Genomic DNA, 1,010,314 nt, shown 5'->3' with positions numbered 1-1,010,314 from the left:
TTTCCCTCTTTGATCTTGGTTTATGCTATGCCCCAATCAGCACGGTCAGCTTAGGAGCAGAGTATTTCCCTTCTATAACCTTTTGGCTATTGCCTTTTGTTTAAAACGCATATCTATGAAGCATTACCCATGTATGCATGTCGGTCTGTTTACATTTGTCATGTTTAAAGTTTTGTTATTCCGCTTTACTCAGGAGGAAGACTGTGACAGAGGCATGTTCACTTGACTGATCACACACACTACGCTTTTAGTTTTTCCATTCTACTTTCCTCCGGGATAGGTAGGGTATAATGAAAGTCTGAGCAGGGTTACTTCCGGCTATGAAAAAAATAGCTGTTGTCGCACAGGCTTTTCTTGTGAAGAACTCATTTTGGTTCAACGTACCCGCTTACAATGGCAGCTAATTAATATACGCTCTCTGAGCTTGACATAATTATGTTTTTCACTATGTTACTTCAACATGGTCATAGTATGCACTATGGGGCAGCATCTCTTAACAGTGATGGCGCTCAGCAATTGTTATCCTTTTTGATACAAACTAATGGAGCTAATATCTTCCAAGTTTTTAAACAATTGGTGTAGTAGTTATTGTTTTTTTTTGTGTTTGTGAAACTATGGATGAATCCATCCGAATATTTTGGGACAATTTGCTATTTCGCACTTATTTTTCAAATCATATGGGGGAGCCCCCATGCTTAAGGCTTATGAGCACTTGATGATCCTCTCTGCTATCGCCTATCATTATAACCCCCTCCCATATACTTTCTCAGTTTCTCGATAATATGTGTTATATTGATTTTTATATATATTACAATGACGTGAATTATATGGGAGCATATTCCCCAAGGACTACATTCGTATGTGGAAACTCATTGAAGTACACTTCTACTACCATTATCAAGTTATTATTAAAGGTATGTTGGAATTTGTTTATAGGCGGTGGTCCAGTATAAGTTAGCTAGTTCTGCCTTATTATGTAAATCAGTCACATACACAGTCCTTTCCATAAGGTTAATTTTTAATACACTAGAGTAGGTTACTTAAACATCCCGGAAAAGCAATATGTTGTAATACTGTGATTGCAATTCTATGTAGGATGAGACATGGAGTGTTTGTGTACTGACCATGGGTGTTTCTGTTTGTTCTTTGATTATTCGTTGTGTTTTATCCTGATATGGTGTCAAATGTCTCAACTATACTTATGCACATGTCCTTTGCCTTTTGATTTTTTAACATTGTTTTGCATTCACTTTATTTGATGGTATAGAGGTCTGTGCTAGTCTTTGCCTGTTTTTAAATGTCACGTGATTTATTCGGTGTTTTCGTTTTTTCGTGTCTCCTTTCAATATTTTATGTGTATCAGTTTGATATTTATCGGAGTATCGGCTATCTATGTTTACATCTGTCCTTTGTATGTTGTCGACAGCACTGCGGAAGTTTCTTGAACGAAACAGAACGAAACACGTTGGCTGGACGTTCTTGATGTAAAAATATATGTTTCAAGAAAGAAAATAAAGGATCGAACTGGATTCTATAAAAATACATCACCTTGAATCTTATTGGAAAGAAGTATATAAACACTTCCCTGGTGCGCCATTACATCCAAAATAACACCTCTGGATAAAATCCATCACAGAGATCTCTCTTGTAGGTGTTCAACTGTTCTGTGTCAACCAACTAAGAAAAGGTGCACTGTCATTCAGGTTTTCTTCGGAGGTGCCAGGCAAGTGGTGTGTATCTCAGCAATCTTGTAGCTCTTAATTGAAGATGAATATTACACTGAAGTGATTAGCACAGCTTCAAATTCTCCATAACATCAGGGATGAGAAAGTAGACTTCAGTTGGAGTCCCAACAGCTAGAAGAAAAACTCAGGATACAAAAGTGTGAAGAAAAATAAGGGAATATATCTATTGTGACATATTCATTTCTTGAAAATTCCCCCTTATACACAATTCAAATAGGGACTGATATCATAGAAAATTACTCTACTTTATATTCGATTGAGAACCTTAGAGAGCAGCCTATGGAACATCCATCTTCTTGGAAAGGGCTGTTTATTAGGCTTATCCCTGTCTCTTGACAGAGGTCCGTGGCCTCTGTTTGTCAAATGAAGACTAAGTTCATGTTTGATATTCTTTGCCCAGTGCGAAATTCCTCGACCCAGCCACCGCCCTTTATGCACAAAACTCCAGTCAGCTTATGGAACACCCCTCCAGCTGACCATTTTGTGCTGTGATTCCAGAGTGATGTAGGTGGGTCTGCCCAACAATGCAAGAAACACTCCCTTCTCTCGAGGGAAATTAGGCTTGCTTGGGTGACGCAGGACTCCTTGGTTAGTTGGGGCTTCTGCTGTCATCATTACACTTGCCCGGTCACTATTTATGTTGCATTTTCAGAACAGCTCTATAATTATGCCCAAATATGGTTTTTAATAGTGCTCCTTCTGACTTAATATGGGCCAGCAAGCCTGTAAGAGTTAAACTTGGGATATTATCACACCCATATTCCTAGGGAGTATTGCATTACCCTTATCCCAGATATACTACTAGATAACATGCAGTCAGTTACTTTTTGCCGTCTTCAGTGCAGACAATGTATTTGTTGGTTAAGAGCCATTATTGGTGAACCTCGAATATCCCTCCTCTACACATGCTATTTTAGAAGATTGTGATATTATTGCTGTCCATACTATATATGTCTAAACAAAATATTACCAATTTATGCTTGCACAGCAAATGGGAGAGATTTTGGCTAACCCATGACAGTGGAAGAAGGAAAGGAATGTTATGGTTCAATTAGGTTGACATATATGTGTACCACACATCAATTAAAATTCTTCAACAGCATCTACATAGTATCACAAAAACTGCATGCATTGACCCTAATACATTTGACATTGTGGAGGACGGCATCCCATATCCCAAAATGTTAGTACACTCCAAAATTCAAATCACCCAGAATTTTCCTCAGGCAATTCCACTCCGGGTTGATCTTGTCCCAAAAGGCAACCTCCTCAATATTAGGCCCTACATTAGTTTAGGAGCGTAGCAACTAACTAACTGGGGGGACATCACTAGCGCACACCGGCTCCAGGAGGGGTCATAGCGCTACACTGCATGCTGCACGCTGCACCAACCTGCCAGACTCAGCCACGCAGCGCCGCTGGGTTCCTGACGCTGTGACTGGACTACAGCTCCCAGCTTGCTCTGCATCATCACCGCTTCCTCTTCCTGTGGAAAGCGCCAGGAGGCACACAAAAGGGAACAGCTCCCACAGAGGAGCGGGGGACATCACTAGCGCACACCGGCTCCAGGAGGGGTCATAGCGCTACACTGCATGCTGCACGCTGCACCAACCTGCCAGACTCAACCACGCAGCGCCGCTGGGTTCCTGACGCTGTGACTGGACTACAGCTCCCAGCTTGCTCTGCATCATCACCGCTTCCTCTTCCTGTGGAAAGCGCCAGGAGGCGCACAAAAGGGAACAGCTTCCTCCGCGTCGCGGACGGCGCCGGGCGGAGCCCGGGCAGAGGGCGGGCCGTCTGTGGCCGTCTGAGGGACGGGACGGGCCACCCCCCTTACGCCCAGGACCGTGGACCTAGATTCAAAATGGGTAAGAGAAAACTACCCTCCCCTACTGTAGGTGGTACACCTAAGGATAAAGCCCCCAGGAAATCTAACAGCATTCTCTCCTTTTTGACCTCGGAGGTGGGGAAGTTGACTACTGAAATCGCAAGAACTGAACGCAAACTGGGGCTAGAATCATCGCTGAATAGCAAAGAGAGTACAAGCCATCCACAATCTGGTATTACATCTGTTCCCCTTGAACCAAAAATCGTTATTGCCCCGCCTAAGGAGGCTGCGTTACCTCCCCACTCCACTACTGCTGATTCTAATGGGGCTACTCCCAAACTCTCTAGCTTAGCTCGAGTATGCAGACCATTAAATATAAAGCAGACAAAAAGACAGTATAAAAAAAGGAACACGCAGAATCACAAGGGAGGAAAGGGCACGGTGGGCTCACTGGAAAAGGCTATCAGAGACATGGTGGAAAAAGTCATCACTGACAAGATAGAGCCCACACTCACAAAAATAGCCTCAGATATCATAGACGTCTTACACCAGTGCGTCGACGGCATCTTAAGGAAATGCGAACGCCTGAATGCATGCCATACAACTGCCGAACCAGCTACTTTTGTTTTTAAAGGTAATATACCGGCGGATCTAGGCACTAAATGTCCTCAACCAAATTTTGGTAGTAAAAGACCAAGGGAAGATTCCCCAGCTGCCAGGAGTGCTGTATACAACTTGCCCTCTGGACCAGCAACTACCACGATAGTCATTCCCAGTTTAACAGGAGTAACAAATAAGCCTGCTACTCCTGTTACTATAGGTCAACAGAACCTACCTAGCCCACCCAAGCCTGTTCGTCAACCTTTTATTAACTTACCTCCCGAGGCTGCTCCTTTTGTAGCTATTTTGGTAAATGTTCCCCCACTTAAGTCAGGTGAACAAGAACATCCGCCCCAATTGTTAGCAAGGACTAAGTCTTGGGCAAATTCGACCTGCTCAGGAGACAATGAAGTTTCCAATGCCATTGTCTCTGTTCGGCGGGTGGGCTGGATTGGGCGAACTAACAAAACTACTGATGGAGATTGCTTGATAATCAACTTCAATAATCCGGGAGAGGCCCGCAGATTACTTTGGGATGCTTCACCCCTAGAGGGTTTAATTGCTGGGCCCCGTGCCGTACCCTTGGGCTTTTTCTATCCTAAACCTAAACCTCACCCTTACTTGAACTTAGGTTATGACCAAGGCAGGGGATTTGATAGGACACCTAGTTTGCCCTCCCATCCTGTTAACACTCGACCAGAACCAGACTATAGCTGGTCCACGATCAATAGGTTGAATAATCATAAGGCAGTCACATACACTCCAATGTCCCTTAATAGCCCTTTAACCCTGCATAATAGATTCACGCCCTTGGCTCAGGCGGTTGAACATAATTGACGCCCAGCCATTAACACCCCTATGCTCAGACAATCTATAGGGAACTGTCCCCCTCAAGGAGTTCCCAGCAGAAAGCCTAAACTCATAAGCTGGAATATAGCCGGCCTTTGCTCAAAAAGGGAGGACAGTGTTTGGCTGAACCTTCTGAACCAACATGACATCATAGCCCTGCAAGAAACTTGGGACCGCAACAACAATTTCTGGGTTCCGGGGTTCACATCCTACTTTGTCCCAGCGACCAGATCTTCCAGTGGAAGGGACAAAGGGGGCCTTATGATCCTGACTACTGTCCAACTGGCGGGAACTGTTAAACAAATAACCACTAACTCCCCCAACTTCTTGTGTCTAGAGATCAGCTTAGCCAATGGTAATAAATACATCCTTATTAATTTTTATAATTCTGTAGTAGATGGACACTCCACTGAGCATCTCTGTTCCCTACAGTCTTTTTTGATTAATTTTAAAGAACGTCAAACCTCTTTGTTGCACATTATAATTATGGGGGATTTTAACACGCATCTCTGTAGGCTTTCCTGCCACATTGAAGACACTGACTGCCCTACCTCAGGCGATTACCAACACTTTGAACACAACCCCAAAGGATTGGCATTAGAAAACCTCCTTGCAAACGTTGACCTCTATGAACCGGGGTTCAATGCCTACAGTGAAAGGGTTATGACATATAGTGCTAGAAACTCCGAATCCATCATTGACTACATTTTTGTCTCCCCTGGATTATTAAGTTGGGTCGTCTTTTATAACGCAGTTGTGGCTGCGTTTAGTGACCACAACCCAGTCATCCTTGAGCTTGCCTGCTCTGCGGGCCTACTCAAGGAGGGAACAACAAAAATGCCCGCGCAGGCTGTGCGGCCCACGGACCAAGGAAGAAGGCTGAAGTGGTCCAAAGTAGTTCCAACTGAGTTTTTTAACACTCTAAGCAGCAAAGCCCGCAATGAATTAGATATCTGCCAAGACAACTCTAAACAGGGGGAGGATGTAATCACCGCCTTTGATACCTTGTGTGCTTTAGTTTCTGATGAACTCACAATTAAACCCAGGAAAAAGACTCGATCGACCAAGGGCTGGTTCAACAAAGCCTGCTCGAAAGCACACACTTGCCTCCTGAATGAACTAAAAAAATCACCTAGGGACAGAAGGGAAGTTGCCAGACTAAGAAAAGAATACTATAATATTATTCATGAACGTAAAGAAGCTCTTAAAAAGGATGCATGGGCCTCACTAATGGAAAAGGCCACCTTAAGAGACAGCACTAGCTTCTGGGCTATTATAAACAATCCCCTGTTTTCTGGAGAAGTGAATGATATCCTAGAGGCCAACATCAGTGAGGAGGATTGGTTAGCTCATTTTAAAATCATCTATGGGAGTGACCAAATATGTGAAACACCTACTATCCTCAAATCTAATCCCCTCAAGCCAGCACTCTCCTTTAATATGGTAGAAGTTGAAAAAGCCATAACCAACACAGTAGGGAAGAAAGCGCCAGGCCCAGATGGCGTCCCAGCCGACATGTTCAAGGCCAACGTCTCCTTTTGGGCAAACATCCTGACCAATGTCTTCAACGCCGCCATGAAACATAGCCTGCCTGTCTCCTGGTCACACGCCACCATCATTCCAATCTTCAAGAAAGGCCAGAGGGGAGACCCGAGGTGCTACCGCCCCATCTCACTTATCGACTCGTCTTTCAAAATCTTGGGGAAAGTGATACTGGCAAGGATCGACGAATGGGCTGCCAGTAATAACATCTTATCAAATGCCCAATACGGGTTTCGTAAGGGAAGAGGGACGGAGGATCAGTGCCTCAACCTACATCTGATCCTAGGCAAATATACAGTGGCATCCAGAGGATCAATCTACCTAGGGTTCATGGACCTGTCCACAGCCTTCGACCTAGTGAATAGGTCCAGGCTGTGGGACATCCTCTTGGAATTGGAGATGGACCCTACCTTGGTTCATTTTCTGGCTGAGGCTCATCGGGACTTAGAAGCGTCCATCAGGATGACACAGGAAGGAGCCTGTACAGCTGGATTCAAGTCTACCAGAGGGGTGCGACAGGGGTGTATCCTCGCCCCAATGTTATTTACACTCTATATTAACCACCTTGAATCCACATTGGAGCTGGCAACACTCGACGTCCCGCGTTTTGGTGGACTGATCACTCCGGTCCTCCTTTACGCGGACGACGCGGTGCTCGTGGCACGTACTCCTCTTGGGCTACAAAGACTATTGACATCCTTCGATGCCTTTATGACCTCCCTTGATTTAAAAATCAATACAGACAAGTCCCATGTTATGGCTGTAGGTGGCAGAAAAAATAAGGACATGAAGACCTTCTACTGTGCTAATACCCCTATTTCCAATGTGAGAACTTTTACCTACCTGGGGGTAGTATACGACGATAAGGGCACGTGGGCACCTCAAATATCTGTCAAAACCAATGCCATGAAAAGAACAGCAGCCGCCATTGTCGGCTTTTCAAAACGTCTGGGAGGTAAGCCCACGGAAGCAATGCTGGCACTCTACAGAGCGAAATCAATCTCAGTAGTAAGATACGGGGCTTCCATCTGGGGTTATTCCAAAAATATAGAATCAATACAGATGGAAGAAAACAGATTCTTACGTATGCTACTAGGATTACCTCAATCTACAGCCACTTTTTCTGTCCATATGGAACTAGGCCAGGGGTATATCAGTGACATCATCAAACAATCCCCTATCTTGCTGTGGTTAAAAACATGGCTGAACTCCAACTTAACTCTGAACCACACAATTATGAGAGACTGCCTACTTCTGGACAATATGAAAAATATCCCGTGGCTAGCATATATTAAAAAAACACTAACTTCCCTGGGCCGCCCAGATCTTTTCCATAAACCAGACTGCATCGTTAAGAATGACCTGGAATGGTTCAAAGTGACTTTTTCTAAAGTGAGAGAAATGGAGCGGGAGAGCTGTGAGCTTGCGAAACCCACTGTGAGGGAGCACTATATTTCCAAAACTACACCGGCCATTGAAACTTATTTAACAGTAGTGTCTATTCCATTACATCGCTGGTTATTAACCAAACTAAGATTTAACCAGATTCACTTGCTGTTAAATGACTCGAAGGCATGGGCCAAGCCAGAGGACTTAGCGGCCTGCAAATGTGATGGTTTTTCTCTGCAGGACACTGCTCATTTTATGTTCTTCTGTGGTATATATGATTTGCCCAGGAAAAAGTATATTGTTCCATTGCTTAAGAACAAGGGGTTCGTCCAAATCAAGCCTGCCCTATTTTACTTAAAAAAGTTAGATTCACCACTATTTATGTTTAGTGTCGCTAACTTCTTGGTAGCTGCTTTCCGTCTTAAAAAACGTTCTGGAAATAGATAACTTATCAGTTTTTGACAATACCCGATGGAATTATTGAACATTTTCTGCATTTTTTAAAATTTTGTAAATATTTTAATTGTTCTATTTTAACAGTGACTGCAATCCGTTGTAACTGTACCCCTTAATTATGTATTTCATGTCTACGTGCTTTTTATGATTCGTTATGAATCGAAATAAAGTCGTTTTGAAGTTGAAGTTGAAGTTGAAACTAACTAACTGGGACCAATCAATCACTGAGTTCTGTATCAGGGAAAAGTGTGAAGGTTTTATTACAAAATTACAGAAATCAAGTGATACAGAATAAATGCAAAAATGCCATGAAGGCTCAACTGCAAAGTTCATGGTCAGGAACCAGAATTATTCCAAGTCCCAAATGAACAGCAAAATCATAAGAAAAAAGGACAGAATTCCTGATAGAGAACAAACGTCATCACAAATCTGTCTCAGTCCCAGAATCAGGGGGTTCTTATTCACAATTCCTGCATAGAAAATAAATAATAGAAAAATGATGTCTCAGCATGGCCTTGGGCAAATCAGAGTATCCAGCATCATCTTAAGGCCTATAACACTATCCCATTTCTAAGAACGCTACAAGCATCTTCGGTGTACGTTATCATAGAAAGTACACCTAATATGCAACATTTTTAAACATTGGGCTATACACCAGTGGAAGAGTGCTAAACCAGCAGCAAAACTACAGTGGAAGGACCTTGGGCATTTGCAACATTAGTAGAAAGTTCCTTCACAATACCTGCACATTTAGGAAAACTACTGTACTATGATAATTTGTTCTTCAATCTGCTGAGCCTGTGGGAAGAGAAGACGCAAAGGGGGACGAAATGGGAGGGGGAAGAGCAGGGGATAAATGACGATGCAGCATTAGCATAGCAGCCATATTACATTAAAATGGAGTTTTCACCAAAATGTGGCCTAACTAAACTACGCTAATAAACACAGTTCTGTACATTATTTTCCATTTGTTTCAGCTGCATTCATGTTAACTTTGTATTAATGTATTTCGATCTATCATTAGAATCCTTATTCATTTGTTTTCCATGAAAATGCTAATTTTCAATACACTTTGACAACTTGATTTGAGAATTCCCAAAAATTTAAGAACTGTGCTCTAAGGGGTTTAATATCTAATCTCTTATTGCTAAGGTTACACTGAATCTCCCCTTCTCCTCCTGAATTCTGCCCATCTTTACACCGCAGTCGAATGTATGCCCCAAACTAGTTTATTCTATACAACCTTGCTAATAATAATGACTAATCATGGTAGCATTACTTATTGATTAAAGTTAATTAGAAACTGAATAATCAGCATTAGGGGAAAAATTATATAGACTTTATTTCATTTTGAGTATTTCATGTGATGTAAACATGGCACAAAGGTATAAAATAAAAAAAAAGGAAATAATACATCTATATAACTAAATAAAAACTATCAATAACAAGCACTAGCAAAGCTAAACTGTCTTGCTTTGCCAACGTTTGCCGCCTGCCACTACTGACTTTGCTAAAGCTTGTTAAATGAGATGTCATTAGCAATGCCAATAGGGGTGGCCAATCATCTTACTTCTAAAATGGCAACCATGTGGTGTGAGACAAAGCGGCGACCATTTTATAAGTAATTTTTTTATAATTCCAAGATGTCAGCCACTATGCGTGATGCCACTTTGTGTCACGCAATATGGCAGCCATCTTGGAAATATAACAAATACACTTTTAAGATGGCAGCTGCTTTCTGTCACAACCTGTTGCCTCCGGTATGTGATTACCATTTTGGAAGTATTAAAAATAAATTTCCAACATGGCAGGCCACCGCTATTGGATTTGCCAATGCGGGTGCTATATTAAAAGCGTATTGCATTGACAAAACTAATAGAAATGCGTCTCAAGAGAGTAATCTTGAAGAATCAGAGCCTTACCGGGACGAGAGGAGCACGTAGCGCCATCGGGCAGAGCCGTGAGGTGAACGGCTGTGTTGTGGGTGGTCCAGGAGCGCCGCTAGCCACCATTGGACTCCAGCCCCCAGCAGCACCAGGGGCGACGCGCCCGTGACGCGTAGGGAGCGCCAGAAGGCGCTGAAAAGGAGACGCCCCCTCTCGCCCCGCGAGTCGCGCGCGGGAGGCGCCCGGGGCTAAGCCCGGGACAAGGGCGGGACAGTCTTAGACAGTCCGAGACTGGCCGTGACTGGACTGGGCCACTCTCTTTGTCTCACAAGTAAGGACAATATAATTATCTATCAATACCTTTCTTCCTGTGTGAATGCAAAGCGGAGTATTTCATTCTCGGTGTATGACCTGTATGTTCTAGTTTCAGTGTCTTGGTCTACTCATTTCTGCTTAAGCCAACACGTAATCTGATACTGTCTGCGATCCTATTGGGCCATTTATATGCCGGTGAAGTAAGAGCCTCTGTTTTCTAATTCTTCTTGCCAATCGGGATAAGCAACAACGCAGTGTTTAACATGCCAAAAAATATGTCAAAAAAACTGCCCCCAGATAACACAAAAACCATAGACAACTATATGGTCCAGGTGGTTGCTAAAATTAATAACGAAAGGAGACAGTCATTGGGTCTAAGTCAGTCTCCCAATTTACAGCTATTAAGCCCAACCCAAAGTCCACAACAGACAGTTTCCACAGCGCTTGATGTCCCTACGGATCTGATAGATATTACGGTTCATTCAAGCCAAAATCATGCTGACCAAAACAGTCCCATGTTGGACGATGTAGTAAATATAGTGCCATCAGATTTAGAAAACAATAATGACTCTGATCATGAGATTACGGCCCACAATTCTGATGATCTTTCATCTCCCGAACAGGAAATTCGACCTGCGAGAACAGGTAGAAAAACCCAGCAAAAACGGACAGGTCTACGCTCGGGAAATAGGAAAAAAAGAGCAACACCCACAGGGAAAAATAAGGTCAAACCCACCGAATATGGAGATGATTACGACCACGATAAAAGCTACAGGGACGATGATCTGCTCCAGAAGATAGCTGACATTATAGACTTTAAAATTAAAACCATAATTAAACCTCTATTTGCTAAGATCGACAATCTAAATGCCGAGGTAAAAAGAGTGAGTGGTCTTCAGTCTAAGGCTGTGGATGGGGTTGACAAGCTAACAACTCTGGTGACAAAACCGGGACATCCAACTGAGAATAATGTGAGAAGTTCCACAGAAAAGGGTAGTGGGTTGACGCTCCCTGTTTGTGCAGCCCAAAATCCAACTAACCCTACCAACCAGTCCCTGGTTACTGACGGTGCACCAGCAATAACAAGAATTCCGCCAATAATATGTCAGGAAACGGACCCCCTCCAATTTTTTGAACAAGCCTCTCCAGTGGTATTAGTGCTGGCTAACGTTCCTCCATCAATGGATGGCCAAACGGAATCGCCAGCATCTTTGTCCAGTAAGGCACTACACTGGCCAACGGGACACATGCAGATGGCCCCAGGAGGCAAGCAACAGCTTGCATGCGAAATTAAGTCAGTGAAAAGGGTCGCTTGGATTGGGAATTGACCGAAAAAGTTTAAAGGAGACTGTGTTATAGTGACTTTCTCTCATCCGGCTGTTCTACCCAATGTCTTAAATCATATTTTCCCCCCACAAAGAAGATCTGTGACTGTTGTCCCCCTCACCCTTAAATTGTTCTATGGGGAACAACAAAATGTAACATTTCCCAAGACTCCGGGACCTGTGTGGGACATTGTGAGAAACAACAGAGGAATAAAGGTTCCACTTAGCGAATGGGGTATGGCCCTAGGAAACAGATATGAAGCTCTATCAGGGCTAAATGATTGTGATTGACTGGGTAGATGTAATTCTGCTTTCCTCACTCCCTCTGGTGATCGAGCAGGGGGAGACTCGATAGACTCGATAGACTCGATAGCCCAGACAAATGTTGAGACAGCCGATACACTGATAAATGTTAGTAACATACAGGCCGATCTGGGCGCTACAAAAGATGATCATCACCCCATTGGCCAATCTGACCACATTGTTGAAAGTGATCAAAATGTAAATTTATCCCCAAATTTGATTGTAAGTGGGAATAATATAAATGAATATGATCTTCCCCAACAACATAGGGAGAGCCAATCTAGCAGTATGAAACCCAATAATGACAATGTGCATGCTCAATTTATTTTAATGTCATGGAATGTTGCAGGTTTAAAAAGTAAAATTCCATCACAGGACTGGTTAACTTTCCTGGACTCGAAGGATATAATCCTTTTCCAGGAAACCTGGCAGCTAGATCCAGAACCTATTCAAGGCTATTTACATTTTTATGTCTCAGCTATACCGAGTTTAAGGGGAAGGTCTAAGGGTGGCCTGGTGACATGGGTCAAACAGAACAGTGAACATTCAGTTATTCAATTGGTTACTAACAGTCCTGATATATTGTTGGTTAAATTACAGCGACCCCATTGTAAGGATCTTTATATCTTTAATATTTACTCGAGGGGTTTACCAGGTGGCAAACCTACTGAGGCGGTTGATCAGCTAGATTCTCTTTTAAAACAATATTGTTTGAACGCTAATGTTATTGTTGGCGGTGATTTTAATTGTTGTTTTGAACCACTTGATAACCAAGATGTAGATCTTACGACAGAAGAGGACTATATCTGGGATATCCCTCAGCTTTCCTTAATACCTATTAAAAAGTGGTCTGAGGCTGCACTACAATTAAAAGTCCTATGTGTAGAGTATGGGTTGCGGGCCACTAACGGAAGAACGGCCTCGGATAAACAGGGTGCCCCTACTTTTACCAATGGCACTTCACATAGTCGCATCGACTATATTTTGATTAATAAAGAGAACTGGGCTAGCGTTGATGATATGTGGATTGAGCCAAGGGTTGAAAGTGACCATGACCCATTAATTTTGACATTTAAATTGTTTGACCTATCGAGAAGGAAATGAACTGAGAGAAAATGTTCAAGTAACTCTCTCAAATGATAATAGATGTATCAGATGGTCAAATTGTGCAACTAATGAGGAAAGCATAATAGCTATGAGGGACTTAACAACTCAGGCCATTAGAGAATTAAGGAAAAAATCCACTATGGACACTCCAACATCCGCCAAGAAACCGCTGGTGTATGCGCGCTTTATAAATAATTTCAAACTCAAACTCGACATCTGAAATAACTATGATCCATGATGAGTTTTTTAATAAATTGAAATCCTTTTTTGTAAAAAAAGTTACTAAAAAGCAGTGTAGGCCAATAAGGAAGGAAGATCAGTGGTACGACAAATCCTGTAGGGTTGCCTATAGGGCCCTATCCGATGCAGTAAAAACAAAAGATAAAAACAAGATAAGGGACGCCCGAGTCACGTATAAAAAAATGCAAACAAGAGCAAAGGGGGACTGGGAGGAAGGCTACTGGAGGGATCTCCTAAAAGCTAGCAAAGAAAGGTCTATGACCTCCTTCTGGAACATTGTTAAATGGGGAAGGGGGGCCAAAAGAGGTGAACCCATGAACTACGTGTCACCAGAAGCGTGGGTTTCCCATTATTTGACCCAGTTTGCTGCTGAGGATAGAGACGAAGAAGAGTGTGTGGCTCCTGTAAACACCACTATGAGCCACCTACGCTTTACTAAAGCCGACGTCCTAAAAACATTAAATAACATACCCAAAGCTAGAGCTCCAGGATTGGATTCTGTCCCTGCAGACTTGTTTATACATGATAAAGACCTATGGGCTACCTATATCCAGCTGCTAGCCAATGGTATCGCGAAGGGCTCGCCCATTCCTGAGACTTGGAAGGGAGCCGAGATAATCCCCATCTTTAAAAAGGGGGCATGCTCGGATCCAGGTAATTATAGGCCTATTACCCTGATCGCATGTATACAAAAAGTATTGGCGAGGCTTTTACTGCAGCGCATCCATGGTTGGATTGACGAACAGGACATATTGTCACCCTTGCAAGCAGGTTTTCGTAGCCACACTAGCACTATTGATCAAGTTTTTAGATTTGTTTTAATATATTGGCGCGTTGTTCTTCTTGGGGGGGGATGCTTTTTGCAGCTTTTGTTGATTTAAAATCTGCATTTGATTTGTTCCTCGCCCCAAGTTGTGGAATACTCTACAAGAACAGGGTATTCCAAATGAAATTTTGTCCTTATTAATTAGAATGCATGAGAATAATTTTGCGCAAGTCCGCTGGAACCAGCAGGGCAGCGTTCCCGATAAATTTCCTATTGAAAAGGGAGTACGCCAAGGATGCGTTTTAGCTCCAACGCTGTTCCCGCTATACATCGACAGGGTGATCAGGTACTTCGAACAACAATCTACAGATGCCCCAAAGTTGGCAGGAAGACTGATCCCCCTGTTGATGTTTGCGGACGATACCCTGCTGATATCTAAGACTCAACAGGGACTTCAGAGGGCCATTGGAGTTTTTGAATCGATTTGTGCAGACCATGGTCTTGTTATTAATACAAGTAAAACAAAATTTATGGTCTTGCACAAACGAAGACACATCAGAGGGAAGGCTATTATGGACGGGGTCCAACTTGAACAGACCCAGGTCTTTAAGTACCTCGGTATTACCCTGTCTTACAACCTAGACTGGAAACAACACACTAACGAGCTAGCTACAAGGCATGCTCAATTGACAGGAGCCCCTATCAAGGAATTATTTTCCTCACATTCTAAACCTATTAGTCCGGTTTTAAAAATTTATAACGCAAAGGTTGGAGCGGCGGATCTATATGGGGCAGAACTTTGGGGGCCTAGTAATCTCACAAAGTTGACGGTAGCACAAAATAAATTTCTCCGCAACATCACTGGCTTACCAATGTCAACCCCTTTGCTACCTCTAAATTATGATCTGGGATTCCACAGCTTCGAGGATATGGCCAGGTATAGATCAGTTGCCTACTGGAGGAGGTTATGGGTAACTCCAGAACTCTCTCAGTACGCCCAAGGCTTCCTTGAGGTTAGAACCCAGGACACAAGACACAAAATAGTATGGATGAGAGAGGTAAAAACTATCTATAGGGCTATGGGATTATCTCAATTGTGGGATGACCCTGTAAATAATGTTTTCCCACCCAAAAAAATACTTCGAGATTTGTATTGGAGCATGATTGAGACTAAGTGCTTTGGAAGTCGTATTGATCGATCTTTTACTAATGACTTCCTAGAACTCAAGCATGCACCGGCCCTAGAATCTTACTGGGATTGGATTACCATCCCAGGTGACCGGAAGAGGTATCACCAATTGAGGGTGGGTACACTACCATTAAATGCCCTAACTGAAAAATTGTATAAGAACCAAACTTCAAGGTGCCCCTTTTGCCCTGATCATAAGGAAAATATTGGACATGTGTTGTTTGCTTGCCCCGAATATAGCGCCCCCAGACGATCATGGCTAAAACCGATCTGTGCCCAGTTGGGCTTAAAATCAGCAAACGAGGCTGCTAGGATCTTCAGAACTGACACCTCCCAGCCTGTTGTTATAGCCATGTCGAAATTCCTCCACTGGATGTGGATAATTCGGGCACGTAAAATGAGCTTGGAGTAACCTTAGGGATAGCCATCATATGCTGCTATTCAAATTTGCACATTGTATTTAGTAAGTGACATACTATGAATACTGCATAAGTAACTGATATATTTTGTATTGATGAATTTTGCTCTTATAACTGTTTTTATAATTGTTTTAATATTATATATTTAAAAATATGTAAATATGTAAATAGGATGAGTTAGGTTGATATATTCTTTTTTAGATTAGACTGAAATGATTAATTGTGGATATTGTATTCTTGTGGGGTGTGGGTGGCAACAAAAACAACTTTTAATTGTAAAATGTCTTTTTATGATTGAAAAAATATCGAATAAAGACTAATTTGAATTTGAATTTTGTGTCTCAAGAGAGTTGTTGGCGGCAGGGGAGGAGTGGCGAGGTAGCGAGAGAGGCAGAAGATGGGTGAGAGGCAGGTATGGGAAAGAGTGGGGCACCAACTCACAGCAGTGTTCAGTGTTGGAGGGAGGCAAATAGCACCACTGTGGCGTGGAGAGAAAAAAGAGAGAGCAAGAGAGGATGGTCAGGAAGTGAGGAAAAGAACACAAATGTGTGCTTAAGCATGGTGGGAGACTGAGAGCGAAAGGAGCAGAATATACTCACAAATGATAATGAAAAAAAAGGAAAAATAGTATGCTGACAGTGAAGGAATACAAACAAAGAATCAAAAACAAGTTTGAAACCTAAATGCGCCAGAGGTAGCACAAACAAAAGTATAGGAAGCAAAGTCATCACATTCGGAAAGGCAAAGTGAAAAACTTAAAGAAGCCATCTGTTAAGCAGAAAAAATGAAGCTTACTATAAGAAGTATACAAGTATTGATTACAATGCTGTCTAGACAGCCAGCAGTAAGACCTCAAAAATCTTAAATTAAAATATCAACGTTACTATGTGCTGAATAGTAAGGCAGGCATTGAATGGAAAAAGAACGAGAAGTACTACACTTGAAAATAATTATTGTTGGACTTGGCCTTTTTTGCAGGGTCATCCCTGAACTTTTTGCCTTCCTCCTGTATTTTGTCTGACCTGTTTTTGTTGGTTTTATGACTCTGGGCACTTTACCACTGCTGATCAGTGCTAAAGTGCATATGCTCTCCCTATTGTAAATTCATGTATGGATTAGTGATTCCATGATTGGCTTGTTTGGTTTACTTGTCAGACCCTAGTACAGTGAACTGAGTGTGCCCAGGGCTTGTAACTCCAAATGCTGCTAGTGGGCTTGCAGCACTGGTTGTGCCACCCACAGAAGCAGCCTGTAAAAGTGTGTCTAAGGCCTGCCATTGCAGAGCCTATGTGCAGTCTAGTACTGCCATGCTGACTGGGCTATTGCACGCAGCACCTAAACCTTTATTTTCTTCATATCAGACCGTCCTATGGTAGGCCCAAGGGCAGGGTGCATTGTAAGTATAATGTAGGACATGCCCTGGTGTGTGTCGCATGTCCTAATAGTGAATTGCAGCCATTTTCGTTTTTCACTATTGAAAGGCTACCTGTTCTTCATAGGCCAGAATGGGCAGTTAGATTATTACATTTTATAACCCTAACTGACTCAGGGAACATGGTAGAAATTCACCCAAAGTTAACCACTCCCAAGTCTACAACTTAGTTGTATAGCCTGGGAGGACAGTGACATCTATTGGTTGGTTCTACGACTGCAGGTTTTGAGGCCTACATTTACTCAAGAAAGACATAGATGCATGTTTCATGGTTATATAATGCTTTATTGAAGCATGTTGTTATAGCTACTAGTAATGGTCATTCCTCAAAGGTTGCAATGCTTTATTAATTATATATAGGGCTCCCTGTTTTATGGTATTTATTTTTTTAACATTTCCGTCTGTATTTATCCATATTTATTTTTAGGCCATTTTATCTGTATTTATCCACATTTATTTAGTGTTTTGTGTAAAAATAAAGTTCTAAACTGTACATTTCCACATTTATTTAACTGACTAACGTGCACTCATACTTTGATGTCTGTTGTGTTTTAGCCATTTAAGCTGCCAAATATTACATACAAATAAATCCACTGGTAAATATTAGTATTATACCACAAATGTATGTGACATGCCAATATTTAAAGAAATGTCATCCTGTTTTTTCATTTCCCATGCTGTCCAGCTGTTAGGCTATAATTGACGAAAGACAGCACAGAAGCTCACTGAAAGAAACATCATTTTCTGTATTTATCCACTTAAAAAAATTAATGCAGACAGAAAATGCAATGCTTTTTTAATTATGACGTGAGCAAAAGAAATATGGTTAATGAAGTCCGTGACAGAATGATGTATTATGACGTGATGCTGGTTTTCAGGTGTGATAACATTGATAATGCCATGATATATTGAAAAGGAGGGGGTACTGTGATTTTTGAGGAAGGACCCTTTAAAGGCCAAGTGCAATGTTATCTATAGAATTCTTATAGCCTGATGTACATTAGTAAATTGCTACGTAGTATTAAGTAGTGTGAGTGTAATTAATGTATTTTTCCTTTTCTAAAGAAAAGCACAGACTTGACAATCATTTATTGTTATTATTGCATGCCAATGAGCGGTGATTACTAGCTCACACCACCTCCACTGAGTAGTGTTTTACTTCTCTGCTTTGCTATCCTGAGAGAATCAAGCGCAGAATTGTGATGTTTGGTTTCCAGTGAAGGTAGGGACGATAGATTCAATACTTATGCAGGTCACACAAACAATGCCCCATTTTCTTACACACTTTAGAGTGTGAAAGCCATTAACCCTTAGATGAGGTTTAGGGTCATTGGCATAAGAGTGGGTTGCATGAGGAAGACACACACGAGGTCCACCCAGATTTTTATGTAGATGTGAAGAAGACAGAGAATAGGGAGAGCCCTGAGGGACTCCGCAGGACACCAAAGCAGTTAAAGATGTAAAATATCCTACTCTCACAACTTGGTGGCAATCCTTTAGGAAGTATTTGAATTGAAGAAAAGATTGGTAGGAGACATGGGCAATAAACTGTGGACATTACAGAAGTAAGCAGTGGCCATAGTTTCAAATGACCAGGTAGGCTCTCTTTGACTTTCTGGATCTGGCTATCATACAATACAGATGAGTGTCAGACCTTTGTACTTAGTAATGTGAAGTTAGAGGATCCTTAAGTGTCTTTCAGGCACATCTCTTCAGGAAACCAGTTCACTGTGTGCAGTGTTGGGCTTGTCACTAAATTATGGCAAACAACTGCTAGTGGGTACTGGAGTCGGTCAAAGTTGGGAGGAGCAGGCCCACAAAGGTAAACAAGCAAACGTGGTCACAAGGAGGATGTGAGAAATGGATTCCACCCTGTTTAATCCTCTAGGATTTTTTGCTTTTGACTACCTGGTTTATGAACTTCTGCCTCAACTCTCACTACCGGAATCGCACTCACCGTAACCTCTGTTATAATTGATTGGGAGCCAATGTTCTTCTAATTTGAGGTTTGATGTATGGGTTGCTATTGAAGAGGCTCTGGGCTCACTGCTCATGAATATGTGAGCACGTGTGTGCACATATGTGCAGGCTTAAAGCGTGAGACCACTGTCTAACTCAAACCGGTATCTGTGCACAAGTAGCCTGTCATCGAGGGCACCCTTCAGGGATTGGTGCTGACCTGAGCTGGCCTTATAATGTGAACCTCAGTCTATTGTTTGAGGTTGTTGTTCTGTAGTGATTATTGTAAAAAAAAACTGGGTTATTAGTTGAATGGGGTGAGAGCCCCACTTAAGTATTAAGCACAATCCTTGTAAGGGTGCATCACAAACGTCACTCAATAAACCTGTGCTTACCTTGACACAAAAGCAGTCAGGCTTATCTATGAAGTAACGTGTATGCATTTATGTTGTACTCAAGCAGTAATAACGTGAAAACATAACAAGAAAAAATCCAAAACAATTCAGAAAAATGAAGTACATTTTAATAACATGACACCAAAATTATAAAAGTCCAATCAGTAAAACTGGAGTAATGAGTTTTTAAAGTTTAAGGTAAAAAGAATAGCGCCTAAAAGATCAAAGTCCAACTGCGGACATCTAGTTGCGCACAACCGGGCAAAGTTTAAAAATAAGGCCAACCAAGATGGGTGTGAGTCAGATACAAAAAGAAGATTTGGCCCAGTCAGTGCTTACCTTCAGACTTAAAACGAAATCTCCATTTGGGAAAGGCTGCAGGTCATGTCTGAGATGGAGGAGGTGTTGTTGACAAAGTTGCAGAGAAGGTTTCTAAAATCTGGCTTAGTCTGTTTTTTAGAAGTCAAAAACCTCCAGTGGGATGAGGCAGGAGTCTGTAGCCAGCGAGAGTTTCACAAGGACAGATATCCCTTGGGTGAATGACTAATGAACAAGATTTTGCTGCTGTGAAGAAGAACATTGCAAAAAACACAGTTGATGGACAGAATGTAGAACAATGTCATACATTCACCTTAGTACAAGGATCTGGGCCTAAATCCATCGTTTGTTTGCACTCCACACCACCCTGGGTTAGACACTGGCTATATGCAAATCAGCTCGGACCCTAGCAGGAGCTACCACAAAGTCAGGCCAACTGGTGATGCCCCTTGGGCAGACAGACAAGCCGGTTTGTCCTGGTCTTTCCTTCGTTCTCAGAGCAGTTTTTAGTCAAAATGTTTCTAAGTCCCAAGTTTTGGATTTCGGTAATTCTGGCACCTTTAGTGCCATCACCAAGGCTCCTGGTTTGGAGGACCACCACATGGGGGGTGGGGTAAGGTCTCACTCAGGCTGGGTCCAGGTGTGGGTTCAAGATGTTTGGAGCCTTTTCTGTCTCTGAGGCTCTGATCAGGATGCCAGCCACTTAGCACTTGGAGTCACTCTTGTAATTCTTGGTTCTAGTGATGAAACCGGACTCAAGCAGCAGGGCAGGCCTCTGAGGGTTCAAGGAAGACTCTAGGCAGCATTATAAAATATTATGAATGCTGCTCCCAGCCAGTACATCAGGTATAGTGAGTCGGGACTTCTCGCAACATCGTAGAAGCGGGCCGCATCAGGAAGCACTTGACGTCTTTATTTGTTTGCACCGGATCTTGACGCATTTCCATCTTTGCAACACTTTCGTTGCCCTGCGTGTCGCATCTTAAGGTACATTGACTCAAATTGTCGCATTTTACGAACGAAAGAGAACTAAGCTAGAACTACCATTTTAAGTACAGTATTGTGAAAGGAGAGAAGGAGTCATGTCAACAGAGTGCTCCAGGGCTGTGCCTTCCCTCCACAATGCTGGCTCCACCTCCTGTGGGGCGTCTGATGTTTCTGCCTTGCACTGTGAAAGGAAGGAAGGAGTCATGTCAGCAGAGTGCTCCAGAACTGGTTTGGACTGGGCAAAGGCCCCTCTGCCCTCAGAGGACAAAGGATTTTGGGGTATAAGTATTGGGACCCTGATCCCAAGAAATCAGATCATTTTTCGACAACAAGAAGAACCCTTTGCTCAGGAGAGGAACAAGAAGAAACTGAGGAGAGACTATCCCTATGCTGAAGTGCTGCTGGGGGGGATTGGCCTGCAGTGGTTGCCTGACTGCCAAAGAAGGAGAAAGGACTTTGTGTGCACTTTATTCAACTTGTGAAGGATCTCCAAGGGCATGAGAGAAGATATTGCCTCCTGCTGAAGTCTCAGGGACAAAAGACTTCCACCCCCAGCTCCCCAAGAGTTCTTTGGAAGTGCCTGCTGCTGTTTTGGGCCTTCTGAGGGACTACGTGTCACAAGGAGCTGGAAGCGAGACTCAAGAGGAAGAAGTGTGTCGCAGCCGCTGCCATCAGATCTCTGAACACGGGTGTTGCCGCTGTAGCTGACGCATTGCACAGCATCGAGTGAAGCGTCTCGCAATGAAGAAGCATGTCGCAGCCGCTGCCGTCGCATCTCTGAACAAGGGTGTCGCCGCTGTAGCTGACGCATTTTACCGCATCGAGAGAAGTGTCTTGCAACGAAGAAGAAGTGTGTCGCCGCCGCAGCCACTGCCGTCGCATATCTGAACAAGGGTGTCGCCGCAGTAGCTGACGCAAGCCCCTCGCATCCACGGAGAAGCGTTCCGCCGTCGGAGCCGCTGTCGTCGCATCACTGAACAAGGGTGTCGCCGCTGCAGCTGTCGCATCGAGCGGAAGCGTCTCACATTGAGGGAGAAGAGTGTCGCTGCCAAAGCCGCTGTCGTCCCATCCCTGAACAAGGGTGTCGCCGCTGCAGCTGACGCATTGAGTCGAGACTTCTCGCAACATAGTAGAATGGGGGAAGATCAATCCAGAGGAAATCACCAAAGCCTTGATAAAATCAGCATACCCCCAAATTAAGAAGTGCTTAGATACACCGATAGAAGATGAGCAACTTCTTAATAACTTTGCCCAAATTATGGAAAAAGCAAAGTCCCTACTTACAGCTAAACATAAAACTGCATCATGCCGACCAAAAGGATGGTTTAACCAAGAATGTACTCAGGCTCACTCAAAACTGAAAGTGGCACTAAACAAAGACGAAAGGGACCCTCATACTATATCCGCCCTAAGAAAGGAATATCTTTCAGCCAGGAAAAAAAGAAAAGCGGAATTAAAGCAAGCCTTATGGGATGAACTCCACGCTAGTGCACAGGAAAAGAATAGTCAGTCTTTTTGGAGAGTAATAAGAACCCCTTTTTTGGCTGATGACACAAACCCAAAAATTGAAGTCGCGATAGACGAGTCAGAATGGGTATCACATTTTTCTAAAATCTTTCAAAAACCATCCTCTGAGGAAGAAAGTGATGAGGAGAATCTAAAAGTTCCGCTCTATCCTATTCAAATAGAATTTGAAATTTCCGAGATCCTCCTGGCCTTGAATTCAAGCAAAAATGGGAAAGCCCCAGGCCCGGATGGAGTCCCAGCGGACCTCTTTAAGTACAACACAGACCTTTGGGCCCCGATCATCACCAGAGTGTGCACGGTAGCAGCAAAGAAAGGAATTTTGGAATCATGGACAAGGTCTGTCATGGTACCGATATTCAAGAAAGGCAACCGCCAGGACCCCGCTTGCTACCGCCCAATATCTTTGTTGGACTCATTGGGAAAGATGGCAGGTAGAGTGATCCTTGAGCGACTTCAGGACTGGGTGGGAGAGAGAGGCATACTGTCTGATCTACAATTTGGCTTTAGAGAGGGCTTTGGAACTGTGGAGCAAGCCCTAAACCTCTCTGTGATCATAGGAAAATACATACACGCCAAAGAAGATAAACTTTACATGGTATACGTGGATTTATCCGGGGCATTTGACTGTGTTTCCCACACCAAATTGTGGTCCCTCCTAGCCCAAATCCTGAATTTTTTAAGGGAAATGTACTCCAAGCCCTCTGCCAGAGTCCGTTTTGGCACAAAGGGAGAGCTGACAACGTCCTTTAGAGTGGAGCGTGGAGTCAGACAAGGATGTGTCCTGGCGCCCTTTCTTTTCTCCCTCTATACTAACAACCTGGAGGTTGAGCTTTTGAAGGGCGCCCTGGACCTCCCACAGGCAAAACAACGCCCGATTCCCGCTCTGCTCTACGCGGACGACGCTGTCCTCCTGGCACGGACCCCTTGTGAACTCCAAAAGATTCTTGACAGGTATTCTCAGTATATGGGTACCCTAGACCTTCACATAAACGTGAAAAAGACTTTTGTGATGACGTCAGGTGCTGGGAGAAAACATCTGAAAAATATTACCCTTAACAACCAAAAAATAGACTCTGCAACCGAATACTGCTATCTGGGAATCCCAATAGACAACAAACTGTCCTGGAAAAAGGCAGTGGAAGCGAGGAAACACTGCTTTAAAAGAGCGATATCGGCATTGGTGACGTTTTCACAAAAACTGGGAAAGCGACCGCCCGTGGAACTCCTAACGATATACAGGGCCAAATGCATACCAACAGCCCTGTTTGGAGCAAGTTTATGGGGTCACACGGACGTCACTTCTTTGCAAGTAGCAGAAAACTACTTTTTAAGGTTTCTTCTGATGGCCCCAAAGCGATCCTCAACCTTTGCCTGCCACGCTGAATTAGGTGTTCCACACATTGAGGATCTTGCAAAAATCCAGCCGCTACTTTTATGGCGCCGGATCTGGTCTTCGGAAAAAAACGACCTCACTAAAACGATTGTGGCAGATGCGATGACATTAGACCATGCCTTGAAAATCAAATGGTTAACCTACATCAGGAACTTCTGCATTGACCTTGGGGCAGAGCAATACTATACAAATCCTGAAAAAATCAGAGAACTTACAAAGAAACAACTAAAAGCATTAGCCCTGGCCCATCTGGAAAACCTAAGAGTACAATCCGAAGTGGGCAAACCGTCTGTTCAACACGCGATAATGGTCCAATCAACTTTTTTAATCCAGCCTTATCTAAAACTTAACATTGGTATCTTTGATCGCTTCTTATTGACAAGATTCAGATTAAACATGTTTCACAGACTGGTAGCCTTTCCAATAGCAAATGTTTGGGACCCGAATCCACCCTTATGTCCCTGTGACGAAAAATCAACACAAACTACTCTCCACACTGTTTTGCTTTGTAAATTCTATCAGGAACATTGCAAGATTTGGCTATTGACTTTATTAAAATTCTGGGGTCTCAGACAATGCCGTCCTGTCATGCTGTGCTTACAGCTTTTGGACACTGAAGCTACTTGCTACCACGTTCTTAATTTCTTGAAGTGTATATATAGACACAGAAAAAATCTCTAAAAGCAATCGCCTCAAATAATGTATCGTCATCTTTAGATGTGAAACCTATTGTTACATGTAATCACTTTGCACTTTTTTTATATGAATTGTCTTACTATGTATTAACATGCTTTTATGGATTTCTAATTTTGAAAATACGAATAAAGATTATTATTATTATCATAGTAGAAGCATGCCGCATCAAGAAGAACTTGACGTCTTCTTTGCACCGGATCTTGCCGCATTTCCAACTTTGCAACACTTTCGTTGCCCTGCGTGTCGCATCTTAAGGTACATTGACTCAAAGTGTCGCATTTTAAGAACTAAAGAGAACTAAGCTAGTACTACCATTTTAAGTACAGTATTGTGGATTATTGTTGTTTGTGGTCCTGTGTTAAGTCTATATAAAGAATGCTTATTTTTTATATAAAACCTGTGTGGTGTCCATCTGTAGTGTTGTCACTTGATTACTGTATGCATTCACAAACGCTTTACACACTGCCTCTGAGATAAGCCTGTCTGCTCGTGCCAAGCTACCAAGGGGGTGAGCAGGGGTTATTTTAGGAGTGTTCCCCCTTACCCTGACTTGAGGCAAGGGTCCCTATTTGTCACAAGTACCTACCTGTGCCAACTAGAAACCCCCAAATCTAACAATTATACATTGAGAGTTATCCAGCAGTGGCTACCTAGTGCCTCATGAAGGGAATCCACATACCAGAATGCATTTATTAAGTATTTTCACTGGCATCAATGAATAAGAGAAGAGTCGTTTCAAAATGCAATTACAAAATTTGATTGATGAAAAATACATTAAAAATAAATGGAGCAGAAATATATTTGTCACGTTTTTGAACAAATATTAGTAATCTGATATATTATTCTTGAACTATATTGTACACTGTCATCCAGGGTGAAGTAATGCAATGTGCAAACAACCTTGCTGTCTCTTTCACATTATATTCATCGGTTGTTGCATTCTGGGATTCCTAACCTGTGTTTTCCTTTTATAGGTATCAATCCTAAGTGCTAACTTGCATAGTGCTACTGGATAAAAACCTGTGAGCAGAGAAAGAAGGCACATGAGACCAATGGCAACCTGGCAGCTCCACATGTTTGGTACAAGTGCCTTTGTAGTTAAGTGAATGTGAATTTCCGATGTCAGCAGCTAATCAAGCCAAACGAGTCCTAGTTGCCACTCTAAAAATCACTCAAAAGCATTATGAAGATTGAATGAAAACATATGTCTTTACCTTTTAAAATGTTCATAAGTGGTCCCATGTCCGACTTGAGTAGATTATGCGGTCCTAGCCTTTCTATCCTTTCTATTACTCGTAGATTTGATCTTATTATGGAAAAATATCTACAAGTGTAAGAAGGCATACAAAAAATTTACCTGGATGAATTGCTTATTGTGTGATGTGCATCTATAGATGTCACTGACACCACCCTGTGCCCACCTACTCCACCTGATCCAGTGTCCCCACTGCACACTAACCAGGGTTTTCTTAAGCATGTCCCTAAATGTTCTCCAAGGCACACAACACAGTACCACATGACGAGTTAGTAAGACAAACATCTCCTACTGACAGTGCATCAGTACCCTCTCTTACACATGAAGTTCCCATAACATTTATGTTTATATTAAACTTGATGGACTCCTAGTCCCAAGGAATCCTTCAAATTCCATATCTTGTGCTCTGTACAAACACTATGTACCCTATGACCTGGAATACTATAAACTGGATTCCCTAACTCATGCTCAAATTGATATCCACCTCAACCACTATACCTGATGTACTGGCTGGTGGCAGCATTCATAATATTTTATAATGCTGCCTAGAGCCTTCCTTGAACCCTCAGAGGCCTGCCCTGCTGCTTGAGTCCTGTTTCATCAGTAGAACCAAGAATTGCAAGAGTGACTCCAAGGGCTAGGTCGCTGGCATCCTGATCAGAGCCTCAGGGACAGAAAAGGATTCAAACATCCTGAACAGCAAAACACACAAGATGATGGACGGAATGTTGCACAATGGCAAAACATTCACCCCCAGTCACAGATCTGGGTTTAATCCGTCGTTATTTTGCTCACCAAGCCACCCCAGTTCAGACATGGCCATATGCAAATCAGCCTTGACCCTGTGCATGATGGGAACAGTCCAGTCCGAACTGCCAAGCCATGTCTTTCCTGGACCGGAATCAAGCATCCTAGGACCGGTTTCTGGCTATCAGCCGTCTTCAGCCAGGATAGCTTGGCTCCAGTGGCCTAGTGAGCACGGGACCCACGTCTGGGCATACCCTTCCCACATAGGGTGAACAGCAAAACACACAAGATGATTGACGGAATGTTGCACAATGGCAAAACATTCACCCCCAGTCATAGATCTGGATTTAATCCATCGTTATTTTGCTCACCAAGCCACCCCAGTTCAGACATGGCCATATGCAAATCAGCCTTGACCCTGTGCCTCATGGGAACAGTCCAGTCCGAACTGCCAAGCCATGTCTTTCCTGGACCGGTTTCTGGCAATCACCCGTCTTCTTGTGTGTTTTGCTGTCCAAACATCTTGAAACCACACCTGGACCCAGCTTGAGTGAGACCTTACCCCACCCCCCATGTGGTGGTCCTCCAAACCTGGAGCCCTGGTGATGGTGCTAAAGGTGCCAAAATTGCCGAAATCCAAAACTTGGGACTTAGAAACATTTTGACTAGAAACTGCTCTGAGAACGAAGGAAAGACCAGTACAAACGTGCTTGTCTGCCTGCCCAAGGGGCATCACCAGTTGGCCTGACTTTGTGGTAGCTCCTGCTATGTTCTGCACAGCAGCAAAATCTTGTTCATCAGTCATTCACCCAGGGATATCTGTGCTTGTGAAACTCTCGCTGGCTACAGACTCCTGCCTCATCCCACTGGAGGTTTTTGACTTCTAAAAAACAGACTAAGCCCGAATTTAGAAACCTTCTCTGCGACTTTGTCAACAACACCTCCTCCATCTCGGACATCGCCTGCGGCCTTTCCCAATGTAGATTTCCTTTTAAGTCTGAAGGTAAGCACTGACTGGGCCAAATCTTCTTTTTGTATCTGACTCACACCCATCACGGTAGGCCTTATTTTTAGACTTTGCCCGGTTGTGCGTAACTAGATGTCCACAGTTGGACTTTGATCTTTAAGGCGCTATTCTTTTTACCTTAAACTTTAAAAACTCATTACTCCAGTTTTACTGATTGGAATTTTATAATTTTGGTGTCATTGTATTAAAATGTACTTAATTTTTCTGCATTGTTTTGGAATTTTTCTTGTGTTATGTTTTCACGTTATTACTGCTTGAGTACAACATAAATGCATACACTTTACCTCACAGATAGGCATGACTGCTTTTGTGTCAATGTATCCAAGGGTTAAGCACAGGTTTATTGAGTGACTTTTGTGGTGCACCCTTACGAGGATTGTGCTTAAAACTTAAGTGGGGCTCTCACCCCATTCAACTTATAACCCAGTTATTTTTTACAGTAATCACTACAGAACAACATACTCACACAATAGACAGAGGTTCACAATATAAGGCCAGCCCTGGTCAGCACCAATCCCTGAAGGGTGCCCTCGATGACTGGCTACTTGTGCACAGATACCGGTTTGAGTTAGACAGTGGTCTAACGCTTTAAGCCTGCACATATGTGCACACACATGTGCTCACATATTCATGAGCAGTGAGCCCAGAGCTTCTTCAATAGCAACCCATACATCAAACCTCAAATTAGAACATTGGCTCCCAATCAATTATAACAGAGGTTACGGTGAGTGCGATTCAGGTAGTGAGAGTTGAGGCAGAAGTTCATAAACCAGGTAGTCAAAAGCAAAAAATCCTAGAGGATTAAACAGGGTGGAATCCATTTCTCACATCCTCCTTGTGACCACGTTTGCTTGTTTACCTTTGTGGGCCTGCTCCTCCCAACTTTGACCGGCTCCAGTACCCACTAGCAGTTGTTTGCCATAATTGAGTGACAAGCCCAACACTGCACACAGTGAACTGTTTTCCTGAAGAGATGTGCCTGAAAGACACTTAAGGATCCTCTAACTTTACATTCCTAAGTACAAAGGTCTGACACTCATCTGTATTGTGTGATAGCCAGATCCAGAAAGTCAAAGACATCCTACCTGGTCATTTGAAACTATGGCCACTGCTTACTTCTGTAATGTCCACAGTTTATTGCCCATGTTTCCTACCAATCTTTTCTTCAATTCAAATACTTCCTAAAGGATTGCCACCAAGTTGTGAGAGTAGGAGATTTTACATCTTTAACTGCTTTGGTGTCCTGCAGAGTCCCTCAGGGCTCTCCCTATTCACTGTCTTCTTCACATCTACGTAAAACTCTGGGTAGACCTCATGTGTGTCTTCCGCATACAATCCACTCTTCTGCCAATGACCCTAAACTTCATCTAAGAGTTAATGGCTTTCACACTCAAAGTGTGTAAGAAAATGGGGCATTGTTTGTGTGACCTACACAAGTATTGAATCTATCGTACCTACCTTCACTGGAAACCAAACATCACAATGCTGCGCTTGATTCTCTCAGGATAGCAGAGCAGTCAAAACACTACTCAGTGGAGGTGGTGTGGGCTAGTAATCACCGCTCATTGGCATGCAATAATAACAATAAATGACTGTCTAGTCTGTGCTTTTCTTTAGAAAAGGAAAAATACATTAATTACACTCACACTACTTAATACTACTTAGCAATTTACTAATGTACATCAGGCTATAGGAATTCTATTGATAACATTGCACTTGGCCCTTAAAGGGTCGTTCCTCAAAAATCACAGTACCCCCTCCTGTTCAATATATCATGGCATTATCAATGTTATCACACTTGAAAACCAGCATCACGTCATAATACATCATTCTGTCACAGACTTCATTAACCATAATTCTTTTGCTCAGGTCATAATTAAAAAAGCATTGTATTTTCTGTCTGCATTAATTTTTTTAAGTGGATAAATACTGAAAATTATGTTTCTTTCAGTGAGCTTGTGTGCTGTCTTTCGTCAATTATACCCTAACAGCTGGACAGCATGGGAAATGAAAAAACAGGATGACATTTCTTTAAATATTGGCATGTCAACATACATTTGTGGTATATTACTAATATTTACCAGTGGATGTATTTGTATGTAATATTTGGCAGCTTAAATGGCTAAAACACAACAGACATCAAAGTATAAGTGCACGTTGATCAGTTTAATAAGTGTGGAAATGTACAGTTTAGAACTTTATTTTTACACAAAACACTAAATAAATATGGTTAAATACATATAAAATGGCCATAAAATAAATATGGATAAATACAGACGGAAATGTTAAAAAATAAATACCATAAAACCAGGAGCCCTATATATAATTAATAAAGCATTGCATCCTTTGAGGAATGACCATTACTAGTAGCTGTAACAACATGCTTATATAACCATGAAACATGCATCTATGTCTTTCTTGAGTAAACGTAGGCCTCAAAACCTGCAGTCGTAGAACCAACCAATCGAAGTCACTGTCATCCCAGGCTATACAACTAAAGTTGTAGACTTGGGAGTGGTTAACTTTGGGTGAGAAAGCCACAGAAATCATCTGTTCTCTGCCCCTGTAAACCTAGGGTCAATAGCTTTGTGAAATGTATTTTGGGTGGTGGTGGGGGGTGGAAGTGCTGCTGCACTCCTGCGGCTCCTCAAATTTTCATTTTTTTTGCTAAACGCATTTTTATTGGTTTTTAACAAAGTACCAGCAAAACAGCAAGATGCCATGATTACAGAAGGATGCATGTACTCAAATTTTTATTTTACAGCTGGTGGAGAACCTGCACTCTTGGGGCCAACACAACAAGGAGAAACTTGGGCCTGACAAAGTCACACATGGTATTGTGGGGTGAATCATCGTGGGACCGTGAATATATAGGGAGCTGCTCTGGCTGTGTCCTTTTGTTGTTGCCACCGCTTGTTTTTTTCCGTGTTTTCTTTATTTTGTTGGGAGTGGCTGCTTCCATCCGGGCACCCTGCATACTTCTTTTCGTTGAGAGCAGCTTGGGAAGCACAACCCAGGCTGCTGATGCTTGCTCTACCTCCAGCCAGCATCCTCATCTGCCGGTGCTGTAGCTGGCAGCATGGTATCTGTTTTGTGGTGGCTGCCTTGTCCCCCCCCCCCCCCCAGACACAGGGACAGGCCGACACCAGCTGAGGGGAGTGCAGTGGCACTCTCCTGGATTCTCTATCCTTGGCTCCCCAGAGATGGGGTCCAAGGCCTTTGTCCCACTCTCCGGTAAGCACAATGGCTCCCCTACCTCTACTGGTTTTGGGGGCCCAGAGATGGGGCCCTGGTCCCCTTTGCTGTTTGCTAGCATGTAATTAACTTGGTCCAGCAGAGTGTCAAAAGGCCTGGGATCTGATCCTGAGATAAGCCAGAGAAATATGACAATTATGGATGGCCCAGAAGGTGTACATATATCTGCATGGGAAGTGCATATTTGATCTTGATGCATAGTTCTCACCCCAGGTTGATATCTCGCTGGACTTAGTAGGCCAAAGGGAAGTGAAACTGCATTCCCCATATGTATATAATAAAGTGCTGCAGAAAAAAACAGTAAACCATACTGACTTTGTTACCTATGAGTGTCCACTAAAATAATATGCCCTACCCTAGGTCAATATGTAACTCTGCAGAGTCCCATCCGTACCAGGCTACCTGTGTGTAGTAACAGGGCTGTGCAAGATGGCAGGCTCACACGCAGCCTTCACATATGTGCACACGTCAGGGGCGTAACACAGTCCCCGGCATCCCCTGTGGTGTGGGGGCCCCTGAGCTTCAGCAGGCCCCCTAAACTCAGTAGTCGGGCCTGAGAGTTCCTGCTTAAATCCGGAGCGGCCCCTCCATGCACCTTGCAGGGGGGTCACCTCAACTTTCGTTACGCCACTGGAACATGTGTAACCAGACAAATGCCCTCCACCTGCTAAAAGCACTTGGCCACCAAGCTGTACATTTGTAACAGTGATTTCATTAGGCTGCATGTATGTATTTCAGTCCCAATGTGTATTGGGATTTCAGTGCACACGAGATTTATTGAGTCAAACAGATAAAAGCACATTTAAAGTATGAAATAAAAGGTGTAAGTTAATCAGTGATTTAATTTTGTTCTTATGTAGTTGTTTCTGACACCCACATGTCTTGCAGCGCTCCATACTGAATATGGCAACTGCTGTTACTAACCCATATTATAGCACTGATTTAAAATATCTCAGAAGGACGAAAGCCCGAGCCGGCGCAGCACATAGTCAAAGCTATAGATGGAGACTTTGCACAATTTTGAACAACAGATACTTAACCCAAAGCTGTGTCATACGTGCTCAGTATATGTACTGCTGTCGGTTTGTATGCTATCCCCATTCCAAAAATTTAGACACACTTTTCAGTATCTCGATTTGTGTGCTTGCTTCGATATCTGGAAGGTTTATGTAACATAGCTCGGGATGCACAAGAACTGGGAATTGATGATCCTATGTAATTGGGGAGGATATAGACTTTGGAACTAGGGAACCAGTCTTGGTGTCGAGGCAACATCCCGTGATTCTGAGCCGAACACTTAATATTCCAGTGCCTGAAAAAATGATAATAATGTGTCCTTGTGTAATGTAACTGGTGCTCATGTAAAGCGCGCAGATACTTTAGGGTCAAGTTCATGCAATATAAAACTGCAAAATAATAAAATATTAGACCACCCCAGCATGCTGTGTCCAATATAATTAACAAAACTTTAAACATGTCCCACATACACATACACTGCTATCATATTTCAAGATTTAAAGTATATGCAATTCTGATGGTAGCAATCTCGTATATCTTTAGTGGTACCTAAAATCTTCTTATTTAGCTTGAACATGTGCAGTGTATGAGAGATGAATATGTACTGCACCAGTAACCATAGCCAAAGGTCTCACACTACAGCTCTTATCATGAGAGGCCCAGTAAATGTTGCAATATTTATCACACCTGATAAATTAGCTTCCAATTACAGCTTCTTGGGGAAGAACATGCAGATTTTGGTGGATGCTGCTTTAAAAGGTACATGTTGCCTTAAATATGGAGCATTTCCCCCAAATAAATATCATCAGGTCTGATCTGCATATATTTAGTACAAAACTTTTAATTGCAATGTGTGTGATAATCCACAATTAGCCAGACCACTCATAGTGAGGGAATTAGTAAGAAATTGTTTGTCAACATTCAATAAATATTGTATTCAGGTGAAATCAGATCATAATTTGAGACACAAACAGTAATTGAAACCAAAGTGCTGATTGTAAATAGTTCAGTATTGCTTTAACAAAGTCATGTAGTGGCAATTCAATAAACTAAGCAGTTGAATACACTCATTTTGATACAACCAAACATTTCAAACCTGTGCTTTCAGTTGGTGGTTTGAGGTGGCGCCCATCGACACTTATTTTTGGTGACAACTTATTTTCCCTCATCAATCTCTGACCTAGTGTAACAGAGAGAAAAACAAACAAGCATTGGGAAAGCCAATTGGTTTCGCCTATGTGAATTCTTCAGATTTTGTAAATGTTTTTTTAGGTGTCTGCTCTAGACGGTTCGCATGTGCTGTCTCGAACAGAGACATGCTGTATCTAACTTGAGGGCTTACAGCCTGTCCATAGACTTTGCATTTGCTGACCCCCATCATCACTCCATTTTTTAGGTCTCGCCTGGTGTTGCAGCGCAAAGCACTTCTCGCTCGGCGAGAGATTTTGTGAGAGAGCATATTTCAGAAGGGGGCTTGAAGCCCCGGCCCTCATTTCCATTGGCTTGCGTCACCGTTTATGCTAAGCAGTGGCATGCCATTGGAAATGGGGTGTTGGGACGGCCCATTTGGACTGGATCGTTTGCTTCACGGCTGTCATGAAGCACTTTCTTATCGAAGTAGGCGTCTTATCTAAACAAGCCGTGATCCAGTCCGGATGGGCCATCCCAAAAGAAGGCAAGCATAACGCGCCCCACCCGTCACTTTACGAAAAGGGGAAAGGGCTGTCTGACCATACTTCGGAGCTCGTCACGCTCTGACGCTGCTCTCTTGGCTGTTTTTTTTATTTTTTTTTATTAACCACTCCCTTTCACTCTTCTAAAATGTTGCTGCTATGCATGATGTCCGTGACAGAGTAAAAAAATATCCTTTTCGCTGATGTTATTTAACTTAAGACTTGTCGAAAATTAAGACAAAGGCAACTTTATCACTTGGAAACACAGGGCAGGTTCGTAGCAGCAGAGAGAGAAGCAGACAAAGCTGGCAGACATCGATCCGAGCTGCACAGTTAGGGCAGGGGGCGCGGGGAGTAAAATAAAAGACTGAGGGAACACTTGTTGCAGTGTTTTAAAATACAACAACAAAACTCTGGCTCCGAAGGCAGAGCATACCGCTTCCCGATTCTTTTACCACTACATGTCCCACCCTCCCATACCCTCTTCCTGTAACCCCACTCCGCAATGTGACTTTGAAAGGAAAATTACTATATCTTTCCTAGCACTTGAGAAATGGCAGGCACTGCCCCTCGACTCTTAAAGACCCCAACTGCATCCACCCTCTTGCGTATCCCTGCAACGCCTCTACGCTTTTTAACACTCCTTTGACACTATTCTACAAGCCCCAGAACTTGGTTATTCACAGCTGTTGATCACCCCCCTCGTGTCCTCTGAATGCCCCTCGACACGCCAGCCTCCTGCTGACGTAGGACATCCCCTGGACCCCTCAGCCCATGAAAGCGGTGGACCTACAACAATATCCACACATCCCCTCAACTCTACTCTACTCCGTCATCCCTGGTAGCCCATCACCCGCCCACATCACACACCGGCACCGTATGAGCCCTATAAGAACTCAGCACTCACTCCTGAGAACCCCCCAGTCCTCCCGCGGACTCCTTGCCCCTAGAGCTCTCAGGTTCCATACTCACCCCCACACACGTCCTCTCTTACCTGCCGCAACGAGAGCTTCAGTCAGGAGAGACAAGTCCACTAGAAATGTTGGCATAGTCCGGATTCATCAACAGCAGCCTTTCGTTGGAGGGTGGGCGAACGGGGGGCACTGCTGTGGAACGGAAGGAGGGCCACAGACAAGGGGGTAAGAAAGGGGGGCAGTGCTGGCTGAGTGGGAGGAAGAGGGAATCCTGATGGCAGAGTGACACAGAGACGTCACACTGAGAGGGGATGCTGTGAGAGTGGCGCAAAGAGTGACAGTCCCAGCAGAGCAGCTCTCTTCAGGTGACCGTGCTGCTGTGCCAGCCCCGCCTGGTATGGGATGTGTGCAGCTCAGCAGAGGATCAGTGCCGAGAGAGAGGGAATGAGGGAGAGGGGAGGGGAAGTGTGCTAAAACTTCTGGGACGCAGGAAACATGTAGAACAACAACTGCAGGTGGAGGGGTCACAACTTCAGCTACGGAGAGAGAAGCGAATGATTCCAGAAAGTGCGTGAGAAGCAATTGGTTCCAGAAAGTGTGTGACAACACCAAGCACAAGTGTGGGAAACAAAAACTCCAGGGGCCGAGAAAGGGGCAATGCATTCTAAGAGGAGTAAAGTCTACATACAATACGTCAGCGGGGTTTACAGAGTTTAACAGACGTACAAACAAGCATTTGCAATGCAATAGGTCTCGCATTTGTGAGAGTTTAAGCTATTGGCATTGTAAATGATAATGCCTTTTATTTATGTTTTTAAAACCAACACATAAATAATGGGCATTGTCATTTACAATGCCAAGAGCTCAAACTGTTTCAAATGCGAGACCTATAGCATTGCAAAAGCTTGTTGTTCTGCCTATCAAGGGCATGCATATGTCATGCTTCTTCTGGTGTATAGCCTTCCCTGAGAGCACTGGCCAACTGCTGTTAAAACATACGCAGCTCCGATTTTCAGCCATTGTTTCAGGACTACTTTGTAGGTCTCGTCTACACAGCGTGCATGCGCTGCATAGGCAAAAAGACCTTCAGCAATGGCTTCGGCTTTTCAGCCAAAAACGTGTACGCATTCCATTGCCTGCCGTGCACAGGTACCGATGAAGTGACGAGATTGATGATCTTTGGGGAGCAGTTGTATATGAGCTTCTACCGATTCCTTTACAGTGCTCTCTGGCCTGCAGCCAAACATGAGGGACGGAGTTTTTTGAACAGAACTTAAGGTAGGTATGGACCCTCAGCCCTTTCACATTTACAGACCTTGTCCAATCGTAAACCTTTAGGTTCCTAGCTGTGACTGGCCCAGATGTCTTTCGAGCATTCCTAATCTTCCTAGAAACCTTTTTTTTGTGGAATACGAATAACTGTAATTTCTTTATTAGGAATATTGCATGCTAAACCAGATCCTTTGGCACTAATCTGTTTATTCAATTAACATGAAAATTAAAGAAGTCACAGTGAGTAAACAAGTATCAGCAGACATGAAGACGGCTGCCCCAATGCCCTTTTAGCGGCTGCGTTACTGTTACCACTCTAAGCCATAGACCCGCGTGGCATCCATCACCCCTCTTCATATGCAAAACTCCCTCCAACGTGCCTTTTCTACTTGACATTAAAGTATTGCTTCTGCCACACTTTTTCATTAAATTCATCGATCTGTATGGATAATTCGGAGGGTTGTCAGACCCCAAACTAAGGGGCAGGCAGGGGCTCCAGGGCCGTAGCCGCAAATGAGGTGGTTTACCTCCACGTCTGTAGTATTGTGGCTCTGCGACTTGAGCCAAGTATAGCCGGTTGAGCGCTTGCTTCCGAGGGCTGGTGATGGCGAGCAGTCCCAGGATTCTCATGGAGGTTAGTGGTGGGGGTACATAAGGTGAGCACTCAACACCACAGCTAGCAGCAGAGTAAAATGCCCGTCCAGCCCAGTGCGGCACTATGTACAGTCTGTAGGGGGCTGGCTCAGCCCTGCGTGTCGCAGGCCAAAAGCTTCTCTGTCGTGACAGCTGCACGAGCCCCGAGGCCAGTGGTGGGCGCTTCTTCGTGGGTGTCTTCAGGGCTGGGGGCCTCGCAACACAGCCCCCACACCCTCGCCCATCCCGCAATGTCGGTTGTGCACACCTGCACTGCACCCCGCACCATGAACACGGCTCATTGTGCTTTTTTGTCACCGCTGGTTTGTACCTGCTGCTGTCTCCTGCCAAATGAGCGCGCATGTGTCTGGGCAGTTCCTAGAGGCAGTCACACCTCACAGGGTGAGGTGGAAAGATGACACCCGAGGGAGGCGGAGGAGGCCTCCACGGGGAGCTCCGAGACTCCTACCTTCACACTCACCCCCAGCACACTGCCTGGCCTGGGCGCGCCGCCGCCGGATAGCGCCAATGACCAGTCAGGTCAACGCGGGGAGCTATAGATAATTATTAGAGTGTTTTACACCTCCAGGAGCCGGGAATAGGAATAGTTTCTAGATGACAGAAACCAAGTCCGCTTCACTGGCTGTGTTCTTGTGTCCTGCTCTCACCCGATTCACCAAAGCATTCAGGGATCTCTGGGAAACATTGCGGTCCGTTAACACCTCACATCTCTCAAATGGATGCGATTTTTAGCAGGCGGTTCATCATAGGTGTCACTTTTTTATTATAACTTTTCTGCCTGATGCACAGCAGTCGCACTTCTCCACAGCATAAGTCAATATCTCTGGCTAAACACTTATAAGGTTCCAAAGGCGAGATCTATTGGTTATGCCAATGCTTGTTTATTTTTGGAACTGGGTGACCTGTCCTGTCCTGTCACGTTAGGAATGTAATGATGTATAAATGACATCATAATCTTAGATGAAATGGAATGTCAAAGCTAGGGGAATGTTCAGGAGGCATTCAAGAGATGCACTGGGATGAATGTGGATACTGACTTACAAGCTCCATTAAAGAGATACCTTTGGATCATATTTACTGTCTCTGGATAATATTTTACAATGGCGACGAGGATGGGATATGAGGCTCATGGATTATGATTTTAAAATTGTTCATAAACCAGGTAAGGAACACAACCCAGCAGATTAGTCATCCATCTACAATAACAGATGTGCAACAGCTAGAGGCAGACGAATACATACACTTTATAGTAAAATCAGCAATGCCAAGAGTTGTGAAAGAAAGTGAACTAATTGAAGAAACGGAGAAAGATAGTACTCTTCAAGATGTGAAGAAGATCATACATGAAAATAAGTGGAGATTGATAACTAAGGGAAGTCAAGTTGAAAGAAATAATAAGAAAAATGATATATTAGCGTTTAAAAACATAAGCTCAGAATTATCTATGACCTCCTCAGGAATATTACTCAGAGGAACGAAAATAATAATTCCGGAGAGTCTTCAACGTCGTGTGATTGATTTGGCTCATGAAAGTCATCGTGGTGTCTCAGCAACAAAGAATTTTCTAAGAGAGAAGTCATGGTTTCCAAGACTGGATAAACAAGTGGAATACATTGTTCAGTCTTGTTATGTCTGCCAATGTACCGTAAAGGAAAAAGGAATTGAAGAGTTACATATGTCAGATCTTCCAAATGCTGTTTGGTCAAATGCGGCAGCGGATTTTTATGGGCCATTATATTCTGGGCATTATTTGTTAGCGGTGGTAGATGAATATTCTCGCTTCCCAATTGTAAAATCAATATCATCTACATCTACTTCAACAGTACTTCCAGTTTTAGATGAAATATTCTCAACATGGGGAATACCTAATATGTTAAAAACAGACAATGGACCACCATTTAGTGGAGAAGATTTTGAAAAATGTATGAACTACTTGGGAATAGTACATAGGAAAATAACTCAAATGTGGCCCAGAGCAGATTTCAGTAAATCAAGCCTTGTGTCAAATTCTAAGAGACTATAGAAATACTCCTCATCCATCAACTGGGAAATGCCCTTCAGAATTAATGTTTGGGCAAACAAGGAGAACTTGATTACTACAATTACCTGTAAATCCTCCAAAAGAGCATGATGAAGTGCTAAAAAAGGATAAAGAGGAAAAGGAAAACATTAAATACTATGCAGAAAAAGGAAAAACATATCAAAATAAAGATTATCAAATTGGTGATCTAGTTTTAGTTAAACCGCAACAAGTAACAAAATCAAAAACTAGATTCCATCCAATGCCTTTAGAAATTACAAAAATGCATGGCACAGCAATGACTGCAGAAAATGATTGAAGAACAATAACAAGAAACAAGTCTTTCTTTAGAAAAGTTGCAGCAAACAGTGAACAAAGAAACATACAGCCAAATGATCAACAAGATGAATGGATACAAAGGAGATCAGAAAGAATTTCAAAATGACCTGAAAGACTAATTGAACAATGTAGATGTATTTTTCTTTAATGTTATTTATTTGAAAAATTATATTATTGAATTATTTTACTTATTTTGGGGGGGGAGATGTTGTGTATGGCTTGTATTGTATTTGGTGGAAGATATTATTATTGTACTGTGTTCCTTTAAGCTCACGTGTTATAGTTGGAATGTAGAATGGATGGTGATGTGTAATGTTCCAGGGCTGGTCAGTTATCACTGGGTCCTGAGGTTGTAACTGTTACTTGGCAATCACCTGCTTCCTATACTTATTATAATACCATTAAAGGTATTTATATTCTATATCGAACTCTGTCTCATCACTACAACGTGGCGATGAGGGAAACTACTAAAGGAACAGCTTCTCTTGGATGGAAGTTCTTATTTATTTTTATTTTTTTTCAATTTCGGCACATGTTGATGTTGTGCCTGGATTTTTAACACCATCGGAGCTTTGTCGGTAATTGGAAGGAGGAACCTTGGTCTGGCTCGTCCTACTTGGTAATGTATTCAACATTACATAAAAGTGGGGGACGTTACCTGTGCTTGGAAGTTGACGGTTGGTGAAGGCTCCGCTGCGGCATTTTTCAAGCCGCATTGGGTTCCTGGAGCGTGCACGGCGCATGGTGGCTGACGCGTTGAATGGAGGAAAGCGTTATAAGGCCAGCGCGCGTGTAGGTGACATCGGAAGTGGAATCATACGCCAGCGTGACCCTGCGTGGAAGCCATTTTTTGAGGAAGTTTTTTTTGTCTCGATCTGGATTACGATCATCGGCGCTGTTAAGTAGAAGTGTTCTGGTGATCTGGAGACAGCTTGCGGAGGATCTGAGGATGGTTTAAATGCTTATTTGGTGAGCGGGAGAGACAGAGTTGTTTTCTTTATTTCCGCTCGAATTGTCTTAAACGTGAGGAAGCAGGTGAGATTGTCAGGTGGTACAGTATTTAAATGTGAACCAAAGAGGAGTATATAAATAAACAGAGGTTAAGAAAAGGAGGAAGGACTTTAAAATAAAAAGAGGAGAAATAGTGTGGAAGCAGTTATACCTGTTGAAGTGACGGAAGGTGTCATATATATTTAAATGGAGCAAGGCGATCGTGGTACTGAGGCACAAGGAGGAAACATGTCTCAGCAACATTTTTCAATAAGTAATCCACAACCTTTCTGGGCCACGGGCTCGCAACCAAGTATCAAATGGGGGGACTGGAAAGAATATTTTGTGAACTATATTGCTGCAATAGATGAGCAGGGCAAGATGAAAGCAGAACAAAAGAAGAGAATTCTCTTGCATTTGTTGGGTCCTATTGGGTTAAAGACGCACTCTAGAATGACTCAAATTGTGGACGCCAGTTTGGATGTTTTTGAAAACACTCTCAAAGACATGGACAGATACTTTGCTCCGAAAGTATGCATTGGGGTTGTGAGACACAAGTTCTTTCAGAGGAAGCAGAACAAGGATGAACTAGTAGATGAATGGCTGGATGACTTAAAAAAGTTAGCCATAGATTGCAAATTTGGAGTCTTACATGACGACTTGATTAGAGACCAGTTGGTGATGCATAATAATAATCCACCCATTCAAGATCGCCTTTGGGTGAATGGAGATGCCCCTTTGGAGGATGTTTTAGCCATAATTAGAAAATCAGAGATGTCTGGTAGATGTGCGTCTGTTATTAAAGAAACTGAGAAGGATAGAGACAAGTCTAGTGGAGCAGTTTTCAAGATACAGGGTGGTGTTAAGAACATGGCACAGCAGAATCGCTTTCAACCTAATCAAGGGAGATGGAACGTTCAAACTTCAAGGAATCTGGGAAGAGATAAAAGACCTGAAGAGAGGAGATGCTATCGTTGCGATAGTAGAGATCATTTGGCATTCAGTAAAGGGTGTCCTGCTTTGAAGAAGAAATGTGGAATATGCGGTCTCGTCGGACATTTTAGTAAAATGTGTCGTAGGAGAACCAATGTGAAATGCATTTGGTATGAGGAGGAGTGGGATGAAGAGGATTTTGATGGGGATGAGAGTTGTGTTAAAAATGTTAGAGGGAATTTTGTGATAAACATTGACGGGAATTCTATGGAGGGGAAACCCATTTGTGAAGTGTCTTTAGGGGGGAGTATGTGTGAGTGTGTATGCAGATTCCGGGTCCCCTTACACGATTGTGAATGAAGAGGTATGGAGAAAGAAGTTTTTTGTGAATAGGATTGGAGATCAATTGAATGTTTCGGACATTAATCCTGTAAGTTATACTGGGGAGAAGATAGAGATGTTGGGATTCAGCTCGCTGACCTTTCTTTTTAAGGGTATATCTATGAGGGGTAAGTTGTATGTAGCTACGGTGGGACCTTCAGTTTTGGGGTGGTTTGACCAGAAAAATTTGAATATAATCTTAGATCCAAACAGTAAAGAGAAGGTGCTTCTTATGGATGAGGGGAGTAAGTTGAGTGAGGTTTTGTGTAAGGAGTTTCCTGCGGTTTTTGGAACGAATCTGGGTGTTTTGAAGGGGTTTGAGCACAGGATTGTTCTTAAGGGCAATGCTGAACCTAAAGTACACAGAGTGAGACCGATTACTTTGTTAATAAGGGATGAGGTTAAGAGTGAGTTGCAAGGATTGCTAAGTAAAGGGGTGATTGAGGAGATAGAGACATCGGAATGGATTTCTCCGGTGGTCGTAGCTCGGAAACCTAATGGTAAGATTCGTCTGTGTATTGATTTACGCCACCTAAATAATAATATTGTGATTGAGAAATTCCCTTTACCTAAAATCAATGAGATGGTATCTACTTTGAGAGGAGCAACTTGGTTTTCGACGATTGACCTTTCTGCGACCTATCATCAGGTGGATTTAGAACCAGAATCAAGAAGCCTTACGGCTTTCATTACACCTTTCGGGTGTTATCATTTTAAGCGTATGCCATTTGGATTGGCATCAGCTGCGGCTGTATTTCAGAGGTTAATGCATAGACTTTTTGGAGAGATGGAGGGAGTTTGTTTTTTCCAGGATGACATTCTGATTGCAGCTGCTACTAAAGATGAGCATGATGTGAAGTTGAGGAAGGTGTGTGATATTTTACAGTCTGCTGGGTTGACGGTGGAGATGTCAAAATGTAAGTTCGGACAGAGAAGTGTGGCGTATTTGGGGCACGTCATAAGTGAAGAGGGAGTTATGCCGAAGCCTGCTTTGGTGGAGTGCATTGTGAAATCACCTGCCCCCACATCGAAAGAAGAAATAAGATCTTTCTTATGAATGGCTGAGTATTGTGCCAAGTTTATCAACAATTTTGCTTCAAAGGTGCACAACATTCGATCTTTGTTGAAAAAGAATGTGAGGTTTGAGTGGTTCAAGGAGTGTGAGAGAGAATTTATACAGATCAAGTATGATTTACAGGCTGTGAATGCACTATCCAGTTTTGACCCTAATTTAGATTGTTTGTTGACAAATGATGCTAGCGATTTGGGTTTGGGCGCTGTGCTTTCACAATATGGGAATGATGGCAAAGAAAAAATATTTTTTGCTTCTAGAGCACTGTCACCAGCTGAGAAAAAGTACCCTATTATAGAACGAGAAGCGTTGGCTTGTGCGTGGGGGTAAGAGCATTTTGGGGCTTTTGTGTGGGGGAAACCAGTGACCATTCGCATGGATCATCATCCGCTAGTGCGTATCCTTTCCAGTGAGGGTACTGCTATGGCGTCTGCCAGGGCGGCAAGGATCTCTATGAGGATGAAGGAGTATGTTTATAAAATGATGTATGTCCCTGGAAGAGATAATGTCGTGGCGGATTGCCTTTCCAGGTTACCGTTGCCTTTGGAAGAGGGCGTTGATGACCCGTGGGGCAGTTTCAGTGTTGCATTAGTACAGGATTCTGGTGCACCTGCTATTGGCAGGAAGGAGTGGGTGGAAGACCAAGGTAAGGATGAGAGTGAAACGAAGGTGTTGAGTTACATTTGTAGGGGTTGGCCTAAGAAGGAGTTTATCACGGACGTATTGTGAGCTTTTTGGGAGGTTCGTATGGAGTTGTCTTTTGACAAAGAGGTGTTGTTGAGGGGTGATAGGATTGTTCCCCCGAGTTCCTAGAGGAGAAGGATTGTGGAATTGTGCCTTGAGGGTCACTTTGGTGTTGTTAGGACTAAGTGTGTGGTGAAAGAATTGTTTTGGTGGCCAGGTGTTGATAAGGATGTCGAAGTGTTTGTTAAAGAGTGTTCAGTTTGTTGTTCGGCAGATAAGACTATGAAAACCTTACAACCTAGGATGAGTGAGGGATTGATCCCTGGTCTTCCATGGGCCACGGTTGCAGTAGACATTTTGGGACCTATTGGGGATTTGAAGGAATATGGTTTGGTTGCTATTGACCTTTTAGTAAATGGCCTATTGTTAAGTTTGTGGAGAGAGTGGACACGCAAACTGTATTAAAATTTCTGGATAAGATTTTTGTGACGGAAGGGATGCCGATGTGTATATTGACTGATAATGGGGTGCAATTTTGATCAAACTTGGCAAAGGAATTTTTTGAGAGATGTGGGGTGAGACATAAGACCACTGCACTTTATAACCCAAGTGGTAACGGAACTGTAGAACAGTTTAACTGGGTGATTAAGGGTGTCATTCAGGCTGCTGTTAACAAACACTTAGACTGGAAAATTCAAGTACATAAGGCTGTGTGGTCTTATAGGATTACTTCACAAAATAAAAATGGATTGTCTCCTTTTATAGTGATGAGAGGAAGGATGCCTAGGAGTAAGTTTAATCCTGGTTGGCTTATGGACGGAGAGGTAAGACAGTGGTCACCAGTTGAGGTGAAGAGGGATTTGGTTTCCTTACATGAAAAAAGTAAAGAGTATTACGACAAGCAGCATGGTGCTAAAGATGTTACTGTTGGTGTTGGAGATTGGGTTCATGTTAAGAAGCTGGTTAGGGTGCCTAAGGGTGAAAGCAGATTTCAGGAACCTGAGCAGGTTACAGAGGTATTTCGCAATGCTGTGAAACTTGATGGTGGAAAGGTTTGGAATCTTAAGAGGATTGCCATGGATCCTTGTCAAGGTAAAGGAGGGAATATTTCTGGTTGTGGTGAGGTCAAGGATTTTGGTTGGGTTGAGGATCATTTTGAAAAGAGCGATGTACAGTCACAGTTGGCTGCTGGGGTTGATGGTAATCAATGTGCTGGGGAAAATGTGGTTTTGGACTCATCTTTAGGTGGTGGTAGCCCTTCTTTTGTTAGGGGGGAGAAGGGTCTGTAGATGATGGTCATGGCCTTTCTCAGGAGGTGGTGGAATCTTGTGGGGTTCCTGGTGTTGGTGGTGGTTCCAAAAGGAAAAGGTGTTTGCCTAAGTTGCTTAATGAGTATGTTATGCAGTTTGTGTAGTCTTTTTTTTTTTTTTGGTCTTTTGTCTGTGTTTGGCTTTGTTGTTGTTTTTTTTAATTGTTCTTATTCCTTTCCTTTACTTTCAAGGGGGCTGGGGGGGGGGGGTGTTGTGTATGGCTTGTATTGTATTTGGTGGAAGATATTATTATTGTACTGTGTTCCTTTAAGCTCACGTGTTATAGTTGGAATGTAGAATGGATGGTGATGTATAATGTGCCAGGGCTGGTCAGTTATCACTGGGTCCTGAGGTTGTAACTGTTACTTGGCACTCACCTGCTTCCTATACTTAGTATAATACCATTAAAGGTATTTATATTCTATATCGGACTCTGTCTCATCACTACAGGAGAATGTAATGATGTATAAATGACATCATAATGTTAGATGAAATGGAATGTCAAAGCTAGGGGAATGTTCAGGAGGCATTCAAGAGATGCACTGGGATGAATGTGGATGCTGACGTACAAGCTCCATTAAAGACATACCTTTGGATCATATTTACTGTCTCTGGATAATATTTTACAAGGAGCACAAGTGACGAGAGGCATTTTAATGTTTTTTAAATAATGCCGCTGCCTGGTTTAACCAGTAGCAGTCACACCGGAAAACAGCAAGTATGTAGCAGTGTTTCTATTCCACTGAAGTAAACATTTTTAAGCCTCACTGTGGGTATCTAGACTTTTTCCTTAACTAAAAAGGAGGGTAAAATTAGTTCGCAACTTCAAAATAGGATCATTTAACAGTTAAGGTGTCTGAAAAAGAATGTTTGGCGAGCGAGAATGCAGAAGTGGTTAAGGTGGAGAACTCTTTCTTGTTGAGTGAAGATCGTTTTAGTAGCTTATCCTATATCATCATCTAGTGGCCAAAATGTGGCACTGAGCACTTAGCATTTTCTGTTTTCTCTTGTTGAAAATCTGTTTGCATGTATCCCAACTGATTCCTAATTTGTAACCAGAACCGATATCTCTGCACACAACTGCATTCTAAATGCATTTTCTAGACTTGCAGTAAATGTCATATCTAATAAGTAAATGCATGCAATTGTGAGGATTTTTTATATGCTAAAAGGCGAATACACTCTATGAGTGGAACATATATATTTTAAGAATACAGGTGTCCAGGGGGCTAGAGTGCATCAGAATCCGATCTTTCAAACACTGTCCTGTTTATCTCTTGATGGTGTTGTGTTGCAGGGGTAATAGTTTCCATGGCGGCTATTTCACCACTGCAAAGTTAATTTACTTCAATTTTAACGTGATTATGTCTTAAACTATAAATATACAGATGTCATATTGTGGATTCTATCATCATTTCAAAATTATGCATATACACTATTTACGCTACTGTTATACGAATGCCCAGCTCCCCCTTAAGCGCGAAATGTAAAACAAAGATTTTGAGTTCTCATGCTGGCTATGCTCTTGATACAATAAAAGCCCCACTGACCTCTGTGTCATATAATCCTGTGGTTAAAAGTAAATCCATCCATCCGTGGAGTAGTGTGGCTCACTGGTTAGAGGCGGCAGGTCTGAGAGCAGAAGTCAGCCTGGGACCAGGGTTCAATTCCCGACGCGGCAGGGTCGTGGACCTTGGTCAGCGGACTCGATAATTCTCGCTTCGGTGCTTACTCTAATCAGGGGTTCCACTCGGCAACTCTGGGCATTAGCTTGCCTAATCTCCACAACGGCCCCACCAATTCCGGGGATGCCTGGCTCCACCTTGGGGACTCCCAGCAAGGGACCATCCCACAGGGAAAGCCAGGACGGGTTCCCCAGAGTTATACAGCGCCGGGACGCCCCGTTGCTGGGGCAGCTGTGCGCTTTACAAGTATACTACATTTACATTTACATTTACATTCCTCCTTGTCATGTTGCTTAAGTTCTCCTTTTGTTGTGGAATGTTTTCTTTTAATCCACATTCTTTTCTAGCTTGGAATCTTATACTGAACCAGCAGGTCAGTTGCTGGGAATTTAGTCCTGTGTAGGTTATTATTATTATTATATTATTATATTTGGGTTTGTAGAGCGCACAGATACCCAGGGGTTTCCCGGCGCTAACAGAGCAAAAAGAAGCAGGGAGACAAAGAAGAGACGAATTAGGCAGAGAAAAGCCAGGTTTTCAGGCCTTTCCTGAATTTCAAATAACAGGTTTCAAATCGCAAAGGGATGGGGAGTGAATTCGAGAGTGATGGCGCCAAATAAGAGAAGGAGCGACCACCAACTCTGGTGCGTTTGAAACGGGGCACGGAGAAAGTGCCAAGAGAGGAGGATCTGAGAGTACGCACTGGACAGTACGGATGAACCAAACTGGAGAGGTAGGGGGGGGAGTTGCCTGTTTTAATCCGGTGCATATAACAGAGGGCTTTGAATTTTGCTCTTGATTCGATGCGCAGCCAGTGAAGGCTGCGCAGGGAAACAGTGGCAGAGGCAGTTCTGGGCAGGTTGCAAAGCAGGCGAGCTGCCATGTTTTGCACCACCTGTAATTTCCGTGTTACCTCCTTGCTAGCCCCAAGGAGGAGCACGTTGCCATAATCTAACCTGGAGGTTACTAAAGCCTGGACCACAGTTCTTTGAGTGTCTGGCGGGAGCATCCATGCTATTTTCCTCAGCCACCGCATGATGTTAGTACAGGTGGCTGAGACTTTCACAACATGCTGCTTCATGGATAATTGGTTGTCAAAAGTGACTCCCAGGTTGCGAGCCTTAGTGGAAGGAACCGGCAGAGGACCCATTTGCTGCGGCCAGTGCTTAGGGCCCCAGAGAGAGGTGTCAGGACCAAATAGAAGGAGTTCGGTTTTGTCACCGTTTAATTTTAATTTATTGGTCTGCATCCAATTGGCAATATTAGTAAGCCCAGATCGAAGAGATGAAGTGAGGGCGTGTTTATTAGAGGAGAGAGAGAAAATAATTTGGGTGTCGTCCGCATATGAAAATATAGAGAGACCAGATTGTTCTGCCAAGGAGGCAAGAGGACTGACATAAATATTAAAGAAAAGGGGGCTTAAGATAGAACCTTGGGGTACACCGTGTGGGGACGGGAGGGCAGTGGAGGCAGAGGTGGGGGAAAAAACCTGAAAAGTGCGTGCGGACAAAAAGCTAGCGATCCAGGCTAGAGCCGTGCCATGGATGCCAGCGGCCTTTAGGGTGGAGAGGAGGATGTCATGGGAGACGGTGTCAAACGCAGCGCTTAAATCCAACAGGATAAGCGCCACCGTCTCCCCTCTGTCCACCTGCTGTCTGATAGCCTCTGTGACACCTAAAAGGGTGGATTCAGTGGAGAATCCCGCCCTAAAGCCAGACTGGGATGGGTGTAGGAATTTCGTGTCCTCAATGTGAGAGGAGAGGCAGAGGTTAATATGTTTTTCTAATACCTTGGACAGGCAAGGGAGTAAAGATATGGGTCGGAAATTAGAAGGGTTATTGGGGTCAGCGTTAGTTTTTTTGAGAAGGGGAACCACCATGGCATGTTTCCAAACTGCAGGAACGGTGGCTTCCGAAAAAGATGCGTTCAGGAGAGCTAAAATGGGTAAAAGAACGGAAGTGTCAAGGGTGCTTAAAATTTGAGGGGGCAGGGCATCAAGTGGGGAGCCAGATTTGATTTTAGCCATAAGTTTAAAAAAAAGTTCTAACGAGATAGGGTCCCATTTGCCAATGGAAGTGTGATGGGCAAGGGTAGAAGTATCCTGGGGGGAGGTGGTGTCAGGGTCTGTACTAGGGGGGTTGTCCAATGCTCGTGGGGAGGCGTCAAAACCGGCATAGATGTGGTCGATTTTCTCCCTGAAAAATTCAGCAAGTGTATTGCATTGATCTGTGTCCAGACAGGGGGCTTTAGGTGAATTAGTTTGTCCAGAAAGTTCTTGGACTGCTCTAAACAAAGCTTTTGGGCGATTTTGAGCTGATAAAATAGAGGTGTTTACATAACTTGCTCTGGCAGTTTTGCACAGGGAGTGATAGTATCGAAGTTCCGTTTTATAAATTTCTTTATCATTGGGGGAATACTCAGATCTCCATCTACGTTCAAGTTTCTTGCATTTAGATTTGGCGCATTTAAGTTGGTCATTAAACCAGGGGGCGGGGGGGTGGGTAAAGTTTAGTTTTCCATTTCGGGCCGGAAGACAGATATCAATGGCTGAAGATAGCCATGTATTAATTAAACTTTCATCTTTGGTAGTGATGTTATTGGGTAGAGAGGGTAGGGTTGTGGCAAGCTGGCGATTCAGTTGTAACAAATTGAGTTTTTTCCAGTTTCTATTCGGTCTAAGGGTCTGGATGTAAACTGGCGGACCGACAATAACACTCGTCAAGATGTTAAATTCGACAATGTAGTGGTCGGACCAGGTAATGGATTTAGAAGGGAGGCAGGTAAGGACATCAAGGTTCGAAAAGATGGGGTCGAGTAGATTACCTGCTTTATGTGTAGGGCCAGTGTTGTGAAGATGAAGATTAAGAGCGGCCAAATCTTGGAGAAGATGAGTACAAATAGGACAAAGTGTATTATTAAAATGAATGTTAAAATCGCCAAGGAGAAGAAAATTCGAAGTTTGCATCAATAGAGGAGCTATATTTTCCGATAAAGAAGATGCCCATGCGCCAGCAGCGCCAGGAGGACGATAGAGTAGAACGCCCGAGAGGGTGTAGTTGGGATTCAATAATAGTTTGAAGCAACCAGCTTCGCAATTAGGTATCACTAAATCCTCCCACTTGCATGAGTAAATCCGTTTGTAAATGATGGCAATGCCACCACCCTCTTTGCCCTGTCTATTGCGGCTCACATAGGTGTAGTTATTAGGGAGAGCTGTGGCAATGTCAGGTCCCGTACAGTCGTTCAGCCAGGTCTCTGTCAAGAACAGGGCTGCCGGACTGTCGGAGACCAAGAGATCAAAAATGTCCCTCTTATGCTTAGGCAGGGACCTGCAATTCAAGCTCATAAAAGTAAAATCGGTAGAGTGATGCGTTGGGGAGGAAATGACTTGACATGGAGAAGGTTTCCCAAATGTGGAACTGGGGATATGGGTTAGTGAGGTTACTGAGGTAAGAGTGAAGGAGCAGACCTGGCAGGATGTGGGGGCGTCCATAGCCCGAAGGCAGGGACAAGTGTTGTTAGTAGGGAGACGGAGAGATCGCAAGGCATGGCTAGAGTAGTAAAGCCTGGGGTTTGTGGGGGGCGGAGCAGGGGGGATGGCCCCTGGTCCCGTCTGGTCGCGGACGGGCGCAGACGGGCTTAACTTAGGCGCAACTTCGGCGCGAAGTCGGCGCCCCCGCTGCGCCCGTCCGCTGCGCCTCCGCCACTCCCCCATATTAAATAGTCAGCTGTAGAGGGTGGCTAGTCCAATCACCTTCCATGTAGCGCTGAGGGCGGAAGTGCCGCTTTCAGGGACTCGCCGCTCTAGGGCACAACCGAGGCGGATCGAGTCCAGGCGGGATGAGGAAACAGACAAGTAATCTCGCAGTCAGATTACATAAAAACACAGTATGCAATTTTTAAAAGTTCAATTTTTAAAAGTATCAGCTTCCTTTACAAACGAAGTAGCGTGGCAGCCTGCGCTGCTTCTCAATCTCTAGATGTGCTCGGTCCCGAATCACGTGACTTAAGTAACCTATGGGGAGCCACGGGGTGAGGGTGGCTAGTCCAATCACCTTCCGTGTAGCGCTGAGGGCGGAAGTGCCGCTTTCAGGGACTCGCCGCTCTAGGGCACAACCGAGGCGGATCGAGTCCAGGCGGGATGAGGAAACAGACAAGTAATCTCGCAGTCAGATTACATAAAAACACAGTATGCAATTTTAAAAGTTCAATTTTTAAAAGTATCAGCTTCCTTTACAAACGAAGTAGCGTGGCAGCCTGCGCTGCTTCTCAATCTCTAGATTGGTTGCGTCCTACCTTGCTCCTGTGCTCTTATTTAATAAACCTCTACTTCTTCTATTTTATAAAGTGTCTTACTTTACACTCCTGCATTCATTCTGTTGTCATATGGGACACAGATGGCTTTGCTTCAAACTATCTTTTCGACGACCAATTTTGTAAATCAGACGTCATTCCTTCTGTTCAATATGCTGGGGAAAATTAAGGGGTGCTTTATCATCTAAATTGCCCTGCGCTTCTTCTCACCCCTCGGATGCATAATTTTGTGAAGCTGAGCCAAATCACTGGTTTTGTCACTTTTTCACTTCACTGTGACTTATGTAAATTACCGGCTGAATTTGTATAATATTTCAATGTATTTTCTGACACATTTTAGATGCGTCTTTTAAATCAGTAAAATTCACTTTTTTTTTTTGTTGTCAAATCTTTTTTATTTCACCCCCAGAACAGGGAGGAGCATTGAGGAGACTAGGACACAGCGTTAAGCCTACAACCCAAGAGGGCCGGCCGCGTTATGGCATGATATTATGAAATACCAGTAAAGATGCTCATTTGAAAAGATTTGTACACAGCGTTTCACCTACAACCCCTCAGGGCCGGTGGCGTCATACTAAGTCAACATGCTCTGTGTAGTCTCCGCCGAAAATGACCCGGTCCCATGAACAACTGGAACCATTAAACCCAAAGGGTTAGAACTATGAGACCAAGAGGGTCCGAACTTTAGTAGAGTGACAGGAAAGAGGACAGCGGAGTAGAGAAGACAGTAGGAGTGAGCATGTAGAGAGGACCAGGAAAGAGAGAAGTCGCAGAACGCCAAGAAGAGGAGCCGTGGGGGGGGGGGAAGTGGTAGGGCTTCGCATCAGTTGGTTGAGCAGCTTGTGTCAGGGACAGTATTCAAGGCCTCACACACCAAAACCTCACGCCAGCAATCTGCCCGGATCAGGGGAAGCCACTGCATCCTCTACTAATCGCAGCGCCCGGAGTTTAGGGGGCATATGACACGCGTGCTCTACTGCGCATAGGTCTTTCACCAGGGGCTGCCACACCGCTTTGAAGCGCACATCGCGGGCCTGCAGCCGGGCTGTGAGAAGTTCCATTGTCATGACATGCCAGAGGCGCACAAACCACGCAGTGATGGGCGGAGCTTCCACTTTTTTCCAGCATAAGGCAATGAGCTGCCTGGCAGCTCCCAGCATTTGAAGCGCCAGCGCCCATTCGCCCTGGGTGAGGGCCTTCAACCCTGCAGGCTTGATACCCAGTAGCAGTGTACAAGTGGCTTCAGGCAGAGGAAACCCCAGTACCCCCCTGATGTGACTTAAGACCTCCTTCCAGAAGATGGTCAACGAGGGGCAAGTCCACCATATATGCAGGAAGTCCCCAGTCTCAGCCCGACACCTCCAACACACGGGGGAGGCGTTCGGAAACATTCTATGCAACCGCTGCGGGGTGTAGTACCACTGAGTCATCATTTTGTATGCATGCTCCTGTTGCGAGACACTACGGTAGATTCGAGGTATGTCACGCCATAGTCTGGACCACTGTGCCGGAGCGATGTCTACACCCGAAATAGAGCGCCAGTGTTGCTGATACTTCTGGGAGGGTGGAGCGGACGGGTGTTGTAAAATCTGATAAATTTTCGAAATCAGACCCTTCGTTTCCGTGAAGGAGCGAGTTAGCCGCTCAAACGGGGTAAAGGCACGCGTGGCCGCCTGATACGTGCCCTCTGTTAGCACCAAGTGTTTCAGTTGGGTGTATTGCAGTCCTGCCGCGGGTGGCACTCGGAACTCCTCCCTGCAGTCCGCAAAAGTCTTGAGGGAGCCTCCACAGAACAGGTCAGTGAGCACCCTACAGTTGCCCTGAGGCCATTTACGGAAAGCCCCAGTCCGATGCGCCGGGGAAAACACGGGTTCCCTTCGATAGGGGTGTGTGGCGACGGAAAGGTCGTGAGGCCCTTACGCACCGCTATCTTGTCCCAGATCTCCAGCACCGTTTTCGTGGGTACCGCCAAGTATGCACTCGAAGATCGCCCCGTCCTAGGCTTCCACGCTAGATCCCAAATGGTGCGCCCGGTCACGGCCCTGTCCATGTGGAGCCATCCCTTTTCGCTCTCCGTCACACCCCACTCCACCACGTACCGAAGGTGGGCAGCCCAATAATACTCCACTAGGTTGAGACAGGCCAGTCCCCCCCGATCCCGAGGCGCCATCAGGAGAGCTTGAGAGAAGCGAGGCCTCTTCCCCCCCAAATGAAGTTGGTTAAATCCCGCTGGAGGCCTCTTATATCATGCAGCGGTATAGGGGTAGGAAGACATTGAAATAAATACTGAATTTTGGGCAGGATGGACATCTTGACGGCGTTGATTCTGCCCAGCCAGGACGGTACAAGCGGTCTCTACCGCCGTAGGTCCTCTAGGACCGATCGCCGACATTCTCTCCAGTTTGCTTGCGTCCAGTCGCCCAGCGAAGGGGTCAACTGCAGGCCCAGGTACCGGATGTGCTGGGTCGACCATCTATAAGGGGACAGCTGCTCTAAGTGGGGGATGTCCGATTGCGGAACAGTGAGGCTAAGTGCCCAGGATTTGCTGTGATTAATTTTCAGGCCAGAAGCACGCTCAAAAAGGAACAGCGCTGCATGCACTGCCGGCAGGGACTCTCGGGGCTGTGTGAGAGCAAGGATAAGGTCGTCTGCAAAGAGCGCTACTTTGTTGTCTTGGCCGCCTTGAGGGACATCATGAATGTTGGGGTCCCGCCGTATCATATCCGCCAATGGCTCTACTGCCAGAGCGAACAGTAGGGGCGACAACGGGCAGCCCTGCCTGGTACCCCTCCCGATATTGATTGGTTCCGTGAGTTGCCAGTTCACCCGTATCCTGGCCCGCGGCGCAAGGTATGGAGCCATGATCCTACTAATCATCTTCGGGCCGAACCCCACCCTGCAGAGTACCGCCCGTAGGAAAGACCAGTCCACCTGATCAAATGCCTTCTCTGCGTCCAGTGAGAGAAGGCAAGCTGGGATCTTCCAGTGATGAGCCTTCCCCACCGGGTGGGCAATCCTGCGGACGTTGTCTGCCCCCTGACGACCCTGGATGAAGCCCACTTGATCAGGGTCGATCAAGCCCGGCATGTGAGGACCCACTCGCTTCGCTATTAATTTGGTGTAGATCTTAAAGTCCATGTTTAGCAGGGCTATCGGGCGTTACGACGCGCACAGTGAGGGATCTTTCCCAGGTTTCAGGATCAGGGCAATTTCCGCTAGTCCCATGTCAGGGGACGGACCCACCTCCTCGGTAAAGGAGTGGAACAAGCGTAAAAGGTAGGGGCCTAACTGCGCGTGATACATGCGATAGAAGGATAGGGGAAGCCCGTCAGGCCCTGGCATTTTCCCCATGGGGAGTTCACGGACCGCTGAAACAATCTCTTCTAGCATAATCGGTTCTTCCAGTGCCTTCGCATGCTGTGGGTGCAGTGTTGCGCCCCCGTAGCCCGGCACTTATCCTTTGCCGCCATAACTCTGGAGCCATCGGGCAGTCGAACATTCGCGATATGTGCTTTCGCAGCTCGGGCCCTCAGCCTCCTCGCCAACAGCTTCCCCACCTTGTCTCCCCCTTCAAAGTACCTTTGTTTCAGTGCCAGGAGGGACTTCCCTGCCTTGTTTGCACGCAGCAACCGGAGCTGCCCTCGAAGATTAGCGAGCTGCTGTCTCGTGTGCCGAGTAGAGTAGCCCTGGTCTTGTAGTTCCGCCGCCTTCAGGTCTCCCGCAAGTTTATCTTCCAGTGCTCGTGCCTCGCGTGCCCTTGCAATTGAGAGGGATGTGATATGCCCCCGTATGGTAGCCTAGAAGGTGTCCCAGACCACCGGAAAGGGTGTTTCAGGAAGGTCATTGTTCTCGAAGTAAGAGACAATGGCCTCCCTAATGCTCTCCACGTCCTCCGCATCCCGAAAGACACTCGGCGGGAGGCACCATCTCCGTTCCCGGGCCGGACAAGCGGCCGGATCCTGCAGCAGCAACTCAACGTGGGCGTGATCGGGGAGGGAGATATCAGACATGTCGACCTCTAAAGTGTTGCGGAGGAGATCACTGGAGGCAAATAGATAATCTATGCAAGAGTAAGATCTATGGACATGCGAGTAGTACGAGTACTCTCTCTTGTCAGGGGAGAAGTAACGGCAGGTGTCAAACAACCCGAAGTCCGCCAGCTGTTGGCGTAGAGCCGCCGACATTGCCCCCGCACCGCTGAAGGAGTTGTCCCTCCGGTCCATCATAGGGTTCCATACCAAGTTAAAATCCCCCCCCCCAGAATGAGCGACGAGTCGTCCTGCGGCACCTGTCCCCCCAGGAGGGCCCGAAGGTAACTGTCCTGTGCCTGAATAGGGGCATAGACATTGCATAGCGTGATGCGACGTCGCCCAATTTCCACCTCCACTCGAAGAAAGCGCCCATCACCACCCCGGTGGGGTCTGCCGCCCCCCCGCCTGATGCCAGTCCTGCACAAGATCGCCACTCCCGCTGTCTTAGTGTCAGCTGCAGCCCAAAACTGAAGCGGGTATTTAGGATGTGCCATGCGCGCAGTATCAGCCTGCAAGAGGTGCGTCTCTTGGAGGAAGATGATGTCAGGGTGCTGCCGCAGAAGATAGTACCACACCTGCTTACGCTTATTAGGCGAGTTAAGGCCCTTTACATTAAGCGTCAAGACCTTCAAGGGGCTAGGAGTATTTACTGCCACATCAGGATCTTACCGCCAACCAGTCGCAATTTCGCAACAGCCATCCCGCACAGCCCATGCGCACCACAGCCATTCACTCGCACCATCCCGCTCCAACCCCACATCCAATGCACCCGCCCCGCACCCCCTAGGGAAGAAAAAGAGGAAAGAGAGTAGAATAGAGGGAAACAAGGAAAGTTAAAGACAGAAAGAGAGAGAAAGAGCAGCCAGAGGTGCCGCTCGTCAAGAACCAACAACTGCGGCCAACAGGGCCTCACAACACTATCCCCGGTACAGAGCATCCTACACTCACAGGTTTGGATGCACTCTGGGATGTAACTCCCTGAGGGACAGTCAATGACGGGTTGTGGCGGTCTCGGAGAGTCTGTATCCAGAGAGCTCCCGCAAGCACCCTGCTCAGCACATCAGGAGCCAGGGCGATATGATAGGAGTCACCAAACTTAGGTATAGGACCCCCCATTACTAGGAAGAAGAGAAATGCAAGCGTTCCGTAGATCAGGGCGTCGGGGAATGCCCGCCACGTTCTTCTTTATCCCCCTCGTGGGTCCGGATATGAGCGATGATGTCCTGCTTGGCCTGTGAGGGCGAGCGCTCAGCGTCAGACGGCGTGCGATGCTGCCTGCGCACTGTAGTCCATGAGGGCTCGGCCGCCTTCCTCTCCCGCCTACGAGACGGAGTCGGGCTCGTCGGCGGGGTCATCTGCAATCGGATGAGTTGTGCCGCTTCCGTGTAAGTTCGTATGACTCTACGCTTGGATTCCCACTGGAATATAAGTGCAAACGGGTGACCCCACTGGTATGCTATGCCCACATTACGCAGCTTTTCGGTCACCGGCCGGAAGGCCCTTCTCCTCTTCAGGGTGTTTGGCGCCAAGTCCTGAAAAATCTGGATTTTGTGGCCCCTGTAACAGAGGTCCGGCTTGTCCCGCGCAGCTCTCCATATCGCCTCTTTTTCAGTGAAGAAGTGGACCCTCGTCAGAATGTCCGGTAGGAGTCCCGGCCTGCCCGTCGGGGAGGGCACTCGGTGCGCCCGGTCAAGAGCCAGTGGGGAAGCCTTCTCGTCCCCCCAGATCTCATGGAGGAGCTGCGTCACGTAGCCCATGATGTCTTCCCCTTCTTCCCCAAGTGGAATTCCCCGTATACGGAGGTTGTTGCGGCAACTCCTGTTCTCCAAGTCTTCCTGCTTCACTTGGAGCTCGATGTTCTGTTCCTCAAGGATCGCCAAGCGCTGCCAGAGGTGCTCCTGGTCTTCCGTGCGTACATCCATTGTCCGCTCCAGCCCGTCAACGCGGTCCCCGAGCTCCGTGACCTCCTTTCGCAACTCCTTAACGCAGGTGTGCACTTCAGTTCACAACGATCCAATCTCCATTTTCAGTTCCGACATGAAGGTGGACATGAACGCCTGAGTGACCGGCGGGGATTCCTTAGCAGTCCGTGACGACCCTTCCCTGGCAGCCGTCGCCCCTGTCTTCCCCCACATCGCTACGACAGTATTGTCATTGGGGGCCGCTGACGACTCAGCCTTGTTCCCTTTGTTGGAGCGTGTCATCGCTAGCGGCAGCTGCTGTCAGCTGGGAGGCTCCCTCGCTCCCCCCGGTGTCACAGAGACCAGACGGGCGCACCGAGGCCTATATATTAGAGGCTGAAGCAAGGGTCCGCTCCCGCACCCGCAAATCCAGCAAGCCCTCTCCTCCACCCCAAGCGCACAAATCCACAGCTCAAAAGCGCTAGCGCTGCTCGCAGAACCCAGGAGGCGCCAGAGCAAAGGGGGAGACCCGGCCAAACGCTACCCCAGCAGGAAAGGTCACCCGCAATGTCCCCGATCAGGGGGGTGCAGGCCCCGATCAGCTCCCACCTATGACCGTAACAGTGGTCTCGCCGCGATGACCCAGCCACTCCTGCAGACACCCCTGCAAGCACTCAACTGACCAACCACCCACTTATAGGACCAGGATGTGACGAAAAGGGGGTGAAGTGTAGTCAATGTCCACATGGCCACTCATCTCTAAAGTCCTCACTCTCAGTCCCCAGGTTTCCACCGGGCAGTCCCACAGTAACAAGGGAAAATGGCGGTCTGCACTGTCCACCGCCTCGTCGCTCCCCGCAGCCCACCTGGAAGCCCGACGCCACCTCAGGCAACGACCCGAGGCAGCATCTCTTCAGAGGCACAGTCCTCCCCGCAACAGGCGTCTGCCGCTCCAGGCCCCTCCACCATCGATCAGGGCCCCCAGAGAGCCGCCCACGCTGAAGGTCGCACAGAAGCCCGCAAGGCAAAGGGCAGCCGCCCCAGGGGATGAGCCCGGCCCGGACCACCACCAGTTATGGCCCAGGTCACCGGCCACCAGCGGATCCCCCGACAGCTCCGCCTCAGTCCGTACGTTATTCCTCACAGCAAGTCCGCCCCTGGCCGGAGTCACAGCCCAGAGAGGAGCGCCTCTCCCACGAGGGCCACCAAGATGTCCAGATATAACCTCCGGGTCGGGCCCCCAGAGAGCCTTATCACCACGGGTTCCGCAGCTCCCTGACGACAGGGACCCCAACTGCACAGACACTGCAGGGCCTCGCAATCGGCCAGGCCAGCGTCCCCAAAGCTCACCTCCGGGTCCCGGGCTCACAAGATGGCGGACTCCAGCTCCCTCGTCGCCCCCAGTAGGCGGCCTCTCTGGTCCAGTGCGGGGGAAGCGCCCCCCGGTGCGTCGCCACAACGGCCTCACCAGCACTGCTCAAGCGCCGTCCCGCTCCACAGAGAGGGGGGGAAAGCCGATCCAGCAGCCACTCCTTCCCAAGCCGGCAAGAGAAAGTCTTTGATCAGGGCGCCCGCAGTCTCGGCCGCCAGCAGCCGCCGTGAACCGCCCCACCGGGACAGTGATCCGCAGGTCCCCGCCGGTGCTCCAACAGGTGCCCGCCTCAACAGTCGGGCCCAGGCACAGCCCCCGCAGGGGGCCGCAGACCCCTCAAGGCCCAGCAGCAGCCAGGGGAGGGCACAGCCCACAGGCGGCAGAAAGTGTTGGGTCCGTCCGCGATCCCAAAAGAGCCCCAGCCGGTGAGCCACCAGAAGGCAGGGAGGGCTAGTTCTTCGCAGGGTCCGCGGCAAGGTCCTCAGCCCGAGCTGTCACCGCCTGGAGCGCGCACCAGCTCCCGGGGGTCCGCCTCTCGCCTCCCATGTATCGGCAGAGCCTCAGAGCACAGGGCTCAAGATGGCGGCCGCACCAGCAGGGCCGCTGCGCCGTTTCTGTTCGGCGACCGCCGTCGCCTCGCGGGGTCACGAACACCTCGTCTCCCGCAGCACTGGACTCCGCAGGACAGCAACACCACCCGGATGGCAGGTAAGGGCCCCGGCTCCGCAGTAATTGCCTATGAAAGCGATGAGCGGCGGGAGCTCCGCCGGAGCACGTCTCACCTCATCGCTGTCTAGGCCACGCCCCCCGTAAAATTCACTTTTAAGGGTTACTGTAATAGTTATTTATATTTTGTATTTTTGCTTCCACTTATTTTTGTACTTTATGAATTTCTGATTAATCTGAAAAACGAAACATTTGAGATGTATATGTTATGATCAACTTAAAAATATCGCTTCAGCTTGGAGCCTCTTATCTGTAACAAAATTCAGTTTCTTAACAGCTGAATGTGTTGGTTGGGTGAATTACATTTATCTATGTTTCAATGGAAGTGGGGGTATTAACTAACACACTACGTCCATATTACTATTCGATATTTGGAAAGTGATGTTATAAATACAGACCAGAGATCCATGATTACAAAAACAAGTGTAACATACACTACACATACATTACATCTACGCACAAGTATAAGCATTAGTCATAAAACTTTTCTATTGAAACGGTTAGAAGTTATGCCTCTAAAAGAAGCAGGTGTGAGTGCATAGGACATTTGTAGATGTTATGCACAGAGTAAAATTCCATACCTTTCTCTTATTTCATACGCTTATATCTACATCTCTCTGAATTATGCCTGTCTTCCACATGCGTATGTAACACAATTATCTAGGCAAAAGGCTGACTTGCATTTAGAAAATCCTTTGTAAATTGAGTCTAAAATCTCTCTAGTTTCACACTTCACATTCTTAATAATTATGTTGCTAAGTGTGACTAGAGTCGAGCATCAACTTTTGTCTTGTACTCAATGTTCTGCAGTGCAACGTCAACCTCTAGTATAGGTGAATATCAGAAAGACATTCACATTGACAAAGCCGATAGCTCAGGCATTGCTGAGACCTACTGGCTTTTCCAATGCTTGTTTTACATATTGCAGCGCAGTTGACCTGCTGTGCAATATATCTCAAAGTTAAAAAATAAAAGCGCCATGTCATGGACAATAGTCAAAACCTAATGCTTTTTTTTACTCACTGTGGCATGGAGGTGTTTTTCTATTTGCTTCCTTCCCCTCGAGCTACTCTCAACATATAACAATCACCTCCCAAAGGCAAAAAATTAGTAGGGTGAAATGTGTCAGTGATTAATAAACATCTTTGAAAGAAGTATCATTTTGTTGACAAAGTTACATTTAAAGTGGCACTGACTATAAAATTATTAACATTTTGTTAGAAGATACTTGTATTAATGACAAGCATTGGCAAAGCCAAGAGGTCTCGGCAGTACCCAAGCTATTTGCCTTGTCAATGTGAATGTCTTTAAATTATGTTGTCTAGCAGAAATCTATTGGCTTTGCCAAGGCTTGTTCATAGTTGACATGGTCTAGAAGAACAAATGTGGACGTGATAGTGAGAAACAGTTGAGGAGCTTTGAAGTGAAGCGAGGATGTGGCGTAATTGCCAGAGCTGCTGAAAGGTGAACTGCGAAACCAGGTTCAAATCTTGGGGTTGGCTGAATAGTTAGTGATTCTGGGCAAATCATTTACACTTCCCCCTGTGTACAACAATTAATGTGTCACTGTTTATTGTAACTGTTGAACTCTTAAAGCGCTCCAATACCATTGACTGGTGTTAGCACCACAGTAAGATTGAGGACAGAACAAGCACTCTAATACCATTGGATTGTGCAAAATAAATAAAATCAGCAGTGACGAGGGAGGAAGTAGTGGGACGGGTCAAGCAGAGAAGCAGAAGGAGAGATGGGAAACCAAGGACGGGAGAGGGCAGGAGGAAGCAATAATGAAGGGAGAAAAAAAGACCTTAATTGAAGCAGGATCAATGACAAAATTGAATGTGTCATTATGGAATGTAATTGGTGAGCAGTTAAAGCGCTCCAATACCAACGGCTCATGTTTGCGCTATGGCAAGATGGAAAACCGAGCGAACGCTCCAATCAGCGGCAGCATCACCCCACTGCACTCCTGGACATTCAAAAAGGAAAAATAAAATGATAATAACGCAGCATCATTATTATTTTATTTTTCCTACTACAGTGCCTCAGTTTGTTATGTGTGGGCGGGACTGGCCTCTGTGATGCTAGAGCACTGCAGGGGGAGTGTGGTATTCAGATAGGTTTCCAAGAAGGCTTTATTCAGGATGAAGAACAGCTTTACATCCACGGCAGGGAACAGCATAAATAGCGAACCACTCCCTTCAGAAACTGCTACCTTCTCACCACATTCTAACATGACCTCACAGGTTCTAAATGACATAGGCATGACATAAGCATGGAATACCACAGGGAGGAATGGTGAGCACTATGTAAATGCGCATATAGGTTTGGCCAGCCGGCTCAGGCCAGCCAAACCGTCATGTGCACTTGGCATGCTCTCCACCCAAGCTGCATTACACACTGGGTGGAGAACATGCCCAGGATCCCCCGGCCTGTGTGAGCGGCGAACCCGGCGCTCAGACCAATCACAATTCTGCAGCGTTGTGATTGGGTTTGGGGAGCCTGGGTGCTTCTTGCTGCCCTGTTGGGACTTCAGACAGGAAGACGATATGATGATTAAGAGGTGGGATGTCGGAGGGGAGGCCGCAGTAGCCAGGTAAGTGTTTTTTCAAATGTTTCCATTCCCCCCCCAACCACTCCCCGCGCATAACTCCCATCCTGTAGCAGCCACTACTGGCTCCAATACCATCGGATTGTGCAAAACAAAATACAGAAGTGTTGTTCCTTTTTAAAAACTTTTTAAGAAATGTGTTTGTTTATGTGCACGTTCATGCATTTTTGTGGTAAGTGTGTATGTGTACAAAGGAGACTATGGCAAAACGGAAGACGCTGAAGCTCTCCAATACCATTGGATTGTACAAAAAAAATAATAAAAGCAATAGCAAAGATGGAGGTAGTGGGGGGATGTGTCTAGCAGGGAAGCAGGAGGGGATGAGTAGATGGGCCAGCAACAATGGGAAAGGGTGGAAAGAGACAACAATGAAGGAGTATAAAAAATACTTTAATTAAAGCAGGATCAGCGATAAAAATTAATGTGTCATTGTGGTGTGTAACTGGTGAGGAGTTAAAGCGCTCCATTGCTATTGGCTTGTGTTCATGTTATGGCAAAATGGAGGATGAAGCGAGCGCTCCAATACCATCGGATCATGCATAAAATAAATAAACAAGTGCTATTTGTGTTTTAACAACTTTTTAAGAAATTCATTTGTTTACACTCATGCATTTTAGTGGTACATGTGTATGTGCACAAGAAAGACGGCCTGAAAATACAAATACTCTTATAGAGCACTTAAAAACATAGACCAAATCGCTGCACAAACCGAGAGCAGTGCAAGGAAACATGTACTTGGTCCATGCGCTATGGAAGGGCCAAACACAATACAAGGGCATGATTCCCGCATCATAGAAAATGAGAGTGACGCTGATGTTTACGAATGGTAGGAGATGAGGTGCCTGTAAGCTCATAGGTAGAACACAACACGTCTCTTTGAAACAGAGCATGTAGCCAAGCAGCCAATGCGCTGTGTAGCTGAGACCTAAAAACAAAGGATTGCACAAAGGCAAAACCTGCTGTCTTTGCCAATGCTTGTTGTGTTTGAAAAAGGGGAGATTAAGTGATTTATATGTATTCAGAAACTGTGGAGCGGACGCTTGGGAGATGACATGGTGTCCTTTCGGGAGAGGATGTGGCGTAAGGGTCAGAGCTTCGACTATGGAGCTGGTAAACGGTTCGAGCTTGGCATTGGTTTAACAATCTTGATTTTGGGCAATAACTTAATCTCGCTGTGCCTATTGACTCCTTGTGTAAAGTAACTGGTGCTAATGAAAGTGCACCAATACCTTTGGGTGGTGTTAGCGCTATATTAAACTGCACCAAATAAGTAACTGTTGCTAAAGTAAAGCGCTTCAGTACCTTCTGGTGGTGTTGGCGCCATATAAAACTGAACAAAAAATGGTAACTAATGCTAATGTAAAACGCTCAAATACCTTCAGGTGGTGTTGGTGTTATGTAAAATGGCACAAGAAAAGTAACTGGTGCTTATGTAAAGCTCTCTCATACCTCCAGGTGGTGTTGGAGCAGCATAAAACTGCACAAGAAACATGGAAAAAAAACAGTCGGTTGAGAATAGTGGGCAAGCAGCGACGGGCGGGAGGTGGACGGGCAACCAACACTAGATTTGTGCAGCCACCGGGAGATTAAGTGATTTGCCCATAATCACAAAATGTGGAACTAAGTCTGAGGCTATGGAGAATATGTGGCGTTCTCTTGTGAAAGGATGCAACGTAAGGACCACAGCTGCCGGGAAACCGGGTTTGAGTTTCGGTGTTGGCTTAACATCCTTGACTCTGGACAAATCTCTTAATCTCCCTGTGCATACAAAAATTAATATGTCCTTGTGTAAAGTAACTGGTGCTAATGTAAAGCATACCAAAAACTTTCGGGTGGTGTATAGCGCTGTGAAAAACTGGAAACAAAAAAGTAAGTGGTCCTTATGTAAAGTGCTCTAATACCTTTGTGTAATGTTGGCACTACATAAGACTGCACACAAAAAAACAAATGTGAAAAGCAGAGTCAGGGAGGAGGGCATCTGTGGGAAGAGGGGGTTTGTGAAACAGGTGTTCAGCACGGGCAAGCAGCGACAGGCAGGAGGTTGATGGGCAATCAACAGCAAATGCAGGCTGCCAGTGGGAGGTTAAGTGATTTGCCTAAGGTTACAGTGTCCTCGTGAAAAGTAACTGTTGATAACGTTAAGGGCTCCAATACCTTCGGGTGGTGTTGGCACTATATAAAATTGCAAAAAAAGATAACTAGTGCTATTGTAAATCGCTCCAATACCTTTGTGTGGTGTTGGCACTATATAAAACTGCACAAAACAAATGTGGAAAACAGATTTGGGGGAGGAGGGGATCTGTGCAACAAAGTTTACCTATGCAAGCAGCAACCAACAGGAAGTGGACGGGCATCTAACAGCAAATGTGGGCTGCCACGGGTAGATTAAGTGATTTGGCTCTAATCACAAAATGTGGAACTGAGGCCGACATTAGGGAGACAATGTGGCATCCTCTTGAGAGAGGATGTGTTGTAAGGGGCAGAGCTGACGACTGTGGAGCTGGGAAACCTGGGTTGAGTTTCGGCGTTGGCTTAACATCCTTGATTTTGGGCAAATCACTTTAATTTTCCAGTGCCTGAAATTTTTTATGTATTGTGTAAAGGAACTGGTGCTAATGTAAACAGCGCTAACAGCTTCGGGTGCTGCAGTCGCCAAACATGCTTAATCACAAAGAAAAAGGTAGTGCCATAAAAGGAGGAGGAAAATGTACTTAGTCCAAGATCCACTGATACGAATAGACACAAAAAGAAAAATGAACGCAACAGGATATAGCAGGCTGCAACCAAGGCTTTAAGTGGGATGAAAAAACTAGGGGGTCTCTCAAAGGGGCGCGGCCGATGTAATTAAGGACGTGGCTTAAAAACTCAAGCTAAAAATCTGTGCTTAGCATGGTGTGCTGCCCGACTTGTATTTTGCTGTTTGTGTCATTGCATCCAGATATATGATACAAGAAGTAACATTACACCTATGACAAGCCAGGACTATTGGCTTTGTCAGTGGTTGTTAGTTGCATAAGATAAATGAGCAGCAATTATGGCTTGTTGAATATATTATAGAAAAAGCTCCCACTTAAAGCCCTGGTGACATCACAACGATGTTGCTGCTCCTGCATTTCAAAAAGAGAAGGGAAATCCAGAGAGAAAATTACTCTCTTTAAAGGATTTCCCTTCCCCTACAACGCTCACCTGGCATGAGGTCATACCATAACTTCTCCACTAGTGAGAAGTGAGCAGTGAGAGCATGCACATATCGATGTGCCTGCTGTCACTGCAGTCTATAAACAAGCATTTCCAATGCAATAGGTCTCACATTAATTAAGTATGAGCTATTGGCATTGCTAAATATTGCAACACCAATTGCAACAAAAGTCTATAAATTGTAGGCCAAAAAAAATTGTATTTATTTTCTTAGCAATGGTGGCATGCTGCGCTTTAGATGAATATGTTTAGTAAAGTGCGCCATACTGCGATTGCTACAATAGTTAATTGTGGATGCGTTAACAATTGATGTGTGCACTGAAGGCTGGTGGTGTGTGTGCCTGTAGAAATTGTGCACTGATGGCTAGTGGTGTGTGTGCCTGTTGGAAGTGATTGTGTGTGTGTGGTTGTGTGTGTGTGGTTGTATGTGTGGTTGTGTGTGTGGTAGTGTTTGTGTGGTTGTGGTAGTGTGTGTGTGTGGTTGTAGTTGTGTGTCTGGTTGTGTGTCTGGTTGTGTGTTTGTGGTTGTGTATGTGGTTGTGTGTGTTGTGTTGTGTTCGTGGTTGTGTGTGTGGTTGTGTGTGTGCTTGTGGTTTTGTGGGAATAGGGAGAGATGAGCGAAATATTAGAAGAGGGAGTGACGGAGAGCACGTCTACAGTTAGTTTCAAATAGACCAGCTGTAAACTGACTGCTCAGCTGCCCATATTTTGCTCGAAAGTACATTGGAATAGACAAATGTTCTGGTGGTTCAAGATATAAAACACAAAAAGTTATGTTTTTATAAGAACCAAGTCCACTCTTCCAGGGCAGAGGCATGTCATTTGTGGATTCACCGTGAGTGGTGGGGGGCCTGGACGGACATTTGTTGGAGAGCTGTCCTGCGTGGTACCAGCATTTTGTCTCCTACGTACAATCCTGGCAAGCCTTTTCAAGCTGTGCATGCATGCATGCAATGGCAGGGTATAATGTAAACAAGCGGTGCCATGCTCAAACATAGCATGGACCCCTTGCATAAAAAAGTTATGCGCATGGCGGCTGCAAGGGATTTAAAAACAAACAAAGCACGGACCCCGCAATATCAACCCTCTGAAGCACGATATGGCAGGCTGGAAGTACTTGGCAGCCTATAATAATGTACATGATTGGAAAAAAAAGAAAGTTTACCGACTAGAATTCTCTGAATTTCCAGTGAGTCACAAAGGCAGGCGATCGTCATCACAGCACAGTCCTGCAAAGCTGGCAACTGATTTCTTGTTGTCTTCCGCGGAAAATACGGGCAAGCCTTTTCCAGGTGTGCATGCATGCATGCAATGGTAGGGTGTAATGTAAACAATGCTCAAACACAGCACGGACCCCATGCATAAAAAAGTTATGCGCATGGCGGCCGCAAAGGATTTAAATACGAAAAACAGGAACGCGGTTGCCGTGATAAAAAATAAAGCGCGCGCCCGTTTTTTAAATATGAATGCGTGTGGCAATATCAACCCTCTGAAGCGTATGGCAGGCTGGAAGTGCTTGGCAGCCTATAATAATGTACATGACTGCAAAAATAAAAAGTTTACCGACTAGAATGCACTGAACTTCCAGCGGCTCACAAAGGCAGGTGATCGTCATCACAGTACGGTCCTGCAAAGCTGCCAACTGATCCCTTGCGCATGCGTGGATAAACAAGCTTTTACTACAAAAAAAAGCTCTCGACATTGCTGTGGCGGGGAGCGGCTTCCTATGAAGTCTAATGCCGAGGGTCAGACAAATGGTGTGGGATGTGGCTGGCAATGGTGTGGGTGTGTGATGTGCGATGTGCTCGCGCCTGGCTCACATGAACTGTACCCGATCCGCAGCAGTTTGGGTAGACTTTAGAAAGCATTACTAGAATCTCGACAAGCAAGCATTGCTTTAATGCTGTAGGTCGAGACCTAAAAAAAACGGACTGCAAGGCACAAACCAGAGCCCGATAGCGACCCGTTTTGAGTCCCCTGTAAAAAAAAACACTTAAAGCCCTTGCTGCAACCAACAGAAAGGAAGGAAAACAGAGTAACAAACAAATGGAAAATAAGTGCAGGCTCTAAGACTCTTTTAAGATTTATTTTTTTAATTCAAAAGACTTCTCAAGCGCTGTGCAGGCAAAACCTAAAAAAGGGGAAACAAGGAAGAAGAGAAAGATAGAAAAGAACAAGAGGCAAAGAGATGAAAAACACCCTTAGTGTGAGATAAAGGAAAAGGAGTGTCTGGTGGTGTATGAAAGAGGTGCAGTCCAGACTGGGCACACGTTTGCATACTGTCTGGACTCTCAACATGCAATATCACTGGCAGCAGCTTTTGAGCAAATCTTTGTGCCACAAAACGTATTGATTTAGAAATCAAGCACAGTTTTATGCCCAAAAGGAATAATTCTAGAATTCAGGCAAATATCATAAAACAGCGAGTGTAGTGCACGTCTTGGATTACAGCTTGATTCCTCCATTTGTTTCAACATTGAAATTAGAAAATGCCCTACAGATGTGTGTGGGTAGGCATAACCAACCGGAAATACTAAGATTCAAATACACGTACAATAACTGCTGGCAGCAAGTCGTTGTATTTTTAAGCTTGCCTTCCTGGCAAGTTGAATTACTTGCCATTGAAATACCCGCAGTTTTTACCACCAGCAAGGAAATCAAGAACCAACGCCCTCTTTAGCACGAACAACCACCCCGTGTGCTCAATCAAAATGGATACGTCGAAACTCCTGCTGCAGTTGCGGAAAAGGCACGCGCCGTAACGTGAGCATAACGAACTTCGCTGTGCGGGAAATGACGCGGCGCACGCGCGCAGAGGAGAGCGCGGCCATTGGGAGGCTTCTTGTGCGGCCGGCCTGCACGTGGCGGCTGTGACGTCTCTGAGGGTTGTCAAAGCTCTACCGGAGACTTCAAGTCTGAGGTAGGGACCGACACGTTTGTGAGAGCTTGCTGTGGGAAAGTTGAGCGGACTCTAGTTACAACCGTGAGTGGGTTTCCTTATTGTCTTCATTATAAACGATTTTTAGGCGGGACATTGGGGAATGGAGCGAAAGACACAGTCAGCTTGTGTCTGTGGGACCGGTGTTCTCTAAATAGTACTGGTCATGCTCTTTGAATAGACTATGACTTTCAAGACATCAAGAGTATTTAATTTATTTTTTAAAAGACCAAGTATTGCATAATTAATTCTAACAGGCACCGACAAAGCCAGTAGGTCTGGTTTGCAAAATGTGGATGTTTTAATGGCTATATGCTGCAATAGAAGTCAATGGGGAAAAAACATTCTCCTTATTTGTTTCTCAATATCTCCCACTTTCCTGTTCCAGAATGGTGACATGTATGCTACATTTTTTCCCTATAGTTTCAGGGGTGGCTTCTTTGTTATGGGGGAAGAGCATCGCCCCACTAAGTGGCAGCATAGTTAAACATAGGAATTATAAAATGATAATAAACCAATTTTATTGTCATTTTATTTTTCTTCTTACCTGCAGGCGAGCTGCGTCATAGTGCGGGGCCATGCACTCTGTGTGCAACAGTGGGAAGGAGGAGTGATAGGCACAACTAAGTGTGCATGACTGTTTGGCTGGCCGTCTTAAGACAGCCAAACCATCATGCGCACTTAGCATTTCTGTACCCGGCTGTGTTGTACAGCTGGGTGGAGAAAAGCCACAGGCTCCCAGTCTGAGCTCTGAACCAGGGTGCTCAGACCAATACCAGCGCTGTTCTCAGGCTCGGAATAATTTCCCAGCATGAGAGGAGCGTCAGGAATTGCCATCTGGGAACCTGCGAAGTGTGACCAGCACAGGACCGGACCAGGATTGGCAGAGGAGCAATCCGGCTTCCACAGTGGCAGGTAGTTAAAGTTTTAGATTTTCTTGTGTGTGTTTATTATTTCCCCTCTCCTGCCCCACTACTTCGGATCCTGAGCAACCGACACTGCAGTTGTTCACTCAAATCCATCCCTGAATAGTGCCACAGGTCTTGTGTTAGACGCAACACAAATAGCAGCCTATTGTTAAGCAGTCATGTTCAATCTTTGTGTGCAGTGCTGAGCATTGCTCCTTTATTTCTCTAGCTTTTTTGGTTGCCTCCTGGCCAGTTTTTACCTGCATGACCAGTTTTTTATTGTCCCACCAGTACAACAGTTTGGAAAAATTACCTAGAGCTGGTGTTTTTTACCCGTACCAGTACATACTTAAAATGGTAATTATAAGTAGAAAACACTTTAAAGTGCGTTTGAGAACGTCCTTAACCGCATGCGCGCTAGCGGGTTTTCCCGCTGCGCGCTGCGATTTTGAAAATCGCGCGTTACGTGACAAAGCCAGCTCGTCATGCGCGTAGCGTAGGTAACGCCCATGACGAGCTGGCTTTGTCATGCGCGTGGAAGGGGTTATTGACCGCTGACTGTAAATCACGTGTGATGCTAAGGACAAATAACACACATCTGAACAACATCATCACTTCACCTTTTATTCTTACCCCGATATACGTCACCTATATTAAACGTCAATTTTTAGATAAAAGAGGTAATTTTTGCACCACCACATGGATCCCACCAGTACTTTCCCTCAGAAGGAGGCAGTACTCACCTAGGTAAGCGAGTACCTACATGCAAAACCCAATGAAGATGCCGCCCAATAAGACACCAAAGTGGTATTTACTTACACCACCAGTGGGAATGATTGGTTGAGGGTTTCGGTTCAACACTTGAGACACAGCAGGGATGTGGAATTCCTATAGCCTGACTCCTGGGAGATATTGTTTGGGGTCAAGGGCATTCAAGTGTATTTTGTCCTTGGGACAAGTAGGCCCAACCCCCTACAGCACAAACCCTTTGGCTGCCAGTTTACAGCATAACTTTATAGATCAGGAAAGGGCAATGTCTGCAGTTAAGGTAATATGTGTGTCCATGTGTTAAATGCTGTTCAAGCTTGTATTTATGGTTCATTAATGCAAAGTCTTTATTATTAGGGTGAGCACTAAAAGTAAACGCTGTAAGCTCGGCCTGCACTACTGACGGTGGTTTCAGTATAAATGTGTATACACTTTTTCAAAGTTTAGTAATATGAGGCTATGTATAATGCTCCCAAATGCTCTCTAATTATATGCAAATATTTGCGAAGCTTCAAAGCAAGAGTGATGATTCTTTGCTTTCAAAATAAAATGTTTTAAAAAAATGCAAGTAGGAAAAAAAACATTTTGCTACTGTAAGATTTTAGGTACCATATCTTTGCAGCATCATTTAGCAACATGTTGATGTATGCTTGTATTTCCCAAAAAATATTCATAATGGAAAATCAGTGTAACCAGTTTAAATACGATTACCGGAAACAAAAATAAACAAGCATTGGCAAAGCCAGTAGGTCTGAAATTGGTGGTTAGCCTTTTGGTTTTGTCAATGCGTGACTTGTTCAGGCATGGTTTTTGTAAAACCGTATCCGTGTGGGAGCTGCTGGGCCCTCACCATTCTAACAAGCATTGGCAAAAGCAAAAATTGTTTTTGGACTCAAAAAGCACACATTGCCACAGCAGTTCCGGGCACTGAAAAAAACTACTTTGTGTGCCAATATGCTCCTTGTCAAAGAGCAGAATACTGTCACTGACAGTGAAGCCATCTGATAGACGGAGAGAAAAAGAGAGCGAGAGAGACAGAATTTTATTAAACACAATAGGTCATGGTTAACGCCAGGCCTAATTAGAAGCCCAATTATTAACGAAAGTCTCAAAAGTGCATCCATGGTACATATCCTTGCATTAAGTGCATATATACAGTGTCCATGAATTCACAAGAATTTACAGAAGTAGGCCAAGAAATAGTACTCCTAGAAATTATTTGTGAACTGCATTTTAGCATGAGCACATGTGCATGTACATGTGTAGATTGGCTCATGTGAAAATCTTAATGTTTCAAGTTCACTTTTCCTCTAACCACTTTTTTCCCAACCCTGGAAGAAATGTTACGTCTGCGACTGTTGGGAGTAAATTTCCAACCTTTTTCAGTACGGGAAAAGATTAGAAAAGAGTTGGTGCAAACCCAACACGCACGTTAGTAGGTTTGCACAGACTCAAAACGGCATTCCAACCCTTGAACTATTTCTTACCAATACCTTCAGCCCAGTATGTAGACCTGCAGAAACATGGCAGCATAAGGGAATTGCTAGTATGCAACCCTACTATGGTACGAGCCCTGGCATAATTAGAGAGGTTATATCAGAACTCTTATATAATGAGATTGCTGCCGTAATTTGTCGCCGCATTACATGGCACAAAAGGGACAAGTGGATTTTGTTACAGGGCAAGTAGATTTATGAAGCAACCTGCCCCATGGACAAGTAGATATTTTATTAAAATTCTACACCCCTGCACAGACTCCTGAAAACCACTCTCCTTTGAATACGGACGTTGCAATTGTGGAAGCTGAGGGAACCCTTCACACACTTCTACCTCCTCTCTTTGATTTTGTTGTTGTAATTTTAAGTCAACAAAGAAAGGCAAAGTTAAACATGAGACATTACATTTCTCTTTAAGTATCACGTCTGGGCCTTTGCAGAATCTTAAAACATGAACAAATGTGAGCTCGTAATTTTCAGTGGGAAAGTTGGCAACTCTAGTGAGACTACCAGTGAGAGATGCTGTTGCTTGGCACCTCCCATTGTCGAGATGACATATCTCATGGTAAGGGGATGGGCATTGTATTGCCTGGTATTGTGTTTTTAAGCCTTTAAGAAATATCGTAGCTTGTCTTCTGAAAGTGAAACTGTGTCATGTGGTGGGGTGTCCTGTGATTATGATGACGTTTTGGAATGTAGGTGTGGAAAGTTATGGTTGAATAAGGAGGTTGTGTGTGAGAGAGGAGGTGTTAGCAAGTCTGGAATAAAGGGTTTGGGGCTTTGCAAGGAGTCTGTTCCTACTTAATACTGACAACAAGGATTACACCCCTCATTCCACCAACAAGGTAAAACCTTCTCAGGCTTTGAGCGGCCTCAAGTATTGGTCTGACTTAATCCAAGGGTGGCTGCAAGTAGGCTACAAGGATAGTACTTGCAAAGGCTGCATATCTATTAATTTTCAGTCCAATAAGAGTAAGGTTCAAGCTGGAATCAAGTTGCAATACGATGAGAAGCAGAGTGCGAAGGATTTGGAAGTGTGTGTGTGCGCTGTTGTTGGTGTAACATTGCCATATTGTTCAATTTATTAAGGTGATCCCAAATTTAGTGCACCAGAAAATATATTATTATACTAGTTAAAGACTATTGGGAGGAAAGTGAAATAGTATAAAAGAGAGAACCAGCTATTATGACATACGAGCCACACTCGCAGGGATTTCATTTGGAATTCTGTTTGTGTTTGACCCTAATGTAAGAGGCCTCCAACCTTTTTGTTAGTGAGAACTACTTCTGATGAGTGAAAATCATTGTGAGCTAATACTCAGATTAGGGGCTCTGTGACAGGGCTGTTGTGTGTCAAGGAGAGCATGGTCTGTGGAGATGGATGAGCATGTATTTGTATGAATGGGATTTATGTGTATGGTGGACTGACAGAGTGTGTTGCAGGTATTTGTGGTACAAGATATACCTTTCACCATATGTGACACCTTTACATATATAACACAAACATGCCATTTTTAAAAATGCGAAACATTTAAAGTGTAGAAACATTTTCCTTAATATGGAACATTCTGCACCTTAAATTTCTCCCACTTAAAAAATAACAATTTTTCAGTTATAAATATGTGGTGTTTGCCAGCCACAGTGAGCAAGATGCCTGTTATATTAACCCTTAATTTAAAAATTCTCCCATTTGAAAGCAGTAAGAAACATTTTGTTCTTGCTCCAATATTGAGTTAACATCAACACTTATTTAAGAGTTAAATACATCAGTCCTTCATTTCTTCACCTCTGTGCTGCACCGTCGGTCATAAAGCAAAGTCAAGCACTAATCATTATCTGACCCTCTTCCTTAACTTTAAAAGAAAAATGCAACATGAAGATAAAATAATCTTTAATGACCCAGCCTTTTCTTTAAATGTACTCAAGACTGCAAGCTACACTGAAGGTGTCAGGGAGGTCCAAGTAGCTCACGATCGACTGGTGGAAACACCTGCAGTAATGCATTTGGGGGAGTTACTTAGTGTTGTTTTCATGAGGCATGTCTTTTGTTTTGTAAGGTGGTATGTGTTGTGTCTATAATGATAAGTCAATAAGGCGTGTGGTATCATGCCTTATGAGAAGAAGACAAAAAGGTCAAAGCGGTCTTCAAGACATGCGAACAACGAACAGAACCAAATCCAAAGGGAGGAATCGACGCCGCTCCCAAATGAAGAGACACCTCACTCAGCGCGGACTTCTCCTGCGAGTGAGCCAATCAATGATAACCAGGAAACAAATAGAATAGAAGGTATCAACCATTCCTTACCTCTCTCTGGTACAACTCAAGAGACACCTAGAACATCACCCACAAATGCATTCTTAACATCACAAAATATAGACAACACATCCCTCATCGCAATCAGAATCGGCACTGACATCCATACCGAGGATCAAAAGAAAAGGATTTCGGCTAAAAGAACTGTTCAGAAACAAAGAATAGCAAAATGCAAATTGCGAACAGAAAGCCTACTCATCCCTAAGAGATCACTCCAAAATCAGAAAGAGATCAAAGAGCTTCAGAAACTAATTGGCAACATGGCACAAGACACACTTAGTACTCGACAAGCGATGGAAAAAATACTGGAAATGACGGTAAGCACCCACTCCAAGGTCACACATATCCAAAATCTGGTACACTCCTCACAAAGAAAGAGCAACAAGACAGCCATGCCACTATCAAATAGACACAACCGACCAATTAGGACGAATTCCTGGTCGAAGGAGGAGACCCTTGCCCTACTCCGATCATATGAACCATCGAACCACAAGAAAGGGGAGATAATCAAAACAGTACCGATCGATCACAATAGAACATCCAGACAGAATGAAAGAAAACCCAACCTCAATAACTTACAACAAGTTCAGCTAACAGCCGAATCGAAAAATCTGAACCCCAGTAACTCAGGGAAACCTATGATATGCCTTCTACTCAACTGTCGCTCTGCAACCAAACACGCATCAGACATAGCAGACCTCATCATCAACAAGGAAATTGATTTGGCAATCCTTACAGAAACGTGGCTATCGGAGTAATCATCTCCAACCATGGATCTCCTAGTACCTCCTCAGTACAACATTGTAAGACTAGATAGAATAAAGAAGATAGGAGGAGGTTTAGCCTGCATTCACCGATCGGATATTGAGATCAACCAAATACAATCCGACCCACTAGAATCTTGTGAATACCTAAGTCTTAATATAAGATCAGCAGGCAATCAGAGATGCAACCTGCATGCGCTTTACCACCCATCAGGAGAGAACACCAAGTTCACTGATCAGTTAATGGAGATCATAATGGCCAACTCTAACACCGACGCCAATAACATTTTCCTAGGCGATTTCAACTTACACTGGGATGACTGCAATGACAAATTAGTCAACACGCTCAAAGATTTCCTCTCGGAGCTAAACCTCACTCAAGCATGCACGCAACCTACACACTCTAAAGGAGCAACGTTAGACTGGATAATTTCAAGAAACAAAGACACATCAATCCTCTCAATTGACCCGTGTGACTGGTCCGATCATCATGCCATAACATTTTTGATACCCACATTGAAAAAGAGCAAGACCTCGCAACCCGTCAAGCTCAAAAAATGGATTAGAGACACAAAAGAGGAGAATATTGAGCTACTAATAGATTGCTGTGAGAGAGACCAAAAGCTTCCTAGCAACCTGCAGAATGTAAATGATCTAACAGATCACTACACAACATCAGTTTCGAAAATTGTCAACAACACCATGCCATTAAAAATGAAAAGAGTCTCAGAGAAGATAACAAATCCATGGTTTAATGGGTCACTGAACGAGGAAAGGCGAAAACTGAGAAAAGCTGAAAGAAAATGGAGACAACACCCATCATCCCCCGAGCTGAAATCCCTCAGAAAAATTAGAAACCAATATAACAAAAAGATCATCAATTCCAAAAAGGAATTTATAAGATCTGAACTTGATAATGCCAAAAACAGACCAAGGAAATTATTCGAAATCTTAAAGCAACAATCAAATAAACTAGCAAAATCTGCCCAAGAGAACACGAAAACTCTACTAAGCTGCGAAGAATTCTCGTCATTTATCACGGAGAAGGCCAACTCGCTTGAGAAAGAGCTTAAAAGCGCTGCGGATAATCTACCCACCCAACCAGTATCTACGATCGACACCAGCTTGAAAACAGATTGTAACAAGATCAAAAACAAGGCACACTGGGATAGCTTCAAATTATATGACCATAATACCGTCGCTAAAACGCTCTCGGATATCAAACCTAATAACCACTATCACGACCCTCTACCCGCGAAATGCGTAAAAGAAATCAGCCATATTGTGGTTCCAATCTGGACTAAAATTATAAATGCATCGCTTTCACAAGGGATCCTCCCAGACTGCCTAAAAACAGGACAAGTCGTCCCCATAATCAAAAAAACGACAGCGGATGCAACAGATCCGAATATTGTTCGCCCAGTGACCAACATACCTTTATTTGCCAAACTAATTGAGAAATGCGTGCAAGGACAACTGAGCCAACACATCACCAACTTCTACCTACTAGACGATTACCAATCAGGATTCAGAGCAGGACATAGCACGGAAACAGCGATCCTCCATATTATTGACGACGCACTACAGGCCCTAGATCAAAATCGAGCATGCCTACTGATTCTCCTGGACCTATCTTCCGCATTTGACACTGTAAACCACAAAGCATTACTGTCCAGGCTACAGGACAGGATGGGAATATCTGGTAATGTGCTGAAATGGTTCGAATCATTCCTGCGAAACAGAACACAGAGATTCCTGGTCAACCAATCACTCTCACCATCATGCCCTAACTCAATCGGAGTCCCTCAAGGATCGACATTATCCCCAGACCTGTTTAACTTGTATGTCGAACCTCTTACAGAAATTCTCCGTAACTCACAGATATCTTATCACATGTACGCGGATGACACGCAAATATACATAAAGATCTCGTCCCTGGAAGACATTGAACTAATGAATGAGACGTTAAAAATGACATTGCAATGGTTAACAACCAATCATCTGAAGCTGAATGCTCACAAAACTGAGTTCCTATTAATTGCACCTCCAAGGAGCCATACGGAAATGAAGGAATGGACCAAGCTGGTGACAGCGTTAAACTGCACCCCTCCCTAGTCAACTCAGCGAATTCGCTGGGAATCACATTAGATGAGAACCTCGACATGCAAGCCCACATTAAATCAATGGCTAAAAGTGCCAGTTTCCACTTGAACTACATAAGAAAACTGAAACCATTCATCTAAGAGGCGGATCTTAAACTGGCAGTCCAATCCTTAGTTATCTCAAGGATTGAGTATGGATGCACCACTTTAGCCGGTCTACCAAAAACGTCTATAGCACCACTAAAAGCATGTCTCAACGCAGCGGCAAGACTTATCACTGGATCGAGGAAATTCGACCATATCTCTCCTCACCTGAAAGCATTAAACTGGCTACCCTATGAAGCCAGAATTCCACTAAAAATAGCGTGTATCACCCATAAAGCGCTCCACTACAACACACCAAGATACCTAGCCGGGAAAATTGAACTATCAGGAGGAAACAGACCAGCCAGGAGTGCCAAGGAGCCGCTGTTGCGGCCAAACATTTTCCGGAAGAAAAAAAACGTACGACCGAGCGTTCTCGGGAGCAGCCCCCAGAATCTGGAATGCACTCCCTCCTAACATTAGAAAGATTCAAAATACAGCTACATTTAAGAGGGAAGTGAAAAGCATCTTGATGAGTAAATACCTTACATAGTGAAGACTGCTGAGCACAGATAGGATCTTGTTGCCCTGATACAGAGCATCTACGTCGCTAGAAGGGAAAGACGCCGACTTGAACCAAGACTAATATTGTATGATGACTCGGGACAGGAGTCACTCCTTGGGACCTAGTTGTATCCTTACTGCTACCTCATGCTAATATGAATATTTACATTTATATACTCACCGCCCGAATGCCTTATAATTACCTAACTCTTATTTGTTTGCTTTTAAATCGTCTTCTATATTTGCTATCCTTTAACCTATCTCATAATGTAAACGCTCATGTTATGTATATATATATAGATACTCTCCTCCTAAAGCCATATAATTATCTACCTCATATCTGTTTGCTCTTAAATGTTACTATATATGTTAATCTTTAACCTACCAGTTATTGTAAAGCGCTCTGATACCCACGGGTCATGTTCGCGCTATACAAAACACTATAATAAATAAATAAATAAATAAATTGGAACTGTACCTTGTGGTGGAATGTTTAGTTATTGTAATATGTGTTGGCATGTATCCATGGAAAGTTATGGTTTCAATAGGGATTTAAGCATGTGGGACAGTAGCAGTTGCGAGTACGGAACAAATTTTTTTAGGACTTCACAAAGTGTCTATTTCTTCATAATACTGTGTCAGACTTGCTGAGTCACTAAACATCCGTGGAGCGGACTAACCCAGTATGTTTATATCAGTGCTTAATTAGTAAAATATTAAGTCCAGGTGCTCAAATGTTTTTAGGGGGGCACACCCACTTTCCCAAAATCCACCCACTTCCTCCATTGGCTCCACACACATCCTCAACTGGCACTGCTAAAAGCCAGATGTAATATCACAGTACAGATAGGTGCATGTAGTGCTCTGATGCAGTAAGTAACACTTCACAATACTTGAAACACTTTTACCAAGTGGGACCCTAAAGCACATGGGGGACCGTTTATCCACATGAACAGTTATCACGTGGAACTTAATCCTTCCACTGGGAACTTTACCACACTGGCATTTGTCAGCTTTCCACACACGTGTTTCTGAAACGACCTTTACTGAAGGGATTAATCACATGGCTGTTGGCCCTGCGGGACTTTGATCATACACACCATGTAGCATCCATACATTTTTCGGAGTAAAACCAGACTTCACATATTCAAAACAGGAAAGGGTCAGCAAAATTATTTACAATAATATTTGCCAGCTTCTGTATTACAATATTGAAAACATACCTCACTATCCCTGAATATTAGATGAAAACACATTTATAATTTGGACGAGTGTGCTTGGGCCCCTGTCTGTAACTTGGCTGAGGAGGGCATGAAAGAGCTGAAACTGGATCATAAAATCCAAACCTGTTCGAAACAGGGTCTCCCAAAATTAATTTGGCCCAGTTACCGCAAAATCATTATAATGTTCATGATCTGTCCTTCCTAAAACTCAAGCCTTCTCCCGTCATCTGTATAAGTATTAAGTGTGAGTTTCAAGTTGAATGCAGCTGGGAGGCTCTGTGTTTTGTCCAACACGTTCAAACATTCACTTTTTTCATTTAGGTAACCTGGACGTTATAAAACTGAAGCTCCTTGCAACCATGGACCTGTGCTAAAATACTTGTCTATTAAACTGATTAAATAGATTAAATGCTGAGGAATGTAACGTCACAAATGAATACAATTTTGACATTAAAATCCACAAGTCATTAAAAAGAAATATGTACTCCCTTTTACAAATCAGTGGTAGGTCGTGGCCACATACTGATTAAATGCAAGAAAGAGTTATGGCAATCAGAGCATTCTTAAAAAGTATGCAAACGGTAAAAATGTTTCCAATGGCTGTATGTTGTGGGAAGAAGTGTCATTCTCGTTTTAGCTTAATTGGTGTGATAATATCTTAATTTTTAGGTACGCCTGGGTTGATAGCAATATCAACTAGGGAGAGGATTGGGCCTAACAGCCAGCGCTGCCGACCTTTGTGCTGGGGAACCAGGTGCAAGTCTTTGTGTCACCTCAATATCCTGTGTTTCAGGGCAAATCACTTAATCTCCCCACGCCTAACAAAAAATGAATGCGTCCTTATGTAAACGTAACTTTCAGGTCGAGTTTGCACTATATAAACATGCAAAACAAAACAATATCCTCCTCCCCATTCTCCTGTACTGATCACGGCTGCAGCAGAACATGAAAGAAACTGTTGATGAAAAGCATGACCAGTTTTCGCACGGATTGCAGCGTTGGTACAGAAGGACGCTGTGCTGCAAGACTAAAAAGATTTCTAGCTGACGCAACAAGAATTTTCAATTCTATTAAGGACACGGAGGCAAGGATTATGCTTCTCTTTGCTTTACTGCAAAACACAGTAGCTAATAAACAACTTTAAAACTCAGCATACCCCGGAAGTACAACCCCCTCCATAGTATGCACCAATCACTATCAGTCCAATAGAATATATATCTCATAATGCACATATCACTTCCTCTTTCTTTGCTTCAAACTTTTAACACAGTCCACAAACTTGACCGTTGAACACTGGACCACAGATTTCTTCATCGCCGTGAATCCAAACTTGAGTTCCATCTCCAGAAACAGAGACGATGGCACAATGCCATATGCTTGCTTGATCTGCCCCCTTCTGAACAACTTTATCCAGCTCGTTCAGGTTTGCTTGCCTTGATCTCCTATAAAGAGAATAGTAGTCGTAACATACCATTCATGACCTGTATGCGTTTCATAACCATCATGACATTCACTAGTTAACATCTTCATATGTTCAATATCAAACGGGTGGGAGAAAAAACAAATGATCACCATGAATTATACATGAAACATTTAATAAATTCTGCAATGAACAATCTATTACATAGAATACCATCATTATGTTACCTGGGTGGGATAATCCTCGCCTCCGTGTCCTTAATAGAATAGAAAATTCTTGTCGCGTCAGTTAGAATTTTTTTTATTCTTTGTCAGTCCACGGAGGCTCAGATTATGCTAGTTTAGAGTTGCTCCATAACCGTTGAAGCCACACCCACAATCGGTTTATGATAAAATGTCTTAAATGTTGAGTCAGAGGACCAGTCTGCTGCAGTCATAATATCTTGTAAACGAGAGCCTGAATAAAAGGCCTTGGAAGCCATTGCTCCTCTAAGCAAGTGAACGCCAAACATGGCAGTATCAACACCTGCAAGTCTCAATAACCAAGTAACCCACCTGGCCAAAGTCGCTGCAGTGACTGGGTGGAAAGGTCTCTGAAGTGAAATTAACAATTGCCCTGCAATGTCATTCCTGAACTCTTTAGTACAATCCTCATAACAGTTTTGTTTTCACAACAGATTTTATTGATTGATTAGGCAAGGGATAATCACAGTGTTCCACAATCAGGAAGGCACTGTCAAGTGGCAAAGCACAGTTCAATATACGTACAATCCAATCAAGTGAAAGAGAAAAGGAAAAAGAAATGGGAAAAGAACCCCCCCCCCCCCACCACCCCCAGCCACCCCAACTACCCAGTGTCCCATCTACCCACCCTTTATCCCACCCTAACCCAATGCACGTGATCACAACAGCTCCAACAATTGATCACATTACAGCAATCATCGAGTGTCACTCAAGGCCTGGAGGTCCTCTACTGTAGGCAAATCATCGTCCGGGGCAGCCGGAGGCTCCAGAGTCAAATCCCTGTAGTCTGCCCACCGTTTCCAGATTTTAAAGTGTTTCCGTGGGCACCCCCTGGCCTCGAACACGGGTCGTTCCAATCCCATATAGTAGTCAAGACCTGCCTTCCAGGCCCCGAGTGGCGGAGCCCGGTCACTCTTCCATGCCCTCGCCAGGTCCCACTTAGCCACCACTAGACCCAACAGTAGAAGGTGACGTTTGTAAATGTTTCCGCCCACGTTCTCCAATACATGGAGAAGACCCAACCGGGGAGACCGGGGGAGATCCCACCCCAGCACTTCCGACAGACAGCTCCAAACCCCGTGCCAGAACCGGGTCAGACCAACACATGACCACACCGTGTGCAACAGCGTACCTCTCTCAGTCCCACAACGCAGGCACTCTGGGGATGCAATCAGGCCCGCCCTATACAGTCTCTCCCGGGTATAGTACGCCCTATGTAGGTATTTAAACTGGATCAGTCGGAGACGTACTGCAATTGCCGCCCCACGTGGTGACTCCAAGGCCTCCCTCCAGTCGTCCTCATCTAAGGGACCAACATCTTTTTCCCAGGAGTCCTTGAGCGGGAGCAAAGAGGCGGCGCAATGAGTGACCAGGGTTTGATAAATTCGGGACACCTTCTTGTCACCCAGGTCTCCCATAAAGATTTTAGCTTCCACTGGACTGAATTCCGGCAGTCGTTCGAGTCCAACCAGGCTCGGAGCAAGCGCGTGGCGGAATTGTAGGTATTTAAAGAATTGGGATTTAGGCATGTGAAATTCCAAGCTAAGGTCCTGAAAGGATTTAAGCGTAGTCCCAGTTAGTACATGTCCAAGGGAAGAGATTCCAATGGAGTCCCAGCCCCCAAATCCCGGCAACGAGGACAAGGCGGGAAGTAGTCCGTTCTTCCACAATGGGGTCTCCGCCGTCAATTTACCCCACCATCCCATACGGCGCAGCGCCTGGCGCCATATCACGAAGACCACCTGCGTGGCCCGAGGCAATTCTTTCCGCAGCCTGGCCGAGTATAGTAGTGTGTGAAGCGTGTTGTCGCCCATCAGTGAGCGCTCGATGGCATATGCAGGGTCCCCCCTATCGCCGTACCACCACTCGTTAAGAACTAATAGGTGGGAGGCTTGATAGTAAGATAAGAGGTCCGATGTGGCCAGCCCTCCACAGTAAGTGGACAGGAAGCATGTCCGCAGCGCCACCCCGACCCACTAGAATCTTGTGAATACCTAAGTCTTAATATAAGATCAGCAGGCAATCAGAGATGCAACCTGCATGCGCTTTACCACCCATCAGGAGAGAACACCAAGTTCACTGATCAGTTAATGGAGATCATAATGGCCAACTCTAACACCGACGCCAATAACATTTTCCTAGGCGATTTCAACTTACACTGGGATGACTGCAATGACAAATTAGTCAACACGCTCAAAGATTTCCTCTCGGAGCTAAACCTCACTCAAGCATGCACGCAACCTACACACTCTAAAGGAGCAACGTTAGACTGGATAATTTCAAGAAACAAAGACACATCAATCCTCTCAATTGACCCGTGTGACTGGTCCGATCATCATGCCATAACATTTTTGATACCCACATTGAAAAAGAGCAAGACCTCGCAACCCGTCAAGCTCAAAAAATGGATTAGAGACACAAAAGAGGAGAATATTGAGCTACTAATAGATTGCTGTGAGAGAGACCAAAAGCTTCCTAGCAACCTGCAGAATGTAAATGATCTAACAGATCACTACACAACATCAGTTTCGAAAATTGTCAACAACACCATGCCATTAAAAATGAAAAGAGTCTCAGAGAAGATAACAAATCCATGGTTTAATGGGTCACTGAACGAGGAAAGGCGAAAACTGAGAAAAGCTGAAAGAAAATGGAGACAACACCCATCATCCCCCGAGCTGAAATCCCTCAGAAAAATTAGAAACCAATATAACAAAAAGATCATCAATTCCAAAAAGGAATTTATAAGATCTGAACTTGATAATGCCAAAAACAGACCAAGGAAATTATTCGAAATCTTAAAGCAACAATCAAATAAACTAGCAAAATCTGCCCAAGAGAACACGAAAACTCTACTAAGCTGCGAAGAATTCTCGTCATTTATCACGGAGAAGGCCAACTCGCTTGAGAAAGAGCTTAAAAGCGCTGCGGATAATCTACCCACCCAACCAGTATCTACGATCGACACCAGCTTGAAAACAGATTGTAACAAGATCAAAAACAAGGCACACTGGGATAGCTTCAAATTATATGACCATAATACCGTCGCTAAAACGCTCTCGGATATCAAACCTAATAACCACTATCACGACCCTCTACCCGCGAAATGCGTAAAAGAAATCAGCCATATTGTGGTTCCAATCTGGACTAAAATTATAAATGCATCGCTTTCACAAGGGATCCTCCCAGACTGCCTAAAAACAGGACAAGTCGTCCCCATAATCAAAAAAACGACAGCGGATGCAACAGATCCGAATATTGTTCGCCCAGTGACCAACATACCTTTATTTGCCAAACTAATTGAGAAATGCGTGCAAGGACAACTGAGCCAACACATCACCAACTTCTACCTACTAGACGATTACCAATCAGGATTCAGAGCAGGACATAGCACGGAAACAGCGATCCTCCATATTATTGACGACGCACTACAGGCCCTAGATCAAAATCGAGCATGCCTACTGATTCTCCTGGACCTATCTTCCGCATTTGACACTGTAAACCACAAAGCATTACTGTCCAGGCTACAGGACAGGATGGGAATATCTGGTAATGTGCTGAAATGGTTCGAATCATTCCTGCGAAACAGAACACAGAGATTCCTGGTCAACCAATCACTCTCACCATCATGCCCTAACTCAATCGGAGTCCCTCAAGGATCGACATTATCCCCAGACCTGTTTAACTTGTATGTCGAACCTCTTACAGAAATTCTCCGTAACTCACAGATATCTTATCACATGTACGCGGATGACACGCAAATATACATAAAGATCTCGTCCCTGGAAGACATTGAACTAATGAATGAGACGTTAAAAATGACATTGCAATGGTTAACAACCAATCATCTGAAGCTGAATGCTCACAAAACTGAGTTCCTATTAATTGCACCTCCAAGGAGCCATACGGAAATGAAGGAATGGACCAAGCTGGTGACAGCGTTAAACTGCACCCCTCCCTAGTCAACTCAGCGAATTCGCTGGGAATCACATTAGATGAGAACCTCGACATGCAAGCCCACATTAAATCAATGGCTAAAAGTGCCAGTTTCCACTTGAACTACATAAGAAAACTGAAACCATTCATCTAAGAGGCGGACCTTAAACTGGCAGTCCAATCCTTAGTTATCTCAAGGATTGAGTATGGATGCACCACTTTAGCCGGTCTACCAAAAACGTCTATAGCACCACTAAAAGCATGTCTCAACGCAGCGGCAAGACTTATCACTGGATCGAGGAAATTCGACCATATCTCTCCTCACCTGAAAGCATTAAACTGGCTACCCTATGAAGCCAGAATTCCACTAAAAATAGCGTGTATCACCCATAAAGCGCTCCACTACAACACACCAAGATACCTAGCCGGGAAAATTGAACTATCAGGAGGAAACAGACCAGCCAGGAGTGCCAAGGAGCCGCTGTTGCGGCCAAACATTTTCCGGAAGAAAAAAAACGTACGACCGAGCGTTCTCGGGAGCAGCCCCCAGAATCTGGAATGCACTCCCTCCTAACATTAGAAAGATTCAAAATACAGCTACATTTAAGAGGGAAGTGAAAAGCATCTTGATGAGTAAATACCTTACATAGTGAAGACTGCTGAGCACAGATAGGATCTTGTTGCCCTGATACAGAGCATCTACGTCGCTAGAAGGGAAAGACGCCGACTTGAACCAAGACTAATATTGTATGATGACTCGGGACAGGAGTCACTCCTTGGGACCTAGTTGTATCCTTACTGCTACCTCATGCTAATATGAATATTTACATTTATATACTCACCGCCCGAATGCCTTATAATTACCTAACTCTTATTTGTTTGCTTTTAAATCGTCTTCTATATTTGCTATCCTTTAACCTATCTCATAATGTAAACGCTCATGTTATGTATATATATATAGATACTCTCCTCCTAAAGCCATATAATTATCTACCTCATATCTGTTTGCTCTTAAATGCTACTATATATGTTAATCTTTAACCTACCAGTTATTGTAAAGCGCTCTGATACCCACGGGTCATGTTCGCGCTATACAAAACACTATAATAAATAAATAAATAAATAAATTGGAACTGTACCTTGTGGTGGAATGTTTAGTTATTGTAATATGTGTTGGCATGTATCCATGGAAAGTTATGGTTTCAATAGGGATTTAAGCATGTGGGACAGTAGCAGTTGCGAGTACGGAACAAATTTTTTTAGGACTTCACAAAGTGTCTATTTCTTCATAATACTGTGTCAGACTTGCTGAGTCACTAAACATCCGTGGAGCGGACTAACCCAGTATGTTTATATCAGTGCTTAATTAGTAAAATATTAAGTCCAGGTGCTCAAATGTTTTTAGGGGGGCACACCCACTTTCCCAAAATCCACCCACTTCCTCCATTGGCTCCACACACATCCTCAACTGGCACTGCTAAAAGCCAGATGTAATATCACAGTACAGATAGGTGCATGTAGTGCTCTGATGCAGTAAGTAACACTTCACAATACTTGAAACACTTTTACCAAGTGGGACCCTAAAGCACATGGGGGACCGTTTATCCACATGAACAGTTATCACGTGGAACTTAATCCTTCCACTGGGAACTTTACCACACTGGCATTTGTCAGCTTTCCACACACGTGTTTCTGAAACGACCTTTACTGAAGGGATTAATCACATGGCTGTTGGCCCTGCGGGACTTTGATCATACACACCATGTAGCATCCATACATTTTTCGGAGTGAAACCAGACTTCACATATTCAAAACAGGAAAGGGTCAGCAAAATTATTTACAATAATATTTGCCAGCTTCTGTATTACAATATTGAAAACATACCTCACTATCCCTGAATATTAGATGAAAACACATTTATAATTTGGACGAGTGTGCTTGGGCCCCTGTCTGTAACTTGGCTGAGGAGGGCATGAAAGAGCTGAAACTGGATCATAAAATCCAAACCTGTTCGAAACAGGGTCTCCCAAAATTAATTTGGCCCAGTTACCGCAAAATCATTATAATGTTCATGATCTGTCCTTCCTAAAACTCAAGCCTTCTCCCGTCATCTGTATAAGTATTAAGTGTGAGTTTCAAGTTGAATGCAGCTGGGAGGCTCTGTGTTTTGTCCAACACGTTCAAACATTCACTTTTTTCATTTAGGTAACCTGGACGTTATAAAACTGAAGCTCCTTGCAACCATGGACCTGTGCTAAAATACTTGTCTATTAAACTGATTAAATAGATTAAATGCTGAGGAATGTAACGTCACAAATGAATACAATTTTGACATTAAAATCCACAAGTCATTAAAAAGAAATATGCACTCCCTTTTACAAATCAGTGGTAGGTCGTGGCCACATACTGATTAAATGCAAGAAAGAGTTATGGCAATCAGAGCATTCTTAAAAAGTATGCAAACGGTAAAAATGTTTCCAATGGCTGTATGTTGTGGGAAGAAGTGTCATTCTCGTTTTAGCTTAATTGGTGTGATAATATCTTAATTTTTAGGTACGCCTGGGTTGATAGCAATATCAACTAGGGAGAGGATTGGGCCTAACAGCCAGCGCTGCCGACCTTTGTGCTGGGGAACCAGGTGCAAGTCTTTGTGTCACCTCAATATCCTGTGTTTCAGGGCAAATCACTTAATCTCCCCACGCCTAACAAAAAATGAATGCGTCCTTATGTAAACGTAACTTTCAGGTCGAGTTTGCACTATATAAACATGCAAAACAAAACAATATCCTCCTCCCCATTCTCCTGTACTGATCACGGCTGCAGCAGAACATGAAAGAAACTGTTGATGAAAAGCATGACCAGTTTTCGCACGGATTGCAGCGTTGGTACAGAAGGACGCTGTGCTGCAAGACTAAAAAGATTTCTAGCTGACGCAACAAGAATTTTCAATTCTATTAAGGACACGGAGGCAAGGATTATGCTTCTCTTTGCTTTACTGCAAAACACAGTAGCTAATAAACAACTTTAAAACTCAGCATACCCCGGAAGTACAACCCCCTCCATAGTATGCACCAATCACTATCAGTCCAATAGAATATATATCTCATAATGCACATATCACTTCCTCTTTCTTTGCTTCAAACTTTTAACACAGTCCACAAACTTGACCGTTGAACACTGGACCACAGATTTCTTCATCGCCGTGAATCCAAACTTGAGTTCCATCTCCAGAAACAGAGACGATGGCACAATGCCATATGCTTGCTTGATCTGCCCCCTTCTGAACAACTTTATCCAGCTCGTTCAGGTTTGCTTGCCTTGATCTCCTATAAAGAGAATAGTAGTCGTAACATACCATTCATGACCTGTATGCGTTTCATAACCATCATGACATTCACTAGTTAACATCTTCATATGTTCAATATCAAACGGGTGGGAGAAAAAACAAATGATCACCATGAATTATACATGAAACATTTAATAAATTCTGCAATGAACAATCTATTACATAGAATACCATCATTATGTTACCTGGGTGGGATAATCCTCGCCTCCGTGTCCTTAATAGAATAGAAAATTCTTGTCGCGTCAGTTAGAATTTTTTTTATTCTTTGTCAGTCCACGGAGGCTCAGATTATGCTAGTTTAGAGTTGCTCCATAACCGTTGAAGCCACACCCACAATCGGTTTATGATAAAATGTCTTAAATGTTGAGTCAGAGGACCAGTCTGCTGCAGTCATAATATCTTGTAAACGAGAGCCTGAATAAAAGGCCTTGGAAGCCATTGCTCCTCTAAGCAAGTGAACGCCAAACATGGCAGTATCAACACCTGCAAGTCTCAATAACCAAGTAACCCACCTGGCCAAAGTCGCTGCAGTGACTGGGTGGAAAGGTCTCTGAAGTGAAATTAACAATTGCCCTGCAATGTCATTCCTGAACTCTTTAGTACAATCCTCATAACAGTTTTGTTTTCACAACAGATTTTATTGATTGATTAGGCAAGGGATAATCACAGTGTTCCACAATCAGGAAGGCACTGTCAAGTGGCAAAGCACAGTTCAATATACGTACAATCCAATCAAGTGAAAGAGAAAAGGAAAAAGAAATGGGAAAAGAACCCCCCCCCCCCCACCACCCCCAGCCACCCCAACTACCCAGTGTCCCATCTACCCACCCTTTATCCCACCCTAACCCAATGCACGTGATCACAACAGCTCCAACAATTGATCACATTACAGCAATCATCGAGTGTCACTCAAGGCCTGGAGGTCCTCTACTGTAGGCAAATCATCGTCCGGGGCAGCCGGAGGCTCCAGAGTCAAATCCCTGTAGTCTGCCCACCGTTTCCAGATTTTAAAGTGTTTCCGTGGGCACCCCCTGGCCTCGAACACGGGTCGTTCCAATCCCATATAGTAGTCAAGACCTGCCTTCCAGGCCCCGAGTGGCGGAGCCCGGTCACTCTTCCATGCCCTCGCCAGGTCCCACTTAGCCACCACTAGACCCAACAGTAGAAGGTGACGTTTGTAAATGTTTCCGCCCACGTTCTCCAATACATGGAGAAGACCCAACCGGGGAGACCGGGGGAGATCCCACCCCAGCACTTCCGACAGACAGCTCCAAACCCCGTGCCAGAACCGGGTCAGACCAACACATGACCACACCGTGTGCAACAGCGTACCTCTCTCAGTCCCACAACGCAGGCACTCTGGGGATGCAATCAGGCCCGCCCTATACAGTCTCTCCCGGGTATAGTACGCCCTATGTAGGTATTTAAACTGGATCAGTCGGAGACGTACTGCAATTGCCGCCCCACGTGGTGACTCCAAGGCCTCCCTCCAATCGTCCTCATCTAAGGGACCAACATCTTTTTCCCAGGAGTCCTTGAGCGGGAGCAAAGAGGCGGCGCAATGAGTGACCAGGGTTTGATAAATTCGGGACACCTTCTTGTCACCCAGGTCTCCCATAAAGATTTTAGCTTCCACTGGACTGAATTCCGGCAGTCGTTCGAGTCCAACCAGGCTCGGAGCAAGCGCGTGGCGGAATTGTAGGTATTTAAAGAATTGGGATTTAGGCATGTGAAATTCCAAGCTAAGGTCCTGAAAGGATTTAAGCGTAGTCCCAGTTAGTACATGTCCAAGGGAAGAGATTCCAATGGAGTCCCAGCCCCCAAATCCCGGCAACGAGGACAAGGCGGGAAGTAGTCCGTTCTTCCACAATGGGGTCTCCGCCGTCAATTTACCCCACCATCCCATACGGCGCAGCGCCTGGCGCCATATCACGAAGACCACCTGCGTGGCCCGAGGCAATTCTTTCCGCAGCCTGGCCGAGTATAGTAGTGTGTGAAGCGTGTTGTCGCCCATCAGTGAGCGCTCGATGGCATATGCAGGGTCCCCCCTATCGCCGTACCACCACTCGTTAAGAACTAATAGGTGGGAGGCTTGATAGTAAGATAAGAGGTCCGATGTGGCCAGCCCTCCACAGTAAGTGGACAGGAAGCATGTCCGCAGCGCCACCCTGGCGGCGCCCCCGGCCCACAGAAAGCGGCCCAGCACTGAGTTGACCCGACGGAACCACCGTGGATCTATCTGATATGGGTGGTTCTGTAGCTGGTACAGCATGCGCGGGAGTGCAACCATTTTGAAGATTGCAGATCTTCCAAAGATCGTGAGAGGCATCCGGGACCACGTCTTGATGTCTGCCTGAACCTTCTCCCATACCGGCAGTACGTTGCGCTCCCATGCTATGTCAGGGGATTCGGACAGGAAGACTCCCAGGTATAGCAGTCCTCCAGCTGCCACCTGTAAGGCCGACGCCCAGGGGCAGACACCGGAACCCCCGCCCAGCACCCAAAGGGTGGACTTACGTGGATTGAGGAAGAGCCCCGACACCTCGCCGAATATGCGCATAATCTCCAGTATACGGGGGCCGGACCGGTTGAGATCTGTAAGAAAGAAGAGGACATCATCCGCATAGAGCGCAATTCTATCGGAGAGTCCCCCATCCCACACAAAGCCGTGAAGCTGTGCATCAATGCGCACCCAAGAAGCCAGGGGCTCCATGGCCAACGCAAAGAGATAGTGGGCACCCTTGCCGGGTCCCCCGACCTATCGAGAATCTCTCCGAGATGGCCCCGGACACCCGCACGGAAGCAGTTAAATCAGTGTACAGTAGTTTGACATAGGAGGTAAACACCGGGCCCAGGTTAAGGCGCGGTAGGAGGGCGAACAGGTAGGTCCAGCTGACCGAGTCAAACGCTCTATCTATGTCCGCTAGCAATAAGGCAGCCCGCTCCCCAGAGGCCCCCATGGCGTCAATGGCTGTCTGCGCTCGCCTGATGTTGTGCCGTGTCGCCCTGTGCGGCATGAAGCCCGCTTGGTCCGGGTGTACCAGGTCGGCCACGTATGGGACGAGGCGGTTAGCCAGGGCCTTTGCCAGTAGTTTAGCCTCAAAGTTGAGTAGGGATATGGGGCGATACGAGTCGTGTCGGTCCGCGGGCCTACCGGGCTTCTGAAAGACCACAACCTCGGCGTGGCGCCAGTCTGCTGGCATGCAACCCCGTTCCCTCGCCAACTCCAGCGCCACCCTATAATGGGATCCTAATTGAAGATGAAACTTTTTATAAAATTCACACGGAAAGCCACTTGGACCGGGCGCCTTCCCAGGGTTAAGCTGCCCCAAGGTTTCTCCTAGCTCCTCCGCTGTGAGGGGAAGGTCCAGGGATGTCCTTGTGTCATCAGAAACAGCCCGGGGGGGCAGATCCGCTTTAAACCTGTCAATCGCATCAGCCGGGAGGCAATCCCGTTGTGCATATAGGTCTGCGTAGTAACGGGCAAAACTCGCCGCCAGCACGGCTGGGTCTGTAATAGAAACTCCCTCTGCGTCCGTGAGTCCCGGTAGTGTAATTGGTTGCATGACGTGCTGACACAGCCTATGTTTTTACGAAAAAGGGGGAGTGTGGCCCATTCGGACATGAGTGGGGTACGGGCCCATATACTTTATAAGAAAACAGAGGAACCCACACTCAAAATCTTTCACACCATTCTGATTCGGGATGAAGAAGATAAACAAAACTTAATATGCTTATCTCGGCAATTAGTTGTGCCGTTTTATTCAACAATTCTTATCAAAAATAGAAAGCAATTTGTGTCAAGAGAAGTCTCACTGTCTTGAACTTACTAACCAAAAACATACAATTGAACAACTAAATCAAAAAAATACGTGAATGAACAAACATATGAAGAAACATACAAGACTTAAATCAAGAACTGCATAAATGCACAAAAATTCGACAAAAACAAGCATTTAAATTGTGCAGAACATGTGACTAATACGTATTACAAAAATAAGTGCAAAGGGAATATTCATGACATTATCATACGATATTCAACAGTATTTGACCAAAATGAAGCCTTTTTAATGTGCTTCCATGAAACAACACAACCTCTCGGTAGAATTGTTACAAGGCGTAATGTTCCCAACAGTCTTAACTATTTATAAACTAGCTAGGATTTAATCCTGCACGCCTACGCGTTTCGAGTTTGGGAGGGTTCTTCTCAAACTCTCTTCAGGGCCAAATGTATTCCATTCCCCATGTGTTGACCTATTAATAAAAACACAAGAATTGAAGGTACTTGTTACTGAATGCTCCCCTCAACCTGCTCAGCCTTTCTCATGTGTACAATGTAAAAAGACGTACCTCTGGGGGTGTGAGGTAATTCAATTCGTCCAGAAAACTCTTGTGGTTCAATACGGTCTTGTGCAATGATCTAAAAAGATTGTGGAATTTTATGAAGCTTGTGGAGCTATGTATACATTTTCATTTAAAATTAACTATGAGACCTGCGTGCCGTTCATACCTGGTTAGAAGGTGAAAGGAGGACCAAGTACGGCTGTAATTCTCATAAAATGGAGATGTCCGTTTTGAGCCTGGTGCGCTGTAAGCAAAGTTAGCGCATTACTTATTTTTAATGAGGTTGACAATTAAACTATCCAGTGAAATTGTGCGTATAAAGGTCATGACTTACTGTCTGCGCACCCAATTTTCAAGATTCAGGTGTATCTCCGACCGCAGTGGAGTCGATTGTTTATTTAGGTCCCTTCTGAGTTGTTTCACAACTTCCGCGCTTCTGTTTAAACAAAACGCGGGTATTAATTAGAAAACACGAGCGTGTTGCAGCGGGAAAAGCGCGCGCTGGCTGTTTGAAGAAACACCGCGGCGGTGCTGCTTTAGTTAAATTAAACCGGCTAACATTTTCAAAATGATCATATAGCCAGATTTAACAAGCGAGAAAGCAAGCGCTGTGAGGACCAATTTGGCTGCTTGCCTCGCTGATGGCGATTTGACATACCTGTCAATTCAGCAACATTTCCTACTTCCTCATTCCATCACACAAAGTGGATGCGGGTCAGTTCTCTCAGGAACATGAAGGGGCCCACCTCTGCTGGTTTAGCCAATCAGAGGAGAATAGGTTTTGCGGTGCCTTAGTGGTGCATTGTGGGACATGTAGTGAACCTCGCTAGAGGGCCAATTTATGTCGCTCACAATTATCATAGCATTCTCGGACTCGGAATCAGATCTGCTGTGGTGCTCGATTTAAAGCCTTGATAGCTCACTCATTGAGTTGAGACCGTTGTTTATGGTATCAAACCGCATTATTAGATATGCCTCTTTACGCAACAATGCCTGCTCAATGTTAGGCGATTTATGTTGTGGATCCATTCCAGCCAGAACGGTCCACTTAAAGTCAGTCTCTTTGTGGTTTGCGTTAGCAAAGTGCTCGACCATTGGTGCATTTTGTACCCTTTTCTTGAGCCGTGAGCGATGTTGGGTTATCCGGACATTCACCTGTTGGCATGTTTTGCCTATATACAATTTATTGCAAGTGCACAAGATACCGTAGATCACATTTTTACTTTTACAGTTTGTGTGTAAACTGTGTCTCCATTTTATGCCATTGTGGTAAAATTCATCTCCTTCTACAACACTAGCGCAGGCCACACAAGTACCACATTTGTGGTGGCCTGGGTTGGGTTTGAGGTTCCATTTGGAAATTAGGTCACTTTTGGGTTTCTGTATGAAACTGTCAGCTCTTATGATTTGTTGGCCAACACTCAAATTTTTCTTCAAGGCGAAAATAGGCTTTTGTAGAGGGAAACCTAGTCCTTCCAACAAATGCCAATTGCGCAGGATAATCTGGCGAAACTTGTTTGTGTGTGTTCCATACGTGGTGACACATACGAGTTTGTCCAATTCTTTCTTAGTTTTTATTTTAAGAAGTTCTTCTCTAGGTGTAAAGCGTGCTCGTTTTTTAGAATGTTTCAAAAGTTTTTTGGGGTAACCTCTTTTGCTTAGTTCATCACAAAAGGTGTCTGCATGTGTATTGAACCCTTCAAGGTCAGAGCAATTGCGCCTGATCCTGAGTAGCTGCCCATACGGGAGGTTATCCTTCAAACATTGAGGGTGGGCACTCTTGTAGTGTAGAATGGTATTTTTATCCGTGGTCTTCTTAAACAAAGTGGTGGTAAACTTACCCCCTGCTGTGCCAACAGCAACATCGAGGAATGTCATTCTTTGATTGCTACAATCAATGGAAAATTTGATGTCAGGGTGTCTCAAATTTAGCCATTCATGAAAAGCCATGAGTTCGGTCTGGCTCCCCTGCCACAGGAGCCAGACATCATCAATGTAGCGCAACCATTGCTTGATGTTTGGACCATAGGGATTATCATTGTGAATGAATTTTTCTTCGTACTGTGACATGTACAGCACCGCCATCTCTGGAGCATAGGGACAACCCATGGCTGTCCCCTTGATTTGGACAAAGAACTCGTTTTCAAATTTGAAATAATTGTTTTTGAGTGTGATTTGAGCCAAGGCCAAAATAAAAGCAGTTGGAACTCTGTGTGGCCGTTCACGTTGTTCAAGATAAATTTCCATAACCTCAAGAGCCTCATCTTGGGGAATTTGAGTGTACAGTGAGGTAACATCTAATGTTACCATCAACTGCGTCTCAGAGTCAAACGTCATTTCTTGGAGTTTATTAATGAAGTCGATGGTATCCCGTAGGTACGATTTGACTCCTTCCAAGAACGGTTTTAAGAAAAAATCGATGTATTTTGAAGCCGGCTCAAGGGCTGAATCACAGCCAGAGACTATAGGCCTACCAGGGGGTGTTGTACTATTTTTGTGTATCTTCGGAAGGAAGTAGAGAACAGGTGTTCTCGGTGACTTTTTATTTAGAAATTCATATTCTTTTGGACCCAAAAAGCCATTCTCCAATGCCTCTTTGGTGATACAGGAAATTTTGTTTTGAATTTCTCTCACCGGGTCATCTTTGACCGATCGGTACCATTCCGAATTGTCGACATGTGTCCTGCCTTCCGCAAGATACATTGTGCGCGGCCAAACCACCACTGCACCACCCTTGTCGGCCTGCTTGATAATTATCGAAGGGTCAGATTTCAGATCTTTTATGGCTTTAAGCTGACCCTTACTGATATTGTGGCTGATGAACGGTTTTTCCTTTTCTAATTTTGTGAGTGCTGACAAGACTGCTTGCTCGTACGCATACACTTGTTTGGGAATATTAGTAGTGGGCAAAAACTTGGATTTTACTCGAAGGCCAGTAGTTTCACTGCTTGTTGCAGCTTCTACACCGGCAAAGTATGTTTTTAGTCTGATTTTCATACAAAAATCCAATGCCTCAAGCTTGAGTTTGGTAAAATCAGTACGTCGTTTAGGGACGAATTTGAGACCTAAGTTGAGGATAGTATTCTCGTCCTGAGTGAGGGTTTTATTTGAAAGATTCACTATTGTAGATACATCTAGTTGTTGTAGTATCTGTTTCTTGTCCGCATTTCCCATGGTGTTTGTTTGAAGCGGACGTTTTGTTGTCCGCCCTTTCCTAAAAAAGGTTGGTTAGTGCCCTTCTTATTTTGCTGACCCTGGTTGGAATCAGGAGACGATCCAGAAGATGAAGCAGATGAGAAAGTGGTAAATCTCGTTCTTGATCTACCCTGGTACGAGTTTAGAGCTCTCTTTGAGTCAATAGTGGTATAGTAGTCTTCCTTCAAAAAGGGATACACTTGCTCTATTTTAAATGACTTAGAGTCTTTCTCGAACTGGGCAGTTTTAGTGTTAATAGTTATATCTTTAAAGGTCTGGATTTCCTTTTCGATCTTATCAAGTACATTTTTAGCCTCTACTTCAGTTTTGTTATCTGCAATTGCTTTTAGTAATTCAGCAATTTCCTTTTCTTCCTCACTACAGAGGCGTTGAGCGGTCTCAATTGTGTGGACCATAAGGTCGCGACTGCACTTCGTATTGATGTAACTGAAGCCCTTCTTATATTCCGGATCTTCCACAAAGATCACGGGTATATTTTTCACTTGCAAACCCCAAGGTATTGTGCCAGCCCGCAAATGTTGTAGAAGGAAATGGCCATGCAATTCTGTCCTTATGTGCTTTTTTTGGAGACGAGTTAACCTGTCTGCCTCATTTTGATGTTTAGCAGTGGTACTTAGAGAAATACCTGAGAAGGGATTAGAAGCAATCAAATTCTGTATATGGTTTTCAGTGAAAGACAATGTTTCCTTTTCTGACATGCTTTAACAAGGAAGGTTGTTCCTTGTGGTGGATATGCTCAATTTAGTGATGTTCGGGAGACAATAATTGTCTCAGTCCTGACTCGCTCGGGTAAAAACCCGCTCTAAACTTTTACAAAAAAGGGGGAGTGTGGCCCATTCGGACATGAGTGGGGTACGGGCCCATATACTTTATAAGAAAACAGAGGAACCCACACTCAAAATCTTTCACACCATTCTGATTCGGGATGAAGAAGATAAACAAAACTTAACCACTGCTAAACATCAAAATGAGGCAGACAGGTTAACTCGTCTCCAAAAAAAGCACATAAGGACAGAATTGCATGGCCATTTCCTTCTACAACATTTGCGGGCTGGCACAATACCTTGGGGTTTGCAAGTGAAAAATATACCCGTGATCTTTGTGGAAGATCCGGAATATAAGAAGGGCTTCAGTTACATCAATACGAAGTGCAGTCGCGACCTTATGGTCCACACAATTGAGACCGCTCAACGCCTCTGTAGTGAGGAAGAAAAGGAAATTGCTGAATTACTAAAAGCAATTGCAGATAACAAAACTGAAGTAGAGGCTAAAAATGTACTTGATAAGATCGAAAAGGAAATCCAGACCTTTAAAGATATAACTATTAACACTAAAACTGCCCAGTTCGAGAAAGACTCTAAGTCATTTAAAATAGAGCAAGTGTATCCCTTTTTGAAGGAAGACTACTATACCACTATTGACTCAAAGAGAGCTCTAAACTCGTACCAGGGTAGATCAAGAACGAGATTTACCACTTTCTCATCTGCTTCATCTTCTGGATCGTCTCCTGATTCCAACCAGGGTCAGCAAAATAAGAAGGGCACTAACCAACCTTTTTTAGGAAAGGGCGGACAACAAAACGTCCGCTTCAAACAAACACCATGGGAAATGCGGACAAGAAACAGATACTACAACAACTAGATGTATCTACAATAGTGAATCTTTCAAATAAAACCCTCACTCAGGACGAGAATACTATCCTCAACTTAGGTCTCAAATTCGTCCCTAAACGACGTACTGATTTTACCAAACTCAAGCTTGAGGCATTGGATTTTTGTATGAAAATCAGACTAAAAACATACTTTGCCGGTGTAGAAGCTGCAACAAGCAGTGAAACTACTGGCCTTCGAGTAAAATCCAAGTTTTTGCCCACTACTAATATTCCCAAACAAGTGTATGCGTACGAGCAAGCAGTCTTGTCAGCACTCACAAAATTAGAAAAGGAAAAACCGTTCATCAGCCACAATATCAGTAAGGGTCAGCTTAAAGCCATAAAAGATCTGAAATCTGACCCTTCGATAATTATCAAGCAGGCCGACAAGGGTGGTGCAGTGGTGGTTTGGCCGCGCACAATGTATCTTGCGGAAGGCAGGACACATGTCGACAATTCGGAATGGTACCGATCGGTCAAAGATGACCCGGTGAGAGAAATTCAAAACAAAATTTCCTGTATCACCAAAGAGGCATTGGAGAATGGCTTTTTGGGTCCAAAAGAATATGAATTTCTAAATAAAAAGTCACCGAGAACACCTGTTCTCTACTTCCTTCCGAAGATACACAAAAATAGTACAACACCCCCTGGTAGGCCTATAGTCTCTGGCTGTGATTCAGCCCTTGAGCCGGCTTCAAAATACATCGATTTTTTCTTAAAACCGTTCTTGGAAGGAGTCAAATCGTACCTACGGGATACCATCGACTTCATTAATAAACTCCAAGAAATGACGTTTGACTCTGAGACGCAGTTGATGGTAACATTAGATGTTACCTCACTGTACACTCAAATTCCCCAAGATGAGGCTCTTGAGGTTATGGAAATTTATCTTGAACAACGTGAACGGCCACACAGAGTTCCAACTGCTTTTATTTTGGCCTTGGCTCAAATCACACTCAAAAACAATTATTTCAAATTTGAAAACGAGTTCTTTGTCCAAATCAAGGGGACAGCCATGGGTTGTCCCTATGCTCCAGAGATGGCGGTGCTGTACATGTCACAGTACGAAGAAAAATTCATTCACAATGATAATCCCTATGGTCCAAACATCAAGCAATGGTTGCGCTACATTGATGATGTCTGGCTCCTGTGGCAGGGGAGCCAGACCGAACTCATGGCTTTTCATGAATGGCTAAATTTGAGACACCCTGACATCAAATTTTCCATTGATTGTAGCAATCAAAGAATGACATTCCTCGATGTTGCTGTTGGCACAGCAGGGGGTAAGTTTACCACCACTTTGTTTAAGAAGACCACGGATAAAAATACCATTCTACACTACAAGAGTGCCCACCCTCAATGTTTGAAGGATAACCTCCCGTATGGGCAGCTACTCAGGATCAGGCGCAATTGCTCTGACCTTGAAGGGTTCAATACACATGCAGACACCTTTTGTGATGAACTAAGCAAAAGAGGTTACCCCAAAAAACTTTTGAAACATTCTAAAAAACGAGCACGCTTTACACCTAGAGAAGAACTTCTTAAAATAAAAACTAAGAAAGAATTGGACAAACTCGTATGTGTCACCACGTATGGAACACACACAAACAAGTTTCGCCAGATTATCCTGCGCAATTGGCATTTGTTGGAAGGACTAGGTTTCCCTCTACAAAAGCCTATTTTCGCCTTGAAGAAAAATTTGAGTGTTGGCCAACAAATCATAAGAGCTGACAGTTTCATACAGAAACCCAAAAGTGACCTAATTTCCAAATGGAACCTCAAACCCATCACAGGCCACCACAAATGTGGTACTTGTGTGGCCTGCGCTAGTGTTGTAGAAGGAGATGAATTTTACCACAATGGCATAAAATGGAGACACAGTTTACACACAAACTGTAAAAGTAAAAATGTGATCTACGGTATCTTGTGCACTTGCAATAAATTGTATATAGGCAAAACATGCCAACAGGTGAATGTCCGGATAACCCAACATCGCTCACGGCTCAAGAAAAGGGTACAAAATGCACCAATGGTCGAGCACTTTGCTAACGCAAACCACAAAGAGACTGACTTTAAGTGGACCGTTCTGGCTGGAATGGATCCACAACATAAATCGCCTAACATTGAGCAGGCATTGTTGCGTAAAGAGGCATATCTAATAATGCGGTTTGATACCATAAACAACGGTCTCAACTCAATGAGTGAGCTATCAAGGCTTTAAATCGAGCACCACAGCAGATCTGATTCCGAGTCCGAGAATGCTATGATAATTGTGAGCGACATAAATTGGCCCTCTAGCGAGGTTCACTACATGTCCCACAATGCACCACTAAGGCACCGCAAAACCTATTCTCCTCTGATTGGCTAAACCAGCAGAGGTGGGCCCCTTCATGTTCCTGAGAGAACTGACCCGCATCCACTTTGTGTGATGGAATGAGGAAGTAGGAAATGTTGCTGAATTGACAGGTATGTCAAATCGCCATCAGCGAGGCAAGCAGCCAAATTGGTCCTCACAGCGCTTGCTTTCTCGCTTGTTAAATCTGGCTATATGATCATTTTGAAAATGTTAGCCGGTTTAATTTAACTAAAGCAGCACCGCCGCGGTGTTTCTTCAAACAGCCAGCGCGCGCTTTTCCCGCTGCAACACGCTCGTGTTTTCTAATTAATACCCGCGTTTTGTTTAAACAGAAGCGCGGAAGTTGTGAAACAACTCAGAAGGGACCTAAATAAACAATCGACTCCACTGCGGTCGGAGATACACCTGAATCTTGAAAATTGGGTGCGCAGACAGTAAGTCATGACCTTTATACGCACAATTTCACTGGATAGTTTAATTGTCAACCTCATTAAAAATAAGTAATGCGCTAACTTTGCTTACAGCGCACCAGGCTCAAAACGGACATCTCCATTTTATGAGAATTACAGCCGTACTTGGTCCTCCTTTCACCTTCTAACCAGGTATGAACGGCACGCAGGTCTCATAGTTAATTTTAAATGAAAATGTATACATAGCTCCACAAGCTTCATAAAATTCCACAATCTTTTTAGATCATTGCACAAGACCGTATTGAACCACAAGAGTTTTCTGGACGAATTGAATTACCTCACACCCCCAGAGGTACGTCTTTTTACATTGTACACATGAGAAAGGCTGAGCAGGTTGAGGGGAGCATTCAGTAACAAGTACCTTCAATTCTTGTGTTTTTATTAATAGGTCAACACATGGGGAATGGAATACATTTGGCCCTGAAGAGAGTTTGAGAAGAACCCTCCCAAACTCGAAACGCGTAGGCGTGCAGGATTAAATCCTAGCTAGTTTATAAATAGTTAAGACTGTTGGGAACATTACGCCTTGTAACAATTCTACCGAGAGGTTGTGTTGTTTCATGGAAGCACATTAAAAAGGCTTCATTTTGGTCAAATACTGTTGAATATCGTATGATAATGTCATGAATATTCCCTTTGCACTTATTTTTGTAATACGTATTAGTCACATGTTCCGCACAATTTAAATGCTTGTTTTTGTCGAATTTTTGTGCATTTATGCAGTTCTTGATTTAAGTCTTGTATGTTTCTTCATATGTTTGTTCATTCACGTATTTTTTTGATTTAGTTGTTCAATTGTATGTTTTTGGTTAGTAAGTTCAAGACAGTGAGACTTCTCTTGACACAAATTGCTTTCTATTTTTGATAAGAATTGTTGAATAAAACGGCACAACTAATTGCCGAGATAAGCATATTAAGTTTTGTTTATCTTCTTCATCCCGAATCAGAATGGTGTGAAAGATTTTGAGTGTGGGTTCCTCTGTTTTCTTATAAAGACACAGCCTATGTAGCACGGTACAGGACTTATCACCCCACTAATACACCCTGCTCCGCGTGTCCAACCATGCCTGCCGCGCCTCGTCCATCAAAATAGATGCGTAGGACTGTTGTGCCTGCAGGAGCAACCGAACCGCCATCCCGTCCCCCTCCCTCCGACATCGCTGTTCCAGGTGTTCGACCTGCGCTGCCGCCGCAACGATAGCCTCCCGACGACGACGACGGGCGGCTGCGCACCATGCCATATCCACACCCCGCAGTGTAGGCTTCATGGCCTCCCAGACCGACGCTGCATCGACGTCCTCGACCAAGTTCTCCTGCCAGTAATGGGCGATCGCGCCGCGCATGTGTTGAACATAATCTGCCTGTTGAAGAGGCCACGAGGACATTCTCCACCGGAACGGCTGACGCTTCCTACGTAACTCCACCTGTACCGCGACAGGAGAATGGTCAGACAGTCCCCGAGGCAGAATTTTGGCTTCTCTCACTCTGTCAAGGAAAGCTCCCGGCATAAAGACATAATCTAGTCGAGAAAAGGAACCATGTACGGCAGACACATACGTATATTCTCTCACCGCGGCATGCATATGTCTCCAGACATCCACCCAGCCCAGGCCTTCAACCGCCGCACTCAGTCTGGTAGGGACAGCCGCCACCACTGCGCCCTGCAGCCGCTTACGATCCAAGCAGACATCCATAACATCATTCCAGTCGCCGCCCAGCACAGCCAGGGAGTCCGGGATGCCCGCCCACACCTCAAACAGCCGTTCAGCCAGGGACCACTGCAGCGGGGGGGGGAGCATACACACTCCCAAACACTACCAGTTCAGCACCAATCATACCCTTAATAAAGACGTAGCGGCCCTGCGGGTCCAGCCATTGTTGCTCATGAGTGTAGGCCAGTCTGCGGTGAACTAGAATGGCAACCCCCCTCGAACCCCTGGAGAACCCGGCATGAAACACCTGTTGGTAACCAAATCTCTGCAGGCTTAGCACCTTCGTACCCTTCATGTGCGTCTCTTGCAACAACAAGACATCGGCAGCCTCCCGCTTACCCCATCGCAAGACCGCTCTCCTCTTAATTTTGTCCAGCATCCCCCTGACATTCCAGCTTAATATTCTCATTGACTCCCTAGGGAGTCCCGAAGACGGTAAATCAACCATAGTCAAGGTGGAAATGGTCCCAAGGACCCCAGCGCCCAGTCCAGACACTCCACTCAAGTAACGGTACAGCATTAGTAATCACATGCAAACCCCCCTGGCCACCCCAACACCCCCCCCAACACCCCCTCCCCAACATACCAACCCCCGGAACCCACCCCCCACCCCTACGCTCCACGGAACTCTGAAGCATCTGTCGCGGCATGGGGAGCCTCAGGCCCAAAACAGAGCGCCCAAGGCCAACCATACCAACGGATCCCAACTATTCCCTCTAACGATGAACCACCCCCTCAGGGCCACCCCCCACCCGTGGGGATTAGGCAGCCTGGTAAGACCAGCACCCCGAACCCACCACACCACCCCCCATCAACATCAGCCTATGACACCATGGCAGTTCGGCGGCATTGTCACAGGCCAGGGCAGGCCCGGCCAAAATCCGTGGCGTGCCACAGCACTATGCGCTCAATGAACAGATGACCAGGTATTCACAACCCATCCTCGAGTCGTCCCCTCGTAGTCCTCAAAAGCCGGAGAAGCACTCACGCACAAGAGTTCAATTTTCTTTTCCAGACTGGTCAGTGTCAAGTTGTGTCTCATCCGGCTGGCCATTGCGAGTGAAGGACCTTTTCCGAGACCTGGACTTCCTAAGTCGCTTACTCTTGGTAGCGACTGTGAGGATCCGCGCGACGGGCCGGATCCCAAGCCCGGCTGGGCGTGTGGCCGGAACCTGACTGTCTCATCCGTCCACCTGAACACCTCCTCCGGGGAATCGAAGAAGTGAGTTTTCGACTGGAAGATGACCCGGAGACGGGCCGGATAGAGCAAGGAGTACTGTATCTTCAAGCCGCGCAGCTTAGCCTTCGCATCCATGAAGGAGTGGCGCTGCTGCTGTACGAGTCTAGTATAGTCAGGGAAGATCATAATTTTGTGGCTTTCAAACAGAAGCGTCTCCTTGGCTCTAGCTTCCCGTAAGATGACGTCCCTGTCGTGGAAGTTCAGCAAACGGGCTATGACTGGACGAGGATGCTCTCCAGCCGGCGGTTTTTGCGTCAGGGCTCTGTGGGCGCGTTCAATCACGAAGCATCGCGACAGGGCGTCCGGGGGGAGCCAGCTCTCCAGCCATTGTGTCAAGAAGCTATCCATGTGGCCCTTCTCGCAATCCTCCGGAAAGCCCACAAAGCGCAGGTTGTTTCTGCGCGCCCGCCCTTCCGCGTCCTCCACTCGGAGCGCCAAGCCCTTTTGGATTTTTTCCATGGCCGCCACCTTTTGTTTCAGTGTCCCCACATCGCCCTCCACTCCAGTGATTCTAGTTTCGGCCTCTGTAATGCGGGCCACAGCATTGCGAAGATCCTGCCACAATAGAGTGACATCAGCCCCCACCGCTCCTATTTTAGCGTCCAGCATGTCCCGAGACTGTGTAATCGCCGCCATCAATGCCGCGTTGTCGGGCCCCGCACCTTGGCCGCTCCCGGAGGCACCAGACCCTCCACTAGGCCCGGTAAACTTGTCTATGGGTCCCTGCTTAGCGGGCCCGTTTCCACCACCGCCCCTGGTCATGGCTGGGTTATTCAAAGAGGGCAGTCCAGCTTCAGCAACCAGCAGGTCTCCCTTCGGGCAGCAACAGGACAAGTTGGATAGTGCCTCAGCCCCAGAGAATGATAATCCACCGGGGGATTCCTCCACCAATAATCGGTTCACACCGGGCCCCAGTTCAGGTCCAATGGCGCAACCAGGGGGCCGCCGCAGTCTCACCCGGTGCCACTATGCAGCCGACAGTGTTCTGGTGCTAGGTAGGTCCCTCCCAAGTGTCCACTTCAGGTGCCAGGGGTCCACCACCACATCGATCAGCACCCCAGAACGGCCGGGCAGCCCAGGCCTTGACACACACTATTAGGAGGCAATGTAGTTCGGGACCCAGGCACCAGGCTCCTTCAGCTCCGGGGCAAGTCCCGACCGGAGGCGGCAAACCACATCCAGGGCTCCTCAACAGGGGGGGGGGGTTCTCAGCACACCCCAACTCCTACCCCACTCCGTCCGCCAGGTCTAGCAACCAACCCCGCTGGGCCGCGTGTACTCACTGCTCGCTCCATGTCGCAGCTGCCATTGTCTCACAGTACCTCCAGGGGGGTCCGAACAGCACTCCGGCAGGGTCCACAGTCGGCAACTGGGCAGGAGGCACAGCTAGAATGTCGGCGTCACCCCGGGCTGACCAGCGGGCCGCCCAGGTCGCTGTTCAGGCCTGCTCCGAGTCCCGCCCCTCGCGGTCGGGGGGGTACGAAAATCCAGGCCCGGTCTCGAGGCCCACGCTCAGGTCCCCGCTGTCTCTCCGCACTCCACCGTGCACCAGGCCACTCAGGAGGCGGGGGAAATGCAACGGGGTCTCCGACCTCCACTCCGGCACCAATTCGGCCAAGCCAGGCGACACCAAGGATCGCCGACAGCGGTCTTCTCCAGGGACGCCCGTCCCGGTCTCCGCCAAAATCGAGGCCCCGGCTTCGTACGTCTGGACTAGGCCCAGGGGGCTGCGGCTGTGCGTGCTGCTACAGGCGGCGCAGGAGCCTCGTCCGGCACACCGATGGGTTCCCCACACCTTCCGCCACCTGTCTGGGTCGGTGTGTCACCTCATGGGTCCGGGAGCCAGGATAAATGCTGCGGATTAATGCTGGGTCGGTGGGAGCTCTAACAAGCTACGTCCACCATCTTCGCCCGCTAGGCCACGCCCCCATCCTCATAACATTTTAAACATTGAACCAAACATAACTTTGTATGATGAGGAAAAGCAGGGTATGAAATACATCTAGAATTTGTCTTTGTCGTTTTGGAAATCGTGAAAGAGACTCCTGAAGGAGTAAATACTCTACCTGCTATATCCAAGGCTCGCACATCCGAGACTCGTCTGCGAGACACCAGACATATTAGCATTGTAAGTTTTGCCGATAATTGTTTACGTGATATTCCTTCATTGGCTGGCCAAGTTTTAAGAAAACATAAAACAACGTTAACATACCATAAAACAGAGTACTTGGGTTTCGGGGGGGGGGGGGGGGAGGTTAACCAATCGGATACCGCTCACCACTTTACACACCAGGGGATGTTCCCCCACTGGTTTACCATCCACATGTGGATGACCCGCCGAAATCGCAGAACGAAAGTTGTTCACTGTGCGATATGCCATTCCTGAACTGGCGAGTTCCGAAAGGAAATTAACTATGAGATGGACACCGGATCCCAAGGGATCTGTTTGCCGTTCAGCACACCAACTAACCCATCTACTCCAAGCTGACTCATATCGTTTGTGCGTAGCAGGTGCCCATGATTGTGATAAGAAAAACAGGGTCTCCTGTGAAACTACAGGCACTTGCCATCGTCGCCTGAAAGTCTCCCCGCCATGTGAGATAAGTGGCCCTGCATTACCAGTGGGCGAGGCAACCTCAGAGGGTCCTCCAGAGTCTCCGGAAACGACTGTAGTTGAACAGGAAGTGCGCACGACAAAGCTAGTGCCACCAGAAACGCATATAGAATGTTCGTCGTCCATGACTGAAGAAATGCGTCCGACCTGATCGCCAGAGAATCTGTACGCCAACTGTAGAACCGAGGAAGTTGTGCGTTGAGGCTGGACACAAAAAGATCCACTGAACATGGACCCTATTTGTTGTTCAACTGTTGGAATACCCTGGGATGCAGCCTCCAATCGCTGGCATCCCTCAGAAAACGGAAGTTCCAATCCGCTATCATGTTGGAAGATCCCGGAATGTATTCCGCCATTAATGAGATATGATGGTTCAGGCAATAATGCCAAAAGTCCTTGGCTATCTCTACCAGAAGACGAGATCTCTTACCCCCCCCCAGATGATTGATGTGTCGTACTGCTGACACATTGTCCATCCGCAGTAGAATACAACAACTCGCTTGTTGCGGGGAGAGTGTCCGAATCGCAAAAGAACCCGCAAGAAGTTCCAGGCAATTGATATGGAGTTCCAGTACCTCCGGGGACCCCCGACGCCCAGTCTCCACTAATCCGCAGCGGGCTCCCCAGCCCCATTTGCTGGCTTCTTATTCTATGACTATCTCCGGACTGGCTGCGAAAATGGCTTTGCCATTCCAAGCATCCAGGTGTTTCAGCCACCAAGTCATCTCGGTCCGTGCCTCGCTGGAGATCGAGATCTGCTCTGCATAACTCAGACCCTTGCATAAGTGTAGAATCTTCAAACACTGAAGCGCCCTGTAATGCAAGGGTCCCGGGAATATTGTCTGTATTGATGCGGCCAGAAGCCCCACAAATCTGGCCAATGTCCTCAAGGATATAGTTGGAGAGGCAAATGCTCTACTCAACTCCTTCTTGATAGCTACTCTCTTCCTCAATGGTAATAGTAACTGTGCTGCACCCGAGTCCACCTGAAACCCCAAGAATTCCATTGACTGCGTTGGAGTCAGAATGGACTTCTGCGCGTTGATGACAAACCCCAATTCTTGTAAGAGTTGGACCATCCAGCTCAGATGAAGAAGAACCGTGTCCATATTCTGAGCCATAATCAGAATATTATCCAAATAAACTATGAATCTTACTCCTCGTTCCCTGAGGTACTGAACCACGGGCTTTAGTAACTTGGTGAAACACCGAGGGGCGGACAAAAGGCCAAAGGGCATGGCCGAAAATTCGAGCCACTTGTCTCTTCATTGGAATTGAAGGAACCTCCTGTGAGGAGGAAAAATAGGCACCGCCAGGTACGCGTCATTCAAATCCAGACGCACCGTCCAATCCTTTTCCAACAGGATGTCCCTCAATAAATGTATACCTTCCATTTTGAAATGGCGATACACTACCCAGGAATTGAATTCCCTCAGATTGAGCACCAGTCTGAAACCTTTGTCCTTTTTGGGCACTAGAAAGATGGTACTTACAAACCCTAGCGGATGAGGAATCGTGTGCACGATTGCCCCCTTTTCCAACAATGATTGAACCTCGTCGTCCATGAAAGACATCTCTGCATGGGAAAAATGTAGGGGAGGAGGAATACGAACCTGATGGGGTGAGGCATAGAACTCTATCTGAAAACCTGTTACCGTCTGAAGGATCCAAGGATCCTGTTTGAGAGTCTCCCACATATGGTGGAACAAAGCAATCCGACCTCCCACCTTGGTGTCTCCAGTGTGCAATAAGCGTACCTGAATAAGAGGTGTCTCCGGAGGAACTATACTGTCCACTGTAACCTCTATGTTGTCGCCCTCTGTCACCGCGATTGCGGGAGGGGTAGAACTTTGAACGCTGGCCACCACCTCTACTACGTTGCTCGAAACCTCGAGAGGTCTGGTTAGATCCACGGCCGGTTGCTCGACCCCTGAAGCGCCCGGCCCTGTTAAAAAGGCCAGTATGAAAAACTTTTTGGATGTTCGCTTGAGCCTTATCTAGGGTCGAGAATGTGTTCACATATTTCCCCATCTCCTTCACAAACTTTTCCCCGAACAGCATGCCATTAGCAAGTGTGCCCGGTTCCGTATTTGCCATTTCCGGAAGTTGTGGATCAATGCGCACAAGGAAAGACTGTCTCTGTTCTGCCGACAGGGCGCAGTTCGCGTTCCCTAGGAAACACATAGCTCGTTGCGCCCACTCCAAAACCTTCGTGGGGTCCAATGGAGTATTGGACTCTTTAGCAGTGACCGCGGCATCCAAGATCTTAGTCAGGGGTCTGGTCACGTCAAGGAGTTTATCCTGACAACCCCTCCATGCTCGATCGAGCCCCTTCTTGGGATCCTTCGCAAAATGTTTCATAAAAGTGTCCATGTTCGGATCTATTTCTGGGGTGTCCGCCACTTTTCCCATTAGAGATGATCTGGGACATTCTGAACGCAGGGTGGCGCTGACTTCCTTCTTGAAACCTCTCCGGAGATTGTCCTGCACATAGTGTGCCACCTCGAAACAGGGAACCCACTCAGTGGATCTTGGATGTATAATGTTTCTGGGGTCAAACAAGAGGTTCTTATTGACCGGTTTGTCTTCGACATTGTGGGATTTGTGTTTCCGCTCCTTTACCTTCTGTGAGGCCTGCGACTCCTGGTCTGAGTCAGAAGTGTCAGGCGCGGCAGCAGAGGACTCATCAGTCTCCTCTGTCTGCGTCCCGGGCGCCTTACGCGCCTTGGAAGAACTCACACTACCATGGTCGTGCAACACATTGCGGGCCTTTCTAACAAGGACCTCAGCTGAGGTCTCCCCTTGCGCAGCACCAAACTTACGTTTGCCATAATTCTTTAATGGCTTGGTAAAATGCTGTAACGCCTTAATTAACGCCCTGTTTACCGAGCCTTGGACGTGGGTATCCAGGGCTTGAACCAACTGCTCCTCCATATGGTGCTCTTCAGGCTCATCATATTCTGCGTACTCATTCAACTCCACCCACCGATCTTCCTCCTTGGCGTAGTACGCCATCGAGCTACAGGAGATCTGAAGGAGCTTTATGGGGGGAGAAAGCCAGGGGTGTTCTTGTCTGCACAGGCACTGATGAAACTGTCCCTATATTATCACAAGATGCCAGAATTTGAAAATTAGCAATAATAATAATCCATTCGCGTGGAGGGAGCCACCCCTAATCTCCTCTAAGGCAATGCCCTGCTCCGGTAACTGCTCTGGTCAGCGTTCTTATGGGACCGGGGATAGAACAGTCAGAATTGCTCGCTGATGCGTGAAGAGCAGATCGCTAACGCTGGAATCGGCTCTTCGCGCATGCGCAAGGCGTGGGGCTGAAAAGAGGACCGTTCCCCGTAATAGCGCGCAAAGCGCGTCCCGCTCCACAAACACTTGCCCACAGAGAGACCGAGCGCGCAAAACACCTAAGTTACCGCCAAAACACCAAGCTGCCAAATAACCACATCACCTAGTGACAGAAACCACAAATTGCACAAGTGGTGGGAATCGGCATCGCGACAACGCGGGTCTACAGAAAAATCTGTATCTGCGCCACACTCCGTTAATTAACCCTTGACAATTACATAGCATAAAACAAGTACATCCAACTTCGGAAATTCGATTGAAAGGAAAAGTACTTATCTCGCTGCTGCAGCAGCAAAGAAAGAAGAAGTGATATGTGCATTACGAGATATATATATATTCTATTGGACTGATAGTGATTGGTGCATACTATGGAGGGGGTTGTACTTCTGGTGTATGCTGAGTTTTAAAGTTGTTTATTGGCTGCTGTGTTTTGCAGTAAAGCAAAGAGAAGCATAATCTGAGCCTCCGTGGACTGACATGGAATTCAGAAAGCCCTGAACTCCGGGATTCACAGAGTGAAAGTGAAACTTCTCGACGTTCTACACAAACATCTTTCTATGGACAGAGACGTCACGTCATCGAGTGATCCTCGCCCTCTCTCTGCTGCAGGCATGAACGATATTGCCCACTATATGTCCCGGGCCGTTATAAAGCATAGCCGGGCAGTGACAAAAAACAATCTCCGGTGGGGTGGCCGATCTCATCACGTGGGACAATGATGGCCAATTGGTAGTATCCTACTGCACATCGCAGATGCAGACTGCGCATGACACAATCTAGTTTCACACCCTAGATTGTGCCTGGACCTGGTTGGTACACTCTCTGGAACTACCAGGCAGATATGAAATCGAACCAGGACAGGTAGGTACATTTATTTTTATTAATTACTGGGCCCATCGTACAAGGGGGCAAAATTCAATAGCCCCTTCCCTGTTAAATAAGTGCTGGTGCTTAGCACCGGCACAAATGAAGCACTGGTTTATATTCACTGGGATTGGCTGTCCCCCTGGAGATTTGTTAATGGCATTCAGAGCCTTAAGTTGCCTTAGAGCTGAGACAAACCCCTGTATTCATTGCGGAGCCCAGTGCGGCCCAGATTTTTTTAATTTTCTTGTGAGGGATAGAGCAGAGCCAGTGCTGAGTTCCTATTGTCTCAGGAGGCTGAAATAAATATGGACTCATAGATGCCCATTCATGGGTAATACAGTTCTATATTATTAGTGAGTCGCCCTCAGCAGAGCTGCCCTGTCAGCACTTGCACAATGTGGTGCTAGCTGGAACGCCAGTGTTACTGGGCTGTTGTCTAAGCTTTATTAGACCGGGGACACTGATTGACACTGTCAATCAGCACTCCAGACACACGACATTCCATACAGTCCTGACTGGAGCTGGGTGGCTGGTATCCAGTATGAACCAGTTGTCTTGGTGCCAGGTAGTGGGCACTCATGGTTTCCGGTGAACTGCAAACACATGCAATATTGTCTAGGGGAGCTTATTTTCTGGAAGCCTACACTTGTGTACTCACAAATTCAGGGTTGTGGCATTCATGTAGCTTGACATCTGAGGCATGTTGATTTTTTTCACATGTAAGAACATGTCTGTTTTGTCAGAAGAATATGATAGGCAATTCATTGCACTTAGTGAGGGCAGACCTGTGGTAATCTGGTGCTCACAGCCAATTAGGCAGACAGAAGAAAAATATCCCATCGCAATTGAAATAGTGTTGAGCCTTGAGCACTAGATCCTTTATTTCCATCTTAATTTCAATGTCACAGCCACGCGTCCTGCATGATGCGCTGTGTTATGTCCTGCGAGACACATTCTAGTGTCTCGACAGGCATAGAGTTGATAGCCACTCCCCTATGGGAGTGGGCACACTTGCACCCCACACGCATCCCTCACAGGCGTCACAAGTGACGTGAGCCTGTTAATAAAAGGGCCCAAGTGCATGTGCTCGTGGCCAGTTGAATAACCATAGCCACCTTGTCTGTGTCAGTCCTTGGTGGCATGTGGACCTAGGGCCCACAACACCACACGCTGCACAGTCAAGAACACGGAAGTGTCGGAAAAGGTCGAGGAAGGAGACGTGGTCTAGTGTTCCTCACGCTGCATTCGTCAGTGCTCCTCGGCTGTAGCAGAATAAAAGCTGAACCTGAGACTAAAACGCTTCCTGCAACCTAGCACACATTTATATTTGTGCCGCGCAAGTGTTTCCGACTTGATTTTCTGGCAGCCTCCTCCTGACTGAGTCTTCCAATGGATTCTGCAAGACTCATACGTCTTTTTTTTTATATCTGCTCCACGTGTTTTTGGCTTCTTATCTTTAACCCTTTCCATGCTGAGGACAAAGCTAGTTAGTCCTCCCCATGGTAGCTGTGTGCTGAGGAGTGAACAGTTCTGTCCTCTGCACACAACCAGGAAATCCCTATGCTGCCGAGCCAGCGTGGCAATGGTTAATAAATAGCCTGCGGCTCCGGGCGTAGTCCAGTTATGGTCTGGCCACTAAAGTAACACTGCCTCCAGACCCTTATGGAATAAGTGTATAGGCACAGCCCTGGACATTCAGCCCTGCCAAGTATCACTCATCAGTCATCTGACTACCACATTTCAGTGTGGTGATCCGCATCACCGCACTGAAATGCAGAGTCACGCATTTTTAGCACCTCCTCAGCTGCGAAGTGGAGTGCTCTATTTAGCACTACTGTGTGACTGACTTGGCAAACTAGTGGCAGTGCATTAATCCACACAGGCTTGGGGGGGGGGGCAGCTAAGGTGACTCTGGCTATAATGTTACTTATGCACCTTGGCATTCAGCACTGACATCACGAGAGTCAGTCTGAATTTCCCCAATGGTTACTACTGCGTCAAGTCCACGGATTGAGACTTGAGTCACAAAGACACGCCTATAGATGAGTCAGATGACCTGCAGTGCAAGAGCATTGCAAACGGAACCGCACAGCCAGTTTCTCCTGCGCCTGCCTGGTCTCACTGCTTTGAGCCACGTGGCTTCAGGTGTGAATTATCTGGGTTTGTTAAGTATCATTTTAGGACCCTAGTGTAATTTTCCCGATTCATGCCCATATATAGGTATAAATCACCCTATCCTTATATAGGCATAGAAATCATAACCATATTTAGACTTGGCCCATGCAGTCCAAATACGGCATGGCTACTTCCACTAGTTCCGAAAATCCACAACGATTTCTTGGAAAAACTAGCCTTCAGCAGTCAGGGACTTCCCCTTGCTTGAATATTGATTTATCCAAGAACTCATGGAGTTTTCTAAGAACTGCGAGTCTTTAGTGACGTTATTATGTCCAACCTTACGTCAAACTCGGCACCTTCAACGTATAAATATGCCCACACTTGCCATAGCAAACACACAGTGGTTTGGAGCAGTTCGACTATCTACTTGCCCGACGCAGCTCGCTACAGCAAGTGCCGAAGGAAGCCAACCCACCAGCAGCCGCACTGAGAGAGACGCTGTCTTTTCTCCTGCTGAGAAATCCAGCTCCAGTGTTTCCAAGCTACCCTTGTGGGTTGCTGGGAAATCAAGTCCTGAGAGAGAGATACCAGACCTCTTCATTCTAAAACCAAGGTACGGAGCAGATTAGACCCTAAGAGAAATCTTGGATAGATTCTTGGCAAAAATACTAAAATCCTTGCTACACCACACCTACTTCTTTCCTCGTACTAGACCTAGGTAAGGTACATTGGGGTAGGCCTATTTTAGAAGCACCAGTGGAGTACGTTTTAGTCTTTTATTTATTTATGTATGTATCCAGAACACCTCAGCACGACTCATCCTGGACATCCCCCGCCGCAGCCACATCTCCGGACACCTGAGAGATCTGCACTGGCTCCCGGTCAACAAGAGAATCACCTTCCGGCTCCTCACCCACGCACACAAAGCCCTACACAACCAAGGCCCAGGATACCTCAACAGCCGCCTCAACTTCTACGCTCCCAAACGCCAGCTTCGATCGACCAGCCACGCCCTCGCCGCCGTCCCCCGCATCCGAAGAGCCACCACAGGAGGAAGGTCCTTCTCCTACCTGGCCGCCAAGACTTGGAACTCCCTCCCGGCCCACCTCCGCCTGACCCAAGACCACCTCGCCTTCAGGAAGCAGCTCAAGACCTGGCTGTTCGAGCGGTAGCGGACCCCCTCCCCCCAGCGCCTTGAGACCCTCCGGGTGAGTAGTGCGCTATATAAATGCTTTGATTGATTGATTGATTGATCTTATGGCTTAGAAACCATACCATGCTATTACAGTATTATTTTGTAATACTCTTTTGACTGTACGCACTTTACTTCATGACAAGTATTGCGATTGTGTCAGTTCATTTCTTTTGCATGAGAAAGATGACTGTTCAATAAATACCCTTTTATTGAAAACGCCCGTCTCTCTATTTCTCTGCACCTCTGGTGAAACAAAGCATGCACGATTTACTGAGTGAAATAGTTTTCTATTGTTTCCGCGACTCTAGAGATATATTTTAGATTCTTGAGAAACAAAGTTGTCATGTTTATGCGGTTGTCAGAAACCAATCGCTTCTTGTGAATTCGAGAAAGTTTCTAGTGACCTCTGAGTTAGCTGGAACACACACAATTAAGTCTAGTATATTCGATAGAGACCTAGTCGACTTAAGTCCTACGTCAATTCTATAGTATATGCTTTTCCAATGCGCAGAGCCTATTGAGAATATAGGAACAACACTACAGGTTCCTGTTTAGGTTGTGTGATTACAAGAATCACAAAGGAGGCAGGTGCAGCCAAATGCTGTCCCAGTTACAGCTCCTCCCTGAACCCCGGCATTGCGCCATTAGCCTCCTCTTCTTACCCTGTCCGCCCGAACAGCATGAGGTGCACCTAATGCCGCTACCCGCAGTCAAAACGCCAGGGGCGGAGGCCTGCATATGCATCCCGAGGTAGCAGGCGCCTTTGGATCATGACAGTCATTGCCCTCCTCGTCCATTTGTGGAAAACCAGAGCCCAGCCACTAGCCGGAGCTAGTTGTGGCAGGCAGTCTGACTCTAGAAACCCCGAAGCTGCTGAGACACAGTCAGTCCCGGGAGGCCCTGGAGGGTGCAGGTGGCAGTACCATGATACGTAGCACCGACCTGGCCTGCATGGACAGAGTCGGACCCTGGAGAAAGGTCTAGAGAGGACAGCGGGATTGTAATCGAGGGACTGCCTACCAGGTACATACACTGGCCTAAACCATGTGCGAACGGCGCACAGAGTGTCATTAGCTGTTTGAACTTCGCTTTCCAGTCAGCTAAGCCAGAAATCTGACTGCAATAAGATTTACGATTAATCTTTGCAAAGTTTTTGGGTAGCAAAAGAGTTGTCAGCAGGCCAGACAGGTCTGAACTTCACCCTTACCAGTGAAGCCATCCAGTCATGTACGTTTTTTCAAAGTCTGGAGAAGAGGCCCTGATTGCAACCCTTACATGTCCCATGGGAGAGTGTTATCAACCAAGAGTCTCGGGGTCGGTGAAGGACAAACCAGAACACAAAAAGACTATTACACCTTCGATTACTTTCAAGTACAGGTTTATTATGTTTGCTGTAAAGAAAGATAGAGGAAAGAAAACAATAAAGATCCGCTACTTCGCAGTAGTTCCACAGTCTTAAGTACGAGAAAGCGTAAAGGAAAAGGTTATGGTAACGATACCCATTAGCAGCCAGCTCCGCGCTCAATGTCACGGTCCAACCATCCTCCGCATGAATACCGGTCCCGGTATTCCCCAACGGAGGGCACTGTGCTGAGTAACGGCCGAAAATGCTGTTCGAGTGCTGCTGCTAATGCGTCCTGGCAGCGTGATTCAGGCACTGCGTATCTTGATACCCTTTGCAGCGTGTGTGCACAGGAATGCCTAGCCGGACCGTGATGAAGGGCAGGTAAAAAGGGAGCAGCCGCTCGACCTTTGTAAACCCCTAGCTGCCGCGAACAGGCTCAATCGGTGTCAGGCGGAGACGTGGCACACACCTCCGTGGTGTGCGTCTCCACAGTGAGTACTGCACAATGTGTAAGGCAGAGACGCGGCAAACACCTCCGTGGTGTGCGTCTCTACCACAAGAACAAAAGCCACGGAGTGAAAGGCAGAGACGCGGCAAACACCTCCGTGGTGTGCGTCTCTGCCGTGAGTGTAATTACAAACACTCAGTATCGGTAACTAGCAATACGGGAAAGGAGGGTGGTGAAGAGAGCAGTCTCTTACCTCCGTCAGGATGAAAGACTCTGGAAACACAACAACGTCAGCCTACAGGGGGCTCGGGTCCAAAGGAACAGGAAACAAGAAGGCCGGCGGGGATCAGAATATCCGACGCCTTCCCTCGACCGTCAACTCGTTTTATGGGCGTTTCTTCTACGCGCTACACGCTAGGCATGCTGGTACCTGTAGTCTTTGTGTGTCAGCCGCTCCAGGCGCTCTCGTGGCATCCTCGCGCTGCTCTTGACGAGCGACAGAGGAGTGGGGAAGGAGCGGGGGTTTTCCTGATGGTACAGCCTCCTCCCCTCAACTCCCACCCCTGGGGCCAGCACAAGATGGATGCCTCCTGTGAAACAACAATACTAGCCGAGGCGCATGTACCCCAGCTGCCGGTTCCCATGACTGTTCCTCCGGCCCGTACCCTTTCCAAGCCACCAGGTACCATAGTTTGCCTCCCCTCCACTTGGAATCCCTTATGCCGGCCACTTCGTACTCCACATCGGAATTCACTGCCACAGGAGCTGGCTGCGCACGTACACGCGTAGTCGAGGGTTTCAGCAGGGAAACGTGGAACACTGGATGGATACGCATCAGTTTAGGCAAATTCAGTTTCACGTTCACAGGACTGATGCACTTGGATATACGATATGGGCCCATGTATTTCGGGTGAAACACGCTTTGCTTACGAAACCGCATATTCCTGGTTTATACCCAAACGTAATCGCCCACCCTATACAAGGGCCCAGGCCTTCTTCTCCTGTCAGTCGAGACTTTGTACGTCGCCTTGGCAGCTTCCAAGCACTTCAGAGAATTCAGGAGTGTTTCCTTGATGTGGGAGACTCTCCTGGTGGTTTCAGGCACTCTACGGTCCTTAATGGGATGTAGAAACGGTAGGAACCTGGGGTGATGACCATAGTTGCAGTAGAAAGGGGATGCCTTGGTGGAGCTATGCGTGGCATTGTTATATGCTATCTCCGCAATCCATAAGAGATCCACCCATTCCTCCTTTCCTTGATCAACAAAACAACGTAAGTACTGTTTGAGGGACTGGTTCAGGCGTTCCGTCTGGCCGTCCGTCTGGGGATGGTAGCTCATTGACATGGCCGACGTGACATGCAATGCTGAACACCAAGTCCTCCAGAACTGGGCCGTGAACTGCGAACCCCTGTCCGACACAATCAGGCTGGGCAATCCGTGGAGCCTCACCACATTCCTCAGCAACAACACTGCCAGTTGGCCAGCGGAGGGCACCTGCTTGCATGCTATGAAGTGTCCCATCTTTGTGAGGTAGTCGACCACCACCAGGATCGCTGTACATCCCTGATCCACTGGCAACCCAACGACGAAATCCAAGGATATGTTCTCCCATGGCCGACAGGGGGTAGGAAGGGGCCGAAGCAGACCCTGTGGACGCCCACGATCTGTCCTCATAGTGGCACAGGTCGTACATGCCGCCACCCAATTCTGAACATCCGTTCTCATGGATGGCCACCAGAACTACCGACCCAAACTGGCCACTGTCTTTTCGATCCCTAGATGGCAGGCACAGGGCGAACTGTGACACCACGTAAAGGCCTGCTTCCAAAGATGAGACGTTGGCAGTAGTAAACGACGACCGAGGACTGGAATCCCGTCCTTAACCTGCCACTTCTGGTAACACTGGAGCCAGTTCCTCCAGGAGAAGGAGCGTATCCCGTTCTGGATACCCTTGAGGAAAGCATCCGGCTGTATCACCCCCAACACTGCGTCCGGATGGATAATGGAATGTACCGGTGCGGGCGTCTGCGCTGAAACAGAGGACTGACTGGATAAAGCGTCTGCCTTCCTATTTTCCGTGCCAGGCCGATAAGTGATGTGGAAGTGGAAGCCAGAGAAAAAGAGCATCCACCTCAGTTGCCGAGGCGAGAGGTGTCTAGCCGCCGTCATGAATTGCAAGTTACGGTGGTCCGTGAATACCGAAACCACATGTCTGGCTCCCATTAAAAGGTGTCTCCACTCCGTGAATGCATCCTTGATAGCTAGAAGCTCTTTCTCCGTGATATGGTAGGGCCCGATTCACAGAACTAACTTAAGACAAAATCCTAAATTTACTACTTTTGGTATTCACAGAAGTTAGGATTTTGTCTTAAGTTTGTCTTAAGACAGACTTAAGACAGAATCCTAACTTAAGTCTGTCTTAAGTCTGTCTTAAGACAAACTTAAGACAAAATCCTAACTTCTGTGAATACCAAAAGTAGTAAGTTTAGGATTTTATCTTAAGTTAGTTCTGTGAATCGGGCCCGTAGTTCCGTTCTGCGTCGTTCAACTTCTTGGACATGAAGGCCACGGGATGCAAGACGCCTGTCAGGCGGTGTCGCTGCGATAGAATGGCCCCTATAGCAACCTCCGAGGCATCCGCCTCCACCACGTAAGGCAGTTCCGAGTTGGGATGAGCCAGTACAGGGGCCGTAACGAACGCTTTCTTCAATGCCACAAAGGCTGCCTGTGCTTCAGGATTCCACACTAACGTCTGGGATTTCCGCAACAGCTGGGTGATGGGGGCCACGAGTCCAGAGAAGCCATCTATGAAACGCCGATAAAAATTGGCAAACCCGATGAAACACTGTATGTCCTTCACACCTTGTGGGGTGGGCCAATCTTCTACCGCCCTGACCTTGCGCTCGACCATTTCCTGACCATCCGGACTGAGCATCACCCCGAGAAACTCAACGGACGTGACATGAAAGTCACACTTGCTGAGCTTGCAGAAGAGCATGTTTTCTCGGAGTTTCCTGAGCACCGTCGTGTTGCACGTGTTCCTTCTCTGTGTCGGAGTAGATGAGGATATCGTCTATGTAAACAACCTCGTATACGTCCAGGACATCCTGAAACACCTTGTTTAGGAAATACTGGAAGGCCGCAGGGGCGTTGCAGAGCCCGAACGGCATGACGAGGTATTCGAACAGACCGAACCTGGTCTTGAAGGCCGTCTTCCACTCGTCGCCGCTCCTCATGCGCACAAGATGGTATGCCCCCTTTAGGTCAAGCTTCGTATAGATACAGGCTTTCTTTACCTGCTCCAGCAGGACGCTTATGAGTGGCAAGGGGTACCGGTTTTTGACGGTGATCGCGTTTAGAGCCCTGAAGTCCACACAAGCCCCCAACTCCCCATTGGCCCTAGGGATGAAGAAGAGGGGCGACGCTGCCGGGGACTTGGATGGTCTGATGAAGCCCAGACCCAGAAGTTTATCGAGGTATGAACGTAGATGAATGTTCTCAGGCTCTGTTAAAGCGTATAGCCTACCACTGGGTATGCATGCACCGGGAACCAGGTCGATTTGACAATCATACATCCTGTGCTGAGGGAGCACCTCGGCCCGTACATCGTCGAACACGTCCTGGAATCCATGGTATACTCCAGGAAGGGTAACCGCTTTCTCAGCCGCCGTGGCTACTGTGTGAAACACATCTTGGGTGTTGGTGACCGGTTTCACCCCGCAATGTTGGAGACAGTGCGAAGATGACATCCGTATCTCATGAGTCACCCAGTTGACAGAGGGGTTGTGCTTATGGAGCCAAGGTAGACCCAAAATGATCCCATACTGGGGTGCTCGTATGACGCTGAAGTCAATCACCCCTTCGTGACGTTCCCCGTACTTCACGGGGACTTCCCCTGTGTGGTGTCCTAAAGGGCCTGAATCAGCCTTCTCCCATCCACCGCGTACACATCCTCCGGGAACTCCTTAGGAATGAGTGCAATGCCCAATCTCTGCACCTTGTTTTGATTCATGAAGAAACCGGTAGCCCCTGAGTCGACCATGGCCACCACAGGAATCCATTGCGTACGGATCCCTACGTATACTGTGATAAACAAATGTTGTTGCCGTACCTGGTCTAGGTGTGACAAGGAAGGGATGCATGTGCGACTCCGAGAGGCCCCTTCACTGTTCTTGGAGTCCGTTAGTTTTCCGCCTGCACGTCCACAGCTGCCGTCACAGTTCTGTTGGCTCGAAAGCGACTGGTCTTCGGCTTGGCTGGACACTCACGGACGTAATGCCACTTCTTCCCGCAATACAAACAAAGGCCTTGTTTGCGGCGGGATTCTTTTTCCGAAGAGGTCAGGCTGGCTCGGATGGCTCCAATATCTATTGGTTCCGCTTTTGCAGAGGTGCTGGTTTCTGGGGTTCCCGTCGACACGTATGATGGCAAGAGCTTTCCCTTTCTCTTATGTTCACCTTTGCATCAACTCTCCACCAGTGCAGCATCACCCCTGGACTAGCGCAGCACCAATTCAGCATCTCTGATCAGCACTTCACACCACCTGAGCACCAGCACAGCACCACCAGAGCACCACAAAACATTACTCATCACTAACGGCTTCACTCAGCACCAAGTCAGTATCACTCAGCATCACCTCCATACTAGCACACCACCATATCAGCACCACTCTGCACCACCTCAGTATCATTCAACGTCACCTCCGCACCAGCACACCACCACTTCAGCATCACTCAGCACCACCTCAGCCTGTTCTCGGAATCTGGCATCTGTTGATTCTCCCCAGTGTTGTCCGCTGCTCGTGTTGTAATTCAGGTACTGTTTCTTAACATCCACCCTCCCATTGTTTATATTTCTCTCCACATAACAATTATTTTTTACAACAAGCATTAGAGCAGACAGGAAGGTGTTGCCATCATTGGAAGGAAAATAAAACTAGATGACATTTTTTATGTTAATTCTGTTTTTTAATAGGGTCATTCATTTGTACATAATGTCTTCTTTACTTCTTTGTTATGTATATATATATACATATATACAGTAACAAAAAAAGTATAAACACTTTTTATTATAACTTTTTAACATTATGCACAGCAGCCGTGCTGCTTTACAACATAGCTTAAAAACATTGGCAAAGTCAATAGCTCAGGCTAAACACTTATAAGGTCCCAAAGGCGAGCCCTATGGCCTATGCCAATGCTGGTTAACATTTATGTTACCCCAGTTGTGTATTTAATTCGAGTATTTGGGCATCATTTCATGATGAATGCAGATGATACATTGCTGATTATACAAATAAGTGGGGATTGGAATTAGAACAGCTTCACATTTAAAGAGTGTCTCTCTGCCAAATAGGTACAAACGAGTGCACTGAAATTAAACTCAGACTAGAAAGAGTTTCTAGCTTTGGGCCCAAAGAAATAAACTTGGTCAGACAGCTGGAGGCACAAGGAACTTGACTCTCCCACTAGTGGAATTCTTTTCCACTTCGTGTGTGAGGGATGTCTTCAAGGAAGACAAGTTTTAAGCCGTGCGGTTCTTTCCACCTCATGATGTCGCTAACTGATCCCCATCTGGTTTGTCTTTGGTGTCTCAAGCGCGAGCACAACTCGAAGTCGTGCTCAGACTGCCCGGCCATGGCACCTAAGAACTTGAGGGAGCGGGCGATGAATCACTTTGTGGCCCGGCAGTTGACACCGTCCATCAAGACTGCAGAGGTCCCGGTCCCTCTCGAAGAAGAGGAGGTCGCGGGAACGCTCTCAGAGCCTTAAGTCCTCTTCATCCCACTCGAGGTCCTCTGGACAATTGGGGAAGAGGCATAAGAAAAAGAAGAAGTCCAAGCAGGCTTCATCTTTGCTGTGACGGGCGTCCGTCATCGAGAGACGTAAGGAGCACCGACGCTCTAGGCATGGTTCCGCAGAGTCACAGCCTGTCGAATTTGCGTTACCCACCCTTTCCATGAGCCAAAGTGACTCCAGCTCGAATTAAAGAGTTTTTTTACAAGGCCATGCGCTGTGTATTTGAGTGCAACAACAACGCTGGTGAGCCCCCGGGCCCTGCGAGGTCGGAAAGGGCCTCATCTGGTTCTACACCTTTGGCTTCAGCCACGGTGCTGGTGGAGCCTCAGGGATCCAATCCCAGTTCCAGGTTGACGCCGGTCGTGCCATCGCGACCTTCCCTGACGTCAGACCCGAAGTTGGTGCTGCCGGTGCCCTTCGGCAGCATTAGCCCCCTGCTCATCCCTGATGACACAGAGCCGGAACGACGTCACTCTACGCCGATTTCGACACCAAATTAACCCAGAGGGCCTATGTTGTCTCCTCAGCACTTTGAGGATGTGCTAGGCTCAGGAGAGGAATGGGAGGGGTCTTTGGCCCCACTGGAAAACCAGGAAGAGAACATGGACTAGTATGGGGAACTTGAGGAGGCCAGTGGACTGGACACCTCCCCAGATTCTGGCATGCTCTCTCCGCCAACTGTGGCTATGGAGGAGGGGGCTTCCTATGCCATGGTGTTAAGGATGGCAGCTGAGGTCCTTGGACTAAAGCTACCTTCAGTGCAGGTCAGTACTAATCTACTGACCGAGGTGCTTCAACTGGGGGCTTATACATCCAAACCCCATTTGTCCTTCAGCAAAGTACTTACAGACATCCTCATAGGCACGTGGTCTAATCCTGGCTCAGGAGCTCCTGTGAATAGGACAATTGCATTCCTCCATTGCCCAGCTCCAGGCGGCCGTAAGCTCCTCAGCCAACACTCCACCCCAGAAAGTTTGGTGGTGCAGGCTTCAACGTCCCAAGGCGCGTTCCCTTCTGCCCCTCCGGATTGGGAATCCAAGAGGTTGGAATCATTTGGGAAGGAGTTATTTTCTTCCTCCAGCCTGGCATTGTGGTCGGTTTCACCCATTCTCTTTAGGAGATGGTTGTACAAGTGCTGCCACAGGTTCCAGATGAGGCCTGTGCTGTGCTATCCCAAGGGGTGAAGGATGGGAGACAAAATTTACCATACAATGTGGTTTAGACACAACGAATGCGCTGCGTAGGTCAATTTCAATGACAGTGGCATTGAAACACCACACCTGGCTCCGCCCATCTGGTTTCTCAGGGGATGTCCAGGTTCATCTGATGGACATGCCCTTTGATGGATCCCACCTTTTTGGGGAAAAAGCAGACTCGTCCCTGGTCAGGTTCAAGGTCTCTCGAGCTACAGCCAGATCCTTTGGCTCCTCGTGGCCAGTCTTCCTTTCTCCCCTTTTGTGGTAACGAAAGGGGTTTCTAGCCACGTCAGCCTTATGCCAGCCACCGTCCTACACAGACTGCCCAAGCCATGTCAGGACGTGGACGCGGTGCATTCAGAACCAGGAATGGAGGCCAGAAGTGTCGGCCAAACAGCCCCCGGCAGCCGCAGCCTCCAAGCACTCCTAGGCTGATTCTAAAGGACCACACTACTCCAGTTGGTTGGAGAATTCATCATTATCTCCCCCACTGGAGATCCATAACATCGGACAAGTGGGTTTTGCAGAATGTCCAGGAGGGCTATTCTCTGCCTTTCATTCTTTTCCTCCTCTCATTCTGCCAAAGCAGAAGCGGATGATGGAGGATCATTTAAAATTGTTCAAAGAGGAAGTTGCAGCTTTCTTGGCCAAGGGAGCTACAGTAAGGGTTCTGGTTTCAGAAGTAGGCAATGGCTGTTATTTCCACTACTTTCTGATTCCATAGAATAACAAGGGGTTACAGCCTATTCTAGATCTTCGGCCCGTCATCCTTTTCCTCAAGAAGGAGAAATTCAAGATGCTCACTCTGGCTCAGGTCTTATCTGCCCTAGACCAAAGAGACTGGATGGTGTCGTTGGACCTGAAGGATGCGTACTTTCATTTACCCATCCAGCTGGGCCACAGGCATTACCAGCGGTTCAAGGTAGGCCGCAAGCACTTTCAGTTTTCTGTGCTTCCCTTCAGCCTTACCCGTGCCCCTCAAGTGTTCATCAAGGCGATGGCGGTGGTCGCAGCTCATCTGCACAGGTTAGGGTTGTCAGTCTTCCCCTACCTCGATGACTGGCTGTTGAAGTTGTCCTTGCCCCAGGCAGTCCTCTCCCACCTTCAGCCTATGACGAACATCCTGCATTCGCTGGGGTTCTCTATAAACACCTGACTCCTTCTCAGATGCTCCCTTTTATCGGGGCAGTTCTGGACACAGTGCCGCTTCGGGCCTATCCTCCCGAGCAGCGAGTCCAGGATATTCAGGCTATGATTCCAATGTTTCAGCCTCTATCCTGAATTTCGGTGAGACTGACTCTGAGGCTGTTGGGCCCCATGGCCTCCTGCATCCTTTTGGCGAAGCAGGCGAGGTGGCATATGTGGGCTCTGCAGTGGGACCTGAAGTTGCAGTGGGCACAGCATTGGAGAAATCCCACCGACATGGTCCAAATCTTGGAAGGAACTGTGAGAGATCTGCAGTGGTGGTTGATGATCCGCGATAGGGTCAATGGCCGACCCATTTCTCTTCCCCAACCAGATCTCACAGTCATGACAGATGTATTACTCCTGGGAAGGGGTGGCCATTTGGGAGAGGTGGAGATAAGGGGACACTGGTCTCCGGCAGACATGGGGCTCCACATACATTTATTGGAGCTCCTGGCAATTCAATTGGCATTGAAGGCATTTCTTCCCTTCGTCAAGGGGAAGCTGGTGCAGGTGTTCACAGACCACACCACCGCCTTGTTGTACTGCAACAAGCAGGACGGGGTTGTGGACCCTTTGTCGAGAGGCTCTGCGTCTCTGGACATGGCTGGAACAGCAAAGGCATAACCCTATTGGTTCAACACCTGGCAGATTCTCTCCTAAGAGAATGCGCAGTGTCAGCAGTACTGTGTGCCGGAGTTTCGAAGGTGGCTACTGGTCGGTGGCGCCTTACGCCGTGAGTGGAGCTCAGGTCTTCTATACACCTTTCCCCCATACTGCTCCTGCCCAGGGTTCTGAAGAAGATCAGGACCAACCATGCCCAAGTCATCCTTGTGGCTTCGAATTGGGCAAGAAGAGTCTGGTAGCCAGAGCTTCTGAGAATGAGCATTGATCCTCTGATCAGTCTCCCCCTTCGGAAGGAACTTCTGTCGCAGCAACAGGGGAGGGTTCTCCACTCGAACCTGTCTACTCTGTGCCTCCATGCATGGATGTTGAGCGGCGACAGTTGATAGCATTTGACCTTCCTCCCAAAGTCTGTAATGTTATTCTGGCAGCCAGGTGTTCCAACTCTAAAATGTTGCACGCATGCCGTTGGCAAAAATAACATATTATACTGTACACAGAGAAATGGTCCTCTTTCTGCTTCTCTTTCTGCTGTCCTTTTGTTCATGCTGACCTTTGTCCAGCAGGGCTCTGCTTTGGGTACTCTCAAGGGTTACCTTTCTGCTCTGTCTGTGGCTGCCAGACCAACCTTCTCTCCTCAAATCTCCCATTGTGCATAGATTTCTAAAATGGCTGGCTAATTGTTTCCACCTACGCCCTTTGTCTTGCCACAGTGGGACCTTAATTTGGTCCCCACCTATCTGATGTACGCCCCTTTTGAACCTTTACACAAATGTCCCCTTCGGCTGTTGACCATCAAAACAGCCTTCTTGGTGTCGAGTACATCGGCCCGGAGGGTGAGTGAGCTGCAGGCGTTATCTTGCCTGCCGTCTTGTCTCATGTCCTCTCTGGACAAAGTTGTGCTTCACACATGGGCATCCTTTTTACCGAAAGTTGTGACCTCTTTCCACCTGTATCAGTCCATCAAGTTGACCATCTTCTTTGATCCTGGGCATCCCTCCAAGGAAGAGGAGCCTCCCCAGTGTCTGGTCCCAAAAAGAGTGTTGTTGTTCTACTTTGACCACACTAAAGAGTTCTGGGTGGACGACCAACTCTTCGTGGGGATTGTGGGAGGAAAGAAGGGAAAGGCAGTGCAGAAAAGGACCATTTCTCCCTGGGTCGTTCTCTGCACCAAGATCTGCTACGGCCTGGTGAAGAAGCAGCCCCCTGAGGGATTAAGGGCCCATTCCACAAGGGAAAAGGCTGTGACTACGGCCTTGGCTCAGGGTGTCCACGTGAAAGACATCTGTCAGGCAGCAACGTGGGCATCTTTGCACACATTTGCAAAACACTATTGCTTAGAAGGTCAGGTCCGCAGGAACGGGCATTTTGCTCGCTCGGTCCAGCAGGACGTCCTAGTATAGGATATTGGTCCACAACCCACAGCCAAGATGGTACGGCTTGAGTATCTAATTCAAAGATAGGGAATCTGCAGCTAGAAGTCTCTATCAGATGAACAAGTTACTTAAGTTCAGTAACGCATCATCTGAAAGAGACTATTAGTTATGGATTCCTTACCTTGGAATTACCCCCAGGCGTCATACTGGATCCAGAGAAATTTTCTTCAGCAGTACCCCTGCGCATCGGTAGGTGGTGTCGGTCGACTCCGCATTCGTCGTTGGCGTCTTGATCGCCGGATTGACGTTGCAGTATCTACTTAGACGCCTCCCCTGTGCACTGATGTCAGTTCTTTCTTTTTCTGCGCCTGCCAGCGCAGATTCGGAGAGTGTGTACCCGTAGTCTTTTTTGACTAGAGTTTTTAAAACTTTTTGTTGACTTCTTTTTTCGAGTCGTTCGACTCCTGGTGCAAGGGATGTCACATTGACGGACTGGCTTCATACCTTGTGACTCCTGTCACGGACCCACATCTTGTGTATCTCCCAGTGTTTGGAGCATGACCACAACCCAGAGTCGTGCTCCGACTGCCGGGCCATGAACCCGAAGCCTCTGCAGGAGCGGTCCTGAAAGCTTCTCAAGGTCCGGCACTCAGCTCCGTGCCGCTCAAGGTCCCGGTCGAGAGTGAGGTCGCAGGACCGGTTGCGAAGTCACCACCCTCACTCCACTTCGAAGTCTTCGTGTAAGTCGAAGCACAAGAAGAAGAAGGCGAAGAAGCACGATCGCTCTTCGCCTTCTCCCCGTCTGTCGGCCGACGTGACTTGGGATGCGGAAGGTAGTCGTCCGGCTGTGCCCGTGGAGCCTGTTGGGTCAGCTCTGAGTCTCCCTACCTTCCCCAGGAGCCAGGGCGACCCCTACTCAACTTCGTAGCTTTTACGAAGCCCTCCACTCCATCTTTGAGCAGCCTGACTCCACAGGCGTGCCTTCGGGCCCCGTGGACTCAGCTGGGGGTTCCAGGCCTTTGATGCCAGTGGCTCCAGCACCGCAGGGCTCCCAATGATCCAGGCCTGGATCCGGATCGGCGCTAGTCAACCTTATGACACCTCCTCCGGCGCCAAATCCATTTGCAACACCTCTGCCCCTTCCGACGCTGGTTGTGTTTCCAGCCGGCGTCCACCTTGGCCTCTCCCTCGACATAGACACGGAGCCAGACCGCCATCAACCTACGCCCGTACCGATGCCGACTGGTACTTTTGTACCTCTGTTCTATCGTGGCGTTCCTTATCACCCTGAGTGGCAGCCAGAGGAGGTTGAGGAGGACTAGGAGGGGGTCTATTGACCCTCTAGCAGACTGGAGAGAGGAACTGGGTAAGGCCAGTGGTATGGATACATCCCCAGACCTTGTTATGTTTTCTCCCCCTACCATGGCTAAGGGAGGAGGGAGCCTCCTACACTGTGGTGTTGCATAGGGCAGCTGAGGCCTTGGTCCTTGAGATACCTACCTTGGCAGTCAGGACTAACCCCCTGACAGAGGTGCTTCAACCAGCAGCAGCCTCTTCAGAGTCCCTGCGCCGTTCAATGAGGCCCTCACAGACATCCTTCTGGGCACCTGGTCCAAGCCTAGCACAGTGGCTCCTGTGGATAGGATGATTGCCCGACACCACTGCCTGGGCCTGGGCAACCCCACTTTCCTCTCCCAACACCCTACCCCTGAGAGCTTGGTGGTCCAAGCCTCAACGTCCACAGGTGCATTCCCTACTGCTCCCCCAGATAGGGAATCCCAGAAGCTGGATCATTTTTGGAAGAAGATGTTTTCTTCCACCAGTTTAGGACTGCGGTCGGTAAGCACCGCATGTCTCATGGGCTGTTACACCCACTCTGTGTGGGACACGGTTGCGCAGGTGGTGCCACAGTGCCCGGAGGAGGCCCGGGCCGTACTCTTCTGTGCGGTCACTGAAGGGAGGGACACAGCAAAGTTCGCCATTCGCTGTGGACTGGACAACGCCGACTCGCTAGGCAGGACAATTTCAACGTCGTAGCCCTGAGACGCTACGCCTGGCTGAGGTCCACTGGCTTCTTGAGCGATTTCCAATCGACTCTTTTTGACATGTCCTTTGATGGTAGTCACTTGTTTGGTGACAAGTTAGACAATGCGCTTGAGCGCTTCAAGGATTCTAGGGCCTGCGCAGTCTGCTTTCGCCCCTTTTGCGGCTATTGAAGGGATGCCCCACCGCGTTCTGCCCAGAGCCACAGGCCCGCACAAGCTGTTCAGCCTCTGCGGGGCCGGGGATGTGGGACCCACCGCCGTGGGTTTGGGGGCTAGCAGGTGGGCCAGTCCACCAGTGCCCCCTCTGAAGCTACCTCCAAACTTTCCTAGTCCGACCTTTCAGGGCCACCAGTTGTCAGTGGGCGGCAGGATCCGCCATCACTTACCCCACTAGCACAACATCACTTCGGACAGCTGGGTTTTGCAGATAGTCCAGAGGGGCTACTCCCTCACCTTCGAGACTACCCCTCCCTCCATGCCACCAGCACTCATCGCATGTTGGAGGATCACTTGGCCCTTCTCCGTCAGGAAGTTGCGGCTTTCTTGGACAAGGAAGCCATTGAGCGAGTCCCGGTGCCGGAAGTAGGTAGTGGCTGCTACACCCACTACTTTCTGGTGCCCAAGAAGGATAAAATCCTGGGTCCTATCTTAGACTTCAGGGATGTCAACCGCTTCTTCCCGATGGAAAAGTTCAAAATGTTGACATTGGCTCAGGTCCTGTCTGCTCTCTACCATGGAGACTGGATGGTAGCGTTGGACTTGCAGGACGCTTATTTCCATATCCCCGTCCTGCCTTCCCACAGGTGTTACTTATGGTTCAAGGTAGACCACAAGCATTTTCAGTTTACCGTGCTCCCCTATGGCCTTACCAGCTCCCCTCAGGTGTTCATAAAAGTGATGGCGGTGGTCGCAGCTCATCTGTGCAGATCAGGGGTTTCAGTCTTCCCTTAATTCAACGACTGGTGGTTGAAGGCAAACTCGCCCCAGGCTGTCGTTGCCCACCTCCAGACTACGGCAGACCTCCTGCATTCGCTGGGATTCACAGTCAATGTGCCAAAGTCGCACCTGAACCCCTCAGAAGCTCCTTTTCATAGGAGCGGTTATGAACACAGCGCAGTTTCAGGCCTATCCTCCCGAACAGCGAGTCCGGGATATTCGGGCTATGATACTGATGTTCCAGACTCTATCCCAGATTTCAGTGAGAATTACCCTAAGGCTGCTGGGCCTCATAGCCTCCTGCATCCTGCTGGTGGATCATGCCAGGTGGCATATGCGGGCACTGCAGTGGGACCAGAAGTTCCAGTGGGAGCAGCATCAGGGGAATCTGTCTGATGATGTCCAGATCTCGGCGGGGACTGCACACCAGTTGAAGTGGTGGCTCACGAAACAGGATTGGGTCAACGGCAGATCCCTCTCCTTTCCCCAACCAGATTTCACAGTAGTGACAGATGCGCCACACATTGGATGGGGCGGCCACATGGGAGAGGCGGAGATCAGAGGCCTCTGGTCTCCGGCAGAGTCTGGGCTCCACATCAACCTTCTGGAGCTTCGGGCGATTCGTCTAGCACTGAAGGCCTTCCTTCACTCAAAGGAAGAGTAGTGCAGGTGTTCACAGACAACACTTCCGCCATGTGGTATTGTAACAAAAAGGGCGTAGTGGGGTCTTTGACACTCTTTTAGGAGGCCCTTCATCTCTGGAAGTGGCTGGAACATCACAACATGTCCTTGGTGGTTCAACACCTGGCAGGTTCTCTGAACGCCAGGGTGGACAAACTCTGCCGCCGGTGCTTGATGGATTACCAATGGCGCCTTCACTCGGAGGTGGTGCAAGGTCTCTTTCAGCTGTGAGGAGAACCTTGGTTAGATCTATTTGCCACCGAAGAGAATGCGCAATGTCAGCAGTTCTGAGCGTTGGAATTTTCCAGGCGTCACTCGCTAGGCGACGCTTTTCTTTGTGAGCGGAGTTGCGGTCTTCTATACTCCGTTTCGCCTATACCACTTCTGCCCAGAGTGCTGAAGAAGATCAAGCACAACTGGGCCCAAGTCATTCTTGTTGATCCGGACTGGGCATGAAGAATCTGGTATCCTAAGCTCTTGAACATGGCCATCGATCCTCCGATTAGACAGCCCCATTGGGAGGATCTTCTGTCACAGCAGCAGGGGATGGTCCTTTACCCGAACCTATCCAGCCTCCAACTCCTTGCATGGAGATTGAGCGGCAACAGTTGACAGCCTTCGACCTTCCTCTTGAAGTCTGTAATGCTATTTTGGCAGCCAGGCGTCCCTTCACTAAAACAGTATGCGCCTATAGATGCAACAAATTTGTGGCATAGTGCGCAGAAAAGGCTGTGGATCACCTCTCTGCCCCCCTTTCTGAGGTTCTCCTGTTCCTGCTTTCTATGTCCCAGCAGGGCTCTGCTCTGGGCACTCTCAAGGGCTATCTTTTGGCCATTTCGGCCTTTCTTCGCCTTCCTGATCAGCCTTCTCTTTTCAAGTCCCCTGTTGTAAGTCGTTTCCTTAAGGGCATTACTCATCTGTTTCTTCCTATTCCTTTCGTAATGCCCCAGTGGGACTTGAATCTTGTTCTGACTTACCTTATGTGCACTCATTTTGATCCCCTACATAATTGTCCTCTCAGACTCCTGACCCTAAAAACTGGCTTTTTGGTTGCCATCACCTCTGCTCGCAGGGTGAGTGAGCTTCAGGCTCTTTCTTCTAAACCTCTTTTCCTGGCTGTTCATCCGGGCAAGGTTGTCCTTCGAAATAGAGCTTCTTCTCTTCCTAAAGTGGCAACTTATTTCCACATAGGACAGACCATCACTTTGCCTACCTTCTTCCGGCCCCCGCATCCTTTTAAAGAGGAGGAGAGGTTCCAACGTCTGGATCCAATACGTGCTAATTAATTTTATCTGGACCGCACAAAACAATTCCGGGTGTATGATCAGCTCTTTGTTGGCTATGGGGGCGCCAAGAAAGGTCGGGCCGTGCAAAAATGAACCATCGCTCGATGGGTTGTTCTTTGCATTAAAATGTGTTATTCCTTGGCAAAAAAGGAAGCTCCAGTAGGGTTGCTTGCTCATTCCTATAAATAAAAATAAAGTGGGGGCCAAGTAATCAATAACCTGGGCACAAGCATGCACAGCATAAACGATATACTTCAATTGCATCAAAAATGAACCAGATTTAACTTGACTTTTCTGATAGTATTTAATCCCATACTATTTTCTTCCTCCAAAAATCGTCAACCAAATAATATACAATTCATTATGCATGTCACTTTTTGAATCATGACATGTATTTAACAATTCGATTTCCAAATTATGAATGCTTGAGAATCTTTGCCCAATGCATTTCGGGATGAAAAAGTCCCTTCATCAGGGGAAATACCTGTCGAAAAAAATATATATACATAATATCAACTTCAAGCGCTTATATGTTGTCAAGTTACACAGCTGTACTAATGTTCAGTCAGAGAGTTATCAAGTCACCTTCATAGTGAGTCCAGTTCCATAGCTACACTTCTATACTCGTTAATCAAACTACACAGTCCCTTCGTCAGGGGCAATACCTGTCGAAACAAAATATCTATACATAATATCAACTTCAAGCGCTTATATGTTGTCAAGTTACACAGCTGTACTAATGTTCAGTCAGAGAGTTATCAAGTCACCCTCATAGTGAGTCCAGTTCCATAGCTACACTTCTATACTCGTTAATCAAACTACACAGTCTATATTCCAAAAATCTTCCATCACTGTACCCCAGGTGCCAACCACCTATTTAAACTCAAAGTGCACTCACGTATGTGTGTTCATCAAGCAGCCTGAATGTTAAAAGACCACCGAGTCGGTCGTGCTCTGCCTGTATATGCAAAATGAGACATCTTGGTCACATACCTAAATTATGCGATCACATGGTATTTATGCCTCTCGTCACCATGTTAAGGAAATCATACCTGTGAGCTTTCAGGATCGTGAAAAAATCTCCTCACGTATCTAAGACATTATCGTGACGTCAGTCACCAACATGAAAACGACGGTTACCCGCGCCAAAAAGTCGTGGAACGTAGTGACCTCCAAGCTATGATGTATAGCACCTCTCGTATCTGTAACAATACAGACACCTCAGTTACCAAGACAAACGACAAAAGATAACGGAGCTTCCCCAATGTTATCTCTCGCTGCACCTTGCCTAACAAACTCAATGCGGGTCTGCCACTTCTCCGTCACAGTGATTCCGCCTAACACCTTCTTGCGTTAAACAAAATATACAGCAGACTGCGTGTTATCGCGAGACAATTCTTCAACAGAAAAGCCGCCGCCATCTTAGAATGTCCAATATCCAATGCACAAAGTATGTAAATACCTCTACATACCCGACGTACCTTGTATACAACACCACCTAAAAAACACAGTCCATAATCCCTCTGTAAAATAGTCACGTCACATTGTGTTTTCATAATGTGATATCAGACCCCAACTTGAGTTACAACATTCTTTTTACTCCTGCTTCATGTGCACTATCAGTATTTATGGTGTATGTGTTTCTTTTTACATGAAGCATGACATCTCAAAATTGTCATTGAGACCTATTGGTGCCAGTGAATTACATTTTTTTATCCAATAGGCTTCCCTTTGTAAAAGTCTCTTGGCATTGTCAATGCCCTCCTGCTTCAGTGTTTGCTCTATAATCTGAAATTTTTGTTGTGCTATGCTGTGTTGATGTTCTTCTCAATGTCTTGCGACACTTGAGTTCTGATTTGTAATTCTTATGGTGCTTTTATGTCCGGATAGTCGGGTTTTTATCTTCCTTTCTGGTTTCCCTAAATATAGTAGTCTGCAGGGCCATTTAATACTGTACACTACATTAGAGGAATTGCGGTCTGTAGAGTGAGTCAATTTAATCCGTTCTCCTGTCAAAGGATGGGTGAGTATGTCTCCTGGTATAACATTATTGCAATGGATGCAATTATAGCATTTAGTGGTACCACTAAACTTGGTTGGTTTTTTGGGTTTGTCTTTTGATAAAATTTCTTTCAAGTTCTTCCCTCGTGTAACGCAAATAATGGTTTGTTGCGGAATAATCCTTGGAACTCTTCTTCTTCTTCTAGCAGTTCCCATCGTTTGAATATAATCCTTTTACTCTGACTTGATACAGTGGAATATTTAGATATGAACACAATCTTATTTCCTTCTTGCTTAGTTTGTTTAGTCAGTAGATTCTCCCATGTCCTTGACAAAGTTTTTTTTTTATTTTCCGATAACAATTCAGTCGGGTATCCTCTGTCCATGTAGTTTTTTCTTGTGTGTAGATGGTTTCTTTGAAAATCGGTGTTTCTGAAGTTATTCACCTTGTTCTAAGAAATTGTGAATATGGAAGATTTCTCACTAGTGATGACGGGTGAAAACTTTGAAACAGCAGTGCGCTGTTGCGATCTGTGGGTTTTTTAAATAGCCGTGTGCATATTTGATTCTCATTCATCTCGATCCAAACATCCAGAAACGCCAGTCCACTTTTTTTGACTGTGTGGGTAAATTGGAATCTTGTGTCTTGCTCATTTAATAATCTTATGTTCTCCAGTAAAGTCAGCAACTGTACCCCTCTCTCTGTGGCAAGGTGCAAACAATGAGGACAACTGTAGCAGCCAGGTTCAGCCAACACTCATGTCCTACACATATAGAATTGACAATAGAACTTCATAAAATGGCTCCACAAGAAAGGTTTACGTGTAGGCATGCAGCCAACTTTGAGACCTACGAGAACTTTTAGGGTGCCTTCCTGAAGATGTGTTTGGGTGAGACCAGACCGGACTCAATAATGCTTTCCTCCATACCACCTTCCATGACTACCCCCCCTCCCCACCCCTTCATCTCACAGTCATCACCCTATGCAAGCTCCAAAGAAGATGCCCTCTTGGCATAGAGACCTCTATGCCCAATTTCATTCCCAAAACCCCCCTCGCTTCCTCTGCATGCCTAAGTATCTCTGAGTGTAGCCTACTCTAAGCCATATACCTGTCTACCATACTCTATCATTGTATCTCTGCAAATTGCCAACACCTCACTTTAGCGATCTCAACCTCTCCCTCTTTGAAGCCATACCTCTGCAATCAAATAACTAATACCCCTAGACTCTTTAGTCATCTCACTAACCATTTGCATGACTTCACACTAATAATCACACATACCTCCTTAATTCAATTCAATTTCTTGAGAACACAAGAATAATACCAATAAACAATAATCAACAATAGTCAAGAGCCACTGGTTTAACCACTAACCTTGGGTTCTGCATTAGTGCTACAAGCCATAAGTGTTTCATCACCTTGTGAATGGTACTAAATGCTATAGCAGTGCAATTCCAATAAATACATTCTGCATTGCTTTAACTAGAAGCAAATATTTGGAAGCAATGTGGCTGGTGTGACTCTTAATTTCAAGTTTAGCGAATGTTTATTTTTAGATTGATAATGGAGAAGAAGCTTCCCTCAGAGTAAAGGTTTGCAAGAATTGTAACAAAGCAAAACAAGCCTTGACAAAGCCACAAGACTGGCATACCGCCATACAAACCTAGAGATCGCTGACCAAGTTTTAAGGAAAAAACTATTTTCTCATCGAAGACATATTGACTGGAATAGAGATAAAAATGTTAATGATAATAACATTTTAATTATATTGCATCTTCATATGATTCCAAGAAGTCAATGCCATTCTTTCATTTTAATAAAACACCTCTTCAATAGAATACACTTCTTCAATAGTTGTTCGTAATTTGCCGGAAAAGGTCAGTAACGTCAGAGGTAACGTTAAAACCTAAATACACAGTAGTCAATATTTCTCTTGTGTCTGCCTTGACAATTGCCCTGTTAAAGACTACTTGAGTATTATTACCAAGTAAGAGAAGCCCTGCTGTGCCTACTATTGCACCTTGTGCCTACTATTACACTTTATCCTAATTTTTTACGTGCGGAGACCCCACACTTGGAAAGATACTATTCGTAAATCCCTTTGTGAATAGCAAACAATCGTAAACTTACACAAAATTGTAAACTTACTTTAGTGAATCAGCCCTTTCTCATGTTTTAACAATAAATACTCTTCCAATTGCTTCACGTATTCTTATGAGATCCCTTGATTTATGTTTTGACTTAGCCCCTTTCTCTCTATATTTATCAGGTATGCTATTTTGCATTAAAATATGTTTTTGGTGGATATCATTCTTTAATTAATTGTTTTTCTATAGAACCCAAGTTCTTTTGATTTCTTGTAATACGTTCTCAGCTATCTGTTTAGTATTCTCTCCCTGCTGGGCATTCTTCTTCTCTGAATATTGAAGGGTGACTCCTCTTGCTTCTATCGTAAAAGTATCCTAAACAACAGGCAGAGCTGCAAATCCAGGAGTTAGTTGCGAAAACCCCGAAGCCACTGACTGTTTATTCAGAATCTAGCAAAAGTCAGTTGTCCACCTACTCTCACTGTTGTTACTTTTCCATAAACCTCAGCTGTAATTTAGGAGGCTATAATCTAAGATTATATTGGAAACATAACAATGTCTATAAGCCCCATAATGTCCTTGAAGCATAAGAATATATTAACTTGCAAGTGTTTTCTGTGCAGATAGAAGTAGGTGTAGCCATCATTGTCCACATTTAAAAAGGCTAACTATCAAAATGTTGATAGATCTACATAAGCAATATCATTGATGCCATAAGGTTCCTCATAGGACCAACCACTCCCTTTTTACTGACATCTATTTACCGGACAATTAAAATATTCCCCAGATAATAATGAGCCCTTTCAAGTTGCCAGTTTAAAGCTACTTTTGTTACGATCCTGAGACACACATCGATGGATAGCCGCGGCGGTGGTGAAGATTTGCATCCTCCGTCACTGGCACCAACCCTCATGTCCTACACAAACGGAATTGACTATGAACTTTGTAAAGTGGCTCTACATGAAAGGTTTACATATAGGCATGCAGCCAAATCAGAGACCTATGATAGGGTTTAGGGAGCCTTCCTGAAGATGTAAAAGGGTGGGACCAGACCGGACTGAATAATACTTTCCTCCTTTCATGACTGGGGACCACCTTGCCTAGCTGGGTGGTCTGTGGACCACAGACACTTTAATCCATGCTCTGTACTTGGTATTTTGAATGCCTTACTACATGTGTATAGGTCTGTGTGTATTTTAGCCTGACAGGCCTCTTATCATTCTCCCTGTTACGTTTGAATGCTGTGTACAGCCAGACTGCCTTCCTCGTCTCACTTCCATGGAAATGTACAGAAATGGAATTGGCGAACAGAAGCCTCCTCAGCTCAGTTGCCATGCCAATGCTCTTGTTGCTGCATATAAATTAGAGACTCTTCCAGCCCTTAACTCAGCACATTTGTGGTCTTGCTTTGACATTGTGGGTTGACGTCTGTTGATTATTGTATTGTTCTAGCCAAATAACAATACATTGAAGTTGGAAAAAAGGGGATGCAAAGAAAAAAAAGATAAAGCAGGAGTGTTATAAATTGCCACTACTGTCCAGTTAAAAGTATAGCAGCACTTCTAAGAAGTAGTTGCACTCTCCCATTAGACAGATATAGTTGTCCTACTAGGAAAGATTGGCACCATTAAAAAGATTGCTTTCATATGGACACATTATGATACTGTGGACTCATCAAGAGTTGGGTAGATATGGATATGGTGTTTATCACAGCCAGCAAATCCTGATACCACATGACAACTCACTATCTGGTTTTTACCTCTCAATTTATGTGCTCTGAACGAGCATCTTCATATGAAAACTGTAATTTTACTTTGACCACTTTGGCACCGATGACGTGCTATATTCATGTTGTTTTAGAATGTGAAATTGCTGAGTCTAAAGTAAGTATAGGTTCTGTAGTAGGGGATCTCTGTGTATAGTCATAATCTAGTGAATAGTCCCGCCCATGTGCGTGGACCCCGGCAATCAAAAATAATCTCTTAAGTTGTCAAAAAAAATTGCAGAACTGCAAAGACACTTAAGAGAAAATTTAAAGACAAATAATGCAGCCTATATCCACAGGCTACACTGTCCAGTACTTCAACTAGAAATTCCACCAAAAATCCACAAACAGCAAAGCCTGTCCAGATTTCCCTTGCCTTTACTGCAAAACCCCTCAGAAATGATAGAGAGGAAGGCCTGGACAAACAAGCCCCATAGGCTGCCATTATGTGGCTTAAACAGGATACTGTGCCTTTAAGGAAACCTTCTAGAACCTTCTCCCAGTATCCCAGAATGCATAGCAGGTCCCACTGACTTCAGTTCTTTTTTCCGGCTCCTGCTTACAGGACCCTGGCATTGAGCTCTCCCTTGTTTCAAGGGTTTATTGCATGTTTTGGCACTTTTGTATTCTAAAAGTGTTGCAGTTTACTCTCTTGGTTTTCTCTTCTCTTCTGTGTGCTGCTTCAGGTGTTTTAGGGCTCTAAAATGCCTGGACTCTTTGTGAAGTGTCCAGCATGTGAGAGGAAGAAGGCCAGAGGTGATCCACATGATGTCTGCATCGTCTGCCTCCCTGAAGATCATGTCCCTGAGGAGTGTGTCATCTGCCAGCAGTTTACAACTCGCACTCTGAAGGAAAGGGCGAAGATCAGGCTGTCTGGCCTTGAGGAGAGGCGCCTGCAGGCTGCAGGTGGGTCTGGGCAGTCAGGGAAGGTTCCCTCTGCCTCTGCTGAGGCCTCTGGGGGGCTCCCCAGAGGCAGGAAGCCCAGCAAGCGATCCCGGTCTCCGTCGACGTCGATAGCGTCGACGACGACGTCGAGAGGGATGACGGCGGTGTGCTCCCCTTCTCCCCGGGGCTCCGGGTCGAGACATCGGGACGACTCGACGTCGAAGCCACCGCTGACGAAGCCACCGTCGACGCCGTCTTCGTCGTCGACGTCGAGGGCTTCATACCGACGTCATGGACGGAGCAGGCATCGGCGCTCGCCGTCGAGGCGACACCGCCGGTCGACGTCGAGGGGATCCTCGACGTCGAGAGCATCCAGACGACGGCGGCGACGCTCGTCGTCGAGGGAGGACCGTTCGACGTCGCGGAGGAAGAGGTCGACGTCGCGGAGGAAGAGGTCGACGTCGAGGAGGAAGAGGTCGACGTCGAGGGGTCGGCGTTCGACGTCGAGGGATCGGCGTTCGACGCCGAGGAAGAAGAGGTCGACGTCGCTGAGGCGGCGTTCGACGCCGGAGTCAAGGAAACGTCCTTTGACGCCGGAAAAGCGACGCTCGACGTCGAGCAGGCGGAGGTCGACGTCTGGAAGTCGGTCAGGATCTCCAAAGCGTCGCAAGAGGGATTCTAGTCCCAGGAGTCACACTGCTTCCAGTGGGGGACGCAAGAGGAAGCGGTCTCCGGCTGAAGGGGCGGGCTCTCAGCCCTCTTCGCCTAAAGGATCACAGGGCACGGTGTACTCTGCGGTGTACACCCCTTCTCGGCCTCGGTCGACGCATACACCTGTTCCTAAGGCGGTCACTCCTCCTCCTCTGCCAAAAGAGGATCCTCCGCCACTGCCTCCACTTCCAGCGGACGACCCGCCGCCACCGGTCCCTCCGCGTGGGCCGGCACCGCAGCCGAAGGTTCCTCCGCCGAGGTCCACTTCGCTGCCGTTTTTGCCTGTACCTCCTAAGGGGACCCCTAAACCTGCACCCAAGGAGGCTCCGAAGAGGACCCCTCCACGGAAACCGGTGGGGCGGCCACGGACTGGCAGGTCTCGCTCTCGCTCTGGGAGGCGGGACAGGTCGCGACGCAGATCATCCACGCGGTCGAGACGCCGCCATAGGAGGCGCGAGTCTCGCTCCCGCACGGGCTCCTCTGGCTCCAGGGAGCGTTCTCCTACCCTGTCGGGATCACCGGATACGAGGGTGTCCCCAATTGATGACCTGGTGGCGTTCCAGGATGTCCTCTTGAGGGGCGCTGCGAAGCTGGGCATACCCCTGACGGTGCCCACGCCGAAGACGTCGGTGATCTTTGAGACGTTGCACCACAAACACTCGTCTCGCCCTCTCCTGCCTCTGGTACCGGGCCTGGAGGAACCAGCTATGGACCTTTTCCTCACCCCAGCGGTGACAAAGGCGGCGCCCTCTAGGTTGCTGAGGAAGTACCGGGCCCCGGATTCGGATCCGGCTTTTCTGAGAGCGGAACCCCCTCCGGACTCCGTCATTGTGACGGCGGCACGCAAACAACATGCCTCCGCTCCGTCATCCACGGTACCCCCGGATAAGGAGTCCAGGTGGATGGATTCGGCAGGGAGAAAGGTCTGTGGAACTGCCGCCACCTCCATGAAGGCTGCAAGTGCCACGGCGCTGTTGGGTCGGTACGCCCGCTCCCTCTGGGACTCCCTTGAGCGTTTTGCGGAGCACTTGCCTCGTGAACAGCGTGAGGATTTTCAGGAAGTGCTGAGTGAAGGGATGCTGGTGGCCAACCAGATCATCAGTGCGGCAGCGGACTCTTCCCTGTTGGCTGCTCATGGGTTTTGCCATGGGGTCAACCAGAGGCGTCACGCCTGGCTCCGTCTTACGTCCCTGAAACCGGACGCACAGCAGAGGGTGGCTAACCTACCGTTCTCCGGCAAGTCTCTTTTTGGGCAGCATGCGGACGACGAGATGGCCCGCATGAAAGCGGAGGCCGAGACGCTCACGGCGGTGGGCCTCGAGAAGCCTAAGGAGACGAAGAAGCCGTACCGCTCTTTCCAACGGCGGTCCGGTGGACAAGGCCGTGGACGTGGCCAGGCTTCGGGACCTTCGCAACAGCAACAACAGTTCCGTAAGCCGTTCCAGACGCGCCAGAGGGGCAGGGGAGGCCAGCAGTCGGCTCCAGCGCCCAAGGGCCAGGCTGGGTCTAGGCCCTAGGAACTTACTTCCCCCGGATCCGTTACCCACTCCGGTAGGGGGAAGCATCCAATTTTTTCTGGCAGAGTGGAGAAAAATTACTCAGGACAAGTGGGTGCTGAATATTGTTTGCAATGGATACAGTCTTCGGTTCACCAGCCCGCCTCCATCGATTCCTCCGGTCAGCTCGCGGTTTCAGCTGCTAGAGCTCCAGGTGGAGGCCGATACCCTGTTAAGGAAAAGGGCGATAGAAGACGTGCCTCTGTCCCAGAGAGGAAGAGGCCTGTACTCCCGGTTCTTCCTGGTTCGCAAGAAGGACAAGAACGAGTTCAGGCCCATTCTGGACTTGCGACAGGCAAACAAGTGGATTCGCAGGGAAAAGTTCCGCATGCTGTCGTTGCATCAGATTTATCCTCAGTTGCAACGAGGGGACTGGCTCTGTGCCATAGACCTACAGGATGCATACTTCCATGTGCCCATTGCGCGCAAACACAGGAAGTTCCTGCGGTTCCAAGTCGGCACCAATCATTATCAATACACAGTACTCCCATTCTGACTGAAGTCTGCGCCGAGAACATTCTCGAAGTGCATGGCGGTGGTGGCGGCGCACCTGCGGAAAAACAAGGTGTTTGTCTACCCGTACCTGGACGATTGGTTGATCAAGGCATCCTCCTTCTCGGAAGCGCGAGCACACTTCCAGAAGACGTGCGTTCTCTTGGACAAGCTGGGGTTGCACATCAACATGGCCAAGTCGGTCCCGACTCCGGTCCAATGCATACAGTACTTGGGAGCCTCCATCGATACGCTGTCAGCAAGCATGTCTCCTTCGGAAGAGCGACGATTATCTCTCCTTCGGAAGGCTCAGGCTCTTATGTCGACTCCATCTACAACAGTGAGGACGGTGTCTTCTCTACTGGGTTCGATGGCCTCTTGTATCTTCCTGACGCCGCACGCACGACTGCACATGAGACCGCTGCAGGAGTGCTTGGAGGACCAGTGGGATCAGAGGAAAGGATCCTGGGACGACAGGATACGACTGTCTCTGCATGCTCTTCAGTCTTTGAAGTGGTGGTGTTCGGCGGAGAATCTCCTCAGAGGGGTTCCTTTTCACAAGGACATTCCCACGCAGACTGTCGTGACGGATGCTTCTCTCCTGGGATGGGGAGCGCACTCCTGGACTCTGCAGATTCAGGGAACGTGGTCTCCGGTGGAGGCCACTTATCACATCAACTTCCTGGAACTCAGAGCTGTTCACTTGGCACTGAAGGCTTTTCTTCCGTCCTTCCAGACCAGCTCCCTGCTTGTGCAAACGGACAACACTACCACGATGTACTACCTCAACAAGCAGGGGGGCTCGAGATCTCGCACTCTGTCACAGGAGGCGCAGACGATCTGGCACTGGCTCCTGGCCAGAGGACTGACGGTGACGGCTACCCATCTGCCAGGTGTGCAGAATGTTCAGGCGGACGAACTCAGCAGACTCGTTCAGGAAAACCACGAATGGGTCATAAACGACGAAGTGCTGGGAGAAGTCTTCGCAAGGTGGGGAACTCCGGACGTAGATCTGTTCGCCACCGCCGAAAACAGCAAATGCCGAGACTTCGCCTCCAGGTACTACCAGCCGGGGTCGCTGGGGAATGCGCTATGGATCAGCTGGTCGAACAGCTTTCTGTACGCTTTTCCACCCATTCCCCTGATTCCGGCGGTACTCATCAAGCTGGCCCGGTCCAGGGCTCGGATGATTCTCATTGCCCCGGAGTGGCCCAGGCAGTGGTGGTTCACGGACCTGCTTCACCGATCTCTCCTTCCTCATATTCGGTTGCCGTGCAGGCCGGACCTTCTCACGAAGTTCGGGGGGCGGATGTTACACCCCAGCCTCTCGTCTTTGAGTTTGGCGGCATGGCTCCTGAGATAGTGCAGTATGGACATCTGAATCTGCCAGAGGATTGCATGGACATACTGAAGGAGTCTAAGAGGCCTTCCACTAGGACTTCATATGCTTACAAGTGGAAGAGGTTTTGTATCTGGTGCCAGTCTAGGAACCATGACCCTACAACCTGCAAGGAAGATGTCATCCTTCCTTACCTTTTACATTTGGCGCAGTCTGGCCTTAATGTTCATTCCATTAGGGTTCATCTTGCTGCATTGACTGCCTACAGGAAATGCCCTTCACAGACTTCTTTTTTCCAGATCCCTGTGATCAAAGACTTTCTGGAAGGATTGAAGAAGGTGTTCCCTCCTGTCAGGCTTCCCTCGCCTTCATGGGAATTGAATGTGGTGCTGTCCAGATTGATGAAGGAGCCTTTTGAACCCATTCACAAGGCTTCGTTGCAGCACCTGTCCTGGAAGGCGGCGTTCCTCGTGGCCATTACATCGGCCCGCAGGGTGAGTGAAATTCAGGCGTTGTGTTGTACTGAACCTTATACTGTCTTTCATGCTGCTAAGGTTGTGATGCGTACTCACCCTAAATTTCTTCCCAAGGTTATTTCTGATTTTCATGTCAACCAGACCATAACTTTGCCTACGTTTTTTCAGAATCCTTCCTCTCCGGCGGAACGATCTTTACATTCCCTGGATGTTAGGAGGGTGTTGAAATTTTATCTGGATAAGACCAAAGATATTCGTAGGTCAGACCAATTGTTTGTCAATTATGGATCAGTCAGGACGGGTCTTGCTACCTCTAAGCAGTCCATTTCTAGGTGGATTGTGTCCTGCATTCAATTGTGTTACCAAAAAGCTAATAAGACCTTAGGAGGTAAGCCTAAGGCTCATTCCACCAGGGGCAAAGCTGCCACGACAGCCTTGCTCCGTAATGTGCCGATTGCAGAAATCTGCAAGGCCGCCACTTGGAAGTCGGTTCATACCTTTGCTAAGCATTACTGCCTGGACTCTGATGCCAGGGCAGACGCTCAGGTTGGGCAGGCTTCGCTGCGGAATTGGTTCGCACAGTAGTGGCGTCATGTTCTTTCTCCACCGCCGCTTTGGTGTGGGGATGGGCTTGCCATTCTATTCACTAGATTATGACTATACACAGAGATCCCCTACTACAGAAGGAGTAGTTTCTGTTCTGTAACTCCAGTTCTGTAGTAGGGGTATCTCTGTTATAGTCATAAGCGCCCGCCCTCCTCCCCGGTGGAGAATTGTTCATGTAATTAATGCTACAGGTCTGGCGTTTGACGCCTTCAAAAAGAACTGAAGTCAGTGGGACCTGCTATGCATTCTGGGATACTGGGAGAAGGTTCTAGAAGGTTTCCTTAAAGGCACAGTATCCTGTTTAAGCCACATAATGGCAGCCTATGGGGCTTGTTTGTCCAGGCCTTCCTCTCTATCATTTCTGAGGGGTTTTGCAGTAAAGGCAAGGGAAATCTGGACAGGCTTTGCTGTTTGTGGATTTTTGGTGGAATTTCTAGTTGAAGTACTGGACAGTGTAGCCTGTGGATATAGGCTGCATTATTTGTCTTTAAATTTTCTCTTAAGTGTCTTTGCAGTTCTGCAATTTTTTTTGACAACTTAAGAGATTATTTTTGATTGCCGGGGTCCACGCACATGGGCGGGACTATTCACTAGATTATGACTATAACAGAGATACCCCTACTACAGAACTGGAGTTACAGAACAGAAACTACTCCTTCTTTCTCAAAGGATCTCCATTGATACTCAAAAGCATTAAATAGTTCCACCCACGTTTAGGAATCCCAGAGCACATTTTCATGATATGTTTTCTTAAGTGTGGATGTTTACATTTCTTCTGCAAGGCCTGTAGAAACACTTATGACAATAATATTGTGCAGCCTATAAGTAAGAATGTAATGGGCAATTTCTTCAGAAGCCCTGAAATTCAAACAAGAACTGGAATCATTAGGCCTAACAATTCTGATGGATACATCTGCCAGTGGATTCCTCCCATTGTGAATATACCCTGCGCAAGCAGCCATTCAGAAAATTTTTGTAGCTCTCCATGCCGACGAGGACGGCGTCGTAGAACCTTGGCTCCGCTCGCGACTCCGCTGACGTCACTGGAGCCATAAAGGAGCCTCCTTGGCGTGATGATGTCAGTTCCCTTTTTTTCGCGCCGTCGACTCTCTAGGACTCTCCGTAGTTACGCTTGAATACTTTGTGTTTCTGGCTGTATTTCTGTGTTTCTTCTTGTTTCCCTTGAAGATGTCATTGAGGAAATCCGGGTTCAAGCCCTGCAGGGAGTGTGGTGGACATATGTCCATTACTGATCCGCACGAGGACTGTGCTTGGTGCTTATCATCAGACCACGATGTCGATGGATATCCATGCTGCAGGAAAATGAATCCGAAGGCGCTCAAGAAGAGAGAAGCGAAGCTTTTCATGGCTAAAATTAGAAAAGAAAAGAAGAGAGGTAGGACTTTTTGGGAAGACGGAGGATGCTGCCTTAGAGATATTTAAAGACAGCAAGGAAACAGCTAAATCTCTTGGCTTACAAGCTCAACCTAGAGGCTCAGTTTTTAGAAAAAACAGAGGATTTGGGAGGTCGTCCTTTCGGACATATAGCCAACCTCGGCAGCAGCAACAGCAAAATACTCTATACAAATCCAATAGAGGTAAAAACAGGCGTCGTCCACGAGGCCGTCAACCCTCCTCCTCCTCTTCCTCTACCTCCCCTCCTATTACCGCAGCAAAGCAGCCCTAGATTCTCCATTCCGGATCATGTTGGTCCTGTGGGGGGTCAGCCTACTCATTTTCTGCAGGATTGGGAATCAGTCACAACGGACCTTTGGGTTCTCAATCTTGTAGAGAATGGGTATGCCCTTCCGTTTTTGGGAATTCCCTCCGAATTACCCCCCTTGCCAAGGTTCTTGTTCAGAAGAACACCTTCTTCTCCTACCGGAGGAAGTCCTAACATTGTTAAAAAAAGGTGCGATAGAGGTGGTTCCAGAGCAGGAAAGGGTCAGGGATGCTACTCCCGGTATTTCCTGATACCCAAGTAGGATGGCAGGTTACGTTCAATCCTGGATCTCAGGATCTTGAACCTTTTTCTGAAGCAAGAGAAGTTCAAGATGCTCACCCTTGTGCAAGTTCTTCAGGCGCTGCAACAGGAGGACTGGATGGTGTTGATCGACTTGCTGGACGCGTATTTTCATATACCGATTCTGAAGTCGCACAGGAAGTATCTCCGTTTCACAACACTATCAGTTTGCGGTTCTCCCGTTTGGACTTACTACTGCACCTCGAGTCTTCACCAAGGGGATGGCAGTCCATCTCAGAAGATCGGAGATTGCAGTTTTACCCTATCTGGACGACTGGCTTCTCAAAGCAGAGTCTCCAGAGAAGGTGCTTCATCATCTGCAGGTAACAACCCACCCGTTGTACAAATTTGGTTTTTCAATAAATGTGCCCAAGTCTCACCTGGTGCCCTCTTAGCGCAACCTGTTTATAGGGGCGGTACTGGACATTACTGTCTGTCGAGCATTCCCTCCACCTCAAATGATTCCCGACATCAGGAAATGATCCTTTTTTTTTTACAATTGAGCAGTCGTTCCAGTCCTGAAGGTCCTTCGTCTGCTCGGTCTCTTTGCTTCCTGCATTCTGTTGGTCAACCATGCACGCTGGCACATGAGGGCGCTCCATTGGTGCCTCCGCAGGCAGTGGTATCAGCACAACGGAGATCTCAGGGAGTCTGTGAGGATCTCCAGAGAAGCTGCAGCGGATCTGTCTTGGTGGGGCGTGGAGGGCAATCTGTCTCAGCGAAAGCCCTTCCATCTTCCTCCATCGGTGGCCACAGTGATAACGGATGCATCCACCTTAGGGTGGGGTGCTCATCTGGGGGACCTGGAGATCAAGGGTCTTTGGTCTCCAGCGGAAAGTTTGCTTCATATCAACCTTCTAGAGTTGCGGGCGATACGTTTGGCACTCAAGGCCTTTCTCCCTTCCCTTCGCGGTCAGTCGGTTCAAGTCCTGACGAACAACACGACCGCAATGTGGTATGTCAACAAGCAGGGAGGAGTGGGGTCGCATTGTCTTTGCAGAGAGGCTCTGCGCCTGTGGTCCTGGGTTCAGGACCATCAGATTTGTCGGATGGCAAATCATCTTGCCGGAGTTCTGAACATGCGTGCTGACAGTCTCAGTCGGCAGTGCTCAGCCAACCATGAGTGGAGGCTTCATCCGGAGGTGGTTCGTCACGTCTTTCGGACGTGGGGAACTCCTCGGGTGGACCTCTTTGCCACTCACAAGAATGCTCACTGCCCGTCATTCTGCAGTCTCCAGTTTCCGATGCAGGGGGCTTTGGGGGACTCGTTTCAGTTGAGTTGGGACAGACAACTCCTTTACGCGTTTCCTCCCATACCCTTGATTCCTCGGGTTCTGAGGAAGATTCGCCAAGTCATATTGATCGCCCCGGATTGGCCAAGAAGGGTGTGGTACACAGATCTTCTCCACCTCTCCTCGTGCCCTCCACTCCGTCTCCCTCTCATGGCAGACCTCCTCCCGCAGTCGTAGGGGCAGGTTCTACACCCCCACCTCCAGAGCTTACACCTTCATGCCTGCAGATTTAACGGGGCAATCTGAATTCTTTCTCTCTCCAGCCTGACGTGGTGGATGTTATTCTTTCGGCCAGGCGGCTTTCCACCAAGTTTATTTATTCATATAGGTGGTCCAAATTTGTCTCATGGTGTGGAGAGAAGTCTATTGACCACTTAAGGGCTTGTTTATCCATTATTTTTCAGTTTTCTCTTTCTTTAGCCCAGCAGGCTTTGCCGTAACTACTGGTAAAGGCTATTTATCAGCCTTATCGGCGTTCCTTTGTTTACCGGATCAGCCGTCCTTATTTAAAGCGCCCATTGTGTTACGATTCATTAAGGGCCTGACCAACAAATTTCCGCCCACTCCATTTATTGTGCCTCAATGGGACTTAAATCTTGTCTTAACCTACTTGATGGGTTCTCCATTTGAGCCCTTGCACAAGTGTCCCCTGAGACTGTTATCTTTTAAGACAGTATTTCTAGGTTGATATTACCTCGACAAGGAGGGTAAGTGAGCTTCAAGTTCTGAGTTCCAAGCCCCCATTCTTGGCCATTCATGCTGAAAGAATGGTACTCAGGACCGGGCTGCTTTTCTGCCTAAGGTGGTAATTCCCTTCCATCTGGGGCAGTCCATTACCCTTCCTACCTTCTATTCTCCCCCTCACCCTTCCAAGGAGGAGGAGCAGCTTCACCGCCTGGACCCTAAGAGGTCGGTGAGTTTTTACCTCGATAGGACTAAAGACTACTGTGTGGATGACCAGCTCTTCGTGGGCTTCGCTGGCTGCAGGAAAGGCAGAGCGGTGCACAAGTGCACCCTTTCAACATGGATAATCCTGTGCATCAAGATTTGTTACTCTTTGGCCGGTAAGGAACCTCCAGAGGCTACTAGAGCTCACTCTACTAGAGCAAAGTCTTCAACATCTGCTTTGTCTAGAGGTGTTCCTGTAGAGGACATTTGTAGAGCGGCAACTTGGGCCTCCCTCCACACTTTCGCGAAGCATTACTGCTTAGATTCCAAAGGGAGGAGGGATGGTCACTTTGCGCGTTCTGTCCTCCAAGATTTTCTGGTATAGAGGGGTGGACACCCTCCTCCGGGAGTGGGGACTGATGTGGGACTCTATTCACAAGGTGAGGAATCCACTGGCAGATGTATCCATCAGAAGAACAAGTTACTTATCTTCTGTAACGCTTTTTCTGGTGGATACAGTATCTGCCTGTGGATTCCTCACTGGCCCATCCGCCTCCCCGTTGTCCACCCTTATATACCTACAATGTTGATTATGTCTTCTTTACTTTCAATGAGAGTGTTTCACTATAATGTTTTCACACTGTGTGTGTAGTTTGAATACTGTGTACCATGTATACTGTATGTATTTATGTCGGTCCGTCCGTGTGCCTCATGGGCACGGAAAAAAGGGCGGAACTGACATCATCACGCCGACGAGGCTACTTTATGGCTCCAGTGATGTCAGCGGAGTCGCGAGCGGAGCCAAGGTTCTACGACGTCGTCCTCGTCGGCGTGGAGAGCTACAAAAAAATCCCGAATGGCTGCTGGCGCAGGGGATATTCACAAGGTGAGGAATCCACAGGCAGATACTGTATCCACCAGAAAAAGCGTTACCGAAGGTAAGTAACTTGTTCTTCTGAATGGAAACAAAGGGCAATAGACCAGCTGTCATTATGTTTTTGGGCTGTAAAAGGCAATCATCAATAGACTATATCTTCGTCAGCAAGGAATACCTCCACACGGTCAACGCCTTACAGTTCCGCTCCTGCCCGGAGAGTGACCATCTTTCGCAGGAGTTGAATATAAACATCCACCTGCACCAGTCAAGTAAGTGGTGCAGAACCAACACAAAACAAATCATGGATGCTGTATACAAATGTGAAAATAACACAGGGACCTTGAGCGAGCGACATATTGTAAACAAATGGGTAAATTTAGGAAACATTCTATTAAAAAGGTTCCCAGCAAAACCAGTAAGCCAGAGGAATTCATGAACAAGGATGAACCGTGGTATAACACACAGCTGTGTGACGAGAAAATAAAAATCGCAAGAGAGGTGAGGACTCTTACTGCGTCAGCAAGATGAGGTACAACAAAGGACAAGAGTAAAATTACAGCAATGAGGAAAAATATATAAAAGTATGTAGGGAGGCAAGAAAGGCACATAAGGAAAATCTTTGGGGCAAACTACTCTGGGCAAGCAAACTACTAAATAGCATGGAATTTTGAGGGATATAAACAACCTAACAAAAGGACAGAGACAGCAGCAAAACACAGGAATAAGCGAGGAAACATGGAAACAACATGTCCACAAATTATTTATCAATCCCCAAAACAACAAGAATGCGAAGGAGATTAAGGTACAGGAAGTTGTTCAAAAGGGAAGGAATAGAGAAACAATTTTCATATCCCAATTACAGGAAAGCATGAAATTGGTAGGAGATTCATTAGATTGAAGTACCTATGGACCCAAGGTGCCAGACGATGCAAAACAAATAAAAAGAATTATAAGAAAACTAAAAGTGGAAGGAGCAGCAGGGCCAACTGGCCTCCCAAACGCACTATTCAAGCAAGCACCAGACTATTGGGCCGACTATTTCACGCCTCTTTTCAATCACATTTACAGTTAGAATAAGATACCAACTCTTGGAAAAGGAACATATTCCAACCAATATACCAAAATGTAAGCCACACCCAAGCAGAAAATTATAGGCTGATAGCCTTGATCGAAGTATAGGCAAAACTATATGCATCCTGCATCCTACTATACCTCCTAGCATGGTTGGAGGAGAAATGCGTAATTCCGAAATTTCAAACAGAATTCAGGCATGGCATTGGAACAATAACAAACCTGCCAGCTCTGGCTATTTTATCAGAAAAAGCCACAAGAAGAAAATCTCAACTGTTTGCATGTTTTATTGATCTAAAATCAGCGTTCGATAGAGTTCCATGAGACCGACTCTGGGAAAATTTGAAAGCATGGGAGCTACCACAAAAATTACTCGACGCCATTATAACTCTACAAAACGACACATGGGCTCGGGTAAAACTCAGAGATGGCAGCAAAGTCTCAGCCAAGATAAATACCAATCATGTCTGTGTACTGGCACCAAGCTTATTGATCTGTAACTTGTAGACCAAAACAGTTACCTGTCAAAAGCCAAGAGCCTCCCACCCAACCTGGCAAATGAGTCAATCTCATACCTCCAATACGCAGGCGATATACTGGTTTTGAGCCAAAGCCTGATCGGTCTGCAAAGAGTCATAAATTACTTGCCAAATTACCTTGATCTGCAAGGGTTGGAACTGAACAGGAAGAAAACAGATATGGTGTGCCTAGTGGGCACTCAGTTCAGTAAATTTAAATGGAAAGTAAAAGGCAAACAAGTAGCAGCGACAGGCTCATACAAATACTTGGGTGTAATGATGGGGCGACGTATGTCATTGACGGATCATACAAAGGAAATGAGAGCTTGAGCCAAATCATACATTTTTGCATTCAAATTGCTGATAAAGAAATTGACCTTCCCCTCCTACAGCCACCTGTTGAAAGTGATGGCAGCACATATATTACCTACTATGACATATGGCTAGGAAATATGGCGTGGCAAGGAGATTGAAATACTGAACAAGCTCCAGACCAAGGTGTACAAGGCAGTTTTTGGTCTCTCTAAGCTGCATCCCCAGCACAGATCTGTCTAGAATTCGAACTTCATAACCAAAGACATCAAAAAATGAACACTTTTGTAAAATGATGTTGGAAAATCCGATCCTCAGAACTCAGATCACTGAATAACTTATGATGGGCAGAAATCAAGGCAGAGGTGGACCAAAAACAATCCAACTCATGGGTCGAACATCTAGGAATACCCTTAGAGTAATTAGGTGTCAAAGAGGCATGGGATGGCAAGGTGGATAGGGCAACATTTACTAGGGCTTGTAACGCTACCTGAAAGAAATTGTCCCTTCTGGAAGGTAAAAGAAATCCTGGCCAAACGACAACATGCATGGACAGTAATAATCTCCTAGACACACTTGAAGCCGCAAGGCTACTTACCAGCTCACTTTCACCTAGAGATAAAAATGAATTTTACTCAGTACCGATTAGGAGCACATGACTCGAAAGATTTGCTACCAACATGGAAAGGCAAAAACCAAACCGCAAACACTGCCTTCTATGTGGATACTGTAAACAATCCATAAGACATTTGATGTGTGTATGCCCCACAGTCAAGGACTTAGGATGGGCACTCTTTAAACTAATCGTTTATGAACTTAACATCCGCACCTGTTACCAAGCCGTAAGCCGCTGGATGGAGGGCACTTCCGACATATTGATTTGCAGAGGGGTAAACATTTTCTTACGAATAAGTAACCTTCTTCGAAATGCAGATCCATAACAGTGATAGGGCCACACAAAGGGGCAGGTTTTTTTTTACAAACTTTAACGGAAAGAATTGATCAGAAATGAGTGCTTAATATTCATGTTAAATAATACAGATGCCAATATAAATTATTTTATGAAAAACACAATTACCTTTTAACTTTTGTAAATAGAACATTTTATAAAGTGACACTGCAGGAAGTTTTCCAGACATACTCTGAGGGGAAGGGAGACAATTTGCCTCCATTGTACAGGGGAGCAAAGCAGGCAGGAGGCGCAATCAGAAGGTGGGACATCAATAGACTGAGGAGAGGGTCATTCCTCTACCAGGTCTCATCCACCTTCCTCTGGGGACTCCAGAAATGGGAGATCCAAAAAGAGAAGCACACCTCAAAAACAACATCATTCCAGGTCTACGTCGAGAGCATCGACGTCAAGACAAGATTCCATACCTACATGTTCACTGTTGAGGGCTGAGTCGAAGAGGAGGAGAAAGTCCGGCGTTGAGACGTAGAAGGTCGACTTTGAGGCACAGAAAAAGTTCAACGTCGAGGCATAGAGGAAAGTTGACGCTGAGATGTAGGAGAATGTCAACGTCTAGGATCGTGTAGAAGTCAAGACATGTGGAAAAGTCCAAAAAGTCAATGCAAGGATGTATACTATCATCCATGTACTCTTGGTATTCCACGGTGTATTCTCCATCATTGCCTATAGTGCTGCTAGATTTTCCTACTCCTCTGCCTCCATCTCCACCTTCACCACCACCACCACCACCTCCTCCACCTCCTCCTCTGGCACCTCTTCCACTTGCGGTGCCAATACCTCTTCCACAACCACAGCATGTGGAAGCCCTTCCCAGAAGCCTCTACCTTCTTTGCAATAATGGCATTCCAGATCGCCCGCATTGTCCTCACCACTCTGGGCATAGCCACAGGCCCCGGTGTTCCTCATCACGCCCATCCTTATACGCTCACATCATCACCATGTGTCCAGGTCGTGAACAAGGTCAAAACATTGTTTGACCTATTATTCTTCCTCTTCTCCTCCCAGCTCAAGCAGATACCAACACTGTCTGATTCTCCTCAGCCGAGGATCTCCCAAGTGGATGATATCAACACCTTCCTGGAGGTCCTGGTGAGAGGTTCTTCAAAATTAAATATACCAATGCCTGCTCTTGCACCATCTACATTGGTCATTTTCATGATGCTTAACTACAGATGAGCGTCTAGGTCTCTCCTGCTGTTGGTTCTGGGCCTGTTAGTACCAGCAATGTACCTATTCCTTACACCGGCCTCAGCCAAATCCACTCCATTGAGACTGCAAAACAAGTACAGTCCTCCAGAGCCAGGCCCACTGTTTCTCTGCTAAGATCCTACCCCTGATTCTGTGGTCATCCTGGTGGCAAAGAAACAGCATTTCACCTTTCCTTATTCTTCTGTGCCACCAGACAAGGAGAGTGAAAAGTTGGACTTAGTGGGGCACAGGGTTTGCGGTATAGCTGCCACCATGAAGGAGCAAGTGCGTCAGCTCTCCTGAGTAGATGTGACAGAGCCTTGTGGTAGTCTTTACAAAAATTTGCAGACAACTTCCATAGAGATAAAAGAGATGAATTCCATGAAGTGATCAAGAGTGCATTATAGTCTCCAACCAAATCATTAGTGCTGCTGCTGATTCATCATTGCTATCAGCCCTCGAATATTGCCACGGGAGGCCTTGAGAAGGCATTCATGGCTCTGCCTTACAGACCCAAGCACAAATCCCAGAAACAAATTCTTAATCTTCCATTCTCAGGATCAACACTATTCGGCAGTCATACGGATGACAAAATGACCCAGATAAAGTCTGAAATGGAGACCCTGAAGGCAGTAGATCTTGAAAAGCAGAAAGAACACTGAAGGCACACCTACAAATGTTATCAACTACGATTTTACCGACAGAGGTTCAAGCCCCTCTCTGGTACCAAGGTCATCAACAAAACCAATCGCTTAGACCTTATTAGTGCTTCCGTTTGGCTTCAAATCAGCCCCAGAACTTTCTCAAGGTGTATGGCAGTAGTAGGTGCACACCTCAGAAAGCTCTGAGTTTTCGTCTATTCATATCTAGATGGCTGGCTCATCAAGGCGTGAGCACCTCAAGTAGCCCAACTACATTACCAGTTGACTAGCAATCTTATTCAATCATTATGTCTACATATCAATCACACCAAGTCAAACTCGACTCCTGTCCAAACATGGCACTACTTGAGAGCCTCCATCAACACCATTCAAGCAAGAGTGTGTCCTTTTGAGGAGGGACTGTTATCAATTGATCTGAAGTGTCACTCTTTTATGAAAGTCTCTCACCCCACAGTGAGAACAGTGTCATCTCTTTTCTGCTTGATGGCTTTATGTATCCTTCTGACTCTAAATACCCTCCTCCACATGTGACTTCTCCAAGATAGTATCAAAGAAGAGTGGGACCAACTTACAGGCATTTGGAAGGTGATATCACCCTCCCCTCAATGCGGTCTTTGAAATGGTGGTGCTCTCTGACAAATTTGCTTCAAGGGATGCCACTTCATCAGTATGTCCGTTCCCAGACCATAGTAAAAGATGCCTAGCTGTTAGGATGGGGAGCGCACATAGATCACTTTCAAATCTAGGGAACATGGTCTCCTAGAGAGATGGCTTATCACATCAATCTCCTTGAGCTACGGCTTTTCTCCCATCCTTCAAGATGCAATACCTGCTTGTTCAGACTGACAACATGACAAAACGGTACTACCTCATGTACTACCTTTGTCTCACAAAGCCCAGACATTTTGGCTGATAACCAGAGACCTGCAGATCACTGTCACTCACCTACCATGTGTTCAAAATGTTCAAGCAGACTCCCTAAGCAGAGTCTTTCTAGAAAACCACAAATGGGTCCCTTACGATGACGTTGTGCAAAACATTTTCAGAATGTAGGGCATTCTGCAGATCGACTTATTAACCACAGCCAAAAACACAAATATCCAGGCTTTGCCTCAAGTTACTTCTAACCAGGGACACTGGGTAATACCCTATTTATCAATAGGTCCAGGACATTTCTCTACGCTTTTCCTTTGGTTCCCTGGATCCAGTCAGTCCCTTGGATGCTAATGACAAGGGTACCTCGTCATGGAGTTTCCATTGATTTCAATGGAAATTACATTGAAATCCTCGATGAGGACTAGCATCCAAGTGGTTAAACTATCTTACTTGAGGGCCAGAGTGATCTTGATTGATCCGGCATGGCCATGTCAATGGTGGTTTACAGACCTTCTCCACTGATCAGAGCGTCCACAACTCAAGCTGCTGTGGAGGCTACAACGGATGACCCTAAACCTATGGCATGGACTGATCACTCATTAATAACCCTCTCCATTCCGAATAACTCCCCTCCTAAGAAAAAATCACCCACCTCCTGTTTAAAAAGACCCTGGCATAAACTCCGACAAGGTGACCTTGCGGCCAGCTTGGGGCAACCTACCCTGGAGAACACAGACGACATAGAAAAATCTTACGCGTCGTTCCAGGATTGGATCACCAAGGGGCTGGACACTATCATACCAGCCAAGTGGACAAAAGGACGTAGTACTCCTTCCAACCATTGGTTTGACGATAGTCTGAAAAAAATGAGGAAAGCCTGCAAGAAAATGGAACGGCAATGGAGGAAGGAATATAAGCAGAATGATAAAATCTTATACTTGGCTTCGCTGAAATCATACCACAAGGCAATTCGGTCAGCCCGTGCTGCCTTCTACGCCTTTGAAATAAAATCCAGTTCAAACCCCACGAAAACTATCTTCCAAATTGTGCAAAAAATACACAACGGAGCCAAACCGGCCACTCATATCACCTCCACGCAACAATGTGAAGAACTAGCTACCTTCTTCACGGACAAGGTGAAGAAAATTTACAACACCTTCACCCAGGACATCCCAGGAGACGTCGATTCTCCTAACGCCACCTTCGGAGACGCCAGGCTCACTCGCCTACCCGCCATCTCCAGTGAAGAACTTACTAAACTTTGTAGGAAGGTGAAGTCGGGTGCTCCAACAGACCCAATGAGACCTAGTCACTTTCTAGGAGCCTTGGAATTCTTCCTCCCACCCCTAACCGTGATTCTGAATCTATCATTTGCTACGGCCACGGTGCCCATCTGCTGGAAACAGGCCTGGGTAACTCCGATTATAAAAAAACCCTCCCTAGACCCCGCTAAACCAGAGAATTACCGGCCTGTCTCACTGTTACCTTGGGTCGCTAAATTAGCGGAAACCCACGCGAATAAAATACTCAGTGAGTATATGGCGAAAAATAATATCCTGGACCCCTCCCAACATGGCTTCAGGCCGGGCCATAGTACGGAATCCGCGCTCCTTACCTCCACTGAGAGCCTGCGGGAAATCATGGACACCGGTAAAAGTGCCGCGCTGATACTGCTCGATCTTAGCGCGGCCTTTGACACGGTGTCACATGCCATTCTGCTAAAACGCCTGGAAAATATAGGAATCGTGGACTCGGCGCTCCAATGGTTTCGGTCATTCTTAACCAGTAGATCATTCAGGGTATCTGCCCCCCCGTTTATCTCCAAACCCCAAGACATAGGACAAGGTGTCCCACAGGGCTCGGCTCTCAGTCCCTCCCTGTTTAATCTATATATGCAACCTTTGGCGGAGGTTGCTAAAACATGGGGCCTCACAATGGTGTCGTATGCTGACGACACTCAGTTGGTCATCAGCCTTAGTGAGGCCCCCTCCCCGGAGGCCACCAACTTCAGGGATGGACTGTCTGCTGTAGCCAAGTGGATGACAGCAAATTGCCTCCAACTGAACGGTGGCAAAACCGAGGTACTGATATTGGGAAAAAACAGCAACAACTGGAACGATCTATGGTGGCCTCAGTCCCTGGGCCCAGCACCCCCTCCAAAAAACTTAGTAAAAAATCTAGGGGTATGGCTGGACTCAACCCTGAGCTTCCAAGCGCACACAAAAAAAGTCGCCGCAACCTGCATTGGACTACTGAGAAGCCTATACCCCATCCTAGGCTACTTCGACTCCAAGACACGACAACTCATAGTACAGTCTACTATCTTGTCAAGACTGGACTATGCGAGCGTCCTGTTGCTGGGAGCTAATAAAGCTGAGATAAAAAGATTCCGAAGAATCCAGAACTCGGCGGCTAGAGCGATAGTAGGCCTTCCAAGAAGGTGCTCAGTAAGAGCGACTATGTACAGACTTCACTGGCTGCCCATAGAAGCCCGTATCCAGTTCAAGGCCCTCTTATTTGCCTTTAAAATCTTGAAGAATGAAGGCCCAGAGCTTCTCCGTCCTCTGCTGACCCCCTATAAACCCAAACGGAACCTCCGGTCTATGGGGCAACATCTAGCTCTGATACCCCAGACGAAATTCTGTCGCATCGGAGGTCGCTCTTTCAAACTTCTGGGGGCCAAGCTGTGGAACTCCCTCCCTCTCCACATCCGCTGCATGGATGATCTGCTAGCCTTCCGAAGAGCGATTAAAACCCATCTATTTCCCGCCCCGTAGGTCCCTCTCTCGCATCCAGTAGATTGTGTTACGGTTCTAGCGCCGGGACGCCCCGTCGCTGGGGCAGCTGTTGCGCTCTACAAAACAGGTAACATAACATAACATAACTAGATCTTCTCACGAAATTCTGAAGCCAGGTGGCTCACCCCAATCCGTTTTCTTTGAGTTTGGCAGCATGGCTCCTGAGAATGCATGAACAATCTCAAGGAGGCTAAATGACCTTCAGCAAATTCAGCTTATTCATTCAAATAGTAGAGATTGTGCATCTGGTGTTCTAACAAGAACATGAATCCAACGACCTGCTGAGAAGATGTGATTCTTCCGTACTTACTTCATTTGGCCAGATCTGGCTTACAATTTTCTTCCCTAAAGTTCATTTGGTGGCAGAAACTGCATACCGAAAATGTCCCTCACAAACCTCTTTTTTCAAAATTCCCATCATCAAAGATTTTTTAGAAGGGTTGAGAAAGGTTTTTCCTCCCATAAGGCGCCAATCACCTTCCTGAGAGCATAATATAGTCCTCTCACGCCTAATACAGGGCACATTTTGAGCCCATTCACAAATCTTCCTTGCAGCATCTCTCTTGGAAACCTTCTTTACTCAGAGCGATCACATCTGCATGTCGAGTTAGCAAAATGTAGGCGTTCTCATGAACCATACATCGTATCTCATTCCGGTAAGGTAGTTATGAGGACTCATTCAAAATTCCTATGTAAGTTATTTCGGACCTTCACGTAAATCAGACCATTTCCTTGCCTACTTTCTTCCAGCACCCTTCCACACCTGCTGAAAGGACTCTCCATTCTCTAGACTTTAGGCGAGTCAAAGTTTTATCTGGACAAGACAAAAGATATCTGAAAGCCAGACCAGTTGTTTGGTCCAGGTCTAAAAATGGAAAAACAGTTCATATCCTGATGGATAGTATCTTGCATTCTGTAATGCTATCAAAAGACAGATAAGGTGTTGCCTGGTAGACCTAAAGCACACTCCACTAGCAGAAAATCAGCTACAGCTGCTTTAATAAGAAATATCCCTATTGTTGAAATCTTTAAAACAGCTAAGTCGATGTTTACCAAACATTATTGTTTGGATTCAGATGCTAGAACAGATGCTCAAGTAGGACAGTATTACCTGAGAAGGTTTATTGCTTGATTTGGTGGATTGATCGTTCCTCTGTCTTTTCCACTGCTCTTGATTGGGATGGGCTTGCTACTCTATTCAGTGCTTATGGCTATCAATGGAGATCCCATGAGCGAGAAGGAGTGGTTTCTTACCTGTAATCCCAGTTCTCCTTCAGGGGAATCTCCATTGAATTCATAAGGAACCCTTCCACCTCCCCCATGGAGATGACAGAGGCAATTATTAGACCTGATACTTCCGCATTTCATCAAAAAGAACTGAAACAACTGCCAACTCTGAGGCATCCTTGGATACTGGTGGTCTCTGGGCCCTTAAAGGCACATACAGTATTTTTGCTTTCACCTAATGGCAGCCTATAGGACTATACTGTCCTCTTTTCATTCACCTTACTCCCTTTAAAACAGGTTTGTGAAGGGGATATATATAAGGAAAAGAGTATCAAAGGCCAAATCTGCCAGACAAACTGGCAACATTTCTTTCCTGATGCGTTTCGGCTGTCCTGCGCAGCCTTGTTCACAGGTGAACCACATCAAAATGCACATAATTGGAAGGCCTTAAATCCTTATTGACACGTGACCTTGTATGCTGATATGTAAGTATACATATAGGGATTCATTATCCTATTTTAAATGTAATATTAATGACATTGGCCATTATAGCCTTATGAGCTGCACAATGTTCTTGTCTTAAGTGCCTCTACAGGCCTTCCTGAAGAAAGGCGAACATCCACACTTAAGAAGACATATTATGAAAATGCGCTCCGGGATCTCTGCACGTTGGCGGGACTGTTCACTGCTTATAACTTCAATGGAGATTCCCCTGAGAGGGAATTGGAATTACAGGTAAGAAACCATTCCTTTGGTATAAGGAGAATTCATTAAGACTTTTAATAGAGAACTAGTCCCAAATAGACATACTGACATACAGGAGCAGCATTGCAGAGAAAAAAAGCATCTGTAATTAATATAGAATCTGTTGAGAACTGGGCGGAATATTTATCCTATATTGGTCCGGTGGTCATATTTAGCATCAACTTCTATGTTTCTTTTCAGTAATGTCTGTTTGTACTTTGGTTTTCATTTAGAATAACAACACATTGGAATTTTGGACGGTGTTTAAACAAGAAGATTTTGCCATGAAACGTTTAGAAGATAGTAACTTTTATCTGGACAAAGTGTGGTTTCAGTGTGAGGATGAAGCATGCCTAAAATGGAGGTTGATGTCAAAAGAGGTTGCTGCATGTGTTGACCATAGTAAACCATGGTACTGCTACATGAATACTGACCCATGGTTTAATAAGTGTTCTGCCCCAGAACAGTATTGTCCAGATGATTGCCAATTTACGAAAAGTGGATTGAAGATTATCTATTCAAAACTTCCTGTGGGAAGTCTGGTGTTGGTGAAGATCGTTACTTGGCCAAGGTAAGAAATTCTCTTTCAAGTCTGTTTTAGAAAAAGTTAAGTATTGAGAACCAAACAAGAAAAAACGGATCTTGATTTTCTCTGTACAGCTTCTTAAATCTACCCTGTGGAAAAAGCTGTGATTCAATTCATAGTGAGCAATTCAAAATTATTTAATCCAAACAGAATTCAATATTTACGTGCTGTTCAAAAAGAAACATCTATGTCATGCATGCAGCAATCCAAATATATCTAGGTAACATTTGCTTACCCAAATTACCCATGAAAGATGTATCTTGTGAATGTGCGGAAGTTCAAGGATATGCAATGCACATAATATTTGTGTCTTCTGAGCAGTAGACTTTAGGGGCATGTTCAAAAGTTTGGAAATGCCCTTGTATACTTTTCTGAATGCCATGTCCTATGACCCCAAAATGGTCTATTACAGCAGTAGGACTCCTAAGGCCCAATAGGAAACTGTAAGCTTTTCAGAGAAAATGAGAACTGACAGGTGTCTGTCACTCTTATCTTACAGAATTATGTTCTGGTAAGTAGAAGTGTTAGGAGTCAGACGACAAGCCTGGGAATCACTTATCTGCAGGTGGTATGTATTGAGCCTCTCTACTACATCCTGACATCAGCATGCACACATAATAGTTGGTACTTTACACAATATGATCATTTCTTAAACACTATTCATCCACAAAATCATGTTCATTCAAATGATTGCTCATATTATAAATAACCTGGTAGTTATAATACAAAGTGGTGCAAAGGTTAAATGAACCCAAATCATATTTCATCACTGTTGCAAAGTCATCCTGTGCCCTGGGCACCGCCCAACATTTTGCTGACTGATACTGGTGGTAACTGACTCTGACTGACCCTGGGCTCTGCCTGACCAGGCCCAGGGCCAGTGCTATGCTGAAAGAGACACATTAGAATACAGTTAAAACACCTACATACACTAGGGTACACTATGGTATGGTGCGGTACCTCTGTGATTGGCATGCCCTACCCTATAGGTCCCTAGTATATAATAGGGCAGGGGGATTGAAACTACCTAGAAGTCCCTACTACCCTAGGGAATGGCAGTTTAGAGGCCAGTAGCTCTTTTCGCACTTGCATGTGTGCACTGCGTAAGCTTGAGGTCAGTTTAAAAGCAGCCCTGGTTGCCAGGACTGCTTAAAAAAAAGAAAATTGTGCCCAAACTCAACTTTGGGGTTTGAAACCCTTAAAATTGATAACCTACAATGTTTTGGCATATTAGGAACCCCCAGGGTCTCCCCTGGGTGTCCCAGGGGTAGGCGATCAGATATGTATAAGGTACACCCTTTTAAAATGAGTTTTATATGCCCTGGGTTAGGTGAATTTTTACATTTCATTCCCCACATTGTGGTAAAGTGCTGCTCAAATTCGACTTTGATGCTAAGAGCACTGTGGAGGGAGAATCTGCAATATTTCTACAGATTCAGAACCCCTAAAGTCTCCCCTAGTTGCACATGAGGTGGGGTTCCTGTAGATATAAGACACATACTTATAACATATGTTTTTGTAAGTCCTGGTGCTGGAAAAAAGGCCCAAGTCATTGTTCCCATTGCAAATCCGCTGTTACATAGGTTAACATGGTAGGAAGTTATTGATTAATAACTCTTGATAGGAGAGGGCTAGAAATGCCATTCAAAGACTTCCCAGAATGGTAATAATAAATCCAACAATATCATATTGTTGAATTTCTCCTAAAGTGTACATACAAGAAGTAATAAGACTTTCTTGTTTGTAAGTACAAATTCAGCCTTCCAATGGTATGCCCTGATTGATCAGAGTTAAGTGGATTAGCCAGGCTCCCTTGAAGAGGTGATAAAGAGCCCCTGGGGTTAACCTGCTCTGCTGGCAGGGCAGTGTGCTGTTCCATAGGAATGCCAGGCCAGGGGGAGGAGTCGTAAACTATGTTCTTCAAAGAGGAGAGCAGAGAACAGTGTAATTTACAACTCTGAGTTTTCCACCTTAGGCAGATGGTAGGATAAAGGAAGGTATGAACAGATGCAGGGGGAGAGTCTAAGTAAATTAGCCATCCTAAGGATGTGTTTAGCCAGCTCTTACCTCCTTGCTGGAAAATCAGCCATTATGAATTTGGAAGATTTGATGCACTCTGGGACAAAATAATGCCACACTCTACAGGATGTGGTCATATATTGGAGGAGTTACCCTGCTCCCATTGGTCAAAATTGACTTCCTGCTTGACCCAGAGAACTTGGAATAAGTATCTGAGAGGGGCAGAGCCCTCCAGATCTGCTGCTTGAAACGTACTGAAGCAAGAAGTGCCCTGTTGAAAAGTTTTGCTGTGCAAAGATTTCTAAGGCTTGACCTCTGAAGACAGCACCATCTGAAACTAAAGCCCTGTGGATTATCTTGCTAAAAAAGAACCAAAGAGTGAGCTCCCTGAAAGCTACTGGTTAAAAGAGCTCATCTGGAACATCACCAACTAAATCTACACCTTGGAGAACTACCATTGGATTGTACCAGTGGATTGTGGGAACTGAAGTCCTCAATTTTCAAGGACCATCTTGGAGCTTCCAGACCCTTGGAGTGTGTTTGAGACACTTTGGGACCCCTTGAGGAACTTCAGGAAGAAGTTCAAGAAGTTTGGAGAACTTTGGGGCAACTTTGGAAAAAAACTCCATAGAGGGACCGGCTCAACCTGGTCAGCCAGGCCGCCTGCCTTCAACTGCGAGCCGGCCAAGCCAACCAGGTTCATCCCGCTAAAAGTTCCATCAATCCAACTTCCAGAGTTTGACCGGGACTAGAAGAAAACTGAAGCCGGCGAACCCTCACCGGATCCGGACTGGCTGGGAGCTCTGAGGGCCCTCGCGAAGAAAAGCTCCAGAAAAGTTTCTAAGTGCGAAGGTAGAAACTGAGACTGGGACCTGCCGCGAGCTGTAGCCGCTCAGGGCGCCATAGCGCCCGGCCTGAAACTTTGACTTTGGCCCAGTCTATCGCGAGTAGGTATCACAATATGGTGCTATAATCTTCTAAGTGCTATATTTTGCTAAATCTTTAAAAATTAATATCTCCGGTTCCCTACATTGGATTTTGTCGACTTGGTGTCATTTTAACCTCATGCGCGCGGCGGTTTTTCCCGCTGCGCGCTGAAGTTTTAAAAACCCCGCGGTTGATGACGAGCTCAGCTCGTCATGAGCACACGGCAGGTAAAACTCATGACGAGCTGAGCTCGTCATCAGCCTCGAAGGGATTAAAGATCCAAATATTTCCTGTTATTATAAATTGGTATTGGATTTTTATTATGCGTTGTGTCTTAATTATTTACTGAATTGGTGTTTTTAAATCCTTTACATACCTGCCTTTGAAGTTAAGCCTGCCTGTTTGCAGCCAAGCTACCAAGGGTTGAGCATGGGAATAATTTTCTAAGACTTGTGCTGAGTCCTACCATGTGTTAGTGGCCTTATTGCCAGTGGCAGACTTACCTTTGCCCCTGCCAATAACCCACTTTCCAACAATCACACATCTCTATCCTATTATTCTGAAACCTACCAAAATATAACCAGCCGCCTAAATTATTTTCAAGAGTGCTGCAGGGCTCATTGCTCAGCGGTGCGTTGTTTTATATATATATAATATATATCGATATGTCAATATATATATATATGTATATATGGTCCCCTCTTATCTCATTGATCTCCTCTTTTGGAATTGAAACAACTTTGTATGCTGACGATACACAGCTTATCCTGAATAAAACGTCCATTAGCTCTGAGATGGATTTTAAACAGTGTCTAACTGAGGTCATACGGTGGATGCAAACTAACCACCTAAAATGCAACACCGATAAGACAGAAAGCATGCTTTTAGGCAAGGACAACACATTTGACCGTAAGTTATGTTGGCCCAATTTTGCCCCCCTCCGCCTAATAATGTGGCGGTAGTAAAAATCCTGGGCGTGAAAGTTGATTCATCCTTATCATTCTGCCCACAAGCTTTGGCAGTTGCGGGAATGTGTTAATGAAATAAAATCACTAAAAGAAATATTTGACTACCCTCCTCTTTCAGCAAGAAAAACAATGGCATTCACATTGGTTACGTCCAGATTGGACTATTGTAATATTCTATATGCAGGTACCACCAACTAACCCTTCACAAACTACAAGTAGTACAACACGCAGCCACTTGGCTATTGCTAAATCTGCCACGTCGTTCATCAGCCTCAGCAGCCCTTAAAACCCTCCATTGCCTTCAAATACACAAGAGAGTCCTGTTTAAAATCATTTTCCTCAACTTCAGAGCCTATAGAGCCGTAGGACCAAAGTAACTAACTGCTAGACACTCATTACACTACCTTTCAGATTCTGAGATCGTCATTTGCTAACCTTCCTAAACCTCCAACATTTAGGCTTAAGACTAAAGGAGGCCGATCCTTTGCTTTCTTAGGGACTAAGGCCTGGAATCATCTTCCCATTCAGTTGAGACACGTTGAATCTGAATCCCTTTTCAGGAAAACTACTGAAGAGTTGGCTCTTCATGGACTGTGACTCTTTGTGTCATTCACTAATTCAGGAACTCTACTGAAGGCCTTGTCCTGTTGTTATTATTTCTCGCTTCTTTTCACTAACTTTCATGACCTCTAATTTTCCTCTTTCCCCTAGCACCAGGATGCTCTCCTGGGAGTGATAGGTGCACTGTATACATGATGGATTCATTCATTCATTATAGTATGCCAAGTCACTTAAAGCCTCCTTGTTTAGCTTACTGCACAATCAGGGCTGAAGGTGGAATGCCATATTTCAGTATTCCCTCCAGTAAATGGTGAGTGTGTCCTACCCCCACAATAATACTGGTATCTTGTATACCTTCTATGTATAGTGTTATATGGAGCTACGACAGGCCGGCTCACAATGATTTCCTACATCATTACACAGGATATTTGAACAATGCTCCAGTTTCACAATATATGCGAATGCTCACTGTTATTATCTCCCTACTTTCAACAAGACAGAGCACCCAGTGTCATCTTATCCTTGTAGTCATATCTAAGTTACATCATTCATAAGCAGCACGTGCACCCAACAGTGAAACCTTTTCTTCTCTGAGTGTGTGAAGCGTAAGAAGAAATATTGAAATCCAAGCACACATTTTATTAGTGGCACAAAACAAATTAGCCTACCTTCAAGTCCCTGTATTTGCACCATGCACTTCATTTATTTCACACAAACAGTGAGAATATTACAATACAACCAAGCCTGCATTGTACATAACATTAAACATTGAAAATACATATAGAAACCTTACTTCACACATTGAAGTTGCTGCCTTGCATATCACAGAAATTAGAATATTTCTGAGTAATGAAGGAGTAGCTGCTTTACCTCAGGTCGAATGGATCTTTGTTTTTAGGTAACGCTTTGATGGCTTTCTGGTAATGGAGGATTATGCCAGAGACTATCCATATATTTAAGGATTGTTTTGAAGTGGCAATTCATATCTGTAAAAGACATAGTTATCAAATAATTGTTTGGACTTTCTCAAGTCCTAAGTCTTGTCCAGATAAATATTTAACACCCTCCTCACATCGAATGAGGATTATGAAGGTAATGGGGCCAGTACACAAAATGTACAACATCTCAACGTACATAGGACGGAGGGGTGTAGATGTGGCACTACTTCAGGAGACACCCCTGACAGCAGGGAAAGCTGCACACTTAAATCATGATGGCGGCAACAGATCCTTCCCACCAGTTTCACCTCTTTTGCCAAGGGCGCACTGGTTTGGGTTAAGCCTGGAGTTCCATTTGGACCCATTTGTGTTCATATCCATGCAGGTGGGCATTACGCCCTAATACAGAGTAGGCTGAAAGGGGTGCCAATTATTACAGGCAGTAGATATGCTCAGAAGTGGGCTAAATACAGGGAGAGACTTCTCTTCTCTCCCTGGACCCAGTGACACCTCTGGTACTGGATGTGGATTATAACTGTGTCACTGATGTTTACCTAGACCGAGCTGCGCCTTCATTAGGAGATTCCCCGATGGTTAAACTTGCAATGGACTTCAAGAAGTGGATAAGTCACTGGGGGATGTCTGGAGGATGAGATACAGAGCCACAGGAAATACTTGTTTTACTTGCCTGTGCATTAATTTCACATCTACTTGGATACGATATTGGGCTCTGTGGGTGGTAAATAACATCATAGCACAATAGCAGTATTTGGTACATACTCTCTTGGAGCATAACCCACTAACTTATGAAGCTCACATGGGGGGGGTTCGACAGACCTTCATCCCGATGTGGAGGCTTTCGATCTCACATCCTAATGAGCCAGAGTTTAGGAACACCCTGGGAAACAGGATACAGGAATATTTTCAATTTACCCACCACAGAACACGATAACACTGAATGGGACGCCTTTAAAGTGGTGGTGAGGAGTTTCTGAAATAGGTCAAGGTAATGAGGTACAAAAGACTTTGGAGAACGATCTGCTCAGAACAAAAATGACTGTTCACCTTCTGCGAGCTGGAACGGGATCCCTCTGAGACACCAGCAATGAGCCCCAGATTACAGAAGGAGAGAGAAAAATATGCAGCAATATCAAACCGAGTCAGAACCATGAACATTCACACATGACCCATGCGTAGGGGGGTAGAGCAGGCAGGTTGGTGCCTTGGCTGATACAGTCCTCAGACAGGTCCCATCCTACCTCCCAAATTATACACGACATGGGTAATGTAATATTTTCCCAGCACAAAATCCACAATGTGTTGATTTGGGACACTGGACATCATCAGGGTTCCCTGCACACACTATGTTATTCGACTAAATGGGAAGGGATTGGAGGCCCCAGATATGAGTTGTACTACTTGTGTTCACAATTGCAATGAGTGGCCATAGGCTGACTGTGTTTGGTCTAGCTGAGATTGGGGTGGTGGGTGCTCCAGAGACTCAGCTAAAGTTCATGCAACGACCTAAAGTCATTCATATAGCAATTCTCTGCCAGAAGTCAGTGACCAAATAACACAACATCATCAACTGTATGCCCCATCATTCCTATTAGTAGGGCTACCCATCCCAAGAGGGGCTTCCTGATGGAAGGACATTGACCCGGCTGGCATAGAGACTATCTGAAAAAGACTGTAGTTATAAATTCCTTACCTTTAGCATTACCCCCAGGCATCAAACTGGATCCGGAGAATTTTTTCGTAGCAGTACCCCTGCACGTCAATATCGTCAGTATACTCTGCGTCCATCATCGGCATTGTGGTCACCGGGATGATGTTGCGGTGTCTACTTAGATGCTGCCCCTGCATGCTGACATCAGTTCTTTCTTTTTCCTCGCCAGACAGTGCAGATCCGGAGAGAGCCTCCCCTTTAGTCATTTTTTTACTAAAATTTTTCTACTTTTGTCAACATCTTTTTTGAGTCTTCGACTCCTGCTGCACGAGGGATGTCCCATCGTCTGACTGACTTTAAGCCCTGTGACTCCTGTCACAAGCTGATGTCAGTCACCGATCCGCACCTCGTGTACCTCTGGTGCCTGGAGTACTACCTCGACCCAAAGTCATACTCTGACTGCCGGGCCATGAATCCGAAGCATTTGCGGGAGCGGTCCCGAAAGCTCTTGCAGTCCATTTATGTTGTTTGAGGTCCCGGTTGAAAGGAAGGTCGTGAGACCGTTCACGGAGTCACCACCACTCGTCCTCGAAGTCTTCGCACTCCTCAGGTAAGTCAAATTACAAAAAGAGAGAAGAAGCATCGTCACTCTTCGCCTTCTCCCCATCCGTCAGCCGCAGCGACGCGGGATCCGGAGTGTCACCATTCTCCAGCTCCATCTTCAGGGCCTGCTCCTGGACGGTGCAGAACCTGTGGGATGTGGTGTATTGTTCTCCTGGTGGCCTCTTGGAATATCTCTGCTACTGATGACACTCCGAAACTTAGCCTCTTGTATCTGAATAGGCCAAGATGTGTCGAGAATGTTGTGATGTATCTAGACCTTTCATGCAACTCTAGTTGATGGTATCCTTTGTTGAGGTCCAGTTTTGAAAATTGTGCAGTTCACATTTAGCTTCGTTAAGTGTGAGGTTCGCGTCTACCAGTGCTTGACAGACCTGAATCAGCGCTTTGTTGTGTTCAGCTGTCGTTGCTCCGTATACGAGGATGTCGTCACTGTAGTTCAGAACCTGTGGGATGTGGTGTATTGTTCTCCTGATGGCCTCTTGGAATATCTCTGCTGCTGATGACACTCCGAAACTTAGCCTCTTGTATCTGAATAGGCCAAGATGTGTCGAGAATGTTGTGATGTATCTAGACCTTTCATGCAACTCTAGTTGATGGTATCCTTTGTTGAGGTCCAGTTTTGAAAATATCTTTGCTCCGTTGAGGGACGTGATCATGTCACTGATGTGTGGTCCAGGATGTCTCTCTCTTTCGATGGCCGTATTGGGCGCTCTCATGTCTACACACAGACGAACTTGGCTCGTTTCTCCTTTCTTTGGGACTACCACGACCGGGGAGACCCACGGGGTCGGCCCTTCCGTTCTCTCGATGATGTCTGCTTCTAGCAGGTCGCTGAGTTCCTTCTCCACGGCTTCTTGTAGATGAAATGGGATTTTTCGGTGGTGTTGCGCCACCGGCGTGACTTGGTCATCTATATGTGGCTTTATTTGACAGTTCTTCAGTTTTCCTAGGCCTTGGAACAGCTTTGGGAATTTTCGGATGAGTGATGGTTTGTCAGTGACTCTGAATAGGATATCTACCAGTTTCAGACGTTCGGCAGTTGCCAGGCTCAGGAGGCAGTCAGCTTCGGGCCCTTCAATGACATGGATGTATGCTGGTATTGTCTGACCTTCATATGAAAGGTCAGTTTCGAACTTTCCCAGGCATGTCAGTGGCTCTTCAGCCATCCACGTGTACACCTGCACATGGGCCTCCATTAGTTCGGGCTGAGGACTCATCCAGTGATATTCAGCGGCTGGCAGATAGTTTAGCGTTGCCCCACTATCGAGCACAAACTGCGTGGGGTGAGAGCCAATGTTGATATCCAGGCGCGGGTATTCCTTTAGTTGGTCAAGGTCTGCCACTCGATTGAGGTATTCTTTTCGAGGAACGGGTGATGGGGATTGAGATCCTCTTGAGGATGATCGCCGAGACTGACATATCCTGCAGGAGCGGTCGCTTGATCGTGATGACCCAGAAGATGAGTCACGTTTGGCTTCGACAGCCCTGACATGATGGCGACTGTCCGGGTATCGTCGGTGGTTTCCCTTGTGATCACTCTTCGGCACTGCCCCGCACATACTTTCAAAATGGTTGTCTCTCCCACATTTCCGGCATTGCTCACCCAGCGCTGGGCATGTATCGGAGTGTGGATAGTCGTAGCCGCATCGGGAACATTTGGTGTGCTTGTCCGAGCGTCCTTTCGTGTATCTCGTGTCTTTGTGCCCTTTGTGGGACTGGTGGTGGTGTTTCTTAAACCTGGACGAGCGATCACGTGGCGGAGACCGCCTATGTTCGTGCCGAGATTGCATCCTGAAGGCTTGTTCCGGTCTCTCGCTTTTCCCGCTTTCCATGCTTTTTGCGTAGTCGTCAGCTTGCTCCTCTACTCTCGTCATGTCCACGATTTGTGCTAGTGTGTAGCTTTTCTCCAGCAGCTTACGTCTCAATGGTTCGGAGAGGCAGCCCTCTATGACTCTTAGTCGCAGAGCGTCTTCCTTCGAAAACTTGTCAAACTCGCAGTGTTTCGCTAGGCGGTTCAGACGAGTCACGAACTCCTCCATTCGTTCACCTCTCTCTTGCACAGCTCTGTTGAGGGTGTATCGCTCGTAGTCGACGTTCTTTTTGTGTAGGAATTTACCGTCCAGGGCTTCCCGTGCTTTTGTTTAAGAATCCAGCGATTCTTCTGGCAGTTCTTTCAGGACCCGGCCTCCGTCCCTGCCAATCAGGTTCCTGAGGAAAAGTAGTTGTCCTTCCTCGTCAGTTATCTTGGATGCTTTTATGAAGTCGTCAAAGTCTTCAATCCATTCTTGCCACCGCAGGCTCATGCTCCTGCCAGATTCGATAATGAGTGGTTCAGGGCGCCGCAGGAGAGATGCTCTCGACATGCTCTCGGGGGCAGTGTCGGCCATTGTTTGCTCGTAGTGCCTGACGTCTGTTTCAGTCCGTGTACACTCTCTTGTCCGGTCTCGTTGCACTCACCCGTGCTTGTTTGGTATCTTTGTTGCACTCGCCAGTGCTTGTTTATTGTCTGCGTTGCACTCGCCAGTGCTTGTGTGTTTTCTTCGGTGCACTCGCCAGTGCTTGTTTTTTTCTCTCGTTGCACTCGCCAGTGCTTGTTTGTTTTCTTTGTTGCACTTGCCAGTGCTTGTTTATTGTTTGCGTTGCACTCACCAGTGCTTGTTGATTTTCTTCGTTGCACTCGCCAGTGCTTGTTTTTTTCTTCTTCGTTGCACTCGCCAGTGCTTGTTTGTTTTCTTCGGTGCACTCACCAGTGCTTGTTCGTTACTGTAGGGCCTTTGCCTGACCTCAAAATGGCCGCCGGGAATCCCTCGCAGGGGATTGGTCGAGACTGCCTGACTTCAAGATGGCCGCCGGGAATCTCGTTTTTGGCGGGATTTCGGCCGATCTCATTCAATTTGCTGCCGGGAGTCTCGTTTTTGCTCGCTGGGTCGGCGTCTTCACTCACCGGGACCGGGGATCCGCCGGGGACGCCACAGGTAACAGTCTTCTGTCCTTTTCACCGCCGAGGTGGGCACTCGGTGGGGGGTGATCTTGCCACGCTTCCGCCGCCGAGGTGGGCACTCGGTAGGCGCTCCGCCGCCGAGGTGGGCACTCGGTAGGCGCACTCTGGAGTCTCCTGTGCCGCCGAGGTGGGCACTCGGTAGGCGCTTCTCTGGTCCGCTTTCGCCGCCGAGGTGGGCACTCGGTAGGCGCTCCGCCGCCGAGGTGGGCACTCGGTAGGCGCTCCTCTGGTCCGCTTTCGCCGCCGAGGTGGGCACTCGGTAGGCGCTCCGCCGCCGAGGTGGGCACTCGGTAGGCGCTCCTAGTCTGCCGTCGCCGCCGAGGTGGGCACTCGGTAGGCGCTCCTAGTCCGCCGTCGCCGCCGAGGTGGGCACTCGGTGGGCCTTTCACTGCAGTGCACTGTCGCTGCAGTGGCCATGCACACGCGCAGGCTGCGTTTACCCTCGTCGCCAGTTGTAGAGTCTTTGGTGACTCAAGAACCACGCGGACAATTGATTCAATAAGGAGCTTCTTTATTCATGACCTACAGGCTTCGTGGTCAGCAGTGAACTGCCCTTTCTTCCCCCAGCTCCTCCCTTTCCTCCCGCCCTCGGCCTTCCCTCGGGCTGGTCCTAGTGCCTGACCAGTGTGGTCACTGGGCACTGTCCATTAACGACATTACAGACGGCTCAGTGCTTCCCTCCCTTTTCCAGAGCTGGAGTGTCCCCTGCCCAGCTTCAAGCATTTATGGGCAGCTGACTCCACAGGTGCACCTCCGGGCCCCACAGAATCGGCTGGGGTCCTTGGGCCTTCAATGCCGGCAGCTTCGGAGCCAGAGGGCCCTGAGGATCCAGGCCTGAACCCAGATTGGCATCGGTCAACCTCAGGGTACCTTCCCCAGTACCGATTCCAGTGAAGATGCCCCCGATGCTGGTTGTTCCCCCAACCAACTTTGATCCCAGCATTACCCACGACTTGGACCCGTTGCTGGACCAATGTCGCCCGACGTTGGCACTGGCACCGGAGGGTACTTTTGTACCGCTGTTCATCCCTGGTGTTCCCTATCGCCCTGAGTGGCAGCCAGAGGAGGGTGAGGAAGACTGGGAGGGGTCTATTGACCCTTTAGTTGACTAACTTGAAGAGCCGGACTGGCGAGTGGAGTAGGGGGATGCCAGTGGTTTAGATACCTCCCCAGACCATGGCATGCTCTCACCCCCTACCAAGGCTACGGAAGAGGGAGCTTTATACGCAGTGTTGTTGTGTAGGGCGGCTGAAGCTTTGGGGATCGAACTTCCTACAGTGTCAGTCAGGACTAACCTCCTGACAGAGGTGCTTGAGATGGCAGCGGCCTCTTTGGAGCCCCTGCTGCCTTTTAATGATGCCCTTACCTGACATCCTTCTGGGCACTTTGTTCAAGCCCAGCACAGGGGCTCCTGTGGACAGGATGATTGCCCAACTGCTCCCCCATATAGGGAATCCAAGAAGCTGGACCACCTTGAGAAGAAGATGTCTTCTTCTGCCAGGTTCAGGCTGCGGTCGATGAACACTGCATGCCTCTTTCGGCGTTATACCCATATAGTGTGGTATACGGTTGCGCAAGTGCTGCCACAGTGCCCGGAGGAGGCGCGGGCTGTTCTCACCCACGCAGTTGCTAAGGATTGAGACACAGCGAAGTTCACCATCGGTGTGGGCTGGATATCGCCAACTCTCTGGGCAGAACGGTTTCCACGTCTGTAGCCTTGAGGCGCTACACCTAGTTGAGGATGTCTGTTTTTTGGGGGGATGTCCAATCGACCCTTTTGGACATGCCCTTTGATGTCTGTCGCCTGTTCGGCCTGTTCAGTGGCAAGGCAGACTCAGTGTCCGAGTGCTTCAAGGATTATGGCCAGATCCTTGGGCCTCGCGGCAACCTGTTGCCCCACACAGTAGTATGCCTTTTGCACCTTTCGTGGCTACAGAAGGGGTGCCCCACCACTTTCCACCCAATCAAGCAACAGGGCCACGCAGGCTACCCAGTCTATGCGTGTCCACAGACGTGGTACTCAGCGACGCGGGTCTGGGGGCAAGCGGGCGGGCCACTCCACCCATACCGCCCCTGTAGCAGCCTCCAAACCTTCCTAGTCCGACCTTTCAGGGCCACCAGAGGCCAGTGGGTGGCAGGATTTGCCATCACCCCCCTCACTAGCAAAACATCACATCGGACAGGTGGGTTTGCAGATAGTCCGAAGGGGCTACTCCCTCCCCTTTGAGACTATCCCTCCCTCTATGCCACCACCATTCCGTAATATGTCAGAGGATCACTTGGCCCTTCTCCGCCAGGAAGTTACGGCTCTCTTGGCCAAGGAAGCTATCAAACAGGTCCCTGTGCCAGAAGTAGGTCATGGTTGCTTTTCCCACTACTATCTGGTACCCAAGAAGGACAGAGGCCTGCATCCTACCTTAGACCTCAGGGCCCTCAACCACTTCCTCCGGAAGGAGAAGATCAAGTTGCTCATGTTGGCTCAGGCTCTATCTGCCCTCGATCCCGGAGACTGGATGGTAGCGTAGGAATTGCTGGATGCCTATTTCCACATTGCCGTCCTGCCAGCCTACAGGCATTACCTACGGTTTGCGGTAGGCCATGAGCATTTTCAGTGTACCATGCTCCGCTTTGGCTTTACCAGCGCCCCTCGGGTGGTCACAAGAGTGATGGCGGTGGTTGCAGCTCATCTGCGCAGATCAGGGATTCCAGTCTTCGACGACTGGCTGTTGAAAGCGGGCTCGCTCCAGGCTGCGTCTCCCATCTCCAGATTACGGCGGACCTCCTGCACTCACTGTGGTTCACTATCAACGTGCTGAAGTCACACCAGATTCCCTCTCAGAAGCTCCTTTTCAATGGAGCAGTGCTGGATACAGCGCAGTTTCGGGCTTTTCCTCCCAAACAACGAGTCCGGGATATTCGGGCTATGATACCTATGGTTCAGCCTCTATCCCGGATTTAGGTGAGAATGACCCTGAGGTTTATGGGCCTCATGGCCTCCTGCATCCTTCTGGGGGATCATGCCAGATGGCATGTGCAGGCTCTGCAGTGGGACCTGAACTTCCAGTGCGCGCAACATCAGGGGAATCTTTCCGATGTAGTCCAGATTTCGGAGGGGACTGCACATCAGATGCAATGGTGGCTCATGAACCAGGATTGCGTCAACGCCAGATTCCCCAACCAGAGTTTACAGTGGTGACAGATGGGCCACTCCTGGGATGGGGCAGCCACATGGGCAAGGTGTAGATCAGGTGTCTCTAGTCTCCGGCAGAGTCCGGGCTCCACATCAACCTCCTGGAGCTTCGAGGGATCCGTTTTGCACTGAAGGCATTCCTTCCTTCTCTCAAGGGAAGAGTGATGCAGGTGTTCACAGACAACACTTCCGCCATGTGGTGCTGCAACAAACAGCCCAAACCTTCACCTGGGCAGGTGAAGGTCTGCAAGGCCGCACGAGGGGGCTGTGAGCTTGAGCCCCTAGTGAAGGGGCAGATGATGTTGTCCAGATGAGGAGAGCGAGTAATCACGTCCGTGATAGGGAGAAATAAAGGGCCACACGCAGCACGATGTCTGCATAGGAGGCCAGAAGCAGGGGGGTCATCAGGGCATGTCCCTGGTGGTCCAACACCTGACAGGACTAATGAACTCAGCCGCCGGTGCAGAATGGATCACGAATGGTATCTTCACTCGGAGGTGGTGCAAGGTCTCTTTTAGCATTGGGGAGAGCGTTGGTTAGATCTGTTCTCCACGGAAGAGAATGTGTAATGTCAGCAGTTCTGCGCGTTGGAGTTTCTAAGTTGGCACTCGCTCGGCAACGCTTTTCATCGCGAGTGGAGTTGCGGCCTACTGTACTCCTTTCCACCTGTACCACTTCTACCCAAAGTGCTGAAGTATATCATGCAAGACCGGACCCAAGATATTCTTGTGGCTCTGGACTGGGCACGTAGAGTCTAGTACCCCCAGCTCTTGAGCATGGCCATCGATCCTTCAATCAGACTGCCTCTTTTGGATGATCTTCTGTCGCAGCAGCAGGTGATGGTCCTCCACTGGAACCTGTCTAGCCTCCACCTCCTTGCGTGGAGATTGAGTGGCGACAGCTTTCTTTTTTCCACCCGAAGTCTGTAATGTCATCTTGGCAGCCAGGCTTCCCTCCAGTAAAATGGTATACGCCTGTAGATGGAACAAATTTGTGGCATGGTACACAGCAAAGGCCGTGCACCATGCCTCTTCATTCTCTCTTTGGCCCAGCGCGGCTCTGCTCTGAGCACCCTTAAAGGCTATCTTTCGGCCATTTTGGCTTTCCTTTGCTATCCTGATCAGCCTTCTCTTTTCAAGTCCCCTATTTTAAATAGATTTCTGGAGGACATTACACATCTCTTTCCTCCTTCTCCTTTCGTAATGCCCCAATGGGACTTGAATCTTGTCTTATGTGTGCTCCCTTCAAGCCACTACATAATTGTCCTCTTTGTCTTCTTACTTTAAAGACTGCTTTTCTGCTTGCCAACACCGCTTCCTGCAGGGTGAGTGAGCTTCAGGCTCTATCCTCCAAGCCTCCCTTTCTTGCTGTTCATCCGGACAAAGTGGTCCTACGCACTAGGCCCTCTTTTCTGCCTAAGGTGGTTACCTCTTTCCACAAAAGTCAGACCATCACATTGCCCACCTTCTTCCCGCATCCGCACCCTTCTAAAGAGGAGGGGAGACTTCACCGATTGGACACAAAATGTGTGCTGTCCTTCTACCTTGACTGCACTAAAGATTTCCAGGTGGACGATCAACTGTTCGTGGGTTATGTGGGCGCCAAGAAAGGACAGGCCGAACTCAAAAGTACCATCTTGTGACGTGGGGGACCCGGATGAGGGGCCCCCTGGTATGCCTATTAATGTGTCTGCCCTTTTTATCCAGCATACAGAGGCATGGAGTACAGCTGATGAATTACGACGACGGTCCGATGCGGAGGAGCGACTGGCGTACACCTTTAAGGGGGCGGATCTAGAATGGCGGCACGCCCTTCCCGAAGAGGTAAAACCCATCCCAGAATCAAGCCAGGTGTGCGAGACACCCGGAGGCGGAGTAGGAGACTGGTGGCGTGAGTGGAGAGACAGCGGAGCGGAGTGGACGGAGGAGGAAGACGAACGGAGGGCGGAGGAAAGACTAAGAACGGAGGAAGAGGAGGACGGAGAGAGCAGCACGGAGGCGGAGGTAGCAGAGGAACATCGGAGGACCTACGAGGGCATACCAGCGCAACCTCGGAGGAAGACGGGGAGAGAAGCAGAGGCGGACCGGAGCTACGACGAGACTCCAGGGGAAAAGGCGACGACCGGACCGGTGGACAACGCTGAGGGCGGCTACCGCAAGAAGCAAGAAGGCTCTGTGGGACGCGCATCGCCCAGCCACACTAACACGGAAGTGTGGCTCGACCAGGTACGGTCCAAGTTTACAGGGTGGGCAGGCATCAGGCGAGGGAAGCCCCCTTAATGCACGATCCTCCTCTACACACCCTTGTTGTGTTTACTGAGCACAAGGGATCACGTCACAGAGCAGGAGAAGTAGCGAGCACGTGTGTTTTCCTCACCCCCTACCCTCACACGAAGTATATCACAGAACCCAAGTACTGAGACTTCTTCTCTTTTCTTTTTCACATACCGGCACGTCGAGGACTACGAGACGGCGGGACTACGACCTACAACTCCCAGGAGGCATTGGGATCGACGCTCCGGAGGGGGAAGAACCACGACGGAGGAGGCTGAACAACCCCTACCCTTTTACCGGGTGCCTGTACAAAAACGCAGGCTGTATCAAATAAAAAAACCTGCTCTACCTCGACAACCCGTGTGTGTGAATCTATTCGAGACCCCCCCTGAAGCCCCACAAGTGGTGGAGAATGCGGGCACTCAGCCAGAAGTAGACATCGAGGACACAACGATGGACGCGATCCTGCAAGCCCTCGTGAAGGGCCAAGAACAATTGGCATGGGCGGTTGAGCAGCAACTCGCCGCCGCCCAAATGGACAGAGACACGTTCCGGAGCACTGTAGTACAGAAACTGGAAGGAATGAGAGGTACCAGTGACCCAGCCAGTCTCCCCTTCCGTGAGACCCGGCCCACCCCTACACCCGCAGGTATATCCCTACAGAAATACGTAAGCGGGGAGGACCCAGACGCCTTCCTAACGAATTTTGAAAGGGTGGCTCTGGCCTGTGGTTGGCCTTTAGACAAGTGGCCCTTTTTCCTCGCCCCGTTATTGACCGGAGAGGCACAGGCAGCCTACCAGGTAGCCAACAGTGGAGGCACCACACCATATGCCCAGATCAAGACGATAATCCTAGATCACCTAGGCTTAGATTCGGAAGCATATAGGGTGCGGTTCCGTAAGGAGAGGGGACAAGCAGGCGACAACCCCAAAACATTATTCTTCAGACTAAAAACCGCAGCCGATAAATGGCTGACCCCATCCCTGTGCTCCAAAGAACAAATTATGGATAAAATATACCTGGAGCAATACCTGGAAGCCCTTCCCTATGGTACACAGCGGTGGCTTCGCCAACATTCCAACTTGTCTACAGCCCAGGCCATGGAGATGGCAACCACATATGCCAGAGCACAACCTCGTCTTCACAACGCCGAACCAGACAGACCCGCTAAAGGACCAGCCAAACCCGAACGCCGAGTAAGGGCTCCACCTGGACCCCTCCCTCCCCCTCCTCGAACATCGACTGCCGAACCTACTCCATATCGAGGTCCGCAGTGCTTCGACTGTGGACAGTGGGGCCACATTGCTCGTCTATGCCCCCATAAACGGAACCAGGACAAACCGATGGACGTCAACTATCTACCCAAGACGGTGCTGTATTCAGCGGAATTGGGCGGCTCTTTTCACGTGAGTGTTACGGTCAATGGGGTGGTGGTCAGGGCCCTCCTGGATTCCGGGTGTAAGCAGTCCGTCATACAGGCGGATTATGTGACTCCCCATCAACTTCTCCCCGAGACCAGTGTGTTCATAAAATGCGTACACGGGGATGTAAAGGAATATCCGATAGCACGCCTCCCCATCGGGTTGGAGGGTATGGAAACGATGTTCGTAAAGGTGGGTGTGATGGACGCCTTGCCGGAAACACTGATCCTGGGTACCGACAATCCCAATTTCCTGAACCTGTTCAGAGCCCGTTTAAGCCAGGACAGCAGCAAGGAGGGAGGGGTGACGAACCTTTTGTCTACGGGTCCCTGGGAAGGTGATAGGTCGTTTCACTTCGCCCAAGCAAACGACGACACCCTCCTCAACGCTTGGGAACAAGCCCATGTCGGACTAACCAACCCTTCCCTCTCGTACCCCCGTTTCCTGATCAAGGATGATCTACTATACCGACAGGCCTCTCGAGACGAGCCAACACAACTGTTGGTGCCCGTCTGTTTTCGTGAACAGATAATGTACTATGCGCATACACACCTGTTGGCTGGACATATAGGGAGCGAGAAAACGACCCAAAATGTACTCAGGAATTTCTACTGGCCTGGCATCTATAGCGACATAAAAAAACACTGCCAGACCTGTGATCTGTGCCAAAAGGCGAATACCCAGAGACCACAGGCTGTACCGTTGCAACCCCTTCCGGTCATCGGAACCCCGTTTGAGAGGGTGGGTATGGACCTGATAGGACCATTAACAACCACAAAAAAAGGTTACAGGTACGCTCTCGTAATTGTGGACTACGCCACCAGATTCCCCGAGGCGTTTCCCCTGAAAACCCCCACCTCCAGGAACATAGCCGACAAATTCCTTGAGCTGTTTTCTCGAGTGGGGTTCCCTAAAGAGATCCTCACGGACCAAGGGACCCCGTTTATGTCCAAAGTCATGCAGGAAGTGTGCCAGCTGTTAGGTTTACACCAGATAAAGACTTCCGTGTACCACCCGCAAACAGACGGGTTGGTAGAACGGTATAACCGGACCCTAAAGACGGTCATAAAGAAAATGGTGGAGGTGAATCACACCGACTGGGATTCCTTGTTACCACTTGCCCTTTATGTGATCAGGGGCCAAAGACAAAGTAGTCTGGGGTGCTCGTCTTTCGAGATGCTCTATGGGAGACAACCCAGGAGCCTGTTGGACATGACGAAGGAGATGTGGGAGACAGAACGTGGAGGAGAGACTAGAGCTCTGCTCGAATACAGCACGGACCTAAGAAATAAACTGGGGAAAATCCGGGAACTCGCTTTCACTCATTTGGCAGAAAGCCAGAAACAACAACAGAAACACTATAACAGAGGAAAAAAATGGAGAACACTGAACGTTGGAGAATGGGCCCTGGTACTACTGCCGTCGACGACCAAAAAGTTCCACACCGAATGGCAGGGTCCCTATGAAGTTATCGATAAGATAGGCAAGACGACCTACCGACTGCGCCTCACAGCAAGGAAGTCCCAGATTTTCCACATTAATCTGCTGAAAAAATGGCTAGGGACAACACCAGTGGTAGCACACCTAGTGAAAACCCCCAAATCGGTCTCTTCAACCACTATTGATGATTTGGTTGTCAACGAGGAGCTGTTGAAAGACGAGCAGAAGGGTCTCCGAAAAGTGCTGCAGAAAAACGCACATGTCTTCTCCGACCTTCCCGGAAAAACAAGCCTGGCCGAACACAGGATCGACACGCCTCCGGGGACCATCGTAAAGCAGCGTCCATACCGGATCCCGGCGGCCAAAAGGGAAGCCATATCCAAAGAGGTGGCAGAAATGCTCCGGTTAGGCGTGATACGACCCTCCAGGAGCGAGTGGTCATCACCCATCGTTATGGTGCCCAAACCGGACGGCAGTAGCCGTTTTTGTATGGACTTCCGAGCTTTGAACGAAGTGTCAGCTTTCGATTCATACCCGATCCCCAGGATCGATGAACTCATTGAGAAACTAGGCAAAGCGAAATATATAAGCACGCTGGACCTGACCAAGGGCTATTGGCAGGTGCCCCTTCGGGAAGAGGACAGGAAAAAAACGGCCTTCGCCACATCGGAGGGACTGTTCGAATTTACAGTACTGCCCTTTGGACTGCACGGAGCCCCCGCCACCTTTCAGAGGCTCATGAACACGGTCCTACGGGGCCACCATCAATACTGCTCAGCTTATCTAGACGACATTATAATATTCAGTCCCTCTTGGGACGCACACCTACAGCATCTCGAGGTGGTTCTACAACTGCTTGCCTCCGCAGGCCTACACGTAAACTCCAAGAAATCCAGAGTGGGGTACCATAAGGTCAAGTACTTAGGTTACCTTCTGGGCCATGGGGTCATAGAGCCGCAGATCGAGAAGGTGAGGGCCATCGCCGACACCCCTTTCCCCAGAACCCTGAAGGATATGCGCGCCTTTTTGGGCCTAGTGGGCTATTACAGGCGGTTCATACCTACGTTCTCAGAGGTGGCGGCCCCCCTGACCGATACTCTCAGAAAAACGAGGACCGGCCCGGACTTCCACAACCCTACGCCAGCCATGTGGAAGGCGTTCCAAACACTGAAGAAGGCTATCACCACCGGGCCCATCCTGACATCTCCGGACTTCAACAAGACCTTCGTCCTGCATACGGACGCGTCTGACTTCGGCATTGGGGCTGTGTTGTCCCAGGACGCAGATGAGGGGGGCCTTCGGCCCGTCCTCTACATCAGCCGGAAATTATTTCCCCGGGAGGTTAAATATCCTACTATAGAGAAGGAGTGCCTCGCCATCAGGTGGGCGGTGGACAAGCTACGCTACTACTTGGAGGGGCGCTCATTCCTACTCTACACGGACCATGCCCCTCTGTTGTGGATGGCGAGGAACATTTCGAACAACCCCCGTGTCATGCGGTGGTTTTTGGCATTGCAGCCCTTCCGGTTCCAGGTCCGGCACCAGAAGGGGTCCGAGAACATCAACGCGGACTTTCTGTCTCGATACCCTCTCCCCGATCGGGAGAATCCTGGGGGGGAGGTGTGTGACGTGGGGGACCCGGATGAGGGGCCCCCTGGTATGCCTATTAATGTGTCTGCCCTTTTTATCCAGCATACAGAGGCATGGAGTACAGCTGATGAATTACGACGACGGTCCGATGCGGAGGAGCGACTGGCGTACACCTTTAAGGGGGCGGATCTAGAATGGCGGCACGCCCTTCCCGAAGAGGTAAAACCCATCCCAGAATCAAGCCAGGTGTGCGAGACACCCGGAGGCGGAGTAGGAGACTGGTGGCGTGAGTGGAGAGACAGCGGAGCGGAGTGGACGGAGGAGGAAGACGAACGGAGGGCGGAGGAAAGACTAAGAACGGAGGAAGAGGAGGACGGAGAGAGCAGCACGGAGGCGGAGGTAGCAGAGGAACATCGGAGGACCTACGAGGGCATACCAGCGCAACCTCGGAGGAAGACGGGGAGAGAAGCAGAGGCGGACCGGAGCTACGACGAGACTCCAGGGGAAAAGGCGACGACCGGACCGGTGGACAACGCTGAGGGCGGCTACCGCAAGAAGCAAGAAGGCTCTGTGGGACGCGCATCGCCCAGCCACACTAACACGGAAGTGTGGCTCGACCAGGTACGGTCCAAGTTTACAGGGTGGGCAGGCATCAGGCGAGGGAAGCCCCCTTAATGCACAATCCTCCTCTACACACCCTTGTTGTGTTTACTGAGCACAAGGGATCACGTCACAGAGCAGGAGAAGTAGCGAGCACGTGTGTTTTCCTCACCCCCTACCCTCACACGAAGTATATCACAGAACCCAAGTACTGAGACTTCTTCTCTTTTCTTTTTCACATACCGGCACGTCGAGGACTACGAGACGGCGGGACTACGACCTACAACTCCCAGGAGGCATTGGGATCGACGCTCCGGAGGGGGAAGAACCACGACGGAGGAGGCTGAACAACCCCTACCCTTTTACCGGGTGCCTGTACAAAAACGCAGGCTGTATCAAATAAAAAAACCTGCTCTACCTCGACAACCCGTGTGTGTGAATCTATTCGAGACCCCCCCTGAAGCCCCACACATCTCTAGATGGATTATCCTATGCATCAAAACGTTACATTCTTTGGCGAAAAAGGAATCTCCAATAGGACTGCTCGCCCACTCCATCAGGGCAACTGCAGCCACTACTGCTTTGGGACGTGGAGTTCCGTGCATTGACATCTGCCAGGCAGCCACATGGGCATCACTGCACACGTTCACAAAACATTACTGCCTGGACAGCCAAGTCTGGAGAGACAGCTTTTTTGGCTGTTCTGTTCTCTAGGACTCCGTGATGTGAACTTAGTTCGCAGACCCTACTCTGGGGTTGGCATTGCTTGGGTATCTATTCTAAAGATAAGGAATCTATAACTACTGTCTCTTTCAGATGAACAAGTTACTTACCTTCGGTAACGATGTATCTTTAAGAGACATATGTAGTTATAGATTCCTTACCGCCCCAATCATCTTACTCGTTCTGCGAACTGACTTCTAGGGATAGGGACTCCCCTACAGGGCCCTAGTTATGTACACCAGTGGTCAATGTCTTGCATGGCTCTGCGCTTATGGCGTGGAAAGTTATGTTAAAACTGACGCCAGCGTGCAGGGGCAGCATGTAAGTAGACACCGCAACGTCATTACCGAAGGTAAGTAACTTGTTCTTTAGCGACTGTTACTCTGATTGTAGCCTCTGAGGCCTCGCTGCCATGACCAAAAAAAGCTCTCACAAGTTTCTGCAAGTACTGCTGATATTCAGCAATGGACATAACTTGGTCTCTTCGCTGTACAAATCGGAGGAGAAGGTGACGAATGGATTAAGAACTTTGCAGACTAAGTGGGAGGATGCGATTGGCAGGGAGTTTTAAGGGAAGGAATGGGAATAGGCATTAGAACATGTTCACACAGTTTCAAGGAATACCTGTTACCAATATATGCAGTTGAATTACTTGCTCAACATGTACCTTAACACCCACAGCTTAAATATACTGTTACTCGCTGACACCATGAGATGCCCTCGCTGCAACCAACTGAATGCAGGAATCATACACATGGTGTGGAACTGCCTGGTGCTGGCTTCATTTTGGGAACAGGAATGCATGTTTAAGTAGTAGGGCACTGTTTTCAGTGGAAATATGTGTGTTGGGTGTGTACATCAGAAAAAAACTAAAGGAAAGCTGGTAACAGATTCCTGAAGGTCTTGGCCTTTATCCTTGCCGCAGCAACATTGCCATGCATTATTGATTCCCTCAAAGGACCACCTCATATTATGTGGAAAAAGGAGGTTGAAAAGTGGCCAACAGCGAAGTAAGCCACTTTGCATGCTGAATATCAGCAAGGTATGCGCCAAACACTGCTAGCAGATCTCTGGATGGAAGTGGGGTCAGCCTTTCTTAAACCCGGAGACCGAAGCCAGAGGAGCAAAAATGAGATGCATTATGATGTGGGGTTCCCTCTATCCCTTCATAATTGATATACCATCATTTTCCATGTGATGTTGTTGACTACACTTGGTGCAAAGATTTGTACAATTAAGGGAGGTTTATTTGCAGCTGAGACAAGAGATTTGGAAGTGACATTGCTGTGGCATTTGATGAGCTGGGATGATGCACCAAAGTTACTGTTTCTCTTTCAGGGGATCCTCATCAATAGTCATAAGCATTAGAATATTCCCGCCCATGCGCGGGACCCCGGAAACACTATATTATATGTGCCCCACATATATATACTCCTATATATATATATATATATATATATATATATATATATATATATGACGCTCCAAATCCTCCCAAACTCGTGAAAGAATGTCACAGCACTCGAGGGTGGAGGGTTTCAACACGCTAGATTTTATTTAGCAAGGGGGTGCACACAGACGCGTTTCGGCGTTCTGCCTTCGTCAGTGTGTGATGCACTGTGTTTACTCCCGACATGTTTTTAAACTTACAAAGTCACTTCCACATTCACATAGGCATGGACATAGAAAGGGGATTTACACCATACATACAATGGCGGCGGACATCATGCAGTGTTTGTTTTAAATAACGTTAATCCACAAGAGACATGTTAAAGCCCACAAATGGGCAGCAGCCATATTACGTGCATGGTATTTAACTTATAAACATCCAAAAATGGACTCAAAAAACATCCGGCCGTGGATCGGCTAATGTCCCCTTATAAAATAAATAGTCACATGCATTAAATCAATTTCTGAGACTTCTAATTCTACAACATTACAGTAGAAGTTACTCAGTGTGGGGTTCCTATAATAAGATGCCTCGCGCATCGCATATATATATAAAAACATGCAATAGCAGCCAAATCACATCAGAGCTGAAATATGCTGTGAAGAATTTCCACCATACATAAATAATATGCATTAGAAACATGAGAAACAACACCAAAGATTGTTTAGAAGCTGTTTTAATGCTTAGGCAGCAGTAGAAATTCTTATAACTCACTGAGAGCATAGAAAGCTCCCAGGCTGCATTGCAAACACACAGTCTAAAAAGACTGAAAAGCTAACCTGTAGCTGTATACAAAAAACTGACACCGTGCCTTTAAGGCACCCATGACCCCGGTATCCCATCATGCCTCAGTGGTGACAGTTAGGTCAGTTGTTCTTTCCGGCTCCTTCAGGAAGGATCCTGGTAACACAGCTCCACTAATTTCTGTTTTCTGACAGAAAATTACTTCATTTTGAACAACTTTTTCTACTTACTTTGATATTTTACAACTAGTCAAGTAAGAAACTGTCTTTTTAAGTCAGTTTAGTGAGCATTTTCAGCTGAGAATGCCTTCACTTTTTGACAAATGTCCTTCTTGTGGCAACAAGAAAGCAAAATCAGACAACCACGACGTTTGTATCCTGTGTCTGCCTGAAGAACATGATCCAGGCACCTGTCCTCACTGCGAGCACCTGTCAGGAAGAACTCTCAAAGACAGGGAGAGAATTCGCATCTATGGCCTGGCTCACAGGTCATCCAGAGGAAGGTCTCTGGTGAAGAAGGGTTCCAAGAAGGATAGAACATCTTCAAAAGAGAAGTCTTCACACCCTTCAGCTTCAGGCTGAGGAAAGAGCCACCGGTGGGTCATTTGTCTTCAAAACTACCGTCGACGGCGGGCTCGCCGTCGAAAAGAAGAACAGGTACGTCGACGACATCGAAGGATCCAGCTCCGTCGTCGAAATCCCCTCCGCCGTCGTCAACCGGGCGACGATCGGCGTCGAGAAATGTGACTCCGCCGCCGTCAAGTCGGCGTCGAGATCCAAGGCCCCTCCGCCGTCGTCAACCCGGCGACGATCGGCGTCGAGGGAGGTCACTCCTCTGCCGTCGTTATCCAGGCGACGACCTGCGACGAGAAGTGTGACTCCTCCGCCGTCGTCTAAGAAACGACGTTCGGCGTCGAGGACCAAGACCCTTCCGCCGTCGACAGAAAAACGTCGATCGGCGTCGAGGATGCAGTCTCCGTCGACGTTTCGTCGGCGCTCGGCGTCGAGGGTGACCAATACCCCTCCGCCGTCGTCGCACAGACATTCGACGTCGAGAGAGAGGGCTCCGTCGACGGCAGGTCATCGCCGTTCAACGTCGAGAGAGAGGGCTCCGTCGACGGCAGGTCATCGCCGTTCGACGTCGAGAGAGAGGGCTCCGTCGACGGCTGGTCATCGCCGTTCGACGTCGAGAGACCATAGATCCTCGCATCGATCGCCGTCGAGGCATTCGAGGTCGAGATTATTGGACCCGCCAACTCCCCAGAGGCATTCGGCGTTGAGAGAAAAACGTACGACGCCAGAACGCTCGACGCCGAGACATTCAGAAAGGGCTCGATCGTCTTCAAGAAGCTCTGTGATCATGGTTACGGAGTCAGCTTCTTGTCATTCTACTTCACAGTCTTCTGGCTCCTCAACAACATCCTCAAGGTCCAGAAGTCCTGTCCTCAGATCTCCTGTGCGTCAGCCAGATCCTTCGGCTGCGGAGGTCAGACTGTCACCCAGATGGTACAAGTCATTGGACCATTGGCGAGATTCAGGGGTTACCAAACGTATGCACGAGTATGTCAGTCCGCAACACAGATCTCCGCTCCAGAGACAGGTGGATGAAGTGGACAGGCGTAGTCCTCCCAGGCGCCAAGCAGACAAATCACCTGTGAGAAGACCAACCAGATCTCGCTCTCCCAGAAGGGAAAATCCGGTTAGATCCCGATCTCCCAGAAGAGAAGATCCTGTCAGATCTCGCTCACCCAGGGGAGAAGATCCGGTCAGATCTCGCTCTCCTAGAAGGGAAGAGCATACAAGAAGATCACGTGAGAGGAGGCACGGTGCTCACCGTAGACGTCGAAGAACTCCGTCTACTTAATCTACCTCTTCTACCAGGTCTTCCAAGAGGAATTACTCTCCCACACTGACGGAGAGCCCTACTTCTAGATCCTCTCCAGTGGATGACATCGGCACTTATCTAGATGTCCTGCAAAGAGGAGCTCAGAAGCTGAGCATTGAAATGTATGTCCACCAGGTTACTACGACAGTAATTTTTGAAACTTTGCACAAAAAATCTATCTCTCGCCCACTGCTACCTTTAGTCCCGGGGATTATGGATCCTGTCAAGGACGTTTTTCTAACTCCAGCAGCCATCAGAGCGGTGCCAGCCCGCATACAGAAGAAATAAAATCTGACCCTCCAGCAGACTCTGTTACAGTGGCAGCGGCGAGGAAGACGCATGCAGTTGCTGCTTCCTCTTCAGTCCCACCAGATAAGGACAGCAAATCGCAGGACTCGTGGGGTCGCAAAGTTTGCAATTCAGCTGCCTCCACGCTGAAGGTCTCCAGTGCAGCCGTGCTGTTGGGCAGATACGATAGGGCCTTATGGGACTCCATGGAAAGGTTCAAGTCCAAGCTGCCAAAGGAGGACCAGAAGGATTTCGAAGAAACAATGACAAGGATGTCTGGTGGCGAACCAGTTGATAAGCACAGCAGCGGACGGTGCAGTGCTTGCGGCACATTCCTACTCTCATGGGGTTTGTGCCAGGAGGTCAGCTTGGTTGCGTCTCACAGGGCTGAAGCCGAATGCTCAGCATCGCATCCTTAATCTTCCTTTTTCGGGTTCCTTTCTCTTCGGAGAACATGCTGACGAAGAGATGACTCATATGAAGACAGAGCTGTATACGGCAAAAGCAGTGGGTTTGGAGAAGAAAAAAGAATTCAAATGCCGTTTTAAGACCAGCAGGGGGAGAGGGGCTCAACAGAGGGTTCAAACCCCTCAGTGGTCCCAAAATAAGAACCAGGGAAAACCCCAGTTTCAAGGCAAATCCAACAGGGGTAGAGGAGGTCACCAGCAGTCCTCTACCATCACGAGAGGAGGAAAGGCCTGAGCAGTGGCTTCCTCTGGCGCCGTTGCCCACTCCAGTGGGAGGAAGTGCTTCACAACACCTGGCAGAGTGGGTCAGCATCACAAAGGATCAGTGGGTGCTGAATATACTGCGCAATGGATACATGCTGCGTTTCCGTGCGTTTCCAAAGAATATTCCTCCAAAGAACTCCTGTCCTCACCAGCTAAGCTTGCTCAGAAGGGAGGTGAAAGTTCTGCTACAAAAAAGAGCCATAGAGGAAGTTCCTCACTCTCAAAGAGGAAAGGGAGTCTACTCCAGATATTTTCTTGATCCCAAATAAGATCAGGAGGACAAGTTCAGACCCATACTCGATCTGCGTCTCCTAAACAAAGTCATTGTCAGAGAAAAGTTCCGCATGTTAGCTCTTCACCAAATATGCCCACATCTTCAAGACGGAGATTGGATGTGTTCGGTGGATCTGCAAGATGCATACTTTCACACTCCGATTGCACTGCGGCATCGCAAGTACTTGAGGTTTGTCGTAGGAAGCAAACACTACCAGTACAAGGTGCTACCCTTCGGACTCAAGTCCGCACCACGAGTCTTCACCAAATGCATGGCAGTGGTGGCGGCTTTTCTTCACAAAAAGGGGCTCTTCATCTACCCATACCTGGACGACTGGCTCTTAAAGGGCCCTTCTCCGGTACAGGTAACACACGATCTGCAACTTTGCCTACACCAGTTGCACAAGCTCGGTCTCCATGTAAATCTGGAGAAGTCAGTCCAACGGCCGACACAGTCAATCCACTACCTAGGCTCCGTTCTGGACACAAAATTAGGAAAAGCGTTTCCTTCGGAGGAGAGACTTTTTTCCATGAGGCAGAAGTGTGGGATTCTGTTAGAGTCTCGGCTTCCAACAGTCCAGCAGGTAGCCTCCCTGCTGGGTTCCATGGCGTCCTGCATTTTTCTCATTCCGAACGCCAGACTGAGAATGCGGCCTCTACAACAGGCTCTCGAAGACCAGTGGGATCAGGCGACAGGGCGTTGGGAAGATCGTATCACTCTTTCCCAAGCAGCGAAGGATGCCATCAAATGGTGGACTCGGACGAGGAATGTGCTGGTGGGAGTGCCTTTTCACCAACCACTACCAACCCAGTCTATAGTGACAGATGCCTCTCTACAAGGCTGGGGAGCGCACATGGGTCCCCTACAGATTCAGGGTCAGTGGTCTGCGCAGGAGCGGACATACCACATAAACATGCTGGAACTCAGAGCGGTGTTTCTAGCTCTCAAAGCTTTTCTTCCAGCGATCGAGTCCAACTCAATCTTAGTTCAGACAGACAACACAACCACCATGTTCTATCTGAACAAACAAGGAGGCACGCGGTCACGCACTCTCTCCCGGGAGGCTCAAACCATCTGGCACTGGCTTCTCTCTCGAAACCTTTCAGTGGTGGCGGTGCACCTTCCAGGCGAGTTAAACATCAAAGCAGACGCACTCAGCAGGCACTTAGAAGATCAGCCAGACTGGGTGCTAAACGACGAAGTGGTAGAAGGGCTTTTTCGTTGTTGGGGTCGTCCAGCCATAGACGTGTTTGTGGACGAAGAAAATGCAAAATGCCACGCCTTCGCGTCCAGATTCCACCGGCCAGGGACGCAGGGGAATGCTCTCCTGATGGATTGGTCGGGAACGTTTGCTTATGCATTTCCTCCCCTAGCTCTGATTCCGAAAGTAGTTTCCAAGCTCCTCAGGTCGGACATGGGGAAGTGGTAGAAGAGCTTTTTCGATGTTGGGGTCGTCCAGCCATAGACGTGTTTGTGGACGAAGAAAATGCAAAATGCCACGCCTTTGCGTCCAGATTCCACCGGCCAGGGACGCAGGGGAATGCTCTCCTGATGGATTGGTCGGGAACGTTTGCTTACGCATTTCCTCCCCTAGCTCTGATTCCGAAAGTAGTTTCCAAGCTCCTCAGGTCGGACATGGGGATGATCTTAATAGCTCCGGATTGGCCACCGCAGTGGTGGTACCCGGACCTTCTGCATCTGTCTGTGTGTCTACACAGACGACTTCCTCGCAGACCGGACCTGTTGAGCAAGATGAACGGGAGGATACTGCATCCCAACCTCTCATCACTGAACCTGACAGCATGGCACCTGAGGTCCTGCAATATGGACATCTGAATCTGCCTCCTGAATGTATGCGCATTTTAAAGGAGGCTAAGAGACCTTCCACGAGAGCATCTTATGCGTTCAAGTGGAAAAGGTTCTACATATGGTGTAGGGATCATCACCTAGATCCGACTAAAGGGCAGGAGGAGGTAATCCTGCCATACCTCCTTTCCTTGGCAGCTTCTGGTTTGAAATATGCTTCCATTAGAGTGCATTTGTCAGCCATAGTAGCGTACAGGAAATCACCTAATCAGATTTCTTTCTTTCACTTTCCGGTGGTTAAGGACTTCCTTCAGGGGTTGAAAAAAGTGTATCCCCCTGTGCGAAATCCTTCTCCTCCTTGGGAATTGAACTTGGTTCTATCCAGGTTAATGTCACCTCCTTTTGAGCCCATCCACATGGCCTCTTTGCAACATCTCTCTTGGAAAGCGGCTTTTTTGGTGGCAATTACCTCAGCGCGCAGAGTAAGCGAGATACAAGCGCTCTGTGCGAAGGAACCATATACTGTTTTCCACCACAATAGAGTAGTCCTGAGGGCTCATCCATCTTTCTTGCCTAAGGTGGTTCCTGATTTTCATATAAATCAGTCCATTTCCCTCCCTTCGTTTTTTCCAAATCCTACGACCCCAGCTGAGTGGTCACTGCACTCCTTGGATCTTAAGAGAGTGCTCAAGTTCTATTTGGAAAAGACTAAAGGGATCAAGAAAATGGATCAGCTATTTGTGAACTATGGTTCAATGAGAATGCGCTTTCCAGCGGCCAAGAGGTCTATCTCCAGATGTATTGTCTCTTGCATTAAATTGGCCTATCAGCTTGCAGGCAAGCCTTTATTGGTGTCACCCAAAGCGCATTCTACTGGAGTGAAAGCGGCCACAGTCGCTTTCTTGCATGACATTACAATGTCAGAAATATGCAAGGCTGCAACCTGGAAATCAGTTCATACCTTTATGAGGCATTACTGTCTCGAATCTGATTCCAGGGCCGATACTCAAGTAGGGCAAGCCTCCTTGAGAAATCTGTTTGGGTAGCCTATAGCCTGCTCAGGCTTGTTGATGAGATTACTGTCTTGTCATTCCTTTTCCCAGCATCGAAGAGGAGAGGCTCGCTATTCTATTCTAATGCTTATGACTATTGATGAGGATCCCCTGGAAGAGAAGGATTAGTTACTTACCTGTAATCCTAGTTCTCTTCCAGGGGTATCCTCATCAAAGTCATAAGCAACCCTCCCGCCTCCCCGGGCAAAGGATATTCTTTAATAAGGAGATATTGTTAACCTATTTTGTTACTTGGTTTTTTCAGTCTCCGAAAAGAACAACTGACCTAACTGTCACCCCTGAGTCATGATGGGATACCGGGGGTCATGGGTGCCTTAAAGGCACGGTGTCAGTTTTTTGTATACAGCTACAGGTTAGCTTTTCAGTCTTTTTAGACTGTGTGTTTGCAATGCAGCCTGGGAGCTTTCTATGCTCTCAGTGAGTTATAAGAATTTCTACAGCTGCCTAAGCATTAAAACAGTTTCTAAACAATCTTTGGTGTTGTTTCCCATGTTTCTAATGCATATTATTCATGTATGGTGGAAATTCTTCACAGCATATTTCAGCTCTGATGTGATTTGGCTGCTATTGCATGTTTTTCTATATGTATATATATATATATATATATATATATATATATATATATATATATATATATTACCTACTGGCGGTCGCCAGTAGGTATATATAGTTAGGATTTTTTCTCTATGGGATTTTTGAAAATTCTATGTCTAATAACTTTGGCGTTTGTGGACGGAATTGGCTGAAATTTTCAGGAAAATGGCACATTTTGTTTCTGAGCAGCCCTTGAAAATTTGGGGGGGGGGTTCGTCAAGGGGGGGCCGAGAAAAAAGGGGGGTCCCAAAACGTGTTTTTAACATTGAGTTTTCCATAGGGCGGTTGGCCTCACTTTTAGCCCGAACGGCTGAATGAATTTGCACGAAACTTGGCAAAATTGTAGGGACTGGTAGCCCGATGTGCCTTTGCTAGGTCTCAATATATGTGCTCCAGTGGATGTTGAGAAATTAACGTTCAAAAAAAGATATATATCTGTAACAGCGGACCGGGCAGCGCTCCGGTTCGCAGACTTTTCGCGGTACGGAGCTTTGTGAAGCGAAGCTGATTGGTTCTCCGGCGTCTGTGAACATTCCAAAAAGTCCGTAGCGGCCGCCATCTTGTCTCTCGGTAGGATCGAGAGACACGAGGAGGCCAAAGCGAAGGGGCAAATGACCATAAGGGGGCATAGTAGATCCTCGCTGACCCCCTAGGTTTGATGTGGAGGTTTTAAAAGGGCCCCGCGGGGCAAAAAAAATAAATAATAATAATAATCGAACGGCTGAATGGATTTGCACGAAACTTGGTAAAATATTAGGGACTGGTAGCCCGATGTGCCTTTGCTAGGTCTCAATATATGTGCTCCAGTGGATTTTGAGAAATTAACGTTCAAAAAAAGATATATATCTGTAACAGCGGACCGGGCAGCGCTCCGGTTCGCGGACTTTTCGCGGTACGGAGCTTTGTGAAGCGAAGCTGATTGGTTCTCCGGCGTCTGTGAACATTCCAAACAGTCCGTAGCGGCCGCCATCTTGTCTCTCGGTAGGATCGAGAGACAAGAGGAGGCCAAAGCGAAGGGGCAAATGACCATAAGGGGGCATAGTAGATCCTCGCTGACCCCCTAGGTTTGATGTGGAGGTTTTAAAAGGGCCCCGCGGGGCAAAAAAAATAAATAATAATAATAATCGAACGGCTGAATGGATTTGCACGAAACTTGGTAAAATATTAGGGACTGGTAGCCCGATGTGCCTTTGCTAGGTCTCAATATATGTGCTCCAGTGGATTTTGAGAAATTAACGTTCAAAAAAAGATATATATCTGTAACAGCGCTCCGCTTCGCGTAACGGAGGTTTGCGAAGCTGATTGGTTCTCCGGCGTCTGTAAACATTGCAAACAGTCCGTAGCGGCCGCCATCTTGTCTCTCGGTAGGATCGAGAGACAAGAGGAGGCCAAAGCGAAGGGGCAAATGACCATAAGGGGGCATAGTAGATCCTCCTTGACCTCTTAGGTTTGATGTGGAGGTTTTAAAAGGGCCCCGCGGGGCAAAAAAAATAAATAATAATAATAATCGAACGGCTGAATGGATTTGCACGAAACTTGGCAAAATTGTAGGGACTGGTAGCTCGATGTGCCTTTGCTAGGTCTCAATATATGTGCTTCAGTGGATTTTGAGAAATGAACGTTCAAAAACAAGATATATATCTGTAACAGCGCTCCGCGGAGATAAAATTATATCTGTATTACCTAGCTGTTGCTAACACCAGTTAGCGACGGCTAGTAGGAGATAGCGACCATCTTGGGCCCCACTTTGCATGTGAGTGATATTTATAACTAATGACATGCAAAGTGGGCATGCCAAGATGTTAGCGACTGGAAACAGTCGCTAACATCGCTATCTCCTATTATCAACTTTTGGAAATATTCGCGATAAGTGCGAATATCTCCAAAAGCTAGCACCTGCCCTGAGCAGTTCTTAGCCATGTTATCCAATGGGAGGTGGATAACATGGCTAAGAGCATTAGCTCGGTAATGCATGAATATCGCTGAGTTTTCAGCGATATTAATGCATTGCGGTCGTTTTTTATCGTATTTGCGATAAACCTTGATAATAGCAAGGTTTATCTGCGATAATTTCTGACGATGCTTAGCGGTAAAAAAATCTTTGCTAAGCATCGTTAGGGATAAATATCGCTTAACTTTGGTAATATGCCCCAACGTCTGTTAACGTTCGATTCGAAGGAAATCAGGAAGTGTTGAAAAACATTGTCTGCGCCATCTTGTCTTTTTTCAAATGCCACACTTTTGTCGCGCACGGCAGTCATTTTAGATGCCTTGACCAGACCCACTCTGTGCACGCTGTCGATCCTTAGCATGGCTCCCCACCCTCGCAAGCATCTCCCCCAGGCAGTGGTCACCCCCGCTCTCTGTCTTATGCATGGGTAATAAATCTCCCCCCATCTGCGCTGCTCTTCCCTGAGAATCACACCCTGTGCCCGCCCGACACCTCCCTTTCGCCCTATTCACTACCGCACCCTCTGACACTCCTTTTCCTCTGTGTCCGATTGTCCAGGCCGGTCCTAGGGTATCAGCTAGCCCTGCAGATGTAGTTTATGGCCCCAGCTGTAAAGAATCACCCCTCTTCAAAGGAGTTATAGTAGATCAAGGCCCACACTCGATGAGATCCGTCACAGCAGACGCGTTCCTATTATCTGAAAACCATCCTGTATTGTGATTGGGGAGGGGACCGAGCCTGAAGCGGAAGATTCCAGGGATGACTCTTTGTACATCAAAGTTTTTACAATTATGTGTCACATTAAAAATATATAGCACTCCGACAAAGTAGTAAGATTATAAAACTTTAATAACTTATAAATATATACAAGAAAACAAAAACAGTAATAACATATAAACATTTTTAGGGAAAAACAACGAAGTAGCGGTCGGCTGTGCGAATAGTCCCAACGCAGCACAACGTCCAGATTTCTGGCGTGGGGCGTCGCGGGGGGTGGGTCATCAGTAGCAAACTGTTGTGCGAATAGTTCCAAGGCAGCAGAACGATGGCACCAAGGTGATGTCCAGTAAGTTGCCGCACTGGTTTTGGTATCCTACAATGCTGCTCCGAATAACGGCGTGGGGCGCCCCGGGGGAGGCGGCGTGAACGGGCCTCTCCAGGTGGAGTCTCATCTGTTGTAGTGGGGCGCCCCTTTACCGTTTCAGTTGCCATTCCGTCCGTTTTTGGTCCACTGTGTCAAAAGCCGCAATTCAGCTGAGTTGCGCCCACTCTTGCGGTGCAGAGATAGGCGGCTGTCACAGGACTCTCAAAATGGCGGCAGGCTGTTTCCTTTTTGGGCCTGGTCCACTGAAATGGCCCTGGGACACCTTGGAAATCGGACGCTTGTCTGCTAGGTCTTGGACCCCATTCTCGAAAGCGTCCCCTCCGCCTTGAGGATTCATCAAAAGTTTTGGGGGCCCCCGACTCCTGTAGGCTTCTGGTGGGGAGCGGCTGCCATGATTGCTCGCGGAATGACCACGACGGAGCTACGAGATGGTGGTGCTCTCATGCTGACGCCAGCTTCAGTCTGAAACATCCAGAAACAAGGTGGGGCTTTCATCGTTTGGGAAAAAAAAAAAGTTTTCATCCAATGAAAAGTGTTGTTTTTAGGTCATATGATCAAGCCTTCCATCATTAGGAAACCAAAAGTAAAATGAACCAATGAAAAGTTTTATAAACAAGTCACATGACCTGTTATGCGGCATAGGGTATAAAATGCGGAGAAAATACGTTGGCACATGAGGCGGCGTCAGTAGCGGACCGATGTGCGAATAGGCCGAAGGCAACACAACGCGCCAAGATCCGGATGGCACCGAGGTGGTGTCCAGCAAGTTGCAGCACTGGTGTGGCCATCCTACAATGCTGAAAGTCGGCGTGGGGCGCCCCGTTGGCCTGTGAGTTTGCGTCAGTAGCGGACCGATGTGCGAATAGGCCGAAGGCAGCACAACGCGCCAAGATCCGGATGGCACCGAGGTGGTGTCTAGTAAGTTGACGCACTGGTGTGGCCATCCTACAATGTTGAAAGTCGGCGTGGGGCGCCCCGTTGGCCTGTGAGATGGCGTCAGTAGCGGACCGATGTGCGAATGGGGCCAAAGGCAGCGCAACAATATTTTCGGAATAGAAGACACCACAAGGCGCTGAGATGCCAAGATCCGGATGGCACCGAGGTGGTGTCTAGCAAGTTGTGGCACTGGTGTGGCCATCCTACAATGGTAAAAGTCGGCGTGGGGCGCCCTGTTGGCCTGTGAGATGGTGTCAGTAGCGGACTGATGTGCGAATGGGGCCAAAGGCAGCGCAACAATATTTTCTGACTGACACCACAAGGCGCTGAGATGCCAAGATCCGGATGGCACCGAGGTGATGTCTAGCAAGTTGCTGTACTGGTGTGGCCATCCTACAATGGTAAAAGTCGGCGTGGGGCGCCCTGTTGGCCTGTGAGATGGTGTCAGTTGCGGACCGATGTGCGAATGGGGCCAAAGGCAGCGCAACAATATTTTCTGTATGGAAGATACCACTAGGTGTTGAGATGCCAAGATCCGGATGGCACCGAGGTGATGTCTAGCAAGTTGCTGTACTGGTGTGGTCATCCTACAATGCTGAAACTCGGCGTGGGGCGCCCCATTAGCCTGTGAGATGGCGTCAGTAGCGGACCGATGTGTGAATAGGCCGGAACCAGCACAAGGCGCCAAGATCCGGATGTCACCGTGGTGGTTTCATAGTTGAGAGGCACTTCATCTGCAGTGGGGCGCCGAGATCCGGATGGCACCGAGGTGATGTCTAGCAAGTTGCTGTACTGGTGTGGTCATCCTACAATGCTGAAACTCGGCGTGGGGCGCCCCATTAGCCTGTGAGATGGCGTCAGTAGCGGACCGATGTGCGAATAGGCCGAAGGCAGCACAACGCGCCAAGATCCGGATGTCACCGTGGTGGTTTCATAGTTGAGAGGCACTTCATCTGCAGTGGGGCGCCGAGATCCGGATGGCACCGAGGTGATGTCTAGCAAGTTGCTGTACTGGTGTGGTCATCCTACAATGCTGAAACTCGGCGTGGGGCGCCCCATTAGCCTGTGAGATGGCGTCAGTAGCGGACCGATGTGCGAATAGGCCGAAGGCAGCACAACGCGCCAAGATCCGGATGTCACCGTGGTGGTTTCATAGTTGAGAGGCACTTCATCTGCAGTGGGGCGCCGAGATCCGGATGGCACCGAGGTGATGTCTAGCAAGTTGCTGTACTGGTGTGGTCATCCTACAATGCTGAAACTCGGCGTGGGGCGCCCCATTAGCCTGTGAGATGGCGTCAGTAGCGGACCGATGTGCGAATAGGCCGAAGGCAGCACAACGCGCCAAGATCCGGATGGCACCGAGGTGGTGTCTAGTAAGGTGCACTGGTGTGGCCATCCTACAATGTTGAAAGTCGGCGTGGGGCGCCCCGTTGGCCTGTGAGATGGCGTCAGTAGCGGACCGATGTGCGAATGGGGCCAAAGGCAGCGCAACAATGTTTTCTGAATAAAAGACACCACAAGGCGCTGAGATGCCAAGATCCGGATGGCACCGAGGTGGTGTCTAGCAAGTTGTGGCACTGGTGTGGCCATCCTACAATGGTAAAAGTCGGCGTGGGGCGCCCTGTTGGCCTGTGAGATGGTGTCAGTAGCGGACCGATGTGCGAATGGGGCCAAAGGCAGCGCAACAATATTTTCCGAATAGAAGACACCACTAGGCGTTGAGATGCCAAAATCCGGATGGCACCGAGGTGGTGTCTAGCAAGTTGCTGTACTGGTGTGGTCATCCTACAATGCTGAAACTCGGCGTGGGGCGCCCCATTAGCCTGTGAGATGGCGTCAGTAGCGGACCGATGTGCGAATGCGGCCAAAGGCAGCGCAACAATATTTTCTGAAGAGAAGACACCAAAAGGCGCTGAGATTCGGTTACCACCGAGGTGATGTCTAGCAAGTTGCCGCACTGGTGTGGCCATCCTACAATACTGCTCCGAATAACGGCGTGGGGTGCCCGAAGGGGGGGGCGGCGTGAACGGGCCTTCCTAGGTGGAGGCTCGTCTGCTGTAGTGGGGCGCCCCTTTACCGTTTCAGTTGCCATTCAGCTGAGTTTCGGCTGCTCTTGATGCTACAGCGACAGGCGGCTGCAACAGGACTCTCAAAATGGCGGCCTGTTCTTTGGATTTGGGCCTGGTCCACTAAAATGGCCCTGGGACACCTTAGAACTCGGACGCTCGTTTTTTTTTTCCTTTCCTGTACATGCAAAAAAAGGTAAATGCCCGGTACGTTACACGCTTCATCTGCCACGATGAACTCTCCAGAGGAACCGAAAAAAAATATAGTTATGGTAACTATACCATGCATCGTCATATGGAGAGGTGGCACCAATTAATTATAGTGCTGCATAAAAGAGAGATTTGGAGGAGAACCCCTGACCTGCTAGTACATTCATCAAAGAAGTGGCACTGACAGCATCAGAGGCAAGGGAAACGGTCCCAAATATTTAGAAGAACTTTGGAAAGATTAAAATGACATGTTTAGATTGTGGCAAATTAATTTCATGTGGACAGATGAGTGTTACTCTAATAAATACAGCATATGAACATCATCATAGTCGATGGTTGGTAGAGACATTTTGACTATATCCTGGACCTGCCCGTCCTCGCCCAAAATGGCGCCGGAATAAATGGGACTCGTAACTCCTTGTTGTGTACTGGTTGCAGAACCTTGAAATCACGAGATACGTATGCAGTTTTGAAGCACATGGCAGGCGGGGACGAGAATTGATTGAATATTTCGACATCCCTATTGATATTAAGTTCTGATGTGTTATTGATTACTGTACTATTGAAAGTTCGAATTAACGTCACCCATGGTACTTGCCCGCAAATGTATATCTAGATAATTTTATTGTAACTGGCCCTGTCGTATTTTAATTATAAAATGTACGTCCACCGATTCCGTAACTGTTAGACACCTTAGTTCTTGCAACCTAATGGCCCGCCCGTTACGTTCCTCTACAGTGTAAATGTCTACTCATCATATACGATTACAGTTTGCTCCGTGGCCGGCCCACGTGGTTATAGGCTCGTATTTGTATAATGAAATTTTCACAATAAAGGTTTTTAAAAGAAAACATGGTAGTAGTATATACATTGGTAAAGTTTTTAATAATAGTCACTGTTTTAGAATCATTAAAAGGCAAGTGAAATAAAGCAGACCAATTACATGAAGGGTAAAAGGTATAATACGAAGGAACGCAGTAAAGATAAATGGTCAAGGGCTGTTGTGTTTTCTATTCCTGCAACATAAAGTGATCGATAAGAATCTCATATTCAGGCGTATCGGCGACTAAGACAGCAGGTCGACCCTCTTTTGCTCAACGGCTCCGTCATGGGACGAAGAAACGCTCTTTTTCTCGAAAAAAGAATATATTTTACTTGCAGGACAGTTGTAAATTTTCCGGGAAAGTACATTAGGCTGGAACATTATAACATATATTTAAGAAAAAATAATGTTCGGAAGTAATAAAAAGCGTAATTTTTAGGTCATATGACCAAGCCTTTCATCATTAGAATAAGAAAAGTAAAATGAACCAATGAAAAGTTTTATTAACAAGTCACATGACTTGTTATGCTGCGCGCCCCGGATGACTTCCGGATGCGCTAACGCGGCGCGTCATATGACGCATTACGCGACAACGCAGGTCCAGAATATAGTCAAAATGTCTCCACCAACCAGCGGTCGGAACACAACCCCTTTCAGCAGGCTAAATAGTTCTGTTAAATGACAACAGAAGGGACAGGCAACAAGAACCATTAGTCAAAGAGGGGAGGGCTAGTTCTTCTCTACCGGGTTACATTGGGGCGCTACCGGAACTGATCGAATTGGTAGTCTACAGTGTTTCTGGATGTTTCAGACTGAAGCTGGGGTTAGCATGAGAGCAGCACCATTTCGTAGCTCCGTCGTGGCCATTCCGCAACCAATCATGGCAGCCGCTCTTTATCGTTATTTTGGGCGGGGTGGGTGGCGGAGCCGAGCTGTTTTGCAGCCATCATTGTGTGGAGTTCAGTTCATTTCACTAGTTTTGTATTTGTCATGAGGGGTTGTTCCTAATGTTTCTATTTTAGCGAGGTCAAAAAGAGATCCCATTAGTGGCCTACTGATTTTGCTCGATTCCTTTTCTTTTTTTTTTACACGATTTTTCGTTATCTGCAAAGACTAAACAGAGTATTGCGACTCTGTGTTTGTTTGTAAATAGAGAATGAACCAAAGAGAACCAATTCTAAAACAGTAAATACTTGGATAACAATCAATCAAATGGAGAGAGAAGCAGGCACGACGTATTACAACGGGGGCAAAGGCCTGCGTTAACTACCCTTCACTATGTGCAAAGAGAGAGTACTCCTAATAGAAATGAGGGGGGGGGCACCATTCAAAGCAGATCAGTGTGCATAAACACGAAAATGTTTTCACTTACCACGTACTTGACATTCGACAGCTTATGATATTTGCTATTAAAAAACCATTGAAATTCACTGAAAAAACCATAGGTTATAGACCATATATAGTTAGGAATTAGCATTTACAAAACCTTGAAAATTCACTGAAAAAACCATAGGTTATAGACCATATATAGTTAGGAATTAGCATTTAAAAAACCTTATTTTACTCACACAAACCATTGAAATTCCATATATAGTTAGTTGCACTAACTATATATCGCGCACCCGCAATCCACTGCTGATGATGTCACATATTACATCATTCATGACATGGTCAGTGACATCACTGATGACATCACTGATGACATCTCAAATGACATCACTGATGACATCACTGATGACATCTCATTTGACATCAATGACCACATCACTGATGATATCATTCATGTGACAATACAATGCATCTCCTCACATTTTAATATAACCTCTGTTTCACCCAGTGTTAAATACAGAGTATAATTTTTGAAACCATTGACACACCAATACTAGTTACTACATACGTACTCACTGATTCCTACGTCTACACACACATTCACTCATTCACCCATACAATCATTCATACATACAATCACTCATCTTTACAACACTATCATATGCACTCATACACCTATACAGACACTCACACTCTGCCACTCATCCATGGAGTTACTCACACACCTAGTCAGTCCTGTAAAGAATCAATCACACTTCCATTTTCTTGTCTATACAGTTAAACATAGAGCACCTTACATTTTCAAACATATACTAACACATACTTACTTTCTTATACAATCATTGATACAAGTACACATTGATCTGCACAGAGTCACACACCTCCCAGCCAGCCACACACACACTCAGTCTCCCATACAAATACTTGGACAATCAATCAATAACCCATATAGTTAATCATATAGCTACTGATCAACACATGCAGCAGTTTACAGAACAACAGACATAATGATGCACAAATTAAGACAGTTTAGTCACTAACCCATGCACTCAGTGAGACACATTTAATCACTCACTCATACATTCAGTCATGCACCTACTAAATCCTTCGTCCAGACAGTTATACATCTACTTATTCTTCAATATGTAAAACATATTTAAACTTTACAGAAACACACAGTCACTGGATGATGTCATCAGTGATGTCATCAGTGATGTCATTTGAGATGTCATCAGTGATGTCATCAGTGATGTCACTGACCATGTCATGAATGATGTAATATGTGACATCATCAGCAGTGGATTGCGGGTGCGCGATATATAGTTAGTGCAACTAACTATATATGGAATTTCAATGGTTTTGTGTGAGTAAAATAAGGTTTTTTAAATGCTAATTCCTAACTATATATGGTCTATAACCTATGGTTTTTTCAGTGAATATATATATATATATATGAGTATATATATGTGGGGCACATATAATATAGTGTTTCCGGGGTCCCGCGCATGGGCGGGAATATTCTAATGCTTATGACTTTGATGAGGATACCCCTGGAAGAGAACTAGGATTACAGGTAAGTAACTAATCCTTATTGTTTACTGTTAGCAACGACTGACAGCTGGATTGGGCAAAACGTTAAAGATGTGTATGGGAGGAAAGAAACTAGAATATTTGAGCATATTCATGTTTTTTCTCCATGTAATATATGCTATCAATAAAAAGTTTAATAAAACATTTTTTGTAAATCATGCATTTTTTTTCTTGTTAATTTAAAAATGACTGTATTTTTTTCAGTCAGATATGTTTTTTTCTTAAAAAGAGTTTTGGGGTTATTTTATATTTTAATCTTAATTTTGTTTACAACTCTTGATCTTATAAGATTGTCAAACATATTTTGTAAAATTGCTTACAAATCAAACCAGACATATATTAATTTAATTTTAATAATTGGTATGTGCCAAAATTCACTCTATACATACAAATGAAACTTATATTGTTGAATGTCATGAAAATGTTTTTTTTAATAATAGCATATACATAAAGACATTGTTTTCGCAGTCATGAATATTTATATTTTTTATTTTAAACAATCTACAAATATTTTACGAAAAAATTACAAAGTGTTTGCATCCTAAAACTTTTTTAAAACAATTAAAAAAAAAGTTACACTTTCATAAAAGATGCAGATTATGTATACGTTTATACAATGTGTTCATCAATTGTGGTAAGTCCAAAAAACAGAGTGCACATTTTTCAAAAGGTGTTACATTCTGACATTATGTTCTGGGGTCATATAATGATCCTCTGAACTCAATTATAGATTACATGTAAAATATTTGTCAACAATATATTAGGATTAATGTGCAAAAATTAATGTCTAATACATGATTACTTTTTAAACTATGCACCATAACTTAATTTGTAGTAGGATTTCAAGGAAGGCGTAATCTTTGCTCTACAGGCCTTTTTTTCCGCTACCTCTGCAACTGGGGCTCTTGACTCCTTCACAGAGATCTGCTTTTTCCTCCATCTCCTCCCCCCTCCTCTTTTTTTGACCCACAGGTGGCCTAGGCCTGTTAACGCAGCTCCTACTATTTTGGGGTGATGGCTGTGGTTGGATGCTTCAGGGATAGAAGGGAACTGTGTGGCCCTTGTACGAAGTGTGTACCTGCACATCTTCCCTGTCGATGGATGACGTCTTGTCTGTTGTCTTTTGCTTCTCTCTATAAAATGCCAGCCTCTCTCCCCTCCTGTCTCCTCCCCCCTTGTAGGGCGCACCCTAAAGCCTCCACATCAACCCCGGGAGGTGACTGTTGCCAAATATAAACAGGAGAGGTTGAGGATAAATACACATGCAGGCCATCAGCTTTATACCCCCTCTGAACCGTCTTACCGCCTTTTATTGATCCACTTCTGACCTCGGCCCTTGCCTTAGCCCTTGCCGCCCTACCTCCTACCTCAGGGGCTTCACTCCCTGGCTTGCGGTCCCAGGTTTGCTCCACGTGGTCCGTTCTGCTGTCTCTTGTGCTGGCTCTGCCTCTGGGGGCCCGGATCCTGCAGTTCACTGCACGGCAGCGACGCCACTCCCGAGCCACACCTTCCCACCGCGGGACTCGGAGCGGATCCTGGAGTGCGCTGAGCTCTAATGGGTCCGGAGCCATCGCATAGCCGTATTGGGGGGGGGGAGGACAGGTATTATGGGGGAGAGGGGGAGCAAGAGACGGGGTGTGGGGAGTGAAGGAGGCCCTCAGGAAGCCTCCGGTATCACATTACACGGGAACTTGACCCGCTGCCGCTTAGCTGACGGCCGCCATGTTCCCCAGCCTAACCATCGATCCTAGCCATGCCAGCCTCAACATCAGCTTCAATCTTAGCTTTTACTAGGGCAGGCGCGCCTAGCTTAGTAAAAGACACTATGGAGATAAGTCAGCTTCAAGAAACATTGGAAGTAACCCCCCCCACCCCCCCCCCCCACCCCTCTCTTCCTCCCAAGCTCCTCCACATTACCTGAGGGGACTGCAGAGGAATCCAGTAGCTCGTAGGTTGAACCCGGGGATGACTGAGGCAAAGTTACGGGCCCGGAGGCAGCTGGATGAGGCTCGTCAGGAATATAGGATGAGGCTAGACCAGAAATGCAAAGCACCATTTTTGCAAAATCAATGCAAAACTTTGAGTATGGGGAAAAATCAGGTGCACTCCTAGCTTGGAAGGCTAGAGTGGATCGGTCTAGAAATCATATAAATGAATTAATAATAAATGAGAATGAAGATACATCTAATAAACCTGAGAATATGCAAGCCTGTTTACTCACCTTATTCTCTGAGCTATATAAGGAAGATGTTTTCCCCAACCATGAGGCCATTAAAATTTGGCTAAGGGAAAAATTATTACCTACTTTAACACCATACAGCTGCGAACTGTCTGACGCCCCAACAACTAGAGATGAAATTCGCTTAACCCTTGGAAAAAGTAAGAGGAATAAGGCAGCAGGCACGGATGCGCTTCCGAATGAAGTGTATAATCTCCTTATAGGGGAGTTAGTCCCGATAATGGAAACTCTGTTCAACTCGATCTACCAATTAGGGGGCCAAGTCCCTAGATTCTGGAAAGTCCCTAGATCCTGGAAAGAGGCAACTATTGTGCTTATCCTGAAACCCGCTAAAGATCCCTCTAGAGCACACTCTTACAGACCGATTTCCTTGCTGAATGCAGATTATAAGATCTTCATGAGCATTTTGGCAGGGAGATTATCTAAGATTATACCACAATTGGTCCATCCAGATCAGAAGGGATTTATCCCCAAAATATATATACAATAACAGACCCAACAACTCATAGGCACATTAGATCTAGCATCTAAACGAGTCGAGTCCTTGGCCATGGTAGCTCTGGACGTGGCCAAGGCATTTGACAGAGTGTGTTGGTCATATCTGTGGGAAGTACTGAGAACAATGGGTTTTGGGTCTATATTCTTGCACACATTAAAAAAATGCTACGAGGGTGCCTCAGTCAGGATATTGTTAAACGGGTTCTTGACATCTAGTTTTAATATACTGAGAGGAACAAGACAGGGATGTCCCCTTTTCTCCCTTACTGTTTGATCTATATATAGAGCCATTGGCTCAGGTGATAGGATTAGACACCTCAATAATTCCTTTTAAATCTCAGCATTATAGCAGCAAGGTCGCTCTATACACGGACAACCTGCTGTTATACACTGCAAACCCGTAGCGGCAATACCAAGGGCTGAACAGCTACTAGAGGAGTCTGGATCTTTATCAGGATATTCAGTTAATACATCTAAAACTGAGGTGATGTGCTGGAAAATACAGGATTGGGAGAGGATGTCAGCCAGGATTTTAAGTATCTGGGTATCATTATTGTTAAAGAAATAGATAAGATCCCACAGATTAATGTAAAAAGGGTTTCAAAAGACATAAATCGACTGTTAGCAAGGTGGAAAAACCTCCCCTGAACCATCTATGGAAGGGTTAACCTAAATAAAGTGGTTATACTCCCCAAGCTAACCTATTTGTTTAAGGCCATCCCCCTCGGTTTTCCTAAGTTAGACATCAGCAAAATCTAGGGGAAGATGGTAAGTTTTATATGGGCCTATAAGGGTGTGAGGCTGGCATGGAAAAAGCTAAGACAAAGGTTTATTAAAGGAGGTCTGGTTCTTCCCGATATCAACTGGTACTGTGCTGTTTTTCTGTTTAAAAACATTTCCATGTTGCTTGGTAAGGCTGATGACTCAACCTGGGGGAGACTCCTGGGCGAAATGGTGAGGCAGGGGGGTGGGGATGGATTTTTGTATACATTTGTGGCCCCTAGGTTTTTCAAAAAGGTGCATTTAAAAATACTGAAGTCTGCCCTCTATCTATGGTACAAGGTTAGGAGTAGGTGGGGCCTAGGGTATTTTTTTTTTAAACATATTTTATTGATTTTTAAGTACCATATACATTCATATATATCGGTCATATTAGGTTAAAAATCCAATAGGCCCACAAACATTATTGTTTCGACCCCCGCCAGAGCTCTTGGGTAACAATGACTGACTGGTATTCTCAAAAAACCTCCCTCATAATCCCCCCCCCACTCCCCCCTCCCAAAACTGTGGTCACATCCCATATGCAGCAGTGTCATCAATACATGTACACCCCAATATCATCTTATCCAATTCGGTAAGGTATAACACAACTATATCATTTTCTATATGTAATAAGGTACGGACCATTGGTATGAGCGTCCCTACAGGCATGGATACAGTCTAAGCTGACATATCTATCTCTGCGGATTTGAGCTCTTCCAACATGGTTCCCCATTCCAGTGCTATTGGTATCCTTCGGAGCCCGCGCGCCTCTTCTCTACACAGCGCTGCGCCCTCTGCATTGCCCCATTTTAACATTTCCGTATGCCAGGTGTGTACCTCCGGAGGTTTACTAGACTTCCAACGCATCGTGATATTCCTAACAGCCAGAAGTAACGCCAGATCCAAGAATCATTATTGTACCTTGTGTTTTGACCTGTGCTTGTGTAGTCCTAGCTGACATTCCTCTACAGTATCTCGTACCGTAAGCTGAGCCGCCACTCCTGCAATTTCTCTTATCCTGACCCAGTAGTTTATTAGTTTAGTACATGTCCACAACATATGCATGAGTCCCACCCCCTCCATGTGACATCTAGAACAAGAGTGTTGTGTCCGTGGGAACATTTTGTCCAGCTTCTCTGGGGTCAGGTATGCACGGTGTTGAACCATGGTTTGAATGAATTTGAACCGCGAGTTCCGGGACACCTTCCTGGGGTGTTCCAGGATCACTGCCCATTCTTTATCCGACAGTTCCCGGCCTATCTCCTCCACCCAGGTCTCACGCAGGGTGTCTAAGGGTAGCCTAGAATGTGTGCTGATCCCATGGTAAATCCAGCGGATCAAATGTCTTCCTCCTCCCATGTAGTACACCATCTTTACCAACTCATTTTGGTCTGGTTCCTGGCCCTGTGGTGCCCAATGTTTCTTAACATATTGTAGCAATGCTGCATGTAACATAAATAAGTCATGTGGTGCACCCGTTTCATGGACAAACGCGTCATGGTTCAGCAGGACCCCATGACCGAAAAGATCCGCCACTGTAGCAACGCCAGCCTTTGTCCAGGGTGTTATCCTGCGTTTAGTGAGTGTACCAACGTTGAGCGGGATGCCCATCAATGGAATGTTGCTCGCATATGTTGAGGTCGCCTTAGTATACTTTAGGGCCGCCTTCCAGCACTTAAGCGCGGTATCTAAAAATGGAGGCAGATCTCTAGGTAACTTTTGTCTGGGTAGTAAAAGAGCGTGCAGTGTACCGTTACTGACGTCTGTATCAGTGTATCCTATCTCATGTAGATTACGCCCCGCCACCCAGTACGACAACCATTGCAACTGGCAAGCGTAATAATATGCCCGGAGATCCGGTATCCCTAGCCCTCCCTTACTAGTTCCTACCTGCAGTTTCCTCAGGCTAATACGTCGACGCCCCGTGCCCCATATTAGTTCCACAAGCATCGTGTTTAGTGTTCTGAAAGTGGATAGTGGCACCATGATAGGCAAATTCGCAAAGTAATAGAGCAAGCGTGGCAATACGACCATCTTTGTTATTGCAACTCGGCCCATAATGGATAAGGGCAGCGAGGTCCAAAAAGCGACACTGGATCGTAGGGAACGTACCGTTCTGTCAAGATTACCCTCCAGCATATCGACTTGGGTTCTATATATTTGAATGCCTAAGTATTTAAATGTAGTTGGAGCGACTTGCAGGGCTGTGTCCCCAAACTCCACTTCCACAGCTTCATCGTTGTTCACAAAGAAGAAAGCATGCGACTTGGTAATAATAACTGCCAGACCGGACATGGTCTCAAAGCGCCTTAGCAGGTCGTAAATTGGTACTAAGGGTTGGCGTAGGTCACGAAGATAAACAATTATGCCGTCTGCATATGCCGAGAAGAGGTGTATGGTGTGTCTGAGTGGTATTCCCATATGTGGGAATGTCTGTCTCATTGCTATCGCCAGGGGTTATAGAGCCAGTATAAAAATCAGGGGCGACAGCGGGCAGCCCTGTCTCGCCCCCCTGCGTACCAAATATTCACTCGAGACGTGTCTGCTCATTCTTGCCCTCGCCGTCGGAGCAGTGTACAGCACCCGGAGCCATTTCATGAATCACTCAGGTATCCCAAACCGTGGTAATGCCCTGAGCATATATTCCCAGTGCAGCAAATCGAATGCTTGCTTCAGGTCTAGGGAGAGACAACCTGCGTGTGGAAAGTGCTCCGACATCAAATGATGCAGCTTCCTAATATTTAGGGAAGTGCTGGCAGGAACCCCGTCTGGTCCACGTGTATCAAGCGTGAGAGGAATGGTTGCAACCTGTTAGCGAGCACCTTACTTAGTATTTTATACTCTGTGGGAAGCAGTGATAGTGGGCGGTAATTAGCCATGTCCATGGGGTCTCTGCCTGGCTTCGGTAGTGATACTACCAGTGCCTGAGCAGTGGTGAGGGGAAGTTCACCCGCATCCCACACTGCCTTATACAATTCAACTAGCTTGGGCACCAACGAAGTCGCTTCATAGCAGTCCTGATTTCATGTGGGGTGATGGGCCCTGTCAGGTCTTTCTGCGCTGGGGGCGGCAGCGTTGGACACAGCAATGTGGATAAAAAAGCATCTACTTGTTCCGTGGGCACTCCCTCAGGCGCACTGTATAATGAAGCATAGTATGTCTTGAAGACCTCATTAATCTCGCCTTGCGTACAGACTCTTGTGCCATCTTCCTGTCTGATTTCAGTAACCATATTTGTGGGAGGGGCATCTCGTAGTAATCTGGCTAGTAAGGTACCTGCCTTATCTGCTTCTACATGTGTTATTCGAGTGTATTCCTGATAGTCTATATTTCTAAGGGATTCCAACAGGTCTGCATGTTTAATCCTCATTTCTTGGAGCGCCTCTGTGTGTGTGTCGTCATGCGCCATCAACTGTTCTAACCTCCCCATTTGCGCTTCAGTGTCCACCAGAGAGGTGAGGAGCTCTTGTCATGCCCCGACCGTCATACTAATCGCCCTGCCTCTTAATACTGCCTTAAACGCATCCCATTCTATTAACCTGTTTGTCGCCGTGTTGCTATTTTCAGTAAAATATCGGTCGATTGTGTGCAGGACATCTGCACGAAACACCGAATCTTCCAATAATTGCGGCCAAAGTCGCCATGTAGGAACCGGTGTGGGTATCCTACCCCATGTAATAGTTATCTCCAGTGGATTATGGTCGGAGAATGTCTTGGGTAAGTACGTAGTGTGAAGTACCTGTACTGCGATATCATGTGAGCAAAGGATCCTATCTATTCTGGTATGTAGTGTATGAACCGCCGAGTAAAATGAGTATTCCCGGTGGTTTCGGTGACGCATCCTCCACACATCACAGAGCCTCCACCCCATCACCCAGCGCTCCAGAGCCTCAGCCTGCTTGAAGACCCCCGCACCACGTAGTGGCGGGTGCGATCTATCTAAGGATACATCTAAAATCGCATTATAATCCACTCCCAGTATCCAAGCACATGTATCCCATCCTGTCAATGCTCCGCTTAATAAATCCCAGTACTTTCCCTGATCAAAATTAGGGGCATACACAGAGCCCAGTACCACCATTTGTCCATCCAGTGATCCCCTTACAAAAACTTATCTGCCTTCCTTATCTATTTTTTGATCATGTGCAACAAAGGGCACCCCATGTCTGACCCATATCGTGGATCCCCGAGCGTAACCTGAGTAAGAGGTGGAGAAAACCTGCCCCCTCCATTTCTTCCTAAGTTTCACTATTTCGCTGTTTACCATGTGTATTTCCTGTATACATGCTATCTGTACTTTGCGGCGCAGCAAATATGCGTGTATCCTATGTCTCTTGTGGGAGGTGCCCATACCCCGTATATTCCAGGTAATTATGGTATAGTTACCTAACTTATTCATCGTGATAAACTTAACCTCTCGCGGGGTGTAAACAGGGTACATGGAGGAGGGAATTCAACGCCAGCTGCATCATAAATGTGACCATCCCTCCCCCCAACAACCCCAATAAAAAATTGCAAAACTAGTGCCTTCGCCATGTGGGGGGCGGCGCTTGCACCTCGCATGCGTCCGTGTAGTGCCTTCACCTAACACTCTAGAGCTACAACGGCACCCGGGTCCAACAGTAGTTATCTGCAAAGACTATCTGCACAGTAATGTCTCATTATCAGCAGTGTACACTGGTTGCATATCGCAAACAAAGGCACAAGGTATACCTGCGTGGGTGCATCAACCAAATAAGTCCGATATTAGTTGCGGTGTAGTTGAGGGGAACAGGGCCACACTGCCTTCAGAATCCGATCCATGTGATGTCTCCTCCTCTGTAGAAGATTTCGTTTCAGTACCAACGCGTGGGGCATTCGTGAAGGTCGCTGTTGCTATAATTGCTTGTTGTTTAGATTGTTGTTGCAGCTTGCATGTTATTTCTCCTATGTCGATCTTTCCTACGGCTCAAGGGAACAGATTGTTGAGGTCGTCTCTCAGAGTCCCCACGAGTGGTGGCGTCCGCAGCGCTAGTCAGTTCCATCACCTCAACCCAGTCTTCCACTTCTCCAGGACTCTCAAAGAAATAGGACTTCTGTTCATGTAGTATCTTTAAACGGGCTGGGAATAACAGGGCATATTGAACATTCAGATCCCGCAATCGACGTTTCACTGGCATAAAGGAGGAGCGCTGCCGTTGCACCGTCACTGTATAGTCCGGGTATAGTGAGATCCTCGTGTTCTCAAAGGTAACTGGCCCTGCCTCTCTAGCCTTCTGTAATAATGTATCCCGGTCTCTGAAATTTAAAAGTTTCACTATAAGGTGCCTCGGGGGGGGGGGGGGGGCACCAGGTTTCGGCCGTCCAGTTGGTATACGATGTGCCCGTTCTATACAATACTGCGAAGAGAGTCCTTCTAGCGTCACATGGTCTCTGAACCACTGTTCCATGTATCCAGTTGCATCGGACCCCTCACTTTTCTCCGGCAAGCCGATCACTCGAATGTTATTGCGCCTTGCTCTCCCTTCCGCATCCTCCAACCGGTCCATTAAGGCAGCTACTTGCGTCTGCAGGAGTTTCACTTCGGTAGCAGTCTGCTTCTGTTGTGGGAGCACCTCTGCCAAAGTCGACGTGTGTTCTTTCACCGTGTCTGCTACTTTTGTATGGTCCGCCCTCAGTAATTTCAGTCCCGTGGTCAAAGATCCTATCTGAGATTCGATGGCCTTCCTGGAGTCTCTTACTTCCTGCAGGATGAGGTCCAACTTGTCCAGTTGTGCAGGCACCATCGTGGGAGGGACTCAATTGGACCCCGGCGCATTAACCACACTGCCCTGTGTGTCTCGTGATGGATCTGAGCCAATCTGACCCTGCTGTTTCGTCGTAGTGCGCCCCATGGTTCTTGGTATAGTGCAGTACTCGGGCGTAGTCGGTCAGCTTCTCTGGGTCTATGAGTAGCGGCACGTGCTCGGGCCACCGCGGGGTGCATAGGCGAGCTACAGTCTCTGAGTAAGGAGCAGCGCCGTCACCAGCCACAGGTAGAAACACAGTTAGGGGCCGGGCAAGCAGCTTCTCCGTGAGGCAATGGGAGGAACCACACGGTTCATACGGGTCTCACCCGTCCTGCGGGTCTACTCAGCTTATTCCCACTCCGCCCGTCGTGTAAGCGAGGGGGGGGGGCCCGAGTGGGAGGGGAGACCTTCAAGTGTCCATACAGCGGGGGGAGAAGGGGGAGTCCTCCCAGGTTGTCCTCTAGATGTGCGTCCTTACCCGTCCGGGCAGCATCCGATAGGGCTGTGGTAGGCCGGATTGAGCACCCCACCAGGCAGATTCACACCTCTGGGCCCAGGTCTTCCCTCTGCACGCTATAGGAGTCTCTGTACCTTCTCAGTGTGGCAAGCCTTCAGCAGTTTGAGCTCCTGTTTGCCGTTTCCCCCGCCAAACATTACGTAACTCCGCCCCCTCCGCTGTAGCCGCACAGCCCCGTGCGGGCCTCACGTAGATGTACCGCCCATGTGCAGCTGCCTCAGTGTTCTCCGCACAATGATGAGCCCCGCACCGCTGTGGCCGTCGCTCTCGCCAGTGTACTCCGTGCCTCACCGTTGGTGATAGCGGAAGCACCCCGGCGTCTTTCCTTGTTGATCAGGGCAGCCTCACTCCGTCCAAGGGCCTACGCGGTCGAGCAGCCCTGCCGGACGGCCGAGAGCGCTCCCGGCCGGGAGCCCAGCAATCCACTGCTTGGTGCACATTCCGATTATTGCAGTGCGGTCATAGGTACCTCCGCCGCTAAAGCCTGCTATTTGGGACCCCCTGCAGCACGGCAACCAGGTAGTTCAGGATGTTTAAGGGGCCCGGGTCCGGAACTCACTTAAAGTGCGTCCGCCATGCTCAGTGGCGGACGCACTGTTTGGGATTCTCCAGGGACCCCGTTATGCCTGAATGACAGCCTCAGTATACCAATTAGAAAGGCAGGCATTGTGAAATGGTCAGACCTGATTTAATCGGAAGGTGTTCACCCATGGGAGGTCCTAAGAGCAAAGATAGGGAATGATTTCTCCAGTTTTAAATATATCCAATGAACCTCTTGGTTCAGGTCCGAAAAAGAAAGAAACTGGTGGTGACTGGGAGCTGGAGCTTTCTCTGCAAGATGTTAACCTTAAAAATAAGGAGAAATCCAAGTGGTATGAGAAGCTCCTGGAGGCAGATGAGAAAGAGTGCCCACCGCAACACTCAGTTTGGAATGGGGCCCCCCTTGACTGTGATATAGAGGCAGTGTGGGAATATTCCCTGAGGTTCCTATATAAATTTGTGAAACCACTATAACTTAATTTGTTTTACTCTTATTAATACATCACCCCAGATAATAAGAAAATTATCTTGCAGGCCATGGCCAGCAAAGTGTGCCAGCTGCGGGTCCATCTTCTCCACAACATACACTGCCACAAGAGGTGGGAGGACGTTCGGCGTCAGACTCTTCTCACTGCACTACGAAAACCTGTAAGATTGTCCCATTAGAGAAGCATGTACGGTGCTCCCTCACCCCAATGTTGCTCCATGTTCCAGAAGTGGCCTGGCTAGGAACCTGAAGCAAAAAAGATGTCAATTGTATGTTTCACTTTAAAAAAAAAAAGTTGGGTTAACCTAATATTTTTATTTGACATGTAGCCAATAACTTAGCAGCAGCTAAGTAAGTATAACATTGTCTTACATTTATACTTAGATTTTTATTCTTCTGAGATTGAAGATTTAGATACTGTATGTAAAAATTAAAAAAAATCTGATTGTGTTGCCAATGCTACTCATGATTTAACAAATGAATTATTTTGTACATAATCCAAAATTATTGCTTTTAATTTACGTTCAAATAAATTTTTTCATATTCAAACATAATTTGGTTTATTTTTTAACAAAGAATTTCACAATGTATACTGTAGTGAATTTGAGACCTGTGACTTAATTTTTTTTCCAAATAGCCTGAAAGTAAAGAATTACAAACAATTCTAACATTGTTGAAATGTAAAAAACAAGATTATGGGTTTTGCCTAATTCAATCCGCACATCGATTGTTGTCATTTTCAAAGCTAGACCAATCAATATTATCAGCAACTCAGGCCTGGGTGCTCTACAAGGTGTGTGACACCTACCCACCAAAGTGTCAATCTGTCCGCGGATTCAGATGAATCCTAGTCACAAAATTGAATACATAACACCTGAGCACACATTCTCATTATTTCTATGATCCAATATGTTTGTGTTACTCTCCAATCAATACCGCAGTGTCTCTACGACCTAAAGTCCAGAGTTCGTATTATCCCAAAGAAAGATGCAATGGTCCAGTCACAATCTTCTGTTAGATGAAAGCTTTTAATTTCAAGTTAACAATGAATAGCACCACAGCAGCCGACGCGCGTTTCGCCCACAGGGCTTTTTCAAGGCTTTATTGACTTTCTTAGGAACCCAAATTTGATAACTCGGGAAAAGGGAGCCCGTCCTTCTTTCAGATTAGTGATGGCCCGGATGTTCGCAATTGTAATCTCGAGCAAGTTGGAAGTAGTGACGCCATGTGATATTCCTTAGAAATGTCTTGTAGACGGAAAAATATCAAATTCTTTGGCGTCATGTGATCGTTTGTATCCAGGCAGTAAAAGTGGTTCAATGTATTAAACCATGGCGCATAGTTAAAGGATCATGATACATCCCTACGCCTTGAGGCAATCACTCAGAGATGGTTACGGCAACTATCCCTTTGATGGAATCTCTTGTGTGTTCCATGCAGACTGTACTTCCAACTTGCTCGAGATTACAATTGCGAACATCCGGGCCATCACTAATCTGAAAGAAGGACGGGCTCCCCTTTCCCGAGTTATCAAATTTGGGTTCCTAAGAAAGTACTCTGGACTATAGGTCGTAGAGACACTGCGGTATTGATTGGAGAGTAACACAAACATATTGGATCATAGAAATAATGAGAATGTGTGCTCAGGTATTATGTATTCAATTGTTGAAATGTAAGCCACATAATTTGTTGTCTTAGTTATTGCATGGTAGATATGTTTGACATTACGCAACATCAACATTTTTTGGCTACAGATATATTTGTGTAATTTTAAAACAATACTCATTGAATGCCTAAATATTGTTATGTATGAAAGAGATTTTCCTCCTATTTTATTTTAGGTGTTAAGCAAATAATTGACTCATATCTACATGCTGTGTATCTTAATCAACAGACTAAAAAATCAGCAAAATCCAAACACAATGCTTTATTGTGGTAATTAATCTATTTTATACAATTTCGAGAATTGATATGCATATTTCTATTTTTAGATAAGTCAAAGTAGGGAGAAAATGTGTCCTCAAAGGGAGCAAATGTATGTACTCTATTGTCTTTTGTATAACTAAAAGATTATTTATAATACAAAATAATTCATACAAAGGAATGCCAAATATGGCATTTATGTATCTTAAATTGGATTTACTTCCTGTTTCATACATATTTGGATTGTGTTTCATCCATTATTCTAATTAGTTTTCTAGTTTTTTGTATGTTAAATATTAAAAAAAAAATCATTTAAATAACTGGAACGTTGTGATAACATTATTTTGATTCAATATTTTACAAGTGTTTTCCATATTTAATGTAATTTGAAGTTTTTTTAGATAGTCATATTTTTACATAATAAATGAGAAATACATTTTGATGTGTATGTTCTCTTGTATAGTTATCATCATGTATAAAAAAGCTGCAGTAATTGTTATTACATTAATCAAATTGCATGATTTAATTTTATATTGTTTGTTTTTTAATAAAACATTGCCATTTTGGTGAATATAGTACATCAATTGTTTTCTTATTTGTACTTACTACATCACATATGTGACAGATACCCTGTTCACCTTATTCCAAGTCCATTGCGTGGCACTTGTCATTAGGTTAAATGAATATCCATCATGTTTTTGGCAGATAACCCCTCAACCAAAATTTTCGGCAGTCCTTTGTATTGTTCATTCAATTTTTACATATTCACAACCTTTAATGTTGATGTGATGTCTGTAACGTAATCATATTATTTGTAACACCGAAAGATAAAATGCATTGTGTATTTATGAATAAGTTATACCTTAGTTTAATATGTTTCTATGTAAATATTATTTGTGTAATAATAACTGTGATTTGACCATTGTTGACATACTGTTGGCTACATGTACAATTTCAAGTACCAAAAATTTAGGTAAAACATATTTACAGTGTGGCAACATCAATATGTTTCCTGAAAGCATACTGATCTAAGAACAACAAATCAATGCCATTTACAATTTACAACATCATTTTGAATCGATCATTATAGACATTTGTATGACGTGTTCGGAAATACAAATTCTATATTTAGTATGTAAAATCAATAATAATTTAATGTTGTTGGTGTTTGTTTTCATCATGTATTTAACCTTAATATAACGTTTTAGAAGAATTCACATGATGAGGGATGCATAATTTAAAACATCTAACACAAATCTAGAAAAAATGTCTCCAGAAATCTATTTTTTTATGTTAACTTAATCCCTCTTTCCAGGATGTATTTTCTTTATTTAACGAACGTTTTGTATAACAGAGTTACTATAATTGCTTTATAAATATGCCATTCATGTACACATAGGTGTATTTTCAGAAGCTTCTGGAGCAAGGGAACGAGACAGTGCCAGTGCATTTGAGTATGAAGAGGAGAGTCACTGGGATTTTGAGACAGCTGCCACTGTTATGGAATGCCTGAAGCGGCTACTTCAGATTTAGAAGCCTCCAACACAGACCAGTCCCTTGTGGTGACAGATCAACCCACTCAGCATGTACTGTTGATTCGTGCATCTGCCACCACCAGTACTTCCATTTCCACCCTCAGCCTTTGTCAACAGTAATAAGGCCAGTCTCAGTCCATAGCCAATCAGGAGTCTCATTTGGCCCACACACCCTTCTTTCACCTGCCCCAATGCCAATTGCTTCAGGTTTTGAAACTACTCTTTTTTCCGCAGACTCCAATGTTAAATGTCACCACAGATGTTGGACACATACTTACCCAAGTGATCAGAATCCTGAATGGCATTTACTCTGCAATGTATGTGTTTCAGATTGCTTTTGTTTCCTAGGAGCCTCTTCCGACCCCAATGCTTCCACTACATCTCCACCCATTCCTCCTTCTACCCGTCTTTCCTCCCATGAACCCAGTCTAGTACCTTTCCTTAGCCAAACACCTGACTCCATTCAAACTCTCACCCCATTCTCACACTCCTATGACAATACTAAGACTATACACACCACAACAATCTCACATTCCACACCTTAAATGAAGAAGCACTTGGGTGCACACAAACACACATGCTCATAATATATAGAGTTGTAGGCATTCAGCCAAATAGATGTACACACACATATATTCCCAATTCCACCCATGTACCTAAATCTACTGATTCCTCTAATTCCACCCCTGCTGCTCTCCACATACCCCAAAACTCTCTCCTGTACTAAAATCTATTTGTACCCCTAAACCCTTCCCTGATTCTATCTCTTGCCGTACCCAAACATATCGAGAATACCTAAATCTATCCAATCCCCTCAGCCCTCACCTGATATTACTTCTTCCCATACACTAAAACCTCCCAATGTTCCCAAATCTGCCACACACCTAAACTCTCACTCTTACCATCCACTTGAACACACACAGACTCAGACATCCACACATGTACTTAAGGAACAAAGCAACATACATCCACTCATACATCCAAGCCTGCATAGCCACATACATGCTCACAAACAGATACACACACAAACACGGAAACACCAAGGGACACAAAACTACTCCTATCATCCAGAAAACTTAACAGCCTCTACCACAAACATCCACAGATACAATAAAAACAGCATACCCACACACATCCACCCATGCAAGCAATCAATCACACAAACAGCCACATTGTCACGAGGACGGGATCCCTGTCCTGGACGGACGGGGCTTACCTTCTAACTTCTGTCCGTTTCCGCCCCGTCCGCAGGATCCCCTTGATGTGGCGTGGAGCAGGTTCGAGCTGCCTTCGCTGCCTCCGCTGTGGACCCTCCCTTCTCTGACGTCAGGGGGGAGTCCCCTGACGCTTCCACCGGTCAGCCTATCCGGTGCGTCCTCGTCATCGCCGACGGCCCTATCAGCAGAGCCGGAGGAGAATAAGGAAGTGCTGGAGATGTCCACAGACGCGGTACCTGACGGGAAGACGCCGACCCGCGAGGAGAACGCCGACGCCGAGGGAAACGGACGGAGAGAAGAACCAACGCCGGTTTCACAGAAGGAGAGACGCGACAAGCCAGGAGGCCCACGGACCCACGAGCCGCCCTGCCACACTTCCAGGGGAGAAGTGTGGCTAGCCAAGGTACGAGGGCGTCTACAGGGCTTGTTCACTGCACGGGGTGGAACAGGGTAGGACGAGGGTGGCCACGGAGCCCCGCACGCACATGCTCCTAGCGACGCTGAACACAAGGTGGTGGAACCTGGTGATCCCTCACTTCCCCCTTCCCCCCTCTCATACTTGTCCCCTGGCCACGTCACTAACGAGGCTCTCCTGTGTCTCTTTTCTCCCTGGTTGTATCCGGAGCCGTGAAACCCCGAGGAAAGGGAAGACGGGACCCTGCTGTGCATCTTCCCACGTCAAGACGCCTCAAGAGACAGGAGGAACCCTTTGAGTAGACCGAGTCTTTGCCCCCGGGCAAGCCCCTTCTATTACCAATAAAGACCTTGTTTGAACTGCACATTCTGGTTGAGTCCTTCCTTCCCCGGCCCCTCCATCACACACATATACACCACAAGACTTGCATGTAGCACCACACACTCAACCAGCACATACCTCCCTGATACCGCTACCCCATACCACTCCACCTACCGATTCCATTCCAACTACCTTCCTAGCTGACACTTGACCTACCTCCAGAAAAAATTCTGCTGAGTTCCTAAGCGCATAACATCTAAGTGCCCGAATCACATCTACTTCAGTGGAAAAACCATGACCTTGAAAAGAATAATGTTGGAGAACATAAGGATGCATGACTAATGGCTGGAGCAATTCGCTATCAACCCTCAAAACTGTGATAAGACACTATGCTTTGGATTAAACATTAGGGGCCATATGTAGGTAGCCAAATACCGGTCGGTAATGGAGAAATTCTGTAAATTTACCGATTCAAAAATACCGAATCGGATAATACCGATTCGGAAATTAAATTCGGCAAATAAGAAACGTTAAAATCGATAAAAGAGATGTAGGAAAATTCTTGAATTAAGAAATCCATGAAATTTGGTATTTAAGAGTCGGTAATTACCATGGACTGAAAGCAGGTGGTAATCAGGTGCATGCCATAAAACAGGCCCCAAAATGCAACAGTGTGATCAGAATGGCAGCTTTCTATGTGATAGCAAGGCGGCTACGGCTACAGGCAGCAGGAGTGAGGATCTGGAGACGGGAGGAGCAAGTCTACAGACAGCGGATCACACTCTTCCAACTTACTGAGGCAGAGATCCATGAAAGGTACAGGCTACACCCCAACACCATCCTGGACTTGATAGTTTCTGTCTGATGTTTGTTGTCTGATTCATAAATGTCTAAATGGACAAGGGCCCGCCTACCTTGAAAATAAATTTGTCCCCTATATCCCAACTCGATCGCTCAGGTCCAGCAGCAATCTTCTTTTAGTGGTCCCCCGTGCCAAAAAAGCCAGACATGGGAGTAAAGCACTGTCGATCACAGGACCCACTTTATGGAACAAACTCCCTCTGTCTCTGAGACAATGTAAAGAGCATCTTTCATTCAGGAAACACCTGAAAACCGTACTGTTCAGAAATGAGATCTAGCTTCCATTCATTCACACCTCTGGTTCGACCGGCTCCAAAAGCGCAGAGATACTCCACTAGGAGTCGATTCAAGCGCTATACAAACCAGCAAATAAATAAATAAATAAAATAGGGGACCTGCACCTACTCCTGGAGCACCCAACACCAAGGGTGCACGCCATACCACCACATGTGCAGGTGCTCTGTAGCCTACACCTACTTGCATCTGGCAGTTACCAGGGGGTGATAGCTGCGGTAGGTAGGGTGTCCCAGAGCTGCCTGTCCCGTTTCTTCAGGAGGTTCCTGGAGGCCATGATGCAGAGAATGCATCATTACATCATCTTCCCTGACACACATGCGGAACTGCTGAAGACCAAGACTGACTTTTACCAAACGGCACAGTTCCCACATGTCATCGGCTGTATTGATGGCACACACATTCCAATCTGCCCACCTACAGCCACTGAGTACATCTACAGGAACAGAAAGTCCACCCACTCCATAAATGTGCAGGTAATCTGTGATGCTGCCAACATAATCACAGACATCGTGGCCAAATTCCCTGGAAGCACCGACGACTCCTACATCTTCCAGAACAGTGGGATCTACACACCCCTGGCAGCGGGGGAATTCGGAGAAGGATACCTGCTAGGTAAAACACTGTGACACACCCTGATAGATACTGCAGATGTAGGTGTTGTTGTGCATGTGATTAATGGCTCTCTCTTTTCCACATAGGCGATAGCGCATATGCCGTCCGCTCATTCATCCTCACTCCCTACCTGAACCCATCAACCCCAAGTGAGAGACGATACAACGTGGCACACAAATCTACACGCAATGTTGTGGAGCGCACCTTTGGGCTGGTAAAAAGCAGGTTCCTCTGTCTCCACAAAAGCGGAGTACTCACCCCATATCTGCTGTGAAATCATTGCAACTTGTGCAATGCTGCACAACCTTGCCACTAGGAAAGGAACAGCAGTAGAATTAACAGATATTGAGGATGATGATGATGAATGTGCACTGCCTGAGCCCAACACAGCAGGAGTGGCGCCAGCAACAGATGGGAGACAAAGACGGGCAGAGATCACACGCAACTATTTCTAAGCAAGTACGGAGATACAGCCAGTTGTTGTATGTACACGACGTAGTTTTAACATCTTGGCACTACGCCAGTACACAAAGGCCCAAATGTGCCAGTCCAATTGTTGCCATCCATTAGGGAAGTCCTGGGTTACTTCACCCATTCCAGTTCAGGGAGTGTGGGCAGCATCAGTGTCTGCGGGCATGCCCACCGGTGCCGGATGCCATTGGCTGGCTGTCCTCACTGGCTGTGTGGGCAGTGCCAGCACCATGCCGTCTGCTGCTCCTCTGGGTGTCAGTAACAGGGGGGTCATGCTGCTCCTACTGGTCGTCTTCTCGCTCTCCCCCACATCCAGAGCACCAGTATTTGCCGACTGAGCAGTCAGCAGCACCTGAACCGCACTTGTCACCCTCACAAGGCCCCTGGAGACATCACTGCTGCAGTGTGCTAGTCCCTCCTGCATGTTGACGCAGCGCCTGCAGAGCAGGGAAGTGGCAGTGGCTAGGCGTTCACTGCCCTTGTGTGTTGTTCAGACCTCTCCCTCTCCCTGCGCCTTGTTGCCTTGTCCTTGTCCAGCTTGCTGCACAGCAGATGCACTGACTGGGACATGTCCCGCATGCCCGCAGCCATCTCTCTCATTCCCTCCGCCATTGAGCTGATGCCCTTATCAATGTTTTGTACATTTTCATTTAGGTGCTTCATCTGTCGTTGGACCGATTGGGTGGCTTTCCACTGCATGCGCTGCACCTTTACCATACTTGCCTCCAGGCCGGAGAAGACACCAGGACCCTCGCCATGTTGGCGTGGACTGCTGTCCTTGGCCCTGCGGCGTCTGGCACCTGTGTGGGCCCCCTCGGCGGTGGACTGCTGACGAGCATTGCTGTCCTCAACTGCCATGGTTGATGTGTCACCCCCCACCATGTCTTCTGCGCAAGACTCCATTTCCCGGAGTGTGCCCACAACATGCCTCCTGGTTCTTTGCACTGCAGGTGTTGTTGCAGCCGGTGACGCTATCGGTTGTGGTGAGGACCGGTGTGGTGGTGAGGCCAGCAGCTATGGTGAGGCCAGCAGTTGTGGTGAGGCCAGCAGCTGTGGTGTGGCCAGCAGTTGTGGGGAGGCCAGCAGCTGTGGTGACGCTGGCAGGTGTTGCGTGGCTGGCAGTGTTGGTGATGCCGCTGTTGCTTGTGTGGTGTGCCCTGCACTGGTACTTGCCTCCTGTGTGTCTTCCCTCCGGTGTGCACTACCTTCCTTGTCCTTGGGACGCCTGCGAAATGTCTCGCCTGTGGACAGAAAATCATACATTAGCTCTGTGGTCCTGCAGCCCTGCTTATACAATTAAATTCTCATCTCTGAAACACTGTCGTAATTGCCTCAGCTTGCTCATCACTGATGTGTGTCGCATGCCTTGTTATTTGGTGTGTTGTCTGACATGGTAGGTGTTTCACTGACTACATCTCCCATAATGCATTGCTGGTGTATACTAAACCCTGTACTGGAGTGGGGTTCACACTACCACATTGGGGAAGGGGGAGGGGAAGGGGTGGGGGTGATTGCTGTGCATGCTTCTTACTTTTTTTGGTGGCAGCTCGGGCTGAGCTGTCTGCATCCCCAAACCCACAGACGCTGTCTGGCACTATGGTGGACTCCACCAGCTCCTCAAGCTCAGTCAGGGCAGGTGCCCTGTTGCTCCCTCCTCCTGTCTGGCTCACTTGTTTCTGGAGCTCAGCCATTTTTCTCTTTGTCATGCTCCATAGGTCATACCCCCTCTTCTTGAGGTCGTCGATGTCCCGTGGGGTCACTCCAATGGCATTCACCTTGGTTTGTATAGCCAGCCAAATCTTCCTTTTGGCAGATTCTGCCACCTGCAGGGACTGCTTGCCAAACAACTTGTGGTGTTCCTTCACTACCTCCTCCACAAGGACCTGCAGCTCCATGGTGCTGAATTTCACCTTCCTCTTTCTCTCCGCTCCTTTCCTTTCAGTGTCCTTGCTTGACATCATGCAGTTTTCCTGTAGTAAGTATGCCAGTGTCTCAAGGGCTCTGCTCTGCTCTCCCAGCCTCTCCAGCAGCTTCAGATTGAGTGCACCTGCATGGGTGTGGCCACTTCCTGGTTGGGACGTTCGGTGGTTGCACCGATTGGCTGATTCCTTAATTGTTTCTTTTTTTGAATTGCTGATTCGGTATTTACCGAATCGGATTTTACAGATTAGGATTTTACCGATTCGGTTTTTACCGATCGGTGTTGGGGATTCGGTATTTATTTACCGAATTATACCGATTCGGTAAATGTTACCGAATTTTTACCTACATCCCAAATACCGAATTCTTATTACCGATTCGGTAGAATTCGGTAATAATCAGTATTTAAGATTCGGTATTTGGGATTTACCTACATATGGCCCCAAGTACTTTACTAAATAATTTTTATTTGTAACCCAGAGAATGATTTTTGACTCACTTTTTATTATCTTGAACTAAAAATGATTTTGTGTTTACATTTTTTCTTCCTTTTATAATTTAATATTCTCTATTATTGGATCTTTCAAAGATTCACATGCTTGAATCTTCCCCATCGTCATAGTGAGCGATCCATGGTATTTAAAATAAGCAGCACTGTTTAAGTACATTAAAAAACATAGAGAAAGCAAGTGACATTGTTAAACTATTTACATTGTTTTAATAGACCCAAACTTGCATCCAATCAGAGGCAAGACCCTGGACCACTTCTTCCCTGCAGAGCCAGCATACCTCAGATTTCTAACCACACATTGTGTGTGAGGGAGTCTGCCGGAGCTGTGGTCAGTTGTTACAGTTGAAGAACTTTTTGCCCTTTTTTCCCCTAAAGGAGGATAACTTTGGACTGCTACAGCTCTAAGGTATTGGGTTTTAGATTCAGTATGTCAGTGGAATCTAAGAAACGGCTGTTCAGTCCATGCAGGTCTTGTGGAAAGGCAAGATTTTCTGAGGATCCACACAAGGAGTGCATGTTCTGTTTGCGTCCTAACCATATTCCAAAGGATTGTAAACACTGCCTAACCTTTTCTGCCAAAACTCTTAAGGACAGGAAAGCCAGGCCACTACTTTGGCTCCAGAAGAAAAACACCAGATCAGAATCCTTTTTGGATGAGGAGGTGGGTCAAGTCTCTATCCACCTGAACAAACATTAGGACTCTTCCTTTTCTGTAAAAGACCCTAAAAACTGAAGGTTGTTGAAAAATCATCAAGATCTGAAATACTGGCCTCTAAAGACTCCTCTTTGGGCGCTCATCAGAAGAAATCGTCCACTTCATTTTCTTCTGTGCCTGTCACTCCTCAGAAAAATGCTCTGTCATCGAAAATGAGACAGTTGACAGACCCGTCGTCCAAAACAGTGGCTCAGACGAGAACTTTGTCAATGGCTATCCCCATTACAAAAGTGATGACTGTCACTCCGACCACGACAACAACAGCAGTGTCAATGAAAGACATGATGACGATGATCATTCCGTCAATGACGGTTTTAAAATCACCATAGCCTAAACCAGTGACAGTGACTGTCACTATTAGGAAGAAGATCTCTTCATCAATGGTTTTGTCGACAAACCCATGAAAGAGACACAAAAAAGCACAATTTTTGCTGAGAATGTCTCTGCTCCGCTTAGACCAGAACTGACATTGCCCAACAAGGAGAAATCAGGTGACGAAAGGCTTTTCGATTCACCTTACAGCCCTTCACAATTAAGGGTAAACTTTCAGGACATGGATGATGAGGACGATCCTAACAAGGACAGTTCTAGTTACACTGAAGGGGACTATTTATTCACAGCTTGCCAACAACCATATCCCATCGGCATGACTATTTCCAGGAGCCCTATCCTTACAAAGAGTCCTCTGAAGAACCTCAAGGCTCAAGGGAAGATACCATTGCATTGCCCATCTCTTTGGTCACTGATCTAAGGGGCATGCTAAATGATTATTATACGTGTTTTCCTGAAAAACATGCGCCAGTCCTTCTCACTCCAAGTTGCATGGAGGCACCTTTGCCTATAAGTCCTGCGCCTGTTCATATGTAAGAGGTCAGATCTGTACTTCCTATCATCACCATCAGAGATGATTATATTGACAGCGATTCAGATGATCAGCCTGATGAATGAGAATTACTTCAAGACCCAAATACCTTAGGTTGGGAGTGGGCTGAATATGTCGCTCCATCATCACCTTCACTTTTCCCAGCAAGTTCTCTTCCTGAGGATAGTAGAGGATTTTAGGAATTACTGGAACGTGCTTCCAAGAGATACGATCTGCCTCTCCCAATCAAGCAAACAGAATGACTTCTGTACGATTTTAAGGACTCTGCAAGGAAATTTGTAAAATCTATACCCATTGTCAGTTAATAATAGGAAGAAGGCTTAAAGTTATTGAACAATCTTTCTTCAGTCACTGCTGTGGTCCTTTAGATGGCCAAAACATATAAGGCCTCTGTATCTTCACCAGCCTGCTTGATAGGGCATTCATGTACAGAATAATTGGTTATGTGAGTGGCACAGTGATGCTCCAGACATCCTTCTGCGCCTTCTTCAGTTCCACCAGATAAGGAATGCATAAGGCTCAACAACACATGCACATGCTTTGCTGCAATGGCAGCCACCTCCATCAGAGCGTCAAATGCATTGGCCATTCTGGGTCGCTACGACCGCCAAATGTGGTCTGATCTTGCATTTTTCCTCGATTACCTTCCAGACGACACGAAGAAAGAGGCAAAAGAAATTCTGCAAGAGGGTACCAGGGTCTTGTCTGAGATTATTGATATGGCTATGGACATATCATCCACTGCTTTTAAACAGATGGTGAGCATGGCAGTTTTGCGTAGACGAGGCTGGTTAAAGGCCACCTCTTTCCGCCGTAATGTCCAAGCCAAGATTTTGGATATGTCCTTTGATGGGGAGAACTTATTCAGCAAACACGTGGATGACTCAAATATAGGAAGAAAGTTAGTGTTTACCACTCCAATTCCGTTCTGCCCAGATGTCTTGTAATAACCCCAGAGAAATATTTAAAATTACTACTAAAAATCTACAACCCACCTCCATCCAAACAACCAACTGAAAGATGTGATTCCTTGGCATCCTTCTTTAATTAAAACATTCTGGATATCTGCCAATGCTTTGAAAAGGACAATGGAAGTTTTAATGCTATCCCGCCAACAATTATAGTGATAGGTGTCCCTCCATCCTTTTCCAACTCTCTCCCCTTTCCTTGGAGAAGCTGACTGTTCTATTCAGTAAAATTAAATCAAGATTCCCCCTTGACTCGGCTACCCCCATGATCATTGCTCTAAAGCATGAAACTATCCTCCTTATTCTGCTCAAAATGGTTAATCTGTCTGTGGAAACGGGGTTTGTACCCCAGTCCTGGAAGCAAGTGATGGTTAAAGCCATCTTGAACAAGCTCAACCCTGACCCTGCCTGTTTGGGAAACTTCTGCCGTATTTTACTCTTACCATTTTGTAGTAAGGTGGTTTAAAAACATGTCAATAGATGTCTTTCTGGCTTCTTGGAGGCCAACTCTTTCTTGCACCAAACACAAACTGGCTTCTGTCCCAGACATAACACCACGACTGCCGTTTTTCGCAGTGGTGGAAGAGGCCAAAAAGAGATTGGATTTAGGGTGAATGGTGGCCATTGTACTCCTAGACCTCAGTGCGGCCTTCGACACTGTTGACCATCCCACACTTCTGCACAGGGTTGGTAAGGCTGGTAGTACAGGGAAAGCCTTGGACTGGGTTTGGTCTTTTCTAAACTGGTGAACATTTCAGGTTTTTGACAAGCGCTGTACTACAAGTATCCGGGCTGTCACCTGTAGGGTCCTGCACGGGTACTCACTCAGCCTCACATTATTTAACATTTACCTACAGCCATTGGAGGACATTGTAGCACTTCTCGGGATGTCCATTGGACCTTACTTCGATGACACCCAGGTGGTGTTTTCACGTACGCCTGGTTCTGATCCACTCTCAGTCAAGCTTGGATCCTGCTGGGAACAAATAGCCAGCTGGATGAATTAATCCCATCTCAAGCTTAATGGAGCCAAAACTGAATCAATGATAGTTGGAAATTTGTCCCCAGCCAATAGGATTGGACTGGGCAACTCACCTAGGTTCCCCCTACAAATAAGTCAACTATAAAAATTCTGGGAATGTGGATTGATGACACTTGTGTGCTGCTGGCACTGCACAAGATCATGCTCCTGTTCTTGTAGCCTGTGAGGCAGGTGGTAGTCCTGGCACTAACTCTCTCTCGCATGGACTGCAGTAATTTCCTGTACCTGGGCTCTCCCAAGGCTGCCATCCAGCAACTGCAAGTGGTACAAAATGCAGCTTCACATATGTTAGTGGGTATTCCCAGGAACAATTCAGCCCGGTATGGGGTTGAGGTAACTACATTGGCTCCTAATTGCTCAAAGAATTTAATTCATATCCCTGTACATTGCCCTGGGAAAGGCCTGGCCATCCTTCAACAGCTTGTCACCCACAATGCCCCCAATATGACCTACTGCTTGTCCAACCTGCATCTAGTCACCTTTCCTGGAGTTAAAAGAGCCAGAAAAGGAGGGTGCTTCTTTCGGTTCAAAGCTGCTAAGATCTGGAATTCTGATGGATAATTTTGCCTATGGATTCCTCGCCTTTTGAATTATCCTAATGCGCAGCATTCCATGGAAACTTTTCTCCTCAGCTCAACCACTTCGTCGAGGACATCACAATTGAACACCTCCACAAGCAACTCTGCGTGATGTCATTGGAGCCACAAGCAGACCTCATCGGCATGCTGCCGTCAGTTCCCTTTTTTCTGCGCCATTGACGCGTAACATTTTTCTACCAGGCTCTCCATTCTTTTTTTTTTTTTGGGAAAACCTTTATTTATGCAAAAAGTGTACACAGCTATTCAGCCGAACATCCCGGAGGCACGGCAGCACAATAGAAGCACAAACTTTTCGGCACACACGGATCATAGTACTGGATACATGAGGTTTAATTTATGTTTTAAAATCAGGATAGGTTCGAATATGACGAATGAAATTCACATATGAAGTAAAGAAACAGGAAAGAAAGGGGGAGGGATCAGGCGCCAAATTTTAGAACATAATCATCGAATGAGCGGGTCAAATAAGCGAGACCAACACTGTAAACAAAATCAATTAAACGAGCGAATCAATATAAGCATGCATACCGTCACTATGTTCACCAGGCAAGCGCCCGCCCATTGATGTCGATGACACAGTAAATGTAGAGGCACGGGTTACGACATATCCATGAGATTCCAAAAAATTAACCAGATTCACTGATCCCAATCCCAGAAAATAGAGAAAGTAAAAGGAAAGCCAGAAAAACGAGAAGAAAAAAGGCCATAGAAACAAAGAACGGAAAAATAATAAAACCCCTCCCCCCAAACCCCCACCCTGCACCCCTGCAGATGGCTACGGCCTACCCCCCCTAGCAGCGTGCCTGTCGCCCAGTGTCCAAAACCCGAAATATAGTAAGAATATAGAGTTATTAAGAAAGGAAAAGAAAAGAAAAGTAGAGGAGGAGAAGAATATCACACATGCCCCCGTTCTCACTACCCCCCGTCTGAAACACACAACCCTAGTCTTGAATCCAACCAACACTCAATAAAGTTATAAACAATATCACACAGGGAAGACGTCTGACACCGTCCCACCTCCCGCTATCAATAAAATGGCGGATCCCTCGTCCTTCACACACCCCTTAAATCAAAACCAGGCCAACAGTCTCACCCTTGACCCCTGCGATTTTTCGTACGGAGTCTATCAAACGGTACCATCACAACTCCAGGAGAAACCAAAGTCCTAGGCAGTTCATGAACCGGTATTATGAGTCCGAACAAACTCCCCAGTCCTCCGCAGTCATCCGCCGCCAGGACACTCGCCTTCGTCAGCCAAATGTTCGAGTATCCCGATCTCCATCGCCATGAAAGAACCACTCGGGCGAAAAACGAGATCAGCATCCGTCGATTCTTGTTATCAGTAGTCCCAGGGAGGGGCAGTTCCGTGAACACCACATTAGACGGTTGCGTCGATATTGGCGGGCATTTCTCCAGATCAACAAGTCCGCTAGCACTCTGTGGTCCGGGCAATGGTGTCGAGGCTTTGTCATAAGTGGGGTCTCGATCATCCGGTTCCGCGGGTAGCGTGGGAAAAACTGCTAGCCCAAAGTCTCCAGACAGTTCAGGGTCCGTACACGATCGTTCAGTTACGATGTTGCCAGCGATCGTATTGTAGAAAATGGCATCCGTGTATGATTGAAGCTCCCCAATGGCGGCCATTACGGTTCTCAAGGACGGCTCGCTGTTACCCCGCACCGCCTCCACTTGCTCGATTCCAGCCATCTGTGTGTCCCTCGGAGTACACAGTTCCTCCGGGGACAGAAACGTGAGCAGGGCAGGCGGGGACTGAAGGTGCATTTTCAAGCAGTGATAGGGCATCTCGGGCGGGGGCTCCAACCCAGCGTGGGCGCCAGCCGCCGGGACAGGGACCCCCGACCTCACAGCCACTTACAGGATATATACACCTCCGCAGTGTGTACCGAACCGAAGACACTCCACCAAACTAGGGACAGGATACACTTCAAGTCAAGCGACCGGACCCTGTCTTGGTCCCACGGCCGTTGTTGTTGAACTGTAACCCGGCAGGGCCAGTACTCGAGGTCCCGGCTCACAGGAGAAGTTAGGCCGAGATCCTCCACACGACAAAACTCCGTCAGTCAGGGTGGTAAAGTTCTCGGGACCACAGCGCCAGTTTCAGTAATAGTTGATCCGTACGGGGGTCGGGCGTGAAATCAGGAGTTCTGGCAGGATCATCAAACAACAGACGGAGGTCGGCGGAGCCGGGAGCTTATGCGGCCATCTTTGTTCGCTGCTTGGCTCCTCCGGCTCTCCATTCTTTGGAGTTTCTTTGTTGCTGTTGTCCTGACTTTGTAGCCGTCAAAGATGACTACTCTGAGGAAGTCTGGCGTGAGGCCATGCAGAGAATCTTGGGCCAAATGTCTATCACTGACCCCCAATACGACCGTTTGTGGTGCCTCTCTTCGGATCATGATGTTTGGACATGCACTTCGTGCAAACGCATGAATTCGAAGGCCCTGTAGGAGAGAGAGGATAAATTATTCATGGCCAAGGCCAAAAAGCAGAAGAGGAGTCTCAGGAGGTCATCTACCCGATCAAAGTCACCAACTGCTCATACTTCCAGGTCTTCTAAGAAGCACAAGAAGTGGTTGTCAGCGTTGACATGTTTCAGCCGGCAAAATTAATACCCCGGCATGTTCTACATGGCGCAGGGATAGACAAACTATGTCGGGCAACAGCTGACCTTAAAAATAAGTGTGATAACAGGGAGCTATTCTCACTCCCCCGCCAGTTCGAGTTTAAATATTTTATAAGCTTGGTTCCTCTCCCTGATATCAGTTTTACATCACTTTCTCGGCACATTTTTCTCACCTGTGATCTTACACTGTATGTTGTATTATCTTCCCCCTCCCTATTGCTCTACCTCCAGCGTTTGGTTTGTGCGGAGGTGTGATGCAGCTCTATGATGAAGCATGACACAGCTTGCTGTGTGTGAGGGCAGTTTTACTAATTTCGTGTATTTCCCCTACACTCATCCACCTTCACGTAGCGTTATTATCCCTCTTCTATTTGTGAGATAAAATCCTTTGTACAGGTCTTACAGGGGAAAGGGCAGAGGTCATAGGCTGGGTGCTGTCGACAGTAAGTCTCCTCCTCCTCCTCCGCCTCTCCAGCCATTGTCGCAGGTAAGCAGCTCTAGCTCTGCCATCCTAGAGCATGTTTGTCCTGTGGGAGGACGGGTGTCCCATTTTGTACAACATTGGAGGTCTGTTACTACAGACATCTGGGTTTTGAACATCGTAGAGAATGGGTATGCCCTATCCTTCTGGGAGTTCCCCCCTCCTTTTCCTCCCTGTCAGGGCTTTTGTTCGGAAGAGCATCTTCTGCTTTTCCAGCAGGAGGTTCTCTCATTGCTGCAAAAGGGTTCAATTGAGGTGGTTCCAGATTAGGAAAGTGGTCAGCGGTGCTCGTTTATTCTTTTCTGATTGTGATAGACCGTGGGGTTGTAGGCAACAATGCACTGTATTTTCATGCTATGTGTTCTGCTAACAAAAACTGATTTAATTCTAAAAAATGAGAGAAAGGCAACACAGATATTCTGACTGATAATCAATCAATCAATCATATCATTTGTAAAGCGCACTACTCACCCGTGAGGGTCTCAAGGCGCTGGGGTGGGGAATGCTGCTACTGCTCGAAAAGCCAGGTCTTGAGGAGTTTTCTGAAGGTCAGCAGGTCTTGGGTCTGCCGTAGGAGGATGGGGAGAGTGTTCCAGGTCTTGGCGGCGAGGTAGGAGAACGTTCTGCCGGCGGAGGTTGCTCTTCAGAAGCGAGGGCGAGGTCGGCGGAGCGGAGCTGGCGGGTGGGGGTGTAGAAGCTGAGTCGTTTGTTAAGGTACGTTGATCCGGTGTTGTGGAGTGCCTTGTGTGCGTGGGTGATGAGCTTGAAGGTTATCCTCTTGTTGACCAGGAGCCAGTGCAGGTCTCTCAGGTGGGGTGTGATGTGGCTGCGGCGAGGGATGTAGAGGATCAGGCGTGCAGAGGCGTTCTGGATGCGTTGGAGCCGTCTCAGGAGTTTGGCTACATTGAGGGCGTTTCCGTAGTCCAACCTGCTGCTGACGAGGGCCTGGGTGACTGTTCTTCTCGTTTCAGTGGGGATCCACTTGTAGATCCTGCGGAGCATGCGGAGGGTGTTAAAGCAGGAGGAGGAGACGGCGTTGACCTGTTTAGTCATGGAGAGGGTGGAGTCGAGGATGACCCCTAGGTTGCTTGCGTGGTCGGTGGGTGTTGGAGTGGTTCCCAGTGCGGTCAGCCACCAGGAGTCGTCCCAGGCCAAAGGGTTGGATCCGAGGATGAGGACCTCTGTCTTGTCCGAGTTCAGATTTAGTCGGCTGTTCCTCATCCATTCAGCAACGGCCTTCATTCCTTCGTGAAGGTTGGTTTTGGCGGTGTGGGGGTCCTTGTTGAGGGAGAGGATCAGCTGGGTGTCATCGGCATAGGAGACGGTGTTGAGGTCGTGCCGACGGGCGACCTGGGCGAGCGGTGCCATGTAGATGTTAAACAGAGTTGGGCTGAGGGATGAGCCCTGGGGTACACCGCAGATGATCTCAGAGGCTTCGGAGCGGAAGGGGTGAAGGCGGACGCTCTGTGTTCTGCCGGACAGGAAGGAGGTGAACCAGTCCAGGGCCTTCTCTTGGATCCCGGCATTGTAGAGGCGTGTTCGTAGTGTGTGGTGGCAGACCGAGTCGGCGGCTGACAGGTCCAGGAGGATGAGGGCCGCCGTTTCTCCGTTGTCCGCAGGGTCCTGATGTCATCGGTGGCGGCGATGAGGGTAGTCTCGGTGCTGTGGTAGCTGCGGAACCTGGACTGGGAAGGGTCCAGGATGTTGTTCTTCTCGAGGTAGCGGGTCAGTTGTTCGTTGACGGTCTTCTCGATGACCTTTGCCGGAAACAGGAGTAGGGAGATGGGCCGGAAGTTCTTGAGGTCCTTTGGGTCCGCCTTGGGTTTCTTGAGTAAGGCGTTGATCTTGGCGTGCTTTCAGCTCTCCGGGAAGGTTGCTATCTCGAAGGAGGTATTGATGACTTTTTGGAGAAGGGGTGCGATGGATATGCTGGCTTTGTTGAAGATGTGGTGTGGGCATGGGACTGACGGAGATCCGGAGTGGATGGTGTTCATGATCTTGATGGTGTTGTCGTCGTTGATGTTGGTCCAGGAGAGCAGGCGGTTGGTGCGGATGGTGGTCGTGGGGGTGGAGGTCTCAGTGGTTGACGGGGCGGTTGTGACGTTGATGCTGTTGTGGATGTCTGCGATCTTGCGGTGGAAGAAGGTGGCCAGCGAGTCGCACAGGTCTTGCGAGGGTGGGACGTCATTGGTGTTGAAGCTGCAGTTGGAGAGTTCCTTCACGATGTTGAAGAGCTCTTTGCTGTTGTACGCGTTGTTGTCTAGGCGGTCTTTGAAGGAGGCCCTTTTGGCAGATCTAATGAGGTGTCTGCGGGTGGCGTTCTTGTGGGCTGTGCGGCTGTCCGGTGTTTGTTCAGGGAGCCAGATCTTCTCCAGCTTTCGGCAGGTTTTCTTGGAGGCCCGGAGGTCTCCAGTGAACCAGTATTTGCCGACTGAGCAGTCAGCAGCACCTGAACCGCACTTGTCACCCTCACAAGGCCCCTGGAGACATCACTGCTGCAGTGTGCTAGTCCCTCCTGCATGTTGACGCAGCGCCTGCAGAGCAGGGAAGTGGCAGTGGCTAGGCGGTTCACTGCCCTTGTGTGTTGTTCAGACCTCTCCCTCTCCCTGCGCCTTGTTGCCTTGTCCTCGTCCAGCTTGCTGCACAGCAGATGCACTGACTGGGACATGTCCCGCATGCCCGCAGCCATCTCTCTCATTCCCTCCGCCATTGAGCTGATGCCCTTATCAATGTTTTGTACATTTTCATTTAGGTGCTTCATCTGTCGTTGGACCGATTGGGTGGCCTTCCACTGCATGCGCTGCACCTTTACCATACTTGCCTCCAGGCCGGAGAAGACACCAGGACCCCCGCCATTTTGGCGTGGACTGCTGTCCTTGGCCCAGCGGCGTCTGGCACCTGTGTGGGCCCCCTCGGCGGTGGACTGTTGACGAGCATTGCTGTCCTCAACTGCCATGGTTGATGTGTCACCCCCACCATGTCTTCTGCGGAAGACTCCATTTCCCGGAGTGTGCCCACAACATGCCTCCTGGTTCTTTGCACTGCAGGTGTTGTTGCAGCCGGTGACGCTATCGGTTGTGGTGAGGACAGGTGTGGTGGTGAGGCCAGCAGCTGTGGTGAGGCCAGCAGTTGTGGTGAGGCCAGCAGCTGTGGTGAGGCCAGCAGTTGTGGGGAGGCCAGCAGCTGTGGTGACGCTGGCAGGTGTTGCGTGGCTGGCAGTGTTGGTGATGCCGCTGTTGCTTGTGTGGTGTGCCCTGCACTGGTACTTGCCTCCTGTGTGTCTTCCCTCCGGTGTGCACTACCTTCCTTGTCCTTGGGACGCATGCGAAATGTCTCGCCTGTGGACAGAAAATCATACATTAGCTCTGTGGTCCTGCAGCCCTGCTTACACAATTAAATTCTCATCTCTGAAACACTGTCGTAATTGCCTCAGCTTGCTCATCACTGATGTGTGTCGCATGCCTTGTTATTTGGTGTGTTGTCTGACATGGTAGGTGTTTCACTGACTACATCTCCCATAATGCATTGCTGGTGTGTACTAAACCCTGTACTGGAGTGGGGTTCACACTACCACATTGGGGAAGGGGGAGGGGAAGGGGTTGGGGTGATTGCTGTGCATGCTTCTTACTTTTTTTGGTGGCAGCTCGGGCTGAGCTGTCTGCATCCCCAAACCCACAGACGCTGTCTGGCACTATGGTGGACTCCACCAGCTCCTCAAGCTCAGTCAGGGCAGGTGCCCTGTTGCTCCCTCCTCCTGTCTGGCTCACTTGTTTCTGGAGCTCAGCCATTTTTCTCTTTGTCATGCTCCATAGGTCATACCCCCTCTTCTTGAGGTCGTCGATGTCCCGTGGGGTCACTCCAATGGCATTCACCTTGGTTTGTATAGCCAGCCAAATCTTCCTTTTGGCAGATTCTGCCACCTGCAGGGACTGCTTGCCAAACAACTTGTGGTGTTCCTTCACTACCTCCTCCACAAGGACCTGCAGCTCCATGGTGCTGAATTTCACCTTCCTCTTTCTCTCCGCTCCTTTCCTTTCAGTGTCCTTGCTTGACATCATGCAGTTTTCCTGTAGTAAGTATGCCAGTGTCTCAAGGGCTCTGCTCTGCTCTCCCAGCCTCTCCAGCAGCTTCAGATTGAGTGCACCTGCATGGGTGTGGCCACTTCCTGGTTGGGACGTTCGGTGGTTGCACCGATTGGCTGATTCCTTAATTGTTTCTTTTTTTGAATTGCTGATTCGGTATTTACCGAATCGGATTTTACAGATTAGGATTTTACCGATTCGTTTTTTACCGATCGGTGTTGGGGATTCGGTATTTATTTACCGAATTATACCGATTCGGTAAATGTTACCGAATTTTTACCTACATCCCAAATACCGAATTCTTATTACCGATTCGGTAGAATTCGGTAATAATCAGTATTTAAGATTCGGTATTTGGGATTTACCTACATATGGCCCCAAGTACTTTACTAAATAATTTTTATTTGTAACCCAGAGAATGATTTTTGACTCACTTTTTATTATCTTGAACTAAAAATGATTTTGTGTTTAAATTTTTTCTTCCTTTTATAATTTAATATTCTCTATTATTGGATCTTTCAAAGATTCACATGCTTGAATCTTCCCCATCGTCATAGTGAGCGATCCTTGGTATTTAAAATAAGCAGCACTGTTTAAGTACATTAAAAAACATAGAGAAAGCAAGTGACATTGTTAAACTATTTACATTGTTTTAATAGACCCAAACTTGCATCCAATCAGAGGCAAGACCCTGGACCACTTCTTCCCTGCAGAGCCAGCGTACCTCAGATTTCTAACCACACATTGTGTGTGAGGGAGTCTGCCGGAGCTGTGGTCAGTTGTTACAGTTGAAGAACTTTTTGCCCTTTTTTCCCCTAAAGGAGGATAACTTTGGACTGCTACAGCTCTAAGGTATTGGGTTTTAGATTCAGTATGTCAGTGGAATCTAAGAAACGGCTGTTCAGTCCATGCAGGTCTTGTGGAAAGGCAAGATTTTCTGAGGATCCACACAAGGAGTGCATGTTCTGTTTGCGTCCTAACCATATTCCTGTAGTGTAGCTCCTATTTTCCCAATAGGCTCTGCGCATTGGAATAGTACCTACAGCAGTAAAGGCCTAGACCAGACGTTAACTAGGTCTACTACTGTCGATACTAGACTTAATTTTTGGGTTTGCCAGCTAAGCTCAGAGTTCGCTAGAAACTTTCTCGAATGTTCAAGGAAGGATTAACTCCCCTGATTAGACAAGAAGGGATTTAGTTTCTGACAACCATAGAACATGACAACTTTGCTCTCCCCTAATCAAGAGTCAATCTCAAGAGTCGTGTGAGCACAAGGCAATTATTTTACTCAGTCAGTACGTGCATTCTTAGTCTCATCAGAATGTAGAGAAAAGGAAGAGACGGGCGTGTTCAATAAAAAGGTGTTATTTATTGATCAGTCTCTTTTCTCGTACAAGAGAAATGGATCGATATTATTGCAATACTTATAGTTAAGTAAAGTGCATACATTAAAAGCAATAGTATAAAATAATACTGTAAAAACATTGATATGGTTTCTGAGCCATATGATGTTTTAAAATGATTAAAATATATTTACATACACATATACATTTGACTAAACGTACTCAACTGGTGTTTCTAAATACGCCTACCCCGTGTACCTGACCTAAGTCTAATGCGTGGGCGGGAATAGAAAGTTACAGTTTAAGTTAAGTTTGTTTTTGCCAAGTGAATAACTAAAGAATTCTCTGTGAGGGGTTATTCAGTTCTGTACCTGGAATTTAGGATGGATGAGGAATGGTATCTCTTTCTCTGCTCTCGATATTCCAGGCTGCCTGCGAGGGCTACCCGGAAGCGCCGGTGCTGGGTCTCTCGGCTTGAGATAGCAGCGCGTCTCTCAGCGCGTCAGGAAGGCGGGGCTGCTGCCAGCGGGGTCTGCTTCTGCTCTCGGCTTCGGCAAGTATGGCTGCTCCGTCTTGTCACCACGCGTGTGTTTGCATAGGGCAAGGTCGGCAATATTTATACCTTAAAGGTGCCGGGATTGACGTAAGGATGGACATAGGTACGTCAATAAAGATGTCATACGACTTGCTCGTTAGCACATTCTTTACTAAAGTTCTCTGTGAAATCAAAACAATGGCCGCACGGATTATCCAGGTTGTCATAGGTTTGATTTGTTATGAGAACGTCGTATGCCTTATCAGGGGCTGGAGGAATGTCGCTTGTCTAATTAGATCTCAAGCGTTATGACCTAATCAGATAACACGTTCCTGTGCCGTAGTGTGACTGCGTCAGATAACGGTATCTGCATCATGGGGGATTTCTTGCCTCATGGGCTGACTGTTAGTTAACTTGATAGTTAGTTTAACCAGAATAGGGTCAGGAATAGGGGGATCGATTCAGAACCTATAGAAATACACGACACCCACTCCACGCTAACTATGGTCATATCTACTAATCTATGCATAGTATAACATAGTACAACATACTATAGAGTATAGTGTATACCTTACCACCCCAAAATACATAAATGCATTTCGAAATTTTCAAATATACTGAAAAATTGCAGTCATATATATTGTTTGCACTTAAGCTATGAATTAAATGCAAAAGTAAACACGCATTTTTATGCATTATTGCTTTTTGGTATATGAGTAGTACACATGAAATGGCTCTTAATATAGCTATACAGAAAGGAAAGTCGAGACCATTTCATCACATAATAAAATATTTGTGAACATACCAGCGGGCAGCTAAAGTCTATATAAAGTATCTAAAAATAGAAATCTTAGTTCTCTAGGAATAGTTTCTTACTTTAAGCAGAAGATCAGTGTCCCGGGAAAAAAAAATATATAGAAAAATATTTTAAGGGGCTTGCTGAAAAAGTTGCTGTCCGTGAACTGGATTGTAATTGTTCATGTGACTTTATTTTTAAAAGTTGAAGGCCGAATTCAGGGAACGCCGTGTGCGAGTTTACTCAAAAGTCTCTATTTCTGTTCCGGAGAGAACATCATATCATTCAGGCTTTCGAAAAAACTGTCAACAGCTTCATGGGAAAGTTCCACTAAGTTGGAAATAGGTGTAACCATGCATTCATGCGCTTGATTGTCTGCATTGACATTCTGATTTGCATTGCTGACAGAAGGTCGTACCTGTTCGATGCTGCTTTCATCTTGAACTTCACTACCCTTCAATCGCAGTGGTGAAGATTCCAGGAATGCCGTCATCAGGATTGGCAGCCTTTGAGGGCAGCACAAAGCGTGAACCTTGGTAGGAACCAACAGTGTATCTGCATCCACCGGCGCATCCGATTGTAGCGTCAGACAGGTGTCTAACACGCATTCTTCTCCGCATAGCAGACACCTTAGTACAGGTAAAACACACCCTTGCCACATTGGTCGAAATGATAGAAACCAAGTCATGTTTAGGTCTCTAAGCCGGGAGAGTCCCAGGATTTTTGATATCCGGTCCCGGTATCCAATGGCTAGGATCGTATCTTCCATTGTCGCGAGAGTTTGATCTGTGACATGGGTTGCCATAACGAAAAATAAGGACTAGGAATAGGATTCCTGCAATTAGTCCCAGGATCAGGGGAAGTCCGCCAAAAATCGAATGGACGAAATCTGGAAAAATACCCAGTATGGCTTTGAATGGTGTTAATGCCATCGAAAATACTGTCTTAAATACCTTTGAGACCCCAGTGGTATCAGAAATATTTAAGATTTCGCTCAGGATTTCCGCGAAATGTACGGGGGAATTGGTTGATAATAATGTATGTATCTCTGCAGTCGTCCTTGCGACTTGTAGATCATACGTTTCTTTTGATGACGTGAGCCTTGTAGGCGTCTGAAGAAGCACTGTTTTCATTCTGCTTAAAGTGTCTATTCGAATAGAAGTAATTTTCAAACTGGGCCATGCCCTCGCCTCCCTGTCTGGAAAGGAGCTGGGGAACAAAGCACGTCCACAGCACTTGACCTTCGCCGTCGTAGTGACGAGATAAGGAGTCCCGGGCATAAGACTACAACATCTGCGGTCTACAATAAGAATGTAACTCCCATTATAGAGTCTTTGAAAGAATGGTTCTATTTCAGTTGCAGGTGCGCCTTGCTGGTGACATGAAAGGTTGTATGAATTCCCTTCACAGGCTCCGTGCAAACTAATACCGTTACACAGAAGCGTGCCGCTTAGTGACATAGCACAATTGTTGCCACTAAGAAACACTTTCTGTCCTTTATTACTGACACATGCATGTGAATAGGGCAGGTTCCAAGTTGTTTTAAGGCACCCCTTTCCCAATTTCTCGTACATGCCAGCCTGTATATATTTTTGGCAGTATTGAAACCTGAAGGTTGAGATTGGAATATTTATGATTCCGTGGATTATCCATTCACTGACAGGTCGTTCTGACATTGTCAATGGTAATCTTTCTAGTTTTTCAATGCTCAAGATTGTATAATCAGCACCCTTCTGCGCCATACCGATTTGTCTATCAGTAAGGTTAAAGATTTGGAATAGTGACGTTGTGTTGATTAAACGCCAAGGCACATAGCCTGAACGCAGATTTTGTAACGTCCAGCCAAGCTGTACAATAGAACGCAATTGTGACTGACCATGTTGTAATAACAGTAAGTCTTGCGATAATATATCGATTGCTGAAGACACAATGCTGTTCAATGAAAATATTCTGGAGGACAGAGTCATTAACCCATTGTCCACTACAGAAAGTGATTTTTCCAAATTAATACGGTCAATTTCCCGTATTCTTTCTGCTGTTTCAATTTGAGTAACCTTCCAGGCCTCATTGTATGCTGCATATACAGAGGCTGCTATGAAACGCTTTTGACGCTGTTTGCGTGGTCCCAGTATGAAATCACGCAAGTCAGCACCATCAGTAAGTAAAGTTAGGTGTTGCTTAATTTCAGGCAGTGTGGAAGTTTGTAGCCATTGAAGGCATAATTTGCCCACACTGTAGGTTGTTATTATCCCTGGGTGATGTCTTTGGGGATATCTAGGGTCTGGCCTGGTCATTTTGAAAAGCCTGTGTTTTATTCAGGAATCTATCTTGACAGTTATTTGTATCTGTGGGCCAGATCAACCATTGTTTCCAATCAGGATGTGTTCTGTTTTGGTTAAGTATATGGTTTATGTCTATTTCTTCATCTGTTTCAGAGCTATTGCTAAACATTGTTGGCTTTGGAATAGACGGGTTATTTAAATCTTTGATTTTGGCTAAGCCAAGACAGGTGGTTTGTTGAACAGTGTCATTTAAAAATATCATTTGTTCTGGGATCATGCAGGCTCTAAACAAAGCTTCTAAACCCTGTACTTGCCATTCTTTTGTACCCCAAACACTTTTCAAATCAACATTTTTGTCCCAATAATCAAATCCAAAAGTATTCATTTGTTCAAAGAATGAGTCTGAATAAATTAATTTTGTGTTGGTTATCATGGTTTTCATCCCTGTCTTGTTTGACAATTTATAATAAAATGTTTCAGCATTACTAGTGTTAAAACCTTGAAAGTATGAATATTTGTCATAAACGGTTCTAGTGCTCCCTTTTGGAGGTGTAGCACAATGTTCCCATTGATTATAATTTAAAACATTTCTTGGTTGTGCAGATTTATGCAAAAAACTGTTACCATAATGGTTATAGCAATACATACTATCATAATTTGTAGAACCTTGCAAATAATCATGTTTTGTAAATTTAGCAGACATTACTAAGTCAGACATCATATTGTTTATACTTTCAAAGTCCCAATCATCAGCAAATGAGTTTGGTTTTGCAAAGTCACTCAAGGAGATCTTGATTTGGTGTGGATATTTCAGGATCTCGACCGGACCATAAATTTCATAGTCAGTGTTGTCCCAGGCTACCCCACCAGGTATTGGAATTGCTGTGAAGTTGGCTGAAGAAAGTTCTGAAGAAAGTTCTCTTTTCTCGACGTGTGAAGATGTGTGTGGTTTGAGGACCAAGTTGATGTTCTGACTTGCTGTGTCCATTTTAGCATATTTTCCCTCAATGAAGCGTCCCAAAGTAAATACCATGATGAGCCAAAGTATGAGGATAAATGCACCAAAACCCACCCAAAATTCAATCCATGGAGAAACCAGATATGTTTCTTTCAGTTGTTTCAAAAGTTCCTTAGCTTTGTCTTTAAAGGATTTTGATGATGGCTGTGTCTTTTGTTCGCTGAAACCTTCAGAGGAATCATCGAAGTTGATGAAGTAACCAGATGCAGTTCTGTCAATTGTTCCAATTGGTTCAGGATTTTTGTTTCTTGCATTTTCACTTGGAACTTCATTGTAGATTGGTGTGTCTCTGCTAAATGTTTTTATTTGGGTTTTCAGAGGTCTTAGTTCTATTGCATTGTTGCATAGTCCTTGTTGTTCTTCTGTAGGCGTTTCGAATGTGATGAGCCTCTTTGATAGGACCTCTGTACTGGTAGCAAACCTTGGTGTTCTGCTACTTATTGGGAGTCCACTTGGCCTACCGTTTGTTATCGGCCACATGTTGTGGTTTTACCAGGTCGATGGATACAACTCGGTTCTCCTTTTTTCCAGCAAGTGGCGGTAGTACAACTGATCTTGTCCCGTTGACAGACAAGACAGGAACTGCTTTTCTGTAAGAAGGCCCAAATTCCTTCTTTACCGCGATCTTCTCCCTGACTAGATCCCCGACTTTTGGAATCCAGACAGGTCTTGCTGGGACAGGTGGTGATTCTTCAGTGGTTGTTGGCTGTTGTTTCAACTGTATGTTGCTCAGGTCTTTTCTTGTTTTGTTTAAGTCCTGCAAAATAGCCAAACGGTCTTTGACATCAAAGGTTTTTTCTATTACCACTGAAGTCTGACTATCAAGGTCAGAGATCAACATCCTAGTTCCGAATAATAATTCGTACGGACTGAATCCCTTCAGAGAATTTCTTGGCAAGTTATTTAGACTACGTTAAACACTTATTAGATGTTTGACCCACCCAGCTCCCGAACCTAATATCCTTTCTATTATAGATTGCTTTCTGCCTTGGTTTTTTCTTTACACCATCCCATACCCTCAGGAAGGAAGTGAGAAGATTCCCGCTGGGCTGTGCTCATTTGGCCATGTTTCCCCCCCAGGCTGGTTTGCCTGAGTGAAAGAAATGGTCGAACGTAGCATGCTCTTAGCGTATATGCCATTTAGACTCGCAAATCTTGTATAACAGTCCGGACGTCAGCCGAGTGCTGGTGATCTACATTATAAGTGGAAACTAGCCTGTATATGTTAATCGCAAGCCATTCTTTTTGCTGGTAATATTATCTGCCTTGATTCGACGAGGTATTAAACTGCTTCTCTCCCCTCTGCGATCTCTGTTGCAGTTTGGGCAGTTTTTTACAAACATGGTGTAGTGCAGGCTCATGCCTGGCCACCAGTACCGTGATTGTAATTCTTCCAGAGAATCTTTTAATTTAAGGTGTCTGAGACCCTCGCCTATGTGTGCGTCTGCGATTAACAAGCTTCTCCTGTCCATGTTTGGAATCACTCTATCCCCCACTCCAGGGATTCGAGCAAAAGGGACGGAGTTTGCATCGATTATGTATGTATAATTGAGTGGATAGTTGATCGGTAACGCTGAGCAGTCGCCTTTTGATGACGTTTTCACCGCCAGCATTGTTTCACCGTCAATGTATTTTAATGTACGCTTTTTTCGATCTACGGGAGCCAATTTAGTGGCTGCCGCTGCGGCTGTTTCAGCCAATGAATTCCCTACAACGTGAACGCCATCACGTTGATGACTCAGTGAGTGAGTCACGTGAGTCTTTGGTAGTTCTTTTTTCAAAAGAGCTACTTGTTCCCAGAGCAGTCTCTGCTTTATTGGTGCATCTGTGTCATCTTTGTAACCGTTCTGAATCCATGTCTGCAAATCCTTGTTATATGCTTTGACGCAGTAATATGAATCTGACACTATAAGTGTCGGGAATTCGCGATCCGCATTATCTAGCACCATTTTCAAAGCTATTATTTCAGTTTGTAGTTCTGAATTAGTTTCTACTGAGTGTGATTTTGTTAATAGAGGTTTTAATATACCTCCGCGCCACACTTCTTTTGTAATCTCACATGTGGGGTTGTATGCATGTTCTCCCCAAACGGAGGGTTGAGCATGTCCGTCTGTATAGATTACACAGGCGTAATGTCGTAGAGGCAGAATGTCGATTGGCAGAGGATACGTCTTTTCATATTTTAGATTTTTTAATTCTTCTAGTTCTGGATCAAAGTAGTAGTATACTTTGTCCGTTGTGATTGAATTCACCCATTGTATCCATTCCGGATTCAATGTTGTTGTTGGTAAATTACACGGTGTTGTTAGTGCCTCAAAGGCTGATTCTGCTGTTCTGACTGTGATATGTCTACCGTCAGCTATGTCTTTTTCTCTAGCTATTGCGGTTTGAACTGCACGAATGATTTTTCCTGTATTACTGAATTTCTGTTCAGCTTCTGTGTACAAGTGTGATTTGAATGCAATTGGTACCTTTTCTCCCTCATTAGAGGTCAGGTATGTGAATCCGCATCTCCCTGGGATGACTCGGATCACAAGGTTGCGTGTATTATCACGGGTTTCTAATTTTGTTTTAATTAGCATGTCTGTTTGTAAGGATCTCAAAATTTCTGTGTGTGTTTGAGTCCAACTGGATCTTTTAAAGTCTGGTTTAATTAGATCGTAAAGGGGTTTCACCCTTTCTGCTTAATTTGCAATGTATGTTCTTCCGAAATTTAGGAAGCCTAAAATTGACTGTAGGTTTTTTAGTGTTTTAGGAGCTTGGATTACGGCACATTTCTCTAGGAAATTGTCTGCCAGGCTTTTACCTTCACTTGATAGCTCATATCCTAAGAATAGGACCGTCAGATGGGCAATTCTGGATTTTTTGAAGTTGAATTTGTAACCCTCTGCAGCGAACCCAAGTATTATGGTGTTCACTCTTTTCAAGTGAGTCTCCAAGTCATCATCTGTTAAGTAAATGTCATCGACATAAGATAATGCTTCATCATCATATAGTTGTAGTAATTCTGTTACTCTCGCTGAGAATACCCCCGGGCTGTTCTTGTACCCCTGGGCTAACCGACAGAATTGTTTTTGAGTGCCATTTACTGAGAATGCAGTTAAAGATCTGCTCTCTGGTGCTATGTTTTGACAAAAGAATCCATTGGAGATGTCCAAGGTTGTTTTGTATTTTTTGCGCACTATGTTATTCATTAGTGCAGCACTGTGTGAGTTTTGCACTGCAAAGGTTTTGCAACATGTGTTAAGGTGTCGGTAATCCAAAACTAGACGGTACGAATTGTCTGGTTTGGAGACCGGAAACAAAGGATTGTTCATTTGTGAGGTGCAAGTTTCAATCACCCCCTGGTATTCTAGCTGGTCTAGTATTTCATTTACCTGTTTTTTAGCTTCTTGCTTAATTGGGTACTGCCTTTGTGCAGTTGGTTGTGATTTTAACTGGATTTTGTGAGGAGGAGAATCCTCATCCCATCCTACATGATTTTTATATAAAGCAGGTGCTAAGGCCACTGCCCACTTTCTAGCAAGTGTGTATTTTTTATGAATCGGTATTTGATTCGAGAAGGCAGGCATAATTACTTCTTCGCCATGAGGGCACTCCCTGACAAACTCTGGTGGCCAGTCTTTTTCAGCTAGAAGGATGTCATAGCCCTTGGATAGGTTATCCCAAAATAGTCCCCTTATTTTCCTAGTCTTATCTCCCTCTAGACGTAATGTTATCTCGTATATCTTGTGGGGCTTGCTAACTCTGGTATCTGCAGTTTCCACTTGAAGGTATTCATTCGTGTCCACTGTCTCCAGATGATTCATAAGGACTTTGCGAGCTATGCTCACCTCTGCTGCGCTGTCTAGCATTGTCTGAGCCCACTCTCCGTTTTTCAGTTGTGTCCTCAGTATTCTCGGCATTGTTAACTACCTTGATACTGGCTACCTTCTTTTTTGGAAATTGTAATTTCTTTTTTAGCTGAGCAGGTTCCTTGTCTTTGGACTTGGCGTGCTCTTCTCTTTGTTCTGATCGTCCTCTTCTTTCCGATTTCTGCGAGGAATTCTGAAAAGATTGAGAGGGACGTGTATCAATGTCTTGATATCTATCAGGTTTTTTAATATTATCCCTATTTCTAAGGTTATATCTATTCCCAGAGGGGTCACTCTGGGGTGACCTTTGTCTCGGGTTTGGAGATTTCTCTCTTCGCCTAGGCGACCTTCCTCTGGACTGGAATTTCTTTTCTTTAGGATTGGATTGTTTGTTTCCATCCCAGTTCTTTTTTGGTGAATTATTATTATTGTTAAAAAACATTTTTTCTGGACTTGTAGTCAGTTGCGGTTTTACTGGTATTCCACCTAGACTATCTCTGCCTAGTTCTTCATAGGATTTTTCTATGATTCTGGCAATTTCAGCTGGTTGGTCTGCTATATCTGTCTCTTTTAACCTCTGGCGGATCGCCACGTTCGCTGCTTCACCTTTTATGTTGGCTAGTAATATAGCCGAGACCTGCTTGAAGTCTTTCAGTAATTTCATACCAAGAGTTAAAGCAGGTTCTGGACCGTATTCATCTTGAATTTGTTTAAGCACATCTGGTATTACCGAAATGGATGGAACACCGTGCGTTTTTGTGTAGATGGAAGCAAAGACTGTACCCCAAGTGTCACAGTCCTCAATGTGTGGTGCGATTCCCATTGGGAGACATATAGTCAGAATCCTGTGTTTTTCCAGCGGGGTGGTGTCAGGAAACACCGCCTCTATTTGGGTAATTTTCTGTGCCAACCAGAATGGTATTTGTTCCCGTTTAGCTGGAACCTTACCTAGGCAGGATTGGATGTTCTGTGGTGTAATTTTATTTGTGTTCCCCTGGTGTGGGGTCAGTTGTGGTAGTTTAATCGCTGGCTGAATTGTTGAAGTCCGCATTACATACTGAACTAATTGTCTATGAATTTTTAGTAATTGTTTCAGCTGTGTTAATAATTCAGCTGCAGGCATCCTATCGATGTCTGGATGTGGTGTGTATCCGGCTAGGACCGGCCACGTTGCTCCTGGTCTTCCTAAAGGACCGAGCCTTGTAATGTGATTGTTATGTATTAGGGCGCCATCAAATAAGAGCAAATGCTCTTGGAATTTGAGTGGTACTTCCACCTCCTCGAAAGGAGTGTAAATGTCAGGAGGTTCCTCTACTTTGTAATAGTGGAAGTACTTTGTTACAGCATTTGCTGCTGGAAAATGTATCCATGTATAGTATACCTCTGTCTGCCGATATTCGTGTGCCTCAATTACGAATATGACTGTGCCACCTCTAGGTGTCAGTCCATTTTCTATAAGTTTTAAGGTTATAGATCTCCTTTTGGCGACCTGGATGAGTATTATATCCGGGTCTGCTGTTTGCATGGTAGCATCAGCATCTGCTATTTCAGTAGCTAATCTAATTGCCTCTCTTTCATCATCACTCTCTGCCATTTTACAGACAGGATGGTATTATGTTTGTTTGCAGATCAGGTTTCTTATGGAAACAGAGATTAGATGCACAATATTCTGGAACTGTTTTATCCTTCAACGTTGACTTGACCAAAAACCATACATAGGAGTTCCCTCCTGCGAGGTTTTGGAGGATATAACCTTTCACCCACTCCAGACGTCTTTGGAGTATTTGGGAAAAGGGGTCTGAGTGAGAAAGCACGACTGAGTTACTCTAAATGTCTTACGTTAGTTTTATCGCCCTTTCCAAACGCGTTGGGCGCCATGTAGTGTAGCTCCTATTTTCCCAATAGGCTCTGCGCATTGGAATAGTACCTACAGCAGTAAAGGCCTAGACCAGACGTTAACTAGGTCTACTACTGTCGATACTAGACTTAATTTTTGGGTTTGCCAGCTAAGCTCAGAGTTCGCTAGAAACTTTCTCGAATGTTCAAGGAAGGATTAACTCCCCTGATTAGACAAGAAGGGATTTAGTTTCTGACAACCATAGAACATGACAACTTTGCTCTCCCCTAATCAAGAGTCAATCTCAAGAGTCGTGTGAGCACAAGGCAATTATTTTACTCAGTCAGTACGTGCATTCTTAGTCTCATCAGAATGTAGAGAAAAGGAAGAGACGGGCGTGTTCAATAAAAAGGTGTTATTTATTGATCAGTCTCTTTTCTCGTACAAGAGAAATGGATCGATATTATTGCAATACTTATAGTTAAGTAAAGTGCATACATTAAAAGCAATAGTATAAAATAATACTGTAAAAACATTGATATGGTTTCTGAGCCATATGATGTTTTAAAATGATTAAAATATATTTACATACACATATACATTTGACTAAACGTACTCAACTGGTGTTTCTAAATACGCCTACCCCGTGTACCTGACCTAAGTCTAATGCGTGGGCGGGAATAGAAAGTTACAGTTTAAGTTAAGTTTGTTTTTGCCAAGTGAATAACTAAAGAATTCTCTGTGAGGGGTTATTCAGTTCTGTACCTGGAATTTAGGATGGATGAGGAATGGTATCTCTTTCTCTGCTCTCGATATTCCAGGCTGCCTGCGAGGGCTACCCGGAAGCGCCGGTGCTGGGTCTCTCGGCTTGAGATAGTAGCGCGTCTCTCAGCGCGTCAGGAAGGCGGGGCTGCTGCCAGCGGGGTCTGCTTTTGCTCTCGGCTTCGGCAAGTATGGCTGCTCCGTCTTGTCACCACGCGTGTGTTTGCATAGGGCAAGGTCGGCAATATTTATACCTTAAAGGTGCCGGGATTGACGTAAGGATGGACATAGGTACGTCAATAAAGATGTCATACGACTTGCTCGTTAGCACATTCTTTACTAAAGTTCTCTGTGAAATCAAAACAATGGCCGCACGGATTATCCAGGTTGTCATAGGTTTGATTTGTTATGAGAACGTCGTATGCCTTATCAGGGGCTGGAGGAATGTCGCTTGTCTAATTAGATCTCAAGCGTTATGACCTAATCAGATAACACGTTCCTGTGCCGTAGTGTGACTGCGTCAGATAACGGTATCTGCATCATGGGGGATTTCTTGCCTCATGGGCTGACTGTTAGTTAACTTGATAGTTAGTTTAACCAGAATAGGGTCAGGAATAGGGGGATCGATTCAGAACCTATAGAAATACACGACATTCCAAAGGATTGTAAACACTGCCTAACCTTTTCTGCCAAAACTCTTAAGGACAGGAAAGCCAGGCCACTACTTTGGCTCCAGAAGAAAAACACCAGATCAGAATCCTTTTTGGATGAGGAGGTGGGTCAAGTCTCTATCCACCTGAACAAACATTAGGACTCTTCCTTTTCTGTAAAAGACCCTAAAAACTGAAGGTTGTTGAAAAATCATCAAGATCTGAAATACTGGCCTCTAAAGACTCCTCTTTGGGCGCTCATCAGAAGAAATCGTCCACTTCATTTTCTTCTGTGCCTGTCACTCCTCAGAAAAATGCTCTGTCATCGAAAATGAGACAGTTGACAGACCCGTCGTCCAAAACAGTGGCTCAGACGAGAACTTTGTCAATGGCTATCCCCATTACAAAAGTGATGACTGTCACTCCGACCACGACAACAACAGCAGTGTCAATGTAAGACATGATGACGATGATCATTCCGTCAATGACGGTTTTAAAATCACCATAGCCTAAACCAGTGACAGTGACTGTCACTATTAGGAAGAAGATCTCTTCATCAATGGTTTTGTCGACAAACCCATGAAAGAGACACAAAAAAGCACAATTTTTGCTGAGAATGTCTCTGCTCCGCTTAGACCAGAACTGACATTGCCCAACAAGGAGAAATCAGGTGACGAAAGGCTTTTCGATTCACCTTACAGCCCTTCACAATTAAGGGTGAACTTTCAGGACATGGATGATGAGGACGATCCTAACAAGGACAGTTCTAGTTACACTGAAGGGGACTATTTATTCACAGCTTGCCAACAACCATATCCCATCGGCATGACTATTTCCAGGAGCCCTATCCTTACAAAGAGTCCTCTGAAGAACCTCAAGGCTCAAGGGAAGATACCATTGCATTGCCCATCTCTTTGGTCACTGATCTAAGGGGCATGCTAAATGATTATTATACGTGTTTTCCTGAAAAACATGCGCCAGTCCTTCTCACTCCAAGTTGCATGGAGGCACCTTTGCCTATAAGTCCTGCGCCTGTTCATATGTAAGAGGTCAGATCTGTACTTCCTATCATCACCATCAGAGATGATTATATTGACAGCGATTCAGATGATCAGCCTGATGAATGAGAATTACTTCAAGACCCAAATACCTTGGGTTGGGAGTGGGCTGAATATGTCGCTCCATCATCACCTTCACTTTTCCCAGCAAGTTCTCTTCCTGAGGATAGTAGAGGATTTTAGGAATTACTGGAACGTGCTTCCAAGAGATACGATCTGCCTCTCCCAATCAAGCAAACAGAATGACTTCTGTACGATTTTAAGGACTCTGCAAGGAAATTTGTAAAATCTATACCCATTGTCAGTTATTAATAGGAAGAAGGCTTAAAGTTATTGAACAATCTTTCTTCAGTCACTGCTGTGGTCCTTTAGATGGCCAAAACATATAAGGCCTCTGTATCTTCACCAGCCTGCTTGATAGGGCATTCATGTACAGATTAATTGGTTATGTGAGTGGCACAGTGATGCTCCAGACATCCTTCTGCGCCTTCTTCAGTTCCACCAGATAAGGAATGCATAAGGCTCAACAACACATGCACATGCTTTGCTGCAATGGCAGCCACCTCCATCAGAGCGTCAAATGCATTGGCCATTCTGGGTCGCTACGACCGCCAAATGTGGTCTGATCTTGCATTTTTCCTCGATTACCTTCCAGACGACACGAAGAAAGAGGCAAAAGAAATTCTGCAAGAGGGTACCAGGGTCTTGTCTGAGATTATTGATATGGCTATGGACATATCATCCACTGCTTTTAAACAGATGGTGAGCATGGCAGTTTTACGTAGACGAGGCTGGTTAAAGGCCACCTCTTTCCGCCGTAATGTCCAAGCCAAGATTTTGGATATGTCCTTTGATGGGGAGAACTTATTCAGCAAACACGTGGATGACTCAAATATAGGAAGAAAGTTAGTGTTTACCACTCCAATTCCGTTCTGCCCAGATGTCTTGTAATAACCCCAGAGAAATATTTAAAATTACTACTAAAAATCTACAACCCAGCTCCATCCAAACAACCAACTGAAAGATGTGATTCCTTGGCATCCTTCTTTAATTAAAACATTCTGGATATCTGCCAATGCTTTGAAAAGGACGATGGAAGTGTTAATGCTATCCCGCCAACAATTATAGTGATAGGTGTCCCTCCATCCTTTTCCAACTCTCTCCCCTTTCCTTGGAGAAGCTGACTGTTCTATTCAGTAAAATTAAATCAAGATTCCCCCTTGACTCGGCTACCCCCATGATCATTGCTCTAAAGCATGAAACTATCCTCCTTATTCTGCTCAAAATGGTTAATCTGTCTGTGGAAACGGGGTTTGTACCCCAGTCCTGGAAGCAAGTGATGGTTAAAGCCATCTTGAACAAGCTCAACCCTGACCCTGCCTGTTTGGGAAACTTCTGCCGTATTTTACTCTTACCATCTTGTAGTAAGGTGGTTTAAAAACATGTCAATAGATGTCTTTCTGGCTTCTTGGAGGCCAACTCTTTCTTGCACCAAACACAAACTGGCTTCTGTCCCAGACATAACACCACGACTGCCGTTTTTCGCAGTGGTGGAAGAGGCCAAAAAGAGATTGGATTTAGGGTGAATGGTGGCCATTGTACTCCTAGACCTCAGTGCGGCCTTCGACACTGTTGACCATCCCACACTTCTGCACAGGGTTGGTAAGGCTGGTAGTACAGGGAAAGCCTTGGACTGGGTTTGTTCTTTTCTAAACTGGTGAACATTTCAGGTTTTTGACAAGCGCTGTACTACTAGTATCCGGGCTGTCACCTGCAGGGTCCTGCACGGGTACTCACTCAGCCTCACATTATTTAACATTTACCTACAGCCATTGGAGGACATTGTAGCACTTCTCGGGATGTCCATTGGCACCTACTTCGATGACACCCAGGTGGTGTTTTCACGTACGCCTGGTTCTGATCCACTCTCAGTCAAGCTTGGATCCTGCTGGGAACAAATAGCCAGCTGGATGAATTAATCCCATCTCAAGCTTAATGGAGCCAAAACTGAATCAATGATAGTTGGAAATATGTCCCCAGCCAATAGGATTGGACTGGGCAACTCACCTAGGTTCCCCCTACAAATAAGTCAACTATAAAAATTCTGGGAATGTGGATTGATGACACTTGTGTGCTGCTGGTACTGCACAAGATCATGCTCCTGTAGCCTGTGAGGCAGGTGGTAGTCCTGGCACTAACTCTCTCTCGCATGGACTACAGTAATTTCCTGTACCTGGGCTCCCCCAAGGCTGCCATCCAGCAACTGCAAGTGGTACAAAATGCAGCTTCACATATGTTAGTGGGTATTCCCAGGAACAATTCAGCCCGGTATGGGGTTGAGGTAACTACATTGGCTCCTAATTGCTCAAAGAATTTAATTCATATCCCTGTGCATTGCCCTGGGAAAGGCCTGGCCATCCTTCAACAGCTTGTCACCCACAATGCCCCCAATATGACCTACTGCTTGTCCAACCCGCATCTGGTCACCTTTCCTGGAGTTAAAAGAGCCAGAAAAGGAGGGTGCTTCTTTCGGTTCAAAGCTGCTAAGATCTGGAATTCTGATGGATAATTTTGCCTATGGATTCCTCGCCTTTTGAATTATCCTAATGCGCAGCATTCCATGGAAACTTTTCTCCTCAGCTCAACCACTTCGTCGAGGACATCACAATTGAACACCTCCACAAGCAACTCTGCGTGATGTCATTGGAGCCACAAGCAGACCACATCGGCATGCTGCCGTCAGTTCCCTTTTTTCTGCGCCATTGACGCGTAACATTTTTCTACCAGGCTCTCCATTCTTTGGAGTTTCTTTGTTGCTGTTGTCCTGACTTTGTAGCCGTCAAAGATGACTACTCTGAGGAAGTCTGGCGTGAGGCCATGCAGAGAATCTTGGGCCAAATGCCTATCACTGACCCCCAATACGACTGTTTGTGGTGCCTCTCTTCGGATCATGATGTTTGGACATGCACTTCGTGCAAACGCATGAATTCGAAGGCCCTGTAGGAGAGAGAGGATAAATTATTCATGGCCAAGGCCAAAAAGCAGAAGAGGAGTCTCAGGAGGTCATCTGCCCGATCAAAGTCACCAACTGCTCATACTTCCAGGTCTTCTAAGAAGCACAAGAAGTGGTTGTCAGCGTTGACATGTTTCAGCCGGCAAAATTAATACCCCGGCATGTTCTACATGGCGCAGGGATAGACAAACTATGTCGGGCAACAGCTGACCTTAAAAATAAGTGTGATAACAGGAAGCTATTCTCACTCCCCCGCCAGTTCGAGTTTAAATATTTTATAAGCTTGGTTCCTCTCCAAGAGCGAGGGGCTCCACTACTTTTTCAACCGAGCACTGACTCGGAAAGGTGACATCCCCTTCACTTCTCGATTTAAAGGAGGTAGGGTGAGCACCTAGGGATTACAGTGTTGAGAATCCTGAGGAAAGCCGGGGTATTAATTTTGCCTGGCTGAAACATGTCGACGCTTTTGCAGAGTGGGGGGTTGGCGTCTCATAAGCTCCCCAACACAGCATCCACATTTTTCGTTCTAAATCAGGGTACCTAACATTAAAATTATGACAAAGACTCCCTGATATCAGTTTTACATCACTTTCTCGGCACATTTTTCTCACCTGTGATCTTACACTGTATGTTGTATTGTCTTCCCCCTCCCTATTGCTCTACCTCCAGCGTTTGGTTTGTGCGGAGGTGTGATAGCAGCTCTATGATGAAGCATGACACAGCTTGCTGTGTGTGAGGGCAGTTTTACTAATTTTGTGTATTTCCCCTACACTCATCCACCTTCACGTAGCGTTATTATCCCTCTTCTATTTGTGAGATAAAGTCCTTTGTACAGGTCTTACAGGGGAAAGGGCAGAGGTCATAGGCTGGGTGCTGTCGACAGTAAGTCTCCTCCTCCTCCTCCGCCTCTCCAGCCATTGTCGCAGGTAAGCAGCTCTACCTCTGCCATCCTAGAGCATGCTTGTCCTGTGGGAGGACGGGTGTCCCATTTTGTACAACATTGGAGGTCTGTTACTACAGACATCTGGGTTTTGAACATCGTAGAGAATGGGTATGCCCTATCCTTCTGGGAGTTCCCCCTCCTTTTCCTCCCTGTCAGGGCTTTTGTTCGGAAGAGCATCTTCTGCTTTTCTAGCAGGAGGTTCTCTCATTGCTGCAAAAGGGTTCAATTGAGGTGGTTCCAGATTAGGAAAGTGGTCAGCGGTGCTCGTTTATTCTTTTCTGATTGTGATAGACCGTGGGGTTGTAGGCAACAATGCGCTGTATTTTCATGCTATGTGTTCTGCTAACAAAAACTGATTTAATTCTAAAAAATGAGAGAAAGGCAACACAGATATTCTGACTGATAATCAATCAATCATATCATTTGTAAAGCGCACTACTCACCCGTGAGGGTCTCAAGGCGCTGGGGTGGGGAATGCTGCTACTGCTCGAAAAGCCAGGTCTTGAGGAGTTTTCTGAAGGTCAGCAGGTCTTGGGTCTGCCGTAGGAGGATGGGGAGAGTGTTCCAGGTCTTGGCGGCGAGGTAGGAGAACGTTCTGCCGGCGGAGGTTTCTCTTCAGAAGCGAGGGCGAGGTCGGCGGAGCGGAGCTGGCGGGTGGGGGTGTAGAAGCTGAGTCGTTTGGTAAGGTACGTTGATCCGGTGTTGTGGAGTGCCTTGTGTGCGTGGGTGATGAGCTTGAAGGTTATCCTCTTGTTGACCAGGAGCCAGTGCAGGTCTCTCAGGTGGGGTGTGATGTGGCTGCGGCGAGGGATGTAGAGGATCAGGCGTGCAGAGGCGTTCTGGATGCGTTGGAGCCGTCTCAGGAGTTTGGCTGAGGCTCCTACATTGAGGGCGTTTCCGTAGTCCAACCTGCTGCTGACGAGGGCCTGGGTGACTGTTCTTCTCGTTTCAGTGGGGATCCACTTATAGATCCTGCGGAGCATGCGGAGGGTGTTAAAGCAGGAGGAGGAGACGGCGTTGACCTGTTTAGTCATGGAGAGGGTGGAGTCGAGGATGACCCCTAGGTTGCTTGCGTGGTCGGTGGGTGTTGGAGTGGTTCCCAGTGGGGTCAGCCACCAGGAGTCGTCCCAGGCCAAAGGGTTGGATCCGAGGATGAGGACCTCTGTCTTGTCCGAGTTCAGATTTAGTCGGCTGTTCCTCATCCATTCAGCAACGGCCTTCATTCCTTCGTGAAGGTTGGTTTTGGCGGTGTGGGGGTCCTTGTTGAGGGAGAGGATCAGCTGGGTGTCATCGGCATAGGAGACGGTGTTGAGGTCGTGCCGACGGGCGACCTGGGCGAGCGGGGCCATGTAGATGTTAAACAGAGTTGGGCTGAGGGATGAGCCCTGGGGTACACCGCAGATGATCTCAGAGGCTTCGGAGCGGAAAGGGTGAAGGCGGACGCTCTGTGTTCTGCCGGACAGGAAGGAGGTGGTCCAGTCCAGGGCCTTCTCTTGGATCCCGGCATTGTAGAGGCGTGTTCGTAGTGTGTGGTGGCAGACCGAGTCGGCGGCTGACAGGTCCAGGAGGATCAGGGCCGCCGTTTCTCCGTTGTCCGCAGGGTCCTGATGTCATCGGTGGCGGCGATGAGGGTAGTCTCGGTGCTGTGGTAGCTGCGGAACCTGGACTGGGAAGGGTCCAGGATGTTGTTCTTCTCGAGGTAGCGGGTCAGTTGTTCGTTGACGGTCTTCTCGATGACCTTTGCCGGAAACGGGAGTAGTGAGATGGGCCGGAAGTTCTTGAGGTCCTTTGGGTCCGCCTTGGGTTTCTTGAGTAAGGCGTTGATCTTGGCGTGCTTTCAGCTCTCCGGGAAGGTTGCTATCTCGAAGGAGGTATTGATGACATTCTGGAGAAGGGGTGCGATGGATATGCTGGCTTTGTTGAAGATGTGGTGTGGGCATGGGTCTGACGGAGATCCGGAGTGGATGGTGTTCATGATCTTGATGGTGTTGTCGTCGTTGATGTTGGTCCAGGAGAGCAGGCGGTTGGTGCGGATGGTGGTCGTGGGGGTGGAGGTCTCAGTGGTTGACGGGGCGGTTGTGATGTTGATGCTGTTGTGGATGTCTGCGATCTTGCGGTGGAAGAAGGTGGCCAGCGAGTCGCACAGGTCTTGCGAGGGTGGGACGTCATTGGTGTTGAAGCTGCGGTTGGAGAGTTCCTTCACGATGTTGAAGAGCTCTTTGCTGTTGTGCGCGTTGTTGTCTAGGCGGTCTTTGAAGGAGGCCCTTTTGGCAGATCTAATGAGGTGTCTGCGGGTGGCGTTCTTGTGGGCTGTGCGGCTGTCCGGTGTTTGTTCAGGGAGCCAGATCTTCTCCAGCTTTCGGCAGGTTTTCTTGGAGGCCCCGGAGGTCTTCAGTGAACCAGCTGGCTTTCTTGTTGGTGTGACTGTTGGAGGGTTTCTTGATTGGGGCGAGGGTGTTGGCACAGTTGTTGATCCACTGTCTGAGGTTGCGGGTGGTGGTGTGGGGGTCGGTGGGGTCGGCGGGTGGGCTCTGGGCGAGGATGTTGGTTAGCTGGTCTTCGGTGACTTTGCTCCAGCAGCGGCAGGGCATCTGTTGGGTGCGGTGGTGCGTGGTGGGTTTCTTGAAGGTGAAGTGGATGCAGCGATGGTCAGTCCAGTGGAGTTCGGTGGTGTGGTTGAAGGAGACGTGGGGGCTTGTGAAGAAGATGGGGTCAAGCGTGTGACCGGCGGAGTGGGTGGGTGTTGTGACGAGCTGTCTGAGTGCGAGGTTGGCTAGGTTGGCGATCAGGGTGGTGGAGTTGGTATTGTTGTTGTTCTCGAGGTGGAAGTTCAGGTCCCCGAGGAGGATGTAGTCCATGGAGGCGAGGGCGTGTGTGTTGACGAAGTCGGCGATGGAGTCGCTGACTGTGATCGGGGTCCGGGAGGTCTGTAGATGAGGGTTCCTCTGAGGTGGTGTTGGGGTCGGTGTGGATCTGGAAGTGCAGGTGTTCGGCGGTGCTGAGGGTGTCGTCGGTGTTGGTCGAGACTCTGCAAGTGTTCCTGTGGACGATGGCGATTCCTCCTCCTGCTCCATTGGTGCGGTCCCTGCGGGTGATCATGTAGCCTTCCGGGACGGCTATGGCTATGTCGGGTGCCGAGACGGGGTTCAGCCAAGTCTCCGTCAGGGAGGCGACGTCTGGGGAGGTTGAGTCGAGTAGGTCCCAGAGTTCAGTGGCGTGTTTGCGGGCGGAGCGGGTGTTGAGAAGGATGCATCTGAGGTGGTTGGGTTCTTTCCTGGTCGGCAGCATGGTGGGGCGGATGCTTGTGAATCTGCAGTTCCAGCAGGTGAAAGCTCCGTGGGTGTGCTTCGGGGCGGCCAGGAAGCAGGTGTGTGATCGTCCGGTGTTGAGTGCGTGGAGGGTTCTGGCATCGTAGCGGTGTCGGGCGTCGTGGCATTCGCAGTGTCCAGGGGTCCTGGCACTGGGCGCGTTCCAGGTGCGGACGGGCACAGATCGGCTTGCCTTAGGGGCGCCAGCGCCGCGGCCGCTGCGCTGCCTCCATATGAGGGGATGTGGGAGGGAGGAGCAGCTGGGAGGCGGGGCGGCGAATGGGATTGCAGGGGGGTGGGGGCAGGGCTGCAGGGACGCAGCGGCAGGAAAAACGGGCAGGGCCGCGGGAGAACTGGGCACAGGAAGGACAGGGCTCAAAAAATTCCCTCGACCGCTCGCATTGGCGAGCTAAATTTAATGAGAGCCAGCTGTTTTTTGGTCCTACTCGCCCTTTCTGGCGAGTAGGAAGACAAACTAACTTTTGTCCCATGTCTCTGAAAACGGTGCAAATGTAACAAATTAACAAGATTTGAAGGCATTTTTATTGCTCACAAAGTGAATGAGCAATAAAGATGCTTTTAAATCTTGTTATCTTGTCACATTTGCTCCGCTTTCAGAGACAGAGGTCAAGTAGGTTGCAGTTAGGTCGAGGAGATTTTTCAAGGCACTAGACCTGCAGAACTAGTACCATTTTTTGGATTTTTCGAGCCCTGAAGGAAAAACAAGTTTAGGCAAGAAAACAAGTTAGGCACAGGGGAATAAAAATAAGTCTTGGCAAGAAAGCAAGTTTAGGCACAGGGGAATTAAAACAAGTCTGGGCAAGAAAGCAAGTACAGGCACAGGGGAATAAAGACAACTCTGAGCAAGAAAGCAAGTTAGGTACAGGGGATAAATACAAGATTAGGCATAAACAATGCAGGCAGAGCCGTGCAGCAGCGTGGGGAGCGACCTGCCTGCGAGCGGGGTCAGAGGTCACTCATACTGATACTTCTTCCTGCAGATTCCTCACCTGTAGAACAAAGACCAGGCATCAGACTGGATCAGGAAACTTGAAAGCCATGAGGTTGCTGGTAGAGGGTGTTGGACTCAGTCGATGCCGGAAGTGACGTCAGGCGACTCCACCAAGGACATAAAGCACCCCCCTCCGGCGCATCAACATCACTTCCCTTTATCCCACACCTTTGACGCCGATCCACAGCTTCACTCTGAGGACATTTTTCTCACCAAATGCCCCCCCCTAAAAAGTCTGGGTTTAAACACTGTAGGGACTGTGAGAGGCAGATGTTCATTACAGACACTCATGAGGTCTGTCTGTGGTGCTTAGAATCTGACCATGACTCGAAGGGCTGCTCATTGTGCCTCAGTATGCAACACAAGGCCATCAAAAAGTGGTTGGCCAAGCTTTTCATATCCTGTGCGATGGATGAACACTGATGCCAAAAACATACCCAGAACCGTTTCCAATCGACCAGGAAGTAAAAGAAGCTTTCTAAATTTAAGTTGTTTCATCACTCTCTGTCTCCCACAGGTCTTTCATCCTCAGAACCTTGATGCCCTTGGATCATCTGTGCAGCTCTGCTCCTCCATAGATCCAGATTAGTACAGACCCCACACCCAGGCACATGCGTTGATTCTACTCCTGATGCAGACTCCGGCCTTTACTAAGTTGCTGGCGCCAGAACTGGACCCGGCAGTATTCCTCCTTCTATGTATGCCATCTTCACAAAATCCTCGATGCCGTCGAGTGCACCTTTGGGCCAGATGGCCCTCTTCATCTGCCGTCGGTATTAGTGCTTGCAACCCATTGCTTTGACCCAACTCTCTGCTTCTTGGTTCCACAACCGGTGCCATGGACAGTGTCTCCACCACCGTCACCTCCACCACCACTTTCACCTCCTCCAACTCCAGACATGATGTTGTAGGAAACACAGCCCTACCTCAAACCTAGGATTCACTCTTAAAGGGAGGTCCTGAGGCTGCTTGAAGAGACACCTCCATTAACTTTTTGTGACAGATTCTAACTGTGTTGAGCATTTCACCGGTGCTGAACCTGTTCAGGATCCCCTTGCTTTTAGGGCCTGTCTTCAGCCAATGGGCTAGACATATCACTGGAGCTGCCTATGGACTTCCCCTCTGGACCACCATTGCCAGAGGTTGTGTCTTCGCACAAGGTCATGCTCAGCGCCACAGAGGTGTTGAACTTGCACTTGCCAACAACAGAGGCCAACGTCTTCACTGAGGTTCTCTTGCACTAATCGACCTCTTCAGAACTAATGAAGGTTTTACTAGAACAGACTATGGTGGCTTGGAAGAAGCCTTTCTCTGCTCCCGCAATAACTCGGCTTGTAGCCCTCAGTTATCTGTCTGCACCCGGGGACCTGGGATTTTCTTTCCACGCACCCTTGTCCAGAGAGTTTGGTTATCCAGGCAACCTGTTCGGGAACCCAATTGGGCAGTGCCTTTCCTACAGCCGCTGCTGACAGGGAGTCAAAACAATTGGAAGCTTTTCTGCGGGGAGTATGGCCTTGAATTTAACTGCCAACTGCTTCCTCGACAGCTACAAGCAAGCATTGTGGGACATGGCTCAGATGATTCTTCCGCATGTTGCCACCAACATGAAAGGGCATTTTCATTAGTTCATACCCATGACCGGGCAGAATACCTCCTATTATAATAGTAAGCCTGGATTGGACAACACAAACTCCTATACAGGGGCTAAGAGTATCTCAGTGACAATGCATCGCTAAACTTGGCTCAGGATGATCAATTTCTCATCCAGTGCCCAGGCTAACCTGTTGAAATGCCCCTTAAACAGCGTGCGCTTGTTCAGAGATGAGGCCAACTCAGCCCAGGAGCAGTTTAAGGCCTATAACTAGGTCTTTAGGCCTTCAGATGACATTGAACAAGGACTTCTTGTCTTTTTGCTGCTTTCGTGGTTTTGGACAAGGCTCCTCCTTTCGTTCCTGGCAGTACACACCAGCGCTCCAGCAGCAGAATCCACTCAAACATCAGTACAGAGGCAGTGGTAGAGGTAAAGACCATGAATCCGCCTTGCAACCCTCGTCCCTCGTCCTCTTCCTAGTCTTCCTCCCCTTATGACCCAGGAAAGCAGGCGTAGTTTTCTTCCCAAAGTGCACACAGACCATTCTTCTGGCCTGGATGGCCATTACTTTGGACCAGTGTGCCCTTCAAATTGTAGAAAAGGGCCACCCCGTTCCCTTCCTTTAGGCTCGCCCGCCATCCCACCTCTTCCCTCCTCTCCATCTTCAGACCATTTGGCCATCCTACAGCAAGAGGTGGTAGCTCTCATCCTCAAGGGAGCTGTGAAGTTAGTGCCAGAGAGGGAAAAGGTTTCCTGAATTCCTCTAGTCAAACACACATGTTGGCATATGAGGGCTCTGCATTGGTGCCTCCGCAGGCAGAAGTACCAGACTGGGAGAAACCTGACGGACTCCATTGTGATCTCCCTCAGCGCTTCAGAGTAAGTGGCTATGAAAACCTGTGGAAAGGTGACCTGTGGAAAAGTAACTATCTCATTCGCTGAAGTTAGAGTGGACATAATGTCAATGTCAATGTCAAATGTTTTTATATAGCGCACTTATCACCAAAAGGTCTCAAGGCGCTTTGCAGAAGAAAGGCATTAACCTACCAGGGTGAAGCACATACACAGAAACTTATTGGGGAAAGAGCCACGTTTTTAAGCCCCTTCGAAACTCCAAATGGTTGGAGAGGGACAGAAGATGTGTAGGTAGCTTATTCCATAGTTGGGGAGCCACATATGAGAAGGATCGGCGTCCATTCCTGGACGTCCGTACTCTAGGCTGAAACAGCAGAAACTTAGAGCTAGAGCAAAGTGCTCTGGTCGGGTTATACCAGGCTAGTTTTTTTGTTAGATAGGAGGGGCCGATGCCGTGAAGAAGTTTATGGGTTAAACTCAAAATTTTAAAATGGCATCTTTGGCTCACAGGGAGCCAGTGTAGTTTTTTAAGGATAGGTTTGGAGGGAGACCTGGGAGGCAAACCCAACACTAGCCTTGCCGCCGCGTTCTGAATAGTTTGTAGTTTGGTTAGTAGGTTCTCATTAATGGAGGCAAACATGGCATTTCCATAATCGAGCCTACTAAAAATCAGTCCCTGGACCAGGGTGTTTCTGGCTTCAATTGGGAGGCAATTAAAAATTTTGCGCAGTTGTCGAAGAATACCAAAACAGGTCCCGGCAACCTGGTTGACATGAACCTTCATTGAAAGATCCCGGTCAAGCATGATCCCTAGATCTCTTGCAGCTTCTTTAGGCTCCGGGCAAGGCCCTAGATCAGCGGGCCACCAGTCCTGCGACCAAAAAGTCGTGGCTTTCCCAAATAGTAGGATTTCAGTCTTACTGCAATTGAGGTGAAGCTTATTATCACTCATCCAGTTTTTAATATGGGTCAGACATTGTTTAAAACGGACACAGGTTTCATGGGAGTTAGATCTGCAGGTAATAAGTACCTGCGTATCGTCTGCATAAGACACGGTGGAGAAGCCATAAGATTTTATTATATGGGCTAAAGGACAGAGATAAACATTAAATAAAAGGGGACTGAGAATGGACCCCTGTGGGACCCCTACAGAAAGAGGAATAGTGGCAGATGTGTGGAAGTTCATCCTGATGTGAGAGTGGCGATCCTTGAGGTAATCCACGAACCAGGCCAAAGCATTGCCTCTGACACCAACCTCCCACAGCCGATGTTTCAAAATGCTGTGGGAGATGGGTGTCAAAGGCAGCAGAAAGATCCAATAGTACCAACATTGCCGATTCGCCCCTGTCCAATGAAAGTCGGATGTTATCCACTATTTCCATTACTGCGGTTTCCGTCCCATGAGCGGCACGGAAGCCAGATTGTGACGGGTCAAGGAGTGCATGCATTTCAATGTACGAAGATACCCGTTTGTTTACCAGAAATTCAAGAACCTTACCAAAGTAAGGTAATAGAGAAATTGGTCTGTAGTTGGACACGATGGATGGGTCGCTATTCGGCTTTTTAAGTATTGGCCTGATTTGCGCCAATTTCCAGCTGCTAGGGAAGGAGGCACTCTCAAAGGAGGCATTAAAAATACTGGTCAAAACATCGGCCAGCAAAGGAAAGAGATCACCGCACTTACGGGGGAGCAAAGGGTCATTAGGAGATCCTGACTTCATTTTCTTGAGTGCCACTAGCACTTCAGCAGGGGAAGTGGGCTCCAATTCTGTCATGGACGGAGAGTCCATGATTCCAGGGGCGGGCTCAGAATTACAAAAAGCCTCCACGCCTGCAGCCACACTTAACGGTGAGGAGGGGAATGAGGAGTATATTGCCTGAATCTTATTGTGAAAATAGAAAGCCAGTGAACTCACCCAATCTGGCGAGGGGGCGAATTCAGATTGCTCGACCTGCGGTGCGGTAAATTCCTTAACTATTTTGTACAGTTCTTTACTAGATTGGGAGGCCTTATTTATTCTTTGAGAAATATAAAGAGATTTCGCTGCTTTTATGTGTTTCATATAATCAGAATGAATAATGAGTTGGATACAGTGCACAATATCTGTCTCCTCATAAACACTTTTTAGCTACTGTTAGTTTCAGTGTGTACTGTGTTTCTTGACATGATGAGAGGGAATAAAGGATACCAACACTGGGAACAGTTATAATTAAGTAATTTTTTAATTCACCAGAGAATTGCCCATGATAAAACATTAGCAATATTGTGAAACTATAAAGTGTACACTACAAAATGAAGGTTGTTTTTTAAACTCAGACGATGCTATCAGGTACAAACACATAATGTAGAAATAACTGTTGTGCTGGGATCCAAGTGTATTTCTGATACCTAATGAAACCTGTGTGCTAAGGGAAAAATAATGTGCGCAAATGATAATTGTGACGGTTTTGTATCTTTTTGTCCCAGTGACTGCTGATGGTAGCACAGGAGTGAGGGCAATTTCTGCTCAATACGAAAATAGGTGTAAATTGAGTTTGGACCACATCACCAATCCTGTTTGAATTTCAGTGACCCCTTAAGTCCCACAGTTACTGACTTCATGCAATTGATTTTTATTGCACTCACAACGATTCAAGGTGCAGTTCCTCTATGTGAGAGTAAAACCAGTAAATTAGTAATTGCAGAATAAGTGCTCAGCAACTACCCTTACTCACCAACACTGGTTGATTGTTCAGTTTTGTCTGTTTGCATTTGGGGTTTGCTAAGTAGTTTTGAACATAGGATATACCTCTGTATCCATGATAAAATCATTATTTTCCTAAAACAAAACTGGTGAAAATAAAAATTGTGCTTCTGAAATCACAAACTGAAGATGTGTTAATATGTGGGTTACTAAAACAAGTAGAAAAGTTAATTTAATAACTTTGATTTGTGGTTAAAAGCATTTGCTTCAAATTAAATTTCTTTCTTATCTTGAAAGATGGCCCGGTATACTTTGCCCTGATCCAAGTACTGGAAAATATGTGCGTTATGACTCTGATGGAGACGTTGAAAGATACCATGTAGAATTCCTGGGTAAACCCCATACAAGATTCTGGGCATCAGTAAAACATGTTAAGTTATATCAGGCAACGTTTCAGGTAGGTTTTTTGTTTTTTAAAAATAGTTGAATACAAGTTTATGCATTCCTTCTTCAGAAACTACATTTTATCTTTCTTTAGGACTCTTATCATGACAGCAATTCGCAATTTGTTTAATGGTGTGGACCACCAGGCCCATCCAACCTAGCAATTTCATGCCGACTTTTCAAACATATTTTTTATTAGGTTTTGTTACACAAAGTACATCATATGACAAAAGCTAAAAAGTCACCCCTCGCAGGGGGCCTCTAGATTCAATGAGACTGTAAGTGGCTAATTTCATGCCGATTTTTAACATGCATGATCCTATACTGTATCCAGTATGCCCTTTCATACCTTAAATTGAAATTTCCCTTGTCATTCTGACCCTTTTGAATTTTTTACTGTGTTCATCTGTAAGAAGCTGGATTATTATTTGGGGTAGACAACTACCTACTTCAAAGAATAATCAAAACCCTTATTAGGGTGAAGCCTGCAAGTCACTAAATTAACGTGACCTCAACCCCCTGGGAGATATGGCACAGAGCTGAGATGCTTATTTAAGGGCAATGTATAAAATGTGCAGTATCAAAACAGTAATGAAGTCAAAATGCAAAACAATAAAAAATACCAAACCGATTGGGAAATAAATGAGTGGAATTTGTTTAATAAACAAAATGCCACAAAATGACGAACATCCAATATGGGAAACTGAAGCGGGATTTTTTTTTTGAAAATAAAAATACAACCATGCCCCCTCGCCATGGGAGTTATCTCCCATAGCTAAGTGTGGGCATTTTGCAGTTTTCACTGCTCCTACTGCCAGGGTTTTACTGGTGGTGGCGGGCAGTGGAAACTGACCTGTATGTCCGCCTATTTACTTCGATGGACGGACATACAGACCACCCTCTGAAGGTCCTTACTCCGTCGGGTAATTGGAGGCTTGTAACCACGGAGGAGATGGAATAGTCTCCACCGTTGTTATACCAAAGTCCTCCCGCATTTAGAGCTGGTGGACGGACCATTATGTTGGTGTAAAGGATACTCTGTCGCTTTTGCGATGGAGTACCCTTTCCACTAACTTATAAATTAGGCCCATAGGCTTTTAAGTCTCGATCCACTACAGGAGTACACTCCTACAGTTCAGAAGGGCATCAGGGAAGGCACTTAGAGGCTCACAGGTTGTTAAGCAGAGGCCAACAGCAGAGCTCAGTCCAGGTTCAGTTGCTAGCAGTCAGCTGTTTCCTTTCAGGAAAATGCCTCTTGCAGCTTGTGTTCCTGTCATCACCCAGGAAGTCAGCCAAGTGACCTTTACAGGCCATTTCTTTTTTCTGGGTAAAAGAGGGAGCAGGGCCAGGCCTTCATGGGTTATCTCATGTCATAGACAGCAGGTTCAGTCCTCTTTTCTACAGGCCAAGAAAGTGTTCTTGAGGGTGCCTGGAGTTCCCACATTTATGCTTGGCACGCGCTGGTGATGAGAGTGCCTCCTGGTCCCACCATAACTAATGGGGTAAACATTCCTGGGACAAACCCCACAAACTTTGTCATTAACACATGTTTGCCTTACTGCAAGCAGGACCAAAAGTCTATTTTCCAGGGCATTTTCAAAATAGCGAAAGTCTTTTCCACACTAAATATGGACTCTGAGCGATGAGGATGTGTGTGGGGAGTGTGCTATGGTAATCCTAGTGTGCTCCCACATGTAAGGCGAAAATACAGTTTGACGCACTGTACTCCCACCAAACCCTAAGATAGAACTCTGGTAGGAAAAAAGTAAGGTCCTCAACCAATCAAACAGACAATCCACAACAGTTGTCTTTACATTCTGTTCTTTCCCTTTCAAGTGCATCCCAAGTGTTGAATGTGTTTTAATGGAACTGTCGGGCAGGATTTGACACTACTGTCAAAAGAATACCAGCTGCTCCCACACTGAATTTTCTGTGGAGTTTAGAGGAGTCATCTCTGTCCATTCAGGTAAGCCTGTTGTTTGATTCTGGGAGAAATTTCATCCCTAAGTCAGTCCTATTCAAGGCTAATCGTTTGCTGGACTGCTGCTGGAGAGCTAATGCAAACTAGCCTCCATGAACTTCAGACAGGAAAACTGTAATTTTGCAAAAATTACTTATCATTTAAGAGATCTCCATTGATAGTCATAATCAGTCAACAGTCCTGCCCACGTGCCTAGATCCACGAGAACGTTTTCACAATAAGTGTAGATGTCTGCCTTTATTCAGGAAGGGCTGAAAAGTCATTTAAGAGACTTATATTATGCAGCCTATAGGAACAGGCTACAATAGCCTAATTGTTCATCTTGTACTTTAAAAAAGAGCCTGGGGAATTATATATGGATATAATTTCATTATGGTTTTGTAAAACAGCATAAATATCGTTCACAAACACTTTTTTGATAGAGTATAGAGATGAAGGGAAACAGGACAGTGTAGCCCCATAGGCTTTCATTGAGTTAAAAATAGAGACCATGCCTTTAGCAACCAAGAGATCACCAGTATCTTTTTTTAGACTATGCGTTTATAAGGATATGTAGGTATCATGAATCCCTTTGTTCACTCCACTGGGGAGGAGAGAGGGTTGCTTATGACTTCAATGTGGATTCCCCTACGAGAGAGCTGTAGTTACAGGTAAGAAACTATAACTTCTCTCGTAGGAAATCTCCATTGATAATCATATTCACTGAATAGAGTTACAAGCCCATCCTTACATAGAGCGGTGGAGAAAATAGAGGAATGAGTAAGGTAGTCATTTAAGCAAATAGATTTCTGAAAGAGCTTGTCCTACCTGAGCATCTACTCTGGCATCCGAGTCTAGGCAGTAGTGTTTCGTAACTGTGCGAACAGATCTTCACGTGGCTGCTTTGCATATATCCACTATAAGGATATTCCTAATTAATGCAATGGTACCCCCTTTACCTCTTGTGGAATGTGCTTGTGGTCTAGCCTTATTAGGTTTTTGATCGCACAAAACGATACAGGAAACGATCCAATGGGAAATGGATTATTTGGAACTGACTAACCATGTACGGACCGGACCATAGTTGATAAATAATTGGCTTGTCAATCTCTGGGAGTGAAGGGGGAAGAAAGGACAGTAGGGCAGCCCCCCGCTCAATATACTGTCAACAAAAGAGCCCTACCTAGTCCTGAAACATCAATATACTGACACTGTGGCTAAGGGTCCAATATAATTGTTGGTACCCTCGGTGTATTGCTCACCGCTGTTACACAGGTCAAGATGTTACATTCACACAAAGCAACATGTATGCACAGGTCACCCCACACAGTGTACAGAAAAAGTGTGAGAGAACAGAGAGAGTGCCTCACGGACGTAACACCCGAGGGGGTTCCCGGCTGGCAATTGCCGGTATACCCTCTTCTCATCATTGGTCACTCTCTCTGTGTGAAAAAACATACACAACCAAATGTAGCTGTGCAAAAGTGAGAATAGAAAGAAATAGACAGACAGTGTACACATATAAATACTACTGTAACCCGAGGTGTGTAGAAATAAACCTGGGACCCCCAACAAAAGAAAAACAGAGGTAAAACCGGTGAAGTTTTGCTCGCTGTCTGTATTTTATTCCGGTGCTGCAAAACTTCCCATAAAAAATGGTTAACTATGTACCATCATTATCTGCTTAGAATGGACCGACATGTTTCATTGCTCCTGTGTCAGCAATTCCATCAGGGTGAAAAATGGGGTCTCTATTCTCAGTCTTCACTTCAACAATCAAGGACCTGTGCAAACATAAAAACTAAAGCGCAGCAGTGATACAAATGTGCCTTTGGCATGGAACATGAACGACACACTCACACCATACATTGACTGAGTTCACGAGCGTTCATTACCTTGTGCTTGCCCAGTCTTCATGTACCGGCAAGCATCCAGGACTCCGTGTCACGTGATCACGTGTCTGTCACTGACTCTACCAATTTCGAGCCACCTGTATGGGAATCAGCCACATATTACTGTTTGTTTCCCCGCTTATATTAATAAAAACCTTATGGATGTGTATTTCGCTGGCGTAATACAGGAATTGTATCCCGCATTCCGCCCTGCGTGTTATGTCAAGATTCAGTCGAGTGGCTCAGGTAATGTCGTTTCCTAACCAGCACCTCCGGTTACAGTAGTATTTATATGTGTACACTGTCTGTCTATTTCTTTCTATTCTCACTTGTGCACAGCTACATTTGGTTGTGTATGTTTTTCACACAGAGAGAGTAACCAATGATGAGAAGAGGGTATACCGGCAATTGCTAGGCGGGAACCCCCTCGGGTGTTACGTCCGTGAGGCACTCTCTCTGTTCTCTCACACTTTTTCTGTACACTGTGTGGGGTGACCTGTGCATACATGTTGCTTTGTGTGAATGTAACATCTTGAGATTCTATCAATGTGAGTGGTGACTAATTTTATATGATATTGTATATTCTCTAAATTTGTGAAAACACTAGAATGTGAAGATTAGGCCTCTCTGAGGGTGGCAGAGTGAGGGCACTGTGTGTTTTTAAAAGACCCCTCACACACTATGAATCCCATAGTGTCATTCTCCCATCATTGGGGTCTTCCCGTCCCTCTATGGGGCGGGGCGTGCTTCAACCTACGAGTGACGCGGGAGCACTTAAATTAGTTGACAATAGGCTATGTGATGTGATGAGGATAGTGGTATGTGTTAGGGAGTGTAGGGACCTATTTACGTGAATGGTGGTGTAAAAAAAGGGTAAAACTTCCCTGGCTAGTCGAAAAAATTAATTTTAATGGCTTCGCAGGCTGGGAACATTAAAAAGGGGGTTAGTAAGTAGAACTACAAGTGTGGTCTACTTTGTCGACATGACATGTTTCATAGGCAGACCCCTCCTGCCTACTCATCAGGACCTCTGTTGATCCCTACAAAAAAACTCAACTCCGTGGATGTGAGCTGCTGAAGGGTATGGAATAAAGCCAGATTAGGCATGCGGTCACTAACCAGTCAACTAATCACCCTAAGACGCAGGCTCATGAGGTCATATCAACAAGCTTCAAATAGACCATATTAGGTCATTTTTCATGGAAATTTTTTCATGATAATGCCTCACTAAGGGCCAACTCAAGCCCAGAGGCTAAACCTAGCAGCTGATTTTTGCTGTTAAGTTTTAGGACCATAGGCATTTAACATTTAGTTTAGAATTGAGTTTTTTTGTAGGAATCAACAGAGGTCCTGATGAGTAGGCAGGAGGGGTCTGCCTATGAAACATGTCATGTCGACAAAGTAGACCACACTTGTAATTCTACTTACTAACCTCCTTTTTAATGTTCCCAGCCTGCGAAGCCATTAAAATTAATTTTTTCGACTAGCCAGGGAATTTGTACCCTTTTTTTACACCACCATTCACGTAAATAGGTCCCTACACTCCCTAACACATACCACTATCCTCATCACATCACATAGCCTATTGTCAACTAATTTAAGTGCTCCCGCGTCACTCGTAGGTTGAAGCACGCCCCGCCCCGTAGAGGGACGGGAAGACCCCAATGATGGGAGAATGACACTATGGGATTCATAGTGTGTGAGGGGTCTTTTAAAAACACACAGTGCCCTCACTCTGCCACCCGCAGAGAGGCCTAATCTTCACATTGTAGTGTTTTCACAAGTTTAGAGAATATACAATATCATATAAAATTAGTCACCACTCACATTGATAGAATCCCATTGTTTACAAGTCTAGTTCAGGAGGGTGATTCTATCATCTCCTCTACACTTCCCCAATTGATTTTTTTGAATGTAACATCTTGACCTGTGGAACAGCGGTGAGCGATACACCGAGGGTACCAACAATTATATTGGACCCTTAGCCACAGTGTCAGTATATTGATGTTTTAGGATTAGGTAGGGCTATTTTGTTGACAAAATAATTGGCTCGACCTGCTGATGTCAAGCGTCTTATCTAGATATAACTTCAAGTGCCTCAGGATCCCCGCACATGGGTGGGACTATTCAGTGATAATGACTTCAATGGAGATTACCCTACTGTGGAAAAGTAAATTTTGCCATGTTCTGTGTCCCTACGCCTCATCCATCATATGTTATGTGTGCATGACCAATATGCATATGTTATTCCCCATGTCCGATTAATGACGCAATTATAGTTGTGTCCACCTCTAGTATGCCAGTTTCCAGTCCTCGTGAATACTACGAATATCAGGCCTATGTAAAGTTATGTTGCCCCGTTTCCCAGTGTGCACGTTATTCCATTATAAAGTCCCCGTTTCTAGGCCTCAACAGGGCCCGGACCCTAGATTCAGCTCCTGTCTCCTGAGCCTCGCTAAGGAGCGATACAGCCCCCACCTGTATCCTCGACCTTTCACTTACTTCCTGCCTCGCAGTGCCCGGTGCAGCCTGGCTCTGCCTCTGAGTCTGCCAAAAGTATGTTATAGTTCCAGCTATCAGTTCAGTCCTCCTTCTCTGCATTCCTAAGCTACTGAACTACATCAATAGTTTCCGTCATTGTCTAGCCTTCTCGTCTCCATGTTAAGAGAAATACTGTATTTAATGGTCATTTCATATTCTTCATCACGCACTACATGTAGAATAAATGCATGGTCCAGTCTTAGAATCAAGTTAGCTTTTCCCCTCATGACTTCTAGTTTATATCAACATGTTCCCTAAACATCAGATACTAGATAGGGTTTAGGTACATGTCGCTCCGACCCTCCAGACTTTAGTCTCTGCTCCTAGCACAGAGTTCATAGCCCCCAGCTTCTCCTAGTAACACGTCATTGCCAGTTTACGCGCACCACCAGGTTAGAGGTCCCGGCTCCTTAGGTAGCCCCCTCCTATGTTTCCGCCCATTCATGACATATTCTGTTACGTTTGCATCACATGTCTATGTATACTCCCAGTTACACCTACTTTTACTCTTATCTTTCGCGACTGCTACGCGTCACGCCTTCTGCTCCACCCACTGCTACGCCTACTGCAATGTAATGCTATGTGTTTGCGCTATGTATAAATGCTCTTGTATTGTTATTAGAAGTTAGCGCGCTCATCCCAGACCCAGCCCCGGCAGCTGCCGGGCCACTCTAGCCCTGCCATTTTGTTCCTATGCAGGTTGTCCTGTCCCTGTCCTTATGCTGTAATAAACCTGCAAAACTCCTACTACCTCGAATCTTGACTCTTATTTATTGAGCTATCTGTTATGATATATGCCTAGTCAAAAATAGGGTATTATTTATTTATTTACCACATAATGGCGCCCGAATAGGGACTTGCCCTTTCCCCACGCGTCGGTGAAGCCACGCCGACCCCCTGACCCTCTGCAGCCGTGACGGAACCATACCGTGCACCGGCAGATATTTCTGCTTCAAGTATCCCTCAGGCCCCCGGAGGAGACGGAGGAGACGGTCCAGCATCCGAACGAGACGGTGGAGGAACGCGGCGAGTCCCGACCAGAGCCCAAGCCGAGAGTCCAAGGTCCGAGGTATCCGGAGGCCCACCCGTAACTGAAGTCCGAAGTTCGTCGTCATCAGTCCAGTCCGATCCGAGGCCTTCCGTTCCGTGCTGCCCGGTGAGTACCATTGCTGGGGTAGTATCTAGACAGGACCAATCTAAATTGACTCCTGGTCCGTGGGTTGGTGGTACCCAGACTCACAAACGAAGTGTTCACCTAGGTGGATACGGGTCTTGACGCGTTCCTTTATGGGACCGGTATGTTCCGTACTGTTACAGCAGTGTATCCAGTAATTCTAGTCTGTTCCGTTCTCGAGAAAATTCTTGTATTTCTGCTCTCAGTATTCCAGGTAATATTCTGTTCGAACTGTTATTTATAATGTTCTTCATGTATTTTAATGTTGTGGTATGAGTGTGACGTGATTTCGTGTTTATTGTGTATTTTATTGTGTCCAGATTACAGTTCAGTCATGCCTATATTTTCCAAGTTACGTCAGTTAAAAACTAGAAAGGGTTTATTAGAAGAAGCAGTTCCTGTTCCGCCTAGGGACAGTCCAGGTCATTTTATGTATCAGAAACATGGCATAAGCGCCATATTGTATCTAGATTTATGGGTAGAGTACACCAAACAGTTAGAAGAAAAGTATAGATGGCCCGTATCGGGTACATGGGATGCCGAATGTATCATGCGAGTAGAAGAAGCATTATGGAAAAAGAAAGCCAGACAGTCACAGAAAGATGCCATCGAGTTATGGCGTAAAGAAGCGCATAGGAGAACCGAAAAGGAAGTCAGAAAGTCAGAGTTAAGTAGAGAATCCCAAGAAAGAGCCCAAGAAAGAGAATTAATCGAGATAGGTGAACAAGTCAAAGCCGAACAGTCAGACAGACAGAGGCATGCCCTTATTAAGGGTATGTATCCTCTTCTTGCCGAGGGCTTGCCAGAAGCGACCCCAGAGGCATCCAGTAATTTCCCGCCACCATTAGTTCCGACCAAGCTACGTCACAAACAGACCGCAGCTGATATTTTTATTTCGTCCTATTTGGACGACACAGTCCCAGAATATGCAAATCCTGTTCGCACTCCGCCAGTCCCTGTAAATCAGGCACTTCCCGCTCTTCCAGACACCGGAGTACCTGCTACGGTACCCCCGGTCCAGCCAGCATTTCAACTTCCCGCTCCGCCACGAAGAATGTCCGTAGACGACTCCAGTCTAGGGGCCGCAGGAGGAGGTCCTCCTCAAACCCCGCCGCCACACAAGCGTTTAACGTTAGCCGAATTACATGCACAAGCGTCACAGCGTACGCCTAGATATCAATCTGTTGCAGAAATAAGAAAATCCCTTGCCGAATGTTGTTATGATCCAGTCCCAGGCGAGGATAATATGGTTTTATATTCATTCCGCGTAAGAAAGGTGACCGAGTATCTAGTCACCTTACCGAATATGAAAGAAGATCTAGACAGAATATATCGTTTCATCCGTACAGGGGGTGATCCAGAAAGTATTCACGAGGCCATGTCTCAAAGGAAAGCCGAGATCCAGCTCATGATATTAAAGTTTCTGATTAATTGTCTAATAAGAGAACAAGATTACCCGTCTAAAGATCCCGCCGAAATGAAAATCCTGACAAGGTGGAGTGATAATATAGCCGAGGGTAAGCACAAGACCATTAGTGCTATGGAGAGTATGTACAAGAAAATCCGCAAAGAAATAATAAAGATACACGAACAACGTAAAGCAGCACAAGTAAGCGAGAAAGAAAGTGTCTCTGATCCTGAAGAGGAAGAGAACGAGAATCCCGCCAGAATAGCGTATGTAGGAAAATCTAGATTTCCAGATCGCCATTTACGCCTAGAACACAAGTCTATTTTCCGTCATCCAGCACCAGAACAAGGTTCCTTAGAACAAGTATTTCAAGCTACCGATCACATTCTGAAATCACGAGTCGGTTATAGTGAGTTAAGTACCATGCATGAACAAGAACTAGCCCGATCAGCAGTCCGATGGATTACTGATTCTACCACTTTTCCAGACGAAATAGTGGCACAAATGTTTCTGAAATTGCCTCCAGCCGAGCAACGACTGGTGGGTATGTATATGATTCAGCACCTCATTACTCTGTATGAGGGTCAACATTCTGATCCAGGCCCGTTACATGATATCTTGAACGAGTTACTCCAGTATAGATGGAGAGGTCTAGGTACCGATTTAATTAGTGTCATTCTAGAACAGCGTCACAAATATAGAACATTCTTGAACCCGCATTTTGTTCATGTCTCACCTCCAGAAAGTAAACCGTTTTACATAGACAGACAGAATCCGTTACGAGAAGTCCACCCAGTTAGAGGAACGGGTGGCGAAATGCAACGAGTGTTTGTATACACTCCAATCACAAAGATGGAACTCCTTGAAATGAAGAAATTAATTCCCTGTCATGACAAAGATCCAGCAGGGTTCCATAGAGAATTAAAAGACATGCTCCGTATGGGAGAATACACTTACCCAGATATCATTAAAATGTTAAAGGTTCTGCTACCCGCAGGGGTGTATGAAAAGCTAAAGGAAAAAGAATGGGAGGTGGGAGAGAAAAAGATAGATTGGGCAGCTCTAGAAGCTGAAGACAAGATACGTGTACCAGGTACCGGTCTTGGAGAGAAATGTAAAGAATTACCAGAATTATTGATTCAAGTTTTACCCAGATTATTGACAACGAGAAAAGAAGACTGGGATGCAATCTCAGCCTGTAAACAGAAACAAGAAGAAGATATTAGTGATTTTTATTCTAGGTTTGAAAAATGTTTCAGTATCAACAGTGGTCTCAAGACAAGTAGTGAGTCATACCCTCACCTTTTCGTTACCAAATTAGTCGAGAATTCAAGCCCACCAATTAAAAATCGAGTTTTGAAAGTCGAAAGCACCTGGCAAGCAAATACTCCGTCCCAGATGCTCCAGATGCTCCAGTACCACCAGAATAGAATCAGGGAAGAGCAAGAACACGAGAGAAAACGTATGAAAGACACGAAAATGAAAGTACTAGTTGCACAATCTGTTCCTCAAGACAGTCAGAAGAGGGGTCCGAATCAAGCCAGTCATCCTGCAGCTCCCGTTAAAGGGAACTGCAATTATTGTAAACAGCCAGGTCATTTTATAAACGAGTGTGCAGTTCTGAAACACAACATAGCTACTGGTAAGACTAAAGAAAGACCACGTCCGCCTAGACAAGAACAAGTTTCACAGATTCCCCAGTCACAGAATGCACCACAGACAGTTACAGTACCGCAGCCTATTGCTGCAACACAGCATGTTACATCGCAGATGTACCAGTATGCACAGTCCGAGTATCCAGAGTATCAGCCATATTCATGAAACAGCCTAGAGAGGGAGGTAGGCTTGCCTCTCATCGAGATACCTGTAGATCAAGAAGGTCCCTATGTTCACAGTCAAGTATTAGGGAAAGACAGAAAGTTTTTGATTGATACAGGGGCAAGTAGGACCACAATTAGTCATGCCGAAGTTCCAGGGGCTCCGCTCTCAGGCTCAAGAAATGTTTCCCTTGGATTTTCAGGAAAACCGATCGTTAATGAGATTTCAAAACCAGTCACTCTAGAAGTAGGTCCATTGTCCCGCACTACTGATCTGTTACTTACTAAGTCCTGTCCAGAAAATCTATTAGGCATTAAAACTCTGAAAGAATTAGGTGCAGTTATTTGCTGCTCCCCAGAGGGAATACGTCTGTTCCTACGTGACTTTAAGGGTCACTATGTATTACGAGATTTTGATTCCAGACTGTCTAATGTTCCGCAGCATTTATGGGCGCAAGGTCCAACTGATGTAGGTTACATGCAAATCACACCCCATCGTGTGACTCTCAAGCCAGGTGTAGTGTTACCACGAATCAGGCAGTACAGACTGCCACCTGAGGCTGTAGCAGCCTTATCCAAAATTATAGACGAGCTCATGGCTCAAGGAGTAGTTGTAGAAACTGACTCCAATATATGTAATTCTCCGATCATTCCAGTCATGAAACGTACTGATCCAAATGCACCCCCAGTATATCGATTAGTGATTGACTTACGAGAACTTAATAAATGTATTATTCCTCAGTACCCAGTTGTCCCAGATATTTCTTCCCTGTTAACTGCTATTGATTCCGAAGCCATGTTCTTCACTGTCATAGACCTCAAGAACGCATTTTTTAGTGTTCCCATTCATCCAGACAGCCAGTTTCTTTTCGGATTTTGTTTAAATGGAAGGAGCTATATGTTTACACGCGCTCCTCAAGGTTTCACAGAAAGCCCTAGTATTTACAATCAAGCACTCAAGAGACAACTAGACAATATTCACATGCCAACTGACACTGCCCTGCTCCAGTATGTCGATGATCTACTGATCACAGCCCGCTCTGAACGTGACTGCGAGCGAGCGTCACTTACAGTTCTGTATTTCCTAGCCGAGATGGGGCACAAGGTGTCCCCTTCGAAGCTTCAATTCTGTGTCCAGCAAGTGGTCTACTTAGGACACTTACTGTCCAAGAGGGGTAGGCAGTTGACACCCGACCGTATCCAGTTGATAGCGAGTCTTCCCCAGCCCAGAACCCAGAAGGAGGTACGTGCTTTTATCGGCCTTACTTCTTATTGTAGACAATGGATTCCCCAGTATGCATTTCTAGCCAAGCCACTGATACAGTTAACGACACAGGAGGCAGCCGTATCGACTGTCCTCCCTTGGACATCTGACCATACACTTAGTTTCAACGAGTTAAAGAAAGCTTTATGCCAAGCACCAGTTCTAGCTACACCGAACTACAGTAAGCCTTTTACACTTTTCGTTACTGAACGCGAAGGTACAGCATTATCTGTTCTCACACAAGATCAAGCAGGACAATACAAGCCTTGTGCTTATTTTTCTAGCACACTAGATCCAGTCGCCCAGGCGTTGCCTGCATGCCTCAAGTCAGTTGCAGCCACAGCACTAGCTATCAGACAAAGTGATTCCATAGTTTTAGGACACTCCCTGACAGTACAAGTCCCACACTCCGTGGAAGTTCTTTTAAACCGAACACAAACACAGCACTTGACAATTGCACGTTTAACAGGTTATGAATTGACACTGTTTCAGCCACACATAGAAATCAGACGCTGCAACGTTCTGAATCCTGCTACACTGTTACCATCAGTTAGTTCAAATTCCGACACACATGATTGCGTGGAAGTAGTTAACATTACGACAAAGCCAAGACAAGACCTGACAGACATTCCGTTACCAGACCCCGACCTGACACTTTATGTGGATGGTTCATGTATGAGAACTAGTACAGGAGAACTAGTCGCCGCGTATGCAGTGACTACTGACACTGAAGTTATTAAGACACACCGTATTGACACTCTGTCCGCTCAAGCAGCAGAGCTAGTCGCTCTGACACAAGCCTGTACACACGCCAAGAACCTGAAAGTTAATGTTTACACAGATTCACGTTACGCATTCGGAGTTGTACACGACTTTGGAGTCCTCTGGCAAGAGAGAGGTTTCATGACTTCTCATGGAACCAAGATTCAGCATGGTTTCCTTATTCAAGCCCTGTTAGATGCCATACATTTACCGACATCTATCGCTATCATGAAATGCAAAGCACATACGAAAGTTACTGACATTATTTCCCAAGGTAATGATCTAGCAGATCGCACAGCCAAGCTTACAGCACAGACTCCAGACATTTCAGTTAACAAGACACACACTCCAGATCCGACTACATGTATGACAGTTAAGGACCCTACACAAGATGTCATAGATATCCAGTTACATGCTACTCCCGATGAAATCAAGAAATGGTCTGAACAAGGAGGGGTCCAGACAGATCAAGGATGGTTAACGAAGGGTAGAGCCACATGGTTTCTCCCCGACTCTATGGTTCAAGTCATTATTAATACCGCACATAGTCCAGCACATTTAGGAGAAAAAGCAATGTTAGACAGTATCCAGAACATTTGGTTCAACAAGCATTTACGAGCTGCAGCCAAGCAGAAAGTCCGTACCTGTATGATATGTTGTCAGTTTAATCCAGGTAAAAGTGTCCCGGTGGAACAAGGTGGTTTCCAGCCTCCTGACCACCCTTTTGAGGTCCTCCAGATGGATTATATTCAGATGGAGCGATGTCGAGGTTTCAAGTATGTCCTTGTAGTTGTATGCGCTTTGTCCAGGTGGACAGAAGCATATCCAGTCCCAGATTACACAGCCGCGACCACTGCCAAGCAGTTGGTTCGTGAATTCTTCCCTCGATACGGACTCCCTAGAGTCGTATATTCTGATAACGGTCAGCCATTCTCATCCGAACTCATGAAGCACGTTTCCCTGTTGTTAGGGTACCAGTGGAGGTTCCATTGTGTACGCCATCCTGAAGCAGCCGGTCTAGTCGAGAGACATAATCAGACTCTGAAAATCCGCATTGCCAAAGTTTGTAAAGAAAAAGGTGTGGACTGGCTAGTAGCTCTGCCAGTCGCTTTATTTTATATGCGCATGGTCGCACATTCCAGATCAGGTCTGTCCCCGTATGAGGTCGTTTTCGGCCGCCCCCCTAACATGTGGGGTACTCCTAGACCCCGAAGTATTACTGATGTTTCATGTAATATGCTGACAGATTACCTAGCTTCCTTGATGTCTGCCCTCAACTCATGTCGTTCACAGGTTGCCGCCGCATTTCCAGACAATACCGAGGTGGCACCGCATGAAATCGTTCCAGGTTCGCTGGTGATGATCCGAAATTTTGACAGATCAAGTCCGCTGGAACCACGTTGGAAGGAGCCACGTCAGGTCCTCTTGACCACCCGTACTGCCGTCAAGCTGGAAGGCAGGAAGGGGTGGATACATCTTTCTCATGTAAAACTTTTCAATGGATTGAAACCCGTTTCTAAAAACATTTCCAAGGATTCCCAGGATTTTAAGGACTGCCGAAACATTGTTCTAAAGGACTGTCCCGCAAAAGACATTGACACAACCCCTTCCCTGTTAGAGAAAACTCCGCAACAGGAGTATAAGCACAAGCTCCGGTCTAGTAAAATAAGTCAGTCAGTTTGATTGTATAAGTCCTCCCCTAGGTGAAACGGTTAGGCTGTTTCTGACATGTATAAAATAGACCCCCATAGTGAGAGAGTCAGTCACAATTCAATTCAATGTATCGTTTTTCTAAGTTTCATATTATTTCTCAGCATAATGATTTCTTGCACCAGCTATGCATTCTTCCTGTATTTTCCAGTTCCTCATGTAAATATGTCTGCTAGTGTTACAGTAGAGCACACGTTTAGTGATCTGCCTCCTCACGAATATTCATACCGCCTCGCTATGCGTAACAACACATTTATCCGTATGTTACATTACTCACACCAGACCAGCAATGCTACTAATTGTTGGGTGTGTGGTCGACTCCCCCCTTTCCAGACACCGAAGGGAGTTCTGCCACTTTTTCCTTATCCTTTTTCACATAATGGTTCATGTGGAGCATGGTCCACGTTAACGTCATCCTCAACAGATATGTCTTTTCTTAACAGTACATGTTTCCCAGACAAGCAAGGTCTTCCCCACAGAACAGGGTTAGATCTAGAAAATGAAGTGTATAATTTAGGTAATTATTCTTCGAATTTCATGGTCCTGAATGTTCAGTCTGATACTACTCCAGACTCACCTGCTATTTCAGTATTACCAGTCAAAGGCGAATTATGTGTCCGACATAAGGGTTCTGTACACGTAGGACATAGTGAATGTACTACTATTATCCAGTATAGTGACAGTGGGAAATCTATTTTTAAAGCTTCACGTCATTCTTATTTTGTTTGTGGTCAAACCGCATATGTTCGTCTGCCCCTCGATTGGGAGGGAACCTGTTACATTGCCTTCCTACTGCCACCTGTTTTTCTAGCCCCACCTGACTACCATAGGAATTCCTTCCTAGTACATACTAGACACAAGAGAAACCTCCCGATTGTCGATTATACTGAAACTGCCGCAGAGCAATTCATTGATATAGATAAAGGTGTGTTCCCTTATTTAGGCACAGTTGTAAATAGTAAGCTAATCCGTAGGTTAACAAGAACCCTTGAAGCAGTAGTAGATGAGACTGCCTCCGCTCTAGGTAATTTAACTGAAGAGCAATCCTTTATGAGAATTGTCGTTTTACAGAATCGTCTCGTCCTTGACGTCATACTGGCCGATAGGGGCGGGGCCTGTAGAGTCCTCGGATCTAGTTGTTGCATTTTCATTCCAAATAACGCGCCGTCTGTTTATTCAGCTATAACCAGACTTCATAAAATTGCCCATCTGTTACACCAAGATCCAGGCACCTGGACATGGTCCGGTTGGTTCTGGAATATGATTTCCGCATGGGGATGGAAAGTCCTGTCCTTTCTAGGTATAGCAGTAGCGATCATATTCAGCTGCTGTCTCTGTATACAATGTGGCCCTGCGATTTGCGGCATTTGTGCTACCTCTTGTACTCCTAGTCCCAAGCCCCGTTCTAAATCTCGTTCCAAGACAATTCGAGATGAACAAATGGTACTGTATGAAATGATAGACGGTATCATGAAAATTGATGTTTCCTGATGGAAACGTAGTGACAAGGAGGGAATGTGGAAAAGTAAATTTTGCCATGTTCTGTGTCCCTACGCCTCATCCATCATATGTTATGTGTGCATGACCAATATGCATATGTTATTCCCCATGTCCGATTAATGACGCAATTATAGTTGTGTCCACCTCTAGTATGCCAGTTTCCAGTCCTCGTGAATACTACGAATATCAGGCCTATGTAAAGTTATGTTGCCACGTTTCCCAGTGTGCACGTTATTCCATTATAAAGTCCCCGTTTCTAGGCCTCAACAGGGCCCGGACCCTAGATTCAGCTCCTGTCTCCTGAGCCTCGCTAAGGAGCGATACAGCCCCCACCTGTATCCTCGACCTTTCACTTACTTCCTGCCTCGCAGTGCCCGGTGCAGCCTGGCTCTGCCTCTGAGTCTGCCAAAAGTATGTTATAGTTCCAGCTATCAGTTCAGTCCTCCTTCTCTGCATTCCTAAGCTACTGAACTACATCAATAGTTTCCGTCATTGTCTAGCCTTCTCGTCTCCATGTTAAGAGAAATACTGTATTTAATGGTCATTTCATATTCTTCATCACGCACTACATGTAGAATAAATGCATGGTCCAGTCTTAGAATCAAGTTAGCTTTTCCCCTCATGACTTCTAGTTTATATCAACATGTTCCCTAAACATCAGATACTAGATAGGGTTTAGGTACATGTCGCTCCGACCCTCCAGACTTTAGTCTCTGCTCCTAGCACAGAGTTCATAGCCCCCAGCTTCTCCTAGTAACACGTCATTGCCAGTTTACGCGCACCACCAGGTTAGAGGTCCCGGCTCCTTAGGTAGCCCCCTCCTATGTTTCCGCCCATTCATGACATATTCTGTTACGTTTGCATCACATGTCTATGTATACTCCCAGTTACACCTACTTTTACTCTTATCTTTCGCGACTGCTACGCGTCACGCCTTCTGCTCCACCCACTGCTACGCCTACTGCAATGTAATGCTATGTGTTTGCGCTATGTATAAATGCTCTTGTATTGTTATTAGAAGTTAGCGCGCTCATCCCAGACCCAGCCCCGGCAGCTGCCGGGCCACTCTAGCCCTGCCATTTTGTTCCTATGCAGGTTGTCCTGTCCCTGTCCTTATGCTGTAATAAACCTGCAAAACTCCTACTACCTCGAATCTTGACTCTTATTTATTGAGCTATCTGTTATGATATATGCCTAGTCAAAAATAGGGTATTATTTATTTATTTACCACACTACGAGAGAACTGTAGTTACAGGGAAGAACCGGAACCTAAGAATACAACCTCAGTGGGTTTCTTTGTAGACCCTCACATGCTCTATTAGTGTCATGTTCATCATTGGGTCTCATCCTGGTGCCTATATGGAAGGATGGGTTCAAATGATTTTTAGGGAGCACTTGTGATATTTATTCAACTGGGTCTGATGATAAGAATGAAGATATCTAAAGGACACCCCGGCATCCCTTCAATATTGGGTGCTTTGGTATGGTTAGAACAGTACATGTGTATTCAAGTGTCCTAAATCCAGATGTCCATCAACATGTTAAAGCCCTCATGGTATTGCCTTCTCAGCTTCAGTGACTATTTCTCAGAATGATTGCGTAAACTGTTTCAAAATGTCCCATTCATTTAGTTCCTAGCTTTTTGCTCATTTCATACTTGTTTTAATAAGTCTAGTTATACCACCCATGAGGGTGTACCATGTATAGTAGTATAGATGTACATAAATATGTTTTGCCTGCTGTTGCAGTTGTGTAGAAGTGGCACTGTCCTAAGAGGAAGACACATTGTCAGAATTCTTTGCTTGTCTTGGGGTGTTGTGTGAAGACAGACCGCTTCCAACTAGTTTGTCTTGTGAGCAATCCAAAATGGACACTTTGCTCACAATAGTGTTTATTGTCTGTGGATTGATTGCCTTTATGGCCACCTATGCCTGTGGTGCATGTCCTGATAGTAATTGGAGGTCGTCTATTATATGAAATACGTATTGTTTGAGGCTCCTGTATAAGTACACTGTCTGATTTAATACACCAACTACTTACCTAACCTATATGGCTCCTGGCTTAGGAAAAAGTGTATACCCAACCAATAGGGGCCAGGTGCGCACATCATTACTATGGGGACCCAGTTTGACATTTGATGTCTGTGTGTGGTAAATGACCATCAAACTAATTTTTGTGTTTTTGGTAGGTTAAAAGAACCTCCAACTCATGATCTGCTTGGTATGGCAGGAAAGATGCAGCTTCAAATGTGTGTAAATGCACAGAATCGCCATTTATAGTGTTGAACTCCACTCATGAGAAAAACTTTTCAAAGGCATATGCAGTATGTAGAGGTACAACAAAGATTATTGCACCCCATGCATCATAGACTCTTCTCTCTTTGAAATGTTAAGAAACTGCTGCCCTATAATGTACTCCTCTCACAAAAGGAGCTGCCATTTTCAGTGAAAATATCCAATAAACATGAGATCCAAAAAGCAGATACCACGGAATGTGAAATAACCTTTTAAGAGTCAATTCTGACAAACCTACAGAAAACTGAGGTTTCCTATTTACCTTGAGGGTAGATACCAGTATTACAAAGGACGTATCCGTATGTATGTACTAAATGTTTTCTGTGTGTGCAATCAAAACTACTAGATCATTTAAATAATCTGAGCATGGGTTAATTGGGCAGCAATACCGGTGGGAGACCCTAGAGGCAAGGGGGTCAGTTTTCTAAACCTGTAGTGTAACAATATGAATTAGAAATCCAGTTGGACTTTGAACCATACATAACCAACCTAGCAGTACTCAACAGAAAGTGTATTCTGGTCACAACCAATCCCAATGGATGAGTTCAGGGACCAAGTGAATCTCCAAATCAAATTTTGTAAATGAATAACACACTCAAAATAGCATAGCACTAGGGAACAGGGAATGAACTTTAAAATGTTCATTCCTAAAACCTAAGTGTAGTACGTAAAATATAAACAATAACATCACAGAATGAGAAAATAAATGGAGCACTGCATGACATAGCCAAAGAAAACAATATGAACATTTTTTAGATGGTTAGCAAGTCCTAAGCATCCTAACCTTTATCACTATGTGTAAGGGCAATGCTAAATGTTAGCAGCAAGAACATTGCAAACCTTTAAGTCGTATGATGGATCATACAGCGTACCTTCTCTCGACAAAAGTAGCTGTTTAGCTATTCTCTGTCATAGCTCTATCCTGGAAATGATAAACAGTGCAAGGCTCAAGGTCACTTCTCTGTTCTGCTCCCAGACCAACCCCTGACTGAGGCTGGATGTTGCTGCAAACTGGTTTACCTCTGGCTTGATAGTTCTAGTGTAAAACCTGTCTAATTAGCAGTAATATGCCAGGCTTTTTATAGTATTCGATCGAAGATTTTATCTTATATTTATAAAATAAAATAATACTTGGAGACATTACAGTATCAACAAGACTAAACAAATATAGTGATGAATGTATCATCTCAATTTACATAAAATGCTCCTATAATTAAAACAATAACATATGTAATCTTCTACTTTGAGTGTCAGTGATGTTTGGGCACTACCACCAAAAATACAAACATGTCAGCCTAGACAGGAGGCAGACCTGATACACTTCTGCACATATCTAAAAATTCCCGATTTCTGATAAAAACAGATAAAAGAATATGCAAGCCGGCGCATATAAAATGTCCTACTTTCAAATACCATAAATCTTGTGTGGGAAGCTGACTCTGTATGTAGTATACCAACATGAGGTACAGTGTGCACAGAGTCCAGTGAAACCCCAATGGTAGGCAGAGGTTAAAGTAGATAGTACCTTACTCTCTATGTGTGGTAGTGTGGGCGAGCAGTGAGGCTTTATCAGAGGGTAGTGTTAAGCATTTGTTGTACACAAGAAATGATGTCACATGCTCAAAGACTGAACTCAGACCAATTTGTTTGTATACAAAATATTAATTAGTTATTTTATACTTGAACCAAGCCAAGCATGGTGCATGTTAGTGAAATAATACTTTGCAAAATCCTATGCAGTGATTTACCGTTGAATGCAGGGTTCAAATGCAGTTGGTTGAATTACAGGTAAGTCAACAGTTCGAAATTACTTTTCAGTTGCTTTACAGATTACTATGCATGTTACTTTTTAAGTTACTTTTTAGATTACCTTTGCTACTCAGTCTAATATGCCTAGATATCTGAGACATTTCTTAGACAAAAGGTAAGAAATTCACTTTTAGTACATTTGTAGTTTTTCAATGTTTCATACAAACCAACTCCACACTTAGAAGAATTTTCACTGAAAAACAGTCAATGCAATCCTATGGAAGGAGATTAAGTAAGCGGTTTGAACATTAGTACTTATTTGTGGTAGTTGGTATTCTGGGGTTAGGGCCATGGTTCACCCAGGGTCCAGGATGCACTCTCAGAAAACCCTCAGTTGCACTAGGGTGGCTGGGTGCAGAGTGCTGAGGCTCAATGTTTTCCAAAGTGATAGGGGGCCTCCGGTTTGTGGCTGCTTACGAGCGGGCCACAAGGTTGTGGGAGCAACGCTCCTGTTGTTAGGCTCAGGGCAAAGTGGTATCCGAGTTAGCACCCAATGTGTACCTGCAGCGGCACAGGGACGACTGGGTGCAGGGTGCTGTTTTTGCTGTTGGTGCCCTGTTGTTTTCAATGGAAGTTGCCGGTTTTGGATTTTGGCTGCTGGCTCGGTCCAGGAAGACGTCCTGGAGGAACCAACAGCTGAGCAGGTAGGTTGGAGGGCTGGGGGATGTAGGTGCACCTCGGGTTTCTCTTCTCAAGGGGGCAGGGCGGATGGATGCAGGGGTGTCTTTTGAGACCTTACTGAGCCACTCGCTGTTGGGAGGGGTCTTCGTGTAGAGGGTGCAGGCAACGTCGGGGAGTCCTGGAGGTGTCAACCCACGGTGGACTCGAACTCTGGAGTGCTGGGGGACCTTGCTGGGACTGGTAGGCCACAACGAGATTAGGGCCGTAGGCCTCTGGTGCAGTGGTGATCCCAGGGTCGGTTTTCTTTGTCCTCAACAGGCTCAGAGTCTATCTTGGGAGTTTCTTTTGAACAGAGCTGCTGTTCACATAAAATCCAGTGTTTGTTGAAGGCAGTTAGTTCTGGAGGTTCTGGAAGTTGCTGGCTGCAGGACAAGGCGACCTCTGGAGCAGGATCTCTGGAAACTGCAGACAGGACTGTAGAGCTGGTGCTAAGTCAGTTCTTCTTTGCAGTCTCTTCTGCTGGGTGTCTTCTTTCGTCCTTCTTCATAGGTTGCGGGAACCTGTCTTCCTGGTTCAGGGCTGCCCCCTAAATACTGTATTCAGGGGGCATTTTAGGGGTCTCCGGGTTACTAGCCAATGGGCTACTGACCTTAGAGTGACTACACCCTTGGTGTGGTCACCCCACATGGGGGAGTGGGCACAATCCCTAATACTGATTGGAGAGTGCCTGCCAACTGCAAGATGGCGGGCAGTGAAGAGTAGGCTTCACCTCGCCTCCCCCACCTGAGGGGTGGGGTTGACAGAGGTGGGCACACCTTCTGGGCTGTGCTAATTTTTCCCACCTGTCTTCCTGTCGAAAAGGAGATGCTCCTAATAGCAGGAGAGGCTGTGGGTCACGTTACAAAGGCAGCAAGGCCTTTGGAGCTCCCCTGCCACAGATGGCTCTTCCTGGCCTCGGTAGGTGTGACTACCTCTGCCCAGGAAAGGCTTTGTTTCTGGGCTCATGAAGTGAAGGCTCCCACCCCAAGGGTCCAGCAACATGTCTTGTGGTGGCAGGCTGGTGTACCAGTCAGGGAACCCACCAGAGGCTGGTCGCTTTTCAGGGGGCATGTCTAAAAATACCTCTGAGTGCACTTTTCATTAAATCCCGGGCTGGCATCAGTGTGGGTTTAATGTGTTGAGAAGTACCAAACTACCCAGTTTTCAGTAAAGCCATTATGGTGCTGAGGAGTTCGTAATGACACACTGTCAGCACCATATACTCTTAATGGCATTACTGCACTTACAATGTCTAAGAATTGGTCTAGACACTGTAGGGGTACAGGGCTCATTCACCTGTACCTTATCCACTGGTATAGTACACCAAGCTAGAAGGGTGGCTGACCTATGCCAGGGCAGTGGGTTGTAGGCATGGCACACAGGGATGTGTGCCATGTTGACTCTTTACTTTGGCGTGCACCAAAACACACAGCCTGCAATGACAGTGTATGTGTGTGTGTGTGTAAACGTACAAGGCTTCTAAGGGTGACACAATAAGTGCTGAACCCTTAGAGGCCTTCCCTGGCCACAGTGCCCTTGGTACCTATGGTACGTTTTACAAGGGACTGACATGTGGCCAGAGAGGTGCCAATATGGGGTACAAGTTACCGTTTTGGGAAAGAACACAGGCCCTGGGAATCTGATAGGCAGGGAACCTGGGCACATCAAGTCAAAGTGCATCCGTAGTCTGGCAAAAAGTGTGTGTGTGTGAGATTGAAACCCAGCTTCCTACACGCCGCATTGTGGGTTGCAAGACCCAAATCGGAGTGTCTTATTAATATTTAAAAGGATGGTTTTTACCTTTCCAAAGGGGTTATTTTGACAGGTTGCAGTGCATGTTGTGCACTGTTAAAGTCAGGCTACATTGGTAGGCCTAAGGCCATGTTTGTCCTGTTACTATAGTGGATGGCATCAGGGGCGGCCTTAGGCATGTGCAAGCTGTGCACCTGCACTGGGCCACCAACCCCCAGGGGCTGCCACACCAATATATATCCTTAATATAACAATCATCTGAGGATGGATACTTATTTACGTGGTGGCCCCTGGCAGGGATTTGGCGGCCTCCGGCTCTGTTCCACTTCCAAACAACCTGACCCCAGTCCCCCTCCCCTCTTCACTGGCCTCCGCGCCTGCGTTCCTCCTCTTAAGGGGCCCCCTACCTTCGCTCCCTGCCCAGGGCCGCCATGAGCCTAGAGGCGTCCCTGATGGCATACTAGGGACTTACAGGCCAGTTAAATGCACCACTTAGGGGTATGCCAATTCAACCATGTTTAAAGAGGGAGCACAAGTTTACCTGTGGTTAGAAGGGCTAAAGAGCACAAAGTTCTAAAGCCAGTAAAACTATAGGGTCTAGCAAATAGGTGAAAATGCTGAGGTGACGATGTATAAAAGGTGGATTTCCTACATCATCTCAATAATATGTATTGAATGACTGGCTATACATTCACTATACATTTCATGAGAAATGTATTCTAATGTTACTCTTGAGCATTCTCTATTGCTCTTTAATATGTGACTTCTTGTTCTATGAGTATTCATAAACATAATGCATTATTATTTTAGGTTTAAATCTTTTTATTGATATGAAGGAACACAAGAGAAAGGTGCATAATAAAAGAGCCACGCAGGGCTCGACAGGTTCAAATGTAAATGCAAGAAGATATGTGACTTCGATATAGGAAAAACTCCATCCCCCTACCCACCCAAACAAAAGGAAAAAAGGGCAAATAATTAAAAAATTAAAAAGGGGGGGAAAAAACACTCTTCACCCTCTCGGAGCTCTCTAGCTCTACACAGCGTAATCTGGGCCAGTGCGTTCTTGGTGGAGCTAACATGAGTCATGCATGGGAGTCTGGAGTAGTAACGTTCAATAGGCGTAGATAATTGGGGCAGTACAGTTACCTAAATTCTGGGGCTAGAAGAACTAAAAATGATTGCCAGAGTTTGCCAAAGGAAGAGCCCTTGCCAGCCAGGGTGAGGGAGATTTTTTCCATACCCAACAAGTGCCAGAGGCGCTGATACTACCCCGTATGTGTGGGGACCTGGGCAGTTTTCCAGTGTATGAGTATGTTCTGTGCAGCAGTACCAAGAGCAATGGCTATTTGTTTCCCCCTTCGGGATTTCAGAGGGTAGGGGATTGGGTTGGGCACTCCCAGCAGGACGTATGCGGGGAACCGGGGGAGTTCCGTGTCCAAGTGTTTGTCAATCTCATCAAGTACATGTATCCAGTAGGGTTGGATGTGTGGGCAGTCCCATAAGAGGTGAACCAAAGAGCCATACTGTCTGCAGCCCCTCCAACAGTCAGAGCTATGGGTGGGGTCAACCTGGAGCAATCTCTCTGGTATGTAGTACCAGTGGTATACGAGTTTGGTGAAGGTTTCAGTCAGGCCTACGTGCGTTGCTGTGTGGCGGGCCCTATAACAAGCTCTGTCCCATTCCCGGGAGCTAAGGTCACATCCAAGAACCCTCTCCCATCTTGCCCGTCCAGCGTGGTAAGTGTGAGTGTATCTGGATAAAAGCATTTTGTAGAGATCGGAGATCAGTTTCTTATCAGAGGGTCGTGTGATGAGTCATCGCTCATAGTGTGTAAGAAGCATCCGATTGTCGGGATGTAAGGCCCAATGTTGGACCTGTAGGTAGTGCATGCGTTCCGCTTCCGGAAGGCCATGGTCGGCCCAAATTTGTGAAAAGGAAATAATGTCACCTTTGTGGAACAATTGGCCTAGACAAGCGACAACCCGCCTCTCTCCACTGTGTGAAGGCCTGAGGGCCAACGCCGGGTCCAAAATCTAGGTGATCCAAAAAGGAGGTGAGTGGGGAAGGGAATGTGGTAAGGGCGTGCCGTATATTGACCCGGTCCCAAACCTTAAGGATGGAGCTTGTTACATGAGAAGCGTATAGGTTCAGCGGGCGATTAGGTTTGAGCATGAAGGGGATCTTCATTAGAGACGTACCCGCGACGGCACGGTCCTAAAAAAGCAAATGTTTCTCCGATTCTGCTCTACTCCATTCAACCAGGTACCGGAGTTGGGTGGCATTGTAATAGAGTGTTAGGTCTGGAACTCCGAGACCTCCCTCATGCGGTGGAAGGAAGCTCACCAGCCGCTTCATTCTCAGCTTGCGCCCCTGCCAGATGAAGGAGGAAAGGTCAGACTGGATCCTTTGCAACCGTCCGATGGGGGGTGGGAGGATGGGAGGGGCAGGGTTTGGAAAAGATACAAAATCTTGGGCAGAATGGTAATTTTGATGGCTGCGATGCGCCCCAGCCATGATATTGAATGTCGTTTCTATTTCAGCAACGCAGCCCGTATGTGTGTCTGCAGGAGGGAATAATTAATGTGTCGCATAGTTTGTAGGGTCGGGACAACTGTATACCAAGGTAAGGAACCGACTCGTCGGACCAGTGCAGTGGATAACGGACTTGAAGGTACGCCAAGACGGCCTGTGGTAAAAATAAACCGAGCACCACAGATTTCGTCAGATTGATCTTAAAACCGGAGACCTTCCTAAAGGTCTCTAGTTCTTCTAAGAAGCTCCCCAGGGCAGTCGCAGGATGTGTGAAAGTGGCCAGCACATCGTCCGTGTAAAGGCTTACCGTATGGGTGTCCCCACCAAAGCAAATACCAGTGATCTGGGGATGGTCTCGGACCCTCTGAGCAAAAGGCTCCATGTAGAGAGCAAAGAGCAGGGGTGACAGAGGGCACCCATGTCTAGTGCCCCTAATGATAGGGAACGGTGCTGAGGTGTGGCCATTCACTCGAACTGTAGCATTGGGGAAACACTAGCAATTCAAAATGTGCGTTCGCATCTTCTCTCGGATACCTGCTCATATCAGTGTCTGCACAAGGTATGGCCAGTAGACACGGTCGAAGGCTTTTTCCGCATCCACCGTCAACAGCATGTATTCTCCGGGAATGCAGGAGGCCTTTTCGATCAGGTGTGCGACTCGTTTGGTGTTATCGCTCATCTGACGCTGCAGTATAAAACCAGCCTGATCAGGGTCCACTAATCCCTGCATATGAGGGCTTAGGCGGGCGGCCAGGATCCCAGTATACAGTTTCAAGCCAATGTTTAAGAGCGAAATAGGCCGGAAGGACCCCCATAACGGTTTATCCTTCCCCGGCTTTGTAATAACAACTACTGCTGTCTCTAACATGGATGCAGGGATTGCGCCCGGTTCGGGGAATGAGTTAAAAAGCGGAGTAAGGAGAGGAGACAGCGTAGTGCAAAATTGCTTATAAAAGGCTGCAGTTAACCATCGGGGCCAGGCGATGACCCAATTTCAAGCGGGCTATAGCAGCTATGACCTTCTTGACCCTGATCTGCCTCTCTATGTGGGCCGCCTGGTCAGGCATTAAACTAGGAAGATGAGCTTGTGCCAGGTAAGAGTCAATGGCCGGTGCCTCCAAGAGCTGCTCAGCGTAAAGCTGTGCGTAAAATTCCCGGAATGTCTTGGCAATGACCCAGTGATCTGTGTAGAGCGCTCCTGAGGAACCCCAGACCTCCCGGACTCCATCTCGTTGTCGGGCCTCCTGTAACTTGTGCGCGAGTAATCGCCCACACTTGTCCCCTGCCACATAGAAAGAATGTTGCAAGCGTATTGCCGCGTATTCTGCTTTATCCCTATCCAGGGCCGTCACTTGCATTCTGGCTGCCTTTAACTGTCTCCACGCACGCGGGGCCCTAGTGCGGTGGTGCATCAACTCCAACTCCCGCACCCTAAGGGTCAATTCCTCTCTCTTTCTCTGGCGCTCTTCATTGTCATTCGTAGATTTGGCTATCACTTTGCCTCTTATCACCGCTTTGAGGGCCGCCCATCTAGTGGAAAGGACTGTATCTGAGTTATCGTTATGTAGCAAGAAATCGTCTATAGTCTGTTGTATGCGTGTGACCGTGTCTTGGCGGTGTAAAAGAGTGTCTTTAAATCGCCAGTGTCTAGCCGGGGGGTGCGCCTGTGGAAGGCCAAAGTGAGTACCACAGGGGAGTGATCGGAAAGGGACGCCGCAAGTATGTCAGCTGAAAGCGCAATATCCAAGATGGGTTTGGTACCCAGAAAATAGTCTAGTCTGGCGTATGTTTTATGTGCATTGGAGTAAAAGGAAAAGTCCCTCTTGACAGGGTGGAAATGTCGCCAGAGGTCCGTAAGGCCAAGGTCGTGTAAGTTGGCATGTCCGGTCGGAGAAAGGGAACTGACTTGGCCTGTGCATTGTGCAGAGCAGTCTGTGAGATTATCAAAAACTAAAATTGAGGTCCCCCCCAATCAGTATCTGACGATCCTGTGTGGCCATTGCTTCCATCAGAGCTTCACCTAGGAAGCATTCCTGGCCGTCGTTGGGTGCGTAAATGGAGCCCACTGTGAATGTATATCCCGCTGCAATGAATTGGTATTTGAGGAGCCTGCCTCGTATTGAAACCCCCTTTTGCGCCACTCGTCCCTAAAAGTTTTTCGAAACCAAAATGGCTACCCAAACTCTCTTTGCAGGTCTGGAAGAGTAAAATTGAGTTGGAAAGGAGTGGGACCGGAGCCTGTGACAGTCTTTGGCAAGGAGATGAGTTTCTTGAAGCAGACAGATATCCGCCCGTACCCTCAAGATAAGAGAGGAGTGCCCTCCGCTTGATCGGGTTAAGACCCCTCACATTGAGAGTGAGGATTTTAATGGAGGGAGGTGTAATTCAGACCGGGGGGTGTTAACGCCACAAGGGGTCCCTGCATGGTCAGGACTCTGGCACAGCCACATGCATTCCTCATATAACAGCAACCTATAGGTTAGTAGGTGAAAGTGTCCTATGAGCCATGGGAAGCCCCAAGCTGGAAAGACGAGAAAGAGTGCGAAGGATGCAAGGAGGAAAAAAAAAAAACGCCCAAAAAGGAAAGGAATAAAAGAGAAAAAAAAACAATTAGCGCAACGGGCGATGAAAATGGTACAATATTCAAACATTGTCCGTCATCCAGGGATGAACAGAGAGAAAGTCCATCGGGTGATCGCGTGGCTAATGTCAGCTCATCCCTCGTCCCTCCTCCACCCTAGGCATAAAGAAAGGATACATCAATATAACCAAGAGTAATCAGTCAATTGATGCTTTGGCCAATGCCTCCAGAGCCGCCTGCTGCTCCATCTTGATCTCTGTGGGATCCGGCCGGTGGGCCCTTCGACGCCGCCTCTGCTTTCTCCACTGAGGTCTTTCATCTCTGGACCCTTGGTCTGAGCGAGCTCCCTCGTCTGCGTCTTCTGGGATCCCGAGGAGTTGACTAGCTTCTGACAGAGAGCAAAGCTGGAATAGTTTGCCATCGTGCTGGAACACTAGGCGGAACGGGTGCCCCTAGGTGTAGGGGATGTTGCGCTGTCTGAGGACTTCGGTGATGGGCCGGAAGGATCTGTGCTTCTGGAGGGTAATCGGAGCAAGGTCCTGGTCCTGATTGAACAATTCCCGGTCGTAGGCAAATATGTTCCCGGCTTCCTCATTAGAGCCCACACCTCAGATTCTAATGTTATGGCGCCGGGAACGATTTTCCAGGCCCTCCAAATGAGACTGCACATCTACTTGTTGCTCGTGAATACGGAGGACCTCCTGTTGCAAAGCCACCATCTCAGTGTCGCTAGAGTCACTTTTGTCTTCCAGGGTCACCATCCTCTCCCCTATGTCATCCACATCCTTGCGGACGTCTCTAAGTTCCGCGGTTAAGTCACGCTTGACTGTTTAGAGGTCCTCGCGCAGGGCGTCAAACAAAGACTCCAAGAAGCCGCGTGTCACAGGAGCATCGGACGAGGCCGCACTCTGCGATGATAGACTCAAACGCTCCTAGTCACCAGACCCCCCACTTTGTGCCTTGGCAAACAGGTCCTTCAGTGCGTTTTTCTCCCTGGTGGCAGACTTGTCCTTCCGACCCCTGGCCGAGGCCATGGTCGGGGTCCACTCCCACCCAGCTGTGGTCACCCCCGGAGAGGTGGAGCAAGGTCCAAATAGTGTTGGAGCCGGCGGGGGAGGGGCCAGGTGGGCAAGTACGTCTCTTCAATAAACCGGCCTGAGGGCTGATAGTTGTGATGGCCCGGTGGTTCCAGGAACCTACCGGGACGATTGTTAGGCGACTTTGTGAGGGAGTCCAATGCCCCTATAAGTGTGGTTAGGCGGAGGCGTAGTGGGTGAGCAAGGAGGCGGGTAGGCTGCCTCAGAGAGGGTACCGGGCCCAAGATGTGGGAGAAGGGAGACAATGTTCAAATGAGCCAGGGCCCCGGACCCACAACGTCGACCCCGGGCAGGGCCGCACACCTCAAGGAGCTCTCTGCAGGCGGGAGACCCCGGTATCAGCCGCAGGAACTGACCTTAGGTGCGCTGAAGTCTCGAAGGTAGGCGTCAGGCAGTCGTTAGGCCCAGGTTGGTCCAGGAACCGCCCGGGGGCAGCACAGCGCACCCTTGCATTATTATTTTAAAGTGATTGTTCTTGATATGAATGGAAATGTACCTTTAATATTCTCTCTGTTCCTCGGTCTGACAATGTACACCTGTGTCTTCATAGTACTTGGTTGCATTTGCTTAGCCTGCTTCTCTTTGCTTGTGAGTCTGACGCTGTCATTCTTTACATGAAGCCTTCAATACAGCCTTCACACTTATATTTACAGCAGCCAATTCATTTCTTGTTTTCATTGATGTAATTAAATATGGTACTCATTGAGAGGGGGAGCCAGCTAGATTGTGAAGCATCCACTAATCTTTGGAACTACGATCAGTGCCAGCCTGTTTCCATTTATGGGTGCCAGAAAGCAGTCCCGGCCTTCAATCCTCCAGGCCACATTAATCTCCACTCCCCCTAAGTTCTTGCCTGGTAGGCAATACTCGGGCGCCGTCACCTGTCCCTCTCGGTCTTTCGAGTGCCTGCAGGGGTTCCATGCCGCTCAGCTAGCTGACTCACCACTGCTCTGCCGCGCACAGGTTCAGGACTCTTGCAGGAATGTGGAAGTCCGAGAGCTCGTAGTCCGAGTGCACGCCTGAGCAGGCTGCTCTGCAGCTGCCTCCGGGCCGGTCCCCCACTACCAAAGGCCTCTCCGTTACTTTCGGGCACTTATTGAATGCGGCAGCACCTCTTACCAACAGTACGGCGGCATCTCAGTGAGAGTTCGCAGCAGGCTTCCCGCTCCACTCTTCCAGCTCAGCTGCTCTGCTTTCTCAGCCTCCGGTTAGATGTGTTGATTGCTAGCGCAGTCAGAGGGGTCCACAGGTGGCGCTGCCCGAAGTGCGTCACTATAGTTTTTCTGGCATTTGACCGCACTGCTGAGGGTCGCGAGAGGCATTTCAGGAAGCGCTCTGTGTCCTCAATGTATTCCACCCTCGTGAGATCAGCTATGCCCAGATTCTTGCAAGGATTTTGAAGGATAATTGGTGGTGATCAGGAGAGTTACCCTTGATTGCGGCCATCTTTGAGTCAGGCAAGCTCCACCCCAACTACTACCAGGCATTGTTACCTTGGTCCTAGCTGTGCAAGCTGGCTCCATTAGTTTCTTTTGTTTTTTATGTTATCTCCTTTGATTTCATATGTTTGCGTATTTGGAATACCATATGACATACTATTTTTCGATTGTTATTAAAATCTCAGTAAAGAATTGTGCAAAAGAAAAAAAATAGGAGTGAGGCAAAAGCTTTGGGGGAACACCACCCAAATGCTGACTGGTCTAAAAAGTATGTACATGCAAATAGGGCTCTAGTGTTAACTTCCCAATTCTCCGGACAGCAATATGAACCTACCCTGTGTCAGTTTAGTGTCCAAGAACCCTGAAAGGGAATGACTTGTGAAGCATAGCTACCCATCTAGATCCACAAGAATACCTGGCATGAAATTCTCTTGAGTAGTGATATCTACCTAGTAAGTACAGTAAGTGCCAAGAAGGTGGACCTCTTGAGGAACAAATTCCACTGGAGAGTGTCTCCTAGACTATTGCAACATGCCCTCCTCTTAAACCTGGAATTGGTGTGGATATGACCCATTGCATTCATATCCTCAGGTGACAGTGTGAGATCTAACTCCTGGTCCGTGTGTTCATATGGTGTAAGCTCCGTTTCACATTAGAAGATAACATAAAAACGGAGTTACAATTCCCCCAAGTCCCACCCTCCCTATACTTCCAGGAGAGCACAGGACCCACGTCTGGGCATACCTTCCCCACTGTATTCAAGCTAGCCTGGCTGATGAGGGGTGTTACCCCGAAACTGGTCCCAGTAGGCTTGTTTCCGGTCCAGGCAAGACCTGGCTTGGCAGTTCAGGCTGGACTGTTCCCATGAGGAACAGGATTAAGCCTGATATGCATATGGCTGGGTCTGAACTGGGGTGGCAAAGTGAGCTATAGAACGATGATGGATTCAACCCAGATCCATGACTGGGGGCGAGTGTCCAAAAAGTTTAGCTCTCCGTTCATCATCTCCTTGTGTTTGCTAATTATTTTGTCAAGTCTCTTGTTATTTCGCTCTTGTTTCTTCCACTTGGATCTGGGAGGTCATGTTTCAGATGAAGGTCATCTGTTTGTGAATGGGTTGGCTGGCAGGTCCTCTCCTTATCCCATTTCTTCACTATGACCAGATATAACAATTTGTATTCCAACTATCTGAAAGAAACACGTAGTGATAGATTCCTTACCTTAGAATTACCCCCAGGTGTCAGACTGGTTCCGGAAAGTTTTCGTCAGCAGTATCCCTGTGCGTCAGTAGGCGTCGTCGTGCGGCTCCGCGTGCTTCGTTGGCGCCGGGATGACGTTGCTGGAGCTACTTAGACCCGCCCACACGCGCTGATGTCAGTTCTTTCTTTTTCCGTGCCAGCAAGCGAAGATCCGGGAGGAGCAAGTACCCCTAGTCACTTTTTGACTATATTTTTCGTGGCCTTTTGTCTCCTCTCTTTCGAGTCGATCGACTCCTGGGGCCCGATTCACAGAACTAACTTAAGACAAACTCCTAAACTTACTACCATTTTGGTATTCACAGAAGGCACTTACTCATTTTGGTATTCACAGAAGGCACTTACTCATTTCGGTGTTCACAGAAGTTAGGAGTCCTAACTTTAGGACTCCTAAATGCCTTCTGTGACTACCGAAAGTCTTAAAGTTAGGATTTTTCTCAGTTTAGGAGTAGTAAAGTTAGGACTCCTAACTTTAGGACTCCTAAATGCCTTCTGTGAATACCGAAAGTCTTAAAGTTAGAATTTTTCTCCGTTTAGGAGTAGTAAAGTTAGGACTCCTAACTTTAGGACTCCTAAATACCTCTGTGAATACCGAAAGTCTCAAAGTTAGGATGTTTCTCAGTTTAGGAGTAGTAAAGTTAGGACTCCTAACTTTAGGACTCCTAAACTGAGAAAAATCCTAACTTTTAGACTTTCGGTATTCACAGAAGGCATTTAGGAGTCCTAAAGTTAGGAGTCCTAACTTTACTACTCCTAAACTGAGAAAAATCCTAAGCTGGCAGATGAAAACAGCTTCTTGCCAATTTGCTCCAGCTTCTTGGATTCCCTATCCGGAGGTACGGAAGGGAACGCGCTCTGGGAAGCAGAGGCTTGGACAACCAAGCTGATGAGTCCTAAAGTTAGGAGTCCTAACTTTACTACTGCCTCCCAAAGTTTGTGATGTTATCTTGGCAGCCAGACGTCCCTCCACTAAAACGGTATACGCCTGCAGGTGGAATACATTTGCGGCATGGTGCACAGCAAAGGCTGTGCATCCCCTTTCTGCCCCTCTTTCAGATGTTCTTCTATTTCTCCTTTCTTTGGCCCAGCAAGGCTCTGCTCTGGGCACCGTCAAGGGCTATCTCTCGGCCATTTCAACCTTTTTACGGCTTCCAGATCAGCCTTCCCTTTTCAAGTCCCCTGTTGTAAATCGATTCCTAAAAGGCATTACTCATCTTTTCCTCCTGTTCCTTTCCTAATGTCTCAGTGGGACTTGAACCTCGTTCTGACCTATCTGATGTGTGCTCCCATTGAGCCACTTCACAACTGTCCTCTTCATCTTCACACTTTAAAGACTGCTTTCCTGGTTGCCATCACCTCTGCCAAAACCTCCTTTTCTCTCTGTCCATCTGGACAAAGTTGTTCTAAGGACTTGTCCATCTTTTCTGCCAAAGGTTGTCTCTGCCTTTCACGTCGGACAGACCATCACTTTGCCCACCTTCTTTCCGCCTGCACATCCCTCCAAAGAGGTAGAGAGGCTCCACCGTCTGGACCCAAAACGTGTGATCTCATTCTACCTCAAACGCACACAACAGTTCCGGGTGGTTACGTAGGTGCCAAGAAAGGTCGGGCCGTGCACAAGCGGACCATCTCTCGATGGGTCATTCTGTGCATTAAGGCTTGTTATTCTTTGGCTAAAAAAGAGCCTCCGGTGGGGCTACGCACCCATTTTACCAGGGCGACAGCAGCCACTACCTCTTTGGGACGGGGAGTCCCCTTGCATGAGATCTGTCGGGCAGCTACGTGGGCATTGCTGCACACATTTAACAAGCATTACTGCCTGGACAGCCAAGTCTGGAGAGACGGCTTCTTTGGCCGTTCTGTTCTCCAGGACTTTCTGGTGTGATCTTGGTTCGCAGACCCACCACCAGGGTTGGTATTGCTGGGGTATCTATTCTAAGGTAAGGAATCTATCACTACGTGTTTCTTTCAGATGCACAAGTTACTTACCTTCGTAAGAAACATTAGTACTGATAGATTCCTTACCGCCCCACCCATCCTTCCCGTTCTGCTAACTGATTTCTAGGGTTATGGTCATACCTTTCAAGGCCCTAGTTTCTTGGCACCAGTGGTCAGTTTCTTGCATGGCTCTGCTTTCCTGGCGCGTAAATATGTGTACAGAACTGACGTCAGCGCGCGTGGGCGCATCTAAGTAGCTCCAGCGACGTCATCCCGGAGCCAACAACGCTAATGACACAAGCGGAGCCGCATGACGACCCCTACCAACTCGCAGGGGTACTGCTGATTAAAACGTTCCGGATTCAGTCTGATGCCTGGGGGTAATTCTAAGGTAAGGAGTGTTCGAGGCATGTGGGCTGCTAAATTCATATCTTAGCATTAGATCGCCGCCTAGTGTTGGGTCCGGATGATCGCACATTGTTGTCCTGGAAGAGTCTTCGAAGTATCCTGAGATAGGTGGCTCCTCCCCTGGACTACAGTGCGCATGGGCATCGGCTCCATCCCCAGATTGTTTTTTTCCGCCATTGGGTTCGGATGCGGTCTCGACGTCTCTCTGTCGGAACCGAGAAAAACTAACTTTTTAAGGCCAAAAGGCCTTCTTTTCATAGCGTCGGTATTGTTTGTGTGCGGTCTCGAGTTCTTCCGTCTCTTGGAGTCGGAATCAGCGGAGTGCTTACACTCTTCGGACATCGGGGCCTTCTCATCGCGACACGACTGCAACTTTACAGCATGGAGCAGAGTCCGTTTCAGCTCTGTCCGCTCTGTGGGTCCAAATACCCACATATAGACCTGCACCCGGTCTGTAACAAATGCCTTTCGCCAGACCATGACGACGGCAACTGCAGGGCCTGCGCAAGGTTCAGGTCCAAGAAAACGCTCAAGATTCGGCGCGCGGTGCGCCTTGAAGCCAGACAAGCGGCCCCAGATCCAGAAAACATCTTCGGCGACCAAGAAGACGAGGACCAGAGCCATCATCTTCAAATCTCCCCGCCCGAGACGGAGGTCGAGGCAGATCCGGAACACGACGACGGAGTCGGGGGTCAAGGCCTTGAATACGTCGAAGAGGTAGGGGACGTCGAAGAGGTTTATGGGGCCGCGGAAGATAGCTCAGGGGACGAGCTATGCCCCGAAGGTTACGAAGATCGAGATCGGGTCACGGGATCGCCTGTCGGCCTTACCCTAGACCCCGTACCGCAAGCCACGGCCCCGCCTTCCGGCCCGGCCACGGACAAACTTGCTGGGCAAGCCGTATCGAAACCGAAACCGAAACCAACGGTATCGACTACACCTAAAATGGCCGAGCCAAAATCGAAACCGAAACTTATGGATTCGAGCACACCTAAGATCGCGGCCGTACCACCAAAAACGACCAAACCCGCTGCTTCATCGACTCCGTCGACCTCCGGTCCACAGAAGTCGAAGAAATCTGTTGATTCCACTGTGTCAAAATCAGCGACAGAGGAGGGATCCTCTAAAAAGGGTGGTCGGCACGGGTCAAACGCTGCGGCGCCGTCAAAGCCCGCAAAAGCCAGCGAAACAGCGCCGCTTCCGACTGGGACTCCGTTAGTCGGACGCGTGGTGGAGACGGAGCCGACAAAGTCACACGGATCGAAGGCTGGTACATCTGCGCATCGGTCCAAGGACTCTGGATCGGCGGCTGCGGCATCATCGTCCAAGACTCAGAAGGGCCACCAGGACGTCGGATCCGAAAGCAAGGTCAAGGCCTCCTCGTCGGCGCCAACGGCCACTGTAAGTGACACGTCCCCCATCGCCTCTTCACTCCAGAGACTCAGGGAGAAGGCCTCTGCTACGTCGGCTCCGATGCCTTCGCCACAGAAGCCGATGGACATCCCGGTGAAGCCTGCGGGTAAACTTCTCTTCCTTCTGCCGCCAAAAGAGGCGCCGAAGGCCTTTTCAACGAAATCGACGCCAAAGAAGTCGGATTCTTCAACGGCAGGGGCACTTTCAGGTCAGGTACTCGACTCAGAAGAGGATTCGGAGCGTTTTATCGACGCAGACACGGGCAAATTGACCCTTTACAAGAGGAGGATCACTTCACAGCCAGTGGACTCCTATGTCATCCCCCTCAAGAAGAAAAAGCTTCCTCAGGACGCTTCAGGCCTCATGGAACCTATCCAGCCTCCCCCAAGAAGGAGCCCTACTCCTTCCCCAGAACAATCTGAGGGAGAGGGATATAATGAAGATGACCAGTACACTTTCCCCATCAATGAACCAGATTCACAGCCGGATTTATATGATGACATTGGTGACCAAGGCACCCAGGATGTGGGGCAAGACCCACAGCCTGACCCACAGCCTTTCAGTGCACGTGCATCACCAACTGAAGATTCTGCAGGTTTTCATGCACTCCTTGAAAGGGCAGCTGCTAATCATGATGTGGACATGCATGCTGACCCAGTAGAAGAAGACTTTCTATTTGACACTTTTTCAGTCTCTGAAAGGACAGTAAAAACACTGCCTATGCTCAAAGGGGTCCTCAAACATGCTGCGGACATCTTTAAAGAACCTACCAGAGCGAGAGTGGTCAATCCACGTATCGAAAAAAAGTACAGACCAGCACCTGCAGACCCTGCATACATTCGGGGACAGTTGCCGCTTGACTCCCTGGTGGTCGCAAATGCCCGCAAACGGGCCAACTCCCAAACAACGGGTGAAGCTCCTCCCCCGGATAAGGAGTCCAAAGTGCTAGAGGCAGGAGGCAAAAGAGTAGCTGCACAGGCTGCCAACTTTTGGCGTATTGCAAATACACAGGCGCTCTTGGCACGCTATGATAGGGCGCATTACGACACCCTAGAGCGGGTTTTAGAACACCTGCCTTCGCAGTTTCAAGAGGGCACCAAACTGCTTATAGAAGAGGGAAAACTGATCTCCAACGCAGCCATCAAGTGTGCACTCGATGCCGCAGACACAGCAGCTAGGGCCATTAACACTAGCGTCATGCTGAGACGACAGGCGTGGCTCCGCATATCGGGGTTTAAACCTGACATACAAACAACAATACTTAATCAGCCAGTCAATCCTGATAGACTGTTTGGTCCAGATGTTGACACCACCCTTGAAAAGATTAAAAAAGACACCGAAACTGCTAAGTCTATGGGGGCCCTACAATCACAACAGTTTCGGGGCAATAATTTTCGTCGCTCAGGTGCACGTGGAGTCACCAGAGGACAGATGGGTCAACAGTCACAATTCTCTAGAGGTGGAGCACAATCCAGAACAAGGGGGGTTACCGAGGAAACAGCACCAGAGGACGCGGCAGAGGGAACAACAACTCCCGCTCCTCTGCCCCAAGCAAACAGTGACTTTCTGTCACTGCCCCCCGACCACTTGACACCTGTCGGGGGGAGACTACAGCAGTTCCTGCCAGTCTGGACAAACATCACCACAGACAGGTGGGTGCGACAACTTGTACAGTACGGTTATTGTCTAGAGTTAAAATCCACTCCACCCAACATTCCACCAAGGCACCGGCCTATGTCCGCAGAGCACTTGCACTTATTGCAGCAGGAAGTAGTGGTGATGCTGCAAAAAGGCGCAATCGAGCTAGTGCCAGTAGAGGAGGAGGGCACAGGGGTATATTCCCTGTACTTCCTTATTCCAAAGAAGGACGGATCTCTCAGACCCATTCTAGATCTACGTCCCCTCAACCTGTATATACTGTCAGAACATTTCCATATGCTCACACTGCAACAGATTCTTCCCTTGTTAAACCAAGGGGACTTCTTAGCAACCTTAGACCTCAAGGATGCTTATTTCCACATACCACTACACCCGTCCCACAGAAAATACCTCAGGTTCACTATCCAAGGCAGGCATTATCAGTTCAAGGTCCTACCCTTCGGAGTGTCCACAGCCCCAAGAGTGTTTACCAAGTGTCTGGCGACAGTAGCAGCGCACCTCAGGAGGCAAAACATCCATGTCTACCCCTACCTGGACGACTGGCTCGTTCAAGCCAAGTCGGAACAACAGTGCGCTGCGGACATGTCGACTACCATTCACCTCCTTCACGATCTGGGTTTCTCGTTGAACTACCCAAAGTCGCATCTTCAGCCGGCACATGTCCGGCAATTACTAGGTGCGACAATCAATACCCTGACGGCCAGGGCTCAACCAAACCAAGTCAGGATAGACAGCATACAGTCTCTAATCCAGAAGTTCAGACCACAACACTCACTTCCAGCGAGAGTGTTCATGCAGTTGATAGGCATGATGGCCTCCTGCATCTTCATAGTCCCTCACGCACGGTTACATATGCGCCCGCTCCAGGAGTGCTTAGCAAATCAGTGGACACAGGCTCAAGGACAATTAACAGACCTAGTGTTGGTTACCAGTCGGGCATACGACTCTCTGCATTGGTGGACTCCACACAACCTTTGCAAGGGCCGACTGTTCCAGGAGCCAGTGCCACAGATTATCCTGACAACGGACGCATCTCTCCAGGGATGGGGAGCTCATCTGCTCACTTACACAGTGCAGGGACTATGGACGACGCAGCAACAAAAGATGCACATCAACTATCTGGAACTGATGGCAATCTTCATGGCGCTCAAGTCCTTCATTGTACATCTGTGCAACAAGGTAGTGTTAGTCCGGACGGACAACATGACCGCGATGTACTACATTCAAAAGCAGGGGGGCACCCACTCGCCACAGCTGTCTCATCTGGCTCAGGGCATGTGGCGGTGGGCCATTCAGAGGAACATCTTCCTCATGGCAGAACACCTCCCGGGCAAGGACAATCAGATGGCGGATCTGCTCAGCAGATACAGCCATCAAATGCACGAGTGGGAGTTACACCCATCTGTACTCCACCCGTACTTCCAGCAGTGGGGTCATCCGGAGATAGACCTGTTTGCGACAAAAGAAAACGCAAAATGCCAACACTTTGCCGCCAGGTTCCCTCACCCACAGTCGCAGGGGAATGCGATATGGATGAACTGGTCAGGCAAATTTGCGTACGCTTTTCCGCCAGCCCCTCTGATACCGCTGGTGGCAAGAAAGCTAAGGCAGCACGCGATGACTCTCATCCTGGTTGCTCCAACGTGGGCGCGCCAAGCATGGTACACCACGTTCCTCGAACTCTCGGTGGTGCCGCATCAAAGACTGCGCCTCACGCCCAGACTTTTGACGCAGAACCATGGAGAAATTCAGCATCCAGATCCGCAACAGCTCAACCTGGCGATCTGGCTCCTGAAGTCCTAGAGTTTGGATACCTTAACCTACCTCCAGAATGCATGAACATCATCAAGGAGGCAAGGAAGCCAACTACCAGAGCATGCTATGCTGCAAAATGGAAGCGTTTTGTCATTTACTGTACAGCCAATGACATCAACCCGCTACATGCATCTATCCCTAACATCATTTGCTATCTGCTACATCTATACAAGTGCAATCTAGCGTTCACTTCTATTCGGATACATCTATCCGCCATCGCAGCTTATCTTCAGAATAGGCAGCACCTCTCTGTCTTCAGGGTGCCTGCCATTAAAGCTTTCCTTGAAGGTCTGAAACGAGTCATTCCCCCAAGAACACCGCCAGCTCCGGTGTGGAACCTCAATGTGGTCCTCACCAGACTGATGGGACCACCATTTGAGCCACTGCACTCGTGTGAACTCCAGTTCCTAACGTGGAAAGTGGCTTTCCTAATTGCTATTACGTCACTGAGGCGTGTTAGTGAGCTACAAGCGCTCACAATCCAAGAGCCATTCATTCAGATTCATCCAAATAGGGTAGTGCTACGTACTAACCCCAAATTCCTTCCGAAGGTGGTGTCACAGTTTCATCTCAACCAAACTATTGACTTGCCGGCATTCTTCCAAAACCCACAAACGGTGGCGGAAAGAATGCTCCATACGTTAGACGTACGGAGGGCGTTGATGTACTACATAGACAGGACACAACACTTTAGGAAAACAAAACAACTTTTTGTTGCCTTCTCACCACAACACAAAGGCAACCCTATTTCCAAAGCAGGAATAGCCAGGTGGATTGTTAAGTGCATCCAAATCTGTTATCAAAAGGCCAAGCGCACTTTAACAATACCCCCAAGGGCGCACTCCACACGCAAATTGGGGGCATCCATGGCTTTCCTAGGGAACATTCCTTTAGAGGACATTTGCAGAGCAGCCACGTGGGTTACACCACATACCTTTACAAAACACTACTGTGTTGATGTGCATTCCAAGCAGCAAGCTGCTGTAGGACAGGCTGTTCTCAAGACACTTTTTCAGGTTTCTGCAGCTGGCACGGGCAACCGCCGCTGATGGAGGGACTGCTATGTATTCTATGCTAAGATATGAATTTAGCAGCCCACATGCCTCGAACTGAATATGCTACTTACCAGTATGCATCTGTTCTTGGCATGTAGGGCTGCTAACATTCATATCGCCCACCCTCCTCCCCGGTGCCTGTCGCAGCTGCAGATATACTCTATTGTATTCAATCATTAGCATGGACATCCTTTACACTTTTCACTCCATCTTCTGCCACAATGGCGAAAAACAATCTGGGGATGGAGCCGATGCCCATGCGCACTGTAGTCCAGGGGAGGAGCCACCTATCTCAGGATACTTCGAAGACTCTTCCAGGACAACAATGTGCGATCATCCGGACCCAACACTAGGCGGCGATCTAATGCTAAGATATGAATGTTAGCAGCCCTACATGCCAAGAACAGATGCATACTGGTAAGTAGCATATTCACTATCACTACTAATGTGTTTTACACAAATATTGTTACCGAAGGTAAGTAACTTGTGCATATGGCATATAGTTTCTGTTTTACACCCTGAAATATTTTCTGTTGCTGCTAAACTTATTTGATGTAGACACAGAAGAGCGTTATCTTCTAGGATTCAAAGTTTGTGTCTCCCTTACGTCGGGCCAGATAGGGAATGTAATCCCGGTCAACATAGTTTACCAATTTTAACTCAGGGCAGGATGTTGGGCGGGTAGGGCTTCCACATGAGGGTACACTGTACCACAACTTAGGTATATAGGGCCAGATGTTCCACCCCATTTTTCATGTGCAAACGGGTTAGTGACCCGCTTGTGTATGCAAAAATTAAGTGGGCCATGTACCAACCCTATTTAGCAAGTCGTAGTTTATTCGCAACCCGCTAAACAGGATTTGCGACTCGCAGTTATGAAGGGGCGTTCCAAGGGCGTCCCTTCCTAATTTTGACTTGCTACCCTATTTAAGAATGTTTTGCGACCACCATTGCAGTTACAATACACTCGCAATTACCACCCTCTTTAGGAGGGTGGTAATACACTCGCAAATGGGAAGGGGTCCCCAGGGGACCCCTTCCACATTGCAAGTGCAGGTAAAAATATTTTTATGGGGCAGGCAGTAGTCCCAGGGACCACTACCTACCCTTGAAGAATGAAACAAAAATGTTTCATGTTCTTTTTTTAAATGCAGCCCATTTTAATTTAAGGAAAACAGGCTGCATTAAAAAAACTGCTTTATTGAAAAGCAGTCCCAGACATGGCAGTCTGCTGAGCCCAGTAGGCCACCATACCTGGGAGGGCCAGCCATTCCTAATGGGGTCGCAAATTGAGAGTGCCTCATGAATATTGATGAGGCATGCAATTTGCGACCCCATTGGGAATCACAGTGTTGCTGACAATGTTGTACATGGCATTTAGCGACTCACAAATTGCGACTCAATATTGAGCGCAATTTACGAGTAGCTAAATGCCCCAGTCATACATCTGTCCCGTAGTTCTGCTTTGGGTCGCTATGATTCAAACCAAGTCTGTAGAACATATTCAGGTTTGGTACCCTCTTCCCCCTCTGGGATTCCCACCTACTTGTATGCTGTTTCGTCTTCATGCCATTCAGTGTTCTTCACACCTGTCAGTGCTTTGATTCATCTTGTATGCAGCCCATCGTGGTGCACAAGGTCGTAAGTGCATCTTCCTCTTCAGCTAGCCTCTCTTTTCCAAAGTCCTTTTTTCATTCACATGTCAGAGCACCATCAGTTGAACAGCAACTTCTCCAATCTTACTTTCCAGTGTCACTCTGGACACCTGGATTGATTTCCTGAAGGATAGTATCTGTTGCTATGTCTGTTTCCATTGATCCGCATTTTGCTTCTGTAAAACGTGGAGTATGGCATTAGCGATTTCAACTAGGTTTCATACATATATCCATTTTGGTCTGTTGTCATGCATTTTCTGACTAGTGCTTCCCCATTGTGTGGTTCACCCGAACAGGGTCCTTGGGCCTCTTTATTGTCCAAGGATGGTGAATGTGCCCTGCTCCATGTTCTGCAGTGAGGTTTTAGGTGCAAAGCAATGGTGATTATTCACAGCTGTTTCCCCTATAGATCCATGCTATTATCTCCTGTATGCTGTCTTGGGTCTTTTGCAGTGAGTGGGCACCCAACCACATCCTCATCCACTCCAAGGGTACTCCCATGTTCTATTGAGAGCTGCCACTGCTGACACAACAATGGGGCCCTCAGTACACTCATGTCCCCGATGGGACCAGATCCTATTGTCTTCTGTGGCATCTCCAGTTCAGTTTATTTCATGCTCAGGGTATTCTCATGGGATAGTGTGTCACAGGAAGTACCCTAATTCACCCTTTCCACCTTTTCTATCTGGTGCCTCTCCTTGGATGTGAGAACTCACACCCAAACTACAGGCAGTACCTGGACCACTGCAAGTGTGGTCCCCCAGCTTTTCTTTCCCACCTAGTTCCTCTGTGTGGCTCCTCTCTCAGCGAAGACTAAGTCACAGCTGCACCATCTCATCTCTTCCTTGGGTTCAGCCTCCAGGCGGATTTCCATTCGAGAGTCTCTACAGAGATCCAACACTGCCAACTGGTGGGACCACAGGTGCCTCAAGACCAATCATATTCGGCCTCTCTCCTCTGTAAAGGAGGTATCTTGCACATGTCGCCTCCTTACAGCCTGATTTTGACTACAGCCTGCCATGCGCTCCAAGGCCCAAGCGTGCATCCCTTTGGCAAGCACAAGCAGCCCCACTGGCTGCCCTCTCATTCCCTTCTGCACTCTTAACTATTTGTCTCCACTGCCTGAATGTCAGTGTGGTACATTGATTGGTGTAGCATCATGCAGGACACATGGGCCATGGGCCAGGAGCTCATATCATAGCTTTAACAAATTAAAACACATTGTTGTGTACTTGGCAGTGTAAGGCTAGGGCCAAGTTGCTACTTAGGATTGTTGGGTACAAGTAGCCCCTGTTGTTGATGTACATGTCATTATCTGAACCAACATCTCTTTTTAATGTCTGAGTGTCAAGCATGACTTTAACGCTTCACACTCCAAAGAGAAGTAATCCAAACTCTTCATCGAAAAGTTCACATTGAAGGACTATTTCTACAGATAAGTTGTCTAAAAGGAACAATATAAAGAGAAATCTCACCACAAATAAACACAAGAAACATCACAAACAATTATCCTTTTGTGCAAGGAATTGTTTCTTTTCCAGTAACAGTTTTGAAAGTTAGTGGTGCCATTACGCAACTACTACCTCAAAAGTTAGTACTGATTCTGGAGCTGTTGTGCATGGAATTTCCATAGTCAACTGCTTTTTCACAGTAAGGTGGCAATTCTCCTGATCTTCTGCTCTGCACTTTGTCCCTCTAGAACATCTTCTGTCCAGAAGGATCCTTTGTGTCCTTGACTGAACGTCTGTCAGCAGCCTCTGCATCAATGCCGGTCATCAATGATTGGAGCTGCCCTAGGCCACTTTGGTATGGGGGGTCACCCTATGTTGCTGCTAAGAAAGACTCACTGGTTGCCATGGCACTGGCACCAAAGTCAACTTCTGCTAAAGACAGCACTACATATTTGTGCGTGGTCCACTTGCTCAGGACAAGAAAGGTCCTAAAATGTGACATTGGAAAGGGTGTCACAGTTGCTTTGAAAAAGTCGATCTTTGGATATGGGTGGCTACCACATTTGGGTCTTGGGTCAAGTTTCCATCTGGAAGCCTACCAATTCCATACATTTTGAAAACTAGACTGAAGGTAATTCAGACTGGGGTGGCTTGCGTGGATCCCACCACATTTTTTTACCCTGAATGCCCTTCAAATGTCATACATACATAATTTTCCCATATGTGTGTGTTTTAAAGCTGCTAAATTCATGGGGTACAGCAATAGCCCTGCCTCGCAGTGTTTCCACATGTTTTCCTTCTGAAAAAAACAGCACACTACATGTGTGTGGGAGGTGATCGGCTTGATCAAGAAATGCCCAAAAACACACAATCAAAAGGGCAACCTACATGATTTAAAAATATCAGTTTTTGGTAGGGTGGATAACTGCTGCATTTGAGCCTGGGGTTGGCCAGCACTTAAGGAAACATAGCCTTAGATATGTCTGAAAACTAGAGAACTTGGGAGATCGGAGACCGGAGTAGAGTGGATCCCACAACATTTTATACCCAAAATCTACTGCAAATTTCAAACTTTGGATGAACCAATTTCCTTACATTCCTATGACAGAAAGCAGCAAAATTTACAGGCACCCACAAGACTCCTACCTCCCAGTGGTTCAATACCACTTATCCCAATAAAAAATGGTACCCCCACACAAATGGGTGGCCATATCCTGGAACAGGAAAGGTCCAACACCACAACCATGTACAGGACAACAAAAAGTATTTCTAAAGGTTTGCTTTTGGGAAGTGGGATAGCTTCCATTTAGGCCAATATTTTGCTAAAATCTTGGACAATCTACCAACCCTGCGTTTCTCTGGAAATGCATTTTCCAGGGTAGTGTGAGGTATGAAGACCCCTCTACCTTCCTACCCATAATCACCTACAAACATCATAGTGTCGATAAAAACTATTTTTTCTTCTTTTTCTTCATATTCATGCGATAGAAAACTTCACAACTTCTGGCCAATGACAAAAGTCTTACCATCCATCATCCCCTAACAAACTGTATGTTACCAGAATCTGTACACCAGGAGCCATTACATGGGGAATCTGGCAAATTTTAAGACTTTTAGTTTGCAGGTTAGTTCATTTTTACATAATCAGAGTTACCTAATTTTAACTTTAGAGAATATATATATATATATATATATATACTAGCAGCCCGCCCCGACGTTGTCTGGGGGCAATGAGGCTTTAGGGCCAACCGCCCGCCCAGGCCCCCGCCCGCCCCGGCCCCCGCCCGCCCCGACATTGTCCATGCATGCCCATGCACGGACACGGACCAGATGGACCTGTACGCACATATGGCATCTACGTCCTTGCATTGTTTCTTATTGCTTTTTTTCTGCTGCTGCACAGCTTCGGGAAAAAGCATTTCTGTTTGCCCACGCTGCACAGCACTATTAGCTTTGCTAATGCTGTTTTGTTTTTGTATTCAGGGACGGACACGGACCAGATGTAAGCAGGGCCAACCGCCCGCCCCCCTCTGGCCCCCCTCCGGCCCCCTCCCGCCCCGACTCCCTCCCGCCCGACATTTTCCATTTCCCTTTGCCTTACCTGATCCGCCGCTCCTCCCCGCGCTCCTCACTTCACCGTCGCTCCATGTCCGCCGCTCCTCCTCGTCATCACGCACGTCGCGGCCAGCGCTACGTCGCGGCCGGCGCTACTTTCAGGGGACTACTTTTTTTAAAAAAAATTTATTTTTAAATTTACGTTTAATTTTTATTTTTTATAGCCTATGTCCATCTGCACACCCTGACAATTTCAACGATGTATCGGGTGTGTGGATTGGCGCTGTGGTTCCCGAGTTTACCTGGCTCAAAGGTTTGTGTTCTCTCTTTATAATAGTAGTATAGATATAGATATAGATAGATATAGATATCTATACTACTATGTAAAGCTGCACTAAACAGACACGAATGTACTAGTGCCGATGTTCACCCCTCTTGCCTCTTTCTGCACCTCTGTTCTTTCTTTCTGCATTTCTTTTGTTTCTTTCTACACCTCTCTTGCTTCTTTCTGTATCCCTCTTGTCTCTTTGTATACCTCTCTTGCCTCATTCTGTACCTCTCTTGCCTTTTCTACAGTTCTCTTTCCTCTTTCTGTACTTCTTTTGCTTCGTTCTGCACACCCTGGCCTGCCTGTGCACCCCTCTAGCCTCTTTCTGCACCTCTGTTCCTTCTTTCTGCACTTCTTTTGTTTCTTTCTGCACCTCTCTTTCTTCTTTCTGTACCCCCTTGCCTGCTTCTGCACTCCTCTTGCCTCTTTCTGCACCACTGTTCATTCTTTCTGCACTTCTGTTTTTTTTCTGCACTTTTCTTCTTTCTGCATCCCTTTTGTCTCTTTCTGCTTCTCTGTTCCTTCTTTCTGCACTTCTTTTGTTTCTTTCTGCAGCTCTCTTGCTTCTTTCTGCACCTGTTGCCTCTTTCTTTACCCGTCTTTCCGCCCCCCTGTTGCCTCTTCCTGCACATCTCTTGTTTCTTTGTGCACCCCTCTTCCCTCTTTTCACACCTGTCTTGCCTCTTTCTGCACCTCTGTTGCTTTTTTCTGCAATTCTCTTGCTTCTTTTTGCACCTCTCTTGCTTCTTTCTGCACCACTCGTGCTTCTTTCTGCACCCTTCTTCTCTCTTTCTGCACCTCTCTTGCCTCATTGCGTGTTTTCCCAATTTTCAATAAGATTAAGTCAAAAAACCCTAAACTTCAACAACCCGATGAAATAATTAACATCTTAGAGAGTTCAGTTGTGGGGGAGGACTCATCAGTGAGTAAGGGAATTGTAAAAATGGCCGTAGGAGGAAAAAGAAGATGAAAAACCGCCGTTTCCCGAAACGTAAGCAGAGAAAACTGCGGTTCCAACCCGCAAATGAAAAGGAAAACACGTACATATCTCCCGCTGATGAGAAGAATACAACGCCTGTGGTGCGACCCAAAATATATGAGAGTCTAAATCATGTGCAGGAACTTGTTCGTCACCCGAATAGTTCAATTCTTACGTTGAACACCACTCTGAATAAAGACGGGGAGGATGAAGGCAGGATAAGTAGGGGCCCTAACAGGCATTGTAACACAGGAATCAAAGTGGCCAGTATAAAAAGCTCCGTAATAACCCCGAATGTAGAATCAAGAGGTGCTGCACATGAATCAACTGGTCCTGTTTTGTCATCAGTGAATCCTGAACTAAGTAACAGTGGGGGAGATAGTCGGAGAATGACTATGGCTGTTATAATAATAAAGGGGGGAATCTAAATGATGATCTTCCTAGAGGCCTGCAAGATATTAATATAACTAGGTATTCTGGCATAGGTGCTGGGCAAGTGAATAAGGCTTTAATTTGTATTCCTCTCTTCGATGCTGAGTCAATGACATTGAATAGAAGTGCCCTTCTTAGAATTATATCTGAAATAGATGATCTAAAGTTAATTACCAGTAAAGACATTGAACTGGTACACTTAGATTGGAGGTACAAACCATATGTAACTAAAGCCACTTTTACATCGGGGGTAGTGTCATCACTCGTCTTAGCAAATGTTGACGGCTTTAGAAAAAGAGGAATAGATGTTCTTATTAGTGCTGTTCCTCATGGTGCACCGCCCAAAAGCCTAGAAATACCTTATCATTGGCAAGGGAAGGGACTCACTGAGTATGAGGTTGAAAATACACATACAAAATTTGAGGACATGGAAATAACAGTAGGAAGGGAATCGGGCGTAAGAGAAATTAAGTTTTCAGCTCCCGAGGTTCAAGAGGTCCTTAGAATAGAAGGAAGAGATGAGGTGTCAAAATGGAGTTGGATCGCAAGTACTTTGAATGGGGCAAAAACAATTAATACAAAACCCATAGAGCGGGGGTAGCCAACTGGGAAACATTGTATCGTGGAATATGGCGGGGCTAGGAAAAGCGAATCACAAGCTTAATTCCTTAGTAGATCTAGACCCCAAGATAATTTGTCTTCAAGAGACGTGGGCAAGGGAAGAGTTCAAGTTAGAGAACTACTATGTGTACTGTAGTGCAGCAAAAAAATGTATAAAGGGGCATGCAAGTGGAGGTTTGGCCATTTTGCTAAGTTGTGATATAGCATGGGACCCCGTGATATATATACACCCTTCAAATTGCTGTATCTGCGCAAAGTTAAAAATAGAAAAAGATAACTTGGGACACGCAACGTTTCTGTTCTTGGTAAACGTGTACATACCACCAGGGAAGGCGTCTAACCTATTGGTTGATTTCATTTGCACTTTTGTGCAAAGCTTATGTAATAATGAAGAAAGAGCATGTATAATGATGGTAGGGGACTTTAACGCTAAGATAAGTAACAGCACGAGGAAACGTTGAGGCAAGATGGCGGCCGTGATACAGGCTGTGTAAGCAGCTCCGCTCCTCGCTCCGAATTCCTCTGGAGTGGAAACCGCTTTGATGCTTGTTTTCTGAGAGTTTACAGCGGTCATTGCGTTTCTGTTACTGAGGCTAATATCGCGCCTACCTGAAACGCTGTGTTTATATCTGCTGCGGTGGCTCCGGTGGCGTCCGGCAACCCTCCGTGGCTGCTGCTCCTGGCTCCAATCCGTATTAGCTGAACGGCGTTCTGGCTGGCCGAGCGGGGCGAGGCGGGAGTTCGATTTCGCTGGAGTGGCAATCCACAGCGGTGATGTTGGCGGTATTATGCAGGAGACGAAGGTGAAGCCGTCGTGTCTTCATTGGATCTAGAGAGATCGAGAAAGACTGAAAGGAGTGTGCTCCAGTCATCTGAGTGACGGGTATCACCTCCCGGTGCACGCAACCCGAATGTTAATTGATTTGTTCCTTGCTCGACGGCGCGCCCCGCTCTGGCGTTTTCCCGTGCTCCAGCTCTGGTTTCAGAGCAAAGTGATTCAGAGTAGTGTGGTTCGTGGTCGCGGGGGTGTCCCGCAAAAGGATAATGCCACCTAAAAACCCAACTCAGACCAACACTCGTAAAAACAAAGCAAAGGGAGCCACAGGTGAAAATACTGATAGCGCTGGAAGTGCTGACATCGCCGAAAACAGTAAAGGAAATCCCCCAGATGCAGGTGCGAACTCTTCCGACAAAGTTAATAATGTAGCAGATAATACTGCCTGCGCTGCTAATGGGGTTAACGGTGTTCAGAAGGCAAATAAAACTTCTTTAAAATCTGGTGCATCGATACCGGCATGTATTTCAAAGCAAGGTTCCCTTACCCTTACGCTTCCAGTGCTGTTTGAGAAGCAATCAGCAAGGAAAAAAAACGAAACTATTCAATCTAGAGGGGGTGTAACTGATGCTGGCCTGTTAATACCGATCTCAGAGCGCAGGACAAGGGGCACTACACTCAACGGACCCCCCAGGGGGCCAGAAGAGGATACTTTGAGAAGTATTGATCTGGATGGAGCAAATCAAGAATTAAGCATGCCGCAAGCGTCTGGTATTATTTGTCCCACCTCTGAACCTGAATATTCTGGATCTCTAGAAGCGGTCGAAAACTTTTACTCTTTATCTGACCCTTCTTCTGATGAAAGTACGAATATCAGTAAGGACTGGGCGGAGTGTAGTAATGAAAGTAGTTCTATTGAAGTGGAAGTGGCGCTTAATTCTAATCCAAACTCGCCGAATATAAGTGCCTCCACGGTGAGGAGGCGTAGAAAAAGGTGCTCCCAGCGTGCTGCTTCTAAGGATTTTGAATCCCATACCGAGGGTCGGCCGAAAGAGGGATTACCTACGGATAAATTCCAGGATGGAGATGTGATGGATAACGGCTCAGAGGCCATAGCCCACGAGAATGATACTACAAACCCTATAATCACCAATGAGATTACTTTAACTACTATATACAATACTATGATGAACCACCGCGCTGAAAGTAAAGCAGAGAATCAGCGTACTCAGGCCACTTGTTCTAAGGTTAAGAATGCAGTCCGACGAGCCTTAAAACTTTGTGTTGAAACTGCCGATAGAGTGACAGAAACCGAGGCAAGGATCTCATCTTTGGAAGATGAGACTATAGCACAGAAACAAGTACTCGAGAATATCAAAGCCCATAAGGATGATCTAACGTATAAGCTGTCAGCCTTGGAGAATCAGGCCCGTAGAAACAATCTATGTTTTCTTGGTATACCCGAAAAAAAGGAAGGGCTTGATACAAGAAAGTTTATAATTGAGTTATTAAATGAAGCTTTTCCCGACCTAACATCCTGGGACTGGTCTAAAGAAGTGCAAAGCGCACATAGATTTCCATTCACCATAAGAAAACAACGCCAGGGGTCAGAAGAGTATTCTAGGGCTATTTTGGTCTGTTTCAATAATTTTCTTGGTAGGGAAGAAATTTACTCGTTAGCCAGACCCGATTGAAAAGTTGAAGCCAAAAATTGTGAGTTCTTTGTTAGACCTGATTTTTGTCAGGCTACAATGTCCCAACGTTGGCACCTGCGCCAGCTTATTCCAGATTTCCAGAAGAAAGGGGCCACTGTTTTCCTGCAAAATCCTGCCAAACTGAAAATTGTGTTTAAAGGGGAGACCACATTTTTTCTATCAGAAATTAAAGCGAAGGAATACTTAGACTCTTTATGAAATCGCTGTAAAGAATAAGAATGTCAAAAGTATTGAACAGATGTATTTCGATTAGATATTGCTTTCCTTTTTGTGACATGGTTTTCCTCCAGGGGTCTTCAGGGGTGGGGGGACACGGCACTCCATACTCATCGGGAACTGGATGTTCCTGAGCCTCATTTGTTGGGGAGTGTGGGGGTTTGGTTTTTGTTGGGTGGAGGGTGGGCAGGGTTGGGTTGGTGGTGGGGGTGTAAGGCAGTGGTAGTTGCTAGGGGCACATGCAGCAAGATGGCTCATCTTTTTTCCTGGCTTCTTTGGCTTTTTTGTACAACTTTAAGAAAACGGAAGGTACGACTTGTTAAGTTTAGATCTGAATGTTCGCTAAAATGGTTAGAAAGATTAAGCTAGGCACACTGAATGCCAATAGCCTCAATGACCCAATAAAATAGGGGTTTTACGTAGATTTATTCAGCTACTATGTGTGGATATTTTGTGCATCCAAGATACCCACATCTCATGGGACAAAAGGAATACATTGAAGAATCTGGGTCTTGAGGTCTTAGTAACCTCTAAGCAAACTGGTGTTAAAAGAGGAATAGCAATATGCATGAAACAAGGGACCGGGAAATGTCTCAGATCACTAGCGGATAAATGGGGAAGGTGGGGGCTGGCAGAAGTAGTTGCTGATGGTAACAAATTTACTGTTTGTTGTTTATATGGGCCTAATTTGGGTGACAATGAGGTTTTTAACACGGTCAATTTAGAATTAGCGTCCTGGTGCCAGCCAGTAATCTTTTGCGGTGATTTAAATATTCATGTTGAATCTAATTGTGACATCAGAACCACTGGGAATTATAGAGGCCGTAAGAGCAGGACCTATAGAGCCTTAAGGGACCTGGTATTAACTAACGGATTGTATGATGTTTGGAACAAATTACAACCCAGTGATCCCGGTTATACTTTTTTTTCGATCCCGCACAATACGTTTGTTCAATTAGATTATTTTTTTATCTCCTTTTCGCTTCTGGAAAACGTTGAAATTGAAGTATTACCTCAGCTGGTCTCAGATCATAATCCAGTCATATTGCAATTACTGCTACCCTCTAATCGCTGTAACATTCGTAATCAGTGGTCATTTCAAAGAAGCCTTTTGTCTGATGAAAATTATCTCCGTCATATGGCCGAAATTATTAAAGATTTTTTTGAGCACAATAACAATACAGCTTCAATTCAAGTCGTGGGGAAACTATTAGTTACTCTAACTTTCAGCGTAAGAAGACACTGGTAGACTTCAAGAATAAACTCGAAAGAATAAGGATTTTAGAAATAAATCTGGCTGCCAGTATCCAAATTGGGCAAAATGCCGAAGAGGCTCAAAGACTTCTAACTATCGAAAGAGCCGTGTTATACTCTCATATAGCAGATCAGGTTGCTGCTAAATATAAACAATACAAAACGGAGTGTTATGAATTCAACGAGCAAACAGGGAGAATTTTAGCTCAAAAGTTAAGGCAAAAGGCCACTTCTAATGAGATAACAAAAAATACAGATATGACAGGAGGAATTCAAGATTCTAAAGCGGGTATATTGAAGGCATTTACAGGGGTGTGGAATTTAATAAAATATCTACTTGTCCATGGGGCAGGTTGCTTCATAAATCTACTTGTCCTGTAACAAAATCCTCCACATGTCCCTTTGGTTCCATGTAGTGCAGCGACAAATTATGGCATTATATAAGAGCTCTGATATAGTCTCTCTTGATTATGCCAGGGCTCCTACCATAGTAGTGTTTGAATACTTGCAGTCCCCTTATGTTGCCACGTTTCTGCAGGTCTGCATACTGGGGCTGAAGGTAGTGGTAAGCAATAGTTCCAGGGTTAGAAAGCCCTTTTGAGTCTGTGCAAACATACTGACGTGCATGTTTTAAGGGGTTTCAACAACTCTTCTCTAATCTTTTCCCATACTGACAAATGTTGGAAATTTACTCCTGACAATGACAGATGTAAACCTTCTTCCAGAGTTGGGATAAAAGTGGTTGGATGGAAAGTGAACTTCAAACACTTAGATTTTCACAGGAGCAAATCTACACATGCATATTTGCTCATGCTAAAATGCAGTTCACAAATACTTTCTAGGAGTACTATTTCTTGACCTACTTTTGTACATTTTTGGGAATTCACGAAAGCCATATAGCAGCACTTAATGCAAGGACATATACCATGGGTGCCCTTTTGAGACTTTCTTTAATAATTGGGCCCCTAATTTGGTCTGGTGTTGACCATGACCTTTTGCGTTTATTAAAAGTCTGTCTCTCTCTCTCTCTGTATTGGCTGGCTTCACTGTGAGTGACAGCATTCTGCTCTTTCAGATGGAGCATATCGGCACACAAAGTAATTTTGTTCAGTGCGAGTAACTACTATGGCAGTGTGTGCTTTTTGAGACTAAAAACAATTTTTGCTTTTGCCAATGTTTGTTATAATGGTGACGGCCCGGCAGCTCCTACACCGATAAAGTTTTACAAAAACCATGCCAAAACAAGTCGCACATTGACAAAACTAAAAAGCTGTCCACCAATTTCAGACCTATTGGCTTTGCCAATGCTTGTTTATTTTCGTTTCCCATAATCTTATTGGAACTGTTTACACTAATTCTCCATTATGAATATTTTTGGGAAATACTAGCATGCATCAAAAACATGTTACTAAATGATACTGCAAAGAAATGGCACCAGATATTTTACAGTTGTTTAGCGAAATGTTTTTTTCCTGCTTCCATTTGTTTAATGAACATTTTATTTTGAAAGGAAAGTGTCATTAATCTTGCTTTCAAGCTTCTTCAGATATTTGCATCAAATCAGAGAGCATTCTGGGAGGATTATACATAGCCTAATGTTGCTAAACCTTAAAAACGTGTGTGCACGTTTTTATACAGGAAGCACTGTCAGTAGTGCAGTTAGTGCTTACAAGATTTACTTTGAAAGCTCACCCTAATAATAAAGGTTTTCAATTCATGAACGATAAATACAAGTTTGAACAGCATAAACATATGGACCAAAACTGCAGACTGTGCCCTCCCCTGATCCATAATATGGCACTGCAAACTGGCAGCTAAAGGGTTTGCGCTGCAGAGGAGGGCCTACTTGTCCCAAGGACAAAATACACATGAAAACTTGTTGCCCTTGACCCCAAACAATATGTCCTGGGCGTCGGGCTATAGGAATTCCACATCCCTGCATTTAGCGACTTCTATAAGTTATTATACAACAAGTCAAGTAACGAAATCCACAGAGCCAAAGATCCATCGGATTATTTGAGGAATATCGATAATATGTAATTGACGGAAGGAGATATAGCTATCTTAGCAGCGCCTATAAGTTGGGAAGAGATCGAATTAGCAATCCTTAGTCTAGCTCCTAGGAAAGCAATGGGGACAGATCAAATCCCGTTAGAATTTTATCGTAGCTTTAGAAACATCCTTAAACCTGTATTACTCAAGATATTTCACCAAGCTTTTTTAGGTCACCCACCCGCCTCATGGTCTTTGGCTACTATTGTGGTATTCAAAAAGAAAGGGAAAGATGCTAATGAACTAGGGTCATACCGACCGATTTCACTTATCACATCAGATAGTAAGATTTTCTCTAAAATATTAGCCATTAGACTAAATGCTATAATGCCTGTCCTGGTCACAAAGATTCAGCATGGCTTCATTAAGAATAGGGATACCACTGATCATTTCAGACGTATTATTACCTTGCTGAACTGGGCACAGGCCACGGGATCCCCAGTCGGCGTTGTCCTGTTGGGCGCCGAAAAAGCCTTTGACAGGGTCGACTGGGGATTCTTGTGTTCTGTCTTGGCCTGGAAGGGGTTCTCTGCAGAATATATTACGGCCATTCAAGCGCTATATTCTTATCCTAAGGCTGTAATTTGTGTGGGACCCGAAGTCTCTAGTCCCTTTCCGATCACTAGGGGGACAAGACAGGGTTGTCCCTGTTCCCCTCTTTTGTTCGCGTTATACATCGAACCATACTTGAATAGACTTAGAAATGAAGATGGAATTCCTTCTGTCATATTACATCAGGTAGAACACAAAATTCTTGCATACGCTGACGATGTCGCGATTGTCACTTCTGATGTAACCTTATCATTACCCAAGATTGTTGAACTTGCTCAGGAATTCGGCGAGTTATCGGGATATAAACTGAACATTTCAAAGACCCAGGTCATTCACTCGTCCGTAGGAAGACCAGAAGGAGGTGTATATGCACCTACCGCCTCATATCTCGGGGTTACAATTACCGCTAAAGTTGAAGACATTGTCAGCCTTAATTCTGATCCTCTATTACTTTCCACTAATAGGACACTTGAGAGATTGAATAATTTGCATCTATCTCTCTGTGGCCGTACCAATGTAATTAAAATGATTATTTTTCCAAAATTTCTTTACTTATTTCGCTCTATTCCTCTCTTGTTTTCTTTGCTTTTTTTTAGTAAACTGGACCGAATTATTTCTAGATTTATATGGAGCTATCAGAGAACTAGACGATCTTTGAAGTGGTGTATTTTACCAAGACTAAGGGGCGGCTTGGGAATTCCGAGTTTTCGATTATATTACTGGGCAGCCACATTGAGACTAATGGGTATTTTAATGTTCCAAGATTTGAGCGTAGATGAAGCGACACAGCCATAAATCTATGAAATGTTGCTTGGGGCAGAAGCTCGACAATGTTTTTTTAGGATCTTAGAACCGAGTTATTATAAAAAAACTAAATTTAAAAAAATGGTCTCGGCGATACAGATATGGAAACAAATTAATAAAAGATTTCATCTTTTGTCTAATCTGAATTACTATACGCCCCTCCTAAAGAATCCTTTACTGCCTGGGATTTTTAGTGATTCGGTCATGCATAGATGGAATGGTCTTAACATCTGTCTTCTAGGTTCTATGTATCAAGATAAGCGATTAGCATCATTTACCGAGCTTCAGAAGAAATTTGGTCTTAATAGAGGGTACTTCTTTAAATTTTTACAGATTCGTAGTTTTTTAGAGTCAAAGAATTTATTAAGTACAGGTACAATATATCAAATGATGGTAAGCAGAATACAAGATAATCTAGATGTTTATATAGACAAATGGCAAAGAAGTCTGGGTATAGAGAATGTGGATATTGTCAGGTCGCTAGAAGTGGGCAGTAAGGTCATATTTAATGGATCATTCAAAAGTCAACGTTTCATGTCTACCTTTGATTTATACTATACACCTTCAAAATTGTCAAAATGGAATGCTCAGAAGGGTACCATTGTAGCCGCTGTGGTCTCTCAGCTACGGACTCGATCCACATGTTTTTTCAGTGTCCAAGACTAACTCAATTAGTATCTAAAATACAAGATTTTCTAAATTTGATCGTGGAATCAACCGTTGTTTTATCACCAGAATTAGTCATTCTCGGAATTCAAACTGATCAGATTGGGAATAGAACTTTAGAAGAAGAAGGTTTTCTATTTCTGGCTATGTCTGTGTATCGATTCTGTATAACCTCGCGGTGGCTGGATGCAGATCCGCGGTTGTTTCATCAATGGCAATTTAAACTGCTTAGTACTTATTGTCTAGAAAAGGCTGTGTACAAACTTAAGGGCCGGAAAAGAAAGTTATTTGGCCAAAAATGATGGTCACCGATTGAAAATTGAATCTAAACTATAATGTTTCTGACTCAACATTATGTTAATCTCTCAAAAAGAGAAAACACGGTGTGCAAGTTGAATGGGGCGAAATAAGAGGACATTCGGCCAAAAACTTTGGTCACCCATTAGTAACTGGATTTAATTTGTTTCTTTTGTGTTATAATCTGCCAGCTGAATATATTGTAATTTTTTGTAAATATTAGTGTTTATTCTTCTTGATGAACTATTTTATTTTATTTTTTTGGATCTGTATGTACTGTGCAACTTTCCACTGCCATAAAATCAATAAAGAAATTAAAAAAAAAAATGATAAGTAACAGCACTATCTCGTCTTTCTCCAATTTGGATTTGGAGGAGGTTTGGTCTATTCCAGAGTCAGTACTCCCGGCCAATTTAAAATCTGATAAACGTGGCCTTTCCCTCTTGCAAAATCTTAGGAATCTTGACCTCGTATTATTAAACGGCAGATTCCCAGAGGACTCACCTGCAGCCTTCACCTTTCATGGGACATATGGCCACTCCCTACTTGATTATATGGCAGTATCTTTTCAATTGTTTGGGGCGTGTTCACAGTTTAAGGTGCTCCCCACTAAGATGAGTGACCATAACATTCTGGCGGTAAACTTAGTTATAAACATTGAGAAGCCTGAACTCTGGAACCAGAGGAACGAAAATGTAACTTATTCTCGAAACAATGGTCGTACTTGTTGGTCATATAAGTCACTTCCAAACTTTCAGTGGGTATTTAAGAATATCGCGTTTAGTTTAAATCGGGAGAGCCCGGTTGAGAGATATGAAAGAGTTTTGACTGCTATTAGAAAATTAAGAAGAAAGAAGCAAGGTATAAGAGGCGCTCCCATAGTAATAATTTCCTGCGAAATTAAAAAACTTAATAAGGAGATAAATGGGCTGATTAGATCCCAATTTAGAGATCCTAGTTCACTAAAAGGAAAATAGCAGCTGATCGTAGGGCCGCCGAAGATGAAAAATGGGTTAACCTATGGGAAGTGGCTCTATCGGGGGATACTAGAAAGTATTGGGCATTGATAGCCAAATATTGTGATGGTAGAGAAAAATCACAACCCATGCTGATCCCAGAAACCAAATGGTTTATTTATATATCCCAACTGTATGCCCCCAATCAACTAGGTGATGAGTTTGAAGGGGTTAATAATACCTCAGTTTTGGTGGGTGATGTAGAAGCACCATCAGGGAGGGAAATTGAAGGATACATTAAGGGGGCAAGATACTCAAGGGCAATGGGGCCGGATGATGTCCCTGTAGCCATAATAAAACAGGACTGTGGTGATTGGGCAAAATTATTACATCCTTTGTTTGTTCATTGTTATAACATCGGGGACATCCCTTACTCCTGGAAGGAAAGTATAATAGTCCCATTATATAAGAAGGGTCCAAAAAACTCTCCGGCAAGTTTTAGGCAAATTTCCCTTTTAGATGCAACGGGGAAACTGTTTGCAAAAAGTATCCTTGGCCACTTGCAAGAGTGGGTATTCGGAAATAATTTAATCCTCCTAGAACAATCAGGATTCCGGAAGAATAGTGGCACTCTAGATAACATTTCTGTTCTGCAAACTCTAATCGATAAATATCCCGTGGGTCGGAGGATACCGTTGTATACAGCATTTATTGATTTCTCCACAGCGTTCAACAGGGTAGATCGGGGGACGCTGTGGAGGAAATTGGTCACTATGGGGATCCTAGGGAACCTTTTAAGATTAATATTTGCTCTCCACTCGGCGACATGGACTCATGTTTTGTTAGGGGGAACTCAAGGCCTCTCAAAGAAAATATTCACTCACAACGGGTTGAAGCAGGGATGCCTGCTGGCCCCTTTACTCTTCTCAATCTACATAAATGACCTACCGAGTCGGATAGGGGAGAGTAAAGGGGACCCACCTCAAGTGGGTAACCTAAAAATAAGTTGTTTGTTGTATGCAGATGACGCAATAGTAATGGACTTAACCCCAATTGGGTTACAGAGACGACTGACGGAATTGGTTAGGTACACTGAGGAATACTTTTTAAAAATAAATATTTCAAAGAGTAAAGTGGTGATTTTTCGTTACAATGGTTGTAAGGTTAGAACAAATTTGAAATGGTTTTTGGGAGATGAAAAAATGGAAGTAGTAAAATTTTACCCTTACTTAGGAATTTTTTTACAAAGAGGTGTTCTGCTACTAGACATATGGACCACTGCAAAAGTAAAGCTATCTCACAAGCATCTGCAATTAATCACCTGTACTTGCAATGCGGGAAAAGACATTTTTCGCATACTATTGCAGTTTATAAAATAAAGATCCCTCCGACTTTGAATTATGCAAGCGAAACAATAGATGAGTGTGAGTGGGCAAAGTTCGAGAAAGTGGAAGGAAAGATCTGGCGCCAAATATGTAATTTGAGTTATGCTGCGCCAATTGCGGCACTCAGGCTCGAATTTGGCCTTCTCTCAACTTATGTGTTATCAATGGCTGCTTGCTTAAGGTGGTGTAATGCTCTGATAAATGGACATGACAACTTACCAAGGGTAGCATTGCACAGGGAAATTTTTGTAAACATGTTGTGGAAAAGTGCTATTTTTAGAAATTATTTAAAGGCTTTAAGCATTTTTGGGTTAGATTTCGAAGGGGCAGCAGTTTTAGATAAAACAGTATTAAAGCACATAATTAAAAAAACGATATATGTGATTTCACGTGAAAGAGATCTGAAATTATGCCACTTGAATGGAAGGATGGACTGCATTGCGGGGAGCTCTATTGTTTAAAATCCTCAGCCGTACATTCTATGGAACCTGAATCATGGAGTTCGTAGAGTGATTCTGTTATTAAGAATGAACTTACTTCCTTTGAGAATTGTAACAGGATCCTGGGAGGGTATCCCCAAAAATGAAAGATATTGTCATTTATGTAATAGCGGTATACAAGATCTGAATCCTGTTCTGATTGTGTGCTCAGCACTCTACTCAATACGACCAAATACTTAAGGCATGGTTTTTTACAGTATAACATCTCAACAGCAGAACAGGCCCGTCATTTTCTTCTGGCCCACCATCCGAACTGATGTGTTTTAAAATTTTTCGTTTTTTTAAAGATTTTTTTTTTTTAAATAATGGGTTAAGGTGACCCGCAGGTTTTTAATAGTATTATGTGAAACTATACATACAGCAGCAAAATAATCGCAAAGAGTATTCTTTACTTGCGTATGACATGTTAGTTGCCTTAAGTAGTTAACATTCCCCTGTTAGACCAACCATATTGTTGTTAGGGGAGGTTGGAAAACATCCTTCAAAGAATTGCACAGAGCACTGGCACTTTCTTCCTCTTTTTTGATAAATGAATTTCCACGTGCATCTTTTGAGATCCATCGCTGCTAGTCATTTATTTTAATTCTCGATTAAAAAATGCCTTGAAGAGAATATCTCATGTATTAGCACTTTTTCAAGCACTTTATAAAAATGATTCGCCTCTAGTATTATAGTCTTTCATAAAATCGTATTGAGTACTAGCACGCCCGTATGACATATATTTTACCCCGTGCTTTTCCTTAGATATATACCTGCTAATTAGTTATTGGTAAAACATGTCCTGGAAGAGGGTATTTAACGCATTAGCACTTTATTTAATGCATTAGCACTTTATTAAAATATTTGCTGCTAATACTATTTCATGATCATCTCCCTAAAATAAGCTTTTAACTGTTTTTGTTTATTGATATTTGTATATTGGATGACAACCGTATATTATTTCATCTGTGTGCCTTCTAAACGTAGTTTAATGTGTGAACCCAGGGCGATAGCTAATAGTGTGTTCTAACTGAAAAATGACTGTTATTGGCCGCAAGCGCACCCCTTTTGAATTATGTCGACAATTGTAGTGACAAGACTAATGAAGAAAAGAGATTTTACACTTTTAAGTGGATGTATTTTAGCAAAATTGAAGTTGTAATTTTTGAGTTTTACATATTGACTTGTATGTAATGATGTTTTATTTTGGATCTTATGCGGAATTCCCCGAAATTCCAAATCATAATAAAATAAACTGAAGCACCTCTCTTGCCTCTTTCCGCACCTCTGTTCCTTCTTTATGCACTTCTTTTGTTTCTTTCTGTACCTCTCTTGCTTTTTTCTGCACCCCCTCCTCCAACTTTCTCCAACCCTGTTCACTTTTTTGCATCTCTGTTGCTTCTTTCTGCACTTCTCTTGCCCCTTTCTCCACCGCTCATCCCTCTTTCTGCACCTCTGTTGCTTCTTTCTGCATTTCTCTTGCTTCTTTCTGAACCTCTGTCCCTTCTTTCTGCACCCCTCTTCCCTCTTTCTATACCCCTCTTGCCTTTTTCTTTACCTCTGTCCCTTCTTTCTGGACTCTTTTGTATCTTTCTGCAACTCTCTTGCTTCTTTCTGTAGCCCTCTTGCCTCCTTCCCCTCCCTCTTCCCTCGTTCTGCACCTCTGTTGCTTTTTTCTGCACTTCTCTTGCTTTTTTCTGCACCCCTTGTGCCTCTTTCTGCACCCTCTTGTCTCTTTCTGCACTCCTCTTGCCTCTTTCTGTACATCTGTTCCTTATTTCTGCACTTCTTTTGTTTTTTTCTATACCTCTCTTGCTTTTCTCTGCTTCCCTCGTGCCTCTTTCTCACCCCCTTCCCTCTTTCTGCATTACTGTTGCTTTTTTCTACACTTTTCTTGCCTCTTTCTGCACCCCTCTTCCTTCTTTCTGCACCTCTGCTGCTTCTTTCTGCTCTGCTTTTGCTGCTTTCTGTACTCCTTGTGCCTGTTTCTTCACCCCTTTTCCCTTTTTTCAGCACCTCTCTTGCCTGTTTCTGCACCCCTGGCCTCTTTCTGCACCCCTGTTCCCTCTTTCTGCACCTCTCTTGCCTGTTTCTGTAACTTTCTTGCCTCTTTCAGCAGTTATATTTCCTGTTTCTGCACCTCTCTTGCCTCTTTCTGCCCCTCTCTTGCCTCTTTCTGCACTTCCCTTGTCTCTTTCTGTACTTCTCTTGCCTCTTTCTGCACTTCTCTTGCCTCTTTCTGCACATTTTTACTCTTTCTGCATCATTCTTTTTTATATACTTCTCTTGCTTCTTTCTGTACTTCTCTTGGCTGTTTTTATTCAGAAATGGGAAGTGCAAGCTGTTACGTTTAAAGGTCTGCGTGCCCTCGTGACTGAGGTATATGTCTACTTGTACATGTATTCTCACATGTGTTATGGATCCGAAGATGGTAGCTTAAAAAGTGGGTAGCTTCTCTTATAGGTGGTCAAATCTTGTTAGTTCTGCTTTGGCATTCAGTTGCACAGGCAGCCATGTGGTATGTATATATGTGTTATAGCGCCCCTCAAATGTACTATTGATTATGCATGTGCCCTGCATTAGGAGCAGAAAGAAATACATGCACCTTCTTGTACACAAATATACAGAGTATGCTGTTTGAAACGCAGATATTCAAGTTTTTGTATGTTTATTTTAATGTAACATGTCACTGGGTAAAAGCAGAGACATGCATGCATACCTTCACAGACATGGTCATACTTATTACATTGATATGGTCAGGATTGCTGTTTTATGTTTGTTATGCCTAACAGTCTGAATAGTTGATGAATAGTGCACCTGCAGGGGAAAAGTGAAGTTTAAGACATCTTGGGTGAGTGATTAGTGATTAGGCTACTTTGTATGAGTCTTTGGAAAGGTACAGCCGAAGTAGGCCTCTTTCTGCACCTCTGTTGCTTCTTTCTGCACTTCTCTTGCTTCTTTCTTTGCCTTTCTTCCTCTTTCTGCACAAGTCCTACCTATGTAGGTATATTAGGAAATTAGCATTTAAAAATCCTTTTCTATATGTCAATAGGGCTGCAGGGAGTGCAGCAGACCCCACGCAACATTAAACAAGCATTTGCAATGCAATAGGTCTCACATTAGGAATGTTTGAGTTATTTGTCCTGTCCATGACAAATTTGTTATTTATGTGTTATTTTTGAAAATTGTGAAATTAATAGCTTTGTCATTTACAATGCTAATACTTTTATTTTTTGACAATGTGACACCTATAGCATTTTTAATGCAACATGTTTTGTATTTACGTGACTTAGAAGTATTGATTTTACAAATAATGTTTTTAAAAAAAAATAATTAATACTTAAATAAAAGTTATTGTAATTTATAATGGCAATAGCTTAAACGTTTGTAAATAACTTTTGTGAAGATTATGTTCAGTGTATTTTATCGTGACTAAAATATAAGAACAGAAGTGAAAGATCAACTTTTTTTGTGACATTTGTAATAAAGCTTGAAACATTGAGCTAAATTAATAACTGTTTTACGAAAAGAAAATGGGGGAATCACTTGTTCTCCTCTTACAAGCGTACCATTGTCATCTGTATGTTCAGCTCTCACCTCACACAATGGTCGAATGGATTACTTAATATTACACTTGTTAGGCCATTCACTATTAATATACCTCAACACTTCTTGAAAACAGTTATCATTTCTGCACTGAGTTCCACTCAACCACTTTGAAAGCAGGCACACCGCCGTCATGCACGAATGCGACATAGAACTCATTTCATATTTCATCCTCGCATTCTTCCAAATGAATAGGCATTCTGAAAGGAAGTCGACCATAACATTATCCTTGCCAGGAACATATAATCCGGTACAAGGGCAGCAAACGTCCTCCTATCCCTGGTTCCTCCACTAAATGCCCCACTCTCCAGCAACCCAGCATCTTCTAACAGCATTCTAATCATTACATGTACTACGTTCTACATTCTACAATCCAATTACAACACCAGTGTGCTAAACTCGAGGAGTAGAATTACATGTCAAGAGGTTAAGATGGTGTTGCGGAAATTGGATGGCTCACCATGGCTTGGATTGAAAAGCTATATGAAGTGCTCTATCTGCATGTTTGATGTAAACTTTTATGCCGGTTTGTCAACTGTTATATTACTGTATAAGAAGGTAAAACTAAATAAAATGTTCATTATAAAACAAATAGTTGGAAAACATAGCATAAAAATACCTTTCTACTGAAGTCCAGGCTGCTAAAGATATACTCATGAATTATTTTAAAATGGCAATTGAAGGCAACGATCAGAGAGTTGCCCACATTGTAGACTTAATAGGAATTAATGAGAGGAAATATTTGAAGGTTTTTGTGCGCTCTACGAGGGAATTGGGCTTTTTGACAAACAGCAAAAGATGTGTGTGCGGCAAAGATTTGTGAAGAACATTTTAAGGCTAATTTCAAACTGCGGTAAAGAGTGTGCAACACAAAATGAAACAGGTGTTGCTTACTGTATTCTTTATAAGCAGTTCTAGTATGGACATGTGAATACGTATTCAGAGGAAACAGTCTAAAAAATACTTTTATTTCTAGGATATACTGACTTTTCATATGCGAATTGTTTTGCATACTGGAAAGGGCAAACCTCCATTTAAAAATTGGTATGTTTTAATAAGAATAACTTGTTGAGTCCACCATCTCCAACCCCAGAGATGACACAAACAGGAAGCAGGCACAGAGTGGGTGCGTTTCCTTACCATGATGCACGTTGTGCGGGTGCTTCTCTGCTGCAGGGAAGTGGCGGACGCAGAACACCATACACGTGTGTATGAGGAGGAGCAGGAGGGGCACAGGACAGCTCCTGGACAGGGATCCCAACCTCATCTCTCCTGTCAACTGATGGATGCAGTGCAACAGGTCCGCACCGCAGTGATCACTTCCCAACCCAGGAAGCAGCTCAGTGACGCCAGGCGTCACGTGACGTGAAATCAGGCTAGCGAATGCGCAGTGTAACTCTACCCAGCGTCTGTTCCACCCCGCCCCTCCCGAGACAGAAGTCTGTTTGAGCGCTTCTGTCCGCCTGAAGATGGGAGTATGGTCAGAGAGCCGAGACTGCGAAGAGACAGTAAAGGTGTTCGGTGAAAAGCGTTGGTAGGCATTGTGAAACGGGGACGGTGCTGATGAAGATAGACCTGCAATGGTGAGGAGTCATGGTGCCACTGTGGGGGATTGAGACACCTTTCAATTCAAATTGCCTCTCGTTTGGAGCCCGCCACTTAATTACATAGTTACACACATTCTACTGTAAATCTTCCGGTCCCCAGCTCAGAAAAGTGTTTTAAAATACAGCAGTCTGAACGAAAACGTAGTTTGTATTCAGCGTTCTCACCCAGATGATCCCACTATATACTCGAGGCGAAAAGACTACAAAAACGAGCCCTAAAAAGAGTATAGCAGACCCGGTGAGGGGGGGCGTTGGGGCACATTGACCGTGCCCGCCCCCCCAGGGACGGAAGCCCTGCGTGTGCCCGGTGAGCGGGGTTGGGAGTGTGTGTGTGCGCGTTTGTGTGTGTATGTAAGCGGCGGGCGGTGGGGGGGCGCTTGTATGTGCCTGCGTGTGTTGTACCTGTGTGTGTGCCTGCCTGTGTGTACGTGTGCCTGTGTGGCGTGTGTGCAGGGGCTGGCTGTGTGCACACGGGAATGTGAGGCACGAGAGGGGCACGGCGCCGTGCGACCATGAGGTCAAATCTGCGCTCGTGCACCCTCTCGTGTCTACATTTCCATATTACGGGCCACAATAGGTCTTTCGCTGACGCTCGACCTAAAAAACTGAAAGTCTCCTGGGTCATTGAATCTATCACGCATGGGGAACTTACCATATTGTTCAAAAATACTCCGCGCTGGAGCTCTGTGCTCTTTAGCTGGGATGCAAGACCAACTTGTAATTGTTTTTATAACTGTATTTTGCGGGCGGAAAAACGTTAAATGAAAGACTCAAAGGCATGTTGATTTTACTTAAAAGAATACATGTCTCTAATTTTTTCTTTCAGAATTTTTTAGCCCACCAAAATGCAATTATAAAAACTGTGTTAAAAGAAAACTCACAGTGATGTTGATTTCTTTTTTATTAAAATGTATTAAGCATTTTTTATAAGATTCACTATTATTAAACATTGCCTTGTGTAAATTGCTGAAATATATATTTGATTACACATCTTGGTGATTCTTGGAGAAAGATGATAGAGCTACTTTACATACACTGATATGCTCACCCCTTGATAAAGCAAATACGGCCCCTTTTTATATTTTGTGTTTTGACTCTTTAACAAAAAAAATAAGTCTGCCTGAGTGCAGCCAGGATCTGTGAGACCAACCACATGGTGTGCATGCCAGAAGGCCGTGCGCTGTGTGGGTTTACTTGCCTGGTAGGGTTTGGACACAGGGACTGCGGCCACGATGTGGAGTTGGCAAGGAGTTGGAAGTAGGGCTTGGCCACAGGCCAGACATTGGGGCCAACCCTGAGCACAGCAAATGCTGTGCTCGCCATGGGGTTGGTTTTATGTATGATGGTACCTATGCCCTGTCTCGGAACATCAACAAGCAACAACAACAAAAAAAAACGATTTAAAGAGCCCTTGGAGGACATTCTGGGACACTCCTTCAGGGAGCAGTGACTAATAAATTAGCAGCTCCTGCTGCTCATTTGTTATTCATTTTTGTATTTTGGGTGCCCACCGGACACACTTTTTAAAATAATAATTGGGGAGGGGGCATGAAGCTCCATTCCCAAGCCTTTACAGGCCCCCAGACTCCATTCTCCCGGGCTTTACTAATTTATTAGGAGGAGGAGGACACGTGACCCCCTTCCCTGAGGGCCCAAGGTATCCCACCCCTAGGCCTCTTTTCCTTTTTAAGGTGAGAGGGGTGCACAGCCTTCCTATCTGATCCACTATGGGCCCGATCATCTCATCTTCCAGGGCCTAACATCGGTGCTCGATGCTCACCTGGGACACTCACAATAAACAGCGTTGGGGGCCACAATGGGATTCCCTGGACCACTGCACCTCCTCTGGGTTCCTGCACGCAGGGGGAGCCAGCATTGCTTCCACCTGGTGTGAGTAGGTATTTTTCACTGCTGCCCCTAGATGGGAGCATTCTCAGTTTCCCTGTCCACAAGAAGGCTGACAGGGTAACAAATGTCTGCTCCACCCAGGGGAGCATTAGTGCAACTTCTGCCAGGAGAGAATGCTCTCGCAGGCAGGGAAACAGTGTCCTTGGGGTGGTCTACCTGGGTCACAGTGAGTGAGCCGGCCTGACGGGGAGGGGTCTCCAGGGCCTTTCAAGTCTCAGGGAGAGGGGCTATGGGCCCCTCTTGTTTTGATTATTTTGATGGGCCCTGGGGTTGGAGTCCCTGGGGCCATAAGTGGATCAGGGAGGAGGGCCCTGCAGCCCCCTCCTCTTCAATTATTGTACCAGACACCATGGGTTGTATTTGGCTCAGGCAGGGGGGACCCCTCCCCTTTGCAGAAATTTGTGGGATCCGGTGGATGTGGTCCCCAGGGCCGAAAGTAGCTCAATAAGAGGTGGCCCACACTTGCCCCCTTCCCATATTATGCTATATATTGAAAGTAAAAAAAGAAAAGATGGTGGTCGCCATTTTTTTTTGCTGCGATCTCGTGGGAGTACCAGAGGATCGTGGCACTTTGTTTTTTTAAAGTAGGCACTTATAGGCAGGGTATCCTACCCCTTTATAGTATTTATTTGATATATTTTAGGACAGGAGACTACATCCCCGCTGTCCTGTAATGGCTGGCCAACATTTTTGCACATGTTGAGGCCAGACAATCAGAAAACTCGCTCCAGCAGGACCCTCATTCCCCAGGAGTGAGACGGCCCATGGGAAAAAAGGCCCCCTAGGCCAATCAAAAGGCTCTATTTTTTTAGGTGTGTTTGCGATCCTCCTGCAGACCCGTCCAGATATACAAATACTTTTAAACCTTAATTTCTCAAAAACTACTGAACGGATTTTCACAAAATCACAAAAAGCAGGCTTTCTGAACTAAGATCTAGGTTCCTGCCACATTGAAGTGTATTTCAGTTTAGCAGTTTTTGTCATAGTGTTGTCTAAAAAAGTCCATGGGAAATGCATGGATATATTGCGTTTGGGGTCCCCTTTTTCCTCTAAAAAACATTGCTCTCGGGGATGGGGTCCTAATGGCCAGGCCCCTCGAGGTGGCTGTATGGGGAGTGTTAGCTGCAGGGCCTGGCCAATGGCAATGTGCGGCAGGGGTTGTATTTATGTATGGTAATTAAGTATTACTTTACATTAAAACAAAAAACTAAAAATGGACTGAAAAAACAATGGTGAAAGTAACATTGTAGTTAGGTGTGATTATATATATATCTATACTACTATTATAAAGAGAGAACTGGGAACCTTTGAGGCGGGTAAACTCCAGAACTACACCACCAATCACGACACCCAATACAGAGTTGGAAAGGGGAGTTCCAGGAGATGGCCATAGGCTATACATCTGGACACCATATACATTACAAAGTGCAAACAACATTAGGGGTAAAGTAGTTCCCTGTGGGCGTTGTTCTGCTGTTAGGGAGTAGCATGGGCGTGTAAAAGTAAACTTGTGGGCGGAAACAACTCATGGGCTGCAGAAACAACTCATGGGCTGCAGCTACAAGCACACTCAAAAGCACTACGACTTCAGGCACAAACATTGCAAAAGCACTCACTTTAAGCACTCGGCGGTTTATCAATACAAAAAAAGGCATGTCACTTACATGGACAGTGACTTTACATTCATCCGACTTCAGGCACAAAGATTGCAAAAGCACTCACATTGCAAAAGCACTCGGCGGTTTATCAATACAAAGAAAGGCATGCCACTTCATGGACAGTGACTTAAGTCGAGGATACATTCATGCCGCGTTATTAAAGAGCCCGTGAATGCCATAAACAAAGGGGCGCGGCAAAAAGTACAAGAGGCGCGGCACACGCACGCTGTCATAAGGGGCGTGTAAACTCAAAGAGGGCTGCAATTTAAAAGCACTCCGCCTTCACGCACAAAGAGCACTCGGCGTTTTCAGGGCGCGTCAAATACAATAAATGCCATGCCACTTACATTTATTTATTTTATTTATTTTATTTAAAATTTTATATAACGCACAGTTACCCTAGGGCATCCCAGCGCTTGTCCAGATACCACCAATTAACCCCCGGCAAATTCCGTGCGATCAAGCGGGAAACAGATAAGTTTTGAGGCTTTTACGAAACCGCAAAGTGCAGGTCTCGGGGCGTAACTTTAAAGGGAGCGCATTCCACAGCATCGCTGTGTTAACCGAAAATCTTCTCCCACCAGTACGGACCCTATTTACTCTGGGGATTTGGAGCAGATATTTCTGACCGGAGCACAGCGCTCTATTCGCTTTATAAGGCACCGCTAATTTCTTCAGTATGGGAGGGCCCTTCCCCTGAAGGATTTTGTGGGCTGTGCATAGAGCCTTAAATTTGATCCTTTCCCGTACCGGGAGCCAATGCAGTGCCTTTAAGGCCGGTTTAGCTGACTGCATCCTCGGCACGCCCATAAGCAGCCTTGCAGCAGCATTTTGGACCTGTTGGAGTTTATTGAATGTTGCTTCAGGGGCCCCCAGAAAAATAGCATTGCTATAATCTAGTCTCGATGTGATCAGCCCCTGAATGAGCAACTTCCTTGATGGCAGAGGAAGAAGAGGCAGGACTTTGCGGGCTGATCGAAGAAGGCCAAAGCAGACTCCTGCCGTTTTTTTCGCCTGGGTCCTAAACGACAGGTCTTGCTCTAGCCAGACCCCTAGGCTTTTGATTTCCTTTTTGGGACTCGGGAACTCTCCCATGCAGCTAGGCCAGCTAGTCAAAGGAAGTGAGGGGGTCTTGTTCCCTAATAGCATTATCTCTGTCTTCGAACCATTCAGCTTAAGAGCTGACTCGCCCATCCAAGTGTGAACTTCCGACAGACAGGAGTGCAGTAACTCGGGGTTCTCCACCAGTTGGGACAAGGCGACCACCAACTGCGTGTCATCCACATAACTGACGATTTTGATGTCAAATGGGGCCACCACGTCCTCCAGGGGGGCCATATATACGTTAAACAACGTGGGGCTGAGGGAAGAGCCGTGTGGTACCCCACACTGGAGGGGGATAGATGTTGACCGATCACTCCCTTCCCAAACCTGGTATGTCCGGCCGCTGAGAAATGACCTAAGCCACTTCAAAGCGACCCCTGACACACCAACATCGGACAGTCGCTGGATCAGCACCTGGTGGTTTACAGTGTCAAAAGCCGCACTGAGATCCAGGAGGATCACTGCCACTGACCCTCCTGAATCCAGAATGCTTCTGGCTTCATCAACGACTGCCAGAAGAGCGGTGTCAGTGCCCTGGCCTGGCCGAAATCCAGTTTGAGAGTCTCGCAGCAGGCTATTTGCCTACAGGAAGCCTGACAGTTGTTGGTTTGCCAACCTTTCAGCAATTTTGCAGAGTCCCGGCAGCAGGGAAATGGGCCTAAAGTTTGCCAAGTCCGAAGAATCCAGATTTGGCTTCTTTAATAGCGCCTTTACCACTGCTGTTTTCCAGCTCGGTGGCACCACACCATGGGCAAAGGATGCGTTCATTAGGTCGGTGACAGGGACCGCAATAGCAGTTGCTACCTGTTTAAGGAACTTCATGGGGACCGGATCCCTAGGGGAGCCACTTTTCAAGGTGCCTAACACCTTGAGAACTTCGGCCACTGATACTGGGCCAAAAGTATCTAAGTGGATAAGTGCTCCACTTGGCTGTTTTACTATATTCCTTTTATGCCCGGACTGAAATAGCAGGGGCTGGGGTAGGGCGCTTAATATCTTCTCTATTTTCAAGTGGAAGTAGTTTGCCAGCTCCTTACACTTTTCACCAGGGTTGTCATATGTTACCAAGGGCTCAGGAACTTTAAGAAGTTCCTTTACCACTCTAAAGGTCTCCCTGGAAGAGTTGGAGGCAGATCTTATTCGCTCCTCAAAAAATTGGGTTTTCGCACACCGAAGAGCGGATTTATAGCCCCTCATTGCAGAGTGATATTCCTCCCGACTGGCTACCTCCCATTCCTTTCTCCAGATCCTCTCCAATTTCTTACATCCCTTCTTAAGGGATCGTAACTCGGGAGTGTACCAAGGAGCAGAGCCAATTCTTTTCTCTCTCTTTGGCACTCTCTTTGTCGGGAGAATGGCACCATGGGACGTGGTCAGCCACTGATCGAAATTTGCATCTCCTTTTACCGGATCCGGTTCAGGGGAAGGGCACGTACAGTCCAGTTTAGAAATCCAATCATTGACCGATAGCCTGGACCATGCTCTATCCACCATATAGGCCTGATGGCCAGGCGTGGGCAATGAGTCCGTGTGCCAAATTGCCGGGATCAAAAAGTGGTCTGACCACGGGAGGGGATACACAGGGCTGGCCATAAGGCACGGAATGTTAGAGAAGATAGGATCAAGTAAATGTCCCTTATCATGCGTGGCTCCCGCGTTAATTAAGGACAACTCGAAGGCTTTCAAGTCGCACTGCAGATCTCGAGCTACTGGATCAGCTGGATCATTAAAATGGAGATTAAAGTCTCCCAAGACTATAAAATTAGTCGTAGAGGAGGCCAGGGTAGTGATAGTTTCCATTAAAGAGCTGATAAAATTACCCATACAGCCCGGCGGACGATAAATCACTATGCCTGACACCGATACTGTGGGGGATATCCGCAGGGCGAACTGGCAGCTCTCACAGTCCGACACTAAGCCATTCTGAGCCCTACATACATAAGTCTCTCTGTATAGAATGGCAATGCCGCCCCCTCGCCCCACAGGTCTATCCAAATGGTATATAAGAAAACCTGGGGGGAGAGCTTGCACTATATCAGCTTCAGAGCTGGACGTAATCCAAGTTTCCGTCAGGAACAGGATATCTAAGTCCAACTCCTGTATAAGGAGCTTAATTTCTAGTGCATGTCTCGGGAGAGATCTACAATTCAGCAGACCTAACGACAGAGCATTCTTAGTTTTGTCCGGATAAATGAGCTGACACCACCTGCAGCCAGATATCAAATTAGATCCTTTCTGGACATGATTACAGGAGGCGCTTTTTGGAAGGTACAGTGCCATAAGGTCCTCCCGAGAGTATGTCATCCTTACTGCAGGAATTTTAGACAGGATTCCTGGCCCTATGCCCGCCTGGGCCCGGACGGGCACAGATGGGCTGGACTCTGGCGTGACTCCGGCGTCATTCCGGCGCTCCCGCTGTGCGTCACCGCTGCGCGTTTCCATTACTGGTTTATGTAGCGGTCACTGAGTCTGCCTGGGACACTGAAGCGCTACCCAGCATGGCGCCCGTAGAGTGTCCCAGCCTCTCCCAAGAAGGCTGCCAAAACGGCGATTTCGGCGGAATGCTGCCCTAGGGACCCGCTCAAACGGCGGTGTACAAACAATTATAGTGCAGGTAAGCGCTACAGTTTTAAAAACAGGGGCTAAGGAAATGAGGCAATGAAATAATAATTAGACAAAACAGGAATATTAAAAATGAAGCACTCGCTTCCAACTCTGTCGCGCAATGCGCACGAAATAGCTGCTAGGTGCTAGTGACGATCTTACAGGCACAGAATGTGATCTTACATGCGCTGTCATTTCGCTCGCCGATACATTCATTATCACAGGGCCCATAATTGACATAATGAAAGGGGCGCGACAAAGGGCGTGGCAACAACTAAAACAGGCAGAGAACCATTGGTCACACATAAGGGGCGGGGAACACCTCTTCCCTACGCGTTCCTTGTCAGTCGGGAGAATGTAAAACAAGCATTTACAATGCAACGGTTTCGCCTTTGGAGAAGTTAGAGCTATTGGCATTGTAAATGACAAAATTTGTATGTATGTGTTGGTTTTGAAAACAGATAAATAAATGGCATTGTCTTTTACATTGCCAATAGCTTAATCTCTCGCAAATGTGAGAACTATTGTACCCTACGGACGAGCTCAGCAGACAGCAATTACTACCACCCACACACACACCCAGAGCCAGCCACACACACCCAGAGCCAGCCACACACACCCAGAGCCAGCCACACACACAACCAGAGCAGTCACACACACACACACACACACACACACACTGGAGCAGTCACACACACACACACACACACACACACACACTGGAGCAGTCACACACACACACACACTGGAGCAGTCACATACACACACACTCTGGAGCAGTCACACACACACACACACACACTGGAGCAGTCACACACACACACACACACACACACCCAGGAGCAGTCACACACACACACTGGAGCAGTCACACACACACTGGAGCAGTCACATACAAACACACCCTGGAGCAGTCACACACACACACACCCAGGAGCAGTCACACACACACACACACACACACTGGAGCAGTCACATACACACACACACACACACCCAGGAGCAGTCACACACACACACAAGTGAGCAGTGTGAGCAGCGATATGATGTGCCTGATGCCACTACAGTCTGGCAAAAAACCGGACTGCCTGTGCCAGGGCACAAAACTGAGCCTGATAAGGACCCGTTTCAAGGCCCCCTTAAAAAAAACTGCCGGTGCTCAGCACCGGTGAGACCCGGCCCACCTAAAGCCATGTGAAAGGACTTTTTCACACGCGACATTCATGCCCCAAATCTGTGGTGTTCATCTGCAGTACGAGCTGAGCACAAATATTATATAATTTCTAGTTTGAAAATCCGGTGGTACTCACCGCGAGGATTGGACGTTGCCTCACAGCTGCCTCTGATGCAGGCGTTGGACGGTGCCCGCGTCTTCCAGGCGCAGAGCAGCCGCCGCGGCTTCGGTTCCTCGAGCTGAGGTGGCTGGAGAGTTCACTCTATTTCTTAAACGGGCTCCGCCTGCTTCCCTTCGGCTCCCACCCTGCCTGCGCGCTGATAACCCGGCCTTGGCGCAAGAGTCAATATGCGTGTCAGATAGGCGGGCCATTAGGGAGAGAAGCGCCTGGTGTGCAGTGGGCGTTGGTGCCAGCTGCTGTTGGGGAACGGTGTGGCACTTCGTGACATGTAGATAGATACTGGTCCGACTCTGGCCATGGCTCGGAGGCTCCTTTCCTGGTTAGTGCGCGTTAGTGTCCGGACTCTTTCTTGGCGTCGCTTGGGTTTTGCTCAGTGTTCCACAAGGGACGTCACCCCTCCTACAGATTAGGCACTGGGGTACTCTCCGCCCCCTCTGTCTCTCGCAGTCACGGAGGTCAGCATAGGGTGTCCACTGTGCTGCCCTGCCTTAGTGGGACCGACCACGCGCCTTTGGCAGAGGGTGATTCTGACCCAGAGATTGGTGAACTCCAACCGTACACTCGCCCACCTGAGTGACGAACGGTGACCTTTGTGTTCATTCGACAGGCCCTTCTAACTTTGCAGTATTGGTGCCCTACTTTAGATCAAGTCCTTGCTTATTGTTACTGTGAGCAAGTGGCGACCATTAGGCACCCCTTTCAGACAGCCCTCCGCCCCCCTCCCCCGTCCCCACCTCACTCTTTCTCAGCGTTGTGGCGAACTTTGGGAATCAGGGAGCGGAGCGCTTGGCAGCTGGTGGCACAGCGCACGCGCTTCCACCCCTGGCGGAAACGGTTTATAACAGGATTAATTTGTCAGGCAGTGTGTGCAGGGCTGCTTTAAACTTTGCCATGCAAAATCTGGAGCTAGTTTATAGCTATAGTTTTCTTTAAAAAGCAAGCGTATGCCAGGACCTAATAAATACAGGGATTAAAAAGACAGGATAATGCCCCAGTTCTTTGTTGGCAAGGTTGGAAGTCCACTAAAAATACTTCTGGGGCGGTTTCTAGGACTTCAGGCCAGTCTTAGGCCTTCTGGGTGCTTCATAGCGCTTCTGTGCGCTCTAAACGGGAGAAATCGCGGCACCCTACCACATCTCACGCATCTCGCGTGAGTCGCGTACCTACGGCCCTACCAACTCCCACGCATCACGCGTGAGTACGGGTACGCGACGTACTGAAGGAACGAAGCGTACTGTTCAGAGGGGTACGCAGCGTATCTTGCAAGGCGCACAGTCCACCCAATGTGAAGTGTACAGTTCAGGTGAGTACGCAGCGGACCTTACAATTAATCTGCAGGTGGGAGGAAACAGAACGCCCAGTACGTGGAGTACAATTCTAAAAGCGCTCAGTTGATTTAACGCTTTTTGGGCAATGCGAGGCGTACTCTGGCCACCAGCACTACGGAGCGCCCTCGGCTACTCAAGCAACGCGCAGCTCGATCACTCATCTGAGTTTGAGCCACTCTATTGCCACAGCCTCGAGGCAAGGAATGCACATCTATCATCCTAACTCAGAAACTCGGGATAATTATAAACATGGAGAGTTTTGCTAACCCACCCAGGTGATGAGCGATTAAACAAGCACTCACCCGAGGCGGCGGTAGAAGAGCTGGGGGGCGTGTTTTTCGTGCTCTCCCCTTCCCATTGGCTGGAAGATAAAATTCCAGCCAATGGGAAGAGGAGAGGGCGGAACTTAAAAAAAGAGTCAGAAACGCCCACGATTCGCGTTCTGACCGGGAAAGAGTGATGGACAACCGTGTCTTCCAATGGCTAGCCTCCATTTATGGAGCTAGCCAATGGAAGACAAGGCGGGACCAAAGCCCATATGTAGAGACATAAGATTTCGGCTCCGCCCACCCACTGCTCACGCAGTGGGACGGTAGCCGAAACCTAAAAAGGGGGGCGGCTTAAACCAATCACGCTACATTGCACACATTTCACACAGTACTTGCAACTATAAATATGCAAAACCTTCTCCGATTTGTCTAACGAGCACCTACGTAATAGGTGGCTAGCAGAGGGAAACGAGACACACAACCATCGAACGCTAGGAAAACACTCGCATTGCATTTATTTTGCGCTCTGCCACTCTCTAATCGCATTGACATTCACTAGACTTACTTACTGAGTGCGCACATTACTTACTAATTACAAAGAAAGGCTTGCTCACAGTGCCACTGTCTACAATTGCTGCGCAAGATAAAACGGACTTTCAGCCTTTGAAATACATAAAACATTCACACGGGGCTGCCAGAAGAAAAGACATCACGCATTCTTTAACTCTTTTTATACTTTGACTCAGACAGTGCTGTATGCCAATTCACACCGCTTTCAGCTATCGCACTCTTTTATCAACACAATCTTGAACTTTCATCTACACTATTGCCCTTTTAAAGTACCAGACAACACTAAAACAATACCTGCCATAACTCAAACAGAGTTTGACACGGTTTACTACTTCCCAAATAGGGGGTGAGCTCTAAACCAAATAGCCATTTCAGTAAGGCTAATTTACCTTTCACAGTCAGGGATGCTGTATACTAATTAACAAAGCTTTGTCTAGCACACACTTCTCTTGCCTTTATCCACTCAAATATTCACACATTTAAGGACCTAAGGACCTTTAAGTCGGCTGTGCAAATAAACTGTATACTAATTAACAAAGCTTTGTCTAGCACACACTTCTCTTGCCTTTACCCACTCAAATATTCACACATTTAAGGACCAATAACTCGGCTGTGCAAAAAAAACATCTACATGGTAGCAGAACAACTAGGGGAGTAATAAAGGAGCACGAGTTTAAAACAAAAAATGTAATTTGAAAGGAGACCCTCACAATACTGTGCTGCGAACAGACACAGTAATACCTTTCACACATTCAAATCTTTCATTACAATTGCAAAACATTTACAAAAACAAACAGCACAAATTCAGAAACACGGGACAACATAAACATTAAAGGACATAAAAAGCACTGCAATTAAACATTAAACTTAGCTGCACTATCATTACACTTTTCTTTGCTTTCACAATCTATACTACTATAATAAAGGAAGAACTTTCAGCCTTTCAGGCGGGTAAAATCGGGAACCACTGCGCCAATCCACACACCCGATACACCGTTGGAATCGTCAGGGTGTGTAGATGGTTATAGGCTATATAAATTTTAAAAAAAAACGTTATTTAAAAAATGTACAGTAAAAAAAAAAGTAGTCCCTCCGAAGTAGCGCCGGCCGTGACGTGCCTGCTCACGTCAGGAGCGCGGGGAGGAGCGGCGTCCAGGAGCGCGACGAGGACCGGTGGACATGGCGCGGGGGAGGAGCGGTGACATGAGGAGCAGCGGACAGGCCAGCGGCGGTGCAAGCAGCGGACACAGCGGACAGGCCAGCGGCGGTGCGAGCAGCGGACAGGCGGGAGGAGCGGCGGCTCAGGTAAGGGGACCCATGTCGGGGCGGTCGGGGCAGGCGGGGGTCGGGGCAGGCGGGGGACGGGCCGGGCGGGGGCCCGGGCTGCTGCACAATGTCGGGGCGGGGCGGGGGTTGGGGAAGCCTGTTGCACCCGGACAAGGTCGGGACGGGCTGCTAGTATATATATATATATATATATAATATATATATATCCCAGTCATCCATCCAACTCCAAGGAGAAAGTGGCACGTACTCATAGTCGGAAAGTATAAGGCTAATTTATTTTTTTCAGGTCTCCCACGACCCCCCAAAGATAGATGGCGCCATAAAATCCAAACTATATATAGCCCTCTCCTCTAGTACAGGCACTAATAGACCTAGAGAACAGACTACATGGGTTAATCCAAGTCTGAACAAAACCTTCAAGACATCTTAAAAAGGTCAAGTGCATAGTGCAACACATCAAATAAATTAAATGACAGCATAATGCAAAGTTACCCTATTTTAACAGTAGAGACGTTGGAGTACGTTCTCAGCCTGGGGAAAAAAAGCATATAAGAATAACATTCCTAAGTGAATTCGAAATTAATAATGGTACGACACCAAAGCTCTCAAAAGCGTGCAGCCCAACCAATTTCTCTTCAAAATAAAACATACTTTAAAAAAAACGTGCTCTTTGATTCTTTCATAGAAATCGGAAACCCACATTGTTGCCACATTAAGAAAAAGAAACACATTTCTTAAAAAAGCAAATGCTCCGAGCAAAACGGGACATTGATTTGATTACAGTTTATATACACCTTCTGGAACACATTAAGGAGATAACAGTCTTGTGAGTAATCCACGGGGCTCAGCTTGCACCAACTGAGTGCACTTACGACCTGCATATCAGCCTCCGGACAGTCTCTACAAACTGATAGAACCACAAGATCCAGAATCCCCTTCTCCGGAATTGTTAATTCAAAATCCGTGCATTAATTGCTGCAACAGTTCCGAGTATTAAAAGAACCTGTAACCTAGTCTGTGTCTGAATAATGTTCCATTATAAGGCTGCAACCTTAATGTCTAAAAGGAAATGTGGGCCAAAGTTTTCCGACTTCATGTGAAAAGAACACGCTGATATGATGAAGTAATGGACCCACATGAGGGGCCGGAGAAGACCAAAATAAATAAAATTCGATATGCCAAACCGACCTCACCGCTTAGCTGTCAGCATCCACGGTGCCCAGTCACCAGAGTGCCACGGTATCTTGGGAAAGGCATTTCTTGACGCAGGGTTCAAAAAGTGCGAGCTGGCAGTTAAAGAACCGCCCCGCTTCGCCCTCCGAGGCCCCACGACAGTCATCCTCAATCCACTTCCCGGTGCGTTCCCTGGGGGCTCTGCTGCATATATATATATCTATACTACTATTATAAAGAGAGAACCCCAACCTTTGAGCCGGGTAATCTCAAAAAGTACAGCACCAATCACTACACCCAATACACCATTGGAAAGGGGAGATGTAGCTGAAGGACATAGGCTATAGATGTGGACACCATATACATTAAAAAAGGCAAAACGACCAAAGTGGTAAAGTAGTCCCTTGTGGGCGTTAGCGTGGGCGTGGGCGTGTCAAAGGTGGGCGTGTCAAAGAAAAGATGTGGGCGTTTAGAGGGGCATGGCCCAAAGTACAAACAATAAACATATGCCAAACGATTTCACTGATTTCACTGTTTTCACTGTGAAAGGCACACACTTCACCACACACTTCAATGTGCATAGCGCACATGCGATTTCACTGATTTCACTGTGCAAGGCACACACTTAACTGTGCATACCGCGCATTTCCAAATCTATCAACAAAGCGCACATTGATACATTATTCACGCCTTCGTGGGATAACATCAAACAAGGGCCGCGCCTTCACAAATAATACACTGTCACAGTGGGCACGCTTCAACAATGCCTATCACTCGCCTGAACATTTGCGCATTCGTCTGCGTTACCCTTCAAACATTAACGCCTTCGTGGGAAGACATCCAAAAAGGGGCACGCCTTCCATAATAATACAGTGTCACAGGGGGCAGGCTTACAAAAAAGCACGCCTATCATTCGCACTTTGTAAACATCGACGTTGCTTCGCAGAGCCCACCAATCACGACACACAATGATTAACACACACACGAGTTGCGCTAATAAATATAACAAATCATTAACCATTGGACAAACAACAACGTTGTCACAGGGGGATGAACGGAAACAGAAGAGACGCACATTTCTTACTCGAGAAAGCCAATCGACGGAACATTCACGAGACTTTGCTCACAAGAATCTGACTACTTACGTTGCGGGGAAAATGTAAGACTTGCACAAACATTTCCGATTTTCAAACACTCAGCGTTATCAGTGGAACACTGCCAGGACTTGCGCCGATAATATTAAAAAAAATAAGACAGATTATTCAAGGGATCAAAAAGGGAAACAAGGAAATACCCTTTCACAAACAAGATACTTGCTTCAAAACCAACACTCTGCGTTATCAGTGGAACACTGCCAGTACTTGGGCCGATAATAACAAAAAAACATCTGCAACATTATTAAAGGGATCTGAAAGGTGAACAAGGAAAAACACTTTCACAAAAAAACACTTGCTGGACTTGCTTAGCAAATGAGGACATTTGGGAAACTACAACATTCGTACAGGGGGGAACACTCTCAACAAGGACAGCAAACTAAATTAGGTGTGGCTCAATGAAAATCTGCAGCTGAATTAAACACACATTACTACGCAGACAAAAAGTAAAGGCAACACTGAACATCGGCACTAGTACATTCGTGTCTGTTTAGTGCAGCTTTACATAGTAGTATAGATATCTATATCTATCTATATCTATATCTATACTACTATTATAAAGAGAGAACACAAACCTTTGAGCCAGGTAAACTCGGGAACCACAGCGCCAATCCACACACCCGATACATCGTTGAAATTGTCAGGGTGTGCAGATGGACATAGGCTATAAAAAATAAAAATTAAACGTAAATTTAAAAATTAAACTTTTTAAAAAAAAGTAGTCCCCTGAAAGTAGCGCTGGCCGCGACGTAGTGCTGGCCGCGACGTGCGTGATGACGAGGAGGAGCGGCCGACATGGAGCGGCGGTGAAGTGAGGAGCGCGGGGAGGAGCGGCGGATCAGGTAAGGCAAAAGGAAATGGAAAATGTCGGGGCGGGAGGGAGTCGGGGCCGGAGGGGGGCCGGAGGGGGGTTGGCGGTTGGCCCTGCTTACATCTGGTCCGTGTCCGTCCCTGAATACAAAAACAAAACAGCATTAGCAAAGCTAATAGTGCTGTGCAGCGTGGGCAAACAGAAATGCTTTTTCCTGAAGCTGTGCAGCAGCAGAAAAAAAGCAATAAGAAACAATGCAAGGACGTAGATGCGCATATGTGCGTACAGGTCCATCTGGCCATGCACAGACAATGTCGGGGTGGGCGGGGGCCTGGGCGGGTGGTTGGCCCTAAAGCCTCATTGCCCCCGGACAACGTCGGGGCGGGCTGCTAGTATATATATATATATATATATATATCGTAGCGCAATTATTCCAAAAGAATGATGGCACTCCACTCAGGGAATTTTCAAGATTTTATTTCATCAACTGTGATCGCCTACGCGTTTCGAACTAAGCGTTCTTGATCACGGCAAATATTCAGACAATTGGTCCTTTTTCCATTTCACATTATATACACATATGACATGCATTGCATTCTGGGATTAGTAGTCAAATTTGAATCATTCAACTAACTTTATCCATATATTATTTGGATAATACGCTTTAACTTTGCGTTTGATTTCGCGCTGTTCATTCTGATCATGTTGCGTTGATAGCGGCGAGTTTAACATTTTAATCATGATTGTCCGCATTATTAATATGACTTCATTACAGCAATCGTTATTAATAAATAAGTTGGTTGCCATTCGGTGTTTGATAGAATCCGCAGAAAGTCTCCAGTGTCTTTTATGAAAGATGTCAAGGTTGGAACAATTGGAGCAATAAAGTTATCAACATAAGTTGATACATTTTCTTACAAGCTTCCACAACTTGAGATTATTGGTCTCCCCGGCGGTTTATTTAAAGTCTTATGTACTTTCGGAAGAAAGTATATGGTGGGTGTTATAGGATTGTCCACCATTAGGAATCTTCTTTCCTGTTCTGTTATTAGGCCTGCTTTTTTCCAAACTTCCAGTTTGTTTCTCAAGTCCAGTGTCTACTCTTTGGTGGGATTCTTTTAGAGGACAGTGTAGTTTGTTGTGTCTCCAAGTTGTCTCATCGCCTCGTCTATATAATCCTGTTTTTCTAGGATGACGATGTTTCCACCCTTGTCGGCAGGCTTGATCTCGATAGTATTATTTGACTTGAGTGATTGTATTGCCAGTCGTTCTTTTTTACTTAGGTTTACAGGTCTGCCCTGATTGACATTTTTCATTTTGTCTAGTTCCCCTAGTACCAGGTCTTGGAAAATATCTATTTTATTGCCCGGATATAGTGTAGGGCAAAATTTAGACTTGGCCTTGAATGGTGTGTTAGGTCTTTTGTCCATTTCTACGTCCATTTCTTGTAAGACTTGTGTGTTGCCAAGTTGTGTGCTTGAGGTTTCATTTGCCAGTTCATAAGCAGTTCGTAATTGTGGTATTTCTGTCATTTGAAACTGGACTTGATCTCCCGTTCTGTCTTCCTCTATGATTGCTGTTCCTTTTGGTTTGGGATATTTCTTTTTTTTAATTTAAGTTTCCGTATATATTTTTACAGATCAATTTTGGTATCAATGGTGTCCTGATGGATTTCTGGGCAGAAAGATAGTCCTTTGTTGAGGCGATCTAAGGGCTTACCAACACGCACACTAAACAATCAGACACAAATTGCACGTGAGATAAGGGCACTTAGCCCTAAAACCAAAACAATAATATAATGTAATGAAGTCATATTAATAATGCGGACAATCATGATTAAAATGTTAAACTCGCTGCTATCAACGCAACATGATCAGAATGAACAGCGCGAAATCAAACGCAAAGTTAAAGCGTATTATCCAAATAATATATGGATAAAGGTAGTTGAATGATTCAAATTTGACTACTAATCCCAGAATGCAATGCATGTCATATGTGTATATAATGTAAAATGGAAAAGGGACCAATTGTCTGAATATTTGCCGTGATCAAGAACGCTTAGTTCGAAACGCGTAGGCGATCACAGTTGATGAAATAAAATCTTGAAAATTCCCTGAGTGGAGTGCCATCATTCTTTTGGAATAATTACGCTACGATTATTGACGGGATACTGTCTTGATCCCGACGATGGCACCAGCACTATAGTGCTCCCCCTGCGACAAGACAAGTTGCGAGGAGATATATATATATATATATATTACCTACTGGCGATAGTCAGTAGGCATATATAGTTAGGATTGTTTTCCATAGGGAAATCGCAACATTCTATTGGGAATAACTTTGGCGCCGGTTGAGGAATCTTCCTGAAATTTGAAATCTTTTGTCCCACATCATGCTGGCTTTCAGTGGCAACATCCCTTCCACCCCTTACCTCCTCCTTTTTTCCAACCCACTCAGCAGTGGCAACAACCTCCTCAGCCACTACTTACTAACCAGCAATGGCAACAGCCATGGCAGGATCCGTCTCCATCTCTGTCTTCCAACCCTTCCTATACACAGTTTGCCCACCCAAATAGGTTCTGCGTCCTGGATGAGGTTGATTGACTTTCCCCTAAGGGAGGATTAGATGCTAACCTCCCTAGTGTCAACATCAGTATGAAGGATCCTGTGCCGGAGACATCTTTCTCTATTAATTTAGAGGTGTTATCACCCACATCAATTAGAGGCAGCGGTGATTCATGTAACCACCAAGGCACTGTGATCCAAGATGGGAAATTAGCACAGGGCAAGTTAAAGATCCTTAGCTGGAACCTTGCCGGGATTTCAAGGAAGTTAGGTCTTCCAGAGTGGAATGCCCTGGTCGATGCCCATACAATCTGTATATTTCAAGAGACATGGGCCATTGAACCATTACATCGGGTGGGGTTTGTCACTATTTTCACTCCAGCAGTAAAATCCAAGCTAGGGAAGGGGCGGCCATCGGGGGGGCTTATTATTTGGATAAGTATCCTCCTAAATTGTAGGATAATTACCAAGAAGCCAAGGTCCCCGGATATTCTTGGTGTCTCACTATTGGGCCTACGGGGAAGTATGATTCTTGACCTTTATAATGTATATATTAGGGGAACTAAAAATGGGTGTATTTCACCTACAATGCTGGAGCTCGAGGCACAGTTAGGAGAGCAGAGTGGACCTGGGCATATCCTAGTAGCAGGGGATTTTAATTGTACATATGAACCACTTCCCCTAGAAGGAGTACCAGATCTAGGAGAGGAGGACAGTAGATGGGGGATTCCTGCCCTCTCTATTCCACCCATCAAACGCTGGACTCGCAGTGCAATCCACCTAAACGCACTCACATTGGAGTTTGGCTTGAGAGCTGTTAACGGTCGCACTCGATCGGACCTGCAGGGTGCTCCGACATTTAACAGAGTTGGCCAATGCACACGGATCGACTATATTTTGCTGGACAGGGGCTTCTGGAGCCATGTTGATGATATGGTTATCACCAATACCGTAGAGAGTGACCACAACCCACTCTCTCTATCTTTAAAAAATCCTTGGCCCACCGAAGTATTGCCAGTCCCTTTGAGCCGCCAACAAGGGATTACTGTTGCCACTTGTGGTAGACGCCTAAAGTGGAGTAAGATCATGTGTAATGTCGACAAACTATCAGCAATAGATGAAGTAGCTAAGGTCATGCAAGCCGAAATTGGCTCGATTGACCTAACTATAGCAGCAGACATGGTTACCGCTATATTTGAAACTGCTGTAAAAACTATAGGGGACCTTTTTTGGGTCCAACTGCCCCCAGGGAAACACAATTTGTTACTAAAAGTTAAAGGCAAACACGATTGGTATTCGGCAACGTGCAGGAAGGCCAAATCCCGCCTAATAGAGGCAGTTAAAGGGAAGTCCCCTCCACTAATCCAAATTGCTAGAAGAGACCATAAAAAGGCCTTGCAGGTTGCTAAAAGGGAGTGGGAGGATGCCTACTGGCTAACCCTTAAGGAAGCCAGTTTGAAAAAAGATCCTAAATCCTTTTGGGACGCCATAAGGGCACGAAATAGACCGGATTCCGATCTCATAACCTGCAATATTTCGGGGCAGGTATGGGAGGCCCATTTTTCTAAACTTTATTCCTGCTATAATGATTTGAATGGGAGAGGGTTTGTCCAATCCTCCCCTTATATTAATTATATTCTTCTCCCCAGTGATCCTGAATTCACACAGAAGGAAGTAGAATATGCTATTAACTCTATCATTCCACAGAAAGCTGCAGGACCTGATGGCATCCCGGGGGACCTGTTAAAATCTGATGTTGCTACTTGGGGCAAATTAATTCACTCCCTCCTTCTCGCTATTTGTAGGGGTGCCCCCATTCCTGCGTCATGGAAGGGGGCAGAGGTAGTTCCATCCATAAGAAAGGCCCAAGGGATGATCCGTCCAATTATAGGCCGATCAGCTTGCTTGATGCAAGCCAAAAAGTCGTTGGTAAAGTTATTCTACTCAGGATACTTAACTGGGTAGACGAAAACAAAGTACTTACCGACTTCCAGGCCGGTTTTAGAGTAGGCACTGGTACGATAGAGCAGGCCTTCAGGCTTATGATGATCTATTGGAAGGTGGTAGTGATAGGCAAGGGCAGTCTTTATCTCGCCTTTATCGACCTAAAGACTGCCTTTGACCTTGTCCCCCGGGATTTGTTATGGAGGGTCCTGGCTAATATGGGGCTTCCACAGTATCTACTATCCCTACTAGTTAGGCTCCATCAGGACAGCTTTGCCCAAATTAGGTGGGGTTCTGGAGGGGAGAAAACGGGCTGTATTCCGGTCGAGAGAGGGGTCCGCCAGGGATGTGTTCTGGCTCCCACCCTTTTCTCCTTGTATATCAATGGGGTGGTTGAGCATCTACTGAAATTTCCATCTGATGAACCATCCCTGGCGGGGGTTCGAGTACCGACCCTTCTCTTTGCGGACGACACGCTCTTAATCTCCAAAACACCTATGGGACTACAGAAACTCTTGGATAATTTCCAATCCTTTTGTACTGATCGGGGACTGGTTATAAACACCAACAAAACAAAATACCTTGTTCTTAACCCCCCGAAACAGCAAGTGCGTCCCCCTATCTTAAACACTGAGACCCTGGAAAGGGTGAAAGTATTTGACTATTTAGGGATACGCATCTCAGACAAAATGGATTGGACTCCTCATCTAGATAAGATGCTGCTAAATCATAAAAGGATCACAGGCGCCCTATTGAGGGAGCAACGTTCCAGTTCGTTGAAACCAATAGGAACAGTCCTAGAGATTTATGCCGCCAAGGGTGTCAGCTCTGCACTCTATGGAGCTGAACTCTGGGGCTTTGCATCTTCAGTAGCTATCCAAAAATCTGAGAATAATTTCTGTAGACAAATAATGTCCCTTCCTCGAAGTACCCCACTTTTACCTTTATTTATGGACCTTGGCTGTACCCAGATTGGCGAAATTGCGAAATTTCGCCCTCTTTTGTTATGGGCCCGCATTTGGCGGGTAGAGGAACTTAGTGCCTACGCCAGAGGCCTGGAAGAAATAATGGCGTCACCACATTGGGCTAGAGTCAAATGGCTAACAGACATGAAATCCTTACTGTTGAACTTGGGCCTTTTGGACTCTTGGTCAAGTAGAACTTCTCCACCAAAACAAGTACTCAAAAATCTTTATCGGGATTGGATCTGCTCCCAAAGGCATTCTAGCACATCCATTGGCAGGCTTACTGAGGATTTCCTGAAGTTTAAAGACATTCCCATGCAAGAACCCTATTTAGATATAATCGGGAAACCGTTTGCCCGGTCTTTGTATTTTAAATTCAGAACGGGTACCTTGCCATTGAACACTTTTACCAAAACATGGAATTCCTGTCAAAACAAAACCGACCTGTGTCCTTCATGTTTAGCCCATCCAGAGACATTGGCCCACTTCTTATTCGTCTGTAGCGAATATGCCAACCAAGAAGGGTTTGGCTGAAGAATCTGTGCCGGCAACTGGGAACCAGGAGCCACGATGTGGCAATCAGGATTCTTGTTTCGGACAGTTATGTACCCTATGTCTGTGCCCTAGCCAAATTTTTATTCTGGGCTTGGGCCATCCGAGCCAGAAAGCTTAAAAACCTTGTTTAATTCCTTCTTAAACTATATTAATTTTAGCAAATGTTACACTTGTCGTTATTAACTGGATATGTCTTACTAATTTTATCATTATTAATTCTTTTTAAACTTGCTTTTATGATAATGAAATTTTATCGAAATAAAGCTTTTTGACTTGACTTGAAATTTTCCTTAACTTTGCCTCGTGGCGCTCCGCTCCTTCCCTGAAAGTTTGGGGGGGATTCGTCAAGCGGGGGCCGAGATACAGGGGGGGTCCCAAAACGTGTTTTCCCCATGTTAATTTCCATAGGGCGGTTGGACTCACTTTTAGCCCGAACGGCTGAATGGTTTTCCACCAAACTTGGCAAAATGTGCCTTTGCTATGTCTCAAGATATGTGCTCCAGTGGTTTTTACGAAAATTAACTTTGAAAAAATATATATTGGGCTACATTGGGCTATATATATGTTAGAGCCCAAATGTAGCCCAATGTAGCCCAATGTAGCCCAAAGATGGCCACCAGAAACAAAAAAAACAAATGTAGCCCAAATATCAGCCAGATGTAGCCCAACTATAGCCCAATGACAGAATGTCCCAGAGTGTTCTAAAGAACAACTAGAGCGCTAACAGTCTTACTTATGACAAAAGTATGGCACACCTGAAGTCATCTTGATTGGAATAAAGTGTTAACACTTAAAACATTTAATTTGCCAAGGAACAAAATGAGGGGGTTCATTTTGCCATAGAAATTATGATTAGTGCTGAAGAAAGAAAAATTAGGGCACATTTTGAGTGACTTCTCAAATCCTCTTATATTTCATTAAAAAAATTCTGATATGCAGTCTCCCAAGATGGCCACCAGAGACAAAAGAGCCCAAATGTAGCCCAAATATCAGCCAGATGTAGCCCAACTATAGCCCAATGACAGAATGTCCCAGAGTGTTCTAAAGAACAACTAGAACGCTAACAGTCTTACTTATGACAAAAGTATGGCACACCTGAAGTCATCTTGATTGGAATAAAGTGGTAACACTTTATACATTTAATTTGAAAAGGAACAAAATGAGGGGTTTCATTTTGCCATAGAAATTTTATATATATATATATTCACTGAAAAAACCATAGGTTACACACCAGTTATAGTTAGGAATTAGCATTTAAAAAACCTTTGAAATTCACTGAAAAAACCATAGGTTTCACACCAGTTATAGTTAGCTGGAAATTTTACTCTCATAAAACCATTGAAATTCCCACGTTATAGTTAGTTGGACTCACTATAACTTGCACGTCTGCAATGCACTGTTGATGACGTCACATATTACATCACTCATGCATATATTTAAATATTTAAACATTACTCGCTAATATATGTATTCACTAAGATACACTTAATAAGCCAGTTAACCAATCAATTTTTTTTTTTTAAAAACACTGAAAAAACCATAGGTTTCAGGCCTTATATAGTTAGGAATTAGCATTTAAAAAACCTTTGAAATTCACTGAAAAAACCATAGGTTTCAGGCCTTATATAGTTAGGAATCAGCCTTTAAAAAACCTTTGAAATTCACTGATAAAACCATAGGTTTCAGGAGTTATATAGTTAGGAATTCGTTTTTAAAAAACCTTTGAAATTCACTCAAAAAACTATAAGTTTTAGTGGTGTTATAGTTAGCTGGACATTTTACTCATACAAAACCAATGAAATTGCTCCTATATAGTTAGTTGTACTAACTATATTTCGCGCACCCGCAATCCACTGCTGATGATGTCACATATTAGATCATTCATGACATGGTCAGTGACATCACTGATGACATCTCAAATGACATCACTGATGACATCATTGATGACATCATCCACGTGACAATCACATACACCTTTTCATACACTATTACAATTTTTCATCACTGTTTGTAAAATACAGAGTATCATATTTAAATCCATTGTCACAGCAATACAAGTATCTAAAAATCCACTCAGTGATTCATAGATGTACACACATCTAATCACTTACCTATGGATTCACTCATACATGCTGTCAATGAACAATAGAACACTATCAAAAATACTTATACATCTATATCGACATTAAACAACAGCACGCATCCTATTCACATATGAAGTCATCCTACTCACTTATGCAAACAATGGATCATACTTACATATTTACTTAGCAAAACACTTATACAAACACCACTTCTTCTATTCATTTAGATAGTAAGTCATACTTAGTGAATTATAAAATCATTATTACAAGTATACAGTTATCCATACAGTCACTCACACAATCATTGTGTCTTATGTATACCTATTTATATACAACAACTGACACATACACTGCCTTTTATTTTTCTAGTTTGTTGGACCTGTACCTTTGAGAAATATATTTGCTCATCACCACACCCATAAAGAGATTCCCTCACCCAAACTGTTAGAACATGTAGTTTTAACTTCATATATCTACTGAATCATCTATTCACACATCTTTGGACAGTCACACCCCCCCCTCCCACCGAACCAGACACACTTTCACACTACCATACAAATACTCAGTTAACTGATCAATAACTAATATAGACTTTCACATAGCTAGTAACCAACTGTAGAATCAGTTTACACAACAACTGACAAAGTGATACAGATATTCACACAGTTTAGTCACTATCCACTATATTTAGTGAGACATTATAAATTGGTCAAGTAAACAGTCAATTACACTGCTACTAAATCCTCCATCCAAATATTTATTTATATATATCCACTCATTCGTCAATGTAAATTGCTATACATATAATGCATATTTAAATAACGAAGCAAACCACATTCACTGGATGATGTCGTCAGTGATGTCATCAGTGATGTCATTTGAGATGTCCTTAGTGATGTCACTGACCATGTCATGAATGATCTAATATGTGACATCATCAGCAGTGGATTGCGGGTGCGCGAAATATAGTTAGTACAACTAACTATATAGGAGCAATTTCATTGGTTTTGTATGAGTAAAATGTCCAGCTAACTATAACACCACTAAAACTTATAGTTTTTTGAGTGAATTTCAAAGGTTTTTTAAAAACGAATTTCTAACTATATAACTCCTGAAACCTATGTTTTTTTCAGTGAATTATATATATATATATATATATATATATATATATATATATGTCTTTTTTTTTTAACCTTAAAAATTTACTGAGAAAAATCAAAGGTTGAAGTAACGCTATAATTAGGTGAATATGTCATTGATACCATTGATGTTTTGAACTAAAAACCCACAGACATTCAACAGTTATAGTTAGCAGTGCTAACTATAACTTCCTCCTCTGCAATTAACTCTTCACGACCTCACATATGACATCACTCATTACATATTCTATGACATCATTTATGATATTACTGATGACATCTCAAATGATATCACTGATGGATATAGACTGAGAGGCTACAGTACATACAGGAGCAACTTCCTCTTCCTCCCCTGAAGACACCTCCCTTGGGTTTGTCCAGCCTTGATCATTTGGACTTGGATTTTAGAGGGAAAGCATCACTATCTCTCTTTGTGTATAATCTTAATTTTGGGGGGAAAATGAAGTAAATTCAATGCAGCACTTTGGCAAATGTTTGTTGTTTGAGGGAGGACGTGCACCAGTATTTTATTTTTATTTTGTATCTTTGTTGGTGGGTGAGTTGGAGTTTGGACTGGAATAAGATGTGAGCATGCAGAGGTAACTTTTTGATGAGGAAAAGTTCGCACTTTTTAGATGGTGGAGTCTAGGGCTGACTATACACTTCACATTTTTCTTGTGTGGGTTTTGTGAAATTTTTACTGATGCATTTAGCCTTTTACTATTATGTTTACTGTTTGAGTCCTAATCTGCCCTGTACTAGGCCTTCAGTGTATTTTTGATGTACTGTTCGAATTCTTACAGCTGCTGTGATATAGTTTTTTTAAATAACCTTTAGGGGATTACTGTATGGCCTTGGAATAAATAGTGAATGAGCTAGCTTCCACTATTTTGTGCAGCCAGTGTGTGCTTCAATCCCGTTATGCCACTTTTAAAGGCCATTTACTAGAAAACATTGTCAAAAAAGTCCAGTGACATTTTTGTTCATTTATTTCCTTTTTTCTGATATATTATTTGTGCTTGTGGCTGATTGTGGTACATTGTTGTTTTTTATATTTCTTTAACTTCTGCCTGCTTTTCCCTGCCATTCATAGAGTTCCCCAAAGCCCTGATTGGGGCTCCAGCAATCATTTAATTTATTTGTTGTTCTTTTTGACGGCTTCCCCAGGCTCTCCAAGAGTCTCCATGGTGCCTGGTGAGGCACTAGAAATTATTTAATTTATTTTATTTTCTACTACCTTCCCCTACATCCCATAGAGTCCCCTTTGGCCCTGATGAGGCATCAGCATTTGTTTAAAGTTTTGCCTACTTCTCATAGAGTTCTCATGGGTCCTGGTAAGACACCAGCAATTATTTAATGCATTGATTACATTCCCCCCATGCCTCCTTTAGAGGCCCCATGGCTCTGGAGGAACACAAGGTTGCCTTTTCTGTATAATGTTGTCATTTGAAAAACATTTTATGAATTTAAATGTTTTGGGTACACTATTTTTAAGCATTTGAGATGATGATGATTTCACTTGTGTTACATTTTCTAGATTCCACATTTCACGTATTTTTTTGTTGCTTTGCCTCAGGCGCATAAGATGTCACAAAAGATGCCAATATGGAGAGAAGTCTGTAATGAATTAGCTAACACTTACACCATGTCCTCCTGTGTGGAGTGATTCCGCTTTTAGTGCTGAGTGTCAACTGCTGGTGCTAAGACGATGACCCCAAGGAAGGAGGTTCCTGCCAAGAAAGTGGCCAGTGCGGAGGAAAAGAAGTTGGTTACTACCACTAATCTCCCATCCCTTTTCAAGAAGTGTGATACAGTTGCTGTACCCTCCTCTTGGCAGAAAGAGGGTGAGAGGATCATTCCTGCATCATCTCACGACCACAGACTGAGGCCATGTCTGTCAGCATTGCAGTGACTGGTGTTATGGAAAGCAGTGGATCTGAAATGGAATTATCTCAGCCACCATTTGAATCATGACAGGAATGTCAACAACAGGAGCTGCAGTAAGCAACAGATCTTCCAGAAGCAGCATCATAACAGAAGGTTGAGGTTTATCCTTCACACAGAAAAATGCTGTTGGCACACAGTTTCTAAAGCAGTAGCCAAGACTGGCACCTTCTACCTCAAAACATCAACAACAATAACTGCTTCAAATTTATTGACTATTGAGGAAAATGGGTAACACAATAAACCCTTGGAGGCTTCGGTGATAGGAACTAGTATAAGGTAATGGTGCCCACAAGGGATTTTTTTAATACAGAGTTATTAGATAGTTCAAAATAAACAATGAGAGCCCTTATTATTGTCCTCCTACAAATGAATTACAAAATAAATTCTAACAATTCTAAATGAACTTATCTAAAAAAGACAAAGCAAGGGACAAAAAAATGCAAATACAGAAGCGGGTGTATGGTTTTGCCTAGTGGACATCATTACTTTATACTATCAAATTCATTGACAGCCTTTTCAATGGTTTGGTTCCATTCAGCAGGACTTAGGTCAAGTGCAGAGGCACCAATTCAGAAATGACAATTGACAATTCAGAAGATAGTCCAAAGCTGTCTGAATGACCCAACAGATGTCTACCTGGATCAAGTCCCTTTGATCTATTGCTATGGGAAAAGAGCACAGTGACCAAAAGCTAAGAAGGTAGGTACTAAATTATCTTGCATGTCTGGCAGCCAACGTTTCTTTTGAACATATTTTCAGTGGAGCTAGTGCAGTTTCATAAACGAAAGGACCGGTCTCTTGCCTCAGAACATGGAGAGATTGATGATGATTAAAATGAACAAACATATCATATCAAAGGATAACACTTCTCTTGAAACAACTGAAGATGATAAGGGTAATTGATCTGACATCCCAGTTTGGACAGGTGGCTTCTTGAGTTTCAGGATGAACTCTACTTTCCACACCAATTCAACAGAATTTAAATATAGGAGGACCATTTAAATAATGAATATATATATATATATATATATATATATATATATATATATATATCCAAAACACTGTTGCTTCTGCTGACCCGTTGAAAAGTGGCGTACACTCCGGCGAAGCAGCCGGAAACTCTAGTATCCCATAATCATGTCAACGTACAGTACGCTCTCAGGAACCACAAACCATCCAGAAGTAAGTTTAAATCTTCAGTTTAATCACACAACGCGTTTCGGCGACTTGCCTTGATCACGTGTGATGAAAGTGTGTGAGTGAGTGTGCCATTATGAATAAAGTTACACAATCAAATGTGAGGTAGGACTACATACAATACACATTATACACAAGTGCAAAATGGTGTCGGCCATCTTGTAACGATGTTATCAACCTGAATAACGTAAGTAATGCAATATACAATAAATCAAAAGTATATACGTTAGGTTAATAAAGCATTGTACCTGGAGGAGTGTTAAAAACTTACTCCACATCGAGCCTACTGACGAGTCAGTGCCATAAGGTTTCTTCTATGCGGATGAGACACACGACACCACCAGATTAATACTCACTTTTAATGCGGAATCTGCAAGGGTTAAAAAAGTTGTTGCCAAAAATTGGCAGATTTTGAAACATGACAACATCATAGGTAGCCAGGTTCAAGAAAGACCTAGTATAACTTACAGACGTAATCGCAACATCAGGGATCTGGTTACTAGAAATGATGTTACTATATACAAAGACAACAATGAACACGGTCTGCAGGGCTTTTTCCCTTGCAGCCATTGTAAAGCCTGCAGTAACAGTACCTTTAAGAGTGATCTGGAATACAATGGGGTTAGGAGAAAAATAACACAATTTCTCACATGTAGTGCCAGTTATGTTGTGTACATTATTGAATGTCCTTGTCACCTGTGGTATATAGGTAGCACCAAATGCAGTGCGAAAAAAAGAGTTCTAGAACACCGCAGGGCAATAACCAACCAGGACCCCAAATACCCGGTGGCACGCCACTTTAGAGAACATCATTTCTCTGATGCTAATTTGCTGAGCTATATGCTCATTGAACAAGTACAAGGGAGTCCGAGGGGTGGGGACAGACTACTTTCCCTCAGACAACACGAATCCAGACATATCATTAATTTTCAGAGTAAATATCCGGGTGGCCTTAACTGGGATGAAGAGCTAGCCGTACACTTGAGGGATAATACATAGGGATCTGTGTATCCTCTGGTGTACATGTCACCCGTATTTGGATTTGATGTATATTGATTGCCTTGAACATGATTTTGCTATGTTTTCTATTTGCTTCTAAGTACATGTCTGCATGTGTGCTTGTATTTTTAATTGACTCTTATATATGTTTTTTGTGTATTTTACTACAGGTGTACAGGCAGGGTCTTCTAGTAAGAATGGATTCTACATTTTGGGGCACCTTTCCCTGTTTCTGGCACTTGATCCTGCTCTATTTTCTAGTCACTTAGATTCACGGTCAGTTAATCTTTTTGACTTTTGACACAAAATCTTTATGGTCGGGACGATGCATGTGTCGGCAAAACCAAGGTCATGAATTGTCTCACAGGCAGTTTTCATCTATGGGACCTTTTCTATGAGGAATTCTTGGAGGTCTGAATTGCCTATGTTTTGGTGGCCAAAATTGGTCCTGTGTACACGAACAGGAGGTTTTCCTGGTACATACCGTTTATATGTTTTTCTATAATTCCAGGACGAATTTTTAAAAAAAACTGACATGAGTAACACAGACATTGGTGTGACGTAGGATGCCATTGTATGACACTTGTCTAGAACATGGGAAAGGAATTTCATATATCTACATGTAATGATGTCACACAGGTTTGATGTTACCTTGGACACTATGTCAATGACTTTTTGTTCTATGGTTATTTTAACGCATAGAAGAAACCTTATGGCACTGACTCGTCAGTAGGCTCGATGTGGAGTACGTTTTTAACACTCCTCCAGGTACAATGCTTTATTAACCTAACGTATATACTTTTGATTTATTGTATATTGCATTACTTACGGTATTCAGGTTGATAACATCGTTACAAGATGGCCGACACCATTTTGCACTTGTGTATAATGTGTATTGTATGTAGTCCTACCTCACTTTTGATTGTGTAACTTTATTCATAATGGCACACTCACTCACACACTTTCATCACACGTGATCAAGGCAAGTCGCCTAAACGCGTTGTGTGATTAAACTGAAGATTTAAACTTACTTCTGGATGGTTTGTGGTTCCTGAGAGCGTACTGTACGTTGACATGATTATGGGATATATATATATATATCTATATATATATATATAGATATATATATATATATATGTTCAAAGAGTTCAAAACCAAAGGTCAGGTCCACAATCTCCGGGACGCCACCACAGCATATCTATACTACTATTATAAAGGAAGAACTTTGAACTTTTGAGGCGGGTAAACTCGGGAACCACAGCGCCAATCCACACACCCGATACATCGTTGTAATCGTCAGGGTGTGCAGATGGACATAGGCTATATAAAGTTAAAAAATATACGTTATTTAAAAAATGTAGCAATAGAAAAGTAGTCCCGTGGAAGAAGCGCGGCTGCGACCAGCGTGCTGACGTCAGGAGCGCGGGGAGGAGCGGCGTCCAGGAGCGCGAGGAGGAGCGGCGGACATGGCGCGGGGAGGAGCAGCGGACCAAGCGGGGAGGAGCGGCGGACAGGCGGTGAGGAGCGGCGGACAGGCGGGGAGGAGCGGTGACCAGCAACGAGGAGCGGCGGAGCTGTGAACTGTGGAGCGTAGGGGAGGAGCGGCGGCTGAGGTAAGGCTCCGGGGGCAATGTCGGGCCAGGCGGGGGTCGGGGCAGGCGGGGGACGGGGCGGGCGGGGGCCCTGAACACTCATGGTGGGGGGCGAGCGGGGGCCGGGGCGGACGGGGGCCCTGAACACTCATTTCGGGACGGGCTGCTATGTCGGGGCGGGCGGGGGTCAGGGAAGCCTGATTGCTCCCGGACAAGGTCAGGGCGGGCTGCTAGTATATACATATATGTGTGTGTGTACATATGTGTATATGTAATTATATATATATATGTATATATATATATATATATATATATATATATATATACATATATATACATATATATACATATATTATATTTTTAACCTTCATGTACTTCTTCTGTGTCTCCATCCCTCTCGGGGCTTTTGGGGAGCAGTAGAACCTGCTATGTCATCCGCCTCACTCAGGAGATAAACGCCGCGTACCTGGAATCTTGGTGCTTCAAGGATGTTTTATTTAATCATCCATAAGATTTCTCAGTGGACCCAACCCATTTCACCTGGCAGAACCTGGAAATCATGGAGTCAGGGGACCTCAATATGAGTGAGGAACCGGTGGTATGTCTTGATGAATAGATGTAAGCAACTGTTTAATTATTCCCTCAACTAATTACATTAGAAGTCACCAAGAAAGGAAGTATACTGAGGGACTGAGGTTCCCCCCTTTTAAGGAATATGAGGATTTTTGTTATTTCTTTACACAGTCGCAAAATTCAGCACAAATAGAAAGGGCATAAAGCGTGGAGAAAAAAAAGTATTTCTCTTTGTTAAGCCACATTAACGCCTTCTTTTGAATGGTAACACTTCGGTGATGCTAGGGGCTTGTAAATATACCCCCTTGTCCCTTTCGATCTCGGCTTGGGTGGCACTCTGCTAATCCTATGCTCAAAAACTTTGATAGAAAAGCAGACATTTGAGCTGAGCAAATTCAGAGTGTTGCTGATGTTGTAGGGTGTTCTGTACAGGAGCTGCTGTCCACCTAAACTTCTCTGCTTCTTTTTTGCATATTGTAAGGATATTGTTTTGGCTTGTACTGTACTCTATGTCTGCACAAAATTAAACATCTCTGAGGAGCTGTAATTATAGCGAAACACTTGTTAGGGGTTGCTTTTATCAATTTCTGGTTGTCTTGGATGGTATTTTACCAATCCAAAGCTGTAATACTTTGCATGGAGTAGTAAAAGGCTTTTATCATTTTACACCTCGGCGTGGATGGCACTGTGCTAATCCTATGCTTAATAACTTATAGAAAAGCGGACATTTGAGGTGTCACTGGTGTTGTAGGGTGCTCTATACAGGAGCTGCTCTCCATCTAAACTTGGGAACTACCCAGAGTTCTCTGCTTCTTTTGTGCAGCACTCTATATATATATATTATTTATTTATTAGGGGTGGGCGGTGAACTCCACACCGCCAGTGAAGTTCGTTGAGTTTTGCCCAATCCATGCTCTGAGGCTGGCTGAGCAGTGAGAGCTGAAAAAGACTAATTCAACCTCCAAGTGAACCGATGAAGTTGACACAAGCAAATGGTGACAGTCTGCTGTTATAGAAAGCCTCAGTTTCTCAAAAAGAAATTAAAGAACAATAAAATGTCTCCCATTCCTATCCTTTGTTTCATTTCTTTTTGCTGGTCTGCCGTGAGAGTTCAAAAGTCTGTCCTATATTGTGTATGACTATGTTAGAAGACAAACAGATAGATAATTGAAGACCACACTCAGAACAGGTAGCTTACTTGCACAAATTAGTGTTACCAAATAAATGAGTCATGTTGTGGTGAGTTGGAGAGTCCAAGAATGTACACTAGATAATGTAATGTTTGTGTCAGGGATCTAGAAAGATTGGAACAATCTGTTCTCTCATAGGGGATTTCTATTTATAGTCATAAGTACTGAATAGTTCCTCCCACCAGCGGGGACTCCGGATCACTTTTTCACAATTTATCTTCTTAAGTGTAGATGTTCGCCTTTTTTCTGGAAGGCCTGCAAAGTCCTTTAAGAAAGGAAAATATTATGCAGTCTACAAGACTAGGCTACAATGACTTAATTTTTTCTTCTTGTACTTAACAAATGGAGCAGGATAATTATATACAAGTATAATTTCATGATGTTTTAAAATAACCCTTTTTTGATATAGCATACAGATGAAAGAAAGCAGGACAGAGTCGTCTTATAGACTGTGAGATAAAAATAGAGGCTGTGCCTTCAAGAACCCAGGGATCATCAGTATGCCATCAAGGTGAGCCGTTGGCAGTTGCTTCAGTTCTTTTTTCCGGCTCCTGCTGAAGGGACGTTGGAGCATTTAGCTCGGCCAATTTGTGGCTTTTTTCTTCGAACATTTCAGATGAATCTTCTTCAAAACCATTTCACTCCATGTTTTTTGGTCTCTCCCTGGCTTTTTCTGTTATTTTCCTGACAGAAATAGATGTATTTTGTCAGAAAAATGCCCTCTGTTTGTCAAATGCCCAGCCTGTGGAAGAAAAAAAGACCCTATGAGGTGTGCATCATCTGCTTCCCAGAAAATCATTTTCCTGAATCTTGTGGTCACTGCAGGAACTTTTCAAGACACACCCTGAAGGACAGGGAGAAAATTTGCCTCTGTGCTACAGAGGAGCAAAGTAAACAACAGATGCAGTTTGAAGGTGGGACCTCAGGGTGAGTAGAGGGTCATTCCTCTACCAAGGCTCTCTAATCTATCTTTGGAAGGCGTGCCATGAAAAAAAAGGCAGAAAAACACCATTGGTGCCAGTCGTCGGCGGGAGGATTGACGTCAAGGAGAGGTACAACGCCGACCTGTTTGCCATCAATTTCGACATTGAGGCAACACCACAGATCAGCGTCGAGGCAAGATGTATCAATGTCGATGATAACACCGTGGATGCGCAGGCCCCATTCGACATCGAGGGGACCATCAACTACGAGGCTTCCACAACAGTCGCCGTCGAGATCCAGATTAGTGTCAGCAAAGATCGGCGTCGAGGTCCATACTGATGCCACAGCGCTGTCGATGATCACTGTCGAGAAGCAGGTAGACATTGAGAACCCTTTTGACATCAAGAACCCTTTCCACAGGAGACAAGAAAGAAGAGGAGACTTATTTATTCTTCTCAAGATTCGGAGTACTCAAGAACATACTTCTCTTCTTCAAGGAAGCAATGGGAAATCCTACCCGGAGTGAATACCGGCGTTACTGCAGAGCCTTGCCTGGGCGGGTGCCCCGATTTGCATCTTGGTGATCGAAAGGCCCCTGGAACACCGGGAGCAGAACAGCGAGTGAAGGCTGCTGTGAGGTGTGAGTCGCTTGCCCTGGGGAAGTGAGGCACGCAGGCGGCATCTGCGGGGCTTTTGGTGCGGGACTGGCTGGGAGATTGTGCTGCGGCCCCTGACCCTAGCTTAGAATACTGCCTTGGATGAAGGGTCGGGCGGAGTGGAGTCCCGTCCGGCGCTGGTTCGAAGCAGTGGCTTGAGGGAGAGGATCGGCAGCACTGACCACAGGGGGAGGCCCTCAGAGGATCTGGGACTGGCACTGCGGTCAGGGTTCACCCAGACGGACATGGCTCCTTTATCAGTGGAGCGCTGTGAAGGGGTGGGGCTCGTGAGCAGTGTGGTGTCTATTTTCTTCACATAGGGTCAGACTTTTGGGGAGGCCCGCGGCGAAAGAGTCGGTGACCTAGGCGGAGGCCCCACGAGAAGAACTTTTGGGAGACTGATGACTCTGAAGGGCACCGCGCCCCCCGGCGATAAAATGAGCAACAGCAGCCAGAAAGATGGCGGCTGCGAAGAGTATGGTGACGATGATGTACCCCACTGTACGCTGCAGCGGGTGTTGGAGAGCTCCTTGCTGGTGATCCGGTGCTCTGTGGGCCCCTGGCTAGAGTCACGCTGTTCCTGGACTATACTTTGGAGGTGCAGAGGAAGCGAGCCTCCTATGTGGCAGTTAAGAAAGCACTACGAGACGAGGGCCTCCAGTATTCCCTGATGTTCCCAGCCCGCTTGCGTATTATTCTAGATGGGAATATATAAAGTTCCAGGAGGAATAAGTCTAACATCCAAGATTAAAAAGAAGGACTTTAATAGTACAAGGCACAGTACTTCCAGTTGGAGATCTCCAGGCAGAGTGCCCAAAGAAGAGTCAGGAATAACAGTTCTACATAGAATGCATTAACTCAGCAGCAGGTGCTACACTTAAAAGTATACAAGGTGTTAAAAGGGAAAGGTAAAAAAGAATGCATTAATTAAAAGGGAAAGGTACAAAAATGAATATATATATATAAATAACAATGCAACAGAATCCGCACTATGTTGACTCTCCTATGGATGCATGGGATTGGCTAGAGACATACAGAGCAGAGACACCGTGAGGGGAGAACCCTGGAGAGGCGCAGAGGCGAGCCACAAACCGAACATCATGCCAGAACCGTCATCCCCATAGCAGAACCCAGAGGAAACCCACGCTGTCTCAGACTGGACAGGAGCGAGCAGAGGCTTTGCAAGCGGTGGTAGCACTGGCGCAAGATCGGACTGCTGTATTGGAAGAAGACGCTTGCTCTACTAGAGACTCCGTGGGCAATGACTTGGACACGACTAATGGTAGCGGCGAACGGATGTCCGAGGTGACGCCGCAGATGGCATTATTTGAATGAGGGTGGTTAACCAGAGTAGACAGAGTATCCAGAACACCACTTATGCTCCTATGGACTTGTGAATGCCCCGGACTGTCCTGTTTATGATCAGGCTGGTGTGTAATTGTTAGAGAAGCCCCACGCCAACCGCGGTCCCCAGAGCCTTTGTAGTTGACAGAGGAATTAGTGTGACTTTTCTTATGGTTTGGATGGGTACTAGTTTAAAGGTAGCTGTTCTGGGGAGGGGGAGTTGGGGTTGTTTGTTAGTCTTAGGGTTGGTTAGAGCCAGGCATTTCACTAGGGCAGTTTTCATCGCAGATTTCCCAAAGCTGTTAGGATGGGTACCGCCAACAACTTGAAGTGTATATCATGGAATGTACAGGGAATGCACTCTATGTGGCGTAGACATAAAATACATGCATATTTAGTCCGCAGGGGGGTTCAGATTGCGCTGTTGCAAGAACCCCATTTAAAGGCCTTACAACGGAGCTAGCGTGGCCAGGTGTTTTATACTGCCTATTCCACGTACGCTAGGGGAGCATTGGTTTGGGTGCGGGCGGGTGTGCCCGTTCAGTGCAGAGAAAGTCTTATAGACCCGGAGGGCAGATACGTAGTGGTTCTTGGGAAACTAGATGGTCAGAACATAGCCTTGGGGAGCATATATGCTCCCAACATGGAACAGCCTGCCTTTTTTTCGCAGTTGTCAGGGAAACTAGCACCCTATATCACTGGGTCAGTATTGCTTGGTGGGGACTTTAATTGTATATCAGACGTGAACTTGGACCGCTCGCACCCCCTCTTCCTACTGCACCCATCCACAGAATAGCGGAGGCGAGGCGGCATTGGCAGAGCCGCTGGGGGCTGGTGGACACTTGGAGGGCTCAACATCCTGCGGAGCTGTATTATTCTGTTTTCTCAGCACTGCACAATCTCCACGTGCGCTTAGATGCATTTTCATGCTCTCTGGATGTGCATGTAGATGCATTTTTATGCTCTCCGGATGTGCATGCAGTAGTACAAGGCAGCGAGTACCTTGCTAGGACATTGTCAGATCATAATCCCTTATTACTCTGGATGCAATGGAAGCGTGTACATACCAAGATTCCTACTTGGTGATTACGCCCGGAAGCCTTGGAAGACCAGGTGATTCGTGACACAGTGGGCACTTCCATAACTCAATACTCCAGGGAAAATGAGGGCACAGCCTCCACATTATTAGAAGAATGGGAGGCTTTTAAAACGGTGATCCGGGGTTGCTGTATCGCTGAGGCGGTGGGGGTATGCAGGGTGCTGCTAGCGGATATAGAAGAATTGGAACACCACCTTTGGGAGGTGGAGAGAGATTGTCCTGTGAAGCCGGACAAACAGGGGGAGCTTGTGGAAGCAAAGGAGGCGGTAGCGGCACAAATAGAGCGATTGCGCTGTTTCAATTATAAAACTTATATCATGCATGCACACACCGAGGGAGACAAATCAGGGGCTCCCCTCGCTTGGCTGGCAAACCCGTCGCGCAGAGGCTGAATGATTCTGGAGATCCGGGACCACCGGGCGGGCCCTTACTATACTCAACAGGGTTTAAATGAGTTGTTTTTCGACTACTACAAGGAATTGTATAAGAGCAAGACGACCCAGACTGAGGGGGCCTTGACAGCTGCGGTGCGTCCATTGGGATTGTAGGGGCGTAGCCCCACTAAGCCTGGACGCACCGTGGCAAGAGCACACAGCACACTAAAAATATTTTTGTCAAATTGGCATGCACAATAATAAGCGCCGCAGCGCTTCAATCCGGGACACATCCAATTGAATCCGGAGTGCGCAGGGGCAGGGAGTGGAGTTGGCTGGTCTGCTGCAGCTTGAGTGACAATCTGCAGCAGGTCAGGAGCAGTATTGCGCATGAGGAGTTTTGGGCTGTAACTAGCACGAGCATGCGCGTAAGTAACCTGACTGAAGTTCCCCTTAGAGAAGGACCGAAGGGGGTGCTGCTTTAGCCATGCCGCAGCAGCCCCCGGGGTTTCAAAGGCCCCAGGGTGAGTAGTCAGTATGCCCCCCTAGCCAATCCTGGCGCTGTATGCAGCACCAGGATTGGCTGGTCCACCGCGCAGAAGGGCAGGCAATCCATTATTGGATGCCGCGCGTGGGTGGTGGCACACTGCCTCAGCTGTACTGCATATGGCCAATCACTGTGTGACTTCAGTATGTGAAGCCATGCAGTGATTGGCCATTCGGGACGCGCGCGCGCTGTGACGTTTTCAGTAGTTTAGTTTCTACTTTTTAGTGTAGGGCCACATGCGCGTAGGCAGCAGCAGACGTCCGACTTCACTCCCGGCCCGGCCGCCTCGTCACCGTCATACGCTGTGCCTGTTTCTGCCCTTCTCGTCCTTCTCGTGTCGATGATCGGGCAATACCACACAGATAACAGAACTATTGAAGAATAGAATAGTAGGTGATGCTCTATAATTCGTAATAATGGGCAATGGGCAAACTTGATAAAAACTAGACTACATATTCTCTCTATAACTCCAATCTTGACTCTGAGTATATGTGAACAGATGTGAAAAAATTACTTTTAAAACAGCCACCGGTATGCTGCGCTTGCGCTGTTGTGTTGTAATGTACTGCTTTTGTTAGTGTTACACGCACCCTGTTCCTGGAATCCTGGCATCAGCCTTAGATCCTGTCCTGTCGGAACCTATACACTCCCCTCAGACAGTGCAGACCCCACAAACCCAATACCTGCAAGTGCGAAGCATATTTTCTGTTCCCAAAACCAAAAAGTAGAAACACCACACGGCAAAAAACTAGCACAGTTTCGAAGTGATTCCTATCCTAATCATCTTTGTACACTGAAACAGTACTCGTCGTAGTTTGAAACTGAATTTTATTCCTCCACCGGTCAGTGAATGACCTACCTGTCGCACCGTTGTGTGCGACACTTCATAATAGGCGGCTAGGCCTGGCCTCGCGGCCCTCGGCGCGCGAGCACAAAAGGCCACGTCATTCTTGTCCCCACTCCTTGGCTGATCCGGCCAGGCCTGATGTGACCTCCGAGGCCTGGCAGGATGGATCCGCCTCGCTCTGCCCGCGGTGGGACGGAGGGGTGGGAGAGGCGGCTGGTTCTGTTGCATCTGGTTGGCTGTGCCACAGGGATTTAACGAGCCTGTCACTCTGGGACCAGACACAGGCCTGCCAAGAGCTTTTCATTGCACATGTTGTTTGTGACTCTTATTGAAAGACATGTCTTTTAATGCCTCAAATCTGGGAGGGGAAGGCTTTCCAGCGCTTTTCAGTGGGAGTTCTTATAAGGTCGTGCTATAATTTATTCAGCTGTTAAAATATCTCACAAGCGTCCTCTGTTACTTGTTCTCTTGTGTTTTTTATACAGCTCTACACCTCATCGGCAGATTAAAAAGAAAATAATTTAGATAAAGAAGACGCTAAAAGCATAAAAAAGGCGTAGCTTACTTTCATTTGCACCCCCATGGTAGACTTAAACCCCTCTCAGAACTATTTTAACGTATTCATTTATACATATTTCTATTTGAATATTCACAGTTGTTTATGTTAATCTTTAATTTAAAAAACCCATTGCTTTTGTGACCTAGATATTACTAATTACGTTTTGAAGGCTTGCTTCCAAAATAGATGGCAAAAACTAAATGTTATGTTATGTTAAAAATACTTTTATAGCGCACTTACACCTAGCGGTTTCATGGCGCTGTGAGCCCAGGGTAGACAAACATTTCAGCAGTGTAGCAAATTTAAAAAAGAAAGTGATTATCCATGGGCTTGACGGATCAGTAGAGTTTTCAGAAGGGATCTGAAGTGAGGGTAAGAAGAGGTAAGTCTCAGTTCCAAGGGTAGTGCATTCCAAAAAGAAGGGGTGAGAAAAGAAAATCTGAGACCGCCATGTTTTTTGCGGTTGAAGGTGGGAGTAATAAGTAGGGCCAAGTGTGAAGAACGAAGGTTACGCAAAGGAAAATATCGCTGAAGAAGAGAAGAAATGAATACAGGACCAAGGCCGGCCAGGGCTTTGAAAATAATGCAGCCAAGTTTAAATTCGCTGCGATTGGCCACTGGAAGCCAATGAAGGGCTTTAAGCAGGGGGCGGACATGAAGGTGTCTGGGCTGATGGAAGATTAGTCTCGCGGCCTGAATCTGTACCAGCTGTAAGCGATTTAGCTGGTACGCCGGAATGCCAACATAAAGTGCGTTGGCATAATCAATCCTGGAGATTACAAGGGCCAACAGAGCCAGAGTCAAGGCCTCCGTGGTTAAAAATAGGGAGATCTTACGGATCTTCCGAAGATGAAGGTAACAAGAAGATACCACGGCACTGGTCTGGGGCTTCATTGAGAGGTCCTTGCTGATATTGACTCCTAAACTTTTTGCTGAGCTGACAGGGCGGAGGGGGGGGGGGGTTGAGCCAAGGCCGGAAGGCCAAAAATTTGAGTTCCAGGGATTGGAGGTACCTCCGACCAAGACCAGCTCGGTCTTGTCGGGGTTAAGTTTTAACTGATTGTCCTGCATCCAGTTACTAATAAAACACAAGGTAGACTTAAAATTATATATTGATTGGTCGGAGGAGTCAATGTCAAAGACAAGCTGGATGTCATCAGCGTAGTTAAAAGCAATGACATTGCAACCCCGTAAAGAACGGATGAGGGGCATCAGATATAAATTTAAAAGGAGGGGAGAAAGGGAGGAACCCTGGGGGACGCCACATGTCAGCTCAACTTTGTCCGCTGAGTAGTTGGAAAGGCGAACAGCCTGATGGCGGTTGCTAAGGAACGAGCGGATCCACTCAAGGGCCGGCCCCCGGATGCCGGCGTCTCCGACACGGCCGACCAAAATATCATGATCGACCGTGTCGAAGGCAGCCGACAGATCTAGAAGCACCAAGGCCTGGCTGATTCCAAGGTCCGCTCCTCTCCTCAGCTCCTCCATTACTGAGAGGATAACTGACTCAGTCGAATGGGCCGGCCTAAAGCCAGCCTGTTGCGGGTCAAGGAACTGGGTATGTTCGATAAACGAGCTCAGGAAGTTGGTGACATTGGCCTCCAGCACTTTACTTAGGTAGGGGAGCAGGGAAATAGGACGAAAGATGCTCATTAAAGAAGGGTCCGCAGTGGGCTTTTTCAAGATGGGTACCACTTCGGCTGTTTTGAAGGAGTCAGGGACCAGGCCAAGCCGAAGGGTATATTAAGAAGTGCCAGGGGGGTTTGGGACAGATAGTAAAAGCCTCCCGTAAAATATGGGGGGGGCAGCAGTCTGTGGGAGAGCCGGAACACACCTTTTTTAACAAGGCAAAGAATTCCTCCTCAGATATCAGGGGTTTCTGGGCCACTGTATGACAGTTTCTGGTAGCAGATGAAGTGGCAGATATAGATGTGGAAGATGGGGTGCAAGAGGAAATGCTATTTTTAATTTTCGCAATTTTTTCCACAAAAAAAGAGTTAAGAGAGTCGCAAAGTGCTTGAGAGGGGGTGGGTTTAATAGTCACTCTATCGGGGTGTGAGAGCTCTTCCACTATGGAGAAAATATCTTTTGCCTTAGTGGCGGAGTCGGTAATCTTATTAGAGAAGTACAAAATGTTTGCCTGGAGAATAGAGTGCTTATAATCTTTAAGCTGGGCCATAAATAACAATTTTTACTCTGGGGCATAATTGTGCCTCCAGCTACGTCTGGCCTGCCTAAGTGTAAGTTTTTTTTACTTTTAACTAAAGACAACCCAATAATGGCATCTACAGTGTGGGGCTTCGTGATGACATATCTATAACATAGATCCACGTGACGTGGTGTGTCTATTTCTGACACCCGACCCGAGGGTCAGGCTCGTATTGTAACTTGTTTTTTGAAGTGTTTTGTATGGAAGTACTGACTATAGGCGAGCAAATAAAGAAGAGGTTTATGTGCGGGCACTGTATATGCTGAGATTGTAGTAGATACTAAATAGAGAGAAAAAGAAAGAATATATTTTCATACTGCCTGAAGAAATAAGCCATGTTTTGGGCTCAAGGGTAGAGAGCACCTCAAGGTGAGGCAGAGCTTTTCGTGACTCGTCCTCCACCGACACAGACACATGAATGAATGAGGTTGAGATGATGCTTATTGGATCTTCACATGGAAGGCCTCCATCACTGCCTTTCACTGCCCCTTCCTCTGCTGTGTCCTAGTGATGGGCCAGAAGAAGTCTCACACACTGTCCCATTTGTGGCCCCTCAGCAGCTGATGAAAAGCTGCTCAAAGGGAAAGGGAGGAACAACAAGGAGTACAGGGTCCAAGATCTTTTTTGTGTGTGGAGTTTTATATAGCACAAACTCGACCCGATGTTTGCCCTTCTCATCTGCCTCTATCTATTTTGCCCCCAGCATGTGATTTTGATAACTGTGCCATTAAATGTCTTGCCTGGTTTCATGTGATTTCTGGCAATCTGGCGAGCAGCTGATGAGATGCGAATGATCCCGGAAGAAGAAAGGGGGGGAATAAATGTTTTAGTGAGACCGTCTGAAGGGCGAGTTCTGCAGGCCTTGCTATGCAACACTGTGTGCTTTATGTCCCAGGGATGTGTGTTTGTGTGTGTGAGCGTGTGTGTGTGGGGGGGTGTCTGTGTGAGTGTGTGTGTGTGGATTGATGTGTGGGTGTGAGTCTGTATGTATGTGCGTGTCTCTGTGGGTGGGGGTGTGTTTGTGTAGCTCTGACAAACTTTCTCTCTGTCTCTTCCAGGGCTGGTCTCTCCTTCTATCCCTATAGGACAATGACGTTCAACTGATCATCATGTTTTTCTTATTCCCAACTGCTGTGCAACTTCTTCTACTCTTAGAGCTGAGATTTTCATGAAAGTCTTATAGTCTGAATTCAGCAGCGTAATAGGACGGAATGTATGAAGCTCTATGGTTATACTGAATAAGCAGCTACCTATGTTATGGCATCTATTAATGTAATAACTGCACTTTCACAATTGCTTTATTAACCTTCCTGCTTTCTCAAATTTGCTTGAAAATACACGATTTTTCTTCTCTTTTTTTCAAAATGTTCTCGGGGGGAGAAACCCCCGAACCCACCTTATGGTGGTTCGGGGTACGTTCGCTGCGCTCGCTCGCTAAGGTGCAGTATGCAAATCAGTTTACGCCTCACCACTTTCAAATGTCACCAGCCGCCCCTGGGCCTTGAGTAGGTTTACACGTGAACTCAAACTCATGTGCCTGGATGATGAACAGGCGGATTTGTTAGGACAAAATATTGAGATTGGAAAAGTGAGAGCAGCTGTTAAACATATGGCACGTATTAAGACTCCACGGACGGATGGCCTCCCGATAGAGTTTTATCTAACCTACGTTGAGCAGCTAGCACCTCGATTGGTAGCGTTATATAACGATGGGAAGTATATAGGCCTGCTTCTGGTGTCAACAGAGAGGCAGTTATCATCCCTCTCCTTAAACCTGGTAAGCCAGTATGGGACCGATCTGCATATCGCCCGTTATCCATGCTCAATACAGATTATAAAATACTGAGCCGTGTATTGGTCACTCGACTCCTGCTTTTCATGTTGACCATCATACATCCGGATCATGCTGGATTTATTCCCACTTGGAATACGGCCCTAAATATTCGGCGCCTAATGCAGGTCTTAGAAGCAGACTCTTATCCGAAAGACACAGCCACTATGTTTGCTGTTGATATAGAAAAAGCCTTTGACAACCTGGAATGGCCTTTTCTCCAGTATTAGGGGTGTCTTTCATAGATTCACATGCTTGAATATTCCCCGTCGTCGAAGTGGGAGTCCCACGGTAAATAAAATAGCAATAATGCTAATAAATATATATATATATATATATACATATAGTATCATATAAGTAATAAAACAGATAAAATATGTACTGAAAAACCTTTACAAAGGTTACCACATAGAAATGCATTAGAGAGAAAAAAACTCATTTGTAACATATCAGTGTCATTATGTTAGTCCAAACTGCAGCCAATCAGGCTCAAGTACCCTCTAGAACCTTCTCCTCAGAAGCTCAAGCCCTCAGATTTTCTACCGCACGTCGTGTGAAGGGAGTCTCCCTGAGCTCTGCTCAGTTCTTTTCTACATTTCTACTCTTCACAGGTTTTTGTTTTACACAAAGATGTCAAGTAAGAAGTCTTTATTTAGACCTTGTTCCTCCTGTGGGAAATTGCGTTTATTTGAGAAGGACCCTCATGACAAATGTATTTACTGCCTGTATCCTGCTCACAAAGCGGTTGATTGTAGGTTCTGTAGAACTTTCAATCCTAAAACCCTTAAGGACAGGGAGGGTCGCCTTCTACTTTGGCTTAAGCGCCTTCAAGATAAGGAGGACGTTGTTTCTGATGCAGAAAGCCTTCAGTCAGTTCCTTCTTCTATGGCTTCTAAGCGTGGCAGTGTTCAGGAGTTACCATCTCCTTTCCTGAAGAAAAGAAAGCTGGCTTTAACTGTGGCTGCAGTGCCACCTACTACTACTGTGCCTGTTATCACTACGCCCACGAGACCTGGCTCTCAGGCGCCTTTTCCAGCTTCTATTAAAGTGGTTACACTTTTAACAGCGCGGTCGTCGACGGGCTCGTCGACGACCACTCCAACGACGAGATTGGCTGCTGTGGCTTCGTCTACGACCACAGTCACGACGACGTCGGCATCATCATCGTCGACGAGAGTCTCGACGACGGCTTGCACGTCGACGAACGCCTCTGTCTCTTCAATCCCGTCGACGATCCCCATTTTATCGTCGACGAAGAAGCCATCGTCGACGAAGAAACCATCGTCGTCATTACCTTCGTCGACGAAGCTCCCGTCGACGACACAGCTACCGTCGACGACGACGAAGATTCCGTCGACGAAGATTTCGTCGACGCAAGCGCCGTCGACGAAGGCGCCGTCGACGAAGGCGCCGTCGACGTCTAAAATGCTGTCAACTACATCGTCGACGAAGATTCCGTCGACGAAGATTCCGTCGACGAAGATTCCGTCGACGCAGGCGCCGTCGACGAAGGCGCCGTCGACGTCTAAAATGCTGTCAACTACATCGTCGACGAAAACATCGTTGACGAGCTCGTCGACGAGCACATCAGCTACAGTAGTGCCTAAGCCTTCTAGGTCTACGGTGACGCCTACAGACTCATCGTCTACGACGACTGCTTCCAAATCGTCATCGTCTACGCAGGGATCTGCGTTGACAGAAACTTCTGGTTCTTCATCCTACGCCAACGTGCCTTTAGTGCCCTTGGACACTTCAGTTTCTGCAGTACAGTCCTCATTCAATATGGAGGAAGATTCTGCTTTCCATCTACAATCCCCTGCTCCACAACCACCACTTCAGTTGTTTGTCTCAGACCATGAGACTGAGTCTGTTCCGGATGACACTGGGTATGGGGACGCCCAGAGTCCATCAGATTTGATAATTAAATGCCAAGACACTACTTCGGAGGAAGAAGAAGAAGATGAGCAGGTAGATCAGCACGAGGACCAATGCGTGCAATTTCCGATGACGTCTATTCCAATGACGCTTTTCTCTAACCTCCAACACATGTTGGACGATTACAATAGACGCTTTCCACCTACCCCCCAGGGTACTCCGGTTCATGAATCTGCTGAGGTACCAGTTTCGTCTCAACCTCTACAATCACCACCTAGACCGTCGATACATTTGAGCACTCCTCTATCTCCTAATCCACAGATGGACACTGACTCAGAACCAGAGAGAGAGGAAGGCGAGGTTTATCCAGATACGGATGGTGAGCAAGATCCTTATATGGCGGAATTCGATGATTATCGAGTTCAAACACCCTCGCCACAACAGGGCACTTCAGGTGATTCACCTCCTGTGGACATCGCTAGTTTTCATAAGCTTATGGACAAAGCGGCGGACCGCTTCAAGTTGACAAGGGTCCAGCGAGACGAAGAATGTTTCCTGTATGATTTTAAGAATCAGCCTTATAAGCAGGTACATACCATACCAATTATAGAATTTATCTGGAAGGAAGGGCAAAAGATTATGAAGGCTCCTAACTCTTTGCCTGCCCAAATACCTAGGTTGGAGAAGAAGTACAAGGCTCCAACAGGCTCGCCTGTTTGTCTGCTATCTCATCCAAAGCCAGACTCTGTGGTGACTCAGGCAGCACAACGTCGTGCGCGCAATCCTGCAGCGCCTGTCACTTCCCCTCCCGATAGAGAGGGTCGACGATTGGATGCAATCGGAAAGAAGTTTTCATCCATGGCATCAACCTCAGCTCGTGCTGCGAATGCTCTCGCAATTTTGGGTCGTTTCGACCGACAAATGTGGTCAGACATGTCCATCTTCCTTGCACAGCTTCCAGAGTCATCCAAAGCAGAAGCGCTCCAGGTCCTTCAGGATGGACAAAGAGCTTCGGAGGAGATTATAGACTGTGCTGTGGATATTGCAAATACTGCATTCCGTATCCTTGCCAGTGCTGCGGCGCTCCGACGCCAGGGATGGTTAAAATCTACATCTTTCAGGCAGGAGGTTCAGTCAAAGATCATTGACATGCCGTATGATGGCCAATCTTTGTTCGGTTCCCAAATCGATGCGTCTTTGGAAGCCATAAAGAAGGATACCGACACGGCAAAATCGCTTGGATCCTTACAATTTAAAAAACAGCCCTTTCGTGCAGCACGGGGACGGGGCACCTCGTCCACTTTTTCCCGAGGAGGACAGTCACAGTACCGCCAGTACAATCAGGGGAACCAACGGTACTCAAATCAGCAGTCTTCTCGTCAACAACAATCCAGACCCTATAGAGGAAAGTCCAATTATAGAGGTGCCAACAACGCCAACAAACGGCAATGACTTGCCAGTTCAGCAGGATGTTGGAGGTCGAATCTCGCAATTTTACTCTCAGTGGTCTCAAATAACATCGGACCAATGGGTGTTGGACATTGTGCGCAAGGGTCACGCCTTGGAATTCACAGAGTTTCCTCCTCCATTTCCACCTTCGGGTCCGCCACCTCCCCACCTGGAAGAACTGCATCATCAAGTTCTACTTTTATTAACAAAGGGTGCAGTCGAAGTGGTTCCTGTATCTCAGCGGGGGAAAGGCTTCTATTCGAGGTTCTTCCTCATTCTAAAGAAGACGGGGGAGTGGCGTCCCATTATGGATTTGAGGTATCTCAATCTATTCCTGAAACAACAGTCCTTCCGGATGTTAACGTTGTCAGAAGTCTTGCGGCTTCTCTGCAGCGGCGATTTTTTAACGACAATAGACCTGCAAGACGCCTATTTTCATGTACCAATTATTCCTCAGCATCGGAAATACTTGAGGTTCACAGTGGGACACAATCACTATCAGTTCAAAGTCCTTCCTTTTGGCCTCAGATCAGCTCCTCGTGTGTTCACGAAGGTTCTGGCCCCGGTCATGGCTTATCTGCGTCTTCAAGGAGTCCAAATATTTCCTTACCTGGACGATTGTCTTTTAAAGTCCCAATCCGCAAGCCAGCTGCATCACGACACACGTCTGTGCCTCACCCTATTCAATTCTCTAGGGTTGACCATCAATGTAAAGAAGTCACATTTCACTCCTCTGCGAAACAGGACATTCCTCGGAGCTGTTATAGACACGGACGTGTCAAAAGCGTTCATCTCCGCCGAGCGGAGACAGAGGATACTTCATCTGGTCTCCACCATCAGATCAAAAAAGTCAGTTTCAGTGCGAATGTTAAAATCATTTCTGGGAATGGCATCATCTTGTATCGCACTGATCCCGAATTGCAGGTTACGTACCCGTCCCATTCAGGAGGAATTGGACCTACAATGGCGACAGGTGTCGGGGTCGTTCAACGACCAAGTGACAGTCACATCTTGTATGAAGACCAGTCTGCTCTGGTGGGAGCAACGAACCAATCTGATCCAAGGGGCCTCTTTCCTTGCCCAGCCTCCAGATCTAACATTGACCACGGATGCGTCCATGGACGGATGGGGAGCCCATCTCATGGAACTTTCCATCAAAGGCAAATGGACAGCGACTCAGAAGACCTGGCATATCAACAGGCTAGAATTACTGGCAATCTTCCTAGCGCTAAAGGCTTTCTTACCAGTGGTGCGCGGAGAATCGGTGCTGGTCCAAACAGACAACACCACCAGCATGCACTACATGAACAAACAGGGAGGCACAAAATCTCAGCCCCTGTCTCGTCTTGCCCAAAAGATTTGGGAATGGGCACTTCGTCATCACATTTGTTTGACAGCAGTCCATCTGCCGGGAGCGTCAAACATACTGGCAGATTCCCTAAGCAGGTCTGCGTCATCCACTCACGAATGGGAGTTACACCAGCCGACTCTGGACCTCGTGTTCCACCAATGGGGTCATCCCAAGATGGACCTCTTTGCAACTCCAGTGAATCGGAAGTGCCAGACTTTCGCCAGTTGGCATCCACATCCGGAATCCAGCGGCAATGCCCTACTCATGGATTGGACCGGCCTATTTGCTTATGCGTTTCCACCACTCCCATTGGTGCCAAGAACGTTGTGGAAGATGCGCAGACAACCCTGCCGCTTGATTTTAATCGCCCCACGTTGGCCCAGACAGGCGTGGTTTTCAGAACTCCTTCTAATGTCCCAATGCACACCCATTCGTCTCCATCCACGTCCGGATCTTCTGACAATGGACAATGGACAAGTTTGTCACCCAGACCCATCAACACTTCAATTGTGGGCATGGAACCTGAATTCATTGAATTTGCCTCTTTAAATATACCTCAAGACTGTAGAGACATTCTAGCGTCGGCTAGAGCTCCATCAACCATCAAGACATATAGGTTGAAGTGGAAACGTTTCTGTCATTGGTGCGCAGCATCCAACGTACACCCTATCAGTTCCACTCCAGACCAACTGTTACCGTTCTTTTTAAGTCTTGCTCAGTCTGGTCTTTCACATGCCACATTGAGAGTCTTTTTGGCGGCTATCTCACGCTACCGTCATGATGGATCTACGTCTCTCTGTTCTTCCAGAATCATCCGACAATTCTTTAAAGGACTTTTCCGGAAGTTCCCTCCGTTAAGGCGCCCTCCTCCAGCGTGGCACCTCAACGTGGTGTTATCCCAACTTATGAAACCTCCATTTGAGCCAATTCATCGCTCACACCTCAAGTTTCTGACCTGGAAAGTGGCTTTACTTTTGGCTTTGACTTCGTCTCGTCGCGTAAGTGACTTGCACGCTTTCACAATCAAACCTCCATATTTACAGTTCAAACCAGATGGAGTATCACTTCGTACCAATCCTTCTTTTCTTCCAAAAGTACCTACTGACTTCCATTTGAACGAGCCAGTGTTCTTAAAGACTTTTTTCCCGGATCCTAAATCCCCTGCGGAACAGCGACTACATTCTTTAGACATCAAACGTTGTCTAAAATTCTACCTTTCAAGAACAGCTCCTTTCCGTAAATCCAATCAGCTATTTATAGCATATGGACTACTGCGCAAAGGACACTCAGTGACTAAACAAACAATAACACGATGGCTCTCTTCAGCCATATCATTTTGCCATCAGCAGGCTGGCAGGCCTTTACCTACTCCAGTGAGGGCACATTCTACGAGAGCGATGGCGTCGTCCATCGCATTGTTTGCCGGAGTGCCTCTACACCAGATTTGTCGTGCTGCGACATGGTCCAGCAGGCACACATTTACCAGACATTATTGTTTGGAAGCTGTCAACGAAGCGGATACCGCAGTGGGGCAAGCAGTGCTTCGTCATCTTTTCAAATAAGGTGAGCCTCTTTCCCTCCTCCATTCTTGAGATTGCCTTGCTTTTATGCTATATATTGTTTCTTCAATGCTTTGGAAATATTGCAATCTCAGCTCTAGGAGGTTACTGCTATCTATTCTATTCAAGCATGTGAATCTATGAAAGACACCCCTAATACTGGAGAAGAACAATTGTTACTTACCTGTAAACAGGTGGTTCTCCAGTATTGGTGTCTTTCATAGATTCACATGCGACCCGCCCATCCTCCCCTCAGAGGCTCTGTTCTCCTCATGCGCTATTATTACTAGTGCTACGAAAATCTGAGGGCTTGAGCTTCTGAGGAGAAGGTTCTAGAGGGTACTTGAGCCTGATTGGCTGCAGTTTGGACTAACATAATGACACTGATATGTTACAAATGAGTTTTTTTCTCTCTAATGCATTTCTATGTGGTAACCTTTGTAAAGGTTTTTCAGTACATATTTTATCTGTTTTATTACTTATATGATACTATATGTATATATATATATATATATATTTATTAGCATTATTGCTATTTTATTTACCGTGGGACTCCCACTTCGACGACGGGGAATATTCAAGCATGTGAATCTATGAAAGACACCAATACTGGAGAACCACCTGTTTACAGGTAAGTAACAATTGTTCATCTGTTCCACGTCATGGCTAAATTTGGACTGAGAGACAAATTTATAGAATGGACGGCTTTACTTTACAGATGCTCTACCGCAAGGTTTAGGACGGGTAGATCAATATCTGATGCCTGTGACGTGAGCCACGGCATGAGACAGGGTAGCCCGCTATCCCTACTCCTGTTTGCACTGGCCATGGAGCCACGGGCGGCTAAGGGCAGGACGGGGCAATATAACAAGGCCCTACAAGCGCTTGGACAGATTCACCACATAGCCCTATATGCCGACGACTTGCTAATGTTTTTGGTAGACACCGGGCAAGCGCTTATAGAGGCGAAGATATTATTGCATGAGCTGGGCGTGGTGGCTGGCCTTAGAGTAAATTGGGCAAAGTCTTGTTTGTTACCCACTGTTGGAGACAAAGACGGACCACAGGATATAGCAGGAGTTCAGTGGAAATACCGATGTCTCCCGTATTTGGGGGTAAAGATATACCACATACAAGCGGATATGTTGGAGGGCAATGTTGACAGGGCAGTGAGAGGCTTGGCGGGCAGCTTTGAGTTCTAGGGGACACTTCCACCCCAGGCTACCATATTAATTTGGGACCCTGCCGGTCTGGATTCCAGCGCAAATTTTTAAACAGCTTGGGTCCATGGTCACAGGATTCTTGTGGGGCGCCGGTAGACAAAGGGTGGCAGCGGCGGTATTGATGTATCCAAGGTCAGAGGGGGGAAGGGGCAGTTCCTGATTTTGAAACCTATTACATAGCAGCTCAGCTGTAATGGCTCATGCAAAGTGTGGCAGCGCGGATGCGTGGGTCAGAGGAGCGAAGAGATAGAGCCCCGGCATTGAGATTACTTTCTCAAAATCATACTACACCTTCCTGTCCATGCTGGTGGCCTTCCTGGGGACATTAAAACGGCGAGGCAGTGCTGGAAACTGAGCCTTAAACGGGCAAGAATTGCGGTGCCCGATGCTCCTTATACACCACTCTCTATGTGTGAGGCACAGCCCACGGCGGTACATGGCGGGAATTGGTAGACTGGGGTGAGAAAGGGTTGGATACCATAGGGGATCTTTATGAGGATGGTCACATGCTCCCTTTTCACGACTTATAGGAGCGTTTTGACTTACGAGGAGGTGAATTTTTGCTACATGCGGCGCTTACCGCAGCTATCCTTGGAAACTGGAAGGAGGGTCTGACTGAACCGACAACCTCATTGGGATGCCAATATATAGTAACAGCTGCAGAAAAGTTTAAGGCGGTTACGTGCCTATACAGGCGCATCTCGCAAGAGAAGCTGTTACCCCTGAATGTTCTTAAGCGCAAATGGGAGGCCAAAGTGGGGGGACGAGATACCGGACAAAGCCTGGGCTGAGATAATTGAAAGAGCATGGATGGGCACCAGGAATACCCGTTTTCAATTGGTACACTTTTATATATTGCACAGAGCTTATCTCACCCCAGACAAAATTAAAACACTGATTCGGATGCCTGTCCACGCTGCTGGGGGGGGTGGAGGGAGGGGGCCGGGGGAGCAGACTTCCATCACATGTTCTGGGGCTGTTCACAACTGGACAATTATTGGACCGAGGTAGTGGCCTTGCTGAACGCCATAACTAATAGAGAGCTGGAACTGGCGATGGGGCCCTGTATGCTGCATTGGTTGTCACATACGGCTAAAAACAAGATCACTAGCAAGGTCCTAGATATGGGTTTATTGGTGGCCAAAAGGGAGATCACAATGCATTGGAAAGCGCAGGGGGGCCCCAACATAGCAAAATGGAAGAAGGGATTCATCAAATGGGCGGAATGCGATGGGATTACGAGGTTGCAATTGGCAAACAGAACGAGTAGTGAAAAGGCATTAGAAGCGGCTAAAGCATGGGAAGTGTTAGTGGGTCTGTTAAAGAACCCAGACACTGATTGCAATGAAGACAGTGAGATTGCTGTATCAGTGTTAGGAAATTGAGATACTAGCACCCAGGCGTAGCAGAATTGACACCTCTGGCACTAGCATGATGCATGAGCTCACAGTAGAGGCGCACAACCAGCTTCACTGTCAGTCCTGGTTTGTTGAGGAAACCCACGTATCACACATGAATACTGAGTACATTATGCAGAGTTAGAAGTGACATGCCTGGTAAGGATGGGATGGGCGTGGGGGGGCGAGGGAGTTGAGTTAGAGTAGTAAAGATTTGAAGTTGTATTGACACTGTCACCCTGAGAAGGTACTAGCTAGCGGGGACTGTTCTTATTATTTCTTCACCTTAACTTACATAGTGAGAGGGTGGGCTACTGATACGTAGTGTAGACTACAATTTGTAGGGCCCTACAATGTATAATTGTGATATCTACCCGGATTGGAAGAATTATGTAAAGAAATGTGACACAATGTAAGTTTGTGCTGATACGGAAAACTCAATAAAGTTTGTTTACAAAAAAAGACACACCCTTTTGCTCGCACTCTTGTACTTGTCCACAATAAGATCTGACAGACACACAAAACAGTTTAAAATATTTATTTTAACTAACGTGCCCTAACATGCAGTATACATGCCAGGAAGCAGGAAAATGCATACTACAAATACAGTCAGTATAGCAGCTAGTCCATAAATCATGAAGGGAGATGTCATCATGGAAAGACAATAGAGCCTAACCTCCCACCCCTTGCTATGAAGTTGTATTATATATTAGAAGATCTCTGGGCTTTGTCAGCTGACCCCATACCTCAGACTACGGATGGTTGATCTACATCATAGGTGCTGTCTCGCTCTTCTCCCTGGAAAGATCCCTCTCCAAGTGTATGCTACCTATTCGTGTATCCCACTAAAAACCAAAGTACGTTGTCCAAACAACAGCTGCATCTGGTTGTTTTGTTTTAGGGCCAAGGCCTCACCAGAACAAAATAAGGGGCATTGTTGCTCGACCTTGAACATAATGTTCAGTCTGAATCCCTGGACCATGCAGAGAGTAAACAAAGTGGTAAGTTCTAATGTAAAAACAGCCATCGAAATCATTGCAAAAAATAAAGACATGTAACGTGCGCAAAGCAGCAGGTAAGCTGCAGCGAGCTCATGCTAAGTTAGTGAAGATGACAATGTCCCTATGGGCCATGTGACACCCTCCCCTTCGCCAGGTCGGTAGCACCATGCCAAAACTGAGGTTAGCAGAGGCAAAGCGCCACAGTGATGTCCAAATTGGAATCCTTGCAGACTCCAATTGTTTTTTGTGCTTTTCTTTTTCTTTCAAGTTGAAAAAACAGCTATTAAGGTATCCATTTGAAGTAAATCTTCAGAGTCTGAAATGTTGCGAAAAAAGTGGAATGCCATAAACTCCGGAACTTTGTCTGTCTCTTCCATAGTGAAAAGATATGCCATCAAGTTGAGTAGATCAAACAAGCACACATGCTCCTCATATCCAGAGGCCATTAGGAGCATTGTTAACTTTGATGAAACTCCGATCCAAGAGGTGATGTGCTGGAGCACAGGTACTCAAGCCTGCTGCTGGGCCAATTAAAGTACCACACACCATGCTCCTACCCATGGGCCATTCCTGGTCATGGGCCTTCAACGGACCCAATAACAGTTCGTAATACAGTGCAGTGTGTGTTGTATTGGAGAGGCAGACATCCAGGGCCCATTGAAAAAGGCATCAGAGACAGTGGAACACAGGTTGCATGCAGGTAAAGTAGGCATAACGGAAGGTCAGGCAGTAGCCGATGTCAATAGTTGTCAATGGGATAGCACCAAAAAGATGGCGCATACGCTCATGGACACCCGCAACTGGACTGGGTTTGGCAGCTCCACAAATCATGCAGCCATTGTGTAGCAACAGTAGGAGTATAAGCATTCCGCAAAATTAATTGGAGCACCAGTGGAAACCATCCGAAGTCGCTGGAATAAATAGAATGAATAAAAGCTGGTATTGCTCCAAAAATAGTCTGCAATGAGTTGACAAGGCCGGATCCCACAACTTTAAAAAAAAGTGGGCAAGGCCCTCTGTATCAGACGCATTAAATATTTGGTGTGTTAACTCTCCAAAATGGAGTGGGAGATTCGTGTTTAACAGTGAATGAAGTCTCGCCACCTGCAATTCGTAGGTCTTTCTAGCTGATGTGAGAGCCACTTCTTGTTGAAACAATAGCGCTTTGAGTCTGCTTAGCTTATTGAAATCTGTTTTCAAATTTGGAATGGAAGGCCAAAGCGAACCATCTAAGATCTTATGCGGGGTTGAAACAGGACATTGCTGCAAGATGTAACACGTGGGAAACAGTTACTATATACCCGATGCCTGCCTGCAAGCCACAGCAGTCGTGGTTATTTAGAATAAGATAACTGCTGTTGGAAAGCAAAGTTGGTGCGGCAATAATAGCTGGGACAGGGGTACCTATTTAAAAAAAACGTTACCAGCTCCGTGAAGCGTAACTTGTTTACAAACTAGGGAATGTCCTCCAGTGGAATCGAAATCCTCCACTGTAATGAAAACCTCCTTATCTGCACGTTGACATCTAAGGGCCAAAGGCAACAACTATAATTCATGAATATAGCTATTGCCGAGGGACTCATATATACCAGCAGGATAGTGTTTCATGCGGGCCGTAAAATGAAACAGTGAGATAGGCAGTGACATAACCCCATGGATTAACCACACAGCTGAATCAGTCTCTGCTACGGAAAAAGGTAACTGTTCTAATTGTTCAATGTGTAACAATGTGTAGGTCACATCTTTCATAGACATTAATTTCTGTTTATCAGTCAAATTAAATGGCAAGAACAGTGCTGAAGCATTCAAGTAATCTCATGGTACTTTTCCACTTTTGAAAGTTTGCAAGGTCCAAGCAAATTGCATTACAGAATGTAACTGATTCTGACCATGATACAAAACAGACACCTCACTTTGAACAATATCAATAACTGATGATACAATATTATCCAAAGTATATATTCGGGAAGACAGTGTATTAATGCTGTAAACAACTACTGCAAGAACTTTTTCTAAATTTGCTTGGTCAATTTGGTGCAGGCGCACCACAGTTTCTATCTGCGATAGCTTCCAAAATTCATCATATGCTGAATAAATAAAACGCTTTGTTTGAGAGAACTTCAGACCTAAAAGAAAATCGGCAAGATCCATGTCTCCAGACAAAAGGGAAAGATGCTGTTTCATGGATAACAATGTTGAATTTTCCAAGCATTGTTGACATAATTTACCCACAGAATATGTGGTAACTGTATGGGAATGTGGGAAACGAGGATCAGGTCTGCTTTGTGTTAAACCTTTTGCAGTATTCAAAAAGCGTAATTGACATGCTGTCACAAAGGGCCGGTAGACAATAAGGCTATAGAAGATGAAACAGACGTGTTACCGCCTTATATTTCTCTATTCCCCTCCTTACAGCCCACATCTGTCCCCAATGATCCTGAGCTCGGATGTACTCTCAAGACAACTGAAAGCAAAAACAGCCTCCTAAAGAATGACAATGAGGACAGTATAAAAACATCACAGGGAGACACAGAGGAGGACAACGACCCTTTAAGAAATTCCTGGTAAGTAGACGTAGCCGCACACGTCCCTGCAAAAGCCGTAATAGACTTAATCCTCGGACGCAGTTGGGAGAGGAGTTTCTAAGCTGATCCCACGCCGGGAGAAGAATCGACAGCAGTCTATCTCAGCATGAGACCAGAAGAAGAGAAAATTGAAAAGGAACAAGAAGTGTCCCACCGCTTCCCAGGAGGGACGTGGCTTTCGCAGGTGTGTGGCCGCTTTCTCAGTATGTTTAAATAACATTGTGGAAAGCGAGACACAAGGAAAAGTCTGCGCTGTGGAGAAACAGGAGGGGGGAGGGAGCGGGTGAAACGTTCAAGATGCCTAGAAAAGAAAGGAGGGAATTAAAGAGATCACTGGTGGAGGTTTTTGGATGAAAGAGAAGGGTGTAATCTCTTCACTCCCTACCCCACTAATTAAGTCGACCTCGAGAAGGAATAGACCACTGATTTGAGACACGTTTTGTTCCCCAAGGGGCGGTGGTGATGAACGAAGTAACAAAGCATTCCTGAAGTCTGGAAATGAAGAAGAGGAGGGAAACGTTTATCAGAGCTGACGTTTAAATAAGGCAAATTATAGAGAAGTCTAAAAGGAGAAATCTGGTTTCTGCTATGTCCTTTATTCCACATCGCCAAGTACAAGTTCTGTTGTGACGCATGCGTTTGAAGTCGTTGGCCACAATAACCATTCTCAGTTTTGGAATAGTTTAGTGTGCTATTCTGAAACATGACAGTTAAGTCCTTAATTGTGTAATTTGTATGTGTTTGTCATGCGTCATATGCAGTTGGCAACGTAAAAGACGGAACATTTTGATTTTTAGTTGTTTCTAGACCAAAACAAGTAGTCTGTTGAACCGTCATATTTAAAAAAATAAGTTGAGACAGTGTCAGACATGCGTGACGTAATGATTCAGTGCCCTGCAATTGCCAAGTTTTGGTACCCCAAATGGACTTCAAATCAATTGTTTCCTTTCAGTAATCATAACTTTTCCCCGCCAAATCAGTTATGAAGGACAACGAGTGAATTAACTTAGAGTGGGTCAACATAAATTTGGATGGGCTGAGTACCCCCAGTTTGTAATAGTAGTACACCGGGTCAGAAAGATTATAACCAGTAAAATACATACATTTGTTGTGTTGGGTTCTTGAGCTCCCCTGTAAAGGGGTTGGGCAATGATCCTATTGGGTGTAATTAATAAATGGCCTCTGAGCATTGGATTTGTGCAAGAAATGATGGCCATAATGTTGATAACAGAATACATCGGCATAATTTGCAGAATTTAAATACAAATCTTCAGTGTCAAAAGCAGTATAATATTTCAAATCTGAGAACAAGGAATGGACAGAATGAACATCCTAGTCATCAGAGTGTATACCAGGCAAAACCACATCTAGAGAGATGTGAAATACGTATGGTATGCTTAAAGTTTCTGTTGAGCCATGGATATCGTTTGATACTTTATCCCAGACAATGCCATCAACCACTGGGAATGCTGAAATATTAACAAGGGCTTGATCTCGTTTCATGATATGAGATGAAGTGTGAGGGGCCAAAACTCCGTCAACCATGTACACAGCAGAGCGTTCAGGTAAGTAATAGCCATTAATCAAGAGAAAGATCACCGTCACATACCCAAGCCACATGAAAAGAAATATCATCATCAGCACCATCCAGTCATATGTCCAGGGCGGAACCAGGTAAGTCCTCTTGAACCAGGAGATGAAAAGACTGGTACATGTAGTGGGTTCTTCCACAGACGATGATGAGGAAGATGTATGAGAAGAAAAACTGTTACAGTCCATGTAGTAAGCACTGAACCCCAACTGGACAACAGGGGTTGTTCTTCCTTGGAAAGTGAATGAATTGTACTTTCAGGAATGTCAATTATAAATTCAAATTGGGGAGAATCATATTCATTATCCGCAGTTGTAGGTGTAGACAGTAAAACAGTCAACAAATCAGTTGAAGATTCCATCTCCCCCTCGAGTTGTTGGGGAGTATTCGAAGAAAAAGAAGCCATCGGATTCAGTAAAACATCCCAGCGTGGAATGCTTGCGCGCCTACTATTCAGAATCGGCCATATGATGTAGCTTGACATGTTTCATGTATCGCTCGCCTTGTTCTAAACGCCCCGGCCAGAACCCCCTCAAAACCCCTTCTAAAAAAACTCCACTGGCTTACCATAAAACAGAGAGTGCTGTTTAAAATTTGCTGCACTATCCATAAGTGCCTGTCTGGTAGTGGCCCGGAGGTCTTAACAGGGAAATTTACTCCATATATTCCCGTAAGAACTCTGAGATCTGGAGACCATGAACTACTATGTGTCCCCAGATTCTGGAAAACACGACAAGGTGGTAGAGCTCTGTCAGTGGCCGGCCCGAAACTCTGGAACGAACTCCCCTTGGAAATCAGAGCCTGCAGGGAACATCTTCCCTTCAGGAAAAAACTAAAAACTTTTTTATTCAACTATTGACACTTGTAGTAGGTTATGTAGACATGACAGGGCCATTTGCTTTCTGATGTTGCCAATGGCGCGGAGATACTCCCCAGGGAGTCGATTCCCAGCGCGGTATAAGCTTGCAAATAAATAAAATAAATAAATAAATTACAACCAGGCAGTTGAGACAGAATCACAGTATGGGTTCCTTTCAAACCAAGGACTCTGACTGGTGCACGGGGATGCACCTTTGCTTGTTTGCCTGACGAAATACCTGCAATCCGTCACTGAGGAAGAGCGGAATTTGGGGTCAAGGATCACCAGCAGTGCCCGCACGGCCGACTGCAGTCCCGCTAACGGTCTCCTCCCGCCGCCGCAGCTCACCAACACCCGAGCGCGACCGCAGTGGGGGGGAGACCATAAGGAGGACTACATTATCCAGGAGCCTTAGCGGCCGGAAGCCGCGAATACCGGCGCCAGGAGGCGCATAAATTACAGCGAAGCCCCGGTGGAGCGAGGGATGCACCTTTGCTTGTTTGCCTGACGAAATACCTGCAATCCGTCACTGAGGAAGAGCGGAATTTGGGGTCAAGGATCACCAGCAGTGCCCGCACGGCCGACTGCAGTCCCGCTAACGGTCTCCTCCCGCCGCCGCAGCTCACCAACACCCGAGCGCGGCCGCAGTGGGGGGGAGACCATAAGGAGGACTACATTATCCAGGAGCCTTAGCGGCCGGAAGCCGCGAATACCGGCGCCAGGAGGCGCATAAATTACAGCGAAGCCCCGGTGGAGCGGGGGATGCACCTTTGCTTGTTTGCCTGACGAAATACCTGCAATCCGTCACTGAGGAAGAGCGGAATTTGGGGTCAAGGATCACCAGCAGTGCCCGCACGGCCGACTGCAGTCCGCTAACGGTCTCCTCCCGCCGCCGCAGCTCACCAACACCCGAGCGCGGCCGCAGTGGGGGGGAGACCATAAGGAGGACTACATTATCCAGAAGCCTTAGCGGCCGGAAGCCGCGAATACCGGCGCCAGGAGGCGCATAAATTACAGCGAAGCCCCCGCGTCGCGGGAGCGTGCGGGGCGGCGCCGGGCTAAGCCCGGGACAAGGGCGGGGCCGTCTGCGGCCGTCCGAGGCCGGAGGAGGCCGGGCTGGGCCCAAAATTCTGGCCTATTTGCTGTCCCCTATATGGATTTTGGATTGGTAGGCACCTTCAATTTTTCTAGTCTCTTACTCTGACTGTTATTTAAGTGCCTGAATATTGGATTATTGTTTCTGATCGGTCACAATCATGCCTAGTGAAACTAGAAGTAAGGCTGCTGCGGGTGGGGCCAAGTTGATTGGGACCCTTGACGATTTTATTGTCCGCACAAACACATTGATAGATCAGGGAATAGTCCTAATGGAGAGGAGGGTGTCCCAGGATCTGGCGTTCGCGAAGAGGTCCTCTATGGGCCACATTGCGCAGGCACGTACTCCAGGAAGTGCCGCGGCCCAGACTACTTCTGAGCTGACTCTTGTTGAGGTCCACAATAATATGATTACTCAACCCGAGCTCCGGGACTCTTTTCCAATAGATTCTCAGCAACTGGCACCTTCTGGAAATATTTTGATTTCCCCACAAATAGATACCCAGGCAGAAAAGTCGAATATTGATTTACAAGGGACAAGGGAGGGAGCAATCCCAAAAAAAAGGCATACTAAACAAATTCCCAATCATAAAAAGACAACTGTGACACCTGTACATAGAATAGGACCTGTACAAAGTAAAGAGCGATTAAGTGGAATTTCTGGAGAGGTCCCTAGGGAAGGAGTAGTTGGTCCACTAATTATGCCTATGACCATCATGGACTCTACCCTAGATGACACCCTGGCGGATATATTTAATAACAGTTCGTCATCAAATGGCACTGTTGCTAATTTAGACAGGGAAGATCTTAATAAAGAGAGGGAAGACCCCTTTATAATAACACTAAAAAACTTAATTAAAGCCCTGTTGTGCCCTTTGGAAATTAAGCTCCAGGCTATGGAATTACAACTAAAAGCCATGCACACGGATATAACAGCCCTCCGCTCGACCACAACTAAAAATCCCATACAGCCAACCCTTCCTCAAAATAATTTACCAATAACAACAACAACTATAGCAGAAGTTACTAATCCCGCCTCAAAAGCACCTGCACTAAAACCGTGTACTCCAGTGATTAGTAAAAATGTAATCAAATCTACTCCAGCTGTAGAGGTAAATAAAAATAAATCAGTTATTCCAACCAATATTGTCGAAAAACCCATCCAAGATAGACATGAGAAACGTAGAGTGATTGATTTACCACCAGACGCCTGCCCATACGTAGTCATTCTAACGGGAGTCCCAGAATTAGCTACCCAAGTAAAAGAATCATTCTGGGCACTCAAAAATAAAGTGTTTCACTGGCTGAACTCCAATCACCCCCTCCCACCTAACGTGAATAGTAATTTAAAAATGGTGGAACGCGCCCCTTGGGTGGGGAAAAGTACAAAAAGACTACAAGGGGACTGTGTGGTGATAACCTTCGACAACCCGAGATCAGTGGAATATATTTGTGAAAGGTCTAAGAGTCATAATGGGGCAACAATTGTGGCAAGGCCGCTCTCTTTCTTTTACATGCCTGTGCAGCATATGGATAATAGATGGAGCTGGATGAGGGGCTCTAACTTTGCACAGGGAGGATGGGGTAACAAAACACGACATGACTCAGTTCGTAATGCTTGGGGGGAAGAGGTAAATGATGGCTGGTCTATAGTTAAACGAAGGAGAGGGGGAACAAACTATCCAGACCAATACCGACATAATGAATGGAGGGACTTCCAACAAGCTCCGTTCCCTATTCCCTGTTTCAATCGATTTAGCAACTTGGAGGCTGTAGATTGACAGTCAGACATCCAGGCAGTAGAATCCCCCATGTTTTTACCCACCCTAAGTAACCCATTGGATAGCCCCGGGCTGATTCTTCCACTTGCTGTGAGCCCAAGGCAGGAAACTGGAAAGAACTTAATACCTGCAAATGATGTTTTAAATGTGGCCAATATCTTGGGAAATGAGGTTGAAAATTCCAATGAAATGGACATCAGAAGTGTTGAAAGTATGCACCGGAAAAAAGATACATGTTCCTTAATGTTCTGGAATGTGGCAGGACTTAAAACGAAAATTACCAATCCGGATTGGGAGGGTGTGATAAAAGACATAGAAATTATGGCTCTCCAGGAAACATGGGCCACTGACCAGATACATTTGAATGGTTATAGAACGTTCTGTACGCCAGCAATTGGGGCTAGACACGGGAGACCAAAGGGTGGTCTGATAACGTACCTGTCGAATAGCTTAGTATATGAGAGGGTACGCTTTTATTCTAAGTGTGAGTTCTACCATAAATTAGCAATAGACACTAAAACTGGATTGCGTTTTGTAATTATAAATTTTTATAATAATATTCCAGTTAATATTTCACGTGACATTCTGAAAATGTTAGCGATCGATTTGCAGTGTGAGTCTGACAGCAATGGAAAGGAGGTAATGATTTTGTGGGGGGGTGATTTTAACTGTCCACTATGCACAAAAGGTTCTAAAGGAATTTGTGGTATAATGTTGGAGCAGGATGTTAATTTACCACATTTTAAACACACAGAGACCGGGGATCTGCTGAACGAATTATTATTTGATCATGATCTGGGATTTGCTAATGAATTAACTGAGCAGTCAATACCCTTTCAAGCAACTTTTATTGGGAGGGGAGCATCCACCACGATAGACTTTAGCCTTTGTTCCAATGGTTATGGTCATAAACTAGCTAGTTATAAAATAATGGATGCACCACTCAGTGACCACCTACCGCAAAAAATTGAGATTGAGAACCTTTTCTTGGCCTCCTATAATGAGCAAATACAGGTTGTCCCAGATATTATATTAGGTAGACAGAATGGGTACACCCTCAAGTGGAGCAAGGTGGTACCTGAAGACTTTCTTAAAAAATTGCTAATTAGCTGCCCCGAAAATTTTTAGATCTGTCTAGATGAGGAATCCGATAGTGAAAGTATATTAGTTAATTTTAATATTATTGCTTCCACTATCAAAGAGAACCTACTTTTAGTATTAAAAAATGGTTTAACGAAGGGTACAAGATGGTTTGATAGAACCTGTACTAAGGCTCTAACAGATCTTAAACATGCATTACATAAGGACCCACGTGATGCTATAGAGATAAGAACCCTAAGGAAGGGTTATAATGAGGCCCTAAAAAACAGAAGAGATGCTATTAAAAAAGGTGTATGGGAAGAACTTTGCACAGCCTCACAAACAAGGGATGCATCCGCCTTCTGGAGGGTGGTAAACGCCCCCCTACCATACGAAAATACCAAAGCTCGGTTGGAAATTGCGATTAATGAGGATAATTGGGTCACGCATTTTTCCACCTTGTATATGTCAGTAGATAAGATAGGAAATACTGAGTTAAACAGAGAAGGCGAATCAGTTGAGGAGGAAAGTGAACTCAAGGTAACATTACCAGAGATTGTTGAAAGCCTGGGAGCTACTAAGGGCGGAAAAGCGGCGGGCCCAGATGGTATCCCGGCAGACTTGTACAAGTCAAATATCGAATTATGGGGCCCGATACTTGTACAACTTTTTAATGCAGCTCTTGTAAGGGGACTGAACCCTTCCTGGTTCACATCAATTATTGTACCCATCTACAAGAAGGGAAATAGACAAGACTGTGCCTGTTATAGGCCAATTTCCCTTCTGGATTCGTCAATAAAGATCCTTGGTAGAGTGATTTTAGTTAAACTGCAAAACTGGGCGGAGGAGGCGGGGGTAATTAGTGATTTACAATTTGGATTTCAAAAGGGCATAGGAACAATAGAGCAAGGATTAAATTTGTTTCTGATTCAGCAGAAACATATTGTGATAAAAAGGGAGCGCCTATATTGTGCATTTGTTGATCTCACATCAGCTTTCGATTGTGTGTCCCATAGTAAATTATGGGACGTGATGTCACAATTGGGCGTGGAAAAGCCGATAATCCAATTCTTAAGGGACCTATATGCAGGAGCATCAGCTGTTGTACGTTTTGGCAAGAGGGGGGAATGCACCAGATCTTTTGGAATAGGGCGTGGAGTGCGCCAGGGGTGTGTACTGGCGCCCTTCCTATTCCTTATTTATATAAATGGTCTGGAAAAGTGCCTGCTGCAAGAGTGTGGGGATATGCCTAAGATCGGAAAGAGATTCATCCCCACACTCTTGTATGCAGATGATGCTGTTTTGATGGCACGTACCCCCATTGCCCTACAAAAAATGTTAACATCCTTTAATCAGTTTATGCTTGACCTTAATTTAAAAATAAACTGTAGTAAGACTTTTTCAATGAACTGTGGCACGCGCACCAAAAAACAAATGAAAACAATGTACATAAATAATGCCCCCTTAGAAAGAACATCTACCTTCCCATATCTTGGAATTTTGTTCCACGAAACTGGTACGTGGTCAAGTGCGGTGAAGGTACGAACGCTCCTGTTCTCTAAGACAATCATGGCATTAAAACGTTTTACACGTAAATTGAGAATGAAACCAATCAGGGAAATTTTAACTGCGTACAATGCAACGTGTGTATCTGTGGCACTGTATGGAGCTGGCCTCTGGGGTTATACTAATATAAAGTCACTTCAGATAGTCGAAAATAAATTTTTAAGGAACATTCTATCACTTCCGGAGAGTACAGCGAACTCTATATGCCATGATGAGTTGGGGTTGCCCTATATTACGGACACAATTAGAGTACAACCCATCTTACTATGGCACAGAGTATGGACAGTGAATGAATGTGTATTAAACCGAGCCATAATACAGGATGTCTTAAAAATGGGGAGAGCAAATGTCGTTGAATGGCTAAATTACATCAAAACGTTTCTTAATGAAATAGACCGTTCACATTATTACAATGATCCGCCTTCTATGGCACACATCCCCAGAAAAGAACTGAAGACACTATGTATGGAATTCCTCAGAAATAAAAGACAGCTTGATGAATCGAATAAAAATACTGTCACTTCTCATCAATTAATTTTAACAAGTGACAGATTACAGCCATACTTAAGTTTATATATGCGTAATTTTGCCAGATTACTTTTGACACGTTTTAGAGTTAACATTGTTTTTAGACTATTTACTTTCCCTGTAATGAATTCATGGTCCAAAGAACTTCCTCTATGCCCCTGTGATGAAATATCTAGGCAATCCAATATACATGTTCTATTTTTTTGTAAATTCTATACACTGCCTCGTAGAAAATTGATTGTTCCCATTTTAAAGGAAATGAATGTGAACAGGTGTCGCCTAGCGTATTTAGAACTGCAAAAAATGGACAATGTTTTTACTGTGGCTTCGTTAATTGAGTATTTTAAACAGGTTTTTAAATTTAGGAAGTCGCTTCGCTTGAACGAACTGTAATAGTGTAAATACTATGTATTGTTTTAATATCCTCCTACATTGATGTAATACTGAGAACTGTAAATGAAATATGACTGCTGTTGCTTTTATGGTTATATCTTTTTTTAGCCGAATAAAGTACTTTTTGACTTTGACTTTGACTGGTGCACGGTATGATGGACAACATTTTTTTTGTTCTCCACTTTCTCACGCACCAGATCTCCAACTTTAGGAAGCCAGCCAGAAACAGGAATCAGCACCGCTGCACCCATGTAGGAGGGTGAATGGGCTGTTGCTTGTGAATCCTGTAACATAGCACAATGATTATCTACATCAAAGGGTGCGGCGGCGGCCACAACGTCTAGACCATCAAAGTCTGACACAAACATTTGAATACCAAAAAGCATTTCACATGGGGTCCGCCGACCCAGAGATCTTCTAAGGAGAATATTAAGTGCACGTTGGACTCCATAAAGATGAGTCAGCCAGCCCATTTCAGTACCTAATACTCTTGCTGTTAAAGATTGCTTTATGTCACGGTTCATCAGCACCACAACAGAATTGCTCACAGGCCAATATGGAGACGAAATTTGCACCTGCACCCCCAGAGACTTCATCGCATCATGGTAAGCCTTAGAGGCAAAAGCTGTACCTTGGTCAGAATGGAAGGTGTCACATGAAAATGTCACAACAAAGATACACAAATCCTTGATAACAGTTGGAGCATCAGCACTGCGTTGCGGCCAAACCCAAAGGAATCTAGTACATGAATCTACTGCAACTAAGATATACTTAAACGCAGTATCAGATGTTAAAGGACCGCAGTGATCAAGATAAATACAATCAAAGGGTTTATTTGAAATGTAAAGATGAGTGTGGGGTGGACGTGAAACTGTTGAAGGCTTAATCTGTTGACAAATGTCACAGGAAACAACATATTTAGGCACCTGTTTGTACAAACCACGCCACCTAAAACGTTGATGTAAAAGGGAAATAGTCACCGACACTCCGGCATGTGCAGAAGCAATCGCTTCATGTTTAGCAACAATTAAAGAAAATCTGCGGTCCTCATTGGGAATCAGCCGATCCCCAACGGATGGTATAGTCACAAATGGAAGTTGATCAGACGACAAGTGGTATGTATAACATGAAGGGAAATCTTGGGAAACTCTGGTCCCTCCTTCGTTGCAGCTATAGCCGCTCAAATATCATCATATATTTTAGTCATAGACCTAGTGACTGCTGCTACTCAACAAGTGGCTACTGCAGATTTGGCTGCCTCATCAGCCAGCGAATTACCAACAGTGTGTGCTCCGACATGTTGATCGCCCAAAGTATGAATAACATGTGCAAGTGGCAAACATTCTCTAATTAATAGCGGCCACTCGAACCCAAAGCGTTTTATGTTTAATTGCACTACCTTTAGAATCACGAAAATCATTTTGTGTCCAAAAGGATAAATAGTCATTGAAGGATTGTACACAGTAAAAAGAATCGCACACAATAAGTTTAGGAACCTAAGCAACTGCGAACCCAAGCGCTAACACCAAAGCATGTAGCTCCACCAATTGAGCTGTGCAATCACCAAGAGACTGTGTGTGTACCAAGCAGGATATAAAATCCCTTTCAACAATCTTTCCTGCCACAATCGCGCAGGCTGCAGAATAGGCATGCTTAGAACCCACTGCAAGCTGCGCTGATCCATCAGTGTAAATAACTAATTTGTACTGATCAAGTGGGAGTAATGATAAAGGTGGAGGAGGAACATATTCATATTGTAAAAACTCCTGTGTTTGCAAAGAAGGGTCAAAGATAAAGGGGAGCGGCAACAAGAGCTTGAAACAACAACAGAGCAGCCATGCTTGAAACATACACTAAACCACCATCAGATAGACTAGTTTGTTTGACCACTTACAGTCACCTGTCAGACACGTTCAAGAGGGTGATCGAGAAAAATTGGCAGAACCTGAAAGCAGGGAATAGGACACTTCCCAAACCCCCCTTTGCTTTCAAAATAAGTAAAAACATAAGAGATATAGTGGTACAAACGAGACCACGGACACCCACTAAGAAACCCACATTACAACTCCAGTGGTCTCTGCCCTCAGTAACAGGACACTTTCCTTGTGGCTCATGTGAAGTGTGTCCATACACATGACCTACATGGGAGATAGATGTAGGCTTACAAACTCCCCAGACACTGAACAAACCCACAAACTGCAACATGGAGGGAGTCACCTATCTCTTGAAGTGTCCTTGCAACCTAATGTATGTAGCAAAACACACAAGATGATGGACGGAATGTTGCACAATGGCAAAAAATTCACCCCCAGTCACAGATCTGGGTTTAATCCATCGTTATTTTGCTCACCAAGCCACCCCAGTTCAGACATGGCCATATGCAAATCAGTCTTGACCCAGTGCCTCATGGGAACAGTCCAGACCGAACTGCCAAGCCATGTCTTTCCTGTACCGGAATCAAGCATCCTAGGACCGGTTTCTGGCCATCAGCCATCATCAGCCAGGGTAGCTTGACTCCAGTGGCGTAGTGATCACAGGACCCACATCTGGGCATACCCTTCCCACATAGGGTGAACTGCAAAACACACAAGATGATGGACGGAATGTTGCACAATGGCAAAACATTCACCCCCAGTCACAGATCTGGGTTTAATCCATCGTTATTTTGCTCACCAAGACACCCCAATTAAGCCATGGCCATATGCAAATCAGTCTTCACCATCCTGAGCAGAGATGCACCTGAATGGCTGCCCCCACAGGTGGACACCAACAACTGTTGTGTACCCCACAGTTTTTTTAACCTCCCAACAGGCGCGATGAACGTCTCCCTCTTGCCCTGGGGGTTGGATCACACATTGCCACAACCACTCAGACAAAAGGCCATGAGACCCAGAGACGATGCTTTGCAGGCCCGTCATCAACGGTAGGACTACAGGTCCCATAATTCCTGGAGCGACGCTACTGGTATGTACGTCCACAACATATTAATAACGATGCACACCTGACATCTCTGAGGGTTGTGTGCACCAGGAATACGAGGTAAGCTACTATTCTCTACACCGGGTATATCACTAGTAGCTTTGGCCCCCGTAGATGAGCTGTGGACTAACCACACCCCCATCAAAGGCTCTGCGCTTATCAGGCAATGGGTTTTGATAATGGTACATGTTACCCCTGATCGCTTGACCTTCTTTTTTCCTGCCACACAAGCCCGGTGAGATGGGTTGTCGTGCTCTCACAAGGACACTGCCAGTACAAACAGTAGACCACTGTTTTGCCTCCACACTCTCCCCTGCTTGTCTTCCCCCCTCCACATTGGTGTTCTAAGACGAGGAGCAGTAGCCACACACGTTAACCTCTACCTCTTGTTCTCTGCTGCACCCGCCATACACGCATGTGATATGACGCGGGGCCTTATAGTCAGGCAGGCTGCGCTTCACGACTATAAGCACACCGCCGTCACATACAGCAGTGTCCCTGCTGTACTTTGCTTCACCTGCTGTGTTCCTCGGGACAGGTTTGGCATTGAGTACTTTTGCACATTGATTGCTCCCATTAGGGAGAAGGACAGGCATACATCCTGAACTGGGTCTGACTGGGTGATGATGCATTAGACAGCGCTACCGTCCGGTGTTCTTGGGAGTGACAAGAACTGCTAGGCATGCACGTACCCCTAGAGGTGGGGGTCTAAATGCACACTGGCTATAGAAAGAGAAACGCATGACAGAGAAGCCATAGCACATTATTGAGACTCAATACTAAATCATGTCCCCTACAAGGGAGGAAACAGCAATGCTCATTTTTCGGTACAAAATGTATGTACTAAGTCTACATATTACTAGACACTATGCTCTATGCTCCTTTCAGCTGGGCACCACGAGATGGTACAACAGCACGGAGAGCGAGCTTGAAATATCGCACCATAGGTAAGCATGATTATACATAGTCTAATAGAGTACACGATGTGTAATGTTTCACAACAATTGAACAGGGTTACACTGTAATAACACTGTCATTTTTTCACAGTAAACAAATCCCTCTGAAGGGAAGAGTGTCTTTGAACAACTCACCGCCCAGTTCCAGTGCTGGCCAGTATATTTTCTTTCTTCTTTTTTGATCACATATGTAGAGTGACTATTTAGTTTAGGTACTGACGAATGCCTCCGGATCTCTTTAAGGGACCAAGAAATGGCAGAAACATGTTGACCTTGAACTAGGTTTTTTTTCTGTTGAATCCCAATCCCTCTTGCTTTTTAATCATGTCCTTTTGACCACCTAATAAAAATTCAGTGGATCCAGAGACATTTTTAAATCACTCAATCTGTTTCTCTGCACTCTGCCCCTCACTCATCTGTATTCTCTTACGCTCATTTTTTGAGAAAACACCTCAGCTCCTCTCCTCGGGGAGTCGTAGCCCACACCACGGTGTGAGGAGGGAACCCATATGGTGACGCATGTCACTTACCGGTGAGTGAGGGTTCTTGTCCTAATGGGAATTTCTCCCTCCTTTTCCCTGTACATACATAGATTCTATTCTTCTCCCTTGTTTTATTTTTGTTCTCCTCTTGTTTACTTGCAGCCATACAGACTTTTGTGTCTTTAGGAATTCTCTAGAGGGATCAGTACCCTCTGGCTTTCACAGATCCCCTTTGATCCCAAGTGTGTTTATGTCAAAGGTAATGTTGACATCAGCCGACATCAAAGAACTAGCCCATTGTATCAAATATGGATGCAAGGCTTTGGAATTTGGGACACTAGCCATCGTAACTGCTTTCTAAAGCAGGTACCGACGAAACCTAAAAATGGTTTTACCCTGATCCAAAGAGCGTTCCTTAAGAATCACCATCTGGATAGCGGTCAAAATCTTTTCTGTAGAGGAGAAATGCATCCCAGCAGTAGTATACAAATGTGATTTGTAAGCAATGGAAACCGTGTCACCTTCATTGAAAGTCAAGTAGGTAAAACCTAATGCTCCTCGTACAATCTTTATGACTAAATTTGTAGAATTGTGTTATGTTAACAAGAAGTTGGTCACGAGCAGATCAGACTGCAGAGACCGAGGAATTGCTGTATGTTCCGGAAGCTAAGTAGAAGACGAAAAAGAAGGATGTATGAAAGAGTAAAGTAGTTTTATACGCTTGGCATAATCTGGAATATTTGCCCTCCCAAAATTAAAAAAGCCCAGCAAAGATTGTAATTTTTTTAAGAGTAGATGGAGGTTGCAATTGAGTACATTTCTCGAGAAAGTGGGGTGCCAGCCCCCTACCTTCATTGTTAAGTTCGCAACCCAAAAAAAGTACAGCCAAGAAGGCGATATGTCACTTAGCAAAATTGAGTTTGTAACCAAAGTTAGCAAAATGTGTGATAATGCGGTGTACTCGCAAGAGTTCCAGTTTTAATTCTTCATCCGTCAAGTATATGTCATCGACGTACGAGATGGCATCAGGGTCGATCTCATGCAAAAGGGACAACAATGCCTACCGCAAACACACCAGGGCTATTCTTATATCCCATAGGCAATCTTGCATATTGCCGCTGATTGCCAAATGCACTGAATGCGGTCATATCACGGCTCTCAGGAGCCAAAGAGTGACTGAAAAATTCATTGGAAATATCCATGGTGGTTTTGTATTTTTTGCACATTATGTTATTCACTAACACAGAGCAAAAGGGCCAGATGTACAACCTAGAATAGCATGCACAAACGGGTTTGTGACCCGTTTGCGCATGCAATTTCAGTCTGGGCCATGTACAATTCCTAAATATTTAGGAACTGTGAGTCGCTATTAGGAAGGGGGGTTCCCTTCCTAATAGCAACCCCAAAGCAATGTATGAATGTTTTGTGACTGCAGTTGCGGTCGCGAAATACTTGCAAATTACCACCTTCAAGTAGGACCCTTCCCCTTTGCAAATGTATGCACAATTATTTTCTAAGGGCAGGCAGTGATCCAACGCTAGAGACAATGCCCACTTCGAGGCATTAGCCAATTTATCATCATGAGAAACGTATTGTCAAAAACTCGGAAGAATAAAACAAAAAGGGGAGGCAAATCAACCTCTGCCAACAAAATATCATAAGCCTATCCGGGGGAGTAACTCGAGTATCAGCTGTCTCTGCTGTAATAAAAGTGTCCTTTGCTTTCGACTCCGGATGCTGGTGGAGTGTCTGCCGCACTATAGTGACCTCCGCTGCGCTGTTGAGGAGGGTTACCGCCCAACTCCAGTCGAGGAGCAGGGTTGTCACCATCTGAGGCATACTGTGCAGTCAAAGCAGCAACTTTTTTCTTCTGAAATTCGTGTTGATATTGAAGTGGTTCCCTCTGCTTGACTTTTACATCAAACTGGCACTGCGGGTCACATCTTGCTTGCACAGACTCACCTTCTCTGCAATCCTGACGCCCTCCTCCGGCGAATTGCTGATCCGACAATTCCTGAAAGAAAGGCGGAAAACGAGGATCAGGTGTATTAATTTTCGAGTGGTCATGCAATCATATCTAAGTTCAGAAGCGTCCGGTGGGGGCGAACCTGCACCTGAACCAGGCTTCTGTTGTTGCTGCCGCTGATATCTGTTCCAAGCCTTTTTAGGAAAGACTGGACAACCCTCCTTACCAGGTGGGGGTTTAATTGGTAGTTGACTAAACAGCCGAAGACCTAAGCTATTTAGATCCAAAGATGTATATACATCCGCTATGATAATCGACAACTGTTGCTGCCGATCCACGTCCGCCACTGCCGCTAGGCGTTAATGTACTTGTAAGCAAACTGCTTCACCTTTAACGTGAGTCCCAGGCTCTCCACACCACTGGAGTCAAGCTATCCAGGCTGATGAAGGCTGATAGCCAGAAACCGGTCCTTGGATGCTTGATTCCGGTCTGGGAAAGACATGGCTTGGTAGTTCGGACTGGACTGTTCCCATGAGGCACAGGGTCAGAGCTGATTTGCATATAGCCAGTGTCTAACCCAGGGTGGTGTGGAATGCGAAAAAATGATGGATTTAGGCCCAAATCCTTGTACTGGGGTGAATGTATGACATTGTTCTACATTCTGTCCATCAACTGTGTTTTTTGCAATTTTCACCCCGAGTGGGCTGGGTATGCTCAGACGTGAGTCCTAGGCTCTCCACACCACTGGAGTCAAGCTATCCAGGCTGATGAAGGCTGATAGCCAGAAACCGGTCCTTGGATGCTTGATTCCGGTCTGGGAAAGACATGGCTTGGTAGTTCGGACTGGACTGTTCCCATGAGGCACAGGGTCAGAGCTGATTTGCATATAGCCAGTGTCTAACCCAGGGTGGTGTGGAGTGCAAACAAATGATGGATTTAGGCCCAGATCCTTGTACTGGGGTGAATGTATGACATTGTTCTACATTCTGTCCATCAACTGTGTTTTTTGCAATTTTCACCTTTAATATTGGCCAGAATCATATCGGAGACAATAGGGAACATTCCTACTAACTTCATCTTTAAATCCAGGGCTGGACCAGCCCCATTATAATCTTGTACCTTCTTTGGAACGCTCGGTAGAACGCTCATGGAGTAAACACGTCCCCCAGGTGGGGCAGTCGGCTAAAGTGGGAATCAGACCACTCGGTAAACTCAGAGTGAGGATCTTGTATTTTTCTACAACGAGTAGTATGTGGAAACACAGCCTCAAGCTGCTCAAATTTTTGTGCAAGGCAAAATGGCAAGTCATACTTGTTTTGAGGATGTTTACCCATCACTGAGTTAATCATGAGGGGACTAATGACAAGACCACCACCATGTCCTTGTGGCTGAGGAACAGCTCCAGCTGGATCCACTGGAATAGCACATGACATATATTAGTTAACACTCCTGTGTATGCGAATCAATGTTGTATGTAGCTGACATAGCTCTGCTTGTGTAACATGAAGATAGTTTGGATGTGGTGTAAAACCAGCCAAAACTGGCCATATGGCACCATCGATAGATAAGGGGCTCATTCAAACAGCGTTAACAGGGTGAGGAAGGGCACCATTAATCCAAATGGTGTGCTCCCAGGCTGTCAGCGGAACATCAAGTAATGCAAATGGACGATAAGCCACCGGAACAGCAGTTCTCGTATTTTCATGAAACATTATCATTCCCGTCCACCGCGGGGAATGTGACCCAATAATAAAAGACTTTGAAGCGAAAAGCCGGTTCCGCTTCGACAACAAAAATAAAGTCAGCCCCTGTATTGGGGACTCCATGTTGAGTCAAAAAAGCTGTAACCGCTGCGTGTGTTATGTGCCGCAATAGCGATCTGTTGTGCCATATTAGAAATGGGATTAAGAAACCTAAAAAACTTCAAGCTCGAAAAACCTATAAATATAAAACCGTAGGAGGTTAAGCCCCTCCACCACAGACATCTCCGGAAACCGCTGAGAGGGTATTGTGGAGAAGCACAAGCACTACCTATGGGTCCCATGAATAAGTACCATACCAAACGTTGGTGGCGCCATGTTGCAGGGATTTTGATCCAAAACAGAACTATGTGCAGGATTATAGGACCTTGTTGTATAAGGACTGAGTCATCTTACTACCTTAGTACCCATAAACCCAGGACCGACTAGCTACGTGGACCCCACAACATGCTAGGAAGATCTCATCCTTCCATACTTACTCCATTTGGCAAAATCTAGCTTGCAATACATCTTCTATAAAGGTTCTCCTGGCAGCTCTTATTGCCTACCGAAAATGTTTTTCCAAAAATCTTCTTTCAAAATCCCAGTAATCAAGGATTTTCTAGGAGGGTTGAAGAAGGCTTTCCCTCCTTTTAGGTGTCCTTCACTGCCCTTGTAACTTAATATTGTCCTTTCACTGTGTTGCAGGGATTTGGCCCAAAAATGGAACTATGCGTGTGCAGGATTATAGGACCTTTGTATATAGGGACTGAGTCATCCTACCACCTTAGTGCCTATAAGCCCAAGACCAATTAGCTATAGTGTCTCACTTGCTTTCCTACTCACTCAGAGAACCAAACGATTATATACCTCAGAACACAATACTCTCAGATCGCTCAGGAATCACGGTAACAAGACACACCATTTTGCTTGCACTCTTGTACTTGTCTACAATAAGATCTGACAGAGACACGAAACAGTTTAAAATATTTATTTTACCTAATGTGCCCTAACATGCTGTATACGTGCCACAACAAGCAGGTAAATGCATAGTACAAATACAGTCCGCATAGCAGCTAGTCCATAAATAATGAAGAGAGATGTCATCATGGAAAGACAATGGAACCTAACCTCCCTCCCCTTGCTAAGAAGTAGTATTATATATTAGAGCTCTGTGCTTTGTCAGCAGACCCCAAACCTTTATTTATTTATTTATTATTTGAGCTTTTAAAGCGCGACAGCTACCCGAAAGGGTTTCCCGGCGCTAAGATAATCAGCTAGTGGAAGATAGAAGAGACCATTAAGTTATTGATCAAAAAGCCAGGTCTTGACAGCTTTACGAAAGTGAGTGTAACAGTCCTTTGACCGAATATCCAGAGGGAGGGAGTTCCATAACCTGGGCCCCAGATAGGTAAAGGAGCGACCGCCCATTCTGGAGAGTTTGACATTAGGCACAGAAAAGAGAATTTGGGAAGAGGAGCGAAGGGAACGGGTAGGAGAGTAGCACTTCACCAAGGTCTGCAAGTACCTAGGTGCCACCTTATTCCTAATCTTATGCATGTAGCTAAGCGCCTTAAACTTCACTCGGTTTTCCACTTTCAGCCAGTGAAGGTCACGTAGGCAAATAGATATGTGATCAGTTTTATGGCAGCCACTGAGAAGGCGCGCCGCGGCATTTTGCACAAGTTGCAGGCGTCGAGTGACTGCCTTGGCCACCCCCAGGTAGAGTATGTTGCCATAATCCAACCGGGAGGTGACCAAGGCATTAACTACAGATCTCTGGGCAGCATCCACAAGAACTTTTTGAGCCAGCGTATGATGGTAAAACATGTGGATGACACCTTATTAGCCTGACCCTGCATTGTCAGACCGCTGTCGATGATGACACCCAGGTTACGCACCTGCTCCGCAGGAGAAGGAAGCGGGCCTAACTCTGCAGGCCAGTGTCTGGGAGACCAGAGATCTGGTTTGTGCCCGAGGACGAGGACCTCCGTCTTCCCCCCATTCAGTTCAAGAAGATTGTGGTTCATCCACTTGGCGATTTCCCCAAGTCCAAACTGAAGGAGAGAGGTGGAGCCTTGTCAGATTTAGTAAGGGAAAAGGCAACCTGTGAATCGTCGGCATACGTGAACAAAGTAAGTCCGATGCTGTCTGCTATGTGGGCCAGAGGGGTAACATAAAGATTGAAAAGTAAAGGACTAAGAATGGAACCTTGGGGGACACCGTGAGGCTGGGAATAAATATTAGAGGTGGCTGAGTGAGAGAAAATTTGGAAAGTGCGGTCAGAGAGGAAGGAAGCCAGCCAGCCAGCCAAGGGCTGATCCTTCAATACCCATGGTGGATAGAGAGTCAAGGAGAATTTTATGTGAGATGGTGTCGAACGCCGCGCTGAGGTCAAGTAATATCAGCGCGGCCGTCTCACCTCTGTCAAGCAGGGACCGAAGATTCTCCGTGACGCCCAGGAGTGTTGTTTCCGTAGAGAAACCTGGCCGAAAACCTGATTGCGAAGGATGCAATAAGTTATTTGTGGTCACAAACTGGGTGAGGTGGTGATGAATGTGTCGCTCTAGAACCTTAGAAAAGGCAGGCAACAATGAAATAGGGCGATAGTTTGAAAGAATCTCAGGGTCTGCAGTAGGCTTTTTCAGCAGCGGCGTGATCATGGCGTGTTTCTAACTGGCTGGGACGGTAGCAGTCTTGAGGGAGAGGTTCAGAGTGGAACAAATCGCAGACAGTTGCGGGGGATCAAGTGACCGGAGTACAGCGATGGGTAAGGGGTCGGAAGGGGAACCAGATTTTATTTTACACAGAATTTCAAGAAGACCATCAGGCTGTAAATCGGGCCAGGTTAGTAGCGGACCAATAATGGAAGCCAAGTGTCGGTTAGCCACTGTTGCATATGTGGAAGAAACCACATGGTTGTTATGGCTTTTTTGAGTGGAAATATCCTGATGGATCTTGTCCACTTTGCTAGTAAAAAACTGGGCAATTTCGTCACACTTATGGCTCGACAAAGGGGGAGCTTCTGCTGTAGTTAGGGAGCCAGCAAGGTTTTTCACCAGGCCAAATAATACTTTCGAATTGTCGATAGCGTCAGTTATGGTTTTGGTGACAAAGTTGGCCCTGGTCAGGGCACAGGCTTTATGATAGGTTTTCAGGGCATTTTTGTAGGCGAGTGCTGCAGGCTGGGAGTAGTCTCTACGCCAAATGCTTTCGAGCTTTTTGCAGTAAGATTTGTCCACTTTTAACGCCTCCGTATACCAAGGGGCTGGAGTCTTGTGGAGTGCATCGTTCTTGAAAGAAGCAGGGAGGCAGATGTCGATGGCATTTTTAAGCCAGGAGTCCATCAATATAGCTGCGGTTTCGGCGTCAACTGACGCAAGCAATTCTGCGGGAAGGTGAGTGGCTAATACGTTATTTAGCGAGAAAATGTCCAACTTTTTCCATGCCCTCTTGCTTACCGCATGGGTATTTCTGTGTAGAGCTAAGACGTTCATAGGTGTGACCCTAAAACTAACTAGATAGTGGTCAGACCAGAGAACGGGCAAAGCCGGGTGACATTGTAAGTGTGATAAATTGGAAAAGATAGGATCTAAAAGGTGACCACCTTTGTGCGTCGGACCGTGATTGTGGAGAATAATGTTCATTACCTTAAGATCGGCAATCAAACTTCTGGTCGAGGAGTTGTTGGAGTCCTCCAGATGAATATTAAAGTCACCCACGACTAGCAAAGTACTGGAGTTTGTGAGGATAGAAGAAATGAGTTCCGACAGATGGGTAACCCAGTCATTGGCTGGGCCCAAAGGGCGGTAGATTAGAAGGCCCGTCAGTGAAGTTTTAGGATGGAGGGCAAGTTTGAAGGACGCAGCTTCACAGTTATTTAAGGCGGTGTGATCCAAATGGCATTGATACACATTTTTAAAAATTATAGCAATGCCCCCGCCAACTTTCGCCACCCTATCGCACCTAACAATGGCATAGTTCGCAGGAAGTGCTTCCGCGATGTCTGGTCCAGAGCCATCGTGGAACCAAGACTCAGTGACAAAAAGAGCGTCAGGTTGCTCCTCGTTTAGGAGATCAAAGATCTCCCGTCTGTGCTTAGGTACCTTAGCATACAGATGGTAGATCTACATCATAGGTGCTGCCTTGCTCCTCTCCCTGGAAAGCTCCATATACAAGTGTGTGCGACCTATTTGTGTATCCCACCAAAATCCAAAGTAGGTTGTCCAAACATCTGTATGTTTTGTCTAAGGGCTAAGGCCTGGCCAGAACAAAATGACAAGGGCATTGTTTTTCGACCTTGCACATAATGTTCAGCCTGAATGCCAGGAACATGCACAGCGATGAGTTCTCACTTGAAAACAGCCATAAAAATCATTGCAAAAAATAAAGACATGTAGTAACATGTGCAAAGCAGCAGGCAACCTGCAGGGTGCTCATGCAGATGGCCGCCTGGTAGGAGCTCTGCCTCAGAGCTCCTGGGTTGGTGATCACCAAATTTGGTCTTTATTCCCGAAAAACCCTGCCATCCACCTCTCGCGCAGCACGCCTCTGGAATACCGCAAACTGCGATCACGGAGGAACAAGGTTCTGGTTTCTGGACTTAACAGCGCCGAAGAATCTAGGGAGAAGATTTCCGCACCCCGATGCCGTCCATCTTGACCGACGCATGAGGAGACACCGCGGCGCCCTGTTGGAAAGCGGGTCCTCGATTTGCCTTGCCTAGGGGTCATCCAGCGAATCCGTAATCGGGCTCGTGGTGTCCAGGTGAAGAGCCGACCTTGCATGTTTGCACCACCCCCTGCCGGAGTCGATGCCGAGGCTGAGCCCGCTTCTCCCACTGATGCGGAGCCCGCCTTTCCGCCCGCATCCGATACCAGAGTTGAGGCCGGTGCTGCGGTTGACATCCACTACTGTCCTCGTTTCTCTGCCCGCATGTGTTTGAGCCTGACCGCAGCCCCCCTTTGAAGCCGGCGATGAGCCGCCTTTCCACCTGCTTGCAATGCCAGCGCTGAGCCGGCCCTCCACCCAACGGTGACCCGAATCGGAAGTCCACTATCTGTGGCCGGTGGTGAGCCCGCCAATGACGCGTCTAATCACCGGAGCAGAATGCGGTGGTTGAGCCCGCCCCTGCCCGCCGCTGATTTCATGTGTTGATGTCATGAGCCCGCATGTGTCTAAGCCTGTCCTCAGCCCGCCTCTGATGCCGGTGCTTAGCTGCTTTTCCACCTGCTCTCAATGCCGGCGCTCAGCCGGCTTGCCGCCGACCGGTGTTGCCGAATTGAAGTCCACTATCTGCTGCTGAGCCCCCCTCCCACCTTCAGATGACGCAGTCTAACACCAGAGTTGAATGCAGTGTTCAGCCCGCCCGACTGAAAAGCCTGCTTGCCTGCTTGTGTGTCTTATCAGCTGACTGCCTGCCTCTCCTAACTAACGGTGAGCGTAGCTGATGCCGGATACCATCAACCGGTGAGCTCCTTGCCGTCTGCTTTATTTTTACTCGGGTAGACTTAACCATCTGTGAAACGCTACTTTATCCCTAGTCTGAAATTGTTTGCGACTGCCATTTTAATCAATTTTTATAATGATGCAATCATTGTGAGGTTTGATTGATGATGTCCTCACTTGCCCGAGTCATAGCGAGTGAAAGGGGACTGATCCTCACCTGCCTCATACATAGTAAATGAAAGAGGACTGCTCCGTTGATTCCACAGCAACAGACAGGGGACTAAGCAGAACGCACGTATAACAACAGAGAGAGGACTAAGCCAGAAATCTTCTACAACAACTGAGAGAGGACTTCTACAGTGGTCATCTGGGCATGGGCATTATTCTACAGCTTCTTTTGCCTACTGCTCTGGAAACCCCCTTGCGCCACTCTTAGCTAGTATAAATGGACTGACCTCACCTGCCCTGCATTTTGCTTTTCGCTATCATCTAAGGCAGGCCATCTTGACGCGGTAGGACTTTCCGTAAGCAAACCTTGATTGTAGGGCAGACCTGCGGACTCATATCACCTAGTAAACCGACCACTGGTGCTGCAAAATTTTTTTTTACCTTCCCCAGAATGGCTGAGCCTGGCCTGACCCCCACGGGACCCAACTATTACACCATTACCTACGCTATTAATCTCTCCAAATCAGCCTCCAAAACCCTTAAACACTCCAACCTGAAAAGTCATCCTGATATCTGACCATCGTCTCTGCATAAACCAGGGCACTGTCATCAACGTTTTTGAACAAAGCAAAGGTGCACCACCCATAAATTATATCAGCGAAAGCAAATTAATTTGTCCATGACCAAAGAATAAAGAAGTATTTTAGAAGTCTTAGGTATCGTGGAGCACCTAAAATTATTGAAGAGCTATTGCTGTTTCATTCCGCAGCGATGTCCGCACCATCATGCCCGCACTCTGTCTGGTTTCGAGATGCCTTGGGGATTAATATCCGACAAGCATATCTGTTTGGGGACGCCCGCTCCGTATTTAATAATTTTAGGTGCTCCATGATACCTACAATAATAGGCTCATATCGCACTTAAAAGGAATCCCCCTAGGAGCGCTACAGGACGTTTTCGAATTCATTGTTTGAAAGACTGCCCTTGACGGGGAACGACGTCCAGTAAGAAATCACACGCTCTACCCTGGATGGGCTTGATCCTACCCTACTATTATGCCCTGAAGAAGTCCTGTAAATGGACGAAACACGTCAGCTGTCCGTTGTGTTGAACGCTGTGTTTTTCCTGGAATAAAAGTAAAGGAAAAAGAAAAGAAAAAAGAAACATTGAAAACTTCTTTATTTTTTGGTCATGGACAAATTGATTTGCTTTTGCTGATATAATTTCTGGGTGGTGCACCTTTGCTTTGTTCAAAAATGATTATTGTCCTGGCTGGGAATTAGTACTGAGGCGGTGGGTACCGAACAGTGTGCACACAGCTCCCACCTGAAATAGTGGGTAAATCACCAATAGAGTAGAAAAATCGGGTTAGATGCTGCTAGATAAGAGGTTCCACTGTCAGTACTTCTTTTTCAATTGACACTGTCATCAACGACCTCATCTTCCATTCCAGGAAAACATCCCTGTGGCGCAATGCCTTCTCGATCCTCCTTAAAGTCCAAGAAACAAGGGACATCCCTCTCGGAAAAAAACTCACAATCACTCCTGCAAATCTACGTGCAAACCTTACCATCACCTTATACAACAGCGGCACTATCCTGATTCAAGGGCCTCCCAAAAACCTCATCAAATTTGCGGACCTCTTCACCCTCCTTAAAAAACATGTTCACAACCCATCTCAGTAAACTCTCCCGCTGCTCCACCTCGCACCCACTTCGCCAAGTATACCTGGCCTCTCACCAACCACTCCTGCCAGTGACCTCGCCTTTGGGCGACCCGGCCCTGTTACCCATGCATGCCATCCACTGCGCCCCCCTACCACCGCCCTTCCCCCACGACTCACCTCTCATGTCAACCCAGCCCCGCCATCACGCTTCCAGCACACACCAGTAGCGTCCCTAAACCCTTAACCGCCTGCTACCGGCCTACTGTAACCCCCGCTAGGGTTCACAACACCGATATGGAAACTCCTAATATGGCCCAGAACTCTGGTCGAGTTAGCCCCTCCACTAGGTTGCAATTTCCATCAGACGAAATCGCTCCCACCCTCTTGGCCCACTGCCCACAAGACCTCCCCTCACTTAGGGATGCGGATCGACCTAGCCCCCCTCACTCCAATCCAATAGCTCGCCTGCTACCAGCCCACAACCCGCCTGAACCAACCACTAGGCTACCTGAACATACCATCAGAACCGCTCTCTGGCATCTGGCCCCTGGCCTACCAGAACATATCTCTCTTAGAGATATTGATATTCTCCACCGTAGATCCTCCGAGTTAACACGGAGCATCCAAAAATCGATTCTGGACCTAAAGCACCTCCTTCACACCACTGAACTCTCCTTCTCTAAATTATGGCTCTCACAGAATGCAACTCACATCCACCTCACAAAGCCCCTCCTTCAACCTCTACCACTATCCCAGAGATACTTGCGCCCATGCAAGCAACCCTGCCACCTCTCTAAGGAGGAAATTCTTGCTCTCTTCCACACCTACAAACCCTCCCCTGGCATGATTATTCCCTCAGAACTCAAGGAGGAAGAAGTGGCTGACCTCCTCAGTAGCTACAACTCTGCCTTGACAACCCCATGCCCCTTAGACCTGAAGGGGGAACACCCTATCTGCATGGTTGCAACCAACCCTTACAGATCTGTTACCCGCCACATCAGAGGGGTGGTGAATAGTAACCTAGCTAAAGTGCCCACCTCTGCTTCTACTTTCGACACTCACTCCTACCCCTCCCTAGCCGGCCTCCTAATAAACTGCCGGTCAGCTGTAAAGCATGCATCTGATGTTGCCGACCTCATCCTTAGTCATAAATCGGACCTTCCGATCTTGACTGAATCTTGGCTCAAGGATTCCTCATCGCCCTACCTTAACCTATTAGTCCCACCCAACTATAACATCGTAAGGAAGGACAGGTACTCAAAGAAAAAAGGGGGTGGCATTGCCTGTAACTACCGGTCCAACCTCTTCGTTACGGAACTGCCGGTGGACCCCACGGACTCCTGCGAATACCTCGCACTCGCCATCTCCAACAACACCTCACAGCTGTGCAAACTTCACATCTTTTACCACACCCCTGGCAAGAACGACACCTTTATGGACCTCCTCATGGAAATCATTACAGCCAAGGTGTCCCCTAACTCTAACGACATTTTCTTTGGCAACTTTAACTGACACTAGAACGATCCCAAGAACCCTCCGGTCAATGTAATCAGAGACCTCTTGGCCGATCAAGCCCTTACCCAAGCCTGCTCCCTCCCTACTCATTCAAAAGGTGCCATCCTTGACTGGATCATTGCTAAGGATTCAGCGGTCACACTTATCTCCATTGATCCTTGCGATTGGTCTGATCACCACGCCATCACTTTCTTTCTGCCCAACCCCCACAAATCATGGACACCCCAACCCGTGATTCCCAAACGATGGGTTAGGGACACCAAGAACTTCGACCATGAGAAACTGGCAGCACGCACCGCTAAAACTGAAAAGAACCCAGATCAAAGACAGAAATCCCTGGTTCAGCGTAGCCCTCAACAAGGAGATGAGATCCCTGCGACAGTCTGAACGAATCTGGAAACCACACCCAACTGCAGCACATCTAAAACTCCTTAGACAGGCCAGAAATGGCTACAATAGGAAAATCCTCAACACTAAAACAGAATTCTTCATAACTGAACTGGAGAACGCCAAAAATCGACCTCGCAAGCTGTTCGACTTGGTCAAACACCAATCCAACAAACTAGCGAAAACTGCCAAAGAAACACCTAAACCCTTAATTTCAAGCGAGGAATTCTCTTCTTTATTCTGTGACAAAATCTCTGCCCTAGGAAAGGAACTTAAATCCACAACCCGCCACCAAAATCAAAATCAGCCAGCTCCACCTCTTCTCTCTGCATTGTCCTCCCAAACCTCACCCAAAAACCTAGCGCACTCGTCCGAATTTAAAATCTATGGCAATCACTCTAGCTCGAGAATTTTTGCCTCCTTAAAACCGAACAATCACTTTAATGATCTTCTCCCCTCTAGCTGCCGCCTCCAAGGCTATCATCCCTTCCTGGACCTCAATAATCAACACCTCCCTCCTACAGGGCTCAATTCTTGATTCGCTCAAGGCTGGCCAAGTTGTCCCCATCCTAAAAAAACCCACGCGGGACATTGCCTACGCTGAGAACTATAGACCCATAACCAACATCCCACTCCTTGCAAAAGTGCTGGAAAAATGTGTGCAACAGCAGCTAAGCCTGCACATCAACAACTTTCACCTGCCAGATGACTTTCAATCAGGTTTCAGACCCGGACACAGCACAGAAACCACCCTCCTCCACATTGTGGATGACACCCTCCACTAGACCTTGGCAAAACCTGTCTCCTAATCCTTCTAGACCTTTCCTCCGCCTTTGATACGGTTAACTACGAAATTCTCCTAGAACGCCACAAACTCAGGATGGGGTTGGATTGCACCGTCCTTGAATGGTTTAGATCCTTCCTCCAAAACCGGTCTCAGAGAGTCCTCATCAACGGTGATATATCCTCGCCCTCTTCGGTCTCTGTTGGAGTCCCCCAAGGATCAACCCTCTTCAACCTTTACCTTGAAACTCTCACCGAGGTGCTTCGTGCCGCCAACATCTCCTACCTTATGTACGCTGACGATACACAGGTCTACATAAAAATGTCCTCCCTTGAGGACATTTTCTCCCTAAAGGAGGCCCTGAAGCTGACAGTCCATTGGCTCACCGCCAACCAGCTTAAACTCAATGCAAACAAAACGGAATTCCTTTTGATCACCCCACCCAAACCTAAACCAGACATCCAGGAATGGATCAAGGCCATCACTGGACTAAACTGTCCTCCTGCCATTGTTGACTCGGTGAAATCCCTGGGAATAACCCTTGACGGCAGCCTGAATATGCATGGCCATATAAACTCTAAAACGGCTAGATTCCACCTGACCTACCTAAGAAATCTAAAACCCTTCCTCGATGTGTCTGACCTTAAAACGGCAACCCAGGCCCTAGTCATTTCCAGACTTGAATATGGATGCTCTACTCTTGCAGGGCTACCCAAGAACTCTCTGGCCCCATTGAAAGCCTGCTTGAACACCGCTGCCAGACTCATAACGGGTTAAAAAAAATTTGACCATATCTCTCCCCAACTCAAAGATCTGAACTGGCTTCCCCTGGAGGCCAGAATACAATTTAAACTGGCCTGCATTACTCACAAAGCTCTATACTCTAATTCACCTACATTTCCCGCACAAAAACGTGTGATATCCGGACATGCCTGAAACTCCAGATCTGCCAAAAACCTGCTGCTGCAGCCAGCATGCTTCCGGAAGAAAAAAAACATACAGTCGGGCCTTCTCTGGGGCCGCTCCAAGAATCTGGAACTCTCGACCACCCTCCATCAGAAGACTTCCGTCCTTGGCACACTTTAAGAAGGAGACTAAAACTTTCTTAATGGGAAAATACCTCATCTAATGATTACTTTACAATCACCTCATAGACTTATTCTGCCCTCCACCTCTGCATTATCCACGGCCTCCACGGATGATACATTTTTCTGCACTCCTGGGCATCCCCCCAAGATCTGAGACTGCGTGCCTTCTTCTATATTATAACTACCTGCTTTCATTTTTATTCCACATGTAGCTTGGACCTTAGACGGCGTGTACCTCCTGTATGAGGTAGCCTTCTTGTATTGTATTTTTTATCTACCTGCTTTAATTATCTCCCTCATGTAGTTTGGACTTTACACTGCGTGCTCCTCCTGTATAATGTATCCCTATCTCTCCCAATCTGATCCCTCCCATCCTTATGTTTTGTATTCCGTCCCCAAAAATCCTGTAAAGCGCTCTGATACGCTCACGGGTCTGGTTCACGCTCTATAAAACTATTAAATAAATAAATAAATCATGCAAATTAGTGAAGACGACAATGTCCCTATGGGCCACGTGACAACTGCTCATGTAGGACCCTTTTTAGCCCCTACATAAGGCATCTCTATACCATCTTTCATGGAAAACTGCTTTTCTTGTGATGGTCACATCAGCCCGCTTAACAAGATCCAAACTCTATGCTCTCATGAACCATATGCTATTTTTCTCTCCAGCAAAGTGGTTATGAGAACTCAACAGAAATTTTCTCCCTAAAGTTATTTTAGATTTTCATGTTAATCAGACCATATCATTATTAACATTATTTCAGAATGCTTCTACTTCAGCTGAAAGATCTCTTCATTCTCTAGTTGTGTGAATGTAGAATGTGATATCCACAGATCAAACCAATTGTTTATCAACTATTGTCCGGTCTGTAAGAGATTAGCCACTTCTAAGCAATACATTGCCTGATGGAAAGGTTCCTGTATTTAATTGCGCTGTCAGAAAGCTAGCAAGACACTTTCTGCTAAACCAGAAGCGCACTTCACTAGAGGCAAAGCGACTACTGCTGCTTTATTGAAGAATATCCCTGTACATGATATTTGCAAAGCAGCCACGTGGAGATCTGTTCATACATTTACCAAGCATTACTGCCTCACTCTGATGCTCGAGCAGACACTCAAGTACAACAGGCCTCCCTTAGAAATGTATTTGCTTAAAGGGCTACCTTATTGAGCTCTGTCTTCTCCACCACTCTAAGTAGGGAGGCTATTAAGTGCTTATGACTATAAATGGAAATCCCCTACAAGAGAAGGAACCGTTTTTTACCTGTAACTCCAGTTGTTCCTTTGAGGAATTTCCATTATAGTCATAAGCAACCCTCCCTCCTCGATGGAGTGGACAAAAGTAACCATGGATCTTATAAATCATCCCGCATCACTTCAAAAAGAACTAAATCAACTGCCACCAGCTCAGCATGAATGATACTGGGTTATCTATTTTTAACCTATATAATGACAACCTGTTGGGCTACTCTTTCCTGCTTTCTTTCATCTCTATGCTACATCAAAAGAGGGATATTTGTGAAAAAGATTTTTCCTGTTATAATAAAACATGAAATTATACACATATATAATTCTCCTCATCCCTTATCAGTACAAGATGAAGAATTGGGCCATTGTAGACTAGTCCTATAGGCTGCATAATATGTTTCTTACTTAAACGCATGCAGGCTTTTCCATCAAACTCAGCCAATCCCTCTCTTTCACAGGAGGCCTGATTTACCATCCTCCCGGCAATACTTCCAAATTCCTTGACTCCCTCAGCGACGCCCTAGGACTCTTCCTTCTCCGTTACCCTCACTTTACTCTTTTAGGAGATTTTAACCTGCACCTGGAGTCCTCATCTGACTCACAAACTCACAGTTTCTCACAGATACTAGATATTTTCAATCTACAACAAACTGTCACTTTACCTACCCATTCTTTAGGACACACTCTTGATGGTGTCTGTACTAACCTGCTTGCCCTCTCTACTCTACCCCCCTTCCTCAGATATGGACGGATCACAGCCTGGTCCCATTCCACATCACTAATTGTCACTCTCAAACTGCCAAAAAAAACAATCCCCACTGTGACTACTCTGTAAACTGGAAAACCGTCCAGGAAAACCTCACTAGTAACCCCATTTCTCACTCCCTGCTTCCCGCTCTATCCGGCGACATCGAAAGGGATGCAGACCTTTTTCATAAGTGGGTCACACAAGAAATTAAAACCCGGACCCCCACAATTCGCCCCGGCAGAACCCACAAGAAATCAAATAATGCCCCTTGGTTCACTCCTGACCTAGCTACCTCTCACCTGCTATGCAGGAAAGCTGAGCGTAAATGGCGGCGTTCCTACAACACTGACGACCGTCTAGCCTATATACTTTTGAGGAAAAACTATCTCTCCAACATCAAATCGGCCAAGAGAACCTATTACGTAAATGCTATCAAAGAAGCTAGCCAGAAACAAAAAACCCTGTTTTCCATTGTAAAAACCTTCACTCAGCCAAAAGCCCTCCAACCTGAAATTCCCCATTCTCAAGATCTGTGCGATAAAATCTCTGAGTACTTTGATGACAAAATTGCCTCCATACAAAGAAATTTCCCCCCTTCCCCTTCCCCCCATGGGCTCCCTAGTCCTGTGCAACTTGAATCCTCAGGTGGCAGTCTCAAAAGCTTCACTCCTGTCACTTTGGCCCAGACCAGAGAAGCTATTCTATCTTGCAAATCCGGTTCCCCGTCCGATCCCTGTCCCCCCAAGATCCTCCACCAAATCATAGATGTCGTCAACCCTATCATCAACAACATAGTCAATCTGTCACTCAGTTCCGGATCTGTCCCTCACATCTGGAAAAAGGGTGTCGTCAAACCACTTATGAAGAAGGCCAACAAATCCCCTACGGACCTAACCAATCTCCGTCCCATCACTCTTCTTCCGACCCTGGGAAAAATTACTGAACAGTTAGTTTACAAAGAGCTCAAATCCTACCTAGATATCCACAATATACTCCATCCACAACAATCTGGTTTCCGTCCTAAACATTCAACGGAAACAGCTCTGATTGAACTAACTGAAACAATCAAAACGCTGCAAGACCAGAGGAAGAGAGCCATTCTTATACTCCTCGACCTCACAGCAGCGTTTGATACCATATCCCACTCTATCCTGATTAACAGATTGCTAGGTATAGGGATCTCAGACTCTGCCATATCATGGATAAAGTCATTCCTCAGCGACAGGTCCCAGACCGTCGCCCTTGGCCCTTGGCCCTTTTTATCTAGGGAAAAAAAGGTCACCTCTGGAGTGCCACAAGGGTCCATCCTCAGTCCCCTTCTTTTTAATGTGTACCTCATCCCTCTTCTAGCATTGATTGAATCATTCGGCATACCTGTCACCTCGTATGCCGATGATACCCAGCTGATCGTACCCCTAGAAAACAATTCTAACACAGCTGACCTCAATCTCAAGAACTGCCTCACTGCAGTCTTCCAGTGGATGGACACTAACCACCTCCGTTGCAACTCTAGCAAAACAGAGATCCTCCCCATTGGGAAGAACACCTTCTTTTGCCCAGCCCTCTGGTGGCCGGATAACTCTGTTGCCCCTCCCCAGACCGTCTCCACGGCTAGAAACCTAGGCGTCTTATTTGACTCAGACTTATCGTTCGATCAACACGCCAATAATGTCGCCGGGAGATGCTTTGGGATCATTAAATCTCTTAGGAAATTTTTTGACTTCCTCCCTCTGGAGGCGAGAAAAACGGTAACAGTAGCCCTCATAATCTCCCGCATCGACTACTGCAACGGTCTCCTGGCCGGGACTAAAAAATCCACTCAGACCAAACTCCAAAGCGTCCTTCACACGGCCGCCCGCCTGGTTCTCAAACTGCCCCGCAATCTCTGCAGCCCTTAAAACCCTACACTGGCTACCCCTTCATAAGAGAATTCTCTTCAAAATTCTTACTGTTGCCTTTCGGGCGTTCTACAATACCGGCCCTAAATACTTAACCAGACGCTTCCCTCACTATCATCCGACTCGTTCTCTTCGTTCTGCCCAAGACAATCTCATGACCTCGGCCAGGTTCAACTTGAAGTTAAAAGGTGGTAAAACTTTAAGCTACCTGGCCATCAAGGCCTGGAACAGCATGCCCAGTCATTTGAGAAAACAGACTTCAGAAAAGCCCTTCAGAAAACTTCTTAAAACGTGGATCTTTAACCTCCCCGACGACTGGACCAGAGCTGCCATCTAGCCTTCTTCTTACCTCCTGAGGCTGGGTTTCAAGGATCCTTAGCGCCATGATGCTCCCTCCGGAGCGAACGCCGCGCTCTATAAATACCCCCTCAAATATCAAAATATCAAAGGCTAGCAGTTTTCCCGCTGTGCGCTGCGTTTTTCAAAAACCCGCGGTTCATGACGAGCTGAGCTCGTCATGAGCGTACGAGAGGCGTAACTCATGACGAGCTCAGCTCGTCATGAGCGTCGAAGGGGTTAAGTGACTCTGCAGGCCTTCCTAAAGGAAGGCAAACTTCTGCACTTAAGAAGATATATTTTGAAAATATTCTATGGGGTCCCTTCACGTGGGCAGGACTATTCAGTGCTCATGACTATAATGGGAATTCCCCTATGAGATAATCGGAGTTACAGACTTTTCAGTGAAGACACTAGGTGGCTGGTCAAACCTAGAAAAATCCTAAAAATGTTACTAGACCTGCAGGTCTAGTGAGTTAAATAGCCTACTTGACCTAATTATAATTAATTTTTTCATTTTATCTGTATTTATCCACATTTATTTTTGTCACAAGCAAAAGAAGATGCTGCAGCTAGTATTTTTTCTTATTTATGCGAGAGAGGGGCTATGGAGAGATTGTAAGAACTTCACGCACTTAGAAAGTTACCAAATGAAACTGAAAACACTGAAAGTTAGAACATTCTATTTCAAACAAAAAGTGTGCATTTAATGACAGAATTCCAGGGAACTTTAAGCAAGTAAGTACCGTGTTCGAAGAGGTAGGGATGGGGGAGGCAGCCTCTCTTTTGGCAATGTTTGACATTTTTGTTATTGGACTGGCATCAAACTGTGTTACAAAATCTCTCTTGGAAGTTACCTGCTGCAACCCGTTCTAATCCTTCATGATGCAAAGAGCAAGCGCAGCGTTATTGAGGAAGATTAGAATAGGAATAAAGAAAGTCATGAAAGCAAATGGCAAATTACTTCTGCAAAGGCAACATTAAAGGAAGGATGAACAATATGTATATCCTGAGCTAACACCAATAAATAGATATAAAGAAGCAATTGGCAAGTCATATATATTCTTCTCTTCTTCTTTTTATTGTTGTTTTTTTGCAGTGAATCTTCTCAAAAAACTCTAGCCGTGCCAACGCGTGTTTCGTCCTTGGTGGTATTGGACCACATACTTCTTCAGGCCTAAGCTAAGTTCCAAATGTCTCTCTTGTTACCCATAAAATGCTGTGCTTGTCTTTATATTTTCAATCTTTCAATCACTCAAGAGTATGTGTCTCCCAGCTCCGTAACACTGCAATTTTAAATAAGAGTCCAAACTCCATGTATAAGGAGCGATCATGAGTTGCACCGAAGGACGGAGTATCGTCTCATACGGGAATAGAGAACTGGCGTCTAAAGGAAGGAGACTGCGATCCACACATCTCGCTGAGAAGGGATAGTTGTACAGAAACAGCTGGCATTACACATGGAAACAGTTAACAAAAAATATAAAGGAAGGAAGAAAGAATTTCATGTTTTCTTGAAACGGGATCACAATCATGCGTGTACACTAGCGGTATGTCATTTTTTTTAAATTCCTCAACGCCTACCACCTGCAACCGAGCACGCCGCTACCATCTAACAGGTCTCTGCCTTGCGCCAATGATTGCCATTCACAGGCTATCTTATTGGCACTGACCCCAGCAGGCCCCGTCAGATGAGGCATAAAGCTTTCTATCAGGGAGCCGTCCTGCTAATGCACATATCTGAAAGAAACAGGTTAGTATTAGATTCCTTACCTTAGAATAACCCCAGGTATCAGACTGGATCCGGAAATTTTTGCGTAGCAGTACCCTTGCGCGTCGGTAGGCGTCGTCTGCCGTGATGACGTCGTCGCAGTACTTAGAGGCCGCCTCGGCGCGCTGACGTAAGTTCCTCTTTTTTCCGCGCCAGCGGCGCAGATCCGGAAAAAAGGGTACCTTAGTCATTTTTTTACTAAACTTTTTACGATCCCTTTTGATCATTTTTCGAGTCTGCGACTCCGAACGGTGCCGGTAGGGATGCCAGCTTTTAAACCCTGTGAGGATTGCGACCGACTGATGTCGGTCACCGACCCTCACCGCCGGTGCCTCCACTGTCTCGGCGTCGACCACGACGACAAGACCTGCTCCGACTGCCGGGCCCTGACTTCGAAAGCTAGGTGGGAGCGGTACTGCAAGCGGCTCGAGCTCCGGCAGTCGGCCCCACGCCGCGAGAGGTCCCGGTCCGGACGGAGGTCGAGGGACGGTCGTGGGGTTGGAGCCATCATAGCTCCGGGAGTCGACATCACTCCTCAGGTTCGAAGTCGTCAGGTAAGCACAAGAATTCAAAGAGACGTCATTGCTATTCCGACTCCCCCCGACGCTCGCGCGACGCGGCCGGGGCTTCAGGTGACACCGTCCACGCGGCTCCGTCGGAGTCGCGGGCATCACAACCTGCCCCATACCCTCTGGTCCCTGGGCAGCATGCGACGCCGGAGGAGATCGAGCGCTTCCTCATGGCCATGAGGTCCCTCACTCCTCCGGCGGGCTCCGCTGCGCCTCTGGGCCCAGGCAAAAACCACAGGTGATGGACAGAATGCATAACAATGTCATACATTCACCCCATTACAGAGATCTGGGCCTAAATCCATCGTTTTTTTGCTCACCATGCCTTTCCAGTTTGAACCCAGCTATATGCAAATCAGTCTTGACCCTGTGCCCCATGGGAACAGCCCAGCCCGAACTGCCAAGCCAGGTCCTCCCTGGACTGGAAACAATCATCCAAGGACCGGTTTCGGGCTTTCAGCCCTCATCAGCCTGGATAGCTTGATTCCAGTGGCATGGAGAGCACGGGACTCACGTCTGAGCATACCCGTCCCACTCGGGGTGACAAAAGCAAAAACAACAGGTGATGGACAGAATGCAGAACAATGTCATACATTCACCCCAGTACAGAGCTCTGGGCCTAAATCCATCGTTTTTTTGCTCACCATGCCTTTCCAGTTTGAACCCAGCTATATGCAAATCAGTCTTGACCCTGTGCCCCATGGGAACAGTCCAGCCCGAACTGCCAAGCCAGGTCCTCCCTGGACTGGAAACAAGCATCCAAGGACCGATTTCGGGCTTTCAGACCTCGTCAGCCTGGATAGCTTGATTCCAGTGGCATGGAGAGCACGGGACTCACGTCTGAGCATACCCGTCCCACTCGGGGTGACAAAAGCAAAAACAACAGGTGATGGACAGAATGCAGAACAATGTCATACATTCACCCCAGTACAGAGATCTGGGCCTAAATCCATCGTTTTTTTGCTCACCATGCCTTTCCAGTTTGAACCCAGCTATATGCAAATAAGTCTTGACCCTGTGCCCCTTGGGAACAGTCCAGCCCGAACTGCCAAGCCAGGTCCTCCCTGGACTGGAAACAAGCATCCAAGGACCGGTTTCGGGCTTTCAGCCCTCATCAGCCAGGATAGCTTGATTCCAGTGGCATGGAGGGCACGGGACTCACGTCTGAGCATACCCGTCCCACTCGGGGTGACAAAAGCAAAAACAACAGGTGATGGACAGAATGCAGAACAATGTCATACATTCAATGAAAGTGTGTCCTCATGTAACGTAACTGGTGCTATGTAAAGCGCTCTGATAACTGATTCGGTTCGGTTCTAGTTCGCGCTATATAAAACTCTGCAAACAAAAAAAAAACCCTAGTACAGAGATCTGGGCTCCGGGCCCAGCGGACCCGTCTGGAGGCCCTAGCGGGTCGGGCGCTTTGGCCCCGACGCCGGCGGGTGCTTCGGCCCCGACGTCGCCGGCGCCTTCGGGCCCGGCGCCGCAGGGCCCCGCTGGATCCGCTTCTGGACCCGGGTAGTCGCCGGTTGACCTGACGACCTCACCGGCGCCGGTCCCTCAGGTGTCACCTCTGGCGCCGTCTTCGGGCGGTGCCGTCCCCGATGCCTCCCTCGATCCGGTTCTGGCGCCGGAGCGGCGCCGCTGGGCACCGCTCTTGACGCCGCTTGGGGAGTTTTACTTCAATGAACTGGCCCCATCATTTGACAACCCTGATTATCAGGAGATGGGTGATGAGGAGTGTTGGGAGCGGTCTGAGGACCCTCTGACACGGGAGTGTCAGTCCCAGGAGGACTGGACAGGTGGACTTGGGGATGCCAGTGGTCTGGACACCTCACCAGACACTGGTTTTGTCTCACCTCCTACCGTGGCTACGGAGGAGGGGGCAACCTTCAGTGTGGTGTTGACGCGGGTGGCCAAGGCCTTGGGCCTTGAGCTCCCCATCGCGGCCGTGAGGACTAACCTCCTCACTGAGGTGCTTAAACCGCAGTCAAGCTCGGCTGAGCCTCTGCTGCCGTTTAATGAGGCCTTGACTGATGTTCTTCTGGGCACTTGGTCCAGGCCCACTACAGGTCCGGCTGTAGATAAGAACGTGGCCAGATGCCACCGCCTGGCCCCGGGCGACCCTTGTTTCCTGTTCACCCACCCCACCCCCGAGAGCCTGGTCATCCAGGCTTCAAATTCCCAGACCGCATTCCCGACGGCTCCCCCCGATCGGGAATCCAAGAGGTATGAGCAATAGGGCAAGAAGGTATTCTCCTCCCTGAGTCTGGGACTGCGGTCTTCCAATACCGCATGCCTCTTGGGCCGCTACACCCACTCCCTGTGGGACATGGTCGCGGACGTGCTGCCAGAATGCCCGATGGAGGTACGGGCTAAACTCGGCGAGGCCCTTGTGGAAGGCCGGGATGCGGCACGGTATTTCATCCGGTGTGGGCTGGATACCACAGACTCACTGGGCAGGGCGATGGCAACGACGGTGGCAATTCGTCACCACGCCTGGTTGAGGTCCGCCAACTTCTCGGCCGATGTCCAGAATACACTCATGGACATGCCGTTTGATGGCCGTTGCCTTTTTGGCGACAAGGCAGACCATGCGCTTGAGCGCTTTAAGGACTACAGGGCTACGGCCAGGTCCTTGGGCCTCTCGGCCCTGCGCCAGCAAATGGGTGCCTTTCGCTCCTTTCGTGGCCAAGGAAGGGGCGCCCCCACACGTGCTGCCAGCCACGCACTGCAGACTAACATCCAACGCGGTGGCGGCCGTGGAAACCGCCGTGGCGGCGGTCGGGGACAACGGCGAGGCCAGTCCACACCTTCCCCCGCAGCATCCGCCATCGAAACCTTCCTAGTCCGTGCTTTCAGGCCCATGTGACGCCAGTAGGGGGCAGGGTTCGCCATCACCTCCTCCACTGTCACATCGGACAGGTGGGTGCTGCAAATCGTCCGAAGGGGCTACTCCCTCCCCTTCGAGGCGACCCCTCCAGCCATGCCACCACAATACCACCGCGTATCGGGGGATCATTTGCGACTTCTGCAGGAGGAAGTTTCGGCCCTCTTGGCCAAGGGGGCCATCAAGCGCGTTCATGGGCCAGAAGTAGGGTGTGGGTGCTACTCCCACTACTTTCTGTTACCCAAGAAGGGAAAAGGGGGCCTACGCCCTATCTTGGATCTACGGGACGTCAACGGCTTCCTCTGGAAGGAGAAGTTCAAAATGCTGACACTGGCTCAGGTTTTAGCTGCCCTGGATCCAGGAGACTGGATGGTAGCGTTGGACTTGCAGGACGCTTATTTCCACATCCCCGTCCTGCCGGCCCACCGGCGCTACCTGCGATTCACAGTTGGCCACGAGCACTTTTAGTTTACCGTGCTCTCCTTCGGCCTTACCAGCGCCCTACGGGTGTTCACGAAGGTGATGGCGGTGGTCGCAGCTCATCTGCGCAGGTTAGGGGTTTCAGTCTTCCCCTACCTCGACGACTGGTTGTTAAAGGCGGGCTCGCTCCAGACAGTTGTCAGCCAACTCCAGACGACGGCAGACCCCTTGCACCAGCTGGGGTTTTCCATCAATGTGCCGAAGTCACACCTGTACCCTTCTCAGAAGCTCCTCTTTATCGTAGCGGTTCTCGACTCGGCGCAGTTTCAGGTTTATCCTGCCGAACAGCGGGTTAGGGATATTCAGGCTCTGATTCCACTCTTTCAGCCTCTATCCCGGGTCTCGGTCAGGTTGACGCTGCGGCTACAGGGGCTGATGGCCTCCTGCATCCTTCTGGTGCATCACGCCCGGTGGCGGCTGGGGGCTCTGCAGTGGGACCTGAAGTTTCAGTGGGCCCAGCATCAGGGCAACCTGTCCGACCATGTCCTGATCTCGGAGGGCACTGCGAGACAGCTGCAGTGGTGGCTCACGGACCGCGATTGGGTCAGCCGCAGATCCCTCTCCCTTCCCCAACCGGAGCACGTGGTGGTGACGGACGCGTCCCTCCAGGGCTGGGGAGGCCACATGGGAGAGGCGGAGATCAGAGGCCTCTGATCTCCGGCAGAGTCCCGGCTCCACATCAATCTTTTGGAGCTGCGGGTGATTTGTCTAGCACTGAAGGCGTTCCTCCCCTCTGTCCGGGGGAGTGTAGTGCACGTGTTCATGGACAACACCACCGCCATGTGGTACTGCAACAAACAGGGCGGGGTGGGGTCGTGGACCCTATGCCAGGAGGCTCTGCATCTCTGTCAGTGGCTGGAACATCAGGGCGTGACCCTGGTGGTTCAATACCTGGCAGGTTCTCTGAACGCAAGGGCGGACAAACTCAGCCGTCGGTGCATGATGGATCACGAATGGCGCGTGAACTCGGACGTGCCGCAAAGCCTCTTTCAGCAGTGGGGAGAGCCTTGGTTAGATCTATTCGCCACAGAAGAGAATGCGCAATGTCATCAGTTCTGCGCGTTGGAATTTCCAAGGCGGCACTCGCTCGGAGACGCCTTTCGGCGCAAGTGGAGTTGCGGTCTGTTATACGCCTTTCCACCTATACCACTTCTGTCCAGAGTGCTGAAGAAGATTAAACGCGACCGGGCCCAAGTCATCCTTGTGGCTCCAGACTGGGCACGAAGGTACTGGTATCCCGAGCTACTCAGTATGTCAGTCGATCCCCCGGTTCGTCTGCCTCTTCAGGAGGACCTTCTGTCGCAGCAGCAGGGGACGGTCCTCCACCCAAACCTGTCCAGTCTCCACCTCCATGCTTGGAGATTGAACGGCGACAGTTGAGGCCATTTGACTTGCCTCCTGAAGTCTGTACTGTTATTCTGGCAGCCAGGCGTCCCTCCACAAAGTCGGTATACGCCTGTAGGTGGAACAAATTTGTGGCATGGTGCACAAAGAAAGGCTGTGGATCCTCTCTCTACCCCTCTTTCTGTGGTTCTTTTCTTTCTTTCTCTTGCCCAGCAGGGCTCTGCTCTGGGCACTATCAAGGGCTACCTTTCTGATCTTGCAGCCTTTCTAAGGCTGCCTGATCAACCTTCTTTGTTCAAGTCCCCCATTGTATCTCGTTTTCTGAAGGGCATCACGCACATGTTCCCTCCTGTTCCGTTTGTGATGCCTCAGTGGGACTTGAACCTTGTCCTTACCTTTCTGATGTGTGCTCCCTTTGAGCCACTTCACAACTGTCCTCTCCGCCTTCTTACCCTGAAGGCTGCTTTCCTGGTTGCCATCACCTCTGCCAGGAGAGTGAGTGAGCTCCAGGCTCTTTCGTCCAAACCCCCTTTTCTTTCTGTCCATCCGGACAAGGTTGTGTTGCGGACTAGACCCTCTTTTCTGCCCAAGGTTGTCACGGCCTTCCATATCTGGCAGTCTATCACCTTGCCCACCTTCTTTCTGCCACCGCATCCCTCAAAAGAGGAAGAGCGGCTCCACCGTCTGGACACAAAACGTGCGATTTCATTCTATCTACATCGCACACGCCAGTTCCGGGTGGCTGACCAACTCTTTGTTGGTTACGTGGGCGCTAAGAAGGGGCGGGCGGTGCACAAGAGGACCATCTCTCGGTGGGTCGTCTTGTGTATCAAGGCTTGTTACTCCTTGGTGAAAAAAGGAGCCTCCTGTTGGGCTGAGGGCCCATTCCACTCGGGCCACGGCGGCTACTACTGCCCTGGGCCTGGGAGTCCCCTTGCAGGACATCTGTCAGGCAGCTACGTGGGCCTCGCTGCACACGTTCGCAAGACACTACTGCCTGGACAGCCAAGTCCGGAGGGACGGCTTCTTTGGCCGTTCCGTCCTCCAGGACTTTCTGGTGTGATAATTGGTTTGCAGACCCACCACCGGGGTTGGTATTGCTGGGGTATCTATTCTAAGGTAAGGAATCTAATACTAACCTGTTTCTTTCAGATGAACAAGTTACTTACCTTCGGTAACGATATATCTGTAAGAAACAGTAGTTAGTATTACATTCCTTACCGCCCCACCCATCCTCCCCGTTCTGCGAACCGATATCTAGGGTTAAGGTCATCCCCTTTCAGGGCCCTAGTTTCAATGGCACCAGTGTTGGTTTTTAAAATGGCTCTGCGTTTCTGGCGCGGAAAAGCTGTGTGTAAGAACAGACGCCAGCGCGCGGAGGCGGCGTCTAAGTACTCCGACGACATCATCACGGCGCCCACAACGCCGACGATGGATGCGGAGCCGCAGACGACTCCTACCGATGCGCAAGGTGTGGAAAATGACAATGTATATGTACATAAGCGGCGTTCATTTGTGTTCACCATACCCCTCGCTGTAAGCAGAACGAATACCGCGAAGCATTGATCGCATCATCCCGCCAGCATAGGCCCATGCACGCACGTACACGACAGCCATTTAAGGCACCAAGGCCTCTCTGCCCGTTTGTTAAATCCCCAGCACGTCCCCCCCCCCATGAATACCCCCGCTCTCTCATGCATAGGCCATAAAACCCTCTCCCTCTGCGCGACCCTGCTCTAAAAGTGACACCCCTGCCTGACCGACACCCCCTGCATTCCTCCCAGGAACACCCTTCCCCTCTTCTGATGACCCCCCCCCGGCTACACCTGGCCTCTCGACCCGGTCCCAAGTCATAAAGCAAAGCCTCATGGATGTACCCCCCCCCGGCCCCGCATAGCAAAACGTGAATCACCAACCGAAGTGCCCGATCTTATCGCCTGCCCAAACCTTAGATCTGACCACCCCCTCTGGCCCTCGTGTCCTGTTGGAATGTCCGGCTGCAAGATTACAATCACTTGTTGCATTTGGGAGGGGAAACGGCATCCGAGCGATAGGTATGGGAATAGGCCTGAAGCTGGGATTCCAAACGTGCCTTTTCGTACTTCAAAGTGTCTTTATTGCAATAAGGAATGTTTGTGCATCATAAACCTGTGTATAAAAGACGGAGCCTCAGAGAAACTTGTTAGAGCACCTCTTGAAGACATTGTGCGCGTGTCCGAAATGACAGGCTCTCCTCATGAGAAATAAAAATCTGTTCGTGCATTCCCGCTTCCAGCGCCCGTCTCTTCATTTGGTAACTGCCCAAAATGGGAACTAAGAGGCGTCTTGTGCCAGCAGCCTGGGCATCGGTTGTAGTTTGGGCTGTTTTTCCTCAATTGGCGTCCCAACGCGGGGCCCATCAGCGACATAAGGTCCGGTAAGAGAGGTCCAGACGATGGGGTGAACATCTGAACGATTGGAGTATACCTGCCTTGAGAGGGCCCTCGTCCGGCTGCCGATTGAATGAACTTCACCGATTCCGAACGGACCTCTCTCAAGCGACCTACTGTCCTGACTGGGATCCCACAGGAATGCTGCGGTAAAAACATGGAGTAAGAGAACGATCGGGCGCTGGAAAGGGAAGGCGAAGAACTGTCCACACGGTCCGGTCCGGGTAAGGTTAAGTAGGACGTCTTTACGTCTGATTGATAGGATGGCTTTATCCATCTGATTGATTGATTGTTTATATTGGAATCGGTATTTAAATACTGGTATTGTTCATTGATTGGTTCATTTAGCCTTGGTTGCTACTTGAAGTATTGGTTCTCTTTGAGACATTCTCTGTTTGCAAACAGCGACGAATAGGAACGTTCCTCTCTCTTTGCAAATAGTGAAGGATAGGTAATGCGGACTTTTGTCCCCCGTTGTAATCCGTCATGCCTATTTTTCTCCCCACTGATTGATTGGTTACTCTGTTGCTCTTTGAGACATTCGCTGTCTACAAACGGGGAAGAATAGGAATATTCTGTCTCCCTTTGCAGATAGTGAAGGGTAGGTAATGCAGACTTTTGTCCCCCATTGTAATCCGTCATGCCTATGTTTCTCCCCACTGATTGTTTGTTATCGATTTTTATCGATTATCGCTCTTTTGAGATATTCCCTGTCTACAAACAGAGAAGAATAGGAATATTCTGTCTCCCTTTGCAGATAGCGAAGGATAGGTAATGCGGACTTTTGTCCCCCGTTGTAATCCGTCATGCCTGTTTTTCTCCCCACTGATTGATTGATTGTCTGGACATTTATTGTTCAAGGAATAGTTCTTTTGAGGTATTCTCTGTTTGCAAATAACGTGGAATAGAAATATTCTGTCTCCCTTTGCAGATAGCGAAGGATAGGTAATGCGGACCTTTGTCCCCCGTTGTAATCTGTCATGCCTATCTACTCCCCACTGATTGGTAAACTAGTTCCACCCGGACCATTTATTAGAGGTAGATCATCTGGCTCAACCGGAGGGCGCCCCTAATAAAAAGGACATATGTAAAATACAAAGTAATCACCGTATCCTGTTAACAGAAACTTTAGCACGAAACACACTAGAAAAGGAAGGAAAAAGAAATCGAGCAAAATCAGTAGGCCACTGATGAGTTTTTTTGACTTCGCTAGAAACAAGAAACGTTAGAAATAGCCCGCAATAAGAAACATGAAAGTGGTGAGAGAAGCCAAGCTTGACATCACGGCAGCCACGAGGTAGCTAGGCTCCGCCGCCCCTCACTGCTCCAAACATGTCTGTCCCACCGCCCGCCACGCCCAATAACGGTAACATAAGATAGATACAAGTCAGCAGATACCTACCCCCATTCCGGAAGCTCCCGAAGTGCAACAGGTCCACGGTTACGCCCATCCGGAAGACGAGGCCTCGACACGTGCAGGGCGGGGCCCGGCTGGCCGCCATCGGCCGGAGAGGTTGTGGGGTGGATGGCCCGGAATGTACTGGTCCTCCCATCCTCTTCTGGCGCCTTGCAGGCCACGGGGGGGGGATGTCTTGCTTATGCCTCCGACCCCCCCCCTCTTTTATCGCCTGGTCCGGCCATCACGAATGTCAGCGCCAGGAGACGGCGTGGGGTGCACTGGGAGGGAGAGGCGGCGCAGACGAGCCTCTCCTACCTCCCCAGGTGGAGGCCCCTCAGCTGCACCCCCAACGCTCCACTCACCCGACAAGGGTTCGTCCACTCTTGCGGTGCAGCAACGCTCCACTCACCCAGCGGGGTCTCGTCCACTGTTGCGATACAACGGCGCTTCGCCCGAACCAGCTGAGTTCCTCCCACTCTTGGGACACAGCGCTGCACCCCTGCGCCTCACTCACCAAGATGAGTTGCGTCCGCTCCTGCGGTACAGTCACCCAGCTGAGTTGCGCCCACCCCTCTTGCGGTGCAACGCCACGCCCGACAGGCTGGAGTCCGTCTGCTCTTGCGATCCAGCGACTGCCGGTTGCCGCGGAACTCATAAAATGGCGGTCGACTCTGCAGGATTGGGCCTGGCGTGCAAAGATGGCCTGGTCGCTTGTCAGCTAGAAAATGAGTCCCCCGTCCAGAAGCGTTCTCCTCCGCTTTGAAGATTCTACGAGAACTGCAGGGGCCCCCGACCCCCGCAGGCCCCCCGATGGGGAATGACTGCCATGATTGCCCGCGGAACGACCAAGACGTAGCCACGAGACGTTGGCGCTCTCATGCTGGCGCCAGCCTCAGTTTGAATGACCAAAATCCTGCAGACTACCAATTTGATCAGTTCCGGTGGAACACCAGTATGACCCGGTAGGAAAGATTGTTGCCTCCCTCCCCCCTTCGACTGATGGTTCATATCGCCGGTCCCTTCTGTTGCCCTTTTACGAAACTTTTGGACTGCCGAAAGAGGCTCTGGTCCAACCACGAGTTGGTGGAGACATTTTGACTATACTTGGACCTGCCTGACCTCACCCAAAATGGCGCCGGTACAAATGAAACTCGCAACTCCCTGTTGTGTTCCGGTTGCTCAGCCTTGATATCATGAGATATTTATGCAGTTTTTGAAGCGCATGGCTGGAGGGGATGAGTACTGATTGAACATTCGGACAATGAATTGATATTAAGTTCTGACGCGTCATTGATTACCGTATTATTGAAAGTTCGAATTTTCGACACTTATGGTACTTGCCCACAATGAATTTTCGATATGATTTTATTGCACTTGTCGCACCTTTATGAAATCAACGACCACCGACTCCGTTACGTTTTCCTCAAATAAATATCCCCTCATGTACAGTTCCAGTCTGCTCCGTGGCCGGCCCACGTGGTTGTAGGCCCGTATTTGTGCGCCAACATTTTTAAATAAAGTTTTTTTTTTGAAAAGCAAACATAGTTGTAGCGCTTAGATTGGTAAGTTTCGAATAAATGGCCACTGTTTCCGATATAAGTAAAATACAGGTAAAATGAAGCAACTCGATTACTTAAAGGTTAAAAAGCAAAGTACACAGAAATATTGAAAATGCGAATGGTCCAGGTTTGTTGTGTGTGTTTTTTCTTTTTTCTTTTTGTGCAACGTAAAGCAATCGATAAAGGTCCCGGTATTTAGCCTTTACTTTATATGCCATGTGTATCAGGGAAGTTGTTTCAGATGCCCCTAAGCCACTCCGAAGGAATGCCACCTAGCCCCTCTAGTTTCCGTGCCTGATGAACAAAAACGACCCTGTACCACTGTAGACCATCCCTCCTCCTCGAAGGAGAGCACGAGTTCACCCCCCCACTTTAAACTGACTGCCCTTTGTTTTGACCCTTCCCTACACACGATCCGTAATACCACACTTGGGCGATCTATGCAATACACAGTCCATCAATGATTATCTCTCCCGCACTACCGGTCCCTCTGGGCCTAAACGCCGAGATGAAAGGGACTGCATCCCGCGGAGATAGGTCGAGTATGTGGTAAGTAAAAGCCTTTTCGGGTTTATGCGCGCTGATGTGTTTTAAAACGCTGCCCCCACCCCTTCTTTTTCCCTTCTTTCTGCAGGTCACATCGGAACGTCGACTAAAGTATGAAGAAGACCTAAGCAACACGCCATGGTTCCGCGTGAAAAAAAATTGTATATTATCTATGGGGACTGCCCCTGAGAACGTGACGAATTTGTGTGATATGAATGCACGCGTGTATGCCCTGATGTGTATAGCTCGACTGAATACACGTTGCACACGTTTGGATTGATAAGAGAAATGTTTTATGTATGACTTAAGTGATGATCGAACGGCCGATGGAATGGGGAAAAGGGGTCTGAACATGGTGCCTATACACGACGAACAAACAAAGATATAGCACTCCCTTACTTAGAAACGACTGTCTCTCTCTCTGAACCCAGCGACTGGAAGGGTGGCATGAAGCAGAAACTTGGCGGGTTATTGCAGTATGACAAAATATGACTCCAACCGGCACCCCAAATAATGCAACCAAGAATGACGTGCACCCACGAGTAAATTGACACGGTAACTAAATAGGGAAAGGTTCAGGAATATTCCGGGGTGAGGTTTACCCAAGTACCCTCCTCCTGGAAGACTAGGAATATTGTCAATGTTTAAGATTTACCACCTCCTTGCACCCTCATAGACATGAAACTCAAAGCTGCCCCATTGTTCTCCCGACTGACACCCTCCGTTGCCTCAGCCTGTCTACCCATTCGCTAAAAATGATTCGAAGATCCCCCGTGAGTATTAACCCGACCAGGTTAGTTCCCGAACAATTGACAAAGGTGTAAGTATTTGCAACCGAGGCCACCAGCAAAGGCAGCCAGATGAATTAAGTAGGATACTAAGGATGCGCAGCATGCAGGAAGAAATCTTTTTGGCCAAGTACTGTTCTATATTTTGTCTTGGATTTTTGTATATAATGCATGTACTATTCCCCCCCCGCCTGAATTCATGTGTACGTAATGTATGGATCTACGTCGTCCCTCAGCCTGTGTTTCTATATAACTTGACCCCTGCTGTTCTGTGTTGTGTGCGCACTAAATGGCCTATTATTGTACACATTTCTCTCTCTCTCTTTCTCTCTCTCTCCATGTCGTACGTGTACCGAATAGTTCGTTTAAAATGCGGACGACTCTCTCTCTGAGGGTCCCCCTGTTCCCTCTTCCTTTGTGTGGTAACGTTGTGCCCCTAAACTAAAACAATTGTAATTTGCCATATTACTACCTCTCCTTTCTGTAAAATGATGGAACTTGAATTGGCTAAGAAGGAAAGGACAGGTAAGACGACTGATGTCCCCTAATCTGGCCCTTTTTTTTTATAGGGGGACTATATGTCAGTGGCCTTCTGTTCTCAGTTCGTTAGAAACACCATCCCCAATGCCCAGATTGCCCCACCCCTCTGCACCCAAGTACGGATGTCCAAAGCGTCCTCGTTTCTCCCGATTGACCCCAGCTCCATATCCCGAAGTATAACTGATGACTCTGATTAACCGTTGCTCCCCGAGAAAAGAATGTTTAGCCTCTGTCCCTCTCTCATGATGATAGAAGACTGCCAGGGCTCGGGTTAGAAAGACGAGTCTCTACCGAAGGATCCGATTTCGAGTTTGATGGAATACGCAGTTGATAGGAGTCTGACTTCTCTCCATATACGTCATGAATGAACGCCAAATAGACTTAGTACAAACTCATTAGAAATGCCCGCATACATACTCCATAGTGATAACTTCTGACCATGACCGATGAACGTATCCCCAAGTAATTAAGATTGGGGGCGGAATTGAAATGTATAAATGTCTTCTCCTGACAGTTCTCTAAAGCTTGTTTTGTACCCATTCAAAGATACACAATCACCGGAGGAGAGGGGCCGGACGTGACTCACAGCCTGGCCGCAGATCATGAAGCACATGTGACCTCGACCAAAGGTGGAGCCGCAGAGCAACGAGACGCGGGACGAGGCACCACTCTCAAACACGGAAAATGAAAGGATGGAGGGCTGCCTTGAAGCCCTCTGCTTGCTGACCCACGCGTTCCAGAAGTCCCCGCCCCTTTGAGCCCGATTGATGGGCCTGCCTGCTCGTTATCCTTTGCTCCCTTGGTTTGTCTCAAAGATCTGATCCCACTCCGCCCTCTCTTCCCTCGATTATCCGACAACCCCCCCCCCCCTTTTTTTCACATGGATTTTGACTCAGAGAAGAAGAACAGCATTTAGGTAGAATAGGGTTTGCCACGGAAGGAGAAAGAAATGCAGGTGCCCAGCATGAGGCACCCTTAAAAAGATTAGTTAGGAAACAGGACTGTGGTCTAACAGCAGAGGACAGATCGCACCCTGCGACGTGTAAGGATGGATCTGAGCTGGACCTATAGCTCCACCGCCGGTGCTCAACAGCGCCAACGGAAGAAAACGAACTACTAGAGCCTACCAGTGATGGCTCGCTGCTAAAAAGACACTGTGGCGAAGACCCCCCCCCCTTTTCTGAACTTTCTACCCCCCCCCTGACTAATTGCTTGTATTGAACTGAATTCCTCCCTCAACCACTTTGTATTACTTTCAAAATGTTTCATCGGTCACTTTTAACTGTACATTGATACCGCCGGAGAGAGAGTCAGAACATGGTTCCATAATGTGTCGGAACATTTCCTTGATTGACTCCGACTGAGTAGTATACCGATCTCTAGACTCGTATATATAACACGACAAATGTAAATTCATATGTATTGCACCTCGTCTATCGCATCGACTGCACATGCTTATATGCAATCCGCCAGTATTGACAAACGCTATTTTATTGACCACACATGGCTATATGTACACCCCGTCAGTTATGATAAACACGGAAATGAACTAACTTATGTTAAAAAGTGGCGACTGTGGAAAATGACAATGTATATGTACATAAGCGGCGTTCATTTGTGTTCACCATACCCCTCGCTGTAAGCAGAACGAATACCGCGAAGCATTGATCGCATCATCCCGCCAGCATAGGCCCATGCACGCGCGTACACGACAGCCATTTTAGGCACCAAGGCCTCTCTGCCCGTTTGTTAAATCCCCAGCACGTCCCCCCCCGTTGAACACCCCCGCTCTCTCATGCATAGGCCATAAAACCCTCTCCCTCTGCGCGACCCTGCTCTAAAAGTGACACCCCTGCCTGACCGACACCCCCTGCATTCCTCCCAGGAACACCCTTCCCCTTTTCTGATGACCCCCCCCCCCGGCTACACCTGGCCTCTCGACCCGGTCCCAAGTCATAAAACAAAGCCTAATGGATGTACCCCCCCCTGGCCCCGCATAGCAAAACGTGATACACCAACCGAAGTGCCCGATCTTATCGCCTGCCCAAACCTTAGATCTGACCACCCCCTCTGGCCCTCGTGTCCTGTTGGAATGTCCGGCTGCAAGATTACAATCACTTGTTACATTTGGGTGGGGAAACGACATCCGAGCGACAGGTATGGCAATAGGCCTGAAGCTGGGATTCCAAACGTGCCTTTTTGTACTTCAAAGTGTCTTTATTGCAATAAGGAATGTTTGTGCATCATAAACCTGTGTATAAAAGACGGAGCCTCAGAGAAACTTGTTAGAGCACCTCTTGAAGACATTGAGCGCGTGTCCGAAATGACAGGCTCTCCTCATGAGAAATAAAAATCTGTTCGTGCATTCCCGCTTCCAGCGCCCGTCTCTCCACCTCCATGCTTGGAGATTGAACGGCGACAGTTGAGGCCATTTGACTTGCCTCCTGAAGTCTGTACTGTTATTCCGACAACCCCCCCCCCCTTTTTTCACATGGATTTTGACTCAGAGAAGAAGAACAGCATTTAGGTAGAATAGGGTTTGCCACGGAAGGAGAAAGAAATGCAGGTGCCCAGCATGAGGCACCCTTTAAAAGATTAGTTAGGAAACAGGACTGTGGTCTAACAGCAGAGGACAGATCGCACCCTGCGACGTGTAAGGATGGATCCGAGCTGGACCTATAGCTCCACCGCCGGTGCTCAACAGCGCCAACGGAAGAAAACGAACTACTAGAGCCTACCAGTGATGGCTCACTGCTAAAAAGACACTGTGGCGAAGACCCCCCCCCCCCTTTTCTGAACTTTCTACCCCCCCCTGACTAATTGCTTGTATTGAACTGAATTCCTCCCTCAACCACTTTGTATTACTTTCAAAATGTTTAATCGGTCACTTTTAACTGTACATTGATACCGCCGGAGAGAGAGTCAGAACATGGTTCCATAATGTGTCGGAACATTTCCTTGATTGACTCCGACTGAGTAGTATACCGATCTCTAGACTCGTATATATAACACGACAAATGTAAATTCATATGTATTGCACCTCGTCTATCGCATCGACTGCACATGGTTATATGCAATCCGCCAGTATTGACAAACGCTATTTTATTGACCACACATGGCTATATGTACACCCCGTCAGTTATGATAAACACGGAAATGAACTAACTTATGTTAAAAAGCGGCGACTGTGAAAAATGACAATGTATATGTACATAAGCGGCGTTCATTTGTGTTCACCATACCCCTCGCTGTAAGCAGAACGAATACCGCGAAGCATTGATCGCATCATCCCGCCAGCATAGGCCCATGCACGCACGTACACGACAGCCATTTTAGGCACCAAGGCCTCTCTGCCCGTTTGTTAAATCCCCAGCACGTCCCCCCCCCGTTGAACACCCCCGCTCTCTCATGCATAGGCCATAAAACCCTGTCCCTCTGCGCGACCCTGCTCTAAAAGTGACACCCCTGCCTGACCGACACCCCCTGCATTCCTCCCAGGAACACCCTTCCCCTCTTCTGATGACCCCCCCCCGGCTACACCTGGCCTCTCGACCTTGTCCCAAGTCATAAAACAAAGCCTCATGGATGTACCCCCCCAGGCCCCGCATAGCAAAACGTGATACACCAACCGAAGTGCCCGATCTTATCGCCTGCCCAAACCTTAGATCTGACCACCCCCTCTGGCCCTCGTGTCCTGTTGGAATGTCCGGCTGCAAGATTACAATCACTTGTTACATTTGGGAGGGGAAACGACATCCGAGCGACAGGTATGGGAATAGGCCTGAAGCTGGGATTCCAAACGTGCCTTTTCGTACTTCAAAGTGTCTTTATTGCAATAAGGAATGTTTGTGCATCATAAACCTGTGTATAAAAGACGGAGCCTCAGAGAAACTTGTTAGAGCACCTCTTGAAGACATTGTGCGCGTGTCCGAAATGACAGGCTCTCCTCATGAGAAATAAAAATCTGTTCGTGCATTCCCGCTTCCAGCGCCCGTCTCTCCACCTCCATGCTTGGAGATTGAACGGCGACAGTTGAGGCCATTTGACTTGCCTCCTGAAGTCTGTACTGTTATTCTGGCAGCCAGGCGTCCCTCCACAAAGTCGGTATACGCCTGTAGGTGGAACAAATTTGTGGCATGGTGCACAAAGAAAGGCTGTGGATCCTCTCTCTTCCCCTCTTTCTGAGGTTCTTTTCCTTCTTTCTCTTGCCCAGCAGGGCTCTGCTCTGGGCACTATCAAGGGCTACCTTTTTGATCTTTCAGCCTTTCTAAGGCTGCCTGATCAACCTTCTTTGTTCAAGTCCCCAATTGTATCTCGTTTTCTGAAGGGCATCACGCACATGTTCCCTCCTGTTCCGTTTGTGATGCCTCAGTGGGACTTGAACCTTGTCCTTACCTTTCTGATGTGTGCTCCCTTTGAGCCACTTCACAACTGTCCTCTCCGCCTTCTTACCCTGAAGGCTGCTTTCCTGGTTGCCATCACCTCTGCCAGGAGAGTGAGTGAGCTCCAGGCTCTTTCGTCCAAACCCCCTTTTCTTTCTGTCCATCCGGACAAGGTTGTGTTGCGGACTAGACCCTCTTTCCTGCCCAAGGTTGTCACGGCCTTCCATATCTGGCAGTCTATCACCTTGCCCACCTTCTTTCCACCACCGCATCCCTCAAAAGAGGAAGAGCGGCTCCACCGTCTGGACCCAAAACGTGCGATTTCATTCTATCTAGATCGCACACGCCAGTTCCGGGTGGCTGACCAACTCTTTGTTGGTTACGTGGGCGCTAAGAAGGGCCGGGCGGTGCACAAGAGGACCATTTCTCGGTGGGTCGTCTTGTGTACAAGGCTTGTTACTCCTTGGTGAAAAAAGGAGCCTCCTGTTGGGCTGAGGGCCCATTCCACTCGGGCCACGGCGGCTACTACTGCCCTGGGCCTGGGAGTCCCCTTGCAGGACATCTGTCAGGCAGCTACGTGGGCCTCGCTGCACACGTTCGCAAGACACTACTGCCTGGACAGCCAAGTCCGGAGGGACAGCTTCTTTGGCCGTTCCGTCCTCCAGGACTTTCTGGTGTGATTATTGGTTTGCAGATCCACCACCGGGGTTGGTATTGCTGGGGTATCTATTCTAAGGTAAGGAATCTAATACTAACCTGTTTCTTTCAGATGAACAAGTTACTTACCTTCGGTAACGATATATCAGTAAGAAACAGTAGTTAGTATTACATTCCTTACCGCCCCAACCATCCTCCCCGTTCTGCGAACCGATATCTAGGGTTAAGGTCATCCCCTTTCAGGGCCCTAGTTTCAATGGCACCAGTGTTGGTTTTTAACATGGCTCTGCGTTTCTGGCGCGGAAAAGCTGTGTGTAAGAACAGACGCCAGCGCGCGGAGGCGGCGTCTAAGTACTCCGACGACATCATCACGGCGCCCACAACGCCGACGACGGACGCGGAGCCGCAGACGACTCCTACCGATGCGCAAGGGTACTGCTACGCAAAAATTTCCAGATCCAGTCTGACGCCTGGGGTTATTCTAAGGTAAGGAATCTAATACTAACTACTGTTTCTTACAGATATATTGTTACCGAAGGTAAGTAACTTGTTCATTAACACCTCGTCCTCGCCAATTAGGCATCCTATGATGGACACAGTGTTGTTTAAAACCTTGAGTACTCGCACTTCTTACTGCGACCCCTCCCCCTTAATGTGTCACACCTACTGCCATCTGCTGCCTTGTGTGACTTAACAGTTCTCTTAAATGGGCCGTAGTGGTGAAGATTACTAAGAGGGGCTGCCGATGTAAACCTGGGCAGGAGTGGGGCTGCGGTGCACAGTTTATCAGTATTTTCCCGTTTTTAACTTATAAATACAGACAGTGGAAAATTGTTTTCCGTCTGTATTTATATGTAAAATTCCGTTTAAACGAAAAACCGGGAGCCTTAATTATAATTCTCTTGACCCATAAACTGGTTTCAAATTACATGATTCTGGATAAGTATTTTAATTCACCAAGACACCTATTTCTTCTTTATCACATATGAGAGCACCTACAAATACTCGAGTTCAGCATGTCTGCTGTACAGAAAACTCTTTTGTTTGATTTATAGACTAAACATTTGCTCCATGTATAATTCAAATCTAGCCACTTATAGGATACACATAACCACTGTATTGCCCCAGTTCATTAATTGCATTCTTATCAGTACATGGGCAGGAATGTTCTCAAATCATGTTTAAAAAATGTTTACTAAATACATAACTAAAGCATAAAGTAGCAGCACACTGTAATTTGCAATCAGCAGATTTTACATTGAAAGGACCCCAGAATTTCCCACTGATGTGGTTTTAAAACTATATACTGTACAATGTATTGGAATTGAGTTTCTGCAAATATTTGTCATTTGCATATCACCAAGTAAAATATTCTGATTTGTTTTGCTTCTATGCTAATCTTTGTTTGCATCACACTTCAGAATTACAAAAAAAGTTCTTTCATAATTCCTGATACATTTTAAAATACCTGTACTATTCATTTACAACCTGTTTAAATGTTGTGTTAGAAAAAAACTGATATTTTTGAGTCTTTTGTTTCACAATTGTTGTCGGATAACTCACTTAACTAAAAGTACTAACTATTTTAAGAGGAAAAAAAGTAAACACATTTTCTAGGAACAGACAAGCAACGATTAGTAAAAAGACAAACGGACATTTGACCTCTGCCCTTGAACAGACAGCAAGTGTGTCAAGGCAAAAACAAGATTTAAAGGCGTCTTTATTGCTCATTCACTTTTTGAATGACCAGAACACCTGTTCCTTCCAGCTTAAGTAAACTCGCCAGCTTGAACGAAAATAGCTCGACCTGAAAAAATCTCACTCGCCATTGCGAGTGGTCGGGTGGAATTTTTTTTAGATAACAATGGATTTGGCTAGTCCACAACCATCTGGTTGACTCTTTGAACACCAGGGCAAATAGCCTGAGTCAGTGTAATTCTTCACCTTAGCTTTGCCATGCTTTCTGCCTTTCCTTTGTGTAGGAGAGTAGGACCTGCTTACTATGGTTACCCCCACTTTTTGCTGGAGATTCACCGTTTTTCTACTTTAGTCTGTCTGGGGCCCTGCTATCCAGGACCCCACCCTAGCTGCTTCCTCTCTAAATTGATTGCATGTACTATAGGTACACTCCAGTTTGGTTACTGGGGTACCCTTGTGAGTCCCTAGTATATGGTACACTAGGTCCTCAGGTTCGAAGTCGTCAGGTAAGCACAAGAAGTCGAAGAGACGTCATTGCTCTTCCGACTCCCCCCGACGCTCGCGCGACGCGGCCGGGGCTTCAGGTGACACCGTCCACGCGGCTCCGTCGGAGTCGCGGGCATCGCAACCTGCCCCATACCCTCTGGTCCCTGGGAAGCATGCGACGCCGGAGGAGATCGAGCGCTTCCTCATGGCCATGAGGTCCCTCACTCCTCCGGCGGGCTCCGCTGCGCCTCTGGGCCCAGGCAAAAACCACAGGTGATGGACAGAATGCATATCAATGTCATACATTCACCCCATTACAGAGATCTGGGCCTAAATCCATCGTTTTTTTGCTCACCATGCCTTTCCAGTTTGAACCCAGCTATATGCAAATCAGTCTTGACCCTGTGCCCCATGGGAACAGTCCAGCCCGAACTGCCAAGCCAGGTCCTCCCTGGACTGGAAACAAGCATCCAAGGACCGGTTTCGGGCTTTCAGACCTCGTCAGCCTGGATAGCTTGATTCCAGTGGCATGGAGAGCACGGGACTCACGTCTGAGCATACCCGTCCCACTCGGGGTGACAAAAGCAAAAACAACAGGTGATGGACAGAATGCAGAACAATGTCATACATTCACCCCAGTACAGAGATCTGGGCCTAAATCCATCTTTTTTTTGCTCACCATGACTTTCCAGTTTGAACCCAGCTATATGCAAATAAGTCTTGACCCTGTGCCCCATGGGAACAGTCCAGCCCGAACTGCCAAGCCAGGTCCTCCCTGGACTGGAAACAAGCATCCAAGGACCGGTTTCGGGCTTTCAGCCCTCATCAGCCTGGATAGCTTGATTCCAGTGGCATGGAGAGCACGGGAATCCCGTCTGAGCATACCCGTCCCACTCGGGGTGACAAAAGCAAAAACAACAAGTGATGGACAGAATGCAGAACAATGCCATACATTCACCCCAGTACAGAGATCTGGGCCTAAATCCATCGTTTTTTTTGCTCACCATGCCTTTCCAGTTTGAACCCAGCTATATGCAAATCAGTCTTGACCCTGTGCCCCATGGGAACAGTCCAGCCCGAACTGCCAAGCCAGGTCCTCCCTGGACTGGAAACAAGCATCCAAGGACTGGTTTCGGGCTTTCAGCCCTCATCAGCCTGGATAGCTTGATTCCAGTGGCATGGAGAGCACGGGACTCACGTCTGAGCATACCCGTCCCACTCGGGGTGACAAAAGCAAAAACAACAGGTGGCGGACAGAATGCAGAACAATGTCATACATTCACCCCAGTACAGAGATCTGGGCCTAAATCCATCGTTTTTTTGCTCACCATGCCTTTCCAGTTTGAACCCAGCTATATGCAAATCAGTCTTGACCCTGTGCCCCATGGGAATAGTCCAGCCCGAACTGCCAAGCCAGGTCCTCCCTGGACTGGAAACCAGCATCCAAGGACCGGTTTCGTGCTTTCAGCCCTCATCAGCCTGGATAGCTTGATTCCAGTGGCATGGAGAGCACGGGACTCACGTCTGAGCATACCCGTCCCACTCGGGGTGACAAAAGCAAAAACAACAGGTGATGGACAGAATGCAGAACAATGTCATACATTCAATGAAAGTGTGTCCTCATGTAACGTAACTGGTGCTATGTAAAGCGCTCTGATAACTGATTCGGTTCGGTTCTAGTTCGCGCTATATAAAACTCTGCAAAAAAAAAACCAAAAAAAAAACCCTAGTACAGAGATCTGGGCTCCGGGCCCAGTGGACCCGTCTGGGGGCCCTAGCGGGTCGGGCGCTTTGGCCCCGACGTCGCCGGCGCCTTCGGGCCCGGCGCCGCAGGGCCCCGCTGGATCCGCTTCTGGACCGGGGTAGTCGCCGGTTGACCTGACGACCTCACCGGCGCCGGTCCCTCAGGTGTCACCTCTGGCGCCGTCTTCGGGCGGCGCCGTCCCCGATGCCTCCCTCGATCCGGTTCCGGCGCCGGAGCGGCGCCGCTGGGCACCGCTCTCGACGCCGCTTGGGGAGTTTTACTTCAATGAACTGGCCCCATCATTTGACAACCCTGATTATCAGGAGATGGGTGATGAGGAGTGTTGGGAGCGGTCTGAGGACCCTCTGACACGGGAGTGTCAGTCCCAGGAGGACTGGACAGGTGGACTTGGGGATGCCAGTGGTCTGGACACCTCACCAGACACTGGTTTTGTCTCACCTCCTACCGTGGCTACGGAGGAGGGGGCAACCTTCAGTGTGGTGTTGACGCGGGTGGCCAAGGCCTTGGGCCTTGAGCTCCCCATCGCGGCCGTGAGGACTAACCTCCTCACTGAGGTGCTTAAACCGCAGTCAAGCTCGGCTGAGCCTCTGCTGCCGTTTAATGAGGCCTTGACTGATGTTCTTCTGGGCACTTGGTCCAGGCCCGCTACAGGTCCGGCTGTAGATAAGAACGTGGCCAGATGCCACCGCCTGGCCCCGGGCGACCCTTGTTTCCTGTTCACCCACCCCACCCCCGAGAGCCTGGTCATCCAGGCTTCAAATTCCCAGACCGCATTCCCGACGGCTCCCCCCGATCGGGAATCCAAGAGGTATGAGCAATACGGCAAGAAGGTATTCTCCTCCCTGAGTCTGGGACTGCGGTCTTCCAATACCGCATGCCTCTTGGGCCGCTACACCCACTCCCTGTGGGACATGGTCGCGGTCGTGCTGCCAGAATGCCCGATGGAGGTACGGGCTAAACTCGGCGAGGCCCTTGTGGAAGGCCGGGATGCGGCACGGTATTCCATCCGGTGTGGGCTGGATACCATCGACTCACTGGGCAGGGCGATGGCAACGACGGTGGCAATTCGTCACCATGCCTGGTTGAGGTCCGCCAACTTCTCGGCCGATGTCCAGAATACACTCATGGACATGCCGTTTGATGGCCGTTGCCTTTTTGGCGACAAGGCAGACCATGCGCTTGAGCGCTTTAAGGACTCCAGGGCTACGGCCAGGTCCTTGGGCCTCTTGGCCCTGCGCCAGCAAATGGGTGCCTTTCGCTCCTTTCGTGGCCAAGGAAGGGGCGCCCCCACACGTGCTGCCAGCCACGCACTGCAGACTAACATCCAACGCGGTGGCGGCCGTGGAAACTGCCGTGGCGGTGGTCGGGGACAACGGCGAGGCCAGTCCACACCTTCCCCCGCAGCATCCGCCATCGAAACCTTCCTAGTCCGTGCTTTCAGGCCCATGTGACGCCAGTAGGGGGCAGGGTTCGCCATCACCTCCTCCACTGGCGCACTGTCACATCGGACAGGTGGGTGCTGCAAATCGTCCGAAGGGGCTACTCCCTCCCCTTCGAGGCTACCCCTCCAGCCATGCCACCGCAATACCACCGCGTATCGGGGGATCATTTGCGACTTCTGCAGGAGGAAGTTTCGGCCCTCTTGACCAAGGGTGCCATCAAGCGCGTTCATGGGCCAGAAGTAGGGTGTGGGTGCTACTCCCACTACTATCTGTTACCCAAGAAGGGAAAAGGGGGCCTACGCCCTATCTTGGATCTACGGGATGTCAACGGCTTCCTCTGGAAGGGGAAGTTCAAAATGCTGACACTGGCTCAGGTTTTAGCTGCCCTGGATCCAGGAGACTGGATGGTAGCGTTGGACTTGCAGGACGCTTATTTCCACATCCCCGTCCTGCCGGCCCACCGGCGCTACCTGCGGTTCACGGTTGGCCACGAGCACTTTCAGTTTACCGTGCTCTCCTTCGGCCTTACAAGCGCCCTACGGGTGTTCACGAAGGTGATGGCGGTGGTCGCAGCTCATCTGCGCAGGTTAGGGGTTTCAGTCTTCCCCTACCTCGACGACTGGTTGTTAAAGGCGGGCTCGCTCCAGACAGTTGTCAGCCAACTCCAGACGACGGCAGACCCCTTGCACCAGCTGGGGTTTTCCATCAATGTTCCGAAGTCACACCTGTACCCTTCTCAGAAGCTCCTCTTTATCGGAGCGGTTCTCGACTCGGCGCAGTTTCGGGTTTATCCTGCCGAACAGCGGGTTAGGGATATTCAGGCTCTGATTCCACTCTTTCAGCCTCTATCCCGGGTCTCGGTCAGGTTGACGCTGCGGCTACAGAGGCTGATGGCCTCCTGCATCCTTCTGGTGCATCACGCCCGGTGGCGGATGCGGGCTCTGCAGTGGGAAGTTTCAGTGGGCCCAGCATCAGGGCAACCTGTCCGACCATGTCCTGATCTCGGAGGGCACTGCGAGACAGCTGCAGTGGTGGCTCACGGACCGCGATTGGGTCAGCTGCAGATCCCTCTCCCTTCCCCAACCGGAGCGCGTGGTGGTGACGGACGCGTCCCTCCAGGGCTGGGGAGGCCACATGGGAGAGGCGGAGATCAGAGGCCTCTGATCTCAGGCAGAGTCCCGGCTCCATATCAACCTTTTGGAGCTGCGGGCGATTCGTCTAGCACTGAAGGCATTCCTCCCCTCTGTCCGGGGGAGTGTAGTGCACGTGTTCACGGACAACACCACCGCCATGTGGTACTGCAACAAACAGGGCGGGGTGGGGTCGTGGACCCTATGCTAGGAGGCTCTGCGTCTCTGTCAGTGGCTGGAACATCAGGGCGTGACCCTGGTGGTTCAATACCTGGCAGGTTCTCTGAACGCAAGGGCGGACAAACTCAGCCGTCGGTGCATGATGGATCACGAATGGCGTGTGAACTCGGACGTGGCGCAAAGCCTCTTTCAGCAGTGGGGAGAGCCTTGGTTAGATCTATTCGCCACAGAAGAGAATGCGCAATGTCATCAGTTCTGCGCGTTGGAATTTCCAAGGCGACTCTCGCTCGGAGACGCCTTTCGGCGCAAGTGGAGTTGCGGTCTGTTATACGCCTTTCCACCTATACCACTTCTGCCCAGAGTGCTGAAGAAGATTAAATGCGACCGGGCCCAAGTCATCCTTGTGGCTCCGGACTGGGCACGAAGGTACTGGTATCCCGAGCTACTCAGTATGTCAGTCGATCCCCCGGTTCGTCTGCCTCTTCAGGAGGACCTTCTGTCGCAGCAGCAGGGGACGGTCCTCCACCCAAACCTGTCCAGTCTCCACCTCCATGCTTGGAGATTGAACGGCGACAGTTGAGGCCATTTGACTTGCCTCCTAAAGTCGGTACTGTTATTCTGGCAGCCAAGCGTCCCTCCACAAAGTCGGTATACGCCTGTAGGTGGAACACATTTGTGGCATGGTGCACAAAGAAAGGCTGTGGATCCTCTCTCTTCCCCTCTTTCTGAGGTTCTTTTCCTTCTTTCTCTTGCCCAGCAGGGCTCTGCTCTGGGCACTATCAAGGGCTACCTTTTTGATCTTTCAGCCTTTCTAAGGCTGCCTGATCAACCTTCTTTGTTCAAGTCCCCAATTGTATCTCGTTTTCTGAAGGGCATCACGCACATGTTCCCTCCTGTTCCGTTTGTGATGCCTCAGTGGGACTTGAACCTTGTCCTTACCTTTCTGATGTGTGCTCCCTTTGAGCCACTTCACAACTGTCCTCTCCGCCTTCTTACCCTGAAGGCTGCTTTCCTGGTTGCCATCACCTCTGCCAGGAGAGTGAGTGAGCTCCAGGCTCTTTCGTCCAAACCCCCTTTTCTTTCTGTCCATCCGGACAAGGTTGTGTTGCGGACTAGACCCTCTTTCCTGCCCAAGGTTGTCACGGCCTTCCATATCTGGCAGTCTATCACCTTGCCCACCTTCTTTCCGCCACCGCATCCCTCAAAAGAGGAAGAGCGGCTCCACCGTCTGGACCCAAAACGTGCGATTTCATTCTATCTAGATCGCACACGCCAGTTCCGGGTGGCTGACCAACTCTTTGTTGGTTACGTGGGCGCTAAGAAGGGCCGGGCGGTGCACAAGAGGACCATTTCTCGGTGGGTCGTCTTGTGTACAAGGCTTGTTACTCCTTGGTGAAAAAAGGAGCCTCCTGTTGGGCTGAGGGCCCATTCCACTCGGGCCACGGCGGCTACTACTGCCCTGGGCCTGGGAGTCCCCTTGCAGGACATCTGTCAGGCAGCTACGTGGGCCTCGCTGCACACGTTCGCAAGACACTACTGCCTGGACAGCCAAGTCCGGAGGGACGGCTTCTTTGGCCGTTCCGTCCTCCAGGACTTTCTGGTGTGATTATTGGTTTGCAGATCCACCACCGGGGTTGGTATTGCTGGGGTATCTATTCTAAGGTAAGGAATCTAATACTAACCTGTTTCTTTCAGATGAACAAGTTACTTACCTTCGGTAACGATATATCAGTAAGAAACAGTAGTTAGTATTACATTCCTTACCGCCCCAACCATCCTCCCCGTTCTGCGAACCGATATCTAGGGTTAAGGTCATCCCCTTTCAGGGCCCTAGTTTCAATGGCACCAGTGTTGGTTTTTAACATGGCTCTGCGTTTCTGGCGCGGAAAAGCTGTGTGTAAGAACAGACGCCAGCGCGCGGAGGCGGCGTCTAAGTACTCCGACGACATCATCACGGCGCCCACAACGCCGACGACGGACGCGGAGCCGCAGACGACTCCTACCGATGCGCAAGGGTACTGCTACGCAAAAATTTCCAGATCCAGTCTGACGCCTGGGGTTATTCTAAGGTAAGGAATCTAATACTAACTACTGTTTCTTACAGATATATTGTTACCGAAGGTAAGTAACTTGTTCATTAACACCTCGTCCTCGCCAATTAGGCATCCTATGATGGACACAGTGTTGTTTAAAACCTTGAGTACTCGCACTTCTTACTGCGACCCCTCCCCCTTAATGTGTCACACCTACTGCTATCTGCTGCCTTGTGTGACTTAACAGTTCTCTTAAATGGGCCGTAGTGGTGTAGATTACTAAGAGGGGCTGCCGATGTAAACCTGGGCAGGAGTGGGGCTGCGGCGCACAGTTTATTAGTATTTTCCCGTTTTTAACTTATAAATACAGACAGTGGAAAATTGTTTTCCGTCTGTATTTATATGTAAAATTCCGTTTAAAAGGAAAACCGGGAGCCTTAATTATAATGCTCTTGACCCATAAACTGGTTTCAAATGACATGATTCTGGATAAGTATTTTAATTCACTGAGACACCTATTTCTTCTTTATCACATATGAGAGCACCTACAAATGCTCGAGTTCAGCATGTCTGCTGTACAGAAAACTCTTTTGTTTGATTTAATAGACTAAACATTTGCTCCATGTATAATTCAAATCTGGCCACTTATAGGATACACATAACCACTGTATTGCCCCAGTTCATTAATTGCATTCTTATCAGTACATGGGCAGGAATGTTCTCAAATCATGTTTAAAAAATGTTTACTAAATACATAACTAAAGCATAAAGTAGCAGCACACTGTAATTTGCAATCAGCAGATTTTACATTGAAAGGACCCCAGAATTTCCCACTGATGTGGTTTTAAAACTATATACTGTACAATGTATTGGAATTGAGTTTCTGCAAATATTTGTCATTTGCATATCACCAAGTAAAATATTCTGATTTGTTTTGCTTCTATGCTAATCTTTGTTTGCATCACACTTCAGAATTACAAAAAAAGTTCTTTCATAATTCCTGATACATTTTAAAATACCTGTACTATTCATTTACAACCTGTTTAAATGTTGTGTTAGAAAAAAACTGATATTTTTGAGTCTTTTGTTTCACAATTGTTGTCGGATAACTCACTTAACTAAAAGTACTAACTATATTAAGAGGAAAAAAAGTAAACACATTTTCTAGGAACAGACAAGCAACAATTAGTAAAAAGACAAACTGACATTTGACCTCTGCCCTTGAACAGACAGCAAGTGTGTCAAGGCAAAAACAAGATTTAAAGGCGTCTTTATTGCTCATTCACTTTTTGAATGACCAGAACACCTGTTCCTTCCAGCTTAAGTAAACTCGCCAGCTTGAACGAAAATAGCTCGACCTGAAAAAATCTCACTCGCCATTGCGAGTGGTCGGGTGGATTTTTTTTAGATAACAATGGATTTGGCTAGTCCACAACCATCTGGTTGACTCTTTGAACACCAGGGCAAATAGCCTGAGTCAGTGTAATTCTTCACCTTAGCTTTGCCATGCTTTCTGCCTTTCCTTTGTGTAGGAGAGTAGGACCTGCTTACTATGGTTACCCCACTTTTTGCTGGTGATTCACCGTTTTTCGACTTTAGTCTGTCTGGGGCCCTGCTATCCAGGACCCCACCCTAGCTGCTTCCTCTCTAAATTGATTGCATGTACTATAGGTACACTCCAGTTTGGTTACTGGGGTACCCTTGTGAGTCCCTAGTATATGGTACACTAGGTACTAACGGCATAGGTACCCCAGAGGCCTACCAGGGGTTGCAGCATGTATTATGCCACCCCTAGGAAACCTTACAAAATGACACCACAGGACTGCTACTGCACCCCTTACTAAGATATAGGTTACCTATATCTACCTTAAATTACTGCACATAGAAACCTATCAGTCACCCCTATGACAGGCCATATCAATCTTGAAGGGAGGGTGCTTGGTTTCATGTGAGAGGGTGCCCATGCATGAGCAGGGCCCCTCTGCAGCCTTCGGAATCTATTCTCTGGGGCTGTTCTGTGATGCAGCCAGACCATATACTCTTAAGTGCATTATAACCCCGTAAATGCTAACTTTGGAATGGCTGCATGGAAACATATCGTGTTGGTGTCAAACACCTTGGAACCCTACCCACCCCACCAGTCCTGGTGGCAGGGGTAGAATTCCACCCTTCTAGAGGGAGAGACATGTACACACCGGTCTACCCAGTAACAAGTTTGAAGATCCCTGGCATCACAAAATGGATGCTGCAGCGACAGACACGAGTCTGGCCTCCTGCTGCTGACCGAAACTCCGGCAGGGGAGGCTGGACAATAGGTTTCCTGTCACAGGGAGGTGTAAACACCTCCCAGACAGGCTTTGATGTATTGGGGCTGGGTGGGTGCACTCTGAGAGTGCTTTGAAGTCGTCACTGGGGGCACATGTGGTGTCCCTGTGCATAGCCCAGTTCAAACCGGTTGCAGGGGCTACCAGCCCCTGCTCTAGCGCGAAACTGGACAAAGGAAATGGGTGTACCCACCCCTCTTTCCAGACCCTCCCATAGGTGGGTCCCCAGAATATGTCCAACCCCTTTCTTAGGTTTAAGTAAGGAACCCCTGGCAACAGATTACACCTGAACGAAACTCTGAAACTCAATCCTGGAACTTCAACGCTCTACTAGAGACTAGAGGATGGAAGAATATCCCTTGGGGTCAAGGAGTGACTCCCCTGCTTGGCAGGGACCAACGAAGCATCTTGCCGGTCTGCATTTCAGAAGTACCCGCCGGACTCCAAAGTATTCACAACTCAGGAAGAGACCCGCAGCCCTCGTGAGTGACATGGAACCAGAACCCCTGGACACCGTGCACATTTGCAAGTGCATTGACTTCTCGACGTCTCTTGAAGTTGTGCTGTGGGTTACTTATAGCCCAAGCCCCGAGCACCTTTTGCACCAAAGATTGTGGGCCTACACTCCACGAGTGTTCCGTGAGCCCGCTTCTTGAATTTCCGCTCGAGGCCCCTTCGCGATCCCTGGTCCGTCGACTGGTGGGTCCCTGCGAAGGCAACTCTGATTTTCCTTGGGCTTCCCTGGTTGCTCCAGACGTGCCCTCACTCCCCACCGCGTGGTGAGTCTCTCAGACCTTGCTGGTCCACACCCAAGCATTTCTTTGATTCCTGCGTGGGTTGCTTTTGCCAATGCTTGTTGGGTCCAATCCGGGCACCGGCACCGCAGCACTCGACATTCTTCATGGGACAGCTCGATTCCAGGTCCTGGTCATCGTCGATGTCTCCTGGTCCTCATGGCTGAAGAGTCAAGCTTCACCTCTTTCACCTGAAATCACCCGACATCGGTGGGCATTCGACTATCGTGCTCCTGGTCACTGGCAAGTGACCCAGACTCTCTCCCCTCTGCTTTCAGGTTATTCTCTTCTTCGATCGAGGCTTGGATCACACCGGGCACTTTCACTTGGATGGCAGCAGCACTTTGCAGCAGAACGCCATTGAAAACTATGACGATTCCCGACACCAAAAGACACCTATGCACCCAGCTTCCCTGGGGGAGGTAACTCGAGTACTCCGGTGCTCCCGTGGGTGTTGGCCCAAGACAACATTGAGTCGAAAGGGGTTTGCTCAAAGTCCTCTCCTAAGTGCCCTTAATCTTTAAATTTTCAACCGGGACTTTCCCCATAGTAGCTAACGGTGATTCGCTGCTGTGTTCTCACAATGCACGCGTCCCCCGTGGATCCTCTGTGTCACTACCTTGGGTGGTTCCTTGAGGGCCAAGTCATTCTACAGGTTCTAGGCCTTGTGTCTAGTCAAGTGGTGGTTCTTATACCACTCTCTTAATATATGGTTTGGTACGCCCCTAGGGCTCAATGTATATTGTGCTAATTTACTATGTGATATTAAGTGTAACTTATGTGTTTTGACCTCTAGTCTCATAAAGAGACTAGTAGGGTGTGTTTAGAATAAATACACATATTTTATATATATATACCTGGTGTGGTTCTCCTTTCATTTAGTCATTCGAGGGATTATAGACTGGTAAAACAACTGCTTTACATTCCTTCAAGACTTAGCCTGAAGGCTGCTCTCCATAGCTACCACTAGGATAACTTTCAATAAAGGTTGTCTTTAACATATCACCTCTAAGGAGTTGTTTGGACTGCTGCAGGGTGCCCACTTTAACTAGTGGACAGCATATTCCAGGCCAACTTCTCACACTTTCTAACACCAGAATACCTTGGTAGGGTAACAGTGCGATCAAAATGTGTCTTTCATTCATTTGTCCATTATCTCATTCATTGCAAGATTAGATTTAAGACCTCTTCAGCAAAGCATGGAGGATAAGCCAGCTGGAAGGCTGCTCACAGGATAGGCTCATACTCGGAAATGCTGTAATTTCTACCAGTGTTGTCTTTGAAACAGTCTGATAAAGGAATAAATGAATTAATGGAAATATTTATGGAGTGCAGAGCTACTCCTAGGAAGGTACCATCGCTAAGAGACAAATGGAAATTGCAGACCAGGTCCATTATTCTGATGATAAAACAGGATTTCAGTAGCTTACAAAAGTGCAGTTCATTATTGATTGTGATATGATTGAACGGAAACTGTTTCCAGGCTTGGGCCACCAAGAAAGAATAAAAGAAAAGCCACATTTTTTTATGGGTCTGACTTTCGGGATCACTGCTAGAAGCGTATCTATAATGTTCCAATCGGTGCTCGTTTAAGTATTAAACATGGTCTGAATAAACGGGAAAGGGGCGTCCAGTCAGAAGCTCTTTCGACTGGACGTTCTACAGGAAGGATTGTCGAAGTTACTTGAATGATTGAGGTCAGAACAAGTGCTCCAATGCCTTCGGATTGTGCAAAAAATATTGCAGCAATGATGAGGGAGGTAGTGGGGGACAAGTCAAGCAAGAAAGCAGGAGGGGATGGAGGGATGGACAAGCAACGACAAGGAAAAATACATAATTGAGTCAGGATCATTGACAACAAGCATTTGCAATACAATAGGTCTCGCATTAGGAAAGTGTGAGCTATTGGTATTGTAAATGACAATTTTTTTTAATATGTGTTGGCTTTTAAAATATATAAATTAATAGCATTGTTATTCACAAAGCCAATAGCTTACACTTTCCTAATGCGAGTCCTATTGGCTATGGCAATGCTTGTTGGTAGCAAGCAAGGACAGTGCTGTTGTGGTGCTGACTGATGATGTGGTTGGGCTGAGTGATGTGGTGGTGTCCCAGAGTGATGTGGTGGTGTCCCCGAGTGATGTAGTGGTGTCCCCGAGTGATTTGGTTGTGTCCCCGAGTGATGTGGTGGTGTCCCCGAGTGATGTGGTGGTGTTCCCATGGTGGTGTCCCCGAGTGATGTGGTGGTGTACCCGAGTGATGTGGTGGTGTGCCCGAGTAATTTGGTGGTGTCCCCGAGTGACGTGGTGGTGTCCCCGAGGGATGTGGTGGTGTTCCCAGAGTGAAGTGGTGGTGTCCCCAGAGTGATGTGGTGGTGTCCCCGAGTAATATGGTGGTGTCCCCGAGTGATGTGGTGGTGTGTCCGAGTAATTTGGTGGTGTCCCAGAGTGACGTGGTGGTGTCCCTGAGTGATGTGGTGGTGTTCCCATGGTGGTGTCCCCGAGTGATGTGGTGGTGTCCCCGAGTGATGTGGTGGTGTGCCCGAGTGATTTGTTGGTGTCCCCGAGTGATGTGGTAGTGTCCCCGAGTGATGTGGTGGTGCCCCTGAGTGATGTGGTGGTGTCCCTGAGTGATGTGGTGGTGTTCCTGAGTGTTGGAGGGTGGAGTTGGAGGGTGGAGTTGGAAGTTGGAGTTGGGGGGTGGAGTTGGAGGGTGGAGTTGGAGGGTTGAGTTTGAGTTGGAGGGTTGAGTTTGAGTTGGAGGGTGGAGTTGGAGTTGGAGGGTGGAGTTGGAGGGTGGAGTTGGAGTTGGAGGATGGAGTTAGAGTTGGAGGGTGGAGTTGGAGGGCTGAGTTGGAGGGTGGAGTTGGAGTTGGAGGGTGGAGTTGGAGGTTGGAGTTGGAGGGTGGAGTTGAAGTTGGAGGGTGGAGGTGGAGTTGGAGGGTGGAGTTGGAGGGTGGAGTTGGAGTTGAAGGGTGGAGTTGGAGGGTGGAGCTGGAGTTGGAGGGTGGAGTTGGAGGTGGAGTTGGAGTTGGAGGGTGGAGTTGGAGGGTGGAGTTGGAGGGTAGAGTTGGAGGGTGGAGTTGGAAGTTGGAGGGTGGAGTTGGAGGGTGGAGTTGGAGTTGGAGGGTGGAGTTGGAGGGTGGATTTGGAGGGTTAAGTTGGAGTTGGAGGGTAGAGTTGGAGTTGGAGGGTGGAGTTGGAGTTGGAGGGTGTGTAGAAAGTAAAACGACAAATGTGAACATTGCCTGCGCCATCTTGTTTAGCGAGGGCCTTTACGTGCGCGTAAGCGGCAACCATTTTGGACATCACAGCCATTTCTTACTCTGCTGGTCACCTGTGTGTCACCCCGGCCTCGCTATCATCCCCCAGCGCTCTGACTAAAACTGAACCAATGTACTGGTGTTGTAAAACCTTGTCATCATGACAAAGCCCCGGAGTCACTTCCCGCACCAAACCTGTTTGTCCTTTCATCCTCCATGCACAGACAAGCCCCCCTATTATAACCTCCTTCCCTGCACCTGGCTAACTCAATCTGGTCCCAGGCACTAACCGACCCCTGCGGACATAGTTTATTACCCCCCACACGGCAGAGCTTGTTTCACCAACAAAGGGGCCTGATTTAATCAAAGACACGAACCCTTAGATCTGACCGATCCCACATACTTTTAGATCCTGTCGGAATGTCCAGCTGCGAGATAGCGACCATCTGTTAGATCTGGGAGGGGGGAAGATTGCTGCTAGGTATGTGTGGGAACTAGCCAAAGGCGGGGATTCCAAAGATGTCTAACTATGCAATAAACTGATGCAAATGTGTATAAAAGGCCGAACCACAGAGATGCAGTTAGAGCACTCCTGACGATATCCCGGTGTCTGATGTGATGTTTTCTCCTCCGGAGCAATAAACCTGTTTCTTGCCTTCCAGTTGCCAGCGCCTGCCTCGTTATTTTGATAGATAATCGTAAGGTGAATTAAAGGTGTTTTGCGCCGGGCGGCATTGGTGGTCTTAGGAGATTCGCTGCTTTTCATCAATTGGCGCACCAACGTCGGGGCCCATCAGCGACATGTGGGTCCGGTAGAGAAGTCCTAACGACGGAGTGAATATCTAAATGATTGGGGTTAACCTGCCTAAAAGAGACCCTCGTCTGGCTGCTGATCAACTGAACTTCACCGGTTCCGAACGGACCTCTCTCGAGTGAACTGCGGTCCTGACTGGAACCTTACAGGAACGCCACACTGATTGTTGGAGTAAGAGGACAAACGGGCCCTGGAAGGGGAAGACAAAGAACTGTCCATACGGTCCGGGTAAGGTCGTGTAAAATCGACTTTTACTTCTTCTTTGATTGATTGATTGTTTGAATAGTTTGATCGAATACTAGTATTCCCCCTTTCGAAGTTATTTGAGACATTCTCTGCTTACAAACAACAGAGCATAGGAATATTATCTCTCTCTCTTTGCAGACAGCGAAGGACAGGTAGTGCGGGCTTTTTGCCTATATTGTTTGTTTGAGATATTTATTTTGACCATTAATACGTCATGCCTGTCTTCTCTAGATTGTTTGGTAATTGTTTTGGACCGGACCCTTTATTAGAGGTCAGTTATCCGGCACCGCCGGAAGGCACCCCTAATAAGGACATGTATGTAAAATATGGATTAGCCACTGTAGCTTATAGTGAACTGTGGCATAAATACACTAGGATGGACCGGGAAAATCAGTGGCCACTGACGGGATCTTTCGACCCCGATAAAATAGAAGCGCTAGAAATAGCTCTTCGCAAAAAGAAAACTACGCCAGCCATGCTTGACAGTTTTGGTTTGTGGAAGAAAGTAGCAACCCATCGAAAGAAAAGAAACGAAGCTAGACTAGATAAGGAGATGCGAAATCAGCACACCAAGCTTGTAAAAAATTAGAAGAAAACATAAACGAAAGAGAAACTGATAGAAAGGAACAAGAGTCAAAGATTTCAGGTCAATACCCTGTTAGAACGCCCTCGACTCTTTACCCCGAGTTACCAACTAAACAAAAAGTAGATGATGATTTGTTATTAGGTCCTCCGATCATCTACATGGCACCTCCTTATGCCCCCACTCATCCTGTAGTACAACGTCAGGAACCCCAAAGCATAATCGAAGGCAGCACCATTGCCTTGGTCCCCATAGCCTCTGCTCCAATCGAGTCTCTTGCGCCTAATGCCTCGTCAAAAGACGCGCCAGTAGGAGCTGAATCAAAAGAGAAAGGATTACTGAGGATCCCACGATTAAGTAAAAACAAACAAGCAGGTATCGATAAAATAGGTAAAACGCTCGTAGATAGGAAAGAGACCGAAGAGTATATAACCGACATATGCAACTCCTATGTCGAAAACCACAAGCGACACTTCATTGTACGTCTTTGTTATCATACTCTCACTGCTTACGAAGAAAAGTACAAGGATGTAGGGCCCGAACGACTGATGGCTCTCTATAGGAAGGTAGATATGGGAGATGAAAATGACTGTGATGTGACGGAACTCTTCTCGTACACACTAGAGGTATTCCGCCATCTCATAGAACAAGGACGAGCAGTTAAGGATAAAACGTCTATAATGACAGGGCCCCCGATAGAAAAACCGGATAACATGATGCCAATAAAAGAAGCTGCCCCCTATTGGGTCCGCCCTAGAGGACAAGGGAATAATAATAATATAAACCACCAGGATGCCAAAGGAAGGGTGGTCTACAATTGGGTATACCAGCCATGGGACAGACAGGACATTCTAACGTTCCGTAAATCTTTGCCGGATTTACCTAAGAATCCCACCGCGTTTTACACAGAATTAGGCACCGCTCTGGGATTAACTATCATGACACTCGCCGATATCGACTTATTGTTTGGGCTATGTCTGCCAGCAGATGTGTGCAAACAAATTAGGAAAATAGATCATACGGAGCTGCTCGGCCATACCTGGGAGCAACTCGGTGTTTTAGATAAACAGCAAAACCCTGGACAGAAACCGGTAAAAGCTATATTAGACCGAACCAACGTCCCTCCCTGCTAATGTCACATCTGCTGAAAAAAAGAATTTGAGAGCAATCCTGAAAAAAATACGCCCCAACGGGGCACCTGGACCAAATGGCCTGCCGGGCTCTCTCTTCAGAGAGGATATCGACTTTTGGGCCGAGAGCCTGAGCCAGCTGTACGCGGAGTGCAGACTTGTGATGGACGTCCCAGACTCCTGGAGGGGATCCCTGCTACACCCAATCCATAAAAAAGGGGCAAGCACTGACCCTAAGAACTATCGAATGATTGCCCTACTGGATGTAGAAGGCAAGGCATATGCAAGCTCTCTCCTTACAGAACTAGCACATTGGGCAACCAAGGAAAACTTGCTCCCCTTCTGCCAAACAGGGTTCCGTCCGGGCGGCTCAACCATAGACAACATCATAGTCCTCTCATACATCATACAACAATCAATGGCCCAGGGCGCCCAGCCTCTTTTTGCCTGCTTTATTGACTATACAGCAGCATTTGATGGTGTTGACCGGAACATCCTATGGAGTAAATTGGCGGGTTGGAATATCTGCCCGAAACTTCTACAAGCCATCAGATCGCTGTATACCTAGACATGAGTAGGAGTCAAACTTTTGAGCCAATCAGCCACGGAAAAAATTGGCACAGATCACGGGCTAAAGCAGGGGTGTGTCCTTGCCCCGCTCCTTTTTAACTTATATACAGCTGATTTGGGCAAAGCACTTAAGGGAGCAAATTTGGTGACTCCAAGGATCGGGGGAACCAGACTCCAATTGATGCATTATGCCGATGACCTGGTCCTATTGGACCACACCAAAGTCGGTCTCCAAAAAGGGTTAACCGCACTAGCAGACTATAACGCCAAAAACAAAGTGGTGGCAAACCAAGCAAAATCCAAAATACTGACTTTTGGCCGATATCCAAAAAAGAAACTAACAAAATGGAGACTGGGATCGCTCACGTTATCTACCACTCAAGCATATAACTATTTTGGAGTATGGCTTAGTGAAACCGGCCGGCCTCACGCTCATCGACTCAAGCTCATGCAGAAAGCCAAAACGGTAACTTATGCAATTTGCAAACTAAACGCAACCTTGGAAAGCCCGACCACCACGGCCATCCAACGGGTCTTGAAAGCAAAACTATTACCCTCCGTCAATTACGGCATACAGGCGTTCCCAGGAAAACTGTGGCAAGACCTTGAAAAGATCAACTGCGCAGCCTATAAAAAGTTATTTTGTCTTCCATCTTGCACAAGGAATACTCTAATACGCCTTGAATTTAACCTAACCTGACAATACCTGGAAGAATTGGCAAGCATGGCAAAATATTTCTATTTAACGACTACAGCTCCAGAGTATTCGATGAAGCAAGTAATAAACAATATATTCACAAAGTCTGACAATCCCTGGTCAGCCAGCCTGACTCTAGCCAAAGAGCACCTGGAACTAGCAATAGAAAACTGGGATCCTAACATAATAAAATACACAAACATCAAAGCAGTTATGAGAAAGCAAGTAAGAACCTGCTCACGAAAACTGGATATTGAAGCCTTGACGATCAGAGGCTTCCATGAATCTCAAAGCTCGCCGCACATTTTAAATGGGCTAAAACCACATTTGGTACAGTCAGTGGGCAGGCACGCCCTTCAAAGGATTCTGGCTGCAAGACTGCATGTGCTCCCCTTAAAACAGCTATACCCTTCCGTTAAAGCTGGCCCAGAGATCATGGAATGTCGCCTCTGTCATTACAAGCGTGAAACTTTATCTCACATTCTATTATGCTGCCCTGCCCTCCTGTCAGCTCGTAGAATCCATCTAAGACCCATCCTTCTCCAAATAGGAGTACGGACGGCAAAAGAGGCTGTTCTCCAATTATACCTGTTGGACACTGTGAAGCATATGGCTAATTTTGCCAAATACATCTATCACGCGCGAACAGCTCTAACGGACAAGACAACCACGGTTGTAACTTACTTTTAATGGGTTGAATCTTCCAAGTAGCACTCGCTACTCAAATATATATTACCTACCTAAATTTTATACATTTTTTCCCCCCCTTTTTGCATTGTTTATATATTTTCAAATAGGAAAACCCCAGCTTAAGAATACAGAGCTTCAGTTTTTTTAATGGAATATGAAATTGTCCTAAATATGTGCTTCTTTGTACAGATTGCTAAGATTTTAATTAATTAAGCAATAAAAAATTACCTTACCTTACCTATATTAGACCTCCCCGACAAGATAGTGCAGAAATTAAAAACTATGATCCCGAAGAAAAAGATCGACTGGTATATTGTAACCGCATGCCGCCAGAAACCACAAGAGGATGTCTCGGAGTATTTCTCCAGATTCGAAACAGTGTTCTCCCATTACAGCGGACAAGACATGTCCACCGCAACCGGACACCACTTGTTTGTGCAGAATTATGTCAAGGGACTGTTACCGGAAGTATCGCAAAAACTACAGACCAGCGAAAGAAGCTGGGCAGCCTCTAAACCAGTGGCCATCCTCCAGATGGCCCAGTACTACGAACACCAGAAAAATGAAATTGAAAGGGCTACAGAAAAGAAGAAGAAAGACTTGAAGGTAAGGGTAATGATAGCGCAGCTTCAAGGGGTGAACATAGGAAGGGAACAATATAAGGGAGGATACCAAAAGAATACCCCTAGGGCACCGCCGCCCAGAAGTAGTTCATCGACGCCATATACAGGACGTCAAGACTTAGGACAGGTTCAATGCGCGTTTTGTAATGAGTACGGACACTAGAAATCCCAATGCCCGCTTCTGCTAGGAATCGGTAGGGGCAGAGGGGCGAGGGAAATAGTAAGCGGACAGAAAGGAAGAGGACGTGGGAGAGGGTACGCGAATGAAGCTAGCGAGGAAAGGCCAGGAAGAGCGAACACATTTGATCGTCCCAGACAGAATCAGTACCAACAATCAGATTACGACAACACGTACGACTTTGCATAGGACAGCCAAGGGCAAGGGAGGGATCCAGTCGAGCTCTATGTTGATCAGCAAGGCCCTTATGTTACCGCAAAGGTCCTGGGCACAGAGTCGCCATTTTTGGTAGACACAGGAGCAACACGTAGTGCACTATCCAAACGACTGATTCCAAGGGCACCCTTGTCTGGCTCACATGTAACTTCAATAGGATTTGACGGTATGCCCTCCAGCAACCCTTTGTCCAGACCGATCCCTTTCAATCTTGAAAACAATATTATCGATACGACATTCCTTCTCTCCTCCAACACCCCAGATGCCATTATGGGCCTCGTTCTGTTGAAGCATTTTCGTGCAATTATCAGATGTTCACCGGACGGGGTACGGGTCATCTTATATGAAAATCACCAACACCCGAGAGATAATCCTTCCCAACACATGTATCCCATTTCTGAGACAGACACATCCCTATTAGACACTTTACCATAACATCTGTGGGCTAGAGCCGATTCAGACGTAGGACGAATTATGATTGACCCAGTACACATGACAATACGACAAGACGCAACCTTACCGAAAGTCCCGCAGTACAAGATATCGCCGGAGGGCGAGAAAGCACTGGCAGAAATCATCCACTCACTGGTAGAGGCAGGGGTGGTAGAAGAGGTTGTGAGCAATGTTTGTAACAGTCTTATTTTGCCGATCATAAAGAGACAAGGAGAGGGAGATGGGAAAGCCTACCGCTTTATCATCGACCTTCGAGAGATAAACAAAATTGTAGTGCCACAGTACCCAGTAGTTTCTGACATCACCACCACCCTGACCCTAATTCCGTCTACTGCTACCACTTTCACCGTTATAGATCTCAAAAATGCCTTCTTCTCCATACCTATTCACCAAGACAGCCGCTACCTTTTCGGATTTACCCTAAGATCCCGCTCATATAGATTTTGTCGAGCACCCCAAAGGTACACAGAGAGCCCGAGCATCTATAGCCAGGCGCTCAAAACACAGTTGGATGCCGTACAATTGCCAGACGGGGTGGCGTTGATACAATATGTAGACGATATCCTTCTAGCGGCAGACACCACTCCACTAGCTGTCACAGCCACCATCCAACTCCTACACTTCCTTGCAGAAAATGGTCACAAAGTTTCCCGAAAGAAATTGCAGTTCTGTAAACCACAGGTAACATATTTAGGTCACCTCGAATGAAGGGAGGAAACTCACACCCGACAGGATCCAGACAATTCTAGACACTCCCGTTCCCAAGAATCAGAAGCAAGTCCACTCTTTGATAGGCCTCACCTCATTCTGTCGACAGTGATTGCCGAACTTTTGCCTCATTGTCAAACCCCTTCTTTCCCTCCTAGCCAAAGACATCCCCTCACCTCTCCCCTGGACACCCGATTGCCAGTCAGCATTCAACGAATTATGAGATGCCCTTTGCTCGGCACCTGTTCTAGGAACCCCAGACTACTCCAAACCATTCTTTCTCTAAACACATGAAAGGGAGGGATGTGCATTGTCCGTCTTAACACAGTCAATCGGTCACAAACACCGCCCATGTGCATATTTCTCTGCCACCCTCGACCCAGTAGCTAGAGCGCTGCCAGCGTGCTAGCGCACTGTGGCGGCTGCAGCAGTATCCATATGCCAGAGCGAAGGAATAGTGCTCTCCAACCCAATCACTGTGTTAGTACCCCATGCAGTCGACACACTACTGAACCAGACCAAAACCCAACACTTGACTAGCACCCGACTGACAGGATACAGGTTGACCCTGCTGGCACCACACATCAATCTGAGGCGATGTACCACTCTCAATCCAGCCACACTGCTACAACTACCCGAAAATGACCCTAGTGTGACTCCACTACACGATTGTGTGACACTCACTGACGAACAAACAAAAAGTAGAGTGGATCTCAGAGACACTGCCTTTTCAGAACCAGATGGGGAATTATGGGTAGACGGTTCGTGCATCGAACTCCCCGACGGTACCACCTCAGCCGCATATGCTATCACCACAGCCCGAACCATCCTAGAAACAGCCCGCATTGCCCAACGATCCGCCCAGGCAGCAGAACTCATTGCCCTTACGCGAGCGTGCATTTTAGCAGCTGGCACGACAGTAAACATCTACACTGACAGCCAATACGCCTTCGGGGTGGTTCACCATTTTGGGCTCCTGTAGAGAGAAAGAGGGTTCCCGGCCTCACAGGGCACACCCATCCTACATGGATATCTAGTCTCCGCCTTGACAGAAGCAGTCCTCCGCCCCAAGCAGCTAGCAGTGATTAAATGCCAAGCACATAAAAAAGTGACTGATCTCATTGGACAGGGAAATGCACTAGCCAACATTACTGCCCGAGCCACAGCCAAAGACAGAACCACCACACGAATGTACGTGACCAAGTCACAAGCTGAACAATGGACTGACGCTAGAACAACTGTAAGGGACATACAAACGACAGGCACACAAAACGAACTAACCGAGTGGGCTCAGGTGAGACTAAAAGACGAGGAAGGCTGCTGGAGGACAAAAGACGGAAACAAATGGCTGCTACCTAATGCCTAGCTGATCCCCATATTGACCATGGCAAATTTACTGGCACACATAGGATCTGCCTCCATGACCGAACTAATCACCAGAGTATGGCACAATGGCAAGATAACGGAATCGGCAAAATGCCTAGTACAACAATGCATAGTATGCCTACAACACAACCCAGGGAAAGGGACCGTAGTACCACGGGGAGGGTTTGAAGTCCCTGACCACCCTTTTGAAGTCCTCCAAATGGATTACATCCAACTAGAGAGGTGCCATGGTCTAAAATATGTTCTAGTGATTGTGTGCGCCTTTAGCAAATGGGTGGAGGAATATTCCCCACCCGCGACACCGCCTCAGCTACTGCGAAGGTATTACTGAAGGAGTTCATCCCCCGTTACGGCCTTTGTCGAATTTTGTGGAGCGACACTGGCCCCCATTTCATAGCAGAGGTCATACAGAAAATACTGACGGGGTTGGGGGTAAAGCAAAAGTTCCATGCCGTTTTCCACCCCCAGTCAGCGGGCCTGGTAGAAAGACACAACCCCACACTAAAATTTAAGCTAGCGAAGATAGTCGCCACGACCGGGTTGAAATGGCCCGATGCCCTCCCACTGGCATTACTACCAATGCGTTCCACCCCAACCAAACACCGACTGACCCCAACTGAAGTAGTCTTCGGCAGGCCTATGAACATTTGGACGCCACCGAAACCAACCTCCATTAATGATGTCCCAGACATACTAATGTCCCATTATTTGTACAAATTGACGAACGAACTAACACTTATCCACCAACAGGTGCAGCAAGCCATACCGGACGTATCCAGGGGCCCGGGACATGATATCAAGCCTGGAGATTTCGTGCTGACAAGAAATTTTCAGAGGACGAAGAGTCTGGAACCCAGGTGGACGGGCCCCTGGCAAGTCTTGATCACCACCCGAACTGCCCTTCGAGTTAAGGAAAAAAGAAACTGGCTGCACGCTCACCATTGTAAGAAAGTATCCCCATCTCTGACAACCTACGAAGAAGTGGACGCACAAGAAGAACTGCTGACCAAAGATCGACCGGCCCTGAGTTGCTACCCCAAAACAGAGACACTTGAACTGGAAGAGTTTCCCGACCCCACTTTACCATCTAAGGAAGGGTACAACTTGTGATCGACGAAAGGAGGGCGCTCCAACGAGCAGGCCACTAACTGAGTCAAAGGTCTCGGATCAGTAGCTAAAATCTACAAATGCTACCAGAAAAAGCGCTAGACAAAAGTATGTGGTCCTGCCAGTCGTTGAGCCCCTTGAAGATGATGGAAGAACCCGGACGTCCGAAGAACAGCCGCAAAACCTCCAAAATTGACAAATTGCACAGCACAAAGACAATCGCACTTGTAGCAGCATCTCTCACCTGTCTCTTGCTAATGATCACAGCCTAGATCGTTGAAGAGAGTGCTCCCGCTTACAGGACAATGTCACCCACCATGCAACCCACCACCAAGAAAGAACACTATCTGGTGTCACTATCACCACGTCTCCGAGAACGACGCAAAGAATACTGGAATAATTCTTTCGTACAGCTATTGCACCAACACAATCTTGCCGCAAATGCCACCAACTGTTGGGTCTGTGGGTTGCTACCTCATGCCACTGAACATTCCATTACCTTCATCCCTTCGCCCTTTTCTGTTCATGGATCATGCCTCGCCTGGTTAATTGCTCCTGCAAGAGAGCTACAGAGGCAATGCCACCTCTAATGAAACAATCCAACAGTTCTATAATGAATTCTGGCTGAACAAAACAGGAAAAACGACTGCTCCCTTTTGTCCTCACACTTCCAATGTGACTTTTCCAATGAACATTCCCTCCAAAGAGCGAGTAGAAATGCAAGTGTTCAACAACCCAGCTAGACCAACCTTTGCCTATCTGAAGAAAAGAACTGCCGCAACTCTGACAGTGGCCCTTTCGGTGGTAAACGTCTCAGGTCTTGTCTGCATTGATCGTGGGTCACAGCACATGTCAAATAACCAGAACCCTGAACGCTGCCGACCCCCCTACATTTGTTGCATCACCCAACATGTACTTCATCTGTGGTACCAAAGCCTACATCTGGCTCCCAAAAGGCTGGGGGGGCACGTGCTACGTCGCCTTTGTTCTACCTCCAACCTACACAGCACCTGCAGACCACCACAGAGAGAGGCGTTCCAAAGACACAGACCAAGCGTACTCTGCCGCATCACAATTCCTCGATGCAGCAAAAGGACTCGTCCCGCTATGGGGTCCGATGGCAAACAGCCGAGCCATCAGGCACCTATCTCAAGCAGTTGAAACAGCCTTGAACGTCACAGCTGGCATCCTTACCAACAACACTGCTGAGCTCCAGGCGGTCGGCCTGGTGTCTTTACAGAACCGCATTGTTCTAGATGTGGTACTAGCGGACCGTGGAGGAGCATGCCGCATCATCGGTGCCAGTTGCTGTACTTATGTCCCTGACAACTCACCTTCCGTTTTTAAAGCAATTGAACATCTCCACAGGCTGGCGTCGGAAATCCATCAGGAATCAGAGACTTGGACGCTTGGAAGCTGGTTTTAGGTACTTTGAAACACTGGGTCTGGAAAATGATAATGATCCTCTTGGTTCCAATATTGATAATATGTAGTTGTTGTTTGGGGATACATTGTATACCACTTTTGCGTTCTCTTTGCTGAACTGCTTGCACCCTAAGACTATGGACACTAAGCTCACGAAGATGAGAGTAATGAACGATAAAGAGATACAGGACATTATGGACATTGAAATAGACTAGCAAGCTGGCTAAATTATGTTCAAAGGGAGGCCAGTAGAAAGTAAAACGACAAATGTGAACATTGCCTGCGCCATCTTGTTTAGCGAGGGCCTTTATGTGCGCGTAAGCGGCAACCATTTTGGACATCACAGCCATTTCGTACTCTGCTGGTCACCTGTGTGACACCCCGGCCTCGCTATCATCCCCCAGCGCTCTGACTAAAACTGAACCAATGTATTGGGGTTGTAAAACCTTGTCATCATGACAAAGCCCCGGAGTCACTTCCCGCACCAAACCTGTTTGTCCTTTCATCCTCCATGCAGAGGCAAGCCCCCCTTTTATAACCTCCTTCCCTGCACCTGGCTAACTCAATCCGGTCCCAAACACTAACCGACCCCTGCGGACATAGTTTATTACCCCCCACACGGCAGAGCTTGTTTCACCAACAAAGGGGCCTGATTTAATCAAAGACACGAACCTTTCAATCTGACCGATCCCAGGTACTTTTAGATCCTGTCGGAATGTCCAGCTGCGAGATAGCGATCATCTGTTAGATCTGGGAGGGGGGAAGATTGCTGCTAGGTATGTGTGGGAACTAGCCAAAGGCGGAGATTCCAAAGATGTTTAACCATGCAATAAACTGATGCAAATGTGTATAAAAGGCCAAACCACAGAGATGCAGTTAGAGCACCTCCTGACGATATCCCGGTGTCTGATGTGATGTGTTCTCCTCCGGAGCAATAAACCTGTTTCTTGCCTTCCAGTTAACAGCGCCTGCCTCGTTATTTTGATAGATAATCGTAAGGTGAATTAAAGATGTTTTGCGCCAGGCGGCATTGGTGGTCTTAGGAGATTCGCTGCTTTTCATCAGGTGGAGTTGGAGTTGGAGGGTGGAGTTGGAGTTGGAGGGTGGAGTTGGAGGGTGAAATTGGAGTTGGAGGGTGGAGTTGGAGGGTGGAGTTGGAGGGTGGAGTTGGAGTTGGAGGGTGGAGTTGGAGTTGGAGGTTGGAGTTGGAGTTGGGGGGTGGAGGGTGGAATTGGAGGGTGGAGGGTGGAGTTGGATGGGGGAGTTGGAGTTGGAGGGTGGAGTTGGAGTTGGAGGGTGGAGTTGGAGGAGCATGCATAGCGGGCCCCAAACCGCTCGCTATCGCCTACAAGCTGTCGCTAACAGTAGTTAGCGACAACTTGCTAATAGGGCGATAGAATTATCGCCGCTTAGCGGCCGAAAACGGCAACTGAAGTGCAACTTAAGCATAGCATATGTATGCTGCACTTTTTATGCTTTAAAATATGCATGTCGTCAATGCACTGGAATAAAAGCGAAATATTTTGTAAGTGTAGATGTAACATATATTTCAAAATCTTATTTTCAAAAGTATCTTTTCTTGTCAAAATGCAAAGGTGTTAATGAGTGTTTTGATATGAATTTAAAAACATATTGGGTATGTGACAAGTATACAGAGGGATATAATTAATTAAGCCATCCTTTCGATCTGTTTAAGAGATTCCTGCTATTTTGATCAAATTGCAACAGTGGCTTCACAAAGAAAACGTTAAAAGTTCTTTTAGTTTTCACTTTTTTATATCTTGTAGCCAAAAGAGTGGAAAAGAAACAAAGAGTGGTACCATGGTGCATGCGAGGAGGCAAAAGAAATCTACACCTTGTCCTGTGACCAAAGGATCAACTTGTGTGAACCAGTATATTGCATTAAAAGTAATTATACCTTTTTTGCTGTTCTTGAATACATTATCAATGAAGCAATTATCTTGTGAAAATTATGGATAGCTATTGAATATATGCAAACCTAGTTATCAGGCATCATGTATGAGAGATTATATGTGGAGCGCATATAATAGCATGATATTATATACCAGGTCACACATGATGGTGTGAGATTTTAATTTATGGAGTTGTTTCTTGGCAGGTAGTTAAATGAAAATATAATTTAGAATATGGAGAGCATCAGACATATCAATGGGGTACCTGTTAACGTTGTGTAGCATTAACCAGAAGATTGCAGATGCCACCAGTTAGACAGTTACCAATTAGTGACCAGACCTATCGCACCAGTTTTCAGGTGTCCCAATCTATAGCACAGTGAGCTGTGGTGTATTCTGTATTCTGTTTTAGGAAAAGCAAAGTGGCCTGCACCTCTGCCGTCAGGATTTCACCCCACAAATCAAGGTGCAAAATGTGTGAGGAATATATGACATAGGAATCCGCAAAAATAGATAACCTTTTCCAAGCAAGAATGACAGCTTTTATGGTTAGTAGCAATTTATTTACTTAACATAAGCTAGAGATGCATGTTGATCTCGTATGTGATTGCTCACAATGGGGCCTATTAGGATGGCGGACGGACTTGCGTCCGTCCGCCACCCCCGAGGTGGAGGGACCGTCCGCAAGGGCAGCGGCGTTCCCTCCATGCCAATTAGGATGTGACCGCCACCCTGGCGGTCACATCCTGTATCTTTAACATTGCGGCGGGTGCTGGTTCAAGCAGCACCCGCCGCAATGTTAAAAATACATGCATTGCATTTGCATGCACAAAGCGGCAGGCACCGCGCGGTGCCTGCCGCTTTGTGCATGCAAATGCAGGGGGGTACCATAGGTAACCCCCATGTGCACCCCCCCTTCACCCTGGGGGCCCGCAAGTGCCCCCCAGAAGCAAAGTTACATATGCTTTTCCACGGTGGAAAAACCGCCGCGGAAAAGCATGTTTACATATGCTTCCTAATTTGGCTGGCGGTGTCCTGCAGACACCGCCACCAAATAGCAGGCTACACCCTGTGGATCAGCGGCGGACGGACCTGCCGTCCGCCGCTGATTCTACCGCCATTCTGATCTGGCGGGTGGTGTTTACAGGGACCGCAGCGGTGAATCCGCATCCTCCGGGCCGGTGGTGGCTTTAACCGGCCCGGAGGATGCGGATTCACCGCCATCCTAATCGATCCCAATGATTCCAACACAATACTTGGAGAAGTTAAGGAGGCAGGAGAGAAACACATTTAGTAGAAAAGAAAATTAATAATTGGTCAGAAAAAGGCAAAACCTGCAGTTACCGGGTGCACAAGCTCCTATATGGCATCCCTCATCCTGAACAGAAGGAAGGATAAAAACCAAGGTAAAAAAGTGTTGTCTACTATTGGCATTTCTCAGCCAAGAAATCTACATTAATAGCACAGAATAGCTGTGCCACCATAGGAAATATGTTTATAAAACACAGGGAAGCAAATTTGTAAATAAGAGGAAAAGCAATGTCTATACATATGCTTCACATTTTGAAAATTGTAATGCAAAACACATGCAAAAAGCAATTAAAAAAATTAAAAGCAGGTAAAAGGGTGAATCAACATAGCTGCGTAATCATTCTCCTGCTTCGGTTTTTAAAATAAAAAAATTAAAAGGAAACACCAAATGAATGCAGTATAATAGAAATGGAAACAACCAAAATCATTTTAAGGTTACCTATTCCGCCAAGTGGATGTTTGCTATAGAACACAATTAATGCCTCAGTTCACATCAGATCTTATACATGGCTTTCGATTTCCAATTTTGAAATTTAATTAGCTAAAAGGTAATTTTTAATATCTTTCCTGCAACCTAGAATTGTTATTATCCTTATTATCTAGGGGCAGTGATTTCCAGGTCTGTGGGCCAACTACAGAGAATCTGTAATCTCCCCTTCACAAGGTTTTAATTCTTAGAATGTGGAGACGGTATAGGCTGCTTGACCATAGGGAGGCTTGTTTATGAACTTAATGAAGATACCCTTAGTGGAGAACTGGTGTAGCAGGTAAGTACCTTTTTCTTCTCTGTCAATCGATCTGAATTACTATTCATAAGCATTTAGAATGATAGCAAGCTCTTCACTTCACCTTACGGTGAGCTAACCATAAGCAATAGAAGCTTTTAGGCTTGCACGTTGGTGACAACAAGCACAAGACATTTTATACTAATTTTAACATTAGAGTTTGCAGTAATTTTGAGTGCTAATTATCTCTTGCTTAGTTATTGCGCTCTCTTTTACGACTAGATAACATTTAATAATAAAATGGATCACGAACCCGGACACTGAACTGGCAGAATAGATTGCACATGTTATGCCCCATTTTCCCCACAAAATAACAATTGTGGTGCAAAACCTCTGCAAAAGTCAGGTGCACACTTTAATCATGCTGTGGAGACTTTGCCTTAGATTTGGGACCTAACCTCTTAATCAGATCAATTCCCGCTCCTTTATCTTGCCCTTTCAGATTCCTTAAAATCTGTCCTAGCATTTAGATTCTAGAAGGTATTGCAATTTAAGAAATCAACTTTCTGTTCAATAGCTGTGACCAAACACCTGAGGGAGGCCTTAGATGCTGGGCGAACATCGGCACTGATAATCTTAGACCTTAGCGCCGTGTTGCAACATCTGGAGGAGGCTGGCATTGAGGGTCCGGCCTTAGGCTGGTTTGCCTCTTTTCTAGCTGAAAGAACGTTCCAGGTGTCGGCCCCCCCTTTACATCTCCCTGATACACACTATTAAACAAGGGCTTCCACAGGGCTCAGCATTGAGCCCAACGCTATTCAATATTTATGTCCAACCTCTAGCAGCGGTAGCCAAGAGCAGAGGACTAACGGTGGTATCCTATGCTGACGATACCCACCTGGCAGTGGCACTATCTAATGACTCCACGCAGAACGCTCCTAGGTTCAGGAGAAATCTAACAGCTATTGCAGAGTGGATGACTGCCAACTGTCTCCAGCTAAATGCTAGCAAATCAGAGATGTTGCTAGTGGGGAGAGATACTAGGTTGTGGAGTGAGACTTGGTGGCTTCTGACTGGGTTGTGCACCCGCCCCTCGACAGGTGGTCAAAAACAAGGGAGTATGGGTCGATTCTGCCCTTAATTTCCAGGCCCAAATTAAAAAAGTAGCTGGGACCTGTTTTGGACTCCTACGTGGGCTCAAAGCACTGCTGGGCTTTTTTAATCCCACAGTTTGCCAAGTCATCATTCAGGCCTCCATTCGATCTAGGCTGGACTATGCTAGTTCGCTTTACCTGGGGACTAATAAGGCTGAAATCCTATGTCTGCAAAGGGCTCAAAATGCTGCTTCCAGAACCCTAATTGGCCTTCCAAGAACCTGCCCCACAACCATCGCCATCTGCAGACTTCATTGGCTGCCAGTGGCGAAACGCATTTGAGATTAAGTCACTCTGCATTGCCCTCAAAATCATGAATTCCTTATCCCCAGATATCCCTTCGAACCTGCTCTCACCCTACACACCCACTCGCCATTTGCGGACTTTGGGCCAGTATCTGGCGGTTGTTCCTCGGGTGAGGAAAGAGTTTCGCAGGTGGACGCTCTTTCCACGCCCTGGCTGCAAAACTGGAACTCTCTCCTGGTTCACATTCGTGGTATCAACAACCTCACCTTGTATTGTAAAACTATTAAAACTCATCTTTTTCCTACTCTATAGGCCTTGCTTCTCTCTTTTCAGTCTCCTATTATCATCTGCTACAATTAGTGCTGGGACGCCCCTTTGCTGGGGCAGCTGTGCACTCTACAAAACCTATAACATAACATAACATAACATTAAAAAAAACTATTTCATTTAAGGGCCAATTTGTGTTTCAACCTTTGAGAAAGTTTTAAATGGATAGGAGCATGTTCACAATGCACTGTTCTATTCCAGGGGGTACTCATGAATAGTCCTAAGCACTGAATAGTCCCGCCCTTCCATGAGGACTCCAGAGCATATATAACAAGCATTGGCATAGCCAATAGGTCTCGCCTTTGGGATCTTATAAGTGTTTAGCCATGCAACAGTTGATGTTGTTGCACCAAGGATATTGTGCTGCTTAACTAATTACTTATAAGGTCCCAAAGGCGAGACCTATTGGCTATGTCAATGCTTGTTTTATGGTGGCATAGCTGGGCGGCATAGCTGGGCTTTGAAGGCAGTGGTTGGCTGCAGTATTATAATAAGAACTGTGCCAGTCCCGCTTAAGTTGGCAGGTTCCAAGTTTTTTGAGGTGCATGGAGAACTGCAGAGCGTTTGTTTTTTGGCTTAGTTCTGGTGGGTTTAATTAAAATAAGTTAATGGAGCGGGTCTCGTGAGGAGGGAATGTTGCAGCCAGAGAGCTGACAAAGATTTTTGAGGCCACTTCAGGATTAAATTTACTCTATGCTCAGATCGTCATGAGCTGATTGACTGAAGGACTGAGGTGAGCCCGGGAGACAGATGGAGAAGTTAATTTGACAATTAGGTCACCTCAACAGTAGAACAGCTTCAACAGCTATACTTTTGGGGTGAGCGAATAACATGTCAAGAATGCAGCCCGTTCCGTTAATGGTTGTCAAAACTAAGTTGCAAAAGCTAAAAGATGAATAATCATTGAGCATGTCAGCACCAGAGGCTGATTCAATAATTTAGTTTTTTTAATAAAGACTGATCCCACGCCTGGCCAGGGATGATAGGATGAAGTTTCTGCTTATGGTGGGCTGGGGATCACACATTAGGATTAACACACTTGAGAGGGAAGGGTGTAGGGCGCGTAGCAAACATTAGTGTTGCAGCAGTGTTTGACCTCAAAGAGCTCTGTACAAAATGCCAAGTAGACTAACCTGGTGAGGGTTCATGGGTGAGTCACACGCCACCTGCACGTTATTGGCTCAGGTGGACTTGCTTCAGGTGTGGCTTCGAGGCACGAGTCTAACGCCCACATCTTTTCTATGGAATCGCCACAATCCGGCACATATGTCCGACCGGAGTGACCTCAGGTATCCGGGGACGAAGCACAGAAGCAGAAACGATAACCAAGATTTGCTCATAATTTTAGACAACCCCCTTCCCTCAAGAAGTGATACTAAGGTAAAAAGCAAATTACAAAAGCAGGAATAGCGCTGCATGATGGAAGAGTGGAAGAGATAAAAAGAGACCCAATTGTAAAGAAATAACAAGCGCGCGCCTCGCGAGGCAGAAGGGGGAGGCGTGCGCGCCTCGCGCGGCAGCAGGGGGAGGAGGCGGGCTGCGCGATTCACTTGCGGGAGCGATAATTGCTACCATATGGCGGCGCTCGCTTCCGCAAGTGAATCGCCAGACGAGCACGCGTTGCCATTGAAGGCAATGGAACGCGTGCACATGTTTGGCTGAAAAGCCGAAGCGATAGCAATAGGTCATTTTGCCTATGCACGCATGTGCGCTGCGTAGGCGAGACCTAAAATACACATATGTATATATGTATATTAATGCATGTTTAACCAAATCTAAGGACTAGTCCTGTGAAAACATACATCAATATATATATATATGTATATATAAATATATATATACACACACACACACACACACATACACATATAAATATATACACACACATATATGCAGCCTAAACCACGAAAATAGGCAAAAAAGTGCCAATATTGCATTGTATTTTTTCATTTAAAATAAAACATATCTATGCAACATTTCCATGACACAGAGAAATGTACTCTTGACTTGTTTGAAAATAGCCTTTATTTTAAAGGAAAATGGCACGGTAATAGCAGGCAGTTATCCAGAGGCTGCATATAGAACACATATCAAAAACTGGTGATGTGCTTTAAGATCTCCATGACCTCCAGGCACCCATCATGGCCATCAGGTGACAGTTAGGACAGTTCTTTTTTCTGAATCCTTATGTGAAGATCTTGGAGCATTGAGCTCATCAGTTATTGACTTTCTGTCATTAATTGATATTTTGATGTTGAATTTTTTGACTTCACTTGATGTTTTCACTCCTTCTGCCAGTGTCACCAGTGGACAACATCATTACATTCAACAAGTTTCTATGTAGGCGGGCTGCAAAACTAAACATCGAGATGCCGTCTACGACCACTTCGGCGTCAGTCATCTTTGAAACCCTCCATCACAGGTCATCCACTCGACCTCTGCTTCCCTTGGTACTAGGACTACTGGAACCAGCTCTTAATACTTTTCTCACTCCTGCGTCAATAGGATCAGCACCACCGCGCATAGTCAAAAGTAACAGAGCCTAGACCAGGATCCACTGTTCCTGAGGTTCGACCCTCCACCGGACTCTGTCAGTGGCAGGAGCATGAAAAGTGTACACAGGGGCGTCCTCCTCCACAGTCCCACCCGACAAAGACAGCAAGTCAATGGACTCTCTTGGGAAAAGAATGTGTAGCACTTTGGCCTTCTATATGAAGATCGCTAGCACCTCGGCACTCCTGGGAAGATATGACCAATTACGGTGGTACTCCCTCTCAAGGTTCATGGACAAACTGCCAAAAGAGACCAGCAGGAGTTCCAAGAGATCCTATAAGAACGAGGACTTGTAGTGAACCAGATTATAAATGCAGCAGCCGAAGCATCAGATCTAGAGGGATGTACGACATTACAACGCATGCTTTTACCACGCATGCTTTTACATCGCGAGTTTTACAACGCATACCATTACAACGCATAGTGCTTTGGGGCGCTGGATAGTGAATAGTTTAATTTACTATTCCAACTCCAGTCCCTGTGGATAGTAGGGAAGTGGGCGTGTGCTGGAGGCGTGACAAACGCTGGGGGCATGTGGTACGTTCCGCCCTTCATGCCATGTCTCATATCGGGTGCTGTGGGCGTGTGCTGGGGGCGTGGGCATGTGCGGGGCGCGGGATTACGGAAAAAAAAGCGAGCGTTTTGCCCAATATTTCATTGTTTTTTCTTCCCAGGTTCTGAACATTCTTGCTCCGGGTGTCCACCCTGCTCCCTTTAAATACCCCTGCACCCCATAATCATAACCCACCCTTACTCCTTAAAATACCCCAACACCCTTAAACACTAACCCATCTTAACCCTATAAATATATCCTGTACCCCAAAACCCAAACCTATCCCTAAATCCTAAAAATACCCCTGTACCCCAAAACCCAAACCTAGCCCTGAACTTTTAAAATACCCCTGTACCCCAAAACCCAAACCTACCCCATAACCCTACAAATACCCCTATACCCCAAAACCCAAACCTAGCCCTGAACCCTAAAAATACCCCTGTACCCCAAAACCCATACCTATCCCTAAACCCTAAAACTACCCCTGTACCCCATAACCCAAAACTATATCTTAACCCTTAAAATACCCAAACACCCCAAAACATATACCTCACTACCCCAAAACATATACCCCTATACACATACTTACCTTATCAAAACATTTTAAAAAAACATGCTTTTACCATTCATGCATTTACAACGAATTTCGTTGTAAACGTATGCGTGGTAAAAGCATATAAAATGTAATGGCATTGCGGAGTCATGGTACTTTTGTAATGAAAGTATGTGGAGTGATGGTATGCGGAAAGAAAGTTGCGGAATAATGGGTGTTTACCTTCCCCGGTAAGTACATTGGTGGCACGGCGGCCCACATCTCCAGCAACATACTCATATTTTTTCACCACCGATTTGAAAAATGCACAGGTCTCTCTCACTGATGGCCAGCACCAACATACACTTTTAGACAGACCTCCCGCCACAAGTTCTAGAATTGCGAACTTTAGAGCTGGGGAGCTACGTTCGAATCTCGGCATCAGCTCAACATTCTGTGATTCCAGGCAAATCGCTTTGTCTCCCCGTGCCTACCACAAATTAATGTGTTCTTCTGTAATGTAAATTGTGCTCATGCCATGTTGTCGAGTTCGCGCTATATAATATTGCAAGGAAAAATAAAGTAGGGAAACTCGAGTTCACACACTACTGAACGCGCACTCTTAAGTGCATCAGCAGTGCACTGTGAATCGGAGCATTTCACAGGCCTGTCACAGATAAGAAATGCTATCAAAATGAAATCCTACAAAACAATATACCACTGGCCGGCAACAATTCATACCCGGACAACGTCGGGACGGGCTGCTAGTATATATATATTTCAGCAGCAAAAGTCTCCTCCCGGAGTGCTGGGACCCGAGGAGTGTGGCGTGCATGCACACCGGCGGAGTACCAGCAATTAAATCCCAAACATCCTAGAATCAGCACACTCTCAGGCAAAAAGGATCCATTTTCATAAGTAATCACCGAGTGTTTATTCCACAACACGTTTCGATTTCTTACAAAACCTTGCAAAAAACAGTGATTGAAATAATCATAGTGAACACAAACAAAGGACATGATCAAAATAGCGGGAGACATGTTGGAATGGTAGATATCATAATACATGTGGAAAACAATGCAAAACAATGCAAAAATATATACATATCAAAGGTCAAATTCACTACTGTATGTGTAAATGGTCACAGGCTGCTAACTAGTGCATCGATATATATAATGCCCAAATACGGCGGCCCATGTCGTGTGTGAAAAACATTGCACAAATATATACAAGGTCACGGTCACTAATGTATGTACAAATGGTCATAGGCTGCTAAGTAGTGCATCAGTGCGTACACCGCCAAAATACGGCGGCCCATATCTCCTTAGACATAGTGTGCGGGTGCGTCGTCAAAACCGTGCCAGCTTTATTGGTCTCCCCAATCACGGACACATACACGGGGAAAACGAGCAGGGAAACCCTGTGTATGCAACACCACTGTGTTGATTCCGGGCAAGTGCCCTGGAGTGACACGGACGTAAGGAGTAGTTTCTGTCCTGTAACTCCTGTTCTGTAGTAGGGGTATCTCTGTTATAGTCATAATATAGTGAATAGTCCCGCTCATGAGCGTGGACCCCGTAGCAATCGAAAATAATCTCTTAAGTTGTCTAAAAATGCAGTCCTGCACAGACACTCAAGAGAGAATTTAAAGACAAATAATGCCGCCTATATCCACAGGCTACACTGTCCAGTACTTCAACTAGACATTCCACCAAAACCACAAACAGCACAGCCTGCCAAGTTTTCATCATAGAGAAAAAACTTCCCCTTTTTCCAACAAAGCCTCTGGAATGATAGAGAGGAGGGGGAGGACAGACAAGCCCCATGAGCTTCCATTATGTAGCTCAAAAAGGGATACTGTGCCTTTAGGAATAATTACTAGAACTTTCTCAGTATCCCAGAATGCCCTGCAGGTCCCATTTACTTTCAGTTCTTTTTGAAGGCGTATAACGCTAGACCTGTAGCATTCCGAACATGAACATCTTTCTCCACCGGGGAGGAGGGCGGGCGCTTATGACTATAACAGAGATACCCCTACTACACAACTGGAGTTACAGGACAGAAACTACTCCTTCTGTAGTAGGGGATCTCTGTGTATAGTCATAATCTAGTGAATAGAATGGCAAGCCCATCCCACACCAAGCGGCAGTGGAGAAAAAGAAGTACAACACCACTACTGTGCGAACAGATTTCGCAGCGAAGCCTGCCCAACCTGAGCGTCTGCCCTGGAATCAGTGTCCAGACAGTAATGCTTAGCAAAGGTATGGACCGACTTCCAAGTGGCCTGCCTGCAGATTTCTGCAATGGGAACATTACGTAACAAAGCAGTCGTGGCAGCTTTGCCCCTGGTGGAATGAGCCTTAGGTTTACCCCCTAAGGTCTTATTAGCGTTTTGATAACACAATTGTATACAGGACACAATCTACCTCAAAATGGACTGTTTTGAGGTGGCAAGACCTGTCCTGACTGACTCATAATTGATAAACAATTGGTCTGACCTACAAATATCCTTGGTTTTTATCCAGATAAAATTTCAACACCCTCCTGACATCCAGGGAATGTAGAGACCTTTCCGCTGAAGAGGAAGGATTCTGAAAAAACATAGGTAAAGTTATGGTCTGGTTAACATGGAAATCAGAAATAACCTTAGGAAGAAATTTAGGGTGAGTACGCATAACAACCTTAGCAGCATAAAATACAGTATAAGGTTCTTGGCAACACAACGCCTGAATTTCACTCACCCTGTGGGCCGATGTAATGGCCACAAGGAACAGGTGCTGCAACGAAGCCTTATGAATAGGTTCAAAAGGTTACTTCATCAATCTTGACAGCACCACATTCAATTCCCATGAAGGCGAGGGAAGCCGGACAGGAGGAAACACTTTCTTCAAGCCTTCCAAAAAATCCTTGATCACAGGGATCTGGAAGAAGGAGGTCTGTGAAGGGCATTTCCTGTAGGCAGTCAGCGCAGCGAGATGAACCTTAATGGAATGAAAATTAAGGCCAGACTGCGCCAAATGTAAAAGGTACGGAAGGATGACATCTTCCTTACACGTCGTTGCATCATAGTTCTTGGACTTGCACCAGATGCAAAATCTCCTCCACTTGTACGCATAAGAAGTCCTAGTGGAGGGTCTCTTGGCTTCCTTCAGTATGCCCATACAATCTGCAGGGAGATTCAAATGGCCATATTGCACTATCTCAAGAGCCATGCCGCCAAACTCAAAGGCGAGAGATTGGGGTGCACCTTCAGCCCCCCGAACTTCGTGAGAAGGTCCTGCCGGCACGGCAGCCGAATGTGAGGAAGGAGAGACCGGTGAAGCAGGTCCGTGAACCACCACTGCCTGGGCCATTCCGGGGCAATCAGGATCATCCGCGCCCTGGACTGGGCCAGCTTGATGAGCACTGCCGGAATCAGGGGAATGGCTGGAAAAGAGTACAGAAAGCTGTTCGACCAGTTGATCCATAACGCATTCCCCAGCGTTCCCTGCGGGTAGTACCTGGATGCGAAGCCTCTGCATTTGCTGTTTTTGGCGGTGGCGAACAGATCCACGTCTGGAGTGCCCCACCTGGCGAAGATGTCTCTGAGTACTTCGTCGTTTATGACCCATTCGTGGTTTTCCTGGATCAGTCTGCTCAGTGCGTCCGCCTGAACATTTTGCACACCTGGTAGATGAGTAGCCGTTATCGTCAGTCCTCTGGCAAGAAGCCAGTGCCAGATCGCCTGCGTCTCCTGCGACAGGGTGTGCGATCTCGAGCCCCCTTGCTTGTTGAGGTAATACATCGTGGTCGTATTGTCCGTCTGTACAAGCAGAGAGTTGGTCTGGAAGGACAGATGAAAGGCCTTCAGCGCCAAGTGAAGAGCTCTGAGTTCCAGAAAATTGATGTGATACGTGGACTCCATCTGGGACCACGTTCTCTGGATCTGTAACTCCCCGGAATGCGCTCCCCAGCCGTGGAGAGAAGCATCCGTCACGATAGTCTGAGTGGGAATGTCCTTGTGGAAGGGAACCCCCTTGAGGAGATTCTCTGCTGAACACCACCATTTCAGAGACTGTAGAGCATGCAGAGATAGTCGTATCTTGTCGTCCCAGTTTCCTCTCCTCTGGTCCCACTGATCCTCCAGACACTCCTGCAGCAGTCTCATGTGTAGCCGTGCGTGTGGCGTGAGGAAGATATAGGAGGCCATGGACCCCAGTAGAGAAGACACCATCCTCACTGTCGTAGATGGAGCGGTCATAAGAGCCTGAGCCTTCTGAAGGAGTGATAAACGTCTTTCCTCAGAAGGAGACACGCCTGCTGACAGCGTATTGATGGAGGCTCCCAAGTACTGTAGGCATTGGACCGGAGTCGGGACAGACTTGGACATGTAGATGTGCAACTCCAGCTTGTTCAAGAGAACGGACGTCTTCTGGAAGTGCCCTTGAGCTTCCGAGAAGGAGGATACCTTGATCAACCAATCGTCCAGGTACGGGTAGACAAACACCTTGTTCTTTCTCAGGTGTGCCGCCACCACTGCCATGCATTTGGAAATGGTCCTGGGCGCAGACTTCAGCCCGAACGGCAACACTGTGTATTGATAGTGATTGGCGCCGAGTTGGAATCGTGGGAACTTCCGGTGTTTCTGTGCAATGGGCACGTGGAAGTATGCATCCTGTAGGTCTATCGCGCACAGCCAGTCTCCCCTTTGCAGTTGAGGTTAAATCTGGTGCAAAGACAGCATGCAAAATTTTTCGCTGCGAATCCACTTGTTTGCTTGTCCCAAATCCAGAATAGGCCTGAACTCGTTCTTGTCCTTTTTGCGGACCAGAAAGAACCGTGAGTACAGACCTCTTCCCCTTTGAGACAGAGGGACGTCTTCTACCGCCCTTTTCCTTAACAGGGTATCGGCCTCCGCCTGGAGCCCGCGCAGCTGAAACTGCGAGTAAACCAGTGGAATTGCTAGAGGCGGGCTGGTGAACCGAAGACTGTATCCATTGCAAACAATATTCAGCACCCACTTGTCCTGAGTAATTTTTCTCGACTCTGCCAGAAAATATTGAACGCTTCCCTCCACCGGAGTGTGTAACGGATGACAGGGAAGTAATCGCTCAGGGCCTCGACCCGACCGGGCCTTTGGTCGCGGTGGCAGACTGCTGACCACCCCTGCCCCTCTGACGTTTCTGGAAGGGCTTCCTCTGGAACTGCTGCTGCAGTTGTCCAGACTGTTGACCTCTCCCTCTGCCCTGTGCCCCGGACCGTCTCTGGAACGGGCGGTAGCTCTTCTTCTGGTCCTTGGGCTTCTCCAATCCTACAGCCGTCAGAGTCTCAGCCTCCGCCTTCATGCGGGCCATCTCATCCTCGGCGTGTTTCCCGAATAGGGTCTCGCCCGAGAAGGGCAGGTTGGCCCCCCTCTGCTGGCTTCAGGCTTCAGTGACATCAGTCTGAGCCAAGAGCGGCGCCTCTGATTAACTCCATGGCAGTACCCGTGGGCTGCCAAGAGCGACGAGTCTGCAGCTGCGCTGATCAGCTGGTTCGACACCAGCAATCCCTCATTCAGGATCTCCATAAAATCCTCCTTCTTTTCTCAAGGGAGGCGGCCGGCGAACTGTTGGAGGGACTCCCAAAGCGCCCGATCATAGCGCCCCAACAGCGCAGATGCACTGGCAGCCTTCATGGAGGTAGCGGCTGTCCCGCACACCTTCCTGCCTTCCGAGTCCAACCAGCGACTTGTCCGGAGGCTCATTTGAGGACGGGGTGGTGGCGTGTTGCTTCCTTGCCGCCGTCACAATTACGGAATCCGGAGTTTGATCCAATCGGAGGAAAGCCGGGTCCGCATCAGGTGCCTTGTACTTCTTTTGCAGCCTAGAGGGGGCTGCTTTCACCACCGCCGGAGTGAGGAAGAGCTTCATGGCGGGCTCCACTAATCCAGGCACTAAGGGCAACAGAGGCCTAGATAGGTGGTTCTTGTGGAGAGTCTCAAATATTATGGAGGTCGTAGGCGTGGGCACAGTCAGTTGGATGCCCAGCTTGCTCGCACCCCTCAACAAGACTTCCTGAAAGGAGACCACGTCGTCCACAGGGAATACCCTCGTCCGAGGGGATTCTGATAGAGTCGGCGAATAATCCCTTGCGCTGGACGAACCCGTGCTGTACCTAGACCGACCCTTCCTATGGTGTCGTCTGGATCTCGTCGATGAACTCCTTGATCTCCCTCTCCGTCCAGAGCGAGATCTAGGTCTTCTAGGCTTTGGGTGTTCCGCGGGTGCTTGCGGCGGAGCCTGCGGTGGTCGTCTGACTGGGGACCTCGGCCGAGGTGCCCCCTTAGGCGGCGTAGGGAGGTGCATCAGTGAGACCGACCTCGGTGGCGCATGTGGAGGAACAGGAGGAGGTGGTGGCGGAGGAGTGCGCGGCGGCGGCTCCTTAGGCAGTGGAGGAGAAGGAGTAGTAGACTTCGGCTTGGGGGGCGAGTACACCACAGAGTACGTCGTTCCCGGTGACTCCCTCATCTTTTTCCTTGGCGTAGGCGATCGAGAGGCAGCGCCCCCTGTCGGTGACCGACGTTGCCGTCGTGCCACGGAGGATCCGGAAGAATTCCTGACTCCAGAACGCCTCCTGGAGAATGATCTCTTCCTCTTAGGCGCCGAGCGCCTCTTCGGCGTCGAAGAACGCCTCCTCGACGCCGACGAGTCGACGACCTATGCCTCGACGACGGGCTTCGCCGCCTCGACGCTGATGATCTGCGCCTTGACGTCGAACGTGTCCTTCTCGACGCCGACCGCTGAGTCGACGTCGAGGGCGAAAGGCGGTGTCGCCTCGATGGCGATCGCCGAGTCGACGTCGAGGGCAAACGGCGATGTTGCCTCGACGGCGAGCGCCGACGCCGTCTGGAATCCTTACGACGTCGAAGTGTCGATGATGACGACGCCGATGATGATGATGACGTCTTCGGCGGTGACCTCGACGGCGGTCTCGTCAGTACCCTCGACGCGGAACGTCAACGTCGCCCCGACCCAGAGCCCTGGGGAGACGGGGAGCAGATCGCCGTCATGCCTCTTGACGCCGTCGTCGATGGTATCGAATTCGACGGAGAACGGCGATGCTTTCTGGCCTTCTTGACTCTGGGGAGCCCCCCAGAGGCCTCAGCATGGGCAGAGGAAGTAGATCCAGCCTGCCCAGACCCACCTTGACTCTGCAGCCTTCTTTCTTCCAGTCCTTGGAGCCTGATCTTCTTTCTGTCTCTCAGGGTCCTGGAGGAGAAGGCCTGGCAAATCTTACACTTCTCAGGTAAATGAGTGGAAGGGAGGCACAGGATACACACAGGGTGTGGGTCCGACTTGGCCTTCTTCTTGGAGCACTCCGGGCATTTATCAAACAATGCTCGCATTTATCAAACAATGCTGGCAGTTTTGACAAAAAAGGGGTGCTCAGAATACTAGAAGAGGAAGAGGGCACTAAAACACGTCGAGTGTAAACACTCACACACTTTAAAAGTGCAAAAATTCTTATAACAAACCCAAAAAAGGAAGAGCTCAATGCTCCAGGGTCCTGCTAGCAGGAGCCGGAAAAAAGAACTGAAAGTAAATGGGACCTGCAGGGCATTCTGGGATACTGAGAAAGTTCTAGAAAGTTTTCTTAAAGGCACGGTATCCCTTTTTGAGCCACATAATGGCAGCCTATGGGGCTTGTCTGTCCTCCTCCTCCTCTCTAGCATTCCAGAGGCTTTGTTGGTAAAAGGGGAAGTTTTTTCTCTATGATGAAAACTTGGCAGGCTGTACTGTTTGTGGTTTTGGTGAAATGTCTAGTTGAAGTACTGGACAGTGTAGCCTGTGGATATAGGCTGCGTTATTTGTCTTTAAATTCTCTCTTAATTGTCTGTGCAGGACTGCATTTTATAGACAATTTAAGAGATTATTTTTGATTGCTCCGGGGTCCATGCTCATGAGCGGGACTATTCACTAGATTATGACTATACAGAGAGATCCCCTACTACAGAAACGCGGTAACAACAGCATACCAGTGGACAGCTATCTGATGCAGCCACAGGACGGCAAGCCGGACGGACATCCCGTTGCGAATAAAAAGTGTCTCAGCAGGCCCGGGGGAATACCCGTCCTCCCAACGTGATCATCGGCAAGTGCTTAATGAACAAGGCTAAGAATGATTGTCAGTACAGTGGTGTCACTATCATATACAGCTAAACACGGCCAGTGCCTGTGGTCACCTGTTGTGCTGTCTACACCATAAATGCAATCACATGTCTCAAGTGTCCTCACGGCGTCAACCATGGGCATGTTCCACAAAATACACATGTCTCTGAAAGTTTGCAAGTTGAATGACAGTGAAAATGTGCTCACGGGGAAAAGGGTAGGAGGCCCGTGCAGGTGAGTACAGGTGAGTGGCCCCCTTCCTTTCCTCCTGTAAAACAAAACAGAAAAAGGATTCAAAACATGACCATGTCAGTTTAAAGACTGAACTATAAAATGAACATTTCATTATATGGCATGATATTTACTGTTATTATGTGAGGAGTGGAGTAAGAGAGCAACTAGAGAAGACAGACGTGGCTACCCCCAAAGTTCTATCACAATGTTCTCCATTCAGCAGCTCGTTTCATTTTTGGGGCCAAAAGAAGCGACCACATCACTCCCATGCTATCCACCCTCCGCTGGCTTCCCATCGAGGCTAGAGCTATCTACAAGACTGCCTGCATCACCCACAAAGCCTTGCACTCCTCCTCCCCGCGCTACCTGGCGAATAAGCTGAAACTCTCTGGAGGCTCTAGACCATCACGAAATGCGGAAAATCTACTGCTTGAACCTCCCACTTTCAAGAAGGAAAGATCGATGGCCCAATCCTTTTCCGGCGGTGCAGTGAGAATCTGGAACTCACTTCCGCCTCAGCTCCGGACCACCACCTCCTCCCAGGCCTTCAAATCTGACCTCAAAGTTCTCCTCCTTCAAAGACACTTCCAAATGTAATCCTTGCCCTCTCTATTATCTGAAGAATACCCTTCCATTTAGTTAGTCTACTAACTTGACTATGGAAGTGTTTTCCCAGTGTGTTCATGTGGTCTGAGAGTTCGCCATTTTTTGCAGTATTATCCTTCTACCCATGTTTTGTACTCGTGTGTAACATGCACCCGTCACTTTCTCTTGTAACACACTGTTTTCTACCTCTTACATTTGGTTGTTTTCGATACCTGCACAAGTGCCACCAGTGCCTACGTAACGTTTGTTCTTGTGCTTGAGTGTCCTCCTTATATTGCAGTATTATACCTTTATGTTTATCTTGTACGCTTTTGTAACCGGCACACGTCACTTTTTCCTCCTGTAATGCACCGTTTGCTACCTCTTGTATTTTGTTGGCTCACGATTGTCACTTTTGTAATGCACCGTTTGCTACCTCGTGTATTTTGTTGGCTCACGATTGTCACTTTTGTAATGCACCGTTTGCTACCTCTTGTATTTTGTTGGCACACGATTGTCATTTACCTCTTGTATTTTGCTGGCTCACAATTGTCAATTTTGCTTCATTTAATGTAACGCTTGCTTTTGTATTTTGTTCACAAGGAATTTTCTCATGTATCAGTTCTGTTTCTATTGTAAAGCGCTCTGACACCTGCGGGTAAAGTCCGCGCTATATAAAAATGCATGAATAAATAAATAATAAATAAATAAACAGCAGGAATGCCAGAATAATAGGGTCAGAATCCATCAAACTTCCTGAGGGAAACCCCTATTTCTCTTCCAGGTGCACTGCTAGCTCCTCATCTTGATGAAGCCTACCCGGACTTTTGGCTTGAAAGTCAATGTATTTCGACTCCCTCTGTCTCAGAGTACGCACCCTGTTGCCCCCCTTGGGTTGCAGTCTATTTGTTCCAGAATGAAGAGGATAGCAGTTCCCTCCAGGTTGTTGACATGAGATTCTAGGTTCAGCTTATCGTTAAAGTTGACCCCCAGGTTTTTTGTTCTGAAAAAAAAAAAGTTGACCCCCAGGTTTCGCACAGTCCCCACGGGTACCAGAGGCACCTCCGTGGGAATAGGCCAGAAGTTGGTAGGAAGAGCTGGTGGCACTCTAATCACTCCACAGTGCAGAATTTCAGTGTTATCATTATTAAATTGCAGGGAGTTGTCTCTCAACCAGTTTACCATTTCCCGCATACAGGAATGGAAATTTTCCAGAGCACCATCATGTTCCCCTTCCAAGGACAAAATCAGCTGGGTGTCATCAGCGTAATTCACCAACCTAGTGATAAATGAATTGATGATGCCTATCAGCGGCCGCATATAGGCATTGAATAATATATGGCTGATTGAGGACCCACGAGGTACTCCATGATGATTGATGTCAACAAAGTCTGATTGGAAAGGCGGGAGGGCCACTGTCTGTTGGCCAGATATGACTTAACCCATCTCAAGGCCACCCCTACCACCCCCATTTCTTCCATCCTAGCAAGGAGGATCGCATGATTCACCGTATCGAAAGCGGCAGACAGGTCTAGCAAGATTAGAATAGCTGATTGTCCCCTGTCTGCACGAGTTCGGAGATCGTCCAGGACGGTTATCAGAGCAGTTTCCATCCCATGACCTGGGCGGAACCCAAATTGCTCGTCCTCCAACTTGTTATTAGCCTCCAGGAATTGGGAAAGCGACCTGCTTACCAGGCGCCCCACTATCTTCACTGGGTATGTTATACATACAGTAGTGAATTTGACCTTTGATATGTATATATTTTTGCATTGTTTTCCACACGTATTATGATATCTACCTTTCCAGTATGTCTGCCCCTATTTTGATCATGTCCTTTGTTTGTGTTCACTATGATTATTTCAATCACTGTTTATTGCCTTGCACGTTTCACGTGAACAAGGTTTCGTAAGAAATCGAAACGGGTTGTGGAATAAACACTTGGTGATCACTTATGAAAACGGATCCTTTTTGCCTGGGAGCACGCTGATTCTTGAATTTTTGGGTATATATATATATATATATATGCAGTGCGTGCATACGCCCACTGGGGCGGGGTTATGGGTGCAGTATTTCAGCTGTTCCTGTGCGACTGCCGGCCACCTCCCTTTGCCGATCAGCCCGTGAACAAGAGCAGTGTTATGCTTGAAACGCGTTGGGCCATTCAAGAAACTGAGAGTGTGACTGTTACCCTGCCTTGCTACAGCCCTTCATTAAAAGGCATTCAACTCATCGCTGTGTGGCGTCTTCACTTTTGTGGCAATGTTTAATGGATTTGAGCGGCCGGCCTGGTCGCGAAGACGCTCTGCTGTTGTCAGACAGATCCTGAGTTTGCACTCGCGAACTCCCTGGAGCGGTGAGAGCCACGTGAAAGGACTTTGCAACATGGCATTGCGGGTGTTGGCAGCCACCCTCTAACCCACATGGGTAATACAAAGGCTTTTATTTGAGAGAGGTGAGAAGGCACCAACTGTGGCAATACCTTGCAGGAACTTCAAGCACCAGCATGCAGTGCGTGCATACGCCCACTGGGGCGGGGTTATGGGTGCAATATTTCAGCTGTTCCTGTGCGACTGCCGGCCACCTCCCTTTGCCGATCAGCCCGTGAACAAGAGCAGTGTTATGCTTGAAACGCGTTGGGCCATTCAAGAAACTGAGAGTGTGACTGTTACCCTGCCTTGCTACAGCCCTTCATTAAAAGGCATTCAACTCATCGCTGTGTGGCGTCTTCACTTTTGTGGCAATGTTTAATGGATTTGAGCGGCCGGCCTGGTCGCGAAGACGCTATGCTGTTGTCAGACAGATCCTGAGTTTGCACTCGCGAACTCCCTGGAGCGGTGAGAGCCACGTGAAAGGACTTTGCAACATGGCATTGCGGGTGTTGGCAGCCACCCTCTAACCCACATGGGTAATACAAAGGCTTTTATTTGAGAGAGGTGAGAAGGCACCAACTGTGGCAATACCTTGCAGGAACTTCAAGCACCAGCATGCAGTGCGTGCATACGCCCACTGGGGCGGGGTTATGGGTGCAGTATTTCAGCTGTTCCTGTGCGACTGCCGGCCACCTCCCTTTGCCGATCAGCCCGTGAACAAGAGCAGTGTTACGCTTGAAACGCGTTGGGCCATTCAAGAAACTGAGAGTGTGACTGTTACCCTGCCTTGCTACAGCCCTTCATTAAAACGCATTCAACTCATCGCTGTGTGGCGTCTTCACTTTTGTGGCAATGTTTAATGGATTTGAGCGGCCGGCCTGGTCCCGAAGACGCTCTGCTGTTGTCAGACAGATCCTGAGTTTGCACTCGCGAACTCCCTGGAGCGGTGAGAGCCACGCGAAAGGACTTTGCAACATGGCATTGCGGGTGTTGGCAGCCACCCTCTAACCCACATGGGTAATACAAAGGCTTTTATTTGAGAGAGGTGAGAAGGCACCAACTGTGGCAATACCTTGCAGGAACTTCAAGCACCAGCATGCAGTGCGTGCATACGCCCACTGGGGCGGGGTTATGGGTGCAGTATTTCAGCTGTTCCTGTGCGACTGCCGGCCACCTCCCTTTGCCGATCAGCCCGTGAACAAGAGCAGTGTTATGCTTGAAACGCGTTGGGCCATTCAAGAAACTGAGAGTGTGACTGTTACCCTGCCTTTCTACAGCCCTTCATTAAAAGGCATTCAACTCATCGCTGTGTGGCGTCTTCACTTTTGTGGCAATGTTTAATGGATTTGAGCGGCCGGCCTGGTCGCGAAGACGCTCTGCTGTTGTCAGACAGATCCTGAGTTTGCACTCGCGAACTCCCTGGAGCGGTGAGAGCCACGTGAAAGGACTTTGCAACATGGCATTGCGGGTGTTGGCAGCCACCCTCTAACCCACATGGGGAATACAAAGGCTTTTATTTGAGAGAGGTGAGAAGGCACCAACTGTGGCAATACCTTGCAGGAACTTCAAGCACCAGTATGCAGTGCGTGCATACGCCCACTGGGGCGGGGTTATGGGTGCAGTATTTCAGCTGTTCCTGTGCGACTGCCGGCCACCTCCCTTTGCCGATCAGCCCGTGAACAAGTGCAGTGTTATGCTTGAAACGTGTTGGGCCATTCAAGAAACTGAGAGTGTGACTGTTACCCTGCCTTGCTATAGCCCTTCATTAAAAGGCATTCAACTCATCGCTGTGTGGCGTCTTCACTTTTGTGGCAATGTTTACTGGATTTGAGCGGCCGGCCTGGTCGCGAAGACGCTCTGCTGTTGTCAGACAGATCCTGAGTTTGCACTCGCGAACTCCCTGGAGCGGTGAGAGCCACGTGAAAGGACTTTGCAACATGGCATTGCGGGTGTTGGCAGCCACCCTCTAACCCACATGGGTAATACAAAGGCTTTTATTTGAGAGAGGTGAGAAGGCACCAACTGTGGCAATACCTTGCAGGAACTTCAAGTACCAGCATGCAGTGCGTGCATACGCCCACTGGGGCGGGGTTATGGGTGCAGTATTTCAGCTGTTCCTGTGCGACTGCCGGCCACCTCCCTTTGCCGATCAGCCCGTGAACAAGAGCAGTGTTATGCTTGAAACGCGTTGGGCCATTCAAGAAACTGAGAGTGTGACTGTTACCCTGCCTTGCTACAGCCCTTAATTAAAAGGCATTCAACTCATCGCTGTATGGCGTCTTCACTTTTGTGGCAATGTTTAATGGATTTGAGCGGCCGACCTGGTCGCGAAGACGCTCTGCTGTTGTCAGACAGATCCTGAGTTTGCACTCGCGAACTCCCTGGAGCGGTGAGAGCCACGTGAAAGGACTTTGAAACATGGCATTGCGGGTGTTGGCAGCCACCCTCTAACCCACATGGGTAATACAAAGGCTTTTATTTGAGAGAGGTGAGAAGGCACCAACTGTGGCAATACCTTGCAGGAACTTCAAGCACCAGCATGCAGTGCGTGCATACGCCCACTGGGGCGCGGTTATGGGTGCAGTATTTCAGCTGTTCCTGTGCGACTGCCGGCCACCTCCCTTTGCCGATCAGCCCGTGAACAAGAGCAGTGTTATGCTTGAAACGCGTTGGGCCATTCAAGAAACTGAGAGTGTGACTGTTACCCTGCCTTGCTACAGCCCTTCATTAAAAGGCATTCAACTCATCGCTGTGTGGCGTCTTCACTTTTGTGGCAATGTTTAATGGATTTGAGCGGCCGGCCTGGTCGCAAAGACGCTCTGCTGTTGTCAGACAGATCCTGAGTTTGCACTCGCGAACTCCCTGGAGCGGTGAGAGCCACGTGAAAGGACTTTGCAACATGGCATTGCGGGTGTTGGCAGCCACCCTCTAACCCACATGGGTAATACAAAGGCTTTTATTTGAGAGAGGTGAGAAGGCACCAACTGTGGCAATACCTTGCAGGAACTTCAAGCACCAGCATGCAGTGCGTGCATACGCCCACTGGGGCGCGGTTATGGGTGCAGTATTTCAGCTGTTCCTGTGCGACTGCCGGCCACCTCCCTTTGCCGATCAGCCCGTGAACAAGAGCAGTGTTATGCTTGAAACGCGTTGGGCCATTCAAGAAACTGAGAGTGTGACTGTTACCCTGCCTTGCTACAGCCCTTCATTAAAAGGCATTCAACTCATCGCTGTGTGGCGTCTTCACTTTTGTGGCAATGTTTAATGGATTTGAGCGGCCGGCCTGGTCGCGAAGACGCTCTGCTGTTGTCAGACAGATCCTGAGTTTGCACTCGCGAACTCCCTGGAGCGGTGAGAGCCACGTGAAAGGACTTTGCAACATGGCATTGCGGGTGTTGGCAGCCACCCTCTAACCCACATGGGTAATACAAAGGCTTTTATTTGAGAGAGGTGAGAAGGCACCAACTGTGGCAATACCTTGCAGGAACTTCAAGCACCAGCATGCAGTGCGTGCATACGCCCACTGGGGCGGGGTTATGGGTGCAGTATTTCAGCTGTTCCTGTGCGACTGCCGGCCACCTCCCTTTGCCGATCAGCCCGTGAACAAGAGCAGTGTTATGCTTGAAACGCGTTGGGCCATTCAAGAAACTGAGAGTGTGACTGTTACCCTGCCTTGCTACAGCCCTTCATTAAAAGGCATTCAACTCATCGCTGTGTGGCGTCTTCACTTTTGTGGCAATGTTTAATGGATATATATATATATATATATATATATATATATATATATATATATATATATATATATATATATATATATATATATATATAATCAATTCCTCCTTCCTCCCGGTCAAAGAAATCAAAGGACACAGCAGGGCATTCTGAGGCTGCAATTTATTGGATTAAAAGCATAACCGGTTTCGACGTGTGCCTTCGTCAGATGCTAACGTCCAAAGTGCGTGCTCACCATTTCACGTTGTTTAATGGGCTCCTCCTCCTTGTGCTTTAGGAGCCTCACCTGCACTGAATTTGTCCTGCTAGCGCCAATGACGGGGACTACCAGTCCCACAATGCAGCATGTAGGCAATCCAATGCTCTGGCAATTCGCCAAGATGTTTATGCAATGTCCGCCTCTGGTTCCCTTCTTTCTGCCACAACCTTCCCAGGGGCACAGGTAGGAAACGCGAGTATAGTGACCGCGTTTCACCCAGCAGTCTTGGCCCGATGTGCTACAGCGGCTCATCGGCACCTGGTAAGTAATCATGGCGGGTCACGGATACTCCAACACCTTGGCTTAACTTCAGCAATCTTTCCATGTCTCCGTTACCGCTTGTCACGAAAGGGTGCTTTGTACGCCCCACGGGTAGAGCGTTAATCTATAAAATCAATTCCTCCTTCCTCCCGGTCAAAGAAATCAAAGGACATAGCAGGGCATTCTGAGGCTGCAATTTATTGGATTAAAAGCATAACCGGTTTCGGCATGTGCCTTCGTCAGATGCTAACGTCCAAAGTGCGTGCTCACCATTTCACGTTGTTTAATGGGCTCCTCCTCCTAGTGGTTTAGGAGCCTCACCTGCACTGAATTTGTCCTGCTAGTGCCAATGACGGGGACTACCAGTCCCACAATGCAGCATGTAGGCAATCCAATGCTCTGGCAAGTCGCCACGATGTTTATGCAATGTCCGCCTCTGGTTCCCTTCTTTCTGCCACAACCTTCCCAGGGGCACAGGTAGGAAACGCGTATGTATATATCCCAAACCGAATCCTGTCCGCCCGAGCACTGGGACGGTAGAAGCCAGGCAAGGACCTCGTGCTTGCTCCTTATTTAATCAACGACCTCCACAAGGATCTTCGTGGTAAGCTGTAAAAGTTTTTTATTCAAATATTGGCATAAAGATAACAGGGACCAGTGCTCTCCATGACGCATTTCGCTCCACATGGGAGCTTGATGCGTCCATTCGTTATGACGTATTTAAAGTGCATTGCAGTGAAAAAACGTGCACACAAACCATAAAAACTAAATTAAATGTTGATAGAAAATGACAAGACTGTTTGACGATAAGGAAAAGAAATATTCATTACAATATGTCGCGTATTAAATCAGAAAGCCAGATCCAACTGTGTTCCAAAATAAATACTCAAATACATTAATATTGAACGAATTACGCAGAGTGCTCAAAATAAATAGCGACAGCAACAAATTGGAAACATCATTTGGCAATTATTGAAACAATTCATCTAATATCTGCTAAATGCAAACAATAGTGCCAATCTTTCCAAATGTGCAGCAGTTAAACTCAGCAATGTCTGAAAATGATATATCATAATGTATAGGTTTTCAACAGTGATATTTAAACGCATTAGATTGAGTAATTCAAATACTGGGCATGTAGTAGAACTTTAGCATAAAAGTGCCTCCATTATAATTCATTCTTCAATTGCTATTGGACAGATAAAAAACATCATTTCACATTCCACAGGTGCAGTTGAACAGATCTATTCACACTTTAATAGTACGGAACTCCCAGCTATACTAGATAAAGTGCAAGTGCAATATTGACAATTAAAGTGCAAGTGCTCAATTGACAATTAAGTGCAAGTGCATTATTAGCAAGAGGTCTACTTTCTGAATGGAGTCTGACGCTTAAGTTACCAAGGAGCAATACGTGTATATTAAGAAAGCTGAAACTACACAAATATCGCTATAAAGACTCCAAAGTTAATAGCAACTGTCAGACCAAATATATATGAGGCTAGATTAAAAACCACATGTCAAACAGTTGTGTCAATGTCGTAAAATAAAGTGCAACCAAACAGTGCAAAGTGCAATCCTAAAAAATTGGATAGCAGCAGAAGACAACTATATCTCAATATGCTTAGGCCTAAGCAATTTTTATCTATCTTCGCAAGTCATTTCATCACATTCTAGGACACAATTGAACAGAACTAGAGAAACAGAACAATAATGACATAGCACTAAATAAACAATATATTGAACAGTATATTGTCAAACTCTCTTTTGGATGAACACCGAAAATACCTAATTACAGAAAACTATGTAAATTTACGTTCATGTTCAATCCATTAGGTACTCGAGTGTCAAGGGCTAAAATAAAATGGGATTCCTTTTGGCGGAGTAACTTGTCACGGGTTCCTTCCCATGGTGGCGATCCGCCTGACAGAAATCCCCGCCTGCCACCCTTTCCCCCCGCCACATTACAATGGCGGGGGGGACCGCAGCGGAGGCAAACACCGTCCGCAACTTTTCCGCCCCGATCGCCTTGCGGCCGGGGCGGAAAAGGGTTCATATGGTGGCGGTCTATCCGACACCGCCAGCCATGTTTGGATGCGTGCAAATAGGTGCCTTTCCGCGGCGGCGATGCCGCCATGGAAAGGCAGGCGGTCTTTGCTTTGGGGGGCCCCTGCGAGCCCCCCTGGTGAAGGCCGAGGTGGGGGTGCACAGGGGGGGTACCCCCCTTCATTTGCATGTACGAAGCGGCAGGCACCTCGCGGTGCCTGCCGCTTTGTATATGCAAATGCGAAAAGCCATTTTTAGCATTGTGGCGGGCGGTGCAGAGTGCATATATACATAAACAGATAATCTACACAAAAATATTGATGTCAAAGATATAGAAGTAAGAAATATCGACTTAAAAAAATTACATCACTTAAATAAAATTAATTAAATAATATTAATATTATTAACAAAATAAATTAAATGTAATATATATTTTAACTAATTATATAACTAATAATCTTAATTTAATAAATATAAACACAAAAAAGTGTACATATACATATATTTAATTAATACATTTTATTAACTATTATCTTTATTTAATTTATAAACTTTCAAAATTATATAAAAATAAAATATACACATTTAAATAATTTAAAATTAAAAAAATATTCTATATTTAATTAACACATTAAACTATAAAAAAACATTAATTTAATAACAAAATAAACAATAGTAGTGAAAACGTTGGATAGCGAGGGGGTAAAAATTACTATTTCCCACTCCAGTGAGTGCAGCAATAGGGAAAGCGTTGGATAGCATAGGGGTAAAAATTACTATACCCACTTCGGTGAGTGCAACAGTAGAGAAAGCGCTGGATAGCGGAGGAGTAAAAATTACTATTGCCATTCCAGTGAGTGCAACAGTAGGGAAAGCGCTGGATCCCATAACAATAAAAAACAAAACCATCAACATTTTTATTAAATTTAATTTCCCATATTAACATAATTAATACATACATTTAAATATATTATAATTAACAAAGATAATAAAAAATCATTAATTACACATTAATTAACACTATAATATCCACAACACACACCTAAAATTAATTACACAATTAAATGTAATAATTACTAACTAATTAATGGGAATTAAAATATAAATATGTATTAATTCATCAATAAAAAATTAATTACTTACCACCTTTCACACCACTTACACATATAAACACCATAACACACAATTACAATTAATAATTACTGATTAATTAATGAAAATTAATGTAAACATATTTAATAATTAATCAATAAGAAATTACTTACCTGCCACCCTTCACACCATTTACACATATAAACACCACAACACACACCTAAAATTAATTAAATAAGTAACATAATCTATTAACACATTAATTATTCAATTAATGTTATATAATTTAATTACTTCCCACTCTATTCCCCTATAAACCCACAACCTGCTACAGAACTAAAAACACAAAATTAAACTTAAAATAAATGAATAACTAGTAAAATTTTAAAACATATAATAAAATGACAAACAATTCTCATTAAAAACACTAAAATACGGATGTATGACATTACAACGCATGCTTTTACATTGCATGCCTTTACAACGCTGTTTTTACAACGCATGCCTTTACAATGCATAGTGCTTTTGGGCGCTGGATAGTGAATAGTTTAATTTACTATTCCAACTCCAGTCCCCGTGGATAGAAGGGAAGGTGTTGGATAGTACATTAAACCTATTCCCTATCCTAGAGCGCCCCCCAGCGCAATGCGTTGTAATAGTTTGCGTTGTAAAAGTTGCGTTGTAAAGGCACTGCGTGGTAAAAGTTGTGTTGTAAAGGATGTTTACCCTAAAATACATCCCATTATTAATGCTTCAATATTTTTGTCAACTATATTTTTTGTAAACGATATTTAAAACGTAGATGTTTTTTAAATCGATATTACTTACCTGTCAGTCGATATTCTTTTCCACAATATTTTTGTTGTTGATATTTCTTCCCCACAATATGTTTGCAGGGATATTTATGTCCCTCAATATTTATGCCTCGATATTCCTGCTGTGCTCCTACTGATCATATGGCATTGCCTCATTAGATCTGATTGTCATGTAGTCGCTGTATTTTATATGTACCAAACATCTTCACTCAATACCATTGAGAATGTATATAGACCCTGATGAAAATTTGAGATATTTGTGTGTATATAATGTAGAATTGGAATTGATAGGATCTTTAAGTTTAGAGCTTCTTTTTTATTGTTTTAGTAATAATACAGCTTCAGCAGATTTAATCCCCTTATATGTACACACCAGGTCCTTCATTCCTACTGTGTGGCGGAGGGAAATTATCTCACAGGGTGGTACTGGATACCAGATTCACTAGGACTTTAAAGGTTTTGTAATGCTATTATCCCAGCATACTGCTAGAAGACTCAGATAGAGTGGATCTGCTCAGACCTATGAAACTGCTCTTACAGTCATTGCCTGCTACTGTGTCTATAGTTCTCATTTCTCCATGCTTGCGCAGAATCCCTGCAACACATTTTTCCAAGATAAAATATAAGGAGACATGCATATAAAAATGAACATTTGCTATCATGTTTTGTATTAAAACTATTAATATCGAAGTGGATGCACACAATGATACATGGGCGCATAAAAATGAAATCGAATCGCTGTTGTCGAAATCACCAGAGATGACCTCTCCATCAGCCCAGAGTCTAAAATACATGGTCAGGCAGGCCCTGCGACGTAGGCCTGAGGCAACTGATTCACAAACTACAAGTGGGGTGGCATGTAACCAGCAGAACAAACGGGCGAACAAGAAAAACCCAGATTAGCCCAACAGATAAGCAGCAACACCACAATCTTCTGAGGAGATTGGCCCCAATAAAGCGCACATGGATGGAAGGGTGCGCGCTCCCAAAACAGCATAAAGTTAGATGCCACATAAAGTGGAACACTCAGACAATCAGGACACAACACACACAGCACATGAAGTGATCACATGCTCCCCATTCCCGACATCTGGACACGTTACACACTGGTCCTCATTGTGTACACGCAAGGTCGAGACCCGCCTGCATTTGGATCAGGTGGGAATAATTTATGGATCCATGACTAGGCCCACATTCCTCGCCCCAAAAAATGTATATTAAGGCCCTCAACATGATTGTACTTTGTCTCAGTCCTTAGACCCATTTTTGTATGCTGTACTCCCAGACACAGTGTTTAATGAAACCAGCTATTCCAGTTTTGCCAAACGCCTCTTGTCTTTGTTTTTTAACAAAATTGTATTCAATATATTTGGCTGAAAACACCACCATCTTGCCTTTACAAAAATGTATATATATATATATATATATATCACCTGGTGTTCTCTCCCGGTTTTGAAAGAGAAAGGGAGACGCACACGGTATTCAAATTGCAGGCAGCATTTTTATTCAGCAGTGTAGAGGCACCTGACGCGTTTCATTTTAACTTAAAAACTTCTTCAGAGGTGTTGCCTCAGTCCTTGTGAGTGTTGAAATGGGCTTCAGGTGATGTTATACACATTTATGCCGCGCCTCTGGTGGACGCCTATGGCGGTTTGCTGGGCATTATGGTCCCTGAAGTCCCATTGATTTTCACAGTTTAGTCACTCACATTTGCTGCACATAGAGATTGTTTTCCTCAGTTCATATATATATATAAGAAAAATGTACATTAGTAATAATAATAATAATAATAATTAGTAATAATCTGTGTGCATGCAGTGACAGTGCCAGTATGAACCGCCACCTTTAACAATTCCAGAAGCTGCCCCAGTCTTCCCAGAACGCAGTAGGGGAGCTTTTTTTGACTCACTGACTCACTGAAACAGAGTGCAATGTTCTAGAAGTTTATTTGTATTTACTTGATTTTTTTGATACATTCCATAGTTTTTCTGCATTTCTTGTAAGTTCCACTTTTTCTAGGTTTTTCTCTCCTTCTTTTGAGCCAGCATACCTCCTTGACAGGTATCATTCTTGTAACTCTGCTTCCTTGTTAGAAGAAATCCTCCCCCTTATAGGTGTTAGACAACCCAGATATCTGGCCGCAAAATGGGTGGAAGCGGGGTATGTTAAAATTTTTGATTTTATACGGGATGGTAACTGGGTGTCCATAGTAGATATGCCCCAATCATTGATCAATGATTTTATTCTAATGAACTCTTATGGCACTTTATTTAAATATTTTTCTGAAACAAGTGTCATCTCCTCTTTGGTTCAAAATCAGTTGGTGGAGGATGTTTTAGTTAAGGTATCAGACAGGAAGCCTGGTGCCTGGAAGAAATATTTGACCTCTGTAAGGGGGGTGGATGTTGAATCTAAAGCTTTAAGGAAATGGTCAGAGCAGGAAAATTGTGAAATCTCCCCCCATATTTGGACCACTATGAACAGGCTAAATTTTAGCTCTTTAAGAGGGGCAAACTTGCGCAGGATGTTATTTTTTAGTAAATGGCTGCTGTATCGAACCCCAGTTGCCCTCGCAAAGATGTACCCCAATCAGTCTTATTCCGATGTTTGAATTATCCTGTTGCCAATTGGTCACATATCATTCTCTGCTGTCCAAAGATTAATGTGTATTTGGTAGAGGTATTTGTGTATCTCGAAAAGGAATGTAATTTACAGTTGGAAGTAAATGACAGGTTAATTTTATTTGGCTTTGACCCGGATCTCCCTTTTGTAGATTCATTGACTAGCTTTTTGTACATAGCTATGGCAAATGGTAGGTCACTGGTTCTGCAAAATTGGCGTTCCGACTCAATTCGGTCAGTCTTAGAATGGGGGCAGAAGATGAGAAGGGTGAAGAAAAGTGAATATACCTTTACAGCAAGAAATGGGGGACTTAAGAAATGTAATAAAACATGGGGTTCGAGCTTTGATTAAAGCAGAGGGAGTGGCTACAGTTGCTTGTTATATGGTGGAGGGGGGTATGAGATTTTAGATCGCGTTAAATGTCTATTTATCTATTTATTGGGTGAATGTTTACAGGGGGGCTTTTCATTGGGATATTTGTATATTTGTACCTGGCTAACTCTTTTGTATGAAATGTATAACAAGTCCGTGATCTGGGATAGTGACTCGTTAGCGATTCATTTTGTTAAAATAGATTTTCATTGTTTGCTTTTTTGCTATGATATAATGCTGCAATATGTAAATGTTCATGTTTGACAAACCTTGGCTTCAATAAAAAAATGTAAATATATATAAAAAAAAAGGTATCATTCTTATGTGGGGAACTGTCCTAGAAAGAGGAGCATGATGGTTATGTCATCTGTCTCTTGGCCTCTCACTCTTTCAAATTTTGCAAAATATGAAGATGTCAAATAAGAGACTCAGGAATAGAGTTCACTTCAGGCTTCCGCAGGGAGACAGTCATTCTAACTTGTGGGCCACCAAGTCCAACCAGAGCAATGGAGACATCACCCTCCTCTTCTGCCCCGGTGTGACCAGCTTTTAACCCCTGGTGGGGAATTTAGCCCATTCCTTTTGTCACCAACATTTGTGCTCCTGTTGGATGTTGAGACATTTAAAGTTGAGGCATTCTCATTCAGCATCAAAGCATTGAAGTTTTCATGTACCATACATTTGACATCAATAAGTTATTTAATGTTGAGGTCAGCGTTGGTATCGGGGACTTCTGAGTCAACTAGGGGACCGCCTATAATCCCTTCAAAACTGGGAACACATATAGTAACATCGATTAAGAAGGTCCTGTTCTTGATCTCCATCATTAATGAACCACCTTCGTCAGTTTCAACTCCCTGCATATGAATTCCCGTCTCAGTCAGTGTTAAGGAATAATTCACAACAATCCAGGACATGAAGAAGGTTCACCTGCTTAGGGTACAGCATAGCTTCTATCATTGCCAAGCCCATGACACCGGTGTTAGCTCCACCTGCCTCATCAAGTCTGTCTCACTCTCCTTCTCCAGTATTAGGGGTGTCTTTCATAGATTCACATGCTTGAATATTCCCCGTCGTCGAAGTGGGAGTCCCACGGTAAATAAAATAGCAATAATGCTAAATATATATATGTATATATAAACATAATACAAGAAAAAGAAAGGAAATACAACTGAAATCCTCTAAAAACGATTCCTACATAGGAATGCAAGGCAAAGAGAAAAAACCATTTGTAACACATTAGTGTCATTATGTTAGTCCAAACTGCAGCCAATCAGGCGCCAGCACCCTCTAGAACCTTCTCCTCAGAAGTTCAAGCCCTCAGATTTTCTACCGCACGTCGTGTGAAGGGAGTCTCCCTGAGCTCTGCTCAGTTTTCATCTCTATTCTTCTAGTTCCAGAAATTTCTTCAACATGTCAAGTAAGAAGTCTTTATTCAGACCCTGCTCTTCTTGTGGGAAGCTGCGCCTTTTTGAAAAGGACCCCCACCAGAAGTGTATTTATTGTTTATACCCGGATCATGAGGCTGGCAGCTGCAAGTTTTGTAGAACCTTTTCTACCACAACTCTGAAGGACAGGGAAGGCCGTCTTCTCCTTTGGCTGCAGCGTCTTAAGGACAAGGACTCTGTACTGTCCGACGAAGAAAGTTTACATTCTGGTTTCTCTTCAGCAGCCTCTAAGCATGGTAGTGTTCAGGAGGTTCCTTCTCCTTTCCTCAAGAAGCCTAAATTAGCCTTGTCTGTGGCTCCTGTGGTGTCTTTTGCCACTCCTACCACCTCTACGCCCACGAGACCTGGCTCTCAGGCGTCTTTGGCTGCCTCTCGAGGTGTTTTCACACCTCTCAAAGTCCCGCCGTTGACGGGAGCGTCGACGAGCGCTCCGACGACGAGAACAGCTTTGCCTGCATTTTCGACGATGAACGATGACTACAACTTCAGTATTCTCATCGTCGACAACGGTTTCGTCGACAGCCTCGACGTCGACGAGGGTTTCGTTGCCGTCTAAACCTGTCCCGTCGACGATTCCCATCTCGTCGACGAAGAAGAGAGAATCCTCGTCGACGAAAGACCCGAAGACATCGTCGTCGGCGGCGAAGACAGGTCCGTCGACGAAGACTCCGTCTACGGAGTCAATACCAGCATCGACGATGACGATGACCCCGTCGACGACGACCCAGTCGACGACTGCATCTTTAGTGGATCGCCCGTCGACAGTGATACCGTCGACGACCCCGTCGACGACCACTCCGTCGACGAAGAATCTTCAAAATTACCATTGACAATACCTAAATCAGCCTCGTCGACGTTAACGGCGACGGCTCCGTCGACGGCGGCACCGATTTCATTTGCATCTTTGCCCTTAGTGCCATTGAAGACCGCTAAATCTTCACATCCTCGCACTACAGTACCCTGCCAACAGATCTCTGATCCAGAGCCTCAACCACCTTCTCCGATGTTCGCAACTACATCGGAGCATGACACAGATTCGGAGCATGAAGAGGACACATTTGGGGCAGCACATAGTCCCTCTGATTTGATAATTAAATGTCAGGACACAGACTCTGATGATGGCAATGACCCAGACTTTCAACAAGAGGAGCAGTTCACTCAAGCTCCTGTGGCCACCATTCCTTTGACCTTAATTTAAAATCTCCAACATATGCTGGACGATTATAACCGCCGTTTTCCTGCGGCACCGCAGACAACACCAGCGCAATCTCCCGCTCCTGTGGCACTACCTCCACCTTCATTGCCGCCTATCGTACCACCTGCACCTTCTCAGGTTCATAGATCAATTAGCATCCATACCACTGCATACCCGCAGGATGCGGATGATGAGGAGGCGAACGCAGAACGTGAGGACGGTGAAGTCCCAGACAACACGGATGATGAGGCAGGCGACCAGGATATGGCCGAATGGGATGATTACCGGGCGCAGACGCCCTCTCCTCAACCTGGTACCTCGAGTGAGTCTCCACCAGTAGATATCGCCAGTTTCCATCTTTTAATGGATAAAGCGGCTCAGTGTTTCAAACTTCCACGATCATAACGCGAGGAGGATTGTTTTCTTTATGACTTTAAAGACAAACCTTTTAAGCAGGTACACACAATCCCTATTATTGATTTGGTTTGGAAAGAGGGCATTAAACTAATGAATGCTCCAAACTCCTTACCTGCTCAGATTCCGCGCCTTGAGAAGAAGTACAAGGCCCCAACTGGTTCTCCAGCGTGCCTGATTTCTCATCCCAAGCCGGACTCTGTCGTGACTCAGGCCGCACAGCGTAGAGCACGGAATCCAGCGTCCCAAATCACAGCCCCTCCGGATAGAGAGGGTCGACGCTTGGATGCAATTGGCCGCAAGTTCTCAACCATGGCCTCCACATCTGTCCGAGCAGCCAATGCCTTAGCCATCTTGGGACGTTATGACCGGCAGATGTGGTCAGACATTGCAGATTACATAGCACTCATACCTGATGCTTCCAAGGCTGACGCACAACAAATTCTCGGCGATGGTCAAAGGGCATCGGAAGAAATCATCGATTGTGCAGTCGATATTGCTAACACAGGTTTCTGCCTCCTGGCAAGTGCGGCTGCACTCCGACGACAAGGCTGGCTGAAGTCCACCTCCTTCCGGCAGGAAGTCCAAGCCAGAATACTGGATATGCTATATGATGGGGAATCATTATTCGGATCCCATATCGATGATGCCCTTGAGTCCATCAAGAAGGACACCGATACGGCGAAGTCCTTGGGCACGCTACAATTTCGTAAGCAGTCCTTTCGAGGTGCGCACGGACGCGGCACTTCTTCCAACTTTCGAGGTGGGCAGCAATACCGTTCCTAGAATCAGAGCGGCCAACGTTACACGCCCAATCAGCAGTCTCGTCAACAACCCTCCAAATCATACAGAGGAAATTCGTCCTATCGTGGCGCCAATCAGAAACACCAATGACTTTTGCCACTCTCAAAGTGTTGGAGGACGAATCTCTCTGTTTTATTCCCAGTGGTCCTCGATCACCTCGGACCGCTGGGTTTTGGACATTGTCAAACGGGGTCATACCCTGGAGTTCACAGAGATTCCTCCTTGCACCCCACCTCGTGGCCCACCTCCTCCACATCTCGAAGAGCTTTACCATCAGGTCCGTCTTCTTGTGTTAAAAGGGGCAGTCGAAGTGGTCCAGAAACATCAAAGAGGGTAGGGTTCTTACTCTCAATTCTTCCTCATACTCAAGAAGAACGGAGATTGGCGACCCATTCTGGATTTGAGGGATCTCAACCAGTTCCTAAAGTCTCAATCATTCCGTATGCTGACACTACTGGAAGTCCTGCGTCTTCTATCTAGCGAGGATTTTATGACCACCATAGATCTTCAAGACACGTACTTTCACGTTCCAATAATCGAACAACATCGCCAGTACCTGCGTTTTAAAGTGGGACCAATGCATTTTCAGTTCAAAGTTCTACCCTTCGGACTGCGTTCAGCTCCTCGTGTGTTCACGAAGGTACTGGCCCCAGTGGTGGCTCACCTGCGTCTACAAGGAGTTCAAATCTTTCCCTATTTAGACGATTGCCTTCTCAAGTCTCAATGCCACCATCAGCTGGGTCGGGACACGCACCTTTGCCAGCAGGTGTTTCAGTCTCTGGGGTTGACCATCAACGTCGAAAAGTCACAGTTTGCACCTCTGCAGACCAGATCCTTCCTGGGAGCGATCCTAGACACGCAGCTCTCAAAAGCGTTCGTCTCAAACGAGCGGCGTCTGAAGATACTTCGTCTGGTCTCACTCATTCGACGAAAACAGTCCGTTTCTGTTTGGATGTTAAAGTCATCCTTGGGAATGGCTTCGTCTTGTATCGCACTGATCCCAAATTGCAGGTTGCGCACCCGTCCTATTCAGGAAGAACTGGACTTACAGTGGCGTCAGGTCTCCGGGTCCTTCAACGACCTAGTTGCCGTCACAGCCCGCATGAAAATGAGCCTGTTTTGGTGGGCGCAGCCCGCAAATCTGGAAATGGGTGTGTCTTTCCTCGATCATGCTCCAGACCTTACGCTGACGACGGACGCCTCCTTAGAGGGGTGGGGCGCTCATATCCAGGGCCTCTCCATCAAGGGAAAGTGGTCGCCGACGCAGCGCACGTGGCATATAAACAGGCTAGAATTGATGGCGATCTTTCTAGCGCTCAAGTCCTTCCTCCCAGTTGTTCACTGGGAGTCAGTGCTAATCCAAACAGACAACACCACCAGTATGCACTACGTGAACAAGCAGGGAGGGACCAGGTCTCCACTTCTGTCCCGCTTGGCCCAGTCAATCTGGGATTGGGCTCTTCGCCATCACATCACCTTGACAGCTGTCCACCTTCCGGGCGTGTCCAACCTCCTGGCGGACTCTTTGAGCAGGTCCACTTCCTCACCACACGGATGGGAACTGCACCAACCGACTCTGGATCTTGTATTCCGCCAATGGGGTCACCCAGATCTCGATCTCTTTGCAACACCGGAGAATCGGAAATGCCCGTCTTATGCAAGTTGGCATCCCCACCCAGGGTCCTGCGGGAATGCACTTTTGATCAACTGGTGCGATCTATTCGCTTACGCTTTTCCGCCGCTCCCATTGATACAGTGGGTACTGTGGAAGATGCGGAGGCAGCCCTGCCACATCCTGTTGATCGCACCTCGTTGGCCCAGACAGGCATGGTTTTCAGTACTGCTTCTGATGTCCCAGTGCGAGCCCATTCCTCTACGTCCTCGTCCAGACCTACTAACTATGGACAAGGGCCTAGTGTGTCATCCAGATCCCTCAACCCTTCAATTGTGGGCATGGAACCTGAGCACCTTGAGTTCGCTGACTTGAACATATCCCAGGAGTGCAGAGACATCCTAGCTCATGCCAGAGCTCCGTCTACCATCAAGACTTACAAACTTAAATGGAAGCGTTTCTGTCATTGGTGCGCTACAGCCAATATCCATCCCATCCATTCCACTGCTGAGCAGCTCCTTCCATTCTTTTTAAGCCTCGCTCAGTCAGGACTCTCTCATGCTACACTGAGAGTTTTCTTAGCTGCAATATCTTGTTTCTGACATGATGGCTCTTCATCCCTCTCTTCATCACGAATTATACGTCAATTCTTCAAAGGGCTCTTCCGCAGGTTTCCACCTGTGCGTTGCCCTCCGCCAGCTTGGCACCTCAATGTTGTATTATCTCAACTTATGAAGTCACCATTTGAGCCTATCCATAAGGCCGATATCATATTCATCACCTGGAAGGTTGCACTTCTTCTGGCTTTGACCTCATCTCGTCGCGTGAGAGACCTTCACGCTTTCACTGTCAAACCGCCTTATCTACAGTTCAAACCTACCGGAGTGGCACTTCGTACCAACCCCTTTTTCCTACCTAAAGTACCTACGGATTTTCATTTGAATGAGCCTGTGTTCCTCAGGACTTTCTTTCCGGACCCAAAATCTCCGGTGGAGCAGCACTTACATTCTTTGGACATCAAGCGATGTCTTAAATTTCACATTGCAAGAACTGCTCCCTTCCGCAAGTCCGACCAACTGTTCATTGCCTACGGACGACTGCGCAGGGGACATCCAGTTTCCAAGCCGACTATTGCCCGGTGGCTTTCCTCAGCCATTGCCTTCTGCCACCAACAAGCGGGCAAACCATTGCAGTCTTCAGTGAGGGCTCATTCTACGAGGGCGATGTCTTCATCCACCGCCTTGTTTGCTGGTGTGCCACTTCATCAGATCTGCCGTGCAGCGACATGGTCCAGCAGGCACACCTTCACCAAACATTACTGTTTGGCTGCCATCAATGAAGCGGATACCGCAGTGGGACAGGCAGTGCTTTGCCATCTTTTTCAGTAAGGTGAGCCTCTGTTCCCTCCTCCTTATTGTTTCCTGTGATTGCTTTGATGTGTATATGACTGTATTATTATTATTATTATAGTACTGTCTTGATTTCTTCTTCATATGCCTAGCAATCTCAGTTCTAGGAGGTTACTGCTTTCTATTCTATTCAAGCATGTGAATCTATGAAAGACACCCCTAATACTGGAGAAGAACAATTGTTACTTACCTGTAAACAGGTGGTTCTCCAGTATTGGTGTCTTTCATAGATTCACATGCGACACACCCTCCTCCCCTCAGAGGCTCTCTTCTCCTCATACACTCTTGGTTACTTTGTGCTACGAAAATCTGAGGGCTTGAGCTTCTGAGGAGAAGGTTCTAGAGGGTGTTGGCGCCTGATTGGCTGCAGTTTGGACTAACATAATGACACTAATGTGTTACAAATGTTTTTTTCTCTTTGCCTTGCCTTCCTATGTAGGAATCGTTTTTAGAGAATTTCAGTTGTATTTCCTTTCTTTTTCTTGTATTATGTTTATATATACATATATATATTTAGCATTATTGCTATTTTATTTACCGTGGGACTCCCACTTCGACGATGGGGAATAGTCAAGCATGTGAATCTATGAAAGACACCAATACTGGAGAACCACCTGTTTACAGGTAAGTAACAATTGTTCTTCTCCACCTCAAACTATGATGGATATGTGAAACAGACTTACCTGAGGAAGAGGCAGAGGACTCTCGTGGGTAGCAGGCCACATCACTACCACATCAACCTTCAAAAGAAAACAAGGAAAAAGCATTATACAACGAAAATGTACACAAAACCAAAAACCTAGAAAGAGGACAAGAGAGAGAACACGCAAGAGAAATAAAAAACTTAGCATTCACAAATGCATGTGTTTTTAGAACCAGGATACAGACATCATGAGGTGAGGCTCTGGAGCAGAAGAAACAAAATGCTGGCAGGAGGAGAACACAACAAAAAGACTTTGACCACAACCCAGAGAAAAGCCATTCGAGAGACACTAAACAGAGACTGGTTGTTTCAGCGCTTACCCAAGATGAGGATTTCCAGTGGGAAAAATCACCCCCTCAAGTACCAGGCCCTAACAGGACCTGTGAGAGGCTTGTGGCTTCCTAGGTAGGTCTCTGATTGGTAACTTTGACTAATTGTTCCCTCACTCCTACCCAGTCCAATTAATTGTTTTCTTGTGAGGTTGTGATTGAAGGAGCCTGCAAAGTGATGGAGTAAAATAAAAAGAAAAGTAGGGCAAGAGTGACCGAAAAGAAGGCCCTAATTTACACCAGGAGCATTTTCTTGCTTCAGCTTCCAGATTTTATTCTGCGTGGGGTCAGCTGTAGAACATTTCTTTTTTTATAACATTCTGGTCCTTTATTTCTTGAGGAATACATTGCCCCCTGATTTACAGAACACCGTAAATCGATTTGTTGATTGCTTGCATGGATTTGATAGAGAAGACCTCAAAGATATCCTAAAAGAAGGCATGGTGACTTCAGATGTGACAATCATTGCAACCAATGCCTATACTTATCTGCCTGCTGTGACATACTACACATACTACCCGAGTTGACTTCTCAGGCAGAAAAGAAGATTCTTGATTGCCAATTCCCTGAGTTCTTTCTATTAGGTTCTCATGCCAACCTTGAGATACAAGACATGAAAGAATAATTTAAGACAATGAAATCTGTCAGCCCAGAAAAAAGAAATTATTTCCTAACTTACAGTTTAAGGCATTTAGTTGGGGACAACACAACTCCCATATTTGCTTTTGGAGAATTCATTCAGAAAAACAGGCATATAAGAAACAATTCTTTCAAGTACAAAAAAGTAGAGTTAAGTGCTCCCAGCAGCTTTTTTTCTCTCTGCCTTCTTTGTCCAGCATTTCCAACGATTTCACCCTATTTCAGATGGTATACATGACACTCTCCTGCGCCTTCCACTCCTTCAAAGAAGATTACATGTTTCCATGTCAAGCATATGACCCTGGAGGTCCAGATTCTAATCAGGAATGCCATAGAAAAGGTTCCCAGACTGCAGAAGTGAAAGAGTATGTTCTCCTGTTACTTGTCAGAGTATGGAGCAAAGCCTGGACTATCACGCACAATTTATAGGTAAAAAAAAAACATTGAAATGTTAGCTCGCCATTTAATTTTCTGGCGTATTTACCAGTCAAATTGAATGGCGTCAATACTTGTACAAGATGCATACTTCCACGATTTGTGCACTCACAAGAAAGCCCTGAGATTTTAGATAAGAATCTCGTAATATTAATACAGAGTGCAACCTTTCAGCTCGAAAGGTTTTTCCAGTTACCCTGTGTTGATTGCAGAAGCTTTAAAAATATAGGATGTGTTAGTCTAAATGTACACAGACAACTAGCACATATCGGTCCATTCCGCAGTGCATCTACAGCAAGATACAAAGATAATTTTGGACGTTCTCTCAGGTTTGGGCCTACGGATCAACTCAAAGTATATTTTTCAAGGAGTTCAAGTAATACAGTGTCTCGGAGGCACAAAAGACACAAATCTAGCAAAACTCCTTTCCGTGAAAATATAGTCATCCACACATGCAAAGATTTTCTCTCTTAAGGGCAGTCTCGGTTATACCTGTCAGACAATTTTCATCTCTTCTGGGTGTCATGGCATTGTGTGTTATAGCTGCTGATACTAAGATACATATGCAATTTCTATAGGAGTGCCTAGAACATTAGTGGGTACAGGAGACTTGGGTAGAAGATACAGCTATCCAGTAATGTCAAGCAATCCCTCTCTGGTGGTACATAGCTTTCAGGGGAAATGATGTATCCTCACGGCTAGAGCGGTCGACCTTGAAGCGGAAGGACCAGGTTCGAGTCTCGGCAATAACTCTCAGCATCCTGTGCCAAACAAAAAATGCATGCGTACTTATGTAACGAAACTGGTGCTCATGTAAAGCGCGGAGATACCTGATATCTTCAGGTCTAGTGTTTGCTATATAAAACTCTAAAAAAAAAAAAGCATGCTCCAAGGATTTCCTCTCCAGAAACCATCTGTAACATCAGTAATAATAGATGCCTCTATGGAATCCTGAGAGCACTCATGGAAGATCTGTAAGCCAAGGGCAAATGGTCTTCAAAGGAAACATTGTACAACATCTGTATACTAGAATTGAGGGTGGATTCAGTTGCTCTGAAATGTTATCCTCTGGTTATCTGAGCAACAACTATCTTTCTACAGGCAAGCAATACAATGTTATTATTTAAAAGGACACATATGCAGAGTTTATTGACACTAACTAAAACACAGTACAACTGTAGTGTAGTTCCTATATTCCCAATAGGCTCTGCGCATTGGAATAACATAAACGATAGTTTAGACGTAGGACTGAGGTCGACTAGGTCTCTATTGAATATGTTAGACTTAATTATGAATGCCAGCTAGCTCAGAGGTCACTAGAAACTTTCTCGAGTAAACAAGAAGGTGTTAACTTTCCTGAATAGACAAGAAGGGATTAGTTTCTGACAACCGCATAAACATGACAACTTTGCTCCCTCCAGAATAAGGAGTATATCTCCAGAGTCGCGGAAACAATAGATAGCTATTTTACTCAGTCAATCGTGCATGCTTAGTTTCACCAGAAGTGCAGAGAAACAGAGAGACGTGCGTTTTCAATAAAAGAGGTTATTTATTGAACAGTCTTCTTTCTCATGCAAGAGAAGTGAGTTGCCACAATTGCAATACTTATCATGAAGTAAAGTGCGTACAGTAAAAGGAGTATTACAAAGTAATACTGTAAAAACATGGTATGGTTTCTGAGCCATATGGTGTTTAAAATGGTTTAAAATACATACAATGATAAAATCATAACTAAACGTATTCAACTGGTGCTTCTAAGATACGCCTACCCCGGTGTACCTAACCTAAGCCTAGTACAGGGAAGGAGTAAGTGAACTACAGTTCAAGTTAAGATAGTTTTGCCAAGAATCTGAATCAAGAATTCTCTAAGGGTCTAATCAGCTCCATACCTTGTTTATAGAATGAAGGAGGTCTTGTATCTCGTTCTCAGGACTTGATCTCCCAGCAACCCGCAAGGGTGACCGGAAACACTGGAGCTGGATTTCTCGGCAGGAGAAAAGACAGCGTCTCTCTCAGTGCGTCAATGGGAGGGTCGGCTTCCTTCGGCACTTGCCACAGCAGGGCTTCGGGCAAGTAGATAACTGATCTGCTCCAAACCACCGTGTGTTTTGCTAGGGCAGATGCTGGTATATTTATACCTGGAAGGTGCCGAGTTTGACTTAAGGGTGGACATAAGACGACACTAAGAACTCGCAGTTCTTTCAGGACTCCAGGAGTTCTAGGACAAATCAATGCAGAAGAAGGGGGAATTCCCGGGCTGCTAGAGGCTTGGTTTGCTTAAGAACACGTTGTACTTTCTAGGAGTCTATGGGAGTAGCCTTGCTGTATTTGGACTGCATTGGCTATGACTAAATATGGATATGATTCTTATGCCTTTATAAAGATGTTATTTGTTATAACCACATAAGGGCGTACATCGGGAATATTTAAATAGGGTCCTAGATACGTTTACAACACAACTAACAGTAGGTAAATTACTTAAAATAACCAGGTGGAAAAAGACTAACCCTAGCCATTAAACAGTCAAGTTTTCATGCACTTTTTGTGCTCGGAGAGAAAATGGGGAGTTCAAAAAATTGCCTTCGGCAATTGTAAAACTTTTCTCTCCATAGGTGACAGTACAAGATCTAGGAACAGTGAAAAGATTTTGTTAGGATTAATGTAATGCAGGCATAGAGTGATAAATTTGACATTGAGGGTTAACAAAGTGGGACTCCTGTGATAGACTGCTTTGTGAACATAGTCATGGCCTTAAAACTTAATTTTAGCATGAATTGGCAACCGGTGAAGAGACCTCAGAACTGGTTCAGGCATGGTATATTAGTGATAATGAATTCTGCTGTGTTATGTGCCAATTGCAGATTCTGTAGATATTTGCCAACTTCAGATACATGGAGTTAGCATAATTGAATCTAGATTATTGCAGGAATGTTTAAGCTTTTTCAGTATAAGCAAGAATCCTTTTTTAGAACATTCAGACAGTAAAAACAGGTAATAGCCACATTGGACACCTGGGGGCCCTGGGTCAATTTGGTGTCAAATACAATTTCTTGATGATTCTGAACTACCTGATAGGGAGGAGGAGGTGGACCTAAAGGCTGTGTCCAGACTTTCAGAGACCAGTCGCTGGATGGAGATGTATCAGAAGAATTTTGATCTTTGATGGATTGGCTTTGAGAAAATTGACCGACATCCATCAGCGGACTACAGAAAGGCAATTCCTCATTAAAACTGAAGTTTGAAAACGAGTATTACTCCCCAAAGAGCAAGGAATAGTGAAGACGAGTTGAGTATTGTGAATGGACACGTAGACGCATGCATCACAGCGGTAAAACAGCAAGATGTCTCACATATACAAAAAAAACAGAAAATATGACAATATAGAACCCTACCAAACTCTGTTGGTTAGTTGAAAAAGCCGGTAACAGGGAAATGGGTCGGTAGTTGGAAGGCAAATCCGGGTCTACATTTGCCTTCTTCAAAAGGGGGAGCACCATATCATGCTTCTACTCTGATGGGACTATTGCTTCCTTTAAGGAGGCATTTAGAAGGTTCATGATTACCAGCAATGATGATGGCTCAAGCTGTTTAAGCATGGAGAGAGGGCGAGGATACCTGGGGGAGCCTGATTTGACACTATGGGATACATTTTCCTCCATGTAAGCATTTGTATTCTCCAGGTCCATGCATGGATCAGTATGGTGGGGTGTCTGTCGGATATCACCAGGAAGTTTTCCATACACACAGACAAAAACGTACACATTCTAAGGGCCAGATGTATCAAGAATTGCCTTTGCGAATCTCAAATAGCGAATTTGACCAATTCGCTATTTAAGAATCGCAAAATGCAATGTATGTAGGATTTGCAAAAAAAAATGTGAATCCTACATATTCCTTAATAGCGTATCGCAAATTGCAATTCGCTTTTAAGGAATACCTACCCATTAATACCTATGGGCCTAGATGCCCATAGGAATGAATAGAATTGCATCCGCAATTTCAAGGGTGCCAAAAGGACACCCTGTTGCACCCCTGAAATATGCATATGTGCACATGTAGTGCAAATACATACTCTAAGGGCATGTATGTGCGCCACATGCAACTTAGGAAAATGCTACAAAGTGCATTTTTAAAGGAAATTGCAAATTACCACCAACTAGAAGTTGGTGCTAATTTGCGATTCTTTAAAGCCAGGTCGCATTTTTTCTTGCTTCCTGCATTGCATTTACGGAATTGCAAATTGTGAATCCCTAAAAAGAAAATTGGGGAAACCTGAGTCAACACTTCCAACAAATCCGAATAATCCCAAGGAACTCGGTTCAAGTATAAACGATCAAGAAAACACAAATAATACAGAGGCCTCACCCCTTACAGTAATGGAACCATCAAATTTACCCACAACTCAACCGCCAAACAAAAATGAACAAGTCAAGGTCCCTGCTGCCTCACCTTCCCTAATTACTGCCCTCCAGCTACCACAACAGTCACAAAGACTGGCACAGCCTGGACTACCTCAAGCACTTCAAATGAAAAAACCTTCACCAACGGACCCAGTTAATCTTGTAACCATCGACGGAACTCCAGCAAAGAAAAGATTATGTTCACATCAACCTAAGATTTACACAAAGTTCGCCTTTCTTAAAGACCCTGGAACAGCTATATTCTCTATGACTGGGAACATTAGAGGTCTTCAATCTCCGCTTTTAAAAGACGAGCATGACTCCAGCCGCACGAACAGCAGTCAAGTAGGCTTACCCACCCCAGTGGAAATTCTGCGTCAACCCACTCTTGAGATAGCGACTGTCATCCCCATACCAACTTCGCCGAAAGCAAGAAGAGCAGCAGCATCCACCTTTCAGGTAGAACACGAATCAACCTCCTCCAATACTTGGGAACTGACGTCCGCTAGTAAAGCCTCCAAAAAAGACTGGAGCATACCAACTGAGGCCAAGTCTCCAAATATAGTGGCCGACCCACATCCAGTTCAGCAGAGTGAGACCCACCCTAGCAAGATCAACCCCCGTCACCTTGGTAAACAAGACGCGACAATGGAAATCAAGGCTTTGATACACAAGGAGGACGAAAGGGAAGATCCACCACTGCCCCAATTAGTTAGCAGTTCTTCAAACCCAACAAAAGAAATTAGAGACATTCGAGCAAAACCATCATCAGTAATTGAAGAGCAACAACGCGGTATCAAACTACCGCCAATGCTAAACACCTCACCGGCTCCATCCAAGTCACACCAGTTAATCCTCAGTAGCACCACCGAACAAATAACGGCGACCAATAAGCCTGCAGTGCAAGGGGCCACCCAGGGCGGCACTTTACTATCGAACAATGATTCCCTGCCCACAAAAAACTTTCCAGACAATGACAATGACATGTCCTCTATAGCAGCACAGGAGTGGGAAGAACTAGTGGCTACCTATAACTGTCACCCATCTGAATGGAAGCCCACTGCCGACGCCTTACCAAGTTCCGAGAGAAGTTACAGCCCAGGAAAAACAGTTCCCGAATCAATTTGGGTGACAATCTTAAACACACTGCAACACTCGGCTACAGCCCTGGAACTCCAATCTCAAAAAATGGACATACAGCTTTGTGTTTTGCAGACAATGGCTGACTCAATCTCAGGAATTGACTGGAAAATCTCGGAACTAAATGGCCTCATAAGGAGGGGTCAAGATGCCGTCCTCGCGGCCCAACCAACTTTATCACAACCACTACCTTGTGACTCAATTTTAGATAAACTATCATCCTTACCTACGATGTTGGGGGCATTGATAAGTGACCTAAAATCAGCAGCTCTACCAGCCCAAACCTCGCAAACTTCCGATCCACCCTCAGATGTCCCAACGACACCAACGGGCTTATTGATTGAGCACCCAATCGAGCAGAGGTCAGATATCATTGCATCCTCAACCGAAACATTACCATCCAGACCATTGGCATCTGAGCTAACCATCACGACTGCTACTACAGTCACACCTTTCTCAACAAACGCTCAGGAATCTTCTAAGTCTCGGAGAAAGAACAAAAGGAAAGGAAGGAATCGGGCTCCAAGAAGCTCAAGTAAGAAGATAGTAATATACTCTAACTCCTCCCCTTTAGTAGCAACTGTCACTGGGTCTCTGACAGCCAATGAAGTACAATCCCCTCAGTATAAGGCTTCTGAAACTGCATCACCAGCATCCCCATCGGCACACTCAAAATTGACAAGTATTGTTACTAAGAAACCTGCACAAAAAAAACTCAAGCAGAAAACTTTACAATTCACAAAAACTCAAGTGGCACAAAACTCTATTAACCTGGAACCACCATCATCTGAACTTGCACCAATACGAGGAAGAGTGGATACCGCCACGGCTAACAATACTGAGTCCTCTCTACATTTGACACATATACCGGCTAGTACCACCCGGAACCCGCAGATACCCACCAATCAACGCGAGCAGTTAAATGCCTTAGTCACAGCAGACCGTAGCAACCCTTCTCTGCCAATTCAACAGGGTGTCAAGAGACCACCACCGGACCCAATCAAACTACAGTTTTTGAACAGTCCAACGTCAATCCTTTTCATTCCGGAATACACATCCCGTGGCAGAAGTGATATATTGAATAGGGGAAACATACTAAGGCTCATGCATTTAATAACAAACCTATCAAATATCAGTTCATCTGATCTTTTGGAAATAGAGTTCCAGTCAAACACCGAACCTCATCGCCCAGACATTACAAAAGCAACTTGGCACTCACTTGAGACAGCACTTAAAATCATGGAAGAAATATCGACGTTTCAGCTATGGGGGATAGAGCTGAGACTCGAAGAAAGACCTCGCTATCCTACTCCTTTTCTTCCTCTAGCCAGACCCCCAGCACAAAAAAGCACTATCTCAATACTAAAAGGAGCGAGAAGCAGCTCGCCTGGGCCGTGCCCCCGAGACTTAAAAAACCCCAACTCTGAACAAAATCAAAAGCTTAGCAGCTGTTCATCACGTAAAACTGGTCACAATTGGAACTCAATTCAACGCACATTCGCAAGTTCTACTGTCAACAACTGACAGAAAGGGAAAGAACTCACCAACCCATCAGAAGGATATATGGACATTAGAATTTGCTCCTGGAACATCAACGGTTTGGCGAGCAAAAGAAATGATCCCGAGTTTCTAGAATACCTGACTACATTTGATCTTATCCTGCTCCAGGAGACTTGGGAAGAAAAAGCATTCGAGCTCCAAGGGTTCACGTCCTGCTGTATTCCAGCAAATAAAAACTCAACCTATGGCCGAAGATCAGGCGGTCTGATGCTTTTCGCATCAATATCGACAATAGGCGAAATCGTGGCAATGGACCTACATATTCCTCCCCCAAGCGTCATTCAGGTGGCAAAGATCCCACTTTGGCTAAAGAAGCAGCCCCAAGCTGTAACTATAATTAATACATACATTCATCCCAAAGACAAACAAAAAGGTGCGAAAGATCTAGCCAAACTGGTGAAAAAAATAATGGAAGAAAGCGTGTCTGACTCATTCATCTTGACAGGGGACTTCAATATGCTTCTAATTAATAAAGAGCAACTTAGCGACCTTACCCGGGACCTGAACGCAGCATGGGGCGTGCCGACACAAGGCCATATAAAACACAAGAATCCAACGAAGCACTCAAAAATCTTACTTCGACATTTGGAACAACTTAAGTTAAGGGCCCTGAACGGCCGCTACCCTGGGGATGATCCACCAGTTGCCACCTTTCATGCGAATAAACAATCCTCCCATCTTGACTACATGTTCACATCTCTAAACATGCTTTGTCGGGTAAAGTCCTTTAGAATAGGTACGAGCGACCTCAGTGATCACTTGCCACAAGAGGCAATAATAAAAACTACTTCCCACCTGGGAACCGAAACCTTTATAGGCCTCGACACAGACATTGTCCCAAATTTAAGGCGGCTTCGCTGTAACGCCGGGAACATTGATTCAATTAGCTCCATGGCAAAAAACCTCTTCTCCCAAGCCACCAGCTATGCATCCAAGGCACCGGATGTCTGGGACATCTTCGTTAAAACCATTAGGGAGAAAATGGTAAGAAAGGTTCCCAGCAATTCACGTCATCAACAGTTGCCCCTTCGTGGGATTCAATCATGTCCAGAAATGAAACTACAAAAAAGACTAGTAAATCAATTACTGAGACAGTTGCGAAAGGATCCAACAAATCATAGCTTGCAAACTGCCCTACGGGAAGCTAAAACAAAGCTGAAACGGACAAAATGGGGCAACCAGAAGCGAAGGAACGAAGAACTATGGGTGAAGCTAGTTCACGAGGGGAAGCAGAAGAACAGCTCCAGATTCTGGCAAATGGTTAAAAGAATACAGAATCCTGACCTCCCTGGTCAAAACTCGCACATAACTGAAGAAGTATGGTCGAAATACCTACTGACGCATTTCAACAACGATGGGACTATAGACAAGGCTATTACAAACAAACCTTCCTTAAAAACCACAAAGCATAACAAAAAAGAAAACCTCAACCATTATACCCCCACAAATCACCTTGTAAGGGGTGTGTGCATCGCCATGAATCCACCAAAAATCGATAAACCAAAAACGGAAAAAAACTCAACAAAGGCATTTGAGTCAGGGCCAAAGCCAATTCTCCCATCAGACATCCAACGACAAATATCAAGGGGGAGACCAACCGGTGCTACTGGGCCAAACGGCTTACCACCTATGCTCTACAAATCAGATGTCGAATTTTGGAGCGCATCTTTAGCACCAGTGTTCAATAGCATCAGACTCTCACAGACCCTTCCTGAGTCCTGGCACGGTTCAATTATCAGCCCAATACATAAACAAGGTAGCAAGAGGCTTCCAAACAACTATCGCCTTATTGCTCTCCTAGATGTGGAGGCAAAATATTTTGCTGGCCTTATCTTGGAGGAGCTAACATCATGGGCAACTGAAAATTCCATCATGCCAATCAACCAAACGGGCTTCTGCAAAGGCCAAGGGACCACAACCAATCTAATGGCACTATCACTGCTGATGGAAGCAGCAAAAGAAACTAAGTCATCTCTATTCTTTTAATTTATTGACTAAACTGCTGCATTCGACCACGTGGACCGAAACAAACTTTGGCTGAAACTGGACAATTTGGGAATACCCAAATACCTATTAGACGTCCTAATACTGCTCCACTCAAACACCTGGATCAAAATCAAACTTGGGGCTGGAACACACCTTTCAAAACCCATAAGGACAACAAAAGGAATGAAACAGGGATGTCTACTTGCACCAATCCTATTTAATCTTTTTCTAGCCGATCTACCTGGGCAACTAGACAAATGTTCCAACCATGCACCGAAATTAGGGAAAATTACCCTCTCAAACCTGCTATATGCGGATGACCTGCTGTTGATAAGTCGGACTCCAATGGGCCTCCAACACCTTTTGAACACAACCCATGCCATTTCAGTAAAAAATGCACTACAAATAAACTTCAATAAATCAAAGGTGATGGCTGTGAATTACAGGAAAAAAAAGAACCCTTGCTGGTACTTGAATGGCGAAAAGCTCGACCAGGTCACCACATATAAGTACCTGGGAGTAATCCTGGACTCAAATAATACCTCTAGGGCACAGTTCAAGTCCTTGCGAGGGAAGGCTACAATGACCTATTTGGCTCTAAAATCATTGAAGGTCAAACAACCTGACCTTACACTTAAACCTCTTCTCGAAATATTGTGTGCCAAATTAAAACCGACTCTCACTTACGGGAGTGAATCACACCACGGTAAGGATGCGGCGTTGCTGGACACACTCATTGCCAACTCATACAGGGCTATTTTTAATCTTCCCAAATACGTCTCCCCGGCTCAGATTCGACTAGAATTCAGTATCTTGAAACAAACTCTAGAGCGGCGCAGCGTGTATGCAACAAATTGGCATAAAATTCGCAATGCAGATGCTGGATCTTTATGTGCAAACCTATGGGAAGAACTACTTCGGCACCGCAACCTCGCTCCGAGAGAGTACCTATACGAATAGGCCTGATTGATACCTGGGAAACATCAATAGATCTCTTGTCTTTTAAAAAAGTAGCCAAAAAATCAGCTAGCATCATCTCAGCGATAGAAGACAAGAAAGACCTAGCAAACAGAGCACACGGATGGCTAACGGTGGGTGACTATGAAAAACTGCGACCACAAGCGTACTTCAGCATCGGCATGAAAATAAATGTTAAAGAAAAATTCTTAAAATTACGCCTCGGGGTAATTCCCATACTGCCACATCTTCCACCTTGGGAGAGAAACAACCTTTCACAACAGTGTCGCATGTGCAAAACCGGCAAGGAGGACATACTTCATGTGATTTGCATCTGCCCTAGCGTAAAGGACTTGAGGTACAATCTCTTACGTCCTTTTTTTAACCTTCGGACCTCTAGACAGGCAGCCAAACTGTGCTTCTCTACTAGCGACATCAAATTGAACTGTCAAGTTGTGAAGTTCTTTGACCTAATAAGAAAGAGACTTAACCATGCTAGATGAACTTTTTAAATCCCTCGAGGGTAACCATAAAACTGTTAATAACACTGTAATTTTATGCATCCTATTTTTGTTATGTTTAAGTAACAATAAGTATGGACGTTTTACAATTTTGTAAAGATTTTCATTAATCACATACAAATAAAATATTTACTTACTTACTTACTTAGAATCCCTAAATCCATTTGCAAAATAGGTAATCGCAAAAAATGCGATTACCTATTTTGCGAATGCCTTTTGGGATGATACATCCCAAAAGGCTTTTTCCCGTTCGCAAACGGGCCGATTCTGAGAATCGGCCCATTTGCGAAAGGCAAAACGCTTGATACATCTGGCCCTAAGTCAGGTAACTATAGAGGAAAAGATACAATGATTCCTGAAATGCATTTGAATATCACTGTAGACCAAGTATGTAAACTAATCTGAAAACAGAGAGAAGATGAAGCCCCAAGCCCAAACGGAATTCCATTTGCCCTTTATAAAGATAATCCTACTGTCTGGGCAGAGTACCCGACAAGAGTTTTTAATAAAGCAGTTCAATCATTATCAATACCTGAGTCATGGAAATATTCTGTAATATCACCTGTCTACTAACTGTGGGTGGTGAACTTCGCTCCACCAGCGGAGTTTGCAGAGTTTTGTCAACTTCGAGCTCTGCTGGGAGAGCGGAGTTCTGCAAAAAACTTCAACCCCGCCGATTGACGAATCTTGCCCCCACCCCAACAAACACCCTGTAATTCTGAGCAAATGACTTCATATCTCTATTCCTAAGGCAAATTATATGAGCTCATGTAAAACGTCCCAATATATTTGGGTCCAGTTCGTGGAATATTAGGCTAAAAAAAATTGAGAAGCCCTTAACAGATCTTAATTTTGATAATTCTACCCTCACTCCACCAGAGGATATGTGACGCTCATGAACCATCCAGCCTGTGTTTGTAGTCCAGTAGTGACTAGATATCCCTCTCTGGGCAGAACCTTTCCCTTCCACCTTAACACTGCCCCCCTTCCTGACCCACCAGAGGTTACATAACCCTTACTATCTACAAAAGTGGTGACTGTGCACATCCCTTCAATTATTGTTTAATTACATTACAAGATAAAGACGCTAAACTCTTTGCAGGAATTCTACTGAAAGAGCTATCAAAATGGGCAACTGAGAAGCAGATAACTACGCCAAATCAATCGGGTTTTATGCAAGGGCTGGGTACAACTACTAATATTCTAGTACTTTAAATACTAATTGACATATAGAAAGCAACAATTATATTTTTGCTTTGTAGAATTTAAATCCACCTTTGATTGTGTACATCGATAAACCCTTTGGAAAAAAGTTGGGAAAACAAGGAATACCAGCCAGTCTTCTAAAGCAATTCAATCACAATACTCCAACACCTGGATTGGAGTTTGAATAGGTGATGGTTCATACCTATCAAGAAAAATTGATACTTCCTCTGGTCTAAAACAATGGTCTGTTCTCGCATCATACTTATTTAACCTGTTTTTATTGGATCTAACACACACCCTGGACAACTAGAACCCTTATCCCCCTAAGTTAATAGAAAGATATGTATCAAATTTACTATACGCAGATGACATTATTTTACTAAGCCAAAAAGATAGGGTTACAACGCCTTACAAACAGAATATTAAATTACTCTTTGACAAATGGCATGGTAATAAACGAGGCCATGACTAAAGTAATGGACGTCAATAATATGATACATTCAAAATGGTATCTCTAAAACTGTCAACTGGAGCAAGTAAACACCTACAGGTACCTTGGGGTACTATCTGACAATAAGGGCTCATTTCAGCAACACAAGATGGACCTGCAAAGGAGAGGTGACACCTTATTGACAGCATTTCTAGTTATATTCTGCTCTTAACCCCTTCCATGCTCATGACAAGCTCAGCTCGTCATGAAGTACATCTCTTGTACACTCATGACGAGCTGAGCTCGTCATGAACTGTGGGTTTTTGAATTTTCCAGCGCACAGCGGGAAAATGCACCGCATGGATGCGGTTAAAGGTAATAAATGCTATAATATTGCCACGTATAACATATCGTAGTGAGGCATTTTGTGAAATGGATTCTATAACCATAAACAATGCTATCACTAAAACAATTAAGTTTCTTTTCTGTCTTCCCTGTAACGCATTACCAGCCCAAATTAGGTTAGAATTTGGGTTACCTAATCAGCTTCTTGCAAGGAAGGTCAATACATAAAGGTATGGAAAATAATAAAAACAAACACCTCAAACCCAATGTGTCAATCGCTTTCACAAGAAATCAAAGTTTTGGAAGTACTTACAAACAACTTTTGACGAGTACTCAGCGCACTCCATTTGGGACATGTCTATAACGGCGGAGTCTTTAAAAAAGATCATTAACAGAATAACAAAACCATTGTCAATGCTGAAGGACAAAGAATCCCTTGCAAAAATAGTGCAGCATGGATGAACCTGAACAAATACAACATTTCCAAATCAAAAACCTATCTAGAAACACCTTGGTCTACAAAATTAAAAAACATTTTTATCAAAGCACGATTTGGGCATCTCAAGCAATGCCATGGCTCGCACAACAATACCCATGTCCTGCCGATTATGCAAAAAAGGAGAAGAAAACATCATCCATTTAGTTTGTATATGTCCAGACCTTATGAAAGAAAGAAGGAGACTACTTAAGAGTCATTTTAACATACACGGCGTTCGATCCTGCAGACAGGCACTTATAAGATGTTTTAAATCAATAGATATAGTTCTGAACTGTGCGTTTGCTAAATGTATGTTACTGGCAAAAAATGAACTTAGACTCCTGTGAATAGACCCCAGTAAACCCTATAAAATGAACATGTAGAATTATCCCTAAAGAGGGTTCAGGTATGCATAATAGTGAATTTGCACAATATGACCAGTACCAGGAAGAGATGCTCTTTTTCAGATACCAGTATTGGTAAGAAGGAAGTTAGATTCTTGTAATTATTTTTTAACAGAGATAAATTGTGATGATTACCTTAGTATTTTAATGAGGAATTGTAGATTTGTAAATATAATAATATGTTTACGTACTTGAATGTATTGTTTTTAATATAAATCTGTTTTATTATATGTGATTTTTCATAAGTATACATTTAATGATTTTAAATAATCAAACAATAAATGTACTTACTTAATCACCTAGACATTCTCTCTCCCTCTTTTTTTTTAAAGTCTTCAGAAATGTTGGTTACTTTACAAAATATTGTGTTTCTCTCACTTAGTAACCACCAATCTGCAGTCATCTACCTTACCACTGCCCCTTTAGCACCTCTCATGCTCCATGTCATATAATGTATTTAGAAATTATATGCTAGCGCAATTGTTGGAAAGTCTGAAGCTCACCCCTCCCTCCCTCAATCTTATCGACTAAGCTACACCCCTGATTGTTGTGCTAGTTTCTGCCCTAAACGGCCTCTGGGGTTGAAATCAAAAGCCTCTTTAAAATCTACAAAGCAGATTTTGTTGAAATGGCTGTGTCCATAAGGGTAGATAGTGTCAAGTGATTGACTTCAGTTCTGATCTCTTCTCTAAAACCAGTTTAGTATGGGAGGACAATCTAATGTTTATCTGCCTATTTCATCAAATACTTAAAGTATTTATAGGCTCATCTAAAAGCAAGAAAAGTTAGTCATTTTCTGGATTTGCGACTTGCCCCCTTTAAAGACAAGGTGATGTATTGCCCCCACCTAGAACAGGAAATCCCTCCATCACAGGACCTATGTATTCAAATAGCCGATTTCTTTGACAACAAAATTCTTGATTTAAAGAAAGACTTTGCGAAAACACTCCCCCAACCTAAAAAAGTCCAGACCTTAGGAACAAAAAAGGAACTCACATGTTTTAAGTAGATTAACTTAGAACAATCTAGGAAAGCCATCCTCTCCTGTAAATCGGGCTCGCCTTTCGATCCATGTCCTCCAAAAATGCTACATGCGCTGGTGGACACTATAAATCCCATCATCAATCAGATTAATTAAGGCCACCTTTAGGCAAGTAAAAATCCCGGATATTTGGAAAACCGCTGTGAAGCCACTTCAAAAAAAGAAACTCTCGGATCCCACCACCCTTTCCAACCTTAGGGCCCATTTCATTGTTGCCATGTTTGAGTAAAATTGCAGAGAAACTAGTTAACATCTTACTCAATGACTTCATGCAAGAAACTAACATCTTACATCCTAAGGAATATGGTTTCAGACCTGGCCATTCAAAAGAATCAGTACTACTCCAAACCACTGAGACCTTAAAGCTTGCCTTGGATCAGGGTAAGAATGCGGTACTGGTTCTGTTGGACTTGTCAGCGACGTTTGACACGGTCTCTCATGACATCCTGAGAGACAGCTCGCACACAGTGGAATCACGACTAATGCATTGGCTTGGATCACATCTTTTTTTAGAAAACAGTCATCAGATTGTAACATTGGGAAGTTACAAATCGGGAGAAAAATAGCTGTCATCAGGGGTTCTTCAGGGCTCGTCCTTGAGCCCAACCCTTTTTAATCTCTATATAGCACCACTTCTTTTTCTGATGGATACTTATGATGTTGAATCCATTGCTTATGCAGATGACACTCAACTGATCCTCACCCTTGATAAAAACTCTACAGTGGCGGAAGAAAGATTTCACCACTATTTAACAGCAGTGATGGATTGGATGAAACTGAATCATCTTAAATGTAGCAGCTCTAAAGCAGAGATTATGCTGTTTGGCAAGTCCAACGTATTTATGCCTAACCAGTGGTGGCGGTCAAATTCGGCTCCACCTCCTAACATAGTAGACACAGTGAGAAATCTGGGAATACATTTTGATCACAAATTGGCCTTTCACAAGCAAGCTCTTGCTGTGGCAGGCACCTGTTTTCAAATAATAAAAATTCTCTGAAAATTCTTTGATCTACTCCCGGTGCCTGCTAAGACAAAGGTTGCGGCAGCCTTAATTTTATCTTGCCTGGACTACTGTAATAGTCTATATGCAGGAACCAAAAAAACAGTCCTGAAAAGACTACAGGTAATCCAGGCTGCTGCAGCAAGGTTGGTACTCTAACTGCCCAGAGACTCCTCCTCAGCAACAGCACTAAAAACCCTCCACTGGCTGCCTGTCCATAAGAGGATTCTTTTCAAAGTTCTGACCATTACCTATAAAACTACAAAAAAAAACGGGCCAGAATACCTAAATTCCAGAACCAAGTCATATGCCGCGCAACGTACTCTACGGTCATCTTCAGAGAATCTTTTTACAGTCCCCAATTTCAAACTAAAAACTAGAGGTGGAAAGACAATGGCGGTCCTAGGGACCAAAGCCTGGAACTCCCTGCCAACACAACTTAGACACACACAAACTGAACTTATTTTTAGGAAGTCCCTAAAAACCTGGATCTTTGCTATCCCAGATAATACTGTGTGGTCTCTTATCTGAGCTCTGCCATATAGTTCTTCTCCCCTCAGGTGTTCTTCCTCCGCTAAAGCACCAAGATACTCCTTGGAGAGAACGTTGCGCTATATAAAACTACACATTCATTCACCAAGAGTTAGGAATTTGTTGGTTTTCTACACTGTAGTTGAATAGAGGGGTTAATACATCTGGGTTAGCTTTGAAAAAGGGTTGGTGCCGCTCATTCGATCCTGGAGCACCTATGTGCCTTCCTAATGACCTCAAATGTTCTATTTTTATTACAGATTGTTTCATCTTCGGTATATGCTGTTTGAGTGACCAAATTATTTTCCTGTATGCCAGTATGATAATTTTCTGCCTTGTCGTCTCCCATGTCATTTATAATCAAGAAATTCACCTGTTCATGCTCTGGGAAGTTCGCATTGTTTGATGCATGCTTCCCAAATCGTGGTTATTTGCTATGCCCCAGAACATTTTTAGGTTCCTGGCTATGCTGGGATGAAGCATTCTAATCCAGAAATAATTTTCTTTGCAATCTAACCCCGAAAATAACATTTTCTCTGCAGACCATGCTTCCCAGATCTGCTTTTTATGCTCTTTTCTTAATGTTTTGTTTTCTAAGCATAAGCTAGCATCCCTCGGTGAACAGTTCAAGAGTCCTAGCTTCCTATTGGGTTACTTCTTTGTTGATTTTAATTCTTCTTGAGTAAACCAGCTGGATTATGTTTTTTTCTTGTAGCCAGAGGACAAGCTCGCTACAATGTAATCATTGACCAATCTTTCAGTTGCTGTCTCCCAACTTTTTGTCCAGCAGGCCAAACTTTCAGCTTGGCTGCTGAGAAGTTTTTGGCTGGTTTCTAAAATGCCATCAGCAAACCCACCTTTACACTTGCCATCAGCAATCCGACCGATACACTTCCATCTTTTTAGATTGTGGGTATTTATTATATCTCATGAGAATGTTGTTTTTTCCATGTGTGCTTCCTTTGCTATCTAGATCCAGATGCTTTTGGGCTCTGGTCTATCCTAAACACATATATACATCTAACTAATGAGAGACTAAGTAGTGTATAATTAATACAGATTTCATTGAAATGTGTGTACCAGCTGGCAGCTTGTCCTCTTTGATCCTGCCGCATAAAACCCATAGACCTCCTTGGCTGCATATGCTTAAAGTTTTTTCGCCTAATAGAGGTTTTTTTAAGGTACGGCTTCTGTTGTTCTTGAATATTCCACTGATCATCCTGTAACCTATCAATTCATCTTCATGATGGGGGTGAAATAAGTTCATATTGAATTCACCAGTGAGCAGTATGGGGGCTCTAATGTTACTTTGAACTAAAGTTAAGATTACATCCTTAACTTTGGGATGATCCAGCGCGTTTCCACTGTACAGGGACTGATGATGTAGATGTTTACTTTGACCAGTGCTCCCTGGTAGACCTGTGACCAGTTTTCCAATTTTATTACTACGGGCCATGGTTCAACTAAGTCAATTATTTGCCTGATTCCCTGTTGGACCCCTTCATACACCTCAAGATTTATCTATGTTCCCCGTGTTGACAATTGATCACTTATAATTCTGCCCGTAAGGTTTTCTCTAATGGGATTTTTAGAAGTGAAAAGGGACCGTTAGTCGATTGTTTAAATGTTCAAATCACAGTGCCTATATGCATCTTGCCTGTACAGTGTGATCTTGATTCACCACTTTCTGAAAGTCTTTCTTTCATAAAAAAAATGGCTACATGATCTGCCCTAACCACTTTGTAAAAGGTGGCTCATTTATTAGCTTACCCTAGGTGTGTGTGTGTGTGTGTGGGGCGGGGGGGGGAGCGGACTCTATCGGTTCTTGGTCCACATTTGCCAGATGTGCGAGAGGAGGAAACTACTCAACAACTTCAGAATGTTGCCCTTATTAAATAATCGTGTGGGCCTTTGGAGATCTATTCAGGGTAGAATAGGAGTTTGTTATGCTGGGAATATAACGGCTCTCCTAGCTTGTTTTTAGGAGTACTTGAACTCGATCTGTGATCCTCATGCTTTCCTAATAAATCGTCCTTTTTTACCAGCGTTTTAAAGAATCCCAATGATGTGCCCATTTAATGCAATTACATGGTCCCGGGGAGTTGTGGGGGTTTTGGACCGTTGGAAACGTGATGATAATTTTTCCTACATACATCTAGAAGACGATGTGCCATAGTCTTGCCCACAGCCATGGACAGAACAGGTTGCCTAAACTAACCATCTGCACTGGCATAATCTGAGCCCGCACTGTGTTCCACTGCTAGTCAACTCCTTGTAGGCGAATGCACACACTCAACAGTTTAGGGTTTTCTCTCCTAATCGGCATCAATTACCATGTCGTACTGTGTTTAAAAACAGAATACAAAGGAGTTTTTGCAATTAAAATGCGATATGGGATCCTCTTACATAACAGGTGTAAAGGCACCCTTTAGTAAGTATGCAACGATGCTTACTGTTTCAGTCAGAAATTTAGGATGTTTTCCTAACTGCATCTAAAAGATAACCTAAAAGCTGTTTTATGCAGGGAACTGCAGCTAGCCGTAGGGTGAAACTGGTCCAAAGCTGTGGACTGCCGTGAAGGGGAATAAATGGGTGGGCTTGGAGTACACAGAAAAATCACTCCACGAATGGCAAAAACCAGAAACGGGGTGCGAAGGAAAAATGAAGGTGAGAGAGCTCAAATTGAGCGGGTTACCGTAGGTGTGGAAGGTCTACAGTTTTATCTGTTACCCAGTATGGTAGAGCTCACCGAGATTGTTGAAGGGAAAGGGATAAAGGAGGGTGCGATTGGAATAATGCCGGAAATGAGTTTTGAAGCTACATATCAAGTATGGGGTATGATGTGGGAGGAATGGCATATAGAGGAGGTGTGGCAGATGTCTTCTATACAACATTCACAGTAGGTAGGACCTTTTCAGCATTCAGCGTAATGCTCCTTAACTGCTGTATATATGATGACAGTACTGTCTCTGTTTCACCTAGAAAGGTCATACAAGGTTATGTTCCTCCTCAATGTTGCCAAACTGTTCAGCTCACTGGGATGATGGATTTGACAAATCAAGACAAAGAAGAGACACATATGGATCACTCTTGTATGATCAGAGCCTCACGATGAACCTCTGCTTGTCTTAGTCTGGTGGCTTGGGCGGTTGTTGCCATGAGTGAGTGTAACACGTTTTCCAAGGATCCCACCACTGCCTACCACAAAGAGCTATTAGATGCCAGTTGTAATCTACCTTGCATTCCACTCAGAAAACGTTATCAGTACCCTTTTCAAAGTGCAAGGGCACCTGGGCCATTCCCATTCTCATATCATCAATGACAGGCTTCTGTGGCTGCCTGCGGCTTGGTCAAATGCACCCTTCTAATTTTTCAGCATTTTATGTTCAAATTTGTGCCACTTCATAAAAATGTTTTGTAACTTGATTATTTGTTGAAACTGTAATGTTTAGGTGTTGTCCATTTACCACGTGTGGTTTTCTCTGGATATTGCCTTGCTGCCATTGCCAAGAAATCAAGAGTAAACTCAGGCTGGTGATTGTGCACACAAACATTCTTACTTCACGGGGTTTAGAATATTATGTCTTTGTTGGGGTCTCAGGTACAGCTTACACCCCTTTTCCTCTATTTCAACAATACAGTCTCCTACAGTTTGACAATTATGGGTCTGTTTGCACAGACTTCGCTTCTTCTAAGCAGTATGCAGTAAGATCGAAAGTTTCGTTTATTTATGTTGCCTAAATACCACTGTGTTTTTACCGTAATGACCTAAAGCTAACTGCAAAATAGACAAGGCAGTTCTTACCTGGAATGACTGATACCTTAGTGTTGAAAGGCCACTAACTGCATATTATTCCATGGTTTTCTAGGAGGCATAATTGCTTTATTTCTAACTCTAAAACAGAGACATTTTTGGCTCAAGCCTTTCTGTGCTACCTGTTTTAAGATTTAACATTTTGTGTACCTCATTCCGCTTCTGGTCTTCCACCACCGAGGTCAAGGAAAAATCCTGCTTCTGTATTCTACTGTTAATGTCTATCATAGAAATTAAAATATAGAGAAGAAAAAGTCATCTGCAATTTTAGCTCTCCATATTGGAGTTATTCTGCGTATTCATAGCATCTCTTTCCTCCTCCTTGAACTTCGCTCACGCTTTGGTGTGGGTCCTTGTATATAATTGTCAGCTAAGTGCATACGAATACTAGTGATATTAGACACCCTGTCTTCCAGGATATGAATTGTTCAGCAGATGATCGTATATATTTTACTATTTTATGAATGCAGATAAAATAACCACAACGAGAAATAAAATCACAAGTTAATTGTCTTCCCCTCAGCCCAATACATAATGAAAGTACAATATAAGAGGCAGTGCCCAGTTTTGATAAATTAAGTTCCTCCAGCACATTTAAATCTGGAAGACCACGGGTACGAACTATGATAAAAGTAATGTATGAAACAAAAAGTGTATGTTCTTTAATTAATCTATAAGTAATCAATTAGGAATAATGTTCTTTGTGTAAATGTTTTTGTTCACAGCTTTGAAAAAGCACACTTGTACTTTTAAAATAAAGAGGAACCAGGTATGTACCATCATTTATCGATACACATGAAACATGATTAGCAATTTTTTTTGAAAACATAAAAGTAACAAATTAGTCATTATGTCAAACGTTTAAGCACGATTTACATCCTTGATTTTGTTTCGGATAACCTGTTACGGAAAATCTAAATAAAGCTGAAATTATTTACGTAATTCGAAATAAATTATTTATTTGTTTATAGTTGATTTTTTTTAATTGCACAGGAAGTAGCACACATACTAACGAGAAATAAATATTTGAAAAGCTAGCAGTATAATTTTATCTTTTTAGATGTGGGTAAGTTTGGGAAATTTTACCCTGTTGATAAGGGGTGGATGGTGAACTCCGCTCTGCCAACAGTATTCACTGACTTTTGCTACTTTGCGCTCCGCTTGGAGCGTGGAGTTAAAAAAAAAAAACTTCAGCATAGCAGAGCTTACCAGCGCCTACAGCTTCTAGTCTATTTGCAAAGGGCTGAAGTTGGGTGCGGGAGAGATAGTGATGGGGTGCATTCAGCGGACTTTATTTCCTTCATCTGTTTCCTTTCCTCACACAGTTCCGCTGGAAAGCATTGATCAAAGCCCCCACCACCCCTAACTTCTTCCTCTCATCGCAGCCTCCTCTGTTCTCATGTAAACCGCTGGGTCCGTCATCCTCTAGTAGCCAACTAGAGCGAGGGAGATGCTGAGCACTCTTGAAGTTAGCCAAACAACCTCTGCCTGGAGACCTATTTTGCTTTTGTGCTTCCTAAAAAAAAGCTGCTAATTGGCTTCTGATAGGAGTTTTGAAAATAAGCTGCACATTCTGTGCAGGGTGTGTGTGTTAGGGGACTCTTAATAGGCTATGATCAACTGGCTCCTCTTGTCCCATGGAGGGGGAGGTTAGAGCTGCAGGTGTACAGGGTCCAGCAGGGCAGTCCTCGAGCAAATTTAGAAGGGAGCTGCACACCCACTGACAGCAGGACAGGCCACGCCATCCCTCTGAACTCTACAAACTCTCACTTTTCTCCTATCCCTCACCTGACCCCCTATTAAGAACCTTCCGCTCCTCCAAGGACACACACTCTGGTTTAATTGAATTTCAGACCGACCGCAGGCCGGTTCAGCAGCAGTTTCAAAGGCCAGCACAATGTCCACCCACATCCAATGGTGTGCAAATAGAGGCGGACCTCCAGAAATGTACGTCACAGTCACACAAGTGTTCACCTCAGCTAATGGCTTGTGGGAGAGGATGGGTCTGTTTGCAGGAAGAGGTGTGCCCTCGGGCTCGTGCACACAGATGGGACCCTCTGCTACCTAGGCTGTGCTGTCTGTCAGAGCATACAGCACTCTGGCAGCCTGTTCATCAATGGGAGCAGGCACTGACCAGGGCTGCTGGGGTTAAAGGAGGCTAGGCGATGAGGCTGGGGCTTGGCATGCACTGCAACAGAGTCACAAGGCCAGAGGAGTAAGGGAAGCATACAGGAAGGAAGAAGCGGACAGTGCTGAGATCATGTTTAAATTAACTCTTAACCTTTCTCTCGACATGGTACTTTTTTGTTGATGTTAATTCAATATTTTCGTACCTGATGTATTTATGTCCTTTGCAGGAGCGGCTAGGTCTGTGCACAGAGCAGCTCCGCCTGTGAGCGGAACTCTGTTGAGTAGAGCAGAGTTTTGAGGGTGCTTTGCAAACTCCACCCAGCCCTACTGTTGAACTGATTTTTAGGTCGAGCTTTCGAGACCTGTTGTATCTTCTTTGTGGACTTAAAGCCAGCCCACTGCATTTCATTTGTTTGCTTCAGTGTACTTTAAAAATCATTGCTTGCTAGTGGTCAGTCCGCCCTCTTTGCCTCTCCTTTTTTTCTTTCTTTCCTCCCACGGAGCAGGGACCAAGTACCGTATCTTTTCTTTTTAGTTATCTATATTTTAGTTTGAGGTACTATTTTTTCATTTATTTGCTGCTCGTGTTACACGGTTGGTGTGTGTTTAGCTTCGGCGACCGTATCTTCCCCTTCTTTACCCTGTTCTTGCTCCCATCCTTCTTGCACCTGTTGCTCCTTTGCTTGTCTGTATTCCTGTCAGCCCTCTTTTTGTCAGCAATAAAACGCACCCTTGATGAGGCTAGTTTTTAATTCTAGGCACATCATTGTAGAGTGTGGCTGGAAAGGCAGAAGCCACATTAAAGCTCTGCTTATTTTGCACAATAGGGTCCAAGAGGACCTTGAGCTGAACCAGAGCCTTAAGTGGATCACCCACCTCTAGCCCTTGATCTCACCACTATGAATACTGGTAGGTGGCTCTACCACCAGTGCACACATGCAAAATTAATAGAGCGCCATCATAAGAAACTTGTAGTCTCAGCTGGACACCAGAGGACAGGAGAGATCATTCATGCTAAAACATGCGATGACATGTTAGCCATGTGAGGTATGCTGTTGCTACTGAAGCCAATTAGATTGCTCCTCTAAAGGGAACTCTATGCATTTGTATTTCCGAGGCCTCACAGCCAATGAACATCTAGAAAATGTCGGATTCACCAATCACCAGACACATTACAGTCTCCCATGCTCCACTTTAGGGAACCACTGTGACCTCTACAGCCAATCTGATGGCAAGTCTTCCCCCAACTAATCCAAGTCAACAGTTCCACACATCTAATAGAACATGTTTTGACCTAGCTGATTGGTTATTGACTCTTTGTTTCTAAAAACACTGGTCTTTTTTTTACCACATTCACGGCACTGAAGCGTCCATTAAGGGAGTATTGCCATTCAGCAGATTGGAATAATGATGGCCATTCGGTGTCATTATTGTTAGGTCTATGTCTGAAAATGGACTGTGTGAGGAAATGCTGTGCAAGTCGTCATCCTGTGTCATAGGGCAGAAGGCCAATGCTAGCTTGTCACTGACTATTGGAAAGCACACCCTACATGTGTATAGAAGTTGATTTTATTCTTTTGGCTTTTTTACAACATTTGTTTCCAGTACGATAAGAGTGGCAGGCAGAAGGCTGAGCTTTAGTACCTTCCATTGAATGTATGCAGACATAAACCATTCACCTCCTGCTATTTCTTTGAGCAACTGTTCAGGTGAACAGGTTAATACTGGCACTGTGTTGCTTGAAACCTACTGCAGATAGCAAATGTATATGCTGTTGTAATTCAGTAAATATCCCGTCTTGTTCAGTTGATGCACTGGTTCTATCCTTGACTGGTACCTGCCACAAGATCATAGTTGTCCATGGTTTTAATAACTAGAATTCAATCTCAGCTCAGCCAATATGTTTTCGGTGTTGGAGAAGTTGGTGGGTTCCGATCAGCCTCCTCTGAGGGACAAGAATATTCCTACAGGACTGTAGCCAATGAACCAGGCACTACAGAGGTGTTTTGCACAGGGGGTCCAGTATAACAATAAGTAGTCATTTGGCATCCCTTGTGATTCTTTTCTTTAAATGTATCTGTTGCTCATGTACACATGATACCGCCGAGCCATCATCCATATTTCTTATGGGTGCTGAGGACGCCACTAGTTAGATAGAAAATATGGTATTAAAACTTTAGGACATAAGACCAAAGTATCTACCACATCACTGCTCAGAAACATGTCTCAGAAGATCTAAGCTGTTGCCATTTACTCATCACTCACAGAAATCTTCAACTTATTTGCACCTAGCATTTCCTGCATCCAGTTTCACAGTTTGCCGTATACTCACACACAGACATAGTTGGTTTGTAAGAAAAATTTTATTCATGAATTTTTCACAATATAACTGAGTGGTCATACACAGAATCCTTCAAGATGATATCCATCAACTTATTTCTATTATGGACATTTGAGTCCTGAAAACATTTCACAATTAGATATACTTTACATTTCAATTGCACAGCAGCAAGCCCAGCGTCAAACACGATTATGGTTGTCACTAGCACCAACGTTTACATGCTACTGCTACTGTCAGACCCACCATCCTGCTCCCTGCCAGTCCCCGTTGGATTTAACAATTCCCTACATAACTCTCTCCAGATTACAGTGTACTCCTCTAGCTTTTCATCCCTGCAACAGGCTTTCATATCCAGTTCCTCCGCCAGGGACCACTCTCCCACATCCCTCATCCAACTCACGAACGAATGAGCCCGCTCACCCATCCAGCAAACTGCCACCCTCTGTTTGGCCAACACCAATTTTAGCTGTAATAACTTATTGGCCATTTTCCTTTTCTTGCGTTGAGGTACCAGCCCCAGGAGACACTGTTCTGGCATAACCTCTAGTAAGATTCCCACCCCTTCACGGAGTCTTACTACTGCAGTAACCCAATACCGGTGGACTTCTGGGCATTCCCATGCCAGGTGCATCAACCCTGAATTGGCCTTGTGACATCTAGGGCATTCATGTGACCGGGTGGCGTCCATACGGTGGAGCCTCACAGCGGTCATATACACCCGCTGTAAAAAGTTATAGTGCAGTAGCTTAAGCCAGTCATTACAAGACATCATATGTGCTAGTATACATACCCTCACCCTTAACTTCTCCTGCAACGGCACCTGCAGGTCCTCATTCCAGGCGTCCCATGCCCTATGGGCTAGAAACCCCGAATCCACCCTCATAGCCTTATACAATAATGACACCAGTCTACGCCCACCGCCACACGTTAGCAATATGTCTAGACTCTCAGTGGTCCGGGACATGTCAGTATAAGTGGGCCATGTGACTTTGGCCAGCTCCACCAGGCCTGCATATTGAAGATATTGCCCCTGCCCCAAGCCAAACCCTTCGCATGCATGCTCAAAGGTAAGGAAGGTGTCATTCACGAACAAGTCCACCGAAACCATGCAGACACCCTCCCTCCAAGCCTGGAAAGACATGAGCTCCACCATCCTTCGCACTGGAACTAAGCGCCAAATGGGCAATTCCGGGTGAAAAGGAGCCCGGCCGAACACTCGTTCCACAGCTTTCTGCCACAGAAAGGCCATTTACCTAACAACATATGGTAGTTCTGCACTCACCCCAGTACCCTCCATCAAAATTACAGGTAGGTTCTCAGGTTGCACCCGACCACCAAGTAAGCGCTTTTCCCAATTTTTACCCTCATCCAACCATTGCACCGCATGTTTAAGGTGCACCGCATAATAATAGAAATCATACCTAGGTACCCCTAGCTCCCCTCTTCATACCGCTTCCAAAGCACCTGCAGCACTAGTCTACAGCGCTTCCCCGCCCAAAACAGGGTTACCAAGAGGAAGTTCAGCTGTCGAAACACCTTCGCAAGAATCGGGCCCAATGCAATCTGCAGGACATACAAACATCTCAGCAGCATCACCATCTTTGCCACAGCTATTCTACACAATTGGAACAGTGGCAGCATATTCAAAAAAGTCCAGGGAGCGCCTCAGTGACTCAACTACTCTGGTCATATTCAGCCCATATACGGCCCAGGATAAAACCGCACTGGTCCTCCTGAACTAGGTAGCCCATGTGCGGTCTCAGCTGTTTGGCCAGCACTTTGCATAGACATTTAACGTCTGTGTTGATCATTGTCAATGGTCGGTATCCCGCCGGGCCCTGAACATCCCCACCCAGCTTCATACAAATTTCACCCTCGGGCATTGTAGGGGCAATATTCCACTATCAAAGTACTCAATAAATGTCTGCAACAGTGGCTGAACCAACTTTGCTGAGTATGCCTGGTAATACTCGATGGGCATATCATCGCCCCCTGGAGCCTTGGCCCTAAGGATGTCTGCTATTGCCGTTGCCAACTCCTCATCAGTATTCTGCAGATCCAGCTCCGCCCTAACTTCTTCAGACAGCTTCCTCAGCTGGAAACCCCCCAAGAAAGGAATATAAAGGTCAGCTCTGACCGAGGCTTCAGTCTTGCACACTTTCTACAGGTGTTGCAGAAACAACTCCAGCACATCATCCCAAGTATAGACCAGCTCACCCGACTGGCTGTGGAGGCTAGTAATCAGTGGGGGGGCATGTTCCTCATGCAATATCCAGGCCAGTAATTGGTCGGATTTGTTTCCCTCCGCATGAAGCCGCTGTTGATACTTAGTAAGCGTATACTTGTCCAGCCTATCCCACATATCAGCAACCTGCTCACGTAGTGCACGCTCTCGCCCCTGGGTATCACCTTGCCCCTGCGGCTCTGACTGGAGCTCTGCCAGCGATTCCTCCCTATCCCGCTGCTCGGACTGCAATTGCTTCTGAACGCCATACGTCAATCCCATTGCCGCTCCACGGACCACCGCCTCCATTGCGTCCCCCTCATTGGCTCTATTACTTGCAATGCCCCAATTAAGAGACATGTACTGTGTCAGCGCGTTCAAAATTGCCTCTATCCCAACCTTATCTTCCAGGATATCAACGGGTAACCACCAGCCACGGGGGCCCTGCTCCCTGGCTGCCCACTGAACCGAACAGCACAATGGTGCATGATCAGACAGAAAACATGCCAAATGAGTAATATCCTCTGCCATAAACGCGGGGTACTCCGTCGCTAGCACCCTGTCTAACCGGCACTGCGTACTATGAGTGAGTGTGAAACATGTAAATATTTTCTCAGTCATATGGTGTCCAAACATTCTGGAAGCACAGGTCACTCATTAGCCTCTGCAATTGATTGGTCATACACGGCTTGGTACTCCTTCTGGGCGGACATCTGTCCAGCTCAGGGTCCAGCACACAGTTAAAGTCTCCTAACCACAGCATTGGGATGTCCAAGTCTGCGGTGATCAAATCCTGCAGGGCCATAAAAAAGTTTGGTTCATCAATATTGGGGGCATAAGTATTTAGTATGCTAACGTCTCTACCATCCAACTTGCCCCTTAATAACACATAGCAACCCTCTACGTCTGCTTCAGCATACTGTAGCTTAAAGGGCGCACCGGGTGCCACCCAAATCAGCACCTCCCTAGCATAAGTAGAGTACGACGAGTGAAACACCTGACCCCTCCATTTTTTCTCCAGACATACAGCCCCAGCATCAACCAGATGCGTCTCTTGCAGGCATGCAAACGTTATGTTATGTCGCTTAAGGAATGAGAGGACTCTATGTCGTTTAGTGCAGGTGACCAACCCCCTAACATTCCAACAAGTAACTTTACCTCGTGCGCCACAGGCATTCACTCGTTCACACTGACTGGCCATGCGCCAGGACTCATCACTCTCCTGCAATGACACACTCTTATTCGTAACACAACATATGTTCACACAGCAACAAGTAATCAAACAATCCCCCCCACCCATGGACAATACTCGATTAACATTGCAGACAATTCTGCCCACCCACCGCTTGTGGTAGGACGTACACAGCATCCCACTAAGCCCAACAGGGACAACAAAAAAGTCTTGTCCCGAGTCCGCCCGCCCTCCACTGATCTATAAGCCCACTGCCATTTCGGGGTACATACCCCTCATAAGTACATAAGCTGGGAAATGTCCCATCCCGAGTCCATTCAAGCCTGCAAGTGTCTCAGTTCTCCACCCCCGCACCCAGGCTACCCTCCATCTCCCTCAGCATCAGACAAAATTATACCGTGTTACCATAATTCTATGGAGTAGGCCTAGTGCAGTGAGCAACAATTGGGCCCTGTATTAAATTTTTATCATTTTCTCCCCCTCGGAACATCTTCCAACAAGGTCTCGGACAGAGTGTCTATTGTGAATTGTAGAATCTGATCCTGTGCATCAGGATCAGCGGAAGCAGCTCCCTGAGAGTCAATGTTCACAGTATATTCCTCGAGGAGATTCAACTGCAGCTTTCCATCATCGCCCACCATTATCCTCCGCTGCAATATTTCCGGAGCACTCTGCAACTCCCCTCGATTCTGCTGTTGCCGGTGGGCTCTGTCCGGACGCGTACCTCATTGTCGCTTCTGACCCCTCACCTCTCCAGGTGGCAGCCCATCACCATGGATCTCAAGCCACTCTCAGACATCCTCCGGGAAATAAAAGAATTACGCTTTACCCCCTGAGATCACCTTCAGCTTAGCAGGATACAGGAGCATATATTGCATGTTCAGGTCCCGAAGCTTGTGCTTCGCTCCTAGGAAGGATTTTCGGAGGTCCTGAACTTGCTTAGTGGAATCAGGGTAGATAGCCACCTTATTATTTTCATACTGGAGGTTCTGGTGTCCCTAGTCGCCCTCAGGATGCAGTCTCTATCCCGATAGTTGAGAACTTCAGCTATGATAGCTCGGGGCTGTGCCCCCGGAGGCGGGGTGGGGGTACGAGGGCCCTATGCGCTCTCTCTATCACAAACATGTCCAACAGTCCCTCGGGCACAGCAGGGTGCGAATCCAGCGCTCCAGGAACTGCTCAGATGCTCCTTGTTTCGCTCTCTCCGGTATGCCCAGCACTCAGATATCACTGCACCTCGCCCTCCCCTCCGCCTCTTCGGCACGACTCTCCAAGGTCTTTGTGGCCACGGGCATCTGCGCCACTTGCTGCTTTAGGGTTAACACCTCACCTTTCAGTTCTGCTATATCCACCTCAGCACTAGTGACTTTGTCAGCCACCTTATCGAGATCCACGTGTAGTAGGTTCACATCCACAGAGACAGTGTCTATTCTGTCCTCAAGCGCCTTCCTAGAGCCCTGAATGGCTGCCATAAGTTCCGTCCTTTCCGCCCCTCTAGTATGCCTGGTCAGCTGCTGGGGGGGTGCCTAGGGGTAGTATTCTGCGTGATGGTGTTAGGTTCTTCTGGGCTTTTTCTTTGCCCTTTGCGATCTCCGTCGCGTGCTTGCAGTGCAGTCACCTGTGCAAGCTGCTGGCCAAAAGTCCTCCCCTGCGAGAGTTCACTATTAAGCCAGGCCAGTAGGTATATAAAAGCATAGGGACCCGCCCAACGGACAAATATCCCTGATACAGCAGGATGGCAAACACTGCTCGTCCATTCCACGGCAGCAATTCAAGGGCTGCAGCCAAACCTGCATCAGAAGGCCCAGACGCACAACAACCCCAGGCCAGCAGGGCTGCAGAAGGGAATCCCCAGGGGCACTGCAGCAGGACCGGTGTGACAAGATGCAGGGCCACAGCCCCCGCAGTGTGACTGTGCCCAGGTTGCAACTCCGGGAGGGGGGTAGGCCATGAGCAGTGACACACACCACCACCAGCACCCTGACCAGGCCTGCAGCGGACCGCTCTGCTCCTCAGGCCCCGGCCGGGGGAGAAGTGCCCACCTCAGGCCCACTCACCAGAGTCTGCTGGGTGATCAGGCTTCCACACGCTGCTCCGCCGCCAAGCAGTCCCCGACGCCGATGTATGGCAGCGCGTCCCAGAAGCTCTCCCCACACCCGGCCTGGGGTCCGTGACAGGCCGTCCCACCAGCAGGCATCTCCGGTGGGTCACACGGTCTGCAGCACGATCACCGCCCTCCACGCCCAGGCGTCCGTCAGCAAAAAAAAACCAGGGCAGCAACCTGCCACCCGATGGTAGCCCAGGAATCAAAGGCGCAGGGAGGGGGCACCACAGCCGAGATTCCACTCCACTGAAGTCCGGAGAGCCTCGATGAAGTCCGGGTCCCAGAAGGGCGTTGTCTGTAGGCTCGATCAGGACTACACACTTTCTCGCTCCACGCGAAACGGTCTCGCAGGTAACCCCAAGTCAATCCCATGGACTCCATGGATCACCAGTGATCGTTTCCCGCTTAGGGCGTCAGGTTTCAAGCCGGGCAATGAGGGGAAATGCAGGATTTTCGGGAGGACGGACGAAGAGCTGGGGAGGATCACGTCCTGTCGCCCATGTTGCTTGGCCACGCCTCCCACACACAGACATAGTTATGATTTTCTATTTAAAAGCAGAATATGTTTGAACTGAAACCTACTGAATTAATGTACCTCCTCCATTTCCATTAAATCAACAAGATTAGATTTGGACCAGTCTTTCAGACCATCCAGTGAATGCAGCATTTATTTCTCAAAATATTATCTCTCCTACATTTCATTCTACTGCTCCCAAAATTATATTTGTTCTTGTTCTCTCAATTTCGAGCACCAGCCACTTTGTCTCCCTCTCCATAGGAGTCAAGTGTTAATGATTAGTCAAGTATAAGGGTTTGTAGTTAGTTATGTGAGTTTTATTTGGTGCCATGCAATTTGAAATATTCTTCTCATGCACATTATTGTGCAGGTTCAATTTGTGATAATAATTTCATGTATTTGAGTTAATTATGCTTTTCACTATTAATTAGTAACTTTTTCATGCCTGTGGATAGTAGATTCCCATGCTCATTATAGTTATGCATAGGGATGATACATTTTCTTGCCATTGTGCACAGTTTTTCACACAGTTATTTTTAGGATAGAATTAGTTATAGAGTGGCAATTTGCCTGAGGAATACATGGGGCCTTCTAATGGCAGCCGCTGTCCATGCAGGTGACAACCGTGGTGCGGTGCAGCAGGGTAAGGGGGGATTTCGAGTGACAATGCCTACGGAAAAATAAATAAATAATACATTTTCCCTCTGCATCGTCCCTCGAAATCACCCCTTACCCGACCCCACCGCTGTTACCTGAACAGACCGCAGCTGTCTAATGGATACTCCTACTTTCGGATTCCTCACCTATGAAACAAGCCCCAAGCATCAGACTGGATCCAGAAACTTCAGAGCTCTTTAGCTGCACGTAGCAGGTGTTTGTCTCAGTCGGCGCTGTAAGTGATGTCAGGTAACGTCAACAAGACCATAATGTGCCTGTTGTAGTGCAACAATGCCAGTTCCCTTTTCGGTGCCTGCGATGTGGATCTGGGGTTCCACTCCCAGAGATTTCCTCCCAAATTGTCATTTAAGAGCAGTACCAAGTCTCCTCCCAAGAAATCAGGGTTAAACCCTGTAGAGGTTGTGAGGGACAGATGTTCATTACAGACCCCCATTCACTCTGGTTCCTGGGGTTGGATCATGACTGCATGGCTTGTTCTTCATTCCTTGGGATGCTCCCAAGGGCCATCAAAGAGCAAGAGGCAAGCTCTTCATGGCGAGGATCAGAGAGGCCCAACAATGTCACAATTGTTCAAGGCTCCATCCCAGATCTACTTCATAATCTTTGACTGTTAAGAAAAAGAAAACCACAGAAAGGCAAAGAAACACTCCAGAGGTAAGGCCCCACATTGCTTTTTTGTATCCAACAGGACTTTCGTCTTCGGAGCCAGAGTTTGTTGACTTGACACTGGTGGACATGCCTCCAGGCAGTCCTGTTCCTCAATTGGGCTTGGTTCTAGAGCGGCCTTCATCCCTCCCATAGCCCTTGGTGCCGGCATCTCTACTGCATGAGACTAAGCAGAGTTTTCAACTGCTGTCTGACAGCGTTTGGGGCCCAGCGGCTCCTCTTTGACTCCCCATGTATTACCTGTCCATCTAATGCCCTTCGGCACTGCTCATCAGGTCCAGTGCCCTCACCACACTTTTTCGACCTAGAACTTTGATGCACAATACCTCAATTGATGGCGTGGACGGCTCTGCCCCTGCCTCCACCACCACTGCACCTCCACCTCTGAGGAGATTTCCTTCAGTAGGCACCTAGACCTAGCTTGCCATTTGTCAGTGGCCTCCAGTTCCTGCTTATTCCAGCCTGATCCTGTTGCTGCATTTTGACCAAGTGACACCACCACTGCCCGGGTTTTCCCACCCATTTGTTTCCTAATCACCATTCTTCCCACCAACAGAAGCCCCTCTTACACCAAGACCTAGTTAATGCAGGCCGCAGCATGACTTTACAGTGGACGGGTGCAGCGGGTGCTCTGCTGGTGTGCGAAGGCGCTACAAAGGCAAGCCTGTCTGCACCTGCCTGCACCTTGACTGCTCCACGCAGCAAGGAGAAAATTCCTCCTGTACCATGGATTCTTCCAATTTTAATCAACTACATAATACTTTCTTCATCTGCAGGCGAAATTCCTTCACTTATTTTGTTTTATTCATTTGATTTAACAGTAGTGACTACAATACAGGGGATATGTTGGGCTCGATCACAATCTTTGCCAGCACTGCAGTGGCAATGGCTTGGTGGTTTGTGCTCCCACACTGATGAGAAAATTGAGCTGATGAAAAAAGAAGCTGAGACCCTGAAAGCAGTGGACTTAGACAAAAAGAAAAAGTTCTATTGTTCCCAGTACCATCACAGGGACTTTAGATTTCAGGCCAGACAGAGGGTTCTATCACCTCAAAGGTCCTATCCTCAATCCCAAAGTCATCAAGAGCAACATCAAAAACAACAACAACAGTTCCATCCTATGAATAATTGGTGAAGAAGTAATTTGCAACAATAGCACACACAAAACCGATACTCTTCCAAATTATGAGCAATATCAAAACTCCCTCTGTTCTGTTTCCTACGCCAGTGGGAGGAAGTGTTTCACATCACCTAACAGATTGGAGAACCACCAACAAGTGGGTCATGCAGATTATCCAGATGCCTATACGATCCAGTTCAACTATCCTCCACCTTCAATACCTCCAAAGTTGGTACCAGTACATCAATTGCTGCAATTAAAAACCGAGGTACAATCTCTACTCCAAGAGCTAGGTCCTTCATCTCGAAAAGGCATAAAGGTATCTATTTAAGATATGTTTTGGTACCCAACAAAAGCAAACAAATGGAGTTCAGGCATATACTCGACCTAAGACAGGCAAAATATGTATCAGATATATCCACAATTAATGAAAGGAGACTGAATGATTTGTATGGATCTTCAATGTGCATACTTCCACTTACCCATAGCGAATAAGTATTATGATTGGCAGTTGGAAAAGCCGATTATCAGTATACAGTCCTTCCATTCGACGCAAGTCAGTCCGTACCAAGAACATTCTCCAAATGCATGAGGGTGATCGCAGCTCGCCTTCGGAGGAAGAGTTACATTTTCCTCTATCTAGATGAATGGTTGATAAAGGCACCTTCTTATCTTCAAGCACAGTTGGATTTCAACAAAATGGCACAACTCTCGACAAAGCTGGGCTTGCATATCAACCATGAGAAGTCGATTTCTTCACCCTGGCAACTTCTTGATTATCTTGGAGCCACTCTGGATACTATAAAAGGAGAAGTGTATCATTTTGACATGTCCGTAAATTAAAAAAGTATGAAAAACACTATTCTAAACTACTAACCTTTTTGATGTAAAATATTATATATTGGGAACTGTTACGTATTAAGAGAAATTGCACAAGGGAGTGCGATTTCCAGGTGGCAGAGAGCATGGAGAGATTCCAGGATCAGAGGGTATTCGATTGAAGTCCTAACAGTGGCAAAAAAGAAGGTAGAGGTCAAATCCAGATTGGATCTGGTAAATGATAATCAAACTGCCAAATCATGAAAAGAGAGACCTAATGTCAAATCCCCTAAAGATTTTAGAATGATCACGAACTACTCAAGCCACCCTAGTGATATTAGGAACGTGCTACGAAGAAATTGGCGCATCCTCAAATCAGACCCGATTTTAAGGGAAGATCTACCAGGATCACCCCTGTTATCATTTAGGAAGGCACGTTCGTTGAAAGATCTTCTGGTACAGAGTCACTGTCCGAAAGAGAATAGACAATCCGTTTTTGATAAAGTGACAGGTTTTTTCCCTTGTGGAAAATGCAACGCTTGTAAAAACAGTCTTGTTGTATGATGTACCTGGTCTTGAGGCACCCAAGAAAATCGGGAAGTTCATGAATTTTAATACCAGCCACACAGTGTACTGTTTAGTATGTCTGTGTGGTTTGAGGTATATTGGAAGTACAATACACCCCATGAAGGACCAGATCCTAGAACACCTTAGTGCAGAGGTCTTCAAACTTTTTTAGGTTGAGCCCTCCCAGCTGAATTTATTTAGATGTACAAAAGGGGGTGGTGATGGACGGAGCATCCGAATCAATCAAACACTCACACCCAGTCAAAAGATCTGGGTTGAATCCATCACCGTTCTTTAGCCCACTCTGCCACCCCAGTTCAGACATGGCTATATGCAAATTAGTCTGACCCTGTGCCTCATGGGAACAGTCCAGCCCGAACTGCCAAGCCATGTCTTCCCTGGACCGGAAACAAGCTTCCGAGGACCGGTTTCTGGCATTCCAGCCGTCTTCAGCCCGGCTTGCTTGAATCCAGTGGCAAAGTGAGCAAGGGACTCACGTCTGAGCATACCCTGCCACACTTATGGCGGCCAAAAGCGGTACAAAAGGGGGTGGTGATGGACGGAGCATCTGAATCAATCAAACACTCACACCCAGTCAAAAGATCTGGGTTGAATCCATCACCGTTCTTTAGCCCACTCTGTCACCCCAGTTCAGACATGGATATATGCAAATCAGTCTGACCCTGTGCCTCATGGGAACAGTCCAGCCCGAACTGCCAAGCCATGTCTTCCCTGGACCGGAAACAAGCTTCCGAGGACCAGTTTCTGGCATTCCAGCCGGCTTCATCCCGGCTTGCTTGAATCCAGTGGCAAAGTGAGCAAGAGACTCACGTCTGAGCATACCCTGCCACACTTATGGCGGCCAAAAGCGGTACAAAAGGGGGTGGTGATGGACGGAGCATCTGGAATGCCAGAAAACGGTCCTCGGAAGCTTGTTTCCGGTCCAGGGAAGACATGGCTTGGCAGTTCGGGCTGGACTGTTCCCATGAGGCACAGGGTCAGACTGATTTGCATATAGCCATGTCTGAACTGGGGTGGCAGAGTGGGCTAAAGAACGGTGATGGATTAAACCCAGATCTTTTGACTGGGTGTGAGTGTTTGATTGATTCAGATGCTCCGTCCATCACCACCCCCTTTTGTACCCAATTTATTTAGATGTCGGGCCCCCCCACCACTTGACAAAAAATTCTGGAACCTGGTATTCTACATAATCGACCGTCATCCGCATTTCCCAGTCCGTATCTGGCTAATAATGTTAAACACAGTAAGAGTGTTTAGAAAACTGCAGGTTTGCGAGTTGGTGCGGTAAAATGACAGAGGCTTACTACACAGTCCAAAACTACATTTCTCAAGATAAAATGTGTGCAAATTGTTACAGGTTCTCCACTTAATTCTTGCAAAGCCTCCTCAAAGAAACTTCTGTGGTCAATAAAATGAGTACCGTTCAAAGACCATGCTCTCCACTGAGAAGCACTGTCCAATGGCATTAAGAAAAAACAATTACAACTCTGGCCATCCTAAGCAGCACTGCCCCATTCTCACCTCCCAGAAAAAACTCCCCATTCCTGCACCTCCCATCCTATCACAGCTTCTCTTCCCATGAAAAAAAGCAGTTGACTCCCTCTGCCAGGCATTGAGGTGAGCAGTTTAATTGATACACAGGTTGTAGCAGGTGTCTTCCCTAGCAGAGATGTTTTAAGACATAGGCAATGTGGGCTCTGGCCCTCTGGCCCAGGGCTCCAGCCTTTAAAAGGTTTGCAGTTACTATTCCTACTACAATCTAAACCGACTTGGAGAAAGTGTTAGACACTAAAGGGGTGACATTTACTATTCCCTTTTCAATCTAAACCAAATTAGGGAAAGTGTTGGGCACCAAAAGGTTTGCGTTTTCTATTCCTAATCCAATTTAAACCGACTAGGAGAAAGTGCTGGACACTAAAGGAGTGATATTTACTATTCCCGCTCCAATCTAAACCAACTTGATGAAGGTGTTGACACTAAAGGTGTAAAATGTAATATTGTCACTTCAATCTAAACCAACTTGAAGGAGGTGTTGGACACTGAAGGTGTGACATTTACTATTCCCACTCCAATCTAAACCAACTTAAAGAAGGTTGTGTACACTAAAAGGATGACAATTCCTATTCCCACTCCAATATAAACCAACTTGAAGAATATGTTAGTCACTATAGGGATGAAAGTTACTATTCCCACCACAATTAAACCAACGTATGGAAACTTCTGAACACTAAATGGTATAAGATTTAATATTGCAGCTCCAATATAAACCCACTTGAAGAAGGTGTTGGACACTAAAGGGGTGACATGTTCTCCAAAATAAACCAACTTAAAGAAAGTTGTGTGTACACTAAAGGGATGACATTTCCTATTGCCACACCAATCTAAACCAACTCGAAGATGTTGGACATTAAAGGGGAGACATTAACTATTCCCACTCAAATTTAAACCAAGTTGGAAACAATTCTGGACACAAAAGGGGTGACATTTACTATTCCAACTTTAATCAAAACCAACTTGAAAAAGTGCTGGACTCTAAAGGGGTGGCATTAACTAGTCACACTCCAATATAAACCAATTTGGGGAAGGTGATGGACACTCAAATCAAATCAAACTATTAGGACATCAGTTACTATTCACATTTCAATCTAAACCAACCCAAGGAATGTGTTGGACACAAAAGGGGTGACATTAACTATTCACACTCCAATCTAAACAAACTTAGAGAAAGTGTTGGACATTAAAGGGGAGACATTTACTATTCACACTCCAATTTAAACCAACTCAAGGAATATGTTGGACACTAAAGGGGAAGCATTTACTATTCACACTCAAATCTCAACCAATTTGAGGAAAGTGTTTCACGCTAAAGGGGTGACATTTACTATTCCCACTCCAATATAAACCAACTCAAGGAAAGCGTTGGACACTAAAGGGGTCACATTTACTCTTCCCCCTCAATACTAAACCAACTTGTGAAAAATGTTAGACACTAAAGAGTAACATTTACTATTCTCACTCCAATCTATACAAATTTGAGAAAGGATCATGGACACTTAAATCTTCAAATAATATTATTCCAATTCACATCAAATTTATGTATTATAAATATTTTAAATTAACATTTTAAAATGCTAAAATACTACTACACATTTTGACATGTCTGTAAATTAAAAAAGTATGAAAACACACTATTCTAAACTACTAACCTTTTTGATGTAAAATGTTATATATGGGGAACTGTTACGTATTAAGAGAAATTGCACAAGGGAGTGCGATTTCCAGGTGGCAGAGAGCATGGAGAGATTCCAGGATCAGAAGGTATTCGATTGAAGTCCTAACAGTGGCGAAAAAGAAGGTAGAGGTCAAATCCAGATTAGATCTGGTAAATGATAATCAAACTGCCAAATCATGAAAAGAGAGACCTAATGTCAAAGGCCCAGATTCACAGAACTAACTTAAGACAAAATCCTAAACTTACTACTTTTGGTATTCACAGAAGTTAGGATTGTGTCTTAAGTTTGTCTTAAGACAGACTTAAGACAGACTTAAGACAAAATCCTAACTTAAGTCTGTCTTAAGTCTGTCTTAAGACAAACTTAAGACAAAATCCTAACTTCTGTGAATACCAAAAGTAGTAAGTTTAGGATTTTGTCTTAAGTTAGTTCTGTGAATCGGGCCCAAAGCCCCTAAAGATTTTAGAATGATCACGAACTACTCAAGCCACCCTAGTGATATTAGGAATGTGCTACGAAGAAATTGGCGAATCCTCAAATCAGACCCGATTTTAAGGGAAGATCTGCCAGGATCACCCCTGTTATTATTTAGGATGGCACGTTCGTTGAAAGATCTTCTAGTACAGAGTCACTGTCCGAAAGAGAATAGACAATCCGTTTTTGATAAAGTGACAGGTTTTTTCCCTTGTGGAAAATGCACCGCTTGTAAAAACAGCCATAAAGTCTTGTTGTATAATGTACCTGGTCTTGAGGCACCCAAGATAATCGGGAAGTTCATGAATTTTAATACCAGCCACACAGTGTACTGTTTAGTATGTCTGTGTGGTTTGAGGTATATTGGAAGTACAATACACCCCATGAAGGAACAGATCCTAGAACACCTTAGGGCAGAGGTCTTCAAACTTTTTTAGGTTGAGCCCCCCCAACTGAATTTATTTAGATGTCGGGCCCCCTTCACCACTTGAAAAAAAAATTCTGGAACCTGGTATTCTACATAATCGACCGTCATCCGCATTTCCCAGTCCGTATCTGGCTAATAATGTTAAACATAGTAAGAGTGTTTAGAAAACTGCAGGTTTGCGAGTTGGTGCGGTAAAATGACAGAGGCTTACTACACAGTCCAAAACTACATTTTTCAAGATAAAATGTGTGCAAATTGTTACATGTTCTCCACTTATTTCTTGCAAAGCCTCCTCAAAGAAACTTCTGTGGTCAATAAAATGAGTACCGTTCAAAGACCATGCTCTCCACTGAGAAGCACTGTCCAATGGCATTAAGAAAAAACAATTACAACTCTGGCCATCTTAAGCAGCACTGCCCCATTCTCACCTCCCAGAAAAAACTCCCCATTCCTGCACTGCCCATCCTATCACAGCTTCTCTTTCCATGAAAAAAAGTGGTTGACTCCCTCTGCCAGGCATTGAGGTAAGCAGTTTATTTGATACATAGGTTGTAGCAGGTGTCTTCCCTAGCAGAGACGTTTTAAGACATAGGCAACGCGGGCTCTGGCCCAGGGCCCCAGCCTTTAAGGTGGACCCCTGATAGAGCCAGCTCTGTTCTGGAGAGTATTAGCCTGACTATCTTGAATCATTCTTAAACAGATTGTTTTAAATAGCAATTTCCTTTAATTCATTTTTACTGTGGTGATGTGTGAGAGTCGACTAAAGTCATTTTGCAGACAAATGTGTTTACGTTTCATGCAACACCCATAAAAAAAGTTTATTTTAGAACAAAACAGCACTGCACACACAAGAAATGGGAGGGTGTCACAGAGATTATTTGCAGTAATATTAATGAGCTGCCGCTGTGTTACAATATTGAATACACACGTCACTATCCCTGAATATGAAATGTCAACACATTTAGAATTTGGACCAGTGTGCCAGTGCACGGTCAGTGACCCGACCGAAGAGGGCATGAAAGAGCTGAAACTGGATCATAAATTCAAAGCTGTTCTGAATATGCCCCCCCCAAAATCCTTAAGATGTCCTTGTTCCCTGGACCTGGGAGTGAGACAGGTATCTTCTTTGGGACAATGGTAGTGGCCAGGATTTCTGGGATCAGGTGAAGCAGGTCGCTTCTCTGGGGTAGTGATTGGTACAAGTTCATCCCTGGGATAGACTTTGAGGCTGAAGGCTTTCTCCTTCACAGCCGATGAAAAGGAACTTCCTACTTCTGTAGTGCTCTAGACCCTGCATTTTTATCATAATGCTAGTGATTTGCTTCTGAAGGGTGCAAGTGTGAAAATATAACAATAGGCCAAAGGATACCCAGTGTCTGGGATGTGTGACCTACGGGGTTAATGTCCCAGCTGCTGTGTCTAAAAATGTCAGGTCTATACCACATGTAGAAGGGTGCCCTGGGGGGTAAATTTTAGTATGTTGCTGTATTTATGGGTGCTCTGGCGCAAGATGCCAAGACTGTCCCAGGAGTGTGAAGATTGGAGAAAGGGGCTGTATTTGGAGGTGCCTCTCTGAAAAGGACAACCCTGCACCATATCTAGGTGAGGGACTAGGATGCTGAGGTTAGAGCAGGGTGCTAAACCTGAAGATGCAAAGCCTCTGCCTATCGTGCAATGGATGTTGTAGGGGGCTTTAATTAGGGTGTTTTATGCCTGAGGGTGCCAGGCTTAAATCAAAACTGCCCAGTGAAGTAACCGAACGTTTACTGGCAGGGGGTTATAAAACTCCCAAATAAATAAACAATAGAACTAAAGAAAGAGGCAGACATTAAGTTAGACAGTCAAAAATAGGATACAGGTATGCGATGTTCACTATGCTGTGAAACCGAAAGTGAACATACTACTTTCAGGCAAGCAGATGCCCTATGAAGAAGGACTGTCTGTTCGCTTTCTCTTCAGATCTGACTTACCTGTTGGTGATTTTAAAATGCTCAGAGGCATAACCCTTCACAGCGAGGCAGCACGCAGGGCAAACAGCAGGAGTGAAGAAGTGCCACGCTACCAAAAGGTAGTAGTATGCAGGAGCTTTGTGCACGCAAATTTCGCAGCACTTCCTGCCATCTATGGTGCTGTCCACTTCATTGGTGGCTCGTCAGTGGTGACATTCCTATGTGCTAATCGGCTCCTGTTCTCTATTTCAAAACCCCCATTTGAAATGGGTGAAGAAAAGGCGCGCAATGCCCATTGGACTTGGGCCTCTCTCCCCCTCCTGCGTCTGTGGGTGGCAGCCCGGGATGAGACCGCTTCGCAGGCGCACACACAGCCGCACCCGAGTACTTCACAGGTCTTTTAAAGACCTTGCTTGTTAATGAGGCGTTGATGGTCTTCACCTCTTCTTAGGGCCCCTGGAGCTCCACTCTGCCTCTCCGCCGTGGGAAACAATGAAAGGTGAAATGTTATGGGGGAGTGCGCGCCCCCCTGAGATGGTGTTGCGCCCCCCAGGGGGGCGCCCCCCACAGATTGAATAACTCTGCCTTAGGACCATCGCCACCAAACATGTCTGTTTGTACCTACACCCAAATAAAATCTGGGTGAATTGCTCCCGCAAGTGCTGGTGTTTCTTGTACCCCGCAATTTGAAGAAAAAAAATATATATATATACACACACACACACACACATATATATATATGTATAAATATATATATATATCCCAAAAAAATCCGTTTCACCTAGCCGTCGCTCCGCACATCTCGGGTGCCTCCCAACGCGGTGGTGTGCCGCGTATACTTTGAAAACACAGTCCGCTGAAATCAGGTCAGCTAACAAACAGGAGCACGCTGTAAATCCATTTTCAATGTGTTTATTCCATAAATGAAAATCCCCCTTCCAGCATTTGACAGACGCGTTTCGCCGCTCTGGCTTTGTCAAGGTCAATGACTTTGATAAAGTTTCACCATTATAAAGTGCACGTGCAAGTTAAAAATCCTAGTGAACATGAAAGAAGGCTACTGAATGTCTCAATACATGATTACTGTGTCGGCCATCTTAACATGTAGCACATTGAATGTTTTGGAACCATGTCTGATGCATAAATACTTTGCAAAAACCTGTGGAGTGGCAAGGAGAGTAAGAAATCTCAAAGTGTAATGGTTAAAATGAGTAAAAACGTTCCATTATGTCAAGCCTCCATATGTTATCAAGAAAATTATAAATGAGATTTTTCACATTTTGAATAACAATGCATAGTTCTGACTCATATATATATTTTCAGAGAAACCACGGGTTTAAGGAAATTATTCTTATTATGCCCTGAATGGGCACACGACGAAATGTGGAAGGTGGAAATCTTTCATTCTCATGGTGTTCATACAACATATATTTTTCCACCATTTCTACGGAAACGTATAGCGTGAGCAGCCTCTTCAAAAGATTACATAAAATATACAAAATCCCTCTATTTGAATAAATAAATAAAAGGAAAAATGAAGGGAAAAACAAACAGTTCCTTGGGTTTCTAAGAATATATGTACAAATGAACTCTTGTAACTCCAGAAGTTTTTACCCCAGCGTCAAAAGCATCTACCTTTACTTTTCAATCTTTCTTGGCATTGTTACTCTAGATGTGACCACAGTTCCTCATCATTGTTAAGACCCTGAGGTGACGTGGTGTTTAATTCGATAATATATCGGGATTCTAGGGCACGTAGTTTCCTTATCCTGTCCACTCCTCTTTCACTTTTTTGCAATTGGTCTAAACAATAGAAAGATAAAAGGTCTCGGTTACTGTGATGGCATTCTTCATAGTGGCGTGCCACTGGGTAGACTTTATCTCTCTTTGCTATTGCCCGCATATGTTCAAGCACCCGTTTCTTAGTTGCATTAATGGTGCTCCCAATATACTTCATTTTGCAGGGGCATTCCAGACAATATATAGTATACTCTGAATTACAATTAAGTAATTTATTGATGTCTCTTGTGGTCTTACCTTTTTTGCCTGGTATCTCATAGGATGTTTTTTTATGACTGTATTTGCACGCCTTGCATTTCATGCATGGAAAGAGCCCCTTTACCGCTTCTTTTCTTTTGGTGGTAACCTCAAAGTGCCTCGAGACCAATAGGTCTCTGATGGATTTGGGCCTCCTGTATGTTATTAGTGGTCTTGTGGAGATGTGATTCTTTAGTATGTTATCGGTCTTAAGAATATGCCAATTCTTGCGAAACATCTGTACAATTTTAGCTGACTGTAGATTGAAACGTGTAATCATCCGCACAGGATCTGGTGTGTCGGAGCTAGAAGTTCTTTTGGTAGATTTTGCTATCAACAGATCTTTTCTTTGAATTACTTTAACTTTCTTAGCAGCAGTCTCTAGAGAATTATCTGAGTAGCCCCTTGCTCTGAAACGTGTGCATGTTTCTTCCTTAGCTACGTTATAATCCTGCTCTGATGAACAGTTTCGCTTCATGCGCAGAAGTTCCCCGTATGGGAAATTGTGAATCATACTTCTTGGGTGGAAACTTCTGGCATGAAGCAAAGCGTTCCCGGCGGTTGGCTTTCTATACAGTCGTGTTACAATTTCAGAACCTTTGATGTAAACCTCCAGGTCAAGATAAAAGACCTGAGTGTTGCTTATCTGGCCACTGAATTTAAGATTGAGATTATTAGTGTTGAGGAAGGATATCAATTCCTCAGCCGCAGAGTGAGGCCCCCTTCATATGATGAAAAGGTCATCAATGTACCGGGTCCAAAACTCTACCTATCCCATCAATTTTCGGGGGTGTCCCGCCAGGCTACGTGCTCCTCCCATTAGCCAACGAAAAGATTTGCATAGCTGGGGGCGAAGCACGTGCCCATCTGTTGCCTATTCAGCTGATCTGAAAACAGAAAAATGTTGTTCTCTAAGCAAAAGGTTAATATCTGCACAAGCATTTCATTGTGTTTCTGAAACTTCAAAGGACGTTTATCAAGGAAGGATTTCACAGCTGTTATACCTTGGTCATGTCTTATACAGGTATTCAAACTCGTGATGTCAAGAGTAATAAGAAGCATTCCAGATTCCCATTCGACACCCTCCAGTTGCTTTAAGAAATCTTGCGTATCCCCAATATATGATTTAAGACTTTTTACCCAAGGAGCAAAGAAAAGATCCAAATATTGGGAGCAGTTTTCCAAAAGGCTATTTATAGATGCTACAATTGGTCTGCCTGGGGGCCATATGGATTTTTATGAACCTTGGGGAGATGGTAAAACGTAGGTAAGGTGGGATATTCACATAATAAGAAATTAAGTTCATCAATGTCCAACATCCCCTCGTCTTTCCATTCGCAAAGGTTCTGATGGAAAGTCTCTACACATTTTGAATATTCATTTTTGCTGGTGGGTTCATAGCATTCGCGGTCCTTCAACTGATTGAGAGCTTCTTTAACATATTGGTCTTTTGGAAAGATCACGATATTTCCCCCATTGTCTGAAGGTTTTATCACAATCGAGTCGTCCTGTTTGAGACCTTGAATTGCTTGCCATTGTTTGGCTGAGATGTTAAAATGTCTCTTCTCATTTTTGTTCAATATTTGTCGGGATTCCCTCTGCCTCAATTTCTTTTCCCGATCCCCACCTCTCTCACTGACGGCTACCATTTCCAACGCATAGAACAGTGCTTTCCAATCGCCTCCATGGTTTGCTTCCATGTGTTTCACAACCGACAAATATTGAACTTTAGAACTCTGACCCCTTGGGGTCTCAATCAAAGTGAGGAGCTTTATGTACATCTTTAAGAAATAGCTTACTTCATCCTGTTTTTTAAAAAAGGAAAAAAAAAATTGGTATGGAAATGGGCAGTTTATATGTGTGTTTAATGGGGTGCTTTATTTTCTGTTTTTTTCTGTTGGCTGATATAGAATGGTTACACATAAAAGAACACAGGTTCCGGAAGACTTTAAACAAATCCTCTATCAAAAGTAAATGATAAAATTCATTCATAAACACACTACATATAATGGGTTTTGTGAGTGATAATACAGTTTCGATTAAAATAGAAGATAGTTCCATTGCCCACTGGAGGGCCAAAATGAATTAATTTCCACAAAGGACAATTGTACAAACTGTTATCTAAACAAAATCCCAATGGATTGGCTCAGCCCACTGGAGGGCGGGATCAGTGGACGATATAACTAGTGTGTTGTATTCAGCAACTGCCGAAGTGCAGATGCACGATCAACACGCGTATTTGAACAAACATTGGATCCAACGACAAGCTATTCCCTCTCTTCACCGAGCAGGGGAATTCCTTGGAAACAACTTAGTACCAGGGTATAAAATGAACCTTTGTTCTATTTAAAGCCAAACAACTTGGAGAGAAAAAGTTAACTTTAATTAAAGTTAGGAATAAAAATCACATACTCACTGCCTTTGCCTACATATACCAGAATACACTGCTGTATTAACGTAAGACTGACATCACGAGTCACATGGTGCATTGAAAACATTCTTATGGGTGAATTCAAACCTGTTTGTTGTAACCGTGAGCAAGTTATCAGGGGATAACGAAACTCGTCGTTTTTTGTGACCTGGGAGCAGTTGTTTTTTGATGGAATAAAGAATGAATTGGGAATACGTTAGTTCCTGCGAGTGCGTTTTCATTTTTTCTCACCCTGAGGAAGTTGTTGATAAATATATATATATATATATATATATATATATATATATATATATATATATATATATATATGAACAAACTCCTCTCACCCATGTTCCGGCGAAGAAATATTTATGCCTGATTAAATTAAATTTTCATCAAAAACTGCAACCGTAGTGGCTTGTTTCTTCCCCGGAACGTGGGTGAGAGGAGTTTGTTCAATAATTGGTGGAGTGACATCTGCACGACTCGACTATATATACATATATTTTAATTTCCTACCATTAATATACTTTAAAAATACAATTTCATGAATTTAAAATAAAAGTATCAATACAGATTTAATGAAATATATATTTTTTAATTTTAGAATGAATATGCATTTTTAAATCATCAAAATACTATGTAATTGTTTTTTACAATTATTTAAAATTTTATAAACGTATTTTTCTATTTTTTATTTAAGCATCAGAAAAAAGCAAATAAACTACTTATCTATAAAGTTTTATATAGAGCGAACAAGATCCCGAAGGATATCAGAGCGCTTTACATTTGGAAGGAAGGACATAAATACAATATCTACATCAAGTAGGAGTACAAACAGGAATGATCGCAGATTACAAGACAATTGGAACATGCAGGGTTATAATAAACAGGTGTAAATGGGCAACGAAGGGGGTCACAGTATGTGGTGAAGAAGAGCAGTATCAAATGATGATAGTACGGACAATGTCATTGAGCAGGTGAGCCTAGCCCAATTGCGGTAAGAGTTTATTCGTAAGGAATCTTTTGACTTCCAATTTGAACACCGTCGTTGTGGAGATTCTGCGTACTTCCGGTTGTAGAGAGTTCCATATCTTTGGGGCAGCGCCAGAGAAGGCTCAGTGATAAGTTCTCTTTTTGCAAAGGATGAGTGGTTTCAAGAAGAAAGTAGTGGCGCTTCTTGAGGCTCTGAGTGTACAGATTTAAGGCAACCAAAATGTAGACCATTTGATACTCCTGCATATGTAATAATTGTCAGAAAGAACCAAACACAACAATCAATTTATCAAAAATACAATAATATAAACGCTTGGCTCCGGGGGCCCTTCCTCCCCGCACGTCTATCCTGAAGATAATCCTGAGCGAGATTTGCTGATCTGAAGTTGTTGAAGGGAAGTGATTACTTACCGTCTGTTTCTGGGGCTCCACCGTGCAGTAGATCCGAAGAACTGTCCCCGTCTGCCTGCCGGCCTTTGTGGCGCTGAAGCCGGGGCCTCGAGTGCAGAGGTTGCCCGGCAGTGATCGTAGTGTTGGCGGCCCTGGTCGGGATGAGAAGCCGGTCAGTGTGGAGCCTGTGAGCCGCGAGCCGGGAGAGTTGGTACCAACCCACTCCCAATAGTGGGTTGCCCTGTGAACCCGAGATATTGCCGAGCCGGAGAGAGCCCATGTTGCCCGGTTCCCCTTGGGTGAGATGCCCGGCCATGTTAATAGCCCCGTCCGGGAACCAGCGGGTGGCTCCCGGCGAGCTGCGGGGAGCACGTCCGGCCTTTTGGTGACTCTCCTTTCTGCAGCAAGCGCCGACTGTCGAGGTCTAGCCGTGGGACCTGCTGACTCTAGTGGTCGGACGGGGCTCGGAGGTGGAGGGGAAGTGAAGGAGAACGAGATGGCTGAAATGGCGGATGGCGCCTCGGAGTGCACCCCTCCCTGGGACAGAGAAACTGCTGTACTTGAGACCCCCGGAGTTCGGCTACGTGGGAAAATGCTTACGCGTAGCCACGTAATGGCTGCACTGACAACCTTGCGGACTGCTCTGCTCCGGGGAGCCCGGGACTTGGAAGGAAGGATCGTCGCCATTGCTGACCCGCCATTTTGTAGCGGAGTGGTTTGCTTCCGAGTCGGTGCTGATGCGTCTCCCTCTGCCGCAGTGTCATGTTCCCCGGATGGGTCTACAGTCTTGGCGGCGCGAATAGATTTGGTTCCTGAGCTTATTGTCGTCACACCTGTTCCGCAAGTGGTTGTCTCATCGGGGCCTTTTTCTGACTAGCAAGTGGAGAAGCTACATCGCTCCATGGTACATGAGGCCCGGACTGTGCTGCGGTGCTTCCCACATCCTGTGCTTTCCTTTCCGTGTTTGGCGGACCTGTTTTTGGACTTGGAACTGTTGGTGGTTTGGGTGTTGTTGCATTCCGGCCTCCGCCATGCTTCGTCAGTTGTCTCTCGGTGGCTAGGACCATGTTGGGCGGCGGCGCTACCTGGTCTGCCTGGAACGATTGAACCTTTTGTATCGAATTGTCTCCCGACTGCAAAGCTGTTTAACATTGCTACTATTGACAGAAGTGGCCAGGGGTGACCTCGCTTGGGACTTGGAGGGACTTCTTGCTGGTTAATGGTGATTCAAGGGCACGTTTAGTGGGGCTGTAATTGATTGCATTTTATGTGCTTGCTGATAGTTGTACTTTTCCATTGCTTCTGTTTATACGATTTTAGTATGCGGGGGCGGGAGGGACTGGGCAACCGAATCGCCGGCCCTTCTCCTCACATTTTTTCTTCTTTTTCTCTTTTCTTCTCTATATTTCGGGTCTCTTACTTAGGGCGACAGGCACGCTGCTGGGGGGGTAGGCCGTAGCCTTTTGCAGGGGTGCAGGGTGGGGGGCTGGGGGATGGGTTTGTTTTCTGCTTCCCTTTTTTTGTTTCTATGGCCCTTTGTCCTTTCCTTTTTCGATGTCGTCGTCTTCATGTCTCCCATAGTACATTCCCTTTAGGGGTGGGGCTCGCATGCCGTGCTTGGTACGTTACTTAGCATTTATCCTGACTTTGGTACTCTTCTCCTTTCCCATTCAATCTATGTTCATCATCGGCGTGAAAATGTGTTTTAACTGACTGTGTTGGGAGCGGGAATGACAATACGATATCGATTTAATTTTTGGTTATTTAAAAATGAACCGTTTCTAATCCTTGTTATCACGTACTATCTTGATTCTCTGCTGTATCCTGGATGTGGCTTTGTTTTTTGATCACCGGATTGATGTGATACTTCTTACTTAATTTCTGCTCGATTTAAATAGCGGCCGGCCACACTGGTTGTAGGCCCGTGTTTGTACTTTCATGCTAATGGAAATAAAGGTTCTTTAAAAAAAACAAAAAAAAAACAAACAATACAATAGGTTAACATTTATTTTTTGAACCATGAAAGAAAATGTATATTGAGTCATTCATTCACTTTCATATCCATCATACAAACTCACAACCATACTGAAGACAGATTAAAAACATTGTTATAATGATAACACATTATCATGAATTAATTATTCAGTACAAAATTTGCAAAACACTATCAGAAAAGTGGCACAAATTCAATTGATTGGTGGAATTCTACGCGCGTTTCGGCACTGCCAAAGTGCCTTCGTCAGGAAGACGGCCACGTTATGATGCAGATGAAGGGACTAAACTAGGTTTAGTTTCCAGACAAGCCTGCAAACAGAAGGAACCCCATATCCGGAGGCTCTGATTTGATTCACCATTATCTGTGAAACCAGCAATTAGAATTATATTTAGTCCCTTCATCTGCATCATAATGTAACTAAGATCACTATATACTTCTTTCAGCGCAGAAAGAATAGAATGTGACATCCAGTTATCGACAGACATTACTAATCCTTTTTGCCTGTCCAGACGATGCATGTCCATTTGACAATTAGTATACTCTTATTGAAATCACATCAGGATATCTTTCAGTATTTTGCGGCATAAACTGATGTCCCATCGTCATTTGTGTTTGAGATTATCTACAAAATATCGTATTGTCCTTATTCGACTGTGCATCATCATATGTCTACTATCTAAATTAAAAATTCATCAATTGCATTCACTGTGGCCGTCTTCCTGACGAAGGCACTTTGGCAGTGCCGAAACGCGCGCAGAATTCCACCAGTCAATTAAGTTTGTGCCAGTGTTTTGCAAATTTTGTGCTGAATAATCAATTCATGATAATGTGTTATCATTATAACAATGTTTTTAATCTGTTTTCAGTATGGTTGTGAGTTTGTATGATATATATGAAAGTGAATGAATGACTCAATATACATTTTCTTTCATGGTTCAATTCAATTCAATTCAATTCAAGGATAAATTTATTCGATAACAGGTATCTTAAAAGCAATAACATACATACAATCATCAAGAAAACTACGAGTTATCAGATAAGCAACAATTAAAAGAAGATATGCGATCGGTAAATACAATGAATTCATATTTCCAGAAGATAGTAGGGGCAAACTATTTATAAATGAAGACTTGAAACAACAATAAAATTAATTCAATTCCATCTAGTATTTATAATGGTATATAAAGTGACAGTGCAATAAAAATAAACAGACCAATTGGCAACAGGATAATAAAAATACAAGGACTTGATAGTTCATTAAAGTGTCCCACGTAGGGATTTAAATCTTACTATCCAAGAGCGGCCAAGGTACTTGGCCACGCCACAGGCAAAGATGGTCCTTGCGTCCAATTTCAGAATGTGCAAGGCAACACTGTGTTCATGGGTAACCAATTGGCTACAAATCGGTTTGAGCCATCTTGTTCTAACCTTTTTATAAGCGGGACAAGCAAACATGAGATGGGCCACACTTTCAGTTGGTGCCTTACAGCAGGGGCAGTCCGCTGTTGTCTGATGTGGGGCGCTCCACTTTACAATTAGCTCTCGTACCGGGAGTGAGCCTACCCTAAACTGAATATAAAGTGCCCTGTCTCGTGGCATCTGGATGAACTCTAAATAAGGTTCTAAAAGTATGCGCTGCTTGTGAAGATAAAATTCTTCTTGGACCTGCGGAACGTCAACGGCTTCCTCCGGAAGGAGAAATTCAAGATGCTGACCGTGGCTCAGGTCTTAGCTGCCCTGGTCCCGGGAGACTGGTTGGTAGCGTTGGACTTGCAGTACGCTTATTTTCACATCCCCGTCCTGCCGGCCCACCGGCGTTACCTGCGGTTCACGGTAGGCCACGAGCACTTTCAGTTTACCGTGCTCCACTTCGGCCTTACCAGTGCCCCTCGGGTGTTCACAAAAGTGATGGCGGTGGTCGCAGCTCATCTGCACAGATTAGGGGTGTCAGTCTTCCCCTATCTCGGCGACTGGTTGTTGAAGGCGGGCTCACCCCAGACAGTCATCAGCCACCTCCAGACTACATCCGACCTCCTGGACCTGCTGGGGTTCTCCATCAATGTGCCGAAGTGATTGATTGATTGATTTGAGTCTTGTATAGCGCAACTTTGCCCAAAGGCGTCAAGGCGCTGGAGATGGAAAGAAACAAGCTGAGTGTGAAGAAGGGGAAGAAAATCGACTAGCGGTAGGCTTCCCTGAAGAGCCAGGTCTTCAAGGCCTTCCGGAACTGAAGATGAGAGGGTTGACCCCTAAGTTCCATGTGGAGGGCATTCCACATCCTTGGAACAAGGGAGAAAAAAGCCCTCCTGCCCCATCTTGCCATCAGAGTTCTGGGGACAGCAAGAAGGTTTTAGTTTGCTGAACGAAGGTCCCTATCGGGGACATAGAAGGACACAAGGGAACTGATGTCTTCTGCCCCAAGCCCATGAAGGGCGCGATGGGTGAGGCACAGGGCCTTAAAGTCAATCCTGGCTTGCATGGGGAGCCAGTGCAGAGTTTTCCTAATGGTTGAGCCTGATGAACGCCTAGGAGCTCAACAACGAACCTTGCGGCCGCGTTTTGCACAATTTGGAGACGCTGGACAAGTTGTTTTGTAATTCCCAAATAAAGTACATTGCAATAGTCCAGGCGGGAGGCTATGAGGGCTACCGTGACCTGTTTACGGGCTTCGATCGACAGGTAATGTACGATTTTCCTCAGGATTCGCAAAACCCCACAGCAGGTTGAGGCCGTTCTGCTGACCTGCTTATCGAAGGAAAGCGAGGAGTCAAAGATGACGCCCAAGTTCCGAGCTGACTGAGTGGGTGTGGGGCAAACACCGAGAGCAGAGGGCCACCAGTCCGCAGACCAGGTCTCCTGCTTTCCTCCGAAGATGATCACCTCCGTTTTCTCCCCGTTAAGTTTGAGGTAATTTCTTACCATCCACTCCGCGACTTCATACAAGCTTTAAAATTCAGGGCAGTGATGTCAGCGGTATGTGAGATGGAGACTATGATCTGGGTGTCGTCAGCGTAGGATACGACCTCCAGACCAAAGGATCTGACAAGCCTGGCCAAAGGTGTTACATATATATTGAAGAGTGTGGGGCTCAGGGACGAACCCTGGGGAACTCCACACTGCACAGGCTTGACTGGGGAGAGGTGGTCGCCCAACTTGACCCTCTGTTCGCGCTGAGTCAGAAGATGTTAGAAGGCTGAGCGCCGGTCCGTCCACACCTATCTCCCCCAGACGCCCAGCCAAAATGGCAGGGGACAGAGTGTCGAATGTGGCTGTAAGGTCGAGCAGGACCAGCAGGGTAGCCTGGCCACTGTCGACCTTAGCACGTATGTTATTGGAGACAACTGTCAGGGCGGACTCGGTGCTATGGGCTTTACGGAAACCGTGTTGGGACGGGTCAAGAAGGCTGGCATGATCTAAAAAGGCGCTCAGATGGGTATTTACGTGGGTTTTCAGTATTTTCGCAGGGGCAGGGAGCAGGGAGATTGGGCGAAAATTCTTAAGAATGCCAGGGTCTAACGTGGGTTTCTTAAGGAGGGGCTTAACGATGGCCAATTTCCAAGGCTTCAGGTAAACTCCCTCAAGGATTGCCTGATTGATCACCTCTAGAAAGGGAGGAAGTAGGACATCCCGGCATTCCTTAAAACTTTTAAGAGGACAGGGGTCAAGAGGAGATCCTGACTTCAGGTTGTCTAGATGCAAATTAAATTGTTCTGAGGTAAGCAGGGGGAAGTTAGTAAGATAGTCACCCTGTGGTATAACGGAGGTGGCAGCTGGTGAAAGAGTCTCCAGGTCAGGGGGGGCCCTAGGTCATGATTAAGGGCTTCTAGGCCCGAGTAGATGTCCGTGATTTTCTCATGGAAATAGGTGGAAATTTGATCACAAAGGTCCTGTGAGGCCTCAATGGGGTCAGGAGATTGAAGGGCACACAGAGAATCCACAATTTTAAATAGCTCCAGAGGGGAGCTAAGGGAGGCGGTGATCTTGGTGAAATGGGATTTCTTTTCTACCAGCACCGCAGCTTTATACTCCTTGAGCAGTCTCTTGTGGATGTCTTTTTGAAGGGGGTCAAGATGGAGTCTCCAGAGCCTCTCCTGCTTTCTGCAGCTCTGCCTGAGCACTCTAAGAGTGTCAGAGAACCAGGGTGCTGTGGGGCGTTTCCTAGCAGCATAGTGCTGCTTCAGCAGGGCCAGAGTATCAACGGCTTTAGAAATAGAATTGTGGAGGGCAAGGGCCCCTAGTAGGAAGGGGCATAGGACTAGACAGAAAAGGGGCCAGCGTTGTTTATCCCCCGAAAGTTTATCTTTAATTCCCATCTGCTAGAGTCTCCCTGCGCAGCATTGGGAAGGGGGGAGGAAAAGTCAAAAGGGACGGCTAGATGATCTGACCAAGACAGGGGAAGGGGGGTCCCTATCCTTATTCTAGGGTCATTGGAAAAAACCCCATCCAACATGTGTCCTGCGGAGTGGGTAGGCCCTATCACTGTCTGTATTAGCCCACAAGAAGTCATGGAGTCCAACAGGTGGGTAGTGTCTCTGGAGGTACCATCTTCCAGATGAAAATTAAAATCCCCTAGGATAGTTAAATTAGGCCTATCCATGTAGGGTTCCAGCACTTGTGATAGGTCATAGCTAAAACTAGACCTGGGGCCCGGTGGTCTGTAAATCAGGATGCCCGCAGAGGAAATAGTAGGGACGGGGCTAAGGACAAAGTACATGGCCTGGAAAGAAACTACAGGGAGATGTTCGATATGGCATTTTATCGAAGTTCTGTGAAGTATTCCTAATCCCCCCCCTCTCCGGACCTGCCTATCCATTCTGGCCAGGGAATATCCCTCGGGAATGGCATTTAAAAGTTCCGGCCCAGAGCATTCGGAGGCCCAGGTCTCAGTAACAAATGCCCATGCGGGGTTTCTTTCCGAGATAAAGTCCCTAAAAGCAAAGTTATTTTTAACTAGGGACCTAGCATTAATAAGGAACCCAGCCTCAATGATCGGCAGGAGGGGCTCAGTTTTTTCAGCCCTAAAGCGTTTATGACGGGGCGTAAGGCGAGGCAAGGTGGTAATTTTCTCAAAGCAGTGGCACAAGGGAGTATCTAGAAGCAATTCCGGGGTGAGCATATGGTGACAGCTCTTAGCGGGGGGTGTGAGTGCAGTTAGCGTCTGTGAGTCGTAATAGAAGCTAACCTGGCCCTGGTTGATTAGTCAAACAGCCGTCCCGGCCCCCAGCGCCTCCATGGCGCTGTCCGGCACAGGTCCGGCACGTACGCTGGTCGCGTCCGCTGCGCGGAGACAAGTCCATCCCCTTTTATGCGCAGCTAGAGCGTGTCAGAGCGCTTGCACCCACCCAATATGGCCGCAATGAATCTTCGCCTGCCCGGGACCGAAATACTCAGCGTCAACACTCTGCTGAGAGTGGCGCAGGTAGCGAGGAGATGGGGAAAGGTGGTAGCAGGTTAAAAGCTTATTATATCAAGCCAAAGTTACAAGTGTTAAAAACAAGAGAGTAGCGACACAGCAACCTCCCGGCTTCCGCCTCAGGAGGGAAATAATCACACAGCAGAGCACACACAGAAGTCACACCTGTGTCCATCTCTGAAGCTCCTCTTCATCGGAGCGGTTCTAGACTCGGCGCAGTTTCGGGTTTATCATCCCGAACAGCGGGTTCGGGATATTCAGGCTCTGATTCCTATCTTTCAGCCTTTATCCCGAGTCTCGGTCAGATTGAAGCTGCGGCTTCTGGGGCTAATGGCTTCCGGCATCCTTCTGGTGCATCACGCTAGGTGGCGGATGCGGGCTCTGCAGTGGGACCTGAAGTTTCAGTGGGCCCAGCATCAGGGCAACTTGTCCGACCATGTCTTGATCTCGGAGGGCACTGCAAGACAGTTGCAGTGGTGGCTCACGGACCGCGATTGGGTCAGCGGCAGATCCCTCTCCCTACCCCAACCGTAGCACGTAGTTGTGACAGAGGCGTCCCTCCTGGGCTTGGGGGGCCACATGGGAGAGGCGAATATCAGATGCCTCTGGTCTCCGGCGGAGCCCCGGCTCCACATCAACCTTCTGGAGCTGCAGGCGATCCGGCTTACACTGAAAGCATTCCTCCCCTCTGTCCGGGGGAGTGTAGTCCAGGTGTTCACGGACAACACCACCGCCATGTGGTACTCCAACAAACAGGGCCAGGCGGGGTCGTGGACCCTGTGCCAGGAGGCTCGGCGCCTCTGGCAGTGGCTGGAACATCAGGGCGTGACCTTGGTGGTTCAACACCTTGCAAGTTCCCTGAACGCTAGGGCGGACGAACTCAGCCGTCGGTGCATGATGGATCACGAATGGCGTCTGAACTCGGACGTGGCGCAAGGTCTCTTTCAGCAATGGGGAGAGCCTTGGTTAGATCTATTCGCCACAGAAGAGAATGCGCAATGTCATCAGTTCTGCGCGTTGGAATTTCCAAGGCGGAACTTGCTCGGAGACGCCTTTCCACCTATACCACTTCTGCCCAGAGTGCCGAAGAAGATCAGACGTGACCAGGCCCAAGTCATCCTTGTGGCTCCGGACTGGGCACGAAGATACTGGTATCCCGAGCTACTCAGCATGTCAGTGAATCCCCTGATTCGTCTGCCTCTTCAGGAGGACCTTCTGTCGCAGCAGCAGGGGACGGTCCTCCACCTGAACCTGTCCAGCTTCCACCTCCATGCATGGAGATTGAGCGGTGGCAGTTGAGGCTATTTGACTTGCCTCCTGAAGTCTGTGATGTGATTCTGGCAGCCAGGCTTCCCTCCACACAATCAGGGCCGGACTGGGAACTGAAAGCAGCCCTGGCAAATTTTAGCAGACCAGCCCCTGTGTGGCGCGTAGCGAGCGAGCGCAGCGAGCGAGCCCGACCGCAAGTAGGGGGGTTTGGGGGGGTTCTCCCCCCGAGAAAATTTTGGAAAACGACAGACCAAAATGGTGAATTTTACAGCACTTTTTTCATTATATATTCAATTGTATCAACTTTCAAAGCACAGTAAATAGTAGATGATTACCTTATAGAGCACCAGGTTACCCACCAAGTCATATGTACCCATAGACATTCTTTCAGAGAGCACCAAAAATAGACACAAGTAGTGAATCAGAGAGAACAAAGTAAAAGTGAGACCAGCCCCCCACATGGTGTGTAGTGAGCAAGCGCAGTGAGCAACCACTACTAGGGGGAGTTTAGGGGGTTGAACTTGTCCCCCCCCAAGAAAATTTGAGACACAGAAAGGCCAAAACAAAGCATTTTCCATTACATATTAGATTATATTACCTTTTAAAGCATAGTAAATTGTCACTCATGTTGTCACACATGAGCACACAGGTCACTGACTGATGCCAGAATACTGTGGAAATGTCACACATAAGCACCAAGGCACTGACCCAGGCCTGGTCACACCACCAGGCCAGTAAGCATGCAAACATCACACATAAGCACCCAGGCCAGTAAGCATGGCAATGTCACACATGAGCCACCAGCTCCAGGTCACTGAGGCCAGAAACTATGGAAATAGCACACATAATTAAGCACCCAGGCCAGAAAGCATGGAAACGTCACACATAAGCACCCAGGCTGATAGAAGGCATGGAAATGTCTCAAATGGCACCCTGGCCAGAAAGCATGAACAATTAACACAAAGGCCCTGGCCTTGACATGACACATCTTTAAATAGCCTACTTAAGTGGGTGGCACAATAAGTGTTGCAGGCCTACTAGCAGCATTTAATGTACAGTCCCTGGGTACATGTAGAACCACATTTCTAGGGACTTACAAGTAAATTAAAATTGCCAATTCGGTGTAAGCCAATTTTACCATGTTTGAAAGGAAAGAGCGCAAGCACTTTAGCACTGGTTAGTGGTGGTAAAGTGCACTGAGCCCTAAGAGCCAACAAAAATTGCCTTTTTGATGTAATGAGAGGCCAACAGGCACTTATCTGACCTTGTCTCAGCAGTCAGTATGAACAATATGTATCTAAAAAATCATTTTGCATGTGCTAATGGCGCTGGGACTTTTTCTGTAGCTAGACCTAAACAAGAGTGCTTTAATTGTGCAGGGACTACCAGGTACTTGCTGCCTGCACTTTAATTATGAAGGAATAGTACAGGCACTTCTCTGCACTGCCCCCAATTCTTTTAATGGAAGAGTATCAGCATATCTCATCAGCAAACAGGCAGTCTGAGACGAGGAGTACCTACGGTTCTATATTTCCATTTTGAGCACTAGTATAAACTCTCCCTTTGATGCAAGCTACTTTGGATGTTGCAATATTTTAAGGCATTCCCTTCAACCAACCTCACCTCATCACACTAAGGGTGTGAGTTTGCTTGTACACTGACTCACTGGAGAAACTTCTCACCACATGATGCATGGAAGGGACCTCGGTTACTATAGACGGGCGATAACCACTAACTTGCAACAGCGCATCCCTCCTTGTCTCTGTGCAGTTTAGGACACTCCTTACCCAATGATCCTTCCTCATTTCTTATCCACGATATCTAACACCCACCCTCTGCAGAGCCACATCCCTCTTCAAACCAGCAAGTCTAGCGTTACCTACATCATGTTATGCAAACTTATTAGCACATTCACAGGGAAGCCACATGGTGTGGGGTTGTTCCCCTTAGCAACAGCAACTCATTGGTCCTGTGGGGGTTGAAGCCGGCAGTCTGATGGTGGGGAGCTTGCTCATGGTTCTGCAACGGAGCATCCGCACACAACAGCAGAGCACAGCTTGGACTGGGCTAACTGTAGGGCAAAAGTGCACCATCGGCCGAGGGGCATGACTTTCCACCACCATGCCATCCGCCAACGGAATGCACATTTGCTTTAGGTCCAGGCGTGGCGTACACACGCCAACGACTCTTCTCATTACTTCTGTAAGATTGACCGCATCGACATCAGTGACACAAAACTGGACTATAAGGCCACCACCCCCTTTAGACTGAGATTGTTGAAAGAGCAGAGGGACACGGGATACAGACGCTAGTACCATGGGCTCGTAATGGCCATACACAAGCTCAGACTTCCAGACTGCTCCGTGGTCCTTTGAGTACTTGGTGTATGATATAGTAAGTCTGGTCAGTCGATCCCTAGGAGACAGGTGTAGGTTCAAAGTTGGCTCATTTATTGTCCAGTATTCATTTTCTGTTCCCAGTGTTTCCTTGTGACTGTTTGTAGGGATCTTCCTCGGTGTGGGACAGTGGAAGTCAGTGGATTGCATTTATTTATTTATTTATGCATTTCAACCCTCGGGAACAACTTTTATGGATCTCCTTGAAAACGAGGGAGGTCCTAAATAATGGGGTGGTACACAAACAGTCAATATGGCACCATAGACTAAAAGCAGAGGGCTGCCTGTAAAGATCGGCGAGGAGCTAAGGATTTACACACTTGAAGGAAACATTGTTCAGTTGGAAGGCTATGATACAGGTTGTGTGAAAAATAATCACAAGTAGTGGCACCCGGTGGTACAAAATACATGTGCCAATGTTACAATCTTACCTATAGGTGTAAAAATCACCCTACAGGCTTCTGAAGAGGAACAGACAGGTAGAAGGTTACACAACGGTGCTAAATAGCTGCTATAATGATTTAACAGTTGAAGTCAAGCATCTGGCGTCCCTTGTTAAATGCTGGTACCACAGTCTGTGGAGCACATGTGAGGCGCTGGGAGGATTAAGTCATACCGTGCAATAAGCAGAGTGGATCTGCTTGTGTGCAGGGCCGGGCAGTAGTCTCTGGTGAGGTCTCAAGTTAATCGTAGCGTGTCCAGATAGAGAGGGTGCCAGGATTTTGAAGGCAATTGTTGGTCCCAGAATGGGACGCCGGGGCTAGACGAGGCCTAAGATTTGCTGCAGAGGCACGAGACCGGGGCACAAGGGTCAGTTCGGGCCCAGGCCCATACAAAGTAGTACGTGCGAGGTGCAGGGATATCCACACGTCTGTGCTCGGAGTCTGAACCAGGGGCAGTTGCGGTATGCGGGGCAATGCTCCAACTGGCATGAAAGACTAGAGGGCAGCCCAGAGCAGCTTGACCTGACATGCACCTGCAAGCAGCACACCCAATAATGGCTCATTGAGGCCCAACAAGATTGTGAGAGATCCGGGGGCCAGCTCGGCCCTATGTCTCTCAACCAGTGAAACGACCAGAGACGCCAAACACATCTGGAGCACCACTCTGCTCCACTCACCCAACTCTCCCAGCAGTAAGAGTCCCACACTCACAGGTGGACATGCACGCATCATGGAAACAGGTACATGGGGCAAACGTTGAACCTTCGACTTCGAGCAAATAAACTTCCTGTGTGACAATTATGAAAAGGAAAGAGCAAAGGTAAACGTTGTAATTTATTGTTTTTGTGAAGGGAGGAAGCTCTAAACATCCTTTGAAAGACTATGACGTAGATAATGCTTGATGCTGAATGTATAATCTATCTTGCCTTGGAAAGCATAAGGGCTCGATAGACATAAGGGCGGCTAGAAAAGTAGTCCAAATAACGTTGCTTCTTGGAATCGTTAAACTTTTCACCGGGGGAACATCCAGAAAATCAAATTCTACATCTCCAGCCTTCTGTTTCTCAGGATTTCACCATATGAAACGCATTTAGGTTCCAATGAATCTTGCTGATATGTTCCTTCTGAACTGCATAAACAGCCTGGTTTGAAAATGATTTCCCATCGGCGTCCTGAATCAGAAATCACGCGACAGTCCCAACTTTGCCTCGAGCTGCATGGAGCGCTACAGCAACGGGACAGAGAACAGAGCTTATTTCTTTAGCTTTCTTTGATGACAAGTGAAGGACAAGTGCCATTCTTAGAAATTATATATTTATATATTGCGCTGAGTAATTTTCCATGTAAATTGAATAACTTTTAATTGGTGAGGTCCAGCCATTCAGTATTGTTTCCTCTTATAAGCATGACACCGGAGCCAGCATGTTATAGAAACGTGTTAAAAACAAATTCACCTGGCAGGATATTTTGTAGAAAATGTCAATAGATGTGTGCTCGCTCCGAGGCCAGTCATATAATATTGGTTTGTACAATGTGTTTCAGCACTCCAGTGCCAGTATCACGCTTTTTAAAAATGGAGCCTGTTGTTGAGTCTGCTCACGGGGGCCCCTTTTGTTATTTTGTTAGCCTATGGTGGTGCAGCATCATTTTCCTTTCTGTCATAAATCCAGGTGGCAACTTGTTGAGGGTGAGCAAATGTTTTTCAGCCCAATATCTATTGAAATTCCTTGAATACAGAACTATTGGCTGATAAAAAAGATTTTTTTCCGAATGTCATAGACAATTCCTGTGGGGTAAGGGGGATGTTAACACAAATGTCACTAATCCAGTCTTTTTTTTACAGTAAAGTGAATCCTTCATCATTGTTCGCAGTCCACCAAAGTGTTTCGGCAATAAAGTCTGCTAAAAATAGAATGTCCGAGTCCTTGATGTACCACAAGCAGTAGCGTAGCAATTGCCTCGCGGGCTCGAAAGCAAGGAATGGCCCCAGCCAGCAGCTGCCACCAAGTGATTAGAAAAATACAGCCATCTTTGGGGTGCAGAGAAAACATACGATTCTACATCGCCACCTACAGTCCCAGCCCTGCACAATACAACCTCCCACTGACCCACTTCAATTCGACACACCACCTACTGATCCAGCCAGCACAATACCACCTCCTGCTGACCGACTCCAATTCCACACACCACCTACTGAACCAGCCCCGCACAATACCACCTCCCGCTGACCGACTCCAATTCCACAGCACCACCTACTATCCCAGCCCTGCACAATTCCATCTCCCGCTGACCCAATCCACCCAATTCTAAACTGAAATGTTTCATTATGAAACTGTGCAAGACAACTATTTAGGCACTGGCCAGTAAGCACATGCCTAAAAGATGTTATTACTAAAAACCCATCTGTAATGAGAATCCTCTTCAAAGGCCACTGAGGAGAGTGGGTGTGTGAGGGCCCTTCCGGGTCCAAGGCATTCCTGTGCATGCTGGTACTTGTATTAGCGTTTATCCTAGTCTGACATCGGGTCTACAAGTCCCAGAATGCAGAGGGAAATATGGCCCTGTACTATGCATGTGACAAGTAGGCTTTAAATGTCCCCTTACAAAATCCCATGGTGCTGGATTCTGAGATAGCTTGCCAGCAGTTTGAGGTGACTATTTTCTCCTTTGTCGTTGATGTTTATTGTCTAGCGACAACCCTCACTGCATCGTTCACACTCTCATGAGGCATTATTCACTGTCTCTTTGATTCGCTCATATGGCGGGACTTTGTCCACCATCATTCTCCTGCTCTTTTGGTCACTATTGTTCTTCTTGCTGGCAGTCATGATTCGTTTCTATTCTGAAGGCATCGCCCTTCCTTTTGTGTGTCATAGCAAAAAGTGCCATTCTAAGGTTGTCAAAAACTGTTAATTAATGAATAGCTGATATTCAAATGTCATTAGTTAAAATCGCCAAGAATGCATCCAAACGATCGTTGGCTCAGACGGCCATGTTGCTATTCGACAAAGTGGCCGCCACATCTGCATCACAGGGTATTAGGAAAGCTTATGTCACATTAGTCTAGCTGTCCTGCAGGACTATTCTCTTCTATAGTGTGGGATATGACATTACAGAAATAGTCTAAATGTCAATACTTCATACTATATAATGATATATGAAAAATAATCCACTGTTTAGCTTTCTTTTGTGCCTAAACTGTTTCCTTGAAATGATGAGGTGAATTACATATCCTTCCATTCAGGGTCTGGCTCACAAACTTTTTGTGTAACAAAGAGGTATTTGGGTGCGCCAAAAAGCTTTTTCCACACTTAAGTCCAAATCCCTAGTCATGAAGTTTGGTTTTTTAAATTGGACGGCATAATGCACCCACGATGGTAAGAAATCCAACTAGCCTGGTGCATTTTTCAGTCCATGGCAAGGCAGACGGAGGCAGTCATAACCAGGAGTAATAGACTCCTCTCACGCCTGAATCCTGGTGCCACTGCTCCTGCTGCACTCATGAAAGCTGTGGCCTTGCATACATTAATACCAAGGCCCTGATTACAAGTCTGACAGACAGATATTCCCTGGAGCATTATCACTCTGTCTTTTCATAACTGGCCAGGTTTTCCAGTTCTCAGATGTCTTGGGTGCGGGAAAAGGAGACCTGATGAAAATCCAGCAGGTAAAATCACACGGCCCGGGGCCTCAGACTGTAGGCGGCCCCGGTTTCACCCTCTCCTACGTCACAGTGAGCACTTCCACCCCCCTCCCACGCCTCTCTCTTCCACTGCCTATAGCTTTGCTTACAACCTTCATTTTCGGCCCTTATGTTTTTTTAAATTTTTCTTTTAGAAGTGCATTTCACTTGCGCAGTATTTACTTGCACCCTTCCTGCTCATTTCAGCTCCCATTTAGCTATCTGAGACAAAAGGAAAGGAAGTGGCATCACGTCAGTTTCATGCTACTGCTCATGCTCTGTTACAAGCAAGCTTTTTTGATCTTGCACACATTTAGTGGTGTGATGCAGCCTTGTCCGCTGCTGCCTGTAGCTCTGTTGCTTGTGTGTTTTGCAATCAGGCATAATGGGTACATAATACAACTGCACGCTTTGAGAGTGAAACAGTGGCATAAGGAGTCACATGGATATAATCAGTGCTTTAAATGGGCCGGTACTCGCCTGTACTGAGTACCGGCACTTCTTCATTTTCTCCCCTTGAGTACCGGCACTTTGTTCTAGAAGATAGAGAGTACCGGTACTCATGGGGATCTGACTTTATCCGAGGCAGCGCGCTCCCTTTATCCCTCAAGTTATACTACGGCAGCACCTTTCAAGCACTGCACGGAATCAATCAATGGAGCTCGTCACCAGGACCCAGCGTGAGCTGCTTTGTAAATCAGAGCAGGGGTCTGTCTGCGGAGTCATTTGCTTATCCAAAGATCTTTCACAGTGGGCGCTAAGAGGGGGCTGTAAAATCTAATGGGTGGCGGTGGGAGGCACTATTCAGGACATAACAAAAGAACGTATGGGAAAGCTTTTACAGTCGCCACGCATCTGAATTGCTTTCTTGCACACTTCCACTTCCACACTCGCTGATTCCTATTTCATCGACCTTGGACAGACCTTAAGACCAATCAAAAATTTGGAGATTGGCACCTGGTTCCCCAGTACAGACGTTGTCAGCTCTGGCCCTAACTCTGGTTTACAAATGTTCCAGAAGAGACTTATTTATTTTATGCGTTTTTATATAGCGCGGACTTTACCCGAAGGTGTCAGAGCGCTTCACAATAGGAACAGTAATGATACATGCGGAGAAAATTACAAGTGAACAAATTACAAAAGCAAACGTTAAGTTACATGAGGCAAAAGTGACAATTGTGAGCAAACAAAATACAAGAGGTAGCAATCGGTACATTACAGGAGGAGAAAGTGATATGTGTGCAGGTTACAAAAGCATACAAAGTACAAGTAGAGGTATAATACTGCAATAAATGGCAGACACTCCAGCACAAGAACAAACGTTACATGAAGCAATGGTGGCACTTGCGCAAGTATCTAAAGCAAACAAAATGCAAGAGGTAGCAAACAGTATGTTACAAAAGAAAAGTAACGTGTTCATGTTACAAAAGAGTACCAGTACTGGACAGATGGCTCAGTGGGCTGTAGGCCACGGGTTCGATTTAAGGCAGGCTGAAGCAGCATGTAATCCTTAGGCGGTTGATAAAATGCATGCAGATTTCGTGCATACAACCTTGGCACGGTCAAAAAGCTAACCCCGCCCCTTGTTCCCCCTTAGCCCGGCCCTAAACTCCGCCCACTGCTCCTTTTGGTGAGTACCTGCACTTATTTTTTTCCATTTAAAGCACTGCATATAATGAAAGAGAAAAGGCCAGCCTTGAACAGCAGATATTTTGCAGCATGCACATACAAGCTACTCCAACCCATAGGCATATAGCTTAAAATGCATGCACCCACAACAGAAGTAAAATATTACAAGCTGCAATTAAAAAAAGCATTTGCAAAGTAATAGGTCTCGCATTACTGAAAGTTTCAGCTATTGGCATTGCAATTAATAATGGTGCACCAATAGCTCAACGTTTCAGCAATGCAAGACCTACTGCATTGCATATGCTTGTTTATTTAAACAATTATTTTTTGTGTGTAATATCATCCTGTGGGAGGCTTAGCCCAGTTAAAAAAAAACGTCTCCCAGGAACTGTTAAAGTGATGTGTGCTACAGTCACGAGAAACGTTATGCTTGAGTAAGAAAAGGCAGAGATGTCTTACGAGAATTATGTAGAGAAGCCTTGCCTCTCTTATAGTTTTCACGCAAGATACTGTCCAAGCAAATTTTGTCTAATAAGCATAATTCCACTCTTTTTAATGAACATTATGCGCCCTTTACACTGGGAAAGCTCCATAGGAACTGCTCTCAACCCTCATTCTAGGGAGTTTTGATAGGCCAATGACCCGGGGTTAAATAAAATTGATGTCTCTCAAAGACAGCCTTCAAAATGACTACATAGCAGCAAGAGACAGGTGGGGTGGATGTAGTGCATTTTTCTTGTTAAGTTTAAGAGGGGGTGTTATTCGAGTCTCGTGAAGGCTTGACTGGGGGAGTTAGGTGAGCCACAAGCACGCAAGGGAAGTGACAGGGGTTTTTCGGTGCTAAGGAAGGTCGCATGCCCCTGTCCCCGTCCACACCCAGCTTGCACGGCCCTGAGAGGCGCAACTTACTTTGTGAGGGGCCGGGCTGGTGTGCTTCTAAGGCTGCTGAGGAGCAACTCCAGTTTCCGCCGCCGGTCAGGACCCTCAAGTGTTTGACGGAGATAAATACCCATGGCATGGCACAGAACTCTGTTACGGCGCCGCTCACATGATTAATCACGCTGGTGCGCGCGTAGGGTAAAAAGCGCGGTGGCTGTGTTGGGGAGCTCAGAAAGACGTGCGATTGCGCAAGGTTTAATTGTTGCAACTTGCAAGTGCGCATGCGTGGTGAAATACGCATACGCCTAATGCGTGAAACTTGGCAAGACTGTGTATTTCTGGTTTTGGATCCATTTCACCCAGAAGCAAAAACAACGAAAGGAGAAAAGAGAAGGTAATGCCTGGCTGTTCGTAATTACTCATGACTGTCTTTCTGACTCATGCAGGGATCGGTTCCAAACGGCCAAATCGGCCCCAGCAATAGAACCGGCCCCCTCTCACAAAACCGGCCCCCACCCCCCTCCAGCCGACCGGGGGATTGCCCGGTGCCCGGACTTACCAGTCCGGGCCTGCACACAATCGGTATACGCCTGCAGGTGAAACAAATTTGTGGCATGGTGCACAGCAAAGGCTGTGGATTCTCTCTCTGCCCCTCTTTCTGAGGTTCTCCTCTCCCTTCTTTCTCTTGCCCAGCAGGGCTCTGCTCTGGGCACTATCAAGGGCTACCTCTCTGCCATTTCTGCCTTTCTAAGGCTACCTGATCAGCCCTCTTTGTTCAAGTCCCCAGTTGTAAATAGGTTCTTGAAGGGCATCACTCATATGTTTCCACCTGTTCCTTTTGTGATGCCCCAGTGGGATTTGAACCTTGTTCTGACTTATCTGATGTGTGCTCCCTTCGAGCCACTTCATAACTGTCCTCTTCGTCTTCTCACTCTTATGACTGCATTACTGGTTGCCATCACCTCTGCCAGGAGAGTGAGTGAGCTCCAGGCTCTTTCTTCACATCCTCCTTTCCTTTCTGTCCATCCGGACAAAGTTGCGTTGCGGACGCGACCCTCTTTCCTGCCCAAGGTAGTCACAGCCTTCCACATCGGGCAGTCCATCACCTTGCCCACTTTCTTTCTTCCTCCGCATCCCTCGAAAGAGGAAGAGAGGCTCCACCGTCTGGACCCAAAACGTGCGCTCTCATACTATCTGGATCGCACATGCCAGTTCCGGGTGGATGACCAACTCTTTGTTGATTACGTGGGCGCTAAGAAAGGACGGGCAGTGCACAAGCAAACCATTTCTCGTGGGTCGTCTTGTGCATCAAGGCATGCTATTCTTTGGCTAAAAGGAGCCTCCTGTTGGGCTGAGGGCCCATTCCACTCGTGCCACGGCGGCTACTACTGTCCTGGATCTGGGAGTCCCCTTGCGGGACATCTGTCAAGCAGCTATGTGGGCCTCGCTGCACACGTTTGCTAGACATAACTGCCTGGACAGCGAAGTCCGGAGAGATGGCTTCTTTGGCCGTTCCGTTCTCCAGGACTTTCTGGTGTGATCATTGGTTCGCAGACCCACCACCGGGGTTGGTATTGCTGGGGTATCTATTCTAAGGTAAGGAATCTAATACTAACCTGTTTCTTTCAGATGCACAAGTTACTTACCTTCGGTAACGATATATCTGTAAGAAACAGTAGTTAGTATTAGATTCCTTAGCGCCCCACCCATCCTCCCCGTTCTGCGAACCGATATCTAGGTTTAAGGTCATCCCCTTCAGGGCCCTAGTTTCATGGCACCAGTGTTGGTTTTTATCGTGGCTCTGCGTTTCTGGCACGGCAAAGCTGTGTATAAGAACTGACATCAGCGCGTGAGGGCGGCGTCTAAGTACTGCGGCGACGTCATCCCGACGCCGGACGCGGAGCCGCAGACGATGCCAACCGACGCGCAGAGGTACTGCTACACAAAAATGTCCGGATCCAGACTGACGCCTTGGGATATTCCAAGGTAAGGAATCTAATACTAACTACTGTTTCTTACAGATATATCGTTACCGAAGGTAAGTAACTTGTGCTTTTGTATTATTGGAGACATTCTTAGGATACGCAATGCTCTATGAGTTGGGGCCATATTTCATGTGTGCAGTGTTGAGGGGTTTTTGGGGGTAAATTGTTAGAGACATTTAGTGTTTGGTTACAGCTGAAGTCCATGATGGGGAGAAGTAAGGGAGTGCTTAGAAGGCTTGACTGGGCATAGTGTAGGAGTGACGATGAGCAGTGAGCAATATGTTTGGATATGGTTAGGTTGAATAGAAGGTGTTATATCGCTCCTCGCAATATTCTATTTGGGTGTGCCCATTCAGGCTGCGCAATCATGGAGGTGAGTAGTAAGCTCTCCCCGCATATGTGATGGTTTTGGCTTATCCTGCGCAGCGTGGGCTGTTGTTAATAAATAGTTGTGCGCGTGCGCTCAGCGTCAGATCCCGCACACATGAGCAGCCGTGAACAAACCCACTGTGTCTCGCCTCATTCATTGCGGCCTATGCCACGTGGTCCTGGCCACTATCACTGCATTTTGCAGAGCGATATCACCCTGGGTCTGGGCATAATCATTTACACACTCAGACATAACAGAAGGCTAGACAGGGCATTGTGGAGGTATGGCATTGTACAGTTATCAATACGATTGGCAAAATTGAGAAAGTCGCATATATGCCAGTCGACTGAGAGTAGAGTAGTTATCAGCAGCAGTTTCTTGATGAGGGTGTTGGGGCTCTGACCACTCACCTATTTCACAATCCCATTATCATTTTTACATAAATGTAATTCTGACAGTCGGTAGGCACATGTAAAGTAATGATAAATGCTTTGCTGCCGCTGGCTCGGTCGCAGTTAAGGCCAGGCAGCTAGGCATTTTCTGAAGTTCCAGTGCGCGGGGACAAGTCACGAATGATGCAATGACATTGGGCTTACCATTTTACAGCCCTTCATTTTCATATTAGTGGGTGTGTGTTTCAGGCTAGCAAGCAGCAGCACAGTAGATTGACGATCATTGCTGAGAGAAGCCCAGCGTCAGGCTTCATGTCACTCGTGTCAGACTCACAAGGTTACTTTTTCCCCCTCGTCACAAGGTGCGGAAACAATACGAGCGCATGTAACGTCTGGATTGAAGTGAAGCAGCTCAAATATAACTCTGAGGGGCATATTATCAAGCCCAATTTCGCCACTTTAGTGGCCGTGTTCGGCCGAAAAGCGGCGATTTAATGATTGCTCTATTATCAAAGACACACTAACGCGTGTTTCCTTGAGTTAGCAGCCGTCTTGTCTCCACTTTGCATGTCAGCGATATAGATCGCTAATGACATGTAAAGAGGGCGTTCCTCCCTAAACCTACATGGAAACAGTCGCAGACACAACTACTCACTATTTACAATGCGGCCCGGACCTGCAACGCGATAAAAAAAAGTTGCGCTAAGCGGGGTTATCGCAGGATTTTAACACCTGTGTTATTCATGACTTAACCATCATTTGCATGGGAGGTTAGCAACGATATAGCTGCCCTTATGAAGTCCAGATATATTTAACGGACGAAACACGAGTTGGCAAACAAGGAGTTGTGATGTCATGGAATTAGTTAGATGACAGACTGCAACTCCGAAAAGAAAGCCTGATGTCTGAATAAAAGACACTAGATGCCTTAACACATTGATACTTTTCTTGATTTTGAGTGCTTGGAGATATCTTGAACAAGTTGAGGAGAAATTTTCGTACGTCTCCAATTGAGGAAGATTTGGTGGCTCTCCCTCCTCCTTAGCACCAACCAGAATATTTGTGAAATTGACTACGGACTTTTTGACTGTACCAGTATTGAGTGTGCGCCGCTTACCCAGCCATCATCTGTACAGTGTATACTTTACAGCACATGGCCAGCAGCCCTTACCCCAGCTGCCGGCATCCTCATCTTGGCAGTGGCACGGGAGCCTCAGCAATGTCTGGAGCCCCCGGCTCAATGGGCGACAGCAGCAGAAACAGAGGGTCTAACACCAATGCAGACACCCGCTGCGTCGCAGGTCCTGTGCCCAGGGACTTCGACGATGCCTGGAGCCCACTCAACTCTGTGGCTGCAGCTCAAAGACTGCCCATCCGGCACTCTGGCAGCTGGCCTATCAGGGCGATGGGAGTCATGAGCACTGGGGATGCTCCCCTGGATCCAGCGATCATTGCCAATCCCACCATCACTGAAGGAATGTACCGCCGGGTAGGTCGTCTCCTGGGTTGAGTTGGAGGATCACTGCCGACAGCCATCTGGGGCCTCCTGCACTGTATCCTCGCTCAGTCCAGCAATCAGCACAAATCTCAGAGCGCCATCATCTATCACCCGGTAGGTTTGAAAACTTCAATTATTCAGCTCTCCTCACACATTCAGTAATCCAGAACACAGAATCTTACTGTATTTGTTACTCAAAACCAGACTAGGATGGAGGATAGCTAGGCTAAATTGGGGATGTACAAGCGATGTTTATTCCTTGCCTGGAGATTCCTAGGAGGGCTCCTCTCCATCGGCAGCCATTTTATGAATCTCCCATTATGTACTCTGCATCAAAATCTGCTACTTCTCTTCCAGGGGATCCTCATCAATAGTCATAAGCACTGAATATTCCCGCCCATGTGCGGGACCCCGGAAACAATATAAAAATATATATGTATAAAACACATATATCTCGCTCCACATATATGTATGTACATATATCATTTTTCTCACATCAATGCAGCCCCAAAACTGAGGCTAAACAATGCAAACACATATACATGAACTGCAATTAGTAAGGAATCAAAAAACACATTAGGTCAAAAAATCCTTGAACTTTGTGTTTTAATGAGTCAAACCACTCATAAATCCTGAAAATTGCTTATAAATAGACATTGTTAGCCCTCAGGCTGCATTGTAAAACAATATCATAGAAAATGAAACCATTTTCACAATAACTGGCACCGTGCCTTTAAGGCAGCCATGACCCCAGGCTTCCCATCATGCCTCAGGGGTGACAGTTAGGTCAGTTGTTCTTTCCGGCTCCTTCAGTCAGGACCCTGGTGAAACAGCTCCTTTTCTTTTTGACTTTCTGTCAAAAAATATTCAGCTTTTACTAGAATTTTTTACTTCACTCGACGTCTTTTAGACATAGAGTGCTGTTTGAACACTTTTTGTGCTTAAAAAAGGTATTTTTCCTGTCAAAGATGCCTTCTCTCTTCAACAACTGTCCTTCATGTGGAAGGAAAAAGGCAAAGACTGACTCTCATTCAGTCTGTATCCTGTGCCTACCAGACTCTCATTCCTCTAAAACCTGTGAACACTGCCAGGTTTTATCTTCCAGGACTCTTAAGGATCGAGAGAGGATTAGAGCTTATGGGCTTTCTGAGAGAGGAAGATCTCCCAAGAAGCAGAAAAGTCGGAAGACGCGGTCGACGTCGAGAGGAGCCCCGACTGGTTCACATTCGACGTCGGGATCGGCGTTGGAGAAGCAGTCGACGGCGACGAAGAAGATGTCTTCAGCGTCTACATGGAAGGTACCTCCGCTTCAGTCAGCGTCGAGGGACAGGTCGCCGTCGAAGCGGAAGAGCTCGACGGCGAGCCGTGTGACGTCGAAACAGCATCGTCATGCTGTGACGTCGAGGCATTCTCCGTCGACGTCGGTCCATCGATGTTCGACGTCGAGCCATCCTCGGTCGACGACTAGCCATGGTCGTTCGACGTCGAGGGAGCCTCTGTCGACACATCATCGGTCGACGTCGATGCAGCCAACGTCGACGCCTGGACGAGAGCGTTCGACGTCGGAGCGGCATTTGGAGTCGAGGCACGCCCAGTCGCCATCAAGTCAACGGCGATCGGCGTCGAAACAGCCTCCATCGACGTCGAACAGACAGCCTTCAACGTCGAAGGACAGCCATTGCCACCCGAGGTCGACGGAGAAATCACGGTCGACGTCGAAGGAGCGTCTTCCTGCTCGGCGCTCGGCGTCGATACAACCACCGTCGAGGGATCAACAAAGATCCAGGGAGAGAAGTTCTTCGCAAACAAAGAACGTTACTCCTACAAAATTAAAGGAGGTGGTTCGGGACAAGGGAAGTGACTTGTTAGTCCAGACTCATGCCCTAGAGCCACAGTTGGGTTCTCCAGGTTCAGCATCGGCTGCGGAGGGGGAACAATCTCCAGTGCAGGATCCCCCCGCCAAGAGACGGAGACTTGCAGAAGAAAGATCTCGCTCAAGGTCTCCCTCTGGATCTCTGGTGAGTCTTTCCTCATCATCCTCATCATCTCGGAGTGGCAGATCCTCGGATGGACGGGGCGGCGCATCTAATAGGGGGAGGTCCGAATCCCCTGCAAGATCGCAACAGGATCGAACGGAACGACCTCAACGGTCGCGTACACCTGAGAAGGATCCCATCCACAAGTCTCCTTCTGTTCATCTTTCCCCAAGGTGGAATAGACCTCTTCACCACTGGGCAAAGGACAAGGAGACGGCGGAGAGCCTAAAGCGATATCGAGACCAACCTCTTCGCAGAGAAAGGTCTCGTTCTAAACACTCAAGCAAGAGACATTCTCGTCACAGAGAGAGATCTCGTTCCAAGACGCGTTCTAGCAGAAGAACTAGGTCCAGGAGGACAAGTAGTTCTTCAAGTTCGTCGAGAACACGATCTCACAGGGATTACTCCCCGACTCTTACTAACAGTCCACGCTCAAGAGTGTCTCCAACTGAGGATATTTTCTCGTTCCAAGATATCTTGGGCAGGGGAGCCCTGAAACTGGGAGTACCGATGACAGCTCCACAAGTCAAGACGACTGTCATATTCGAAACCCTGCAACATAGATCAGCACCCAAACCGTTGTTGCCGTTGGTTCCGGGTATAATGGAACATGTGAATGAAGTCTTCCTCACTCCGGCAACGGTGAAGTCCGTTCCAGCGAGGATTCTCAAAAAGTATCGTCCTCCGGAAGAGGATCCTCTGTTCCTCAAAGCTGATCCCCCGCCAGATTCAGTGATCATTACGGCGGCAAGAAAATCCAATGCGGTGGCTTCCTCATCCACGGTACCTCCGGATAAGGATAGCAAGGTGCAGGACTCATGGGGGAGAAGGGTGTGTAACACCTCAGCCTCTTTCCTCAAGGTTTCTAACGCGGAAGCCCTGCTCGGCAGGTATGACAGGTCTCTGTGGGACTCACTTCAGAGATTTACCGCAAAGCTCCCTGAAGAAGACAGAAAGGACTTTGAGGAGGTTCTGATGGAGGGCAGTCAAGTCTCCAACCAGATTATAGGATCGGCAGCAGATGGGGCAACTCTGGCGGCACATGGCTATGTGCACGGAGTTACAGCAAGGAGAACATCTTGGTTACGCCTCACAGCATTAAAACCGGAGGCTCAAGCAAGAATCCTGAACCTTCCTTTTTCAGGCACATCTCTCTTTGGAGCAAGTGCGGATGAGGAAATGCAGCGGATGAAGACCGAGTTGGACACTCTCAAAGCGGTGGGACTCGAGAAGAAAAAGGAATTTAAGAAGAAATTCCGTTCGAACAACAAGGGTTATTCGAAGCAGAGGGTTCAAACCCCTCAATGGCAGAAAGGCCAGAACCAGCAGGGCCAGCAAAAGACACAGTACAAAGGCAAGGGCAATTCCAAGGGAAATGGAAATCAGCGCCAAGGCAACAACTTCAATAAAGCGCAGCAGAAGCAATGAGTCTTCACTTCCCCCAGCGCCGTTACCCACTCCAGTGGGGGGAAGCATTGCGCATCACAGGACAGAGTGGCAGGCCATCACCAAAGATCAATGGGTGTTGTCTACGCTGCAGAATGGGTACTGTCTTCGTTTCCATCGTCTACCTCCGCACGTTTCCCCGATGTCAACATCAAGTCACCAGCTACAAAGGTTAAAAGCAGAAGTAGCTACACTCCTCGAGAAAGAAGCCATCGAGAGAGTTCCGGTGTCCCAAAGGGGGAAAGGAGTGTACTCGAGGTATTTTCTGGTCAGAAAAAAGGGCCAGAAGGAAGAATACAGGCCCATTCTGGACTTGAGAACACTCAATCTGCATGTACGAAAAGAAAAGTTTCGCATGCTGGCGCTTCATCAGATATATCCACATCTCAGGCAGGGGGACTGGATGTGTTCGATGGACCTTCAAGATGCGTACTTCCATATTCCAATACGGCAAGATCACAGAAGATTCCTTCGGTTCCGGGTGGGGACCTCTCACTACCAGTTCAAAGTCCTCCCGTTTGGGTTGAAGTCGGCTCCCAGAGTGTTCACCAAGTGTGTCGCAGTGGTGGCGGCAGCTCTACGCCGCAGGGGAGTCTTCGTATACCCATACTTAGACGATTGGCTGTTGAAAGGTCCAACTCCAGGCAATGTAAGGAATCAATTCAAGACATGCATAGAACTTTGTCAACGTCTAGGTCTACATGTCAATTTCAACAAGTCTGTATCACAACCAACTCAGAGGATCCACTTCCTAGGAGCTCTGCTAGACTCCGAAGTAGGAAAAGTGTTTCCTTCAGAGGAGAGACAGTTTTCGATAGCCCTCAAGTGCCAACAAGTTCTTCTCCACAGGTCCCAGAAGGTGCGGAAGATAGCCTCGCTCTTGGGGTCGATGGCTTCCTGCATCTTCCTAGTGCCGAACGCCAGACTTCGGATGCGTCCTCTTCAGCAGGATCTGGAGGACAAATGGGACCAACACTCAGATCAGTGGGACGATCGGATCACTTTGTCGGAGGTTGCTCAATCTTCCCTCCAGTGGTGGACAAAGAGACAGAACATGCAGATGGGGGTTCTCTTCCATCAACCGCCTCCAACACAAACGATCATCACAGATGCATCATTGCAAGGATGGGGAGCGCACATGGGACCCCTACAAGTGCAGGGTCTGTGGTCTCCCAAGGAAAGCACTTATCATATCAACTTGCTGGAGTTGAGAGCGGTTCACCTGGCTCTCAAAGCGTTCCTTCCCTCGCTTCAGGAGAAAATGATTCTAGTACAGACGGACAACACCACCACGATGTACTATTTAAACAAGCAGGGAGGAACACGCTCAAGGACTCTGTCTCTGGAAGCGCAGCGCATCTGGCATTGGCTTCTAGCTCGCAAGTTGTCTGTTCAGGCAGTCCACCTCCCAGGAGAGCAGAACGTGAGGGCGGACGCTCTAAGTCGGCACTTCGAAGACAGAGAAGACTGGGTTCTCAACGACGAAGTGCTAGACGACATTTTCCAGTCTTGGGGTCGTCCTTCAATAGATCTCTTCGCAGACGACGAAAACACCAAATGCCCAAGCTTCGCCTCCAGGTTCTATCGACCAGGAACGAGAGGGAATGCTCTGTTAATGGACTGGTCGGGGCAGTTTGTGTACGCCTTCCCACCCCTTCCGCTGATCCCGAAGGTGGTGAGCAAGCTGAACCACTCGTGCACAACGATGATCCTGATTGCCCCAGACTGGCCGAGACAATGGTGGTACACAGACCTACTTCACCTATCAGTGTCTCCTCACAAGAGGCTTCCATGCAGGCAGGACCTGTTGTCGAAGATGAACGGGAGGATTCACCATCCCAACCTTCCGTCACTGAACTTGGCAGCTTGGCTCCTGAGGTCATACAGTACGGCCATCTAGGGCTGCCACAGGACTGCATGGCCATTCTGAAAGAAGCACGACGCCCTTCCACTAGACATTCGTATGCATGCAAGTGGAAGAGATTCTATATGTGGTGCATGCAGAATGGTCACAATCCGGTAAAAAGTCAGGAAGAAGCAGTTCTCCCATACTTGTTGTACCTGACTAAAGCAGGTTTGAAGTTTAACTCCATTAAGGTGCATTTAGCCGCTATTACAGCTTATAGGCGATCACCTTCACAAACTTCTTTTTTTCAGCTTCCTGCAGTAAAAGATTTCCTACAGGGTCTAAAGAAAGTGTACCCTCCTGTTCGGCCTCCTGCTCCGCCTTGGGAGCTGAACCTAGTCCTATCAAAATTGATGGGTTCACCTTTTGAGCCTATTCATAAAGCTTCTTTACAGCATATTTCCTGGAAAGCGGCTTTTTTGATAGCGATTACGTCAGCCCGTAGGGTGAGCGAAATTCAGGCCCTATGCACTAAAGAACCGTATACGGTTTTTCATCTGAACAGAGTGGTGCTTAGAACGCATCCTTCTTTCCTGCCTAAAGTGGTATCAGATTTTCATGTCAATCAGTCTATCTCTTTACCCACTTTCTTTCCTAATCCCTCTACTCCAGCTGAGAGGGCATTACACTCTCTGGACCTGACAAGGGTTTTAAAGTTCTATCTGGACAGGTCCAAGTCTATTCGACATTCTGATCAATTGTTTGTTAACTACGGTTCGATCAGGACTGGTCATGCAGCCTCGAAACGTTCTATCTCCAGGTGGATCGTTTCGTGTATCAAGCTTGCTTACCAATTGGCACAGAAGACTTTAGGGGGTTCCCCTAAGGCGCATTCTACTAGAGGTAGAGCAGCCACGGCGGCTTACCTGCAGGATGTGCCCATGTCTGAGATTTGTAAAGCGGCGACCTGGAGGTCTGTCCATACATTTACCAGACATTACTGTCTAGATTCTGACACGAGAGCAGATACCCAGGTGGGCCAGGCCTCCCTGAGGAATCTGTTTAACAGCTAGAATTTCTTTTGGCTGTTATGATTGGTTGGGTCATGTACTTCTCATTTACCTGCAGGTGGTTGATGGGCTTGCTATTCTATTCAGTGCTTATGATTATTGATGAGGATCCCCTGGAAGAGAAGGATAAGTTACTTACCTGTAATCCTAGTTCTCTTCCAGGGGTATCCTCATCAAAGTCATAAGCAACCCACCCGCCTCCCCAGGTAAATGAGATTTGGTACTGTTTTGTTTTCAATCTTGTGGTTGAGCCCTGTCTTCAGGGTTATGCAAAGAACAACTGACCTAACTGTCACCCCTGAGGCATGATGGGAAGCCTGGGGTCATGGCTGCCTTAAAGGCACGGTGCCAGTTATTGTGAAAATGGTTTCATTTTCTATGATATTGTTTTACAATGCAGCCTGAGGGCTAACAATGTCTATTTATAAGCAATTTTCAGGATTTATGAGTGGTTTGACTCATTAAAACACAAAGTTCAAGGATTTTTTGACCTAATGTGTTTTTTGATTCCTTACTAATTGCAGTTCATGTATATGTGTTTGCATTGTTTAGCCTCAGTTTTGGGGCTGCATTGATGTGAGAAAAATGATATATGTACATACATATATGTGGAGCGAGATATATGTGTTTTATACATATATATTTTTATATTGTTTCCGGGGTCCCGCACATGGGCGGGAATATTCAGTGCTTATGACTTTGATGAGGATACCCCTGGAAGAGAACTAGGATTACAGGTAAGTAACTTATCCATACTGGCCAAGAAGCCACTCCTTGATGGCTTGTGGCTCACTCCACCAGAGCAAAAGCTGCGACCCCTGCGCTAGCTCACAGAGTCCCAGTCCTGGACATGTCAGCCAGCCATGTGGGCATTGCTGCACATGTTTGACAAACACTACTATCTTGACAGTCAGGTCTGGTGTGATTGGCTTTTCTTCCATTCTGTCCTCCAGGTCCATAGTTTCACAGACCTTCCTCCTGGAAATTATTGCTTGGGCATCTATTCCAAGGTAAGGAATCTGTAGCTAGAAGTCTCTATCAGATGTTATTTACCTTTGGTAACACCTTATCTGTTAAAGCATCCAATCCATCTGCAGTGCAATCTCCGTAAATTGCACTGGCTGCCCATAAATAAAAGATGTCAATTTAAAGCCATGACATTGGCATACAGGGCTATGCAGGGTTTAGGCCCGGCTTATCTTAAAACCTGCTTACACCCCTATCACAACGCCAGATCGCTGCGCTCAAATTCCCAGCTTCTCCTAGTCACTCCTAGGTTTAAGAGAACCCGAAAGGGAGGGAAAACTTTTGAAGTTTGCGCCTCTCAGCAATGGAATAAGCTCCCTTTATCCCTCCAAGCCTGTCAATCTGAATCTCTACTCCGCAAGGCCCTCAAAACCCATCTTTTTGATCTATAATCTGTTTCATGTGCCCACTGCTTTCAGATTCATCAGCGCCGGGACGCCCCGTTGGGGCAGCTGCGCGCTTTACAAAATACATAAATAAATAAATAAATAAATAACCACAGATTCTTTACTGACCCTCCCATTCTCGCTGTTCTGTGAGCTGTAATTTCCGTTTTCAGAGATCCAATACCTTAGTGTGGCTTCATGCTTTTGGCGCAGAAAATAGTCATGAAATTGAGGTCAGCACGCTGGGGTTGTGCCTCTCGAGGCACCGGGCATATCATACTCGCACTGACGATGCCCATAACACTGAAGTGGAGCCAGTCGATGCCACCTACTGGCACTCAAGGGGACTGCTCCAAAAAAATGGCTGGATCCAGTCCGATGCCTGGGGAATATTCTTAGAATAGGAATCTGCAACTAGGTAAAGCCTTGACCTGATAAGGGTGTACCAAAGGTAAGTAGCTTGTTCTTCTTGATGAAACAGGGTTAAATTCTGCTGATGGGGTGAGGAGTAGTACTTTAGCACCTCACTTCTATCCATCTGCTATTCGGATGAAAGCCTGTATGTTGTTCAAATAGCAATATGTTTTCTTCCAGGATGTTGGTGTAAGGGACAAAGTTGCCCTTTCTATTAGTTTTTTCTGAAATTGATCTTTAGTTGTTAGGGTCAGTTGGAACTTGTTTATTCTGCTTGACTAGTGGTTGTGTATAAGATGTCTTGGTGTTCTACAGGAAATTTGTCACTGGTTCAAGAGTGGTCGATTAATTTCATTTAGAAGCGCAATCGAAGTTGATACTAGTAGTTTCTTGAACATTTGTGAGGTGCCAAGGGTATTATGATGAGCTGGTAGGGCCACTGGCTTTTAAAAAGTAGCTAAATTTATGAAGAGCCAGTTGCTGAAAGGAAGATAAAGCCTTTCTCTTGGAATGAAGAACAATTTTTTTCTGTTGGATACCTCTACCTGCGGATTCCTCATCTTTTGAACATCCCATGTGTCAGCGTGGAATGGAAACTTTTCAACAGCTCTCCCACACTGTTAAGGATGCTGGCTCCAACATGGCTCTACTCACTACTCTGCATGATCTCACTGGAGCCATAAGCATCCCCGTCGGCGTGATGATGCCAGTTCCCATTTTTCTGTGCCTTTGACGAGTAATGAGTTTTTAAAACTCTTTCTAAGGAATTGTCATTTTTCTACATTTTCCTCATTAGAAATCCACTAGGTGCGGTTGTTTGCAGAATGTCACCATTTGGAAATCCAGACCCAACCCTTGCAAAGACCGTGATGGTCAGATGTTATTACTGACCCGCTTGACATTTGTCTTTGGTGCATACGATCAGACCATGATGTTGTCATCTGTTCCAGCTGTCAGAAGTTGAATCCAAAGACTAAGCGCGGGCGCAAAATCCGTTCTGTTTGCGGAATTTGCGGATTTTTGGCAATTTCGTGGTCCGCGAATCCCGCGAATTTGCCCAAAAATTCGCAAGCTGGCGGATTTTTTTGCTTGGTCGCGCTTGAAAAATACAATATCGCTTGCGCGGCGTTGACTTACCATGATTCTGTGTTCGCCGAGTTGTTTTTCTCCCGGATTGCGTGTGCTGCACCATTTTGGATCTTGCTGCGTGATCGCACGAGAGTTTTTCGACCGCGATTACGTCATCGCGGCCCGCCATCTTGCACTGCGAGAGTTTGACAACGCGAGTACGTCATAAGGGCCCGCGATCACGCATCGCGGGAGTAAACAATTGCGAACACGTAGATGCGGCGCGCAGCTGACTTACGGCAGGAGATTTGAACAGCTCGCTTTCCCGAATTTGCAAAAATTGCAATTCTGCACAAATAATCCACAGCAGGCAGCATACACCTTCTGAAATGATGATTTTGATCAGAATGACTCCTCAGATTGACATTTGGCTGCACTTTTTGGTGCAAGGAGTCCATTTTTGGGGGGGTGGGAGGAAGGAAGTGCCCCAGAGTCTCCAACTTCCTGTTCCTGTCCTTCCTGTTCCTGTCCAGCAGGCTCCTCCCAGGGCTTTGTCCATGTCCTGGTCACTTTTGATTTGGATCTGGAGCTGGAAGGATTACTTTTTGTGGCTGCTGCTGGATATTTGTATTTGAGGACTTTTTGGACTTTGGAGTTTGGATCACTTTTGGATTTGAGATTTTACAAGTAAGTTGGTGTTGTTTGTTTGGGGCATTGGAGTTGCTGCAACTACAATTTAAAAATTTTTTCACAACTTTAAAAAAAATGTATTGTGGGTAGCCATAGTATCCAGTAGGCCCAGGGTTAGTCATGGGTGCACGATACAACTGTTTCTGTGAGTTTTTTTAACTTAAACCTCATTTATGTCATGGAATTTTAGCTCACTGTTATATGTGGATTTTTTATTTTTTATTTTGGGGTGCCTGTAAAGCCTCACTAGCCAGTAGGCCCAGGGGTAGTGAGTGGTGCATGGACCAAGTCTTTCTGTGGGGTGTCTTTTCGACTTTTTGGGTGCTGTTGGGGCCTGACCATGTGGGTGGGGGCCATTTTGAGGCCTGGTCCAGGCAGGGCCTGGCCATGTGGTGGGGGACTAGGGGCCATTTTGAAGCCAGGCAGTGTACTCAGGCCTGCACCCAGTTTGCCTTGCTTTCAGCCATTATGCCCAGGAGCACTCAGTGGTCCATGGACCTAGTCTTTCTGTGGGGTGTCTTGAATTTAAACATCATTGAGGGCATGGATGGCATTGGATTGTGGTGATTTTTGTGTGTTTTTCGACTTTTTGGGTGCTGTTGGGGCCTGACCATGTGGGTGGGGGCCATTTTGAGGCCTGGTCCAGGCAGGGCCTGGCCATGTGGTGGGGGTCAAGGGGCCATTCTGAAGCCAGGCAGTGTGCTCAGGCCTGCACCCAGTTTGCCTTGCTTTCAACAATTATGCACAGGAGTACTCAGTGGTCCATGGACCTAGTCTTTCTGTGGGGTGTCTTCAATTTAAACATCATTGAGGGCATGGATGGCATTGGATTGTGGTGGCTTGTGTGTGTTTTTCGACTTTTTGGGGTGTTTAACTGATGTTCCTCTGGCTTACTTTGCTTTTAGGTGCACAAAAGAACCACCAGTGCCAGGAAGAAGTCCTGCAGCGGTGTGTGCAGCACAACGTCACGTAACGTCACGTGTGGCCACAGACAACTCTGCAACTCGTGCAACTGCGGCCTGCTGTTCTGACATCTGAAGAAGATGGGCCCAAAGAAAGGTGGCCGTAGCTCCTCTACAAAGAAAGTTGCCAGTGCCACTGCCAGTAAGAAGGAGCAGAAGAAGCAAGTGGTGCCACTTACCAAGGAGACTGGTGTCCCCACAGACACTTTTTTCGGGAAAAGAACACAACGCCTGCAACAGCGGGGTCCGCCGGGGACGAAGATGGGAGCAGCACCTCCACTTCATTAGGTTCAGTGCCACCACGCAAGGTTAGGTCCAAGCCCATGAGTGCTGCAGAGGCAGCCACTGTCATTGCTCAATCACCATCGACCAGTGATGTAGGCTCATCGCAAGAAAGTAGCACCCAATCAACGCAGGGTGTAACTCAGCTGACAAGTGTTCAACAACCACAGCCGCAACGACAACCACAGGTGCAACTAATACAAGAGCAAGTACATGGGCAAGGAGAGGCGCAAGTACATGCGCAAGGAGAGGCGCAAGTACATGCGCAAGGAGAGGCAAAAGTACATGCGTAAGGAGAGGCGCAAGTAGAGGCGCAAGTAGAGGCGCAAGGAGAGGCGCATGGAGCGGCACATGGAGAGGCGCAACTAGAGGCGCATGGGGCGGCACAACTGCCCACAATGCTTGTTCCTCAGAAGTAGGGGCACATCAGGAAATCTAGATTCAAGCGGAGGTATCATCCGAGGAAGCCACTCCTCCTGAGGATGATCCATTGTCTTCCAGATCCCCAGCAATGAAAAGGTCAAGGAGGGCTTCTACAAGTTCTTCTTCAAGCCCCATTCCTTCTGATGATCTTGATGTTGATTGGAACCCACCAATGGAGTCTGAGAGGGAGGCACGCCATGAGCCGACAAAGGTAGCTAAGCCTAAAAGTAAGGTTCCCGCAAGGCTTTCAAATATGGGTGATGAAGACGACGAGCAAGAAGTGGTGTATGCTGCTGATGAACAGTCTGACGACGACCCAGTCATCACAGTCGTCACTCCAGCCACAGCGGGCATGCAGCAAGATATTTTGACCCTATCCCGAAATGCTGCTGAGCGGGATGTGGGTGGCGTGGCACTGGTACCACCACCAACGCAGTTAACTACTACACCAACACGACCTACAGCTTCCATATTTTCTCATCAGAACAAGGGCCGACAGGGACCTCCATCCAGCTAGACCTCCATTACCTCAAGTAGTAGTGCTGTAAGTGCACAACAGAGTCGAATTCAGCCACGCCCATCCTCCACTTCATCTGGCATTGAAACTGAAAGTAGCACCTCCACCACCAGCAGACACTTCCAGTCCCCAGTTTGGGACTTCTTTAGTGTTAGCCAAAAGGCGGAAAACATGGTCGTTTGTTCGATTTGTAAAAGTTTAGTTAGTCGGGGTAAGCTTGGTACCAACTATGGTACCGGAGGCCAGAGAGGTCATCTCCAAAAACACCGCACTATCATTTGGGAGGCGTACCTAAGGAAGATCCAGGGAGCCAAAAGTACAACAAATCCAAATGTATCCATTCATATTGCATCTGATGATGACAAGGGGCTGATCATGCAGGGGGAAGTGAAGAAGCAACAGACATTTTTTCTGGAACACCCAGTACCCCTGGCAGCAGAACTGCAGTGGTAGCGCCCACACCCTCTACCCCTGCAACATGTATCAGGCACACTAAGAGTCTGGGAGAGACACCAATGCAAAAAAGTACATCAATGAGCCTAACTGGTTTGAAGAAGTCTGCATCATCATCATCAGGTAAAACGGCCCAGCCCACCATTAGAAGCATGTTTTGGTCTAATGCGCCATTTGAACGCAACCACCCAATGGCACGTCTGTATAACGCAAAGCTGGCTAAAATGCTAGCGCTGGACCTTCTCCCTTTTTCTTTCGTGGAAGGGGTGGGTTTTCTAGAATTTGTGGCAACAGTATGCCCTAAATGGAAGGTTCCTAGCCGGTCCTATTTTGCCAGAGTTGCTGTTCCAGCACTACATCAAGATGTGCTGGAGGTGATTGGCGCAGCTATTCAGAAGAGTGCTGTTCACACTATCCACCTGACAACAGACATGTGGACCAGTTACCAAGCCCTTGATTACATGTGCATCACTGCACACTGGGTCTCTTTTGCAGGGGTTAAAGACAAGTTAAAAGCAGGTGTTGACACGGACACAGTTTTTCAAGCTACTCGGAAACATGGAACCATAGCCATGTTTGCCATGGAGAAATCTCATACTGCACCTAACCTTTTGGAGGAGTTTGACAGGAAGGTCTATGAATGGCTGCATCCAAGAAACCGCATGATTGGTTATGTTTCCATGGATAATGGCAGTAATATAGTTAAGGCCATGCATCAAGGTGGCTATTTCAGAGTGCCGTGTTTGGCGCACAGTATTAATATTGTTGTGCAAGATTTCTTGAAAAAAGAAATCACAGTCAGCAAGTTACTGACCACCTGCCGAAGAATCTGCACACATTTCAGACATTCTTTTAAGGCCCGGAAGAAGCTGAGGAGCATGCAACATGAACGTAGACTGCCAGTCAAAGGACTCATCCAGGAGGTGGCAACACGTTGGAACTCAACTTTCTACATGCTTGAGCGTCTGTCTGAGTAGTGGGGGGTAATCAATGAGTATGTCTATGAACTGAGCTCTACTATGACATGAGGCTAGAGTTGGAGGAATGGAAGCTAGTTGCAAGCCTGACAGACATGCTTCGTCCTTTTGAGGTCTTCACGCGTGAAGTCAGCAGGGAGGACTGTTCTTTGGGCAAAGCTATCCCATTGTTGCGCATGCTAGAGCACCAACTGAAGGTGGTGTCTTCAACGTTCCGAGATGATGCTAAAAAGCAAGACACATATCAGTTGGCGGAGAGGTTAATAACCCGCCTAGTTGCCAATCAAAGGCTTAAAAACATACATACAGAACAACATCACATTTGTGCCACTATTCTGGATCCACGGTACAAAAAGGCAGTGGCCAGCAAAGCATTCATTCCTTTTGATGAAGCAGATGTTTCAAAGTACAAACATTGCCTAGCTCCGTCAGCCACTCCGTTCGAAAAAGAGCGGCAGAAAATTGAAGGAGCCGGCAGAAGTACTACTGAATCAGCAGGCCATCCGGCGTCAAGTTCCACTTCTGAATCTGTGGCCGAAGGGAGTCACTATCCCTCACAGCCGTTAATGACACCAGCAACCATATCATCATCCTCACCTGCACCAGGCCCAGCCATAATATTGTCGGAAGCGGATTGGCTAACTCATCAAGGGTTTGCTCGTTCCAGTGATGCAAAGGCCACAGATGGTACGCAAAGTGGAGCAGCCCTGGAGAACCTTGAGTCGATGGTGCAGGCCTATCTGGATGACCCAAGAGAGGTCTTTGTTAATCAGAAACCATTGCTGTATTGGTATGGGAAAAGGCCTCTATGGCGACTGATCACCAACCTGGCTCTAAATTATTTGTCTTGCCCACTCGCAAGCGTGTCTTCTGAACGTGTTTTCAGTGCTGCTGGTGCCATTGTAACTTCAAAAAGGACTCGCCTCTCGCCCAAAAATGTAGAGAGGTTAACACTGATCAAGATTAATCAGCAATTCATACCACCAGATTACAAAATACGTGAATACACGCAGGAAGAAGGGGACACCGACTTAGGTGACGAAAGTTCTTCTCTGTTAGCTGACCTACTCCTGTCTCAATTCATAGAGTTTGAGGACGAGCTCTACTTCCCTGACACCGAGGCCTGAAAATGACTTCCTTTTTTTTCGTCCTTATTCACTTTTATTCCTGTGTGTCTTTCTTTGTTTTGTAACTTTTACCACAACAAAACTCTAATCACCTAATCACAACAAGTCCATCAGCAGCACTGTCTTCATCTTATTTCCTTATTGATTTGAAGGTGCCGCAGTCTGCATTCCTGAGGTTCACAAGTTCACAACTCAATCATGCTCCTCTATCCTCCTCCTCCAGACTCCCCCTATCCATTTCCCTCAAGGCAGATGGCTGGATTACGCAGAATATAGAAACTTTGTCTTCGTAGACGAGTCACCTCAAGTGGGACTGGAATTACTGACTACATTGTTGCTGATTGCTGACAGTTACTTCTAAAATTGACAGGAGAGGCTACCCTGTGGGCCCTCACTTTAAGAAGAAGATGCGGACAAAAAGTGGAACAGGTAATGAATAATGAGAAGAAGATGGCATGCAGTGGATAGCAATGGCTGTCTGGCTCTGATGGGAGCAATTGCTGTTTGTTTGTTGTGCATGAAATGAATCATATGTCTTCTGTTATTATTTAATCTTTTACACACTAAATGTAACTCAAGTCTACTTTGCTGTGTTTTTACCTTGTTTAATTCAAATTGTACTCCAACTGCAGGGGCCACTACGTTGCATTTTCCAATATGCAAAATGTCCTTGGACTTACTGTTTGCCAATATACCATGATGATTGTCTTGATTAAATAATATATATTTTTTCTTTACAGTCACTCACTGGGATGGATGGATCATCAGCGTCGGTTTACGGAAAAACTATGGCCAATATTTGAGTGGCAAACAGGTAAACCAGTCTACAACAACTACTACAGCAGAACTACATGTCTGTCTAGCCGTGGTATGGAGTGGTTGAGGCAGTGTAGTGTTGTTATGCCAGGCAGAGTCCAGACAGCAGTTCATGTAAAATTGGGGCTATGTGGCTTGCTGCATATAATTAGATATGCTTTGTCTGTCTGTGACAAAGAGCCTAGGTATACTACATCAGGTTGCTTCACTAAGAGGTGCCTGCCTTGACCTAGATACGACCGTCTGCATGGCCCTGCCGCAAGCATGGGCCAAAAATCCGTTCTGCTCGCGAAATTTGCTGTTTTTCGACGGCAAATTCGCAATCCGCAAATCTCGTGAAATTGATGAAAATTCGCAAATTCTTGAGCGTAACGGATTTTTGGCCCATGCTTGCGGCAGGGCCATGCAGGCGGTCGTATCTAGGTTTTAGGGTTCAGTGCGGTTTACATGGGTTTTTGGGTTTAATTCGGTAGGGTTTCCGCAGAGTCTAGGGCTCAGGGCCCGATGCAGACTCATTCATAATGATGTTGGCAAGGTTTTAGGGGGGTTTGGCGTTTTTTGGTCCAGAATTGGCAGAATTTTGGCCTTTTTTGGTGTTTTGCGGGCGCGTGTGTTTGGGTGAAAACTAGTCGTACACCTTCCAGTAGATCGATTTTGTTCTGCCTTGCTGAGATTCTTGGAAATCGCTGCAACAAGTGTCCTGGTAAGTTTCAAGAGGATCGAAGTAGTGGAAGTGCTGCAAATAGCACTTTTTGTCAAGGCGCGATTTGCCATGTTTTGGGGATAGCAGTATTGCATGTTTTTGGGGGGCTGTTTGGGGGGGTTCTAGATGTTTGGGAGTGGGTTAATAGGTCTGGGAGCACTGCTGGGAAGGTCTAATTTTGATTGCAAGTGGTTTGAAGAAAATCCATGGCGGAAAAGGGGGGTCTGGGCCTAGTTGCAGGCAGCGTTTTGGCACGATTTTAAGTTAGGCCCAGCAGTATTGCATGTTTTTGGGGGGCTGTTTGGGGGGTTCTAGATTTTTGGGGGTGGGTTGAGGGGTCTGGGAGCACTGCTGGGAAGGTCTAATTTTGATTGCAAGTGGTTTGAAGAAAATCCATGGTGGAAAAGGGGGGTTTGGGCCTAGTTGCAGACAGCGTTTTGGCACGATTTAAACTGAGGCCTAGCAGTATTGCATGTTTTTGGGGGGCTGCTTGGGGGTGTTCTACATTTTTGGGGGTGGGTTGAGGGGTCTGGGAGCACAGCTGGGAAGGTCTAATTTTGATTGCAAGTGGTTTGCAGAAAATCCATGGAGGAAACGTTTTTTTTTTTTAGCTGTATTGCATGTTTTTGGGGGGCTGCTTGGGGGGGTTCTGGATTTTTGCGGGTGGGTTGAGGGGTCTGGGAGCACTGCTGGGAAGGTCTAATTCTGATTGCAAATGGTTTGAAGAAAATCCATGGTGGAAAAGGGGTGTTTGGGCCTAGCTGCAGACAGCATTTTGGCACGATTGTAAGTTAGGCCTAGCAGTATTGCATGTTTTTGGGGGGCTGTTTGGGGGGTTCTAGATGTTTGGGAGTGGTTTTATGGGTCTGGGAGCACTGCTGTGAAGGTCTAATTTTGATCGTACTGTTTCTAATGCTACGCTCAGGCCACTCAATGTTTCATTTCCTTTTTTTTCATATGCTGCTACTGCCAGTGTGTACCACTACTACTACCAGCACAACGATGATATTTCAACAATCCAGGATTCAAGTCAACGCCCAACCTTAATCGCCATTTGCCATGCAGCCAGCCTGTGCCTAGACCTACTCTCAAATACGAATCACAGGTAAGATAAGCATTTTGGGGAGGTAGAATAATGGGCTAGGACTCGGAGGAGAGGAGAGACTGACAGTGTCACAGTAGTAATAGTAGGGCAATTGAATTCACTAACTCTGTTAGTGGCACTTTTGTACATGTTTGGACGTTTAGATAATTCATGCTGGTAAGTTTGAAGAAAGCAAACGTACAGTAACCCCCACCCACCACCACACAAAATAATATGAACGCGTATACTATGTTTAAGTATGTAAAATAAATGAATATATTTCCCCTAACAAAAATAAACTAACCCAACTCACACCCCTCCCTAACCACAACCAATGTCCAAATGTCCTTCAAGTCCCTTTCTCCAACGCCCAATTCCCACCCCTGAACAGTCTTTAAAAAAGGGGCAAGAGAAAGTCACTTCCTCCGGCGGTGTCCTCCTGTGGACAGGTCCCGCACCTCTTTGCGGAGGTCCCGGAGCTGGCACTGTTGCTTCTCTGCCAATCGCTCCAGGTAGTCCACTCGCTTTCGGAGGCGGCGCAGACATGCCATCCAGGCTCTGGGGGGGGCAGCTGTTGTTCTTGCTGCTGTGCGGCGGCGGCGGGAGGCTGTAGGGCCACGGCGCTGTTTCGCTGGGGGCTGCTGGTCTGGTGGACCCGGGGCACTGGAGGAGGATGCAGTAGTTGCCGTCTCCTCCTGCTCCCGAGCCCACAGCTGCCGATATTCGACGCAAATGGCCTCCAGCTTACGTGCCCTGGCCCGGACAGCCATCTCCTTGCGGGTGAGCTTTTTTGGAGCATCTATATGAAGAAAGAAAGAAAAATACTGTAGCCAATAGTCTTTAACATTAAGTCAAAATAATTCATCAGAAAGTTGTCTCACAGTAACACTAGCAACTTGCAAGCACAGTATAACATTTTGGCATGTATCTTTCTGCAGTCTTTGTAGGCCTGTGACATTAGTGGGAGTTTCAGGAATTCTACTAGCAGCACTATGGACTCACTACTACATAGTCAAAGACTACACCAGTCTTCTTCTTTTTTTCTCTTGTTTTGCAAAAGAAATTACTTGTACGTGAACTTGTGGTAGCCGGCATAATGCCAGCTCACTCAGCTTGCACCCACGAAAAACAGACACAAGCCATGATGACACAGACTCGCATTACTATAAGCAGTATATGCAGGTTGGGATAGGGAGCTCTTACATTTCTATAGGGGTGGCACTGGGCTACTGCTCAATGTAATTTATATTTCGCACTGCCCCCCAGGCCTTGACTACTACAAAAGGAAAATGAAGATTAATCATTTCTGATCATATATCCTGCCGAACACATGATCTTTGCTTGTATGATGGATGACTTTAGGTGCTTTGTTTTCGATAGATTGAGTGAACAACAGCAATAGTCCACCCATGACACAGCTGAAAGAAAGTTATTAACATAGGGAGTGAATGTGGTACCCATAATTGCCGGAGGAAGGAACTTGACTTGATATAATGTCAACTATACAATACATACACAATATATGCTGTGCTTGCAAAGTAAACTACTGTACTGTTAGTCAAGGGAGTATTTAAATTTTATGAACAATCACAACTTCTAGTATTTGAATTTCCTCAGCTTTGCTACTCTGGCACGGACATGCTGTTCAAAGTAACACTGTTCATCCGAAGAGCGTCTGCTCTACTACATAAACCCTGCTATCTATGAGGAAGAAGAAGATACCATCCAGGCTTCCAAAGTAAACGTCTATCATTCTTCTTAATGTCTCAACTTGTACCAAGTTTACTTTTTCTCAACAACCAACTAACACCCTTTTCATTTTATTTGGTAAACCACCGTCTTGACTTACATTTGAGGTTGACCCAAATGATATATTGCAATGCACACCACACATGCATTTTCTGATTCACCCACACAGGCAGTCATCTTTTCTTTCTCCTCCAACCATCCTAGCTTCAAGCAGCCATGCATCTGATTCCTTCCTATCAGCCATCTCTGCCTGCATTCAAAAACACGTATAATTCTTTACAGTCATAAATGTTACGACTCGCTCGTCCTTCCTTTCACCCTTCTTTCCCTTTTCGTTCTTCACATCCCTCAGGATGATCTGATATGACTTGCCTTCACGATAAAAGTTTCCCAGCTGAGTTGAAGTCAAATAGAGGGGGCCATTGCTTACCCGAGAACTACCGCCGGTAATGCTATTACTAAGTCAAGGTTGACGGTGTTCTCCGTGATTGGCAAAAATGTAGTTCTAAATTAGTAACTGTTCTTAACAGTACAGTGTACTTGTACTAGTGTACTGTCTACTGTACAGTACATCATACACTCCTTTGCGAGCCTACTCTAAAATGTCAATAAGTAAGGAGTATAATAACTTACCACCGTCCGCCGCTGCTGAGCCATCCCCCTCAGCTCCTCCTGGTGGCACTTGTGGCGCCGCCGCATCCGCCCCTGGAGTGGACCCCTCCGCGCTGTTGGCTCCGGCACTGGTGGTGGGCAGTGCCGCATCCGATGTTGTGACGCCTAGAAAAAACATGTCATATTTTTAGATGCCATACATCACCCCCTATTTCGTCTCGTAATGGAAGAGAAAATGTTAATAGTACATATACAATTTTTAATTATTGGGACTGAAGAAAAGTCACGGTTTTGGGGAGGGTGTTAACTTATATGCTTAGCCATAACATGCAACACTTTTTGGCACAACTGATGAATGCTTGCTTTTTAACGTCCAACATTTTTCTAATTACAGACAGAACCAACTATTCCTCATCACCACCAGGAGGACTTGAAGTTCCAACAAGGTGAGGGCTCCGAGTCCCGCACAGTTACTTCTGACTGAGGTATGTGGAAAGTTGAACTGCACCTATCATCAACAATGTCCTGTTTCTCTTGTCCATACTTCTGTATGTGCAGAATAGTCCCTGAAACACTAGCGGTATGGTATGTGCTACTATCAAATCAAAAAGCCAACTACTAGCTTATTCTTGGTTGACATTGACATTTTGTTGTTGGAAATTGTCAAAGCACTAACATTAATAAGACTGGAATACACAGCAAGGGCAACCCAGAGGACAGCACTCAGGGCCTCTAGAGCTATTGCTGGATCAGAGTTTTGTTTTACCCCGTTTGCCCACTGGGCAAGCTTAGCTACCTACACAGACCGACTCATAGTAATAATAAATAGTAGTAGCACAGAGAGTGATGGTAGAGAGGCAGGATAAGAATGTAGAAACAGTCTACAAGAAGATCAAGGACTATTTTGTAACAAATAGAATTAGGAAACAGTTTGGAATGAATAGGAGCTATAAAAGTGTAGTGTAGTTCCTATTATCCCAATAGGCTCTGCGCATTGGAATAATATCTTCAGTAGTATAGACCTAGGGCAGAGGTTAACTAGGTCTTTTACCGACGATATTAGACTTAAAGTTTTGTGTTTGCCAGCTAGCTCAGAGTTCACTAGAAACGTTCTCGAATAGGCAAGGAGGAGTTTAACCTCCCTGGATATACAAGAAGGGATTTAGTTTCTGACAACCATAGAACATGACAACTTTGCTCTCCCCTAATCAAGAGTGTATCTCTAGAGTCGTGTGAAAACAAAAGACAACTTATTTTACTCAGTCAGTTCAGTGCATTCTTAGTTTCACCAGATTGTAGAGAAAAGGAAGAGACGGGCCTGTTCAATAAAAGATGTTATTTATTGATCAGTCTCTTTTCTCGTACAAGAGAAATGGATCGCTATTATTGCAATACTTATAGTTAAGTAAAGTGCATACAGTAAAAACAGAATTATAAAATAATACTGTAAAAGCATTGATATGGTTTCTGAGCCATATGATACTTTAAAATGGATAAAATAGATACATACATATATACATTGACTAATCGTACTCAACTGGTGCTTCTAACCACGCCTACCCCAGTGTACCTGACCTAAGCCTAATACGTGGGCGGGAGTAGATAAGTAGCAGTTTAAGTTAAGTTTGTTTTGCCAAGGGACTGACTCAAGAATTCTCTGCAAGGGGTTATTCAGTTCTGTACCTGGGATCTAGAAGGATGGAGGGCTGGTATCTCTTATCCCAGGTCTTGATATTCCAGCTGCCTGCGAGGGCGGCTTGGAAGCGCCGGAGCTGGATTTCTCGGCAGGAGAAAAGTCAGCATCTCCTTTCTCAGCGCGTCAGAAAGGCGGGGCAGCGTCTGTGGGCTTCGCTCTCAGCTGGGCTCCTCGGCACGTCTCGCTGCTCCAATCTTGTCACCACCGCGTGTGTTTGCTTAAGGCAATGTCGGTAATATTTATACCTGAAAGGTGCCGAGATTGACGTAAGGATGGACATAAATACGTCAATAAGGATGTCATACGAACGGGTTCGTTCGCACATTCTTTACTGAAGTTCTCGATGAAATCAAAACAATGGCTGCGGGGATTTTCCCAGGTCGCTGTAGGTTTGATTTGTTTTGAGAACTCCGTATGCCTATCAGGGGGCTGGAGGAATATCGCTTGCCTAATTAGATGGCATGCGTTATGACTTAATCAGATAACGCGCTTCTGTGCCGTGGTGTGGCTTAATCAGATAACAGGTTTTTGCGCCGTTAGATGGCTGCTAGTTAATTTATTAACCAAACCAGGGTCAGGAATAGGGGGATCGATACAGTACCCATAGGAATACATCACACCCACTCCACGTAGACTATGTCCATATTTACAAATCTAGGCATAGTAAAAAACTAGTAGTGCATGTGTATACCGTACCACCCCAAAATACATTCATATGCATTCTGAAAACTGGAAATATGAAATATACGAAAGATAATTATATGTACTATATGCACTCAAGCAGTATATTAATGCTAAATCTATAACGCATATTTTAAACTCAGCATGAATAAAATGCGAAAACTACACATGAAATGGCTCTTAATACAGAAGAAAAGTGCGAGACCATTTCATCACAACATAAAATTTGTAAGAACATGCTAGAGGGTAGCAAATGTCTCTAGAGTACCTAAAATAGAAATTCAGTTCTCTAAGAATAGTTTTTACTTTAAGCAGAAGATAAGTGTCCCAAAAATTGTAAATATTTTTGGATTGGGGAAAAAGGTTCCCGCTGTCTGGAAAAACTGATGAGAAAAAATTCCCATATCGCTTTTTAAAAGTTGAAGGCCAAATTCAGGATGTAGGGAACTCCATGTGCTAGCTTGCTCAAAGTCATTCCTTCTGCTCTGGTGAAAACATCATATCATTCAGACTGTTGAAAAAACTGTCAACAGCTTCTTGCGAAAGTTCCACTAACTCGGAAAAAGTTGTTACCATGCATTCATGAGCATGATTGCCTCCATTGATGTTTTGATCAGCATAGCTGACTGAAGGTCGTACCTGATCGATGCTGCTTTCATCTCGTACTTCACTACCCCTCAATCGCAGTGGTGAAGTCTCCACGAATTCCGTCATCAGGATAGGTAGCCGCTGGGGACAGCACAATGTATGAGCCGTTACCGGACCCAACAAGGTTTCTGCGTCCATTGGCGCATCCGATTGTAGTGTCAGACAGGTGTCCAACACTCATTCTTCGCCACATAGCAAGCACCTTAATACAGGCATAACACAACGTTGCCACATCGGTCTAAATGAAAGAAACCAAGTCATGTTCAAGTCCCGAAGCCGTGCTAGTCCAAGGACTTTAGTTATGCGGTCCCGGTAGCCAATGGCTAGGATCGTTTCTTCCCTTGTCGCAGGTGTTTTGTCTGTGACATGGTTTGCCATAGCTAAATAACAGGATCAAAAATAGGATGCCTGCCACTAGTCCCAAAAGGAGAGGAAGTCCGCCAAAAATGGAATGGACAAAGTCTGGAAAAATACCCAGGATGGCTTTGAATGGTGTTAAAGCTCCTGAAAACACTGTCTTAAATACACTTGAGACACCACTGGTATCAGAAATATTTAAGATTTCGTTCAGTATTTCTGCGAAATGTATGGGGGAATTAGTTGATAACAATGAATGAATCTCTGCCGTTGTCCTTGCAACTTGGAGATCATACGTTTCTTTAGATGACGTTAGCCTGGTCGGCGTCTGTAGGAGCACTGTCTTCATTCTGCTTAAAGTATCAATTTGAATAGAAGCAATTTTCAAGTTGGGCCATAACCTTGCCTCCCTGTCTGGAGAATCGTTCGGGAACAATACTCGTTCACAGCACATGACCTTCCTAGTCACGGTTATGAGATAAGGTTTTCCGGGCAGCAAACTACAACATCTGCGATCTACTATTAGAATGTAACTCCCGTTTGAGAGCCTCCTAAAGAATGGTTCTATTTGTGTTGCAGGTGTGCCTAGCTGGTAACATGAAAGGTTATTTGAAGTCCCTTCACAGGCTCCATGCAAACTAATACCCTGACACAGAAGTGTACCGCTTAGTGACCTCGCACAATTATTGCCACTAAGAAACACACTCTGGCCTTTATTACTGACACATGCGTGTGTATAGGGCAAGTTCCATGTTGACTTAATGTACCCTTTACCCAACCTTTCATACTGGCCTGCCTGTATATATTTTTGGCAGTATTGAAACTGGAAAGTAGTTATCGGAATATTTATTATCCCATGTATTATCCATTCAATGACAGGTCGTTCTGACATTGTCAATTGTAATCTCTCAAGTTTTTCAATGCTCAGAATTGTATAGTCAGCACACTTCTGTGCCAAACTGATTTGTTTATCAGTAAAGTTAAAGATGTTAAATAATGACGTTGTGTTGATTAAACGCCAAGGCACATAGCCTGAACGCAGATTTTGTAACATCCAGCCAAGCTGTACAATAGAACGCAATTGGGACTGACCGTGTTGTAACAACAGTAAGTCTTGCGATATTATATCGATTGCTGAAGACACAATGCTGTCCAGAGAGTATATTCTGGAGGACAGAGTCATTAACCCATTGTCCACCACAGAAAGTGATTTTTCCAAATTAATACGGTCAATTTCCCGTATTTTCTCTGCTGTCTCAATTTGAGCTTCTTTCCAGGCTTCGTTATAAGCTGCATATATAGAGGCCGCTATGAAACGTTTTTGACGCTGTTTGCGTGGTCCCATAATGAAATCACGCAAGTCAGCACCTTCTGTAAGTAAAGTTAGGTGTTGCTTAATTTCTGCCAGTGTGGATGTTTGGAGCCATTGAAGGCAGAGCTTGCCCACACTGTAGGTGGTTACTATCCCTGGATGTTGTCTTTGGGAATATCTAGGGTCTGGCCTGGTCAATGTGAACCCCTGTATTTTGTTCAGGAATCTCTCTTGACAGTTATTTGTATCTGTGGGCCAGATCAACCATTTTTTCCATTCAGGATGTGTTCTGTTTTGGTTTAATATATGGTTCACGTCTATCTCAACATCTATAGAGCTATTACTGTTCACAGTTGGCTTTGGAATAGACGGTTTGTTTAAATCTTTGATTTTGGCTAAGCCAAGACAGGTAGTTTGTTGAATAGTGTCATTCAAAAATATAATTTGTTCTGGGATCATGCAGGCTCTAAACAATGATTCTATACCTTGTACTTGCCAATCTCTTGTACCCCAAACAGTTTTTGCTTCAATATTATTGTTCCAGAAATCAAAACCAAATGTATTCATTTGCTCAAAAAATGAATCTGAATATATCAATTTTGTGTTTGTAAGCATGGTCTTCATACCTGTCTTATTTGACAATTTGAAATAAAATGTTTCTGCTTTACTTGTGTTAAACCCTGAAAAGTATGAATATTTATCATAAAATGTTTTCGAGCTACCTTTTGGAGGAGTAGCACAATGTTCCCATTGGTTATAATTTAAAACATTTCTAGGTTGTGCAGATTTATGTAGATAATGGTTACCATAGTGGTTGTAGCAGAACATCTGATCATAATTAGACGAACCCTGCAAATAATCATGTTCTGTAAATTTAGCAGACATCACTAGGTCAGACATCATATCATTAATACTTTCAAAGTCCCAATCATCAGCAAATGTGCTTGGTTTAACAAAGTCACTCAATGAGATCTTGAATTGGTGTGGATACTTCAGGATTACAACCGGACCATAGATTTCATAATCAGTATTGTCCCATGCTACACCGCCTGGTATAGGATTGGCTGTTAAGTTCACTGAAGAAAGTTCTCTTTTCTCGACGTGTGAAGATGTGTGTGGTTTAAGGACCAAGTTGATTTTCTGGCTTGCTGTGTCCATTGTTGCATATGTTCCCTCAATGAAATGTCCCAAGCATAGTACCATGATGAGCCAAAGTATGAGGATAAATGCACCTAAGGCCACCCAAAATTCAATCCATGGAGAAATCAGATAGGTTTCTTTCAGTTGTTGTAAAAGTTCCTTAGCTTTATCTTTAAAAGTGTTTGTTGATGGCTGTTTCTTAGATTCACTCAGATCTTCAGATGAATCATTGAAGTTGATGAAGTAGCCGGATGCTGTTCTGTCAATTGTTCCAATTGCTTCTGGATTACTTTTTGTTCTAGAAGTTTCCTTTGTTTCATCAGCATAGTCATATGTTACTTCACTGTAGGTTGGTGTGTCTCGACTAAATGTTTTTATTTGGGTTTTTAGAGGTTTAAGTTCCATTGCTTTATTGCATAGTCCTTGTTGATGTTCTGTAGGCATTTCAAATGTGATGAACCTCTGGATTTGTAGCAAACATTGGTGTTCTACTACTTCTTGGGAGTCCACTTGGCCTACTGTTTGTTATCGGCCACATGATTGTGGTTTTACCAGGTCGATGGATACAACTCTGTTCTCCTTTTTACCAGCAAGGGGCGGTAGTATTACTGATCTTGTCCCGTTGACAGACAAGACAGGAACTGCTTTTCTGTAAGAAGGCCCAAATTCCTTCTTTACCGCGATCTTCTCTCTGACTAGATCCCCGACTTTTGGAATCCAGACAGGCCTTGCTGGGACAGATGGTTTCTCTTCAGTGGTTGTTGGCTGCTGTTTCAACTTTATGTTGCTCAGGTCTTTCCTTGTTTCATTTAAGTCCTGTAAAATAGCCAAACGATCTTTGATATCAAAGCATTTATCTATAACCACTGAAGTCTGACTATCAAGATCTTGGATCATCATTCTAGTCCCGAACAATAGTTCGTACGGACTGAATCCTTTCAGAGAATTTCTTGGCAGGTTATTTAGACTACGTTGGACACTTATTAAATGTTTGACCCACCCAGCTCCCGAACCTAATACCTTTTCCATTATAGATAGCTTTATGCCTTGGTTTTTTCTTTACACCATCCCGTATCCCTCAGGAAGGAAGTGAGAAGAGTCCCGCTATGCAATGCTCATTTGGCCATGCTTTCCCATAAGCTGGAGGGCTAAAGGGAAAATATTAGTCAAAACGTAGCATGCTCCTAGCGTATATGCCATTATAGACTCGCAAATCTTTTTATAACAGTCCAGACGTCAGCCGAGCGCTGGGGTCTACATTATAAGTGAAAATTAGTCTTTTTATGTTAATATGACGCTTTTTTTTTCATGATGGGTACTTTCTTATTGTTGTTGTTTATCTGGAGCGAAATGCCATGGCAATAGTCCTCCTCGCTCGCCACTGCGATCTTTGTTACAGCCTGGGCAGTTTTTTGCAAAAATGTGATGATGTAGACTCATGCCTGGCCACCAGTACACTGATTGTAATTCTTCTAGGGAATCTTTTAGCTTGAGGTGTCTAAGACCCTCACCCATATGTGCGTCTGCGATTAACAAGCTTCTCCTGTCCATGTTTGGAATTACTCTCTCCCCCACTCCAGGGATTCGAGCAAAAGGAACGGAGTTTGCATCGATTATGTATGTATAGTTGAGTGGGTAATTGATCGGTAGCGCTGAGCAGTCGCCTTTTGATGACGTTCTTACCGCCAGCACTGTTTCACCGTCAATGTATTTTACTGTACGCTTTTTTGTAGCTACGGAAGCCGATTTAGTTGCAACCGCTGTGGCTGTCTCAGCCAATGAATTCCCTGCTACGTGAACGCCATCACGCCGATGACTCACTGAATGTATCACGTGAGTTTTTGGTAGTTCTTTCTTTAAAAGAACTACTTGTTCCCAAAACGTTTTCTGCTTTATTGTGGCACCTGTGTCATCTTTGTAACCATTCTGAATCCATTTCTGCAAATCGTTATTGTATGATTTGACGCAGTAATGCGAATCGCACACTATAAGTGTCGGGAATTCGCGATCAGCATTATCTAGCGCCATTTTTAACGCTATAATTTCAGTTTGTTCTTCTGAATTATTCTCCACTGAGTGTGTTTTTGTCAATAGAGGTCTTAATTTACCTCCGCGCCACACTTCTTTTGTAACTTCACATGTGAGGTTGTATGCTTGTTCTTCCCAAACTGAGGGTTGAGCATATCCGTCTGTATAGATTACACAGGCGTACTGTCGTAAGGGCAGAATGTCGATTGGCAGAGGGCATGTTTTTTCATAATGTAGATATTTTAATTCTTTCAATTCTGGATCAAAATAGTAGTATACTTTCTCTGTAGTAATTGAATTTACCCATTGTATCCACTCTGGATTCAATGCTGTGGTTGGTAAATTACATGGGGTTGTTAATGCCTCAAAGGCTGATTCTGCTGTTCTGACCGCGATACGTCTACCGTCAGCTTTTTCTTTTTCTCTTGCTATAGCCGTTTGAACTGCATGAACAATGTTTTCTTTAATACTGAACTTTTTTTCAGCTTCTGTGTACAAGTGTGATTTGTATGCAATTGGTACCTTTTCTCCCTCATAGGAGGTCAGGTATGTGAATCTGCATCTTCTTGGGATGACTCGAATCACAAGGTTGCGTGTGTTATCACGTGTTTGTAATTTTGTTTTAACTAACATGTCTGTTTGTAAAGATCTCAAAATGTCTGTGTGTTTTTGAGTCCAGTTGATTCTTTTAAAATCTGGTTTTATTAGATCATAGAGAGGTTTAACTCTCTCTGCATAATTTATAATGTAAGTTCTTCCGAAATTCAGGAAGCCTAGAATTGATTGCAAGTTTTTTAATGTTTTAGGTGCTTGGATTACAGCACATTTCTCTAGAAAATTGTCAGCCAGGCTTTTGCCTTCACTTGATAGTTCATATCCTAAAAACAGGACAGTTAGATGGGCAATTCTTGACTTTTTAAAGTTGAATTTGTAACCCTCTGCTGCGAACCCAAGTATTATGGTGTTCACTCGCTTCAAGTGAGTATCCAAGTCATCATCTGTTAGATAGATGTCGTCGACATAAGATAATGCCTCGTCATCATATGTTTGTAGTAACTCTGTTACTCTCGCTGAGAATAACCCTGGGCTGTTCTTGTGCCCCTGGGATAAACGACAGAAATTTTTTTGCGAGCCATTTATTGAGAACGCCGTCAAATATCTGCTCTCTGGTGCTATATTTTGACAAAAGAATCCATTAGAGATGTCTAATGTTGTTTTGTATTTTTTGCGCACTATGTTATTCATTAGTGCAGCACTATGCGAGTTTTGTACTACAAAGGTTTTGCAACATGAGTTAAGATGTCTGTAATCCAAAACAAGACGATATGAATTGTCTGGCTTGGAGACAGGAAACAAAGGGTTGTTCATTTGTGAGGTGCAAGTTTCACTCACCCCCTGGTATTCAAGTTGATCTAGGATCTCTTTTACCTGTTTTTTGGCTTCTTGCTTAATCGGGTACTGCCTCTGTGCAGTAGGTTGTGATTTTAACTGGATTTTGTGAGGAGGAGAGTCCTCATCCCATCCCACATGATTTTTATATAAGGCAGGGGCTTGAGCTACTGCCCACTTTCTTGCAAGTGTATATTTTTTATGAATTGGAATATGATTTGAGAAGGCAGGCATAATTATTTCTTCGCCATGGGGGCACTCCCTGACAAACTCGGGTGGCCAGTCTCGTTCAGCTAGAAGGATGTCATAGCCCTTGGAGACATTATCCCAAAATAGACCCCTTATTTTTCTAGTCTTATCCCCCTCTATACGCAATGTTATTTCATATATTTTATGAGGTTTGCTAACTCTGGTATCTGCAGTTTTCACTTGAATATATTCATTCGTGTCCACTGTCTCCAGATGATTCATAAGGACTTTACGAGCTATGCTCACTTCTGCTGCGCTGTCTAGCATTGTCTGAGCCCATTCTCCGTTTTTCAGCTGTGTCCTCAGTATTCTCGGCATGATTGATTACTTTAATACTGGCTACCTTCTTCTTTGGAAACTGTAATTTTTTATTTGGATGAGCAGGTTCCTTGTCTTTGGACTTGACGTGCTCTTCCCTGTGTTCTGATCGTCCTCTTCTTTCCGATTTCTGCGAGGAAGTCTGAAAAGATTGAGAGGGACGTGTATCAATATCTTGATATCTATCAGGTTTCTCTATATTATCCCTATTTCTAAGGTTGTATTTTTTCACAGAGGGCTCCCTTTGGGGAGACTTGCGTCTTTGGTCCGGAGATCTTTCTCTCCGCCGAGGAGACCTTCCTCTGGACTGGAATCTTTTTTCTTTAGGATTGGATTATTTATTTCCATCCCAGCTCTTCTTTTGAGTGTTTAGATTATTTTTAATAAATACCTTTTCAGGACTATCAATTAGTTGGGGTTTCACCGGTATTTCACCCAAACTATCTCTTCCTAGTTCTTCATAGGAATTTTCTATGATTCTGGCAATTTCAGTTGGTTGGTCTGCTATATTTGTCTCTTTCAACCTCTGGCGGATCGCCACATTTGCTGCTTCTCCTTTTATGTTGGCTAATAATATTGCCGAGACCTGCTTGAAGTCTTTTAGTAGTTTCATACCAAGAGTTAAAGCAGGTTCTGGACCGTATTCATTTTGAATCTGTTTTAGCACATCTGGTATTACTGACATGGATGGAACTCCATGTGTTTTTGTGTAAATGGAAGCAAAGACTGTACCCCAAGTGTCACAGTCCTCCACATGTGGTGCGATTCCCATTGGAAGACAGATAGTCAAAATCCTGTGTTTCTCAACAGGGGTGGTATCTGGAAACACCGCCTCTATTTGAGTGATTTTTTGTACTAGCCAGAAAGGAATTTGTTCCCGTTTTGCGGGTACTTTACCTAGACAGGACTGTATGTTCTGTGGTGTAATTTTATTTGTGTTCCCCTGATGAGGGGTCAGCTGTGGAATTTTAATTGCTGGTTGGACTGTTGAAGTCCGCATTACATATTGGACTAATTGTCAATGTATTTTTATTAATTGTTTTAGCTGTGCTAAAAGGTCTGCTGCAGGCATTTCTTCAATGTCTGGATGTGGTGTGTATCCGGCTAGGACCGGCCACGTCGCTCCTGGACTACCTAGTGGACCGAGCCTGGTGATGTGATTATTATGTTTTAGGGCGCCATTAAACAAGAGCAGGTTCTCTTGGAATTTGAGTGGTATTTCCACCTCCTCGAAAGGAGTGTACTCATTAGGAGGTTCCTCTATTTTGTAATAGTGGAAGTCCTTTGTTACAGCGTTTGCTGCTGGAAAGTTTATCCATGAATAGAATACCTCTGTCTGCCGATATTCGTGTGCCTCAATTACGAATATGACTGTACCACCTCTTGGTGTCAGTCCATTTTCTATAAGTTTTAAGGTTATAGATTTTCTTATGTTGACCGGCATGAGTATTATATCCGGGTCATTTTCCTGCAGAGTATTATCAGCTGCTAGTAGTTCAGCTGCTATTCTGACTGTCTCTCTTTCTACTTCACTGTCTGACATTTTACTGTTAGAAAGGTTATTTTGTTTATTTGCAGATCAGGTTTCTATGGAAACAAAGATTAGATGCACAATATTTTGGAACAGTGTATCCTTCAACGTTGAATAAACCAAGAATTATACATAGGAGTCTCCTCCTGCGAGGTTTGGCGGATATGACCTTTCACCCACTCCAGACGTCTTTGGAGTATTATGGGAAAAAAGGGGCTCTGTGTGAAAAAGCACGACTGAGTTACTCTAATGTCTTGCGTTAGTTTTATCGCCTATCCAATAGGCTCTGCGCATTGGAATAATATCTTCAGTAGTATAGACCTAGGACAGAGGTTGACTAGGTCTTTTACCGACGATATTAGACTTAAAGTTTTGTGTTTGCCAGCTAGCTCAGAGTTCACTAGAAACTTTCTCGAATAGGAAAGGAGGAGTTTAACCTCCCTGGATAGACAAGAAGGGATTTAGTTTCTGACAACCATAGAACATGACAACTTTGCTCTCCCCTAATCAAGAGTGTATCTCTAGAGTCGTGTGAAAACAAAAGACAACTTATTTTACTCAGTCAGTTCAGTGCATTCTTAGTTTCACCAGATTGTAGAGAAAAGGAGTGTTCAATAAAAGATGTTATTTATTGATCAGTCTCTTTTCTCGTACAAGAGAAATGGATCGCTATTATTGCAATACTTATAGTTAAGTAAAGTGCATACAGTAAAAACAGAATTATAAAATAATACTGTAAAAGCATTGATATGGTTTCTGAGCCATATGATACTTTAAAATGGATAAAATAGATACATACATATATACATTGACTAATCGTACTCAACTGGTGCTTCTAACCACGCCTACCCCAGTGTACCTGACCTAAGCCTAATACGTGGGCGGGAGTAGATAAGTAGCAGTTTAAGTTAAGTTTGTTTTGCCAAGGGACTGACTCAAGAATTCTCTGCAAGGGGTTATTCAGTTCTGTACCTGGGATCTAGAAGGCTGGAGGGCTGGTATCTCTTATCCCAGGTCTTGATATTCCAGCTGCCTGCGAGGGCGGCTTGGAAGCGCCGGAGCTGGATTTCTCGGCAGGAGAAAAGTCAGCGTCTCCTTTCTCAGCGCGTCAGAAATGCGGGGCAGCGTCTGTGGGCTTCGCTCTCAGCTGGGCTCCTCGGCATGTCTCGCTGCTCCAATCTTGTCACCACCGCGTGTGTTTGCTTAAGGCAATGTCGGTAATATTTATACCTGAAAGGTGCCGAGATTGACGTAAGGATGGACATAAATACGTCAATAAGGATGTCATACGAACGGGTTCGTTCGCACATTCTTTACTGAAGTTCTCGATGAAATCAAAACAATGGCTGCGGGGATTTTCCCAGGTCGCTGTAGGTTTGATTTGTTTTGAGAACTCCGTATGCCTATCAGGGGGCTGGAGGAATATCGCTTGCCTAATTAGATGGCATGCGTTATGACTTAATCAGATAACGCGCTTCTGTGCCGTGGTGTGGCTTAATCAGATAACGGGTTTTTGCGCCGTTAGATGGCTGCTAGTTAATTTATTAACCAAACCAGGGTCAGAAATAGGGGGATCGATACAGTACCCATAGGAATACATCACAAAAGTCAGGGAAGTATAATTATATTAACAACAGAACAACTTACTGGGGCCAGCAGAAGAGCCTGCAGAGGACCGTTCCTGCCCACTTTGTTCCGCCGGAGTCTCAGTAGTCTTCTTGCCCCTGGGAGGTGCTGATGATCATGAAATAAACACAAACATGGATGATTTTTTTTTTAAATATTTGATTTCTTTGACCACAATTTAAAATTATCTTGGGGAAACTAATTACCAACAATTGCACTACATATATTGACCTATCTGATCTGGTCAACTAGGAGGATAATATTACAGTATTGCTGGATTCTACTTGGAAAGTTATGTAAATCACTAACTAAACCAACAACAAAAAGGTTCTACTACGACTGCCAGCACTCGGCAGCACGCGACCTGACAGACACAGTCCGTCATCATGATTGCAGACCACTAAAAAATGTCCTACTACTAATAACAAGTCATAATATACTCAACCTATCAATCCAACACTATCTCTTCTTCTTAGTGGCAGCAGGATTACAAAGGAAGGACTAGACTTGAGTCTATAGTCTCTCTAGCATTACGCAGTTCTGTAAAGTACTACACTCATACATATTCAGGCCAAATGAGCACAAAGTTGCAAACAAGTAAGCATAGTAGCAACGCCACTGAGAAGGCGAGCACCTGCAATCGCCAAAGCTATTTAAACATTATTTTACCTGCAATGTAATCGAATCTGCAGCATTCTTGCTCTTCAGGAAAAACATATATTAGCAATATAACACAGAGCAGAAGAAAACAAAGTAGTAATTAAATAGCCTCTCACCAAGGCCAGGGATCTCCACGCCTAGCAGGTGGACCAGGTCCTGCTCCCGGTCAAGTACGTCTGCCCACCGGTGCGTCGCTTGGTCATAGGTGCGCCGGACACCCGACTCCCTACGCATGGCCCGGCACACCTTATCCCACAGCTGGAGACGCTCCCGGAGGCCATACCCTTGACCGGGCCTGCCCCCTGCTGCCACGGTCTTCGGGAGGTGGCGCTGAACATAAAATATGAGTGCGGCCACCTCCACCGCGCTGATAACCTCCCTGGCCACTACATCCTCCCCACTCAATCGCCCGCAAGGGAGCCGGGTACGGGGTGCGGGACCTTTCCCCTTGCTCTTCCCGGCTCCCTTTGCCATGGAAAAAAAAAATAGGAAAGAATAGGGAAAGAGTAAAGAAAAGAAAAGAGTTTAAAAATGTAGCTTGAAAGTAACCAAAAGTAGAAAAAAACCAAAATATAGATGTAGAAAAAGTGAGGGATAGATAATAAGTAAAAAAGATCCAAAAAAGTTCAAAGAAGCAAAGGTTTGCAAAGATTAGGGGAGGATTGAAAAAGCATGCCCAGAACCATAGCAATGAATGAAAAACAAGATGGCTGCGCCCATTGAGGACCGCGTGGGTAAGTTCACTCGCTATTTCCCCCACGAGCACGCAAAACACGTAATAGCGCCACGCGCACAACGCAAGCTTGCAAATAGCGCCCGGAAACGGAAATAGGCAACGCGGACAAGATGTACGCGCCCATGTACGACCGCATGGGTAACATCGCGGTCGATGCGCTGCAAGCGGCCCGCGAACACGCAAAAAGCCCCGCGAACACGCAAAAAAAATCCGCAAATTTGCACGAATTCCCAGATTATGCGGAACGCAAATTTGCTTTCGCACAAATTCTCGTACCGCGAATTCGCAAATTTCGCCCATACTTACCAAAGACCCTGAAGGGAAGAGAAGCCAAAATGTACTTGTGCAGGGTGAGAGATGAGAATAGAGGTTGTCATAAATCTCAGCCAAGATCCAGGTTGCCTCATTCCTTGAATTCGGCAGTTAAGAAGCGTAAGAAGAAGCAACGTCATGAGTCTTGAGGTTGATCATCAAAAGATAAGTCACCAAGGTGAGTCTCTCCAAAACCTAACTTAAAAGAAGACCATCGAGATCACCTCTGGCCCAGCAACACACATCACCTTCAATGCTGGCAGCTCTTCTGACTCTAGGACTTGTGGTGCCGAACACAGCCCCGTCTTTAGATACAGTTTCTTGACACCAACAGGAAAAAGTTTATGAAATCTTTCCAACTCCAGGTACGGATCCCAGTCAGTTCTGAACGCTATGATCAGTTCTTTAATAGGGCTATGGTCTCATATGGTGCCCCTGTGGGCCCATGGGCCCCCTAGCTTTCCCCGGGGAAACTTCTGGGCACCTTACCAGCTGCTGCTTTTTAACACCTACGAGTCTCATGACGAGCTCAGCTCGTCATGAGCCATGGTGCTCGTGTGCTCATGACGAGCTGAGCTTGTCATGAACGTTAGAATCCTCGCATGCTGGGCAAATCCCCCTGCTGTGCGAGCGTTCTAAAGAAATGGGTGTGGTCGTGACGAGCTCAGCTCGTCATGAGCACACGACCACCGTGGCTCATGATGAGGTGAGCTCTTCATGAGCACGGGGGCGCTGTGTGTGCCCCCCCGCCCCCCAGCACGGCAGGGGAATTTTCCCAGCTGCGATGGGGTTATGCCATTCCTGCCGATAATAGAATTACATGTGACAACCCCGGCACCAATGGAGTTTTTCCCAGAAGAGGACACTGTCTTTGTTGTTTATTTCTTCCTCAGGGGTTATACCGGTGCCACAATCAACACCACCAGCACTGGTTACATCTGCCCTGAGATCTCATATTTCGACTCCGGTGTCATTATTGAAGTATCAGGCACGGTTACCGAGGTCACCAACGTCACTAATGCCAGAGGTGATGACTCTGGCACCTCAAGCTTCTCAAATGCCACTTCTTCCGGGTCTTTTCTCTGTGGTGCCCAAACAGATGTCCAGGCGAGAAGCTCAAATACTGATAGAGGAAGAGCAGTTTTTCTTCAAGGAGCAAAATCACCAAGATGAAGAAGGAGATTCCAATGACCAGCTTTCAATGGACCAGGACTTTCAAGGATTGAAAGACACTAGAGGTTTGGATACGTCCTCAGAACAGGAATTGCTTTCTCCAAAGGGTATTCCATCTCCAGAAGTCACAACATATCAATCAATCATCATTAAAAGTGAAGAAATGTTGGATATTCCGCTCCCTACTTTGGAGCTGAAATCAAATATTCTGGCTGAGCTGCTCCACACTTCTTCCCAATCCCCTGAGCCTTTATTCCCTTTTAGTGGGTTTCGACACAACCAATTTTTGGATATTTAGCAAACAATTAGGACAGTCACAGCTTTTTCAGGACTGATAGCTAGACACTATAAACCAGACCCTAATGATACACTCTTTTTATCGTCAAATCCTTAACCAGAAAGTTTGGCTGTGCAAGCATCATGCTCTTCGAAGCTGACCCCAGGTGTATTTCCCATTTACCTGCGGATGGAGTCCAAGAAAATGGAGCAGTCAGCTAAAAAGATGTTCTCTTCTTGTAAAATAGCTCTTACGTCTGCCAGTGCTACCGGTACCAGGGTAAGTGCTTAAATGCCTTTCTAAATTCAGACCAGGCTATTTTCAAGGATATACAGAATAGCCTTAAGAAAAAAATTTTTGATGGGTCTCGCCTGTTTGGAGATAAGGCAGATTCTGCCTCGGAATCCTTCAGTTTCAAGCAAGTGATTATAGGCAATTCAAGTAATTCACAAATGGGGGTGGGGTCGCACACTACTCACACACCGGCGGTGTCGCCCCTAAGGACTCTGGTCAATGTAGTAAAGTGTTCGCAATGCATCATCTTTCGATCTTCTGCTATCTTCGCTGTCTTCGCCATCCCTGGACACGTGTTTCGGGGTATTACCCCTCATCAGCAGGGATAGGCCGTGTACTGGGGTTGCCGATGGCTGCCAATATCTGCCAGGTATAGTACCACTCAGGCGCGTAGGTGCGGGATCCCAGGATTGTCAGCCAGCTGCTCAAGGGAGCTTTAAAGTTACAAATGGGGGTGTGGTCGCACACTACTCACACACCGGCGGTGTCGCCCCTAAGGACTCTGGTCAATGTAGTAAAGTGTTCGCGATGCATCATCTTTTGATCTTCTGCTATCTTCGCTGTCTTCGCCATCCCTGGACACGTGTTTCGGGGTATTACCCCTCATCAGCAGGGATAGGCCGTGTACTGGGGTTGCCGATGGCTGCCAATATCTGCCAGGTATAGTACCACTCGGGCACGTAGGTGCGGGATCCCAGGCTCGTCAGCCAGCTGCTCAAGGGAGCTTTAAAGTTACAAATGGGGGTGGGGTCGCACACTACTCACACACCGGCGGTGTCGCCCCTAAGGACTCTGGTCAATGTAGTGAAGTGTTCGCGATGCATCATCTTTCGATCTTCTGCTATCTTCGCTGTCTTCGCCATCCCTGGACACGTGTTTCAGGGTATTACCCCTCATCAGCAGGGATAGGCCGTGTACTGGGGTTGCCGATGGCTGCCAATATCTGCCAGGTATAGTACCACTCAGGCGCGTAGGTGCGGGATCCCAGGCTCGTCAGCCAGCTGCTCAAGGGAGCTTTAAAGTTACAAATGGGGGTGGGGTCGCACACTATTCACACACCGGCGGTGTCGCCCCTAAGGACTCTGGTCAATGTAGTAAAGTGTTCGCGATGCATCATCTTTCGATCTTCTGCTATCTTCGCTGTCTTCGCCATCCCTGGACACGTGTTTCGGGGTATTACCCCTCATCAGCAGGGATAGGCCGTGTACTGGGGTTGCCGATGGCTGCCAATATCTGCCAGGTATAGTACCACTCAGGCGCGTAGGTGCGGGATCCCAGGCTCGTCAGCCAGCTGCTCAAGGGAGCTTTAAAGTTACAAATGGGGGTGGGGTCGCACACTACTCACACACCGGCGGTGTCGCCCCTAAGGACTCTGGTCAATGTAGTAAAGTGTTCGCGATGCATCATCTTTCGATCTTCTGCTATCTTCGCTGTCTTCGCCATCCCTGGACACGTGTTTCGGGGTATTACCCCTCATCAGCAGGGATAGGCCGTGTACTGGGGTTGCCGATGGCTGCCAATATCTGCCAGGTATAGTACCACTCAGGCGCGTAGGTGCGGGATCCCAGGCTCGTCAGCCAGCTGCTCAAGGGAGCTTTAAAGTTACAAATGGGGGTGGGGTCGCACACTACTCACACACCGGCGGTGTCGCCCCAAAGGACTCTGGTCAATGTAGTAAAGTGTTTGCGATGCATCATCTTTCGATCTTCTGCTATCTTCGCTGTCTTCGCCATCCCTGGACACCTGTTTCGGGGTATTACCCCTCATCAGCAGGGATAGGCCGTGTACTGGGGTTGCCGATGGCTGCCAATATCTGCCAGGTATAGTACCACTCAGGCGCGTAGGTGCGGGATCCCAGGCTCGTCAGCCAGCTGCTCAAGGGAGCTTTAAAGTTACAAATGGGGGTGGGGTCGCACACTACTCACACACCGGTGGTGTCGCCCCTAAGGACTCTGGTCAATGTAGTAAAGTGTTCGCGATGCATCATCTTTCGATCTTCTGCTATCTTCGCTGTCTTCGCCATCCCTGGACACGTGTTTCGGGGTATTACCCCTCATCAGCAGGGATAGGCCGTGTAGTGGGGTTGCCGATGGCTGCCAATATCTGCCAGGTATAGTACCACTCAGGCGCGTAGGTGCGGGATCCCAGGCTCGTCAGCCAGCTGCTCAAGGGAGCTTTAAAGTTACAAATGGGGGTGGGGTCGCACACTACTCACACACCGGCGGTGTCGCCCCTAAGGACTCTGGTCAATGTAGTAAAGTGTTCGCGATGCATCATCTTTCGATCTTCTGCTATCTTCGCTGTCTTCGCCATCCCTGGACACGTGTTTCGGGGTATTACCCCTCATCAGCAGGGATAGACCGTGTACTGGGGTTGCCGATGGCTGCCAATATCTGCCAGGTATAGTACCACTCAGGCGCGTAGGTGCGGGATCCCAGGCTCGTCAGCCAGCTGCTCAAGGGAGCTTTAAAGTTACAAATGGGGGTGGGGTCGCACACTACTCACACACCGGCGGTGTCGCCCCTAAGGACTCTGGTCAATGTAGTAAAGTGTTCGCGATGCATCATCTTTCGATCTTCTGCTATCTTCGCTGTCTTCGCCATCCCTGGACACGTGTTTCGGGGTATTACCCCTCATCAGCAGGGATAGGCCGTGTACTGGGGTTGCCGATGGCTGCCAATATCTGCCAGGTATAGTACCACTCAGGCGCGTAGGTGCGGGATCCCAGGCTCGTCAGCCAGCTGCTCAAGGGAGCTTTAAAGTTACAAATGGGGGTGGGGTCGCACACTACTCACACACCGGCGGTGTCGCCCTTAAGGACTCTGGTCAATGTAGGAAAGTGTTCGCGATGCATCATCTTTCGATCTTCTGCTATCTTCGCTGTCTTCGCCATCCCTGGACACGTGTTTCGGGGTATTACCCCTCATCAGCAGGGATAGGCCGTGTACTGGGGTTGCCAATGGCTGCCAATATCTGCCAGGTATAGTACCACTCAGGCGCGTAGGTGCGGGATCCCAGGCTCGTCAGCCAGCTGCTCAAGGGAGATTTAAAGTTACAAATGGGGGTGGGGTCGCACACTACTGACACACCGGCGGTGTCGCCCCTAAGGACTCTGGTCAATGTAGTAAAGTGTTCGCGATGCATCATCTTTCGATCTTCTGCTATCTTCGCTGTCTTCGCCATCCCTGGACATGTGTTTCGGGGTATTACCCCTCATCAGCAGGGATAGGCCGTGTACTGGGGTTGCCGATGGCTGCCAATATCTGCCAGGTATAGTACCACTCAGGCGCTTAGGTGCGGGATCCCAGGCTCGTCAGCCAGCTGCTCAAGGAAGCTTTAAAGTTACAAATGGGGGTGGGGTCGCACACTACTCACACACCAGCGGTGTCGCCCCTAAGGACTCTGGTCAATGTAGTAAAGTGTTCGCGATGCATCATCTTTCGATCTTCTGCTATCTTCGCTGTCTTCGCCATCCCTGGACACGTGTTTCGGGGTATTACCCCTCATCAGCAGGGATAGGCCGTGTACTGGGGTTGCCGATGGCTGCCAATATCTGCCAGGTATAGTACCACTCAGGCGCGTAGGTGCGGGATCCCAGGCTCGTCAGCCAGCTGCTCAAGGGAGCTTTAAAGTTACAAATGGGGGTGGGGTCGCACACTACTCACACACCGGCGGTGTCGCCCCTAAGGACTCTGGTCAATGTAGTAAAGTGTTCGCGATGCATCATCTTTCGATCTTCTGCTATCTTCGCTGTCTTCGCCATCCCTGGACACGTGTTTGTAAATTCAAGTAATTCATTTGTTGGATGCCAAAAACAGCAACAACCGTAGTCATCTAATCCCCTCTATAGGAACTACAGAGGGCATGATAAATGTAGACGGTCTACTCTTACCCTCCCTCTCACTTGCTCCTCATCCTCTTCCTCCTCTGCTAACAACATAGGAAAGCGGTCCTAGTTTTCACATCTTAGAGCATGCTTTACTGGTGGTACGACGGTTCTCCTGATTTCTACATAAGTGGAGGCCCATCAAATCAGACGATTGGGTGTTAAGTATTGTGGAAAAGTAGTATATTCCACCCTTCCCAGAATTTCCTCCACCCTTTCCACCCTAACCACATTCTCCTGCCACAGAGAATCTTTGGCTCCTCCAACAGGAGTTCCATTCCCTACTCCTAAAGTGTGCAGTGAAGTTGGTTTCCAGAGCAGGAACGAAATCAGGGATGCTACTCACAATATTTCCTGATTCCCAAGAAGGACAGTTGTTGACGTCCTATCCTTGAGCTCAGGATTTTGAGACAGTTTCTAAAAAGCTGACCCAAGCTCATGTTCTTCTTGCACTGTAGATGGAATGGGATATTTTTCTGTAGTAACGTATGCTTGTTGTTAGAATGTTGCTGGTGCAGAACATTGCAGCTTGGATGTTCTGTACGAGCATTCTAGTTTAGACAGTTGGCTGTCCTGTTTGGGAGCTGTCGCTGCTCTGCTCTGATAGCCCAGCCTTGATGTGGATTAAACAAGAACTTTAACTCACCTGGTCTTCATCGTTATTTACCACATCTTGTTTGGTGACGACGGCTGGGCCATCCACACAAACCCACGTCTTCACCAGCCGCTGCGAGTAAGGGCTGAAGCTTTCGTTCACGAGTCGCTCCACGAAGAAATATGAGTTTGAGCCAGCCTAAGGTCACGTCTGACTCTTCCGGACGCAGTGCGGTGTCAAAAGAAATATCGAGAGCGGAGCGAGTTTTGAGAAAAACAGGTCAGTCCATCTGGAACGCACATCCAAAGTGTGCGTTCCAGCAACAATGTTTTCTACGCGTGTTTGACATCAAACGCGTAGTGACGCAGGCATCTGCGTTCCAGCTCTGAAACGCACAGTAGACTTCTTTGTGACTACATCATAGTGCCTTCCATCTCTGACATTCTTCGCGGTAATTCTTCATTCTCGAAGGCAGCTGACTCCACGTCATAATGAGAGCGGCACTTTGAGTATTTTTGATGTGCTTTCACTATTCAGGGGCATTCAGCTTAATTTAAGAACCTAAAAGTCATCGCTGATGCCCGCAGCATATTTATATTCAAATCTACTTACACAGCTACATAGACATCGCTGATGCACACAGCATAATTATAAAAAAAAAGAGGAGTTCTAACAGAACACACTACTGGCTAGTCTTCGCTGTTGTACACAGCTCTTCGCTTATATGCAAGCAGTTTCACCACTGCCTCTTTTTTTAGAGACACCTGGTGATCCACCCATCAAATGGAGGCCGTGGTATGATGGTTTTGAGACTTACCTTGGTGCGATCGGAGCAATGAGGTTCAGGGCAGAAAGAAGAAAATACTTACTGTTACACTCCTTCGGTTTTGTGGGTAGAGCTATTTTGAAACATCTTCCCACTCCACCTGTTGAAGAAAATCCACTTGATGAATACCAGGAAACATTAAAATAAATTACAAACCAGATTTTACGTACAACCCAGCATAGTTGTGCTCCGTCACAAGTTATTTTTGCGAACATAAAACACGGGGGAAGATGTTGATGGTTACATTACTGCCTTCAGAAGACTTATATCGGAATGCCAGTTTGAGAATTTTGCTGACCAACTTGTTCTGGATCAGTTCATTAGTCATTGCTCAGACAAAACGATCAAACAGAAACTACTTTCTATGGGTAATCCCACCCTTGAGGAGACCATCAAGGTGGCAAAAAGTATTGAGACATCACAATTGTTGCCTAAAGAGTTAGAGGGAAAAAACGCGAGACAGTCTCTGCTTTTAAAGTAAAGGACACTAAGACTGTGGATAACAAAATGTCTGGTAGACAAAATGTTTGAGAAAAACAAAAATGCTTTTTTTTCTTTTCAAGGAGCAACATTTGCTTCAGATGTGGATATAAACCATATGCTGCTAGCACTAAGTGCCCGGCAAGATGTGTTACTTGTAAATTCTGTAATAAGTTGGGTCACTTTGCAAAGGTATGTCAGACTGGTAGAAGCAGTATACATTCAAAACCTACTTCAGTAAAATGTGTTATTGATGAAACTACACTTGAAGATGAAGAAGAAACTGTTACCAAAGACTTGAGTAACATGGTAGTTGTTGTACGTGATGATGGAGTTATTGTAGGCAATCCAGAAATGTGTGTAGATCCATATGTAGATATTTTAGTTGGAGATCGAGTGTTGAGACTTCTTGTTGACTCCGGCGCTCGTATCTCCATGGTCACATTGGATTTGTTTCAAGCTACTTGGCCCAACAGATCCCTGTTACCCCCAGATCGCAAAGCTGTGTCGTACGAGGGACGTGAAATGGATCTGTCAGGGTATATTGAAGATGTCATGGAATGCAAGGGGAGGAGGATTGCTGGGAAGCTTTATGTAGCTCACAAGCGATTGAACATCTTGGGTTGGTTCCACCAAGGTTTATTTGGTATGATACTCAGACCAGGGACCAAAGATCAAGTTCTTGCTATAAGGGACCATCCTGATCTTGAAGCTTTAATCAACACATTTCCTCATGTCTTCTCTGGAGAACTAGGGAAGATTAAGGATTTTCAGCACAAAATTGGTGTGAAGGATAATGCGTGTCCTATAAAGCATAAGCTGAGAAACGTTCCTTTCAGTGTCAGGCAAGACCTTTGAAAGGAACTTGAGTCTTTGTGTGCTAAAGGTATAATTGAGCCAGTTGAATCTTCTTTATGGTTATCCCCTTTAGTAGTTGCACGGAAACAGAATGGTGAACTCAGGGTTTGTGTTGACCTCCGATGCCTGAACAAAGAAATATGGGTGGACTCCCACCCTCTTCCTAAAATTATTTGAATCATTGTCTGGTTTGAAAGATGCAAAAATGTTTACAAAACTGGATTTAGCGTCTGCCTACCACCAGGTAGAATTAGCATCAGAATTAAGACCCCTTACTGCATTTGTTTCCCCTTTTGGCACATTCCAATATGTGAGAAGGCCGTTTGGACTTGCCTCAGCGGCATCAGTTTTCCAGCGTCTCATGCCCAAAATTCTTAAGGGGATTGATGGGTTGTCTGTTTTCCAAGACGATGTACTTGTATTTGCTCCCAATAGAGCACACATGATGTCATCCTGGAAGAAGTACTGTCAAGATTTCAAGCAAATAGTGTTGTATTGTGCAGAGACAAATGTGTTTTTATGGCAAAAGAAGTTGAATACTTAGGCCATTTAGTGAATGAGAATGGGATCCTTCCTAAGTCTTGTCTGGTTGACTACATAGTTAAATCTAAGGCTCCTTCTGATAAAGCTGCCTTGAAGTCCTTTCTTGGGCTATGTGAATTTTATTCACGTTTCATTCAAGATTTTGCAAGCAAGTTAAGGCCATTGTCACAAATGTTGATGAAAGGTGTTGTGTTTGATTGGAGCAGAGAGTGCCATAGTGTGTTCGAATGGGTGAAACAACAACTGGTGTCACCAATGGTTCTTAAACACTATGACCCTTCTCTTACCTGTACTCTCACAGTCGATGCCAGCAACGTCGGATTGGGACCAGTTCGCTCTCAGAAGAAGGGAGGAGAGATCAGGACCATTGGATTTGCCTCCAGGGTTTTTTCTTCCTCAGAAATGAAGTACTCTGTTATAGAGAAAGAACTGTTGGAGTGCTGGTGGGCTGTGATGAAGTTCAGGAACTTCATGTGCGGAAGGAGGTTCTGCCTTCAAACTGACCACAAGCCCTTGGTTTTTATTCTTAGCGGGAAGAATGTCAGGAGTTTCACTCCCAGGATTGGACGGTTGTCGTCCAAGCTTCTTCAGTTTTAATTCTCTACAGAATACATTCCAGGTTGCAACAATGGGTGTGCAGATTTTCTTTCCCTTTCCTCTGACATTGTGGAGGCTGAAACAGACATAGAGGAAAAGGACAAGGAAGAATTTATTGTTTCAGCAGTTGATCTTCCTCAGCTGTGTGCAATTTCAGAAGAAGAATGGCGCAAGGCTCTTAGTTCTGATGTTTCTTTGACTCAGGTCGTGGAATTTGTTAAGAAAGGTTGGCCTAAAGAGAGGAATTTGTCTTTTGATTTTAAAACATTTCTGCAAGTAGCAGATGAACTTACCATTGAAGATGGATTGTTGCTTAGGGGTGACGAGCTTATTCCTCCCCTCACTCTAAGGGCGGCTTTAGTCAGACATGCTGATGAGGGACACCTTGGTGCCACATTGACAAAAAAAGGGTGCGTTTGTCGTTTTTGTGGCCTTCCATGGATTGTATGGTTGATGAGTTTGTTAAAATGTGTGTAGTTTGTTCCAGCTGTGATAAAGCTGCTAAGTTGCTCACTCCCCCTCTTTCTCCTATAGAATTGCCTTCTGCACCATGGATAAAGTCGGAGTTAGATATTGTGGGGCCTTTCCATGCTCTTGATTCTTCATCGAAATTTGCTTTGGTCCTCATGGATTATTACTCTAAGTGGCCTGAGATCAAGTTTATTAGGGAAGTGAATGCTAGATCAGCAGTAGAATTTCCTAATGATGTATTCTTAAAGGAATGTTTCCCTGAATTTCTTGTTACAGACAATGGGATCCAGTTTGTTTCTTCAGAGTTTGAGAGTTTTCTTCATTCTTGTGGTATCAAACATCTCCGAAGTGCACTTTACCATCCTCAGACTAATGGCCTAGTTGAACGAATTAACAGGGTGCTTGGCATATGTATACAGTAGGCTCTAGCTAACAAATGTGTTGCTGCTAATTCTGTGAGGAGTATTCTTTGGTTCTACCACACCACCCCTCACTCAACCACTGGTGTGTCACCTTTTGAGTTGCTACGTGGTCGCAGGACTTCTACGACCTTTTGTCCTGCTTAGTTGAGTAAGTGGATCAAAGGTAAACAATGGACTGATGAGAGTGTCAGACAACAAGTAAGTCTGGCTCCGAATAAACAAAAATCTTACTATGATTCCAAGAAGAGTACTAATGATGTTGAATTAAAATCAGGTGATTATGTTTGTGTGAAGAAACCTGTTCATGTAAAGAAAGGCTCTCCCAAATTCAGTTCACCGATCAGAGTTGCAGATGTGAGAGGGAACTCTGTTAAGCTCATCAATGGGCAGTGGTGGAATAAATCCCTATTGGTGAAGAGCACTATTCTTTGCACTCCTTCTGGAGATGAAACTGGTGAGTATAGATTGTGCGGGCAAACTTGTCTCCAGGCCTTGTGCTTGTCCTGAGTTGAGTTTAGATTGTGCGGGGCAACTTGCTCTGAGGCGCAGTTCTCGTTACAGAAGCATTCCTCATCGGTATAGAACTTAATCTTCTGTATATGCTTTCTGTATTGTTTTCTTTTCTTCTTCTTTCTTTCTTTCTTTCTTTCTTTCTTTCTTTCTTTCTTTCTTTCTTTCTTTCTTTTTGAATTGTTTTCTTTTCTTTTTCTTGCTTTCTTTCTTTGGGTTCCTTTCATCTTCTCCATCATCCTTCTGTTCTTTTTCCAGCTTATTATACTGGCTTTCATTTTTAAATTTAGAACTTGTTTAAGGAAAGACCCATGTAGTAACGTATGCTTGTTGTTAGAATGTTGCTGGTGCCGAACATTACAGCCTGGATGTTTTGTACCAGCATTCTATTTTAGACAGTTGGCTGTCCTGTTTGGGAGCTTTCGCTGCTCTGCGCTGATGGCCCAACCTTGATGTGGATTAAACAAGAACTTTAACTTACCTGGTCTTCATCGTTATTTGCCACATTTTCTTATTGCCATCACTTGTGCAAGATGAGTTAGTGAACTTCAAGCCTTGAGTGTAAAACCTCCTTTCACCACATTCTTTCCTGATCCATAGTTGCCTTCCTGACGAAAGTTGTCACTCCCTTCTACTTTGGTCAGGCCATCACCCTTTCCACATTCTACCCTTCTACCCATCCAACCAAGGAGGAGGTAAGATTTCATCGATTAGACCCCAAAAGAGCCATCAGTTTGTATGTGGACAGGACATAAGAATTTATACTGGATGACCGGCTCCTTTGTGGGGTACATTGGAAAAATGAAAGGAAAGGCAGTACACTGCATCAAAATCTGCTATGGCATGGCACAGAAGTAACCACCTGAAGGTATCCATCCTCACTGTAGTAGAGTGTAGGAAAATGGGTTTCTGTTGTAGTAACTTCCCCACTTTTTGCCAGACTACTGATGCACTTTGAATTGATGTGCCCTGTGTCCCTGCCAACCAGGTTCCTAGGGCCTGTGTTCTTTCCCCAAAACTAACCCAATTGGCATCTCTAGCCACAGGTCAGCCCCTGGTAAATATTACCAAAGGTACCCAGGGCGCTGTGACCAGGAAAGACCTCTAAGGGCTGCAGCAATTATTGTCCCACCCTTAGAGGCCTTGCACCTTTACACACACACACACACTGCCTTTGCAGGCTGCATGTTTTGGTGCCGAACAAAGTGAAGAGTCGACCACAATGCCCTGGCATAGATCAGTCACCCCTATAGCTGGGTGCCCTATACCAGTGGTGAGGGTACGGTTGCATGAGCCCTGTACCTCTACAGTGTCTAAGTGCAGTGCTTCCATTAGGAGTATATGGTGCTGGGAGCTTGTCATTAGGAACTCCACAGCACCATAATGGCTACACTGAAAACTGAGAAGTTTGGTATCAAACTTCTCAGCACATTAAACCCACACTGATGCCAGTGTGGGATTTAATGAAAAATGCACATGGAGGGCATCTTAGAGATGCCCCCTGACTGGTACACACTAGCCTGTCACCAAGAGTCATGTTTCTGGCCCTTTAGGCCTGGCAGCCTTTGTAATGCAACCCCCAGCCTCTCCTGTTCCTGAGGCCCCTTTCTGTCTTTCCTCCTTTTCGGCAGGGAGACAGGCGGGAACAATTAGCCATCCCAGAAGGTGTGCCCACCTCTGCCAACCCCACCCTTGAGGTGGGGGAGGCGAGGTGAAGCCCACTTTTCAGTGCCCACCATCTTGCAGATGGCAGGCACCCCCCAAATAGGATTAGGTCAGTAGCCCATTGGCCACTGACCTCGAGACCCCTAAATACAGTATTTAGGTTGCAGCCCTGAACTAAGAAGGCTGATTCCCGCAAACCTAAGAAGAAAAGGGATGAAAAGACGCCCAGCAGAGGAGACTTCAGAGAACAACTGACTTGGCCCCAGCCCTACTGGCCCCTCTACAGTTTTCAGAGATCCTGCTTCAAAAATCGTCTTGTCCTGCATCCAACAACCTCCAGAATCCCTGGGAGGACTGACTGCCTTCAACAAAGACCGGATCTCCTGTGAACAGCAGCCCTGTTCAGAAGAAACACCAAAGAAAGACTCCGAGCCTGCTGAGGAAAAAGAAACCCGACGCCTGGAACCACCACTGCACCCGTCGCCTACGGCCCGAGTTCGAGTGGCCCAATGGTCCCAGCAAGGTCACCCGGTGCTCCAGAGTCCAAGTCCACTGTGGGATGACCCCTCCAGGGCTCCACGACGTCGCCTACAGCCTCTGCAAGGAACCCCCCCACCGCGAGTGGCCCGGTAAGGTGAAATCTGACCTCAAAAGACACCCCTGCATCCAGCCGCTCTTCGCCCTGGAGAAGAGAACACGAGGTGCACCTACGTCCCGAGCCCTCCAACTTACCTGCGCAGCTGTTGGTTCCTCGTGGAAGTCTTCCTGGACAGAGCCTGCAACTGAAAATCAAAACTGAAAATCCGCATTGAAAACAACAGGGCACTCGACTCCAAACCAGCACCCTGCTCCCAGCTGCCCCTACGCTGCTGTGGGTGCACTTTTTGTGCTAAACAGGATCCCCTTTTTCCCTGAAACAGACACCAGGAGCTTGGCTCCCACAGCCTTGTGACCTGCTTGCCTGCAGCCACCAACCGGAGGCCTCCTATCCCTCATTGGATAACATTGGGCCTCAGCACTCTGCACCCGCCGCCCTAGTGCAGCTGAGGGTGTAACTAGAGTACATCCTTAACCCTGGAGGACCCCTGAGTCTACTCCCAAAATCTCAACTCCCACTACCAAATACTTACCTCAAAACCGATAACACTATTTTCCTCCATAGGATAACATTGACTGTTTTTCTTGGAAAAGTTTCTCAGTGTGTAGTTGGAAAACCTAAAGAAATTCTTTGAAATTGTACTATTTAACCAAAACGATTTTACTTACCTGTTTACAGGGAATGTCCCAGAGTAGTATCCAGGTACACTACTCTGAGTAAGGAAAGTAATCTAAAAAGTAACTTACCTCATATTTTACTGAAAAAGCCCATGCATGTCTATGTACTGTATTTAGAAAGTATTGCATTTCTCTGCAACCATACTGTAAGTCAAAACAACGTGCATATACAATTACAATTGGACTGTTTACAAACTGCATTACTACTGTAAAGTATTTATTTCTTACCTGTGCCAGACTTGCTTGGTTCTAGAAAATAAAATAACTAAAGAATAATTTGTATACAAAAACAATTGGTCTGAAGTTCAGTCTTTGAGTGAGTGAATTCATTTGCTGACTGAATGGGTACAACAGATGTTTAACACTGTCCTCTGCTACTGCCTTACTGCTCGACTACACCACCACAAATAGATAGTCAGGTGCTATCTAACTTTGCTTCTACCTACCTTTGGGGTTCCACTCACCACGGTGCACACTATAACTCACTTGGGTATAGTATATACAGAGCCAGCTTCCTACATGGAGGTACATACTTTATCTCAGCCTTATATAGAGGGGTCCCTGTAGCAGATATGTGTAAAGCGGATGTATGACATCACAATGCATACTTTCACAACGCATGCCATTACGACGCAACTTTTACAACGCATACCATTACAACGCATAGTGCTTTGGGGCGCCAGATAGTGAATAGTTTAATTTACTATTCCAACTCCAGTCCCCGTGGATAGTAGGGAAGGTGTTGGATAGTAAATTAAACCTATTCCCTATCCTAGAGCGCCCCCCAGCGCAATGCGTTGTAATGGTATGCGTTGTAAAAGTTGCGTCGTAATGGCACTGCGTAGTAAAAGTTGCGTTGTAAAGGTTGTCTCCCGTGTAAAGCAGCACCTTGAGCCTCCCTTCACACTTTTGCAAAAAATTATTATTTGGATTCCAAAATGAGGAGGGATGGTCACTTTGATCGTTCTGTTTTGCATGATTTTTTGATATAGACAGACATGCACCCACCTCCTGTTGTGGGACTGCTTAGGGATTCTATTCAAAAGGTCAGAATCAGCAGGTAGATGTATTCATCAGAAGAGCAAGTTATGTGCCTTCAGTAATAGTTGTTTTGTTGGATCCAGTTTCTACCCGTGGACACCTCATCGACTCACCACCTCCGAATTGCATGACTTTATATACTAAAGTAGCCTGCTTATGTATATTTAGTAGATATTTGTATGTTTAAGGCTTTTATTTTAATAAAAACTACAATTAAAATGTGGATGTTAGTTCCATTCGCTCTACTTGAAGGCATGTAAAAATTAATGGAAAATGATGCCAGCACACCAGCAGGGAAGCTTTCTGCCTCCAATGACCTCACGTGCTAACATGTGCACAGCTGTGTTGGAGCTGGGAGGGCTATCAAAACATTTCTGTTCCAAGCTGGTGCATGGGATATTCAAAAGGTGAGGAATCCGCAGGTAGATACTGTATCCATCGTAAAAAGTTTTATCGACGGTAAGTAACTTGATTGTTTAGTAAATATTGGCCTGATGTTTTTATGGCAATCAAGTCATCTGCCATTACGTAACAGAATTGACAGAAATCATGTGATTGAAGCATTAACATAGAGGTGCATTCAGATTGTGAAATTAGTGATATTCCTTTGTGAGCATAGCATCATGTTGGGCAGCGAACACTTTTGGTTTTATGATGGATGATGTATAAATCCTCTTGGGTATTTGGATACGTATTTTGTCATGATTTTTTGTACTGTTGGCATTGAAGGGTGTTGATTTGAGGTTTTTGTTTTCTATTTCATACAACGTGTCTTCAGTTTCCTTGTATAAGTTTTCAAGAGGAGTTTTCTGTCCAAAGGTGTGTTAATCCAGCCGTAAACATTTTTACAGAGTATACATACCACCATTATACTAGTGCGAAGTGTGTTTTGTTTATTCTCGAGCATTGATCATGCATTGATCAGCATGCAGATTAGGTGCAGGTATGTGTGGTGCAGAGGGCTTGGTGGGTATGGGAGGAGCCTGAGTAGGTTTTAAGTTAAATGTAGTTGTGGTGACATAGTTCTGCATTTGATGTTAAAATGACCCTAGCAGAGTTGAACCATACTGCTTTTATACTATGTTTTATCTTGCTGTTTCTATATCAAAGTACAAGATGTTGAATAAAAATGTATTTAAAAAGATATAGTTGTACCAGGAGGTGGTGAAGGTACTTGGTTTATTAGATGTCTTGTGTGTTGTGTCAGATGACTTTGGGCCTCATTTGTATGTTGGCAGAATGTATACTTTGTCGGAACCACAACGGAATATATATAACACCAACATGAAGATCCACCCACCCGCATTAAATGCAAGTGGACCTCCCTCACCGACTTAGCCAAACCTCTCTGACGGAGTAAGGGCCGTTGGGGAAATGGCTACATGTCCGCCCATCCAATCAGGATGGGATGACATTCAGCCATTTTTTGGGACTGTCCATCATTGCCAGGTAAACCCTGGTGGTGAGGAACAGTACAAATCCAATAATGACTCTTTCCTTCATGGCTTGGGATATAACTCCCATAGCGAGGGGAGCATTACTTTTCTATTTTCTTGTAGAAATAAGTTTTTTTCCCGTTTTGAGATTTTCTTTCTGAAAATAAAAATAAAAATACAGTTTGGTGCAGGGTTGTATCCTGCTGAAACAGCCCTGCACCAAACCAGAAATTGCACCAAACCAGAAATTGCACCAAACCAGAAATTTCATTGACAGTAACCCTCGTGATTCCTGATAGCTTGACCGCCCAGATATAAATGACGCCCTTTGTGTCAGCTTGCGAAGGCAGGGGTGACCAATTCCAGAAATGATACCTAGCGAGGTAAATACCAGGGTATTCAAAGTATAGCTAGGAACACAGAATTGTGTAGGACAGGAGATGACTGTAAGCAGGGACAAGAACAGGGACGGGATGTACTGGTATATGATAAGAGGTCTTTTAGTAGCTTAGGGAATGTCATTTAAACTGGCATGAGCAGATTGCTCTTAACAATAGTTATACAGCGAAGGCATAGTTGGGCCTGCAGTTAAAGAGACTGCTGTACTCAAAGCTAGGTAGACAGACACTGGCAGCAACACTGAGACAAGTAAGACTTCAGCGTACCTGGAAGCAACAACAGACGTCTTTACCTTACCTGCTCAAAATGGAAACTATGCCATAGGACAATGGTACACAACTCAACATCGAAGAACTCAAAACGTTGAATTTGAAATGGAACGAAAAACAAGAGTGGAAAGTATAGCCAGAATGCAGGACAGAAAAGGCCGTGAAGAGATAGGGCTAAAACCAAGATGATGAATTATGAACAGGGATTCAGAAATCAACAACAGGAATACTGGGATCAAGAGCAAACTGTACCCAATGGGCACTGGCACAAGTTATGCCCTGAAGGGTTCAGAACAAGGAATTCAAGAATGTACCAAAAAGGCACTGGAGTAAGTCATGCCCTGCTGGTAAATGGGAACTTGAACTAGGATTCAGTACAGGGGCGGAACTGTAAATCGGAACAAGGAGGCAAAGGGAACAACTGCCCACTCAGCAGATAACATGGCCAGAAGCCCAACAGGAAAAACACAGACTTCTGGATATCAGTGTAAAAAGGAAAGGCAAAAACAAGCTGAGATTGGAGCAAGGGAAAAAACATTTAAAGCCCAAGTCTGTAATAGGCAGCCACAATAAATCAGGGCACTGCAGAAAGCAGCAGCAGAAAATAGGATTTTTCTCAGATTTTCAAATGTTTTCCAATGAAGGCAAATATAGTAGAACGTAGGAGCTCCCAGTAACAGCAGATGAAAGACAAACTCTGAAAGCAGAAGTCAGCCTTAAACCCCTCCTCCCAGCCCACAGTCACTCAGTGTAGTTAGAAGTCAGAACCGGTGTGAGCTTATTGTAGCACAATGGGGGTGAGAGACGTTAAAGTCCCTCCTCCAGCTCTCCGTCTTAAGGAGTACCCCGAAGTTCCCGGAAGCAACCAATGGGCAGACTGAAATTCTGGAGAGAAACAAGGATCCAATTGTGTTTCAGGACAGGGAAGGAATTCATGAAAGGGAGTACATGTACATGCTGAAAACTCTAAGACAGAGATCCAATATAGCAGCTCTCATGCTAAGTTAAAGCACACCAGTACCACAATACATTAGTTGATAAATAAACCTTGGAATGGAATCTGAAGTGGACCTGATTTCCAAGAGGATTTGTAAAGTCTGTGAATGAGCTTTGAAGTGCAGAACAGGTCCCAAACTACTGCTCATAGTAGAAACAGGCTCACAGAAGGTACTCAAGTTGTGCCACTTGATGGTAGGATAGAAGGATTCTGACACTTTGTGTGTGATGAGGGTGCTGAAGTTGTATGTGGGCAGTGTTGTCGGAGTTCTCATTGTCTTCTTCAAGCGACTTAGAAGACATTAATATGTATATTTGTAAGCTGTTGTGACAGAGTGTGCATACCACCTAAATATTAGTCGGGCCCTAAGTGTCAAAGTAAAACCTTCAACTGGGTTGCATCTTGTTGGTCCAATGCTCGATCGTGGTCAGCCTCAATTCAAACTCAGGTCCCAGTCTTCCGCGACTAGTTGACTGCAGTTGAAAACCGTAATGTTTTTTTGCGCTATTTTCATTTAAAACTTTATAAACTCACATCTTCACTTCCCCTTATTCGAGTTTTGTTGTTGTGGTGTCATTTTGTTCAAAAATGTATTGTCTATTGTTATAGATTGGAGTGGGATTTTCATTATGATTTTTCTTTTACATTTTAACTGGTCTTGTACTTTTAAATGCTTTACATATTTTCTGAAGTCATGCTTGTCTGCTCTATGCCATACCTACCAGGGGTTGAGCTGAGATTTAAATTACTGAAAACTTTGCTGCAAGATAGAGCTATTATTACTTGGGGTGAACTCTCATCCAACCCAATTGATAATCCCCTTTCTCTCAGTCAGATACTGCCAAACAATGTATTTGAGATATTCTCTTACAAATGAGCAAGAATAGCAGGAATCAGAAACATATCTGTCATACTGCTCAGTTGGATATACTTCCTGGTCCATTGCCAAGGGGCTATGCACCTCTGGAGTTTGCTGGAATGTCAAGCCAAATCTCTGATTGTGAATCACCTGACAGAATCTTTGAATGCCAGGGCAGACATTCTCAACCGTTAGCGCCTGGCAGGTCATGAAAGGCGATTCCATTCCAAGCTGATTGCGGGCATCTTCCAACAATCGCAGAAGTTGGATCTTTTTGCTATCTTTTAGAACACACACTGTCAAAATCTTTCCACTATAACTGTCACTAGGAATGGCATTCTGGCCAAAGTTATCACAGGACTTGTGAACGTCCTCCCTCCGTTCCTCCTACTGTCCCAAGTTCTGGAGAAGATCAGAAAAAACAGGGCCCAAGTCATCCTACCAGCTCTGGATTGAGACAGAATGGTATGGTACCCAGAGCTTCTGAGCATGATTGTCTGTCCCCCGATCAAGTGATCACTTGAGAATCTGCTATCACAACAGCAGGACATGGTCCTGCACCAGAACCTGCTGATCTACACCTCCATGCATGGAGATTGAGCTGTGTCAGTTGAATACATTTGCTCTATCAATGGAGGTTGTGGATGTCTGTCTATGCAGTCTATATACGCCAGGCAATGGGATAAATTTGTCGCCTGTTTTGGAGTCCACAAAAAAGGCCCTTCCATGCCAAACCGTCAAATGTTTTATTGTTTGTTTTGTCTTTAGCCCAGCAAGGCCTTGCAGGGGTCACTATTAAAGGTTTATTGTCAGCACTTTTGACCTTTTTGACAGACCACCCATCCGTGTTTAAGTCACTTGTGATGTGCTTTCTTAAAGGTTTAGCACAGATATTCCCTCCAAGTTCATTTGTGATGCCATAGTGGGACCTTACTTTGGTCTTGATGTTTCCCAAAAGTACGACCTTTCAGCCAGGGCACAGCTGCTTGTTGTTTTTCCTGACTTTAAAGACTGTCCTCCACATTGCAATTATGTCAGCTCATCGCATGAGTGAACTCCAAGCTGTATCAGGTCAATTGCCCTAGACTACCTATTTTATGGGGGAATTGGTGTTAAAGACGTGGGTGCTCTCTTTGCAGAATGTCATGCTGCCTTTCCACATTGGGCAAACCATCACTCTCCCAGGGTTAACATCCTTTACAACGCAACTTTTACCACGCAGTGCTTTTACATCGCAACTTTTACAACGCAAACCCAAATATCCCTGTAGGAATATTGCCCAGCTAGACTCCTCCAGGTCTGTCTTTTCACCAGACAGTGGCACCGGCAGATCTTATCGTTCCACATCAGTGCTGAGAGCCATCACAGGAACCAGTCCAGAGGCACAAGAGTCAGGTGGAAGCAAGCTCTGCACTTGGGGCTAGGCATCTGGAGCCCCTGAGGAACAATTTGGATGGCCATTGTCTTCACAGTGATCCCCAGCGGGGATCCCCTAAGGCATATATCAGAAAGGGAGAAAAAGTGTGCAGGACCATATCGTTGATCGCTCTCCTCATTTGAACCATAGGTCCTATATCTGTGGCCCCAGCAGCTTTGATCTCAATGCATCACATGAATGGCAGATTAATGCGACATCCCCCCACAGCGACTCATAACAATACAAATTCTAGTAGACTAACCCACATGGGGAAATATAGGGACTCGGCTGCTTCATAGGACCAGTCCCAGCATGCGGGGGAGCCTAAGATATCACAATAAAACAGCTTGACAATAATCCTGTACAGAAGCGGTAACTGTTTATGACGGTCCAAGTGAGTGACCAGAGTATTTCCCCTGAAGCAAACTATTGCAGTATTCTTTGAGGTGGATCACGATGTAATAAACTCCATATCTCTGACAACTTCCATTACTTGTGCAGGACTATATCTGGAGATAAACAATTAAGAGAAGACACACCCTGAGCACACCACAAGGAAGCACATGAGTGTGATGAAGCCCACTCCTTGCTTGCAGAGCCACATTTGGCGACTCTGAAGGAAATAATTGTTGTACTGTGCCTTTAGTCTTTCTTCACTTACTACCCTGTGTGTCATGTCATTATGTGGAATGTTATGCTCGGACTATGTGGGAGTTCTAATTCAGTTGAGGGATATCCTGCTGTACTGTGCTTCGTTGGCATGGGGTTCCTCTTACTAATAAACTTGGAACAAGTCTATCTAGTTTCTGCTGCCTTCTTGGATAGATGAACATACAACAATTTTGGCGACAGGAAGGGATCTACTATGCTCGTTTTGCCTCTTCCAAAATCCTGCTTATGCACACTACTGCCTACTCGAATTACTGACTGAAGGAACCCTGTGCCTGGCGTTTCTCTACTTCATACATGGTGCGGTATTGTATTTTGTATTGTAATTGCATTTATACAGCGCTTACTGCCCATGACGAGGCGTCGAATTGCTTTTTCGACGAGTAGCACGCTACTCCGGGACACATAGAGGATTAGTGTTGAATTAGTATAGTGAAACATGCAAGTACATTTTAAGTGGTGGATAGGTTAGTCAGTTATTTAGATTTGGAATGATAGCAGAAGGATAGAGGAGGAAAAAGGTTTGTATTTATATAGTGCTTGTTACCCCTGATGGGGTGTTGACGCACGCTATTCAGGAAGCCCATAAAGGATTAGTGGTGAATTAATATGGTGAAGTATTAAGTAATTTCAGTGGTGGATATTAGTCAGTTATTTAGAGTGAGTAGGATAGTGGAGGGATAAAAGGGCAAGAAAGGTTTGCATCCATATAGCACTTGTTACCCCTGCTGGGTGTTGAAGCGCTTTTCTGGCGAGTAGCACGCCACTCCGGAACCCATAAAGGATTAGTGTTAAAAATTAGTATAGTAAAATATGAATTAATTTGAGTGGTGGATATGTTATTCAGTTATTTGGGTAGAGAAGGGTAGGTGGCGGGATAGAAGAGGGAAAGAGGTTTGTATTTATATAGCGCTTGTTACCACTGATGGGGTTTTGAAGCGCAAGTAGCACGCTACTCTGGAACCCATCAGGATTAGTGTTGCATTAGTATAGTGAAACATGAAAGTAATTATAGTGGTGGATATGTTAGTCAGTTATTTGGATTGAGAAGGGTTGGGGAGGGGTAGAAAAGGGAAAAGGTTTGCCTTTATATAGCGCTTGTAACCGTGATGATAGAATGGTAGGACTTTGATTCATTTTATTCCCATCGTGCTGCCCTGCCCCAAAGTTTTGTAAAGTGAAGAAGACATTTTCTTTTGTTTGGTAGGCATCGTTGGTCGTTTAAACCTGACCGACCACTGCCTCACTCATCCGCTGCCAATATTCCAGTTCACGTGCAAACTCTCTCGAGCGCTCTTCACCTCGCACTCATCTCTTTTGTTACAGTCTGCCACTGCTGCCTTTCCTCGCGCACCACCTGTCAACATTCCAATGCATGTGCATTTTCTCTAGTGCTTCCTATATTCCTGCCGCTCCGTTATATATTTAAAGGCCTTCGAGCGCTGCCACGCTCTAAAAAATCATCGTACCTTCACACAGCAGTTTTCTACCTCTGTTTCTGCTGCCCATAGTGTTAATTCGAACAAATTTCAACCATAGACTTGGTTTCTACTGCAACACTGCCATCTTGTGACTTTACCACCCTGTTATTCTCTTTTCACCAGCCATACTACAGAAACAATTTATTTCCTTTTTATTTTTATTTTTTTTGCACCTCCTCTTCATCATACTAAGGCTGCTCACTTCGCTGTTGCCAGTGCATATCCTTATTTTTTTTTAAAATGAGCATCAACCAATCTGTTGTGGTTCCTTCCCCCCTTCCTTTTTGAGGTTACATGGAGATCCTCCCATTGAATGGGAAGACTGGATTGAAACTTTTGAAAATTACGTTGTGGCTCTAGGGGGCTCAAATTTTTCGTCTGTCAGAAAGAAAAGCTCTTCTAATAGGATGTCTAGGCGCTGAAGGGCAAAATGTTTTTAAATACTTACCGCAGGTTTATGAAGACAATGGAGACGTCATGGAGGATGTTTACAAAGAAGCAAAACTACGTTTACATAAGCGTTTCGCAAAAACCCTTAACATTGAAATGCAATATCACAAATTCTATACCCAACCCCAGAAGCCCAATTAATCTATCGATGAATTTGTGACAAGACTCAGAGAGTTGGCCATCAAATGCAAATTTGGCCCGATGACAGAAGAACTCATACGTGACCAGTTAATTGTGCAATGCTGCAAAAAAAAAATCCAAGAGCGTTTATGGGCAGCTGCCGATCCCTCGTTGTAGGAAGCCATTAAATTAGCAAAGGTAGTGGAGGAATCTCAAAAATGCATGAAAAAAATGCAACAAATGGGCAATAGGGAGCAAGTTGAAGTTTCCAAAGTAGACAGTGATGCCAGCTCGATTAATTTTGTAAAGAAGAAGCTTACTACTCCTTCAAGTGTCCGCAATTCTTCATCTGGATCCTTTGTACCTTCTCAAGCCAGATGCAGCACTCTGTTCTGTTCCATTGTGGCAGCAACTCACACCTTGTCAATTCCAACTCGTGTTTCGCACTGGGCCAGGTCTGTCGCCTGTGTGGTAAAAGAGGACATCTCGCCCTCATGTGTAAGACTGTCTCCAACAAACCTAAAGTTGCTGTTGTCAATTAGTCAGAAGAACTCTTTCAACATAAAGTAATGGTGGTGGACTCAGATTCTACTCTTCAATGTGCAGATACTGAAGACTTCAAGAGACACACTCGTCCTAAAGCTGACTTTCTTATTGATGGAAAGTTTGTGACTCTGATGGTTGACTCGGGGTCTTTATACACCATCATTGCCAAAGACTTGTTTGAAACTGTATGGCCGTCCAGAACATTGAATAATACGAATGTTATACTGAAAGGTTATCAAGGGGCCAACATAGGTGTTATAGGCTACATTGAGGCTAATATCTCCTTCCGGGAACGTCATACTAAGGGGAAGATTTTTGTTGCTACTGAGGGTCCTCCCATTTTGGGTGATCTCATCAGTATGATTTACATATTGTGGTCAACCCTAGGGCTGATGAGCAAGTGATGGTTGTGTGTGAAGATGATGTCAACTGTGTACTGGAGTAATTTGCTGTAGTTTTTGACAACAAACTGGGTATGGCTAAAGACTAGATCCACAAGATCATTTAAAAAAAGGATGTCATTCCTGTTAGGCCCACTTTTAGGAAAATTTCCATTGCCATTAGGGGGGAGGTGAAGAAACGTATTGATCAAATGGTTGCAAATGGAGTCATTGAACCTGTCAAATCCACTTAATGGTTATCCCCAGCTGTGATCACCAAGAAGGCTGATGGGTCTTTAAGGTTCTGTGAGGACTTGCGCAGCCTCAATCAGAATGTTGTTATGGACCGTTTTCCCCTTCCAAATATTACAGAGCTAGTTTTCCTCTTGTCTGATCGGAATTTCTTCTCAAAACTCAACCTCAGGAGTGCACACCACCAGGTCATGTTGCACCGTTACTCTAAACACCTCACTGCCTTTGTCTCTGCCGAGGGCGTCTTTCAATTCAATAGATTGCCCTTTGGCTTGTCATCCGCAGCCAGCATGTTCCAAAGGCTCATCTCCAAAGTCCTGGTGGGTGTTAACAACGTTATTTTCTTCCAGGACGATATCTTGATTTTCAATGACACCATTGAGTCACACAATGAAACTTTGCAAATGGTCCTGCGCAGGTTACTGGAAGCTGGTCTTACTGTGCGCAGAGAAAAATGCAAATCTTTGGTCACTGAAGTGGAATATCTGGGCTAACGCATTTCCAGTGAAGGTGTCAGGCCAAAATTCAACCTCGTAAGTGCCGTTGTGAATGCGCAAACACCCATTGACAAAGACATGTTTCGCTCCTTTATGGGTATGGTCGAGTACTACTCGAAATTTGTTAAGGACTTTGCTACAATATCTGAACCTTTACATGTTTTACTTAGAAAAGGGCAGAAATTTGAGTGGGGTGTATCTCAAGAAGATGCATATTGCACCATTAGGAGTCAGATTTCTAATGCTAACATTTTGGTTCCTTTCCACTGCAACCTGCAAACCATACTCACCGTCGATTCCAGTTCTGTCGGATTGGGTGCTGTACTTTCTCAAATGCATGCAGGTATCGATAAGACTGTAGCCTTTGCTTCCCGTTCTCTCTCTTCCACCGAGAGAAAGTATTCTGTAATTGAGCGGGAGGCGTTGGCGGCAGTCTGGGCCACTTCCCACTTTCGCTCTTTCATTTGGGGATCCGGAGTCATCTTGAGGACCGATCATAATCCTCTTTTAAAATTGTTTGCACCTTGTGGTTACAACAATTGCTCTGCCCGCCTTGCCAGGTTGGCTGTTAAGTTACAGGAGTGTGATTTTTTTGATTGAGTATGTACCTGGTTGGAAAAACAAGGTTGCAGATTGCCTATCGAGACTGCCAGATAAAATGTGTGATGATGGTGGGGTTCCTACAGAAGAGGTAGTTGCGAGTATTGAAGAAATTCTGTCTGTGGCACATAGTGCCATTTCTAAATGGGAGTGGCTGGATGCTTCTGCCAAGGACTTTGAACTCTTTGCCCTTCACAAAACGATTAAGCTGCATATCGCCATTAGTTTTTAAAACGCCCGTTTTTGTCTAAATAATTTAGTTTGAGTTTACCTTATCCCCTGTTTTTAACCCATCTACTTGCACTATAATTTGTGGAAAACCCACCGCTCTTTGCGGGTCCTCCTTGCCTTCCTGATTCCGGCGGCCATATTGGGGGTAAGCGGGACGCCATTCGTCGCACGGTCTAGTCGTCACAAGGACGCTAGACCTCCTACAAAAGGCGGACAAACTAGGTGCTCAGTCTTGTTCATTTGAAGGGGCATTGGCAGTAGTGAGAACGCGCTGTACTAGTTTAAAGCGTGCTGCGCTTTAGTGCGAATTACAAGCTGCATATATCGCCATTAGTTTTTAAAACGTCCGTTTTTGTCTAAATAATTTAGTTTGAGTTTACCTTATCCCCTGTTTTTAACCCAGCTACTTGCACTATAATTTGTGGAAAACCCACCGCTCTTTGCGGGTCCTCCTTGCCTTCCTGATTCCGGCGGCCATATTGGGGGTAAGCGGGACGCCATTCGTCGCACGGTCTAGTCGTCACAAGGACGCTAGACCTCCTACAAAAGGCGGACAAACTAGGTGCTCAGTCTTGTTCATTTGAAGGGGCATTGGCAGTAGTGAGAACGCGCTGCACTAGTTTAAAGCGTGCTGCGCTTTAGTGCGAATTACAAGCTGCATATCGCCATTAGTTTTTAAAACGCCCGTTTTTGTCTAAATAATTTAGTTTGAGTTTACCTTATCCCCTGTTTTGAACCCATCTACTTGCACAATAATTTGTGGAAAACCCACCGCTCTTTGCGGGTCCTCCTTGCCTTCCTGATTCCGGCGGCCATATTGGGGGTAAGCGGGACGCCATTCGTCGCACGGTCTAGTCGTCACAAGGACGCTAGACCTCCTACAAAAAGCGGCCATGCAAACGCGCAGCGGGTACGCGCAGCGGGTCCGCTGTCATTCCGCCGGAGTTACGCCAGAGTTCAGCCCGTCTGTGCCCGTCCGGGCCAAGACGGGCTTAGGGCTAGACACGCTGGCACTTCTCCCTAAGGTCGGGATTACATATACTAGTAATGACCTTATATTACTACGACCCTCGAAAGATGGTTCCTGCAATTATATTCATAAAGGAGATAAACCTTTCTTGAGTTGCAGACAATGTATGAAGGGCCAGAGAGCTAAGGGAAATAAGGCCCGATTAATGGCTCTGCTGAATTGTAGGTCCCTTCCTAGCCATTCTATTGAAATTAACTCCCTCGTACAAGATCATGGGCTGGATATTCTGTTCTTAACAGAAACCTGGATCACGACGAGTTCGGGACCAGATATGGTGCAAGCACTCCCCCCCGGCTATCTAATATACCATCTAGATAGGCCTATTGGACGGGGAGGTGGTATCGCCATCATCTATAGGGACACGCTTGTCTGCAGAGCCCAGGACGGCGGGGTTTGCGATTGTGAGAGCTGTCAATTTTCACTAAGGATGTCATCTACGACCTCCATATCAGGTCTCCCAGTGTACCGCCCACCGGGATGTGGGGGCAATTTTGTCAGCTCGTTTATGGAAACCGTTACGCTCCTGGCATCGTCAACTGCTAACTTTGTGACACTTGGAGATTTCAATCTCCATCTAGACGATCCTGCTGACACACTCGCTGTTGACTTGCAGTGTGATCTGAAAGCTTTTGATATGAGGCTAATCAATTCAGGGGCCACGCAATGTAAGGGTCATCTACTCGACCCAGTGTTCTCGAATATGACCCGTATCAAGGCCCTGACTCCCTTGCCTTTACCGTGGTCAGACCATTTTTTGGTTCCTTTCAATTGGCAGTATGATCTAACGGATGTAGCCACTCCTAGGATCTATTCGGTCGACAGGGCCTGGTCCAGGTTACCGATAGATCGCTGGGCTGCTAATCTTGAGGCTACCTGTCCTCGCCCGGTGTTAGATCCATTAATTGCAGATGTGAACCTGGAAAGTTGGCTGACCAGGTCCCTGGACGCCATTCTCCCTAAAAAGAGAATGCCGAAGAGGGAGAAGAGAGTGGGTTCAGCCCCTTGGTACACCCAGGCACTAAGAACTCTTAGGAAAGGCTGCAAGAAGCTGGAGCGGATTTGGAGAAAGGATTGGGGAGAGGCAACCCGGAAAGAGTATCGTACGGCAATTAGAGGATATAAAGCCGCTCTCCGGGACGCCAAAGCTAAGTTCTTTGAGGAGAGAATTGGCAATTCGGTTAACTCCTCTAGAGAGTCCTTCAAAGTTTTTAGAGACCTCTTACAAATCCCCCAACCGCCAGTGAACCATGAAAGTCCCCGAGAGAAATGTAAGGAACTGGCCTACTATTTCCATATGAAAGTTGAAAACATCGTAAGTTCCTTACCACGACCAGCTCAGGAATTAGATTCAGGTAAACAGCGGGGTGCTGTGGAAATCGAGCTTGAAGCCTTTGGACCAGTGACCACTGACGAAGACCTCAAGGTGTTAGGGGCCATCAAGAGTGGCTCGCCTAGTGATCCTGTCCCGATGAAATATCTCAAACAGATAGCAACTACCATCGCCGCCCCAGTAACCGATCTTATCAACTTATCTTTTGCGCAGGGGGTGGTGCCACCCAGCTGGAAAAAAGCGGTAGTAAAGGCCCTTCTGAAAAAACCTGGTCTGGATCCATCTGACCTGGCTAACTTCAGACCGATTTCTCTGCTGCCCGGGCTCGGTAAGATCGCGGAGAGACTGGTGAATAGGCGATTGTCACATTTCCTGGAGTCCAATGGCTTATTGCGGAATTCCCAAACGGGATTCAGGCCGGGCCAAGGCACTGACACCGCCCTGCTGGCAGTCGTAGAAGAAGCAAGGAGCATTTTGGATTCAGGAGGATCGGTGGCAGTGATCATCCTGTACCTCAGTGCGGCTTTTGACACCGTAAACCATCAGGTGTTGCTCCAGCGGCTGTCAGAGGTAGGCCTGACAGGGAAGGCTTTGAAGTGGCTCGCGTCATTTCTGAACCATCGAACCTACCAAGTCTGGGAAGGTAGTGCACAATCAGCCTCTATCCCCCTCCAGTGTGGTGTGCCTCAGGGCTCCTCCCTGAGCCCCACATTGTTTAACGTCTATATGGCCCCGCTGGAGGATGTGGTGGCACCATTTGGTATTAAAACTATCAGCTACGCTGATGATACCCAGTTGGTGGTGGCCCTTTCCCAATTGGTAAATCAGCCGGACCTACTTCACTCCTGTCTGTCCAAGGTGCACACATGGATGTGCAACTCAGCATTAAAACTGAACGGCTCTAAAACGGAGATGATGCTGCTTGGACATTGGGGGCTTTCCCTACCGCCAGGCAGCTGGCCTAGTTGTCTTGGTGATCCCCCAAGCCCCAAAAAGGAGATCAAAAGTCTGGGGGTGTGGCTGGAGCAAGACCTGTCTTTCAAGACCCATGCCAAAAAAAACGCTGGAGTCTGCTTTGGTCTGCTCCGGTCAGCCCGTAAGATCTTGCCCCTCCTTCCTCCGGTTTCCAGGAAACTTCTTATCCAGGGATTGATTGTTTCGAGGCTGGACTACAGCAACGCGATTTTTTTGGGCGCTCCGGAAGCAACGCTCAATAAACTCCAAAAAGTGCAGAATGCAGCAGCAAGGCTGCTGATGAATATTCCAAGGAGACAGTCAGCAAAACCGGCACTAAGAGCGCTTCACTGGCTCCCGGTACGGGAGAGGATACAATTTAAATCCCTCTGTACGGCCCATAAAATCCTTCGGGGGAAGGGACCTCCTATCTTGTGCAATATGGTGTTCCCCTACAAGGCTACGAGAGCCTTGCGCTCGGATCACAAATGTCTGCTACAAGCGGTCAGAGTGAAAAGAGCCCGGACGGGTGGTAGAAGATTCTCTGTTAACGCAGCCAATTTATGGAATGCGCTGCCTTTGAACATACGTGCAGAGTCTTGTACTTTTCGGTTCCGGAGGCTACTTAAGACCCACCTGTTCCCCGCTTAATGCTGCTTTTTTCTAGTCTTACCCTCCTGATTTATGAACAAGCGCTGGGATTCCCAAGGGTAACCGCGCGCTATACAAAATTCCAAATAATAATTAACTAAGGTGTATTGAGGGAGAGTGTTTATCCTTACAACGTCAGACCTTATTGTAAAATTGTAGAAGAGCTCTCTGTAAATTCTGATGGCATCATTCTTAGAGGTGAGCGCTTCATTCCTCCTGTCATTTTGAGGTCCAGACTCATTACCTTGGCGCATGAGGGTCACATGGGCCAAACATTTACATCCAAGAGGGTCAAGGAACATTTTTGGTGGCCCAGAATGGAATCTGATATCAAAGATTGGGTTGAGAAATGCCTTCCTTGCATAAACTCTGAGAAAAAGTTGAAATTGGGGGGAAGAGTTGCCAAGGATTTCCCTTTTCACATGGCTGAATCCGATTCTGTTTGTGAAAAGCTCAGCCTGGATTTCATCGGTCCATTCTCATTCCTCTCTGAAAATGAACGCTTTGCAGCTGTCATGTTTGATGCCAGGTCACGTTGGTTTGAAGTCATTTTTATGAGGAACATCAGCTCCAGATCCACCATTGCCATGTTGGAAGACATTTTTAGAAGAGAGGGTGTCCCTCTTAAACTTGTTACTGACAATGGCACACAACTCACTTCTTCTGACATCCAGTCCTTTTTAAGTCACGTTGATGTTAAACACATATGCACTTCCTTGTACAACCCACAAAGTAACGGCCAGGTTGAGAGGATAAACAGGTTATTTAGGGCACCATGGAGCTTGCCTTCAGAGCTGGGCAGAATGTGCAGAGTGCAGTTAAAGACATGCTCCGGGCGTATCGCACCACACCCAATGCAGCCACCAGTAAGACTCCCTTTGAGATGATGAGAGGTAGGGTGCCCTCCTCCAAACTGTGTCCTTTTTGGATGTGGAAAGATGAGAATTTTGGTACTCCCAAAGATACTGTTGTACCTTCAGTTCAGTTTTCTTCAAGGTTGGTGACTTAGTGTCAAGTCAAAATCACTTTAATCGATTAATTAAAATCATAAAAGTTCATCAAACATATTACATTTCAGTTACAAATGGGAGACCAACTATTGTTAAAAAACAAATGTAATAAAAACACTCTTAACTTAATATTTAAAAACAGTTTCAAAACATGATAATCATGTAAAAAACAGTACATGGCTTCTTATATTCTTCCTCCTAGCAGCTGCCACCAAAAATGTTGCGATGTTAAAAGTAACCCATGGGGTATCCAGTAGCTGTAAATACATTATTGCTGGTTTCACTTGAAGGAACCCTTTGCCTTGTAAAAGTGGAAGGATAAACTTTTTTTCTAGGCTCAGAATAAAACTCACAAAACAATATAAATGGGCAGTGTTTTGGGTGGAGCTGTGGTCGCACTCACAAGGAGCTCCCTCCTCAGGTTTGATCCATCCATGAAGGTTCCCCAGAGTATAGTGAATCAGGTTAAAGCGGAACCTTATTAGTAACCAGCGATGAAACGGCTTGGTTACCAACTTTAGGTAGGGTTCTATAGTGGGAGATGTGATTAAAAGAAAATGAGCCCTAACAGTAGATTTTTTCAGCTCCACAGTCTCACGATCCTGGGCCATAAGTGACAGGAAATTAATTTTTACCCAACTGACATCGCCTTTAGTGATCAGTTCTGGATAAAAATATATTTCAGGCCGCCCTAGTTTAGAAAGCGTATCTTTTATATAGGTGAGCCAGGGTATAGCAGATGCTCTATCTAGGAGCATAAAATCTTTTAAGATCAGGCGATTCATACTGAGTTCAGGGTTCAACCATGTTTTGATCCAACAAGTTAAAGGAGCCAAGCTTAACAGATCAGAGATATATCCCATCCCCAGCTCTTGATGCACAGCAAAGGTGGATGACGATTGGGGGATAGAAAGGAGGGATCGGAAGAATTTGTTCTCGACCTGCTGAATCCCCTCAACATTCTTATACCCCCATAAGGCAGCACCATACGCCGCAACTGTAATACATTTAGCCTTGTAGATTGTTAGGACTGCCTCACAAGGCTTGCCACCCAAACGCCGCGTAAAGCTTAGAATGGCAGATGCGGACCTGCTTAGGCTGTTTCTTTTGGCTAAAAGTTGGGCGGCCCACGAACCTCTATCGTCAAGCAGGACCCCCAAGTAAGTAAAAGCCTTAACTCTGGTGACTGCTGACCCCTTACAATAGAAGGTTCTAGCTTTGTCTTTCCTAGGTCCCATCGTTAAAACATGGGATTTGGCTATGTTAACAACTAGGTCCAAGGAACTCATGTAATCACCAAAGGAATTCAAGAGTCTTTGCAGGCCTAGTGGGGTACGTGCTAGTAAAACGGCATAGGAGGACCGGGATGGCTTGGCCTCCTACACGCGGAGTATCCAGAGTAGCTTCCCCTAGGGTTTTATCGATATTATTAATATATAAGGTAAAAAGCAGGGGGGCCAGGATGCACCCCATGCGAACTCCTCTACCCAATTTAAAAGGGCATGTACAGGTACCATCGTGAGAGACTCTCACTGCCGCATACAGATCCTGGTGCAGATCAGCTAAGAAGTGCACCAAACGCGGGTCTAACCCCATATCCAGGAGGATGATCCACAGCCTCGATCTGTTGACCAGATCGAAAGCAGAGGATAGGTCCATAAATCCTAGATACAATGAGCCCTTTGTAGCCAAGGTGTACTTACTTATCAATAAATACAGGTTTAAACACTGGTCCATAGTGCCTCTGCCAGCTCTAAACCCATATTGAAATTCAGACAGGATCCCCTGCTCGGTCACCCAGTCTGAGACCTTGTCCAGGATTACTTTTCCAAGAATTTTTACGGCAGAATCAATTAAAGAGATGGGTCTGTAACACCTGGGGTTGTTTCTTTGCCCTTTTTTAAAAACTGGATTAATGATCGCTTTGGACCAAGAATTCGGAAACCCCTGGGTAACACTGGCATTAAATACATTATTAAGGATTTTGGTCCACAGTACAATGTTACTCTTATAAAAATCTACCGGGACCCCATCAGGTCTAGGGGCTTTTTTGCAAGTGGAATCTTTTATCGCCTTCTCAACATCCTGAACATTAAAGACCAGGACGGGCATAGGGGGGGTACAGGGGAGGACTCTAAAGGTTTCAGCCCCATGTTTGCTGGCGTATATTCCTTCAAAGTGGGCCGCCCACTCACCCTCCGGGATGATGATATCTAAAGCCCCATTGTCATCCCCCGTAAACAACGGGGTGTTAACAATGGACCAGAACTTGGAGCTGTCTTTAAGGACCTCTTGCGTGGATAAGGCATCCCAAGCTGCCCTTTTTACTTCATTTTTCCTAGTGTTGATAGCTAACTTATATTCTTTTCTGAGGCTTGCAATGTATGTTTGATCCCTTGGTACCGATTTCAGGGAGTTGATCAGTTTTTGGTGGGCCCTAGTACAATTATGGTCGAACCATCTTTTTATTGGCCTTGGTTTAGTTGTCTTGGGGGTGGTGAGGTCTGAAGCAAACTGGGAGCAGATGGTTTCAAAGGCTGCGATGATGTCCCTACCCATTACATCAGGGACTGAGCATTTGTTAATCTCTGCCTTAAGTTTGAGGTTTATGCTCTCGTGGAAGTGTTCTGGAACTATTTTTGCCCATTTTAATTTCCTCTCTTGAGCTTTGGGGACCACAGCAGTAGGTCCAATCAGGGTGGATTTGATGGCATCATGGCAGAAACACTTAACCAATGCTAGAATTACTGGATTGGGGTCACTAAAGGAGGAACGGGTTGCATTATACCTTTGGGTGATCCCTAAAAGGGCACGGGATATAAAGATGTAATCAATAACTGTTTCGCAGCCTCTGACTTCAAAAGTTGCCACCCGTTCACCGTTATCAAAAAAGCCGGGCTCATAAAGGTCTGCTTGTAAAAGAAGTTCTTCCAGTGCCTCACCCCCTGCCGTGTGTTCAAAATGAGGTAAAACAGAGTGGGGGGGGACGTTAGGGTCACTTATCCGGCAGTTATTATTGCATAAATGAATGTTAAAATCTCCCATGAGTATGATATGGCAAAAAGTGATTTGCTGTTCTTTATATGCAGTTAAAAACTGTGTCAGATAACGCAAGTGTTCGTTCGGGAATTCAGTTTCATTGGAGTTATAAAAATTGATTATCAACGTCTTCGATTGATTCTCGGGGGTAAACTCGATTATTTGGCAGTTTTGGGAAGGAGTTTCAATTGGTTTAACCTGGGCCCTAAGTTTAACTGATATCAATAACATCAAACCCCCCTTGGCTCTCCCTGCTATCGATGGTCGGGCGGGCTTGAAATAAGATCTAAAGCCATCCACCCACAAACTACAGTCCGTGTCCCAGGTTTCTTGAAGGGCTATGATCTCATTGGAACAAATAGACTTCAGCCAATTTACGTCGTCCCTTTTTGCCCGTAGCCCTGCAATATTCCAGCTCATTACCCTTAAGTTGCCCCTCTCCCCTATAGAGGTGATGGGAGCCTCAGCCTGGGTGCAGAGGTTGGTATGGGCTAGACAATCAGTTTAATCAAGCTGTGTCAAGGGCGTGAACCTATTGGCAAGAGGGATGGTGCTATTGATAATGATAGACTTGGGTGGGTATGGCTGGAGCGAGGATCCAACAGTACTCCAGGTGGAATGGGCAGCCCTAATAGAGGAGTTGTGCGTGGACCAGACTCTGTTCCCAGCCAGCTGTTCCTGGCAGCGACTCCTTGCTGTTGTTATGATAGGGGGGGCGGGGGGTAAAAGAAACCTAAAGGTAAGGCTCGATTACCACCGGGATCCCCATTTAACTCTGAGGCATCCCACAGCATGCGTGATGATGCATGGGGGTAGCTGAAGTTTACCACTACACAATCCCCTCTAACTTTCTTTCGAGTCCCACCAATCCAACCCACCCGTCTGGCCATTAGTATGAAGGGTGAGATTTCGGAGTCTCCCGAGCAATTACGATCGCTCCAGTCTCTGGTTAGTGATAATAATGCATCGGTTGACTCCACCTCCCCTCTTGCCAAAGGGGGAACTCTAACTAGAATTGCCACAAGCGGGGCTGACGCAGGGGGGAGGTTTAGGGGGGGTTTATTAGGACTGTAGCTCCAGTTCTGTGAGCGCCTAGGGTCCTCAAGTGGTTTAGATGGAGGGGCAGTGGAATCAGCATTAGGCTGTCTTTTTTCTAACTGCGCCTGCATCCCTTCTTGAGAACATGTTGGTTCATGGCTAATGGTATCCTCAGATGATATGGGCATCCCCCTCCCTGCGGACATATGATTTTCCCTAGATCTCCCAATTGGCCCTACCCCGGGATTTGGGACGTCACAAATTGTGACGGCTGGTTGTATGGTACCTGGAATGTAATTGTGCCGAGATAAAAAGGAATTAATACGTTCACATTTAGCCAATAAATCCACCACACAGGAGTTCAATGTATCGATAATATCCTTGGCAACATCCGTTAGGGCCTTCTCCAGACGGCTGTTGAAGACCTCCTCTACCATGTCCCGAACAGTGGACTGAATTTGGTTAATTAATACAGAGTCACAGGGCAAAGTGTTGCACTTGGTCATCTTATCCCTTCTGCCTATCTTCTTTGTGGTTATCTTTGTCTCCTTTTTATTGGGCTTGTCCTTTTTTGCTGCATCTGTGCCCGGCTGAGCAAGAAGGATATTATCCTCTGCTGAAACAGCGACTTGTGTTTGCAAAGTACAAGATGGATTGTTAACCAATATGGTGGGTTCCAGGGGGACAGGATTTCTCAGGAGAGGGAGCGGTGAGCCGGATAAGTTGACAACATGTTGGTCAAGACCAAGTTCCTTTTCCGCTATGGCAATTTCAGACGATAAAACACCCACAGCAGACGTTAAGTAGGATATAATTGAGGGAGACTTTCTGCGTACCTTAGCGTTCACTTGCTCCTGCTCACGTGAGCGGTATAATTTGCACTTACCCATTTCTCCTTATCGTAACGACAAAAGGGGGTGGCCCAGCCCGGCCTCTGATGGCCACAGACGGCCCGCCCTTTGCCCGGGCTTCGCCCGCGCGCGTCCCGCGAGGCGGGAGACTCTCCGTGATCTTATGGCGCCAGCAGGCGCAGCGGGAGCGTCACGGGAGTGCCGGGGCAGCTGGGGGATGTAGTCCCTGGGCCCCTGTGCCGCGTTTCGTGAAAGTGATGGCCGTTTTCCTCACGGCGGGACGCTGGAAGCAGGAGATAGCCGTTGCCCCCACGGCAGACCAACACACAATGTCAGTGGTGCAGGTGAGCCGATTCTGTTTGGGAAAAGCTCAGCCTGGATTTCATCGTCCATTCTCATTCCTCTCTGAAAATGAACGCTTTGCAGCTGTCATGGTTGATGCCAGGTCACATTGGTTTGAAGTCATTTTTATGAGGAACATCAGCTCCAGATCCACCATAGCCATGTTGGAAGAAATTTTTAGAAGGGAGGGTGTCCCTCTTAAACTTGTTACTGACAATGGCACACAACTCACTTCTTCTGACATCCAGTCCTTTTTAAGTCACGTTGATGTTAAACACATATGCACTTCCTTGTACAACCCACAAAGTAACGGCCAGGTTGAGAGGATAAACAGGTTAGTTAGGGCACCATGGAGCTTGCCTTCAGAGCTGGGCAAAATGTGCAGAGTGCAGTTAAAGACATGCTCTGGGCGTATCGCACCACACTCAAAGCAGCCACCAGTAAGACTCCCTTTGAGATGATGAGAGGTAGGGTGCCCTCCTCCAAACTGTGTCCTTTTTGGATGTGGAAAGATGAGAATTTTGGTACTCCCAAAGATACTGTTGTACCTTCAGTTCAGTTTTCTTCAAGGTTGGTGACTTAGTGAAAGTGACACCAGGTGGTTTTAAAAGTGGCCTTTCTAAATTTCGTCGCCCCTTTAAGGTTATTCATGTTGACCACAACTGGTTGAAGTTAGACAATATGTTTTTCACCCTTTTGTACTACTATTGCAAATGACAAATGTAATGATAAATGCACTCTATTGCCTTTGGACAGACCAAGGAGAAGCATGGGAACAGCTGGGTCTCCCAAATGGCTCAATGATTCTGTAACTCATTGATTTATTGTTTCACTCTGTCTTTTTTTTTTCTGTTCACAGAGTGTTCATATGTTTGCCTTACCATTCATTTATTCTCTCTGTTCCCTTTCTATGTCCTGTGCGGGAACCTCGTGTTTTACTTTCTCTGTCTGAAAGGAGGGGAGGGGTGTTGTACTGTGCCTCTAGTCTTTCTTCACTTACTACACTGTGTGTCATGTCATTATGTGGAATGTTATGCTCGGACTTCGTGGGAGTTCTAATTCAGTTGGGGGAGAACCTGCTGTACTGTGCTTCATTGGCATGGGGTTCCTCTTACTAATAAACTTGGAACAAGTCTATCCAGTTTCTTCTGCCTTCTTGGATGGGTGAGCATACAACAGTAATAAATTGGACACCATAACAGGAACTATCCCTCCTACTAAAGAAATACTGGTACAAAAATCGATACAGTTGTTCTGGACCTAGGTCTTGGGGACAAACAAAGAAAGATGGCTGAAAGAATAAGTAAAGCTGAAATGTTCCTCACCAAAATGAAACCAGCCACCCAAACCATACAGAAACAAGTGCAAGACTTGAAAGCTAAAGTCCACTGCATTGAGTACAAGTGAGATGATTGAAAAGGCAATTCATAGAAGAACAGCATGAGGGTAGTAAGTCTCTCTGAAAAAAATGAAAGTTTGTGTATGGGCTCATACCTGGTTCAAATAAATTGTAGCTTACAAAACATATTTTATTTTTTGCCCTGGACTGAGCTTACACTGTCTCCCAGGAAAGCCATCAGACCTTATCCCCCCTAATACAAAAACCATCCCCATCAAAGTCAGTAGTGGCAAAGCTGTTTATACTACCGGGCATTGGATGACATTCTGCAACAGGCTCGACTAGAAGGTCATTTTACCCTGGATAACAATAAAGTCATGTTGTATCCACAGAGCTTCATTAACAGAGAGAGGGAAATGGAGGCTGAGGTACATGGGAGTCAAGTTTGCCCTACTTTTTCCAGTACACTTAAAGTGATGACATATGGTAGCGCACCCTTTTTCAATGTTTCACAGTAAGTATGGTACTGGACTGAGCAACAATCATCATGTGGAAATGCTAGCTTTACTTGGCCCAACCTCAAAGGCAAAAATGTTGGAGAAAAGAATCTGACAGATGGGCCTGACTCGATTTTAGACTCAATGGGAAGGAGACCAAGCAATGGAGGATTCTGGCAATGCTGATAAACGTATAAGTGAGACCTGGTATATGTTTGAAGGGACGGCTACACTAGGTCTATGTTGTCCCCTTACTCACAGATAATACTTGCCCCGAACCAGCCACAGACTTGTTTGGTAATGTGACCGGGTGTTTATGTTTGGGTGGATAGTTGTTGCCCTACAGCCAAGAGGGAGAAAGGTTGTTGATGTTTCAGGTTTTTGTCATTTTTATTTGTCAAAATGATCTTTAATCGGACTGCACACAGCAGATAATATATCAGTACATTTTGTAGTATACAGCACAGTCTGCAGGAAATGTATATGGAACATGTTGTTGGGCGGAATGGGTGTTGATGCCATACGGAGCTCCTGCTTCCAGAATGTTCGAGGACAAAGAGATAATCACAAGAATGTGTAGTGAAGATAGTTGTAATAAGAAGCAGGAGACGTCAATCCTTCTTGTTCTGTGTTTATTAGCCACAGCCTCAGCAGCCAACAGGTAACTGACAAATATGGAATCCTGTACCACCAACACACATTTTAACATTCTACATTCCAGAGAGGTAATGCTGGAATGCAGGAGACATTCGATCACAACAATATCTCCCTTTCTTTACTATAAACAAAAAGCAGAAACATTTAACAGTGAAACATGTTAAAAGTGTGGGAAGAAATACTTAACATTCACAGCAGTGAAATATGAAAGAAAACAAATTGAAAGAGAAAAAGTGGAACCAGTCACAACTAGTATACTAAAGGAAAAAGCAAGGACATAATAGAAAACATCGCAATACGAAAAAGTTACATGAAAAAGAAGATAAAGCTCAATCACGAAACCTTAGAGGCGTAACAATATTTCTACTACTGTTCCTTTGTTCAGAAACATGAACAGGATTGGAGGAATGACTCGACTCAGAAACATCAAAAGAAGAAGATGGAGCCGGCAAAACAAGAGGATGCATTGACAAATTAACTGGAGAAGGAAGATCACGAGGATGCACCTCTCGAGGATGCACCTTCACAACTCTTCCTTTATTCCATCATTCATTCCTGCTCGTTCTCACTGCATTCCTGGTCACAACTTCAATTCTGACTGGAGGTTTGAATTTCAACATGCCTTTTGGAACATGATTAGGGTCTTTAACACAGACCCAATCACCCACACGGAAAACCCTTTCTGTAGATTTGACCCTATGTATTGTATCATAGTGACTTTTCATTTTAGCTTGACATTTTTCAACACTAGGTCTTACAATTTTGTCCACACTTAACATGTGCTCACCCTTGGTCGGACACTCCCGCAACCAAGCAGGACATAACCTGGAGGCAGGAGGGCGTCCCCGCAGGATTTCACACAGTGAAAGACCAGAAACAGCATTAGGACATGACCTGTGAGACCACAACATTTCCTCAACAGCCTTACACAATTCAATCTTGTTTTGAACAGCTCACTGTATACACTCCACTAGAGTATGGTTCATTTTTTCTACTAGGCCTTTGTCTTGTGGATGATATAAAGCAACACATTTAATCGCTAGGATGCCTGGCTTCACCTTGGGGGTGCCCAGTAGGGGGCATCTAACAGGGAAAGCCAGGAAGGGTTCCACAGCTGTATACAGCGCCAGGATGCCTGAAGGGTGATAGTGCGCTTTACAAGTATACATACATTTACACATTTACATTTAATGGCATTAGTGTCCAGAAAACCTTTAATTTCTTTAGAGACAAACTGGACGCCATTGTCGTAAACAATCTCTTTTGGGTAACCTTCTCTCAAAAACAAATTGCAACTTGATAACCCCAGAAGTGTTAAGTTCTTCTACAAATGTAACTTCCCACCATTTACTGTAGTAATCAACAACAACAATAGCAAATGTAAACTTGCGTGGTAGAACACTAAAATGTCCAATGAAATCAATGGACAGTTTGAACCACACAGACTTAGGCAAGCTGCCAGGTTGGAGTGGAACCGCTTCAGTTTTGCACCCTTTATCACTAGTGGCACAAATGACACATGCTTGGATGCTAGCAATGATAGCAGAGTCCATCCCAGGCAACCAATAACTGTTTCTCTTTTAGTTATGGTCTGGCCTAAGTGTCTCTCATGCCCCTCCATAATAATTCTGTCTCTCAAACAAACAGGTGAAATAAATGTATCCCCCATACCAACATCCTATTTTCTTCAATTGACAACTCATCTGAGCCCTTAAAATAAGCTTGTAAAGCCTAAGGTAGTGCCTTTTCTTTAGGCCACCCATTCATCATATATTTCCTTACATTCTCCAGTTCAACATCTTTTAGAGATTCAGAATTCCACTCTTGTTCAGTGAAAGTGGTGTTGTGACAGACATCAACACTTACAATAAGACATTCTTCATCAATTTCATCAGTATTCTCAGGATAGTCTGTAAAGATTAAAGGTGAACAAGACAAATAATCCGCCCTAATGTTCATACCACCAGGAATATGTGCAACAGTCAAATTGTATTGTAACAGTTTGGAGCTTAATATTGCTATCCTTGGTGTGTGATCCTTAATAACAGAACCACTTAAGGTACTTACTAAAGGTTTATGGTCAGTCTTGAGGATGAATTTTCTCCCCCATATAAAAAATTTAAACCGTTCAACTGCCCAATACAAAACATACCAAAAAATGTGGAGCACATACATAGAAAATACATACTAAAGCACATAACATTAATATAAACATTCATATTATTAGCAACTGTATTTTTGCAAATGATATTACTAACTTCGATATTAACAAAAACAATATTTCTTACGATCAGGTCGATATTCTGGTCACTGATATTCTTGATGTTGATATTCTGTTCCTCCGATATTTACAACTCGATATTTCTGTAGGTCGAAAAAAAACCTCAATATTATGTCTGTGCACCCGACTAGCTATAGTGTCTCACTTGCCCTCCTACTCACTCATAGAAGAACAAGTGATTAGAAACACCCAGAAAACAACACTGCCAACGCTCTCAAGAATCGCATTTGCTGGACACACCCTTTTGCTCTCACACTCATGCTAGTCCACAATAAGATCTGACAGAGACTTGAAAAAAGTTTAAAATGTTTATTTTAACTGTTGTGCTCTAGTATGCAGTATACGTGCCACAACAAGTAAGAAAAACACAAATAGGTCAGCATAGTAAGTAGTCCATAAATCATAAAAGGAGCTGGCATTATACAAGACAGGGTAGCCTAACCCCCTCCCCTTCTACAGAAGCAAAGTGATTATATATAAGAAGATCTCTGGGTTTTTGCTACAGACCCAGTACCTTAGCATGCACAGTTGAAAGTTCTATCTCTTCCCTGAAAAGATCCCTCTCCAAGTGTCTTACCTATTTGTACATACCTATATGGCAGAAGTACGTGTTCCAAAACAACAACTGCATTTGTATGTTTTGTCTGGGTGCTGAGGCCTGACCAGAACAAAATAACAAGGGCATTGTTGTTCAACCTTGTCTATGATGTGCAAACTAAATCCCAGGAAAGAACAGAACACAAAAACAACTGCAGGTTCTGTGTGAAAGTACAGTGTGGCACAAAGAAAAATACGTTTGTATAGTACCTTGTGAAATGCAGAGAACAGTCTGCAATCTACTCATGCTAACATAGGGAAAACCACAATGGGTCTGCACGGGACATATGACAACTCTAGTTTAAATGTTTCTAAAGGAAGGAATCCAATGCACAATAGTTTGTATGCTCGGCAATCTCCGCGTTGGCGAAAATATTTAGGGCCTGATTACGATCTTGGCAGACAAGGTTACTCCATCACAAATGTGATGGATATCCCGACAGCCAAACTATAATTCCATTATATCCTAAGGAACTGTTAATTTGGTGGATGGGATATCCGTCACATTTGTGATGGAGTGTCCCATCCGACACGATTGTAATCAGGCCCTTAGTCACTGTTCTCCCCATTGTTGAAAGACACCCTGTGCCACCTTGGGGTGTATACTCCATTGGTAATTTGCCAGGTACCACCGACTTAGCTTGTCCACCCTAGTGTTCAATGATCCCACCAGGTGGTTCACAATCAGGGAAATGTCCTGATGTTCCAAACACCTCCACTGGCATAGAACCTCCTGGCACAGGACCCCACTCTGCCTTGCTTGGTGTAGTACCCCATGGTGTTGTCTGAAATGATGGACTTTAGGAAGGCCTTCAATAAGAGGTGAATAGCCTACAACTCCAACAGATTGGCATTTCATTTTCTGTCTGCCCAGAGACCTGTGATCTCCACATCTACAAAATAGCCTCCAAAACCCTGCAGAGATTCAGCCGTCACCACGTCAGCTGTGGATGAGGAAGGTAGAGGGGGTCTTCCATAGGTCAGATTGCGGGCCACAACTGCAGATTTTGTGCAGTTTCCTCAGTACTGGGCCCTCTGATATTTTAGAACCTGCATATGCCACCTGGTGATGTGGACAAGCTGGATGCATGAGGCCAACATGGCAAGAAGTCTTGGAGCTACTTTCACTGAGATCCAGAACCAGGGCTGAAACACTGAGGTCACAGCACGAATGTCCTGGGCTCGCTGCAATGGAGGGAAGTCCCTGGACTGCACTGTGTGCAAGATAACTACAAACAAAAGATGCCTCTGAGAAAGGGTCCTGTGTGACTTTGGCTCGCTGATGGACAACCACTATGATATCAGGAGATTTGCCATCACCTAAAGGTGGTCTACTACTGCTTGTGACGAGCCAAATTCGTGAACACCAGAAAATCACTGATAAGGCCGAAGGGGGGCAAAACAAACTAAAAATGCTCCTGGCTGACCCTGAACTGCAGGTAACATCTGTGGTACTGCAAGACAGGCACAGGGAAGTATGACTATTTTAGGTTCCAGGCTGCCATCCAGCTACCTGGATCCAGAGCAGATATAACCTTGGCCAATGTGAGCATTTTAAATGTGTCCATCGACAGGAAGTGTGAAGATGTAAAATAGGTGTAAAGCCTCTGTCCTTCTTCTGCACCAGGAAATAGCAGGAGTCAGAACACATTCCTATTTCTCATAACTGCACCTCTCGGTGGCCCCTTTACACAGTAGAGCTGACACCTCTTGCAGTAATATGGATAGGTGCTTCTCTGAAAGCCGCTTTGTTGTATGAGGATGCTGTGGTGTGTTGGATAGAAATGAAAGGGCGAAGCCCTGCTAAGTGAGCTGTAGGGTCCATCTTATTAGTATGGTAAACTGCACCATGGGAATAAAGGTCATATCCTGCTTCCTACAGGGTAGTTGTGTGCCACCAATGGCAACCTAAAATGGTTGGGGGTGATGCCTCAGGGGAGGGAGGCTGAGACAATTGGTGCCCTTGGTGACCTACAAGTTGCCTGCCTGGTCTCTATCGCCAGCTACGGAAGTGACAAAGTGACTGCAGCTGGGGTATGGGAACTAGTGTTTCCCATATGCCGTACCTCTAGTGTAGCCTCAGAAGGCTTAAATTGATGAGGAAATTGTCTAGCAGTGTCAAAAGGCACAAATAATACACTTTGGCCCAGCATTCCTTGAAGCACTGCAGGCCACAATCAGCATTCTTTCCACAAAGGCTGGATCCATGAAAAGGCATTTTTTATAAGGGATGCCTGTACATCTCCTGAACAACCTGTGGATTGCATCCACATGTGGAAATGAAGCATTGACCTACCTTGATTACAACAGCAAATTAAGCACTCTCTTTCATTGGCGGCCCAGGGGGGAAATCAACTCTGCCTTTCATCATCATAATGTGAGGTAAATCACACCCATCATCTCCACTGTCACATCTGAGTGATTGCGAAATCTGGTCTGAATCAGAACTAAAAAGCTGCTGGACCTTTTGATGGTGCCTCTGTGGAAGTGTATTGTCTGTATCACGTTGTACAGGAACTGGTTGCGAGACCTTGGTTGGTGTCCAGACAGATTTGGCTTAGGGGCAGATCCTAGAGTCAGCAGTGGATCCACCTCTGGCGCCAGTGACTCTGGGACCAGCTTTGATGAAAAAGGGACCAGCGCTGGTCTTGGATCTCGAACGATAGTCTCACTGGAGTCTGTGCGGAACCTGAGGCAGGTTCCATGGGCTCAGATGGTGCAGAGGATGGATTTCCTAACATAAAAATAGTGTGAATGATGCCTAAGAAGTAATCAAATGAATCAAATGGTTTATTTAACCATCTTCTTAAAAAATGAATATATGCAGTTTTTTTTTCTTTTCTCAAAACATATATATATACAAAACAGATACATACATACATATATATTCATACACAACCAATATATTAAATACTAACACAAATATATACACACAATATATTTACAAAATTGACAGACTAACATATATTTTGGACCTTTATATGTCTTCGCCCTTATTTTTCAACTGAAGGATGCTTCCAAGCCATGTACTACAAAAGACATTCCTTACAAACAGGAGATCACCATAAACTAACAGGAGCCAATGAGGTATATTATTTAAACCTCTATTATTTATGCACTCCTTTTAATTTTCCTTTTGCAAAATCATAATTTTTTGATGGTGCCTTCAACAAAAGTGTCGATGCGTTTCAGCCCTATAATTTCCGGGCCTCATCAGGACTTAGGGCTTTCAGAGGTCCGCCGTAATGTATTATATCACTTGGCTCTCCAAGCAGCGGGTATATATGTATTTCTAGCTTCCAATTGTCAACACAGCCTGCACGTTTAAAAACTGGGACTGCTTCTCTTCTTATTTTCCTTAATGTATGGGGCTCTACAATACTTCCACCGTTATCCCTTATCTCCGCGTTATTGCTTCGCGTCTGTATCAGTCGCCATTACGCTCCACCAACGAGGATGGATTTTCCAGCAGTAGCCTGCAGATCCTTGGACCCCAGGGGCATGCAAGTGGGAGCCAGAAGAGTGACAAAAATATTCAGGATGGCCTCCTTAAAGTCCTCACCCTGCTTCAGTGTCACATATGGCCCAGGAAACTTGGGGCACATTGGGATTGATAGTGGGGATCGGCTGCTCAGTCAGAGATCAGGAGCAAGATCGAGTGGCACCTTGATGCTTTATGATGATTCTCTTTGGATAGAAATCTGCGGGATGCGATTGAGTCCCATTTTACCTTTTGAGTTTCCTCTTTGACTTGGACTTTGATTTACTGAATGACTTTGATTGCTAAGAAGACATGCTGCGGGGTTGGTCCATGCCCTTGACTTAGAGCAGGACGTACAAAAAGTCCCTTACTTCACCTGATGGTCTGCAACGTGTAGCTTCTCTTCAGGTCCCAGATCACATGTGCGTGCATAAGGACACATTAATCGCAAGACTTAGAGCCTGAGCCCAAACACCAAAGGCACACCTCATGATGGTTTGTCACCGTCACCTGCTTCTGATAGTCACAGCATGGTTTGAACCCTGTAGTTTTAGGTGAAGACATTGTTCCCTTTCAAACTGGAATTCAATTTTGCAAAATTCATCAACTGACATACAAGGGAGTGGAGCTCCAGATCCACGTTCAAAAATGCAGAAAGAAAGCAACTAATGTCAGTACTCAGGGGAGGTGGTTATGATTGGCTCCACTCTGTCACATCTTGTTTGGAACAAAGCCCACATGAAGCTGCATGGTCCCACCTAGCAGTGCACCGGAGGACTGTTGTGGAATCTTCCAGTTCCAGCCTCATGCCTCGAGAATTTACTAAAGGTGAGAATTTTGGGCCTGATTCACAAGGGTAAATTAATACTTTTGTGTAAGTTTCAGATTGTTTTCTATTCACAAAGGGATTTATGAGTAGTATCTTTACGAGTGCAGAGTCTCCGCACACAAAAAGATAGGACAGTCCTATCCTAGAATGAGAACACAAGGTGGAATTCCACCATCTACAATTCTGAGTGTCTTCAGGCCCAGAATTATTGGTTTCCCAGACTCCAGACCTAATTTTTCCAGGTCAGAAGACACCGGACTTTGTCACATGCTGTATGGGCTGTGAGTACTATCACACCTCAGCCCCCATTCGACACATGCAGCAGCAAGGACAGAGCAGACAGTGCTCCCCCTAGACTGGGTCAAGTCTGCCTTGATCCCTCAACCCCCACATCCTGCCTCCTAATACAATAACCCTCCTGCTGAGATTTTTCATCTGCTCAAAACTCATAATTGCCAGGTTTTGGTGCATGGATACCAGCTGGAATATGGGATTCTCTTTATCAAAATCAACAACTTTATAAACAGGGCCTAAACGTTATGTCCAATTTCACATGAATCTAACAATCTCTCTCGTTCCTCAGACCCTAATATCTCTGACAGAATGTGATCTGGCATAAATATGCATGTTTTAAATATTGTTTTCAAATATATAACCAAAATGGAGTTAGCAATAGAAAATCTACCCCATGTAACAGATGTTTAATATTACAGGTAAGTGAATTTTCCTTACTACATTTTCTAAACTTCATACATGTCCTGATCTACTAAAGGATTAGTACAATTTAATGTAAACTTTTAAGGCCTTTTCTACAGAGAACCAGATTGTCTCTCGAAGCACTGTAAGTGCACCCTTTATGAACCATTGCCTTTGTTAAGAAGATTTGCTGTATCAAGAGTATGGTCCATTATACTGTGTTACAATTAAGCACCCGTTCCCTTTACATTTACTTTTAACTGTAATAGTACTCAGTAAGGAAAACTCACCAACACTTTTAAAATGAATGCTCCGATGATCTTTAAGAGATGCATTCTATGTTCCCCTTTTTAATGCATGAAATACATTTTTTGCTGACAATGTACATGTTGACAAATATTTTGAGTTAAGTAGATGCTAAATACTTACTATATAATACATACATATGTATCTTACATTTATCAGGTGAACTTTAGCAAAAGGAAAAGTGAAAAGAAAAGCATATCAGAAGTTCATGATGTCAAAAGGTGAATATATGAAATAACTAAAGTATATTTCCTGTGTGGTTTTATAGTAAGCATTTGTACTGAAAATAAAAAAAGTCTTATATGTCGTTTTACAAATTCCTTAAAATCTACTTCTCATCTTTGTTTTAGTTAGAGGTTAATAAGAGACATAGGTATATAAAATATATTAGGAAAACTAAGTTGCTAACATTATCCAGTAGTTGTCATTGCTATGCAGACGTTTTATGTACAAGGTAATGCAGTGTTTCTCATTCTGTAAGCAGCATAATTTAGGAATGGCCACTTCCCATTAGTTCCTTTTTTGTTAAAATTTCATTAACATTTCCTGATAAGTTTAATAACAAACTACATAGCAGCCTTGCGTCATGTGGAGACTTCAGACTGAAATCCTGCTGCCCATTTCACGGTGTTTGTTCAGTCTTAAGATGGTTCCACTTTCCATAGTAGCACTAAACTGACAACTACAAAATGGCAGATCACTAATTCTGCAGTCACGTGCTCACTAGGTCACTGTCATGCCTGGCAAGAATTGCTGGTGAATGATGCCCAAATCAGCCATGAGTCTTTGACATGCTCTGACCTTATGTAGTACAGTCAGGAGATTTCTAATTTCTAGGTTTTGGCTACACACAACTTTAACTGTCTGTAGGCAGACACATTGTTTCCAGGACACAACATTTACTTAAAGTGTGGCTTTGGTCAACCCCATGGCCGTGATTGGATGGGTATAAAGCAGGAATATCGACGGGATAATATCGACTAGCATAAATATCGAGGTAAGAATATCGACTGTAAAAAATATCGTTGTAGTAAATATCGTTGTTGTAAATATCGTTTTTGTAGAATGACAAAAATATCGTCAAAATAAAATATCGTTGAATAGAATATCGTTTAGAGAAATATCGTTGAATATAATATCGACAAAATAATTGAATGTGTAATATAAGTGTAGAAAAATTTGTTTTATGTTTAAATATTATTAATTAAATGTTTATTTTTATTATTATAGGGATAAAAATGTATTTTTTTTTAATATTAGTAAATATTTTAGGAGCGGGTTATTGGTATTATAGGGGATAAGGGTGGGTAGTAATTTAAAAAAGTAGTGTAAATAATATGTACATAATGGTAAAAAATTAGAAAAATGTAAAAGAAAAAATTTTTCAATGGCGAAATTTTACATTTAATTTAAATTACTGAATTATTGATTGAATTGTTTTTTTTAAAGATTTAATAGCGGGTTGTTGGTGATATAGGGGATAAGGGTGGGTAGTATTTTAAAATATGTTTAATAAAATTTAAATTAAATTAAAATAAATTATAAATTGAAATACGAAAATGTATTTAATTTATTTGAAATTGAATGTATTATATAATAATTTGGTAATTAAGTGTTATTTTTTTTATATAGTGTTTAATAAAAAAATTCTATAAATAATACGAAATTAGAAATTTCAATATTTAAATTTCAAAATTGAAATTTGAAATTTAAAATTTTTAATTTCAAATTTGAAATTTGAAATTTTACATTTATTTTTTAAATTATATTATTATAAGTCAAGTGTGTAATATTTGATGTTTGTGTATTTGTTATAATATATGCTAAGAATGAGTCAAAATACAAATATACAAAGTTTGGGTTACATTTTTAAAAATGTTAAAACTTTTTTAAAATTGTTAAAAAATTTAGATTTTTGAAACTTTAAATTTTGGGTTAAAAAATTTGGTATTGTTATGTTCTAAATAAAATATTGTGTGATTGTAATTTAATAGTCTATTTTGTAGTATGATAGATAAGAGTGGTTATTAATATATATAGTGATGTTTATGTGTTATAATATCACAAATATTATTGTTTCCTGTCCAGCACTTTACTTGACTTATGTAGGATTGGAGTTAAAATTGTGATTTATTTTTGCTTACTGTTAAGTATTTTCTATGTGTTATGTTTTATATTTTATATTTTATAAAAAAATAAATTAATTTTTTTTTTTTATATTTTACAATTATTATGATATATAATTTTGCTATATTTTTTTAATAATAAACAAATATGATTATTTTGTACATTTTTACATATATATCACAAGTGTCAACATTTATTAAGTACAATGGTAATATAGTTTTGGACACTTTTTTTATTCATACTTTTCAGTTGTTGATGCAAACATTTTCATATTTTTTAATACACTTTTTTCAAATATTTGTTTACATTCTACATTGCAATTTTTATCATATATACATTGTTATATTACATTAATTAGTATATTAAATTTTAAATTTTTAAATTAAAATTTAATATGTTAATTAATTTACATGTAATTGTATTTTTCTACAGTATGTACATAAAATTGTGTTCAGTGTTATACATATAAAAAAAATTAACAATCAAAAACATATTTTTAATATACTATAATTATTTAATATATAATTATATTAAAAATATTAATGTATATTTTACATTAATCAAAAGGTTCTTTACAAACAATAATACATTTATTACAATACATGGAAAAAATAATGCTATTCATCTCTATTTTTGTTTAAATTATGGGGATTTAGTCCTATTTTAGTTTTTATTGTGCTGCCATTTTAATTTTTGAACTTCACTTTTTTGTCTATCTACATCGTTGTTTGGGTCAATTCAGAAAACGGAACCTCGCGGTTGGGAGCTGCTTCGTGTTGGTGAATGTAAGTTTATTTTACATTATTTTTAACTACTTTTTAAGACATTATAGAGTTAGTTGTATTGTGTAAGTGTTGGTATGTGTTGTACTTTACAGTTTATGTGAAAAATACGTGTTATTTAAGGTCTTTATTGATAACGTACTTTGTAAGATATTTATTATGAAATTAAGGTTTATGTATTGTGTAAATGAATTAATTTAGGTGTTTTCCTATGTTTTATATGTTATGTTTAGGCTTAGTGGCTTTCGTATTTATTGTGGGTGAGTTTTGTTTGTATTTATTTACAGGTGTTCGTTTTGGTGAGCTGAGGGATTTTATCGCGTAATTTTGGTTAAATACAGCTAAATGTTTAACTACATTTCTTGATTTTTCGGGGTTTTGGAGCGTTTTTATCGTCATTATTTTTCTCGTTTTTTATGGTTCCGTTCTCGAGAGGATTGCTACGTGGGACCCTTATAAAACAGTTGTTTTTTTCCATTTTGTGGGGATTTTTTTAAACCATGTGGATTTATTTATGTTCTATTCGTCTTGAAACCATCTTTTTGGAACACATTCTACAGCTGCACAACACTTAAGTTATTATATTTTAGATTGGGGTGGATTGAGCTATATTGTGCAATTTTGTTTAATGTCGTTTTATTATGTCTTGTAATAATAGATTACATTTATTTTTACATGACATAATGTAACTACATTAAATAAAAAGGTTTGTTTTATTTATTGTTTGAAATGTTTTTATGTGTTGCTTGTTAAAGGATAGATTTTGCTATTAGTTCTAAGTATTCAATACCTTCAATACTTGGGTACATTCTGACTTTTTGCTGTAGGTATTCGTACATATTTAATGTTTGTTTACTTAGTTTAGGGCCGATTTTAGATAGAGATTGCTCTATTCTTAGTTCTTGGTAGCTTTGCTCTTTTTTGATGCTTTGGATTAGTTTATGAAGTGTGGGTTGTGTTCTTCCTATTGTGGCTTGGAAGGCATTATGCCATCCTTCGACCGCGTTGTTGGTTTTGGCTTTCTGTGCCATAGTACTAGCATACACATTCCACCATGGAATTTGGAATTTAGGTTGTCTGCGGTGGCCCGAACGATGTAATCTTCCCACCCAGGTATCTTCAAAATAGTCTAAGAAGGGAGTTAATTTTGTCTCATTGGTGCGGTAGAAAGGGCTGTCAAGTAGTAAATTGTAATAGTTAGCAACTTCTGTTGTTGGTACAAATGCCAATGCTATTAACTTTTTAATCTGATAAGCAAAGTTACTGTTTGTTGAATATTCAATGCTTAAAGTAGATTTTTGTAAGTGTCTCCATATACTTTGGTTGTAGTGATAATAACACCCTTGTATTGATGTGTGAGGATATATTTTAAGTATAGCTTGAATCATGGCTATTTCAAAGTCTATTATTATTCTTTGTGGATAGTAATTATCAGTAAATTCTTTGATAGTTGTTAAAATTTCTATGTAGGTAGCATTTGTTTTATTTGGCAGCAGTGTATAAATTAAAGAGATATTTGTTTCTTGGTACTCACCATGGATGGTGTAAAGTTGATAGAAAGGTTTGGGACATACTTTAAAAGTTCCGTCCATCATCCAGGTTTCACACGATTTTAGTTTTTGCAAATTGCTATTTGTTGCAAAAAGTAAAATTCTTTTATCATGACTGTGGTTATCATACATTAAGAATTTATCTTCATTGTGTGTAATAGTATATTCAGGATAAATTATAATGTCTTGAAAAGTTTTAGGTGCTGGTGGAGTTGGATCAGAAGCTCGTTTTGTTTTTGCAATTAATCTTTTCAAGTTGAGTATTGAAGGTAACTGTCCTGTGACATGTTCTGGCACCTTGCTTAAAACATTTTTCAAAATAGTGGTGCTTGTTTCTTGTGAGCCTGTACTAGCTTCTCTCAATGTCTCTAGTGCTTCTCTTACTTCGACTTCTGTTACATTGGGTGGGTGGTTATGCTCATGTACATTTACAACATTGTTATCAACAGTCTGTGCTCTACCATAGCATGCAGTTGAGTAATATTTACTACATTTCCAATACGTTTTATTCCCTTTTATTCTTTCTTGGGTGTAGGTGTAACCCATGTAGCTCAGCATTATTTTCCCTTTTTGAGAAGTAATAAAAGTAGCTCCTGTTGCCATGTCTAAGGTAGATCTGTGAAGACATATATTTTTTTTTAGTAAAAGTGATAAACATTTCTTGACATGTGTACGTTAAAAGGAAAAAGTGCAAAAACTTACTTCCAATGTTGTTTTCCTGCTAATTATATGTTTTCTGTTCTTATATGTAGATTTTCACTCTTTAATGTTCTGTAGTTGTGGTAAAGAATAATACAAAAAAATGATTTCGTTTTATAGTTGTTTGTTTTTACTTTCTGATTATTAATAGACACAGTGGGTATACTTACTTAATGTAGTAGAAGATGTTGTTAGTTTAGTTGTAGATTGGTAGATGAATTTTCTATAATCTGTAAAAGAAATTTAAATTGTGTTATTTATTGTATTAGGATCTATTAGTAGGTAATAACATATCAAGTCTTTAGCAAGTTTACTTTGTGACTTTTTAAATTTATTTAAAAGCTTTCTAAGTACACATGGATAAGGCAGTTCATAATTTCATTTAATTATTATCTTGTGGTAGTTGTTGATAGGATGTTGTAGTTATATTTAAACAAATAAAAAGACCATCTTTTTAGTTTAGGGAGTTTAGCTAGTTATCGACAGGTTTGTATGATTAATGAAATGGGACTTCACTTACTTGATTTTTAGTATGCTGTGTTGTAGTCGTTGTAGTAGGTGTGTATTCTCTTGTTTTCAGCAAAGTAACCGTTTTCATCCAAGTTTGGCCAAAAAATGGTAAATTAAGTTAAGTCTGTAATTGTCTTTATAGTAGTGAGTTAATTAATTGTTATATTTGATTGGTTCAATTACATATATTTTAAATTCATTGGCTGAGAACATTAGTTTGAATTTGAAAGCCGTTAATTTGTAAAGAATTTGTAGCATCAATAATTGTTTTCGATTTTAATTACAAAATGTATTATATGTGTTTTATTTTAATGGTAAATATTTATTACAATGTTAAAATTAGTGAAATGTTATTTAAAGTAATCCGATAAGAGTGTATGATAGTGTTTGGTAATGTTTATATTGGTTTACCACCTTTACAACTTAACTTTTACAACGCTAAAACCATTACAACGTATGTATTTACAACGCATGTTTTTACAACGTAGGTACCTTTACAACGCATACCATTACAACGTAAGTATTTGTAAGTATATAATTATATTTAAAATGTAATATGTTTGGTTTTTTTTAAGGGGTATATTTAGGGTTCAGGGTCAGTTTAGCGTTTTTGGGTGAAGGGGTATTTTTAGTGTTCAGGGTTAGTTTTAATTTTTTGGGTAAAGGGGTATTTTTGGTGTTCAGGGTCAGTTTTTAGTTTTTGGGTAAAGGGGTATTTTTAGTGTTCAGGGTCAGTTTTCAGTTTTTGGGTAAAGGGGTATTTTTAGGGTTCAGGGTCAGTTTTAATTTTTTGGGTAAAGGGGTATTTTTGGTGTTCAGGGTCAGTTTTCAGTTTTTGGGTAAAGGGGTATTTTTAGTGTTCAGGGTCAGTTTTCAGTTTTTGGGTAAAGGGGTATTTTTAGGGTTCAGGGTCAGTTTTCAGTTTTTGGGTAAAGGGGTATTTTTAGGCTTCAGGGTCAGTTTTCAGTTTTTGGGTAAAGGGGTATTTTTAGGGTTCAGGGTCAGTTTTCAGTTTTTGGGTAAAGAGGTATTTTTAGGGTTCAGGGTCAGTTTTCAGTTTTTGGGTAAAGGGCTATTTTTAGGGTTCAGGGTCAGTTTTCAGTTTTTGGGTAAAGGGGTATTTTTAGGGTTCAGGGTCAGTTTTGAGTTTTTGGGGTACAGGGGTACAGGATAGAAAATAATAAAATTATATATAAATAAAAATAAAAAATGATATGAATTTATATTAAATTAATTTACAATTTATTTATTTCAATTAATTTATATTAACAAAATTAATATATACTTACCAATACTTACGTTGTAATGGTATGCGATGTAAAGGTACCTGCGTTGTAAAAACATGCGTTGTAAATTCATGCGTTGTATTAGTATTTGTGTTGTAAAAATTTCGTTGCAAAGGTATGCGTTGTAAAAGTATGCGTTGTAACGTCATACATCCTTTATATTACTAATGTATCTTTTTATTATTATATATAAATAAAACATACATAGTGTATATACATATATGTTAGAAAAGCTTATTTTAATTTTTATTTATTATGAAAAAGTGAATAATAGAAAGGTAATGTGTATATAAGGTTATAAAGAAAATGGCGATATTTTTTGTATATTAATATAAGTAGAAAGGTAGTCGATATTTGTGTAGTCGATATTAGTGTAGAAGGTAATGTTATTTTAAAGATAGTCGATAATGTAGTAGTCGATATTTATGTAGTCGATATAATTGTTAACGATATTAGAGTAGTCGATAAAAAAATATCGATATTTGTGTAATTTCTTGTTTAAGTATATGGTGACGATATTTTTGTAGACGATGTATTTGTGGCGATATTTTTGTAGGTCGATGTTTTTGTAATCGATATTTCATCATGGAACCGATTGGATGGCTTTGTTGCTGTGACTCAGTTGTCTGTTCTTGGTTCTGTGGCTTTCCACCCTGTTCATGTGCTTCTTGCACACAGGAGCATTTTGGTCTTATAGTGTTCTGATTGCTTGAGTTGTATCCTTCCACTGCTGATGTCAGGGAACTATTCTTCCGTTTGCCCTTTTTGATGTCATTTAACATTCAGCACTCCAAGGGAGGGCATGGCTCTTTCTCTTTCCTATCTCTGCATCTTGTTGCTAGCTCCCACAACTCCCATAACTCCCTGTTTCCCCATTGCATCAACTTCTCATCCCTCTATCCAATGTCTTTTACTTTCTTCGCTTCCACCACCTTCCTTGTCACTCGCTACTCTTAATCCCTATCTCCTCATCTCCATACTCAGTCACCTCCTCATCTCCTACTCAGGCTCAGATTTGCTAAGATTTTGCTTCGGGTTTCATCACTCTTTTAGCACAGCCTGACGCAAAGTCTATTTTGGGAATCACAACGCCATGTGAAGCCTAATTTGTGTGTCTTTAAGTGACTTTGTAAATACATTTAAATGTAACATCAGGCTGTGCACAACACTGCCTCGCTTTACCTTGTGTCAGGTTGGTGTTACATAGGTTGAGCATGGGTGTTCCCTTGCTTTCACCTATGTGTTTTGATGCATATTCAAATTTACAAACACTTGGAAACATGGGTTTGCGTCAACATAGTGGGCCTACCCGAGGCTTGTGGAATGAGGAGAAATATCTTTATTTATCTTTGTTTTTACCCATTAGCGTGTGTTCTACCTTTTGCAGCAAAATGCAAAGAGAAAAGAACCTCACAAAAACTGCACAAAAATTATCCTGATTACCAAAGGCACCCGTGCAGCATAACACAAAGGTGTCTGTGATAGCTTTTGGCAGCCACAAGTGTGCCAGTACCAGGAGAGAGCAGAAATGCACAATATCCTTTCAAATATGGCAGAGTTCTGCTCTCTTCCCTTCACACAATGCAGATCGCCAATTTCTCTTGCTGCCAGAATCAGCCTGGGTTGTAGGGCAATCTGAAAGAGCCTATTATGTAATGCCTATTTGTATTTCGCACTGATCACCCAGGTAGGTAGGATGCAAACTCTTAAGTTGAAGTTACTCTAAGAGTCAGGTTTTCAACTTCTTGCGGAACTCAAGAAGTGATGAGGAGGCTTTGGGGGAAATTTGAGATAAGGCGTGATACCTGGTTCTTTTTTTGTGTATACGGGATACACGTACTAATGAGAGCCCTGCTGATTCGATGTGTCTAGAGAGGTGGTGGAAGTGTGTGGCTATTGAGGTAGGCAGGGCTTATACTGTGTCATGCTTTGTATGTGTTTGTGACTAGTTTGAACTGAGTGTACTTGTGTTTAGAGAGGCAGTAAAATTCTTTGAAGTGTGGAGAGATGTGGGTGTGGTGGGGTAAGTTGAGGACGAGTCTTGCAGCAGTGTTTTTGGATGGTATGAAGCCTGTTCAGGAGCTGTTTCTTGATTCCTGTGTACAGTGCATTGTTGTAGTCGAGTCTGTTGGTTATCAGGGACTGTGTCACTGTTTTTCTGGTGTTCACTAGTAGCCACTTGAAGATGGGCTGGTCTCACAGATCAGTGTGTAGGTTGGTTTTTCTGTGGGCTTGTTTCATGGTCTGGTGGGCTGTTTTTTACTGTCGATAGCCTTGATGTTACCACAAGCATTCCCTGCATAAAGTGCAAATGTATGCAGTCTCCCATATCTGCAAAACACTTATACCGATTTTCTTTACACATTTAAACAGCCCTGATTTGCAAAGGTGGACCACTTTCTTAATTATCTGATTCGTTAATAGGAGGCTTTTTTTTATTTGTTGCCTGGGCCTATTTTCTACCCTTTTTAGGTCTCGCCTACCGATGCCGCGTCATGCCCTGCTCGCTTAAGCGAGACTTATTGTTGCCGACTCGCTTAGCGAAGTGGGACAGGAAAGGTGTGCGAGCTTGTAAACATATTGGAGACAATGGCTGTGACCGCACGCTTTTGGAGACATGTGCTGTGAACGCTCGCTTTTGGAGACATGAGCTGTGAGCGTGTACGGTAGCGTTAGCAGCGTCTTTTCTCACTCTCCCCCACGCTTTCACTTTTCGTGAGCGAGCGCGCCTGGACAGCCCATGTGCACGCTCACGGCATCTTGTGATGTTTAGTCTGAGAACTGTTTGAAGTTGTGCGGTTGTGTTCCTTTTACAGAAGTGTGTTGTCGTTGGCATATTAAGAATACATTTTATTTTAAAATGCAGCTCGCCAGAGCGCTCAAGCCTCAATAGGCTGGACTCTGGGCCAGAGTGACTTCCTAACAGAGGAGAGGTATCTGTTGTAATACACAGCATGTTCCGCCCCCTCCCCTTTATACAGTCTTCGCGACTCTAGCATTGTTGACCCATGGGCCATTTCCCGAACCCGTACACTGGGAGCCTCTGGTCTCCACACTGCCCGCAGCTTTGTAGTCGTTCAAGCCCTTACTTAACCCTTACGTTTCTGCAAACTGAAATGTGCCCTCTAGGGTAGATCTCCAGTAACGAGGTGCGACACACATGCAAAGGAATTATTCTTTCAACAAATTAAGCAAGCACGTCAAATTCACTCGCTCCACCCTACAATTTCTATTGCCTCAAAGCAGGGGTGTTGCAGGTTTTCCCATGCAACAACAGTGCCAAGAGCTGCTTTGCTGATGGGTGTTGTCTCTGGCCTGTGGCGGCAGAGTGATTTACGCAAGCCTCTCTTGTCTTCGACGGCGGAAGAAACAGGAAGACGGCCTCTGGACACAATAAAACCCCATTTTACTGCGCTTCATCTGGGCTGATCCTCGTTAAAATGCTTTCGCGTTACACTAGAGCTTTAGGTGCTCCACGGAAGGGGTCGTCTCGAGCTATGAGTGTTTACAGGTATTTGAACTGCAGCAACTCTCTGAACTGCCGGGGCCACCTGCAAGGGACGGGACTCTGACATTTGGCACAAAACTGGTTCATCCCTTTCAGGCTAATTAGTACTTGCCTGACAATGATCCAGCATTATTGGATAACCAGTTATGCTTAGCAAGATGGTTCTGATTCTCGCATCGTAATTGGAGATGGCTCGTCTTCTCAGTCTTATTGCTTTCCAGTTTTCGGCTTTTAAACAGGCAGTGTTCTGTTTTCAATGTAATGTTGTCAACGAGAGGTGAATTGTTGTTGCTACATATGTATGGGTGTAGTGGCCTTCTGTGATGCAGCAGGGTTTGAAGACCTTGGTGGCGTAGCCAGTTTAATTCTTTCAAGGTGGGAGTGACGTGGTTACACATTTTTAGGTCTATGAGATGAACTGCAGCGCATACGATGCCTTTCAATAGAGCAAGTATGGTGTTAAGAGATGGTAGAGCAGAGAGTTGCCACCGTCCAGGTATAAAACGTTTTGACTATTGTTGTGAAGTTCGTTTGAGGGAGGAAAGGTTTCCCTTTGCGAGGGGGAGTAGACTCCTTGTTCTTTTGGATTTCTTGACAATGTGTATTTTGAAGGAGAGGGTGCGGTTGGGATTTTATGGAAGTCTTATGAAAGTTGGGGGGGCAGAGGGTGAAGCCCCTGCAGGTTCATTTTAGAGAGCCGGGTTTGAATTTTTCATGCTGTTGAATGATGAACACAAGGAATTCTGTCTTGGTTTGCGTCGGCAGCATATTTATTTATTTATGACATTTATTGAGCGCACGGCTACCCCCCCCGGGGGTGTCCCGGCGCTGAGGACTGCAAACGGGAGGAACCCAGAATTTAGCAGCTGGAAAATAGAAAAGTCTTCAGTTTGCCCCTGATTTGTAATTTAGTGTCAATAAGACGAAGACTGATAGGTAGGGAAATCCAAAGTTTAGATACCACCACCGCAAATGCTCTACCACCCTTTCTTGCTAGGCGGAATCTGGGAGGGAGCAGGAGACGGAGGTGGTTAGATCTAAGCACATGACGATTGGACTATCTTCAGCCTGTGTTTTTCGGTATCTGTGGCCTTTTCCATTCAGAGCCATGAAGACAAGTACAAGGGCCTTAAATTTGATGCGCGCAGTGATAGGGAGCCAGTGAAGCTTCCCTTGATAAGGTGAAATGGAATGCCGGTAGGGGACCTTACAAATCAGCCTGGCTGCAGCGTTTTGCACGATCTGCAGTCTGTGGAGGAGGTAGGCTGGAAGTCCTACATACAGACTGTTAGCGTAGTCTAAGTGTGAGGTAACAAGGGCATGCGTCACTGTCTTCAGTGATTCAGTGAGGAGAAAGGGGGAGATCTTTCTTATCATGTGAAGTTTGCCAAAGCAAGCAGAGGTAACTTTCAGGATCTGGGTGTTATAGGATAGTTCGCTATCAATTTGGACACCGAGATTGCGTGCCACATTAACCGGGGAAGGTGGAGGATTCAGTTCCGCAGGCCACCAGGTGGCGGGTAACAAGGGGGTCGCTTGATTAAAGAACAACACCTCCGTTTTATCGGTGTTGAGTTTTAGCGTGTTCAGAGTCATCCAAGCTACGATATTGGATAGGCAAGTTTTAAAATTTTCTAATCCAAGAGGCGAGTGGTCTCTGAAGGAAAAAAAAATGAGCTGAGTATCATCAGCGTAAGAGACCATTCTAACCCCAAAAGTCTCTATCACCTTTGCCAGGGGTGCGAGATAAACATTAAAAAAAGAGGACTAAGAGCAGAACCTTGTGGCACGCCACAGCCGAGCGGTCCGTCAAGAAGGAGGTAATTCAGGCCAGCGGGGTATCACAGATCCCCAACTCTAGGAGCCTGTCCAGCAGAATGGAGTGGGAGACCGTGTCGAAAGCTGAGGACAGGTCGAGGAGCACAAGCATGGCTACCTCTCCCCTGTCCACGCTCTCCCGCACGGTCTCCGTGACCTCCAATAATGCTGTCTCAGTGCTATACCCGGTCCTGAATCCGGAGTGTGAGTCGTGTAGAAGTTCATTCGACTCTAAATAGTCGGAAAGTTGTTCTTGAACAATTTTTTCCAGGATTTTAGCTGGTTTGGGGAGCAAAGATATTGGGCGATAGTTGCTGAACACAGCTGGATCGGACTCAGGTTTTTTCAGGAGGGGGATGAGAATGGCCTGTTTCCATGTCTCCGGGAACTGACCCGCTAAGAGGGAGGCGTTCCATAGCGTAGCCATAGGCTGTATATCAAGTGTAAATGTTGTGGATGCTGCTAGTTTTTTTTTTGCAGTGTATAATGTTTTAAAATGAAGTCCCTCTGCCTTTTAAAGGCACTTTGAGTGGTGCTTTTATTCAGGTAAGTGCTCTGTATTTTCTTATTTTACACTGAAAAGAACTTAAGTGCAAGACTACCCGTAATGAGCTGTATTTATTTTTATCACCAGGATTTTCCATCAGGTTTGATTAGTGTATATAATATATTGTGTTTTTTTTAGTTTTAAAAGCGTTAATATATGAATATATTTTATACTGCAACGTTGTAGAGCCATTGCTTAAAGCCACTGACATATGAGGAATTGGGATTGGCATGATGTACCTTCCTGTATCACAGCAGGCTCCCAGGGTTTGCTGGGAATGACTTGCTTTAATGTGCTAATTTGCCTAGACCACCAAGAGCCTCAGAAAACTTACCATGAAGGAAATGCTGTTTAGTATATTACCAGCAGCCTAGAACCTTTAGCGTTGCCTCCCTAGCAGTTTCTACCAGTCTTCATAGGTCGAGTGGGTGCAACCGGACATAGACCCATTGCTTCCTGTGCATTACAGATTCGAAATGCTCTTTGATGATGAGGTACAAACATACTAGGTTACCTCTTGTCTTTTGTAGCAGGGATATATCCTAGAAATGTCTACCAAACGCATCACTTGGACGGAATGGGCTAATGTCACAAGGTTAGTCTTCTTCAGCAATAGCATCCATCAACTTTAAACAAACAGTTGCAATGCAATATGTCTCGCATTTACGCGAGTTTGAGCTATTGACTTTGCAAATAACAATGCCTTTTATATTTGTTTTCATTTTAAAAACATAAATAAAAGGCATTGTCATTTACAATGCCAATAGCTTTAACTCATGTAATGCTAGACCTATTGCATTGCAAATGCTTGTTTCACGTTGCTTGCTGCGCTGCATTGCGTGGAAGTTTAGTAAATATGATCCTCTGTATCTTCCCCACATTATGGCAGGCCCCTTTAGGTATTGGAAGATAATATGGATGTTTTAGTACTACATAATCAGCTTTTAATGTGTATCGGTATACCTTGAGCACCCTCTTGTGACTTGGCTCAGTATAGTCTCACGTATTCATCACACTAAAACGTACGCAGTAATTAACATTTCATTATAAACCCGACAAATCAATAACACTAGCACATGATGTTTACATTCTGTGGCCATAATGCCATACAGTGCCCTTGGAAACACTGAGAGGTGTCTAGAAGCTCCAGATCGAATTGTACTGGGCGCAGTGGGCCCAGTCACTCAGTAATGCACTCCAGGGTGCATGATGATGTTAATGGAAGCTGCTGCTTATACGGCTTGTGCTATAATCATGAATCAGGAACACACTGTTAGCTGTTAGCACTGAAGTAAAGCTGAAAGGGAATCTCTTAATTTCCAGTTCCATGTCACTGACGTATGTATAAATGCAATACACTTGGGGCAGCACAAGTTGATTGAGTTTCATCTAGAAGTTAGCTCACTTTTAGAGTGCTCCCTGTGGATATGAAGGGTCTCAGGCCCCTACTAGGAAACCTATTTGGGTACTTCTTGGGCCCTTATACATAACTGCCAAGTTTCAGATTGCTCATGTGTGACATTGAATTAAATGTGACTTATAAAGCTCATTTCTACTCCATGGAGTGTGCCGGCGCTGAGCCTTTCAGTCATCCACAAGGTGCAGTCAGATTATCTAATCTTGTTGGAAGAGCTAGGTCTTCAACCTTTTCTTCAACAGAGCGGTAACAGCTGTGAGTGTAGCTCAAAAGAGAGTTTGTTCTAAGCTACTGGTCTGAGGTAGGAGAAAGTTTGTCCACCCATTGTCATGCAGTAAATCTTAGGAATACTAACAAGAAGTGTGTAGGTTGACCGCAAGTTTCTGAAGGGGGCATATAAACTGATTCTGACCTTAAGATAAACGGGACCAGAATGGTGCAGTGCTCTGTCAACCTAGACTAACGTTTTGAAGATAATTCTCTACTTTTTCGGAAGACACTATAGGGCCCGCTAGTGCAGGGACACGTGATCTTGGTGCCAGACAAAGGAGAATGTGGGCTGTCGTATTCCGGACCACTTGTCGCTTGTTAAGCAGATAGTCCAGGAGTCTCAGATATAGGGCATTTCCATAATCTAGCCTAGATATTGTAGGTGCCTGGATGACCACCTTTCTTGCAGACAAAGAAAGAAAATATAAAAACTTTTTTAATGTCCGCAGAAGCCCAAAACATGCCCAAATCACAGACATAACAGCAGCACTGTGCCTATTCCCGGAACAGTACCATACTTGTGTATCTGCATCACTAAACACAGCCAACAGTCATTGGATTTTGTGGTGGTTGTTGGCCACAGTTTTATTATTCATGACATACGTCATATTTGTACAACTCCCCCGGACACCTTCTTGGGGCCGGGGTTATAAATCATTATCATACATTATTGCAAATTGGGTATCACTCAGTGTTATCTGGACATCATAAATCAGGGGTCATAAATCCTGGTCTTGGTGAACCATGCCACCCGTTACCAGGAAGCCAATCCTCTCTGGACGGTGACAGCCCCTGTGGTGGGCCGTGCAGGTCCGACAGGGGTACTAATTTCATATCTAGGTATATGAAATCTCTGTGGAAGGAGTGCAGTGTAACCTATAAGTTCACCACGCCTTACCACCCCCAGGGTAACGGTCTGGTTGAGAGATGTAACCGGAACAGCAGAGGGACTGTTGCCAGGTATTGGGTCAGTTCGCCTCCCTGACTCCAGGAGTCACCCATTGGTGCATCCATGATGTCGACACTGGAGACAGTCTGTCTGTAAAACAAGAATTGTATAGAGTAGCTGATAAGGTAAGGGCCAGCATCAAGGAGGAGGTTTCCAAGATGCTGGTGCTAGGGGTGATTGAGCCATCCACATCCAGCAGCCCCCGGGCTAGCCCAGTGGTCCTTGTGTCAAAAGCTGCTGCACCAAGTGCCACCCCAGAACTCCTGTTCTGTGTGGATTACCGTGGGCTCAATGCGATCACCAAGACTGACGCTCACCCCATCCCCAAAGCTGATGACCTCGTTGATGGGCTGGGAGCTGCCCGGTACCTAAGTACATTTGACTTGACATCTGGGTACTGGCAGATTGCCTTGACCAAGGGGGCCATAGTAAGGTCAGCGTTCTCAACAACAGAGGGGCACTACCAGTTCAGAGTTATGCCCTTTGGGTTGAAGAACTCCCCTGCCACCTTCCAAAGACTGGTTAACCAGGTGCTGAGTGGGCTGGAGGAATTCAGTGCCGCCTACCTGGACGACATTGCTGTGTTCAGCTCCAGTTGGGAGGAACATTTGTGACACCTCTGTGAAGTGTTGAAGGCATTGCAGAGAGCAGGCCTGACTATCGAGGGAAGTAAGTGTCAGATAGGGAAGAGATCTGTGGTGTACTTAGGACACCAGGTAGGAAGCGGCCAGGTGGCGCCTCTACAAGCAAAAATTTATACCATTCTGGCTTGGGAACCCCTCAAGACCCAGACAGGAGTGAGGGCCTTTTTAGGACTCATTGGGTATTACAGACAGTTTGTGAAGGGTTATGGCACCATTGTTGCACCCTTGACAGAACAGACGTCAAAGAAACAGCCCAAGAAGGTGATCTGGACTGATGCCTGCCAGACCGCTGTTGATGCCCTGAAAACTACCATGTTTGTGCTCAAGGCGCCTGATTTCTCCAAAGAATTTGTGGTGCAGACAGATGCTTCCTAGCATGGTGTGGGAGCAGTACTCTCACAATTGAATGACGAGGGCTTTGACCAACCTGTAGCTTTCATTAGCAGGAGGCTACTTCCCAGGGAACAGAGGTGGGTGCAATTGAGAGGAAAGCTTTTACTGTGGTCTGGGCGCTGAAAAAGCTGAGGCCTTACTTGTTTGGGACTCACTTCCTGGTTCAGACCGACCAAAGGTCCCTCAGATGGTTGATGCAAATGAGGGGTGAGAACCCAAAACTGTTGAGGTGGTCCATCTCTCTACTGGGAATGGATTTCACTGTGGAACACCGCCCTGGAACAGAAAACACCAATGCTGATGGTCTTTCCAGATTTTTCCGCCTTAGTTATGAGAACTCCCATGAGGGTGGGTAGTTCCCCCCACTTTTTGACTGGAGGGGACACGTGTTAGACCTGGCATTTCTTGGCGTGATTACCTCTGACTTTCTGCCTCTGCCTCCTCTATTTTTGGTGCTCTGATGGATTTTGATTTACTGACTTAGATGCTTTGGGCACTTTGACACCTCTGATCAGTGTCAAAGTGCAAGTGCTCCTTGTGTAAAGTGTAAAGGGCATTGGTTGTCCAAGATTGGTATGTTTGTCTTACTAGTAAAGTCCCTAGTAAAGTGCACTATCCGTGCCAGGTCCGGTAATGCAAATGCTACTAGTGGGCCTGCAGCACTAATTGTGCCACCCACACAAGTAGCCTTAAAGAGAGAACTCAGGCCTGCCACTGCAGTGCCTGCGCGCAGTTTGTTAAACTGCCATGTTGTCCTGACAAGTGCACCCACTTGCCAGGACTTAACCTTCCCTTTCTATGCACATCAGACACCCTTATGGTAGGTCCAAGGTAACCCCTGGGCAGGGAGCAGTGTATTTGAAAGGTAGGACATGTTCTGAGGTGTGTGCCATGTCCTAACAGTGAAATACTCTCCATTTTGTTTTTCACTGTTGAAAGGCGATCTTGCCCGTAGGACAGAATGGGGAGGATGTGTAATTTGTTCCCAGCCTATCTTCCCAAAGGCTAAAGATGGAGAGGTGAAGTTTAGTGTGCCTGAACTCACAATTCAATAACACATCTTTTTGTGAAGGTGTTTTTTGCATTGTGTGTTTAGAAACCACTCTTTTAGAAGTGGCTGGTTTTTGTGCTCTAACATTTCTGTGTGTCTCTGCCTGGTTGTGGATTCACTGTCTGGATCCTAAAGTGATAGGATCTGGGGAATGTCTTGACCCAGGGGAGGAGGTGAGACACCAACAGGCTGACCTGCATCTGGAGTGTAGGGGGGAGGAGTAGCCCCTGGAGGTGAAGAGGCCTGAGTTGCAGCCATAAAACAATGGCTCCATCTCCTGCAGAGTGATTAAGGACCCAGACCCCCACTATCAAAGGAATAAGGTGTCACTGGCAGGGAGACATCCAGAACTGGTTTTGGATGACAAGGAGAGGCTAAGGGACTTTGCTGTGTGCTGTGTCCCCCTGCTTGAAAGAACTTTGCTGTGTGCTGTGTCCTTAAGTAACTTGTCCCCAAGGGCCCGAGGAGAGCTGGATCCCTGTTGTGGAAAACTCAGGAACACAAATGTTTCCAGGAGTGACTCAGCGACGCTGTGTGCATGTGCTTTTTGTAGCCTGAGACCCTCGTAAGAATTGCCCTGTGATCGTGGGCACCTGGAGTCCAAGCAAGTCTCAGCGACGCTGTGTGCGTGTGCTTCGTGCAGGCTGAGCCCTTCGTGAAAATTGTCCTGTGATCATGTGCACCTGAAGCCCAAGTGAGTCTCAGCAACGCTGTGTGCGTGTGCTTTGTGCAGCTTGAGACCTTCATGAGGTTCGCCCTGTTATCGTGTGCACCTGGAGTCCAAGTGAGTCTCAGTGACGCTGTGTGCGTGTGTTTTGTGCAGCCTGAGACCTTCGTGAGGATTGCCCTGTTATCGTGCACACCCGGAGTCCAAGTGAGTCTCAGCAACGCTGTGTGCATGTGCTTTGTGCAGCCTGAGACCTTTGTGAGGATTGCCCTGTGATTGTGCACACTCGAGGCTCAAGGGAGTCTCAGCGACGCTTTTTGCGTGTGCCCTGTTGCAGCATGAGATCTTCATTATCACCAGTGCCTGGAATCCACAAAGTTGCATCAGAGGCCTAAGTTGCGAGAACAGGAGAAGAGAGCGAGGTCGCAACCCCCAGGTAACATGTGCCAGTGCCTGGGGCGGGGTGCGGGCTCGGAGAGAGATGCTCTCGGCCTCTCCCATTCTTGCAGCGCGAGCCTCTGCTTCCGCTCGTATCGCAGCCCGTACTTGCCTAGGAGGGGCAGTACTGGGGCTGGAGCTGAGAGCTGCACTTTGGTTTACACCATACCCGTATTGGGGGCATATGTTGGTGGAAGCTGACTGAAAGTCAGTACAAGTGGCAGAGAGACCATCTAAAGCACCATGAGCAGTGCTGGAGTGTATTATGCATTGCATTATTTCTGCATTATGAACTACCTGATTATTGCATTACACATTGCAGTATTTCTGTATTACAAACTGCCTGATTAGTGTATTATGCATTGCATTATTTCTGCATTATGAACTACCTGATTGTTGCATTATGCATTGCCCTATTTCTGTATTACGAACTACCTGATTAGTGTATTATGCATTGCATTATTTCTGCATTACAAAGTACCTAATTAGTGTATAACGCAGTGCATTATTTCTGCATGACAGACTACCTGATTGTTGCAAACGCATTGCATTATTTCTGCATTATGGGTTGCATGATTGTTGCATTACCCATTGCATTATTTCTGCATAACAAACTGCCTGATTGCTGCGTTACGCATTGCATTATTTTGGCATTACGAACTGCTTAATTGTTGCATAACGAACTGCATTATTTTTACATTGGGAAGTGCCTGATTCGTTCATTATGAACTGCATAGCATTGCATTAGGGCTGCATTGGATCATCTAGAATTGCTCATAAATATCGCCAGAACCTACAAGGGCTGTATGACCTAATAACGGGCCAGGAGAAATATTACAAATATGCATATGTTGGATTTATATTGTGTGGTATCATCAAATATCTTTTTATATAAACATATACTTGTTTTTATGAAACTCGTATGGAGTCCTTTTGTGGTGTCATCATTGGGTTACTGAGAGCATGGTTGCAAATACTTTACACACTTGCCTTGAAGATAAGCCTGGCTGCTTGTGCCAAGCTACCGAGGGGGTGAGCAGGTGTTATTCCTTTTTTCTGATGTTGAAACAAGGGTCTCTATTTGGCCTAGGGTACCTACCTCAGCCAACTAGAGACCCCCAGTTCTAACACCAATTAAACCGGGCATCGGCAGAGGACAGCCATTTCCGGTCCCACCAGGTCACGTGGCTCACGCCACCTCTGGTGAAGGACTCAGCAAGGATCGGAGCGATACAAAGCTGCGGGTTGAGCCTTGTATACAGTATGTGAGAGGTGAGGTGGCGGCCACAATGCAAGAAGAGCCTGTGGGGTCAGAGCGGACATTTGGCAGTGCCCCTGGGATGAGATCGGGACTGGGCCCCGTGGCTGTGTGAAATACTGTGAGGGCCTGGGATGCCGCTGTGCAGGAGAGGAGCAGCGGTGAAGTCCACAACTGAGGACACCACAAGGTCAATCTGCTCAATGAAGAGCAGTGGTGAGTGGTGAAAATATGACGGTATACTTGGTAATACATTTGGCTGGTGACGTTACAAGTACGTCAGTTAGTACATGCTATGTAACTCCCCCTGCTAGCGGAACTCCATGTAGTGCTGCAGAGGGGACTTTTCACTTCACGGAGTTCCACTTAGTGTGGCTACGTGGACTCCACCCAGGCTTAGTTTTTACATGGGAAGTCAGCAAAGAGGACGGTATGATGAGCCAAACAATCCCGTTGTTGCATCTGCCACTGGACCAGTTAAAGAAATTGTCGCAAAGGTTTTGCCGTGTGAATGAAGAAGCATATGAGTTGGTTCAGAGATTAATCCGTTGCTTGGCTGTTAAGATACGTTTGCAAAGAGAGATTGTGTCTTCCAAAGAGTAGATCTGTACCACAAGATTTAATCCACTATGCAAAAAATACTGGACACTTTTATTCCTTTTTCAGAAGGGGATGTTTCACAATACAAGACTAGAAGAAGAATGGCTGAAAGTTACAGTGGTGGGCAGAAGTTCTAGTGTGCAGCCTGCAACCTCCAGAGAGGGCAGTGATGTTGTATCACAGCAGCCAACACCAGCAGCAACACCAGCAACAGAAGAATCAGATCCATCCTCTGCAATTGTTTGGTTTCAAGTGGCGGGGCTTAAGTCAAAGGCAGGGGCAGAGGCAACAGAAGTAGAGCAAGTATCTGATAGAGACTACTAGCCGCAGATTCCTTAACATAGAATTATCCCCAGACGTAAGACTGGATACGGAAAATTTTCTTTGTCACAGCAGCTCTGCCACCCTGATGTCATCCACGGGCGTGACGTCAGCAAGGTCACATAAGCCCCACCCCGAAACGCCAACGTCAGTTTTTTCTCTTTTCCGCGTGCAACGCAGATCCTGATCGTGTCCTGGCATGTTTTCAGGCCTTCTTTTTCACGCTTTGCCTTGAACAGTGTGCGAATGTCTTCGGGCTTCAAGACTTGTACCTCTTGGGCACGTCAGGTGTCGGTGACGGACCCTCACCCGATTTGTATTTGGTGTTTGGGAGAGCACCATGACTCGACGGACTGCGAAGCCTGTCAGCACCTCAAACCGAAGTCACGATGGGAGCGCCGGATGAAATTGCAGTCGGCCCGCTTGTCCAGGTCGGTGTCCTCCCAACATCAGTCCCCTACCTCGGAAGCCAGGAGCCGCCAATTCCGACTGCGACATCACCCTTCGCCATGGCTCCAAGGGTGTTGCTTGCTGACTGATAGGTCCTGCAGCTTGTCTCCAAGGCCCTGTCCTCGTTCAGCGGAGGGCGCGGGTTCCCCTCGGGACGTGTGCCCTCGCCTGTTTCCATCCTACCCGCTGTTTTCTGGTGTCGGGCAACTAGGGCGCAAATGACAGCCTACACTGTGGTTCTGCAGGCTTCTTTGGCCCCTCCTCCACCTCCTGAGACGTCTGCAGATCCCTTGCCTTGCTCTGGGCCTTCTGCAGAGTTGCTGGTGGATTTGGCCCTGGAGCTAAAGGGTTCGTCTTCAGGTTGTAGAAGGGTGGTGTGGTCGAGTTGCAGGCCTTCGGGGCTCCCCTCTTCGACACACGGCATCCCTGCCTCGTCGCAAATCCATACGGGGCTCCCTGTGGCATCGCAGGAGGTCGCCGGGACTCAGGACTTGACCCCGAGTTCCCCTCGGCCCTCTGTGCGGGCGGCTGCCTCACCAGAGGCTGAGCCGGTGCTGTTTCAGTGCTGAAGGCTTTCTTCCGTGGCCCTGGCGGTGCTGCGGGTGGAGGCCGGGGCCTGGAGTGCTTTCACGAGTCCCTCTCGGTCCTCTACGTGGGCTGCTGCCCCATGTAAGGTCGAGCCTTAGCCGAACCGGCTCCAACTTCGCCCCATTCTCCTAGGGAGCACTTGGTGGTGGGGGTCGACTCAGCACCGCCAATGTCCACTCCGGCGCTGATCGACGTTGAGCCGGTGCCTGTGGCGGTTCCACAGCGATGTGCCGGCGTCGGGTCCTGGATTCGTCTTCAGATGTTCCTTCCTCTCCGGAGGTTTGTCATCTCCTGGTCTCTTCCTCCTCGGAGACAGGACACCGCATCATTGCTTTTTCACTGGTGTCTTCGAGGGAGGCCTCCTCACTGTCCCCACATCCTCAATCCTCGGATTCTCTTTTCCGCAGGTCGCGGTTGGTTCCTCCATCGGCTTCTCCGCCTTCCCCGGGGGTCCCTCAGGTTCCCCAATCGTCTGTGGATCTCCCACCATTCAGGGGCTGGCCACTTCCCCCTCTAGCAGGACTTGGGGATGGACGGCTCAGTTTGCAGCTGTTGCCCAGGGAGGAATTGCTTTCCCCCGCTGCGCCCTACGGAGGCCAGTGTTACCTTTGTTCGGGCTATTTCCACGGCCATTTTGCGAATGGTTGATCCCGTCACCCGATTCCCTAAGGATAATCTCTTGGAAGTTCTCCACCAAGGCTCTGGTGGACGGGAGCTGTTCCTTCCTTTTGAAGCTTCGCTCCACAAGTCTCTTCTGGGGGCTTGGGGGTGTCCTGCCAAGGGTGATCCCGTGCCTCAGCCGCTCCTGCATCGCCACTGTCCTGCTCCGAACAACCCAGTCTGCCTTTCCTTCCACCCTTCTACTCAGGGCTCTCTTCGGCGGACTGCTTTTCCGTCCTTGCCTGTGGTGTTGTTTCCTCCGTCTCGGGAGGCCCAGTGGTTGGATTCATGGGGGCGTAACATCTTCGCTTCATCCAGTGCTGCTTTGCGGGTGCTCAACACTCGTTGTGTGTTCCCCAGGGCTACCTCCAGCCTTGAGGGTGCCTGCGTTGATCTACGACACCATGTGTTGGATGGTCGAGAGTTGGCCTTGTTTATTCTCTGTGCGGCCTTGGATGTTGCTGATGCTCTTGGCCGTGCTATGGCCAGTTCTGTGGCTCTTCGTCACCATGCTTGGCTGCGGGCTGCTGTTTTTCCTGAAAATACTAGGGAGCATCTAGTTGACCTGCCCTTTGATGGGGTCCTTTTGTTTAACACTCATGCGGACTCCTTTATTCAGCGTCTCCTTGCGGGGCTCCGTCCTCTTCCCCCCCTCCCCCTCCGTAGGCTGGTTGTTGTTCCTCCTTGGCTTGATGGGAGGCGTTTTCCCACCTGCTTCCTGGAATATGGTGTTTGGAGTGGTCAGTTTGTATGTTCTGTGTGGTTTGACTTGCCTTCGGGTTCCCTTGGTTGGCCCCTCTCTTCTGTTGGCTGCTTGTTCAGCCGTTTTGGCAAGTGTGTATTTTTTGGCTGATTACTAAGCCATCTGTGGTTCCTACCGCAGGTATTATGTTCTTGTTCTCTGATGCAGGATTTTTTCCCTAAGAGTGGTTCCCATATTTTCTTTGGGATGTGTCATACTCTAAGTGGGGTACTTGTAGCTATTGCATAGCTCTGCCCTATGCTGGGAGGTTGTGGACTCCCTTTTGCGGGTTCCTCGCCTTTCCTGGCGTCGCTGTATACCGCTGGTGCGGTTTATTTAATCTGTCTGGGCGTAGCTTGCGCTGCTCCAGGTTTTTGTCATTCTCAGTGTCCGCTGCATCTCTGGACCAGCTTTGGCATGCCATCTGTGGCATTGTGCTGTTGTTTTTCCGCTTTTTTTGGTCCGGCGTTTCGTCCTGGTCCTCTGCCTGGTGTTCCAGGGGGGATAGGTTTTCCTGGTATTTTCCTGTGTTCTGATTGATGGCTTTAATCCGTCCTACGTCTTTCTCCTCTTGTGGCTTGTCCCACTTCTTTTTGTGGGTCGGTTTATGTCTGGAACGGTCTCCCTTTAGGGGTTGTTCTGAATTTCCCTGGCCCTTGCCTTTGTCTTGCGCTCGGCTTGGTCTGGGCGCTCGGTTTCATGGTACTTGCCAGCTGTCGGCTGCTCACGTCTGCTCTTTCTGGTCCACAGCCGGGGACTCTGGTGTGTGCCCTTGTGCTCCTGCGTCTTGTTCTGCTAGAGCTTTGCAAGACTACGTCTTTCTTCTCACGCCTGCCTTTCTTGGCTGTGGTGCAGTGCCTGCCTTGTCCGCTGACTCGAGGCTGAGGCCGGTTCAGCTGTCCTCTTCACTGTGTGCTCTCCTGTGGAGGGTTTTGCCTCCATTTCTCCCTCTTCTCCTTGGAGTTTAGGGTGATTCTTTTCTTTCTCTGTAGTCCTTTGCTGTTGTCTGTCCCTCCGGGGCTTTCTGGCGGATGTCCCTGGTAACTTGGATGGGCTTGGGGTATCCTTGCCTCCCTTCGCCTTGTCCTTGCTTCCTTGGTGGGGGCTGGGCCACCCTTCTTGTCCCCATTACACTTCCCCTGCTGGGGCCCTGTGTTTCTTCCTGCTGAGAGGATCTCTCGCAGGCTCTCCTCCCTTCAGGGTATGGCTAGGGTATCTATTTTACGTTAAGGAATCTGCGGCTAGTAGTCTCTATCAAATGTACGAGTTACTTACCTTCGGTAACGATGTATCTGGTAGAGACGATTCTAGCCGCAGATTCCTTCATGACCCACCCTTCCTCCCCATTTTGCGAGGACCTTCGGCTTTGTCTTCTGCACTCGCCTGCCTCCGGGTGGTTTTGTTTTCTGCGAGTGCCCTCTTTCACTTCCTCCCTAGTGGGATGCTCGTTCTGTTTCTTTGATCCACTCCTTACTTTCTGGTGATTGGTTGGTCGGTTCATGGGTACTTCTGCATCCCTGCTTCCTGGTCTTCCAGTGTGGGGCCTAATCATGCTCTTCTCCCTTTTTCATTGCTTGAAATTTCTGACTCCTCTGCAGTCCTCTGAGTTTAGGTCTCTTGGCTGTGCCTCGACCCTTAGCCCTTTTACAGGGAATGCGCCTCTCCTTGCTGGTGTTGTCTTGGTGTGAATTGTTGTTAGTCTTCTGTTCTGGCCTTGTTGTCCCTCACTGTTTATCGACTGGGGTTGCAGACCCCTTTCGTCTGCTGTGACGTTTTTCACATGCTTTTCTGTCCTCAGGGAGGATGTTGTATTTACTTGCAGGGTTGCTTCGCAGTAGCTGTGCTTTGCTCTTCCCTTCTATGACTTTCGGTGTCACAGTGCCTTGCACTCTCCCAGATGGTGCCCGTTCCTCACCATTCGTTTCTTCCCTTTCTGTTTATCTGTTTTTATCGCACACTGTTCCCATATTATCACAGTTTTTGTTTGTGACGGCTCTGCCTTGTGACGCATAAAAGTTCTTCAAAGAAAACTGACGCTGGCGTGCCAGGGTGGGGCGTATATGACCATGCTGGCATCACACCCGCGGGGACGACATCAGGGCGGAGTCACGTGGTACCCCCTCGCCCCCCCACCCCCCAGCGGGCAGAGATGCTGTGGCAAAGAAAAATTTCCGGATCCAGTCTTACGCCTGGGGATAATTTTACGTTAAGGAATCTGCGGCTAGAATCGTCTCTACCAGATACATCATTACCGAAGGTAAGTAACTCGTACAGCAGCACCAATGGCCATTCAGAGGATGGTTCAAGACTTTCTGGATGACCCAATAGTGTTGTACCTTGATTAAATCCCAATAGCCTATTGGCATGGAAAGATGCACCAATGGCGAGAGGTCAGAAGGCTAACAATAAAGTATATGGCTTGTCCAATAGTCTGTGTGTCTGCTGAGCATGTCTTCAGTGAGGCTGGAACAGCTGCCACAGTGAGAGGACCAGTCTCTCGCCTTAAAATGTTTAGAGATTGACCATGATTAAAATGAACCTACACTTCATACCTCAAGATTACACTGTTCTTGAAACAGTACAGAAAGAAGAGGAGGGTGATTGGTCAACTAAAGTGTGTTGCCCTTCACATACTGCCCTAAAATTAGAGACAGGTTAACCCCTTCGATACTCATGACGGAATGGTTCCGTCATGAGCATCGGTGCCCCTGTTCTCATGAAGGAACCATTCCATCATTAGGCCAGGGTCACGCAGCAGAGGGATTTCTATTATTCCCCTGTGACTTTGTAGCTCCCAAGGCCCCCTCCATGGTTTCTGTGCCATGACGATCAGCGTGCACGTCACGCTGTCGTCATTGAACAGAAACCAAAACTGATATGAGCCTTTAGGCTTATTTCAGCTTCACTTTCAATGTGCTCAGGGGGCTATCTCAGCTCCCCGTGCATGTAGAAAGACGGGAGAGGTATTAGCCCCCAATCTGCCCTGCCGGGGGGCAAACAGCCCACTAGACTCCAGAGATTTTTTGGGGGCAAATTTGAATTAGGGTGGGGGATCCCAAAACGGGCATGCCCATGCTCCCGCCCCCTCCCCTGCAAAAATACCAGCCTTCCTGTCCCCTGGGGGCAGATGGGGCAGTAGCCCCCAATCTCCCCTCAGGAGGGCAAAAAGCCCACTAGATGCCAGGGATTTTTTTGGGCAAATTTGAATTAGGGTGGGGGCATTGGTATGCCCGTTTTGGGTAGCCCTCTCCCTAATTCAAATTTGCCCAAAAAACTCCCTGGCATCTAGTGGACTTTCTGCCCCCCCCCCCATGTGGGGCAGATGGGTCATTAGCCCCCAATCTGCCCAGCCGAGGGGCAAAAAGCCCACTAGACACCAGGGATTATTTTTGGGCAGATTTGAATTAGGGTGGGGGTTGCCCAAAACGGTCATGCCCATTCCCCCAACCCCTCCACGCAAAGAATTACAGCCTTCCTGCCCTCCCTGGGGGACAGATGGGGCAGTAGCCCCAATCTGCCCCCGGAAGGCAAAAAGCGCACTAGATGCCAGGGATTATATGGGTAAATTTGAATTAGGGTGGGGGCTGCTCAAAACGGCCATGTTAATGCCCCCACCCCCCATCAGCAACAATTATAGCCTTTCTGCCCCCCTGGGGGGAGATGGGGGCAGTTGCAAAGTGCCTAGCTGTAGATTTTGAACCCGAGCTCTGCCGGCACCTAGGGAGACCTAGCAAACCTATACATTTTTTAAAACTAGACACCCAGGGGAATCTAGGATGGGGTGTCTTGACTGGCTCTCACCAGGTTCTGTTACCCAGAATCCCTTGCAAACCTAAAAATTTGTTTTAAAAAGCACTTTTTTCTCACAATTTTGTGGTGGAAAGTTCTGGAATCTGCGTGGATCCAGCAATTTCCACTCACCCTGCGTTTCCAAAATCATCTGTGAAAAATTGTATCTCACTTGCGTGGGTAGGCCTAGTGCCCGCGACAGCCAAGGGCCCAAAACCTATTGAGGCGACAACAAAATTACCTATCACAAAACAACCTGGTTTTGCAAAGGGGGTCCCATGAGTTTTTGGCCCCAGGCTTGGTGGCCATCTAGGGAAACCTACCAAACTCACACACTGCTGAAAACTAGACACCGGGGGAAGTCCAGCGAGGTATGGCTTGCGTGTGTCCCACAACGTTTCCTACCCAGAATCCCCTGCAAACATCAAATTTAGCTGAAAAAAATCACTTTTTTCTCAAATTTCTGTGTGGGAAAGTTCTGGAATCTACATGGATCCACATATTTCCTCCCACCCAGCATTTCCCTAGGTCTCCCGATAAAAATGATACCTCACTCACGTGGGTAGGTCAAGTACCCGCGATAGGCAAGGGCCCAAGGCCTATTGAGGCAACATCAAAATGACCTATCACAAAACAACCTGGTTTTGCAAGGGGGGTCACCTGGGTTTTTGTCCCCGAGCTCGTTGGCCATCTTGGAAAACTACCAAACCCAAACATTTCTGAAACTAGTCACCCGGGGGAGTCCAGCGAGGTATGGCTTGCGTGGGTCCCCCAACTTTTTCCTACCCAGAATCCCCTGCAAACCTCAAAATTAGCTGAAAAAATCACTTTTTCCATAAATGTTTCCATGGGATCATCGTGCGGGCACAAATGTCCTACTACCCTGCATTCCCCTTGTTCTCCTGAGTACAATACCTCACTTGTCTGGGTGGGCCAAAGGCCTGTGGCTAGGAAGAGCCCAAAACATAGGGATTTAGAGTACAGCACCGAGAATTCTAAGCGCTACATTTTTAAAAAAATACGTTTTTAGCCAGTTTTGCCTTGCACAAAGCGAGGTATCATTTTACTCGGGAGAACAAGGGGAACGCTGGATGGTAGGACATTTGTGCCAGCACAGTGATTCCATACAAAAATATGTTGAAAATTTGTTTTTTTCAGCTAAATTTCAGGTTTGCAGGGGATTCTGGGTAGGAAAATGTTGGGGGATCCACTCCATACCTCATTGGTCTCCCCAGGATGTCTAGTTTTCAGACGCGTGTGGATTTGGTAGGTTTCCCTAGATGGCAGCGAGGCCGGGGCCAAAAAACCAGGTGCCCACCCCCCAAACCTGGTAGGTTTGTTATATGTAATTCTGAAGTCTCCACACTACGATTTGGTCCATATCCTGTTCAGCCACTTTGCCTACCCACACAAGTGAGGTACCATTTTTATCGGGAGACCAGGGGGGGCGCTGGGTAGAAGGAAATGTGTCTATCCACAGAGATTCCAGAACTTTTACATACAGAAATTTGAGGGAAAAAAATATTTTTTCAGCTAAATTTGAGGTTTGCAGGGGATTCTGGGTAGGAAAATGGTGGGGGACCCACGCAAGCCATACCTTGCTGGACTCCCCCGGGTGTCTACTTTTCAGAAATGTGTGGGTTTGGAAGTTTCCCAAGATGGCCGCTGAGCCCGGGGCCAAAAACCCAGGTGACCCCCCCTTGCAAATCCAGGTTGTTTTGTGATAGGTAATTTTGATGTCTCCTCAATAAGTTTTGGGCCCTTGCCTGTCGCGGGGGGTCCTATGAGTTTTTGGCCTAGGGCTTGGCAGCCATCTAGGGAAACCTACCAAACCCACATATTTCTGGAAACTAGACACCCGGGGGAGTTCAGTGAGGTATGGCTTGCGTCGGGTCCCCATCATTCTCCTACCCAGAATCCCCTGCAAACCTCAAATGTATCCCCACAATTTAGTTTTTTCTCAAATTTCTGTGTGGGAAAGTTCTGGAATCTGCGTGGATTCACAAATTTCCTCCCACGCAGCGATCCCCCAGGTCTTTCGATAAAAATGGTACCTCACTTGTGTGGGTGGGTCAAGGACCTGAGACAGGCAAGAGCCCAAAACCTATTGAGGCGACATCAAAATTACCTATCACCAGTGGCCGCTGGTGAAATTTGAAAGTGGTGGAGCTGGGAAATGTGTGGGGGTGTAGCATCGGGGTTCACTTTAACGGGATACATAATTTTTGGGAGGCCTGTCACCATTTCCAATGCTAATTTTTTTTTAACAAACAATGAGATAAAATGATGCATTTTCCTGCACACTTTAAAATAAAAGGAACAAAAAGCAATAGTACCTTGGAAAGTTCCTGGCTTTGTAGGTAAGCCAGACGTCTTTCTTAAGGAATGTGTGCAGCGGGCAAGACGTTTCGTGATAGGTTTCTCAGTGGGAGAGACCTCGAACTTGGATGCCAGTTACCACACCTGTTTAAAGGATCTGATTGGCCAATGGCAAGGAGACAGAGATGCAGAGTGAGGGATGAGCATCTTATTGAACTAAACAGCAAAATGTGGTCCAAGAGTCACCCCCTCCAGAGTAATTGCATTCTTGGGTTGATGTTGCAAACACTCCTAGCATCCCTAATTGCCGCTCTTCTGGATCCAGCCTTGCCCCCACAAAGCTGAAAAGAAATACTTCATGCACCAATCCAAGTAATTCACTACTGAGGCACATTCTGGGCTCTGCTTTATGTGCACAGCAACATGCTTTAAGTGATACCAGAACCCCCTCACAAAGGCCACACAGCACTTGTTGTGCACTTCTGTCTGTTCATACGTTAACTTGATCAACATTGTCCAAATATAAATATACAAAAATCGATGTCGGCAAGATTATATGAAGATCACACACTCTTCACAGTCATTCATTGGACTGGATGATTTCACCCAAAAAGCTGCTGTTTAGCAAGTTTTCCAAAATGAACAGACTTTAATTTATAATGAAAATACAGAATACGGTTTCAAGCATTGCTGTCAAATCACAGAAAGTTAAAACATCTCTCAAAGATGTTCAATCTATTGATGGACAAAGATTTTAAAACAAAATAAAGCAGTTTCCAGTACATGGTTGACAGATCTTTAAAAAACATCATGCAGGCCATGACAGAGCTTGAAGAAGTTCAGAAAAGTGCAACAAAAAATGTATGTTCAGGAACACATTAGAAGTAAAATCAAATTAACAAATGCTGAGGCCAGGACTGCAGACTGGCACACGTAATCACTGCTGCTGATTTATGACCACTAACAAGTGTTATCTTCCTACCGGCCCCCCTTCCCCACCAAGCAGAGGGTTTACACCTCACAGCACAAGCTCAATTTCTTCCACAGACCTGGAAAGAAATCTCGCAGCAAGTTAAGGCTCTGGTTTATGTACATAGCAGCAACATGCTGCCAGTTACACCAATACACTCCAGAGTCCACACAAAAGCCACACGGCGCTCCTGCACTTCTTTCAGTCTGTTTATGTCACTAACATGATTAACAGTGACAGTGCCCAAACACAAACAGACGAAAATTGATGTGCCCAGATCTTATAAACATCACACACTCACAACACATTCATTGGATTCGATGTTTTCACCAAAAAACTGTTGTTGCCTGATTAGTTTTCCAAAAATTCTTTTAAAAAAGATGATCATGCTTTTACTCATTAATGCAAAGATATTTTGTATTATAAAAGAAAGCCAGTGCAAGCAGCAGCAATCTATAGAGCACAACTATGTAGCCACATGAACATTAATCATTTTGAGAAAGTCGACAATTTGCTTTACTTCCTCTTGTATGCTGTGGGGAGACTTCCGATTGGAACGCGCAATCACTGTGGCTGTTTTATGGCCCAGTGATAAACTCTGATATCTGCCCTCTGATACCCCTCACCTCCCATTCTCCCACAAGCAGATGAGTTAGTACTTCCTCCAACAGTGCTGAAAACTTTAAAACTTTAAAAATAAGAACTGGGGGGGAGGAGCCAAGATGGCGATCGGAACAGTCGCATGAACGCATCGCTCTGAGGTCCCTTCCTCCCCGCTCGCCTATCCTGTCAATAATCCTGACCGAGGCTTCGTGATTTCTGTTGTGGGAGAAAAACGCTCACTTACCGTCTGATTTTGGGGCTCCGTCGTGCCGGGACTCCTGAGATCTGCCCCGGTCTGCTTGCTGGCCTTCCCGGCCCCGGCGCCGGGGCCTCGAGTGCAGTGCCCGCCCGGCGGTGTTCGGAGTGTTGGCAGCCCTGTTTCGGAAGAGAAGCCGGTTGATGTGAGCCTGGGAGCTGCGAGCCGGGAGAGATGGAATGGACCCGCTCCCAATAGTGGGTTGTCCCGTATACCCAAGCGCTGGTGAGCCGGAGAGGGGCCGTGTTGCCCGGTCCCCCTTGGGTTGACGCCCCCTCATGTTGATGGTCCCGTCTGGGAGCCGGCGCTTGGCTCCCGGAGGGCTGCGGGGAGCACGTCCGGCCTTCTGGTGACTCTCCTTTCCGTGCCGGGTGCCGACCGCCGCTGATCGACTGTGGGACCCGCTGTCTCTGGCGGTCGGACGTGACTCGGAGATGGAGGGGACGGTGGCAGAGAACGATGTTGTTAAGATGGCGGACGACCACCTGAATTGCATCCCTCCTGGAGACGGAGACGTTGCTGCATTTGAAACTTCCGGCCCTCGGCTGCATGAGTCGGTGTTTACACGTAGTCATGTACTTGCTGCACTGGTCCACCTGCGGACTGCTCTGCTTCTGAACTCCCGAGACTTGGAGGTGCGGATTGCTGCCGTTGTCGGTCCGCCATTTTGTGGTATGGTGGCTTCCCTCCGAGTTGCTACCATCGCATCTCCTCCGGTTGTTGTACCGGGATCCCCGGATGATTCTACGATTTCGAGGGTGCAAATGGACCGGGCACCTGTGCTGCACTGCCTTCCTTATCCTGTGCCTTCCTCTCCAGGCTTGGCAGACCTGCTTTTGGACCTGGCCTCCTTGATGTTCGGCGTATGGTTGCACTCAGATGGCCGCCATGTATCGTTGGCTGCTTCTTGGTTGCCGGGACAATGTTGTGTGAAGGTGCCACCTGACTTGCCTGGCTGGTGTGGATTTTTTCTGTCGGACTGTCTCTTGACTACAAGGCCGTTTAGCAGTTCTACTATTCACAGGAGTGGCCAGGGGTGATCTCGCTTGGATCCTGGCGGGACTTCTTCCTAGTGGATGGCGACTTTGGGACCCATTTTGTAAGACGGCTGCTGTTTTCATCCTGTGCAATGGCTCTCTGTGTTTTCTCTGGCCTCGGTCTTTATGCTTTTGGCTGCGGGGATGGAGGGGTCCGGGTGTTAGCTCCTCTCCTCATTCTTATTCTTATTCTTTTTCTTTTTCGTTTCCTTCCTTTCTTTATTCCTTTTTTCGGGTGACTCTGGGGCGACAGGCACGCTGTTAGTGGGGTAGGCCATAGCCATTACGGTGATGTAGGGTGGTGGGTGATGGGGGGGTTTGTTATTTTAGTTTGTTTTGTTCTATGGTCCCTTTTTTTCTCCTTTTTCTCTAAGGGGTTGGCTGTGTCTCTTCTTTCTTTTTCCGTGCTTCATCTATCCGGCGTCCGCACATGCTTTTCTTTATGGTCTACAGTGGGTGGGCTCATTACACAACATCTCGTTAACTGCATGTTATTGTTTGACCCCTACTCCTGGCCTGCCTTCGGCGGGCATTGGGTGTATTTGGCCCCGTCACTCCTGATTGCTTTCTGCTTGTACGGAGGGGCATACCTCTCCCGTCTCTTTGGTCTGACTGAGTTGTGTGACGCCTTTGTTGATATAGCCGCTGCCCCCTCTCCCTATTATAAAAATTATAAAAATGTAACCTCTTTTATCCTAGCGCTTTCTTGTGTTGCGATCACGTCTTCTGATTATGTTGTGCCTCTTCCTTGTATCGTGCACACCTAAACTGCTATGTTTTGATATCCTGCTTTTGCGGCCGGCCCCTGTGGTTGTAGGCCCGCGCGTGTATTGCTCTGATTGCTTAATAAAGGTTTTCAAAAAAAAAAAAAAATAAGAACTGGGGGGCATATTATCATGGGCCATATCGCCGCTTTAGCTGGACATTTTCCCGCTAAAGCAGCGATATTTCATCGCCCTATTAACAAGCTGTCGCTAACAGTAACAGATTATCGCTAGAAACCAACGCCTTCTAAAAAGTTGACTTACCTGTATAGTCAATGGGGGGTGGATTATTAGATTAATCCCCCATTGGCGTTAATGCGAGAATATCGTTGGATTTCCAGCGATATTCTCGCATTTCGCCGCTATCGCCGGATATTTTATCTCATTGGAGATAAACGTTGCTAACAGCACGTTATCCCTGAGATTATATCCGGCGATAGCAAGTGATAAAAAAATTTGCTCTAAGCACATTTAGCGATAAATATCGCTATTTGTTGCTAATAGGCCCCTAAATTCGCTGCTGCTGGTGGTACTGCTGAGCAGAGTCCGGACTTCGATTTAACTTTACGGAGTTACTGTCAGAGCATTATGCTTTGTTACTGACTGTGATAATGTGATCATGTATTTATTTGCAAATGCGTCAACCGCTTATCTTTTTTTACGCACCTACCTTCACTTGGTGCCTGGTCCACTGACCGATTTGGGGCTGCAGCAAACCATCTAACCTGCCTCTAGGTAATGCAGACGCACACCAGCAGTGCCTAAACTTTGAATGCTGCAGCTGCTCCTGACTGCCATTGCCAGTTAAGCACAGACACTGGAGCTGCCAATGGCGTTCACACCGTCCTGCAATTAACAGGAGCGCGGGAAGAAGACACCTCGAGTCAACTCAGTATGTCTTCAGAAATACTGATGACAAACTGCGCAGACTCGATTTCTTTGCTTTTGGCCTGTCTGCAGCCTCGATCCCACTTTCCCAACTCATCACAGCGAGGGAACCACCCTCCTGTGACGAGTTGGGAAAGGGTGGGGGTGACCATCTTCTCCATTCCTTGACTGACGGGAAGCCCCTGGTGCTACAGGGCTTCAACCTGAAGTGCCCGGGGCAAAGTTTACCCACACGTCATCAGAGGGTGGAGACTGGTCCTCGAGGCTATGTCTTTGCCGAGCTCATGACCTCACAGGCCTCAGGGCTGTGAGCTCATCAGCCTGGCAAATACTATAGACTCAGCAGGGCTCGCCCACAGGCAGCATTAGGGAATGCACCGGGTCTATGTAAGCAACGCTTGCTGTGACACAAGACTTATCAGGGCGACAGCAATAAAAACAAGAGGTATGTGTACATTTTTCAAAATAAAAAAATGGAAAAGTGTAAAGAATACCTTTATCTAATGGTTGACCTTGGAGGTGAAAGTAACGATGTAGAGCCCCGACGCACTAACGCAAAAACCGCCACTGCCTATCACAATCCAACCTGGTTTTGCATGGGGGGTCCCAAGAGTTTTTGGCGCGGGGCTCTACAGCTATTTAGGGAAACCTACCAAACCCACACATTTCTGGAAACTAGACACCCGGGGGAGACCAGCAAGGTATGGCTTGCGTGGGTCTCCCATCATTCTCCTACCCAGAATCCCCTGTAAATCTCAAATTTTGCTGAAAAATTCACTTTTTTCTCAAATTTCTGTGTGGGAAAGTTCTGGAATCTGCGTGGATCCACACATTTCTTCCCACCCAGCGTTCCCCCAGGGTCTCCCAATAAAAATGGTACCAACTTATGTGGGTAGGCATAGCGGCTGCAAGAGGAAATGGCCCAAATCATACTGTGGAGACTTAAAAATTACCTATAGCAGAACTACCTGGTTTGGGGGGGCGGGGGGCACCTGAGATTTTGGGCCGGCTCGGCACCCATCTCGGGAAAGTACCAAACCCAAACATTTTTGAAAACTAGAGTCCAATGAGGTATGGCTGGCGTGGATCCCCCAACGTTTTCCTACCCAGAATGCCATGCAAACCTCAAATTTAGGTGAAAAAAACACATTTCCCACATATTTTTGTGTTGAATCACTGTGCCGGCACAAATGTCCAACCCCACAGCGTTCCCCTTAGTTTCTCGAGTAAAATGATACCTCATTTGTGTGGGTGTCCAAAGCAGAATTGGCTAACACCTTATTTTAAAAAAATGTAGCGCTTAGAATTTTCTGTGCTATACTCTAAATCCCTATGTTTTGGACTGTTCCTAGCCACAGACCTTTGGCCACCCACACAAGTGAGGTATCATTTTACTTGGGAGAACAAGAGGAACGCTGGGTGGTAGGACATTTGTGCCGGCACGAAAATATGTGGAAAATTAGTTTTTTTCAGCTAAATTTGAGGTTTGCATGGCATTCTGGGTAGGAGAATGATGGGGGACCCACGCAAGCCATACCTAGCTGGACTCCCCTGGGTGACTAGTTTCCAGAAATGTGTGGGTTTGGTAGGTCTCCCTAGATGGCTGCTGAGCCCCTGGCCAAAAACTCTTGGGACCCCCATGCAAAACCAGGTTGGTTTGTGATAGGTAATTTTGATGTCGCCTCAATAGGTTTTGGGCACTTGCCTGTCCCGGGTCCTTGACCCACCCACACAAGTGAGGTACCGTTTTTATCGGGAGACCTGGGGGAAAGCTGGGTGGGAGGAAATTTGTGGATCCAAACAGATTCCAGAACGTTCCCATACAGAAATTTAGGGAAAAAGTTAATTTTTGGGTGACATTTGAGGTTTGCAGGGTATTCTTGGTAGAAGAATGATGGGGTACCCACGCATGCCATACGTTGGTGGACTTCCCAGGGTGTCTAGTTCCCAGAAATGTGTGGGTTTGGTAGGTTTCCCTAGATGACTGCCGAGCCCCGGGCCAAAAACTCATGGGTCCCCCCATGCAAAACGAGGTTCGTTTGTGATAGGTAATTTTGATGTTGCCTCAATAGGTTTTGAGCACTTGCCTGTCACGGGTCCTTGACCCACCCACGCAAGTGAGGTACCATTTTTATCGGGATACCTGGGGGAACGCTGGGTGGGAGGACATTTGTGGATCCATGTAGATTCCAGAACTTTCCAGCACAGAAATGTGGGGAAAATGTTTTTGTTTTACAATTGTTTAGGTTTGCAAGGGATTCTGGGTAACAGAACCTGGTGGAAGGCAGTCAAGTCACCCCATCCCTTAGACAGCGAGCTCCGCTGCCCGCACCGTTAATCCTGTTGAAATCCTGCCTGCTCCCGCTCGCACAGGCTCGTGAACGGCACGATGATACACCGGATGGTCTGGGGCATACTTGACGGCAACTCCGGTGTTGTGGCGTGATCGAGAACCCGTCCTAGGCTCCTCCCTGCCTGGGCTGTGGCGGAGTCGGGCTGCGCCCGGAGGTGCTGGAGATCGGCTCCGGCTACCGCAGTTAATTGAGGCCGTGGCTGTGCGGGCCTGGACGATTGCCAGTCGGGACTGCGGGGGACGACACATTACCCGCGCTGACGGAGATGGGGTAAGCGCGCTATTCCGGCCACAGCTGCTATGCTTCAGGACTCCCTCGTTGCGAGCCCGCACGACTATATCCTGTTTATCTCCTGCTGGTGTGGACCGGTGAAGAAGGGGGCCGCCATATTGGCTGGGCACAGCACTACCGTCCGTGTCGACATTGGACCATATTTGTGAACCCTGCTTCTTCAGTGGTTAGTGCAGCAAAGGTTGCCGATTTTGCATGTGCCTGGAGGGTTCACCGCTGTAACAGCCTTCTGTGTCTCACAGCGCCACTTCTGCCTGCGCCTCGCACGAGGCATCAGAGACTGCACGGTTTGTGCACATTCATGTGGGCTATGGCGGCTTGCCCTTACTTATTGATGATAGTGACGACCCCTGCCTAGTGGATCTACCAAGGCTCATCTATCAGCTACACTTGACAGGGCTTCTGTTGCCGTTTTGTGTGAGGAGCTGCACCCTGAGAGACTGATACTGGCCCAGAAACATATGATGAAGCCCACGGGTCGGGACCTCTTTGTTGCTCTCGGCTCCCTCCATGCTGCCTGGGTGGGAGGAGTCAGAGTGCTTGGACTAAAACTGGACGCCATTGTTGCCCCTCCGACGGGTGGGAGTCACGTTCATCCTGTGATTGTAAGCGCAGCTCGCGGCACTGCGCCAACGTTCGGATCCACTGTTGCACGCCTAGAGATGATCAATTATGGGGCTCCATCAGGTGTGGTGTATAAGTCCCGCACAGCCGATCACATGAGTGGCGCAGGGGGGCATGCAACTACACCTCGGGCGGACCACTTCCACGGAACACTGACTTTGCCCATTCGACTTGCCCCGCCTGTGCCCCCGGCTGACGTGGCCTTCGACTCTTTGTTGCCCTGGCGGCGTCGTGATCTGGAAGGCTGGCTTGGTACTTTGTTGCTGAACTCGGACAATCGTTGGTTGTGTCTTGATGGTTCCCTGCTGCAGATCTTTCGCATGGTGTTGGCGTTGCCTTGCTTTCCTGTTAACTCTGATCATTGGACATTGTACGGTGGGGCGACTGTTCGGTGGTCACGCGCCAACGGGCGTGTTAAAGCGGGGCAGGGTTGAATTTTTCCGTGTGATGTGGGGCGGATTCTTCGGCCAGCTACTGATGGGGAGATGCTTTACTGCTGTGTCTTTCTAATGCCGCTTACGTGTATCAGTTCGTGGACCTGCGTGTACTAGATTTGTGTTGCCTTGTGCGAGCGGGGCGGGGGAAGTTGCATTCTCCTCCGTCTTTTCCCTTCCTTGGGGTGTAGTTTAGGGGGCGACAGACACGCTGCTAGTGGGGTTGGGTCGTAGCCATCGGCAGAGGTGTAGAGTGGGGGGGGTTTATTTTTTATTTTTCTTTGTTATTTTCTATGACCTTCTATTCCCTTTTCCTCTCTTCACAAGCGCTGTGGCGTTCTCTCCTGCTTCTTTTCTTTCTTTCTTTTCTTCCCTCGCTTGGGGTTTTTAGTCTGGACGGGTGGTTGTTTCTTTTCTCTTTCTTCTAAATCTCGGGTTCATACAGCGGGCGACAGGCACACTGCTGAGGGGGAGGCCGTAGCCGGAGGCAGGGGTGCAGGGTGGGGGGTTTTCTCTGTCTTTTCTTTTTCTCTTTTTCAGTTACTAGGGCCTCTTTCTCTCTCTTGCTTTGCTTGGGCTTCTTTTTTGTTCTTCTTTTCTTCTTTTTGGGATTCCGAGTAGTAGGTAGTTCATCGGATGTTTTTATGTTTCAGGCCAGTAGGGGGGAGGTTATCATCGTGTCTCGTTTTTGGTTCAGCGGGCGTGTGCTGCATTGGAGGGCGTGATGTGCGGTTTGTTGCCTATCCTGTTTAGTGCGCGTTAATGTCTTCGCCCTGCCTGCGGCGGTCCCAAATGTGTATATCCTGAATTGCGATGTTCCCTCTCTCTGGTGCTGCTGGATTGTATGATGTCAGATCCTGCTCTATCTCTGAACCCCTTAAAAAAAATGAAAACATAACCTCTTTTATCCTGGTGCCGTTATGGTACAACAGTATCCTGGGTATCGATGTGGACTTTGGGAGGCGGGTGGTATGTGTATTGATTTTTTTGACTTGCATTGCCCGTCTCTGTGATATTGACCGGATGTGGTTTTTGTTAACATGTAATTGTGTCCACCTTATTTACAATAAAGGTTTAAAAAAAAAAAAAAAAAAAAAGTCACCCCATCCTTGATTCCCATGTGTGTCTAGTTTTCAAAAATGTATAGGTTTGATAGGTTTCCCTATGTGCTGGCAGAGCTATGGTTCAGAAACTACTGCTAGGCACTTTGTCAAAAAGGGTAATTTTTCACTGCGAAAATTGAGGTGTGTCCACGTTGCGTTTTGCGCTGTTTCCTGTCGCAGGCACTAGGCCGACCCAGACAAGTGAGGTACCATTTTTCTCAGAAGACTTTGGGGAACATGGGGTGTGTGGAAATTTGTGGATCCATGCAGATTCCAGAACTTTCCAGCACAGAAATGTGGGGAAAAAGTGTTTTTGTTGGACAATTTTTTAGGTTTGCAAGGGATTCCTGGTAACAGAATCTGGTGGGAGGCAGTCAAGTCCCCCATCCTGGATTCCCCTGGGTGTCTAGATTGAAAAAATGAATAGGTTTGCTAGGATTCCCTAGGTGCCGGCAGAGCTATGGTTCAAAAACTACAGCAAGGCACTTTGCCAAAAAAGGGTCATTTTTCACTGCAAAATTGAGGTGTGTCCATATTGCGTTTTGCACCGTTTCCTGCCGCAGGCACTAGGCCGACCCACACAAGTAAGGTACCATTTTTCATGGAAGACTTTGGGGAACGCTGTGTGGGTAGAAATGTGTGGATCCACGAAGATTCCAGAATTTTCCACCACAGAAATGTGGGGAAAATGTGTATTTTTTGATAATTTTTTAGGTTTGCAAGGGATTCTGGTTAACAGAACCTCATGGGAGGCAGTCAAATCATCCCATCTTCGATTCCCCTGGGTGTCTAGTTTTCAAAAATATATAGGTTTTCTAGGTTTCCCTAGGTGCCGGCAGAGCTAGGGTTCTAAAACTACAGCTAGGCACTTTGCCAAAAAAGGGTAATTTTTCACTGTGAAATTGGGGATTGTCCACGTTGCGTTTTGCGCCGTTTCCTGTCATGGACACTAGGCCTACCCACACAAGTGAGGTACCATTTTTCTTGGAAGGCTTTGGGGAACGTCGGGTGGGTGGAAATTTGTGGATCCATGCAGATTCCAGAACTTTCCACCACAGAATTGTGGGGGAAACGTGTTTTTATTGACAATTTGTTAGGTTTGCAAGGGATTCTGGGTATCCAAACCTGGTGAGAACCAGTCAAGTCACCCCATCCTGGATTTCCCTGGGTGTCTAGTTTTGAAAAATGTATAGGTTTGCTAGGTTTCCCGAGGTATGGTTCAAAAACTACAGCTAGGCACTTTGCCAAAAAAGGGTCATTTTTCACTGTGAAATTGGGGTGTGTTCACGTTGCGTTTTGCGCCGTTTCCTGTCGCGGGCACTACGTCTACCCACACACGTGATGTACCATTTTTCCCGGAAGACTTTGGGGAATGCGGGGTGGGTAGAAATTTGTGGATCCATGCAGATTCCAGAACTTTCCACCACAGAAATGTGGTGAAAATGTGTTTTTTTAATAATTGTTTAGATGTGCATGGGATTCTGGTTAACGGAACTTCATGGGAGGCAGTCAAGTCATCCCATCCTCTATTTGCCGGGGTGTCTAGTTTTCAAAAATATATAGGTGCCGGCAGAGCTAGTGTTCAAAAACTACAGCTAGGCATTTTGCCAAAAAAGGGTAATTTTTCACTGTGAAATTGGGGTGTGTCCATATTGCGTTTTGCGCCGTTTCCTATCGCGGGCACTAGGCCTACCACACAAGTGAGGTACCATTTTTCTCAGAAGACTTTTGGTAATGCAGGGTAGGTGGAAATTTGTGGATCGATGCAGATTCCAGAACTTTCCACCACAGAAATGTGGGGAAAAAGATTTTTTTAAACAATTTTTTATGTTTGCAAGGGATTCTGGGTAACAGAACCTGGTGGGAACAATTCAAGTCACCCCATCCTGGATTCCCCTGGGAGTCTAGTTTATAAAAATGTATAGGTTTGCTAGGCTTCCCTGGTGCCGGCAGAGCTAGGGTTTGAAAACTTCAGTTAGGCACTTTGCCAAAAAAGGGTAATTTTTCACTGTGAAATTGGGGTGTGTCCACATTGGGTTTTGCGCAGTTTCCTGTCGTGAGCACTAGGCCTACCCACGCAAGTGACGTATCATTTTTCTTGGAAGACTTTGGGGGACACGGAGTGGGTGGAAATTTGTGGATCCACGCACATTCCAGAACTTTCCACCACAGAAATGTGAGGAAAATGTGTTTAGTTTGACCACATTTTAGGTTTACATGGTGTTCTGGGTAACAGAACCTAGTGAGAGGCAGTCAAGTCACCCCATCCTGGATTTTCCTGGGTGTTTTGTTTTCAAAAATGTATTGGTTTGCTAGGTTTCCCTAGGTGCCGGCAGAGCTAGGGTTAAAAAACTACTGACTTTCACTGTGAAAATGTGGTGTGTTCATGTTGGGTTTTAAACCATTTCCTGTTGTGGACACTATCAGCCTGATTCATGAAGCGAAATAGCGCCCGCAATGGCTGCGAAAAAGCAATTGCGGGTGCAAAACACGGAAACGGCATTCAAGTACGAAATAGCAAATTCGCAAAAAAATAATAGCGATTTAAATAGCGATTACGCTATAATAGTCGCAGACTCCGGGTAGTCGAGCATTAGCGATACGGAAATAGCGACCAACCACGGAATCTGCGAAATGAATAGCGAAACGCAATATTGTCTCAATCGGCATTCATGAAATAAATACATTAGCGAAAAAGCGCTAATTCGCACGTTTGCGCGGCGCAATTTAAGGACAACTCAAAGCAGGTGGTAACCATAAAAGCCATGAATAAGTAAAATTTGAAAAACTGTTGGCCAATCACCAACAGGTCCAGGCCTGACCAATCACACATAAGGACATTCAGCAGCAGCATTAGGCGTTCCACAATGCCTGGGATGTACATGGTGGTGAGGCGGCGAAGGCTACAGCGAGCAGCACGGAGGAGACGCATGAGGCAGGCAAGGATTTACCGGCAGCGGGTCACCTTGCTGGGCCAAACCAGAGAACAGATTTATGCTAAATACAGGCTGAATGGGGAAATGATCACCTGGCTGATACAAGAACTCGACCCCATCATGCAGCACCCAACAAGGCGAAACAATTCTGTGCCCACACATGTGCAGGTATTGTGCAGCCTGCACCTCCTGGCCTCCGGCAGTTTCCAGGGCATAGTAGCCGCTGCTGGGGGGATATCCCAGCCCACCACGTCACGCTGCCTCCACACTTTTGTTGACGCCATGCTCAGCCAGCTCCACGGGCACATCACATTTCCCACGAGCCAACAGGAATTGGACCTGACAAAACTACAATTTTATAATGTCGCCCATTTTCCCCATGTCCTCGGCTGCATAGACTGTACCCACGTCGCCATCTGCCCACCAGCTGCCACGGAGTATATGTACCGCAACAGGAAGTCCTACCACTCCCTCAACATACAGATGGTCTGCAATGCCAAGACCATCATCACTGACATTGTGGCCCAGTACTCAGGGAGTACCCATGACTCCTTTTATCTTCAGGCACAGCGGACTCCACACACGACTGATCAGGGGAGAGTTTGGGGAAGGACACCTACTTGGTAAGTACACTTTGTCGACAATGTCACATTGCTATGAAGTAACTGCGCTGCACAGGCAATCAACATCTGCTACTCTCATTCAGGTGACAGTGGCTACGCCCTACGGGAATACCTCCTGACCCCTTACCTCAACCCTGCCACACCTCAGCAACGGCGCTACAATGTTGCGCACATCCGGACAAGGAACTGTATAGAAAGGACATTTGGCCTGCTCAAGAGCAGGTTCCGTATACTGCACAAGACAGGTGGGGCCATGTATTACAGTCCTGCAGCGTGCTGCCGCATTGTGGCTGTCTGTGCAATGCTTCATAACATTGCAACCAAGCGCCGGATACCTGTTGACATCTCAGGCAGTGAATCTGAGGGGGACGACCGGCCACCAGCACATGCGCACCATGCACGCGGGGAGAACCCAGCTGAAGGCCACAGACGTCGCAACCACATCACAGCTAACAATTTCTAGCCCACCCCCTTCCCCCACCCCACATATCACAATTGCATGCAAAATGTAATGATTACACAAGGCTAATGTGTGCAGTAAAATAAATGTATTTGTTTCATTCACAAGAAAAAGGTTATGGTTTCAACTATTTACAAATTACAGTATTCCTGCATACTGCATGTGAAGGTTCATGGCAGGCTTAGCGTCAGCCTGCGCCAGTGTCCCTCACACAGTGTCATTGGCGCCTCCGGCGCGTAATGCCCAGGCGCCGTTGAGGCTCATCCTCATCCTGGGCAGCTGTACCAGGCGTAGCCCTGGTGCTGCGCCTAGGTGGCGGGACCTGCGTGGCAGAGTGGCTGCTCACGCTGGAGGCACCCTCACTAGCATCGTCTCCCCCTACAATGGCCGGTAGCACAGGTGTATGAAGTGCCGTCACGGCGGTGGTCAGGTGCTCCAGCACCCTAGTGATGTCCTCGCAGCACTGGACCAGTTGGTGCTGCTGGGTGAGGGAGCGCCGCAACAGCTGGGTGGTGGCATTTGCTGCCACATAATTTGACCTACTATAGGCCGACAGCCGGCTCATCAGCTGGTGGTGGCGCCTGCTTGCAACACTGCGGTGTTTGAAGAGCGCAGCTGTGTTCTCCTCCATGGCCCTCGTCATGCGGTCCATGGCCGCCGTCATGCGGTCCATCCGCTCTCCAACTCCCGCCACATTGCGGCCAATTTTATGCAGCTGGAGCTGGATGGCTCCTTGCTGCTGCGACTGGCGCTGGTGGATTCGGAGCATGCGCCGCTCCACGCTCATGCAGGCATGGAGATGCCCATTGCCCCTCCTGCTGTTCGGCCGCTGTGTTTCGGATGTGGCTGGCCCAGATCTGGTTGCACGAGCTGCAGGTGTTGTAGCAGCTGGTGTTGCTGGTGCGGCAGGAACTTGAGGCACATTGGTGGGGTGCCTGGCTCTGGCAGCCGGTTGGCCGGCAGATGTGGGAGCACGTACGGTGGGGGGCCTGGCCTTGGCAGCTGGTTGGCCGGAAGATGTAGGAGCAGGTACGGTGGGGGGCCTGGCTGCTGGTGTTGGTGCAGCGGCAGATGCAGGAGCAGGTACGGTGGGGGGCCTGGCTGCTGGTGTTGGTGCAGCGGCAGGGGCTGGTGGCTGGGTTTCGGGTACTGATTCCTCCTCCTGGGCCTCCTCATCAATCAGCAGCCTCTCGCTGTCACTGCTATCATCGCCACCTGTGAGGGTAAGTGGATACTCATTAGGTGCATGTGACTGTCAGACGTGCAGATGTTACATGCATGCTGGGTGTCATTCCCTGGATGGCTGTGGATTTGCGCACTTTGGAACCTTTCTGGCCGCATTGTGGTACTACTACATTGTGGACATACTACATCTCCCACAATGCTTCAGGGCATTTCCTGATGCACAACATAGGCATGACTAAGGGCCAATGAGTGAGCCTATTTGGTCAGGGACGGTCATAGGGGACAGGGTCGCAGTCGCATGCCACTTACCTTGGGTGTCTTGGGTGGGGCGGGAGGAGTCCAGAGGGGTCACGCCAACACACGCCTCCCTCTCCAAGGTGTTCTCAACCTGGTCCTCCAGGGGTGTGTTGGGTGGGACAGTCGGTCCGCCACCTCCAGTGCCCGATGCCTCACCAAGGCGCTCCGCCACCCTCTCCTTGGCACGCCCTTGGAGGTCGTACCAGCGCTTCTTCAGCTCCTCCAACGACCTGTCCGCCACGCCCACCGAGTTTACGCTGGAGGCTATCCCCAGCCAGATCCTCCGCTTGTCCTGCTCTGGGACCTTTCTGGAGTTGGTACCAAACAGCCTGTCGTGGTTGGCCACCACCCCTTCAATCAGGTTCTCCAGCTCCTGCTCGGAGAACTTGAGCTTGCGCTTTCGTCCAGCGCTGTTGCTGGGGCCAGGGACAGGTTCCTCGGACATGGCGGTCGCTATTTCTGCCGTTTCTGGAGTCGCTAACGGTGCTTTAGCGTCTGCTTTCCGTCGTGCACACTCGAAGGATAGCGTCACTGTGGTGTTTGGGGGTGGGAACTGGCTGCTTCCTGGTTGTGATGTCATCACGGTGCTCGGAATGCGTCTTCCCGTTTTCCCGATCGCGCGAGAATGCGACTCGCATTCCCGATCGCACGGGATTGCGAGTCGCAATCCCGTGCGATCGGGATTGCGAGTCGCAATCCCGATCGCAGGTAGCCGGGAATAGCGATTTTTCTGCGTTTTTTGTAGGTCGCTAACGCCTTTAGCGCCCGCGTGCGAGTCGCTATTTTTTCCCCGAAAAGTACATGAATGCCGTTTTGCGTTTCCTCAATAGCGAGTCGCTATTAATCGCTATTAGGGACACGCAAAACGGCCCGTACATGAATCAGGCTGATAGCCTACCCACTTAAGTGAGGTACTTTTTTATCCGAAGACTTAGGGTAATTTAGATTTGTAAAGCAACTGTTATTACCTATTGACTTTTGATGCATTTCTGCCTTTCAAATGAAAGACAATGTGTAAAAAAGAAGTAATTCTGAAAAATGATCGATAATTCTCATGCTAGTATGAGTTTTCCCAATTTCGGAAATGTGCAAATATCTACTGTTTCTAAACTCTATAGTTTGTTCCCATTTCAGAAATACATAGGTGTCTTTCATACCGATTTTTCCATGTACACATTTACCCAGATTATTTGCTATATACCTGGTACATAATAAAAATCCATTGCAAGTCGCTGATCAGTTTTTGTCTCTGGGTTAGTCGGGTTCTTGGTGAACCTACAAGTCCTATATATCCCCACAACCAAGAAGGTCCAGCGGATGTAACAATATATTGCTTTTATAGAGGTGCTATAATGAGAAGAAGTTACATGTAAAAACATTGACACAAAAGGCTGTTTTTTCCAATTGTTCCTATATTTAACTGTTAGTTTCTATACAGAAACCTTGAAGGATCTACACACATGACCCCTTGCTGAATTCAGAATTTTGTCTACTTTACCAAAATATATAGCTTTCCTGGATCCATTATTGCTTTCATACCCATTTCTACCATTAACTGGAAGGAGGTTGAAAGCACAAAAAATAGCAACAATAGGCAATGTCCCAGAAAAATGCTAAAACTGTGTAAAACAATTTGGTATTCTGACAAAAGTCTGCTTGTCCCTGAAAGCTAGGAAGATAGTGATTGCAGCACAACAACTCCTTTTTTGATACAATTTTCAGGGGAAAACCCAGACGCTTTCATTTGCAGACCTTTTTTCCAATGTTTCCCCAAAAAAACAAAATTTAGCTGTATTTTGGATAATTTATGGGACCCCTCCAGGGAAATCCACAAACCCTGGGTACCTTTAGAATCCCCATGATGTTGGAAGAAAAGGACGCAAATATGGCGTGGATACCTTATGTGGTCAACAAGGTACAGGGGCCTAAGCAAAGGGGTTAAGACGCTGCTCAGTTGTTGCCAAATCCCTGTGAAAATCAAATTGAATATCAGACATGATATTATTATCCTGTACCCATGTATCCATCCTGGACAATAACAAATGTAAAGTTGTGGCACAATAATAAGAAGGATTGTTTCTTGCTCTTAAAAAAATGGGGGCGATCATTGCCTCTTTCCAGGAGCACAGGAGCAGGCCAGTTATTATTGCACAAAACAGATTCCTCAATAGAGGCACCCATAGGTCCACGTTAACTTTAAAAATATAATCTAGGACCACATCTGGTCCAGGAGTTTTCCTGAAAGTGCACTTGTTAATGGCATCAATTACTGCACTGAGGCAGATTGACTGGCTAAAGAGACGGGCGTATGCCATATCCATGTCGAAAACCTCACCCTCCTTCCAGTAGTGAGTTTCCAGCAGTACTGTCGAATACTGTTCTAAAAGGCTCCTCCCAACTATCAGCACTAATGTGACAGACTTGTTTGGGTTCCTAATAATTCAAGAAAAAAGACCTACTGAAAAGCTCCTACTGTGTCTTCCATTCCCTTCAGCTATCAGAAATGCTGCTGCAGAAATGCTGATCAGAACATCCTAATACTTGTGTCTAGTTTCATCCATCCTCCCTTACAAAGCTGTATATAGCCCTGCCGAGATCTCCTCACATCAACAATAGACCAGGGAGAGGCTTTCAAAGCTTTTATCAGGGATTTGTGGGTTGCTGAGCCTGACTTTTCAAACCATCTGCACGTATCAGAATCATTTGGTCACTTGTTAAGTACCAGAATGCCCGCAGTACTCATACACAGGGAGGTAAAGCCTTCTGTGATAATACTTACGTCCTCATTGGGTGACAAGCAGGCTCCAAAAGCAGGGGTGTTTCCTGCAATCAGTTTGTTCAGAAAGCAATGTACATCTACACGGTACCAACTGGTGCACATAACTATCCTACTTGAAAAGTTGATGGATCTCTTTGGGGAAAAGTAAAGTGGAGAGGTGTGGTGCAGTGGCCAGGGCAGCTGACTTTGGAGCACAGGGTTCATGGTTTGATCCCCGGCTCCGGCAGCAGCTCAGCCCAGCTCCTTGTGAGTCTGGGCAATAGCTCACTTAATTTCCACGAGGCCCTTCCGCCTTGAGACCCGTAAGGGTGAGTAGTTTGCGCTTTACAAATACAGATTTACATTTTTTACATTTTATATCACATAATCAAGTCAAGATTGATGACCAGACACAAGGGTTTGTGATCACTCAAACAATAGGCATTTACTTTTAAATCCCCCAACATGTGATTCAAACCCCTAGATATATGGATAACATTCATGATGCTAGAAGAACCATGGCCTTTGTAGGTAGGTATTGGCTGGATAGAAGAACAATCAATTTCTTGTGCCATCGTCAAATCATTTTTAGGAGTAACTTGTTGAGAACATTCCTGTATGGGGCATGATTTAAATGTAAAAATCCTCCTGGGTCAAATCTATCAGACTACAAATTCTTTGATCCTTGAATTTACAAGACATGATATTGAAATCCCCAAACCAAATAATAAAAATGTGCAAGCCAAATTCCTCTATAAACTTAGTAAAATAAAATCATCAAGTTACTCTACGACCTCTGTGTGTCTGTCATCAAGAATGTTTTAATAACAATATATACAAAATAACAGGAACATACAAAAGTGCAACATTTGATACCACAAAGCACTTCTAATGACTTCCAGCTGTGCACTAATTATCTTCACTGAAAAAAACACAACCAACCCTCCTTTGGCTCTCATCAGCTGCTGACTGTAATGTGAGATTGCAGAAGAATGTAAATCCATCAATTGGAAAATTTCAAAGCATCCATTTTTTCTGACAGTACACTATATCGTAATCTGACATTTAATTTAATAAGTCTGTATTAGATAATTTTGATCATGATTGGGCAATATTCCAGGAAAGAATGTTGATGCCCCTGAGATCACCTTCTCCCATCATCTGATTTCGAGATAGACAGATGGGACAGACTCTAACACAATAACATACACTGGGGGACACACTTCGACAGAAAAGCATACAATGTGCATGCAATAGAAAGTTGCTCCATAGGAGAATCATATGGTAATTGAGCTGCCCCCTACTGTAATGAGTCCAAGTGGTACCCCCTTAGCTCCATGCCCTCAGATGCCTCATATGTCTCAAAACATCTCAGCCATTGTAACACTAGAACAGTAGTGTGCTCGGTATCTTGATCTGTTGCTGACCCCGCTAAGCTAGTGGCAAGCTTCACAAGGGTAGAGTCAAAAGCATCCAAATGATCATTTAGCAGTTAGAGGCTCTCAGCCAAAAACAATTTACATTTGGCACAGGTAATATCAGTTTGAGCAAACATGTCAGAGTAGGGGACTCATCCTCATTTAGTGAAGGCGGAAGGTAATGGAGCTTCCTTGCTCAGAGAGGTTTTTTTATCATTTGAGAGCAGGCTCCGAGTTAGAAGCAGTAGAAGCTGTGGACCATGGCATTGAATGAGAGGTTAACCGCAGAGAGGGGCCCAATATAGATTTGGAACAAAAATTGGAATCATGTAAATCACATTGTTAAGTTTCCACTGGTGCCAGGTTAGGAACACCAGGAGCAGTGGGTAGGACCTGGACAGTAATAGATGATTCCTGCGTCAATGGTAAGTATCTGTCTGCTATTTCAATCTTCAAGATTACCCCACTGCTCAATTAAGAAAGCCATCAATAGTTGTTGAGTGTCTTGAGTCATTAGAGTGCCTCCCTGAACCTTCCTCTTCACCCTGTTACCCGTAAAGGAGAAAAGAAAGGAAAGGAAGAAAAATCAACCCTGCCCAACCAGCTGTAATGGGGCATAGCGGGCCCCCTCTTATTCTGTACCACTCAATGGTGCCTGATAGCACCTGAACTGTTCCCGCCTACACCGCCAAGGTCACCAGAACCACTAACAAAATCCCCAGTTTCGCTTCACTCCGACTCCCCACTCTGCTCCCATAAGCAGCAGGGATACCAGTTATTGTAAGCTTACTATAAATGTGCCCGTCCCAAACAAACGTGTATCACATGTGTATCACAAGGGTATCACATATGTGTTCACTATGCATCAAACATTCACACATGGGGGCTTCCAGGAGACAGGAGACAATCATGTGCAACATCTAGAAAACACGAGTTGAAAGGAAAGTCTGAGATACCAGATACCTCTCCTTTGGGATTACTCACCTCTACCATAGCCTCCATCCTCAGGTTTTCTGATTCCTCCACTGAAGATACTGCAGACAGTAATTATTGTGAGGACTTTTGCTCTCCCAAAGTCACACAGAGTCTCATCACATTTTTCCAGTGGGCCACAAAATCAGGGGAGGCTCATAGTAAAGTGCGTATCAGGGGACAGTGCTTTAAAAGCTCGGGGAGAAGGCTCCTTCAGGCACAAGCAGCCATGACTCACCACACGGCCCTGCTGCACTCCCATAACCACCCTATTCCCCCCATGCAGGAAAGAACACAGTTGAAGTGCAGTGCAGCCAGTCACTGGTTTCTGGCCTTCAGGCTCCAACCCCTTAGAGTGGACTCACTATTTCTACTAAGGCAGCCCCACCTAACCCTTCTGAGTGTCCTCGGCTCCAGTAAAATACCTGGTGTGATATTCCTAGTTTCTCTTGCACCTCAGTGTTCCTCATCGGCTGAGGCTGCAGCTTCACCTTTCAGGGTCAGCTCCTTTGAGACCTGTGGGTGGGCATGAGCAGGGGAGGGGCATATACTTGTCCTTGACTTTCGCTTGGCTGTTAAGATATGTTTGCAAAGAGAGATTGTCCTTCAAAGAGTAGATCTGTAGCACAATATTTAATCTACGGTACACAAAATACTAGCCACTTTCACTTCTTTTTCAGAAAGGGATGATTCATGGTACAAGACTTGGATTGTTGAGCAAGAGAGAGACCCAGAAGAAGAATGGATATAAGTCTGAGTGGGGGCAGAATGTCTGGTATGTAGCCTACAACCTCCCGAGAGGGCAGTGCCTTTGTCTCACATCAGACAACACCAACAACAGAAGAATCAGACCAAACCTCTGCAATTGTTTGGTTTCAAGTGGCAGGGCTTACGCCAAATGCAGAGGCATAGGCAACAAAGATACGGCAAGTTGCAGCACAAATGGCCATTCAGAGGATGGGTCAAGACTTTCTAGATGACCCCAAAGAGGTGTACCTGGATCAAATCTCAATAGTCTATTGGAATGGGAAGATGCACAAATGGCCAGAGCTCATCAGGCTAGCAATAACGTATCTGGCTTGTCCAATAGGCAGTGTGTCTGCTGAGCACGTGTTCAGTGCAGCTGAAGCAGTTGTCATAGTGAGAAGGACCAGTCTCTTGCTTCAAAATGTTGAGATTGACCATGATTAAAATGAACCACTCTTCAAACCTCAAGATTGCACTGTTCTTGAAACAACACAGGTGGAGGAGGAGGGGGGGTGATTGGTCAACTCAAGTGTGTTGGCTGGCCTTCACATTCTTCCTAAAATCAGAGATAGGTTAAGACACGGCTCAGTCATCCCCAAATCCCTCTGAAAGCCAAACTGAGTATCAGAAATGATATTATTATCCTCTACCCATTTCTCCAACCTGGACAATAAAACATGGCCCAATATTTTAATTGAGATGACACGTAATGATATAGGACGATAACAAGGATTGTTTTTCTCTCTCTTTATAACAATGGGGGTGATGATTGCCTCTTTCCAGGAGCACAGGAGAAGGCCAGTTATATTTGCACAAAACAGATTTGTCAATACAGGCCCCCATAGGTCCACTTTAACTTTAAAAATAACATCTGGGACCCCATCTGGTCCAGGAGATTTCCTGGAAGCACACTTGTTATTGGCATCAATTACTGCACTGAGGCTAATTGACTATCTGAAGACATGGACAGATGAGATATCCACAGTTAGCAGTAGCAATGTGAAATACTGTTCTAAAATGTTTCTCCCACCTATCCACACTATTGTGACAGAATTGTTTGGGTTACTCATAATTTGAGAAAGAAAATACTATAATACTCCTACTGCCTCTTGCATTTCCTGCTGCTATCAGAAATGCTGGTGCAGAAATGCTGATCAACATATCCTAATCCTTGTATCTAATTTCCTCCTTCCTTGATTCCAAAGCTGTGTGTAACCCTGCCGGGCTCTCCTCACATCAACAGCAGACCAGGGGGAGGCTTTCAAACCTTTTATCAGGGATTTGCGAGCTGCTGAGCATGACTTATTAAACCATCTGCAAATATCAGAATAATTTGGTCACTTGTTAGGTACCAGAATGCCCGCAGTACTCATACACAGTGAGGAAAAGCCTTCCATGATGATACTTGCTTCCTCATTGGGCGACAAGTAGGCTCCAAAAGCAGGGGCATTGTCTGCAATTAGTTTGCTCAGAATGCAATGTGCATCTATACGGTCCCAACTGATGCATACAACTATCCTACTTGAAAAGATTAGGCTCTACTCGGAGAAAGGTCATATGACATAATCAAGTCAAGATTGATGACCAGACACAATGGATTGTGATCACTCAAACAATGAGCAATTACCTTTAAATCTTCAAACATGCAAATCAAATCTCCTGATATAAGGATAAAATAGATTAGGGTAGGAGAATCATGGCCTTTGTATGTAGGGATTGGCTGGATAGCAGAACAATCAATATTTTGTGCCATTATCAAATTATTTTTAGGAATAACTTATTGAGAACATCCCTGTATGAGGCATGATTAAAATGTAAAAATCCTCCTGGGTCAAATCTGTCGGACTACAAAACCTTTGATCCCTGAATTTGCAAGACATGATATTGAAATCCCCAAACCAAATATTACCAAAATTGTGAGCCGAATTCCTCAATAAACTTAGTTAAAACATTATCAAGTTGCTCTATGACCTCTGTGTGTTTGTGATAAAAAAAGTTATAACAATAATGAATAAAAAAATCACCATAGCTGGAACATACAAAGTGCAACATTTGATACCAATGTGCTTCTAATGACTTCCAGCTTTGCACTAATTATCTTCACTGAAATAAACACTACCAACCCTCCTTTGGCTCTCACCTGCTGGTGACAAATGTAGGATTGCAGAACACTGTAAACCCATCAATTGGAACATTTCCAAGCATCCACGTTTCCAGACAGCACACTATATTGTAATTCTGAAATAAAATTTTACTAGTCTGTATTAAATAACTTTGATCAAGCACCGTCTATATTCCAGGATGGAAGTTTGATGCCACTGAGATCACCTTCCCCCTTTGTATAAGATATGGGTAGCATTGGTTTAAAAAACATGCAGAACCGTCAGATAAACTGTTCCCCTCAATGCCTCATAGGTGGTAACATAACCTATTTTACAGTTCTCAAGTCATTCAATATCTGCACTATCCTCCCAAGGAGTAAATCAATTTGCAGTTGGGTCATTAAAGTGAGGGGCCCTGGGTGCCCTTATTAAGGTTTCTGTAACAGAAGACAGATCCTCATATTTATAAAAGTAACCTAAGGGATGAGCATGAATTCGCCACAACAATGAAGTGAGGTAATTCAAATAACACAGCAAATCTTTCACAGTTGCTGTTGTTCCTAAAGTTAATCACAACGTAGTTACAGTTCTTTTTGTTTGGCCATTTCTCACCACTCCCATCCTTCTCACCAAAATGATCTCACCAAATAAGTCCTCATAGCGACCTACATTAGAATGTATCCAATTCACAGCCTTATACTTTAGGTTCTTTTCTTCTGTTTTTGAGATAGAAAGGGACAGACTCCAACACAGTACCATATAGTGCGGGTACAAACTCTAACACAATAACATACAGATTTCATTAGATTGGAAGTTGCAGTACTGTATTGTGCCCAAACTCCTGAAGAGAACCATTAGGTAATTGAGCTGCCCCCTACTGTAATGATTCCAGGTGGTACCCCCTTAGGTCCACGCCCTCAGATGCCTCATATACCTCGAAATGTCTGAGCCATTGGAACACTAGAACAGTAATGTGCTTAGTATATTGATCTGTTGCTGAACTAAACCTTTTGTCTTACAGCTGATATTGTAAGAGTAACCTGTTTTCAATGTTGCACTCTTTTTTCTTCTTTTTTCAGCTGTTTTCTCAGTTTCTCAGTTATTTCTAAGTACTAGTAGGCAGCACTTTACTTCACTTTAATGTAATATTCACTTTTTTCAGCAATCAAATAGTGAATTACCAGGTTTATGAACTAGAAGAAGAGACATACATCCTCTCAAAAGAAAACATGGGTATTTATAAGAATGTATTTTCTTTCATAAAATACTTAACCTCATTATTTTTATTCGGTCTAATTTACATACTAGTATGTGCAGTTGAGGTAGACCGTTGACAAGATTATTACATACATTGTACATATTGTTATGAAGAAATCTTAACAGTGAAATAATTTTACAGTGAAAAAAGTAAATATGATGTTTGCCATGCCCAGTGCTCACCCAGGCACAGCACTGCCAGCAATCTGGGTTTGCTTGTGTTCTTGTTCAAAGTGGACTTGACTTGGCATTCCAAGCTGAATTGTTCCTGTTTCCGCAGGGCAAAGTCTGAATTGCATACGGCTCACTCCTTTCTGAGGTGGCATGGGAGGATAAAAAAAAACTATGGACTGGAATGCAAGTTATTTCCCGAGGCTGAGATTAATGTCGAATCAAGGTGAAATCTGCCTAACTAGTTGTGGAAACACCAATTAAATGTAACAGTAACTTCAAAAACATCCATATCTCACTTCTCATCACCAAGAACCAACTCAGTTGCTGAGAGTGGACATACCCTTTTTTAGCTTTAGTTCCTATCTCATTGAAACTGGGGCTGCAGTGATCAGCCTTAAGCACCTCACCATCCTGATACACAGAAAACAGAAGGCCTCTATTGACCATTATTTCTCCAGGTTTCCGGCCAGCTTCCTCCCCACAGGCCTCACTGTCAGTCGTCTAATACAAACAATAAAGACCCATAACGAGTTTGATGGTGCGGTGGTGGGACTGCCCCCCGCCACACCACCAAACCCATGTGCAGACCGCCTGCCCTATTATGACTTTTTAAGTCAATGGCAAGCTTTTCCTTTGGCGTTCCCACAGTGGTGCAGATATTGCCAAGCATTTAGGTGCCTCTGGACCACCAGGGTGGTAATGGGGCGGCTGCAAGACTGCCACCAGTGCGCCACCGCGTGTCTGGCGGTCCTCGGACTGCCAGACTCATAATAGGCCCCTAAGTCTTTCTTTAGCTAACAAGAAACATGACAACTCATCTGCAAGAAAGCAGCCGACTGGCAAGTTAAAAATTAAGGGTTTTTGAAACTTGCAGAGTATTACTCCGTAGTTCCATAAAGACTCGGCGAGCGGCTGAATTTCGGCACGTCATGTTGCTCTGCTGGATTTTAGCACAATATACACTATCTATTATCTTTCTCAAGATGTCTTTCTGTATCATTGGTGCGGCTCTGACGGACAGCTTCATATAAATGGGGTCAGCCGGCACTGTCTTCATTGCCTTCAGAGACAGCTCCGGTGCGAAGCCCCGGCATCACAACCCGGACCCAGACACTGTTTCACTCAGGGCACTTCCACCGATTCTTCACCTCCGTAACGTGCTCTTGCAGCCGCCAGGATCGATGGTCCACACATGGAACTAGCCAGGCAGGATGTGCGCCACGCACCGCTCAGTCCCGATCCCGCAGCTGCAATTAAGGATTTTCACAGGAACTTGCGGCTCCAATGCACGCTGGGTCACCTCGAAACATTGGGATCCAACCTTAGGATGTAACAGCGCTGGATGGGTGGATTTTGAATGTATTAATGTCGCCCGGCCGGCGTAGCTGCACTAATGGGCGCCCATTTTGCTTCTGGCTCTCTAGTGCACCCATAAATGGTACAGTATAGTTTGTATAATAAGTCACGTCCTAAAAGGTTTACAGGACTGGAATCACACACCACAAACTGGTGCCTTTCTTCAAAGGACCTTATTTTAATAGGAACTGCTTTTATTACAGGGTTGGTCATTTGTTAATTAGCAACTCCTATAACTTAGATTATTTTTCCAGAGATTGGTAGGTTTGAAACTTCTGCTGTTCTAAAAATGGAACGGGCAGCGCCTGTGTCGGTGCTGAGACTAACTACTGAGTACAAAGTATCGACTTACAAAAATATCTAGTAAAAAATATTGTGGCATGGAAATATCATCAGCAAGAATATCGCTGTAAAGAATATCTGTTTTAAGGTAAGTAATATTGATTTATAATCTATCCAAATTTTAAATATAGTTTACAACAAATATAGTTGGTTTTAATTTTGTTGTTTAATTATTGTTACGTATTTTGGTATATATTTTTAATGTATATGATCTAATGTGTTTGTATAATTATTGTTTATGTTTTTTAATGTATTTGTACATTTTTAGAAGGTATTACATTTTATTTAGGTAATTTTTGTTATGGTTAGTATCGTAGCTGGTTGTGGGTTTTTAAGGGGACAGGGTGGGAAGTAATTTAGTTATAATAAATTAGTGATGAATTTTTAATTAATATTATTTTTTTAATTATTAATTAATCATGTTAATAGTGAAATAAAAATAATAAACGTTTATGTGTGTGTTGTTCAGTGTATAGGGTGGAAAGTACTTTCATTTGATTAAGCATGTTAATAGTGTATATAATATTTTTTTATTAAAATGTTATTGGTGGGTTGGGTTTATAAGGCTAGAGGGCGGGAAGTAATTCAATTTTCAATTAATGAATAATTACTTGTTAAGTAATATTAATTATTTATTTGCTAATTAACTATTTTAATTGTGTAAAAACGTTTTGTAATTTTAGGTATGGGTTCTGGAGTTTATTGGGGCACAGGGTGGGAAGTAAATTAATTTTAAGTCATTTATATTTATATTTGCATTTAATAATAATTATTCAATTTATTTTAATTGTGTAATACATGTTTTTTAACTAAAATTGTATGTGTGGGTTTGGGCTTTGTTGGGGTATATGGTTGGAAGTAAATGTATTTATAATTAGGTTATAATTAAATTTGTAATTGATAATTATTACATTTAAAATCTATTATGTTAATTGTGTAATTAATTGTTTATTACATTTTAGTAGTGTATTGTATATGTTGTGGGAACATATTGCGTAACGTATTATTATTTGGTAATTAGTTTGTTGAGAAATATTTTTGTTAATAGTGTAAATTATTATTGTTAAATATGTTTTTATATGAAATACATTTGTTTTTTTAGTAAAATACTTATATTTTAAATTGTATTTTATTTTTGCAATTATTTTATTGTTTTATAGAGAATTTGTTTCTTAAGTAGTATTAATTGCAGTGTGAATATTTTTTTTTTTTTTTTTTTTTTTTTTAAACCTTTATTGAAGAACAGGTATAAGTACAAGCGCTGGCCAACAACCACAGGGGCCGGCCGCAAAGTCAGGAGAGGCAATAAACATAGCAATGTACACGACAGAATGAGCACAGGATGGATGCAACAAACATAACATCGCCAGCGCCAGGATAAAGAGGTTTCATTTTACATTATATAAAGGAGGCAGTAACCACATCTACCAGCGCGTCATGCAGCATATACCGAAAGAGAAAACGGGGGGGGCGGGAGGGAACAGCCCCCCACGCAAGCCGATGATATAGTAGGGCAGAGCCCAAAAATCACACACGCCCATATCAGGTACAAAATAGACAGAGAATACCAACAAACAAATAAAGTGGACGCCATACGTAACAGCCCACCCGCCCCGAAAAGGGAAAAAGTGCAGACGCTAATGAGACTAAGGAGTAAACACCAAGGGACGCAGCCCACCCCCTGAGAAAGACAAAAAGGGACCATAGAAGAAAACAAACTAAAACAACAAACACCCCTCCCACCCTACATCACTGTAATGGCTACGGTCTACCCCACTAACAGCGTGCCTGTCGCCCAGATTTACCCGAAATATAGAAAAAGGAAACAACAACAAGAAGAGAGGAAAATAAGAAAGGGAGAAAGAGAAAAGGAAAGCAAGGAAAAAGGAAAAATTATAAAAGTGCAAAAATAGGTCCCATAGAAACTAACAAAAATGAAATATAACCCCCCACCCTACACACATGCAGAGGCTATGGTCTACCCCCCCCCCTAGCAGCGTGCCTGTCGCCCCATAAACCCGAAATGCAGCAAGAAAAGAAGACGGAAGAAAGGAGAAGAGAAAACTAGTGAAGCGTAGAAAAAAGGAAAAAAAAAGAAGATAAGAAATGAGAATTTTCACACAGGAATAGAGGGAGGAAGAAAAGGACAAGCTGATCTATCACTCCCAAAAGAAGGATGCGGGGAGGAGCCCACACAAAAATAGATCTCCCGGACCCCAAGCCGCCCGCAACCCCTACGCATTGCGAAACAAATGGTCAGCGCCATGCAGAAGCGGAGGAAGAATTCCGATGAAGCAAGCGGAGCAAGCCAGGAACAAGCCCAACCCAGGCCCCGCCCGCCCATGCACCCAACACACTAAAAGACCTAGCCCTGGCCCGATCTAAGATGTCCTCCTGCGCCCGCCCCCCCCGGGAAGCCAGCAACCGCGAAGAGAAGGGGAGAGCCCACCCCCCCCAAGAACAAAGAAACAAAATGGCCACACTCGGCAATAGTGAAGAGTCCAAGGACTAAGTAAAATTTGCCAGTCCCGGCCAGAGTCAACACGTAAATGGAGCAGAATGTCAAAATCCTCAACACCACACATTGTGGGAGATAACGATGTCCCCAAGAGATAGGCACAGTCGGACAGGATAGGCAAATACTGAAGCAGCGGTCCCTGGAACCCAGTGGGCGAGGTTGCTTTCCGTGTTGGGGAGAGAGACAATGTATCAGTGCACAGGCGGGAACAATGTGGCTCGTTCCCCATGAACCGGCGAAGCTGCTGATCAATTCCACACGTCTCCGGCAACAATGTCTCACAGACCGGGGACCGCGGAGGCAGTGTAGCAGAGCAGGGAGAGAGGACGGGCAGAGTGTAGTCCAAATCAGCCAGGCAGCTATCAACTTTCCCCTCCAGCAGCCGCAAGCACGTTTGCCAGGCACCCCGCAGTCTAGTCAGAGCCAGGAAAACAGAGGTGAGAGTAGCTTGAGAGTGTAGCTCCATTACCTCCGTAATATAAGACGCGTCAGTCAAATCAGCTCCCCAACGAGGAGCAAGCCGGGGATTTCGAGCAGGAGCCAGGGCGCCATCCGCCATTGCCTCAAAGGAACCGGTCGTCATGCTCCCACCGTCAAAGCAAACAGTGATTCCAGGCAGAGCCGGCGCCAGGAGAAAATGAACCGCTCCCTCGGGACCGGACAGGTCCGCAGTCGCAGGCTGCACACCGTGGGGGGGGGGGGCCCTCTCCGATCGGCACAGGAGAGGCGAGGCAGTGAGGGAGTAATGGCCGCCGAGGCGCCCCCGGCAGAAGGGAGACAATGGATGGCGATCCCGCAGCTTTTAACAGGGGGAAGGAGCAAGTCAGGCTTACAATCGGCCAGCAGTTCCAATCACCCGATCGCCATCGGAGAGACCGGTTAACCAGTCGGTCAGCCCAGGATGACGGCGCCGCTACGAGGTAATTGGTTCCTGTAGCCACGGCAATCACAGGCGGCGCTGTGTGGAACAGGTCCCGGGACCAGGGCTGGGGTCGTCCCCTTCGTGGATCTCGACGTTTCTCAGGGTGCCGGGCAGGCAGAAACTCCGGAGGGACACCTCCGGAATCAGGAAATCACCCCCGACACTACGCCGGTACTCAGGTACAGGATAAGAAGCAGGATTATGGCGCGGGATACAAGGGCTCGAGGAGCCGGGAGATTACACGTCCGTCTCCGCGGCCATCTTGGCTCCTTCGTGCAGTGTGAATATTAACTTTTTTCTTTCCGCAGTCCAACAGTTTCCCTACTGTTGCACTGCCTGGAATGGAAATTGTACCCCTCCGCAATCGAACAGTTTCCTTACTGTTGCACTCATTCATTCAAATCTTTATTCCATCTCTGTACAAACAGATCGTAAAAGCACAATTTCATCAAATAGTCAGTCATTAAAACAGATCACATAAAAACAAGAAAGCGTTTAAAAAACGTATTAAACTTTTTAGGTACCTCATTAAAACCAAAATCACATATATGATTTGATCCGTAAATACTAAAATTAAACAAAATTCAGAGCAGCAAGCCCGTCACCCTTCTATTTCTCCAACAAGCCCACAGAAAAGATGCTACCATAAAATAAAAGTGGGGGTTAGGAAGAGCTTTTAAAAAATGCACTGCTACTCTGCATTGTATGAAGTTTTGACACCTTAAGATTGGGAGGAGGAACCTTTCTCTTTCAGTATGATAGAACTTGCAAAACAGTGCCAGTTGTAAATCGGACTGTTGCACTCATTGGAGTGGGAATAGAACATTTTACCCCTCTCCAATCTAACACTTTCCCTACTGTTGCACTAATTTGAATGGGAATGGTCAATTTTACCCCTCCGCAATTCAACACTTTCCCTACTGTTGCAGTGACTGGAGTGGAAATAGAAAATGTTACCACTCTGCAATCTAAGACTTTCCCTACTGTTGCACTCATTGGAGTGGGAATAGTCAATTTTACCCCTCCGCAATCCAACACTTTCCCTACTGTTCTACTCACTCTAGTGGGACTTGTAAATTGTACACCTCCTAAGTCCGACACTTTCTCTACTTTTTATAAGGTGTAGTGGGACTAATGCATGCATTGATTAAAAAAGAATTTTAGTTTTGTTTATATTGTTTTAATTTTTTTTAATATGTTTTGGTTATTTAAAACTATAATTATAATTATTAATGTTTTTAAGATCGTATTTGTTTTAAGTAAATTCAATTTTTTTATTTTGTTTAGTTTTTTATTTGTAATTAAAATGGTTTGTTTATTAAATATGTTATGTTATTAAATACATGTACATACATTTATTTTTTATATATTACATTTAAGAAAGTTTTCAAATATAATATAAATTAAAAATATCAATGTAATAACGTTTTAAAATGTCATTATTGTATATAAAAAATATGTATTACTATATCATTTTATATATTTTGAAAATGTGTTTTTTGTTAGAAATGGGGGTCTCTAGTTGGCAATGGCTGGTGCCACTGGCCAAATAGGGACCCTTCTTCCTAAGTCAGGGCAAGAGGGCCACCCCCTTTGATAACCCCTGCTCATCCCTGTGGTAACGTAGCATGAGCAGTTAGGCCTATCTCAGAGGCAGTGTGTGAAGCGTTTATGACCACGTAATAATAAGGCAGTAATGACACCACAAAAGGACACAACTCAGGTAAGTATTGAAAAATAATAGCTTTATGTAACAGTTTAACTCAAAACTCTCAAAGCGTATCAAGTACTACAATTCACGTCAACCCGTAGGGACTCAAACAGAAAGACAATAACGTATGCACCAAAGTGTGACACTGACAAGGGTCAGGGCCAGGGCCTACACGACCAGTTGCACACCAGATACCTGTCGTCGAAAGGGGACACAGCAAGCAGCTTCTCGAAGAATCAGAAACGGTGACAGGCGGACTCCCAGTGACCAAAAGTGTTGGGGGCTGAGGTCCGCAGCGTGCACCCACAATGATTCGGGCACTCGGGGACAGGAGGGTGCTCAGCGGCAGCACCACAAGGCTGTGGCGGCCTAGGCTAGTGATGGCGCTGACTCTTGTCGTACAGCTCCGTGGTGGGCGCACAGTGGCAGCAGCTCTTTCTTAGCTGTGACTTCCCACGAAATGATAGCAACAATCTTCAACAAGGGTGAGCCAGGTGCGGGCCCACAGCGGTAGCAGCTCTCACTCAGCTGCGGCGGCCCACAGGACAAATCCCAAGAATGCAAAGTTGCAAAAGGTGCAGGCGCTCAGTGGCCACAGCTCTCTCTTGTCTGCGGCGGCCCACAGGACAATTCACGATGGTGCAAAGTAGCAAAGGGTGTGGGCACTCAGCGGCTACAGCTCTCTCTTGGCTGCGGCGGTCCACGGGACAAATCATGATGATGCAAAGGGTGTGGGCACTCAGCGGCTACAGCTCTCTCTTGGCTCCGGTGGCCCACGGGGCAAATCACAATGAGGCAAAGTAGCTAAGGGTGTGGGCACCCAGCGGCTACAGCTCTCTCTTGGCTGCGGCGGCCCACAGGGCAAATCAGGATGATGCAAAATAGCAAAGGTGTGGGCACTCAACGGCTGCAGCTCTCTCTTAGCTGCGGCGGCCCACGGGGCAAATCACGATGAGGCAAAGTAGCGAAAGGTGTTGCCACTCAGTGGCTACAGCTCTCTCTTAGCTGCGGCGGCCCACACGACAGAGGATGGTCTTGGCCAAGCTAGCACCAGTGTGGATGCACAGCGGCTGCAGCTCTCTCTTAGCTGCAGCGATCCACACAGGTTCAGCGAAAGGTTTGAAGGTGCAGATTCCGGTGGGACTCAGTGGCAGCGGCCTACACGGATCCAGCGGAAGAGTTGAAGGTGCAGATTTAGGCAGGCGCTCAGCGGCGGCAGCTCTCTCTTAGCTGCAGTGGCCCACACAGTTTTAGCAAAAGGTTCAAAGGTTCAGAGTTAGGCGGGCTCCCAGCGGTGGCAGCCCTCTCTTAGCTGCAGTGGCCCACACAGGTTTAGCAAAAGATTCAAAGGTTCAGAGTTAGGCGGGCTCTCAGCTGCGGCAGCTCTCTCTTAGCTGCAGTGGCCCACACAGGTGTAGCAAAAGATTCAAAGGTTCAGAGTTAGGCGGGCTCTCAGCGGCGGCAGCTCTCTCTTAGCTGCAGCGGCCCACACAGGTTTGGCAAAAGATTCAAAGGTTCGCAGTCCATGGTCCTCACAGTAGAACTAGAGGCTCCGGATTACTGGACGGAGGCCTCACCTGCAAGTAGAAATCCTCGCACAGGAATTCCGACGGCTGACGGGGTGATGTCTAATGTCCCTGAAACTTCTGCAAATGGCGCTCTCGATTATAGGCCCTCAGGTAGTTTCTTCGGCAAGCTTGGTGAAAGTTTCAAAGTCCTTTACTCTGTTCGCTCAAACAGAGTTTCGTCTTGACATTCAGAAGGAACTCAATTGAACAAAGTTCCAGCGCAGCATTTTATACCTAAAAAGTCTTTGTTCTCTAAGGTCGCAAATCACTGACTTCAGTCAGAACCAGTTCGGTGGGGTCGGGGAGCACTTGGTTTATAAGGTGACATCCTGCCCTTTCAGAACGAGGGGGTCTGCTATCAGACACCCAGTGGGAGATGGAGCCATCATTCACCTTGCCAGGCACGGCCCTGCTCGGATCAAAGAGTCACTCCTTCCCACTCTCTGTATACCGATCACTCTCTCCAGCCAGGTCTGACCCATCTGACCCTGCTGCTCCAAAATGAGACAGCCAACACTCATACTAGCAACAACCCGCAGTAAAGCTTTAGGCCAGAAATTACTTCATTTTCAGGAAAGGCATTTCAAAACATGTGATATATAAATGGTCCTTACTAAAAGGTGGCCCTCAATGTCCTGAGCATATACATATCAAACTCGAAGTTCCTATCGGGTTCCTTGAGTTGGATAGAGTGATAGAAAATAATCCTTACCGAACAGGCTACACGGATGTAGGCATTATGGTTATCCTTATTCACATAGTCATTTATATACAGGGAGCAAACAGTCATTTATATACAGGGAGCCTTCGCACTGTGGCGTTGATTAGCAGTGGCACGGCGCCCAGAACATCTACATACAGCCAACATGCAAGACAGGAAGAGTAGAGGGTAAGGGAGACCCACGCCAATGATGCCAGGTCTAACACGCGTCCCCTCCACCTGAAATGTGGGGAGAACTAACCATCACCTTGGGATTTCTCGTCACTAAGGCGAAAAAATCTGGACAGACCATCAGCATTGGCGTGTTCGGTACCAGGGCGGTGCTCCACCGTGAAATCCATAAAAACATTACTGCTATTGGGGAAAAAAATTAAACATGTAAATTAATACATTATATAGGAGTGCTTTTGTCTAAAATATTAAGTCGCACTTTTGTATGAAGTCAGCTACAACCCTTTGACTCCTTCTGATGCGTACTGAAGTCTCACTGCTCGCCTTTTGTGGAAACGGCACTTTGTTCATGATGTATTCACGATCTCCAACAAAGAAGTCTCATATAGGGTGCCGAGTCTTGATATCTCTATGGCTAACGACATACTCATGCTCCCATCATCATCATCGCAGGTTCTTCACCCGCTCAGTGTTTCGGGCACCACTAACTCAGTGACCAAAGAGGCCACGCATGTAGTAGTGGGCCCCTTGTTCGGTGCTTTGGGAACAACTCTAAAATGGCGTACAACACGTGCGCTCCATCTTTTTTATAGGGAGGGTCACGTGTGTAGTGAGGAATGTGCTGGATGGGTGTGGTGTGGGTGTATACCAGCCATGAGGGAGTGTGTGTGCCAATCTGACAACTAGAGCTGCAACTAAGAAATCACTACAACGGAAATGTGGGCCATATACTGTTGTTGTGTTTTCCTGGTAGCGTAAGAGTGGCTTTCTTTTTTCTATGTGACGTTACGACAGCCACGGCCCGTGGAGGGAGATGCGTTGGGGCAGGCAGGCGGGCGGGGGAGGGGCAGGGTAGGGGGTGATAAACAACAGAATCTGGATGATTGCAGGTAAGTAAACAATTAAATTAATAAAACGAATTTCGTAGCGCGCCCAGCATCGCAAAATGCTGGGCCCGCTGCCCCTCCCCTGCCCCGTCTGCCTGTCCCACCGCAAATCCCTCCACAGGCCGCGGCTACGTTACGATAGAGTCACCATGTATGTAGCCTATTTTGTGACGCATTTTATTGTACCATGTGTTTGAAAAACTAGTTGTGGTAAGGTGCTTTTAAATTAAACTGTTTACTCTGCTTACGAGTTTGTTGAGTGTAGAAGTATATATTTTTTTTCTTCGAATTTCTATTCTATCATAATTGTGCTGACTTTTCTGCTTTAGCGTGCAGTACTATATTATTTTATAAAATATATAACTGTTGAAATCATGTTTGAAAGCTGCTCTCTGTGACGAATAGCAATGCCGGCTCCCGCAGGAAGTGGGGAGCCGGCTGGAACCGTGGAGGCCTTGGGGCTGTTCCCACGGTCCGCAATGTTAGATGTGAGCCCTGGGGGATGGGGTCCTCGAGGATTATAGAAAATTAGTGATAAAGGCTATTTTTTTCATGGTAGATTTATCGTACGCGTACCAAGCACGTATGGACGACATACCGCTGGAAGATTGGAAGTCGTCCCATAAGCGTACCTAAGCAAGAAAAATAAAAATAATTTTAGATATTTATGAAGTGTATTTGTTTATGTGTTGTGTGGCTCTAAAAAGAGCCCTTGTGTTTATTGGGAGATTTTAGTACCTACAAGTAAGTACCGATGCAGAGTCTTAAGTTTATGAGGAAAACTCTGTTCCCGTCATCTGTAAAATGTGCACCATCTCTCCTATAGATGCCATGGATATTGAAACGCAGATTGTTGTTGTAAATGGACCCCATTCTATAGTCTCGGAGAAAAGCAGAAACAGATTTATTTACGTTTCCTAGCTTTTTCAATCTGTTGACAAATAGTGGTTGGACCAGTTCCATTTATGCCTTTGGCATATATTAGAATAGGCAAAGGCAGTTTGGGGGAAAAGTACCATTAATTCTCTAAAGGTGTCCATCATAAGCATTTCCAGACCTACCCCAGTCAAAGTGCCTAGGTCATGGCCACCACAGTGCACAATTATGAGGTATGGGTGTTGGAGATGTAAAAAGGATTTCACCAATGGCATCAATTGGTGCCACTTTAATCCTCTCTGTCCAATCCATATAATGTCTACATTTGGTAAACCTAGGTCTTTGTGAATTCTTTTTTGTTGTGCGTACCTTTGGCTCCAGAAAATGTAGCTGTGTCCCACAATCCACACTGTAAGCATTTTGAAGAGAGGTCTGGATGCACTCTGATGGTCTCTGTAAATGAAATGGCAGTTTGAAAAGTAAGATTTTTCTAAAATGGTGGACAACATGCAGTTTTGATAAAAGAAAAGAAATGATTCGTTGTTTGACAACATTCTACAGAAAACTAGGATGCATGTTTCTGTTTTTAAAAGCCTTATTTTTATTGGTTAAGAAAAACTGACAGAAAAGAACGTTACATAAGATAAGCTGGTATATTGTCAAGTCAAGCATACTTACTGTTTTAAATTGCAACAATGGATGATGAAGTTTTCACCTGTGTGCTCAGTTAGGCGTTCCCTGAAGGGTTTTTATGGTAACTGGAAGATTGTGGAATGGGGGATGGGTTGAAAGTTTTGTCAGTTGGAAAGGGTGCAAAAGTTCAAGCAATATAAAAGTGTGTTTCCTTTTAATTTAATGTGGGAATAAATGTGATTTTTTATTTATTTGTATATGTGTGTAGATTGAGTGTGGAGATTGATTGGAAAAGTTTGCTATTTGCTATAGGACTTCCTGATCCCGTAGGACTGCTGAGGTGGATTTACAATGATCCCCAAGGTCAAAATCTTGCATGGCCTTTTCTGAGCCTTTGATGACCGTTGGGAGCACCATCTCCGAAGGCCAGCTCCTGTAGTGTTACAGGGTGCCTATCCCTGGGACACTGCTGTTTGCTATGGTTGGGCGAGAGTCTGAGAGAGCAGTATGAAAGCTGGTTTCTCTGACAAAAAGCAATGCTGACTCCCGAAGAACGCAGGGAGCCGGCTGGGACCGTGGGTGTTTTGGGGCTCCCCCCATGGTCTTGAATGTTATATTTGAGCCCCAGTGGATGGGGTCCCCGGAGATTGTAAACATTTTTTTTTTATGGTATATTTAGTGTGCGCGTACAGTGCGAATTCTGAAAGTTGTTCCATAAGCATACGTAAGCAAGAAAAATCAATTAAAAATAATATTTTACAGATATCTATCAAGTTTATGTGTTTATATCTTGGTTGCTTGCAATGAGACCGTTTCGCTTTATTGGTACTTATAAGTAAGTGCTTATGCATAGTCTAAATTTGTTGAGGAGCAGTGTTTTATGCAGTGCTGACCTTTTGACCTCTGTTGACAGTTGACTTTTGCATGATTTGTTGGGGGTAGGGTGGAAAGTTATGTCAGTTGGAAAGGTTTGGAATGTTAAACCAATAGAAATGTGTGTTTCGTTTTAAATTAATGTGTAAATGATTTTAATTGGTTATTTATATGTATGTATGTGTAAAATGAGAGGGAAAATGTTCCATTTCATGGTTCTGCTGGAAACACTGAACTAGAGAGATTCTGTTTAAGAATATCCACTGTGTGAGTGGTATTCTTCTTAACCCCTTCGGCACTCATGACGAGCTCAGCTCGTCATGAGCGTAACCTGCCCTACGCTGATGACGAGCAACACGGGTTTTTGAGAATCGCAGCGCACAGCGGGAAAACCGCTAGCGCGCATGCGGTTAATCTACAAATCAATTTGAAAGGTGAGTTGTTAAGGTGTATGGGAATGTATGCGGTGCATCTTTGTACATTAAGGAATTATGGGGTATATTATCAAGACAGGCGATAAAATTATCGCCGCTTTATCGGCAGAAAACTGCTGATAAAGCGGCGATAATGTTATCGCCTGTCTTGATAATATGCCCCTATATTCGTCCGTTGTTAAACGTTTTATAGTAGTAAATGTGTTTTGCTATAATGCATGCTGTTATGTTTTTTTGTTTAATATCACTTTGTGCGTCTGTGTACATTAAGGGATTATGGGCCATATTATCAATAAAGGGCGATACATTATCGCCGCTTTTATCGGCAGGAAACTGCCGGTAAAGCGGTGATAATGGGCTTGATAATATGCCCTTTTGAATTCCCATAGAAGCCCAGGTTATGGTGTTATGATAGCGTATGGCATTTCTTGATAATATGGCACTGGCGGGCATATTATCAAGGACCGGTGTTAAAATTATCGCCGTTTTATCGGCATGAAACTGACGATAAAACAGCGACAATGGGCTTGATAATACGCCCTTGTTAATTCTCATAGAAGCCCATGTTAAAACCAGAACATGGGCTTCTATGGGAATTAACAGGGTGTATTATTAAGCCCATTATCGCCGTTTTATCGGCAGTTTCCTGCCGATAAAACGGCGATAATTTTAACACCGGTCCTTGATAATATGCCCCTATGGGGCATATCATCAAGCCTGGGCGTTAAAATTATTGGCAGGAAACTGCCGATAAAGTTGCGATAATGGGCTTTATAATATGCTCTATGGAATTCCAATCGAAGCTCATGTTAGATGTCTTTCACATCTAACATGAGCTTCGATTGGAATTCCATAGAGCATATTATCAAGCCCATTATCGCCACTTTAGCGGCAGTTTCCTGCCGATAAAGTGGCGATAATTGTATCGCCCAGGCTTGATAATATGCCCCCATATTTGCCCCTTTTTGCATATTTTCTACACTCTCTTGTCATACTCCCTCCTCTTTTGTCTTACTCCTTCCTCTCTCATTATACTATCTTCTTTTTCTTATATTCTGCTCTCTTTTTATACTTTTTTTTCATACTTGCTCCTCTTTTTGCATATTTGTGCTACTGTTTATATTGTCTCTTGTCTTTATATTCACCACTGTCGTCATAGTTGTTACTGTCTTCTCGTAGTACTCCCTCTCTGCTTATACGGTCAGTCTTCCTTTATATTTGTCTTTTCTCCACATTTTTGTCTGTGTGTCTTTTACATCCCTTCGTCTTTCTTCATATATACTCTTCTGTTGTTATATTCTATGTTTCTCCTTATTCTTGCTGTTCTTTGCAGGTACTCCCTATTGTTTTCTCATACTTTTCTTTTTCTTCTAATGCTCTTGTGTCTGTTCTCACATTTCTTCTCTCTTTTCTTATACTTTGCACTCTCTACTAATATTCTCGTATTTTCTTATTGTCACATTCCTCTCCTCATTTTACCCCCTGTTGTTATACTCCCCCCTGTTTTCATATTCTCCTCTCTCTTCTCTTACTTCTCCATGAGTCCTCTTACTACTAAGTTTTTCTTATATTCCCTTTTGTAGTATATTCCTTCGCTCTGTGTTCATATTTTCTTCATATTTCTTTTCTATTTTCATTTTCTGTCCTCTCTGTTTATACTTTCTAAATCTGTTCATATTGTTTGCTCACATCTCTTACTCCTCACTGTATACACTCTGCAGCACTTTCCTCATATTCTCCGTCTTTTCATACTGACCTCTCTCTTTATATTTGTTTGTCTTGTCATACTTCTGCCTCTTTCGTCATACACTTTTCACTCTTTATAATCCTCCATCTGTTTATACTCCTTCTTTTCACCTCAGACTGTATCCTCTATTCTTGTTTACCCCTTTTTTCCTTTTGCTCCACTTTTCGTCACATTCTTCGTGCTTTCTTCTGGTACTCTTCTCTCTGTCCTTATACAAACTGTCCTTTGCTAGTATTCCTTTTTTGTTCTTATAGTTGCGCATCTTTTCACATATTCTTTCTATTTTTCTTTGCAGTCTCTCTCTTCTTATAGTGCCCCCTCTGTCCCCTTACTCTCTTTTTTTCTTCTTATACTCTTTCTTCTCCTCATATTTCCATCTTTCTCTTCATACTCTCCCTTACCTTTTCATACTTTCCAGTTTATTCATACTTCCTTTATTCCGTTATATTGCAGTGTCTGTTTATACTCCCCTTTTTCGTTATATTTTCCCTTGTTTCATACTCCTTCCTCTCTTGTTGTAAGTCCTTTTATTTTTATAGTCCCACGTTTGTCCTCATAATCCTCCCTCTGTTTTTGTGAGTGATATAATAGAATATTTGATATATTTATTTTTGTGATGTTATATATATGTTTTTATCGATACTGAAAAAACTGTATGATGCCTACTAAATTTCAAAGGCGGAAACAACGAAAGAAAGGTGTTTATTTGAAGAGAAGTCATCAACAAGATTTACATGAAGAACAATGTGTTAATCAAAAAGAAAAAAAGTCCTGGTAAGACAAGGAACACTTTTCTTGAGGAAAATATTAAAGACTTGGGGGCCCAATATGATGTCGGGCGGATTGCCCCCGCCAGGCTGGCGGTAGCCACCGCCAGCCTGGCGGGGGCAATCCGCCCGACATCCACACTTGTTCCCCCCCTGCCATATTAGCATGGCGGGGGGACCTCGGCGGACGGAAAGACCGTCTGCCGCTTTTCCGCCCCAGTCGCCTTGTGGCCGGGGCGGAAAAGGAATAATATGGTGGCAGTGTCTATCAGACACCGCCAGCCATATTATGATGGGTGTTCTTAGGTGCCTCTCCGCGGCGGCGATGCTGCCATGGAAAGGCATGCGGTCTTCACTCTGAGAGTGAAGTATAGGTGGGGGGTGCACACGGGGGTACCTGTGGTACCCCCCTTCATTTGCATTAACAAAGCGGCAGGCACCGCAAATGCTGATATGCATTTTTAGCATTGTGGAGGGCGGAGCAGAGAGCACCGCCCGCCACAATGCTAAAAATGCAGGATGTGCCTGCCACTGTGGTGGGCACATCCTAATACCCCCCACGGGACCCCCGCCCTTATGGCGGGTGGTCCCGAATTCCGATAGGATGGCGGGCGGACAAGGTCCGCCCGTCATCCTAATGACCCCCTAAGAGTTGTGTGCACAAACAGAAAAATGGTATTAGTGTATCTGCAACGAAAAAGAAAAAGAAGAATAAAGAGAACAATCATGGAAAATCGAGTGCAGAGAAAACTGTGTATAGTAAAAGGAGGAAAAACCAATTAATGGAAATTAGGAAAAAAATCTTATATAATAGAGTTGTGTCAAATTTAATTAAAGAAATTAACGGATGTAAGAAAAAAACTGTATTTTATAAGAAGAAGAAAGGTATAGAAAATGTAGTTGAGAAAGCTTTGGAATTGAAAAGAAAATTGTTCATTTTAGTAATCAATAGAATTAGATCACTAGATAAGCCAATCCATTTAATGAAGGCCAAAAGTAAGTTTGAGAAGAGTAATTAACAGAAGTAATTTTTGTGAGTTTTTTTGGGTGAATGGAAACATAGTTCAAGTTCTGAGCCTTTTTTTAATGAAGAAAGTTATCTTCAGAGTAATGATTTGTTGCATGCAGTTGACACTAGTGTTCGTGCTTATGAGGTTAGAAATGGTTGTCCTATTGAGAAAGAGAAAATTGTTCCTAGAAATGCAGAAGAGGTGTCAGCTGATGAAGTTTTAGGGAGACATCCTACAGCTCCAGTGTACACTTGGAATTGTAGTAGTATTTGCAGTGTGCGGCAAGAATCTATTGATTTTTTACGCAATTTCTTACATAACTATACTAAGAAAAGTGTTAAACAAAAGATTAAGATGTTGCAAGGACTAGACCCTTGCAGAGTGAGAGAAAATACTGGTTTGCAAGGTCATTCTCTAGCTTGTCTTTCTAAAAAAGTATGTTGAAGTGTTATTCACCATTTCAGGATGTTAGCAGTACATCATTCTGAAATGAGAAAATTAGTGAGAACATTGAATTATGCAAAAAGTCCAGCACTAATGTTAAATAAGTTGAACAGTGCTCTTTTGCTTGGATCTGTATCAGATGTAACAAATGTTTGTGATGAAATTCAGGTCAGTTACTTTGGTCCTCAGGAAGACAGTGCAGAAACTGAGACATTAATAGAAGAAAATGTGGAAGAAAATGTAGAACGTTGCAGTGTAGAAAATTTTGAGCAAGAAATTACAAAGTTTAAGGTGATTTCAGGTGAAAGGCCAAATTATTCTTGTATCTGTGGTCGACAAACTCATTATAAAAATCAGACCAGGACTGTTGATTTGTATTTAAAAAGTGAAAAGGAAAATGATAATGAGTGGAAGGATTTTGCAACTTATTTGTTGGTTGAGAATTGTTTTGATTTGGGTTCTAATCAGCGTAATTGTAAATATTGTTATACCAAATTAGATGAGAACAAAATGCCTGCTAGAGCTGTGCATAATAATCTTGAGTTGGTAAATATTCCTTCTGAACTGATGGATTTAAATACCTATGAGTGTATTCTTATTCAATGTGCCCATCCATTTCAGGCTATTGTTCGTATGGAGCCTAAGACAGGAAAATTGCCTCCTTCAGATTTATAGAGAGGATTAAATGGAAGAGTTGTATATTTGCCTCTACATTTAAAGAAAAATATTGAAACTATTGGTGTAGAAAATGTAGAGGATGAACCTTTAGTTATTCTTGTTAATGGTGTTCCTACTAAGAGTAAGAACATCTGGCAAGAATTAGTGGATGTTAGGAAAGTGAAAAAGGCAACGTTGTATCTGGTAAAAAATAATCAATATTACAAAAATGTGTATGTGGGAGAAGAAGAAATAACTGTACAAGAAGATAGTGACTTGCCATCTGGACAAATTGAAAAAGTGGATGTGTCCAGAACTGAAATAATCTACGAACATTACAGTTCATATGCAGTGTTCATACACTGCATTCCAAAGAAATGATGGGGAATGCTATAGAGTTATTCCAAATGAAAGAAGCAAAAGGAAGTCCCATTAGTTTATGGGAAAAAAGCTTGGAAGCTCGTTGTTTCCCTCAGTTGTTTCCCACAGGAAAAGGAGGACGATATGATGAACGACCTGTGCAGATTCCTGCATCTGAATACCGGACATCAAGATTATATGCAGAAGATCCAAGATTTCGACAATGTATTCCGTATTTGTTTCATCTTTTTTTATAGTGATTTGTCTGGACTTTCTTATGCAGTAAACTATATATTGAAAACAGGTGTACATCTGCAAAATGTTTCGGCAAAGGAATTTATGGATAAAGTATAGCAGAAAGATAATGTTTTGGAATCTCAGCCGATTAATCTGATGGCATGTCAGCGTGGTACTAATGAGTACTGGTACCGTCGTCATGGAGAACTCAAATGTATGCTAAGGAACTTAGGAACTCCTATATGGTTCCTTACTCTAAGCTGTGCTGAATATGCTTGGGATGATTTACTTCATTCTCCAGTATTGAATCTTTCATAGATTCGCATGCTTGTATCTTCCCCGTCGTCATTTTGGGAGTCTCACGGTAACAGAATGACCAAAGCAGTATCATAGAGATGAAAGAACTGCATAGAAAACCCCAATAGAGACTGAAATATTTGGTAACCAGACCTCCTTATTGTTTGGTCCGAAACTCAGCCAATCAGTAGCAAGCCCTGATATCACACTCTCCAGCAGAACTCTCCTACCTCAGATTTCCAACCGCCTTCATGTGAGAAAGGAGTCTCCCTGAGCTTTGCTCAGTTTGTTCCTGTGTGAACTTTTGACCTTTTTCAACTGCTGAATTTCTTCTGGTATTGTGATCTATATTATACCTTATAATGGCTGAAATCGCTAAGAAGAGGCTTTTCAGGCCTTGCAGATGCTGTGGGAAAGCCAGGCTCTTTTCAGAAGATCCTCACAAGGACTGCTTATACTGCCTTCACCCCAAGCATATAGCAAAAGACTGCAAGCACTGCAGAACCTTTTCTGCTAAGACTTTAATTGATCGTGAGGCACGTCTTCTGTTGTGGCTTCAGAAGAAGAAGGCCACCTCAGATTCTGATTCAGAGGAGGAATCCACTAGCCAAGCTTCCAAGAAGAGGAAATCTTCCACTTCAGAAGATTCTGTGTATCCTAAAAAGCCGAAAACCAAGGGAAAAGAGGCTTCTTCTCTCCCTCAAACTCCTCTGAAAAAGTCCTCTGGTCATAGGGCGGTGTCTTCTGCCCCCTCATCCAGTGCTGTGGTGTCCCAGTCTGTTGTTCCTGTCAAAACGTCGACGACAACATCGTCGATGACGGCCATCTCGACCAGGACGGCAGCATCGACAGGTACCAAGTCTGTTGCGTCGATGACGACGACTCCGTCGACAGGAAAAGCTTCATCTCCGACGACGAGACGAACAACGACGTCAACGACGACAACGACACCGTCGACGGTAGCGTCGTCAGCCATCCCGTCGACGACATTGTCGACGATTATTCAAATTCCGACGACAAGCTCGTCGACGAGAGCCTGACCAAGGCTTTTAAATCGCCGAAGTCAAGGACCATGATCTCTATCAGATCTTTTCACTCGTCGACAGGCCCGTCGACGATAAGGAAATCTCCCGAGTTTACATCATGGACGAAGATATCTCCACTTCCTCCATAAAACTTACTGGAAATGCAGGAATCGGACAATGAGGAATCTTCGGGAGTGGCATATAGTCCCTCCCAACTACAAATCAAGAGTCAGGACACGGATGAGGAGGAAGTTTACTCCTTTAAAGATGCTACTCAGACTAAGTCCACAAGATACAAATCTTTTCAGGAACCTTGTGACTACGAGGAGGAAGAGGAAGAACAGCAACCTGAAAGAAGGGAAGAATCTATATCAATGCCTGCATCGCTGGTAACGGACTTACGACTTATGATTAATGATTACTACCGTCGCTTCCCTAAGGCTCATACCCCTAATCCGCCGGCTCCAGTAGTTCAGCCTCCAGCACCAGTAAAACAGTCTTTAGCTGCAGTGCAAAGAGTGCGTTCTCCACCGATAGTCACAATAAGAGATGACTTGGCCGACAATGATGGAGATGATCAACCAGAAGAGGGTGAGCTTATTCAGGACGCTCCGGCTGGAGTAGAATGGGATGAGTACATTTTACCAACAACCCCTTCTCCATCTCCTTCACCAGCGAACTCGCCTCCTCAAGACATTGGAGGGTTTCATGATATAATTGAAAAGGCTGCTAAGATTTGAACTTCAAAAGATTTGCAGTAATGGCAGCTTCTACCATCAAGGCGGCAAATGCTTTGGCTCTCCTTAGCCGTTACAACAGGCAGATGTGGTCCGATATAGCGTCACTATTGGCTCATCTACCAGATGATAAAAAAAGAAGAAGCAGTGGCTATTCTACAGGATGGATTAAGAGCGGCCTCGGAATCCATTGATACCACCATGGCTATATCTTCGATGGCTTTTCGCCAGATGGCGGGAGCAGTGTCGCGTAGACGGCAAGGTTGGCTGAAAGCTACCTCTTTTCGGCCTGAGGTTCAGGCCAAAATAGTCGACATGCCCTTTGATGGGGAAAATCTTTTCGGGAAACACATAGACGATGCACTCCAGGGCATTAAGGCAGGCACGGTGCGGGCGCTGGGGTCCCTTCAGCAGGGAAGGTTTCAATCCTTTTGGAGAAGAGGAGCTAGAGGTCAATTTGGTCAAAGGTCATCATATCAGTCGAACAGATACCAGCCTTACAACCAGCAAAATTACCAACAATATCAGTCTAACCAGCAATATCGCTCCTCAAATTCCTCTTTTCAACAATAGTCTAGAGGAAAAACCTTTGCTCGAGGCAGGGGACAGCAATCTAATAGACGCAATGACTTTCCCATGGCGCCCTCCAACTGGTGTATACCCGACAACGACCATTATCTGTCTCTCTTCTCGAAGCATTGGATGTCAATAACATCAGACAAATGGGTATTGGGTGTAATACACAAGGGACATACCCTAGAGTTTGTTCAAATTCCACCTCATCACCTCCCAGTGTTCAGACAGCAACAACACCTTTCAGCCCTAAGAGCGGAAGTTCTATCGCTTATTCAGAAGGGAGCTATAGAGGAAGTCCCTTTTCAACAGAGAGGAAAAGGATTTTATTCGTACTTTTTTCTGATAAAGAAAAAACAGACTTCAAAATGGACAGGTATTGGACCTAAGGGATTTGAATCAGTACATCAAGAACATCCCCTTCCGTATGCTTTCACTGCAGGAGATCCTCTGCTCATACGACAGAAAGATTACATGGCATCTCTGGATCTTATGGATGCATATTTCCATGTTCCAATTCATCGGAAACACAGAACGTATCTGCGTTTTGTAGTGGAGGGGCGCCACTTTCAGTTCAAGGTGTTACCCTTCGGCCTAAAATCGGCACCACGGGTCTTTACAAAATGCATGGCCCCAGTCGCAGCTCATCTACAATTGCAGGGGCATCAAATGTTCCCCTACCTGAACGACTGGCTTGTAAAGGGTCCATCTTACATGAAAACTCAGATCTCATTAAACAACTGCATGGATCTCTTTAAACGTCTGGGTCTGCGTATCAACCTGGAAAAATCTTCAATAGTGCCCTCTCAATCGCTCCAATTTCTAGGGGCTTTCATTTGCACAAAGGAAGCAAAATCATAACCGTCGGAGGAGCGGATTCGGAAAATAATAAATCTGGCCTCAACCCTGCAGTCAAAAAAGTACACTTCAGTAAGAATATGCAAATCCTTGTTGGGAATTATGTCTTCCGGTATCCCACTGGTTCCAAACTGCCGTCTACAGATGAGGCCTTTACAGGAACTACTAGACGATCAGTGGATTCAGTCTCAAAGGTCATTCGAGGATTGGATCATCATTTCTCCTCCAATGAAGAAAGCTCTGTCATGGTGGAAGCTACGAGAGAACCTGGTACAAGGCTTAACTTTCGAACCCCGATGTCATCGTTATGGAATGACGTCAGATGCTTCACTACAAGGTTGGGGGGTGCATCTTCAAGAGCTAGAAATCCAAGGTCACTGGTCCGAGCAGGAGGCATGTTTGCACATCAACATGCTGGAACTGAAAGCGGTGTTCCTGGGCCTAAAAGATTTCCTTCCCAGAATATGCGGTTCTACAGTACTGATAAAAACCAACAGTACAACGACGATGTTCTACCTTCTAAAACAGGGAGGGACAAGATCAAAACCACTCTCGTCCCAAGCTCAAAAGACCTGGAGATGGCTCATACGTAACAATATATCTATTCAGGTTCAACACATCCAGGGAATACACAACACAAAAGCAGATGTTCTGAGCTGTGGTACTGAAATTATGGAGCCGTGTCATAAACATCGTCGTATCATGACGATTTTGGTATCAGCAGACCGAGAATGATGAGTATACTATATACAAGTATTTTCGTCATGTTCGAGTGACGAGATCACCTTTAAATCAGAGATTCCGTCCTGAACCCTCGGGTTCCATTTTATGTACGGCAGCCATTTTGTGATTGCCCTCACATAGGCCGATGACTAAGGCCAAAACGAGTCTTAGGTACACATACACCGTTGCTGACTTCTGTGTGACCTGGGCAAGCTGACTCCACTGCCCGAAGCCAAACCTGTTCGGCCAGCTTCTTTCCCAGTGGCCGCTCGAGATTAGAATCAAGGCACAGCATACCATAAACCGTTCATTGCACACAACTATGTCTAATCTTATGCACACCTGTCTCTGTTCTTTACTTTATGGCTTGCTTTACGAGGAGGAGGTGCCCGTTTTTATTAGGGGTCCGTCGATATCTGATGAAAAATGTTGGGCCTTGCCGGGTAATTGATTGTGGGCTGGAAAAACTGAAAATGGGCTTGTCATCATGAATCTGCTTTTTCTTTGTCGTGAAAATATGTGAATGGTCAACTGTAAATAAGGAACGTTTGCCTGAAGCGTAATATTTTGTATAAAAAGGGTTGACTGGCTTTGTAAGATTGAGCAGTCTCCTGAGAATATACACTGTGTTGTACTTCTAGGATACCTGTTACTGGCTGCAGCCAATAAATTTGATCTTTGAAGTCACCAAGAAGACTCTGCGTTTCTGTAGTCTGAGACAGGAGAACTCGAAGTCTTTGGGTGTGTCCCCTGGCACCGCTGGGTTCTAAAAACCCAGTACTTCACTTGGCGCCCAACGTGGGGCGATTTCAGCTGTACCGGTCCAAGTCAGAGGTTCATGAGGAGCTTCGTGTGAAATTCTGGAGGAAGGCCAACCACTTCATCGACCCCTGTATGTCGTCGTGGTCCGAAAGTCTTTGCTGCGAGGTTCCCTGCTTTCCGACGGCTACGAAGGACTGCTGCCCTGACTATCGCCCTGTCTTGGACCCTTTGATGATTTGTAGAGCAAGACGATAGACGAGACTTCTGGTGACGTCATCGATACCTCAGTTAAGTATGAGTGGAGCGTCTCCCAGTCCTTAGTTTGGTTCTTAGTTTTGGATATCCCATGGGATCTTTGATTTGTTAGGATCTTTGATTTGGAACTTGCAAGTACCAAAGCCGAGGGACTCGTGTATTCACGAGACTATCGTATTCGATAATCCTCTGAAGTTTGAAGCTAGACTAGTGAGCGACGATGCCTGGTCTTAGCAGACTTGGAAATTTGTTTTGTCTTGGTTGTAATAGGGATTCCCGATTGGAGGACTCGTGTCCGGTTCCTCCGATTGGAACTCCAACCTATGAGCCCTACGTGAAGCATGGAGTGGGCCCTATCACGTATAATGAAATATGGGTTAGGTACACAAGGAAAGACGGTGTCCTAAAGTGGCCCCAATATGGTAGTTTTGACACCGAAGTTCTGGACAATCTAGAGGTTAAGCTCTTTAAGAAGAAAGCCCGGCCGGCGATGTTTGACCCTTTCCGCCTATGGCCAAAGGAAGCCAAACAGAAGGAAATTAAATTAGCAAAGAGAAATAAGAGAGAAAAGGGTATCTCGATAATGCAAGCTGCTATGCAGTATAAAGATAATGAAGAAGAACAGACGAGTGAGCAGTTGCACAGGCAACGTAAAATGGTAATTGATAATTGTTATCCAGTTTTGCCACCTCTCCAGCAAGACGCAGCAAAAGAACTTGAGAAAGACCCTTTAATGTCACATTTGTTGAGTTCGCCACCCCCATATGCGCAGAGTGCTACAGCACCTCCGCAAACTTTAGTTGTGCAACCCCCGGTTGTTTTGCCTCAGGTTCTTCCACAGCCGCCAGCTCCTCTTCAGTTGGCTCCTTCTCTTCTGGTGCAGACTCCTCAAGGGCCGCCAACCATACCTGCTCCACCTGTGCCTCTTACGACTTTGCCTACTGTATTGACTATTCCTCCCAATATTCCCTCTGATACTGCCTCTGCGTCTGCCTCACCTCATTCTGATTTTCCTCCTGTTCTTTTGTCGACTTCTCCTTCTGTTCGACAGAGAATGACTGACACTGTTACTAATCTTTTTTCTCCTTTCTTTGGGTCATTAACTGCGACCCCCGTTTCAGAGCGTAAACAGTTACGTAGCCAACTGCCTGATTCTAGAGAGAAGGAAACATTGGAATATTTAGCACATAAATGGATTACCGACCCCACAAGATATGAGTTGGAGTCTGTTATGGATGTCTTCCGTCAATGGGAAGCACCAAAGCAGAGATATGTCTTTGATCAAATGTGTGTTTTCCTTTGTGAAGAATTGGAGGATAATGATCTGGAATCCAATCCGCCTGAGTTGTGCCGTGTACGGTTCGAGTTTGCAAAAGGCACGGTTGTGGGTTCCGATGTTGAGAAAGCAGTTGCGACGTTGTTGTCGTTTAGGAATGAGGATCCTTCTCAGTCACTATTTGAACCTGACTCCTCTGTTAGGAAAAAAGTGGGACAGTACCCAATGAGAGAAGTACCTCCGGTATGGAAAGATGCCGTTCCGGCTGATGTCGTTAATCAAGTTGATGCTGTACCAGCACATTTTCAACGTGTTTGGGTACATGTTCCAGGGAAGAGATCTGAAGTCTTGGTTCTTAAGCAGACTTTACCTGACCCCCGTAAAAATCCTGCAGGGTATTACAAGGAGGTATCACAGACTGCAGATTCATGCATCATGAATCTAGCCGATATAGACATGTTATTTGGGAATGTTGTTCCGCAGCCTTTGTGGGGTTTGATCCGCCATACAGATCATGGGCAAGAGTTAGGTGACTCATGGGCAAATATTAGTGCTGTAAATGATAGACAAGTTGGTGGTGCTAAACCCGAGCCTTTAGTAGCAGACCTGCCTGGTAGGATCATTACTTACATGAAGACTTTAATGCCTGCGATGCGTGTGAATTGGGATAAATTGTCTGCGTGTAAGCAGAAGAAAGATGAAACTGTGTCTGATTTCTTCACTAGCTTTGAAGAGACGTTTATCGACCACAGTGGTCAAGATATGAGTACAGAAGGTGGTCAACGGTTGTTTGTTGACAAGTTTGTGCACAATTTGCTTCACGAGCTGTGTAAGAAATTGAAAGATTCAGAGAGTTCTTGGGCCGTTTCTTCTTCAGCACAGATATTGGCTACTGCACAGTACTACGAAAATAGGGATAAAGATGAGAAGGATAGAGCAGACAAGACGACTAAAGAGTTGAAGACGAAAGTGCTTTTACAGCAAGCGTATCCGCCCCGTAATAATCAGCGTGATTATCAGCAACCTCAGCAGTTTCAGAGAAACTCGCAAAGGTTCGAGCCTTCTCAACCACGTTTTCCTGTAGGGCCTAATCAGTGTGCATATTGCAAAGACGAGGGTCATTTTAAAGGTAGCTGCCCTGCTTTGTTGCAACGTATGAATGGTGTTTCTAGCGCAAGAGGTCGAGGCATTTCACAAGCACCTAGAGGTAGAGGACGTGAAAATTTCCCCCAGAACGCGCGTCCCTTTCCTCCTCAAAATTCAATGAATAGTTTTGATCAGCAGAATAACGCGTCTTTTAGGATGACTCAGTACTATGCTGATGACTACTATGCAGAAGATGAGGATATGGAAGGTAATGATTGCTAGGACAGCCATAGACAAAGAGAGGGAGTTGTTTCAGTTCCAGTAGATCAGAGTGGACCTTATGTTGAGGTGATTACATCAGGTGTGTCAGAGGCTTTTCTGTTGGAAACTGGTGCTACAAAGAGTTCTATTATGCACTCTAAACTCCCTGGCTCACCTTTGTCTGGCGAAACGAATGTTTCAGTAGGTTTTTCTGGCGCCCTGGTTAGGAACCCGATTTCCAGTCCTATGTCCCTTTCTGTTGGACCTTGTGAATTCGAAGCACCCCTTATTCTGACGACAGGTTGTGGTGAGAACTTGTTGGGATTGGATCTGTTGAAAAGATTGTATGCGACGTTGTATTGCTCTCCTTCGGGAGTACAACTTACACTGGGTAGGAAAGTAGTCTCCCCGATGTATTTGTCGAAGGATAAACTTCCGACAGAATTGTCGTGTCTTCCTGACATTCTTTGGGCTACTGGTCCCAACGATGTGGTGTCTTGGAAATACCGCCATATGTTGTGACATTGAAAGCCAATGTTAAAATGCCACGCATTCCCCAGTACAAGATCTCTAGTGAAGGTGAAAAGGCGTTGCTACCGATCATTTATGATCTGATTGAAAAAGATGTAATTGAAGAAACTAGAGGTAACGTTTGCAATAGTCCTGTTCTGCCTGTTTTGAAACGTACTGACCCTTCTCAGCTACGTTTACAGGTTTGTGATTGATCTTAGAGAGGTGAATAAAATCGTTGTGCCACAATTTCCAGTTGTTCCTGATATCACTGCTTTATTGACTATGATTCCAGCTTCCGCGACTTGGTTCTCAGTGATTGACTTAAAGAATGCTTTCTTCAGCATCTCGATTGCCGAGGAGAGCAGGGATATTTTTGGCTTCTGCTAAGGAGGCCGAAGCTTACGGTTCAAACGCGCTCCCCAAGGCTACTGTGAAAGTCGATCGATATATAGTCAGGCTTTAAAAACACAGCTTGATACGATTGTTTTACCTGATGGCGCTACCCTTATTCAGTACGTCGACGATTTGCTAGTTGCTGCAGATACTGAGGAGATTTGTAAAGAAGCCACCTTGTCGTTGTTGCGTCATTTGTCTGATTTACATCACAAAGTGTCTCTTTCAAAATTGCAATATTGTCGACAAGAAGTGACCTACTTAGGTCATCTCTTATCGAAGGAGGGAAGGAAACTGACCCCAGAAAGAATTCAGACAATTGCAAAATTGATTGTGCCAATGACACAGAGAGAAGTGCGTGGTTTCTTGGGAATTACATCCTATTGCAGACAATGGATACCGAATTTTTCTTTGCTGGCCAAACCTTTGGTAGCATTGACCTGTAAAGATACCCTGAATCCCCTTCCGTGGTCTGAAGATTGTCAGAAAAGTTTTTCAGAATTGCGTGATGCATTATGTTCGGCTCCTGTGTTGGGTACCCCCGACTACTGTAAGCCCTTTACACTGTATGTCCACGAGAAAGAAGGATGTGCATTGTCAGTGCTGACACAGTCTTTTTGGGGACAAGCAGCGTCCATGCGCGTATTTTTTGTCGACTTTGGATCCGGTAGCTAGAGCGTTGCTGAGTTGCTTGAGAGCCACAGCGGCAGCAGCTGTTTCTATTCGACAGTCTGCTGGTTCGGTGATGAATAATACGCTAGTGGTAATGGTTCCACATGCAGTGGATACCTTGTTAAACAGAACCAAGACACAGCACTTAACTAGTGCTTGATTGTCAGGTTACGAGTTGACACTGTTAGCAAGTCATGTGCATATAAAGAGATGCAACACGTTGGATCCAGCTACTTTGTTGCCGGTTGTAGCAGAGACAGATGTTTCTAAACAGCATGATTGCCTTTTTAGGACAGAAGAAGAAACAAAAGGGAGAATAGATCTTAAGGACACTCCTCTTGTGAAGTGCGATGGTACCTTATGGGTGGATGGTTCTTGCTTCAAGCTTCCGAATGGTGATACGACTGCGGCATATGCTGTTACGACTCTGCACACGATTGTTGAAGCTGCGCGTATCCCACATAATTCAGCTCAAGCAGCAGAGTTGATTGCACTTACAAGAGCGTGTGTGTTATCGAAAGGAATGAAAGTGGCCATATATACCGACAGCCAGTATGCGTTTGGTGTGGCCCATAGTTTTGGACGATTGTGGAAAGAACGTGGGTTTCTGACTTCGCATGGAGCCAAGATTCAGCATGGTCAGTTGGTGAATGAGCTTCTTGAGTCACTTACTTTGCCGTTGCAAGTTGCGAATGTGAAATGTAGTGCACACAAGAAGGTTACTGATGATGTTGGTTGTGGCAATGCATTTGCTGACGAAGTCGCAAAAGAACCAGCCGAGTCGAATGTATGTTGCGGGCCCTGCAAGATGGGTTGGTGACTTTGGAATGTGTGAAGATACGATAGAGAGTGTGAAGTCTATTCAAGCTGAAGCTACAGAGAGAGAGTTGAGTGTGTGGAGAGAGAGTACGGGTAAATTGGATGCAAATGGTTGTTGGGTTGAATTGTCAGAGCATCAGCGATGGTTGTTACCCGATGCGTACGTGCTTGCAGTGGTTACGATGGCACATGGAATGGCTCATATCAGTGTGAAAGGGATTTGTAAGTTGTCGGCTCCAGTATGGCAAAATGCTGGAATTCCTAAGTGTGCAGGGAATATGGTCAAGAATTGCATGGTGTGTCTGAAATACAATCCTGGTAGGGGAACCCCAACTCCAGCTGGTCATTTTGCTCCTCCAACGTACCCGTTCGAGGTTTTGCAGCTAGATTTCATCCACATGGAGAGGTGCAACAACTTGAAATACGTACTCGTTGTTGTTTGTGCCTTCTCACGAGGGGTAGAAGCATATCCCCTGAAAGATAACACTGCCTTATCCACAGCTAAAGCCCTTGTCAAAGAGTTTTTCCCTAGGTTCTGTTTGCCGAGAATGGTCTGGAGTGATAATGGGAGTGAATTTGTGGGTCAAGTGATGAAGAAAGTATGTGAAGGGCTAGGAATCCGCCAAAAATTTCACGCTGCAAATCACCCCCAATCAGCTGGATTAGTAGAGTGCTATAATGTCACATTAAAACTGAAACTGGCCAAGATACAAGCGAGCTCTGGTCTTAAATGGCCCGATGCTTTACCATTAGCACTTCTATCGACAAGAATGACTGTGCATTCGCGAGTGGGACTTAGTCCATACGAGATTGTGTTCGGCCGCCCGGCCAACATATGGGGAGTGCCAAGGCCGACAAAATTCAGTGAAATTGAACACCCTGTACTGCTTGATTACTTGTATGATTTGACGGCTAAATTGCGTGTTTTACACCAACAGGTTCACGATACTTTGCCTCAGGTGTCTGAAGATCCAGGACACACTATCAATCCTGGCTCGTGGGTCCTAGTTAAAAATTTCAAGCGGACGAAGAATGATCAGCCCCGTTGGAGCGGCCCCTACCTAGTCCTTTTATCAACGAGATCAGCAGTGCAAGTGGAAGGAAAAAAGAACTGGATCCACGGCGTACATTGTAAGAGGGTCCCTTTGCCTCTGCCGTACGACCGGTTGGTCCAGGAGGGTATTGCTGACTCTGAGACTGAGACTGTGCCTCGTTTTCTGCCTTTCAGCGATGCACGTGTAAAAGGAACAAATTCTGAACGTGAAAGTGACAATCTTTTGCAAGAAGCTGTGCCACCGTCTATTCGAATGGACACTACAGAGCCTGAACTTTTGTTGCAAGACCAGACATTACCTGGAAAAAGCTGTTATAATCTGAGGCCTAGAACTATGGACAAATAAAATTCTTTTCTTTGCTATTTTTGAAAGTGCAGCTCTCTCATCTGAGAAACTTTTTGATTTTTTGTTTTTCGAACCGCCATCCAGGTTCAGCTGTAGGGTCTCGGTTGCCGAAGTCTTTGGAGTGCAGCCGAAGACGTTAGGTCGACGGTTCTGGTTGGTCTAAGGGAGTTGCCCTGGACTGACAGAAGCATTCCTTAGCATAGAACACCCTACCACCGCGAGCAGCAATTAGAGAGGATGGAGTTTTTCGAGATGGAGAGACCTGCCAAAGAGATGAACTTTAAAGCCAAAATAGTGTATAATGATGACCAAGAAACGTTTTTTGATGTTATGCATTTTCATGTTGCTTAGTGTAATGGCGTTTTTAATAGGATATGTTTTATTCTCTTTTCGAGTAACATTTGCACCCACTGTACAGCCCATGCCTTCTTCTACTATCTCCTCACATTCTTTTCACCCTCTGCCTGAACACGAGTCTGTTAGAAGATTAGAATTTGCCAATAACGCCTTCGTTCAACTTTTACACCAACACCAATTAGTAGTGAACACGACTAACTGCTGGGTGTGTGGTCTTATGCCGCATACAACAGATAAAGGTATTCCTTATCTAGTCCTACCATTCAGTCATAATGGTTCTGTGTGGGCATACAGAACAATGTTCATTTATGCCCGTGAAGTCCACCCCTTACGTTCTGTGAAAGATAATCCGAAGAATAGTGCTCTGGTTAAGGGTATATGATTAGAGGAGCTATCTCTTATGAGACTATCCCGAGAGATGAGACACTAGCATATATTGGATGGAACGTAACCGGATATGGAGTTACTCTGGGTGAGAGCCAGCAAAAAGATCCTCCCCGATTTGGGTCGTACCCCATCAGGGTCGTCTATGTCTGCAAGGTAATGGCAAGAATCCCAGAGCTCAGCTAGGGAAGAGTATTTGCAATGAAACATATGTCTTTGCGTCCCAGACTTCCCCTTCGTTCCTGGCAGCTAAGGGTACCTATTTCATCTGTCATGATAGAGCATACACATGGTTGCCCCCTGACTTCTCGGGCACATGTTTCGTTCCTGCTGCCATCCACCTACACAGCTGCGGCAGATTACCACAAGACAAGGGTAGTTAGAGGTGTCTTCAGCAAGGAAGACACTGCCGGACAAGAATTGGGAGATTTCTTGAAGGGTTTTCTGCCGTTTTGGGGACCTATGGTTAACAGCAGGAACATAAGGCAATTGACACGAGTGGTTGAGTCCACCGTAGTTGAAACTGCCGGTGCCCTTAGTAACTTGACTGCTGAGCTCCAGTCGGATCGTCTTATGACTCTTCAGAACAGAGTTGCGTTAGATGTCATACTTGCAGACCGAGGTGGGGTATGTAAAGTGATCCAATCAAGTTGCTGTGTTTTCATTCCAGATAACGCTCCGACAGTGTACCAGGCCATTTCCAAACTGCATAAGATCTCTGAATCTATTCATGTGGATAAAGGAGATTGGTCGCTGATGGGATGGTTCTGGGAACTGTTATCCGCCTGGGGATGGAAGATTCTAATGGTCATTGGGATGATCTTAGCCATCCTTTTCCTGTTCTGTCTCTGCGTACAATGTGCTCCTACTATATGTGGCCTCTGTGCTACATCGTGTGTAAAGAAACCTGTATCAAGGGACGAGCTAAGTAATAGGATGATGCTACAGCAACATCTCAATGAATTCATGAATATAGACCTGGACTCAGATTAGCGTGAGTGTAGGTTAATTGCCTATGTAAGGGCAAAAGGAGGGTTTGTGGTACTGAAATTCTGGAGCCGTGTCATAAACATCGTCGTATCATGACGATTTAGGTATCAGCAGACCGAGAATGATGAGTATACTATATACAAGTATTTTCGTCATGTTCGAGTGACGAGATCACCTTTAAATCAGAGATTCCGTCCTGAACCCTCGGGTTCCATTTTATGTACGGCAGCCATTTTGTGATTGCCCTCACATAGGCCGATGACTAAGGCCAAAACGAGTCTTAGGTACACGTACACCGTTGCTGACTTCTGTGTGACCTGGGCAAGCTGACTCCACTGCCCGAAGCCAAACCTGTTCGGCCAGCTTCTTTCCCAGTGGCCGCTCGAGATTAGAATCAAGGCACAGCATACCATAAACCCTTCATTGCACACAAATATGTCTAATCTTATGCACACCTGTCTCTGTTCTTTACTTTATGGCTTGCTTTATGAGGAGGAGGTGCCCGTTTTTATTAGGGGTCCGTCGATATCTGATGAAAAATGTTGGGCCTTGCCGCGTAATTGATTGTGGGCTGGACAAACTGAAAATGGGCTTGTCATCATGAATCTGCTTTTTCTTTGTCGTGAAAATATGTGAATGGTCAACTGTACTGTGACCAGTTCGCCAGCAGATATCCACAGATGGGATCCTTAGGAAATGCGCTGCATTTGAAATGGACGGGAATGTTCGCCTACGCGTTTCCTCCATTTCCCCTGATTGCAAGAGTGCTTCGCAAAATGAGGTCGGAGCCATGCCATGTGATTGTAATAGCTCCTGCTTGGCCGAGGCAAGCATGGTTTTCAGAGCTTCTCCAACTTTCTGTGTGCAACAGAATACAGTTTCCGATAACTCAGGACCTGATCTCCATGAACAAAGGACAAATTTTCCACCCAAATTTGATGTCGCTGCACTTATCAGCATGGAACCTCACGAGTATGAGTTCAAATCTCTAAACATTCCTCATGATTGTAGGAACATTTTGTCTCAATCTCGAGCAGTCTCCACAAATAAAACATATGTGGCAAAATGGAAAAGGTTCTGTCAATGGTGCGCATCTCAGGAGCTTCATACGTTAACAGTTTCTCCAGTGCAAATCTAGCCATATCTTCTTTACTTATCAAAAGCCGGTCTTTCACATGCGTCATTGAAGGTGCACTTAGCGGCAATTTCAAGATATAGAAGAGTTCCAAATCAACCTTCTCTCTGGTCGCATAGAGTGATCAAGGAATTCATCAAAGGTCTCTTCAGGGCGTTCCCTCCGATTCAACGCCCTCCGATCCCCTGGCACCTTAATACAGTACTATCTCAACTTATGAAGCCTCCTTTTGAGCCAATACATAAGAGCAGACCTGCAATTCATTTCTTGGAAGACAGCATTGCTCTTGGCCCTCACATCTGCAAGAAGGGTAAGCAAAATACAGGCCTTCTCAATAACAGAACCCTTTCTTCAGTTTCGTCAAGACTACGTGATTTTAAGGACAAACCCTAAATTCATTCCTAAAGGCCCCACAATATTTCATCTCAATGAACCGGTAATATTACCTACTTTCTTTGGAAATCCTTCAACAGATGCAGAGAGGGCTCTACACTCACTAGACATAAAGAGATGTTGAAAATTCTATATCAACAGGACAAAACCTTTCAGAAAGTATAACCAACTGTTTATACATTTTGAGGGACAGAGAAAAGGACTGCCTTTATCAAGATCACGTATTTCAAGATGGATTACATCGGCTATTGTCAAATGTCATGAAAAAGCCGGGAATTCACTGCGCTTCAAGGTATAAGCGCATTCCACTAGAAAAATGGCAACTTCAATGGCATTATTTGCAGGAGTGTCGCTGCCAGACATTTGCAGAGCAGCAACCTGGAAGAGCGTCCACTCTGTCTGGATACTGCGTGGAAGGAGGATACGGCAGTGGGACAAGCCGTTCTACGGCGTCTATTCCAATAAGGTACCCCTTTTTTTCTATTCAACTATTTTCTAGGTATGCAAATGTGTATATATTCATATGTCTACAAGGGACTAATTTCAAGAATAAACAGACTGATGACAATGTTTATTTTATGCTCTAACTTTAAATGCTGTTATATGTGATTATCCAGTGATGGTGAATGGTGTCAAATGGTTATGACATCACGAAATTTAGGTGCAGATCCAGAATACAAAGGTTCCATCTTGGAAACGCTTTGATTTTTGGGTACTACTTGCTACTCTGATATAAGCATGTGAATCTATGAAAGATTCAATACTGGAAAAGAAACTAGTTACTTACCTGTACACTATAGTTCTCCAGTATTATCTTTCATAGATTCACATGCGCCCGCCCACCTCCCCGTTTCTCAGGTAGAACCTTTTACCTCTGAGTATATCCATATCTCTCACTTGGGGTCGGAAATCTGAGGTAGGAGAGTTATGCTGGGAAGTGTGATGTCAGGGCTTGCTACTGATTGGCTGAGTTTTGGACCAAACAATAAGGAGGTCTGGTTGCCAAATATTTCAGTCTCTATGGGGTTTTCTGTGCAGTTCTTTCATCTCTATGATACTGTTTTGGTCATTCTGTTACCGTGAGACTCCCACCATGACGACGGGGAAGATACAAGCATGTGAATCTATGAAAGATAATACTGGAGAACTATAGTGTACAGGTAAGTAACTAGTTTCATTTCTTTGAGAGGCAAATCCAAATATACTAAATATTGAATACAAGACACCCGGAGAATTGTGCTCTTTGGATCCACTTAATATATGCAGGTATTTCAATCATAGATTCGAAGCTATGATGTCTTTTATCACCAATAAAAAAAATCCTCCTCTTGGAGAGGTTCTGGATTTCTTTTGGAGAAAGGAGTATCAAGCGAGAGGTGCTCCTCACATACATATGCTATTATGGATCAAAGATGTTCCCAAATTTGGAACAGACTCAGATGATACTGTGTTGTCTTTTATTGAAGAATATGCTACATGTGATGTACCCAAAAGTACACAAGATAAGGACTTAAGACAACAAGTCTTACGATTGCAAAGCCATCGTTGTGGGAAATACTGTTGTCGAAAGTACAAATCTAAGGACAAATTCTACAGCAAATGCCGCTTTGGATTTCCACGTCCAGTAATATTGAAAGGAAGAGTGAACAGTTTTATGTCATCTTTGCGACTTACTATCACAAGAAAGTCTCCAAAAAATACCTACAACTTAAGAAGAAATGAAGAGTCAAAATACATAAATGACTATAACCTAGTCATTTTGTCCATGTGGAATGCTAATATGGATATTCAATATGTTGCAGACAATTCCATTGCTGTTGCTCGATATGTAACATCGTACATAACAAAGTCAGAAAAGACGGAATTGAAGGAAATGTGGGAAGAGAGTTCCCAATAGAAGAGTCTAAGTAAGAAATTTTACAGTTACAGTTTGAAGATGTTATCTCATCGAGAAATTGGAGCGTATGAATGCTCCGATCGCTTATCATCTGCAAGTCTATACTCCAAATCTAGAAGAATCATTTGGGTGAGTCTAGGTCTTGCTGCAACACGAAACCGAGTACTTAAATCTGTACAAGAAATTGAATATTTAGCTGAAAGAGCCAGAAAGTACAGATATTGTGAAAACAAATATGTTGGATACATATTATCCAAATAGAAGTCATCATCTTGAGAACATTTGTCTCTATGAAGTGCTGCAAAACTATATTTTTAAACAGAATATTACAGAAAACATCAATAATGGTATATATGCTGTGATTGGTTCTGAAGGATGTCTGGTGAAAGAAAGAAAAGGACATTTGATTAATCACTGTAAACTGAGTTGCGAAACACCTGACGAAAAGGAATTTGACTATTTAGCTCTTTTGCAACTTTTCATGCCATGGCGTTCAGAATTGGAATTACTTGGAGATTTTGAGAGCTATGAAGATTCCTTCAATGCAACTAAAGATACTATAGAATGTCCTGTTTTTGCTAATTATGTGAAAATGTTGAACGATGAAATTGAGCAAGAAGCTACAATTGCAGCTGAGATTGCTAGAGAATGTTCTCAAGACAGTCAAACTTCTGCTCCGTTGAGTCAGGACCCACTAGGAGAACCAATTGCTCCAAATGAAGCAGCAACTGCTATGGAAGAAGTGGAAACAGCAATGTATCAAGCTCAAGAAGATGTAACAAACTTAGGAAACTTGGAAGAACAACTAAATCTTGAGCAGAAAGAAATATATGAGCAAGTGAGAGAACAGATTCAGCATGAATTACTTCATGAGAAGAAAGAGTGCTCTTGCTCATCATTTGAACCTAACCGTATGTATGTGAGTGGACAAGCTGGAACCGGGAAAAAGTTTTTTAATTAAAGTAATCACAAGTTTTCTACAGAAAACAACTGAGTCACATTTGTCTTGTGTTGTCACTGCTCCAACTGGATTAGCAGCCCACAATATTAAAGGAATTACTTTACATGGTTTATTAATGCTACCAATAGAGCATGGAAACAAATTAGAATGCCACAAGCTATCTGGAGAAGCTTCTTGCGAAGTTTCAAGAGTGTTGAGGAAAATGAAACTTCTCATTATTGATGAGGTAAGCATGGTATCAAACTTAATGCTTACCTTTATGCATTTAAGAATGCAGCAAATTCTTAAAACAGAGTATGACGTATTATTCGGAGGAAAACACGTCATAGTTTTTGGAGATCTTCTACAACTTACTCCTGTAAAAGGACAACCAGTGTTTAAAACACTGGTGCATGAAGATACTAGAAAGTCTTTGGGGAGCATTGGAAATGTAAACATTTGGTCATATTTTCAGTATAAGGAACTTATTACAAATATGCGACAGGCAAATGATGCTGATTATGGAACTATTCTTCAAGATATAAGAATTGGAAAAATGACCGAACATGGCAGACAAGCTTTACAGAGACGATTACTTTCCAATTTGTTTCCAAATGAAAATATTGTCCCAGAGAAATATATAGATGAGAATTGCAGAAAACAATCTGTAATCTGCTTAATACCAACACTGCGTGAATGTTCTATATTCAATGAAGAAATGTTAAATTTGGAAAATGAAGAAATTATAAAATTGGAAGCAATTGATAAAATAGAACATGAAGTAATCACTATTATTTTGAGTTATTATTATTTTTTATTTATTGCGTGATTTAAAAAACCATTGCAAATACAAAACTTTAAAAAAAATTAAAAAAAAATGTCAAGATTTCATTTAAAATGTCATAATTCGTAAAAACAAGCGATAACATCATAAAACCAGTAGGGGTAGCAATAACAGGTGAAGCTTATGTAACATTATGCCAATGGGAAATCGCATGCTGTCGGCGCCTCACTGAGTTTTTTAACAGCACGCTCCATGAATTTAACTAGGGCACCGTTTAATTTAGTGTTCCTAGGATCAAGGACTGCTGCTCTACAGCTTCTGATCATTTTTATGTTCCAAAGAGGCTTGAGCAGGCCCCGTCTCTCGGTCAGCAGTTTTGGGCACAAGAAGACAATGTGTGTAATGTCTTCTTTATGGTTCCTACACAGTCGGCACAGGTCACGACCGAACTCTCTTTTCCATTTTGGCCAATGAGTCAGCAAGTTGATAACTCCCAGTCTCAACTTTAAGAAACTTAATTTGGTTCGTACACTAAAAGATATGGTAAGGTACGGCTGTGGGATTAGCAGGGCATAGGATTGAAGGGTCATCCACCCATGACTTCTTTTTGCTAGTGTAGCTTTATCTTCCAAAGTTGATAAATGTTTGGTACTAATTTTCGCTAGCCTTTTGAATTCCATTTGACTAGCGTGCAAGTTCCAGAGGTCATTTAGGCATAGGGTTGTTAGACCTTTTGACCAGTAATCGTGTCCTGCTCGCCATGAGTTATTGTCAATACTGGCCCACAGGTCGTGCCCTAGACTTCCCTCCTTTGATAGCCTCAATTTGTGACAGCACACTAGAAAGTACATCGCTCTAGCCAGTGGTTGCTTGCAGATGCCTAGTTCCAACCTAATTTGTGCCCGTGATGTATGGGTTGGTAATTTAAACACAGATCTATAGATCTTAGAAATAATTGTGTCCAGTTGGCAACTGTCCAATCCTTTTAGAGTTTCACTACCGTAGGTTAGGGTGGGATAATTTTTGCCTGAGCGGCCTGTAGTGTAGGTGCAAGAGTTGGGCCTTGCATCTTCTTTTTAATTAATCGAATTGCAAACGCAAGTGCCGCACTATTCCTTTTTTGTTCTTCAAGGTGGGATTTGTATTTTTCATTATTGTTAAAAGTGACTCCGAGGTACCTCTGGCAGTTTGATTCGGCGATGGTTTCATTATTCAAGGTCCAGCACTGTTTCTTAGCTTTCCTTGGATGAATTGCTAGGATTTTCGTCTTCCTGTTGTTAATTTGAAGTTCGTTATTGTTTGAATATTCCAAGATAGCATCCAGGAGCCTTTGCATTCCGATCTTTGTTTTAGTTAGTAGGACCACGTCATCAGCGTATAGTAGATTTGTCAACAAAAGACCAGATAGCTTGGGAGCATGGGAATTGACCTTATTGAGGACTTCGGGCAGGTCGGCTAGAAGTAGATTAAAAAGTGTCGGGGCCTAGACGCAGCCCTGTTTGAGGCCTCTTTTCGTCAGAATAGGGCGGGATAGTCTTGAGCCATCCCCGATCTTAATCTTGACCCATGTGTCCGGGTGTAAAAGTTGTATGGCTCTTAGGAGGTCCGCTGGAATATTAAGTCTAGCCAACTTCTGCCAAAGTTTACTTCTGTTAGCGTTATCGAAGGCCGCTTGAAAGTCAATGAATCCCATATAAAGTGGGCAAGAACAGAACTTCGCTTGGTCAATCAGGCAAGAGAGGGTCATAAGATTGACGGAGGTCCCAGTGTTTTTTCTGAAGCCTGTTTGGTTCGGAGGAATTATCGAGTTGTCATCCGCCCATGCCCTAAGTGCGTTAAGCAACACTTCCGCAAAATACTTTGCTTCATTGTCAATGAGTGCAATGAGGCGATAGCTCCCTGGGGATTTTTTATCCCCTCCTTTGAAGATCGGTGCGAGGATTGATCCACGCCAGGAGGGCGGTATGATGTTATTTTGCAGGCTTGAAGTGAAAAGGGTGCTTAGGTTTGCAGCCCAAAAGGTTGCGTCTTCCTTGAATAAAGCTTGAGGAATTCCGCCTGGGCCAGGAGCACCATCCTTCCGTCCCTTTTTTATCATTTTTTCTATTTCGTCCTTCTGAACTATTATGGAATTAACCCTGCTTTTAGTCAATACTTGCTCTTTTGTTAGTGCCGTTTTGTGATCTGCATAGGGAGATTCCTTTATTGGGGAGTTTACAGTATTTAGAAGTGATGCCCGGACACTCTCTTTTCGTGTTGCTTTGGCCGAGGAGGGTGGACTTAGGTGGGTAATCGCTTCATGATCGTTGAAGTGAGAATAGAGAAAGTCGACCCACTCTGTCTCAAGTATGCACGAGGAGGCGACTTTAGGTGCGTGCCCAGATACGCTATTGATTGTTCGCCAGAACCTAGCAGAATTGTGTGTTTTGATGTCATACTGCAGTTTGGACCAGAAAGAGTTCCATTGGCGTATTCGTAGCTCACGTTTCGCTTTCTTATGATGGCTTCGGGCCTCTCTCAATTTTGTTAATTTAATGGGGTCCATTGGGTCAGTTTTTAAGGCCCGCCATGCCCGATTCATAGTTCTTGTTGCTGATTGTATCTCTGGATATTATTTTGAGTTAAAAGTTGAAGAGGAAATTGGATTCTTTAGAGAAATTGATAAGTAAAACTGCTGGTTTAGAAAAGAATTTGTATGCATGTGTAAACTGTAGGGTAATTTTACGACGTAATTTGAATGTGGAAAAAGGTTTAGTAAATGGAGCAATGGGTAAAATTGTTGATTTTGTTAATTATGTTAATAGAGATGGGATTGAATTTTTGAAAATCAAATTTGATGAAATTGCTGAAGTGCAACAACTTAGTCGTTGTCCAGCTCGATTTTTGCTTGTAAAAGATTTGTATGTCTGCAGAAAACAGTTTCCTATTTTTTTGACATATGCGGTGACAATTCATAAATCTCAAGGTTTACGTGTAGATAGTGCTTTAGTGAATATTGGAAGTACCGTGTTTAAAGAAGGTTTGGCATATGTTGCTTTGTCTCGAGTCAGAACTTTATCTGGATTGTACTTGATTGATTTTGATGAGACAAAGGTTAGTGCATTTGCAAATTGTGTGAAAGAGTATAATAGGTTAAGAAGAGAATATGCACCCAATTAAGGTCAATATCCAGTATTTGAAAAGCGTGTGGTAGGTAGAAGAAGAAGATTTGAGAATATTTGTAGTAAAACTGTAGAGAAAGAAAAAAAACAAGATGAAGTTGCGCCTGCTAGCAAAAAGAGAAAGGACAGTGTTGAAGAGAATGTTGGTTATCGGTTTGAAAATAGTTGTGGTCTCAACTGCTATGCTAATGTAGTTGTTAATGTTGTTTTTCTCTTGAAAGTTTGCAAAAGCAAATTGTTGAAAATCGGGACAAAAGATTCTGTTCATTGTTGTATTCTGTTTATGAGAAATGTAGTAGTGATAAAAGTAAAATACAAAGTGTTTCTGATATTCGAAATGTTTTGGACATATGTTCTGGTTCTACTAAATTTACGCAGAATATTCAGCAAGATTGTCAGGAATTTTTAATGTTTATGCTTGGTGCACTGGAAGATGAAGGTATAGATATCGAAAACCTTTTTGACCTTTCTTATAAATGGCAACATGACTGTCAAAATTGTTTGTTTACATGTAGCACTAACATAGACACTGAAAGATTCATACATTTGACTTTACCTGACTGTGAATCAGTGTCTTTTAACAATCTAATTAGAGGAGCAAGTCAAAACATGGAGTGTAGCCAATGTAAATCAGAAATGTCATCAACATTACTTATACAAACATATGGACAGTACGTTATTTTAATGCTGCAACATTGTAGAGGTGATGGAAGAACATTGGAAACTTTAATAAAAAATGTTGTAGGTCAATGTTCAATATCCGGAAGAACTTTTGTAGCTGTTGCGATTATTTTTCATGATGGACCTTCTACCACATCTGGACATTACATTGTTTATTTAAAATGTCTGAAAGGTTGTCTGTAAAGGCGCTTATTTTGTTTTGATTGTCAATTTTTACAACTCATTTGATAGAGCGACCCCGACCAGTAATCTGACAGCTTTACAATCCTTTTTAGCAGACTATAGGGAGCAGTCTGAAATTGAAAACTACATCATACTATTGGGGGACTTTAATACCCACAAATGCCCAGATAAATGCCCGTCCAATGATCCCTTTGCCCCCATTGAACAGGTCGACTCACATTTTGAGCACACGGAGCAGGGGATCTTATTGGAATACATTTTAGCTGATAATGGCCTAATGTTACCTATGGGGGATGAGATGAATATACCAACCTTTAAGGGAAATGGTGGTGGGTCAACTATTGATTTTATTTTTACAAGTTTAACCTTAGGGAACAACCTGGTAGATTATTTTCCTGTCTGGTCCCATTTTAGTGACCACAACCCCGTTTTCTTGCGTGTTGGAGGTATTTTCATTAGATCGGGGATGCAGATGAACATGGTTGATAAACATGAAATTCGGGCAACAGATCAGGAACGGAGAATTAAATGGTGCAAAATCATCCCTGAGGATTTTTTGGACAACCTCTTAAGTAGTAGGGGGGTGGATTTGCATACATGTATGGACAAGGAAGCAGGGGACAGCGAGGTAGTAGAAGCATTCCATAAGGTCTGCCAGCAGATATCGTCTGACTTAACGCCCCCCCGGAAAAGCGAAAGAAGGGACAGTTGGCTGGTTCAATCATAATTGCTCAGTAGCCAACCGCAAACTGAAGGATGCATTAAAATGTAAGCCTGTTGACAGAAAATGTGTGGCGCTTTTAAGGAAAGCTTATAAAGTATCAGTTGAACAGAGGAGGCGGGAAATCAGGGAAGACGCTTGGGCAGAACTGACCTCCATTGATGTTATAAAAAATAGTGCTAAATTTTGGACAGTGATAAATCAACCCTACTTTGCAGACTCGAGTAATAATGTTTTAGACTGTGGGATACAGGAGGATAAGTGGTTTTCACATTTTAAGTCAGTCTATGAACATGTGTCTGCAGGGGTCGACAATTTACCCATAGGGGTTACTCATCAATATACTTTAGTAGTAACTGAGGCTGAGGTTACAGAAGCCATCTGTAAAATGACAAGCAACAAGGCCCCTGGCCCCGATGGCATTCCAGCCGATCTATTTAAGTCTAATATTGCAATATGGTCGAAAGTGCTTTCTAATGTTTTTAATAGAATTTCAAAAACTGGCATCCCAACAACTTGGTCACAGTCGGTAATTGTACCCATCTTCAAAAAAGGGAATAGGGGTGAGCCCAGTAATTACCGCCCAATTTCCCTTATAGATTCTACGGTGAAGGTGCTGGGCAGAGTGGTTCTGTGTAAATTATCGGATTGGCTTGAGGACACAAACTCTCTGTCACCTTTACAGTACGGGTTCCGAAAGGGGCGCAGTACTATTGATAAGTGCCTCAACCTACAATTATTGATAGGGAAGTATACTCTAGTGAAGCAAGGCAGCCTGTACATAGCGTTCATGGACCTGTCCTCGGCCTTTGACCGGGTTAACAGGTCCAAGCTATGGGAACTGCTTTTAAAGATGGGCCTTGACGAAAATATTGTACACTTTTTAGCCGATCTTCATAGGGACCTCACAGCCACGGTTAGATATGACCGTAAGGGGAACTGTACAGGGAAAATAGGTATAACTAATGGGGTCAGACAAGGCTGCATTTTAGCTCCCTTATTATTTACACTATATATTAATGAGCTAGCTAGTGTTTTGGGTACAGCCTGTAAGGATATCCCCAAGGCGGGTAAGTTTATTATACGCGGATGACGCGTACACCAGTAGGGTTACAAAATCTGCTAAATGCTTTTTATGAGTTTATGTCCTCTTTGGATCTCAGCGTTAATTACACTAAATCCCATGTCATGGCTGTGGGCACAAAGGGTGAGCATAGGAAGCTCGTGTCACTCCACTGTAATGGGAATAAGTTAACTAGGGTAGCTAGATTCCCATACCTTGGGGTTGTTTTTGACGAAAGTTCCACCTGGCTTCCTCAATTATCTGAGAAAAGAAATGCGTTTGCACGGTCCACCTCTGCTGTTTTGGGTTTTTCCCGCAAACTGGGGGTAAAGCTGTTACAAGCGGTGTTAAAAGTCTATGACGCAAAATGTGTGTCCATAGCTATGTATGGCGCAGATTTATGGGGTTTTAAGAACGCTAAGTTGTTGCAGGTTGCAGAGGACAAATTTTTAAAGTCTATTTTATCCGTACCACAATCGACCCCAGGTTTTATAATTCACCAAGAATGTGGGGTGGGATACTTAGAAGATCGGATTGCTTTAGCGCCCCTTTTAAAGTGGATTATGGTCTGGCTGAATTCAGAAGTGGATGTGAATCATGAGATCCTGGCGGATTGTCTTAAATTAGAACATTGGCAGTCTATACCGTGGTTAAGCTATGTTAGAAAGGTTGCAGTCTTACTAGGGAGGCCAGAATTTTTTTGGGAACCATTTAAACTGGTTAAAGGAGATATAAACTGGGTTAAGTCAGCCTTTAAACGGCTCAGAGAGATGGATCGAGAGGGCCTTGAACTGAGTAAGCCTACTGTGAGAGCCCATCAGTTAATTGTAACATCAGACAATGACCTAGAATTATATCTGAAGACTGTTAATAATGCAAATCACAGATTTTTATTAACCAAGTTTAGATTCAATAAAATTCATCTACTAATCTCACGGCGCCCCTGTTGGACTAAGGCCTCAGATCTGAAACTATGCACTTACGATGGTTTCTCTATAATGGATACTGCCCACTTCATGTTCTTTTGTGGCGTTTTTAAGGATATCCGGAAAAAATTCATTATACCCATCTTGAAGGATAAAGGGTTCAAACAAGTGAACCCTGCTTTATTATACCTCCAACTGTTGTCCAATACGTGGGAGATTTTTAATGTTGCAACTTTTTTAAATATAGCTATGAGACTGAGGAAAAAATTAGTTAGTCTTAGATAATATTTGTTTTATAGTGTATATCTTTGTAATTTTTTAATTGAGACTAAATGTGTAAAAACTCTTTCATGAAATTGTTGCTTAAATTGATTTGTTTGTGTCATATCTTTTTCCTTAGTCATTGTGCTGTCGTGTTAGTTAGCCATATTGCACTCGAATGTTCTTCCCCCTTTCTTTTTGGGACCCATGTATACTTTTGTGGTTTTTGTTATGAACCGAATAAAGTATTTTGACTGACTGACTGACATTGTTTATTTAAAATGTCTGAAAGGTTGGATACATTGTAATGATAGTCAATTAGTTTTTAAGCAACATTTGCCCAAAGAGTTACCAATTTCTTACCTAATATTTTTAAAGGCAAAATTTTAAGATCAAAATTTGCCCTTTCAGGATTACTGCTGTTAAGGTAGATTAGTCTGGTGTTGTAGAGTATTTTGTAAGTGAGGGTGAGGAGCTTGAAGGTGATCCTTTTGTTGATATTGAGGCAGTGTAGGTGTATCAGGTGGTGGGTGATGTGGCTGCAGCAGGGGACATTGATGATCACTCAGGTGGAGGTCTTTTGGATCTGTTGTAGTTGTTGTAGGTGTTTGGCTGGAATTCCTGTGTAGAGTCTTTTACCCCAGTGTAGTCTGCTGTTGATGAGGGCCTGTGTCACTGTTCTTCTTCTTTTGGTTAGGATCCACTTGTAAATGTTATGGAGCATGTGGAGGGTGTTATAGCAGTAGAGGAGATGGTGTAGACTTGGTTACACATGGCGAGGGAGGAGTTGAGGTTGAATCCTAGGTTGTGGACATGGTCGGTAGGTGTTGGTACTGTTCACAGTGTAGTCAGGTAGCAGGAGTCGTCCGAGGCTGAGGGGGTGGGTCTGAGGATGAGTACCTTCATCTTGTGCAAATTCTTGTTTAGAGTGCTGCTCTTTATGTAGCTGGTGACGTCCTTCATTGTGTTGTTGACGTTGCTTTTGGTGGTATGTGGCTTCTTGGTGAGGAAGAGGATGAGCTGGGTGTTGTTTGTGTGGGAGATGTTGTTGAAGTTGTGATGGTGGGCTACTTGTGTGAGGGTGGCCATGTAGATGTTGAACAGCGTCGGGCTGACGGATGAGTCCTGGGGGACCCGTAGATGATGTCGGTGGTTTTGGATCAGAAGGCTGGGAGGCGGTCGCTCAGGATTACTATTGAACAACTTCCAAACAAAGGATTTGATGCATACTATTTGGCCGTGAGGAAAAGTATGTGAAACCATTAAGGACTTTTTGGTGTGTATTTTGTCAGCATATATTTGTAAGTAACATTATTTACAGTGTATGAAAATTAATCATAATGTTTTGTTATTTTATGATTGTTTGAGATGTGTCATAATTACATAAGAAATTGCTCTTAGAAAAAAACATTTTAGATTGTTATTGAGAATGTTGAATGTTTTTTAAGATAATCTTATTGATTGTCTATTTTTTGCCCGCTGTTATGTGATGAGTACTATTGAACTCACTGTTTCTAGTGAAATTCTATATATTCTGAGAACAGCAAAAAAGGCAAATGAAATGCTTTACAAATTATTTTGTGTTGTAAAATATATATTGTAACTGTATTTTTTTGTGTCTTCCACAGGTGGTAATTTTATAATATATATATTTTTTTATTATTTATTATGCTTACGGTAAGTACAAGTAACTGTTAAAAATAGTTGATGGAATGTGCTTCAACCGAGGTGAAGTAACAAAATATGTATGGAGAACGTAACTGTGTAAAGATGGTTTGTATCTTTTAAAGACATTTAAAAAAATGATATACTGAGTGTACCTGTCAGAACCCCTAATCAGTGGATACAATAATGACTTATCTAAACCCTAGCTGGCGCAGGAGAGATAAAGAATCTGCAAGGAAACAAACTTGGAGTGCTTTAGTGCAACAGAGGAATTCTAATATGGCTGCCTTGAGGAAAGACGCGGTGGCGATCTAGTCATTTACCACACACTTGTGGGGAATCATTGGTGAGGTGCGCGCTCACTAACGAGTGCGCACTTCACCGAAGACGTTCCAGTGTTCAGACTTGTTTTCAGTTGCTCCTTAGACATTCCTGAAGAGAAAGTGCAAATATTTCTGAGAGAGTTAAAGAACGTTGTATGACAAGTTAGTGAGTAAGTAAACTTACCTGACAATATTGAATGTATTTTCTCTAACTTAAAACAAGAAATGATAAAATTTGTGTTACGCAAGGTCTTTAGGGAAAAGAACACATTGAGTAAGGAATAACAGAAAGACTTTTCAATTAAGAAGGAACATTAGTGAAAAACACAAGATATTCAAGGATTGACAGAATAGATAACAAGCAACTGCATAAACAAAGGTTGGTAGAAGAACACAAGGAAATTAATAATATAAAAATTAGACAATAAACTGAGAGGCATAAGTTAATGAATGTTATGTAATTATAGTTTATCAGCAGTGAGAAAAATAAAGAACCGCAAACTACAAGGTTGCAGATAAACAGTAGAGGAGAGGGTAGTTCGAAAGAACAAGGGGTAGGTAATTAGTAGCGTTACACTAAATTATAGATAAGGAAGAGAGATAGAGTAGGGTAGGTTATTAAATAATGTTCTTTGTTAGTTTCTGTTATGTAACCATGTCAAGGGATTGTCTGTGTATAAAATAAGACAGTCAGAGAGAAGGTGACAAGGAGGAAATTCAGAGGTCGCGAGCCAGTGTCTTCTTCGTTTATTATTTTTTCCCATCCCCCTTCCCTTGTGCTTTTTTTTAGAGATTAGATTCAAAAGTTTGGTCTCTGGAGGATCCTCGAGGGGGAGTTGGAAACTAGCGTCATCTGTTCCTGTGCAAGTATCTGGTAAGAGTTTCTGGGCTTACTGTTCCTGACAGTACTAGTGTTCTATACCTGTTGCTGTGAGTATTTTCGAGTTATATAAGGAATTACTACTTTCTAATTTTGTTAAAAGTTGAGTATTAGATAGGTGTTAAAGGATTGATGTGTGTGAAAAGACATGAAGTATTCAAAAAGTAGTGTGATAATGGTACCTAAATATACACAGATACACAGTGTTATTCTGAACAACTAATAGTATCTCTTGCATTTTACTAAAACACATTTACTATTTTGGAATAGGTAAGGTGAATAGACATATTCCACATTTTTTAGTACTGCATTTTACTGTAAGAGCCTGAGTCTTTTCCTATAGTCATAAGGAGTGACTGGTTTCAAAATGTAAGAAAACTTAAGAACAGGATATCCTTATAAGTAATTATATGTATATAACTTTATAAAGGAGTAAAACTCTACTAATGGAATGTTATTAGACAATGGTATTTATATAATATTTGTTTTAGGCCAAAGTAGTTGAAAACGCTAGTTTTGTATCATGTATTAAGAAAACTAATAAAATTAACTGTTTATATTTTTATACAAGGAGCTACAACATAAGAGAAAAATTATGGAAAGAGAACATATCCATACTGAGGAGGTTTTGGAAATTATCTTGAGTGTAATTGAAGAACTAATAGTATCTGTCACAGGCAATGAGAGTGAAGAAGGGGAAATTACTGCTGCAGACATGAACTATGATTTCGAAGACGAAAGCTTTGATGTAGATTTTCTGGAAGTCTTAAATCATGTTTAAATGTTAGAGGAAATGAATTCCGAAACTGCTAACGAGGGAATTGATATGTATGAAATACCTGATGAACTTGTTTTAGAAGCTCTGTTAAATTATGAGATGTTCGAAGAATAAATGTATTGTTTAAAAATAATAAAGGTTGGAGCACTATCTACTAATGTATTCATTGTTCTAAAAGTGAAGGATTTATAGGTTCAGTTATACATTCTATAAATTTTTGTATTGATTTAAAATATGCAAAGTGGGTCTGAGGGCATGGATTGCTTAAAATCCCTATGGACTATACACGCAGTCTTCTATGCACCTGTAAACTTGTGTTTTATACCTTCAATTCCCCAGTCTGTATCCTTAGACTTCCACCAAACACTCTGACACTGCTGTTTCAGTATTGTAGTGAGCAAGTCAGAAGTATGTTCTTTTCCATTGTACTGTGGTAAAACTGAAGCTGTAATAAATTTAGTGAGGAACTTTCTTTGCAGAACTGTAATCATCCACTCACTATCTAGATACTCATGGATTAAAACAGGCCTTAGGCCATAGACTGGTTGAAACTTCTATAGACTGTGCATGCAGTGTTCTATGCACCAGCAAACTTATCTTTTATACCTTCAATTCCCCAGTGTGTATCCTTACACTTCCAGCAAACACTATCTTACTACTGTTTCAGTATTATAGTGAACCATATAGCAGTATGTGTGTATCTATACACTGTTGTAAAAGTAAAGCTGCTATGCATTTAGCCACACTCTCTGCTTGCGGAATTGTAATCATTCAGTCAGTACCTAAGTACTCTTGGTGCAAAATGGGTTTTAGGGCATGGACTGCTTGAATCTCCTATAGTCTATGCATGCACTGTTCTATGCACCTGAAAATTTACCTTTTACATGTTCAATTCCCCAGTCTTTATCCTTACACTTGCACGAAACACTCTGTCAATCCTGTTATAGTTTTGTAGAGACTCATTAATCAGTGTGTAGTAATCCTTTCACTACATTCAAACAGTAATTAGCAGATATAGAATAAGTGGTACATTCCCAGAGATATGCCAGTTATTGTGCACTGTGACATCACCACCATGGATGCACTGTATTTACAATGCGGTGTATTATTGGGCAAAAACGGCACAAATATGTGATGTATTTGTGTTCTGAATGTGGCGCATTGCTTGACTTGCGTTGCAAGCGCAAAGCAGCTCCAGCAATGCTCTTGGGGCCCTATGCTTACAATGCTGTGTCAATCCTTACACCTGTTTCAAGCAGATGCAGGGTTTTGATGCAGCATAAGCGTAAAAGTGACTGAATGAAATCCTATAGATTTCACCGAGTCACTTTTAGAAGGTGTTCCTGCACTAGAACCGCTCCTCCCCCCCCCCCCCACCCTCTGCGCAGGAGAGCATCCTTCTGGCGCAGGGTTTTACAATGTGATGCACCTTCCATATGCATGTCATTGTGACTACCAAACACTATGGCACTTCTTTTGCAATACCGGTGCATCACGAAAGTGACGCAACAGATGTGTAAAAGAGGCACAAGGGCTTTGTAAATCCTTTCCTAACACGTACAAATTCACCTAGGCAGTTTTACCAGCCGTGCAAATTGAAGCATAGATTTGTAAGATATTTAGATGGATATGTTACATTCAAGTGCTTCGGAAGTACTACACTGTACTATAAATACCTTATAGATTTATGCTGTAGTACTTCCTTATATTTCTGCAGTTTCACATTCACCATACAGTAGTAATGTATTCATTCATTAATTTAAGAACTACATATTCATTCTGACAAACTTTTACACACTAACATAGAAATATAGTTCTTTGTTTAACCAGTGAAGGTAGTTGTAAAAAGAACTGTTTTTTTGTGTTTATATATATATATATATATAAATATTCACTGAAATAACCATAGGTTTCACCCACGTTATAGTTAGGAATTAGCATTTAAAAAACCTTAGCAATTCACTGAAAAAACCATAGGTTTCAGCCACGTTATAGTTAGGAATTAGCATTTAAAAAACCTTACAAATTCACTGAAAAAACCATAGGTTTCAGACATGTTATAGTTAGCTGGACATTTCACTCATACAACACCTTTGAAATTCCCCCGTTATAGTTAGTTCAGCTAACTATAACTCACGTGGCCGCAATGCACTGCTGATGACGTCACATATAACATCACTCATGACATGGTCAGTGACATCACTCATGACATCACTGAGGACATCTCAAATGACATCACTGATGACATCACTGATGACAATGCCCATGCAATCTTGAGTGTTGGTGTTCGAGGCCATCCTCCACCCGCAGGTTTTACCTGCGCCTCATCCCTGGTGGTCCAGTCGTCCTCTGTCTCCTTTCTCTCGCTTTGCTTTTCCTCTCCTTTTTCACTCGTTTTTTCCCTCGTTTCTATCTTCCCTTTTCACTCTCCTGTGTGTCTCCTCCTTTTTCACTCCTTTTTCTCTCATTTCAAGCTCCCCCTTCACTCTCCTTCTGTGTCTTTACTCCGTTTTTCACTCATTTTTCACCCTCATCTCAATCTCCCCCTTGCACTCTCCTCTGTGTCCTCTGGGTCTCTCCTCCACTCTGCGTGCACTTATGCTGCCTTATTGGCACTTTCCCCCTATCTTTTTGACCTTTTCTCTGCCTTTTTCTACCTGTTATTTCCCCGTCGCTGCTGTCTCTGCGGCCCGTCCCCCCCAGCCGGACCAGCTCCCCTCCCCGCTCCCGCCTTCCAGCTCTCCAGCCCTCCCCGACACCTACTTAATGGCAGCCCCTGCATGGACAGGCGAGAAAGACCAGTGACTCATTGTCAGTGAAATTGCTCACCGTCCCTCGCAGCTCCACCTTTAAGTGAGGCCTTCCCCCGAGCCCCTGCACTCTTGAGTGTTGGTGTTCGAGGCCCTCCTCCACCCGCAGATTCTACCTGCGCCTCATCCCTGGTGGTCCAGTGGACCTCTGTCTCCTTTCTCTTGCTCTGCTTTTTCTCTCCTTTTTCTATCTCTCCCTTTCACTCTCCTTCTATCTCTCTCCTCCTTTTTCCCTCGTTATTTTCCCTCATTTCAAGCTCTCCCTTCACTCTCCTTCTGTGTCTTTCCTCTGTCTTTCACTCATTTTTCACCCTCATCTCAATCTCCCCCTTGCACTCTCCTCTGTGTCCTCTGTATCTTTCCTCCACTCTGCGTGCACTTTTGCTCCCTTATTGGCACTTTCCCCTCTCATTTAGACCTTTTTCTCAGCCTTTTTCCACCCATTTTCTTCCCCGCCACTGCTGTCCCCTTGGCCCCTCCCCCCAGCAAGACCAGCGTGACCGGCCCAACCCAGCTCCCCTCCCCGCCTCCCAGCTGTCCAGCCCTCCCCGACCCCTACTTAATGGCGGGCGCGCACAACATTGGACTCCGTCAGATCGTGACCGAACCCGCGCACTCAGCAGGACACACCCTCGACCCCCTCTTCACGACAGGAAATTGCATCACCTTCAGCCACACCACCGAACTTCCATGGATTGACCATCAATGCGTCCACTTCACCTTTAGAACACCCACCATCCACATACACCAGCACCTGCTCCCACAAAGAAATTGGACCAGAATCACCAACGACCAGCTAACCTCATCATTCAGTAACTCCACCCCTACCGTCGCGGAAAACCCCAACGCCGCAGCCCAAACCCTGCACAAATGGATCACCGACAGCACCAACACCATAGCCCCCCTCAAGAAAAACAACAACACAAACGCCAAGAAAGCTAGATGGTTTACCACCGAACTTCAAGAGTCCAGACGCACCTGCCGCTGCCTTGAAAAGGACTGGAAGAACACCAAATCTACAGAAGTCCACAACTACTTCAGAGCCGCCACCAAAGTCCACCACCAACTCATCAGAAAAATGAGGAAAAAAGCAATCGAAGATAGAATCTCTACCCTCGCACACAACAGCAAAGAACTCTTCAACATCGTAAAGGAGTTCGCCCAACCTTACAGCGAGACCACCGACATCCCACCCTCACAAGACCTCTGTGACAAACTAAGCACCTTTGTCCACCACAAAATCAAGAGCATCTACGACAACTTTGATGAAGACAACCAACACACTGAACCCTCACCAACCACCCCCGACACCAAGAAGCCAACGATGGACAACTGGGCAGCCCTCACCACCGAAGACAGACTTAAGATGATGAACTCAATCCACTCCAGGGCCCCCACAGACCCCTGCCCCCACCACTTTTTCAACAAAGCCGCTGACACCATCGCACCTATGCTCTGCCACACTATCAACCATTCCCTGGCAACAGCATCGTTCCCAGATGGCTGGAAACATGCTGAGATCAACCCCCGCGGATCCCACCGACCTAGAAAAACTACAGACCATTTCCCTGCACCCCTTCCCAGTGAAAGTCATCGAGAAAGCCATCAACAGCCAACTCGCCACATTCATCGAAGAGCACAACATCCTCGACTCCTCCCAATCCGGCTTCAGAAAAAAACACAGCATGGAAACCGCCCTCCTCGCCGCAACTAATGACATCCACACCCTACTGGACAATGGAGAAACAGCAGCCTTCATCCTCCTCGACCTCTCAGCGACATTCGACGCAGTCTCTCACTGCACCCTAATACACAGACTCCACGACGCAGGGATTCAAGACAAGGCCCTCGACAGGATTCGCTCCCTCCAATCCGGCAGAATGCAGGGGGTCAGACTCCCCCCTTTCCTCTCGGACCATACACCAACCACCTGCAGAGTCCCCCAGGGCTCATCCCTGAGCCCTACGCTCTTCAACATCTACATGGCTCCATTCGCCCCCATCGTCAGAACCTACGGACTCAACATTCATTGTGTCATACGGAGACGACACCCAACTCATCCGCTCCCTATCCAACGAACCCTACACCGTCAGACACAATTTTCGAGAAGGCATGGAAACCTTCGCCAAATGGATGAAAAACAGCTGCCTTCAACTAAACACCAACAAAACAGAAGTACTCATCATGGGTCCACACCCCTATGCCTGGAACGACACCTGGTGGCCTCTCACCCTCGGAAGTCCGCCCAACCCCACGGATCATGCACGCAACCTGGGAATCATCCTGGACGCCTAACTCAAAATGGACCACCAGAGCAACGCCGTCTCATCCTCCTGCTTCCACACCCTCTGCCTCCTACGCAAGACCTTCAAATGGATTCCCCTCGAACACAGAAAGACTCTCACTTATGCCCTGCTCACCAGCAGACTCGACTACGGCAACGTAGTCTACGCCGGAATAAATAAAAACCACACGCAAGCTACAGAACATCCACAATGCCACTCGAAACTGGTCCTCAACCTGCCAAGACAATGCCACATCTTCCAGCATCTGCACACACTCCACTGACTCCCCATCAAAGCTAAAGTCACCTTCAAGATGCTCACCCATGCTCACAAGGCCCTCCACGACACCGAACCAGCATACCTGAACAGCCAACTCCAATTCCACGCACCCCAAAGGACCCTATGATCAGCCCAGATCTCCTACACCGTTGTCCCCCGCACCAGAAAGACCAGATCAGGTGGCCGCTCCTTCTACTTCCTCCCGGCCAAGGCCTGGAACGCCCTCCCTCTCCACCTCAGACAGACAACACCTCTCCCCATCTTCACAAGAAACCTCACAACCTGGCTCTTCGACAGACCCCCCTCCTTGATGGACTGGAAACTGCAAAAACCCCCTCCCACAGCGCCTTGAGACCCTCACGTGTGAGAGGTAGCGCTTAACAAACATGTGATTTATCAAGTGAATTTATAATGTCTCTATGTAGTAATTATTTCCGATCTTTTTCACACGAATGCTGGTCAAATAGTCCAATTTTGGTTGATAGTTCAAGTTCAAGTTCAGGAATTTGTATAGCGCACTACTCACCCAGAGGGTCTCAAGGCGCTTGAGGGAGGGTGGGTGCATTACTTATCGAAAAGCCAGGTTTTTAGCTGTTTTCTGAAGGAGAGGTGGTTCTGTGTAAGGCGGAGGTGAGCAGGGAGAGAATTCCACGTTTTGGCCGCTAAGTAGGAGAAGGATCTTCCACCCATGGTGGATCTATGGATGCGCGGGATTGCGGCGAGGGCTTGACTGGATGATCGTAGTTGTCGGGCGGGTGTGTAGAAGGACAGTCGTGAGTTGAGGCATTCGGGTCCTAGGTCGTAGAGGGCTTTGTGTGCGTGGGTGAGGAGACGGAACGATATTCTCTTGTTGACGGGGAGCCAGTGGAGGTCTTTCAGGTGACCGGAAATGTGAGCTTGACGGGGGATGTCCAATATGAGTCTGGCTGAGGCGTTTTGGATGCGTTGAAGTTTTTTCTGTAGTTTGTCTGTTGTTCCAGCGTAGAGGGTATTTCCATAATCCAGTCGGCTAGTGACCAGTGCATGGGTGACTGTCTTTCTTGTTTCGGTGGGGATCCAACTGAAGATTTTTTTGAGCATGCGTAGGATGTTGAAGCATGAAGATGAGACGGACGGCGTTAACTTGTCTGGTCATCGAGAGGGAGGAGTCTAGGATGAAGCCTAGGTTACGTGCGTGATCTGTAGGTATGGGTGCTGTACCCAGGGCCGGTGGCCACCATGAGTTGTCCCAGGCAGAGGGGGATGATCCTAAGATGAGGACTTCTGTTTTGTCCGAGTTTAGTTTTAAACGGCTGTTTTTCATCCATTCGGCTACTTCTTTCATTCCTTCCTGTAGATTGGTTTTGGCGGTGTTTGGGTTTTTGGTGATGGAGAGGATCAGCTGGGTGTCGTCTGCGTAGGAGATGATGTTGAGGTTGTGTTGTCGCGCGATGGATGCAAGGGGACTCATGTAAACGTTGAAGAGTGTGGGACTGAGTGATGATCCTTGTGGTACGCCGCAGATGACTTCGGTGGCCACTGATTTGAATGGGGAAAGGCGGACTCTCTGGGTTCTTCCGGTGAGGAACGAGATTATCCAGTCCAAAGCTTTTCCTTGTATTCCGACGTTGTTGAGGCGTTGTATGAGGGTGCTATGACAGACTGTGTCGAAGGCGGCGGAGAGGTCAAGTAGGATGAGGGCAACTGTTTCTCCGTTGTCCAGTAGCGTTCGGATGTCGTCTGTAGCAGCGATGAGGGCGGTTTCGGTGCTGTGTTTGGCTCGGAAGCCAGACTGTGAGGGGTCGAGGGATTTGTTGGATTCGAGGAAGGTGGCGAGCTGGCTGTTGACGGCTTTCCCAATGACTTTGGCAGGGAATGGGAGGAGAGAGATGGGGCGGTAGTTCTTAAGTTCAGGGGGGTCTGCTGTGGGTTTCTTCAGGAGGGCGCTGAGTTTGGCGTGTTTCCAGCTTTCCGGGAAGGTAGCGGAGTTGAGGGAACAATTGATGACATCGCGGAGATGTGGTGCGATGATGGAGTCTGCTTTGTTGAAGATGTGGTGGGGACATGGGTCGGTTGGTGAACCTGAGTGGATGGAGTTCATCAGGCGGATGGTGTCTTCCGTAGTGATTGGGTTCCAGGCGCAGAGGTTGTGAGAGTGTTGTTTTGGGTCAGGGGTGAGTGAAGTGGTCTATTCTTCGGACTGGTTTTCAAAGCTGTTGTGTATGTCGGCGATTTTGTTGTGGAAGAAAGAGGATAAGGAGTCGCAGAGGGCTTGGGAGGGAGTGATGTTGTTGGTGTCGGCGGTGGGGTTGGTAAATTCTTTGACGATGTTGAATAGTTCCTTGCTGTTGTGGGCGTTGTTGTCTAGTCGATCCTTGAAGCATGATTTTTTGGTGGATCGGATCAATTGGTGGTGTTTGCGGGTGGTGTTCTTGAAGGTGGTCAGGTTGTCAGTGGTTGGGTCTTTTCTCCAGGTTTTCTCGAGGGTACGACATAACTTTTTGGATTTTTTAAGGTCATCGTTGAACCAGGGGGCCTTTTTGCTACCTTGTTTGATTTGATGGTTTTTCAGGGGTGCTAATTCGTCAGCGCTGTGGGTGATCCATTGTGTGAGTTTGGTGGCAGCTTGGTTTGGGTCCGATGATATGGCAGGAAGGCTTTGGTTAAGCGATGTGAAGAGTTGGTCAGTGGTAATTTTATTCCAGTTTCTTCGAGGAATAGGTTGTGGGTCGTGGACTTTTTGTAGTTGAATTGAACGCAGCTGTGGTCCGTCCATTGGAGAGCTGTGGTGTGATCGAAGGAGATGTGTTTGCTGGAGGTGAAGATAGGGTAGAGCGTGTGTCCGGCTAGGTGGGTGGGGGTGTCAACAAGTTGTTTGAGTCCGAGATTTGCCATGTTGTCCAGAAGGGTGGTGGTGTTGCTGTCGTTTTTCTTTTCCAGGTGGAAGTTGAGGTCTCCCAGTAGAATGTAATTCTCAGATGTGAGGGCATGTGGGCTGATGAAGTCAGTGATGACTTCGTTGAATTGTGTGCGGGTTCCTGGCGGTCTGTAGATGAGGGTGCCTCTAAGTGTGGTCCTGGGGTCGGTGTGGATTTGGAAGTGAAGGTGTTCGGCGGTCGCGAGGTTATCGTCTGAGCTGGTCGTAATTCGGATGGTGTTCTTATGGACGATGGCGATACCTCCTCCTGTTTGGTTGGTGCGGTCTTTTCAGATGATCTTGTAGGCGCCCGGGATGGCTATGGCGATGTCGGGCGCTGATGAGGCGTTCATCCAGGTTTCTGTGAGGAAGGCGACGTCCGGCGATGTAGTGTCGAGTAAGTCCCAGAGTTCAGTGGCGTGTCTGTGGACCGAGCGTGTGTTCAGCAGGATGCACTTCAGGTGGTTAGAGTCAGAGATATTTTTGGGGGAAGTGGATTTGGTGTGGGTCCTGATGTGGTAAATAAATAAATAATACCTCTCTTTTTGAATGCATAAATGAATAACAGATAGCTCAATAAAATAAGAGTCAAGATTCGAGGTAGTAGGAGTTTGCAGGTTTATTACAGCATAAAGGACAGGAACAGGACAACCTGCACAGGAATAGGATGGCAGCGCTGCCTGGGGCAGAATCGGGACAAGGAGTGTGTCTTTTCAATAACAGTGCACGATCATATATACATAACGCAAACACATAGCATTACATTGCAATAGGCGTAGCAGTGGGTGTGGTCAATAGCAGTCGCGAAAGATAAGGGTGAAAGTAGGTGTAACAGAGGCATATACATAGACATGTGATGCAAACGTAACAGAATATGTCATGAATGGGGCGGAAACATGGAGGGGGCTACCTAAGGAGCCGGGACCTCTGACCTAATGGTGCGCGCAAACTGGCGATGACGTGTTACTAGGAGAAGCTGGGGGCTTCGAACTCTGTGCTAGGAGCAGAGACTGAAGTCTGGAGAGTCAGGGCGACATGTACCTAAGCAGTATCTAGTATCTGATGTTTAGAGAACATGTTGATATGAACTAAGAGTCAGGAGGGGAGAGGCTAACGGACTCTAAGACTGGAGCATGCATTATTCTATATGTAGTGCGTGATGAAGAATATTAAATGACCATTAAAATGCAGTATTTCTCTAACGTGGAGACGTAAAGGCTAGACAATGACGGAAACTATTGATGCGATTCAGTAGCTTTAGGAATGCAGAGAAGGAGGACTGAACTGATAACTGGAATCATAACATACTCTTGGCAGACTCAGAGGCAGAGCCAGGCTGAGCCGGGCACTGCGAGGCAGGAAGTAAGTGAAGGGTCGAGGATACAGGTGGGGGCTGTATCGCTCCTCAGTGAGGCTTCAGGAGACAGGAGACAGGAGCTGAATCTGGTGTCCAGGCCCTTCTGAGGCCTAGAAACGGGGACTTTACAATGGAATAACGTGCACACTGAGAAACGTGGCAACGTAACTTCACATGGGCCTGATATTCGTAGTATTCACGAGAACTGGAAACTGACATACTAGAGGTGGACACAACTGTAATTGCGTCTTTAATCGAACATAGGGAATACATATGCATATTAATCATGCACAGATAACATATGATGGATGACGCGTAGGGACACAGAACATGACAAAATTTACTTTTCCACATTCCCTCCTTGTCACTACGTTTCCATCAGGAAACATCAATATTCATGATACCATCTATCATTTCATACAGTATCATTTGCTCGTCTCGAATTATCCTGGAACGGGATTTAGAACGGGGCTTGGGACTAGGAATACAAGAGGTAGCACAAATGCCGCAAATCGCAGGGCCACATTGTATACAGAGGCAGCAGCTGAATATGATCGCTACTGCAATACCTAGAAAGGACAAGACTTTCCATCCCCAAGCGGAAACTATGTTCCAGAACCAACCGGACCACGTCCAGGTGCCTGGATCTTGGTGTAACAGATGGGCAATTTTATGGAGTCTGGTTATAGCTGAATAAACAGACGGCGCGTTATTTGGAATGAAAATGCAGCAACTAGATCCGATGACTCTACAGGCCCCGCCCCTATCGGCCAATATGACGTCAAGGACGAGACGATTCTGTAAAACGACAAATCTCATAGCAGATTGCTCTTCGGTTAAGTTACCTAGAGCAGAGGCAGTCTCATTGACTACAGCTTCAAGGGTTCTGGTTAACCTACGGATTAGCTTACTGTTCTGGATAGGTCCTATAAAGAAGAAGAAACCTCTATTGAAATCTGTATACTGTTCTAGAGCAGTTTCAGTATAATCGACAATGGGGGACTCCCTTCTATGTCTAAGGTGTACTAGATGTGTATTTCTATGATAATCAGATGGGGCTAGGAAAACTGGTGGCAGTAAGAAGGCAATGTAACAGGTTCCCTCCCAATCGAGGGGCAGACGAACATATGCGGTTTGACCACAAATAAAATAAGAATGGCGTGAAGCTTTGAAAATAGATTTCTCACTGTCACTATATTTGACAATAGTAGTACAATCACTATGTCCTACATGTACGGAACCATTATTTCTAACACATAATTCGCCTTTGACTGGTAGTACTGAAATAGCAGGTAAGTCTGGAGTGGAATCAGACTGAACATTTAGGACCATAAAATTCGAAGAATAATTACCTAAATTGTAAACTTCGTTTTCTAGATCTAACCCTGTTCTGTGGGGAAGACCTTGCTTGTCTGGAAAACATGTACTGTTAAGAAAAGACATATCTGTTGAGGATGACGTTAACGTGGACCATGCTCCACACGAACCATTATGTGAAAATGGATAAGGAAAGAGTGGCAGAACTCCCTTCGGTGTCTGGAAAGGGGGGAGTCGACCACACACCCAACAATTAGTGGCATTGCTGGTCTGGTGTGAATAATGTAACATGCGGATGAAAGAATTATTACGCATAGCGAGGCGGTAAGAGAGTTCATGAGGAGGTAGATCACTAAACGTGTGCTCTACTGTAGCATTGGAAGACTTATTTACATGAGAAACTGGAAAATACAGGTAAAATGCATAACTGGTGCAGGAAATCATAATACTGAGAAATAATATGAAACATAGAAAAACGATACATCGAATTGAGTTTTGACTAACTCTCTCACTATGGGGGTCTATTTTATACATGTCAGAAACAGTCTAACCGTTTCACCTAGGGGAGGACTTAGACAATCAAACTGGCTGACTTATTTTACTAGACCTTAACTTGAGTTTATATTCCTGTTGCGGAGTTTTCTCTAACAGGGAAGGTTCAGTATCATTGTTCTTTGCGGGACAGTCCTTAAGAATAGTACTTTGGCAGTCCTTTGAATCCTGGGAAATGTTCTTTAAGACTGGCTTCAATCCATAAAACTTCTTTATATGCGAAAGATGCACCCAGCCTTTGCGTCCCTCCAACTTCACGGCTGTACGGGTGGCCAGGAGGACCTGTCGGGGCTCCTTCCAGCGAGGCTCCAGTGGACTTGAGCGGTCGAAATTACGCACTAGGACCATGGATCCTGGAACGATTTCATGCGGTGCCACCTCGGTATTGTCTGGAAATGCGGCGGCAACCTGTGAACGACAAGAGTTGAGGGCAGACATCAAGGAAGCTAGGTAATCTGTCAGCATATTACTTGAAACATCGGTAATACTTCGGGGTCTAGGTGTACCCCACATATTTGGGGGGCGGCCGAATACGACCTCATACGGGGACAGACCTGATCTGGAATGTGCGACCATGCGCATGTAGAACAGAGCAACTGGCAGAGCTACTAGCCAGTCTACACCTTTCTCTTGACAAACTTTTGCGATACGGATTTTCAAAGTCTGGTTATGTCTCTCTACGAGACCGGCTGCTTCAGGATGGCGTACACAATGGAACTTCCACTGGTACCCTAACAAAAGGGACACATGTTTCATGAGTTCAGATGAGAATGGCTGGCCGTTGTCAGAATATACGACTCTAGGGAGTCCGTAACGGGGGAAGAACTCACGAACCAACTGCTTGGCAGTGGTCGCGGCTGTGTAATCTGGGACTGGATATGCCTCCGTCCACCTGGACAAAGCGCATACAACTACAAGGACATACTTGAAACCTCGACATCGCTCCATCTGAATGTAATCCATCTGGAGGACTTCAAAAGGGTGGTCAGGGGGCTGGAATCCACCTTGTTCCACCGGGACACTTTTACCTGGATTAAACTGGCAACATATCATACAGGTACGGACTTTCTGCTTGGCTGCAGCTCGTAAATGCTTGTTGAACCAAATATTCTGGATACTGTCTAACATAGCTTTTTCTCCTAAATGTGCTGGACTATGTGCGGTATTAACAATGACTTGAACCATAGAGTCGGGGAGAAACCATGTGGCTCTACCCTTTGTTACCCATCCCTGACCTGTCTGGACCCCTCCTTGTTCAGACCATTTCTTGATTTCATCGGGAGTAGCATGTAACTGGATATCTATGACATCTTGAGTAGGGTCTTTAACTGTCATACATGTAGTCGGATCTGGAATGTGTGTCGGTGTCTTATTTACTGGAATGTCTGGTGTCTGAGCTGTAAGCTTGGCTGTGCGATCTGCTAGATCATTACCCTGGGAAATAATGTCAGTAACTTTCGTATGTGCTTTGCATTTCATGATAGCAATAGATGTCGGTAAATGTATTGCATCTAACAGAGCCTGAATGAGGAGACCATGCTGAATCTTGGTTCCATGAGAAGTCATGAAACCTCTCTCCTGCCAGAGCACTCCGAAGTCGTGTACAACTCCAAATGCGTAACGTGAATCCGTGTAAACATTAACTTTCAGGTTCTTGGCGTGTATGCAGGCTTGTGTCAGAGCAACTAGCTCTGCTGCTTGAGCAGACAGGGTGTCAATACGGTGGGTTTCAATAACTTCAGTGTCAGTAGTCACTGCATACGCGGCCACTAGTTCTCCTGTATTAGTTCTCATGCATGAACCATCCACATAAAGTGTCAGGTCGGGATCTGGTAATGGAATATCTGTCAGATCTTGTCTTGGCTTGGTCATGATATTAACTATTTCCACACAGTCGTGTGTGGCAGAATTCGAAATAACTGATGGTAATAGTGTAGCAGGATTTAAAACGTTGCAGCGTCTGATTTCTATGTGTGGCTGGAACAGTGTCAATTCATAACCTGTTAAACGTGCAATTGTCAAGTGCTGAGTTTGTGTTCGGTTTAAAAGAACTTCCACGGAGTGTGGAACTTGTACTGTCAGGGAATGTCCTAAGACTATGGAATCACTTTGTCTGATAGCTAGTGCTGTGGCTGCAACTGACTTGAGGCATGCAGGCAGAGCCTGGGCTACAGGATCTAATGTGCTCGAAAAATAAGCACAGGGCTTGTATTGTCCTGCTTGATCTTGTGTGAGAACAGATAATGCTGTACCTTCGCGTTCTGTGACGAAAAGTGTAAAAGGCTTACTGTAGTTCGGTGTTGCTAGAACTGGAGCTTGACATAGGGCTTTCTTTAACTCATTGAAACTAAGTGTATGTTCAGATGTCCAAGGGAGGACAGTCGATACGGCTGCCTCCTGTGTCGTTAACTGTATCAGTGGCTTGGCTAGAAATGCATACTGAGGAATCCATTGTCTGCAATAAGAAGTAAGGCCGATAAAAGCACGTACCTCCTTCTGGGTCTTGGGCTGGGGAAGACTCGCTATTAACTGGATACGGTCTGGTGTCAACTGCCTACCCCTCTTGGACAGTAAGTGTCCTAAGTAGACCACTTGCTGGACACAGAATTGAAGCTTCGAAGGGGACACCTTGTGTCCCATCTCGGCAAGGAAATACAAGACTGTAAGTGATGCTCGCTCGCAAGCACATTCAGAACGGGCTGTGATCAGTAGATCATCGACATACTGGAGCAGGGCAGTGTCAGTTGGCATGTGAATGTTGTCTAGTTGTCTCTTGAGTGCTTGACTGTAAATACTAGGACTTTCTGTGAAACCTTGAGGAGCGCGTGTGAACATATAGCTCCTTCCATTTAAACAAAATCCGAAAAGGAACTGGCTGTCTGGATGAATGGGGACACTAAAAAATGCGTTCTTGAGGTCTATGACTGTAAAAAATGAGGCTTCGGAATCAATGGCTGTCAACAGGGAAGAGATATCTGGGACAACTGGATACTGCGGAATAATACATTTATTAAGTTCTCGGAGATCAATCACTAATCGATATACTGGGGGTGCATTTGGATCAGTACGTTTCATGACTGGAATGATCGGAGAATTACATACATTAGAGTCAGTTTCTACAACTACTCCTTGAGCCATGAGCTCGTCAATAATTTTGGATAAGGCTGCTACCGCCTCAGGTGGCAATCTGTACTGTCTGATTCGTGGCAGGACTACACCTGGCTTGAGAGTCACACGATGGGGTGTGATTTGCATAAAGCCGACATCAGTTGGACCTTGCGCCCATAGATGCTGCGGAACATTAGACAATCTGGGATCAAAATCTCGTAATACATAGTGACCCTTGAAGTCACGTAGGAACAATCGTATTCCCTCTGGGGAACAGCATATAACTGCACCTAACTCTTTCAGTGTTTTAATGCCTAACAGATTCTCTGGACATGACTTAGTAAGTAACAGATCAGTAGTGCGGGACAATGGACCTACTTCTAGAGTAACTGGCTTTGATATCTCATTTACGATAGGTTTTCCTGAAAATCCAAGGGAAACATTTCTAGAGCCTGAGAGCGGAGCCCCTGGAACTTCGGCGTGACTGATGGTGGTCCTACTTGCCCCTGTATCAATCAAAAACTTTCTGTCTTTCCCTAATACTTGACTATGAACATAGGGACCTTCTTGATCTACAGGTATCTCGATGAGAGGCAAGCCTACCTCCCTCTCTAGGCTGTTTCATGAATATGGCTGATACTCTGGATACTCAGACTGTGCATACTGGTACATCTGCTGTGTAACATGCTGCGTTGCAGCGATAGGCTGCGGTGCTGTAACTGTCTGTGGTGCATTCTGTGGCTGAGAAGTCTGTGAAACTTGTTCTTGTCTAGGCGGACGTGGTCTTTCTTTAGTCTTACCGGTAGCTATGTTGTGTTTCAGAACTGCACACTCGTTTATAAAATGACCTGGCTGTTTACAATAATTGCAGTTTCCTTTAACGGGAGCTGCAGGATGGCTGGCTTGATTCGGACCCCTCTTCTGACTGTCTTGAGGAACGGATTGTGCAACTAGTACTTTCATTTTCGTGTCTTTCATACGTTTCCTTTCGTGTTCTTGTTCTTCTCTGATTCTATTCTGGTGATATTGAAGCATCTGTAACATTTGGGACGGGGTATTAGCTTGCCAGGTACTTTCGACTTTCAAAACTCGGTTTTTAATTTGCGGACTTGAATTCTCGACTAATTTAGTAACAAAAAGATGAGGGTATGACTCACTACTTGTCTTGAGGCCACTGTTTATGGTAAAACATTTCTCAAATCTGGAATAATAATCACTAATATCTTCGTCTTGTTTCTGTTTACAGGCTGAGATTGCATCCCAGTCTTCTTTTCTAGTTGTCAATAACCTAGGCAAAACTTGTATTAACAATTCTGGTAATTCTTTACATTTATCTCCAAGACCGGTACCTTGTACTCGTGCCTTGTCTTCAGCTTCTAGAACTGCCCAATCGATCTTTTTCTCTCCCACCTCCCATTCTTTTTCCTTGAGTTTCTCATATACCCCTGCGGGCAACAAGACTTTTAACATTTTAATAATATCTGGATACGTGTATTCTCCCATACGGAGCATGTCTTTTAATTCTCGGTGGAACCCTGCTGGATCTTTATCATGACAGGGAATTAATTTTTTCATCTCTAAGAGTTCCATCTTTGTGATCGGGGTGTAAACAAACACTCGTTGCATTTCACCACCGTCTGTCTTAACTGGATGTACTTCTCGTAACGGATTCTGTCTGTCTATGTAAAAGGGTTTACTTTCTGGGGGTGAGACATGAACAAAATGCGGGTTCAAAAACGTTCTGTATTTGTGGCGCTGTTCTAGAATGACACTAATTAAATCGGTACCTAAACCTTTCCATTTATACTGGAGTAACTCGTTCAGGACATCGTGTAACGGACCTGGATCAGAATGTTGACCCTCATACAATGTAATGAGGTGCTGGATCATATACATACCCGCCAGTCGTTGCTCGGCTGGGGGCATTTTCAGAAACATTTGTGCCACTATTTCGTCTGGAAAAGTGTTAGAATCAGTAATCCATCGGACTGCTGATCGGACCAGTTCTTGTTCATGCATAGTACTTAACTCACTATAACCGATTCGTGATTTCAGAATGTGATCGGTAGCTTGAAATACTTGTTCTAGAGAACCTTGTTCTGGTGCTGGATGGTGAAAAATTGACTTGTGTTCTAGGCGCAAATGGCGATCTGGAAATCTAGATTTTCCTACATACGCTATTCTGTCGGGATTCTCGTCCTCTACCTCTTCAGTATCAGAGTTACTTTCTTTCTCGCTTACTTGTGCTGCTTTACGTTGTTCGTGTATCCTTATTATTTCTTTACGAATCTTCTTATACATACTCTCTATACTACTGATGGTTCTGTGCTTACCCTCGGCTATATTATCACTCCACTTTGTCAGGGTTCTCATTTCGGCTTGATCTTTGGTCGGATAATCTTGTTCTCGTATTAGACAATTAATCAGGAACTTTAATAGCATGAGCTGGACTTCAGCTTTTCTTTGGCACATGACATCACTAATACTTTCTGGATCATTCCCGGTACGGATGAAACGATATATTCTGTCTAGATCTTCTTTCATATCTGGTAGGGTGACTAGATACTCGGTCACCTTTCTTACGCGTAATGAATATAAAACCATACTATCCTCGCCTGGGACTGGATCATAGCCACATTCATTAAGGGCTTTTCTTATTTCTGCAACAGACTGATGCCTGGGCGTACGCTGTGATGCTTGTGCATGTAATTCGGCTAACGTTAAACGCTTGTGTGGCGGCGGGGTTTGAGGAGTACCTCCCCCTGCGGCCCCTAAACTAGAGTCGTCTACTGATGCTCTTCGTCCTGGCAGAGTGGGAAATGGAAATGCAGGCTGGACTTGTATGGCGGGCTGGACCGGGGGTACCGTAACAGGTACTCCGGTGTCTGGAGGAGCGGGAAGTGCCTGATTTACAGGGACTGGCGGAGCAGGATTTGCATATTCTGGGACTGTGTCGTCCAAATAGGACGAAATGAAAATATCAGCTGCGGTCGGTTTGTGACGTAGCTTGGTCGGAACTAATGGTGGCGGGAAATTACTGGATGCCTCCGGGGTCGCTTTTTGGCAAGCCCTCGGCAAGAAGAGGATACATACCCTTAATAAGAGCATGCCTCTGTCTGTCTGACTGTTCAGTTTTAACTCGTTCACCAATCTCGATTAGTTCCCTTTCCTGGGCTCGTTCCAAGGATTCTCTACTTAATTCTGACTTTCTGATTTCTTTTTCGGTTCTTCTATGAGATTCTTTGCGCCATAACTCGATGGCATCTTTCTGTGACTGTCTGGCTTTCTTTTTCCATAATGCTTCTTCTACTCTCATGATGCACTCGGCATCCCATGTACCCGATACGGGCCATCTATACTTTTCTTCTAACTGTTTGGTATACTCTACCCATAAATCTAGATATAGTATGGCACTTATGCCATGCTTCTGATACATAAAATGACCTGGACTGTCCCTAGGAGGGACAGGAACTGCTGCTTCTAGCAGACTTTTTCTGGTTTTTAACTGACTCAGTTTTGAAAAGAGTGGCATGACTGAACTATAATCTGGACACAATACAATACACAATGAACACGAGAATCACTTCGCACTCATACCACGACATTAAAATACATGAATAACATTCAGAATAACAGTTCGAACAGAATACTACCTGGAATACGGAAAACAGAATACATGAATTTTCTCGAGAACAGAACTGACTGGAACAGAAACTAGATGCACTGCTGAAACAGTACGAAACTTACCGGTCTCATACAGAGACACGTCAGGACCCGCATCCACCGAAGTGGACACTTCGTTTGTGGGTCTGTGTACCACCAACCCACGGACCAGAGTCAATTAGATTGACCCTGTCTAGATACTACCCCAGCAACGGTACTCACCGGGCAGCAAGAACGGAAGGCCTCGGACTGGACTGGACTGCTTCGACGCCGGACGGACGAACTTCGGACTTCTGTTACGGGTGGGCCTCCGGATACCTCGGACCTTGGACTCTCGGCTTAGGCTCTGGATGCTGGACCGCCTCCTCCGTCTCCTCCGTGGGCCTGAGGGATACTTGAAGCAGAAATATCTGCACGTGCACGGTATGGTTCCGTCACGGCTGCAGAGGGTCAGGGGGCCGGCGTGGCTTCACCGGCGCGTGGGGAAAGGGCAAGTCCCTATTCGGGCGCCATTATGTGGTAAATAAATAAATAATACCTCTCTTTTTGAATGCATAAATGAATAACAGATAGCTCAATAAAATAAGAGTCAAGATTCGAGGTAGTAGGAGTTTGCAGGTTTATTACAGCATAAAGGACAGGAACAGGACAACCTGCACAGGAATAGGATGGCAGCGCTGCCTGGGGCAGAATCGGGACAAGGAGTGTGTCTTTTCAATAACAGTGCACGATCATATATACATAACGCAAACACATAGCATTACATTGCAATAGGCGTAGCAGTGGGTGTGGTCAATAGCAGTCGCGAAAGATAAGGGTGAAAGTAGGTGTAACAGAGGCGTATACATAGACATGTGATGCAAACGTAACAGAATATGTCATGAATGGGGCGGAAACATGGAGGGGGCTACCTAAGGAGCCGGGACCTCTGACCTAATGGTGCGCGCAAACTGGCGATGACGTGTTACTAGGAGAAGCTGGGGGCTTCGAACTCTGTGCTAGGAGCAGAGACTGAAGTCTGGAGAGTCAGGGCGACATGTACCTAAGCAGTATCTAGTATCTGATGTTTAGAGAACATGTTGATATGAACTAAGAGTCAGGAGGGGAGAGGCTAACGGACTCTAAGACTGGAGCATGCATTATTCTATATGTAGTGCGTGATGAAGAATATTAAATGACCATTAAAATGCAGTATTTCTCTAACGTGGAGACGTAAAGGCTAGACAATGACGGAAACTATTGATGCGATTCAGTAGCTTTAGGAATGCAGAGAAGGAGGACTGAACTGATAACTGGAATCATAACATACTCTTGGCAGACTCAGAGGCAGAGCCAGGCTGAGCCGGGCACTGCGAGGCAGGAAGTAAGTGAAGGGTCGAGGATACAGGTGGGGGCTGTATCGCTCCTCAGTGAGGCTTCAGGAGACAGGAGACAGGAGCTGAATCTGGTGTCCAGGCCCTTCTGAGGCCTAGAAACGGGGACTTTACAATGGAATAACGTGCACACTGAGAAACGTGGCAACGTAACTTCACATGGGCCTGATATTCGTAGTATTCACGAGAACTGGAAACTGACATACTAGAGGTGGACACAACTGTAATTGCGTCTTTAATCGAACATAGGGAATACATATGCATATTAATCATGCACAGATAACATATGATGGATGACGCGTAGGGACACAGAACATGACAAAATTTACTTTTCCACATTCCCTCCTTGTCACTACGTTTCCATCAGGAAACATCAATATTCATGATACCATCTATCATTTCATACAGTATCATTTGCTCGTCTCGAATTATCCTGGAACGGGATTTAGAACGGGGCTTGGGACTAGGAATACAAGAGGTAGCACAAATGCCGCAAATCGCAGGGCCACATTGTATACAGAGGCAGCAGCTGAATATGATCGCTACTGCAATACCTAGAAAGGACAAGACTTTCCATCCCCAAGCGGAAACTATGTTCCAGAACCAACCGGACCACGTCCAGGTGCCTGGATCTTGGTGTAACAGATGGGCAATTTTATGGAGTCTGGTTATAGCTGAATAAACAGACGGCGCGTTATTTGGAATGAAAATGCAGCAACTAGATCCGATGACTCTACAGGCCCCGCCCCTATCGGCCAATATGACGTCAAGGACGAGACGATTCTGTAAAACGACAAATCTCATAGCAGATTGCTCTTCGGTTAAGTTACCTAGAGCAGAGGCAGTCTCATTGACTACAGCTTCAAGGGTTCTGGTTAACCTACGGATTAGCTTACTGTTCTGGATAGGTCCTATAAAGAAGAAGAAACCTCTATTGAAATCTGTATACTGTTCTAGAGCAGTTTCAGTATAATCGACAATGGGGGACTCCCTTCTATGTCTAAGGTGTACTAGATGTGTATTTCTATGATAATCAGATGGGGCTAGGAAAACTGGTGGCAGTAAGAAGGCAATGTAACAGGTTCCCTCCCAATCGAGGGGCAGACGAACATATGCGGTTTGACCACAAATAAAATAAGAATGGCGTGAAGCTTTGAAAATAGATTTCCCACTGTCACTATATTTGACAATAGTAGTACAATCACTATGTCCTACATGTACGGAACCATTATTTCTAACACATAATTCGCCTTTGACTGGTAGTACTGAAATAGCAGGTAAGTCTGGAGTGGAATCAGACTGAACATTTAGGACCATAAAATTCGAAGAATAATTACCTAAATTGTAAACTTCGTTTTCTAGATCTAACCCTGTTCTGTGGGGAAGACCTTGCTTGTCTGGAAAACATGTACTGTTAAGAAAAGACATATCTGTTGAGGATGACGTTAACGTGGACCATGCTCCACACGAACCATTATGTGAAAATGGATAAGGAAAGAGTGGCAGAACTCCCTTCGGTGTCTGGAAAGGGGGGAGTCGACCACACACCCAACAATTAGTGGCATTGCTGGTCTGGTGTGAATAATGTAACATGCGGATGAAAGAATTATTACGCATAGCGAGGCGGTAAGAGAGTTCATGAGGAGGTAGATCACTAAACGTGTGCTCTACTGTAGCATTGGAAGACTTATTTACATGAGAAACTGGAAAATACAGGTAAAATGCATAACTGGTGCAGGAAATCATAATACTGAGAAATAATATGAAACATAGAAAAACGATACATCGAATTGAGTTTTGACTAACTCTCTCACTATGGGGGTCTATTTTATACATGTCAGAAACAGTCTAACCGTTTCACCTAGGGGAGGACTTAGACAATCAAACTGGCTGACTTATTTTACTAGACCTTAACTTGAGTTTATATTCCTGTTGCGGAGTTTTCTCTAACAGGGAAGGTTCAGTATCATTGTTCTTTGCGGGACAGTCCTTAAGAATAGTACTTTGGCAGTCCTTTGAATCCTGGGAAATGTTCTTTAAGACTGGCTTCAATCCATAAAACTTCTTTATATGCGAAAGATGCACCCAGCCTTTGCGTCCCTCCAACTTCACGGCTGTACGGGTGGCCAGGAGGACCTGTCGGGGCTCCTTCCAGCGAGGCTCCAGTGGACTTGAGCGGTCGAAATTACGCACTAGGACCATGGATCCTGGAACGATTTCATGCGGTGCCATCTCGGTATTGTCTGGAAATGCGGCGGCAACCTGTGAACGACAAGAGTTGAGGGCAGACATCAAGGAAGCTAGGTAATCTGTCAGAATATTACTTGAAACATCGGTAATACTTCGGGGTCTAGGTGTACCCCACATATTTGGGGGGCGGCCGAATACGACCTCATACGGGGACAGACCTGATCTGGAATGTGCGACCATGCGCATGTAGAACAGAGCAACTGGCAGAGCTACTAGCCAGTCTACACCTTTCTCTTGACAAACTTTTGCGATACGGATTTTCAAAGTCTGGTTATGTCTCTCTACGAGACCGGCTGCTTCAGGATGGCGTACACAATGGAACTTCCACTGGTACCCTAACAAAAGGGACACATGTTTCATGAGTTCAGATGAGAATGGCTGGCCGTTGTCAGAATATACGACTCTAGGGAGTCCGTAACGGGGGAAGAACTCACGAACCAACTGCTTGGCAGTGGTCGCGGCTGTGTAATCTGGGACTGGATATGCCTCCGTCCACCTGGACAAAGCGCATACAACTACAAGGACATACTTGAAACCTCGACATCGCTCCATCTGAATGTAATCCATCTGGAGGACTTCAAAAGGGTGGTCAGGGGGCTGGAATCCACCTTGTTCCACCGGGACACTTTTACCTGGATTAAACTGGCAACATATCATACAGGTACGGACTTTCTGCTTGGCTGCAGCTCGTAAATGCTTGTTGAACCAAATATTCTGGATACTGTCTAACATAGCTTTTTCTCCTAAATGTGCTGGACTATGTGCGGTATTAACAATGACTTGAACCATAGAGTCGGCTCGTGGCTCTACCCTTTGTTACCCATCCCTGACCTGTCTGGACCCCTCCTTGTTCAGACCATTTCTTGATTTCATCGGGAGTAGCATGTAACTGGATATCTATGACATCTTGAGTAGGGTCTTTAACTGTCATACATGTAGTCGGATCTGGAATGTGTGTCGGTGTCTTATTTACTGGAATGTCTGGTGTCTGAGCTGTAAGCTTGGCTGTGCGATCTGCTAGATCATTACCCTGGGAAATAATGTCAGTAACTTTCGTATGTGCTTTGCATTTCATGATAGCAATAGATGTCGGTAAATGTATTGCATCTAACAGAGCCTGAATGAGGAGACCATGCTGAATCTTGGTTCCATGAGAAGTCATGAAACCTCTCTCCTGCCAGAGCACTCCGAAGTCGTGTACAACTCCAAATGCGTAACGTGAATCCGTGTAAACATTAACTTTCAGGTTCTTGGCGTGTATGCAGGCTTGTGTCAGAGCAACTAGCTCTGCTGCTTGAGCAGACAGGGTGTCAATACGGTGGGTTTCAATAACTTCAGTGTCAGTAGTCACTGCATACGCGGCCACTAGTTCTCCTGTATTAGTTCTCATGCATGAACCATCCACATAAAGTGTCAGGTCGGGATCTGGTAATGGAATATCTGTCAGATCTTGTCTTGGCTTGGTCATGATATTAACTATTTCCACACAGTCGTGTGTGGCAGAATTCGAAATAACTGATGGTAATAGTGTAGCAGGATTTAAAACGTTGCAGCGTCTGATTTCTATGTGTGGCTGGAACAGTGTCAATTCATAACCTGTTAAACGTGCAATTGTCAAGTGCTGAGTTTGTGTTCGGTTTAAAAGAACTTCCACGGAGTGTGGAACTTGTACTGTCAGGGAATGTCCTAAGACTATGGAATCACTTTGTCTGATAGCTAGTGCTGTGGCTGCAACTGACTTGAGGCATGCAGGCAGAGCCTGGGCTACAGGATCTAATGTGCTCGAAAAATAAGCACAGGGCTTGTATTGTCCTGCTTGATCTTGTGTGAGAACAGATAATGCTGTACCTTCGCGTTCTGTGACGAAAAGTGTAAAAGGCTTACTGTAGTTCGGTGTTGCTAGAACTGGAGCTTGACATAGGGCTTTCTTTAACTCATTGAAACTAAGTGTATGTTCAGATGTCCAAGGGAGGACAGTCGATACGGCTGCCTCCTGTGTCGTTAACTGTATCAGTGGCTTGGCTAGAAATGCATACTGAGGAATCCATTGTCTGCAATAAGAAGTAAGGCCGATAAAAGCACGTACCTCCTTCTGGGGCTTGGGCTGGGGAAGACTCGCTATTAACTGGATACGGTCTGGTGTCAACTGCCTACCCCTCTTGGACAGTAAGTGTCCTAAGTAGACCACTTGCTGGACACAGAATTGAAGCTTCGAAGGGGACACCTTGTGTCCCATCTCGGCAAGGAAATACAAGACTGTAAGTGATGCTCGCTCGCAAGCACATTCAGAACGGGCTGTGATCAGTAGATCATCGACATACTGGAGCAGGGCAGTGTCAGTTGGCATGTGAATGTTGTCTAGTTGTCTCTTGAGTGCTTGACTGTAAATACTAGGACTTTCTGTGAAACCTTGAGGAGCGCGTGTGAACATATAGCTCCTTCCATTTAAACAAAATCCGAAAAGGAACTGGCTGTCTGGATGAATGGGGACACTAAAAAATGCGTTCTTGAGGTCTATGACTGTAAAAAATGAGGCTTCGGAATCAATGGCTGTCAACAGGGAAGAGATATCTGGGACAACTGGATACTGCGGAATAATACATTTATTAAGTTCTCGGAGATCAATCACTAATCGATATACTGGGGGTGCATTTGGATCAGTACGTTTCATGACTGGAATGATCGGAGAATTACATACATTGGAGTCAGTTTCTACAACTACTCCTTGAGCCATGAGCTCGTCAATAATTTTGGATAAGGCTGCTACCGCCTCAGGTGGCAATCTGTACTGTCTGATTCGTGGCAGGACTACACCTGGCTTGAGAGTCACACGATGGGGTGTGATTTGCATAAAGCCGACATCAGTTGGACCTTGCGCCCATAGATGCTGCGGAACATTAGACAATCTGGGATCAAAATCTCGTAATACATAGTGACCCTTGAAGTTACGTAGGAACAATCGTATTCCCTCTGGGGAACAGCATATAACTGCACCTAACTCTTTCAGTGTTTTAATGCCTAACAGATTCTCTGGACATGACTTAGTAAGTAACAGATCAGTAGTGCGGGACAATGGACCTACTTCTAGAGTAACTGGCTTTGATATCTCATTTACGATAGGTTTTCCTGAAAATCCAAGGGAAACATTTCTAGAGCCTGAGAGCGGAGCCCCTGGAACTTCGGCGTGACTGATGGTGGTCCTACTTGCCCCTGTATCAATCAAAAACTTTCTGTCTTTCCCTAATACTTGACTATGAACATAGGGACCTTCTTGATCTACAGGTATCTCGATGAGAGGCAAGCCTACCTCCCTCTCTAGGCTGTTTCATGAATATGGCTGATACTCTGGATACTCAGACTGTGCATACTGGTACATCTGCTGTGTAACATGCTGCGTTGCAGCGATAGGCTGCGGTGCTGTAACTGTCTGTGGTGCATTCTGTGGCTGAGAAGTCTGTGAAACTTGTTCTTGTCTAGGCGGACGTGGTCTTTCTTTAGTCTTACCGGTAGCTATGTTGTGTTTCAGAACTGCACACTCGTTTATAAAATGACCTGGCTGTTTACAATAATTGCAGTTTCCTTTAACGGGAGCTGCAGGATGGCTGGCTTGATTCGGACCCCTCTTCTGACTGTCTTGAGGAACGGATTGTGCAACTAGTACTTTCATTTTCGTGTCTTTCATACGTTTCCTTTCGTGTTCTTGTTCTTCTCTGATTCTATTCTGGTGATATTGAAGCATCTGTAACATTTGGGACGGGGTATTAGCTTGCCAGGTACTTTCGACTTTCAAAACTCGGTTTTTAATTTGCGGACTTGAATTCTCGACTAATTTAGTAACAAAAAGATGAGGGTATGACTCACTACTTGTCTTGAGGCCACTGTTTATGGTAAAACATTTCTCAAATCTGGAATAATAATCACTAATATCTTCGTCTTGTTTCTGTTTACAGGCTGAGATTGCATCCCAGTCTTCTTTTCTAGTTGTCAATAACCTAGGCAAAACTTGTATTAACAATTCTGGTAATTCTTTACATTTATCTCCAAGACCGGTACCTTGTACTCGTGCCTTGTCTTCAGCTTCTAGAACTGCCCAATCGATCTTTTTCTCTCCCACCTCCCATTCTTTTTCCTTGAGTTTCTCATATACCCCTGCGGGCAACAAGACTTTTAACATTTTAATAATATCTGGATACGTGTATTCTCCCATACGGAGCATGTCTTTTAATTCTCGGTGGAACCCTGCTGGATCTTTATCATGACAGGGAATTAATTTTTTCATCTCTAAGAGTTCCATCTTTGTGATCGGGGTGTAAACAAACACTCGTTGCATTTCACCACCGTCTGTCTTAACTGGATGTACTTCTCGTAACGGATTCTGTCTGTCTATGTAAAAGGGTTTACTTTCTGGGGGTGAGACATGAACAAAATGCGGGTTCAAAAACGTTCTGTATTTGTGGCGCTGTTCTAGAATGACACTAATTAAATCGGTACCTAAACCTTTCCATTTATACTGGAGTAACTCGTTCAGGACATCGTGTAACGGACCTGGATCAGAATGTTGACCCTCATACAATGTAATGAGGTGCTGGATCATATACATACCCGCCAGTCGTTGCTCGGCTGGGGGCATTTTCAGAAACATTTGTGCCACTATTTCGTCTGGAAAAGTGGTAGAATCAGTAATCCATCGGACTGCTGATCGGACCAGTTCTTGTTCATGCATAGTACTTAACTCACTATAACCGATTCGTGATTTCAGAATGTGATCGGTAGCTTGAAATACTTGTTCTAGAGAACCTTGTTCTGGTGCTGGATGGTGAAAAATTGACTTGTGTTCTAGGCGCAAATGGCGATCTGGAAATCTAGATTTTCCTACATACGCTATTCTGTCGGGATTCTCGTCCTCTACCTCTTCAGTATCAGAGTTACTTTCTTTCTCGCTTACTTGTGCTGCTTTACGTTGTTCGTGTATCCTTATTATTTCTTTACGAATCTTCTTATACATACTCTCTATACTACTGATGGTTCTGTGCTTACCCTCGGCTATATTATCACTCCACTTTGTCAGGGTTCTCATTTCGGCTTGATCTTTGGTCGGATAATCTTGTTCTCGTATTAGACAATTAATCAGGAACTTTAATAGCATGAGCTGGACTTCAGCTTTTCTTTGGCACATGACATCACTAATACTTTCTGGATCATTCCCGGTACGGATGAAACGATATATTCTGTCTAGATCTTCTTTCATATCTGGTAGGGTGACTAGATACTCGGTCACCTTTCTTACGCGTAATGAATATAAAACCATACTATCCTCGCCTGGGACTGGATCATAGCCACATTCATTAAGGGCTTTTCTTATTTCTGCAACAGACTGATGCCTGGGCGTACGCTGTGATGCTTGTGCATGTAATTCGGCTAACGTTAAACGCTTGTGTGGCGGCGGGGTTTGAGGAGTACCTCCCCCTGCGGCCCCTAAACTAGAGTCGTCTACTGATGCTCTTCGTCCTGGCAGAGTGGGAAATGGAAATGCAGGCTGGACTTGTATGGCGGGCTGGACCGGGGGTACCGTAACAGGTACTCCGGTGTCTGGAGGAGCGGGAAGTGCCTGATTTACAGGGACTGGCGGAGCAGGATTTGCATATTCTGGGACTGTGTCGTCCAAATAGGACGAAATGAAAATATCAGCTGCGGTCGGTTTGTGACGTAGCTTGGTCGGAACTAATGGTGGCGGGAAATTACTGGATGCCTCCGGGGTCGCTTTTTGGCAAGCCCTCGGCAAGAAGAGGATACATACCCTTAATAAGAGCATGCCTCTGTCTGTCTGACTGTTCAGTTTTAACTCGTTCACCAATCTCGATTTGTTCCCTTTCCTGGGCTCGTTCCAAGGATTCTCTACTTAATTCTGACTTTCTGATTTCTTTTTCGGTTCTTCTATGAGATTCTTTGCGCCATAACTCGATGGCATCTTTCTGTGACTGTCTGGCTTTCTTTTTCCATAATGCTTCTTCTACTCTCATGATGCACTCGGCATCCCATGTACCCGATACGGGCCATCTATACTTTTCTTCTAACTGTTTGGTATACTCTACCCATAAATCTAGATATAGTATGGCACTTATGCCATGCTTCTGATACATAAAATGACCTGGACTGTCCCTAGGAGGGACAGGAACTGCTGCTTCTAGCAGACTTTTTCTGGTTTTTAACTGACTCAGTTTTGAAAAGAGTGGCATGACTGAACTATAATCTGGACACAATACAATACACAATGAACACGAGAATCACTTCGCACTCATACCACGACATTAAAATACACGAATAACATTCAGAATAACAGTTCGAACAGAATACTACCTGGAATACGGAAAACAGAATACATGAATTTTCTCGAGAACAGAACTGACTGGAACAGAAACTAGATGCACTGCTGAAACAGTACGAAACTTACCGGTCTCATACAGAGACACGTCAGGACCCGCATCCACCGAAGTGGACACTTCGTTTGTGGGTCTGTGTACCACCAACCCACGGACCAGAGTCAATTAGATTGACCCTGTCTAGATACTACCCCAGCAACGGTACTCACCGGGCAGCAAGAACGGAAGGCCTCGGACTGGACTGGACTGCTTCGACGCCGGACGGACGAACTTCGGACTTCTGTTACGGGTGGGCCTCCGGATACCTCGGACCTTGGACTCTCGGCTTGGGCTCTGGTCGGGACTCGCCGCGTTCCTCCACCGCCTCGTCTGGATGCTGGACCGCCTCCTCCGTCTCCTCCGTGGGCCTGAGGGATACTTGAAGCAGAAATATCTGCACGTGCACGGTATGGTTCCGTCACGGCTGCAGAGGGTCAGGGGGCTGGCGTGGCTTCACCGGCGCGTGGGGAAAGGGCAAGTCCCTATTCGGGCGCCATTATGTGGTAAATAAATAAATAATACCTCTCTTTTTGAATGCATAAATGAATAACAGATAGCTCAATAAAATAAGAGTCAAGATTCGAGGTAGTAGGAGTTTGCAGGTTTATTACAGCATAAAGGACAGGAACAGGACAACCTGCACAGGAATAGGATGGCAGCGCTGCCTGGGGCAGAATCGGGACAAGGAGTGTGTCTTTTCAATAACAGTGCACGATCATATATACATAACGCAAACACATAGCATTACATTGCAATAGGCGTAGCAGTGGGTGTGGTCAATAGCAGTCGCGAAAGATAAGGGTGAAAGTAGGTGTAACAGAGGCGTATACATAGACATGTGATGCAAACGTAACAGAATATGTCATGAATGGGGCGGAAACATGGAGGGGGCTACCTAAGGAGCCGGGACCTCTGACCTAATGGTGCGCGCAAACTGGCGATGACGTGTTACTAGGAGAAGCTGGGGGCTTCGAACTCTGTGCTAGGAGCAGAGACTGAAGTCTGGAGAGTCAGGGCGACATGTACCTAAGCAGTATCTAGTATCTGATGTTTGGAGAACATGTTGATATGAACTAAGAGTCAGGAGGGGAGAGGCTAACGGACTCTAAGACTGGAGCATGCATTATTCTATATGTAGTGCGTGATGAAGAATATTAAATGACCATTAAAATGCAGTATTTCTCTAACGTGGAGACGTAAAGGCTAGACAATGACGGAAACTATTGATGCGATTCAGTAGCTTTAGGAATGCAGAGAAGGAGGACTGAACTGATAACTGGAATCATAACATACTCTTGGCAGACTCAGAGGCAGAGCCAGGCTGAGCCGGGCACTGCGAGGCAGGAAGTAAGTGAAGGGTCGAGGATACAGGTGGGGGCTGTATCGCTCCTCAGTGAGGCTTCAGGAGACAGGAGACAGGAGCTGAATCTGGTGTCCAGGCCCTTCTGAGGCCTAGAAACGGGGACTTTACAATGGAATAACGTGCACACTGAGAAACATGGCAACGTAACTTCACATGGGCCTGATATTCGTAGTATTCACGAGAACTGGAAACTGACATACTAGAGGTGGACACAACTGTAATTGCGTCTTTAATCGAACATAGGGAATACATATGCATATTAATCATGCACAGATAACATATGATGGATGACGCGTAGGGACACAGAACATGACAAAATTTACTTTTTCACACTGATGCAGGTGAACTTGCAGGAGTGGCAGGCGAACGGTCCATGGGTGAGTCCTGGGGTAGCTTTGTAGCATTGAGGTGTGCGACCGGGGTCGAGGGCGAAGAGGCTACCGGCATCATGTGTTATGCGGGAGGGGATGGGTTTGCGGGGGCCAGGGGGTCTGGCGCTGGGCGCGGTCCAGGCGCGGACGGGCGTAGACGGGCTTACCTTTGGCGCACCTTCGGCGCGCATAGGGCGCGACCGCTGTGCGTGAACGCTGTGCGCAAAAGCATCTGTCATATGCGGATAGTGGTGGGGGAGGGGCGAGGGAGGATCAGCTGGGAGGCGGGATCGGGGCGGAGAGGACGGGCTCCGAGGCACAACAACAACAAAATGGCATCAAAAGTGAAACTGGGAACAGGATGGGGCACACCGAGTAATTGATGACTTTAAACACTCTGAGAAGTAAGCGCTACAGATATCGATGTACAAACGCTGCTAATTAGGGTCAAAGCTACACAGCGACCGTACAACTGGGCCTGCGCATAAGAATCTAAACAGTGCTTAAGTCTGGAAATCGTTAATATTAATTAAAACACTCGATAATGCTTCTAGCAGTCAAGCGCTATGACAAGCAGCAGCTAGCAGACACAACAACTGGGCTTGCGCATATGAATCAGAACAGTGCTAAAATCTGGGAAGCGCTATTAATAATTAAAAACACTCGAATGATGCTTCTAGCACTCCAACGCTATGATAAGCAGCAGCTAGCAGACACGAGTAGCACAGAGCAAAGCAGCGAGTGCAGCCAACGATACCACTGGAGCAGGGAGCGTGGGGAGCGACCGCTTCTGAGAGCGTCAGGACGGTCACCATTGATCCAACAATTAAGTCAATTATCTTAATCATATCCAGAGCTATGTCAATTTAAGCCTGAGCCAGCATGTTGTTCGCGGAGTCCTGTTGATTCTCCAGGGCTATAGTTGTCTTACATTTGGCTAAAAAATATAAAATAAAAGAATAGGAAGGAATGAAAAGAAAAGAACCAACAATTTAATTTCAGTATTTGTGAAATCTCTTTATATCTGTTTTTTAAACCACATGCAATTCCCCTACCAAGTAACTAAAAACACATATATATAAAATATTATCCAGTTGTTGAGTGTTATTACTAGCAAAGGTTCTAACAGGATCTGCTGCTGAACATTTGCAATAACAGCTCTTTCACATTAAGGGCCTCATTATAATGTCGGGTGGTGCAGTCTCGCGACCGACCGACTTCCGGTTGGCAGTCCTGACACTGCTATAACAATGCGACCCCACCCCATGGTGCGGTTACATACTCCCATTTCTCTATGGGAGCTTGTGCTGTGACTGTAACCCGGCCTGCAGCACAAGCTCCCATAAAGAAATGTGAGTTTCTGATTAACAGGGGGGCACCAAAGCTGCCTCCTCGGCCTCCAACCGGAGGATGCAGAGAAAAGGGATGTAGAATTCAATGAAGTTGAACAAAAAGTCAGTGAATTCCGCAACTTCGCTCCATCTGACTCCAAATTAATAAAACAGAGACCTCATATACGTTTGGTAAAATAACAAGTATCACTGTCTTTACATACTAAAATGCATAGTCATTTCACAAAAGTGAAAATGAAACTTTAGCAAACAGTGACAGAGGTGATGATTTTGGGATCCTCCCTAACCTAGGGAGAGAACCAAGCAGATGGCTTGAAAACAACGAGCACATCTTGTTGAACAATTCGGTGGTGTTCCCATCCTCCTAGGACCACCCCAAGCACAGTTATGGGCAAAAATACAATCCCAACCAAAGGCCCTGCAAAGCATTATGGGACGAGATTAGCAGTGGGCAGTGAATATTATAGTATCCAATATCAAAATAATTCTACAAAGAGCTGCAGTTCAACTAGTCGTTACTAGGTGTCCCTCACGAGTCAAATGCAAAAGATTTGAAATGATTACATAAAGCTGCAGTTCCTCTTGTCGTTACTAGGTGTCCCTCACAAGTCAAATGCAAAAGCATTGAAACCCTTTCATGAAGCTTTAATTCCACTAGTCGTTACTAGGTGTACCTCATGAGTCAAATGCAAAAGCATTTGACTTGAGGGACAACTAGCAACGACTTGTTGAACTGCAGCTCTTTGTAGAATGTATACTGTTAGCTCTCAGCTCAGCCCCAGAGCTTCTGCCCCTTGAGGAATCTTTTGATATTGGATACTATATTATTCACTGCCCACTGCGACTCTTGTCCCATAATGCTTTGCAGGGCCTTTGGTTGGGATTGTATTTTTGCCCATAACTGTGCATGTGGTAGTCCTAAGAGGATGGGACCACCACTGAATTATTCAGCATGATATGCTCTTTGTGTTCAAGGCATCTGCTTGGTACTCCCCCTAAGTTAGGGGGGACCCCAAAATCATCATCTCTCTCATTGCTTGATATTTATCATTTTCAAAGTTCACTTTTGTGAATTGGTTATATGCTTTATAGCATTTGTGGGTGCAGTTTAGTAGCTGACTCAGAAAAGTTTTTGCCTGAATTCTGTATTTTTAATGGAATGCGTAGTTAACAAATCTCCGCAAACTGTGCTAGTGGAGAGGAGTTCATTGCCCAGGGTTAGAAAAGGGGGTCCTGCTAGGGGTCCCCAGAGTCGTTTTCCGACAGTCTTTCCACATTGGAAAGACCGACATGGTAAGCATGTGGGAAACCGACATCGTAATGCCGAAGCGTCTTTAAGGGATTACGTGCTGGTTCTGACTGGCCGACGGGCTTGAAAGCCAGCTGGAATGACCGGCCGGTTTCACTTCCAACCACCTTCATTGTAATACGGCAGTTGAAGGTGAAACCTATGATGTCAGTTGGAAAGTGTCCGACCAAAGGTCGGAGACTTTCTGGCCGACATCATAATAGGGCCATGAAGATTACCAATAAAAGCAGTGTGCAGACCTTCATTAATCATTATCTCACATTTTTTGTGTATTACTACAGCATCCACAGTATTTTGCTTAGGAATAATAATACTTCAAACTATTACCAGAAAAACATATTCAAGCAAATAATGATTAGACATCATGATGATCCCAAAATAACTTGCATTTAACTAAATAATCATAATGATATTATATAGATAGTTTTTCTCATTTCATTTCATTAAATCAATTAAATCATTAAAATGCAACAATCTTAATCTTTTCTATTCAAATTTCCAATTTCTTTTGTTATATTACAAAATATTAATTTTCATAATCATTATTTACCACTAATTAATAATGCAGGGTAATCTAGATATCGCCTTCAGTTCTTCACTGAGAGGCGCTATTTCCTTTTCATAAAGTTGTAAATATGTATAGCTTATACGTTCTATTTATAGCTTACTGTTACATAAAATAAGCACATACACACTTCATATTTGTGTCTTATGAGTTCTCTATTCAATTACACACCTTTTATCCAAAGCCTGGTAGTTGATAACTCACATAAGCTCCATAAATTGGCGTTCATTTAATTTCTACAGAACACATCAAAGATAATAAAAAATAAAAATCATTAAATTATACTAGACAATCTTAGGGGCTCATTACGATGGCGGGTGGACATGAGTCACCCGCCATCGTTGCGATGTGTGGGACTGCCCGCCAGTCATGTGGCAGTCCCACCACTGCAATTACAATGCGTCCACCAGCATAGCGGGCGCATTCCGGGCATTTAACATTGCGGACAGTGCTGCTGGCTGCAGCACCGTACGCATTGTTAAAATGTGATGCTGTGCATTTACCTGCACTACCTGGCAGGCACCACGCGGTGCCCGCCTGGCAATGCAGGGAGGTACCATGGGTACTCCGCAGTGCAGCAACACCTCACCCGAAAACAAGAAGGGCCTGCAACGGGCCCCCAAACCCAATCCCTGCCAGCCTTTCCATGGGGGTTTCTCCTCCATGGAAAGGCTGGCTGAGGCTAGCATTGTGATCTGGCGGACGGTGCCTGCTAGGCACGGTCACCATTCACATGCATTTGTCTGCTCCGCCAGGCAATCATGACGATTGCCTGGCGGAAGCGTGGCGGGCGGTGTTTGCGCCCGCGATGATTGCGGAACCATTTCCCCCACCGTCATGATGAGGCAGGGGGAAATTGCCAGTTGGATGGCGGAGGGCCTGCCACCGCACGGCTAGCGGTGGCGAGCCTTTCGCCATCCTATTTGGCCCCTTAGTTCTTTAACTTCTTATTTACTATTAGTGCTAGGCTACAGAATTCTTACCCATTTTCATAATATTATTATGCGTACAAATGGTCTTCCATTTCATCATCTGAAGTGAAGTATGTTCCAATCCTCAATCATGTTTTAACCTTCTCCATGAAATAACAACAGAAAGAAGATAAAAAGGAGTAAACAAATAAGCCATTAACTACCTTTCCCAATTATCATTGAATTCAATTCTACTCCATGGATCACACTCACTACATTAACTAACCCATCGCATTCAATGATATTTCATGATACACCAGTTTAATTATCACCTCCTATTCTGGCTCCTGGTTGTCATCCGACCCACCTTCAATTCAGTCCAATAATCACCTCATTCCAAGTCAGTGTAACTGGTAAATATCTACATGTCCAGTTCAAAACATATAAAATTCAAAATCAGTAGAATAGAGGGGACATCATCAATTGTTTCCATCCATCCCCATATCACTAATATCTAAATGTATCTATTGCTCCCCAACTCTTAGAAACCAACCACTAATTTCCTTTGGTACAATAATCACATCATTCACCTTGAGAAACATCCTAGCATCATGTTAAATGCAAACTGCTTCCTTATCAGTCTTACCTCCTAATGCAAGGTTCACTTTATGCTCACAGTTCATTATAACAGCTCATTCAAGTACCTCCTCTTAGAGTTTCCATGGTTTCAATGATGTTCCTTGTCCCTTCCATTTCAATTTCCCACTGCGCAGGCATTTCAAAAGTACTGTGATCTATTTCAAAATCAACATTCAGTGGCCCTCCACTAATAGATTTGCTCCACTACCAGTATATTTATATTATTCAGATATTGTTTTTCAAAAGGATCTAAACACTATTCAAATCATACATAGCTAAATATTTTTAAAAATAACATTATAAATCTGAATCATATTATGTATGACTACCGCATAGTTACCCTGAACCCTTAATCCGTTATACCAAATTCCTGTCATCTAGCCAAATTACCGTATCATATCAGCCACAAAGGTATAACATTACTATACCTTATTATGGGAATCAAGCATCATGGTGTAAAAAGTGTATTAACGATTAATTAAACGGAATGATTTAATCAATGTGAAGATAAAAATGGAAAAAACATTCTCTCCAAACTACAGTTTTCAAGATTTATTAGCACCAATGATATCAGTCAGTCAGATATTCTTTATTTCGGCATAAGCCATAAAAGAAGCAGCAAGAATGAAACATTTTTCCAGATATTTAAAAACGTTAAAACCCCAAACTTTCATTATATACAGAAGTAACAATAAATTATTTAAAAATCATTCAATTTTTAAAATTTTTGTCCTTGCCCACCACATACGAAACAAAAACCTGGAAACCGCAATTACAATGTGCAAGTCCGTATTCATTTTTAAAAGTCTGTAGACTTCCTTGCAGTGCCCAGAGCCCAAGTTCTTACACAGGTTAATGAGTTCTTTCTGATGTAATTTGCTGTATACTCGGCAAAAAAAGAGCACATGCAAGTCAGTCTCTTCCTTGGCTGGGCAAGCAGGGCAGCCCAGGTCCCGCCCGGGTACCCACTGATTGGTGTATGCGTTGAGCGGGAGACAGCCATGGCGAAATTGTAAATAAAGTTTCCTGGCCAGGGTTGGATAAATAACGTCAAGCACAGACTCCAGCATAAATGGACATTTCACATCTAGGAATATAGATAGCCTGGAACCAGCCCTGGAATTGAGATACAATTTGTCCGTTTGAACATCACAGTACCTCTTTATCAAGACCTTCCTACTAATAGTTACACAGGCTAATCTGGGATTCTCCCACAAATCAAAAAATCCTAGAGCAGTCAACCAATTTTTAACATACATAAGCCATGGAAACTTACTATTCCCCGAAATGCTAAGTATCTCCTCAAGCTCACTTCTATATACAGCAAGTTCAGGGGTGGCTCATATCCTTCACCAAAAAAGAAGTGGCCTACAGTATTGCACTTCTCACCTGTGTTTTGTAAATCTCTAAGACAGGGCTCATAGGTTTGTGATGGGTATCCCTGAAGGCTTTGGCCAGAACCCCCAAGGTTTGGGTTAGTTTAAGATTTGCCTTTGTAACCTGGGAGCCCCAGGACATTTTTTCATTTAGGGTGACCCCCAGGTACTCAAATTCGCTAACCCTCTCTAGGGGTGAGCCATTCAGGTGGGGGCCGGGATAAAGCGACTTCTTGGGGTTGAAAACCAGAAATATTTGGTTTTCTGTACATTTATATCCAACCCCCTATTCTTATAAAAGAGTGAAAATCCATCCATTATTCTCTGTAGCCCCATAGGGGACTGTTAGACCTGTCTGCTTCTGAGAGTCCCCTCACACTATGATTTATTTTGTTCCCCCGTGCCTCCTAAAATTTGTCGCTTTTTCTTTGTCTACCAGGACCTTTTTGTGTGTTGTCCCATGGGGCTAGATGCTCTTTGATGCCCAGTTGCTCATCAAGTTCCTGGCACCTATGTACAAGGCGCCTGACGGAACCAGTGGCATAACCAACTGGGGATGTCAACCCTAAAATGGTGGACACCATTGTCCCCTATGAGAGTGACTCCCATTGGAGCCCCTCTGACCTCTGACCCTTTGAAGGTTTTGGCGCACTTTGTGTAACCTGCAAACCTGACAGGAATCCCCTCAGGAGTTACAAGTACACAAAATGGATGCCTTAGGAAGCCCAGTACGGTGGCTCCTAATGACCAAAAAGATACCTTGAAAGGGCCATGTCATTGACATAGCCAGGGAAGGTTCTAGAACCTTCTGGCTCGTGCTGGCATCCCAGGGCACGGGCTATAAAAGGCCCAGTCCCTGGCGGCCATAAAGAGAATGATCAAAGAACACCAGAAGAAGAGGACTTGACCCCAGATTGACACCTGCCCTGTTAACCCCCTGAGGCAGCTGATAGCGCAGGCAGAAGAGCAGCAGAGGTTGCTGGCGTGGACCCTGACTGGCGTTCCAGTCAGAAGCGTGAGCAGTGACCTCTAGCCTTCAGCGCCTGGTCAGCGAGTGCCCAATTGCCCCTCAGAGACTTTGGCCATAGTTAGAGCCTCCCCGCCCCCCAGTGGTGAGATCGCAACTGCAACTCTTAAAAGTACCACCTTCAACTTAAGTGCCTTCTGGCGGGTGTTCGGACGTCTCCGAACCCACCGCCGTCGACGCGCTGTTTGTGGATAGAAGGTGAGGTGCTGCGCTGGGGCGGGGAAAGGCTGGCCTTCATTGGGGCGAGATTACTGTCTCTGCCCTGCCCGAGTGACTTGGTAGCTGGTGTGTGGGCGGGAAACCCCCGTGAGTGAGCTCGGAGGGAGGATCTCGGAGCCCCTGGAACCCCCCTTCGCCCTTGGGAGAAGTGCCATACTGACTGGAGCGCTTACCGGCGCCGCCGAAGTGAGGTGGGCCGTCTCTACCCCTGAAGTTGCCGCGTTGTTGTGGAACTGTGATGCGGTCTCATTTTGAACTGTGCGCGCAGGTGTTTTGGCCCCTCCGGCAGCCCGTTCGACGGTCCCAAGACTCGTGACCTGGAGCCGCCTTCGGAAACCCCGCCTGCGCTGACAGAAGCGCACAGACTCCTCCGGCAGCAGTAGCATTGAACTGGCTGGCCGTGGAGTGTAATTGCCGTAGTCATTTTATGCCTTTATCTTCCAGATATACGCACAATGAGTTGTGAGTGCAACTAAGGGATTATCACGCGTATCTTGTGCCAGAGAGCCCGAACCCGTGAACACTTCAAAAACTGTAAGAGCACGCATTCCGCATTGAATGACAAACGTAATGTGTTTACCCTGAAAGTGATTAATTGGTGGCAGCGATACCAGAATGACCCTGTGATATTTATGTGAAACGATCAGTAACTAACCTGCTAGGAAACTGTCCAGTCATTGCTGATATTTATTCCAGTCATTGCTGATATTTATTCCAGTCATTGCTGATATTTATTCCAGTCATTGCTGATATTTATTCCAGTCATTGCTGATATTTATTCCAGTCATTGCTGATATTTATTCCAGCCATTGCTGATATTTATTCCAGTCATTGCTGATATTTATTCCAGTCATTGCTGATATTTATTCTAATGTATTGAATCCTGATATTTATCCAGTATATTTATTTATTAGAGTCCAACTATTTATTCCTGAGAAACCAGTACACAGCTAATACAACCCATGTAAGAAATGTGAATGTGATTACCTAAGTGAACTTCCTTCAAACCCAGAGAACTTTTACATAAACGAAACGTATTTTTCTATAACAGTGGTGTGGTGTCCTTCTTTTTGTGTGGTGTGCAGGGAGTTATTATTTGGTCATAGCCGGCTTAACACAACAGCCTTCTACCGCCTTGTCACTCAAGCCAAGCTACCCCCCTTTGTGCTGGGCTTGCCTATCGCAGGTCCAACATAAAATTGGTGCTCAGCGGGTGGGATTGCGAGCCGTGCTTGTTTTGAACCACATAATAATTCAGTGTGCATCACAGGTACACACCCCGAGTTTTCTCCTAGCAGCCCTCAAATTCAACGTTTTGCTTTTTCCAAATTCTTTCCTGGAGGTGGGTGGAAGTGACCCTCAAAGTTCTTATCCTGGTCACCTACTTCGGGGTGGTGGTCCACACTTTTCACTGACAAGATGGAATTCGAAATGTCAGAGCTGGAGACCTATACTGTGGCCCAGCTCAAGGATTTCTGTCAGGAGAGGGGAGTGTTTGTCAGGCGAGGGGCCAAAAGAGAGGAGCTCCGTACTAGTCTGCGAGCATGGGTGGAAGCACACACGGAGGGAACGGTGGAAGAAGAGGAATCGGACAGAGGTACTGTCATTGATAGGACTGCGGAATGTCCCCCAGGGGTGGGTGAGATGTCAATCAGCCCCAAGGCAACCTCGCGGGAGGGCAGCAGTGTGTCATCGAGAGGGTTGTCAGAAACCGAGTTAGCTGACAGGAGAGAGGAAAGACTGTTAAGGTGGGAAATAGCAAAAATGAAGTTGGAAGAACGGAGGGAGGGGAGGAGGTTGGAACATGAGTCCAAGCTGGAGATGGAAAGGAAAAGGATGGAACACGAGTTCAAGCTACGAGAACTCGAGTTCCAGGCCTCTAACATCACTCCGAAGGGTGTCGAGTCAAAGGAATTTGCCAGGGAGCCCAGGCCCCATTTACCCAAGGACGTAGTCGCCAGTTATACCGCTGGAGACGACATAGCCAAGTGGCTGGCAGCCTATGAGGTCTCCTTAAGAGCCCATGGGATCCATGAGAAGCATTGGGGTGGTGGATTATACCGGTACATGCCTCCGACAGGTAGGGATGCCCTATTGGCCCTAGACCAGGAGGAACAGGTTAATTACCCCACCATGAAGGTGGCGCTCATCAGGAAGTTTGGGTTGACCCCCGAGAAATACCGGCAAAGGTTTAGGGGCAGCCACAAGCTGAGCTCACAAAATTGGGTTGACTTCCTGGATTTTGCCAAGAAAGCCCTGGAAGGGTGGGTCCAAGGTAGTGAGGTGGAGGACTATCAAGGGTTGTATGACTTAATCCTCAAGGAGCATCTACTCGAGAAATGTCTTCCCGAGCTGAGGCAACACCTGGTAGACAGCAAACTTACTTGCCCCCGTAAGCTTGCTGAGGAGGCGGACATTTGGGCGAGTAGCCGAGTGTCCACGAAGGGGACTGGAGGAGACTCTCAGAAGTCCGGACAGGGCGCTCCCCGGAGGAAAAAGGGGGGAGATAATAAGAAAGAGTTCTCCAAAGGTCCCCAAAATAACTTTAAGGGGAAAAACACCTTTTCCAACTCTAAGGCTAACCCGCAGAAGAACCCTAACCCTGGCCAGAGTCAGCAACCAAGGGTTGTCCATTGCTTTGAGTGCGGTGGTATTGGACATTACAAAGGAGACCCGAAATGCCCAAAGAGACCACCCCCTCCCACTGGAGGAAAGGCCCCGGGAGTCGCTAGTGTAGCGCTCGGGTAGGAGATGTCCTTAAGTAAGGGAAGGGAGTGGGCGGGAGTCACCTTAGTGTCCCTGGGTGATCGGGAGATGGTTCCAAAGATCCAGGTGCCCGCGAATACTACCAAGTATGGGCAGTGGATCACCATCAATGGCCATAGAGGGGAAGCTCTGAGAGATACAGGAGCCAGTATGACTATGGTAAGGAGTCATCTGGTGTCCTCGGAGCAGGTGATGCCAGGCGTACTTCATCCAGCCGCAATGGCTGACGGCAGAATGGGTCACTATCCTGTGGCCGAGGTTCCCTTTGAGTGGGGAGGGGTTGCAGGTCCACTTCGAGTCGCCGTAAGCCCCGCCGTGCCAGTCGATTGTTTGCTGGGCAATGATATGGAGCACAATGCTTGGAAGGAGGTGGAATACCGGACTCATTCTGAGATGCTGGGTACACCTGATTGGGCCTGTGTGAGTACCAGGTCGGCGACTGCTCGAGAGGAGAAGTCGCAGGGGTCGGAGTCTTGAACAATGGCCCGCCCCGTAGCTGCTGATGAGGGAGCATGTTGAGGACAGGAGGAGCCTGCCTCGACGTCCGTGCCCCGTGAGGCGGATAGGTCACCTGCGGAGGTGGACCTGGAGTCCACGGAGGAGGACATGGTTCCGTTGGAGAACTTACCTATCCCCGCTGATTGGCGAGTGGAGGGAGGTCCGGCCAGGGAGGAACTGAGCAAGGGACAAAGGGAATGTCCCTCCCTCGAGGGTCTGAGGCAACAGGCTGAAGCCCAAGCAGCGGGTAACGAGTCTGGGAACTATCATGTTTACTGGGAGGATGGCCTTCTCTACAGTGAACCCAGGGCGCCAGTGCACGGATTGTCACGGGCCCTGGTAGTCCCACAGTGTTACCGAGCCTTCCTGTTAGAGTTGGCTCATGAGATTCCCTTGGCAGGACACTTGGGTCAGGACAAGACCTTTGCCAGGCTTGTCCCCCACTTTTATTGGCCTCGAATGAGGGTGGCGTCCGACGCATACTGTCTGTCGTGTGTGTCATGCCAAGCCAGTGGGAAAACAGGGATGAAGCTGAAAGCTCCCCTGGAACCACTTCCCGTCGTTGGCACCCCCTTTGAAAGGGTGGGCATCGACATTGCTGGGCCCCTAGATCCACCGACAACCTCCGGTCACAGGTTTATCCTGGTACTGGTGGATCATGCCACAAGATATCCAGAGGCAATTCCTCTGAGAACCATCACTGCACCGGTGGTGGCAAAGGCCCTGATGGGGATCTTTACCCGAGTGGGTTTCCCCAAAGCTGCACCACCTGGCACCACGCCAGAATTGCGATTCTGCGTGGACTATCGAGGACTCAATTCGGTCACGAAGACCGATGCTCATCCGATCCCTTGGGCGGATGAACTAATTGACCGGTTGGGAGCTGCCCAATATCTGAGTACCATTGACCTCACAGCAGGGTACTGGCAGATTCCCATGACTGATGGAGCAAAGGAAAGGTCAGCCTTCTCCACACCTGATGGACACTACCAGTTCTGTGTGATGCCCTTTGGGCTCAAGAACTGTAGTGTAGTTCCTATCATCCCAATAGGCTCTGCGCATTGGAATAATACCCACAGCAGTAAAGGCCTAGGCCAGACGTTAACTAGGTCTACTACTGTCGATACTAGACTTAAAGTTTTGGGTTTGCCAGCTTAGCTCAGAGTTCACTAGAAACTTTCTCGAATGTTCAGGAAAGAATTAACTCCCCTGATTAGACAAGAAGGGATTTAGTTTCTGACAACCATAGAACATGACAACTTTGCTCTCCCCTAATCAAGAGTAAATCTCGAGAGTCGTGTGAACAAAAGGCAAATTATTTTACTCAGTCAGTACGTGCATTCTTAGTCTCATCAGAATGTAGAGAAAAGGAAGAGACGGGCGTGTTCAATAAAAAGGTGTTATTTATTGATCAGTCTCTTTTCTCATACAAGAGAAATGGATCGATATTATTGCAATACTTATAGCTAAGTAAAGTGCATACATTAAAAGCAATAGTATAAAATAATACTGTAAAAACATTGATATGGTTTCTAAGCCATAAGATGTTTTAAAATGAATAAAATATATTACATACACATATACATTTGACTAAACGTACTCAACTGGTGTTTCTAAATACGCCTACCCCGTGTACCTGACCTAAGTCTAATACGAGGGCGGGAATAGAAAGTTACAGTTTAAGTTAAGTTTGTTTTTGCCAAGTGAATAACTTAAGAATTCTCTGTGAGGGGTTATTCAGTTCTGTACCTGGAAGTTAGGATGAATGAGGAATGGTATCTCTCTCTCTGGTCTCGATATTCCAGGCTGCCTGCGAGGGCTACCCAGAAACGCCGGGGCTGGATTTCTCGGCAGGAGAAAGCAGCGCGTCTCTCAGCGCGTCAGGAAGGCGGGGCTGCTGCCAGCGGGGTCTGCTCTGCTCTTGGCTTCGGCAAGTATGGCTGCTCCGTCTCGTCACCACGCGTGTGTTTGCATAGGGCAAGATCGGTAATATTTATACTTTTAAGGTGCCGAGATTGACGTAAGGATGGACATAGATACGTCAATAAAGATGTCATACGACTTGCTCGTTAGCACATTCTTTTACTAAAGTTCTCGGTGAAATCAAAACAATGGCCGCAGGGTTTTGCCCAGGTTGTCATAGGTTTGATTTGTTATGAGAACTCCGTATGCCTTATCAGGGACTGGAGGAATATCGCTTGTCTAATTAGATCGCAAGCTTTATGACCTAATCAGATAACACGTTCCTGTGCCGTAGTGTGACTGCGTCAGATAACGGTATCTGCATCATGGGGATTTTCTGCCTCATGGGCTGACTGCTAGTTAACTTGTTGGTTTGTTTAACTAGAATAGGGTCAGGAATAGGGGGATCGATTCAGGACCTATAGGAATACATGACAGAACGCTCCTGCAACATTCCAGCGACTGGTGAACACGATCCTCACTGGGAAGGAATCCTTCTCTTCTGCTTACCTGGACGACATTGCCGTCTTCAGTAGCAGGTGGGAGGATCACTTGCAGCACCTGCAAGACGTTCTCCAGGCCCTGGAACAAGCTGGTCTGACGATCAAGGCCAGCAAGTGTCAGATTGGGCAGGGGTCGGTGGTGTACTTAGGTCACTTGGTGGGCCGGGGAACGGTGCAACCCCTTCAGGCAAAGATTGAGGCAATCGTGGCCTGGGAACCCCCCAAGACCCAGACTGAGGTCCGAGCCTTCCTGGGCCTCACAGGTTACTACAGACGGTTCGTGAAGGGGTATGGCACTATCTTGGCTCCCCTTACTGAACTCACGGCCAAGAAGCAACCCAGGAGAGTCATCTGGACCGAGGCTTGCCAACGAGCCTTCGACACCCTGAAACAAGCATTGTGCAACGCTCCAATTTTGAAGGCTCCAGATTTCTCAAAGGAATTCATTGTCCAGACAGACGCATCCGACATTGGCATTGGGGCGGTGCTATCGCAACTCAATGAAGAGGGTCTGGATCAACCCGTGGTCTTCCTGTCACGGAGACTACTTCCTGGGAACAGAGATGGAGTACCATTGAGTGGGAAGCCTTTGCGGTGGTCTGGGCACTGAAGAAGCTGCGACCATACCTGTTTGGTTCGCACTTCCTGGTTCAGACAGACCACCGACCCCTTCGTTGGCTCATGCAGATGAAGGGGGAAAACCCAAAACTGTTGAGGTGGTCTATCTCCCTACAGGGAATGGCCTTTCGGGTAGAACATCGGCCCGGAGCTGACCATGCCAATGCAGACGGTCTCTCCAGGTATTTCCGCCTTAGTGTTGAGAACTCCCAAGGGGTTGGGTAGCTCTCCCCACTTTCAGCTGGGGGGGACGCGTGTTAGACCTGTCTGCTTCTGAGAGTCCCCTCACACTATGATTTATTTTGTTCCCCCGTGCCTCCTAAAATTTGTCGTTTTTTCTTTGTCTACCAGGACCTTTTTGTGTGTTGTCCCATGGGGCTAGATGCTCTTTGATGCCCAGTTGCTCACCAAGTTCCTGGCACCTATGTACAAGGCGCCTGACGGAACCAGTGGCATAACCAACTGGGGTTGTCAACCCTAAAATGGTGGACACCATTGTCCCCTATGAGAGTGACTCCCATTGGAGCCTCTCTGACCTCTGACCCTTTGAAGGTTTTGGCGCACTTTGTGTAACCTGCAAACCTGACAGGAATCCCCTCAGGAGTTACAAGTACACAAAATGGCTGCCTTAGGAAGCCCAGTACGGTGGCTCCTAATGACCAAAAAGATACCTTGAAAGGGCCATGTCATTGACATAGCCAGGGAAGGTTCTAGAACCTTCTGGCTCGTGCTGGCATCCCAGGGCACGGGCTATAAAAGGCCCAGTCTCTGGCGGCCATAAAAAGAATGATCAAAGAACACCAGAAGAAGAGGACTTGACCCCAGATTGACACCTGCCCTGTTAACCCCCTGAGGCAGCTGATAGCGCAGGCAGAAAAGCAGCAGAGGTTGCTGGCGTGGAGCCTGACTGGCGTTCCAGTCAGAAGCGTGAGCAGTGACCTCTAGCCTTCAGCGCCTGGTCAGTGAGTGCCCAATTGCCCCTCAGAGACTGTGGCCATAGTTAGAGCCTCCCCGCCCCCCAGTGGTGAGATCGCAACTGCAACTCTTAAAAGTACCACCTTCAACTTAAGTGCCTCCTGGCGGGCGTTCGGACGTCTCCGAACCCACCGCCGTCGACGCGCTGTTTGTGGATAGAAGGTGAGGTGCTGCGCTGGGGCGGGGAAAGGCTGGCCTTCATTGGGGCGAGATTACTGTCTCTGCCCTGCCCGAGTGACTTGGGAGCTGGTGTGTGGGCGGGAACCCCCCCGTGAGTGAGCTCGGAGGGAGGATCGCGGAGCCCCTGGAACCCCCCTTCGCCCTTGGGAGAAGTGCCATACTGACTGGAGCGCTTACCGGCGCCGCCGAAGTGAGGTGGGCCGTCTCTACCCCTGAAGTTGCCGCGTTGTTGTGGAACTGTGATGCGGTCTCATTTTGAACTGTGCGCGCAGGTGTTTTGGCCCCTCCGGCAGCCCGTTTGGCGGTCCCAAGACTCGTGAACTGGAGCCGCCTTCGGAAACCCCGCCTGCGCTAACAGAAGCGCACAGACTCCTCCGGCAGCAGTAGCATTGAACCGGCTGGCCGCGGAGTGTAATTGCCGTAGTCATTTTATGCCTTTATCTTCCAGATATACGCACAATGAGTTGTGAGTGCAACTAAGGGATTATCACGCGTATCTTGTGCCAGAGAGCCCGAACCCGTGAACACTTCAAAAACTGTAAGAGCACGCATTCCGCATTGAATGACAAACGTAATGTGTTTACCCTGAAAGTGATTAATTGGTGGCAGCGATACCAGAATGACCCTGTGATATTTATGTGAAACGATCAGTAACTAACCTGCTAGGAAACTGTCCAGTCATTGCTGATATTTATTCCAGTCATTGCTGATATTTATTCCAGTCATTGCTGATATTTATTCCAGTCATTGCTGATATTTATTCCAGTCATTGCTGATATTTATTCCAGTCATTGCTGATATTTATTCCAGTCATTGCTGATATTTATTCCAGCCATTGCTGATATTTATTCCAGTCATTGCTGATATTTATTCCAGTCATTGCTGATATTTATTCTAATGTATTGAATCCTGATATTTATCCAGTATATTTATTTATTAGAGTCCAACTATTTATTCCTGAGAAACCAGTACACAGCTAATCAAACCCATGTAAGAAATGTGAATGTGATTACCTAAGTGAACTTCCTTCAAACCCAGAGAACTTTTACATAAACGAAACGTATTTTTCTATAACAGTGGTGTGGTGTCCTTCTTTTTGTGTGGTGTGCAGGGAGTTATTATTTGGTCATAGCCGGCTTAACACAACAGCCTTCTACCGCCTTGTCACTCAAGCCAAGCTACCCCCCTTTGTGCTGGGCTTGCCTATCGCAGGTCCAACAGGGACCAACACAGGAGTAGCGTGTCATCAGCGAACATCAACGCTGGCACACAGCCCCGAGCCAGCTTCGGGGCATCGATGTTCTTACATTGGCTCAGGGCGTGTACCAGACCGTTGATGTAGATGCAAAATAAGGTGGGGGCCAAAACGCACCCCTGTCTACCTCCCCTATTTACCGAGATTGGAGCGGTGAGATCCCCTCAATTGGAGCGATAAGATCCCCTAATAATATCAAACATAGTCACCGTACAGCCACCTCAAACCCTAAATCCTCACAGATACAAATATCCTAGTTTTCAAGCCAAATTACCATATCGAACCATACCTATTGCTGGGAAAATGCCTTCTTACAAAGGTCAACATATTATTGTATAAGAAATTTGATTACATTGATTCCAAAGAATCTTCAAATCAATTGCAAGAGGGCATTAACATATTTTTTCTCGTAAGCAGCAAGATTTACAAGACAGGTGGCTTACATCATGATCATAATTTCTTCATGAATTTCAATATATTTAAATGTATTTTCTATACATCACAAGTCCCTATTCTAATGCATTCAAGTCAAATGGGTTTGCTCGTAGGGATAGGTTAATCATTCTAATTTAGATTCCCACTTACATTTGAATCATTCTTTATTAAGAAACTGATAATTCCACAATCATGAGCAGCAAACAGCTGTAATATGTTCAGTGTAGACAAATTGTATTCTAATGTTAGACAATTTTATTGGATACTGTAGAATAACCATGATTCCACCTTGGTCTTTTAATAATCCAACTGCTAATATCATTCATATCTCCTCTTTCCTTATTTATATAAATCTCCAAGCAATATCTTATAAAACTGTATTTCCACATCAGAAATTATCACATAAAGGACAACTTGATTCCACTTCATGAAACATTACTGGCCTTTAATATTTCCAATATTGGAAATGACCCCTTACAGTTTCTCTTAATAGTACAGTTCCAAACTAACAATTATCAAAGACACGTATGCATTCCATGTTCTATAGCATTAAGTTTTAAATACCAACAGTACAGTATAATTAGTACCTTGTAATACTTAAATTCAGTGTATTTCAGGATTCAGATTCAAAATTACTTCTGCACTGCCTTCTTCAGACATGCCAACACTACCCTGCCTAAAAAATCCCTCATCACTTAAGAGTTGTGTGAAGTTTGTCTTCAATATTAAGATCTCTTTTTCACTGTTCTTAGAGCATACATCCACCAAATTTCCATCAACCTCAATGTATGTTCATGATCACACTCTCTTCAATTATTTTGAACTTGTTCTACGCCCAGAAAGTACATTTTTGCAACATCACCTGGTCTGTGATCTCTATTGAAGTGTAATGCCACAGGATATCTATTGTCATGATTCCTTATGGCAATAATATGCTCTTTACATCTCTCTTTCAAAGGGCATTTAGTTTACCCAATATATTTTTTGCCACAAATACACATGATCATGCATATACAATAATATATATCACAATTTATAGTTTGTTTAATAGTTAACTCCTTTTGGCTATCTACACTCCAAAACGATTTGTTCTGATCTTTGGTGAAGATACAGCACACACTTGCCACATCTAAGACATCCTAATGATTTGGAGCTCATCCACTTTACTGATTTATTCTTATGATATCTCACTGTATCACCCAGGCTAAGGGTGATCCTCAGTGTTTCTATTCTTCTATATGTAATTGTTGGTTTGGATGGTAACATTTCACATAAATCTTCGCTAAGAGTATCTTCCAGTGTTTGTTGAGAGCACTATACTTCTTTCCATATTTTTCCACTCCACTCTCTGCACAAAATTTGGTAATGAATCTCACCTGTTAGTGTCCCACATTCATTTCCCGTTTCTACTTGTTCTTAAGTAGAAGTTTAGGTCTATTATTTTCTGCCACCTTACTAATAGATTTCGGTAGTATCTCCATCTGATAACCACCATTCAATAGTTGCTCAATCATATCTTGTTCTTCCTTTTTATACTCATCTATTTTACTACAATTTATTTTATGTCTCAACAATTCCTCATAGGGGTTTTTCTGTTTTTGTGCCATAGGATGTCCAGACTGAAAGTGCCAAATTCTATTACTAGCTGTCTCTGTTCTGTAGGAAAAAGGCAATAGCTTGCCATCTCTCCCAAATCAATGAAAATCTAAGTACTGTATACTCTCCCTGTGATATTCTAATGTCAACTTTACATTTACATCATTGGAATTTCGAAATTTATGGTATTTTATCAATTTTATCAAGGATTCCTCAGATCCATTCCAAATCTTAAATCTATCCCCGATAAATATATGTAAATATATATTATTGAAAAAATCTCTTGGGAGATGAAACGTGTCCGACCATTGTTGCCCAATAAAGGATTGCACATATCATACACCCTAGAGTGCCTGCCTGTTTCGGGTGACAGAAAAACGTAATTTGTATGTATGCAACAATGCCTAGAATATCAGTGGAATCAGCTATTGGACCACTGGGAAATTAGACTGACCCTCTCATATGATGCAATTCAATCTCTCCCATGGTGGAAACAACAAAATAAATTACTGGTAGGAATACCATTTCATTAGTATCTCTTAGCTCAAACATTGATTGCAGATGCCTCTCTCCAGTGATGCAAGGGATTTGGTCAGAGAAGAAAAGACTTATCATTATCAAATCTATCTTCTGGAGTTGAGAGCTGTTCATCTGTCCCTGAAATCCTTTCTTCCATCAATAACAACAAACTCCTTTCTTGTTCAGGACCGCAATACAACTACAATACATTACCTGAACAAGCATGGAGGATGTCGCTCTTGACTCATATCTTGCAAAGCTCAATCCATTTGCTCCAATTGAAAAACGGGGTGGGCGAGGAAAACCTTGCACCCTGTGACGGGCACCCCATGGTGCCTGCCACACTGTGCATGGTTGGGTAGGGGAGTCCCTTGGGTACTCCCACAGGCCCCATCAGGAGGCCTGCGGGTGAATGGGATCCTGCTACAGGCCCCCAAGTCCGATTCCCATAGCTGTTTTGTCTCAGCCAAACCGATTCGGAACGGCTGTCCAAATCGGTCATCGTACTCCATCGTTGGGAAACCAACTCCATTGGCCTGTACGATTCGGCTCCAAATGACTCGGGCTGCCTAAATCCCATTCAGCCCAGACATCTTCCTTGCATCGTAATCGGTCGTCTGGAAAGGTGATGGATTCAGATTCAGATTCGCAGAATCCGAATCCCGTTCTGAGCCATTCCTGACGGCACCGTAATTGACCCCTTAGGCGGGTATTTCAGGAAAATCACGACTGGGTTCTAAACAACGAGGTCTCAACCTCGGTGCGCATGATGGAATGGTTCCATCATTCACATCGGTGGGCATGACGGAATGGTTCCATCATGTACCATAGTGCTCGTGTGCAGGGGACTGAACCATTCCGTCCTCTGCATACAAGCACCACATCCAGAGGGATTTCCTTTTTTTTCTGCCATCAGGCTCTGGGGAAGAGCTTCCTCAACCTCCAAAGGCATTTTTTTCAGTTTAAGGACGATCGGCGCACATAAGAGCCAACGTCATTACACTTGAAGTGAAAATTAAATGAGCCGGTCGACTCATTTCACTTTCACTGCCTACATGCACATGGGGCTATCTCAGCCCCGAGCATGTAGGCAGAAGAGATAGGTATCATTGGAAAGGGTAGAACCGCCTAGTCGTTCCGTGCTTGGGGATCGCCTAAGGAGGGCGATCCCACTCAGGGATCCAACCACTAGATTCCGGGATTGGGGAAGGGGTTTTGCTCCAGCCAGTAGACCCCAATGTGCCCCCCCAAGCGGGCAAAGAGCACACTAGACACCAGGGATTTTTGTTTTTTGAATACTTATAGGTGGGGGCTTCCCTAAATGGGCATTATAATGTCCCCACCCTTCCCAAAAATTGCCACCGCCCCACCCCCCTGACCCCCCTTCCCCCGGGTGTAGATTGGAGCAATAGCCCCCCCCCACCCCTTAGGGGGCAGAAAGCCCACTAGGCACCAGGGATTATTGTTGTTTTTTTTTTTAAAGAAGGATGGGAGCTGCACCCAATAGGCATGTTAATGCATCCACCACCCAAAAAAATAAAAAGGACAGTCTTTTGGCACCCACAGGGGTAATTGTTGTTACCCCTGATCAACAGGCACCAGGGATTTTTGTTTTGTTTTTTACAAGAGAGGGATGAGGGCTGCCCACCATGGGCATGTTAATGCCCCCACCCCTCCAGACCCTAATATTAACAGTCTTCCTGCCCTCCCCCCGCCCCTCCCCCCCGGGATTATTGTTTTTTATACTAAAGAGGGATAAAAAGGACAGTCTTTCAGCTTCCTGCGGGGGTACATATGGGGGTTATTACCACTGATCTGCCACCCTGGGGGACGGAAAGCCCACTAGACACCATGGATTTGTTATATTATTTTTTTATAATAGAGGGGTGGGGTCTGCCAAGAATGGGCGTGCCAATGCCTCCACCCCTCCATGAAAAATGGACACAGTATTTCTGCCTCCTTGGGGGAATATAACAGCAATATCCCCCAACCTGTCTCCCCCAAGGGGTCAGAAAGCCCACTAGGCACCAGGGGCAAATTTTTTCCTTGTGTAGGGATGGGGGTTGCCTTGAAGGGGTATGCCGATAACCCCACCCCTTCCCATAAAAAATGGGCACAGATTTTCAACCCTCCCGGGCGACAGATTGTAGTTATTACACCCGATTGAAGGCCTGAAAGGTACCAGGGATATATTTATGGGCATGTAATGGAGCAGCCTCATAGTTAAGGGTCGGTCCCCTTTTTTTAGGCACACATTTTGGCTATTTCTGCTACCCATGGGGGCAAATCAGTGATACTTTTAGGCACATCTGCATCCAAGCAGGGCAGAAAACCACTATGTAATGACTCGAGAAGAACAACAGTGTTAATAGATAAAGTCTTTATTACGGCTCCCACAGGCACGTCTTAACATGGCAGGTACAGCATAAGAATACTGCTTCACGCAACCAACTGTAACTGTCCCGCGCGTCATAACGGACGGCACGAGACACACTCTATGGGCTCGCGCGAGGCAGGCTAGGCCACTACATATCTCCTTTCCTTAACACAAGGAGAGACAGAGGAGAGGGAGAGAGAGAGAGAGAAAGAAAGAATACAAAAGAAGAAGATAAGAAAGAAAGAAAGAAAGAAACTGAGAAAAGGTCACAGTGAAGAAGGGGAACTTATTGTCGGTATCTAACAGGAATTCTGACTGCCCTGGTACTCCTCCTGACAGTAGAGGGACGAGGAGGAGAACTCTGAGCACTGAGATCACCATGAGAGATGCTATGGGAAACATCTCTTCCAGAAGAGGAACTCTTAGTGTCATTTAGAACATTTTTAACTTTCACCACCTTGTTAACATTCCACCAGTCTTTTCCTTTGACACGGACAGCACTACCACACACTTTATCCACCACAACGGTTTCCCCAAACTTAGAATCACCTTTTTTTACAAAACCTTGTTTCTTAACCCTGACACAGTCACCCACTGCAAACTCTCTGTTTTTAACCCGCTTCCTTTCATCAAAGTACTCTTTTTGTTTGGACTGGACTTTAGCACACCTGTTCCTTACTTTTTCATCCATTTCTTGAGGAGTGGAATTTGATTTAAACCACTTAGACATCCAAGCAGGTCTAAATTCTGTACATGGTTTCCTACCTCTCAAAAGTTCGAAAGGAGACACTCCTGTTGAAGAATGGGGGGTGGTCCTATAGAACCACAACATCGTCCTGACACATTGGGGATCCGCCTTGTTGTGTTCTATGGCCCATTTGACACAGTCACCTATAACTCTATTAAGTCTCTCCTTCAAACCATTAGTTTGTGGATGGTAGAGAGAACTCCTGTGATGAGCGATGACAGATTCTTTAAGAAACTCTTCAACCTCAGCTGATACAAATTGCACTCCATTATCAGAAATAATGGATTGGGGAAACCCTTCTCTCATGAATATTTCTTTCATGAAGTCAATGATTTCTCTGGAGTCAACCTTAGATACGAACTTGGCTTCCGGCCACTTTGTATAATAGTCCACCATAACAATTGCAAATTTGCATTGTTTTTTTTTTTTAAACTGTTTTTATTGATTTTATAAACACAAACAACTTGCAAGGAACAAGGAACAGGAGAAGACATCATTACAAATAACGTTGCACGGTATGGTGTGTGAGCGGGAAAGGTCAACCATTGAGCAGAAGGGTTATTAAAATAAAGAGTCTCATGTGGGGGAGCAGAGGAGCACAAAATAGTCTAGTGCACAGTAGTAAGTGGAGGAACCAACGGGTTATGGGGACACAGGTTCAATATCCGGTTCTGGGAGAGGGGGGGTACATATATCACCACAGTAAGAGTTCCATTGAGTCCATATCTTCCCCCATTTACGGGGCGTACCACGAGAAATATACACAGTTTTTTCCCTGAACATGCACCAATCCATATTTTGTTTCCAATTCCGAATCCCGGGTGGTCCCGGAGCACCCCACAGTTGCGCAATATCTCTCTTGGCTATCATGTTGCCCAAGGTCACCCATCGAAGCTGCGACACATTATAGTCGTTCGGTTCCCACACATTCAGCAAACATCTCCTAGCCTCCGGCATCGACCGCACACCCGTAACCTCACTCATCACCTCATGCACACGGGTCCAGAATCGCACTATCTCAGGGCATTCCCAAATGATATGCAGAAATGTGCCCAGGAGACCGCAGCCACGCCGGCACAAACCATCCACAGAAAAGCCCATGTGTATCAAGCGGGGACCAGTCACGTACACTCTATGTAGGATTTTAAGCTGAACAAATCTAAGGCGTGCCGGGATAGCCACCTCTTTAGGGGAGGAGATCGCCGCTTGCCAATCCTCGTCGTCAAGCTCCAGCCCATCGCTAGTCCAGACCTCTCTAAGACGAAGCAGGAGATCGGATCTGGAGTTGATGAGTTTTTTATAAATAAGCGAAATAGTACTATCAGGAACATGTCCGCCCAGTACCCTATGCTCAAGCGGGGACGCTTCCGGTATCTCAACTCCCGGAGGGAAGACCGAGAGTACCGCGTGACGGACCTGCGCATAGCGAAAAGATTCGCGATTGCCCAAAGCGTACTCGGCCTTCAATTCCTCAAACATTTTAATCCTCCCTTTGGTCCAAACATCATCCACCCTACTGATGCCTATCAAGTCCCACCTGTCAAACCCCTTCGATTGCCAGAGAGATCCAAGTCTATCAGATGCATACAATGGGGTGGCACGAGTCTATTTATCAGACCACCCAAGCGCCATGGAGGCATGTCTCCACACTTGGACAGCCGTCCTAGTGGGGCCCGTTACATTATGAGGGGTGAGCCTGGAGTAAAGGGCTCTATTATAGTCACCCCCTGGCAATAGCCACTTATCCATCTCGAAAGCTGGGTTCGGTGAAGGGCCGTACATACAGTGATTTATCGCCCCCAATTGAGACGCCCAATAATAGCGACGGATATCAGGTAAGGCAATTCCCCCGTCATACCACGGGAGCGTCAGTTTAGCAATGGCGATTCGGGATCTACCTCCCCACACTAATTGTCTTTGCAGGGTTTCAATCTCACGGAAATATTTGGCCGGGACTATGTCAAGTGTGTTCTGCAACGCATAGAGGAAACGGGGCAGCGACATCATCTTGAACAATGCCGCTCTACCCAGGGGAGAGAGAGGGAGTTTCCACCAAGCAACAACATCTGCCGAAGGCGCTGTAGAGGGGGCAACAAGTTCCGGTCAAACCGCAGTTCAGGCTTCAGAGTGATAAAAATGCCTAGGTATCGAAATCCATCACGCGCAATCGCTATGGGGCACCCACTGGGCAAAAGAGGAGTGTCTCCCGACAGGACGTATATACAGGACTTCGACCAATTAATGACAAGACCCGAATTTTTACGAAAGGACGTCAAGACATCAAACAGTACAATGAGGGATTTACGGGGAGATGCGAGATACAGCAGAATATCATCTGCGTAGAGAGATACACGGTCTTCAAACTCCGAATTCCATTTAATGCCCTTCAGGGACGGTTCCCACCGCAACCAAGCCGCCAGTGGTTCCAAGGCAAGAGCAAACAACAAAGGGGACAGAGGACAGCCCTGTCGCGTTCCCCTGCCCAATGCAAAGGGAGCAGAGACCCGACCATTTACCACCACCTGAGCGATGGGATCGGTGTAAAGCAACCTGACCCACCGAACGAAGTCCGGACCAAAACCAAACTTTGCAAGAACCGCCCACAAAGATGGCCATTCTATAGTATCAAACGCCATCGTAGCGTCCAAGGACGCCAAGATGGCGGGCTCACGTAGCGTCTCGGCTCGCGCCAAGACGCCGTGCAACCTTCGGAGATTAAGTGCCGTGTTGCGGTGCGGTATAAAGCCGGACTGATCAGGGTGAACAAGGTCCCCAATGACAGTCGCCAAACGCGTCGCCAGCAGTTTGGCCAGGATTTTAGGCTCAGCATTAATCAACGAAATGGGTCTAAAAGAGGCACAGCGATCCCGAGGCTTTCCATCCTTGTGGATGACGACTATAGAAGCCAGTCTCTGGTCCGGCGGGAGGGAGCCCACCTCCAAAGACTCGAGAAACATCGAGCGTAGGTGCGGGGCCAGCGTGTCCGGACGCAGTTTATAGAGCTCAATAGGGAGTCCATTAGGGCCCGATGCCTTACCGGATCGGACCGAACGAATAGCAGCGGCGATCTCCTCCACACTAGGCGGCGCATCTAGAGCATCCCTATCAATGTCAGACAATCGGGGAAGTGCGATATCCCGCAATAGCAAGTGGGAATCTTGCTCAGACCGATCAAACACCGGGGAATACACCTCGCAGAAGTAGTCAGCAAAGCATGTAACCACATCAGCAGGGTCAGTATAACACTCACCATTCTCCGCAACAATCACAGGGACGACTCGACTTGCGTTCTCCCTCTTATCCAGCCAAGCAAGCAGCTTCCCAGCTTTATCACCCACATCATACAGGCGGCCCTGCTGGTCCCTTCCCATTTCCTTAGCTGCGTCCGTAACCAAAGCCCTGTATTCATATTGTTTCAGCTCCAACAAGTGTAGCCCCTCAGCGGTGACCCCAGAATCCAAGTTCCCCTCCAAAGCCGCGACCTCTCCCTCGAGGCGAACCACCTCAGCACGGTTAGCCCGCTTCACGCCACCAATCAACGAGAGGGCCTGGCCACGAATGACAGTTTTGTAAGCCTCCCAGATCAAACTTGGAGAGGAAACAGAGCGCACATTCTCAGCAAAATAACAATCATGCGTTTTGACTAGCTCAGCCCTGACCCCGGGATCCCGCAAGTACCAGGGGTTAATCGGAGCCACACGGCCCGCTGAATCCTGCCGTGCATCAACCACCAGCCAAAGCGGAGAGTGATCTGAGATACCCCTCGCTAGGTGTTTAACTTCCCGTATGATGGAGGCATGGGCAGAAGGCAGTAGGATATGATCCAACCTCGAGAGACTACCATGAGCACCAGAATGAAAAGTATATTGCGACTGCCCCGGGTGGAGCAAACGCCAACAGTCAGTTAGCCCCAGCGTCTCCAGAAAATCGCTCAACCAAGTCTGGGCCTTAGGCAGTTCCCGGGGAGGGTGACGGTCACACATCCCCGAGACCACCGCATTAAAATCACCCCCAACCAGAAGCAGACCCTCGGGGAGACCCAGGATAAGTCCACTCAAATCAGCGAATGTGGTGGCTTGGAGGCCCGGGGGCACGTATACGGAAATCAGGATAACAACCTTCCCTTCCCAACGCCCAACAATGGCGGCGTATCGTCCCTTATCATCCAGTATGACATCATCAATGGCCAAGGGGAGGGAGGTCCGAACCAAAATGCCCGCCCCTCTGGATCCCGAAGTGAAACCCGAGTGCGCCACAAGGCGATAACCACGCCTGTTCAGAGCATAGCACTTGTTGCCGAGCAAATGTGTCTCCTGCAGTAAGACAACATCAGGAGACAAACGTTTCAGCAGTTGCAATACCACCCTCCTCTTAATCCCATCCCCCAACCCATTTACGTTCCAACACAGCACCCGAAGTCCCCTACCCCCCATCCCCGAAGTCAATCCCCCCCGCCCCACACCCGAGGCAACGTCAAAAAACAGGAGTTTGTCTGTCCTTCGCCTTGCAAATAACAATAAAATTCAAACCAACATCCCCGTGTCCCCAACAATACCCAAACAACCTCACCCCGCACCCCTGCTGAAGACCAAAAAGCCCCATAAGCTTGCAGTGTGCCTGTCGCCCAACCACCCAACTAGTCTACGAAAAGAAAACCCAGGAGGAGAAAGGACCTGCCCACCCCCCACCCGCCCCCATATGGACTAATACTTGCAGACATTAATGTCCCGGCATTAGCACAAATCAAAGTCAACTGTAAAGGAACGGGGGCCGAAGATGATATCTACTCCTGCTCCAGAAGGCCACCCTCCGCTCGATCCGATTTGCCAGAGTCCTCAGAACGTTCATGATCCGTAGGCAGCGAGTCAAGCCAGTCACTCACGACCCCAGGATGGTCAAAGAAAAAAGTGCGATCATTATGCACCACCCGCAGACGGGCCGGGAAGAGCATGGCATACTTCATAGATCTTTCCCTGAGTCTCTTCTTGACACCTTGAAACCCCAGCCTCTGTTTCTGGACCTGTTGTGTAAAGTCTGGATAGAAGCTGACTGTAGAGTTCTCAAAGGCAATGGGACCTGATTGTCTCGAAGCCTGCAGGATAGCGTCTCTGTCCCGGAAATTGAAGATTCTCGCAATGAAGGGACGTGGGTTAGCACCCACTTTAGGCTTGCCACCAGGGACCCTTTGTGCACGCTCGACAGTGAAAAGTTTACTGAGACCCTTGGGTGCCAAGTGATTCAGCACCAGGTCTTCCACCAATAAGTCCGTCGAGGCAGCAGTCGATGATTCCGGGACCCCAATTAGGCGAATATTGTTGCGCCTGGCACGGCTTTCAAAATCCTCCAGACGCCCAGAGAAATAATCGTTAGCTTTCCGCAAGTTCCCGACTTCGGCTTGTAAGTCGGAGACATCAGTGATTAGGCTAGAGGTCTTGAGATCCAGGGACTTGACCTTTTCGTTCGTCTTCGCCAGGTCCGTCCTGATCAAATTGACGTCGATCGAAACAGTATCCAGTTTGAGAGTCAAGGCCTCATATTGTTGTCCCAAAGAAGCCTTCATTTCGGAAATGGCACCCATGACATCCCGCAGCGAGAGCTCTTCTTCAATCGATGAGTCCTCCGGAATAGTCGTCGAGGGTTTAGATGCTGCACCCGGCGATCCTTTAGTAAGGGTGTACCGGTCCATGATGTTCGTTTGCAAAGCACTACCTCGAACGCCCGTTTTGGTCTTGCGTCTCTCACTCTCCGGCTTGGTGGCCATCTTAGATCCCGGACCCTTAAGGGTCGCCTGTTGTCGGGTGAAAATGGTTACCGCGGTAGCATGAGCAGGACCAAGAGGGATGAAGTCGGTGCCAGTCTCAGAACTGGAAGCCACTATAGATCGGCATCAGAAACGGAGAGACCAAAAAGCAAAAGCACTTCGGGCTTGCCGCGCAGCTGGCAAAGTCAAGCTGGTCTCTGGACAGGAATCGAAACCGAAAGTGACTGCCAAGCCCAGGCGAATCCAGCAATCCGTTGTTGTTCACTTACTGGACGGCCGGCCAAGACAGGATAGCCCGGGGTGTCACCATGGAGCAGGCCCGAAAATGTGGCGATCCGTAGCTCTGGACCCCGAGGTCCAAATAAAGTTCAGACAACAGATAAAGAATCAGCACATCTTCGCCTAGAAACACCCGTCGTCCAAAACAGGATAAAGTACAGGACAGTCGGTGGAGGCGGTGAGGGTCTGGGAGCCCTGTGCTCACGCGACCATTTTGGGCGCGCGCGAAGCTCCTCCCCCAAATTTGCATTGTTGAGGTAGACTATGGAAGGGTCCCAGCACATCTATGCCAAGTTTTTCCCACGGACCCCCAGGAAGGGGAATGGGCGTGAGAGGGGATCTGACTGTGCGAAGACATTTGTCACTAGAAGAGCAAACTATGCATTCCTGAACCATTGCATCAATGTCTCTATCCATTTGTGGCCACCAAAACTACTCTCTTACTCTACGCTTGATAAGTGTGGCTCCCAGATGCCCCTCATGAGCTTTGGCTAGAAGAGTGAATCTGATGTTCCCGGGAGGAACAAGTTTCTCTAGCCTGAATACCAGACCATCTTCAATCGAAAGCTCTTCGCTCACTTTCACATAGGGTTGTAAAGCCACTTCCACATTCCTTTCCCTTGGCCACCCTAGGGTAATATACTTCTTCACCTCTCTTAAAACATCATCGCTAGCTAGAGCCTCCCTGCAACTTTCCTGTCCCACTCATTGTCAGTGAAATTGCTCTCCCACCCTCGCAGCTCCACCATTAAGTGAGGTGCCCCTGCCCCTGCACTCTTGAGTGTTGGTGATCGAGGTCCTCCTCCACCCGCAGGTTTCCCTGCGCCTCATCACTGGTGGTCCAGTGGACCTCTGTCTCCTTTCTTTCTTTCTGCTCCTTCACTCGTTTTTCTCCCCTTTCTATCTTTCACCTTTTTGCACCTCTGCTCTTTTGCGCCTTATTTCTGCCCATTTCCCTTTCTCTCCCTCTGCTCCTTCACTCGTTTTCACTCGTTTTTTTCCCCTTTCTATCTTTCACCTTTCTGCACCTCTGCTCTTTTGTGCCTTATTTCTGCCCATTTTCCCTTTCTCTACCTCTGCTCCTTCACTCGTCTTCACTTGTTTTTTTTTACCCTTTCTATCTTTCACCTTTCTGCTCTTTTCTGCATCTCTGCTCTTTTGTGCCTTATTTCTGCTTATTTTCCCTGTTTTCTTTATCCCTTCTTTCCTCCCTTTACCTTTCCCCGCCGCTGCTGCCCCCGCGGCCCCTGCCCCCAGCACGACCGGCCCAATCCAGCTCCCCTCCCCGCTCCCGCCTCCCAGCTGTCCAGCCCTCCCCGACCCCTACTTAATGGCGGCCACTGCGGGACAGGCGAGCAAGACCACTGACTCATTGTCAGTGAAATTGCTCTCCCACCCTCGCAGCTCCACCATTAAGTGAGGTGCCCCTGCCCCTGCACTCTTGAGTGTTGGTGATCGAGGCCCTCCTCCACCCGCAGGTTTCCCTGCGCCTCATCCCTGGTGGTCCAGTGGACCTCTGTCTCCTTTCTTTCTTTCTGCTCCTTCACTCGTTTTTCTCCCCTTTCTATCTTTCACCTTTCTGCACCTCTGCTCTTTTGCGCCTTATTTCTGCCCATTTCCCGTTCTCTCCCTCTAGTCCTTCACTCGTTTTCACTCGGTTTTTTCCCCTTTCTATCTTTCACCTTTCTGCACCTCTGCTCTTTTGTGCCTTATTTCTGCCCATTTTCCCTTTCTCTCCCTCTGCTCCTTCACTCGTCTTCACTCATTTTTTGTTACCCTTTCTATCTTTCACCTTTCTGCTCTTTTCTGCATCTCTGCTCTTTTGTGCTTTATTTCTGCTTATTTTCCCTTTTTTCTTTATCCCTTCTTTCCTCCCTTTACCTTTCCCCGCCGCTGCTGCCCCCGCGGCCCCCCCCCCCCAGCACGACCGGCCCAATCCAGCTCCCCTCCCCGCTCCCGCCTCCCCGACCCCTACTTAATGGCGGCCACTGCGCAGCCGCTGCGCGGCCGCGGGCTGCGGGCGCGCCGCTGGTGCACCGAAGGCGTGTCAAAGGCAAGCACGTCTGCGCCCGTCTGCAACCCGTCCGCGACCAGCACCAGGAACTCTGGACCTCCGCCCCGCCAACGCTACGACCCAGCAGAACTCCACGCACTCAACCCAGGCTGCAACAACAACTGCAAGCTAGCATCACCAGCCGACACCCATGGACCCTTCAGCTGTCACCGCTGCCGGCACACCTGCAGCACCGCCAAGAACACGGATCCAGCACAACCCGCCCACAAGAACACAACCGAACCGAAGACCCTGCAATGCATCCTCCTCAACGTCCGATCCCTCCACAAACATGCCACAGAAATCTGGGACCTCCTCGACAGCACAACCCCAGACGTAGCATTCTTCACCGAAACCTGGACCAACACCACCTCGGGACCGGACATCGCCATCGCCATCCCCCAAGGATACAAGATCTCCAGGAAGGACCGCCCCATCCACCCAGGAGGAGGAATCGCCATCGTCCACAAATCCAGCCTCCGCCTGAGCACACTCCCTGACGAGTCCACAGAACTGATGGAACACCTTCACTTCAAGATACTGGCCAGCCCCACCGCCGCCCTCCGAGGAACCCTCCTCTACCGACCCCCTGGACCCCGCGGACCCTTCGCCAACTTCATCACGGACATTATCTCCCCGCAGGCCATCGCATCCACCAACTACACCCTACTGGGAGACCTCAACTTCCACCTCGACAATCAACTGGACCCCAACACCACATCCCTCCTGGACAACCTCCACAACATTGGACTCCGCCAGATCGTGACCGAGCCCACGCACTCAGCAGGACACACCCTCGACCCCCTCTTCACTACAGGAAACTCCATCACCTTCAGCCAAACCACCGAACTCCCATGGACCGACCATCGTTGCGTCCACTTCACCTTCAGAACACCCACCATCCACAGACACCAGCACCTGCTTCCACAAAGAAACTGGACCAAAATCACCGATGACCAGCTCACCTCCTCACTCAACAACTCCACCCCAACCATCACGGAAAACGACGACCCCAACACCGCAGCCCGAACCCTGCATAGATGGATCTCGGACAGCACCAACACCATAGCCCCCCTTAAGAAAAACAACAATACCCGTGCCAAGAAAGCCAGATGGTTTACCACCGAACTTCGAGAGTCCAGGCGCACATGCCGCCGCCTCGAAAAGGCCTGGAGAAATACCAAATCCACAGAAGCCCACAACAACTTCAGAGCCGCCACCAACGCCCACCATCAACTCATCAGAGAAACGAGGGAAAAAGCGATTGAAGACAGAATCTCCACCCACGCACACAACAGCAAGGAACTCTTCAGCATCATCAAGGAGTTCGCCCAACCCACCAGCGAGTCTACCGACATCCCTCCCTCACAAGACCTCTGCGACAAACTCAGCATCTTTTTCCACCACAAAATCAAGAGCATCTACGACAACTTCGACGAAGACAACCAACACACTGAACCCTCACCAACCACCCCCGACACCCGGAAACCAGCGATTGATGACTGGACAGCCCTCACCACCGAAGACACACTGAAGACAATGAAGTCAATCCACTCAGGGGCCCCCACGGACCCCTGCCCCCACCACATCTTCAACAGAGCCGCCAACACCGTCGCACCCATGCTCCGCCAAACCATCAACCGCTCCCTGGCGACCGCCTCATTCCCCGACGACTGGAAACACGCCGAGGTCAACCCCCTCCTAAAGAAACCCTCAGCGGACCCCACCGACCTCAAAAACTACAGACCAATCTCCCTGCTCCCGTTCCCAGCGAAAGTCATCGAGAAAGCCATCAACAGCCAACTCGCCACATTCATTGAAGAACACAACATCCTCGACTCCTCCCAATCCAGCTTCAGAAAAAACCACAGTACGGAAACCGCCCTCCTCGCCGCAACAGACGACATCCGCACCTTACTGGACAAAGGAGAAACAGTAGCCCTCATCCTCCTCGACCTATCAACGGCGTTCGACACAGTCTCCCACCGCACCCTAATACGCAGACTCTACGATGCAGGAATCCAGGACAAGGCCCTCGACTGGATCTGCTCCTTCCTCTCCAGCAGGACGCAGCGGGTCAGACTCCCCCCTTTCCTCTCGGACCCCATACCTATCACCTGCGGAGTCCCCCAGGGCTCCTCCCTCAGCCCGACGCTCTTCAACGTCTACATGGCTCCACTTGCCCCCATCGTCAGAACCTACGGACTCAACATCGTGTCATATGCAGACGACACCCAGCTCATCCTCTCCCTATCCAACGAGCCCAACACCGCCAGACGCAACTTTCGAGAAGGCATGGACGCTGTCGCCAAATGGATGAAAAACAGCTGCCTACAACTAAACACCAACAAAACAGAAGTACTCATCATGGGCCCAAACCCCGACGCCTGGTGGCCCACCGCCCTCGGAAACCCGCCAACCCCCACAGACCACGCACGCAACCTGGGAATCATCCTGGACTCCGAGCTCAAAATGGACCGCCAGATCAACTCTGTCTCATCTTCCTGCTTCCACACCCTCCGCCTCCTTCGTAAGACCTTCAAATGGATCCCCCTCGAACACCGAAAGACAGTCACTCACGCCCTGGTCACCAGCAGACTCGACTACGGCAACGCACTCTACGCCGGAATAAACAAAAACCTCATCCGCAAGCTACAGAACATCCAGAACGCCGCCGCAAGACTGGTCCTCAACCTGCCAAAACACTGCCACTTCTCCCAGCACCTGCGCACACTCCACTGGCTCCCCGTCGAGGCGAGAATCACCTTTAAGATGCTCACCCACGCACACAAGGCCCTCCACGGCACCGGACCAGCACACCTGAACAGCCGACTCAAATTCCACGCACCCCAAAGGACCCTACGATCAGCCCAGCTTTCCTACGCTGTGGTCCCCCGCACCAGAAAGACCAGATCGGGAGGCCGCTCCTTCTCCTTCCTCGCAACCAAAGCATGGAACGCCCTTCCGCTCCACCTCAGACAGACAACATCGCTCCCCATCTTCGCAAGAAACCTTAAAACCTGGCTCTTCGACAGACCCCCTCCTTGATGGAATGGAACCTGCACCCCCCCAACCCCCCCCCACCCCTAGCGCCTTGAGACCCTTACGGGTGAGTAGTCGCGCTTTAACAAACTCCTGATTGATTGATTGATTACATACATTAGTCAATTCCACACTTGCTATGATATAATCCTCCTTTTCGTCATAACAACAGTCATCATTACATTGCATGTCCTGACAGGTGGTTGCGGGCAAACGTGACAATGCATCGGCCCTCACATTTTCCCCTCCAGCTATGTGTACTACTTCAAAGTTGAATTGTAAGAGTTTTGATGCAAGGCGTGCAATGCGTGGAGTAGCACTGCGGCTGTTGGTATTTCCTAAAATAGCAACCAACGGTTTGTGGTCCGTTTGAAGTGTAAACTTACGCCCCCACAGATAATTTTTGACTTTCTCAATGCCCCACCAGCATGCTAGTAGCTCCTTCTCGATAACAGAGTAATGAGACTCTGCTTCTCTGAGTACCCTGGATGCAAATCCTACAGTGTGTTCACTTTGACCAACCATCTGTGTCAGGACCGCCCCATAAGGCATATCTACTAGCATCCACAGTCAGAGTACATGGGACATCCTGACCAAAAGGTTTCAAGGCCTTGACTGTACTCCGTTGTTCCTTAATCCATTGGAAGGCGGTTTTGCATTCGTCATCTCACACAAATTCACTTTTGTCCTGTAGCAATTTCGATATGGGACGTATCTTTGTGGCATAGTCTCGAATAAAGCGGGCATAAAATTCAGTAAGACCTAGAAGGGATTTTACACCAGCTTTGTCTTTAGGTGCAGAAGTATCAACAATGGCTTGAACCAAGCTCGGCTTGGGTGTGACTCCTTCACTTGAGATGGTGTGACCCAGATATTCTACCTTATCTTTTGAGAACACACACTTGTCCCTTTTTAGGACCACACCATATTCTTGGAAAATGGACAAAATTTTGCTTAGCACCATGTCATGTTCCTGTTGATCTTTAGTGTACAGCAGAACGTCATCTTGGAATATGGCCAATTTTTTTTATTCACTTCAGCAGATTGACCATAATTCTCTGAAAGACAGAAGCTGCCGAAGCCAGGCCGAAAGGCATACGACAAAATTGGAATAGCCCTGATGGAGAGTTAAACGCGGTGAAATGGCGTGATTCCTTGTCATGTTCGATTTGATGATATGCCGAGGCCAAATCTAGTTTGGTGAAGATCTTGGCACCAGCAACTACACCCAACATTTCCGAAATATTCGGTAGAGGATGCGAATCCACCCAAATCACCTTGTTAAGATTGCGCAGGTCAATGCAGATTCTAAGTTCGTTGTTTTTCTTCCGAGCTACCACCAAAGCTGAAGACCAATCCGACGACTCGATGGGTTCGATAACTCCTCTTTTCTGCATGGACAACAGTTCTTTTTCCAAGTCTTCTCTTATGCTGAAGGGAATACTTCTTATTTTGTGTTTAACAGGCTCTGCATCACTCCTTATCTTAATTTTGTGCTTGAATCCTTTGATTTTCCCCAATTCACAAGAAAATACTCTTGGGTATTTATTGAGTAATTCTTCCACATGTGATTGATCTCGAACAACCAATATTTGTTCCTTTGCTCCTGGACAAAGCATCATGCTGAACAAACCTTGATGGAACCATCCTAATATGTCTAAGCCATGCACGGCCACATATATTTTTCCATATATGTGCCTGTTTTTGAAGATCAGGATGTCTTCAAAGTATCCCAGAAGTTCTATGCTCCTCCCTTCATAGGATACAGGCTCACGGTCTGGCGGCTGCTGGCGGCTGCAGGGGTCTATTTCCCCATTTCTCCCTGAATAATGATTCATTGATCATTGTGATCCTTGCTCCAGAGTCTACCAGAAGCCTCAAATTCTTTTCACCTACACCGATGATTGCGTAGGGATCTACACAGTCATTAGGATCACCACTTTTTACGTTTCCTTCATTGACCACTAAAACCATGTCTTTAAGTTCATTGAGAGTTTCATCACTGTCACTACCACTGGCATCCATTACGCATGCAACTTTTTGTCTGCCAGACCTTATCGAAATGCCCTAGTTTTCCACATTTGCGACAAGTAGCGTTCCTCGCCGGATATGGTCTTCCACTTTTTGCATGAGAGGGATATCCACACCTGAAGCAGATGTCAGTCCTTTTGAAAATATTATTCTGTTGATAATCTTTCTTTTTTTCAAGATTTTTCAAGCGCACAGGGATGACCACCTCAGCATTTTTACACTCCAACTCCTTGATAGAAGATTGTGAAGTTTCAATGCTCTTTGCTATACGGATGGATTCATCCAGGGATGGATTTTCCAAGGACAACAACTTTTGTCTTATGGTTTTATCGAGGCATTTACCTATGAACTGGTCACGTATTAATTTTTCACTGAAGTTTTCGAACTCACACTCTGCCACCATCTTCCTCAAGGCAGTAATATACGTGTCAAATTGAAGGATAGGAAGGCGTGGTGCACAGCGTGTGTAGGAAAAATTGAATCTTTAACCTTCTTGATTTGATTTCAGCGTGATTTTTCAATTGATTTTTGGGTGCTCCAATAGGTGGTGTAACCGGCCATTTACACCAAATTGAATAACATCATGTGCGAACATTGGCATATGGACGCATCCCTATATGTGGGCACTCTCTTCAGGTTCGGTCAAAAAATAACAGACTCCTCTTTAATTTGTCACTAAGTTCTTAGTTGCTTTTAATATTCATTTTACTTTCAATCTCATGTTTTCAATTCCATTGGTCAAATCATTTTCAAATCATATTCATTATTTCAATATACGTGTCAACATCTTCCTCTGTTTTCTGCGCTCTTTTAAAGAACTTATGTCTTGATACTACGACACTGGGTTGTTTGTCTTATCTCACTTTCAATTCCCTCACAGTGTCTTGGTATTCATCCGTTTCTTCTCCTCCCTCACCTACCACATCAGGTAAATGTTTGAGAGTTTCCCTTCCTTCAAACCCCAGAGAGTGAAGTAGTAAGAACCTTTTTCTTTCTGCCCTGAATCCATGTGCTGCAATTGCACCCAAATAATTTTCAAACGCATCAAACCATTTCCTCCAAGGTACTGGTGGTTCACCTGGTGTATCCAGAAAAGGAGGTGGAGGATGGATGGACTGCATCATGTTTTTTTTTTATTCTTAAGCTGGTGGGAATAAAATAAAAGAGAAATTTGCAGTGGGTGGTTCTCTTTAGCCCTTATTTCCCATTGACCAACTGTGCATAGTCAAAAGTCAGCTCCTTTAATTTTTACAAGAGCACTAATATTAATCTGGGCTGGAAAGGTTCTTATGTTTCCCGCGCGCAATTATCCAGGAAATTCACAAATGGAATTATTTATTATATTTTCCTACTTAAGACGTGCTGTGTTTATTTTTTATTTTCCTTGCCAAGATGTAGTTTGATTTGTGCCCCAGAGGTGTCTTCGTAGGATAGACCTTTCACCCCCGGCACTCGGCACAGTCCATGGACTAATACTGGTAGATTCCCCTTTAAGAACTGGGAGGGAAGTTGTTGCCGTGCGGGCCCCTGAGAGGGTCGACGATGAAGGCGGGGCAAATCGCCTAAGATACACGCCCACCGCAGCGCGTCCCTCGACTCCTCACCTCAGCCTCTTCATAACACGGCAGCAAACCAACGGGGCAAAAGACTCCAGACGCGAGCAGCTGCCGTTCGCCTCTCAGTTCAGCAATGTCGTAGCTGACCACCCAGCAGTTCGCCCCATTCCTTCTTCGATGTTCCGCTCCGATCAGACTCGAAGTCAGCTTCTTCCATCGATGTTACTAAGGTAATTTTTACCTTCGATTGTGGGTTCTCCGTGGGAGCCATCCTCGTCGCCAATTTCGAGTGTAATGACTCGAGAAGAACAACAGTGTTGATAGATAAAGTCTTTATTACGGCTCCCACAGGGACGTCTTAACATGGCAGGTACAGCATAAGAATACTGCTTCACGCAACCAACTGTAACTGTCCCGCGCGTCATAACGGACGGCACAAGACACACTCTATGGGCCTCGCGCCCTGGGCACGAGGCAGGCTAGGCCACTACACACTAGATAGTGCCCAAAATCATGCCCCTTCAAGGCAGTCCCCACCCCAATTGCATTAGTTTCATTTTCCAGTGGTCCAAGAGGAAACTAATGTGGTATCCATGCAAGCCACACCTCCTTGGACTCCCCTGGGTGTCCTGATTTCAGAATTGTCTGGACTTGGTAGGTTCTCTAGATGCCCACCAAGCCCAGGACCAAAAATGGAGGTCCCCACCTTGCAAAACCATGTTGTTTTCTAATAGATGATTTTGATGTCTCTATGGTACATTTTGGGCCCTTCCCTTTCACAGGTACTTGACCCACGCACACAAGTGAGGTAGCATTTTTTTCAGCAGAGCTTGAGGAATGCTGGGTGGTAGTAAAATTGTAATAGCCTGGTGATCACACAATGTTTTTTCTTTAAGCTAAATTTGATGTTTGTAGGGGATTCTTGGTAGAAAAACGTTGGGAGATGTATGCAAGCCATACCTCCTTGGACTCACCAAGGTGTCTAGTTTTCAGAAATGTCTGGGTTTGGTAGGTTTCCCTAAATGCCCGCTGAGCCAGGGTCCAAAAACTCAGGTGTCTCCCTTGCAAAAGCACGTCTTTTCTGTGATTGATTATGCTTGGTGGGTGGAAGTTTGTGGCTCCCAACAGATTCTAGAACGTTACATCACAGAAATGTGAAGAAATTGTGTTTGTTTTGACAATGTTTAAGGTTTGCAAGGGGATCCAGGTAACAGAACCATGTGAAAGCCAAACAGTTCACCCCATCTTGGATTCCCCTGAGTGTTTAGTTTTAAAAAATGTACAGGTTTACTAGGTTTCCATAGGTGCTGGTTGAACTAGGGTCCAAAATTCACAGCTAGGCACATTACCAAAAAAGGTTCCGTTTTCACTGGAAAAATGTGATATGTCCGCTCTGCTTTTTGGGTTGTTTCCTGTAACGGACACTAGGCCTACACACACAAGTGAAGTTCCATTTTTATCGGAAAATGTGGGGGAATGCTGGGTGCATTGACGTTTGTGGCTCCCTGCAGATCCCAGAACATTCCATCACAGAATTGTGATGAAAATATATTGTTTTGGACAAAGTTTGTGGTTTGCACAGGATTCTTGGGATTAGAACCTGGTGAGAGCCATACATGTCACCCCATCTTGGACTCCCCAGGGAATGTAGTTTTCAAAACTGTACAGGCTTGCTAGTTTTCCCTGAGTGTCGGCTGAGCTAGAGACCCAAATCCACAGCTAGGCACCATGCAAAAAAAGGGTCAATGCTTACTGGGAAAATGTGATGTGTCCACGTTGAGTGTTGGGACGTTTCCTGTCTCGAGCACTAGGCCTACCCTCACAAGGGAAGTACTATTTTCAGCAGAAAACTTGGGGGAATGCTGATTGGGTGGAAGTTTGTGGCTTTCCAAAGATTCAAGAACTTTGCATCACAGAAATGTGAAGCGAATGTGTTTTTTTTCGTGACAAAGTTTGAGGTTTGCAACAGATTCCTAGTAACAGAACCTGGTGAGAGCCACACAAGTCACTCCATCTTGAATTCCCCTGGGTGTATAGTTGCAAAATATGTACAGGTTTGCTAGGTTTTCCTAGGTGCCGGCTGAGCTAGGGTCCAAAATCCACAGCCAGGCACATCGCAAAAAAGGAGTCCGTTTTCACTGGAAAAATGTGATGTGTCCACACTGCATTTTGGGTCATTTCCTGTCGCGGGCACAAGGCCTACCCACACAAGTGAGGTACCATTTTTATTGGGAAAGTTAGGGAAATGTTGAGTGGGTGGAAGTTTGTGGCTCAGCGAAGATTTCAGAACTTTCCATCACAGAAATGTAAGGAAAATGTATTTATTGGACAATGTTTGAAGGTTGCAAGGGATTCTGGATAATCAGAACCTGGTGAGAGCCACACAAGTCACCCCTTTCTGGATTTCCATGAGTGTCTAATTTAAAAAAATGTATAGTTTGGCTAGGTTTCCCTAGCTGCCGGCAGAGCTAGAGTGTAAAATCCACAGCTAGGCACATTGCGAAAAATGGATTCGTTTTCACTGGAAAAATGTATTGTGTCCATGATGCGTTTTGGACCTTTTCCTATTGCAGGCACTAGGCCTACCCTCACAAGTGAGGTACCATTCTTATTGGGCGACTTAAAGGAAAACATAGAATAGTAGAACAACTGGTATTTCCAATTGACTTTGTATGCATTTCTGCCTTCCAAATGTAAGGCAATGTTTAGAAAAGAAGTCATTTTGAAAAATGCCCTATAATTCACATGCTAGTTTGGGTACCCACAAATTCAGATATGTGCAAAAAACCACTGCTTCTAAACTCCATATTTTGTTCCCATTTTGGAAATACATAGGTTTCTTTGAGACCTATTTTTCATTCTTTATATTTTGTCAGATGAATTGCTGTATAACCGGGACACAATGAAATACCATTGCAATAGCGCAGCTCAGTTATTGGCTCTGGGTACCTCTGGTTCTTGGTGAACCTGTAAGTCCTACATAACCCTGCAACCGGAAGAGTCTATCAGTCATAACCCTATATTGCTATAAAAAATAAGCCATACTTAACAGAAGTTACAGGTGAAGACGTAGGCACAAATGGATTCTTTTTCAACTAAATTTTAATATTTTTTTTATGTCAACTGTTAGTTTCAATAGGAAAATATGGAAGGATCTACACAAATGACCACTGGCTGAATTCAGAATTGTGTCTATGTTTCAGAAATGTATAGCTTTCCAGGATTCAATATTTGTTTCATACCAATTTCTACCACTAACTGGAAGGAGGTTGTAACCACCAAAAATTTTTAAAATAGGCTATGTCACAGTAAAAAGCCAAAACCGTGTCAAAAATGTTGTTTTCCTGGCAAACGTCAGACTATTCCTGAAAGCTGGAAAGATGGTGATTTTATCACCGCAAACTAAGTTGATACCATTTGTAGGGGAAAAACAGCTGCTTTCTTCTTCAGCACTTTTTCCCATTTTCCCCCCAAAATACCAAAATGTTGTTGTATTCTGGCTAATTTCTCAGTCCCCTCGAGGGAATCAACAAACCCTGGGTACCTTTAGAATTCTCAGGATGTTGGAAGAAAAGGGCACAAATTTGGCTTGGATACCCTTATGTAGACAAAATGTTACATGGGACTAAGCGCGAACTATGCCAAATAGCCAAAAAAGGGTTAGCACTGGTGGAGGGAGGCCTAGCAGTGAAGTGGTTAAAAGACATTTGCCAAGACTGGGGCTATCTTCAAATAGATTCGCTTGTGGACGAAAACAAAAAATGCTGAGCCTACGCATCCACATCTTCCAACCTGGTTCAAACGGGAATGACATTTTGATAAACTGGTCAGGGAAATTTCTCTAAGCATTTCCCCCAATTACTCTCCTACCAATGGTACTCCTCAAATTTCACAAGTCCAAACAAGGATGATAATGATAGCAACAGAATGGCCTCATCAATGGTGGTTCGCAGTTTTTTTTTAACCTTTCATATCAACCACACAAGTGATTGTCACGCAGCCAGGATCTCCTGTACAAGTTCAGGGGACAAATACTACACCCTTACCTTCCATCACTGAACTTGAAGGCTTGGCTCCTGAACTCCTCCAATATGGTCATTTAGGCCTTTCAGAAGACTGCATGGACACATTACGAGAGGCCACAATACCTAACATAAGAAAAACATATGCCTTTAAGTGGAGGATGTTTTGCTTGTGGTGCATCCAAAACAGACACACCCCATCCTTATGTCAGGAAGAAGTGGTTATACACTATCTTTTTCATTTGACAAGGTCTGGTTTACATTTTTCTTTTATTAAAGGGCATCTTAGAAAGGTTTAAAAAGGTATTCACTTCATTCAAGGCACAGTTTCCTCCTTGGGAACTTAACATTGTTCTCTCCAAATGGATGGTATCCCGTATTTGAGCCCATTAAAAAACCTCTTTACAACATCATACCTGGAAAGCAATTTTCTTAGTAGCCATTAAATCAGCAAGAAGAGTGAATGAAATTCAAGCGTTGTGTTCTATAGAACCATACACAGTATTTCAGGGTAATAGAGTTGTGATGAGAACTCATCCCAGTTTTCTTCCCAAGGTGGTTTCAGAATTTCATATTAATCAAACCACCTAATTTCCTACCTTTTTTTCTTAATCCATCAACCCCAGCTGAAAAGTCTTTCACTTTCTCTGTGTTAAGAGAATTCTAAAATTCTATCTACACAAAACCAAAGATATAAGAAAATAAGGTTGTCTCTTTATTAATTATGACCCAGTAAGAGCAGGCTTCCCATCATCAAAACAAACCAGCTCTAGATGGATAGTTTCCTGTATACTTATGTCATACCAACTAGCTAACAAGCCCTTACCTGGTGGACCTAAAACACATTCCACAAGGAGAAATGTTGCAACTACAGGTCTTCTTAGAAATGTTACCATTTCAGAAATATGTAAAGCTGCTATGTGGCGATCTGTTCATACCTTTACTATACACTATTGTCTAGATTAAGACAATAAAGCAGTTACTCAAGTAGAACAGGTTTCTTTGAGAAACTTTGCGGGTGATAGTTGCAGTTGTTTCTATTTCATGTCCACTTCTTGTGGGATTGTCCTGCTATGCCATTCAGTGCTCATGAGTATTGATGAGGATCCCCTGGAAGAGAACGAGAGGTTACTCACCTGTAATCCTCGTCCTCTTCCAGAGGAATCCTCGTCAAAGTCATAAGCTACCCTCCCACCTCCCTTGACAGGAATTATTGCAGCTTTCAACCACTTCTTCACCCAGGATTCCTAATTTCCATAAAAATTACCTGACCTGTCAGCTGTGAGGCATGATGGAATATAGGGGTGCTGTGAGGTTCTAGAAAGGCAAAGTGCCAGATTCTCCTACTTTCCTTTAAATGGCAACCTGTTGGCTAACAATGTCTCATATTCCCTTACCCTTATCTTCTAAACAAAAGGGTTTGTGAAAGATTTTCTATGGGCATTTTTTTTAGCGACTCATATCTATATAATTAGTTTATTTTTAAAATTAAAATTCTATGTAATATGGAATTTTCTTTAGCCTGCAGACATATACTAGGTACAAAGTTTGTTACACCTACATGAACATTTTAAAGAAGTGCTCCTGGATCCCAGCACGTGGACGGTACTATTCAGTGCTTATGACTTTGATTAGTATTTCCCTGGAAAAGAACTAGGATTACTGGGGAGTAACTTTTCTTGCTATTTTAATCAACTGCTACTAGTGCATATATATATATATATCTATATATATATATCTATATATATATCTATATATAGATATATATATATATATATGAGACCTACTGTATATATATATGTATGTATATATATATATATATATATATATATATATATATATATATATATATATATATATATATGAGACCTACTGGCGGTTGCCAGTAGGTAGTTATAGAATGGACCTAATTTCCATAGGAAAAGAGCTTTTTCATTTGTCAATAACTTAGGCGTCGTTCGACGAATCTTCCCTAAATTTTCAAAATGAGTTTGCCTCTCACTTCAGCGGCTGTCATGAACGTTTCCAGATGACCTGTCACGCGGGTGCTGAGAAAAAAGGGGGTCCAAAAAGGCAGCCTCCCCATGTTTATATCCAAAGGAACTTTAGACATGGCTACATCCCGAACTGCTGAATGGATTTCACAAAATTTGCCAGAAAGTTAGATGTTGGTTCAGGGAAGTGCCTGTTTTTGATTTGGTGTATATCCGTTCAGTAGTTGCGGACTTATTAAAATACATTTCCAATTGTGCATATACAGGGATGTGGAGGCTCCATGACCCTTCCTGATCTTGTGCTGAGACCTGATTGGGTGCCAACACTTCAAACCAGGAAGTGTTGGCAGCAATCTTGGGACTCGGCTTCAGCCGAGTCTCAGAAACAATGATAAAAAAGAAAAGGGGGCACGGTATAAATACCCTGGCCCCCTAAGCCTCTTGGGTGGGGTCCCAAAAGGACCCCAAAGGGCCAAAAATGAGTTAACAAAAAAAAAAGAATTTGTCAGGAGTTGCTCTGGATCCATGGCTCCTGACAAAAAAAAACCCAGAAGCGCTTCTGTAATCTTGAGCCTCTGGTTGGGCCAGGTACTGGGGGCATGCACAATAAATGGAGGAAGGGGTGCACTGGGCCCCCTCCTAGGGCTTATAAAGCCCCGGGGACCACCACCTTCCCAGGGCACTATTTTTATGCATGGGTTGCCTGCTCAGCAACCCGTGCCCTGGGGATTGCCACCTCCTCAGGGCAAACCTGTAATTAATACAAGGGGGCTGCGTGGCTTCCCCACTGCCCCAGGGACTGCCACCTCTCTAGGGATAAGTCGAAGAATGGAGGGGGCCTGCTCCTACTTTATCCAGGGGTGCCCACCTAGGGACATAGGGCTAGATGTAGGTAATTCCCATTTACAGACTCTTAAATACCGAATTTTACCGATTCGGTATTTAAGAGTCTGTAAATGGGAAGGGGGCAGATGTAGGTAATTCCGAAATCAGGAATACCGAATCTGTAAGATTCGGTATTTACAGATTCGCTAAATACCGAATCGGTATTGCCCATTGATTCCTATGGGCCTTGAAGCCCATAGGAATCAATGGGCAATACCGATTCGGTATTTACCGAATCGGTAAATACCGAATCCTGCAAGGGTGCAGGGGGTGTCACTTTGACACCCTTTAGCACCCCAAGTACAGGCTTGTGTGACATGTGGCACACATACATGCCCTAAGGGCATGTCTGTGTGTCACATTGCACAGGTGTGCATGCACAGATGTGCATGCACACCAAATTCGGTATTTTACCACACAATAGGATTGTGTGGTAAAATACCGACTCTTAAGGGCCTGTGGCACTGTAAACTGTGATACCTACATTTGGAATTACAGAATCGGTATATTTACCGATTCGGTAATTTACCGAATCGGTAATTTTACCGAATCGGTAAATATAACGATTCTGTAATTTTCAGCCCCCTACATCTGAAAACCCTAATACCGGTCGGAAAAAATGTTCTTGCTTGCTGGAAGTGGAATAGAATTGCTTTCACACAGAGGGAGCTGCCTTCCAGCAGCTCCTTGTGTGAAAGCAATGCCAGCTCACGCAGGATGCGGGGAGCCAGCAGGGACCGCACGGGCATTCAGGCTCCCCTGCGGTCTCAAACAAAAGCCACTGACTGCCTTGGTTAGGACCAGGGCACCAAGAATGGATGCTAGGTCCCCAGCGGTGGGGTCACTGGGGCCAAAGTGGGCATTAGGAGAGGGCCACATGCCTCCCTTCACCATTTCTAAATGGCTGGCCACCGGGAAATGGGGTCACCAGGGCCAAAATCAACCCGGGAGGGGGGCTACAAAGCCCACTTCCCCAATCCTGTGTATACTAAATAAAAGGCCTGGCCTCAGGGGATAGGGTCACTGGGACCACAATTTGGTTGGGAGGCTGCATGGGCCCCCCTCCCTTAATTAAAAATAGACACATTTTTAAAAAGGCCGGGGGTTGGGTAATCCGGGGCCAAAATCAGCCCAGGGAAGGGTGACCATGCAGGCTCCCTCCCCTAGTAAAATTAATGATTTTTGGCAAAATGTCAGCATGGCAAGTTGCAAAGGCCCTGCCCCCTTTCATCACCAATCTGCAAACGTGACTCCTGGCATACTACTGGTTGGTGGATGAAGTCCCCTTAGCTCCTGAGGATCCTTGGGTCCAAGAACCCCTCCTGTTGCCTTCAGTAATTCCCGCACAGCTGGTTTGCTGATAAGTCCTTGGATACCACGCCCCTTTCTCCACTATTCCGCAAACATGCCTCCTGGTGAACTGCTGGGTAGGGATGAAGTCCCCTTGGATTCTGTGGGTATTTGGAGGCCAAGAATCCTTCCTGTTAATTCTAGTAAGTCCTACATAGTGCGATTACTGAGAGCTGGTCAGAGGCACGCCTACTGGCTGGGGGATGAAGTCCTCTTGGATGCTGAGAGTCCTTGGGGGCCAAGATGCCCCCTGTTGTCTCCAGTAAGTCTGACACAGCGGGGTTTCTGAGAGCTGTTCAGAGGCCCGCCCCCTTTCTTCACCACTCTGCAAACATGACTACTAGTTAAAAAAACATATAAATTCACTTAAAAATAACAAAGGTTACAGGTATCTTATAGTTAGGAAATAGAATTTAAAAAAATCTTAGAACTTCACCAAAGTTACAGGGAGAATATAGTTAGGCTCAGATTTCACTCATACAAAGCAAATAAATTCAACAGTTATACTTACCTGAGCTAACTATAACGGGAAACATCCTTTACAACGAAACTTTTACAATGCAGTGCTTTTACAACGCAGGTTTTACAACGAAAACCATTACAACGCATTGCGCTGGGGGGCGCTCTAGGATAGGAAATAGATTTAATTTACTATCCAACACCTTCCCTAGTGTCCACGGGGACTGGAGTTGGAATAGTAAATTAAACTATTCACTATCCAGCACCCCAAAGCGCTATGCGTTGTAAAGGTTTGCGTTGTAATACTTGCGTTGTAACAGCATGCGTGGTAAAAGCATGCGTTGTAACATCATACATCCAACTATAACTTATGTCCCATCAATGCAATGCTTATGACCTCACATATTACATCACTGATGACATGTTCAGTGTCATCACTGATGACATCACTGAGAACATCTCAATGACATCACTGATGACATCACCCACAGAACTACTCAAACACACTCTCACACCTCATACAACCTTTTGTACACCTACTCATACACCCACACAACCAGTCACATACTCATTGATAGACACATACAAATACTCATACATCCACTTACACATCCATAGAGCCACTCACACACCCAATCACTCACTCATACAGGCACACACACAAACACTCACACAACCAAACAGCTACTTATACAACTAGTAACTCACCCATATAACCACTCGCACAGCCAAACACTCATCCATACAGCTACTACACACCCACTTATCCACCTATACAGTCTCTCACACACTCCCCCACACAGCCTCTAAACAGCCACCGACTCACCCATATAACCAATCACACTCATATAAAGCACCCACACACCACTTATATATCCATTCACACTTCGATACAAGTACTAATACATCTGCTCACTCACCCATACAGCCAGTCACACAGACACATACTCTCCAATACAGCCACTCACACACCAACTCACTTAACCGAACTCCTTCTCAAAGAACCACTCACTCACCCATACAGATCACTTATACACCCAGTCATTCACTCTTACAGCCATTGAGACACCCACTCACTCACCCATACAGTCACTCACACACCCACTTACCCACCCACACAGCCACTGGCACAACCACTCATTCACCAATACAGCCACTCACAGAGCCACTCACTCACCCACACAGCTACACACATATCCACTTATACTTTAATGAATGTTTTCATTTTTTCAAATATATGCATTTTAAGTACCCTAAAAACACTTACATTTCAAATCTCTACCCACACTTGAATCCTAAAAATATTTTAAACCCCAAAACGCTTCTGACCTTTGAACTCTAAAAATCACTTCATCCAAAAATCATTATCCATCCCCTAAACATTTTTACTGGCTTTACACTGCCCATTTCTGAAGCCTAAAAAACATTCTCCAAATCACTACCCATCAATAAATTCCACCTCTAAACCCTAAATATTCCATTATGCAACAGATTACTACTCATTCCTGAACCCCAAATAACAATAACTACTCCCTCCTCACTACCCACTTCTGAACCCCCAAAAAACCCTTATCCCACAAAACTATCCACCCTTGAACCGTAAAAAGATGTGATTAAATCAAAAAGGAGAAATACATGTAATCAATTATATATTTGGTATTATTATACATGAAGTACATTCCATCATGTTCCTACTCATTAAAGTACTATTTCCTTTAGGTTTACATCTATATTAATAATATTAATTTATTTTACCTAAATTGTTATTCATTCTAATTTATTATGTATTTAACATTATTAGACAGAAAACATGTTTTATTAAAAAACTATGAATTCAATTAGTATTTCCTTTCATCGTAACTTTAAATTAGAATCTTTCTTAATATGTATGAATATATTATCTACGTGAGTGTGTGCATACATACACACACATGCATAAATTAGATTATGAATATTTAAATTCTTTAAAAAAAACTACCTGCAAAGTAAAGTACTACTGTAATGACTCCCGATGTAATGTCCACAATGTAATGACTCCTGATGTAATGCTACTGAAGTAAATGTAGCATAGTGCCTTTGTGCCATTATTCAAGTTTTTGCAGAAAATAGAGGAGACAAAACCATATTGGGTCTTATTCTATATTCATTGTAGTCTTCAGTTAATTTTGATGTCCATGAATTTATCCATTCTTGTGCTTTCTCTGCTGAAAACAAATCTTTACTTTCCAGAGCTTTAGGATATCTGCTGCATTTACCTATAGCTACAAAACCATGGCATGCAGTATCTACTGATTTCATAACTGATCTTCTGACTTCGGCCGATAACTTTTTTAAATGGCTCATTCTTCTCTACTATCAACATTGCCTTCATCTTAAGCGATGACCCAGTGTTTTTGGCAGATATTTTTGACCTTCATCATTTGCCATAAACTTTAATTCACGATAAAGGAACCAATATCTAGCGTTCCTTTGGCAGGCTCTTTATAAAGGTCTAGGAATTGATCAAACTCTTTCTTTGGGTTACCACACTCAGACCAATAGACAAACACTGTAAACCAATCTGAACAGTTTTTCTTCATTCCAGTAATTGTTCAATGCCTCTTACCTACCATTAGCTGAATTTATTTATAATTAGAATCTTAGGGCTACCAAATGTTCACCCTTTTATTGTTTACATGGTTTTCAGCCAATGGTTTTTCTTTCTTCGCTTTGTGTTGATCATTTAAATTTAATGGTACTGATTATGTGAAGCATTTATAGGAACAAAGACTACCCACCTGTGACAGTCTTCATCATTCAAAGGCCAGGATAAAAGAATATGCTGATAGGTCAAGATTAATGTTTTCCTATTGTGTTCCTGTAATGAAATTCTGGTTATCTTCTCACTTTCTTCCTATTCAAACTTTACCAGTGTCATTTCAACCACAATATTTTTGTCAATTTCTCATTACTCATCAGACCAGACCTATGGCTTTTTGCTTTAAGTTATGATCTACTAGGAAAGTCATCCTGCTTTTTTATGTTTCACAGTTGAACCCTTATGTCTCTGATTGTAAACATAATTTACCGCCTGAATGAGCCGCCACCCATTATGGTACAAAGTCAACCTGAAGCTGAGGCTCTAGATATCTGAGATTCCCAAATCTTCTGAGATTGTCTTACTTTTTTCATACATTGGAAAGACTATGTGTACAGTTCAGCATCATAATGATAAACCCAGAGCCTCCTAAGGAGGGGTATACTCTTACCTCTAAAGACAGAACTTATGGAGAGCCTCTTAGTTCTGGAGAGGCACAATGCATGATGTGCATAAAGGATTGTCTACCTGCTTCATCCAGGACCACAGGCTGGCCCTGGGATGCTTGCAGTATCCCTGAAAGTTTTCTGCTGGGAGCAGCTTCTCAGTGCACTGTTCAATATGCTGGATTGAGAGTTCTAAGAAAGAGTATGATGGTATGGAGGAACTTAGGAAAATGTGCAAAGTATTTAGTAACTTTTTTAAAGTTATTTTTTCTGTATATTTATCAAAAATACAACTTTACCATTAAATTGGATTTTTAATAATTTCTATAAACATTTGTTGAGTCATCTCTGTAGCTTGTTCCTGGCTTTAGTTTCAGTGGAAGAGGGAGCTTCTCAGAAGGAGTTTGGAGTGATTGGGTAGGAAGGGACTGCTCATTACCTTAAATACAACCCTCAGTGTGACACAATCTCCATCTAAGGATAGAAACATTTTACCATGTTGGATTCTACTGAAAATGTGTGCTATGGGATAGTTTGCAGAGAGGCAGACAGGATGTGCTCGAAAACTGGGAAGGCTTCCCCATGGGAACATTTTGCCCATTGGTCAGAGAGTGTCCAGGAGTCTCCCACACCTGCTGGTTGGTGAATTGAATAAACATAGCACCTCAGTCCCAGCTCCTCAAAACATTTTCTGGACCTGTGCCAGAAGAGAAGAGGACTGGACCTTCTCTTTTTAACCTGTGAGGAGACCTGGAGAGCTGGACCTGCTCCCACTTGTACCCAGGTCAAAGAAGTGGATTCCAAGGGTAAGTTTGCTGACCTCTGTGGCTACATTGTAGTGCTAGAGGCACTCTTGTGGTTGTTTGACACCCTATGATGACCTTTGACTACCATTATTTTAACTGACTTTGGTGTGTTATTTCATCCAAACATGGATGTACGACAGTCCTGCATATGCCTTGCTTCTCTTTCTTGTAATCTTGCTGTTTTTTAGGGGGAGCTGTCATGGAGTAGACAGCCTTGCCAAGAATAGAACGTGTGGGTTATGTATTTGAAAGCGTGAAAGGGAGAGAGGGTTGTGGAATGTACTTTTTGGTCGAAGTGCAGTGTTGTGGGCAGTGATGCACACATATGCTCGGTGTTGTACTTTGAGAGATGAAGTGTGTGAATCTATAAGCAGTTTTGCATTGTGTTGTACATTGATGAGAATTATGAAGTTCTTACTATTGGCTTTGACATGGCCTCATGTCGTCCTTTTTTCCTGTCTTTGCCTTGCTTCAGCTTTTCTGCATGCACAGCAGCGCTTGCAAGTTGCTTGTGCTATTCATGGTCAAGGTCTTTTTGTTTTTGTGATGGATTGCTTATGTACTCTGAAAACCTTTGTGAGCTTCGTCAAGATAGAGGCTTGAGCATGCGAGATTTGGAGAAGGGGACATGAGAACTCCTTCCTGCCATGGGAATGCTTGCTTGGAACCTGGCCAGTTCTGGTAAGATTCCTCTGGCCCCGGGGGAGGTCTTTCTCAAACCTTCTAGTGTGTTTAAAGCTGAGGGTTGCTGACTCAGAAACCAGGATTTTGGAATCCGAACGAGGATGGACATGTCTATTTTGGGACAACATTGTTGCTGAGCTCTGAACCCCTGCTGTGAATCCCCCGGTCAGAAGTGGGCTAAGATGCAGTGTTTTTGCACCAGGTGAAGTGTTGAGTTTTGATTATTGCCATTGTGATGTGAGCCAGTGGCTGTGATCATTTGATGTGTTGTCTTTGTGATGTGTGAGTGAGTGTGCTTTCTTTGGGATGTGTGAGTGAGTCAAGGTGCACCTCTAAAGTTCTGATTTGATCTATTCAGTGTATATATCTTTCTGATCTTTTGCAGGACGTCCAGTATATTTGCTTGAGTATTATCTCATATTATTTGCCACTTTTTTATTCATCAGTATTATTCATGCATTATATTTACCAAGTGTGTTATTATTGCTTGCATATAAACATATATATCTAAGCAATCGCAATGGAGCGTACACCGCTAGCCCCTCCTCCGGATCGCCCCTCGGGAATCTGGTACATGGAGTTCTTGAGTGGTTCACCCATGTGGGTGCAAGTAGGTACTTGTAAAACTGATGATCTCTAGACCCGATACATGTCCCAGGTTTTTGGATATCGCCCGAGACATGGCTCGGGTTTCGGGATAACTTCCCTCATGAGTAGAGAAAATAGTTAGGGGTGGAAGAGAAGGCCGCCAAACAACCGTCAATGGCCTCGATGCCCGAACTGGCACGCAGGTGCGTCGTCCAGGAGCCCGTCGGCTCAAAGCTCAAGGGAGCCAATTTGGGGGGAGGAGCCTAGCTCGCGACCGTGATGGCCGCGCTTTAGCTCGGCTCCGTTCGCCCGCCTGTGTTTTCACATTTATCCTGTTGTTATCCTGCCCCGGGAAGCCCCTTTTGCTGTGTGCTGGTGCTACAACGCTCTGCAGGCACTTACCTCTTGCTCCGGTTGTCCTGGCTGCTGTGGTTCCGGCGCAGTGCCTCCCCGATTGTCTTGGGGAGTGGAGGGCGGACTGGCCTGGATCTTCTTCCCGGCTCCCGGGCCGGACAGAGCCTGCGGATCTCCCCTTCGGGGCGCTGTGGAGGTGGTCGGAAGGCCGTTGTTCGTGTGGGCCGGAGGTCCTTCCTGGCCGCATCCCGTTGGAGGGAGACCCATGTTGGAGGCGCTGCCTTCCGTTGTCGGAGCTCCTTGTGTGTCCGGCTTGCTCTCCCTTTGTTCTCCGGTCCGGCCATTTTGATTTTACCGCCCGGGCTCGGAGAACGGGACCGGCGGCGTTGGGCGGCCGGCGCACCCCTTTCTTCTGGTGGCCCTCCTTCCTGCCTGGGGTGCTCTGTTGCCGGTCGGCGGGACTTCACTTGCCTTGCTGCCGCCCCGGCGGAGTTTGTCGACCGAGCGGCCTTGTTGGACTCTCAAAATGGCGACCGGCCCCGGGTGTCCTGGCCGGGCCTGGGCGAGCGCTGGGGGCCCGCCGCATGACCCGGGTGCCGACACTGTAAAGGTTTTTCTACACTTAATGAGATCCTGGACGCCTTGCTCTCCTGGCGACTCTGTACAACCGCGCCTGTTATGGCTTCGGAGGTGATTCCTCACGACGGGCCTCTGGGGCCCCCACGGCTGACTGCGACTTCGCCGCCGCGGGGTGCGGCTGGAATTATCCTGGCGGGATTGGCTCCGGTCACGACCGCGTCTGCGGATGTGTGGGACTTCATGGCGCCTCCTCCTCCTGCGCTCTCTCCTTTTTCTCGGGCCCGGGAGCTGGATTTTGTTTGGCCGGACCTTCATGACTCTCCCGCTTCCTTTCGGCCGCCGCTGCCCGGCGATGTCTCCTGTTCTGGCCCAGATGGGTCGGTTTCTCTGGACATATCCTTGGACTTGTGCCTGCATCGTTTGCTCCACTTAGTGACTTTCCTGGATCTTCCGTGTCTCATTTCCCGTTCCTTTTCTGGACTGCCGTCGGATCTTCCTGCTGTCTGTCTCCTGTTCTTCGTGGCCTGGTCCTCGCTGGATCGGGCAGTTTCCACTTTGGACAAACAAGGACAGGGCTGATGTATGCTGGAGTCTGTGTGCGGTAGTCTTGCACTGATTTGGAGGGTCGACATGTCCCGGTATGGTTATGTATGACTGGCTAGTGCTCCTGGACTTTACCTGATGATTTTTGGCTTCCCGGGTACCTGGTTCTTCATTCAGGCGGGTGATGGGGTACGTTTACTTCTGTCTCCCGGCCCTCCCCCGTATATGTGTGTGTGTGTGTCTCCCATCCCCTGTTCCCTTCCCTCCCTTCCCATTTTTGTCTTTTGATTCCGACTTCACTTTGCTCCGCTATATTTCGGGTTCTATTTAGGGCGACAGGCACGCTGCCGGGGGGTAGGCCGTAGCCTTCTGCAGGGGTGCAGGGTGGGCTTTCGGGGTGGGTTGGGGGGGTCTGTCTGCATTGGGGGGTCTTTTTCCTCCCTTATGTTCCCTTTTTTGTTCTATGGCTCTTGTGTGTTCACTTTTTCGGGACTCCGTTTCCTCCTGTGTCCCCCTGGGGAGTTTCTGTGACTTTTGTAATCCGGTGGGTGTCTGATTGTGGCTCGCTGGGTTATTCGGTATCGTTTTTTGATACGTTGCTGGCCGGCTTCTATTATCCTGTTTTATCTCCTGGGGGTGCATGGTTTGGTGGGAGTCCCTTCTTTTATCCCTTTTTCTCTCTCCCCTTTTTCCTCCTTTATGAGGGTCCTTTTATTTCTGTCGGGGTGCGTTTCGTATTGTTTTTACACTGCGGGCCCTTTGATCATGCCTCCTCACTTTGGGTGGGGGCGGTGATGGATGGGCGCGGTTTGATTATTGCCATTCTCGTTTCCTTATATTCCGATTTTGTTTCTATTTTGGATAGCGATGTTTGTATGGCTTCTTTTTCATTCTGTGTTCCTAAGATGGCGGCTTGCCGCGGCCCCTCCTCCCTGGTTGTTTCCTACACGGCCCGTTGTTCTTCTGTACCCCGCCCCGCATTAGAAAATTAACCTTTTATTATCCTGTTCTTTCTGATTGCTCGATGTCTTTTATTGTTTTACCTATGCTCCTGATCGTATCCTGTAAAGAACTTATTTTCGGTTATCATGTTTTCTACCATGTGGTGGCCAGCCCTGGTGGGTTGTAGGCCCGTATTTGTGAGCTTCGTTGTACAATAAAGGTTTTAAAAAAAAAAAAAAAAAAAAGGGAGCCAATTTGTATAAGCAATCGCAATGGAGCGCACACCGCTAGCCCCTCCTCCGGATCGCCCCTCGGGAATCTGGTACATGGAGTTCTTGAGTGGTTCACCCATGTGGGTGCAAGTAGGTACTTGTAAAACTGATGATCTCTAGACCCAATACATGTCCCAGGTTTTTGGATATCGCCCGAGACATGGCTCGGGTTTCGGGATAACTTCCCTCATCAGTAGAGAAAATAGTTAGGGGTGGAAGAGAAGGCCGCCAAACAACCGTCAATGGCCTCGATGCCCGAACTGGCACGCAGGTGCGTCGTCCAGGAGCCCGTCGGCTCAAAGCTCAAGGGAGCCAATTTGTATAAGCAATCGCAATGGAGCGCACACCGCTAGCCCCTCCTCCGGATTGCCCCTCGGGAATCTGGTACATGGAGTTCTTGAGTGGTTCACCCATGTGGGTGCAAGTAGGTACTTGTAAAACTGATGATCTCTAGACCCGATACATGTCCCAGGTTTTTGGATATCGCCCGAGACATGGCTCGGGTTTCGGGATAACTTCCCTCATCAGTAGAGAAAATAGTTAGGGGTGGAAGAGAAGGCCGCCAAACAACCGTCAATGGCCTCGATGCCCGAACTGGCACGCAGGTGCGTCGTCCAGGAGCCCGACGGCTCAAAGCTTAAGGGAGCCAATTTGTATAAGCAATCGCAATGGAGCGCACACCGCTAGCCCCTCCTCCGGATCGCCCCTCGGGAATCTGGTACATGGAGTTCTTGAGTGGTTCACCCATGTGGGTGCAAGTAGGTACTTGTAAAAGTGATGATCTCTAGACCCAATACATGTCCCAGGTTTTTGGATATCGCCCGAGACATGGCTCGGGTTTCGGGATAACTTCCCTCATCAGTAGAGAAAATAGTTAGGGGTGGAAGAGAAGGCCGCCAAACAACCGTCAATGGCCTCGATGCCCGAACTGGCACGCAGGTGCGTCGTCCAGGAGCCCGACGGCTCAAAGCTTAAGGGAGCCAATTTGTATAAGCAATCGCAATGGAGCGCACACCGCTAGCCCCTCCTCCGGATCGCCCCTCGGGAATCTGGTACATGGAGTCCTTGAGTGGTTCACCCATGTGGGTGCAAGTAGGTACTTGTAAAACTGATGATCTCTAGACCCGATGCATGTCCCAGGTTTTTGGATATCGCCCGAGACATGGCTCGGGTTTCGGGATAACTTCCCTCATCAGTAGAGAAAATAGTTAGGGGTGGAAGAGAAGGCCGCCAAACAACCGTCAATGGCCTCGATGCCCGAACTGGCACGCAGGTGCGTCGTCCAGGAGCCCGACGGCTCAAAGCTTAAGGGAGCCAATTTGTATAAGCAATCGCAATGGAGCGCACACCGCTAGCCCCTCCTCCGGATCGCCCCTCGGGAATCTGGTACATGGAGTCCTTGAGTGGTTCACCCATGTGGGTGCAAGTAGGTACTTGTAAAACTGATGATCTCTAGACCCGATACATGTCCCAGGTTTTTGGATATCGCCCGAGACAAGGCTCGGGTTTCGGGATAACTTCCCTCATCAGTAGAGAAAATAGTTAGGGGTGGAAGAGAAGGCCGCCAAACAACCGTCAATGGCCTCGATGCCCGAACTGGCACGCAGGTGCGTCGTCCAGGAGCCCGTCGGCTCAAAGCTCAAGGGAGCCAATTTGTATAAGCAATCGCAATGGAGCGCACACCGCTAGCCCCTCCTCCGGATCGCCCCTCGGGAATCTGGTACATGGAGTTCTTGAGTGGTTCACCCATGTGGGTGCAAGTAGGTACTTGTAAAACTGATGATCTCTAGACCCGATACATGTCCCAGGTTTTTGGATATCGCCCGAGACATGGCTCGGGTTTCGGGATAACTTCCCTCATCAGTAGAGAAAATAGTTAGGGGTGGAAGAGAAGGCCGCCAAACAACCGTCAATGGCCTCGATGCCCGAACTGGCACGCAGGTGCGTCGTCCAGGAGCCCGTCGGCTCAAAGCTCAAGGGAGCCAATTTGTATAAGCAATCGCAATGGAGCGCACACCGCTAGCCCCTCCTCCGGATCGCCCCTCGGGAATCTGGTACATGGAGTTCTTGAGTGGTTCACCCATGTGGGTGCAAGTAGGTACTTGTAAAACTGATGATCTCTAGACCCGATACATGTCCCAGGTTTTTGGATATCGCCCGAGACATGGCTCGGGTTTCGGGATAACTTCCCTCATCAGTAGAGAAAATAGTTAGGGGTGGAAGAGAAGGCCGCCAAACAACCGTCAATGGCCTCGATGCCCGAACTGGCACGCAGGTGCGTCGTCCATGAGCCCGTCGGCTCAAAGCTCAAGGGAGCCAATTTGTATAGGCAATCGCAATGGAGCGCACACCGCTAGCCCCTCCTCCGGATCGCCCCTCGGGAATCTGGTACATGGAGTTCTTGAGTGGTTCACCCATGTGGGTGCAAGTAGGTACTTGTAAAACTGATGATCTCTAGACCCGATACATGTCCCAGGTTTTTGGATATCGCCCGAGACATGGCTCGGGTTTCGGGATAACTTCCCTCATCAGTAGAGAAAATAGTTAGGGGTGGAAGAGAAGGCCGCCAAACAACCGTCAATGTCCTCGATGCCCGAACTGGCACGCAGGTGCGTCGTCCAGGAGCCCGTCGGCTCAAAGCTCAAGGGAGCCAATTTGTATAAGCAATCGCAATGGAGCGCACACCGCTAGCCCCTTCTCCGGATCGCCCCTCGGGAATCTGGTACATGGAGTTCTTGAGTGGTTCACCCATGGGGGTGCAAGTAGGTACTTGTAAAACTGATGATCTCTAGACCCGATACATGTCCCAGGTTTTTGGATATCGCCCGAGACATGGCTCGGGTTTCGGGATAACTTCCCTCATCAGTAGAGAAAATAGTTAGGGGTGGAAGAGAAGGCCGCCAAACAACCGTCAATGGCCTCGATGCCCGAACTGGCACGCAGGTGCGTCGTCCAGGAGCCCGTCGGCTCAAAGCTCAAGGGAGCCAATTTGTATAAGCAATCGCAATGGAGCGCACACCGCTAGCCCCTCCTCCGGATCGCCCCTCGGGAATCTGGTACATGGAGTTCTTGAGTGGTTCACCCATGTGGGTGCAAGTAGGTACTTGTAAAACTGATGATCTCTAGACCCGATACATGTCCCAGGTTTTTGGATATCGCCCGAGACATGGCTCGGGTTTCGGGATAACTTCCCTCATCAGTAGAGAAAATAGTTAGGGGTGGAAGAGAAGGCCGCCAAACAACCGTCAATGGCCTCGATGCCCGAACTGGCACGCAGGTGCGTCGTCCAGGAGCCCGTCGGCTCAAAGCTCAAGGGAGCCAATTTGTATAAGCAATCGCAATGGAGCGCACACCGCTAGCCCCTCCTCCGGATCGCCCCTCGGGAATTTGGTACATGGAGTTCTTGAGTGGTTCACCCATGTGGGTGCAAGTAGGTACTTGTAAAACTGATGATCTCTAGACCCGATACATGTCCCAGGTTTTTGGATATCGCCCGAGACATGGCTCGGGTTTCGGGATAACTTCCCTCATCAGTAGAGAAAATAGTTAGGGGTGGAAGAGAAGGCCGCCAAACAACCGTCAATGGCCTCGATGCCCGAACTGGCACGCAGGTGCGTCGTCCATGAGCCCGTCGGCTCAAAGCTCAAGGGAGCCAATTTGTATAGGCAATCGCAATGGAGCGCACACCGCTAGCCCCTCCTCCGGATCGCCCCTCGGGAATCTGGTACATGGAGTTCTTGAGTGGTTCACCCATGTGGGTGCAAGTAGGTACTTGTAAAACTGATGATCTCTAGACCCGATACATGTCCCAGGTTTTTGGATATCGCCCGAGACATGGCTCGGGTTTCGGGATAACTTCCCTCATCAGTAGAGAAAATAGTTAGGGGTGGAAGAGAAGGCCGCCAAACAACCGTCAATGACCTCGATGCCCGAACTGGCACGCAGGTGCGTCGTCCAGAAGCCCGTCGGCTCAAAGCTCAAGGGAGCCAATTTGTATAAGCAATCGCAATGGAGCGCACACCGCTAGCCCCTCCTCCGGATCGCCCCTCGGGAATCTGGTACATGGAGTTCTTGAGTGGTTCACCCATGTGGGTGCAAGTAGGTACTTGTAAAACTGATGATCTCTAGACCCGATACATGTCCCAGGTTTTTGGATATCGCCCGAGACATGGCTCGGGTTTCGGGATAACTTCCCTCATCAGTAGAGAAAATAGTTAGGGGTGGAAGAGAAGGCCGCCAAACAACCGTCAATGGCCTCGATGCCCGAACTGGCACGCAGGTGCGTCGTCCAGGAGCCCGTCGGCTCAAAGCTCAAGGGAGCCAATTTGTATAAGCAATCGCAATGGAGCGCACACCGCTAGCCCCTCCTCCGGATCGCCCCTCGGGAATCTGGTACATGGAGTTCTTGAGTGGTTCACCCATGGGGGTGCAAGTAGGTACTTGTAAAACTGATGATCTCTAGACCCGATACATGTCCCAGGTTTTTGGATATCGCCCGAGACATGGCTCGGGTTTTGGGATAACTTCCCTCATCAGTAGAGAAAATAGTTAGGGGTGGAAGAGAAGGCCGCCAAACAACCGTCAATGGCCTCGATGCCCGAACTGGCACGCAGGTGCGTCGTCCAGGAGCCCGTCGGCTCAAAGCTCAAGGGAGCCAATTTGTATAAGCAATCGCAATGGAGCGCACACCGCTAGCCCCTCCTCCGGATCGCCCCTCGGGAATCTGGTACATGGAGTTCTTGAGTGGTTCACCCATGTGGGTGCAAGTAGGTACTTGTAAAACTGATGATCTCTAGACCCGATACATGTCCCAGGTTTTTGGATATCGCCCGAGACATGGCTCGGGTTTCGGGATAACTTCCCTCATCAGGAGAGAAAATAGTTAGGGGTGGAAGAGAAGGCCGCCAAACAACCGTCAATGGCCTCGATGCCCAAACTGGCACGCAGGTGCGTCGTCCAGGAGCCCGTCGGCTCAAAGCTCAAGGGAGCCAATTTGTATAAGCAATCGCAATGAAGCACACACCGCTAGCCCCTCCTCCGGATCGCCCCTCGGGAATCTGGTACATGGAGTTCTTGCGTGGTTCACCCATGTGGGTGCAAGTAGGTACTTGTAAAACTGATGATCTCTAGACCCGATACATGTCCCAGGTTTTTGGATATCGCCCGAGACATGGCTCGGGTTTCGGGATAACTTCCCTCATCAGTAGAGAAAATAGTTAGGGGTGGAAGAGAAGGCCGCCAAACAACCGTCAATGGCCTCTGGGAAAGCCTTTAGGTTAGAGAGCATTGTGTAAAATAAAACCCCAAGCCTTATTCTAAGAGAGAGAGAGTCCTTGCATTTTGTAAAATAAAACCCTATTCTGAAGGTGCTGCGTTAAAGTCTTTGCTGTGCCGGGTGCTGGGCTACCATGTGGAAGATTCTGTATTATCTGATAGGCGCAAACAAAACATCTTGGCGTAGTCAGCAGGATACGAAAGAAAATTAAAAGGGGAAAATGCTCTAAAAAAAATGCCTATGTTTTCAGTTGCAGAGTCCCAGATGACAATTGAGTTATTTGAAGAGGGAAAACAACTTGGTATTTCAGACAGAAACAGCGGTGTCATTGTGAATGCTTTGTTTAGCATATATCAAAAATGTGAACATTTAGAAAAAGAATGTAGTGAGCTGAGATGAGAGTTGGCTGACGCTCAGTTTGAAAACAAGTCTTTCAAAAAAGAGTCAAACATGTACCAAGCTCTGAAAGCCGTTTGTTTTGACCAGCTATTCTGATAGCCAGGTTGAGTCATATGTGAAACATGTGAACTTAGAGATATTGCCAGTTAATCTCCTGGCCTCACAGAAGGTCTTAATTAATTCTTTTGAGGACGTTCCTCAGCCAGAAATGAATTTGAACTGAGAAAATGTGAATGTGCAGGAACATAAACAGACCAATTTCTTAGAATTAGTGATCGTTGGTTGCAGGTATAAATTAGACATGTCAGTGAATGATGAATCTTGCTCTACATGGAAAAACTTTATTTTGAATAAAGAAATGCAGCAATGTGCTTTTGAATCTGCACAACAGACTGTGCAGAATGTTTTTTGTATGCTTTTAAAGTTGTGGACTGACTTTTTGTTTAATGCTAGACAAATACAGATGTTTTTGTGCTTTTGCGCATTGAAAGACACTGGGCAGAAGACAATAAGACATAATGCGATATATCAATGGGATGAAGCAACGGGTATTAAGTGGTATATACAGACAGTTTTGCATGAACAGTTTGTGCAGGTCCCAATAGAAAGTCCAGGGGTTGAGTTTGAGACACAGGATTCCCCAGTAAAGTGGCAGATTGTACTGCAAAGCGCAGTTACTGTGCATGACAGAACATTTAATTCCCTTACAGATGAAAAGGCTAAAATCTTGGAGACAGAGGTGGTGACACACGATTTAGATTTGGTGTGCATGTCTAAATACAAGCACCTAGGAAAGGAAGACCATAAAACAGGTGGGCAGAGAATGAAGGGATACATATCTCCCTAGAACTGTGATTCTTATGTGTCAGTATGCACAAGCCAGACCAGTCACACAGAAGGTGGGTAACGAGTTGAAGAAAGGAATTTTACCAGAGCAGACAGAGCAGATGGATTGCCTTGGGCTGCTGCCAATTTATAAAGGGAGCACGTATTCAGAAGTGAGTGGAAAATTAGTCGGGAAGGAGACTGCCCCAGCCCTTCTTACTGTGCAGGGAAAAAGAGAGTTTCATCCTAATACCAAGAATTCAGAGGCTAACGTGTGGGTAGAATTCTTAGATAATTCCCCAGAGCCAGCAGAGAACCGTGCCGACAGGAATGATAATATTGTGCCTTCAAACTCAAAACAGAAAAGGAAAACATACACTTTTTGAAAAATGTTTTCTGCAAGAAGAGTGATGCTTGTTTCTTTTCCAGGTTATCATACTGCGACGTTTTGGTGTGCCTGATGTCTCAGTCCATGTTTGTGTACCCGTGTGGGTGGGATCCCCCCTCCATCCCCAACCCTGGAGTGATCACCGAATGGTGCAAACTGTGGCTGAACAAACCAGACAATCGTACCAAGCCAAGAACAATTAACTGATTTTATAAACATGAAGTACAATGAACACAGTTATAATAATTTTAAATGCAAGAAGGCTGTGTGTCTTTCAAATAGAAGGACATTATTTGTTCTGCAGATGCTAGTTACTTTGAAGAGAAAGAAAATTGTGCAATTGAACTTGGTTTTTCACTTTCGAGTTGATGTTGCCTTTATTTTGAAGCACAAAATATATAATTATCGCTGCTTCAAAATTAGAGGTTCCAGTATTAGCCATATGAGACATTAGGAGCATTACTGAGTTCATATGCTTGATTCTATTAGCATAATTTATTTTGTGTATCCATCAAACATTTATTCTTACTGAGTATCCAGATATGCACAAGCTATTTCTACATGTTTTGAAATGATTATTTCATGCTTTTATGATTTCACTGTTTTAATGTGTGTTTCAATTATACATGTGCTTTCAGTAAGAAATGCAGTTCTTCAATCATAGTTGTGGTTTCAGTTAAGAAATGCAGTTCTTGAATCATAGTTGTGGTTTCAGTTAAAAATTGCAGTTTTTCAGTCACATTTGTGCCTTCAGTTAAGAAGTTCAGTTTTTGATATATGTAGGTGATGATAGTCAAAGGTTATGGGGTGGAATGTAGTGCAGTGGCGTAACGAAACTTGAGGGGGGCCTGCGACTCTCCATACTGCAGGGGCTGCGGGGCTTTTGTTACGCCACTGTTACCAATACAGCCGTTATAAGTAACCTTGGATGGTGGAGTTAGTTGTTGGGCACACTCTGACTGCAGGTTATCATAGGTGGGGGTCTATCCACTAAAGGGTTCCTGCCATCAGTACGCCAGGGAAGTTTGCCCTAATTTAGGTGGGTTTCCTGCTGCTGACTTCTAACATGATATACAACATCGGGCCCACTCATCGTTCAGTTTGGCCAAAAGTGCATCCACTCCTCTTTCTCTTTCACACCTCCTTCCTCCCTCTTGCTTTCTATCTCTTCCTTTCCATTGTTTCTGAGCATCCTATCTTTTCTTCATTCTCATCCCAGCATTTTTCTTTCTATTCTCTGTCACTTTTATCTCCAACCTTTCCTCTCCCATCCTTTGGAAATCATTCCACTAAGCTTTTCCTATCTCATGTGCAGTATTTCTCTACCTTTCTCTGCTATTTTTATGCTCTCTGCTTTGTATTTCCTTACTCCATTTTTTCACCCTCTCCATTCCCTACCTCTCTTTTTTCTTTTCCTCTTTTGTACCCCACCCTCTCTTCCTTATCAGCTTTCCAGCTGACCTTGTCCTAATATCACCTTGCGATTTCTTTTCTGCATACTTTCTCACTGTACCCCTTGATTAGCGCTTCCAGTGCATTCTTGTCTATCACAATGCTCTTCGTCAATCCTGTACAGACCGTATTGCCCTTCTTTTTCCTCCTCATACTCTCCCAGAACCCCTACCCTAAAAGGTTGTATTTATTTACTCCAGAGTCTTCACTGGTGTCTCTTAAGAGGCCAGATTGTGCCAGTTCCCCTGTGCTATTTGTCCTGGCTCACACACATTGCCACACACATTAAAGTGTCCAACTACCTTTTGTAGCAAATCAGTGTTTTTTTATTAAAATTTTGAATCTCTCTCTCTCTCCATCTACATACACACACGCACACATATACAAAAAGGCCACTGCTGCCTTTCAATTTTGCTAATTCGTTGGTGTCCACACTCTGATAATATATTGTAAAGACTAGGCAGGGCTAAGGTTTTTAACACATGCATCTGTTGTTTACCATTCTTGGAGAGATGTACTTAAACAATCCATTGTTGTATTTCCTGGATGCTAACAACTCACTCTTGTTTCGTTTTCAACTTCCACGCCACTACCTCACAAATCCATTTACTGATAAGCACCACTATTGATCAAGAACAAAATCCCCCCCCAAAATAAGCTGTGTTCCAACCCCACACCACCTTCCCAATAACTCACTTTAACCCCTTGTGTGCTCAGGACAGCCCCCGGCCGTCCTATGTCACGGTGGGTGTGTGCTCAAGACGGCCAGGGGCCATCCGAACGTCGCCAATTCCCGAGTGTGGCGCAAATTCCCAGCCTGTGCGGTAGAATTAATTAGTGGGCGGAGTTCGGACGGCCCCCAACATGCCTACCGTGACGTAGGGCAGCCGGGGGCAATCCTGACTACACAAGGGGTTACGTCCCCTAATTCAATCCCCGCACCGCGGTGGAATTAGCACCGCAGGGAAGGGGTTAAAATACTCCGCAGACGGCTGATCCATTTAATGTTTGACAACAGCCCTTGAAACAGATTTCCTATAGAGCATCACAACCCATCCAACCTGCTACGGTTCAGAGAACAACTCAAGGATCTCCCACCAACACCCAACCTACCAACATGTGATGCAGCTAATCAAGACTCACTAGTTTCCCCAACTCCTGACATATTGATCATCAGCCAAAAGCTAAGACCGAACTCTTATTCCAACCTACTGTCCTGCAGACATACTATAAGGTACCCTTTTCGGATTTTTGCTGTTCCTACCGGACTCCACGCTGCACACTGCGACCTGGTGTGCCTCTGCTGGGCGGAGGCGGCTTCTGTGACGACTCGCCGGACCCGCTTCGCGGGTCCCTCAGCGCGTCTGTGTTGGAGGAGGCTGTCTGCTGCGGGCGACTGTTGGGAGGAGCGCGGGAGTGGCGGTTGGACCAGCGGGGCTGCGAGCTGCTAGGCAGGGACTCCAGTGTCCAGGAGCCCATGCGCGCCCAACCAGCAACACCTGGGCTGCTCTCCCCGCTGGCCACGCCCCCCTGCCTATCAGCCAACGACTAAAGGGGACCAGTGTACTTAGGTCCACGGAGCTTCCGCTACGCGGGAGCGTGCGGGAGCGCGCCGGGAGAAGCCCGGGACAAGGGCGGGACCGTCTGTGGCCGTCCGGGGCCGCTGGAGGCCGGGCTGGGCCATTCCGCTGACATTTGCATACATCTATTAGTCAGCAGCTAAGTGGGTTCCCAACGTTCCAATATGCCGGACCACCCCAATGGTTCAGTCCTGAGGTCTCCAACGGCCGATGCTGGCCAATCTGTGGTCGGTCCTTTGGATAAGTTTTTCAATCGCCCCGCCAACCCTATTGATAAAGAGCTATCGCTGTCTGAGAGGCGCGCAGAGCGCAGACTATCAATTGAACTGTTAAAGAACTCGGGGGACAAGCGCTCTGGCCAAATTTATCCCGCTTTAGTAACACCATTGTCCTCACTCCAACTACCTGACTTCTGCAATCTGGGTCATGATGCAAGTATGAATGGGGCCAACCAGGGTAGTGTGGGTGATTTGATCGTCCCCCGTGCAAGTGCAAGTCCCACCACAACCCCAACCCCCCTAACTGTGGTGTGTGCTCCACTGACCAACTCAAAACCGGGTCTTAAAAGGAAAAGTAACAATACATCTAGGAAAAGCCTTCCCCCTAAACCACCCCATAAACTCAGGAAAGTCAATAAAAGTATGTATCCTAGCAAGGCAGCTACTGTAGAGAGTCGAGGGGGTGAACCTACGCAAGAGGGGGCAATTACACCTTCTGGCAAAACAGATCCTAGTCCACCCACCTCTATAGATACAGGGACGGTAACAGTTGACACACAGCCGTGGCTGACTAGCTTGCTTCCCGAAGTAGAACGGATATTACGGTCCCTATTGCTTCCATTAGAGGAACGCATTATCAAGCTTACTGACCGCCTAAACCACTTCGAGCAGGCTACACTTGACAATTTCTTCTCGACTAAGGCATTAATAAAAACACAGTCAAGGCAGGATGGCAATAGCAACTGCAAGACCATTGCCGAAGCCCCACCACATGCTAAGGGACAAAGGGAACATCCCAACTCTCCCCTGTCTGTAAAAACTAGCAGTGGAGCGGCAAAGAGACCCCCGAAGTCGCTTAATTCGGCACCACCAGGGACTGTCACAAATGCCCCCATTATTGTATTAACTGGCCAATCTGTTGTGCAACAGCCGATGCCTAGCACTAATCGGTTGGGTATTGCAGAGGGAGGAGGAGCGGAGGGCACCAAAAAGGGTATTGCTGTATCACCTGCCCCTGGAATCGGAAATCAGTCAACAACAAACAAATCGATACCCCGCCCTGCCCCCCCTGTCCCCAGACCGCCCCTACCACCCTTGAAAAAGCCCCCACACAAGAAACCCCCTATGAACCTCACCCCTGACTCCTTCCCCTATGTAGCAGTCTTGATAAATGTCCCACCATTTCCACCGGGACAGAGAGAATCCTTCCAGATGCTTAAAAACAAAGCCATGCACTGGTTAAGGGTGAATCGGCCGCTACCTGGGGAAGTTGATGGACTCATTCTGGGAGTGAGGCGAATAGATTGGATAGGTTCCACCATTAAAAACCTGGGGGGGGACTGTATTCTGATCAATTTTCAAGACCCAAGGGTGGTGGGGTGGATAACGAGACAGGGCTGGTGCACGGGCAAGGGAGGTATTGGCATTGTTGACCTTACATTTTTCTACCCACGCCCCTCTAGTGTTTTAACCTCCTTGATCGATGAGGTGAATGGCCCAGGAAATTGCCCGTGGCCAGGGATAGCAGGCCATTCCTCACAGAATCTTATTTACCCTACCATCCCGCTCACCTCTGTTGTGGGCGGGTGGAACGATTTAGGGAAGGGGCGGTGACAATCCCTTGATTGCCAGGTTAATAATAGGAGCCCAATACCCAACAGAGTGACTGGTACCCCTAACTGCGGAAATTTAAATTCTTTTGTAGAATCCATCTCGCCGCCCGCTTCTAGGGAGCATATGGTACTAGGTGGCATAAGGGAACTAGGGATAGTGCCGATTCCGACTGAGCCCACGAACGCCTGTCCCTTGGTGGGAGTTATAGATCTGGTTAATACCATCGAGGCCGGTAGCATCCCGACTGTGACGGGTCCACTTATCAGGGTTCTCAGTTGGAATGTGGCCGGGCTGGATAGGAAACTGCCAATGCCTGATTGGAACGCCTTGGTGGAGGACTACTCCATATGTCTGTTCCAGGAAACATGGTGTAGGGAGCCTTCTCATAAGGCGGGATATTCGTCCCACCATATACCAGCGGTACAAACTGAGTGTGGTCGTGGCCGTCCTTCGGGAGGCCTCCTTGTATGGGTAGCTACCTCACTCAATTGTAGGGTGGTCGAGCACGATACTCAATGTCCCGACCTTCTTAATATCACACTAAAAAATCCTAAGGGCCAGGTTATCCTTAATATATTTAACATCTATGCCCGAGGTGTAAAGGGAGGCAGAGAATCCCCCATTATAGCACGGTTGGAAGCCTTGCTTCGATCCTCGCCATACAAGCACTGCACCCTGGTGGGTGGTGATTTTAATTGTACTTTTGAGCCCCTTGGCCTTGAAGTTCTAGAGGATCAAGAGGTTGTTGATAATAGGTGGGGCATACCGGCTCTAGAGCTTAGACCAATTAAGAAATGGTCGGAAGTGGCGCTCCAGGTCAACTCTATAACATCTGAGTTTGACCTGAGGGCACTCAATGGTAGGACCAACTCTGACAAAAAGGGAGCTCATACCTATAATAGGCCTGCGCACTCCTCCAGAATAGATTATCTTTTTCTCCATATCCATTTATGGACTCTCGTTAAGGATATGGTCATTATACCCACCGTAGAAAGTGACCATAATCTCCTTTCACTCACCTTGTCCAACAGGTGCTTAGATGATTCTGGCAGGAAAAATCTGTGCTCCTCAGTCCCGGATATGTCAGTAGTTTCGAATTGCGGTCGTCGGCTAAAATGGGCCAAGTTGTTACTTTCACCTGAGAAACTATTTTCCATATCACAGATCCTAGCGGCAGCTGTAGGTAACCTTGATCCTCTGGGGAGCGGGGTGGGGGATGTATCTGCAAGATTTTGTACATTAACCCTGGCTCTTAGTGATATTTTTACTGTCCCAAGTAGCACCAAGGGAAAGAGACCAGGTTCTTGGGCCAGACAAGGCTGGTTTAACTGCACGTGCAGAGAGGCGAAGACTCTGCTGGTTGATGCAGTTAAATCTAAATCCCAAATAAGGATTAGGGAGGCCAGAAGGTCATATTTACTTTGCCAAAAAGTCGCAAAGAGGGAGTGGGAAGACAACTTCTGGCAGGAACTCCTGACGGCTAGTCGCGGTAGAGATGCGAGAAGTTTTTGGAATTTGGTGGGTAGTAGGAAGCGTCCTGATGACACCTTGAGGACGTGTACTATTACAGCCAAGGCATGGTTTGATCACTTTTCGGGTCTTTACTGTGCTATTGAAGGCCCACTTAACGACCAATTCATTCTCCCCTCCTATCCTATGGATAGAGATATGGTTCTTTTTTCAGCCCAAGAAATTACGAATTTAATTAAAACCCTTACTCCACTAAAAGCAGCAGGTCCGGATGGGCTACCAGGGGATCTTCTTCGTGCATATCCAGGGGACTGGGGGGTGTTGATCTCCGCTCTCCTCAATGCCATCATGGAGGGAGGGTCGGTTCCAGAGTCCTGGAAAGGGGCCGAGGTAGTCCCAATATTTAAAAAGGGAAATCGAGATCTACCGGGAAACTATAGGCCCATAAGCCTGATAGACTCGATCCAGAAGGTGGCGGGAAAAGCAATTTTGGGCAGGATCCTCTCTTGGGTAGACGAAAACTATATACTATCCGAGATGCAGGCCGGGTTCCGCACAGGCACAGGAACAATTGAACAAGTCTTCAGACTCCTGTTACTGTATTGGAAGGTGGTGGTACTGGGCAAGGGCAGCCTTTATCTGGCCTTTATAGACCTAAAGACTGCCTTTGACCTTGTCCCCCGGCAGGAACTCTGGAGGGTGCTGTACGGCCTTGGGATGCCCCCTTACATCGTGGACCTCCTAATGAAATTGCACAAAGCTAACTATGCCCAGGTTAGATGGGGCTTGAATGGGGAGAAGACTGACAAGATCAAGGTAGAGAGGGGTGTACGGCAGGGCTGCGTCCTAGCACCCACCCTCTTCTCGCTTTATGTGAATGGGGTGGTTGATTACTTGCTTGAAGACCCAGCAGACGCCCCCACACTCTGTAATGTTAAGATTCCAACTTTGTTGTTTGCTGACGACACCCTTCTCATCTCGAAAACTCCCCAGGGCCTCCAAAAACTCTTGAACCGGTTCCAGGATTTTTGTGTAATGAGAGGTCTCGTCATAAATGTACAAAAAACTAAATATTTAGTCATGAATCCCCCCAGAAAACTGGGGTGCCCCCCTATCCTGAATTCGATCCCGCTGGAAAAAGTTGCAGAATTCGACTATTTGGGAATTCGGCTGAGCGACAGTATGAGTTGGGTACCCCATACCACCAAAATGACACTGGTTCACAAAAGGGTGGGGGGAGCCTTGCTTAAGGAGTACAGCACATCATCGAAACATTGCGTATCACCAATCATTGATATATACAAGGCTAGAGCGGTACCGGCATCGCTATATGGAGCAGAGTTATGGGGTTTGGGCTGCATGGAGTCTTTGTCCAAAGCAGAGAACAAATTTATTAAAGATTTAATGGCAGTCCCGATGAGCACCCCGACTGTACCGATGCTTATGGACGCAGGTTGTAAACCAATTAAAGACCTGGCCCGCCTTCGGCCCCTCCTACTGTGGGCCCGACTATGGAGAGTCCCGGAACTAAAATCCTATGCAGACGGGCTGGCAGAGATAATGCATTCGGTTGGCTGGTCAAAGATTAAGTGGCTCAGGGACATTAAATACCTGCTCGGGGAACTAGGTCTGGACAACTGCTGGCTTACTCATTCAGCTCCCCCAAAGGAGATCCTGAAAAAAATATACTGGGGTTGGGTGTCCACAAAACTCATGAGCAACCAACACCACTGCAATTCCACCGCAGTATATTTAAGGACTAAAGATGTCACTGCCTTTGAACCCTTTCTGGACATTATCACCATCCCAATGGACCGGGCTCTGTACATCAAGTTCAGACTAGGAACTTTACCCCTAGCTGACCTCCTTTCCAGATGGAACTCGCAAAAGCAGGTATCACGCTTCTGTGCCCTCTGTTCTGACTGTTGCGAAACTGTGGCGCACTTTCTCCTTGATTGTCCAGATTATGCGCGCCCAAGATCTTTTTGGCTTAAACCGCTTTGTAATGAGATGGGTATCCGCAAGCATTCTGAGGCTCTACGCATTTTACTGACTAACACTGCCCCCCCTATTGTCTGTGCTGTGTCTAAATTTTTTAAATGGGCCTGGTTGATACGTCTTAAAAGACTGTCTTTATCGATTTAATACTTTTTAAAAAAATTACCTATTTATTCTGTTTTTACCATTGATGTTATGTACAGTCTATGAGTTTCTGATATGTCGTTTTTTTATATATTTCTGTGTAATGCTTTTATGATATACGCATATCGAAATAAAGCTATCAATCAATCAATCACTATAAGGTGTCTTTCCCAAATTTCTCTAAATCGATAAAGACAAAGACAACCAGTCACAAACATAACTTTTTACACTGTGCAGCTTTGTCTTCCAGGGTGTCTGAGAGACTAACAGACAGACAGACACATGTTCACTGTAGAGTGAGTCTCAGCACTTCTCTTGTCAATTGACAGAGACAAGGCATTTGATCCAGTGCACTGGCCTTCTTCTGAGGGAAATACTGGATAAGGCGGGTCTGGGTACACGAGTCAAAACATGGAAATTGTGCAACAATTCTAGCCCCGCAGCTTGGAAACTGAGCTGGATTTTCACTTCATCCAAAAGAAATGGACCTCCACAAAATGCACACCTCCTCATTCTGTGCCTCGGGAAAAGAAGAAATGCTTACGATTACACACTATTGGTACCAAACCCCAGCCAAAAGGGGAAATGTAAAATCAACAGTCCTAATGGCTGTTAATGCAACTTCGGACACCCAAACACACTGACGCATCTCCACTGGCTCTGTCCCAAACTCAGGCGCTACTGGTAGGCCGTGCTGAAAGATATCAATGAAATGTTTGCAACAGCTATATCCTGTCTTTCTAGCTATGTCCTACTGAGACTCCCCAATACCGACACAACCTCTACACTCTAACAAGGGGAAGGCAATGATAATGGCTTTGGCTTTGTGTGGGGCTAAACATGTCATCAAAGCCAAATAAGGCACAGACACATTGTTGTCTCACTTTGACTGGCTGCATAAACTGTGGGACCTTACAGGGATGGAAATGCTTACTGCTTCCCTGCAGAACAAGTTGCTACACTTTGACAAAATGAGGGGCCCAGTCATTTAATCTCTGACACAGGTCTTTTGGGGATTTACTAGTCCTCTTTACTTATGAGTACACCAGCTTACGGGATGAGGGGATGCCTGATCAGCAAGACGAAGACTGAATGCAGTGGGTATGATGCACTAAAAGACCCAGCCTGCTGACACTGAATATGTTACTAAAGAGCTAACTCTGGTGAGAGAGGCTATGCTCCCTTGGTGATATTTTATCCGTCCCCTCCCACCTTTGCCAGTCCCCCCTGGTATTCTCCCTTCCTTGCTGTCTATCTACTTCTTCTGTTCTCCCACGGTTCCTCCTAATCAGCCTGTGGGTTTAGGTAAGAGTATTTGTTCCTGGATAAATTAATAAAAAGATCTGAACCATAAAAGATTAATGGGTCTGCAAAATATTAAAATTTTAACATTGTTAATATAATATTCCATCAACATGAGTAAAATTCAAACTAGTGTACGTCAATAAGAAGCACTATTTACAAGGAGAATAAAGCGAATTAAAATGTTTTAGGGAAAAAGCCAAGACCTTATTATATCAAGCAGAATAGAGTATGCCACCAAATACTTAGATATTTTATAAACAAAGATATTCTAATTGCGCCATGACTGAAGAAAAGTTCAATTACTTTGATTAGTGTGATGGTAAATATGAGCCTTAAATGTAAAATCATCAGTGCATTAAGAGTTATCCGCTTGGGAAGTTTAATCCCTGACACACAGTTGGGTTCTAATTAAGGAATATGCAGTAGTGGTCCATGAGCCTTAATGAATGAACCTCGATCCCGCTGTGCAGTCTGAGAAGGTAGCACTGTTGGGGGATGCAACAGTTGCTGATCAGACCAGTGTGAGCTATTTACACTTATCTAGAGGGCTTCAAACTCTGTGCTCACAATCCAGCACGTCACACATGCACTGAACACTGACAACCAACTCATGTAAAGGGAATACTCATTAATTAATTAATTCATTCATTCAGTCTTTATTTCGAACAATTTGTTCATAAAAGACAATAAATTGCAAATTTCATAAAAAACAAGGGCTCCAATAATTACAATCTGTACAAAACATGAATAGATAATCACATTTACAAAACAGAACAAAACAAGCAGGTTAAGTGTCTGAAAAGTGTGCAGTACGACCAATCTAACATTGGATACATTATTTAAAAACTTTTTATATTAAAAAAGATTTCAGTTAAGAGACTGGACCCGAGCATGCTTGTACCAGCTAACAAATATTGAAAAATACAATGCCAATGTGGAGAAATGCTAAGTAGAAGACTATGCTTAGAAAGGAAAATATCACTGTTGCAGTCTACTTGCTATCAATCTGTCGTCAAATTCTCCACATCCATCCTAAAAACTTTGCTAGGGCAATCTCGATTACCACCTGAGTGCTTGTCTTTAATATTCGCAGTGCGGTTGCACTCAGACTAGTACCCATATTAATACAAATCGGTTTGAGCCATTTGGTTCGCGGAGAGCTATATGCTGGACAAACAAACAATATGTGTGGAATTGTTTCATCCTCTGTCGGTAAAGGGAATACTGTTCTCCTCTCCCTCTGGTGTTTCCTTTATCTAATTTTCTTCCTGTGTGTCTCCTTTAACCATTGTTTCAGAGGATTTCACCTTCTGCATTATTTGTCGCTCTTTTGCAAAGTCTTAATACTTTTCAGAAGCCTTCTCCCTTTTCCCTTTGTCTTTCACTGGCTCTCTCTTTTACCTTTTCACTTTCTTTGTGGGTTTTCCGTACTCGTCCACCCATTTTCCTATTTGGGATCTTTTTACCCTTCATTTATAGAGCTCTTTCTTTTTCTTTTTCAACATTTTTTATCACATCTCTCTGAGCTTTTCCCTTTGTCTTTTACTGGCTCTCTCTTTTACCTTTTCACTCTCCTTGTGGGTTCCCGGTCTCTTACACCCATTTTCCTATTTGGTATCTTTTTACCCTAGATTTGTGGAACTCTTTCTTTCTTTTTCTTTTTCAACATTTTTTATCACCTCTCTCTGGGCTTGTTTCTTTCACCCTTTTTTTCTCTCTGGGGCCCATACTATTTCTCCCTGAGGACCTACTTCATCCATATTCGCCCCATCTCTCGATCTATTTGAAGGGATTTCTTTCACTCTCTCCTAGGTTGTTTAACATTACCTTTCTCTCTTTGCTCATCCTCTCTTTATCTACCCCCTGACACCGGTCCACACAACACAAGCTATCATATCTGGCTTCTTTAATTTTCTCTGCACAACATATTTTGATGATATTCAGCAGAAAAAGAACGTATTGTTTTTCAGTGATTGTTACAAAACTAAAAGTTCATGTGCTCTCTCTTATGGCTTGGCTGCCTTTCTCCCTCATTCTCAAGGGTGCCTCGTTTTCTCTTGTAGGTCTCTTTCACTCTTTATGTGACTCTCTGGGTTTCTCAGGCTCCTTTTATACTTTCTCTTTGGGGCTTTCTTTTACCTTTTGATCTTATATTCTTTCATACGCCAGATCTTCTATTCCTAAATGCAAATTAATACATTTTCCATAGCTCTAATCCTGTTTTCTTTCTCACATGCACACATTTGTGCTCTTTAAAGATTACTTTTTTCCTCTCTGTTTATATATTTACATGCCTCGGTGTGCTTTCAGGTTTCTCAGATTTGTGGTCTTATATTTTGTTGTTACTCTCAAACACTGTAAACTTATTTCACTCTCCTTTGGTCTGAAGAACTCTCTGATAACCCTCTTAACCCCAAGACACCTCTTATAATAAAGTGTTTCTTTGTTCTGCCTTTCTACAGCCTCAAAGGCATTACTGTACACATTTACCAACCTCAAAAATATGAACCTAAAACTTGGCCTAGTTGAGATTCAAATTCATGAATAACAGATCAAAAAACATGTCTTCTCTTTTGATCTCACTGTATCTTCTCTCTCACTTTCTCCCTCTCTCAAAGTCTTCTTCTTCTCTTCTTAGTTCTCTCACCCTCTCTCTCTCTATGCCTCACTTACTCTCATTCTTTCCATTTATTTCCTTCTCATTATCTTGCTCCTCTTCTGTTTTACATGCTGTTTGCCTCCCTCTGTCGTTAATCACCCCTGCTGCTCTGCCTCTCCTGCCACCTAATTTTTTCTCTGGCTCGTCGCATTTGTTACCCCTCATATTGTTACACTTCTCAATCACAGATTTCTCTTCTCTCATTTTCTTGCTCTGACTGACCCACTCTCAGCTCTAATTTCATCTTCCACTCTGTCCCTTATATTTCTCTCTGAGAGTTCAGACTTATTTATGTGTAGACGCCTCACTTTGCACTTGAGAATGAAACTATGAAATAAGGTTAGAATCCCATACCGGAGTAATATGTTGAATAACTCCAAGGGCTGCATCACCTCATGGATAGGCAGCATTCTGATATAACACCAGTTCGCGATGCAGTTTTCCTGTTCGGGGATGCTGTTTGAGTGCTCGGGGGAAATATCTCACGAATGTGTCCATGCAGTCGCCAGTTGGCGCAGCCATCTTGTTTCACTTGTCCCGCCCGCTTGCAATGCGTGTGTCCTGTTCGGAACCGCAGGTGACCGATGGCACATCCGAATGACGTGTTTGCGATCGCACACTCTCGCGTGATAGCGCTGCCAGCTACCAAAATCCTGTGGCGCATGCGAACGGATAAGAAAACTCGTCGGCAAATTCAGGGATCCTGGAAAGTTGCTACCATGTGCGCAAACATGCATTTTGAAAGCACAAACAAGGGAAAAATTCTGCTACAATGTGGATCGCAGAATTTACGCCAATTCCGCTATTTCCACGGAACGCGGAATTGCCAAAATTCCGCAAATTCTGCGAGCAGAGCGGAATTTATCGCTCAGGCCTACTCTTCTCACAGGGTAGCCCAGACCCGCCTCTTCCCACCAGACCTCATTGTGTGAGCTTCTCGGGGAGCAGGCTTCCTTCCACAGTAGTGGAGTGGTCTCTTGGCTGCAGCTCTTTGTATCTGCTCTGAAACTTTCCCTTCTGCAAGGTGTTTGACAATGCTGGATCTGAAATCTAGCCCCTGCCTGTTCCAGAAGGCAACCCCACCCCACTATTGTTCCATGCTGATGGGAAGCACTCTCCTACTCCACACAAGTGCTTTTGATCTTCAAGGCCCCAGGAAGTGAACTTGTGTTTGCCTACTGTGTCTGCCCTTCTTGATTTTGTCTGTTTGCTCCTCCTTTTTGCCTCATACTTTTTCTTTGGTGGTGGTCTGAGAGAGACTTAGGAGACCCCCAGCAAAAAACCATGATTAAAAAAATGCAAATTTCTGAAACTGGACCCAGAGCACTAGAGCGCATGTGAAGAAGAGTGATCGAAGGTCCTACCTTTCAGCAGAGTTCTCAAAGTTCCCAGGCCCATGCATGAATAGCTCTCAGTGCTTTACATTCTGGGAATTGTGTCCTGATTTTAGAATGGGACAACTGGACTGCAATTCACAGAATGCAAAGCAAACACCCCCAAAACTATTAAGATTCTGTGATTGGATATCGACTGGTGGCCCACTCTGGGTTTACTTCTGGTTCCAGGGGGGCTGGTATTCTTATCCGGTCCTCTCTCCCTCTTGAAGTTGATGACGTTAGGATTGATGACAGGGGGCGCTACGCGGCGCTCACTGGTAGATGGGAGGGGAAGACATTATCCATACTCTCTGCGTATGTCCCCCCGGGTCTACAGACCTCGACCTACGCTGATCTCAGCAGGGTCATTTTGGAGCTTCCTGAGGGCCTTCTGATCCTGGGTGGGGATTTTAATTCAGTTGTCTCCGGCACTTCTGATCGTTATCCTCCCAGGGATTTGCCCAGGGCCCACATGTAGCTGAATGATTTGCTTGAAACCTTTGGGCTGGTAGACGGCTGGAGATTACTGCACCCCACACAACTACAGCACGCTTTCCACTCTGGGGTACATGGTAGTGTTTCAAGACTGGATTACTTCTTAATGCCAGCGGTCCAGTCCTCCTCCATCAGAGAGATTCGTCATCTCCCTAGGGGTATTTCCGATCATTCCCCCTTGTGGCTTCGCTATGAGGTCGGGGCGGGCAGTGAGGGTAGGGTCGCTCCTATCAACCCCTGGTATTTCCAGAACCCTAAAACCCGCTCCGAACTTGTGAAAGCTATTGACAAGTATTATGACGAAAATGTGGGGTCTGTTTCTTCTGCTGTTTCGTTGTGGGAGGCTTTCAAGACTGTTGTGCGTGGGCAGTCCCTTTCCCTGATTGCTGCCGCTAGGAGGGCTTCCAACATGGAGGTTGTGCGATTGGAGTCTAAGATAACTGTGCTTGAAGACGATCTCCAGACAGGCGTCTCCAGTGCGAAGTTGCATTCCCTTGCCTTGAAACAAGCTGATTACAGGGCTCTTGTGACTGATGCTGCGAGAATGATGTACAGGGAGCAGCAGGGCAGGTTGTATGACGTGGGAGACAAGGCGGGTAAATTGCTAGCGTTATTGGACAAGAAAGAGAGAGTGAATCGTGTTGTTCCTGTGATTGAACGGCCTGATGGAGAATGTGTTGTGGATCCAGCTGGGATCGTTCAGTGTTTCGTGGACCACTTTAGGACTGTGTACACCTCAGTTTGTGGTAGGGATGAGGAGGACTCTCGTTTGTTGCTGCGAGATATCGCTCTGCCTAGCCTTTCTGACACTGACAGGGACCTCATGGATGCTCCGCTCACGGTTGATGAGGTTGCTGTTGCTATACGTTCCCTCCGATCTGGTAAGGCGATGGGCCCCAATGGTTTGGCCATTGAATTGTACAAGCTGCGGCCCGACAAAATGGCGCCCTACTTGAAGGACATGTTCCTAGAGGCCTTGGAGTCTGGCTCCCTCCCCGCAGACCAACGACTCGCTACCATTGTAGTCATCCGTAAGGAGGGTAAGCCACGGGATCGTTGTACCTCGTACAGACCTATCTCTTTACTCAATGCCGAACCCAAAATCTTGGCTAAATTATTGGCTAATCGCTTGGTCACTGTGGTCGGGGACTTGATCCATCCAGATCAGTCCGGTTTTATCCCGCATCGCAATACCGCTCTGAATCTTCGCAGACTCCATGGTGTTCTGGCGAGAGCTGAGACGCTCACTGAACCGGCCATTTTGGCTTCCCTTGACGCTACCATGGCATTCGACACCATCGAGTGGCCTTACCTTTGGGCGGCCCTCTCGAAGTTCGGGTTTGGGCCGGTGTTCATAGCCTGGGTGAAACTCCTTTACGAGTTGCCCCTGGCTCAGGTGGTGGTCAATGGGAAAGTGTCCTGCGTCTTCACGCTTGGGCGTGGTACCCGGCAGGGCTGTCCGCTGTCTCCATTGCTCTTCGCTCTTGCCCTGGAGCCTCTGGCGGAGTGGCTCCGTTGGGAGCCTTCCATGCGAGGTATCCGGTGGACTCCCGACTTTGAGGATCGAGTCTCGCTTTATGCGGATGACAACCTCCTTTATCTCACCTCTCCTCAGAAGTCCCTGAATGTACTTTTCGATGTTCTTACCTCCTTTGGGAAGAACTTGGGTCTCGATATTAATTGGGCTAAATCCTGCGTCTACGTTTTGGCTGGAGAACTCCCTCCACTGCCTCGTAGATTTCCGATTCAAGTGACTGAGACTGGGTTTAAGTACTTGGGGATCTACGTTTCCTTGGACCCTTCTATGCGGTATGAGCGTAATCTGCTACCCCCCCTTCAACGGCTCAAGCTGGATGTTGGGCGCTGGCGTAGGTTGCCCTTATCGCCCCTCGGTAGAGCGGCGCTTTTTAAGATGATGTCGCTGCCTCGATTTTTTATACGCACTTCAGAATTCCTTTGACCCGATTGCCTCGGGCTATTTTCGTGAAGTGGAAAGCCTGCAGAGACAACTGGTCTGGGATGGGCGTGCCAGTATCGCTCTTTCCAAACTCACGCTTCCGTGGTATGATGGCGGTATCGCCCTCCCAGACATCAGGCGTTATTATTGGGCGTCTCAGCTGAGTGCTATTAACCACGCAACCTACGCCCCGGGCCCTGCACCGGCTTTTTCCATGGATAAATTTCTTTTGCCAGGGGGGACCTTCAACAGAGCATTGTACTCCGAGGGACTCCATGGAACACTGACTGGTCCCACTAAAATTGCTGTGAGGGTGTGGCGTGATGCGAATGCGGCATTGGGTTGGCGTGGCAGATTTACTCGGGCTACCCCTTTGTATGATTCTGAATGTTTGGGACATTTGTGGAGAACGAAAGGCTTTGATAAATGGGACATGATTGGTATAAGTAGAGTGGGTGATCTGTGGTCGAAGGGTGCCATCAAGTCATTTGACGTGTTGAAAGTGGAGTACGACCTTCATGATACGGAATTCTTCAGGTATGCCCAGGTCCGTCACGCTCTGTTGTCCGTGTTTGCTGCGGGTGATGAGATTCCTGAATCCTCCCCTCTGGAGGACCGCATTCTGGATGGTCATGTACCTGACAGCACGATCTCCTTGATTTATAAGAAACTTATTAACAATAGAGCTAACTCGCAAGGATGGGAAGCTGCAGGATGATCTGCTTGCCTGGAGAGTGTTGTGCATGGAGGGGCTGGCAGAGGATGATTCGGATGCCACCAGCGCTGACTTATTTACTCCCACTGATCCGGAGTCTGACTGTGCTGGGGAGGGGGCAGATGTGGGGAGCTTGGATCCAGTGTAAAGACCCTCCATAGCCACGCCGGTATTCCTTGATATGTATGCTTGTACATAGCTGTGATCCCCATATGTCCATACTACATTACAATGTCTATGCCTTAGATGGGCCCCACATATATGACCTACTTCCTTCGACTCTGTACTATTGATGCCTTTGTTTTGGGGGTTTTGGTTATTGTTAAAATGTTACATAAAATGAGAATTCAGAATAAGAAAATTAGCGAATGTACTACTAGTTTCGTATCCTTAGAGCACAAATGCAATTTTCCCTTCCTCATTACGTGCTTTGCTCCTACGCCGCCCAGCCTCCGGGATTTGGCCCTACTTGGCTGTGTATTATCCTTGCAACAGCATGTTATCATCCCTTACGTATAAGCGGTCTTGATGACCATGTACCTTGTGCCTACTTTATGCTTTCGCAATAAAAACATATTTTATAAAAAAAAACAATAGAGCTAACTTGCTGGTGCGCCTTAGGGCCTTGTGGAGTGCTGACGGACTGGAACTGGATGATGAGGACTGGCAATCTGCTTTGTCCTCGCCCAAGGAAGTTGCTATTCCCGCTCGCCTGAGGTTCGTTCAGCTTAAGGTACTCCATCGAGTATATGTTACTGGGCCGTGTCTGGTACGGATGGGCTATTCTTTGGATGGGCTGTGTAAGCGTGATGTGGAATGTCTGGCACCTTTCTCCATATATTGTGGGAATGCCCGGAGGTGGTTGAATTTTGGTCCGGAATACATGTTGTGATGGAGAATGTCACGGGTGTGTCGCTATTGCCCGAGGCCAGACGTTGTCTGTTGAATGTTTGGGAGCCTAACGACTACAGCACAGCACAGGTTACATGGGCGACCCTTGGAAATATGGTTGCGAAAAGGGACATTGCTCAGCTTTGGGGATCGCATAGGCTTCCCACTGTATCTAAATGGAAGGAGAACATGAACTGGTGCATGTTTCGGGAAAAGACGGTGTACCTTTCCCGGGGCCGGCCCAGGAAATGGCGTAGGATCTGGTCCCAATGGAAAACTTATCGTGGGAATATATGTACCCCCCCCACATGATGTAAACTCTGACGTTTCTACGTCCCCCTAATTGGCGTTCAGCTTTCCCATATTGCCAATAACTCTTTGCTTGTCTCCTTGTCCGCCCCTTTCACCCCATGCTCATCATTTGCACTATATGTACCTAACACTGGAGCTTTGCCTGCATGGACCCATGATCGTATATCAATGTACTTGTGCCTTGTGAGTTTTGTTCTTTTTGTTGTATATTTGTTTGTCTCAATAAAAATAAAAAAATAAAAAAAATAAAAATAAAAAAAAAGATTCTGTGATTGCACTCCCATGGATTTTAGCTGGAGAATGAATAATAGGGAGCTTTCTTTTGGCATCTTCTGTGCTGAATATAGTTGCACTGTCGCAAACAGCAGACACAGTCGTAGTATAGTCAGTCTGTCATCGGTTCCGGAGACAGTAAAATACTCAGTCATTTTGAATGCAGTAAATATGAATAATGTGTCTGCGGTTATCAAACAGTGTCAGTGTTTTATGTTCAATCAATGAAGACTCTGGTCAGTGTGGTGTTGTCTTGTAGTATAGGCATGGCATGGTGAGGTGTAGGCCCCGGATAAAGATAATGCAGACATAGAGGTGCGGTAGTTGTCAAAACCACGAGGCAGGTCCCCCGGGTCTCTTTATTGCTTTGACCCCTGCCGGCACCAACCATCGCCTGCAGAGAGGACGGTCTACATCTCAAACATCCCTGACAGTTCCCTGTAGGTGGAAAAGACCACCAACATAAACACAGAAGACCCCAATATATGGGTGATAAAACAGATACAGGTGCTTCAGACGAGAAGACCTTGCAGCACGTGGTGTGGAGTAGGTTTGGTTGTGTGGGAAGTTTCTGTATTACTGATTGGGCCCTGATGTTTATTGACCCCCCCCCGGTGTCAATCAGCGCCTAGACCTGGTGTCCTGCAACCAGCACGCTGCATCTCGGGATACGTCTTCGGGGACATCCTTCTGGCTGCATGGCATGTATCACATGGACGGCTCCATCTACTTCGTCATCATCCATGTCCCCCTCTTTCTCTGTGATTTGGGAGGCACTCAGGGCATTGACGGGCTTGTTCCTCTGTCCCTTTCGTCCAGTGGAACTGCAAGCTTTTGCAAAATGGAGCACTTCTTCCCCTGGGCAGGACATGGTCCTTGATGCGAGAAGCATCCATTACATCAGTAGCATGTCCTGGGGGTGGGTTGTGTTTAGCTCAACACCTTCTTCTCAAAACTTCCAGGCAGAAAGGCGTTGACCTTCAATAGAATCCTGTAGATGTAACAATTGTTGCCTTTGCATTCTGCCCTTCTTTCTACATGCCTAGCCTGCCTGATATTCTGTTTTTTGTTGTTCAAATCTATTCTTGGGTCACATTTTATCAAAATGTTACCGTGTTTTAACAACGATCTATTTTAAGTTGCTACAAATGTCAAAAATGAAATGCATGTTTGTAAAGGTTTTAAATAACTATACAATAAACTCAACTCGACAGGTTCTGTCTTTACCTGGCTTTGCAATGTCACTTCCATGTGTGCAGCTCGCACCTTAGGCAGTTCTTTTGACCTTTCCATCATTAGCATATCCGCCATGGACTTGGAGGACATGTTGCCTGAACCTTGCAGAGGCACATCCTTGAATATATTGCACCCGCATTTCAATATTCTCATCTGACAACATGCACATGCTGGCTAGAAAATTTGAGGCGAGCATAGAAACCCTCCACAGATTCTTCAGGGAGCTGCCTTACCTGACGCAGTAGGAAGTGTTCGTAATCAGGGTTGGCCAGAGGCTCGAAGTGAGCAGTCAGTGTCTTCTTCAGAGTGTTATATGTGTTCAGAGGTCATGCCTTCACAACGAATTTTCCAAGCTTGTGGCGGACCGCACCTTCAAGATGCAAGAGCATAGCGTGCTGATGGTCAACTTTCAATGCCACAGCTGCAAAATATCTCTCGAGGCATTCAAGCCAGTCCTGCTTGAGCAGGTGGTGGCCCATCAATTAGGAATGGTTCAATGGGAGGCACAGTAGACATGATGATTGTAGGTCACTGTTATTACCTTGCTGGGAGTGATGTGTAGACTTTACTCACTGACCCTGGGCGGTAACTGATGGGTTGAGATAGAGGCCACTACTGCTGATCTATATAAGGCGTACCAGGAGCAGGAGGTGAGTTCAGGTCAGCCGCATGCCTCCTTGACTCTGGAATACTGCTGGAGAGATGATTGAGGGGGGTGGTGGCCCAGTTTAATGTCCCTTTTTTTAATTTGTTTTGATGACCACTTGCATAAAGTGAGTGTTCAGTGACTTATAATACACATTGCTTCTCCTCCAGAATTTTGGTGTGCAGCTATTCCCAGTGATAGAGGAATATCTCTGTGTTTTCCTTTTTTTTGTGTTTGTAATTTACAAAGGACTTTAAATTCCTGGAGGACTTACTTGGATGGGAACACGTGGTTACCGTAGGCCAGCCTCAATTCAGGCAGGCCGGGGCAAAGCATGCACACAGCGGGGAGGGACTCCTCCAAAGGGCAGCTGGTGTGGATGTCGGGCTCGCAGAGGGTCAGAGAGAGGTTTGTGTGCCATTCAGTGAATGGCAGACACGCCCTCCAGTAGACAGAGAGGCCAGGACGGGTGCAGCGATGCAGGGAAGCCACCTGCATTGGCATCCGGATGCAGGCAGCACAGACTTAGCGGTACAAAAGGGGGTGCTGATGGACAGAGCATCCGAACCAATCAAACACTCATACCCAGTCAAAAGATCTGGGTTTAATCCATCACTGTTCTTTAGCCCACTCTGCCCCCCCAGTTCAGACATGGACATATGCAATTCAGTCTGACCCTGTGCCTCATGGGAACAGTTCAGCCCAAACTGCCAAGCCATGCCTTCTCTGGACCGGAAACAAGCTTCCTAGGACCGGTTTCTGGCATTTCAGCTGTCTTCAGCCAGGCTTGCTTGAATCCAGTGGCAAAGTGAGCAAGGGACTCACGTCTGAGCATACCCTGCCAACTTATGGCGAACAAAGCGGTACAAAAGGGGGTGGTGATGGACGGAGCATCCGAACCAATCAAACACTCAAACCCAGTCAAAAGATCTGGGTTTAATCCATCACTGTTCTTTAGCCCACTCTGCCCCCCCAGTTCAGACATGGACATATGCAAATCAGTCTGACCCTGCACAGACTTAAGCCTCACCTGCTGCGACTGAACGTGGCGGTCCTGTCAGAGTTTCACTGCAGCAGTGAGTAGGAGGAGGGCAGCCAGACACAGAGAAGAGCAAGTGGGAGGCCAATCATGGGACCCCGAGGACAGCAGCAAACCCAGGTGGGGGCGCAGACGTGCACCAGGGCTCGTCTGCCTTCATCGCCAGTTCTTGTGTTGTCTGGTGGCATAGGCTTGGTGAGGTGTAGGCCAGGGGTGTAACAAACACCCCCACAGCCCCCGCAGTGTGGGGGTCCCACAGGCTTCAGTATCAGTAGGTGAATTGGGCCCCCTCAGCTCATCGGTAGAGAGCTGTGTGTCTCACTCTCTTGCTCTAAAGCTGCTGCAGTGTGCAGCCTGCTCTGAGCTCCTTGCACTGATGACCTAGGACTGAAGAGAAACAAAGTAACAAGTTACATTGTTTCTCTTCAGTCAGACCCCAGCCGGAACAAGGATGAGGTGGGGTTCCCAGAGAGAGCATTCCCCACAGGAGGAGGCAGCTGTTTGACAGCACAAGATGGTACAAAAGCTTTCACGTACTTGGGTTATCATTCTTCTGTTTTTTTCTTTGTACTTCCATCCTCCATTCTTTTTCTCCTCCTCTCACAGCATCTCAAACTTGCTGCTGTTCTACATTGATTTGTATATGAATCTGGACAGTGGCTGTAAGGAATACAGAGACCCTTCGCTGCGGTTTGCCAAAGAAATGTGTTGTGTTTTTTATTTATTCATCATCCAAACAACTGATAGCAAAGGGGCAAAAGACATGTGTACTCTGTAAATATCCTTTAGATTATCGTGATTTTCGTCCTGCTTGCATGTTGACATATGGTGACATTTGCCCCATGCAAGGTGAAAAAATTTAAAAGCATAAGCAAATTCATTTACGTGGGCGTTATGCTAGCAAAAAGGATGGCCACGGCGAAGAAAGCTTCAGAAGCCCTCTCCACAGAAGTATTGCTCATGGATGTAAAGAAATGGGCGAACGCTGAACATTACACGCTATTCAAAATACCAAAAGGGGTGGACACACCGCCTGAGACACTCTCCTGCAAGTAAAAACTGAGAAATGCCTGCTTGAAAGATCGGTAAATTTGAGAATGCAGTTGAATTCTTCTGAAGATGACAATACAATAGTTACTGGAAAAACATAATACACCACAGATTGGAACCCAGCCTGACAACCATATATCAAAGATAGTCAGGCCATCCCGACACAGAATCGATGATTAATCACAAATAAATAGGAGAGGATGGGGAGAGGATGTGGCCTAAGGGCTAGAGCGGTCGACCTCAAATCTGGGGAACCGGGTTTGAGTCTCTGCAACAACGCTCAACATCCTGAGTAAATCACTTACTCTCCCAGTGCCTAACAAAAATGAATGTGTCCTTATTTAAACGAAACTGGTGCTCATGTAAAGTGCTCTGATACCCGATGCCTTCGGGTTAAGTTCGGGCTATATAAAACTTTGAAGAAAAAAAGAAAAGAAGTACTGACTGGGGCAGGAGAAGGTTTGCAGTTCCAGTTGCAGGACTCTGCTGGAACGCATTGGAAGATACAAAATCAGGGGCACAGCTATCGGTGGTGCAGCCAGTGTAGTGGCACTGGGGCTCAGGAGCGAGGAGGGGGGCATCTTGCCTGTGTAGACAGCATTTATTTTACTGGTTGGCTCCTCAGATATGTGTTTTCCTCGTATCTTCCCTGCACCAACCTCTCTGTTTCCACTCGCTAGAGAGAAAGAAACTGGAAGAGTAGGTAGACAATAAACAGACCGGCCGCAGATAGGCATCAGAGATGATCAGTGGTTTAATTTGTAGATTATTTCTGAGAGGCTGTATCGTTATGGTGCTCTGGCTGCTTGTCAGTAGTTGTGATGCTTTAAAAGTGAGTGGCGCAGCATCAGCCATCCATTGTCAGAGCAGTTCATAATCAAGACACCTTAGAGGAGGGGCCGGGAAGGCAGGGTAAGCACTTTCGGCACATGCAATGCTTTCAGCTCGTCACATACCACCTGGGCCCGGTACTACAGTCTTTTTTGGGGCCCCTCTTCCAATGATCTCCCTCCTCGGATGCCCTCACTACCATCTGGCATAGGTGCCCCTTATCTCTTCATAGTCCCTCTCACATACATTTCATTTGTTTTAAAGCACTGTTAAACACTGGTTTTACTAATCCACTCATCTAGCCTAATAAAATATAGATCTGTTGTTTGCAGCAGGCATATTAACCCTCTGTGCTACTTTATGGCAAGTCAAAATTGCCAGTGACTGGACAAAACTCCAATCTCTTTCGCTCTAGCAGGAACATTAATCACAAGAGTTATCTTGACATTTCTATTGCTGCCCGGAAGCTAGATGCCCAAGGAACTCTGCAGCAGGCGTTTTTAAATCGTAAGAAGCTGCCAAGCACAGCGCCCCTGCCTAAGTACAGTGCCCCTCTCTAGGTCAGCACCTAGAGCGGCCGCACCACTTGCACTGCGCTAAAGCTGGCCCTGCTCACCACTCCCAAGCTCATTTGCTATATGCATATTTTCACCTAAAAGCTAGGTGAACTTATAGAAATGAACCAGTAGTGTAAAGTTGAAATAAACACATCTATGGAAGACAAAGTGATTTTCCAGGGTGAACGAAGGCGAGTGCTTCAGTTCTTGTTCTCAAAACTTAGAGACTTACTTGGCATTAAACTAAAGTTTGTTTTCTGTACATACGGTCTCTCCTGGGGGGCAAAGTTTTTTCCATTTTTGGGGAATGTCAGGAGGTCACAAACACAATGTTATAAATGTGCTTAGACTCACAGCAGTCCATTTAGGGACAGCACTTGTGTTGGAGAAAGGTTCCTTGGCCCGAGCTCCATGGTAAACACTGCAGAGGACCCAAGAACACAAAGCGCCGGCCAGTGCATATTTGAATTAAGGGGCACAAATGCTGCAATTTGTATTTTTCAGATGGCATTATGTTGTTAAAACCTATACGCAGTGTTATATTAGAATGCTGCCTATCCATGAAATGATTCATGAAAGGGGGTGGTGATGGACAGAGCATCTGAATTAAGCAGAACACTCATACCCAGTCAAAAGATCAGGGCTTGATCCATCACCGTTTTTTAACTCACTGCACCATCCCAGTTCAGAACCTGGCTATATGCAAATTAGTCTGTCCCTGGCCCAGTGCACCATGAAATGATGCAGCCCTTGGAGTTATTTAACATATTACTCCGGTATGGGATTCTAACCTTATTTCATAGTTTCATTCTCAAGTGCAAAGTGACGTGTCTACACATAAAGGAGTCTGAACTCTCCGAGAAAAATATAAGGGACAGAGTGGAAGATGAAATTAGAGCTGCGAGTGTATCCGTCAGAGCAAGAAAATGAGAGAAGAGAAACCTGTGACTGAGAAGTGTAACAATATGAGAGGAAACAAATGTGACGAGCCAGAGAAAAAATTGGGAAACAACCTTTACAACGCAGTCATTACATCGCACTACACTTACAACGCAGTCATTACATCGCAACATCCTTACAACGCATGTCACTACAACGCATGTCACTACAACGCAGGCATTTCAACGCATAGCATTACAATGCATACCATTACAACGCATAGTGCTCCTACAGGGAGTTAGAATCGTAATTTTTACCCCTACACTATCCAAAACTTACCCCACTGTTTGCACACCCTGGAGTTAGAATACTTACCTTAAATGCAATGTAATGGTATGCGTTGTAATGGTATGTGTTGTTAAAGTATTATGCAATGTAATGGAATGCGTTGTAAAGGATGTTGCAATGTAAAAACCACGTTGCAAAGGCATGCTTTGTAAATGTACATCCGCAAAAAATTAGGTGGCATGAGAAACAGAGCATAGGGGGGTGAAGTACGAGAGAGGGAGGCAAACAGAAAGTAAAACAGAGGGGGAGCAAGATAATGAGAAGGAGATCAATGGAAATAATGAGAGTAAGTGAGGCAGAGAGAAAGAGAGATGAAGGGTGAGAGAACCAAGGAGAGAAGAAGAAGACTTTGAGAGAGGGAGAAAGTGAGAGGGAAGATACAGCAAGATCAAAAGAGAAGACATGTTTTGTGATCTGTTGTTCATGAATTTGAATCTCAACAAGACCAAGTTTAAGTTTCAGATTTTTTAGGTTGGTAAGTTTGTACAGTAATGCCGTTGAGACTGTAGAAATACAGAACAAAGAAACACCTAATTATAAAAGGTGCCTTGAGGTGAAGAGGGTTATCAGAGAGTTCCGCAGACCAAAGGAGAGTGAAATAAGTTTACAGTGTTTGAGGGTAACAACAAAATATAAGACCAGAAATCTGAGAAACCTGAAAGCACCTCGAGATGTGAATATATAAACAGAGAGGAAAAAAGTAATCTTTAAAAAGCACAAATGTGTGCATGTGAGAAAGAAAACAGGATTCGAGCTATGGAAAATGTATTAATTTGCACTTAGGAAAAGAAAATCTAGCGTATGAAAGAATATAAGATCAAAAGGTGAAGGACAGCGCCCCAAAGAGAAAGTATAAAAGGAGCCTGAGAAACCCAGAGAGTCAATTTCAATTTATAAACTTTATTCGGTTCTTAAAAAGACACCATAAAAGCACAAATACAACGTTCACAAATTAAAACAATGTTTTTTAAAAAAATATTTAGTCTAAAAGATATAAATGTTTAAGATTTTATATACTTAATGGGAGGAACAGGATAATTTTAGTGAATTTAAATGTTCAATGCAATTTTTTAAGGGACAATGTCTCTGGTGGTCCTCAGTCTTGTTGCGATCCGAATGAAATTTATCGTGCAGAATAAAGTATAAGCGTCCTCTGCTTCCATTAGGAATCTCAACGCCCGTTTCGCTTGCTTAAATCTTTGCTCCTTCAAAATACCCACCAGGAACTTACGTCTTGGTATCGCGTAGAGTGGGCACAGTAGGACAAAATGAAGGGTATCCTGCGGAGATCTATGATCGCAGCCGCAGGTACCCTTCTCCTCCACTGTGCGAGTAAATCCAGATGGTACTGCAAGGATGTGATGTAGCATATTGATTCTAAATCGGGTTATGAGGTAGCGATCCTGCGCATTGTGCATGACCCTTAGATAAGGTTCCATACCTTGCTTCGGGGTAAGGTTGTTGTAAGCGAGGTTGGTAGCTTTGAGCCTCTCTTTTTCTGCCCTTGTCGATTTCAGCTGTGCGAGCAAAAGTTTTTTGATCGAGGTTTTGCACTCCGGAGTTAAAGAGTCGGGGGCTAAAAAATATTCAGAGCAACCGATCTCTGTTAGCGAATCTTTAACAAATTTCAGCCAGGGGATTGCATAGCCCTTGTCTCTTTTGAGGCAATCCTCGATAATTTGTCTAGTTAGGGCCGCCTCTGGGTTGGTCCATACCTTCACCCAAGCCAGAAGGGGTTTAATTTTAATTTTATCCTCCAGGAAGAGTTCTCCCAGCTCTTCGTGTATAATGTGGGCCGCGACACTCTGTGGGACTTTTAGTATTCTTCGTAGGAATTTATTTTCTTCCGTCTGGAGTGGCTGGATTTTTTTCCCCAAAAAGCCCCACACTTCCGCTCCATAGCTTACTTTTGCACAGCAAATGGATCTGTATAAGGTCATGATTTGTTCCGGGGACCATTTCCCTAGTCTCTTCCCGAACCCCATAATTGCTCCTACTGCGGCCGCCAGTTTGGTCGAGTGTTTCTCAATCAGGGGTTTAAACGATAAGTCGTGGTCGAATAATACCCCCAGATATGTGAAGGACTTGACCTGGTCTATTTTGTGTGTCCCGATGTTATAAGAAAAAGATCCTTTTGTAGGTTTCCCTGATGTCATGATAAAGGACTTTTCCAGGTTTGTTGCCAGGTCCAGTTTGTCCATAAATTTAACGAACCCATCGATTAATCTTTGTAGACCCAGAGGTGTTCTCGAGAGCAAAACCGCGTCATCGGCATAAAGTAGTACAGGTACTGCTCGATGACCGATTTGGGGTGAGTCAACTTTAAGTTTAAGAAGGTCCTGTTCCAATGCGTTGATATAAATGGAGAAAAGAAATGGGGCGAGGATACACCCCTGTCTTACTCCGCTATTGCAACTAAAGGAATCGGTCTTTTTTCCTTCCTGACTGTATCTCACGCATGCTGAGGTGTTACGGTGTAAATTTTGTAAGGTATCAACTAGTGAGTGGTCCACGCCTAGATCCATTAGCATGGCCCAGAGTTTTTTCCTGTTTACGCGGTCGAAAGCCGCGGAGAGGTCCATGAACCCCATATGTATCGACCCCCTCCCGGCGATGGTATATTTTGCGATCAGGAGATATAGATTTAGGCATTGGTCGGTGGTGGATCTGCCTTTCCTGAAGCCGTATTGGGTTTCAGATAGGATTTGGTGCTCCTCTGCCCAATCTTGCAATCTTGATAGGATGACCCGACCCAAGACCTTTGCTGTCACATCAATGAGTGAGATGGGTCGATAGCATTGGGGGTCGTCCCGGTTGCCTTTTTTGTAAATAGGGACTATGGTCGCCGTTGACCAGGACTGGGGGAGGCCTACCTCCGCTGCCTCATTTAACACCCTCGTAAGTAACGGGGCCCATAGCTCTGGTTTGCTTAGGAATAAGTCTGGTGGTATTCCGTCCGGGCCCGGCGCCTTGTTTTTACTTAGTCCGGTTATTCCCAATTCAACCTCCTTTAAGGTGAAATTTGGTTTAGTTGGCTGATGGACCTTCAGAAACTCCTCTTGGGGTGTATGATTTGAATGGATTGTACAGGCTGTGGAAGTGTTTCTGCCATTGCTCCGGTAAGATGGTATTCAAAATTTTTGGGGCACTTTGGTCCTGAAAACATGGGGCATTGATCACTTTCCAAAAGGCAGTAGCGTCCTTTCTCTCTGCGGCGTCCCTTAAATCTACCCAGGCCTGGTTTTGTATACTCTGTTTTCGTGCCTTCACGGCTTTTTTGTATTCGGCTCTGTTCCTTATCACCTTTATTTTGTCCCTTGGTAGGGCATGTAGGCTGTCCTTAAGGTTTTTCAGCGCCTTTGTGCATTTAGAGTCGAACCAGCGGGGATTTGAAGAGATGTTATTATTCCCTCCCTTGGTTCGAAGGGAATTATTTACTACCTGCGCGATTTCTTCAAATGCTTTCACCACCGCACCTCCAATTACGCAGGGGTCGAGACATTTGTCGATCGGTACTGAGGCGTCACATAGCAGTTTTTTATAGAAACAGTTCCCATCAATTTTGGCCCATTTGATTCTTCTACCCTGGTCTACCACTCTTTCCAATGCGACCTTTCCCTTAGCCGCTGTGAAGAGGAATCCTTCCATTTTGATGATCACCGGATTGTGATCGCTGAAGCTACTAGCCTCTATGAGGTGTGTGCTGATAAATCTTTTTAGATAGACAGAGACTAGTACAAAGTCAATATAAGAATAGCAGCCTCTGCCTTTGAATGTCGGGGTAAGTTCTCCTCTCTCATTTAAGGTGGCAAGATCCATGGTGTGGGCGAGATTGTTCCTTTTCATTAATCTCTCAAGGTCCCAGCCCTCTGATGAATGGGTGAAGTGTGGGCCTTTCATGATTGTACAATTTGACCAGACATTATTGGCAGGTAACAGATTTTCACAGAGGTGACAATTAAAATCTCCCATTAAAATTAAATTCATGGGTTCTGGTGTCTTGGATGTTCATGGGTTCTGGTGTCTTGGATATTCATGGGTTCTGGTGTCTTGGATTATGAAATAAGTTTACAGTGTTTGAGAGTAACAACAAAATATAAGACCACAAATCTGAGAAACCTGAAAGCACACCGAGGCATGTAAATATATAAACAGAGAGGAAAAAAGTAATCTTTAAAGAGCACAAATGTGTGCATGTGAGAAAGAAAACAGGATTAGAGCTATGGAAAATGTATTAATTTGCATTTAGGAATAGAAGATCTGGCGTATGAAAGAATATAAGATCAAAAGGTAAAAGAAAGCCCCAAAGAGAAAGTATAAAAGGAGCCTGAGAAACCCAGAGAGTCACATAAAGAGTGAAAGAGATCCACAAGAGCAAATGAGGCACCCTTGAGAATGAGGGAGAAAGGCAGCTAAGCCATAAGAGAGAGCATATGAACTTTTAATTTAGTAAGGATCACTGAAAAACAATGCGTTCTCTTTCTGTTGAACATCAACAAAATATGTTGTGCAGAGAAAATTAAAGAAGCCAGAGATGATAGATTGTGTTGTGTGGACCGGTGTCAAGGGATAGATTAAGAGAGGGTGAGCAAAGATAGAAAGGTAATGTTAGACAACCTAGGAGAGAGTGAAAGAAATCCCTCAAATAGATCAAGAGATGGGGCGAATATTGATAAAGTTGGGCCTCAGGGAGCAATAGTATGGGCCCCAGCGAGACAAAAAGGGTGAAAGAAACAAGCCCAGAGAGAGGTGATGATAATTTTTGAAAAAGAGAAAGAAAGAAAGAGTTCCATAAATGTAGGGTAAAAAGATCCCAAATAGGAAAATCGGTGGAAGAGACCGGGAACCCACAAAGAGAGTGAAAAGGTAAAAGTGAGAGCCAGTAATAGACAAAGGGAAAAGCCCAGCGAGAGGTGATAAAACATGCTGAAAAAAAGACAGAAAGAAAGAGCTCCATAAATGTAGGGTAAAAAGGTGCCAAAAAGGAAAGTGGGTGGAAGAGTATAGAAAACCCACAAATAATGCAGAAGGAGAAATCCACTGAAACAATGGGTAAAGGAGACACACAGGAAGGAAATTAGATAAAGGAAACACCAGAGGGAGAGGAGAACAGTATTCCCTTTACATGAGTTGGTTGTCAGTGTTCAGTGCATGTGTAACATGCTTGATTGTGAGCACAGAGTTTGAAGCCCTCTAGATAGGTGTAAATAGCTCACACTGGTCTGATCAGCAGCTGTTGCATCCCCCAACAGTGCTACCTTCTCAGACTGCACAGAAGGATCGAGGTTAATTCATTAAGGCTCATGGACCACTACTGCATACTCCTTAATTAAAATCCATATGTGTGTCAGGGATTAAACTTCCCAAGCTGATATCTCCTAATGCATTGATGATTTTACAGTAAAGTCTCATATTTACCATCACACTAATCCACATGAATGTGCTTTTCTTCAGTCATGGTGCAATTAGAATATCTTTGTTTATAAAATATCTAAGTATTTGGTGGGATACTCTATTCTGCTTGATATAATGAGGTCTTGGCTTTTTCCCTAAAACGTTTTAATGCGCTTTATTCTCCTTGTAAATAGTGCTTCTTATTGACGTATAGTAGTTTAAATTGTACTGTGTTAATGGAATATTATATTAGCATTAAATATTTTGCAGACCCATTGATCTTTTATGGTTGAGATCTTTTTAATAATTTATCCAGGAACAAATACTCTTACCTAAATCCAAAGGCCGATTAGGTAGAACCGTGGGACAACAGAAGAAGTAGATAGACGGCAAGAAAGGGAGGATACCAGGGGGGACTGGGAAAGGTGGGAGGGGACGGATAAAACATCAGGGGTTGTCACCAAGTGAGCATAGCCTCTCTCACCTCTCTCACCAGAATTAGCTCTTTAGTAATGTATTCAGTGTGAGCAGGCTGGGTCTTTTAGTGCATCGTACCCACTGCTGTCAGTCTTCGTCTTGCTGATCAGGCATGCCCCTCATCCAGTTAGCTGGTGTACTCATAAGTAAAGAGGACTACTAAGTTCCCAAAAGTCCTGTGTCAGAGCTTGGATGAATGAGCCCCTCATTTTGTCAAGTGTAGTAACTTGTTCTGCAGGGAAGCAGTAAGCTTTTCCATCCCTGTAAGGTCCCACAGTTTATGCAGCCATCCAAAGTGAGATGACAATGTGCCTGTGCCCCATTTGGCTTTGATGACATGTTTAAAACCAAAGTCATTATCATTGCCCTCACTTTGTTAGAGTTTAGAGGGTGTGTCTGCATTGGGGAGTCTCAGTAGGTCATAGCAGAAAGACAGGGTATATCTGTTGCAAACATTTAATTGATATCTTTCAGCAAGGCCTACCAGTAGCGTTTGAGTTTGGGACAGAGCCAGTGAAGATGAATCAGTGTGCATTAACAGCCATTAGGACTGTTGAGTTTACATTTCACCTTTTGGCTGGGGTGTAGTACCAATAGTGTGTAATCGTAAGCATTGCTTCTTTTCCCGAGGCATAGAATGAGGTGTGCATTTTGTGGAGGATGTCAGTACATTTCTTTTGGATGAAGTGAAGTCCAGCTCAGCTTCCGAGCTGCTGGGCTAGAATAATTGCACAATTCCCATGTTTTGACTTGTGTACCCAGACCCACCTTATCTAGTATTTTCCACAGTAAAAGGCCTGTGCACTTGATCAAATGCCTTTTCTCTGTCAATTGACAAGAGAAGTGCTGAGACTCACTCTACAGTGAACATGTGTCTGTCTCTCAGTCTCTCAGACACCCTGGAAGAGAAAGCTGCACAGTGTAAAAAGTAATGTTTGTGACTGGTGGTCTTTGTCTTTATCGATTTAGATACATTTGGGGAAGACACCTTATATTGTTTCTGCAGGACAGTAGGCTGGAGCAAGAGGTCTGTCTTAGTTTTTGGCTGATGATCAATAAGTCAGGAGTTAGGGAAACTAGTGAGTCTTGATTAGTGGCATCACATGTTGGTAGGTTGGGTGTTGGGAGATCCTTGAGTTGTTCGCTGAACAGTAGCAGGTTGGGTGAGTAGTGATGCTCTATAGGAAGTCTGTTTCAAGGGCTGTTGTCAAACAGTAAATGGATCAGCCCTCTGTGGAGTATTTTTAAGTGAGTTATTGGGAAGACGGTGTGGGGTTAGAACACAGCTTATTTTTTGGGGTGATTTTGTCCTTCATCGATAGTGGTGCTTTCAGTATATGGCTTTGTGAGGTAGTGGCGTGGAAGTTGAAAAAGAAGCAAGAGCGAATTGTTAGCATCCAGGAAATACAATGGATTGTTTAAGTACATCTCTCCAGGAATGGTAACCGACAGATGCATGTGTTAAAAACCTTAGCCCTGCCTAGTCTTTACAAATTATTATCAGCTGCGACCCATGACCCCATCAGGTAGGTCGCTACCCCTCTGCACAGCACTGCCTGTGTCTCCCTGTCCCAGGCTGCCGCTGCTGAGGAAGTTTGAGGCCCTCCACCACCCGCAGGCTACCACCTGCGCCTCATCCCTGGTGGCCAGTGGTAGGCCGTAGGTAGGTTTATTCATCCGCAGCTTTATTACTTTTATTGTATTGCCTGTATTTTCATTGTTGTGTCTGTGACTGCTGTTCTCTGTCTTCCCCCGCTGCCTGTACGTGGTCCATGCCCCTTTTTCTTTCCTCTTTCCCCGTGCTCTCTCTGCCCGGTCTTTCCATCAGTACCCCTCACTGCCCCCGTGTCTCCGCCCGGTTTTCCATTCTGTTCCCCTCGCTGCCCCCTTGTCTCTGCCCGGTTTTCCCTTCTGTTCCCCTCGCTGCCCCCGTGCCTCTCTGCCCGTTCTGCCTTCTGTTCTTAGCTGCCACTGTATTTCTGTATTCTGTATTTTGCCTCTGTGCCACTCGTTTTCCCCTCGTTTTTGTGTCCCTTTTCCTTCTGTTCCACTCGTTTTTTGTGCCCATATGCCTTCTGTGTTACTCGTTTTTCCCCTCATTTTTGTGCCCCATTTGCCTTCTGTTACACTCGTTTTTTGTGCCCTTCTGCCCTCTGTGCCACTCGTTATTTCCTCGTTTCTGTGCCCCTTTTGCCTTCTGTTCCACTCGTTTATTGTGCCCTCCTGGCTTCTGTGCCACTCGTTTTTCCCTTGTTTTTGTGACCCTTTTTCCTTCTGTTACCTTCGTTGACCCTCACCGCCCTCGCCGCTGCGACCCCGCCCCCTGACAGCCCACTGCCCATTCGCTGCCCCCACCTCCCGCTTCCCAACTGCTCCTCCCTCCCACCTCCCCATACATGCCGGCCGAGGTGCGCCTAAGGCAAGCCCGTCTGCGCCTGTCTGTGCCTGGACCGCGTCCAGCACCAGAACCCCTGGCCCCCGCACCCGCAACGACGACCGCCGCCACTACGACGCCAGCACTCTGCACGCTCTCAACTCCGGACGGAGCCACACCTGCTCAACGCCGCCCCGAAACGCACACCGGGCCCCTTCACCTGCCGGAACTGCAGCTACACCAGCCTCAGAGCCGACGAACCACCCGCCAAGAAAGACCCCAACCACCTCCGATGCATACTACTGAACACCCACTCCGCTTGCAAGCATGCCGTCGAGCTCTGGGACCTGCTCGACACAACATCTCCGGATGTCACCTTCCTGACAGAGACCTGGTTTAACAACTCCTCCGCACCCGACATCGCCATAGCCATCCCAGACAGCTCCAAGATCACCCGCAGAGACCGCAACAACGGAGTCAGAGGAGGAATCGCCATCATCCACAAGAACAGCATCAGGGTCTCGACTAGCACCAACGACGCGCTCAGCACCGCTGAACACATGCATTTCCAGATCCACACAGACCCTTCCTCCACCCTCAGAGGCACCCTCGCCTACTGCCCCCCCGGGCCCCGCCCCCAGTTCAGTGACTCCATCGCTGACTTGATCAGCACGCACACCCTGACCTCCACCAACTACATCCTCCTCAGAGACCTGAACTTTCAACTTGAGAACAACGACGACAACAACTCCACAACCCTGATCGATAACCTCGCCAACCTCGGACTGAAGCAACTCGTCACAACACCCACCCACTCCGCCGGCCACACGCTTGACCCCGTCATCTCCTCAAGCCCGCACGTCTCCGTCAGCCACACCACCGAACTCCTCTGGACCGACCACCGCTGCATCCACTTCGCTTTCCAGAAGCCCACTGCACACCAACAGATCCCCCGCCGCTGCTGGAGTAAAATCACCGAAGACCAACTACACGCAAACCTCGCTCTCAGCCCACCCACCGAGCCCTACAACACCGACGACGCTGCCCACAGCCTCTTACGCTGGATCGAGGACTGTGCCAACACCTTCGCCCCACTGAGACACCAGCAAGAGGGCCAGCTGGTTCACCCCAGAACTCCTAGCCTCCAAGCAAGCCTGCCGGAAACTAGAGAAGAAATGGCACCGTGAACACACTCCGGACAGCCACGCAGCACACAAGGACGCCATCCGCAACCACCACCACCTCATCAGGGCAGCCAAGAGGACCTCCTTCAAAGACCGCCTCAACAACAACGGACACAATAGCAAGGAACTCTTCAACATCGTGAAGGAGCTCTCCAACGCCAGCTCCAACACCAACGACATCCCGCCGTCACAAGCCCTGTGCGACTCCCTCCACGACAGCTTCAACACCCAGACAGCCGCAACAGACAGCAACACAACAGACCCTCCACTCACCATCGACCACGACCCCCTGCTAGCCTGGGCCAGCGTGAGCATCGATGACACCATCAAGACCATGCGCACAATCCACTCCGACTCTTCGTCAGACCCATTCCCGCACCACGTCTTCAACAGAGCAAGCAGCTCCATCGCACCCCACCTGCACAACATCATCAATCTCTCCCTTGAGACCACGACCTTCCCAGAGATCTGGAAACACGCCGAGATCAATGCCCTACTCAGAAAACCTAAGGCAGACCCAAAAGACCTCAAGAACATCCGGCCCATCTCTCTGCCCACCTTCCCGGCCAAGGTTATCGAGAAAACCGTCAACAGACAGCTAACCCGATACCTCAAAGAAAACAGAATCCTGGAACTGTCCCAGTCAGAGTTCCGCAGCAGCCACAGCACAGAGACTGCCCTCATCGCCGCCAACGATGACATCAGGACCCTGCTGGACAGCGGCGAGACTGCAGCACTCATCCTCCTAAGCCTCTCGGGCACCTTCGACACCGTCTGCCACCGCACACTTCGCGCACGCCTCCACGCCGCAGGGATCCGAGTCAAGGCTCTGGATCGGACCACCTCCTTCCTCTCCGGCAGAACCCAGAGCGTCTGCCTCCCCCATTCCGTTCCAAAGCCTCCGAGATCATCTGCAGCATACCCCAGGGATCCTCCCTCAGCCCGACGCTGTTCAACATTTACATGGCCCCGCTCGCACACGTAGCCAGACAGCACGACCTCAACATAATCACCTACGCTGACGACACTCAGCTGATCCTCTCCTTCACCAACGACTCCGTCACTGCCGAAGCCAACATCCACGAAGGAATGAAGGCCAACTGAAGGAAGACCAGCCGCCTGAAGCTGAACTCGGACATGACGGAGGTCCTCATCCTCGGCTCCAACCCTTCAGCCTGGGTCGACTCCTGGTGGCCGACGGCACTGGGGGTATCCCAACACCCACCGACCACACACGCAACCTGGGAATCATCCTCGACTCAATGCTCTCAATGACCAAGGAAGTCAACGCCGTCTCCTTCTCATGCTTCAACACCCTCCGCATGCTCCGCAAGATCTACAGACGGATCCCGACAGATACAAGAAAGACAGTCACCCAGGCCCTTGCCAGCAGCAGACTCGACTACGGAACCGCCCTCTATGCGGGAGCCCCGACCGAGCTCATCAAATGACTACAACACATTCAAAACACCTCGGCACGACTGATCCTCAACATACCACGCCACAGCCACATCACCCCCCACCTGATGAACCTGCACTGGCTCCTCGTCAACAAGAGGATATCCTTCAAGCTCCTCACCCACACACACAAGGCACTCCACAAGACCGGCCCAGCCTACCTCAACAGACGGCTCTCCTTCTACATCCCCAACCACCAGCTATGTTCCGCCGACCTCTCACTCGCCACCGTCCCATGCATCCAAAGAACAACCACCGGTGGGAGATCCTTCTCCCACCGCGCCACCAAGACATGGAACACCCTTCCACTGAGCCTACGAAGGACCCAAGACCTGCTGAGCTTCAGCAGGATACTCAAGACCTGGCTGTTCGATCAGTAGCGCCCCCCCCCGCGCCTTGAGACCCCTGCGGGTATGTAGTGCGCTTTACAAAGATTGATTGAGTGTGAACATCAACGAATTAGCAAAATTGAAAGGCAGCAGGCAGAGATTCCAAGACCAGGTTTACTAATGTCACAGCTGATGGAAAATGTTGCTAAATGTACTATGACCACAAGAAAAGTGTACATCCTCTTTAAGCCCATGTGCTGGCATAAATGATGCACCTCATGCATTATACTCTTTTTTACCTTTTCATATGTTGGAATATGCCTGTGGCGGTTTGGGAGTTTTGTCAATGTGGATGTCTCTGTATATGAGGTATTGACCTGCTGAGAGCTTTTTTTGTTTGTATAAGAGTCTACAACAACATTTCTATGTCACTGTACAGAAAACAACAAGAATGCTGTATGAGTGATAAGGGAAGTGAAGGGGTTTGAACAAAGCTATTATACATGGTCCAAAACAAAAAGTGCTTGTGGTGGGTCAGAGGTAAGGATGTATCCCCCCACTCCAGCAAAATCCTCTCGTCCGTCAGTGGCCTTTTTGTATGTGTGTAAGTGTATATGTGTGTATGTAAATGGAGAGAGAGAGAGATTCAAACATTGTAATCAAACAACACTGATTTGCTACAATAGGTAGTTGGACACTTTAATGTGTGTGGCAAGGTGCTGTGTTTGTTTTTTCTGTGTCGTCACCCAATACATTGAGCAGCTGTGGTAGTGGGCACTATGGGAGCCAGGACAAATAGCACTGGGAAACTGGCAAATCTGGCCTCTCTAGAGACACTAGTGAAGACTATGGAGTATATAAATACAACCTTTGAGGGTAGGGGTTCTGGGTATGAGGAAGAAGAAGAAGGGCAATAAGGTCTGTAACAAGAATGCACTGGAAGCGCTAATCAAGGGGCACAGTGAGAAAGTATGCAGGAAAGAAATCACAAGGTGATATAAGGACAAGGTCAGCTTGAAAGCTGATAAGGAAGAGAGGGTGGGGTATAAAAGAGGAAAAGAAAAAAGAGAGGTAGGGAACGGACAGGGTGAGAAAATGGAGGGAGGAAATACAATGCAGAGAGCATCAGAAGAGCAGAGAAAGGTAGAGAAATACTGCACATGAGATAGGAAAAGCATAGTGGAATGATTTTGAAGGGATGGGAGAGGAAAAGTTGGAGATAAAAGTGACAGAGAATAGAAAGAAAAACACTGGGATGAGAACGAAGAAAAGATAGGATGCTCAGAAATAATGGAAAGGAAGAGACCGAAAGCAAGAGGGAGGAAGGAGGTGTGAAAGAGAAAGAGCAGTGGATGCACTTTTGGCAAAACTGAACGTTGAGTGGGCCCGATGTATATCATGACAGATGTCTGCATCAGGAACCCCACCTAAAACAGGGCAAACTTCCCTGGCGTACTGATGGCAGGGACCCTTTAGTGGATAGACCCCCACCTATGATAACCTGCTGTCAGAGTGTGCCCAACTATTAACTCCACCATCCAAGCTTACTTATAATGGCTGTATTGGTCACAGTGGTGTAACAAAAGCCCCGCAGCCCCTGCAGTAAGGAGGGTCGCGGGCCTTAGAGCTCTTGACTGGCACGGAGAATGGGGGGGCCCCCTCCCTGTACTTTGCAGGGGGGCCCCCTCAAGTTTTGTTACGCCAATGTGCCCGGGGCAATGGGCATTGTGTGCCTGGTCGTCTCTCTCCCAATCATCCCACGATGATGTTGCTTCTGTGCTGCAAAAAGAGAAAGGAAATTGTGAGAGAAAATGGCTCTCTTTAAAGGATTTTCCTTCCCCTACAACGCGGCTCACCTGGCATGACGTCTCCACTTCTCAGTAGTGAGCGATGTGCATGCTCTCACTGCAGTCGCTCACTGCAGTCCAATAAAAAAAAAAAAGAAAACAGACTACCTTTGTGAGGCCCGAAAATAGAGCCAGAGAGCGAGCCTTTTCGAGGCTGCCTGAAAATAAACTGCCGGTGCCCAGACCCGCCCCACTTAAAGGCCTGCCTCCACCTCTGTGCTGCAATCTTGCTCGTAGTCAATGTTAGTTGGGCCTGTGAGTCTCCGCTATAAGTAACAAATAATTTGTTTAAGGAAATAATATTTATACGATTTTAACCCCTTGCATGCTGCCGCGATTCTGCGCCTGTGCGGCACATTCCGATCGCGGGTCCGGTCATGACGGCCCCCAGCCGTCATCAGCACACGAGCACTGTAGTGCATGACGGCTGGGGGCCGTCATCAGCATGCAAGGGGTTAAAACATGATAAATCACACTTCACAGCAGCATGTAGTGGTTAGGCATGAACAACGGTGTTAGCTGAGTGTGCATAGGTGGTGGAAGCAGCACCAAGGGATAGGCAGAAGCAACCGAGGTAAACAAAATAAACCAGCAGGATACTTGTAGGTGGTGAGAGTGGCATGGCAGGATGTGGCAAATAGAAGAGCCCGGCCTGCTGCTTGTAGGTGGTATTTGTGGCCCACTAAGATAGGGAGGAGCAACAGGAGGCAGACTGAAGAAGCCTGCTGTGCAGTCGTTAGTGGTGAGATTGGCCTGGTGGGATAGGCAGAAGCAGCGGCCAGGAAGAACAAACTAGTCTTCGGGCGCTTGTAAATGGTAAGAGTGATCTGACAGGATAGGGAGGAGTAGTGCTGAAATAATGAAACAAGGACCATGGGCAGAGGGAGAAAGAGCTAGGAAACACATGCACACCCATGGATTACTGAATCGAAAATAAAAAATAGTTCTCTTAGGAGGCAATTCAAGGATTTAATTCATCCAGTCAGAGCACCTCAAGTATAAAATACTCCAGGCTTGAGACAAACAGGATTAGGTTCGAAAGGAAAGCCATCAACTCTGGAGCACAGTGCTGAGATATACAACAGCCAAGAGCAAGGGTCTGGCCCATGCCCACAGTATGTATATCTAATGAATTGGAGTACAAGGTCTGGTCTAAATCAGCGTGTACACGAGACCTAAAAAAGAATTTTTAAAGGACACATTTAGGACAGAATTTGTTTCAATTTCCGACTGTTTTTAGTTACCCTTCTTGCATGTGGTGCTCTTTGTTCACAAGAAATGGGCCCCACTTTGGAGTAAGTTACACATTGGTGATTTTTGAGATATTTGAAATGTTTTGCAACATCCAGAAATTGAATTTCGGAACCATAGAGGCAGCTAGTTCGAGCCTTGTATTTATTTAAGAAGTCTTCATAAGAATAAATTCTATTCTGTGTTGTTGGGCATTCAGACTTCGATTTAAAGTCATTTTATTTATTTGGCAGTTTTCCATAGTGCGTAAAAAGACCTAAGGGTGACAGAGTGCTTTACATAAAAAAATAGAAAGTAAACATAAGGCTTCTGTAATCAAAATACAGCTGCGAATGCAGTGTAGTTCTCCATTGCATGTGAACATTCATTCGCAACTGATTATCTTAAAATGTAATGTTTTCCTCTTTAGTTATCAGTAAGTTAAAATATGGAATTCAGCTATTGATCTAACATTTGATGTTAGTTATTTCAGAGACGGAATGTATGCTTAAAGATTTGGAACAAATTCTCAAGCAGGTGACAAATCCTGTTACGAAGGCCAATGTCTCACATAAAGAGAAAGAAGAAAATAACGTTGAAGGACAGGTATGGTCATACGTCATTAATAATGGAACACAAGTTACCTTGTGCACTGAAAATTAAGTATTACCTTACCCTGCTTAATGTTAACCTTGTTCAAGTGACATTTATTTTGGAAGGGTGCTTTCAAAGTTGTTGAGAACATATTTAAAAAACATCTTTCAGAAAAAATTATGTATAGAGCATTTGCTGTGCAGACTTTAACCATATAGTTGCAGGTTCAGTAGACACATTCTCAGGTTGAATTAGCCCCATGCTAAACTCAAACAAATCTTCGTAAATCTTCGTAATGACAAACTACCAGCACCATATATTCTTAATGGCAGCACTCCATTTACAATGTCTAAGAATGGCTTTAGAAACTGTAGGGGTACAGGGCTCATGCACCTGTACCCTCACAACTTGTATGGTGTACCCAGCTAGAGGGGTGACTGATCTATGCAAGGGCAGTGGGTTGTAGGCATGTGTGCCATGTCGACTCTTCACTTTGTTCTGCACTAAGACACGCAGCCTGCAAAGGCAGTGTGTGCGTGTAGGCTACAGGTTCTAGACTAAGGGTGACATAATAAGTGCTGCAGCCCTTAGAGGCCTTCTCTGGTCACAGTGCCCTGGGTACCTGTGGTACCATTTACCAGGCCAGAGATGCCAATTGGATTTTGGCTTCAATGCAGATTTTAGGGAAAGAACATAGTCCCTGCGTACCTGATTAGCAGGAGCCCAGGGCACACTCAGTCAAAGCACGCCAACAATTCAGCAAAAAGTGGGGGCAACCATGCAGAAAGAGGGCACTTTCTCACACAACACCCCCCAGACTAAAGAGGATGAGACTAACCTTTCCCTAGAGGGTCTTCATATTCTAAGTGGAAGAACGTGGAAAGTCCATCTGCATTAGCATGGGCAGTCCCAGGTCTGTGTACCACTACAAAGTCCATTCCCTGTAGGGAGATGGACCGAATCAACAGTTTAGGATTTTCACCTTTCATTTGCATTAGCCATCTGAGAGGTCTGTGATCAGTTTGAACTAGCAAGTGAGTTCCAAACAAGTATGGTCACAGCTTATTCAGGGACCAAACCACAGCAAAGGCCTCTCTCTCAATGGCACTCCAACGCTGCTCCCGGGGGAAAAGCCTTCTGCTTATAAAAGCAACAGGTTGGTCTTGTCCTTCATGATTGGTTTGGGATAGGACCGCTCCTATCCTTAGCTCAGAGGTATCAGTCTGCACAATGAACTGCTTACTATAGTCTGGAGCTTTGAGAATTGGTGCTGAGCACGTAGCCTCTTTCAGGATGTCAATAGCCTTTTGACAGGCAACTGTCCAGTTTTCCAGTTTACCTTTTTGGGCATCTTCTTGGAGGTGGGTTCTGTGAGGGGGGCCACAATGGACCCATACCCCTTCACAAACCTCCTGTAGTACCCAGTCTAGCCAAGGAACGCCCTGACTTGGGTTTGGGTCGTTGGACCTGCCCAGTCAAGGATGGCTTGGATCTTAGGCTGTAATGGTTGTACCTGGCCTCCACCAACAAGGTGACCCAAGTACACCACAGCTCCCTACCCTATCTGGCATTTGGATGCCTTGATAGTTAGGTCTGCAGTTTGCAGGGATTTTAAAACCTTCCCAAAAGGTGGATCAGGTGATCCTGACAGGTGGAGCTAAAGACAGCAATATACTCTAGATAAGCTGCACTAAAGGACTCCAATCCAGCAAGGACTTGTTTCACCAACCTCTGGTTGGGGCATTCTTTAAAACATAGGGCGTAACAGTGAACTGATAGTGCCCATCAGGTGCCCCTCAGGTGTGGAGAATGCTGTCTTTTCTTTTGCTCCTGGGGCCATGCCAATTTCCCAGTACTCTGCAGTTAAGTCAAATGTACTTAAAAATTTGGCTGCACCCAATTTGTCTATCAACTTATATGCTCTTGGGATACGGTCTGCCCTCTATAGTCCACACAGAACCTCATTTCTCTCTTTCCACCCTGTGGATAAGGTTTGGGGACTAGAACCACTGGGCTGACCTAGGGGCTCTCAGAGGAATCAATAACCCCTAACTACAGCATCTTGCTGACTTCAGCTCTGATGCTATCCTTGACTTGATCACACTGTCGATAGATTTAGTTTTTTACAGGTGAACTGTCACCAGTGTCTACATCATGGGTACACCAGTTTGTCTGACATGGGGTCAAGGAAAAGAGCTTTGCATACTGTTGCAAGACTTGCTTGCAATCAGTCTGCAGTTGGGCAGAGAGGATGTCTGAAAGGTCAACTCCATCCACTGACTCATCTTTTGGGCTGTATGAGAGGAGGTCACAGAGAGGTACACTCTGTCTCCTGATCCTCACCAGTCACCATCAGCATGGTGATGTCAGCCCTGTCATGGAAGAGCTTCAGGCAGTTCACATGGATAACCCTATTGGGTATCCTGCCTGTGCCCAGGGCAACCAAGTAGGTGACCACATTCTTCTTTTCTAGGATAGGGTAAAGGCCACTCCATTTGTCCTGGAGTGCCCTTGGTGCTACTGGCTCTAAATCCCACACCTTTTGCCCATGTTGAAATTCAACCAGTGCAGCTTTTTGGTCATACCAGTGCTTCTGAAGCTCCTGGCTGGCCTCAAGATTGTTGGATGCCTTTTCCATGTACTAAGCCATTCTGGACCTTAGGCCAAGCACTTAGCAGACAATATCTTGTTTGGGTTCTTGGAGAGACTTCTCCCAACCCTCTTTTACAAGACATATTGGTCCCCTCACAGGATGGCCAAACAGTTAAAAGGGGAAAATCCCTACTCCCTACTGTGGCACCTCTCTGTAAGCAAATAGCAGGCATGGTAAGAGTACATTCCATCTCATTTTGAGTTTTTCAGGGAGCCCCATAATCATGCCTTTCAATGTCTTGTTGAATCTCTCAACAAGGCCATTGGTTTGTGGGTGATAGGGTGTAGTAAACTTGTACTGCACTTCACACTCCTCTGTCTGAAACAACCCACCTCCTTAGGAAACCCTACCCTGGTGAAGACACCAATGAGGGCCATGACTACTGTAGGAGCTGTAGTATTCCTAAGGTGAATTGCCACTACCACTAGAATGAATGTGTTCCCTGGTGATGTGGGAGGTTCAAGTGGACCCACTATGTCCACACCTTCCCTTTCAAAGGGAACCCCCACCACAGGTAGTAGTATCAGGGGGTCCTTTGAGGGGCCACCTGTCTTGCCACTGGCCTGACAGATGACACAGGAGCTGCCAAACTCCTTTATTATTTAGAGCATCTAGGGCCAGTAAAAGTGGCTACCTAGCCTTTCCCAAGTCTTGGTTTGGCCCAGATGTCCAGCTAGGGGGATGCCATGAGCTAATGTTAGGAGAAACTCCCTGTACTTCTGAAGCACTACCACTCTCCTAGTGGCTCCAGGTTTAGGGTTTTCGGCCTCAGTGTACAGTAGTCCCTCTTCCCAATAAACTCTGTGGATACCACTAACATTACCCTTTTCCTGTGCAGCAGCTTGCTGCCTCAGGCTTTCAAGAGTTGGACAGTCCTGCTGTCCATGGCACAGCCCTTCCCTAGAGGGTCCCCCTGAGCCCAAGAGTTCAACCTGATAAGGGTCAAGGTCCATGGGCTCAGTTCCCTCCGGAGTGTCCAAGTCCTCTCCCTGAGGAGAGGGGACCTGATCCTTTTGCTCTACAGGCGCTAGTTCCCCAGTCTTCATACCTTTTCACTTGGCAGACTGGGCCATACTTTCATGCTCCAACACTTCTTTTTGACCCTGTTTTCTGCTCTGTGCTCTTGTTTTTACACACACTAATTCGGGGATATCCAGCATTGCTGCATGGGTTTTTAGTTCAACCTCATTTTTTCATGCCATTGCCAAGCAGATATGCAGCTGGTAGTTTAGGAGACCAGTACCTGTATCAGGCCAGTAACCCTCCCCAGTCTAATGTCACCATAGCCATTGTATGGTTAGTAATAACATGGTGAGCATTGGTGACTAGGTAAGTTCTCCCAGTCAAGTATTGATATGGGGCAACCAGTGTGTCTCTCACCATAGTGACACTGGCACCTGTATCCCTCAGAGCATCTATACTAGTTCCATTAATTTAAGGGTATTGTAAGTACTTTTTTAAGTTGGGTGGCCACACAGCTTCAGTGGCAAACTCAAGTTCCCCTCTTGAAACCAGAACTGCTTCAGTGTGCAACCCGATTTGCTCTTGGCACACTGCTGATCTCATCTGGAGACTTGCTACCCCATGAGTAGCTGTAGTAGGACTAGGGGTCTTCTTGCTTGGCAAAGCAAACACAAGGAAATGATGAACAGAGTGCTGAAACGTTTCAGACACTCACCCCCAGTCACAGATCTGGGTTGAATCCATCATCATTCTGTAGATCACTTTGCCACCTCAGTTCAGAACCAGATATTTGCAAATCAGTCTTGACCCTATGCTTCATGGGAAGAGTCCAGCCCGAACTGCCAAGCCAGGTCTTCCCTGAACCGGTAACAAGCATCCTGGGACCGGTTCCTGGTAAACACCCTTCATCAGCCAGGCTAGCTTGAATCCAGTGGAAAAGTGAGCAAGGGACCCATATCTGGGCATACCCTGCCAACTTAGGGTGAACAAAGCAAACCCAAGGAGATGATGGACGATCAGCATCTCCAGTTAAGTGTCCCAACTTCTTAAAGTTGTTACAACAGGCCTTAAAAGGATCAAAGTTCTTTCCCTTGTACTTGTTAGTAGATTGGGAAGAGTTTTGGGAACCACCCCCTTGTGCAGGTTTTTGTGGCCCTTTTGAAGACCCAGGCTTTTTATCTTGGGGATTCTCGCCACCTTTCCCCTGGAGAGGTTTTGTACCCCCTTTCTTTTGGTCATCCCCAGTAGTTGTTTGTTTCACTCTAGTCTTTACCCAATGGTCTGCCTTCTTTCCAAATTCTTTGGGAGAAATTAGACCTAGGTCTACCAAATGCTGATGTAACTTTTCATTAGTGCAATTACTTAAAATATGTTCTTTCACAAACAGATTGTAAAGTCCATTGAAATCATGCACATTGTATCCAGTTAACCAACCATCTAGTGTTTTAACTGAGTAGTCTACAAAGTCAATCCAGGACTGGTTTTGGGTTTTGTGGCCCCCCCTGATGCCAATTCTGTATTCGTCAGTCGTGAGTCCAAATCCCTCAATCAGAGTTCTCTTCATGAGGTCATAAGACCCAGCATCTGCTCCAGAAAGGGTCAGGAGTCTGTCCCTGCAGTTACCTGAGAACAGTTCCCAAAGGAGTGCCCCTCCACCGTGACTTCTTCACTTACCTCATTTCACAAGCCCTCTCAAAGGCTGTGAACCATTTTGTAATATCATCACTCTCTTCATAATTAGGGACAATCCCTTTTGGGATTTTAGGATCATAAGATTGCTCTTTATCTTATTTAGTAAATTGCTGCCACCATGGATGAGTGCTAGGCCCATCTCTGCTCTCTCTCTTTCTAGAGACAGCAACCTGACCTCTAGATCCAGTCTTTTGGTCAACCTTGCTAAAAGGCTGTCTACCTCATTGAGGCTGTCCTCATTTTCCTCATGGTACCTGATCCACCTGTTTGGGATCTAAGTACTGAGAGGTTGATTCTTGCAGTCAAGGGTACTTGGAACCTTTTCTCCCTAGAAAGTGGAGGGTGTTGATCTACCAGGTCATCTCCTTCCCCTCCTTCCTCATCTGACTGGTCTTCACCATTTTCAGATGTGTGGTCCTAAGCACACCCAGCAAACAGCTCCTGGAGCTTTTGTTTGGTGGGTGGGACCACATGGTTATGTTTTCAAGTTTAGATAGGCACCTTACCTCCTTGAAAGACAAGTAAAGGTAAGGGGTGAGGTCAAACTCCAAAACCAAGTCCTCTATGGCATTGCGGTTATTTTCACTAACAGCTGGGTTCTTGTTTTGAGACATTGTTAAAAAAAAGCTTCAAACCCCTCTAACCCTAGCTAAAGTGACTTTTAGTTTTCTAAAATTCTAAAGGGACTTAACCAAGGCCCTAACAAGACTGTTTTTTAAACTAATTTTGCAAAAAATTGCCAATTTAAAAAATCAGAATTCTAAAGACAATTTAAGAGTTCTGTTGTGTGATCAGGTGGTAACTAAGTAGTCCAACAAAGGCAAAGTTGTATATCCCACCGCTGAGCCACCAATGTAGGAAGCTGGCACTGTATATACTATACCAAAGTGAGGTATAGTGTGCACAGAGTCCAGTGGAACCTCAAAGGTAGGCAGAGGTAAAGTTAGATAGCACCTCACTCTCTATTTGTGGTAGTGTGGTTGAGCAGTAAGGCAGTATCAGAGGACAATGTTAAGCATTTGTTGTACACACTCAGTCAGCAAATGAATTCACACACTCAAAGACTGTTCTTCAGACCAATTGTTTTTGTATGAAAATATTCTTTTAGTTACTTTATTTTCTAGAACCGGGCAAGCCTGGCACAGGTAAGCAATAAATACTGTACAGTAGTAATGCAGTTTGTAAACAATTTGAATTGAAATTGAATATGCACTTTGTTTTGACTTTCAGTATGGTTTCAGAGAAATGCAATACTTTGTAAATACAGTACATAAGCTGGAATGGGCTTTTCAGTAAAATTACAGGTAAATTACTTTTGAGATTACTTTTCTTTTCAGAGTAGTATTCCTGGATACTACTCTGGGACATATCCTGTAAACAGGTAAGTAAAATTGTTTTTGTTAGTGCAATTTTAATGAATGTCTTTAAGTTTTCAAACTCCACACTTAGAAACTTTTCCAAGAAAAACAATCAATGTTATCATATAGAGGAAAACAGTGTTATCGGTTTTGAGGTAAGTATTTGATAGTGGGAGTTGAGGTTCTGGGGGTAGACGCAGGTTTCCCCCAGGGGAGGGATGCACTCTAGTTACACCCGCAGCGGCACTAGGACGTCCGGGTGCAGAGGCCCAATTTATCCAATGGGGGATGGGGGACCTCCGGTTGGTGGCTGCTGACAAGCAGTCCACTTAGTTGTGGGAGAAAAGCTCCTGGACTTTAGCTCAGGACAAATGTGGAAACAAAGTAGCACCAAAGGTGCACCCTTAGCTGCACTAGGGCTGCCGGGTGCAGGGTGCTGTTTCGACTTCAGGCGCCGCATTGTTTGCAATTGGGAACCTCCGGTTTGCAAAGACACTGCAGGCTTGGGGACAAAGGTCTTCTGGGTGCGACCACACCTTCTAGAGGTAAGTTGGGAAGTTAGGGGTTGGTTAGGCACCATCCGTTTGGGCACCCAAGGCCGAGGGGTGTCGGATGCAGGGGTGCCTTTTGGGGTCAGATCATCTTACCAGTTCTTGGTCACCCTTGGGGGGACCTGCTGCATTTAGGCTGCAGGCGTCGGCTTGAGGCAGGTCAGGGGTCACTGGATCTTGGGTCAAGGGACCTCCTTGTGGTGTTTGCCCACTCGAGCTCAGGCATTGGACGGCGGGTGCAGAGTAGGGCGGATTCGCGGTGTCTGCCCGGAGCCAGAAGTTGCAGATGACCAAAACCCGGGGTTCATGAAATCCCGGGGTTCACGGGAGACAAGGTCTTTGTGGTTGAAGGCAGGCAAGTTTTCCGGGGTTTTCGAGGTTGCTGGCTGAAGGACATTCTGGGATTTTGCAGGAGAAGGTTTGAGGTGGAGACAGGTCAGTAGGGCTGGGGCCAAGTCGGTGGGCGTCTTCCTCTTGTTAGCTGCTGCAAGGCTGTTCGGTCCTTCTTCTTCTTCTTGTAGTTTCTTCTTGTCTGAGAAAGCAAGGATTAGGGGTGCCCCTAAATAGTAGATTTAGGGGCGTTACAGGTAGGTGAAAGACAGAGACCAATGGGTTCCTTCCCTGGGGTGGGTGCACCCACTATTATGCCACCCTCCAGCGGGAGGGGGACAGGAGCCTGTCCCTGGTTGGCTGAGTCCCCCCATCTGCAAGATGGCGGGGACTGAGTGTTGTGCTTCACCTCGCCTCCCCCACCTGAGGGGTGGGAGTGGCAGAGGTGGGCCCACCTCTCTTCTTCACTTGTTCTTCCAGCCGGTTCTCTTGCCCAAAGTGGGGGTCAGAACCAGTGGGGACCAGTTGCTGAAAGCAGCAAGTGGCCTGGGGAAGCTCACTAAAGCGGCAAGCCTTTGAAGCTCCCCCTTTGTGAACCCCGCCCATGCTGGGGGGGGAGGCTTGGCCCCTCGTCCCAGGATGTACATTGTTTCAGGCCCCAGAGAACAGCAGGCTCTCGACCCAGGGGTCCAGAAACATATCTGGGGGTGGGCGCTGAAAGCAGCCACTCAGCCTGGACACTAGTGGTAGGTTAGTTTTCAGGGGGCATCTCTAAGATCTCTGTGTGCATGTTTCATTAAATCCCACACTGGCATCAGGTTTAATGTGTTGAGAAGTTTGATACCAAGCTTCTCAGTCTCCAGTGTAGCCATTATGGTGCTGTGGAGTTCGTAATGACAAACTCCCAGCATCATATACTCTTAATGTCAGCACTGCACTTACAATGTCTAAGAATAGCCTTAGACACTGTAGGGATACAGAGCTCATGCTCCTCTACCCTCAGCACTGGTATAGTGCACCCAGCTAGAGGGGTGGCTGAACTATGCCAGGGCAGTGGGTTGTAGGCATGGCACACAGAGATGTGTGCCATGTCGACTCTTCACTTTGTTCTGCACCAAGACGCACATCCTGCAAAGGCAGTGTTTGAGTGTAAGGGTACAATAAGTGATGCAGCCCTTAGAGGCCTTCTCAGGTCACAGTGCCCTGGATACCTGTGGAACCATTTACCAGGGGCGGACCTGTGGCCAGAGATGCCAATTGGGTTTATGCTTCAATGCAGTTGATAGGGAAAGAACATAGGCACTGAGTACCTGATTAGCAGGTGCCCAGGGCACACTCAGTCAATGCACATCAGCAATTAAGCAAAAAGTGGGGGCACCCATACAGAAAGAGGGCACTTTCTCACAGTATGATTGTTTTGCGTCCAATTGGAATCCAACATCCTCATTTCCACCCATCTGCTGTCCGCACACATCATCCATCAGGCAGGCGAAATCCGCCATATCCTTTAAAGAAACATTTTATTTTAACTAAACACATACATTTACCTACAAAAGAACTGTGTTATTTAAGCAAGAATCATTAAAGCATAACATGTTAGTGCTTTTTTAAAGTATGTGTGTTTTCTATTCTCTCTAAAGCAGGTTACATGCTGTAAATTATGGGAGGCATTCATCTTTCACACAAGATAAACTTTCCTGTTATCTGAAGGTCAAACTGGAGTTCTCAGAGCAAGCTAAATTTGGGCTTCTTTCTGTGTTCTATAGTTTAAAATGTGGTATTAATTCAGTACAAATTATATTCTACTACTGCACACATTTAACATTTTTGCAAATTAAAACACATTCTATAGTGAGGACAAAATCTAAACTAGCGACATTAAATCAAACTATGAATTAATTGTGCAATGTTTTACATCATTTGTTAAGTAGAAAGCATCTGAATAAAGCCTGTGAATATCAAAGCCTCATATTTTCATTTTGCAGCACCAAATGTCTGTGTGTCACATTTTAAATGCAGTTCTATGCCTGAAGCCCAAGGTAGGTTTGCCATTAGGAATGCTTAATTCTATAGGAAATGTTTACACTCTTTCACTATTCACATACTGCATTTCTAAACTCATCAAAGGGAAAAAGAGATACGAAAAACTCATCAAAGGGAAAAAGAGATACAAAATGGTAATAAGCACTACAGCCCAGAGCTGAAGTAAGTCCAGCACTACACCTGGCCACACACCCTTCTATTGAAATCAATGAATGTAAGGATCTAAATGAAAAATCCATAGGAAATAATTTTAAAATAAATTGAATTCCTTTAAATAGTAAAAATATACATAAATATAACTAAAAGTTTAAGACAAATTCTAAAAATAGTAAAACAATTTATTAAAAAGTAATTTGATATAATTTTGCTAAATAATAAATTAATGTAACGAGTGTTCTTATGGAATATACTTCTTAAGATATGAAGAACTCATGCGGTTGGGCGGGGGCTGCTCAGGGAAAATTTGGGAAATGCGGAGCCAAACCTAGTTGTGTTTCTGCGAAGGCGCATGGCCTGGAGTGCCGATGCTCCCTAGTTGGACTGGGGTCGCTCTGGGAAAATGAGGGAAGCACAGAACCAAACTGCAGAGGCGCCGGTCCTTGAGGACTGATGCTCCCTCTCTTCCAAAGATTTGGACGGATGCGTAGAACTCGAAGATGCTTCATCTGCTTGGACTTCTTTTTCTTCTGTGTCTTACCTGAAGATGGCTTCTCCGCAAGCGTCCCGGGACCTTCCCCTACAATCGGGATAGTGATTCTTGCTGGGTCGTCTGACATCGGAAAGTGAGAATCTTGTGGGGGGGGGGGCACTTCCTCAGCACTTCCAGGTGCATGGCACTGTAATCCTTGCAGGCTTTTGAGTTATGGTCTTTCTTTAGGCACCATAGACAGACCAAGTGGAGGCGCCACATGGTTTTAAAAAAGCCAGTTTCTTGGGAGACACTCCTGTCATACCAGGAGAAAAGATTTCTTCTCAAAAGTCTAAACAACAAAATGTCGAAAAAAGCCAGTGGAAAAAATGAGCAAGGTGTAGCTCTTCATGGATCTGCACTACCTGCTGCGGAAACTAAAGAACTGACATCAGTGCGATGAGGTGCCACATATGCAGGTACTGCGTACATCACTTCTGGCGCAGACACTGCTGACATAGAGTAGAACTATGCCACCTACCAGCGCACAGGGTTACTGCTCAAAAAGTTCCAGATCCAGTCTGACACTTGGGGATAATTCGAAGGTAAAGAACCTGCAGCTAAAAGTCTCTATCAGATACATTGTATTTAGTAATGTGGACGTAATAAATGTACTTTTATTTTTTAAGCAAAATCAGTAATTTATTGAGTGTTGCACACACTGCCTTCCTGAGAGAGCCGAGTGCTACAATGGGATACTTGGATCCCAGTAAGAAGATAATTGTTGACCTATTACTTGCGCAGGCCTCACATGCTGCACAATTAATACATACATTTCTTACATTGGTGGCAGTAGTGGGATCAATAAAATCCAGTTCCAGTACACATTGATAAAATGTGATTAGTTCAGTTCTTCTTACGTATATAGTAATGCAGAAATATGAGGAGTCCAAGGCTCTGAGAGGTGTTCAAAGGTTTGGTTATCTGAAATGAAGCAGTGGGAAAGGAAAGCCCCCTGAACACATATGTGTCATGTGAAAACACTGATGGTTTGTTGATGGATTAACTGTGTTATTATGGCTGGTTTACATGTTTGAAAATTATGTGTTGGTGGGGTGGGCTTTGACACAGTGTTTTCATTTAGACTTTCCAGGTCGTAGTGTTTCTTTGAACCCCAATATCACACATACTAGCCCTGTATGAGGAGGGTGTTTCTTTATAGATTTTGCGACTGCAACAGGTACCGACACCAAGATTGGGATGAAGAGGTGGGCCCTGCTTCTTGGGTTATAGGAGGTGATTGAGGGCTCCAGGAAATTCTTGTGCTTGCCACGGGCAAGGCAGATTTCACAGAAGTCATTTTTTTATTAGAGATGTTCCTGTCACTGACCAAAAACCACAGGAAGGGGAGTGCGGGAGGGTATCTAGAAGTAGCGAACCCCCCCCTAGGCGTTCCCGCCAGAAAGGTGGGGTGATCCCTGAGAAATGTTCCTATTCCCGAGCAGTGCAAGAAAAGGTTATAGTCCCTATAGGTTATCTGGATGAGAAGGGAGCTGTCCAGGGGTGGCCCATAGTGGTGGATGGCCCAGCAACTGGATGATTCTCGGGGTAGTAGGTGTAGCGGTTGCTCCTAAGGAGACAGAGGATGGTTAGAAAGTGGGCTAGTTTCCCCAACTGGGCTACTGAATGACCCTGGGGAAATTAGAGAGGGGGAGGTGGACTTCCTAGCTTTCCGGAATGGGTTATCGTTGGACCCTGAGATGTCAGGGTAAAGTAGGCAACGGCCCAAGAACAGTTGAAGATGTCATCCTAGAGACTGTTTTGTCTGATCCTGAGGTGGACACGGCTCTGATGCTCAGCTGGGTGCCCAAACAGGTAGATCCTGCTATGTTAGACCTCAGGAGGAGGTTCAAAAGCCCTGTATACGGAGGGTGTGTAGGAAATGGTAAGCCAACCATGGCCTACCCGGTAGCTAGTTGGGGCCTATCTTAAGTGGAGGAACCCTAAGCATCCATCTGGAGTTAGGGAAGAACGTTGTTAGGGATTGTCACTCTGATCTGTAGGAAGGACAGGCTGCTTATGCTCTGCCTTAACGGTAGCATGTCTGGTGCACTTAAAGTGTACCAGCGTTGGGTGTGGCCCTGATGTTCCTTGAAGTCCTAGCTTGCCAGGCGTTAGTTTGTCTCGTGGGTGCAGCCCCCACTGTGATGGTGCAGAAAGCAGGTGCACCCACAGTGGCACAATCAGGTGACCAGAGGTGCCCACTTGTGAGATAAGGACACAGTGCATGATCCTGGGTTGGTGCTAAACATTTCTGTCAAGGACTATTGCTTTGGGCTTTGTGGAAGGCTGGCTGTTGAGGACTTTTCCTGGCAGATTTCTGGTGAGTGAAATGTAGGTATACCAGTTTGGGTGGATGCCTATATTGAGGTGTGGTATAAGGAGGGGTGCACCTGCAGTGGCACAACCAGTTGGGGTCTATCTTAAGTGAAGGGACCATGTGCATCAGTCTGGGTTGCTGCTAGACACTTCTATTTGAGAATGTTGCTTTGAGCTCTCTGAAGGGGAACTGCTGAGGACTTTGCCATGCAAACTCCTGCCTACAGCACATTAAGTGTTCCAGCATTGGGGCTGCAATACCCTGAGGCCTCTCTGGGGTACTTGATAAACAGGCAGGGACTCTGCTGAGTTAAGTGGAAGGCGGAAGTGTGAGCCTCCAAGGTGACGGAAAAATGTCACTGTGTGATCTTCAGAGACCCTGGGTGGTCTCCAACTTGACCATTTGGAGGCCAGGAGTTGGTCTACAGTGAGCATGGGTAAGGGGTGGCGTAAACAGTGCCCAGTGGCCCTTCCAGTTGACCCAGTGGGTCTTGAGAGTCCACAATTGCGGTATAGGGTCCCTGTTCTTGTGCAAAATAGGCAGTCAGGGTTCCCAGTGGGGTTCTTTTGGTGGAGCCTGCTGGGGGTGAATTTCTGTTAAGGTCGTTTGGGATGGGGTTTCATCAGGAAGTACAGTCTTTCCGCAAAGGTGTAGTAGAAGCTATAGACCCCCGGGTAACTGATGTAGATGAGGTTGGAGGTACTGTAAGGGGCTGTGTTTACATCTTTAAGGAGTAGTGACCCAGATAAATGAGGGTAATGGATTGCATATTATCCAGACGAAAAACAGCCACTGACCCGAGGTGCAGGTTTCAGTCCTGTTTTTTGGGTTGACATCATTGCTGAGGCACAAAACCCTTGCAAGGAAGTCTGGTGGGTGCAGAGTTGTGTTACTCAGGGGAAGAGTCACTCAGGCCATGTAGGCATTTAGTATCCTGGGTGTGTCCAACCTAGAACCAGTAGGGTTCTTAGTGCAGTCGGAGTTCCCTTTGGGGAGAGGTGGCCTCATGGTTGGGTTAGGTGAGTGGCCTTAGTGTAGGAAGACCAGTGAGAGATCCATGTGGTAGCAAACATCTGGTGAAAGTTGTATTGGATTGGAACCCATTGCCAGTTGTTACCGCTTGGCGCTAACTAGGCAAGATTTCCCATGAACAACAGCTAGTCCTTCCAGTCATTTCAGCTGGCAGCAGCATATGCAGCATATAACATATGACACCCATTTAGTCCACAGGATTTAATGCCTTTCATCACCCGGTTTTTGGGCCTTTACTGTGCGTGACAGAGGTGGAGGGATGATATGGCATCCTAGGATTGGCCAGGAAGAGACAGACCCTGGACCTGGAAGGCAATAACGGAAGAATCATGGACAGTTGGAAGGAGCAGCCCCCTGAAGCCCCTGATTGACTAAGGAATTTGCCTCAGTTGACCCCCCAGGACTAAATTGGTCTCTATAATGCTAGTGAAGCTGTCTCCCTTATGCCATCAGAGTATCAGCTAGTGAAGGACCTGGACTCCACTGCCGTCCGGTGTGCCCTGCAAGAGAGCCAAGAGGCCAGGTAAAAGAGAAGGCTATTGCAGGGATAGAGCACTGCCTAAGGTGAACATCTTTAGAGACCCCCAAGCCTTGCTTAAAATGCTCCTGATGACTAGATCTGACATCAAGGAGCAAAGCAGGGTACAAGTTATACACCTTTAAAGACTGCCTATTTAAACATACCCAAAAATGATTGGAGCATGTATGTCTCCGCCACTACTCTGGGCTGGCGTGAGCCAGTGCCGTGGGTCAACTTAAGGTAACTTTTGCTTTGGCATTAGGGAGGGAACATGCATGAAGCCCTCTCCCCAGAGGCCCATTCAGCCCCGGGGATCCCATCCCCTGGGGCATGGCACAGTGTAGAAGTCCAGAGGACCCACCCCTCCTGGGCAGAGAAACCAATAGGGCAGGGGCCAGGAGGCACCACACTACCTCGCTCTAGCCCATGCCACTCGCTGGCCAGGAGAAGACCTTCGCTGTCTCTCCCGGCCTGCAGGACGGCATGGGTGGGAGAGCCATGGGAAAACAGTTGCCTGGACCCCCGCTGCACTTTAGTAGTGCACAGGGAGCCGGTGGGGTGATGAGGGCATTTGGATTCCCCACACAACTCCCTAACAGATGGATGGCTCTGTAAACAAAATTAAAAAATATGAAACAGCAAAAGGAAAAGGGGTGTGTGGTGCAAAGCTTCAGTGTGGGGAAAAAACGCTCCTTAAACATCTGAGCGCCTGACCAGGAGTATACCAAAATGCCCTGTGAGGGCTTTGATCTGCACAATTTTGGGGGGCAAAGGCACCACCAACATATTTCTAAAGTGATGAATTCCTGAAGCTACAGCTTGGGCGTAGCAGGTCCCTTAGTGGTTAGTCTATGTCTATATTATATTGCCTTGACTATGGAAATAGAAAGACTCTAACACATGTTTAATGTTTTTGAATGCAAATCTTTAAAGGTAGTGATTATTGAGAAAAATTCTGTTACTGATTCCATGGTATAATGATGTCTTCTAACATGTGGTTATTGTTTTCTAACGTGGTAACCACTTGAAAAAGCCAATAAGCTTGTCTTATATTTTAATGTGGTAACCCCTTGACAAAGAAAATATGCATGCTTTACTTATTATGAGACTCACTTATGTGGTGTTATAGCTGATTTAAGTGGGAGGTATTGTGATTATGGGGTTTCATGCCCCCACTAAGAGTCTAATGTGATTCAAGAATGTCATCAAGGGTATTTCCATCTATTCTTTGTATATGCTTGTAAATGTATGCCTAGCATTTAGTAGTGTGTGTACTAACTGTTATTTTCCTTTTTAAAATTGAGGACCTATTACTTGTGCAGGTCTCACATCCTGCACAACTTATAACCCTGTGTTTTACAAATGTAAATATATTAAGTAAAAGAAACCTTTTTCTCAAGTTTAAATGAAACAAATCAAACCCAAAGGAAAAATTACATTAATGTATTATGCATTATTAATTATTTAAAGTGATGTCTAGAGTTGATTAAAAGCTATTTAAGTTTGATCTCTTGTCCTATTATCGCTACGGAGGAGAGGGCCTGTTTTGCTGTGGTGGTGCTTTAGGGCTGCTGAGATATTAGACCTTCCGGCCCTCAGTGGCAATCAAGATTAACGTCTTGACGGTGGTGCCTCAATCAGGGACTGCCCCCTTTAAGCCCTTGCTTCCCTTTAATATTTAATAAAGCCCTAACCGACATCCTTCTCTGGACCTGGTCCAAGCCTCTGCCCTGTCCCAGGGGACCCCAGTTTCCTCACCCAGTGCCCCACTCCAGAGAGCTTGGTGGTCCATGCCTCTACTTCCAGAATTAACCCTGGCGCATTCCCTTCCACTCCACCAGATTGGGAATCCAAGAGGCTGGGTACCTTAGGCAAGATATTGTTCTGCCAGTTTAGCACTATTGTCGGTGAACACCATGTGCCTCTTGGGCCATTACACGTTACTCCCACACAATCTGGGTCTCAGTTGTGTAAGTGCTGCCAATGGTCTCAGAGGAGGCCTAAGCCGGACTCTCTCGGGCTATTGCTGATGGGAGAGAAGCAGTACCTCACACCCCAGTCAACCAACAACCCACTTTCTCATATTGGTTTTCAGTGGTGTGGTTCAGGAGTTGTGTTTGTGCAGTACCAGGTCATAGGAAGCTTGTTTCCGGTCCAAGGAAGGCATGGCTTGGCAGTTCGGGCTGGACTGTTCCCATGAGGCACAGGGTCAGACTGATTTGCATATGGCCATGTCTGAACTGGGGTGGCAGATTGGGCTAAAGAACAGTGATGGATTAAACCCAGATCTGTTGACTGGGTTTGAGTGTTTGATTGGTTCAGATGCTCCGTCCATCACCACCCCGTTTTGTACCGCCCTGGGAGATATAAGCAGAAATCCAGGGGCAGTTACAAACTTCCCAACCTGACCTAGGCGGATTTCCTAGATTTTTCCGGTAAGGCACTGAAGGTCTGGATGAGGGGAAGCAAGGTAGAAGATTCTATTAGGCTGTACAACCTAATTCTAAGGGAGCACATGAAGTGTGGCTCAATGGTTAGAGCGGCAGACCCTGATGCAGAGGTCTAGTTCGGGACCAGGGTTCAATTCCCCGCCTCGGCGGGTCTTGGGCTCAAAATTCCACGGACCTGATAATTCTCGCCTCGGTGCCCATTCCAATCATGGAGTCCCACTCTGCAACTCTGGGCAATAGCTTGCTTAATCTCCACAACGGCCCCCACAACGCTAAGGATGCCTGGCCTCCACCTTGGGGGTGCCCAGGAGTGGACGCCTCACAGGGAAAGCCAGGATGGGTTCCACAGCGGTATTCGTACAAGCGCCTTGAGACCCTTGCGGGTGAGTAGTGCGCTATACAAGTATCAATTTACATTACATTTACATATTTATATTACAGAGCTGCACCAGCACCTCTTTGATAGTAAACTGACTGACCTAAGGAACCTTGGTGAGGAGGCGGACTTCTGGGTCAGCACCATGGTGTCCAAGAAGGCATGTGGAGGGTGGGGGGATCTCCCAAAAGGGTGGTCAGCGTTCTCACCAGAAGAAGGAGAGGGAAGATAAAAAGAAGTTCTCTCAAGCCCCCAAAATGGTTCTCAAGAGAAAGGGCCCCATTCCAAATATGACCACCAGAAGATAAAATTCAGAACAAAACTCTCAAGTTCTATGAGTGCTATGAGCATGGGCATTAGAAGGGTGATCCAAGTGTCCCAAAAGAGTACCACCTCCCACTGGAGGAAAGACCCCAGTGTTGACTAGTGTAGTGCTTGGTGGGAAGTTTGTCCAGTCAGTGGACGGGAAGTCAGTGAGGTCATCCTAGTGTCCTTGGGTGACATGGCGATGGTGCCCAAAGCCCACATGCCTTCCAACACTAAAAGGTATAGGCAGTGTGTCATCATCAAAAGGCAAGTAGTGGAGGCTCTGAAGGGCACAGGAGCCAATATGACTTCAGTAAGGGGTCAGCTACTGGCCTCAGAGCAGATTACACCCAATACATTCCACCAGGTTGTGTTAGCAGACAACCGGGAGGGTCACAACCAAGTGGCTCTTGATCCATTTGAGTGTAGGGATCTCAGATATTCTGAAAGTTGCTCTGAGCCCTGCCATCCTGTCTATTGTTTGCTAGGGAATGATCTTGAGCACGCTACCTGAAAGGAAATGGAGCCCTGGTCACACCTGGAAAGGCTGGGGTTGCCTGAGTGGATTTGTACAATCACCAGGTCAAGGCTGCACAGGAAATGAGTCAAGGAAGTCTGCAGCCTAGTAGAATGGCCCAGACAACTGCCGAAAGAGGGAAGTTCAAGGGGCGTGGAAAATCAGCCTCTGAAAGTCTCCAAGCTAAAGTTGATAGGGCACCGGAGGAGGTTGCCATGGAGCACACTGGAGAGGACATTGCCTCCCTTGGTTACCTGCCGGAACTTTCTGGATGGCAAGCAGAAGGAGAACTGACCAAGGAGGAGTACTGCAAGGCACAGAAGGAGTGCCCAACCTTGGAGGGCGTGAAGCAACAGGCTGAAGCTAAGACATCTGGTGATGCCTCTGGTAGTCACCGCATCTTTTGGGAGTGGGACCTCCTGAATAGTTAGCCTAAGGCGCCTATGCATGCGGCAACAAGGGCACTGGTAGTTCCCCAGTGCTACAATGCCTTCCTACTGGTGATGGCTCTTTAAATATCCCTGGTAGGACATCTGGGCCAAGCCAAGACCTTTACCAGGCTCATTCCCCATTTTTACTGGCTCTGGATGAAGGGCTCCTCGGATAACTTCTGGAGGACTTGCTTGACCTACCAGGCCAGTGGGAAGACAGGGCAGAAGCAGAAATCTCCCTTGAATCCCTTGCCTAATATTGGCACCCCCTTTGAAAGGGTGGCATTGACATTGTAAGGCCCATGGATCCCCAAACAGCCTCTGTAACAAGTTTACCTTGGCACAGGTAGTCCATGTAACAAGAACTCAAAGACCAAACCTCTGAGGATTGCAGTCGCTAGGGCCCTAATGGGGATGTTTACCAGAGTGGGTTTCCCCAAGGAAGTGGTGTCTGACTGGAGTGTAGTGTAGTTCGTATATTCCCAATAAGCTCTGCGCATTAGAATAATATATCCTATAGATTTGACGTAGGACTTATGTCTACTAGGTCTCTATCGAATATATTAAACTTAATTTTGAGTGAGAGGTAGCTCAGAGGTCACTAGAAACTTTCTCGAGTAAACAAGAAGGGATTAGTTTCTGACAACCGCATAAACATGACAACTTTGTTTCCCCAAGATTAAACATATCTTTAGAGTTGTGGAAACAATAGATAGATATTTTACTCAGCCAATCGTGCATGCTGCGTTTCATCACAGGTGCAGAGAAATAGAGAGACGGGTGTTTTCAATAAAAGAATTTATTGAACAGTCTTCTTTCTTATGCAAGTAAAGTGAACAGCTACAATCGTAATACAGGCTGCAAAGTATAGTGCGTACAGCGAGAAGCGTATTATAAAATAATACTGTAAAAGCATTGTATGGTTTCTAAACCATAGATAGATACATACATAAATAAAAAGGCTAAAAGTACTCAACTGGTGCTTCTAAAATACTCCTACCCCAATGTACCCACCCTAAGTCTAGTACGAGGGAAGAAGTAAGTGTGGTGTAGCCTAGGTTTAGTTTCATTGCCAAGAATCTATCCAAGATTTCTCTTTAGGGTCTAATCAGCTCCATACCTTAGTTTAGAATGAAGGAGGTCTGGTATCTCTGTCTCGGGACTCGATTTCCCAACATCCCGCGAGGGGAGCTTGGAAACACTGGAGCTGGATTCTCCGCGAGAGAAAGAACAGCTTCTCGATCAGTGCGTCAGCTGGAGGGTCGGCTTCCTTTGGCACTTGCTGTAGCGAGCTGCGTTGGGCAAGTAGATAGTCGAGCTGCTCCGAACCACCGTGTCCTTGCTAGAACAAGTGAAGGCATATTTATACCTTGAAGGTGCCTAGTTTGAGGTAAAGTCGGGCATAATAACGTCATCAAAGAACCACAAGGGAATGGTAGTTCTTTGAAAACTCCATGAGTTCTTGTACAAATCAATATTCAAGCAAGAGGATGTCCCTGACAGCTTAAGCCGATTTTCCAAGAAATCGTTGTGGCTTTCCGATACGGGTGGAAGTAGCCATGCCTGTATTTGGACTGCATGGGCTATGTCTAAATATGGGTATGATTTATAAGCCTATATTTGGGCAATGTGAATTGTACCTATATAAGGGAATTAATCTGGAAATTTCGTTCGGTTCCTAAAACGCCATACAATAGGGGCACCAACTTCATGTCTGCTTATATGCAGTTAGTGTAGAAAGATTGTGGAGTTACTTATAAGTTTTCCATACCATACCATCCACAAACCAATGGGTTCGTTGAGAGATTCAAGAAGACCCTAAGGGCATGATCAAGGGCCTGTCGGAGCCCATGAGGCATAAGTGGGACATCTGCTTACCATGTCTGCTCTTTGCTTACAGAGAGGTACTACAGAAGGGGGTTCGGTTTAGCCCGATGGGGTTCTGTATGGTCATCCTTTAAAGGGACATCTTAGTATGGTTAGGGAAGGGTGGGTGTAAGCTCCCAAGAAACCACCCCAGGATGTGGCTAGCTACATGCTAGCCCTCCGAAGTCAGATGGCCAAGTTTAGGAGACAAGCTTCTGAAAACTTGGAGGCCAGGCAGGAAGTAATAAAGCAGTGGTATGACCAGACGGCTATACCTGTGGAATTGTAGCGTGGACAAAAGGTTTGGTTGATGGAGCCCCTGGAACCCAGGACTTTCCAATACTGTCAGTCTGGGCCTTATGAGATTGTTGAGAGAAAGGGGGAGGCCACCTACTTGGTGGACCTCAAGACCCCAGGCGCCCCAAAAATATTCTACATATCAACTATCTCAAATCACACTTTGAGAGGTCACCATGTTGTTGGTGACAAATGGTGGGGAGGAAGAGGAGAGTGAACCTCTCCCTGACCTCCTAGACTCCAAAGACAGCAATGGGTCAGTGAAGGTGTGAACCTCTCCACTACACTGTCTTCAGAACAACAGAGAGACTGTCTGTCACCACTTGCTGGGACAGATCTCCTCTTTCTTTTCCTTCAATCTTGGGATTACCTATTTGTGTACTCTTGATGTGGACACAGTAGACAGCCTCCCTGTCAAAAACAAAATATATTGTCTGTCTGACAAAGTGAGGGTCAGCATCAAGGAGGAGGTCTCCAAGGTGTTGTAGATGGGGTGATTGAGCCCTTTAGAAGCCCATGGTTCAGCCCTGTGGTGCTGGTACCAAAAGCTTCCCCACCGGGCACTGCCCCAGAACTCTGGTTCTGTGTGGCTTACTGGGGGCTAAAGTCACTCACCAAAACTGATGCTCATCCCATACTCTGGGCTGATAAGCTGATTGATAGGTTAGAGGCTGCCCAGCTCCTGAGTATTTTTGATCTGACTTCAAGGTACTTCCAGATTGCCCTACCTGAAGGAGCCAAGGAGAGGTCAGCCTTCTCCACTCCAGGGGGCCACTACCAATTCAAAGTGATGCCCTTTTGATTAAAGAATGCCCCTGCCACCTACCAGAGACTAGTGAACCAGGTTTTGGCTGGTATGAAGGGCTTTCAGGGCTGTTTACATGGATGACATAGCTGTCTTCAGAAGCAGCTGGAAGGACTACCTTTTTCACCTGTAGGTAGTGCTGCAGGCCCTGTGAAATGCAGGACTGACTATCAAGGCCAGTAAGTCCCAGATAGGACAGGGGTCTGTGAGGTGCTTAGAATGCCTAGTGGGCGGGGGAAAGGTGCAGCCCCCCAGGAACAAGATAGCGACCATCACGACCAGGGAGCTCCAAAAAACTCAAACTGATATGAGAGCATTCCTGGGCCTCGCAGGTTATTACAGGAGATTTGTCAAGCGATATGGCACCATTTTTGCCCCCTTGGCTAAGTTGACTCCTAAGAAGCAGCCCAGAATGGTGATTTGGAAGAGGCATGCCAGAAAGCTTTGACTCTTAAAGCAGGCAATGTGCATAGCACCTGTGCTCAAGGCCCCTTCCGTTTCCAGGGAATTCATTGTCAAACCGATGCCTCAGAGCATGGCATAGGGGCAGTTTTCTCACAGCTAAATGGGCTAGACCAACCTGTAGCTTCCATCTCTAGGAGGTTACTTCCAGGGGAACAGAGGTGGAGTGCTTTTGAAAGGGATGCATTTGCTGTGGTCTGGGCACTGAAGAAGGCGAGACCATACCTGTTTGGGTCTCACTTCCGGGTACAGACCGACGACAGGCCCCTCAGGTGGCTAATGTAAATGTGTGGAGAATCAAATTTGTTGAGGTGGTCCATCTCTACAGGGAATGGACTTTATGGTGGAAAACAGACGTGGGACAGACCACACCAATGCTGATGGTCTCTCTAATTTCTTTCGCCTTAGTGATGAGAAGATCTTCCCACTTACAGCGGGGGGCAATTGTTAGACCCGTCAGCCTGAGGGTGGTTCTTTCCCAATCTTTTGGCTACTTGGCTTCAATTTTGCTGAATTTATTTTTGTTGGCCTTAGGACTCTGTACACTTTACCCACTGCTAATCAATGCTAAAGTGCTTTTGCTCACTTCCCTAAACATGATTGGTATATTTAATGACCTTGGAACTACCTTATAGAGTGGTATACCATATACACAGGACCTGTAAATTAAATGTTACTGGTGTTCATGCAACACTTATTGTGCCACCCACCTAAGTATCCCTCTACACCATGTCCCACACACTGCCATTTCGACTTGCCATTTAAAATCCCCTTGCCAAGCGCTAAACTCCCCTTTTATTACATGCAAGTCCCTCCTGAAGTATGCCCTGGGTAGCCCAGAGAGCAGTGTGCTGTGTTATTAAAAGGTAGGACATATACTTTTAGGTTTTACACATCCTGGGAGTGAAAAACTCCCAAATTCGCTTTTCACTCGAGTGAGGCCCACCCCTCCCATGGGATAACACTGGGGATTCCTTATTACATGTAATAAGCTAATCTAATTGGGAGGTGGATCTGTCATGTTTAGGACCTACGGAATTGTAATAATAAATCCTCTTTAGTGGAAAAATTTAATTTATCATTACAATTTTGAACATACCCCTTTTAGAAAGCTGGCCTTTTTCTGCTCTTAGCCATGTGTGCCTGCAGCCTGTCTCTGATACACGCCTAGGGAGGGGACAGCTGGTCTTTGCATACTCCCCCCAGAGAGCCACACACTATGGGAGCTTAGGTGTGATTTGATGGGCTATCATGGGAGGATGGAAGAGAGGAGCTGGGCACATCTTCACACGGCTTGGCAGTTCAGGCTGGACTGTTTCCAGGAGGAACAGGGTCAAGACTGATTGGCATATGGCTGGCTCTGAATTGCTGTGGCAAAGTGAGCAAAAGAATGATCATGGAAACAAACCAGATCTAATAGTGACTAGGGTGAGTGTCTGAAAAGTTTCAGCACTCTGTACATCATCTTATTGTGTTTGCTTGTTCGCCCTAAGTTGGCAGGGTATGCCCAGACGTGGATCCCTTGCTCACTTTGACTCTGGATTCAAGCTAGTCTGGCTGATGAGGGGTGAAACCCCAAAACCAGTCCCAGAATGCTGGTTTCCAGTTAAGGGAGGACCTGGCCTGGCAGTTCGGACTGGACTGTTCCCATGAAGAACAGGGTCAAGACTGATTTGCATATGGCTGGATCCAAACTGGGGTGCCTTAGTGACCAGAAATGCAATGATGGATTCAACCCATATCTGTGACTGGAAGTGAGTGTCTGAAAAGTTTCAGCACTCCATCCATCATCATATTGTGTTTGCCATGTTTGCCCTGAGTGGTCAGGGTATGCCCAGACGTGGATCCCTTTCTCACTTTGACAATGGATTCAAGCTAGTCTGGTTGATGAGTGGTGAAACCCCGAAATCGGCCCCAGGAAGCTTGTTTCTGGTCCAGGGAGGGCTTGGTCTGGCAGTTCGAGCTTGACTTTTCCCATGAAGAACAGGGTCAAGACTGATTTACATATGTCTGGGTCCAAATTAGGGTGGCTTAGTGAGCAGAAGAACGATGATGGATTCAACCCAGATATGTGACTGGGGTGAGTGTCTGAAAAGTTTCAGCAGTCCGTCCATCATCTTGTGTTTGCTATGTTCGCCTTCAGTGGCAAGGGTATGCCCAGACGTGGGTCCCTTGCTCACTTTGACACTGGATTCAATCTAGCCTGGCCGATGAGGGGGGAAACTTGGGGGTGGGCGGAATTTGCGTAGTCGCGTTATGCTAAGTTCAGCGGAACGGTAAAAAATCTCGGCGAGCTACGCAGAATTTCGCCAGCACGTGTTGCTTGTTCCGCCTGTTCGTGATGCGTTTTTCCTGTTCAGGGACGCTGTTTGCATGCTCGGGGGGAAATATCTCGCGAACTTGCCCATGCAGTTCCCAATTGGCGCACCCATCTTGTTTCACTTTTACCGCCCCTTCGCGATGCGTGTTTCGTAGTTGTGAGCGTGGATGTCCGATGGCTCGCCCGAATTACGTGTTCGCGATCACACACTCTTGTGGGATCGCATGGCCAGCTAGCAAAATCTCGTGATGCGCGCAAACGGATAGGAAAGCTTGTTGGGGGAAGCAGGGATCCTGGTAAGTCACTACCGTGCGATCGAACACGCATTTTGCAGAATTGCCATAATTCCGTAAATTCTGCGAGCGGAGTGGAATTTACCACCCAGGCCTACTGAAACCCCAAAACCAGTCCTAGGATGCTTGTTTCTGTCCTCTTAGGACCTGGCCTTGCAGTTCGGGCTAGACTGTTCCTATGAGGAACAGGGTCAACACTGATTTGCATATGGCTGGGTCCAAACTGGGGTGGGTTAGTGAGCACAAGAATCATGATGGATTCAACCCAGATCTGTGACTGGCGGTGAGTGTCTGAAAAGTTTCAGCACTCCGTCCATCATCCTATTGTGTTTCCTGTGGATACTCTGCCAAGAAGAAGGACTTATGTGCTGGTAAAGGACTGCCACTCTGCTAAACTGGTGCTCTTGAAGAACTGCTTTCAAGATGTTCTGACCTGCTGCCCTCCTGGTATGGATGAGAAGGCATGGGACTGCATCACATGACCGCAGAACCCGGAGTGACTCCAAGGGCTAATTGGCTGGCCTACTGATCTGAAGTCTCAGGGACATAAAAGACTTCCTAATATCTTGCTTCTGCACCTGGACTCTGCCATCTGTGAGTCTGCCCTGCCAAGTGGTGCCACCACAGTCCTGAACTCTTAGAAATGAACCTAAGGTGTTTGCTTCAGCCAATCCCAAGCATCCTCCCTCAAACTGGCGCATCGGCACGGTTGCATGGATCAGAACCAGTGCATCACCCGTGTTGCAGGACTAGAACCAGTGCATTGCCTCTGCTGTTTGGATCGACCAGACGCATTGCCCTTGGAACCACCACTCCTCAAGCTCATCCCAGCTCGAGGTTTTTGCATCTCTGTTGACGGCAGCCTTAATGATGACACTGAAAACTTCACATTGCAGCCTCTGCTGTCACCAGAGCTAATGTATTGCTGCTGTTCTGTGGGGCAGAACCAGTGCATTGCCTCCACTGCAAAGATCAACACCAACCCATTGCTACAGCGGAATCCCGCACCCTCCTTGTCAACAGGATCTTTGATGTTGACGTATTTGGATGAAGGTACGTGAAGGCTCGGCGGGCCAAATCTGGCTCCTGCTCGCCATCGCAGTCTGCCTGAACTTCTGACTTTGTACCAGTCCAGAGTGACCCGATATCCTTTTTTGGCACTATGTGCTTTTTGGCACTGTTTTCACTTGACATTTTAAAAATCAACTTCTTCCAGTTTTTCTCATTAGATTTTTGATGTGTTGATGACAAATAATTTATTAAAATATATATATTGGTTTTAACTTGGTTTGGGATTTTTCTTGTATTTTCATTGTATTACTGTGTGTGTGCTGCATAAATACTACATTGCCTCTAGCTTGAGCCTGACTGCTTGTGTTCCAAGCTACCCAGGGTTAAGCACAGGTTAATTTAATGACATTTTGTCTTTCATCCTGCAAGGGATTGTGCCTGTTGCTTGACCAGAGCTCACACTCCAGTCAACCAACATGCCAATTTCTCACATAGGAGTTGCACTTTTCTACTCATCCAGTTAACTATCTCAAGAAGGTATTGCTTGAAATGAGCTGGCCCACTCAATGACTGCTTTCCAAACTAGAAGGTAAGTTGGGTGTCATCAGCATATGAGATTACTTTAATCAAATGCCATATTTCTGATGGATACATCTGCCTCTGACATCCGCGCCTTTTGAATTACCCCATGCAAAGCATTCCACTGAAACTTTTTTCCATAGCCCTCCCACATCAAAGAGGATGTCACAATGGAACGGCTCCGCACGTGACTCTGTGTGACGTCATCAGAGCCACAAAGAGACCTCGTCGGCATGCTGACGTCATTTCCCTTTTTTCCACGCCATCGACGTGTAATGCTTTTTTCCAGGGCTCTCCATTTCTGGGAGTTACTTTGGTGCAATTACTTTGTGTAATTGTAGCAGCGATCATTGCCACCCCGAGAATGTCTGGTTTTAAGCCATGCAGGGAATGCCGGGGTCAGATATCGATTACTGACCCCCATAAAGATTGTGATAGTGCCTCTTGTCCGACCACGATGTCGGGAGTGTTTGTCATGCAGGTGCATGAACCCCAAGGCTTTAAAAGAGAGGGAGGCCAAGTTGTTTATGGGCAAGGGAAAAAAGGTCGAAGTAGGTCGAGGTCCCGGTCCGAGTCACCGACTCCGATTACCTCATAGTCGTCGAGGAAACAAAAAGAAGCGGCGCCACGGGTCTCGACATCGTTCATCAAAGGAAGGTCTCCGGCACTCCGATGTCACCGCTAGGACAAGGTCTTTATTTATCCTCAGGTGACTCCAGCCCAGTCTCTGGCTCAGCAAGCTTTACTGGCACCGAGAGAAATGACACCTGCACCACCGGCCACTCTACCCCGGCTCCAGGGTCTCTGGCTCCGCAACAGGAGCCAATTAGGTTGCTTCCTCAAGCGGTCTCAAAGCCTGTAGTACCAGATATAGGATATCCTGCCTTCCGGACTCCAGGTACGTATCCTTCGCATTTTCCCAATGCGATGTTGGCTTGTTTGCCAGATTGGCTAACCCTGCCAGTGATCCAGTTGTTCCCATGGGTCTGCTGGCATACTCCTTGGAAAGTTTGCCACCTCACTTCCCTTAGGCACCTCTCATGCCTTATATGTCAATGGCTCCAGAGAGTTGGCCTCTCCCAGAGCTGAGATTCTTGACGCCGGTGCAGTCCCAGTAGGGAAGAGTGCCGTTGGACAGATTCTCTCTAATGCGGTGTGGCTCTGGTCTGGCGCTGGCACAACCTCGTCCAGCTTCTTCTACTATCCCGGTGGAACTTCCATTGACGCCGGTCCCGAAGTCACCGGAGCCACACCTGGTGCCACTGACTCCGGTCTCAAGAATGAGGTCCAGAAGGGAAACACAAAGGCTTTTTTATTTTTATTTTTATTTTTATTTTTTTTTGGTAATCCTCATATATCACGAATGGAACTCTTGATGGGAAGCTGGCACCTCCATGCACCATTGGTCGTTCTGTACCGGCCCTCGTTGTTTACGGCCAAAAGCAAAGTGGTAAGCCTGCACCCTCAAGTAGCCACTACCTTCCCCTCCGTACTCCTTTTTTTCGCCGATCTTTGGGCACCCATGCTACTTAGGAGTCCGGGGAACCAGCAGGGCTCCAGACAAATCATTGGAATACCAATCACCGAAGTTGCCATGCCACCAAGGCCTCCCAAACATTGATCTCACTCGTAGGATCACAAGCCATGTCTGATTTACTTGTTATCATGATCTGCCGTAGGCAATTAGCAAAGGTAGGGGGAGTTGGATCCTTCCACACCCTACAGATCTCACGCCTTGCCAGCAGGATGATGTAAAAAACAAATTTCGTGGGGAGGTCGTTTACCTGGTAGGTCGTGATAAGCCCTAATACTATTGTGATTGTTGAAACTGATATGGGCATTAAAAGGACATCTTCCAAAAATTCCCTTATCTTACTCCAATATTCCTCTAATTTGGGACAATCAATGAACATATGTACATCATCTGCTTTCAAATAGCCACACCTCGGACAGTGGTAATCTATGTTAGAATATTTAGGCAATTTCTTAGGTGTTAAATAGACCCTATACATTGTAAACAGATGATTTCTTTTCAGAGCTGCTGGCTTAATTACAGCGTTTAACATTCTGAAAGAATCGTGCCAAAGCTCCATAAAGGACCCACTAGCCGGGTTGATAGCGTTGCCCCATACTTTGCTAATTTCAGCCTCTGTCACCTCCTCACCCTCTGGCAGTGCTGAGTACCAGAAAGATATTTGACTCTTCCACTTGCCCCCTCTTGTTACCGCATCAAATTTGGGATTAGGGGGATTATTATCCGCGGGTCTTACGGGTCTCATTGCCCACCAACCTGATAGTTGATAATATTTAAACCTAGTCAGGGTCCCCCTTGTTAGGTTGGAAAGCTTGTCCCAGGTTAAGAGCTGTCCATCTTCCTGCAGATCCCCCCAGCATTCCAACCCAGCCTGTTTTAGTGGTAGTGATAAAAGGTCATTTAGGCATGCTGGAAGACCGGGAGAATCCCATATCGGGGCCCGTGATGTATAATAAGGGATGTTCAGTTTGTTCCTCACAAATACCCAATTTTTCAAAGCTGTCCCCAATATCTTCAGCCTTACTTTTTTGAAGAATTTTGGGTCCCCGAACTTAAAAAGGAAGAAACTCGATCCCTGAGGGACATCTTTTAACAAGGCTGAGAATAGCAAACCCATTGATGATTGGTCCAACCGACCAGCCATGGTTCTAAAATGCTTGAAATGAAAAGCTTGGCAATACAAAAATAAGTCGGGAAGAGCTAGCCCTCCTGTCTTTAGACCTCTCCTTAATTTTTTCCAAGCTATTCAGGGGCCTTTGGCGTTCCAAATGAATGACCCTAATTTTCCTTGTAGTTTTTTTATTAAAGCTAACGGGAAAGATAAAGGGATAGCATTAAACAAAAAAGTAATTTTTGGAAGGATTATCATTTTCAAGAGGTTCACTCTTCCATAAATATTTAAAGGGAGAGAGGACCAACGTTGTAGTGAAGCTATTATGTCTTTAGTGACTCTTTCCAAGTTAACTTTTGGGATATCTTCTATTTGTTCACTAGATGGACTCCCAAATACCTCATGTTATTTTTTTTCCCTACCGAGTCTATCTGCTGGTTCAATTCCATTATTTCAGTTTTTTCTACATTGATAGAGTACCCAAAGATTTTACCAAACCCTTCGGCGAGATCTAATAATCTGGGTATTGCTTCTTCTGGATTTACCGTATACATCAGCAAATCATCTGCATACAATGCAAACTTCAATTCCATGTTGGCGATCTTAAAAGGTTTGATTAATGGTTCTGCTCTTAACTTACAAACAAAAGACTCAATATATAAGTCAAACAAAAGGGGGGATAAAGGACAGCCCTGACGCGTGCCTCGGGTAATGCAGATCTGCTCCGTCAAGGAGCCATTCACTAAGACTTTTGCTGTTGGGGCCGAATATAGTAGCTTAATGGCTGTTATGAAACTATTTGGGAAGCCAAATTTTTCCATCGCCATCCAAAGGTAGTCCCAATCTACCTGGTCAAAGGCCTTGGCGGCGTCGACTGCCACAATGGTCAGGGGCAACTTCTTCTCTTGAGCGACATCTATCGCGGCAACTGCTTGAAAGGTCAGCTCGTTGAGTTGCCTATCAGGAATAAATCCCCTTTGATCGCTATGTACCACTGATTTTACTACCTTGGCTAGTCTAGTTGCCAACACCCCTGCGAATACCTTATAGTCTACGTTTAATAAGGATATGGACCTATAAGACTCTATCCTACTCGGGTCCTTATTTGGCTTCAATAGTAATGTTACTATAGCCTCAGCCCATGATCTTGGAGCCTGCCCCCCTTAAAGTAAAATTTCGTTGAATAGTAAAGTTCAAAACACCTATTACCTGCTCTTGTACGATCTTGTATAATTCCACTGGAAGCCCATCTGGACCAGCGGCCTTGCCCTTGACCATCTTCAACAACTGAGACCTCACTTCTCCTTCCCTTATTTCTGAACTAAGAAAGGACCTGTCTGAATCTGCCAACTCAGGGAGTTGTGCATTAACCAGCCATGTTTCTGCCTGCTGCCTACTCAGAGAAGGGTTGGTTCTGTAAAGAGACTGCATGTATCGCATTGCCTCTTCCCTAATAAGGTTGTCATCATTAGTTTTTTCCCCCGTGCTTGTTAATTCTAAACTGTCTATTTGGTTCCTTGTTCTGTCCGCTCGGGCTTTCCAGGCTAACAGTCTCCCACACCTCTCGCCATATGCGAAGTGTTGCAGGTTGCTTGTATCCCACTTTTCCTTCACAGCTTTATCTATTACCGCTTGATATTCTGCCCGCAGACAATCCAATTCCTTCTGAAGGGATAGTCTATTGTCGGACTCATCTGCTGATGCCCTTTGCAACTCTGATTCTTTGGATTTGATTCTCGAAATCTTTGCTTCCCTTCTCTCTCTTCCCAATATGTTCCTCCTTATCATCTGGGTTGTTAAGAGGCCTCGGGAGAAGGCTTTATATGTGTCCCAGACCGTTTGTATGCTTTCTGACCCAATGTTGACCCTAAAGTATTCCTCCGACTGGGTCACTAAGTCCTGTCTGACCCCCTCTTGCAATAGCAGCGTCCGATCCAATGTCCATCTCCTTTGCCACATTTTTTGCTTCAGACTGATCACCATCTCCACTATTGAATGGTCTGACAGAATTGCTGGGATATATGCTATAGAGTCAACTGCTGATGTGAGAGTCTTATCCAATAGAAAAAAATCTATCCTAGAATGGTGTCCATATCTTCTGCTGTAGAAAGAATAATCCTTTTTCCCCGGATTTCTGAACCTCCAAATATCTATCAAGTTAAAGTCACGTATTATGTTCTTTAGCTCCAGTCTAGTTTTTTTAGGGGGTGTAAATTTCACTCTTGAAGTTCGATCCAGTTCTCTATCAAAAATAAATTGAAGTCGCCCCCGAGAATTATGGGGCCATCTGTCTCTATTAGATTGATTTTAAGTTTCAACAGAGCCCCAGGAGCATCCAGGTTCGGACCATAATAGACTGCACACGTAAGTGGGATACTCCCCGCAATCAAAGATGTCACCAACCACCTACCTGAATTATCTGTCTCGTGTTTAATAAGCCTGATCCCTGTGCCTGCTCTGATAATTATTGCCACCCCTCGCGTACTACCACCTTGTTCCGAGCAAACCACATCCTGTATCCACCTACATCTACCGAATATTAGATTACACTCTTCCCTCTCTAGATGCGTCTCCTCGAGTAGACAGATGCGAGCCCCTGAATTAAACAGAAAATTGATAATCCTTCTCGCTTTCTTCCTATCCCTTAACCCGTTGACATTCCAGCTTATTAGTTTTAATCTACATATCATGTTGGCCATGCTGCTCTATGCTCTGTGCCGCGTGTGTATAATTTGATTTCATATATATATGAGGCTTAATTTTTTTCCTTTTTTCCCCTACTCCCCACCCTCCTAACCCCCTCCCCTGAGGAACACCCCCCTTGATTCTTTTGGCGAACATGTCGCCAATTGAGAGCTCTCCAGATCACTGGGTGGTGCCCCGTTATAGTAAATTAGACTTCGAGAGTATGCCTACTTTCTGAGATTCAGTTATATATTAAAAAATATGCAAAGATAACTGGGTACCCCCTTTTTTTTCCCCCTTTCTCCTCTTTTTTATGGTTTTTCTTTTTTTTTCCTTCTTTTCCATTCTTTCCCCCCCTCAGAACCCCACTTATTCACCTTAATATATGTGTTGCTTAATTTCTGACTGTACCCTTGGTTGTAGTCTTCACATTTATAGCCGCCGTAAAGGCCTATGCTATAGCTTCTGTTACCCAAGGGCACCCACCTCCAGATTTATTAAGAATTACTGGGATCTACATTTCTCTTTTCTTAGAGTGCATTATCTCGCATTAGGATGAGAAGGGAATCAACTTCTTGTGTTGAAGTGAAATTATGCGTCTTATTCTTCCAGACCACTCTCAAGAAAGCTGGGAACTTCATCTGCACCTGCGCCCCCAAACTCCTCAAGTCCGGCATCCGGCTCCCTAACTCCCACTGCCTCTGCGCTGTTACCTTCCCCACATCTGATCGAATAAGATAATTCGCTGAACCAAATTGTAGAGATTTCTCTTGCAACGCTCGGCTCAAGATTAGTTCTTTAACCGTAATGGTCAGGAAGTTTACCAGGATCTTCCTTGGGCCTGACCTCCCCGGACGCTGCCTAAAAGGGTCTCTGTGCGCTCTTTGTATTTCGGCCTCTAGGTTGATGTCTGGACTATCCTTAAGGACACCCTCTCTGAGAATTTTACATATTAAGCCCTCGACATCCCCATTTTCCACTCCTTCCGGTATTTTCAAGAACTTCAAATTGTTTCTTCTTGAATGAATTTCAAGTCTTTCCAGGTCCATCTGTAGAGCTCTGTTCTGCACTCTTAGAGTCTCAATGTCCCTGTCATGTCTTTTTGAGGCCCCTGTTAGTAAACTTACTTCTTCCTCTAACACCTCCGTATGTTTGCAAACATCCACCAATTTTAGTTCTAGACTGGCGCACTGCTCGTGGATGACTTTTTGATTGGCCTCAGATGTATAAAAATTTTTGTCGAGTTTTGTCAAAAGGTCTTCTCTAAGACTAAGAAGAAAAGTCTCGACCTGCGACAGACCCGCTTCTGGGCTTGCTGATTCCGTTGTCACATTACCGGCTCTGGCGTCAACTACCCGTGTAATTACGGGGATTAAAGAACCAGCTTGAGCTGCGTTAGGGAGCTTCTGTCTTACAGATATATCCTCCGCTCCATCTGTTTCTGTTTGCTCTGATTCTCTCTCCTGTACCTGAACATCCTCTATTTCTGCCACTAATATCTATTAGTGAGAGGTACCGAGGAGGATATACTCGGCAAGCTAGGTGGTCCATGATTGAGTAAGTTAAGGGTACTAGGTGCGTCTGTTACATTAGGGTCATCCATCGGCAGGGGACCAGGGGTGCCTGAGCTAGGGGTATTGTCCGTATGTCCCACCCCGAGCTGTTTCTTGTCCCCTCCCACCTTAGGGTCAACCACCTTTTCCATGATTTTGAAATAGGATTTCAGAGAAGGAGTGGGTTTTGGCAATGTCCAACGTGCTTTCGGGAGCTTCTGCCTTTGCTTATTCACCTCCCCTGTCCTGGGAGTATTACTCCTCCTGTCCCTCCTCTTTTCCTTAGGGGAAATCGGTATAACCCTACCCTTACGGGGCTCGGGCACTCAGCAGGGAAACACAAAGGCTGATGGAAGAGGAGGAATGCCAAGAACAATAGGAGGAGGCTGGAGAGGTTGTACAAGAGTTTGAGGGCCTACAGGAGGCTAGTGGGTTATAGAACAGGGTTCACCCACACAAAGTCACTGGGACCTGGGTAATATAAGTACTGAGGAGAGGGGTCCCAGCAATGAGCAACAAATTCAGACAGTTAAATAACAATTAAAAACTCAATTGACCTGCATTGTTGTTTATTCACAATGTAGGTTGTATGCTGATCATCATAAATTCAATAAACAATCAAATATTATTCATAGTGCCCCTGGAAGGGAGGGAAGTGCTATAGTACAAGGTGGTGTGGGTATAGGATAGTGACAATATAAAAACTGGCCTAGCGGCCTCAATGTATCATGTATCAAAATCCAAAATTAGACAAAGAAAACGATCATTAATTAAAAAAATCATTCAGTATAGATCATGATTCACAACTCGCAATAAATGACTAGATCATGGGGTGAAGCTGAATCAACATAAAAGCTGTCGACGTTTCGACCCTCTAACAATTGCAGGCTTTATTCATATCCTTGCTTCGGGGTCTTCATCAGGACGGGGAAGGGGCAGGCAACCTATTCAATGGGTGATGAATTGATAACTGAATTAAGTAAAATGCACAAGTCAAAATTTATATAAAATTAATTTAGTTTAGCACAATAAAATGGTGGACAAGACATACCAAAGGATGCTCGTCTCCAAGATGGATGATGGGATTAAGAACCTCTCAGAAGAAGAATTACTACGGGTCCTGTAAAAAGGGGGAAGGTATTAATTAGGACCCCACCATTGAAAATGTGTCCACGAGTGGAAAATAGTCAAAAAGATGCACTCACATAGATTGATGATGTAAGGCAGCTCTCAAATCTGGAAAAAAAAGGGAAAACTGCACATCTTTAGTCAAAGGAAGCCACCGGACCAGGGAAAAGCATATGCTTTATCCAGGAAAATTTAAATAACTCACACGAGTAGAAGCTGTCGAAGCCACTCGCGTACGCCAAGGGGTCGAGTAGAGTGCACTAGTCCCGCTGTGTGTGCGCGCATCGGCGGGGAAATAGCAGTCTAAGAAAATAAGACGGAGAATCAGGATACAACCAGGTCACCCTGAGGGGCGTATTGCAAGCAAACAAGGGCAGCAACAGATTTAGGCACAACCTCGCGTTCAATAATGGCGATCGGCTGGTTACTGTTAGACGAGTAACCAAGGCAACTTAACCACGTGACCTGTGACGGTCCGTGTGGTTTATGGAAGAAAGACTCTAGTGAGGCTCACGGATTGTTGAAGTTGGATAAAATAACAATGCGCCTGATTGGGGTTGGGGATAATTTCTAAAAAACACTGTCGTTTATATTAGTGAAGTGACAGTGATCGGCCTGCCCGTGTTACAGATTGGGCCTTTTAATTGTTCACTATCCCAGTAATATAAGCCTCTTAGTGTTCAATGTAACAGTAATCCAAGCCTCTTGATGTTCAATAGCGTAGTGAACCATATACAAATAGAGGCATGGGAAAAATACACCGTAGTGTGAAATAAAACAATGTGAATATAGAGATGTAGTCAATATCTTTGAAACAACAAATTGCGGCGTACCTGTCAAATGATGGTAAAGGTCACGTCACACAAAATTAATCAAACCTCACATACATTGATAAGGCAGCAGAGTGTCGTTACGTGAGTCTAAGCAGAAAATCAGACATGGAAATGCATACATGTGAGTGTCATCTTGGTATCATACTGCGGCGTACCTGTCACATAACGGTAAAGGCCTTATCTGATAGAACAAGCAATACCATAGTTCATAGATGTTGTTATTTAAGGGTCTAGATGCACCAGTGATAGAGCTGTCGTTTTCAAATATGCCTATTGGTTCAGAGTAGCTAATTGGGAAAAGGAGCTATCATTCTCATTCAAGCCATTCTGGATGGAATCAAAATAAAGCATCCACTTCAGTTCCCGCGTGTTTAAGATGTTGATGATATTACCACCACGGGGTCCAGGGGTTGCTTTCTCTAGAATCACCTATTTAAAGCTGTCAGGGGCATGTGAGGCAGATTTAAAATGCTCAACAAGAGGTGCGCCTTGTACCTCGCATCGAATGTGACTTGAGTGTTGAAGGATCCTTACTTTAGCTTTCTGTTGAGTCTGGCCAATATAGATCTGATTGCATGGACACACTATAGCGTAAATTATATTGGTTGTATTGCAATTAGTGTGTGATTGTAATTGCACCTTACGTTGGTTGTATTTAGGTATGGGCGAAATTAGCAAATTCGCGTTCTGCAAATTTGCGCAAAAACGAATTTGCAATCCGCAAAATCCGCGAATTTGTGCGAATTTGCGGATTTTAGTTTTTTTGCGCGTTCGCGGGTTTTTTTGCGTGTTCGCGGGTTTTTTTGCGTGTTCGCAGGGCTTTTTGCGTGTTCGCGGGCCGCTTGCATGGCGAAGTTACCCATGCAGTCGTGTATGGGCACAGCACCCTCTGGTTCACCACTGCCACCCTCTGGTTCATCACTGCCACCCTCTGGTTCACCACTGCCACCCTCTGGTTCACCCCTGCCACCCTCTGGTTCACCCCTGCCACCCTCTGGTTCACCACCGCCACCCTCTGGTTCACCACTGCCACCCTCTGGTTCAGCACTGCCACTCTCTGGTTCAACGCTGCCACCCTCTGGTTCAACACTGTCACCCTCTGGTTCACCACTCAATCAATCAATCATATCATTTGTATAGCGCACTACTCACCCGGCGGGTCTCAAAGCGCTTTGGGAGGGGGGGTCCGCTACTGCTCGAACAGCCAGGTCTTGAGCTGCTTCCTGAAGGTGAGGTGGTCTTGGGTCAGGCGGAGGTGGGTCGGGAGGGAGTTCCAGGTCTTGGCGGCCAGGTAGGAGAAGGACCTTCCTCCTGTTGTGGCTCTTCGGATTCGGGGGACGGCGGCAAGGGCGTGGCTGGTTGATCGGAGCTGGCGTGTGGGAGCGTAGAAGTTGATGCGGCTGTTGAGGTATCTCGGGCCTTGGTTGTGTAGGGCTTTGTGTGCGTGGGCGAGGAGCCGGAAGGAGATTCTCTTGTTGACCGGGAGCCAGTGCAGGTCTCTCAGGTGTCCGGAGATGTGGCTGTGTCGGGGGATGTCGAGGATGAGTCTCGCTGAGGCGTTCTGGATTCGCTGGAGTCTCTTCTGGAGCTTGGCGGTGGTTCCAGCGTAGAGGGCGTTGCCGTAGTCCAGTCGGTTGGTGACGAGGGCCTGGGTGACCGTCTTTCTGGTCTCGGTGGGGATCCACCGGAAGATCTTACATAGCATGCGCAGGATATTGAAGCAGGACGAGGAGACGGCGTTGACTTGTCTGGTCATGGAGAGGGAGGAGTCCAGGATGAAGCCCAGGTTGCGTGCGTGGTCTGTCGGTTTGGGTGCGGTGCCCAGGGCGGGGGGCCACCAGGAGTCGTCCCAGGTGGAGGGCGAGGAGCCCAGGATGAGGACTTCCGTCTTGTCTGAGTTCAGTTTCAGGCGGCTGGTCATCATCCACTCGGCTACGTCTTTCATCCCTTCGTGTAGGTTGGCTCTGGCGGTGGCGGGGTCGTTGGTGAGGGAGAGGATCAGCTGGGTGTCGTCGGCGTAGGAGATGATGTTGTGGTTGTGTTGGCGTGCGATGGCCGCAAGGGGGCTCATGTAGACATTGAAGAGGGTGGGGCTGAGCGAGGAGCCCTGAGGAACGCCGCAGATGACTTCGGTGGCCTCTGATCTGAACGGGGGTAGGCAGACTCTCTGTGTCCTTCCAGCGAGGAAGGAGATGATCCACTCCAGTGCCTTCTCCTGGATTCCGACGTTGCTGAGGCGCTGCACTAGGGTGCGGTGGCAGACAGTGTCGAATGCCGCGGAGAGGTCTAGGAGGATGAGGGCCTCTGTTTCTCCGTTGTCGAGCAGGGCTCGGATGTCATCGGTGGCTGCGATGAGGGCGGTCTCGGTGCTGTGGTTGGCCCGGAAGCCAGACTGTGAGAGGTCGAGGGATCCATTCGTCTCGAGGAAGGCGGCCAGTTGCTTGTTGGCGGTCTTCTCGATGACTTTGGCTGGAAACGGGACGAACGAGATGCTGCGGTAGTTTTTGAGTTCGGTGGGGTCTGCTGTTGGTTTCTTCAGTAGAGCGCTGAGTTCGGCGTGCTTCCAGCTCTCCGGGAAGGTGGCGGTGTCGAAGGAGGTGTTGATGATGTCCCGCAGGTGGGGGGCGATGACAGCGTCGGCCTTGTTGAAGACGTGGTGAGGGCAGGGGTCGGTAGGAGATCCGGAGTGGATGGCGTTCATCGTGCGGATGGTGTCTTCGGTGCTGATCGGGGTCCAGGCGCGGAGGGTGGTGGTGGGGGGCGTTGGTGCGGTCGTGGGGAGCGTTGGTTGAGTGCTGAAGCTGTTGTGTATCTCAGCGATCTTGTTGTGGAAGTAGGAGGCGAGGGAGTTGCAGAGGTCTTGAGATGGGGTGATGTCGTTGTTTCCGGCGTTGGGGTTGGAGAGCTCTTTCACGATGTTGAAGAGTTCCTTGCTGTTGTGTGCGTTGTTGTCCAGTCGTTCCTTGAATGCGGCTTTCTTGGTGGCGTGGATCAGTTGGTGGTGCTTTCGGGTGGCGAGCTTGAGGGTGGTCATGTTGTCCGGAGTTGGGTTTCTTCGCCAGGTTCTCTCGAGGGCTCGGCAGTTCTTCTTGGAGCTCTTGAGTTCGTCGGTGAACGATGGGGCTTTCTTGCTGCCGGGTCTGTTAGGCGGGGTCCTCAGTGGGGCAAGGTCATCTGCGCAGTTGTTGATCCATTTCGTGAGGTTGGCGGCGGCCTGGCTGGGGTTGGCAGAGCTAGTGGGAGGGTGCTGGCTCAGGGATGCGGCGAGCTGGTCGGCTGTGATCTTGTTCCAGCTTCTTCGTGCAACTTGTTGCTGGTGGTGGTGGATCGTGTTCTTTCTGAAGCTGAAGTGGATGCAGCTGTGGTCCGTCCAGTGGAGTCCGGTGGCGTGGCTGAAGGTGATGTCCTTGCTGGATGAGAAGAAGGGGGCCAATGTGTGTCCGGCGTAGTGGGTGGGGGTGGTCACCAGCTGCTTGAGACCGAGGTTGGCGAGGTTGTCCAGCAGGGTGGTGGTGTTGCAGTCGTTGTTGTTCTCCAGGTGGAAGTTGAGGTCCCCGAGGAGGATGTAGTCAGCGGAGGGGAGGGCGTGCGGGCAGATGAAGTCGGCGATGTCTTCGCTGAATTGTGTGCGTGGTCCCGGGGGTCTGTAGATGAGGGTGCCTCTGAGGGTGGTCTTGGGGTCGGTGTGGATCTGGAAGTGCAGGTGTTCGGCGGTCGTGAGGGTGTCGTCGGTGTTGGTCGTGATGCAGATGGTGTTCCTGTGGATGATGGCGATGCCTCCTCCCATCTGGTTGGTGCAGTCCCTCCGGGTGATCTTGTAGCCCTCCGGGATGGCGATGGCGATGTCGGGCGCTGAGGAGGCGTTCATCCAGGTTTCCGTGAGGAAGGCAACGTCTGGAGATGTGGTGTCGAGGAGGTTCCAGAGTTCGACGGCGTGTCTGTGGACGGAGCGGGTGTTGAGCAGGATGCACTTGAGGTGGTTGCTGCTGGTGTTCGGCTTAGTCGGTGCTGATGTAGTGCCGGTCCGGTTGCAGGTGTACTTGCAGGAGTGGCAGCTGAAGGGTCCGTGGGTGGCTCGGTAGCATCCCGGGATTCGGCCGGTGTTGAGTGCATGGAGTTCGGTTGAGTTGTAGGTCCGGCGGCTGGGCTGGTGCCTGCGGGGGCCAGGGGTCCTGGCGCTGGACGCGGTCCAGGCGCGGACGGGCGCAGACGGGCTTACCTTCGGCGCTCAATCGGTGCTCCCGCTGCGCTGCCACCCTCTGGTTCACGACTGCCACCCTCTGGTTCATCACAGCACCTCTGGTTCACCACTGCCACCCTCTGGTTAACCACTGTCACCCTAAGGTTCAGCACTGCCACCCTCTGGTTCACCACTGCCACCCTCTGGTTCACCCCTGCCACCCTCTGGTTCACCACTGCCACCCTCTGGTTCATCACAGCACCCTCTGGTTCAGCACTGTTACCCTCTGGTTCACCACTGCCACCCTCTGGTTCACGACTGCCACCCTCTGGTTCATCACAGCACGTCTGGTTCACCACTGCCACCCTCTGGTTAACCACTGTCGCCCTCTGGTTCAGCACTGCCACCCTCTGGTTTACCACTACCATTCTCTGGTTCACCACTGCCACACTCTTGTTCACCCATGCCACCCTCTGGTTCCCCACTGCCACCCTCTGGTTCACCCCTGCCACCCTCTGGTTCACCCCTGCCACCCTCTGGTTCACCCCTGCCACCCTCTGGTTCACCAATGCCACCTTCTGGTTCAGTACTGCCACCCTCTGGTTCACCACTGCCACCCTCTGATTCACCCCTGCCACCCTCTGGTTCACCCCTGCCACCCTCTGGTTCACCACTTTGACCCTCTGGTTCAGCACTGCCACTCTCTGGTTCACCCCTGCCACCCTCTGGTTCATCACTGTCACCCTCTGGTTCACCAATGCCGCCCTCTGGTTCACGACTGCCACCCTCTGGTTCATCACAGCACCTCTGGTTCACCACTGCCACCCTCTGGTTAACCACTTTCACCCTCTGGTTCAGCACTGCGACCCTCTGGTTCACCACTGCCACCCTCTGATTCACCCCTGCCATCCTCTGGTTCACCACAGCCACCCTCTGGTTCACCACTGCCACCCTCTGGTTAACCACTTTCACCCTCTGGTTCAGCACTGCCACCCTCTGGTTCACGACTGCCACCCTCTGGTTCATCACAGCACCTCTGGTTCACCACTGCCACCCTCTGGTTAACCACTTTCACCCTCTGGTTCAGCACTGCCACTCTCTGGTTCAGCACCGCCACCCTCTGGTTCACCACTGCCATTCTCTGGTTCCCCACTGCCACCCTCTGGTTCACCCATGCCACCCTCTGGTTCCCCACTGCCACCCTCTGGTTCACCCCTGCCACCCTCTGGTTCACCACTGCCACCCTCTGGTTCATCACAACACCCTCTGGTTCACCCCTGTCACCCTCTGGTTCAGCACTGTCACCCTCTGGTTCACCACTGCCACCCTCTGGTTCACAACTGCCACCCTCTGGTTCATCACAGCACCTCTGGTTCACCACTGCCACACTCTGGTTAACCACTGTCACCCTCTGGTTCAGCACTGCCACCCTCTGGTTCACCACTGCCACTCTCTGGTTCACCACTGCCACCCTTTGGTTCACCCATGCCACCCTCTGGTTCCCCACTGCCACCCTCTGGTTCACCCCTACCACCATTTGGTTCATCACTGCCACCCTCTGGTTCACCCCTGCCACCCTCTGGTTCACCCCTGCCACCCTCTGGTTCACCCCTGCCACCCTCTGGTTCAGCACTGCCACCCTCTGGTTCAGCATTGTCACCCTCTGGTTTACCCCTGCCACCCTCTGGTTCATCACTGTCACCCTCTGGTTCATCACTGCCACCCTCTGGTTCCCCACTGCCACCCTCTGGTTCACCCCTGCCACCCTCTGGTTCACCCCTGCCACCCCCTGGTTCACCCCTGCCACCCTCTGGTTCACCAATGCCACCTTCTGGTTCAGCACTGCCACCCTCTGGTTCACCACTGCCACCCTCTGATTCACCCCTGCCACCCTCTGGTTCACCCCTGCCACCCTCTGGTTCACCACTTCGACCCTCTGGTTCAGCACTGCCACTCTCTGGTTCACCCCTGCCACCCTCTGGTTCATCACTGTCACCCTCTGGTTCACCACTGCCGCCCTCTGGTTCACGACTGCCACCCTCTGGTTCATCACAGCACCTCTGGTTCACCACTGCCACCCTCTGGTTAACCACTTTCACCCTCTGGTTCAGCACTGCGACCCTCTGGTTCACCACTGCCACCCTCTGATTCACCCCTGCCATCCTCTGGTTCACCACAGCCACCCTCTGGTTCACCACTGCCACCCTCTGGTTAACCACTTTCACCCTCTGGTTCAGCACTGCCACCCTCTGGTTCACGACTGCCACCCTCTGGTTCATCACAGCACCTCTGGTTCACCACTGCCACCCTCTGGTTAACCACTTTCACCCTCTGGTTCAGCACTGCCACTCTCTGGTTCAGCACCGCCACCCTCTGGTTCACCACTGCCATTCTCTGGTTCCCCACTGCCACCCTCTGGTTCACCCATGCCACCCTCTGGTTCCCCACTGCCACCCTCTGGTTCACCCCTGCCACCCTCTGGTTCACCACTGCCACCCTCTGGTTCATCACAACACCCTCTGGTTCACCCCTGTCACCCTCTGGTTCAGCACTGTCACCCTCTGGTTCACCACTGCCACCCTCTGGTTCACAACTGCCACCCTCTGGTTCATCACAGCACCTCTGGTTCACCACTGCCACACTCTGGTTAACCACTGTCACCCTCTGGTTCAGCACTACCACCCTCTGGTTCACCACTGCCACTCTCTGGTTCACCACTGCCACCCTTTGGTTCACCCATGCCACCCTCTGGTTCCCCACTGCCACCCTCTGGTTCACCCCTACCACCATTTGGTTCATCACTGCCACCCTCTGGTTCACCCCTGCCACCCTCTGGTTCACCCCTGCCACCCTCTGGTTCACCCCTGCCACCCTCTGGTTCAGCACTGCCACCCTCTGGTTCAGCATTGTCACCCTCTGGTTTACCCCTGCCACCCTCTGGTTCATCACTGTCACCCTCTGGTTCATCACTGCCACCCTCTGGTTCACCACTGCCACCCTCTACCGAGACCTTTTGTGACGCAGCGGCAGCACAAAAGATGCGCCATGGTGCTGGGTATTAACAACGTGACGCATCTCTCTGTGAGATGCGTCACTTTGTAAAGCCCTGCGCCATCAGGAGGCGTTCCGACTCAGCCTCCTAAAAGTGGCTTTCACTCAGTCACTTTTAGGCCAATGCTGCGTCAAAACCCTTCTCCTGCTTGAAGCAGGCGCAAGGCTTGATGCAGCATTGGGGAGATAGGGCACCCCCAGAGCATTGCTGGAGCTGCGTCGCAAGCGCGGCGCAGCTCCAGCAATGCGCTGCTTTTACGGCACAGATGCGTGACGCATCTGTGCCGTTTTTTCCACATGGTGCGCCGCATTGTAAATGCGGCGCACCATGGGTGGCGGAGCTGCGGCGCACAATAACTGGCGCATCCCTGGGGATGCGCCAGTTATTGTAAATCTGCCCCTATACATTTAGCCAACGAGGAAGCACTTACTGATTAGACAGTAGAAAGTACTCCAGTTGAGTAGAGGTATTGCACAAAAAGGTGGCATCTTCGTGGACAAACATGCAGGGCGGGAATCATTCTGCCCCCTGTTAGACTCGTTTTTTTGTGCCCTTCTGCCCTCTGTTATTCCCTTGTTTTTGTACCCTTCTGCCCTCTGTTAGACTCATTTTTTGTGCCCTTCTGCCCTCTGTTAGACTCGTTTTTGTGCCTTTCTGCCCCGTTAGACTCGTTTTTTGTGCCCTTCTGCCCTCTGTTAGACTCGTTTTCCCTTGTTTTTCTGCCCTTCTGTCCTCTGTTAGACTGTTTTTTTTTTGCCCTTCTGCCCTCTGTTAGACTCGTTTTTCCCTTGTTTTTCTGCCCTTCTGCCCTTTGTTAGACTGCTTTTTGTGCCTTTCTGCCCTCTGCATCACCACATCATCACTCAGCGCTACCCCAGCATCACTCAGCTCCACCACATTATCACTCAGCACCACCACATTAACACTCAGCACCACCACAGCACCACTCAGCACCACCACAGCATCACTCAGCACCACCACAGCACCACTCAGCACCACCACAGCACCACTCAGCACCACCACAGCATCACTCAGCACCACCACATCATCACTCAGCACCACCGCAGCATCACTCAGCACCACCACAGCACCACTCAGCGCCACCACAGCATCACTCAGCACCACCACATTATCACTCAGCACCACCACAGCACCACTCAGCACCACCACAGCATCACTCAGCACTACCACAGCATCACTCAGCACCACCACAGCACCAATCAGCACCACCACAGCACCACTCAGTGCCACCACAGCATCACTCAGCACCACCAAAGCATCACTCAGCACCACCACATTATCACTCAGCACCACCACAGCACCGCTCAGCACCACCACAGCATCACTCAGCACCACCACATCATCACTCAACACCACCACAGCACCACTCAGCACCACCCCAGCATCACTCAGCACCATCCCAGTATCACTCAGCACCACCACAGCACCACTCAGCATCACCACAGCACCACTCAGCACCACCACAGCACCACTCAGCACCACCCCAGCATCAATCTGCGCAACCATTCAACAACAAATGGTTCAAATATGTTCTCTCAATGTTTCAAACTTTATTACAAATGTCACAAAAAGATGTTAATATTTCACTTCTGTTCTTGGATTTTCGTCACAATAAAATACACTGAACATAATCTTCACAAAAGTTATTTACAAAAGTTTAAGCTATTGCCATTATAAATTAAAATCACTTTTATTTAAGTATTAATTATTTAAAAATTAAAAGCCATTGTAATTTGTAATATCAATACAGCTAAGTCACGTAAATACAAAACATGCGAGACCTATTGCAGTGCAAATGCTTGTTTGTACTTTGTCATCTACGAGATCTTTGCAATGTTTCAAAAGAGAGAGAGATAGAGAGAGAGGGAGCGAGAGAAAGAGTGAAAGAAAGAAAGAACGAAAGAAAGAAAGAAAAAAGAGAAAGAAAGAAAGAAATAGAGAGACAGACAGAGAAAGATCAAGAAAGTGAAAGTGAAAGGGAGAGTGGGAAAGAGAGGGAGAGAAAGAGAAAGAGAGAGTAAGAGAGAGAGGGGAGAGAAAGAAAGAAAGAAAGAAAGAGGGAGAGAGGGAATGAGAGAGAAAGAAAGAGAGAGACAGCGAAAGAGCAAGAAAGTGAAAGAGAGAGAAAGAGAGGGAGACATGGAAAGAGAGAGAGAAAGAGATAAAGACACACAGAGAGGAAGAGAGAGAGGATGAGAGAGAGAAAGAGAAAGAGAGAGAGAAAGAGGGAGAGTGAGAGAGAAAGAAAGAGAGAGAAAGAGAGAGCGAGAAAGAGAGGATGTGAGAGAGAGAAAGGGAGAGAAAGAGAGGGAGAGAGAAGAGGAGAGAGGGAGAGAGAAAGAGAGAACGAGAGAGAAAGAAAGAGAGAGACAGAGAAAGAGCAAGAAAGTAAAAGAGAGAAAGAGAGAGAGAGACATGGAAAGAGAGAGAGAAAGAGCGAAAGACACACAGAGAGGGAGAGAGAGAGAGAGGATGAGAGAGAGAAAGAGAAAGAGAGAGAAAGAGGGAGAGTGAGAGAGAAAGAAAGAGAGAGAAAGAGAGAGAGAGCGAGAAAGAAAGGATGTGAGAGAGAGAAAGAAGGAGAGGGAGATAGAGAGAAAGAGAGAGAGAACAACAGAGAAAGAAAGAGATAAGCAGAGAAAGAGGAAGAACTTGAAAGAGAGAGAAAGAGATAAATAGAGCAAGAAAGGAGAGGAAGAGAGAGATAGATAGAGAGAAAGAGAGGGAGAGAGAGAACGAGAAAACGAGAGAAAGAAAGAGAGGCCGGATCTCTGAAGGGCCAGATTCCTGAGTTGCCCCTACAGAACATACAGCTTTTTATTTTTAGCAAAATGCATATGAAAATTGTGCTGTAAAGGTCTCTTTTAGTTTAACCCCTCCTGACAACTCAAAATGGGTGTATTTGCCATCCTCTCCCTTCTTCCTGTTTTTTTATATCTGCTAAGTGCTTCCTGATGAGGTTTAATTCCTGGGACAGGTGCCTTGTTGCCTACTTGTAACTATTCTCTGACCCTGTTTCAAGGGTCAGAGCAGGGTCAGAGAATAGTTGCAAGTAGGCAACGAGGCACCAGGAAGCACTTAGCAGCAGGTGCCCAAGTTGAAGTTAATTTCTTTGTAACCCTTTTGTAAAAGGTTACAAAGAAATTAGGTTCAACTTTTGCACCTGCTGCTGTAACCCTTGCTTGGCTGAAAATTCGTCCCTGCTGATTTGCGGATTTTACCGCGAATTCGCGAGATTCGCGGATCGCGAAAGTGCGGAAAATCCGCAAATTCGCCCGCGAAACGGATTTTACGCCCACCCTTAGTTGTATTCAAACTCCTTGGTTTGTACCGTGGTGTTGCTGGCCTTGCATGGTCCACATCTGAAGTGACCCACAATAGGTGGAAGATTCCACATAGTTGTGATAGTTGGTTCCTCCTTTGATTGTAACAGTGATCCCACAACATGGTCCCTAACGCTTTTGGCTTTTCGGAACACATGTAATGGTGTATTATCTTGTCCTACATCATCTGCAATCAGTTACCAATGTTGATTCACAACCCGCTTTATTCTGTTGCTTTTGGTTGAAAAAGTGGTAACACATACAAGTCTTTCTTGTTGCTGGTCAGTTCTGTCCCTAGGAGTCAGTAGATGTTCGCGGGGATAGAACCAAGCTCGTTTCCTAGCTCTTTTAACTAGTCTCCTCGGGTAAACGCGTTGTTGGAGACGATTCAAGAGGTCCTCAGACTCCTCAATGTAATGGTCCTTATTGGAACAGTTCCTACGGATACGTAGGAACTGCCCAAAGGGCAAATTGTCTCGTAGAGCTCGAGGATGATGGCTATTGTATTGCAGAAGTGAGTTCCTCTCAGTGGGTTTACGGTATAGTGTAGTTTGTAAGGTACCATCATTTTCATAGATGGTGATGTCCAAAAAGTCTACTTTTTTGTTGTCAGAATGAATCGTGAAGTTAAGGTGAGGGGATTGTTGGTTCAGCCAGGAATGGAAAGACATAAGTTCGTCCGAATCTCCGTTCCAAATGAGGAGGATGTCATCAATGTATCTCATCCAGAGACCGAGACGGTCTCTGAATGGATTGAAGGTCTTCAAGACAACACCATCCTCAAATGTTGACATATATATAATAGCCACATCAGGAGCGAACGGAGCCCCCATTGCTACGCCCTTAGTTTGGAGTAAGAACTGATTCTTAAAGATGAAAAAGTTTTTCGTCATTGCTATCCTTAAAAAGGCCACAATGAATTCCGTGGGAACTGCCACAGGTGCTGGTCGCTGTTGGAGAGATCTAGTTACTACAGCTAGGGCTTCCTCCTGAGGAATACAGGTATACAAGGAGACGACGTCACATGTAGCCAGAATTTGCCTGTTTGGATCAAATGGTAGTGCCTCCACAGTATTGATGGTATGCATCCTGTCGCGTAGGTATGTCTGGGTTGATTCGGCGAGTGGTTTCAAAAAGAAATCTACGTATCTTCCGAGTGGTTCAAGGATGGAACCACATCCTGAGACGATGGGGCGTCCCGGGGGGTCAACCATGCTCTTATGGATTTATGGTATGGTATAGATTGTTGCTAACCTTGGATTTTTTTGATTAAGATAGTTAAACTCATTCTCTGAGAGAAAACCTTGGTCCAAGCCTTCTCTGGTGACTTCCAGAATTTCAAGAGCCAATGGTAGTGAAGGATCTGACCTGAGTGGTTTGTAGCTGACCCCATCATTCAATTGTCTGAGAATCTCAGACTCCTACTTGGAGACATCCTGGACAACAATTGCCCCGCCTTTGTCGGCTGGCTTGATGATAACGTCCTTTTTTGTAGCAAGGGATTGGAGTGCCGCCTTCTCTGTTTTACTTATGTTTTACTTGATATATGATTTTTCGTTCAATATTTGGTTGCCATCTCTCCATACGACAGCTTCATATGCCAGGATCTTGGGTGACATGGCACGCGCCGGGGGAACAAAGGTAGACGGAATCCTCAAACCAGTATGGGACCGATTTTGATAAGGTGAAGAATTACGAAAGAAATACTTCAGTCGAATCTTTCTGAAAAATTTAAAAAGTTTAGTCCTTACTGTAAAATTGTCTGGTAGGTTGGTAGGAACATAGGATAATCCTTTGCTCAGCACCCTCTGTTCATCCTCACTCAGGTTATAATTCGATATATTTACAACCGGATTTAGAATCGATGTAGGGTTCACCACCGGTATGTCTTGCGGCGTGTTGTTCTCTCGCCGTGTTGTTTCTGCTGGAAATGAACCTGCTTCTGTGGCTGGCCTCTGCCTCCATCCCACGTGCCGGTACTCTGTTGTTGGCCACGTTGTTGGCCCCTGGACCAGTTGTTGCCCCTGCCTCTGGGAGGTCTCCATGATCCCTGGCCTTGACCTAAAAAAGGGTTGTATTGATTCTGATGATATCCGTAGTCCTGGTAAGTATAGGTGTTGCTTGGACCTGCTTGATCTTGTTCGCCCTCGGAGCTATATGAGGAATCAGAAAAGGTTGTTTAATTGCGTCTGGCGCGGTAGGACCCCCGACCTCTGTTGTTGAAGCGACCTTGGTTGTCCTGGCGGTATTAATCGTCTTGTAAGTAGGGATAGGTTTTCTTTTTATCATACAGGTGCAAATCCCGTGCAAGTTTCTCCAACTTCCTGTTTTGTGTGGTAAGTTCAAAATCCTTAAGGGAAGTATCAAGGTTAGTTAGGGTCTCTTTGACATTGGTGAAGTTGGTATCGCCAGCACTCTCTGCCTTGAGTGTCTTAATTTCTGTCGCAATAAGCTGGATCTGTTCCGCTGCGGTTTCAATACCCAACACCATCCAGTGGCGTGAGCAATTATTAGCGACGTGGCTAAACCCTTCCTTGAACTTGTGCACCTCAATAAAGATTGCTGGTTCAATCTTAATTTGGAGGCCAATCGGGGTGATGTTCTCTTTTAGATATCTGGTTAGCAAATGACCATGCCACCGGGTGCGGATTAACTTATTTTCCAACCGTTCAAGTCGCGATATTTTGTCTTTCAGACTAAAGTCAATAGTGGGAATGTTGGTAGATAGGAAGATGTTATTGGGATTCTCAAGAAGTTGATCAATATATTCTTCTGAATATGAAAGGAGTTCTCTCTCAACCATCGTGTGCTAAACTGGACTGAAATAAATTCAAAAAAGCAAAAGAACCTCGCAGACCAGCGTCTGCTCAGAGTAGGTTATAGAACAGGGTTCACCCACACAAAGTCACTGGGACCTGGGTAATATAAGTACTGAGGAGAGGGGTCCCAGCAATGAGCAACAAATTCAGACAGTTAAATAACAATAATAAAAAAAAAACTCAATTGACCTGCATTGTTGTTTATTCACAATGTAGGTTGTATGCAGATCATCATAAATTCAATAAACAATCAAATATTATTAATAGTGCCACTGTAAGGGAGGGAAGTGCTATAGTGCAAGGTGGTGTGGGTATAGGATAGTGACAATATAAAAGCTGGCCTAGCGGCCTCAATGTATCATGTATCAAAATCCAAAATTAGACAAAGAAAACGATCATTAATTCAAAAAATCATTCAGTATAGATCATGCTTCACAAGTCGCAATAAATGACTAGATCAAGGGGTGAAGCTGAATCAACATAAAAGCTGTCGACGTTTCGACCCTCTAACAATTGCAGGCTTTATTCATATCCTTGCTTCTGGGTCTTCATCAGGACGGGGAAGGGACAGGCAACCTATTCAATGGGTGATGAATTGATAACTGCACAAGTGCACAAGTGCACAAGTCAAAATTTATATAAAATTAATTTAGTTTAGCACAATAAAATGGTGGACAAGACATACCAAAGGTTGCTCGTCTCCAAGATGGATGATGGGATTAAGAACTTCTCAGAAGAAGAATTACTACGGGTCCTGTAAAAAGGGGGGAGGTATTAATTAGGACGCCACCATTGAAAATGTGTCCACGAGTGGAAAATAGTCAAATAGATGCACTCACATAGATTGATGATGTAAGGCAGCTATCAAATCTGGGGAAAAAAGGGAAAACGGCACATATTTAGTCAAAGGAAGCCACCGCACCAGGGGAATTCATACGCTTTATCCAGGAAAATGTAAATAACTCACACGAGTAGAAGCTGTCGAAGCCACTCGCGTACGCCAAGGGGTCGAGTAGAGTGCACTAGTCCCGCTGTGTGTGCTTGCATCGGCGGGGAATTAGCCGTCTAAGAAAATAAGACGGAGAATCAGGATACAACCAGGTCACCCTGAGGGGCGTATTGCTAGCAAACAAGGGCAGCAACAGATTGAGGCACAACCTACAGGGAGCAGAGTGAATCCGTCTGATGGCCGACTCGCGTTCAATAATGGAGATCGGCTGGTTACTGTTAGATGGGTAACCAAGGCAACCTAATCACGTGACCTGTGACGGTCCGTGTGGTTTATGGAAGAAAGACTCTAGTGAGGCTCACGGATTGTTGAAGTTGGATAAAATAACAATGCGCCTGATTGGGGTTGGGGATAATTCTAAAAAACACTGTCGTTTATATTAGTGAAGTGACAGTGATCGGCCTGCCCGTGTTACAGATTGGGCCTTTTAATTGTTCACTATCCCAGTAATATAAGCCTCTTAGTGTTCAATGTAACAGTAATCCAAGCCTCTTGATGTTCAATAGCGTAGTGAACCATATACAAATAGAGGCATGGGAAAAATACATCGTAGTGTGAAATAAAACAATGTGAATATAGAGATGTAGTCAATATCTTTGAAACAACAAATTGCGGCGTACCTGTCAAATGATGGTAAAGGTCACGTCACACAAAATTAATCAAACCTCACATACATTGATAAGGCAGCAGAGTGTCGTTACGTGAGTCTAGGCAGAAAATCAGACATGGAAATGCATACATATGAGTGAGTGTCATCTTGGTATCATACTGCGGCGTACCTGTCACATGACGGTAAAGGCCTTAACTGATAGAACAAGCAATACCATAGTTCATAGATGTTGTTATTTAAGGGTCTAGATGCACCAGTGATAGAGCTGTCGTTATCAAATATGCCTATTGGTTCAGAGTGGCTAATTGGGAAAAGGAGCTATCATTCTCATTCAAGCCATTCTGGATGGAATCAAAATAAAGCATCCACTTCAGTTCCCGTGTGTTTAAGATGTTGATGATATTACCACCACGGGGTCCAAGGGTTGCTTTCTCTAGAATCACCCATTTAAAGCTGTCAGGTTCATGTGAGGCAGATTTAAAATGCTCAACAAGAGGTGCGCCTTGTACCTCGCATCGAATGCGACTTGAGTGTTGAAGGATCCTTACTTTAGCTTTCTGTTGAGTCTGGCCAATATAGATCTGATTGCATGGACACACTATAGCGTAAATTATATTGGTTGTATTGCAATTATTGTGTGATTGTAATTGCACCTTACGTTGGTTGTATTCAAACTCCTTGGTTTGTACCGTGGTGCTGCAGGCCTTGCATTGTCCACATCTGAAGTGGCCCACAATGGGTGGAAGATTCCACATAGTTGTGATAGTTGGTTCTTCCTTTGATTATAACAATGATCTCACAACATGGTCCCTGACGCTTTTGGCTTTTCGGAACGCATTTAATGGTGTATTATCTTGTCCTACATCATCTGCAATCAGTTGCCAGTGTTGATTCACAACCCGCTTTATTCTGTTGCTTTTGGTTGAAAATGTGGTAACACATACAAGTCTTTCTTGTTGCTGGTCAGTTCTGTCCCTAGGAGTCAGTAGATGTTCGCGGGGATAGAACCAAGCTTGTTTCCTAGCTCTTTTAACTAGTCTCCTTGGGTAACCGCGTTGCTGGAGACGATTCGAGAGGTCCTCAGACTCCTCAATGTAATGGTCCTTATTGGAACAGTTCCTACGGATACGTAGGAACTGCCCAAGGGGCAAATTGTCTCGTAGAGCTTGAGGATGATGGCTATTGTATTGCAGAAGTGAGTTCCTCTCAGCGGGTTTACGGTATAGTGTAGTTTGTAAGGTACCATCATTTTCATAGATGGTGATGTCCAAAAAGTCTACTTTTTTGTTGTCAGAATAAATCGTGAAGTTAAGGTGAGGGGATTGTTGGTTCAGCCAGAAAAGGAAAGACATAAGTTCGTCCGAACGAGTAGCCTGGATACATCTCCTGAATGGCAACTCTCCTCACCAAAAGGCCTTCTAACACAAGTAGTGTCTTCATAACATTCTGTAATTAGCAAGGCAGCAGATCTGCTAGCTTTGCGATTGCCTACTGCAGAACTAATGGAGGTGCATCATTCATCTTCTGTTTCGGAACCCTTGCTTCCTTTTAATGAGGCTTTGACTGAGCCTATCTTGGAGGTGTGGCAGAAACCAATGACTGCTTCTGAAGTGTCCAGGTCTATGGCGAGGAGGTATAAAGTGGCTCAGGGAGATCCTGCTTTCCTATCTACCCACCCGTCACCAGAGAGTTTGTTAGTCTAGGCGTCGCGCTCGTCTAAACAGTCTGCAGGCTCATTCTCATCGAGGCCTGTGGATAGAGAACCCAAACAAATGGAGCAGTCTGCAAAAAAAGTATTCTCTTCTGCCAGTATGACTCTAAAGTCGACAAATGCGACATGCCTGTTGGGTCACTATATCCTTGCTCTGATGGACTCGGAGAGGGAGGTGCTCCCGAAGCTTCCGGAAGATGTTCAGGGCCATTTCTCTGAGGTACTTTCGAATACTCAAGCTGAGGCCCACCAGGTCATTCAACCATGTTTGGACACTGAGTACTCTGTCGCCAGGTTAATGGGTTCCTCTGTTGCAACTAGGAGGCATGCTTGGCTATGGGGGTCTGGGTTTTCACCGTATGTACAGGCTAACCTATTGGACTTGCCTTTTGACCATTCTCATCTTTTTGGTGCCAAAGCGGACTTGGCGCTGCAGCTCTTTAAAGATAGCAGAGCCACAGCAAGATCATTTGGTCTTCAGTCCTAGTCCAGTGGTTTGAGATACCGCAGGTTTTGCAGTTTTGGCAGGACTTTATCCTTTCGAGCCAAGCAGCACCAGCAACAGCAGCATCAGGCAAACCCCCTGTACAGCTCATACAGGGGAAAAGGTAGAGGTCGTCTGTGAGGCATAGTGTGGTAGCAAGTCTCCTCCCCCTCCTCCTCTCCTGCCCCTCCAACTGGTTCAGCAGGGAAGCAGGTCTAGCTCCTCCATCCTAGAGCATGTTGGGCCTGTGTGAGGATGGGTGTCCCATTTTCTATGAAATTGGAGGTCTGTTACTTCCGATCTCTGGGTGTTTAACCTTGTGGAGAATGGGTATACCCTACCCTTCTGGGAGTTCCCTCCTCCTCTCCCCAATCAGGGCTGGTGTCCAGAAGAACACCTGTTGATACTGCAGCAGGAGGATCTATCTTTACGGCAAAAAAGGTGCAATAGAGGTGGTTCCGGAGCAGGAAAGGGTCAAGGATAGTACACACGGTACTTCCTGAATCCCAAAAAAGACGGTGATTTGAGGCCAATCCTAGACCTGAGGTTCTTGAATTTTTACCTCAAGCAGCAGGAGTTTACGTTGTTGACCCTGGCTCAGGTTCTTCTGGAGTTGCAGCAGGAAGACTGGATGGTGTTGGTATTTTCACATTCCCATCCTAAAGTCGCATCAGAAGTATTTCCGTTTTATGGTGGTGTCTCAACACTACCAGTTTGCGGTCCTTCCATTCGGTCTTACTTCCACACCTCGGGTCTTCACAAAGGTGATGGTGGTGGTAGAGGCACATCTCAGAAGGTCTGGGATTCAGTTTTTTTCCGATCTGTATGACTGGCTGCTCAAAGCACATTCACCAGAGATGGTACTACATCATTTGCAAGTAACAGCGCATCTGTTGTTCAACTTGGGTTTTTCGATAAACATACCCAACTCTCACCTGGCACCCTCGCTGCACAACCTGTTCATAGGGGCAGTACTGGACACTACTGTGAGCTGCACCTTTCCACCTCTGCAGAGGAGTCAAGACACCCAGGCTATAATACCACTGTTTCAGAATGGATCTGTTGTTCCAGTCCTAAAGGTCTTGCACCTGCTCGGTCTGTACGCTTCCTGCATACTGTTGTTCAACCATGCACACTGGCACATGAGGCCCTCCAGTGGTTCCTCCACAGGCAGTGTTTTCAACACACCGAGCTCTTAAGGAGGTGGTCGAAATCTCTAGAGACACTGCAGCGAAGCGGTTATGGTGGAGAGTTTCGGACAACCTGTCTCAAGGGAAGCTGTTTCAACCTCCTTCCCCGGTGGCCACAGTGAGAACGGATGCCTCCACTCTTGGGTGGGGAGCTCATCTGGGGGATCTGGAGGTCAAAGGCCTTTGGTCTCCAGAGGAAAGATTGTTTCATATCAATCTTCTGGAATTGCAGGCAATAAGTTTTGATTGCACAGCTTTCCTTCCTTCCCTTTGTGGTCAATCCGTTGAGGTCTTGACGAACAACGCTACCACGATGTGGTACATCAACAAACAGGCAGGTAGCAGGGTTGTATTATGTCTGCAGAGAGGCTCTGCGACTCTGGTCCTGGGCTTAGGACCATCAGATTTGCCTGATTGTGAATCATTGCCCAATCACGAGTGGTGTCTCCATCTGGAGGTGGTCTGTCACATCTTCAGGATTTGGGGGTTCCCTCGTTGGATCTTTTTGCCACTCACGAGAACACTCCCTGCCCGTCGTTCTGCAGTCTCCACTATCAGATGCGGGAAGCGTTGGGGGGACGTGTTTCAGTTATATTGGGGCTCACAGCTTCTTTACGCGTTTCCGCCCATACCCTTGATTCCTCAGGTTCTGAGGAAGATTCACCAAGACCGGGCCTAAGTTATATTGATTGCCCCAGATTAGCCAAGGAAAGTGTGGTACACAGAGCTCATTTTCCTCTCATCGCACCCTCCCCTCCGTCTCCCTCTCAGGGCAGACCTCCTCTCGCAGGGGCAGGATCTACACCCCCACCTCCAGAGTGTGCACCTTCATGCCTGGAGGTTGAACGGGGCAACCTGAGCTCTTTTTCTCTCTCACTGGATGTGGTGGATGATATTTTATCAGCCAGAAGACACACCACCAAATCTGTATATTCTGGTAGGTGGGCCAAGTTTTTTAAATGGTGTTCAGAGAAATGAATAGATCCTTTGTAAGCCCATTTGTCTGATATTCTTAGTTTCTCTGTTTCCATGGTTCAACACGGTTGTACAGTAACTACTGTTAAAGGTAACTTGTCTGCCTTGTTGGCTTTTCTCTGTTTAACAATCCAACCCTCTCTATTTAAATCTCTCTATTTTTTTTTATTGAGCAGAAAACAGCAGACATTGTAATCATGGTACATAAAAAAGAAAACATTTTGTAATACCCAATCTCTTAATTCATTAGACAATAAATAGCATAAATTCTTATTCGATCTTACATAATATATAAGCAGCATTCTATATATCAAAACATGGATTACCTAAAATACAGATAAAAGAGTACAAAAAATATTGCTGCAAATTTGCATCAATCTATCGAATAAAAAAGACTTTATAGATTAAAACACCTCATATTTCATTACATAGGGGATTGCCTGCTTTGCACATTTCCATTTGCTTGTGTGACCATAAAATAGCTATCCCAAGTGACCCTGAACCTGCAAAGCGCCCCTAGCCTTTTTTGTAAGCCTCTTCAAATTTGTAGGTCCGGTCCAACTTAGGAAGCCACTGTCCCATTGTAGGTACCTTCAGTGATCTCCAGGTTTGCAACGCCAAGGATCTGGCTACCGCTATATCTATGAAAACAAAATATTGTCAATGTTTTGGTAGCTGACTACCTGTGTGAGTAAAAACCAAATAGGGCCAATGATGTTGAGGGGAGGATAACCAAAGACTTACAACAGCTAATAAACCTAAATGCCTCCTGCCAAAAGTGTTGCAGTCTAGGACATGTAAAAAATATATGTATCCAGTCTCCTGCCCCAGCCAGGTTGCATCTAAAACATTCATTCGGGACTGATTGGAACCATTTATGTAGCCTGAGGGAAGTATAATAGACCAACCATCTAGAAAGAATAGACATTCTTTTGAATTTGGCCGCCCTCATAGCTTTATTCCCAAACTCACACACTCGCTGCCATTCCTGAATGTTAAACTGACAATTAGTTTCCTGAGCAATTTTAGGAAGCATTGCCTCAACGAGTCTCTTATTCGTGCCCTGGCACAGTAGCCAATACCAATTTCCAACACCACTCAGATTCATCTCAAAGGCTGCTTTTAAAACTATACTTTCCCTCTCATTAACTATTGTGTATTTATTTGTAAGAACGCTTGTTATTTGCCTAAAACGTAACCACAGATCTCGACTTTGGGGTTTGAATTGCAATACAAATGATTCCCATGCTATCAAATTGGTACCGTTCTAGAAGTCACATAGTTTACGAAAGCCTTGATTATTATATGACTGTAGTTCCTTTTGCGAAAGCTGGAGACCCCATAACACAGAGGGCCATGTTATCAAGAACGGCGATATAATTATCGCCACTTTTGCGGCAGGAAACTGCCGCTAAAGAGGCGATAAGGGGCTTGATAAAGTGCCCTTGAGAATTCCCATAGAAGCCCAGGTCTGATGTTCTTCACACCAGAACCTGGGCTTCTATGGGAATTCTCAAGAGCATATTCTCAAGCACCTTATCGCCGCTTTAGCTGCAGTTTCCTGGCGCTAAAACGGCGATTCTGTTATCGCCGTTCTTTATAATATGTCCCAGAGTCTTGAATAGAGGTGTATGCGTGACATGTTGGAACATTGTAAGTTTTATAAAACTCCTGCATACGATTTGCAATTATATTCACGACCTTATATCTTGTTTTACTTAGATAATTTTGTGGTTCGCAAAAATGCTGGTAACTTAATTGCGCTTTCTGTTAACATGAGACTTAACAGAACATTATCAAATTTCGAGGAAGGGTCTGCTAGCTATGTTAGTAAACTAACTAACGCAGCTTGATAATAAGTGGAAAGTGAGTAAGTGCAAGCCCCCGTGTTCTACATCTAATTGTAAAATAAATAGTTTGATCCAAGATTTTTTTGTTGCCCATACAAACACATGATTAACTTTATCAACTTCATTGGAATATAAGATAGGTATTTTTAAAGGAAGATTTAGAAACAGAAATATTAGCAAGGAAAGTATAGACATTTCTACTAGGGAACCTCGGGTTTCTACTACAGACAGACATAAAAGCGACCATCTTTCTAACAGGATTTTTATATTATTAAGAGTATTTACATAATTTAGTTGAAACAATTGAGAATAATCAGCAGTAAGGTATCATCTCAAATATCTAATAGGTCGTAATGGTAGAAATGTTAGCCCTGCGGGAAGATCAGCCTCCACTGAGTTAAACAAAAGGAGCTCCATTTTGGGCTGATTAACCTTGAACCCCCCCAGTGCTGTAAATGCCTGGATTTACTTTAGTGCGAAGTGGATGTTTGCCTTATCTGGATTCAGATATAAAATCATGTCATTGGCTAACAGCTTAATTTTTACAATTCCTGTTAGCGGTGCCAGAATTGATGTGCGAGAACGGGTCGTTTTCACCAGTGGCTCAATAAAAAGAGAAAATAGAAGAGGCGAGAGAGGGCAGCCCTGCCTAGTGCCCCGCCTAATCGCAGCTTCACCCGCCTGATCAGCATTTATAATTATTTTTGCAATTGCCCGTTATAAATTCCTCTTGACATTTCTATCAGGCGGAGTGGGAAACTAAACTTTCCTAGAATAAAAAAAAGGGCCTGCCAATCCACCAGATCGTATGCCGTTTCTGCACCCATCATTAAGATAGCGCTCTATTCTTGCTGGCTGAAAAATAGTCAATAGCTTGTATCAGAAAAAAGGTATTTTCAGCCAACGACCTACTGGGCAGAAACCCCGTTTGGTCCGCATGTAACACCTGTTGCAGCACATCCCGAGATCCAATTTGCCCACGTTTTCATAAAAGGATTGTAGCCTACATTTGATAGATTTATTGGGTGATAGGAGCTCGAGTCCTTAGGGTCCTTATCCTTCTTCAAGATAGAAATCACAACTGATTCCTTAATTCTTTCAGAGACAGGCAACCCATTCATATTCTGATTGTACAGGAATAATGAAAAAGGAGAGAGCTCATCCAAAAACAGCTAATAGACTTCAATCAGTATTCCGTCATTACCACTTGCCTAAGCACCAACCATTCCTTTTATAATTTCCCTTAATTCTGCAGGTGTAATCAGTTCATTGAGAGCCTCACAATCATCCTTGGTAATCATGGGTAACTGAACTGCAGTAAAAATAATCCTCAAGGGGCTGGATATTAACTAGATGGGTCTCTGCATACATTTTCTTAAAATGAGAAACAAAGAGTTCGGCAATTCTATCTTTATCCCTAACCAGGCTCGCAGCGCTGGGGTCTCTTATTTGTGGAATTAGTTGCTAACTCTGTTATGTTTTAGTAGACCAGTCTAAAAGTTTTCCTATCTGCTGGCTTTCTTTGTATAATTTCTGTTGAAATGCTTTGCTCCCAGAGATCTCTTTGAGAATAAAAAAGTGTTTTAGTTGTTCTTTTGCCGTTAGTAATTCCTGCTGAAGATCCTCCTCCTCACGATCTCCTGGGGGGCTGGACATAAGATCTCCACTAGCTCGATCTACAGCATTTTGGAGTCCTTGAATCTTATGGCCTAAGTTTATATAGATTAGCCTTATATGCAATCACCCGTCCCCAAAAAGAGGCCTTAAAAGCTTCCCAGACCATAAAACCTGATGCTGTATTAATGTTCTCTTTATAAAACCACTGTATACACTCACGAGTTTCAGAGATCCATATTGGATCAGAGAGCAATGCTTTATCAAAGTACCACCTGGTATTATTTTTTCTAGGGGTGGGTAAATATATTACCAGGGAGACTAATGAATGATCTGAAAACAAATGAGAAAAAATTACGGATTCCCCTCTTACAAGTTGCTTATTTATCAAAATAAAGTCCAATCGTGAAGCTGTCTTGAACCCAGCTGAGTAGGATGTACACTGGGTAGAGCCTGGGTGATCCACCATCCATGGATCTAATAGGGCAAAATCTTCTTTCATATTTACTAATAATTCTGCCATCTTTGGTTTTAATTGCTGTTTACCCTTGTTTGACGTATTAAGACCTAAATCTTGTATAAAATTATAATCGCCTCCCATACTTATAAAGCCAAGAATTTATCAAACATTTGTATATCTGTTTCAAGGCCTTAATATCATCATAAATTGGCCCAAGGCCTACCCCATTAACTGAGACCTCAATCCAAATCCACCGTCCAAACCTGTCCAAATTCTGCTGTTGTGTAGGGGCACCAACACCTTAGCTGGGTAGAGTTGTGCTATAAATGTGAAATAAATGCCATTTCAGGCACAGCTGCCTCCCCCCAGGCCTCAGATCCTGTTTTACTCATTGCATGTGCTCCTTGCTGGCACCTGTTATCATTCAAAGTCCCAGTTTTAGTATTCTTGACGATTTCAATTCTCACCTGGATTGCTGACAAACCCAAACTATGGGCCCGATTCACAGAACTAACTTAAAACAAAATCCTAAACTTACTACTTTTGGTATTCACACAAGGCATTTAGTAGTGTTAAAGTTAGGATTTTGTCTTAAGTTTGACTTAAGACAGACTTAAGACAGACTTAAGTTAGGATTTTGTCTTAAGTCTGTCTTAAGTCTGTCTTAAATTTGTTTTAAGTCAAACTTAAGACAACTTCCTAACTTTACCACTACTAAATGCCTTCTGTGAATATCAAAAGTAGTAAGTTTACGATTTTTTCTTAAGTTAGTTCTGTGAATCGGCCCCTACGAGACGTGTCTTGTAATCCCAGCTTCGCCACTTGAGCACATTGCGTGAACCGGGGTACATTAAATGCCGGCCACATCACTTATTCAAAGGCTCACACTACCGACTATCACCATAGTAAAAAAACAAGGCGAGATGCAGAGGGAAACTTTAAATAAGCAGTTCTGCACCAAACCCAATAAAGATACACATTTCCGGATAAATCTAGATGCGCCTCAACCTTCCGTGCAGATGCACCGATGGGTGTATAAAACGGGAATCCACATGAAAGGCAATGTTTGACTAGGTGAGGAGAAAGATTATCGTGGAAAGTTCAACAGTTTCACTTCATTTTAGCTGGCAGGTTCCTTTATCCTAATTTATTTAAATCACAGCAGCGCATTCTATAATGAGTTACTTTAAACAACTCATTCATTGTTTTCCCTTGGTATTCTGTAAAAGGTGCCCCCCCCCCAATCAAATATAATACCTGGCATCTTGTTTTAAGGGGCACAATTTGGGCTGTAGAAATTGATTTGTCTTGCTTCTTTTTTCTAAAACATACATTCGGATCAAAGCATTTTCCACAGAATAAAAACACCTCTAGTACCAGCTCCCTAATACAGAGTTTGCTAATCAGCAGCATCTATACACAGGGCACACCAGGGCCGCAACGCAAACATATTTTTATGGGGGGGAGGGGGGCTTCTGCAAAATGTAACAAGGGGCCCGAGTCCATCTGTCACAGGTATTCACTGGCCTTGGGGTAAATGAGGGGCCCTGGAGTGTTGCCCCACCCCCTGCGCCGCAGGAGGCTGCTTTACTCCCTGGCCGCAGCACAACTCCGACACAATAAACGTGCTCACTGGGCGCCTGAGTCACAAAATGTTAAAAGAATGAATAGTAGGGGGAGGAGAGATATGAGAGGTACAGAGGGACAAGAAAAGGAGATAGGAAAGGATAAGGAAGAGGTTGCGAGGACCCACAGGCCCTAGAAACAGGATGTACTGGAGTAACTAACATTCAAAACTTTTGAACAGTCGAGTTCTGGGGGCTTCATGAACTGCTGGGGCCCAGAAGAGAGAGCACAGCAGGGAGTCCTTACTGTTTTGGTGTGGGGAGAACTCATTTTTTTTGCTGCCTTCCCCCTTTTGCCTCCCTAGGCAGCCGCCTAGTGTTGCCTAATGGTAGAAACGGCCATGCCCTGTACCATATTATTAGCCGAAGCAAAGTATGCCTGAGCATACTTCTTGGGAGTGATAAATTGGGGGAGATGGACTTAAGGTGTGTCTCTTGCAAAAATATCCCCTGTGGGGAGAATGAGCACAGCCATTTTAACATTGCTCCTCTATTCTGTACATTTAAAAAACCATTTATATCGAACGAGATTATCTTTAGTGGTTGTGACATTCTTCAGTATAAAACATAGCACCTTAACTCAGCCAAAGAATACATATTATGCTCCACCCTTCACAATACCTCAATTTGTACTCTCTCCTTTGTTGAAGTTACCTGTATCCCCTTGGTGACATAAGAACCACAGCCCTTGACCCCTGAACATGGTTGTGTTGCAATTCTGTTCTCTTGACCATTGTTGACCTGCTATTTTGCCACCCATTTTTTAATAAACGTGAGAGGCACTCATTCTGGGGTTTTGGACTGTGAAGTATGCAGTAGATGGTCCTGAGGGGATCAGTAGTAGGTGCAGGAGCTCCAGCTGCAGCCCCCACCCCGTCAGCGTTGTCACAGAAGTTTAGGAGAGAAGTGGCACAATCACAAATTCTTGCAGCTAGGAGAGGAAGTGGGATACAGAAGATAAGTGGGGTGGCAAATATTGCAATGGATCTTATATCCCCAGGTTCTTCTCCCCCGGTGTTGACATTGTCAGGGTCCTTGCCAAAATTTGATACCAGCAATATGGGCCATGGGTGGGGGTGCTGTGGCATCAGGCAGGATCCGGAAGTTAAAGGGGGTGGATGTTCCATGGCCTTCTAATATTCAGCAAGAGACCGGCGGGAATGGAAGTGAGGCAGGGTCTGCACAAATGGCTGGAAGAAAAGTAGCTGAGGAGAATACCAAGACAGGAGGGGTAGATAATCCTTCTAAAGACTACCTCATATTTTCCAAAAATCATAAGAGGTACCAATTTGCTTCCTGTAGACCAGATATCACCTGGAGAGGTCTCTCAAGGGACTCTGGAAATTGCACCTGGTAAGAACCTGGAGCAGAGAAGGCAGTCTGTACAAGGGAAAGGTCTGGCTGAGCCTATACATGTACCTGAAATACCAGGCTGCTCAGAGCTATAGCCTCTCTCAGTATCCTGCAGTCTCCTAATGAAACCCAGGGCCGAAGAGCTGGATTCGCCCAATTTCCAGGGGGCTTTGAGCACTTTTCCTGGGAAAGCGCCACTACGAGCCAGCCTCCACTGGTCTCTATGCACCAAATGCAACAGCTTTTCAAGAATATTTTGGCTTGGTAGTTTGGTCTGCCCTGTTCCCATGATGCACTGGGCCAGGGTCAGACTAATTTGCATGTAGCCAGGTTCTGAACTGGGATGGTGCAGTGAGCTAAAAAACGGTGATGGATCAAGCCCTGATCTTTTGACTGGGTAGGAGTGTGCTGCTTAATTCAGATACTCTGTCCATCACCACCCCCCTTTTTGAATCGTTTTGGCCACCACAAGTGTGGAAGGGTATGCTCAGATGTGAGTCCCTTGCTCACTGCACCATCAGGATTCAAGCAAGCCGGGCCGAAGACGGCTGTAATGCCAGAAACCGGTCCCCGGAAGCTTGTTTCCTTTCCAGTAAAGAATTGGCTTGGTAGTTTGGTCTGCCCTGTTCCCATGATGCACTGGGCCAGGGTCAGACTAATTTGCATGTAGCCAGGTTCTGAACTGGGATGGTGCAGTGAGCTAAAAAAACGGTGATGGATCAAGCCCTGATCTTTTGACTGTGTAGGAGTGTTCTGCTTAATTCAGATACTCTGTCCATCACCACCCCCTTTTTGAATCGTTTTGGCCACCACAAGTGTGGAAGGGTATGCTCAGATGTGAGTCCCTTGCTCACTGCACCATCAGGATTCAAGCAAGCCGGGCCGAAGACGGCTGTAATGGCAGAAACCGGTCCCCGGAAGCTTGTTTCCTTTCCAGTAAAGAATTGGCTTGGTAGTTTGGTCTGCCCTGTTCCCATGATGCACTGGGCCAGGGTCAGACTAATTTGCATGTAGCCAGGTTCTGAACTGGGATGGTGCAGTGAGCTAAAAACGGTGATGGATCAAGCCCTGATCTTTTGACTGGGTAGGAGTGTTCTGCTTAATTCAGATACTCTGTCCATCACCACCCCCCTTTTTGAATCGTTTGAGCCTATACATGTACCTGAAATACCAGGCTGCTCAGAGCTATAGCCTCCCTCAGTATCATGCAGTCTCCTAATGAAACCCAGGGCCGAAGAGCTGGATTCGCCCAATTTCCAGGGGGCTTTGAGCACTTTTCCTGGGAAAGCGCCACTACGAGCCAGCCTCCACTGGTCTCTATGCACCAAATGCAACAGCTTTTCAAGAATATTTTGGGAGAAATAGGTGACTGTAAAACCTCTCAGACCCAAGAGCTCTCTTTACTGCATCAGAGATTAGACAACATTGAAAATATGGTACAGCAAATACCAGAGCGATATAAAGAATTGGAGCAACGTGTATCTGACATTGAGGACCACCCCCAGTCCTGTGACTCCGATATTGCATCTCTGCAGAAAAAACTGCAGGCCTCATATCAATCGATAAAATTTGCACTTTACAGGGATACCAGAGAATAGTGCATGCCTCAATGGTCAGCCTAATTCCTTGGGTTACATAGAGTCGCTGATCAGAGAATATATATTTGAGAAAGCACCAGAGGAGTTTACTATAATGAGGGCTTATAGAGTCCCTTCTCAGAAACTTCCGGGGCCAAGTATCCCAGGATGATGATTGTGATTTTTTCTGATTACCGCATTAGACAGCCTATCTTAACTAACGCGATTCAAAAGAAGGATATTGTCCTACCTGACTGAGCCAAGGTGAGAGTGTTCTCTGATATTTCGGCATCAGCAGCTCGTCGACGGAGGGACTTTGTGGGCATGATGGGTCAATTCAAGAGTGCAGGTGCACAGGTCTCTATCATCCAGCAGTCCAAAATGAAAGTTTTATGGAGAGGACAGTTCTATCTCTGCTCCTTTATTGAAGAACCTCAAGAACTACTACAATACATATCCCAAGCAAGCAGAAAATAGTGAAATGTGTAGCAATTTAACAGAATACGGTCTTCAGGACTCTCGACTCGACTGGGTGGCCAAGCATCCTGGGACCCCCTCCTACTCCGGTAGTGAAAGCTAAAAATCTGGAAATCATAATAGATGAGAAGCTGAATTTAAAATCACACGTTTCAAAGGTAGTGTCTTCTGCATTTCTCAACATCAGAACAGTGCGTAAAATTCTTCCATTTATTCCGAAAAGTGCTAAAGAGACTGTTCTAACTTCCCTTGTTTTGTCCAAATTAGACTACTGTAATGCCTTATATATCAATCTACAGTCCAGTCAACTTAGAAGCCTGCAGTCGGCACAGAATGCAGCTGCTAGATTGGTGCTAAATGTCCCCAAACATCAGTCCATCAGGACTTGAGCTGCACTGGCTGCCAGTAGCTCAACGTGTGAAATTCAAGGCACTGTGTTTAGCACACAAGGCACTACACAGAGTAGGTCCACAATTTCTTTGGCATATCTTTAACTGGCATTCCCCCATAGCCAACTGCTATCGGCTGCTGCCTTCTTAATGCCCACTTACAGAATCAGGATGACGAACGGGGGGGGGGGGGTTTCAGTCATAGCACCATTAGGCTTTGGAACTCTCTCCCGCTTGCTCTTAGTCAGTTACCTTCTCTGATTGAGTTCAGGAAAACCCTTAAAACATGGCTATTGAAAAACTAAGCTCCCTGTACAGTATGCAGTCCGTAAAAGCCTAGAGACCCAAGGGTATTAGTGCGCTATAGAAATTGTGATAACATTAACATATAGTTATAGGAATCTGAAATATATCAATCTCGTTTTTTGCATGATCATATGCAAGTGGTATACACTAGTCGTATAGGCTTACTCACTTGCACTTGGTACTTTGTGTACTCTGCACTTTATGCACTTTGCGCACTTCAACTATGCTCACTTTCACTACTGGACTTTATTCTCCTCTATGGGGGTCTCTAATATTATCTATCTGGATGCATTGGGTAAAGCTGCTATTATTGTTACTCTTGTTATAGGTAGTTGGTACCAGAACATTTGATTGCACTTCATGCACAGTGCCCACTTTCACTATTGCACTTTATTTTTTCCCCTTATTGTGGGGTAATAGTATTTACCATGTTTTATTAGGGAAAGTGTGTAGCCACCTCTTCTTGTATATGCAATGGGTACCCTAATTTGCACTTTATGTATTATCCATTTTCAATACTAGATTCCCCCCCCCCCTTTTTGGTGGGGTATTCAATGGTGCTAAGTTTTATCTATAAGACTGCATTAAGGGGAACCATTTTTTTTAAATCTTCTTTTTCTTGTTTAGGCAATGAGTACCTTAGAATTAGCTGGAATGCCAAGTTTTTAGAGGTTTGGAAAGATAAGAATTTTAATATGCCTGTTTTGCTCTTGGTCGCCACTTTTTTCCTTTTTGTGCAAGACTTGATCTGCCTTTTCCCATGTTAAGAGTTTTTAGGTTTTGGCCAATAAATCCACTTATAGCTGGATATTTTTTAGTTTGAGTGGACACTTAAAGCACAAGCACTTTTTTGTTGATGGTAGCACTTTATGCAGGAGATACTCCGTGGGGTAAAAGTCATAGGATAAACAGCACGAGGGGAAGGGGGGGATAGACGTGCGACTAGGCGGCAGGTAAAGACGCCCTTGTGTGCTGGATGGGTTGAAGAAAGGAGGTAAGGGCTACCCCCCTCCTCATGTACCTTTGGAGGGAGGGGGTGGTGGGCTTTGGGTTTGAAGCATTTAAGTCTCTCATAGTTATGAGATTCATCAAGGTTATCACCAATAGGTTTCCTCCCACTCCCTTTATTATGCATCAGTGAGATTTGCATTTGGTTCTCACTTTCTTGATGGGGTTTTCCCTTTGAACCTTTACTTAGTTGTCCCTTAAGGTTCTTGGCTTCCAAGACAATCTTTCTGATTGCAATCACTTCCACTAGGAGGGTGAGTGAGCTGCAGGCTCTTCGCTCCAAGCTTTGTAAACCTTATTTCATGTGGAAAAGATGGTTCTTAGATCCAGAGCTGCTTTCCTAACTAAGGTGGTCACACCTTTCCACCTAGGACAATCCATCACTTTACCCACTTTCTATCCTCCCCCCACCCTTCTAAGGAGAAGGAGAGACTGCACTGCTTAGACCCTAAGAGGGCGATCAGCTTTTACCTGGACTGTACTAAAGGCTTTAGGCTAGATGACCAACTTTTCATCGGAAATGTGGGCAAGATGAAGGACATGGCTGTCCACAAAAGAACAAAGTCCAGGTGGATCATGCTCTGTATCAAGATCTGCTATGCCTTGGCCAAGAAGGAGCCTCCTCAAGATATTCAAGCTCATTCCACCAGAGCTGAGTCTTCTTCTTCTGCTTTAGTGAGAGGTGTCCCTCTCGAAGACCTCTGCAAAGCGGCAACTTGGGCCTCCCTTCACACTTTTGCAAAGCACTATTGCTTGGACTTGGAGGTGAGGAGGGACGTCCATTTTGTACATTATGTGCTGCAAGACTTTTTGGTATAGGAAGACAGGCACCCTCCACCAAGAGTGGGACTGCTTGGGGATTCAATTCAAAAGGTAAGAAATCCACAGGCAGATGTATCAATCAGAAGAACAAGTTACTTACCTTCCGTAATACTTTTTCTTGTGGATACAGTATCTGTCTGTGGATTCCTCCCGGATCACTCGCCTCACCGTTGCCGCCTGTTTCTACCAAAAAATCATTGGCATTAAGTTTTATGTATCTATTGTTGGAATAATTGGAGTAATGTGATGCTTGTCTCCAGGAAATATCTATATTTTAGAATTTCCTGCTTTAAGTGGTTTTGTATCGTATGTATGCTTGTGAAAATCTTGTCGGTTCACCCGTTTGCCTCGAAGGCATGGACAAAATGGGTGGAACTAATGTCATCATGCCTTCAAGGTCTTCTTATTGCTCCGATGACCTCACACGGAGTTGCGTGCGGAGCCATTCCATTGTTATTTCCTCGTCGATGTGGGAGAGCTGTGGAGAAAAGTTTCAGTGGAAAGTTGCTCTTGAGGTAATCCAAAAGGTGAGGAGTGTAATGTAATGTAATGTAAGTTGGCATTTGTATAGCGCTAACTGTCACTCCACGAGGAGTATCGTGGCGCTGGTCAATTTAAGTTGAGAGAGGGACCTAAACGTGCTAGCTCCTAAACATGCTATATCAGTGCAAGACAGAATGCATCTGAGGGGCTATATATCCATGTCTTCAAAGCCTTCCTGAATTGAGTTTCTGTTTTCTGAAATCTTAAATTAATTGGTAGTGCGTTCCAGGCTTTGGTCCCCAGAGCGGCCCAGTTTTTCCTCCTTTTGTTATACATCTAAAAATGGGTGGTTTAAGGAGGTAGGCTGTCAAGGACGGAAGAGTCCTGCTAGTGAATACACAGGCAGATACTGTATCCACCAGAAAAAGCGTTACCAAAGGTAAATAACATGTTCTTTTTTGCAATATGAGCTAACTGCCTCATATGTACATTGAACAGTGTAGGGCTCAATGAAGAGCCTTGGGGGAACGCCATATTTCAATACTTTAGGCTCTGAGGAAAAAGGCTTCAAGTACACCAATTGCTCTCTATCCAATAGGAATGAATGAATCCAGCTAAGGGCTGTACTACTAATTTCCAGATCAGCTAGTCTCATTAGTAATATCTGATAGGAAATAGTATCAAAGGCTGCCAACAAATCTAACAAGATGAGGGCGGCCCTCTGGGCCTGATTCAGGTGGAACTTGGCCTCTTCAGTTACCTCCAATAGAGCTGGTTGCATACTATGATTAGAACGAAAACACAAGTATGAGGAATGAAGTAAATTATGTGCTACTAGATTTGTATTTAGGTGGTGTTTACCAGCTTTATAAGATCTTTAGCCACTGCCGGAAGTTAAGAGATGGGACGAAAATGTCAAGCTTTGGACCTGATTACGAGTTTTGTGCACAAGGTTACTAGTCACAAACATAATGGATATCCCGCCTGCCAAATTACAATTCTCTAGGATATAATGGAATTGTATTTTGGTGGACGGAATATCTGTCACATTAGTGACAGGATAACTCGTAGTCAGGCCCTTAGTTGGGTCCATTGTTTGTTTTTTCAGTAAAGGAATAGCCACTGCCTGTTTCCAACATCTGAGAACCAATCCAGAGGCAAGCAAAGAATTAAAAACTTGGTTAACCACCAGGTTAATCAATTCGATAACATGAGAGAGCACACAAGGGGCACATGGGTCAAGTGGAGAGCCTGATTTACACTGAATAATCGCCATCCGTGACTCATCTAGCAAAGACTGATCCACTCTAGATACAATGCTATTAGAGTTAGACGGATGTATGACATTACAACACATGCTTTTACCACGCATGCCTTTACAACACTGTTTTTACAACGCATGCGTTTTCAACGCATAGTGCTTTGGGGCGCTGGATAGTGAATAGTTTAATTTACTATTCCAACTCCAGTCCCCGTGGATAGTAGGGGAGGTGTTGGATAGTAAATTAAACCTATTCCCTATCCTAGAGCGCCCCCCAGCGCAATGCGTTGTAATGGTTTGCGTTGTAAAAGTTGCTACGTAAAGGCACTGCGTGGTAAAAGTTACGTTGTAAAGGATGTTTCCCGAGTTAGACCTATAGTCCTCCACCATCAAGGATGGCATCACCTCTGAATTATCTAAAGATTCCTGGATATTCTAGATTTTCTCGACATAAAATGTGGCTAACTGGTTGCACAAACCCGAAGTAGCAGGAATCTTAACACAACACCTTTTGGATAGAGAAATTGTTTTTAAATATTGAAAGGTTCAATGTGCCGAGTATTCGGCCTTCCTTATCCTGTCTGCAAAACATTCTGCTTGAGCCAGCTTAATATTTTTGTGATATTCTTGTAAGGCTAATTTGTGAATCGCTTTAGCCTCTGCACTAAAACTAGCCCGCCTATGAAGTTCTAACTGCAGTGTTTATTTCCTTGTACGAGTTCAGGGAAGAAGCTCCTTTGACTTGTCGGTAAAATATTAATGTTTTGCAACTGGATTTCGGTTGCAAAACATTAATACATATCGTAAGGAATAAGAATTTAAAAGGGTATCCTTTACATGCCGCTTCCAAACACTGATTAAGTATTTACTTGCAACCCAAATTGTGATTCGGTAATATGTTACCGAAAATCAATTTGGGCTTTGGACATTTAAAAATACCGGGCCATATTATCAAGAAAGGGCGATACATTATCGCCGCTTTTATCGGCAGGAATCTGCGGCTAAAGCGGCAATAATGGGCTTGATAATATGCCCTTGTGAATTCCCATAGAAGCCCAGGTTCTGGTGTTAGCCTGGGCTTCTATGGGAATTCACAAGGGCATATTATCAAGCCCATTATCGCAGCTTTAGCGGCAGTTTCCTGCCGATAAAAGCGGCGATAATGTATCGCCCTTTCTTGATAATATGGCACCCAATTTTGAAATTGATTTAACCTTTATGACCATAAGATTGCTTTAAACAACAGGCCCAAACACTCTTATTGTCCAGTGAAGAAGGGCTTACGGGTGCTTCCTACTTCCATGTTAGCGAGAGGAGTCCTTGTGACTCACATCTGTAAGACAGCTACATGGGCATTTTTGCACACTTTTGCAAAGCACTCGGGCCGTTTCTAGGTGTTTTGCCGCCCTAGGCGAGAATTTAAAAATGCCACCCCCTCCCTTTTACTACCACCACACTCTGCCCCTGTCATCCAGGCTAGAAGAATTAGATATAACAAGCATTAGATATAAAAGAACTTGTATTTGGTGCTAGTAGCATGAAGACTGGATAGCTGCATGTTGTACACTCCTGACAGTGAAAGTATTCACAACTCCCTATCATTACCATTAACAACGAAGAACAACAGGGAGTTTAACCAGAAAGCAGAGTTTTCTCACCACTAATTAGGAGGTTCACTGCACACTGGGGGTCGACGAAATTGTGATTTTTGTTTTCAAAATCGACATCTCTTTTACAAATATTTCACAAAATGACGCAAATTTCCTAAAATGCTCTTGGCCAGTATCTCAAATGAAGTTTACACACAAGGGCTTACTCCAGGTAATAAAACAAGTCACAAAAGATACCAGAGAACAAATGCATCTCAACCACAGTTCTATTGTTCTTGCCAGGACTTTTCTCCTTGAACTAGTGTCCTCTGGTTGAAAAGTAAATAACATTTTACAATAGCAAAATAACAAAACTTAATTTATAAAATTCATGCAATGCTGATATTCTCATTACTTGCGATTTTGCAGCTGTAATGAAAATTTCACTCAGGCCTAATTATATCCTAGAATGGCAAAGTGTCTCAAACAATAGCAGGGCCATTTTCTTTTCTCAAATTACCGATAACTCTGAATCTCCCCATTATGCTTCTATAACCTTAATTCTTTCACATACACACTTCCAGATGGGCCGTCTCATGCATGAAGGCCTGGAAGGACACGGAAAAACAAGCCCTGGCCTTTGACTGCCTGCCCCCTCTCCTTTTTCTGTTCTCTCCTCCATCCTCTCTTTTCATTCTCCCTCATCCCCTTAAGCAAATCTCTGCTCACCCCTCCCCTCGTCCCTCCTCACACAGCCCCCTGTATCTTTCCCTGTCTCTGTACCCCCGCCCCCCTCCCTCCCAATGCTCTCGTCTTTCTGCAGCTCCCCCTTCCGGTGGTGTCCTTGGGGCTGCCAGGTCTCCTCATCGCCGGTAAGTTCTTAAAGCTAAGATGGTAAGTGAACCCACAGGCCTGTCATGTCATCTCTCTTCTCTCATCCTCTCCTCACCCCCCAGTCTGCACTCAACTCTCCTCTCTCACTCAGCTGCCATCTGCACCTTGCCACTCCCCCCCCACCACCACCCACCTCAATGTGCTTCTGCTCTCGTTCTGAACTCTATTTGTCCTCCTGTACCTCCGTGACTCTGCCAGGCCCTCCGTGTCCGTTGCTCCACTGAATGTTTCAGCTTTTTATTCTTCTGTCTTCACAAGGCCATGTGTCCAATGTTTTATTCTCCTCTGCGCTGCCATGAGTAGTAGATATGCATTGTGTAACCCTGCGTATATATTTATCGTGGAGGGGGGTCCCTGCAGTCCTCGTGTACACAGTTCTGAGAACAGTAGCACCTGCCGCTGAGAGGGGGAGGTGAGGGGCAGAGCGAGGCCTGTCCAGAGACAGAAGCACCGGATCACGCACTCACTTTTTACTGATAGCGCAGTCCTGCCAAGCGTCACGCAACCGGTGTGACAGTCACGCATTTCAGTGCGGTGATCCGCATCACCGCACTGAATGCATTTGTCACGCATTTTTGCCACCTGTGCCAGCGCGCCAGCAGCTCCTGTGCCCGGGCTCTCTCTACAGTTCTGAGAGTGCTGCTCAGCCCCGTACCTAAACAGTTAACCACCAGACACTGCAACTGAGCTCCTCTCTGAGCTCGTGAGCGGCGCCGCGCTAGAATGTATCTCTCTGCTCTGCCAGAGTCCGACTGTGTTCACTGTTGCCCTGGAAACAAAACTCTAGAGAATCCGATTTGGTGCAGTCTGCAGGCGGGCCGGCGCCCGGGCTGCCAGCTCAGTCGATACAGCCTCAGAGCTGTCAATCACGGTGGTGCGCCACAGGGGCCAGGATTAATCAGGATGTGCCGGCCTCTGATGGGCCGTCACGTCCGGAGGAAGCAGGAAGTTCAGAAGCGGCGGGAGATTAGAGTGCAGGCAGGTTGTGGCGCAAGCAGTCTCTCATTCAAGCATCATGACCACCTGCCACGGCCCCCTGTGCAGCCCCGCTAAACACAGCTCCCAGCTGAGACCTGCTAAAGCCATTTCCTGTCTGCAGTTCCAGCTAGCAGTCAATGTATCCAGCCAAAAGGTGGCGCGGCTTCCTGTGTTGCTATTTTTGACTATCTGGCGCCATCCCACCCACCCCTATTAGTGTCACTGATTACCTTTTGGCGACCGCCTGGGGCAATTATCTGCCGAGGATCACATGCGCATTACTATCTTTAATTGGCGTCCTCAGCTAGAGTGGAACGCTGGTCACGTGGTGAACAGACTGATTAAGTTGCACGGTCCGGACTCAGGCAGGCATCAATCATTATGTTATGTCCCCCTTAATTTCCTGCAAATTGACCTGGAGCTGCTGCCGATCGGCAGAAGTTTGATTGTCCTCCCAGTGCCCTCGACATTTCAAGGCAGCCACAGCAACAGGATGGTGTAGCACTGTCGGCTTTGCTTTCCACGAAGTGCACTGCAGGGGCCTTCTTCTTCCAAAATTTTAAGTTGGTTCGATTTCTAAGGTAGGAAACATTTTTCTTTAATAATAGAGTGTTTAACTGTTTGTTGAAGCTGTTGTCTTCTTGAAGTTGTGGTGCAGGGTCCCGCATGTTCAGCTGCACGTCAGGCTTCCCTCTCCTGATGGTGTTAAGTTTGGCTTCACTTTGCAGTCAGTGCAGAGGCTCGTGTGTTCTTTCATCTGTAAAGCCCAATCACCGTGTGGAGGCCGCAGCTCGGGCGGGTGGCAAATGGTCCCGTAAACACGGCCTCACCTGTTCTCAGCCTGCATTGCCCACTGTGAAGCCCAGTGCCTGTTTATCGCCCTCGTTGGTGGTAGTGCCATATTATTGTCGTGTCCGGAATACCCTCACAGACACCTTGGTATTGTTCTCTTTTAGGTCTTATTAGCCCATTTGAAAACATTATTGCCCCTCTGATTCGCTCATCTGCCCTCTCAGATGCGCTATTACCACCCAATCTGAAGCACCACTTTAATTCTCTCGGGCGCCGTTATTGTCTTATCTAATTTGCTGTCCCTGTCTCTGGTATGTTTATGTTGTCACCTCGGGCAGGAATTTCAATGATGGGGGGGGGGGGGGCACAGGAATTTCAATGATGGGGGGGGGGGCAAGAGAGGAGTAAGGAGTTTTTTAAGGTTGTTAATGATGGTGGGGCAGTTGGTTGTTGCAATGAATGAAATAAAATAGATTTTGAATGTTATTTAAAAAATTAGAGGAACCACAGTGCTATGGAACCAGATGCACTACAGCTTTAGAAATCGGAAACTGTCCTATGGTGGATTTGGTGATCTAATCTAGGTGTTACAATACATAGATGATGCTTTACTGTTTTGTCCCATCCAGGCATTCTTTCTAACTTTTCTTGATAAAATGTAAAATGAGTATAAACATAAAAATGTCACTGGTATGCATGCTAAAAACTTGCCAGCTGTGTGAGTCAATTGAATTCTTGATGCGCTGTACTTGGCAGGGCAGGTGTAATTTCTGATATTGAGACCTTTCCCTCGTCTTCATGGATTGATTTTGCTCGTGAGAAAGTGTCACTCATAGTCGCTGAAATGTCACTCATAATTACACTGAAATTATGATAATGTCACACACGGCAATCTGAAACCTTGGCAGCTATGGATAGGAGAGCTATTAGTTGCCAGCTCTGCGTCGCCCCACTTCTCACCCCCTAGCGCACCCCGTCTTGGTGCATACCTCCGTACCTGACTGTTTCTCTGCCTCTCTGTCTGTACTGTGACCCGTGATGACACGTGCAGCGCAGCCATGCTGGCACAGCACAGATCGTGGCACGCACGGCCTCCGCCCCTGGCGCCATACGTGACATCACGTGATGTCAAATTGTCGAAGGCCTACACAATCTCTCCCCCTTTTGCCGCCCTAGCCATTCTGCCGCCCTAGGCGGCCGCCTAATCCTGCCTAATGGTAGAAACGGCCCCAAGCACTATTGCTTAGATATGAAATAGAATGAGATGGCCATTTTTCTCATTCTGTCTTGTTTAATCATGCTGCAGGTCCCTACTACAAGTGTTGTATGGCTTGATAATCTATTCAAATAGTGAGGATTCTGCAGTTGGAACGAGTATCCATCAGAAAGATCATTACCAAAGGGCAGTAACTTTTTCTATGAAAGACTACATGATTTCTGAAAGTATAATTGTATAAAGTGCATAGATGTAACGGAATATCTAAATGACCTAGGAATTTTCTCCTTCAGTTTGACAGGCTTGAAACTGATGCGGTTAAGAAAGTATAATTGTATAAAGTGCGTAGATGTAACGGAATATCTAAATGACCTAGGAATTTTCTCCTTTAGTTTGACAGGCTTGAAACTGATGCGGTTCATGAGCCATCACTTGCTTGTCCAAAAATGCCTGTGGTTACCTCACCCCAGCAAGTAAGTAATCCATGACAGTTTATTGATCTAGGTTGAACTCTATGCACTGCTACAATAGGCACCATGGGGCATTTTATCAAGGGCCTTATCGCCGCTTTAGTGGGACTTTTTCCCTCTTTGCTTTGCATGTCAGCGATATTTATCGCTAATGACATACAAAGTGGGCGTACCCAACCTGCTAGTGACTGAAATCAGTCGCTAACATCGCTATTGCCTATTATCAACACACGCGTAACGATAAAAAAAATTGCGCTAAGCGCGAATATCGCTAAAAACTAACGCCTGCTCAGACCACTTCTTAACCTGTACATTCAATGGGAGTTGGATATTCATTTTAAGACCCTATTGGCGTTAATGCCTGAATATCGCTGGATTTCCACCTATTGGCGTTAATGCCTGAATATTGCTGGATTTCCAGCGATATTCACGCATTAAGCCGCTATCGCCGGATATTTTATCGCATTTGAGATAAACGTTGCTAAAAGCACGTTATCGATGCGATAAAATCCGGCGATGCACGGCGATAGAAAAAATGTCGCTAAGCTTATTTTGCAATCAATATCGCTAGTTGATGATAATATGCCCCCATATTCGTAAAGGAGAGGTAGACTATGACACACCTCTTCATTGACCACCAAAAGGATTTTGGGCAATAGGTTGCCAGTGGTAATTCTTAGTTCTCTCTACTTTGCCTAATTTAAATATACTATGATATTGTAGCAGGTCTTTATACCTGTTAATTTGTCATGTTTATAGGGTTGTGAATCATAATTTAAGTTTAACAGATAATCATACAGAACCACTAAATTTGGCATCCTAGAGAAAATGTCCCCATTTGGCAATTTGTTTTAACATAACTCTTTTGCATGGATGTTTTCATAGTACTATGTTGTCTTTATTTTTTGCCATATTTTTCCTGATTGGACAGTGGCATACTTAATTATTTTTTTCTGGGTATGAAATTGGTGGATGAGTTCTCTAGTGGAAACAACAGTACAGATGATTTTAGTGTTGAATTATCACACCTGGTAAATGACATGACGATTCTTCGGCTCACTGAGTGGGATCCCCAAACAGTGAACCTGTTTTAAGGCTATTTTGGGGCATTAAACCTGCATTTCATGGGGATTATCTGGGCTTACTAGATGTGTTTTGACTCCTCCATCTGTTTTTCTAGAGTTTGTTCCTTTTTTACCTATTTTCCGCTGATGTGCTAGCTCTCCTCATCATGTTCTTGGGCCATCATGGCAGCTTTCTTCTACTGATGTCCATTGTGTCAAGAGACAAAAGTCTTAGAAACAAGAGAATGACGCAGGCTTCATATATCATTCCCACTCCATAAAAAGTGCAAAATCTGTTTCGAGATGCCTCACAGAATTTTCAGAAACAGGGAGCGAGCACGTCCTCATGTGAAGCAGGCATATGCACTGAAGGAGTTATCCTACGGTCTTTTGCCTCCTCAAGGGTAAGGTAATAGAGTCATTTTCTTTATTATTTGATCTGGAGACATCAGGTTAAACCATGACTCATTGATATAATACCCACTTCCAGTCGATGTTGAGTGGTTGGGTTTCAAAGACTTGCACTTCAACACTCAGTGTTAAGATATTCTCATTGAGGGTTCCAGGAACATCTTCCTTATTTTGAGGTTCTCTTTGCCATTAATGTCTTTCTCAGAATAGAGGGCCTGAGGGTGAAGAAGTGAACATCTCTTGTTGACTATGAGGAATCGGACCCAAGCACAAGTAAAGAACTTAAGGTATCATAAATGTTCCTCCTTCCCAGTTGCCTCAGCTCTTTATGTAAGAGCTACTGCCTGGTTATTAGGGTTACTCCAGTATTGGAACTTTCATAGATTCACATGCCTGAATCATTCCCCGTAGTCGAGACGGGAGTCTCCGGTATATAATAAAGCAGTGCTTAGTAGTATAGCAAACTGAAAAGAGGCCTAGGCCCATTTCCCTTTTGCAACCCATAGCCTTTGTTATGTAAAAAAGGCCCAAACTTTTCCCTGAACCAATCAGAGCTCCTCACCCTCTAGAACACTCCTGAGAGAACCTTCTGCCCCTCAGATTTTTCTACCGCACGTTGTGCTAGGGAGTCTCCTTTGAGCTCTGCTCAAACTCTTTACTTCTACAGTATTTTGACTTGGATTTGAGGTTTTTACATCAACCATGTCTGAGAAAGAGAAAAAATGATTATTTAGAGATTGTTCAACCTGCTCCAAGAAAAGGCTGTTTACAGATGACCCTCATAAAGACTGCATCTACTGTCTCTATCCAGACCATAAGGCAGCAGATTGTAAGGTATGTCGTACCTTTTCAAATAAGACCTTGAGAGATCGTGAGGGAAGGCTACTGATCTGGCATCAGAAAGTCAAAGCCAGGAAGGAAATCCTCTCAAGTGAGAGTGAGGAGGAATCTGTGGCGTCTAAGAGATCTCAGAAGAGAAGTAGATCTCCTCAGACACATTCCTCAGGGGAAAGACCTGAGAAGGCCCCAAAAAAGACCACTCCAGGGTCTTCAGGGCGCAGTCCCTCAAAATCCCCTTCAGTCTCATCTAAGGGGAAGAAGGGATCTGCTGGTGAGGTGAAAGGAGCAAAATCCACCTCAGATCCACCACAGTCACCTCAGAAGATCAAGATTACCATCAAACGATCTTCTTCTGCGCCTTCTGAGGAGAAATCAACTCCGTCGACGGGACCGTCGACTAAAAAGGGGCCATCGACGACGACGAAAACACCTCCGTCGTCGACGAAGAAGGAGAAGGCTGGTGAGAAAACAGCGTCGAAGATTTCACCGTTGACGACTATATTGTCGACGGGTTCACCGTCGACGAAGGCGTCGACAACCGTGTCTATGGCAGCGTCGACGAGGACTGTGTCGACGACGGCAGCGTCGACGAGGACGACGACATCGACGAGGACAGCGTCGACGGTCACTATAACCTCGACGGTAGCGTCGACGACAATGACTTGGTCGACGACGGCGATGGGAATCTCGTCGACGGGCTCGTCGACAAGGGAAAAACACCAGAAAAAAGGTTGGTGCCTTGGAAAAAACCTATAACACCTGAGGTTACATCTCCAAGTAAGGTCTCCCCATTGTTACCGTCTCACTTACTGGAGGAGGAAGATTCGGAGGAAGATGATGAGTATGGTATTGCCAGTAGTCCTTCGCAATTACAGGTCAAGTGCCAAGAATACGATTCTGAGGAAGAATATGGGGGTTATCAAGAACAACCCCAGGAACAACACCGATATCGACAACAGCAACGAGAGGAGATGACCAGTGTACCATCCTCTTTGTTGAAGGATCTCCAAGGAATGTTGGAGGATTATAGGAAAAGATACCCAGCGACTCCAGTCGCTCAACAGGCCATTGAGGCTACTCCACGTCCACGATTGGTTCCAGGAACTCCAAATCGTAGGAGAGAGATTGTGCCGGAACCTACGGTTAGGTCTTCACCACCGACAACACACCACAATACCTTGGATGAGGATCAGGAGGATGGTGAAATTGCGGACACAAGTGCAGAATGGCATGATTATATCGCCCCATCACCTGCAACTCCTCCGCAGAGACCAGTGGACTCCCCACCGGAGGACATTGGTGGATTTCATAATCTGATGGAGAGAGCCACTAAGAGGTTTGCACTGACCATGACAGAGGAGAAAACGGAATGTTTTCTATATGACTTTAAAGACTCGTATCGGAGATCTGTACGATCTCTACCTATAGTATCTCATATCTGGAAAGAAGGATTGAAGGTCATGGAGACGCCAGCGACGGTGACACCGGTTCTGGCCAGACTGGATAAAAAGTACAAAGCACCAGTCGATGCTCCATCCTGCCTTTTAGGTCATCCCAAACCGGATTCTGTTATCACACAGGCGGCACAACAGAAATCCAGGAACCCGTCTGCTCCCATTGCAACACCTCCGGACAAGGAGGGCAGAAGGTTGGATAACGCAGGGAAGCGTTTCTCATTAATGTCTGCTCTGCTTGTAAGAGCCGCTAATGCCCTGGCTATATTGGGGAGGTATGACAGGCAGATGTGGTGCGACCTGTCTCCATACGTTAACCTGGTGCCAGATCCAGAAAAGCAGGAGGTGAAGAAAATTCTCATGGAAGGAGAGAGGACTTCGGCTGAAGTCATAGACTGCGCTATGGATATAGCGACCACGGCTTTTAGATCCTTGGGAGGAGCTGCGGTCCTGCGCAGGCAAGGTTGGCTGCGAGCAACAGCATTTAGGCCGGAGGTTCAAAACAAGATCTTAGACCTCCCTTTCAATGGAGAGGAATTATTTGGAAAGCATATAGATGATACGCTGGAAAGTATCAAGAAGGATACTGATACGGCAAAGGCTCTGGGAACGCTGCAGTACAGGAAAACCCCTTTTCGTGGCTCCAGGGGTAGAGGACAATCCTCGTATAGAGGAGGATACAAACAAGGGAGATATTTGTCTTTTTATCAGTCCTCATCGCAGCCGTACCGTCAGCAATATAACCAGCGTCAGTCAGGAGGATACACAAAATCAACCCCAAGAGGACGTGGTGGCCGAGGAAAGGACAACACCCGTCGGCAATGACAACCTCCATCTTCCGGCTCTGTCAGATGCTCCCCTGGGTGGAAAGATTGCTCACTATCTTCACAATTGGCGGAAAATAACAACGGACCAATGGGTCCTCAAAATAGTACAATTCGGTCACACCCTAGAATTTCTTCAGACACCCCCTTGTACGCCACCGATGCACCGAAGAGCCAATCATCTGCATCAACTCCGGCAGGAGATTCGGACAATGCTCCGAAAGGGAGCAATAGAACCGGTACCGAAATCCCAGGAAATCAAGGGGTTTATTCCCGTTTTTTTCTTATCAAGAAAAACAAGCTCCAGTGGCGCCCCATTCTGGATCTCAGATCCTTAAACACCTATCTCAAGAAACAATCTTTCAGGATGGTATCCTTGCAGGACATCCTTCCGTTATTAAACCCAGGAGATCATATGACCACATTGGACCTACAGGACGCGTATTTCCACGTGCCGATACATCCTACACACAGGCAGTACCTTCGGTTCTGGGTAGCCGGAAGACATTACCAGTTCAGGGTACTGCCATTCGGCTTAAAGTCAGCGCCAAGAGTTTTCACAAAATGCCTGGCTCCAGTGGCGGCTGTGTTGAGGAAGCAAAGGCATCAAATATTTCCGTACCTCGACGAATGGTTAGTCAAAGCACCATCAAAGACACAGGTCAGAGCGTCAACGCAAGCTTGCATAGACTTATTTGCCAATTTAGGATTGACTATAAACGAGGGAAAGTCAAACCTCCACCCAGCAAGAGTGATCACATTTCTGGGGGCAATATTGGACACGGAATGCAACAAAGCGCTTCCCTCCGAGGAAAGACAACTGAGGATTGTGTCCCTCTTCCAAGACTTGGGAAAAAGAAAGTCTCTTTCAATCGCAGGTACAACTCCTTACTGGGCACAATGTCCTCTTGTATTCCACTGGTACCTTGCTGCAGGCTACGGATGAGACCATGGCAGGAGCAGATCGATCTCCAATGGCGTCAGGCGGAGGGATCCTTCGACGATACAATAAAGGTGACACCAGTCATGCTGCAGGCAGCAAAGTGGTGGACGCAAAAGGCAAATGTGTCTCAAGGGCTGACTTTTCTAGCAAGAGCAGCTCCACTAGTGGTAACGACGGATGCGTCGTTAGAAGGATGGGGAGTTTTCCTTCAGGACCTTCAGGTCAGCGGCCGTTGGAAGGCAGAGGAGCAGCAATTACATATAAATCTGATGGAGCGCAGAGCGATCCGCTTGGCATTACTAGCTTTTCTGCCAAGGATAAAAGGTGCGCCGGTGTTGATAAGAACAGACAACACCACGGCGATGCATTATGTAAACAAGCAAGGGGGAACAAGATCTCTCTCCCTGTCTCAGGAAGCCCAGGAGATATGGGAATGGGCTATTCAGCAGGAAATATCATTGACAGCAGAACACCTCCCGGGGGATCAAAACATCAAGGCGGATACTCTCAGCAGGCTGAAATCGTCCTGCCACGAATGGGAGCTAGACCAGGAGATCCTGGACAGCGTCTTTTGGAGATGGGGAACACCGATGGTGGACCTCTTCGCTACAGGGGAAAACAGGAAATGCCAGTACTTCGCAAGCTGGCTTCCCCAGAGGGGATCTTGGGGGAATGCGTTTTCCATGGCATGGTCCGGCATCTTTGCCTACGGTTTTCCTCCAATTCCTCTTCTCCCCCGCGTACTGGTGAAGATCAAGAAAGAGCCCTGCAGGCTGATCCTAGTAGCCCCGTGGTGGCCCAGACAACACTGGTTCACGGAACTGCTGCTACTGTCGGAGGACCGTCCAATTCGGTTGAGCCTGATTCCATCGCTTCTGACAATGTCCAAGGGGGAGGTGCGCCATCCGGACCCGAAATCCTTGCAATTAGCAGCCTTTCTCCTGAACACTGTGAGTTTAGCCATCTGAACATTTCACATGAATGTAGGGAGATCCTGTCCAAGGCCAGAGCGTAGAGTACCAACAAAACCTACAGAATGAAATGGAAGAGGTTTTGTCTGTGGTGTAAGAAGCATGATGTTCACCCTCATACTGCTGCACCTCATCAAATTATACCTTACATTCTGCTGTTAGCAAAGTCAGGATTAGCACACGCCTTCATCAAGGTGCATTTGGCTGTGTTATCCCCCTAAAGGAGGTCATCGTCAGGCCCATCTTTATGGTCCTCAAGGATTATCAAACAATTCATGAAAGGGATATTCAGAGTCTTTCCACCAGTAAAGCCTCCACCACCTTTATGGAATCTGAATATTGTGCTCTCTCAATTGATGAAGCCACCATTTGAACCGATACACAGGGCAGACCTGAAGTTCTTGTCCTGGAAAGTGGCTCTTCTCATTGCATTGACTTCAGCGAGAAGAGTAGGTGAACTACAAGCGCTCACGATTCAGGACCCGTTCTTGCAATTTCAAGAGGATAAAATGATTCTCAGGACAAACCCGAAGTTCATTCCGAAGGTGCCAACTGACTTTCATTTGAACGAACCATTGGTGCTGAAGCGTTTCTTTCCTCATCCATCAACAGCGGCAGAAAGAGTATTACACTCGCTGGATGTTCAGAGATGTATGAAATTTTACTTGAAAGAAACTAAGGCGTTTCGCAAGTCTTCCCAGTTATTGGTCGCCTTCAGCGCACCCAGGAAAGGTTTCCCGCTGTCAAAGAGGGGAATTGCCAGATGGATTTCCAGTGCAATTGTCTACTGTCATCAAGCTGCTGGAAAGCCTTTGAATGCACGAGTCCGTGCCCATTCCACGAGGGCAGTGGCCACGTCCACGGCACTGTTTGGAGGAGTGCCAATCCAGGACATCTGCAGAGCAGCAACCTGGGCATCTACGCACACCTTCACCAGGCACTACTGCTTGGAGGCAGCCGCAGAATCGGATGCGGCGGTGGAAGAGGCGGTACTGCGGAATATCATCCAGTAACGGTGAGCCTTTCTTGCATCCCTCCATCCATGATTTCTTTTGTTTACAAAGTCACATTTTATATAAGTATGTATATATGTATATGAGATTATGCTTCATTTTCTAATGGTATTGCATGATTATGTAATGTATCAGGAAAATGTGCTTTGTTTTTTCACTGCTCGCTATTCTGATTCAGGCATGTGAATCTATGAAAGTTCCAATACTGGAGTAAGAAAACAAGTTACTTACCTGTAACTTTAGTTCTCCAGTATTGGAATCTTTCATAGATTCACATGCACCCACCCTCCTCCCCTGAGAGGCTCACCTCGGATTTAGCACAAGAAGTGTGTTATTTGCACAAGTGCGTGAAAAATCTGAGGGGCAGAAGGTTCTCTCAGGAGTGTTCTAGAGGGTGAGGAGCTCTGATTGGTTCAGGGAAAAGTTTGGGCCTTTTTTACATAACAAAGGCTATGGGTTGCAAAAGGGAAATGGGCCTAGGCCTCTTTTCAGTTTGCTATACTACTAAGCACTGCTTTATTATATACCGGAGACTCCCGTCTCGACGACGGGGAATGATTCAGGCATGTGAACCTATGAAAGATTCCAATACTGGAGAACTAAAGTTACAGGTAAGTAACTTGTTTTCTTTTGGTGCTACAGAATCAACATTATTTACACCTGCAGTGCCAAGCCTTCCAGTGATGGTGCGGCTCCAAGGTCCTCTCTACCAGTCACCTTGGAAACTTGTATATTTTTTACTTAAGGCAATGAGTTTTAAATGTGCATTAAACTCTTGGTCTGCCCGCCCAATTTTGAGTCTGGCAGACCATCAGTTTTCTGTCGACTGAGCCCTTGTCAGCTCTGTCAACAAAATATATCTTCTGACGGCCTGTACTACCACACTTAGGGTAGACAGTGTAAAGGTTTTCTTTCTTTTCTTGTCTGTCACCATTAACAAAAACCTGATGGTAAGGTACAAGAAAAAAACTGACCCCCACACTCCTGGAGAAAACCTCCAGAGGGTAGGAGCCATTAGTTGTGTGGTAAAATCATATTTTAAGTTGCTATCCTGAAAGTGCCCCTTTTAGAACGTTTATTTAAAGCAAAATGGTGCCCTAATCAACCATCAATTCACTTTACATAAATAATAATATACTTAATTTGTATTTTATATATTGATTACTCATACATTCCCTCTGTATCCTGAAAGGCATTTTAAAATTTGTATGTTGAGTAAACAAAATGATAATTCATTAAATACCCTATAAAGAACTGTTGTTGCTTTTATGTGATCTCTCTACACAGTTACGCTTACATACATCATAACGTCACATAGATCCAACAGACTTAAAACAAACACATACTCAAATAATTAAATGACTGATATCACAAAAGGATCCCACTTGAAGAATAAAAGTCAATAACTTTTGTCACAAAAAAGACTTTCACATGTAGATAAAGTGTGCATTATACACATAGACCTTTTCACATGAAAAGACATTGAAAAGTGTCTAACATATAATTGTCATTTTGATTCAAGTCCATAGGCCCATATGGGATGGGGTGAAAGCTCTTTCACATGAGATCCTGCGACGTGTGTGTTGGGTACTGTTTCTTCAATTTAATTCTCTACCCTCCTTGGGCTCATATCCCTCCTCCTGCTAATTCCCAATGCATTTCGACCATCTCTGGGGCGCTGCTTTCATATGAAGGTGTTCCTCCGATTTAAAAAAGTCATTTACTTTCATGTGACACATATATTGTCTGTGAAGAGCTTGACTGTTCACAAATCCTTAACATAGGAACCTTCTTGTATTTGTGCCTTAACCGAAAGGGTCTTCTTGAAAGTTGGCTAATATCCTGTTTGAGCTGCAGGAAAACAACAAGCTTCCAGGCTCCTCCCTGCAGATGCCCAGTACAGCCTAAACCAGCTTGGACCTGCCTGAGCCCTGCTGCTCGCCTCCGCTGGAGTGAGTCCTGATCTTCAAGAGGTGGCCCCAGGTCCTGGACCCTTGCTACCATCAACCCTGCCAAGTATCACGCCTCCGGTGTGACACTAACGCATTTTTGTATGGCGGTCCGCATCACCGCACAAAAATGCAAGGTCACGCATTTGTGGCGCATCCATGACATCACCACCCTTACAGAGGAAGAGATAAACGGGACCGAAATCGTAATCCCGGCTAACTCCGAATGAGCTGAGCACGCAGCGTAGACCACGTGCTGTTCTGGCATTGTGTATATAATAACTCTAAGTGTGAGATGTCGGTTTGTGAATGGCTCATTGCTGCGCTGCCTGCAGCAATGAGCATTCATTATTAGCAAACCTACTGCGGGGCACGGCATTCACGTGACCACAACAGTGTATCCCTAACTTTCTTTGCATAGGCGGCACAGCGAGTGGCAGTTTGAATTAAACTTCTTTTGCCTCCTCGCTCATGCGCGCAAACACCGCCGCTCGCACCACCGCAGGCTTGCCTCGATCTCCCAAAGGGTCACCCAGCCCTACAAGCATTGGCGGCTGCTGTGCCTGCTGCCACCCTGTAGCAGAAATAGCTGCTGCTGCTTTCCACTTTCGGTCCGCTATGCGAAGTGGTATAATCCTGATTCCCGCGTACTAGGGGTCAACCGACTCTACCTCACCAACGGCGGGGCCGGACTGCTGCCTGCAGCTGTGAGTGTGTGTACCAGCCCAGGGGGAAGGTTCCTGTCGCCGCTGCGCCGTCTCCGCTCGTCGCCTGCCTTTCTTCAAAGAAACGTGCAAGTTTAAACATGATCGACTCTTAACCTCTGAACAAGGAAAACTATTGATGCTCTTATATACAATTATAATCCCGTGCTCATTTGATTGAGTTTTTTAGAGGTTCAGCAGTCATGAAAGTGCTTAGTTAAAGCTTTTTATTTTCGGTTTGTCAGAGCAGAATTAAGGCAGAACACCTGCTCAAAATGTTGGTACTGGAAAGTCTGGACCTCGGATACATTCTATTCAGTAAATACCCCAACGAACAATGTCGATGTGCGTTTTCAAGTGAGGAGACCCAATCTTGAAAATAGTCCTCATCCACCTCCTTATCTCCCCCCACCCCCACTATACCAGTCATGTTATTCTCTGTATTCCAGGTGAGCAAGTGGCAGGCACACTGCACCGGTTTTCGCAACAGATAATCTGCCCCTGATAAAAATAACTGACTATGCTGAAAATTACAGAAACTTCCTTTTGTTTGTAGGGGCACAGCACGCACTGTCACAGAGTGGTGCAGATCTGAGTCCTCGTTTTGGTTAATAGTACGATCAGCTTATAAGGGCACTAGATGCTTCAGTTTCTGGTGCTTTCCACAAACCTCTTTTTGCCCAAATGGGTGTAATTGCTGATATTTATACTTTTTCCTAGTCTTCCTGGCTTGATTTTGCTTCCGAAAAAGTGTCACTCACAGTCGTTGGAATGTCACTCATAATTACACTGAAATTATGAAAATGTCACACTTGGCAATCTCAAACCTTGGCAGCTATGCATCAGGGTGTATTGCTCCTGAAGAAAAGGTGCTCCATGTGATCATAAAGTGATCTCTTCATGCAAAAAATTAACCTCCTGCAATGACTGCCAACATGAAGCTCCAGAGGGACTTGCTATTCACGCCAACAGCAACTGCCTGCAATGCCTGGCAATGCAAGACCTGCACTTCACACCGATAGTGACAGTCCGCAAAGACAGCCGACGCTAGGCAGGATTGACTCTTTGTGCTATACCAGCGACTGTCAGCATTGCCCCTTCTGCCCTTACCGCCACCAATGACATCCTTGTGGCCCTCACCAACCTGAACGCCACTCTTCGCTGATTCTTGAGAAAGTAACTCAGTGGGAGGAACCTGGTCCCTGTATTTGGCCTGCACTCCATTGCGCCTGAACTTGTGATTTTTCCCTGGTCCAGTTAAACTAGAGAACACTGAGCAGTGCTTTATGCTTTTGCCTCTATTTTCACCTAAAATATTAAAAACTCATATCTCAGGTTCTACTGATTGGGTTTTTGTTGCTCTGGTGTCATTTATTTATTAAAATTGCCTCTATTTTTCTAAACTGGTTGGCACTTTTCTTGTGTTATTTTTTCACTTCTTTACCAGTGGCCAAGCCCTGCACCCATCCCCGCTGGTGGCCAATCCTGTGCCATGCACAGAAACCCCTATGGCCAGCCCCCCATAGGCACACCAACCACGTACATCCAGCCAACTTTTTTTGTCCCTTAGTAAATAGTGGTAATTTTGCTCAGGGGCGTAACAAACACCCCCGCTGCCCCCGCGTTGCGGGGGCCCCCATGCTTCAGTAGGTGAATGGGGCCCCCTCAGCTCATCTGCAAAGAGCTGTGTTTCTCACTTTCTTGCCCTAAAGCTGCTGCAGTGTGCAACCTGCTCTGAGATCCTTGCACTGCTGACCTAGGACTGAATAGAAACAAAGTAACAAGTTACATTGTTTCTCTTCAGTCAGAGCCAGGCCGGAACAAGGATGAGGTGGGGCCCCCAGAGAGAGCATTCCCCACAGGGAGGAGGCAGCTGTTTGACAGCACAAGATGGTACAAAGGCTTTCACGAACTTGGGTTATCATTACTCTGTTTTTTCTTTGTACTTCCGTCCTCCATTCTTTTTCTCCTCTCACAGCATCTCACACTTGCTGCTGTTCTACATTGATTTGTATATCAATCTGGACAGTGGCTGTAAGGAATACAGAGACCCTTCACTGCGGTTTGCCAAAGAAATGTGTTGTGTTTTTTTAATTTAATCATTATCCAAACAACTGATAGCAAAGGGACAAAAGGCATGTGTACTCTGTTTATAGCCTTTACATTATCGTGATTGTCGTTCTGCTTGCATGTTGACATATGGTCAGGTGAAATAATTCAAAAGCATAAGCAAATTCATTTACGTGGCCTTTATGCTAGCAAAAAGAAGGATGGCCACGAGGTACACAGCTTCAGAAGCCCTCTCCACAGAAGTATTGCACATGGATGTAAAGAAATGGGCGAATGCTGCGATATTTAAAATACCAAAAGGGGTGGACACCCTGCCTGAGACATTCTCCTGCAAGTAAAACTGACAAATGCCTGCTTGAAAGATCGGTAAATTTGAGAATGCTGTTGAATTCTTCCGAAGATGACAATACAATAGGTACTGGAAAAACATAATACACCACAGATAGGAACCCAGCCTGACAACCATATATCAAAGATAGTCAGGCCATCCTGACACAGAATCGATGATTAATCACAAATAAATAAGAGAGGATGGGGAGAGGATGTGACCACAAATAAATAAGAGAGGATGGGGAGAGGATGTGGCCTAAGGGATAGAGCGGTCAACCTCAAATCTGGGGAACCGGGTTTGAGTCTTGCCAATGACATTCAAAATCCTGGTAATCTGGGCAAATCACTTAATCTCCCAGTGCCTAACAAAAATGCATTGCAACTGCTGCTCATGTAAAGTGCTCTGATACCCAATGCCTTCGGGTTAAGTTCGGGCTCTATAAAACTTTGAAGAATAAAAAGAAAAAAAAGTGCTGACTGGTGGCAGGAGAAGGTTTGCAGTTCCATTTGCAGGAGTCTGCTAGAACGCATTGGAAGGTACAAAATCAGGGGCAGAGCTATCAGTGGTGCAGCCAGTGTAGTGACACCGGAGTTCAGGAGCGAGGAATTGAGGCATCTTGCCTGTGTAGACTACATTTATTTTACTGGTTGGCTCCTCAGATATGTGTTTTTCCTTGTATCGGCACGCACCAACCTCTCTGTTTCCACTTGCTAGAGAGAAAGAAACTGGAAGAGCAGGTAGAAAAAAACAGACGGGCCGTAGATAGGCCTCCGAGATGATCAGTGGTTTAATTTGTAGATTATTTCTGAGAGGCTGTATCATGATGGTGCTCTGGCTGCTTGTCAGGAGTTGTGATGCTTTATAAGTGAGTGGCGCAGCATTAGCCATCCAATGTCAGAGCACTTCATAATCGAGACACCTTAGAGGAGGGGCTGAGAAGGCAGGCTAAGCACTTTCGGCACATGCAATGCTTTCAGTTAGTCACTTACCACCAGGTTTTAGCTCTGGTGGTGTCCGGTGCTACAGTCTTTTTTGGGGCCCCTCCTCCAATGATATCCTCCTCTGATGCCCTCACTACCATCTGGCAAAAGTGCCCCTCATCTCTCTAAAGCCCCTCTTTCACATACATTTCATTTGTTTTAAAGCACTGTTATAGGCTGGCTTTACTAAGCCACTCACCTAGCCTACTAACATATAGATCTGCTCTTTGCAGCAGGCATATTAAACCTCTGTGCTACTTTATGGCAAGTCAAAATTGACTCTGACTAGACAAAACTCCAATCTCTTTCTCTCTAGCAGGTACATTAATCACAAGAGTTATCTTGACATTTTTATTGCTGCCTGGAAGCTAGATGCACAAAGAACTCTGCAGCAGGCGTTTGTAAATCTTAAGAAGCTGCCGAGCACAGCACCCCTCCTGAGTACAGTGCCCCTCTCTAGATCAGCACCTAGTGCGGCCGCACCACTTGCACTGCCCTAAAGCCGGCCCTGCTCACCACTCCCAAGCTCAATTGCTATATGCATATTTTCTATTAAAGCTCGGTAAACTTTTTGTTGGCGCGTGGATCTGCAGGGTGCGACCTTTTGCGGTGGTTGAGAATCTTGCCTATGGGGGTTTCTGCGAGGATAGGTAGAGGTCAAGGGGTTCCCACATGTTCGCCTGCCTATGAGTTTTCGGCGTGTGTTTCGCTGTGATGTTGTCTGCCCCCCTTAGGAACGTGACCCAGTTTAGCCATGCCTTGGGTGCAGCCTTTGAGGTGTCCTTCCAGTTACTTAGGACTATTTTGACTGCAGCCGTCAGCAGTAGGTCAATAAGGTCGCGTTCCTCTTTTGTTGTGATGGTCGTGGATGTGAAACCTAGGGCTAGACCCCCCTTCCTTCCCCCCCCCACCCCCGGCGCCCTTCTCTCTTTCTGCCTTTTGCCTTTTTCTCTTCTCTTTTTCCCTCCACTCATGTATACTACGTGCTCCATGTAAATATATATTTTTTTATATACAATTAAAAATTACAGAAATAAAAAAAAAGCTCGGTAAACTTATAAAAATGAACCAGTAGTGGAAAGTTGAAATAAACAAATCTAAGGAAGACAAAGTGATTTTCCAAGGTGAACTAAGGTGAATGCTTCTTTTCTTGTTCTCAAAAGGTAGACACTTACTTGGCATTAAACTAAAGTTTGTTTTCTGTACATACAGTCTCTCCGGGGTGCAAAGTTTTTTACATTTTTTGGGGGAAGCTAGGAGCTCATTAACACAATGTTGTAAATGTGCTTAGATTCACAGCAGTCCATTTAGGCACAGCAGTTGTACTGGAGAAAGGTTCCTTGACCCGAGCTCCATGGTAAACACTGCAGAAGAACCAAGAACACAAAGCGCCGGCCAGTGCGTATGTGAATGTAGGGGCAAACATTCTGCAATTTTTATTTTGCAGATGGCATTAGGTTGTGAAAACCTATACGCAGTGTTATATTAGAATGCTGCCTATCCATGAGGTGACGCAGCCCTTGGAGTTATTTAACATATTACTCCGGTATATGATTCTAACCTTATTTCATAGTTTCATTCTCTAGTGCAAAGTGAGGCATCTACACATAAATAAGTCTGAACTCTCAGAGAAATATATCTGATATAGTGGAAGATGATATTTGGGCTGAGAGCGTGTCCGCCAGAGCAAGAAAATGAGAGAAGTGAAACCTATTATTGAGAAGTGTAACAATATGAGGTAAAACAAATGTGACGAGCAAGAGAAAAAATTTGCTGGCAGAAGAAGCGGAGCATAGGGGGTGAAGAACGAGAGAGGGAGGCAAACAGAAAGTGAAACTGAGGAGGAGCAAGATGAGAAAAATGGAAAGAATGAGAGTAAGTGAGGCAGAGAGAGAGAAAGGGAGACAAAGGGTGAGAGAACTAAGAAGAGAACAAAACTTTGAGATAGGGAGAAAATGAGAGAGAAGATACAGTGAGATCAAAAGAGAAGACATGGTTTGTGATCTGTTGTTCATGAATTTGAATCTCAACTAGGCCAAGTTTTAGTTTCATATTTTTGAGGTTGGTAAATTTGTACAGTAATGCCTTTGAGACTGTAGAAATGCAGAACAAAGAAACACTTTATTATAAGAGGTGCCTTGAAGTGAAGAGGGTTATCAGAGAGTTCCGCAGACCAAAGGAGAGTGAAATAAGTTTACAGTGTTTGACAGTAACAACAAAATATAGGACCACAAATCTGAGAAACCTGAAAGCACCCCGAGATGTGAACATATAAACAGAGAGGAAAAAAGTTATTTTTAAAGAGCACAAATGTGTGCATGTGAGAAAGAAAACAGGATTAGAGCTATAGAAAATGTATTAATTTGCATTTAGAAAAAGAAAATATGGCTTATGAAAGAATATAAGATCAAAAGGTGAAACAAAGCCCCAAAGAGAAAGTATAAAAGGAGACTGAGAAACCCAGAGAGTCACATAAAGAGTGAAAGAGACCCACAAGAGCAAACAAGGCACCCTTAAGAATGAGGGAGAACGGCAGCTAAGCCATAAGAGAGAGCATATGAACTTTGAGTTTTGTAAGGATCACTGAAAAACAATACGTTCTCTTTCTGTTGAACATCATCAAAATATGTTGTGCAGAGAAAACTAAAGAAGCCAGAGATGATAGACTGTGTTGTGTGGACCTGTGTCAGGGGTTAGATAAAGAGAGGATGAGCAAAAAGGCAAAGAGAGAAAGGTAATGTTAGACAACCTAGGAGAGTGTGAAAGAAATCCCTTCAAATAGATCGAGAGATGGGGCGAAAATGGATAAAGTAGGGCCTCATGGAGCAATAGTATGGGCCCCAGCGAGACAAAAAGGGTGAAAGAAACAAGCCCAGAGAGAGGTGAGAAAAAATTGTTGAAAAAGAGAAAGAAAGAAAGAGTTCCATAAATGTAGGATAAAAAGATCCCAAATAGGAAAATGGGTGGAAGAGAGCGGGAACCCACAAAGAGAGTGAAAAGGTAAAAGAGAGAGCCAGTAAAAGACAAAGGGAAAAGCCCAGAGAGAGGTGATAAAAAATTGTGAAAAAGAGAAAAAAAGAAAGAGCTCCATAAATGTAGGGTAAAAAGATCCCAAATAGGAAAATGATAGGAGAGCCAGTGAAAGACAAAGGGAAAAGGGAGAAGGCTTCTAAAAGTATTAAGACTTTGCAAAAGCGAGACAAATAATGCAGAAGGAGAAATCCACTGAAACAATGGGTAAAGGAGACACACAGGAAGAAAATTAGATAAAGGAAACATCAGAGGGAGAGGAGAAAAGTATTCCCTTTACATGAGTTGGTTGTCAGTGTTCAGTGCATGTGTGACGTGCTGGATTGTGAGCACAGAGTTTGAAGTTCTCTAGATAAGTGAAAATAGCTCACACTGGTCTGATCAGCCACTGTCGCATCCCCCAACAGTGCTACCTTCTCAGACTGCCCAGCGGGATCGAGGTTCATTCATTAAGGCTCATGGACCACTACTGCATATTCCTTAATTAAAATCCAACTGTGTGTCAGGGATTAAAGTTTCCAAGCTGATAACTCTTAATGCATTAACGATTTTACATTTAAGGCTTATATTTACTATCACACTAATCAACGTGAATGTACTTTTCTTCAATCATGGTGCCATTAGAATATCATTGTTTATAAAATATCCAAGTATTTAGTGGCATACTCTATTCTGCTTGATATAATGAGGTTTTGGCTTTTTCCCTAAAACTTTTTTATTCGCTTTATTCTCCTTGTAAATAGTGCTTCTTATCGACGTACACTAGTTTGAATTTTACTTGTGTTGATGGAATATTATATTAACAATGTTAAAATTTTAATATTTTGCAGACCTATTGATCCTTTATGGTTCAGATCTTTTTATTAATTTATCCAGGAACAAATACTCTTACCTAAATCCAAAAGCCGATTAAGTAGAACCGTGGGAGAACAGAAGAATTAGATAGACAGCGAGGAAAGGAGGATACCAGGGGGGACTGGGAAAGGTGGGAGGGGACGGATAAAATATCAGGGGGTGTCACCAAGTGAGCATAGCCTCTCTCACCAGAATTAGCTCTTTAGTAATGTATACAGTGTCAGCAGGCTGGGTCTTTTAGTGCATCGTACCCACTGTGGTTAGTCTTCGTCTTGCTGATCAGGCATGCCCCTCGTCCTGTAAACTGGTGTACTCATAAGTAAAGAGGACTAGTAACTTCCCAAAAGTCCTGTGTCAGAAATTGGATGAATGGGCCCCTCATTTTGTCAAAGTGTAGCAACTTGTTCTTCAGGGAAGCAGTAAACTTTTCCATCCCTGCAAGGTCCCACAGTTTATGCAGCCAGTCAAAATGAGACCACAATGTGTCTGTGCCCCATTTGGCTTTGATGACATGTTTAGCCCCACACAAAGCCATTATCATGTTCTTCCCTTTGTTAGAGTGCAGAGGGTGTGTTGGCATTGGGAGTATCAGTCGGATATAGCTAGAAAGACAGGGTATATCTTTTGCAATCATTTCATTGATGTTTTTCAGCACGGCCTACCAGTAGCGTTTGAGTTTGGGACAGAGCCAGTGGAGATAAGTCAATCAATCAATCAATCAATGCATTTATAGAGCGCGCTACTCACCCGGGAGGGTCCCAAGGCGCTGAAGGGAGGGGGCGTGCTGTTACTGCTCGATTAGCCAGTTTTTTAGGTGTTTCCTGAAGGTGAGGTGGTCCTGGGTCATGCGTAGGTGGGCGGGGAGGGAGTTCCATGTCTTGGCGGCCAGGTAGGAGAACGATCTTCCTCAGGTGGTGGTTCTGCGAATCCGTGGGATGGTGGCGAGTGCGAGGCTGGCGGAGAGGAGCTGGCAGGTCGGAGTGTAGAGGGTGAGGCGGTTGTTGAGGTATTCGGGGCCCATGTCGTAGAGCGTGGGTGAGGAGCCTGAACGTGATCCTTTTGCTGACGGGGAGCCAGTGCAGGTTTCTCAGGTGGGCAGATATGTGGCTGTGGTGGGGGATGTCGAGGATGAGTCGTGCGGAGGCGTTCTGTATGCGCTGAAGTCGTTTCTGAAGTTTGGCTGTGGTTCCTGCGTATAGGGCGTTCCCGTAGTCCAGTCGGCTGGTGACGAGGGCCTGGGTGACCGTCTTTCTGGTTTCGGTGGGGATTAAGCGGAATTTTTTTGGGAGCATGCGCAGGGTGTTGAAGCATGAGGATGAGATGGCGTTGACTTGTTTGGTCATCGAGAGTGAGGAGTCCAAGATGAATCCTAGGTTGCGTGCGTGGTCCTTGGGTGTCGGTGCGGTGCCCAACGCTGTGGGCCACCAGGAGTCGTCCCAGGCGGATGGGGATTGTCCGAGGATGAGGACCTCCGTCTTGTCTGAGTTCAGTTTCAGATGACTGAGCTTCATCCATTCCGCGACGTCTTTCATTCCTTCCTGGAGGTTGGTTTTGGCGGTGGCTGGGTCCTTGGTGAGGGAGCGTATCAGCTGGGTGTCGTCTGCGTAGGAGATGATGTTAAGGTTGTGTTTGCGTGCGATGGTGGAGAGGGGGCTCATGTAGATATTGAAGAGGGTTGGGCTGAGCGAGGAGCCTTGGGGTATGCCGCAGATGATGTCGATGGCCGCAGAGCGGAAGGGAGGGAGGCGGGCTCTCTGGGTTCTGTTGGAGAGGAACGAGGTGTTCCAGTCCAGGGCTCTTCCTTGGATCCCAGTGTTTTGGAGGCGGGCTATTAGGGTGCGGTGGCAGACGGTGTCAAAGGCGGCTGAGAGGTCTTGGAGGATGAGAGCGGTTGTTTCCCCGTTGTCAAGCAGGGTCCTGATGTCGTCGGTGGCTGTGATGAGGGCGGTCTTGGTGCTGTGGTTGGCTCGAAATCCGGACTGGAATGGGTCGAGGGAGTTGTTTGCCTCGAGGAAAGTAGTCAGCTGTTTATTGACGGTCTTCTCAATGACTTTTGCCGGGAAGGGAAGGAGAGAGATGGGGCGGAGGTTCTTGAGGTTTTTTAGGGTCCGCTGTGGGTTTCTTTAGAAGGGCGTTGATCTCTGCGTGCTTCCAGCTCTCTGGGAAGGTGGCGGACGTAAAGGAGTTGTTTATGACGTTCTGGAGGTGGGGTGCGATGATGGTGTCGGCTTTATTGAAGATGTGGTGCGGACATGGGTCCGAGGGAGAACCAGAGTGGATGGTGTTCATGACGTGGGTGGTGTCTTCAGTGCTGATGGGGGTCCAGGCGCTGAGGGTGGTGGTGGGGGGCGTTGGTTTGGTGAGTGGCGGTGGAGTTTGGCTACATATCGGCGATATCGCGGTAGAAGAATGTGGCGAGGGAGTTGCAGAGGTCTTGCGACGGTGTGATGTCGTTGTTGCTGGCGCTGGGGTTGGAGAGCTCTTTTACGATGCTGAAGAGTTCCTTACTGTTGTGTGCGTTGTTGTCCGGCCGCTCTTTGAACGATGTCCTTTCGGTGGTGCGGATCAGCTGGTGGTGTTTGCGAGTGGCGTTCTTGAGAGCTGTCATGTTTTCTGTTGTTCGTTCGTGGCGCCAGGTTTTCTCGAGAGTTCGGCAGGATTTCTTTGATTCTTTGAGGGCGTCGGTGAACCATGTGGTTTTCCTGTTGCCAGTTTTGCTTGGGGGGTTCTTCAGTGGAGCAAGGGCGTCGGCGCAGTCGGTGATCCACTGTGCGAGGTTGCGGGCTGCGTAGTTGGTGTCCGAGGTCTCGGTTGGTGGGTTCTGGCTCAGTGATGTGGTTAACTGGTCTGTGGTGACTTTGCTCCAGCTTCTGCGGGGCATCTGTTGCGGGCGGTGGTGGGATGTAGTTTTCTTAAAGGTGAAATGGATGCAGTTGTGGTCGGTCCAATGTAGTCCGGTGGAGTGGCTGAAGGAGACGTGGTTGCTGGCGGAGAAGATGGGATCGAGCGTGTGGCCAGCGTAGTGGGTGGGGGTGTTCACCAGTTGCTTGAGTCTGAGGTTGTCTAGGTTGTCGAGCAGGGTGGTGGTGTTGTTGTCGTTATTGTTCTCCAGGTGGAAATTCAGGTCCCCTAGAAGGATGTATTCTGATGTGGCGAGGGCATGTGGGCTGATGAAGTTGGCGATGGTTTCGCTGAAGTGTGTGCGCGGGCCCGGGGGTCTGTAGATGAGGGTTCCTTGGAGGCTGGTCTTGGGGTCGGTGTGGATCTGGAAGTGTAGGTGTTCGCCAGTGGTGAGGGTGTCTTCGGTGTTGGTCACGACGCTGATGGTGTTCCTGTAGATGATGGCGATTCCTCCTCCGGTTTGGTTGACTCGGTCCTTACGGGTGATCTTGTAGCCGTCCGGGATGGCTATGGCGATGTCGGGGGCTGAGGAGGCGTTCATCCAGGTCTCCGTGAGGAAGGCGATATCCGGTGCTGTTGTATCGAGGAGGTCCCAGAGTTCTACGGCATGTTTGTGGACGGAGCGGATGTTGAGTATGATGCACTTGAGGTGGTTGTTGTCGTTGCTTGGTCCGGTCGGTGCGGTGCATGTTTTTGAGGCAGGTGAATTTGCAGGCTTGGCAGTGAAGGGCCCGTGGGTGCGCTTCAGGGTGGCTCGGTAGCAGGAGGGTGGTTGGCCGGTGTTGAGTGCTTGGAGGGTGGCGCGGTCGTATCTCAGTCGGGTTTCCTGGCTTCGGCGGTGGCCAAGGGTCCTGGCGCTGGGCGCGGTCCAGGCGCAGACGGGCGCAGACAGGCTTGCCTTTGGCGCGCCTTCGGCAAGCCAGCGGCGCGCCCGCTGGGCGGCTGCTGCACGGCCTTCATATGAGGGGAAGAGGGAGGGAGGAGCAGCTGGGTGGCGGGAGCGGGCGGCGAATGGGTAACCAGGGGGGCGGGGCCGCAGGGGACGCAGCGGTGGGAGAGAGCGAGGGGGGAGCGGGCGGGTATCACAGAAGGAAAACGGGCACAAAGGGCACAAAATAAGGCAATAACAATGGGCACACAGTTCACAAAAGTCAGCAAAAAGAAAACAAAAATGAACAGAGATGAAATGAGCACAGGGAATGCCCAGTACAAACCGGGGCACAGCGAGTGGCAGCAGCAGGGGTAGCGTCACACAGGAGGACCGTGTGGTGGCTGAGGGGGCGACCTACCTGGTGACAGGGTCAAGGGTCGCTCCCTTTACCACCGCACGGCCTCCATATGAGGGGAAGAGGGAGGGAAGAGCAGCTGGGAGGCGGGAGCGGGGCGGCGAATGGGTAACCAGGGGGGCACTGCCGCAGGGGACGCAGCGGCGGGAGAGAGCAAGGGGGGGAGCGGGCGGGTCTCACAGAAGGAAAACGGGCACAAAGGGCACAAAATAAGGCAATAACAATGGGAACACAGTTCACAAAAGTCAGCAAAAAGAAAACAAAAATGAATAGAGATGAAATGAGCACAGGGGACACCCAGTACGAACCGGGGCACAGTGAGTGGCAGCAGCAGGGGTAGCGGCACACAGGAAGACTGTGTGGTGGCTGAGGGGGCGACCTACCTGGTGGCCAAAGTTGTATTAACAGCCATTAGGACTGTTGAGTTTACATTTTACCTTTTGGCTGGGGTGTAGAACCAATAGTGTGTAATCTTAAGCATTGCTTCTTTTCCCGAGGCACAAAATGAGGAGGTTTGCATTTTGTGGAGGATGTCAGTCCATTTCTTTTGATGAAGTGAAAGTCCAGCTCAGCTTCCGAGCTGCGGGTCTAGAATAATTGCACAATTCCCTAGTTTTGACTTGTGTACCCAGACCCGCCTTATCCAGTATTTCTGACAGAAATAGGCCAGTGCACTCGATCAATTGACTTGTCACTGTCAACTGACAAGAGAAGTGCTGAGACTCACTCTACAGTGAACATGTGTCTGTCTGTCTGTCTCTCACACACCCTGGAAGAGAAAGCTGCACAGTGTAAAAGTTATGTTTGTGACTGGTTGTCTTTGTCTTTATCGATTTAGAGAAATTTGGGGAAGACACCTTATATTGTTTCTGCAGGACAGTAGATTGGAATGAGAGGTCGGTCTTAGTTTTTGGCTGATGATCATTTAGTCAGGGGTTGGGGAAACTAGTGAGTCTTGATTAGCCCATCACATGTTGGTAGGTTGGGTGTTGGCGGGAGATCCTTGAGTTGTTCTCTGAACAGTAGCAGGTTGGATGGGTTGTGATGCTCTATAGGAAGTCTGTTTCAAGGGCTGTTGTCAAACATTAAATGGATCAGCCCTCTGTTAAGTATGTTAAAGTGAGTTATTGGGAACACGGTGTGGGGTTGGAACACAGCTTATTTTTTGGGGTAATTTTGTCCTTGATCGATAGTGGTGCTTATCAGTAAATGGCTTTGTGAGGTGGTGACGTGGAAGTTGAAAAAGAAGCAAGAGCGAGTTGTTAGCATCCAGGAAATACAACAATGGACATCTCTCCAAGAATGGTAACCAACAGATGCATGTGTTAAAAACCTTAGCCCTGCCTGGTCTTTACAATTTATTATCAGAGTGTGAACACCAATGAATTAGCAAAATTAAAAGGCAGCAGGCAGAGATTCCAAGACCAGGTTTACTAATGTCACAGCTGATGGAAAATGTTGCTAAACGTACTCGGACCACAAGAAAAGCCCATGTGCTGACCTAAATGATGCACCTCATGCATTATACTATTTTTTACCTTTTCATATGTTGGAATATGCCTGGGGGTGTTTGGGTGTTGTGTCAATGTGGATGTCTCTGTATCTGAGGTATTGACCTGCTGGGAGCTTTCTTTTGTTTGCATAAGAGTCCACAACAACATTTCTTTGTCACTGTACAGAAAACAACAAAGAATGCTGTATGAGTGATAAGGGAAGTGAAGGGGATTTAGAGAGGCAGTCATCATTCTCCTGCCCAAGAGCGGCAAAGACCCTAAACTGTGTGGCTCCTATAGGCCGCTATCATTATTGAATCTTGACTATAAAATTCTGGCTACGGTAATAGTCATTCGTTTATCTCTGTTAATGGAGTCCATTATTTCGCCGGCTCAATCTGGCTTTGTACCGCATAGGTCCACTTCACTCACCTTGCGGACCCTGTTCACTGTATTGCACAGAATCGATCCCGCTACTCTGGCCGCCGCCGTCCTCCTGGATGCTGAAAAAGGGTTCGATTTCCTTGAGTGGCCCTTCTTCCTGTCGGTCATGCGATGCATGGGTATGCCGGAATGCTTTGTTTCTATGGTGGCGCTTCTATACACCAAACCTACTGCTAGATTGCGTCTGAATGGCACCTTATCCGACCCTTTTATGCTAACTCGCGGTACGAGACAGGGTTGTCCTTTGCCCCCACTCCTTTTTATTCTGGCCATGGACCCTCTAGTGCGCCATTTTCAGGAACAACATCTGCACCGTGGCCTCCAGTTTCGCACTGGCCCCCTCTTGGTCTCGCTCTATGCGGTCAACACTATTTTATATGTCAGGATGCTCCATCTCAACTTGGAACCTTTGATCTTGGAAATTATCCGATTCGGCACGTTTTCTGGGCTCAGTATCAACTCGCATAAGTCAGTTATTTTTCCGCTAACATCCAGCACGACTGCTTGGACTTGCGAGTTCCCACGCGGTGAAATATTTGGGGGTTTATGTCCACCTTGACACCACCACTATGATCAGGCTCAATTATGGCAGGGCAATCGACTCCCTGGAATCGCAGATCGCGAAATGGCTACGACTGCCGTTGTCAATGGCTGGGAGAGTGGCCATCATTAAAATGGTGGTCCTCCCCGGATTTCTGTATCTTTTCAATAACGTCCCCATCCCTCTTACAAAAATCTTTTTTTCGCAACTGCGTACATTGTTATTGTGCCTTGTTTGGGGTGATAAGACACCTCAGGTTCGCTGGTAGATCTTGACCCTGCCATACCAGCGGGGGGGATTTGGGGACCCAGATTTTTACTTGTATTATCTCATAGCGCAATGCTGCTATGTGCATGTCTGGTTTCACCCTGATGCCCGCGTCCCATATTTAAAACCGGAGGCGGACCTGGTACTCCCGCGACACCTCTTCACTATCCTGCCAACGGGATTCCCTCATGACCCCCAAGATGTCCAGACGGTTTCCACCACATGTTGGGCGTGGGACAGATTGCGTAGAGTGCTGGGATTGGAACTGCTCTATTCTCCGGAGTTGCCCCTACCTAATCCTTCATGGTTCCCAATTGCGGGGGAGGTTTTGGTTCAGCGTACACTGGAGAACTTTCACATCCACACCATTGGTGACCTTTTCCCAGAGGGTCACGCCTTCTCTGTAGCGGAGGAGGCCCGTTTCACAGAACGCTCCTTTATGGACACCTTTGTCATGACACGGATACACTCCATGCTTCGGGCAGCATTCCCTTCATTCCCCTCGGCTCCTGAACCTTCCCCGCCACTAACTCTGCTGCTGCAGAGCCCTACTGGCGCCCACTTGATCTCTAAGCTGTATATGAAATGTGGGATGATCAGACCTGTATCTGACGCCAAGGTGCGTACAGCTTGGGAGGTGGACCTGGGTAGACCCATCACTGATGACCAATGGGAACAATGCTGTAAAGTTACCAAGAAAGTCTCATTGAAAGCAGGCATAAACCGCTTCATTTTAAATTCCTCCGGAGGATGTATCACACTCCCGCCTGTTCTCATGGGATAGATCACAGCAGACCCCACCATTGCAGGAAGTGCTTGGCTCCGTTTGCTGACTTTGCTCACCTTGCCTGGACCTGCCCCAAGATACATCAGTACTGGTCCCTCGTCCACTCCACACTGGGGGACATACTGTTAATGCAATTGGTTCCCACCCCTGAGATTGCACTGCTGGGCTACGTGGTCAACTTCCCTCGAAGGGTCAGTAAATTGGCGGCTCTCAGCTTTCTGTTGGCCAAACGGGAGATTGCTTTATTGTGGGGGAGCAAGAGGTCCCCATCCCTGCAGGCTTGGCTCAGGAGTTTGGCATTTTGCAATTTGAACTGCGAAGAGTATCCCACCCTGATCCCAAGCTCGTCACGTCCAGTGGATATCTGGGGCCCGTACAAAGCTTACATTGCCAAACATGAACTTGTCAATGAATCGCAGATGGTTAGCGGTATTGTTCCCGAGGGGATTGGTAGATGCTTGTTCTGTGGGGGAGTGTTGTATGAATGGCCTATTTTATCCCTGTTGCTGATGTCAATATGCCGTTAACTGCATTGTTTTTTTATTGTTGTCTATGTTATATATCCTTGCATTGAGTACTATTGTGCCACTCTCACTGGATAACTGCCTCTGAATCCTGGCCGTGAATCACTGTCACATCACACCGATATCAGGCCCGGACTGGCTACCGGGCAGTTGTGTGTGCTGCCGAGCAGGGGGATGATTTCTCCGTTGTATGGGCGTATTTCGTTGATGGGGACCTGCGTGCGCTTTGGAAAAAAAAAAGCAAAACAAATTTCGTTTTGCACACACTGGTCCCCATCAACGAAACCATCCCCCTGCTCGGCAGCACACACAACTGCCCGGTAGCCAGTCCAGCCCTGCCCGATATCTATGGTAATTTTTCATTTTATTTGCGATATTTGTATTTTCGTTTACCACCGAAACTGTACTCCGCACTGTAATGCTTATCCTATTCCTGTTTGCAAAAACTGGGAAGAATAAAGCTTTTTTTAAAAAAAAGAGGCAGAGATGTGTCACAGGTAGAGGCCCTGTTTCCATTGGTTGTGTGTGCTTGGCTTGGGGGTCATTGGCAAGCAGACCAGTTCGAGGATGGGACACATTTTTCATTTGTTTCTAATGTTTTCTTCACACTTGTGCTTTAAAATGCTATATTTAGATACCCTTTTTGCAACAATTTGCTGTAAATATGTGGTGTAAAAGGCCACCATTTTAATCCATTTTTTTTCTAAAAATTTTGCAGGGGGAATCCCCCCAGCACCCTCCGTTTACAAGTTGGGCTCGCCCGCATCGCTCGCTCGCTCAGTCTTTGTACTACAATACAATTCTTGGCCCCTCACCACTTTATAAATCCATCAGCCGCCACTGTAATGGAATGATTTCGAAGGGATGGGAGAGGAAAAGTTGGAGATAAATGTGACAGAGAATAGAAAGAAAAACGCTAGGATGACAATGAAGAAAAGATAGGATGCTCAGAAATATTGAAAAGGAAGAGATAGAAAGCAAGAGCGAGGAAGGAAGTGTGAAAGAGAAAGAGCAGTGGATGCACTTTTGGCAAAACTGAACGATGAGTGGGCCCGATGTAGTATGTCATGACAGAAGTCTGCATCAGGAAACCCACCTAAAATAGGGCAAACTTCCCTGGCGTACTGATGGCAGGGACCCTTTAGTGGACAGACCCCCACCTATGATAACCTTCTGTCAGAGTATGCCCAACTATCAACTCCACCATCCAAGGTTACTTATAACGTCTGTATTGGTAACAGTGGTGTAACAAAAGCCCCGCAGCCCCTGCAGTATGGAGGGTCGTGGGCCTGGGAGCACTTGACTGGCGCGGAGAATGGGGGGGCCTCCTCTATGTACTTTGCAGGGGGGCCCCCTCAAGTTTCGTTACGCCACTGCTTGCGGGTGGAGGGGGGCCTCAACATCTACCTGAGTAGCAGCGCCCAGAGCAACAGTGCCGGAGCGGTGGCACTTGACAGCGGAGCTGCGGGGGGAAAGCAGGTCTCTGACCAGGAGGTCCAGGGGTCTTGCTCGCGCTCCTGCGCAGTGGCCACCATTAAGTAGGGGAGGGGGGAGGGAATCGGTGATGCAGAACTGCCTTGCTTTAGAAGTGCTATTGGCAAAAGAGGGCGGAGTCTGTCCGATGCTGAAGGTCCAACAGTGCTGCACTTACATTCCTCATAAGAGTGAAATCTGAGGAGATGTATATGTAACATCACTGAGATACACCATGAGATACATGATTTGGCAACTGAGGGAGTTGGGATAAGATTGGAAAAGGATTTGGAACAGTTGGAAGTTGGTTTGCTAACCTAGAAAAGGGAATTCTTGGATATATCTTGAAGCCAAGAATTGTTGTGGTCTGTGTTATCATCTTTGTAGGTATGGTAAGAGCATACAAATGGCATAAGTCAAGGCAAATGGAGAATTCCCTTAGGGAGAGAGAAAGAAGGGTGAAAATACTGCAAGACAGTCATTTTGAGAACCAAAAGCAGTTGGAGGAATTCAGATAGAGGAGACTAGCTACGACATATGTTTAGATCGGTCTACTCTACAAGAATTAGAGGGTTTGTGATGACACAGGTCATCAGATAGGGTGTTAGGACCTTGAAATGTAATCACTAAAATGTGATGTGTTTAAGCCATTGAACAGCAATGTGAAGAATTAATGTAGAAAGCAAATGTAAGTAGCAGAAAACACTAACATGAAGAATTTGTGTTGTGCAACTATTATTAAATGTGTTTATTAATCATGTCATTTTGCATGTAGGCAAGAATATTAACTGAACGTGAACACTCATACGCCATTTCTCTTATGTTAGCTGAATCTTGTAGGCCTGAAATGCAATTTTCCTGGAAGATCTCACTTTAGAATTCACAGTTTTAATTTCAAGTGTGCTGTGGATTTCGTTCTATCTCACATCTGTATTGCAGGTGGAAGAAGCACCTTTGTTACAGTGCTTGATTTGTAAAAGATAAGTGCTGGGGCTCTCGTCGGGAGGCCATCGCAGCTTGCATCTCACATTACCCATTCTAGCGCTGCCAATGACAAGTACATACACAGCTACTAACCTACACACTCCAACAAGTGTGACAAATCAGACTATTCAATGCCCCCAAAGCTAGAAGAATGGCTTGGGAGGCAGACATGAGTCATTATTAATGCAAATTGAACATATAAACCGAAATTAGCAGGACAGCGCCACCATATGGCAGACTGTCATAGCCCCGGTGCTGACAATAAGGTGCCGGTGCGGAGCATCGGAAAGCACCGGCTCAAATTAAGCACTGCCCTGTTAGCTAGAATAATGTCTTTGTTTTATCAGTTAGGCAAGGAGAGAAGGGGATACATTGTTAGCTAAAGTCAATACGGGAAATTATTGTGTTTTCACACAGGAGAAGGCCAGGGAATCAAGGTCAACATGTTGCAGTTCAGTAAGATTGCTGTCCTGTGGAAAAGTACCTATGAGATCGAGGTCAGAACAGATGGTGTGACCCGCAAGGACTCTTGGGAAGATACCTGTAATATTGAACGTTGCAAGTAGGGAAAAGAGCCCACTTCATCTTTGCCTTTAGAGAGAGAGCATCTCAGAACAAGCACTGTCTCTATAGCTTTATGCTATTCGACCCATCCATGGTGGAGAGACTTCTTAGGAAGACTCCGAGTGCTGACACCTTTTATTTCTTTCCCTGAGGATGCTTAAGTAGGGATGTCACTTTAGCGCTATTGTAGGGATAGATTGATGTTTTATATTCATCAACCCTCAATGCAGGGAAATTGGACTCATGCTTTTTGATCCTCTGCATCCTATTTCTTGAGTTCATTGTTTTGTGCATGTAGCACCGACACAACTTTATTCGCTGATCTGGCTTTATGCATATTCCGATGTATTTCTACACTCTAATTTTGAGGTGTCTCTATAGCCAGTTATTTTTGGCTCAGTAATAAATTAACAGACCTTACGTTGTTGTCTGTGGTTACTATGTGTTCTGAGAATTTCCTGTTGAATTGATTGGCGTTATTGACTATTTTCTCCCCTCTATGCTTACATACTGCTAAAAAGAACCATCGGATTATGATTTTAGAACAGTTCCAGAACTTATGGGCCTGGCCCTTTCAAGAGCTAGGAACTATTTTCCCTCTTAAAATCTGCAGAGTATGCCGCTGATGATGGTTTATGTGGTAAATGCGTTATATCCCTAATTATGCAAAAAAAGTGGCAGTCACGGAATTGCATAATTCCAGTGGGCTGCACGGAAGGGATGGAGTCTACAGCATTCTGGCAGTGAGGGAAAAAGGGGGACAAGCATAGCACCAACAACTGACAATCGCTGTGGGAATGAGTTGGAAAGAAGAGTGGCAAATGGAGAGAAAAAAGAGCGGGCTTTGCACTAGGAATGGCTGTGGGGCAAACAGAGAGAAAAGAGTGCAGTCTAGCGCTTAGAATAGTTGAAGCGCTAGGGAAGGTGGGAGAGGAGCAATGGGAAGGAAGAAATGGGGAGATGATGAACGGGATGAACAAACTACCCAACCAATCAATGCACACACTCCCTTGGAGTGTCAAACAAGTATTCATATTAATAAAAAAGTCCCATGACCTCAGCAGTTTAAGATTACACCACATCTCTGGGCTAGATGTACCAGTAGTCGGAAATCAGTATTCCTAATGTGTGAAACTTAGCGATTCCTTGTGGGTAGCAAATAGACCTACCTCATGCATCTTAATGAGGTAGGTCGCAATTTGCGACCCATTAGGAATCAGCCCTTCACAGAGATGGATACCTACTGAGGTCAGCAAACCACCATGTCTGTGATTGCTTTTTGATAAATCAATCTCTTTTCATTTTTGAATGCAGCCTTTTTCCTTAAAGGAAAATGTGATGCATTTAAAAAGAAAAAAAATCGAACTTTGCAGTTTCACTTTTTATGAGTAGACTTTGGTCAGTGGGACTACTGTCTGCTCTTGTTTTGTTTACATTCTCAAAGGGCAAGGGGTTCCTTGGTGAAAAGGTTACCACCAGTTTAAAACCAGTGGTAAAGTATTACTCTTTTGCAAACAGAATTTGGTCGCAAAACAGTAATACATACCATATCGATTCGGTATTTGAATGGGATGCCTTAAACACAAACCTTTTAAATACCGAATCGCAAATGTAAAATGCGATTGGGTAACACATTTTGCATTTGTACATTTAAAAAAGCATTTTTACAGTTGCAAAAATGCCAATTCTGCAAATCAGGCCGTTAGCGACAGGAAAAATACTGTGTACATCTGGTCCTTAGGATCCGATGTATGAAACATTTTTGCCATCACAAACAGGCGGAATTGTAAAATCGGGCCATTTGCGATAGCAAAAATGCTTTCCGTGATGTTGCGATTCTCCAGAATTGCAGTTTGGGTGTAAAAATCGCTATTTGGAAGGGGCATGTTTAGGGCATTCATTCCAAATAGCAATTTCCAGTGTTATGTATCAAGTTTTTGTGACCAAAATGTCGTTGCAATACATTGATATTTTACCATCAACAAAAAGTTAGTGATAATGCACTCGCAAATTGGATTGGGTCCCCTTCCCATTTGTGAATGTTTAGAAACACATTTTTTAAGAGCTCCCAGTGGTCGCATGGACCACTGCCTGCTCTTAAAAAATGAAAACAAAACGTTTCATTCCTTTGTTGAAACACATCTCTTTTTCTTTTGAGGAAAACTGGTTGCATTTCAACAAAAAAATACCTTTATTCAAAGACAATCACAGACATGGTGGTCTGCTGACCCCAGCAGGCCACCATCCCTGTGACAGCAGGCATTTCTAATGGGTCACAAACTGCAACCTACCTCATTAATATTCACAAGATGGGTCGATTTGCGACCCACTAGGAATTGCAAGTATGAAACAAAAAGTTTCATACATAAGTAATCGGGATTTCCAAATAGCAAATCAGATGCACTCGCTATTCCTAGTCTTTGCGCATCTGGCCCTTTGTTCTGAGGATAGAGGTGGGCTGGGGGGGGAGGAACACAAAATTGGGAGGCACGTCATCAATAAAGTGCAAGGAACTGAGATTGCAAGAAGGCCATATAATCATCAGCAAGGATTGATCTATGAAGTATTTTATACAATGTTTTACAGACAGCTGGAGGTCTCTATGGCGAGACTGCAAAAAGGTCATAGTGCAGCTAGAAAATACAGCAGGAACGCCGAACAGCCATTCACTTTGCGCAGCCAAGGAAATATTGACTTAATAATTTTGTGAAAATTAAAACTTCATGACGATGCATGAGGGACCCAAATCATGATGGCTCAGTGAAGAGCCAAGTGCCTGTTTTTTGCATGTGAGGGGGCTTATTTATGGAGCTCTTCGTCACTTTTTCACTATGTAAAGTGGTACATGAGTAACACAGGGCTCTCATTTCGATTTATGAATCCATGCAAAGCAATCCTGGGTGGATTTGAGTGGCCTCATTAATCATGATTAAGGCAGCGCGTACCAAATCACTGCGTCACCTTACTCGAAGTCTGGGAGGAATTCCATGGGCGTTGCGTGGGTTTTCCCATGAAACACCCGTGGAATTTGACACTGCCCCAGGTTTACAAAGTGATGCAAACCTGGGGATGTGCCAAATCCATATGCCTTCTGAGGTGAGTCGTAACGTGGAGAAATATGTTTATTCCTCTTTCCATTGGTGCTGCATTCTGATGCATACACCAAAAAAGGAAAACAACTCCTAGGATTTGGGGAAGGGAGATGCCCTAAATGGGCATTATAATACCCCCCCAATATTGGCACAGTCTTTTTGTCCCCCCTGGGGTGCTGATGGGGACAATAGCCCCCAATCTGCCCCCCCTCCCCGGGTGGGCAGAAAATACACTAGAACCAGCGATTCTTTTGTGCGGGCAAACTTAGCGTTGGGGGCTGCCCTAAATGGGCATTATAATGGCCCCACACCTCCCAAATTCTAGTCCCTAATCTGCCCCCCGTGGGGAGGGCAGAAAGCACACTAGGCACCAGAGATTGTTTTTTATTTTTTAATAGTTAATAATAGAGGGGTGGGGCTGCCCACAATAAGCATGCCAATGCACCCACCGTCCAACACAACAGGACAGTCTTTCTGCCCCCCCTTCAGGCAGATGGGAGTTATTAACCCCAATCTTCCCCCCATGAGGGCAAAAAGCCCTCTAGACACCAGGGATCTTTTTTTTAATTATAAAAGAGGGATAGGGGCTGCCCACAATGGGCAAGGTTATGCCCCCAAACCACAATTATGACAACAGAAGTCATTTTGCCCCCCCAGGGGCAGATGAAGGTACTAGCAGAAAGCTCACTAGGCATCAGGGATTTAAATTTGAATATGTAGGGTTGGGGGCTGCCCAAAATGGGCATGCCAATGCCTCAACCCCCAAACAAAAAAGGGACAGTCTTTCTGCGCGCCTTGAGGGGCCAGATGGGGGTTATTACCCTTCCATCTGACCCGGGGATAGAAAGCCCACTAGACACCAGGGATTTCTTTTTTAATAAAAGAGAGGTGTGGGTTGCCAATAATGGGCAATGCCAATGCACCCCTCGCCGGAAAAATAGCCCTAGTCTTTCTGCCCCCTCGGCGGCAATCTAGAAAAATCTACCAAACCCAGACAGTTCTGAAAACTAGACACTCAGGGGAGTCCAGGAAGGTGTGCCTTGCGTGTATCCCCCAAGGGTTTCTTACTTAAAATCCCTGTCAAACCTTACCTTTTTCTATAAAAATCACGTTTTCCTCGCATTCCTGTGTAGGAAAGTTGTGGGATCACCAAGCCCACACAAATTTTCTACCACCCAGCGTTCCCCTAGGTCTCCTGAAAAAAATGCAACCCCACCACTGTGGGTGGGCCAAGGGCCAAGGGCCCACAACAGGAAATGGCCCAAAATGTCATGTGGAGACCTCAAAATTCTCGATAACAAAAAGACATGGTTTTGTGAGGGATTCACCTACGCTTTTGGTCCCAGGCTTGGCGGCCTTCTAGGGAAACCTGCCAAACCCAGACATTTCTGAAAACTAGACACCCAGGGAAGTCCAGGGAGGTGTGGCTTGCATGGATCCCCCAACATTTTCTTATCCAGAATCCCCTACAATTGTCAAATTTTGCTAAAGCAAATTATATTTTCCTCACATTTCTGTGTGGGAAACGCTGGAGGATCCATGCAAGCTGCACCTTCTTGGACTCCCCTGGTTGTCTAGTGTTCAGAAATGTCTGGGTTTGATAGGTTTCTCTAGATTGCCGCCAATCCCAGGACCAAAAGTGCACATGACTCCCTTGCAAAACCATGTCTTTTTGTGATTGATAATTTTGAAGTCTCCACAGTACGTTTTGGGTCGCGGCGGGCACTAGGCCTACCCACACTAGTGAGGTACCATTTTTATCAAGAGACTTAACGGAATGCTAGGTTGTTGGGATTTTGTGGCTCCCCATAGATTCCAAAACTTTCCTTCATAGAAATTTGAGGATTTGTTTTTTTACAGAGTTTGATGTTTGCAAGGGATTCTGGGTAACAGAACCTGATGAGTGCCACACAAGTCACCCTATCCTAGAATACCTGGGTGTTTAGGTTTAAAAATATGTTCAGGTTGGCAGGGTTTCCCTAGGTACCAGCTGAGCTAGGCTCCAAAATCCACAGCTAGGCACATTTCAATAAAAGGGTCAGTTTTCAGTGGAAAAATTTGATGTGTCAATGTTGCGTTTTGTGCCATTTCCTGTCCCGGGCACCAGGCCTGCCCACACAAGTGAGGTACCGTTTTTATAGGGAGACATAGGGACAGAATAGTAGAACAAGTGTTATTACCAGTTGTCATTCTATGCATTTCTGCCTTCCAAATGTAAGACAGTGTGTAAAAAATAAGATATTTAGAAAAACGCCCCCCAATTCAGATGCTAGTATGGACACCCACAAATTCAGAGATGTGCAAATAACCACTGCTTCTAAACTCCATATCTTGTTCCCATTTAGGAAATACATAGGTTTCCTTGATACCTATTTTTCACTCTTCATATTTTACCAAATGAATTGATGTATACCCGGTACACAATGAAAAACCATTGCAAGGTGCAGCAGTTATTGGCTCTTGGTACCTCGGGTTCTTGGTGAACCTGCAAGCCCGATATATCCCCACAACCACAAGCATCCCATGGACATAATGGTACATTGCTTTAAAAATCTAGCAAAGGTTGAAGAAGTTACAGGTGAAAATCTAGGCACAAATGGCTGTTTTTTAAAATACATTTCAATATTTTTTTATTTCAACTGTTACTTTCTATAGGAAAACCTTAAAGGATCTACACAAATAACCCCTTGCTGAATTCAGAATGTTGTCTTCTTTCCATTATTTGTTTCACATCCATCTCTACCACTAACTGGAAGTAGGTTGAAAGCACACAAAAAACAGGAAAAATAGGCAAATGCCCAAGTAAAATGCCAAAACTGTGTCGAACATTTTGGTTTACTGACAAAAGTATGCCTGCTCCTGAAAGCTGAGAAGATGGTGATTTCAGCACCACAAACCCTTCCTTGATACCATTTTCAGCACTTTTTTCTCATTACCCCCCAAAACCCAAAATGTAGCTGTATTTTACCTAATTTCTTGGTCCCATTTAAGAGAATCTACAAACCCTGTGTACCTTTAGAATCATCAGGATGTTGGAAGAAAAGGACGCAAATTTGGCATGGATAACTTATGTGGACAAAAAGGTATGGGGACCTAAGTGCAAAATACCCCAAATAGCCATAAAAGGGCATTGCACAGGGGCAAAAGGCTTAGCAGCAAAGGGATTAAATTCAATGCATTCCTGCCCTTTCACTCTGGCATAGGGCAGCGCAGCAAGGTGCCTTGCTCCGCTATCCTATAACAAAAGCCCATTAACGAGAATCTCTGCATCTAAAGTCCATACATATAACTCAGAATTTCTCCCAGTTAGTGCATGAACTTTAAACCGAACAAGTTAGAAAGAGTGAGAAGAAATTGTCGCTGTTTCCGGCTCATTCGATCTAAAGTTCATGCATCAACTCAGTGAAATTCCAAGTTTGAATATTTGAACTTTGAAACCTTGCAGGCAAAAAAGAGTTGCCCAGGTCTATACTGAATACAATAGAGCAAATGATGCCTAGGAAATTATGTTCAAATGAATTATAGGATAGAGATCAAATCAATTATCTCTTCCTACCTAGATTTGATCACATGTGTCTTCTATTCATCTATAACCAAAGGCAACCCAAAAATAATTGTTACAAAAAACAATCTTTTTTATTTGTTTAGACATTTAGACATTTTCTTCAAAAATGAATATATGTAAAGTGTTCTTCTTTTTTCAAAACATATATATATATACACACAACAAGTACATATATATATATATATATATATATATATATATTGCATTATATATATATACACACACAACCAATATACACACACTATATTTACATTGTTAACAAACTGACATATTTTGGATCTTTATATGTCTTAGCCCATATTTTTCAAAAGAAGGATGCTTCCAAAAAATGTATTACAAAAGACATTCCTTTGAAAAGAGATCACCATAAACTAACGGAGTATGGGAGGTATATTATTTAACCCTCTGTTATTTATGTACTCCTTCTAAATTCATTTACAAGTTCTTGATTTTTTGATGGTGTCTTCAAAACAAATGTCGACGCGTTTCAGCCCTATAATTTTCGGGCCTTATCAGTAATAGGGCTTTCAAGGATCCGCCACAATATATTATATTGCACGTTCTAGGAATGGCACAAGTATATGTGCTTCTATAATTCCAAGAGCGCAAAAACAGCCAGCACGTTAAACATTCAATTATTATGGCTGTCTCTTTTCCTACATTTCATAAAGTAAAGGACTCGACAAGATTTCACAGTTTTTCCTTATTTCAGCGTTACTACCCCGCGTCTACTTTAGTCGCTATTACGCTCCACAAACGTGTCGACATTTGTTTTGAAGACACCATCAAAAAATCAAGAACTTGTAAATTAATTTAGAAGGAGTACATAAATAACAGAGGTTTAAATGATATACCTCCCATACTCCATTAGTTTATGGTGATCTCTTTTCGAAGGAATGTCTTTTGTAATACATTTTTTGGAAGCATCCTTCTCTTGAAAAATATGGGCTAAGACATATAAAGGTCCAAAATATGTATTTGTTGTGTATATATATCTATGTTTTGAAAAAAAGAAGAAACATTTACATATATTCTTTTTTGAAGAAAATGGCTAAACAAATAAAAAAAAAATTTTATAACCATTTATTTTTTTTATTTTTTTGGGGTTGCCTTTGGTTATAGATGAATAGAAGACAGATTATTTCATGTGATCAAATCTAGGTAGGAAGAGATAATTTATTTGATCTCTATCCTTTAATTCATTTGACCATTATTTCCTAGGCACCATTTGCTCTATTGTATTTTGCATTTTACCCAGATGCCGTAGGGTTACTTGGGTTACCCCCTGTATGATCAGGTCTATACTGAGGCAGCGCAGCCCATCATGATATGACCCTTGTAACTTGCTAATATTTTTCTTGTGCTTGACTCAACAGTGGCTAGACAGCTTTTTAAGGGAAAATACAGGGTGTGCCGGATTCTTGTGAACACAGCGCATACCTGCATTTTTTAAATGATGCAGCACTGCTAAATTGCAGGCAGCTCTGCGCTGCATCATTTGTTTTGTAAATATGCCTCCCTAGAAGTGAGGATCTCAGTAATTTTAAGAGCTGCTCCATTATAACTTTATTTTATATATTTACGCTTCTTAATTTTAAATGGATATGCAGTTCACCTAAAAAATCAAACTAAAGTGAATTTTTCCGACATGCCTTAAGTGTTTTTCTAATTGGTCAAATATATTTTTTGCTTTTTCCTTTGCCAGTACAGTGAAGTTGTATTTGAGAATAGCGATGAAGACGATTGCTTTGTTATTGATGGAATGGTGTTCAAGCCTGCGGAGTTCCTTGACAGCTTAGCAGAGCAGTTTAAAGAAATCGATGAGTTTGTGGCTGAATTCAAAGACAGTTTCTAGATGTCATTATATATATTTAGAATTAATACACGTTAATGAAAAACAGTCAATGTCACAGATGTCATTATTAAAGTGTTATATTTTTGAAAGAGTTATTTGTCAGAAAATCATATACATAAATATCGTCAGCCAAGAATATCATGTCCGAAATATTATTTGCAAAATACCGTCCATTGGGTGTAGGTGTTCTAATATTAGCTCCAGTGAGGCGGTATTTAGACAAGATATTTATGTCAGATGATATTTAGGGAATTTGTATTACACGTTTGAAAGAACATTGGCATAAACATTGTTTTGTTATAAGTTTATTAGGTACATAAAGTACTGAGTTTCTTTTTATTTTCCATCGCCATTAAATGTTGAACTACGCTACTTTTGGTCTCGTATTTTCTTTTGACATTTCCGAATAGACTAGCTGTATTGCTAAATCTTGGACTGTGTTTACTTCATGATATTTAAGATAAATATCATTTGCACTTTATGTAGTATGATTTTGGTAAACTTTCTTTGGGCTACTTTTTTCTTTCGATGTAACGTGGTGCTGGAAATGTGTATTTTCTTATAAATACAGCTTGGATCTTCCCCCAGTAATCACTTCTTGTCACTTTTCCCAAGGTTATATCTCATCACCCTTATCAGGTTTGGGTGTTAAATGCGTCACTATGGGTAATAATCAATGTAGTGCAGTGGCTTTTAATGAAGTGGGAGCTGGAGCTAAGAAAGAAACAACCTCAAACACTGTAACCTCAAAAGGCTAACCTGGCCTTCTTGTAAATTAGCTCTGGCATTTCTGCGGACTGCTGTAAGTATGGCTAGTGTTATCCTCTTCATGCAAACTTATACGTCACCATGAAACAAGTAGCAGCACTTGAGCTATCTGTTTTGAGCGACCTATTGCTGTGCACAATACATTCCCTCTCTTTGTGCACCAATACACACGAGTTAGCATATTATCAAGAACGGCGTTAAAATTATCGTCACTTTAGCAGCAAGAAACTGCCGCTAAAGAGGCGATAATGGGCTTGATAATATGCCCTAGAGAATTCCAATAGAAGGGCATATTATCAAGCCCATTATCGACGCTGTAGCAGCAGTTTCCTGCCGCTAAAGCGGCGATATTTTTAACGCTGTTTCTTGATAATAGGCCCCTACTTTTTTTGCACATTCAGGGTTATGTATTGGTGCAATCCCTGCATCAATATCTCATGGCAGCCCTATAATACATGCAAAATGAGGTGACATTTTATTTTGTAACCAATTCACTAAGAATTTTGTCGTATTTCTCAACATGAACCCTAGAATGATAGCCACAAAAATATTGTCCTGCTTGTCTTGAGTCTGGCAGTACCAAATATGAAATAGGGAATGTAGTCTGTATAATCAATTTTATAATATGAGCACATATCTCACAACTGTGGTAGATTCACACTTATGATGCCCTGTTTATTTGATGACAGATATTAAACTATTTGGAAATCATAAACTTTATGAGCCCGATTGACGAAAGTCTAACTTTACGACTTTCGAGATTCACAAAGGGCATTTACTACTTATAAATGCCGTTTGTGAATACCGAAAGTCTAACTTTATGACTTTTAGTATTCACAAAGGGCATTTACAATTAGTAAATGCCCTTTGTGAATACAAAATGTAGTAAAGTTAGACTTTCGCCTCACTTTACCTTTGTGAATCGGGCCCATTATATTTTCTAAGCCTGTACTACCTGAGGAATTTATTTTTGCAAGCCAAGCTTTCCTTGACCTGACTGGCTGGCCGTTAGAACCCTGAACATGACTTTGACAGATCTTTAGCAATTTTACAACATGATAATTCCCTCCAGTCTATTTCTTGCAGGTGCATATATACACATAGCGGGGAGCCTTTATCAACTAGCTGCACATTAATTAACCCATACACCTTCACTCTTTTCTCTTTTTCTTTTATTGAAAAACAAATGTTCTTCTAAAATCATCTTTTAAATAAAACCTTTTTACTTGTTATATCAGTACATTTCATCCAACATTTGTTTACAGTAATACATGTTTAATCTCATTTCAAACAAAGTAAAAGTCCCATTAAAAGTTCCTAATACTCTGATATAGTCACATGCAACGTGTGTTTTGCGACTCGCCAACTGCATCTTCTGGGCTCATGTGAGGAAACGGAACAGAAATGTACCCTCGATGAATTGCTGTCATAGTAGTTTCGTACTAAGATGATCTTTCTGCGCAAAATAACTTCTAATTCCATTTAATTATATCACCTTGATGTCATATTACAGCCCTTAAATGCAACTTATAGTTTTAAATTGCACCTTGAATTCGCATAATATGACTTTGAACCTTCGATTACAAGAAGCCAATACAGGACCGTTCACATCTGTAACCCATATTAATATGGTCATCATGCAGGAGCATACTCATGAGAATACATTCCCTTTTAATAAGTTGCCATCAATAGAGAAAAGCTCATTTTTACAACAACATCATGGGCCTTGCTAGACTTAGGCCTTTTGGAGTGCCAGAAGATCTACAAGAAACAGATGTTGCCAGCTGTTGCTTCTTGGTTATTGATTCCAGTTTTATTGTGAAAGAGGTGTGGCACAGCGGGCAGGGTGCCTTACATGGTTCATGGTTTGATCCCCGGCTCTGGCAGCAGGTTTGCCCAGCACCATGTGGCTCTGGTCAATAGCTTTCTTAATCTTCCCGATGGCCCCCAGCACTGGGACACCTCTGTCGGAGGTAGCTGTGCGTTTTACAAATGCTGCCATTTACATTTACATTCATATCTGCCAAGGCTTGCCACCCAAAATTGTTCCTCAGGATGTCATGAGCATTGGTTGTAGACATGTCCTCTTAGGTGATAAACCAGGTGCATAGCTTTTTGGAGATTTTTTTACTTTTAAATCTACTGCAAGTGAAATGCCACTTTTGGCTGGTGACTTTTGGTGCAGGTATCACCCCTGGGCTGTATGGAAACCTTCCACAACCAGGGCAACATGGCAGCCAGCTGAGAGCGCTGGTCGGGAGCTCTCCGATTCCTCTGTATGATCCGCCCTGGAATGTGAGTGTGTGTTTCTAGAAAGGGCTCTTTCCTTACCTTGATTAGGCCAGGGTCTCACGGCGAGGCCTAGAGAGTGCTCCGATCTCATCTTTGCCCATGGAAAGCCTTCAGTATTTGAGAAAAGTCCAGTCGGAGTCAGACAGCTGTAATCAGCAGAGCAGGTCTGTTGGAGAGGCAACATTGAGGCTCAGCAGTGACCGGCGAGCCTCAGTGCGGATCTGCGTTGACCCTGCTGGACTCCCTAGATGTCGTCCTCCTTGCCTCAACCCTCTGCAGGAATGTCTTTTGGCAGCAAGAGGGTAGAAAATGACAGCAGGTCCCATATGAGTTCTGTAAGAGGACACCGATGTGGAAGAAAAAACCCATGAGCAACCTCCAACTCCCCTGCTACAGACAAGAAGGCAGCAGGTAAAAGGTTACTACACTCAGGGAAGTACACTGGAGGAAGGCATATCAGATACATTGAAAAACAATTATGCTTTAAGAAATAAACATATCTTGGTGGAAAACGCATCGGTCCCTTGCCCTGAGTGAAGCCAGCCCTGGTCCCCTTTCCCACAAAAAAATTGGAAGACTGGAGGAGATCAATATTGTGGAAAGAAAACCTACCTTTCAGGTTTCATCTCCAGCAAACCCACCCAACTGGCCTTGTGACTGGCCTGGGACACAGGGTAATTCAAAGGAGGTTTGGGGAGAAGGAGGCAAATCAATGAGAGCATTAAGGTTACCCCCTACTTGTGCTCCTTTTTTAAAGTTCTGTCGAAAAAGGAACCGGTTTGTATTTCCTTACTCCCTCAGTTCCACTAAGCAGGCAAGTCAGGGTCAGGGACAGAGTCACAGAGCGGAAGTATTGTTCATATGGTGGAAATAGGGCTAGTAGGGCGGCACTTGAAACTGTCAATAGATTTCAGATATTAACTAACAGTATGGAGCAGGATCAGTCTCGGCTACATGTTTCTCGGCCACAAAATGTAAGCCTTAAGGACAAGGAAGCCAGCTGGGTGTTGAGAAGTTACCTTCAATTTTGACAGAAGAAATTAGAGGGAAGTATGCGATACTGGAGAAAAATCTGTGAAAGATACAGGGATTCTGTGAAGCCCTAGAAGCCAAAATGAACACCTTAATGGAAAAAATGTGTGTGATGGAAGCTTCTTTAGAGGAACTCAATAGGAAGGTCAAGGCCAACCATGAAGAGATTCAGGCACTGAAAATGGGAGAAAAGTATCTCGGAGACAAAATTGAGTCCCTGGAAAATAACATAAGAAACAACAATATAGATGACACAGAGGAAAATAAGAGTTTGAATTGGTATACTTTCAAGAAATACGCAATGGCTTCAGGGAGGGTTCCCCAGGGTGGGGAGTAAGGGCTACTGGCATGATAGGATTTTTGTCTAAGAATTAAGCACTGGGTGTGGGAGCATGTGGGAGAAAATAGAAAAAAGAATTTAGTCCTCATTTGCAAAGAGATAACAACAGTGTTTTGGGAGCTCTTATAGGTATAAATATGTCTCTCCTCTTAGGAAAATATGCCAGAGCCGCCAAGGTTTGTACTTTTAAAGGGCTTAACCTGGAATGATAACGGCCATAGGGTAAATAATAGAAGGAGAAGAATTCTTGAAAATCTGATGCTTTCAGACAGCGATCCACCTGTTAAAAGAAGACTGGGACGCTCTCATAAAGAAGATAAAATAGGTAGAACATTACATGTGCACCAGTCAGTCATGTTGTGTTAAGGGGTTCACAATCCTCATTTAAAAATCTATCAAAGCCACTTTCGGGGACTTTATTGTAGATCCAGAGGGAGATGGTTGATCACAAAGGTGGACATATATAGTACATGGTATGCTTTTGCAGGGTATTAAGGACCAAACATTGAAGAACCACCCCCTTCAGGCCCTGTATAATCAGCTGCTGAAGGTTACATTTCCCATAATAGGAGGGGATTTTAATGTGCTATTAGACCCCGTTTTAGGTGAATCTACCACAAGAGACACAGCAAGTTCTGCCAAAATGAGAGTGCTAGTAAAACAATTATTGAGAGATATGGGCGTAGTGATATTTGGAGACACATAGAGAACAAAGTTTTACTTTCCACCACAAAAAAGTACTGGCATTTTTCCAGAATAAATTTTTTCCTCGTGTAATCAAAATGGGTAAAAAAGTCAGTAAAGTGGAACATGCATTGGAACATCTTTCTGATCACTCAGCAGATAGCCTAGAAATTTCGCAAGCTAGAATACTTGTTCCCCTTAGATGATCTGCAAACAGTGTACTTTTTTGGGACTCACAGTTAATAGATTACCTAAAGCAGGATACAAAAGAGTTTCTTCAGATTAACAGAAATTCGGCCCCTCACCATTTTTTATTTATTTATTTATTTATTGAAGTTTTGTATAGCGCTAGCTGGACCCGGGGGGCATCAGAGCGCTTCACAGCAAATAGAGAAGTGCAATCAAGGCAATAAGCATAGAATACAAGAATCGGAAACGATAGGAGGGGAATAAAGCCTGTACACCAGCAAAACAACAGCAATAATAACGCAATACGAGACTGATATTGGGGGCGAATCGGATAGATTTGAGTTCCGCAAAGGATATCAGATTTCTGCTGTTGGGAGATGGGCTTCTCGCTAAGCACCGGAGCGTTCAAGGAAGAGGGCTTTGAGTAGCGTTTTGAATTGTGGGAAGGAGGCGGTCGTTCTGATATGTGGGGGGATGGAGTTCCAAATCCTGGGAGCGTTCCCCGCAAAGGATTTATTAGAGGTCTTGCGTTTCTGTGATTTCAGCGGGATGAGCAGGAGTGTGTTGGAGCTTCTGAGGTTCCTGGATTGTCCAGCCCTTTTGAGTTTAGAGGCCAGGTATTCTGGTTTGCCTGTATGCAAGGCTTTATGTGTGAGGCAGGCTGTGCGGAAGTTGGCTCGTTGGTCAATCGGAAGCCATTTGAGTTCTTTGGGCGCCGGTGAGATGTGGTCAAATTTCTTTGTTCCTGTGACCATTCTTGTGGCAGCGTTGAGGGTGGAGTTGAGGGGACCCAGGTGTGATTTGGCTGTTCCAGTCAGTACAGCAATGCCATAGTCAATTCTTGAGAGCACAAGTGCCTGGGTGGCATGTTTCAGATCTTTGGGGGGGAGGAAGGGTTTAATTTTGTAGAGAAGTTTCAAGTTCATGAATGCGCTTTTGGCTGTTTTTGAGATGTGCTTCTTCATGTCCAGTTTGGGGTCGAGAGTGATTCCTAGTGATTTTGCTGAGTCCGTTGGAGTAAGAGAGACATTGAGAGCATTTAAGGCTTTGAGCCATTCCATTATTTGTGGGTTTTCATCTTTGTTCGAAATTAGGAGAACTTCCGTTTTTTCTTCGTTTAGTTTGAGGTGGTTGGCTGAGAGCCAGTGTTGGACCTCCATGAGTGTGGCATTAAGTCTGTGAATGTCAGCGATCGAGGTGGTTTCCAAGTAGAGTTGAGTGTCATCCGCGTACAGGTGGAAGGGGATGTTAGAGTTCCTTAGGAGAGAGGTGAGGGGTTCCATGTAGATGTTGAAAAGTTGTGGGGAGAGTACTGATCCTTGTGGAACACCTCTGTTGATGGGGAGGGGGTCTGACTCGAACCTGTTGATCTTTATTCTTTGAGAGCGGTTGTTCAGAAAGGAGGCGAACCATTTTAGGACTGTGTTTTCGATGCCCGCTCTTTCTTGGAGGACATTAAGAAGGAGGGAGTGGTCGACCGTGTCAAATGTAGCCGAGAGGTCAAGGAGAATGAGGAGGCTACATTGGTTGGAGTCGAGTGACATGTGCAGGTCATCAAGGACATTTAGAATAGCGGTTTCCGTACTGCAGCTCTTTCTGAACCCTGATTGGAGAGGATCCAGTAGGTTAGAGTTCTCTAAGTGTTGGTTTAGTTGTGACAGCACACATTTTTCCAGAATTTTGGCTAGGAACGGAAGATTCGAGACTGGTCTGAAGTTGTTCATGTCTGTGAGATCAAGGCCGGGTTTTTTGAGCAGAGGGGTGACTTGTCCTAGTTTAAGGCAGTCAGGGATGAGGCCCTCGCTTAAGGAGCTGTTGATGATCTTGCCCCATATTGGGGCTAGGGTGAGCTTCAGGTCCTTGGTCAGTCTCGCGGGAAGTAGATCGAGAGAGTGAGAGGAGGGTTTCGCTGCGTCGATAAGATTGCATATCATTTCAACCTCGATCGGCTGGAAAGAAGACCAGCGGAGAGAGGAGGTTACTGGGGGGTAGTGGATGACTGCAGGGCTCTGGCTGAAGGAGCGATCGATTTTGGCGATTTTTTCATTGAAGAAGCTTGCGAAGTTGTCGCATTGAGTTTTGGAGGCAGTTAAGTTGGCTGCCTTGGGAATGGAGGTTTGGTTTCTAATGATGTCGAAGAGTTCCTTGGGGCGGTTTCTAGCATTGTCTAATGCAGAACTGAAGAAGGAAGTCTTCTTATTTTTGATGTGAGTATAGTATAATTTTCGGGCTGCCTTCAGTTGGTCCCGATGCAAGGGAGAGGGGTTGTTTCTCCAAGTTCTTTCCAAGGATCTAAGGTGTCTTCTTTCCTCATTAATGTCAGTAGAGAACCAAGATCTGGAGGGGATGCTTCTGGGTTTTTTTAATTTCAGAGGTGCCAGCTGATCTAGGACAAGCTCTAGATTGGAATGGTAGAGCGAGGTGAGTTCCGAGGTAGAGAGGGGCTCCACCGTGTTCGGGAGGAGCTTGTTTAGTCCTTCCTCAAGCTTGTCTCGGGGAACTCTGGTGGTGTTCCTGACCCAGTTAGGGGGGGCTTGAGTGGGTGGGAGTGACACGGCCGGCTGGATGATATGAAATAAAATGATGTGGTGGTCTGACCAGTCCACCGGGATGATGTGGTCAATTGAGACTGCAGTTTTGTTCGCAATGATGGCATCCAGGGTCGCTCCTCTGTAGTGTGTTGCTTCTGAGCAATGTTGGACTAAATCGTTGTCTTGTAGCATGGTGTTGAGAGATTGAATCAGCGGGTTTTTGTGGTCGTTCCATCTTAAGTTGAGGTCGCCCATAATTAGATTGTCGTCGCCATTAAGTGCGGATTGGGTGATCAGATCCGATAACTGAGCTTTAAATTCGTTGGCATTGCCTGGGGGATGGTAGAGGAGATGGCACTGACGAGAGCTATGCCCGTGCAATTTGATGTTGACCGACAGGCATTCGAAGGAGCTATGCAGGTAGGAGGGAGCTTCCGAGATTGCGAGGTTGCTTTTGTAGATGATCGCTATGCCGCCGCCTTTGTGAATGGGCCTGTCTTTACGGATAATTGAGAAGCCGGGAGGCACCAGCATATCCAGAATGGGGTGGGATAGGGAGTTAAGCCACGTTTCAGTAAGGAAGGCCACATCCAGGTCATGGGTGAGGATGGATTCAGCAATTTCCGTTGCATGTTTGACTGCGGACCGGCTGTTGAAAAGCATGCAGTTCAAGTGGGGGGGGTCTTCTTTTGCTTTCAAATAGTCAGGGATGGCTCTGGGAATGGGGGACAGATAAAGAGGGGGTCTGACAGTTCTACGAGTGGGCTGGTCCCTACCTATTCCAGTGATGACTTGGATCGAGGAGGAGAGGGTCGAAGTCACGTGAGGGGCCAGGGCAGGCTGGTTCGGGGGGAGTTCGTGTGAAGTGACGAGTGCGCTCACTTCTAGCGGGGCGAGGGAGGTAGAGTTTCTGCTGGGAGTGGCTGCTCGTGACTTCGTCGGGACTTTCGTGAGAGGGGGCAGGGAACCAGGGAGGGTATGAGCCTGGACGGCACGGGGAAAGTCATTCCTAGGGGGAGGCGGGGGGATGTGGAGAGGGGCGGAGGGGGAGGGGGGTAGCTGGAGATTCCCAAGGGCAAAGAGGGTTTCCTTCAGTCCAAGGATCAGGGTCGAGATCTGTGCTTCAACAAGGTCGAGGCGGAGCGCTAGCTCGGGTGAGGGGGAGAGGGGAGGGTCAGTGGAACTGGGTCCTGGGTGTGAAGAGCTAATGGGCGCGTTTCCAGTGGGGGGGATCAGAGGGTGGGAGGAGGCAGGATCTGTATTAGGGATTGGTTGTGGGAGGGCTGTTGAGGGTGGGGAGTTGTGGACCCTACGGGGGAGGGGGATAGGTTCAGAGGAGGGGGAAGTGAGAGCTAGAGGAGAGAGGGATGGCAGGTTATGACGTTGAGTATTGGGGTTGTCAGGGCTATATATCAATTGAGGGAGGGTTAGAGGGTGGGGTGGATTACTGTCCAAACGGGGGTGCGTGTTTACTTCGTTAGAGGGAACCAAGTGAACAAGGGGAGTGGGTATTAGTGGGGGTGGATTGAGCGATGGTGTAGATGAGGGGTCTGGGATCATTGAGGTGGGGAGGCAGAGAGCGGGTGGTGCTTCTGGGGCTAGGGAATGGTCTAGGTTCACAAGGGGGGGAGTCTGGGAGTTGGTGGAACTTTGTGGGCTGGGGAGGAGGAGGATAGGGGTCCTTTGGGGATGAGATTGGGAGCAATGGGGGGGTGGGGCTAGGGAGAAAGGGGGAGCTGGGACTGGTGCGGACGAGATATCGACAGGATGAAGGGATAGGGACGGGAGGCGACGCTGGCGCGGCTCAATGAGGGCGTAGGACTGAGAGTAGGGGGAGTTACGGGGGCTGGGGAGGGGTGAGTTGAGGGTCCCTAGGGGGAGCGAGGGGGGCTCAGTGGGGGGATGTTGGGTGTAGAGGACGGGGGGCAGGAGTAGTGAGGTAAGGGGTGTTAGGGCTGTCGGGAGCGGCTGGGTGGAGGAGGGATTGGGTAGTGTAGTGGAAGGACACTGGGGTGGCGAGGGGTGCTCAGTGGGGGGGCGTTGGGTGTGACGGACGGTGGGTGAGAGTTGTGAGGTATGGGGGGTTAGGGCTGTCGGGAGCGGCTGGGTGGAGGAGGGACTGGGTAGTGTAGTGGCAGGGTGCTGGGGTGGTGAGTTCTGGGGAATCAGGGTTTGAGCGGAGCCGGAAGGTTGGGCGGGGGGAGTTTTGAGTGGGTAATGGGACGTAGCCATCCTAAGAGTGGGGAAGAGAGAGTCGAAGAACTCTAGGTTCTCCTCTTTCGCCTGGATAAGAATGGTGCCGTTCCTATAAATGGTGATGGAGATGTCACCCGTCAGGGATAGATGATTCAGGGGGGCGATAGTTAGTTTACGGTTGTGATCCGTGAAGGTTGTTTTGGAGACGGGGAGGGATGAATTAAAGATGGTGGCCCAAACGTCCGGCCTGTTGGTGTGGAAAATAAAGTCCATTTTCTTCTGACCTCTGGTTGTGCAGTGGTAAATGTCAACAATTAGCGTTTTGGGGTGTTGCCTTATTATGTTCTGTTTGAAGCGTTTTTTAGATTTGAAAGAGAGCGTTCGTGGGAACGATATAGCGTAGGTGTTCGGTCCTTGAGGGGAAAGGAGGTTAGTGGAAGGGCCGAGATGAGTGATCGAGAGTGCGGCTGGGGGCATCTTGGCTGGGCGGGGGGGGGGGAGAGGCTCGGGGGGAGGGAGGTGGAGGACAGATCGGGAGATCAAACCGAGTTTTGAGCTAGGGGAAGCTCTGTGTGAACTCTTGGCTCAGTAGGGCTAAAGTTAATAGTAGATTAGATTAGCACCGATTTCGCAGCTGGTCGATGACCTGCGTGGCGGCCCAGTTAGGGACAGGCAGCCCGGGCTAAGGTAGAGAAATTGGCAGTGCAGGGAGACTACGAGTCCAAGCGGGCCAAGAGGGGAGGGCAGGTTCACATGATCTGCTCAGCTGTTTCTGGCGAGTCCCCAGTAGGTAGAGAACGAGCAGATCCGGTCGAATTTAGAGCTGGAGGATGTTCTGTGTGGTGGCCGTGTTAGGTACAGTGCAGATCAGGACCGAATACATTGCTGGTCGATGTCTTGAGTGGCGGCCATATCGGGGGCAGGCAGCCAAGGCTGATGTCGAGAAATCTGCAGACCTGTTCAGATGATACAGGCGAGTCCCCACTAGGTAGAGGGGGATCAGATCCGGTCTAAGTTAGAGCTGGAAGGTGTTCTGCGAGGCCGGGCAAGTCGGGATCGATTTCAAAGCAGGTCGCCGTCCTGAGTGGCGGCCATATTGGGGACAGGCGGTCAAGGCTAATGTCCAGTGCAGATAGGCAGGGAGACTGAGAGACCTAGCGGGCCAAAGGGAGGGCAGGTTCAGATCTCCTTATCCAGAGTTATTTGTGAGTCAGTACACGTAAAGGAGCGTGCATATCCGGGCCGGATTGTAGCTGGGAGGATGTCCTGTGTGGCGGCCATCTTAGGGTCAGGGAGCCCTTTGCGATATTAAGTGGCTGGTATAAGTGGGGAGGGCGTGGGGGGTGCCCCCGTGGGAGGCACCGATGTACCCTGTTTGTAGCGGTGGTCTGGTGGAACGGAGGCCCTTATTTCCACTAAGATTTGGGCTCACCTGGTACATTGACTGTGAGGGCTTGAACGAGGTCGGCCATTTTGGGGACAGGCAGTCCTGTCGGTCGAGAGCGTCGGGACCGGAGTGAGGTCCTCCACCCGGAGCGGGGCCCTCCGCTTCACACCGAGGTAGCTGTAGATGAGGAGATGAGGGGAGGGCGGCCCTTGTCCGCGGGCCGGACCGTGGATGGAGTGGCACTGTTCTCGGAGGTCCTGGATCGCCGATCCGCCTATCGATGGAGCGGCTGGTGGAGATTCTCCCCCTCAGACCCGGTGAATGAGGGGAGGGGGCACTCCCTGCAGCGGCAGAGTCACAGCGGGTGGGGGAGCGGACGTGGCGCCGGTGCTGGCTTCGGTGGTCAGCAGGCGTGGAGGGGTCCTTCTTCTCGGCAGTCTTTTTCGGTGGTCCAGCTTCCCTTTCCGAGGGGTATTAAAGAACCCGGTGGGGGGCGCCTTCAGTCGGAAGGGGGGGTTACTATGGGGTCGCTCCGGTCGGGGATTTACACAGAAGTGATCCCTTTACCCGGAGCTCGTCCCATTCACTCCCTCCTTGCGGCCATCTTGCTGAGGATAGTAAAACACCATACCACCTGGTGGAAGGCAGTATCAAGTTCAGAATAGCCGTGGAATGACGAGAGTAGCTTTTTGAACTGGAATCCCCTCACCTGTATTTCCTTAGTCAATGGTAGCTCTGTACTATTTTCTGCACACCCTTGAACACAGACCATTGCCCACTTGGGCTAAACTAGCAACTAGCTTTAAACCTGGCGGTAAGAGAGGGCCGCCTGCACAATGGCGCAATACATCTGGATAAAACCATTACCTGGTCTTGCCATGACCCCAGTATCAGTATCGGCAACATGAGGCCAAATTAAGTGTCTCTGCCAAAGAGTACAGCCGAATGACCAGGTTTCGCAGTCACACATGTTTAAAGCGCGTTTCACTTGTAAGGGTATGACAATCCAGGAGCGCACAATCGCGTAACATGATAGCAACACCATTTATCTAGGTCTTGCCATAACATTGATTTGCACAAGTATAATATATATATTTTTTTAAACATATTTTTATTAACTTTTCTTCGGCATCCTACAATCATACAGTACAGTGGGATCAGCATTGCAATGGCCCATTCTCAGAATGCAAAATAACATTACCCAATATCCCGTAGTTCTGCCTTGCGCAAGTATAATATTAAATGCAAGTCCTCACTAGGAGAGACGGGCAACTGTCACTGTGCAGCTGTATGTGGAACAATAAAGTTCAGATATTGTGAGTTTAAAGAAATGAACTCAGGGGCATATTACCAACAACTAGCGATAATTATCGCTATGTTGGCTTAGCGGCAATATTTTTATCGCCGAGCTGCGGCGATTTTTTATCGCTTAGGAACCTTGCTATTATCAAGGTTTATCTCCTAAGCGATAAAAATCGGCCGAAATTCATGAATATCGCTGAAAAGTCAGCGATATTCATGCATTACCGAGCTAATGCTCTTAGCCATGTTATCCACCTACCATTGGATAACATGGCTAAGAACTGCTATGGGGCAGGTGTTAGCTTTTGGAGATATTCGCGCTTAGCACGAATATCTCAAAAAGTTGGTAATAGGAGATAGCGATGTTAGCGACTGTTTCCAGTCGCTAACATCTTGGCACGCCCACTTTGCATGTCATTAGTGATAAATTTCACTGACATGAAAAAGCGGAGATAAACCCCCTTGATAATATGCCCCTCAGTCTGTCCCATTCACGAAGCGGCATCTTCTATACATCTTTGTTTTCCTACACTCGTTTTTCCACTTTTGTACCAAGACAAAGTTTAATTGCACCCATGAATTGTTTTTAAACCAGTATGATTTAACCCCTTCCACGCTGATGACGAGCTGGGCTCGTCATGAGGTAGCCTCCTGGCACGCTGATGACGAGCCCAGCTCGTCACGTAACATGCGCTTTAAAAAATCTCAGCGTACGAGCGGAATTCCGCACGCATGCGGTTAATGTTGTGTTTTTTTGCGTAATAGTGCATTGCTTTGCGATAATGATGAAGTCTGTTTACACTTTCAAATGTAGTCACAAGTCATGGGATGTTTATTTAAATCACTGTGAACCGCAACCTCAACACTCGTGAACAAGGGAACTTTTGTTTCCGAAACGCATTGAGTCGTGCATTTGCTAAAATAAAATCTGCTTGAAGCATTTGGGTGCCGTGGATCATTGATTTGCTATGGAAATGTTGGAATGTGGAGATATATATATATATATATATATATATATATATATATATATATATAATATATATCAAGAATCGGCACACCAGAGCCATATAAACTTGTAAAGTATGCATGCTGGGATGGATTCAACTTGTTGTTTCAGTGTTCGCCCACGAAGAAGGAGCAAGAGGCTCAGAAACGCTTCGACGAGAGAAATTATCGGGATGAATTGCCGGGTTCAAAAAATATATGGTTTATGAAATCCTCTTCTGCGGGGTGTGTCCTTGCTGCAGGGCAACATATGGAAATATATATATATATATATATATATATATATATATATATATATATTGTGAAGCAAATGTCCCAGTACGAGAGGAGCTGCTTTCTGGCTGGTGCTGGTGGCGGGGCCCGGGACGTCCCCGCAATTAATGTCAACAGCAAGAATTCTTCGAAAAGACAACACCGCACACCACTTCACATTGAACCTTAATTTACTTCTCCATAGGTTCCCCACCTACGCGTTTCGGACATAGACTGTCCCTGTTCACGGTACAAACATTTGTCCCTCATTGCTGTTTGTTATTTAACTGATGACACCACTAAGCAATTCAAGATGCATTATGGGCTCAGTAGTTTAAGTGTAATTTAAACACTAGCTGACACTTTGTTTAGACCGATTGCCACACCATTTCACACTCTCGATTTATTTATTAAGTGATTATGTATTCAAAGCGCAATATGTGGTCGACATATAGTATTGCACTTTAAGTTGAAGTCATGGGCTGAGTGCCCACATATGTATAGTTTTAAACACATGGCATATTGAAATTTAAAGTGATTATATATTTTAATGGGGTTTCGGGCTAAGTGCCCGAGATGCAAAGGCTAAATGCCTGTGTCCCGAAAGTGCTGTCGGTGCTGCAATCAAGGTGTAAACAAAAGCAGTTCTTATTTATATATTATTCTATATACTTCAACATTTTTCTCACACGAATTTTGAATAGCTGTTTCATTAGACATTATATCTGAATTCATTCAATTTCATCAATTATTCCTGTTAAATCATACATTGATATGAAAGCAAGTCAATAATTCAATTATAAATGAACATAAAGTTCTTCATCCGCATTCAGACCCCAAGGGCTTCTTGTCTTGAATTTAATTATGAGTTTCGACTCCAAGCGCCTTAAGTTTTTGATGCGGTCTCCACCTCTTTCATTGTCCTATATCAGAGCAATCCCGGCATATTTCATATCTTTCCATGACCTGCCTGGATGAGTTTGCAGATGTTTTGCAGTGGCATAACTCAGGTCCCCGTTCTGGATTGCTCGAGTGTGTTCAAGTATTCTTTTCTTTAATGGGCAAACTGTAGAGCCGATGTATTTCTTACCACAGAAGCATTGGATTTGGTATACCACAAATTGTGAGTCACAAGTTATTTTGTCTCTGATTTCGAAAATTCTGCCTTTTGGATCTTTTAAGGTTTTCATATTTTGTCCAATAGTGCAAGCTTTACAGGTTAGGCATTTGGCGAACCCTCTTTGACGTTTTTCTAGCCATGTAGAAGTTTTTACATATTTAAAATGGCTATTAACCAGAGTGTCTTTGATTGATGGTGCTTTTCGGTATGCAACGAGCGGGCCTTCACCAATTAGTGTGCCTATCTCTGGATCTTTCTTCAATACACTCCAGTATTTAGTCAGAATTTGTCGTATTTTGTGACTTTCTTTTGAATATGTTAAGATCAATCTTGGTTTCTCATTTAGAATCTTTTCTGTTGATTTGATTTTTGGGTATTAACGTTTCTGCTCTGGTTTTTGCTCTTGCTTTGGCTTCACCTTTTATGATATCGGTATGTCTGTATCCTCTTTCTGTGAAACGATTTTTTGTTTCAGTAAATTTGTTTTCCATTTCGCTCGTTTCAGAACAATTACGTTTCATTCGTAAAAATTCCCCAAGAGGGATACTCTGTTTCAGTGGAGCCGGATGGAAACTTGTTCCGAAAAGAACACTGTTGGTTGCCGTTTTTTTTCTGAAAACTGTGCTTTCCAGTTTGTTGTTCATTGGATGTATGACGTTATAACGCATACTTTTACTCCGCAGACCATTACAACGCGACTTTTACTCCGCATACCGTTACAACGCATAGCGCCTTGGGGCGCTGGATAGTGGTAAGTATAATTTACTATTCTAACTCCAGTCCCCGTGGACCCTAGGGAAGGTGTTGGATAGTAAATTATACTTATCCCCTATCCTAGAGCGCCCCCCAGCGCAATGCGTTGTAATGGTATGCGGAGTAATGGTCGCGTTGTAATGGGTCTGCGGAGTAAAAGATCCATTGTAACGGGTGTATACCTTGTTCATTATGTAGATTTTTGTATCCAAAAAGTCTATCTCTTGTTTCTGGATTTTTGATGTAAATTTTAATCCTACATCATTACGGTTTAAGATGTCAATGTATTCAGTCAGTTTTTGTCTTGACCCCTTCCATAGGAGAAATAAGTCGTCGATGAATCTAAGCCAAAGTACCACATCCGTGGTATATGGCTCATTCTCATCTCTCCAAGCTATGTTTTTCTCCCACCACCCCATGGTTAGATTCGCATAGCTTGGAGAGAATGAGACACCCATGGCACAGTCACATATTTCGGAGTAAAATGACTTATCGAAGACAAAGACATTATTTTCGAGACAGAAGGTTATCATATCTATCAACATGTTGGTATGTCGTAGTTCCGATAAGGGTCTTTGATTCAAGAAGTATTTGATTGCCATCAAGCCTACCTTGTGTTGGATAGAGGTATACAAGGATACTGCATCAATAGTAACTAACCAGTAATCAGGTTGCCAATCTACTCCCATGATTATTCTTAGAAAGTCCCCTGTATCTTTTATATTTGAATTTAGGGACGGAACCATTGGTGCCAGAAAGTAGTCCACATATGTAGCAACATTTTCGCACAGTGATCCACAGCTGGATATAATTGGACGTGCGGGTGGTTTTGTCAAAGTCTTATGAATTTTCGGTAGAAAATACATCGTTGGCATGATGGGGTGCAAGACTGTTAGGAAATATCCAGAAACAAGAGATAGACTTTTTGGATACAAAAATCTACATAATGAACAACAAACTGGAAAGCACAGTTTTCAGAAAAAAAACGGCAACCAACAGTGTTCTTTTCGGAACAAGTTTCCATCCGGCTCCACTGAAACAGAGTATCCCTTTTGGGGAATTTTTAGGAATGAAACGTAATTGTTCTGAAACGAGCGAAATGGAAAACAAATTTACTGAAACAAAAAATCGTTTCACAGAAAGAGGATACAGACATACCGATATCATAAAAGGTGAAGCCAAAGCAAGAGCAAAAACCAGAGCAGAAACGTTAATACCCAAAATCAAATCGATAGAAAAGATTCTAAATGAGAAACCAAGATTGATCTTAACATATTCAAAAGAAAGTCACAAAATACGACAAATTCTGACTAAATCCTGGAGTGTATTGAAGAAAGATCCAGAGATAGGCACACTAATTGGTGAAGGCCCGCTCGTTGCATACCGAAAAGCACCATCAATCAAAGACACTCTGGTTAATAGCCATTTTAAATATGTAAAAACTTCTACATGGCTAGAAAAACGTCAATGAGGGTTCGCCAAATGCCTAACCTGTAAAGCTTGCACTATTGGACAAAATATGAAAACCTTAAAAGATCCAAAAGGCAGAATTTTCGAAATCAGAGACAAAATAACTTGTGACTCACAATTTGTGGTATACCAAATCCAATGCTTCTGTGGTAAGAAATACATCGGCTCTACAGTTTGCCCATTAAAGAAAAGAATACTTGAACACACTCGAGCAATCCAGAACGGGGACCTGAGTTATGCCACTGCAAAACATCTGCAAACTCATCCAGGCAGATCATGGAAAGATATGAAATATGCCGGGATTGCTCTGATAAAGGACAATGAAAGAGGTGGAGACCGCATCAAAAACTTAAGGCGCTTGGAGTCGAAACTCATAATTAAATTCAAGACAAGAAGCCCTTGGGGTCTGAATGCGGATGAAGAACTTTATGTTCATTTATAATTGAATTATTGACTTGCTTTCATATCAATGTATGATTTAACAGGAATAATTGATGAAATTGAATGAATTCAGATATAATGTCTAATGAAACAGCTATTCAAAATTCGTGTGAGAAAAATGTTGAAGTATATAGAATAATATATAAATAAGAACTGCTTTTGTTTACACCTTGATTGCAGCACCGACAGCACTTTCGGGACACAGGCATTTAGCCTTTGCATCTCGGGCACTTAGCCCGAAACCCCATTAAAATATATAATCACTTTAAATTTCAATATGCCATATGTTTAAAACTATACATATGTGGGCACTCAGCCCATGATTTCAACTTAAAGTGCAATACTATATGTCGACCACATATTGCGCTTTGAATACATAATCACTTAATAAATAAATCGAGAGTGTGAAATGGTGTGGCAATCGGTCTAAACAAAGTGTCAGCTAGTGTTTAAATTACACTTAAACTACTGAGCCCATAATGCATCTTGAATTGCTTAGTGGTGACAGTCTATGTCCGAAACGCGTAGGTGGGGAACCTATGGAGAAGTAAATTAAGGTTCAATGTGAAGTGGTGTGCGCTGTCTTCTTTTCGAAGAATTCTTGCTGTTGACATATATATATATATATATATATATATATATATATCTCCATTCCGTTAGGTCCACAAGGCGGGCTTCCAGGCGCTCTAAGGGCGGTGCGCTCAGAGCGTGGCAGAACCAAGCCACAAATTAAATTATTCCAGTTTTCCCCGAGGGGAAGATTATCTCCACGCACTCCCGGATATTTGGTAAATCACAAAGTCATATAATCAGAATAATAGTTAAGTCTTCGATTTATTTCAGCAAGCCAAGCTGCACCTGACGCGTTTCGGTCTCTACGGAGACCTTGCTCACAGGAAAAAACCTGTGAGCAAGGTCTCCGTAGAGACCGAAACGCGTCAGGTGCAGCTTGGCTTGCTGAAATAAATCGAAGACTTAACTATTATTCTGGTTATATGACTTTGTGATTTACCAAATATCCGGGAGTGCGTGGAGATAATCTTCCCCTCGGGGAAAACTGGAATAATATATATATATATATATATATATATATATATATATATATATATATATATATCCACAAAGAACTCCTCTTGTCATCAGAAACGCAGGAGACAGACCACAGGACCAGATGTTAGATTTCTCTATTTATTGCTCAAGTTTGTGAAAGAGTGCATTACGCGTTTTGGGCTACCAGAGCCCTTGTTCACATGCAACGTTTGTTTGTACTTTTTTTGTTTTTATAGTGCCCATTTCTCCCAAGCATAGCCACCCCTCCATACATCATGTGATCATAGAGATAAAAGACAAATTCACAATTGAAGTGCCTCAATGTCCGTATAAATACATAGGTACAGTATTGAAATCACACAAGCATACAAGTTTGAATTTGAAGTCTCTGGATAAATCCATCAAATATTTGTGTCTAGAGGGGGTAAAAGAAAAAGGATGACGGAATTAAAAGCAGTCTTTCTTTAAATAGTTAGAATATACATCCTCATTTGATCAATAGGACCAAAAAATTGAAAATTGGGCAACATTAAATTAAGTTATTTTTAAAAAAAAGTGCAAACAGTGCATGTCCATAAAGTGCAAAAGACCAATTGTGACCAATATTGTGTCCTAGAGGAAGAAAAAGTGCCAATGTTCATAAAGAGACCTGCTTGTAAATATTATACCTCATCATCATATTTACAACAATTGGGTTAAACACCACATTTTGTTCACTTTAAAAATCATGATAAAAGTATTTCAAAATCCAAACAAGTATATTCATAAATTATTGAAGATTATAAAAACACCCTGTGTATAAAAAATTGTATAAAAATACCAAATAAATATAGGTAATAAATTACATAGATTTACAAATAGGGAATGAACCAAGAGAATTTCATATTTTCCGACTAACAGGGACCCTGACTAGACGGAATGAAGATGTAATAATTTACGAAAAAACTGATTATGTATATACAGGAAGCTAAAGCAACCTCCAGGCAACAGGGAACCTGACTGCCTGAGAGCATAAAACAGTGACTGATAATTAGGCCCAAGCGAGACAGAGTCATTGAAGAGGTACATGGGGATTTAAAGGAAAGTGTGCAAATCCTCTGTGTTATTCGGACTTTTGCTGTCGAATTCCAATATCATATTAGATTCCAACTGCCTTAATTTTAAGTCCCTGTTACCACCTCTTCGTAATTTTGGTATTGCTCCTACAACATAGTATTATAAGCAATTTACATCTCTGTTGTGTGTAGACTCAAAGTGGCGTGCAACTGGGTAACTCGAGTCACAATGTAAAATTGCCCGCAAATGCTGTAGGATCCTGACGTGCACTTGTTTGCTAGTACTCCCAATATAGTTTAAGCCACAAGTGCATGTCAGGACATATACCGCAAATTCAGTTTTACAAGTGTATTGACCTGCAATTGGGATTGCGGTCTCACTGAATGGGGTAAGATAATGGGTCTTGTTAATACCAAATGTACAGGCCCTGCAACTAGAGCATTTGCGAAATCCACCAACTGTCTGCATCCAATTAGCTTTTTGCTTGAGTTCTGGACTTGACTGGTCCAGAACAGCTCCCATGTTGCGTGCCCTTCGGAAAGTTATTGTAGGTTTAGGCGGTAACAATGCACCTAACACTGAATCTGACATTATAATGGGCCAGTTTTTAGTAATGAGTTTCCTGATTGAATTCTCCTGGTCACTGAATGCTGTGATGAACCTAGGACATGATTCATTATTAGCATCATCTTTAGATGAAGAATCTTCTGTGATACAATCGACCAGGAATAGGCTATTTCGAGGTCTCAAATTTGCTTTTTTCAAAGCCTGATCAAAGATCTTCTTGGAGTAGCCTCGTTCCCTTAGTCGAATTTCTAGATCCCTCACACAGTTGGTGTAATCTTCATTTGTGCTACAGATCCTTTTCAATCGGAGGATCTCTCCATAGGGGATACTATGGATGGTGTGCTTGGGATGAAGGCTAGACGCGTGAAGGGTGGTGTTTCCTGCGGTTGGTTTCCTAAATAGTGTCGTTTGAATTCTATTATCATTGTCAATGTACACTTTAACATCTAGGAACTCAACCTCCTTCTTACTGATGTGAGATGTGAATTTGAGGTTCAAATGGTTGACATTGATGTCATTGACAAAGGCCATAGCCTCCTCCATTTCACCCTGCCACACAATGAACACATCGTCAATGTATCTGAGGAATTTGATTATTTTTTCATTCACCCATGTTTTATGTGTCCTATTGAGGACCTGCTCCTCCCACCAGCCCACGTGTAAGCACGCGTAGCTGGGTGAGAAGCAGGCCCCCATTGCTACACCTCTCACCTGACGCCAAACATCCTTTTCAAAGGCAAAAAAGTTGTTGCATAAACACCACTCAATGAGGCTTAAAATGGCCTTATTGTGTTCATAAAAATGTGCAGGCCTACGACTCAGAAAGTGTTTAACAGCATTCAAACCATCAGTATGGGCTCTGCTGGTGTATAACGATTCAACATCAAGCGTCATTAACACCATATCATCCTGCCATTCTACTGTTTCAAGTTTTTTCAAAAAGTCAGTAGTATCTCTTACATAACTCGGAAGTTGTCTCACAGGTTCTTGCAAGAAAAAGTCTATATATTGGCCCACTTTCTCACCCATGCTGTTAATTGCTGAGATGATCGGCCTCCCAGATAATGGTGAGGTACCTTTATGTATTTTGGGGATAAGGTAGAAGACAGGCTGGGTGGGGAATTCATTATACAAGAATTTAAACTCCTCCCCTGATATTAAACCTTCTCTTCTCCATTTATTGAGCAACTTGTGAAGATTGTCCTAGGCTTGCCCATACTCTTTATTGCTGGACTTGATATAACATTCGCCGTCATGCAGCTGTCTATGCGCTTCAGTAATATAGTCAAATTTTGGCCAAAGGACCAAGTTGCCGCCCTTATCCGCTGTTTTTATCACTATATTCGGATTGGTGCCTAGCCTCTTCATCAATGCAAAATAATTTGCCCGTTGCTGACTGAACTCTTGTCTCTTGTTTCTGTTAACTTTCTTATAAAGTGTTTTTACCTCTGAAATAACACAGTCACAAAAGGTGTCTATCGCATCCCTGGTCATTAATGGTAAAAAATCAGACTTGCCTTTGTATGGAGTTAATCCTGCACCTTTCTGTACCATATTGATTTTACTCAATCGTCTTTGGGTTGAAATTTCTTCATCTTGTGATGCCAATTGAGAATTCGATGTCGCATTTAAGTCATGCAAATCCAAAAATAAGGGGACGTCAGCTGCCACTATTTCAGGAGCCCCTGAGACTGTGGCTGCAGTACAAGTGTTTGAGACGGTTTTCAATTTCTGTAGTGTGAAGAACTTTTTAAGTTTGAGTTTCCGTATATAGCGGAATACGTCAACACGAGTTGGTGCATATTTGAAAGATTGTGCTGGGCAGTAATTGAGGCCTAAAGACAGAAGTTGTTCCTCCGCCTTTGTCAGGACAACATCCGAAAGGTTGATAACGGAATTATTTACTGGTGTTTCTTTTTCCGCCAACCTTGTGGCTTCTTTTGCTGCACTTTTTTGCTTTTGTTTCCGTCGTCTCTCGCGTCTTCTTGTATTCCGACGTTTCCGGCTAAGTTCTTTTGCCGCGGTCGGAGTGTTGACAGTCTTTCCGATACTAAAAAATCAAGCTCCTGCTCTATATTGAATATTGTCTCCGGTTGTTGTTGAGTGAATGACTCCACACTTGAGACACTGGATGCACTTGAAAGGGTATTGGATTCCACTGACGTTATACTCAGTGTATCATCATTGTTTCTGCCACTTGCACCTGTGCTTGCATTTGTTCCCACAGCTATTGTGGTCTGTTGTTTGCTGCCCTGTCCCATATACTGTTGTCGTTTTGTGTTATTGTATTTTCGTGCAAACGTGAATATTTGGCCATTAGCATAGTCTGCTTGATCTCGGGCAAACTTGCTTATTTTCCTCATTTTAATTTTGTCCCCATGTTTTTTAGTCTTTCCAGCATTGTGTCTTTTAGCTTTTTTGAAGTTTCAGTTTCCGTGATTTTATCAATGTCCTCTTGGATTTTCTTGATGGTTAACAAAATCTCTGCTCGGTCTATGGCCGCATATTTTATTAAAATTCTAACAGAATTCATAGATGCAGCCAGATTGTTTTCTCCCCATTCTTCAAGCATCAGTGGGTTGGGGTTTTCGAAACTAGGTGCCAGTAGTATTCGTAACCCCCTTGAAACCTGTTCGGCAGCTACATATTTGGATAGCGAGTAATGCTCCCACCACTTTGTGATTTCTAGGCGCCTCTGCTTTTCCAGTTCTTTGTACAGCGTTCCGATGTTTGTTTCTTCCCTGATAGATGCATTGGTCGGGGGTTGTTTATCACCGCTATATCCCGGCGCAGAGATTTGTTCAAATAGCCCCTCTGCTTTCTCCTCCCTTGCACGGAACTCCTCGGCGGACATGCCTCTCCCACAGTAAGCTTGAGGAACTTGATTGTTATATTACGCGCTCATGAAACGCCGGCCGCTTCGGGCTTTTCTCAGTCTCTTAAGGCGTCTCGTGAGAATCGGTCCACACAAAAGTGTAACTTTCCCACCTCTGCGATGCCACAATTGTATTACTCACCACGACGGTGTTTTCTCCACACGACCAAACGGAGCCCTCCGACTCCGCTACCATCCGCGGATCCACACCGTTTGTCGTGTCAGGCTGCTTGGCTGCCGAGGGGGCATCTGCAAATATCCAACTCGAATACTTTAGAAAGTCGGCTTGAAGGCAGGACGCCACTTCAGGGAAAGGGGTCTGTTGACGAAGGCAAGCCGGCCTCCGTAATTATCCACGAAGAACTCCTCTTGTCATCAGAAACGCAGGAGACAGACCACAGGACCAGATGTTAGATTTCTCTATTTATTGCTCAAGTTTGTGAAAGAGTGCATTACGCGTTTCGGGCTACCAGAGCCCTTGTTCACGTGCAACATTTGTTTGTACTTTTTTTGTTTTTATAGTGCCCATTTCTCCCAAGCATAGCCACCCCTCCATACATCATGTGATCATAGAGATAAAAGACAAATTCACAATTGAAGTGCCTCAATGTCCGTATAAATACAGTATTGAAATCACACAAGCATACAAGTTTGAATTTGAAGTCTCTGGACTTTATGAAATCCTCTTCTGCGGGGTGTGTCCTTGCTGCAGGGCAACATATGGAAATATATATATATATATATACATATATATATATATATATATATGTACTATAAAAAATTGTAAATAACATTTTTCAATGAAAATTGTTAAAACAAACTATTAATTTTTGCGCTTTATCCCGCATTGGGCATTAAGCCCTTGAAGTCAAATATATTTTCATTCCCTTTTGTTTAGGACGGAGCATAACTCTGTGGAATTCCACAGAGTTTTAATGCAACTCTGCTGAATTCTGTGTAGTGCAACTCCACAAACTCCGCCCACCCTTACCTTAGAGCATTGGCGAAAGACCTGGGGATCGTCCCCATAAATCAATGCAGCTTTAGAGACAGTTGCAGCACTACCATCAGCCTGATGGCTTTGCCCTAATGTGTAACAAAGCAATCAAATGGAAAGGAACACTTTTCTCTTCTTCACGGATTTAAAAGCTACGTTTGATAGCATCTCAAGAAGCCAGCTGTGGTACAAGCTACAGGACTTGACCTGCCAGACTTCTTGCTGAGGGCAATAACAGAACTATACACGAACACATGGGTGCAGATTAAGTTAGGCGACTGCTGCTACGTATCTAGGTGGATCATCACTAGTTCTGGCTTAAAGCAAGGCTGTGTGTTGGGACCCATGCTCTTCAACCTCTACATAGCAGATATGTCCAATGGCGTTGACAAAGCACACTGCCCCCCCAAACTCGAAGGACAAAGAATGACCAATCAGTTATATGCTGATGATTTGGTGCTCCTTAGTCAGACAAAGATAGGTCTACAATGGCTACTATCAACACCTCAAGACTTTACAACAATAAACATGCTTGACATTAATCAAGCCAAAACAAAAATCGTAGCTTTCAGTCAAAAATCCAGCTTGAGTAATAAGTGGTATCTGAATGTAAAAGCTCTTGCACATAGTAAAGAATACAAGTACCTGGGAATCCTCTTAGACAGCAAGTGGTCTTACACTAACCAGGCCTGTTTAACCCAAACTAAGGACTCCAGCCTACTATTTGCATTTATGACATTCACGCAGAAGCTACTAGGCCCCAGCCTCTACCGGCTTCTTAAAGTAATAAAAGCAAAAATAGGCCCTACTCTAACGTATGGCAATGAAACTACCCAAGGGGAGGGAGCTGGGCCTGTGGATACATTATTTACAAAAATCTACAAAGCTGCCCTTCGCCTGCCAAAAAGAGTGTCTCCGGCCCAAGTGAGATTAGAATACGCCATCACGAAGCAGCGCTGGGCAACCGGTAATTGCTTTTTCAACTTCTGCCACTGGCTTGGATTGGCGCCCCCGGCCTCTATAAATGCGCTAATTGTGGTCTGAAATGGAGCACTCTGGATCACAATCTGCTTACGGGATCCAACTAGATACCTTACTGAGAGACTTCTCATTAACAGAAGCCTGGACTCAACACCTCTCCCAGCAAGTATTTAAGAAACGGTTCTCCACTATGGCCAGGAAAATGTCAACCTTAGAGGACAAGGCATGTTCAGTGATTAATGCATACTCCACAACAAAACAACAGCACTACATAACCATCACCTATCCACTATGGATTAAATCTAGGCTGGTGGCACTAGGAATGGAGTAGTGGAATTTTCTGGACCAACTTCCAGCTTGGCACTGCTCTGACAACCACAACACAAGCCGCCACCAATGTGGAATAACAAAAGAAACA

General features: G+C 45.9%; 3 protein-coding genes across 9 annotated transcripts; 2 read left to right on the top strand and 1 right to left on the bottom strand.

The window, feature by feature from the left end:
- The first annotated feature begins 66,863 nt into the window (after window positions 1-66,863).
- On the top strand, window positions 66,864-984,980 carry ZCWPW2 (zinc finger CW-type and PWWP domain containing 2). Of its 7 annotated transcripts, none has more exons than XM_078663943.1 (11): window positions 66,864-66,967; window positions 155,813-156,150; window positions 257,105-257,264; window positions 455,062-455,182; window positions 514,636-514,679; window positions 643,131-643,192; window positions 696,339-696,409; window positions 833,714-833,815; window positions 874,039-874,160; window positions 947,316-947,396; window positions 984,459-984,980. In XM_078663943.1, exons 2-11 carry the CDS (start codon window positions 155,864-155,866, stop codon window positions 984,606-984,608), a joined length of 1,200 nt encoding a protein of 399 aa, XP_078520069.1. In that variant the 5' UTR covers window positions 66,864-66,967; window positions 155,813-155,863; the 3' UTR covers window positions 984,609-984,980. The 7 variants fall into 7 exon arrangements, with proteins under 7 accessions (XP_078520069.1, XP_078520073.1, XP_078520070.1 ...); XM_078663947.1 differs by having other exon boundaries at window positions 66,875-67,030; window positions 984,464-984,588; XM_078663944.1 differs by lacking the exon at window positions 984,459-984,980 and adding an exon at window positions 975,950-976,276 and having other exon boundaries at window positions 66,875-67,030.
- Window positions 104,671-106,770, bottom strand: LOC144784190 (uncharacterized). Its single transcript, XM_078662852.1, has 2 exons — window positions 105,513-106,770; window positions 104,671-104,867 (listed from the first exon to the last, which is right to left on the bottom strand). Exons 1-2 carry the CDS (start codon window positions 106,768-106,770, stop codon window positions 104,671-104,673), a joined length of 1,455 nt encoding a protein of 484 aa, XP_078518978.1.
- Window positions 718,434-726,491, top strand: LOC144785295 (uncharacterized). The gene is made up of 2 exons (XM_078664270.1): window positions 718,434-718,808; window positions 726,030-726,491. Exons 1-2 carry the CDS (start codon window positions 718,434-718,436, stop codon window positions 726,489-726,491), a joined length of 837 nt encoding a protein of 278 aa, XP_078520396.1.
- Window positions 984,981-1,010,314: the final 25,334 nt, after the last annotated feature.

The sequence above is a fragment of the Lissotriton helveticus genome, chromosome 10, assembly GCF_964261635.1.
Source record: "Lissotriton helveticus chromosome 10, aLisHel1.1, whole genome shotgun sequence".
Classification (NCBI taxonomy): Eukaryota; Metazoa; Chordata; class Amphibia; order Caudata; family Salamandridae; genus Lissotriton; species Lissotriton helveticus.
This window is presented reverse-complemented; position numbering and strand designations above follow the sequence as displayed.

Excerpts from the sequence above, each read along its gene's own strand:
- ZCWPW2 (XM_078663943.1), top strand. The coding sequence starts at position 155,864 with ATGAAACGTTTAGAAGATAGTAACTTTTATCTGGACAAAGTGTGGTTT. Across the intron at positions 696,410-833,713 it reads CCTCTCAAAAGAAAACATGG|ATGAAAAGGCTAAAATCTTG; the intron begins GTATTTATAAGA and ends ATTCCCTTACAG. Across the intron at positions 874,161-947,315 it reads AAAATAACGTTGAAGGACAG|TTTGACAGGCTTGAAACTGA; the intron begins GTATGGTCATAC and ends TTTCTCCTTTAG.
- LOC144785295 (XM_078664270.1), top strand. The coding sequence starts at position 718,434 with ATGTCTTCCGGTATCCCACTGGTTCCAAACTGCCGTCTACAGATGAGG. Across the intron at positions 718,809-726,029 it reads CCAGAATATGCGGTTCTACA|GTTCACGATACTTTGCCTCA; the intron begins GTACTGATAAAA and ends TTACACCAACAG.
- LOC144784190 (XM_078662852.1), bottom strand. The coding sequence starts at position 106,770 with ATGGCGTACTACGCCAAGGAGGAAGATCGGTGGGTGGAGTTGAATGAG. Across the intron at positions 104,868-105,512 it reads CGGAGACACCTCTTATTCAG|AATATGGACACGGTTCTTCT; the intron begins GTACGCTTATTG and ends ATTATGGCTCAG.